Raw genomic sequence first — 1,153,433 nt, 5'->3', positions numbered from 1 at the left:
ATGATGTACTATTTAAAGCAAATAAACTATTTACATTTTTGATTTGATTTTGATAATAGTCACTGTGGTCCAGTTGTCCGACCAAGTAGTTACTGCCATCTGCGGTAAATCTACAATAAGTCACGTCAAAAAAAACAGGTCATGTGGTTTTCTCATACGGGGAGTGCTGGGTCGAACATCGGTACCGGACTTGCACCGACAGTTCTCACTAACACAGTTTACTCGACGATGATAGACAGCGATACGGGTCACCACCTATCACGTTGGTCTAACAGAAAGTGTGGTGCCTGTGACTACCCCAATCGGGATATAGTCGTGAGCTTATGTTATGTATTGGTGAATAAAAACCGGGTGAGAGCCTTCAGCGCTCCCCATTTGTCCGGCCAAGTAGTTAATCCTACATTTGTTTGATTTGTTTTGAAAATACTTTAAAATAAATGGTAACTCCGAAATTTTACAATCAATCAAGTGGTTAATCAATGTACTAACTTACCCTATTTGATTCCTTTGACTTTTTATATTGTATCCAACTTTAATTGTATGGGAAATTTTTCCCTTTTTTTCTGCAGGTTCTTTTATACCAATATAATATAGTGTGTTCTTCATCAGGCTTTAGGCAGTTGTTCCAAAGAGCATCATTACTTACTGTCAGGTGTTATGATATTTTTTTAATTATTAAAAAAACCAACAAGGCTAGGCGTCCGCCACAGGTCTCGTCAAAACCTTACTAAATACTTATTATCTTATAAGCTACGTAACAAGTGTCGTGCCATTCCAGGGAATGTTGTAAAAACACTTTAATACCTTACATACAGCTTACATTAGGTTCGCTTCTCGGTAGGGACAAATCACAAAAATTACTTTGTGGTCCTTAGTTTGGTTACGACATTATAGGCTGATCACCTGATTGTCCGAAAGTAAGATGATCCGTGCTTCGGAAGGCACGTTAAGCCATTGGCCCCGGTTAATATTTATGTAAGTAAGTAGTCGTTATATGAGCCATGTCAGGGGCCTTTGGTGGCTCAATAGTAACCCTGACACCAGGGTTGATGAGGTTGGTACTTACCTCACAACTAACACGGTAGAAGAAGACCTTACCTTTAGACAGGCTGTTTTTCTTATTCAAATTATTTTTTCTTGTACTGGGATATTTTTTGCTACAGGGTGATAAAGCTCTTTTTAGATTAGTTTTGCGCCTTCTTACTGCCGGAACATTCCGAGAAACGGCACACCTCTATACACAACTCTAGGGAGGCACGTGTGTACGAGTAACACATTTCTCTCCATAGTAACTTGATATCCAATCAATATCGAGACGTATACAAACCGACAGCTTTACGGTTCGGAATTAATCGTCTGTTGTGTCCGCGACAACCGCAATCTAGACTAATTGTAGTTCGTAAACTTCCACAAGATTTATTGACTGTCTCGTATCAAACTTTCGACGGGAACGTGGTTATAGAATGAACCAAAATTTCAACCACTTCAATTCTTTAAGTTCATTTCCCTCGAACCCATTTAAGTTATACAAATCAATCACAATAGACATCGAAACAAAGCGAGGAAAATGAAAAGTACAATTAAGATTTCATTGTTAGACGAAATTATTTTAACTTCAAATTGATTGAATTGTTCAAGGCATTGTACCTTTCGTTTTACTTCCTATTTCAGTAAAAGTTTTGTAAATCTTTTTATTTATTTATTATGATAATACTTGTTTGTTTAATATGGTTGATTGAGGGGAGGTATTTACCCAGCAGTGATATTTATATAGGTTATTTGTCTTATGATAATAGTTTAATTTGCAATATTTAGGCAATAGATAAGTATTTATGGGAAGGAATAAATAGAGATTATAGGCTATCAGAAAACCGAATTGCATACAAGTTATAAATGCGGTTGTGTATTAAAGCGAGCGTATAAGAAGTTAACACAAAGATTTAATAAATTTTCTTAATATGCGGAATCGGGAACAAATCACGGTCGGGTGTTTGTTTTTCAGTTCTAAATTCGCGAGATACTTTGAAGATGGTGAGGTGACATATTAAACAACACTTTCGCGGGCACTTGGAATCGGAACATCTTCATATATTCATGTACAAGCAAAGAGCAAAAGTGCAGTCACTGAGCCCAGAGAATTATGTGTAAACAGTGGTGAAATTAAGAACCATTAGTTGTCATAACTATAAAATTTATGTTTTTGTAGGTGTTTTTTGGTCTATTACAGAAACGACATGTAACCAGGAGATCTTATGTGCCACCAGTTAATTTATTACTTTGCAAGAAACTGAACATTTTTTTTCTTATAGTATCTACCATTTTATAACCCTTCCAGATAGATATAAACACTAAACACAACATCATCATATCACATATAACATCTAAATGTTGACGATATATTTATCTGGAAGGGTACTTAGTGCGATACTTAATGTCATTTTATGTTCAATATTGCAGAATAACTCGTTACACTTGATAGCAATATAATTTTTACTATAATGTTCCCATAGGCCTTTGGTTCAGACCTACAAAGCATCAAATGTAAGAAGACACACACGTCTATAAATAAAACCTTACCGGTCTAGATTCGTAAGTAGAAACTTTGTTTTGCGAACAGGCATATTCCAACTGGTCTGGGAATTCCACGGTATGAGCAAAAGTTAGAAACTCGGACAACGTCCCTTTATCAGAGGTAATAAATAAGGCTACGTCGCCAAACAGGAAGCGTAGTCGCGCTACGCGAACTTGCTACGAACCGACGTGTAGCTGTCGTAGTTCGTAGCAATCGTAACATTTGGCAATAAATTGACTACGGATAACAATCTGCCTTCAGGTGACGTGTTTTCTGCTAAGTTTGCTTTATTATTATAAGTGAGTCTGTTTTTCTATTCAAAGAAATAAAGATAATATTAAATTACTGCTATATTCTTAGTTAGAAATATGAGGTTCGGAATACTCACTAAAATACCATCTTCGCATGTTTTATTTTTTAAGTAACTGTCGTTAGGAACAGGAAATGTTTTTCTTGCCTCGAATTTCCTTTTCCCGCGTGATGTAAAAGTGTGGTGGTGTACACGCCTTATCAAATATAATGATCGCAGTTTAGACATTATTTGTTTTTTTGTTCATGCGGAATTCAAATAAATATTATTTATAATTGTTGAATATGGGAATCAATCTTCAATCGTATGACTTCACATACACAGATGTGCGTGTATGATTACGTCAATGTGTAGCGCCTGTGAGGTTTTTTGTACGAAGTGTTTTTGTATGGGTGTGCCAATGAGAACTGGCTCCACATCCCGTTGACAAATGTATCTCGTCATCAATTTTCATAATGCCTAAACAAGCTGACATTTAATTAAGTAAATTAGTAAGGGAAGTTGGACGGATCCCTCTTCAAGTGAACTTTCCTTAACTAATTAAATTCAAGATATGTGCCGCGGGTAATGCCATCAATTCTGGTTTGGGTGCTAATTTGAGGGCGTTTATATTATCTGTCTGCGTTTAGTAGCTGTAGTATAACATCCGTTATATCGCGTGCGAGGAAATTCAGGAGCCAATAGAATTGGTCTATATATCGCCAAACGGGCGAGCACGCTTGAAGACTTTGATGAGAGTGGAAGAAGAGAAAGTGGTGTGTCAAGTCAGTACTTAGTAAGTGTGATTTCGTGGTCTCTACGTCAGCAAGAAATAGGCGTGATCATATTATGTATCATTTACTGATTATGTGGGTGATTATTTTATCACTTTAAAAAAGAACACAAATATCATTTACTGATTCCATTTCTGTAAAAAAAAACATCAAATATTTTCTATTTTATGGTCGTTAGCTTTTAACAAAGGACAAAGAAGCCGCGCGCGCGCGGTCACTGACCGCGTCACAGCGTCAGACGCTAGCGCATCTCTGTGGTGAGCGCACGCGCACATAGAGCTGAACCACGTGGCCGCCTGTGTTGATGCGCGTATTCCCATCGGAAATACTATGAAATGGTTAACAAAGTGATTTTTATGATTAAAACACATAATAACGGGTTCTTACCGCATTTAAACGCGGTTTAAACTTAAAACAATGATTTTTATGATGTCTCCACCACCGGGATTCGAACCCGGGACCTCCGGATCGTGAGCCCAACGCTGACCACTGAGTGTGAAGTAAAAATGCAAGTGTCTTTCTTTGCAAAAGTAAGTTTAGGAATAATAATAACGTGTGTATCTTTACAAAGACTAACAAGCATCTAGACCAAATTGTCTATACGAAGTTAGGCTTATACGGGATGAATATTTACATGTATCAAAACAAAACTTTCACCCAGGGTTGACTTAACTAAGTCGGTCTTAGATAGGTTTAAAGGGAGGTACACGCTTGAGGTCCAGATTATATGAGTCGTTTGAGATCCCGAGTCAATATCCGTCTAATGGGACGAACGTACGTCGAAGTTCCAAGCTGAAAATTAATTTAGGAGCGAGTATTGTGGCGAGAGATACCAACGAATAATGAGGGACTTTCCAGGCTACGATTCCGAAAAAAATATAGATGGCGCTGTACAGATTTGCCTTTGTTTTACCTGTTAATGGATAACACACATACTTAAACAAGTTTTATCTTTGTTTTTGAGTATAAATGATGACCCAGGCTTAACACAATTTTCACCCATTATTATTCAGATCAAAATAAAATGAATCAATATAGTTAGCAACGTAATTGTATGCGTATGCGATCCAAATATCAAGCAACAATTATTTTTATATAATTATGTCTCTGTCTTTACAATATATTCATATATTTATTTATTTTTATAATTTTTGTCTGGTTGCCTGGAATAAATTGCTGCTTAACAATAAGGCTACCAGATTGTACTGTATCTATCATCCATTTTTGTAAATTTGTTTTGTATGTTGTGTGCAATAAAGTATATTTGATTTGATATATTTTTGAATAATTATATACCCCGAGTAATGAGAAAATAGATAATTATCACGTTCAATCTGAACAGCGCCATCTACATTTTTTTAGGGAACGTAGCCTGGAAAGTCCCTCATTAAGGGGAGTTGGTGACAAGTTTAACTCCAACGAAGTAGTTCGTTTTGACGCCCTCCAAACGTCTACAAATAATAATAATAATAATAACACGAACCGGGGATTGTCTTTGGGTGCACTCCCATAGTGCATACAGGGATAATCGCCGGTTGGTGTCACACCACATTTAGATTAAACTGTCTTAAGGGGCCTCTACGTGTTGGCTTCGGCCCCACGCACGCCTTCCAAAAGTCCACGCCTTCAAAAAAAAGGAGATATGAAAAAGACATACAATAATAATAATAATAATAATAAAGTTTATTTAGGTAAAATCTACGACACACATATACATTTACAACATTGAGATATGAAAAAGACATACAATAATAATAATAATAATAATAAAGTTTATTTAGGTAAAATCTACGACACACATATACATTTACAACATTAAAATATACACACATTAACATTAATATTTAAGTAGTTGGAAAACATAAAGGTATATGGGTGCCGCAGTTCACCAAAAAAGGCCAGGGTTCAGTGAAAATTTACCCAGAGGGCAACACTGATTTTCAACCCACGCCGATCGGTGAAACGCGAGTACCCGCACAATAAATTTTAAAAAATAAATAAAGAGTACAAAAAAAAAACGACAGTGTTACACATAGAAAGCAGAAACAAAACAATAAAAGAAAGAAATATTACACTAAAAGAAGGACAAATGGTAGTTTCTCCAGAATTTAATTTCCCAATTTAACTGTTAGGTACTTATGGAAGTCATTAGCTTATTGGATGGACTTTATGTTGTCGCCGAACGAAGTAATACTCCTTTGGCCAAAACTCTATGGTCCAGTCCTTTAAAAAGAAACATAATGGCGGACATTTTTAGAAAACAAGAAAAGATGTCAATTGACGATGGGGCGCGAAAAAGATGGTTGGAAAAAGTAACCGTCAGGATGGCCTGTCACTACCCTAATTTTACATCGAAGTAATTATTAAAAGTTAGTGCTCAATTGCTACCAGTTGGTACCGATCGTCAGACAGTTGGTACCCTTGATTTAAAGAAAATAATCTACTTTTTTAGGTGACGCGCCATTCTAGGATCAGGATGGCTGGTCACCTATGCAGTGAGAACAAACTGCACACATTTATAGAGTTTATTTGTAACTAATAGTTGGTACTAACTGGTACCTTCATATACGTAGTTTTGGACAGTCAGGCAGTCGTTTCGGAAAAAAACCGGACCTGTCAAATCTTCAAGTTAGGTAAGCGGACCCTGTGAAAAACGGGATAATGCTAGGGAGATGATGATGATGATGTACTTTATTCCTCATTCTTAATTAAAAGTAATTGAAACGGTACAAATGGTCTCCAGTCAGAGCCATTTATATCCCGCGGTTATTCCGAGGTCTGTCCTAATTGGCTCACTACACTTCAGGAGCACATTCTGTTCGCAAATTGGTTAACCACTTATCGCAGTACTCAAGAACCGGAATGTCCTAGGTAAAGAACGTAACATAAGCTCACGACTATATCCCAATAGGGGTAGTACGAGGTACATTCATCGCAAGACGAACTAAGTACGGTCACGAGTACTAACGTGTATACACTTTGAAACCATGTCACATTAACTTTTTTGACAAATTAAACCGTAAGTCTCATTAAATGTCAAATATGATAGTGCGACAGGGTTCTAAAGTGGGTACATGATATTGCTCATGACTGTACACACGCGTCACTGAGCTTCCTGTTAAACCCACGTGATAGGTGGATAAGTAAATATCCTACCTCACATGGAATTGGAGTGAAATGTTTGGTTTTGTAATTATTTTACATACATGCATAAATAAACACATGCCTATTTCCCACTTGGGTAAGCAGAGACTATGAAATTTCATTCCATTTCGTTCCATTTCTGTAACTAATTTACATAGTTTTACTTTTTATTATTATGAATCAGATAGGCGCGTAGGCGTAGACTCACGACTGTAATCCCTATCAGAATGAATTGGGTGGTATGTGACATTCCTATTTACTACTATTACTACCTACGCATGGTATAAGAAAACCAGGTATGCTCAAAAGTGACAGCTAGCATTTCAAGGTTAGCCCAGCTAACGTCATTCCAACATACGTTGCCATTTCGTAAAAAATAAATTACCCACGTCCAATTTTGAACTTTTAGTAAAAGATTTACGTACTTCGAGTTTAAATGACTTTTATATATGTGACAAACAACAGTAATTAAATATATTAATCAGTAATTCACTTAATTTTCAATACTTAAAAAAAAATATGTCCATGGAATGTAGGAGATACCAATTTAATGGTGGTGGATTGAACATACCTGGTCTTCTTATACCATGTACTTACCTGCGTATTGGCTTTCTTGACCTTTCTAGATAAGTACTTTCGTTACACCTAATGTTTGTGTTGCTGCTATGCTGTTCTGGGAGCATATAAAAAAACATAGAACACGTTCAGCTGCTTCTCTTCCCGGGCATGTCGTAAAAACCGACAGAGGGATTGTGTCCTCTAACATGATGGATTAATGTTATGGGCGATAGGCTGATCCCTTATCACCATAAGGTTCATCATATCCATCTTTGGACTTCGTATCAACAGTGGCTGCAAGTTGTATTTGATTACTTGTGGCTCTGCCCACCCCATTAGGGATTACGGGCGTGAGTTTATGTATGTATGTAATGTTTAACTGAGAAAAAAATCTGAAAAGTTTAAAATAATTATTTCTCGTAAAACGAGCGATTGCGGAATAAACAATGACAATGAACCAGATTACAAGAGAATGGTGGAGCATCGGCATTAATTACTCATTTACGGAGATAACTAATTAGTAATTACTCATCAAAAGTAGAACGTTACGGCGGCGCCTACGGAGTGTTTTAAAGTTTTCAACGAGTTGGAAGTTGGAGCTGGTTTATAATCTATGGTCGTTAAATTCGTATTAGCAAACTTTTTCTTAGCCATAGACTAAGGAATAATACTATGGGTAGGACGGCAACTTTCCGCTCCCCACCAGAGTCTCGGCCCCCCCTACTTCAATCCTATGGGCGTCACACACACAGATACGCGTGTACGATAACGTGAATGTGTAGTGTCTGTGTAAAACGAGGGTTTTGTATGAAGTGCCCGGGATGTGCCTTTATGCTGAGGGCACACAGAAGCGCTGCCATTCAGATTCGTGATACGGAAGATGCGTCAAGCAGTCGGCCCCGGCTACTTAAGTAAGTACCACATCAAAGTCATCTATCTTGTATAAATTAAAAATAGATAAACAAATACATTCCATTCAACTACAATTGTAACAACACACATATTTTTAAATACTTACAAATTTATAGTAAGAATAAATAGCCGTCCAGTTCACCACATTGAGTCAAAGTCCCCAGAATACTGGCCACGTTGCCTCTCTGCGCCGCCAAACTGACCCTTTCAGCAAAATAACTGCTAGCCCTAGGGTCGGAAGTTGCCTCGATGAGGCGAGCTGAAATCGTCGTTAAAAGGCACCTGTGCCTTTGGCTATCCGGTCATTGATCTCTCAACCCACAAGAAAGAAGAAGAATACAGTGCCGCCTCTGAATGAAGCGAGCTTTAATGAACAGACAGAAGTATTTAAAGTTGAAATGTTCTCAGATATCGGTCGTGAAAAATTGTCACGGTTGTAATAAATTGTTGCTCGTCAAACAATGGCCGGAATTTGATAATGGATGTTTTTGTGGATCCAGAGTCGAGTTATTGTCTAGTTTTAATAAAAATACACAAATTAATCTTTTAAATAGACCATTTTTTTAAATTAATAAAAAATTTCAAAGAATAGGTATCCTTTTTAAGAAGTAGAAACGTTATCTCAATACTTACTTCGGCTTCGTTTACAAAATGTACCCAATTAGTTAGCTCTCAGTTTAGCTACTTACTTGGTCAAAGAGAATGTCGAGTGACTTAAAGGTTGTTGACAACTTTGGGGTGTTTAGCCTTTGCCATCTTCATATCTATGAAGTATATATATCTATATATACTCACCTTCATAATAATGGGGTGAGCAGAGCCACACGCCAAAAGAAAAATTCACACTACTACTTTAATTTTATTTTAAATTATACCTTTAATTTTCTTATCCGCCATAGATAATAAATGCTCCTTTTTTATTCAAAGATTTTTTAAGTCAATTCCAAACTCAAAATTTATATACTCAGACAAACCCATAGACTAGAAGATTCGTCTAAAATCTTTGCCTTTAATAGACTGTAAATTTTATCGCTTCAAGCGTCGACGCTACAGTTCTCAAGTGTACCATCGGTAATAAAAGTTAGGGTCAGTTCAGATCAATCGGTTGGAAAATAACTCGGTGCCCGCCGGTCAAAGGGCTGAAGTCAAAGCCACAGTGACGGTTGCAGATTTTACGATTATCTCTTAATCTGACCTCGTAAATCACTGGACGCGTATTTGTGGATCTTGTAGAATCCCCGGATTTATTCCCGTCTGGTGTTTGGTCGCAGCCCATTAATAAATAAGTCAAACAGAGATGGATGACTTTTGCTTAAGTACATTTTTTACAACATACTTACTATAGTATATCTCGTTTTTGTTCTTGTGCTGAGCGAGGCCCTTTTATCTCAGGACATCCCCCACCACCTTATGTCATTTGGACGAACATCCGTTTTGCTTTCTTGTAATTGTTTTGTGAAAATTTTAAATGATGTTACTGACTTGTTTTTGTGTGTGGCGTCCTTTTATAATAAACTATTTCTGTTCTATTCTTGTACGCTACAGGAATGATTGGATGTATATATTCTCCTAGTAACCAAAAAGCAAATAGCCTATATCCCACTCAGCCCCTCTCCTCAATTGACTAAAGGGGAGGTAAAGCATACTCCACCACGTTGCCCGCCGCTCTATACTCTTCAATCAAACTATCTATCTACTCAGCCTGTATCCCCCTACTGCTGGCTACACAGGCCTTCTCTCTTTCAAGCCATCCCTTCCGGTCTTGTGCAAGTCTCATCCACTGCTTTCTAACATACCTTACATCGTCATCCGACCAGGCTGATGGTCTACCTCGATATCGTATACCAACCCTTGGCCACCATTCCTCAACCGCTTTAGTCGGTCTGTTGTTTCATCCTCTACGCTCCCAGTATTTACCAAATAAATTAAACGCTTGAAAGTTCAGTTTGTGCCTCAGTTTAGTTTGAACGTAACCACCGTCACGCCAAGCAATTAATCCTAATCTCTGTACTTTATCAGGGCCCGTCAAAAGTAGTCCACTATCTGACCTGACTAGGGTTGCTATCTGGATTACCAAGGATTAGTTCCGAATCTTACCGTCCCCAGGGAAACGGCCCTATATTGGAAAGAGACCAGACTGTAAAGCATAATTGAATGTAATTTATATACTTACACACATACAAACATAAAATCACGCTTGAGATTCAGTTTGAGGTCGGCAGCGCCACGTAGTAAAAAGAACGTACAGATTCTTTTAATTCAATAACGTAATGAAGGACTTTCCAATCGACTTTCCCCAAACACACGATAGATGGCGTTGTTTACTTTTAACGTGATAATTACCTATTTTCTCATTGCTGGGGTACATAATTATTCAAAAATGGAATGTAGTGGCAGAAGCATATATAAAACTAATCGCTGCTTGATATTTGGATCACATTATGTATAGAATGATGTTGCTATATTGCTTTTCTTTATTTTGATGAGAATAATAGTGGTTGGAAGTTGTAATTATACCTTGGTATAATAAAAACGGTCATCATTTATACCCAAAAACGTTTAAAAAAAGTTTAAACGAAGAAAAACTTAACAACGACATCTATCGTGATTTTGGAGAACGCCGATTGGAAAATCTCTCACTAAGAACAACCCTTTACAAATTTAAAATTGTCCACCTAGAGGTATATGTATATGGAGTTAGGTTATGAATTTAACAGGTGACAACCTTAACCCTGATTATGAAAAGTCCTTGATCTCAATCCTGTAATTGTAATTGCCATAGCTTTTACAATCTACCCACTATCTTCAACTTGTTCGTGCCCACAAAATGCTTTACTGTGACCTAAATCATCCTATTTTTAACAGCTTACCCACTTTTAAAGTACGTTGCTGATTCTGTTCTGAATTGAGGTAATTGCTTAATTGGTAGGCAAAATCAGCTGACCTAGTTGTTAACTTTTGGACGATCTGAAGATATCTACCTAATTTACTTTTTTTACTTTTTCATCATTTACGAACATGCCTTTGCGCTTTTCAGTGTCTGCAAACTGACTCTACAGCACAAGTGTCATTCTTACAATACAATACAAATACACTTTATTGCACCAAAATAAAAAGAAATAATTACAAAAAGTCTCTTAACTAAGTACATGGCAAATGACGGCCTTATCGCTTAAAGCGATTTCTTCCAGACAAGCATAAGGTGAGGAAAAAGGTAAAAAAAAATCTTCTTCTTACCGGGTAACTTGTAGAAAGAGACAGACAGACCGCGCGCTTTCCTTACATCCATTTAAGACCCATAGGGGGTGAGGTCGACGCCTGATACGAATGGTGCGGGGTGGAGAGTTAACGTTCTATACGTCTTCTATCGAGGAGCACGGTGGCGCAGCGGTAAACGCGCTCGGTCTGCGATTGTTGAAGTTAAGCAACTTTCGCAAAGGCCGGTCATAGGATGGGTGACCACAAAAAAAAAGTTTTCATCTCGAGCTCCTCCGTGCTTCGGAAGGCACGTTAAGCCGTTGGTCCCGGCTGCATTAGCAGTCGTTAATAACCACCAATCCGCACTGGGCCCGTGTGGTGGTTTAAGGCCCGATCTCCCTATCCATCCATAGGGAAGGTCCGTGCCCCGGAAGTGGGGACGTTAATGGGCTGGTGATGACGTCTTTAATCGTGAGGTTGTGAGGTGGATTACCAACCTCAGCCACCCTGGTGTCAAGGTTATTACTGAGCCGCTAAAGACCCCTGACATGGCTCATGTAACGACCACATACTTACATCAGCAAGTAGTAACCGGAACCAACGGCTTAACGTGCCTTCCGAAGAACGGATCATCTTACTTTCGGACAATCAGGTGATCAGCCTGTAATGTCCAAACCAAACTAGGGATCGCAAAGTGATTTTTGTGATATGTCCCCACCGGGATTCGAACCCGGGACCTCCGGATCGTGAGTCCCACGCCCAACCACTGGACCACGGAGGCCGTTAAAGCAAAACTAAAACTAGGTACACGAAACCCTAGCTTTTTTTTTTATCTGGGTTTCCTAGTTTGCTCAATATTATGCAGTAACAAAATGTTGCCAAATAGGGATATATCATTACGCATCACTGTAGGTAAACAGGAAAATATAGGCCTTATTCGTACCTAGTCATTGGTGCGAAACGATAAAACCCTTTGGATTTTCGAAGCATAAGTAAAATATTGGGTCACGCTATAATTCAGCGTTCGGCAATCTCGTTTCTCAAACCGAGGATATCGGGACGTCTACGCACATGTAAATACACGCCGATCTAGTTTAGGTAAATTGGACCCCATGAATTATGTTGTAATAACTCTATATTTCTAGGAAAGTGTATTGCAATTTGTGATATTTGATAACCCTGAACGTATCTCGTTTATGTTACACAACAAAACTTTTGCTCTACGATAATTTGAAGGAAATTTCTTTATGTACTTTTTTTGACGTGACTCCAGCCTGCTAGATATCCCCCTGACTCGAACCACAGACCAGAAATACTCGACTTGGCGCTTCTAAAGAATATTAACTTATGTCTATGTTCTATAGAAGTACTACACGTGTTACAATCTGACCACCGACCTCTTATGTACGTAACTACGTACCTACTCTAACCAATACATTTATATTTATACACTCTTGTTAAAGTAACATTTTCCATCTGTATCTATCCTTATTTATTTCTTGACTTCATACAGATAGATACATACACAATGTTACTTATACTAATGATTTTAGTCTTAAATTGATATTGATACTGACGGGTACAAAAGAAAAAAGTTACTGCAAAAGTTTTCTAATAACACTTATGCGCATCACTCATAATACACATGAAAGCGTAAATAATTAAATGGATTAGCAATGTATCAATGTCGTACATACAACGCCTGTTGCTAACTGAAGAGCAATGACGTAAGAAGTGCTCAAATTCGAGTGAGAAAATACAAATATTAAGGCACCGTATTTTTGTGACAGGCGAAATAAAGAAAGAATTTTCTAACATAAGGACTCTTCAAGATCCCTCGCACAGGAAATGTTTTTTTTGTATCCTTTGGAATATGGAAGAGTATTTTTTTTTTTAACTAAGTACAAAAAAACATTTCCTGTGCGAGGGCGCACAGGAAATGTTTTTTTCTTTTTTGTATCCTTTGGAATATGGAAGAGTATTTATTTTTTTAACTAAGTACTATCACAATATTTTGGTCGGTATATCATGTTTAGGTTACATGACTACTACATGAAGGAATTCTGACGTTCTGTCTGATCCGGTTTGGTTCATTTTAAGGTCGCCACCCTACTTATAGCCTGTCGATTGAATCGAATACCTTTTTATTTGACGTAACTTATTGTAGATTTACCGCAAATAGCATTAACTACTTGGCCGGATAAATCGAATACCAACAAGAGATAGTTACTACTTATTGTTTTTGTCGATTTCGATTAGCACACGAAGATGTATATATTGAAATGAAACACTTGGAAACAATGGTCGTCGCGAACATTATTGAGAACATCGATAATTGACAGCGAAGATAATAAAATGAATGTGTGAATTAAGCTGTAAGCTCCCCAAACAAAATAAAATAAAATAAATAAAATGAATAAGCGTATTTTGATGTTCAAGACTCGCCAAGCGAATCATTTCAGAACACATTCATTGGCTATTACTTCCAATCCAGAAAACATAAAACCAACAGTGAAATAAGTATTCTCATAAACCAATAAAGGAGATCGAGAAATTGTCTAATCTAATTTACAAATGAAAGCTATTTATTTCAGCATTTTCGGAGGTATGTGACCTAACCTGTATTGGGTTTGTTTTCCCTTCGCGGGTTGGAAGGTCAGACAGAGAAATTAAAACCAATTTGATGTGTATAATTATGCATAGCAACCGTAAAATCTGCAATACGTAAAAAGTTACATATAATATATGTAAGTTACCAACTAATATTAACAGAGAAGGCAATGATTTGAACATTTTCATGGGTCGTAAAAAAGTATGTTTACAAGCATGATTTATATTACATAAAAATAAAAATTCGTTCATTATTTCGTTTACTTTTATTGCGAGGTGCGACGAAGATGAGTTCGTAATTGTATAGAGTACCAATGAGGGATGTTCCAGGGTACCTTCCCAAAAAAAATAATATAGAAGGCGCTGTCCAATGTTATTTCATGGATATCAGACATAATATGTAATATTTTATCTTTGTTTTCGGGAATAAATTCTGATCCAAATGGCCTACGTGGTCCAGTGGTTTAACGTTAGGCTCACGATCCGGAGGTCCCGGGTTCGAATCCCGGTGGGGGCATATTACAAAAATCACTTTGTGATTCCTAGTTTCGTTAGGACATTACAGATTCACTGATTAACCAAAAAGTAAGATGATCCGTGCTTCGGAAGGCACGTTCAGCCGTTGGTCCCGCTTACTACTTACTGATGTAAGTAAGTAGTCGTTACATGAGCCATGTCAAAGGCCTTTGGGTGCTCAATAATAACCCACCAAGGTTGATGAGGTTGGTAATTCACCTCACAACCCACACGATAGAAGAAGAAGATGGCCCTTGTTATTATTATACAGCCAGACACAACACTCTCATCATCTTCCAGTCAATATTATTCTGATCAAAATAAAGAGAAGCAATATAGATAGCATCATATATTTTTATATATCTGCCATTATATTTTTGAATAATTATACAGGGTGTTAGTGACATCGTAACGAAAACTTTGAGGGATGATTCAGACCATGATTTTGAGTTGATATCAAGTGGAATTTTCCGTCGCAAAAGTATGGATAGGAAAATAATTAAACAAAACACAAAAAAAAATCATGAATTTTTGGACAGGAAATTCCACTTGATATCAACTCAGAATTATGGTCTGAATCATCCCCCTCAATATTCGTTACGGTGTCATTAACACCCATATCTACTTGTATGGCTACCGTATGTACTTGTATGGGGTGTAAGTGACATCGTAACGAATACTGAGGGGGATGATTCAGCTGATTATTCTGAGTTAATATCAAGTGGAATTTTCCATCGCAAAAGTATAGAATTGAAAATAATTTTAAAAAAATACATGATTTTTGCGACGGAAAAATCCACTTGATATCGACTCAGAATCATGGTCTGACTCATTCCTCAAAGTTTTTGTTACGATGTCACTAACACCCTTTATACCCGAGCAATGATATGTAATTATCACGTTAAATCTTTACAACGCCATTTATAAAAGTATTTTTATGAGAACATAGCCTGAAGAGTCCGTCATTGTGTTTGCCTAGAGCGTCCCCAACTGAATCAATTTGAGGAAATGAGAACGAAAACGGGAATAATTTTGCGCGTCGTATTTGTGTGAATTGAGAAAAATATTTTCGCTTTTGATTGTCAAAGTGATTTATTTTATTGTAGGTTTATTTTTCAACATGTTTGTCGAATTTAACCTCTTGTGGCCGAGATTTCCCGACACAATATAATGGAAAAATGGGGTTTGGATTTTAAAAGATTTTTTCAGTTTTACGATTTAAAGATTTTTTCTTCTACCTCATCACTCATTTAAGAGCCACGCTCTTGTCGCTGCAGCATTCCTCTTCATGCTACTTTTTAGGGAAAAGTAAGGCAGTGGTTTCCCTCTTGCCTTCCGCCCCGCAGTACTCTGTCTAATGCGAGTGGGATGGCGCCCAGAGTATTTTATTTATTTATTTTATTTGTATTCTATTTCAAAGCCGTAAGACTCCTGTCCTCCGCCTCTGCATAGTACTGACAGTTACTGCTGCCCTCTGCCCTAGCAGAGGCCTATTCTAGGTTATGGTCTCTGTGACTTGCCCCTTCCGTCCTGTAATGCCGTACCGATGGGGCTTATCTCCGCCTCTGCAACCGTTGAGGTGTTCATCCGTATCACAAGGTTCTATGTTATACCCCGTAGTTTTCTTCTACCTATAAATGCTAAAAGTGTAACTTGTTTCAATCGCGTCTACTTGGCACGGTATGCGTATGCGATGCAAAATGTAATATCGTACATTACTTTTAACTTCACCCTTATCATACAGAACACCTCATTTTCCCCGGACACTTCATACAAAACACCTAGTTTTATACAGACACTACACATTGATGCACACGTACACACGTACACACGCATCTGCGTGTGTGACGTGTGACGCTCATACAACTGAAGACTAAAGACTAAAAAAAGAAGACTAAAAGACTGGGGGGATGAAGTAAGCCAAGCTCAGCTGCTGGTGGGGAGCGGAAGGTTGCCGTTCTGTACGTAGTATTATGACTTATTATTCTATTGTAAAATATTCCAGGTTTTATAACCTAAGCGCCGGACCAAATTCTTTGTTAAAATTGTATGCTGTCAGCATTCCTCAGACGGTGAAACAGAATTTAATATCTAGTTTCCCGATAGTAAGTACTTAAAGGTTTTATGCGGAAAAATGATAATATTAGATTTTACTAGGCAACCGATTTTAGGACAAAAGAACGGACACCGTTGAAAAGTTTTACGAGACGCGAACACTAATATTGAAATGAATGAATGAAATGAAATGAAATGTCTTTGAAATGTCTTTATTAATTAAATTGGTTGGTTGGTATTGGTTGGTATTGGTTTTTATAAATCACCAACTTTCTGATTTCCAGGATTTGTGCCAAGTTAATGGCAATAGGCTCGCCCGTCACTGTAATACTATGTTATATAAGTTTTTGGTCATTGGATGGGTTAGTTTTCGTTTCGTTTCTATCAATCATGATTATTGAAACATATAGCATCTCGCTTGTGTCCCCTAAGGGGTAGGCACAGGTGTATAGTATATACACTATACATTTAATTCTGCTGGCCAGTTATTCTGTGCGCCATGTGGCCGAATCTTCAAATCGAAGTTAGGTTTTGCTAGTCATATTAGAGCCTATCATAACATCGACCTGGGATAGACATTTAGGAGTCGCCGCGCGCCGTCGCCGGACACGGCTTGGATGAGGATGATGATGATAGTATATACAGGCACTCCACGCCAACAATGTTTAAATCCCATGTACCCCGTAGGAAGTAAGTCTGTTGCCATTAACCAGGCTTAAATGCTGGAAACCACATGATGTCTTTTATCTATGATCCATAAGTACATGAATTGTATTTCATTTATGAAAGTTTACGGATTCAAAGGGAAAATTAAATAGAATTCTTACGAATCGGTGGTGAAATTAATTATAATTTATAAAGACGAATTCAGTGTCATTAAATGCTTCATTTTACATCGTTTAATGTAAATCATTTATAAGAGCGACCATAATACACCCTAAACTACGAGGCCCTTGCTTCCCTGCATGTACGCCTCTTCCCGGTGCGCGGGCGGCAGGGTTCAGCCTACAGTGTGTTCAGTTCCGCAACGTCGAGCGGCGCTACCGCGTGACCTATTGACATTTTTTGTAAATTCTTAAGTTATTCGAAATAAATTAAGTGAATACAAGTTCTCGGTGTTTCCCTTAAACATTGTACCCATTAGTTACATTCTACTTACATGTCTAATGCGTTGTAACAAGACGCAATGTTTCAGAAATCAGAAATCAGAATCATTTATTCAACGTAATTATCATGGATAAACTTGTTGAAGGTCAATGTAACATTTTTGAATTTACGTCATTTCGCAAGGTGTTATGGCTGAGGAGAAGAAATGACAAGAAACTGCAACAGCAACACATCTTTTAAAAACCAATGAGGATATACATTACAAGTTATTTAATAACTAGAGGAACACATTCAGTTTAGTTTATGAAACACGTCAAAGGATTATTCTCTCCAATTATATAAAAAGCTTTGGCGTCTGAATTGTCGTAGATAATGAAAAATCTTGTTTTCATTTCGCTCAATTAACATTCATTTCCTTTTGGCCCTTTCGTTAGAAATTAGAAGAGAGTTCGAAATTATGAAGTTTAATTAGTTTTAATGAAAAACAAGAAAATATGTCAGTAGCTACTACCTACCAACTTAGGTATTTAATTTCTTATTTACTTGGTCTATTTACTTTTTATCAACAGCCGCCGTGGTGTAGTTGTAAGACCGTTAGACCATGGCTCTCTTGTTTTTATGATCTGGCGGGTTAAAAAGGCCACATTAGACCAATTCACCTAAAACAGCAATATTGCAATTTGACATTTGTTTGCATTGCGCACTTACTTTTATATGCGCAAATGTCAAATTGCAATATTGCTTTTTCAGATGAATCGCTTCGATGTCGCCTTTCAATAAATCGTAACGATTTATGTGCTGTCCCTCCTGTGCTGTTAACAGTTCATTTCACCTCCGATTCGTACCTAAGACTTCTATTTATTTTTCCCTTTGAATCCATAAACTTTCGTAATGCACAATTTAAATTAAGGTTTTATCTCTGAATTTTATCAAGTTCCATATTTGTTCAGCTGCCAAGTTACCGTGTAGCCTGCCCTGGCCTTTATCCAAAACTGTTCTAGTTTACAAGCAACTTTAATGTACGAGTTTGTTTCGAGAAAAATGAGAAACTGTCATGTGCACTTTAAAATGTTGCGAAAGTTAAGTAAGGCAGCAATTTGTTATACCTACTCCTCTTTCGTTGTTTGCGGAAATCAGGACAGGCAGAGATACTCGAAGGGAGATACAAATAATAATAATAGTAATACTATGAAACTGTCTTAAGGGGCCTCTACGTGTTGGCTTCGGCCCCACGCACGCCTTCCAAAAGTCCGGGACTCCGTAGGCCCGAGATATAGAAACGACATACAAATAGTAAAACCTACGACACACATACACATTTATAACACTAAAATATACACACATTAAAATGTGTCCCATGTTTGGGTATTTACAATCATTAATGTAAAGAAAATAATTTCATGTATTACGTGCCCTAAAAGACCAGCGACGATGGTGTCGACGATGTCTTAGGATTACGTTCACATAGGTACAAACGTACATACACGTAATGGCCTCTGTGGTCCAGTGGTTGAGCGTTGGGTTCATGATCCGGAGATTCCAGGTTCGAATCGCGGAACGGACATATTATATCACAACAATCACTTTGCGATTTCCAGTCTTTTCAAAAATTAAATTCAAATTAAACATGTTTATTTCAGTAACTTACACAATAATCTATAGGCTATGGCTAAGACCTATCTAGTAGGTATGCAAGATACCTGTGTCAGGTGGCCTTGCTCTTCTATGTCTATTAACAATATAAAGTGCGGGCGATCTTATTTTAACAAGAAAGGCGCTTAATCTATAAATACTGATGAAATAAAAAAAGGTATAATTTATTACGCGTAAGTTATTAAAAGTCTGGTCAAAATAAGGTGATCACCCGATTGTCTGAAAGTGAGATGATCCGTGCTTGGCAAGGAACGTTTAGCCGTTGGGTTAAACAAATAATAAAATGCCATCCCGTTTTTATTGCGAAATGTTAACATTCTTACTTTGAACAAACAAAAAAATACCCGCTCCCGATAACATCTCTGTGTACAGCATTAATCCCATCAATTTCGGGCACCCATCAAAATAACTACTTACTATATACAGGGTGTTAGTAACATCGTAACCAATACTCAGGGGGATGATTCAGACCATGATTCTGAGTTGATGTCAAGTGGAATTATCCGTCGCAAAATTCATGTCTTTTTTTAGTTTTTTTTTCATTTATTTTCAATTCTATATTACTCCCTCAGTATTCGTTACGTGGGGTGTAAGTGACATTTTCACCCCGCAAAAGTACATACGGTAGCCATACAAGTAGGTATGGGTGTTAGTACCACACCGTAACGAATACTGAGGGGGATGATTCAGACCATGTTTCTGAGTTGATATCAAGTAGAATTTTCAGTCGGAAAATTCATGATTTTTTTTGTGTTTTTAAAATTATTTTCCGATTTATACTTTTGCGACGGATTAATTCCACTTGATATCAACTCAGAATCATGGTCTGAATCATCTCCCTCAGTATTCGTCACAATGTCACTAACACCCTGTTTGTATAGTTGTCGGGCAGTTTGTGGTGTCACCTTGAAGCGAAGTGTTGCACGCCTCTTCATCAGGCCCCCTCCATGGTAATGAGGATGTGACCGTTCACATGGGGAGCTGTCATGTTCATAACTCGGCCGATTGCTGCATCCATGCAGGGAGATATAATAAACAACAAAATACTGTCTAAGTACCTGACTTAGCCGGTGTTTATTCGACGGGATGCTTATTTAGTTTATGCTGAAGTTTTACAAAAAATGTTGCAGATTGGTACTTAGCAATGCCGCCTATTGTAGTCTTCCATTTTTCTTTTGTTAGATATTTTGTATTTCCTATGAGTGCAATATTATATTATATATAGCTACAAACCCATGTACTGACTGACTGACTGACTGACTCACTGACAGGGTTGTTCTCCCAGAAGGAGTGTCGGGGGGTAAAAATGGTGTATGGGGGATGTGATCAAAATTTTCCGGTGAGTATGGGAAAACTTCCAGATCTTGGAAAACTGCTCCGCATCAGGGAGACACCCTACGGCCTGGCGAAACTATCGCACCTGGAACGATTCTTTTTTCACAAAACCTACTTAAATCTTGGTCAAATTTTATCGCCGGTGAAAAAAAATCAAAATGGCGGAAAAACAAGATGGCCGCCATACAAAATTTTATTTTTCCACAAAATGTCTCGTGGGTAAAAACTGTGTATGGGGGTGTAATCGGAACGAATTGTTGAGTATGGAAATACTTCTCGATCTTGAAAAACTGCTCCGCATCAGGGAGACACCCCACGGCCTGGCAAAACTGTCGCACCTGGAACGATTCTTTTTTCACAAAACCTATTTATTTCTTGGTCAAATTCTATCGTAGTTGAAAAAATATCAAAATGGCGGAAAAACAAGATGGCCGCCATACAAAATATTCGTTTTTCTCGAAAATGCCTCGGGGGTGAATATGATGTAAAAGGGATGTGATCAAAATGTCATGTTGAGTATGGAAATACTTCCCGACCTTCAAAAACTGCTCCGCATCAGGAAGACACCCTACGGCCTGGCAAAACTATCGCACCTGGAACTTTTTTATCTTCACGAAACCTATTTAAATCTTGGTCAAATTTTATCGCCGGTGAAAAAAAAACAAAATGGCCGAAAAACAAGATGGCCGCCATATACATTTTTGTTTTTCCAGAAAATGTCTCAGAGGTAAAAATGATGTATTGAGGTGTGATCGGAACGTCATCTTGGAAAACTGCTCCGCATCAGGGAGACACCCTACGGCCTGGCAAACTATAGCACCTAGAACTTTTTTGATTTCACGAGACCTATTCAAGTCTTGGTCAAATTCTATCGCGGTAAAAAAATGGCGGGAAAACAAGACACGCGAGCAGCTTGCTGCGAGCGAACCACGCGACATCTAGTTATAATATATATAGCTACAAACCCACTGACTGACTGACTGACTGACTGACTGACAGGGTTGTTCTCCCAGAAGGAGTGTCGGGGGGTCAAAATGATGTATGGGGAGTGTGATCGGGACCTCCCGATGAGTATGGGAAAACTTCCAGATCTTGGAAAACTGCTCCGCATCAGGGAGACACCCTACAGTCTGGCGCAACTATTATACCTAGATCAATTATTTTTTCGCAAAACCTATTTAAATCTTGGTCAAATTCTATCGTGGGTGAAAAAAAATCAAAATGGCGGAAAAACAAGATGGCCGCCATACAAAATTTTATTTTTCCAGAAAATGTCTCAGGGGTAAAAACTGTGAATGGGGGCGTAATCGGAACGTATTGTTGAGTATGGAAATACTTCTCGATCTTGAAAACCTGCTCCGCATCAGGGAGACACCCTACGGCCTGGCAAAACTATCACATCTGGATCAATTTTTTTTTCGCACAATGTATTTAAATCTTGGTCAAATCTTATCGCCGTTGAAAAAAATCAAAATGGCGGAAAAACAAGATGGCCGCCATACAAATTTTTAGTTTTTCCTGAAAATGCCTCGGGGATAAAAATGATGTATAGAAATGTGATCGGAACGTCATGTCGAATATGAAAATACGTCTGGGTTTCCGATAGCTGCTCCGCATCAGGGAGACACCCTACGGCCTGGCGAAACTATCGCATCCTGACCTATTTTGTTTTCACGAAACCTATTTAATTCTTGGTTAAATTTTATCGCCGGTGAAAAAAAAAACAAAATAGCGGAAAAACAAGATGGCCGCCATACAAAATTTTCGTTTTTCCTGAAAATGCCTCGAGGGTAAAAACTGTGTATGGGGTTGTAATCGCAACGTCCTTGTGAGTTTGGAAATACTTCTCTATCTTCAAAAACTGCTCCGCATCAGGGAGACACCCTACGGCCTGGCAAAACTATCGCTCTCGGAACATACTTTTTTCCACATAACTTCCTTAAATCTTGGTCAAATGCAATCGCCGGTGAAAAAAAATCAAAATGGCGGAAAAACAAGATGGCCGCCATACAAAAATTTGTTTTCCCAGAAAATGTCTCGGAGGTAAAAATGATGTATGGGAGATGTGATCAAAACGTCAAGCTGAGTATAGAAATACTGCTTGATCTTGAAAAACTGCTCCGCATCAGGGAGACACCCTGTGGCCTGGCTAAACTATCAAACATAGAACATTTTTTTTTCCACTAAACCTACTTAATTCTTGGTCAAATTCAATCGCTGGTGATAAAAAATCAAAATGGCGGAAAAACAAGATGGCCGCCATACAAAATTTTCGTTTTTCTCGAAAATGCCTCGGGGTGAATATGATGTAAGAGGGATGAGATCAAATTGTCATATTGAGTATGGAAATACTTCCCGACCTTCAAAAACTGCTCCGCATCAGGGCGGCACCCTACGGCCTGGGAAAACTATCGCTCCTGGTACGATTCTTTTTTCACCAAACCTTATAAAATCTTGGTCAAATTTTATCGCCGGTGAAAAAAAAAAAACAAAATGGCCGAAAAACAAGATGGCCGCCATACAAATTTTTGTTTGTCCAGAAAATGTCTCGGGTGTAAAAACGATGTATAGGGGTGTTATCGGAACGTAATCTTGGAAAACTGCTCCGCATCAGGGAGACACCCTACGGCCTGCCAAAACTATAGCACCTAGAACTTTTTTGATTTCACGAGACCTATTTAAGTCTTGGTCAAATACTATCGCGGTAAAAAAATGGCGGGAAAACAAGACACGCGAGCAGCTTGCTGCGAGCGAACCACGCGACATCTAGTTATTATATTATATATAGCTACAAACCCACTGACTGACTCACTCACTGACATAATTGTTCTCCCAGAAGGAGCGTCGGGGGGTCAAAATGATGTATGGGGGGTGTGATCGGGACCTCCCGGTGAGTATGGGAAAAATCCCAAATCTTGGAAAACTGCTCCGCATCAGGGAGACACCCTACAGTCTGGCGCAACTATTATACCTGGATCAAATTTTTTTTCGCAAAACCTATTCAAATCTTGGTCAAATTCTATTGTGGGTGAAAAAAAACCAAAATGGCGGAAAAACAAGATGGCCGCCATACAAAATTTTGTTTTTTCAGAAAATGCATCGGGAGTAAAAACTGTGTATGGAGATGTAATCGGAACGTCTTGTGGAGTATGAAAACACTTCTCTATCTTCAAAATCTGCTCCGCATCAGGGAGACACCCTACGGCCTGGCAAAACTATAAAACCTGGAGCAATTTTTCTTTCGCGAAACATATTTAAATCTTGGTCAAATTCAATCCCCGGTGAAAAAAAACCAAAATGGCGGAAAAACAAGATGGCCGCCATACGAAATTTTGTTTTTCCAGAAAATGTCTCGGGGGTAAAAATTGTTTATGGGGGTGTGATCTGGACCTCCCGGAGAGTATGGGAAAACTTCTAGATTTTGGAAAACTGCTCCGCATCAGGGAGACACCCTACGGCCTGGCCAAACTATCGCACCTGGAACTTTTTTGTTTTCACGAAGCCTATTAAAGTCTTGGTCAAATTTTATCGCCAATGAAAAAAAACAAAATGGCCGAAAAACAAGATGGCCGCCATACAAATTTTTGTTTTTCCAGAAAATGTCTCACGAGGTAAAAATGATGTATTGGGGTGTGATCGGAACGTCATCTTGGAAAACTGCTCCGCATCAGGGGTCACTCTACGGCCTGGCAAAACTATAGCACCTAGAACTTTTTTGATTTCACGAGACCTATTTTAAGTCTTGGTCAAATTCTATCGCGGTAAAAAAATGGTGGGAAAACAAGACACGCGAGCAGCTTGCTGCGAGCGAACCACGCGACATCTAGTTATTATTATTATATTATATATAGCTACAAACCCATGTACTGACTGACTCACTGACATAATTGTTCTCCCAGAAGGAGCGTCGGGGGGTAAAAATAATGTATGAGAAAAGTGATCGGGACCTCCCGGTGAGTATGGGAAAACTTCCAGATCTTGGAAAACTGCTCCGCATCAGGGAGACACCCTACGGCCTGGCAAAACTATAATACCTGGATCAAGTTTTTTTTCGCAAAACCTATTTAATTCTTGGTCAAATTCAATCGCCGTTGAAAAAAAATCAAAATGGCGGAAAAACAAGATGGCCGCCATACAAAATTTTGTTTTTCCAGAAAATGTCTCGGAGGTAAAAATGATGTATGGGAGGTGTGATCGAAACGTCAAGCTGAGTATGGAAATACTGCTTGATCTTCAAAAACTGCTCCGCATCAGGGAGACACCCTACGGCCTGGCAAAACTATAAAACCTGGAGCAATTTTTCTTTCGCGAAACCTATTTAAATCTTAGTCAAATCCAATCGCCGGTAAAAAAAAAACAAAATGGCGGAAAAACAAGATGGCCGCCATACAAAAATTTGTTTTCCCAGAAAATGTCTCGGAGGTAAAAATGATGTATGGGAGATGTGATTAAAACGTCAAGCTGAGTATGCAAATACTGCTTGATCTTGAAAAACTGCTCCGCATCAGGAAGACACCCTATGGCCTGGTAAAACTATCGCATGTGGAACTTTTTAGTTTTCACGATACCTATTTAAATCTTAGTCAAATTTTATAGTGGTTGAAAAAAAAACAAAATGGCGGAAAAACAAGATGGCCGCCATACAAAATTTCGTTTTTCCAGAAAATGTCTAGGAGGTAAAAATGATGTATGAGAGGTGTGATCGAAACGTCAAGCTAAGTATGGAAAAACTGTTCGATCTTGAAAAACTGCTCCGCATCAGGGAGACACCCTACGGCCTGGCAAAACTATAAAACCTGGAGCAATTTTTCTTTCGCGAAACATATTTAAATCTTAGTCAAATCCAATCCCCGCTGAAAAAAAACCAAAATGGTGGAAAAACAAGATGGCCGCCATACAAATTTTTCGTTTTTCCTGAAAATGCCTCGGGGGTAAAAATGATGTATAGGAATGTGATCGGAACGTCATGTCAAGTGTGAAAATACATCTGGGTTTTCGATAGCTGCTCCGCATCAGGAAGACACCCTACGGCTTGGCAAACCTATAGCACCTGGAACTTTTTTATTTTCACGAAACCTATTTAAATCTTGGTCAAATTTTATCGCGGGTGAAAAAAAAACAAAATGGCCGAAAAACAAGATGGCCGCCATACAAATTATTGTTTTTCCAGAAAATGTCTCAGAGCTAAAATTAATGTATAGGGGTGTGATCGGAACGTCATCTTGGAAAACTGCTCCGCATCAGGGAGACACCCTACAGTCTGGCGCAACTATTATACCTGGATCAATTTTTTTTTCGCAAAACCTATTTAAATCTTGGTCAAATTCTATTGTGGGTGAAAAAAAAAAAACAAAATGGCGGAAAAACAAGATGGCCGCCATACAAAAAATTGTTTTTCCAGAAAATGTCTCGGGGGTAAAAACTGTGAATGGGGGTGTAATCGAAACGTATTGTTGAGTATGGAAATACTTCTCGATCTTGAAAACCTGCTCCGCATCAGGGAGACACCCTACGGCCTGGCGAAACTATCACATCTGGAACAATTTTTTTTTCGCACAATGTATTTAAATCTTGGTCAAATTTTATCGCCGTTGAAAAAAAATCAAAATGGCGGAAAAACAAGATGGCCGCCATATAAATTTTTGTTTTTCCAGAAAATGTCTCAGAGGTAAAATTGATGATCGGAACGTCATCTTGGAAAACTGCTCCGCATCGGGGAGACACCCTACGGCCTGGCAAAACTATAGCACCTAGAACTTTTTTGATTTCACGAGACCTATTCAAGTATTGGTCAAATTCTATCGCCTAAAAAAAAAACAAGACGGCCGCCATACAAAGCTTCGAACTAACACAGGACACGCGAGCAGCTTGCTGCGAGCGAACCACGCAACATCTAGTTATATTATATATAGCTGGAGACCCACTGACTGACTGACTGACTCACTGACATAATTGTTCTCCCAGAAGGAGTGTCGGGGGGTCAAAATGATGTATGGGGGGTGTGATCGGGACCTCCCGGTGAGTATGGGAAAAATCCCAAATCTTGGAAAACTGCTCCGCATCAGGGAGACGCCCTACGGCCTGGCGAAACTATTGCACCTGGAATGATTCTTTTTTCACAAAACCTACTTAAATCTTGGTCAAATTTTATCGCCGGTGAAAAAAAATCAAAATGGCGGAAAAACAAGATGGCCGCCATACAAAATTTTGTTTTTCCGGAAAATGTCTCAGGGGTAAAAATTGTGTATGGGAGTGTAATCGGAGTGTCTTGTTGAGTATGGAGACATTTCTCTATCTTCAAATCTGCTCCGCATCAGGGAGACACCCTACGACCTGGCAAAACTATAAAACCTGGAGCAATTTTTCTTTCGCGAAACATATTTAAATCTTGGTCAAATCCAATCCCCGGTGAAAAAAAAACAAAATGGCGGAAAAACAAGATGGCCGCCATACAAAATTTTCGTTTTTCCCGAAAATGCCTCGAGGGTAAAAATTATGTATAGGGATGTGATCGGATCGTCATGTTGAGTATTTCAAAACTGCTTGATCTTGAAAAACTGCTCCGCATCAGGGAGACACCCTACGGCCTGCCGAAACTATCGCACCTGGAACGATTCTTTTTTCACGAGACCTATTTTAATCTTAGTCAAATTCTATCGCTAGAGAAAAAAAAACAAAATGGCCGAAAAACAAGATGGCCGCCATATAAATTTTTGTTTTTCCAGAAAATGTCTCGGGTGTAAAAATGATGTATAGGGGTGTGATCGGAACGTCATCTTGGAAAACTGCTCCGCATCAGGGAGACACCCTACGGCCTGGCAAAACTATAGCACCTAGAACTTTTTTGATTTCACGAGACCTATTTTAGTCTTGGTCAAATTCTATCGCGGTAATAAAATGGCGGGAAAACAAGACACGCGAGCAGCTTGCTGCGAGCGAACCACGCGACATCTAGTTATTATATTATATAAAGCTACAAACCCATGTACTGACTCACTGACTCACTGACAGGGTTGTTCTCCCAGAAGGAGCGTCGGGGGGTAAAAATGATGTATGGGGGATGTGATTCAAATCTTCCGGTGAGTATGGGAAAATTTCCAGATCATGGAAAACTGCTCCGCGTCAGGGAGACACCCTACAGTCTGGCGCAACTATTATACCTGGATCAATTTTTTTTTCGCAAAACCTATTTAAATCTTGGTCAAATTCTATTGTCGGTGAAAATAAAACAAAATGGCGGAAAAACAAGATGGCCGCCATACAAAAGCTTGTTTTTCCAGAAAATGTTTCGCTGGTAAAAACTGTGTATGGGAGCGTAATTAAAAGGTCATGTTGAGTATGAAAATACTGCTCGATCTTGAAAATCTGCTCCGCATCAGGGAGACACCCTACGGCCTGGCTAACCTATCGCACCTGGAACTTTTTTGTTTTCACGAAGTCTATTTAAATCTTGGTCAAATTCAACCAATGGTGAAAAAAAATCAAAATGGCGGAAAAACAAGATGGCCGCCATACAAAATTTTGTTTTTTCAGAAAAATGTCTTAGAGGTAAAAACAATGTATGGGGGTGTAATCGAAATGTCATGTTGAGTATGGAAGTACTTCTCGATCTTTGAAATCTGCTCCGCATCAGGGAGACACCCTACGGTCTGGCGAAACTATCGCACCTGGAACGATTCTTTTTTCACGAGGCCTTTTTAAATCGTGGTCAAATTTTATCGCCGGAGAAAAAAAAACAAAATGGCCGAAAAACAAGATGGCCGCCATACAAAGTTTCGTTTTTCCCGAAAATGCCTCGGGGGTAAAAATGATGTATGAGGAATGTGATCGAAACATCATGTTGAGTATGGAAATACTTTTCGATCTTCAAAAGCTGCTCCGCATCAGAGAGACACCCTACAGCCTGGCGAAACTATCGCACCTAGAACTTTTTTGTTTTCACGAAGCCTATAAAAGTCTTGGTCGAATTTTATCGCCAGTGAAAAAAAAAAAACAAAATGGCCGAAAAACAAGATGGCCGCCATACAAATTTTTGTTTTTCCAGAAAATGTCTCAGAGGTAAAAATGTTGTATTGGGGTGTGATCGGAACGTCATCTTGGAAAACTGCTCCGCATCAGGGGTCACCCTACGGCCTGGCAAAACTATAGCACCTAGAACTTTTTTGATTTCACGAGACCTATTCAAGTCTTGGTCAAATTCTATGGCGGTAAAAAAATGGCGGGAAAACAAGATGGCCGCCATACAAAGCTTCGAACTAAAACAGGACACGCGAGCAGCTTGCTGCGAGCGAACCACGCGACATCTAGTTTTATAATATATTTAATATATAATAATATATATTTTATTTAATATATTTTACTAGGGTATTTATTCATGTTATTTATTTATACACAGTAAAACAGACACAAGGAACATACAATAAAAACAGACAGTACAGGTAAACTTATCTAAACAAAACAAAGAGATTTCTTCCAGCTGACCTACCCGACGGAGACATTTTAAACGTATAATATTATATAGACAGACATAATGTTAGTGATATCGTAACAAATACTGAGGGGGATTATTCAGATCGCGATTCTGAGTTGATATCAAGTGGATTTTCTGCAAAATGAAAATTCATGAAAATTTTAGTGCTTTTTAAATTATTTTCAATTGCATTATTTTGCGACGGAAAATTGATATCAACTCAGAATCATCCATTAAAGTTTCGTTACGATGTTACTAATATCACGCGTTACGTACGCTATGTGTTATGTTAAATAGGTACTTAAACTTTACAGTACAAATCACTAGTAGGTACCTAAGCTTAGAAATGAATGGTAGAACTAAAAGTCCTTTTAACAATAACCATGTTATTTTTATTTATTTTTTTATTATTAAATACAACGAAAAATTAACAAAACAATTAAAATAACACCGCTAAACCCCTCACAGGTTTGTCTCGGCGCTATAATCCGCTTACAATTACTTAGTGCAATAACATATAAAAAAAAAAAAAATAATTATTAAAACCATCATCAATTTATAAAAGTGACCATATCTACTTGGCGGCTCAGATCGTGTGCTGTATACCATAGAATTAGGTAGATTTTTTCACAGCTTTATCTTCATTGAATTGTTCTATTTAATACAAACACGATGTTGTTACGAATAAATCATCGAAATTCAAACTTTATTTGACTGAATTTTATTTACAAAATTGTTATTTTTTTCTGAGTAAACATTTTCGTTATTTTGTTTGAATATTGAAATGTAACGTAGTTTTTGATTGATTCAGTTTACATAATAATATGTATTCACCGGCACGTTTCGAATAACAAAAAACATTGAAAATAATCCGTTAGCTTCAGTCGTGCTTTTCGAAAAGTTTCTATCCAACTGTTGGCGAATAGAATAGCAAAACCAATGATAAATAGCGAACGTCTCTAGCTAAAGGTATAGACGCTGAAATACTTTGGATATGACTTAAATATTTAGTTGCTAAGTTGGAAATGAAAAAATCTTTTAACTAATACAGTGAAGGAATCACTTTAAAACACACGAAAGTATGAGGTATAATTTTAAACTAAAGCCTATACAGGACAATTCAAAAAATATACTTAAATTGCGTGGAAAAGGCTTCTACCTTATTTATTGTAGATCTACCTCAGATGGTATTAACTACTTGGCTGATCAAATAGGAAGCGCTGAAAGCTTTCTCTCGCCCGGTGAAAAAGGACAGACATGTGTGAAAGGGGGGGGGGCTTGTTTGACCTATTTTATATATTTTTTTTAGTCATAGTCGTCTTTTGGCATAATAATGGTTACTTGTCATAGCATAATGCTTGTTAAGCCTAATGATGTTTAACTTGGATACCATTGTGTAATAGTAGGTTAGGGTGCGGCGGGGTGGCGGGGTGAATTTTATGCAACAAAATAGGGAACCGTGTGAAAGGTACTGAAATTATCTTTCAAGACATCTCTCTTCTTCTCGTCGTTTCGATGGCATTCAGATTTTTTTATCCCAGTATTTTGCCACCCGGACAGCATTTTCGGCCGCTCCAGCATACAGGTGTCAGGACTCGCGGGGCAGTGCGTCATGTGAGCCATTGTCTGAGGCGTAACACCACACCCTACCTGGACAGGTTATCTTTACTTCGGCCAAACTGTGTTCAATTGAGGAGATGAGTGGAAAATATGCCAACTAAATAGGAATAAAGTCTGTTACCATACTAATAACGGCCTCGGTGGTCCAGTGGTAGAGCGTTAGGCTCATGATCTGGAAGTCCCGGGTGCGAATCCCGGTGGGGAAATATCACATAAATCACTTTGTGATCCCTAGTTTGGTTAAGACATTGCAGGCTGCAGGTGATCAGATGATCCGTGCTTCGGAAGGCACGTTAAGCCGTTGGTCCCGGTTACGGTCATGTCAGGGGCCTTTGGCCGCTCAATAGTAACCCTGACACCAGGGTTGATGAGGTTGGTACTCCACACATCCACGAAACGAAAGAAAGAAAAGAAGCATACTAATTATCTATCATCTTAATGATGATACTTAAAAACTAATTCTTACATTATAAGTAAGTAAATCGCTGTAACGCCAGCAGTAGTAATGACACATCACACTGCAGTCACACTAGGAATAATAATAGACATGTGTTGTGCATAAAAATGCAGTTTATGACAGACGCCTGGGACGCGAGGAAGATAATAAACTTGGCAATAGTGCAAGTGGGTTACTGGATATTTTATTATAAAGGCGGATACATACATAATATGCCGCACGGGTGACTATGTGTTTAACGTGCGTAGCAAATGTCTCTGCACGCATTGCGAAGCGTAAGACTCATGCCGTGTAGGGCATATGTCTCGCAACGTTTTCACTTCATCATCAACAGCCATACGACGCTCACTGTTGGGCATAGGCCTCCCCCAAGAATCTCCACGAAGATCGGTCCTGCGCTGCCCGCATCCAGCGGGTTCCCGCTCCCGTTTTCACTTACTTAATTAAAATGTTTGCCTCTGCCTTTATGCGTATAAACTGCCTCGCCCTAGAAAATAAACAAGTTTTAGAGCAAGACAATCGACTATAGCGTTTCTAGTCGTTCATCTAGTTAGAACTCCGAGCTATTATTGGATTTCAAAATTGGAACAATTAAAGTTCAATAATTTGAGATGAAATTGGAGATGTCCTTAGAAAAGGTTTAGTACGATCTCCTCTGAACCGGCGTGCCTGTATAAAACGATTGATGAATGTGCAAGAAGCATGAGAAGTGTGTCAGGATTGAAGCAAATTAATGTAATTCTATAGTTTCTGTTAACCCTGGCGGGAAATAGGCGTGAGTTTGTTTATGTAAATTAAAAACAACTGAAAACGGTATTTGTCGTACCTACTTACCTGTAGTAAGTTTGTAATGTAATATACTAATTAATCCTATTATCTATGGAGCATGTTTTGCCAAGCATCTCCTTGAAAACTACGGAATTCCGTTGGTACAAATGTACAAGATGGCAGTAATAAACACAAATTAACAATCATAATATCACAGTGTACAGTGGGATTTGTCTCATATTCTAAATTAAGTTTCATAATCCTAGACTTAGACAGACACACTGAGTATAAGAGCATTAGGGTACCTTTTCTATTGCTAATTGAATTAAGTTGCCTTTGTACAGCTTTTAGAAACATACACTTCTGCTGCACTTATTATGCCTTTGCTGTTGCGTCTTAAGACTCAAACTCAAATTTAAAAATATCTTTATTCAGTAGGTAACATAGTTACACTTTGAATGATCATTTTTTAATTCACTTCATCAATTAATTCTTTGAATTCATGTTTGAATCATTAGATAATTGATGTCATGTGGTTTCCGGGATTTGTGCTCGGTTAATGGCTATTGGCTCGCCCCCTGTAACAATATTGCCCAAAAAACCATCATAAATTCTTAATCTTATTTTTTCCGGATTTTTCAAATTTTGTCGATCAATCAATAATACTTTATTGCACAACAACAAAACAAAGGACATAAACATACGAATAAAACATAAGCACAATAGGCGGCCTTATTGTCGATTTTATTATTAATTTTGGATTTTTCGTGTATTCTAAATATTCGAGTTTGTTCATTTTATTATAAGTAAATTAATATCACGTGAATTCACGAGTATGAAGGAAGTTGGTGCACAAACATATTATGAGGTATCCTCGGATACGGGTCATCTAGCCTGTAACTCTGCTGGTATTTCCTTCCAGTTGGAAGGCCAGATAACAGTTGCTGCTGTAAATAACTGGTACCAACAAGAACTTAATGTTAAGTAAGCGGACCCAGCAAACAAACGGGGTAAATGGGTACAGTGATGTTACACGTGCTATATTCAATACCTAAGCGATCTTCCTCACGGTGCGACGCGATTCGTGCGATATCGCATGATTTGATTTTGCGGGTAGGTGACAACCTAGGTAGGTAAGTATATTATACATTTCGTGAAACGACAAATTCTATCACTATAGAATTCTATCACTATAGAATTTGTAAGAATGAATGAAATGACGAATTATGACGTCATCAAAAAATGGTCGTCGAACTCTTTGTTACATGACGTGTGATCCAACACCTACTGTCAACGTCAAAATAACATCGCACATCAATGCGATATCGAATCTTGCTCTGTCTGAGGGAGGTTCCTTATGAGCTTCTCCGACGACTCACTATTTCATAACATAGACATGTTTTGACAATTTGTAAAAAAGTAGGTACGGTCACGAGTACTAATGTGTATACACTTTGAAACCATGTCACATTAACTTTTTTGACAAATTGAACTGTAAGTCTCATTAAATGTCAAATATGATAGTGCGACAGTGTTCTAAAGTGGGTACATGATATTGCTCATGACTGTACACCTAATACTCAACTCGAAATTTTGTTCGGATATCGAGATGCATCGCGTCATGTGGATGGTCTCTAATTCTACACTGTACACATAATAGATACGTGTTTAAATTTTACCAGTAATAAATGGTGTCCCGTCTAATGACACTCTCACTAACGACGTCGGTCCAATCTCATGGCTACCCTGACATTTTATACATCTGCCACATGAGGTAGCCAAAAGACTACACCACATTTTTCTATGAAAAAAAGGGAAAAATTTATAATGAGGATAAGTTTTGAGAAAGTATTTTAAAATGTATCTTTATGTTATATTTAAAATACTAAATACCCTATTTATTTATACATTAAAGTAATTTAGTTGAGATTATTAACACTTGAAGACAGTTAAAATTTTATATATTAAATTCTTGAAGAAATATTGTTCACTAGACTAGAAATAATGTTTCTATTTCCTAAAACAGACTACCCGTTGACCCGTTCTATTCTCAAGATATATTTGATGCTTTTAGAACCGATTGATACAATTATTCATGAAGGTATTCCACTGCTAATACCGTCTATCTCTTTGGGCTTAAAAGGAAATCGAGTTCTTTTAGAATCTCCAATTTATTTTTACCATTGCGGATTTAGATTAAATCAATAGGTTTTCATACGGTTCTACGGCGAATCTTTGATCCTGTATTAATAGAAACGATTGATCCAATTATTCATGAAGATATTCCATCCTAATCATCCGTCTCGTTGAGCCACGTACTTTCTGAAATTTATTTCACAGGATCATTGTATTTTTACCATTAAGTTCAAACACGACCCTCTTCTTTGTTTCCACGTAGGGTCGTCCACGGGTTGTGATTAAGTGGGACGCGATAACACGTTCCAAAAAAATATTATTCTCATTTCCTTCAGAAGGGAGAAAATGACATTTTAACGACTTGAATTATAGCGGTGAGCAGCATCCGTAGCCTGTTGGGTCAACCAAGTTGCCGGATTAGATTCTGAATGACGGCTGCTCTTCTTGCTCCTTGCTAATATTACGATACAGCGATACGGCCCACGTTACCTATCACGTTGATATAACAAAAAGTTCGGTGAGGTAGTCAGAAGTGCATCCATCATAGTTGTCGACTTATGTTACATATGAAAGTAACTCTTGTCTTCTGCCCGTATTACCTTTACACTAATACACCCCTGGCCAATCAAGTTCTTAAAGTTAGTTAAAGTGTTCAATGCTACATGTGCGTTTTATCATAGGGGATAAAACTAATAGAAATAGACTAATTCAACATTTTGTCTCTCTAATATTTAATCAGAAATCAAATCAGAATCAGAAATCAGAATCATTTATTCAACGTAATTATCATGGATAAACTTGTTGAAGGTCAATGTAACATTTTTGAATCTACGTCATTTCGCAAGGTGTTATGGCTGAGGTGAAGAAATGACAAGAAACTGCAACAGCAACACATCTTTTAAAAAACAATGAGGGTATACATTACAAGTTATTTAATAACTAGAGGAACACATTCAATACCAGACATTTTTATCATTTAGGTAGTCATTAATCTTAATAAGCTTTTTTATATAAAGTAAGCTTCAGATGAGCTTTAAATTTATTTTTTGACAAATCATTAATTATCATAATCTAAGTTGTGTGTATGTTTTATGTATTATATAATAACGATTTATATTTAAACCATTTTACTACTTGGCCATATAAATGGCCAATAAATGCTTGTTCAAGGTGTTTATCGCCATGTGCGTTTATCACGTCTGCCGTAACTTCGTTGCGTGTTTGAAACTTTAGGACTTACGAACATATTCTTAGCTAAGTTAGTACCAATTAGATCATTACATAACTTCATAGTCGTACGTTGTTGTCAGTGTATGCTAATCTGTGATTAATCCCTGGACAGGACAGTTATAATTACGCAGATAATCCGTTTCATCACTATGTAAATTGTCTAATCTAACTGGTTACGAAACCATGCATTTTTAACATGTAATTTTTGCTCCTGTAATAATTTTAAAACGATGTTGTAAAAATCCTAAATTACTTTTCGAGTGAGACAACATTTTCTATTATATTTTATACTTTTACATTAAATAATACACGAGTGTATTCATTGGTTATGACCATAATTGGATGAAAACAACCACAAACCATAATTATTTAGATAAACACATTGAATATGATAAAATTATGACGTGACGTGACTCTTTACTTAAATCGTGATATTAGGCTAGTTTAATTACTTTTTACTAAACGTCAAAACACGAAATTACTATACAATTCTAAAACGCACACTGTGACGTCTCAGAAAAACGTGATAAAATGTCGGATTATAAGTTTTATAAGCATAATAGTATAGCAGTATGTAGTGTATAGTATTATAAGTTTTCTTGGTAAAAATACTGAAATTAGTTACATAGAAAAAAGTAAATGTTTTTCGACCATAGAATAAGGTATTGGTTGTGCTAGGACACTACCGATTTACATCGACGACGTCGCGTCAAACGCCGGATAAAATCGCGTAAAAAACATGTTTTCTTTTGTATCGGACAAATGACTTAACTTTGTAAGGAATATAAATCTGTACCTCTTCTACCCGCGTCGGTGCTCTGTCCTGGATTTATAGTAATGTTAGGATGCGATAAGGCGACAGGGTGTGTTCTCTGAAACCGACAGATGTGTGTCAAGATACTATCCTACATTTCACCGCTCCCGCATTAGGGATAGAACCGCACTTGACGTTTACTAACATTCCCGCGAACCACGTTTCAGGTAAGATAACATAAGCTTACGACTAAGTATAATCCCAATTGGTAGTCAGAGGTCTGGAATTAAACGCCCAACTTGAGATGAATCGATTTATTGGCAATGCGTATGATGCTTGTTACACAGGTCGAGAAAGTGTGGGTTGTGAGGTGGATTACCAACCCTATTCCCATGTAATCGCCTAACAATTACCCTTAATACGCTTTTAAAATTTTCCAACTTTAAAAAATCCTTCCGTTATTCGTGTCTCCGCTACTGCAATTATTTCTAATATGGCATCTGCCTGTTAGTGTCAGAGTTGCACTTTATATCATGTGTGCAAATCATTGACCACGCTCTTGCAAAATAACCGCTTTCCGGTCCCACACATAGGTATCTTCTTGTAAGTGTTAGTGACATAGTAACGAATACTGAGGGGTATAATTCAGACCATAATTCTGACTTGATATCAAGTAGAATTTTCTGTCGGAAAATTCATGAAAACTTTAGTGTTTTTAAAATTATTTTCAATTCCATACTTTTGCGACAGAAAATTGTACTTGATGTCAATTCAGAATCATGGCCTGAATCATCCCGCAAAGTTTTCCTTACGATGTCACTAACACCTCTGTATGTAATCAGTACTTTATTTAGATTAGAAACAAATGTACTTGAGTTTCCGATAAATTTGATTCGTGCTCGATTTGAAACGTCAGTCTCTGGAAAATAAGTATTAACTCATCGGGTGGGTGGTGAAAACCGTATCTACTGATGTGTTTCGATTTGATTTATTTTGCTCTGATTGTGACGTGGAGGCGGTGACTGATTGCAATCGATATATTTTACACTTCCTATTTTAGGTTAGAAAGGACGTACATTATTTCATAACAAAAAAACCGAATAAAAGGTATTTTTGATTAGGTTTTGTACATCGATACCTAGTACCTAGTAAGTATAATTTCATATTATTATCTACATAATGGCAAAGTCCTCGTTTGTCGGATGGAACGTAAATGTTTGTGACATTAATATTTTATTGTCCTTATTTCTTTCGAACATTAATTTGGGAACCGTGGTAGCCATGTTGGTAGAACGCTTGCCTCTCAATTTGAGGTCGCAGGTTCGAATCCAGCACAGGCCTAAAATCAAATTCATGTTTAGATCATAAATGATTACCACGTGCTCAGCGGTGAAGGAAATTGCATTTAATGTAGGTAATATATGTTATTTTTCAACTGAAAGTGCCAGTTATAACGTAACATGTTTAACTAGTTAGCATGATAACTTAATTGTTAGAAAAAAATAATTAATAGCATAAAAAAAGTAGTAAAAGAAAATGTAAATGATCAGTTTAAACACACCGGTAGTTACCTATCTATAAATTAGTAAGAGTTAATCGGTTCATGCGAACTTATTTTCCGTATTAGCTTCATTACTTGTTACCTTATTAGTGTTTTAACTGTATCGTCACATGTCGGCATTATAGACATGCAAGATAGATGGTTTTCTTTTCTTTTTATATAATCAACTATTTTCAACTCCAAGATCATGATAAACTCATTTAGACGAATCTGTTCCTTAATAAAACTCTAAGCAAATGTGGAGACCTTTACTAAGACAAAAACAGTATGTTAGTAATATCGCAGAAGTATAGAATTGAAAAAAAAAAAACACAAAAATGACATTATTTTGCGACGGAACATTCCATTTGATATTAACTCAGAAACGTGGTCTGAATCATCCCCCTCAATATTCGTTACGATGTCACTAACATTCTGTATAATAGATTTTTCATTCAAACATCACCGTTTATTCGTAATTTTTTTAGATAAACGACATATTTTTAAGCGACTTTAAAACGTAATGTAATTACTTAATTACCTACGTGACGTACCTATTAAAGATGCTAATTTGCAACATTTGTTGTTGGTAAAATGTTTTATAATTCGTAAATGAATGTTAGTGTGTCATCATCATCATCAATTTAAGAGCCACGCTCTTGTCGGTGTAGCATTTTCCATTCCAGTCTATCAAAGGCCAATTCCTTGACTTCCCTATAAGACACGACGTTAACCTTTTCTTTAATCTGTTCCATGTAAGCTCTTCTTGGTCTTCCCCTTCCTCTCTTTCCTTCTAGCTTTCCTTCTATGATGTTTTTAATGAATTCGTCGTGTCTTATTAGGTGTCCAATCATCTTGCCTCTTCTGTCCTCAATAATTCTCAGTATTTGTCAGTGTTTCAGTGTTTGTGTTAGTGTGTAGGAAAGCGAAATTTCATGTTTTATATATGTCAGAATTAAAGCGGCACAGATACACGTATGCCATAAAATATACGCTCAACTAGGTACCTATGTACTAATTGATTTCCTATACACATATTAGCCCCGATTCCTGCAGACACCTCCTGATTTTATTTTAAGTTATACCCGTCATTTTCTTATCCGCCGAAAAGGAAAGGGACGGATAATTGACAACTGTTAATTTTAAAATGAATGAATGACCCGGGCGAATAAAATAGACATCTCACTGGTATGCAACCCGTTTAACGTGCGCTGTCCACTTAATTCTATCGGGTTATTGGCTAATATATACATTTAGGAGGGTTTTCAAAATTCCTGCCTAAAATTGACGTGTGTTCCATACATTTTATGTCTGTCGATTACCCGTCCCTTTCCTTTTCGGCGAATAAGAAAATGACAGGTATAACTTAAAATAAAATAAGATGGTGTCTACAGGAATCTGCACCATTGAAAACCCTAATACCCAATGCAACAGCACCAAAACCATTAACCTTCTTCTTCCTTCTTAAGAAAGTACCTAAGTGCCTGCACTAAATATTAGACGAAATATATTCGATATACGTAGGTATATTTATGTTAGATTTGGCAAAATAGCCGGACCTCGCAAATCTCCACGTTAAATAATCGGACTCTGTGTGAAACGGGAAAACGTTAGGGAGACGATAATTTATGTCAGATAATTATGATAATTTATGATTCAATAAAGTAAATAATAGCCTATGTAAAGCTAACCAAATTATATAATTATTTTATTATTTTAAAAGGTAGATACCTTTAATTTAATTAGAAACCTGCTGTGGTAATAATTACCATTTTGAATAAGCATGTTAAATGTGATGTACGTGACAATGGAATGACGTTCACGTGACGAACGTAAAAATATGTATCTAGGTAGGACTTAATTAAATACTTACGAGTACTTACCGTTTGATTTAAAGCCTTCATCGCAAACATAATAAAACTTTTTATCAACAAGTAAATAGGTAAAGCGCGTGTTTCGAAAGAGTTTAATCCAGGTACGTATATACTTATTACGTCTGCAGGTACAACGGGTTCAAACACTGTGAAATTATTAAAACCAATGATGTTAATAATTGTTCCGATCAAGACTCCAATTATGCAAAACGGGATGTATATGCAAATGTGCACGTTAGAGTTTGTGTAATAGAAACTGGTTTACAATGCCGAGCATGAATGACGCGACCAGCTGTGCGTATTGTGTGGCGAGTGAGTCACGCCTGCCGTCTCGTTCGGCGGTGACAATGCGTGCGCCTGCGCAGCGCACACCGCGGTGCGCTACCGGCCGCTCGTGTCAGTTTGACAAACACCCGCGAACCAATCGCACACGCAGACAGCATTGGCGCGAATTCATTTACAATTATTTTATAAACAGTTTTGTGATGACAGAAAGATTGAAGTTCATAATAAGGATTGTAGTTACAACAGTATTATATTACACCCTGATATGTGTGATTAAAGAAATAAGAAGATTCTGGACTGGGATCACATCCGAAGAAACTACCGGCTGATTTTTGGATTTTTTAATTTGCAGCATTAAATTGGTAAGTAAGAAAAATATCGATAACATTTTTGATTACTATGACTCGTAGTTTTAAGCGAAACCGATTACTAGTTAAACAACATACACGAATGTAACATTCACTATGGCAAACTAATATATACCTACCTACCTATCAAACAAGGAAAGAAGCCGGATGAGTATATTTAATTAAAATGAGCACGATTTTCCGAAGCTGTTCTACCTCTGCACTTTATTATGAATGTGCTCTGTGCACGCCCGTGTGAATCATAAGTTTTGTTTACTTAGTTATAGTTTGTACTTATTCGTTTCACTTACTTTAACATCGATTACGACAGCTGATTGTTTCTATATCCTTAGAAAAATACGAAGAGAGGGTTGACCTGTTGCTAATGGGAGAAATTGTATGCTTTATAATGAGAAACCTTAATAGGGTTCATAACAATCAAGAACTTACCTTAGTAGGTACTTAAGTATATTCAACAAAACAACTAATTGAATGTCTACAAAAATTTCACCATTTTAAGAATCACTTATTACTAAAGTTCATCATATCCATCTTAGGACTTCGTATTAACATTGGTTGCAAGTTGTCTATCTTCGTCTTATCGTGTGGGTTGTGAGGTGGAAAACCAACCTCATCAACCCTGGTGTCAGGGCTGTTATTGAGCCGCAAAGGCCCCTGACATGACTCATGTAACGACTACATACTTACATCAGTAAATAGTGACCGGATCTTACTTTCGGACAATCAGGTGATCAGCCTATAATGTCCTAATCAAACTTGGGAGTGATTTTCGTGACATATCCCCACCGGGATTCGAACCCGGGGCCTCCGGATCGTGAGCACAACGCTCAACCACCGGACCACGGTGGCCGTAGTTGTCTATGATTACTTGTGGCTCTTCCCATCCCATTAGGGTGTCGGGCGTATGTGTACCTATGTAAACAATGGGATTGTAACTGCTCCAGAGCAAAACGCCATTATAAAAAAAGATAATAAAATAATGATGAAGATGATAGAAAGAAGAGCATAATACTTAGTTAATAAGGATTTTCTCATTAGAATACTCGTGACGTTTACGAAAGCAGTATATAAAGCAAAGGTTGGTGGTAGGGATGGCAGAGGAAGATCTAGAAGAACGTACATTGACCAAATTGGAGATGTCATTAGAAAAGGTTCAGTAAGACCTACTCTGAACATTCACTCCGGGCGTGTATGAAACGATTGATGAATGTGGCGGACGTAAGAGTAGTATGTCAGGATCGATGCAAATGGAATTCCGTACTCTCAGCTTACCCCGATGGGAAATAGGCGTGAGTTTATGTATGTATGTAATACTCGTAGGTACCCGTATTTAAAGTATGATATGAACAAACCACAGGGGATAGACACAAGTCATAAACTATGCATCAAGTAGGAATATTAAATTGATATAAAAGACTCACTCGAATATGTGAAATAAGTCATGCTACCTTTTCTGAAGATTTGGCGAGATGTAAAAAGTTTTTCCAATATGAAAAAATATCTTTATTGAATCAAATATTTGATTGACTTTTGATTTTATCAGAACCTAACTAACTTTATTCAAATAAAATAGGTACCTAAGTACACATATTGCAAAAAGAACTTATGAATAGCCAATTCAAAATCAAACCACTATGGATTGATAGATTGACAAAAAACGTTATCATGTTCGTAATATTAACTAAGTCTCCACAAAATTTCGAATGAACATGTCGCAATCTGCTGTAACTAAAATGTCAAATAGGTAGCTGTCTCATTGGGTAATACCCTCCATTGTTTTGCAATTACAATTTTACATTAGCATACTCCTCAAGTGAATTGGCATTTTAATTAGAAATGTAAAATCATTCTGGTTGCAATTGCAAATTACTGAGTTTGTACAAAAACAGTTGACTGTTTATTCGCTTCGTTGAAATTGATACTGAAGTAGGTATTGCATTCTAAGGGAAACTGGTTAAAAAACAAACAAAATTAAAACAACAACAAAATAAAAACCCATCACAAAATAACTAACAGTTTTTCAGTTTAAAGAAAACAATTTTAAAAATAAATCATTTTTATTTTGGCTGACGAATTTACAACGTCTAGTCGTCGTTTATCTCCTTTAAGAAAAATGATACTGTAATATAATTAATCTGCGAAAATGTAGTTTGGTTTACATACTAATAGGCAAGTAATAAAATATAAAAAATTGTTCAATAAAAGTCGTGTTTCTTACGAACCATTTCCAACATACCTAGCGCTACAACTGTTTCGTTTGTTTCCTATCCCTTCGCGTCCTCTCTAATTAATTCTTGGTGTCTTCAAATTCGACACAAACAATCCAAGTTTCTCAGAATCTTTTCTTCCAAATTCGAATAAGAACTGTGACGTCACAAAATTCAAATCGTTTATTTTCAATGTAGGATTATAAGAGAATTAAGGTACTTATTTATTAAAAGTCAAGGTCTATTTTAGTTCTATCTCACAATCCTCCTATTTTTTGAAAATTATGTCTTTAGTCTTGTACAATAATAATCCTCCACCACGTCGAAAAGTGAAGAAACGCAAGAAGCTCCTCTACACACACACACACAACACATATAAAAGCACGCTAACACCACCAGCCAACCAATAAAGAAACTGAAACAAAAGTAAGACGATCAAATAAGTAATTTCTTTCCGAACGGAAACCCAATGGGCGCAATCTAATTTAGATCATTCCGAGTAAAAAACATTAATATTCACAACCGAACGTCCTGAGTCGAAACGGTTCCTTGAATCGAAAATAATATTTCATCCTTGTGTAAACGGCCATAAATGTCGCGACACAGACCGAATGAAAAATCGAAAATGTTTAGAAATCTCATTTGGTTTGTTTTCTGTCGTTTATTACATTTTTTCTGTATCACCTGGAGTCTCCGATTTTGCGGTCATTATGGATATAATAGTTTTGTTTAACTGTGATGTACAATGCTGGGTGATATCATGTTCCATTTTTTTAAATTTATGATAAATTATGAACACTGGCGTCATTATCATTAAAATACAAATATTAAACTCTATAAATTATAATATTGTGAATTTTTAACTATAAAATGTTATGTTCATGGTGAGTTCTCCCGATAAATTGCATAATTTAATATACGTTGTCCCTTGTTTTCTCATCTGTAAAACTAATATACCTATTACACATAATAATACAAAACACGCTTTATCATTTGGTAGACATCAATATAGTTCTCATAGAGTAGCAGTAATGTACGTGAAAATATAATCAACTTCCCTTCACAAGAGGAAGCATTCAATAGAATAGAGCGCGAGTGGGCGATCAGTTAACACGATGATTGATGAAGTTCCCCCGATTTAAAAACATCAAAGCAGGTACATTATAAATTTACTTTCTGACGGAGAAAACCACAATAAATAAAATTTATAATAAGATTAATAAGTAGGTAGATATGTCTTAATTTAATTTAAAAAACTTCAAATGACAGAATAATTTTGGAACCTTTTCAAATAAGTATTATTATTTTCGTAATGGAAAGCTTAGGGACATTATGAGAAATATATTTTATGCCAATAGAAAATAAAATTTATACAGCGTATATATATACATACCTACATTGAACATAATAATAATTTACTCAAAGTTTTATTTAAAGAGTTCATCATCATCAGCCCATTAACGTCCCCACTGCTGGGGCACGGGCCTTCCCTATGGATGGGTAGCGAGATCGGGCCTTAAACCATCACGCGGGCATTCAAAGAGTTACATCGATTAAAATGTATGTCAAACAGTGACCGAATGTTTATTCAGTTGTACTTAACTAGGTAACTTAATTTTGTAATTTTAATTACATTTTCCCCCATGTTTCCACGATTTTCCGGTACAAAAACCTTTACGTCCAATAAGCAAATAACATTTAACCAACACGAATACCTTCACGGATATGCTATATTTAATGTGACATAAATGGGTATGAATTGGTACAAATTTGATGAAAAATCTAGTAAGTATATATTTTTATTTTTTGTTTCAATATATATTATAAATTAATATCGTGATGATGCACTCTTATAAAAGCGAGGGAATACAAGGTTGGCTACGTACTATCACAAAGACCAAAATACTTTTCCCCGCAGTATTGTTTGTTCGAAACATCAATTCCTCGAAAAACACCATCTAATTCCATTAATAGTCTTCTACATAACAAAATACAATAATGACTTTCTTAATTTAAAAAGAAATGCTTAAGTAATTCATTTATTCCGAGTCGTTACCCCAAAATCTCTGTTGAAATCTTTTTTGAAATGAATCATGGTTTACCTAAGCAGGTGATTACCTACACATTAGGTAATAAGGTGACTTATTAAGGTAATTCCATTCAGTTTGATTTTGTTTGCTTAATAATGAGTGATTGGTTTAAAAGAAAACCATTTAAAAAATACGTACGTTATCGCCAAGTATCTTGTTTACGCTAGGCATGTTTATTTCGGAACTGTTGCTATGTATACAATTTTTAAATAACTTTCAAATACTTACTTCATGTTATTGTACCTGTTTCTCTCTCTCTTTATTTAAGAGCTGCGCTATTGTCGGTGGAGTAATCGCCTTCAATACTCCATACATAAGAACGTAGGAACGTAGAACGGTGGTTGCCCCAATCGCCTTCCGTTCCGCAGTACACCGACCAAATTCTCAATCGGTGATGTTCTAGCTAGAGCCCAACCAGGATCCATTTCCTCGGCCTCCAACCAGTACTGATACCGCTGCTGCCCGGCATCAGGGGTGCGGGATACGAGACTCCCGATATTCATTAGTCGTCCCGTCCCGTGATCGGCACCTTTAATTATGCAGCGTTTTAATTATGATAATAACCGCGTAAAAGTCAAACAATTAGAAATTGTATTTTTTTTTGCGCGATAGTAAATATACATTTTTAATATTAACTAGCTTTTGCCCGCGACTTCGTCCGCGTGGCGTGTTATATAAGAGAGATCTTTGTGTGTGTGGGAGTGCATATCAAATTTCAAGCATCTAACTTATGCAGTTTAGATTTTTTCATACAATTTTTTTCCCAATAACTCCCATTTTTCAAAATACAGCCAAAAATAAACTTTATATTTACTAAGGTATGCATGCATGCTAGATTAAATCAATTGATTGAGTTGATTTTTTTTTAATTGATTGTTCATTGAGTTTTAATTTTAATACACACTTTCTCTCTTCCCTTCAACGTTGCTGTGCCCTACAGGGTCCATGTTTTAGTTCCTATGCCTATGTAACACCCCATTGTACTACATGGAATGCAATAAATAATTTAATTGAATTGAATTGAAAACATCTATCTTACGCGGTTTCGATTTTTTCATACAAATGTTTTTTTCCCGCTAACTCCCGTTTCCGTGAGAATTTTGCAATATCCTGTTACAACTAAGCTTTAAGTTAACTAAGGTATCTGCATGCCAAATTTCAAGCGTCTAACTTAAGCGGTTTAGATTTTTCATACAAAAGGATTTTCCCGCTAATTTCCGTTCCCGTGGGAATTCCGGGAATTCCTTTCTTAGTGCACCTCTACGGTACCTAAGCTATGTCCCTTCCAAATTTCAAATGCCTACATTTAGCCGTTCAGGCTATGCGTTGATATGTCAGTCACTGAGTCAGTCAGTTTCTTCTTTTATTTAGATTTGATTTATTATTATTATTATTTATTAAAAATAAGCACAGTACTTAATAAATTTTTTTACAATTGACGGTGCAACAAAAACCAACCAATTTTTTCATACAAATGTTTTTTCCCGCTAACTACCGTTCCCGTGGGAATTTTGTAATATCCTGTTGCAACTAAGCTTTAAGTTTACTAAAGTACCTGCATGCCGAATTTCAAACGTCTAACTTGAGTGGTTTAGATTTTTCATACAAAAGGATTTTCCCGCTAATTCCCGTTTCCGTGAGAATTTCGGAAATTCCTTTCTTAGTACACCTCTACGGTATCTAAGGTACCTGCGTGCCAAATTTCAAACATCTAACTTGAATGGTTTAGATTTTTCATACAAAAGGATTTTCCCGTTAATTCCCGTTCCCGTGGGAATTTAGGAAATTCCTTTCTTAGTGCACCTCCACGGTACCTAAGGTACCTGCATGACAAATTTCAAATGTCTAACTTGAGTGGTTTAGATTGTTCATACAAAAGGATTTTCCCGCTAATTCCCGTTCTCGTGGGACTTTCGGAAATTCCTTTCTTAGTGCACCTCTACGGTACCTATGGTACCTGCATGCCAAATTTCAAACGTCTAACTTGAGTGGTTTAGATTTTTCATACAAAAGGATTTTCCCGCTAATTCCCGTTCCCGTGGGAATTTCGGGAATTCCTTTCTTAGTACACCTCTACAGTACCTAAGGTATCTGCATGCCAAATTTCAAACGTCTAACTTGAGTGGTTTAGATTTTTCATACAAAAGGATTTTTCCGCTAATTCCCGTTCCCGTGGGAATTTCGGGAATTCCTTTCTTAGTGCACCTCTACGGTACCTATGGTACCTGCATGCCAAATTTCAAACGTCTAACTTGAGTGGTTTAGATTTTTCATACAAAAGGATTTTCCCGCTAATTCCCGTTCCCGTGGGAATTTCGGGAATTCCTTTCTTAGTACACCTCTACGGTATCTAAGGTACCTGCATGACAAATTTCAAACATCTAACTTGAATGGTTTAGATTTTTCATACAAAAGGATTTTCCCGCTAATTCCCGTTCCCGTGGGAATTTCGGGAATTCCTTTCTTAGTGCACCTCTACGGTATCTAAGGTACCTGCATGCCAAATTTCAAACGTCTAACTTGAGTGGTTTAGATTTTTCATACAAAAGGATTTCCCTTCACTACTCTGCTCCTATTGATTGTAGCGTGATGAAAAGTATACTATAACCTGTCCAGGTGTGTGAAGAATAATTGTACCAAGTTTCATTAAAATCCGTCCAGTAGTTTTTGTTTCTATAAGGAACATACAGACAGACAGACAGACAGACAGACAGACAAAAATTTTACTGATTGCATTTTTGGCATCAGTATCGATCACTTATCACCCCCTGATAGTTATTTTGAAAAAATATTTAATGTACAGAATTGACCTCTCTACAGATTTATTATAAGTATAGATAATATATTATCGAATATTAGGTATACACAAAAATTATAAATTCCATTGACGTGGTTAGCTTTGAAAACTGATATACTTAAACTGATATACATACGACGAGACGTTCTAAAATGTATTCCAATAAGCATTAAATGAAAATAAAACAATTTAAAATAGACGTTAAATTACATCAATATAATTAAGAAATGTACTTAAGCACTTAAGGAAGCGGTACTATACTAACCATATCAATTTGCCATTTTCATACGGTTTTCCTAAAAAGGGAATGTACCTATCTCATCCTCTTACATAATAAAGACCTTAATAGATATAATAGGCCACGTGGAGAATGTAAAGCAGGGACGCATGCCGATTAGTACCTACTTCTCTAGAGACAGAAACGTATCCACATGTTCTTAAGACAAACTTTTATAAGAATTAAGGTTTTATTTATGGAAACTTTATTTTATGTCATTTTAATTTTGGAACATTTCGGTTCTTTAGTTATTTCAAATTTAGAATAATAAGAGTCTATTTTGTCCACTATTTATTTTACCGATGTAGCATATGATGTGAATATTCTTCAAAGATGAGGTAAGGTATTTATGTAAAACTTTGTCATAGGTAATCTGTGTATCTTACATGTCATGTCTTTATTATACCTACTTGTTACTTAAGCGTTAAGTAGTATTATTTACATCGTAGTAACAAAACTACACTACAGTTACTGTCATACCTACATCAATCACACACACCTTACCACTCCAGTGTACGTTTTACTCATACGCAGACTAGACATAAACATTTAAACAACCTATTAACCATATTCACCAAAAGAGGCAAGGCTTCCGATATCTTGTGACTTTTTATGTCTTTTTTTGTATATTTGTCCTCTGAACTTGCCATCATTACCACCATAGCGTTATCCCGTTATTCACAAGGTCCGTTCAGAAGTTTGACTTGCCTGTCAAACCTTCCGACCCGCGAAAGGAAAACCAGCTCAATATAGGTTAGATAAAATTTGTGTTTCCTCACGAGGTTTTTCTTGTACGCTGAACACGTGATACCTAATCATTTATGATTCGAACATGAATTCGAAAACTAATTCTAAAATCATTGGTTTAAACCCGTGGTGGTCCCCTATAGGTACTTGTAATTTATTACAATAAACTGCTACATAAATATCCTACAATTTGAAGTGTTATCAGCTTATTTGTTTTAAAGTTAAAAGGACGTACATTGACCAAATTGGAGATGTCCTTAGATGTCCTGTTCTGAACCGGTGTACGTGAATGAAACGATTGATGAATGTGGAAGCAAGAGAAGTGCTTCCCGGTACCGGACTACCGGACCAATGCAATGTAGCGAACGATGTGTATCTGAAGACTCGAAGACTCGCATCCAGCTGCGGTGATCAGCTTCCTCTGATGAATTTAGCGGGAATCGTAGGAGTTATCTAATTAAACCACGCAAATTTTAGATACGTCATTATAATAAATAATAATTAAATAGAATTACAGTTTTTAGGTGGTTTTAACAAATTTCGCGAATAAATTGTGAAGACAAAGGATTGTACAACCGTCGATTCGATATATATCGTATCCCCGGTGGGAAATAGGCGTGAGTTTACGTATTATGCATGTTTTTTAAACCCGATACATTATGTACAAACCGTCGGCTCCACAACGTCGGATCACATTAATTGACGTTACAACATTAAATATACGACGTGCAAACAATTCAATTTATTGTTACAATCCACAATAAATGATAATCAATTTGCCAACAGAAGGGCAACAAAGAACATTTTTCATCCAAGGTTGGGACCTTAGAGAGATAAAATGTGACTAATTGCTACAAATAAGGAATTATATACGACGCAAACTGCGATAGTACGCAGCCAATGTCGGGGGTTATCGTATTGTGCTTCCTAGGGGATCCGTTATATTTGAAATTGGCCCTGTTTATTGAGACTTAGAAGGTCATACATACACATACATAAACTCACGCCCGTAATCCCAAATGGGGTGGGCAGAGCCACAAGTAATCAAAGACAACTTGCAGCCACTGTTGATACGAAATCCTAAGATGGATATGATGAACCTTATGGTGATAAGGGATCAGCCTATCGCCCATAACATTACTCCATCATGTTAGAGGACGCAATCTCTCTGTCGGTTTTTACGACATTCCCGGGAAGACAAGCAGCTGAACGTGTTCTATGTTTTTTATTTGCTCCCAGAACAGCATAGAAGGTCATTAATACACAAAAATAACTTGCGTGTGGTCTGGGCCACTTTGTCAAAACGCTTTGATGGAGTTAGATGAACATTCCACGAGAATTGTGAAAGTTACAATCTGAGTTTGTGCAGTTGAAATAAGCGAGCTATGGACTGGTATTTCCAATTGTCTGGTATTTTGACTTGCAACTACTAACGTTGCATAATATTAAAATTGTAGTAACATACCTTACATACAGTAATTTTTCAATTACAAAAACTTGAAAAGTTGTAATCCATATTAATATTATTAATCGTTCTAACAACAACAAAATATTTATGAATCCACCTTGCATTGCAATAACGGGTTTAAACGCTTAGTAGTACCTCGTTTTAATATTCAAAGTATCATCATCGCCGGAAATGGGTATGATGAATCACTGGTCATTGCCCAATGATTTCCCATAATTGGACTACCTACCGCCGACAATAAAAACTATAGCTCAGAATATACGATGTTTACAACAACAGCGATTCAAAATATTTGACTCACTGTTGTAATAACATAAAAGTTTGTATTGTTAAGTATTATTGGTCATTACATCATCAATATCATAAACTATTAGCACACGTCACTTACTCCATACAAAAATCTCATTATTACCGTGAACCGCCTAAGGCTGCGTTTAATCACGGACAATCTTACTTTCCGACAATCAGGTGATCAGCCTGTAATGTCCTAACCAAAGTAGGGACCACAGAGTAATTTTTGTGACATGTCCCCACCGGGAATTGAACCCAGGACCTCCGGATCGTGAGCCCAACGCTCAACCACTGGACCACGGAGGTCGTCTTACTGATATAACAACACTGATTGTTATGATAACAGTGCGGTCATTTAGTTTAACTTTTAGCTGTGTCCACTCCTTGTGGGACACAGCACGCTATGTTCTTGTCCGATAACAACGTGGGAGGTTCTGAGATACGGTCACGAGCATTAATATGTATACACTTTGGTACCATGTCACATTAACTTTTTTGACAAATTGAACTGTAAGTCGCTCACTAAATGTCAAATATGTTAGTGCGACAGAGTCCTAAAGTGGGTACATAATATTGCTCATGACTGTACATAATTGCAAAAAGATAGTCAAGTTGTAGTTAGACGGGAACCATACTGCTTTTGTACAAACACGAACAGCAATTCTAACGCTACTTACACTATTTTTTTAAGTTCAATTCTATTCCGCTTCAAATGTTCTGGAATGAGGTCGTCAGTGTTTCCTGAAACTTGTAACCTGGGGTCCTTTAAGTCTTGGGTGAATAGGCATCTTCTGGGTAGGCTTGCTCCACCGTCGACCGCTTCTTTACCTCCTGGAAGAATGGGGTCAAGAGCAAATCCAACGTAATTAAAAAAAAAAAATACCGATTCTCCAAAATGTATGAAAAAGTTGTGCCTTTTGTATCTTTTTTTGCTATCTAATTGTGTTTTGTATTCCATTAAGTAGACTAAACTTTTAAAATGGTAAATAAAAATTCACAAACTTCTAAACTATTTTTAAAAAGGCAGACTCATTCACCGCATTTAAAACCAAACTTGCCCAATATATATCTACAAACAAATTTTAATCTTCACTTCAAAACTATTGGTGTTTAAAATACCTAGGTAGATGCGGTGAATGTGTCCTTGTTTTCTTAATATTCTACTGTCTCTGTGAGGTGTCATAATATTTGACTTACCTACATTTTATTGTTATAACTTTTTTCTCATATAAGTGACATTGTATGTCTTGTGTTGAGATATAAATATTCTTTAAACCTAAAACTATTTCAAAGAGAGGCCAGGTCAAGAGCACTCTCCGGCGAGCGTGCATGAAGACTTTGATGAGAGTGGAAGAAGCAAAAGTGTCAGGATCGCAGTAAGTGAATTCCATGGTCTCTGCCTAACCCAACAGGAAATAGGCGTGATCTTATGTATTGGAAAGGACCCTACCAAAAAGTAAATTTCCAATCCACAGCTGTACATTTCCATCCCATAGGAACTAACTGGGACATCCTTTTAGGCAGGTGAACGTAATATTCATTAATTGAAAGATAGTTCCCCTTTAATTTCCCATGGGTACAGTGTATTAGGGTTTTTGTTCAAAATAGGACTCAGCTCTCGTATCATCTAGCACAAAATATAAGCACAGAGCTCTGCAAACATTTCTACATAGATGGTAACAATTTCATTAAGCAAGGTAAAGTAACCCTATTAATTTAAGCTAAAATTGAATATTAATATGACGCTCATTTGAATAACGGGTATCATCTATGCAAATAGCTAATACATTAATGAATTAAGAAGCTAGGTAATCGCAAGATATAGATAGATATTACAACTTTAATTACAAAATTCGGAAGGTGCTAAAAATATTCTTGAAAGTCAACAGCAACAAGCATAAGACTGATGCAGTTGTTAGGTGTCACGGTAAATTCAATTACATATTTTTTTATATTTCTAACGATACCCTAATCTATCGTTAAAAATAATTTGACAATAAAATTTTCAAGAGCAATGTATGATTTGTAGCTACCTACTATGACGGTAGATATACATGTAAGCAATTAAACCTGAGTGACATACACGCACGGTTAGCAGGATGGTCAGATGACTGACACCCGTATTGTACACTCGACCCCACGATTGGGACAATTACATCTAATTGTCGGTTACGGAGTACCCTCTCTGGCTTCATACAAGATTATATAGATAGATTACCACTTTATTGGTCAAATAACTTCATAAGACCGTGTTATGTAGTTTTTTTGCAATTGTTCGAGTAACAAAACTACAATTCGCTGAGGCGTAGAAATGTCTGAAATCGTTTTTGTAGTATTTTATGATAGCTCAATGACTCCATTTCAAATGCCATCGTTCGATTAAAGTTGTTAAGTTTCCTTTGTTTGGTTAGGATATTGTAGGTTGAATCGCTTGATTGCTCGAAATAGTAAGGTAATTCTTCGCTTGGGAAGGCACATTGAGCTGTTGGTCATTAATATAAGTAATACTTATATAAAATTCAAAGATTAAACACACACTACATGAAGAATCAATGCGTGAAGAAATGCAGTTGAAATGTTGAAATCATTTTTCGTTTCAAACTGACAGTACGCTATGGAAAGGGATAATGTTTCGTATGGTTTTCAGTTTGACGGATCGTTTTCCGATAACATTCCCGAATCATCATTTTGGAAATAACGTTTGCGTTGTAAAACCAAATAGTTTTGGCGCACTATTCTTGTTTACCTTTTAAATGGCGGAGTCCACCGGCCACAATGCTGAATGAATGACTATTCAAGACCGGTACGGTATTAGGTAATTGGTACAGGAACAGGACCACTTGAAGCGTAACACCGGTTTACTTTGTGATAGGGATGCGCGATCCACATTGTCGATCCGATTTTAAGGATCGGATCGGATCGTAATGCGTCGATCCGATATCAAGAAAATCGATCCGGATCGGATGCAAATAAGCAAGACACATTACTTTCAAATATTTATTTTCCGCCTTCGGGTAATCTCGGGTAAACTGACTCCACACACTAGATATTATAGGGGGCACCATTTTTTGACCAAACAATTTTACAAAACAAAACGTCCGTACATCTGAGATACTCAGAGACAATAGCAATTAGAATCAAATCAAACCACACATTTTACTCGTATGTTTACTTACTCACAAAGTTAAATTATAATAAAATGTAATAAGATGCTCATATATCTATACCTACCCGCACGCAAAAGACGCCGCTAAGTTTGGAACGTAACGTAAACAGAAGATCGAGTTCTATTCTAACAAAATCGTAAGCAATTAATGTAGGTAATACGCTTTTCAATTCATACGATCCAAGCGATCCGATCTTTAAAGTTTTGTATCGATCCGTCTAAATATCGCATGGTCTCGATCCGATCCAAAAATCGGCAGATCGATTGGCTTTCGATCCGATTTTCTAAAAGATCGGATGGGATCGGCGCATCCCTACTTTGTGAGGCAAAATGGCTGACGAATTGTGTAATTGTCGTTGAATATGAAGTATGTCATGCTACTCTTGTGCTTTAGTTGAAGATTCAAGGACCTACTGGTTAGTGTTTTGGTACAAACGCGTGGACACACGACCCTAAGTAATTGTAATAAGAGATAATAAAGGATGACGAAGGTTTAGTACATACATACATACATAAACTCACGCCTATTTCCCACCGTGGTAAGCAGAGACTATAGAATTCCATTTGCTTCGATCCTGACACACTTCTCTTGCTTCCTCCACATTCATCAATCGCTTCATACACGCACGCCGGTTCAGAGTAGATAGTATTAAACCTTGTCTAAGGACATCTCTAATTTGGTCAATGTAAGTCCTTCTCGGTCTTCCTCTGCCAGCCCTAACATCAACTTTCGCTTTATATACCGCTTTTGCATTTCTACAAAGGTTTAGTGTCGCTCGATATTGCATGTTTAATGCATATTTTGACAAACTAGCGCCATCCTTCACTTAAAATAACAGCAAGAAAGAGATGAGAGAAATTACGTTGGTAGTTGCCCGAAACGGCACCATAGATTCTATCAAAATTGGCAGATTTTCAAGACACGCTATCTTCAACTTTATTTGTTTACCTGTCTGTCAATGCTCGAAGGTAAACGAATCAGGTGGATTTCCTAAGAGTACGTGCAACTTTACACGATTCACACACGGAATAAGGAAACGTGGTCTTCACATATTAATTACGTGCCGTGACTACATTGTCTGTTTTGCTTTTGCTTTTCTATGAAGCTGGCCTGAATGCACATTTCAGTTACCATGGATACCAACAGAGATTTTTTATTCCGCAGAACGCACAAGTAACTAAGTCGTTCTAGGAAATAAGAAAACTACTCTACGTGAGTTGGTAGAGTAGGTTATCTTCAATGATTCGGTTGGCTGGGAAATTTGATGGGATCTTTTTAATAGAGAAATGCTACCTGCTACGGTCTGACCTGGTAGAACAGTTTTGTTTTTAACTATTTTATACAAAACAATGTAACAACGTATTTTATACAATATTGGTTATTTTGTTTCCGTTTTAGAGGACAATCATGTCAAGCTAATAACAACAGGGGGGTTAAAAAGGCCACATCAAAGCAATAGGTGCGCAATGCAATTATATGTCAAAAAGCAATATTGCTTTCTTAGATGAATTGCTTCGATGTGGGCTTTTAACCCCCCAGGTCATTAACAAGTTGTACTTTATTTGTCTCTCCTGAACAATTACGAGTTTAATTAGTTTTATACTTTCGTGTTTTAGCAAACTAGTCGCATTTGTATCCCCATCGGAGTGATAAGATTTTAGTTTAGTTTGATAAACATACATAATTTGATAAACATACAAAATTGTATCTACCTAAATCCATTTTTCAAAAAAGAAAACTTGATTTTAAGAAAAGTTTGAGTTATAAAATTAAGAATTAATCAAAAGAAAATGTAGAAAATAAAAATAATTTGAAAGTAAAATTAATAGAGTTTAGTTCCGTTCATTTGTCTTAGTCAGTCGGATTCTAGAGTTCAACTCTAAATTTATGAAGTTCTTAAGATAACTTTTAGAATAATCATTTCTTCTTTTGTCTGTACAATGACATTGCTTCGTACATATAAAATATTGTAATACATAACGTTTTTAAATGAAAATACTGCCTTATAACATTAGAACAACATGCAGTAACTGAAAAGCAAAACATATTTTTAATAATTAGAAATAACAAATCGGATTTCAAAGGTTTGTGTAGGAACCCAAACCACATTGATCTAACAGTAAGCTTGGTGAGGTGTGGTTCTGACTACCCCATTGAGATATAGTCGTGAGTTTAGGTTATGTTCGTATTAGTAGGTAGGTTCACCTGTAATGAACCATCGACACTTTAGGACAAAACAAAAACTGAAATATCTGTTTGGACGTTGAAGATAAAACTGCTAACAATAATTAATACATATCTAACATTAAGGAGACAGCTGTACTCATTCATTAAAGTTAAGTGACCTTTACCCATACACTGATAAAGAATTCGTCAAAGACGATTGTAGGTAACACTAGCTTTTGCCCGCGACTTCGTCCGCGTGGCGTGTTATATAAGAGAGAGATATTTGTGTGTGTGGGAGTGCATATCAAATTTCAAGCATCTAACTTATGCAGTTTAGATTTTTTCATACAATTTTTTTCCCAATAACTCCCATTTTTCAAAATACAGCCAAAAATAAACTTTATATTTACTAAGGTATGCATGCATGCTAGATTGAATCAATTGATTGAATTGATTTTTTTTTAATTGATTGTTCATTGAGTTTTAATTTTAATACACACTTCCTCTCTTCCCTTCAACGTTGCTGTGCCCTACAGTGTCCATGTTTTAGTTCCTATGCCTATGTAACACCCCATTGTACTACATGGAATGCAATAAATAATTTAATTGAATTGAATTGAAAACATCTATCTTACGCGGTTTCGATTTTTTCATACAAATGTTTTTTTCCCGCTAACTCCCGTTTCCGTGGGAATTTTGCAATATCCTGTTGCAACTAAGGTTTAAGTTAACTAAGGTACCTGCATGCCAAATTTCAAGCGTCTAACTTAAGCGGTTTAGATTTTTCATACAAAAGGATTTTCCCGCCAATTTCCGTTCCCGTGGGAATTCCGGGAATTCCTTTCTTAGTGCACCTCTACGGTACCTAAGCTATGTCCCTTCCAAATTTCAAATGCCTACATTTAGCCGTTCAGGCTATGCGTTGATATGTCAGTCACTGAGTCAGTCAGTTTCTCCTTTCATTTAGATTTGATTTTTTCATACAAATGTTTTTTCCCGCTAACTACCGTTCCCGTGGGAATTTTGTAATATCCTGTTGCAACTAAGCTTTAAGTTTATTAAAGTACCTGCATGCCAAATTTCAAACGTCTAACTTGAGTGGTTTAGATTTTTCATACAAAAGGATTTTCCCGCTAATTCCCGTTCCCGTGGGAATTTCGGGAATTCCTTTCTTAGTACACCTCTACGGTATGTAAGGTACCTGCATGACAAATTTCAAACATCTAACTTGAATGGTTTAGATTTTTCATACAAAAATATTTTTCCGCTAATTCCCGTTCCCGTGGGAATTTCGGGAATTCCTTTCTTAGTGCACCTCTACGTTATTTAAGGTACCTGCATGCCAAATTTCAAAAGTCTAACTTGAGTGGTTTAGATTTTTCATACAAAAGGATTTTCCCGCTAATTCCCGTTCCCGTAGGAATTTCGGGAATTCCTTTCTTAGTGCACCTCTACGGTATCTAAGGTACCTGCATGCCAAATTTCAAACGTCTAACTTGAGTGGTTTAGATTTTTCATACAAAAGGATTTCCCTTCACTACTCTGCTCCTATTGATTGTAGCGTGATGAAAAGTATACTATGACCTGTCCAGGAGTGTGAAGAATAATTGTACCAAGTTTCATTAAAATCCGTCCAGTAGTTTTTGTTTCTATAAGGAACATACAGACAGACAGACAGACAGACAGACAGACAGACAGACAGACAGACAAAAATTTTACTGATTGCATTTTTGGCATCAGTATCGATCACTTATCACCCCCTGATAGTTATTTTGAAAAAATATTTAATGTACAGAATTGACCTCTCTACAGATTTATTATAAGTATAGATAATGTGGTTATTCTTAAAAAAATTAGCGATGTTTGGCAAAGATAATTTGAAGTGCTTTACACTGGCCACCTTAAGAAAATACTATACCGCCTTATCTATTATAAAAAAAAATAAAGATATCAGGTTTAAAATACGTATAGTCCGCGCCACAAAAGAAGTTTGACAAATAAAAATATAAAATACACATTTTATAATATAGTCTGCGCCACCTTAGAAGTGTCGGGGCGGTTCTAGTGTCGCAGATTCTACATAGAATTATTTTGACATTTTATTACATTAAAATGCGTGGACTCGTGGCGGGTACTACAACCTGGTCTTATCATTAGTAGGGCTCGAATAACAGATTTCCACCCCTCGTGATCGTACACATCCTAACAGGGGATAAACAGATACGAATAAGGTTATATTTAGTCTTCATTTTTAATAGATAACAGATAAGGCAGCACGTATTTTATTAATAAAAAGAAAATATTTGATACTTCACGGCGCGTGTTCAATAGAGTCCATAAATTGTAAAAGTTACGTACAAATTATTTTCCTTCTTATATAACTTTTACACATTAGGTACCTACATAAATCAATGCTTCGACCCGTCTGTCAAAAAACAAATCTGAAAGTTTGGCAAACCCACACAACTAATTCAAAAGAAGTATGAAGTCTTGACATTCAGAAAATATTTGCTTCAGAATCTATCTAGCTAGAGACTAGACCGTATGTCCTTTGTTAAATAGTTTGAAACTATGGAAGACAGTTGAATCCTTCAAAATACTTTCGGTAACTTCTTCATAGTAAATTACGAAGTTAAAATATAATTAACACATTTATAAAGCAACTTATTTTTTTGTTTTTGTTTTTTTTTTTTTTAGTAAAGCATTTACAAATCATAAAAAGTCTACCTATAGGTAGGGTCTTACTGCTGGTCACAGACCTAGCTCCCCTCAATCAACCGAAGGGGGTATGGGACATGCTCCGTCACGCTGCTACAGAGCCGAGTGAGTTGGTGGTGTTTCGGCTAATAATCCGGGCTCAACGGCTTAACGTGCCTTCCGAAGCACGCAATCATCTTACTTTTTCGATCAATCAGGTGATACGGCCTGCAATGTCCTCACAAAACTAAGGTGACACGTGTCACAAAGTGATTTCGACAATGTCCCCATCGGGAATCAAACCCGACCTCCCGACTCACTCTTTAACCGCTAGACCACGGAGGTTGAGTGAAGCATTTGTCTCAAACCTAAAGTCTAGAAAGGTTGAGAAAGATGTACTTACAATGCATTTAAATACCATGAAGTGTTATTTTAAATTATAATAACGTATTTACAACTTCTGTTATGAAACATTCATACATAACGGATGCGGTGTATAAAATCTGTCTGTCCATTAAAATAGCCGCGTTGTGAATTTTAATGGCCGCACAACCACCTCACCTAGACCTCATTCCTCTAGGTTAAAAGGACAATTGTGTCTAGCTTATTCTTTGACTTTGAAATATAACTATTTGGTCTCACGCACGACGTAATTTAAAATGCAAATTACAGCGTTTGGTCTAAGAATAAACAAAGTAAGTACCTGATTTTTATAAACACTACTTCCTTTCTTGGGATGGGGACGATAGGAAAATCTTACATTACTTACCTAAGAAAGTGTTCATCTTAATAACTTTCTCTGTCATAACATGTATGCAGAGGTGTATAATACCTACATACACCCACTCCTCGCCAATTATAAAAAAATAATAATTATTATCATTATTAAATTATGTACAAGTCCCATGTAATACGGGGCGAGGCTATTGCCATTAAACCGGCACAGAACCTGGAAACGTCGCAACATACGAACGAATGTACTCATGAACGTCATGTACATATACAAACATAAATATTCAATATTCTCAAATATTTATGTATGACGATGGAGGGACGAGCTAGACACCTTCCAGAATACTTGAGAGAACGTTGGCCGAGAACCTTCAAGATGGAGAAAAACCTTTCCTGAGGTTTGGAAAGAAAAGGGGGAGGCCTTTGCCCAGCAGTGGGACGTTAACATAACATATCATAACAAATACTTTATTGCACAAACAGGAAAATAAAAAATACAAAACAAAAGAGAAATAAAATTAATAGCAATCTCTTCCGGGCAATCTTTAAGTATAGTGCAGCATGGGAATACTTGTACGTATAAAAATAAATACAAAGATAGATTGTTACGTGTTCATAAACTACATAATAATAATAATACACATATAATTGACGTTACACATACATATTAATTAGGCTACAGAAAAAGAAACTTATGTAACAACCCATAAACATATTTAATTTATTCAGAAATAATAATAATAAAAAACAGAATGTAAATCCACCACAGGCTTCGTCAGTACCAACATTTATATTATAAAAAATAAATAATAAAATAAAGGAAAGCATATTCAAATCATACATAATAAAATCCGCAAAAGCTTCGTCAAAAACCCATAAACTGCTTTTATCATTCCTGCCCCCAAATCTAGAAATTCCGTGCAGTGACAGATAAGGTAATCGAAGTTAATGCCAAGTAAATATAAGTTTAGTAAGCATTATCAGTATTTTATGTTTGCTCATCGAATTCACGGGATTGCATGTGACGATATGTGAATCACACGGCTCAGGTTCTGTGACGTAAGTACTCGTGTCCTTTGAATGGCTGCCTCTATGGCTAGTAATCGGGTCATTGGGACCGTATATTACATCCTTCGGACGCCGATACTTTTCAATACCGTCAACTACCAGGGGATTAGGGTGGTGCGGAGCAGAATCGAAAAAACGTTTTAAAAAAGCATCCGAACCGTGTATCGTATATGAATTCTAGCACAAATTCGAAAACCATTGATTTAGATCTGTGCTAAGTCCTAAGTCATTTTTCATAAGCAAAAATCGGACGTGAAAGCATATTGGTATAAACTCACTTCCGCATTTACTATGTTAGTTATTATCTTAAGTTTTAATGATTTGACCACGCTTGAAGTTCTAGTTATGATACCTCCTGTTGCATTTCCTACACGTGCGTGAAGAACAACTGCTTTTGCTTTGACATCTATTTTAGTTTCAGTTCAACATTATTATTGTTTCAATTTCATTCCTAACAAATAATGATGCGGTTGAAATACGGAATCAAAATGCACTATACATAATATCTACTGTGTTAGTGACATCGTAACGAAAACTAGGAGGGATGATTTAAACCATGATCCTAAGTCGACGTCAAGTGGAATTTACCGCCGCAAAAGTATGGAACTGAAAATAATTTAAAAGACATAAAAATTTTCATGAGACTGGAAATTTCACTTGATATCAACTCAGAATTATGGTCTGTTTGATCCCCCTCAGTATTCGTTACGGTGTCACTAACATAACACCCATGCCTACTTGTATGACTACCAGTATGTACTTGCAAAGGGTTTAAGTGACATGGTAACGAATACTGAGAGGGATGATTCAGCTAATAATGAGGGATAATTTATTCTGAACTCATCTAAGCGACGGAAAAATCCACTTGATATTAACTTAGAATCGTGGTCTGAATCATCCCCCATAGTATTCGTTTCGATGTCACTAACACCCTGTATATATGACATGTAGGTATATTCATATTTGTTTGAAACATATGTATGTACTTAATCCACAAGACTCAATCATGCTTCTCCTCGGTATATAAATTTCCCAGAAAATAAATTGAACGTTCAGTTATAAATTGGTTGAATCAGGAATTGAAACCTTAGTTTTACCTTTCTTATAATGATTACGTACCCATTATAACTTAAAAATTAAAGCTCATTAAAATAAAAACTTTGCTATCTGTTAAATAGGAGTTAAATATATTTTAACTGAATGAAACCCATTATGATAGAGTTTATAAACTATCAATCGCGGTATGGCCAAGATAATTATGATGTCCGCGGAACGTCCAGCGTTGACGAGAATTGATTAGCATTTGATTTGTCGGACTTAACAAGCGCTTGCTGCTCCACTAATCCGTGATGTTTCCACACCGCTAATCCGCACATTGCCGATGCCAACAGCATTTCTCGACCACGATCATCACACAACTCTATTTGCCGTCATCCAAGTCATTATCTCCCCTTATCCACCAACTAACCGTGCTTTATCGCGCGCAAAAATAACTTTGTCCAACCACTACGGCCCCAAAACCACCTGAGCGTTCCGTACGTGAGATTATAAGCATTAAGGGGAACGGAATAGGGTGGAACATGTGTGTATAAGATAGGTTGGTTGTTTTAATGCGTTGTTCCGGTGACGGCGTAGATTTGGATAATAGTGGCGGAAGATGTATGTTAGGTTAAAAAGCGTGGAAATAGGTCTCGTCGTTGCCTACTGGTGGACGATCAGGGATTTTCACTTATGCACTACAATAGGGTAGACTATATAGGCTGGAATTCGTTTGAGGTTGAAAGTTCACATTACCTAAAGGGCTTATCCTAAACGAAGTAAACCGACGAAAATCCGAACGTTTCAACATGATAAAGTGTTTCTTATTTCATAAATGTAATGTAAATAGTAGTTACGTATCTGTTCAAAACGTGTTCAAAAGATTTTCGGTGGAACGTAAGCAAATATTATGTCTTGCGATGTATGTATTGGCTTACCTTCATTTTTAAACTCCGTCTGAAACAAATAAATCGGAAGTTAACACTCTTCGCCTTACTAATAAACTTTTAATTTAGTATTAAGGCGGTTTTTTCTTATAGGATCTCACCCGAAAATGCCTAAATCACTCGTTCTAAAATTCTTCTCTGTCTATAAAATTTCATTTACACTTACCGAGACAGTGGCGCCCCTAAGGCGGTGCGAGGTGTGCCACCGCACCGGACGCCGAATTGGGGGGGGGGAATATGGGGGTTGGGGCGAAATAGGGGGGGTGGGCCGAAATTGGGGAGGGGGTGCCGAAATAGGGGGGGGGGGGGCGAAATAGGGGGGCGCCAAAATCAACCAAGACAGTTCCACCCTGGCCGCAAACTTCATCGAGTTAGATTGCGGCCACATAAAACTCATACTGGGTGGCCGTAAACTAATGGAAAAGATTTGTTTTTGTATTTTAAAGAGCTTAGAGGCGCCACTATGAGGTCTCGCACCACCTAAATACTAGGGCTGCCACTGTACCGAGAACACACTGACAAGTGTCATACCATCTCCTTCTTCTCTTCTTCTATCGTGTGGGTTGTGAGGTGGAGTACCAACCTCATCACCCCTGGTGTCAAGGTTAGGTACTATTGAGCCGCCAAAGGCCCCTGATATGGCTCATGGTAACGATTACTTATTTACATCAGTAAGTAGTAACCGGGACCAACGGCTTAACGTGCCTTCCGAAGCACGGATATCTATTTTCGGACAATCTGGTGATCAGCCAGTAATGTCCTAAACAAACTAGGGGGTTTTTTATACCATCTTGGTACTATGAAACACTTTTGTAAGTCTATGGACAAAACTTGCGGGCACTCTAAATAACCCGGCAATAAACATTCAGATACACCACTTATTACAAGCATGAAAGCAATCAACAAAGATAATGTTCAGGTTTCCCTTTTTAGAGCATATTCCTTTTCAATAAACATTCAATCTAACTAGGCGAAACAACTATGTAGGTTAATCGCTTGTGCTTTGTCATAAAACGATAAGGGGTAGTAGCGTAGCTAGGAATAAACATTAATGCTTACCACATTTACGTGGGAAGTCAAAGTTAGTTCATATACGATTGGTCTCGGGAGAACAGGAAGAAATAGGGTAAGCCACCCGTATATAGGCACGCCAAGCGTTTGGAGACTTGAAAAGTTCTCAAAATGAAAATTGAATAAATTATTAAACAAAATAAAACGATACGTTCTTCTACTTCTTATCGTGTGGATTGTGAGGTGGAATACCAGCCTTATCAACCCTGGTGTCAGGGTTATTATTAAGCCACCAAACTCATGTAACGACCACATAATTACATCGGTAAGTAGTAACCGGGACCAACGGCTTAACGTGCCTTCCGAAGCACGGATCATCTTACTTTCGGACAATCAGGTGATCAGCCTGTAATGCCCTAACCGAACTAGGGATCACAAAGTAATTTTTGTGATATGTCCCCACCGGGATTCGAACCCGGGGCCTCCGGATCTTGAGCCCAACGCTCAACCACTGGACCACGGAGGCCGTTACGACACGATACGTTCAAACGCCTCCTATTGCATGGGACGAAGGGTGGTATTAATAAACAAATCTCAGCTGAGACTGCCCTCAAGATCATGCTCAAGTCCCTATTTTTATATAAGAACTGTCATTGAGATTAGTTTATTAATACCACCTTTAGACATAGGTGGCGAGGAGTGGGTGTTTAAATTATACACATCTGCCTACCCCTTCGAGGATACAAGCATGATACTATGCTTATGCATTTGAATTATTTATTTGCGAATACTTATTTATATTTCCGCGTGATTTCAGATCGGGTTTTTGCTTTTAACTGAGGGAAATACTCGTACAAAAATTCCTGGTTGTTATAAGGAATCTCTTCTCATCGTGTCGATGGCAAACTAAATTGTATCGGCCCAAAACTTGGCAACAAGTATGGCGCTATGGTATGGCGAATTATTTAGGTGGACATATCCTACTAATGACAGTGATTCGTTATTTGACTGCTTATAAGTAATCTGAAGCAGATAAATAACTAACCTAAACATTAATTTGTACGATAAGTTGTACCGTTTCTTGTATCAAACATTTAACACAACAGGCATTTTTGATTTCCAGCTAAAATTCTTCGTAAAATAAGTATATTAGGTATTTTCTGAAAATATATTCAAATGCCTTTTATGGTCACTGAATGTTCTTTTATTTGAAATGTGTGCAGAGAAACCTAAATAAACTGCGGCAGACAGATCGAGTTTGGGGCTAAGATAGATCGCTTTATAAACTACTTCGAAAGTCGCTGAAAAGACTACTCCTTTGGGATACCAACCGACGCCACTTTAATACCTTTTAAAATATCACATATTAAAGTGGAAGGACGTCGCAACGCGGGAACAAATCTTGAGAATCATAGGTAGCTGAAAACTTTTTATGTAGGCACTTATTTTTTTGGATCTTAACATAACAAATACTTTATTGCACAAAAAGAAAAAAAAATTCAAAACAAAAGAGAAATAGAATGACTACAATAGGCGGCCTTATTGCTAAGTAACAATCTCCTCCAGGCAACCTTTGTATCTTCTAAAATTATCACGTGCCCAGCTTTGAAGGAAAACCCCATGAGAAAACTCACATTCCCGAGAAACGTTTCGGACGTATGTGACCTGTATTGGGCTGGTTTTTCCTTCGCGGGTTGAGAGATCAGCCAGATGCAGTCGTTTCTATAAAAAGCCGGACCTGTCGAACCTTCAGGTTAGGTAAGCGGGCCCTATGAAAACGGGATACTGTGAACTTAGTGTTTCTAGCTTTGTAAGTAAGTATACGTATACCTACATACAATTTTCTAAGCAAAAAGGTAACATAATAATTTAATCTAACGTACTTACCTAATACATTTTAGATAACTAAACTATGTTATTTCGAATATCGGTTTTGATAAGAATTCCTGCGATGGACCTATGCTAATTTTACTTATTAACTTTTAACCTATTATATTCCACCTGGTGAACTTTTAATTAAAAATTCGAACAATGTCATCGCCATATTAGAAAATTAAAAGCAAAATTCATATTAAACGAAGCTTAGCTAAATTGACTAGATACTACTATAATCCAGTATAGTATGCGACCAATATTTGAACAAGTTTTCCGTTTTTATCTGACATACATAATGAATATTCTACCACGCATTTCTGACAGTAAAATATCATTAAGTATAATAAACTTATCTACTTACAAATTAATCAATACATACAAATAAATAAACTTAAAGTATAAAAGAATTGCAACGGGTGATACACAAAACATCGCCTTGCCTGTACCATACAATGAATTAAAATCAACAATCACGCCCCAATTTTTTTTTGTTTTTTTATTCTTTCAAAAATTATGTGGTTTTCACTAAGTATAAGGCTATGTTAACTATGTCCCAGAAAATATACGGGTATGTACATACTTTTACAACAATATCCAACAATCAAGATCAAATTGAGATTTTTGAACATTATTCTCCAATCGGCAGCGCGTGATTCATCGACGGCGCGTTAGTCAGCAGACTCACTCAAATCTCAGGTAGCTCACCTATGAAATGACTCATTGAATGATGACAACAACTTATTCCGTATTGGACCTCCTCTTATAAGAAACGCGAAACCTTGGATATTTTTTCTATGACTTTTTAAAATATGTACCTGCTTATTCTAAAGTGCGATAGCATTTGTTTTTTGTAGATAGGTACTACGTAATTATTTTTTATTAATCTTAAATGTTTGTTATTCGATTTATAAAATCATGTCACAGTGTTATACAGGGTGGCCCAGAAGTTCAGGTTCAAAATGAAAAATTAGAAAGAGGGGCTCATTAGCTACCAGAAACACCCCCATGTATGTTCAGCAATTATTTACGGTTTAAGAGATATGACCCATTTTGTACCTTTTTCTAGATTTTCTACCTTACTTCAGAAATAATCATTTTGTCGCTATCCCTTTCTTAATAATTATTTTATTTTACTTCACAACTATGCCTAAGTCTGTGTACCGCTCAATCAAAGATAAATCAAAGTGAAATCAAAGATAAAAAAAAAGTTATCGGAAGTCCAAGTGAGAATTCGACCAAAATTGTTACAGTTGTTAAAACTTCGCCGAAGAATAATAAACACATGAGATTGTCATGGACACTGAAAGTATTGCTAAAAACTGCTCCATTTAATAGGCTTTTAAAAACATTAATAAAAAGTACCCTTAATATGGGCAAAAAACTAAGTAATTAGCCCTCAAAGATTGCAAGACAGACAGATTTGAAGGAAAATTTGACATTCTCATACAATATAGCTGCTTCTTTCTAACGTTGTTAAAGGTGCTAAAAGACAGATTTTATTTTAGTATCCAATAGTATGAATCACCAACAGTGTTTGGGGATAACTTTTGTCCCTTGAAATCTATGTACCTTCATTAAAATACGAATACCAAAAGTGACTGCAAGTTTTGTCTTCGGATTGTTGCTATGTCTACCCTGTCAGCGATTATAAGCGTGATTTTTATTTACTTTTAATTGAAAATGTGTCTTTGAGCACCTTTAACAACGTTAGAAAGTAGCAGCTACATTGTATGAGAATGTCAAATTTTCCTTCAAATCTGTCTGTCTTGCAATCTTTGAGGGCTAATTACTTAGTTTTTTGCCCATATTAAGGGTACTTTTTATTAATGTTTCTAAAAGCCTATTAAATGGAGCAGTTTTTAGAAATACTTTTAGTGTCCATGACAATCTCATGTGTTTATTATTCTTCGGCGAAGTTTTAACAACTGTAACAATTTTGGTCGAATTCTCACTTTGACTTCCGATAACTTTTTTTTTATCTTTGATTTCACTTTGATTTATCTTTGATTGAGCGGTACACAGACTTAGGCATAGTTGTGAAGTAAAATAAAATAATTATTAAGAAAGGGATAGCGACAAAATGATTATTTCTGAAGTAAGGTAGAAAATCTAGAAAAAGGTACAAAATGGGTCATATCTCCTAAACCGTAAATAATTGCTGAACATACATGGGGGTGTTTCTGGTAGCTAATGAGCCCCTCTTTCTGATTTTTCATTTTGAACCTGAACTTCTGGGCCACCCTGTATATATTTTTAAAACAAATGCATACCTAAGTCAGAAAAAAAATCAAAAGAGTATTTATTGCAATTGTACAGTACAAAAAAATATGTCATACATAATTAAAAAGAATAAATACAGTTCTTAGGTACTATTAAAAGTGATAACTTTTGTCATTTCAGTCATTTGTACCAATACTAGTTGTCACAAACGTCATATCTTATAAAGGAGCCCTAGATACGGTCTATGTCGCTCTACTTCGATTTGACAGAGAGGTATTTCTTAACATAAATAAAATGTTTATAAAATCAGTTTAATAATAACTTTTCCGCTAAAGGCTGCGTTACCTTCAGCATTTTGATGATATATTACAAAACTATGCAAGACTATGGTTTCTAAGTTATGACTAAGCGATAGTGGTTTTGCTTCATTTTCATGCAAAATCACCTTTCGAATGTCTCAGTGATTCATGCGACTCGTTCAAAGAAGTATGTCAAGCCAGACAGTCGCTTATACTTATAAGCTACTTATAAGACGGAACTGTCATGCAAAACTCAATGGCGACAAATGAGGCGCTATGTAGGCCACATTATGACGGAAACTTGTACGAAAAGTAGGGTTATTTGGTGGTCCATATTTTAAGTAGCATATACCGACCGGTCCCTTAATATTTGTCCTCGAATAAACATTGTACCATTCTACATGATGCCCATTAGTAGGAAAACAGACAATATTAATTGGTTTTCAAGGTGTTTCCTTGCCTTCTGGAATAAAACCTGTAGATTGGTACCCTCTGGTTTTAAAAAAGAAATTATTTAAAATAAATAATAAATTAGGGGACGAATGGGAACCTCATACATTTGAGGGGACGAATAGGCACATCGTGCTAATTTCAAGGGACAAATGGGTTCTGACCCGAAACTGCACGACCTAAGTTAATTTATTTATGAACTAATAAGCAGGAATGGAGTTAGCTATTAAGTGATTTTATCACTATAGTAAATATTATAAACATAGTCTACACTACTGGCATATCTATCAGGGTTGATGCAGCAAGGTTGAGGACTTGTGAGTAATACGAGGGTGTTTCTAAAGCTAAATATAAAAATATATACCTATAAATATAAAACATATATATTGGACGCTTGCTGGAGGGACTGGCCGGAGTACGCACAGGACCGCGATAAATGGAAAGAGGAAGGGGAGGCCTTTGCCCAGCAATGGGTTCTTGCAGGCTAGATTAAATTACATATAAAAATATCGTAGAAAATTTGATAGAAAATAGAAAATAAATAGATAGTATTTTTTATTTATTTATTTCATTATGTATCCTTAATCTAAATACATGGTTAGTCACTATACCTACTTTTAAATTCTATATTGAAGCTTATTTTAAAACAGCCACTTGACTCAAAAAAAACACTGCAGTAATGAGTTTTAGCGAACTGTAATAGACAACGCTCGGGCTCATAGCCATGATGTGACTTTCACTGCTAACCAGCCTAAAAACCTCTAAGTGACCAAAAGTAATCCGCCAGTGGCTAGAAAAACATAAAATAAAAATGTAATGATAATTCAGAAACCGCAGACGGTCTCGAATGAAATATAAAAGGTTATTCGTTAACACAGATGACCCTTTCAATAGATACCACGCGAAGGGAATCCTCAATTAACTGCGATTCAATTTTGAATATTGTTTACCCAACTTAGAAGAAAACCAAATGTTGTAGATATGGTAAAAAACCGATCTAAGTAACTATTTGAAAGTGGCACTTAAGCACCTAAAGTGCATCATTGATGTAGAGATGCATTTTTATTAGTGCTAAAACGCTTTGCGATATCATATTATGACGTAGAATAAAAAATCGTTATATTAAATTATTATATTAAGAATACAATTCAGATTCAGAATTCAGAATTATTTATTCAACGTAATTATCATGGATATACTTGTTGAAGGTTTATTGATTTTTGAATTTACGTCATTTCGCAAGGTGTTATGGCTGAGGAGAAGAAATGACAAGAAACTGCAACAGCAACGTCTTTTCAAAAAAAATTTACCATCGACAAGTTTGTCGTTGTGTCGAATATTTTTTTTTAATTTGCGGTGTCTATTGGACGTGATCTGTGTTAGTCGACTATGTCGTTGAACGATCCTTCTACTGGGATCATCATTTGTCTGGGCCCTGTGCTACTGGCTATGTATCAATCTTATACTCCTGCAAGTCACGTGAAGGTAATGTTGGATTGGGATCTCGGGACTTCACTAAGCATAGATTTTGGTATAGTTGCCTATAGGAAAGTTGCTTTTGAAGATTTAATTTAAGCTAAAAAAAATATTAGAAGCAAAATTATATAGATCTGGTACTATTTAGTACCTTTATAAAAAAAAAATAATAGTAGGTATGTATCTTTCTAATTATCTAGTTCCGGTTTGCCGTTTTGTGAGTTCCCGCCATTTTGACGTCAAGATGGCCGGACCACAGTTTAACGTGTATATCTTTTGAATGAGAAAGGTAAAAGTTTTTTTTAGTTATGGTACCACATAGTACTGGATCAATAGTACTTATACCTAACAATATGGAATATCAACATTAAGCGTCTGATCCTTCCATTTTGATGCTAATAAACAATATGTATTTGCATACTTTTTAATAAAAGAAAATATCTTTGTGGCGCGTAACATACACGTATTGTATTGCACAGTAGCAGGTGAGTACCTACTGTGCGCCATCTATATTGTTTTTGAGGAACTGGAAAGTTCCTCATTGAATTAATAATTTGAAAATGGAACGCGTTCACCTAGAAAAATATATTTGCTCTACATTAATTAGATCCAAAATTCTCTATTATCTAATCACCAGAATTATCAAGAGATTCTTAAACGTTATAAATATTCTAAATTTAATTCCATATTTGAAAATTTATAGGTAAGGTCACGTCTATATTTCCAACTGGGGTAAGTACGTAAGTACCACGTTTCATCGAGCTTTGTTAAACCAATGCGAAGGTTTATAAGTCATATCTCCGTCTGTAATGATCGATTGCCAAATGTGTTCGTAATTAGAAATAAGGAATACACGTAATTTAAATTGTCTAGGTATTATACGAGTACGAAATAGGCCGTCATTTCTCATGTAACTTGATACACCACGATTATCAGGAATGATCTAAAGGTCGTGGGCGCATCCTCTATTGGAGATGATGTGGTGTCCCGTGGGCGAGTGTTAAATTGGTTAATTGTCAGTGCAAGTCACTGACATTGCTATAGCTATTGTTCTGGTTTAAACTAGATTGGATCCCGCTGTGGCTTCGTTTAGTTCCTACCAGATGCTGCTTGCATATTATATTACGTCCTTTTTGAAAACTTACATTAGGATGTGATGTTTGTTAACAAAATCTTGCAATAGAGATGCTAGTTTCGATCCAGGTAATGTGGTCTTAATTTTTACTCGGAATGAAATTAATGCAATGAAATCGAGGTTTTGTTGAAGGCAATCACATTGGAATATGTTTTTCATTAAGTTTAAAAAGATATATCTAATACGATGTAAGTAGGTAAATAAGTTTGGTAGGTACAGATAAATGACAACAGATGATCATTGGTATTCAACACTATACTCGTATTCAACACTTAGTGCATCAATTGATTGCCTGAATACATCCGCTGCGTTGGTTCTGTTGATTCAATCCCCGAATCAAATATTCCAAAATGTCCAAATACCTACTCTTGATTTTTTCCATGCGGAATATTACACATATTTTTTCCCGAAGCTTCCAAACATTATAAAACAAAATGTATATAGTAGTGTGTTATAGATTGAAATTGCATTGGGAAACCGTACCAAGTAATAGAATTTAGTTCGTTCGTTATGGCATGTAGGTCACAGCAAACTTAGTTTTCTAAACTAATTAGCCACTTTTCATTACTGAGTGAACCATTAAACAGTAACAACTCAATAATAATTTACAATAAATATTGTTATTTTTAGTATGATTTATAAGAGTTATGGGTAAAATAATTATACTGAATCGTTATACATAAGTAAATATATTTTTGGTCGAACATCTCATCGGCTTAAGCCTACCAGCCGGTATAGCCTTTGACTTTCTCCGTTGATTTGGAATAAAAAAAAAGCACCTTCAGCCAGCTACTTGACATCTCAAGCATGCTGTACAACTCGACTTTCGACGATTTCAATGTTATTTTTCACACAAAATCTTTTTTTGAAGTGACTTTGTTCCTTTTTCTATAATACCTTTGGGGAAGCCTTACATTTTTAGAACGTTGTCCTAAAGAAATTCTACCCTGCCTGTGGTCGGTAGACTTCCTTGCCTATTGTATTTGAAACAATAAAAACTTTTGTTATGAAACAAAAGATTTTTAGAACGAAACAAAAGAGTGTTTAATTTTATACCTCCTATTTTAGTATCTTCACAAGGTACTTTGACATCATTATTTACAAATGTTTACAAATACGTATTCAAGTATACACTTTGCATTTCTATACCAACACAAACATATTTTTCAAAAAATCTTAGTTTTATAAAGAGCTAATTTACGCTAATTAATGTATAAATGACAAGCTTATTAAACTGTTTCTTCTATATGAGGGCTGAAAAAAGAAGTAGATACTTAGCTACCGTAATAACAGTAGACTCGGACAGTAGATAACAGTAGAGTTTTACTTATCACTTTAGGGGGGTTAAAAAGGACACATCGAAGCAATTCATCTAAAAAATCAATATTGCTATTTGACATTTGCACATATAAAAGTAAGTGCGAAATGCAAACAAATGTCAAAATAGCATTATTGCTTCTTTAGATGAAGGAATTGATTCTATCTGGCCTTTTTAAACTCCCAGATCAGGTCATTATAGTCACTAGGTCCATTTCTCGGCCAATGTTAACTTATTACAAGATTTTATTCATCAATAAATCATCTAGTATACAACATAGTTTGTACAAGCAATAAATTGCAAACATAATAGCAATAAACATTGAATAGATACCTCTAGGATCTAGGAATCGAATAGAAATGTTCGACGATATAGTCTGGGGCGCGGTAGGACAATATTTACCTAGCCGATATGGAACATCAAAGTATACTGAAAACAGTTTCAATCTCCCTAGATATTGCACGTTAGAAACTGACAGGAAATGTAAATATTATCACTGTAGGTACTCGTTCATAAAATATTTTTAGTTTATAAAAACATGGAAAATCGAAACCCATACTATCCTTTTGCGATCCTGTTAAAAATCTCCACCCTCCTTTTCTCTTCTTCTATCGTGTGGGTAGTGAGGTGGATTACCAACCTCATCAACGCTGGTGTCAGGGTTATTCAGCCGCCAAAGGCCCCTGACATGACTCATGTAAAGACTACTTACATATATCAGTAAGTAGTAACCGGGACCAACGGCTTAACGTGCCTTCCGAAGCACGGATCGTCTTACGATCGGACAATCAGGTGATCAGCCTTTAATGACCTAACCAAACTATAGTTATAGGGATCACAAAGTGATTTTTGTGATATGTCCCCACCGGGATTCGAACCCAGGAACTCCGGATCGTGAGCCCAACGCTCAACCACTGGACCACGGAGGCCGTTACCCGTTATTTCCACCCTTGTTCTTATTTTAAATATCGTTTTTACCACCAGTAAATTCAGTACTTGTCATCCAGTAGTAACTATCGACTGTGAAATGATTTCACCTTTGGATTCTGCTGATGAGTTGATGACCGGAGTCGTTTTCAACACCTCGAATAAAACAGTCATTATGGTTAGTTTACACTTGCAGGTTCGCAGCTATTCTATGCCTTATAGCGTAGCGTAAACCATGTACGCGCATTTATTTATTCTGGCGTGATTTTCTACAACAAAACCTCTATTAATAAATAAATCGAAATTCCGGGTAAAAACCACCACATTTTTTTACCCGAATTGAAACTAGCTTGTCCATATGAATGTCATTTTTCGAAAAGACGCTTAAATCTACGGTTTTCACTACAAGGTGACAATGGTCCCGATTCCTGCAGACACCTCCCAATTTTACTTTAAGTTATACCTGTCATTTTCTCATCCGTCGAAAAGGAAAGGGACGGATGATTAACAGCTCTTAATTTTAGGAAGAATGAGTAAATGAATGAATAACCCGAGCGAATCAAAAAGGTATCTCGCTGGTATACAAACCGTTTGACGTGTGCTGTCAACATAATTCTGGCGGGTTATTGTTGTTGTTTTAGATTTGTGCTTAAATTTGACGTGTGTTGCATAAATTTTATGCTTGTCGATTACCCGTCCCTTTCCTTTTCAGCGGATAAAAAAATGACAGATATAACTTAAAATAAAATTAGATAAGTGTTTACAGGAATTAGCACCAATAAGCAGTTTTAAAAATCTTAAACTATGTCAAAGCACTCTGTTTCGAAATGAGAGAGCTCGAACTGTGTTATATCCGTGTTATTATTTCACAGATAAAGTCGATTGCCCCTCGGTAGGTGTGCGCGGATCCTAACACTGAAACACTAAATTTTTACTGTAGCCAACGAATATTTTAAATGGCTATTAAATATTTTATTGCGCGTCTAGTATGTCCAATGACAGTCTGACTAACGAAATGTTTCCATGCTGTGGTGTAAATAACTTTTTAAGGGGTTAAAGCTCTCATTTGAGATAAAGTCTATTCTTATTTTTACGTAAATTCACGCTGCTCGTACGGATTTTTTGTCTATGTCGTCAGTAGCCTAGGGCGCGGGCAAAAGCCACTTTTTATATTTGTGTAAGATAATTTTGATAAACTGTACGTATTTACGACATCTTGTGATTATGATAAGGAAACCTGTTCTTTTCGCTTTTTAAAAATACACTTGGTTGTCAAATATCATTTTATTTTGAATTATAAAAATATATAGGTACGTATTAGTATTATATGATCTGTGGTACGTATATACAGGGTGTTAGTGACATCTTAATGAAAACTTTGAGGGATGATTCAGACTATGATTCTGAGTTGATATCAAGTGGAATTTTCCGTCTAATATTCGTTACGGTGTCACTAACACCCATACCTACTTGTATGCCTACCTGTATGTACTTGTATGGGGTGTAAGTGACATCATAACGAATACTGAGAGGGATGATTCAACTCATTATTCTGAGTTAAAAACAAGTGGAACTTTCCCATCACAAAAGTATAAAATTGAAAATAATTAAAAATAACTAAAGAAAAATCATTAATTTTGTGACGGAAAATTCCACTAGATATTAACTCAGAATCATGGTCTGAATCATCCCCCTCTGTATTCGTTACGATGTCACTGACACCCTTTATATCTAATACATTCTGAATGAACTTTTATACTCGTACATCTGCTAACACTAGTACCTACTAGAATTATATTCTGTGCTTACAAGAGTGTAACTTGTTAGAGAACACGCACTTACCTACAATGTTTTGATCACTCCAGAACACCTGTGTTTCAGTACAGGACTGGCACTATTGTTTATGCATGTGATATAAAACAAGTACTTACATCGTAAAAATCTTTTGAAGGCACATGTAGAGTTTTATAGATGTTCCGATACAGATGCATGAAAACTAAAGGCTTCAATACTTTGAGAGGAACTTTATGTCTCATAATAAACTTCATTGGTTATCATAATAAAATATACTCTATGGTCATTATTACGAGCATTTGCTACTTGGAGAATAAATTTTATCTTGCAATCACATCAATTTCCATATGACCGTTGTATTATTACTTAGTCACGAGTATCTATGTACATTTTTTCATAGAAAAGAAATGTTTTATTAGAATTTATAGCACCACAATATTATATTACAGTTAGAGGCAGTTGTTACTTAACGCCAAATCTTAATTTTCAGAATGAAAGATATTAATCGAGTATATATGGGTAAATAAATAAATAAATAGACAAAAAACATTATTTAAATTTTAAACTAGCCACCATTTTGCATACAATTCAACATTGATTCTTCAAATGCAGCAAATCTGCCAGATAGGCAAAATATGTAGTAACATCAAAGTTACATTTTGTCTGTTAAATTGAATGAATCTTAGATTCCATTCATTGGTTTAGCGAAGGCGAGGCAACCGCGTTAAGTGGTCTAAATTGGCTTTTTAAACAATGTGGTGCAAACGGCCCACGGGTAATTAGACCGACCGACACTCTTTCTCTCTCAATGTTACTAAAGAGGAAATTAAATCAACGAAAGTTTTTCTTTTTTTAAAACAAAGATACCAATGTAAGTAGGTAATATCGTTGTATTTCCTTTAGTTCAGTTCAGTCAGTTCATAATTGTCATCGTTATTTTGCGTCTATGAGCCGTGGTAGCCTAGTTGGAAGAACATTCAGCTTTCATTGTGACGTCGCAGGATTGACTCCAGTACGGGCCTAATCTTTTTAATTTGTTTTCGTATTCATGTTTAGATCATAAAAGTGTTCAGCGGTGAAGGAAAACATCTTGCGGAAACCCTCATATGCGAAAAATGCTTTTCAAAGGTATGTGATCTAACCTGTATTGGGCTGGTTTTCTCTGCGGGGGTTGGAAGGTCAGGAAGGCAGCTTCTTTTGTAAAAACCGGACTTGTCTTCTGGTTAAGTAAGCGGACCCCGTGAAAATGGGATAACGCTAGGGAGACGATGATGCTGGACTTGAAGAAAATATAGAATGCATTCTTTCAGGATATAAGTCGTAAATACCAGCAGAAGGGTTGAGTACTTTCTATAGAGGACCATTAAGTACGTATGTGATGGTCTGATCACCGTTCACCGTATCTACCGTTCATCATATCCATTAGGACTTCGACACAAAAGCTTTTGATCCTCAAAAACAGTCCTATTCTTATGAATTAAAGGCATGAGTTTTTATATAATATTTTGTAATTTAGCAGCAATATATTATCTTAGCATGAATTGTAAAAACAGGCTGCCCAAATAAATTAATTTGTATTACAAAGTAATTAAAACATTCCAACGTCTGCCACGTGCGGCCGCACTAATTGTTTTAGTTACAGTATCTTTGTTTTAAATGCTTTACAATTACTTAATCGCTGCTCTCTACAGAAAAGATAAGAGCAAAAATTAAATAGTTTAGTAGGTACTTATTTATGTTTGATGGTGTATACTGGAATTTCCAAGCACACAAATAGAATGACAGATATAATTCGCTCTTCTCTCGTGTCGGCCATGAGATTAATGGCCAACCTCATCAACCCTGATGTCAGGGTTACTGTCGAACCGCCATAGGCCTCTGACATGGTTCATGTATCGACTATTGCCATTGGTATTCGCTGGCCGTTTTCCGCAACGCGATGTCTGAGCGCCTGATACCTGAAACGGCTGGATCACTCCAACCAGCCTAATTCCCCAAGAAAATCTAACAGGCCAGTATGGTAGTGGCAACGTATTTGGAACTGACTCATTGCATTGCTTTTCAATTGCTACTGCAATTAGGGGTTCCCTATGTTTACCATCAGGTATAGTTGAGCCAACATACTTGGCCAATAAAAAAACAGTCCTTTGACGTTGCTGACCACCTCACGGAGGCACCCCGTCAGGCCAAGGTGCCTGGCCCGGTAGTTGGCGACTCCTACACACTCCAGTAGAACATGTGCCGCTGTCTCCTCCACTTCCATGCAGGTATGAACATGTATCGACTATATCCTTGGGTAAATAGTAACCGGTAGCGATTGCTGTCCGAAGTACGGATCATCATACTTTCGGACAATCCGGTGATCAACCTACAATGTTCTAACCAAACTAGGGATCACAAAGTGATTTTTGACATAATATATCTACCCATAGACAAATTGACAGAGCCAAGAAGACAACTGTAGCCATATTTGGTTTTTGCATATTATGAGAATAACTTATTTATGTTTTGGATGAATGGTGTAACTATTGCGTTGTCGCGGAGCAACACGTTGTTGTTCCGGACAAGTATAGTTAATGTCAATATTATGCGGCAAAACTAAAAAGTCACGTACAAAAAAATACCTACGCAATGTTGAGTTTATGCCCTACGCTTCCAAAGCATCCATTAAAAATAGGTACATTTATTTTGCATTTTTGCCACCGACACCTTTGGCATTTAAGTACAGCTTTCCATTCATATCAATTAATCCCAGCCTTTTTCCCCATTCATTCCGGCAACGAAACGTGAGGCTGAGTGAACCTCATGCATGACTGGTCAGACACGGGCTTGACTGATGAATGCCCTTACATTGTTACGAAGGAGTGGCCTTCTCGGAGTTGGCTTGTCGTGGACACCCTTTATATTTTGTGATGTCATTTGTTTACCATTGTCTACTAATGAACCGAGGTCATTAACCTTTGTTCATTACGATACTGTAATTTTCGATAAAGGTGTGTTCTAAGTAGGTATATTAGGTTCAAATGAACTTACAAAACAAACCGCTTATTTTGGGTAGGGTTAGAGATACTCGGGTATACCTCGGAATCAATCAGGATAATACAACATTTTTAACAAAATAATAGCTGATTATGGAAGTTTTCCCGATTTTTTTTTTACAAAAAAATCATTAACGGAGAGCAAGATGCTGTACAATTTGGTCAAGCCGGGCTTGAAATTGAGATTTAAGTGATCACCTGTCTGTTTCAAGCTTTGTTTCATTATTATTATGTTTCTCTTAAGGCTGTATTAAGCGGCATTGTCACTTTTGAGACAAAGCTCATTAAATAAAGATTAAAAAAAGACATATATCACAAGTCACAACTATCAAAACACTAGTCATCGACAAGACTACCTCGTAGCTCGTCCTCGTGACTCGGTATTCTTCTCGTAACCTGTTACGAGTTAACTATACTTATTAAACTTAATGAGTAGATCAACAGGAAAAAAAATATATAACATTCTAACCTTTAATGGGCACGCCATTCAGAAAAACTTAAAAAAAAATACATTTCTGATTTGAAATTGGTCATAGAGAAAAACATTTAAGTATTACCAAACTAAGTACTCGTAACTAATGCATTACGTAAAGTGCTTATGAAGGAATTCCTGACGAACATAAAATGCGAGAGACGAACGCTCCTCGTCCACAAGACGACAATGACTCGTCGGTATCCAAATTGTCATTAGCAGAGGTCATGAGGAATTGGACCAGTAACCTCCCGTCGAGACGTGATGTAACAGCTCCTAATGGACGAAGGGTGATGGAATACACATACAAGCACTAACGACTCAAGAAGACTTGGCTACAATTTTACCCTATCTGAAAACGATGATCATAACCATAGATAAACACAATAATACCTCGTCATAAAAGTAAACACCGGTTTCCAAAATTTCATTGATTCTCGAAAAAAACTTAGGGCCATATCTCACGAGGACACCATGATGGAGCTACCACGGCGCGACTGTTGTGGTGGCGCCATCATGGTGTCCTAGTGAGATAGAGCTAAAGTTGTTAGCTTCATTAAAATCATATTTATTACAATATATTATTTTAAGAGCCGTGGTAGCCCAGTTGGTAGAACGCTTGACTCTCAATTTGAGGTCGCAGGTTCAAATCCCACCATAGGCCTAAACCAATGATTTCGAATTTGTTTTCGAATTCATATTTGGACCATAAATGATTATCACATCCTCTGCGGTGAAGGAAAACATCGTGAGGAAACCCACATACCCGAGAAATGCATTTCGGAGGTATGTAACCTAACCTATATTGGGCTGGTTTTCCCTCCGCGGGTTGGGAGGTCGCTTCTGTAAAAAACTGGATCTGTCAAATCTTCAGGTTAGGTAAACGGACCCTGTGAGAAATGACATAATGCTAAAGAGATGATGATTACAATATATTATTTTAAATAACGACAGAGATTTACTTAATAATTCGATTTCTGTAACAAATAAATAATAATTCAGTAGTTTTCCTTCCTTTTCGAAGTTTGACGTCAGGGTCGACTCCCAACCCACGCCAGTATGTATACATTTCTATAAACTAGTTAATAAAGTTTATAATTATCGTTTCAGATTGTACAAAATGGACGACATTATGGAAATAGCAGACGAAATTAACGCAACTTTGACCAACGAGAGTGAACTTTCAAAGTAAGTGACCCAGTTCTACCAAAGTTGTACCTAAGTTTGCCGTCGAAATTTTCAAATTGAAATTGTGCTTTAATTTACTCTTGACTGCTTTTGTTTCTTAATGCTTGAAATTAAGTAGGCAATGGAACTTCCAAGCTTTTAATTATACAGTAGAACGCAGTTTTTGTGTACTTTAAATGAAATCTTTATAAGTAGTAACCTACCGTTTCTGTCACGGAATAGAAGAAACAGATTGGAAAGGTCATGTGAGCGTGAAACCATACAAGTATGAGCAAATAGTCCATACTTCCACCTTGCACTCCGCTCGTCCGCAAACTTTACGACACACGGAGCTCCGCGATAGTATATTCCCTTCTATCGTGTGGGTTGTGAGGTGGATCACCAACCCCATTAACCCTGGTGTCAGGTTTACTACTGAGCCGCTAAAGGCCCCTGACGTGGCTCATATAACAACTACTAACTTACATCAGCAAGTAGTAACCGGGGCCAACGGCTTAACGTGCGTATATAGTTCATTAAAAGATCATCTTGTCCTTCAGAGCAAAAAATCAAATATCGACTATCATGCAAGGAGATCTCTCATTATTAAAGGAAAGCTAAAAACCTTAGTATGGACGACTATTTATCGAAAAATTACTTTTATCTGCAGTATCTTACGAAAAGTAATGATAAAATTGCAGCCTATCACATAATAATATGGAATTTGAAAAGCATAGAGCTATCGTAGTTATCTGTTCGCTGGAGTAGTAGTAAAACAGAGTGGGTTTGAGCAGGCGACAGCAGTTCTCATACAAAATGCGCGTTAGAGCCTTTCCGTCCTTTTTCTTCTAAGGTACTAAAGTTCTTCTAAAGCTTTAGTAATTTAAGTTAAGTTTAGTAATAGTTTCCTTCTTGATCACAATCTCACGTTGGTGACATAGCAATCTTCAGGTAGGTGTAACATTTCTAGCACAAAATACTCTGATTGCATGTAGGCTTAAAAGACATATACATAATCTCACGATTATGTCCCAATTGAGGTAGTGAAATGTAAATCAGTAAGATGAACTAAGTACCCACACCTCACCGAGCTTTCTCTTAGACCAACGTGATAGATGGTGAGCCGTATCGCCGTCTATAACGGTCGAGCCAACTATTTTTATTATCAACTCATCGGTGTAAGTCCGTACCGGGGTTAGAATCGGCGGCGCTCTCCGATTGAGAAGCAAGCCGGTGTATCACAGGGCCACAATGACTATTATATGGCTCTAAAGGACACCTGCGGCTGTGTGTTAATTCCCTGATAGCAAACATTACAATGGCCCCGATTCATGCAGAAACCTCCTAATTTTATTTTAAGTTATACCCGTCATTTTCTTATCTGTCGAAAAGGAAAGGGACGGATGATTGTCAACAAGTTAATTTTAAAACGAATGAATAACTCGGGCGAATAAAATAGGGATCTCGCTGGTATGCAATTCGTTTGACCTGCCGTCTACTTAACTCTGTCGGGTTATTGGCCGATGTAAATTTTTTAAGACATTTTTTTTCGATTTCTGTTTAAAATTGACGTGTGTTCCATAAATTTTATGGCTGTCGATTACCCGTCCCTTTCTTTTTCATCGGGTAAGAAAATGACAGGTATAACTTAAATTAAAACTAGATGGCGTCTGCAGAAATTAGCACCATTAGGTGCATATTACCTAATTTTCTAGTATAGAAAAAAATATTTTCGTGCTTAAATTGATTGTCAATGTTGTTTCTCCGAAGAACATACTATAGAGGTATGAATAACAACACAATTGTTGGCATACTATTTCTTCGAACTATATACGAGTTATTGAGCAAACATACTGATCAATGATTCATGTATGTGGACGTCATTGGATACGGTATACTTCCCGAGTTTAGGTGTGATCATGACACGGTCGTGTCATGCGCCTATTTGTAATATGACATACTTCATTATAAAATAGGTAGAAGGCTAGATTAATGGGAACAGTTGCCTTGTTGTCTCTGTACTTATACCTAATTAATCGGTAGGATCTCTGCGCACACTCAATAAAGTTGCAACCAGAATCGACCTTTGTTTGTAGTCTGAGCGAATTTGAAAAAGCTACCTTGTATGTATTGTATTATTTGTCATAAGTAGATATAAGTGCTGACTATCGGATTAGGATGGTCCTGTAATGATAGTTTTAAGTTTTGATAAATAAATAAATCTTCTTCTTCTATCGTATGGATTGTGAGGATTACCAAAAGATTCTGCAATGTACGTATGAAACATGTAGGCAGATAATGTAGGACCCGGATACATTGAATTAACTACCACATACGTATAAAATTATGAATATCTATTTATACTTATACCTAATAACGGCCTCTGTGGTCCAGTGGTTGAGCGTTGGACTCACGATCCGGAGGCCCCGGGTTCGAATCCCGGTGGGGACATATCACAAAATTCAATTTGTGATCCCTAGTTTGGTTAGGACATTACAGGCTGATCACCTGATTGTCCGAAAGTAAGATGATCCGTGCTTCGGAAGGCACGTTAAGCCGTTGGTCCCGGTTACTACTTACTGATGTAAGTAAGTAGTCGTTACATGAGCCATGTCAGGGGCCTTTGGCGGCTCAATAGTAACCCTGACACCAGGGTTGATGAGGCTAGTATTCCACCTCACAACCCACACGATAAGAAGAAGAAGAAGATCTATTTATAAACATAAAATAAGTCTCTGTGGTCCTGTAATTCACCAGCTTGCTTCTCAAACGGGGAGCGCCGGGTCAAACCCCGGTACTGGACTTGCACCTTCTTATCGTGTGGGTTGTGAGGTGGAATACCAACCCCTCAAACCCTGGTGTCAGGGTTACTATTGAGCCAAAAGCCTTTAACATGACTCATGTAACGACTACTAACTTACATCAATAAGTAGTAACCGCGTCCAACGGCTTAACGTGCCTTCCGAAACACGCATCATCTTACTTTTGGACAATCAGGTGATCAGTCTGTGATGTCCTAACCAAACTAGGGATCACAAAGTGATTTTTGTGACATGTCTCCACCGGGATTCGATATCTGTAGGTATAATTAATTACATAATATAAGTAGGTTAATCTCTTTCCTTAACAGAACAGTAGGTAAGTACGTACCTAAGACAGATTGTGTTTCCTTGTATATTAATACCTATATTATTTTTAAGTAAGTACATTATTTATTGTTTTGCTTGTCGGAAGTAAATCGTACCTAGGTAGTACTATATAAAGTGGTTCTTTACTTGGAAAACAATATTCGAACTATTGAATGCGTCTGTCTACATTCAAGCTATTTCCGCCTACTTATTCAAACAAATCGAATTTGCCCGCTCACTTTTATTTCACCATTTTATTCATAAAACCGGTGTTATTTGAATAGCCTAAATGAATAGGCCGGATCCCGGTAAATCGTGGTGTAGGTATTACGTTCTATAGAGTGAGATAGAATAATGAGTATCCGCCGGTAGAGGGCACCTGAGAGGATTCCCTCCCGCCATCCGTTGCCCTTTGTCGCCGCAATTTAAAAAAATAGTCGTATGCCTTTTCGAAAATGTCTCTTTGTACCTACAACAAAGAAGTAAAAGTGAATAAAGGCGTTGTTCATAATGATTTATGTATCTAGGAAGGGAAAGAGCAGGGAATTTGAAAGAGGTAATTTTAATTTAGTTAGCCTTAAGTTCGTTTTAATTTTGAATAATTTTAGAAAGAAAAATCATTCCCTACAAGTCATAGTCGCCTAGACTTAGAAGGTGCCGACATTTACTTAGTAAGGATAAGTAAACGTACGTACCCATCCAACCCTTGGGATTTATTTAATGTTGAAAAAATCCATCTTACCTTGAGCGGGAAGTCATCTGAGAATTTTCTCAATTTACGTATCTGTCTCCATTTCTTGAGACGAAAAATCGTCTGCAAGATGTAAAATCCGTTGAACCTATCAAATAAACTATAAAGCTAAAGATTACCAACGTCATCGAATTTTGGCTTTCGCTGCATGGAGTGTTGAAAATTCAATCCTATTTTGTTAAGTCGAACCATTATTAAAATAATTGTGCTTGGGTGTAATAAAAATGGTCATCATTTATACCCAAAAACAAAGATGAAAGATGCATATATCTGCTGTCCATGAAATTAGAAGGTCAAACGAAGAAAAATCTGTACAGTGCCATCTATATTGCTCTTGAAGAACGTTGCCTGGAAAGTCCTTCATTGAAGTCCTATCATGAATATGAACGATTTTCAAGTAACATAATTCCAATCAAGCCGTTTTATTTAATTATACTACACGTGCCTGTAGGCCATATTAAGGACTTAAGTACCTTCATAAGCGAGCGTATCTACATAGTATACGTATGTTAATATTTTCAGTGTAAATGTGTCCATCAAAATAAAATATTCATTACTATAAGCCATGCGGAAAGTGTGAACCTTTAAACATCTATTAGCATCTATTCAACAATTTCAACATCTAACGATGTTATGGTAGTACCAATATACTTTTGAACCAACATGTACAAGTGATTGTTTTTATTTTTTTAATAAATAGTACCTAATACTTCATAATATAACTTTAAAACTTATTTCTTAACAAGTAGAGCAATAAAATAAAATATGAAGAAAATAATAATATGTAGTGTTACCCACATAAAATAAATGTTAATCATTCTACTGATTGCATTCAAGCTATAGGGAATTTATTTTCTTTTTAATTACGTTCGTGTTGTGTGCTTGACTGTACGATATTGCAAGTTGCAACTAGAAGCATATTCATTGCAATTCACGAACCTAGAGTGCGAAAAAAAAACATAAACACCCCTATATACACTCCACTGCTGGGCACAGGTTACCCTTCAATGAACCGGAGTGGGTATGGACTACTTCACCTCGCTGCTCCAAGAAAATACCTACCAAACAACCAAAAAAGCTAATACTTAAACACACGCTTTTTCGTTCGAAGTGGAACCCGCCCCTTACATGACGTGGATATGGAAACTCATAAAATAAAGTGATGGCTACCGATAGGTACATTTTTTTAATTAAAAGTTTTCACGCTACCGTACCGGTGTTAGTTTTGTGCTTTTAAAGCGTGTTCCGCACGCGAATATATCAACCACTGAAAATATCGCGTGTGCGATGCGTGCTTTCTATCTAACTGAATTTGATCCTTAATAAACAAATAAAAATAAAACTCTTTTTAGGTTGCTTTTTCGTCGAACCAGGTTTATTTTTAATGATTCACATTCGTTATTGCTCGCTTGTTTCCACTTTTAAAACTTTTTACTAGACGAAGGAACAACAATAGACACTGCGGCGATTTTGAATTAATATTGAGTACCTATTAGGTTATCATGGACTATAGTTAATTTACTTGTAGCAAATAAGATGTAATCCTTCAGCCAAAGGAAGTCTAAGTACTTGGACTTACTGATGATAAGCTCACACTCGCCAGCATATGATCATCAGCTCATCGCCCATCATGATAAAGAGAACACCATCTCTCTTTTACGACATACAGAAGACAATCAGATGGACATATTCGAAATGTTCTAGTCGCTTCCAGTGTAGCATAGAAGCTTATTTATTTATTTGTTATTTTATTTACTTATATCAGGTAACAAATACATAGGTACAATAGTTACAGTTAGGGATAGTACCTATAGTATGTGTACAATAGTTATAGTTAGGTTATAGTTCCATTGGGATAAAGTCGTGACACGTGAACTTATGTATGTGTAAGTATGTATTATAGTTTATAACTATATATTGCAGCTGTCATATTTTATAGCTATTGTTTTTGGTTGCAGGTTCTCGCCTGGGCTGCTGACGTTCGCGGCAGTGACCACCGGGTTCATCATGGTCATCGGGTTGTTCGGCAACCTGCTCACAGTGGTCGCGCTACTCAAGTGCCCTAAAGTCAGAAATGTCGCCGCTGCGTTTATTATCAGGTACTTTCATAGACACACCTACCAGATGCGAAGTCCTTGATGATGAGAGAAGATGGAAAATTGCCCAGCGCCACGTTAAAAAGGACACAATTGGCCCCGGTTCCTGCAAACAACTCCTAATTTTATATTAAGTTATACCCGTCATTTTCTTATCCGTCGAAAAGGAAAGGGACGGATGATTGACAACTGTTAATTTTCAAACTAATAAAACAGGCATGTCGCTGATGTGAAATCTGTATGTCGTGTGTCCTCAACCTAATTCTGTCGGGTTATTAAATTTTTGCTTAAAATTGACAAAATAAATATCAAGCAACAATTATTTTTATATATGCATCTGCCATTATATTGTACTTTGGAATATGTACCCGAGTAATGATTCCTCATAGGTAATTATCACTTTAAAGCTGTACAACGCCATCTATATTGTTTTTGGTGAACGTAGCCTGGAAAGTCCCTCATTGAAAACAATTTAAGATATAACTATTTTTTTTAAACACATAATCATCTCCTTGTTCTGGAACTACGCACAGTATTAAATGTCTATGCTTTTTGGCGGGAAACGGGAACGGGACAGTTGCTTTCTTCATTGAATAATCTAAATAATTAATACGAAGTGGTGTTTTGTGGTTAATGATCGCATTAAGTTAGTCGGAAGACATTCGCGAGTGTTATTATATAGGAGTATTCAATAAACAAAGTGTATCTGCCTATTTTCGCTTCGTGTCAGGAAGCCGCTTCATAACTCGAAAGTTTATGCGGACTTTTGAGTTAATTAGTTTGGGGTTCGGAGTAGGAGTCTACTCCGAGGGTGGGGGCTTAGGTTTCATCATCATCATCTTTCATCATTTCATCAATCATCAAGAAAAAAAATACGTAAGACATGGCTGTATGGGCATAGTTCCCTTTGCCTTACCCTTCGGGGAAAACCAAAACAAAAAAAAAATGTCTATGGTTCTACCATGGAACTACTGGGACAAGAAAGTTTTGACGGCTCTATGATGTTACAGTTCCATTATTTTATAGAAGTTACCGTTTAACTTTAAAAAAAGAAGGTGTCATTTCCATGAAACTCACAAGACTTCTCAGAAGAAAGGATTATTAACTTACCTACATAAGAACTTGCAAATTACTATAATGCGTATAGTAAACATACAATGTAACATGTTATCGCTTATTCATCCTACTCATCCTTTTGATACAAGTAATTTACATGTCCTGTTTAAGTAAACACCACGTCAAGGTATTTATATGTGTTTACTGAGGCCATTTCCGAGTACGTACGTAGTACGTTTACCTACGTAGTATGTAGGTACTTAATAACCGGTTGGAACCACAAAGTTTTTATTAAGTATAGAGAGAATACCGCGGGAAAATAGCCTGTGGGTGCGATATATGCACAAAACGATAATGTTGTGTAAGGCAACGATCGTATTATAAAACTTTCCACATCATTCTTTGCTTTTTTGGTATCGCGTAACCACAACCAGCGCTTGTTCACATTCACATTAATTTTGCATTACACACTTAGCCTGGATTAAGTTTTATTGCAAATTATTAGCACGTTTTGATGAACAATCACCATGAAAAAAAAAATTACTGTAAGATTAAATATTGGGATCAGACGAAAGAACGTCGGTGTCCAATTTCAAAATTCGAACATATAACTAAACTGATAAAAAATAAAAACTACAGTCCGCGCGCTGCCTTCACGATTCAAGTCTAAACTATGTTCGATGTCGAGGGGGTGAGGTAAACCTAGCTCAGACGCTGTTGGGGTGCGTAGAGTTGCTGTTTTATACGTAGTAGGTATATATTAATCACTATTCTATGGTAGCGGTCTACGCAAAAATTACGGCCGCTTCACACGCCAACGTCAGTTAACTTCAACAGACGAGGTGCGGATTCGTGTCTTCTGAAACATAGATCATCTTACTTTCGGACACTCGCGATCACCCGTTGTTGTTTGTTGTCTGATCACAGTCTGCATTGTCCTAACCAAACATCGCTAAGTGATTTTCATGTGTGTACTCATAAATATAGCCATAGAAGCAGCCAATCAGCTCGCGACACTAAACACTTCAGGACCCCGATACTGACCCCGCCGGCGTGGTCGACGATTTCCCTCAATCAGCACTTATCGCTATCAACCCACTAGGGTCGATTAATTCTTTCAAATATTTTTCCTCTCAGACGACGCCCTGACCCGAGGTTCGCGCCCGACTGGGCACCCTCAGGCCTGTTGTCTTAAACGTTGTACCGGGTAAGAGCCTTCAGCGCTCCCCATTTGTCCGCCCAAATAGTTAATGCCATCTGCGGCAAATCAAAGTCTAAGAAAAAACTCATAAATGCGATTACTTATTGCCATTCACTAACTGATAAACTGTGTACATTACCATAGAATAAAGAATACTGCACATTACATAATAAAGATAGGTAAGTACTGACTGACTAATGTAACACCTGCGACGGTAGATACCTACTTCACATTGTCTACATACAAATCGCCTGACTTATCTATCAGGTAGATTCTTCATATGGGAATATTACTCAGACGGTCTTAGTTCCTGTTGTTTGTTGTGACAACTTAGGAATCTGCGATGCTTGTGTAGACGCAATGTTGTGTCTTATTATGGAAATACAGATACGTGCTCTTTCATAGCTCGGAACATTTATTGTCTTTGAAGCCGTGAGATACTATTGTACACGCGTCTTGCATTCCAAGAAGCAGCAGATTTGAATCCTGCAAATGGGTAGTTTCCTAGGTCAAATATAAATTATGAAATTCTGAATAATACTAAATAAAGACAGATCTAAAACAGACGAAAAACGTTTTCTTTTTTCTTTTAAACTTATTTATGAATTTTAAAATAATAAGTGCAACATTTTATCACGTTTTTCTATGACGTCACAGGTTGCTTTTTCATACAAGGTCCATAGTAATTTAGTGTTTTGACGTTTAGTAAAAAGTAACTGATTTGACTAGGATACTAACCTATTAGCCCTTTCAGTCTATACATTCAAATTCAAATATACTTTATTGCACTAAAAAAGAAATAGTACAAAAAGAGACTTAAATACACTTCTCATCAAAAAAATCGAAACACTTCCGTTTTCATTGTTTCTGTCCGAATTTAACACAAAAAAGAATTCATACGATGAAAAAAAATACATAAATGTATAGCTGGCAGTTTGGCCATTACAGTAATAAGCGAAAATTCTAAATTCAAAATTAGAATTTCATTTGTTTATCTTATAAACGAAATGAATCACTGTTTTGAGACAAATGTGTGTTTAGGGTTGGAGTACATTTAGCGTTTAAAAACTAAAAATTGGCGCCTATCCTTAAACTTTTTGTTTTTTATTTCAATACTGTGACTTTGGGACGTCTGAAAAAAGGTTTTTTTTCTAAAACGTATGGATACTTCGCCCACAGAAGCCGCCCAAGTTGTGGCATTGCTGGATTCTGGCCTTAGTCAGCGTGGTGTGGCTGCAAGACTGCATCTAAGCCTGTCATCTGTTCATAGAGTCTATAAACGTTATCGGGAGACTGGTTTGTTCACGCACCGTTCAGGATCTGGCAGGAATCGGGTCACTTCTGAGCGAGATGATCGATTTATTGTAACAACTTCTTTAAGAAATCGACGCCTTAATGCTTTTCAACTGCAGCAGCGGCTTCGTGTTGTACGAAGGGTGGCTGTAAGTGACTCTACAATTAGAAGAAGGTTGAAGGATCGTGGACTGGTACCGCATAAGCCAGCAAATGGGCCGAAATTAACTGCAGACCATCGAAGAGCGCGCCTTAACTTTGCACGTGAGCACCTAAATTGGTCATACCTACAGTGGAGCAAAGTTCTCTTTTCTGATGAGTGTAAAATTATGCTGTATGGTAACGACGGAAGGAACAAGGTCTACAGAAGAGACGGAGAACGCTATGCACAATGCTGCATTGAAGAAAAGGTCAGCTATGGTGGCGGTTCGTGGACGGTTTGGGGAGGAATCAGCGCCGACGGTAAGACAGAGCTTGCTTTCGTGTCTGGGCCACGTCTGCCTGCACTAAACTGTCATCGGTACGTCGAAGAGTGTCTCGAGCCTCATGTGATGCCCTATGCACATTTTATTGGCAACGGTTTCATATTCATGCACGACAATGCTAGGGCTCACACCGCGGGCGTCGTACGAGATTATCTTAACGAAGTCGATATCTCTATTATGGAATGGCCAGCAAGAAGCCCGGACATGAATCCCATTGAACATCTGTGGGATGAATTAAAGAGACGAATTCGAGCAAGAGATCCTGCCTCAGAAACACTTAGCCAGCTGCAAGATGCAATCCAAGAGGAATGGGACAATATACCACAGCATGTGATCGTGACTCTCATCCGATCGATGAAGAACCGTATGGAAGCAGTAATTAGAGCTCGGGGAGGGAATACAAGTTATTAAATAAACGTTTTTTAGCTTTTTTTTTCATTTACGTGTGTTGTTTTATCCATTTCCTTTATACTCCATACGGAATAAAAATGACTCATTTAACAAAATACGAAACCTATGAAAAATTCATTTAAATTTAGAACATTAACATTAAGATTTGATAAGCTCATATTACTCACTATTAAACGACATTTAACATTTATTCCTAAATGTACACATTTTTCTGATAATCCTGACAAAACGTAAACTTGCAAGGTGTTTCGATTTTTTTGATGAGAAGTGTAGGTAAGTGCATGGCTATTGGCACACCACACAGCTGAAGTTGTTTACAATATTAATCTATGTAGATATCTAATAGTAGACAGCAATGGTAATGAGAAACTTTCCAGTCTACGTTCACCAAATCCAATATATGTAGATGGCGTTGTGCAACTTTAACGTGATAATTACCTATTTTCTCATTACTCGGGTACATAATTATTCCAAAACACAATGTAAGGGCAGAAGCATAATACTTATAAAATAATTGATGCATGCTATTTGGATCAAATTATGTATGGAATTATATTGCTATCTTTATAGCTTCTCTTTATTTTGATCAGAATAATTATCGGTGGAAGATGTACCTAATTTGTGTCTGGGTGTAATAAAAAGGGTCATCATTTATACCCAAAAACAAAGAGGCATATATCTGTTATCCATAAAATTAGAAGGTCAATCGAAGGAAAATCTGTACAGTGCGATCTAAATTGTTTTTGAGGAAAGTCCCTCATTGGGGATGAAACCGATAACAAATTCAGAATTACTGACCAATAAAAAAATCAAAGTACCACCTATCAAGCTGGTGTAGCAGAAGCTCAAGTGTAACGTAGTATACTCAGTTGATCTTGCGATGGATGTACTTCTGACTAGGCCAATGGATATATAGTAGTGAACGTATGTTGTTGACGCAAAGACCACTTTTATTTTTTTACCTGGCGACAACACATTTCCGTGCTACTTATCAAGTCTCTAACATAACTGTAACTAAACTTACTAACAAAAGCATATTGTCTCTATTCATTCCAGTTTGTGCATCGCCGACTTCCTGTTCTGCGCCATGGTGCTCCCGTTCGCCATATCTGGCTTCTGGACAAGGACTTGGGCTCATGGGGATGCCCTGTGCAAGTTGATACCATTCCTACGGTACGGGAACGTCGGCGTGTCCCTGCTTAGCATCGCTCTTATTACTTTGAATCGGTAAGTACCTGCATAATAGGCAGCATAATATTAACAGCTATACGTACCACTGCACAGGCCTAGAGAATTTAAAAATGAAACATACATACATAAACTCACGCCCGTAATCCCTAATGGGGTGGGCAGAGCCACAAGTAATCAAAGACAACTTGCAGCCACTGTTGATACGATGTCATAAGCTGAATTATGATGAACCTTATGGTGATAAGGGATCAGCCTATCGCCCATAACATTAGTTCATCATGTTAGAGGACACAATCCCTCTGTCGGTTTTTACAACATGCCCGGGAAGACAAGCAGCTGAACGTGTTCTATGTTTTTGATTTGCTCCCAGAACAGCATAGAAGCATTAAAAAAGAAACCTGAGTAAGTAACCCAGTTTCTTATTCAATGATTATCAATTATATCAAATCAAATCAAATATAGGTACCTTATTGCGCATAAACAAAACATACAAACATTTAGCAACAGTACAAATGGGCGGACTTAATGGCCTATCCTTATTCCTATTAGTAAATAGTTTTTCAAAATCTAGTATATTCTGATAGGATCATAGACCTGGATCACAGTCATACGTAGTTCATAAACGTAAATTAAGTATTTACTCGGAACTCTACGTCGTCACCTTCTGGTGAAAAGCAAGCGTGTTATTCGAAAATCAAATTTCGATATGTTTTTTGCAACAAAACCTCGCATTGAACACACTATTTTCAATCCAGATAATAAATTGTAGTCTTCATTTTTCCCGGAATGAAACTACCATGTGTTTTGTGCTTTAATTTAAATAAACCACAATGGAATGTGATTTTTTGAAAATGCGCTAACGAGGTTTTTGTCGCTATGAATTCCGAAGTAAATGTAAGGTACTTAAATGTAATTATTATTCAAAATTGTATTAAATCTGAAACATAATCTGCAAGCGCTCCAAAGCATTAGTGAGTAGTATACCGTAAGGATCCATTGGGATTGATATTAGGTACCGTTTCTACGACACAGCGACTTTGTCGTCTTTCCCCTGAGTGTACGATAACATTCAACAGGTGATCCGTCTTCCTTTTCTGAAAAACTTGAGCTGGTCTCTTGGGTACTCAATTTTACCCATAGAGACACATTGTGCCAATTGGTCCCGTAATATGTAACGGGATCCATTGAATGGGTAAACCTGGGTAGGTAGTTGGTATACATCCCACCCCTGGTTAATAAACTATGCAATATTATGATTGGATAAAAAAAGAACAAAGCAAATTCTTTTCTACCTATACCTCCTCCTTCGGTTGATTGAGGAGAGGCCTGTGCACAGCAGTGAGACTATACCTATACATTGTTTATGTAGGTATGTAAGTATCTAATAATTAACATAACCTTAAAGCAATAATTATCTCTAAAAATATTTACTCTATATTTATGAAGTTTTCTGTAGTTGTAGGCTACTACTACATACGACGTTGTTTTTCTTGTTTGGTACTTCTCTTATTTTTTACATCCGCATTTTTTAATTCTTTGATTCCCGGAATTTCATTTTTTTTACAAAGTCGTAGATACGGCCTAAATCAACCTAAACCTAAATACATATTACAAGAACCAATTCATAAAAATTACATAAAAAGAGGTTCATTTTCTTTTTCGAAATAATTATTTAAATCACGCCCAATTATGGTAGGTACAAAATAATTTGGAACAAAAAAATATTCAGTTTAATATTCAACTGATTCTGTAGGTATTAAATCAACATTGCCGACGTGATGAGGAAATCAAATGTAAAAATTATATGGATTAATAAGAAGACCTTTAACCTACATTTTTACGCAAACGTTAAGACGAAGAATGGGCAGCCTTAAAACAAATAATTCCAGACATTTTTTTTTACTTTTAATGGGTTTGCTTTTGGCCCCAGACTTACCCGAAGGCATTTACGAGGCCTAAGATGGAGCGAGCTCGCCCAGAAGGTGCCTGTTCAAACACACATACATAAAACACAAACATGCAACTACAACAAAAACAACAACATCATACTTAAAACTTTATTAAGTCTTTGTAATTCTACTAATACTTGGGGCAACCATAAGGAACTAATTTTAAAAACATAACATATTTTTTATTGTATCACATAAATGTATTATGACGTAATGTGAACCAAGCAGTAGCCATCGCACAGATCCTGCATATCACAGGACGCGATAATAAGCAAATGGTATTGGCCATTCGATAAAGCCAATTCTATTATTCGATAAAATAATGAACCAGTTTGGACATATTTATCACATCGCGCGTTTTGAGGGCCCCATGTTACGGCTATTATTTATTCCGGCTATTTTATCTCCTCTCCTTCTCATAAGTACTACATACGATAGATGTTTAAAACATTTCTATTCCAACATCGTCACTAAAGTAGTGTGCAAACTGACGCAGCTAACGAACGTGTCAATCAAAGTCCACGACCTAATATCCGGAGTTGAGCCTAAAACCGGAACATAGCGACTGTACTATACCTACCTACCTACTAAGCACGTTCGAATATCCCTCATAGCTCATACGTGATACGAACCCTGTTACCGAACTTACACGAATGAGTTATTAAATTATTTTGTGCAGTTTTCACTAACACATTTGGATCGACCATTATTATAAACAAGGGCTCTTTTTCGACGTGACTTATTATAGATTGGCATTGACTACTTGACCGGACAAATAGGGAGCGCTGCGGGCTCTCACACGGTACAAAATTTAGGCGATACGGCTCATCACCTGACACGTTGGGCTAACAGAAAGCTCGGTGAGATGTGGGTACTTAGTTCATCTTACTTAGTCCAGCTACTCGATTGGGATATAGACATGAGCTTACGTTATGGTATGTGTAAAATAAACGGTTTGAATAAATAAATAACCGCATTAATACGTTACGTTCCAGGTACATCCTGATCGCGCACTACGACTGGTACCCGCGGGTGTACCGTAAGCACAACATCGCGCTCATGATTGTATTCTCCTGGATGTTCTCCTACGGCATGCAGGTGCCCACCCTGCTTGGGATCTGGGGTGAGTTTCTATGGAATCTGTATGAAAAAGCACCCTGTGACGTCATGGAAAACATGATAAAATGTCGGACTTATTATTACGTTTTTCTTGATTAAATTCATAAGTTAAATAGAAAAAAGAAAGCAAGTAAAATGAAAAAAAAAAACTAACTGTAACAACGCACAACTGAGACTTCTACAGAACAGTCAGCGCTAAAGTTTTTTAGCAACATATCTTCTAAGGGTTAATTAAAAAAGGGGATGAAAGATTGTATGTTAAACTTAATAGGTACCTAATGACCTACTTTACAATACTTGATGACCTAATAAATAAATAAATGATGTGCCCGAACGAAGTCGCGTTCAGAAAAGTTGTATTTAATACATAGATACTTGTATACTGTACGGTACTAGGTGCACCGAACTTGTATTAATTTGATTGTCGCACTGTTGTGGGTCCACTAATGCACTACTTCAATAACACGCACTGGTTATTACTGTTAATTATTATTTATTGTTAATTAATTGAGGAGCACAATGTCGTTGTTGTAATGGTTCGTAGCAGAGAGAGAGAGAATTATTGCCATATTAAAATAATATAAAAAAGTAAATTTGTTGGGTTGCCAACATGCTGCGCCCCACGGAATGCGAATCTACGTACTAATATTTACCTAGTTATATGTATATTACATTATCAATATAGGCACTTAACTGTACTTAGATCGCGTTCACAATTCAAATGTAACTTAGACCATTTTCACAAATCAATTGTTATTAGAATAAGTATGCAGTTTTAAATAACATAAAAGTATACACATGAAATGCACACATCAAAGACAAGTAAAGGTACACAAGTAAATTAAATGTGTGAAAATAGAGAGCTCTAACATAATCTGTTACAACACAGAGCTACTTATGTATCTTTATTAAGTACAACACATACTTATTTCTAAAAAAGATAAGTCAATATTTCTTAAAATAAGAGTAAACAATAAGTAAATACCAAATTTAGGAATGTTTTCTTTTCGTACTTATTGTAACTTAACTTATAGAAGTATAAAATATTTTTAACTTAAAATTATAGTATAACATAGATGGCAAAAGCAGATAAATTCGAGTTATCGTCGAAGAAAGAATTAGTCGAAGGGTAATAAACATATACCTGAAAGTGAGCGACTATATACTTTACCATTGGAGGTGGTTACCTCAAGTGCTCGCACTTTGCCATCGTTGCCAGGAAAAACCTTAGAAATACGCGCCAATGGCCAATACAGAGGTGGAGAGTTCGCCTCTTTCAATAATACCATTTTTTCTACACAAATGTTAGGTAAATCGTCACGCCATTTTGGTCTAGATTGTAAAACGTTTAGATATTGCCTGTGCCATACCTTCCAGAAGGATTGTTTCATATTTTCTACTACTTTCCAAAATTTAAGCCTATTACTAGGGACTTCTGAAATGTCTGGCTCAGGATACGAGGTGAGTGGACAACCCACAATAAAATGACCCGGCGTGAGGTAACTGAAATCAGAGGAATCCGATGAACACACGGGCATTAACGGACGTGAGTTTAATATCGACTCTATTTGGCATATAACCGTATGAAGCTGCTCGTAAGTAAGTATACTCTTTTGCAGTGTTCTTTTTAAATGATACTTCATGCTTTTCACTGCAGCTTCAGCGAGGCCAGCAAACACGGGCGAGTAGCTAGGTGTGAAGTTAAATTTGATACCAATTTGTGATGAATAATTTTGCACCTGTGTTTGATGGCTCGTTGAGCTGTTAAGCTTGTACAAGTCAGCTAGATGGTTAGCCGCGCCTTTAAAGGCACCTCCGTTGTCGCAAAAAACTTCAGTGGGCATAGCACGTCGTGAGATAAATCTCTTAAAACACGCTAAGAATGTGTCTGTAGATAGGTCAGAAGCCACTTCTAAATGTATAGCTTTTGTAATAAAGCAAACAAATACGCAAATGTAACCTTTTGTGACTAATGCTCGTCTGACTCTAGAATTTTTAATTTGTACCGGCCCAGCAAAGTCTATCCCGACAACTTGAAAAGCTCGGGAGGCGGTTACGCGCTGCTTAGGCAGCGAACCCATCAGCTGCTTTGCACAAGCTGCTTTCATCCTGAAACAAGGTAAGCATGAATATGTTATTTTCTTGATTTGGCGCAAACCATTAACGAGGTAATATTTTTGATTTAATTGTGATAACAATAGCTTAGGGCCAGCGTGAAGCATTCTAAGATGCTCATGGTATATTATAAGGTTGGTTATTTTAGAACCTTTGGGCAATATAATAGGATGTTTTTGGTTGTAAGGTACTGCAGAGTTATGAAGCCTTCCTCCTACACGTAACAAGCCTGTATCGTCAATAAAAGGGTGTAGAGGTTTCAGAGAGCCTTTGACGTTTTCACCTTTATGCAGTGCACGTATCTCGTCCTTACAATAATATTCTTGTTCGTGCCTAATCAATATACCTAGCGCTTGCCTTAATTCGTCGCTCGATATGTGTTTCGATCGAGATTTAATATTACCTGGCTTGCAATTGTTACAGAAGCGTATGACGTATGCTAAAACTCGCGTCATTTTATTCAAATCTGAATATTTTTCTACTAACTGAAAAATTTGTTTTTCTTTCAGGGTGCAGAGGACCACGTCGGCGGAGGGGGCGGTAAGAGCATCGTCGTTGCCGCGCGGAGGAGCTTCGCGGTCGACGTCACACAACTCAGGTAATTTCTCCGTATTTTTAGGTATATTAGCATTAAATATGTACTCCCTTTGTTTCAGAAAATCTGGCCCGTCCCACCACATACTGCAGGAAGGAAGTTCTCGCGGGTCCAGACCTCGGCTGATGTAATCTGCGGGATTCTCGTGTGTGTCGACGTAGCCCCAGCGCCATCTCTTGGTCAACTGTTGAATGACTCTTACCCTGTTCGATATATAAGCTTGTAATTTTATTACATTTGTATAAATCCACGACAAAGCTATCTGTGAGTCAGAAAATAAATAAACGTCATCAATTTTGAGTTTTATTTGCAGTGTATCATACACTTTACGTGCAAGTCGTGCTAATAACAAGTTAGCATTAAGCTCAAGACGTGGGATTGTTAGTGACTTCGTGCGTGGGTTTATTCTGGACTTCGAACAGAGTAAGGACATGGTAACATTACCTGATTTGTCTTCTACTCGTAAGTATAAGCAGGCACCGTAGCCTATGCTGCTTGAAGCGTCGGCAAAGCCAACGAGTTGCACGGCTTTTGCGTCGCTCGGCACCTGTATGTTCCTGTCTAAAAGAATTGGTTTCATAGCGGCTAAGCTGCTTGCAAAGTCAGCCCACTCACCCTTTAGCTGTTGCGGTGGGTCGGAATCCCAACCTATTTTCTCGCACCACAACTTTTGCATAATCGCCTTCCCCCTAACAATGATAGGTGAAATGAAACCTAGTGGGTCATAAAAGCTAGCAATGTGACTTAGAATTTGTCGCTTTGTTACCGCTCGAGACAGGCTTTCGGGAGATTTTATGATGAAACAATCTTTTTTAGAGTCAATTGTCAAACCTAAAGCTTTTATACTATAATTTTCTTTTTGCAGTTCGATCATATCTACCTGTCTTTTTTCCATGGGTATGTCAGCCAAAATAGTTTCGCAATTAGACGACCATTTATGCATTTCGAAGCCACCCAAACTAAGCAAACCTGCAAGCTGTGCCTTCGCTTCCAATAAAATGGATAAATTTGAACTTGAATACAAAATGTCATCAACATACACACAGTTTTTAATGATAAATGAAGCTAAAGGAAAGCTGGTTTCGTGCAAGTTCGCTAGTTCAAGCAGACATCGTGTGGCGAGGTAACTCGAGGTTTTTAGGCCGTATGTAACGGTATCTAGCCGAATAATGTTAATAGGCTGATTAGGTTGATCACGCCATAAGATGTTCTGCAATGATGCATGCTCAGGGTTGACTAGAATGTTTCTAAACATCTTTTTGATATCCGTGTTGAACGTAAAATCTCCAATTCTGTATAATAAAATTATTTCAAAAAGATCCCTCTGTACCACCCCACCATTGAGTAAGATATCATTGAGAGAAACCTTCTTTTTCGTTTTCATAGATCCATCGAATACAACGCGAGTTCGTGTTGTTTTACTACTTTCATTGATTACCGCGTGGTGGGGAAGGAAGTAGAGTGGATCTGTGTTAAAATTTAATGATTTAAAATCCACAAAATGTGCATGGCCCAATTCCACATATTGGTGGATGAAGTTTTGGTACTCTGTCAACAAATTAATATTTTTATGAAGCTTCTTTTCAAGATTTAAAAATCGGTATAGCGCCAAATCAAAGGAGTCCCCTAGAGTCGCATTAATGTCATGTATCGGCACTTTCAAAGGTAAATCTACTGTAAACCTATCATTCTCCAATTTTACAGTTTTTTGAAAATGCTTTTCTACCATATCATGCTCAGATTGTGTTTCAGTAAAGATCTCTGGCACTTTTTCGCTATCCCAAAACCTTGCGATAGATGTCTCTACATCAGAAGAACATTTTGTGCATAAAAGTGAAACAACATTCGTTACCTCATATTGGTGAGGCAAACAGCCTCCAATAATATGACCAAATTGTGTATTAAGTATACAAGGTACGCCCTCCTCCCTCTGGCTTGGCTGCGACGCGCTGGTCTGCTCAGACGACGGCGGCAGGAGACGCGCTGACTGCGTGCGCGGCGGCGGGGCCGCGCAGTGAGCGCAGGCAGCAAAGCTCGGCGTCTCGCTGCTCACCTCCGCCGGAAGCAGCACCTGGAAAAACACGTCCGCCCCTATTAACATATGTATGTCAGATGGTTTATAATATTCATCATCGGCCAGCTGGAGGTATGGGGGAATATCAATAGTTGATGGTTCAATCCTGGTCTGTGGTAATTGGCATGTTATGGTGTCGACTACATGACAGTTAATGGAAGTCGTGTATGGCGTTTTTAATGAATGAATGTCAAGGGAGACAGAGTACTTTATCTTATTTTTATTATTCGTGACACCTATAATATTAGTGGAGTCTTCGGTAGGTGTCAGACCCAGGACTTCAATAGCCTTGGTTGTAATTAATGAGGCCTGAGAAGCAGAATCCAAAATGGCCTTTATATGGACTTCTCGGCCATCTCGTGCATATAATTTTACTCGAGCTGTGGGAATCAAAACATTTGAATTAGTGCCTGACATCATAATTACTGGCTCCTTTTTGTCCTCGTCTCGATGCAGCAGTGTGTGATGGGCCTTTTTACATACACTGCATCGGAAATGAAATTTACATTTACCAGTATGCAAGTTCAGGCAAGTGTTGCACAGCTTGGCTTTCTGAGCAAAAGTTATTCTGTCTGCTGAAGGCAGTAATTTATATATTTTGCAAGTATAAAGTTTATGTTCTTCAGACTTACAGTAAATGCATCCTCGCTTCTCCCTCGTCACCGCGTTGATCGCCTTTGTTGTAGTTGATGGGGAGCCTGCATTCTCCATAGCTAATGCACGCTTTTCCAAGAAGCCCAGAAATTGAGTCACCGTTGGGTCCTCCTTCGCGTCCCGTTCCAGTTGATAGGCATGAGACGACTGGGTATCTATTTTGCGTGTGAAAATGCACATTAAAATCGGGTTCCACTCATCTACTTTCGCACCTAGATTTTTTAGAGCAGCTAACGTTTGTTTTATTGACGATACAAACTGCCTAATGTTCGCAGGTGATGGCTTCGTGATGATTGATAAATCAAGTAAATGGGAGATGTGTTCATTTACAATCTTATACTTGTTATTATATCGCTCGTCGAGCAATTTGACAGCTTCTATGAAGCTAGCGCCTATCAAGGGTAGATTTTTAACAATATCGAATGATTCACCTTTTAGAAATGAGCGTAAATAATGTAGTTTTTCTACATCACCTAACGTGGGATCATTTTCAATCAGAGACCTAAACATTTCGCGAAATGTCGTGTACTCGGAATATTTACCGTGAAAGGGCATAATTTCAATAACTGGCAGCTTCGCATGCCTCTGAGTTGGTGTAGGAGGGTGTGACACGTGATTCGTGGTAGACCGTCTACTTAGCTCGCTTTCTAAACAAGAAATAATAGTGAAATACTTTGTCTCACACTCCCCTACATTCTCCTCGTCGGTACCTTTTTCACACAAAATTCTGGTATTATATTCTTCGTACTTTTCGAAGGCCTTTATACAACGCTCCCTTTTTAAATGTAACATTGCAGTTGTCCACTCACCTAAGTTTCCATCCTGCACGTCTTTATATAAACGTGTAATCGTGGCTTTTAGATAACCACGTTGCAATACGTAATTTCCACTTTTGTCGCTTTCACACATCTTATCAGCTTCTGCCATGGTTTGTTACACTTATTGAACTTAATACTAATGGTAACTACGTATTTTAAATTAGAAATTACAAAATAATATTGGTAAATTAAAATTTCAATCAAAATGTACGTAATTATTGTAAACAATACGATACAAAATGGCGTCAGTGAAAATTTTCGACAAGAACTCGGACGCAAGATGCGATGCGACGTGGCGGGAATCCAGTAGTACCAACTGCAGTGTGATGTAACGCTCCGTGATTGGTCGTAGAGCTCGTTCGTGGGCGTGGCACTTCTCGCGGCGAAATTTGAATGGGCCAATGGCTTCTTTTTTCATCTAACCTGAACTCTTGATAGCTTTGTATAATTATTTTCGGGAGAGGAATGATAATTTTTGAATGTTTCGCACTCCAAACCTCCAATCTTCTTTCTTCGCTCCTGCTAATATATTGTGTGCTTGAAAAATCGCCTCACTCGCAGTAATACACCAAAAAGTGCGTGCGTGTTCGCTTCGCGCAGATCGCTGTTTCACCACTCACAGGCCGCTGTTTCTTCGAAGGACCATATGTACGGTACTAGGTGCACCGAACTTGTATTAATTTGATTGTCGCACTGTTGTGGGTCCACTAATGCACTACTTCAATAACACGCACTGGTTATTACTGTTAATTATTATTTATTGTTAATTAATTGAGGAGCACAATGTCGTTGTTGTAATGGTTCGTAGCAGAGAGAGAGAGAATTATTGCCATATTAAAATAATATAAAAAAGTAAATTTGTTGGGTTGCCAACAGTATACCACCACGCTTGTACTTAATATTCTGATTTTATTTGTTCGGAATTTCAGGCAAATTCGACTACGACCCGCAACTAGGCACATGTTCCATAGTGCCGGACGAGTTTGGCCGCTCTGCCAAGACAGCTTTATTCGTCATTGCGTTCATCGTGCCTGCCCTACTTATCTTCATATGCTATGCTAGGATATTCTGGCTTGCTCACAGGTAATGCACGTAGCTATTTGAGTTAATTATACATACAAGATGCAGATCTGAGTATAGCAGAATTTGACACGATGGATGGATTCATGCTTTACACATCGCATAATAAATGATATAAAGATCTAGTAAGTAGGTACTCTCCAAACTGCGTATTTATTACTTAACACTCTCGCCAGCGTTCCCTGATACGGTAGAATAATAATCAGAAGATAATTGGCAGCTACTTTTGATAGCAAGCCCTTGGATGGATACCTATGACGAACGCAGTCCATTGCACATTATGATGGTCCGCCATGTTCAAAATGACACAATGCTTCTGTCGGTTTTTACGACATGTTCGGGAAAAGAAGCAGTTGAATGCGTTTTATGTTTATTATCTGGTCCCAGTCCAGCATTCTTAGCTGAGCTTAAGTTAAAATAAGTAAGTAAGTAATCAATAAGTAAGATTAACTTAATAATTTCTGATCGATAACGTTCATCCGTCTTACAAGTTCAAAGTAGGAAGATATTACAGCTCCCTGGCTATCGATCTATTATGACTTGAGAACTTTCATCACGCAAACGTCTTTATTGAATCTATGGATTTTATTTCCTCTCAATATTGCCAGTGAAGCATGAAGGAATGTGCCATAAACCTATCGGCCCTGGAATGTTTCCTTATCTTTATATGCGAGGACGAATCGGCAGCTGAACTTTGCATTTTTATTAAGCTTTATTATGCCATAAAATGAGTATTATTTGGTTCCGTATCGCTCGTTTCTGAAGTTGGATGTGATACAATCTCTTTCATAACATAAACAACCGCAATATTCTGTTAAATTTCTTCACAACGTGTTGAAATTGATTTCAGAGCCATCCCAATACTGTTTTACATTTTCCAATATTGTTAGATAATAATATACGCAACTATCAAGACCCATTAGTTACCATCATCATCTCCCTAGCAATAACCCGTTTCTCACGGGGTTCGCTTACTTAACCTGAAGATTTGACAGGTCCAGTTTTACCATTAGTTAACATTTTTTCCAAATTCATTAGCACCTATCTCTATTTGTAGTGGTACCTACATAACTTATGTAAGTAGATATATGTACCTACCTAACCAGATGCCCTATCATCTTAAACATCATAACATTAAACAACTTTATATCTCAATGTGGGCAAGGACCAGTGGAAGTGAATGTGGGTGAGGGTCAATCTACCGAAGGGAGTAAAAAACACACTCCAACACGCTGTGGGGCTAGCCAGCCCGTTTACTCGTTCTCAAAACATCTAAAAGCTACTACTACTACTTAGTATTCTACTTTATCTACATATGTAGTAGGTAGGTATACTTTTTTGAATTATTGCAGTGTTTTTAAATATATTATACCTTCAAATTCCAGTTCAGAAAAGCGCATGCGACAGCACCAGCGGTCTCAGAACAGCGGGCCAGGGGCTCTGAACACGAGTACAGACAAACGGTCTACTATAAAAGACAACCGGGAGTCGAAGGCACGGCGCAACGAATGGCGGATCACCAAGATGGTTCTCGCCATCTTCCTGTCTTTCCTTGTCTGTTACCTGCCTATCACCATCGCTAAAGTTGCCGATAGCCATGTGCATTATCCTGGTAAGATGTTTTGGTAATAGTAGTTATCCTGGATTAAGGGCTATGGGTATCTCACTAGAAAATCATGGTTGCGCGACTATGGTCGGATTCCATAAACGCTACCCCAGTGTCTTACACGTTGCGCAACTCAACAACAACAATTGCATACATTTTGTTGGTGGCGCCACCATGGCGTTCTAGATATGGCCCTGAGAAACTGAGACTGGTTCGGTGGTTAATAAGAGGTTCGGAGCACTAATAGAATCCACAGCCGTACGAAACAAGGAGGTTGGCGTGAAGTCCCGATATGAGTCGGCACCGAAGGAAGGTGTCTTTTTAGTGCCCTTTATCATAAATTAATCTAAAGAATGGTCAAGTATTTTTTCTAAAGAATAGTTTACAAAGCGTGTGCGAACTTACTTTCACATCCCATAGAGTCCACGAGCGGGAAGCTTCAAAGCTCTATCGACCTAATAGGAGTTTAGTATATATTAATAATGTTGCCTTTTAGTCAGAAACAATAAAATACGTATCTAAAATAGGTACCTCCTTATCTAGATTCGTATATTACATATAAATAATATGTTAAAATTGTGAGTGCTCTTCGTTTAGACTGCACGAAGCAGCGAAAAGCCATCTGCGGCTCACTTCAGTAAATTATGTCATGAAAATATATGAACACATTACTTACTTCCTTCAGTTATCATAAACACTCGTGTGAAATTCACAACGAGTCACGACCATGTGTTCCTGACAAATATTTATTGTTAAAGTTCAAAGGGAAAATCCATTAAAATGCTACATCTTCCCTTTAATTATTTTTTTACTTGGTTACTTTTTACGCAGACAAGTAGGTAAGTAATAATAACACCTAAGTACATAAAGAGGGCCTTGGCAAGATCGTGTACTGTGCGCTTTATATTTAAGTATACAAACTTACGAGCACGAAGTTCGTATAGGTAAGGTACCAACTTGACACGAAAACAATGGCCGCTTGGCGCCAAAAAAACTTGTGGCAGCCATTAGGTTTTTCTTTTTTCGTTTTACTTTTTCCTCTCTAAATGGCAACCGCCACATTTTCTTATAATTGCTTGCCAGCGTTAAAAAAGAACCTTTAGAGAGAAAGAGTTTTTACAAAAAACAACTTTATTATTATTTCGCTATTAATGGATTACCATTACGAAAGGTTAACGATTCTTCATCGCGACAACTCATCGTTCCTCCCTCTCTTAATTATAAGGAGAAATAGCAATTATACAAACAAATGAGAAAATTAGACCGTTTTAGCATTAAATTGGTTTCTTACTAGGTACAACGAAAGAAACATTAATGACGTAATTTATTAGCAGTCTGCAAATAACGTAGCTAAATGAAAGTACCTACACACTGTCGGTTAATTAACCGATAACTCCGCCCTAAAATTACTCTTATTGCTCGATGCCGAATCTCGACAACTAAGAAATGGGAGAAGTTAATGAAAATAAAATCCCTTCTCTTAGTAAAACCGTATCGCCTGCGTCAGCATCTAAGCAATAGGTTTCTTTATTAGAAGGCATTATTTTCATCACTAATTTAAGAGCCACGCTCTTGTCGGTGTAGCATTCTCCATGACGCATTATTTTAATTCTTTTCGTAGCTAATAATCACTATTTTTATTAGTGTCTTAGAATCACGAAAGACCGCTCTGGTCAATCTGATGACCAGTTCTCACTAAGTATCTTGTATACTCTTAAAATATTCCTGTCTAAGACAATTTGGAACCTCCTCTTTTCCTTATGATTTGGACATTCTGTTTATACCTACATATTCTTAGTACTTCTGCTAAGCATTTCTATGTTACGTCTAATTCCACAACTTTGAAACTCTTTCTTTTTTCTCTGTCTACCTCTCGCCACACTGCCGGTGTGACAGGGCGCTAGCGCAACTCCAGCGCGGCGCTAGTAGTTGTAGAGTAGGTATCTAATCTAATCTAGACGCTTGGCATTGCGCCTAGCGTGACGCCAGCAATGTGACGAGAGCTAATTAATATACTTGTACTCTTAAAATATTCTCTCCTGTTCCTTTGCCAATGTTGTACTAATTTATTTCCCTCGCACAGTATTCCACATCGCCGGCTACCTACTCCTGTACGCGAGCGCATGCGTGAACCCGATCATCTACGTGATAATGAACGCGCAGTACCGCGCTGCGTACGCGGCGGCGCTCTGTTGCCCGCTCGCGCGCCTCTCGGGCCTCACCAGCGGTGCGTATCCCTCCTCGCCCGTCGCATGCCCCGCCAAGACCCCCGAGCGAACCTCCGCGCTCGCCACCTACATACGACCCTGAAGGTATAGACTTTAGTAATACCCCGTGTTTGTGGTGGGCTCACATTTGTGTCACATGTAAATAAGACACCGTTCGGCTAAGGGTTAAGGTGGGTTCGCATGTAGTAACAGTTAATGTGTAGCTTATGTGTTGTCTTGTTCTGTATGTTTGTATTGTATCTATCTACTTATCGATAAAGTCGTCAGTTAACTTATAGCACTACAGAAGTAGATGTTTACTAAAATGCATTATCGCTACACTACAAATTAATACTTAGAACTCTTCATTTATTTACTTATTTTACTATAAACAAGTCCTATGATATACCATCGACACTATGAAGGTCGCACAATATCCAGATGCACGCATATAAAAATTGCACCTTGCATCACCTTAGTCACCAAGTCATTTGCAATTAAATAAATAGCATGAAAGTATAATTTTCTTATTTATCGTCTAGCGTTGTCATATTATGTTACTTCTAATAAAGACAAATAACTAGTCAACCCATTCTTTTTAGAGAAATGGAACGAGCGTCACGGGTACAGTTACAGCAACACGCGAACGGTGCTCAGCCAAGTGTCACTGGGGGAGTCGAGGGCAGACACGCGGGCATCCATGGCCCCCGCGGGCCGGTAGACCCCTCTAGGGCCCCCAGCGTACTGACGAAGACCACATCACTACGCACTTCAGGCCCATTAGGCCCCCACATCGGCCCCGAAGCGCGCTCCGCAACAAAGTCACCGCGCACCGACGGGCCGAAAATAAGATTCAAAATCGGCAGCTGCGAGGAAGGTGGTAGACGTAACGTATAGCGCTTGTCGCTCGTTATCTGACGAACCAAAGATTTGCAATACAAGACTTTTTAAAGCCAAATATTTTGCACGACGCTTTAGTTATGACCGGATGTTTGTAATACGAATGCGTGTGGGATGTATGAAAGAACATACGTCCGTGACTGCATAATACATTTTTATAAAGTATTTTTACCGTATTATTGATCTAGTATTATAAAGAGTACCTAATCTCGCACTTGTGATAATTTCAGCAATGACCAAAATGTATTTTAAAAGACAATTACGTACGTATAGTATAATCTTATTGTGGTAACCGTCTATGGTACTTGCATGTCTTCTTATATCCACGCTATATCCCTAACAGGGTAGTCAGACAATGGAGTGGCGTTCTAGGAACGAATCCATTTGATGACACTACAGTGATTAATATTAAATAATGGTACTTTACCTATCTACTTAAAGACATGTCCGTCCAATAACGAGCGACAAGAGCTTATAAGCTGTAAATAAAGTAATGTATATAAAATGTTATACTTTGTTACGTAATAAGCCAAAATATATGCCAAAACTACCTGACTTTTGTTCAGTTGTTAGTGTATTTGGTAGAATTCTCTTATTTATAATCGTTACCCACTCGAATATTTTCTTCGTATGAAGACGAAAAGCGATTACTTTCTATGAAATGACAAAAAGAAACATTCCATTATTTAATATAATTTGACCAAAGAACGTATTTCAATATCATAATGCTCAATAAATTGTAAATTAACAGTATTTTTTAAATTCGGAATTGTCAATTGTTCAATAAAATTCAATTGCCATATTAAATGTAAGTTTTGTAATAAAATTCGAATATATTTGTTATTTATTTTACGTCGAGAAAGAAATCATAATATAATATATAAAAATAAATAAAAAAATGTTTTATTTCATTTCCCTTGGATTTGTAGGTAATCGTTATGGAGAAATTAAAACTAGTATGTATTATTATTAAAATAAGACACATTTATTAAGATTCAAAGTATCCTTATCAGATACACTGGGTAGGCACAAACTTCGTATCGCAAAGATAATGTAATATCAATCGATATATTGTCAACATTAACTGTGGAAATATCTTACCAAAATAAGGCACAATATTTTAAAATAGACTTATGATTAGGTAACTTGACCAATTTATAACAGATGGAGAACATTAGCCAATTTTTAATATAAGGATATTTTCTGAAAATATGGTAGAGCGGTTGCTAATATATTAGACAGAAGCGAATCAGAATTACGAAAGGGCAACTGTACCGCTGCAAGTCTTAAAACTAAATACGCAAAAACCGTTATTACATCGTAAACCCCACGGAGAAAAACTTAAAAGCTAATCATCTATCAACTAAAATTCTAAATGACAAAAACAATTTTGACATCCTCACAGCATTGTTGAAAAGAATCAAATCATACTTATTAAAATAAATGACACAAAAAATACTTCCAAATTCACATGGAAGACAATTTATAATATTCAGTCTATAAGCAGTACATTAAACATTTATCTATTTGATTCTCTTCAGTGTAATGAAAAGATATTAAACAAAAGAAATTATATACTATCATAAAATGCAAATTGGCATGTATGTACTTAATAAAAATGCAACTTGAATATTCAATAAAATTCATGATGAGTTAATATAGGTACTAAAAAAACAATTTCCATGATTTTCCAAACTTATCAAATCTTTTAGAAATTAAAAAGCATTTTTTTTATAAAACAAGGTAATAAAAAGGAAGTTTAGCCATAGTAGAATCGAAAAGGAATTTCACAGCAAGTCTTTCAAATTCCCTTGAGTGTATTTGAGACAGGACTGTATGTCTTCACTGTCAGCCACCATACTCTGCAGTTTATCCTGAACATCTAGCAGTAAGCTTCTATTCAAAACTCCCTTCTTTAGAGCCATCATACAGAAATTTGTAAGTGCTCTGAAGCATTGTTTCCTCTGAGTGTTGTGTGGTTGGTTGTCCCACACTGGAGTAGCCTTGACATAGCTCCAAGCAAGAAACACATATTGGATAACAGCTTCCCAATGTTGGGATTCCACCAAAACTTTCCCTTGCTCGATAACTGTCTTCTTGAACGCGGAGATATGCGTCGATGCTCGCGAATACGCCGGCGAATCGGTCTTCGAAGTCAACCGTGATGTAGGCAAACTCTTGAAGATATTGGACTTCAAGTAACTGAGTTTCTCCTCTAGAGGGGCTAAATCCGGACTCGGCATCTCTTTTCTTATCTCCTGCTCCAACTCAGGATGCTTGTGGGTGATGTTCCTTATCATACTGATCAGCTGAGTTGGGCTTAACCCTTTAAGAGCAGTATCCAGAGGTCCTTTAAAATCAGCATCTAATGTTTTTTCTAGTCTAGCGCGTTTTATGGGAGGAGTTCCTTTGACCGGGCTTGACAATTTGAATTTTTGTGGAGTGCTGATGTCTGTGAAGTCGATTTTCTCAGGTGTTAGAGGGATTCGTTCAGCGTCGCCGAGGATAAGGCGTTTTCTGGGTGTCGAACGTAGAGTGACGCCAAGTTTCGGTGGAGAGTGGCGGCCTGGTGAGTTCTTGGGCGGAGTACGCACGACCGAGTGGAAAGATGAACGTTTGAATTCTATGTCAGGCGACCAGGTCACCGGCAGACGCTTTCGACCTAAAATGAATAGAGTATCTACTTAATAAAATAAATAAATAATAAAAATAGCCTTTATTCACTGACTTACATTGCTTTCTATTAATATTAACTTGAATCTAATAATTAGCCGACATCAACGACACCGACACACCTGACAAGGAGTCAGGCTGACCTAGGACATAGGCCTCCTCTAGGCTTCTCCAAATGTGGCGATCTTTCGCTACTCTTCTCCAGCTTTTTGGGAGATTGTCTTCCCATCTTTTGTTTTGCCTTCCCCTAAGAATCTACTTACAAAAGTGCAATGACAAAGTTCATGACAACAACAAGTATCTGAATTTTAAGTTGAGATGTCATAATATCGTCGCACCAATGACACTCTCTCGAAAGGTAATGCTATGGTGTTGACGTGTTAATAATGTCTGATTCATTGCTTCCCTCTGCATGTACCACTCACTTACGCAGCTGAAATCGTGAATATAATCTTTCACACATACCTCGCTGCTGTATCAGCATCTCATCAGGAGAAGGCGCAGGACTGAGGTATCCAGGGGGCAGCCCAGGAGACAGGTCCCGCGTGTTGGTGAGTGCCTGCAGAGGGGTCACCCGCAGTCGGTCCAGTCTCGCAGGGATCTCGGCCAGTGCCGCACGCGTGCGCCGCCCACCTTCCGGAGTCTGAGCGCCCTCCATTGGCGCTCGAATAGACCTGTAATGTCACATTGTATGCATACTTGTTGTAGATTAAGCTAGTTTTAATAAACAATAGAAAGAAGAATGTGATGCTGATGACCTATTGAAATAAGAAAAGGACAGAAGTGAAGAAAGAAGATTTAAATGGAGAAATGAAGGGTTCAATTACTATAATCAAGAGTAATGGTCAGCTATGAAATGTTGTACATAAATTAGTTTGTATCTAGGTATTAGATACCATAAAGCTTTGGGATAAGGTTTGAGATGAAATAGAGAGGACTTGCTTGATAAAGACAGGAATAGAAGGCAGAATTACGAAATATCAGGATTGAAAAAATAGAAAAATAGAATTTTTTTTTGGTTTAGATTGGTAAATTTTCACCAATTTGTACCTTTGTTATTACATAACAGACCTTACTTTGAGATTGCCTGGATATTATGACATTTTATTAAAAGATAAGAAAGTGTGGTGCAAATGTTGTGAAAATTAATTGTAAGTAAAACGAAAAGGAAAGAATGTACTATCTATACTGCCAAAGCCATATAAAGAAAATGCAAATCACTTATAATCATTTACAACTTAAAACAAATCTTCTTTTCTCTTGTGTGAGGTATAAGGTCAATGATGGACCCCATCACCTTCAGTCAGGGTTAATATTGAGTCACCAGAGATTCCTGATGTGGCTCATGTAATGACTACATACTTAATTCAGTAAAGATAAGCTAGAGCATAGAGAGAAGCACAGATCATCTTGCTTTTGGATAATTATTCTAATATAAGCAAAGTAGGGACCGCAAAATGGTTTTTGTTATCTCCCCACAGGCATCGAATCCAGGAGCTCCAGATGAAAACTTAAAATGAAAACATACATGAAGATATACATAAGGCGGAACAGTAATGGGGATCTCCTAATAGGAAAAGTAATTTATTTACCTGTGTAAGAAGTGTCCACCTCTTATGTATGTACCACTTACAGATATTAGCGGTTACAACACAGCAAAATGATAACACCAGACCATTACGAGAGACGTCTCTTACCACTAGACCACGGAGGCCAATGAAACGAATTATATTTGTCTTTTGAATATATCTTGATCATAACTTCATGATCGTTACCCCCACGTAATTTATAACTTAAATGAGTACCCTAATTAGTGTATCTATGTATTGTTCTACGGTATAGTGAGTTGATAAGCATTATTTTGTAATTATTATTAGTTAACAATGGTAAATAACAACAAATAGTATGAAAAAAACAGCGAACAAATTCAAAAAATCACAAGGATATAAATCTGACAAAAAACCGAAGGACCGTTATAGATATTTGTTACAAATAATATTTATACTTTCACCTTGGTTGCCCACTATTGTCACGTCGATCAAACACAAAAGAAACCACCAAATTAGTTAAAAATCACTAATAACAGAAAAACAGAAATTGGCGCAAAAATTGACACAACGCAAGTAAGTAAGGATGGGATGAGATGATCGTCATTAAAAAGAGTCAATCATTATTGTAAAATGCTTTTAATCAAACAACATTTTTTTTACACTGTCATGTACTACATTTTTTTAAATTATTGTTTGGAAAAGAAAGAAGTTTTATATAAAAGTATTAGTTGCTGGAGTACAAATATTATTTGTTTTTTAGCGTCTGTTTTAACTCATTTGAGCTACATAAACCTGTTATTTTTGAAGCACTAGTACTAAAGTGAAGTTAGCCGCAAGTTATTATTTATCAGTAATGCCAACTTTGAAGTGTGCCTTATTTTGACAAGTTCTAAACATGGCAACACCGCAATCGGCGGTGGTGCCTGGCAGTAGAGGTGAGCGGTTATGATTTATTTATTCGAAATACTAATTTAATTACTATAATCGATAATGTAATAAGGGACTTTCCAGGCTACAAAACAATACAGATTTAACGTGATCATTCCCTATTTTCGCATTGCTTGGGTACATTATTATGCAGGGGCATACACAGGGTGGCCCAGAAGTTCACGTTCAAAATGAAAAACTAGACAGAGGGGCTCATTAGCTACCAGAAACGCCCCATGTATGGACTGCTAGTATTTACGGTTTAGGAGATATGGCCCATTGGTGCTAATTCCTGTAAATACCATCTAATTTTATTTTAAGTTATATCTGTCATTTTCTTATCCGCCGAAAAGGAAAGGGACGGGTAATCGACAAGCATAAAATTTATGGAACACACGTCAATTTTAAGCACAAATCTAAACCAACCGTCTAAAAATTTTACGTCCGTCAATAACCCGACACAGTTAAGTGGACAGCACGTCAAACGGATTGCATACCAGCGACGTACCTTTTGATTCGCCCGGGTTATTCATTCATTCACTCATTCTTCCTAAAATTAAGAGCTGTGAAGCATCCGTCCCTTTCCTTTTCGACGGATATGAAAATGACGGATATAACTTAAAATAAAATTAGGCGGTGTCTGCAGGAATCGGGGCCATTATGACCCTTTTTAAAAAATCTACCTTACTTCAGAAATAATTACCTTGTCGGTATTTTTTCTTAATAATTCTTTAATTTTACTTCATACGTATCCCTAAAGAAGTGGCTCATTAGCTGAAAAAATTAAAACATCCAAATCAAAGATAAAAAAAGGTTATTGGAAGTTGCCCAAAATTGTTTCAGATGTTAAAATTTCGCCGAAACATAATAAACACATTAGGTTGTCACCCTAAAAGTATGTAATGAATGAATATTGTTACTAATTGCCTATATCTAATTTACATTTATGTCCACTGCCAGAAAAGTCATTCCAAAAATCTATTTCTACGATTGTAAATAATTAATTATACACCACACACAGCTCACAATGCAATCTAATATTAAACTCGAGATGTCTCGAGACGTATTCATAATCGAATGATTCCATTAGTATATCTCGTAATCTTACCCCCACCTCTAGTTTTCAATGAAGGCAATCGCCGAGAGTACCTATTTGTTGTGTGTGTGTGCGTATTTTATTTCACGTCTCCCGTTCACCTTGTTGTCTATAGCGAAAAAAACTGCAGCGTTTTATTTACAAATTGATGATATCTGTGGTATTTTACTTAGGAGCGAGTGGCATGGCATTTTCGTGAAGATATTGTTGTTTGGAGTTCAGCTGTGAGCTAAGGGAAATTAAGTGAATTAAAACAGTAGTGACCGGTCATAACACAACGTATGTTCTAGAAGGTGGACCTTCGCCGTGTGGTGACGATGGGTACAATTGTGGCAGCGGGTAGGGTAGTGTAGTGACCATGGAGAGATTATCTCATGACTTGAACCTGGCTCTCGAGGAAAGCAATTGTGGCCGTCAGGAAAGGCGAAAACTGGGGTTGAGACGACGCACGCGATCTGCGGGCAACTTGCGTTAGTACCGTGTTATTTTTCCATACATGAAAATGAAATCTTTGGCTCAGTCGCGATTTTCTTGGACTAATAGTACAGTCATCAATAATGAAATTAATAGAAAACTGCAATAGAATAGAACAAAGAACATAATAGAAATGGTCATAGCAAAAATCCACGACCTTTTGTTTTACAGTATAGAATTCTTAAATAGTTACAGCATTAAAGACTATATTTAATGTAAATATTGCTTTAATTACAGCAGCAGCAGTGGCCGTGAGTCTGGTGGAGGATGGCAGCTCAAGTAGCCCACCGCAGGCACCGCTTATCACACAACCACTCTCCGATTCTGATGACCCGCACCTCAGTGTACACAAGTCTAGCAGTCTTAAATCCCGGCATTACTGTCAAATCGGCAACTTTGAATCAGACTCTTTTAATGAAAACTTCTCTCCTACAAGGCCAGCAAATGTCCGGAGAAAACGTAAATTTAAGAAGATACCAGCGGAGTACATGGATGGAAAGCATTCTCCACCAGTAGAGATACTCACAGTTACAACTGAGGTAAAATAAAAATATTCGGTACCAAGTTGAGGAACTTTGAGCAAGTGAAATACTGACATTTGCAATTCTTAAGTTACTAAATATGGAACAATTTGATCAACTAGTTTCTCAAATATGTATATGCAAAATTTTGGTAAATTTTCACTAGAAAAAGAGTCTTGTGACTTTAAAGTATATAATCTATTAAGTCCCTTGTCTCCTTTTCATTCACTTTTATTTGGTGCTTACAGGCAAATGCAGCCCCGGCAACTATTACTCTACAGTCTCAAGGATTTTCTCCTCTTACTGTTAATACAAACAAACATAAAGCAACAGTATTGAAACCAGAAAGGTAAATATTCATTTAGAAGACCTGTACATTGCTTTTTCTATTTCACATATAGGTATATTATGCTTACATTTTTCTTATATTTTTAGGAATGCCTTTTGTGGCAAAAGAAAATGGTCACACAGAGATAAGGATGTGTGTGAAATGAGAGAGAGGTCCTTCAGTGGTGGCTGTTCATCCAAGTCTACATTCTTCTCTAAAAATGAATTCAAACCCAAAAGGTATGATTTAGAGAAAAAGAAAAAGGAGCTGGTAATACAGCCTGGGAAGATTGTTCTCAAGTCACAAAATGCAGAAGTCTCAAAGCCAGCTGTTATGAACACTCCATCATTACCAGGTAGCTCAAGCTTCAATTTCGTATACAAGAGTTCCTCAAAGAATGGTTCACCAACTCTGTCCAAAATGATAGGTTATAGAGTTGCAACTGACCTGCCGCCATTTTTCACACCTACCACTAGTTCAGGGAAAAACAGCGATGGGAAATATCACAGGAAGCTAAAGTTGCTCAACAAGACTCATCCGCCGAAATCTTTAAGGAACCCTTTACAATTTGATGATTCAAACAGTGGCATGGAATGTGCAGGCAATGAATCAAGTTCTTTAAGTAGCAGTGACTCTGATGGTGTAATAACTAATGACAGTGACAGAGAGGGTGATGATGAGTTGACCGATTGGCCAGGCATTGAAGAACTCAAAGTATTCAACAAAAGTCTATCCTTTAAAACTTCCAAAACAATCAATAACAATTCCCCACAATCAGTGAGTAACATGCCACCCCCAAAGCGATTGAAAAAAGAAAAATTTCTTGTAAAAAGTGGCTGGGCCAGTTGCAAAAACAAATTCAAGAAGAAAAGAGCTAAAGTGGAATCAGGGAATGAGGATGACGCAATGATGTCTGATTCTAAAACGATTGTAGACTTAGAGGAAGATATATACACAAAAGTGAAAAAAGAAGTTCTGCAGCCTCATTCTTCATTTTCAAGTTTCAGTGATATAAAGAACGCAGGGGTGTCGGGTCAGAACGCTAACGAGTCGTTTTTTCAGTCCTTTCAAGCATTCCAGGAGAAATCTCTTCAGTCGGAGGAGCCGTTTAATCAGACGCCGCGTACAAATTTCTCTTTACAGAAAACATCATCAAGTGACTTGAACTTGAGTGAGAAGTCACCACTGAGCGATTATTGTAGCGAGCACTCGCTGGGGATGGCATTGCCGGAGGTGCGAGAGATCCGGGCGGGATGTCGTCGTATCCGCGAGGAGCGGCCCGGCTTCCTCATACTTAGTGCTGCCAACGAACAGCTATCAAAGTTCCTGCAGGACTCATACCAGACAGAGCTGAGACTGCCTTGTCTACGTGACGCTGAAGAGAAGGAGAAACTCGAGTCTTTGGCGAAGTTATATTCTCTGGAGTTACAGTTAGTAACAGGTCAGCCTATACTTAGGAAGACCAGGTAAATGGCATTATAATAAATATTACAGTTTCAATTACTGATCTTCCAAGTGCGATATTGAATCTCAATTTTCATTTTCAGAAACACTATGCAAGCAATAGAAGTTGAGCATTCTAGTTCCAACCTGCCGACGGATCACAAGCGGCGGTGCTATGGGGACGACGCGGACACTAGTCTCAGCCTGAGCGACCCTAACTCTGGAAACTCTATCAATGATGAAACCTCAGTAACTGACGGCAGCAATGTTGTAGACCCCATCTATAAAAAGAGTAGAAATGATCTCATCGTAGACATCCAACGGGTAGGTATAACAGGCCAACAATATGACACATTTTCCGAGAGTCTGGTCGACAAGTCATTGTTGGATCCAGGTAAATTAGATTAAGATTTTAGATATGTATAATACTTGTAATTATCAGTATGTTTTGCAAGAATTCACTCCGTTCAGTCAGAACTAATTAATGATTACCTTTGTGGTATTGAAAGGCAACTGTGGAGTAGGTCAAACCTACAGCCTAAAGCGATTCCACTCCTTTTTGGAGATGTAAAATATACCATATTCATATTTTTACGTAAGATACAAGTTATTGGCAAGGCCATCATTAAATAATATCGTAACTAATGTAAAGGCATGCTAGTACCGTTAAGACTGTCTTTTATTGTGTCGGAACGAAACATTTCAGATCTTAAAATGACGGACAATGCAATTCGTACGAATATATTTTATACTGCCGTTTTTAATAAATGTACCCAAAATCTTTTATAATAAAGGAGTGCAATCTTTATTAGAATATTCTCGTATCTACAGTGCCGTATCGTTGACGAGTGATTGTAATTTTTAGTTGTCTGTATTATTTGGATGTTGTTTTCACATATCAAACATCTTAATTTGCTCATTCCTTTTAACTATAGGCAATTACTAGCTTTAATTGTTTCTTTCTCTTGGTTTTAATTTAGTAAGTAAAGCGACTTAAACATTCGAGTCAACGTAATTAAGTTCTGCAGTTTTGCATCAATTATTCACTGTTTACGCCTACGATTATAACAGTTGTAATCATTATCAATTATGGATTACGGAAGAACGTAAATGAGCTGTAGCCATATATTGCCAATACATAGCTTTAGTTTTCTTTGAGGCCTGTGATTGTTTGACGAGCATGATTGAGTAATAAACGTCCGAGCAAACCGAGAGTAACGGTCACTTCGTTTTTGATAACACTAACCCGTGGAAAATTATGGATCTCCCTACTCCATTTCAATCTCATCAGTCATCCCGTGATCATGGCACTTGAAACAGTGTCGAAATATCGGGAGTCTCATATCCCTGATTTAAACGCGGTAAGAACCCGTTATTATGTGTTTTAATTTAAAAAATAATTATAATTATCGTTCTCATAAAGTGCAATCTGGTTAAGGGAGATTTAAACTGTTGAATGCTCTATAAGAGAGAGAGAGACTTTCGTGCAAGAATACATGAAACAAATGCTCTGGTTCTATGTTTGTTTGGTCTAAACCCACTTTTACACAACTTACGCGTGGGCTCTCTCGAGGCGCCGCGCCGCAAGCTCTTTTTTGGTAGAGAGAAGATAGCACTCACTTTATGGGTATGGTAATAAAGGACAATGAGTCAAAACGTCTCCCTCCGCCCCGAAATATCTCATTCGAAGCGTCTTAACAAGTTGATATTTTTGTTCTATGGCGACTTTCTCGAAATACGCAGGGTTAAGCCGGAATTCGGGATTTTAAGTATGATTTTGGGTACCTCCTAAACATCATTGTTTCAAACAACAGATTTCAGTAATATGTCATTTTGAAGTTCAAACTAATGGGTAATCTTTTTACAGATACTAATTTTAAAACCTCTTTCACATATACGAGTAAAGTATCTGTTGGAAGGGGGACGGGTCATTTACAGTCATGGTCCATTAATTTTTGAATGTTATCAAAAAATGCTCGGCTCGCCTCGCCACTGCTCTTGGTCTGTGTACGAGCAACGCTGTTCAAAGGGTTGATTGTGCTCCCTTGACTCACTTTCTGGCCTTACCAAGTCTTCCATATCTTTCGCATTATCTTCAGTTCCTTTTGCACGTATATTTTACATAGGCACAACTTTATTTACTTAAAATACTATGAACTAAATGGTGACCATAACGTAATGTTTAATAAGAAGTCAAAGTGAGTTGATAATGATAATCATCTTAGTCTAAAAATATATTTTGATGTATATGAGGGCTATTAGTGTTGAGGCGATTATTTAATTTTAAGTGTTGATGAAAATATTTTTAATAAGTTGCGAGTTGGAAGTTTTGAACAAGTTGAATTTGGTGCTTGATTATGGATTGTATGAAGTTTGTTTATAGTGGTAGTAAACTGATATCATACTAGAAAGCATTCCAGAAAATGGCGGAGAAATTGTGACTATAGAGGAACAAACTAATCTCACTCGGTGCACAAATCATGTCTGCTTTTAACTTGATCAAAATTTCCTGCTTGTAAAAGTCTCGACAAATTATTTCCCTTGTTGTCAATCGATCAACAAGAAAATTGTTCTTATCTATTGTATCTAAATGAATCAATGTTACAATTGTGATGTACTATAAATTATTATAATAATACACGAAAAAATATAAATTAATTTTGTTGTTTCTCTACAGCTGCACACCAATTGATGAAAAATCAAAAATCGTTAGTTTTAGTAACGTTAAATTTAATTCATAAAAATACAAACATTAAAAAAATACATAACAATATAGTTTAAATGAAAATAACAAATGAGCACCAGAAAACAGGATTTCGATACATGTTACAAATAAGTAAAAAAAGAAAATAATCAGCAGTTGTCTTTTTAAATATTTATACATTCACACAAAGTCATACATGGAATGACTAACTATCTACATGGTTTTTTAAGGTATTTTCCTATAAAAATATCTGTATTACGTTTCTAAGTACAATTCCATTTTTTTGTACTGTGATGCATTTTCCCTGAGACGCAATGGACCACTTGACTAGCCTTTAATTTTGTACATAATTTTATAGTAGTTTAGGTAAGTACTTTATTATTTGAATCTAATCTTTCGAAACTGTACTGCGAGTTTAAAAAGGCCACAATGAATTTTATTCATCTATAAAAGCAATATTGCTATTGGACATTTGCACTGCACACTTAACCTCCCTGTCCGCAACAAATGGGCGTCAACGAATTCGTGCTTTTCTATAACATTTAGGTACCTATTTTCTTTTACATGTACAATATATTCCAACCATATACTCAAACAAACCGCACCACTTGTCACGAACAAACACAAATAAGTACATTATGTTTGTTACCACATTAGTTCCATAAGTTGTCCAGTTGCTATTTTTAACCGACTTCAAAAAAGGAGGTTGTTATATTATTGACACTATTGTATAGTGATTATCACAGTTATACCAAATTACATAGTTGTGTTTTCTCCTTCTAACAGACTTATAATAAATATGTCCTTTCTCTTAACATAAACATTAATTTCAAGATAATATACTTATTCCAAAAAATGTTTACGATCATACACAATTATCAATAACCTTTCGTAAAATAGCATCTGAGGAGTAAAAAAGGAGACATTGAAGCCAAAATCACCTAAAAAAGCAACATTGCTATTTGACATTAGTTGACATTGCACACAAATTGCAATATTGCTTTGGCCTTTGTCTATATGCACTAATGTCAAATTGCAATATGGCTTTTTATTATGAATTGCTTTGATTGCCTTTTTAGAAGTTTTCTGTTGATAAATAGAGTATTCGAAAGAATTGGGTAGTTTCCTAGGTCAAAGCGAAATTATGAAATTCTGATTACTAAATAAAGACAGATCCAAAGGAGACAAAAAACGTTTTCTTTTACTATTTAACATAACAATAATAAGCGCGACATTTTATCTCATTTTTCTATGACGTCCCAGGATGCTTTTTCATAAAAATTTCGTATGACGTTTAGTAAAAAATAACTGATTTGATTTGTTGGAAACTACCCTATTGCACCGGTTTTAAATGCTACAAGAAATTCCACTATTAAGGAAAGGGACTAAATGCTACTGAAGTTCCCATTAGTTCCATTATTTAATTGCTAGAACCCTGAAATAATCTAGTGCGACTTTATTTGTGCCAGAAATACCATTACACAAAACGCAACGCAATATCGAAAGGGTACTTATTCAAAGCCACCGTTTATATACGTGTAATAAATTACATTTATACACATCTCATGACAATTTTACATCGAAGTTAATGTCATAAACTTCACACTACAATATGTAACTTTCACAATCAATCATAAAGTAAAAAATAATTATTTTAAGAGAATAACCAACTTTGGATTATACTTAACGTGTGGCGTAAGATATACTTACCGTGTACCTTACGTCCTACGTGATACAGACTGGCTATTATCGCGCTTACATTTATTCTTGCCGCTCGGCATTTCACTAGTCAATATTTAGGGCTATTTGTAGCAACCCTAGGGTGTAAACTCCCTGAATTTAGCATCGAGTTATGTGCAAAGTTTACAGAGTTCGGTATTCCCGAACACTAGTTTTTTTTAAGTTACGATAGAAGTGTAGGTACAGAACACAATAGGACTATATCTGGCAAGCAAGGTTGGCTTCACGATTTTTTTTATTTATTTAGGATTGCCTACCCTAAATATCGTGCAGTGTAATACACTCTTTTTTTCATACTATTTAACATGGCTTACTTTACTCGATGGTGCAGATGAGATCGTCTCCCTCCAGTTTTTGTCCGTTGGTGATTTCCACGGATTGAATGGTGCCAGCCTTCGGGGCTTGGACTATCATCTCCATCTTCATGGCTGACAGTACCGCGATAGGCTGGCCTTTGTCTACCTTGTCGCCTACTTTCACCTTGATTGCTGTTGAAAAAAAGGTGATATAAGGGTTACATTAAAGCAATTCATCTAAAGACGCAATATTGCTTTGTTAGATGAATACTTTGATGTGGCTTTTTTAACGCCCAAGGAGTGGTATAATGGAATTATCCATCGCAAAAGTATAGAATTGAAAATAATTTTAAAAAATCATGAATGTTGCGACTGAAAATTCCACTTGATATCAACTCGGAATCATGATCTGAATCACCCCTCAAAGTTTTCGTTACAATGTCACTAACACCCTATATAGACATGGAATAAGGAATAATATTTAACCCTCTGGGTCTTACTTTAGACTTGTATGGCCATAAGCCGCTTGGAGTAAGGGGGACAGCGTGTGGATTGTGTCTTGCTCGCACTTACGTGTCAGGAGGTACATGATAAGAATGGGATTTTTGTACGGACTGTCCGGGGTGTAATAAAGAACAGAAATTATATACTTACTCAGAACAGTTCCAGGCATGGGCGCTCCGACCTGGTTCTTGTCTCCCTTCACAGCCTTCGGGTGGATCTTCATGTCCTGAATTTATAATATTTAATAATTATTTTCCCTCTCATTTATTATCGATTGACGAATAAAGAATGTGATTGATCGTTTGTAAACCCTGTCTTGAAAACTCGTAAATCCAAATATTATTTAAAATCAAACTAGTTTTTAATTTGTTATCATAACATAATATATCTTTTATTGAAAGTCAAAGATTATATTTTAGGTTAAGCTATGCTCAGTCACACCTCCTAAAATGCATTTCTCGTTAATGTGGGTTTACTCACGATGTTTCCTTCACCGCTGAGCACGTGATAATCATTTATGATCCAAACATGAATTCGAAAACAAATTCAACAATCATTGGTTTAGGCCTGCTGGACTCGGAACGCATTATTTGGACCCGAAATTATATTTTGATTATTAAAAAGTATCGATTTTCTAGTGGATACCTTGCTAGCCTTCTCATCGCGTATATAGACGGAGCGCAGTTGTCCGTTGAGCTCGAAGAACACTTCCACCTCTCCGGCGGCCGTCATCTCGTCCGACACTGCGACTGTCTTGATCAGCAGCGTCTTTCCGCGGCCGATCTCTACTTCTAACGTCTCACCCAACTGGAGAAAAGAGCAAAGACACATTAGTAGGTACCTAGCACTGACATCCTATAAACATATATACTCCTATTCGCTAAGGATTTTTTTTTAAGTTTCCGAACCGTGTTGTAAATACGTATACATACAAGTTATGTAGATAGTATAAATTCGTTCCCTCAAGAGTTATGGCTGTTCAAATAAAGCGCAATATCGGTTGTACAGTGTCGATAAACGTCGTTAATCTTGTGACAAGATGCGCCGCAGACACTTTTACAGACTGTCTTGTCTATTTGTTATACGAGGTCTATGGTACCTCGGCAAATATTAGGCAAGAGGACAACCTCGTGTGCGTGCGTGCGTGCGTGCGTGTGTGTGTGTGTGTGTGTGTTTGTTTGTTGTTGAGCGATATCTCTGAACGAATTTCATTCGTCAATAAGCAGTGGGTGAGGGTTGTTTCAGTATGCATTGATTTCTTAGTCTGAAAAGTGCTCACCGTGGGTCCAACGAGGAAAGTCTTGGTGTCCAGAAGATTGACGGGCCCATACTTGTCTCTGATGCGGAAGAAGTCCTTAGCCACTTGCGGGTACATGGCTGCGGACATCACGTCCTGATCTGTTACCTGAAGGATTAACAAAAGGTCAGTAATGTAATTGAAAATGTTTGTACGTCACAATAAAACGTGCCCGATAAAACACCTGCTTCTTTCTAATCAAGTAAGTATACCCAAACCCAACCCGACATCCATCATTATGTAAGTAAAGTGCTCTCTCTCCTCTCGTCTTAAGGTGACCTGCGTGGCCTGCGTTCGTCCTATTGCAACTACATAACATAGCATCACATGTTTCCTCGATACCCCCAATAGTCTGTCTGTTTAAGTCCCTTGTAATACGGAGCGAACTTATTGCCATTAACCGGTGATATCAATTATCTATATGATCCAAACATTAATTCAAACTCATAAGTCGAAGGCAATGGTTTACAGCCCGAGCCGGGATTAGAACTAATGACGCTACGATATAAGTCACGCGTTCTCCGAACTGGGCTATCACTTGGATTTACATGTGCATATATTTATGTACTATTTCATTATGTAGTCGCTTACATTAGGGTAGGTCTCCTGTATTTCTTTCTTGAGCTTGTCGAAGTCCAGCGGCGGCATGTTGGCGCCAGGTCTGCCTTCAATCCTCTTCATATCCTTCAGTACCTTGGACCTGAACATATCATGTGTTTATTGTACATACAGGTACATAATCATTTACATCTTATAACATAACATAAGCTCGCGACTATATTCCAGAGTATAGTCAGAGATATATCCATTGCAATATGAACTAAGTAACACCTCACCGAGCTGTCTGTTAGAACAATGTGATATGTGGACCACCGCCGGCTATAACGGTCGAGCCAACAGTGTTAGTGAAAAAATGCACTTGAGTTAATAACTCCTTGGTGCAAGTCCAGCACTGGGGTTCGAGCCGGCTCCTCATTTGAGAAGCAAGCCGGTGTACTACATAGGACCCACAATTACTTAAAGAGAAACGGCTGATTAATATCAGCTTACTGACCAAACCTTTGGCACCAGAAAGCAGATTATTTATTTATATCAGGTAACAATTACCCATAGAAATATATAATATATTAGCCTAAAATACAAATTTAACTTCTTTTTGTATCGGTGGTGCACGGTGGCGGCCTACCACGGAAAGTGTGACACACCACGCCCTTGGGCCAGAAAATATACTTCACTGACTGTATGACTACCAACATCATTTACCCTATAATCTCCTCACCTAAGAGGTTCCGGGAACCCTCCGTGTGGGATGCCAATAGCCCCCTGCAGGTACTCCACAACGGACTTGGGGAAGGACAGGTCTTCAGCGCGCTCCTCAATCTCCTTGGCTGTCAGTTTGTTCTGCACCATGAACTGCGCGAGGTCTCCCACCACCTTCGATGATGGCGTCACCTTGATGATGTCGCCTAAAAGCAGGTTCGCTTCCCTGTAAAAGAGGTTTTTTGGTGTTAATTTGTGGTCAGTGAATGAGCTTTTCCATGATGTGAGATGATAACCCACCTTTAAAGTTTAGAAACGTTTTTAAGGACACCGATCATGTAACTCTCCCTAAGTCTTCCAATCTAAATATGGAGACTTTTGGGGATAATCATCATGTCGTCCAAACCGTATCCGGCAACGGCGACTCCTAAATATCGATTGGTCGATTGTCATTTCTTTACCAGAAAATCTAAATCCGTTAAATGCTCTTTATGGCCAAGATAATGCAGACGACTGGATAGTCAAAACGACTAAAGCTTTTCAAAGTCTTTGGGCAAAATGTATCTAGTTACAAATTTCACAGAAGTCAACTGACTTATTACTTAAATTGATCGTCATGTTGATCTTAAAACAAGATACTGACGACAGAAGTTGCGAGTCTTCCCAAAATCTTTCCTATTGGCCATAAACTTTAAATCTAAAGACAATACAATCAATTATATCACCTGTAAGCCTTCTTGACCTCTTCAAACTGACTTCCCAAACCGAGACTGAAGGCTTGGAATTGCAAGTTGGTGTACTGTCCTCCTGGTATCTCGTTAATGTATACATCAGCGTTGCCAGTCTTCATAGTAGCCGTACATTCGAAGGGACCGTATAGTGTGCGCGCTTGTTCCCAGTATGCTGAGTACTCTGATACCGTCGTTAGAGGGATTTCTGTGGAGAAAAAGGAGAGTCAACGACAGGAACATGTAGGAGCAGAACAACGAAGTTAATGACGACATAGCTTTGAAACAATAATAATCTCCTTTATTACTATTACACTTATTTGAAATTTTTTTTTGTATTTTTTCTATAACTATGGCTTTATTGGCTGAAATAAATGAGTATTATTATTATTATATTACTATTACACTTATTTGAAATTGAGAGTTGGTTTGGTAAGTACAACATTGTTTACCAGTGACAGACCGGTGCTGCCTACATTATAGAAAATCTTACAGAACAAATGTTTTTTTTAATGTCAATAGATAATTTATATGAACTAAAATAGTATTTTATGCAACAGTTGTATAAGAAGGGTCAAAAAATGCGAGTGGCGTGAGTTGCGATGTGAGCCTTGGCGAACATCGCAATAAGAGACGCCACGAGCATTTTTTGACCTAGTTATACAACGTTGCATACAATACTTTTTCTACGACGACGTAATTTTAAACGAAACACAAAAATTTTCCAATTTATTTTCCAACGCGCGGGAAAATGGCGGCAAATGTATACTTTTTTTTATAGTATATCTATGGCACCAAACAAAGTAAAGGTGCCAGTTTCCAGGTCAAAAAAAAAAAACAACAATGCTTTTTTGGCGACATTATAGTACAGTTACACTTTGTAAACAATGCTTTTATAGGCCATAGAGCGTACACTTTTTCAAAGAGTTTAATTATGTATGTACTTATATTAGACTTTTTGGTTATTTAAATGCCAGATTAAAGTAGAGGAGTAGAAAAAATATTTTACAGTATACTAACTGGTGTCAAACGGAGTGCCTTGCAGCGAAGCGACCATCGCGCCCATGCTGGGCTGCGAGGTGAGGCCGGACATGGAGTCGACGGCGACGTCGACCACGTCGGCACCCGCCTCCGCGCACGCTAGCATGGCGGCCACGCCCGCACCCGACGTGTCGTGTGTGTGCACGTGGATCGGCACGTCCGGGTGCTTGTCGCGGATTGCTGAGATCAGCAGCCTGGGAGGAAGATTTATTTATAAGCTAGCTGTATGCATATCCAGGATTTTAGATGGCACTGTGTGGATTATTTTAACGTCTAGTAAGATTCAGAGGCTTTCAAACAGCTTAAACTGCTTCGCAGGCACCTTTACTAAGCCTTGATGTATGTGTAACTAATGATGCCTGTTTCGTAAATTCGCCGCGCAAAACATCGCCTTTCAAAACTATTTATTTTGCTGGAACTCACAACACAGACATAGCGGCCGCTATTCTCGCTGACGCTTAAAAAACACTTAATTATTAACATACAGGTCGAAGACTCGAAACCTGAATTGTGTGCATCATACAGAAATATCAACTTACTTAGCAGCTTGCGGCTTCAGCAACCCAGCCATATCCTTGATAGCCAAAACGTGGGTCCCAGCTTTGACCAGCTCATCAGCCAAGTTAGTATAGTATTTGAGATCATATTTCTTCCTACTAGGGTCTGAAACGTCGCCGGTGTAAGATATGGCGGCTTCGACCACGCCGCCAGCCTTGCCCGCCGCCTCCATACCCAGTATCAGGTTGGGCAGATAGTTGAGGGAGTCGAACACTCGGAAGATGTCCATACCGGCTTTTACCTGGGAAATAAGTTGGTTTATTAAAGCCTGAATGTAATATAAAAATCGTCTAAAAATTTCAATTATTTTGTTTCAGTTATAGAGCCAACTCTTCCTAACACAAGTGTTGCCATTATACCAAGGAATACACTCTAAACGAGTCAATGCCATCCTGATGACAGATACGTGTTTATCGTGACACTGATCTTTTTGACTGTCATCGCTAATGTAAGAGTCACGCTCTTGTCGAAGAAGCATTGTCCATGCTACTTTTTAAGGAAAAATAGGGCAGTGGTTTCCCTCGTGCCTTCCGCCCTGGTTTGCTTGTCGCTTCTTTTTGTAGTCTTTTTATAGTGTAAAATCAAAGTGTTCGATCGCAACAGAAGACAGTTTTGATGGTGGCCGAAGGTGCAACGACTATTTGTAAAGTTCAAGATCGGCCTTTGCCATACTGGTGTCTAGAGATTTTATTCCATGTTAAACTCACAGCCATACCGCAGTTGGTGTAGCCAACGGTGTTAGAAACTTAATAGTCTTGATGATCGACGATCGACCTCACAATCCTTGGTGCCAGAGTCATAACCCTAAATAAAGACAACTCACAGCCATATCGCAGAACTTGAAGACCGCGTTGTCAGGGTAGTTGGTGTACCCGACGGCGTTGGCGCCACGCAGCAGCATTTGGAAGGGGATGTTCGGGATCAGGCGACGCATGTCTTCGAGACGCTCCCACGGGCACTCGTGGAGGAACCTGATGAATACAGAGCGCTTTATTGATAAATGTTATATTAGAAACACGGTAACAATATCAAGCAGCTAAGAGCAGGACACGTTATTATTCTGATTGTCACATTGCTTGATATATTGCTTCTCTTAATTTTGTCCAAATAATAATGGGTGGAAGATGTAATTATACCTGGGTGTAATAAAAATGTCATCATTTATACCCAAAAACAAAGATAAAAGATGCATAATTGAAATTAGAAGGTACGATGGAAGGGAAACTATGGAAAATGTGTACAGCGCCATCTACATTGTTTTTGAGGAACGTAGCCTGGAAAGACCCATAAAAGATTCGCTAATCTGAAAATATTTATCCACTTTTTGTGGATGTACCTCGGATGGTATTTACAACAAAAAGCTGCATATATTACCTGAGAGCCACATCGAACGTAGCGCCACCCCAGTTCTCAAGCGCGTACAGATTGCTGAAGTTATGGGCCACATAGGGCGACACAGCTAGCAGGTCATGTGACCTCACTCGGGTAGCCAGGAGGGACTGATGCGCGTCTCTGTACGTGGTGTCCATGAATAACAGTCCTTTGTGTTGCTTCACGGCCTTGGCAAACGCTGCCGGACCCCCCTCTTGCAGGATCTGCTTGTAACCTCTTGGGGGTTGCACGGCTATGGACGGAATTGGTTAAACATGGTTTAAAATAAAAACATACTTTTATAGTACGTGAACTGCGTCTTAGATAACTTCGCAGCACTAAATTATATTAATATGTAAACAGGGGGGTTAAAAAGGCCATATCAAAGCAAATCATCTAAAAAAGTAATATTGAAAATTTACATTTGCGCATATAAAAGTGCACAATGCAAACAAATTTCAAATAGCAATATTGCATTTTTAGGTGAATTGCTTTGTTGTGGCCTTTTTAACCCCCCAGTGCATCTACTATGATTTGGCGATAAATGGGTTATAGTTATAATAGCACACCCCGTGCTTAGGCAAATTAAATCCAGAATGTTTCCACCATTCTCTTCTTGTCCATCTTACATTATCAAAGCCGCAAACTCAACATAATTATCTTATAATATGGTAGAGGTTTGAGTAAGGGAGTTCGTTTTAAATCATCTTCAACGTATTTAAATATTAAGAAGAAAACAAAAACTTAAGTCTGGATTAGTAGACTACGACAATTAGTAGGCACAAACCAAGCACAAATTATCGATCAACCCTATTTTCTATATAATTATCTTTCCGTGGTTCTTCTAATTCGCTAAACGGACCGCGTCGAACCAAATCATTGACAGATGTCGACGGTGCTTGCTTAGGGCTCTTTCTGACCTGGGTGATAGACAAACTTACGGGTGCGAGACCCGTAATTATTAGGATAGGTGGAGCCATAAATCCCAGACAGCCTTGCAGTCCCAGGCAACTCTTGGTATCGACACATAAAATGGATATAACAAACCTTAATAAATGGTGACATATTAGCAGCCCATTTCCAATTGAATGGAATAGACTTGTCAAAACAAGAGCTGCGGGTTCGAATCCCGTCCACCATTCCATCCATCCACCATTTGCGATTGAATTTTCTCTTTGCGAGTTTCCCTAAGCACGATTGAGTGAAATTGCTATGAAATCAAAATACCTTAGTCGACAAAAGTCGTCCGTTAATTTTACTTGCCCTAGACGAAGGGCTGAACAATCAACACGATTTATATTCGTAAATCAGTCATGTGAAGTAGTGATATTTGATTCCTTACCTGTGTTCTCGCCGGTCAGTTCCGCTCGTTTGATGGCCTCAGGGGAGAGGTCTGAAAAATATGTTTAGTGATAACACTATGCTGTGCACAACTAGGGAATGCAAACAGTATCCTTGAAGTATGCCAGGATATACTTTATTATAGTATTAGTGACAATTGAGTTAAATGGTAGTATTGTAACGTTTGGCAAATAAAGAGTATAAGCGTAAGCTGTTTAATTGCCTTTAAATGGTAACACTATGCCACAGTACGGCAGTTATGAACTGAGTCACTGTGTCATAAGCTCACGTTACGCTGCTGGCGTGACGAGGCGCTAGCTCAGTAGTTTGTTGTACTGAAATGCTACAATTTAGGCGCTTGCCGTTACGCCGGTACTTTCGTCCGAACGACTCAGATCATAACTGGTTCATAATAACCATACTATGTTGTTGTAGGTTAATTAACATTGGATGTGAATTTAGAATTTTATTTCTGACATAAATATGAAAGCAGATTTGGCAGCCATAATAAAAAAAAACGTAGAATATAATATATTTGCCAGACCGAACGGCTCTAAACGCGTGTCTTTAAAAGTAATTAAAAATAATTTTGACTAGTCGGTTTAAGCAGTGACAATGAGCTAAATATTCATTATGAATATTATTTTGTTATTACACTCCTGAATGAGTTAAACAAAACACTAATTCTAAATTATTTACAGAATTGCATTATATCGTATTTTTATTTAAAATATTATTTTATTATAGTATTCATTGTGAGATATAGCCATCTAGGGTATGAATAACAGTTCCGATTGTTGATGATAAAAATAAGTGTTACTGGTTTATTTTAATTCTTTCTAAAGATATAGATAATATGTATCATTAGTAAGTATCAACAAATTAAATTAATAGACAATTCCCGTGCTCCGACACCGGCGTGTACTATCCCAAAAGTAACAAAAAAATAAAATAACAAAGCGACATTATACCACTGCGAATAAATAACTAAAGCAGTTTGTCTTCCATACCCTTAGCGGGTTGAAATACTTGAACCTACCATCATACCCAGATAGGGCTGAAAACAAAATTGAAAATCGTCAGTACACCTCTAACTTTTAGGTAAATAGGTATGAAATTGCAACCACTAAATATGTTTCTTTTTTAATTTGTGCTATATTTGTCTCAGCTGCCATTCATGGCAAGACCGTACAAATGAGATACGCTAAAAACTTTATTTTTCACGCTCTATTCTAACTTTAAACTAAGTGTAAATATTGATCCACCAAATAAGTTTTTAATCTATGTTACTTATATTTGTCTCGGGTTTGCATTCGTGTATGGCCGGACAAATGGAAGGCGCCAAAAACTTCTTTTTTCAAGCTCTATGGGAATAGCTAACCGTTCTTGTATTTAGCCCTATGTCAACAAACGATAACAACGCTTAGTCTATGGTGAGAGAGAAATAATTAGAATGAAAATGTTTTCTAAATTGATTCTGGTCCTATAATGGAGCAGCGCGATGGAGTACGATTCAATCCCTTAGGCGGGGAAGTTTATAAGCTGCCTATTATAATAAAGTCCCAACTACTATCATGCACACACATTAGAACTCTGTCGCATTGTCGTATATAACCATTTAGTGAAACTTTGGGTAGTTTTTATTTGACTTGAAAACAAGAAATTACAATGGAATTTGTATAAAAACGAACACCGTGACATCACAGAAAAACGTGATAAAATATCGAACTAATTGTTGCGTTTTGAGTAATTAAAATGACTAAATAAATAAATTGAAAACAAAAATGTTTTTTATTGGTTTTAGACCTGTAGTAATTTTGTATTAAATATTTCATAATTTATATTTACGAAAGTACCGAAATGTGACAGGGTCCTAAAGTCTTTATCGAGGTATATTCTACCGATTTAAAAGGTCCATTCACTCTAACCATAGACTGTATCACTCCATTCGACTCGACACGTATTTCGGTACAACTTACCAAGTGGAACGGGCGGTATATAAGGCTTGATGTCAGCAGGTTTGATGTCCGTGCCAAGTGGGGTAGCCGGCCCGTTGATGAGCACGTTGCCGAGGTAGTTCAGGATCTTCTGGGCTCGGTTGAGTGACGGCTTGAACATGAACAGCTGGGGGTTCTCGTCGATAAAGTAGGTGTCGAGAGCGCCTATGGATAGAAGGATATAATGTTGTTACGCTTCTATGCTAGAACGGAGAAAAGCAAGGAATACGTCAGCTGCTTATCATAGAGGTCATGTCGTAAACCAACAGAGGAATTGTGGCCTTTCTACTTAAATAAGTAACGGGACCTGAAATGTACGGTATGCATATAAATATCTGGTGATGGTTAAAATCAGTCTTCGATTATACGCAGCTTAGAACGGTCGTCTGCTGTTTCATTCACTGCTTCCGTAGGATCTCGCCAGCCGATCATGTACATATAATGATGAATAATACTACGTGTAGAACGGACACTTTACCTCACCCCCTAGCTATTACATTATATAAAGTGAGGTCACTTAAGATAATTCATTCTGACAACTTCTGAGTTCTCAAGATCCTGAACACGGTCACAGAAGCGGTCGCGATCGGTTGAACGATATCGGGCGGCAGCGGCATCTTATACCTGGTAGATGAAGTAGAATGAAGCCTCACCAGTAAGGAACTTCTGGTTCTCAAGCACGTTGAGCAGGAAGGGAATGTTGGTTTTCACTCCGCGGATACGGAACTCTCGCAGCGCGCGGTTCATCTTCGACGCCGACGCTGGTAAGTCCTTAGCGTGGGATATTACCTGCAAAAAAGTATGATGTTATTGATAAAAACTGTATGGAAAATCGAAAAGGAGGATTTTTGTTTGAGGAATACCCGGACATTCAGATCGTAAGCAGAACGATAGGGTAGAATAACTCATGCCATTCAATCCATCTACCCAGATACCTTTGGCCATAGAATAAATACCACCAGCGGCTGAGCTAGGTTTAGCTCAACCCGGTATTACTTTAGTCTTCAATCGTAGAAGCGTCAGACGTCACACACACACACACACAAATGCACGTGTACGATAACGTCAACGTGTAGTGTCTGTGTATAACGGGTTTTTTGTATGAAGTGTCCGGGGTGTGCTTTGATACTTATTTTGATACAAACACGTCGTTATTCTCTAGTAGAATGTAGGTAAGTAAAAACCATGAATAAATTAGTGAAAATGACCGTTAGAATAAGGCCACAGACGCCTTTGTGACTATTTCTGTCAGCTATTACGTCGTGAAATGAGCGAAAAATGTGATGGGTTTATTTATGAATACAAATTGGAGCGCTTAGAAACAGACCTACTTCTTAATTTAATAACATTTACCTTGACTAGAAGCGAGTCGTAGTAAGGAGAGATGATAGCACCAGGGTATGAGGCGGCCGAGTCGAGACGGATGCCCATACCTTCTCCAGATCTGCAAGAAAATCTCGAATTCATCATCATCTCCTTAGCTGGTTTGAAAGTTATTGGCGGAGTCCTCAGTGATCACGCGGCACTGTATGGCATACCCCTGCGCCTGTATCTAGGTATATCTTAGGATATAGCTTAATACAGTAATATCCTATGTAATTAAGTAATCTTTTGTCAGTCCGCAAACTATACATACTTTACCTCACTCTAAACTGTCACAAGTTACTTCCATATGACCATACATTGCTTAGCAAAAGAAGGAATGACAAAGTGGCTCCTATGAGAACAGTCCGCACTGCTTTTGCTCAACGACAATACGCTTGCCAGTCTCCCTTTGTATATAATAAAATAAATAGAATAATACAAATATATCCTCTACAATTTCATACTTGTAAAAAACTTGTTTCGGACTGGCTTCACACGTTAACCTACGATGAAGTAGAAAATCTCCTACTTAGGACTACATAATAGATCATTTATTTATTAATCATTTTGTTGGGAAACACACATACACACACACACACACTCACACACACACACACACTCACACACACACACACACACACACATATACACACGCACTCACACACGCACACTCACCCACGCAGATCATTTGCTTTCACACACTTTTTCTTTTAATTCAGTCTTTTTTCTTTTTAATGTGTTTATATACATATATATTTGCCATGTTTTAAAATCTTATGTACACCAAAGGGGAGTTGCGAGTCATTCCCAACACAAGTACTCTAGTTACTTACTGGGAAGTCTCGACAACAAACTTCGTTACAATTATGAGAAATAAAACTATTTTTTTTTTTTTTATTTTTTTTATTATCCTACTGACCTGAACACCTCAATCCTGCCAGTGCTGGGCTGGAAGTTGTTGGCGGGGTCCTCAGTGGTCACTCGGCACTGTATGGCGTATCCCTGTGCCTGTATCTTGTCCTGCTCAAGACCCATCTCTGGGAGCGTCATGCCTTCAGCGACTCTGATCTGGGACTGCACTAAGTCGATGCCTGTCACTTCTTCTGATATGGTGTGCTCTACTTGTAACCTGGAGGGTAACATGAATGAAGTTAATTTATTTTATTGTATTTGGAGTTCTTACAGATAAATTGTATAGTCAATTGGGTAGGTTCCATTTTAGTCAAAACAATAAATTACTCTGGCGTCCTTTTATAATAAACAATTTATATTCTATTCTTAAAAACGTGATAAAATATCGACCTTATTATTGTGATTTTCTTAATTTAAATTAGTAAATAAACTCAAAAGAAAGGCAAGAAAATGTTTTTTTTTATTAGTATTTTACTTGTTAGGTTAGGTTAGGAACTACTCATGCGACAAATAGAAACATAAATATGGCAAGCCTTTATTCCACCCTTTAAATAATTTGTTTAAAAAAAGCTATAAATCACATTTAGATTTATATTTAAAGACGTGTAATAATATAAAGTAAAAACAATTTTATCTTACCTGGCATTAACTTCGATGAAGTAGAAGTTACCCTTGGGATCAAGGAGGAACTCCACAGTACCGGCGTTCTCGTACCCGACGTGCCGGGCCAAGTGTACGGCGCAGTCCAACATCTTTTCACGGACCTTGAATGAACAAATACGCCGGTTTGAATAAGGAATTATACTACGTACAGAACGGCAACTCCCCGCTCCCACCAACGGCTGAGCTAGACTTACTTCACCCCCCTCGGACTTACTTTAGTCTTCAATCGTATGGCGTCAGACATCACACACACAGATGCGCGTGTACAATAACGTCAGCGTGTAGTGTCTGTGTAAAACGAGGCTTTTTTATGAAGTGTCCGGGATGTGAAAGTATTTCAAAAAAGATGTGAACTTTCCATGTTTTCGAAAATAGGAAATAGAGAAGTTTATCAGAATCGAAGCAAATAGTATTTCCCATTTTCTTACCTAACCCAGAGGGAAATAGACGTGAGTTTGTGTAAAAAATAGATTTTCCTTTTTTGTCAAAAATAATGCAAATGAAATGCGAAATGTAGCAATTATGTAAGAAACTTTCAAAAATTAACCCAAGAATATACTGAGCAAAAATATATATACCTCGATTAGAACCTGATAGGTTCTTCTATTGTGTGGGTTATGAGGTGGATTACCAATCTCATAAACCCTGGTATTAGGGTTATTATTGAGCCACTGATGGCCATGACTCATGTGACGACTACGTACTTACATGAGTAAGTACTTAACATTCACGTTCTGATTCTGATCAGGCAATTTTAATGGACTATAAAGAGTTGTAGTCTTACTGCAGGATCAAGTTGCGGCGCAGGCGCAATCTCGACCACCTTCTGGTGTCGTCGCTGCACGGAGCAGTCGCGCTCGAACAAATGTACCACGTTGCCCGCCTTGTCACCTGCAATGTGATACTTATTATTTATTTATTTAACAGTTTATTGTACACAGTACAGATATAAAAAACAATTAGACTTACACAAGAGAGACAAACGGTTCAGCTTATTTATAGCTTATTCCTTATAATACAATCCTACACACACACGCACGCACGCTCGCACGCACACGACGCACGCACGCACACACCACAACACAACTGGGCACCCTCAGGTCTGTTGACTTAAATTTTGGGTGAGAACCCTCAGCGCTCCCTATTTGTCGGGCCATGTAGTTAATGCCATCTGCGGCAAATCTACAATAAGTCACTTAAAAAAATCGTTTGGAACATTATAATCTCATCCTAAAGAATAGCATTCCATTTTTTATACATACAGGGTCGAGTTACTTAACCCGACTTTATTGACACAACATAACATCACGCCTACTGCTAAATTCTTATACTCATTTTTCCTTAGACATATTGAAGGCAGCGAGGTCTGCATGGTTATGCTACCGCGTGAGGTGCGAAGTACATTGTGGGCTACGACCAATAGCATATGCCGCGCCTATTGGTCATTCTAATATCGCGGCATATGCGTATCCGTGCAGACCCCTCCTGTGTTTAACAAGAATAATGACTTACCCAGCAACTGCACCTCAATATGTCTTGGCCGCTCGATGAATCGCTCAATGAACATAGAACCGTTGCCAAAAGCCCCAAGAGCTTCAGAAGACGCTCGTTCGAACGCCGACTCCACTTCGTCCATCTCTCGTACGACGCGCATACCACGACCGCCGCCGCCGTAAGCCGCCTGGAAAAAAATAAAAATATTCTAAAATTATAAATGAAAAAGATTCTATCTATCTGTCATAGTCCAGTTCATTGGTATGACAAAATAAGTCGTTGGATGTTCACAAACTTTGTTTGACAGACAGCTCTTAAACTAGTTCCGTCCTTCATATATAATAATTTCAAGAGAGAGAGAGAGTGTAGTGTGCTTTAGTCCTGTCAAAAGTTAAAATTAAGTTAGTGGTTGTGCGAATCGGCACCATTGGTTACGTTACCTTGAATATGACTGGAAGACCATGTTGCTTGCAGAACTTAAGAGCCTCCTCCTTGGTGGTCACGGGGCCGTCGGTACCCGGAACAATTGGCACTTCTGTTGACAAAGTTAAACATTTAAAGACTGGAGGGTCGATCAGTTATCCTTACACGAAACGAAGTTTAGATCATGGACACTCGTTGATGGTGATTCTAGTACACAACATCTACTTTTATTTTAAGGTGTCCCGTCATTTTCTTATCCGCCGAAAAGGAAAGGGACGGAAGATTGACAACTGTTAATTTTAAAATTAATGAATAACCCGGACGTATAAAATGGCGCGGGGACGCGGGGCGGGCGCCGCGCGCGCTCCCACCAGTAAACCAGCCGGTCTTAGCCTCGCTGCGCATTTATACATATTAATATACCTCGTACTTAATGTACTTCGTTCAATAGACTTTTCTGAACACTTTAAACCAGCGTTTTATTCACCCGTGGAGACAAGAATCAGCAAGCCCAGAGCTATCACCACCCCATTAGGGATTACGGGCGTGATCTAAAAAGAGCGCAGAACTTACTGGCGTCAATGGCAGCTTTCCTGGCAGCGACCTTGTCCCCCATCTGCTGCACAACTTTGGGTGATGGCCCGATGAACCGAAGTCCTGCATCGAGGATCGCTTGCGCGAAGTCAGATCTGCAAAATGTATTTATTAATTAAAGGTTTATTGTACAGAGAGTTAGAAACGTAGAGGAACTGTAAAGGAACTGTTTCCTGATTATCTAGTAGATTTTGTTAAACGAAGCCGTTTTCTGTCATTTAATTTCATTCCAGGTAAAAATTGAGACGACAGTATTTTATCTGGATTGAAACTGGCTTGTCTATTGCGAAGTCCTGTTATAATCCACCTAGTAGAAGAAGAGACCCCTCGATACAAGAAGAGAGTTAACAAAACTCACATCTGAAAGTGATTTTTCAAAAAGACGCTCACATGGTTTTCTCTATAAGGTATCGTTATACAACATATTAAAAGCAACTCAACTCATCGAAGGTATATGAGTATAATCCGTACTACAACATGACGTCACAATGTGATATATTACCATAATAGTATTATGTCTATAATTACTGCATAATTGTTGTAGTTTGTCAACTAAAATGTTCTGAGTAGGTAAGTATTTGCGTAACTTGTTATAACTTATTATCATACTTGTGACCGCTATTTCACCTTCAGAAACAGCTGAGTGTGGTTATTATTTCATAGTTCCCATGTGATATGATAATGCTATGTTTAATCTCTCTGGAAAAAATATTTCTGATTTTCATTAATATATTTTGTAATAATTCCAATGAGAACTCTCATTATGTTTATCTTTAAACAAAAGTACAAAGGTTACTATCCCCGGAGGCGTCACATCATAGACGCGTTTTATCATTTTTGTGCTTATACGGTTATTTGCCATTGTACGCTTGGTTTATGTCTGACGTGACACTGTGCGGAGGTTTTTCATGCAGGTACTTTTGCTCTATATTTTAATCTATTTTAATATATTTATACGAGTATAAAAATTTACGATTCAAAGTGTAACTATGTTACGAACTGAATAAAGTTGAGTTTGAGTTTCAGTTTGAAGACTTGATATCTCTGTCAGTGAACTGAACGCGTTCTAAGTTTTTTTACGCACTTAGTTCAGCATAGAAGCCATAAGATATGAACTACCTCTTACCTCTCAGACAACAAGCCGTATCCAGGATGGACAGCGTCGACGTTGTTTTCTTTCGCCACTCGAATGATCTCGTTAATGCTCAGGTACGCCTCTACTGGCGGCAGACCCTTGCCCACTAAGTACGATTCATCAGCTTTCAGTCTGTAAATAAGATATTCTTTTGTCAATAGGCTGATTGGGTGACTCTGAATTGTCATCGTGGTGAAAGGATTAGCCAATCTACGCGAGAATTGTTCGCGGATTACCCAGAGTGCGCCGAACGTAGCAAGGGATTAGTACGTCACTTGGGGAGGCTCCTTTCGTGCATACCCTTTTGTCAATATATTATGTACATAGTTACAATCTATTAATATACCCAGTCACTAAATAGCTTATATTTTACTCTGTAGATAGCCATCTACTCTGTAGAGCGGATGCCGAGTTCGTTCTGTGCACGCTCGATATACTCTGATGACGATCTCACCTCGTAGCTTAACGTTGGGAAGACCCTAAGGTAACCACCTTAGGTCCAGGAAAGTGGACTATACCTGTGCATCTGCAGAAGATCATGTTCGCTGTAGGTGACCACAAAGCTGACGCCTAGCTCCGTACGCGCTCTGTACACTCGAATGGCAATGTCTCCTCAATTACAAGTTTATAGAACTTTCCAGGATAAGTTGTTCGGACCCGCGCTGATCCGCTTACCGTTATAAAATAAGGTGGACAATACCTGTGCATCTGCAGACGATCACGTTCGATGTAGATTCCGAGCTCCATGTACGCCCGGAACACTCGGATGGCGATCTCTCCTCGGTTGCGTGAACATGTTTCTAGACCTTACCGTTGGGGAGATCTTAAGTAAGATGTTTATTCTGGAAAGTGGACTATACCTGTGCATCTGCAGACGATCCTGCTCACTGTAGATGGCCACGGAGCGGATGCCGAGCTCCGTACACGCCCGGAATACTCGGATTGCGATCTCTCCACGGTTCGCCACCAGCACGCTCCGGATCGGCTTGTATTCCACATTCTGGCCTTTATTCTGGAATATAATAAAATAAATAATTATTGTTGAAGATCAACCGTTGGCTGACCGTTGCTTATTCTCATCGATACAAGATATACTCCAACACGCTACTCCGCGGTGGGTTGGTTTTTAAAACAAATAAGAAACAAGTTTACTCACAGTAGTCGCATTACGACTTTGACTCCACGCTTGCAATCTCGCGGCCGAGGCCCGTAGAGCGACCCGTACATTAAGTATCTGCATATTGACTTATGTACCAAACTAAACTTATCAAAATATATGTATAAATAAATAAGTGGTCTTAAACTTAAATTAAAGTAGATAGCACCTAAACTTATTTCATTTTTATGTAAATATAAAATTGACTAGATTTATTAGCTTTGTTATGATTCGGGTTTCGGGCGTGTCGTTATTTGTTATCTGAAACAAGAAAATGCAATATTACAATCAGAAATATCACTTAATTACTTTGGATGTAAGAGTCCCAAAGTCCTTTTATATACAATCCAAACCCCATTGTTATTGTCTTTGGAAAATTGGTCTGCTGGTGGTTATTACCAATAACCCCTACCTATTAGTTTCGAAAGTATAATTTTACACGAATAAAATTGTGAGCACCTATATTGAGTGATGACTGCCGTCGATTTGCCTGAATAACCTAAGATAAAAACAACGTACTGGATTTCCCGACAAATTGTGCAGCTTTGCGTAGTTGTTGTTAAATTCAGAATACTAGAGCTGAAAACTAATATCATTCATCATAAGTTACAACCTTAAGAACTATTTAGTACTTAAATCGAAGAAATTTCTGTTCGGAATCGGAGTTAGACGAGGCGAGATTGCTAGTGATAAGTAGGTTTACAACGTGTAGCAATTATTCCACCGATCGATAAGTTTTTATTAGTCTACTGTTTTCAAAGCAGTTTGGTACTTAAATACATAAGCGCCTTAATATATCCTGCGTACCTGACCGCATCATCATCATCACATAAGCATACCGTATATAATGCTTGTAATATTCCCAAATCGAAACGTAATTGTGACAGAAGCGAATCTGGTTAGGTACTTATTTCAGAGATTGAAAAAGTTGATCATTCATAAGCTAATTACAAAGTAAAAAAGTTAACTTATGTTTGGGGCCTTTACAGGCTCAATAAAAACTTTGACACCAGGGTTGATGAGGTTGGTAATCCACACTACTTATAAGAAGACGATTCATAAGGTAATGGCTATGAACTATGTTAGTGAAAAGGTATTCGATATTTAGATGTTTAAAGTGATTTTTTATCTTTATTCAGTGTTTTTTTAGTGTGTCAGGATCGAAGCAAATAGAATTCTATAGTCTCTGCTTACCCCGATGGGAAATAGGCGTGAGTTTATGTTATCTATAGCAGGTAGTCAAACCTACAATAACTCACGTCAAAAAAGGTTATTTTAATTAAATGTAGGTACCTAACCTATCTTCATCAAAAACCATTTAAATGATAAATATGTCACGTATGTCCGTCCTAACCTATGTCAGTGTGAACAACCGAAATGACCCAAATGACATTGCCGACGTAGGTACCTATATTAGGTACTTATAAGTAGATAGATTTGCCTGAATATGTTAATAACAATCTACTATAAACTAAGTTACTATCAGTTTATCTAACTAGTCTAGATAATATTGAAAAGGTTACCGACGGAGATTTATGGAGTTTTTATTTGTTCTTTTACGAGATCAAAATTATGGAGAAGATTATAGGTACCTACGTAAACATTTGTTTGCCTGCTCATCAAGTCTCGTATTTACCGAAAACGTTAAAGGAGCACATAGGTGTACTTTATTGTGTTTATCAAGTTTCATGTCAGAGTTAGTACTTAAGAGAGAGGTAAGAGTTAGTAGTCGTGACATGAGCCATGTCAGGGGCCTTTGGCGGCTCAATAGTAACCCTGACACCAGGGTTGATGAGGTTGGTAATCCACCTCACAACCCACAACCCACACGATAGAAGAAGAATTATTCTGATTCTGATTTATGATGCGGGTGTGTGGTAGAGGTGGAAGAGGAAGGCCTAGGCGTATACCGTGATCAGATCAGTTAATCCACCTTACAACCCACATGATAGAAGATCAAGTTCCGTATTTATTCAAAACTGTATTGACGATGGCCAAACGGCCATCGTAGTGTGCCGCTTAGGTACCTACTATCTACTAATAACTCGCAACCTGCAGGTCGTTTTTACTTACATGGTCCCTTGTCTTCTTCATAAATGGCAAAATGAAACTCAAACCACGACAACAAAGATTATACCTAAGCACATAGACATAAGCTCACTACTGTACTCTCAATTGGGCTAATACATCCATCGCAAGATGAACTGATCACCCCACAATAACTTCACCGAACAGAAAATAAATTATACTTATTTAAAATGAATCACAAACTATTGTTTTGCTACAATTATTTACCTAATTACTACTATTTTTATTAGCTGTAACTGTCAAATAAACAAGTCATTCAGGCGGCTATGCCCACTGAACATATAGGTACCTATTCAATACATCAACTTATAATAACTTTCGAATGACAATCAGTATCACGTAAGAATCACGCATATACTAGTACATATTTGTACTTCACACATACATAATATCATGGTGTGACATGCGCGTATCAGTGTTACTAGTTATATTTATATCAAGTCATATGACTATTTGACCCTTTCATTAGGTCTAGGGCTTGCTGTCATACCAGACGTGTTACCATGAGAAGTGTCTATCTATGTTCTACTGCACACACAAATAACGTTAGATACAGAACTCAATGTAGGTACCTATGTTGTAAATTACATTCAATTTATCTTAGGTAGAGTTACATTATGGCGTTGTGTTGTAAAATTATGAGAGATCCGAACCAAAACGACTCCGAAGTTACTGAACGGAAACGTCGGTTTTTTTACATGTGGTGGAGAATTAGGCAACGATTACAGGGAAACTATAGCGATGCCTCGATTTTTTTTATTGTGACCTGTTGTAAGAAGTCGGACGGCATTTTGTATATTCCGCTTTGTTTGACAACATATCTGGTCACCTGTCTAGAGATAAATACTATAGTATCGACTTCGAAATTAGTGTGAAATTTACGTGAGCAATTTCCTATAATTGAAATAAAGTTACAGCGGCTATTTCTGAATTTATTGTTATTGTACCAACTATCGTTGCATTCCTCGTAAAAGTAGGTAATAGGTAAGTGTGATGAAAACTGAAAATCGTGTGATATAATTATTGGATAAACCAAGTACTTATTACGCTATCAAACAAGCCATTGCTCCTTTGTCCTTTACTTTTAAGGCCTTGATTTTTGCTTTCTTTTCTAAGAAAATAGGCAACATTTTTGGTTAAGGTCGGAACTAAATCGCAAAAATGTGGAAAAAATAAAAACGCAATACTGCGCACAATGATTTTTAATCTAGAAACCAAAAAAAGGCTGAAGTGTTTCAAAATGGCCGCTGAAATAAGATAAAAAAATAACCTTGTAATGTCATGATGCGGGCATTAGACTCGGTCTGTATTGCAACGCGCCTAATTTGAACAAAATACCAGGCTACTTAGTGTTTTTAAAAAATATCTAAGTATTAATTATTATTATCCACCAGCAACTATTGAGCGAGGCAACGAGGTAGAGTTTGCAACCCTCGTACCCGACTTTGTGTTTCGAATGTAAAGTTTATTGCAGTACGTACAATGTACGTACTTATTACTTATACACTTGTTTGTACGCTCTCCTCATAGGTAGTCTTCAAATACACGCACATACGCGTAATAAATACCAATGTGTAATTAAGTTACATTACGTACGAAATAAAGTAGGTTATTAGCATTAAATACACAGGGAGTTAGCAATACAAGATGATAGTAAGTAATCAAATATGTTGTAAATGTTAATCGGATTCTTTGCAACGCGCATTATACTTAACCCACCTGAAATAAAGAGTATCTTTATCCGGTAGATAAGATAAAAAATCCGAAAATTCAGTTTGTTTATACTTTTTATCGCGGTAAACAAAGTACGAAAAACGTGCGATTCAAAGTCCGTAGTTCGTTGTTAATATAAACAAAAGACTTTGTGGTCTATTGGTTGATAAGTAGGTATGATTGTGTGTTGTATGTATAGTGCTCATTACATACATCACAACATACATCCTCTGATTGTTTCAACTACGAGTACGTTGCTGTGTAAGGTTTCAATCAAACGGTTGAAAAGCAGTAGTATGTGTTCGTTAGATGGAAAAACAAATTGTGATGTTTTATCCGCACTGGGGCATGTGTATCTGAACTTTATATTTGTTGACTACGGGCATAGAATAAGAAATAATACTACGTATAGAAAGAATGGCAACTCTCCGCTCCCCACCAGTGGCTGAGCTAGGTTTACTTCACCCCACCTCGGTCTTACTTTAGTCATAGAATAAGGAATAATACTACGTATAGAACGGCAGCTCTCTGCTCCCCACTAGCGGCTGAGCTAGGTTTACCTCACCCCCCTCGGTCTTACTTTAGTCTTCAATCGCATGGGCGTCAGACGCCACACACACAGATGCGCGTGTACGATAACGTCAATAATAATAAATAATAATAATAATAAAAAATGGTCGGTGAACTAAAAACTAATGATAACTACGTCGTCAACAGACTAAATGTTTCTTTAACTCAATAGCAAAAATCTTTAATAAGCATCGAGTCAAAATCGCAAAATGACTAGGTTTCCGTCATTTTTGCACTTTATACGGCCGTTGTCTGTGTCAAACTTTCGTCATAGGTAATCATATTAGACAAAACGTGACGATGACTTAGTCAACTTTTATGGATGCCCAGTGTCAAAAGGGTAACATGACTTTTATGTTTTTGTCCAAAACACACACAAACATCATGTCGTCACTGGAAAGGCAAAATTACGTAAGCGCCAAAATAGGTATTTTGGGTTTTTTATATATTCGGAATCAGCGTTTCATTCTGCGTCGATCTGTCTGGGTAGCATTGCGATACGAGCACTTTTTTGGCGCTTACGTAAATTTAAAATTAGTTGACTTTTTTCAATTCCAGTTTCTTAAACGACAAGATTTTGGTGTTTTTTTCGTGACTGGTGTATAAGTAATATTGTGTTCCTATATAATAACTACATATTAACTTTAAGTAAATTTGGCATTCTATAGTTTGAAAAGTATCATTTTATTAGTAATTTTGGACTACTGAAAATAAAAATAGACTATTTATAAGTCATTTTTATTTACAGCTTTTAAAATAAGTAAGGCGTATAAGAAAAAATGTCTTAGCATGTTTATGCAGTGAATGGCGAATAAGTAATTTTGACTTACAGTATTTAGAATAAGTAAGGCGTATACGTAAATTTGCCTTCGCATTTTTATGCTGTTATTAAGCAAGTTTGTGGGCTAGCAGTAAGTTTCCCAGGAAGTTATTTTTTTAACAATAGATCTAAAAGTAAAACTATTTTAGAATTGATTTTATAATTTATTAGCGACCCGCCCGGCTTTGCTCGAGTGCAATGCTGAGGAAAAATGAAATTATTTACGACATCACATTAAAATCCTCAAAAATAACAGTATTTCTACACTATTTATTGGATGCTATTATACATACCTATAAACTTTCCTCTTGAATCACTCTATCTATTAAAGAAAATTGCATCAAAATCCGTTGCGCAATTTTAAAGATTTAAGCGTACATAGGGATATAGGGACAGAAAAAGCGACTTTGTTATACTTTTTAAGTTCTGTCATTTGCATATTTAGCGCCAATTTTGAATTGAGAACTCAAAATTCAAATTTGTTGGAATTTCGAATATCAAAACAATTGAAAGCATTAGGATTAATGCAATTGTTTAGTCAAAGCGTTGGTTTGAATCTATTATTTTATTTATTTATTTATTTATTATTATTAAGCCTTAAGTATAACATTAGTTTAAATGCAATGTCCTGCAAAATTGCATAAGCAATTTGTCTGCAGGATCACAGTCTCGCTCACTTGGTTAAATTACAATAATTAAGAATTAAAAAAATAGGTAAGTACGTGCTAAATTAAATCTAATAAATATTTTTTTAACTTATTTTCAAACATTTTTGGCTCATTTTTAATGTTCTCAGGCAAACTGTTGATGAGATAAGGTATGCGCTTACTTAGGGTCCTATCCCCATAATAATTGTATACTCTCGGAACAACCAGTTTGCCTGAGGCCATTGATCTAGTATTATACTTATTAACTATTTTATTTACTGTTACAGATACATTTGGTTTATTGTGATTAAGTACTAATAATAAATATTTATGTTTCAAACTGACAGGTAGAATTTTGCAAATTTTGAATAGCATTCTATAGTTATCTTTACATTTATTTTTAGTTTTTTTATTAACAAGGAGTTTTAAAAATCTAATTTGCATATTTTCTAGCTTTTCTATATTCGTTTTGGTTGTAAGACCACAACAGTTAAGAGCATAACCTAAGATAGAATCGACTAATGATTTGTATAAACACTTTAAGGTACTAGTAGGAACTTTATAGCTTAAATGGTAGAACTTACCCAATAATATTTTTAATTTACTATAAATATAGTTGACGTGATCAGACCAAGAAAAATGTTCATCAACTTTCATTCCCAAATAAGTGACACAATTAACACGTTCTATTGGTTTACAAGTACAATTGGTTCTACTATTATGAAAACATGTAAAAGTTGGAGTATACATAAGATGAGGTGTTTGTTTGAGTGGCAAGTATGGCGAGTGTATTATTAGAAGCTTAGTTTTATCGGAATTGAGGACTATTCCATTGTCATGGGACCATTTGACAACCGCGTCTACATCCATCTGAACAAGACGGCAGGTCTCCTCGATGTCAGTGCCGGCACGCAGAGCACACAGGTCGTCTGTCAGGTCACGTCCGAAAATGAATCTCTATTCTCGGTATGTCACATGACGACTTTTGAGGATTAGTTGTCTTTATTAGGCATGTCAGGGACAACCATTTAAACGATATTGCATGACGCACTTGGTGTGAGAAAACTAGTTTGCCGTTACATCCCGCATTTTCTGACGATCATAAGGTAGCCCGCGTCAGATGGTGTACGAAAACTCTTCAGAGGTTCAACCGAGGAGAGTCAAACCACGTGTACCACATCATCAGTGGTGACGAATCTTGGATTTATGCTATTATCCTGATTCCAAACAACAATCCACAGTTTGGGTCTTCCAAAACGAGTCAAAGCCGACTAAAGTTGTTCGCTCTCGAAGCACTTCAAAGAAGATGGTGGCTACCTTCGTGGAGAAAATCGGTCATGTTGCGACAATTGCACTTGAAGATCGTTGGACGGTTAATGCGGATTGGTATACCACAATTTGTTTACCACAAGTCATCGCCGAACTTCGAAAATCTAACCCAAAGCGACGCATGATGATGCGCAGGAGTGCAGGATGCTGCACCATGACAACGCAAGCTCACACACCGCTCGTCAAACGATTATTTGAAGCAGTAAAACGTAGAAATTCTTGACCATCCTCCATACAGTCCTGACCTAAGCTCCAATGATTTCTTTACATTTCATAAAATTAAAAAAGAAACTCTTCGCGGTCAAAGGTTCCAGTGCGGTGAAGAAGCGGCCAACGCTTTCAAGTCAGCCATTTTGAACACCTCTACTTTGGAGTGGAATAAATGTTAAATTATACCTGGTTCGAGCGAATGGAAAAGTGTATTAAACTTCGTGGTAAATACTTTGAAAAACAATAAGGGGAATTATTGAGGAATTAAAAAAATATTGAGGAATTAAAAAGACTTGACCCTTCCAGAGACTTGACTTGACTTAGAGGCACGTATGCTTGTCCTAATTCAAACAATTTTGAGCCCAAATATACTACTGCATGGTCGACTGTGCTGCCCTGCATATGTTATGTTATGTTAGTGGGCTCTGTTTTCCGCATTTAGACTCTAAGGTGGCCCATTATGCGTGTAATTGTTGACTACGTAAGCCAACCTATCTCCTTCCAGAAGCTCAGAAGCCTCCTGGGGATTTCACAGGTTTCGCGGAGCGACCCCATTCCTTTGAGGATTTTTACCCGTTGTGCTGACACTCCCGTGCATTCCAGGATTACATGGGGGGGCAGTTTCTTCTGCGTCCAGACAGCCTCTGCAAAGTGGGCTGTCCGTTATCCCTAAGTTAAATAGGTGCTTGTTGAGTGGGCAGTGACCCGTTATACTGCCCACTACTATTCGGAGGTCATTGCGGTTTAAGCGAAGCAGTCGGCGAGTGAATTGGATATCATAGGCATGATATCCTTCGACTGTCTGCATGTGGGCAGCTGTGCCCATCTGTCGTTGTGTAGTTGCTGGGTATGGTCCCGTAGCCACGAGCGTAACTGACTGAAAGGTATCGGCAGGATTGGTTCGGGTCCATATACCCTGGTGTCTGATCCTCTCCTTGCCAGATCGTCGGCGGCATCATTACCCAGCGATCCACTGTGCTGCCCTGCATATTTTGAACGGTGGATGCCAATGACAAAATTAAGGGCAACATCCTTCTTTCAGTCATTTTGTAATATCGTCCATCTTGGATTTGAAATTTTGACATAATGACAGTATTCTACTAGTGTAGTCCTATCATTTGATACCCATATTGAGGGGGTTGTGGAAAAATATGTACCTAGTCCGCTATTTTGGAACGGCGGCCATCTTGGATTTTAAATTTTGACATAATCACAGTATTCTACTTGTGTAGCTATTTCATTTGATACCCATATTGAGGGGGTTTGGAAAAATATGTAATCCCCCATTATGTACCGGCTGCCATCTTAGATTTATTATGTTATTGATTTTATTATATTGTACTGACATCGGAATTAAAGGTGTGTACCAAATTTCAGATCAATCTGACAACAGGAAGGTACTTAATTGCAATTTCTAATTTTGATACAAATAAATACCGTACGGGTTTAGCTAAATAAAACCGTTTAACCCTTTTACAGACAGAGACCATGGGTCATTGGTGGTTCATAATAAGTAGTATGACACCTTGGAATCAGAACGTCGGTATACGTTCTGTCTTTGAAAGTGTTAAAAAGAAACTTTTACAAACAGATAACGGGTTGTACGCTATTATTTATATTTTATGAAACTTTATTTCTGGCACTTCAGTATTTTAATAGCTATTTTAATAAATCAATTGAAGTAATAAGTAATTTAAGGAGGTATTAAGAATAATTATTTGTCTCTTACGTCTTTTTACCCATGTAAGATATTACAAAAACTTACTTTAAAGAATCTTTGGTGAACTGACATAATCAATCGATCACTTTTTAGGCAATTTTCACATAATGAAAGCAGATGTGTAAAAGTCGTTACAGTAACTTTTACTCCGCTAACGTTACAGTATTATTATATTTAAAGAAATATAGTCGTTCTCGTATGCATTGTCGTAAGAGCTGTAAGTAATTTTGCTTCCAAATAATATTTTAACCAGATGGCGGTTAAGTAAATTTGCTTTACTGTAAACTGAAGTCATTTTTACGTAAGCGCCACTATATCCTAAAATAGCAATCCAACTGTTATGATATGTATTGCTGGACATAGAAAATTAAAAAACAATGTAACCTTACATTGACATCATCTAAATTGGATAATTGGGTAAAAAGTTATGATAAAAAAACGAAAAAATGAAACTTTAAACGGCTTTTTCTCGAAATGGCCTTTTGGCGCTTACGTAATTTTGCCTTTCCAGTGACGATGTGTTTTTAATTTTCCATAAAATATGAAATTTAGGTTCAATTGACACGCTTCGATTAGAATACTTTGGTGGATTTTTTCTCACTTTACGTTTATTTACACCAATATGTGTTGTGTACACAATTTTTCTTGTTAGAAATGAAAACTGTTAGCTAGTATGTATTATATTATAATGTTACAAATATAAACCTATTGTGATCGCCAAATGCCTATCAATGCCAAGGGTAACTACTAATAAAGGTAGTCAATTATTTTTAAATATTTGATAACAGCCATTCAAAACGGAAGCATAGTTCTGTCATACGTGCGTAGTTTAATGTACGGTTTATTTTGACGATGTGAGGGCTGATAACCTATTTCTTCTGGTTGAAAGGTCAGACAGGCGCTTCTGTAAAAAACCGGACCTATCAAATCCCGAAACTTTCGGGATCTCGTCTAGTTCTTAAAAAAATGACGATGAAAACTGTTTGTTTATTATAGTGAGGTTAATTAAAAACAAACATTTTTTAAAAGAAAACCAACATTTTTATTCTTCATTATTACTTACTATTGCCCGCATTGGAGCAGCGTGGTGGAGTATGCTCCATAACCCTCTCCGGTTGATTGAGAGGAGGCCTGTGCCCAGCAGTGGGACGTATATAGGCTATTTATGTATTACTAACTAAATAATTAAGTTTTTTTTCGGAATCAGCATAATCAAAACAAAAGTATAACTTAAGGAGATTCGCCCAATCCCGTCAATCTCGAATGGGATCTCGTCAAATTAGGCTTCGGGATTTTTCCCGCAAAATTAAACGAGATCTCGCGAAATCTCGATGTGACCTTGACGCATCGGTCTGGGTGGATTGGGTAGTGTAATGACCGCTTAACTGGTAACCGAGACCAGCGGCTTCACGTGCTGAAGCACGGATCATCATAATACTGTTTTTGGTTTTCTTTAACTATCCTTGGTCGCAAAAATATCGGATAATAGCTGAATAAAGAGACCAGGATATAATTTACATAGAACGTACGTTAGTAAACACAAAATTATAGCAATCACAATACAAACGTGACGCGATAAACGTCGCAGACAAAATGTTTAACAAAATGAGTAAAGAATTGTTTTTCTTGCAATTTATTTTCACGATAGGTTACTTTTCCCTTTTCATCAAAATTGACATAAGTATGGATTTGAACACATTAGATAGATTTCTTGTCATATTGTTAGAAAACACTTTATCAATGACTTTACGACTGTACAGACGATTCAAGAATCATGTACGGTCACGACTACTAATATGATACACTTTGAAACCATGTCACATTAACTTTTTTGACAAATTAAACCGTAAGTCTCATTAAATGTCAATGTGCGACAGGGTTCTAAAGTGGGTACATGATATTGCTCATGACTGTACGTGGTCAATCAACTCGGGCAATTATAGCAATAGTTACCTACTAGATATTTATAAACCAAACGTACCCAACAATGTAGCTAAGATTAAATTCGAAATTGGCAAAGATTCGTAATAAATTGTAAGCTGTAGACATGTCTGACGAGACGTGAAATCGTGATAGCCCTGTTCGGAGGACGCGTGACTTACCAAGTAATGTTACGGGTGCGAATCCCGGATCGAACTTTAAACCACTGGATTCGACTTTTGAATTTTGGATTATAGACAATTGATATCACGTGGGCGTGGTTTCTAGGATTTGTGCTCGGTTAATGGCAATAGACAGACAGACAGACAGACACACACACACAGACACCTGCCACTCCACAGGCAGAAGACAGAGTACGGCAGGGCGGAAGGCAAGAGGGAAACCACTTCCCTATTTTTCCCTAAAAAAGTAGCATGGAAAGTATTTTAGATGCTACACCGACAAGAGCGTGGCTTTTAAATTGACGATGATGAATGGCAATAGACTCTATTAGGACTTAAACATACGTAGCGAGGAATGCGTGAAATACTTATACACCTCTGCCTACCCCTTCGGGGATACAAGCGCAATGTTATGTTACATAGACGTGTAATAATGTACGCTAACACCACGTGGATAACGTCGTCGTACGAATTGAAGGACGCAAAGAACACAGAACAACTGCATATATTTGAATGCACTTTGTTAGCGGTTTATTTACATTAAAATTTCTGTTGTAAGTATGTATATTTTTTCATTATATTTTCCTCGATCGTGTTATTTGCTTCTGTTCGACAAAGACGTGGGACTCAGTTGAAAGTAAGGAAAATGTTGAAGTTGTCTTCCATTATTTAGTCCAATCTTTGTAACTGTGAAAGACATTATATGAATTCAAATTCAAATTAGCTTATACCTTTGTAAGTAAGTATGTATTTTGACAGGGCGAAGACCGCTATAAGCCTAGAGTATTGCGTAGAGCGAATATTACGCGGCGTGTTACACGATTCGTTGCGCGATGAATTCATACATACGGCGATGTATAAGAGCATTCACGCAGAAACGTGCCGCTCAACACCTCTCTAAAATTGTCGCGTTAAAAGTGCGAATATAAATACAAGCCCTAAAGATAGATGGACGCAGCATTTCATGTGCTGTGCTGTACTAGTAAAATCGTTATGCGTTAGTATTTGTACACATATATATCTCGTTTAGTACCTTATTACGGCCTCTATGTGAAACATTGTACCCCTTAAATTGAAACTAAGTACTTACACTTATGATACCTCTTGATTTGTAAACACGACGTACTTAGTTTTACTTAATTACTCTAGCCTATAGTTAAAAAAAAATGTAAATCTAGTTATAGAAGAGCGGAGTTTCCTATCACAAGCAAATCGTTGCTTAAATGGAGCCTCTGTGCACCTGATAATGTAAAAATAACAAAGATAAAGAAATAAACATTTTTATTTTTATTTATTTTATTTATATAAGATCATAAGTTCACGACTATGTCCCAATTGGGGTAGTCAGAGGTACATCCATCGCAAGATGAACTAAGTACCCACATCTTACTGAGCTTTCTGTTAGGCGCCGTCTATAGGGGTCGAGCCAACTGTGTCAATGAAAACTGCACTTAAGGTAAATTAATAACTCATTAGTGCCAGTCTGGTACCAGGGTTCGGACCAGACCTCTCCGAAACCAGTGTACCACAGTGACTAATTCAGACATAAAACCGCAGTGCCGCCGCCAAGAGCGTGCGCAAGCACTACACCAACAAGAGCATGGTTCTTAAATTAATGATGATGATACTGCAAAGTAAACCGCGTTTGTTATGTAAATTCCATAACAAGGTCAAGTGGTCACAATGTGGTATATTCGGCAGCGTATCTGGTCGTCGACCCCTACCTGTTTGTTGACATTCTAATGCACAGATTATCAGCCACAGATAACATTCGCTAGTCGATTATAAATACGCTTACATTCATGGCTCTAAATGAGGTAAATGTGATTATAGATAATAAACGTAATGATATGATGCACGAAACTGTTGATATTTTTATAACAACTTGTGATTTGGAAACACAAGGACGCGATGCAACATTCTGAATTCCATTTTCTATAAAAAACAAACGATATGTATTTGTTCTTTTTTAAATATTTTTTTCCTTATTTAATAGATGCGTTTTTGTCTTAGGTTATGTTAAATAGCGTGGAAGATCTCACTGTTGGGCAAAGGTCGTTCCTTGAACTGCCTATGCTATCCGATAGGCTATAACGTCTTCACCGTATCAGTAATTGGCATGCCATATCTACCAACCACGACGTATATCCATCTTTATGATCCGTCATTATCTTCTTATCAAAAAAGTGTCTTTATTAAAATCCTGATATAGCTTCACATGCTATCAGAGTATTTAACAGATACTTAATTTCAATGACATGGCTGTATTTAGAGTTTAGACGTAACACAATAATATACCATGTATTATAGCTTTAATAAATAGTACGCCATTTGCAAAGGATAATAATCTTGTATGTAAATAATGATATTCTATAAATGAGTAAGTAATTTTAAATTAATTATAAATGAGGAGTAGGCGCGACATGGGGACTACCTCTGCCGAGAATAATAGTCGCGAATGTAAGAAGACAGTGAAGTGTCTATATCATTGGTCTGTGTAGTTGGTGGATCAATGGTTAACATTCTTTAAATTACACGGGTTAGATACTTAGCATTCTATAATTGAAGTTGAGATATGCTACATAGGTATTGATAAGACAGGATATTTATTGCAATCCTGATGGTTTTACAGAGGTTTTATAAGTAGAGGAAAGTACAAACAGGAACCCTGTAAGGGCACTCCAACAACTTAAAAATATACACAATGAAATAGAAAAGTAAGAATAGTGGAAAGTAGTTAGACCGTTGTACATTTGGTGCAAAGCCTTATGTAGTGCACTTTTTCATGCGGTTGTGGTTTAGTAGCTTAGAGGATCTACCTAAACTCTAGTTAGATGAATTCCAACGAATACAGTAAATCGACCAACCAACGAAAAGTGCTGATGTAAGTACATAGTCGTTACATGAGTCATGCAAGGGGCCTATGGCGGCTCAATAATAACTCTGACACCAGAGTTGATGGGGTTGCTAATCCACCTCACAACCCACACGATAGAAGAACGAAACGTGCGGAACACCAATGCAATCGTATCAAAAATGATGTCCTCATTATGACCGAAGTTTTACTTCGAAAGTAAAACCAGTTCCAACTCAGGTAAACAAACTCAAATTGACACAAACAGCTATGTATACATATACCGTTGAAAAACCTGTATTTCGACTGGCGGGCGAGGCCCTTTATTATACTTACTGTAATAATTATTATACTCTAGTATCATTGAATGAGACGGCAGTACATACACAAATAGGCTAACAGATAACATCATGGAATAGTAATGATAAATGGTATAATTAATCGCGTTAAGGTCAACTTGAAGCATCGCATGCCGGGTGGAAAACCACGGAAAATGACATTTTTCTCGGCAGTTTTCGTGAACATTAGTTTTTGTTTAAATAAGGATGTGGTTTAGAGATAAAAGCACTCACCTTAAGAAGTAGGTAGTTAAGTAAACAAAGATAACAAAGACACGAGTACGCGAGGCGGCAGTCAGCACGCTACTGAAGGCGGTGTGCTTAGGACGCAAAACAGGTCAGCGCGACCTCTACAGGCTTATCAGCTGGGTTCAATGGCAAGAGGGCTACATCTGTTTCGTAATCCAGGACTTTGATAGCTGGAGAATTATTCAATACATTAAATAAAGTGTATTTACTTTATAACAAGTAGGTACTTCATATTTTGGTGTAGGTATATCCTGAAGTTTATTACGTATATCGTAGAATTCTTAGACCGCAGTATGGAAGTTTTATCTTGTGGTTTAAAAGTCAGATGGAATCTGTACTAATTATCAATACTAATAGGTACTTATTATGACCTATGAGCGTTAACTCTGTCACATTTTCACTCTTAAACCACTTAACCCATTCAGATGAAATTTGGTATGAAACATTTAAGACCCAGAAAAGAATATAGGATTTTTCCCTGAGATTTTACCTTAGAAATCACCCCTTATGGGGATGAAAAGGCAGCTGGAAAAAAAAATACGTGGCGCACGCAATAACCATCTTTCACGCGGTTAGCTAGTTGAATTATAACAAGAGAGACAGAGAGGGAGTCTCATTGATTAACGCGATAAGAACCCGGTATTATGTGTTTTAATTATAAAAGACAATACTTCTACAATTAATGTACCATATTTAGCAGCCGATATTTAGCAGTTCTGATTACCTTGTATTTATAGAACTGGCGTAGCATTCAACGACACGAAGTGGCGCTTCGCCTAGCACTTGACCACATTTTTTAATTAACTAAATTCGTTTTTATTCGACTCCTGTAACACAAACCTTTCTCGACACCGCACATATTAATGGTGTGAACTTCTGAAACATTCTTTCGGTTGTTCGCGTGTTTGTTTAAATAATGTCTTAAATATTTCGAGGATCGTCTTGTGAGGAACTATGTAAAAATTGGACGACCTAGAAAACCAAGTAAGCGTCTTTTGAAAAATTACGTTCTAATACGATTTACGTCATCAAATCCTCGATTTCTTTCAATTAATTTAATAACGGGTACAAATTTAGTCCACAATCTTTTACTTGGATAAAAACTAGCTTGCTATTGCGAGATTTTGTTAACAAAAAATTTAATCACATTCGAATATGTTCTTTTAAAAGGCGCTTTCGTGGTTTTCACTATAAGGCTATATGTATATCTACCTATTTAGTCTTTATAAACGCACGGCCGTGTTTTATGCTTAATGCGTTACGCAGAGGTACCTACAAATAATCAGACCATAACTCGATGCGAAGTCTAGATAATATGTTGATCCGCAAAATAAGAGTTCTTTTTATTATTTTGTATGGAACCCTAAAAATGATAAACTTTATCTGAATGAACTTTCTACACCCATTTATTTGTGTGGTTTTGAACAATGAACGTACCTACGTAAGGCATGGTGAAATGAATATCATAATAACTTTTAGAGCAGAGTAGGCGCTGAGACAAAGTAATACAATTACTGTTTAAACATTATTTTTTATAATCAACGTTTGTAGGCATGTGGTATAAACTAATGATAAGACAGAATACAATGTGTGTACAAACACTTGAGTGTATTGGATATCCATTAAAATGATGATTATTTTTTTATTTTTAGATTAGATTTTTTATAGGTAAGTACCTAGATAATTATAATTATTCCAAATTCAAAAAAATGTTTTTTGTTTGATAATGTTTTAGATATTGATGTGGGTACAACTTTTCGAGTTCCCTTTCTGGAGTTAGTGAATGGATAGAACATTTTATGAGCAAATCAAATAAAACATGCTATAATTAAGATGAGCATGTATGCATGAATCGTATGCTGTGACTCCATTCACGCCGCGTGAGCTACACGTGCCAAAGGAATGTACTCGCTAAAATAGGTTTCAGTGTTTTATAGGAGTGTGTATGTGTATATTTTTATCTTGACTCGAAAGACAAGTGTATGTTTTGGCAAAAACAAAACAACTTTCACATATACAGACTGGACAGTTTATAGTGTAGTAAAATAAATAGTACTTTTACAATAGACTTTTGAATGATTTTGGGGATGGTTATAATTGCAAGATAATATTGCACCTGCCTGACCCAGCAGTGAGATATGTGTAGGTTATTTATGTTATGTAATATTAAAATATAGAGGTTAAATATGTGAGAACAAAATTTGTAAGGATACTAACTGCTTCAGCCTTTGAAAATTATACCTAGGTATAAGTTTTATATGAAAGTCATAAAAAAGAATATATTTTTAAATAATAATATAATTATATGAAAGACATAAAATTAATTATGTATACAGTGTGGCCAATTTAATCACATTTTCTTTTTTCTATTATTGGTTTATGCTCTGGCTCCTGTTTATTATGAGTCTGACACTGTCAAAAATGTGAGTTACTGTAATTATTATTTTATATGTATAACTGGTGTTCTAAAAATATATAGTTAATTTGGTATGTAAATATTATATTGTGTTACTTTAAAAACAAAACAAATGCTTTTTTTCTCAATAAGTTAACAAGCCAAATATAAAATAAAATAACATAAAAAATAATGTTGGCTCTAAATTATATAAATTCTGGCAACCTTAAATGTACTTATATGGATATGGCTTCAATATATTTAATATGAGCTGTTGAGTTTTATTGTTATTTCTGCAGTTGATCTGTCAAGGACAAAGTACCTAAGGAGATTGTGAAAGAAACTGGGAAACCTTGATCCACATGTGTATAGTATGTGATGTAAGTAAGTACCTACTAAATCATTGCACTCAATAGAAACTGGTTTTGAGAAAAACACAAAGAAGTCAGTATTCACATATATTCATTTATATTGTATTAATCAATATTAACAATATTATGTTTATTTATTTTAGATATCTTTTTGAAAATAGGTAGCTATCTATATTAATTTAGGTTGACGGTGAATGTCGTGTCTTATAAGGTAGTGAGAGAATTGGCCTTTGATAGACAGGAATGGAGAATTATATTGTACACTGACAAGAGTGTGGCTCATTTAAGTAGGCCTATGGAAATTAATTGAATTAATTGTATTATATTACCTCAAGCTATTCCAATACAATTATATTTTCTTTTTCGTTCAGAATAGCTAATGTAAAGCAATGGTACCAGATTTGTATTTGACCTATACAATGAATGACCTTGTTAAAGTAAGTTTTTAATTGAAAGGGAAAATACACAGCATACCTCTGCGCCTTGGAATAATAATCATAAAAAATAGTTTTAAATTAAATCAATAAAAACGCCGCCGAGTACTTTTTTAACTACTGGGCAAAGTAAAGGGGTTTCCATCATTATTTACCAATGAGTACGAATTTTAATTAATTATTCCATAAAAACGTAGATATCGGTACAAAAATATTTTCGGAATCCGACCGAAGTAGTTTGTAATAAAAGTTTGTCATACTAACCACAAAATTGAAAGAAAAATATAAATACTAGTAATAGTAATTTACTTACCGTTTAAGACAGCTTGTAACAGGAAGCAACTCAACGTTATCGAAATATTGTATTGTTTTGAAAATACGTATTTAATTTTTTGATTACACAAGTATTTTTGCGCTATCGGATTCTGTTTTTTTTTCTTTTGGAAGGGTTTAACGGCTCTGGCCTAATAGCCTTTTGAGCCTGTCATTTACTTAATATATTAATTATAATTTTTACCGTTGTATCATTTAATATTATTTTATTACTGTGAAAAATAAATTTCAAATATTTTATTGTAAGATTTATTTGGTATCTGACAGATACGATTGTTATAGTTTGTTCTACTCTAAATTAGTGTCGTACTTTTCATGCCTTAAGTGGAAGAAAAGGACAGGGCTAGATTTAAAATTGACAAACTCAATAAAAAAATCATATAAATACTCGATAAATACTAGAATTTTACTTAAAAGTAAAAATCTAGATACAAAAAAGTACTGCAAACTATAAATTTATTTCTATAACACTTGCTCAAGTATGGCTCAAGTACTTGCTTTCGGTATTTTTCTAAGATGGCAACATTTTCTGCTCTAATGTCAAATAGCACTAGAGATGTAAATGTTTAAAAGATCGATTTGTAATCGATTAAAATAAAAATATTTTTTTTATAATATGCAAGTATATTAGAAATATTTTATTTAAAAATGCCTAGATTGCTATAAAATACATAGCTAATCTTGCAATTTTTAGCAAATATTTGCCAAAATATTTCACTATCGCACAATAATGTAGATAAATGCCTAAGTAAGTAATTCCGCGGTAAAAAAATGTATTTATACGAATTTACCACAATCATTATTAATAAAGATGCTAATAGCGTAATAGGCAGTGGGTCTACCGCATGCGTGTGGTATAAGCTGTTAGCGCATATTGTACGCTCACTTGCTTCCTAACATCATTAATTTCAAACGATGAAAGTTATTTCGTTATTTATAACAACAATTCCATTTACTCGGTCGATTTACTTCCTTCGTTTTTTAAACAATGCAAAGTTTTTTTTATTCTTATGCTCATGCTTTGGGTAATTGGGTATTACAAATAGTTAGGTATAGTGTAATGAACTTACTGTCTATTTATTTACATCTGATATCATAAATGACTTAACAAATATCTTAAACTTTCTATAAACACTTATAGTAGGTTCATAAAATCGTATCAAACGTGAGAGGCATTAATTTATTAACACGCCTCTAGTAAATAACTAATAACATCACAAAGAGAAAATTTAAAAATATCTGTCTCGTACGGGACTTTTTGTTTTTCTTTGGAGTTTCCCATAAGCACGGGTAAGTGCTATAAAAAGTCAACTAATAAAAATATCAGGCTACAATAAACTTAATTTTAGTTCAAGTACAAAACGTAACGCAACATAGTAATTTTATATGTGCACACAAACTAACTACTTACTCTTAGTCAGACAGAACCACATAACAGTTAGGGACTATTAGTAACTATGACGAAACTTTTGCTATGGCGTTTTATACACGGATTAAAAAAGTTTTTCTAGTTCAAATTTTTAGTACTTTCAATATTGTTACGAACATTATACCTCATTATGTGTATATAAACTATTAAAAGATGCTAATATTATAAAAAAATACTTAATTATTATTAATATTATCATAAAATACGTCGTAGGTGAGTAGTAGGTACTAGATAGTTTTTATTCTGGAAACCAAAAGTATTAGTTCTGCGTTTTTGCTATGCATATTTCCTAAGGTACCGTATACACTGTAAATGTCCTTAAAGTCTAAGTCATTCGTGATATAATGATAACAATAATTTCATACACAGTCTAACACAGCAGTTGAGCTCACTCTACCGGTCTCTGTAGATTCTGTGCTTATGTACTCGGATTATGATGGGCTCGTCTTTAACTTCTTTTTTGACAGGCACGCGTTTTTTTGTCGGTCGCTTGCTGTAGTAGAATCCTCCTCTGGGATTGGGGCGAGCGTAGAGGATTTCAGGAGCCGTCTCCACTCCGTCGAGTACATCGGCGCAGGGGGCGGGGAGTACCAAGCGTGGGGCATAGAGGCTGCGTATACCCTTGGTTGCTCGGGTATCCTATGCACCGCCCGGTTGGGCCGGTACAGCGGCGTTGGTGACAGCACATGTAGGACCGGTAATGGAGCATGCAAGGGGATGGCTACATAGCTGACTCTGTCGTATCCCTGAGCGTACTCCCTCGCGTACACTCCATTCCTGGAGCTGCGACGTTGTATAGCTGCACCCAGCGGCTCGCTGGATGCACTGCACACCCACAGCAGTAGTAACGTTATCTGAAATTGGAATTACATACTCACTATACCTATTAACGAGACTAAATATACTACATAATAAGAAAGTATTTTTGGGCACATGTGACTCATTGAAATAAACCTAAGCGAGGTGAAAAACAGCGCAGTGTGCTTTCTTTCCTGAATTACTTGACACTATTGACACGGGTTCAAAACAAATCAAATCAAACTCTACTGTATATCTCGCTTTTCAGGAAACATACTCTAATCACAGAAAACTTGGGAACCGATACATTTTTTCCAAAAAACACCATCTAAAAACACGCGCGGCATATCTTCCGGATAGCATTCCGGAAAAGAACTACCGAATGATAATCGATTCGGAAATAAAGAGCCACTGAATTAATATTAAATTCTTATTCAATATTCACAAAAGAAAAAAGAAAAGGTTTATTAAAAGAGAAGATGCAGGTCGTGTCGCATCAGGAGGTGAAGGATTTGGCGGACAGAAGAGGGCAATGGCGATTACTCCAGCGATAAGAGCGCGGTTCTTAAATAATGAGAGAGAGTCAATATTCACTCGATTCTGTAGTAACTGTAATATGAAACTGAAATGGGACTCACTATAGATTTCATGACGCTGTCCGTGCCGCGAGCCGGTGGCCACACAACTGCGGCGCGGACGCCGCGGCGTAACACCTGAACGGTTGAAGACCGTTTCGACCAACTGTGACCGATTTCCAACGCTGAAATTTTCCGGCTTTGATGTTCACCGGCTTCCCTTTTCATTGGCTAGCATGCTAGTGGTGTAAGCTCTTCAGACGTGCGTGTCATGGGAAGATACTAGAGTAAGATGTTATGTAGGCATGCCACAGTTAAGTAGATAAGTAGGTGCTTGTGCTTTACACAAAGCTACGTACCAACCTATATTGTAAAAAACTTAAGAGCTAAAGCGATTCAGACAATTTTCGGAGAACTGCGACTGTTAGGTAAGATTATAGTATGTATTTATAAAACGCGGGAGCCACAAAATTTGTCGTGATTTCTTCAAGCACTTTCAAACAGTGATTATAGATTTCAAATATGAAAATTTTCAAAAATCAACGCATCGATGATATGTCGTCGTATATCGGCTAACGAGGTCAATGGGAAGATAGGTAGTTATCATGGTGTGGAAGAAATCATGGTAGGTACTTATAAGAAATCTTATACCATGAAAGAAATGAGCATCGGGGATTTGATTTTCGGTTAATTGTGACAGTATATAAGGCTTCGTAGAAATAAAGCATCGTACAAACTTATGTTCGATCAGGTGTTCGGTTCAAGTCTCGGTGAAAAAAAAAAAATATCTGAAGACTTTCGGACTCATGGGAAACGATAGATAGATGGATGAAAGGAGTCCAAATGAAGAATTTTGTTTTCTTACTTTTTACTATCTTTTCTTTCCAGTTTAGTTTCTGGTTGTGAACATTCAAACGTGCATATCATGGGAAGATTCTAGATTAATTATGTGGTTTGCGTTGCGTAGGTTATATATTAGCTTACGTGAAAATGTTGTAACTAGTAGTGTGGTTATGTGGATGGAAATCGTTTAATTGAATAATTATTATGGCTTAGTACCTGCTAGTTACATTAGTGAAGAAGTCCTTTTTTTGACTTAACTTATTGTAGATTTGTCGCATATGGCATTAACTACTTGGCCGGACAAATGGGGAGCGCTGAAGGCTCTCACCCGGTGCAACGTTTAAGAGAACAGGCCTGAGGGTGCCCAGTCGGGCGCGAACCTCGGCTCAGGGCGTCGTCTGAGAGGAAAAATATTTGAAAGAATTAATCGACCCTAGTGGGTCGATAGCGATAAGCGCTGAATGAGGGAAATCGTCGACCACGCCAGCGGGGTCGGTATCGGGGTCCTGAAGTGTTTGGTGTCGCGAGCGGATTGGCTGCCTCTATGGCTAGAGTAATCGGGTCGTCGGGATCGTATATTACGTCCTTCGGACGCCGATACTTTTCAGTATAGTGAAGAAATCCCGTTTCGCAGTCGAAGCACGTGTCATTAACACCCTGTACAGTCCGTGTCACGAAAGAAGTCCCGCAGCCGCGGCTCTACTGTCACAGATTCTGAATTGTGTCATAACAGATCTAGATAAGTAAGTACAGTCATGAGCAATATAATGTACCTTATGTAATATATGTACTTTAGGACTCTGTCGCACTAATATATTTGTCATTTAGTGAGACTTACAGTTCAATTTGTCAAAAAAGTTAATGTGACATGGTACCAAAGTGTATACATAATGCTCGTGACCGTACTTACTCTATAAGAAAACGCTCACCCCGCTCCTGCTTATCCCGGTGGGAAATAGGCGTGAGTTTATGTATGTACCACCTGTCACGTTGGTATAACAAAAAGCTCGGTGGGTATGTACTTAAGTACATAGTTCATCTTGCGATGGATATACCTCTCACTACTCCAATTGGGATATAGTCGTAAGCCTATGCTTTTTTAATTTATGTTATGTACTCTAACAAAATAGTTTCCCGGAAAATAGGAATGAACCTATTTATTCATTTATTCTATTATTTCTATCTCTTTTTATTCAATTCATATGAATGAATTAACAAAATATTTCGCAACATTACATACACATACATAAACAGCCTATATACGTCCTACTGCTGGGCACAGGCCTCCCCTCAATCAACCGGAGGGGGTATGGAGCATACTCCACCACGCTGCTCCAATGCCGGTAGGTGTTTTTTACGGCTAATAGCCGGGGCCAACGGCAACGGCTTTCGTAACATTAGCTTAGAATTATTAAAAAAATAAATCTGGTATAGATCCAAACTAGGTTTATTATCATTATATGAATAAAACATTGTCACACCCCATATTAGAAAGGCAATTTCCCAACAAACGACGTCGGACCAAAGATGCACGGCTCGCAAGAACATTTTAAAATCCTGGCACATCATAACTGCTTCACTTCATCTCATAGGGTCCGCTTACCTAACCTGAAGGTTTGACAGGTTCGGTTTTTAACAAAAGCAACTGCCTGTCTTATCTTCCAACCTGCGAAGGGAAAACCAGACCAATAGGTTAGGTTAGGTCAGAGACCTCTGAAACACATTTCTTGCGAACATTTGCAACTTGCGAATGTGGGTTTCCTCACGATGTTTTCCTTAACCGCTGATAACGTCAAACATTTATGATCCAAATATAAATTCGAGCACAAATTTGAAAATCATTGGTTTAGGTCCATGCTGGGTTTCGAACTTGCGACCTCACGACCAGAGTCAAGCGTTCTTCCAACTGTTCTGAGCTACCACGGCTCTTGCTTCACTTCAGTTTACTTAAACATCGCAGTTGTACCGGGTCGGGAGGGAATGAATTTGATTAAACTCTACCGGCATACTAAACTATTGGCCAACGATTGCTAAAATGTAAACTTGCAAGTGTCAAGTTCTTCGTTAGCCTATTTAGTATTTATTACTGCGACTGTAGGTTGGTCACGTCTGAAAAGTTCTCTTAAGTATTTTAGAATCGTGTCGCATTCACTTTTTAACAAATTGAAAGAAATTTAAATATGTTAATGCGACAGGGTTCCATTTATTTTGAGAGATATTATTATGATCGAAGGGTGACCGTATCTACATCGACATAGTATCTTACGTATTATTGTTTATTCTTTAACGGACGACATTATGACAATACAGTCAGATCAGAGAAGGCTTTTTATGACGTGACTTATTGTACAGATGTGCCGCAGATGGCAATAACTCCTTGGCCGGACAAAACAGATAACGTAAGTATAAACTATCTTCATAATTTACCCCAGAAGATCGTAGACCGAAATTCGACGACGATCTCAGTCAACAAAATGTTTCAGGAATGTCATGTCACTGCGTAAATGACCCAATTACCTTAGTAAGTAGGTTTAATTTTGCCATTTGCTGATTGCTTGTGTCTATAATACATATAGGACGTTCGTCCTAGGTATGTGCTACGTATACACATAGGACATTGTCGGTACTTTTATGAAGATTACTTACGTTACTGGCTTGATTGTACTACTGCGATAAATTGGTCATTAAAGAACATTCTTGCGCAATTTCGTCTCATTCGCGATCGCCATGCGTGCGTGTGAACTTGGGCTCAATACATGTAATGCACCGCGTCCATCGGCGATACAACCTCTAGACTCCTAATAACAGACGGACGGGTTCTGTCGACACATCTGACTTATAGATTAGATATAAAGACGCCGCGCGCCGCCGCGCGCCAACGTTCGACCAATCGCAGCCACTTCCGTGACTTTTTGACGTGTTTAAGATCTTGGGTGAGCCTCGCTCGATAGATTGGGTAGTTTCCTAGGTCAAAAGATATATTATTCAATTCTGATTACTAAATAAAGACAGATCTAAAGGTGACAAGAAAGTTTTCTTTTTTTCTATTTAACTTAAGTATTTATGAATTTTAGTGAAAAAAATTTAGTAATAAGTGCGACATTATCTCACGTTTTTCTATGACGTCACAGGTTGCTTTTTTATGCAAATTCCATAGGAATTTCGTGTTTTGACATTTAGTAAAAAGTAACTGTTTTGACTAGTTGGACGCTACCCTATTCTAATGCGATCAAATATTAACGACCTTATTACAAAACGAAGACTGATGATAAACTAGGTTTTAAGTAATAATCTATGCTACGAAAGAAGTCCATGGATTTTAGTAGAACTATTTGACAAGTCATAATAAGTAATTCTATGCAGAATCCGCGACAATGGCGCGGCGGCCGCGGAACTACTTTCTTGACACTATATTATTACTTTTTTAAAGCAAGATTATCTTTTAATGTTAAGGCAATAGGTGTCTATTAGATTGTGTCATCGAGGCTCCGCGTCACTTCTCGTAACGTCTCAGCCTTGGATCAGCTGATCGCATATTTACTACCGTATCGATTTCCAAACCAGATTTAGCAAATGATACATCTTTTATTATTACGAAAGTCGAGACGGTATTATTACGGTAATCTGAACACGGTCTAGATTTTATTTCACTTAATCCGATATCGTCTTTATGATTTATTAAATGCCATTCATAATACTAATTTATAAGCCCATAAAAAATGACGATCGTGTGAATTCGGTCAGGCTTCAGAATCCCGAGGCCTCATGATCGAAATTCAATATCTAAAAAGTTTGCGCTTAGTTACCAACCTAATTATAATAACTTATTATACTAATTGGCATATGGCATATTATTGATACTAATTGGCATGTAAACAAATTAATATAGGATTTTTTTCTGACGTCGTGTTGCCTCGGACACTATTGCATTGGACACACTATGAGGGCTTTCATGTGATGGTTATTAGAAGCATCACAGATTATTTTTTGACGCGGCTTATCGTACCTATATTTGCCGCACATGGTATTAACTACTTGGCCGGACTAATGGGAAGTGATTAAAGTAAGAGTCACAAGTACCTAAATGGATACCTTTACTTAGCGATGGTTCTTTCTTTTTGAAGTACTATCTAAGTCGAGTCATCAACGGACGATAATATTGGTGAAGAGGTAATAAAAAGATTTAATAGGAGTTATCTTAGTGTATAATTAGCTAGAACATTTGGTACTAAGTGGGAGTGGGGGTAATCACCACCAGCCACCGTGGGAGAGGGACCCATGGGAGAGAGAGCCGGACGAGTAGGAGCTGTGAGAGATGACAGGAGCAAAGGAGATGTGTGGGTGCTCCTCGACGAGTTTGTGCACTTTCACGATCTTCGGGACAGAGACGACCTTGGGGACAGACACGATTTTCTTGACCTCCACGATCTGAAAGCAAAAGCACAAGATTAATTTCTGCATTCATGACATTTTGATGATGGGAAACGGTAGGTAAATGAAGGGGATCCATTGCTTCATGGCCGTTTTATGATGCTGCAACAACTTAATGATCAGGTATATGATAGATGTGGATTCGAAATGTTTTGACTCTGTAATGAATCTAAGATATTGTTTAAGTAACCTTAGAAATCACGGGATCTTGTCATTAAGATCTATAAGTTTCTTAAAACACTACATTTGCATTAATATAAGATTTGTAGTTAATATTTTGAGAGCAGAATCCTTGCCAATGTTATTAGCCAACGTATCATTAATTTGATCTACGAAATTATACTTCATAGTTATAGGTTGTATTACAAAGTGCACATAAATTAGAGAGGTTGGAATATTGAAACTCTTTAATGCTTACCCTGGGCACCTCAACGACTTTGTTGATAGAGACGAGGCGGTGGGATGGGGCGTGGTGGATGATGGGAGCGTGCTCGATGATGGGGGCATGGTCCAGCTCGATGTGCCCGTGGCCAAAGCCGGAGTCAAATCCACCGCTCAGGAATCCACGCTTTTCACGCTTGCCTTCGGGAGCCCCGAGAGCGGCGACGGCTAGGAGAACGACGCAAGCCTAGGAGTGAAAGAGTAAATTATTAAATTGCACTCCCTGTCTCTCTCTTTGGTATTTATTTATGAAGGTGAAGTATGCTTTCTTTGTATCTCAAATTGATTAATTAAATTGCACTGTTAAACTTAAATATGAAAGTGATACCGTGATAATTGTTCGTTTACGTGAAGAACTACGGAGATAAGTAATTAAAAATAAAATTCGGAGGTGTAATCGTTACCACTCTCTCTACTTTGATGTAATTCACTGGTTAGTTATGACAAGTTTTGGTAACAGCACACTTTTGGATAGACAGGTTAGGTTAGGTCAGAAAGCTATAAATAGTATCTTTATCACTATAAGAATGGGTTTTAGGTTTCAGTAACACCAGCATTTCTAGATTGAGAATGATACAACACAACTTTATCGTCAAGATAATCAAACGGCACAGTCTGTTAACGCACTTTTATGGAGTTAGTCTGCACGAAATTTATTCCATCTAGTTTTTTGATTCGTACTTATTTTGTAAACACTTTAAGTTAGTTTTTTTTAGTTTTATACTCACGAAGGATTTCATTGCGATGTCGGTTGTTTAAGAGACGATGTAGATGAATGTTTGGATAGTACATTTTATGCGTTTTATATCCAACATGTGCGAGGTCGAAAAATTTCGAAATTTTATGTTTTGTGTTGCAACATTTGTTGTAGTGACGAGTAGGATTAGAATTCGGAAAATGCTATTTTTACCACGTGAAGCTACACTTACAAATTGCGAATGAATCTTTGTTTTGTGACAGGTTTTTACAATCTTTTCCCATTTCTTCGCGGAAATGATAGTAAAATGTATCTTCGAAGCTTTTCTTTCCAAAATAGTCAAATAATGTATACTCACGAATGCTTTCATTGTGATTTAGTTGGTTGGTGGGTTGTAGATGAGAGAATGTGAGGGACTGATGCTTGTAGTCTCGTGTCTCGGACGTTATATAGCGAAACGTGCGAGGTCGCAAAATTTTGCAAAACCCCGTGCGGGTCCGTCGTGGGGTGCGTTACGCAAATACGATCTTATTATAATTAATTGAGCTCACTATCACGCGACATTTGAGCCTCATACCTTCATGAGGAACGAAGACAACTCGTACACGAATCGAAACGTTTTTTGAACACGAAAAGAAAAGAAAAAATATGTATTCGGCATACTTAACATTAATTAACATAACATACTACGAAATAGAACTATCTAAATCAGATATACTTGCCTATGGCAGAAGTGCGTGCAAGTTTTTGGGTTGACAACAAAAACGCAATTTTTACTTTATCAAAGTCAGTAACGCTACTTTTTAGGAGGTTTTAGAGAGTCCTAAGAAACTCTATTATCTAGGGAGGTACGAGTAAATACAATCTACTTATCTTCTACTTGTAACTATGAAATTTCCAGTCAATGACAATTTCTTTCAACACTTAAAAGTCGCGTAAAGACGAATTATCACGATTATTAGGTAGGTATCTACTTACTTATATGAAGCTTTTAGACATTTTAATCATGAGCCATGTCAGGGGCCTTTGGCGGCTCAATCATAATCCTGACACTAATGTTGATGAGGCTGGTCCACCTCACAACCCACACGACAAGAAGAAGAGACATCATTTTACAAGTTAACTTCGAATACTTAGATCAAACACTAGAAACATCTTTCTATGATAGATTTTAGAATAACACTGAAGACTACATCCTTTTCCCTTTAATTAAGTACTAGATATCTCACTTAGTACCTAGGTACCTACTAAGTACTTGTTTCATGAAGATACGACTACTTACTAATGTTAAATTGCATAGGAAATTGCTGTGTTGTAAATCTAAAGATAATTTATGCCGAAACAGCAATAGATTAACAGTAAAGTAGCAGACTCGCAAAAGGTCGTGGGTTCGAATCCTAGTGTTGTACTTCCTTAACCAGTTTCTGTTGCGATTGTTGTTTATATTGTGAAATATAGGATTGCTATCCTATCTCCAGTTAATGAAATATGACCTTTTCATGAAATGATCGAGCACATCATGAAATGACCAATTCTAAGATCTGGCCACAACATATATAATAATATATTATGATTGGATAGTGTAATGGGGCCTTAAGTGGACCATGTGAAAACGGAACGCTATGGGTATGATGAGTAAGTACCCATACACTCACCAAATAAATGTAAGTACCTACCTACTTATACTTAAGGCTGCAGTCTCCGCAAAATGGAGTCGTTGCGAGTTTTTTGTAACAATTATTTTTCCATTTTTAAGCAAAGCAATATTTCTTTCTACTTCTTCTTCTATCGTGTGGATTACCAACCTCAGCAACCCTGGTGTCAGGGTTATTATTGAGCCGCCAAAGGCCCCTGACGTGGCTCGTGTAACGATTACTCACTTACACTACTTAATAGTAACCGGGACCAACGGCTTAACGTGCCTTCCGAAGCACGGATCATCTTAATTTCGGACAATCAGGTGATCAGCCTGTAATGTCGTAACCAAACTAGTGATCACAAAGTGAGACTTGTGATATGTCCCCACTGAACCCGGGACCTCCGGATCGTGAGCCCAACGCTCAACCACTGGACCACAGAGGCCGTTACGATGTTTCTTTGACTACCGTTTATTGTACATAAGTATACATGATATAAGTAACAGACCCGTATTTTTTTATGTCGGATTTCTAGACGCTAACTTTTTTTTATATTTTCTCGCCAATGTTCTTTAGCTGGTTTAACTCATAAATCATGTCAATTGGTTTGCCTGACAATACCCCATAGGGTAACGGTAGATTAGATGTGTACACACTTCAGCAGTAATCGCCAATGATGATAAATAGTGTAACTCGGAAGTTCACTTTCGTTGGCTACTCATTATCATTCGTTATCACGGTTGCAATGTGCACGCGCATCGACGTGGTTGAGCGCGTTTTGGCAGCTGACCAGTGACGAGCGTGTAGCGGAAACGGGTTTGAACTCTTGCGCACCTATAGTAATACCTACTTACTAATAGCAGCGTCATCAAAAGGACAAAATTTAGGACGGCTTTCGTAATAATCTGGGCATTTGAATGACGAATGAATGCTTTTTTTATAGATTTAAGTACTATTAAACCTTCTTAACATAGAGTCCGCTTGTAGATTAATCGAATCACTGACTACTGTTATAGAAAACAGAATAAATCAGCCTAATTTCGACTGATACATCACTATCCCAATGAACGTCACAACACTGGCTACTGTCTGTAATATGACGGATCTTAGTCGTACTACGTATTAAGCTATTGTAAAATAATGATGTATGGGTATTGATATACAGGATGTTAGTGACATCGTAACGAAAACTTTGAGGGACTTGATATCGACTCAGAATCATGGTCTGAATCATCCCCTTCCAGTGGCGGATTTACAAATTTGCCGCCAGTAGGCTATTCAATTTTTGCCGCCCCTACTGACCTCTAAAATTCAATACGCTTATTTAGTTCACAATCATATTAATTACATTTATTCTGTTAATGCAACTTGCAACTTGTTTGTGCAACTTTCGGATTTGTATTCTATCGTCCTCATTACATCGGCTTTTTCCCGTTATTAAGTTTTTTTTAACGTGACTTATTGTAGATTTGCCGCAGATGGCATTAAGTACTTGGCCGGACAAATGGGAAGCGCTGAAGGCTCTCACCCGGTACAACGTTTAAGAGGCCCAAATTTGCCGGTTATATGGCCCAAATTTGCCGCCCCCTAAAATCTGCCACCCTAGGCTTCAGCCTACTCAGCCTACTGGTAAATCAGCCACTGTCCCCTTCAATATTCGTTACGGTGTCATTAACACCCATACCTACGTACTTGTATAGGGTGTAAGTGACATCGTAACAAATACTGAGAGGGGTAATTCAGCGTGTGATGCTCTGTCGCGGGGCCACCACCTCCAATTCAGTTGAAAACGATATAGATTACTGTACGTACCATGTACATAGTGTACGTGAAAAGATTTTATGTGTACGTGCTATAATTAGAAAGAAAACAACAAATTAAAGTGGCTTCGCTGGAGAGCATACTCCCCAGCGGAGCCACTCAGTTTGCATACTTCGAGATGTTTTCTTCTTGTAAATTGAAGTATAGTTTGATGTACGTACTACGTACATAGTGTACGTGAAAAGATTTTATGTGTACGTGCTATAATTAGAAAGAAAACAACAAATTAAAGTGGCTTCGCTGGAGAGCATACTCCCCAGCGGAGCCACTCAGTTTGCATACTTCGAGATGTTTTCTTCCTGTAAATTGTAGTATAGTTTGATGTACGTACTACGTACATAGTGTACGTGAAAAGATTTTATGTGTACGTGCTATAATTAGAAAGAAAACAACAAATTAAAGTGTATATGACGGCATGAACAAAACGTGAAGCGCTGAAGATTTTAAGATACAATCTCCTTGCGAGAACTTTTTATCTATGCACAAACTACTAAGAGAACCTATTTCAGACGAACGTCTCTCATACAAAACAAAGAGCCTCAGAATTTAGAGTATGACACTTGATTTGACATATAAAATTATATTGCCACACGCAAAAATAATTGTGGGGTTGCCATAGTAATGATATAGCACGGCGTGGCAGTAGTGATAGCTTTAAATTATTTAGATTACTTTAAATTTTGATGACAAGGTTTATAAAAAAAGACTGCAGTTTACTTGTATAACATTTTATTTTTTAATTTTGTTTTATACTTTATGGATTTTTTTTCTGAAATAGAGCTTTATTATTATTATTTTAAATATGCCTTTTTGCATTAATGGCAAACTTTCCTCTAAACTCTCTAATCTAGAGACATCTGTACCCTTTAATATTTTGTTTATAATAACACTGCTAATCTTGAGAGACCCGGATAGTTTTTAATAAAAATGTCTTTGTGCAATCCGCATGGCAAACACAATTGTTCCCAGTAGTCCTAAGCCTTCGCAAATTGTCATCACACAAACACTGTAACTTCTGCACTTCTAGAGTTCTTCCTAGCTCACTTTTAGGAAACTGGTGAAATATAGCGTCTTTTCGTCTTTTCGCTTACTTATCTTACACTCATACTGTATGGATATCACAGTTTTCTAGTTGAGAGGCTAACTACGGAATTTATTCAACGCAAATTTCACTCGATCACTTACATTTATAAAACTACAATGAAACAATGATTGATTTTGGAATTTGTTTGGTTAGGACGCCGGGCGGGCAGCGCTTGCCCTTGTGTCTATGTTTATATCCTAACCTAAGATTGTCCCAAGATGGCGGAAGATCGCAGAGGGGTGAAATGAAGTAGGAGAGGGGTGAAGTAGCTGTCATTTTCCAAACTCGGTACATTTGCGCTATGGTACAATTTTTTTGTATGAACATTTCCGGCCGTGTATCTATGACAGATTTGACATAAATTGTCAGTGCCGTACCGATCCGTCACCAAACCTTGTCATCAAAATTTAAAGAAATCTAAATAATTTAAAGCTATCACTACTGCCACGCCGTGCCATATCATTACTATGGCAACCCCACAATTATTTTTGCGTGTGGCAATATAATTTTATATGTCAAATCAAGTGTCATACTCTAAATTCTGAGGCTCTTTGTTTTGTATGAGAGACGTTCGTCTGAAATAGGTTCTCTTAGTAGTTTGTGCATAGATAAAAAGTTCTCGCAAGGAGATTGTTTCTTAAAATCTTCAGCGCTTCACGTTTTATTCATGCCGTCATATACACTTTAATTTGTTGTTTTCTTTCTAATTATAGCACGTACACATAAAATCTTTTCACGTACACTATGTACGTAGTACGTACATCAAACTATACTACAATTTACAGAAAGAAAACATCTCGAAGTATGCAAACTGAGTGGCTCCGCTGGGGAGTATGCTCTCCAGCGAAGCCACTTTAATTTGTTGTTTTCTTTCTAATTATAGCACGTACACATAAAATCTTTTCACGTACACTATGTACGTAGTACATACATCAAACTATACTTCAATTTACAGGAAGAAAACATCTCGAAGTATGCAAACTGAGTGGCTCCGCTGGGGAGTATGCTCTCCAGCGAAGCCACTTTAATTTGTTGTTTTCTTTCTAATTATAGCACGTACACATAAAATCTTTTCACGTACACTATGTACATGGTACGTACAGTAATCTATATCGTTTTCAACTGAATTGGAGGTGGTGGCCCCGCGACAGAGCATCACACAATTCAGCTGATTATTTTGAGTTAATATCAAGTGGGTTTTTCCATCGCAAAAGTGTAGAAATTAAAATAATTAAAAAAATATTTAAAAGAATCGTTAATTTTGCGACGGCAAAATCCACTTGATTAACTCAGAATGATGGTCTGAATCATCCCCTTAGAACTGTCACTAACAACCTGCATATTCGCTAATTGAACTGAACTAAACATTCTGCTTAATACTAACTACCTATTCATATTAACGCATTATCGCTCACAGTGGGATGTTATTCACCTGACCACACAGTAACCATTCCGTACCTGTAATTATAATTTCATTACAACCGTTAAACATTTATCATTCTTATTAATTAGGCATCTAAGTAAATGAATTGTGTCACAAGATTTTACGCCGGCCTTTTTGGTTTCTGATGTCACTTGGGCGCTTAGGAAGGAGTACAGACAGGTACAGATCAATGTATGTCGCCTTGCTGACGAAATTGGAGCGACAACGTTGTCGTGGAACGTGCGACGTCTTCACAACTAGGCGACGACGTTGTCGCTTTACCATAGAATAAATAATAATACTAGCCCTACATTCTAAAATAAAAATAAATATAATAGACCTGTGGCTCACAGAATAGAGGCCTTTGCCCGTCATTCAATAAAATTCCGAATGCTCTACTAACGGAGCAATGCAGCGAATATAGAACTAAAACATTAGAATGTGCTTAAATTACTTGTTGCCTTGGAATTTATCTGGGAACACCAAATAGGTACCGAACCGAACTGCGTACATTCTGTGAGTAGGTACTTAATACCTAATAATCATCTTTGATTCGTACCGGTCTGGTAGGCCTAGTTTTATCTAGACGCATTAGCGCCAGATACTCAGTTGGAGAACGCTTTACTCCCACTGTGAGGTCCCAGGTTGAATTCCAGCACCGGCCTAAACCACTGATTTTCGAATTCATGTTTGGATCATAAATAATTATCACGTGCTATGCTAAGTGGTGAAGGAAAACATCGTAAAGACCCTTATATTCCCGTTAAATGCGTTTCGGAGGTACGTGACATAACCTGTATTGCTGTATTGGGCTGGCGTGTTCGACTTGGAAGGTCAGCAGGTAGTCGCTTCTGTAAAAACCGGACCTGTCAAATCTTCAATTTAGGTAACAGGACCTTGTGAAAGCGGAATAAGACTGTGGAGATGATGATGACGCCTTTGCTTCAACAAGAATGGAGTCACTATAGTATAATTAGTGTAAGTAGATATTTTTCATGCGTGTTTAATGTCATGAAATCTGAATACTGAGCATGTTATTGAACGGAACTGCGAATATAAAACGGAACAAAAGGAAATAACAAGCAATTTGTAAATCACGCATATTGTTAACTTTTACTTAGGTACATAATTACCTGCACTACTTATTAACGGCCTAATATGTTACAATAACATCATACCATAGCATCACGCCTGTATACTCTAAGGGGTAGGCAGAGGTGTACATCGTATACACTTATAGGTCATCAGTGGTCGTCATAGTAATAGGTAGACATCAGCAAAGTTAACTCACGCCTATGTACCACCGGGGTAAGCAGGAGACTATGGAATTCCATTTGCTTCGATCCTGACATACTTCTCTTCTTTACTATCTTGGTCTGCGTCATTAAAATTTATTCTAATAGAGTTACAAAAGTCTTAGGTAAACGTTTATATATATTAATCAGGGGAAACTGTGTTTAGTGATGTATCTAGTCGATTATTTCAAATCGAGAAAAAATAAAGATTGTTCATTATTCAAAGATACGACATCAAACAGGGACCTCTTACCTAACCTGAAGATTTCACAGGTCCGATTTTTTACAGAAGCTACTGCCTGTCTGACATTCCAACCCGCGAAGGGAAACCAGCCCAATACAGGTTAAGTCACATAACTCCGAAAATGTATTTCTCGGGAATGTGGGTTTCCTCACGATGTTTTCCTTCACCGCTGATCAAGACATGGATTCGAAAACAAATTCGACAATCATTGGTTTATGCCTTTGCTGGATTCAAACCTGCGATTTCAAAGTGACAGGCAAGCGTTCTACCAACTGGACGGCTCTCGCAGTTTTCCATGGCATATTCATATAAATAATATCGATTCACTTTATTACATTTTCTCTGATTACCCAGGATTCGACCATAGTGACAAATATTTAATTACTGTTAGGTTAGGTTAGGTTACTACCCGCCCTGTAGTTCCGGGCGCAAGAATAGGGCTACGGTACCCCCTGCCTGTCGTAAAAGGCGACTGAAAGGGGACACTGGAGACCGTGAGTGGTAAGGGCGGGGGCCCGAACCACTCAACACACGATCTCCGGGATGGACGGCAATGCGATATGGCCTCGCATCGCCGTAAAACTGGGATGGCGTAGGGGTGGGGATCTACCCCGGGACGCGCTTTTTATAGCAGGCGCGAGGGAAGCACCGGTGCGTTCGTTAGAGATCCCGGAGCTTCCCGACATGCGCAGCAGAGGGCCATCGGAGGGGTTTTAGTCGGTAAGAGTCCGACATAACCTCGTCGCTCCCCCGGGTGGCGAGGTATCCATGAGGATTTCCCCTTCGTTACCAAAAAAAAAAAAAAGGTTAGGTTACTACAGGTACTACAATTGCTCCCATGGGAGCTGGGCCCTAAAGGGCATCCGCTGGCGGGCGGGGACGCGGTTGTGTGCTATTGTGTTCCCGTATCCCCACCACACGGCGGCAAGGAGGAACACCGTTGGGTTTTAGTGGGTATACCGGGTGGCGACATCCGGGGAGTCCCACATAACCACACGTCGTCGTCTCGGGCGGCGTGGTAAGCGTAACGCATTTCCCTACGAAAAAAACAGGTACTACATTTGCGCGTATTAAGTCTGGTTGGACTCCAGTAACCTTTTTACTCGAATAAATACTTACTTACATTAAATAAAAAATCAGTTCATTACATCACTAGTAAACCATTTAGGTAATTTTATAGGTACTTAATTGGTCAGCTTCATAAAACTCATTATGAGCTTGTTATCAACACGTTTATTAATATCTCACCATCTCACGGCGATTCGTTTCAAATGTATAGTAAGCGAGGTACAGAAAATGGTATTTGACCTTCTTAAATAAGTTTTATGGATTAAAGCGGTTTGTACTTTCGTAATAAGGACGATATATTTCGAAACGGTTTACGGGTACTTATGTTTGTTATTTATCTACATAAGTATATTATAACCAATGTAGACGCTTTTAATCAATATTAGACATGGAGAAGACAATTTAGTGCTCTTGAGTAGGTAGCTGCTATCTAAAACGTAGCTAGCCTGTTACTTATATCAAAAACTTGCAACTGCTATTACATTACTATTATTATTTGCTAGGTAAGTGTGATCCACCCTAGTTTATCAAATTCAAATTCAAATTCAAAAATATCTTTATTCAGTACTTAGGTAACATAGTTACACTTTGAATCGTCAATTTTTACACAACGAACGTCTCATCCGCCTAAAACTACTGCAGCTTCTCACAATCTATATAGCCGTGGAAAAGAAGCTGCAAGAAAAACCTCGGTACAGGGCCCTAGACGTTCTTTAAAAAAAAACTAAAATATTTTTATACAATTGAGTAATTTAGCTGCCGAATATCAGTTCTCAGACAGTTAATCCCATGCATTCATATCTTCTAAATAATCACTAACTTGTCACGCCACGCCATGCTTTACATGCATAACGTAAAAATCTAGTTCTCGATGAAAATTCAAGGGCGCATGCGAAGTGGTTTAGCTTGACCTTGGTTTAGTGACCCAGATGAGTTCCAATGACGATGCGGCCCAGCAGATTGCTTACTTAATGCTACTAAATTAAGTCAATGGGCAGAGAGAAACTCCCACGCAAATATGTAGCTACCTATCTTACTAAGGGCTGCAGTGGGCTGCACTTTGGAAAAAGGACGTTAACTACTCTAACGCGACCGGATATTCTAGCTATTCGAGCCGTGGTAGCCTAGTTGGTAGAACGCTTGCCTCTCATTTTAAAGTCTCAGGTTCAAATCCAGCCTAAACCAATGATTCTCGAATTTGTTTTCAAATTTATGTTTGGATCATAAACGAATTATCACGTGCTCAGCGGTGAAGGAAAACAGCATCGTGAGGAAACCCACATTCCCGAGAAATGCATTTCGGAGGTATGTGACCTAACCTGTATTGGGCTGGTTTTCCCTTCGCGGGTTTAAAGGTCAGACAGGCAATCGCTTCTGTAAAAAACCGGAATTTTCAAATCTTCAGGTTAGGTAAGCGGACCCTGTGAAAATCGGGATAATGCTAGGAGGATAAAGATAGATGCGGCCAATCAACTGGTGACACCAAATACTTCAGAACCCTGATACTGTGCCGCCGACGCGTCGATGTGGTCGATATTTTGCTTCATTCAGCGCTCATATCTATCCGCTCATTTGGTCCATTTGTCCGGCCAAGTAAGGAGGCGAATGTACGATAAGTCGTAAAAAATGGATCTAAGGGTGGTATTCATAAACGAATCTCAGCTGAGACTGCCCTCAAGATCATGCTCAAGTCTTTGTTTTTATATGAGAACTGTCACATTGACATGATCTTGAGGGCAGTCTCGAAGCTGAGATTAGTTTATTAATACCGCCCTAAGACTTTTCTCTTAAAGTTACTTTTCCAGGCCACGAGTTGCTTCACTCTCACACAATTATTTTAGTTTGTTCTCACATAGTCTCGGCAAGTATTTATAAATTCTTGACAGATTAGTATGAATTTACAATGTGCAGTATAGCAATTTTCTGTCAATTATGTTGTAATACTATCATTACTCTGTGAATGATCTACACTTCGCGGTATCGATTTAATTTAACTATACCATTTTGGTTTAAACATGTTTTACTATGCGGCTACTGATTATGATTTATGGTATAAATATTAATAACTATAGTTTGATTTTACGGGTACAACAATATTTACTAAGTATTTTCCTACAGATTATATTTTATACCATCCTGTAGGTACCTTGCATAGCTAAGCAGGCACCTATTACAAAGTAGTAGTAGAGTTATTTAAAGTAAATTAAAATTTATTTAGTCAAGGAAAGTAGGTAGTAAATTAAGTGACCTTATTAGTTTTATTACTAAATTACTTACTTAAGTAGGTATTCTTTGCCTTATTAATTAAGTGGGTAAAATTAATGCAATAGATACACTTATTTCAAGGTTCAACAAAATTATTTATTCTGTTTAACATATCTCAATTTTGGTACTTATAAAAAATAAAATAAGAACAAAGTAAAAATAAATCGATTTCTATATTAACAGGGCTTATTATTATTTGACTAGAAGATCACTGGATTCACCACCAACCGCTGGCGTACCCGGAGCCGTAGCTGGGAGACGAGACGACTTTGTTGACGGTCACCACTTTGGGGACGTGGATGACTTTCTTGTAAGAAACGACGCGGGCTGCGGGGGCGGCGACGACCGCGGGAGCACGGACCACGGTGCGGATGGGAGCGCGGACCACAGGGGCCGCGTAGCTGACCGCAGGGGCAGCATAACTGCTGAGCGCGGGAGCGTGGTAACTGCTGAGCGCGGGAGCGTGGTAACTGCTGAGCGCGGGGGCGTGGTAACTACTAAGAGCTGGGGCGTGATAGCTGCTAAGAGCTGGGGCATGGTAGCTGCTAAGAGCCGGGGAGGAGTAACTGCTGATCGCAGGAGCAGAATAATGGCTAACGGCAGGCGCTGCTGAATAACTGCTAATAGCGGGAGCGGATACATGACTGACTGCAGGGGCGTGGTAACTGCTGACTGCGGGGGCGTGGTAACTGCTGACGGCAGGAGCCGAGTAACTGCTAAGTGCGGGGGCGTGGTAACTGCTCAGTGTGGGGGCGTGATAACTGCTGACGGCAGGAGCCGAGTAACTGCTAAGTGCGGGGGCGTGGTAACTGCTGACGGCAGGAGCCGAGTAACTGCTGACTGCGGGGGCGTGGTAACTGCTGACGGCAGGAGCCGAGTAACTGCTAAGTGCGGGCGCAGAGTAATGGCTCAAAGATGCGGCTGGGAGAGCGTGGCTGAGACTGGAGTGGGATAGAGCCGGGGCAGAGTAGCTCACACTGCTAGCCAGTGGAGCGGCATAGCTGACGGGTGCAGCTGACGCGTACCGAGCTACGGATGGAGCGTAGCTGACGGAGCTGACGGCTGGTGCGGCGTAGCTGACGGCTGGAGCGGCGTAGCTGACGGCTGGTGCGGAGTAGCTTATTGAAGAACTCAGCGGAGCCGAGTAACTCGCCGGCAAATGGTGGTGGTTACCGTGAAGGTAACCTGCGGAAGCCACCGCCAACACGGCGCAGAATACCGCCTGTGGAATAAAAGGTAAGATATAAGATGCAATGATGGTGAGAAAAATGGAAAGATGGGAAAATGGAGTGGGATGCTTTTGCCCAGCAGTGGCGTTCTATTAGTCTACATTAGATTAGATTTCTAAAATGTTAACTCGGTGAATGACAAACACTTATTCCCGCCACTAAGTAGGCGATTGCACAAACAATACCACAGGGCGCACTAGGATTATCACTATCTTCAGCTTGAGTCCATAAAATCGAAACACACACTATTTGAAATGATAAATTATGATTTTGATTTATGATGCCTATTAATAAATTATTTTATTATTATTTTAAAATTGATCCAAACACGGGATACTCACAAAGAATTTCATTTTTGGTGATGTTCGTAAGGGAAACAGTTGATGAGTGATATCGATAAAGGTTAAACGTATCGTTTTATAGGTGGAAGATCATCTGTGACATGCCTATATGTCGCAATAATGTCCTCGTGTTCTACCGGATGATATAATGTGACCATTACTTAATTATTCATCAATATACTTTGGAGCGGCGCGAGATGAGACAAATGGTAATTAATTAGTTAACCGACATTTGGAATTGACAAAGAAAAATAGGAGGGCTGAAGAGACGTTCAGAGGATATTGTAACTAAGGTCAAACTAGGTACCCCCGCGAATTTACCCCTGCCTGTGAATCCGGGCCTTTTTATCATCGTTTAAATTCTCCCCGAATGACTGTAGATTATGAGCGATTCAATAGTAACCCTGACACCAGGGTTGATAAGGTTGGTACTCCACCTCACAACCCACACGATAGAAGAAGATGAGAGATTGGGACAGCTTACCAGAGTACAAAAACACATGTTTTCATACAAGTGCTCATATAGATAAATAGGTAGGTACCTAATTATTTACCACTCACGCATGCTGTGCGCTACAGATGCCATAGGACTTACTTATTATGTACGTCATTACCGGGCCTAAGTACCTAGTAGCAAGCAGCTAATCTGAGCGATTCTTTATAGTGGTATAATGGCCAAATAGATTTTCCAGAATACTTCGATCCGAAGTTATTTATGTACCTATGTAGTGCAAACTTCAATGTACGAAATAGCTTCCAGAAGGTAGGTATCTAAACTACCATTGCTGCCGTTTCGATGTTACCATTATGTTGCGCATACGATCCCATGGTAGAGCAGACAGACGTATACTTATCATAACATTCATAGATTAATTTTTATTTCTTTGACGTGACTTATTGTAGATTTGCCGCAGATGGCATTAACTACTTGGCTGGACAAATGGGGAGCGCTGAAAGCTCTCATCCGGTACAACGTTTAAGACAACAGGCCTGAGGGTGCCTAGTTGGGCGTGAACCTCGGCTCAGGGCGTCTTCTGAGAGGGAAAATATTTGAAAGAATCAATCGACCCTAGTGGGTCGATAGCTATAAGCGCTGATTGAGGGAAATCGTCGACCATGCCGGCGGGGAACTAACATTCATAGATAAATAGGTATCTAAGTATAGATATCAAAAATTTGCAGAACGGTTTCCGCCTTATTGCAAAATGAAGACTAAATATAAAAATATGTACTTAATTAGGTACTTACTAGTTTTAAAACATAGTCCGCGCCGCAACAGAAGGCCCGCTGCGGCACAATTGTGGGAGATTCTGCATAGAAATTATGACTTGTCCCATTAGAATTCTAGGACGTTTTTCGTGGTGCAGACAATATTTTTAACCTGGAATTATTCAGTCTTAGTTTTGTAGTAAGATGGATTGAGTCTCTCGTTAAGATTGGAGAGTGGGGTAGCCCTAGAAATTACTCGTAAGTATTATTTATTTATTCAACCGTAGGGGGTATGGAGCAAACTCCACCACGCTGCTCCAATGCGGGTTGGTGGAGGTGTTTTTACGGCTAATAGCCGGGACTAACGGCTTAACGTGAATCTTACTTTTTCGGACAATCAGGTGATTCAAGCCTGAAAAGTCCCCCTACGGTTGATTGAGGGCAGGCCTGTGCTTAGCAGTGGGACGTATATAGGCTGTTTATATATATATATTTATTACCCTACCCATTTAGCTAGGTTTCCACGAATGGATTTCGGATATCCTTTCTTAAGTCATAATGGGATCTTCCGCATGACATCATCTCAAGAGTAACAATCATTTTATAAATATAGATTAGTATGGAATGGGGTCAAAATCAATGATTTTGTTAAGAATAACTCAGGGGTCATCCCAAGGCTGCTGCATATTTACATTTTTATTATACACAGACCACAATTTGAGTGATTTTAATAATATAATAATCATATTAACCATATTTTATGCAGTTATATTTAAGTGATATTGTTTCTGTAGGTAGGTACCTATTATTAAAAAAAATATATATTAGATAACTGCTTACGCTTACTTACTCCTAACATTTTCAAAATACTTACCTACCTAAAGTATAAGATAACAACATAGCATTTTATATCGTGACTTATTTAACTACTTGGCCGGCCAAAATATGCGGATTGCTGAGTGCTACTCGTTCTAAATTACCTAAGTAACTAATACCTGTCTTGATTATGTTAATTATGAAGGCAAGTCTATCGGATTTTAGAATTTCTAACGATTCATTTTGCTTTTTATTTTTTTAATAATTAATAAATCATAATTATTTACCATTATTTATAAAGTGTTGTAACTATAAATCACATTTCAAGGTTTTGTTTACTAAAGCTATTTTCACCGTATTTTTCCCTTTTCTTTATTGGGCATCAGTAAAATCAAATCTTATAAAGTAATATTTTATTTAAAAAACAAATAACTGTGATTGTATGTACATTTTCTACTTGAAAAATACGTGCGTTATCCTTGACTACACTGCAGTGACGTAATGAAACGTCATAACTGAGTGTTTGCCGTCGGCATGTCGTCGACGTCATCGACTGTCGCCGTCCCGTATCGTCGACGTCATCGGCCGTCGCCGTCCCGTGTCGACGTCATCGGCCGTCGCCGCCCCGACGCTGGTCTGTAAGCACACTAAAAGTCAGTGACTAAATATTATGTTTTTTTATCAGTTTCAGACAGTCTTGATCGATGGGGCTGGTATAACAAACTTTGTTAAAAGCCCCTAAATAAAATAAAATAAATTAAGTAATTATAGCATAACAAACACTTTATTAAGTACACACAGAAAATTCAAAATTACAGAACAAAAGAGAAAGAGTACTATTGTCGCGGCCTTATTGCTTGTTAGCTCTTAATGAGAAATAATAATTTCTAAAAAAAAAAACTATAAAATACTATTTATTTACTTAGCTAAAATACTTACATTATTTTATTATTAATCTTTAGTTTAGGCTCCGCCAGCCACGTATTTTTGTAGACAATACGAGTATTTACCATGTATTTTTGTGAAGGAAATAAAGATTTTTACATACTTACTTCTTATAGAAAGCGTTAACAACTCGGAGCGAAGCACAAGCTCTACAGACGTTCATTGATCATCAAGTGAAATCAATTACCAATTTCATCAACCCTGGTATCAGGGTTACCATTGAACCGCCGTAGGTCCCTCAAATGGTTCATGTAACGACTATATACATATTTACTTAGGCTGTTTTAGGTGGGTAAGTTCTCTCTATCCATCCATAGGGAAGGCCCGTGCCCCAGCAGTGGGGACGTTAATGGGCTAATGATGATGATGATGATGATGAAGTTCTTATTTTATTTATTATCAAACCATTTCCTTGTTCCACCTGAGTTACTATGTTGTGTTATTTATATATAAATTTACTATTTAATTATATGTTTGTGTACATATATATGTGTGTATTATAAAGAATAAAAAGGAATTTATGTTATTTATAGGTGTACTTACTAATAATATACGTAGGTAGTACCAAAGTAATTAATTAGTCTACCGGAAGTTCGTTTTACGAAATCTTTTTCATATGATCCCTGATGAGGTGGGTAAAAATACATGAGAATGCCCGCCCTACTACAATATTCTCATTTTTTTTTTGACATGACTTATTGTAGATTTGCCGCAGATGGCATTAACTACTTGGCCGGACAAATGGGGAGCGCTGGAGGCTCCCACCCGGTACAACGTTTAAGGCAACAGGCCTGAGGGTGCCCAGTTGGGCGCGAACCTCGGCTCAGGGCGTCGTCTGAGAGGAAAAATATTTGAAAGAATTAATCGACCCTAGTGGATCGATAGCGATAAGTGCTGAATGAGGGAAATCGTCGACCACGCCGGCGGGGTCGGTATCGGGATCCTGAAGTGTTTGCTGTCGCAAGCTGATTGGCTGCCTCTATGGCTAGAGTAATCGGGTCGTCGGGATCGTATACAATATTCTCAAGTAGTTATGCCCTACTACTAAATTCTAACTCAGGTGGAACACGGAAATGGCTTGATTATAAATTTGTTCAGTCATGAGCAATATAATGTACCCATTTTAGGACTCTGTCGCACTTAAGCTTAAGTTCCGTTTAAGTTCACACTTCACTTTTGATACGAAGTCCTAACTCTTAAGGTGGTATATTTGGATATTTAGTTACCTAATATTCTTAAATAAAAACACATAGTAAGTAAAGTAAAAATAAAATGTATTTTACACACTATTGCACATCATAATTGTACAAAAAACTTTCATTCAACATTAGGAATCGCAATCAGTATTCAAGCCGGTCCGTTGTTTGTTAGATCAGTTTACCACCATCCTCCGCTGTTACCAGCCCATCCGCCGTTGCTGCCGGTCCAGCCAGAGTAGCTGCGGGACCTGGGCCAACCTGAAGACCAGCCAGTATACCTTGGCCTGGCCCAACCACTGGAGTAGGAGCTATATACCACCGGGCGGACGTACGCTCGCGGTGCCCATCCCGACGACCACCCACTGGAGATTACTGGAGATGACCAACCATGGCTGTAGCCGGCGCGTGCGACGCCAGCCAGACAGCACAGAGCTAGAGCAATCTGGAAAGAAGAAAATGGACAGCTTTTTAAAGTGTATTCAAATTACTTGTGTTTTCCATGTATTGCATTCTATATAGGTATTAGCCGCAGGTACTTATAGTACAGTATTCTATTTAGAAACAAAGCAGTCATAGTCATAACAAATCCGTAAAGAGACTCGCCGTAGCGCGGGTCGCCGTTCGGAAAGTCGCTGTCAACGCTAAAATTCTCGTTAAGGACGTCGGCGGTCTATTTGAATAGGTATAATTTTACAGAATCAGCTACTGTATTTTCTGGTATAAGTAGATAGAAGACAGATAAGAACTATATTGAATAATTTAGTAGCTGCAGTTATAGAATATCCTGCATAATACACAGTTTAAGACTCGACGTCTCAAACACTCACTGGCGCAATCCTTTAAAAACTCGTTCTAGAACGAATAAAAACATATCATAATTAACACTGTTTCTTTAATCCCCAAAGCAGAATTTGAATGCAAAATTCAATAAAACAGCAACCGAAACTTACTAGAAGCCTCATATTGGACGATCAACACTTGTCAACCACACGCAACTGAATATGTCCTGTCCGGTGCATCTCCACCTTATATACACAAAACAATATAGTTGGCATTGAATACGCCCCCGGTGGTCAAACTGCAGATATTGAAGCCTCAATAACAATGAATATTTAATGCATTAATCCGCACTGAGTCATGCGACATGATTTACAACTAAACAACCCGCGGCGCGCAACGAACTTTGAACTAAACTTTCCGATCGATTTACGATACGTCTCGAGGTAATAGACGATATAAATCTGTGTAGTTGAATCCTTAATTAATAGTTGTACCGTGTTGTGTATCTATAAATAGATACCTCTCACATGACATAACGTGTGAAATATGAGCATCTCAATAACGCAAAAGTTATTAACTTCATTTGCTGTTGGCCTTATACGCAGATTTGCAAACGTTTAGTGAGTTGTGATCGGAATTTGACAACGTGATAAGATTCGCAATGAGCACCAACAGATAAGCGCACTGAATTTGCAATGGGCAGGTCATAAAACCAGCAACCATTGGGATATAAAGGTCCTCATTTGGCATCATTGTGTCGAAAGCACATGTGATGTGACGTTGAATTGATGACCTAAAAGATTGCAGAAAACGCAGTGGTGGGTTCTTGTATGTGGTTCTCGCATTCCTTGCAGTATCCCAGTCAACTTTAGTGAAGAATGGGGAATTACTTACCATAAGTATTTAGAAAAAAGTATAGTTTTGTATTTAAAAAAGGTCCACTGATCGAGCTTTGGGCTCAGGATACGAAAGTCCCGGGTTCGAATCCTAGTGGAATATATCACAAACAACACTTTGGTTAAGAAATTGTAGTCTGCCTTCGATATAATTCGTGCCACGCGCAATACGTTTACCGTCTAGAGCCTGCTGATCACCAAAAAAGTAAAATAATTTCGGACAATCGAGTGATCAGCCTGCAATTTCTGGATCATCTGATCTTAACTTCGGAGGGCCGTTAGTCACTCGGTCTCGGCTACTGCGGTCGTTACATGAGCCATGTCTTTGCCATGCCTTTGGCATCTCAATAGTAATCCTGAGACCAGGGTTGATGAGGTCGGTAGTAAGTAAGTACATAAAAGTTAAGCTAATTTATCCTCTAATGACCTCCGGGGCATGTTTAATAAAACTTACAATTGTAAATTACAACGACAATTTGGTGTACATTACGTAGCTAATATGAAACTGCAAAATATTCGTGATCACACACTCCGCAATGTACATCAAATTGTCATTGTAATTTACAATTGTAAGTTTTATTAAACAGGCCCCTGGCTATACTCACCGTGTTATGGACCATACACAGGTATTTAAAAGCTTACATTAAGTTACCTTACCTATTTACAACACGAAATCCCGTGTAAGTATGTGGAGAAAATGTCGATTGGTTGAAACTACGAGGTTTCTCACGATGCGTTTCCTACATGCGTATAACGTAATTTGGTTACCGTCGAAGGAAATGGAAAGTGAACACTGCGCGTGTTTTATTGTTAGGTGTTACAATGTTATTAATTTCTCATTACCTTCAGGGGGCACGATGAAAGAAACTAAAACTGCAACTCAAGTTTAGCCGCAAAAATGTCCTTTCCAAAATGGCCGCCTATCTATTGGGGCGATATGCAGATCTTCTTCTATCGTGTGGGCTGTGAAGTTGTGAGATCGTCGACCAACCACTGTAACCGTGGTGCTGACATCCTTAGGTCCTTATTATTGAGCTACCATAGGCCCTGACATGGCTCCTGTAACGACAACAAACTGCTGAGCCTTTTGGCGACTTTTCAAATGTAAGAAACCTTCGTAAAATGCTGAAATTCAAATAAGTAAACGAATAATAAGTAGGTAAGTAAATGATTTTTGTTTTTGTAAAACTTAGGTACACGTGCTTAGGGAAACGCACAAAGAGAAAATTTATAAATCGAAAAAAAATCTGACTGATAATAGGGAAACGGACTCTTTTACTATGAAAACGGGATAATGTTAGGAAAATGATGAAGTAAGTACTTAAACAAATAAAACGCCCCCCTGGCTTCATGGCCCACGGAAAAGACGATCGATAAAATACGCAGACCCACAAAGTAGGATGGGCGATTGAGATTGGTATAGGTACATTATGTCCACTGGGACATAATTTAAGTATTTTTATGTACCAACATACCGATAAATTGATTAAATCCAGTACAGTGTAAAGGTCAACTTGTCATATTAATTAATGACTTGTAGGCATACCTAAGTATACTTAGGGTATATTGACCCTTGTATTACCATGCAAATGTTCTTCATTGAAAGGGCATGTGGAATGGGTTAATTGGGTTTATTATTGTTGATCGTAGAGTTAGCAAATAGGCAATAATAATGACGTCCCAACGTCACGTCTTTTCCATGGCATCATATCCTTCTATTGTAGGTAACACACAGACACACACACACACACACACACACAAACATCTATGTTTTTAAACTCCCAGTGAACCCCGAAGAAGCCCCAAGCGGCTTATTTCCATAGTCACTAAATAGGTACTTAAACATGCGGCACGATGGGTGGTGAGGATGGTATCCCGACGTGCCGGCAGAGTAGAAGAATGATTGGTGATAAACGATGACAAAATAACTTATAAACTTCAGCAGGAACATATATAATTTATTAATGACACTTCACAATGAACATTGTCTCGTCACTTTGACGGTCATTTAACCCATTGCATTGGGATTACGGGCGTTTTATGTAAGTATAGTAAATACTGTGTTAAAACGTTTTAGGTCATTTTAGACTTCCGCCTATCGACGTTATGTTCCAACAAAATTCTTACCTTGTTAAGAGAATGGATTATAAAACTGCATAAAATTAAATCAGTGTCATGTGATTATAAATAAACAATTTATTATTCGATCCTTATAAACAAGTATAATTAAATCAAGAGTCCTTCATGTCTCCGGCGCATACGATCTCGAAGCCTCCGGAGGTGTGTCGTGCACTAAACATGTCCATCTGTTGCGCAAGCGCAACGGCCGCGCCGCGCGCCATCCAGCGCATTCCGAAAACAGCTTTATTTATAAGGAGCTTGCTTAACATTATAATGTTCATCTTATTAAAATCAGTCTACCAAGGTTTACTTACCTTCTCAGTTAATGTGAATGACACCCGTATTAAGGCTTTAGTTGCGCTTCTTTGGTTAAAGACTTGACTTTACTTACACGATTTCCTAAATTACCTATAAGTAATATAACTACTACTTACTGCTACTTTTGTCCGGCCAAGTAGTTAATGCCATCTGCGGCAAATCTACTTACTGTTACTATTGTACGTAACTGTTTCCTTTGTATGAGATCTACATTTAGATAGTGTTGGAAAGGAAGCTAGTGGACCCCAACATTAATTCACCAGGCGACGAAACTTTGCAGTTTAATAAAGTAATGTGTAATAAACGTACTTTATAAATATTAAAAAATATACCGGAAATTAGGTATTTTTACCTTAATTAATAAATCGTTATAACTTATAGAAGGATTGTTCGGCTGGAACTAGTCAAGATAACATGCTAAGATACCTACCCAGGTTGGGCGCAAACCTACGAAAAACGGAACGAGAAACGACAGGCCCACCCAGCAATTTTATAGGCTAGCTTATAATGTAATTATAATGTAATGAAACAACAGCTCATTCTTTAGGAACTTGTACATATAAATCTTTATTTGGTTTAGCATAATTTTGCAGTTTCTACCCACCAGAGGTGTATCTTGCAGAGGAGATGTGTTTGACCCGCAGGCCGGGATCTAAATGCGAATAATGATGTGACCTTAGCGCTACAACCCCTGGCGAAGGTAGATCGGGGGCTGATTGCGAAAGACGCCGCATATTGGGATAGCGGTGGAGAGAGTCCGCGCTAAGTATGGTGACGATGTAAATGGAAGGTGAACTAAGAGCAGGATGGATGGAATGCGGACTGTTAATGGAATGAGTGGAGTGTGAACATAAGGGAGGGGCCGGGAGACAAATACCAATGGGAGAATGGAGTGAGAGTATAGAAGAAGAATTGACAATTGATTGGCTCCCTACGACAGGAGTCTGTATATAACTTAAAGGAGGAGTAGGCTTAGAGCATAAACATGGGGAAGAGGCAGGACTAACGGAGCGTAAGCACGCGGCAGGTGGCATTAGGTTTGAGGCTGAAATGGAAGAATGGTGTGAATAGGTGTTTAAAACGGGATTAGGATCAATGGAATGTGAAGTCTGGGCTATTGAGTCAACGGAATGCGCGAAGGGTGGAGAATCAGTTGACGATGAGTTTAAAACGGGAACATCAATGCAATTTGAACTTACGACGGGAGAAGGATTTGAGACAGGTAAGCCAGGATTAACAGAATGTGAACAACAAGCAAGAGAATGAACAGAGTGTGGACCTGATTGGGGATCAAAATCGATACCATGAGAGCTCACAATAGGAGAACGGACCAGGGACGAATCTGTAAGAGGTGTTGGGTGAGGAGGCGAACTGGTTGTTACTAGTTCAGGTGACCGGATTGAGAGGGAGCTTAATACAGAATCATTTTTAGTACAATGTAAATCTCTGACAGGGCAATGTGAACATAAAAGTAGATCGGAATGATTGGAATTTGAGCTCTGGGTTACGACTTGAATAGGTGCGCTTTGAGCAGGTGTAATAGGGGGACAGAACAAATGCGAATGATGCGACTGCTGTCTTGTAACGGGAGCTGAATGGAGTGTTGGCGAATTGGCGTTGGGAGAATTAATTCTGTATGTCTTTAAAACAGGAGTGGAATGTAGGTGTCGCGAATGGTCGTGGACAGAATGGATCGGAGAAGATCTTAAAACTGGAGCTGAATGAAGAAAAGATGAATTAATCAAAGAGTGGACTGATGAACACTTTAGAATACGAGTAGCGTGTAGGGGATGTGACTCGCCAATAGCAGAATGGATAGAGTGAGTGGCCAACACAGGGGCTGAATGAAGGACGGTCGAATTCGCCCCAGAAGCTAATTTATGTACGCTTAAAATTGGAGCAGAGTGGAGGGTTAGCGAACTAAACACAGGAGAAGAGAGTGAATTAGGAAAGGACGCTGGATGGACGGAATGCCTGCTACGGGCATGAAGGACGGGTGAAGTAATATATGCATGATGGGAAGAATTAGAACTCAAAATTGTTGCGCAATGAAAAGAATGTACGGGAACAAGGAATGGAGAGTGCAGACTAAGTGACATCACAAGAGGAGCGGCATGGAAGGAAGACAAGGTTAACACAGGAACAGTGGTGTATGGCAGATGGGAGTAAGAAGACAGAAGTGGTGCGTGGTGGAGACTATGTGAGCTGGGGGGCGCGTGGACTGACGAGATGAGGTTGGCGTGGTGCAGCGAATGCACGCCATCGTCTATCTCTCGTCCGCGCTTCTCACGTGATGCTATTATCCCCGTTATTACCAGATACGTGATAACCTGGAAAAAGAAAGTAGCTACTATCAACAGTAAGAACCTACATTCTGAAAGATAACTTCTAAGTAATATAGCGGTGGTCAAATTGTAAAGGCAAAAATGTGTTTGTGTTAAATTAAGATAACGATGCCGTTTGACCACAAAAATTTCCCATTTTGTTAATTTATTCCTATAAGCCTATTATGCTTTGCTAATGATCGGAAATTTAAAGCGACTGAAACCTACGTGCTAATTAGCTAAATAGGAGAGAAGTACCTATTATTACTTTGTGGTTGTGAATGGAGTGTGGAATAAGTCTTTTTTGATTGAATAAAGTTTGTTACTTACTATTCTATTAAAAATTGGTACTGTTTTAAGTTCGAGTTCATTGTTCCTGTTAATATTATTCCATTATCCTGATTTGTTGACATCACTTATTTTATGCTACATGGTAAAAGTTTATTTATAAAAATACGTTTATTAGTCATAACCATCATCAGCATATCATCGTCATGTAGGTAAATAAAAATGTGAAAGATAAAGTTTTGATTGACATAAAACCATAAAGCAAAAACCCAAAAAGGGAATATCGATACCTACACTCATGCCATTTGAACAGAATCGATTCGAAACCGATCTTTTAAAGTGTGTTTTTTTTAAAGCTCGCTGCCCTACTCTAATGTCAAAAAGCACAGATTAAAAAATATTAAAAATACCACACACAACATTTCTCAAAATATTTTCATGTTTTCTGGAAAATGCACGAAAATGACGACGATCTCACAACATTTTGTGACTCGGCGGTAATTTTAGATTATTAAATTGGTGTGTTTGATATTTTTCGTGTGAAACAGTGATTCATAATAACCATGTTTGCAGGCTGCTTTGGTGGAGGGATGTCGCTTGCCCGTGCGGATGCAAGGCGGAGACGACTGGCCTCTGGCTGAGATTATAAGCATCAAAGAAAACCGTGGACAGAGAGGATACTATGTCCACTATGTGGATTGTAAGTTATTTGACATGTAAATTTTACCCCCAAGGAGCTTGGTAAAGCTTTTGTTGAAATTACATGATATCTTGGAAGTACTAGACCAAAACTGTGTGTTAAGCATAAAATGTGGTATTTCGTAGGATTATGCGGTTTGTATTGGTAATATATTGTGAGAAATATCAAGGATAATATTATATTGTGTTCAGATGTAACGGGTAACACTACTTGTTTGATTGTTTGTTGTTACTGTGAAAGACTGTAAGGTGATATTACTTGGGTAACATATACTAAATTGTGTAGTAGTGCCTATTGCCTACTCCTTTTAGGAAGAGTTAGTGTAAATTAATGTATCTTTTACAAAATTTAGGCCTTAATGTGACAAGGTATAGCAATAGTCAGTTTATGTTGAAGAATTATCATCTCGATGGAGACCTACATTGCGCCAATTATTCAGAAAATCTTTAATCAATGAGGTTATATCTGTTCATAGCATCATGCTTGTATCTCCAAAGTGCTAGGCAGAGGTGTATAGTACACCCACTCGGCACCAATTTTGTTCTATCATGTGGGTTGTAAGGTGGATCACCAACCCTATCAACCTTGGTGTCAGGGTTATTACAGAGCAACCATAGACCCCTGACATGGGTCATGTAACGACTACGTACTTACATCGGCAAATAATAACCAGGACCAACAGCTTAATGTGCCTTCCGAAGCATGGATCATCTTACTTTTGGACAATCAAGTGATCAGCCTCTAGTCTCCCTACCAAACTAGGGCCACAAAGTAATTTTTGTGATCTGTCCCCACCGGGATTCATCACCAATTATGTTATGTTATTTAATAGCGAGCCCCTTTTTATGTATGAATCTTTCTTTGATATGAGTTATTATGGTTATGCTGCATATTACTGTATAAATTATTTCAGTCAACAAACGTCTGGACGAGTGGGTTGGCGAGTCATGGCTGGACACTCGCAAAGTGCAGTTCCCGCGGCGGGATGGAGCCCCCTCCGCTGGCACCACCACACCAAAGAAGACCCATATCGGATCAGGAGGTGGCGTCATGCCTAATTTTCTTAGTATGTGTGTTTTTGCTATTTTAGTTGAAGTAAGCAAGTTTTTTAGTCTTTGTCACATTTGTATTGCAATAAAAAAGCTAATTTATGAGTAATATTTTCTCTTATTAATTTATAGAGACTGATAATGAGAAGTCTGATGGAAATATTTTTAAATACCTAAGTACTTAACTTATGTATTAAACATGTTGGTTGAAACTACAGATAGAGTGACATACATTAGTGCAATAAAGTGTATCTACTGCACAATTCATAAATCTTAGGAGCCTATCAGACAGAAAGCGGTCACGGGTTTGACCATTCCATTTTCAAATTCTAATTTTATAAAATTTTATGAAAATTAAGAAGTACCAACTACTTCATGACCTTCTAATAACTATAATCATTAAAATCATTTTACAAATTAGTAGTTCATAATCATGATTCATGTCATTATTGTTTAATGATATTGACATGGATCACTAGTTGTTAAGCCACATTGAATTGGGAGCTTTGATAACTAGGAAAATAAAAGAAATGGAAAATTCTAGACTCTGACAGAAATTGAAGTAATGCTTACTATCAAGCCTTTTCCACACAGAAGCCATTCATCAAGAATTGAATTGAATCAAGCCTTTTGAATCTCCTGTTCTAAGGCAGTTTGATTCTAATCTAGGGACCTACACAGTAGGTCATTCTTTGATAGATAAGCTTGTTTTTATGAAGTTATTAATGGTTTTTATTGCAATACAATTTGTGATGGTGACAAATTATTTTATTTTGCATGGCAGAAATTCAAAATTTATTTATAGAGTGAATAGTTCTTACTTTTATTTTCGTTATTTTCAAGTTTTGTGGTGTTAAAGTGGTGTTAAAAAAGTATATATTATATATAATAATGCTGCGCTTCATTAGCTTAAATGATTAATTATGATGTGGTTATTTTTTAAATTTCTGAAAAAAAAAGGAACTATTACAATACCTATGTCAAATGTTTTGGACATCTAAATTGTTTATTACAGCATTTTTATTTGCTGAATTGTTCACTGAATTGGCAAAATATGAAGAATTGACTTTTAAACTAGACTTTTGTTGGCAGATGATAGTGTCTGCAACGATATTCCGAAGTCTAGTGGCAATAGCCAACCAACAGTCAAATCACAGGAAAAAGTCAATTTTAATGCACTCAATGGCTCAGCACATAAAAATACACCTGGTATGTCTACTTTCTATCATATTATAATACCTTATATACTGTCTGTTTGGACCATAAATTGGAAAGGTAAATATGGTGCATCATACCATGCTTTTTTTATTCTACTGATGGGTGTTAGGGCGTTTTCAGTCCGAGAATGACAAATCTGAAATGCTCGTAGAACTATTTGTATGGTAACTTACGCACTAAATCCTATATCCGTCATCCTCTAAATAAGTTTCTAGAGTACGCGCCACGAAAGAAGTCCCGCGGATATAGACACAGATACAGGATATAGACGCGGATAGAGATACAGACAGAATAGATAAACGATGGGGTTTGGTATATAGAAGGGCATTCGATCTTATGACTTACAGCTCGCCTTCTATTACATGGAACTAATTCATAATCGTAATCATTTTAAGCAGATACTGCCAAACTCGCGCCCTGGCCGCGGGACTTCGTTCGCGGTGTGGACCCTGGTGCGAAAACGCCCTTAGCTTTATTAAGCTCAAATTGCAGAACAGAAAGACGGTACTGGAAATGTTTTTTTAAACGCCGAGAGCCAGTTTGAACCCCAATACTGGACTTGCACTAATGAGTTATTATATTAATTTATCTCAAGTGCAGATTTCACTAAGTTGACTCGACATTATAGACGGCGATACCTATCACGTTGGTCTAAGAGAAAGCTCGGTGAGGTGTAGTTTATTTGCGACCCGTTCACACAGACATCCGGGCATGGAGCCCTTTCTACAAACTTCCGCTCCCGGCTCTCAACGCATCCGGTACCGCTTTTGTGTTGGATTAATCTTTAGATATACTCAAGCTATTTTTATTTTTATATTAGTGAGTAGATTAGATGAGTTCTGCAGTGTGTTTTCTTTACTTAATGATTTTATTTTGTTTTTTTTTTATAATGTACTGTCAAAGAGTACCTACAACAATTTATCACAAATTATATACTTTATATGAAGAATTTATCAGAAAATGGGATAATATGTTTGTGTGTGTTTATTCGTTACCTTCACTAAGTTTCTTAAACATTTTAGACCATATGCTTAGTCGCTCATACAAAATCTTACTGATACATATGCATCTTATTGCGGATTTGCGCAAATCACATCATCACCATCATTTAACTTAGTCATCATCATAAAAACATGTTCTGTGAAGGATTTTTTCTTTTCATACTACTCATACGTCATAGAGATCGTACAGTGGTACCCCGTACTAACACTCTGGTGCACTATAGCAGCTGGCCTCGTGGAGCCCCGTCAGCTGGTGTCCCGACCAGCGAGCCCTACGCTGGGGCACGACTCCTCGTCGCTGGTCAACGGAGGCGCCGTGCTGGCCGCCGCGCTGCAGAAGAAGATGAGCAGGAAACGGAAAGCTAATTCTTTGGATATTGAGGTACTTCATCATTGTTCAGATTCTCCCATTTTAAATTTTTGATATCATGTATTTTCCACGGATTTGTACCCAGTTAACCTCCGAAAGATGAGATTTCCAGACACAATACATAAACAATGTGGTTTGGTATATAGAAGAGCATTCGATCTTACGACTTACAGCTCGCCTTCTATTACATGGAACTTGAACATATGTGGAAAGGAGTGGGTCCATATTACTATACACCTTTGCCTACCCCTTCGGGGATACTAGCGTGATGATATATTAAGTAGTTTTGTTTTTTATTTTATGATAATTGTAAGGAACAAGAGTAGTTTGAATTTTATAGAATTAAATGAAAATTCCCGCATTGCAGCAGGGTGGTGGAGTATGCACAGTATGCTCGCTACCCCCTCCGGTCGATTGAGGGGAGGCCTGTGCCCAGCAGTGGGACGTATATAGGCTATTTATATATGTTATGTAAATGAAAATTAATATTTCGATTAAAAAACTAGCTTTGTATATAAATATTCACGCGTAATCATTAGCTATACCTATACTTAGAAACATTGACACGCACGAAACTTGCAATATTGCACTTATCTATATGTATAATAATTATGTATTCAGCATATATGGTAAAATATCCATTTATATATTGTTTGAGCTTTAAAAGTGGTTATTACTATCACTAAAACACAAAATATCAGGTTCATACTGCCTTAACTTAGTTTTCAATATCCATAAAATTTTCAACAGTCCTTCGTAGTTGTTCGTGCTTTATAATGAAAGCTTCAGTAAAAATGTGTCCTTTGTTATGTTTGTAACAAATAACCCTACTAAAAGTGTTAACGAGATTTACACTCCTCCACTATCCATAACCTAACCACCCACTTACCCCAAATATAATATAATAACACCCTGTATAAAATCAGAAAATGTTCACCCAAACATTCACAAACCACTTCCCAGCACTGCACTATAAATTGTACTTAAAAATGTCAAAATTTCACCCAAAAATCCAGAAAGAGAAACCAATTCCCGTTCAGGTGGAAAGTGTGGGCGAAGATGAGGCTCCGAGCGGTGCTGCCACGCCCACCACACGGCCGAGGCAGTCAGGGAGCCTAGTGGCTCACGGTCACGATGATCTAGTCACACGAATGAAGAATATTGAAATGATAGAGCTGGGCAAGCATCGGATACGACCGTGGTACTTCGCTCCTTATCCACAGGTGAGATGTGTTTGTTGTTATAGTCGATTTTTAAAAAAAGTATGCTAAAAGATATGGTAAAATTAATCACAGAATAGCAGCCACTTTTTGGTATACTCTGTCTTTACATAAATATTTTGTTATTTCATTGATAATATAATTTTTAGGCGGTTTTTTGTAAAAAATAAGTTTTATTTTCTTTGCAGGAAATGGTCAACTTACCTTGTATCTACATTTGTGAATTTTGTTTAAAATACAGGAAGAGTAAAAAGTGTTTGGAACGACATTTGGTAAGTGTCCTGTAATGGTTTTTTAGTCCCTGTATGATTTTGTATTATAAAATTGCCTCAACTGATTTTATATAAGAATGTCTATTCATTCACGCAATAAAATCCGAAAGTCTCTACAAACTAGTCAACTTATTTATTGCTTTCTAACCGGCTTCAAAAAAGGCGGAGATGTTCAACTCGGCTTCATTTTTTTATCTCCGTTTTAAAACACTGTTGGCCTCGACCATTACAGACGATACGGTTCACCACTTAACACGTTGGTCTAATAATATTCGGCGATTCATTATGCGATAGTTTTAGCTTTCTAAGAGAAACGGCGGGAATTTTTGGTAGCTGAATACACTGCTCAAGTAGAGTTGATATTAGATGCTACGAATGATTATACACCTATTTAGTATCAAATCCACTTAGGCAGTGTATACTTATGTTTTCAGCTACAGATTTTACTGAATTGCCGCCGTGTCGCTTGGACAGTTTTCGCTAGCCAGACTCTCACTCTATCCCAATTGGTAATACATTGCCGGGACCTTATATTACTTTATTATTATAATTTCCAGATAAAATGCAAGCTAAAACACCCTCCAGGCAACGAGATATACCGTAAGGGCAGTATATCGTTTTTTGAGATAGATGGTAGGAAGAACAAATGCTACGCACAGAACCTCTGTCTACTCGCCAAACTGTTCTTAGACCACAAGACGTTGTACTACGACACTGATCCGTTCCTCTTCTATGTTATGACAGAATTTGACACAAGAGGTAAGTGTATTATTATTTTATTTTATATTTTTTAAAGTAACAGTATTAGTAGTAGGTATTTTAACGTTTATCAATAGTTGTCGCTTAAACGCGCGCTAATGGAGCGCCGGTGGCGACCATGTGTACTAACTGCAAAGTGTTCATAATGATACGACACACCGTCACTAGATGGCGTTATTTTCGTAATATGTAAATTTAGACGGCTAGCGACATCTATATACTCCGTGGCGAAATAGAGTTATATTATTAATTTACCTACCCAAAAAAAATTTGGGGGAGCAGACATGATATAACTGTTATTATGTTGTTTCAGGATTTCACATAGTAGGCTATTTTTCAAAGGAGAAAGAGAGTACGGAAGACTACAATGTAGCGTGTATATTGACTCTACCGCCGTATCAGAGGAAGGGATACGGGAAGCTTTTAATTGAATTTAGTAAGTAGCTTTGAACTGTGCTCCGATGCTGGCCTGCGAATAAAAACATACAACGCGATCACCTGCTTATTTTCCCGGGCATATCTTAAAATTTACAAAGACAAATCGTTTTTTTTTTGCCGAAAATCTGATCCGCCTAAAACTACTGCAGCTTCTCATAATCTGTATAGCCGAGGAAAAGTAGCTGCAAAAAATAGCAAAAATATATTGAATACAATTTCAGTAATTTGGCTGCCGAATATTAGTTTCTAAGTGGTTATATCCATGCATTTTTATCTTCTGTATGACTCGTTAGAAGATAAAAATGCATGGATATAACCACCTGTGTCGTTTTTAATATGTTGGCCTGTCATCGTATATCTTTGTAAGTACATTTAATTTGCAGGTTATGAATTGTCCAAGTTCGAGGGCAAGACGGGATCTCCCGAGAAGCCCCTGTCGGACCTCGGGCTGCTGTCGTACCGCAGCTACTGGGCCCAGACCATACTGGACATCCTCATGCACATGAAGCCAGTGGGCGACAACGAAAAACCTATTATTACTATTAAGTAAGTTTTTCTTTAAAAAGTTTTCATCTCGAGCTCCTCCGTGCTTCGGAAGGCACATTAACCCGTTGGCCCCGGCTGCATAGCAATCGTTAATAACCATCAATCCGCACTGGGCCCGCGTGGTGGTTTAAGGCTCGGTCTCCCTATCCATCCTTAGGGAAGGCCCGTGCCCCAGCAGTGGGGACGTTAATGGACTGATGATGATGATGATGATGAATAACCATCAATCCGCACCGGGCCCGCGTGATGGTATAAGGCCCGATCTCCCTATCCATCCATAGGGAAGGCCCGTGCCCCAGCAGTGGGGAAGTTAATGGGCTGATGATGATGATGAAGTTTTTCTTTATACAACTCCTGGATAAAGGCCATATTAAAGCAATTCATCTAAAAAAAAAAAAACAATATTCTCAGACCAATGACATTTTCTATGCGCAAATGTCAAATTGTAATATTGCTTTTTGCATTGCTTCAGATGAATATGGTTTATGGTATGGTATGGTTTGCTTAGTGTTTTGATATTTTTTTTTATTATATTATTATTATGTAAGCGCATACGGTTAGCGACATCTAGTAGCGAAGTACCGCGCCGAAATAGAGTAATAATATAACTGCGGTGTCTACCCATACTACAAAAAGGAGTGTTGGTGGCGAGTATTGTCACTAAATCTATAATGTATGGAATGTTATGCTAATAAAAACTATTCGCTTTTTCAGTGAAATCTGCGAGATGACTAGTATAAAGAAAGAAGACGTTATAAGCACGCTGCAGAATTTGAACCTCATCAACTATTACAAAGGCCAATACATCATCTCAGTCAATCAGGTGACAATATTGTTATATTTTAATAGAATAACCTTATTCTAGAACAAACCAAAAGTATAATTTTTATGTCTTATCTGTTTTAACGCTTTGAATGTGATAGTTTAGAATTTGCTGGAAGAATTTAAAAAAATATGCCATAGATTAAACAATATTACTGTGTATAGAAGGGACAATCTCTGCTACGTACCGATACGAGCTTGGAGTGGCTTGGTGTACAGTCATGAGCAATATAATGTACCCCCTTTAGGACTCTGTCGCACTAACATATTTGACATTTAGTGAGACTTACAGTTCAATTTGTCAAAAAAGTTAATGTGACATGGTACCAAAGTGTATACATATTAATGCTCGTGACCGTATCTCACCCCCGCAACCTTTACTCTATTACAACCGTAAAGTTGTCTAACATTTGTCTCGGGTGACATCGGTTGATATCTGACGTCCTTTCTTGACTTTGCCCGACATCAAATTGTCATAATGTTGGAGCGTCGCGTGTGTGAACACTTGCCGCTCGGCAAATGTCATCTAGTGAAAACGAGGCTCTTAAATCGTTAAACTCCCGGTAAAATCGGTAAAACCCGTCCACTGTCCCGCGAGCACCCGGTGGCTCAAAAGGTGCAAAGGCCCCGCGCGTCCGCCGTGCACACGGGTGCTCGAAAGAAGAAGGCGCCATTTCCCTTTTATTTTTTGTCTCTGGAAAAGTTCGGATTTAACTTTTATGTGTTAAAATGAGTGAGTAATTCATTAGGAACTATTTTTTAGTTCAATCAATGTGTGTATCCAAACAAAAAATGAAAAAAATAACGGCCCGGTCAATCGTCGAAAAATGGCGACCGTTTTTACTCGCGTGTAAATAATTGAAATGTGAAGAAATCACAGAGATATTGTAAGAAAAAAATATTAGTGTTTGTAACACATTATATCGTCACTGGAAAGGCAAAATTACGTAAGCGCCAAAAGGCCATTTCGAGAAAAAGCCGTTTAAAGTTTCATTTTTTAGTTTTTTTATCATAACTTTTTACCCAATTATCCAATTTAGATGACGTCAAAGTAAGGTTACATTGTTTTTTAATTGTCTATGTCCAGCAATACATATCATAACAGTTGGATTGCTATTTTAGGATATAGTGGCGCTTACGTAAAAATGACTTCAGTTTACAGTAAAGCAAATTTACTTAACCGCCATCTGGTTAAAATATTATTTGGAAGCAAAATTACTTACAGCTCTTACGACAATGCATACGAGAACGACAATATTTCTTTAAATATAATAATACTGTAATGTTAGCGGAGTAAAAGTTACTGTAACGACTTTTACACATCTGCTTTCATTATGTGAAAATTGCCTAAAAAGTGATCGATTGATTATGTCAGTACACCAAAGATTCTTTAAAGTAAGTTTTTGTAATATCTTACAAGGGTAAAAAGACGTAAGAGACTAATAATTATTCTTAATACCTCCTTAAATTACTTATTACTTCAATTGATTTATAAAAATAGCTATTAAAATACTGAAGTGCCAGAAATAAAGTTTCATAAAATATAAATAATAGCGTACAACCCGTTATCTGTTTGTAAAAGTTTCTTTTTAACACTTTCAAAGACAGAACGTATACGGACGTTCCGATTCCAAGGTATCATACTACCTATTATGAACCACCAATGACCCATGGTCTCTGTCCGTGAAAGGGTTAAACGGTTTTATTTAGCTAAACCCGTACGGTATATATTTGTATCAAAATTAGAAATTGCAGTTTAAGTACCTTCCTGTTGTTGTCAGATTGATCTGAAATTTGGTACGCACCTTTAATTCCGATGTCAATACAATATAATAAAATCAATAACATTATAAATCTAAGATGGCAGCCGGTACATAATGGGGGATTACATATTTTTCCAAACCCCTTCAATATGGGTATCAAATGAAATAGCTACACAAGTAGAATACTGTGATTATGTCAAAATTTAAAATCCAAGATGGCCGCCGTTCCAAAATAGCGGACTAGGTACATATTTTTCCACAACCCCCTCAATAGGGGTATCAAATGATAGGACTACACTAGTAGAATACTGTCATTATGTCAAAATTTCAAATCCAAGATGGACGATATTACAAAATGACTGAAAGAAGGATGTTGCCCTTAATTTTGTCATTGGCATCCACCGTCCATAATATGCAGGGCAGCACAGTGGATCGCTGGGTAATGATGCCGCCGACGAACTGGCAAGAAGAGGATCAGACACCAGGGTATATGGACCCGAACTAATCCTGCCGATACCTTTCAGTCAGTTACGCTCGTGGGTACGGGACCATACCCAGCAACTACACAACGACAGATGGGCACAGCTGCCCACATGCAGACAGTCGAAGGATATCATGCCTATAATATCCAATTCACTCGCCGACTGCTTCGCTTAAACCGCAATGACCTCCGAATAGTAGTGGGCAGTATAACGGGTCACTGCCCACTCAACAAGCACCTATTTAACTTAGGGATAACGGACAGCCCACTTTGCAGAGGCTGTCTGGACGCAGAAGAAACTGCCCCCCATGTAATCCTGGAATGCACGGGAGTGTCAGCACAACGGGTAAAATCCTCAAAGGAATGGGGTCGCTCCGCGAAGCCTGTAAAATCCCCAGGAGGCTTCTGAGCTTCTGGAAGGAGATAGGTTGGCTTACGTAGTCAACAATTACACGCATAATGGGCCACCTTAGAGTCTAAATGCGGAAAACAGAGCCACTAACATAACATAACATATGCAGGGCAGCACAGTCGACCATGCAGTAGTATATTTGGGCTCAAAATTGTTTGAATTAGGACAAGATAACGTGCCTCTAAGTCGAGTCAAGTCTCTGGAAGGGTCAAGTCTTTTTAATTCCTCAATAATTCCCCTTATTATTTTTCAAAGTATTTACCACGAAGTTTAATACACTTTTCCATTCGCTCGAACCAGGTATTATTTAACATTTATTCCACTCCAAAGTAGAGGTGTTCAAAATGGCTGACTTGAAAGCGTTGGCCGCTTCTTCACCGCACTGGAACCTTTGACCGCGAAGAGTTTCTTTTTAATTTTAGGAAATGTATAGAAATCATTGGAGCTTAGGTCAGGACTGTATGGAGGATGGTCAAGAATTTCTACGTTTTCCTGCTTCAAATAATCGTTTGACGAGCGGCGTGTGAGCTTGCGTTGTCATGGTGCAGCATCCTGCACCCCTGCGCATCATCATGCGTCGCTTTGGGTTAGATTTTCGAAGTTCGGTGATGACTTGTGGTAAAAAAATTGTGGTATACCAATCCGCATTAACCGTCCTACGATCTTCAAGTGCAATTGTCGCAACATGACCGATTTTCTCCACGAAGGTAGCCACCATCTTCTTTGAAGTGCTTCGAGAGCGAACAACTTTAGTCGGCTTTGACTCGTTTTGGAAGACCCAAACTGTGGATTGTTGTTTGGAATCAGGATAATAGCATAAATCCAAGATTCGTCACCACTGATGATGTCTTACACGTGATTTGAGTCTCCTCGGTTGAACCTCTGAAGAGTTTTCTTACACCATCTGACGCGGGCTACCTTATGATCGTCAGAAAATGCGGGATGCAACGGCAAACTAGTTTTCTCACACCAAGTGCCTCATGCAATATCGTTTAAATGGTTGTCCCTGAAATGTCTAATAACGCCTCTATTCTCGGTATGTCACATGACGATTTTTGAGGATTAGTTGTCTCACAGCAACGATATTATCTTCAGTGAAGGCGGATGTCCACGCTCGAATTCTAAATACCAGCGTTCGATGGTCCGCAGACATGGCACTTCATCGTGGAATAGAGATTTTAACTCTTTGAAACACTGAAGTCGAGGTAGGCCTCTTCAAAAGTTATAGAAAATTTTTCTTTGTAAGATTCATTTTCGGATGTGACCTGACAGATTCAAACGAACGCTGTGACTAAACAATTACATTAATCCTAATGCTTTCAATTGTTTTGATATTCGAAATTCCAACAAATTTGAATTTTGAGTTCTCAATTCAAAATTGGCGCTAAATATGCAAACGACAGAACTTAAAAAGCATAACAAAGTCGCTTTTTCTGTCCCTATATCCCTATGTACGCTTAAATCTTTAAAATTGCGCAACGGATTTTGATGCAATTTTCTTTAATAGATAGAGTGATTCAAGAGGAAAGTTTATAGGTATGTATAATAACACCCAATAAATAGTGTAGAAATACTGTTATTTTTGAGGATTTTAATGTGATGTCGTAAATAATTTAAGTTTTCCTCAGCATTGCACCCGAGCAAAGCCGGGCGGGTCGCTAATAAATTATAAAATCAATACTAAAATAGTTTTACTTTTAGATCTATTGTTAAAAAATAACTTCCTGGGAAACTTACTGCTAGCCCGCAAACTTTCTTAATAACAGCATAAAAATGCGAAGGCAAATTTACGTACACGCCTTACTTATTCTAAATACTGTAAGTCAAAATTACTTATTCGCCATTCACTGCATAAACATGCTAAGACATTTTTTTCTTATACGCCTTACTTATTTTAAAAGCTGTAAATAAAAATGACTTATACATAGTCTATTTTTTATTTTCAGTAGTCCAAAATTACTAATAAAATTATACTTTTCTAACTATAGAATGCCAAATTTACTTAAAGTTAATATGTAGTTATTATATAGGAACACAATTTTACTTATACACCAGTCACGAAAAAAACACCAAAATCTTGTCGTTTAAGAAACTGGAATTGAAAAAAGTCAACTATTTTTAAATTTACGTAAGCGCCAAAAAAGTGCTCGTATCGCAATGCTACCCAGACAGATCGACGCAGAATGAAACGCTGATTCCGAATATATAAAAAACCCAAAATACCTATTTTGGCGCTTACGTAATTTTGCCTTTCCAGTGACGATATGTAGTTTGTGTACATGATAAAATTATTGTGAATAATAAAGAATAAATTAGTGAGAAGTGTCAAAGAAGTTAGTGGTGTGTCAAAAAAAAAAACTAAGTTACAAGAAAAACACAGTAAATTTTGTGTATTTATTTTTCACTAAATTCCTTTAGTGAAATTCTATCTGATAGGAAATTTTATATAGATTACAACGGTATATAATTTATGTGGTAAATTATAGGTTAAAATGGGTTTTTTTTTTAAATTCTCTATAACTCTATAACCTCTCATAAATTTCTTGCGGTATCCTAAAACTCCTGGACATTTGGGTTCTGAGCCGCGGCCGGGCTGTACATTGGACGGGAGTGAACTGTCTGTTGCGCGCGCACGCGTTATGGAGGCACACATTGCATTTGTTTTGTGTCTGTGAAAGAACGGGATTTTTGGCTGTATTATTTTCGCGTCGGTTGTGGGGGGTTAAAAAGGTCACATCGAAGCAATTCATGTAAACGCATGCAAAAAGCAAAAAGCAACGCATGTAAAAAGCAATATTGCAATTTGACATTTGCGCATATAAAAATAAGTGCGCAATGTCAACAAATGTCAAATAGCAAAATTGCTTTTTTAGACGAGCAAGGTCATATAAACATGAAACCACGTTAAATCTATATATTTTTTTGTTTGTTCTAAGAATATGGTTTATAAATTGTGGGATAAACGTGGAATGTTGAATGTCCAATAATCCTTAGTCATAAGTGTTGCTCCTATTTCATTCATAAACGATTTACTAATCCAATGAAACCCATGATATTGTGTTAACCATAAGTATTGGATGTTTGCATCGGGTATATAATGATTCATATCATGCTTTCTTCTATCGTGTGGGCTGTGAGGTGAATAACCAACCCTATCAACTCTGGTGTCAGGATTATTATTGAGCCGCTAAAGGCCCCTTACATGGCTCATGTAACGACTACTAGTGAGTAGTGAAGGGACCAACCAACGGCTTAACGTGCCTTCCGAAGCACAGAACTCTCACTTAGATGTATATATATTTTTTTGTTAATTAGGTACACAATTTAAAACCGTTCAATTTAATTCCTATCACTTCGGTCTAACAGAAAGCTCGGTGAAGTTCACACTTAACTTTATGCACCACATAGTTAGTTCATCTTGCGATAGATGTATCTTTAACCTAATTGGCAATAAAATTGTGGGCTTATGTCATAAGAATAATGAATAATAATGAATAACGTCAATGTGTACTGTCTGTGTAAAGCGAGGTTTTGTATGAAGTCTCTGGGGTGTGGTTATGTTACAATTTACTTCGTAAATAAATAGGGACCTATCAGAATCATTGCCTGAGTCACCCTGCCTATTTACAGTGCAAGTTTAATTCCTTTGAACTGATTTGTGCTCATGGTTGTCAGGAAACTATACAGCAACACGAAAAGGCGATGGAGAAACGAATGCTGCGCATCGACCCCAAATGTCTGCATTGGACGCCCAAAGATTGGTCCAAACGCGCGAAATGGTAACGTATTACTTTCTACTATTTCTTGGCTCGTGTGGGTTGATGTCCAACCACAACAACCCTGGTTAATCCGCGGCGTATACAGCGTGTTAGTGACACCGTAACGAAAACATTGGGGATAATTCAGACCATGATTCTAAGTTGATATCAAATTGAATTTCCTATCGGAAAATTCATGACGATTTAGTATTATTTTTTAATTATTTTCAGTCCCATATTGTCGTTTCTGCATGGAAACCAAAATTAAATTAAAAGTAATGACATATTATCAACCATCCATGTAACAATATTGTATTTTTCCGCAATTAGCTGTGCGTACAGATCAATGGCGGTGCAGCAAAAACTCATTAAATGGTTTTGCAAACGGTTTAATGTTTCTACTATTCAAAACGTAAAATGAGCGAAATTTAGGAATATCCAATGAAGTGGCACGCTCCGCGGTGGTAATTTTTAGTAATAGTTGGACGAAGAGCATAGCCCCGTATATATTTAATTTATAATGTAAGAAAAAAAAAGCTATGACAATTAAATATTAAAAAATAAAAATAATGAAGTTGCTAGTAAATTTTCTTCGTAAGCAATCAGTTTCATTTTATGTCCGAAAGACTTATAAGGAAGCATGTATGTATGTATTATACCTTTCTAACTTAACGTGATTAGAGTGACATTATCTCTCGTCTCTTTCACGCTAGGCGACGTACTAATATCTCACAATCAAACTTTATTGGTTTTAGGCGGGTGAGACATTCATTCGTTATGTAAAAATTTACGATTCAAAGTGTCTATGTTAGCTATTGAATAAAGATATTTTTGAATTTAAATTTGTCGTGCTGTCATTCTAATCATGGTTTGTTATAAGGGGCATAGAAATATGCGTCCTTTAAAATCGTTTTATTATTTGGAAACCATTGACTTTTTAGATATTTCAAACATTATTCATTAGAGCCCCTTACGCTTTTACGTTAGCCACCCTGATATTTTCTTATTGATGTGTCATCGCTATTAGTTGTATGGTATAACTTATAGCATATACCAATTATGGTTTTGGAGCGCAACAGTGAAAGTATATTTTTCTTTTTTTGTCACCAGTGTTTGAAGTGGTAGTGTAAAGGAGATGCGAGATATCTAACGGCTTCTGAAACGTACGCAACTTGTTCATTTTGTACCTAACTTTATTTTCTGTGTCGTCTCATTATTTTTTATTTACATAATATCTTTCACCTAGGCTTTGGGCTTTGTAGGTTTTCCTAATAATGTTACGTAGTTGAAACAAATCTGTCAGCACCTCATAGAATTTTCCTATGCTTCTATCATTTTCTGTTACTCAGAACTATCGCCTCGTCGATTGAGCCGCGTGCGGTTGCTCTGTCTCGCTCTAGCAAATAACCCTTCTGTGTAACAAAAAAGGATAGAAGCATAGGAAAATGCTATGAAGTTCCGACAGATCTGGTTCAACTCTAACACTTTATTTAATCATAGTAACAGTCTTAGTTATAATGTGACTAACTTACTTATACTCATCTGATGACTCACTAAGTACACATCAATAATTATTTTTATGCATTTAATTATTCATATTTAATCATCCTAAGCCAAATGCCTATCCTTTTTAAATTCAGTGTATAGTTTATTATAATAGGCTAGTTTTCAACTAGTCAAATCACGAAATTACTATGCAACTTATATGAAAAAGCACACTGTTACGTCATAGAGAAACGTCATAAAATATCGGACTTATTATTACGTTTCTTGATTAAAATTCATGAATAAGTTAAATAGAAAAAGAACATGTTTTTCGTCAGTTTTAGAACTGTCTTTATTTATTTATTAGAATTTCATATTTTATTTTTGACCTAGGATACTCCCCAATGAAATATATTAAACCAATCCCAAACCAAATACATTAAACGTGTGCTGGTGGTAACAATGACATTCATAGATACGAGGCTTCTGTCCGTAACCCTTTAGACACTTAATGCAGATTCTGACGAGCAAACCTTAAATTTAATTTAGTTTGACCGTTTTAAATATAGTGCTGTCCTTTTCTTACGACAAGTACAAACAAGACACAAATCTAGCTTTGGCATTGGCGAACTAAATTAAAATTAAGTTTGTGTCGGCACAGAATCGGCACCAATGCCTTATTAGGTTCTTTTCAATATATAAAATCTCCTTTTTTTTAAGGCATCTTAAAGTTTAATTTCACAATGTTTAACCAAAAAAATACCATACTTTTACGTTCAGCATACACCAACGCTAGCTCAACACGCATATACTCATCACTCATCTACTCATCAATCATGTTTTCATCACTCATCTATTCATCACTAATATCGGCTTGTTCTCATCACTAATAAGTGCGATCTGTATCTGTAGCATCTTAATTTCCACTGCTGAGGTGCCTTGCAACTTAACAGGGACTCTTGGTATAGCCATGTAGCTCTTATATCTCACGAAGAGTATGGCACAAAGGTAATGTTGTATTCACTAAGGAAATGGATTTAGATCTAGATAATGGTGGAAGCGTGTGCTGACAACTTCATTCTGTTGGGTTATACGCCTACATTCCTAAACGTAAAATTTTGAAAAGGGTATTTAAAATTTCTGCTTAAAATTTACGCGAGTTCCTTAAATTCTGTCTATTTCCTTTTCGACAGATAATCTTTTACGTAGTATATTAGTTACTCCATGGTTCAATCCTTAGCCAACAGTACAAATCTAGGCTGTCTTTACTTCTTTTCCTTTATTTGTATTGTTATTGTGTGGAGATTCGTAACCCTGTATTTTATATGTCAAAATTAGTGTGTGGGTTTTTGATAATTTATATATTATATTAAAATAAATTCCATGCTTTGTGAGATGTAAGAACTACTATATAGGTATTTTCATGTTGGATAATGACTAAGCGAACAGAAACTTTTTGTTTATTATCTTTTGTGACGAAAAATTTCCGGTCTTCTTTTTAAGTAGTTTATTGTAGTTTTCTTATTTAAAACAATAAATGCTATTTTGTTAAAAGTTTTCGTTTGCTTAATCATTACACAGATAAGGGGCTTTTTAGCTACAGCCACCCTATTTATAATATTTACTCAACATCATAATTCTAATACATTCTGAATGATATTTCAGGTGAATCAATCTCCGTAGCTTTCCGGCTGATCGAGAGATGGCGCTACTGGAACTACAAGTTATGGGAGATTCTCATTCCAGGGTACTTGTTACTTTTATGTTTTTCTTTGTTTATTTTTGCAATAAGACGATACTGTATACTTATTTACTAGAGACGTCCATTTTATTATACTGCGTAATTTACTGTTACGATTCTGACGCTTTGTTTATTTTGACATATTCTGTCATTATCATTATGTTTATATCGTTACTGGGGCTTCATACAAGGTTCTGTGCCGTAATGACTTTGCCTATTCGTGTAGAACAAATATAAAAATTGTGTAAAAAGTCTGTTAATTAATTAGGTAGAAGTTGTCGGCGAAGTCGACAGATCACAGTTAATAAAAGTTGAAGTTGAAGTAGAAATTAAAGTTGGCCCTGTTTTGCCTACTTAGCTATACTGTTACATTTTTACCTTGGGAATCCTTTTGGAACCTTTTCTTACATGTTACAGCGTAGAAACAAGTAATTGAGGTATCTAAATGTATTTTACATTATCATTGGATTTTCAACCTCTTACCAAACTGTATTACAATCAAAATAATATTGGTGCGTGATTCAATGTTCTCTAGTAATTATGTAAATACTTTTGAAAGTATTATATTGTCGTCTTACAAATTTGCTCGGACCTCGTGTGTTTATGAACTGAACCTCCGATTAGATTCCTAGTTGTATTGTATAATAAGGTGTCATTTGACACGGACACGTGCCCGTGACGTGACATGTGACTCGACACACCCGTATTGTGACATGTCACAAACGGACGAGTGTAGAATTGTAAGATATTAGTACATTTTGTATCATAAGCCTTTAATGTGATATTAAATATATCGTCCTTTTAAATTAATCATATTTTATTTTATCCATTTCAGTTAGTTTTTCTGATTTAATTTTATAGTATTTCAAACAGTATGAAGGAATATTCTCTACGCGTTAGACTAGAATAGGCAAGAGAACTACTTATCCAAATGAAATACTTTTACGATACATTTCTTTAGAATTTGAATTTATAGAAATACTGACATTATGACGTTATCAAGAAACGTGATTAAACGACGCATTCTTTGTTAAATATTTTTTATTAATACTCAAAAATAAAAATAGGATTTCTAATCATCTTAGACTGGCTTCTATTTCTAGATTAGCGTTTTATAATTCTATCTTTGACCCAGTCATCTAGCCTATTGGGTTATGCTACTACTAATAAGAAGGAGGAAGGATTTGAAAATAGGGGAAAATAAAATTAAAATAGGCTGATTGGGAACAGGGTAAATAAGGAGTATTAATGAAAACGTAGTTATTATGCAATATATGATTTATTTTTCAATATATAAGCACAATAATTTTGCTTTGACTGTCAAAATATTTATATTCAAGCAGGTACGAGTGATGTTTACAACACTTAGAAATAATTTCATACGATTTATGATTATAAAAGTACTTGCCCAAAATGTATAATATGTCAACAATGTCTCAAGCGGTACATAAAAATAAGTTACATTACACATTATTAAATATATAAATAAACTTTGTGACATATCAAATATTATTTTAAAATATCAATTTTACTTTAAACAAAGCATTAGTTGTAATTAATCAACAGTTTTTAATCAATTTTAAGATCAATATGAAATATAAATTATAAAGATACGGCTTAGAATATAACAACAATATTGTTAAACAAATGATAAATCTAGTGATTTACTTACAAACGAAACTTATGCAATAGTAATATACTATCACAAATCCACAAGCACATAAAGAGAGATACGGAAATATAGAAAATACGAACATACACGTTTTACTCTGGTCCTTTAATTTGACGCACAAATTTTGAAAATCTTTCTAAGTACCTATATAAAATAAAAACATAACAAAATATTTCATTTTGGCACTGTTTTTCAGATAAATTAGAAACTTACATGACTACGGTCACGAGCATTAATATGTACCATGACTTTGGTACCATGTCACATTAACTTTTTGACAAATTGAACTGTAAGTCTCACTAAATGTCAAATATGTTAGTGCGACAGAGTCCTAAAGTAGGTACATTATATTGCTCATGACTGTACGACAGACTCTAAACAAATATTTTATGATGACAATGAATTACAAGTATTTTTTTATACGCGTGACGTCAAATTAAACGAGCGAGCTAATAAGAATTCTTGCTCCGAAACAAACTATACCCTCTATAGATAATCTTATGAGTAAGATTACTGCGACGGCACGACACTACAAGCGACATAAAATACAATGAACTTCTATCACCAGGCGTTTGAAAATTTAAGTAGCTGTGTTACAAACAATACAAATAAATATATTCAAATATAAAATTATCTTAGAATCCATTGTTATAGGTAAAGAAGAAATATTTAGATTTTGAATCGCTATTACATACATTAAGAAGTCCATTGTACTTTTAATTTATACGAAAATGACCAATCTACATTCTAATCTCGGGAGACTGGAATTCTTGTTAGACAAGAAATAAATAAAAAGTACATTATAACCTCGAGTTGTGCTCTGCTTAATAAATAACGATTTTGTTTTATCACAATGTTACCAACAATATAAAAATAAATGCTCGCGTGACTTGACCGCTGTCGCTGCGCTCACGGCCAAAGACTAGGTTCACTGGTACGCAGAAGGCACTATCTTCCTACACTGTACTTCATTCATCTGGGACTACTCATACTCAAGTACTCACTATTATTTCTTTGGAAGTTGAAACTTATGTAAGTTTAGGCCGGAATTGAACAGCACTAATAAAGTAAAAGATAGTATACGCATCACACAACAGTACAACTCCGGTTATTGTGCGAAATTATATCTTGTTACTTTATCAGCCTTGTGCTATACGACCTAAATAGGTTCCTTTATAGGTCTTGCGTTATACGTTCCCTATGGCAGCTTGCTTCGTATCCCAGATAAACTATCTTACAACAACGCTGTACAAAAAATATTATAATTACAAATTTATTTCCCTGCCAGAGTAAATGAATCAGAGGCACTTCGCATTGTGTATCACGTGTGACGCTGACTTACAGCTACTGAATAGCTACGTTCATACAACTACCTACATACAGTAAAATACAATCATTATACAACATGGACAATGACAACTTCATAAATTTAATAATATTCAAATTATATCACGACTTACTCTGAGTTAAAGCACCTTAAATCTATATTACCTTAATAATATATGTTTAACACATCTATTAACGTGGAATATCCAATATTTATCTGTGAATATCTATATATTTTTGTAACATAAAAATATACTCTCGGAATTTCAACAAGAGGTATCTTATGCATTAAGTTATTGTTGTACTGGAATATAATATTTATTATGTGATGCTTAAGTTACATATTTATATTTGGGTCGGAATTTGGAGTCACAAACTTGGAGACTAGATAGTGATGGTAAAGGAAGAAAATAAAGATTTAGAACGCCGAAAACAATAAATTGCACCATCCAAAAATAAAATCAGATCTCATTCTCAACCCTAAGAATATTTTGTACAGATCAAAGCAAAATCATAGAACCTAAAACAATGTCGTAAATTATGTTAAAAGTTAAACATCTAGATAAAAATAAAATATAATGTGAAATACCTACCTAGCTATCAAACTCGCAGTTTGTTGGATGTTATGCGACAAAACGATGACTCGATTTTATTATTTACTTTCACAACACTGTTGAAATTAAAGGAAATTAATTGATTAACGACTCGACAACGACTTTGTAATGGGACGCCCAAGGGATACGTTTTTTGCTCATTTTTTTTTTGATTATCCAGTTCAGCGATTCTGATTTAACGGCGGTGGTGCCAAACAATCTATCGGAAGATACTGAATTGGTTAACATTTCACTGGTTTTACGGATTGCTGCTTTGCTACAAGTTTTCAGTTGGCTACATGATATTTCGACGTGTGCACATTTCACGAACACAATACTCTTGATGTAGTTGTTCTACACAGTAGACAAACGGCTACGTTTCGAAATAAATTCCCCGCCTCAAGACTTTGCTGTACAACTACAGATATTTGGAGAGAATATTGACGTTATTGACAACTTGGTTTATTACATTTATCACAACAATATTTAAAAGAAAATGGGACCAATTTGAAATTGTGAAAAAACGGTGACATATTTCGAATTAATATTTTAGCTCCAATGCTTATAATTACACGTATACGTTTCGAAAATGGAGTTGGACTCGATAGTTGCTAGACGAGGCATCCGTCGTTGAGGCCGTTGTGTTTGTTCTGCGCATCGGGGACGGTGCCGGGGTACGTGTGACATTGTTGTGTGGGTAGGGCGTAGCTGGCGTCCGGGTCGTAATACTCCTGTTCCTGCTCAATGGGCACCAGCAGGTTAGTAGCTTTAGGGAGATATCCGTCAGTGGTCACATAGTTGGCTTCCGAATTCGGCGGCAGGCTTAACACGCTGTCTGGCCTGTTGTAGTCATCTACCATTTGTTGCGTTATGTACGGGTTGTCGAGGGATGAAATAGTGTCGATTGAGGAGTCTCCATTGAGCGCGCCGCCGCAGTTGTAACTCGAAGCTAACACGTTGGCGGACTCCGGCCGAATGTACGGCGAGTGCGCTTCGTAAGCGTTGGGGAATGTAGATGACGACTCGTACGGCCGTAGCATATTGTATTGCGTCGATGGCGACGCTCTCGTCGCCGGGTTGTTGTTCTTGATGCAAGATGCCGCGTGCATTGATAACATGTCGATCAGCTGCCGCTTTTGCACTTCCAGTTCCTGGAAAATTACAGACGTTTTCAATTACTATTTAATTTTATTCTTGTGGTATAGGTCTGCTAAGTTATATTTATTAGCGGATGTCTTTCTGTTTACGTCATTCAGAGTTTTGTGAGTAGGGCTAGAAAGTTTCATACTTGTAATTGGAAAACTGTCAACAACAAAAATGGGCTAAGAGAAAGGAGAATGTGCTTTTCTTCCTGCTTGTAGTCAAATTAAAAACTTATGACTGCCATCTTTAGAAACTTGACCCCGAATCTCGAATTTTGAATCTCTGGAACCCGATTGTCAAAAAGTAAGATGATGATATCCGGTTACTACTTATTGATGTATGTAGTCGTTACATGAGCCATGTCAGGGGCCTTTGGCGGCTCAATAGTAACCCTGACACCACGGTTGATGAGATTGGCAATACATCGCACAACCCACATTATAGTTGTGTAGAAGAAAGGTAGAAAATTACCTTGAGCTGCGTCTTAAGGTCTATGTTCTGCGTCTCGAGCACCTCGCTCTCCGTGACCAGGTTCACAGTTCTCTCCCGCTTCTTCATCCGGCACTTGGTCGCTGCGATCTTATTCCGTTCTCTTCTGCGGCGTCTGCGCTCCTCGTCTTCTGGGGTCAACTGGGAAAGAAAAAAGAAGATTAATTTTATTTTAACTATCTCTTACCTCTGCTTACCCTTTCGGGGATAAAGTAAATTATGGTAACTCGCTCTTCTCCTCGACTCTTTCCGCACGGATTAAGGTTGTAAGTAATATTGCGCGCGACACGACTCTTCTTCATCCCCTTAAGAAGTAGTTTTCGGGATAATAAATGACTCCATTCAAGTTTAATCTAAATTGGACTAACGTAGCCAACCAGTGGGTATTTCGACTTATAAAGTTATAATAATAAATATTCGTAAATATATCCTTGGTCTAGGTTACGTTAAGCTGCTGGCCTTCGAATGTGGAGATTGTAGGATTGAATTCCGCGAGGACAATGTCACTGTTTAACTTTTTACCTATTCAGTCAGGAATTCAATCAGGAGAGACGAACGGATTTTTTAATTTTTTTGTTTAGTAAAATCTTTTTGGTCTAATTGACATTTCAGTTCTAGTTTGATTCTTTGCAGCTGGCATGTGGTGTAATCTGAATCATCCAAATCCAAGATAAAACAACCGACCAGTCTATTTTTATCCTTTAAATTTAATATATCCGCACAGTCATAACTTTAAATTCAATTTTGTTAGCTCGATCAATATCGCTAGCTAATAAACGAGGAGGAAGCGATATGCGCTGCATCTGTAATTTTGCAATGTCGTATTATTACTTTCAATCAGGAAGTTGGGTCACGATCGCACTCATTCGCAATTCAAACCTTCGAGAGCCGTAAAACTTCAATGGTGCCGTCGGATCACTATGCAACGTCGCCCATAAAAGCCAGTTAAGACTGCAATCTCTACGATATCTATGCAACTCCTAGTACTTCGATTGAATCTAGTAGGTGCTTTAGATGTAAAGTTTTATTCGTATTTTCTGTTTATGTTTTTAATATGTCTATGGTAGTTGGGTAACGCAGTAACGTGCTAGCGAATATACTTTTGATTTATATTTAGATTTTTCCTTTATAAGCTGCAATAATTCGATTTCTCTTTCGGAGCGTTGATGGAAATATTTAGTTACGTAGGTACCTACTAGCAATGTAACACAAAATATCGGGTTTTGATACATATATCTTACGCAAGCGAGGGTTTATAAAAGTAAACTATCATTGAATCTCTTGCAATCAAGACGAAATGCGTTTTTGCGTGTTTTTCCAGGCTAATCAGTCTTCTTCCCCTTTGTCTAAGCGTTCGTTGTTGTGCGTTTTATATTAAAATACTGCTTTATTTTGTATAATTTAAAGAACTTGATAAGAAGCTTTATGCAGAAGCGCCACCTGGTCCGACTCCGTAGGATCAGCTACAGTGGACCAATCATAAACATAAATAGCCTATATACGTCCCACTGGACCAATCATTAAGCTCTTATTAACTCAAGTAGACACAGTTGCTATCAGTACAACGCAACGTTTAGATTGAGATGTTCAAAGGTAAACATTATTTGCGTTGGGACCCGGATATGTCAGTTATCACGAACGCGTCTAAAATCAAATGTTATTTTGGACAAATTATAGTTCAGCGCACGCCGGTTGTTATGAAGGTTTGGATACAGGAAGCTTTATTTGATTAGTGTATTGATCTCGGTAAATCTGGTTTAGGGCCATTTTAAATGTTCTACTAAAGCTGATAATAATATACAGGGTGTTAGTGACATCGTAACGAAAACTTTTAGGGATGATTCAGAGTGGAATTTTCCGTCGCAAAAGAATGGAACGGAAAATAATTAAAAAAAAAAACATTAAAATTTACATGAATTTTCCGACAGGAAATTCCCCTTGATATCAACTCAAAATCATGGTCTGATTCATCCCCCTCAGTACTCGTTACGGAGCCGTAATAGACAGACACATTTACAGAGTTACTTACGCATTATAAATAATAATATAACATACATTAGTTCACGACTACAACCAAATTGGGGTAGTCAGAGGTACATCCATTGCAAGATGAACTTAGTATCCACACTTCACCGAACTTTCTGTTAGACCAACTTGATAGATTAGACCAAGGTGAGCCGTACCGTCTATAATGGTCGAGCCGACTGTGTTAATGAAAACTGCGCTTAAGTTGTTCAGTACACTTACCCCTTCACTCTTATTGGTGATGGTGTGACTGCTATCGTACTCATCGTCACTGTCTTCCCGCTTCATCCTCTTCATGGTTCCGTCGGTGTCGCTACCAGACATCTTGCGCTTTGACTCGATCGACAGCTTCAGACCCGCCTTTATTAGTTCCGAACACGTCTGCAAAGAAAAAAAGTCTTTATTATTACCAACATTAGGCCTCGGCTAGACAGGTGTGAGAAGCTCTGCAGTAGTTTTAAGCGAATGAGACGTTCAACAAATAGTTCGGTAAAAATTGACAATTCAAATACTCAAAACTCACAAGATATCTTTATTGATGTTACCTAATGTTTACCTTTGAGTTTTGAGTATTTGATGAAAAGGTGTCGTATATATTTTTAGTTCCGAACATGCCCGCAAAACCAAAAACGTGTTTGTTATTACATATTATTCTTTCCTTTTGTTTTGGACATACAATTCGCACGAAACGCTTCACCTCTTTATACGAGTATCACAACGAAGGACTAGTACAGCTTATGGTAGGCTGTCTTCAAACAATTAGAATCTTGTAGGGTTCAGGGCTGGAGATTAACATGCGGTCTTCTGAAAATGCTGGTCGTTTAAAAAGTTCAGTAACGCGATAAGACCACCAAGGTAAGGTACTTTTTTATTTGTACATGTAAAATATTTGTCTGCACAAAATAAATGTATTTGTAAGTGGTCCTCTTTGTGGTGTTGGCTCACGAAATCTTGGAATTGTTAACTTGTATAGGTGAAAGGATTCGTCAATTTGCGTGGGATGATTACGCAGATTGCAATGTGATTGTTATTCGATAGTATGGCGGAATTCAAAATGAATCTCATATCAGCTTTTAGCTTTATAAAAAATATTGTTTCTTTTGTACTTATTCTTTATATTCTGTCAAGGTGGTCCGAAACCATGCAAGGGCCATTTACAAGGCAATTTACATTTGTGGAAAACCACATGTGGTCGCCTTATAGGAATGATAAAAAAGGAAGAAATGTTCTGGGTTTTTTTCTTCCTTACTTTCGTATAATAAATCTTCAATTTATTTTTATAGTATTTATTAGGCCTTGTTTATGGCAAGATGGTTGTCTTATTTTGATTTCAGAGAATCACAGTTATAGAATACTAGGTATAGAACTGCAAGTCTTCGCCCGCACCGATTGGTATATTGGCGCCAACCTCACCCCTCTAGGTTTTGCGGGCTTAAATTGTCGTAAGATGCTAAGACCCAAGGGGAATACTCTAAATGATATTTTGTATGGAGTCACCCGTGAGAGCTGTGGTAACCCAGTTGGTGGAACGCTTGCCTCTCACTTTTAGGTCGCAGGTTCGAATCCAGCCTAAACAAATGATTCTCGAATTTGTTTTCGAATTTAGGTTTGGATCGTAAATGATTATCACGTGGTCAGCGGTGAGGAAACCCACATTCCCGAGAAATGCACTTTCGGAGGTATGTGACCTAAAGTATTGGGCTGGTTATCCCTTCGCGAGTTGGAAGGTCAGACAGGCATACACTTCTGTAAAAAACCGGACCTGTCTAATCTTCAGGTTAGGTAAGCGGACCCTATGAAAAACGGGATAATGCAAGGGAGATGATGACCCGTTTGTGCTACAGTCTAAGAATTTCTTTTATCATCTGACACATCTCTGACTACACATTGGAACAGGTGCAGACATGTGTACCACTGACAACACTTCTTTTCTTACGTAAACAAACTCGAGATGTTTATTCAAAAGTAACGCATCATTTGTGTGCCTCAGAAAAACGTGCTTATGAATTTTTTACTTGTAATGACCGCTCCACGGACACTTTACCTTGATCGAATGATTTCATCGAGGCTATAGTTCACGAGTGTACCAGCAAACACATCCTAGATAATATTTGTTGAGAATAGCGTACGCGATTATCCGCTCAAGTGCAATTTTATACAATTGCGATTGTAATAATGAAAGAAGTGTTTGGTTTTCTCACGATTTAAACGTCCGCCCATTGTCTAGGCTAGCCTTTGCTATGCAAACTAGCTAGAAGAAAACACCGCCACCTATTCACTCATAATAAACTTATTTGAATATGAGGTCGAATAATAAATATTATTGAAATAAATGTTTTTGTCTGCCATTGTAATCAGTTGATTCTAGAACGAGAGGCTGATTGCTGTATCTACAAATTCACGTCTATTGCGGACACAAGTTGGCCGCTGCAAGGATAATCTCTGCAGGTGGGGATACCTGGTTGATGGCTGCGATGAGTGCGAGTGAGGAGTATCACCACAAACTATGGCTCACCTTTTGTGCTGTCCTAAGTGCCCCAGCGCCTGCACTATTAAAGACCTTCACGAAGCTACTGACAATGCCGAAAGCGTGGATAATTATTGGTCAGCAAAAATTTAGTATCGATCGCCATCGACTCGCAAAAAAGAAGTCGTCTATTGCTCTATGCTTCAGAGTCAGAATTGATTAATTTCTTAAGAGGCACTTTAACATTGTTATGGGTACACAAATACAAATTGCTTCCTCATTTTTTACTTAACTATGTAAGTAATTCGCATTAGGGGACTAAATTGAGCTGCTTTGTTTTGATTCTAGTTTTGATAAGTTATAATTATGGTTATGGCATACAATAAAGAATAATGGTACAGACAAGAGCGTGGCTATTAAATTAATGATGATGATAGAAAGAGAACACTCCGCCCCTTATTCGTATAGGGCATCGAGCTAGATTTACCTCACCCCCTCTGTGGCTTACTTTAGTCTTACACGGCCGTAAGCGCAGAGTAAACGGGAGCGCGCGATCTGTCTGTCTCGCTCACACTAATGCTAAAATAGTAATTACCTTTTGTATACTGGGTGGAGTGTTAGAGGCAGGTGAAGTAGCTGAGGATCCATTCGACATTGAAGAGTTGGAGTCGTTCCCGCTGGCCGGCTGAAAACAAGTTAATATCATGTTAGACATAGTTGTACAACATGGATAATGTATAGGATAGTAAGGACCACATTGTACATAGTTTAGAACTCTATCTCATTAACTTATTTGGCATATTTTAAGTTATATAACCTAGGATCACGCTTGTTTCCCCAAAGGGTTAAGCAGAGGAGTAAGTAGGTAATATACGCTAAGTTTAAGTCTCATTCAATAGAGGGCGAACCTATTGCCATTTCGGGGACAAATCCTGGAAACCACGTGATATCAATGATTTTATAATTCAAACATGAATTCAAACTCACTAAGTAGAACTTGGTGCATTAGATCCCGAGCTGGGATTTGAACCCGTGACACTGCGATGTAACATGGCCATCACGGATCCAAACTACTTAAATCACTAAGTTAAAACCAGAACTCACTTAATGCCTAATAAGACACACATAACAACACAACAACATAACATACAAACATAACAACGCAACAACAACACACAACATAACAACAACACATACACAACATACATTAACATAGTTCTATAACATGATTTTCTGTCGATTTCTCTACCTAAGCCGCCATTGCTAATGGTTTTGTTTTCATCTGGTTAGTCACATCCTGTTGAGGAGTTTAAACTATGTTCTTGTTTCGGAAGTAGGGTCTCATGCTTTTGTTGATTTTAAGTGCTACACCAAAGATTTGTATTGTTTAGGTTTTTGGGACTGATGATGTCCACAAAAAGTAAAAAAAGTCCACTTGGGTTCTTAGTTAGTTGTTCCAGTTAATATTCCTTGCTATTTTAATTAACATAACATAAGCTAACGACTATAACCCAATTGGTAGTCAGAGGTACATCCATCGCGAGATGAACTAAGTACCACACCTTACCGAGCTTTTTGTTAGACCAACGTGATAGGCTTATCAGCCGTATCGCCGTTTATAATGGTTCAAAACTCGCTCGACGTAGAGGGAAAATAAGGCCACTCGCCGTAAAGAGACTCGCCGTAGAGCGGGTCGCCGTTCGGAAAGTCGCTGTCAACGCTACAATTCGGTCTAGCAAACTGTGTTAGTGAAAACACTCGTTGGTGCAAATCCTGTACCGGGATTCGAACTGGTGCTCCCCGTTTGAGAAGCAAGCCGGTGTACCACTGGACCACTGTGACTCTCTCGCATTTTTATTTTTTACCTATGGTGGGTTTGCTCTTGGAAGATGGAGCGAGCTCGCACAGAAGGTGCCTGTTCAGTCCGGCCTTGAAAACACCCGGGTTATATGCATTCGGAAATACAGAAGACAGCAAAGAATTCCACTCCCTAGCAGTGCGCATAATGCGCGCACTTTCAGTGAGTGTGTATTTACATTATCTAATGATATTTTAATCGTATGTTTTGTCTTTGTAGAAAATCAGGACGAAAGCGGTTTTTCCAAGAAAAAGTGCATGCGTGCTATAAATAATGCTTGGTCCCTGGATAGTTGCAAACCTCTGTTTCAAAAATGTAACGTGTTGCCCTTACCTTGCATGTACATAAAAGATGCCTGCATTTTTGTAAAATCACAAAAACATTATTTCAAAAAATGTAGTGAAGTAAGTACAAGACAACTTAGAAGACAATACGCGAACGTACTATACCAGCCTCCTTGTCGTGCGTATATTTATAAAAAAAATGTTTATAACATGTGTGTCACAATTTTTAACAATTTACCTGAAAATTTAAAGGAATTAAATGTGATAGAATTTAAGCATGATTTAACGAAATGGTTATTACATATGTGTTTTTATAGTGTCAACGAATTCTTTAACTATAGGAATAAGTCTTAATAATAATATAATTAGATATGTATAAATATTTGCACACCTGCTTGCAGGTTGAATACATGCACTGTTTTACTTAGAATAAGATCTTTAACTTTGTGTTCTTGCAAATAAATGATTGATTGATTGATTGATTGATTGATTGATTCCGTGAGATTATATCCAGGAAAGAGCATTAGCCTTAAATAGCCTTTAAGGCTAATGCTTTTTAGAACCACAATCTCAGGTCTACAAGGCAAAATGTCCACCTATGTATTTATTTATCCACAAACAATATCGTACCGATTGCGAAAAGTGAAACCGTAAACTATGCAATGTATTTCCGTTGCTGATTGTATCTTACAGGCGTGTACGGACTATAATAATATTGTGGGTAGTTAGTCAATGAGTTGATTTATTAGGACAGCGCAAACGCATCAGATAATTGTCCTTTCATTGTCATTTCACGCTCTGAATTCTCCATTCATATCACGACAGTCATTCAAGCTTTGGAAGATTTACACTGCACATACGGAAATCCACGCCCATTATCCTTAGCGATATGAGCAGAGCAGAGCTACTTGTAGACTCTTGACTTTTGTCTTTTGCCTATGGTGCCGTCTATACTATTTATGTGTACAGCCACATAGTGATCGAGATTGTAAGCAACAACAGACATTGTAGTTATGGATTTCTTTACGCCCTAAGACGTTAGCACAGAAACAGAACAATACTTAGCAATTACCTACTTAGACGTTCTGTAGTTACTTAGTCTGTAACCAATTATAAGAAAATAATATTTCAAAGTAACCTAGTGACCACTTGTGTGAATATCATTAGTACTGTCATAGAGTAAATAATATAGTACGTAAAACAGAGGGTCCCTTGCTAATTATTATCGTTGAAAAGTTGCAGCTAAAACGCGGGCTAATGGAGCGCTGGTAGCAAGCATTGGTATTAAATCTAAAATGCCCGGAAGGGACCTGACATTGTAGGTAGGTACCACCTATAGATAGCTATATTTACATTACTAACTCCATGGTACCATCAATAATCAAATAATTTGTAAGTAAATTACTACCTTTTAATAATAACAAACCTGAATCAGATTACGGCCCTCATTCATCAAAGTATCCGAAGATTTACTCAGTAAATATAACTATTTATAACTGAATTAGATAACCTAACTGAAGACGGCGCCGCGTAGTCTAATATACTGTAAATACAAATATAACCCATCAGATAACACTCGAGAAAACCTGCCAAGTTCTTTTCTTGGCAGAATCAGATTTACACTACTTGGCAACATTTTTAATAAACCAGTAAGTTTTTGTAAAGCGGTAATCGTGCCAAGTTTGTTAGCCTACCAGTTTTGATGAGCTATCTGTCATTGCTCGTTGAATGTGTGCAAACTGACAATTTCCTGAAGAGTACGTAAATAAATGAATAAGAAATAATCCTACAGCAAAACGGACCTCTTGGAAATAATTCGACAAAGACCACAATAATATGAGATGAGGATATCTCATTCTGTTTTATTCACATTACACCTTTAAAATTACTGTTTTGCGTAAGATTACTGCTTAGATAGTAGATAATAGTTATAGACATACTACTTATTTTAATATAGATAGATATCTGTTTATTTGATGATTGTTTGTGATGTATATTTGATTTTGATTTGATTTGATATAAGAGCATGTTGGTTGAAGATGCTCCGTGGATTATGAAGGGAACATGTTTCCTAAAACGAAACTGATCTACCTATCTATGGATAAGTATTGCTCATTCAGTTGTATTTTCAAATTAGAGATTATATTTATAGAGATAAGTAGGTAGAGAATATAGAAATTTGCAAGATATTCAAAGAACTTGGCCTGCATTACTCTATCACGATGAGCGCAGGTACGATTCAGGTGCATGACCTCAGCGTTGGCGCCGGCATGTATTATCCAATGTTTATATGAGGGAATGATGGTCACGTGGTTACCATGGTTACGTGGCACCTGGCATTCGCTCAACTCGCTCATTTCGCATGCTCACAGGCACCACATATGACCCGGAGAGAGCCTCCTTGCATTCTTATCAGCGAAAACGCAATGCAATTCCAAGTAGCCACATCGTTGACGTATAATATGTTAGTGGCTACATTATGCGTTGTTTTATATTACATTTTATCGATGTTTCTGACTATGAACTATATTATAATGTTTATAGCAATATTTTCAAGAATTTCGAAATTATTAACGTAGCTAATTGCCTTAATCGCTTTAACTTATCGGCAATTTATGGTCACGACAAAGTAGCCGCGTTGCGTCACGTTCAATCCATCTCCGTAAGTAGGTAGGTACATGAAGTGTCGTAAAACTCCAATGTAACGAAGGAGCTATGTATGAGTCGGTCACTAGTACTAACACTGGCGGCTCTGTTCAAATAATGAACGAACCTACGCTCTCGGTGCGGATGCACTTGAAAATGTCATCTCTGTTAGCTACGGTTTTATAGGTGTAATAAACCGTATAATAGCTGAGTATGTAGCTGGAGTCTTCATATATAATCCTACCTTGAAACCGGAGTTTTTCTCGTAGTTGTAGTGGTCGAGGGGATTGGTCATGGTGATAACGTCGTTGACGATCTCCGGGGTGCGCAGGGTTGTGTTGGGCGTGTCGGCCGCCAGCAGGTTGATCATGGCGGCGCTCAGGTTCACGTTGACGCTCAGGTTGTACGCCTCACCCTCGCCCTCCGCCCCCACCGGCGCCGCTGGCGACGGCGACGGCTCCTCGCACTTTATCGTCGGCACCGCGGAGCTCATGCTCGACGAATTCATTATATCCTTGTACGGAGCCAGCTTGCCCACTTTTTGGTAACGTCTATCACTAAATTAGCACCTAAAGTCTAAGTTATCACTGTTAGCACTACCACTAAACTAAGGCTAGTTATCACTGTGTGGTAAACTGGTTTCGAATGGCACTTGAGTCTTCTCAACAAGAAGTTTTCACGGGAAACGTCCGTTTTGTTTGTTTACACCTGCAACAAAGGAAATTAAAGCTTATTAATCTTGATAAGGTTTAGGTAGAGCGTCCGGTGTGACGGTTTTAAAATAGGACGGTAAATATGCGGAATGTGGGTCAGTTATGCGCCGAGTGGACAATAGGGCGTAATAAAACTTCAACAGTTTTAATTCTACTATAAAAGTGTGGCTCGTAAAACAGATGGGCAGGCGTAAATGAGGCGCTCAGCGCTTTCGCAAGTGCACGCGTTTAACTAGAGCTATCTGAGTATCGCGGCCTCGCGGCCAGGATGCGACTCCGATAAACACGCTTTTTTACAGGCCCCAATTGAATGCGCGCCGTAAAATTTTACGACGTGTTAAAACTCTTCCGCGTGGCGCGACAGCGGTGTCTCGACCATTGTTCTGGGAGCGCTCGTGAGGATTGCCTCCACACAAGGACAGCTCAGCGATTATCATGCAGCCGGTGGCGATGCCGGCGCTAGACAACATTATGTGGAAATTAGGCACTAATCCGCATAATTGTAACACAAATCGTGACCAAAAAACCATTACAAAACGGGAGCTAGATCCTGTTAGCGCCGTATATGTCGCCGCTCGAAAGCTGCTCGCGCCTTGACCCAGCCTGTATATCTGTATATCTCATATCTGTGACACGTAAACACAATAAAGCAGTCGGAGTAACCTAGTTGCGGGATTTGCTTATTCCGAACGAGTGTCGCGGAGAGAGGAAAATGTTCACTCAGAAATATAGTCCGACATGACATGAACAACCAATATCAAGGTCACACTTCTAGGAAAATTATGAACCATTAAAGGAGGATGTTTGGTAACCGCAGCGCGAGACGTTAATTTTACTGTAGTATAGGCTGTTAATGAACTAAACGTTTACAGTCTTTGAGGAATGCAAATTAATGAAAGCAGGAAAACATGACACGTGCCATTAGCAATAATGAAAGAGGAAAAATTTGGGTGGTCGTTTACTGAAAGGGTGTTTGAGCAATAAAACGAATCAGGTTTTATTCGGTATCATGAAGTAACTACATGCGCACGTGAGATGTAGGAGTAGATAGCCAATTACTGTATGACATGGTTCTATTGCAAAAAAGCCGTGATAGAAGGAGCGCCTTACTTATACACCCAAGGTTTCTGATTCGAATGTACAGATCAAATAATTATATAACCTTGTTTTAGGATTCACGTATGTAATTAATCGTATTGATGTGTTTAATGGTATTAAAGGAAAACGTTGCTTGTCATGCAACTTACGTGCCTCTTGATTGCCATGGTTGTTAATAGCCAAATGTAAATAGTTAAATGTTCGGATAGAATTTTAAATAGTTTACTGTAGTATCCTTTGCAATTATTTTTAATCTTTTCATTTACTAGTAACTTTAGAAATCTGATTTTGTATTGCTTCTAATTTGTCAATATAGGTTTTAAATGTAAGCCGTAGCAATAAAGTTGTAATGATAATGAGGTTAGGGGTTTAAAAAGTCTTTAAACCATTCGATTTGCGAAGACTGACGTGTGCTCAGAAATGGGACGTATAAAGTTTGTTTGTAATGAATCTATCGCAGACGAAATCATTGCAAAAACGTTTACGTAACGAAATCTCCACCAGAATATTTGGAGAGCAAATATACCGCATCTGTGCAAATACTGCACGCTAGTTGCCAAACATTTTATGCTCCTACACTACAACAATCAAATTGAGAAAGCGAAAGCTACTGTAACAATCAATGTAGGTTTTTAAGTAGATAGTTACGCATACCGTTCAATAGTTAGAATAGTAATATTTATTGTTTTAATCACACAATTATGATTAACATACTTCGTTCTAAACCATCAACAAGTGAGCTTATAATGTGAATAAAAATGTTGGTAAGTACCTATCACAATTGATTATCATGGTGAAGGAAAACGTCGTGAGGAAACCCTAATTCCCGATAAATGCATTTTCGCGGGTATATGACTTAGCCTGTATTGGGCTGGATTTTCTTTCGCGGGGTAAAAATCCGGACCTGTCAAATCTTCAGGTTTGGTAAGCGGCCTCTATGAAAAAACGGGATAATGCTAGAGAGGATGACGGTAAGTACCTATTTATTACTTTAACTTTTCTAATATGTTGACAAATAGAGTTACTATAGTAACATAATTTACGTATACATCGACGCGTAGAGCCTTCAAATTATGATCGAAGAGTAGAGCCCTCAAAAGATTTGTCTAAGAGTAAGTAGGTACCTTACCTATTGTTTCAATAGCAGGCACGGTCACCCTTTGTAACAAAAGAAAAAAGTTTCGCCCCCTTTTTGGCAATGTTTTGGCAATCGAGTCGTAACGTTTACTAACATTCTTATTGTGTAGGCATTCATAGATGAAAACATCTTTATATTAAGTTTACAGAACGTCCATTGACAAACAACAATAAGGCGATCCAAGTTTGTCTTTGTATCAAATGTGCACTTAATTTACTTCGGAAAGCACTGCTTTAAAGGAAAGGTAGGTATTAGTAACGTGCATATGTGTAGGTAGATATCCATATTGAATATGTAAATTCGCCGTCAGTAGGACGTCCGAATACGAAAAAGGGAAAAGAAATATAAATGTATCCGGTCGAATTGCGTAGGTTTCAGATTAGTTGCTAACGCACTGTGCCAATTGCGTTTATTTGTTTGCCAGTTTATATCGTTTACATAGAAGGACTTCTGTGACTGTAGGTACACTAAAGTTTCTATGTAGAATATTATGTTTCAGTTTAGTTTAAAGCAACTAGGCATATTAAGCATGTGCAGTAAAAGTGTCCTATAATACCGAGTACGTTCGAAGTTTCATTGAATTTCGCCCACTTGATTGCATTAAGTAATTGATTAAACAAATGATGAACAGATAGTATTTAACTACCTAATCGCATTTCAACTTTGATATCGATGCGAATGCTCAAACTGAATAAAGATAAAATAATAAATTTCTTCGGGAAAAGATAAGATTGAATTATTAGTACCTATTAGGTATATTTAATAAGAAGCAATTTTAATAAGAAAGGTGCAAGGTACGGGTCTCGGTGGTCCAGTGGTTTGAGCGTTGAGCTCACGATCCCGGGTTCAAATCCCGGCGGGGCCATATCACAAAAATCACTATGCACGCTGTTGTCCCGGTTACTACTTAATTTACTGAAGTAAGTAGTAGTCGTGACATGAGCTATGTCAGGCGGCTCAATAGTAACCCTGACACCAGGGTTGATGGGGTTGGTATTCCACCTCACAACCCACACGATAGAAGAAGAGGAAGGTACGAGTAGGTAGGTAGATAAACTTCATAAAAACGACTACGCATTTCTTGTAAGTAGTTGTAGTACCCTAACGTTAGAAAAACTATCTAACGACGCAAATTTCGTACCCCTTATGGAAATTTCCAGAAAACTTGCAAACGCAGTCTTATTACAATATAAACAAGAGTAAAAAGGAAATAAACGCTAGTTTCCATCACGTTAGGGGAGTAGTTTCTTACTTTTAAAAGGTCGTATATGTCCGCAGAATGTGGGTGGTTATGGCTTTTTTATTCTATTGCAGTAGTGTAGGGCTGAGATAAGTGTAATGATGACGATCGGGACATTTATTTCATTTACGTATTTATTAGGTTTGTTTGCCATCAGAGACAGCCAGTTTGCGTGCAACTTAATATTTATTTGCTTATATTTGTTTTCGAAACTCGAAATTTAAATTAATGCTAAGAGGGGTTATGTATTTCTCGAGGTAAGCTAAAGTTTAGAGTAGATTTGCTAAGTATCACTCCACCGTGGCAGTATTTTACTTTTCCTGGAAATACACTAACCGGGAACCCGGTATGTTCTACCCATATAGGTAGATAATATAAAAGAATTCAATCCCGACTCGAGATTGCAAATTCGAGATCGCGCGGGATTGGAAATATCAATCCCGCGAGAACCCGAAATTTTCGGGATCTCGTCTAGTTCGTAAAAAAAATAAAGTTAGGATGGCTGAAAACGATGAAAACTGCTTGTTTGTGATAAGAAAACAAAAACCTTTATTCTTCAATATTACTAAATAAACAATTAAGTTTTCTTTGGAAATCAGCATAATTAAAACAAAAAGTATAACTCAAGGAGATTCGCCCAATTCCGTCAATCTCGAATGGGATTTCGTCATATTATGCTTCGGGATTGATCCCGAAAAATTAGACGACATCCCGCGAGATCGGGATTGCATTCCCTAGCCGATATACACCGGGACTCATGGTGTACCGGGACATTTTATGACAGCCCTAGGCTACTGGGGTTCGAGAAATGGGTAACCTAGTTTCGACCGCGCCTGTGCTTCGCCGATTTATTACGCGTCGACTTAATTGCATTTGTTTAAGTACTTCATTAAATGTTCGTCATTTTATAACCCAGCTATGGCGCCTTTGAGGAGTTATTTTATTACTCGTGTAGCCTGGTTATGTGTTATAAGTATACGTATTAGGCTGCCCCCACATTGGGCGTTGGCCGAGCGTACGCGTTTCCTGAGCGTGCTGCCGGCGTCGGCGCGGCGCGGACGTCGCGTCAGTGCACCGTCTGCGGGGCGCGGGCTTCGCGTTGTCCAGCGCCGCACAAGCGCTGCGTGAACGCCGCGCAGACGCCGCGCTTACGTCGCGTTCGAGAAAGTCGCCATAAAACAAAAATATCAACTTGTTAAGACGTTTCGAATGCGATATGTCTGAAATCTGTTGGGCGGAGAGAGATGTTTTGACTCATCGTCCTTTACATGGATTGATACTAGCTCTATTGCGAAGTCTTGTTAACAAAAAGGTATTTACGTGGTTTTCACTAAGTATATGACGACGATATAGGTACGCACTACAGCTGGGCACAAGCCTCCACTCACCTCACTTTAAGTAACATAGTCTTTGGAATTGATTAATATTAGTATCCAAGTTAGCAGTAGTTCCTAACCTTTTTAATGTCACTACCCCTGTGAATAAGTATGGAAATTAAGTTTACCCCTAATTTAAAATAATTAAAACCACACAAATTCGAACGAATATAATAATATGTTTATTATGTAAGTAAGAAAATGCACGTTTAGGTAACTAGTAAAGTAATTTAAAAATCTCGGAGTTAACCAGTGTGAAGGTTGAAATTGCTTTGCATTCGCAAGTTTGACAATATTAGGTTCGGTTTCACTCAATGTCATGCTTAACAGTCAGACGGTTTCTGGCTTTTGTTTTTAATGTAACAAGAGTTATAATACTATTTTGTGCCATCCCGTGTTACCCCCCTAGAATCTCTATTTTACCCCTGAGGGGGTAATTACCCGCAGGGGCCTGTTTCCTAAAACTTACAATTGTAAATTACAACGACAATTTGGTGTTCATTACGTGGCTAATATGAAACTGCAAAATATTTGTGATCACTAACTCCGCAGTGTACATCAAATTGTCATTGTAATTTACAATTGTAAGTTTTATTGAGCTAGGGGCATGTTGTCTGGCAAGTAATTCATTATAAACAAGAATCCGTATTAGACTAAAGTCCTTTATAGGCGTATAAAATCAAATCACAAGTCAACCCATTTTCTGCTACGTTGTTTAAAATTACGTTATCAGTTATGTTATCTTTAATGTTCTTAATGTTTCTTTAATGGGTGTACTGGCTTATCAACTTCTAATGTACATGTAAGGTTATAATAACTATTAAATAAACGTTTTTAATGTGTCAGGTATGGTAAATATGTAATGTTAACCTTAATATATAGCTTTAAGAAATAAAATAGTGAAAACTGCAGCGCATTGGATTTTGTCGAGATGCTTTCCGACTAAAATACTGAAGAAGTATTTTGAGATTACCTTCAGAAATATTAACAATTTTTATAATAGATACGTGAATACCCATTCAAATTTCGTAATTTAGCAAATACTTACCTAAAAGGAATAAAATAGGCACCATTATTTTATTAGTTTATCTCTTGCGTTACGATGGATGTACTTCTAATATCCTAAATGGGAACAAGGTTATGTTATGCTCCTTATGGTATAGGTACCTATTTTTTGGGTGATGCGCGTTCCCTTGGCCACAGACTAGCCGAAAGCCAAAGATGCCTATGCTGTACTAAGCTTGTCCGTCTTCTGGTAGTCTGCCTATACACATGATGTAACTTTACTCTCTGTTTATATATCCATTTAGGTACCGACTACAACAAATTAGGCAATAAGATGGCCTGTTTACGACTATATATGAACTTTGTTATCACTTACACGTGTGGATATATTTAAATGTTTGCCTGTTTTAACTTTTCTTTCTTTTTAATATATCTAAAACTAATGACTATGACTCATACAGGGTGTTAGTGACATCGTAACGAAAACTTTGAGATATGATTCAGACCATGATTCTAAGTTGATACTCAGAATAATGAACTGGACCATCCCCCTCAGCATTTGTTACGATGTCACTTACATCGCGTACAAGTACATACAGGTAGCCACACAAGTACGTAAGGGTGTTAATGACACTGTAACGAATACTGAAAGGGTGATTCAGACCATGATTCTGAGTCGATATCAAGTGGAATTTCCTATCGGAAAAGTTATGAAAATTTTATTAAATTTCCACTTGATATCAATTCAGAATCATGGGCAATCATCCCTCACTGTTTTTGTTACGATGTCACTAACACCCTGTATATTTTGTTGTTTTTCTGGCATTGTCGTCTTCAATAAATTCAGCTATAAAATTCAGCACGGATTGGTTTTTCTAGCGATATTTGATGTATGATAGGAATAAGGACGGGAGTGTCTGTATGTTCTATTTGTATTTGATCCCACTGCTGGGGAAAGACTTCCCCTTAATCTTTCTACCCCGGTGGGAAATAGGCGTGAGTTTATAATGTACCTACTTATATGTTTATATATTTACTGCAGTGGTTTTCTGTTTATTTTTACGACTATACTTTACTGGAACATCTTATTTATCTTTTATTTTAATTGCAGTATTTTATGACGTTTTGAAAACATTAAAAAGTTATGATACGAATACTTATGTATATAATATTTATTAGCAAAATATTTTTATTTATTTGCTTATTAAGCGTTTATTCAATGTGCGTTGCGAAGGTTTGGATGAAAAAGTCAGAATTTATAGAATAGCTAGGTAGACAGACACTTGTCAAAGTTAATTTAGTCAATGAATAAAGGAACCATTAGATAGGCTAAGATAGGTACCGCATATTACATAATAATTAACATGTGGACATTTACGTGTGGGTTCCGTTGCAACATAATTTATTATTTATGTAATATTAGGTAACAAGTTAACAACTAAGGCTATATTTAAATAATATGTGTGTTGATTCAACTGTAGTTGGATGGAATGTACTTGTTTATTGATTTTTATTTAATAAATAAATTGATATCACAACTAAGGCTGGTAGTCAAGATAGATAGATAGATAGATATAGCCTTTATTATGGACTTATTGTATCAATTTTTTTTTCTTCTTCTGGTAGTCAATGCAAAACTAAAAGCTGTATTATCCCGTTAGTAATGTAGAGTTAGGGTTTGAATAAGAACTCTTTGAACTCTTTGGTCTTTAATGAGAATAAAGTAAAGAGTCTTTCGACTTAGAAATACATTTTAATAAGTTACGAGTTACGCAGTAAGTGCACTTACGACATTTTTTTATATATTAAATCGGGCGCATACGTACGCACCTTCCCATAAAATATAATTATTGAATAGAAAGAAGCAAAAGAAGTGTGTCAGTATCGAAGCAAATGGAATTCCATAGACTTTGCTTACCTCGGTGGGAAATATGGATGTGTTCATGTATGTGTGTATGTATTGAATAAGAAAAAAACATCAGTTTAGGTTGGTTGTGTTTAAAAGGAAAATTACGTCCAAGATTGTTCTTAATTTCTTAGTATTTACTTATTTACCTGTATGCAGGTGCTGAGAAGAATCCTTATTAGGTATAGCATTGAACAAACAATGTATGCATCATCAGGGTAATTACCAAGATAGATAGATTAATATTTCATTGCAGGTACATACAAAGGTCTTGGCCATTTGAAACACAATCAGTTGACTATTTTATGAGTACTTATTATTATACCTTATCTAACGTAACATGATTAAAACGTATCCCATCTCTTTCGTACTAATAGTACATCGTCTAGTGGGAAAGAGATGAGAGATAAGTGTCTCTTTCACATTAAGCGATGTATTACAATTATTTCTGTCCTGCTGTAATTTATGATCCATTAAGTGGGGTGTAGGTGTTCTATCATACATGCATCTGGTCCAAATATTAAAAATAATATTTAAGGAAATAATAATTATATTATATTAGGTATAACTAAAAGTCGCTAGTTATCTTCTGTGGTCAACACGACAAGAAATGAGCCGTATGGAATAATACAAATTATTATGCATATCTAATATAATTAATTTAATAATTATTGTCCCAAAACATCGGTAGCCTAGACGCCGCGCCATTGTCCTCCATCGGAATCGAAGCGATGCCGGCAATGCCATACCTACATTATTGTACCCAGTGATATTACTGTCATCGAGGGATTCGCAGTTTCAGCTTCTAGTAGGTGACTAATAAAAGTGAAGCTTGTCTGTCTTAGAAATCTAAGTACTTTAATATTATTCTTCTTTCGTGTGGTATGTTTGGATCACAAATGATCATCACGGTGGATGAAAATATCGTGAGGAAACCCACATTCCCGAGAAATGCGTTTCGGAGGTATATCCCGTTGGGCTGGTTTTCGTCAGTCGCTCCTCTGTAAAAAGTCGGACCTGTCAGGTAAGCGGGGCTTGTGAAAACGGGTTAATGCTAGGGAGATGATGTGTCAGATTAAAATGATTTAATTTACATATATATATATATATATATATATAATGTTTTTACGGCTAATAGCCGGCTAACCGTGCCCTTCGAAGTACGGTCCTTCCACTAACCCGCAGTGGAGCAGCGTGGTAGAATATGCTCCATACCTCCTTCAGTTAATTGAGGTGAAGCCTGTGCTCGACAGTGAGACGTATATAGGCTGTTTAAGTTTTGGGAAATAAACTGTAGCTTTTTTTTTATTTGTATAGTGTCTCTTTGTTATAATTGATTGCAAGTAAATTCAATACCTAGTATATATTATGCCTCTATTTTACATTGTTTTATTACTATGTTTAATGCTGCGTTTATTAGTTAAAGACCATGCGTATCTGGTCCTCGCACTCTCTGGTTCAAACAATACTATGCTACCACTAACCGTCGAATAAAGCTTGCCCATTAATTATTGTCAGCGGTGACACTGAGAGAATGCCACTACGCATGCGCCCTACTATCGGCGCTAGAGTCGCTACTCGATCGAAAATCACCTTTACGATTTATTATTAGCGACGAGTAACCCTAAAAATAGTAAGTATTTGTTTTCGTAGCAAGTACGTGGAACTATGGAAGAAGATAAACATAACATCACGCCTGTATCCCGAAAGGGTAGACAGGGTGTTTAGTATGTGGGTACCCTTACTGCTTGCCAGCTACAGTCCCTTTCAGGTAATATGAGGCGAGTTTATCGACACGTGATATCAATTATCTATGATCGAAAAATTAATTTAAACTTATAAAGTCGTATGCAGTAGTTTAGATAAGAGCCTGCGCCGGAATTAGTTTATTTATTTATAAAAAAGGTACACCAACAGCTTATATAATAAAACATTAAATAAAATAAAAATTACATCAGAAATAGACTGTTACATAAACCGATTTGTTTCCGTGACAACTATCACGAATTCGGATTAAACAAAATACTTAAGTATACTTAGTTCATAATAGACAACACGAGATTACATTATAGCTCTACACAACCCAATAGAGATTATAAGTCCGAATTTTCCTTGTTTACCAAGTGCATTGTAAAGTATTAAATCCTAGCCTATCAAAATTTATGATAGTGAATGTTTCGGGTCTTTATCTTATCTAAAAATGTTAAATATTTCATGATAAAGTGAATGCGAACACGTGTAAGTCGCGTTATGTTTTTTGCAGCTAAATCTCCTTGCAATTTATTTCACTTGCTGCACCTAAAAACACACCGGCAGACTTACATACCCTGTAAAACGTAACATAATTAGAAAATCATGTTATGTAGGTTATATTTGTATTTCCTTTCGGACAGATATACGTAATATAGTAAGTACTTACATCGCATTACTTATGTCTCTTTTTCGCACTAACGGTATACAGCTTAGTATGAATGAGACAAATTTTGTAGGTAAATATCTAAAGCAATTTCAGTACTTTGGTTGCCTAATACTGGTACCGAAACGATTACGAATACCAAGTAAAATTTTCCATTTTCCATTCCGAAGCTAGTAAACAAGACTAATAGCATAATAGTCTACTTATAAAGCCCTCAGTGAATGCTAATGCATTTTCTAGTCAAGCTACAGAGCCTGATGGCTGATGGTGGAGCCAAATAGACACCTACGCTGTTATTACAAACTGAAGACTTCCCACCTTACAAATAAAAATAAACCAGGGATGAATGTGAGTTTAAGTATTTGACAGCCAAGCAGAATTGAATCCAATTATCATACAATTCGACTGAACTTTGCTTGGCTGTCAAATACTTAAACCCACGTTCATATATTCATAAACAAAAACAGCCTATATACGTCCCACTGCTGGGCACAGGCCTCCCCTCAATCAATCGGAAGGGGTATGGAGCATATTCCACCACGCTGCTCCACTGCAGTACTGCTGCTGCTTTGCTTGGCTGTCAAATACTTAAAACCGCGTTCATCCCTGGTTTATTTTTTTATTTGTAAGGTGGTAAAAGATAAACTAGGTTTAAAATAAAGCCCATGTCACGAAAGAAGTCCCGCGATCGCGGCGCTAGTGTCGTAGATTTTGCATAGAATTATTATGACTTGTCAATTAAGTTCATGAAATTCTCACGTGGCGCGGATTATTATTTTAAACCTAGTTTAAATTTAGTTATCGTTTTGTAATAAGTAAGGCTAATGTTTTAGTTAATTCTGCTAGTTTACAGCTAGCTAGTTTACACTAGCCGAGGTAAAGGTAGAGTTGAGGGAAGTGTTCTGATTGGCTTACGTAAGATCCTAAACGTCGTCCACGTCACCACGTCAAAAATTCCAATTGGTCGAACGTTGTCGTGGTGCATTTTATATCTGATCTGTTAATCAGAAATGTTGACAGAACCCGTCTGTCTGTTATAAGGAGTCTAGAAGTTATATGGTCGATGGCTAATGCGTTTTCTAGTCGGGCCTGATCGCTGATAAATGCAACGTCATTGATCATGATCGCACTAACGAGAAGCATAATTTATGCATTTTACATTATTCCTATGGTAATGACCCATTTTCATTCAATAGAATAAGCAAGTAAGTAATTGTCTAAGTATACATTATTATTATATTACTAATAGTTTAGTTACTAATGGTAAGATGATCCATGCTGTTGGTCCCCGTTACTACTTACTGATGTAAGTAAGTAGTCGTTACATGTAACGGCTCAGGAGCCATGTCGGCGGCTCAATAGTAACCCTGACAACAGGGTTGATGGGGTTGGTACTCCACCTCACAACCAACACAATAGAAGAAGGAGACTAAATTTTAGTTAGATTCTAGTAGCGATAAATGATAAGTCGATGCTGCTATGAAGAGAGGAAGAATACCATACTAAAGTGTAATAGTTTAGGTTCTATTTTGCATAAAAATATGACCGCAATTCTACTGTGCAGAACTTTTTATTTTAGTTTCATAGACAACATAATTTACTTACGTCGGTACTTAAGCAAAATGTATGTAGTAATTTTAAAAATGCCAAATATTTTAAACATTTTTTTAATTACCTTGCAATACAGTTGTTTATGGAATACATAATTTCTCGAAAGTAGGTAGGTATACCGTGCACTTACAGATTTGTCTCGGTCAATAAAGTCGGAATGCGAATTATCTTGATTTCTTATGAGAACCATTTAATTATTGTCTTTGATTACCATGCCTCGTTATGGATTTGCTTGATTATTATTTATTTGATTAACAGTTAAGAAAATTGCTTGTCCTTTTTTAAAAGGATACGCAGATTAAAATAATGGTGATTTTTTGTTTTCCTTAAATAGGTAGAGCATTTTAAATCCTGCCAATTTAGCAGAATCTGTTTTAGTCAATAAAATCTTGATGAACCTCTTTATGGTGGTGGTTTTTATTAACTGAATATATACCTAGCTAACCCGTCGCAGTATTAGTAATATCTAATATTAAACCGTGTTTTTTTTATTATATTAAAATTTATTTCGTATAAAAGAAAACTGGATAACAAATGTCAGTTATGTCTATAATAGGTAGGTATAAGTAGCTATATATATTATAATAACTAGTCAAAAGAATTTCAGTAGTGCTATATCTATAATACCAGCTACACACAGAGAGCGTATACGTACTACCTATGCATACTCACACAAACACACACACACACACGCCAATATTTCGACCACTTAGCCGTCTAATATATTTTTTATTGGTAGGTAGGTATCCTAATCGAATCAAGCATCTGCGTCGCATCAACGCTCCCTGGCCTCTCTGAACACCAATATACACCATAATCCCACCACAGTTATAAAGATTATTGCAAAAGTCGTAGTCTAAATGCTACAAACTATAATTACGTTTACGAACATAGCAACAGTGCACAGTGGTACGAAAGAAGCGCGTGTGTCCTTGACACTTGGTGCGGACAAAAAACTAGAGGCCGAAATTTTGCCCAGTGGGTGTGTTCCACTCACACACAGGCAGAATCGACGTTATAGAGTAAGTATAGCTGTTGTAGAACGTAGTGTGTCGATGTTTTTTGTCCTTTTTGCCTCTGTGTTTGTGTCGCTGTGAGGCTCTTGCCTGAGCCGATTTATTGATAGAAGAGAAATGATAATGCTGGATTTTTTAGTTTAGTTTTCTGTATCTGGTTAATGTTTTAGTCAATGTATGGGCACATTGTTTTAGGTGCCTTTTTATTTATCTTTAATCAAAGTAGATTATCTTAATCGGTTTCAATTCTACGAAAGCTATTTTAATGCACTTATAGCTTGCGATTTTATTTATTTCAACAAGGAAAGGGTCTCAAGTGAGTTTAGTTTCTTACGACCTCGATCCTTTACAGTCAACACCCTCTCTAACGACTTTTCGCGTTGAGATAATATTTAATGTATTTACGTGCTTAGCTTTAGCATAATATTCAATGTTATCTGCTTCCATTGCAGGCGCCAGGGAGATGTCATTACAAAGTTACCTTTATCACATCTGGCGCCAGTACTACCTCCTTTATAGTCTTTGCGATCATACATCGGTTCCTATGTATGTATATGTTCATATAAGGAACAAAGGAAGTTTGGCAAGGCATTGTTAACTCAGTTTTCACGTCTGGTGAGCTGTAGACAAAAATTTGCAATTCAAGTACACGCCGATTTGACGCCTACATTATCATAATATAATATAGTCGCACTAATGGGTGTAGGTAAAAAAACAAGTTCAGATTAGGCAGTGTATACTGATATGATTCGTAAATATTGTCGTAATTTAATGGTTTAGTCTATGGTTGGAATACACGTGTCGATTTATTTTATCTTTTTATTGGCTAATTCGAAGTTAAATAATAATAATAATAATAATAACATTAATAATAATATTAATAATTAATTGATTAATTTATTGGTAATATTTCAATATAACAACCTGTGTTAAAGGTGTAACACAGGTTGTTATATTTTAATAAAAGTAACTAGTAGGTATAGTCTACTGATTAACATAAGCTTATTTCAAAGCACTAATTAAGTACATCGTTTGTTCGCCTCTTTTCATCCAGTTCTTACTAGCCACTTGAGTAAGTAAACTTAGCTAGGTTGTAAAGCCTGACCAAAAATATTTAAAAAAATATGGCCAAAATAAGAATTGCATTTATAATGATTACAGCTGTTGCATATTCGATTAGAAGACTATCACAGCGCCCAATATTACTGGTAAGGCCTTATTGAAAGAAAGGAGTAGGCCTTATTGTCAGACAGCAATGCTTTAAGTAATAATAACTTAGAAGCCAAGAAAAAAAAGAAAAAATGGAATGTGGCTTTTTTGGTCTTTGTAGTTTGTGGATTTCTTCTTAGAACAAATCAGTCGCCCACATTACTATAATTGCTTAATATATAATAAGCCATATATCCTAGGCGTTAGACCTTCGCCGATTTGATATAAACTTACTATTCATTTATAATAATGATAGTTAATGCGTTTGAACTTGATGCTTGTACTGTGAGCAGTCACGATTGATTTAGGTATACAGTCTGGAGGTTAGCGGGTCCGGTATGCGATCCAGCGATTGTGGGTTCGAGTCTCGATTTCTTGCCACGCCTAGGTTATAAAATTCTATACCAGGGTTGTAGGAAAAAATGGAATGTGGCTTTTTTGGTCTTTGTAGTTTGTGGATTTCTTCTCTAGTACCGCAAGTTGCTATGCTACTAATAATGTGTGGCTCTATATGGACAATACTCCTAGTTATCCGATGTAAAAAGTTTATTTTTATACATGTATATTGTAACTTTGTGTAGTATACCTGGTTATTGTTGGTGACAAATATTTCTAAAAATAATAATAAGTTAAGTATACCTAGTATTAAAACGCTGACTAGACACCTATTATTATTTCTATGAATGAAGTAGGTACCTATTGCGTACATTATTTGTTAAAATTATTGTTGCAATATAAAGTTATTTCAGGACACGTTTTCGACGCGGAAAACTGCAGGAATTGATCACTTTGTACGCGACCTTGTATATTTACGACAGGAAACCAATAAAATGATAATACCAGACTCACAAAGCTAACACTAATTACAGTGGCTTGCAGTGTAGATCTATTGTATAGTTTTGTTGTCCGACGCTGTATGTTCAGATAGGTAAAGTTAATCATTGGATTTGCAATGCAGTGTAATCTGTAATCTTCATTGTGTATTATTATAATAGATGAATGCAATTATTTTGGCCTAAGGTGTATTTATATGTGAAATCACTAAATTATAATGCTCATATACATGATTTTTCAAAAGCATTTGGTTCTGCATTATAATAATTATTTAAGACATTGCGATAATTTTTGATAATGAATTCATTTTTAAAATAAAGGGGAAAATAGGTAGGTACTTGTTTAGAAGTTAGGTGCGAATTATAATTAAAATGACCTTTAATAAGCATTAATTTGCATACATTATGCAATGACTAGGTAGGTAAAATGAGTGCCTACAATTATTTCAACGTAGATTATTTTTTAACAACAATGGTAAGAACTAAGCATGAGTAAAGTTGTCAGATGTATGCTATGCCAAGTTTCATTAACACAGTTGGCTCGACCATTAGGTATAGACGGTGGAACGGCTACCACCTATCACGTTGGTCTAACAGAAACCTCTGCACAGAATCATATTTTAAAATTTACCTCGCAATAACAATTTGAAGGAAATATAAAAATTATGAAAATATACGTTTATTAAACAAATTTGCTAACGACTGCGAGGTTGATCAAAAGTTCAACTGTTATTTACTTATGTTTCGGCTCATTGATGCTCCTATTTCATATTATATTTGTCAAATAAAGCATGCCGGCCCTTTTTGAAATTCGACAATATTTACTTAGATCGTACAAATTTACTACTATACCACTTGGCTTATTTTGTTAAGAACTAAAAGAAATAAACTTTAATTAAAACATAACTCATATTATGTAGCGGAATTGGGTCTCAGGCTCAGGGAGAAAACAGGTGACTCCCGCTCCGGCTCGTTCCTGGGGCAAAGGCTGGCCATTGCCATTCAGCGCGGTAATCCGGCTAGTGTTGTGGGCTATTTAATGACTAGTTTTTATGTTTGTATTTGTGACGTGTTTTTATTTTTCAAGAATTAATAAATAATATATAGAATAATGTGTGTAACTTATGAGTTAATGGAAATGGATATGTCCATTTCTATACTAGAATTATTTCGTGGCTTTATTAGGATAACAAGTAAGTAGTCGAAGAGCTATAGGTACGTGCATTCTTCTATCGTGTGGGTTGTGAGGTGGATTACCAACCCCATCATCCCGGGTGTCAGGGTTACTATTGAGCTGCCAAAGGCCCCTGGCATGGTTCATGTAACGACTACTAACTTACATCAGTTAGTAGTAACCGGGACCAACGGCTTAACGTGCCTTCTGAAGCATGGATCATCTTTTTTTCGGACAATCAGGTGATCAGCCTGTAATGTCCTATAACCAAAGTAGGGATCCCCACCGGGTTTAGACTCCGGGACCTCCGGATCGTTAGGCCAACGCTTAAAGTACTGGATCACGGAGGCCGTTGGTACGTGCATTTAAAATAATACATACCTATAAATACAATGTATTTGGAATATTCTGTGATACTAAATTGTCTTCTCTACATTGTCGTGGTCAAGCAATATAATTGTGCAGGTATAGCAACAACATACTAAATAAAACAATTATATGCATAGAATCCAAGAGGTATCTATACGAAATAAATCTGTCGTAATAAACCTTAAATCAAATCCATAAATAATATTGGAAATGCGCGTGTCCTGTAACGGAACTGGCCGGTAAGGTCCTAGAATGTAGGCCGCGCTCGCTGCGCAGGAGTCGTTATTTGTTCACTTTACTGTACGTGGGCGGCTGACACTTTTTCATACTACCATTTGGGACTTTGACGATAATATTAAAGGTAAAACATTTTGTAATATTGTACTGTTCATTTATCATTGCCCTAGTAACCTGTTTCAGTAATAAAGCCCTTTACATTTTCCTTAAAATAGACTAAATATAAATAATTTTAATATAATATGTAAGTACCGTAATAGAACAGGAGTTGATCAAATCAAATCAAATATACATTATTGCACACAACATACAAAACAAATTAACACAGATGATGATAGATACAGTACAATCTGGCGGCCTTATTGCTAAGCAGCAATTTCTTCCAGGCAACCAGTGAATAGGAAACATTATTACAATTTGGTGCGGGACAGTGCAACATAAATAAATAAATACTATAAATAAATTAAAAAAAAATACAGATAAAAGTAAAATAAATAAATAAAAATAAAATAGAAATATATAAATATAAATACATACAGATCAGGTACAGTAGGTGATTTAGTTTTCCCTTTTCCATTTCTGACGGATTAAATTTTAATAACGAAGGTATTTTACAGTGGTTGGCTATGATATAGGGCGAAATCGTTAGATTGTCATAACACCAGTTCACGACAATATCACAATTGGGGTAGTCAGAGGTACATCCGTTTTAAGATGAACTAAGTATCCACACCTCACTGATAGTCGTATCGCCGTCTATAATGATCGAGTCGATCGAGCATTGTTAGTTAATAACTTATTGGTACAAGTCCGATACCGGGGTTGACCCGTCGCTCCCCGTTTGAGAAGCAAGCTGGTGAACTACAGGACCACAGTGACTTATTTTATGTTTATAAATATTCATAATTTTATACGTACGTGGTAGCTAATTCAATTTATCCGGGTCCTACATTATCTGCCTACATGTTTCATACGTACATTGCAGAAAATGTCGACGTCACTACTGAAGTCACGTATACAATGTGATAATCCAACCACAAAACCAGTTCCAATAAAATAAATTAAATAAACATCATCTCAACTGAGATCATCGCACAAAAATAAATAATGTTTTACTATATTAGACGAATATTTCTAAAGCTTAGAATATGTTTTGTAAACGTATGTATAGTGCATAGTGCTTTTAGTGTCTTTTTACTTATATTCGGGCTTTATTAGCGTGATTGTTCGTGGACTAATTTTTTAAGAGATACCTACCTTTTTTATATGAAATGTTTAAATGACAGAATAAGCTTTTTACAATAGGTACATAAATTACAATACAAAACACAATATGAGATCATAAAATAACAGCATAAATACATTTGTCGACCATTGCTAAACAGTAATTTCTTCCAAGCAACCTTAGGACGAAAGGGTTTTGAAGGGTCCTTGCATTCCTATGAAAATAAAAATACCGTTTTTTATCAAAATCATAACTGCATAATGAGTAAGAGAGGAAGTAATATTTTTTATATGTACCTATCAGTTTTTATTTCTTGAATGCCTGGAGGTGGGCGTGGAACCGGTTCCAATGTCCTTACTCTTAACAAAAAGGCGACGTCGAAATTCGAAATGAGACAAATCGTTGGACAGAGAAAACTTTTGGCACGTTTAGGATGGAGCATTGGTTCTTCGAGGTCGTACTTAATTTATGAAACGCAAAGATAAAAAACACCAAGGTCGAAAATGTCACACTCACGTTGCTTTTCATCCATCATCATCATCATCAGCCGTACGACGCCCACTGTTGGGCATAGGCCTCCCCCAAGGATCTCCACGACGATCGGTCCTGCGCTGCCCGCGTCCAGCGGCTTCCCGCGACCTTCACCAGATCGTCGGTCCACCTTGTAGCGGGCCTACCCACTGAGCGTCGTCCGACACGTGGTCACCATTCTAGAACCTTTCCGCCCCATCGGCCATCGGTTCTCCTCGCTATGTGTCCTGCCCACTGCCACTTCAGCTTTTCATCCGCTTGGGTTCAAACGTTATGGCGCCACTAGCAATGAAATGTTTAAATCATTTATGTGATATGTATTCACCGACGCGTTTTTTTTGTTGTCATTGATTCTGTTTTCATTTTTGGCACACGTCTATCTAATGGTAATGAGTCATACAGATGAGGATAAAATATGCAAGAATAATTTAAATTATGACTTCAACAGTCGCAGATGCCTGCTTGCAGGTTTAAAATGGCAGGTTTTAAGGAAATAAAATTATTGATAATTAATAATATTATTATGTTAATGTAACTATTTTAATATTCGAGCTTTATGCGGACTCTTTTAGGCATCTTAGTATCTGTCTACAAGAGCAGCATCCAAAATCAGCGGTATTCATATAAAAAAGGCACGACAGAGACTGTGTCGCGGTATTTTTGGATTGGCTAATGTAAATATTGCTTTAAGCATATGATTTATGGATTATTTAACTTACTGTGTTTACTCCGCCCACCGTTGGTTTCGACATGAAATGAATATGTCGATAATAAAACTCGTATTTATTTGTGCTGTGACCTATTTATAATGGTCTTCAACATTATTATGTACTTCTTCTTGGCTCTTTGGTCTATCTACTGTTTGTAGTAACTTGTTCCATGCGTGGGTTAGGTAAGGTATCTAACTACTAAATAGGTACAATGTCTGAAAATAATTAATGTACGTATATTATAAATACTACAAGACTAATAAAAAGTATAAGCATAGCTTGACTAAAATAGAGCGAGTATTTTTAGGACGAATTAAAACGTTGAAGAATTCTAATAACACATTGACCTATATTTTGCACTGCGACTTTATGTCGTAAACAATGTCTCATTGAGGAAAACAGTGGGTATACCAACCTCAGACATTATTACTTTGAAGTACGTACCAATAGCGTACTGAAGACTCTCATTTGTTATATATAGACGCAAATGAATCTCATATATACTTATCAATCTATGTATATACGTATACCTACGTGTCACAATTGGAAACATGCCTTAATTGCCGATACAACTATGCTACTACATAGCGATTTGGTGTAGCAGGGTGCTCTACTAACTGTATTGAATAATATGCATAATCTTCTTTCACCCTCAGGTTGCCTGGCAGAAATTGCTGTTTAGCAATAATGCCGCCTATTGTGCTTATGTTTTTATTTGTATGTTGCAATAAAGTATTATTGATTGATTGATTGAATAACATTCATTTTCTTCTATAATCGTATTCTACATACAGATACGTACATATAGAAGCCAAAACACTTGCAGCCACTCTTGTAATTTGTATATTAAAATCTGATATATTATGATGCCACGTTTAGTGACAGGTTACTTGTTTTAAGTCCATATCCTTTAGAAATCCTATTCAACTTCACAATATGGGATGGTAAGCACCACAGAAGGGTCCAAGTTTCCTCTTATCGCTCTCATTTCGTGCTGATGTTAACCACAATCCGTGTAATGTAATTTTCCGGGACAAAATGGCGGGGGCAATGCTAAGCGCTCACTCGACTCTGGTCATTATCAATGTGCCTTTGAATAGGCGCCAGTATTCGACCTTGGCCTATGACCCGTATCTAGTAAATAGGTATAGTTTAGGGAAAAATTAATAGGTAGGTACCTACTTATATATATATTTGGGCTTGTTTATTGACTGGATAAGCCCTGTTATAAAAATAATAATAAAAAATTAAAAACTGTTTATTGTCATAGAAAAAAGATCGACACAACATTGGATACTATAGCTAGGACACACAAATGCTACAGAAGTATAACCCTGCTACCTGAACTAGAAGACCTGTATCTCAGGGGGCAGTTTTCAGCAATTACATCTTTTATAACGTCAGTTGCGGCAGACCATTGTTAAACTGAATTTATTTGACAATAACCTGTGGTTAAATAAGGACAAATAAACATGCAAATGTTGGTTATACCCTATTATCATAAGGTATGTCGATAACGGGCATGTTTGTGTTAACTGGGATGAAATATTGTATGGGTTGTACCAATTTTGTATAGCTATGTAAGACCAACGTGATAAGTGGTATAGCTCACCAGTGATTGACAACGTGACGCGAATTTCATCAATAAGTGGTAAAATAAGGTTTCCTACAACAAAGTGTTTCCCCTCTACTGCCATGGTGTCTATACAATATAAAGATATAATTTATATTAGTCTCGGCCTCGATGGAACATTAATTGCAATCCTGTGATTGGTTGGCTTTACGACAACCGCACGCCGCACACACCATAACTATTTATAGAGCCCAATACAAGAAGTCTAGATACTAGAGACGCAAACCTATCTTGTATGCTCTAGAATTACGTACAACTTCATATCAGGTGACTGACCCAAATAAGGCCTAGTTTCCAATAAGGCCCAATTTTCATCCTTTTCTCGTAAATTGTGGAATGTTTACGTTTACATCGTTCATAGAAAATGGCTGAAAATACATTTTATAATAAGACACGTTTCATACGTTTATTGCTTTTACGGGTACGTCTTGAAGGCTCGGGGATTAGAAGTAAATAATATCTTAAACAAAACTACCTAATTACTTAATTGAATAATCATTCGCTACAGCACAAGAAGGTTACAGACATGTAATTCAAAAAAACACTAAAATTAAAATTATCATACACCATAAATTGCTAATCCAGTTGCATGTAATATTAAATATCACTGAGGCTTTCAATATTAGTTTTCAAGTTACAGTGGAATTCAGTTAATCTAAAAGCTGTACCTACACTAAAGTCCCATAAAACTTTATTTTATTTATTTAACACTGTTTTAGATTTATTATTATTTTAAGAATTAACTTGGTACTAAACAAGGTTAGGTTAGGTTAGGCTTGTTTAGCAAGGTAACCTATAATAACCTATAACAAAATAACTTGATGAAACCGAATTATACTTAAATACAATGTTTATATAACATTTAACAGTAGATGGTTACATAATTATTATATCAATAATAGATAAGTTTACCTTGATCTTCTGTTATAAGTAAGTATTACAACTTAATGAGATTTTAATCTTAAAGTTTCAAGAATTTGTATTTTTTATTTACGACTTACCACTTTCAATGTCGTACTTGGTGAAAAGTTATTTTTGAATTTCAACGTACCTGTAATAAACAAAAATACTCATTAGTTCGTTTCGTTTACTTTTTCTAAACATATTGCTCTCTCGAAGTAAGTACTTATTAGACTTAGACTTGGTTGTATAATGATCCAGAAAATGTAATATAAAATCAATTTGCATAAAACTTGAATTTACAAAGTTGTGATAATTGATCGGTATTATGTTACAAGCAATATTAAGTCTAATTTATAATCATACTAGACACTTACAGCATTTTACGACTAGGTACCACTCGTATATCATACTTTGAAGCATTTAAATTGTAGGTATAGTTTAAAACGTAATTTAGTTTCATATCGTCATTGCCAAATGTGTCGCCCTCACCAAATTTCTTTTTTGTCAGGATCGAATAGTATTTTTCTCCTAAAACATTCAGTACAAACTCTTATATTCGTATATATCAATTATATTTTAATATTTTTAACACACAGTCATACAAAAAAAAAAACAAGCGGATGTTTTTTTTTATTTCTGTAAAATTTACCCGATTGCACACAAGAGATTTTAAATTGGCAACGACGGTATACTAAAGATGGAATAATACTAACGTATAAAAATAGAAACAATATGCAAAAATATAACTGCTGTGAACGAATCCTATATTAGAGTGGGGGCGAAAGTGTAAAATGGCATGTCGGAAAAACAGACAGGGGTAGGTATTGGACCACTATGGGCTATGGGTTGGTCACTTGTTCATCATTTGTACCAATAGTGGCTGCAAATTGTACTCTGATTACTTACTTGTGGCTCTGCATACCTCATTAGGGTTTGCAAGCGCAAGTTACTGTGTGTAATTGATTAGAACATGGCGTGAAAACAGACTTTTTGTATAGAACTTATAAAATAGTTATAAGTATTAGAATAGTATGAATAGTTAGTCTGAAACAATGTAGTGTTTGCACAGTAAATGCGAGGGTAGCGTGTTAGACTACTTTGTACGAAGCCTAATTTATTTCAACATCGCTTCACGTAATACTTTGAAAATTAGAAAACATTTTATAGCTACGTTGACATGGTCATAATTCTTGTACAATGTAGCCAACACTAAGTTTGTGATTAACAAAGTTTTATTTAAATTATCCTTAATATTTAATGTCATAAAGTAGGAAATACTGTATCGTCAAGAATGTTCCATACAGTACAGTCATGAGCAATATAATGTACCCACTTTAGGACTCTGTCGCACTAACATATTTGACATTTAGTGAGACTTATAGTTCAATTTGTCAAAAAAGTTAACGTGACATGGTACCAAAGTGTATACATATTAATGCTCGTGACGTAAGTAGACGGACTATGACAGAATGTAATAGTTAAATGATTTAAAATTGGATACCTACTATCTAAACCCCACAAACCCAATTGCTCGTTATCATATAGGTAGCTATCTAATAGGTAAATGTCACAATTATATTTATCTTTCTTTTAAGATGGTCATTATATAATTTTATACCACTGACTTACCAACAACTTATTTGTGACTTATTACTTATTTATTATTTATTTGTTTACAATAGAACAAACAAATGAAACAAAACCTACATTACAAGGCCTACATTATAAGGCCTTCGGTAATCGACCGTGAGATATTAAATTCCTTATAATATTTTTTGACTTTTAAAAACAATAAAATTGCTAATAAAGAATTAATTAAAATTAAATTCTCGCCCACGCTAAAATAATAATAATTAATAAAAATCTTGCTGTATTCACAAAAGTCACAGGCGCAGTCAGGAAACCGTCGTATAAATAGAATAATAACTATAATTAATTATATTGTCTGTTCGTAATCAAATATTTCAAGGGCGAACCGTCACCTCGCCGTATATTGATTAATGACGAATAATAACACTTCTCACGATTGAAAAATCTCCTAAAAAACGCTATTTAGTCTTGACACTAATTAATGGCTTTTATAGATTGTGAACTATGATTAAAATGTATAATCCGGATTTTTAAAAACCGTATTTAATTTGTTTTACATCGTCAATCTAATCTCTACTAAGTTATATAAAGTAAGTACTTATACTTATAAGAAAACAAATCTGTTTTTTGTTCCAACGCCAACCGCAATAAGAAACAATACAGGGTCTTAGTGAAAACTAAGGATAACAATTCAGCTTATGTTTCCGAGTTAATATCAAGCGGAATTTCCCATCGCAAAGTATAAAATTAAAAATTATTAAAAAAACACAATTTCCATCGCAAAGTATAGAATTAAAAATTATTAAAAAAAAAAACACAAAATCATTAATTTTGCGATGGAAAATTCCACTTGATATTAACTCAGAATCATGGTCTGATGTCTGAATCATCCCCTCAGTATTCGTAACGATGTCACTAACACCCTGTATATTCTTAAGCTTATGTTCTTGAGTTTGTTTCTTTTTTGTACAATTATAACTTAACTTTTACTAAACAGGTTTTTATACGTCTGTTTTATTAGGTCAGTTCCAGTAAGTTGAGAAGAAAGAGAAAGAAAATACACATGACAAAGCGACATACATTTGAGAAAATAAGTACTTAAGTAAGTTATTAAAATTACCTCCCTGATAACAGCTGGAAACGAAGGAACAATAAAGTCCCCACAGACTGGTAACCCGCGACGCTACAGAGAGGTGTTATAAGTTTCATCCCTTTATCTGTGGGTCTGTCTGTCTGTCCGTGGCATCGTAGCTCCCAAACGGATGGTTCGATTTGGTTACGGTTTTTTCGCAAGTCGAGTCGCATGCATAAGTTAGCTTATTTTTGGAAAAAATATATTTATTCATGTAAATAATATTAAATTGTAGTTAAATATTACAAAAAAGTAACCCTAACTTAAAATTACTTAACCTAGGACCCACTCCGTGTCAAACTTGGCCCAAAAGTGCCCATGACACTAGCAGCGTTACCGCGCTGGATTGCCACGGACAACCTCTGGACCAAGTAAGACCCGGAGCGGGGGTCAAGTTAGCTAATTTAATTTAAAATAAAGTAAATATTTATGTGTTTATTGGACAGATGCGTGCGAATATAAAGTCGTGACCACTACGGCCTTTTACCTATTTAGCTCATTGGATCGTGATAAAAGCACTGCTGGCAAATTTATCATTTCGTCGCGGTCTTCTTGTAAACATTTATTAATTATCTATACTTATAATAAATCTGTAGAGAGGTCAATTCTGTACATTAAATATTTTTTCAAAATAACTATCAGGGGGTGATAAGTGGTCGATACTGATGCCAAAAATGCAATCAGTAAAATTTTTGTCTGTCTGTCTGTCTTTCTGTCTGTCTGTCTGTCTGTCTGTCTGTCTGTCTGTCTGTATGTTCCTTATAGAAACAAAAACTACTGGACGGATTTTAATGAAACTTGGTACAATTATTCTTCACACTCCTGGACAGGTTATAGTATACTTTTCATCACGCTACAATCAATAGGAGCAGAGTAGTGAAGGGAAATTCTTTTGTATGAAAAATCTAAACCACTCAAGTTAGACGTTTGAAATTTGGCATGCAGGTACCTTAGTTACCGTAGAGGTGCACTAAGAAAGGAATTTCCGAAATTCCTACGGGAACGGGAATTAGCGGGAAAATCCTTTTGTATGAAAAATCTAAACCACTCAAGTTAGACGTTTGAAATTTGTCATGCAGGTACCTTAGGTACCGTAGAGGTGTATTAAGAAAGGAATTCCCGAAATTCCCACGAGAACGGGAATTAGCGGGAAAATCCTTTTGTATGAAAAATCTAAACCACTCAAGTTAGACGTTTGAAATTTGTTATGCAGGTACCTTAGGTACCGTAGAGGTGTACTAAGAAAGGAATTTCCGAAATTCCCACGGGAACGGGAATTAGCGGGAAAATCCTTTGGTATGAAAAATCTAAACCACTCAAGTTACACGTTTGAAATTTGGCATGCAGGTACCATAGGAACCGTAGAGGTGCACTAAGAAAGGAATTCCCAAAATTCTCACGGGAACGGGAATTAGCGGGAAAATCCTTTTGTATGAAAAATCTAAACCACTCAAGTTAGTCGTTTGAAATTTGTCATGCAGGTACCATAGGAACCGTAGAGGTGCACTAAGAAAGGAATTCCCAAAATTCTCACGGGAACGGGAATTAGCGGGAAAATCCTTTTGTATGAAAAATCTAAACCACTCAAGTTAGTCGTTTGAAATTTGTCATGCAGGTACCTTAGGTACCGTAGAGGTGTATTAAGAAAGGAATTCCCGAAATTCTCACGGGAACGGGAATTAACGGGAAAATCCTTTTGTATGAAAAATCTAAACCACTCAAGTTAGACGTTTGAAAGGGTATAGCGAGGTAAGGAAGACGAAATGGCCCCCACGGCCCATGACGGAATTATCATTTGTACTGGTATTGGCATTCTAAAAGAATACGAAATGTAAGGTCGTTGACCCCTGACCTTGACCTGTCTTTGAGATATTCGAGAAAATTCGTACGCGCGCCGAGTTTTTTCAAATTTTTTTTTCCGAAAAACTATAAAAGCTAGAAGGATGGGACCAATTGCGTATAATTAGGGATACTTTGAAAAATATTCTGTATTTTTTTCAGAGTTCTGGTGAAATGACAACTGCGCAAAATAATTAAACAAAATATAAATATATTTTTTTAGTACTGTTCTATTATGTTTACCGCGCCAAAAAAAATATATAATTATCTTTGATTTATATACTTACACCACACAAAAACTGATCAAAATCAAAGAGGCGCTTCTTGAGTAATTATGAATTTACTTAGTGTGCGTACGGTTGGTAGGAACTAATTAAAGAGGTCGTTTTTAGATTAATTATTATAATTACATGTTAAACATAATTTTAATCATCATCATCACTATTTTCATTTATTACAACATTGATTGCATCATTTGAAAATATTTTCGACAGAATTTCAGCAGGACGTAAAATGTGAGATAGATATCTCGCATGAGCTAAATAATATAATTATTACACTTGCGACATATGAAAATCGACTTTCGAAAATCGTATTCTGGGCAAAAGATGGCCTAAATGGGGCCAATTTATGGTACGGAAAATGATGCCACTATTATGAAGAAAGTGTTACAGGATGCTAAACTTAAAACTCTATTACGTCGAAATCGTGGCCCAGCAAAATCAACTATAAACCCGTTCGTAGTACAGATTGTAAACGGTTTGCATAAATGGGTTTTATTTTGCCCAGAATACGATTTTCGGAAGTCGATTTTCATATTATGTCGCAAGTGTAATAATTTTATTACTTAGCTCATGAGAGATATCTATCTCGCATTTTACGTCCTGCTGAAATTCTGTCGAAAATATTTTCAAATGATGCAATCAATGTTGTAATAAATGAAAATAGTGATGATGATGATTAAAATTATGTTTAACATGTAATTATAATAATTAATCTAAAAACGACCTCTTTAATTAGTTCCTACCAACCGTACGCACACTAAGTAAATTCATAATTACTCAAGAAGCGCCTCTTTGATTTTGATCAGTTTTTGTGTGGTGTAAGTATATAAATCAAAGATAATTATATATTTTTTTTGGCGCGGTAAACATAATAGAACAGTACTAAAAAAATATATTTATATTTTGTTTAATTATTTTGCGCAGTTGTCATTTCACCAGAACTCTGAAAAAAATACAGAATATTTTTCAAAGTATCCCTAATTATACGCAATTGGTCCCATCCTTCTAGCTTTTATAGTTTTTCGGAAAAAAAAATTTGAAAAAACTCGGCGCGCGTACGAACTTTCTCGAATATCTCAAAGACAGGTCAAGGTCAGGGGTCAACGACCTTACATTTCGTATTCTTTTAGAGTGCCAATACCATTACAAATGATAATTCCGTCATGGGCCGTGGGGGCCATTTCGTCTTCCTTACCTCGCTATACCCTTTGGCATGCAGATACCTTAGATACCGTAGAGGTGCACTAACAAAGGAATTCCCGAAATTCCTACGGGAACGGGAATTAGCGGGAAAATCCTTTTGTATGAAAAATCTAAACCGCTTAAGTTAGACGCTTGAAATTTGGCATGCAGGTACCTTAGTTAACTTAAAGCTTAGTTGCAACAGGATATTGCAAAATTCCCACGGAAACGGGAGTTAGTGGGAAAAAAACATTTGTATGAAAAAATCGAAACTGCGTAAGATAGATGTTTTCAATTAAATTAAATTATTTATTGCATTCCATGTAGTACAATGGGGTGTTACATAGTTAACTTAAAGCTTAGTTGCAACTGGATATTGCAAAATTCCCACAGGAACGGGAGTTAGCGGGAAAAAACATTTGTATGATAAAATCTAAACAGCGTAAGATAGATGTTTTCAATCTAGCATGCATGCTACGAATAAAAGCATGCATGCATACCTTAGTAAATATAAATTTTAGTTATGGCTGTATTTTGAAAAATGGGAATTGGCGGGTAAAAAAAATTGTATGAAAAAATCTAAACTGCATAAGTTAGATGCTTGAAATTTGACATGCATATATTATATACCTTAGTGAATGCAAAGTTAAAAATTTCCCTGGGAACGGGAAGCGAGTTAGAGGCTTGAAATTTATAGCTCGCGGTAGTGGCAACCAAGAAACGTCGCGGCCGCGGCGGCGTTTGTGGGGCGGCGACAGCGGTGGCGAGGCGCGGAGGGGGGGCAGATACCCGAGTGAGCAACCGGAACGCGGCAGACGCGTGAGGGCAGACGTCGTTGATGGTCGTGTCAAATATTGAATTTTGCGGGCGAACTTTTCACTATTCTTGGATGGTTCAAATCTTTCGTAGGTAGTTTTCTGTTGAATTTTCCAGGCGGACGTTTCACGGCGTATTTCTGTTGTAATTTTTAAATTTTGTTTAAATTTTCGAAACTGATCGTATTTTCCTAAAATATCAAACCAAATCATAAACTAATAATCTAGAAATTAATAACAATTCATTATTTAACTGAGCTACTTATACTGTAACCTCATTTAAAAATAATAAAATTAAGCATTTTTAACCTTTCTCCTTTTATAACACGCCACGCGGACGGAGTCGCGGGCAAAAGCTAGTAGGTAATAAACCTATAATCGATCGAAACAAAATTATATTGTACAAAATAGATGAAATACCTAGGTACCTAAGTTTTTGAAAAAAAAAGTATAAATGGTGCATGAAAAACATGTATGTACATGTGTGTGTGTGTATGTCGTTGTGCAATAAAGTATTATTGATTGATTGATTGAAAAACAAAATAATAAGTACTTACCCTCATATTTAGAAAGGTTTCGTACATGCATGTTTTCTATTTATTATTATTTTACTTAACACAAAATAATAATTCTGTCTAGATCCTATCATAATCGAATCTTACGTAACCTTTTCTATAATGAAATAAAAGAAAAATCGAAGATGATTCATATATTATTCAGCTAGGAAAAACTTCCTATTTTTATTATAATAAATAATATTTTACTTTTATATAAAAATATCTATTCGGTGCGTTGTTTATCAATAGAGGCTGCGTTCAGTATAGGATTACGTAATAAATGAAGGAGGCATAGTCAGGTGGCATGGATCACCTTGATTGAGGGTCATCGCGATGGGCGTGGTTTAGCACGCGCCTCCCATTGGCCGATATTTCTACTTGCAATTTCACATTGCACTTACTGTGAATGCTAATGCATAGTTATTATAAAGAACAGTACAATTTGAATATAAAAAAGGTGGGGTGGAATTGCTGGGAGGAAAACTGTGAATGAACTTGTGGAGGTATCCTCCTTTTTGTGATTCATGAGTACAAACAGATATAATTTAGCCTCATACTCAATATTGTCTAGTTTTTAGCAGAAGTAACTGTGATCTAAGGGGTTAAAAAGGGCGCATCGACACAATTCATCTAAAAATCAATATTGTAATTTGACATTTGCGCATATAAGTTTATAGTAAGTGCGCAATGCAAACAAATGGCAAATAGCAATATTGCGTTTTTACGTGAATTGCTTCGATGTAACTTTTTTAACCCCTGAGACCTTAAATCATAATGCGGTGTACTACTAATGATGGTTAAATATATCTTTTCTACCAAAAGTTGTTCGATAATTGATAATGGTAATAATTAATAAGCTTCTTTTAATTTTCCCGAATGTCCCGAAGGGCAAACTACCTCAATTATCGATTAAGTGACTTACCTCTGAAACTAGTAAGAAAGTATATTACTTTTTTCAGGCATTAAGATTTTCGGTTCTCACGACTTGTAGATACTAAGTACAGGTTTCAAATAGAAATTGAATCCAGTAACCGTCTACTATACTTAAATTGAACAATGTATTTACGTATTAATTATTTTATGAGGAAACTCGGGTATCAATGCTTCTATTGGTGGACGTGCGAGATTTCTTCTTAGAATCCTATCTATTGTGATAGATTTGCTAGTCATTGAGATGTTGTAGGTAAATTATGTTGTAAATTGATAAGGAAAATCGTGCATCGTTTTAAACTATGAAGTTTAGAATGTAAACTGGAAAAAATGATTGTAAAGGTGGGCAAAGTATTTCACAACGAACACGTCAAACCTCTAAATCAACCGGAGGGATGTATGAAGCATAAATAGGCTCTAATGCGCCGCAATACTGTGATGGTGGATTAGAAGCACTGTTCGAACATCATTTAAATTAAAATAATTATTATCTAACATCCTTTTATTATCATCATAAATCAAGACCCAATTTAACAGAAAATCGAATTTCTCTTTCATCAAACTACGTAACGACATCAAACATATCGTGCACGCAACGACGATAAACCATCAACAAAATGTTCTCGAATATCGCAGCACAGAGGCAAAAGCAATAATAATATACGTAAAGCCACTGCTTTTGATCACATCTGCTTTTTCAAATAAACCTTATGTAACATTTGTGTTCTATTTTTTTTGCTATTTGTCATTCGGTTCGGTTATGAAATTAGTGTTCCAATTTTGATATTTGTTTTTTAATGTAGTTTCGTTAGAATTGTTTTACGGGATGAAACGTTTATGTTTGATCCACTACTTTATGATACCAATTTGGCCTATGTAGGCCTGACAGTTACATAGAAATCTACATAAAAGTACCGTGTGCAAGATGTTCGTACATGACGTGTAGTAGGTACTGGACTGAAACCTGTCTTTAAATTGACGATATTGCGTCTCGAAACAAAATTTTCTGAATTAATATAAAATTACAATTCGAGATTCTGGACATTCCTAGCTAACTGATTTCAAGTGTGAGTGAATATTTAATACAACTTTAAACATCTCGAGCGCACACCAATAACGTCTCAAAAACGGCGTAGCATAACAGTTATAATAAATAGTCTAACAACAAATAACAACAAAGAGGCGATCCCTTTGAAAAGCTGAGCGGAAAACAAGAGAGATGTTTTCCTAGTACAATGAGACAAGCAAGAACAAAGGGAACTCAGATAATAGAGCATCTCTACCAAAACAAACACGCGGCGAATATTTTTCAATAGTCGCTAAACAATCTTATAACGAGGCTAGGTAAGGCGGGTTGGAATAATAAGAAGATATATTAAGAGAAGCGTAATGAAGAAAAGATCTACGTCGGCGACTGAAGGAGTTATTGCGAGTTAGGCTTGGTACACACAGATCCGGGAAAATAAGACAAACGCTACGCCGAGCATAGGAGTTTGTGTGAAATTTTGTACGAAACCCGGGCGAGGCTTTCTCGGTCTTGCGTGTAGCACTAAAGCGATGATGAAGATTCAACTTACAATGTATACAGTTATTTAATTTCCCTATATATTTATTAAAATCGTCAGAGACAAGTACCTAAGCATTGCTTATTAGGTATAGCGCATTGAATATACAATTATCGTGTGAAACAGAACGTTGACATTTTATTAACGATGCATTTAACTTACTTACGTACAAATGAAGAATAAACTGTTTTCCTTAGATCGTCGCCAGAATGTCTACCGTAGTTTAGTATTACTGAATCAGGTAGAATCTTGTAAGTACGCTGATGCCGTATTCATGTTACTTAGGTAGGTATATTAGCTAGTTATTTATAACAAAAACAAACGTGTTCGAACCGGTATACACTGGTTGATACCGTCAGCACATGCCAGTGGTGCTGACTGAAGATAAATAATATTATAATAATCATCCAGTGATAATTGATGAGTCGACACTTGACAGCAGTGTATAGGGCATTCCCCTGCGTGTAGGGAGTCATGTTACCGTCTATGTATGGTGCGGTCTGTGATATTGCTAAACAAAACACAAGCGGGCTTTTAGAACTATTTGACAATACATACATACATAAACAACCTATATACGATGCTCCAATGCGGGTTGGTGGCGGGAAATGTAATGAGAGGAATTTTGCAATTATTCTGGCCATTTCGTAGACGCTAGATGGTCCTGTAGATATAAATTCCCCAGCCGATAAATACTTTAATATACTGGGTTGCCTCTACCTACTTGTAGCCGAATAAAGTTTTTTAAAAGTTAGGTACTTATAATATGCATTAAATACATTGATATCTTATGTAGTAAGTATTTCTTGTAAAACTGGAAAGATCTACCTAATCAAATTACGATTTTTCAACACACCACATCAATTATTGTGGTTTAAAGCCGCGACTTTAGGGTCTTAAAACGATTCATCATCACAAAAAACAACACGTATTATAGAGATTGTTATTTTTTCTTGAAATCCAGAAATAAACAATAACAGTGTTGTGTAGTGAACAAATTAGTGTAGTGCTGGCACGGCGCCACTCACGAAGGGAAGTGAGTCCCTAATGGATCGCAAGCGCATAAATCAAACTGATAAACTAAGCGCGGCTCTCACGCAAACTATTTCCATTTGCCATTTTCTATTATAAGGTACCAAAAGTTCAATTTTGTTTATAACTGGCAAATAGCTACTTAAGACCGCCTATTGTGCTCATGTATTCCTTTTTTGTTTGTTTTTTTTTTAATTTTCTTATGCACAAGAAAGTATTTATAAATGCAACATACTTAGATTTTACATGTACCGCATTTGTTACGTTGTCCAAGATACAGGGTCAGCCTAGTTTGGGAACCTCTGTTCATTTCGTCATAATTATAATGTAACCACCCTATTTCATGTGCCTTCATTATTTTACCATTTTTAATAAACACTTTCTTTTTCAATTAAATTATTTATATCGTTCACACTTTTGAATACCTTCTGCATATGACATTGACACAGAAAAGCTTAAACTAAAATAGAAAAAAACTTAATACCAGTTACTACCATTATCAATTATCACACAACTTTTGGTAGAAAATATATAACAAACATTAATAGTACACTGCATTGCGATTTAAAGGTTTCGGGAGTTAAAAAGGCCACATCTAAGCCATTCATCTAAAAAGCAATATTGCAATTTGGCCTTTGCGCATATAAAAGTAGCGCAACGCAAACAACTGTCAAATAGCAATACTCATTGCTATTTTAGATGAATTGCTTTGATGTGGCTTTTTTAACCTCCCTTATCTCAATAGAACATCATAACGCCACAAACGGGAAGTAATTTGAGTTTATGTTGCCGGTAACTTCACTTTAAAAAGCTTTCTCATAAAAACTATACATAGTCACTTACCATAAGGACTAATATTTTAACAAAGATAAGTTAATTTGTCCTGTTGAACAGGCGGAGAGGGTATAATATATATAAAATTTAATAATATAATAAAAAAACCATCATATAACTTTCAAAAAAATATTCAAAAAAAAATTCAATTTTTTTTGTCGCGGAACCAGTTGAGTTAGCTTAAATACAACTGCATACGTTGCATACGACCACCGTGGTGTCGTAGTAAGATATGGTAAGTACTAAGTACCTACAGACTTTGTACTAGACAGTCACATAGCTTAGCTGCTTAATAAACTGTTGATGTAGCGGATAATAATAGTTTTTAACTTAGCGAGCGTTAAATTATCTTTGATTTCGCATTATAGCTTTTAAGTGGTGTTGATTTAAATAATATTATATTTATGAGTATTATGAAGCGTGTTAAATTAATATTAAGTAGGCATATATTGTGTAATATCAATATCAAACGTTATACTTGAAAAATTGGAATATAACTAAACTAAAATAATATTCTGTTACATTAATATAAAGAAAGAATGGGTACTTTACCTATTTTTTCTAATAACAACAAACCCATAAACACAAAACACATAATGTAATGTAACAAAATATTAGCCTAGTTCAGTTATAATACAAATACAGGTAATGTAATTAAACATAATATTATTATGTATACAGGGCGTTACTGACATCATAACGAAAACTTTAAGAGATGATTCAGATCATGATTCTGAGTTGATCAAGTAGAATTTTCCGTAAAAAAAAATACTTAACATTTTCATGATATCAACTCAGAATCATGGTCTGAATCATCCCACTCAGTATTCGTTACGATGTCACTAACTAAACTAAACAGGGGGGTTAAAATGGCCACATCGAAGCAATTCATCTAAGAAAGCAATATTGCAATTTGACATTTGCGCATATAAAAGTAAGTGCGCAATGCAAATAAATGTCAAATAGCCTAAATAAATGTAAAAAAACCCTGGACCCCTTAATAAGGGTAGGCCGAACTAATAATTGTCTTATAAAGTTATGTAGAAACATTTAAAATAAACGTTTTAAAATTGGATAATATGATAATACTACATAGTAATAGGTTACCAGTGTATCGCCTAATAAGTTCATGTGCGTTCATATATACGTACTTACTCAATTGGTCTCATTTTCTCCGCGGTCAACTATTAAAGTAAACAAACTACGTGCTTTTTAAGAAGCTACTTACATTAAATATTTCGAAAGAGCTTTCAAATAATAGTAGCAAATAAGATAAACCTACTTAGAAAGTAAAAGTGTATCTATTCCCGTCTTCACAAGAAACAATTAAACGGTAATACTTACAGTGTTGCCAAATAAAAACCTATAGAACGGGACATTACCGACCCACATCGAGCTGGCATACAGCCCACCATTTGTTTTCATACGACACCGACCGATAATATGTCATTTGTCCCATCTAATATATTTTACAAGCGCATAGAAGAAGTAAATAAAGAATTTGCAATATCAATGAAAAATACTTACACAAAAACAAAATGCTTTTTTTCTTGCACGTGTATAACCCTGGCCGCTTTTAAGATAAAAATTAAAAACAAAGTCACGTTTTTTAAAATTAGAATAATTTTTCATATTCTGTCATTTACAAATGTATTTTAGCGCTACGTAAACGTGTCTCTAAGCTTTTTGTACAAGATTTTATTTTTGGATTTCTTTTATTTTTTTCACCTTGTCAAGAAAAATAGAATAATTTCGAAATACAAATGTAAGTAAGTATATTTGTTTCTTTTAATTTTATGGCGTACATTATTCGTTGACATAGGTAAGTAGGTTTTATCTAAGAAAAAAGTAAAATCTCTATCCTTGATCCGGGTGAGAGCCTTCACCGGGCTAGAGCCTTCACCGGGCTAGAGCCTTCAGCGCTCCCCATTTGTCCGGCCAAGTAGTTAATGCCATCTGCGGCAAATCTACAATAAGTCACGACAAAAAAAAAACTATCCTTGATAGTTGTCTAGTTTTATTAAAAAGCATGATAAAGATGATGATTTATTATCTTACGGCTAAAAGCCAAGATTAATGTCATCTGTAAAATTCCTAAGCCAGCAACATCATCCATTCGTAGTCCAGGTGAGAAAGATAAATATTCTGTCTGTCGCATCGTCTGTCGACATGTCTGTTCGCACCATAATTGAATGGCTGTATGCCAAGAATCAGACCACACTGACTACCTGACCGGTGTATTGATCAATTGGATATCGAATCCATTTTATTATATATACTAATAGGTAAGCATAGTCTTCTTCTATCGTGTGGGTGGGAGGTGGATTACCAACCCCATCAACCCAGGCAGGGTTACTATTGAGCCACCAAAGGCCCCTGACATAGCTCATGTAATGACTACTAACTTACATCAGAGTAGTAACCATAAATAAGCATGAAAACAATAATTATTTTTCACTTTTTAAAAAGCGCTTTTTTAATATAATATTTTTCCTGTTGTTTCGTAAAGGTTTCTTTGTTGGATGTTTGAAAGAAATTGATACAATTTCAAAAAAAATCTGTGTACTGTTAACGCTTATATTTACGGTTAACGTAGGTTTAAAAAATATACTTAGAGATCGATATAAGTAACGTCCTTCTAACTCTTGAACTTTATAGTATTTATTTTATGTGGTGTGTTTAAGTGCAGCTAAGCTTAAGGATATAAAACCCACAGGATAATAACTCAACACATTACATCTGGAAGTGGCGCAACAATTAGGTAACTACGTACTCATGTAAAACACCAAATATAACATCTAGTCATTGTATATGACAACAAAACAACAAATGAAACACATTTCCCTAGCGTCATTCCGTTTCCACAGGGTCCGCTTACCTAACCTGAAAATTTGACAGGTCTGGTTTTTACAGAAGCGACTGCCTCTCTGACCTTTCAACCCGAAGGGTATACATATCCTCCGAAACTTATTTCTCGGGTAGGTAGGTTTCCTCACCGGTGAACAAGTGACAATCATTTATGATCCAAACGTGAATATGAACCAAAATTCGAATATCATATTTATATTTATCATTATATTGACATTTGTTGGGTTTAGCCCCGCGCTGGGATTCGAACTTGCGACCTCATAGTGAGAGTGTAGCGTTCTTCCAACTGGGCTACCACGGCTCCCAAATACAAAACAACAAATCAAACAATTACACCGCAATTAAAGACTCGTAAACATATAACAACTTTTCAACGCTATAATAGTTGTTTACACTTATAATTTTATTTCGAGAAATACCTTAACTAATTATATTAGAGTTACTGAAGTCAAACTAATTCAGTAAAGTCGTTCAATAAAGTGGGCTTACACAAATTAGTTCAGAGTTACTGAGACAGTTATGAGTTCTGGCAAGCGTAAATATTGTTAAGGAATTCGTTAGTCAAAACAAAGGATCTAAATCTATATCTAATCTTATAAGGTCGACAGCTGTGAGCTTGCTGATGGTAAAGTGTGGTGAAATAACTGAGCATCCTTAAAAATTAAAAAAAAAAAACATTGAGTACGTCTGAGCCTCCTTTATCGAGTTCACTCAGAATGCATGGCTCTTTAATAAAACATAGAAACTGTTCAAAGTTTGGAAGTGAAGCTAGCAATACTCAAGGTAGCAGATACAAAATTCTAGTCCTCAAACGTCAGTTACATGAAAGCTGGACTGTCGACTTCGAAATATTAGACGTTAGCAGCTCTTATGAGCTATCGTGAATCGAAATAGAAAATCAATAGGTAAGTACATAATGATACCAACAGAGGGATTGTGTTCCTTCTAACATGATGAATAATAGGATAGTTTCCAACTAGTCAAATCAGTTACTTTTGACTAAACGTCTAAACACGAAATTACTATGGAATTTCTAAGAAAAAGCAACTTGTGACGTCATAGAAAAATGTAACAAAATATCGCACCTATTATTACATTTTCTTTATTAAAATTCATAAATAAGTTAAATAGAAAAAAGAAAACGTTATTTGTCACCTTTGTATTTTTATTTAGTAATCAGAATTTCATAATTTATCTTTGATCTAGGAAACTACCCAATTGTTATGGCCATTAGGCTGATCCTTTTTGACCATAAGGTGCTTTATAACCACCTAACGACTTCGCATCAACAATGATTGCAAGTTGTCATAGATTATTTGAGGCTCTGCCTAGGCCATTAGGAATTACGAAGTTTTCTCTGGTGTGTATAGTCTAATATTATATTATTATAGTTTCTTTAGATTTTGGTTAGCTATATTTGGTGAATATATATTTTGTTATATTGAATATTTATTATATAAACTGTAGTTTATTTTTATTTATTTCTTGTTGTAATTGTTTGTTTCATGGTAGTTGTTGTTTGGAAGATATTGCTCTGGAGCAATAAGGCCGCCCATATTGTGGTGTATCAATGTGTTATGTCTATTTGTTAAAATGAAGTTCGGTGCAATAAAGTATAATTTGATTTTATTAATTATGGTCGTGAGTACATACAACCTACAGTATCACTGACATACATATTTTGTATAAAATACTGTTATTGGTCATATTGTTGGGTTATCGTATTTTATTTTATTACTAGTATGATGTATCGTATTGGTAGGTGTAGAATTTAGCGGTTTATAGTCAGCCATCTTGCGAAAACAATGCGACGATAAAATGACGTAAAATATAGGTACTTACGTAAAACAAAAATGCTATCCGTTACAAAGTACTGTAGTGGTATAGACTCATAGAGTATTCAGCTAGTATCTAGAATACCCACACGACTGTAAAACAAAGACTTCAGTATGTCAGCTGCTCGATCTAATGTTATATTAAGATTTTAAGTCCCGTCATGTTTACTTGCTACTCAATAAAATTGAAACGATTGAATGAAATATGGAAACATGTTTGACCTGTTTTCCAGTTGATATATGTTATGCCAGCAATGAAAACGTTTATAAATATTTTAACACGTTGTATTGTATAGAAATGCTTAATATTTAATACTGTCTTGTTATAAGTATTATCATTGAATAGCAAATCTATTTTCCAAATATAAATGTTTCCGGTTGATTTTTAATAAGTGACTACTTTTTTAAGTTTTGTATTTTTGTTAGGTAATACTGAAAATAAATTTAAAGTTCATGTGAAGCTTACTTCATGTAAAAAAGATTATTATAAGATTAGTGATTACGTAAATCTTCTTCTTCTTCTATCGTATAATTGTGAGGTGGATTACCAACTCCATCAACCCTGGTGTCAGGGTTATTACTGAGCCGCCATAGGCCCCTAAATAATAAAAATGTTTGTTCTAGTTATAAAATAACCTGTAATGTATATCTACATTGATTTAAAAGATGTGTTGCTGTTGCAGTTTCTTGTAATTTCTTCTCCTCACCATAACACCTTGCGAAGTGACGTAGATTCAAAAATGTCAAATTGACCTTCATCAAGTTTATCCATGATAATTACGTTGAATAAATGATTATGATTTGAAAAAGTAGATAATTACTTGAGAGTTTAATACTAAATCGAAATAAAGTAAAATACGTTGGTACTCAATGTCTATTTCTCGTAGGTACTTACTATTTAGTTACACTTTGTGTTTTAAACAGTTCTTCACACACATACTATACCCAGGTACACATTCATATAATGTTATTCTTATCGAACCTGCATTTTTTCTCACGATGTCAACCTTGACCGGAAAGCTGACATTAAATAAATAAATTGCAGCATCGTGTAAGGCCTACGCTAGGTTTCTCAGTAACGTGGTTGCAAAGACATATTTACAAATATAAACAAAACACTCACTAACACTTTCCTTTATTTGAGGACATATTAACCGCATAAGTATAATAATTTATTTATAGCTCAACGTATTTAGATTTACAATACGTACACAATTTTGCTGTATATAAAAGGCGTAGGACGTATTTTTTAATCACAAGTAACAATATTGGCGATACGTCTGGAGAGATGCCAAACAGAATTTCCAGATTATTTTCGTATAATACTAAAGTTCTTTAAGAACGTAAAAACAATTAAGTTTTTGATCGAACACCCACCTATATACTGCGTTTGACCTGTTAAGTAAAAAAAGTTAAAGATTTAATAAATACTCTAATATTATTATTATTACTAGCCCACTTGGTCCCACTGCTGGGCAATAGCCTCCCATATGTCTTTCCACAAGTCGCGGTTCCGAGCTCTGTCAATAAATACTCGTGTTAGAGAATTTAGTCTTTTTAACGAATTTGTTTTGGCACCAAGGTTGATGAGGTTGGTAATCCACCTCATAACCCACAGGATAAGAAGAATTTGGTTTAGGAACATATCAGTAATAAATAGCAAATGAAAAAATCAGTCAAATATTGACGAATATTGGTGTAAATGACCTAAAACTCGACCCTAAGCATGCGTAAAACTATGAAAACGGGATAACGCTAAGGATATTAACGATGGACTGTAAATGATTCAAAGCCTACTATTTATAGATACACGAGTTAAAATGAAATCTATCACGTTTTTCTAATAATTTTGAGCTGAAATAAGTTTTATAAACACATGTGCGTGCCATACCGAAATGTTCACACCCGATACACATTAAAATTAAATAATGGCTCAAGGCCTTTACACTATTTTCGTTTTATTATGACATTAGGTTTCCGTTGCGGACTCTTTTCATCGGATAATGGAAACACGACGGGCTAGTCGACCATTAGGAAACATCGATTTTCTTTAAAACAATAAAGGTCTGAGTAAATCGTCGGACACAGAACAGTGGCGACTGTTGGGAGTAATAACATCCATGTAAAAGAGTATTTGGTTTCGATAAATTGACGTTTAAGTATCTTTCAGATTTTTTTGGACCAGATATTTTTGCTTCGGGTACTGTTCACCACTTGGTCAGACAAATGGGGCAGCGTTGACGGCTTATCCGATACAAACGTTCTTGAAACCGGTCTGGTACCCAGGCAGGAAATTCGGAAAGTTTTTTTTTATGAAGTCATGAGTTAATTATTTTTTTTTAGTATATGATTGCAATAGTGTAGCTAAATTGATATGCCTATTTTTTCTCCTTCTTATGTAAACTGTTTTCTACATTGTGACCGACATTTTTCTGCCGTGTAGTAATTAATTGTCTTAAGAAAAGCGTAGGAATACTGTGATATATTTTGACGTTCCAGACAGATAATATTTTATAGAATATTCTTTTTTATTTGTAACTATCTAAATCGCATTTATGAAACGGTTTCTTGGTACAATCGTTTCAGGCGAAAATATTTGTTGTTAGGTACATGCAACTATATTAATTAAAGAGCCACGCTCTTGTCGGTGTAGCATTCTCCATGTTACTTTTTAGAGGAAAATAGGGCAGTGCTTTCCTCCTGCCTATCACCCCGTAGAACTTTGGCTTACCCCAGTGGGATGGCGTCCAGAATAGTCTATTTCAAAGCCGTACTAGGACTCCTGTCCTCCGCCTCTGAATAGTATTATGTAATAAGTACATGCGATCGTATAGAAAGTATATTTTCGTAGGTAGAAAGGACCTTAGACAAGTTGGAAACGATTAAAAGTTTTACTACAAAGTTCGATGTAATTATTATACGATGCGGTTCGGACGAGTTTTGGGCTACGTACGTGTGTAGATATATGTTTAGTAGATTCAATGAAGGGTTTCACTTCTAATTTGCCTGAGACAAGTCCGGTGTTGATGGTTTTTTTTATTTTGTAAGGGTAGGTAAGTAATATAAAAAAATTAATTAAGTATTTACTCACGATGTTTTTGACTTTAAATAATATACGGCATAAGAAAAAATAACATCAAAATCGGACTTATGGTAAATAAGAGTTTAGTTAGGACTCTGAGGAAGATTCTGCATTATTGACTCTACTAATATAAATCCCGGCGCGCGTTGTGGTTTCACAATAACTTCCACTTTTGCCCATAACTCCCCCGGTACAGTATCTGTATACATCGAACTTATATAGTTAAGAGTTCATTTATTTGAACACGCAAAGAGCAATGTGCTCTATTATTATGTGGTATTAGCTAGTTTAACGTTTTGGAACATATAATTTGGAGCAATAAAACCGAAATAGCCGTTGGTTCAGGTTTCGGGGAACAATGACATTCAATATAACGTAGGTATTGTGTTGTGTGCTATTGACCGTTCAGATATTTTTGGTAAGTTATTAAATTATTACTGTAACAGCTTAACATAGAAAGGGTAGGCAGAGGTGTATAGTATACACACCAACTTCTCGCCAGCTATATTTAAGTCCCATGTAATAGAGGGCGAGTGTATTTCCTTTTTTTACCGACTTCAAAAAAGGAGGAGGTTCTCAATTCGACCGTATATTTTTTTTTTTTTTTTTTTATGTTTGTTCGGGCATATCTTCGTCGTGTATGAACCGATTTTGATAATTCTTTTTTTGTTTGAAAGGAGATATACCCAAGGGGGTCCCATGTCAAGGAAGTCAGGATCTGATGATGGAAGACCAGAGAAATCGAGGGGAATTTTCAAAAATCGTAGGAGCGACTAGTGCGTTTGTAAAGTCATATTGATCGGATCGATCTTTAGGCTTCGGGAAAACTTCCCGACCTTCGAAAACTGGTCAGCATCAGGGAGATACCCTATGGCCTGGCAAAACTATACAACCTGGAGCAATTTTTCTTTCACGAAACGTATTTAAATCTTGATCAAATTCAATCGCCGGTGCAAAAAAACAGAATGGCGGAAAAAAAAGATGGCCGCCATACAAAATTTTGTCGATTTTGGAAGAAGCCCGTTTGGGTAAAAATAATGTATGGGGCGCTTACTCAAAACGTCATGTAGAGTACGGAAATACTTTCTGGTCACCAAAAACTGCTCCGCATCAGAGAGATACTCTACGGCCTGGCAAAACTATCGCACGTGAACCAATATTTCTTTCAGAGCACTTATTTAAATCTTGGTCAAATTCCATAGCGCGTAAAAAAAAACAAAATGGCGGAAAAACAAGATGGCCGCCATACACAATTTTGTTTTTTCAGAAAATGTCTCGGGATATAAAATATATATCGGGGTTGTGATCGGATCGTCATGTTAAGTATGGAAATACTTCCCGATTTTCGAAAACTGCTCCGCATCAGGGTGACACCCTACGGCCTGGCGAAACTATCACACCTGAACCAATTTTTCTTTCACGAAACCTATTTAAATCTTGGTCGAATTTAATGGCCGGTGAAAAAAATACAAAATGGCGAAAAAACAAGATGGCCGCCATACAAAATTTTGTTTTTCCAGAAAATGTCTTGGGGGTAAAAATGATGTATAGGGGTGTGATCGGAACGTCATCTTTGAAAACTGCTCCCAATCAGGGAGACATTCTACGGTCTGGCAAACCTATTGCACCTGGATTTTGTTTGTTTCCACGACACCCATTTAAATCTTGGTCAAATTCTGTCGCCGGTGAAAAAAAACAAAATGGCGGAAAAACAAGATGGCCGCCATACGAAGAGGGACAGTTTCGAATAAACAGGACACGCGAGCTGCTTTAGCAGCGAGCGAACCACGCGAAATCTACTGTATCTATATGTATGCGTGAGTGTGTATGATAGCAGCTTCCACTGACAACCACATGTGTGTATGTACACATACACATGTGTGTGTGTGTGTGTGCGTGTGTGTGTGCGCGCGCGCGCGCGTGTGTGTGTGTGTGTGTGTGTGTGTGTGTGTGTGTGTGTGTGTGTGCGTGTGTCTGTGTGTGTGCGTGTATCTGTGTGTGTGCGTGTGTACGTGCGCGTGTGCTCGTGTGCGTTAGCGCGTGTGTGAGTGTGTGTGTGTAAACATGTTCATCAATAATAATTGTGATCACTACTAATAATATATTATATTATTATATATGAATATAAATCAGAAAATCTGTCTGTCTGCATCCTTGCTCGGTCTAACCATCACTTAAAATCGTAAAATAAAATAAAATTTTTAACAAAAAAAAAACCGACTTCAAACGCAAAACTAAAAAGCAATAAATAAATTTACTTCGCACAAAGTAATTAGTACGTATTTTCAATTAGTTAATTAATTTATAATTCTGAAGTCGGTGCCAAGTAAATGCTACAACAACCCTACTACAATATCAAATTACTATGTACACACAATATTGTTTAATACCTATATCAAAGCAATTACAAAACAATGTCAAACAAAAAATTACAAAACAATCAGTATTGAAAAATATATAAATCGGTACTTCGTTGTAGCATTTCCTTGGCACCGGGTTCAGATTTATAAAATAATTAACTAATTGAAAATACGTACTAATTACTTTGTGCGAAGTAAATTTATTTATTGCTTTTTAGTTTTGCGTTTGAAGTCGGTTTTTTTGACGTGACTTATTGTAGATTTGCCGCAGGTGGTATTAACTACTTTTACCGGACAAATATGGGGAGCGCTGAAGGCTCTCACCCGGTACAACGTTTAAGACAACAGGCCTGAGGATGCCCAGTAGGGCACGAACCTCGGCTCTGGGCGTCGTCTTAGAGGAAGAATATTTGAAAGAATTAATCGACCCTAGTGGGTTGATAGCGATGAGCGCTGAATGAGGGGAATCGTTGACCACGCCGGCGGAGTCGGTATCGGGGTTCTGAAGTGTTTGGTGTCGCGAGCTGATTAGCTGCCTCTATGGCTAGAGAAATCGGGTCGGGAGCGTATTGCCATAAACCGGGCACAAATACTGGGAACCACGTGATATCAACACGTGATATGTTATATAATAATAATATATACACATAATTATATTATTTTTCTTATACTTTGTTTGGTTTCACTAACACAGTTGGCCAATCATTATAGACGGCGATACGGCTCACCACCTATCATGTTGGTTTAACAGAAAGCTCGGTGAGGTGTGAGTACTTAGTTTATCTTGTGATGGGTGTACCTTTGACTAGGTACCCTAATTGGAATATAGTACTTATTGGTAATCTTCTTTATTATTTCAAGTAAAGTATAACAACGGTAGAACGATAGCAATAGCGTCAGATGCATCACTACTTATATAATTAATAGTATTTGTAACTTAGTAATTACTATTAATTATTAACATTTTTACGTTTCAAAAAACAGGAATAAAATATTTTGATATTACATATACTATGTGTGATTTGATAAATTAATACATCTATGTGTAATTTATGAAGTGTTATAAACAAAAAAAAATCCGCCTAATAAGTTACGCCATCATTAATGAGACGACATAAAAAAGAATTCGGTCTCTTTGTAGTACCAATCTCTTAATATAAATTCATCTAATACTCGTAGAGTTATAAATATCATTAATTAAGACACGCCTGACCTATATAGGTATACACCATTATAATATATTTCTATGTTTATTCATTCCCTCCAGCACAGGCCTAAACCAATGATTGTCGAATTTGTTTTCGAATTCTTGTTTGGATCATAAATGATTATCACGTGCTCAGCGGTGAACGAAAACATCGTGAGGAAACCCACATTCCCGGGAAACGCATTTTCGGAGGAATATGACCTAACCTGTATTAGGCTGGTATTTCCTTCGCAGGTTGGAAGGTCAGACAGGCAGTCATCCGTCCCTTTCTTTTCCGCGGACAAGAAAATGACAGGTATAACTTAAAATAAAATTAGGAGGTGTCTGCAGGAATAGGGGCCAATATAACTTGATGATAGTAAGCGACTATGCGCCGTAGGGTGAGATAAGCTTACCTAGCAAAAACATTTCTATGCATACATATAACTTTAGCCTTCTTCTTCTTACCGTGTGGATTGTGAGGTAGAATACCAGCCTCATCAACCCAGGTGTCAAGGTTATTATTGAGCCGTCAAAGGCCCCAGATATGACTCATGTAAGGACTACATACATCAGTAAGTAGTAACCGGGACCAACGGCTTAACGTGCCTTCCGAAACACGGATCATCTTACTTTCGGACAATCAGGTGATCAGCTTGTAATGTTCTAAACAAACTAGGGATCACAAAGTGACTCAGCCTGTCACTTTAGCCTTGAAATCTTTAAGATTAACTTCGAATTAGGTTTATCAAAATTAAATGCCTATAGAGAATTTCTACCTAAAAACTAATTAAATAGCAAACACCAGCGGTTCGTGGTGGTCGACGGACTTACCCACCCCTTAGTGATAGCTATAATTAATTAGTCTGGTTTCCCTAATAAATACTGTGTCAAAAACGACACGACATTCATTACAGCTACACCTTTTTGGTACTTACTCTAACTATTTTGTTTCAACAAAACAATTAAAAAAAAACAATAACACACAAGAACATTAGAACAATTTCCTTTATTTTGAAACTTAAGTGACTACTTTAATTACCTACTTCTATTCTCTTCTTTTATTCGACAGATTTCAATTTTAACCTACGCTTGTTTGGATAATTCAAATTCAAATTCAAAAATATCTTTATTCAGTAGGTAACATAGTTACACTTTGAATCGTCAATTTTACATAACGAACGTCTCATCCGCCTAAAACTACTGCAGCTTCTCACAACCTGTATAGCCGGGGAAAAGAAGCTGCAAGAAAAACCTCGGCACAGGGCCCTAGACGTTCTTTAAAAAAATAAAAATAAACATAAAACATAAAATATTGGTATACAATTGAGTAATTTAGCTGCCTAATATCAGTTCTCAGACAGTTAATCCCATGCATTCATATCTTCTAAATAATCACTAACTTTATAATAACCTTTTTTGTAAAGTTTTTGTTTAACTACTGTCTTAAAACAGTTGAAAGGCAAATTCTGAATGTCAATGGGAATCTTATTGTAAAAACGTATACCCTTAAAAGATTTAGTAATCTTATGTAATCGACTGACTTGTAAAGCAAGTTTATTTTTATTCCTGGTATTAACAATGTGCCGATCGCTATTTTTTGCAAATAATCCTATATGTTTTTTTACATATATTAAGTTTTCAAAGATATATTGTGATGCCAAAGTTAAAATATTAATTTCTTTAAATTTATTTCTAAGTGACATCTTGGGTCCCAATTTGTAAATCGCCCGAATGGCTCGCTTTTGCAGAACAAAAATGCTGTTCATATCTGCAGCATGACCCCACAGCAAGATGCCGTACGACATTAGACTGTGGAAGTAGGCAAAATAAACTAATCGCGCGGTTTCTACATCGGTTATTAAACGAATTTTTTTGACCGCGAATGCTGCTGAGCTGAGCCTTTTGGACAACTTATCAATATGAGGACTCCATTGCAACTTAGCGTCCAAAGTAATTCCCAAAAATACAGCAGTACCCGTGAGGTCCAATTCCTTATTTTTTACAATAATAGAATCGAGGGGCCTACTAACATTCGATAACGTAAAATAAACATATTTTGTTTTATTTTCATTAAGTAGCAGGTTGTTTACAGTAAACCAATCCACTACCTCTGAAATGGCGTTGTTTACATCGTCAAAGGAATCTTGTCGTCTCTTTACTTTAAAAAGTAAGGAGGTATCATCTGCAAACAGCACCACCTCATGTTTTACAAGACTAGGTAGGTCGTTTATGTAAACTAGGAATAGAAATGGACCTAGAATTGAGCCCTGCGGGACGCCTATAGTGACGTTAGATCCACACGATCTGCAGCCATGCACATCAACCCTCTGAACGCGGCCACTAAGGTATGACTCCAAAAGAGCGATGGCATTATCAGTTATTCCATAGTGACGAAGTTTCGCGATCAAGATATCATGACAAACGCAATCGAAGGCTTTGGAAAGGTCGCAAAAGACACCAATAGCATCTTTGGACTCCTCCCAAGCCTGAAAAACATGATTTATTAACTCAACACCAGCATCGGTTGTTGAGCGACCCTTTGTGAAACCAAATTGTTTATTAGACATTAAATTGTTTAAATTGAAATGTTGAAGTAATTGCAGTAATAAAATTTTTTCAAATATTTTACTAAGCGTGGGTAGTATAGATATTGGTCTAAAATTAGTAGGGTCAGAAGTACTACCAGCTTTAAACAATGGAATGACTTTACTGTGCTTCATTAAATCTGGAAACACACCATTGTCTACACATTTATTAAATATACATGATAGATAGGGAGCTATGCAATCAATCACGGAGTTAATGACTTTAACAGAGAGACCATGAAGATCTGCAGTCTTTTTGATTTCTAAAGATTTAAAAGCTCTTAAGACGTCCCTAGGACTCACGTGTGTAAATGTTAGTTTATCTACTTTGGACGTATCTATGTGCTCCCTTACAAGTGATTGAGCGAGTGCAGGAGATGACTTCAAGTCCTTGGTAGTCGAAAATGGAATGTCAGTAAAGAATTTTTCAAAAGCTTCAGCAACTTGCTTATCATTTGTGAGTAGTTTACCGTCAATTTGTAATTGATACTCGAGATCGCGTGCTTTGACTTTCCCAGTTTCGCTATTAATAACTTTCCAAGTCATTTTAATAATATCTGAGCTACCTTTAATTTTACTGCTAACAAACATTGCCTTCGCGGTAACGCAAACACGTTTGAAAACTTTTGAATACTGTTTTAAATAGTCGTGAAAAGCTACGCTATGATTGTATGTTCTTTCTTCGTAAAGTTCATACAACCTGTTTCTACTCTTATAAATTCCTACCGTCGCCCAGTCACTAAAAATTGGTGTGTCTGCTTTCTTAATTGTTTTTGCCTTAAATACTTTATTAAATTCCGATTTTGTTAGATTAAATAGGGAGTTATATAACAAATTTGGGTCATCACAGTAAGGAAGTTCTGGTAATTTGTTTGACATATTATCTTTGAATTGTTCTAAACGACTACTTGATATGGGATTGCATGTAACATCCTTTTTCAGTGAGCGGTCAACAAATAAGTTGAAAGATATTTGTTGACCACAGTGATCTGACTTTAATTTATTAATTATTAATTTATCACAAGGTTCTAAGTTACTAAAAATATTATCGATACATTTCGCGGACTGTGACGTGATTCGGGTTGGTTCTGAAAAAAGATTTACAAGATTATAACACAGAAATAAAGATTTGAATGTAGTACTTAATGAGCAATTTTCCAGAATATCAATATTAAAATCACCGCAGACGATAACATGTTTGCTTTTATTACATAATTTGCATAAAGCTTCATCAATAACTTTCTCAAATAGATCATAAGATGAAGCGGGGGGTCTGTATACGCTCAATACAATAAGCCGGCTGAGTTCAATACAGGCTAGCTCAACAGTTCGCTCAACTGAGAGACTTACAATATCCGTTCGTTCCTTATATTTTAAACAATTACGTACTAATATTAATGAACCGCCACGGATAGCCGTCTCCCTGCTGTACGAGCTGGCAACCTGGTGATTATTGAAGCAAACGAACTCATGTTTTTTTAGCCAATGTTCAGTTACGCACATAATATCAACACAATTACTGTTTAAAAAAAGTTCAATTTCAAGTTCCTTGCCCAATATTCCTTGTATGTTTTGGTGTACCAGGTTGATTACATTTGTATTTTTCTTATACATAAATAAAGATAATATTATCAAGGAGGTATATTATGGAATAATTTAAATAAAATTTACGTCTGTAATCCTCGCATACACGGTTCTTATTATTAATTCCGTTAACTGCACATTACACATGATTATATCATTTAAATGAAGAGGCGAGAGTCAAATTTATTCTTATGGCCACCATGGATATAAATATGTAAATTTTACTAGATAACGTACAAGGGCGTTCTTCCGAGTGGAAAACATAATAAAATAAAATAAAAATTACTAATTTATCTTTTAAACTGCTCATATATTTAATTTGTATTATATAATTTCATTAGTTACTTTGCTTGATGTTTTTGACATAGAAAAGGTTGGGGCCGATCAGTATGTAACGACATTTGAAAATGTACTCTGATCGAATTGATTGATTATTTAATTAAATTGTTATCGAATGTTTTTATACTCTGTATCCGGTATTTCTTAATAACTAGGTGGTGTATCAAGCTACCTGTTAGGTTAGAAATGTACTTACGTGCTACCATACTCATTTGGCTACTAGAAGCATAATCATTGTAATTTTTTATTTTTAAATATTATCTGTAAGTAGGTAGGTACAGTCATGAGCAATATCATGTACCCACTTTAGAACTCTGTCGCACTATCATAATTAGCCATCTAATGAGGCTTACGGTTTAAATTATCAAAAAAGTTAATGTGACATGGTTGCAAAGTGTATACATATTAGTACTCGTGACTGTACATTAGTTATTTCATGCGTAACTTATCTACTCAGCAGCAGCTACACACAGCAAACATTTTCCAGTAAATAAAACGATTTAATACTAAATCTAATTCTAAGAGCAATTAGCAATAAAATCAAATGTCAACCTTGATAAATTAACAGGTCTAAAGAGTAAGCAAATACTATCTGTCTGTCCATTATCTGATACGTGACCAGACCAGCCTTCGTGTAAACGTGTGATTACTGATTACTACTCAATTACAACTTGTAAGAGCTGTAATTTCTTAATTATTTAATAAAATAACACTATCACCTCACTAGCCAATATACGTAAATATATATATTCATATTGGCCCCGATTCCTGCAGACACCTCCTAATTTTATTTTAAGTTTTACCTGTCATTTTTTTATCCGACTAAAAGGAAAAAAAGGTGTGTATAGGAATTAGAACCATTGTTTCTTTTTTTAATTTTTAATCTCGTCAAAGTATATTACATTCCATTTTAGAGAATTTAGGAACTAATCGTTTCACATGAGCAGAGATTTTCTTAAAATCTTTTTATCTTTTGATAGTCAGTTCTTTGTAATAAATTACTACGTTTTTTTTACTGAATCTTGCTATTGGACAGATGTGGTCAACCAAAATTAATTTAGTAAATAATAATCAAGCTTGTGTCTAACTGTGCACCACTGTCATGTCTACTTGAAGTTGGTTTGGACTGACTCCAATAAGCCGTATGTGGGAACGTACTACGTTAGGCTTGTCAAAACCAACGAGATGTCAAGACATTCTCAATTCGTGAGCTAAAACTGAAATCGTGAGGCAAACCTGTGCGCGAGGTTACGGCGACTACCACACATTTAATATCATACCTACATATAACCGCCCGCGAAAAGCTACCTTCAGAGCACCTTACAACACATTTTACACCTTACAAGACAAAGCCGCAGCTCGTCCCACGGCAGCTTTTTTTTGACGTGACTTATTGTAGATTTGCCGCAGATGGCATTACTACTTGGCCGGACAAATGGGGAGCGCTGAAGGCTCTCACCCGGTACAACGTTGCCCACCTATAAACCTGAGGGTGCCCAGTTCTCAGGGCGCCGTCTGAGAGGAAAAATATTCGAAAGAATTAATCGACCCTAGTGGGGCGATAGCGATAAGCGCTGATTGAGGGAAATCGTCGACCACGCCGCGCCGGTGGGGTCGGTATCGGGGTGTCGCACGGCAGCCGCGCGGCACACTTTGTATAAATTCATGAAAACGCGCGACAGCCGGGCTGCAGCCAAGCGACTGATTTGAAGGCACCCTTAAGATGTAGCATAAAGGGTATTGAAATTAGTCTAGAAGTTTCCGAGAAATATGTGCAGATATAAAGTACCTAATTTTTGTTATGCAACTTTTATAGTCCCTTGAAGCTCGTTCGTAAGTACTAACGTTTCGTTAGGTGTATGTACCTCAAGTCTTAAGTTATATTGTGTACATGTGGAAATATAATAAATATTCCTAATTTACGAGCGGGCGGTTCATAGAATACTAAATAATCATTCGATGGACACTTGGCCTTGTTGATGATTGCGATGTGGTACTTTAAGGGTACTTGAAATATTAGTTTCTGAACGTTTGCTTTGTTGATTTTTATGGATTTATTGATTGCTAGCAACTCTAGAACTTATGAAACCTTGGGAAATACTTTTAGTAGAGTTTTTATGTTCGTACTCGTTAGCGAAAAGGTTTTGATTTAATGCTTGTGACGCCATTTCCGAACTACATTATTATGTCATTCTGCAATTAAGTTTATGGTTTTTCTTAGAATGTATATTACAGGCATGGCACTAAGGTTAAGTAAAGTAAAGAAATATTTAAACAGAAGAGCAGAAGACCGTTTACCCAAGTTGAAGGCAGAAAATGACCACCTAGACACCATTTTCTACCCTCTTTATAAGAGCAACAGCATGTTAAGTTGTTTTCTCATTATGTAAACGCATCCTAGATGTTCATGTATAACGAAATAACTATTTTACATTCCTTAATAAAGTTTTATTTTGTTCTAAAAATACGTTGTAATCTTATTTAGCGGATTTTCGCTTTACCACCATTAACCCATATTTCATTAATCTTTACACATTACTAGGTAACTAGGAATGAAATGAAAAATAATTGTTATTGTTGAACAAAGTAATTTCTTAGTAAAATACGTTAAATCTTAAGGGCCTTTATTTACTGTAATTTGATAGTTATATGGAATAGTTTAGGTTATTTGATACTGAGTTAAGGTCAAGACAATCGTGTTCGTTTTGGGGTCAAAACGAAACATAAATCAACCAATATAGTCATGGGAAGTGATTAAAATATATTAGTACGACCCACGGACATCGACAGCAATTATAAATGATATTACTACATAAACAAATATACTCACAAAATTGAAATGGAAATTAATATAAAGTAGTAATGTTTTTTTATTCGTTTCTCTTACGATTGACTTCAAAAATAAGTAAAGACTTGAAATGGTAACACAAACTAGCCACTGTAAAATCACATTTTTTTCTTAATAAGTCGAATCGTAGAAAATTCGTTTACATTGTATTATTAAGTAAGAAATTTAGATTGGGATGGATTTTTATATTAAATTGGGTCGTGTGCTAGGTTCAAGATAAATTATGAAATTCTGATTAAAATTACCACAGATCTAAAACGAATGAAAAACATTTTATTTTCTCTATTTAACTTATTTACAAATTTTAATCAAGAAAAACGTCCGACATTTTATCACGTTTTTCTATGGCGTCACAGTGTGCTTTTTCATACAAATTCCATAGTAATTTGAGTTTTGACGTATAGTAAAAAGTAATTGATTTGACTAGTTGGAAACTAGCCTGTAAATTATAACCAATTGTATGACGTGACCGATGCACCGATCTGTATCAATCGGCTATTATCAAATTCTCAAGCCAAGGGTTATATTTTTATTACAAGACAATTAAGCGTACCTCACTGATCAAAAGCCCCGCATTATCAGTCGTTGTGGACTAATTACCATTCGTTATACTGATGCCCTTGCGGTCACAACACTCACAATAGGTATATATACGTATATAGTGCGCGAACGCTACCTTATCGACGACCAATAAGTCAACACATTGTTCTTACTTGTAACTTGTATTTTAACAGATAGATGATATTATATTGTATGTACAAATAATATTTATAGGTGTATTATTGGAATTTCCTTGAACGTTGTACATAGACTTGATAGTCAAATACGATTTTCAGATTTATTTGCTTCTTATCCATGAATGATTTACTTATGTAAGTATTAAACAAGTTTTATTTTTATAGCAGCATAATATCTATTGTATTTTAATCTCTAAGTATGTAGATTTGAAAAACAAAACTATCGCGTAAATGGTTCCGAATTTAAATTATATAATGTTAAAATATGCAAACCAACACAACACAACTTATGAGCGCAACATTTACTGTAAATTGTGAATGTGCTTACTTACTCGGAAAATATATTTAATTTTTTACCCGACCACCACAGAAAGAGGAACGTTTAAGTAGATTTTTCTATATAACGTAAGCTCACATATTCCCAATTCAGAGGTACATTAATTGAATGTTGAACTCAGCACCTGCGCCTTACCGATGTTTCTTTTAACTAAGTAATATTAAAATGCTTTTATTCCAATTTAAAATACTTGTTTATACATTTCCACCAACGGAAAGTACTATTGCGATGACATGAAACAAAATATCGTAGAAACGATTCATAAACAGGGCTACCAAAAATTATGTACATAAAAAATTATGTACTCTTGTCAAACATTATAATCTGTAAGTAAATATTTCAAGAACCTTCCACACGTGTACAATACTAGCAGCATTAGTAGTTAGTAGCTAACCGGTTATCCATCTCCAATGCACATAAAGACGGTCTAACAAACAGTGTACAGGACCCTCCTCGCGGTGCGAACGGTTTATTTATTTATTTATAAAAAGGTACACCAACAGCTTACATAATATATCATTAAATAAAATAAAAGTTACATTAGGAATTAGACAACGGTCAACGGTTGGAACGGTTTCGCATGTATATGCAATGTAACAAAAAAAATACGTTTGACCAATTTCATCCGACTGCAAAACAAGGAGGAGGTTCTCAATTACCTAGTTTAATTCTTTCTACCTAAAAAGAACATAAATACGTTTCTATAATTAAAAAAAAAAGTATACTTGAACACTCAAGTATACTTAAGAATAGTGTGCAGGTTGCACTTGAACATTGCGGTCTCTTTTGTATGTTATTTTGTATTTGTCTATTATTTTTTACTTCTTTGTATTTTGTTTTATTTTTAGTTGTCATTATACTTTTACTTATGTCAGCCGCTCGTTTCGTTCTCCCAAATTTTTCCCTATTTTTATTACTAGCTGTCGAAGGCTTAATCACACCGCTCTCATTTTTTGGTCCTTCGAGCGGTCTTTCATTTTTTGGTCTTCTCACCGGGAATATGAACACGCGATCGCGTAATAAGCGGCTGGCATCGCCGGCTAAAAGTCTAGTGGGACGCACGGAGACATGTGCGCCTGCTGTGGGTGGGCTCGGTTGGTCCGCAAGTCAGGACCCCTTTAAGACCGATGCCACCGAAACACCCATAGCACCAGGTGTGTCGCGCACGTGTCCCGTCTCCACGACCGGCGCTGCGGTGAAGTATGATGATACCACTAGTTACAGGTCTCACAAAGCGAGCTCGTCGCGTTCGTCGGCGACCATAAGAGCTCGGAGGCTGTCTGCGGAGGCCGAATTAGCCCGCAGAAATTTGGAGCGCGACCAGGAAATGCTCGAAAAGGTAAAGCAGTTAGATAAGTTAGATATGGAGGCGGCCTTGGCAGCTCAGGAAGCCGAAGAACGGTCAGCGCGATCAGTAAGTGATGCATTTTCTAGGACTGCGTCCTGGGTAAGGAAATCAAACCAACGCGACCGTCCCGCATGCGAAGTCTTCAACCAGGACGACCGTCCATTGCCTGTCAACTTACAGAATAACGACATTATGCTGAAGGCCATTGCGGATACTGCGGCTGCAGCAAAGGCTCTAGCTACAGGTGGTAGAGCAAAAATAGACCTCCCCGCTTATTATGGAAACGGTTCTCAGTGGCTACAGTTTAAGCGTTTATTTTCTAGTACTGAGTCGTCTTTTTCTCCCGCAGAGAATGTAGCGCGTTTGCAGAATGCGCTCCGCGGCCCGGCGCGCGAGGCCGTAGCGTCGCTGCTTCATACAGCAGCAGCCCCCGAAGAGATCATGCACGCCCTCGGGAGGTCATTTGCGTGCCCCGAAATGATTGTTTTCGGTGAGGTGCAGGTTTTGAAGACGCTACCGCGGCTCGGCGCCGACTTAAAAGAAATTGGTATTTTTGCCAACAAGGTACGCAATAGTTTGTCTACAATGAAATTGCTAGGCTTACGTGAATATTTACAATCGCCGGAGCTATTCCATAGCATTTTAGGCAAATTCAACCCGATGATGAAAATGAGATGGTCTGACTATGCGTCAGAAATGTCAAATCCTGACATGTCAAAGCTTGAGCTTTTATCAGATTTTCTAATACGTGAACACGAGCGATACATTAAATTCGCTTTATCGCCCGATATAGGGCTGTCTATCGCTTCTGTTGCCCCGCAACCGTTCGGCAAACCATTTAAAAGAGAAAACGTTAATATTATAACGCAGGAAAACAATAAAACTGTATGTGTCTATTGTAAAAACAGTCACAATATTAAAAACTGTCGCGATTTTGTAAAGTTGTCTGTCGACGATAGGTGGAGTTGGTTGCGTGAGCATAAGATTTGTTACAAATGTTTAAAGCGTAGTTCACATCAATGGAAATCGTGTAAGGTTAATCCTTGCGGCGTCGACGGCTGTACTTTTCGTCATCATCCACTGTTGCACGGCAGGCAGGTAATGTTTACGTCACCGCAATCACCCAATGCGCAGGTGTTCAATAATACTGTTGATACTACTGCCACCGGCGATGTTGGGTGCGAAATTGCGTCTGAAAGTGATGTCCAGCTAGCATCGTGCCCCCCTGCTGCCGCTCAGAAGATTTCTAAAGAAAATGTGACAGTCTCCAATACAGGTATTTTGAGTGCCCATGCATCAACATCAACCAACGCTCAGACTAATAATACGTTGTTGAAAGTAGTTCCAGTTACTGTTAGTGGTCCAGCTGGTAGTTATGAGACCTTTGCCCTTCTTGATGACGGCTCGACGGCCACGCTAATTGCCGCTGACGTGGCTGCTCGTATCGGGCTGTCAGGTCCTGAAGAGCGTATTACTCTCAACGCTGTAGGTGGCTTGCATAAAACAACTACAATTTCTTACGTTGATTTCTATATTCAAGGTAAATACGAACATGAAAAGTTTTTAGTCAACCGTGCTAGGGCTATGCCTTCACTCAAATTGAGCACGCAAACATTGTCCAAACAAACCATACAATCGTACGAGCACTTAAGCGACTTGACTGATTATTTGTCATATGCTGATGCTACACCAACCGTGCTTATTGGTGCTGAGCACTGGCATCTCTCAATTCCTCGTGTTGTCCGCGCGGGCAAGCGTAATGATCCTGTAGCTTGCCACACTTGGCTTGGTTGGACATTGTATGGAGTGGCTTCCAGTAAGACTAAACCAGTTGAGTTTATAAATCATTGTAACCTGCAAACCATTGATCTTAGTAAAAATGAACGTTTAGAAATGCTTATTAAGGAAAATTATAAACTGGATTCGCTCGGAATTTCTAAACGCGAAAATCTGCTCAGTAAGCAGGACGCTCGAGCAGTTGAAATCTTGGACTGGTTCTCTGGTCCCTCATTTCTTCTCAGTCCTCCGGAAGGTTGGCCTGTGGAGCCGGCTGGCCAGCCGTGGGATCAGGAAGAGCGCAAGCAAACTCCTGGCCTGGTGGTTGGTCATCTGGTACTTAAGGCAGATTTCAGTCGTTTTAGTGACTGGTTATGTTTATTGCGTGCTACTGCTCGCGTTTTGCAGGCTGCGGCCAAATTTCGCTTGGTTTTGGATCGCGTTAGACACATAGGCCCTAGCACCGCTGTTCGGGCTCGTCCTCGTACAAACGCGTCTACATCCACCACTCTGTTACCCCTGTCAGCGGAATTACTGCAAGCCGCAGAAAGGCACGTCCTGCGGAGAGTGCAGGCAGAATCATTCGCAGAAGAAATCCAAAGAATTGAACGTGGAGAGTTGCTGCCTAAGAGTAGTCGGCTGGCGAAGCTGTCACCCAAGTTAGGAACAGATAGGCTGCTACGCATGGTCGGTCGGATAGAGGCTGTGGAGGACGTCGGTTCAGAAGTCAGATCGCCCATTCTTTTAGATGGTCATCACCCAGTTGTGCGCCTATTGGTACAGTTTTATCATCGCAAGGCTGGGCACGCGAATAATGAGATGGTCGTCAATGAGTTAAGACAAAAATTCTGGCTTCTTCCCCTACGCAGCACCGTTCGAAGCGTCACTAGCAAATGCTTGTTTTGTCGGATCAGAAAAGCAAAGTCGATGGATCCAATGACTGGAAACCTACCTCCACAGCGGCTTGCGCATCATCGTCGCCCATTTACTTTCACTGGTTTGGACTATTTTGGACCAGTAAACACCACGATTGGTCGCAGGAAGGAGAAAAGATACGTAGCCCTGTATACTTGCATGACGTCCAGAGCGGTTCATTTGGAGATGGTCCACTCACTCTCTGCGGATTCAGCGATAATGAGTTTGCGCCGTTTTATCGCAAGAAGAGGAATTCCAGAAACTATATTCTCCGACAACGGCACCTGTTTCATCGGTGCTAATCGCATTTTACGGGAGTTTTACCAAAATGAGGTCAATGACTTCGCTGCTAACAGAGGAATAAGGTGGAGTTTCATCCCTCCTGATGCTCCATTCTTTGGCAGTTGCTGGGAGCGGCTGGTCCAAACGATCAAGGTCGCGTTGAACGCCACATTGCGTGAAAGAGCGCCGAAACCAGAGGTGCTGGAGACCCTACTTCTAGAAGCCGAGGCAATTGTGAACTCAAGACCTTTAGGCCATGTCCCAGTTGGGCAAGATGACGAAGAAGCCTTAACACCCTTTCATTTTTTGATTGGCTCCTCATCCAACCAATCACTTCCTGCAGTTTTGAATGACCGGGACCTTCTGGGAAGAGCGGACTGGAGGAAGGCTTTAAGGTTAGCCGATCACTTCTGGAGCCGATGGGTTAAAGAGATCCTGCCCACAATGCAGCCACGTCGGACACCTGAATACGGGCAACATAGTTTGAAGACCGGAGACCTTGTCCTCATAGTAGACGAAAACCTGCCGCGAGGAACATGGCCACGTGGCCGCGTCACGAAGACATTCCCTGGCAAAGATGGTGTGGTCAGGGTGGTGGATGTAGCCACACTCGGTGGCATTCTTCGTCGGCCCTCCAAAAAACTGGTCAGGCTAGACGCTTAATTGCGCCAGATCCTAGCCTGGTTAGTTTTGTGTGCTTTCGCACACAAGGGGGTGGGATGTGCAGGTTGCACTTGAACATTGCGGTCTCTTTTGTATGTTATTTTGTATTTGTCTATTATTTTTTACTTCTTTGTATTTTGTTTTATTTTTAGTTGTCATTATACTTTTACTTATGTCAGCCGCTCGTTTCGTTCTCCCAAATTTTTCCCTATTTTTATTACTAGCTGTCGAAGGCTTAATCACACCGCTCTCAAATAGAATAGAAATTGTTTATTATAAAAGGACGCCACACACAAAGACAAGACAATAACATGACATTTTTTTTTTACAAAACAATTACCAAAAGCATAGAAGGATGTTAATTACAATACACTACTAATATACTTCTTCTAGGTTGGTTTCTTGTACTGAAACCGTCATTGATTTTGCATTAACTACTTTGCCGGACAAAATAATGGGGAGCGTCGTTTCGTTATCGTTTCGATATTGTACGAATCGTATCGCGTCGTGAGGATGCTCTCTGATACTCACAAAGACGGTCTAACAAACAGAGCACCATAGATCCGTCGTCGCGGCGACTTTGATCGCATACGCAGCGATAAGAGTGACAACCTGTCCATCTTCATGTTTGTTTTATGGCATGCTCTTACACGTTGTTTGTAAAATTGCACTGTTGTATCTTTTTTACTAGAGACATACATACATGAACTCACGCCTATTTCCCACCTGGGTAAGCAGATACTCTGGAAACTTCTCTTGCTTCCTCCACGTTCATCAATTGAATCATACACGCACGCCGGTTCAGAGTAGATCGTTCTGAACATTTTCTAAGGACATCTCCAATTTGGTCAATATACGTCCTTCTGGGTCTTCTTGGTTATTAGAGACATTTAAAATGCAAGACAAATGAAGGGAAGACGTTACGCACCAGTGGAAGAAAACCAACGTGATAGTCCGATGGTGAGGAGGATGGGTGGAACATACAACGAGCGGGCCATGTGTTCTGGGTAATAGGCTGATCAGGAGACCTTGTCATAGAATAAAGATTAATACTATTTTTACAACGGTATCTTTCCGCCCCGCACCAATTCGTATCGGGCGCCGAACTCTGATTACTTGTGGATCTGTTCACCCCTAAAGAGATTTCGGCGTGAGTTTATGTACGTATATGTTAGTGCGCGAACAAAGCAGTTTGCGTCAGTGCCGCACGCCCCGTCCCCTGCCTGTGAGTTCCGTCGGCGGCGTGTTTCATCTCGAACACGCACGATAATTGTACAATTAATGGACCATGGAGCTGTTACGTGAGGAGGCAGCATAATTTTAATTCAATAAACTTATTTATAGACGTGTTCGGGTTGTAGCGTCAGACAGGCAGTCGCTTTTGTAATCATAACGGACCTGTCAAACCTTCAGATTAGGTAAGCCAACCCCGTAAAAAACGGGAAAACGCTGGGGAGATGATGATGACGTATTTAACATTTAATCCAATGTTGTCCTCTTAGAATTTGATTTGTAATGATTGGTTCTTCACAAAAGATGTGACCAATGACGATAACTTTGCAATGCTGTGATTGGTTAAAGAACCGTGGACCGTGATAAACCCGAAGCTTAAATCTCAACTTTGGAGTTAAACAACTTTGAGTGAACTAGATCTACCGCTATTATGGAGATAATCCAAAAACCTGTTCATTTTATGGCCACAATTCCATCAGATTAGGCTTTGAAATCCAGTCATAAAAGTCCTGATTGAATTACACAAACACTTAGAATTTACGAGCAACCATGTGAAACTAAAGCTGACGGATAAACTTCTTATTTTGTTATATTATAATAAAGATGAGCTAATTTTTTATACATCTTAAAAAAAATATTAGGCTAATGTTTACCCATCTTAATTAAGTAGTTCCGTCAATTCCAACACTTGAGCTCAGTTAGGTAGACTTTTTGTTTGAGAACAATAACTCTCTACATTACAATGATATCACGTGGTTTCCAGGATTTGTGCCGGATTGAAGGCAATAGGCTCACCCCCTATTATAATGGGACAAACATAGCTGGCGAGGAGTGGGTGTTTATACTATACACCTCTACCTACCCCGTCGGGGATGGTAGATTCTACTGCTTGGTTCCACTCGAGAATAAGTAACTGAGTAAATGTTTATGTTTCATAAAGAAACAAAATTTGTTAGTGCCATTTAGATAGTGTGGCCTTCACTCTTAATTTTAACATCATATTTTTAATATCCTTATCTTAGCCTTGCTCCTGTTGCGCGTCTCGTCGCCTACGTCGCCTGCGCCGGTTATCACGTCTAGCGCTATCGATCGACCCACTTCGCTGCAATTCACATCTCCCGGCATTGAGTCCGCTTGCACTTGCTTTTAGCGAGCTCAAATTGCCACCAGGGTCAATTCTTTGCAATTAAAACCAAATTTTTGTACGGACATCGTAGGCACTTTGTAGAGTTGGGAATTATGGATTTTGTTATTTTGGAAAAATAGGTTTATCTGTTTCTTTATCTATATACCTATAAGCTTTAATTGAAATTTGTTTCGCATGTTTTATGCGTAGAGTATTTTAAAAAAGACGGTAAATAGTTACTTACTGGAAAATCCAGACGTTGTTACTTAAGATAATTTAACGTAAGTGTTATTGGCTCCAAGCAGAGAGTATTGGATTTCTCTACAGACTAGAGGATAAGTAAGTCTATTAATAAAATGATTTGTCTCGTAACTTAGTATCTTTAGCAGTTCGAGCTTAGCTATTAGTTCTGAAGGAATATAGAACGGTCAGACGAGATGTCTGTAGATATAACGTTTAATTACATTAATTAAGTCAGCTATAAACATTGCTCATGTTGATGTATCAGTATAATGTCGTATTTTGGTCACATTACGATAACTAACTAATTGTTTCAAGGTTTATGTTTTGCTAGTAATCTTAACGATTTTACCATCAGTAACATTTACAAGTGCATTAAATTTTATGCTTTATGCGTCGGTTTCCTTTATGTACGTATCTTGTTTATCAAGTGTTGCTTTTGACTTGTGCTCGTAAAGTTACTGGGTCGCAATCATGTACGTGTCCTACTTTAGAATGGAATAAATGAATTTAAAGCTTTGTAGTTCTTTTTTCATTGACGTCTTGAATCATTAATTCTTCTACTACATTGGTTTATTAAGTTTTGTTTCTAGAAATATCTACGTTGATTGTTAAGTCCTTTGAAACGTTTCTTGCTACGAAGTAAGGTTATACCAAGTAAGGTAACAGTTCATAAAAAATCGGTAACGAAACGAATTTCATGGACGACATGATTTATAACAGCAACAATTTTGCTTCTTTTTTATCATCCTTTTAACAGACTCCTCTCTGACACAGACAAAAAAATCTCGGTCCATTATTTTGGGAGCTAACCCGTGGGTAGCAACGCAGATTGTCTCGTTTTGAGGCTGTGACCCTCAGGTCGGTCCAGGAATGTAGACTTCTTATTGACGCTCCTAATGTACCTACTGCAATCCATTAGCCTTGCCTGCTATTTAGGTGGCCTTCCACGTTGTTTGCTATCTTCAGAAGGAGTATTTGACTTGGTGTGGGTAGAGTTGAATATTGAGGTTAATTACGCAGTTTTTTACTCTAATTTTAATTTGAATTTCATACGATGATGGTGATTTTGATAACGATTTGCTATAAAAAAGAAGTAAGTTACACAAGAACTCCATTATTAACAACATCAACAGAAATAGCCACGATAAAATGTAATTCAGTCCAACAACTCAAGGAGTGAGATATTTTTTTGCATCCAAGTGGATGAACAATAAATTATTATTACCGAATCTCGCGTAATGGCAGCGGGCGGGAGGCGAATCATTATGAGAATTACGTGTAGGTGCCGGAATCGCATTGTTTTTGTATCTCCAGAAATTTGCTGAACGCCTCGGATACTATTACGCGCGTCTACGTCACAACACGTTTCTGGCAAACGTTCTACGGTTCTACGGTTTTACTTTCTTCATTAATTGATTTTTTTATATTGTTGTTTTTGTTAACGCGTCTCTGGCTATAGTGATTTGCTAAAATGCTTCATTTTTAGCGTTCATAATGGATTTTTTGTTGATCGTAAATAGGTAATAAAACATATATTCTTTATATTTATTTTGTGCGCTTATCAAGAGGATGAGTATTTACTAAAACGTGCACTGGATGTGTTGGTCCTAACGTTCTACATCGCGTCTAGTGCCGGCCAACGCCTCGTGTCAATTTTTATTTTTTCGTAAATTGTTTTTTTCCGCGTTGATTTTTTTTTGCGTGCTTCTAGCTGGCCAGTAATTTGCTCCTACACGTGCTGGGTATAAATGCGCCCATTTGCTTATATAATGAATCTTGCGGAACTATGTTTTATTTTCTCTTTTGTTTTTATGAGTAGTTTGTGTTATTCCCTTTGGTTGAGGAGATTTATAGAAAAAAGCTCCGTGTTTGCTTTATTACGGTCATTTCTTTGCGTTTTGTTTGTTAAAAGCTTCGGTCAGTCTAAATGATGATGCTCCATTTAGTAACCAAATTGGTTGGCTTAAATAAGCCTTTCACAAGTCGACTGTACAAGGAAGAAATATTTACGTGATATCCAATTGAACGTAATGGACTGCAAATGCAATTACTACATTTGTTTACATTGGCCATCATCCGTCTCGAAGCGGCTTTGAAATTCAAAGTTGTGCCTTGAGAAGATTGCTTAGCTAATAAATAGGCAAACTATAGGCAGATAACTTCCACGATTTGCTGGAACTAAGAATCATTTGTCATCTCGTTCAAACTTTGCAGAGACACGTTAATAAGACAGTGACAAATAGTGTTCTAAATGTTTATGAAAACTAATACACGCTTCAGTTTTTATCGGTTATAAGTGTTTGCATCCTTCTGAATGGGCAGTCGAGTTCATAAATTGGTGGAGTGTAAAGAGGTCACGCGTGTCAAGGGATTCTCATAAATGTGCTAAACTAATATGTATGCCACGAATCTTGTAATATCCGACATATTTACACCCACAGCTCGTATTATGTAGAGTTATATATGTATATAACATAGGGCAAGAGACAGTGTCGAACTGGGGTTGACTGCTTAGTGTCTTGTCTGACCCATTGTTTTACATTGTTTTGATATATTAACAAATAAAATCGATATCAAGTTGTTTCTGTTTAATATACCTATCTTATAAAGATATAAGATAGTGAAGAACAATAAACAAAATTTAAGAAACACATCTTGATTTGATACAGATGATATTAGCCAAAAATTAAAGATCGTTAAGAAAGGCATTTCTTAGCTACCATAACAGTTAAGGTGGGACATCCTGGAGTTCTTAAAGTTTCCAAAATTATTTTAAGCATGGATTAGTAAAATGTATGCTGGCGTAGTGTATGTTTTGAAGCTACTTTACTGCGTCAAAGTCTTAAACCCGTCCCTGTGGCGGAGTAAACGGACTCGGATAACGTTGTTTGCAGTCGTCGAGCCAATATTTGAGATCTCGCAAGTTAAACGGGTCACGCCAAGACGCTCGGCCATTCGCAAGTGCAAATTTTGCCGAGATAAAAATAATCTCGCTTTAATTGAGATTAAGTGGGAAGATACCACCATTGATAAATTACAATTTACAGCCTTTGAGATAAAATACTAAAAGAGTTCTCTTGAAGAGATCCTTGCGAAGTGGTGACAAGTTGAGCACTGAGACGAACTCAAGCGTAAATTCTGAAGACAGATTGCACAGTTTATATGATAATTCATTACAGAAATATTTAGGTTACTTATCATATCGTACAAATAATGAATCATGCGTGCTGTACGTTAATTTCATTATCTTCTTTCATAGAATATAAAAGGTAATTCATTAAGACTTATAGACTCATTCTTGTAAGTAGAGTACGAATAGAACAGAAGGTTTAAAGATTTTTGTAACATTGTATAGTGTTGTGCAATGGAAACAAAATGTAATAAAATAGTAAATTATGTAGGTACTGTAAACTAATATTTTTCCTTATAATCGTAAAGGTAAATAGTAATGAGAGGATTTACAGTTCAATTAAAGTCTGAATGCATAATAAAATGTATAATAGGTTATGTGAATCATGCGAATATCTAGGTATTATTTCCTAGTAATTATCATGAACATCCATTCTCATAGTTATTTCTTTAGAAAAAACGCTTTGTCTATAAATGTGAATGGATGAGTATTTAGCTTAATTGTAGTATTTTTTTCATTCATCCCTATAAGGTGATAATGTCTTTGATTTATGCGTGAGACTCCTTTTGAATCCGATTGTAAACATTGTTTTTTGCTTCTTGGTAATTTTGTTTAATTCAATCATGAGATTGCTACCATTGAGTATTGCTAATAAGCTTAGTAATTATTCTAAAACAATTAAGCATATTTCGAAAAAATCCACGCTAATAATAATGAAGGCAGGGCAAATGTGGTCAATTAGATAGCGTGGGTGTCTGTCCTTCAAAGTTTGTACAAACGTTCGACAACTACTTGAAAATTAACGAATACACACAATAAAAAACAAACAGTTTAGGATTACACATGTCGCAACGATCCTCCCAAATTGTACCCGACTAAATTGACCTTCTGTCAAGGGCACTCCGCACTAAACCAACACTGTATTGAAACACCAAAAGCGTTAATTTATTATTTCTGTAAACGCATGACTTCCGCCCTTTGAGCTGTAGGAAGTGATTAACTGCTGGAGATTCGATAAAAAATAACAAAAGTTTGAACATATTATTCTCACGACCGCACTAACACCTACCGAAATTGTACGTGTGAAGGTAAATTCGTCTCTACATAACCAGAATAATGTTTAAATTCGTCTACAATTATGTCTAATATATGTGAAATAACGTAGGCGCTCGTGCGTGCACGCATGTGATCTTATGCATTGTTAAATAAAATATATTTTCGTGTGTCCACTAGCTGGAATTTGTTTATGTTTAGCTTCTAATGCGGCGGCTCGTTTGCATGGTGCAAGTACTGGTGTGCCGGCTTCTAGTGTGGAAGTGTTAAAAACAAACGTATGCTAATTAGCATTCATTCAGTGAAGAAGGCCTTGCAATTGGTGTTTTGTCAGTCGCGGATGTGTGCGTTGTACAATCTTTAACGATACCTATAACTTCGCCGGATACAACGCAGCGGGATATTGCCAAATTGTCGAGATAAATCCTGACTAAGTAAAAATAAAATCTTTTTTCCGCATATTTATTTACTGCAAAACGACATACCTACTTTACATTTTCGTAGTACAACTTGCATTGCGTTTTCATTTGTTTAAAAACCAAACTGGTTTCATCAATGTCAATTCAACATTGTTTTTGACAATATTTAAAAAACTACATTTGTGTCGACAAGTGTTATATCATTTGTCATTAATTAAGTCGGGTTTGGCGTCGTTTATATACATTGGCTTTCTTCGCGAAGCCAGCTGAATGTATGCACGACCTCTATTCGGTCCAAGGACATTTGGTGCACTGTTAAAACAATTATTATTTTCGGGCTTGTACTGTGTTCGCGGCTATAAAAACCAACGAGTGGGCGAGAGGACCCATTCATGAGACCAACATAATATTTTATACTCCTACTATAATGTATTTATGTAAGTATGTATAGATTGTGTAGGCTTGCGTAATGTCCACTTCTTGAATGAAAATGTAAATATCGGTAATGTTTATATGAAAACGCGTTTATATTTTATCTTTATGCCTTTTGAAATTATTAGGCCTACATTTGTTGATTAGGCATTAGTTGCGTTTGAGATTGATATGGCCTGACTTCCGTGAAATTTTGAGATTTCGATTCGATTAGTGTAGTAAAATAATATAATTTTCTCCTTTCAAAAAACAGTTATGCGGTTAATAAAATGAATATGAATTTTGCATTTGTCAGCATAATGTGGAGTTTTGTCTTGTTTATTGCATATAATATTACAATCAACCGCGCCTCTCTCTTAAATTCCATCTTGGGATATGACTTGTAAATATGCAGGATTTTTATATTGCAATTTTAAATCGTATATTCTCTTGATCTCTTCTACAAAGTAACCCAAGGATATTATACATGCGTACTTTATTATGCAAGCGTGTTTTATCTCATTTTTACTAATACTTCTACCACTATTTGTTGTTTCATTACACGTTATGTCTCACGTGTGGACAAGTGGACAAGTAATATACAAATATATTTATTTTATGTTTTAAGTTTGTACGTCATCGTCATAGTAACACCAGGACATGTGAAAACGTGTGCCAAAGTCGTAAATGTATGCTGTTTGTATATGTACTGCAGATATTATGTAGGGGACGTAATTACTTCCCTGCCTGTCAGTGAGTAGAGAAAAATATAATGCATTCCGGGAGTCTAAAAGGCCATATATCAAAGCAATATTGCTATTTAACATATTGAGATCGCAAGCTTACTTTAATTAATTGCTTCAATGTGGCCTTTATAAACCCCCAGCTACTTATCATCCGGACATTCTGTAAAAGATTACCTCTCCAACGTGGTGAATTGTTAACAATGTAGACCCACTGATACTATGTGGATCCTATATAATATGAGCGATAGGATGGAAACTCATCACCTTATGGTTGCTTATGTTTTCTGAAGCCTTGTGGTATCTGGTTCTACCTGCCTTTATGAATTTCGAGCGTAAGTTACATCTGTTTGTCTATATCGTAAGGGGTTGGCTGGTAACTGTCGCTATTCAACACATCATTTTAATCCTAAGAAACCAATAAGTGAAGTATAATTTATTTATAATGATTCTACCTAGATTCCCTATGAGGACATGCATTTCTTAACAGTTTTTTTACATGACTTCTTTTAGATTTTCCTTCACTACGTGGTCGGGCAAATAGGGAGAGCTGAGGGAAACAATCATCAACGCCATCATAGATCTTTGCGTAGGTACGGGACAGATGGTTTGAACAGTATTTGGGTGGCATCTCCTCTGTAACTATAACCGTGCATCGTAAATTATTGTATTTTACATACAAAAACGGATACGGTTTTGTTATTTGTATATTACGTTAAGAATGGAAACAAAAGGCAAGTAAAATATGTTTTATTCTTTACGATACATTGTTCTACAGTGGCTTGCGGTGGCTAACGAAATGACAGTTATTATGAGTATGAAGAGTCAAAATTTAAAGCTAGGTAAGTACCAGATTGCAAAAAAAACTTATGGATACCACAAACAATATTGATTTGATTTAATCTCTTTAATTGAAGAGTTCCGGCATTTTTAATTTTGAGTACCTATTGTTTTCTATAAGTACCTACATGACAATTACCTACGTAATTAGTTTAAATGTACCCAATCGTTTATCATTTGTGAATCTGATACTGTGGCTGCTGCTGATACGTGGCAGAGTTAAGGTTATATTTACATACAGAATTTAAAAACAGAAAATATTTTGAAAACAACGTCTGGTATTGACGCATAGTCAATAGGTCAAGTTCTAATAATTAAAAACCTATGTAAAACAAAACATTACTGAGTACTTCTGATAAGAAACGTTCAGTGCAGTTTTCTTCGATAAATTGCATTAGGTACCTATAGATTTTTACAGTACATTGGACTTGCGATAACATATTCTAGAATTCTACATTTCCAGGTTAGTAAGTAAAAGAAAAGATCTGAAGCATGCAATAAGATAAGAAAAATCATTTTCACTTTCTTATTAGGATCCGATAAGATTCGACACACTATGCTATGAGCATAGGTAGTTATAATACTGAAAACGAAGATGAATGTTAAGCGGAAATTAAATTTAAGCGTGTGTAATAAATAAACAATAAGCAAACGAAAATGAATTAGCAGCGACGTGTGAAAAGAAGCAAATGTTTGACCAATATTTGAGGGTTTGGTCCAAGGACGTTGGTTAGTGGTTGGCTGCTTACCTAGCAGGCGAGCAGCTCTGGGGTATGCTGGAGAGCACGGTGCGCTCCAGGCGAGGTCGCGTCCAGCCCGGCCCGCAGCCGCGCTAAGGTCACCAATAACAACCGGATCGCATCCGCACCCGGCACAACCACCACACGCCGACCGATCAAAACATCGCTCTCACGAATCTTTTCGACACACAGACTCGATTTGCAAAATTTATTCATCGCATCCGCCGAAAGCTCCTTAATTTTTATGAGCCGCACCGAAAACGTCGCAAACTAACGCGGCGGCCGAATGTTTTCTTAATGCCCGGCACGAATTAGCACCATTAAACTGAAAGGAAAACACCATAGAACGGTTGCAAATCGGCGGCCGCCGGGAAACTGCGCGGAGCACGTGAACGCGGGCGCTCGCCGGCAGCAGCGCTGTAAACAGAGCGCGCGCCCATAGACGCCGCACACACTCGCGCGTCACACACGCACACGCGCAACCGCGCCGCGCGCATACTCGCGCCGGACCAAAATAGATATCACGTCATCGGCCACCAATCACAATGCCGCAATATCACGCCATAAACGCACCGCATTGGTCAAGAACTAGTGGACGGATTACCTACCACAAAGCGTCTAGTTCGCGATTAACTGAAACTTTTGATAAATCTTAACTGATACGAAATTGTAACCGATACACTTTATCGTTGCAATCCGTTTAATTGGAAGATTAACGACATTATTACGTATTTTAGCTGTGGTGCAGCCGATAACGCTATTGAGAGTTCCTTCCAAAATACATCGCGCAAAAGAGTTGGCGCGAACTCTATAAATTTATCAATCGAGAAACATGCGCGGTCAATAATATGCGGCTACCACCGCATAACTTTTAATTAAACAGTAGGTAAATATTCATACGGACTGTTAGTTATGAATATCAATGTGAAAACAGAATGTGTACCAATTAGAAATAGTTTTTCATGTTGTAGGTATTTTGTATTGAATCCGTGCCTTACGTGCATTATGACTTATCGCTAAACTAATTAGCCAACTTAAAAACACTGTGTGGGAGTTGTAGGCTATTAGGTATTTATTATCGAAATTGACGTGTCCAATCTTAGTGTTATTATTATTATATTGACGAAAAACTCGAGTTTCATATTGAATGTAGTCCAACGCCGAAACGCGTTTTGCCTGTATATTAAAGTCAGGGGCCCTGCAGCTGTTTTTAACGATTCCCGTCTCTATTTCGGTGGACATAAAGCTTTTATTATAAACTGATTTTGTGATTGAAGAAAAAAATCGCATCTGTATGTAGATGTTTATGTAGATAGGTAGTGTGTGTGTGTGTCCGACGAATGTAAAATTATAATGTGGAGGATTAATTGAATGGTTCTAGCTCGCAGGCATATCCGTGATGTGATACAATAGATGAGTGGAGCCTCAAAATTTTTATTAGTCGTAAGTTTTTTTTGCTACTTTGTAGTTTTTGTTGCTGTAAAGAGTTACTCATATTATACAATTGGCCTTAGTGGATAGCGAAAGTTTTAAACTTGTTGATAATATCTTCATGGTACAGGTAATCGTGTAGAGTAGGAGGAATATTTTAATTCGGTTTTTCATGTTTAATATACATAATTAATATTGTGTGCACAGAATATAATAAAAAATATAATAGGACGCCACACACACGCACAGCATGTTATATGGTGATATTTGCAGCAAGTATCTATTAGGGTAGCTACAAGGAGCGAGCGTCCTGAACGCTCTCCATTTGTCCAGCCAAGTAGTTAAACTACTTTCCATCTGAGGCAAATCTAACATAGATAGGAAGTCACTTTAAAAAAAGCAGAATATAACATTCAGGCAAATTATTTTTGTTAATTATTATATACCTACTGAAATACAATATCTAGTTATATTATAATAACATATTCCGTACAAAGTGCTTTGGAAAAACCTAATACTTGCGGTTTTCCGGCGACTATCGAATGCTATTGTGTTTTCGAAACTATTATCTTTTCAAGAATTTCTATTGTAAATTTATATTCTGGCCTCGAGTTCCTTTTCATGCAGAATAAAATTTATATTACGTACTTATATAGCACCCTTGGCCAGGTATACCGGTGAAGACGTCAACGGTTGCAGAGGTGAAGACGGAAGGGCCAAGGCACAGGGACTGTAACCTGGAACCTGACAGAGGGCAGCAGAAACTGTCAGTACTATTCAGAGGCGGAGGACAGGAGTCCTAGTATGGCTTTGTAATAGACTACTCTGGGCGCTATCCCACTTGCGTCAGACAGAGTACTGCGGGGCGGAAGGCAAGAGGGAAACCACTTGCATGAAAAATGCTGCACCGACAAGAGCGTGGCTCTTAAATTGATGATGATGATATAGGACATGACTGTCTGGTGAAGGCGAGTCGAACCTGGACCTTGTTTCTGTTAGGGGTAAGGTAAGTAGATGATAAAATGGTAGGTAACACGTAACACATTATCTCGTCGATCGTCGGATAACATAACATCGTTGCAACAGCGGGAAAGTTGTGGATGAGGGTAGCGCAGGACCGGAAAGGATGGTGCAAAATAGTTTTTTTTTTGACGTGACTTATTGTAGATTTGCCGCAGATGGCATTAACTACTTGGCCGGACAAATGGGGAGCGCTGAAGGCTCTCACCCGGTACAACGTTTAAGACACCAGGCCTGAGGGTGCCCAGTTGGGCGCGAACCTCGGCTCAGAGCGTCGTCTGAGAGAAAAAATATTTGAAAGAATTAATCGACACTAGTGGGTCGATAGCGATAAGCGCTGATTGCGGGAAATCGTCGACCGCGCCGGCGGGGTCGGTATCGGGGTTCTGAAGTGTTTGGTGTCGCAGGCTGATTGGCTGCCTCTATGGCCAGATTAGCTGCCTCTATGGTTAGGTGCAAAATGGAGGAGGCATAGGCCCCCTCATCCCACTGCTGGGTCTATATCTATTGATGATGATGATGATGAACATTATCTACCGTAGTACGCCAAGAGCACCAATTAGGTCGTGTACTAGGTTCAAGATAAATTATGAAATTCTGATTACTAAATAGAGACAGATCTAAAACTAACGAAAAACGTAATAATACGTCAGAAATTTTATCACGTTTTTCTATGACGTCACAATGTGCTTTTTCGTACACATTCCATAGTAATTTCGTGTTTTGACGTTTAGTAAAAAGTAAGTGATTTGACTATTTTATAAACTAGCCTATTCTGGCGGGAACACACACAATCAAAATTTAGTTTGACAGCTCTTAGACTAGTGGCGTCTTTGACTTGCAGTAAGTGCAAGAAAGAGATAGAGCTATAGTTTTAGTCCTGTCATTGATGAACATGTCAGTTAATTATCATAAATTGATGATTGCCGGAATCGGCGCCAATAGCCAATAGGCAGATATGTTGTCTAACTGAAACTCAAACCTGTTTAGAAATAGCATTGGAAAGCGGCTTTTAATAATAATTATGTGTACTTATTGAAAATACACACAAACTATAGGTACGAACCAAATACATCAGTAGGTAGGTATTCTGGGGTGTCACAAAAGGCCCTAAAAAGCTACATTCATTTTATTATAAAATCACTTTTTCATTTTTTTTTATTGTGTTGTTACAATTTTAGTTGAATGGAATATATTCGTTTTATAATACCTATGCCAAATGTAAAATTACAATATTGCTTTTTAAGTGAATTGCTTGAATGTGGCAGTTTTAGACCCTCTGCTGTTAACGTAACAACATAACATAAACAGCCTATATACGTCCCACTGTTGGGCACAGGCCTCCCCGGAACCGGAGGGGATATGGAGCATACTCCACCACGCTGCTCCACTGCGGATTAGTGGAGGTGTTTTTACGGCTAATAGCCGGGGCCAACGGCTTAACGTGCCCTCCGAAGCACGGAATCATCTTACTTTTTCGGACAATCAGGTGATTTGGGTTGTGGTCTGTAGTTAAAAGTACGTAAATACCATACTAACATACTTTGATTAATACATATTAAAAAGAAAGAAAAGAAAGAAAGAAATATTTATTATTTAGGACACCATAGACACGGATACAAGTGACGATGGCGCGCCTTATACTACCTACTACACGCACCAAAATATCATTAAGGCAACAAAACAAGGATTATTTAAATGAGTAAATTAAGTATTTTTTCGAATGCGCATTATAAGTATGATTCATACTGGGCTAGGCAGATCATGTCGTGATTCGTATGCCTCTAGGGGTGAAGCATCTTGTTTATCTGGAAATATACATACGGATAAATATATAATAACAAAACACACGCATAAAATAGAATAACGCTTATAATCCAGAGGTAGGCAGAGGTGGACATGTCGTGGCCAGATCGTAAAATTGATCATTTCATGATGTATTCGACCATTTCATGAAATGGTCATATTTCATGAAATAGCCAACTTAAGTTGACCATATCGTTGAAACGTCAACGTTTAATGATATTTCAATCAACGTTTGGCCATATCGTTAATGTAGGCGGTGTCTATGCTATTTGCTAGAAATGCGAATAGTCGATTAATTTCTTAGGTTCAAAATTATGTACCTATTAATTATGGAAAATTGTACAATTACATTTATTCATCGATATCAATCAAGTTTTAAATATAATCGACACCAGAGCCTACCGGTGGATAATGTTGCTAATTTTACGATATGATTGCCAACGTTTGGCCATGTCATGAAGTAATCATGCATTTAGTTGCTCATATCGTTAAGAGACCCCCCACACTAGCGTCTTTCGAGCGTCGTCGTCGTGCCAGCGTCCGCGGAACGTCCACGCGACGTCGACGCCGCGGCGACGCGACGCCAGCGCTGGCCGGCTGCCGAACGCCGAGCGTGCGCGGCGCTGGCGTCGCGTAGCCGCGGCGTCAGTTCAACGTTTTTTGCGAACAAGTACAATGCACAACGCAATTGATTTGATTTGTAATTCTATTTGATTTGATTTGTATTTTGATTTGTAATTCTATTAATCAATCTGTGATTTAGTTTCTTGTAAGTTTTCTAAATAAAAACAATTTTTTTTTCGTGATTTAAAGATTGCGTTTTTACTTACCTCAATGTAATAATAAGCCTCTCTTCAGGTGACGCAGAAATCCTCAAATGGGTATCTTGATATTTTATATAGTTCTGTATCAATTGTAATAGTTCGTCAAATATTCGTTTTGGCATCCGTAAATAATCATAAAAGTGTTTTTTATTATTTTTTATATGTTGACAATACAATACGAAATAATCGCTTCCCTGAACTCTAGCACTACACAGAGGATGTTCCCAATGTTGACGACGATGTTTCCTTTTTCGTTTGCGTAATTTTTGGATCAGTAATATCAACAGCAGTGTTTCTTCGTCGGAATCCATTTTCACACTGATTGTACGCGACAGGAGCCGCGGTTACGCGACGCTAGCCCAGCGCACGCGGCAACCAGTGGATAGGAAACATTATTACAATTTAATTTGATTTTTTAATTTAATTTGTAATCACTCTGTTTTGTAAACAATAACCAAATCTTTGCATTTTTTTTTTCAATGTATGCCGATTACTACACGGTTTATCAATACATCCATCTTAGGATCTCGTATCAAAAGGCTGCAGGCTAATTTAGGTTAGTTTAGGTCTAATTTGGTACTTGTGTCCCTTAGAATACGGATGCATCGCGTTACGATTGACCGTAAGTTTTTGTATGTCGACAAACTCACGCCCGTTTTCTCTACCAAAGTTAGAAGCCCAGTCTAGACTCCATAGTTTAGGGGGTCAGAAGTCGCCAAAAACTGCCCACTGTTACTTACCATATGTTCTTTAATAAAACAGAGAAAGTAACGAAAAAATGTACGTATTGTAAGTATTATGAAACGAAAATGAATCAAAAATGCGTTTATTTCGTTCGAAAAAATATTGTATGTAGCGTGATTAAGGTGATAGTTCCTGTAGTCACCATCTAATTTCATTATAAGTAATAAGTACCTGTAATTTTAGGCAGATATCTAAAAAATCCTCTAAAAATTTTACATTGGCCAATAACCCTATATAATAAGGTTGACAACACACGTCAAACAGGTTTACAGCGAGATACGTTTTTGATATGCCAGGGTTATTCATTTATTCGCTCATTAATTTTAAAATTAACAGCTGTCAATCATAAGTCCATTTCCTTTTCAGCGGATAAGAAAATGTCAGGTACTTATAATTAACAATAAAATTAGATGGTCTCTACTGGAATTAGCACTTATATTTATGATTTGGACTGTAAAAAACTAATGACAGACGCGACGGTAGAGCCATTCGCTATAAAGAGACTAGTTGTAGCGAGAATAGCCATTCGTATACTTGTAAAGCCATAATTCATATACAAATCCATGGGATTAACTGTCTGGGAACTAATATTAGGCAACCAAATTACTAAATTGTATATTTTTTTTAAAAGAACGTCTAGGGCCCTGTGCCGGGGATTTTCTTGCAACTTCTTTTCCCTGGCTATACAGGTTGTGAGAAGCTGCAATTAGTGCCGACGAGGCGTTCGTTATGTAAAAAATGACGATTCAAACTATGTTTCCTACTGAATAAAGATATTTTTAAATTTGAATTTGTATTATAATGCAACCTTAGTTACAGCCTTATGAGTGTTTTGGGATTTGGATGACTTAGAACAGACATATGTCCATTATCTGAACGTCGGAAACGTCAAGCGCCGTTGACGTCTTGATAGCAAGATAACGCTCCTGTTGCCTTTATAATCCTTACTGTGATTAATACACACGAGGTAGTATTAAAATTAACATGCTATTATGTACATTTCAGCCTCCGTGGTCTAGTAGTTAGAGCGTTAGGCTCAGGATCTGGAGGTCCGGGTTCGATTCCTGATGGGGACATTGTCGAAATCACTTTGTGAGACTGTCCTTTGTTTGGCAAGGACTTTTCAGGCTTGAATCACCTGTTTTTGTTAGAAAAAGTAAGATGGCACGTTAAGCCGTTGGTCCCGGCTATTAGCCGTAAAAACACCTCCACCAACCCGCACTGGAGCAGGGTGGTGGAGTATGCTCCATACCCCCTCCGGTTGATTGAGGAGAGGCCTGTGCCCAGCAGTGGGACGTATATAGGCTGTTTATGTATGTATGTACATTTCATAAAATGAAACACACTTAGTAGTGTGTTGGCGAATTTGACTTTATGACTTTAAATTTATATTTGGATATTGATAGCACGTGGTTTCTAGTATTTGTGCCCAGTTAAAGGCAAAAGGCTCACCGCCTACTACATAAAAAAAAATTGACGAGGAGTATGTGTATATTATACGTACTAAACACCTCTGCCGACCCTTTCGACGATACATAGTATGTAATGTTATGTTATGTGTGTGTGTGTGTGACGCAAAATAAAACTCCCGTCGTTGAAAACACAATAATTTTATGGAATACACAATTTGTTTGCGAGTTATAAAGTAAGAGAGGTTGCGTTGATGTCTTTTGTATGCGTAATTTAGCACATTTTTCGACTGATATTTTATTTCGTTCTTAAGACATTTTTATGCAAGTATCAATAATATTTTATTTTGTAATTATTGCAAGAAAAACTAAATAAAACAGCATTAAATCCACCACAGGCTTCGTCAAAAAGGAACTAAAACAAAAATAAACCATAAATCCACAAAAGTTTCGTCAAAACTTCGCGTGACTTCGCTGTCAGGAATAGAATTTGTTCATTTGTACTGGTACGAGCTTATCTTTTTTTAGTTTTTATTAATCATTTGTAATAAGTACTTTTTGTTTAGAAAAAAGACTATAGATATGACAAATAAATGTCGGGCGAAGTTTGGTTACGTCGACGTCCGATGTATCCAGGGACGCATGTCACCTAGTGGAAACGAAGCTTAATAATATAAAGGAATATGTAAGTATTGCATGAGAACGGGGCATAAGTCAAGAGAAGATAACTTTCAGCCACACTTGTAGTTATGCTTCATCATCATCAGCCCATTAACGTCCCCACTTCTGGGGCACGGGTCTTCCCTATGGATGGATAGGGAGATCGGGCCTTAAACCCCCACGCGGGCTCAGTTCGGATTGGTGGTTATTAATAACGACTGCTAATGCAGCCGGGACCAACGGCTTAACGTGCCTTCCGAAGCACGGAGAAGCTCGAGATGAACTTTTTTTTGTGGTCACCCATCCTATGACCGGCCCTTGCGAAAGTTGCTTAACTTCAACAATCGCAGACCGAGCGCGTTTACCGCTGCGCCATCGACCTCCTCGTAGTTATGCTTAGTCCAATGATACTCTTGTATTTGCGTAGATACAAGAGTATACTAGATAGGCACAAATCTCACAAATTATAAAAAAGTTGTTCTCTTCTTACTACACTGTTTATAATATACGTATATATATATATATATACGATCTTTTTGTAAATGTCTGTGAATAAAGATGTTACTTTTACTTTAAGTACTTAAGTGCTTTTACATTTGTCTGTATTTGTCTATTTCTCAAGACAAATCGTCCGTACCTAAACGCAACAGTTGACTTGTAGCAATTATTTGGATGTCAAAGTATACAATTATAGTGAACTAAACAGTGAGAGTATTATGTCACCGCGTGGCGTGCGCTTGACATATTGACGGGACAAAGAGACGCACGCGCATACAACTAGTGGGGGGAGAGCTTTGACATTGTGGCTTATTATATTCATGTTATTTTGCCTTTTGTCTATTTTTTTATGTAGGCTGCTAATCAAACGTGATCTTTGCATCTTTTGTAATACTGTTGATGTTTGATTTTATCGGGTGTGAGCCCTCAGTGCTCCCCATTTGCCCGGCCAAGTAGTTAATTTTTCGCAAAGATTTTCCGCAAAGTAATGCCATTTGCGGAAAATCTATAATAAGTCACGTCAACAAATGTTGATGTTTGAAAAACAATAACAGGTTAAAAAAACCGTAGGTATTCGTTGAAAATAACGAATGGCTGAAAAAACGTTTGATTACTGTGATCTGTCAAGCGAACAGAAGCGTATACGCAGATAAGCATCAGTTGTATTTTTACATTGTACCTCTATTTTCACGTTGCTCTAACAGAAAGCTCGGTAAGGTGTGTGTACTTTCTTAGTTCATCTTGCGATGGATGTAACTCTGACTACCCCAATTTGAATATAGTCGTGATCTTATGTTATGTTATTTTTATTATTCTAAGTAAAAAAAGTGCGTCAAGGCTCTGAAATCAAAATGCTGTGTCAACCTACCATTTAGCTTGAAGTGAAATTATTTCTAATTGTTTCGGTATTTTGTACGCACTTTCATCGATCAAATAAGTAAACAAGTATATATGCAATTGAGTACCTATACGTGTACATGAGTCGTGACTATTTTTACCAGAAAACCTAAAAGACAATTAAGTAAGTAGGTATATGTCGTTAAATATAGTGATTTACAGGAAACTTATTAGAACTAGAAATTAATTATGTCACAGCTCATTGTAAAGTGGTCAAGAAATAGAAGGTGTACACGATTTATATGCCGCGACATGATAGAAGACAGGGTGTGGGACATTAGAATAGTTTGGCTTCCGCATGCATACTCTTATACTACGTAATTTAAGTAACAATTCACTATGAAACTCAAGTAAATAGGTAATAAGCCCGGATATTTTAGGTAACGAACTCTTTTTTCATGAACTTTTTATTATAAAAATAGTAATAATGCTATTTTTATACTTATTATAAAAATATAATATTTACCATAGCATCACGCCTGTAGCGCTGAAGGGGTAGGCAGGTGTACTTACATACACCCACTCATAGATAGTTGATATCCGGTCACATTCCAGATATAAATATACACTTTAGTGTTATAATTTTATATCAAAATTATGTCAATGTCTACGAATTTTTATGCCAAAGAAAAATTTGCCGTCTATTAAGAATCTTTAATAACATAAACGATTGATGAATGTGGAGGAAGCAACACAAGTGTGTCAGGATCGAAGCAAATAAAATTCCATAGTATCTGCTTACCCCGATGGGAAATAGGCGTGTATGTATGTTAATAACATAAACTGTCTATAACTTTACATGCTATGGGACTGACCTATACCCCCACCAGCTCTGGTATTCTTTGGTGGTATGTCTTTTACATTATGACATTTGCTAAGTCAAAACTGTTTCGGTGTTAATTATAATAATTATTAAGTAATTTAATTACTCTTTAGAAATGTTATTTATTTTTTACCGAAATATTTATATTTATTTCTTTCTTTCTCTTCAAACACTTCAGGACCCCGATACCGACCCCGCCGACGTGGTCGACGACTTCCCTCAATCAGCGCTTATCGCTATCGCCCCACTAGGTCGATTAATTCATTCAAATATTTTTCCTCTCAGACGACACCCTGAGCCGAGGCTCGCGCCCAACTGGGCACCCTCAGGCCTGTTGTCTTAAACGTTGTACCGGGTGAGAGCCTTCAGAGCTCCCCATTTGCTTAATGCCATTTGCGGCAAACCTTACAATAAGTCACGTCATAAAAAAACTTTCTTACTCTATAATAAATCCAGTCCAACGGATTATCCATAACATGGTCATAAAAAATGTGACAGAAGTTCATTTATCTTAAGTTTGCTCATTACTAAATGTGTCACAAAGAAAAATCAAACGATACTTCATTCCTGAAATGTTCACACTAGTGTTTAACCTCTTTGTTGCCACAAAGAAATCTGTCCCAGAGTTCACATGTCATTGTAGAATTTATGTCCTTTGTTCTCGTAGTAAATCTAGCGGTGAGGGTGCGCCTGCGCCTTCTATCATGGTGACAGCTATACGATTGTAAGCGAGAAGCGAGTTGTGACTATTAGCCAAAGAAAAAAGCGTCAACATAACCTAGAAATGAGAAGACAATATAATAAGTACGATAAGGTGCAAAAGTCCAATCAGTTTCTTGCAAAGTAAGAAATTAACTGGTTGCTCTTAAGTCCTCCTGGTTACATGTCGTTTCTGTAATAGACAATATTTTATTAGTTGTTTGATAATTCTTATGCTTTGTCCCGGCTGCATTAGCAGTCGTTAATAACCACCAATCCGCAATGGGCCCGCGTGGTGGTTTAAGGCCCGATCTCGCTATCCATCCATAGGGAAGGCCCGTGCTCCAGCAGTGGGGACGTTAATGGGCTGGTGATGATGATGTGTGTATAATACCACTCGAGTATTTATACTTAATATATAGAGTTACTATAAATTCGTATATTGTCATGTTAGCAACTCTAGCCGCTGAATTGCCAGCACTGCGCCCAGTGCCTATAACCAAATGTAGGAATTTCTTACTAGACGATACACGTGCTGCCTGATAATGGGAAGACATTAAGATTATATGAGCTCAGGAAATATAAATGAGAAGCTGCCATCTCTGATTTACGATGGCAGAAAAATAAATAGATTTAGTATAACGACGTTTTGAGGAAATGCACATTTTTGAGATAAATATCGTGACTTCTAAAGGACGGACCTGAAATTATTTCCTTATTAAAATGTGGTATTGGTTTTAGGAAATTGTAGGATAATAATATGTTTATGTATTACATTATAAGTGGCAAATCATTATTATTTTTTTATTTCTCACTAAGTAAAAATTAAAAAGTAAAAATTCCCAATTAAAAATAATAATCGGATAAAGTTCAATGTTCTCATTTTATACCTATGAGATGGGCAAGAGTGATAAAAATGGGTATAGGCTGGTATAGGTGGCCCATTACTATGGGTATTGGTATAGGTACCCAAAATACCGGGTAGATTGATTTATAATCACTAGAAAATTTTCATTTAAGTAACCTAATGTCATTTATTTATTAAGTCTTATGATGAATATTATTATTGAATTGTAGCTCTACAATTTCATCATTATTGTAATCCTTTAGCCAATGCCTACAACATGTACTATTAAATATTCTAAGATATCCATCCCGGATATGAATGTCGTAAAATGTGACATCATCTCATGTATTCAGCATATAATTACCAATAATTATGCTTTTAATCGATGCAATACTTTATGCCTATACAACTATTATCAATTAACTTGTCAATAGCTCTTCCTAAAACTAAAATTTAAATCATTTATAAATCGTTTCTGTCTCAAAAAGGCCAAAGGGATTTTAACAGAACGTAGATAATTAATGTTATTTACATTTATTTCAAAATCAAAGCGATTAATTTGACTAAATATGATGGGATGAGTGATTTGATAGCAATTAATACCAACAAGATAAATACCTACACATATCGGAGCGAGAAAACAAATTGGTTTGTCTAAAACCTTCACAGATCGAGGTGTTAATTCTTTATCCACTTTGCCAAGGTCCGTAGTCATTTGATTAATGTGATTTGCCTTCTTGTTTCGTAAGATTTTTTCTAGTTCTTCAATTAACACCTTTTTGTTTGAGGTTACCGGACGTGGCATAGATTCTTCATCAGTTTAATGCGAATACATAAACGCACGCCCTGAAGACGTCCTAAAATAGAACTAGGAAAGATAGTGATGCTAAATATAGATGGTCATTATAAGTGATGCTGGGATGTGATTCTCTATCAATGTCAGTTGGCAAATGGTGTTATTATGTCACAGTCCAATATGTAGGGAATCTCTATGTCACATTTACTTTCAGAGAACTGAGCATGGAGTGATAAATGATTCAGATGTTCTTTTTGTATTATTATGACATATGAGTAGGTAGGTACGTCTCTACTTTACGGGGTAAGTATTTGAATTTGTGTTAAAGGTAGGAACCAAATAGTGAGCACAGTAGTGCATTTCGCATTATGGTTATAACTTATAATCATGAGTTATGATAACGGACATCAACACAATTTACGCCTTTAATTCCTGTTACCCTTGTGTTGAATTCGTAAGACGGATTAACGAACCACGTTGACAGATTATCGCCCATTATAGGTATTATATTAGGTACATAGAAAGGTAATATTTTTGAAAAAGACATCACTTCTTGGATGTTTTTTTTTTTCAATATTCCCGCGGGATTATAAGTAGCTGAACGAATCACTTACCACTTATCACTTTTTTGTATTTATTTATTTACTTTTAGGAAGATTAACAGATGAAGGGATTTTCGACAGTGACAGACAGTACTAAATTACGTATATTTAAAATTTAGTATAATAATAAGTCTGTGTTCCACTGTCGAAACTCCCTTTGTGTGATTGTCCTTTGTTTACCTGGGTCACTGCTGGCTGAATCACGGGAATGCTAAAAAAGTAAAACGATTTCGGGCTTCGGATAGCACGTGAAGCCGTTGGTCCAGGACTACTAGCCCGTAACTCCTCCACCAACCTGCCCTGGAGCAGTGTGAAGTTTGATCCATACCCGCTCCAGTTGTTTTAAGAGTTGTGCCCAGTAGTGGGACGAGTACAGGCTGTTAATGTCATATAAAGCAACTATACTTTAAGATGATGATGATATAATGTTACACAAAAAGTTCTTTTGTTTGCCAATATAAATAAGATAATAAATTACGCAAAACCATAATTTTAAACAACAGCCTTTGTTGCTTCTTTTGTTGTATTTACGGTGACAATAAAATTTAAATTAAGTATAATTATGAGATTAAACGAACTTACCTGTAAGTGAAGTTCTATCTCAATTATACGAAGCTCCTTGTTCGAGAGGTTTTTAACAGTGTAGTCTACGTCTTATGCTCCAGCATCGTCACAATTTTCAAAGCTCATATCCAAAGCTAAAAAAAAAAAGTTAGTTTCCCGCTTCCTGAACGCAGCTGTCAACTAATGTCATTATGTTTAAAGCATGTTTCATGGACAACTCCATCACCTGTGGAAGCTTTAGGGCGGGATATTAAAATTGAAGGGAGGGAGTCCTCTCGAACAAGGAGCTTCGTATAATTGAGATAGAACTTCACTTACAGGTAAGTTCGTTTAATCTCATAATTATACTCGCTCCTTGTTCGAGAGGTTTTTAACAGTGTAGATGTTCAAAGTTTAGTTGGGAATGAAACATTTAAATTGAAACGAGTACCAATAATATGATTATTCATTAATGAATAAAGTACATTGTTATCACAAAAGCTAATTAAGCTGCCCATGACTTTAATCCCAATAAAGGCAGTCAGAGGCACAGCCGTCGCCTGATAAACTCAGCGCGGCGTTCCACCAAACGTTTTGATATTATCATGTAAAAAACAATAAGAATAATAACTGTTCGCTAAACAAAGTTTCACCAATTCTCAAGAATGGAATCGATATTAGTATGTTATATATGGTTATACTATACTGTACTAGAATAGATACATAGTTCTAAATAATAAAGTTGAAGTTGAGCAAGTACATTAAATACCTATTTCACATTACTATCAATTTCACAACAAAAGAACTACACAAGAACAAATTTCTGATGGAGCTCAACATCAAGATTGGCTATAAGAGCCTCACAGGGACCTCACCATAGAGCACATTTCCGAAGCTCTTGAACAACAACGATAGTTATAGTCGAAAGGACTGTGAGACTTCATCATATAGTTTAACACTCATTTTTCATTGGCACACCAAGGGCTACAATAATTATCAAAGTTACACATTATTTGTTTACATACATAAAATAAGAAGAAATACATAAAGAAGAAAGGGTAATGACGAGGGCACCCAGACACAAGATTGATTGTAACATCCTGTGCTAAGTTGGCAATTGTTGTCGACATTGAGTAGTTAAATGAATCCTAAGACAACATGTCAAATTGATTAGAGAAAATACAAATATAAGTGCAAGTAAGAATTTCGATACATTTATTCAAATGACCTTTTTCATTAAAATATTCAGAACCACTGAACTAAACTTTCCTCTTTATTATAAGATATTGTTAAATGAGGCTGAAAGTATAAAGAGGGGAAGTGCATTTACATTATGTACTTGTGTGATAATTATCTTCGTAATAATTAAGATTTTGTTTTTATTAAAATAGATTACCTGAGCCCACGTTATTGTGTATTACCTAATATCGATCATATGGGCTTGGTAATAATATTTAGTATATTTTTTTATGTGGTAATAATAAATATAACTTGTTGTGGATTTTTTCCTATTCCTCTATGCAACCTTTCACCCACCAATCAGATGATAGAACAACGTACACACAACACATTAACACACGTAACATTGTTTACGCAGCTATCTCTTTAGTGTAATAATTATTGAATTTGTTTTTAGGACAGTAATAGTAACGTCCTATTATTTACTGGAAAAAATAAATAAATGAATAAAACATATTTTACCCTTAGGTATGCAGTTACATATAAGGATAACATTAATTTATTAATTATCGGTCGTGTAGGTATATTATCATCGTTCGTAAAAATCATCCTTTCCTTTAACCTAACTTAACATGATCCTGTTGTTTGCACAGGGATTCACTTCTCGTACCCATCCTGAAGATTTAATATGTCAGGTTATTTAGTGAAGGGACCTGCCTGATTTACGTTACAACACTAACCGAAAAATAGGATAAACATATATTTATCATGAAAATATTATTGTTACTTCTCCACTGCAGTTTGGTTCCGATTGATTAAGTGGAGGGACATTATTGTTGTAATTTTTATATTAATTGTAAACTGTGTTTTGGGCTGATCAGCAACAACTTAATAAATCTACAACAACATAATTTAGAGAAAACGCTAATGGTGATGTAAGTTATATGTTACTAATGAACTATTTTTCCTTCCTTTTCACCTATGAGTTAATAATAAAAAGGGCAACTATTCTATCTAACCGAACTAGGTATCAAAATTTTACAATTTCGAATGTAATACTTGAAGGAGATTTTCATTGAAGTTATAATATTATCAGGTAGGTACCTCAATTTATACTGAGATTAGTATTGTTATTCCTGATTAACAAAGACAGGATTTGAATCCCATGTCTTAATGATAATGCTAAAACTTTTAGTGATAGACATTCGGAATTAATTTTACCAGAATTTTGAAAAAGTAAATATCATAAAGGTAGGTATATTTGCTTGTGCAAATTTTCCCATTATAACTTTATAGGGAATTCTTCCTCCTCATCAGGTACTATTCTTAAACGGCCTTGCTGCCTGGGCCACTGTTGATACTAATGGCTGTGAGACTGCTAATACATCTGGTTGTAGCTCTGCTACTACTGCTGGCTGTAGGGCTGCTGGTACTGCTGGTTATGGCACTGCTGATCATGACTGGTTGCATCACTGCTTTTATTGCTGGCTGTGGGGCGGCCTGCTGATACTGTTCCTTGTGGGCTTTCTGTTCATGCTGTTGGCTGTGGGGCTGCCTGCTGATACTGTTGTCTCTGTTCCACAGATCCTGTTGCTATCTTTACTCACTCTTCGGGCAATGTTATTCATTATTATTTATGTGCTATTTGAATTTTATGATGTTGGTTGAAAGAATTTAATAGCAGTATTCTCTAACCATGTCTTGTGTACAGTTATCTCTTTTGAAAGTAATCTCTGACATTACATACTATTAATACTTTGATTTCTAGCACAGTTGAGGTTGATTAATAGAACAGAGGCTTTTAGGTTTTGAATTGTCGGTTATTTCTTCAGAATTTGTACTCTCATTATTTTATAATAATCAATTTGACATAATAGTCTATTGTTTCTCAGCATTAGTCTAATCTTGAGTTTCAACATGGGTAGGTAAGCCCCGACAATTCAATGGTTTATCTTCGATTCCTCAAGTGACAAACGAAACATGGAAATAAAAGTATAAAAAATAGTTGGTCTATGTTCTAGCTATCTACTAGCGTTTAGCAAAAGGCGATACTTGTAGTGGTAGCTTTATGTTGTTTGAGTTGATACCATCAAGTCCATTGTCTATCCTCTAAGTGATAGCTCTAGGTATGGAAATGAGAAATAGGTATATAGCGCTTGCCAATGCCGACCATAATCGTGGTAGCTCTTATATTAATAGGGTTCATACCATATAGTCCATTGTCTATCCTCTAAGTGATAGCTCTAAGTATGGAAATGAGAAATAGGTATATAGCGCTTGCCAATGCCGACCATAATCGTGGTAGCTCTTATGTTAATAGGGTTCATACCATCAAGTCCATTGTCTATCCTCTACGTGATAGCTCTAAGTATGGAAATGACAAATAGGTATGTTAGCGCTTGTCAATGGCGACTTTCTTAGTGGTAGCTCTTACATTCATTGTGTTGATACCTTCAAGTCCATTGTCTATCCTCTAAGTGATAGCTCTAGGCATGGAAATGATAAATAGGTATATTAGCGCTTGGCAATGGCGACCTTCCTGGTGGTAGATCTTTTGTTAATTAGGTTGATACCATCAAGTCCATTGTCTATCCTCTAAGTGATAGCTCTAAGTATGGAAATGAGAAATAGGTATGTTAGCGCTTGTCAGTGGCGACCTTCCTAGTGGTAGCTCTTATGTTCATTGCATTGATACCTTCAAGTATATTGTCTATCCTCTAAGTGATAGCTCTAGGTATGGAAATGACAAATAGGTATATTAGCGCTTATCAATGGCGACCTTCCTAATGGTAGCTCTTATGTGCATTGTGCCTTTAAGTCCATTGTCTATCCTCTAAGTGATAGCTCTAGGTATGGAAATATAAAATAGGTATATTAGCGCTTAGCAATGGCAAACTTCCTAGTGATAGCTCTTATGTACATTAAGTTGGTACCATCAAATCCACTGTCCATCCGCTAAATGATAGCTGTAGGTATTAAAATAAGGCATAGGTATATTTGCGCTTTGCAACAGTCTTAGTGGTTGATTTTCATGTTAATAGGGTTGATACATCAAGTCCATTGTCTATCCTCTATTGTGATAGCTCTAAAAGGAAACAAATAGTCTGTCTATTCTCTAGTCAGACAGTTCACTACTAGTGCTTAACTAGGTGACTCTCCAAGTGGTGTTCTCTTGTTGGTTAGGTTGGTACCAATAATCATCACCCATACGTTGGAAGCTTGAATTATAATAAGATTAGAGTAATTTGGAAGAAATTGCTTACTATAATAAGGCTATCTTTTGCCTGTACTCTCTTAACACTCTTTCTGTTTTTATTGTTAGGGTATATTATCATCATCTTATATTGTAAGTATCATTCGGAGAAGATAACATTATTAACACCACTTAACAGAGACTGTGAGAAGGGATTATGTACTGTTATAATATATATAATATCATTTTTAAGTATGGTTATCTTGTAGTAAACCAATTATAATCCTCTAAATGTTTTAAGTGTTATCTTGAATAAGTTATGTATCTTGTCTACCAATGGTGTAGATGACCTCTGTGATATCGAGTACTACTGTGTCATAGGTACTTCTTGATGAACAGGGTAAACATGAAGTGCTTCTGTCATCTAATTATCTGAACTTGTCAAATTATTTCCGAGTTAATTATTTACTTTTCTATGCCATTCTGCGGTTATATTTCACTGGTTCTCTTTGTTTTATAATAAAACTGCTCATTTCATTCGCTGATAGTAAGTTATCAACCGCAACATAAGCCAAGAACACGAATTACAAAAAGAAACAAAATTGTTTTTTTTTTTTTTTGACAGATGAAAATAAAAACGCGGCAATCAGGGACTGAAGTGATTTTCGAATATTAAATTACTAAAGTCAAGACTGTATAGTCCTCAGATCTTTGCCTGCCTTATATAAGGCGAATTTAAACAACATCAACATCGGAATAAAGTATAACTTTTAAATCACTGTTATAACACGAACACGATACAATTTTAATATTATTATTATTTCTGTTAATAAAACTAGTTACTTTTATTAGTAATAAGTACCAACTTAAGTTACTTCTTTGAATGTTAGGATTATAAAATTATAACCTCAAAAAAGTAATTTGTTTTCGACAATAAAAGGAATTAAATTGAATTGATCATAATTATATCTTCTTTTGTTTTAGTAGATGGATAATGTTAAGACTTACCAGTTTAATCCACATTTTGTTTTATCAAAAAGAACTTACGCTCGTCGTCATCCACATTTTTTCTTTGGTACTGTTTCTAGCTTTTTTAGAGAAAAAAGCACTTGATTATGTAAGTAACAGATTTTTCGCACTATATCAATCATATTTTTGTATTAAATATTAGTTTTCAATAAGTTTATTTACGGAGGCGAAGTGACGCGCCGGTGCACAAAAACCGTAATGACATTAGTTGACAGCTGCGTTCAGGAAGCGGGAAACTAACTTTTTTTTTTTAGCTTTGGATATGAGCTTTGAAAATTGTGACGATGCTGGAGCATAAGACGTAGACTACACTGTTAAAAACCTCTCGAACAAGGAGCGAGTATAATATAAATCAGAAATAGTCATATAAACAATGCAGCTTTGGATAGTGTAGGTAGATACCTACACGTTTATGGGCTTATTATCAAATTATTTTTTCAGACAATCAGGTGATTCAAGCCTGTAATGTCCTTACCAAACAAAGGACAGTTTCACAAAGTAATTTCGACAATGTCCTTATTGAGAATCGAACCCGGACCTCCAGATCGTGAGCCTAACGCTCTAACCACTAGACCACAGAGGCTGTTCATCTTGCCATTAACCGGGCACAAATCATGGAAACCACGTGATATCAATTATTATGATTCTGTCTTTTATAGCTTAAGCCGGGATTCGAACCCGTCACACGATGATGTAAGCCAAGCGTTCTCCGAATACGGCTATCATGGATTCGGTTTATTATGATTGGTTGATAAATTAGTTAAAAATTATGTTTATTCTCGACCGGTCGTTAAGAGTTTACAAGATTACTGATATTGAAATGAAGGCCTTGTTTTAATCAATATTTATATTCAATAATTATTTGTTGATATGCATAGGTTACATAAATATGCGTTAAGGTACTTACTTGCAAGCTAAACATTTCTTTCGCCACTTAGTGTGGTTATAACAAAGTACTAGTTTTTTTTTTGATGTGACTTATTGTGGATTTGCCGCAGATGGCATTAACTACTTGGCCGGACAAATGGGGAGCGGTGAAGGCTCTCACCCGGTACAATGTTTAAGACAACAGGCTTGAGGGAACCTCGGTCGACTGCGAGGAAGAATAATTGAAAGGATTAATCGACCCTAGTACTAGATTAGGCATCTTTTCGAAACATGAAGCAGTTCTGAAATCTCCCGTCACATTGAATGACCATGCTAAAGGTCATAAGATTTAAGGCTTTGTTAGTGACAAATACACCCCAAGTGGTTTGATTACCTGTACCTATAATGAACATAATGTCTACTGAATACGATTTAGAGTCACAATACCAAATCATCTCTTTCACTTTGTGATCCCTAGTTTGGTTAGGACGTTACAGCTGATCACCTGATTGTCTGAAAGTAAGATTATTACTGATGTTAGTTAGTAGTCGTTACATGAGCCATGTCAGGGGCCTTTGGCAGATCAATAGTAGGAACCCTGACACCAGGGTTGGTAGTTGTATATCAATGGGGTTGGTAAACTACCTCACAACCCAAACGATGGAAAAAGAATATTTACCATAGTAAGTTTGTAGTCAGTTAATAAGTAACAGTAACGCTGAGAGATCAGCCATTGATGTCAAACACTTACGAGAGAAGAGAAGACCAGAATCTATTTATTGCAAGGTTTTCGTATTCATTTCTTAGGAGTTATTAGAGGTATGAGACCTAACCTATATTGGGCTGGTTTTCCCTGCGTGGGTTGGAAGGTCAGACAGGCAGTCGCTTCTGTTAAAAACCGGACCTGTCATTAATCGTCAGGTTAGGTAAAGCGGACCCCGTGAAAAACGGGATAATGCTAGGGGGGTGATTATTTTTTTTTATTTCTCATAAAATGAAAAAAAGTTTAAGACATGCCTGAGAATGATAGGGGTAGACTGGTCGTTATTGCTGTGTAAAACATGTCCCCAACAATAAAATATTATTTTAATGTAATGTTTAATTTAAATCATTTACTAATATTAGGATAAGCATTTTTACTAACAGAAATAAGGCTTGTAACTCGAATAAATAAAAAAAATATTTATTTGTTCTCTCACTTTTTGGCCTTCAAAATATTTGAAGTAGGTGCCTTCCACACACGTTCGATTGTGAAGTTTTTGACAGTACAGCTGACCTTGGCATTTAAATGAATGAAACGACAACTGAGGTGTGCGCAAATAACATTACAGCTCATTGAAAACTTATTAAAGATAATCCCTTAAGCCGTTTACCAATAAAAGAATTTACATTTTAATGCGAGATTACTGTTGGACATAAACATTAATATTAAAATGTCATAAAACTTTATGCTGCGTTATGGAGTACTTACAAGGCTAATTTACCTGCTGGTTGGTGTAACAGTATGAAATACTGAATAAGCTTAAGTTTTAAAGCTCTTTTTGGTCTGAAGGGTTCTGAATTTTGTTTACTTGGGGGAATCCTCATTGAGTCCTCGCTGCCAAGAGGAGCGACGCGGTAATTACCGGGCTTTTTTACCGGGTAAAACACTAAGGTGTTCCATCCCGTCCACGGTATTTCCGGGACTCGCGTATCGACGAAGCATGCTTCCGCGACCCTTTTTATCAAAACCTACAAGCCCTGTATTACAAGAAATTTTCTTGTAAAAAAATTCATTGTTACAAGAATGTGTTTATCAAAACTACACATGTAAATTACACGTTACAAGTGTCAATATTTATTTTACAAGTATATTTTACAATCCCTACACTTTTTTTGATAAACGCAATTTACACGTACTTGTGAGTAACTTGTAGCTTATGAACGTGTAGACTTGTAAGTTTTGATAAACACGGCACTGGCTGTGGCTATCCTGTTAGGTCTCCTCTTTTTTATTAAGTATCATAAAATAAATTTGCGATTGACTTCAATCTCACCTTATGGTAAGTGAAGATATGGTAAGGTGGTACGTGCGTGCCTAGTCACTCTAGTTTTAAAGGTACTACTCAACTTTATACCACACAGAGAACACACATATAATGAAATTATAACTACTCTACATGCTAATCAAGCACAAAGAGACACAAAAAGCATTACATCGTCTTACACACCACATTAATATTAAATAACTTTTAGATCCGCTTTAATGTGTAGGCAGGCAAGTAAACATATTAGTAGGTACTTATCTACTTACCATATTGGGCAAACCTTAATATCTTATTACATAAGTGAAAAAAAAAACTATTCAAAAGTTTCGTGATTGAGTCAGACATAAGAAAATTAACAGTTTTGTCGCACTTGATTTTTTACATGACATATTTATTTACGGAACACGACGTTCGGGCCTCACCCAGCAAGGTCCACATAATACCAGCGACGCACATACGGGTATTTTGCTAATCTACGCGGCCAAAAGTCGAATTTACAAACTGTAGATAATGTTGAATAGGACGACTACTTGAGCTAGGGCACAGTCCCGGGAACAATAACCCGTCCTTACCGGTCCGCTACCCGCACCAGTCGCGTCATACATTTAGTCGGAATTCGATCGTTCAACTTGTTGTTTGTGTCTGTTCTCGGCGCTCGTGCAAAAACATTAACTTTGAAGTTAAATATTAAATATATTGCGTAAACTTAAGAAGTGTTTGTGATGGATCCTGATGTAGCAGGTAATTATGCTGTATTTTAATAAGTTTTTTGTTTTTTTCAACATTACAAAGCTATGATATAACAATTTGAAAGTATCCACTTATTTGGGCGATTTTTCATTGTAAATATTTTATTTCGTCGTCTATTTGTTATACTATCAAGTTAGATCCTGCCATAATTCCTTATAAAAATGAAAGTTTGAAGATATGAGTAGTAAAAAATAAAAAATACTGCCGCGGATAAGCGCGGATACGTTTTGTTTTGATAATTTGAACTTATTTTGAGTAACGTATAAAAAAGTACTGTAATTCTTATAATTCTAAAAAAAAATGTCTCTTTGTTTTAGGTTCACGAGGTACCTCTGGAGTAAGAGTAAATACATATTTGATCGTGTGCAGAGCTATGATTTGCCTAATTTGGAAGAAAAACTCGATTCCCTCAGAAGCCATCTGTGTAGTGAAGATTACACAGAAGAACAAATTAAGACCCTGAAACGTAACTTTTCACACTTCAAATCACAAATTAAGCAAAGATGGCTAAACGCACATAAGAAGGAGGACGTATTTCTCAAAATTAACCACTCGTGGCTTGAAGGAACGTTTGAGATACCCGCCATTTCACAAAATCGACCAGGACAGCCATCTAAGTTATTTAACGAATCGAGTGAAAGAACCAAGAGGAGGAAAACTGAAGAGATTCGGTCTGTTGTAGCACAAGATATTATCATTCATGCAGCTCAGGTTGAATTGAGGAAATCCGGAAAAAGAGATGCTTCCGAAATACTTAAAGAGATCACCAGTACTCCAACTCGGCGTCAAAATATAAAAAGGCTTTTTCTAAGTCAACAAGAGAAAAATCAAGCTCACTTACTCCAATACAAGCATTGTCGACGTTTGTAGAAGCCGAAATAACTCGTCGACAATACGAAATAGTAAGACATACTAACAAGAAGTTCTTTCCTTGTTATACTCTGTTACAGAAAGCAAAACAAGAATGTTATCCGCCACCAGAATCATGCAGAGTAACGAGTACCTATGCTGAAACCGATTTACAACCTTTGGTTGACCATAGAGTTAGGCGTTTATCTATTTTCCTAGAAGATTCTAACAACATTAAAAGAACAAGAACGAGAGAGCTTAAAATTAATTTCAAAATGGGGATGTGACGGTTCACAGCAATCACAGTTCAAACAAAAGTTTGCAAATGATGTAGACTCTGATGCCAACATATATTTTATTGTATGAGAAGCTTTAAAAGAAGAAAAATGCAGTGTTTTTTGCAAGAAACTATCACGCTTCTCATGCCTGGGTCAATGTCGATTCTTCAGAGAGCGAGGAAGAAAACTAGTAATAAACTCAACAGATAAATCTTTTTTTACATAAAATTTACTTCTGTAAAATGTTATATAGTGAATATTTTATAATAAAACCTCCTTATAAATCCCAAAAAATATTTTTTCTACTAAGTTATATCCTTTAGAAAAAAATAAGAACATAAAATAATTTTGGCCGCGTAGATTGTCAAAATACCCCTGTGTGCGACGTGGATCACGCCGCGAATTGTGTTGAGTGAGGCCCTTTACCTCAGGACGTCCACCACTACATTATTTTTTTATTATGATCCGTTCTGCTTTTTAGTAATTGTTTTATGAAATTTTTTCATGTTATTGTCTTGTCTTTGTGTGTAGCGTCCATTTATAATAAAAAGAAATCTATTCTACATAAGATTGTCAAATGTGCTAAGAAGGGTTTTCTGAAAGAGGCACCTACCTACGTCCTAGACGAGCAATGGACTAACGTCGCTGAAACAAAAAACCAACGTCGATTCTGCCGGTTCGAGGTTAGTCATCTCTCTAGTCTCTCTGGAATAAACCACATACCTACTTACAACTTGATAGATTTCCGTCAGCTACATGTTTTGAGGCTCCATTGACCACTATCTCGCCTGATGGTAAATTACGATGTGGCCAGAGATGGGAGAAACTTACTTAGACGACCTAGGTGTTAAATATAAGTATGTAGTCTTTCATTTTGTCTGTATTTAATCTATAAATTGGATAAGATTTGACATAATTCTTGGAAACTGAACTGTAAATGATACACGTTAGGTATCTACTTATATTTCGCAGGAAATAAACGCTTCAGATAACGTAGTTTAAATCTACAAGCCATTGTAAACCTAGAACGTGGTGACATTACTCAGGAAACGTAGGACGACAAAATTGCGACACTGTGCATCTTAGAATTGAATATTATTTGTCTCTATTAACGTCAAAGTGTTACTAAATGATTGTTTACAATATTGCGGTTAGTAGTGACTCTACACAGTTTAGGAATGACGTTACATCACGTGTAGGATGACTAAAGGACCTCTGCCCACGGACAGAAGGACGAACATCATGCTGTGACCATGAGTAATCCTTCGATGATGCAATCCTTCGTAATTGATCCGATGATTCGCGCAGATTTGCGTGTCAGTGGAATATAGTGCTGCCAAAAGATCGGTTACCACTGTCGATGACTTCATCTACTTCAAATGTCACTGCAATGTGATGAAGAATTTTGAGACTACGGTGGCCAATGGTCGATGACGCTAGTTAGTAATGATTACAATTAGTTAACAATCAATCGTCTTCTTTTATGAGTTTTTATTATACTTTAGCAACTGCATAAAAATATTTTTGAGTTTGAAGACTTGTGACTTTACTAATCATAGTAAAGCCTTTGGCGGCTCAATAATAACCCTGACCAGGGTTGATGAGGTTGATAATTCACCTCACAACGAAGAAGACTAAACATAGTACGAAATATGGACATGCAGGTAAGGTACTTACTCCTAAAATTGAACGCTGCGTTTTAAAACTATGATTGCTGCTTAATTATTTATTCTCATCTGAAACGCATGCGATGGTACTGGCGGTGCCATAGAGACTATCGACAACATATGTGTTCTATCGACAACCTCTATGTCTGATCGATATCGATAAATATCTCAAACCACCTAGTCACAGCCCTGCATTTTGCAGACATCCCGTCACCATGCAATCGTCACTTCTACGTCATAACGGTTACCGAAGCGAAGTGACATCGAAAGTAAACTGCCTACCTATATTATGATATGAATCATATAATTATGTTATGATTGTTTTGATGATATACGTATGGGGTCCTTTGCTCTATTATTAGAAAAGATGAGAACATTTGTTTTTACAAAAAGGCACCTACAGATTGTATTAGATAGAACCTATGATAAATTACCTCATATTATAACACATAAGTTACATATAGGTAGTATATTTTCTCTATTTTTTTAGATTTATTTATTGTAGATTTGTGAACTACTAGGCAGAAGTGATAACGGATAGCGGAACTTATATCGTAATTAAGTAGTAGCACACAGTTCTTTTTCAAAAGTTACTGTATAGATTCGATAAGGTTTAAGATTTTTTAATAAAAAAGATAATAGGACTACTAAAACTGTCTTGTAAATATTTCAATTGCTTTCACACTTATGTGTAGTCAAATGTAAATTGTTAACAACAGCTATATCTATGGTTCGCCCATTCGCCAGCGATTGCAAATTTTAATTGGGGTAAGTTGTCGTGCGTTGCATTCTGACTACGCCTTTTATTATACAGGGTGTTAGTGACATCGTAACGAATACTAAGGGGGGTGATTACCATGATTCTGAGTTGATATCAAGTGGAATTTCCTGTCGGAAAACTTATGAAAAGTTTTGTTTTTTAACTTAGTTCCCGTTCCATACTTTTGCGACGGAAAATTGCACTTGATATCAACTAAGAATCATGTCCTGAATCATCTCTCAAAGTTTTCGTTACGACGTCACTAACACCCAGTATACCCTGTTGTCATGTAAGATTATAAAAGGAAAGGAAAATTTGCATTCAATTTGATGCAAATACTTTTGATATTTAATTATTCATTACATACATTCTTCCTTATTACATGCATTCTGCATAAACCGAATGATATCACCTACTCGAATGGTTTCCAAGTCGACGGTTCAGCTTTATTTAATCTAGGCGTATCGCGACAGAGGCCTTAATTGAATATTATTGTAAACTAGCCAATCCTGCGACTTCACGCACCTCCATCATTTTATACAATTTATTATTCTTAGTCTAAAGTCAGTGAGTACTCGAGGATTTACCGAGTGACCGGTGTCCGTCAGAACCACCGGTCACCTTTAAATGTTATTCTATTTCTAAAACACGGAAGCAAAGGTTTGGTGATAGGCTCCAGGTGACACTAATGTGGCAGCGATTATTGAGCACCATCAAAATACGAGTGACCGGCGATTCTGACGCTCACTGATATACTATTTAAGTATACATATATCAACAAACCAACCCCTCTATAACAATTTATTACAATGTAAATTGAATTCTCGGGCAGTAACCAAGTTTCGATATTAAGTTAAAGTTCAGGCGTCGCTAATGTATGCCACGAGCGGTGAGCTCATGGTCTATAATAGAACAGCCTAGAATTAAGGTGCTTACACAAACATTCATACAATCATATGATACATACATATTATCTACGGAAATAAATATACCTAAGCTAATGATCCTTTACATAACATTGTTATGTTCAAAAAGATCACGTCTGTATCCCAATTGGGATAGTCAGAGGTACATATATCGCAAGATGAACTAAATACCCACACCTCGTCGAGCTTTCTGTTAGACCAACGTGGTAGGTAGGTGTAATCCTTAAAGGTAAAGGTTTGAGTATATCATAACGAAGGACTTAATATACTATCCCGACGACCCGATTATTCTAGCCATAGAGGCAGCCAATCAGTTCGCGACACCAAACACTTTAGGACCTCGATACCGACTCCGCCGGCGTGGTCGACGATTTCCCTCGATCAGCGCTTATCGCTATCGACCCACTAGGGTCGATTAATTCTTTCAAATATTTTTTTCTCTCAGGCGCCCAACTGGGCACCCTCAGGCCTGTTGTCTTAAACGTTGTACCGGGTGAGAGCCTTCAGCGCTCGCCATTTGTCCGACCAAGTAGTTAATGCCATCTGCGGCAAATCTACAATAAGTAAAAAAAAAACATATTTTGAGTGTCCTTTAATTACGACCAATTGTATATAAAATAATAACTTCACTTTTTTGTATATTTGTTTTGTATAAATATGTTTGCGTACCTTGTATTGTCAAGTACTACACTGATTGCTACTTGTCAACACAATCTTACGTACACAATATTAATAATATAACCTATAAACCCACACCCACCCGTAAACAGCTACTTTTAATACCAACATTACAATTAAATACATCTAGGTATTTATTCAAAAATTCTTATATATCCTTTACTCGAGTCAACAATAAATTGAATATTTGAGTATGATTGGCAGGATGTAACTTAGAATATATTTTCCTACTTAGTTACAGTACCTACAGCTCGCGGAAATATTGTAAAAATGCATTTGAAAAAAAAGTAAATGTTTATAAAAGCTGGTGTGGCAGCACCTTAACGTGCGCGTACGCACGCCATTGGAAAACTTTCAAACCTGTGCGTTGCAGGACTATTATTTAACCGTGCGCCTGCAGGTCTAGCGGTGACTTCATAATGAAAGGTGTGTCGCTTTGGTATTCGTGAGACAATCCGTTTAAGTATGTACATGGGGCTTAGGTGAATAATAATAAGATATAGGTTAGGTATAGGTATACTCACATAGATAAAAATATAAATCCCACTGCTGGGCACAGGCGTCTCCTCAATCAACCGGAGGGGGTAAAAAGCATATGGTTGTTAGACGTGTTTTGGACTAGTAGCCCGGGACCAACCGCCTAACGTGCCTACCAAAGCAATCTCTTCCAGGCAACCTTTAGGTATAGGAAATGTGTTTAATAAAAGCGTAGCGGGATACCCAGTGCTCTTCAATTGCAGAGGTAATTTTGTAAGAATTTGACAATAAGTTGCTCTTTGCGGACGGGAATCGCTCGAAAAAACATCATCCCGTTTTTCACAGGGTCCGCTTACCTAACCTGAAGATTTAACAGGTCCGGTTTTTTACACAAGCGACTGCCGTCTGACCTTCTTGCTCGCGAAGGGAAAACCAGCCCAATACAGGTTAGGTCACGTACCTTCGAAAATGCATTTCCAGGGAATGTGGGTTTCCTCGCGATGTTTTCCTTCACCGTTAAGCACGTGATAATCATTTATGATCCAAACATGAGTTCGAAAACAAATTCGACAATCATTCGTGTGCTGGATTCGAACCTGCGACCTCAAAGTGAGAGGCAAGCGTTCTACCAACTGGGCTACCACGGGCCGGAAAAATACATCATACTTACAATAAATAAAGTCTGGACTGACAATAGTAGATAGGAAGATAATAGGCCAATTTGTCACATTGGGTGTCGTTGTCACAATAGGCCCTAGGAGCATCGATCAAAATTATACTGAATTACTGCTATTATATTACTTCTTCTTCTATCGTGTGGGTTGTGAGGTGGATTACTAACCTCATCGACCCTGGTGTCAGGGTTACTATTGAGCCGCCAAAGACCCCTGACATGACTCATGTAACGACTACGTACTCATCAGTAAGTAGTAACAGGGACCAACGGCTTAACATGCCTTCCGAAGCACGGATCGTCTTACTTTCGGACAATCAGGTGATCGCCTGTAATGTCCTAACCAAACTAGGGATCACAAAGTAATTTTTTGTGATATGTCCCCACCGGGATTCGAACCCAGAACCTCGGGATCGTGAGCCCAACGCTCAACCACTGGACTACGGAGGCCGTTGTTGACTACGGATGTATTATTAAGTAAGTGGAATGTAAGTAATTTCCCAATTACTGATGTGCTGTTCCCGGGAATGTTTCCACTTCCTGAAAGTTTCCGGCAGTAAAAAGGCGCAAATTTTATGTAGAAAGAATTTTATAAACTAACCTTTAGGCAGGTAAAACTAGAGTACAAGAAAGAACAATAATAATAATATTTAATAAATATAATAAAAAATATAAAATAAAAAAAATATATAATATATTTATTTAATATATTTTTTTTTATATATAATATTTTACGTTGAAAGTCTCTCTTGTCACGTAGGTCAGCTGGAAGAAATATCTTTGTTTAGAGATAAGCTTGCCTGTACTAAATATCTGTTTTCTTTGTATGTTTCTTGTGTCTGTTTTATTGTGTACAAACAAATAAATAAATAAATAATAAATAAACAATTTGAAAAAGAAATGCAGGCAATGTTCTTACTATTAAAGAGTTATTACAACGGGAACATTCTCACTTTGGGAACATTCCTGGGAACAGCACATAACTCTTCCTAATATTATTATTATTTTTTATCTTTCTCAATATTTTTTAAAACCTATTGGGATACAAATGTAATACGTAGTAACAAGTATTTCAGTTTGAGGTTATTATTATTGTTTTTTAATGATTAATTATTACAAAGAGTTTCATTATGGACAGATAATGCCAACCACGATAAAAGACTCAACCCAACCCAAATGTGTATAAAAATCATTGCAATGAAATCTCAAAAACTTAAGCTACGTTCCTAAGTATCAAATATGGGTAGATACCTAATACTTATATGGACTTATTTTTAGGGTTCTGAACCTCAAAAGAAAAACGGACTCCTTATAGCTTCACTTTGTGTACGTATGTCTGTCCGTCTTTCTTGTCAAGACCTTTTTCTCGGAAACGCGTGGATGTATCAAGTTGAAATTAATATATACTAGGTACTTATATCTGCGGTCTTATAAAGCTGTATAAAAATGAAGCATCATAGCCAACGCAATCCAAAGATACGACCATTTTTACCCTATTTTAATAAATTTCTACTATTTCTCTACTGAACTGAAAAAGCAACTTAAGCAACAGAAACCTACCTGGGGGCACTTTTTTTTACAAAGTTCTCAGATGTATATGTGTAAGGTACTATGTAAGTATGTTTGGACTAACAGTCATGAACTCCATTACATTCAGAATTGTTATCAATAATAATAAATAAGGAAACAAACAGATAACAAAACAATAGAGTTCCGCGATTTATTTCAGATATCTACAATAATGGATTAGCTTGTAGTTGCTTATGAATTTAAATGTTAGGCCTAGGCAATCCACAACCAGATAACGTTATGAATTGTAACCTTTAGGTACTCCCTAGAGACCTATTAATCATCTAGACACTCAGATAACTAGAATATTGATGATTGACCAAACGCTAGGTACCTAAATAAAACGATTTATCTTCAATTGTGACGTCATGGAGAATAATAAGTAAACCATCGTTATGATCATTGGCAATCGAATGCACGTTACAAATAAATAGATCCTGTACTTACCTGATAGTTACAAAAAATTGCTCGTCTTTTTTGATGGCCGGATCTCACGAAAAAATTGTTGATAGGTTGTTTTTAGTTACGAATGTTTAGGTACTCATACAAAAAGTTGAGAAAAACAAGTGAGCAGGTACTTAGTTTAAAGCTTAGGGATGAAATTATTTAGATATACTTCTTTAATTTGCATTCATTTTTAGATAAGAGGATGGCATGGATGTAAAAAAATCTCGACTTAAAGGCCACGTCTGAGAATTTCAATCACAATCTAGATAATTATTTCAGAATGTTCTATGTAAGTGCTTTTCGCGACCGCATTGTATAGCTAGTTATATCCTACTTACTGTGTGTCGTGGTACTTAAATACCACAATTAATTTAGGTATTCGAAATCAGAGCAACATCCATGATTTGAATTTTTGATTCTGATTAGGCGTCTTACAAACGAGCACCGCCAACTAAAGTTGTCTATGTGTGTGTTGAATTTGCTACCTACCAATGTCGTACAGTTGCTTGACTCTGTCGATAGCTGCATTTGCTTCTGTACACAGCTACAGTTGCTTACCTCCGTTGACAGCTGCAGTTGCTTGCCTCTGTCACAGCTACAGTTGGTTGCCACTGTCACAGCTGCAGTTGCTTGCCTTTATCACAGCTGCAATTGTTTGCCTCTGTGACAGCTGCAGTTGCTTCTGTCCACAGCTACAATCTGCCTCTGTATACAGCTGCAGCTGCTTACCTCTGTCACAACTATAGCTGCTTCTATCGATAACAATGTTCTGCTCGTGAGTAAAGAGACCTTACTCATCTTTTATTGTCCAAAACATAAACTTAGGTAGTCAGGGGTTTAATCAATAAATGGTTTGTTTTACGATAGCCATTTACAATTAGACAATAATGTATGTTAGCTATAGCCTAAGGGCATATTGTCTGATTGGCAATATGGGTGGGCCTATCTCAAACTGACATTTATTTGACGTTCAATGAAATCAGCTTTAATTTATGTGATTGATACCGCAAAGCATCAATGTGGTTATTTGATGATAATGTCAAAATCAATTCATCTCGGTCGGTTATCATTAGGACAATAGGTACATCAGTGCCAACTAGTAACTGATGCGATGGTTCTAAATTGATAGTAAGTACCTGCCACGGATACGAACACCTCATGGTCATTTTAAACATTGTTTTGAACACTTCTATCACATACGGCAGAGATGTGAATGTTAAGAAGAATGCCTATACAGGATAGAAGAATTCCTTTGACGGGCTGGTCACACCACACATCCATCTTAACATTCACTCTGTTCATTCATTCTGTTAGTGACATAGCAGCGAAAAGTTTGAGGGATTATTCGGACCATGATTCTGAGTTCATACCAAGTGGAATTTATTGTTGGTACTCGTAATCAAATATTGGCTTTGTCCATAATGTTTTGCTATATTTTACCTATAAAATTATATATTTCTTGCTAATAATACTTCAGTAAGTAATAATTATTCTTTATGTTTTATGTTCTGTTAGCCTGTATTATAATGTAAAGTACTTAGACTTGTTAGCCAATGATCATCAAGACGCCTACGTTCGTGATTCTAATTCTTGGGAAAAACACTAAAACTTAAAACCTATTATCGTACCTACTATACTGTACCTAAATAGGTCGGTAAATGTAGTATTCTAGGAATAAACAACTGAATATAGGTATGTTTGGTAGGTAGGTAGGTACCTAACAAAAGGCACGAATTACTTTCAAATGTAGGTAGTTTCAAAACCGGTGGGATTTTTCGTGAAAGTTTATTTTCTGTGCACAGATCATGAAAGATATTTTATGACTACTTGAATGATTTGAATTATTAGTAGGTGGGTACTTTACTTTCATCGAGGACACATAGAAGAGGTTCCTTGGTAAGTTCAAGTAAATTCCTAACTTGTTGTACCTACTGATGATCCCATAATTTCAGCTAGCAAGGACGTGGTTTAACATTCCACATAAAATAATTACTTAAAATATGGTTCAATATAAGTAGGTATACTTAATCGTTTACTGAACGTAGATACTAACTAATATTAGATTATACTTAATTCAAATTTTAGCTAATGGTCCTCCTCACCTTTTAGGAACTTTACATAAAAAATAAAAACCTATTAGTAAAATCAACCCCTTTTTCATAACGCAAATTCAATCTATCGTTTCCTCGAAATAATTATGCATACAGACAGATCTAGAGTCGTAAAACTATAATATGCATTGTTCTTGTGCCTGCCCCGTGCGATTTGGAGGGCGAGTTGAAAGTGGGCCGGTTTCAAATAACTTTTCTTGGAACCGCGCGCATGGCTGCCAAGAGACATTGCCATTGCCAGACAACGCAGAGCGCCGCTTGATCAACTGTGACATTGCTTTTAAGGTCTAATTTATAGAGCAGGCTTAGTTGCTTTGCTAAATATTTTCTGGCAAAAAATAAATCTCTTATAAATTATTAGATGCCTGCGTACATTTGTTACGAAAGGCGTTATAATATCTATAAGGAGAATAGTTATATTCTTTGATACACAGATTCCACGAACCCGTATAAGTAGGAGGAGCATTGCGGAGTATGCTCCATGACCATGAGTGAACACTGGGTTTCAGTGTTATCACCAAGTTATCATCGAGTGTGATATGGGTAGGTATGTAGATGTACATGATTCCTCAGCTAGGCTGGGTGGGAGCAGGAAGTTAAAGAAAGTGACGAAGAAGAAGACTTGGTCAGTGAACTAATCACCCCGAGCATGTCGTCCTTCCAATATGTTGGACTATACAAATATAATGGGTACCTACCTACTATCTTGTATAGCTGCATTGTATTATTGTTCTATTACGATATGGGCAAAATCCTAATATTTTTTTTTGTTAATTTACTTTCATAACACTCAGTTAATTTGAATTTAAAATGTAAAGTCTGAATTTTTGAGATTGCATTATAATACCTACAGGTATTTTATATCTTTGTTTTAGATTTATTTTAAGATTTTATGGGATATTGTTATCGATCTTTATAAATGTAGTTCTGAATGTCAAAAGCGTCTGACACCGTTTTTTGTAGCTGTTCTCAAAGACCAAGTCTAAATCAATTTTAAATTACACCACCACTTAAAATTGAAACATAATACTATTATTAGTTAGTTGTTGCGGTCGTGTCTAATGTCACATTGGTATTTAATTTGAAGTGGAACACATCTGCTGTCAGTGTCATCTTTCACTGTAGGAAGGAAAAATACTATAAAATGTGGCTTTTTGGCGGGAGACGGGAACGGGACAGTTGCTTTCTTCATTGAATAATCTAAATAATTAATACGAAGTGGTGTTTTGTGGTTAATGATCGCATTAAGTTAGTCGGAAGACATTCGCGAGTGTTATTATATTGGAGTATTCAATAAACAAAGTGTATCTGCCTATTTTCGCTTCGTGTCAGGAAGCCGCTTCATAACTCAAAAGTTTATGCGGACTTTTGAGTTAATTCGTTTGGGGTTCGGAGTAGGAGTCTACTCCGTGGGTGGGGGCTTAGGTTTCATCATCATCACCTTTCATCATTTCATTAATCATCAAGAAAAAAATACGTCAGACATGGCTGTATGGGCATAGTTCCCTTTGCCTTACCCTTCGGGGAAAACCAAAACAAAAAAAAAAAAGGCTTTTTGGCGGGGGGCGGGAACGGGACGGTTGCTTTCTTCATTGAATAATCTAAATAATTAATACGAAGTGGTGTTTTGTGGTTAATGATCGCATTAAGTTAGTCGGAAGACATTCGCGAGTGTTATTATATTGGAGTATTCAATAAACAAAGTGTATCTGCCTATTTTCGCTTCGTGTCAGGAAGCCGCTTCATAACTCAAAAGTTTATGCGGACTTTTGAGTTAATTCGTTTGGGGTTCGGAGTAAGAGTCTACTCCGAGGGTGGGGGCTTAGGTTTCATCATCATCACCTTTCATCATTTCATTAATCATCAAGAAAAAAAATACGTCAGACATGGCTGTATGGGCATAGTTCCCTTTGCCTTACCCTTCGGGGAAAACCAAACCAAAAAAAAAAAAAAAAAAAAACAAAAAAAAAAAAAAAAAACATTTTAAAATGTATTTTTTAGACCTATTTTTAGTTTTATAATATTTCCCACGTTCTAGATTTCCCGTCACTGTATTATTTCGTGTCATAGCTTAGTTTTACTGTTAGTTAAATAAGTGCTTCAGTGGCCATGGGTCGGAAATCATCGACAAAACAAGTTTCGAAGAAAACTGGTGGGAGGGAAAATAATAAGTTTGTTCAGCAAAAGCGAAAAGAACTGGCTGTTCTTGTGGATAAACTACTTAAGTTGACGAGTATTTTCCAAGCAACAAATAACGCGGCTAAGAATTGGGAGCATCACTTAGAAATCGAAGGGATCCTGAAAGAGGTTAGGAATATTGAGGCTCCGGTACACGCGATCAGGCAGGGCTCTCGTCAAGCGAATATTGACAAGTACCTCCATTGGTTAAAGGAAAATGGAGCGCAATTTGAAGGTATTTCTTTAAATTTTCTTATATCTTCATAAATCTATCATGTAGAGCACTTTATCAGTTTATATTTTAATGGTTCTTTCTGTATGGGTAACTTATTTTTATAAAATACATTCTACACAATTTCAGGGGTGGATATCTCTGAGTTTGAAGGCTATGATCTGGGTCTTAAAGCTACAAAGGAATTCAAAGAAGGCTCTCTTATCCTGACTGTACCGAGTAAGGTGATGATGACAGAGAAGGATGCAAAAGAATCCCCTCTTTCTGCCTTCATCTCTGTAGATCCATTGCTGCAGAACATGCCTAACATCACTTTGGCATTGTATCTTTTATTGGAAAAAAATAATCCAGGTTGGTAACTAATCATATAACATAATTTTTCCCAATTTAACAGTTGTTTCGTCACTTGCTGATAAACTCTGAATGAAAGTAATCTCTCTCTCAGATAAATTGTCATTTATACTATCAGCAGTTCTAAACATGTGGTGAAATAGGTTCTTAGATTCTTTAATGGTTCTGTCACAGCCATAATTGTTGACAATTTAAACCAACATAGGTAGCTCCTTTATGAAGATCATCAAAAGTGGCTTGTATATACAAGGGTTGTCAGACTTAAAAATCAACATTTTAGTTATTAACTGACACAAGACATCTTTTTAATCTACTCATTATTTTAAAACCTATAATTCATAGTGAGATTAACAGATTTTTAAATTATTATTACAATCACCCAGACTTATTACCATAGTAATTATAATAATTCTAATCTGCATTACATTAGCATAGTTCGATTATTAAATCTGTCAAGACAAGATGGAGGGCCTTGGTTTATTGTGTCAGTTGTAACTCTCGTAACAATGTGAAAGTTCAGTTCATGGTTGTGAGTTGGTGACGAAGTTGGCATTCTTTTTATAAAATACCTGTAGAGTTTTATAGTATACATCATTGAGTTCTCTGTAAGGGTATTGCTGTACGTTATAATAGGTACTTAAACACACACTCCTAGTTCATCATTCTATTTTAATTATTAACATATTCACAATCAAGTGACCAGCCCATATATCCATCATTCTTTTAATTAATATTAAGCTGACAGACCTTCACTCGTAAACTGACTGTAAAATAGGGTGAGAACCCACCAAATTGACAATGCTCAAAACAACTGTACTGTTAAGAAATTGCCTTTATACAACTTTAACAGTAACATTGCATTTACATTACATTTCAGATTCATTTTGGAGATCATACATTGATGTTTTACCTGAAAAGTATTCTACAATCCTGTACTTTACATCAGAAGAGTTGGCAGAGATAAGGGTATGTATTAAAATTTAAATTAAAAAGATTTGAAGTCGTCAGACCGAATGTCCTTTCAAAATCCATACCTCATTGTTTAACTATTTTACCTTACGAGGCCTTACAAGGTTAATTATGCTTATTCCAACTGTCTTTATTAGTATAGATATAATATCTTTGTTAGATAGAAACTTGTCAGTACCAATATGATCTGGGACAAGATGAATTTTATTTATATACATACGTTTTCCCTAATGGCGTGGGTAGAGCCACAAGTAATCAAAGACAACTTGCAGCCACTGTTGATATGGATTATACAAAATCCTAAGATGGATATGGCAAATCTTATGGGGACAAGGGATCAAGCCTATCGTCCATATCCCTCTGTAGTATGTTACAACATGCCCAGGAAGACAAGAAACGGAACATGAAAACTATAAATTTTATTTACATACATTATATTCTACATTCCAGCCGTCGCCGGTCTTCGAGTCATCTCTAAAGCTGTACAGGAGCATCGCGAGGCAATATGCGTACTTCTACAATAAGATACACACCTTAGACTTGCCGGTGCTGAAAGACCTTCAGGATATCTTCACATATGACAACTACAGGTATTGTTTTATGTATCTGTTCAGTTAGAGTAGCGATACACTAGATAAAGAATTTAAAAGTAAGGTCAGAAAATACGTTGTCCCTTCCTCTCGAAGTATACGGAACAGCATTTGTTCTGTATATAATTAGAGAAATGGGTGTGGGTAATAAATAAAATAAAAAGCTCTTAACTTTATTTATTTAAAGAAGAAGCTATAAAAGTATGAACCTCTATATAAATTCTTTGATAATGTCACATTGCAGCTGCAATAAAATTATAATACTGAACATCAATATTATATTTAAAAGAAATTAATAAGTAAATAGAAAGTCATATAAAGCAATACAAAATATTGAGAATTGACTTCAAATTTCGCTTTAGGACTAGAGGCACAGATTACCCAAAGCATACTAAAAAGCTGCATTGACTACCAAGACATGATAAGAGATATATCAGAGAATAAATAAATAAATATGTAATACAACTCCCTTAATTCAAAATCAGGTCACTAGTTTAAATAATGTAAAATAAAACTAAATAAATCTTCAATAAGCTTAGGCTTAAGACTAATACTTACAAATTCAGTCTAATATCTTGACAAAATTCTGCCTACTGGAACGGTTTTCTGAGACTGTCCCACATGTAATCTGGGGACTCTTTGCCGGTTGCATTGGAATCTAACGTGTTCATGGTGTAGATGTTTGAAGACGCGAGCATCGGACTAATGCTTCTTGTGCTACAATTGTTCTTATGGCCTTTCCTGTTCTCGAACACCGGCGTAGGAATTCTTTCGTCGCTGAAACTCTGTTTCTTGTTTAGCAAATTCCTTTGCTGCTTCCATTTGAACGCAGCATAGGTCAACAGAAACAGAACCATGGCTAGACCTACGATACTCGCCGTCGCAACAGTGACTGACCTAGTGTTACTAGGCGCTCTGTCAAGAATACCAGGCTGAATAGGCGCTTCAGCTCTTTCGTAAGTGTTCATCTCTAATTTCTCGTCTGACGTCGATGCAGCGTTGCTGTCGAAATCCTTAAGGCGTTGCAAATCTTCTAGAACTATTACACCGTCCCCGTCCGAATCTTCGAACAGAAGCTTATTTGAAATTGACCCCGATGGATCTGAAAAAAGAACACAAAACAATTATATTTCGTCACTAAATACACTTCTCATCAAAAAAATCGAAACACCTTGCAAGTTTACGTTTTGTCAGGATTATCAGAAAAATGTGTACATTTAGGAATAAATGTTAAATGTCGTTTAATAGTGAGTAATATGAGCTTATCAAATCTTAATGTTAATGTTCTAAATTTAAATGAATTTTTCATAGGTTTCGTATTTTGTTAAATGAGTCATTTTTATTCCGTATGGAGTATAAAGGAAATGGATAAAACAACACACGTAAATGAAAAACAAAGCTAAAAACCGTTTATTTAATAACTTGTATTCCCTCCCCGAGCTCTAATTACTGCTTCCATACGGTTCTTCATCGATCGGATGAGAGTCACGATCACATGCTGTGGTATATTGTCCCATTCCTCTTGGATTGCATCTTGCAGCTGGCTAAGTGTTTCTGGCGCAGGATCTCTTGCTCGAATTCGTCTCTTTAATTCATCCCACAGATGTTCAATGGGATTCATGTCCGGGCTTCTTGCTGGCCATTCCATAATAGAGATATCGACTTCGTTAAGATAATCTCGTACGACGCCCGCGGTGTGAGCCCTAGCATTGTCGTGCATGAATATGAAGCCGTTGCCAATAAAATGTGCATAGGGCATCACATGAGGCTCGAGACACTCTTCGACGTACCGATGACAGTTTAGTGCAGGCAGACGTGGCCCAGACACGAAAGCAAGCTCTGTCTTACCGTCGGCGCTGATTCCTCCCCAAACCGTCCACGAACCGCCACCATAGCTGACCTTTTCTTCAATGCAGCATTGTGCATAGCGTTCTCCGTCTCTTCTGTAGACCTTGTTCCTTCCGTCGTTACCATACAGCATAATTTTACACTCATCAGAAAAGAGAACTTTGCTCCACTGTAGGTATGACCAATTTAGGTGCTCACGTGCAAAGTTAAGGCGCGCTCTTCGATGGTCTGCAGTTAATTTCGGCCCATTTGCTGGCTTATGCGGTACCAGTCCACGATCCTTCAACCTTCTTCTAATTGTAGAGTCACTTACAGCCACCCTTCGTACAACACGAAGCCGCTGCTGCAGTTGAAAAGCGTTAAGGCGTCGATTTCTTAAAGAAGTTGTTACAATAAATCGATCATCTCGCTCAGAAGTGACCCGATTCCTGCCAGATCCTGAACGGCGCGTGAACAAACCAGTCTCCCGATAACGTTTATAGACTCTATGAACAGATGACAGGCTTAGATGCAGTCTTGCAGCCACAACACGCTGACTAAGGCCAGAATCCAGCAATGCCACAACTTGGGCGGCTTCTGTGGGCGAAGTATCCATACGTTTTAGAAAAAAAAACCTTTTTTCAGACGTCCCAAAGTCACAGTATTGAAATAAAAAACAAAAAGGTTAAGGATAGGCGCCAATTTTTAGTTTTTAAACGCTAAATGTACTCCAACCCTAAACACACATTTGTCTCAAAACAGTGATTCATTTCGTTTATAAGATAAACAAATGAAATTCTAATTTTGAATTTAGAATTTTCGCTTATTACTGTAATGGCCAAACTGCCAGCTATACATTTATGTATTTTTTTTCATCGTATGAATTCTTTTTTGTGTTAAATTCGGACAGAAACAATGAAAACGGAAGTGTTTCGATTTTTTTGATGAGAAGTGTATATACATCTGCCAAAGAAACATTGTCACATAAATAGACGCCTCTAACGTTGAATTGATGGTATACAGAATAAAGTAAAAAGCTAATAATAAAAATTCAAGTAAAGTAAGTAGCTATTTGCATTAAATATATTTTAAAGAATGAAGGTTTATGCTGAAATGTTCAAAACTGAATTTCAATTTCATAAAAATACTATGATATTACCTTCTTCGGGAGTTAGAAAGTCATCTGTTTCATTCTGATTTCTTCTCATCAGTTCAAATAGTTCACTCCATCCGACTACATCATGCTTTAGATTGTTTTCCTCATCTTTTAATACTCTACTTTCTCTCACTGTTTCTGTTGAATCAGTATGGTTTACAGCAATAACTTGCGTTACGTAAGGTGTGCCTTCGGAGTCTTTTCCAATAGCACTCTTTTCTACATCACTGATATCTCCAGTAAATTTGTTAAACAATGACATTATGCCCATGTTTTCTCCATTTTCATTGACGTTATTGCCAAAATCCATAACTACTGGAATGTTCACAAATGAGCCTTGAGCCGAGTTTGGATCTATTGTTGTCGCTTTTGCTGCCGCATCGTGGAGGTTGGCTTCTAGTATGGCTCTTAAGGGATACGTTTCCTTGGATATAGGTTCGATGGAAGATTTAGAAAGGAAGGGTTCGGGAGGATTTGGCTCTTTTGAGGCGTTGTGGAATATGTCAGCCAGGTGAACGTGACTCGAGCCTCTTTCTCTATGTTCAACCAATTCATTCAGTGTCATGTTTCTTTCCATCAATATCCTTGACAACCTTGCACTTGCTGAAATTGAATAAGTATTTGGTTAAAACAATTGTAAGTACGTCCATGAATATTCGGACGATGTTATTATTATATTACCGAATGAGATTTATATAATACACAAAACGAGATAATATCAATGTTGTACATACTGCGAGTGTCGTTTAAAATCTCTTCTATCTCGAACTTCGCCGTTTCTTCAGTAGTGCTCGAATATCTTGGTATGGTAGGCATGCCTCTTGTTGTGGAAGTTGTGTAAGATGTTGTTGAATTTCTCGTATACCGTGGTCCGCTTTCTGTATGTTTTGATTTCTCTGTCGTCATAAAATCGTCTAAAGTTGTAAAATCTTCTTCTGGATTACGCGCAATCGTTGTAGCCTTTGGTGTTTGTGTTTTCGCTATAAACTCTGATGACGAGACTAAATTAGGCATACCAAAGAGATCCATTACAATGTCTTCGTTTTCGACTGGAGGCGCAGTTGTAGAATTCTTCTGTTTAAGACGTTTTCTTTTTAGTCTGTTATTGAACGCTTGTCGTCTTAATCCCATGCGGCTTGCTGCGGGCCTCAAACGAGAGACTTTTGGTTTATCTGTAGTACTAGTGATTTCCAGAGTTGTGGTTTCTTGCGTAGTGGTTATAGGGATTTGCGTAGTTTCTTTGACGATCTCGTCGTTTTCATTTTTATTATTTATATCAGATTCGGTATCAAGTGGTATCAATATTGTAGATGGGTTGTAATACTCTGCGTTAGTAAGAATTGTCGTTTCATCTGGCAAAGATGTAGTTGTCGAAGGATCCTCAGTTATTTCTTTTTCATACAATTCGTCTTTTGTCTCATTTGTGTTCATCAATGATAATACATTTTTCCATTCTTTTGATTTCGTAGCATTTCTACTAAAGTGGTATCTTCTTGCTGTTTGTGCCATTAAGTCCCTGTTTAGTTGACCTTTGTAAGTGCCGTTTACTGCTGGTCTCATTCTTAGTTTCCTTCTAGCTCCTTGAAACCGTCGTTTAGGTACAATTTTCGGTACGTTTTCTTTTACTTCTTCTTTTGTTGGATTGGTCTCTTTCCCTGAACTTTGTGATTCTATATCGTCACGTTTTTCTACGCTTGATTCAGTATTTTGAGCAGGTTCACTATTTGCGTTTATTGTAAGTGAATTAATTACTGCCGGAACGTCCTTTTGTTCTTGGTTTACTTCAATGTTTTCGTAATTTTCTTTATTATCTACCAAAGGTTCTTGTTCCGGTGACTCATCTAACTTGAGAATCGATATAGCGTCTTCTTTTCCGCGGAGCAAGTCGGAGAGAGACAAGTTATGTTGCTGTAATTTTTCGATCAAGTTAGAACCGTTTGACCGTTTTAATATTTCTTTTAGTGACACGGCGTCTGTTGGTCGATCGTCCTGGAAATTTTATAAAATTGATTAATGTCTTTATAGTAATATAAGAAGCCTGATTATTGTTTGTCTTTGTGTTATACGTAATAGTTACAAAAAGTTTGTTACAAAAACTAGCTACGAAAGTTCAATAGTTCGAAAATTGGACTTTTCTATTTATATCCCACATAAAAAAGTTGTGTAGATGGTTACAGGTAGAAACATTAAACACGTAGGGTGCGGCACTAACCAAAACATGTATTAGGAAGTTGGGCACAGGTAGTTCAAGTATTAACACATTTAGGCAGTATGGATCTAAGTGAAATTAGTCGTCATTAGCTACTACAATAATGTACCATATCAGATTCTTCATTCACGTCCACAATATCACCAACTGGTCGAAAATCTAGTAATGGGATATATATAAGCTTGCTCAAAGGCTTCCGTGTATAGCTTGAATGCAAATAATAGTCATGTATTGAAAATCTTCCTCGGTTTTTCTTTCTATTTTCACGTTTTTCCAGACTGCCATTTTTTTCTTGTAATTTCTTTCTCGACATATTATCAGCGTATAAAGCATCCAAATCTTCTTTCGTAACAGTTTTATTAGTTAATATTTTAAGAATCCGGGATAAAGGATATTTTTCCTATAATGAAATTAAATGATTGGTAACACATAATGGGAAGGGGAGGTCTTTGCCCAGCAGTGGGATCTTGTAGGCTAGATTAGATTAGAACACATAATGGAACGTCAGTTTCTTTTTATGGAAATCGGCTCTCAATCTGTGTTCATAGATACTAAAGCTCGTATTTAAATACCTACTTGAGTTAAAAGCCGAGTGTATATCTAAGTGCTTCTTTTGCAGGCATTATCTAGTTGTGTCTTTTTACATTTTTGAATATTAAATTACTTGTTATGTTGAACGATTATGTCTTAAGATAAGAACTGCTTATAAAAAAAAATGACTTACCCATATTTTATTCTTTTGCTTTAAACCAGGAATTTTCTCTTCAATCTTAGTTGTACGTGTTATTTCGTCAGTGGCCTTAGTAGGTTTCACTTGTACTGGTGGTATCATTTCCAGAGAAAATTCCGATAAAGGTTTGTCTTCTTTGACTTGATAGTTGTCTCGTGGTAATGATACATAATCTGCTTCAGCTTTAGGAACCTCTGGGTTTACATAGTCGACTTGTCTTGTATCATCATACAATTTGCGGTCTTGATTTGTGTCATCTGAATATTCTTTAACAGCTTTTGTATCACCCTGAAAATTGAATGGTGGCCGTCTTACAAATTTATTTTGTCCCGTTTCTTCATAGCTATCCTCTTGTACCATCTTGTCAGTTTCTCTATTTTCTGTTTTTGGATGTGCATAGGCTCGATTGTTAAAGTGCTCGCGTCCCGCTTCATTAATAGTACCGGTGTCAAAATCGACTGTAAAATGTGATTTTCGTCCGTCTTCAATTGGTTCTAGGTCTACTTCTTTTGGTTCATTATCTTGCCTAGAGCCATCGAATTCACTTAATTTCGGCCAATGACTTTCGTCATTTTCGACTGATGGTCGCTTCCTTCTTTGGCCGCGCCTCCGCAGAGGCCTATCTATGTCTAAATATTCCTCTGCCCATCGGTTGCGCCGGTGTTTGGGTTTCTTTCTTCTTCTTCTTGGCATTTCTGTTGTTTGTTCAGGTTCGTAATCTGTTTCTCTGTATCGAAGGGGTTCTTGTGTTTCACGGAAACGTATTGGGTCCTCTATGCCTTTGACTTCCGTAGCGACTGGGTACAAGTGGTCCCTTTCAAGTGCGTCTGGATTGAACGCCTTCTCGTCAGATGATACTTCATCGGCTGCGACCGGGCGACGTTTCCGTTTCCGCACTGGTCTGCGACGTTTGATGGGCTCCTCTGGAGAGTCCTGCCAGAAACTGTCAACTTGCGTGGATTGTTGCATCATCGGCTCCGCTTCTATCGCTCTCCAGGGCTGGAAAAAGACAAATACAAAATTTAAAATATCGTAAATAAATATACTTATCTAAATGTTTAGTCTAAAGCAACAGTTTGTAATAAAAGTTACTTGAGAATTACTTTGGATGCTAACAATGGACTCCTCAACTTGATAAATTATCTAAGCGGTCAAAAAATTCGTCCAATCTTCTATCTTTCTAATCGTTGACGAAGAAACCGCGCGATTTGATTATTTTACCTACCTGCACAGTTGAGTTTCATACGGCATTTTGCTGTGCTATTCATGCTACAGATGTACCTAATCAGTATTTTTGTTTTGCCATAAGGGAGCCATTCGCATAATTTACAAATTGGTGTCACAATATATCTAAGGTCAACGGCTACTGAATAACTTAGCTTGTTTGCCTAATAAATACAAGTCGGTGCTACCAGTTTTTATGAAATGAAGGATCTTCGATGTACTTCATACTATTTGCGTAGAGAATGACATAAAATTGCAGTGGCCACCCATGACCCCCTCTGGATCCGCTCATGGTGCTACGTAGGTAGACTGACATCTTCGGTACTTTTGTATGAATACTAAGAGCATTAGCTTTTTAAGTTATTTTAAATAACGGCCTCCGTGGTCCAGTGGTTGAGCGTTGTGCTCACGATCCGGAGGTCCCGGGTTCGAATTCCGGTGGGGACAAATCACAAAATTCACTTTGTGATCCCTAGTTTGGTTAGGACATTACAGGCTGATCACCTGATTGTCCAAAAAGTAAGATGATTCGTGCTTCGGAAGGCACGTTAAGCCGTTGGTCTCGGTTATAACTTACTGATGTAAGTAAGTAGTCGTTACATGAGTCATGTCAGAATAGCAACCCTGACAACAGGGTTGATGGGGTTGGTAATCCACCTCACAATCCACACGATAGAAGAAGATTTTAAATTACGCTGTAAGTAGTGGATGCGGTTCAGTGCACCGCATTCTAATTCGAGCAAAACAAAAACACGTCGCGTGTCTTTGAAAAAATCTCAACGGTTTTTGCTTCATTAAGCTGTGAATAGTTGCTTTTTTACCTTTTAATCATTTTCAAAGTTGAGTAAACATACAGAAGTAGTAATTGTGGATCCATTACGGGTTTTCTGGCGCTGTCGACTGTGAAAACGTTTAGTGAAAGGTCAATGAATAACGAGGTAGTTGAACCCGTCGCTGTGTTCAATTAGTACGCTACTTTCTTAATTTCTTTTATTTTCGTTTATTGTTGTAAGCTAATGGTTCATTAAGAGATTGTGATGTAACTTTTTCTGGGAGAGTGCGCTAAAATTGTAGCATTCAAAATTAAGAAAATATTATGGCGATGGTAAGCCGACCGAATAAAATGACAATTCTACTGCATTTAAATGCAGTAGAATGGTCATTTTATTGCATTAAACATAAGTGGTGGACAATATTTTTGTATTAAACTACTGTTTTTTATTTCATACAAACAAGTAATGTCTTCACCGTATATTGAGTGTATTAGGGTGTTACTAGACCAATTGATCAATCGTATATCGACAGCATCGATCGTTGGTAGAATGGAGTAATTGACGTCGATCGATAGTTCCTACCAATCATCAATTCAAATCAATTGAAGCTACCAGAGCTATTCATCAACCTCGATCGATGGAATCGATCAATTGCTTAGTGGAACGGTATCCGTCGATCAATTAAAGCTATTGGTATGGAAACACTCGTAAGTTTTTTCCACAATTGAAGCTACCACACCTATTGATCAACCTCGATCGATGGAATCGATCAATTGGTTAGTCGAACGGTATCCGTCGATCAATTGAAGCTATTGGTATGGAAACACTCGTAATTTTCTTTCCAGTTCAAACCATACAATGACATACACTAAATACAACTTTTACTTTTTATTTAGCTTTTTTAATTAAGTGCAAAAAGTGAATGCGTGCGAGAGTTCACTAAGCAGGTTTTATATTATTTGTCTCATTATAATTACTTTAATATTTAACTAAGGCAGATGTGAAACTGTTCTCAGCCGACTGCCATGTTGCAAGTGAAGTGGCGGTGATGATTTCACGCATTTTCTTGTGCCTTTCGTAAGGAGTGAAGAACTGCAGTGTTACGTAAAATGTGTTTAGAATTAGGGCTGGCTCTACGCGATCTTGCAAATATGTTAAACGACATAACGTAACAAATAATTTATAGCACACACAGGAAATACAAAATACAAAACAAAAGAGAAATAGAAAGAGTACAATAGGCGGCCTTATTGCTAAGTAGCAATCTCATCCGGGTAACATTGAAGTATAGAAGGTATTTTGTTCTTAATTTTTAGGGTGGTATTAATAAACTAATCTCAGCTTCGAGACTGCCCTCAAGATCATGTCAATGTGACAGTTCTCATATAAAAACAGGGACTTGAGCATCATCTTTAGGGCAGTCTCAGTTGAGATTAGTTTATTAATACCACGCTGAGTATCGTAAACCCTATATTTACACGCCACTCTACTCCATATACTGTTCATTGTGTGTTAATCGTCGAAAAACTGCCGTCTCGTGCGAAGTTATACAACAATACGAAGTATAGGGAATATTCGACAAAAAATATCCATTATGGATAGGATAATTATGTATAAGTATGTATCGGTAATAAGCTGGAATGAAGTGTATGCACGCATCTTTTGTAAAAAGTGAGATAGTACACGCGTCATTGTCGGGCCTTTAACTTTTTTGACAAATTGAACTGTAAGTCTCACTAAATGTCAAATATGTTAGTGCGACAGAGTCCTAAAGTGGGTACATTATATTGCTCATGACTGTACTGTTAGATAGAAAGAATCGATCAGCTTAATCTCGACTGATACATCACTAAGCTAATGAACCTATGCCAATGAACGTCACAACACTAGCTGACATACTTTGACAGATCTAATTCTTACCACGGATTGAGGCTATTGTTAAATGTTATCTTTATTGAAATGTAATCACTAATAATGATTGTACTGTACTGTAACTTTGTGTGCATTGCGCACTTGCTTTTATATGTGTAAATGTCAAATTGCAATATTGCTTTTTACCTCTAGATGAATTGTTTTGATGTGGCCTTTTAAACCCCCTGGTCGATCTGATTAATAACGGCCTCCGTGGTCCAGTGGTTAAGCGTTGGGCTCACGGAGGTCACGGGTTCGAGTCCCGGTGGGGACATATCAAAAAAATCACTTTGTGATCCCTAGTTTGATTAGAAAATTACAGGCTGATCACCTGATTGTTCAAAAAGTAAGAAGATCCGTGCTTCGGAAGGCACGTCAAGCCTTTGGTCCCAGTTACTAAGTACTGATGTAAGTAAGTAGTCGTTACATGGGCCATGTCAGGGGCCTTTGGCGGCTCAATAATAAACCTGACACCAGGGTGAGTTTGGTGAGGTTGATGGGGTTGGTAATTCACCTCACAACCCACACGACAGAAGAAGTTCTGTTTAATAGTGCTAGTATTACATGACAGTAAAGCTATAATATTGCCGGACATTATGACTGTAATATGTACGGATCTATATTGTAATGTCAATGTTAGACAATGTCTATTACATCAATGTTATGATGGCATCATCGTTGATTTCATCGTGCCTACATTAACTAAACACTGAAATAAAAATAAACATAACATTATCTGATGTTTCAAGTAGTCTATCCTATCAGAATATAATTTCTTGCAAGTGTTGTTTTCTTAGACTCATCTTTGTGAGAAAGCAAGAAGTCAATACCTAAGTACCTAACATAACATAACATCTCGTCTGTATCCTCGAAGGGGTAGGCAGAGATGTACAGTATGTCTATATACACCCACTCCTTGCCAGATATGTTCAAGTCTTATGTAATAACCGGGCCCAAATCCTGAAGCTACGTGGTATTAACATGTGATCTTATGTTCCTGACATGATGATGATACTATGATCCTGACATGAATTCAAACATATAAAGTCGATTAGTGGTGTAGAGAACGGTGTAAGTTCTTCATTCTCTGTATAGAGAAAAGACGGATTTTGTCTGTTCTAGGGGGTTAAAATGGCCACATCGAAGCAATTCATCCAAGAAAGCAATATTGCTATTTGAAATTTGTTTACATTGCGCACTTACTTTTATATGCGCAAGTGTCAAATTGCAATATTGCTTTCTTACGTGAATTGCGTTGATGTGGCCATTTTAACCACCCTGTTATCAAAATAATAAAGCTACATATATAAATAGAAAGGTGGTGTTTGTCAGCGAGATACTTGGCGCCGCATGATTGGGAAAGCCGACGACCCCGCATGACGGGAAGTGGCGAGGACGAAGAAGGAGAAGAAGACATAATATGTCTATAATATATTATATTAATAGGAGTAAGGAGTAAATGTGAAAAATCGGTTCTGTCAAAAAGGGATAACGCTATTCAGATGATGATGATGATTTGTGCCTTTGACCATAAGCACACCCCGGATACTTCATACAAAACACCTCGTTTAACACAGACACTACACATTGACGTTATCTTACATGCGCATCTGACGTCTGACGCCCATACGATTGAAGACTAAAGTAAGACCAAGGGGGTGAGGTAAACCTATCTCAGCCGCAGGTGGGGAGCGCAGAGTTGCCGTTCTATACGTAGTATTATTCCTTTTCTATGACATAAGTACCAATAATTAATTATGACCAATGACAATACAATATATGTATATCAGTACGGTCACGAGCATTAAATATGTATACACTTTGGTACCATGTCACATTAACTTTTTTGACAAATTGAACTGTAAGTCTCACTAAATGTCAAATATGTTAGAGCGACAGAATCTTAAAGTGGGTACATTATATTGCTCATGACTGTACGTGTGTATAATAGTTGAAAAATTAATGTCTCTGTAAACTAAAATGTTATAACTGTCAATTAATTTATCTCAAAAGCGTTGATGAGGTTTTCTCTAATAGGCGACGTTATACCGTTCTTGTTCGTCGAATTCAAGTTACGCAACTGTCATTATAAACATTAAAGTCACAAAAAGGTGTGACAGACGGCGGAGTAGACGTCAAATAGTTGCTTTAACTGTTCCGCTTTTCGTAACCGTATTGAGCGTTAGAAATGGAACAAAAAACGATTAAATGCGTGTCAAATTTGTGGGTTCCGTTCATACAAAATAATCCGTGCAAGAATCTGTGGATGTAAAATGTAACATAGGGATTTTGTCCTTTCTAACATGATGAGCAATTGTTATGTGTGATAAGAGGATCCCTTGTCACCATAAGGTTCATTTTAGGACTTGGTATCAACAGTGGCTGCCAATTGTCTTTGATTACTTCAGGCTCTATCCACTCCTTTAGGGATTACGGGCGTGAGTTTATGATGTATGTATGTTTCGTTAGGTCAATCCTCTGTTGGGTATGTCTTGTGTAAACCTTTTCGTGCCCATGACATTAATTTATTTGTAACTCTTAGCCAGTATTGCTTCGCGAATAAAAACCGCTCAGTATTCGTTCAGTAGTGCCCTAGATTAGCCCGAACATAGGACAGATTTCTTTTTATACTTCATTATGTATATTGTAGTTCTATTTTGTAAATTTTTCATACGGAACTCTAAACAAAAACAAATAGTCATGCCTACAGACAATGCTGCCCTCTATCATTATGTGTAGATAGTGAATTTGAAGCTAGTTCGATTGCGTGCACGCAGATGTGTAGTTAGGTAGAAAGTGTCTTATGCTATTAAAGTGACCAGCCGGCGATTGTCTGCCACTCAATCAGTCATGGTCATGAATCAAAGACGCTTCAAAGATTTAAATTATTCTCCATTTAGAGAAAAACTCAGCAATCAATGATTCTTCATTTAAAAAAAAACGTAGCAATCAGACATTCTACATTTAAAACAAAGAACACAATTACAGGTTCTTAATTTGAAGAAAAAATGTTGAGATTTAGACAAGGATGACGTGTTGACAGTCGTTGAAAGTATAAGCAGGGATTAATTGGTCCACTGTGATGAGATTAGCCGAGTTATCATTCATATGAATTGTGCATGAGTTTCTACTTTTGTCGTTTATAGCACGTATATGTTTGTTATTTATGCAGGGTAGCTCTCTCGAACATTGAGAGATAGATAGGGTTTCGACCAATAGGCATTCGACTTTTATCCACGTAGATAGTGCGCCTATTGGTCAAAGCCTTCGATATAATTCGCACGGCGCGCGGAACCCATGCCGCCTGTTTGAATGTTTACTATATTTTGCGTCCTAGCTTGATAGCAACTGTGTATTTAGAAAAATTCATATGTAAACTGTCAGTCCCAGCTCAAGAGGCGTACTGCGATATGTCAAAACTACAAATCATCAAAAGATAACTTGTCACTAGTTATCATTCTTCGTTAGCACCTGAATCCCAATAATTAGTATAAAAGTATAAGATACAGGTCCCGGGTTCGAATCCCGGTAGGGACAAATCACAAAAATCACTTAGTGATCCCTAGTTTGGTTAGGACATTACAGGCTGATCACCTGATTGTCCAAAAAGTAAAAAGATCCGTTCTTCGGAAGGCACGTTAAGCCGTTGGTCCCGGTTATTACTTACTGATGTAAATACGTAGTCGTTACATGAGTCATGTCAGGGGCCTATGGCGGCTCAGTAATAACCCTGACACCAGGTTTGATGGGGTTGGTACGATAGAAGAAGAGATACAGGTAAGATTCATTTAACTACTTTACGCATTACAAACTACTCTTAAGCAGTTATTTGTTATATATTTTATACATACATACATAATCTAAGCAGAGACTATGGAATTCCATTTGCTTCGATCCTGACACACTTCTCTTGCTTCCTCCACATTCATCAATCGTTTCATACACGCACGCCGGTTTAAAGTAGATCGTACTGAACATTTTCTAAGGCCATCTCCAATTTGGTCAATATTTGTCCTTATAATATATTTTGTATCTTTTGTAAAGAAAAAATATGTAAATAAAAGAGTACAATTTAAATTCCACTTGCCCTGTCCATAAGGCATAGTAGCCACCTGCAAGCGCGAACAAGGAAAGTTTATTATCTGTGCATCAGCACTATAATCATTTGAAATAGCGAAGTAATAACTTTATAGCCACGGGTACAATGCAAATGGTTCCGGCATGAAGCAATAAAACCTCTCGGGTATGGCGAGTAAATCACAGCTCGAAACAAATTAAGTTTTTATTTTGAACTTATTTTTAACGATTTCCGTGGTCCAGTGGTTGAGCGTTGGGCTCACGATCTGGAGGTCCCGGGTTCGAATGTCCCCACCGGGATTCGGGATACCACAAAAATCACTTTGTGAACCCTAGTTTGGTTAAGACATTACTGGCTGATCACCTGATTGTCCAAAAAGTAAGATGGTCCGTGCTTCGGAAGGCACGTTAAGCCGTTGGTCCCGGTTACTACTTACTGATGTAAGTAAGTAGTCGCTACATGAGCCATATCAGGGGCCTTTGGCGGCTCAATAATAACCCTGACACCAGGGTTGATAGGGTTGGTAATTCACCTCACAACCCACACGATAGAAGAAGACTTATTTTTGTACGTTACGTCTGATGCTTTTTGTAGAGAGAATAGGGGGAGTAACATGACATAACATCATAACATGATTATATCCCAATTGAGGTAATCAGAACATCTATCACAAGATGAACTAGGTACCCATGCCTCAACGAGCTTTCTGTTAGAACAACGTGTGAGCCGTAGTGAGCCGGATCGTCGTCTATAATGGTCGAGCCAACTGTGTTAGTGAAAACTGCACTTAAGATAAATTAATAATTAATTGGTGTAAGTCCGGTACCGTAGTTCGAACAGGCGCTCCCCGTTTGAGAAGCAAGCAGGCGGGTGGCGGTAGGAGGAGTAAGTTCAGTAAGAGAAAAAGTAAAACCACTGTAAGCACTTAGGCAGGTACGGCAACTGTGTTCGACTACTTTTGCCGTAACAGAGAATAAAACTATAAACACACAGTCCCCAGGCCAAAATAAGGTACCAGTGTTCTGTTGAAGATATATCGTTTAGCTCGGGATTGAACCCCGGGTCTTCTGCACAACAGGATTTATCAACAAATGGCCAATTAACAGAAAATTGTCATAAAATTCGAGACACACGCACCAATAGTACTTACATATAATAAAAATGCTTCCAAAATGGTTATATTTAAAAGTCTTTGACAAACAAAATACCTATAATATTTAATGTGTAACACCTTCTGTATACCTGTATTTACAAATAAAGATTTTGATTTGATTTGATTTGAATAATAAAGTCATGTATGGAACATACACATGAATAACAATCGCACAATCGAGTAAAACGTACACTACCTAAACATTGCGTTTACTAGGCATAAACAATAAAAGATTACGATCTCTCGATCGACTTGTCGTGCGATTTGTAATTAGGTTAGTTGAATAAAAAAATCTCTACATTCATACATGTGCAAGATCGCATATGATTTTCAAACGACTGTATCTCGAATTGTTCGATACATTATCATACTATGAATATTTTAACGTCATTGCAGTGAAGTGGATTCTATTAATAAATAGGTATATTAAGCAATTACAAAATTTAAAAACCCCGACCAAAAAAAAGTACTCAATTATTATGACAAAAGGTTAAAAATGCTAAACTCAATAAAAAGCAAAAATAACTTATCCCACATATGCTTGTAAGCAAACTGAGCGTGTAACATTCCTATCACACTTAACAAACGACCTGATGACCTTGAAGACCTGAACCGATTTCCACCAAACATAGCTAAGAACACTCGACTGATATACCTTTCAAACAAAAAAAAAACCGCATTAAAATCGGATCATCCGTTTGGTAGCTACGATGCCACAGACAGACACATACACTTTTACACAGACACGTCAAACTTATAACACCCCGTCGTTTTTGCGTCGGGGATTAAAAAAGGGCGACATAGGAAACCAAATACTACCTGAATAGAGTAAAAGATTCACAAACTGGTAAATCGATGTAAATGCGACGTCGCTGTAGGTTGAATAACCCGGAAAAATGACCACTTTGCAATCGTAAACGATTACCACATTCGCGATTACCTATCCACAGGTTACGGATTACCAATTTTCCACTCACGGGTTATAGATTACTGATGTCGCTGTTATCTCATCGTCGACAAAGAAAGTGGTTACAATCCATGGTGCATTATGTGTGTGTGAAACTTCTCATGTGTCTAATATCGACTTTCATTATCACCACCTCATCTTATACAACTTGTAGAGCGTATGCGCTCTCAGAACATTGAGGTTGGACTGTTTTTGCTGGTAAGTGTAGTTTATAGAGTGCGAAAGTAGCTGAGTTACTTGTACTAGATGCCTGGTTTCTTATCGTAACATTGAATGTTAGAAGAAGTTTTTGTTGTAGCTTTTATCATTCATTAATAATGCTCGGCAAACGCTATAATTAACATGAAACGTTATAATAAACATAAATCATTTTTTGTAAGTACCTGCATCTTCATAAGTTTTCCTTTTGTTTTTGCAAGGTCGAACGATTTTGCCCGTGTCTATTACATAACATAACATAAACTGCCTATATACGTCCCACTGCTGGGCACAGGTCTCCCCTCAATCAACCGGAGGGGGTATGGAGCATACTCCACCACGCTGCACGCTGTCTATTATTACATTTTAGTGAAAATGTTCGGGACGAAAACAGAACCTATCCTATTAGAATATACCTAGGTTCTTGCATTCCTATGTTGTTTTAGGACACAATCATTCAGTCAGTAAGACATTCTTAAGTACCTATCATAACATCACGCCTGTATCCCCGAAAGGATAGACAGAGGAGTACAGTATATCTATATAAATCCACTGCTCGCCAGCTATGTTTAAATCCCATGTAATAGGGAGTAAAACCGGATTTTTTCAACTGTTTTAAGACAGTTTTAAACAGAAACTTTGCAAAAAAGGTTATTATAAGGTTAGTGATTATTTTTCTTTTTTGTTTTTTTATATTTTATGTTTCTTTTTTTTAAAGAACGTCTAGGGCCCTGTGCCGAGGTTTTTCTTGCAGCTTCTTTTTCCCGGGTATACAGGTTGTGAGAAGCTGCAGTAGTTTTAGACGGATGAGACGTTCGTTATGTACAAATTGACGATTCAAAGTGTAACTATGTACCCTACTGAATAAAGATATATTTGAATTTGAATACGTGTCCTTTGAATACATACCCCCTCCGGTTGATTGAGGGGAGGCCTGTGCCCAGCAGTGGGACGTATATAGGACGTTTATGTATGTTACATGTCCTGGAAACCACGTGATAACAATGAACGAATGATGTGTGTCTCTGACATGCCGTAAAACTCACCGGATGTTATGTAGGTATTAGACGATTGCTTAAAAGACTTTTGAGCTTCAGACAAATATCAAAAGTAGTTACTAATAGGTTATGAATAGAATTTGCAAGTTTGCTAACGCTTAACGCTTTGCTTTGCTTCGAATCTATAGATAGGTATAATTTGATGTGTTGAAGTCATTATCAAAAACAGGTTAGAAAATGACACAAGTGCAAATATAAATACAATACTTAATTGATTGACAAAACTTGAACCATATTATCCGTCCTAGATACGAACTGAAGAACCACAAAATCGCAACTTATTAAAAATCGATTGACCGATCGCCAAACACGCTGACTATGAAGATTTAATTATAATATAGTTATCTCATCGTTGGCAAAGAAAGTTGTTACCAAACTGTGGCATAATCTTGCACCGAGGAAAGTTGAAAGCGGTCGAACCGGTTTCGCGAACTTACGGCCAAGGCATAAGATATTGTGCTATGTAAACAGAGGTCGAGAGTTTACGCAATATAGGCGTTTATGACGTTTTTGAGACTAATTTATGATGTAGGAAGCGTTTAGTGAAACTTCACGTAGCAAGAGTTTTATGGAGAATCCTTTTTGTTTTGCTTAATTTATTCTTATGTCTAATATCAAGTATAGTCCGGAATTCGGATAGATTCCATCAATTATTCCGAAAAAAGAAGCCTAAATCAAAATTTATTTACTTATTTTTTTATACTTTGAACCTGCGTGCGTGTATGAAACAACTGATGGATGTGGCAAGTGGAAGTGGAAGCAAGAGAATTATGTCAGGATCGAAGCAAATGTGGAATTCCATTCGTTTCTTCTTACCTATGTGGGAAATACGCATGGGTCTATGTATGATCTACGTACGTTGATGTTTTCATAAGTAAATAATCTCTTATTATTTCACGCAATATCAGCACTTCCGAGACTAAATTCAATTCGATAAAGTTGTAACGAATGACATTATGTCACAGAGAAAGTCGCCAAACTCAATACTGTGCTATACCGATTAAAATTGTAATATATTGACTTTGCAAAAACACGTTAAAGTTGCTTTTTCGGTTGTCAGTGATTAAGTTACATACATAAGCTTACGACTTTTGCCCTTATCAGTATAGGTAGAGCCGTAGTTTGTTAGATTCTGTATTGCTGATAGCGAACTTAATCCCTATGGAATTTGAATGAAAAAGCAACCCGTGACGTCATAGAAAACGTGACAAAATGTCGCACTCATTACATTTTTAATTAATAAAATTCATAAATTAGTTAAATAGAAAAAAGAAAACGTTTTTGTCCCCTTTAGATCTGTCTTTATTTAGTAACCAGAATTTCATAATTTATCTTTGATTAAGGAAGCTACCCAATTCATGTTTGGGTTTATAGATAACTGATAGCACTTGGTTTCGGGATTTGTGCCCGGTTAATGATATAGGCTGTACTGTGTGTAGGCTGTGATGTGGCTGTACTTTATAAATAAATAAATAGGCTCACTCCCTATTACATAGGACTTAATCTATACACCTCTGCCTACCCCTTACGAGATATAGTCGTGATGCAATGTAATGTTGTGGGTTTTTTCGCTCTCAGTCCAGCATTGAACTTCGTTCTAAGTTTTTCTTTCCACCACGGTCAGGGCCGAGAGCCATATCTAGAACGGAACAGTGTTACATAAGAGCTTGCATTTGGATATTTTGACTCCACATTTGTATTGAGTAAAATAGATAGATAGATAAAATCTTTTTAAGACAAGATTGTAATCGCTGAAATTGTAATGAGCAAAGTAATGTAAGGCTAAAACTAAGCCAGAGTGAACAGGCACCTTCTGGGCGAGCTCGCTCCATATTAGGCCTCGTCAATGCCTTCGGACAAGTCTGGGGTCAAGAGCAAACCCATCAAAGGTAAAAAAGGGTACTATCTCGGCTGATATCTATCGACCCACATGGGCGGCAATACGTCGATTGACTCTAAATATGTGATAACTGGTTTAAAAGTTACATAATGGTACTGAATAGTTTTTATAATACGTTATTTGTGAATAATAAATAAAAGTTCTCAAATGTGTGAGAAGTGTGATATTTATTGCGGTAATTCACACTTTATGTATGTTTTTATCATTTTTATTTTTGATCGTGATGTAAGGAAATATCGTTATATAACTAACTATAAATATAATAAAGTTTTACCGTTGTACACACGAGTAAGCTTGATTTGTGTTAATAAGTGTTAAATTTTAAAATTGTATTTTTCTTATACGTAACTAAGAATAACATAATCGTATTGAGAACCTCCATTTTTTGTAGTCTCTTAATAACCTAACGATTACCTATATTCGTAATTGGGCTACTGATAGCTACATCCATCGCAAGATGAACTGAGCATACAGTTCACATGAACTTTCTGTTAGACCAACGTGTTAGGTGGTGAGCCGTATCGCCGTCTATATAACTTGAAATAGTCACTGCCTTTAGTTCACCTATCTCTAGATAAAACAAAAACAGCTTTATTATGTATAATTACCTCATTAATTAAGTGATTAAAATGTATTTATTCGCGATAAGTCACGGCGTAGCGCTTCCATCTATTTTGGGTAAAGACGTAAAAATTTAGAACGAAAAGACGAAGCAAGCACGTAATATTATTCTGTTATATTTAGTGTTCCGTACCTTATTGTGGTGATTCTTACTATAGACATAATTTATATTTACTCAGTTTATTTAGATAGGAATAATATGTCGATTTTCTGGCAATTTCCACTTTAAGGCGGCTTGAAGATTAGATACATAAACTTACCCCTGTAATCATCTAATAGGGTTGCAGACCACAAGCAATCAAAGATAACAAAAAGTTAATGCCATATGCGAGAAATTTACCATAGGTCCCGTAAAAAATAAAAAATAACGTGGTGGCTTAGGCCCCTTCGGTTGATAAGATTCATCATTTCGAGTTGATGATAGAGTTATACAGGGTGTTAGTGATACCGTAACAAAAACTAACAGATGATTTAGACCATGTTCTGAGTTGACACCAAATGGAATTTTCCGTCGCAAAAATATGGAACTGAAAATAATAATAAAAACTAAAATTTTAATTTATTTTCCGCTTGATGGTAACTGAAAATCATGCGGAAATACGGCGTCACTAACACCCTATATGTGCCTATGAATATTAATGTTTAACTTGTGGATCTCTAAAAAAGTAGTGCGATGAACTCAAGTTTCTTTTAGTTTTTTGCGCAATAAAGTGAGCCTGCTAAAAATCCCAATTAACATTGTAAAACGATGCTAAAATGGTTGTATAGCATCTAGTTACGGTTGTTATTCAAAAGATTCAATCGCTTATACAGTTTTTTGTAAACTTATGCGATTGAATATATCAAGTAGCTTTATAGGTGGTCCAGTGGTTGAGCGTTGTGCTCACGATCCGGAAGTCCCGGGTTCGAATCTCGGCGGTGGGGACAAATTACAAAAATCACTTTGTGAACCCTAGTTTGGTTAGAACATTACAGGCTGATCACCTGATTGTCCAAACGTTAGATGATCCGTGCTTGGGAAGGCACGTTAAGCCGTTGGTCCCGGTTATTAGTTACTGATGTAAGTACGTAGTCGTTACATGAGTCATGGGAGGGGCCTATGGCGGCTCAGTAATAGGTTAATAACCATGGCACCACGGTTGATGGGGTTGGCAATCCACCTCACAACCTACACGATAGAAGAAGATAGGTGCATAATCTATATATTGTTTTAGTAATGGCCCCGATTCCTGCAGACTCATCCCAATTTTATTTTACGTTATACCTGTCATTTTGTTATCGACCGATGGACCGATGATTGACAACTGTTAATTTTAAAATGAATGAATGGTTATTCGGGCGAATAAAATAGGCATCTCGCTTATATGCAACCTGTTTGACGTGTGCTGTTAACTTTATTCTGTCGGGTTATGGGCCAATATAACATTTTGGAAGGGATTTTTCTGCCAGTTAATTTTGCGATGAATATACCTCTGACGAACCTACATAAGAATATAACCGTGAATATACGTTATTTTGTGTTGTTATGTTATGTTAAGAAAAAAACATAGCCCTTGTTTCTGTGATCTGTCAGTTCAGCATATTACCCCAGGCGGCACGACACTTCACGACACTCAAATAACCCATCTACAGCGCAATTTGTTCAGCCTACTCATCCATTACTGGTCCTCTAATCGCTAATTACTTACAACATATACTTAACGCGCTCCATTTAATTCAGGTTCAGCCCAGATTTCTAGACCAGTTTCTAAACACTAAAATAGTTCTAGGTTCCGCTTCCTACCTTTTCTAACCGGTTATAACTGGTTTTCAAGTAGACATTCCTGTTCATATCAGAAATGATGATTATGTCCTTGGCATTAACATTAGATAGTTTCTTGTACGCAAGAGTAATTATATTATAAATCATCATCTCCCTAGAATTATCCCGCTTTTCACAGGGTTCGCTTACCTAACCCGAAGATTTGACAGGTCCGGTTTTTTACAAAATCGACTGTCTGTCTGACTTTCCAACCCGCGAAGGGAAAATACAATACAGGTTAGGTCACATACAGAAAATGCATTTCTCCGGAATGTGGGTTTCCTCGCGATGATTTCCTTCACCGCTGAGCACGTGATAATCATTTATCATCCAAACATGAATTCGAAAACTGACAATCATTGGTTTAGGCCTGTGCTGCATTCGAACCTGCAACCTCAAAGTGAGCAAGCGTTCTACCAACTGGATTACCACGGCTCCATATTATATTACGAATGTTGAGCTTTTTCGACAATAGGCTGATAGTCTGTCCTGCGACCTCAATGTTAAAAGGCAAGCGTTCTACCAACTGGGCTACCATGGCTTCATATTAGGGAGGTCAAAAAGTTCGCGGAATGAGGGGGAAGGGGGTCGAAATTAAACACGAAACTATTTTTCCTTTTCAATATATTCTCCCTTAACCTTAACACATTTTCCGGATCTATCAAATAATTTGTTTATTCCATCATAAAAAAAAGATTTCTCTTTGCTGTCAAAATAGGCCGAAATTGCAGACTTGACTTCTTCATCATCGCCAAATTTTCGTCCACGCAGTTCCTTTTTCATTTTTGGGAACAAATAATAATCGCTGGGGGCCAAGTCTGGACTGTAAGGCGGGTGGTTTAATTTTTCGAACCCGCATCGGTGAATGGCAGCCGTCGCAACATGGCACGTGTGGACGGGTGCGTTGTCGTGCAAAAGGAGCACACCTCTTGACAGCTTTCCTCTTCTTTTTTCCTTGACAGCCTCTTTCAATCTATCCAGTAAAGAAGCGTAGTAATGTCCCGTTATAGTCACACCACGATCTTTATAATCAATCAGCAAAATACCTTCTGTATCCCAAAAAATAGTGGCCATGATCTTTCCGGCCGATTGTGACACCTTAAACTTCTTTGGAGGAGGTGTGCCTTTTTTATGCCACTGCATCGACTCTTGCTTCGACTCAGGTTCATAGTGGTGAACCCAGGTTTCATCTCCAGTAACAATCCGGGCCATAACTTCTTCCTTATTCTCTCCACAGAGCTCTAAAAACTGGCGAGAACACTCGACACGCTCGCTTTTTTGAAGTGGCGTGAGCATTCTTGGAACCCATCTTGCGCTGACCTTAGTCATCCCAAGATGTTGATGTAGGATATTTAAAATACTTGTTTCGGATACACCGACCATTGCTGCAAGCTGCTTCTTCTTCAAGCGGGTATCTTCTAATACAAGTTTCTCTACTTTTTCGATGATTTCCGGTGTGGTGGCCTCAATGGGCCGTCCGGAGCGGGGGTCATCTTCAATCGACTCTCTTCCTTGCTTGAAAAGACTATGCCACTTGTAAACCATGGTTTTACCAGGGGCAGAGTCCGCGTAAACTGCTAACAGCTCTTGAAAAATCGTCTGAGCGGATTTTCCTTGCTTGGTGAGGAACTTAATGACGGCGCGGTGTTCAATTTTCTCCATATTCGCTGAGTTCTTCCCGATTCACTTGTTTGCTGGTCGATAGTTCAAACGTTAATGACCCGATTTGCTTCAAACTTGGTACATATACTGTTAATGAGGTGTGCAACTAGCGGCTACCTGTACGAGCAAACCAACCCCCTCCAACCCCTCCATTCCGCGAACTTTTTGACCTCCCCTCGTATTATAAATGTTGAACTTTTTCGGCAATGGGCTGATAGAACGGCAGGGTGACAACCCTACAGTTCATCATGTCCATCGAGCTAATATCAGGAGTATACCGTCGCTTTATTATGAAAACCACGTAAGCGATTTTTTTCAAATCACATTTAGATGTGATTTTTGTTACGAAAACCTCGCAATAGACAAGCTAGTTTCAAACCAGGCTTAAATTTGTGGTTTCAATAATTATTACCTGGATTAAAATTAATTAAAAAAAAAACAAGGTTTTGCCAAGGAAAATTACGTGTTTTTCTCTATAAGGTGATGATATAGGATACCTATTTGAGCTACTACAGTAGATTAGTCTCCAAGAGAAGAGAGTAGATTAGTTTCGTTTTTCCTTCAAATAAGTTTTCTTCTTAACTTGTTTCGCGTGTGGTACTAATCAATCATTGTCATCTTGTTGGAAACTAAGAATGTGGTTGAAAATGGAACACTCTCAGTTAAACTTTATGATATATTGTTTATGATTATGGTATTTGTAACAAGGTGTGAGGAAAAGTTGGTAATTGTTATCGTTTTGTGAAAACAAGCAGCATTTAAGAATAATGCTCATGACTAACTACGCGTACTAAGTGACCATCCATCCATTGAATATTAACTCCGTAAAATCTAAATAATAAGTAACCAACATCATCGTTAATTTAAGAGCCACAGAGTGTAGTATTTTCCACGCTACTTTTTTAGGGAAAAATTGGGCAGTGTTTTCCCTCTTGCCTTCCGCCCCGCAGTACTCTGTCTGACGCGAGTGGGATGGCGCCCGGAGTAGTCTATTTCAAAGCCGTACTAGGTCTCCTGTCCTCCGCCTCTGAATGTTTCTGACAGTTACTGCTGCCCTCTGTCAGTAACCAATAAATGCGCCCTAAATACTAAGTATATAAATTGGGTCGTGCGCTAGGTTCAAGATAAATTATGAAAATTCTAAATAAAGACAGATCTATAACTAACGAAAAACATTTTCTTTTTTCTGTATAACTTATTTATGCATTTTAATCAAAGAAAACTGAATACTAAGACCTACATTTTATTACGTTTTTCTATGACGTCACAGTGTGCTTTTTCATACAATTTCTTTTTTTGATGTTTAGTAAAAAGTAACTGATTTGACTAGTTGGAAATTAGCCTATTATTTATCGGCCACAGTTTTGGGTGGCACCCAAACTCTTATTGCATCTCATAAACGTCACGTTTTCTACCAAACAGCCGCAAAGTGCATAAAAGTGAAACTGTAATCATAAAAAATAAGCGACGCCAACCGAAAGAAAACTCCATTGTTATCGTATTAGCCGCAAATACATCGAACGGTACGTAGTACAGTATAAACTTTCTTTGCAGGCTTACGAACTTCCTAATGCGAAAACGTGCGCAATTATCAACCGTTTAATGATGATTTTGTGAGTTGAATTTCCTTGATTATTCAAATGTATAATTCTATAAAAACTGGTTGAAGGAAACACAAGGGAGAGTCGCGGAAGGAATAAAGCAAGGCCATTGTACTGGTTTATTGGAAAGGGATCTTTTCTCGTGTAGGTTGTGAGGTCAATAACCGACCTCATCAACCCTGGTGTCAGGGTTACTATTTCCAAACCAAAAGCCCCTTAAATGGTTTATGTAACGACGATGTACTTAGTAAATAGCAGGGCGGACTGCTTAACTTGCCTTCCAAAACACGGAGCATCTTACTTTAGGATAATCCGGTGATCAGCCTGCAATGTTCTAACGAAACTAGGCGTCATAAAGTGATTTTTGTGATATGTCTCCATCGGAATTTGAGCTCAGGACCTCCAGATCTATACCGACGCTCTAACTATACACCACGGCGCCCGTTCAATAAAGGGATTTCAGGTTATAAAGGCAAAATTGACAAAGTTATCTCCTGGAATTTGATTATCAAGACTTCAAAGTCGTATCACATTATTCCTGCGATTAAAAACAAAAAGATCGCAGTATCATTGAACAATAGAGATAATTGTAAACTTTTATGTATCAACTTCTTTTCTATTTACGATTCATAAAATATTCTATCAACAAGTGAATCGTTTGAATAGCAGAAAATACTTCTAATCGTATTGTTTTACAAATGAAAAACATAATTTGTTACTATTTATAAAGTTTTGGTAAACGTTTGTTAATATTTTGTCTGTCTGAAGGAACTTGGGTTTTGACCAGAAACAATAGGTATTAATTGTTAATGTGTGTCTTACCTCATCGTTATTAGGTCTTCCAGGGTCCAGCACCCTCGGTCGAAGGTCGTATCTGTACTCTCTATCGAGGTCTCTATCCATGCCCTCCTCGGCGGAGTGCACTATGATCACCAGCGCGGCCAGCGTGCTCAACAAAGGCATGGCTCTCCAAGTAATACCCATAGTACTCCCAACTAAGTGGCTGCAAATCAGAACGCACTCCCAGCACGTCCACAATCGATCAACTCACTACACCAACACTGTCTCTAATAACTTAAAAGTTTACAATACTATCTTCGATTTTCAAAACTCACGTTCGAATGTTCAAATCAGGAACGAAGAGACGAAGATAAGAAGGGTGAAGAGAAATAAGAAGGATGTAATAGACTCGACGGCTTTTTAAAATTCGAATTTCTTGTCGGGACTTTTATTTCGACATTATTGTTGTTTGGTAAACAGTTGTATATCGCGGCTATGATTGGCGGCGGCGGTCGTGTTAGTGGTGGAAAACTGGAGATTTCTCGTGCAGTTTTCCCGCGTTTTTTGTTAGCGAGCGTGAAAGTGATGCCGGCACACGTTAGCGCGCGGTGGCGGGACGCGATCGAATGTTGCCGGTTGCGCCCGCGCTTGTGCTTGCGACGACAGCTTCGACTGCCTCGCCATGACCACATTTCCATAGTTTTGATACATCGTCATACAATTATTGTCTCTATTTCCAAACAAATGTTTTTCAATGGAAAATCGTACCTTTTGTTTACATAATTGTAATTGCGACTATTGCTGTTGTCTTCCTTATTAATATTATGTAAACACGCGTTTGTCGGGTGTATTCGAGTGCTGTGATGATTTCACATGGAGGCTGTTGGTATGTTTTTGCATCGATAAATAACACCAGGCTGCGTGCAGTGGAGCGCACCGTCGATGCAGCGCTGGAATATGCATATTGCATAAGATTGATATCCACTCGTCTTCTCTCTGCTGTGTAGAGCTAGGCAAGGCGAGAAATGATGCATCAAGAAATTCATGTTTTAAAAAAAAAAGAATCATCAAGTAAATTTTTCCTTTTTGATTTTCGTACACTGTATTCTAAACAAATTGTAACCTAATTTACTTATTATAGATAATGTTGTATCATAGACATGTTTACTTGTTAGTTAGCCTCAAGTGAACTTCTTTTATAACATAAATAGATCTGGGGGTTAAAAATGCCACATCGAAGCAATTCATCTAAAAAAGCAAAAGTGCTATTTAACATTTGTGTGCATTGTGCACTTACTTTTATATGCGGCAATATCAAATTGCAATATTGCTTTTTTTGATGACTTGCTTCAATGTGGCCTTTTTAACCCCCCTGTTCTTTACAATGAACTCTTATTGAAATCCATTTTAAGACGTCAGTGCCAATGTAGTATCACAGGCAAAGGTGCATAGTATAGACACTCCCTCCCCGCCAGTTATGTTTAAGTCCCATAATGGGGGCGAGCCTATTGCCATTATCCTGAAAGCCTTGCTTCCGAAACATTGTCCGGTTATTTACAGTTCACTTTATATTAAATCTCTTATTTCGGAGTGCCTCATGGCAAAGGCCTCCTCCAATCCTTTACAATGATGGCGATCACGCGCCGCTCTTGTCCAGAAAGGACCCGCAGTCATCTTGATCTCATCGTCCCATCTCCTTTTCGGTCTACCCCTTTTTCTGGCACCGTCTCTTGGATACCACTGGGTAATTGTCTGGGTCCACTTCTCCACTTTGGATCTTAGCATATGTCCGGTCCATCTCCATTTCTGCTGGTCTATTCTAGTTAGAACGTCAGTCAGTTTAGTTTTTGTCCTAATTTTTTCACTTTGTATCTTGTATTTGAGTTTTAGCTTGCTTCTTTCCATCCGTCTTTGACACTTTGCTAGTTTTTCCCTATGCTGTTTGTTTAGGGCCCAAGTTTCGCATCCATATGTCAGACATATACAAGAGTTGGTAGTATACAAGAGTTGAAGACCTTTCTTTTTTTTTTATTGCCATTGACCGGGCATAAATCCTGGAAACCACGTGAATTCAGTGGTTTAGAGCTAGATTCGTACCCATGATAGTGTGATATAAGTCACACAGGGCTAACACGGATTCTCTTTCGAGCAGAGTTATGCGCTTGAGTAGCTTTTGTTTTTATGAGTAAAAGGCTCTCATGCTGTTTTTGACATATCTGTGTCTGGTTTAATAGAATTATATATGAAGCCTCCTCTGTCCAAGTCTTAAGTGGAGAATTTCCATACGTAGCGACGGCAGATCACATTATGTGAAACGGAATGTGCGCGCGCGCCGCGCCGCCTCCCGCGCGGAATGCATCGCATCGCACGCCCATTATCATTGCTACTTCATTCATTATTATACAAGATACTACTTGCATTCTATTGTTGTCGTTTACAGATAAAACATTAATTTTTCAAAAATAGAACAATTTTAGTTTTTTTTTTTTGTAGACACGACACGAGCTAATTGATCCAATATTACTTTTTATTTTATAGTAAGTTTTGTTTTCCATCCATAGGGAAGGTCCGTGCCCCAGCAGTGGGGACGTTAATGGGCTGATGATGATGATGAGTAAGTTTTGCGTATTGAGGGCCAAAATCAACATCATTTCATTTTAATGCCAGTTCAAAAACTAGACCCATCTCTTTCCTGCACATATCGTATGAGAAAGATAGCACTGTGTTTAGACCTGTCAAATTAAAAAAAAAAGTTTTCGTTGCTCAGTGTCAGCACCACTATGCGTGTAGAGTTCGTTCGATTGAAACATTTCAAGTGTAGAGCTTATAATAGAGTATTCTCATCCATGTCTTGTCTACGGATGATAGAGTATGCTCCATACAGTGGGTGGTAGTATGTAACATACAACATACATCATCTGTTAATGAGCCATGTAGTTGTAGTAGTGTATGGTTAAGATATCGGAACTATCAGATCTTCGTACTGGTAAATAGTAACACCCATATTCTAAGATGTTAACTCGAACCTTTAAGGAAGACCTCGAACTTAGCTCAAAATCAATTTCTTAGACGTCGCCTCAACCTTACCTCGAGTTTGCTCCAGTGAGGTTGAGTGGAGGCATGGTGTCATTATTTTCGTAACGGCCTCTATAGTCCAGTGGTTGAGCGTTAGACTCACGATCCGGAGGCCCCGGGTTCGAATCCCGGTGGGGAGATATCACAAAAATCACTATGTGATCCCTGGTTTGGTTAGGACATTACAGGCTGATCACCTGATTCTCCGAAAGTAAGATGATCTGTGCTTCGAAAGGCACGTTAAGCCGTTGGTCCCGGTTACTATTTACTGATGTGAGTAATCGTTATAAGAGCCATGTCAGGGGCCTTTGGTGGCTCAATCATAACCCTGACACCACCTCACAACCCACACGGTAAGAAGAAGATTATTTTCGGATTATTATGTTGGCAATATGATATACTCGACTCCAGTGAGTAGTCCTCCAGTCGAGGACGTAAATGTCAACTTTAAATAAAAAAAACGCTCAGTTGATGTCGAATCGAATGGAGGATGTTTCCAGTTAACTTCTTAGAATACGGATATAATCTATGTAAGTAAAAAATACTCAGTCATAAACCAATCTCTTGCATTACAGTTCGTTCGACTTGAGTAGCTAGCTACATGTATCAATGCTAATACGCTTTCCTTCATAAAACACAGTATCGACTGTCGACTTCCTAGTGTTGGCAAATGATTTCTATTAAAGAGTGATTAGACGCAAATCTTCGTCTGCTTGAGTTCCGCGTCATCGTGACTAGTTTGGGATCTTTGTTGCGGAGTGGCTATAGAGAACGAGTCACTGAAGTGTTTTTAAGTTTAGATTTCTTAATCTTATTCCCTTTGCGCTGTAGTATATCTATTATATTATGAAATCCACACCTAGCTACATTATTTCCCGTACATACATAAATATGGGCATTTGAACTGTTTGATTATTGTATAGACTTCATCATGAAATCCATGCTTCGGAAAGCACGTTAAGTTGTTGGTCCCGGTTATTTCTTACTTATGTAAGTAAGTTGTCACGAGCCATGTCAGGAGCCTTTGGCGGCTCAATAATAACACTGTTGGTAATCCACATCACAATCCACACGATAGAGGATCAAGAAATAATACCTGATTCTGGGTTTACGATAGCTATAGCTCATTGGATTGCGTTGTAACGTAAATAATATTAATGCTTATTATGTACTAATCTACGAAGTACTTATTATAATAAGTAACTTTTTAAACGCCTAAAGTATTACTTTTTAAAACCCAGATTATGACCGGAACTAGCGTAATAAAGTGTTTATAAGTTACCTACTCATTATGCAAAACATTTATGATTTTTCTGAATGTTTTAAAACTTTTTTAGGTAAAAGGGAACCAGTTACGTCATATCTGATTTTAAAAAAAGTAATATAATTATACTACCGTTTTATTGACGGGCCATTTGCGGACGCTGACAGGCGCTACCTTCGTTTGTAAAATTGTATTTTTATTTATTTCATCTTAAAATCAAAATTTTATTTTTATTTATTTCATGTATATGAGTATTTCTGAGTTTATAATTATGGATTTGTGAATTGTCCGAAATAAATAATTGAATTGAATTATATTGAGCTTTAGCCACTGATTCAAAATATAAGTTCTACATTATCGCCCGCTGACTTAGAAGCCACAATTTCACGCGAACGTGCCGGCATTTAATTCCACCAGTTTTCTAACAATATTCCGCTAAATTGTACATTATATAATCTGCTATACTTTAAATAATATACTCTTCTAGGCTCTCTGAAGCGCGACCGAGTTTATAGAATATTTGCAACTACTTACTTAGATGGAAAATAGATAAAAAGTAACGTATTGAATTCGAGAACACGATCTGTATGAAATTTACGCAATATCCGTATCCATTTGAAGATATAAAAACTTCTCTACTTAGGCAAAATATGGTTATAATTAAAGATTCTGCAAAATATTTGTAAAAGTGACTTGTCTTACAAGTAATATATTTTCCAAAGTAAACTCGCTTAGCAATATCTAAACCGTAAGAGAAACGTGAGGTTACAAAAGGTAAAGAAAGTAGGTAAATACCCAACATGAAAACAATAAGGCACCAAAGATATTTAGATTCAGACCAAAATGACAAAGAAGGTTGAAATATATTTCGTGGAAACTGCATTTTCCACTTTCTTACTGTTTCTGAGTCAATTCATTTGTAGAAAAACGTTTATACCACCTTAATAAGTACCTACAAAAAATACTTACACAAACCGCAGTTGATATATTGCTCGACTAGTTAAGAAAGTTAAAATCGGACTCGTTATTTTTATCAAGTGCTGTATGTTACGTTACGTGGGCTATAAAATAACATAAATTTTAACAAGCGTCGCATAATAAAATATATCATTTGACCGCATCAACAGCCATTGCCTTCTCTATTATATTATATTTATATATTTGTATTAGAAGGTTGTGTTCAGAACGGTTTTATAACGTGTATGAATAACTCTTTTGGTTCTATGCCGTTCTGGGAGCGCGTAATAGACATAGAACATGACAGAGAAATTGTGTCCTTTCTAACGTCATTTCCCTAGCGTTATCCCGTTTTTACAGGGTCCGTTAACGTAACCTGAATATTTGACATATCCGATTTTTTTGAGAAACCACTGCCTGTCTGACCTGCCAACCCTACCAACCCGGTTAGGCTACATACCTTCGAAACGTATTTCTCGGGTTTTCCTTTACCGCTGAGCAGGTAATAATCATTTATAATCCAAACATGAATTCAAACAAACAAACATGAATTGAAATTGTGTCTTTTCTAAAAAGACGGACAATATGACCGATAGCCTGATCCCTTGTCACCATAAGGTTCCTTATATCCTTCTTAGGACTTCGTATCGACAGTGACTGCTAGTTTTCTCTGATTACTTGTGGCTCTGCCCCCCATGAGAATTGTATGTATACATAACTTTTTTACCTATCTTTTATGCCTATTACTTTAAGTGGCACTATCTGCAGTCATGGCTAACATATTAACTTGATATAATTAGCTTATAACCGTGCTTCTTTACCGTGCTATATGTTGTTAGACTTTAGGTATCTCAATTCTTTTCGATGTTTCTTGTATAAAAAAACTTAATTAAAAGACTTCGCGTCACGGTAAAGACTTGCGTATTATATAGATTGATAGGTAACGTAGATTATCATACATTAAGGTGCGGTTTTGGCAATAAATAATCACACAAGAGAAAGGAAACGGTTGAGCACAGCATGTGGTCATTAAGGAATCTATCTGGATGACAAATTGTTCATCGTTTTATGTAACAATCTTATATCAGACATGTAATAGCCGATTTACGCTCGTCCACAGGTCATTTTGAGCGAGATGTGAATGATTACCATCACATTATTTTGATTATCTTTTCACGCTGTAGGCTAGGCAGTAAGTACAGAGGTAGGAGGAGTAAGTGTTGAGGGCATTAATAGCATAAAAAATGTGTTTTTCAAATGTGTATCATGTCATGACATAGCACACATGCATGCTCTCACGCACGCACGCTCACACGCACGTACGCACTCACAAACGCACACACACACACACACACACACACATACAATATACACACCTCATACACACATTCCGCGCCAGCTACGTTAATCGACGGCAAAAATAATTTAAAAAAGGAACTAACCACTTTTGTACCATTTTTTTTTGCTTATCGTCTTTGTGTTTATTTATTTTTATTTTCTGTCTACTTCTGTTCTTTCTATGGAAAGAGTGTTTTATTATTAACTTCATCGGTTGAAGTTATTCATCTCACAACTCTTAAATAAGGCTTTTAGACGACGCACTAAGCCGAGGTTCGCTCCCACCTGGGCACCTTCAGGCTTGTGTTAAAGGGTATAGCGAGGTAAGGAAGACGAAATGGCCCCCATGGCCCATGACGGAATTATCATTTGTACTGGTATTGGCACTCTAAAAGAATACGAAATGTAAGGTCGTTGACCCCTGACCTTGACCTGTCTTTGAGATATTCGAGAAACTTCGTACGCGCGCCGAGTTTTTTCAATTTTTTTTTTCCGAAAAACTATAAAAGCTAGAAGGATGGAACCAATTGCGTATAATTAGGGATACTTTGAAAAATATTCTGTATTTTTTTCAGAGTTCTGGTGAAATGACAACTGTGCAAAATAATTAAACAAAATAAAAATATATTGTTTTAGTACTGTTCTGTTATGTTTACCGCGCCAAAAAAAATATATAATACTCTTTGATTTATATACTTACACCACACAAAAACTGATCAAAATCAAAGAGGCGCTTCTTGAGTAATTATGAATTTACTTAGTGTGCGTACGGCTGGTAGGAACTAATTAAAGAGGTCGTTTTTAGATTAATTATTATAATTACATGTTAAACATAATTTCAATCATCATCATCACTATTTTCATTTATTACAACATTGATTGCATCATTTGAAAATATTTTCGACAGAATTTCAGCAGGACGTAAAATGCGAGATAGATATCTCTCATGAGCTAAATAATATAATTATTACACTTGCGACATATGAAAATCGACTTGCGAAAATCATATTCTGGGCAAAAGAAAACCCATTTATGCAAACCGTTTACAATCTGTACTACGAACGGGTTTATAGTTGATTTTGGTGGGCCACGATTTCGACGTAATAGAGTTTTAAGTTTAGCATCCTGTAACACTTTCTTCATAATAGTGGCATCATTTTCCGTACCATAAATTGGCCCCATTTAGGCCATCTTTTGTCCAGAATACGATTTTCGCAAGTCGATTTTCACATGTCGCAAGTGTAATAATTATATTATTTAGCTCATGCGAGATATCTATCTCGCATTTTACGTCCTGCTGAAATTCTGTCGAAAATATTTTCAAATGATGCAATCAATGTTGTAATAAATGAAAATAGTGATGATGATGATTGAAATTATGTTTAACATGTAATTATAATAATTAATCTAAAAACGACCTCTTTAATTAGTTCCTACCAGCCGTACGCACACTAAGTAAATTCATAATTACTCAAGAAGCGCCTCTTTGATTTTGATCAGTTTTTGTGTGGTGTAAGTATATAAATCAAAGAGTATTATATTTTTTTTTTGGCGCGGTAAACATAACAGAACAGTACTAAAAAAATATATTTTTATTTTGTTTAATTATTTTGCACAGTTGTCATTTCACCAGAACTCTGAAAAAAATACAGAATATTTTTCAAAGTATCCCTAATTATACGCAATTGGTTCCATCCTTCTAGCTTTTATAGTTTTTCGGAAAAAAAAAATTGAAAAAACTCGGCGCGCGTACGAAGTTTCTCGAATATCTCAAAGACAGGTCAAGGTCAGGGGTCAACGACCTTACATTTCGTATTCTTTTAGAGTGCCAATACCAGTACAAATGATAATTCCGTCATGGGCCGTGGGGGCCATTTCGTCTTCCTTACCTCGCTATACCCTTTGTACCAGGTAAGAGCTCTTAGCGATTCCCATTTGACGACCAAGTAGTTTATAAACCATGTGAGGGAAATGTTAAGTCAAAAAAAAACAGTTAAAAAAGCTAAATTACAAGCCAAAACGAAACTTTAAATTCCAACTCATTTAATTCACGACAGATGAAAACACCCTAATGCCATATGCGATCGCATCCCGTCTTTGTATAGGTTATTGTTTCGGACAGTTTCACACGAACTTTTACTTTCCTCGTCTAGAGATCTACGCAAAAAGCTCTTTATTCAAACTACATGCACGATCTGTACACAACGCATCTATGAGAAACATGATCACTTCATTATAGCGCTCATTATATGATATATACTATAGGTAGGTTAAGACCTGTGAATTCGTAAAATTTCCAGGAATTAAAGATTTTTCTGTGTCAGGAAAACAATGATGGGCAAGAAAAGAAAATTAACAATAATACCTAATATGGAAATGACATACAAATAACAATATATATTTTACCTATCAAAAGCATCGTCAAAATTTATAAAGGATTACTTATCATTTGTAGTCGACGATCTTATCTGATTTCAGACACTTTAGTAAAGGTTTCTTAAAAAAATAAAGTTTTCAATAAGCAATTATCATTTTATCACATGCTCTTTATCTAATAACTTGCGCAAATTCGCTTTACTTAGTTACTCTAAAATGATATATATTTTTCATTATGTAACACTTTTGTTAACACAAAGACAGAGAGAGACTCGAGGCCTTTGAAATGTGGTGTTGGAGGAGGATGGAAAGAATAAGTTGGATAGTAAAGAGTAAGGGAAAAGAGGCAAATATTGAGAGTTATTGAGAACAGAAGAAGCAAGATGACTGGACATTTAATAAGACACGACGAATTTATTGAAAACATCATAGAAAGGAAAGAGGAAGGGGAAGACCAAGAAGAGCTTACATGGAACAGATTAAAGAGAAGGCGAACGTCGTGTCTTATAAGGAAGTGAAGGAATTGGTCTTTGATAGACAAGAATGGAGAATGATTCACCGACAAGAGCGTGGCTCTTAAATTAGTGATGAACACTTTTGTGCAAGTACTTAGCATTAAGCATTCCTAACTTTCAAACAAACTGTTTTATTCCAATTTCTTCTAACGAAGCCGCAAAATGTTCATCACAGCTGACCTGACACGTAAAGGGTCTACATAATGTGATGCATCATTAAGATTACTTGCAACATCATCGTTTGAAATAAATCAGATATGTCATCTTGGTTTCTCTTACATGACATATCATATAATTTAGCCATGGATTGCGTGGTTCGTACAAATTCAGAGTGGCCCAAAGGTTCACGTTCAAAATGAAAAATGAAATAGAAGGGCTCATTGGCTAGCAAAAACACCCCCATGTATGTTAAGCAATTTTTACGGTTTAGGAGATATGACCCATTTTGTACTTTTTTCAAGATTTTCTTCTACCTTACTTCAGAAATCATAATTTTGTCGGTCTCTCTTTCTTAGTAATTCTTTTATTTTACTTCGTACCTATTCCTAAGGAAATGGACCACTAGCTGAAAAATAAACAGCCAAATTAAAGATAAAAAGAAAGTTATTGGAAGTCAAAGTGATAATTTGACCAAAATTGTTACGGTTGTTAAAACTAAGCCGAAGACACATGAGGTAGTAATGGACCCTGAAAGTATAGGAATAATAGTAATAGGAAGCAGTTTACATCCCGCTCGCGTCAGACAGTGTACAGCGGGGTGGAAGGAAAGAGGGAACGACTGCCCCATTTTTCCCTTAAAAAAGTAGCATGGAGAATACTACATCGACAAGAGCGTGGCTCTTAAATTAGAGATGTGAAATGATTTAGATAGTAGGATGGTAGGGTATAGCTCTGATATGATTCTCAAAACTGAATTTTGATATGAAGATGCTGATTGTAGTAACACGAGTAGCTACATAGTTCATATTAAAATTGTGCAAACTTGTTTTTTTATGGAATATGGTTTGCGATGGACGCCATCTCGATGGAAAGTGACAATGCGGTCAAGCGTAGAATATGCTAGTCTAGAAATTGTTCATTCATTCTAGGCTGATTTAATTAACTTATATTGTTATTGTTGGTTATAAAAAGATTTCTCTTGCATATTTTAAGCTTGTTAAAATGAAAATTCATTTGGCTCTTTGTATCTTGAGTCAGGTTAGTAATTGTTCTAAAGAGAATTCAAATGAAATATATGCAGCTTTACCTATAGTAACATACTTTATGAAGCCTTTTTATCTCGCCACCTTATAGTGAAAACCACGTAAGCGTCTTTTTGAAAAGTCACATTCTCATGTAATTTTCTTCGACAAAACCTCTATTTCTTTCCAATTAATGTCATTCCAGGTAAAATTTGAGACCAAACATTTGTAGCTTGTTTACGATTGCGACGTTTTGTTAACAAATATCACATCAGAATGTTTTTTTTTTTTCGATTGTAATTTGTCGAAGATGTAGGTATACGAATCGCTAGGCTTAAGTGGAGATTGGCAAGGCACTTGGCAAGACGGAAAGACAACAGATGGAGTAAGGCTGTCACTGAATGGTGGCCAAGGGATGGTATGCGATATCGAGGTAGACCACCAGCCCGGTGGTCGGATGACATTGTGAGGTATGCCGGAAAGCAATGGATGAGACTTGCACAGGACCGGAAAGGATGACGGGAAAGAGAGGAGGCCTATACCCAGCAATGGGTGGACACAGGCTGAGTCGATAGATAGATGTAATTTTTCAAAAAGCGCTCACACAATGTTTACTAAGAAGGTGTAAACAATTTGCGCCTGGGATTTCTTTTTGTAGTTTTCATAATCAAGACAAAAAGTTAATATTATAGTTGGGAGAATCTCCGTATATTTTGACAATAGAGCACAAGTTTATAAATGTCTCGGCCGGATTATTGTCAACTATGTAATGTTTAGCAAATATTGGTGTCCGGTGAATGGTTGAAAATTTTAGTTTATATGTTTAGTTCCTTTCAAGTAATGCATCCAAGTAATGTGCCGGTAGCATGACGACAATATATGGCATATGCGCGCGCGAGGAAGCGAGGAATGTCGTCGTATTTTTTCTACATTTCAGTACCGAAATTGTACGATAATTGGCAACACTGACATGTGCAGCAACGATATTTTTAAGTAGCATTACTATTGAAAGTAGCCGTTTATAAACCACTCGGAAACGTTTCTCTGCTTCTGTATTTGAAATCACGTAAAATGCAAATTACCCAGTGTATTTCAATGAGTAGCATATTTATAAAGGCAACTGCTAATATGAATTTATGTATGTCTGTAAACTTCTTACTCCCTTTTGGTTAACTTACAACTCAAAACCTCCTACTTATTTAAGTGCTTTGAAAATGATGTGACATTCTCCTTGTCCTCTCTACCAGTTGTAGTGCCCTCCCCGGGTCCATGTTGATACTATAATACTTACTACTGTATATTTATAACAACACATTTTTTACGAACACATGGTCGCAATAAAACATTCCTATTTCTATATCAGTCGTGTAAAAATTCGTCAAAAGTCACTGGCACATGCCCTTTAGATTTTTCATCTCTCCTATACAGGGTGTTAGTAACATCGCAACGAAAACTGAGGGATGATTCGACCATGATTATGAGTTGATATCAAGTGGAATTTTCCGTCGCAAAATTCATGTATTTCTTGTTTTGTTTTTTTTTTGTTTAAATTGAGTAATCCCACTCTGTATTTTGTTACGATGTCACTAATACCCTGTAGTTGTATCGTATGTAACTCCATACGTCACAATCATAATAAATATAAATAATATTCAGTTTTAAAGTAACTTCCAAGAATAGGGCAAAATAATTTCCAACAGGAAGTAAATAGTCTTGCGTAACCGTGACTGATATCGTAAACAACGATTGACTCGAGAGAGCATTTACCGATTCTTCTCGGCAATTGTCGACCCTGCAAGGTGCGACGCAATTTCGCCACAAATGTCATAATATACAACAATAGTATGAAAACAAAAGTGAATAAATTCTAATTGGATAAAAGTAAAAGTACATAAGTGTCCGCCATTGTTTTTCGTTTAGTTGCACGCTGGTGAGAATCTCTTTTATGTTTCAACATCTTCCGTGTGTGTTTCATGTTCTCAAGCTAATAGCTGTTGAATATTATTGCAAGCAATACGTACTCACATACTAAGATCACGCCTATTTCCCAATGAAATATTATAGAGGTACAATAACATAAGTAAAAACCTGTGCATTTTTGTTACCCATAATGAGAGACTTTCCTAGGTACTTTCCCAAAAAAAAAATAGACTGCAATGTCCAAACCTTCGTTTAAAAAACCTTCTAACACATGGATGACGACATATTACGCATCTTTTATCTTAGTTTTTGGGTATAAATGATGACTCTTGTTATTACCAGGCACAACACATCTTTCACCCATTATTATTATGATCAAAATAAAAAGAAGCAATATAGGTAGTAATATAGTTGTATACATATCTGATCCAAATATCTAGCAACGCTTATAATTATATATGTCTCTGTCATAACATTATATTTTTGAATAATTATTTATTCATTCACAATTTACATAACAGGCAATCCCAATTCGACTATGTAATCGACTATGTATGTAATACTTAAATATTATAAACTCAAGAGTTTTATAACTAAGTCTGTGAATTTCGTTAACGAACACGTAAATAGATCGATGTCAGTATGGAGTTCGGAGATAGTATTAATAGTCTTTAGTGCGTGTGCTAATGGAGCGTAGCTGCCGAGGTTGGTGCGCGCATTGGGCACAGCAAACATAAAATATTATGTACCCGAGCAATGAGAAAATAGGTCATTATCACGTTAAATCTGGACAACGCCATCTACATTTTTTTGAGGATCGTTGTCTGGAGAGTCCCTCATTGAATGGAGTAGTCACAGCCGTCAGAGTAAGACTTTAAGAAAACAAATTGTAAGAAAATGTCTTTAAATATTTGCTATAGTAAAGTGATAGTTCACGTCAATACAGTCGTAAGGCCGAATGTCCTTTTAAAATGAAAACCCTATTGTGTCTGGAAATCTCGGCCTTAGGAGGTTAGCGTCTTTTTTGATTTCTGTCAAACCTAGTACGACAAATAGCAATGCAACATCATTACCTATTTGCTTTGCTTTTTGCGGCAAACTCCACGGAAAACATAAAATATTAAGGTATTAAAATAGGTTTTTTGGAAGCTGCGGTCTTAACATAATATAAAAACAAATTGCGTTCGAATTCGAACTTAGAAAGTTATTGGATAACAATTTGCCTGAATGACTGAATGTTTGTAAATTGATCAAAATTGACATTATAATGTTAATTGTTTAGTTTCGATAGAAAATTAAACAACAGTGAGAAGCGGCGAAGTTTTGGTTTAGAAATGTTGAGCCAGAAGTTTATTAAAGGCTTTCAAGATCCAGCATTTTTGAATAGGAATGGAGTAGGTATGAGGAGTCTGTTTATGGATATTTGATAATTATAATTTTTAATTAGCGTTTCGAAGCGAATAATAGGTACGTAATATTATATATATGCGTTTACAGAAACTGTTCGAATATTCAAACAAATATGACTATAGAAATCTCTGAAAACCGCAATTTTAGATAAAACTCAAGCTGACAACAATTGGCAATAGGCTTTTACAGCTTATACTTTCTCACTAATGCTCAAAGTACAGAACATAATAATAAATAGTGACCATTTAGTGTATTTAGAAAATAAATGATTTCTAAGTGAAAATTTTGTATCTCGGCAGATGGGCGGTGTCAACGGTGATGACAAGGCAAAACAATATCCAGCTGGCCGATTGTGACGTCACAGCTTTTATCCCACTGTGGGATATGTGCAACCATGAGCATGGCAAGGTAAGAAATCATCATTATTAATTTAAGAGCCACGCTCTTCGCGGTGCAGCATTCTCCATTCTTGCCTATCAAAGGCCATTTCTTTGACTCTTTTTCTTCGAGGATATGATATCTTTTGTATGGTTTGTTTTTGGACTGTGACTTTATCTGTGTTGGTCTAGTTTTCCCTTCGCGGATCAGAAGGCCAGACAGGCGGTCGCTTCTATAAAAACCGACCTGTAAAATCTCCAGGTTAGGTAAGCGGACCATGCGAAAACGGGATAACGCTAGGGAGATAATGATGATTTTTATTGTTTTAGTAACTTTTCGAAGTTTTACTATCTTTACCAATTTTTAGCTTCCTACATTTAAAACCGCGTAAACTTCACCCCGCATTTTAGGGAAATGGGGGGTTAGAAAGAGACAAAAATAGCTTATCACTCTCCATCCCTTCAACTATCTCCACTTAAAAAATCACGTCAATTCGTCGCTCCGTTTTGCTGTGAAACAAGGACAGACAAACAGATAGACACACACATACACTTTGTCATTTATAATATTAGTATGGATTTATAACAGTTACGCGTGTGCGTAACGAAAAAATCTGACTCAGGCGGGATTGGAACCCGCAGATATCGTAGAGCTGGGAAATTACATAACCAATCCTCTTCTTATCTATGGATTTTTTTTTCTGAATATTTCGATATATTTTATTTAATTTTTTGAATATATTGTAGTCAAGCTTAATGTTGTAATATATTAATAATAAAATACCCAAAAAAGAAAATGATGACATACTTACACACTTTCGGGTTTGGGTCAAGTAAAAGGTTTCCACAGTGTTATTAAAAGGCAGTCATTCAACACTAAGAGTAATTAAATATTAGATAACTTTAGTTAATATGACAATAATTACGAGCAATTTCCTGCAATTTGTTATGTAATGTCTACTGCGTGATATTAAATAAATGTCTACTATGTGGTAATACATATTATGCGGAAAGTGAAGAACTTAAAGTGGTACCTAACCTTTCATAATATTTTATAACCCTATTACTTGTCGTACCTACTAATGAAAGAAACAAACTCGTGTTTGTAATACAAAAGTAGTAGTAGATAATGTTTACGACCAAGTCAACCATAATTAGGTATTTTAAACTATAGCTGATGAATGCCATCTATTTAGTGACTATGATTTGACTAATACGGTATTACTAGAGCGGTTTATCAGCCCATCACCCATCTTGCACTTTGTTCCAAAGAATCCAGTCCCTCTGGCGGTTTTCATGACATGACCGGGAAGCAGCTGAACGCGGTCTACGTTTATTATTCGCTTGCTCAGTCTTTAAATAAAAAAAAATGTGAAATGTAATTTCAGATTACGACAGACTTCAACAAGGAGTTGAGCCGGGGCGAGTGCTACGCGCTACGAGACTTCAAGCAGGGCGAGCAGGTCTTCATATTTTACGGTGCTCGCTCCAACGCCGATCTATTCCTTCATAACGGGTAAGCACAATGTTACACACCGGTCGCTTCATACAAATATTTTGATCTTACACAGACACTGCACAGTGTGTGCCGCCTTTAGCCGTGCGCGCCTCCGTGGTCCAGTGGTTGAGCGTCGGGCTCACGATCCGGAGGTCCCGGGTTCGAATCCCAGTGGGGACATATCACAAAAATCACTTTGTGATCCCTAGTTTGGTTAGGACATTACAGGCTGATCACCTGATTGTCCAAAAAGTAAGATGATCCGTGCTTCGGAAGGCACGTTAAGCCGTTTGTCCCGGTTACTACTTACTAATGTAAGTAAGTAGTCGTTACATGAGCCATGTCAGGGGCCTTTGGCGGCTCAGTAATAACCTTGACACCAGGGTTGATGAGGTTGGTAATTCACCTCGCAACCCACACGATAGAAGAAGAAGCCCTGCGCGCGGGAGAGACAGACAGTTCTTGCGCGCTCTTTACTCCTTACCGTCTTGCGGAGTGAAAAGGATACCCGATTCGCGGTTGAGGTAGACAAGTTGGTATCGGTGCGGGGCGAAGAATTTTGAAAGAAATGAGTGGTACACGCTTACGACCTGCAATGGTTTCCCACCAATGATATTAAGTACATAATATATATTTCTCACCAAGACCATAATATTCGGTATAGTTGGACGACGTCCTCTGCTTCTACTGATGTAAGAGAAAGCAAACACTATTTACTTTTGCGTGAAAGATTGAACAAAACAAAAAAGATGTTGATTTCACGTTTGTCGAAATTTATCTCGCCTCGTCCTAAAGCAGGCGTGAAGAGACTCGCCATTTTATATTACTAGTGTCACACTTCCGACACTCTATATACAAAATCTTTCTAACCGTGTGCTGCCTCACCGCGTAAGTGTGAGCGAGACAGACAGTATGCGCGCGCCTTGCCGGCGGTATATGCGCGCGCTATATGGCCGACTAAGGGTGGTATTAATAAACTAATCTCAGCATCGAGACTGCCCTCAAGATCGTGTCAATATGACAGCTCTTATATAAAACGGGGACTTGAACATGATCTTGAGGGCAGTCTCAGCTGAGATTCGTTTATTCTTCTATCGTGTGGATTGTGAGGTGAATTATCAATCCCATCAACTCAGGGTTATTATTCGTTTATTAATACCAGCCTAAGACCCAGAGGGGGTGAGGTAATTCTAGCTTGGCGTCCAATACGAATTGGTGCGGGCGGACAGTTACCGTTATATACGTAGTATTATTCTTTATTATATCACGTTGGTCTAACAGAAAGCGCGGTGAGGTGTGGGTACTTAGTTCATCTTGCGATGGATGTACCTCTGACTACCCCAATTGGGATATAGTCGGGCGCTTATGTTATGTGCTGGCGTAACCAAGTACTTTTTGCCTATTGAAGTGAATCATCGTAATACGAAACAAAATATTTAAGCAACAAGACTCATTAGAGTTAAGAAATATTTTTTTTTAAGTAACTCCATGGTCTATCGAATCTATGGTATTTATGTTAGGTACATATGTTAAATCAATTTGACAGCTTAACGAATTTCCGATTTCAAAGGGCTCCGTGACATGAGTCAACGTAAGTTTCGTGTTGTTTGATAACAATCATTTGTAAATTTACCTATTTAAAATTACCTTTGACACACAAAATTTATAGAATGTTGTAAATTTTGTGTGCCAACTTTGTGTTTGTGAGAACCAGGTAGTTGTGTTATTGAATAAAGCTAGGAATTTGTTAGGCAACATAATTCAACTCGTACATTTTAAACAGTGTGCAATATGAAATCGTACACATCATGATATGCGTAGCTTTTTGATAGAAAAAATACGAATTTACGCCTACATCCCCAATAAGAGCGTCCCTAAAAACAGTGTAATACAACTTTCGGCCGCCGATAGAGGTAGAACTCAAAACTTGCCGTACAAACTTTACAAATAGGATTCACCTACACTTACATTAGATTTAGGAGGCACGTTAAGCCGTTGGTCCCGGTTACTACTTACTGATGTAAGTATGTAGTCGTTACATCAGCCTTGTCAGGGGCTTTTGGCGGCTCAATAGTAACCCTGACACCAGGGTTGATGAGGTTACTCCACCTCACAACCCACACGATAGAAGAAGAAGATTAGATTTATACATTGTTTTAAGTTTACGCGGTTATTATCATAATTAAAGCACATAATAACGGGTTCTTACCGCGTTTAAATGGGGATATGAGACTCCCGATATTTCGACACTGTTGCAAGTGCCATGATCACGGGATGACTGATGAGATTGGAGTGGAGTAGGTAGATCCATAATTTTCTACGGGCAGACATATCTGTCTACCCTCTTTCTTTGCCGCTTGTTTATGTTTTTGATATCGGAATGTTCGGAACCATCTGAACTCGCACCAAGCGGTAAGAACCCGTTATTATGTGCTTTAATTAAGATTAGATTTAGGCGTAATCCTAAGCTTTTTTGACCTGATTTATTTATTTTGAGAAAGACTTACACGACCATAAACAAATCCTAAAAATAATTAGTAGACATTAACTAAAGGCTAATTACAAGTCTCCACCTAATAGGTAGTGGCCAAGCTACCTACCCTTTTACAGCCATAAAATTTAGTAAAGTACAAACATTTCACATTCACAAACTAGGGCTAATAAGTCACCTGTGTCACAAAGAAAGTTAAAGCAAATTTTGGTCGCATCATGGAAACTTTAGAACAAAACAGGTCAAAATCGTATTCAGGTGATAAACTGTTAAAACTGTCAATAGATCGTATCAAGTATGTATTATGCGTATAGTTAGTCCTGTCGAACATGATGGATCATCTGTAAGAGCGATAGGCTGATCCCCTATCATCATATGGTTTATCATTATCCACCTTAGGACTTTGTATCAAAAGTGGCTGCAAATAGTTTCTTGATTATTTGTAGTTCTGCCCACCCCTTCGGGGAATACGGGCGTGAGTTTATGTATGTATGTATGTTAGTTCTCGCAAAAGGTGCTCAACGGGACGTTGCCTCGAACCGTGGATGTAAATCAAATCTACTAAGATTTGCCGCATATGGTATTAACTACTTGGCCGGAGTAATCTTAAGTATGTATGTAAGTATATAGATTACTCTACTAGTTAAGGAAGCGATTGAAGTCTGATGTAACAAGTGAAGTTTGCGGTCGTAATCGTGATGACTTGACGCGTTGCGGTCAAATTATCGCAAGTTACCAGAGAATAGCAAACATTGGCGTTACGAAACTGGGTGTTTGCCTATTAGGAGTGCGGTTTTATTTTCCTGTTCCTGCAAAAAATATATTATGTACAGAAAAAGCTTTCAGTTCAGCTTGTTGCACACAGATCTGCGTTTATGAACGAAAAGCAAACGGTAATCTGGTCATCACTGATTTAAGAGCCACGCTCTTGTCGGTGTAGCATTCTCCATGATACTTAATCTGGTACATGCTTTACAATACATTACAATACAAAAACGCTTAAAACACATAATAACGGGTTCTTACCGCGTTTAAAATGGGGATATGAGACTCCCGATATTTCGAAACTGTTGCAAGTGCCATGATCACGGGATGACGGTAATAACCCGTTATTATGTGTTTTAATTATGATAATAACCGCGTAAATTTAAAACAGTGCAAAAACGCTTTATTGCACAGTTAAAACTAGCCTCGACGCTCATAACTGTCATAGCACAAACAGTCACTATGTTCAAACACAGTTTCCATACGTACACATATTACTTCATAGGATGATGACAATATTTATAAATAAACCGTAAAGTATAATTCTAGGCTCCAGGCTAGCCTAGGGTCTATTGTATATGAAACATAACAAGGTATAATGTCTGTAAGACCAAGATTTAACGTTATGTGCTCATAACATTGCATCATATCATAGAATGTGCGAATCATAACAGTTCTTATGTCACGAAGTGTATGACTGTTCTACAAAACCTCTTAACGATTGTGAAGTAGCTTTCATATACTCTATGTGTTTGTTTCATTGAAACATATAAGTGCTGAAGAGACTGCCGTAAATAGAGAACTATGAAAATTTCATAAATAAAAAACAAGAATCGAAACCGAAACAGAATGTTTTTTTCGTTTCATAATAGTTCCAAACAACTAGAAAACTGGTAAAATTTTTAATACCTAAAATCATATTTTGTCATTTAAATCAAATCCAGTTTATTACACAAATACATAGATTAACTTAACACAAAGGAAATACAAATCAATCTAGTATTTCCAGTCCTGTTTTCGTATGATTTACAATTTACAGGAAACCTTTATGCACATAATCCCTATTAAGGCACCAGGAGGGTTACAAAGGCCACATTGAGCATTTCATTTAAAAACAATATTGCTATTTGATATTTAATAGCAAGATAAGAGAAGAGCATTTTTAGACCCACAGAATATTTATTTTATAAAAATAATCTCTCGTTTCAGCTTTGTTTACCCAAACAACCAGTACGACAGTTTGTCATTGGCTCTCGGCATAAGTGCGAGTGACCCACAACGCGAGACTAAACTAGCGCTGCTGAGCAAGCTGGGACTTGCCGGAGTGACGCACTACAGCCTGTATAAGGGAGACTCGCCGATCAGCGCAGAACTACTCGCGTTTATTAGGATATTCAACATGAATCCAGGTGAGTCGAAATATACTTATACTGAGACTAATCTAGCGGTCAGCTACACCTGGGACCAGTGATGTGCCATTGTAAAACAGCCTAAAGTTATGTAAAAATAGATTTTTTTTGTTACAATACAATACAAATATACTTTATTGCACCAAAATAAAAGGAAATATTCTTGGAAATATTATAAATTGATAGGATCAGGGTAGGTAAAAGAAAGAACAGACAAAAAAGCAACCAGTGCCTTACTATTAAAGATTTTTTACAACTAAAACATTCCCACTTTGAGAACACTGAATTTATAAAAAATGTACAATGATGTCGTGTTTCGGAAGGCACGTTAAGCTTTTGATTCCAGTTACTTAAGTATATGGTTTGCTCGCTAGCACGTAGTCATTACATAAGCCTAGCTTGTAAAAAAACGAACTTGTCAAATCTTCCGGTTAGGTAAGCGTCCCCTGTGAAAAATATGATAACGCTAGGGGATGATGATGCTAGACGTCTTTGGCGGCTCTAAAACATTGACACCAAGATTGCTGACATCGATGTTTTTAATTACTAACGGGTGGTGCATGGACAGGATGAAGATCTGGTTGTTGTAATGGTCACCACCCTCCTCCTGGATTGATGATAGTTGCAGATTCAAACCCCATGTGACTCAGACTTATTCGATTAGATTTTGTCTTTTTAATAATGAGTGTTAACACAAACACTGGAGTGACCCCGTATAGAAAACTGAGGGAGATGTTTCAGCTCATGATTCTGAGTTAATATCAAGTGGAAACCTCAAATTTTATACTATTTTGAATTCCAATTGATATTAACTCAGATACTTACAATCACGAAGTGGATCGTCCTCTCAGGATTCGTTACGATGTCGCTAACATCCTGTATAACAAAAATACATGCATTTTCAGATCAGATCACGAAGTGGATGGGCGTGGGCGTGCCCGGGGACTTGGTGTCAGAGCCCGGGACCTCTTCCATGGTGGAGACAGACATCGACCGCCGCGCCTACTCCTTCCTCCTCACGCGGTGCAAGCTCATCAAGTCTGCCTACAAGCTCGGCGATGCGCCTGATACTATCCCTAAGTAAGATATTCTTGTCTTAAATAAATAGCGGTAAATCTTAATATTTGACAGTCTAGTGGTCAAAGGAGGTCCGGGTTCGATGCCCGATGGGCACATTGTCCAAATCTATGTTCAGATGTGCACGGCGTACGTTAGGATCTACTATTGAACCATGGTAAGTGGTAAAAAGAGATATTTAGATTTGCTTGGCGTACGATGACCTCCGTGGTCCAGTAGTTAAGTCAGACTTACGGTCGAGAGGTGCTGGTTGATTCTCGTATTACTCTTTATCTCGTCCTATATACTCCTTTAAAAGTCACGATTGCACAACACCAGGGAATAAGTACTACCTCATAAACGGACTTTGGCAGTCGCTTCTACAAAATCGGACCTATCAAATCCTGCCAACTTGATTATCAAGACAACTTGCAGCCACTGTTGATACGAAGTCCTAGGAATCCTAAGATGTTAATTAACCTTAGGGTGACAAGGGTTCAGCCTATTGGCCATAAAATTGTCCATTATGTTAGAAGATCACTGTCCCTCTGTCGGGTTTTACGACATGCCCGACATACAAGCATACATGCATACAAGCAGCTTAAGTAGTCCTGCCCTAGTGTAGTTTGCAGGAAATCCCGCAGTCGTTTATAGCGATGTGTTTGACGACGATGATTATGAGAAATAATATTATTTTTTTATTATTCCAGGCAAAAAGTGAGGCTGCTAAAAGTATGCGAAAACGAAGTATTAGATAGTGCCATAAAGTACTTAGAGTCTGCCTTAGAGAAACCATCGGCAGGCGAAATGAAACCGTAATTTAAATTTAAACTTTTAAATACTATTATAACATGTACGTGGAGGGTTCCTATAAAATAAACCAAAAAAATATATACGTAAATATTTCAGGTACCTAATTGTCTGTTTATTAAAAAAATAATAAAATAAACAAGCAAATTGTAGATTTACTGTAGCATTACACTTTGTATACATTATTTTTTTATAACGTCTAATCCTCAATTACTTATGAACCTTTTATGAACGAATTATGAACAAATCATGTCAGTATTGATATTTTTACATCAATAGTTTAAGCCATTTCTTATGTTTTTTTTTATGTTAAGTGTTTTGGTGTTACAACGAAAATCATAGAATTTATACCCGCGTGATTATTTATAAATTTGTTTTTATATAATATAATTTGTGCACTTATGTTGTCGAGTGTAATATATTTTGTTTTTGAAGATTTCGCTTTTATTTATACTATTTATGGTTTCTCATAAACAATAGTTTATTAAAAAGCAAACAAATTACGGCTGTTAGATTAAAATCAAATCAAATCTTTACCGCCTTATTACAAAACGAATATGTCGGGTTTAAAACATTCTCCGCGGCACGAAAAGAGTCCCGCGGCAGTGTAATATGCTAGTTTTCAACTAGTCGTCAAATCAGGTCATCATCAGCCGTACGACGCCCACTGCTGGGCATAGGCCTCCCCCAAGGATCTCCACGACGATCGGTCCTGCGCTGCCCGCATCCAGCGGCTTCCCGCGACCTTCACCAGATCGTCGGTCCATCTTGTAGCGGGCCTACCCACTGAGCGTCGTCCGAACCGTGGTCGCCATTCTAGAACGTCAAATCAGGTACTTTTTACTAAACGTCAAAACGCGAAATTACTATGGAATTTGTATGAAAAAGTTACCATCAACAATCATCAAAAAACGTGACAAAATGTCGCACTTATTATTAAATTTAACTTTAATCTAAATTCATAAATAAGTAAAACAAAAAGAAAACGTTTTTAGTTATCAGAATTTTATAATTTATCTTTGAAACTACATTGGAAACTACCCAATTGACAAGTCATATAATTTTTATGTCTTGTCAATTAATTCCATTAAAAAACTGTGGACCGCTTTCGTGGTTTGGACTATATGTATTATAAACGTAGCTCTTCGTTTTAAAACTAGATGATTATTGTTCAATTATTGAGTCTAGAAAAAAGAACTTCTTAGGGCCACGCCACGACTTAATTTCGGAAACTGTATTTTGTTCATTTTAGTCCCAATAGGTATAAAACTTTATGTCCACCATGTCACTGTCAAAATGTTGCCATTTCTGCGCGCTTGGCGAATTTTATACTTACAATAATGTTCTGTGCATCAGCCTTAACCGATTCACCACTAAAAGACCTTAGTTTTTAGTTCAATTTATTTGATTTTCAAATTGACAATAAAGAACAAATTTAATTGCTCAGCGATCCTGAGAAAACACGGAAAAAGTACAAAAAATCTATATTAACTTACAAACTATAAGCACGATCTTAAAGTAATATTTACACTTATTAAAATCTTAAATAAATAATTCTATTTTAATGTTACTTTGTATTTTTATCACACTGAGAAATTATGAGAAGATATAGAAAGACAAAAAGAAGGAGACTTATTTTATAGTAGAAAAATAATGAATCCTCACAGTTTGTCCCTTTAAAAGCGTATAAAAAGAATATAATCGAGGTTAACGTGTAGCTAAAATTATGTTTACAAAACTTTTTTCTTAAAATATATAAAAAAAAATAACAGATGACGTAGAAAGGATGGTCGAACTGCATATTCCACCTATTATCATACATCAAATAACGGCAGAGCACTTGTAGGGTTTACAGGTAGTGAAAGTATTGTAGGGTTTCTCACACATTTCATTCAACAGACTATTCTTTGTACTTTTTATTTGGACAGATTTTGAAGTTGGTTTATTTTTTTAAAGTTTTCTTTAGTATATTTTTCAACGGATGGTTTATGATATGTACAAGAAATATATTTAGCATTTCATTTTTGATCTTAATTTACTTAAGTACTTATAAATATATTTGAGTATTGATATCTAAGGAGGTACGAGTCTTAAATGTAATTAATAAATATTGGACGAAGGTAAAAAAAAACCTTAAAAACAATCTTATTCAAGATCACAGTATGTGTTACTGTAGCAAGGTATGGAACGACAAGAATCTTTGACACGTGGCCTTGATTAATTAACGTGGCGTATGAAACCGCCGGAAGGAAATAAACATGAAAGCAGTGGTGGCCCTGGGGTGGAGCGAGGTGTGCGGGCGCATGCGGGAAAAAGAGGGGGGGGGGGGAAGACAGGTTCACCCTGGCCGCAAACTAAAACTTCATCGGGTTAGATTGCGGACACATAAAACTCATACCGGGTGCTCGTTAACATTTTTAAAAGATTTAAATAGGTACATTTCGGTGGCCGTCATCATCATCAGCCCATTAACGTCCCCACTGCTGGGACACGGGCCTTCCCTATGGATGGATAGGGAGATCGGGCCTTAAACCATTACGCGGGCCCACGTTTATTTAACTTAACTAGCGATTTAATTAACGACTGCTAATGCAGCCGGCACCAACGGCTTAACGTGCCTTCCGAAGCACGTAAGAGCTAGAGATGAAAACTTTTTTGTGGTCACCTATCCTATGACCGACCTATGCGAAAGTTAATCGCTGCGCCACCGAGTTCCTCCGTAAATTGATCTGTAAATTAATCGAAAAATTTTGTATTTTAAGGGACTGAGGGGTGCCACTGAGGTCTCGCTCCACCTAAATATTTTGCTAGGGCATGCACTGCATGGAAGCATTCTTATGGCTTAAATTACGCAACGAAAATCGTATCGCGAGAGGCGGGGCTTCAAAATCATACCGCCAGATTTCATTTACTTATTACACGGAAATTTCAGAAGCTACAAAGAAATGGAAACATGGTTTGGAAAGGGAAATTTGTATAGAATGTACTTAAATATATTAGAAATACGTCTTTTTGTAATAATAAACCAAAGTGGCGGAATGTCAAAAAGTTGTACTTGTTGTTTGTACGGTCACGAGCATTAATATGTATACACTTTGGTACCGTGTCACATTAACTTTTTTGACAAATTGAACTGTAAGTTTCACTAAATGTCAAATATGTTAGTGCGACAGAGTCCTAAAGTGGGTACATTATATTGCTCATGACTGTATGGAGAATGTATGCATATGGTGCACCCTAGCACCCTCTTCTCATGTCATCCAAATGCCATAAGATCCTTGGCGACCTGTATTAGGAGTCTCAGAAAGGTTCCGTTCGTAACGTTTCCCGAACGAAACGTTTCACAGACCCCTAACGCCGTAAAACACAATAAGCGTCAGTTGGTTTTGCCATTTTGGTAAATTATGAAGAAAAAATAATTAATTTTATTTGCTAGTACAGTAAGCTAAATCATAAACACATTTTTTGCCCAGGTAGTACAGAATGTCGTAACTTTACGCTTTACCACACCCCGGAAACTCCTTACTAAAATCTCATTCCTACCGTGTGCCGGCTTACCGCGCGTGCGTGCCAGACAGACAATCCGCGCTGTCCCCTTTACTCCTTAACAGCTTACGGCTATTTATACTAAAGCAAAACCCAGAGGGAGTGAGGTAAATCTAGCTTGGCACTGGATACGAATTAGTGCGGGGCGAACAGTTCCCATTCTATATGCAGTATTATTCTTTATTTCAAGTTATGTAGTTATTTTAAGACAAATTAACAGATTTGGTATTAATATTAATTTAGCATTAACGACAAACCAACATTTAGTTTTATCTGCATGTTCTAGCTAATCTCTTAGTATTATTTTACTTAATCTATGAGTTGTCTTGAAGATTAACTAAACATGTGATTGGCTAACATTTTACATTATGATGTATGGAAACTAAGTTCTGCGGCTACAAAAAAAGGCTCGGCATTGGCGGTGAAGATTGGACTTTTTGCATACAATGAATCTATTTTTAGGGCTGAACTAAACCTGGCTACAAGGCATCGCACTTTCCTATGCTTCTTTCCTTTTCTGTCACTCAGAACATCATTAGTCATTGGCTAGAGCGAGAGTGCGAGAAGCTCTCGGTAATAAGGAAAAAAATCATAGCAAATGCGAGGCCGCCGCTCGCTTGACGCTATACTGTAAGAAACCAAATGCCCAAAGAATGCAACAGCGCTCGGCTGCATGCCGCAGAACAAACGTGACAAATGCGGTTCCGTGCTGCCAAATGTGTCAGTATGAATCAGAACAACTACCTATAATACCGCGTGTATGTATACTGTGTCTCACAGCACGCGTCAGCGTGCAATAGCATGCTATAGCGTGCTTAAGCATACGCTATTCCTTCAGCAATCTGCCACGCACAGTCACTCGTCGCTTTAGCAACCGGTTCTGAGTAACGATTGGAGCATAGGAAAGTGCGTTGAGGTGCTGACAAATGTGATCCTGAATCATCACGCTAAAGTGTCACCAATCACACGCAAAGAAAACCTAGTCAAGATCAAATATTAAGCCTATGTAGATTCATTTAATCCGCCCCTTATGCGGGACATAGGCGTGGTGTGGCGTGCTGTCGTCGCGACGCCTCCAGTTCCTCGCGGCCACTAATAGAGCGGCACACAACGCCGCGATGAGCACCCCGCAAGAAGCTATCATCGCCGACAAGGCTGACGTCTTCATACAAGTCTGGCCTTCTGGTGACCCTGGAAGGTGAAGTGTTTTTTAAGTATTGATTAGGTGTTTGTGTCAATCTACAGATCAGGTTACTTTTGGTAAACTGACCTACTTATTTGTATTTTGTAATATTATTTGGATTTGGAATCAAGATTCAACCATGATTGACCATGATGATGAAATACGCTGAATCATGATTCTGTGTTAACTAGTCAGTCATGGTTGAATCAACCATGATTCTGTGTTAACTGGTCAATCATGGTTGAATTAAACATGATTCTGTGGTAATCGGTCTGTAATGCAAAGCTTCCTTTTCCAAATTATTATACAATAAGGCAATACTACGTATATAACGGCAACTCTCCGCTCCCCATCAGCGGCTGAGCTAGGTTTACCTAACAGCCCCTCGGTTTTACTCGGTTCTCGGTTTTCGGATAACGTCAACTACAGTGTCTCCGTAAAAAGACGTGTTGTGTATGAAGTATCTGAGATAAGCCGAAGGTATATAACATGATACCACTTTTATCGAATAAGTTTGAGTTTCAGGCTTTGTTCAAGTACCGAAGCTTGCTCCATTTTAACCGGCGCTTCTATTGGGTGAGATTGTAGTCAAACGCGAGCCCATTTTATAGTCACTTACATAAGTTCACGCGTATTTTCACTTACTACGATTCTGATACACCACATTCTCTTCGTCTACTTGTAACTATTTTACATAAGCATAAGCTCAGGATATACCGTCGTAAGACCGAATGTTCTTTTGAAATCGAAACCCAATTGTTTGACTATTGTGTCTGAAAATCTCGGCGTTAAAAGGATATCCCAATTGGGGTAGTCGGAAGGTACATCCATTATGAGATGAATTAAGTACCTACACCTCACCGAGCTTTATATTAGATCAACGTGGTGATATCGCCACCTATTTTTAATCAGTAATAATAAAGAAGACGATCGAACCTAAGCGCTGCAGCTCGGTATCCTCCTCACCCTCCTGCAGAACCCGCAAGGACTGGAACAGCGAGATGTTTTCTGACAGGCGCGGCGCGACACTCGCCGCTTGCGCGTGCGCACCCGTCTCTATGGATCGACGCTTCACGCTCTTCATGTTGCGCCAGTGGCATGGCTGAGACTGGAAGAATTAAATTGATGAGAAAAGGCAAGTGACAAGGGATCAGCCTATTAACATATAACAATTGTCCATTTTATTAGAAATGACACAATCCCTCTGTCTGATTTTACGACATTCCTGGGAAGACAAGCAGCTGAGCGCGTTCTATGTTTTCTAAGTGCCATTATTATTAGCATTACTAGTGACATCGTAACGAAAACTTTGAGGGATGTTCAGGCTATTCTGAGTTGATATCAAGTGGAATTTTCCGTCGCAAAAGTATAGAACGGAAAATAATTTAAAAAATACATGAATTTTGCGACGGAAAATTCCACTTGATATCAACTCAGAATTATGGTCTGAATGATCCCGCTCAGCTAGCCAGGAGTGGGTGTATGTACTATGTATTTCTACCCACTCCTTCGGGGATGCAGGCACGATACTGTTTTTTTTTATTATTATTATAAGTGACAACCACTCACAGGACACCGTCCGTGACACATGCGCACGTCGCACTCGATGTAGAGTGCAGGCGAGCCCGTAAACCGGAACGTCTTCATGTACGCGTACACTTGAGTCTCGAACACACCCGACTCCGACCACGACCCTCGGAACCGGGAGATCAGCTTGTCATCTACCGGGCACCTGGAAACAAAATTCAATCCAAATTCAAAATTTCATTACGGAATGGTGGCGAAAGGATGGTATGCGATGTCGAAGCAGACCACCCCGAAGGCCGGATGATATTGTGATGCTGGAAAACAGTGGATGAGCCTTGCACAGGACCGGAAAAGAAGGCCACGATATCTTTTGCCAGTGGATACAGGAAGACTGGATAGAATAGAAGTCCTGTATGTTAGATTGATATGGATGTTCACTCTGTGTGAGCGAGACAGTCAGATTCAAAATCCAAGTGGGGGTCGCGTTGGCGCTCGATACAAGTAAGAGTAATTTGAGAAACACAGACGGGGGGCGGGTCCCCCCCCGACTCCCTTCCTTGATAGAGGTCCCGGACGCAACATTTCATGAAGGTTCCGAGCTTTTTCTAGCAGCTACTTTCTCTCTCTCTCTCTCTCTCTTTTTTTGACATGACTTATTGTAGTTTTGCCGCAGATGGCATTAACTACTTGGCCGGACAAATGGGGAGCGCTGAAGGCTCTCACCCGGTACAACGTTAAGACAACAGGCCTGAGGGTGCCCAGTTGGGCGCGAACCTCGGCTCAGGGCGTCGTCTGAGAGGAAAAATATTTGAAAGAATTAATCGACCCTAGTGGGTCGATAGCGATAAGCGCTGAATGAGGGAGCTACTTTTTCTCGGTTACCCACAATTTGGTGCAGTAGTTTTAGGCGGATGAGCCGTTTAACAAAAAAATACGTACCGAGTTATATTACTGAATAAAAACATTTTCCACTTTGCAAAAACGGTATTGCTTTTGAGCGTACAAAAGGGTATGCTTTCATTGAAGCGCGGCCGTAATAACGCGGACGTGCAAAAATGTTGAACGATTATTAAGGTTAGGTACAAAACAAAAATTACAATGACCTTGTTTGGTTGAAGGTGATTCTTACACGCGCATTCTCTGTTTCGGTCTATCTGCCTTTAAAATGTCGGTGAATTGTTTCAGGGAAATGTAAAATTACTAAAGTTTGATGTACTTGGACAAAGTCGGCAGGGCTATCGGATTTTGTATACGGTTTCATGCAAGGCCCACCTGTCCCGCTTTTGCGATTATGTACAGAAGCATATATTTTTTTTTTAATTTAATAAAATCGCATATCTGTATTAAATAGTTAATGCAAATCTATTTCGGAATTACAGCAAACAAAATCTCCTTTGAAATAAGCTCATATTGAAAGGCGAAACTGAATTTGATATTTTTTTCCGATTAGTCGTTGATTTCTTCTTAAAATATCGTGATCTAAATGTAGCCATCACTAGGGCATACTAGGATTCACTGAGGGGAAACTAGGGAGAAACCATGGGATAACAATTTTCACTATGATCGAAACATGACACATAAAATACTATTTTTAAATAAAGATCTTCTAAGGCCGAGGCTTTCCTTGCAGCTACTTTTCCTCGGATATACCGGTTGTGAGAAGCTGCAAGTTTTAGGCGGATGATACGTTCGTTATGTAAAAAATGACGATCCAAATGTTACCTACTGAATAAATATATATTTGAATTAATTTCTAGTCATAGGTAACTTGGCATAAAAAAACTTTACATACCCGTACTCATCTATAAGTTGTATCCGCTTCGCTGCGCCGTTGTGAGCGAAGCAATCGTTTACCACAATATCGAAGCCATCTGAAAGTAAACATAGCCTTAATCCAACTTTCTTCTGCAAGCGTAATAATCAGCTGTTATTATTGTGCCTCTTTTTTGGTTTTGCGCACTTCGCTGATATTATCAGCGATACAGCCTTTAGACTCCTAATGACAGTCGAACGGGTTTACCAACACATCTGACTAACTAATCAGATATTAATATGTAAGATGCCGCCGCGACCGCTTCCGGAACGTGTTTAGGATCATGACCGAATCAACCAACGGGTGAGAGCCCTCAGCGGTCCTCATTTGTCCGGCCAAGTAGTTAATGCCATTTGCGGCAAATCTACGATAAGCCACGTTAAAATAAGAGCGCATCAACCGGCGCGTTTCCCTCGCATTTAACGCTGCTAGTTGACAGAATGAATTCTTTCCGAAAAATCAAACATTAGATGTCTATTTGGTTGTATCGTCGATGGCTGACACACTAACTGAGTCAACTGAGCTGATGTTGGAACTAATGGGGCGATTCGCTAAGGTCAGTGCCCTCGGCATGGTCGGTCTACGGATACTGCGATGATATTGCTATATCGCACGCGACTATAACGCCGTCTGCACCGGTCCTGCCCTTACTGTTACGGTATCAAGCCGTTCACTGTTACCGGATCATATTTGGACAAGTATTTCGAGCGATTTTAGCCACTTACATTTTTATCGGGAAAGGAATTCAGTTTAGGGATAATAAATGTTTGCTTCATACATTGATCGGCAGGCGTAATATCGCCATAAAGCTTAAGCTGAAAAAAGTGGCTTCAAGTTGTAGGTTTTGAGAATTCGCTTTTTCCACTTCAACTACCAGAGGCGTTTCAGATTGCATAATGTTCCATACATATTCCTCTATGTGTATATCGCCTCTGCATGCATTGAGATATAAGCTCACGACTCTATTCCAGATTGGGATAATCAGAAATACCCATGTTTCTGAGCTTAATTAGATCCACGTGATACGCGAACCTAATCGCCGTCTTTAGTGGATTTACGAATTAGTCGATTGTATGTAAGTAATTAGTAATTACCATAAGCACTCCTCATATAAATAAGCAGAGTAAGCGGGTCCCCCACTCGGACGGGGCCGGCGACGCGTGCGCCGGTCGCGCCGTATCCTGATCGAATCTCCATGTAGCACTCCGGCGGTTGTAACGTGAATACTACCGGGTTGCCTGTCGCCACTCTGAAACATTTGAAATATATTTTTTTAAAGAACGTCTAGGGTCGTGTGCCGAGGTTTTTCTCGCAGCTTCTTTTCCCCGGCTATACAGGTTGTTAAAAGCTGCAATAGTTTTAGGCGGATGAGACGTTCGTTATGTCAAAATTAACGATTCAAAGTGTAACAATGTTACCTACTGAATAAAGATATTTTTGAATTTGAATATGTGAAGGTGGGAGTTCCAGGAATACCTATGTAGATATACTTAAAAATACAATACATAGTAGACAATCGAATTTGATTTCGAATTCATGTTTGGATCATAAATGATTATCAGGTGCTCAGCGGTGAAGGAAAACATCGTGAGGACATCTAAAAACAACATTCCCGAGAAATGCATTTTCGGAGGTATGTGACCTAACCAATATTCAGGTCAGACAGGCAGTCGCTTCTGTAAAAAACCGGACCTGTCAAATGTTCAGATTAGGTAAGCAGACCCTGTGAAAAACGGGGTAATGCTAGGGAGATGATGATGATGACACTACATAGTAGACAAGCAAGGATGACTTAAAACGTTTTATTGAGTCCCTTTTTTGTTTAATAGTAAATCAATGTCCTTAACTTTTATTGAACTATTCACATTTACCCTATATATCATATTTTGCTTACGATGTTTAAAACCACCACGTTTCTCGTGTTACCAATGATTATGGCATTATGAATAACACGAGTATCATAGCATCTTATGTAGATGCTATAGGTATCCTCAATACCAGCGGAATCGGCTAACATCGTCCTGCCTGATCGCAGTGGCACCAATCAATAGGCTAATGTCAAACTTATTAAATCAGGGGGGGTTAAAATGGCCACATCGAAGCAATTCATCTAAGAAGGCAATATTGCAATTTGACATTTGCGCATATAAAAGTAAGTGCGCAATGCAAACAAATGTCAAAGAGCAATATTCCTTTCTTAGATGAATTGCTTCGATGTGGCCATTTTAACCCCCAGTTACTTTTTAGTAAACTTCAAAACACGAAATTACTATGGAATCTGTATGAAAAAGCAACATGTGACGTCATAGAAAAACGTGATAAAATGTCGCACTTATTACATTTTTCTTTATTAAAATTCATAAATAAGCTAAATGGGAAAAGAAAACTTTTTGTCACCTTTAGATCTGCCTTTATTTATTTATCATAATTTACCTTTAACCTAGGAAACTACCCAAGTCGAAAGCCGAATCGATCGAGTAATATTTGAGATTTTACAAGATTTAAAATCGAGAATTCAACATTAAGAAATAACATAGACGTAAGAAAGCCAAGAGATAATATACTCACTCAACATCAAGAAACGGGAATGTGACGGTCTTCCAGAAGTCGTATCCATACTCGCAGGTGACCTTGAAGTGTTCGTCCAGCTCTTCTTCGATCAGAGGGTTGTACTGCACCGTTATCGTGTTCCACATCAAGTTCTTCTGTCACAAAAACCGTTACAATATTAAATAAAATAATAAATAAAAAAAAGCATTTATTTCGGGTAGGTACCTACCCATATTGTAAGTTACAATTATGTCACTTTAAAATTAAAAGTTATTACAGTCAAAATATAAAAATGAAATAAAGTTAATAATTATTAAAATCAAAACTAAATGTACCTAAAATTAAAATCATATTTATTAAAATGAAACTTATTAAAATCAAAAATTAATAAATATTGAATTAAAAACTGTAAAACGCGACAATATTACTATTAAAGAAAAAAAATGCTTATTTCCTCGACTGAATTAAAAACATTATAATTTTCAGCTGCTTATCTCTCGAAATAATATTATGTACTATAGGACTAAGGGTCATGTAAACTGCAACATGCTGAACTCTCTTTGGGCCACGGGCAGACGTGACTTCGCCATACATAAGTAGTGAAAACCTCGGTAGCGCCTTTTCGAATTTGAAAAAAATGTGGTCTTAAGATTTACTCGGATTAAAACTAAATGAAAGAAATCGAGGTTTTCTTGACGAAAATCTTGTCAAAATGTTTTTTTTTTAAATAACTTTACGGCTCACTATCAGGTTACGATATGTAGTGACCTATGTAGGTACGTGTTAATTATGTCAGTTGTAATGCGGAATTTGATTGAAGTATCCCTCCATTTCTAACATGATGGATTAATTAGGTGGTTTCTTAAACCTTGGATTAATTAGACGTACTTAATTTAAGAATATAAAGTAGGTACAGTATTGAGCAATATTATGTACCCACTTTAGAAACTTGTTGCACTATCATATTTGACATTTAATGAGACTTACGGTTTAATTTGTCAAAAATGTTAATGTGACATGGTTTAAAAGTGTGTACATATTAGCACTCGTGACCGTACTCAGTTCTTGTTTAGAATGGGTAGATTCATGGGTTGTGTGTTTAAGTCCTCTCTTCATTGAGAAATCCGTTGTTATTTCGGGGTTTGCTCACACGACCTGAAGTTATTGTGAAAATAATATGAAATTCACATAGAAACTTTCACGACCCAAACACAAGAAACACGCAAAAGGGTTTGATAAAGAGAAAGCTACGTTTAGGTAGGTCAGTACATCGTCTGGAGTAAAATCTGTATGTATCACGTGAGTCCATCTCCACTGCAGAATGTCACTATCATACCACTATCATAGCCGCGTTCAAATGTCAACAATTTTGCTTGAAGCGGGTCGTATACATAACTCTTACTACGATTAAATCTAGAGAACCATAGGCATGGAACGCAGTAGCTTTGATAAGGGCCTCGATTGTCCTGTAGAGGGCAAGGCTAAGGTAACGTAACCATAACAGTATTAGATATGTCAGATAGACAATGCTTAGGTAAGCAGAACAGGTCGGTACGCAAAATAATTGTTCATTATAGGACGTAAGATATTTGGCTCCGATTCCTGCATACACCTCCTAATTTTATTTTAAGTTATACCCGTCATTTTCTTATTCGCCGAAAAGGAAAGGGATGGTTGATTGACATCTGTTAATTTAAAAATGGATAAGTGATTGAACAGCCTCCATGGTCTAGTAGTTAGAGCGTAAAGCTCACGATCTGGAGGTCCGGGTTTGATTCCCGATGGGGACATTGTCGAAATTACTTTGTGAGACTGTCCTTTGTTTGGTAAGGACTTGAATCACCTGATTGTCCGAAAGAGTAAGATGATTCCGTGCTTCGGAGGGCACGTTAAGCCGTTGGTCCCGGCTATTAGCCGTAAAAACACCTCCACCAACCCGCCGTAGAGCAGCGTGGTGGAGCATGCTCCATACCCCCTCCGGTTGATTGAGGGGAGGTATGTGCCCAGCAGTGGGACGTATATAGTGGGCTGTTTATATTATTTATTATAAGTGATTGAATGAATAACAAAGGCGAAGCACATAGGTATATCGTTAGCATATAAACCGTTTGACGTATTGTCAACAAGTGGGTCGGGTTATTCGCCAATGTAAAATTTTGAGAGGTTGAGGATCTCCCCCTGTTACAGGTTTAAACATAGCGGCAAGGAGAGGGTGTATTGTATATACTACACACATCTGCCGACCCCTTTGGTGATACAAGTTAATTAGAGTACGTACTCCATCAGAGTCCGTAATACTCGTACTTAGAATTTTCGACGCGATTCTTTGTTATTGCGGCCGACTGTACACATTCAAGTATACTTACAGTGGGATGTTTCCTACTATCATCGTGCTGGCTGTTCCGGCCAAGTGTACCGCATCTGTTGAGCTGGATGTAGAACTCGTAGTAGTCCCGACCAGACCCGTTGATGTACATACAGTCAGGGTCGTATGAGTAACCTGCAGTTTAAGAAAAAGAAACATTTAGTAAGATAATTGAAAAATTGAAGGGAAGAGAGGAAGGGGTAGACCTAGGAGAACATTTATGAAACAAATAAAAGAGAAGGTGCAGGTCGTGTCGTATCAGGAGGTAAACGTTTTGGCGGGAAGAAGAGAGGAATGGCGATTACTCCACCCACAAGAGCACAGCTCTTAAATAAAAAGAGAGTAAGATAATGGTGCTGAGTCTCGACGGGTTAAAATAGCCACATCGCAGCAATTCATCTAAGAAAGCAATATTGCTATTTGACATTTGTTTGCATTGCGCACTTACTTTTATATGCGCAAATGTCAAATTGGAATATTGCTTTCTTCGATGTGGCCATTTTAACCCCCCAGTACACACCATTTAATTTTATTTTAAGTTATACCTGTCATTTTCTTATCCGCCGAAAAGAAAAGGGAAAGGGACGGGTAATATTTAAGTTTTTTGATAAATACACATTATATTCTATTCTAATAGACAGGCATAAAATTCATGGAACACACGTTAATTTTAGGCAGAAATTAAAAAAAAACCCAATATGTCAAAAAATGTTTTTCATTATGGCTACAAAATACAAAATATAATTCGTAAAAATGAAATAGTTACAGCCGCCCTAAATTAAAAAGAGAGAAAGTACCATACAAATATATGCTACGAGTAGTACCATACAAACTACAATCAGAAAGATACAAAATTCAAACGGAATGAATTTTCATACGGTTGTTATTCACTCATTCATTTTTTTAACTTAACAGTTGACAATCATCCGTCCCTCTCCTTTTCGGCGGATAAGAAAATGACAGGTATAACTTAAAATTAGGAAGTGTCTGCAAGAATTAGGGCTAATACCAATATTAATAAAACTGGTCCAGTCTCTTCTTTATGTTCATAGTATTAATAATCCTTTCCTGACCGTATTCGGCCACAGCGACTCGACAACTAATGAGAGCGTCGTTCGTGTGCTCTCATGTGACTGACATATCCGATCTTAGCACTAAATGTACGACCGCATTCAATGCACGTCAGCACTCCTCCTAAATAATTATAATTTATGGCAGCAGGTGGTCGCGCCTTGAGCTCGTCTCGTTTTGCATCGAGCTTCTGAAGTCTCTCCTTCTCGAAGTCAAAGACCTTGGTGTTCACTGTACGCCTCCATAACGACCGTTCAGCTGCCTTCGCCTCCCATTGCAACGGGTCTACGTCACATTGTTGTCACATTGTCATAGTATTAAAAGACAAAAGACACTTGGCAACTAAACGAACGTGACGAAAATTGAATTTCGCACCTGACCTTTTGACTCTTTCTTAATAGGTAACTAGGTAATTAAATGTAAAATTTCTTTGAAACGATATTCATGAATCAATTATAACTTTGCCTATTTTTCGGAACGTGTTCTACCACGGTTACAATCATGTTAAGTTTTTAAACGCATAGGTGCAATTGAGAACTGGGGGGTTAAATGGCCACATCGAAGCAATTCATCTAAAAAAGCAATATTGCAATTTGACATTTGCGCATATCGACGGGGAAGAAGCAAATACTCCTATCTTACACAGGTGTAAGATAGGAGTATTTGCTTCTTGATATAAAAGTAAGTGCGCAATACAAACAAATGTCCAACTACTTATTGCTTTCTTAGATGAATTGCATCGAAGTGGCCATTTTAACCCCCCTGAATCCGTGATAGCCTATTCGCAGTTCGCGTGACTTGCATCGTAATGTCACAAGTTCGAATCCCAGCTTGGGCTCTAAATCACTGTCTAGAAACCAGAGTTTGGATCATACATAATTGATATCACGTGGTAACCAGTATTCGTTACGATGTCACGAACACCCTGTATGAGATTTTTTTTTAATTATTGTAAAATTGCCGCAAATGGCATTAACTACTTGGCCGGAACAATGGTACCTACATATACATTAATATATGAAGCAGTAGATATCGAAGGATTACTTTCTATCAAACATGATAATAGGAGCATCGCCTACTTTAGTAGCCACGTCTGCGTATCCCTTCCGGTATACAGGCACGATGCTGTTTTGTTACTTATGTCAAAATAAACCCGTTTCTAGAAAATTATCTCCGAGACCCTTCGCAGTAATCTCACGAGACTGCGCACAGTAGCTGAGTGGACTTTTAACTAATCTCAGATCACATTGCCCCATCTCCTGCGTGCGACATAGTAATCACACCTATCTAGTTAGCGGTCGTCGGTAATTACACATATTACTTAGGCTTACAATAGTACGTAGCTAAATAGAGCGAGACTTGTCTTGTTGATCCAGAGATAAACAGAGATCTTACTGTTTCCTAAGCCCTGTTGTTTTCTTTGTATGAGACACGCTATGGGGAAAATAAACGTCTAACGCGTTTTAATCTCCCTCATTGCAACTATTTCCATTTCTTCTTCTATCGTGTGGGTTGTGAGGCGGAGTACTAACCTCATCAACCCCGTTGTCAGGGTTACTATTGAGCCGCCAAATGCCCCTGACATGACTCATATATCGACTACTTACTTACATCAGTAAGTAGTAACCGGGACCAACAGCTTAACGCGCCGAAGGACGGATCATCTTACTTTCGGACAATCAACTGATCAGCCTGTATGTAATGTCCTAACCAAACTAGGGACCACAAAGTAATTTTTGTGATATGTCCCCGCCGAGAATCTAACCCAGGACCTCCGGATTGTGAGCCCAATGCACAACCACTGGACCGCGGAGGTCGTTATACTATTTCCAATGAATATTTTATTTGCAAATATTTTGTTAGAGGTTGTGATAAGCATTGATAAGCTTTAGATATACTTACCGAATTATTGGATTCTTCGTAATGAATTTAAAAGATAGTGGTAGGCCCAAAAATGGTCAATTCCTGACTAAAACATGACTTAATGTTTTGTTGATTAATGTACATTGAAAAGCATGCATCTACAAAGAGTAAGTTTGAGATCTTTGGAACTACGTGGGGGGTTCAAATAGCCGTATTGTTGCAATTCATCTAAGAAAGCAATATTGCTATTTGACATTTGTTTGCATTGCGCACTTACTTTTATATACGCAATTGTCAAATTGCAATATTTATTTCTTAGATGAATTGCTTCGATGTGGCCATTTTAACCCCCCAGTTCTCATTTCGAAAAAAAAATTAATATTATTCCCGCTGCATTAGCTACATTATTCCCGAGTATAACCTAGTCACTATTATACTTAGATACTTGTTCTTACCTGCAGAATACACTAGTCCAGAGAAAGATCCGTTGAAACCAACTCTGATCTTCATGAAGTCATCCTGGCACTCCGCTTCTATGTCTGTGGATAAGAAGAGCTTTTTAAACAATAATTAATTATGTTACTCTTCTATGCTGTTCTGGGTGCGAAAAAGACACATAAAACGGGCATGTCGTAAAAACCAACAGTGTGATTGTGTCCTTTCTAACATGATGAACAACAACTTTGTGCATTACCTATCGATACGGAGTTGATCTGTCACCACACAATTCAGTATAACCATAATTAAAACACATAATAACGGGTTTTTACCGCGTTTGAATCAGGGATATGAGACTCCCGATATTTCGCCACTGTTGCAAGTTCCATGATCACGGGATGACTTACCATCAACCAAAACCACCAACCATCATCATTGTATAACCATCTTAGCAAGCTTTGTAGCACTTGTGGTACTCTGATCACCCCAGGAGTTACGGGCATGAGTTTTGTTGGTCTGTATAAAGTTACCAATTTCTTTACTTAAAGCATTGTATAAGAAGACCAGGTATGCTCAATCCTATAAAAAGCCGCCATTGCTAGTCCTTGATGACGTAAGTGTTACCATTAAATTGATATCTCCAACATACGAAAGACGTAAATTTTTTACAAAAAGTACAAAATTTCCTTGCAAAGTAAATTAAAAACATTGGCAGAAATGGCAACGTAGGGTAGGATGACGTCAGCTGGGCTAACCTTGAAATGCTAGCTGTCAGTTTTGAGCATAACTAAGTACCTGGTTTCCTTATACCCTGACTTAAAGAACATTACGACTATTACGACTTAGTACCATCTAGTCTGAACCGGCGCGCGTGCACGAAACGATTCATCCACAATCATCTGTGGAGAAACCAAGAGAAGTATATCAGGATCGAAGCAAATGAAATTCCATAGTCTCTGCTTACCCCTGTAGGAAACATGCGTGAGCTTACGTATGTATGTGAATGTACAAACAACATTATAATTACAGACATGGAATCTCCATTTGTTTGCCACATCTTTCGCAATTTTATACGAATGTTCATTCTACTAACTAGTAAGAATAACTAGTACTTACTACATATACAGTAGTGTTGTAACCAGACAAATTGAGATGTTATCGATAGTGTGGCTTGCACAACCCTTTGTGTGCTATAATATAGTTTTTATAGGACCATTCATAATGGAGTATGGGTGTTATAGATTCTAGAGGAAGTCAAATATTTTTTTTTAAGTCCTTGGACTATTATTTTTTTCAACTGGAGGTGCGTTTACTAAAACAAATGAGGTTTTTTAATTTACATGTTTTTTTAGACACTTTTCTTTGAATATTTATTACAAAGTTTTAGTAAATGTCCATACTAGGTAATAATATTAATACGAAAGTAACTCTGTGTGTACTTACTTTTCTTGCATAGACCACTGTGCTGATTTGGATATAAATTGGCACATAGATAGTTGGAAAGTTAAGATCTTACATTATTACTTTTCAGGGATAGATTTAGTGTGATAACCGAAGTCCACGCGTATAGTTTTTATATCTATCGAGTCCCACTGCTGAGCAGACAGGCAGTCGCTTCTGTAAAAAACCGGACCTGCCAAATCGTCAGGTTAGGTAAGCGGACCCTGTGAAAAACGAGATAATGCTAGAGAGATGATGCGTCCCACTGCTGAGTAAAGGCCTCCCCTTTCCTTTTCCACAGTTTCCTTCAAAGTCATCCAAATACTCATTCCATCTTCTTTTGGCTCTGCCTTTGCTATGATGTTCATCTGTAGGCACCCATTGCATGAGCGCGTTGGCCTTAATAGATGGGCGCCCTACATCCGTCTATCAGATCTGGTAGAGTCGGTGACGGAAAACTAGTATTAGGTTATAAAGAACTCACACTGCACGCGACTGCCGTTGGTGCGGTGTCGGCGGTACTCGCGCTCCCAGGCCGGCGGCTCGCGCCACGCTGCCTCCGCCGTCGGGGACCTGGGTTTGATGCTCACTGGGATGTAGCTGTTCTTGTCTGATAAAAATACCACCTGAGAAACAATGAGATTAACTATTACATATATATATATATATTTATGTTCTCCAAAAAGATAAAAAAATATAAAAAATCCCCTCTCATATGGTCATATGGATTCCGTGATCAATGACCCACCTAATCAACCCTGGTGTCAGAGTTACTAATTTTAATTTAAGTACCTAACATGGTAACATAGATTATAGTTGCAAATAAAAGTAATCAATACATAGGTTTAAATAAGAAAAATAAAAATAAAATACAACAAATAGATAGTACACTTAACAACACAAATACTAACTATATTTTACATTAATATTATATACCTGGCACAACCTTCGGTATTTTTGGGTTGAAACAGGAATACCGTAAATATATTTAAAAAAAAAATTGTTTAACGCATACTTAAGTCCTTTATGGTATTTGTGAATTATTTTTGTCTTTAATATATAAATATCTCTAGAATCACGACACTATGAGCTTCTTAGTGGGTTAATCTAAGAGTGAATAGGCATTTGCTAGGTAAGCGTGATCCAACCTAGACCAAATCGTCACATACCATCAGGTGATATTGTTATAAAATGCGAGCCTATATTACCTAAAAAAATACCCTTACTTATCGCTGTGACACTATCTTTACACCCAAACAGGAAAACCAACCCAATTTTAGGTCATTGCTAATTTGTAAATGTAGTAAACATAATGAGCGGAGGTAAGTTGTAACTGAAGGTAGCTTCATAAGCCGGAAAGCCGTAGTTTGTGTTATCTCATGGTTATCAGAGTTGCGCCATCTTCGGACGTGTGGTATGCAGACATTAATACGTGGTGCAGTCATATTGACAACATTTTATGGTTACACAGTTGGCTCAACCAGTGTAGACGATTCCCGAGAAAAAGGGTCTTGACTTGACAGACTGACGGTTAAGTAATCTTATAAGGTTTCCGAATTTCCTTTTCAGGTTCGGAACCTTATAAACATCACACATAACCTCACGATTATATCCCAATGTGGTAGTCAAAGTTACATCCATCGCAAGATGAACTAATTACCTATACCTCACCGAGCTTTCTGTTAGACCAACGTGATAGGTGGTGAGCCGTATCGCCCCGCGTAGAAGTAACTAGTTGAAATTGACATCGAACACTTGCTTACCTGTTATGGTCCCTAGACGCTGTAGAAAATCAAGCTATTACCTAAATTATAGTATTTTGTTATTTATTTAAATTTAAAAAAAAAAAAGGATAAAGCTCAAATTAAATAAGTGCCATACAAAAGACTTCAACGAGCGTTTTGGAGCGAACAATAATTTATATTTATATTTCTTTTTATTTATTTTGTATATATAATTATTTTCTGTCGTATCTATCTTTTTCTCAAGTCAGTAAGAAATAGTGAATACACTAATATGTAACGTAAATCGCTAAGGCCAAGTCGAGTGGAGGAAGAATCGAGTGAATGTGTGTGAAAAGTTTGTGAAAAGTTTGTATCTGAGATACAGGCTCGGCCTAGTTCAGATACTAGTGAACACTAGACTAAGTTTATAATGCGTTACTTATACTAAGAAATTATGTCTGAACCCTGTTTTAAGTAAATAAAGTTATTATTATAGTGAATACCTTAGATTATGGTTGTTATACTTTAAAAAAATAGTTTATTTCTCATAATTGTAGCGAAGTTTGTTGTCGAGACTTCCCAATAAGTAACATACTTATTTACTGTACTTGTGTTGGGAATGACTCGCAACTCCCCTTTGGTATACATGATTTTAAAACATGGCAAATACATACACATAGGTATATAAGAACATTAAAAAGAAAAAAAAAGTAATTAAAAGAAAATGTGAGTAAGAGCAAATTAGCAAGTGTGAAAATATTTAAATACTTTCTTTCACCATTATCCCGTTTTTCACAAGGTCCGCTTACCTAACTTGATGATTTGACAGGACCAGTTTTTTACAGAAGCGACTGCCTGTCTGACCTTCCAACCAGCGAAAGGAAAACCATTAAAGATTAGGTCACATACCTCCGAAAATGCATTTATCGGGAATGTGTTGTTAGACTTTCATTGTGAACAAATATTACTGCGATTGTCCATTATCTCGTCGACGAAACATTGAAAATGAATTGTAGGATCGCCATTGGTCGGTAATGCACCATTTCACAGTCACGAACTACAATTGTCGCAAAAAACTGAGTCACTCAGTCACTCATAATTTTTATTGGTGTCATTGTGGTTCGCACGGTGTTTGTACCGCATAACCAAACCGGGACAGTACGCGCGCAACCAAATTGTAACCTTCACACCACTTTACTTTTTCTATAAAGTGCAGCCGTACATAAATTAATTTTACTCCGTTGCATTCTTTGTACGTTGACACGTGACTTAAGATATCATTTCGAAGCTGCAAACGATTACGAAAAATGCATTTTCGGAGGTGTGAGCTGTATTGGGCTGGTTTTCCCTTCGCGGGTTGGAAGGTCAGACAGGCAGTCGCTTCCGTAAAAAACCGGTCCTGTCAAATCTTCAAGTTAGGTAAGCAGGAGATGATGATGAAAATATTACGAAAATATCACGCCCATAAACCCTAGTGGGGTGGGCAGAGCAACATTAAGACGACTTGCAGCCACTGTTGATATGAAGTCCTAAAATGGATATGATGAACCCCCCCCCCCCCCACACACACACACACCCACACACCCCGAACACTTCATACAAACAACCAACCTCGTTTTACACAGACACCACACATTGACGTTATCGTACACGCGCATCTGTGTGTGTGACGTTTGTCGCCATACGATTCAAGTTTAAACTGTGTTCGAGGGGGGGTGAGGTAAACCTAGCTCAGGCGCTAGTGGGGAGCGGAGAGTTACCGTTCTATACGTAGTATTATTCCTTATTTTATGCTCATGGTGACAAGGGAACAGCTCGTCATAGGGACTGTTCATCATGTGAGAAAGGACACAATTTATCTGTCGGATTTTACGACATGCACGGAAAGATACACAGCTGAGCGTGTTCTATGTTTAAAATCGTTTCATATAGCTAAACAGAGTGCTAGTGACATCGTAATGAATATTGAGGGGAATGATTCAGACCATGATTCTGAGTTGATATCAAGTGGAATTTTCCATTGCAAAATTAATGCTTTTTTTTAGGTTTTTAAATTATTTTCAATTCTATTCTTTTGCGATAGAAAATCCCATTTGATATTAACTGTATAATAATATGAAGCGAATGCCGCTTTCTGAAAAAGTCACCCATCCACCTTTCTGATTGAATGCACAGAACACTACTTAACTGAATAAAATAGTTTCCCATCAGCAAGCGGAAGTAGGCTACGTGTACATTTAGAAAAACAAACAAAATCAACCGCTCTGTCGGCGGCCGATTATTAAATAAAATGGCCCGAAACGGAGATCTACTGACTTGACACACTTTAGACGAGCGTTTGTTCAAGAAATTATATAATTCGAACCTTTATCCATACCGTTATGCTTTTATCTAGTTATCAACATATCGTCGAAATAATAAAAAAATAAAATTATTCACTTAAAAAGCATTCGTAATTTGATTTTTAAATTAGGTCTAGTTAACGATTGTTAAAATGTTGTTTTGTTGTACTCTACTGGCCTTATAAGCCTACTTTCTGGTGCGTTATAATTTAGCAATTTTTTAATAAAAGTCTTCTTCTATTGTTTGCGTTGTGAGGTGGATTACCAACCCCATTAACCCTGGTGTCAGGGTTGCCATAGAGCCGCCAAAGGTCCCTGACATGGCTCATGTAACGACACTTACTTACATCAGTAAGTTATAACCGGAACCAACAGCCTAACGTGCCTTCCGAAGCACGGGATCATTTTACTTTCGGACAATCAGGTAAGGCCTGTAATGTCCTAACTAAACTAGGGATCACAAAGTGATTTTTGTGATATGTCCCCACCGGGATTTGAACCCGGGACCTCCAGATCGTGAGCCCAACGCTCAAACCACTGGACCGCGGAGGCCGGTAATAAAAGTACTGATGTACTCGCCAGGAGTATAAGATAAGCGTAATACCTTCAACGTGTATCCGGAGCGCACTAAGTTCCTGTTTTAGTGCAATACAAACATGTAATTATGGTATTAATTTAAATAATTGTAACGGATTTCAATTTTATATGGTTATATTAACAGAACAAATATAACTTAACAACGTAAGACGGGATCAGAGGCCTCTTGGAAATCTTATCAAAAGTAACGTCTAAAGAAAACCCCGTGACATACTTACATCGTGACGTCACGGGTTCGAATCTCGACTCGGGCTCAAAACCACTGAATTCGACTTTACGAGTTTGTATTAATATTTGGATCATAGATATTAATTAATATCGATATTAATTAATAACGGCCTCTGTGGTCCAGTGGCTTGAGCGTTGGGCTCACGATCCGGAGGTTCCGGGTTCAAAACCCGGTGGGGACACACCACGTGGTCCCTAGTTTGGTTGTAGGACATTACAGACTGATCACTTGATTGGCGAAAGAAAGACGGATCATCCGTGCTTCGGAAGGCACGAATCAAGCTGATGGTCCCGGTCACTACTTACTGATGTAAGTTAGCAGTCGCTACATGAACCATGTCAGGGGCCTTTGGCGGCTCAATAGTAACCCTGGCACCAGGGTAGATGGGGTTGATAATCCACCTCACAGCCCACACGATAGAAGAATTAGTATCACGCGGTTTCCAAGATTTGCGCTGGGTTAATGTGCAATAGCCTTACCCTCTGTTACATGGGACTGAAATATAAGTGTCGAGCATTGGGTGCTACTTCAATACATACGCATACATAAACTCACGCTTATTTCCCTCCGGGGTAAGCAGAAGCTAACGAATTCCATTTACTTCGATCCTGACACACTTCTCTTGCTTCCTCCATATTCAACCGTTTCATACACGCATGCCGGTTCAGAGCAGATCGTGCTGAACCTTTTCTAACAATATCTTCGATTTGGTTAATATACGTTTTTCTAGGTCTTCTAGATCGTTTCTTCTCTCTGTATGATATGTTGTAAGAAAACCTTTAATGCGTTAACATGCTGTCTAGGGTTTCCATTCATTCCCACGTGTTTACAAAGGAAAAGTATCATGACTTATGACCGCTTACTCAGTAGTCTATTAAAAGGGAAACAGTGTTTTCAGAGCACACGGCAGTTCATGCTTGAAGGCAATGTGAGTCGAGTAACTGACTTGTGACACCAAGCAGGTCAGATTGATATCTCACTACACACTAACCCGACATAATAACTTCGAGTTTAAGCCTATAGTGTTTTTTTTCTCATGCGGCACTAAACAGTAGTGCAGGTTAAGACCATTTGATTCCTAAAAAGGTTGATTTACCTAGACCAAAAAAAAACGAATGTTTATTCTATGAAATTCTATAAAATTTAGATATAATAATTTATGTTTACACTCTCTTCTCTCTCGTGTGAGATCAATAATCGACCTCATGAATGTTTACACTAAAATATCAAAAACGCAAGAAAAGAATGCTGTGGTTATTTAGTCTAAACCTACCTTTAATACTACAACAGGAATCACCTTACACTAATTTGCTTCTGTCATAATACATGGTAACCTAAAATACTTCAGACGGATATAATATTTTCTGTTCGCTCAAATATCGAATTAAAGACCTTTTTTACAGCTACCAGACACTCCAGTAACTACGCTAATCGGTCGACACTTTTCGTAAACTTTTATCAGGCTGTGATCAAAAGTCGCCGTGAGAATTGAGTTATTTGACATTGAACCGAGTCACACACAGTTCACAGCACGATATTACTTACGACAACACAATTTCACACAATATTACATTTTATGATTTTATAATAACGTACTTACCAGATAACGTAAGACTTACTTAATACTAAGAACCGTTTTGGATTCGTAAAAAGTTATAGGTCCTTGCTGCGCTAATTTCTCGTATTTTTACTTTCCAAGTCTTCTTCTATCGTGTGGGTTGTGAGGTGATTTACCAACCTCATCAACCCTTGTGTCAGGGTTATTATTGCGCTGTTTATGTTGTGTTATGTTTAATTAAGTAAATAGTACCAGGACCGACTGCCCAATTGACTAGGGGAAGGCGTAGGCGTAAAATAATATGTTTTACCTGATATAAAATAGTCTAAAGAAGATCGTTGAACATCCCTGGTGAACATTCGCGCAATGTTTGCCTACAGTGTTAAAACTAAAAAAACTAAAACTAAACTTAGTTTTTCTATAAATTTTAGTCGTGTCGACACACTTGTTTATTTTTAATTTACAAATTGAAAAAAATAACACATATGTACGATAAAATATCAATTACCTAAACAAGCGTTTCCAAGATATTTTATTACAGTCGTAGGCAGGTATTACGTCAAAAATATGTTCATTGTTTCCGAACCTCCTAAAATGGCAATACAAAGGCTCCGTTATCAGATGTGTGGCCCTTCCAACGTGCTTCTGATACCGAGATGTTGCCTAACCATAGCCTGCCGCATGGAGTACAGTTGATGAAAAAAAATATAACATAACATATATAATAAACAACCGTATATATAACAGCCGCATATATATAAATGTTCGAACAAGCTGGGGACAGGGAGGAGTGGAAGAAGGGAAGAGAGGCCTTTGCCCTGCAGTGGGACATTGAGGGCTATTAATAATAAAAATAATAATATAAACAGCAAGCTATATACCGCCCACTGCTAGGCACAGGCCTCCACTCGATCAACCGGAATGGACATAATACATTACGCTGCTCCACTGCGGTTTGGTGGAGGTGTTTTTTACGGCTGTTAGCCGGAACCAACAGCTTAACTTGCCCTGCGAAGCACGGAATCATTTTACTTTTTCGGACAATAACGTGATTCAAGCCTGCAATGTCCTTACCAAACAAAGGACAGTCTCACAAAGTGAACACAAATATATAGGCATAGAATAAGGAATAATACTACGTATAGAACAGCAACTCTCCGCTCCCCACCAGCGTTTGAGCTAGGTTTACCTCACCCCCCCTCGAACACAGTTTAGACTTGAATCGTATGGCGTCTGACGTCACACACACAGATGCGTGTGTACGATAACGTCAATGTGTGACGTCTGTGTAAAACGAGGTTGTTTGTATGAAGTTTCCGGGGTGTGATGTAGGTAAGAATGAGAATGATTACTAATGATATTCTCATTCTGTTTATCATTTAAGAATTCAACTAAATAAAGTCCAATATATTGCGTAAATTTTACAGGCTATAGTATAGTAAGCTATCACTATACTTGCATCAAATCGTACATCAATATTATAATTATAAAAAAAATAAAATTTTATCGTTATAAAAAAGTTAATACCAACTTCAGGCTCTGCCCAGTCCATTTGCATTTCTAATGTGAGCAAGTCACTATAAAATGTAAAAAACGTGTCTAGTATAATGTTTTCGTAGTCGACTATACCTTTGCATTGTCGAGTGCATTGAGTAATCAAGCGGCGTCTAGCTTAGTGCGGCGTTCATCCGTGAAAGAAAACATTCATTTCCTACATTACTTACCTTATCTTAAAGCACTACAATGTTTTTTATATAAAAATATATAATAACCCAAGAGTGATAAACGTTTACTAGTAACTGATATAACAAATGAGGTCTTCGACAAACTTCATTGTTATTATTGAGCCATTAAAGACTACGAAAGCTTATCCGCTTAGTATTAGATCAAAGTTGCTATATACAGTGTTTATCAACTATAAAAACCCCCATACGAACAACTATTCGATTCCCAGTGAGGAAATGTCTAACAAAAAAACATTTTGTGCCTGTCCCTGGTTTCTTAAGGACTTTGCAGGCTTAAATCACCTGAGTAACCGAAAAAAATATGAGTCCGTGTTTCGGAACGCGCGTTCAACTTTTTTTGACGTGACTTATTGTAGATTTGCCGCAGATGGCATTATCTACTTGGCCGGACAAATGGGGAGCGCTGAGGCCTCTTACCCGGTACAAAATTTAAGACAACAGGCCTGATAGTGTCCAGTTGGCGCGTTCAGCCGTTGGTCCCGGCAACTACCTACTCCAGATTAAGTGTGTAGATGTTACATGACCCATGTCAATAACCCTGTCACGAGATCTCACAACCCACACGATAGAAGAAGAAGATCAACTTTACACCTTAACTGGCGTCTTACATCGAGAGATTTTAAATGAGTTCGGAAAAATGATTTCACTTACAGTTTAAATTTATCCGATTTTCTGTGAATAAAAGCTAAACACCAGCCATAGAGGTCAGTATCACGCACTGTTACTCAATAGAACTCGACAGTCCTTTCTGTATTTGTGTAAAAGTACGCACAGGTTGACAAAAACTTTCTGTACTTAATGCAGTTACAGTTTCTTTGAACACCTGATCGCTTCGACCAACTATATAAATAACACGCACTAGAATTCTTTATAAATGTTCAATCAATTTGTTTTGCTACCGATACCAATTTATGTAGACATCAATACTCACTTTATCTATGATGAAAAAAATCTATGTTTGTATGCCTTTAAAGTTTCACTTTTCACAAAAAAGTGGGTCTTTAACTAAGTAGGTATAACAAATAAAACCTGTTCTATTTATACCTATAATCCGATAAAGAGTGACCGTAAAACTTCAAAATGACTAAACATTCTCTGACTGTGTCTAATCTTACATACTTAGATAAAGTATTTGACGGTGTTCGCCTGTTTTTTTTTTTACTTTTTATCAATCAAAACAGTCAATGGTTGAGAAATAGCAGAAAATTGGGCTCCATTACTCTTAGCCTTTCACCCAATTCTCAGTAATTGTAGTGACGGCAAACCTCGTTTTAGGTCAATCTATCTAAAGTCAGACATCTTTATGTTAAAAGTTAAAATGCACGATTTGTTAGTAGACTTTTATTAGCCGAAAGCTATTTAAATAAGTATGACTGTCGAGTAGCGGCATCGGATCGCCATGTAGAGTGGAATAAATTAAACTTATTATACATTGATTGAAATGATTTTGACAAGAGATGCTATTTTGCGAGTAACGGATACTTAACCGTACAAACTACACAGTTCAAGTGAAGACTACTTAGTTCTATTTTCATAAAAGTTACGTTATTGACGCATTGGTGCTAATTTCTGTAAACACCATCTAATTTTATTTTAAGTTACTGTCAATTTCATATCCGCCGAAAAGGAAAGGTGTCGCGGTGAAGATTACCCGTCAATCGACAAGCATAAAATTTATGGAACACACGTCAATTTTAAGCACAAACCTATTAAAAATTTTACACTGCCCAATAACCCAACAGAATTATGTTGACAGCACACCTCAAACGGTTTGCATACCAGCGAGATAACTTTATGATTCGCCCGGGTTATCCACTCATTTACTCATTCTTCCTAAAATTAAGAGCTGTCAATCATCCGTCCCTTTCCTTCTCGATGGATAAGAAAATGACAGGTATAAATTAAAGTAAAATTAGGAGGTGTCTGCAGAAATCGGGGCCATTGTCAACATAGAGCAACACGGACCTCCGCGGACCGATTATCAATGCGAGTAAATGTGAACCGGATTGTCGGAAAATTACTCCGAAGAAAGGTTGAAGGAAATAAAGAACTTTATATTATGTCCTCAAATTCATCAATGCTTTTGGTGCAAATCGCGGTTTGCTCTCATTTCCCCCATTCAGTGAGAGTGGTGCCGTTACATCGGGAACAACAGTATAATTTTACCATTAGTGGGCAAATCTATGTACCTACTAAACTGCATGGCACTTACACTGGTCACGAATAGGAATTGATTGAAACTATACAAGGTCTGCGATTGTTGAAGTTAAGCAACTTTCGCAAAGGTCGGTCACAGGATGGGTGACCACAAAAAAAGTTTTCATCTCGAGCTCCTCCGTGCTTCGGAAGGCACGTTAAGCCGTTGGTCCCGGCTGCATTAGCAGTCGTTAATAACCATCAATCCGCACTGGTTTAAGGCCCGTTCTCCCTACTCGTATCCATCCATAGGGAAGGCCCGTGCCCCTGCAGTGGGGACGTTAATGGGCTGATGATGATACAAGGTGTAAATAAGTGTAAAGTGCGCTTTTTGACCGGACAGACTCACTTTTACCGTAAGCGTTCCTTTTTACCATTTTAATTCGGAACCGTAAAACATAGTGCTGGTGCTAGACTGTTGAAATTCCCTTTTTAAAACCTTTTCTAGAGTCAAGTTTTCACAGTCCAACGGCCTTGGTGGTCCTGTGGTTGAGCATTCGGCTCACGATACCGAAGGCCCCGAGTTTTAATTCCCGTAGAAACATATCATAAAAACACTATGTGATCCCTTGTTTCTTTAGGACATTACAAGCTGATCACCAAATTGTCCGAAATTAAGACGATCCATGCTTCGAAAGGCATTTGAAACTTACTTACTGATGTAAGTGCGTAATCATTTCATGAGTCATGGACCTTTGGTGACTCAATAGTAACCATGGCATCATGGTTGCTAGTCATCCACATCACAACCCATCGGAAGAAGAAGAAGACTGTCCAGCACATCATAATTAATGTTGTTTAATTATGGCTCTATGTCTATTCTAGTTACGGCAATTGAGTCTGCCCTGTAATTTTTACAGTATATTATTATGTTTAAGTACGTATTTACAGTAACAGTAAGTACAAGAATATAATATTGAACTTAATCATGAATATAGTTCTAATATTAATCTCCATAGAAACCCACAACTGGCTAAAACATATAAAACTGTAACAGCAAGTCCGATTGAGGTAAACGCCCCAATGGTTGCCAGAGCCATTAAACACACAAAATGAACCATTAATGGGCCAAGATGGCGCATTGTTGGACCCCTACGTATTCCAAGGTTGACTCTATGAAAGTGAAACTAAAACGGTCAGTAAGTAAAGTCCATATACGCTCCGCATCGATGCATATGTAGGCTCTAATGTAATAAAGCACGGTTATGACTTTGAGGTGTTATTTAACAATGTACTTACGTATGTCTTTATCTTGTGTGTGACGTAAATAGTGCCCTTATTTATGCAGTTTATTAATTAAGTTGCGAAGATATAATTAAGTAGGTAGGTAGGAGCTCGGTGGCGCAGCGGTAAACGCGCTCAGTCTGCGATTGTTGAAGTTAAGCAACTTTCGCAAAGGCCGGTCATAGGATGGGTGACCACAAAAAAAACGTTTTCATCTCGAGCTCCTCCGTACTTCGGAAGGCACGTTAAGCCGTTGGTCCCGGCTGCATTGGCAGTCGTTAACAACCACCAATCCGCACTGGGCCCGTCCTATCCATCCATAGGAAAGGCCCGTGCTCCAGCAGTGGGGACGTTAATGAACGGGCTGGTGATGAATTAAGTAGGTAACTATGTAAGTTAAGTTGCTTCTTGTCTAACGCGGTATTCACTATTCGACCAGTAGGGATAACATGGGCAATGTTATAAAATGTTGTCACGGTCATTTTATCGATTCCGACGATATAATTATGTCGTTTTGTCGATTGGTGGTAATATGTGAATCCAAATAAGTCATGTCGTTCTGTTAAAATACGAAAAAAATCACGTGGCACGCATGTTTGGGAAAAAAGCAAACATCAATTTCGAAAAAAAAATATTGAATGGATAGATACTTTTATCACGTTGCGCGTTTTAACCCTATTGAATAAAATTAATGATTGAGAATAGTAACTTAGTAAAAATAATACAGGTACAAAAATAATTATATCAACTCACCGGGTCCTGTTCACTGCCATCTGTTTTGAGTGCTTCTCTGGTTTCGTTCTGATTCTAAAAAAAAATATATAATTTATATAAATAAAAGAGTTATTGTTCGACATATCCGAAATGTAATAAATAAAATAATAGTTATTAATAAAAGAAAAAATTTACTGACTCAGCCGGGTCTAAAAGCACACAAACCTAACACAAACAGTACATTTTTATTGACTTTTGGATCTCTTATCTCCTAAACAGTTCAGTATCGAACCTATCAAATCTTCAGCCGTGACAATGCTAGGGAGATGATGATGACCAGCTAAAGAGTTAAACAAGGGGAGGAAAGTTGGTATGTAGTTTACGAGAATAATGCCGTGGGTCGAAAGCTAAATACTTACCTAAATATTTAAAATTATTTCTTTCAAGTACTCCGGTACATTAAAGTCGTACGGCCGTATGTTCTTTTAAAATCCAAACCTCATTGTTTAGATATTATGTTTGGAAATCTCGGCCTTACGAGGGTAAGGCGATAGAGGTTAGGGGGTGTATGTACGGTCACGAGCATCAATATGTATACACTTTGGTACCATGTCGCATGATGCTTTTCGACAAATTGCACTGTAAGTCTCACTAAATGTCAAATATGTTAGTGCGACAGAGTTCTTACGTGGGTACATTATATTGCTCATGACTGTACGTGTTGCATATCTATTAATTATAATACTATGTGTTGAATAGACGTATAATGTACGGATGGATGTGTTTATATATGTATACTAGTACAAAGTACTTCACTTAACTTGTGTTTTTATTTTTCTATTGTAAATTTTGATAATTGTTCAAAGTATCGTTGTCTGAACTGTATGCATATTAAGTGTAAATGCTGTGCACATCTGTTATAGTTATAAGCATTAGATCAAGTCATTATATATCTTAATATTTATATGTAATATGCTTGTATTGTTGATGTGCCTATAAATAAAATATAATAAAGACTATTTAGGTTATGAAGAAAGAAAAAAAAATCAGTTTGTAAATAAAGTAAAATCACATTACCTTGTTGGGGGGTTGTGAGGGGTCGGGCGGGTCGTCTCCAGAGCCTTCATGCAGCTCAGCTGATGATGACGTAGCCACAGACACCACCGACACCTCAGTTGATGACTCTAACGACTCCGCTGATACGTCCTCATGACGGACTGCTGATTCCGATTGCTGAAATCGTAAATTAACTTAAATCTCATCGGGGGTTCCAGGAATACAAGGGCTGGTAGTTATTTTTGTCAAAGAGTAAGGTCAGGCGGGTTAAGAGGGCCACATCGAAACAATTCATCTAAAAAAGCAATAATGCAATTTGACATTTGCGCATATAAAAGTAAGTGCGCAATGCAAAAATATTGCTTTCTTAGATGAATTGCTTCGATGTGGACATTTTAACTACCCAGTTATATAAATCTATAATGTATAATTTTAGGCGCATACCTGTACTACTAATAGAAAACTGCACAAGACGACCAATCTGTAAAAAAAAAAAAATAGACAATGTTATATTGAATTATAAACATAACTGTACGTAATTCTTCAAATAATTTGAATAAAAATTTACCTTAGCTACGTAATATGGTAATTTCGAAATAATACATCATCGTAATATGGGTATAGCAAATAAAATTGAATCGTGATAAGTTCTAATGGTAGTTATATTAAAATTTCCAGTACAAAATGCAGTAAACAGAGATAAACTTGTTTGGTCGTAATATACTGATATTATCTCAGCTTTGTCTTGACCATTGACCACGGTTGGCATTAGGGTATTGTACACGCTTACCTCTTTAACGTAAACTTTTTTACGAAATATTACTCTTGCGTTGTTTTCTCGTGTGGGTTGTGGGGTCAATGACCGAACTCATCGCCCTGGTGTTAGAGTAAAAAAATATTAAGCCTAAAAGAACTTCATTCGTTATTTTTTTATTCATTTTTAATTATTTATTTGTTGTAGGTATTGTATTTGTTTACTTTTTGCTTAAATTTTAATTATGAGTTCTTGTCACGAAAACCGGTAAACAAAAACTAATTATGACATCAAATAAAGTGTAATAGAATTTCAAAAATATAAAATAAATTAGCCCATCTGACAGAGTTAAATTATAAAAACAGATTTTGTCCACGTGGTACCTAAGTTTTGTTTTTAAGAACTTCATTCCTTTAAATGCTACTAGCGAAACAAAAATACTTAGGAACTCTTCAATCAATACGTACTCTAGCATCAAAAAGTTAGTCGACAAAAGTGTACCCGACCCCAAAGTCAATGCTCCACAGTCGTGGTGGGGTCAAAAGACACGGCGGGGTAATGACAGGCTAGCAATCCGCATCAGAGCCAATATCCGACAGATTACCCACTGAACAACGAACAAATTGTTTGCGGTAGCACCACGAAACCTATTAACCGACCGGTAAGATTTCATTTATAGCCAATGCTTATTTATAGGCAAAGGCAATGCTTATGCGTATTATTATATGGAAAGGCCACGCGAAATTGCTCGGGTTTGGTCGATGGCATTGCTGCTTTTTAGGGTTCGTTGCCTTAAGTATTCAAAATTCAAAACATTTATTTTTCAAAATTGGCTTACAAACTTAGCACTTTTTGAACGTCAAAAAATTAAATTACATATTATGTAACTAGCTGTAAAACTCCTACCACATCGGAATCTGTAACGCTGAGAGAAAGACGTGGCCAGAAAACCTCCCAGCACAGGGCCCTAGTCCTACCGTTTCATGTTTTCCTTTAATTTTTTTTTAAAATCCATTTTTATTTACACGTTATTACTTACACGTTCCTGTAAGAATAGTTTTAGTATTTTTTCTTTGTGAGCGAGATCCCTCTGCACTTCCGTTTAGAATCCTAGAATAAGGGTCAATTTAAAAGATTATAATATAAACTAAACCTTATAACTAGAACTGTTAACGACGGCCTCCTTGGTCGTCCTTAGTTTTATTTCTTTTATATTAATACTTATATTGTCATACTTGTACGTTCTGTTGTTTTTTAAAATGTCAATGTCAGTGTTCTTTTGGTTGCAATAAATCAATTCAAAAATGTTTTTGCTTTCGTGATATTTTTTACCGTACGCGCTCAACAAGTGGTCCTTCGAGACGTTGACAATCGTAAGTGAACCCCAACGCGTACACAACTGAAATGTATCGCACGCCTACTAAAGTGAAAACACGCAGCGCGACTCGCGCTGAACGCGAGACGCAGCAGCGAAACATATCGACGCCTATCAAGTCATCACCGGCATCATTGACACGTCATGCCGCAGCTGACACGACGTTCGTGGCGGGCAGCAGCCATATGAAAACAGTGGCACCACCATCGTCGAGGGACGACGCCGTGCCGCACCCGCTGCCACCACACAGTAACGTACCGTCAGCCGCACCTACGCGCACGTCTATGTCGTCGGTAAGGAGGAGGAAACTTGAACTAGAGGCGAAGAAACAGAAAATGCTGATCGACTTGCAGCTAGAAGCTGACCTATTAGATCTCGAAGGTACAAAATACAGTCCACATAGTAGTACCACGTGTCACGACATCGTCGACAATTGGATGGAACGCAACGAGCACGAGTTTGCTAAAGTGCCCGCCCCCGAGAGTGATATAAAAAAGGGCGAGGCGCACCAGTCAGCGGCTCCCGTCACCTCCATCCACAATTGTGATGCTCATTTGTTGAATCGTATGTGTATGCCGAAGGATCTACCTGAATACTCGGGCGATCCACTAGAGTGGCTTCAATTCAAGCAGGCGTACGAAGAATCAACCGACGTGTGCAAATTTAGTCCTAAAGAAAATCTATGGCGATTACGCAAGTGCCTGCGCGGACAGGCTAAAGAAACCGTCTCTGCCTTACTTATAAGTGCTGCTTCACCCGACCGCATCATGTCTACATTGGAACTACGTCACGGTGACCCTGAGTTCATAATAAGCAGACTTATCCAGGACGTGAGGAGACTTCCTCCGATGTCGAATGATTATCAGAAAGATATTGTCAACTTTTCTATTAAAGTCCAGAATTTTGTGGAATCTGTAGCAGCTGTGGGTCGCGAGGAGTATACACAGGGCTTAAGTATTGTGCCTGTACTTATAGCGAAGCTGCCAACCGTTCTCTTATCCAAATGGTCGGATTACAGCTACCCTCGTATCAAAGCTGGGGAAAAGTCTAGACTACGAATAATGTCCGACTTTCTGAATGATGAAGCCATAAAGATTGCTACCACCGCGAATATTCATTTGCAAAGTTTTCGCACTGACTTAAACAAAAATAGTAAGCAACATTATAGCTTCACACGCGCGCAACCTGTATTATTGCAGTCTGAGGAACGCGGCGACAACGATAAAAAGGAAAAGTGTCTCTTCTGCCATACACATCCATATCATGGCCTGCCAGATTGCAAAAAGTTTAAACGAGCCTTGCGCAAGAATAGATGGCGCTACGTTAAACAGCACGGTCTTTGCTTCAAATGTTTGTTACACCGTCACGACCGTGAGTCTTGTTCTGCGCCTGCGTGTGACAAAGAAGGTTGTGGTGGAGCACACCATAAGCTCCTGCACTATGAGGTTGACGGCAGTGCTCGCCGGCCGGACGATAGCATGAACGCCAGCGCCCTGCTGCTGCCAGAGCCTGTCACGGAGCCTTCAACGTCGACACAAACAGCGAGTACGTCGGCACAAACAGCGAGTGCTACTGGAACAACGTGTTTCTTACATGATGATAAACGCGTTCTGCTGAAAGTGGTTCCAGTCAACATTCACGGTCCTAATGGCGTGTTTAGTACGACCGCTCTCCTGGACGACGGGTCGTCGGTTTCTCTCCTGAGCGACGGACTAGCGGCGCGCATCGGACTACAAGGCCGTCGTGAAACCATGCGCGTAAGCGGCGCGTGGAACAATAATGTGATTGTTTGTGATTCGACTGTAATGACTATTAACATTTCTGGTTCTATGGACAGTAACGTACATACCTTGTCTGTACATAGTGTAAAAAAATTAGATTTACCAGTTCAGAATGTAAAATTGGTAGACTGCGATAAATATGATCATTTGAAAGCGCTTAAATCAGTGCTCCATAGTAACTCTTATTGTAAACCTGAGTTGCTCATAGGTCAGGATAACTATAACTTGTTGGTACCTTTAGAAATATGTATAGGTCGATCCAATGAGCCGTCGGCAACACGAACCCCTCTAGGTTGGTGTGTACACGGGGCGGTCCAGTTGGCGCGTACGTCCCAGGCAGCCCGCTCTGCGCATTCAACGCTCCACCTTTATGAGGTGCCCGAGGAAGACAATGTCGCGCAGGCGCTGCACAAGCTGCACGAGGAGGTGCGCCGCTCTTTTGAAATCGACGCTTTAGGTATTTCAGGTAAGCCTAGACAGAATGCTAACGACGTACAGGCGCTAAAGATGTTGGAATCGTCTGCTGTACGATTTCGCTAGAGAAATGGCCGATACGACACCCACGTCGAATACGTGGTACCTACCACATTTCGGAGTTGACAATCCCAACAAAAAGAAGCTACGTTTGGTCTATGACGCAGCTGCTAAGAGTGAAGGAAAGTCATTAAACGATTTTCTTCTCCCAGGTCCGGATTTGCTCGCTTCTTTGTTCGGCATTATGGTTCGTTTTCGAGAGGACAGGGTAGCAGTAACCGGCGACATCAAAGATATGTTTTTGAGAATTAAAATTAATTCTGAAGATCAGAATGCCCTCAGATTCCTGTGGAGAGGAAAAAACCCGTCAGGCCCGGTGAAGACGTACGCGATGACATCATTGATTTTTGGTGCTAACTGCTCGCCATTTATAGCACAATACATTAAAAATAAGAACGCAACCAGGTTTATTTCGACGTTCTCAGCTGCTGTCACCGCTATTCACAACCAACACTACATGGATGATTATATTGATAGTCTGCCGGATGAGCCTACTGCCATCAATATGGTAAAGAATATTCGAGATATTCATTTAGCGGGAGGTTTTGAAATCCGCAACTGGACTTGTAATAGCGCTACTGTGCTCGACACAATACCTAAGGATATATTAGGTACTACGGCTGTGACGTTTGGACTGGATGATCGCGACGAAGGCGAGCGCACGCTCGGTCTAATCTGGTACCCCGCCAAAGATGAATTAGGGTTCGACGTGTCATTTAAGCGGATCCCTGAGAATGTGATTAAAGGCGAACAGAGACCAACGAAAAGAATAATGTTGCGTGTCGTAATGTCTATTTTTGACGTATTCGGGTTCTTGACACCTTTCACCACGCAAGGCAAAATGTTGCTTCAGGACACATGGCGTCTACCTATCAATTGGGATGATATTATTCCAGACGATTTGTATAAAAAATGGTGTAGCTGGTTAGAACTATTAAAAGTCGTTGGAGAAGTTCGTTTACCGAGATGGTACCAATCATGTAATGAGTCTGTGAATGAGCTATTCGCTAACGCAAGTAGCTCTTCCGCCAGCAATGTAACCAAGCAAAGCTATACGGATTTGGAATTGCATTTGTTCAGCGACGCATCGCTCAAGGCAATGTGCGCGGTCGCATACTGGCGCTGGAAGGATAATAACAATAAAACATGTGTCGCATTTGTTGCCAGCAAGTCTCGTGTATCGACAGTGAAACCTCAAACTGTACCACGGTTAGAACTCCAGGCTGCACTGCTTGCAGCACGGCTCGCCGATACTTTAGTAAAGGCTCATCGGTTACACGTCACTCGGCGATACTTTTGGTGTGATTCAAGCACGGTGCTTCACTGGATTTACAACAATACGCGACAGTACAAGACTTTCGAGGCTAACAGGTTGGGTGAGATAGATGATCTCACGAAAGCTTCTGAGTGGAGATATGTGCCAACAGGATTGAACGTTGCAGATATTGCTACAAGAGATTCGTTCAATTATGATTCTTTTCTCACTGAATGGTTAACAGGTCCTGCATTTTTATACGCCCACGAGAGTAGCTGGCCAGTGAACGTCATAGAACCCGAGAATAGGGAGAGTGTTGAAGCTTGTGTAACCGTCATTCAAAACTCACCTTCTTGCTTACCCGTTCCTGATCCTAAGCGCTTCTCGTCATGGCTACGGTTTGTACGATCAGCTGCTTCAGTTCTCAAGTTTGTAAATAAGTGTAGAGGTGTTTCTGCGATCGACGACTTTTCTCTGATGGAGCAAGCAAAGACACTCGTTCTACGGCAAGCTCAAGAGGATTCGTTTGCCAGCTCTTTGCAAGCTATAAAAATGGAAAAAAACTTGCCACGTGACAGCAGATTGCTAAGTCTCTCTCCTTTTTTGGACGAGGTTGGTGTTCTTCGCTCGAGTGGCCGCATAGACGCTGTTTGCGATGTACCTCTGGAAGCGAAGAGACCCATAATCCTCGACGGACGACATCCAACTACCCGTCTTTTGGTCAAACACTATCATGTCAAGTCTGCGCATGGACAACAGGAAGCAATAGTGAACGAGTTGAAACAAAAGTATTGGATAATTCAGTTGCGTCCTACTGTCAAAAATGTTGCGTCTCAATGTATGTTCTGTAGGATAAGAAAGGCTACCCCGCGGGTGCCTCGAATGGGTGACTTGCCGCAGGCACGCATGGCGCATCATCAGCGCGCCTTTGCTTTCTGTGGTATCGACCTTTTTGGACCCATGGAAGTCACTGTAGGCAGACACCGAGAAAAACGTTACGGCGTTTTGTTTACCTGCCTTACTGTTCGTGCGGTTCATATCGAAATCGTGCACTCACTCACCACCGACTCCTTGATCATGGCACTGCGCAGAATGGCGTCCCGACGTGGATGGCCTGCGCATATTTACTCTGATAACGGCACCAACCTTCGAGGAGCGGACGTAGAACTGCGAAGATCTATAGCACAGCTCGACGAAGGTCTACGAGCTGAGGCCCTTAACAATGAAGTTCAATGGACGTTTATTCCCCCTTTCAGTCCCCATTGGGGTGGGGCATGGGAAAGGCTTATACGAAGTGTCAAAACTTCACTGAAGGTAGTTTTGAAGGAGCGCGCCCCTAAGGATGAAGTTCTTTTAACGTTATTGGCAGAAGTGGAAAACATTGTCAATAGTCGTCCTTTAACGCACGTCTCTGTCGAAGTCGGCAGCTCAGAATCCTTGACGCCGAACCATTTCCTCTTAGGCAGTTCTTCCAATTTACCTGTCCACGGAGCATTTGACGACTCCGATTTATTTCTGCGGAAGCAATGGCGAAAGGGGCAAAGGTTAGCGGACATGTTTTGGCATCGATGGGTTCGCGAAGTTTTACCCGATATGTTGCCACGTCGGAAATGGGGTCAAGAGCGGCTTTCGCTGGAGGTAGGTGATTTCGTTGTAGTTGTTGACCCTGATGCACCCCGCAACTTGTGGCTAAAAGGCGTCATTGAACAAATATTTCCAGGCAAGGACGGCCGGGTAAGGATGGTGACAGTGCGGACAAGGTCTGGGTTGCTAAAGCGTTCTGTGGCACGTATCGCCAAAATCCCTACTTATGAGTGCTAGCGCACTAGGGTGGGGAGTGTTAACGACGGCCTCCTTGGTCGTCCTTAGTTTTATTTCTTTTATATTAATACTTATATTGTCATACTTGTACGTTCTGTTGTTTTTTAAAATGTCAATGTCAGTGTTCTTTTGGTTGCAATAAATCAATTCAAAAATGTTTTTGCTTTCGTGATATTTTTTACCGTACGCGCTCAACAAGAACGTTAAAGAAACGTCAAACGTTAAATGATTTTTGTTTTTTATAGCACACTTGTGCTTAGGGAAACTCAAAAAGTAAAATAAAATCGAAAAAAGATAGATGACGCCAGCGTCTTCTTAATGACGATAAGTAGATCGAAAGAATTTCGCATGTCAATCTTCAAAAAGTCCCTAAAAAAGTTTGTGTCAAGCAACTTACATTAAATCCTTAAAAAAAAAGCACGTAAGTACACCATTTATAATAAGTCTAAAATTAAATAGCTACTACTGACCCAATATATTATATACATATATATATGTATAACGTAATAATATATAATGCCATATCTAACAAATCGCAGTTTAAGACATCCATGATACTACTCTCTGTACCAACCGGGCAACCAGTTTATATTGGAATGTGTCCGCGTGATTTAATATGCTGCGAACGCAATGTCTCAACTCAGAATACACTGGTGAAGCAAGCTATGCCATATTCGAATAAAAAAAAAAAATGTTATTGTAGCTCTTATTTATCATATACCCTCAAAATGCTTTTGTACGTACTTATACTTAGTTTTTAAGTTCTCAAGTAAGTGAATTTGTATTCTTATTGAGAATAAAGATTTCTTTAAACCTATGTATTGGGGATTCGGTGGTGTAAGGTTAACACGCTCGTCTCGGCTTGACAAGAGCTGGGGGTTCAAGTCCCGTCCGATTCAGAACCGTCAACATTATCTATGAAATTTGGCCCTACTTAGGTATAGTATGTAATAGCCTAGAGCATTTAGCGACTTGTGCCCTATGTCCGCCCCGATGGGTAACATGCCGTTATCACCCATAAGTTGAGTGTGTAATACGAGTTCAAATCGTCGTTGCCAATTTAAAATCTATTATTATGCAATCGGGTCAATTTTACAGATATTAAAAAAAAACTTCCGCCTGATTTTTTTTTTGTATGACTGTGTGTTAAAAATATTAAAAGATAATCGATATTTTACGCACATAAGAGTTTGTACTGAATGTTTTAGGAGCAAAATACTATTCGATCCTGACAAAAAAGAAATTTGGCGACAGAGCTTTTAAATTGAAACGACGAAATGCAATTTCCTTTCGACGGAACCCAAAAACTAATTATGTAATTTTTCACCTCGTCTGTTATGTCGAAGTTAACATTATAATTACAGGGCAGAGCTTTTAGAGCGCTTTAATTGAATTCTGAGTATTTTTGTAACGCTACAGAGTGTTTTATTTCCATTTAGGTATTAATTGATTTATTTCAATGAACAAATATTATAAATATAAGTTGCAAACGATTATGATAAGTGACAGGGATAAAAATGTAAGGCATTCACATAAGGTCTTCTTCTTCTATCGTGTGGGTTGTGAGGTGGAGTACCTACCTCATCAACCCTGGTCTCAGGGTTCCTATTGAGCCGCCTAAGGCCCCTGACATGCTTACATCAGTAAGTAGTAACCGGGTCTTCTTCAAGTGCCTTCCGAATCACGGTTCTTCTTACTTTTAGATGATCACCCTGTAATATCCTAACCAAACGAGGGATCACAAAGTGATTTTTTTGATAAGTCCTCACTGGGATTCGATCCCGGGGCCTCCGGCTCGTGAACCCAACGCTCAACCACTGGACTAAAGAGACTGTGGAGTTGAATAATATAATCACACTCTGTATTCCCAGATTTGCACCATTTTTTTTTACTAAGCTCCCGTGTTGGCTGTCAGTGACCTGCTAAACGAGTGCTCGCCGAGGCATGGCCCCCAGCCTTCAATGCGAGAAATTGACTAATTCACTGCCAAAACGCAAATCATCGCCTTGACAATTCAATTTGAGGAAACTATTACGTACTGTTTGAGGATTGGAATTCTTGGTGTTAGGTAACATTGACAGTTACGGAAAAAAATACTAAGAGCCTTTTCTTTGCTTTGACATTAGAAGTTGAATAGGGGTTGAATTTAGGGATGTAAGTATATACCATTATGAAGAAAAAGAAGAAGAACATCCATAAAGAGCTTACATAGAACAGACTAAAAAGAAGGTGAACGTCGTGTCTTATAAGGAAGTAAAAGAATTAGCCTTTGATAGACAAGAGTGGAGATTAGCATTACATCGACAAGAGCGTTACTCTTAAATTAATGATGATGATACAATTATAGATCGTCAATCAGTCTTAGTTTTTCGTTATTTGGTTAGTTCGTCAAATATTGTTTAATGCAGTACATACAAGAAATATTTTAAAACATACATAAGAAAGGTTACATAACTCATAAAATAATGTATATTTTTTACAAAATTTTTCTCACATAGTGGAAAAAATCAAAGACAAAAGTCATGTTACGTATATACTGTAATTTGAATGAAATATAACTGACTTTCAAAACTTAACTTTTGACGTCTACACAAAAGTTGAAGCCGCGAAAACATTTCAATCACTTTTAGTGCTACACTTCTCTCAAATCCTTACACTACCTTGCACATCTTACGTACTATTACTCAAGAATGTTCTTACAACGGAAGAGCAGATTTGCATGCAACTGTTCTAAATATCGGTTGCATCGGTCGTGATTCTGGGCGTAATTAATCGACTATCCAGCGTAGTTAGCTTCACTAATCGAAATCGTTCGTGATCGATTTCAATCGACCCGTTATCTGGTGTCCCCCGTTCTTTAAGGCGAATAACACACATTTTTTTTTTACTTATTGATGTCCCTTATTGTCAAAAATATTGTCCGATTAACCCTTTCACGGACAGAGACCATGGGTCATTGATGGTTCATAATAGGTAGTATGACACCTTGGTATCGGAACGTCCGTAGACGTTCTGTCCTTGAAAGTGTTAAGTAAGTGTATGTGCTATAACTCACTAGAACACTATGATATCGCTACCACAGACGCACCACTAACAAAATGTATGCAGTTGGTTACGCAATCAACAAGACACTAGTAGGGGTAACATGCGCAACGTGCTAAAATTTTGTCGATTGTGAACCAAAATAAGTCATGTCGTTCTGTCAAAATACAAACAAAATCATGTGGCACGCATGTTAGGGAAAAAAACAAACTTATCGGTTTCGACAAAATTGATTGAATCGATCGATAATTTTATCACGTTCCGAATGTTAGCCTTGCAGGTGGTTTTTCAGCTGACAGCGTTTTACAACTGTATATTTTGTTGATGGTACGACTGTGGTTCAGCCATCATGTTGTCCTAGTGAGATAAAGTCCTATGAGTCTAAATCTCAGTTCCGAGCATAGGATTATGTGAAAGAGAAGCGGACGAAATTAACACCCAATTTAGTTGCTATTTATGTCTTTGGCACCAACTAGGCAGTGTTTTACTTTAGCTTAAGTGCGATTAGGTTAGGTTATTCACGAAGTATAGTCAAACATTAAAAGAATACTTTTACTTGGTAAGTACTAAGTATTCAGTAAGTATATTAATATTATAATACTTACTTAAGTAATTTAGATGCTCATAAGTCATAAGCTCACGGCTATGTCCCAATTGGGGTAGTCAGAAGTAAATCAATCGGAACGAAGTACCCACGCCTCACTGAGCTTTCTGTTTGAAATTTTGATTATTTACGAAAAACACCTGAAGCTTTGTTTACGGATTGGAAGCGGTAAGCAGAGACCGTAAAAAATACCGCTAAGAGGGGAAACTATAGCCCAGCAGTGGGATAATGTTGATTAGTAAGATAAAGTACGACTTTTGGTAAGAAGCAGGGTGCGGTCTATCGACCCACTAGGGTCGATTAATTCTTTTAAATATTCTTCCTCTCAGACGACGCACTGAGCCGAGGTTCGCGCCCAACTGGGCACCCTCAGACCTGTTGTCTTAAATTTTGTACCGGGTGAGAGTCCTCAGCGTGACTTATTGTAGATTTCCCATCTGCGGGAAATCTACAATAAGTCACTTAAAAAAAAACACTGTGAGGTCAGCCTTAGAGCCATTCCGTTGTGGCTTTAGGCTATCATTTGTTTGAGCCCTATAGCGCCGGCGCGCGCACGACAGAATCACAATTGCTTCGTATCAATCACGTCATCTTTGTACCATCATTTTTTACATCGGTTTTTAATTTACACAGTACTATTTGTAAACAAACTTTTATTTATTAATGTGTTTGATACTGTGATTGATATTTTGTTACTTAAATTATGGAGTACTTCTTCTTCTATCGTAGTATCTTAGGCATGGGTAGCTAGTTCATCTTGTGATGGATGTACCTCTGACCACCTCAATTTGGGATATAATTATGTTATCATGTTATGTTATGTTACTACCCCAATTCTCTCTACAAAACGCATCAGACGTAACGTACAAAAATAAGTCTTCTTCTATCGTGTGGGTTGTGAGGTGAATTACCAACCTCATCAACGCTGGTGTCAGGGTTATTATTGAGCCGCCAAAGGCCCCTAACATGGCTCATGTAACGAACACTTACTTACATCAGTAAGTAGTAACCGGGACCAACGGCTTAACGTGCCTTCCGAAGCTTTTTGGACAATCAGGTAATCAGCCTGTAATGTCCTAAGCAACTAAGGATCACAAAGTGATTTTTGTGATATGTCCCCACTGGGATTCGATTCCGGGACCTCCGGATCGAGAGCTCAACGCTCAACTACTGGACCACGGAGGTCGTTATGGAGTACTTTACCGTGATACCCTGGAAGTCAGTGATCGTTTTAGCTTGATGTTTTTCTTTTTTTAGTTACTTAATAGATATTTTTTTTATATTTCTCGGAAATAAAACTAGAAGTAGTAACCTTTTTACAATGTACTTTTGTAGAGGAAATAAAAATTTTGTACTTACATACTTCACAGTAAGTAATTATTATAAGCCTTTTGATTTATATTACAAAACTCACACGCATAAACCAACACGTACCGGATCGGTGAACTTATTTTTAAGTAAAAAAAAGTACTAAGTATAAAAAGCATACCGGAAACCCATTTAATCATAAGAACTCAAACTCCCCAAAATGGTTCGCACTCTCAATTTCATAGAGAACCCGTATTAATGAATATTAAATCGTCTAACGGGGACATTGTTGAACGCATGCGTACGCGCCGCTTGTCTTTTGTTCTCCACCTATTACAATTTACAATACTTAATCACCGTTTTTCCTTCGAACTTCTAGGTAAATACAAAAAAAAATTCAAGCTTATAATCCCTATTGCCGTAAGAGTTTATTTATTTCTGCTTTTGTCTGTTAAGGAGAGTGTCCCTTTGTGGGCCCGTGGTAGCACAGTTGGAAGAACGTTTGACACTCACTGTGAACTCGCAGGTTCGAATCCAGCATGGACCGAAACCAATGACTTCTGAATTTGTTTTCTAATTCATGTTTGGATTATAAATGTTTATCACGTGCGCGGTATTTATTTATTTATTTATTAAAAATAAGCACAGTACTTAATACATTTTTTACATTTGACGGTGCAACAAAAACCAACTAAAAAGGAAAACATATTGAGTAAACTCATCTTTTCGAGAAATACGTTTAACCTGTATTGGCCTAAATGTCACCTCGCAAGTTGGAAGGTCAGACGGGCAGTCGCTTCTGTAAAAAACTGGACCTGTCAAATCTTCAGGTGAGGTTAGTGGACCCCGTGAAAACGGGACAAGGCTAAGGATGAAGTAGGTAAGTAAGTAAAGTTTCTTTTCTAACTTACCTACTTCATCATCATATTTAGCCCACCGCCTTGCAAAATCGCCAAGAGGGTTGGACGAAGAAAAGCAAAATTTGGAAAGGTTTTCTAAATTGACCCGGTCGGGAACAGAACCCGTGGCGAGCCTTTAACTTGGCTGCCAAGTAGTTACGCCAATTGTAGTTCTGTCGGGCGGCAAATACCGGTGCAAACTGGTTGTTCCCAGAGGACCCGCGTGGTACTAAGTGGTTGCGATGTGAATATTCATAATTGTGTTTTCCCGACAGTCGCTCTATACCTATAGACGGTATTACAAATGATAATTAACTTTTATGAACTTTGACGTAGCTAGTGCTAAGAAATAACGGGGATAATTTGCATAGCAGGTGGTAAAGTGACAACTTTACTCCTAAATAGGCTAGTTTCCAACTATTTCACTACTTTTTCTAAACGTCAAAACACGCAATTACTATGGTATTTGTATGAAAAGCAACCTGTAAAGTCATAGAAAAACGTGACAAAATATCTCACTTATTATTAAGTACATTATTTTTAATTAAAATTCATAAATTAAATGATAAAAATTTGGCACCTTTACTTAGTCTTTATTTAGTAATCAGAATTTCATAATTTATCTAAGACCTAGGAAACTACCACCCAATTCTCAATCTGATATATTTTTGTCACTGTCACTGTCAATTGGATTTGAACTGGGCACCTTCAGGCCTGTTGTTTTAAATTTGTACCGGGTGAGAACCCTCAGCGCTCCCCACTTGTCCAGCCAAGTAGTGAATGCTATTTGGTTAGGATATTACAGGCTGATCACCTGATTGTCCAAAAGTAAGATGATCCGTGCTGAAGGCACGTTAAACTGTTGGTCCCGGTTATTACTGATGTAAGTATGTAGTCGTTACATGAGTCATGTCAGGGGCCTATGGCAGCTAGATAATAACCAGGGTTGATGGGGTTGGTAATCCACCTCACAACCCACACGACAGAAGATTAAAATTCATAAATAAGTTAAATGGTAAAGAATTGTCACCTTTACATCCGTATTTAGTAATCAGAATTTCATAATTTATCTTTGAATTAGGAAACTACCCAATTTTCAATCTGATATATTTTTTTATCACTGTCACAGTCAATTGGATTTGAACTCAGACCTGTTGTCTTAAATTTTGTACCGGGTGAGAGGTCTCAGCGCCCATTTGTTCGGCCAAGTAATTAAAGCTATTTTCGGCAAATCTACAATAAGTCACATCAAAAAGCACTGAAAATTGTGACCCGTTGAGAGCCCTAAGCTCCCTATTTGTCCGGCTAAGTATTAATACCATCTTAGGTAAACCTATGAGACACGTCACAAAAATACTGTCGATTGTCAGTTGGTTGCAACTTGGCTAAGGCCGTGTTTCTACGTTCCGCACTACGCAAAACTACATACGAGTAATAGTTTAATTAAACAAAACAAAACATTGCATAATCTAATTAATGCCCTTGCATGGTGACCTAGCGGGTTAGTAAGGGAAGTGGTAATGAGCCTGCCCCGATGTAGGAAGCGGCGAGGTCAGTCGAATATGACTTACCGACGCCGAAGAACAATGTACGCGTATATACAATACGCTCGTAATCGGGATAGATCGCCAGTTTTGACGTGGACTTATGTTTCGGTGGTAAGTGTAGTGTTCTTTGTGAAGCCTTGCACACTTTGAAGTAGTACAAGTATTGCTTAGTTGTTGAATCAAAATCAGAATCATTTATTCAACGTAATTATCGTGGATTAACTTGTTGAAATTCAATGTAACATCAATGGCTGAGGAGAAGAAATGACAAGAAACTGCAACAGCAACAAATCTTTTAAATCAATTAGGGTATACATTACAAGTTATTTAATAACTAGAGGAACACATTTAACACATGGTTCACTAGTGTGACCCGTGGGTTCCGTTTATTGCTTACCGAAGTAGATAAGTACGTAGTCATTACATGAACGAGCCATGTCAGAGGCCTTTGGCGGCTCAATAATAACCCTGACCTTGCAACTCACACGAAAGAAGTATTTTACCACTTGCTATCTTATAACTCAGAACTTGGGGGTTAAAAAGGGCACATTAAAACAATTGATATTAAAAGCAATATTGCTATTTAACATTTGTCATTGCGATTTTACTTTTACATGCGCAAATGTCAAGTTGCAATATTGATTTTTATGTTTCAATGTGGCCTTTTTAACCCCCAAGTTCTATTTATTAGTTAATAATTAGTAAATATTATAAATAAATTCTAGTTCTAGTTGAACGATATCTTATCTCGTGGATTACATACATACATAAACTCACGCTAGTTAACCCTCAAAGTGTGAGCCGCAAGTGAACGAAGATATACGAACAAGAATTGTAGTCTTGCTTAATGTTTATTTTTATTTATCATCTTCACAGAAACTATGCGTAATCCGTATCAGACTAATCATAACAGTTTCTAACAAGAACGTGATTAGTAGTCATGGCAGATTCGTAAATGCACCACGAGAACTTCTCAGAACATAATAGAGGGTTGGTCTAGCAATTAGCCGATCTATTTAGTCGTGCTCTGCTCTGGGTCACAGAGTAAAAAACATCGATGCGTGCTTGATCTTTTTATCGGATTACCCGCAATAAGTGATCCCCATTCGTTACCACAGATAATAAATTAATCATACACGTGTCTAATAACACTTAGTTGTAGCGGATCGATGAGAATTCTCCTCTGGCAGCGCATGAGTGAGAGTTTCGCGTTCTTTCAATAGGAAATGAGGAATTATAAATCAGTGATTGTTATGAAACTGAGTGTCCCGTTCATTGAAAGTTCTCGCAATCAATAGTGTAATACGCGTTGAGTGAGGCACGCTAAGATAGCGTTACATGTCACGCGAAAAAACGTTTATGCATAAAGACACCGTACTCTCTGTATAAGGGTGTCTTTTTTGCCATGTGGTTGGGATAGCTAATTAACGAGCAACGGTTCAAACTATTACTTAACCAATTTCCACTATGTCGTCGATACTTCTCGATTTTCCACATTTTCCTTTCATCTGGGCGATATGTGCGCAAGAGCATGTTTGGTGTTAACCGTCACGCAGTGTCCGTGACGTACCGTTACCACGACACGCCACGGCTGGAGTGACATCGCGGCGTTTTGCACCTCGTGATAACATGCGCGGGCGCCGTGGGTCACATTCGCACATCTGTAACTTACTTCCAAAATTTTTGTCATATATTCAGGGCCGTTTTTAAGGTCGCAGGTTCGAATCCAGCATAGGCCTAAACCAATGATTGTCGAATTTGTTTAAGAATTCATGTTGTTAGATCATAAATGATTATCACGTGCTCAGAGATGAAGGAAAACATCGCGAGGAAACCACATTCCCGAGAAATTCATTTTCGGAGGTATGTGTCGTAACTTGTATCGGGCTGGTTTTCTCTTCGCGGGTTGTAATGTCAGACAGGCAGTCAAATCTTTAGGTTAAGTAAGCGGACCCTGTGAAAAACGGGATAATACTAGGGAGATGATGATGATGATGGCATGGTCAAAAAAATAACAATGAAATATTTTTTATTGTTATCTTACTAGGGAGTAAGGGAATGAGAGTGGATCGACGCGAGCGAAGTAGCGAGCAACAGCTAGTTAACTATAAATAACATGTCAATAACACACGAGATCACAATAGTCATGTTGTACAGTCATGAGCAATATCATGTACCCACCTTAGAACCATGTCGCACTATCATATTTGACATTTAACTAGACTTACGGTTTAATTTGTCAAAAAAGTTAATGTGACTTGGTTTCAAAGTGTATACATATTAGTACTCGTGATCGTACCTCTGTACATCCATCACAAGAAGAACTAAGACCCCACACCTCACCGAGCTTTCTGTTAGACCAACAACATGATAGGTGGTATATCGTATCGCCATCTATAATGGTCGTGCTAACTGTGCTATTGAAAAACTGCATTGACTACACTATGGTGTGAATGACAGCCGAACCGAAAGATATTTGTTTTTATGTAAGTATACCTACTGAGAACCCTATGGATGGTTAAGACGATTTCTAGTAATTTCTGTCAAAACGATCAAGAAGACACATTGGACCTTGTTAATAAATTTATGAGGTACATGGAACAAAAAAATAACAATGAAATATTTTTTATTTTTATCTTACTAGGGAGTAAGGGAATGAGAGTGGATCGACGCGAGCGAAGTAGCGAGCAACAGCTAGTTAACTATAAATAACATGTCAATAACACACGAGATCACAATAGTCATGTTGTACAGTCATGAGTAATATCATGTACCCACCTTAGAACCCTGTCGCACTATCATATTTGACATTTAATAAGACTTATGGTTTAATTTGTCAAAAAAGTTAATGTGACATGGTTTCAAAGTGTATAGGTATTAGTACTCGTGACCGTACGGTATTCAACGTACTCGCTGCTTTTAGACTTCCAGAACACAAACTCAGGCCTATACTTAACTCGTATTTAGTGGTGGAGGAGACTCCGAGCGTGGGAAAGTAACACTTGTCATATATTCTGGTACAGACTGTTTTTCTATGAAGTTATTAAGTTAGTTTTTAACTTGACATATTCTAAGATTGCTAAGACGCTTCCGGTCAAGTAGTTAATGCCATCTGCGGCAAAAGTACAATAAGTCACGTCAAAAAAAGCTAGGACGTCATTGTCTACTTAGGGTTGGTTTTTCAGTAAACTGATAAATTATTTATCAATGAGACAGCGAAATTATTTACTGAAGTATATAAAAATGGTAATAAGTGCTTTAAACTCGCTTTTTAAATTATTGTTTAATTTTAATTGATAAAAAAACGAATTTGTAATCGATTCCTGGCCGGATTAATTTAGGAAACCTTGTCCAAAATGAATCCCTCCGGTCCAACAGCGGAACTCTGTGGAATAGCGAGTCCCAGATGTCCCCAGCGTCGGGACGTTTAAGACCACTTAGGGCAGTGTAAAACAAGTTAGAAAAGAAAACATTGATGTCAGTACATTTTAGACCACAAGTCAAGCTAAGCTAACCTCGCTCGCTAAGACGTGATAATTTGTCCTAGGCACTTTAAAATCGAAAACAGATCCGCAAAGAATTGTTGAAAGGCATAAAATCACGGCGATGAAAGAATTTAGGCCTCGAAAGACAGCTGCAAGCAAATTATTTTACTTCTGCGCCGGCGCCGGTCATTCCGACCGTAGCGGGGTCACAATACATTTCGACGCTATGCACTAATCTGTCAATGTTTGATCGTTCTTTTCTTGTTATTTTTGTCTTTTTTTATAAAAGTCCTACCTATTTTTTTATTTTATTTGGGTAACAAACAGCTACGTAACTAAATATACGATTTAATAAATCTTAAGCTATGTCGTTGAGCCAAAAATAGGTTAACAGCAGATAGTTTTATATACTGTTTGAGGTTTACACAGTTATTATCATAATTGAAACACATAATACCGGTTATAGATATATATTACAGAAAAATACAATTATTGTTTTTCTAAAACAATAATTAATTTTATTATTATATTTACCTAAAATATAAAAAGTAAAGGTATAATATATAGGTGCACAAAACGAGAGACATGCTGAAAATGAGTATATGTATATGTGCGTTTAGACCCTGTTTTCACGCAAAATAAAAGGGATTTCGGAGACTTAATATTTATTCACAACTTTCTTCATACAAGTGATTCTAATTGGAAAAAAAAGGAAAACAAAGGGTAGGGCGCGGATGGCGCCTCATATTTATAGCAATAGAGAAACTACGACACTCGGTAGCGCTGACGGTCGCCTTGGTGAAGTAACAATATGGGAAAATTGAAATTTCATGTCCCATCCGAACACATCCTATCTCATATCCTATCCCATTTTTGTAAATATCATGGTCTCTTTTCGAAATCGTTTACAACTTCGCTAATCTATCTGATCTGAGACATTAGGTACAAGCTGTGAATTTGATTATTAGTAGCCACCAGCCACCAGGTCCGCCAGGTCTTGATTTGCCTTGGCTTACCTGGAAGTCTCTAAATAGACTTCGAACTCATGTGTATGTGCATGAATGCATGGGATTAACTGTCTGAGAACTGATATTAGGCAGCTAAATTACTCAATTGTATAACAATATTTTATGTTTATTTTTTTTAAAAAAAGAAAACGTCTAGGGCCCTGTGCCGAGGTTTTTCTTGCAGCTTCTTTTCCCCGGCTATACAGGTTGTGAGAAGCTGCAGTAGTTTTAGGCGGATGAGACGTTCGTTACGTAAAAATTGACGATTCAAAGTGTAGCTATATATTTTTGAATTTGAATTTATGGGCCGAAGTAAGGACAATTTGTTCAGGTGGGGTTTCTCGGATGGATCGGATCATGTCACTAGAAACAGTATCGAAATATCGGCAGTCTTATATCCCTGATTTAAACACGGTAAGAACCCGTTATTATGTGTTTGAATTATATCCTGTTTTTTTATTTTTTTTACTTTCACATAAATTCGTTTACAAACATTGCTAAACCTAAGCAGGTTTGTCTCGATGCATTCTTCTTCGGCATACGCTATGCTTTCTCATTATTACATTTAAAGAACTTACTTACACAAAATAATCTTTACCATTCACCTAGGTGCTTACTTAGTTATAATAGAAACAGGTAGGTAGCAAACAGAAATCACACATCATCAACAAACCGATCCTACTTAGATATATGTATCCTGGGATAGACAAAACCAGATAAGTACCCAGAGCAGCTTTAACAAGGTCATCACTTAAACTTAGTTCTTCAAGTTGAAAGTTGAATTTTCATCTCTGACCAATAACTGAGCTTACAGCTTTATTTGAGTATGACAAGTACTGAAAAAGGAAAAACGTCGACCACGTCGGCGGGGTCGTGAGCTGATTGGCTCTCCTTATAGCTAATTGGGTTGTCGGGTCAGAACTGTAGATTACTTATTACGTATTTCGGCGCCGATATTTATCGGTACCATCCCTAAAAGAATTGTATGTGAAAACCACAAACACCAAGGTATTGAGCTGCAGAAAACGGTGCTATAACTATCTAATATTAAGTAATTGGTAAACTTATCCACACCACTAATAATTTTATGTAATTTTATAATTTTATTTACTTAACCACCTATCTCTAAGTTTTATTCCGATAGTTTTAGTTTTCGTTTGATTTTTTCATACCATTTAAACGTTGTTGTGTTGTATTAGACGATTTATGTTTTTTCTTATTTATTTATTTTTTTAAATAAGGATTGTTCTTTTTAAGCTAACTTTAGTTTATACTTTTTATTATCAGTGTTGTGTGCGTCTATAATTGGCAGGCATACCGGAACTTTTCCTATGTGTATTTTATATTGTGTGTTTGTGTATGTACTGCTGTTGATGTACCATAATAAATAAATAAATAAATAAATAATTGTGATTTATTGTGGTGTTATTTCGAAAAATATTTCAGTTCATTTATGTTTTAAAAATTATTAGATGCACGGATTTGAATCTATGATCATTCCGTCAATTATGCAACTCAACATTCAACTATAAGTCGTATTTTTAAGAAACTAATCATAATTACTTACACCGAACCTTCCCAATATTCTTTACATGTTCTTCAGTTAGTCACGATCTGTAATTACTTTATCTCACAAAATCTACTCTGAATAGAGTCATTTAAGCTTCGGTGATATCAGTCGCCGTTTGTAGGGCGGCTCAGATTACGAGACCGGAAAAGTGTTTTATATCACGTTACTATTACCCAAATCACGATGACGAGTATCATAAACACATTGACACACTGTGAAAACGAATCTACAATAATTGTCTCTACTCCACTTACCTGCTGAGGTTTAACACCATTTTGCACTGTCGCACTTAGCGGTTCACTGTTCTATCATTTATTCAATCACACAACACCGTGAAAATTTTTTTGTTATTTGAATGTTCACTAAAAATAAAATTTAAAAATAATAAATTTTGGCAGTGGTTTCGCGGGTAGTCGGCGTACGCCGCGCGGTGTAGCGAGCGAGCGGCGCGCGTCTTTCTCCGTTGTCCGTGATGGAGTGTTTGCCTTTGCCACAGCCTCCACCGTGTGTCTTCAGCCGCGAAATGCTTCCCGCAGCAGTGAGTTCGGACAAAAGCACGAGGGGGGCCGTAATCACTACCAAACCATTTGGGAAAACAATCTCCAGGTGCGCACTCGCCGCCGTTACGGTTAATCCGTTTTATGTGACGGCTAACGACGTCGGAAAGCAATTAGGGGATTCAAGACATTTTTATCGCAATCTGATTTTTTAAATAAAGAATAGACGCGCAAGCGAGTACATCCGTTATGCCTATTTAGTAACGTCAAACTTAAAAAATAAACATTTTTTCTTCCTAGACAGGCTGATGATGTTATACATATTAATGACGAGGGCTCGTAAATGAAATTACCAAATTCTCCTGCACATTACACTTTATTGGTTCTGTATGAACTTACACATGTCATTGCAAAGACAATATTTTTAGGTAACCAGAACCCGCTGGGAACGAATAAATTACCGTCGCTTTTTACTTTGACTTGCCATTTTTGTACTATACGTCGCATTCTGGATTTGAATGTCTTCAATTTCGGGGTTCAGAAATTCTAGAATGGCTTTTTTGATTTCAGCCACGATTGTTCATGAATTTCCAAAGAGGTTTTATTCCTTTCGCACGCAAGTTTTTGCAAGTGTGTCCCGCGGGTCTAGCTCAGGCCGAGGATTTTCTCCATCCGTAGCAAAATATGGAACCCGATTATAAGCGATGTTACGGTCACTATGGCGATTGTCAGTTTCATGGGGCTGAAAAAGAAAACAACATACCTGTTTTATTGATCCTTTTAGGATCTGTTCTAATCCTATTTCTGGGTTTCTTAAGTAAAATAATTAAAAACAATTTTATAAAAAAATAATTTTCAAATATTTTACTTTAGTTCTCAGTGTTAATTTATTATATTATTAACTTTTAATAATGGTCTATCAAATTATTGAAGAGTATTCACAAATTCAGTTTTGTTTATAATTTTTTATGTTATGTTAGATAAATTATTTTTGTACACAAAAATAATATTACCTCTTTTAAAAAAATTAAAAGGTACTCCTGAAGAGAACCAAAGGGAATGCAATCTAGAAATGTTTTTTTTACCTACATCCTAGCGATAAAAAAGAAAGTGATAAATCGACCATTGCCAGTATACCACCTAGCGTGAAGTACTGAGGAATTATTGAGGAAGCGTGCCTCACGGCTTATCCGCGACGGATGGGAGTGGCATTCCACACATTGCGTTCTGTTGGATAATAATTGTATCAGGTTTAACTTTGCTTTGTCCTTTCCGGGTTGGGTAAAAAAATAATCCTTACAGCATTGTTTTAGTATCTTCATGCACTCCTTAATGGGGTGGGCAAATCCACCAGTACTTGGAAAATAGCGGCGGCTACGATATAATTTTTTTTGATTAATTGCTGACCTACCTCAGATGCTAGCGGGGAGCGGACAGTTGCCGTTCTATAATGTAGTATTATTCCTTATTCTATGCTCTGGTCTTATCTGCCTAAAGGTTAGGTATTACAGCTGTTTTTACATAAGTTTTGTGCCTTTTACTGTCGGGAATATTCCCACTTTGGGAACGATTCCACTTTGGTATCGTTTCCACTTTGGGAACGTTTCCACTTTGGGATCGTTTCCACTTTGGGAACGACACACGTAACGTTCCCAAAGTTGGCAACGGCACATCACTGGATATGACGTCATGTAGACTCACCCGTCAGCGTGGTGGAAGTAGACGGCGGACCTTAGCGCGTAGTAGATGAGTTGCATGTAGCAGTAGATGAGGTAGTAGACCGCAAGTGCCGTCGCTGTCACAGATAGCTGTAGTAAAGAGATCAGCTCCGTCGCCAGCTCCCACGTCTTGCTGTATTGCTGTAACGAAAGCAATACGTAAGCCCACGACTACATCCCAATGGGGTGATCAGATGTACATCCCTCGTATATAAACATACATACATAAACTCACGCCTATTGCCCACCGGGGTAAGCAGAGACTATGGAATTTCATTTTCTTCGATCGAAAAGCAATTTACCGGATGAGAGCCTTCAACGCTCCCCATTTGTCCGGCCAAGTTTATTAGGCAAGCTTTCTTGATGACGCTGGTTTATTTTTATTTGTAAGGTGGTTAAAGTTTAAGCACAATGGCTTTGATGTTATCCTTCGTAGAGAGCCATACGGTACTAAGGTCAAGGAAAAAGGTCAAAGTTTCTCTTTACGTGATACCCTTCTTCTAATGATGATCCTTAAAAAAATGACCTAATCTACTAAAGTAAAAATAAATGTAACTACCAGTGTTAACCTAGAAAGATTTATATCTTACCGCGTTAATTCGACATTTAATACAACATTATTATGTGCGACCTTATTTAAGTTCATTAAACAAGGTTAAGTTGTATTGTACAGTCGGTCAAAGAATTAACATATTTATAATTATCTACTTACTTACACCTACTAATATTATAAATGAGAAAGTGTATATTTGTTGTTTTGTTTTTAACGCCAAAACGGAGCGACGAATTGACGTGATATTTTAAGTGATATTTTTAGTTGCGCAGTGATGGTAAGTAACATATACGCTATATTTGTCTCTTTCTAACCCCCCCCCCCACCTCCCTAAAATGGGGGGTGGATGTTTATATGGAGCATCCCGCAATTTTCAAGCTAAAAATTGGTATGTGGACTATTTGTGACTAACAAAAAAATCGTGCAGATTTTTTTTGTTGAAATCTGCCCCCAACTGTTTCAGAGAGGGGGGTGAAATTTTATATGGGACTTTTCGCAATTTTCAAAATAGGAAGCTAAAAAGAAATGTTACCCCGAATTTTTGTTTTTTAATATATTAATATCTACTTACAATTACTATGTACTGTACTGTATTTTTAAATTTGTTTTGGTGTTACCTAGTTTTGTTAACAATTTCTTGGCCTGAGTCTACAAAATAAACAAAATAAACAGGTTTTGATATCAACATAATGAGGATAAACCTTCACGGTGCGATAGTCCGTCCGGCAAATAGCTATCGAAATGTTAACTTATTGTTGGCTACAAACAATCACGATACATTCAAATTATATTATTTCAAGCGTAAACTTTTATATTGTTATCTCCCTATTATTTTTATTCTTTATACCTACTGCATCATAAATTAATTATTATCAGTCCTCAGCGGTAAAGGAAAACATCGTGAGGAAACCCACATTCCCGAGAAATGCATTTTCGGAGGTATGTGACCTAACGTGTATTGGGCTGGTTTATCATTCGCGGGTTGGAAGGTCAGACAGGGAGTCGCTTCTGTAAAAAAACCGGACCTGTCAAATCTTCAGGTTAGGTAAGCGGACCCTGTGAGAAACGGTATAATGCTAGGGAGATGATGATGATGATATCTACCGCACCTACTCACAGTGTCTTCTTACTTTTTTGAAAAAGGGCCAGGAAATGTGGCATTACTGTCATATAAATAAGCGGAAACCAATGTTTTTTTTAATTTCTTCTTTTTTTTCACATACATACATACATACATAAACTCACGCCCGTAATCCCAAATGGGGTGGGCAGAGCCACAAGTAATCAAAGACAACTTGCAGCCACTGTTGATACGAAGTCCTAAGATGGATATGATGAACCTTATGGTGATAAGGGATCAGCCTATCGCCCATAACATTAGTCCATCATGTTAGAGGACCACATCATATTTTTTTTCACCGCTAATTTATATTTTACATAATAATCTTCTTTATTGTGTCCTCTTTACTGAACTGAGGATCGCGACGATGAATAGTTTATTTCCACTCCAAGCGTTTTTCAGTTGCGTAGACAGTTCTATGTATGTTTCCCCTAACTGTCATCCTCACTGCATATTATTATTAAGTATAGTCATCCCCCAACGGTCGCCAAAAAGCAAAGGGATAGCTCTTTGGTACTTTGGCAGTGGACGGTTTCTGACTGATGATGTTCTTTTTTAGGACTAAGTATCAAAAGTGGCTGCAAATAGTTTCTTGATTATTTGTAGTTCTGCCCATCCCATCGGGGAATACGGGCGTGAGTTTATGTATGTATGTATCTATGTTCTTTTTTTAAATAGTTTTGTAGATCAATAAGGTCAATTGCACTGTAACCTTTCTCGTATATACTCTTATGTCGTAGTAAATAATATTTATTTATTTTAAAACTTGTTAGATGCCTAAACCCATCAATCAGACGGGACATTTTGACAGCACCATCAGAGCCCTTTTGCGTACTCTCGGTGCTCTGGGAACTGTCGTAGGGCGTCGGTCACGATGGACGATGGTATCGGCGCACGAGCATCCATTACTGAGCGTCCGTACCATCCTTGTTTATACCGCCTTTATCTGCTCCTTGTAAATCTGCGCATTTTTTGCGGTGACCTTCCGTGACCTGCTAGACACGTGATAGATAATCTTTACTTATTATGAATGATCCCTTGTTTTTGAGCTATTTGAGGCGCAAATGACATGAACGGGTTTGTGACATAAACTATTATTAACAATTCTGAGGCGAAGAATATCAAGTAGGTACTTTACTTACCTTTTGACGCACAATGACCAATACGCACAATGACCAACAGGTAATACGAATATTGACATTGGTCATTGTGCGTCAAAAGGTTATTAATGGATATTTTTGAACTACAAAAGTAAACTTAAAAGTGACTCTGGTAATATTCTTACATTAAAATAATAATCATGCAATACGTTTCAGCCGCGAAAACACTATCTTCCTAAGATATTGCATGGTGTTAATTTTTTTTGCATGCAGTTCACGCAACAAAATAGACAGTTTCATATCAAAATCGATATCACATTTTCTTCGATTTACTTTTGGCTCGCGAAATAACGATCTTGAAATTTCATGGTCATAAAATTTTGTTTCCTTTTTAAGTTTAAAAATAAAACGGTAAAGGCTTGGATGTATGGACATTCTCACGTTCAAACGGTGGTGCCACCCTTCTAAACAGTTGGTAGTGGTACTTTTTTTACAGACAAGCTTAAAAAATGTAAACTTGTTGCGCGTTAGTCAAAATGCTAATAGGTCAATATGCGAGTGTGTCGAATTGCGAGTTGGTCATTATGCGAGTTTAATTGGTATTGGTCATTATGCATATTGGTCGTTTTGCTTAGGCGTCATTATACGTGTTGGTCGTTATGCTTGTGTGTCAATATTCGTATTACCTGTTGGTCATTGTGCGTATTGGTCATTGTGCGTCAAAAGGATTAATAAACCGTTCATTATTGTGTGTGATTTTATTTTCTTTGCCCCATTCATAGACTATTATTTATTATATTGTATTGTTTCTTATTATGTATTGGCTAACCTAACAGCGTATTTGTTGTTTCGTGTTTAATGACAATAAATGATTTGGTATTGGTCATTATGCGTATTGTTAGTTTTGCTAATGCGTCATTATGCGTTTTGGACGTTTTGCGTGTATGTCTAAATTCGAATTTTCCGTTAGTCATTATACGTATACGTCTTTTCACGTACGCGTCATTTTGCGTTTTAGTAGAAATGCTAATAGGTCAATATGCGAATGTGTCATATTGCGAAAAAAAACATTGTATTATTGGTCATTGTGCGTCAAAAGGCTTACTTACGTGCAAGCAATTACAACATCCAATATAAAATTACTCCTGTGATTAGGTAAGTAAGTACACTGTCTTGTTTGTCTTGTTTGAGTTGCATTAGCCGTATTTGTATGCATTTACTTATTTATTTAGGAGAGATATAACCCATTTTGTACCTTTTTCTAGATTTTCTACCTTACTTCAGAAATAATAATTTTGTCGCTATCCCTTTCTTAATAATTATTTTATTTTACTGCACAACTATGACTAAGTCTATGTACCGCTCATTCAAATATAATTCAAAGTGAAATCAAAGATAAAAAAAAAGTTATCGGAAGTCAAAGTGAGAATTCGACCAAAATTGTTACAGTTGTTCATATCTCCTAAACCGTAAATAATTGCTGAACATACATGGGGGTGTTTTTGGTAGCTAATGAGCCCCTCTTTCTAATTTTACATTTTGAACCTAACCTTCTGGGCCACCCTGTATTTATTTCTGCCATTACATTGTATTTTCGATTAATTATGTACCCGCGTAATGAGAAAATAGGTAATTATCACGTTAAATCTTGACAGCGCCATCTATATTATTTTTGGAAAACTTAGCTGGAAAGTTCCTCATTACTGAGACCTCACGTCGCACTAGCGCCACCTTCATTACCCTAGTTTAGCGGCTGTCATTCAACCGGTAACGACTAGTAACGAGCTCATATTCAAGACATTCCGACAGCGATGCTCCATCGCAACCCTGGCCGATGTCCGATAGCCAGGGCTCACGACCGCCGCGCCCTGTGTCACGACGGGCCACGGAACTGGAGTCCTGATCCTATCGAGACAACCAATTAGACAATAGCTCAACGCCGAGCGTCTTCAGAACCTTGGGATGTTGTGGTATTACAGTTCTGTTTTATGACGGTTTTGACTTCTTTTGTAGATAAATAATTTCAAGGAGGTAACCCTGTGGGCAAGATGGGCACATTCGGTCCAGAGATGATAAAGAACATTCGAATTATGCAGTTTTAAGTATAACATGTTAGGTATTTACTGTAATAATAACTTAATATAAATACTTAAATACATTCTATCACAATTTAATGGATTAAATTATGGATGTGTGGCCACAAACCGTTCGTCTGGACAGGTCTGGACTACTAGTCGAAACACCTCCACCAGTCTGACTAAGGGGCTAGTGTTCAGTAACGGAACATACGGAACATGTTAGATTCAGTATCCCGTACTCATTTTCTGTCGTCAGAAAGGGAGGCCCGATATGCTAATATCTTGCTGTTTATCTATCTATACTTACATATTATACTAGTACTCTGTACTCACTTCTCCGGCCAAGTAATTAATGCCACTTGCGGCAAATCTACAATAAGTCACGTCAAAAAAAATCTGTAAGTACTCACTTTTCTAAATTGTTCCTCCTTAACTTCCTTAGCGCCGACGGCGCTAAGTTGTTGGGTTAGAATATTGTTTGCCTTGTACTGCGAGAGATCGCTGACGATCACTGTTGGCACCTGGCTGAAGCACGGCACCAGTTCCCGGTCGGTTTTCTGTTGAAAAACATTGTCATTATCACAACAAGGGTAATGCTTTGCTTGTTCCATGTAATAATAATAATAATAATAAAAACACTTTATTGCACACAAATTCACAAAACATTAAGTAACATTTGTAAGTACCTCATAAATTTATTAACAAGGTCCAATGTGTCTTGATCGTTTTGACAGAAATTACTATAAATCGTCTTAACCATCCAATGGGGCTCTCAGTATACTTACATAAAAACAAATATCTTTCGGTTCGGCTGTCATTCACACCATAGTGCAGTCAATGCAGTTTTTCACTAGCACAGTTAGCTCGACCATTATAGATGGCGATACGATATACCACCTATCATGCTGTTGGTCTAACAGAAAGCTCGGTGAGGTGTTGGGTCTTAGTTCTTCTTGTGATGGATGTACAGAGGTACGATCACGAGTACTAATATGTATACACTTTGAAACCAAGTCACATTAACTTTTTTGACAAATTAAACCGTAAGTCTAGTTAAACGTCAAATATGATAGTGTGACAGGGTTCTCAAGTGGGTACATGATATTGCTCATGACTGTACAATTCCCCATAAGGATATAGTAGTGAGCTTATAACTTTATCTTATGTTGTTGTCACACAATGCTAGAGCGTAAGAACTATCTTAGTTACATGAGACAATTGTTCCTCAGTGTGTGGTATGGACCCTCGTTGCGGAATAGGTGCGCAGGCGGTGAGCACGGGTATCGGCGTCGGCGGTGGTGGATCGGGAAACACCTTCAGCATCTGCTTCAACTTCTCACTCGTGCGCACGCAGCCGCACGCGCGCCTCCACGTGTCGTGGTGCTCTGAACTCCTGCGCAGATCGCAATAGAGTCATAAATGCTCTGTCGTTGATGAAACTTACTGTGGCAGAGTCTCTGGTCTAGTGGTTAGAGCGTAACGCTCATAATTTAGAGGGCCGGGTTCGATTAGTGATGGGAACATTGTCCAAATTGTTTTACGAGACTGTTCTTTGTTTGGTTATATTGCAGGATGAACTACCTGATAGTAAAGTATTTTTAACGGGTCGATACATGATTAAGTGCTCTTGTGTCAATGTCTGTGTGTATGTGTGAATGAATGAATGTAAACTGCTATATGTCTGTGAAGTTAATTAACAATCGTGTTGTCTTTATTTTTAGGGAACTTCTGGACTACATCATTGGACTTCCCAACGAACAGTCTTCAATATAATTTAAATGTACCTACCGACTATTATTTTTTTACTGTTTTCTTCTTCGGTACCTTGACGTTGGCAGAATCATCGTTTCTAAACGATGCAGCCTTAAACTTTAAAAAGTGAAGTGAATGTGAACTGTAAGTATTGTGGCTTTTTGGCGGGAAACGGGAACGGGACAGTTGCTTTCTTCATTGAATAATCTAAATAATTAATACGAAGTGGTGTTTTGTGGTTAATGATCGCATTAAGTTAGTCGGAAGACATTCGCGAGTGTTATTATATCGGAGTATTCAATAAACAAAGTGTATCTGCCTATTTTCGCTTCGTGCCAAGAAGCCGCTTCATAACTCGAAAGTTTATGCGGACTCTTGAGTTAATTCGTTTGGGGTTCGGAGTAGGAGTCTACTCCGATGGTGGGGGCTTAGGTTTCATCATCATCACCTTTCATCATTTCATTAATCATCAAGAAAAAAAATACGTAAGACATGGCTGTATGGGCATAGTTCCCTTTGCCTTACCCTTCGCGGAAAACAAAAAAAAAACTGTAAGTGTTGTAAGTCAGATTCCGATAAAAAATATTAGAGAACTGAGGGTAGTTATACCTACAACACCTTCTGAATGACAACCACTGCTTCGCCAGTCATTCCGTGACGACGATTACTGCAACGCGGCCGAAACATCGAAAATTTAAGAAGGTAATTTATTTTTAAAGTACTGCGGGGCGGAAGGCAAGAGGGAAACCACTGCCCTATTTTTCCCTAAAAAAGTAGTATGGTGAAATGCTACACCGACAAGAGCGTGGCTCTTAAATTGATGATGATGAATTTATTTTTTATCTTATTTAATATCTAGTCACGTATAGACCCGTTGCAAATAGTTTACTATGTACAAAGTGCGTGAATCTTCAAACGTGAACTATTACCTATGTTTCACCGAAAAACGAAATAAGATACCGTGCTTCGGAAGGCATGTTAAGTCGTTGGTCGTACTCCGGTTGGTTGAGAGGAGGCCTATGGTCAGCAGTGAAACGTACTTATTTATTTATTTTATTTATGTTTAAGTATGTAACTTATTGAGATTCCTTGGTTGAGAGGTATGGGCATACGCGTATGACCAGCGCCGGGAATTCTCGATATCAGGCCTGGGACTCTGGTTGGTGCGAACCTCAGCTCAGAGCGTCGATGAGAGGAAAGGGTGTAGGTAAAGTCGTAAGACCAAAGGTCCTTTTCAAATCCAAACCCCATTGTGTACGTATTGTCGTAGAATAAGGAATAATACTACGTATAGAACAGCAACTCTCCACTGAGCTGAGCTAGGTTTACTTCACCCCCCCTCCCCGGTCTTTAGTGTTGAATCGTCAATGTGTAGTGTCTGTGTAAAACGAGGTTTTTTTGTATGAAGTGTCCGGGGTGTGCTATTGTGTCTGAAAATCTCGGCCTTTTGAAGGTTAAGAGAAGCAGTCCCAAATTGGCCGATAGCGGTAAGCCCTGAAAAAGGGAAAAGTCGACCACGCCGACGTGGTGTGCACCTGGCATTTCTATGACGTTTCCCTATATTACAACGATCTTGCAATGACATCTTATTTTACTCACATCTTGAGAGACTTGGGCTTATATTAATGCTTACACAAACATTAACCTATTGCTTGATAGCTTGTGTGCTTATTTCATTGTACAAGGGATTTTTTAACGAAAAATATAAACGACAAAATTGAACACAAAACAACATATAAAAAATTGACGGTTGCTGCGCTAATCCATGTGACACTGACTTACTCTTTTAATAGAAAATGGTTTTAAATTTATAAACATTTAAGGAGGTTGTATATATATTTTGTTTTATTTAAGTCTTCTTTATTTAAGTACTTATTACTAAATCTTAATACTAAATATACAGTTAATCACTGCCTCGCAAAATTGTTTCTACAGTTTGTCTGCAAGAAAGTATCTCTAGTAATAACATGTAATTAATCTAATAGCTACATTAATGGCTACATTAGCAGTCGTTAATAACCACCAATCCGCACTGGGCCCGCGTGGTGGTTTAAGGCCCGATCTCCCTATCCATCCATAGGGAAGGCCCGTGCCCCAGTAGTGGGGACGTTAATGGGCTGGTGATGATGATATCTAATAGTAATTTGTACGTATGTCACAATAAGTTTATCACAATAATTATCAAAATTAACTATTGATAATAAATAGGTAGTTATTCAAAATAATCAATAATTCTCCAACGCTTTGCTGCTCTGCTCAATAGGTACCATAGAATAAGTACTACGTATAGGACGGTAACTCTCTACCCCGCACCCATTCGTATCGCCAACTTCACCCCCTCTGGGTCTCACTAAGGAGTGAGAGGGAAGAGCTCGCTGTCAATCTCTCGCTTCCACTTACGCGTCCGCGAGTGTCCAAGACATTTATAATATCATTATGTTAATATAGTTTGGTCCGGGGTGCGTCAATAAGTTTCTAATCAGTCTACTAATAAAAATAGTAAAATAAATAAAATAATCATCATCATCAGCCGTACAACGACCACTGCTGGGCATAGGCCTCCCCTAAGGATCTCCACGACGATCGGTCCTGCGCTGCTCGCATCCAGCGGCTTCCCGCGACCTTCACCAGATCGTCACCTTGTAGCGGGCCCAGCCACTGAGCGTCGTCCGACACGTGGTCGCCATTCTAGAACCTTTCCGCCCCAGCGGCCATCGGTTCTCCTCGCTAAGTGTCCTGCCCACTGCCACTTCAGCTTTGCAATTCTCCGATCTATGTCGGTGACTTTAGTTCTCCTGCGGAAAAATAAAAAAATAATAAATAGTAATAATATAATAGTAGTATAGTATAAGTTTATATCTGTTATATCTTTAATAAAACGCCTGTATTAATTAATGCGCTTTTATGATTAAGGTAAACATAAAACACAGTTGGCATTTCGAGAGAACACCAGGGTTGATGAGGTTGGTAATTCACGTCACAACCCACACGATAGAAGAAGAGAAGACTTAGAGAGGGGTAAACGGAGAGAGCGAGTTAGAGAAAGACGGAGTGACCGAAAGCACACCCCACACACTTCATACAAAACAACTCGTTTTACACAGACGCTACACATTGACGTTATCGTACACGCGCAACTGTGTGTGTGACGTCTGTTGCCATACGATTGAGGACTAAACTATGTCTGTAGAGGGGTGAGGTAAACCTACCTCAGATGCTGGTGGGGAGCGGAGAGTTGCCGTTCTATACGTAGTATTATTTCTTATTCTATGCCGAAAGGCAACATATTTATAATTCAGATACATAACACTATCAAAATTACATTTAGCAATGTTAGGTGCTGAAGAAGTTTTGAAATACTTAATTTAGTGAATGTAGGTCTAGGTGTGGTAAGCTACTTTCATTAGTACCATCTACCACAATCATTAGCAACCATCGACAATCCATCTACATAGTCTTCGGTTACCAAGTTTTCGCATTAGCAATAAAGGCTTTGTTGTGATTCATAATAAAAATAAATATTAACGGTCACGTACGTAATATGAATTCGCACAAACGAGTAACTGTCTTCAAGCGTTAAAAGAAAATTCAGAAGTAAGGAAGGTTAACGGAACTTTTTGGATACTTAGTCATAACACCCGGGCCGCCAAGAAGCCATGGTAGCCCAGTTGGAAGAACGCTTAATTGACTCTCACTGAAAGGTCGCAGGTTCGAATCTCATCTCGGGCATCAACCAATAAATTTCAAATTTGTTTTCGAATTCATGTTTGGATCTTGACTATCACGTATTCATCGATGAAGGAAAACATCATGAGGAAATCCACATTTGCGAGAAATGAATTTCAGAGGTATGTGACCTGTAATCTGTATTAGGCTGCTTTTCCCTTCGCGTGTTGGAAGGTCAGACAGGTAGTCATTTCTATAAAAAACCGGACCTGTTAAATCCCCCTAGAGTTATCCCGTTTTTCCCGAGGTCCGCTTACCTAACCGCAGAAAATTTGAGAGGGCCGGTCTTTTACAGAAGCGAGTGCCCGTCTGACCTTCCAACCCGCGAAGGGAATACCAGCCCAATATAGGTTAGGTCACATACCGCCGAAATACCAAGCTGCATTATTGTACTTTTAATCGCATACTTCGGGGTTAAACCCACGACCTTACGAGTTGCAATCACTTCTGCCTGTCTCAGGTATTTTTCGCACCCTTGTGAGATAAGTCGCGTGACACTAACATTTATTTATTCTTCAAGTAATGAACAGCTTATATAGTATTCATAGTGGCAATATAACATATTAAGTAACAAGAAAGCCAATTATAGATTACCCCGGGGTACATTACGTGTAGGTATCACTTAGTTTACAATTACAACATAGAAAACCTTTAAGTAGAGTTAAAGAAACGCGTCCCGTTCTTATGTTAACATTCTTCTTCTATGTGGGTTGTGAGGTGAATTACCAACCTCATCAACCCTGGTGTCAGGGATACTATTGAACCGCTAAAGGCCGCTGACATGGCTCATGTAACGATTACTCACATAAGTAAGTAGCAACCGGGACCAACGTCTTAACTGCGTTCTGAAGCACGGATTATCTTACTTTCGGACAATCAGGTGATCAGCCTGTAATGTCCTAATCAAACTAGGGATCACAAAGTGATTTTTGTGATATGTGCCCACCGGGGTTTAAACTCGGGACCTTCGGTTCGTGACCCCAACGCTCAACTAAATGCTAACATTAACTACTAAGAGTCCTTAGTTGTACATGAAATGCCAAAAAGCCTTGATACAGTTTAAAATGCTCCAAATGTGCATTTCTCTTGCAGTTTAACTTCAACCACATACCTATTTCCTCATACCTAAAAGTGCCAACTGCCAAACAGTTAAAGTACGGAGTGTAGCGGTAAATCCACGAATCGTACAGTATTATAATATTCGCTCTTTAGCCGTGAGAAGGTCGGCCGTCCTGTGAGAACGACCATAATGTCACATCTATTCTTATACCCCATTCATTCAAGCTATAGATATAGATAAACACAGCCAGTTTGTTTTGATTGTAAGGTTTTTCACACTATTATTAGGAAGTCATTAGGAGCGCATGTTAGTTAGGTACCTATTATTATCTCCCTAGCGTTATCCCGTTTTCAGAGGGTCCGCTTACCTAAACTGAAGATTTGACAGGTCCGGAAGCGACTGCCTGTCTAACCTTCCAACAGTTCCAACCCACGAAGGGAAAAAATTGAATTATAGATACATATGTGCGAAAAAACATCGTGAGAATAACCACATACATTTACCCGAGAAATGCGTTTCGGAGATATGTGACTTAACCTGTATTGGGCTGGTTTTCCCTTCGCGGGTTGAAAGGTCAGACAGGCAGTCGCTTCTATGAAAACCCGGACCTGTCAAATCTTCAGGTTAGGTAAGCGGATCCTGTGAAAACCGGATAAAGCTAGGGAGATGATGATGAGTTTACGTCAGATAGGACGTTAAGTAATTACATATATTATCGGATTAAGGTATCGTAATATCCTTTCCGTTTTGATGAACTGTTTATGGGCGATGGGTTAAAAGTCTGTCACCGTAATGTTGTATCCGTCTTAGTTTTTCGTGTCATGCGCATGCGTGATGCCCAGATGCGTGAATTTTCTTGTAATAGCCGTCTCACGTAGGTATGTCACGCTATACGATTAATACACATAAATGAAGAAGTATTTTGCAGGTGCTACGCATGCGGGCCAATCCCGCGTGCGTGAACAAATCCGCATTACATTATTATCTTCGAGAGGGGTTGTGGGTTTTCTTATTTATTTATTCTTCTTTCCGAGTCGATGACAGACTTATATGGTGCATTCCCTGAAGTGCGATTGTTTTTATTGATAACTTATATATGGAGGATAACTCGTTACTTTGTGGTTTATGTGTTTTGACATGAGTCGCCATGGAGGGTTCTAAGTACATTTCTCGTTGTTGCTTGGCGTTGCGTTGAACGTAGACAATGCAGGGTTCAAAGAAAGTTGAGCCGTTTCGAGCGGAATTCCGTAACGTTTCCCGCATATACATAAGTCACGCAATCAAAATGTAACGTTTTTACTGCTGTAACATAACAGTTGTAACAGTGCCCGGTCATTGATAACGCGTGTGAACCAAATAAACATGAGCATTTGTTGTGTGCTGGTCAGTTTCTTATGGCACCGCACCGTTAAAAAAACTGTCATCACCCAACCGTTACAAAACCTATCCCTAGCGTTATCCCGTGTTTTTACAAGGTCCACAGTAACCTGAAGATTTGACGGGTCAGGTTTTTTACATAAACGACTGCCTGTCTATCCTTCTAATGCGGAGGTCTAACCTAACCGTTACAAAACCTATCTCTAGCGTTATCCCGTGTTTTTACAAGGTCCACTTAAGTAACCTGAAGATTTGACGAGTCCGGTTTTTTTACAGAAACTACTGCCTGTCTATCCTTCTAATGCGGAGGTCTAACCTAACCTAACCGTTACAAAACCTATCCCTAGCGTTATCCCTTGTTTTTACAAGGTCCACTTATGTAACCTGAAGATTTGACGGGTCCGGTTTTTTACAGAAACGACTGCCTGTCTATCCTTCTAATGCGGAGGTCCATGTTGCTCTTTGCTTCTAGTCCGCGAAGGGAAATCTAACCCAATACAGGTAATGTCACATACTCTACCTCCGAACCGCATTTCTCGCGGATGAAGAAAGAAAGAAAGAAACGTTTATTATAAAGGGTCACCACAGTAACAAATATAAAACAATGCACGGAATAACACAGTCATGTTAACTTTCAATCAAAACACGCAAGATTTCTAGATTAAGTAAATTAAATTCATCTTTTTTGGGGTTATGTATACGTTTTTACAATAAAATACCAGATAATATTTTAAAATTGTCAGAGAATAAATTTAAAGCTCACGTGAAGCTTACTTTATGTAAAAAAGCTTATTATAAGATTAATGATTACCTAAATGATAAACATGTCTGGTATTAAATGTGTTCCTCTAGTTATTAAATAACTTGTAATGTACCCTCATTGATTTAAAAGATGTGTTGCTGTTGCAGTTTCTTGTCATTTCTTCTCCTCAGCCATAACACCTTGCGAAATGACGTAAATTCAAAATGTTACATTGACCTTCAACAAGTTTATCCATGATAATTACGTTGAATAAATGATTCTGATTCTGATTCAAGAAAAAACAACTTACACAACAGAGTACAAATAAATAGATAGTAAAAACATTAAGACAAATTGTAATAGGGTGTATGGACTTGTCATTGTTGTTGTTGGTCCTTTATAAAAGGGCCTCTGGTATTCTGTGGACCCCGCTAAGTGAGGCACGGAAATCGTGTCTCCCACTAATAAGACATCGACTAAGTATATTAAATACATCCTATAATAAGAATGTCGGTGTCCTCATGATATTTTCCTTCACCTTCATTAAAAATTAGAAGGTGTGTGCTGAATTCAGTACCAGTAGTTTTCCCCGCTTTAGATAATAAGTCGATAGTATTTATAACTATCGACCGGTCAATCCTTATTTGATCGCGGTATCTTACTTATTCACCTTACGACAATGGTTTCAAATAGAGTGAGTTACTTACATTCCTCTGCCGTGGACTGAGTGAATGACCTGCACAATTCGCGCCAAGTGGCAGGTGGTCGGTAGGCAGTACTTACAACCCTTGGGTACAATATATATAGAGACAGTTTAACAACTTCGTACTTAACTAATAGCTGGCATAAAAGTATCTATCAGAGTTGTTTTTTTACCATGACCTTGTTCTTCTATCGTGTGGCTTGTGAGGTGAATTACCGACCTCATCAACCTTGGTGTCAGGGTTATTATTGAGCCGCGCAAAGCTCCTGACATGGCTCATGTAACGACTAGGTACTTACTTACACCCGTAAGTAGTAACCGGGACCAACGGTTTAATGTGCAATCGGGTGATCAGCCTGTAATGTCCTAACAAAACTGGGGGTCACAAAGTGATTTGTGTGATATGTCTCCACCGGGATTCGAACCCGGGAGCTCCAGATCGTGAGCCTAATGCTTAGCCACTGGATCACGGAAGCCGTTAAGACCATGACCTCTTGTGTCACGAGTAACGCTTATCCCATGTAGACTGGTGAATCCGTTCTCCGTGTCTCGCTTTTTTTTACTTACTGTAGATGGCATTAACTACATGGTCGGACGAAACGGGAGCGCTAACGATTCTTAAAGGATGTGATAGATTCAACTAGGTACACTTATTTGGGCGATGGGCTAATTGATAATCTGTCATGTGGTTCATCGTATCTGTCTTACGGAGTTCGTTGGGGGTTTGTAGGTCTGTCTATCCATTCCGATAGAGAAGCGGATAGACTTTATGTATGTATATGACGGATTCATTTAACATGGCAAAAAGTGTAGGCACCTACAGCCAAACTCTGTGCACCTACCACACCATTTATATATTAATATAAAATTACAACGGCTCCATGATTTACAGGCAAGACCATTCCAGATTAATAATGTTTTTACCTTTTTTCTAACACGCTCGTAATCCCTAACGAAGGCAGAACCACGAGCAATCAGAATACAAGTGGTTGAAACACTTTCCATAGGTACTTACTCGTAAGGTCCGATAATAATTGTGGACTTGGTAGCAAAGTTAGTCTATTTTTGGGATCGGTGAGAATAAACCTAAAATACTTTGGTTTACAGATCAACCAGAGCGAGACAACGAATTCAGGTTTTGGTCAAATTCGCAATTTTATCACTTTCAACTAAACCACAGGAGAGCTTCGTGACGAAACGCGATAACACAAAATTTCATTACAAGTATTTAAGTACCTAACTAAACGTGAACGATTCAAGATAATAAAAATACTAAAAATAATAATAATCTCGTGTGGGTTGTGAGGTGGATTACCAACCTCATCAACCCTGGTGTCAGGGTTACTATTAAGCCGCCAAAGGCCCCTGACATGGCTCATGTAACTACTACTTACTTACATCAGTAAGTAGGATCATCGGATCATCTTACTTTCGGACAATCAGGTGATCAGCCTGTAATGTCCTAATAAAAACTAGGGATCACAAAGTAAAAGTGATATTTCCCCATCAGGATTCGAACCCGGGACCTCCGGATCGTGAGCCTAACGCTCAACCACTGGACCACGGAGGCCGTCACATACACCGACCACAAGTAATAAAAAGACAACTTGCAGCTGCTTTTGATATTCTCGTGTGAGTTGGAAGTCAATGACTGACCTAATCAACCGGAAGGGTTACTAATTGAGCAGCCAAAGGTCTATGACACAACTCATGTAACAACTTTATACTTACTTAAGTAAATACTTAGCAGTCGCGAGCGACTACTTAACGTACCCTCCTAAATACGGAACAACTTTCGGATAATCGGATGATCAGCGTACCATGTCCTAATTCAACAAAGAGAATTTCTTGATGTATCCCCATCGGAACTGAACATAGACAGATGATGTTCACCATAATATTCTGATAATATGCGAAAAGATTAAAGATGAGAGGAAGATTGTTCAGAATAAGCTAAAAATAAATTTCCTCAGACTCCATTAGAAAGCTCTGTGATCTAGTTTTTAGTCTAAATAAGTTAAATTGTTCTGTTTAAATATGTTATAATAGATATTCGATCGATAATTCTTAAGGATCGACGGAGCTGGCATGTTTTAAAAACAAAAGTTCCTAAATATAAAGAAAGGAAAAAAGAATTTGGGACTTCGGAAATATCGAAGATATTTAGGCTGAAAGGTTAGCCTTCAATGTTAAAGAAAATACTTGGGCGGTTATTTGTATTTTAGGTCACTACGGTCACGAGATGCTGAAGAAAATAAAATAGAATACCTACTTAAGTAGTTAACTAAGTGGCTATTGTTCGGAGACTACACATTTTATAAGATGTTATTACTGTCATTATAGCAACTGGTCACTTCCGAGTAATGCGTTGCGTCTTTACCTTTTACGGGAGCACGGTACATCACAGAAACGAGGTTTTTTTTAGTAGATGAATACGTGTACCTAGCTGTAAAATGAAAGGCTTTCGCTAGATATCTTTCTTACAGGCTATGTACATATAGGTAGGTGTCTAATTAAATTATTTTTTTGGTTTGTCTAAGTAGTGCCTGCAAAAGGTCTCATAACAATATCCATAAGACGGACGGACGGATCCATAGAATTATATGATCTGTGCCATAGGTAAGTAGGTATAACTTATTTATTTTGTTCATATAAAGTATAGTACAGTGCAATACATTGTTTCATAGGCTAATAACATATTTATAACAGGTAAGGTATAGGCCTCTGCAGCCGAACTAGGTGAAATCTGTATCTCAGCATGCAGCGCCTGTTCCCAACGGATAATATTATAACAACTTAGCCAAATAAATTGTCCTTATGTAGTACATACTTGTTTAGGTATATAACAATAAACTTTAATAAACATTTGAAAAGGAAGATGAAAGGTGTGCGTGTGTGTGAGTGTGTGTGTGTGTTTGACATGTATGATACGTGTAGATGAATTATAACTTTTTAACTTTTTCTAAAAATTATAACTTTTTCTAAAATATGTCATTTCACTGCCGCAGTAGATACTGCCTTAGGATAGTCTTAGAGCTAGAGAGTCTAGTGGTTAGAGTTTTAAGCTTACGATCTGAAGGTCCGGGTTCGATTCCTGATGGGGATATCGTCGAAATAACCTTGTGAGACTGTCCTTTGTTTGGTAAGGACATTGCAAGCTTGAATTATCTAATTGTATGAAAAGGTAAGGTGATTCCGTGCTTAAGAGGGCACGTTAAGCAGTTGGTCCCCGCTATTAACCGTAAAAGCAACTCCACCAACCCACTGCGGAGCAGCGTGGTGGAATATGCTCCATACCTCCGGTTGAATGAGGGGAGGCATGTGCCCAGCACGAATATAGCCTGTTTATGTTATAATTCCATCACAATATCAGAAAGTAAATTGTTTGCGATTGTAAAAGACATTCACCATTAAACCTACAGAGGAATTGTGTCCTTTCTAACATGATGGGTAATAAGGATTATCATATCCATCTTAGGACTTCGTAACACTGGCTGCAAGTTAGATGACGTGTGGCTCTGTCCACCCCATTACATATTACGTGCGTGAGTTTGTGTATATGCTGGGATAAAAAAATGTAGAGGTATACTTATTTGATTTGCTTATCATAGTATCTAAGTATTTTACTTAGTCTTTTAGAAACTCCTGTGGTAATTTGAAGAGCAATTATTATTGCGCATGGCAAACAAAAATATCCTGCGTGGATCATTATATCCAGCTTAAGCTCCCTTAACCATGTCTCTACCGCATCCGCCACACAATGCAGTTCGGCTATGCCACCTGGGAACCGGTGTAGAGGGCACTCGGTCACTATGTGAGATAGGGTTTGATCCGGGTGACCACATTCACAGTATGGCGACTCCTTTAAGCCCCATTTATGTAAGTGACCGTTCGACTTTCCGTGGTTCTCAATTTACCGTATACCTACTGCACAGACTGGAGACGAGCACAGTACACAACCACCTACTTTCAGTAAACCTTATAAAAAATAAACAATTACGAATGCAAATTCTGTTGTAAATCATCCGAGCCAAGGTGAAAATTTATGTAAACGCTAAAATTGAAGATACACAATGGCTTCGTCCAAGGTCTGATGCACAATGGACATGCCCCCAACAGTTTTGGAAATGCGAAGGTCAGGTCCGATGCTGATAAGCTCTTCCTCCTTGTTAGCCAAGATAAGCTATTACACGCATCGCTGGTCGTGATACTTTTAGTCGCAATAACAACTACTTACTTAGACAAATTAGTTATTGTATTTCAGGTTGAGTCATCTTATTGTCCATAGTAGATTTTTATTTTTATTTAAATAAAGCATTACAAAAACATATGCTTCATAATATTACAATTTGGTCTACAAGCTAATAAGCAATTTATCTTTAACCTAATCTACTTTAAATAAAATATTATTTTCTAAGGCCGGGTTTCCACTGACGCGGAGATGTGCGGATTTGACCAATCACAGCGATCGAGAGCGAAAAACGAAGACGTTCTGTCACTCTCACGGTGATTGGTCGATTCCTGCACAGCTCCGCATCAATGGAAACGCAGCTCAAGTTTTTCTCCACTGACTCATCTTAGATTAATTTAAGGGTAAGACACTTTGTTCACGTGTTCTTATCTTATACACATTATTGTCACTGTTTTTTTGTGTTCCATCTATTTCACTACGCTAATTCAAACGGTTTTGTTCTTTTTAATGTTCTCACTAAACTTGCGTGGTCGAGGAGCTGGATAGCCTCGGCATGCACATGATGGTGAAGTCTCTGTTCGTGGGCTTCTGCGTACTGCGTAGTCCGAAGTAGATAAGGCGATTTTGTGCGTCAGAAGGCACGTTAAGCCGTTGGTCTAAACACCTCTACCAACTTCGGACACTCAATACAAAAGTGACATTCTTATGGTGTCATTTTACTGCTTAAGTGCGAGCGAGAACTGTGGACCTGTAACGTCATTCTGTAAAAGCCAAGATTACAAGGATAGCAATAAAAAAACTTATTACTTCACCATAAGATTTAATTAAATAAATAAACATGGAACGTTACAGATATTCGCATAAGCATATCGTGGACCAGCCATAGCTTACTGAGTTGATACACATTCGGTTATGTCAACGTTATGTTAGTTATAAAGTTCATAGCAGCTGCACGTTTGTTAGTGTTCCTTCAGATCAATATTTGTATGGCGTTGTAACATAAGCGTTTGTTCAAAAAAAAATTTAAATGTAGGTACACTAATGTTTCAATACTGCTGTTCTTCTATCGTGTGGGTTGTGAGGTGGAATACCAACCTCATGGTGTCAGGGTAACTATTGAGCCGCCAAAGGTCCCTGACATGGAATACTGTTGTTTACTTTCAACAAGTTAGAAAGGATACTATTCACAAAAAATTGAAATCTTAAAGATTCTGGTTCGGACGGGACTTGAACCCGCAGCTCTTGTCAAGCCGGGACGAGCGTGTTAACCTTACACCACCGGGTCCTCCTCCTGTCCTGTCTGTACGAGCAAGTGCTATAAAAACAAAAATCATTTAGGATACTATTTCTCTGTTGTTTTTTAGGACATGAGCATGCGCATATAAAGGTAAGTGCGCAATGCAAACAAATGTCAAATAGCAATATTGCTTTCTTAGATGAATTGCTTCGATGTGGCCATTTTAACCCCCCCAGCTCCATTACATACATACATATATAAGATCACGCGTATTTCCCGTTGGGGTAGGCAGAGCTCACAGATCCACTTACTACGATCCTGACACACCACTTTCGCTTCTTCCACTTTCATCAAAGACTTTATACATGATCACCGGTTTAGAGTACTCTTAACTTGACCCTTTAAAACATCCTGTATCTGATCGCGGTATGTACGGTCACGAGTACTAATATGTATACACTTTGAAACCATGTCACATTAACTTTTTTGACAAATTAGACCGTAAGTCTCATTAAATGTCAAATATGATAGTGCGACAGGATTCTAAAGTGGGTACATGATTTATTGCTCATGACTGTACGCCTGGGCCTTCCTCTTTTAACCCTACACCGGTATCATAAATCTTTTTAAATTACATTTCCTTTTCCATAATTAATACATCACCATTAAAATATAGATCTGAAGAATCAATTCTAAGTACCTATGCAGAGTACCTACATAATATAATTAGGCATATAACAAAAGTAAATCTCATAAAATATACACAATTACAAAACATTGCGACGGCAGTACGTTCAGATAACTTATGCCGTTGTTATATATAAGTAACCAAATTTATAAAAAAAAAAATTGAGGTCTCATAAAAATAATTTAATATACCCGGCATACAATTTTCTAACTAAAACCGTACAAATATCACAAATAAAATATAGTTTGACTTCGACATGTCTTAAAAAATGGTTTAAATAAAATAATATTACAATTCTTTTCATTCCATTAATGAGTCAATTTTGATGACCTAATTTACCCAAATGGAATGGGTAGGGTTTACGATGTACGACCCAAAAGAACAAGTAAAAATATGAAAAAAAAAAAGCAATGTAGAGAGGTATAAAAATTTTGCCTGCTGTCCAATATTTTAACTAAGCTTATATTTATAAACGAAATAAGTCTTGAATAGGAATATAGGAGTAAATACAACTAGATGAAATTAATGTAAGGTAACATTTTAAATATACTATCACTAACACCAAACACTAAATTGTGCTCTTTAAGCTAATATGACAAAACTTTGATGGTGGTTTTGCATCCTACTAGTACTCGAGTCAAGCATTCTAGAGAATTGGGTAGTTTTCCAGGTCAAATATAAATTATCAAATTCTGATTACTAAATAAAGACAGATCTAAAGGTGACAAAAAACGTTTTCTTTTTCTATTGAACTTATTTATGAATTTTCATTATAGAAAAATTTACTTAATAAAATAAGTGCGACATTTTGTCACGTTTTTCTATGACGTCACAGGTTGTTTTTTGCAGGACATTTAGTAAAAAGTTGGAAATTACCCTATTATAATGCCTATGTTAATTGTAAGACATGCCACCGCAGCACGGCACCCGCACCGCGCGTGGCACGAGCTTTAACCAATAGCCATACGACGTCTATCCACGTAGATAGCATTCGCTACGTCTATTGGTCCAAATCCCATCGGCGCGGAAACGCCAATACAAAAAGTGACATAAGCTGTCTTCTAAAACTAACAATAATAAAGGCCGAAATAATGAAAAAACTCCACACAAATGAAAGGAATATTTCAAATTGAGATGTAACTTTATAAAATAACAAGATGCCATAGTCGGAATAAAAGCATTTTGAATATGTATGGTGTGCAAACAGACGATTGGCATCAAGAGCTATGCATATATTATAAGCACGGTGACCAACACACACACACACTTTTAATATTCAGTCACTCACAATACAATATTTTGAGCGTTCTTTCTTCTTCTTCTACCGTGTGGGTTGTGAAGTGGAGTACCAACCTCATCAACCCTGGTGTCAGGGTTACTATTGAGCCGCCAAAGACCCTTGACATGGCTCATGTAACGACTACTTACTTACATCAGTAATTAGTAACCGGGACCAACGGCTTAACGTGCCTTCCGAAGCACGGATCATCTTACTTTCGGACAATCTGGTGATCAGCCAGTAATGTCCTAACCAAACTAGGGACCACAAAATATTTTTTTGTGATAAGTCCCCACCGGGAATCGCACCCGGGACCTCCGGATCGTGAGCCCAAAGTTCACTGGACAACGGAGGTCGTCTCGTCGGAGCGTTCTTTATTTAGTAACAATTCTATCGAACACTTGACTCGAGTCTAACAATTTATATTGCCTACCTACAGTCCATATATTCCTCTGTGCTACAGTATAACCTATGTTTCTATGATTTCAAAAATATATTTTGTATAATTAGGAAAAACACACACTTGACAAAATATGACATTTCCATAGAATTGTACGTGAAGCAGAGGCGTGAATATTGTGTATGGAATAACTACATCTTTATCGACGGCATAATTTGGCCCATGGTTATACATAGGTGTATGTTTACATATAGATATTTTAAATTAGATAGAACACTAACAAAGCTGCTGGAAAATGCAAGAATAGGTTTGTCGAGTACGTTGAGTAAAGATATTGAAGAGATTCTGAAGGATTTTGAAACTATTTATACTATTTAAATGTCAAAAAATGTCTGAGTAGGTAGCTAATGCATTTTCCAGAAGCTTTTCTAACACGATTTAATATTTATATTTTCTTGAGATAAATTGGCAAGCAATACAATAGGTATTGAGTCCGTGCTACAATTTTGTACATGAAGGAATGGCTTACGACTGTATCACAAATATTTAGAAGCATCTATGTAAAAATCTCGTTTAATACTGTGATCCTATTCTACATTTTTTCAACGGCAGCCTTCTTTTGACGATCTACGACATCTAACACCGATCTACGCTACGAAATAAAATTGACACAACTTTGAAGCTCCTAACCTTACTTTTGTGCCTTATCCCCTTTAATATTTCGATGAACCTATTGTACCTTATTCACAAAGGCGAGCTCGTTTCTACATAGCGCTAATATTTTTGTAATGCCAAGCTATCCCATGTACTTTTATATATATATTCATCTTCAAATATACGGCGCGACAATGGCTTTCTCAATGAACATGGTACCGCTCATCATCATACCAAATTAATACAAAACCATTGCATAGTGTGGACGCATCACAATTTTTTAACTTACATTAAATTTCCAAATTGGAAAGACTAGGATAATTCGGCAATTAATATTTAATTCAAACAAAACCTTTTAATTCAGCAAATAACAGTTGTACATAAACTGAAGCCTAAAGATTTTGGCCTAAAATTGCTGCGAAAGCATCTAGACTGGCGATATATGATATTGGAATGTCTCACCTATCTGACTACCTACAATGGAATCATACATCAGTCTCAGTTTTGCTGCTCGTGCGGCGGCTCCTACGCGTGGTGTCCGAGTTCACCCAGTGAGGACCGCTCAACAAGAACTTCTTTACATTGTACTCCATCCTTGCCAAGTCCTCAGGAGTTATCTCTTTATCGCCATTCGATAAATTTCCAAACTCTTTGACAATATCGAAATGATTAATGTCATTTTTCATTGCACTGTCCCCGCTCACTTCCGTGACCGTCGACTGATCACATTCGACAGGAAACATAGTCTCCTTGGTTACATTATTGACTGCCTTTGTGGTGGTTTTCGGTTTGTCTGATTTAGAACACTGCATTGCGTTGCTATGAATCCAATTGTTATGGCCTTCTCTTGTGTATGGCTTTGCGTATTTGCTAACGGGATGAGGCATGTTCAAAGCGAGTTCATTTAAGGTTTCGGTGAGTCTGTTCAGTTTACTGTCTCTTCTAGCCATCATGCTCCCAAAGCTGACTTCATCCTCTAGTGGATCGTTGTAATTATTCTGCTGTTCCAAGTTCTGTTCCACCCACTCGGCAACTCTAAGCAACTGTTGCTTCTGAAGCATCGCAGCGCTATCATCGCTTGACAGTGAGCTTGTACTCTGCTCGTTAGTAAATACCTTTTTGTTTTCATTCACCTTTAAATGAGTCTGAGTCAGATTCGGGTAAACATTGACCATTGCTGGTAGTCTTGTAAGATCAGTTTTTTTATGTAGTAAAGCACACGGAGGTATCAAATCTTTGGAAATTTTGGTGTTTTCCATAGAATGAAGTTGAGCCATATCTATCTTCCTTAGAGGCCTAGAAAACTGATTAGCTAATTTATTTTGTTCGTAGCGATCGAAATTGAAAATTTTTACGTCATGATTATCTGTGGGTGTGATACTACTATTTTTAGTTATAGGTACCTCGTCAGGAGTGTGTGGATTATTATTATTTTGCGTGTTGCTGACTTCAACGGTAAAGTCGGTCAATAAGTTGTCGATTTCAGTTGTGTTCTGCTGACTTCCAATACTGTGAGATTTGTTGTTATTATTTTCTGAGCTGTTCGAGAAATTGTGAGTCTTCAGTGGCTGTAAAGGCGAAGAAGAAACATTCATAAGTATGGGATTTATGGGAGTATTTTTAACAGACGTAGCTGAATCTTTGTTGTTGTTGTCTTCGTGTACGTCAATCAGCGTGCTCTCGACTACAACATTATTGCTTTTAATGTCTTCCTTAACCTCATCATTGACTTTCTCTAAGTCAATAAAATTATCCATACCATCATTGAGATCTTTGAAAATAGGATTTTCATTGCATTTGCTTTGGCGTCGGTATAACACAGGCGGTACGTCTGGCTCAGCATTATCGAGCAATATGTTCTTAGAACCAGCTTGCATACGCAAATGACAAAACCTAGGCCCGGGACCTACATGGTTACCTGATTTATGAGTACTAACTGTAGATTTAGCTACAGATGAAGTTCTGCTTACTGCTCCCATTGAACTTAAGGAATTTTTCCTCAAACTAACATTGTCTCTCGGTTGGCTATCAGTTTTAGTAACAGATTCCTTAGTGCTAGGTATGGTTTCTTTAACAGCAATTTCTTCATTACCAATGCTATGGCTGCTACTCCTCTTGCTAGATATCGAAGTTTTTGTGCGGTCACATAGCTTGTGATGAACCGCCGGTTCCATTGTCATACTATTAGTCTTCCTAAGCTGTCTTAAATCTTCTTCTTTCATAGGAACTATGTCTTTTTGTGCTTCAACTTTATCATCATCAACAATTTGTATTGCTTCAGAATTGATAATTTTAACCTTCTCGGGAGGAATTTCTACGACAGGTTCTTTAGGAAGTTCAGCAGGTTGAGGTATAATGTACATGGGTCCAGTGAGCCCCAAATTTTTGTCATTGATAAGTTTAATGCCGTGAGGAGACGTGCTGCTTGCACTCAGGTTTGACTTTATCGATTTGATTTCTGCGTTGCAGTTTAAACATAGAGAATTTTTCATTTCGCCTGACAAAACAGTTTGAGTGCCGACAGAGAAGTAGCTTTCGTTGTAGCAGAATGGTTTAGCTTGCGTTTTGGTGCAAGTGCACGAGTCACAATGCTTCGTCATGCTGTCCTGGATGCTGTCTTCTAGAATCTTCGTCATCAGCGACGCGGAAATATTGAATTCATACTCACTTGTGTCGAAAGTGTCAAGTTCATTACCGTTTCCATTCTTGGACGGGACAGAGCTGTTGGACTTTGACGTTTTCGACATGACGTACTGCGAAACACGCGCTTGAGTATCAACAGGAAGCTGGAAAGTACACAAATTGTTTATGTGTTTGATTAACAGTATTGCAAGAATGTAAGATCAGAATATCTGTTTTAGAGTCGATGCATTTTACTTACATTATCAAGCTTCTGTGATACAAAATTATCTGGTTTACACTGTAGCAGCTGGATTGCTAGATTCATATCATTCTTGTATCTTTCCTGTAAATAAATTAAATCAATCAATACAAGTATATTTATTATAATAAGAGATTATTTTAAATATTATTTATAGTTGAATAAATTCAAATTTCGTACATTTTCTTTCTGAAGCATACTGTAGTTGTGTTTGGATTCGGCTAGTCTCACGGAGAGAGTAGCAATGTCTTTAGTTAGCTGACTCTTCTCTCCTTTCATCTTATCCACCATTTGAAGTAACTTGTCCTCAAGGACTTGGTTTAACTTCTGCACCCGTTTATGAGAATCATACAATCTGAAAAAAAAAAAAATAGGTGTTGGTTCCTTTTATGACATAGACAACAGAAATCGGGAATTTTTCAACATGAGACAGGGATAATGGTTGTTATTAGTAGGTAGCTATAGTTAAGTCATTGTTATTGCCCATGGTTAACCATAGAGTGCGGCAATCATATTTTTTGATAGCAACTTGTGGCTTTTGTATTGTTACTGTGCAACCTCTAATAATAAATCCTTTTTTTTAATAAATAGGTAAATCGTACCTACACAAACAATGCGTTCCCAAAAGTGAGCCTTAATATACTGGTGTCAATGTACTTTATAGTTTCGTATTATTTAATCTTATTACAATATAACTCAATTATAACTAACAGCCTCCGTGGTCTAGTGGTTAGAGCGTTAGACTCTCGATCTGGAGGTCCGGGTTCGATTCCCGATGGGGACATTGTCGAAATCACTTTGTGAGACTGTCCTTTGTTTGGTAAGGACTTTTCAGGCTTGAATCACCTGATTGTCCGAAAAAGTAAGATGATTCCGTGCTTCGGAGGGCACTTTAAGCCGTTGGTCCCGGCTATTAGCCGTAAAAACACCTCCACCAACCCGCATTGGAGCAGCGTAGTGGAGTATGCTCCATACCCCCTCCGGTTGATTGAGGGGAGGTTGTGCCCAGCAGTGGGACGTATATAGGCTGTTCATGTCATGTATGTACAATATAACTATAGAAATCTTCAATGAATTTCACAATATAAGAGATAAAATGCTGGGTAATACCTATTTGCCAGACTAGATTTTATTCTATCTCCCTATCCATCCATAGGGCCCGTGCCCCAGCAGTGGGGACGTTAATGGGCTGATGATGATGAAATTTTAGATCTTCTACAATAATGCTACAATTCATGTTTATGAAGAGCTTTATAGATATAGTCTTAATTCTGTCTGAGCTACTTTTTGAGATGGGCACGAAGATAGTTATTGTATTAAAAACTGGTTATTATTAATTGATTAAACATATTCCGTTTCTTTCTCAAAACAATGGAAATAATCAGAGAAAAGTGTTGCAGTTAGAATCCCAGAAACATTTCCCCATAAGAAAAGAATATTGAGATTCACTATTACTCAAATCATTGGTAAAAAAGCAATGGGGAATTATTTTTCTCTGTTAAACAAAAACGAAAATGTAGAAAAGATCTTTTCTATGTTCAAGATTATCTTGTAGCTTTTACATATTTTTCTATACTGTAAGAAAATTTACTGTTATTATTTGTTGTTTCTGCTAGATCAAGTGTGATGTGTTCAAACACATTTGCTGCTGTTGGGTACCATCATTTACTCTTCTTTATCACACAAATGGCTTACCACAATCTTAGGAATTTAACTTGAATTAATATTTCAAACCAATCTTACCTTTCGTACTTCTCCCGCCAGGTGTCAACCTGCTCTTCCAAGTCGTTGATCCTGGATGTACACTTAATAAACTCAGCCTCCAATGCTACTAGGTGTCCATCTCTCTCGGCGAGGTGCTGCCGAAGGTGGTCCACCTCCGCTCGCAGTTGAGCCTCGTCCTGCCCCACGCAATCCTAACAAGATTTGTGCAACATCAAAATAAAAACAAGCCCGTGTTTACAAAACATACAATAAACATCTAGAGTTAATGTGGAAATACTATGGGTGACACAAATAAATGCAGTGATGGAGGTAAAGAAAGTATAACTCTGCAAATTAGATAAGAAAAGCAGTGCATTTTCTAATACTAGCTTTATTTGAAACACATTGATAAGTAGGTTGTTCTACTCAATACTTCATATTTAATTGTGGAGTGTCTTTTTTAATTAGAAAAGAGCTGCTCTCCCCTTGATGATTTTTTATTAATATATGTACATTTTCCAATTATCAGGCTTGACAAATAATAAGTCCACATGGTACAGAATAAATTAGTAACTGCTCTGAATCCAATCCGATAAACAACACATGAAGTAAGTACCAACAATAAATAAATTTATGACAAACAAATTGTAAGAATCTTGAGCTACATCAGCTAAAGAAACGCTACGATGTTTCAATGAATTCTATATAATAAGATAGTCGATCAGACTTCTACCATCAGAAGAGAAATAGAATAGCAAATTATTGCTAAATTTTTACCTTACAAGGGGAGCTCTTAGTACTCTCATCCATCACTCTTCAAGCTTATTTCTACTTCACATTTCACACGTATAGCGTGTCCAATTTGTCGAGGTAAACGAGCAACGTCACAATAATTGTGTTTTTTATAGCTATTGATACCAATAAGCCACTGTTATAACAAAATAAAATAAAAATCAATCTTCACATACAACGTGAAATATTTACTTATTTAATAAAGTTTACTCGACTGCTAATGCAGAATTGTGGGAGGTGCCTATGAGAAAACAACTATTTATTTTATATGAAAGAGAAAAATACGACAAACTCGGGTTTTTCCAAAAAGAAAAATCCTATTAAATGACTGACATCTTGCAATAATGAAATGACAGCTTTGACGTAAATTTGTTTTTAGAGGTTTTGGCCTGGTTTCAAATACCTCTACCCATACAAATACCCCTCTTCAACCATATTGCAGAGTGACCATAACCTACACATTTTCTATTCGATTATTTGCATACTGCACGCAGAGATCATCACTTGTTTACGCATTTTCCTAATTTTTAATGAGGTCTTGGACTTTGGTTGTAGGTCAAAAGTCAAATCATAAAATAATCCATCTATTAAGAATTTCCACCAAAAACTGAATAGAAAGAGAAACAAGCTCAGAACAATAACTAAAGCATAGAAGGAAGGCTAAAATAAGAATTCAGAAACTATAAACCGGCTCTCTTCTAGCTTACGACACAAACTATGAGTGAGAAAAGGACAAATGATTCGCTCTTTGCTTCATTTTTTCCGAGGTTGTCACAACATGAAATGTCATTTGGACCTATTGGACTCATTTTAACTCGGCCAAATACATAGTAACATACATAAGAAGATTTTACTTATATTTACCGAACTATTTGACACGGTCGCGTCAACTGTGTTTACGAGTGTCTTGTGTTCAGATTGTTTTAAGTGATAATTTAACAATATTTTTCCAAATAAATGGAAAGAAACTTTTATTTATATCAAATAATTGAGTGTCTCGACTGTGTGACATTATGTCTTGTGTGGTATGGGGCTGCAGCTCACATTCAGGAAGAAAAGAAAATAGCCAACAACTTCTGTCGTTTCATCGGTAAGTTTTTTGTAATTTTCTAGTGAAATGTGAACTGCTGAACAATTTTAGGAAAGTAATATGTTTTGCTGAATAGATTTGTAGCATAAAATATTTGAGATATCCATTATATTATACGTTTCATCGATGAATACGGAATTGATTTGAGGTTATGTTGATTGTCCATAGTGATGTACTAAAATTATCGATACTTTTAATTTTTAGATTTCCTGTAGACGATAACAAAGAGAAAGAATGGATAATTCGCATTAATAGACGAAATTGGATTCCAAATAAGTACAGCCGTATTTGCTCGAAACATTTTACTGCGGATTCATTTATGTGTGTTCCTAATTCAAAGTGGAGGCGTCTTCGAGACGATGCTATTCCTACATTGAACATTATAGATCAGACAGATGAAATGGTGTTTAAATTTAAATTTCAGCCTAGCCTGCATCATCTCACTGCTGGATAGATAGATAAGATATTTGTATCATGTTATCACAACACGTTTATACTATCATTCAACTACATATTATTATGTACTTAATAAACTTAGTATATACTAAGTCTGTAGTTGTTTTATGTCTAAACAATTATGAGTTGTACACGTTTTATATAAGTAAATTATTATTATCTTTGATTTCAGATATTAAATCCAAAAGTGTCGACTGGATTTACATGAAAAGGTATATCAAATAATTTTCTTTTTTTATATTTTTAACATGATATACATATATAGAGTGTATAATTCAACCAGCTGCACAATGCACTTAAATCAGATATATTTTACTTTTATTTTTATAGATTATTTTGTACATATACTATTTTAACATTATTATTAAACTTTATTTCAGTCAGTTCAAGAAGACGAGATGAAAAATTTAAAAGAAAAGCTGAACAAGTCCCGCCTCAAGATCAAAAGACTTAATGAAAAAAAAAAAAAAATGTGACAGGGTGTCACAAAGACAGTTTCTAAGCAAATTGACACTGTTTAGAAATTAATAAATTTGTATTTATTGTAAATATAATGTACATAATTAATAACGTGTGAAATAAATACTTGCTAATGAAAATGAACAGATTTACGATCTAATTTATATTTCATTTTACCTCCTGTTCTTATTTACTCCTACTCCAACACTCCAGGTTGATACGAACTGCGCCCAATAAAGAATGTAATGAATGTTATAGATTTGTGTAAGCGACTTAGATAAATCTTGACTAAACCTTCCTTTACAAATACAAATATACTTTATTGCACACAACATACAATACTTACAAGTTTTACACGAAAGATACAGTACACCACCTACCTACCTTTTACTTTCCCTTTCTGTTCTCTTATGAATACTTGTATGCCGTATTTTTTTAAGTATAATGCTATATCTAGTAGGTACGAGTATGGTAATCCTAGTATTGAAACAGCTTGTAGCCCTAGTAAAGACCGCCATTTTATGTTTACAGAGTGGCACGTTTTTTCTGTAGGTATTTCCAGTCCATACTCTTTTCTATGTCTATGGCGTGACCCCATCGGGCCTCTTACCGTCTGTGCGGCTTAGACCCGGCGGCGGCGGTTCCAATTTGCACGGCACGTCGATCGACACTAGTGCACGGCGGATGACATCATAAATAAATTCGAATATTACAAAATACTTACCGATGAAACGATAACAGTTGGCTATTTTCTTTCCTTCCTGAATGTGAGCTGCAGCTCCAAACTAATATAAACCAGACAATATAATCCAAAAATGGTTAGATACTTACCTATCAGAGACAGAGTCTCCTTTCATCAAGAAGAAGATAATTGCATCCTACAAAAAGAAATCTTGTAAAAAAATTTTTTCGACATTAATTGTAAGTAAATTTAATTTTATCGACATATTACTAAAGTGAAACCCAACACTATGCAATGAAAAACTTGTGACAACCTACGAAATTACGAAACAATTTTTGTATATGCGTCTTTGTCTAACATTACGCCGGTTCCGTAAGATAAAGTAGAGCAGAATTATAGAGTTCTGTTGCTATTTTAGCCTTCCTTCTATGCTTTAGTTATTGTTCTGAGGAAACAAGATAATAATTTTTTTTTTTTTGGTTATTTTGTCCGTAGGACAGGCAAAGGGATCATAGCCCATACAGCCAAGTCATGTGTTATATTTATTTATATATTTTTAGTTATAAAATTCATAGGTTTAAACCAAGTCTGGCGTATTTTTACAAAATTAAGGCCGAAGCCAATTCTTAGTTTGATTTCAGAATTAAGGCCGAAGCCATGTCTTAGTTTGTTTTAAAAATTAAGGCCGAAGCCAAGTCTTATATTATTTTCAAATTAAGGCCGAAGCCAAGTCTTAGTTTGTTTTCAAAATTAAGGCCGGAGCCAAGTCTTATATTGTTTTCAAATTAAGGCCGAAGCCAAGTCTTTTATTGATTTCAAAATTAAGGCCGAAGCCAAGTCTTATATTGTTTTCAAATTAAGGCCGAAGCCAAGTCTTATATTGTTTTCAAAATTAAGGCCGAAGCCAAGTCTTAGTTTGTCTTAAAAATTAAGGCCGAAGCCAAGTCTTAGTTTGTTTTCAAAATTAAGGCCGAAACCATGTCTTATATTGTTTTCCAAATTAAGGCCGAAGCCAAGTCTTAGTTTGTTTTCAAAATTAAGGCCGAAGCCAAGTCACAAAATCATAAGTCAATAACAACTACAATACAAGTAATCAAGAAAGGCGAAGGGTAAAATCCAAGACTAAAACACTAAAACAAAACAAAACGTATGTCGGTTGACATCTGTCAACACAACATTGAAACAAAAACAAAAGATACACAAAAGAAAAGAAAGTCAAAACGTAAAAAAGAACACAAATATATTCAAATTCAAGGTATTTCAAAGCAATAATCAAAAAGAAAGAAAGAATGTTTAGACAATCAAATATCTCCAAAAGTTGCTAAAACAAATTCATAGAGGGGCTTATAACAGTCCCTGTTTTTGAGAAGTTGCTGAAGGGAGAGCGGGATTTCTTCAGCTGTACGATATATGTTCAGGAGGCGGTCTATGAGAAGCAATCTGGGAAGAGTGAAACTACTGCAATCAAAGAAAAGATGTTGCAAAGTCTGATCAGCAGAGTTACAGAAATCACAAGTAGGTGATGTGAGAATTTTGATTCTATTTAAGTGGGCATTAAAACGGCAATGTCCTAGTCTAAGACGACATATAATTGAATAAAATTTTCTACCGGGGTACAGAGTACCTTTTGTAAACCATGGTGTTGATAAACTATTATTAATTTCGGCATACCATTTGCCTTTAGTTTGAATAATTTCCTGCCATGTTTCATTAAATTCATTTTTCAACTTTGTCCTGACAATAGCTACGATGTCAGAATCAGGAACTAAAACATTTTTAATGGGGTGAGACTGGGAACTATTTGTTATGGATCTGGCAAGAAAGTCTGCTTGCTCATTACCAACCACACCAATGTGTGACGGTGTCCAAGTCAATATTATATTTTTATTGTTTATTGACAGATTTTTATATTTTTCCCTTATGTCATAGATTATGTAGTTGGTATTACTAGTAAGGTTGGGATTATTAAGAGCTTGAAGAACACTCATACAATCTGAAACTATTAGCCACTTGTTGCCATCCTGAGACTCAATATAATCTAAAACTATTAGAATAGCCAAACATTCAGCTGTATAGCTACTGACAAATGAAGGCAGTTTATACCCATGTCCCCCCTTAGCATGGGCATCATAAATTGCAGCAGAAACAGATTTGCTATTTTTGGCACCATCAGTATAAACCTGATGATGATCAGACCAACCATTCAAAAAAGAATATACCTCTTCCTTACATTTCAAAGATGAATTTATATCAATTTTCATTGGAAAGAATTTAGAATCAAAAGAGTTCTCATAGCAAGGCCATAAAGAACTTGAATACAAATTAAAATCTTTTTGTAAATTTATAATTTCAGGCAGAAGCTGCCCAAGGGAACCAAAATATGAGCTACTAATTCTTGAGGAAGAAGACTGCAACTTCAGAAGCAAAGGATGATTTTTAATAGAAGAAATTTTCAATAGAAACTTAAAGATGAGATATTTGAACCTGCTTAACAAAGGAGGTACATTACATTCCACCTGCATCGATATGATGGGGGTGGAGCACATTGCACCAAGAATAATTCGTAAACAACGATTCTGAATCTTTTCTAATTTTTCAACAAATTTATTTACACTAGAAAAGCAAAAAAAAGCATATTCAAAATGACTCCTTACAATAGATTTATAAAGAATCAATAAAATTTTGGGATCTGCACCCCAATAGGTACCAGTTAAAGATTTTAATATATTACAGGATTTGGATGCACGAGTTGTTAAGCAATCGACATATTTTTCAAACTTAAAATTATGCTGAAATAAAACACCCAAAAACTTAACTGTATTATCAACAGGCAGCAATCTATTATTATAATAAAGTTTAACACTTGACGTTTTAACCATTTTTTTAGAAAAGATAACTACTTTACTTTTGTCAGTGCTGATCTCTAAACCAAGACTTTCAAAATAAGTCTGCAAGTTTAAGAGAGCAGCATTAAGTTTCCCTAGAATATCAGGCAACTCAGTACCAGAACAATACACAGCCAAGTCATCAGCAAATTGTAAATTTTGAGTTTCACTGCCTAAAACTAAATTTAATTTATGAATATACAGTATGAACAACAATGGGCTTAAAATCCCACCTTGAGATACTCCTTTGAAGGAATTTCTAGGACCAATTAACTGATTATCATGTTTAATAAAGATTTTTCGACCATGCAAGAAATTAAATATCCAATTAATTATTTTTCCAGGCAGCTGCAATGAAGACAGAACAGTTGTTAAAATATCCAAATTAACATTATTAAAAGCGCCAACAACATCGAAGAAAATACAACCCAAAATCTGATCACGAGACAGAGCATCACGGACATCCAGACAAAAGTGACTCAGGCTTTCCCGCGCCGACCGCCCTCGACGAAAGCCAAATTGATTAGCTGGTAAGATACTATTGCTTTCAATGAAGAATTCCAAACGCTGTTTAATCAGTTGTTCAGCTATTTTACCAACACAAGAACTTAGTGTTATAGGACGATATGAATCAGCATGGCTACTATCCTTTCCTGGTTTTAAAATAGGCACTATACAATCTGTCTTCCATTGTTCAGGGATTAAGCCGTTTTGCCACAGATAATTTAGTAAATTCAAGAATAATAACATACTGGATGGATTTAGTAATTTAAGCATTTTGTATGACACCCAATCCAGGCCACATGCTGTATCCTTACGAGATCTTAAGGCTGATTTTAATTCTTCAATAGAAAAGACTGTTGCCAGAAAAGAATTCGTGGAACTTAATAATATATTAAAGTGATTGTTGTCAGACAATTTTTCAGCTGTGTCAGGAGTATACTTGCGCAAAAACTGAAATACCCAGGCTTGACTAGAAAACTCACTGTGTGTTGAAAAGGTTTTATTAAATTTCCTAGTTTTAGACCAAATTAGTTTCATTGGTGTTAGTCTGGAAATAGATATACAAAAATTTTCCCATGACGATTTACGTTCCTGCTTTAATGTGCGTTTTTTAAGGGCTTGCGCTCGCTTGAAGTTAATAAAAGTATCGACACAAGGATTTAATTTAAATTCTAAATATGCTTGTTTACAATTATTTACAGTTTTAGTACATTTTTCGTTCCACCAGATTAGAGGGATTCGATTTTTAGTTCTATGTTTATTATTATGAGAAGTTGAGGGTGAAATAACTTTGGTAGTACTGCCAGACCTTGAACATACTACACATTCATTTATAGTAGAAATGATGATATTGCAGAAATTGTTATAGCTCTCAATTAAATTACAAACATCAATTTGAAATTCGGATAACAACTCATTTACACGTTTCTCATATAGCTCCCAATCTACCATTTTCAGGTTGGCGTGAGGCGGGATGTTCGCCGAAGAGTCTGTAGCAACTGAAGGAGAAGATGTAAAACAATACTTCGTCAAAGTGGGTAGATGATAGCTACCACCTAAGGGATCTGACATGACCTGCCATTCACATGACAAGGCCAGTGATGAGGAAACCAATGTTAAATCAAGGCCATTTGGCCGCCAACTAAGGGTACCTGTTGTCGTTGCACGTCCGTCATTCAAGAGAACCAAGTCATTCTCATCCATGGAGTCCAAGACGCTTCTGCCTCGTGTATCAATACTACCACACCCCCAAATGGTGTGATGTGCATTGAAATCGCCTGCTATAATCAACGGTTTTGGAATACTACGAATCAAATTGTCAAATCTACCTTTATTAAAGGTAGGGTTACAATTACCTGGACTGTAAAAACTAGCGATAGATATGTATTTTTGATCAATTTGAACCTGAACTACAACGTTTTGTAGTGAGTCATCAAAGAAAGTGTCTAATTTACGAAATACTAGACTTTTATGAATTAGAATGGCTACTCCATTGTGGTCATTGCCGCAATCATTACGGACAGTGGAGTACCCTTTAATATTAAAAATTGTACAAGATTTAAACCAAGTTTCACTAATAATAGATATATGTATTTTATTATCAAAGAGAAATTTTTCAAATTCATGTCTATTACTTAACAAACTCTGTGCGTTCCACTGCATTATATTTATTGTTTGGGCTGAGAATTTGAAGAATTTTTATTTTTATGCTGAATAGTTTCTTTTATTGTGTCTGTTATCATTTGAGAGCTAATACTTGTGTTGTTTACTTTGTTTAATGTAATAACTTTTATTATAGATTCTGTGAGCAAAGTTAATGCGTTTTTATTAGATAGAATTAAATTTATTAATTCCTGACTATTTTCTGTTTTGCTGAGTGATGGAAAGTGTTTATTTTTATTGCTGAATAAATCTGAAAAAGGTGTCGGCATAACTTTATTTTTATTTTCAATTATTTTTTGTTTCTTTATAGGACATTGCCCCGAAATAGACAAGTGATTTCCCTGACAGTGGACACAGATAGCTTTGTCTGATGAAGAGGTGCACGATTTAAAATTGTGCTGGTCACCACAAATTGAACATCTTTCAGAGTTTTTACAGAATTTTCCCAAATGACCATACCTTAAACATCTGAAACACTGTTTTACCGGGGGGATGTAGGGTAAAACAGGGAACCTCCACATTTTAATAAAAACATAGTCTGGCAAAGAAGTCGACGCTGAAAATGTAATTGCGACCGATTGGGTGGGTTGTAGTTGGAACGACTCACCAACTTTCTCCCTTCTCATAATTCGTCGTACACAGATTACTTTTTTACAATTTGTACCTAGACCCAGTTCGTTAAATATTTTTTTGTTTGTCATACTGGTAGGCACTGAGTTGATAACGCCAGTCATTTCAGTGGTACCAGCAGGTATCGTCGCTTTTAAATTTTGGTCTCTCAAGAATGTAGAGTTATCCAAAAAAGCATTTGCTAAATTTGGGCGATCAAAGACTACGCCAATTTTAAATTTATTTATTTTTTTGAGATATTTAATGCCTTTGACTACTCTGGTGAAACAAGTGCTTAAATTCATCATATCTCGTGTCCCAATCGGTTGTTCAGTGCTACTTTCGATAAATACAACAAATTCATAACCTGCTGCGCTATCTTCTGGATACCGGCGACTGTAATCAGTCACTCGGTATGGAGCATATTTGTCTTCTTCAATCTCCGTGTCCATGATCCTTGGCGGGTCGGTAACGTCCGAGTCAGAAGACTCGGGCTCAACAACCTCACCTGGTTCATCCCGAGACTGGGGCTGCTGCTTGCCTCCTTTTGTTGCCGAATACTTCCGCTTTGCCGGCTGGCCAGGCATCTTGCCCGCCGCGCGGGTCCTTAGCGGACCGCCTCTGCTACGATTTTTTATAAAAACTTACCAAACGATAAATATTTACATTCGGATATGAAACAACTATTTATACAATAACTTAAACTAAATAATTATGTACAAATTATGCAAATATCTACAAAATTTGGAAATAAAATTGAAATTAAAATCGAGAGCTTAAAAAATCCCGCCTAACTTGTTCGAAGGTTCCCGCCCTTTCCCACAAGATAATAAAAAGAGAAAGGTTTAATTACTTTTTAATTTCAGGTTTTGGAATTTGAACTGACATTACTTAATATAAAACAAATATTTATTTACTGCGAGATTTAATGATTTACAAAATAAATATAATCATTTCCAAATATCTAACTGTATGCTTATTTTTATGAAATGACTAATAAATCGAAAACCAATGAACTGAAATCAAACTGAAATACCTAGTTATGAAGTTGCCAAACCAAAAAAAAAAGAAATAAAATATAACCTCAAAAGTTGTCAACCGAAGTTTGAATTAAAAATTGTATTTTACAAATTTGAAGAGGTTTTGTGTCACATTACTACTGTAAATGCAAGTTTGGGTCGTTATTTCGTTGTATTTCCAGAAATTGTAAAAGTTACACAATGGCTTTGCCTACAGAGATGAGCGAAGCAGATCAAATGAAAACTGTAAGTATTATAACCACATTTTGTTATTCATTAATACAATTTACTTAGATTTGGGAAAAATAATATTCTTTTACTTATTTATTTTTCTTTGAGATAAAGTAATGAATGTTTGTGATAATAAAATGTTTCTTTCTGCGTCATCATGTATGAGGCAAAGAGGTGTAGTTATCGAAAATCTAACCGAAATTAATTACGTTATTCATGATATCTAAAAGAAAATCATTTGATCATCAATTAACTTGGTCGTTAATTTTCATATTAATGTTGCGTAATGCTTCCTTTCAGTTCAAAGAGTTCCTGATGCAGTACAATAAGCTGTCAGAGTTATGTTTCAATGACTGCATACATGATTTTACTGCCAGATCTCTTAAGCCTTCAGAGGTGAGTTACTATAGTAATATTAATATTAAAATAATGTAACTCCTCTTGGGGTGGAGAGAGTCAAATTTTCTAAGAATACGCCTTAGTGCCACTCTTGTTTGTTTGTTTGCATATTCTTTATTGCTTTAAAATACAAATACACACACACACACTCTTCGTATTTGCATAGAATAAAGAATAATTCTATGTATAGAATGGTAACTCTCTACCTTGCTCCAATTCGTATCAGGCAACATGCTACAATTGGCAATCAGAGAAATGGCTCCAATGTTTCAGTCACTGGCCTGCTGCCCAACATTGAGTGATAATTGATCATTTGTTTATTTATTTCAAAAAGTTTATTTCTTTTTATTTCAGGATAAATGTACCCTGAATTGCATGGAAAAGTACTTGCGGACAAACCAGCGAGTGTCACAACGGTTCCACGAGTTCCAAATGATTGCCAATGAAAATATGATCGCATTGGCTCAAAAGTCTGGTAACCCAAGCTAGTTTACCTCCATGTAGTACAAATTGTATTTATTTATTTTGTTAGATGTTTTGTCAAGTCTATTGGCAAATAAAATATTGTTAAACAAATATTGTTTTTGAAAATTTCCAATCTTAATCTCCTAATAGCCAACTTATGGAGCAATTACTCAACCTTAGGGTAAGTATAGACTTGACCATTTCAATGTAATGTGACATTTATACAAATGGTACAATACAGGCAGATGCTCAATTTTCCTCAAACATTTATATTGCACCCCCCATTGTTATTAGGCTGATCCCTTATCACCATAAGGTTCATCATATCCAGCTTACGACATCGTATCAACAGTGGTTGCAAGTTGTCTTTGATTACTTGTGGCTCTGCCCACCCCATTAGGGATTACGGGCGTGAGTTTATGTATGTATGTATTTATATAACATGAAAATGTTCTTGCCCTACATCCCAGTAGGGGATAATAGAGTTAAAAAAAGAAGAGTAACATTCTTGCCAATGCTTGAAGCTGTTCTCAACGTAATGCTCACAACAAGTGAGCTGGATGTGTTGTTACAAGGAATCGCTGAAGTCTATACCCATCTTTGTATACCGGCCAACTTTTGAGGGACTTTCCAGACTACATTCCTCAAATACAATATATGTATGTAGATGGTGCTGTATAGATTTTTCTTCGTTTAACCTTCTAATTTTATGGATAACAGACATGTATCTTTTCTTTGTTTTTGGGTATAAATGATGACCCTTTTTATTACACCCAGGTACAATTGCATCTTCCACCCTTTATTATTCTTATCAAATAAGAGAAGCAATATAGGTAGCAACATAATTCTATACATAACGTGATCCAAATATCAAGCAACAAATATTTTTATATACATAAATGCTTCTGCCATTACATTGTAGTTAGGAATAATTATGTACCAAAGCAATGAGAAAATAGGTAATTATATCAAGTTAGCTGTACAACGCCATCTATATCAGTTTTGGCGAACATAGCCTGTAAAGTCCCACGTTGAGTGCTACTATCTCTAATAATGAAAGTCATTCATAGAAAAAGTATTAGTTTATTGAAAGTAAATATTCAATCTTTGTAATGTTTCTGAATAATGTTCTGTATGTACTTCTGCTTCAGTCTATATTTCTCGTACTTGAAGTAAACTGTGTAAAATAAGTGATCCATATTCACTGCAGGTCTCAACAGTCTTTGTAAGCGTGTCAACAATTCAATTTATTTGCTATTTTTACGGGAAGCAGGGGGGGATGCAGAGGACGCAGGGGCAGGAGCGGCTGGAGCCTGTTGACAAGTAAGGCATACACTGCTTCTCTTCGGACACGGTTTATAGCACTTCGGCTCGGGCGGCGAGAAGTCTAACACAAACGAGGATTGGGAGCTCGTATAATCAAAGTGGTAGTCGTTGAACTTAGCTTCAACGCTGAACTTGGCTTTGTCATCGGATTTGATGTCGTCAAAATCAGTATTGAGGACGTATTTTAAGGGGTAAGGTCCGGAGGGGTGGTTGGTTATTTCTGAGGGTTTCGTCACGATACTGTATTGCCCGTTATGTCTTATGACTCTGATAAGCGGCTGGCAACAGGGAGGGCCTTTGCAGCAGGTGGTCGAAGGGCAAACGGTAACACATTTTGGAGGCATACAGCAGGATTTGAAGCAAGGTGGCTTGGAGCAGACGGACGCACACGGGTTGCACTCGCCGCATTTCATGCAGTTGTGTTGTTCAATCCGGCGGAGGACAGAGCATGATATGTGGCCGGGCCGCCAGCCGCAGCGCAACTGGAAACAAAGTATTTGATGTTGTAACTACGCGTTTTACGGCTTTTAAATCTGATTGGCCGAATCTGCCATGAACTTCCAACTAATGGCGGTAAGCGTGGTGATCAGAAGTGATTCATAGATAGGGCAGGGGTAATTTATGAATTTGGCGTTTTGAGACTACTGGACCTTTTGCAAATTGACTAAAACCCAATGTATCGAAATGGGCTCTCGCAACCAACATAGGTGACGCCGTTATTCTTAGGTGTATAATCTTTGTTTATGTCTTTGTTTTGCTTATGCCATCGGTTTGTTAGAGCAGGCTCACTTATGCCTCTAACTCAAATCCTAACTATAAGCGGACATCACATTTTTTTAGGGTATTTTACTAAACTGTCCAAATCACTTCCTCGCCCTCGGTCTATCTACCCATCCTATATCTACCCACTATAAGGTATAAGCCTTCTTTTCGATCCTGTGCTAATCTCATCCACTGCTTTCAAGCAGTGTTTCGCTATGTTTTCTTGCTTTATCGGGCCAACTACCGAAATAATTAAAAAAAATATGTAAACCTGATGTTCAGGCGCATCCCTAGCCGTGTAGAGCCATCCCATGTTCTTCGGGACTGGCCCCGGCCTTATGTCCTCCCTGTCCAGACATCTGTGCTTGGGTAAGTCGCACCGCCCCAAGCAGCTCACGGCGATCTTGTTAGCTATAACATAAAAAATAATTCAGATTCCGATGTGTAGATGCAGATATACAAGCTGTTGTGACACATACATACATACATAAACTCACGCCCGTAATCCCTAATGGGGTGGGCAGAGCCACAAGTAATCAAAGACAACTTGCAGCCACTGTTGATACGAAGTCCAAAGATGGATATGATGAACCGCTGCTGTTGTGCTGCTGTTGTGACACGGTAACCAAAATTTTGGGGAATGATTCAGATTTATTACTCTGAGCTGAACTTTGTCATTACGGTGTCACTAACACCCTGTTAGAGAATGGATCGGACCTAGGGCCTTGGGAAAGCTGGGCTTAAGTGTGGCGTAACACCACAAACCCACTTGACACCTGCACGCAGGAGCTGGTATTGGGTTCACAAAATATGTCATGCCAACGAAACGATAAGAGGACTCAGCTGACGTAGAGCAGTTATACTTACTCCATGTGTGGTCTTTGTTGTAAATGGCTCATTGTTAATTTTAGGTGGATTCAGAGAGTATATGATGCAATGACGCTAGCTTTTAGCCTGAATATGCTAAAATGCATTATGAGAGTAAGTTTTATAAGTACTTCCGGCACACCTGGCGGAACGATGCCCGGGACAGGGAGGGTTGGAAAGAGAAGGGGGAGGCCTTTGCCCAGCAGTGGGACATTGATTAGGCTACAGAAAAAAAAATATACTCTTGATCCTATATCTAGAATCGAGTCTTCGTTCATACCTACACATTTTATCTGGTTGATATTAGAGCCTCGATGGCTGATGACGTATAGACAGTAAACTTGCGAGTTGAAAGTGAGCAATGCTGCAAAAAGTGACTATGATTGCTCTGATACTTTGATTAGGGATTTAACAGTAAATACAAATACGGCCAAAGATTTGAAGCCCCGTTGAAACGTGTGTGAAGGTGGAATATTACTTGGTAGACTTTACTTACTTTTTTCGGATTTACAACAACACGCCATATCTTGGTAAATTAGGGTATCCTAAAAAGATAAAATTCTTATTAATAACTGAACTGTGATAATAAGATGTTACGCAAATGTTAAAATATGGTGTATGTATCTTGGTTTTATATATTATATAAAAAAGTAATCACCTATAGGCTCAATTGGGTAGTTACCTATGTCAAAGATAAATTATGCAATTCTGGTTACTGATTAAATACAGATGTAAATATATCTTATCTTATATCTTAAAGGTGATTGAAAACGTTTTTCTATTTAACTTATTTATGAATTTTAATAAAGAAAAATGTAATAATAAGTGCGACATTTTGTCACGATTTTCTGACGTCACAGGTTGCTTTTTCATACAAATTCCGTGGTAATTTCGTATTTTGACGTTTAGTAAAAAGTACCTGATTCGACTAGTTGGAAACTACCCTATAGTATCCATGACATCAGGATAATTGCACCCACACGAAAGAAGATAACTAGCCATTGTTTAACACATAACATGGCATATCACCTGTATTCCCGAAGTGATAGGCAGAGAGAGGTCTATGGCATATAAGTACACCCACTCCTCGCCAGATGTACAAGTCCCATGCTATTAGTTAGGTGAAATTTTATCCAAGTTGCCCATAGCTTTACCCAAATGGCTAAATATAATCAAAGGAGGAAACCTGGTTGGAGTTTTGGGGTGTTGGGGGGCACTATGAGTTGAGATTTAGAAAAATTTTGATCGATTTAGTATGAGCCGTGGACATAGCCGAATTTTTGAGTCAAATTAGTATGGGGCAGGGGCTTAGTCGAATTTTTAGTAAAATTAGTATGGAGCCAGGACTTGCGAAAGTTTTTAAAAAATTTGGGGGCGCTATACAAAACGTTCTTTTGATATATCTCAAAAACGTAGCGCAAAAATAACAAAATTTTGACCCCTTTTAGATGTCTATAACCCACACCTTCCACATATATTAAATTTAAAAAAATATATCAAAAAAAGTTTACAAGCCCAGCTTCTATATTAATTTTACTCGAAAATTCGCCTATTTCCTTCAGGTACTTACTCATTTAAAGCCACAGGGCGATGGTGGACGCTCGCCATCATCTTGTCAGTCAAATGATTGTTTTTTTGGTTATTGCCGTCGATACTACATGATATAGAAATTGTATGCAAGTCGATTGGGTGTCCGAATATTTCGGATCGTTTTCTTCTTTTTCAATGGTTTAACTTTACTGCAGTAAATCACATGTTCTGGGACTTATGGGCGGCGATGGGTTGTCTACAGAGTGATTTGAAAGGTGACAGATAGAATGTATACTGTTTATTGAAATGAAACAGCTTTTCTTAGTGGCCAGGATCTTTTTATCAATTCAGAAGCAAACAGTTCTAGGAAAAATAGTTTTAATATGCCTACGATCGACCTATAGACGCTCTGTATGCGCCAGTCAACTATCAAATTAGCGTACTTATTCAGTGAATTTCCACAACACACACACACACATCATACACACATATATTCACGCGTACTTCCCATTGGGGTAAGCAGAGACTGTGGAATTCCATTTTCATTTTGAAAGCACTCAGGTAAAGCATAATGTTTTAGTACTCTAATAGGTATTCATTGAATATTTTGTCTGTTCTTATGACTAACGACAAACAAACTAAGATCGCAGGCAGGTAGGTAAGTTGTGGGGCATAACGTAGTAAAGTTACTTTTTAGATAGCGAGAATTCATATTTTATACGCTCTGTAATCTGGCGCTTACGCATAAGTCTCAAGCGCTAGCAGTGCGAATGACCGCACAAGCCACACATTCTAATGCCATCGACCTTTCCAAGGATTTGGGCGTTTACAATCACTCTATTTTCGTTTAGATAAGTAAGTATGACAATGATATCCACCTTCCTTAAAATTGGATTAGAAAACCGTAGGTTTACCTATTAAGGAACATCAGTTGAATATGTTGTCTTATCGAATATCTACAGTCTTTATGAATGATTACATCGAGTAAGATCTTGATACAGTTGTCGTTTCCAGGTTTTGGCGTCGTCACATCAATGTACTGGGTAGGTAAGTACCACCTACAAATTTTAATACAGTTTAGGTACCTAGGTACCATTGTAAAACAAAAACATGTTTTTTTTTTTGTACAGACAAGTGTTCTTTTCCATAAATAATATCACCAGAAGCTGCTTCTTACTCTTGATTTGATTTACGTAAGTAGGATGTTACTGTTTCACATTTATTGATGTTTAGTCTTCTTTTGACTCCATTTCTCTTGCGGTTTCCCGATTTTCCTCGACATTCGGCAGCAGATTATGATAGGCCCAAATATGCATATGAGTACGAGGAATACTGATATGACGTCAAGGGAGACGTATTGGTAGAGAGGGACAACGGCTGCAGCAGTACGCATGTGACGTATTGGTAGAGAGGGACATCGGCTGCAGCAGTACGCACATGTGAGCATAATTCTTTAAAGAATAGAATTCCTCCTTGATGCTTACCCAAAATATCTACTTGTGGCAACCAACTGTCAACATAAACCTTATTTTTATCAGCCAATAAAGTCTTGTTGTCCCCAAATAAACCTCTGAGGGAATTCTTTTATAGCTTCTAAGATGGCTTCCACTTTTTCTGGGGCCATCGCCGAACTCTTCACTATTGAGCCAAGGCTAATGTATATTACGCCATCTCTAGCTTCATCGACAAATTTCTTGAGATCCTGTAAATTTTATATAATATGTAGAAAATTGGGTGTTATAAAGTACCTATGTATCTATTTAATTCAAAAACTAAGAATTTCAAAGAAAATGACTTCAATGTTGTTACGTTGCTCTACGGGTTGAAAAAGCAAAAGTAGTTAGTAGCAAAGTAGTTCATCTAAAAAATCAATACTTATTGCAATTTGACATTTGCGCTTATAAAAGTAAAGCGCAGTGCAAACAAATGTCAAATAGCAATATTGCTGTTTTAGATTTTGTTTTAGATGCATTGCTTTGATGTGGCCTTTTTAAACCCCCTGGTGTTAATTCTGATAATTTTAGTTTTAGTTTGACAGTCCTACCCCTTCGGGAATATAGGTGCGATGCTATGTTATAGCTGACAGGTCTAAGTTATTTTTTTCTAATTTTACAATCGTGAAACTTAAATAAAGCCAAAGGTGTCTGAAAACCAACGTATTTAACCAATATGTGCTGCCCATACTCACTTATGGCGCCAAAACATGGCCGCTCACGAAAGAGCACATTTATAAAATTAGAGTGGCACAAAGGGCTATGGAGCGCGCCATGTTAGGCATCCACCTGGTAGATCGTATACCAAACGTCGGAATTCGGCAACGCACTAAAGTCGAAGATGTAGGTATACGAATCTCTAGGCTTAAGTGGAGATGGGCAGGACACTTGGTAAGACGGGAAGACTACAGATGGACTAAGGCTGAATGGTGGCGATGGGATGGTATGCGATATCGAGGCAGACCACCAGCCCGGTGGTCGGATGACATTGTGAGGTATGCCGGAAAGCAATGGATGTGACTTGCACAAGACCGGAAAGGATGGCGTGAAAGAGAGGAGGCCTATACCCAGCAGTGGGTGGATACAGGCTGAGTAGATGGATTTATAGAAACTTAAATAAAATTATGTTTTAAAATTTGAAGTACCTACTCAAAGTAAGAATAACACTCACTCCATATAATGGCTTGGCTTTGGACACGTGGTATCCCCCGACCTCTATAACATTGACTGGAAGTATCTTTGAACCCGTCATCACAAAATTTTGATATAACAGAAGAAATTTCATTTCTCTCGCCAGTTCTTCCAAAGGAGGAATGTCATCGAAGTATTTAGCAAGCGTATTTTGATTATTTCTTTGAGACATCCAATAGTAATCTTGTTTGAAATAGAAGTCTAGTATGAATCGTTCTAGTCTGAAAAAATGTTGGTCTAGTGCCTCCTAGGAAATGGAAAGACACGTAGGAAGGATTGTACGGAATCCTTAATCTGTTGTGGTGGTAAGGCATGAGGATATGCGACGTGGTTCCTACAACTGGGGCTCCCAATTTGTAAGCAATCCCAAATCCACAGTCACTGTTGAACTGTTCCAGTACCACCACATCAAACTTTGCTTTCTCCTTGATCAACGCTTGCACTTGTTTGTTCATTAATATCACTTCACAGTTTTCTGATCCAGTTTTTCCTAGGTATAGTCCAGACAGCAACACTGATAAATAAGTCCTCTCTATTGGTGGATCAACATTCTCAACCGACTCAATCGTTCCAGCCAAACTTATATCGTGGTAGTTTTTAGGTGGATTTTTTTGTGGAAAATGTGATATCACTGTTACATTGTGACCTCGCTCGGCTAATTCTTGCAAAAAATCTTTGAACACTATAAAATGACTTTTGCCATTGTAAGGATATATTTCTAGAATGTTTAGACTGAAAGCTGTGTTTATAAATATTAGTAATATTGCGGAGAACAGATTTGTATTCATTTTTAGAAAGGAATTTAGAATTAGATAAACAAGTCACATTCACGGGAGTGACGCACACACACTAATATCACAGATTAATAACAGATAATACGACTGTTATCGATACATCACAAATTGGAACCGGCGCGGCGTAGGAAAACAATGATAACTATATTCTCCTACTGGTTTATAAAACACACCAACCACCCATACAGTTATTTAAGTACACTTCTGATTTCATATCAGAGGACATAAAACAAGCCACTAATATCCAAGCAATGCACGTTAGACTGTTCGAACCTGATCTGCTTGTAAAAGCGATGTTTACGAACCGTCAAGGTCAATACGCTTTGATGTGGTAACGGCAGTTCACACTTGTAATAAGTTTAGATTAGTCATTCGTAAATCATGATTCTACAGACAGCTGTTCAGATTCTTATCCATGCCATGCTTCTTATACTATGTCTGTTATCCATGCCATAAGAATGAGCCCAGCAAATTATTTGTAATCAGTGGTGAAATTATGAACCATTAGTTCTCATAATTATAAAAAATATGTTTGTGTAAGTGTTTTTGGTCTATTACAGAAACGACATGTACCCGAGGTCTTAAGTGTAACCAGTTAATTTATTACTTTGCAAGAAACTGATTGGACAGCTTATCGTACGTAATGTGTAATAAAAATACAGAAATTATATCAAGGGAGAGGCATTGGTACTCAATTTGATTTAGATAAGTAGGATGCAACTGCTTCACAATTTATTGACGTTTAGACTTCTTCTGTTGACTCCTTTTCTCTTGCCGTGTCCCAACTTTCTTCGAGTTTCGGCAGCAGAGGATGATAGGGCTAAATATGCACATAACGAGTACTAGGAATACAGATATGACATCAAGGCAGAGATATTGGTAGAGGGGGGAATCGGCTGCAGCAGTACGGAAGTTAAGAGTGGGATGACGCGCGGCAAATTCGGTCCAGAACACAGCTGTGTCCAGAGCTGATGTCGGACGATCATGCCATGCTTTTGATATTTCTTTCACTCTTTCTTGGAACCTGAAAAAATGTTGCTCGAATTTAGAGTAAAATTTTCATTGACTAATTTTGTGACAACTAGATAGGGTTATCCTAATCTGCGCTTTATTGATTCGATAATGGTCCCATTATCTAATTGTCACTTCCAAGTCTATCCGGACTTAGAAGTTAATCAGTATATTTATGTTGAAGCGACTTTCGCTATCTCAATAGAAATTAAATAACGTTTCAGGAATTCACGCTGTCAACGTTTTCGGAAATTTTAGATAAGTACCAAAATTTATTGCTGTGGATACCAAGAACGGACATTGTCTGTAGGTACACAGGCAGTCAATGACTTTTACTGGTCTTCTTCTATTGTGTGGGCTGTGAGCTGGATGACCAACCTCATTAACCCTGGTATCAGGGTTAATTATTGAGCAGCCAAAAGTCCCTGATGTGACTCATGTAACGACTACCACTACCATACTGGTTTTAAAAGGTTCACTTACCCAGGATTCAATACTTTCTTAAGAGCAGCTACTAAGGTTTCTTTAGTAAGGTCCTGATATTGCAGTTCTACACCTAGCCCACTTTCGGCCATGGCTGCTGCATTGGATGGCTGGTCTCCCATGATTGGCATAGCTATCATTGGCACTCCATAGTGCAGACCCTCAGTGGTACCTCCCATGCCAGCGTGGGTAAAAAATGCCTTAGTTTTTGGATGACCTGTGAACAAGTTTTGTTTTTTATAAATGGCGATATCAATTAGACGGGCTATCGCACTATCCCCTACAAGTTTAAATTCGCAAAATAATCACGTACACACGGTACACATAATATCATTCTTAATGTGAGTGTTGTGTGAGCATCCGATAAATAATAGTGAAATGAGGGTAGTTACAACCACATTTTCGTTGTTACAATCATTAGTCTTGCTAGTAATTCCGGGACAACGGTCGTACAAAGTCGGGTGAAACGCCGAGAAAAATAATTTATTAAGGTTTAAAAAGGTTAGTAATGTTTTTTATACCTTATTAGATTTCCTACCCCGCATCGACTATTTTGTAATATTATACTTATGTGTAGTATGAAATTATTCCCTTACACACATGTACTGCAACACTTATAATACTTAAATCGCAGTCTTTCAAGTTTTCTACAGTAATATATTTTGTTTCATCTTCAGCCTAACTTCTGCGTCGCTTAGGATGTGAGCTGAATTCCCCGGGGAGACGTCACTGAGGGCTTCATCTGAAGGTACGTACATGCACATCAACTACATCTGTCTTTGTTCTAGCATAAAACAATAGTTTACCTTAAAAATATATCGAAGGAAAGTTTATGAGGAGCTGTCGCGACCAGAAAGAAAAGTGACAGACGATGTTTTAAGTACTTGTTTTGTTTAAAAAATGTGTGGTAACAACCTATCTAGTTATACATATTATAATCTATGTACATAATATGCTCGTTTGTCGTAGGTAAGTGGAGGGAGCTACCATGGATTTTCACGGATTTCCACTTACTGCGATGCTTGCTTCAGGATTATTTTGCCTCATCCGAACTCTTCAAATTCTTCGAAGGCAGGTACATACATGGTATTATTCATATATAAATATGTCTGTTCTGCTTACCTAGTATATCAACTTGAGGTAACCAGCTATCGATAAACAGTTTGTTGTTATCCACTTGAAGAGAATCGTCCTCCCATTTCCATATGAACCTCTGAGGAAATTCCTTCATAGCCTCCAACACAGCTTCTCGTTTCTCAGCAGGCATTGTGGAGCTTTTCACTACCGATCCAAAACTTATGTATACTACTCCATGCTCGGCATCGTCTACGAATTTCTTTAATTCCTGTTAGAAAATATATTTTGTCAATAAAGAAGGCAGGGATTTATAAACTAATTTGATTGTACTAACTGTTCGTATATGAGCATAATTCATAAGATAAACCTTGCACACGCATTTTATTCATCGTGATCTCCTTATTGAAGTGATCTGTTATGAATTATTTACGACATGGCCGAGGTTATTAGTAAAAATCGTAGACAGTAGGCGAGACAGTTCGAAATATTAGGTAAGTGCATTGATTGATACGACAATCGGAAAACAATAAGTATGGAAATATACTTTTTTAAACTTAGAAATTACACAATGTTTGTAATAAGACGGTGGTAATCAACCATATTCGAAAATGATGAATATTATATAATTTATGAATAATAATTAATAGTAGAAGTTGTTTTGTGATTACATACAATAATTTAAAGTTCACATCGTATTTTTACGTGTAGAAAGCACACTCGTGGACAAAGATCGTGATAGAGGCTATTTACATAAAACACGATACCGTTATAATGATAGGCACTTAATTATTATTTTCATTCTTACCCTAGTCAACGGCTCGGCTTTCGACACGTGATAACCACCAACCTCGATCACGTTAGCTGGAAATAGTCTGGATCCAGTCAGAACAAAGTTTTGGTATAAAAGCAAAAATTTAATATCACGAGCCAGATCCTCCAAAGGCGGAATGTCATCATAATATTTCGCCAAAGCATTCTGATCGTTCCTCTGAGTTATGTAGAAGTACCAAGCCTTGAATAATATATTAAAGACAGCCCTTTCCACTCTTTGGAAAAGTGACGGCTTAGTACCTCCTTCGAGAAAGTGAAAGGGTACGTATGATGGATTATATGGAGTGCCTAATCTTGGATAATGCCATGGCATCAAGACCGAAGATTGTGTAGCTACCACGGGAGCACCCAATTTATAGGCAATACCCAACGCACAATCAGTGTTGAACTGTTCTAGCAATACCACATCAAACTTAGGTTTTTCATTCACCAACTTTCTCACTTGTTCATTCTCTAACATAACTTCACAGTTCTTATTCCCACTGTTCATTAGGTAACTGACTGTGTCTAATAAAGTCCAATAAGATCGCTCCATAGGCACATCATCAGCAAATACTTTCATAGATCCCGCCAGACTAATATCATAGTAATTATTTGTCGCATTTTTCTCCGGGAAATGAGATATCACTGTCACTTTATGTCCCCTTTTGGCCAATTCCAATAAATGCACACGATAAACTAGGAAATGGCTTTTTCCGTGATAAGGGAATATTGCTAGTATGTTAAATGAACAGACACTTTGTATTGAAGCTAATAAAAATGCGAATGTAGAGACCTTCATTTTGGTTTAGTTTTTGTAGCGCGCGAGTAATTGACGCACTGAAACGCGTCTGTTCCGCCAGCCATCAAGGTTAAGACTGGCGTTTGCGGAAAATATTTACCTAAACTAGTTGCATCGATAGTCAATCGATAGGGTTTATTATTGTGTAAAAATACCTATGCAGAATTATAGAAGAATAGAATAGAATTATGCTGCTATATACATTGCTTCTTTTCATTTTGATCAGAATAATAATGGGTGGAAGCATGGTATGGCAAAACCAGGTATGCTCAATCCTATGAAAAGCCGCGATTGTTAGCCGTTTGATGACGTAAGTGTTACCACTGTGTTACCATTAACTTGGTATCTCCAACATTCCCAGGACGTAAATTTTATTATAGAAAATTAAGTGAATTAGTGACTAATGTACATAATTAATTGCTATTACTTGTCACATAACATTTAAATGCACGGTAAACTATATTTTTGTAACATCTGTCACACTGCATTTATGGCAAATAAAGAATCTTATCTTATCTTATCATAAGTACCTATATGAAAATCATTAAAACTGTAAGTATTATTTTTACTAAATATTTGAAATTGCCTTGCAAATTATATTTGAAAACATTGGTCGTGCGTGGGTAATTTATTTTTTACGAAATGGCAACGCAGGGTGGGATGACGTCAGCTGGGTTAACCTTGAAATGTTAGCTGTCACTTTTGGAGCATACCTAGTATTCATATACCATAGGTGGAAGATTGGTGGAAGATGTGTTGTGCCTGGGTGTAAAAACAAGGTTCATCATTTATACCTACTCAAAAACAAAGATAAAAGATGCAAAGCGCAGCATATTTCTCTCGCCATCCAACGGGGCAACGCTGCGAGCGTGATGGGCACATTCGGTCGAGAGGTGATAAAAGGGAGCATTTTTAATTGAGCTTTTTAATTTAGTTTTAGTAGTAGGTATAGTTTTAATCCTTATTTTTGCGTTTTTTCCAGTAGCTATGTCCGATATCCATGAAATTAGAAGTTTAAACGAAGGCAAATTAGTACAGCGCCATCTATATTTTTTTTGGGGAACGTAGCCTGGAAAGTTCCCCATTTCTAGTGATCATTCATCGCTATCAGAACGTTGCTACTGTAGGTATTGTAATTATACCTACCTACATATTTGTTTAATATTTTCTTACGCATATCTCATTTAGACAATGAAGTGTAATGTTGATAGCCTTGGTGTTAGGTACTTATGACTGCAATCAGGTGTACGATCTTATTATTTTTGTGGAAGAAAGAAAAAAAATAACTTGAAAATAAGTACAAATGATTTTATTGCAAATGTTTTGAACAAAATTAATTAGTTAGAAGCGTTTCAATTGATTTCAATACTTTCAGTACAAGTTGACGAAAAGTGCAATAATTTGCATGCAACCAAGCAGGTAGGTAGGTAGGTACCTACCCATTTGATGGATGCCTATAAAGGCAGTACAATAAGTTAAAAAAGTAAGATTTATAAAACAAATAAAATTACGAGATCCAACAAGAAGCCAACGTGTGCCGAAAATATTAGATTAACACTAAAATGTCTAAAATTTAATATCGATAGCACTAGCACTCCATAAAAGGACTTCATTTCCTGAGACTCAAGTGTAGAGCTTCAAGTTTATACCACTACTTGTTCATTACGACCACTAGATGTCGCTGTGCGAAAGAGTTCCTTCACTCAAATTTCACTCTTTTATTTCTCCTCTCTTCAATATAAACAGTAGAAGTTTCTTCTGTTTGATAAGAACAACAACAGCATACAGATAATAATTTAGAAAACACTCGTATAAGGATGTAAAATACTAGTGCTACAAAGGCCAAGACATCTAGTTGTAGTTGTTGGTACAATGGTTTCTGTACAGATGTCGCTAGTAGGTGAGGCGCGCCGCGGTATCGAGCTACGTACTCCGTCCAATAGATGGCGGTTTCCAACGGAGACATAGGCCGGTCGTGCCATATTCTGGACACCACTTTTGCACGCTGTTGCATTCTGAAATGTAATATTTCTTTTGTTAATTCTTAAATTTGACATAGTGTAGGCTATTTTTTACCCTAAACTATCAAAAGCTGTGAAACTTGTTAATTAAAAGGCGATCATTTATACCAGTATACCACTGCTCTGCGTTTCTACTTCTCATTTCTTTGACGAAGTATACTTTGGTTCTACTCTTGTAGTTTGTCACAAAAACAATCTGCTTTGCTGATTGGGATGATTGTTAGCAGATCTCGTTTCATAAATAATTCCAGTAATAGGTTTACGTACGTAGGATCCAGCGCTTCATTGATAGCATCCAAGAGGTATTCCTTGTTCAAGTCTTGGTAGGAGACTATCGTGGCTACTCCAGCGTCTTGCAGAGCTGCAGCGTTACCGTATTGGTCTCCAAACAGTGGTATAGCAACCACGGGTACACCAACATCAACAGCTTCTATTGTGCTCAGGATCCCAGCATGCGATATGAAGAGTTTCACGTTGTCGTGTTCTGGAATGACAGAAAAAAGTGTTTCAGCACATAAAGTAGGTATATTGTCTCACATTTGATAGAGTTTACAGTTAGGTTATGTGTAGGGCTCTGGAATCATGGTCCTTATGCATTTTATGTTTCCTTATTTCTATTCTAAAGGAACCCCTCGCCAATCGGAGTGTGATTTTGTACTCTTTTTACTACCATGGAGTCATTAATATATTACTACATTTTATGCTGAGACTGCTAAGGTGAAAATTTAAAAATAGCTTTTGTTTGAACTGAGTCCCGTGCTGCTACATATTTCTACGATTATTCATATTGCAGCGTAGAATTATTCTTTTTCAAGTATATTTTTGTCACATACATACATACATACATACATAAACTCACGCCCGTAATCCCTAATTGGGTGGGCAGAGCCACAAGTAATCAAAGACAACTTGCAGCCACTGTTGATACGAAGTCCAAAGATGGATATGATGAACCTTATGGTGATAAGGGATCAGCCTATCGCCCATAACATTAGTCCATCATGTTAGAGGACACAATCCCTCTGTCGGTTTTTACGACATGCCCGGGAAGAGAAGCAGCTGAACGTGTTCTATGTTTTTTATATGCTCCCAGAACAGCATAGAAGCATTTTTGTCACAGTGTCTATCATCTGAATCAGAGTTGATGCTATAACATTTTGCTTAGCTGGATCTTTTTGTTAATAAGTTTTCTTTTTTATCGCAAACAAAACAGCTATTATCCAAGCTGTGACCCAGGGCAATGCATTGAAAATCAAGTTATTAACATTTACCTCAGAATACACCATTAATACCTAGGTCAGTACTTTGTGATTTCATTACCACAAACAACTCTCATATTCGGTACTTATTCCAATTTTAAATGAAGATTCAAAGAAAAAATAGTAGTTTCCAAACCATCGGGCCAAACTTTACGTACAGAGAGAGAGAGAGAGAGAGAGAGAGAGAGAGAGAGAGAGAGAGAGAGACGAGGTGTCTGAATATTAAGCACTAATTCTGATTTGTTGTATAAATAGGATGATAATTATTAGCTAGAGAAGCCTGCTCTATGCAGAAGATCCATTTTACACATTGCTATGTAAAACTTACCATAGACAAGTTAACTTATGATAAAATTACTAAGGTAAGTAGATACTTCAACGGACAGACCAGATAGGTGTATGTGAATTGTTTTAAGTAGATCTCAGTTCTCCACAGAACCTAAGAACGTTAAAAAAATAAGCCTACCTACAGGTGAGATTTTGGCCAAAATATGTTCACTTACTCAAAACATCGTATTGCGGGAACCATCTCATGGTCATAACGTTTCTGGGCAGCTTCTCGATGACACCTTCCCATTTCCACAGGACTCTATGAGGTAGTTTGCTGAATGTTGCTATAAGATCATTTAACTTCTCCTTAGGCAGTGTCGAGTCTTTCACTGTTGAGCCCAAATTGACATAAACTACCCCGTATTCCGCTTCGTTTATGAATCTCTCTATTTCCTAGAAAGTAAAAGAGAGAATTGTTAAAAATTCAACTATCTTGCGTATAATTAAAATCTCATCAAAAACTAATTACCTACTGTAAAAACTGTAGTAAAGTTTCGTGAGTCTTTATTCTAAATGTCTGTTGTGTTCCTTTTACGAATTCCAAAAGCATTGAAATAACTTGATAATTAAGTCAGTATTGATTCGGATTTAAAAAAAAATCATTTCATAGAATAAACCAAAAGTTCAGTAGGGTAACCATTATTTTTTCTGTGTCAATGGCCGGTAGGTACCTATAATAAGTTCTATCTACGAGTAGATAAGGTAAATACTCGCCTGAAGGTCATATATGTCCCTTCCAAACGTATGGAGGAGCTACAAATTGTTAAGTTAATGAGTCCATTCAATGACAACACCTTTATTAGCTTATCTATGATCTCTTCCACTCTATGAGCTATACATATAAGATCGTATAAAATGTATATTGTGGTCATACCAAAATAAAATGGAGCAATTAAGTAGATACTTGTTTACGTCGCTCATTTGGTTGATAGAGTTCCTATAATTATATTACTTGATATTTTTAGGATATACGTACACTAATTTCTGTAACTTTACTAGAAATCATCTTACGGAACATGTTAAATACCTACTTAACACAATAACTACATAGATGCAAAGTAGTAAAAATTATAAGTATGTTTACAATTTTATTTTTTGTGACCGTAGAGTAAATATGTACAGTGCCTTGTAGGCAAATGAATCACATGTTAATTATGCTAACTCGAATCACATTTTTACATTACATCATCGCTGTGAATTTAGTGACGTCAGGATTTATTTTGATTCTCATGATGTCGTAATTTATTTTTGAAAAATGTTGTGCAAACTTATTTTTATATATTTTACAAACATAGGCACACATCTTAACACTAGGTACAAACATACGTTCAGTTGCTGGGCACAGACCAAAAAGTGAGACTTAAAATCAACAAAAAAATAATTATTATATTAAATTACTGCAGAATGTCCCTCTGGATCGACTCATAAATTATAAGTTTCGAACTGTCAAACAATTTGAAAGCATTACTTACTGTTGGTATTATTTTAGGTGGCCGTATGTGTATGCCTCCAATATCTACAACGCTGTCAGGCCTGATTACACCTCCGAACACTGATTGATGTGTGTTTACTAACACCAAACTGGCGTTCGACGCTATGTTTTCCAATGAAGGTAGGTCGTCTCCTAGATACTTGTACAGGTAAACGTGATCCGTTACTTGGGAGCCAACATAGTAAACCCAATTGGTTACATGGTAGAGTATGTACCCTCTCAATCGGTCAAAGAACCAAGGTTCTTTTCCATAGGGCAGACCTGAAAGTGGGACAGAGGCGGAATTGAAATTAATCCCTAGCCTATTGTACTGCCATGATTGGATCGGCTGCGGATTGAAGGCTATGTACGGCGCACTCAAATTCGCGGCTAGAGCCAAACCGCAGTCACTGTTATACGATTCCACTAGCACCACATCAAATTTAGGTCGAGTCCTAAGCAAATGTAGGACTTGATGGTTGTTCATTAGTGTCTTGCAATCATCGTTCCCGGATTTCGTCGATATTAACGTTTCGAACGGCACTCGCGAAATTTCGTTCACTATCACTGATTCAAACGAGAGGCCTTTGTACACTTGTTTATCACTGAGCAATATATCCTTGTAGGTTGCTGGAGCGTTAGGTAGCTGGAAGTGGCTGATGAGAGTCACCTCATGGTTACGGTTGGCTAGCTCCGTGAAGAGGCCCCTGTAAGTGAGGTAGTTGCTCCGGTCCAAGGATGGGAAAATGCCGAGGATTTTGTAACTGTCGGTGGCGAAAACCGTCACGAGGAAGTAGAAAACGAAAACAGTGTGTTTTGCCATATCCGTGATGAACGCGTTCGAATGGTCTCGGTGCTGGATGGTTACTAGGGCGTAAATGGTTGCCGGTGTGCGTAGTTATCTAATAATAGTTGGTTATGAGGTAATCGTCGACGCTACGTTTCGTAAGAATCGGAAATATTCGGTGACGACGCACTGTGTCATTGATCGTGACCTCGATTTGCATCGAAAGCGAGTTTTTTGTTTTGACGGGTACGGCTCTACTGTGTCGACTGAGCCGTATCATATGAGTAGGCTGATTTGGTAGCGATGATGGCTTGCGTTTGTGGGTGTGATGACTTCAGACGCACACATCGATAATATCCCAAGCTACTAGGGCTCCAGCTAATGTAGTGTTGTTTTGTTTTGTTGTTTCGATACACTTTATTTATTGTGCTAGGAGTCGGCGTCTTGTTGATAGCGTTTGTTTACATTTACTAGTATTATCAAAATGTCTAGTTACATTCTTATCAGTTGTTGTCATTTACGAACACAGTTCTGTGGGTATGTTGATTGATAGATAATATTTGTACCTACTTTGGTCAGGGTAAATTATTTTTTGGATAGTTGCATGATAACTCGAAGGTCAAGTAAGAGCCGGATTTTTCAAAAAAAGTTCACGTGTTTAGCTGGTGCTCTGTTTGTACTTGCATAGGTATAGGTACCAAGTTTGCTAATTAGTATTCCATACTGTTTGTGTGAACAGTTAACTGTGTTTGCTTACGTGTGTGAGATATTTGTGTATTGTTTTAGCTGTGCATAGCATACAATAACATGTATGTATGTATGCGGGTATCAAAGTCCACCGGTCATCTATAATGAATAATATGTTGTAGATATCTTAGATGTATTTGCAGACAATAATGTATATATGTATTATATGTACAATATTTTGAAAGTGTCTAATTATATCTATGGTTTGATATGAGTAGATGAACGAAAGTAATGTGTTAGGAGTCTCTGCTTACCCAATGGGAAATAGGCCCGGTCTTTTTACGTTATATATGTGTATCATACATAACATAAGCTCTACTACGACTATATCCTAATTAGGGTAGTCAGAGATACATCCATCGCAAGACGAACTAAGTACCCACACCTCACCGAGCTTTCTGTTAGACCAACTTGACAGATGGAAAGCAGTATCTCCGTCTGTTGAGCGAACTGTGTTAGTGAAAACTACATAATAACTCATTGATGCAAATCCAGTACCGGGGTTTGTATCTATACAGTTTATCCACAACCGTTTAGTAGCACAAAGCAAGCTCAAGTCGACACCTACCTACAGATAGGTGTATATTATTGTATTAACTAAATGTAGCATTGTTCGTTGTTGTCTGACGCGGCGTTTCGGTTGGCTGCTCCGAAACAGTGCCACTAGCTTCCACTCTGATGAACTATAATTCGAGACACACGCTAGAATATGTAATAAATATTCTGTTAGTAGATGTAATTATACACGTAAGACCTCAACGGTTGCAGAGGCGAAGATGGGAGCGGTACGGCAATGCAGGACGGAAGGGGCAAGTCACGGGGACTGTAACCTGGAACCTGACAGGGGGTAGCAGTAACTGTCAGTACAGAGGTGGAGGACAGGAGTCCTAGTATGGCTTGGTAATAGACTACTCTGGGCGCCATCTCACTTGCGTCAGACAGAGTACTGCGGGGCGGAAGGCAAGAGGGAAACCAAAAAAGTAGCATAGAAAATGCTGCACCGACAAGAGCGTGACTCTTAAATTGATGATGATGAGATGTAATTATATAGTGTTTGATAGAAAAGAGTCGATCGATGTAATCTCTTACACATCACTATGCTAATGAACGACACACTGGCTTCCGTACTTTGACAGATTTAACTATTACCGCGCATTGAAGCTATTGTAAAATGTTATTTTTATTGAAATATATAATCACTAATGAGGGATTTTCCAGTCCACGTTCACCAAAGGCAGTATAAGTAGATGGCGTTGTACAACTTTAACGTGATAATTACCTATTTTCTCATTCATCATCACCATCATTCAACATCATCAGCCCATTAAAGTCCCCACTGCTGGGGCACGGGCCTTCCCTATGGATGGATAGGGAGATCGGGCCTTATACCACCACGCGGGCCCAGTGCGGATTGGTGGTTATTAACGACTGCTAATGCAGCCGGGACCAACGGCTTAACGTGCCTTCCGAAGCACGGAGGAGCTTGAGCTGAAAACTTTTTTTTGTGGTCACCCATCCTATGACCGGACTTTGCGAATGTTGCTTAACTTCAACAATCGCAGACCAAGCGCGTTTACCGCTGCGCCACCGAGCTCCTCCAACCATATCATTAAACATATTTTCTCATTACTCGGGTACATTATTTTGCCAAAATACAATGTAATTGCAGAAGCATATATAAACATAATTGTTGCTTGATATTTGGCTCTTATTATGTATAGAATTATGTTGCTACCTATATTGCTTCTCTTTATTTTGATCAGAATAATAATGGCTGTAAGATGTTAATTTTGCCTGGGTGTAATAATAAATAATAAATAAATAAATAATAAATAATTAAGGTTATCATTTATACCCAAAAAGAAGGTACCTCCGAAAATGCATTTCTCGGGAATGTGGGTTTCCTCACGATATTTTCCGTCACCGCTGAGCACGTGATAATAATTTATGATCCAAACATGAATTCGAAAACAAATTCGATAATCATTGGGTTGCTACCTCAAAGTGAGAGACAAGCGTTCTACCAACTGGCTACCACGGCTCTCCTTTATTTTAATTTTCATCATCATTTATTTTATTTCATCAGGGGCTTCATTTACAAATAAATACTTATAAAGATAGTTAAAAAAAGGCCAATTACAAGCTTCCACATAAAAATATTATTTATTACCTTATAGTGAAACTACGGTAGCGCATCACATTCGGATGTGAATTTTGTTAGGTTAAGTTCCTCACAATAGACGAATGGTCACCGCCTAGCCTACATTAACGATATGGCCTAAAGTTGATTGAAATATCATTAAACATTGACCCCTCTCGTTTAAAGATATGGTCAACTTAAGTTGGCTATTTCATGGGTGAATTTCAACAAGTCTCATTTTTTATCATTTCGGTGAGATTTTTTATTTCAATACTTTTCTTCACATATTTGACGACAAATAAAACTTTAACCTATTTTAAATTATTGAATGAAATATGACCATTTCATGAAATGGTCGAACTTATCATAAAATGACCAATTCTAAGATCTGACCACGACGTATACACTGTGATACTATGTCACATTAACTTTTTTGTCAAATTAAATCGTAAGTCTTATTCATTATCAAATATGATAGTGCGACAGGGTTCTAAAGTGGGTACATGATATTACTCATGACTGTACATCGTTAGTGTCACGGGTTCGATGAGTTTGAATTAATTTGAACTACTTATGAGTTTGAATTCAGTGTTATCCCAATTTCGCCCGCTTACTTAACCTGAAGTTTTGACAGGTCTGCTCTCTAACATAAACTTGAACCCTATGCCTCTTATTACTGAGTCAGAATTTGTTTTCGTTTCATGAATAAATAATCTTCGCACGTAGGTAGGTAAACTTTATCCTTCATAGGTACTTCAAAGGTCTGAACGTCGGAAAGTAAACAGGCATCTCTACTTTCGAATTCAAGGCCTGGGAATTGAACCTAGGAGCACCGACAAGCTGTAAACTGAGCCAAATGAGCAGCAAACGGAATAAAAGGTGAATAATATAAAAGTGTGTAGTTACACCATGTCTGGTACCGCGACCAGACACTATCGTGGGGTTTCCTAATAGGGTCGCCACCATTTAGTTTCTTACGAAAAGTTGATACTTGATAATATTCCCTCTATGCTGGTTTGGAACCTAGAAGCCAACTGAAAGAGAAATAGCAAATCTTTTCTTATTGTCAATAAAACAGAACTTTCTATAAGACTAAGGGCGCTTACGGACCAACGAAGACGTCGTCTACACCGTCGACCTTGGTAAGGATGATGACTACTTTTCATTTTCAAATTGTTCTTTATTATATTCTAGTCTTACCTGCCTAAAGGTTAGGTAACAAATGCTCTTTTTACGTAAGTTGCCTTTTTCCTGCCGGGAATTGGTGAGAGCCTTCAGCGCTCTCCATTTGTCCGGCCTAGTAGTTAATGCCATCTGCGGCAAATCTACAATAAGTCACGTCAAAAAAAAAATACTGCCGGGATCGTTCCCTATCACGTCTACATTCACGATTGGGAATAATCAAAGATTCATTCATCGCATGCTATGAACTAAATACCGACCTACCCACGCCTCACAGAGCCTGTTACACCAACGTGATAGGCGGAGAGCCATCTCGCCGCTTATAATGGCCGAGCCTACTGCGAAAAAAAATGGCACATAATAAATTAATAAGTACCTAAATCACTTACTTAATGTTATGAGAAATTTTACATGCCTACTTTCCATTTTATAAGCTAAAAAACTAATGTTTAAATTCCAAACATAATTGACGAGGGATAACGAAGCGGCGGCCCTACGGATTAGTGTGGGGTATAGGAGTGGGATTAGCACAGTATTATGGTATATTTGCCGTCCTTACGTGTGAAGCGTCACCCTTCTGACATGCTCGACGTGTTTACTTGTTACCTTAATTGGGGGAAATGTGGATTTAATACTACAATGCGTATACCTACGTAGTAAGGGCTATAGACGGCCTGCATTTGAACTGCAAGCAATTGTAATCCAACTATTTAAAAAGGAACAGTATTCTAACTGAATTCTTTTGAAGTTACAACTAGTTTGAATATCTGAATTTGAATTCGGGTTTGAAATCATGTTTGGATCATAGATAAAAAGGCTAGTTGCCAACTAGCCAAATCAGTTACTTTTTACTAAACGTCAAAATACGGAATTAGGTACTATGGTATTCGTCGTATGGTAGACGTCGTAGAAAACCGTTAAAAATGTCGGACTTATTACGTTTTTATTGATTAGAATTCTTAAATAACTTAAAAAAAAGAAAATGTTTTTCGTTAGTTTTAGATGTGTCTTTATTTAGTAATCAGAATTTCATAATTTATATTTGACATTTGTGTGCATTCCGCACTTAGTTTTTTATGCGCAAATGTCAAATTGCAATATTGCTTGTTCACATTAATAGCTGCGATGTGGCATTTTAATCCCTCCTGCTCTTCGTATAAAAGTCACTAACCAGTCAATAAAAAGTCACAGACAGATATGAGCAAATACAAACACACTGTATAGTTTTGCCTACGATACCTCGTTGAAAGAGATCGCGCGACGAATCGAAACACCCCTGTCTATTATATTCACATTTGTTCGACGCATTAGTGCGAACCCGGGCCCTCAACATAAAAATGTAATTAGGGGCCCTCCTTGCATAGCTGCGGTTCAAACCCATGATAGGGAAGAAATCAACTCGGATAGGAGCCCGAACCTACTTTACTTCTGAAGGGTACAGAAGAACAGATTTTAAAAAGATGACTCGAGGCTATATTTTCAACGGTAGTAGTAAATTGATGGCCAAAGTAGCGTTCGGTTAGCACCCTACCTCACACTAGGATACCATGGTCGCGCAACCAATAAGAAAATGTATGCAGTTGTATAAATGGCATTTCACCTAGTTGTCCAAACAATAATTTGTTGCTGGTACAGAATCCTGAATAATTTCCCGCACGGCCAGTCCTAGTGAGATATATTGGTTTATTGTCGCCGATAGGAAACCTCTTCGATATGTATTTGCTTTTCACTTGTTTTTCTATTCTTCTATATTTGAATTTGGATATAATATGATTGTTTTTTTTTACGTTTTTAGCATTATAGTTTTTATTGAAACTAAAGTTGAATGGTTTCAACAGTCTATCATGGTAGGAAGGACAATGAACCCATCTATGGGCTTTTATTTTAAACGATAAAAGTTATAATACTTCCTACCCCTTCGAGGCTACAGGCGTGGTGCGATGTTACGCTATGCTATCTAAAACCATGTCCGAATGAGCACGTTCTGTTTTTTATTCGCTCTGTTCTCTCTCTAGCATAGAAGCTGTATTTCTGTCCGTATTTGAGTTGGTAAAATAAATAAATGAATACCCCGTCGCCCGGTTTATGGACCATCCTCCTGAAGTGCGAACTGTATGGCACTTAAATATAGATTTACCCTTTGGAGAGCCATTCAGCGGGGAAGTGTGAGATCCATCATATCCCGATTGTGGCTCTCAATTACTCGCTTCTCACGTCTGATAACTCGATTCATTTTTCAAGCTTCCACACGTATTTGATACAGATTTGTGGTCTTAGGAAACGCGATATAAATACATTTATTCGTGTCAATGTTTTCGTATCGTCTGTCTGTTGAGCCAAGAAAAATATAGTGCATATAATCCTCCGCTCGTCTGTAGCTGTAACTAAAACTCACATTCTTAATACTCGTAATCTCTAATGGGGTAGGCAGAGCTGTGTTATGTGAAGATAATATTCAGTGCAAATAGCGGGTCCCTATTTATAGAGTAGAGTAGGTAATCCTGGTACATGATGGTTTCTTAGTGATTTTGTTCCGGGATCTTTGGAATCAGGTTTTGCCAGGACCATTAATTCCCATTGAGGTGGGCAGAGTCGCAAGCTCGCATATGGATAATAAGTATAACGGCCTCTGTGGGTCAGTGGTTGAGCGTTGTGTTCACGATCCGGAGGTCCCAGGTTCGAATCCCAGTGGGGAAATATCACAAAATTTACTTTGTGATTCCTAGTTTGGTTAGGACATTACAGGCTGATAACCTGATTGTCCAAAAGTAAGATGATCCGTGCTTCGGAATGCACGTTAAGCCGTTGGTCCCGGTTACTACTTACTGATGTAAGTAAGTAGTCGTTACATGAGTCATGTCAGGGGCCTTTGGCGGCTCAATAGTAACCCTGACACCAGGGTTGATGAGGTTGGTATTCCACCTCTCAACCTACACGAAAGAAGAAGAATAAGTATAATGTGAGCAACCGTAATGTTAGAAGTGATCACCCTTTTCTACCCCTTTTTTTGTGAAGTACGATCTACTCTGAACCGGCGTGCGTGTATGAAAAGATTGCTGCATGTGGAGGAAGCAAGAGAAGTGTGTCAGTGAAGCAAATGGTATTGCATAGTCTCTGCTTACCCCGGTGGGAAATAGGCGTGATTTTATGTATCACCTCTTTTTATCCATGTCTGAGAAGACAAGCATTTGAACGCGTTCCAGTTTGTTTTATATTCGCTGCCAGTAAAGCAATAATATGACTTTATCGAAAATCTACTTACCTGCAAAGCATATTGCAGAATGGGTATATTAACTAATTGAGCATATACGAGGCACCTGTATCCCGCCATATTTAATGTAAGTGCGGTGCTTTCGGCTTTTAGTGTCATCTAAAATTTACGGCGGCCTTGCCCGAGCTATGTACACACGTTGCTCATACGAAGATCATTGCTATTTTAAAAAGTAAGGCGTTATGTGTGGTATTATAATACTCGAAAACGTTGTTTTTTAAAGAGAAATTTCAACAAAAATGTTAAACATTAACAAATACATAAACTCACGCCTATTTTCCACCGGGGTAAGCAGAGACTAGAATTCCATTTGCTTCGATCCTGACACACTTCTCTTGCTTCCTCCACATTCACCAATCGCCTCATACACGCATGCCGGTTCAGAGTAGATCGTAAAAATGTTATAAAACTGTACAAAAATGTTATATAATATACTTAAAGATATTATATAATGTTAGTATCGACTTAAGGGTCGATGCTCCGATTAAACAACTTCGGTCAAAACCCTAGGTGAGGATATGTGTGTGAAAAGTGTGATTACCGAGATGACGACTGACAGAAATCAATGGAAGAGTGTAGCAGAGTGCAAACTCTGCACATACTAGCCTCTCCTTTTTACCGTCAATCATTTTAAATTTCGAAATTCTCATTCCATTTCACAATAGGCTAGTTCCTAGTCAAATCAATTACTTTTTTCTAAACGTCAAAACACAAATTATTAAAAATTACTATAGAATTTGTATGCGAAAGCTCACTGTGACGTCATAGAAAAACGTGATAAAATGTCGTACTTATTATTACGTTTTTCTTGATTAAAATTCATAAATAAGTTAAATAGAAAAAAGAAAATGTTTTTTGTTAGTTTTAGATCTGTCTTTATTTAGTAATCAGAATTTCATAATTTATTTTGAACCTAGTACACGACCCAATTCCTTTTATTCTGCACTGACTCATTACATCCTCGTCCTTGATAAGAGTAACATCTATATTGCCTAATTTCTGTTCTATTAATTTTGGCCGTGTCCATTCTTATCTGCATCTTATTTTCTTTATATTGTATTCTATTATTATCGTTCAACTGTGACTTTAACACTTTCAAGAACAAAACGTCTAATGACGTTCCGATTTCAAGTTGTCATACTCTCATACTACCTATTATGAACCATCAATGACCCATGGTCTCTGTCCGTGTCCGTGTCCGTGTCTGAAAGGGTTAAACCTTTCACGGACATAGATGATGGGTCATTGATGGTTCATAATAGGTAATATGACACATTGGGATCGGAACGTCATTAGACGTTCTGTCCTTGAAAGTGTTAAGTTCCTGTTTGTGAAGTGCCAATTAATAAACTGTTTACTGTTCGACTCCTGTGTTACTACTACTACTTCCTTCTCCTGTCGTACTACTCTGCCAGGACTCCGGGCCTGCATCTCCACCCGTCGTGCCGCAAGAGGAATACGTACATGTTGTATCGACTTTACTTAGAGTGGGATAAGGACAGGAGGATGATGATGTTCAAAACCGTAGGTCGACCAATTAAAAGTACTATAATTTATGTCATAATTAAAACACATAATAACGGGTTCTTACCGCGTTTAAAGTAGAAATATGAGACTCCCGATATTTCGACACTGTTGCTAGTGCTATGATCACGGGATGATCCCTACTTTAAACGCGGTAAGAACCCGTTATTATGTGTTTTAATTATGATAACCGCGTAAACTTAAAACAATGTATAATGTATGTCGTTTAAAATATAAACAGTCACAATTTTTTTGCTGTTCAGCAGCCATCCTTAGTTTCAACCTACGCAAGAAATAGTTTAGAATGTTTCACAAAATATCATTGCAATAAATTCCTAAAAAACGACTAATCTTCCTTTAAACTCTTGAACATAGAGAACATACATAAATCACGCCTGTTTAGGAATAAGGTCGCCAGATTGTGCTGTATCTTTCGTCCTTTTTTTTTTGACGTGACTTGTTGTAGATTTGCCGCAGATGGCATTAACTACTTGGCCGGACAAATGGGGAGCGCTGAAGGCTCTCACACGGTACAACGTTTAAGACAACAGGCCTGAGGGTGCCCAGTTGGGCGCGAACCTCGGGTCAGGGCGTCGTCTGAGAGGAAGAATATTGAAAGGATTAATCGACCCTAGTGGGTCGATAGCGATAAGCGCTGAATGAGGGAAATCGTCGACCACGCCGGCGGGGTCGATATCGGGGTTCTGAAGTGTTTGGTGTCGCGAGCTGATTGGCTGCCTCTATGGCTAGTGTATCTTTTGTCCATTTGTGTAAATTTGTTTTATATGTTGTGTGTAATAAAGTATATTTGATCTGATTTGGTTTAGGTAGCCAGAGACCACGGAATTCCACTTATTCCGATCAAGACTTCATGCATGATGGCCAGTTTAGAGTAATCTTGACCTGGCCTTTCTTTAAGACATTCTGGATCTGATCGCGATACGTACTTGTCCTAGACCTTCCTTTTCCAACTCTATCATTCACACCCACACTCGCATCATAAATCTTAAAATCTTTGAAACACATCACACAAATAATTCTAAATCCTAGCTTGAGTCATAAGTGTGGAGAATAACACAACCCACAATGAACTAGCGATGGCTTCCTGACCCAGATCTAGTTTCATTTCCTTTCTGAACATTAACTAGGTACTAAGTAACCCCCTCGTTACATTCATAAGTTCAACTACTATCAAACACCAAAGCACGACATCTCTCTTTCTTTTTGTTTAAAGACTTCCCTTCTTAAAGTACCTACTAGCCTAAGAGTTATAATTCCAAATAAAGTAGTTGCTCTGAAGTAGGACTGGGCTGGCCATGTGTGCATGCATCCTGAACGATCGGCCAGAGTCATCGCGCATTGGGAACCGTGGGATGGGTACCAATATTGTGGTAGACCCCGGAAAATATGGCGTGATGATCTTGACTGATATCGAGAAAACTGAGGGCTCATCGAAGCAATTCATCTACAAAAGCATTGATAGATGAATTATTTTGATGTGGCCTTTTTAACCCCTCTGGACTGAGCTCGCAAGGGACCGCTGTAGGGAGCGCTGGTAATTATAATAAAACTCCACACAAATAATTGAATGAACTGTATTACTTAGGATATTATATTAATTACAAGATCCAAACATTGAGACACGTTGGTTTGCTCGCGCTACAGATGTGACTTTGCATAAGATGTTTAAATAAAGATTTCCAGAATTTACTTCTATTGCACTCTTCTCGTAGGTATATCGACTGGCAGCATGTTGTACAGATACGGTACTCGTTAGCGGAGTGTTCTCTCACGGAAGTAGTTGGTGACTCGTGGTACAATATACCTGCCCGTCGACATCATCCGCGTACACTGGCCATACTCGACAAGTTCTGGATTGCCATAGTTACTTATTTAATATTAGTAAGTCTAATATTCATTCAGAAAAAATCAAAATTATCTTTTCTTCAAAATTGGCTTGTATAGGTAGTTAGCGTTTTTTGAACGTCAAAAATTTAATAACATATTATGTTACTAGCTGTAAAACTACTACCTACTTCATCGGGAGCTGTATCGCTGAGGGAAAGACGTGGCCAGAAAACCTCCCAGAACAGGGCCCTACTCTCCTATTGTTTCACGTTTTCCTTTCGTTTTTTTCGTCTTTTCGTTTCTTGTTTAATTAAGGAACAGGACCCTATAATAATTATTCCTTTTATTCCCTACATCCCAGAATTCCCTAATAAGTAACCCAAATTCCCATAACAATCGATTTGAAACGAAAGGATTAGAAATTAAAGTCGTAACGCCGACAGTCCTTTTAAAATCCAAACTCCATTGTTTTACTATTGTGTCTGGATACCTCGGATTTACGAGGTTAAGGGACTTATTGAGTTAAAAACATGGAAATACGTACTACATAATATCATAGAAACCTGAATAATTTCCGCAGGTATTTACCACAACCCGTAGATTCTGAACTGCTATAACTTTTGTTCTGTTACAACACGATTATCCTGGTAAAGGTGAACAAAATCGCTGGATTTTTCGCAGCTCTTTTTGCAAAATAATGTAATTATGTCGGATAATCCGGTGTGCGACCGCCTCGTCCCGAGTTAAAATTTTAAGCCTTCTTTATTCACAGCCCGCTGGGCTAACCACAACTCGCTTAATGAGTCCTCATTGATTTGAAGCTCTTCATATTTTTTGCTTACATTTAATAATGAGTACAAAAACGCGGCAGTGATTTCGCCTTGCATAGAGCAGGCTAACTTGCATACATGTAGTACGGACCATAATCCCTTTATTTAGAGCACTTTTTTATGTATGTTTTGTTTGTTACTTTTTCTTTTTAATTATGTTTGGTAGTTTATTATAAATTTATTTCGATATAATTACAATACATATTTGTAAAATTCACAAAGCAAAATTTTCGTTTTTCATTGAAGGAATAAGTATACATAAAACAAACGTTATTTTTTACGCCAGTGTAATAACATAGCTGTGAAACTAAGTTCTCAGTAACATTACTTGATTAAAGGCTAACAACAGCTCCTTATGTTTATATTGTCTTTTTTGTTTTCCAACTATGTGTAGGTACAGTAAAATCTAATAACAAGGGAAGTGCGAATAATTCTTTTGAGAATTCTTTGAGGGTAACATTAGCCGTAGGGGAGTGAGAATCGGAAAAAAGATTCGCCCGTTGTTTTTGTAAGAGATAATACAAAGCGTAGTGGTGCACGAATGTAAGCCGGAGCTGAGAGCGCTTGCGGTTCGGAGCACAGGGGTGCTTGTGGAGTCGCCTTTATTAATTGTTTAGTTAAAATATTATTGTTCATAAAGAAACAAAATTCTTTAATACAATAAAAAAAACCCACAAAACCAATTCCTCGGTTTGTCTGTGGGAGTGGAGTTCGCTTAATAATAGTTATCTTGTATTAAAACACAGTTAATTTATAGCTAAGATATCTTTTGAATAAGATGTTTAAATAAAGATTTACAAAATTTACTTCTATTGCCCTCCTGTCGCATGTCGACAGGCAGTATGTTGTACAGATACGGTGCACGTTTACGGAGTTTAAATTCTTAAGTTTGTCTTTCCGCACACGTAAAATAGGTTGGTGGCAGTTCGCTTAGAACTTTATACTAGCGCGACAATATTGGCTGGTTAGATAAGATAAAAAAAAACATACATACATACTTAACAATACACTCTCGCTCGTAATTTCTAATGAGCAGGACAACTTGTAGCTACATTTGATACGATTTCGTAAGATGGAGACCTATAATGAACGGTATGATAATAGATGGTTCGCTGTCACCCTATAATGATCCACCATGTTAGAAAATACATAATCCATCTGACGACTATTGTCATGCATAGGAAGATAAGCAGTTGAACGCGTTGGACTGTTTATTCGCTCGTAGTTCAGTATAGAAACGATAGATATTTACTAAAGGTTACAAAAAATGCAACACACGACTCCATTCCATTTCCAGTTTCCCGTAGCGGGTCAAGTTTAAAAGAGGTTGCACTAAATTTTCGACTCCGGCGACAAATCTACGGCAAAATACTGGGGCACTATTGTTATAAAAGCAGAAACGAAGCTTTACTAGAGAAGTTTTGGAGTGGAAAACATTTTTTGAACTGAACACGAGAAAAGCCAATAACGAAAAATAGAAGTTTTAAAACGTAACTGTGGGGACCAGAAAAAGGAATCGATCTGATTTGTGGTGACTTTTTCAAAGAAAGAAAATATTATAGATGTATTTTTATCGACAGTGCCTTTACACAAACTTTGTCTTAAAGTAATGGTAAAAGCGTTTATCATCGATGTGGTATATTTTATCAGATTTTCCAGTGTAGGCCCGACTAATACCTACCTAAGGTTTGTCACGAAGAGAGCCTTTTTTGCACTTAAACTGGACTTGATTAAACAATCATTTTAAAGATGTTAGTGCGCTTGCTGTGTATTTGGAAACAAAAATAACATATACGTATACACGACTAGCATACTCATTATATAGAAAAAAATATATTTTTCACACGACTCGAAAAAATATTTACAGAAAATATATATATATGTAGAAATTAACTCGATCGAGAATTGAATCGAGGCCCATCGATGTGGTGGTCACAGTAAGTATACTAAACAGTGAAATTGGCATAGACAAAAACAGAATACTGTCTTATGTAGGTAGTAATCAGTTACGTACCTATGTAGTGTAAACTATTTACTATGATTATGAGTTTATCAGTTATGACCGTAGAGAAATCGGTTTACAATAATCTCTATGTAGTAACCAGTTATGTAGTGAAAACTTTTTACAATAGTATCTATCTAGTAACTGGTTATATAGTGAAAATTGACTACAGTAATCCCTATGTAGTAACCGGTTATATAGTGAAAACTGTTTACTTACAATAATCTCTATGTAGTAATCAGTTATGCGGGGAAGTCTTTACAATAATCTCTATAGTAACCGGTTATGTAGTGAAAACTATTTACAATAATTTTTATGTAGTTAGTAACCAGTTAAGTAGTGAAAACTGTTTATAATGATTTATATGTAGTAATCAGTTATGTAGTGAAACATAACAACGACCTTTATAAATCCATCAAGTTAGGATGACGTCATGGTTCACTTTTCCTAACAATTATCTGTAAATGTGTGATGGGGACAGTGTGATTGCATCATTCAAGTGTGTATGCTCACGAGCATTAATATGTATACACTTTGGTACCATGTCACATTAACTTTTTTGACAAATTGAACTGTAAGCCTCACTAAATGTCAAATATGTTAGTGCGACAGAGTCCTAAAGTGGGTACATTATATTAGTGAGCAATAGCTCACGACTGTACCACATGTCTAACGACAGAATGATGTAAATGGCAAAGTAACAGTAGCCTACAATACTATACGTGTCGGGTCACAGTGTTAAAATGTTCAGCCGGAGTTGTCTTGCGTATTGTACACGCATTATAATGTCTTTATGTGCCATAAAACGAGATAAGTATCTCATTCCTGCGATATGTTTATCATTCTTTTAAAACTAAGGTGTTATTTTTATTTGTTACGTAAGTAAGTATATAAAAAACATAATAATATTATGCACTAACTATGGTAATAAGCTAGTTTCCAACTAGTCAAATCAGTTATTTTGTACTAAACGTCAAAACACAAAATTACTTACTATAGAATTTGTATGAAAAAGCACACTGACGAAATAAAAAAACGTGATAAATGTCGGACTTATTGTTACGTTTCTCTTGATTAAAAATCATAAATAAACAAGTTAAATAGAAAAAAGAAATTGCTTTTCGCCAGTTTTAAATCTGTCTTTGTTTAGTAATCAGAATTTCATAATTTATCTTTGACATATGAAACTATCCCATTTCATAGAAGTTCTTCTATCGTGTGGGTTGTGAAGTGGTGTACCAACCCCATCAACCCTAGTGTCAGGGTTACTATTGAGCCGCCAAAGGCCCCTGACATGGCTCAAGTAACGACTACTTACTTACATCAGTAAGTAGTAACTGGGACCAACGGCTTAACGTGCCTTCCGAAGCACGGATCATCTTAATTTTGGAAAATCAGGTGATCAGCCTGTTATGTCCTAACCAAACTAGGGACCTCAAAGTAATTTTTGTGATATGTCCCCACCCAGTAATTTTTGTGTATTGGCCTTTGATAGACTGGAATGGAAAATGATACACCGACAAGAGCGTGGCTCTTAAATTGATGATGATGTCCTCACCGAGAATCTAACCGAGGTCCCCTGATCAACGCTCAACCACTGGACCACGGAGGTCATAGAAGTGTACGTTTCGTAAAAAGTACTACATTTGACTAGAGGTTGACGTCTTGCCTATTGCAGTTTTAACGCTATCTACTGACACATTTCATTCATATAGTGAAGGTACGAGGGAAGGAGTAGGTGATATAAGTGCATCAGTGAGAATGCATGTAGGTGTGCGTTGTAGCACGATGGTTGCATTTTATGAAGATGTGGTCGGGGATGCGGGGGCACGTCTCACAGCTACAGGAGGGATGGAAATAGACGTAAATATTTCCTTTAAAAATGTTTACCTTCGTTTTGTTGTTAATTTACGCGGTTATTATCATTATTAAAACACATAATAACCGGTTCATCCCGTGATCATGGCACTTGCAACAGTGTCGAAATATCGGGAGTCTCATATACCTGATTTAAACGCGGTAAGAACCCGTTATTATGTGTTTTAATAATGTTTACCTTCTCTGAAAAGAATGGATGTTCTTGGCCACTAAACAAAAGTAGAAAGATATTGGTGACACGTCTATTTCCCACCGGGGTAAGCAGAGACTATGAAATTCCATTTGCTTCGATTCAGACATACTTCTCTTGCTTCCTCCACATTCATCAATCGTTTTGTACACGGACGCAGGTTCAGAGTACATCTTACAGAACCTTTTCTAACATCTCCAATTTGGTCAACGTACGTCCTTCTAGATCTTTCTCCCGGGTTTCAGCCAACCCGCGAAGGGAAAACCAGACCAATACAGGTTAGGTCACATACCACCGAAAATGCATATCTCGGGGTTGTGTGTTTCCTTACGATGTTTTCCTTCACCGCAGAGTACGTGATAATCATTTATAATCCAAACATGAATTCTAAAACAAATTCGACAATCATTGGTTTATGCCTGTCCTGGATTCGAAACTGCGACCTCAAAGTGGGCTACCACGGCCTTTTTTGTATTTAACAATACTGTGGGTGCTAATATTTTTATCAGCCTGTGTAAAAGTAGGTATAACACGTTCTGTGCTCACCAAGTAAATTTGTCCACTGAGAGCGCCTTACTTAAAAGCGTCCGTGTTCGGTCCTGGCTGTTAACGAGGTTGCCAGCTCAATTGGTCCACTACAGGAAAGGGAAGAAAGTTTTTTTTATTGCACTATCCCGCTCTCCAATGCGAATAAACTTTTCTTTTAACCTAAGGTTACCTAGAAGAAATTGCTGTTTAGCAATAAGGCCGTCTATTGTTCTTACTTTACTCGTCTGTAGGTGCATGTGTACTTAGTTCATCTTGCGATGGATGTAACTCGGGCTATTTCAATGAGGGACTTTCCAGGCTACGTTCTTCAAAAACAATATAGATGGCGGTGTAGTTTTTCCTTCGTATAATTAAGCTTCTAATTTCACTCACAATTCAAATTCCAATTCAAATTCAAAAATATCTTTATTCAGTCGGTAACATAGTTACACTTTGAATCGTCAATTTTACATAACGAACGTCTCATCCGCCTAAAACTACTGCAGCTTCTCACAACCTGTATAGCCGGGGAAAAGAAGCTGCAAGAAAAACCTCGGCACAGGGCCCTAGACGTTCTTTAAAAAAATAAAAATAAACATAAAATATTGGTATACAATTGAGCAATTTAGCTGCCTAATATCAGTTCTCAGACAGTTAATCCCATGCATTCATATCTTCTAAATAATCACTAACTTTATAATAACCTTTTTTGTAAAGTTTTTGTTTAACTACTGTCTTAAAACAGTTGAAAGGCAAATTCTGAATGTCAATGGGAATCTTATTGTAAAAACGTATACATTGCCCCTTAAAAGATTTAGTAATCTTATGTAATCGACTGACTTGCAATTACACCATCCACCGATTATTATTCTGATCAATATACATAAACTGCCTATATACGTCCCACTGCTGGGCACAGGCCTCCCCTCAATCAACCGGAGGGGGATCAATATCAATATAAAGAGAGGCAATATAGGTAGCAACATAATTATATAGGATGTTAGTGACACCGTAACGAAAACTTTGAGGGATGATTGAGACCATGATTCTGAGTTAATATCATGTGGAATTTTGCATCTCTCTCAGTATTCGTTACGGTGTCACTAATATAGTAATATCGTGTTTTGACGTTTGGAAAAAGTAACTGGGGGGTTAAAATGGCCATATCGAAGCAATTCATCTAAGAAAGCAATATTGCTATTTGACAGTTAGTTGTTTGTGTTGCGCGCGCACTTACTTTTATATGCGCAAGTGACAAATTGATATATTGCTTTCTTAGATGAATTGCTTCGGTGTGGCTATTTTAACCCCCCACATTTGACTAGTTGGAAACTAGCCTACTACAAGGATTTTCGATCGAATGCCAATTTAACAACATAAAGTTTTTTCCAATCACGTTAGTTAGTACTATTTATTGTAATCCCAATGTAATCCTGTAATCGGAATCGGGTGAGGTCACGTATATAATCGGTACTTAGCGAAGTCCCATGGGTCCATATAGCGCCACGTGCAGTCTCCCACGGACCTTAGGGTCCTAATCCGGGCGTAATCAAAACGAATCTCTGCGGTTTCAGCCCTTCGGATTTGGCCTCGCTAATACCTTATCGTAGACGCGACAGTCTATCGGTTTGATAGATCCAATATCGCATGAGTGATTGGATTGATAAAGGATAAACTAGATTTAATATTATCAAATAATGTATTATGAACTAAATTGAGCAAAGAATTCCTTTACTAATAGTAGGTATGAGCCTACAATGGATATGAATGATTTTTAATGCTTATACCTACATGTTGATATTCTATTCTATTCTATTTTCTTTGTTTTTGGCTGCATCGTTCAGAAACGATGATTCTGCCAACGTCAAGGTTCAAGAGAAAATACTTAACATTAAAATATAATTTTGATCGGTTAGGTTAAAATAATCGGTGGATAGTCCAATGGTGAAGATTGAACCTAGAAAATAACAACACAATTTGTTAGTATGACATTACAAAACACAGGGTTTAAGTTTCTACATGTTGATAGTTCAAATGTAAAACGAATGTGTCAGTTTTGAGATGGTTCGACTGGAAGAGGGTCTCAGTTGCATATATATGTATAGTTTTAGCCATGGTATAACAAAACCAGGTATGCTATGAAAAGCCACCATTGCTAGCCGTTTGATAACGTAGTAAGTGATAGTTAATGAGTTACGTTAACTTGGTATCTCCAACATTCCAAAGACTTAAATATTATTGAAAATTAAGTTACTGACTAGCGTACTTAATTACTATCACTTGTCACATATATAATCTATTACTATAATCTTTTACTAAAAGTTCAAAATTGCCTTACAAAGTAAATTAAAAACATAAGTCGTGGATAATTTATTTTTTTACAAAATGGCAACGGAGGGTGAGTTGATGTCAGCGCGGCTAACTTTGAAATGTTAGCTGTCACTTTTGAGCATACTTAGTTTTGTTATATATATATATACCATGGTTGTGGCGAATTAGTAAACACCTTTTGACGCACTTAAAAATATCTTTACGTATTAGGTTATATTGTAACTATCCTATTTGTCTCTAGAGATCTTGTTCTCCATGCCTACAAGTAAAAAACAAAACAAATATCATAGTTGCTTAAAAAGGAAACGTAAAGTGCGAATAAAAAGCAACGCAACGCCCGTCGCGGCCTCTCCGCGAAAGACGCTTGCACTCAAACCCGCATTAAGCACCTTTATTTCGGTACCATACCGACATTTAGCGCGAAGTACCGTATTTCCTAGACTTTTCACCGACTTTAGTGCGTTTTAGTACCAGCTTTTTTCACATGCACAAGTTAACAACCGTGTAATGACTCTCCGCGTATTTATAAAGTCTTTTTATCCTTTGAAATTATGTCCCTTTACACTCACCTCGAGCAGAAAAGTACCTTTCAGCTTTTTAATTTACATTTAGTTATTCTGTTTTATTTTAATTATGGTGATTGATGACCGGGTTGTTGGAAACAGGACATAATGCTTTATTAACTATCTTTTTTAAGTTACTTTTTTCTTGAGGTGTAATTAGGTGTAATCATTTATATTTTAATTGTCACAGAAGTTTATACTAAGACGCTTGTAATTTTAATAGAGAAAGAACCCTGTATAATTTTGACAGAAATCATGTAGGTAAAAAGGTCATCTTTTGTTAGAATTTTAGTTTCATTTCCCAATTTATTTTCAGACAAATTTTAGACATCAGTAAAAGTTGCATTTTAAGCATAATTTTATTCTTCGCAACATAAACACATTCATTATAAAGAAGTAATGTTAGGAGACGTCGTAAATAGCACAAGTCCTGCTTAATTTTTCAAGAACTCTGGTAATGTAGGCAAATGTACAAAAAGGGGCAAAATTCCTAGTCTGAGGCCGGGGCAGCGTAATCCGACAGTTTCCCGATGTGCCCCACTCTATACTGAATAGAGGGCACAGATAAATCCGTGGAGAAGCTATCTACTTAAAATATTTTATATTTAGGTTATGTAAATGACTTCTTATTGTATGTAGTCGTAACAAACATAACTGTCAGTAACCACGTTCGTGCAACCGTTATTTATTTTATTTTACTTGTTTTCTCAGCTTATTTTTGCCTGGTAGAATAGGTTTTAAGCAATAAATCCGCCATGCTGTAGTCCCTAATGGGAAAGAACCACAAGTAGATAATCAGATGACAGCTTACGACTACTTTTGATACAAAGTCCTATGATGATAAGTTCCCCATATTAACATCCAACATGTTTGAATAGACATGACAATAATGAAGGATATGTGTGTGAAAGGTGCGAGTGCCGAGATGACGACAGATAGAAATAAATGGAAGAGGTATACATGTTGTACCGACTTTGAATTTTGAATAGACATGACAAGTAAGTTGCTGAATGTAGAACATTCCACTATAGAAGGAATTGAAGATAATATTAATAAGAGTATATGTATTTGTGAGGTAAAAATATGCTATTATTATTATTTTATAAATTATTGCGACGCCACTCCCAACTATGTTCCGAGCAAGGACTTAAGGCGGGTGAACACTGAATTTTCTACTCTTGTAACAAATCCACGTCAGGCCACTGGCGATAATCCAAGAGTTTGTGTCCTATCAGGAGCGGCACCTGAATACATTCCACGTTCTGCTGCATTCCTTTTTTAAATCAGCTTACCTATCTAGTTTCCGACCAATCACGAACGCTGCCAATGATGGCATTGGAACGTGTTACTATTGAATGAGCTAACGTCACTTGTCATTTCTTGGTGTAAAATGTTCTTAGACATGAGATTTTCGTAGAAATAAATCCGACGATTTATCATAAAATGAATATTTTCAGGGACATTAAGTTCATTTTATAGCTTTAAGTTCATTTTAAACTTCGCTGGAGCAACTTTATTACAATATAACTTGCACATAAATAAACAGTAGTAATAAAAGGTAGGTATGATTGTGTAGTTTGGTGATACGCTAAGGTACCTACTGAAAACCAGAGAATATTGGAGGGTTAAAAAGGCCACATCAAAGCAATTCTTCTTAAAATCACTTCTCACACATTCAGGATATTAAATACTTTTTGGCTATTAACAACCATGGCAATCAAGAGCATGACCTTTAGCTGGTCAGCTTGCGCACACCGCGCAATTTCGAAGTAAGTAAGTAAAAAGTTATTATGAGGATAGAATTTAAAAAAGAGACATCCTACATATTGTATAGTTTGCCTGAGAACATCTGTCTCGAACCAATTAAAAGTAAATTTAAAAAATTTCAACGATATCTTTTACTTTCGTGTCCTGGCTAATTCTTGATACTAATTGTTAATTTAGTTTTTTTATTGCGCTACATCATATTATAGAGATTCTTTTTTTTTTTTTTTGGAAAACCAATATCTAACGATATAAAATAATAGACATAGGTACTTACATATTAGGTATTATTAGATATATGTACATGTTGTTACTATATATACTCCTTCCTGCAGACAAACTGTTTAAAACAGTTTTGCAGGGCGACGATAAATTGTGTATTTTGCCTACACACGTCACACTGCTGGGCAAAGCACAATCAACCGGAGGGTATATGAAACATATTCCACCAAGATGCTCCACTGCGGGTCGCGGGTTGGGCGAGGTGTATTTAGTATTAAGATTAAAAAATAAAATAAATAAATAACTTCATCATCAATTTAAAGGCCACGCTCTTGTCGGTGCAGCATTTTCCATGCTACTTTTTTAGTGAAAAATAGTGCAGTGGTTTCCCTCTTGCCTTCCGTCCCGCAGAAGCTGCTGCACCGGAATCTGCTGCTTTTAAATAAATAAATGGCCCCAAAATTGTGGTTGGGATAATGTGGGCTAAATCACGTGGTTTTTGTCCACCGCAGCCTCGTAACAAAAGGATGGCACGAAATGTGATTACTCAGCCTCGCGTTTGCATGCATTGTCATGACAACAGTGAATTACGGGCCGCGGACGCCGAACCGCGCTTTTTTCAGGTGCGCACCAGACAAGGATTTAGGGAACTGTATGGCTTTTATAGAGTAAAATCTTATATATTTTATAGTTACTCAAAGTTTTATTTCTTTTTTCGAGAGAAAATTAAATCTTAAAAATAGAAGAGAGACTTAACTAGGTTCATGGCAAATGACCGCCTTACTTAAAGCGATTTTTTTCAGACAACCATAACTATGAAATGGAAATAAATGAATATGATAAGGTGAGGAAATATGTAAAAGTATGTATGTACAGTCATAAGCAATATAATGTACCCACTTAAGGACTCTGTCGCACTAACATATTTGACATTTAGTGAGACTTACAGTTCAATTTGTCAAAAAAGTTAATGTGACATGGTACCAAAGTGTATACATATTAATGCTCGGGACCGTATGAGAAAATCTAATCGAAAAAGATCTGACTCGGACGGGAATTGAACCCGCAGCTTTTGTCCGGGACAAGCGTGTTAACCATGTAAACCACCGAGTCCTCCTGATATTTTATATCTAAATATATTATTTAATAGTCATTACTTAGGTAGTACTCCTTACGAAAGGAGCTTCTATAATCATCAGTTAATAGGTATTTATTTATTTAACACAAAATCACAAATAAGAATAATTTAACAAAGAAGGTTTACAATACTTATACATAGCGTTAGTGACATCGTAACGAATACAAAGAGGGATGATTCAGACCATGATTCTGAGTCGATATCAAGTGGAATTTCCTGTTGGAATAGTCATGAAAATTTTAGTATTCTTTCAAATTACTTTCAGTTTTATACTTTCGCGACGGAAAATTCCACTTGATATCAACTCAGATTCATGGTCTAAATCATCCCTCAAAGTTTTCGTTGCGGTGTCACTAACACCTGTATTTAACTGCTAAATCAGGACATTTAGCTTATCAATTATTATTTATTAATATATTTTTTATTAATTATTATTTAGCTAAACACAAATCCTAATTATGAAGTATTATTAGAGGCGATTTTTATTAGGGTTTTTTGGACATCGTATCTATGCGTGTCTGTAGAGAGCGGCTCTGGTAGATCCAACAAAATGCATAAAAACTTCCGCGGAACACGATGTAGGGACGAGCTGTTAACCGCCCGCACTCCGCATGTGTAAACACAGCCTGACATGTTTGGAATAGGGCAAGCGATGAAATCCGCACGTGTGTGAAAAAAGATTTGCTTGTAGATATTCTATGTGGATAGCATAGAGCGACTCGAGCCTCCGCGATAGTGACGAACTTCAATATTGGAGGGCACGAACGGCGTCTACAGAAGAGATAATAACTAAAAAATAAAATAAATTAAGTAATGATTGTAAAGAGGTCACTTACCTACTAATATACAGGGTGTTAGTGACATCGTAACGAATACTCAGAGGGATGATTCAGGCCATGATTCTGAGTTGATATCAAGTGGAATTTTCCGTCGCAAAAGTATGGAACGGAAAATAATTTAAATAAGCTCTAAAATTTTCATGACTTCTCCGACAGGAAATTCCACTTGATATCGACTCAGAATCATGGTCTGAATCATCCCCTTCAGTATTCGTTACAGTGTCACTAACACCCATACCTACTTGTATGGCTACTGTATGTACTTGTATGGGGTGTAAGTGACATCGTAACGAATATTGAGAGGGATGATTCAGCTGATTATTCTGAGTTAATATCAAGTGGAATTTTCCATCGCAAAAGTATAGAATAGATAATAATTTAAAAAAACTAAAAAAATAACATGAATTTTGCGACGGAAAATTCCACTTGATATTAACTCAGAATCATGGTCTGAATCATCCCTCTGAGTATTCGTTACGATGTCACTAACACCCTGTAATTTGTAGGTGTACGTGTTTGGAATAGGTTTAGCGGTGAAATTTGCATGTCATTTGTGCGAAAAATAAGACTCAGTATTTCTATAGGCATACAGGCTGTTGGTGCCACTAAGGGGGATGATTTAGACCATGATTTTGAGTTACTTAAATATCAAGTGGAGTTTTCTGTCGTAAAATTGGTGATTTTTTGTTTTATTTTTAATGTTTTTTCAATTCAATACTCTTGCGATGGAAATTTCCACTTGATATTTAAGTAACTCAAAATCATGGTCTAAATCATCCCCCTCAGTATTCTTTACAATGTCACTGATGTGTACACCCCGTACAAGTACGAACAGGTAGACATACAAGTGCGTATAGTTGTTTATGACATCGTAACAAATACTGACGGGAATGATTCAGATCATCATTCTGAGTTGATATTACGCGGAATTTCGTGTCAGAATATTCAAGAAAATGTTAGTGTTTTTTTAATATTTTCAGTTCTATACTTTAACGACGGAAAATTCCACTTGATATCAACATCAGAACAGCCTCCGTGGTCTAGTGGTTAGAGCGTTAGGCTCACGATCTGGAGGTCCGGGTTCGATTCCCGATGGGGACATTGTCGAAATCACTTTGTGAGACTGTCCTTTGTTTGGTAAGGACTTTTCAGGCTTGAATCACCTGATTGTCCGAAAAAGTAAGATGATTCCGTGCTTCGGAGGGCACGTTAAGCCGTTGGTCCCGGCTATTAGCCGTAAAAACACCTCCACCAACCCGCATTGGAGCAGCGTGGTGGAGTATGCTCCGTACCCCCTCCGGTTGATTGAGGGGAGGCCTGTGCCCAGCAGTGGGACATATATAGGTGGTTTATGTATCAACATCAGAATCATGGTCTAAATTATCCCTCAAAGTATTCGTTACGATGTCACTAACACCCTGGATACTATGTTGTAGCTAATATGAATGGGTCAAAGAAAATTATAAAATGCTAATCTAGAAATAGAAGCCAGTAAAAGTAAACTCATTTAAATTTTTCGTTTTCCATACAAAAGTTGATGCAGTGCTACAGGAAAACGGATAGAGGAATATTGTTATAAAACCGATAAATAGTAATATTTTGGTGTATTATTTTCGCAAACTAACAAAAATTTAGGGTCCGAATACGAGAAGTACCATATTTCAGACCCTCAATTTTGATCAATTCTACATTTGTAGTGGTGCAGATTATAGTGTATTTGCTGAGCGTGTAGTGGTGTCAATGTTAGTGTGTGTGCGTGATAGTTTTTTTTTTCTCTAAAGGCTTTGACTACTAACTTGACAAGTGTAATAGAATGTCAGTGACAATTTATAAAGAGATTTTGTATGAATAAATAAAAAACTGAAATATTACAATCTGAGAAAAGGAATATTGGAAAAATATTTTTGTTTTAACGCATATTTTTTAAACATTTTTAAATAATGGGTAAGTACCGTGTTTTAAAAGAGGACATATATTATAATAAAAAATCAATACATAAAATGACATGGCTGTATGGGCATAGTTCCCTTTGCCTTACCCTTCGGGGAAAACCAAATCAAAAAAAAAGTTGTTGCATTTGCCGGCCTAAATAGTAGTCATTTATAATTAATTGTTTTTCCATCCAACATACAGATTTATTTATATTCTCTTTGCCGCGGACTTTTTGATGGGACCGGGAACGGGAAGGTTGCTGTCTTCATTGAATAATCTAAATAAACAATACGAAGTGGTGTTTTGTGGTTAATGATCACATTAAGTTAGTCGGAAAACATTCCCGATAGTATTATTAAATCGGAATATTCAATAAACAAAGTGTACCTATCTATTTTCGCTTTGCGCCAACAAGCCGCTTACTTCGTTTGGGGTTTGGAGTAAGAGTCTGTGTGGGGGCTTAGGTTTCATCATTTCATTAATCATCATCAAGAAAAAAAACACAAGACATGGCTGTATGGGCATAGTTCCCTTTGCCTTGTTCTTTGGGAAAAAAAAATAAGATACATTTTGAAATTCTTATGTATAATAAACAAACATCACAGGGGGCTTTTCGGCGGGAAACGGGAACGGGACAGTTGCTTTCTTCATTGAGTAATCTAAATAATTAATACGAAGTGGTGTTTTGTGGTTAATGATCGCATTAAGTTAGTCGGAAGACATTCGCGAGTGTTATTATATTGGAGTATTCAATGAACAAAGTGTATCTGCCTATTTTCGCTTCGTGCTGGGAAGCCGCTTCATAACTCAAAAGTTTATGCGGACTTTTGAGTTAATTCGTTTGGGGTTCGGAGTAGGAGTCTACTCCGAGGGTGGGGGCTTAGGTTTCATCATCATCACCTTTCATCATTTCATTAATCATCAAGAAAAAAAAATACGTCAGACATGGCTGTATGGGCATAGTTCCCTTTGCCTTACCCTTCGGGGAAAACCAAAACAAAAAAAAAAAAAAAAAAAAACAAACATCACAGACATCATGACAGGCTTTTTGGCGGGAGGCGGGAACGGGACAGTTGCTTTCTTCATTGAATAATCTAAATACACTTCTCATCAAAAAAATCGAAACACTTCCGTTTTCATTGTTTCTGTCCGAATTTAACACAAAAAAGAATTCATACGATGAAAAAAAATACATAAATGTATAGCTGGCAGTTTGGCCATTACAGTAATAAGCGAAAATTCTAAATTCAAAATTAGAATTTCATTTGTTTATCTTATAAACGAAATGAATCACTGTTTTGAGACAAATGTGTGTTTAGGGTTGGAGTACATTTAGCGTTTAAAAACTAAAAATTGGCGCCTATCCTTAAACTTTTTGTTTTTTATTTCAATACTGTGACTTTGGGACGTCTGAAAAAAGGTTTTTTTTCTAAAACGTATGGATACTTCGCCCACAGAAGCCGCCCAAGTTGTGGCATTGCTGGATTCTGGCCTTAGTCAGCGTGTTGTGGCTGCAAGACTGCATCTAAGCCTGTCATCTGTTCATAGAGTCTATAAACGTTATCGGGAGACTGGTTTGTTCACGCGCCGTTCAGGATCTGGCAGGAATCGGGTCACTTCTGAGCGAGATGATCGATTTATTGTAACAACTTCTTTAAGAAATCGACGCCTTAACGCTTTTCAACTGCAGCAGCGGCTTCGTGTTGTACGAAGGGTGGCTGTAAGTGACTCTACAATTAGAAGAAGGTTGAAGGATCGTGGACTGGTACCGCATAAGCCAGCAAATGGGCCGAAATTAACTGCAGACCATCGAAGAGCGCGCCTTAACTTTGCACGTGAGCACCTAAATTGGTCATACCTACAGTGGAGCAAAGTTCTCTTTTCTGATGAGTGTAAAATTATGCTGTATGGTAACGACGGAAGGAACAAGGTCTACAGAAGAGACGGAGAACGCTATGCACAATGCTGCATTGAAGAAAAGGTCAGCTATGGTGGCGGTTCGTGGACGGTTTGGGGAGGAATCAGCGCCGACGGTAAGACAGAGCTTGCTTTCGTGTCTGGGCCACGTCTGCCTGCACTAAACTGTCATCGGTACGTCGAAGAGTGTCTCGAGCCTCATGTGATGCCCTATGCACATTTTATTGGCAACGGCTTCATATTCATGCACGACAATGCTAGGGCTCACACCGCGGGCGTCGTACGAGATTATCTTAACGAAGTCGATATCTCTATTATGGAATGGCCAGCAAGAAGCCCGGACATGAATCCCATTGAACATCTGTGGGATGAATTAAAGAGACGAATTCGAGCAAGAGATCCTGCCCCAGAAACACTTAGCCAGCTGCAAGATGCAATCCAAGAGGAATGGGACAATATACCACAGCATGTGATCGTGACTCTCATCCGATCGATGAAGAACCGTATGGAAGCAGTAATTAGAGCTCGGGGAGGGAATACAAGTTATTAAATAAACGTTTTTTAGCTTTTTTTTTCATTTACGTGTGTTGTTTTATCCATTTCCTTTATACTCCATACGGAATAAAAATGACTCATTTAACAAAATACGAAACCTATGAAAAATTCATTTAAATTTAGAACATTAACATTAAGATTTGATAAGCTCATATTACTCACTATTAAACGACATTTAACATTTATTCCTAAATGTACACATTTTTCTGATAATCCTGACAAAACGTAAACTTGCAAGGTGTTTCGATTTTTTTGATGAGAAGTGTAATTAATACGAAGTGGTGTTTTGTGGTTAATGATCGCATTAAGTTAGTCGGAAGACATTCGCGAGTGTTATTATATTGGAGTATTCAATAAACAAAGTGTATCTGCCTATTTTCGCTTCGTGTCAGGAAGCCGCTTCATAACTCAAAAGTTTATGCGGACTTTTGAGTTAATTCGTTTGGGGTTCGGAGTAGGAGTCTACTCTGAGGGTGGGGGCTTAGGTTTCATCATCATCACCTTTCATCATTTCATTAATCATCAAGAAAAAAAATACGTCAGACATGGCTGTATGGGCATAGTTCCCTTTGCCTTACCCTTCGGGGAAAACCAAACCAAAAAAAAAAAAAAGACATCATGACAGATCTAAAACTAACGAAAATCTTTTTTCTTTTTTCTATTTGACTTATTTATGAATTTTAATCAAGAAAACGTGATAATAAGTTCGACAGCAACCAGTTCAGGTCCCCGAAACAGCCCATTTCAGGCCGCGTATATATGGAAATACTACTTCAACACGTCCCAGCCTCGTCATTTTTTAACGTCCTCGTTAAAAAAAACGTCCTAACCTGAACTAATTAACCTAACAATAAACACCACGCGTAAATATAAGTCCAGAAATGCGCTGCAAGTCGTCTGGACTGGGCGCGAAAACAATATAAAATTCGATTAGCTACTAAGTGTCCCGCATGCTATCACCAGCTGTCACTGACATACGTATGAAGTCCTGCGGATTTTATTGGAACTAAATGACAAGTCATATTAATTATATGCGGATACTGCGACATCAGCGCCGTGCTTGCGGGACGTCCTGAAGCGCTATTACATCTTTCAAACGCGATGCGTCAAAGTTTGAACCGACGCAATTTAGGAAAAATGTACCTTATTATTACTGTACTGTGATCGTTATTTGTAAAATCATACAATACATATACACAATTCTTTATACACAATATAATTATTATGACATATTGTGGACTTTCCGGTAGACCTACAAAAATGGAACAATTCAACCATACGTTGTTTTGTTATATCTCAATGGGCTCAGGCAGCGTTTTCGCCGAAAGCTCCAAGTCGGCTATATTTGTAACGATAATTATGTTTGATATTCATCATCATTTTTGAACCATTTTATAAAAAAAAAATACTTGTATAAATTATATACCCTAAAGCACGCCCATGAATCACTCTACTCATTGGTGAAAACCGTATGAAAATCCGTTCAGTAGTTTTTTAGTTAGCCGCATGTTCACTGATGCGATTAATGCCTGTTAGAATTTTACAAAATAAAAAATACGGAAATTACGGAAGGTACTTTAGTGCAAAGTACATTATTGTATAATTATAATATTACTGGTAAAAGTGATACTTTTTGAAAATTCCGTAACAAATAAACGGGTTCGCCAAATTCAATTGTAAAAAAAAATACAAAAAGTAAAAACAATTAAAACATGCACTTGGGTTTGAACCGTGAAACTTAAGAATGGCGGCGACTGCTTTACCAAATGCGCCATTTAGAAGTTAGAAGTAGACTTCAAATTATGCATCTCTTTTAATAGCTAACCTAGTTCGCATGTGTGTGTGACAGCTTCGTGTTTGTACACAAATTGAAATGACACCAAGTTTTGATGCAATGTTTTAATATGATATCTGCAGTAAATACTTCAAAATTGTAGCTTAACTTAAAGATAATGTATGTAAGATTTCGCCACCTAACGTTTCACTGGGTCAGAACTCAACACTAAACGAATAAATGGAAAAAAATACGAAAAATGCAGAAGTAACGCCATCTGCTGACGCAGCGTTACCTAGCTGACTGACACGCATCACCTTAAGTAACAATGAGTACGACGTTTGACCGCTTTTATTGATGACGTCACAGGACAGCTTAGTATTTCCATACGAATTCCAAAGAGAACTTTCGTTTTGACCTGTCGTAAAAAGTATCTCATGTGGACAGTGATTAATGACAATATACTTACCTATATACACAATTGGGTTTTTGAAAAAAAAAAACGAACCTGGTAACTCAAAAGAATATTCATTTTTCAGGGCTTCTTTAGATACTAGACAGCAGGTTGGGATCATTGAACTTATTGTAAAAGTATTTTTTTTTGTAAACGTGTTTAGGTGTCCTCTGATAATAACAAACGTTGTATGATTATCCAAATTATAAATTACGTACTTATGTAGTTTTCGTTTTTATACCATTTGCCGGCCAAGTAGTTAATGCCATTTGCGGCAAATCTACAATAAGTCACGACAAAAAAAGAAAACGTTTTTATGCCAAGTGTCGCATGTTTTCAATAAGACCTGTACCTTGAATTGCATGGGATTGTTCTTACGGATGTGGGATTGGAGACAGAAGTAGGTCACCTTGTGTTTTCAATGTTCACTTTTTACGTTAGTATTTTTTTTACTTTTTTCTTCTATCTTTTGAGGCTCTCTGGATTTATGTACTATCTACTCAGCCTGTATCCCCACTGCTGGGCATAGGCCTCCTGTCTTTCATGCCATCCTCCCCAGTCCTGTGCAAGTCTCATTCATTGCTTTCCGGCAATACTTCACAATGTCATCGGACCGCCGGGCTGGTGGTCACTGGATCTAGGTACTTTTTTATAAGCCCGAGAATGTGTGGGAATAGAAATATTGTACGCAATAAAGCAGAGTTATTACAAAAGTTTAGGTAAAACAGAGATGGAAACTAGACATTTGTACAATTAAGATTACTAACGTCTAGGTTTCTTAGAGTTGGAATGAAGAGTTATTTGGGACGTTAAATTTGAATTATGTAGGCACGTTTGCTAACTTCTAAAGACGAAATAATAATAAAGTTACGTTCACACAATGCTGGTTTAGTGGATGTTTTTTATAGCAGTCTGTTATTTTATTCCAAAGCCTAAGGCCGTGTCTCCTTCCAGAATTAAGTCGGACAGTAAAAAAATAATAATTGTTCAGTTTCAACTTCCTAATGCCGAGATTTCCAGACACAATAGTTAAACAATGAAATTTGGATTTAAAAACCACATTCGGTCGTACGATTTTAAAAGAGTTTCATTATAAACATTTCACTTTAAAGTTCTGACAATAAATCTGTTATATTCGATCGTACAGTCAAGTGTGGAATTATATTTTATGTTGGTATCTCTGTAAAAAAAGAAGAAGAAGACGACACTGTACAACCGATATTGCACTTTATTTGAACAGTCATAAAATCTTAATTTGATTGAACGAACTTTTACTATGTAAGTACTTTATTTTAATTTTATTTTATTTTATTGTCTTAGGGATACTTACAGCATTATTTACAATGTATGTGACTTAATAATAACTATAGGCCGATTACAAGCTACCACAAACTGTACTGTAGTGCATAACTTAATGTATACGTATTTACAACACGGTTCGGCAACTTTTGTAGAAAAACTCCTTAGCGATTGTGAGTCTATTTAATTAGAGTGCGTTAGTAATGTAGGTACATAATATATGTGCACATTCCAATGAGGGATTTTCCAGAATACGTTACTCAAAATCAATACAGATGGCGCTGTACAGTTTTTTTTTTCGTTTAACCTTCTAATTACATGGATAAGCATATTCATCTTTGTTTTTGGATATAAATGATCACCTTTTTCGTTACACCCAGGCACAATTACAAATCTTCCACCCATTATTATTCTGATCAAAATAAAGTGAAGCAATATAGGTAGCAACATAATTCTATACAAAATGTGATCGAAATATCAAGCAACAATTATTTTTATATATGCATCCGCCATTACATTGCATTTTGAAATTTTGTACCCGACTAATGAGAAAATAGGTAATTATCACGTTTAAACTGAACAACGCCATCTATATTGTTTTTGGTGAACGTAGCTTGGAAAGTCCTTCATTCAAATAAGGAACAGTCATCAATGACCGCGCTGTAATCCGCTTTCCATTAATACGTGCATCCATGCCACCAGCTGTTCCAAAACAAAAGAAATAAACGAACCCCAGCCATTTGCATTAACAATAAACGTTTCTGCTATCTTGGCCATCTCAAACCGCGTCTTTACCATGATTTAAATAAACAGAGGCCATAAATTCCGATCCATTTATGTCTCCCACAAAGCAGCTCTCTGGTGCGATGCTTAATCAATACTTAGCCGCCTTCATACTACGTAAGCCACTTCAATTATTTCCTAATCTAAAGGCTCATTTACATCGAGCTAGCAATTAAGCTAGTAGCAGCGTTAGCCGTATGCAAAATATTCCAGCGTGCGTTGTGAAATTGTAGTTTTTATTATAGTGTTCGTTATGTGACCGCGACTTAAGCGTATTTTTTAGGATTGGAGAGAAAAAAATGTAGTACTTAATAACATTACCAGATTGTTTCCTAATGAACTAAATTGCTAAACTTACGTAATTATTATTTTTATCATAGATGTAGAACATATTTTTTAAGGAAATTGAGCACTCATGTATTGAGACGTGCCCTCATTTGTCTTAGATACATGTTCATGTTATTTTAGACACTTACATACATACATAAACTCACGCCCGTAATCCCTAATGGGGTGGGCAGAGCCACAAGTAATCAAAGACAACTTGCAGCCACTGTTGAAACGATGTCGTAAGCTGGATATGATGAACCTTATGGTGATAAGGGATCAGCCTATCGCCCATAACATTAGTCCATCATGTTAGATGACACAATCCCTCTGTCGGTTTTTACGACATGCCCGGGAAGACAAGCAGCTGAACGTTTTCTATGTTTTTTATTTGCTCCCAGAACAGCATAGAAGCAAATTTTTAAATCCTCTTTTCTACTCTAACTTATTTTGTTAAACAAAGAAAATAAAATCTTTAACATCAAATAAATATTTTTGTTACTAAAATTAAATAACATTACATGTATGATAAATAAACAAAATAAAAATGATACTTCCTGACCGGACCTCTTTTTAACATTAATTTTCTTTTAATGCTTTAGACACTTATAATTCATAATAGTAAATGAAAATATTTACATTTAATTTTCCTCTTTGTCAGATGATTTATACAGCGTTCTCGTGCTTTTGTGATGGCTGTAATAGAGGTAACGTTGTCCGATTTCATATTAACACTTTATAGTGTTAAACAACTCTATTAGTACAGTCCATAAAGTAGAAGCTTCCTAACTAACTTTAACTTATTTGCCAGGGACAAGTCTGATTTTGATGAAGTTTTTCTTTTGTCCCACCCAAGATGTATCTGATTTTAAATAATACCTGGGTATAAAAAATATACTCCTACTAAAAAAAAAAAAAAAAAAAAAATTAGACTTGTCAATCCCTGGACAGAAAAAAGTTATATAAGAAGATTCAGCTTTATTGACTCTACTACTTAATAGAATTGTTTTACACTAATATATTTATATATTGACCCTGCAAATTAAAAGTGAATCCCTTCACTATATTCCTTAACAATTATTTTGCTAGTAAGCCCAAAAGACCATGTTTCGAAACTAAAACTTCCCGCATGCAAAACAATTTCGCATTTAACTGAATTACAGACCAATGTAAACGTACCCGTTGCCCGCAGCGGCAGATATGGCGAAGTTTTAACTTAAACTTTAAGATTTAAATTGGGATGCGGCGACCGGGGCCCTCTTCGCGAAACTTGTTATAAAGGGTTGTAAATCAAAGCAATACGTTTCAAGTCAATTAAGGAGGCTTCTGGCGTAAATTTTAATCCTTATCGTTAGTTGCTTTAAATTTGCCTTATAAATGTAACGTTTTCAAAGGCTTGTGTTCGCGGTTTGTTATTGCAAAGTATTTCGATTTTCCGTACGAAATTATTTGAGTTGCATCGTCGGTTACTGAGAAGGTTGATAGAGGATCGTAATTTTATTTTCGAGATAATTATTATCTGTGTTTTAAATTTCAAGGTAATTATTGATTAATTACCAACAATGAAAAAAGTAATATTCTTATTCGAAAGGTTGTGTAATACTCTTTTGTCCACGACTTGTAACTACTTACCAGAAAAGGCAATGTTTTTGTTTATACATAAAATAACATAAAGCTCACGACTAAATATATTCCCAGTTGGGTTAAAGGTACATTCAGCGCAAGATGAACTAAGTAAGTAAGTGGGGACAAATCACAAAAATCACTTTGTGATCCCTAGTTTGGTTAGGACATTACAGGCTGATCACCTGATTGACCAAAAAGTAAAAAGATCCGTGCTTCGGAAGGCACGTTAAGCCGTTGGTCCCGGTTATTACTTACTGATGTAAGTACGTAGTCGTTACATGAGTCATGTCAGGGGCCTATGGCGGCTCAGTAATAATAATAACCGTGACACCAGGTTGATGGGGTTGGTAATTCACTTCACAATTCACACGATAGAAGAAGGTTTGTTCAGCTAAAACAGCATTAGGTACCTCGAAATGCTCTCAAGCGCCATCTAGTAGAAGAATAGAGCAATGGCTGCCATAACGGTCTTTGTCGCAAATTACTAAGTGCGGAAAAAGTTGGGCGGTTTTCAGAAAGAAAATAAACAATACGAATGCAATGTGACCCAGAAAATTCGCGCATATCCTTTGGGGCGTTGTCGCTTTGTCTTTCTCTTCCTCTTGTTGTTTTAATTTAATACGGAACGTGATGTAACTAAACAATGGTAAAACTCAAGTATTATTATGGGTATTTGGTGTCACGTGTCTTTAGGGGTTTCGAAAGGTGTGTGCATGTTTTGTTTGTTGTTTATTTTGCGAGTAAAGAAAATGTTACATGGTAACAGCCTCCGTGGTCTAGTGGTTAGAGCGTTAGGCTCACGATCTGGAGGTCCGGGTTCGATTCCCGATGGGGACATTGTCGAAATCACTTTGTGGGACTGTCCTTTGTTTGGTAAGGACTTTTCAGGCTTGAATCACCTGATTGTCCGAAAAAGTAAGATGATTCCGTGCTTCGGAGGGCACGTTAAGCCGTTGTTCCCGGCTATTAGCCGTAAAATCAACTCCACCAGCCCACAGTGGAGCAGCGTGGTGGGGTATGCTCCATACCCCCTCCGGTTGATTGAGGGGAGGCATGTGCCCAGCAGTGGGACGTATATAGGGAGTTTATATATATATATATAACAAGGGATGTTCTGGTGCATGAATATACCTAGTTAGAAATGTTAATTATAATTATCCTTCGTTCATACCGTGACGGGTTCTGTCGTTCAGTGGTTGAGCGTTGGGTCACGACCGGTCGCGGGTTCGTAACCCGGTCGGGCCATATAGCACTGTTTGCGATCCCTACTTTGAATACGATATTGTACATGCTACAATGGCGTCACACTGGATAGTCCGAAAGTAAAATGATCCTGGTTACTACTTAATAATGTACGTAATCGAAATATATGTGCCGTGACAGGGACCTTTGGCTTTTGTTTAATAATAATCCTGACACCAAGGTTGCTGAGGTTGGGCATCCACCTCACAACCTATACGATAGAAGAAAAGTAACTAGAAAGGTGGAAAGGTGGAGGAGCTCGGTGGCGCAGCGGTAAACGCGCTCGGGCTGCGATTGTTGAAGTTAAGCAACTTTCGCAAAGGCCGGTCATAGGATGGGTGACCACAAACAAAAAAGTTTTCATCTCGAGCTCCTCCGTGCTTCGGAAGGCACGTTAAGCCGTTGGTCCCGGCTGCATTAGCAGTCGTTAATAACCATCAATCCGCACTGGGCCTGCGTGATGGTTTAAGGCCCGATCTCCCTATCCATCCATAGGGAAGGCCCGTGCCCCAGCAGTGGGGACGTTAATGGGCTGATGATGATGATGAACTAGAAAGGTGCTCCAATCTGTGGAAACTTGTTAATGGCTTTTAGATATTAAGTATATAACTGATAATCCACCTCACAACCCACACGATAGAAGAAAAAGTATGTAACATTATTAATTTAGCTGTAAGCTCCCCAAAGAAAATAAAATAAAACGCAACTTTTCTAGCATATTAATAAAGAGTCTAATCCCGTTTTGTTTAAAAGAGGAAGTCAAGTTGTAAGTTTCTATTTTTACACTCGCTAACGAAAAACCCGTGCGAATTAAAACGCTTCGCAGGAACCCTGTCGCACTATCTATTTGACATTTAATGAGGCTTACGGTTTAAATTGTCAAAAAAGTTAAACTGACATGGTTGTAAAGTATATACATATTAGTATTCGTGACCGTACCTACGCATAGCCCTTGCCGCCAGATATTATTTGACAATTTGCTACTTGGCTAAGCTCGAAGTTAATTCTCTGTAGTAAATGTAATCTTCATCCAAACAAGTACATGTCAAGGACGTTACGTTAATATTCTAGTAACAAAAATAAACGAGTCTAGACATAATTATCTGTCTAGCCACAACATTACGAGTTACCTGGAAAATTCGATCATTTTGTTTGGTGAAACATTATTTCCTATTTTGTTTCTTGAAATGTACGTACTATTGAACAGGACGTCTATGTCAGTACAATTGGTGATTATATTTCAATAAGATGAAGTTTTACAATAGCTTCAATGCGCGGTACGAGCTAGATCTGTCAAAGTACCAGTGTTGTGACGTTCATTAGCGTAGTGATGTATCAGTCGAGATAATGCCGGTCGATTCTGTTCTATTTAACAGTACCTAACTTTCCTTTGCCAACGTCTTATTTGTTAACAGCTTTCTGCCCGCTGCGACTGCGTCGATTTCGGTTATCGCGCACAGCATTGTTATATCACCCTTATAAATAATATAAAAACTATTTATGTTCTTGTCAAGGTCTAATCTATTTCTGTGCCAAACTTCATCGAAAACGGTTTAGTATTTTTGTCGTGAATGCGTGACAGATGGACAGACAGAGTTACCTTGCGAGATTTCTGTTAGATCAACGTCATAGTTGGTGGTTGTGATAGCAAGGATACTTAGTTCATTCATCTGAGAAATCAATATTGCAATTTGACATTTGCGCATATAAAAGTAAGTACGCAATGCAAACAACTGTCAAATTGCTTTCTTAGATGAATTACTTCGGTGTGGCCATTTTAACCTCCCAGAAAGTTCAACATTTCACAATTGGAGATATCAGACGAGGTGGCCGCATGTATTCGCACTAAAAAAAATTGAATAAAAGACAAACACACTTTTTTTTTATAAAAAAACACCTACGCGACTCAAGCACATTGTAATTTGATTTCGTATAGGTATGAATTTGTGTAACTACGGAAGCTTCCGTACGCGCGGGCGCGGCCGACTGCCAATTGCCAATTTTTTTTTATTATATTTTTGGTTTTTGCCCATCTCAATTGGGCTTACAGGTAAATTGGTATCTAACATAAAGAAAAACTCAAAGCGAGTTGATATGAAAAGCTTTTTACGTAACTATCTGAGAATTCATAATAAAGTAAGGCGTAGCAGATTGCCCGGCTCTTGCTAGGGATGTTCAACTGATTAGTTTCTGTAGACCTCACAGCCCACCTTATTAGGGGTCTCACATTTTAACGAAGACTCCTTGATCTAATACTATAGTAACTATACTTAGATATATCACGCCTATTTTCCATTGGGTTAGGCAGAGACTACGGAATTGAATCATTACGATCCTGACTATTGCTGACACACTACATTCGCTTCACTTTCTTAATCAAATCTTCATTTAAGCTTTTGATAAGTAAAAAGATGGAAACATGATGATGATACTGGAATAAACTGTTATGATATTACAAAACACGAGCGGAATTACTCACGTTGGTCTGACACCAGGGTTGATGAGGTTGGTAATTCACCTCACGATAGTAGAAGTAGAACGGGTGACTTTCCCGTTTTAAAGTACTTTATTTTCAGATCGTGTGTCCTTATATGATAAACGTGCAATATGTTAGAGTATAGGGTATTTGACTGCACATACATTTTCGGAGGTATGTGACCTATCCTGTAAAGGGCTGGTTTTCCATTCGCGGGTTGGAAGGTCAGATGCCTGTCTATCGGTTCTGTAAAAAATCGAACCTCTCAAATCTTCAGGTTTGTTAAACGGAGCCTGTGACAAACGGGATAATGTTAGGGAGACGATATATTGCTACTTCGTGCGGACTTCAGGCCAGAGCGAGTGTTGTTCCGTATTACAATATTATAAATTAACATATCACGTTGGTCTAACAGAAAGCTCGGTGAGGTGTGGGTACTTCGTTCATTTTGCGATGGCTGTACCTCTGGCTATTCCATTCCGATATAGTCGTGAGCTTATGTTATGTAAGTTCCGTACTTGAGTACTTAAATAAGACCCCTGTCCCATCCCTAGCACAACTCGGCCGCGCGTCGACAGCAGCACTCTGCACTCATCCCGCAATCGCTGTTGCATTTTATTACTTTTCCATTTCCACTGAGGTTTCAATTTCCTTTCTCATAATTAATAGCCTTTAGAGTCGCGAGATTCCAATCCCGTGCCGCAAACTTTAACGTTCAATTTGCGTGCTATTTACGACCTTATTCCTGTGGATTTTTTCTTAGTTTTTTTAAAACGCCGTCTGAAAAGTTCGTTCAATGAAGGTTTTAATGCATGTTTTAAGGAATGCGGAGAAATGTTATGTGGTTTTTGAATGAATGTTAAACAAGAAATGGAATGAAGTTTGTGGAATTTAAATACCTAAGTAGGTAATCATGTAAAATAATTACATTATTCAATTTGAGTACTTATTCAATAAGCATTCATTTCAAAGCTCGCTTTTGTGTTTAGAGTACTTAAAAGTGATGATTGTATAGAAAACGGGATTTACTATTAACTAAGTATTAAAGAAAACCTTCCATCGAAGTTTTATCAACAATTATTTAAATACCTATCTACATAATTTTGAAACTAAAATGGTAATGTTTTTATTTTACTAAGGCTCTCTTATAGTTTTGTGTAATAAATTATATACATTACAGTATAGTATGCAGTGTACAAAACTGTATATTGGAATAGGCTTCTCTAAGAAGTATAAAAAGGTATTTGAACAGCATCACCAGGTACTACCTACTAACTCTTCATACAGCCTGGGAACCTTTTCTTTCATGATAAAACAAGGCTTTCTCAAGATAATGAAATTTAACGTCTTATTTGAAGATTTATGGGCCATAAACACACTGTCGTTACCTTTACGGCTTTCATGGAAAATATGAAAATATGTTTTTTATGGTCGCACACGCGTATACCGACCATAGGAAGCGTTGTATAAAATTGTAATGAGATAAGAACCTTAATATCAAAACGTACATAATCTTCACGGTGTTTTATGGAGGTCTCTAGAGAAATATAAGTTTTATAGACTTTATTTACACCATAAACAAAACAGTTACATAACAAAAATATTAGAAAAAAATGAAACAAAATAAAATTAAAATAAAACTAAAACAAATAAACAGAACTCAAAATAAAATAATAAAAAATAATGTTTTTACTTAAAAAATCTAACAACGAAAGGAAAGCACTATTAGCGAACTTCACTGACAATGCCGTAAGCGTGGCCAATTTAATATCGATCGCCATCGACTCGCAAAGAAGAAGACTATGAAACGGTGGTTGAAAGTCAAGTTGAAATAAATTTCCTGAAACTTTCGAGCACGTTTTACAATGCCTTGATGTACTAAGAGTTTATTGATTTGAAAAGTATCGGCGCCCGAGCGACGTAATTATACGAATCGGATGACCCGATTACTCTAGCCAATATACTCGCGACAACAAACACTTCAAGACCTCGATACCGACGCCGTCCACGCGGTCGACGTTTTCCCTCATCCAGCGCTTATCGCTATTGTCCCCAATCAATTCTTTCAAATAAAATCCTCTCAGACGACTCCTCAAGATTCGCGCCCAACTGGGCACTCTCAGGCCTGTTGTCTTAATTTTTTGTATCAGGTGATAGACCTCAGCGCTCCCAATTTGTTCAGCCAACTAAAAAAAAAGGTTAGTGATTAAAATCGAGGTGAGAGTACCAAGTACATGGTGTCCAAGTAGATAAGTTTAGCTGCGCATAAATGACCATCTTAGTTTAGCTGTCCATAAATGACCATCTTAGTTTAGCTGCCCATAAATGACCATCTTAGTTTAGCTGCCCATAAATGACCATGCGGAAAACAGAGCCCACTACCTAACATAAATTAAGTAAAAAAGTTCCAGCCACATGTGGTTTTCTAGAGGGGCCCTCGATCGCGGGGCCCTGGGTGTTAGCTCAAAGTACTCAGTGTGAGGAGCTCGGTGGCGCAGCGGTAAACGCGCTCGGTCTGCGATTGTTGAAGTTAAGCAACTTTCGCAAAGGCCGGTCATAGGATGGGTGACCACAAAAAAAGTTTTCATCTCGAGCTCCTCCGTGCTTCGGAAGGCACGTTGGTCTCGGCTGCATTAGCAGTCGTTAATATCCATCAATCCGCACTGGGCCCGCGTGATGGTTTAAGGCCCGATCTCCCTATCCATCCATAGGGAAGGCCCGTGCCCCAGCAGTGGGGACGTTATGGGCTGATGATGATGATGACTCAGTGGGAAAGAGGGGTCTAGGCCGGCCTTTCTTCAGTCAACCGGAGGGGGTATGAAACGTAATTCAACTCGCTGTTCTAGAAACCAAAACAGTGTGCAATGCGCACAGAACATTCCATCGTTCCAAGAAAACAAAATGTAATCGTTATTTGATAAATATACCGACATGCCGTCTCCAATGGAGACATTGTTATCCTGTAACAGGGATACCGTTCGCAATTTTTAACGAATCAAAAACATAAGTCGTATTATTGTCGTATTATGGAAATAATGACGTAAACTCTCAGCGATGCTCATTTTGTGAGTTTTGAAACGAGATGGGAAAGTAATTTGACTTGATGTTGATTTTTATTATTTTTTTTTGTATTTTTCATTGATACTTATACAAAAAGTTAGCCTTACTATAGACATCCCACACAAAAGGTTTTCCTTTCGTTATTTAGTTTGCATTTATACAAAAAAGAATACTAATAAATCTTTTTAAGGTTGAACCTTCTAGAAACAACGTACTTATTGGTTGTAAGTATGCTAATCTGTCATAAGCGTTTGCTTACCACGGCATGCGAATACGGCTATCTTCTAAATACTATTTGGAAGAATTTCAGAGAAATATACCAATTTTCTTGTTTAATACTTTTTAGAGCGTGATTTTTCCGTAGTCGAATTTTAGTTTTTAAACTTATATTTTTTTCAAGTTTTCTGATCAGACCATGATAATAATTCTGAATCTATTGACATCTTATCAGTGTTTTTTTAATTGTAAATCTTCTATTATAAGTACAACTCCGCTGCTGACTCTTACATGTTGAATCTAAAAAAAATATTTATCATTATTTTCTTAAACTTTCAATTGTATTATATAAATGATTCGTTAAGCCATTGGTCCCGGTTACTACTTACTGATGTGAGTACGTAGTCGTTTCATGAGTCATGTCAGGGGCCTATGGCGGCTCAGTAATAACCCTGACACCAGGGTTGATGGGGTTGGTAATCCACCCCACAACCCACACGATATAAGTAGAAGAATAATTCTGAATTAAAAAGTATTGAATTTAACTATCACAGCTGGCTCGATATATTATGTACGGTGATACAGGTCCTCACGTTGGTCTAGCAGAAAGCTCGGTGAAGCGTCGGTAATCGGTTCATCTTGCGATTGTTGCGATGGAGGTACCTCTGACTAGACCAATCAGGAAAATAGTCGTTATATTATATTTATTTATTTTTGAATACGTATTTGAACAATTACGTTGAACGTAGTCCAGCGAGGCAGACGTAAACAGTTATAACGAAGAAAATATGTTTTAATGATTGTGTTCGATGATTCTCAATCGTTTTGTGTGTCAGAAGGCGCCAATGGAGGCAATCGACAATACATTGTCAACCCTAGCTCGAAATTGAACAGCAACTTCTTAATGAGGCCAAGAAAATTCGTGCACGGGTGGAACTTAAGAAGCGTGTAAACTTCCATTCGCGTCATTAAAAGTTTCAAAACGGAAGATTTGTGCCAGCACTAATTAGCTGAGACTTGTGAAAAATTTAACGTCTCCAACTGCAAAATAGTTAAGTGTAGTCTTTCGCAAATATTGTAGTTTCTTGGGATGTTGTAAGAGAAGTTGCTGGAGCGAAGTTGGTATTTTTATAATTACGACCTGTTATTTCTGCTTTGTGTTGATATCTTTAGAATTTCAATAAACATCTACTTAAGTTCTTAGCTACAAAAATACTTACTAGCTTTTATTTTCTGTTTTAGAACCATAATAGTGATGCGATTTTTCTGTTGAACTGGATATTTCTACAGGTAGGCGTATTGTGTTACTGAAACACTATCTGACTCTACTATATGCTATAGGCATAGTACATAATACATAAACAGCCTATATAGGCTGTATAGCGACAATGGGACGTATATATACGTGCCACTGCTGCGCACAGGCCTCCCCTCAATCAACCGGAGGGGGTATGAAGCATACTCAACCACGCTGCTCCATTGCGGGTATATAATAATCAAGAATAATACTGTGTATGGAATGGTAACTCTCCGCTCCGCACCAATTCGTACCGAGCGCCGAGCTAGGTTTACCTCACCGCTTTTGGTCTTACTTTTTTAAAAGCAGTAAGCCGGTAAGGCCAGGTTTCCACTGACACGGAGATGGGCCGAGAAGAGCGGAGATGTGCGGATTTGACCAATCACAGCGTTCGAGTGAGCGAAAAACCAAGTCAATCTCTCCCTCACGGTGATTGGTCGATTCGTGCACATCTCCGCTCCCCTCCGCTCAGCTCCGCGTCAATGGAAACACAGCCTTTGGAGTAAGGGGGAACGCACGCGGATTTTCCGTCGCGCTCGCACTTTCGCGGTAACGCTTCGCATGGTAAGAATAAGATTTTTGTATAGCGTCTAGGGTGCGGTATAGGTAAATGCAAATAGTTGTTCTTTTCACGTTTTCTTTCAACGGTTGGTAATTGATGATTCTCCAGAAACACTTTTATTGAAACAGACGGGTCTTCGCGCCATTAGTGTCTTTAAAACAAGCTTAATTGTTTAAAGTTACGAGACAGCTAACACTATCTGTACTTATACGTGTTGAGAGGTGTTTTATTGGTCGTTAGCGCTCACAAATGGAGGACTGCCGAAAGGCCACAAGAAAACAATTTAGCAGAGAGAGGGGAGGGTAAAGAGAGGGTGCGGTATGTTGAGGTGCAAAAACAGCATGAGAAGACGACAGCTGACCCTGCACTGACCAGAGATGGATTTAGGAGGTTTAGACAGTCATAGAACTGAAATTTGAGAATAATTTAACTTAACCTATGGAATGGTAAATAAGCAGAAAGTTGATGATTCGTAAAAATTTACTGACTTTATTCAACTAATTTGTCAACGATAAACTAGTTAAGTACCAAATATTAAAGGGTTATGAAGTAGTTCATTGACCTTACCTACCACCCACATAGAAGAAGAACTACAAAAAGCATATTTGAACACTACTACTTTTGTAAACTCACAACTACCTATATCCGAATTGGGGTAGTCACAGGTACATCCATCGCAAGATGAACTAAGTCCCTCAATGAGCTTTCTGTTAGACCAACGTGATAGGCGGTGAGCCGTATCACCGTCTCTTAAATGTCGTGCCAACTGTTTTAGTGTAAACTGCACTAAGAGAAATTAATAACTCGATAGTGTAGGTCCTATACCGGGATTCGAATCTGTGCAGTTATACCACAGAACCACAGTAAATAAGCTCCGCAGAATCTCATTTAAAAACCTAATAGTAATAGAAATATGTAAATATCTTCGAGAAGGAAATTAAAAAGCTTCATAAGGATGGTAATATGCGTAAGAAAATATTCTCTAGATGTCTGGTAAGGGACATCCGTGTAAGAGGAGATTACTTCAACAGGATATTACCGCAAGTCGTCGCAATTCTAGCAGAGTTCTTTCGCCTCAATTATTACATATTTACCTATCTCTACATCGTTACGGTGTATGTACAGTCATTTGCCCACTTTAAAACCCTGTCTCATTAATTAATTTGACGTTTATTAAGATTTAAATTTCAGTTCGTAAAAAAAAATGATGTGACATGATATTAAAGTTTACCGTGCCTGCCTATGGATTTTTATTTCCACGGGATAATAATATGACACAATATATTAAAATGAAACATTATAATAATATAATATATTTTATGGTTAGTCATAAATAGATTAATTATTTTTAGCAATTAATGAAATCAAAATTTAGTTATACTTATATTATTTTTAAATTAATCCTTTATTTTTTATATAATAACTACTATATATATATATTAACTAATTTTATATTTGGATTTTGTTACGTCAAAAATACATTGTATAATTATTTAATCCTTATTATTATTGTTCGAAAATATTACGTCAGTTTATAATTTTAAAATATTATATAATAATATTATGGCCATTCACAAATTAAATAATTACTTACGTCTGGTTATGCAATTTGTAGTTGAAATTAAATAATTTAGCAATGCACTGCTATGCGGCTTAATAGAGTACCTACTCTGTAATGGAGGCCTTAAGGCACATTACCAGTTATTGAATAAATTATGCAGTAGGTACAAAATCTATAGCGAATCAAAGTAATGTTAGAAATATTATCACCTCTAAGTAAGTACAAACAAGCTCCATTAACCCGTCGTGGAACAGACTTACCTACATATGAGGATAAGCTACTTAACAAATAATTAAATCAAATATACTTTATTGCATATTAATTAACAGACATACCTGACACACGGATACAGTACAATTGAGCTAGATTAAAGCAATGTCGCCAAAGCAACCACTAGCAGGATTTAACCATAAGTAAACTTGAAGAATATGGAAGGTAACTCTTCATAAGGCAAATCCCATTCTCACGACAGTAACGTGCAATATTTCAACGAAATTCTTGAGCAACAGTTTGCACAGCTAAAACCAATAAGCAATAACGTCGGCATTCGGTCCGAGTGGGGCCCAAACCGACAGGGATTAATGGCTGAAGCAATTAAAGTAGTAAACAGCAGGTGCAGTGAGAACGCCCTCTGCCGGGAGGAATACTGTGGGAAGACTCCGCGAGTACTGCGATTGACATACGGACGCGGTGAGTAGCGAACTCGACGTACCTAACGTCATAGAATAAGGTATAATACTACGTATAGAACGGTAGTTCTCCGCTCCCCACCAGCGGCTGAGCCGGATTTACCTTACCATCCCCCCCCCGGTCATACTTTAGTTTTCAATCGTATGGCGTCAGACGCCACACGCACAGCGCGTACGATAACGCCAATGTGTAGTGTCTGTGTAAAACGAGGTTTATTGTATGAAGTCTCCGAGGAGAATTTGTATGAAGTCTCACCCGTATTTTAAGACGTTAATTCGAACATTTCAAACCTTTCTCGACTTCGTCCTCGGTTGAGGACTGGAGGCGACAACTAAGTCCTCGAACTCAGCTCAAAATCTGTATTCTTAGACGTCGCCTCAACCTTACCTCGAGTTTCCTCTAGTGAGGTTGAAAGAAAGAAAGAAACATTTATTAGGTTGAGTGGAAACATTATTATTTTCGTATTATTTTGTTGGCAGTATGATATGCTCGACTCCTGTGAGTAAAGGCCTCAACGTAAATGCCAACTTGAAATACCAAAATGCTCATCTGAGGGCGAGTGGAGTGAAGGAAGTTTTGAGTGCTGACACAAGACTTCAATGTCAACACATTGTGCACTCACTTTTTAAGTATAACGTGCAAATGTCCAATATTGCTTTTTAACCCCCTGAACCAACTATTTGTGTTACGTTTTTGTGAATTCACTTTTCTTCGCGGCAGTAATCACCGCGCGTAAGAAAACCACCTCATACGGAACTAAATAGGAAATTCCCTTCGCCTCGACTCGTGCGGTAATGTTATACCTACTGTTTGTGCAAGGAAATAATCTCTTTTAGGTAAACAGCTACTGCAGTTATTCCAGCCAGTTTGCTTTGCCGCGTTTGCAGTGGAAAACGAGAAAAGGAAAAATTTGAACGACAAATGTAAATAAACTGAGATAAGTAGTGTTTGGTGTCGTTGGATGTCTGCGTACGTTTGCAGGCAGAGTCAATCAATAAATGACTTCCCATCTCACGCGCAGCAGTTTCTTGAAGATTTATTAAATTACTTTACCTTAAAATTAGAATACCTATCCGCCGAAGTAAATACTCCTTTGGCCAAAACTCTATGGTCCAGTCCTTTAAAAAAGAAACATAATGGCGGACATTTTTAAGAAGAAAACAAGAAAAGAGGAAAATCGACGATCGGGCACGAAATTGGTCATGATTGGTCGTGGTTGAACTATAGATATTTAATTAAATTAGTCGTAGTAAATAAATACTGGTAATTGGTAGATAATCGAAACAAATGTAAGTGTATAATGAATGTTGGATGTCAATATAAATGTGTATGAAAGAGAATGGGTTTTCGTTAATACCTACTTACATATTGGTTAGGCGCCTAGCTTGTTTCGTTTAATAATAAAATAAAAATATACTTTATTGCACCAAAATAAAAAGAAATAATTACAAAAGACTCATAACTAGGTACATGGCAAATGGCGGCCTTATACTTTAAAGCGATTCCTACAACTATAAGGCGAGGCAAAAATTAAAATATTGAAACTGAAAGATTGCGAGTACAAATTATAAGCACAACTTACCAATAAATACATGCACAATAATAAATAAATACATAACATACATACAAAAATAAATAATATACCTCTATAAATAGTACACACAAAATACCTAATAATAAGCAACTACAAAAAAGTTGAGCTCGGTGGCGCAGCGGTAAACGCGCTCGGTCTGCGATTATTGAAGTTAAGCAACTTTCGCAAAAGCCGGTCATAGGATGGGTGACCACAAAAAAAAAAACAAAGTTTTCATCTCGAGCTCCTCCGTGCTTCGGAAGGCACGTTAAGCCGTTGGTCCCGGCTGCATTAGCAGTCGTTAATAACCACCAATCCGCACTGGGCCCGCGTGGTGGTTAAAGGCCCGATCTTCCTATCCATCCATAGGGAAAGCCGTTAGGGACGTTAATGGGCTGGTGATGATGACAAAAAAAGTAATAAAACTAGATACCGAAGTTATTATAAACATGTGCTACTGTCGAAATTGCAAATAAAGATATCCTAGAAACCAATAAATAAAGCGTTTGCACTATATGTATATACGTGGTGTTACATTATATTAAACATAGATACCTATAAGTAAGAACAATAAAAAATATTGCCCGGGAAAGGGCGAATATCCGGACGGGTGCTAATTTCCCTGTAATCCGGATATACCCGGGGGCCGGACGCCGCGTTCGGGTATTTTAGGATCGTGACCACAACCTCTCTTACGATATTACCTGCAGGGCACATTCTTTATGATACGATAAAAATAATAAATGTCATACTCGAGTTGTTCTTGGAATAATTTGTTGAATAAGTGGATTTGGATATGGTAACATCTAGGTAGTACAGGCTTTAGGTTATGAAGCATACTTACTTACTACTGAGTTGCCACGTTGGTCAATTGTTTTTTGACGTGACTTCTTGCTTTGCTGCAGAAGGTATTAACTACTTGGACGGACAAAATAAGAAGCGCTGAGGGCTCTTATTCGGTACAAAATTTAAGACAACAGGCCTGAGCGTGCCTGTTTGGATGCGAAGCCCGTTTCTGGTCGTGGTCTGAGAGGATTATATTTGAAAGAATTAATCGATACTGGTGGGTTGATAGCGATAAGCGCTGAATGAGGTAAAATGTCGATCACGCCGGCGGGGTCGGTATCAGGTTCTGAAGCGTTTATTATCGCGACTATTGGACTGTTGCTGGTCCGCCGGACAATTGTTTCTCTTTAGTCATGTAAGTAATAGAGACAAAAATCTTGTCCTAAATGGAATCGCCAAAATTTTATCTTACCTTATGCAGTGGATTTTTTTGATTCGTTATAAATAATCACAAAATTAATGCGGAATAATGTTAACAATCTTGAGACCGCGATCAATTCCTATGTGTTCTATAAAGGCACATTTTTACGTTGTATCTAGCTTGTAGCCTTGTATTTGTTACAAACATAGTCAATAATTTATATTTTTATCATTTAAAATTTTATTTGTATATTTTATACATACAAATAAATAAACTATTCTTAAACTTAACATTACAAATAATTAAAAATAAACTACTAAAAATAAAAAAAATAAACATAAGTACATAACTACAGGCTCCATTAAAAACGCTCCCTTTTACCACCTCTCAACCGAATGTGCCTTTAAATCATTTACATTATATGTTTCACACACATATATTTTTATCAGGCACATTTTCTTTGATGATCATAACAACAAATGGTTTGAACTCTGAAACAGCAATATCACTCGCTATAAAAATGGGACATACCCGGGAGTTAATCCTTCCTGCGGGCGGGACAAATCGGATTTATGCGCAGGTCATGCCAGCGTGACGGTCACACCGTAATAAACCGAACCTATACACTGCTCTGCTCCATATCGTTACACGAGGGTGAACAAGGCATTTTTCTGTAAAATTTTGCAGACGATCGATTAGCTGAGTCGGTAGTTTTTCCACTCGTTATACTAAACGTCACTTTTTCGGGTCGTATTTGTAAGCAGTATTGCGTGGTAATAAATCATTTCTACATATTTGTTTTAATTTTGCAGGGCATTGTGAACTTTAAAACTAGTCATTATATTTCTTAGATAAATAAATAAAAAGTAGATATCAAAATTATGTGCGGAACCTGCAGTTTTAGATAGCGACAGCCGGCTAGGGTCTAAATGATAAACGCTTGTTTTTATTTAGTTAGATACAGCGATTAATATTTCAACGGTCCTTACAATATACCAAGAGTTTACCTAACTAAAAAGACAATAATATACATTGTTATGAAACTTGGAACAGCAATATCGTTCACTATAAAAACGGGACATAGCCGGGTTAATTCTTCCTGCGAACGGGACAAGTGGGATTTATGCCCGGGTCGTGCCGGCGTGACGGTCACGCGGTAATAAACTGGACCTACTGACCGCTCTTATATCGCAAACGCGAGTTTGTGAATCTATTTCCTATAAGTACTAAAGGTTAAGCACCACTGCTTATTTTATATTTGTTTTTATTTATTTATGTATAAAGGTACATACAACATTACAGTGTAAACTATGCGCTGTATGACGAGAAAAACAATATAAAAACTAATACAACAAAAATAAACAATGAATGAAAAAAGAAACAAAAAGAAAAATAAGACTATGAATAAATAGAAACATTTATTATTTTGAAAGTTTATAGAAAACTTATGTTTATAATAGGCTAGTTTCCAACTAGTCAAATCAGTTACTTTTTACTGAACATAAAAACACGAAATTACTATGGAATTCGTATGAAAAAGCACACTGTGACGTCATAGAAAACGTGATAAAATGTCGGACTTATTATTTCATTTTTCTTGATTAAAATTCATGAATAAGTTAAATAGAAAAAAGAAAATGATTTTCGTTAGTTTTAAATCTGGCTTTATTTAGTAATCAGAATTTCATATTAATTTATCTTGAAACTAGTACACAACCCAAATGTCTCTCTACACAATTCTATGATTGGACAGGTAAGTACCAAATTTCTTATTTTTATTTCTAAATAATAAAAATATTTTTGTAAGTGGTTTCCTTACATTATCCTTTGATAAACTTTACGATAAGTTCAGGATGATAAACAGTATGAAATATTTAAAAAAATGTCTTCCTTGTCCCAGAAAATATTTTTACAATACAAATGTTATCAAGCGCTGTATCAGCTTTGGAGGATACATAATGACTCCAGAGACGCTCAAATATTTCATCACCCTAAACAAATACTACACTACATAGATAGGGATGAGCTAGCAGGGAACTGTAGCATAAGGCGACGATCACAATAAATCTTACAGGACGCAGTACTTAATACAGAGCATGAAATGACCCCAGCTAACAAAATACAGTGTTGTTAAAAGCTACTTAAATAATACGTTTCTAGTAAGTAAACGTTAACTCAAAAGCTAAGTAGCAAAAACCGACTGAACACTATCCAAGACGTGCAAACGGAGAATATCGTAATGCATCATCGTTACTCGTGACAAATTCAACAGAGTTCGCCGGACTACACGGAAGCGTTTAGCCTCTGTCGAGTGGAGTCGGTTTACTGAAGGTTTACTGCCCATAAACACGTAGCCCGTAAACGTAAACGCAGACGTTACGGCCAACTTCATTACAGACTCCGTAAACTGGCTTCGGTTTCAAATTGGAATTTATGAAAATTATTTAGGTGCCGAGTCTGTTCTTAACACGGATTGCATTTAGTGATCTTGTGAAATACATACAAATCGACGGATTATTTCTTTTGAAGACTGAAGAGAACAATTATTCAATTATCATCTTGGAACATTTTTAGGTTTTCTTTTCATTTTCATTTCATCATTTCACCTATGACAATTCCAAAAGACCCATAGGACTATATGGGGTGCATTTTCTTTTTAACCAACTGCGGCGAAGCAAAAAGGAAGGTTATGTGTTTGACCGCTATGTACTTATGTATGCACGTCTGTTCCAATCTAACTTCTAAACCACCTGTCCGAATTAAATAAAAGAGGTGTCACTAGAAGTATCTTGATTGTCTGGTGGCTATAGACTACTGCGAAGTCATGCTAAATTAAATGTGGCGCTCTCTAGAAGACATAAACTGAGGAAAAAAAAACTTTTCGGAAGGTATTGTGTTGGGTATTATATTGACATGGCTTAAATATGCACGTTTCAAATATCGTGGTTGTAGCCAATTTGTCATAAGATGTTGCTTACCACAGCATACGACCACCACGGCTGCCTTCTAAATATTTCACTATTCGAAGGAATTTAGACTAATGTGTACCTATTTTCTTGTTTCATACTTTTAGAGCGTGATTTTTCCATAGTCGAGTTATTAAACTTATATTTTTTCATTATTAAAAAACTAATGGAAGTAACTCAACTTCCATTAGAATAAAATTCTGAAAACTATACTTTTACGACAAGAACTCGACATTTTACACTCGATCTAAATTGTAGCTGGGAGCGTCTCTATTATTATTCCATGAGAAAACCGCATCTTCCCGGGTGCATTCCCTTGGGACTAGCGAGACAAGCCGGGACTTCGAATGGCATACGATGGACTGGACACGCGATACCGGGAAACGCAATATTATCTCCCTTTGGAGGGGCGAACTGTGAGTCAAATCGATTTTGAACTTGTTAAGAAATGTCAGTGCCGTTTGAGAATCTAAGCGGTTATGACAGACGGATATCGATTCATGCATAGCTACAGTCGGGTCGTGTACTAGGTGCAAGATTATGAAATTCTGATTACTAAATAAAGACTGATCTAAAACTAACGAAAAGCATTTTCTTTTATGGAGCATACTCAGCCATGCTGCTCCACTGCGGGTTTATTGGATGTGTTTGGCCAAGTAGATGGGAATGAACGCCTGTGTGAACGTGTCTTCCAAAACATGGAATTACCTTACTTTTTCACAAGAAAAAGACAATCGGGTGATCAAAAGTTACATTTAGAAAAAATATTACAATCATCTTCAGACTATTCGTGCATATTTTAACTGTTACTCGACATTCTTACAAGATTAGCTGTAACTCCTGCAATAGGCTAGCCCGTATCGCAGAAGTCACGTTCAAACATTATCAATATAGTTATAACATACTATCTTAGACTTCGCTAAAATAATTTAGAGAAAAACTATAATAATATACAATTTGTCATTATCCATCGTGGGCCCCAGCCCCAGGCTTAGGTATTACCATTATGAAGCTTTAAAACCTCTTTATGTTACCGGCAAACCCTACTTTGATGTAATAATGACGATCAGTATATGGTGATAATTGATATGTGCAACACCATAATCGTCTTCTCCAATCAAAAATCAAATGCCAATGTGGAATCTGGGTTTCCTCACGATATTTTCCTTCACCACTGAGCACGTGATAATCATTTATGATCTAAACATTTATTCTAAAACAAATTCGGTAATCATTGGTTAGTCGGTAATCATTAGGCCTATGCTGGATTCCAACCTACAACGACACCTATAAGTAATAATAATAAATAGTCCATTAAAAGGTAAAATTTTTAATGTCTGTTTTAAGAATTAGTTGAATGCGTCATATAAATATTTGCTATTCATACGGCATAAAATCCAATAGAATCACTTCACTACACTACAACTAATCTCATTACAAACACTCCCAAAAGAACTCGACTTAATAACTTCCTCTTTCAATCGCAGAACTGCGCGCTGGAACAAAATCAAGCGAAGATCTGCCAATTGCAATGTTTGTCGTATTGGTGCAGAATCCTTGCCTCCGTGATCTGCACTCGAATGCATCGAAAGTGCACAATGCATACAAAATGCAGAAGCCAGTCAACTGTGATTTTTCTCTCTCCGCCTACGGACGTCACTGGGCGACAAAGGTCTGGATTCTTGCATACTTTATACTATTTTGAACGTGACTGTATCTAAACTTCGATTAGATTGTATTTACAGCATACTTCCCCATATTTATATAGGTCACTAAATATAATTTACCTACATCAGAGTTCCATAAAATATATTTTTAATTATGAGTAGAGTAGCTGTCCTCGCTGGAAGACACGCTCTACCTGACACTTATAACAAATCTGCTCGTAGTAAACTGAAAAAAAAAGATACTGATTGCAGATACAGCCTGGAAAAAAAATGTATAGTTGTCCCACGACAACTATATACAATCAGACCAAATCTTAGAATTGATCGTTTCATGATGTGTTCGACCATTTCATGAAATGGTCATACCTATATCATGAATAATCATGATGTTTGGCCAGATTAATGAACACAAAACGTTTAACGACATGACTGTATACTTTAGAAACTTGAACTTGAAAAGTTGATTTTTTTGAGGGGTAGCAAAATTAAAAGTAGCGTTTTAATACAGCGAGGTAGGTTATTTTTTTTCATTTGTCATTTTTCCACTGCTCTATAAAATCGGATTTTTCCCGTCTGTAGCATTCTGAGGTAGCATTTATATTTCCATTTCCCGCTAATAATTACCAATAGAGATAAGTTTATTGGAACGCTCCAGAGCCTTATGGATTCGCTCCGTTGCATTTCCATTTATTAGAGAAGAAATGTTTTTCCGACGTAACTAGTAATTTCATCTTGTTCAAGAAAATAAAAAAAACGTTTTTTATTAAAAGACTATGTTCAATATTAAATTACATATCTGTGCATTGTTTTACATTATATCTATAAATATTATGGCGTAGGCGGTCGCGGTTAGGCGATTGCATGACGATCACCGCGCGACGTGGCGGGGCGACCGCGCAGTCACCCGGTTGGCAAGATTTAAATATGTCATGCGAAAAAAAAGTTGCTCCAGGTATTATAGTTTTGCCAGGCCGCAGGGTGTCTCCCTGACGCGGAGCAGTTTCTGAAGATCTAAAAGTATTTCTATACTCAACAAGACGTTCCAATTACAACCCCATACACAGTTTTTACCTTCGAGACATTTTCTGGAAAAACAAAATTTGTATGGCGGCCATCTTGTTTTTTCCGCTATTTTGATTTTTTTTCACCTACAATAGAATTTGACCAAGATTTAAATAGATTTTGCGAAAAAAAATTTGATCCAGGTATAATAGTTGCGCCAGACTGTAGGGTGTCTCCCTGATGCGGAGCAGTTTTCCAAGATCTGGAAGATTTCCCATACTCACCGGGAGGTCCCGATCACACCCCCATACATCATTTTCACCCCCCGACGCTCCTTCTGGGAGACACCCCAGACACTTCATACAAACAACCTCGTTTTACACAGGCACTATACATTGACATTATCAACACGAACACGTGCAACTGTGTGTGATGGCTGAGGGCTGCCATTACAATACCTAATTTAACCGTCATTACTTACTTAGGTGGGTAGTACTACTTACGAAAGATGCTTTTATAATAATCAGTTTTTATTTATTTATTTATTTGCCAAACAAATCACAAATAATAAATTTTGAACAATAAAGGTTTACTATATAAATAAATAGGGTTTACATAATATAACTTAAAAAATCACTGACCTAATTAATTGCATTCATATTATCTTTACTTTAAGCACTTAAATTAGGTTCAACTTTATTGCAAATTATTAACATGAACCTTTACGTGAACGAATTATGAACCTTTTCTAAGGTCATCTCTAATTTGCTCAATGTACGTCCTTCTAGGTCTTCCTCTGCCAGCCCTATCATGTATTGTATGTAGTAAGTTATAAAAAACTAAAACTAGTACATATTTAAGTTTCAAATAATGGACTTTGTAAGAAGTTGGTCTCTACATTTATTTTATTGTAATCTCGTAAAAGTTTTGCAAGTGTTTTTCATATGTTTTCATTTAGACTCAAAAAAGTTTTGTTTTCGATAAAGCTAAAAAGGTTTTTAATCAGAATAGCGACGGTGTTGTTTTTGACGTTGACTGTCATAATATTGGCAATATTTTGAAAGCCTTTTAGCCCTAGTTTTAACCAAACTGAAAAAATATGGGAAATTACAAATGTGTCAGTATAATACTAGTTATTTAAAAAAATCATCGTAAAAATCGTAGTTTATATTTTCTTAATGTTTTCTTTATTAGTTGTATTTTGTATTGCATTTTTTACGGACTTTATTAAGGATTACAATTGGATATTATACATTTATATGATATTTGACAATTGATCTTTAGAGGTGAATATTTATTCAAATGAATTACGAGCTGTGAACCAAGGAACTACTTCTAACCGAGAGCTGTGAACACTTCAAATGTGAACACTAATGAATAGCCAAATTGTCGGTTTTATACGGCTCATCTCTTTTATTCATTTACAAAAAATGTTAGACAGAAGGTTAATAAGAAAATTTTCAAGCAGCGAAAAAAAAACCATGAGGTTCGTTCAGTACGCAACTAAGGATAGCCCTGATGATGTTCGAGTTGGTTATCTGAAGAAAGATTTTATTATAGACATTGGCACGAGGGGACATGGCATGCCACATACAATGCTAGAATTCTTACAAAACAAATTCCATTATGAAAGATTAAAGGAGTAAGTTTATTTATTTTTTTAAAAACAAACAACAGAAAAATTGTGATAAGAGAGAGATGTGGTAGAAAAAGATTCAGTGACTAAGATTTAAAAAGACACCATAATTGCCACCCGTGAGAAATTATTCGTGATTCGCTTGCCGGCAACAAAAGTTGCGCAACCAGTTGGGGTATCTGTAAGATAGTAAGATAGAGTAGTAGGGTAGTTAGAGTGAGATATGCCTGTAACACTTGACTAGACTTTCTGTAGTTAAGTTGGTTTGGACACGTAGAGAGGACTAAGGATAATAGGATTACGAAAGCAGTATATGAAGCTAAGGTTGTTGGTAGGTCTGGCAGAGGAAGATCTAGAAGGACGTACGTTGTTATAATAAATTGGGGATGCCATTAGAAAAGGTTTATTATCTACTCTGAACCGACGTGCGTATATGAAACATTTGATGAATGTGAAAACAAGAGAAGTATGTCAGGATCTATAAAGCTTTAAAGTTCTATCAGCCATACATACATAAACAGCCTATATACGTCCCACTACTGGGCACAGGCTTCCCCTCAATGAACCGGTTGATCAGTCTATTCCAAATATTAAAAAAAAAATAAGTTTCATTACCCATGGAATTTTATTTCCAGGTTGGCATGGCAAAAACCATGTTGCATGAGGCGATTAGATAATGTTTTACTAAAGGCTCCTATTACCGGCATGGACAAAGTTATATGCGTCGCACTGAATTATAAGGACCATTGTGAAGAGCATAAACTTCCACCACCACCAGTGCCTATGGTCTTCAGCAAATTTGCCAGCACAATCATCGGTCCAAGCGAACCTTTGCTGATAAGGACTGATGTTACATGCGTAAGAGAATAATGACAATACACACCCCGATACCGACCTCGCCGGCGTGGTCGGCGAATTCCCTCATTCAGCGCTTATTGCTATCAGTCCACCAGAGTGATCCCCGCAGAAGACGCTCTGATCATCGCAACAGAACCCTGAACTTCCGTTCGCGCCCAACTTGGCACCCTCAGGCCTGTTGTCTTAAATTTTATACCAGGTGGGAGCTCCCGGCACTCTCTATTTCTCCGGCTAAGTAGTTAATGCCATCGGCAGCAAAACGATAAGTCACGTCAAAAAAAATTGACATCTACTTACATGAATTACAAGAGTTGAATCCAGTACTTTCTTACAGAAAGTGGATTGGGAAGTAGAATTATGCATAGTGATGGGCAAGAAAGCGTCATGTGTGAATAAATGTCGAGCTTATGAGTATATATTCGGCTGTACCATAGCCAATGACGTCACCGCCAGGGACTGGCAGAAAGAAAAAAATGGAGGACAGTTCTTGCTTGGCAAGGTTGGTTCTATTTTATAAGGAGGCGTTGTTTTGGTGGCGACGAGTTCGACTTACTCATTGACTCATATACGACGAGGTAATTCAAACACACGGTAATATGCGTATTAAGACGTTTATGCACTCTACATTAATTTACATCTAGTTAACATGGAGTCTTTTCAATGGGGTTGGCTAACTCAGTAACACTGGTGTCAGGGTTATTATTGACCCACCAAAGGTACCTGACGTGGCTCATGTAACGACTACGTACTTATATTAGTAAGTAGAAACCGGTAACGTTGAGTGACACTTAAAGTTATTCCAGAGGTTGTAGCTAAAATACATTCGGTTTTACGCTAACACACTGACGCTCACCCACGTATAATCCGTCCAAATTAATTGAACAACTTGCGTCAAAGACTTACGTAGGTACCTAGGCGTCTAGATTCGCGCGGGTTATAGAGGTACGTTAGCGAACGCCAGCGAGCGTTAGCGTTAAAGCGAATGCATCTTGATTAGAACTTCAGGATGTTAAACAAAGTTTCATTTGTGATATGCCTCAGCCGCAAGTGGTTATCACCATGTCAGACAAAATCCTACTCTAAAGGCGTCACCTTTTTAAACACAGAGGATGTGAAGCATAAGATATGTTTACCAACTTATCTACCAACCCCGAGTATTAAAAGCTTACTTTTTCAGTCGATGGATACATTCTGCCCTTTAGGGCCTTGGATAGTAACTTTGGACGAATTCGCTAATATCGACAATTTAGACGTAAAGTTCAGTTTAAACGGTGTGACCAAACAGAACAGTAACACTAGTCAGTTAATACATAAAATCCCCGCAATAATCGAGAGAATAACACAGTAAGTAGTAACAGAGTAGTCATATTATAATCTTGGAGTCTTGTTAAAGTAAATAGGCACTTGCTAGACAAGCGTGTTTCATCTTAAGCAACATCGTCAATGATATTTAAAAAAATGCATAATTACCTATTTACATCCATTATTTCATTCAAAACCGGTATAGTAGTTTTCATGTTATGGTAAAAAAACCGTTAAAAATGAAGAAAATGCTGAAAGGAAGGAATCTAGCAGTTTGACTATATTTATGCATTAATTATTTAATTTCGTTATTGAATAAAGAATAATAATAGAACGGCAACTCTCCGTCCCCCACCAGCGTGAGTGAGTTGAGCTAGGTATCCCCCCCCGTCGTACTTAAAACTGTGAAGGCTGCGCGTGGACCGTTGTTTATATTTTGTATAGTTTAGTTTCTAGCTTCTTTCGTAAGTAGTACTACTTACCTAAGCGAAATGACGGTTTAATTAGGAATTGTATTTAGTAGCCCTCAAACGTCACACACACAGTTACGCGTGTACGATAACGTCAATCGTCGTGTGTCTGTGTAAAACGAGGTTGTTTGTATGAAGTGTCCGGGGTGTGCTAAGGGGTCGAAACAAAATATCAAAAATGCAGCTATACATCGCCCTTTGCGTTATTATGTACTTTTTGTGTAAGATTTGACTGGGGTACCTATAATTGTTTCATATTACAGAGTAATGACTCTCTTACCTGGAGATTTAATTTTAACCGGTTCTCCAAGTGGAGTAGGCATATATGCCGATCCCCCAGAGTTTATGAAGCCGGGTGACATTCTACGAGGTGAGATTGAGAATATTGGAGTCCTTGTAACTAGAGTTGAACGGTACATAAAACCCGTCGATTATCCCCAATGAAGTACATTGCCAAGGATCTGACGAAGTGTTTGTATCCATATATACATATTTTTACAATAAAGATCAATAAAAAGAATATTAGTTTAAACTTTTTCATCATCTCCATAGCATTATCCCGTTTTCACAGGGTCCGCTTATCTAACCTGAAGATTTAATAGGTCCTGTCCGGTACGGTCACAAATACTAATATGTAGACACTTTGAAACCATTGCACATTAACTTTTTTGATAAATTAAACCGTAAATATGATAGTTTGATAGGGTTCTAAAGTGCGTACATGATATTGCTCATGACTGTACAGAGAAGCGACTACGTGTCTGATCTTCCAACCAGCCAGTCACATACCGCCGAAACATTTCTCGTGAATGTGGGTTTCCTCACCATGTTTTCCTTCACCACTGGGCACATTATCATGATTTACAAATTTTATGGTCCAAACATGAATTCCGAAACAAATTCGAAAATAAATGCCATTATTACGACAGTTCTTGTCACCGCTTGAAGTATATGTGTCAGGTAAGGGCGCGCGATTGATGGTTGCGTGGACTGAACATCAACTCCATATTTACATAGTGTATTTATTAGTTATATACTTCATGAGATATTTTTGGTACGACATGACCTACTGTCATAACGCTGGCATACAAACAAACAGGAAGATACAGAAAAGATAAAAGCTTTTTGATCATTTTTAGTCTGGCTAGCATATATATTTTTAGCACTCTATAATTTATCTTCTTGCTAGTCGTTGACAGTCGTGTACCCAATTGTCAAATTGTGAGTGATTGGCGACAAATCCGGTGCATCCAAGGTTCGACTCTTTGATTCTTTTGCAAAAATTGTTATCGTATTATCGAACAATTTTTGCAACGAAGAATCAACCAGGATCAAAATTTTACGTAAGAAAATCCTTAAGTATTAAAACAAGAAGTATGAAGTTCATCCAGTATACAACTAAGGAACACCCTGAAGATATTCGACTTGGTTATCTCGAGGACGAGTGTGTTATAGACATTGGATTGAGGGAACAAGGCATGCCACATACAATGCTACAATTCTTACAGAACGATTACTATTTAGAAAGATTAAAGGAGTGAGTTAAGTTCTATTTTTTATTAGGTTTTATACGCCGCTTTAAAGAGGCATAGGAAACGTGCATTATAGCTAAATAATTGTGTTAGATATACAATTATTTCGTATTGTTTGACTTGTTTTGAGAACGGATATGACAATTTGCGTGGGATTTATTCACAGACAAGAGAATGCCAAAATTGTTTTTCTGCCTTATAGAGTCCTTCTTTATTTCTATCCTTCTCTGTCTCAAGCGAGCTCTCTCTACTCTCTATCAAAAGCAGGTAGGACTGCCCTCGATGACCATTATTATTAAGAGTACGCTATTGTTTACACCTAAGTTTCATATGTTTAATTATATTATTGTTTATATTTAAAGTTTCACGGCGCATTGGCGCCTCTGCACTGTAAAGTCGTGAAATGTAAATAAATAAAATAAATAATAAATAAATAAATTATGATGTTCGTTATGTAAAAATTGACGATTCAAAGTGAAACTATGTTACCTACTGAATAAAGCTATATTTGAATTTGATGGGACTTCTTTCCTGCAAAATACATATTGGTTCCAAGCTGCACATCCACTAGAGCTACGTCGTTCATAACGTCGAAATTAATGAAATGTAATTAGGGGTTTTCCAGGCCACAATCCTCAAAAAATATATAGATGGCGTTGTAAAACTCTAGCGTGATAATTACATATTTTCTCATTGCTCTGTTACATAATTATTTAAAAATATAATGTAATTGAGACTTACATAAAAATAATGGTTGCTAGATATTTGGATCAGATTTGTATTGTTGTTACCTCTATTGATTCTCTTTATTTTGGTCGGAATAATAATAGCTAGAATATGGTGTTTTGTGCCTTGGTGTTATAACAAGGGTCATCGTTTATACCCAAAGATTCTGTCTGTTAACCATGAAATTAGAAGGTTAAGCGAAGGCAATATTGCACAGCGCCATCAAAATTTTTTTGGGGAAATGGACCTGGAAAGTCGCTCATTCTGGAATTACATTTCCAGGTTGAAATGGAAAAGACCGTGTTGTATGAAGAATCTGAAAGATGTGCTATTGAAGGCTCCGATTACCGGCATGGACAAAGTCATATGCGTCTGCCTGAACTATAAGGATCATTGCGAACTGCATAAAATTCCAATACCACCAGTGCCTGTGATTTTCAGCAAGTTTGCCAGTGTCGTCATCGGTCCAAGCGATCCGTTGCTAATTAGGACTGATATCACATGCGTAAGAGAATATTGACACTAATATAATATGTAACTTATGAAACTCACACCTTCCTCGTGGGCAACCCCCTTGACGGGAGATATCTAGTAAAACACAATTCGCTACAACTGCCAATATTTGCTTTTACACGAGTAATCATCCCTCTAGCATTATCCCGGTTTTCACAGGGTCCGCTTACTTAACCTGAAGATTTGACAGATCCGGTTTTTTACAAAAGCGACTGCCTGTCTGACTTTCCAACCCGCGAAGGGAAAACCAGCCCAATACAGTTTAAGTCACATACCTCCGAAAATGCATTTCTCGGGAATGGAGCTCCTCCGTGCTTCGGAAGGCACTTTAAGCCGTTGGTCCCGGCTGCATTAGTAGTCGTTAATAACCATCAATCCGCACTGGGCCCGCGTGGTGGTTTAAGGCCCATTCTCCCTATCCATCCATAGGGAAGGCCGTGCCCCAGCAATGGGGACGTTAATGGGCTGATGATGATGATGCCTTAGGTATATATTCGAATTTAATTTCATGAATATTACATATATGAAGTAAGTACTTTTTGTTATACTTCACCCAAGAAAAAATAACACAAAGAATGCAATTTTCGTCAAAATACATAAATGATATTAACATAGTATGGCTTCGTCCAAAATCATTCCAGAAACCCATATTCAGCCATGCATTGTCTAGCTAGGCTTAACTATCGTTGAAATATTAAAGTAAAGTGAAATAATAACAATTAGAGAGGAGTCTAAATTGTCTCTCGCTCATAATAAATGCATTGTAAGCCGTCTAGACCCTGGCGAATGAAAAGAAACCGGGAACCGTTTAAAGAGGTCCTAAGCTAACTGCTGAATACAAAGGAATACTGCGGTTTATCTAAATTTTTTGTGCATGCTATATTTAATAGCCTCCGTGGTCTAGTGACTAGAGCGTTGGGCTCACGATCTGGAGGTCCGGGTTCGATTCCCGATGGGGACATTTTCGAAATCACTTTGTGAGACTGTACTTTGTTTGGTAAGGACATTGCAGGCTTGAATCACCTGATTGTCCGAAAAAATAAGATGATTCCGTGCTTCGGAAGGCACGCTAAGCCGTTGGTCCCAGACTACTAGCCCAAACACCTCCACCAACCCGTAGTGGAGCAGCGTGGTGGAGTATGCTCCATACTGTTTATGTGTGTACGTGTGTGCTATATTTATTTTGATCTTATGATGTAAGTGCTTTTTGTTACATGAAATTCTGATGAAGTATTTATAGGTACTTATTAGGCTAAATGGCATTTTCATCTCAGCGACTTGAATGGTCTGGACTTGGCGCTGCGTTACTGCCCACGTTTCACTACCAAACGTCAAGACTGGCCTGATCATGCTCTTGTACACTAAGCCTTTGAGCTTAACGGGCATACGTTTGTCACAGGTTACACCAGTCACTTCCCGCCATTTAAGCCAGGCTGCCGCTATCCGATGCGATTTTATTATTATTTTTTTTCCAACATTTTCTTGCAGAAAGTGGATTGGGAAGTAGAATTATGCATAGTGATGGGCAAAAAGGCGTCGTGTGTGAAACAATGTAGAGCTTATGAGTATATATTCGGATTTACTGTAGCGAATGACGTCACCGCCAGGGACTGGCAAAGAGAAAGAAATGGCGGACAGTTCTTACTGGGCAAGGTTGGTTCTACGGTACTTATAAGAATTTGTAGTGAATATTATTACTCTAATGCCTATCTAATATATTATGTTCTTTTACAACGGCCTCTGTGGTCCAGTGGTTGAGCATTCTGCTCACGATCCGGAGGTCCTGGGTTCGAATCCCGGTGGAGACAAATCACTTTGTGATCCCTAGTTTGGTTAGGACATTGCAAGCTGATCACCTGATTGTCCAGAAGTAAGATGATCCGTGCTTCGGCACGTTAAACCATTGGTCCCGGTTACTACTTACTGACGTGAGTACGTAGTCGTTACTTGAATCACGTCAGGGGCCTTTGGCGGCTCAGTAATAACCCTGACACCAAGGTTGATGAGGCTCACAACCCACACGATAGACAAAGAAGATGCTCTTTTACGGAATCGCGGCGGCGGCGGCGCGATGAATTCAAACACTTGACGATATAATATTAGAGCGTTTACGCAAAGTGTGAACTCACGTGTTTGCTTAGTATGGCCACTGCTGTAGTATTTTTGGGATACACAAGATCGTATTTATTTAGGGAAATGTCTTATAGATACGAAGTTCTAAGATGGATACGATGAACCTTATTGTGATAAGGGTTCAGCTTAACGCCCATATCGATCCGATACCGATCATTTCTGAACTAACATGTCATCACGTATGATATGCCCGGTAAGACCAGCGGCTCAATGTGATCATTGTCCAGAAAGTCTCACTTTAAAGCACTTTCAACAATCCCAAACGGGGGCTATGAAACCTACATATTATTCTAGAACAGGGTTTCAAAATACTTTTTTTAGTACCCCATATCAATTTGTTCTTATTTCAAATTGCAAAGAAACTGTAATTTTGAAATAAGAACAAAACATTTACCTATAAGTAATATTTGAAAAGTGAATCACCTTTTTTCTTTATTTTCACTTTTTATCTAACTAAATTTGTGAAGAAGAAAATTGTAAGGAAGGAATCATTGAAATAGAAAATGAGAGATTAACATTGTAAAGGTTTTTTTTTCAGTCTATGGACACATTTTGCCCTGTGGGCCCTTGGATAGTAACCTTAGATGAGTTGGGAAGTGTTGATAATTTAGAGATAAAGTGCAGTTTAAATGGTGTCAACAAACAGAGGAGCAACACTAATCAGCTGATATATAAAGTCCCTGCAATAATCGAAAGATTAACACAGTAAGTTGTAGTTTCTTTAGATTATGGTTAGGTATATTTTTAGCAAGTATGTCTTATATTATACTGAGTATGTATTAAGTACGTTCAGAGTATTTATAAATAAATAAAAGATAAAGCCGCCGAAATTGTGCTGTATTGATGTGTTATGTCTGATTGTTAAAATTTAGTTCGGTGCAATAAAGTATATTTGAGTTGATTTAAGTACTTAATAACTTATGAGAGTTTTTTTTGCCCTGACTTATTGTAGATTTGCCGCATATGGCAACTACTTGCCTGGATATTTTATCATGACTTACCTACCATAAGTTGAGATTGTAGACATTTTTCTCTTAAAAGCACATTATCGCAACTTTTAACCAGCAAGAATTATTTTAAAAATGACTGGGTACCTTTTTGCTATATTGTTACTAAAGAGGTTTGAGATCGGCATGTGGTTTTAAAAAATACTTCCAGACCAAAACGTAAGGTACACGTTGTTTATATAGGTGGAAACCTATTATTTGCTTAGTTTGTTACGTAGTATATCTTTTGTGCTATTTGGTCTCGCAAATATTAAATAAAATAAAATAAAATGTTTGTTGCGATTGCCGGTTGAATCGATTTGGTTGCTCGCGAGTGTCGTCATACTCTTCATATTTCTTTTTATATTACAGATTAATTACTCTTCTACCAGGGGATATAATCTTAACCGGTTCTCCGAGTGGGCTAGGCGTGTATTCTAACCCTCCAGAATTTATGAAGCCAGGCGACATTCTTCGGAGTGAGATAGAGAAAATTGGAGTCCTGGAAACTAGAGTGGAACGGTACATAAAACCCGACGACTTCCCCTGGCAAAACTACAAGATTGACAAGAACTGTTTGTATTGATATATTTTTATACACCAACTTAAGTAGGCCTATTTAAGTTTCACAGCTCCTAAGCGAGTTGCACACCCACTAAACTTAGCTAAGCTCTTGGTCTGCAATCTACTTAAAACTACTAATTAGTGCAGTTCCTCACTTAAATAAAGCTAGTTTAAGAACTGTGAAATGATGTACAACCGGTAAACTTATAATAATTATTTAAAATTATAATGTATGTACATTATATTTAAAAACAAAATATAAAAAATATACAATGATTTAAAACACAATATAATTGTTTTCTTTATCATTAAAACCCTAGAGCCTTCGTAGAAGATAACTTCTACTAGAGAGCTGTCTCTTGGTTTTGGTGTCAAAACTCACGCCTATTTTCCACCGAGGTAAGCAGAGACTATGGAATTCCATTTGCTTTGATCCTGGCATATTTCTCTTGCTTCCTCCACATTCATCAATTGTTTCATGCACGCACGCCGGTTTAGAGTAGATCTTACTGAATCTTTTCTAAGGACATCAATGCATGTCCTTCAGATTCTTTTAATAAGGTGACCTATTTTAGGTAGGTATTCCCTCCACCATGATATTAACTACTTTGGCGGCCAAATTGAATGGAAATGGCAGACAGAAGGCTCTCACCTCGCACAAAATTAAGGACAACAGGCCTGAGGGTGCCCAATTGGACGTTCTAAAGTTATACTTCATTGTGTAAGTTATGCAATTAAATTAATTTCATTTATAATTTTATTAGTCCATCGTCTTGCAATTAGGTTAATATAACGTTTGTGATCCCTTGGTAGACTTTGTCTAAGTTCACCAAAAACAATATAGATGGTGCTGTTAACCCTTAAACGGGCCCCATGCATCTGCATGTGCTACGTAAAATTTAAATACAGTTTCATGTTCGCGAAGCATTGTAGAATACATTACCAGCAAAAAAACATCAAATAATTAAAAAAAAAACATGTGGTTAAAATTTTCACTCTGCCCGTTTCGTTGATTTGTGTTATCTAACAGTTTGTTTCCATTCCACTACTTCATTTATAGTTTTTCATTTCTACGACTAGAACAAAACCACTGACCAACCTACTTATCTTTCAAACCGAAACACAACAATGAAAACATTATAGGTATTACTTGGCGGCGGATTTAGAAGGCAGTGGAGGCTTACAACTAACGACTTAACTGGGATGATGCTAAGATAATGCTGCAACTTTGATGTTATTGTAATTTTACTGGAGCTGAGCACTGTCTGCAATAATAAATTTTGTACCAGAATCGGTACCCAGCCCAGTAGGTACATACCTATATTAAAGTAGACAGAAATACTTTTTTTATATGTGAGAAGGCTGGCATTTGGCTGCTATCTCACCTGTACTCGTACTACAACGATAGTAATGATAGCTCTTCTAAAAATCAGCGTATAACAGACCTGTGCTGCGTAGCAAAATATCCTAGATAAGTAAGTAGGTATAATGGAAACGGTTACTATATCTTGCTACTCTTGACGGGCAGAGTGCATATATTTACCACATATGTTGAGACTTTATTTACCACAAAATCATAAACAGAAAAATAAAATGAAGATACGAAATGAAAGATAGATATTCTAGTAATAAAATAATATTTATTTCAGCTTAAAAATGAGAAGGGGTTTCCAGTAAATTAATTTTAATTATGTGGTTTTTAAATAGCCTCTGCCTTAATAAGGGTTAAGATTTAACGTAATTATTCAAAAATATAACAAAACAATGTAATGGCAGAAGCATACAACAAGAAAAATGTGGTGAATTTTTCTTTTTTCTTAAATGAACTTTGACTTGAAACTTAGTGAAGGCACAATGGCTGAAATAAGAAACAGGCTAATTGGCTGAACTTTACAAAGGTTAGACAGAAGAAAGAAAAGAAAAATGAACGCAATGAAATGTTAAGTTGGCTGCAAGTTGTAAAATTGTTTCAGTTCACGTGATCTAGCTTGAGGAATACTTAGGAACGGTCAAATGAACGCGCTTTCAGTGTTTACTGGAGAAGTGCTTTGTTATAAGAATTATCTCGTTACCTATTTGAAGTTCAAGTTTTCACCTTATATTTTCATTTCAAGGTTAGTCTTTTAAATCGCCTTGTACATAACCACCTCCTTTTTTGATGTTGGTTAACACGTTGACAGTCCCCATACAAAATGTTTTGACTTCCTTGTAAGTCCCGTATATAACTTCAACCTTTGCTAAGTTACCCGAGAGCCAAGTGAAGCACCCGCCCTTAGTGCGTATGTGGTCATTTCTTAGTGACCCATGTATGGGTCATGGACGTATGGAGCTAGTCCGTCATGACCCGTATATGGATCACTGGACTAACTAATAACAAAAAAAAAGCATAACTCTTACTCTATTGTTTACTCAGTCACGGCCGGTTCACATATTGCATTTAACGACTTGTTAAAATTTTAATTAACACACCTATTATGTGCTATCATATCGCAATGAAAAGATTGCACTGTACGTCCATGAATAATCTCGTATTTGCATAAGAAATAGTTTTATACTATTTTATATTTTATGGAATGTAATTTTATTGTGCAAGTAATCCTACTTGTGTTTATTTTTGTGACGTGACGTACTGGTAGCTTCGCCTCAGATGGTATTCACTACTTGGTCGGACAAATGGGGAGCGCTGGAGAGTCTCACCCGGTACAAAAATTTTAGACTATAGGCCTACTGAAGGTGCCCAGTTAGGCGCGAACCTCGCATCTGGGCGTTGTCTGAAAGAATTTGAATTTGATTTGAAAGAATTATCCGATCCTTGTCGGTCGTTAGGGATAAGTGGTGAATGAGAGAAAGGTCGACCAAGCCGGCGAGGTCGGTATCGTTGCTAGAGTAATTGGGACGCCAGGATCGTAGTACTAATAATATGGTGATCCGTCCTTCACCCCGTTCATCAAATATTTAAAACAAAATCTGCATAATCATAATCCCACATTAGCGGTCGCAAATAGTTATTTTCAAAAGCGTATTTGCATCAGCAATTGCACGAAAACAAAGTAACCAATTTGTTTATGCAATACACATAGTCAATAAACGGAACACACAATTTTGGTAACCGTTTATCATGGCGATCGTGATTGCAAACAATCAGAAAAGCAAAATGTATTTTATGTGGTTGTGTCACGAATTCGGCGACTGTTCATTACGGTGCGTTTACACTTACGGAACTCATATGTAGTCATACATACTTACATACAATAGCTGCCCGCCTGCGCATGATTCGAATTTTAGAAGTGATAAAGTTTCATAAGTCCCAGGAGGAGGGGAGGAGGTTTCAGGAGTCCTAGTATGGCTTTGTAATAGACTACTCTGGGCGCCATCTCACTTGCGTCAGACAGAGTACTGCGGGGTGGAAGGCAAGATGGAAACCACTGCCCTATTTTTCCCTAAAAAAGTAGCATGGAGAGTATTTACACTGGAATGGAAAATGCTACACCGACAAGAGCGTGACTCTTAAATTGATGATGATGAAAGTTTCATACAGGATTTGAATCCCTTTTTTATTCCCTTGGGAGTTGAATTTCGCAAAATTCCACACCTACGTCTTACTCCTAGCATTTGTATTAATTATAATTATAAATAGGTTTAAACAGGTTCCAGGTTGGAATTTGATCATAATCTCACCTGATGGTAAGTAAAGTGAAGATTGGCCTAATATGGTACACGCTTAACTAGTAAATGCCAATTCACTCTAGTTTTGAGGAAGAGTAAATTCATAGGCAGGGAGGAAGCAGTTGGGAGGTATTATGAAGTCGGCCCAGTTGTGGGTAGTACACAAATGCACTGTGATCGACACTTGCATAGTACAACTTTCCTGCAAAATGTAGTAATAGGTATTTACCTCATCATCACCAGCCCATTAACGTCCCCACTGCTGGGGCACAGGCCTTCCCTATGGATGGATAGGGAGATCGGCCTTAAACCATCACGCGGGCCCAGTGCGGATTGGTAGTTATTAACGACTACTAATGCAGCCGGGACCAACGGCTTAACGTACCTTCCGAAGCACGGAGGAGCTCGAGATGAAAACTTTTTTTTGTGGTCACCCATCCTATGACCGGCCTTTGCGAAAGTTGCTTAACTTCAACAATCGCAGACCGAGACCGAGGTATTTACCTAAAAAGTTATTATACTATGGCACACTTAATAAACACGCACTTTAAAAAGATTGAGTGTTTTATCAATCTTTGCTGTTATTTCCTTATCCGCCGCAAACAAAAGCGACGGGTAATCGACGGGTATAAAATTTATGGAACCACGTCAATTTTAGGCAGAAATTTAAAAAGCCCTCTCAAAATTTAATATTGGCCAATAACCCGACAGAATTAAGTTGCACGTCAAACGCGTTACATATCAACGAGATGCCTATTTAATTCGCCGGAGTTATTCATTCTATTTAAAAGTAACAGTTGTAAATCCATGATAAGAAAATGACGGGTACGACTTAAAATAAAATTCGAAGTGTCTGCAGGTATATTGTTTTAAAACGTTTCCTTATCTATGTACATTCGTGTGTTTGTGAACTCGCCGTAAATATTTTCGCCGAAATGTAACTACCGTGGAATGGCTCAATTGGTTGCATCAAGCCAATACTGCCCGTTATACCTCAAAAACAATGCGATTGAAACAAAACTATTACAACAACGACCTTTTATGTAGCCACAGATTTAATATAGATAAAATATTATTTGGTAACGCCTCTCGGGTAATGTTCTATCTTAGTATTATATTGCGAAATTTTAAAATAGATTAAGGTATCTACTTTATTATTTAAACAAAATAGAAACTATGTCGTGTTTAATATTGTAATTCTTCTTCTATCGTGTGGGTTGTGAGGTGGAGTACCAACCTCATCAACCCTGGTGTCAGGGTTACTATTGAGCCGCCAAAGGCCCCTGACATGGCCCATGTAACGATTGCTTACTTACATAAGTAAGTAGTAACCGGGACCAACGGTTTAGCGAGCCTTCCGAAGCACGGATCATCTTACTGTCGGACAATCAGGTGATCGGGTGATCTAATGTCCTAACCCAACTAGGGACCACAAAGTAATTTTTAAGATATGTCCCCACCGGGAATCGAAACCGGGACCTCCGGATCGTGAGCCCAACGCTCAACCACTGGACCACCGAGGCCGTTATTAACACATTACATTGTAATTAGTTTGATTTACATACATACATTCATAAACTTACGCCTATTTCCGACAGTAGAGACTGGAACTTCTCTTGCTTCCTCCACATTCATCAATCGCCACACGAAAAAGATAATTTAAGCTCTTATGTATGCAATATGAAATGACGCCTATGATTAATTGATTATTTACTACTTTGTCTCAGCAAGTAGGTATATATGAAAAATGTCAAAAAAGGTTGTGTACAGCTTTTCTACCATTTTAGTGGAAGTAACAGTATGTCTGATGTAATAATAATGGCAGGCACTTTCCTACTTCTGGCGATATAATTCCTGATTTCACGCGATTTACCTTGTGCCATTGGCTTATAAATATGCACATTTTTTGACATGTTTTAATGTAGGTTTGCTTCAGATGGCATTAATTACTTGGCCGAACAAATTGGGGTGCGCTGAAAGTTCTAACTTGGTATACAAATTTAAGATAAAAGGTCTAAGGATACTCATGTAATCTGATTCCTCTATCTTTAATGATCACTAGGTATAAAAAAGCGACATAGCTCTCTCGATAAAAGGTTCTCAAACTCCCCCACACAATCGACTTCTTGCAATCATGCTTTTGCGACATAACGCCTTATGTTTAGTGACGATTACGACTTTGTCTCAGCAAGTAGGTATGAAGGTATGTACTTAGAATTCTGACCTGATAACGCTGTCGGTAATTGGAAAGCAAGGCGTGGTAGCTTTGGACCGGTTTGTAGGCAATATCCTTGTGGTACGTAAGGTGATCTGGCTTGTGCAAGTGAATTACGACTCAGAATGCGGACGCGGCCCACACCCCACAGCCTTGCGAACTAGGAAGTGGTTGCGGTGAATTCGATTCGATCGAGTTAATTTTAGTGCCGCTAAAAATATGCGTGCGAACATAGTCTCGCCTCGGAATTTCAATTGACCTCTTTCCGTTTAAATATTTTTAGCGACTAATTCTACCTTAGTCACAATCAGAATTTCCTCGACAAAATTGGACAGGAAGGAAAGGATAAGGATATTGGAAAGGGAAACGATGAGTAACTTCAAAATTTAATTGGTTTTGGTAATTCTACATTTATTTACAAGTTCAGTTTTTAAACTGACGCACATCCTCCAACCCTCTTTTATTAACAAATACGAACAACGTAATACGTAGTATACCTGTCCATTAACACACAATATCACAGCAAACAACAATTAAGAAATGCTTTGAAGCGTCCGAGTTGCTCGGTCACCTCGCGGTGACTCGGCGAATTGCTAATAGATGCGTGCTTTTTACATTCAACCTTCACAAGTCGCCCGAGTACCTAGACATTTACACTTTGTGGAAGGAATAGGTGTAGCCATCAGGGGCTCTGTTGAGGCTGAACTTGCCGGGGGGGAAGAAGCGGGTTGGGGGAGGCGTCGTTGGGTCATAATACTGTTGCTGTTGGCGGGCGGGCTGTTGAGGGGGGTTGTAGGCTTGCGTGTGCAGGCCACTGTACTGAGCCTGCTGTGTTCCGGGGTAGATGTTGTTCACGTAGTTGCTCTGAGGCTGCTGGTACTGTTGCGGCTGGGGCTGGTACTGAGGCTGCGGCTGCTGGTACTGCGGCTGAGCCTGGTACTGCTGCTGCTGTTGAGGCGCGACGTAGTTCTCCTGCTCGTACAGCTCAGGGTAGTACTGACCGTCGTCTTCATTGGGCTTGCCTCCATAGTTGCGGGCGGGAGCGGGAGCGGTGTATTGTTGAGGGGCAGTGTACTGCTGCGCCTTGTAGTCAGGTGGGTTGTAACGAGGGTCGGGCGTGTAACCGGGAGTGGGCGCGACCGGCTGCGGTGCAGTCGGAATGTGGTCGCCGACAGCTTGGAATCCGTTCTTGCCAGCGATATAGTTCACAGTCTTCCTCTGACCACTGGGGTCGATGTACGAGTAGCTGCCTCTCCTGTTGCCGTCAGCATCTGTTTCTTCTTTAAAATCAATGCCGTCCTCCTGCTGGTACGCAGCTCCGAAAGCTCCATTTCCATTAAGGTATCTCGCTTCCTGGACGATGGCAGCCGTCTTCGGGTCTCCGGCGTACTTGGGCACGCGTCGAGCCCCCTCCTGTTGTTGGCACGTCACAGCCGCGATCACAAAGGCGTACACTGCGAGCCTGTACATTTTGGAATCAAAATGTTCACTGCCCGCGTGAAAGTAACAAAGTGTGTCGTTGCGGGCGGTTGAACTCGTTTTATACGGACAGTAAAGGCCTTGAAGTGTATTGGAAGGGCTCACGGGTGCGACCGCGAAAATCTGGTGTGCATTGCAGGCATCGGATGTGTGGAGTTCGCGTCAGGGAAGTGACATTAAGATGAGGTTTGCAGGTGTCGTCCTTTGAAACGAGAGCGTCGCCCGCAGCTAAATGTCAACGAGTGGGTGCTTTATTTAAAGCGAGCGTACTACTATCATATTTTATGCGAACATTTTTACGACCGCGTTATATTTTACCTTTTCCATTTACACAAAAGCCGGCTAGGTCCTATTTAGTGTTCTATCTCTTGCACAATGGTTTGGTATAACTTATTTTTTCACAATGGTTTGGTATAACTTATTTTTTCACAATGGTTTGGTGAACCTTAGACCTAAATAAATGGATTTTGACCTTATCGAAGATTTTATACTTATTTTTAATAAATGTCAAATCTTCAGGTTAGTTAAGCGGACCCTAAGAAAAATGGGATAAAGTTAGGGAGATGATGACTTTTTTTGAATAATTAGGTAAGTGTTATTTTTTTTTAATAGGTACTTAGTTCAACATATAACAACCGAAACGAAAAAATACGAATAAAGAATACAATACACGTGTTATTTGCATTTATTATACAACTAATGTTATTAACAAAACGAAATTAAAGTTTTTTTGCAATGTTTAGATGTTGCAGAAACTCTTACAAAGTTAACACGTTCATGACTGTGAATTCTTTTGTTACTTAAGTTTATGAAGAATTTTATCGTGTAAATCCATACTTCCATAGTTAACTACTTACTAAAAAAAGAGTTACTATGTCTGTCTGTTAATTATTTTTATTTTTACGTTAATATTAATTAATTTTTGATTTTAATAAGATTAATTTTAATAATCATGATTTTAATTTTAAGTACTTACATTTAGTTTTGATTTTAACTTTTAATTTTAAATTGACATAATTGTTATTTTTTATAATATATCTTACAGAATGGGTACCTACCCGAAACAAAAATGCATTTTATTTTATATATTTTATTATACAATGTTATCTTTTTCGCGCTTCCACCGCTGGCTGAACCGATTTAGATGATTCAAATTTTATAAGAAGATAGTTTGAAATCCAGAAAGAGATCATAAATGTAGAATAGTTTTTTATACCGGAAGTTGCCCCTAAAGGGGATGAAAAGGGGAGTAAATTAATACATTTGTGACCTGCGTGATAGATAACAGAAGAGAGTAGAGTCGCGAGCGGGAAGTTAGTTTACATAATTATTTGTAGTTATCTAGATGTGTAGGGTTCACACGCTAGGTGCGTTTGCGCAAGTCTTCTTTGTCAATCGGTTTCATCTAGACGTGTGTTGTTTTATACAGTCTTTTGTTCTCTGCGTAATTAGTTTACTTAATAGAGCAAACTTGTCGATTGCATTTGCATCGGTTTTTTGTAACTTTTACTTTGTAATTTCGAGTTGCAAATTATTCTTAACGTGTTAAGTAGATAAAGAGAATAATTAATTTTGATGTTCTTTTTCCGTTTGATTACTATTTGATTCACGCCCATAATACCTAACGGGGTGGGCAGAGTCAAATAATCAGAAGTCAACTTGCAGTCTCTTCTGTTACGAAGTTTTAATAGTGATACATACATATTATACATAAACTCACCCAATAATTCCATTTGTTTCACAGGGTCCGCTTACCTAACCTGAAGATTAGCCAGGTCCGGTTTTTTTACAGAAGCTACTGCCTGTCTGACCTTCTAACCCACGAAGGGAAAACCAGCCCAATACAGGTTAGGTCACATACCTCTGATAATACAATTTTCGGGATTGTGGGTTTCTTCACGATGTTTTCTTTCAACGCTGGGCACGTGATAATCATTTATGATCCAAACATGAATTCGAAAACAAATTCTAGAATCGTTGGTTTAGGTATCTACTGGATTCGAACCTGCGACCTTAAAATGAGAGGCAAGCGTTCTACCAACTGGGCTACCACGGCTCTAGAAACCACGTGATAACAAACTCATAAAGTGAACCTAAAGAAAGTCACAAAGTAAGCCTGTTATCGGCTTAGTTTTTAGGTATGATTTATTTTCTATAGTCTTTAAGAGCGGTTGGTCTCGCAAATATTAAATAAATAAAGTCGAGTTCAATGGTTTAGAGCCCAAGCCAGGATTGAAACCCTTTACGATGGAGGTATGTAAGTATGTAAGTGACACGTTCACTGAATAGGAATAATTCTACTACCGCGGACATTCAAATCCATTGTTTCAAGTTTTACATACGGAACACATAAATATCTACCTATGTCAATCTAATTTAGAGACTTTAGAATGTAACTTGACTGGTCGTACTAAGTTAAGTATTAATTATAATTATTATTCCGAGTATTTCTCGAGTCAAATCTCTGCACGTGCATTCTGACCTTGTGGTACTGTCATGAACAAATCATGTACCTACTTTAGAACCCTATCGCACCAACATATTTGACGTCTAGTGAGACTTACAGTTGAATTTGTCAAGAAAGTTAATGTGACATGGTAATAAAGTGCATACATAATATTAATGCTCGTGACCGCACATTCAACTTTAAGTTATGTAACTTTCTGAATGTATTTTTTTATTGCGAGGCGTGAATGTATGTAATATACACCTCTGCCTATCCTTTCAGGGTTAAAAGCGTGATGTTGTGTTGGTTTTGTGTTTTCTAGACTTAGCTCTAGTGTCAGGGTTACTATGGAGCCAAAGGACAGGGGCCTTAGGCGGCTCAGTGTAATCCTGGGTTGCTGAGGTTGCTCATCCACTTCACAACCCATGCACGATTATAATAACAATTTTTAGACTAAAGCGTGTATCACACGACCCCGCGGTAACCAGCGTCGTGTGATAACCGCTTTAGTATCAAAAGTGAATGAAAGAAAAAGTGTCCCTTATATTACGTTATAGTAGTTTTACAGCTAGTTACATAATATGTAATTTAATTATTGATGTTCAAAAAGCGCTAACTTTGTAAGCCAATTTTGAAAAATAAATATTTTTGAATTTGAATACGAATACGAATTGTGGCTCTGTTCCCCCCATTTCAGAACACGAGCACGAGTTATGCAAAATTCTAACATCTGAGCATGTGGCCAATGACCATAGCACTATAATATTAATTCAAAGTGTATTTTTTCTTTCGGTCGCACCAAATACGCACTTAAACTGATTAAAGTGTGGTTAGGCCGCATACCTACCTGCGCAAGCGACGGGGCCTTGATCAAGACCGTCCAGTGACCTTTATTGCCCATTACAAGTATTTATAACGTGCCTACTTGGACAAGTAAGATACTTAGAACTTGTAACAAGACAATTTGGGTTACGCATTCGTTTGCATGACTGATAAAGGGCACGGTTTTCTGTGGAGTTACAATTTAGTTCTAGTAAAAGACTTGGAAGGTACGTAGGTTATGTAACTAACTGTGGACAGAAATCAAAATAAAGAACAAACTATGTACAACACTTTTCTTAAATAAGATATTTACAAAGAAAACAATAGTTAAAAAGAGAATAATAATTGCGAAACACAAAAGCGTCCAATATTCGGGCAAAAATTAAAAGTTTGGTATTCACAACTAAGAAGATTGTATATAAAATCTAAAAAGTATATAAAACTCATGTTAAAACGTAGGTACGGGTGTCGTTTACAGGTAAAGTCGATTTCTAGAATTACCTATTATATTTTTTTTTTATTTATTAACACAAAAGACACATAGAGCATTTATAGGGTTGCCTAGTGCACTGTATGGCGAGAAAACAATAATATATTATACAAAACAAGTATAGGTATACTAAGTATACACAACAAACAATAAAAAACGACTATAAACAATACATTTTTTTCTCTATGGTTCGGGCTTTTTGGCGGGAACGTGAATGACATGATTGCTTTCTTCATTGAATAATCTAAATAGTTAATACGAAGTGGTGGTTTGTGGTTAATGATCGTATTAAGTCGGAAAACATTCACGAGTTCGGGGTAGGAATCTGCTCGGAGGGTGGGGTTATTAGGTTTCATTATTCATCGGCATCACCTTACATCATTTCATTAATCATCATCACGAAAAACATACATAAGATTTGGCTGTATGGGCAAGTTCCCTTTGCCTTGCACTTCAGTGAAAACCAAAACAAAAAAAAATCTCTATGTTTCGCCACTTTCGCCGCATTATGATATACCCTGTGCGTATAGTACAGGTAGGTTTATAAGGACACACACACATACATAATCACGCTCGAATCCCTCAACAATATTAGATAATATCTCTATTTAGACATCGTGTAATTTTATCGAAAGAAAAAGAAGAAAGTCTTTTCCTCCAAAAACAAAGGCGTCAAACAAAACAAACACAAACATACAACTCACGAAAATCCCTCACAAAGTCCAGACCTTAACAATGCCTAACCTAGAAGTTTCCTACAAGTCCTATGTCGTTAAACTCGTGAACAACTCGCGCGATACCAGCTTTCTTAATGTTATTGCCTCGAGTTTCCTAAGTAGTACAGAGGAGCACTTTGATCATCTAGATAATGAGAATCCTCCAAACTTAGCTTAGAACTTCGGCTTGAAATTAAACATCAGCAGTGCGCACAATTCTTTTACATAAGCGGCCTATTATTTTATCATCACGTGATATCAATTATCGTGAATATCAAACTCAGTGGTCTAAAGTCTGAAGGACGTAATATACGATCCCGACAACCCGCTTACTCTAGCCATAGAGGCAGCTGATCAACTCGCAACACCAAACACTTCAGGACCCCGATACCGACCCCGCCGGCGCAGCGTGGTCAACGATTTCCCTCAACCAGCGCTTATTGCTATCGACCCGCTAGGGTCGATTAATTCTTTCAAATATTTTTCCTCTTAGACGACGCCCTGAGCCGAGGTTCGCGCCCAACTGGGCACCCTCAGGCCTGTTGTCACGTTGTACCGGGTGAGATCCTTCAGCGCTCTCTATTTGTCCGGTCAAGTAGTTAATGCCATCTGCGGCAAATCTACACACAATAAGTCACGTCAAAAAAAAAAGTTTAAAGGCGACGTGACTCACGCGTTATCTATACAGGGCTATCACGATGAGCTTGAATTACGTTTGTTACGTAATATGTCGACGAGAGCGCAGCTCTTACATAAAGAGAGATGTAATGGCATGCATATATGCCACTGTTTTCTTACACGGACTGGCTTGTTTGTCAACCTAGGAGTGTCGGATCGAACCTAGGTACCGGACTTGAGTTATAATGAGTTATTAATTGAATGCAGGGGGGTTAAAATGGCCACATCGAAGCAATTCACCTAAGAAAGCAATATTGCTATTTGACATTTGTTTGCATTGCGCTTTTACTTTTATATGCGCAATATTGCTTTCTTAGATGAATTTATTTATTTATTTATTTCACTCACAACAACTATCATTACAGGCTAACCTAATGCGACAGAGTTGGGGCCTTATTTATACATATTTAATATTAATCATTAATTGCTTCGATGTGGTCATTTTAACACCCCTGGTTGTTCTGTTTAATAGTAGCTAGCATTATTAGGTACCTATGTGTCTCCAATTTAAGATTACACAAGCATGAAGACAATGTTGCCACACACGTACTTCTATTTCAGTACACCTAATTCCGACTCCATTCAACAAACTTATCGAGTCGGTAATAAAGCCTTCAGAATACAAAAGGTCGTCCAAATTGATACGAAGCCAGTGATCGATATAGGAAAATAACTTGTTTCAGCTCACGAAGTATTTCGGGCTCGGATTGGCTCCTCGATAAAAAAGCGAATGACCGGAAACAGCTGTTCGTTGGTCGGGTAACTATGTGTCAGTTTTTCAGGGATCTGCTTTTTTACCCGACCACGGGAAAGACAAAAGGAAGGGTTATAATTATTTTTGATGATTTATTTTTAGTTCGGTTGGTTCGATGGCCTTCACTATTTGGCCGGACATGATGAAGTTTTTGTTTTGCGGTGTAATTTATCTGACAAACAAAAAATTTAGACGATTTTGTCCTCAATGAAAATGCGGATTTATATTTGTCTGACTGTGTCGTGATGGCTTAGTTTTCACTATATGTTATGTTCTGACGCCTCATGAAGATATTTTGAATCAATACAGCTCTTACTCAACCGCGATCGTTTCTGATGAGATACAACACAAGCCATCACAACACAATACGCATTACTAGTATGAACTTTTTTTTTTGACCTGTCTTATTGTACGTAGATTTGCCGCAGATGACATTAACTACTTGGCCGGATAAATGGGGAGCGCTGAAGGCCTCACCTGGTACAACGTTTAAGACAACATGTCTGAGGGTGCCCAGTTGGGCGCGAACCTCGGCTCAGGGCGTCGTCTGAGAGGAAAAATATTTGAAAGAATTAATCAACCCTAGTGGGTCGATAGCGATAAACGCTGATTGAGGGAAATCGTCGATCACGCCGGCGGGGTCGGTATCGGGGTCCTGAAGTGTTTGGTGTCGCTAGCTGATTGGCTGCCTCTATGGCTAGAGTAATCGCGTCGTCGGGAACTAGTATGAACGTTACTATACTAAATGTATAAAACCGATACTGTACTGACGCGTCACGTCACAACACATCAGACAAATATAAATCCGCCTTAAGGCCTGTATATCGCTACTCAAGACAATTTTAATATATAAAAAAAAAACATAAAACAAAATGAGCTTTTGTTCTAGTAATAAACACAGAAGTGAAACCTAAATTTAAGTAGCTTCATAATTACCACTGGACCTTTTAATAAAAAAATAAATAACTCAATTACGACCACAAAAGCTCGACACGGCGTGAAGTGAAATGATTTAAGTTGGGAAATAAAACAGATTATACAGTGGACTTCTCAGCCACACATTTACTTTCATTCCTCTTATATTGCTATTGTTTTGTTTTCTTTCCTGTGGGAGAAGAATGGGGATTAATTTATTACGTCGCTGAGAAAACATGGAAAGCGGAAAGCTCTCTATTAAGACGGACAGCCAGGGAATGGAACGATTAATTATGATTTCTTTTAACGCTGGACTTGGTTTGCCATCTTCCGTGTACCTAAATAAATATACCTAGAAGCTATAGTACAAAAATCCGTAAGAATAAGAATAACCTTTTTCAGAACTGGACTTTCACCAATGAGGTATTAATTTATCTCAAGTGCAGTTTTCACTAACATAGTTGGCTCGACCACTGTAGACGGCGATACGGCTACACCACATGGCTAACCTATCACATTGGCCTAACAGAAAGCTCAGTGAAGTATGCGTACTTAGTTCATGATGGATGTACATATTTATGACTACCCCAGTTGGGATGTAGTCGTGAGCTTATGTTTTTTTTTAAACTTTATTTGACAAAGAATATTTTATAATTTTCTTAAGTGCGTATTGTTTGTCTTTTCACAAATTTTACTAATGGAAATGTACTGTTTTTGTTGGAGAATTTTCAGAAGCGTACAATGAGAAAATTAATGCCGTATTCTGTTTAAGACGTTTGTGACGTATTCAATCGGAAGTTTTCCTGAAGAGAGTTCTAATTAGCAATAAGGGAGGGGAAATAAAACGATCAATTATGATTTCTTTGTGCATCCACAGACATGGTCGTCCTTATAGACGATTAGTTAACGAAAGAAAAAACCTTCATGATACTGGGACACCATAGTAATAAATATAACACAAAACACGGAATAACACATAACTTATAATCAAAACACGCAAGAAAAACAACTTACAAAAGAGAGTACAAATAGATAGACAGTATACATTAAGACCAATTATTGTTATAACTCAATTATGTGTAATTAAGGTTATTTAGTTTGATCGATTTTTTAGACAGTAATAACCCCCAAAGGCCGATATTTCCAGACACAATAGATAAGCAATGGTGTTTTAAAAGGACAATCGGTCTTACGATTGTATACGTTTAGTTAACGAGTTTGAATTCATTTTTGGCTAATAGACAATAATTTATATCATGTGGTTTCCAAGATTTTTGCCTAGTTAATGGGAATAGGCTCGCCGCGCATAGAAAAGGTGGTAAAATTTCAGAGTAGTCATTGTGTACACTTATGATTCGTATTAGGTAAACTAGGCTGTTTTTTTTCTGTGTAGTGTGTGTTTGGTGAAACTGTAATATAATAAAGTAGGCTATTATAGTTAATACGATTATACACACGGAATAGAAGAAAGTGGTTGGAAAGGCTTCAACGTGCTTTTTTATGAGAACCGCTGTCGCCGGTTCAACCTTACTCCTGCAAACAGACAATTATGATAGCTCTCTCTCTTCTTATTTAAGAGCTGCGCTTTTGTCGGTGGAGTAATCGCCATTCCTCTCTTCTTCCCGCCAAATCCTTCACCTCCTGATACGACACGACCTGCACCTTCTCTTTTATTTGTTTCATAAATGTTGATAGCTCTACTGCTTCTCAAATACAAAAGTTTTTTTTTAAATAGCCGATCATACAAAGATTTTTAGCTTTCCTGTGATAAGGAAAGATCTCTTTGCACCATAGTCGATATGTGATTCTTTGCTGTGCAGGTTATAATTATACACTACATGATGATCTTATATTATACAATCGCGGAACTCCGTGCGTCGTAAAGTTTGAAGACGTGGAGTGCTCAACTATTTGCTCATACTTGTATGGCGCGCGTTACGAGCTCACTTGGCCCATTCAACCTCTTTCTTCTATTCCATGCTTAAATATCATCCAACGGCTTCGTGTCAAAAGTGGCTGCAAGGTTGTCTTTTAATTGAATATGACCTTGCGCGCCCCATTGGGGAAGACAAGCATAAGGTTAGTATATAAGAAGATGACTTTAATAAGTATTAATCATGACCCATACAATTTTTCAATTTACCTCAAGAACTTGCAATAAGCTTAAGTAGCAATTTTCCATTTACTAAGTAAACTGGAATTCCCATTTCCCATTAACAAATGGATGGGCCTTGACCTATTTGCGTTTCTCGTTTTCTTGTTAAACTTTGCAATTATTGGATATTATTATAAGTTTTTTATTTATTTGTTATCTATTTGTATAAAATAGAATAGAGTAAAAAGAAGATACAAAGAAAACAGCCAGGAGGTATGTACGACTGCCATAGAATAAAGAATAATAACTACGTATAGAACGGTCAAATGAAAAAGTGCTGGAAAGAGTTGAAGAAAAGAGAACCATATTGAAGACTATAGAGAACCGGAGAGGAAATATGATTGGCCACCTGATACGACACGATTCATTTATAACAAACATTATAGAAGGAAAAATTTAAGGGAAGAGAGGAAGGGGTAGACCTAGGATAACATTTATGAAACAAATAAAAGAGAAGGTGCAGGTCGTGTCGTATCGGGAGGTGAATGTTTTGGCGGGAAGAAGAGAGGAATGGCGGTTACTCCACCGACAAGAGCGCAGCTCTTAAATAGAGAGAGATAGAACGGTAAATCTCCGCCCCGCACATATTCGTATCGGGCACCGACCTCACCCCCTCTGGGTACGAGTTTTTTTTCATATAAAGTTTGACCACAATCACACAGAGGGAGAAGAAATTTCTCCCTTCCCTGTTTGACTATGTACGTAGGTAGTCGCAATTGATTCGAAATTATATATTGTTTGAGGTTTACGCGGTTATTAACGCAATTAAAACAATTCAAAATTGATTCCGTTGCTTATCAGTTTCTACTGCAAATATGCTTACCAAAAGGCATGGTCGATCCTACATACTTTTTTTTACCTTTGATGCGTTTGCTCTTGGCCCCAGACTTGCTCGAAGGCTTTGACGAGGCTTAAGATGGAGCGAGCTCGCCCAGAAGGTGCCTGTTTACTCTGGCCTTGAAAGCATCCGGATTATATGCATTCGGAAATACAGAAGACGGCAGAGAGTTCCACTCCTTACATTTAGCCATTATAAAAACGGATCGAACGCTTGCTTACCAACATAGACAAGGTCGTAAAATAGGATAATAGCATAAGTTTGTTTTTTGTGTTTAATGACAGCTAAATATCCGGTTTACTAAATAACATTAGGTACTTTTTCATTCAAGTCAATAAATGGGATATCTTCCTTACATCACCACCAGAACAAACCTTCACAAACCGTCTTCTATCCCTAGTAAGAGTCTTCAAATAAATCACACAATTCATCTAATTACTGAGGCGTAACATTCCAATTATTCGACAAGACGGTTCAAAGATAAAGGTGGTGCTACACCGATGTTATTTTACGACATGTAACATTTTAAAATGTTATTTTTACCAAATCAATTTTATAAATAAATTTTACGATTTGTAGATTTTAGTTTATATACATATTCGCAGTCGCATTTACTTAGTTTATACTTAGGCACAATAATATTCCAAATCAATGTTGAAAGCCACAGAACATAACAACTATTCTTTCTCAACGGAATTTTGACCTTTATTTTGACGCATATCAGCATATGGGATTGACTACTTAACCGGACCAATCGGAAGCATTGAGAGCTTTCACCAAGTATAAAATTTAAAACAACAGGCCTAAGGGTGCCCAGCTGGGCGCAAACCTGGGCACAAGGTTTCGTCTGAGAGGATTATACTTATTTGAAGGTATTAATCGACCTATAAGCGATGAATGAGAGAAATCGTCAGCCACGCCAGCGGGGTCGGTATCGGGTCCTGGGTTTGTTGTTGCGAGCTGATTGGCTGCTTTTATTGCTAGAATAATCAGGTCGTCAGGATCACATATAACGTCTTAGTACCATACTTAAGCTTGCCGATATTCATGCAATTACAAACGATTAATTACTATGAGCAACATGATTGCAATCCCAATGTAATTGACTCCTCACCAGTCTGTGATATTAATTAACACTATAACAAGGTCAAGTAGGTATAATCTTCAAACGCTTAAACCACTCGTCTCGTTGAATACGTAACGCTTATACTTCCTTACTTTTTGCTAGCATGGTGCGTAGGACAGTTTAAGAGCCGTGGTAGCCCAGTTGGTAGAACGCTTCCCTCTCACTTTGAGGTCGCAGGTTCGAATCCAGCACGCCTATGCTGACCTAAACCAATGATTGTTGAATTTGTTTTCGAATCCACGTTTGGACCATAAATGATTATCACGTGCTCAACGGTGAAGGAAAACATCGCGAGGAAACCCGCATTCCCGAGAAATGAACGAGAAAATTTTCCATTCGCGGGTCGGAAGATCATACAAGAAGTCGCTTTTGTAAAAAAGCGGACCTGTCAAATCTTCAGGTTAGGTAAGCGGACCCTATGAAAATCGGGATAATGCTAGGGAGATGATGGTGCGTAGGACAGTTGTCAAAATAATACATTTTCTTGTTAAGAATATTTTCTTTGCACTGTAGTGTATTAGCGCAGACAATAAAGCTGGCATTACATCAGTGTGGAGACACCTTAAGAAGCGCTCAGTGAAAGAGATGGCACCAAATATTGATTCACCAATACAGGAGCGGAATAAATTCGAATATTAATTTCTCGTGACAATGCCGGCAAACAAATTAAAGTGCCAGATGTCTCTCTCAGATTCCCATTTATTTGTTGATTTATTATAAATAAATTCTTGCAATTGTGTTTTATAGCCATTCGCCTTGGTCACAGCTCGCGGTAGAATGCTGATAACATTCTAAAACAAAACTATGGCGACTTTATTTCAGTCATTTATATAACATAATATCAGCAGTAAATACTACAAAATTGTGGTTTAACTTAAAGATAATGTATGTGAAACTAAAATTAAAATTAAATTAAAATTAACACTAAACCAACACATGGAAAAAGTACGAAAACTTCAATAGTAACGCCATCTGTTGACGCAACGTTACCTAGCTGACTGGAACACATCACCAAATTTTATAATTTTAGATAAGAAAGTTGATGACCTTATGTTTATAAGGGCAAAATACAATGACTAGATGATACGCTTCATTACCAACTCGAGATTTTGAAAGCAATGCAAATTAAGATTGTTCGATTTAGTTCTAGATAAAAAACACTTAAGTATTTCAAACACAGAAATTGTTGCAGTTAAAAACCATCAACACACGAAAAATACATTGAACTTTATCGCTTACTTACTTACTAAAATAAATTCCACATCAAAATTCAACCCTTTAATAGAATTTTCATGATAAGCCGCAAATGAAACCAAAAATGTTAATGGTTTTTGTAAAAAGCTGTGTGATATGATAACGTACATTGCGGGCTGACATGGGAAATAATTACATTATCTCATACTAGACGTGTTGTGCCAGAAATGTGTTTACACATGCGAACGGATGGCACAGCCTAGACACAGCCCAGTATATCAACTGCTATGGTTATTCTGGATAAGCAACTTCTACGTTGCGCTCCTTGATATTTGCCCTCCGGATTCGTGGTCACACCAAATTGTCACACCAGTATGACAAACAGGAATTTTATTCTTGTTTGTCACACCGCTAACAATACACCTTTTATCACACCATTGTTAGTGCGGAGAATATCCCTATGATAAAAAATAGATCGATATTTGCCATAAGGCATTATATTTGTGCAAAGAGATTAATTATGTTTAATAGCGCATTCTTTTTGTTTATTCCTATCTTCTATCACTGGCGACCTAATGGATGATTGTCATAACATAACATAAGCTCACGAATATGTGCCAACCTAACAGAAGTACATCCATCGCAAAATGAACTAAGTACTCACACCTAACCGAGCTTTCTGTTAGACCAACGTGGTGGTCGTATCGCTGCCTATAATGGTAGAGTCCGCCTAGTGTGGTTAGTGAAAACTACACTTAATAACTCATTACCCTTTTCCACTGCGATCAACTAAACGGATCAACAACTATTTTTCTTCCAAACGGCTCAACTATTTAGTTAGTCGGTTAGGAAACTATCAACTTTTCTCTATTTTGTTTAAGTGTTTCTGGATTAATTACACATAATTAATAATCTGATCTGTTTTCTCTGGAACTGTTCAACTTTGGAACAGTTCGGAATTCTATAGAAATGTAAAGTGGTTTAATATGTTTTACTTTTGAGTAGTTGGATCGTTGGGAAGAATTGCACATACTGAGTTCCGATCGGAACAACTAGTTGATCCGTTTAGTTGGTCGGAGTGGAAAAAGGAACTCATTGGTGCAAGTTTGAGAAGCAAGCCGGTGAACCACAGGACAACAGTGACTAACACACATTTGTCAGTTGACATATTTTTTTCAGCGCTGTGCATAAACACTGTCAAACTACTCACTCAACTTAGTTTCAACTCGCCAAGCGCACAGGGCCGCCTTCAGCGCAGCGGTTACCGTTGTTATCTTAGCCTTGGAGACTTATAAGAGAATATCACTATAATTTTCTCTTTCCATGTCGGGCACTTAGAAGTGTGATGTTTTAGTAGTTTTTAACTAAGGAGAGTACGTAAGCTAGTTGTGAAGAAACATTTAGACCCGACTCGATGTAGAAGTTCATTTTCTTTTATCCTAACGATCTGATCAAATCTGGAATATCTCTGGTTTTGATAAAGCTACCCATATATACCCATATAATATATAGTATTAAACTAGAGATGTGTCAATAATAATAATAAATTTATATTTTGTCCTACTGTTTCGCTTACTCTATGTTTTCGTGTCAGGTAAAGCTTACACACGGCTTACTAAATATTATTATGAGCTAGTCTTGGAAAGACAAGCCTGCCCTTCGGCCCAAGGGAGGGAATTCTATTCCCTGGTCTGCCCTTTCCCTGTCTAGTAGAAGCCTTAGAAGTATACTTTATCGGATGTTAAGATTTTAGAATTTGTATAATTTAATATACTCGTGCACAAATATGTAATTGTAAAATGATCACTCAATATTTTTAGGATATATTTTGTTTTAATCAATAATCGTGTTATTATTATACGACACAGGTAAGGTAAGTAAGTTGACTTATTATCATAACGCAAGTATAATTGGGTAGATTCCTCCCCCGATACCGACCCCGCCGGCGTGGTCGACGATTTTCCTCATTCAGCGCTTATCGCTATCGACCCACTAGGGTCGATTAATTCTTTCAAATATTTTTCCTCTCAGACGACGCCCTGAGCCGAGGTTCGCGCCCAACTGGGCACCCTCAGGCCTGTTGTCTTAAACGTTGTACCGGGTGAGAGCCTTCAGCGCTCCCCATTTGTCCGGCCAAGTAGTTAATGCCATCTGCGGCAAATATACAATAAGTCACGTCAAAAAACAAAAAAAAGGTAGATTCCTAGGTCAAAGATAAATTAAGAAATTTTGATGAATATGTACTTAATAAAGACAGATCTAAAAGTGTCAAAAAAATTTTTTAGTTTTTTCTATTTAACCAATTTGTGAATTTTAACGGTTGTTTTTGTCACGTTTTTCTATAACGTCACAGGTTGCTCTTTCATACAAATTCCGTAGTAATTTCGTGTTTTGACGTTAAGTAAATGTGCTTTAATTATGTTAAGTAAAAAGTAGCTGATTTGACTAGTCGGGAACTACCCTATTAGCAAGGTACCTTATTTATTCATATGTCGGAAATAGGCATGGTCATGAGTAAGGCCGCTAAGTTATGGCTCAACGTACAAGTGGCTGAATATCTGTTTTCGTTAACGTCACTATGTGGTATATAATAGTTCTATTTTGTCTATCTATCTATCTACTCAACCTGTGTCCACCCACTGCTGGGTATAGGCCTCCTCTCTTTCACGCCATCCTTTCCGGTCCTGTACAAGTCGCATCCATTGCTTTCCGGCATACCTCACAATGTCATCCGACCACCCCGGACTGCTGGTCTGCCTCAATATCGCATACCATCCCTTGGCCACCATTCAGTAACAGCCTTGGTCGATCTGTTGTCTTCCCGTCTTGCCAAGTGACCTGCCCATCTTCACTTAAGCCTAGCGATTCGTATACCTACATTTTCGACTTTAGTACGTTGCCGAATTTCGCTGTCTATTTTATCTGCATCTATTTTTTTTATAGAACCCAACAGGCTAACTAAGCGCCAGCAAAAAATTGAATTCTTTTTGTCCTATCACTTTTCGTAGGATGTTCAAATGAAAAATCGTTTTGACTGTGGGTTTTGATGAAAACCGTTAGGGAAATTTTCAACATAAAAAACTGTATTGAATGTTAATAAAAACTATTGGTGTACAGTAGTGGTCGACGGGAAAATTTTACTTGCAAATTGCTCACATTCGTTTGTACTTTTTGGTACTACGCATGTTCGTTTCTGTTATATGTTATCAAAAAAAAAAAACATTTTTAACATTTTCAAGGACATATACAGGGTGTTAGTGACATCGTAACGAAAACTTTGAGGGATGAGTCAGACCATGATTCTGAGTCGATATCAAGTGGATTTTTCCGTCGCAAAAATCATGTATTTTTTTTAGTTTTTTAAAATTATTTCCAATTCTATACTTTTGCGACGGAAAATTCCACTTGATATTAACTCAGAATAATCAGATGAATCATCCCTCTAAGTATTCGTTACGATGTCACTTACACCCCGTACAAGTACATACGGTAGCCATACAAGTAGGTATGGGTGTTAGTGACACCGTAACGAATATTGAGGGGGATGATTCAGACCATGATTCTGAGTTGATATCAAGTGGAATTTCCTGTCAAAAAATTCATGTTTTTTTTGTGTTTTTTTTTCAATTATTTTCCTATCCATACTTTTGCGACGGAAAATTCCACTTGATATCAACTCAGAATCATGGTCTGAATCATCCCTCAAAGTTTTCGTTACGATGTCACTAACACCCTGTATGTCAGGTATGTCTAGACGCCATGTCCCGATTCCAAGTGCCATACTTTTGAGGGATAGCTCAAGGTCAGAGCGCGTGAGTCTTAAATAAACAACGAGTATTATTTATTTGTTTACAGTACAGCCACATAATATACATTACAACTCGAGAACGGCTGGGACGATTTGCCTAATTTTCTCTCTCTCTATTTAAGAGCTGCGCTCTTGTCGGTGGAGTAACCGCCATTCCTCTCTTCTTCTTTCTTTTCTTCTTCTGCCTAATTTTAGTCTTGAAATATTCGTGGAAGTCCAGGAAAAGTTTAAACGGTGATAAATTCCATGTTTGAAATTTATTTTTTAAACGTTTATGTTCATTTAATTAGCCTACTTTATAGAGTAACTATGTTGAAACCTATAGGTAGAGATTTTAAATTAGCATATAGATACTAGTGATTTTATTTACTGTACCTGTTCAGCTGTTAATCTTCCTAATGTTAAGTAAGTAAATAAATAAAATATAGAAAGGGTAAAACAAAGTTCACCAGGTCATTTAGTTTCGAATGAATGACAGGTAGACTACAAAATACATTATAAGGAAATGATGATTACAAGGATCTCATTCAGCGTTTGTTTATTCCATGAACAAGAGAATACAAAATTTTATGTTGTAGAATCTTTCTCTCAGTAGATAAAACTTTTAACAACTGTGCAATGTTTGAACAAACATTTTATCTCAGCTGCAAGTTCTCAGCTGGAAGCTCTCAGGAACACTTAGTTAAATAAACCAATTAAGAGTAAGGTCTGAACCTGATCCAATTGCGTGTTAGGTACTTATCAATCACGACCTCTCACAGCTTCCGACGCCATTACACTCCAATTTCACTTTTCCAATCTCGCTCACACCTAACATTCCAAGTTTATTTATTCCAATAGAAAAGGTTTAAGTTTGAATTTCCCCCTGTCAAGCGAGAGCACGGGCGTCTTGTACAATCGAAAATTTCTTATTCAGTTATTTCCCGAAGTGTTTGGGATTTCAGAGGGAAGTTTTAAGCTGGCAGTAAATTATTCCATCGACAGGTGAGGCCGTAAAGGCAAGATTTACGCCTTCGGGCTCAGCGGGTGAGTTTCCATGATAAGATGTATATTACCTGGCGAAGCTCCCCGTAACTACCCATCAGGGAGTGACCTCAACTTCTTTGTACCCAGAATCTGGGTCCCAGATGTATAAGAAAACTTTAAACATATCTTTAATCGAGCCGTGTAAGCCGCAGCAAACGATCGAAAAACTAATCGATTACTTCCGTATATTCGCACTCGTCATAAATTGGAATTCGAAATGCGAAAATTTAAATAAGTACGAATAAAATACGACCAGCATTATCGGGTGACGTCAACATATACTCACGTGACAGCAGTAAGCTTTTATTATTTTGCGCAATGAAATTCGTTTAAAACTTGGAAAGAGTTCAAGCTATTCGAAGGCAGAACCAGAGCAGTCTTAATCATTGTTAGCATTTATTTCCGTTGAAAAACACTGGCTCACAACGACTAACTGAATTACAGTAGTCGCTTTCAAGTTTATTAAGAATTCGATAAAATTCACGTGGAAGAGAATTTCGGTATAGTTTCTTGAAAACTTGTCAAAGTTTTCAACGGTACTCATGTTTTGTTGTCACTTTAAGACGTCAAAGTTTAGTGGAACTAGAAATAAGTTTGACAGGTTAAAGTGAAGTTCGTTAGTAAGTTAGCATTTCGTACGAAATATAGGGGAGCTGTCGAATTTTGTCGCCGGCCGCCCCAAAGTAAACCGGGGCGTGGTGTACGTGAGCCCCTCTGGTAAAATCAAAGCAGCGACTTACGTTCCGACACGATCACAACACTTTTAAATCCGCACTCAAGTACTTAGTATATTCGATAACGTGGTGTCAAACCGGTAAATAAGACTAAATTACTAATAAAATATAACACTAGAAAATTATCTATTCTGACTTCGACATTTCGGCCGTATTACAGCCGGCCATAATCGCAAGGAGAGCATAATATCTCACAAAAAAGAAACACCACGCCTATTCCCCACCGGGGTAAGCAGACACTATAGAATTCCATTTGCTTCGATCCTGACACACTTCTCTTGCTTCCTCCACATTCATCAATCGCTTCATACACGCACGCCGGTTCAGAGTAGATCGTATTAAACCTTTTCTAAGGACATCTCCAATTTGGTCATCGTAAGTCCTTCTCGGTCTTCCTCTGCCAGCCCTATCATCAACTTTCGCTTTATATACCGCTTTTGCAATTCTATTATCCTTCAAAAAAGAAACAAAAGACACCAAAACAAAACTCTGCACAACAAACCAAAAATCTGTTATTCGAGCCCTACATCCCAACAGGGGATAAAGGGATTAGAAGAAGAAGAAGAGAGGTACGCAAATGAAGTTTGTTCTAATTGAAAAATATAAGTTGCCTAAGCGGAGCTCGGTGGCGCAGCGGTTAACGCGCTCGGTCTGCGATTGTTGAAGTAAAGCAACTTTCGCAAAGGCCGGTCATAGGATGGGTGACCACAAAAAAAAAAGTTTTCATCTCGAGCTCCTCCGTGCTTCGGAAGGCACGTTAAGCCGTTGGTCCCGGCTGCATTAGCAGTCGTTAATAACCATCAATCCGCACTGGGCCCGCGTGATGGTTTAAGGCCCGATCTCCCTATCCATCCATAGGGAAGGCCCGTGCCCCAGCACGGACGTTAATGGGCTGATGATGATGATGAAGCGGAGCCCGGAAGAGATAAAAATACAGTAATAAAGTGCACTGTGTTCATTTTACTGTTATGACTGCACACAGTCGTGATATTCTTTAAAATAAAATTAACTAAAATAACAGTATAGTGAGTATACTAATAACAGTATAATATGTCCATATATATCCAAGCAAATGTCTAAATGAAACAGTTCGTAAACCACCCGTCAATAACAGTCACAAACCCATTTCGCTCAAAACTTGATGAGGAATTACTATTGAACAGATTCATCAAAATCAGTTCTGACACGACGTTTACATCCTAACGTAAACTCTGACAAACGACCCGACCGTGTCAGACCTCATCAGACTATGTCAGACCGAGTAAGACTGACATGTCAGGTCGTGAGTACACACTTCAGCTTTGCAACTTGTCAACTCGATTACCATAAACAAACGAGAAAGACGCTTCTATGTTTTAATGACCTCGTTTTAAACCGTGTCGAGGCACTGCAAAGGGCGGGACGAAGATTTAAATTGGGAGATCGGCCCTTCTATGGGGCCGTTAGTTTTAGTAAAACAATGCCTGATTGCTTATGTATAAGTGAATTTAGGTAACCGAATTTAGGTCCCTAAGGGAATAGTTTCGAGATAAAGAGGTTTACGCTTGGAGTGGCGGCGTAAAAGCATATTTATGGAACGCGACGTTCGTGCTTTAGCCACCGGGGTCCACATAAGACCAGGGTCGTGGTTCACACCGCGGCTACTACTTAGTGAGGCCGTTTTTACTTCAAGACGTCCACCTTATGATTATTCCGAGCATACTTTGTTTTTTGTTATTGTTTTGTGAAAATTTTGAGTGATGTTATTTGCTTGTTTTTGTGTGTAGCGTCCTTTTATAATAAAAAAAAAACTATTCTATTCTTTTCTGAATCATTGGAGGAAATAACGTACGAGTAATTGCTACCCAAATCGGTACCAAACTTGGACTATTAAAAAGTAATTACAGTTTCTACTCTCTACTGATCTGGTGTCTTAGTAACGCTTAGTAAACTTTGTAAGGACTCATGTAACACTAATAAACGAAAATTGATACTAGAACTTCGGAGAAAGAGGTAATGAATGAATCTTCAAAGGTTTTACCAGAAAGTCGTGGCCCAGTTTCCTTTATCGATATTCTTGACATAATTACGTACTTGTAGATATTTATGTGAAAAAAGCGGAAAGAATATTTAAGCAGTTTTGTTTCCGTCACATTACATATCATAGAAACGAGAGAGATATGCCTTCAGCAAGAAATTATACGAGTCCGCATGTCGCCTGTTAACTCACGTCGGCCTCCGTGGTCCAGTGGTTGAGCGTTGTGCTCACGATCCGGAGGTCCCGAGTTCGAATCCCGGTGGGGACAAATCACAAAAATCACTTTGTGATCCCTAGTTTGGTTAAAATATTACAGGCTGATCACCTGATTGTCCAAAAAGTAAGATGAACCGTGCTTCGGAAGGCACGTTAAGCCATTGGTCCCGGTTATTACTTACTGATGTAAGTACGTAGTCGTTACATGAGTCATGTCAGGGGCCTATCGTGGCTCAGTAATAACCCTGACACCAGGGTTGATGGGGTTGGTAATCCACCTCACAATCCACACGATAGAAGAAGAAGACTCACGTCGTCGTCGTCGTCGTCGTCGTTTGTTTTTTCCTGTTTGTGCAATAAAGTATTTGTTATGTTATGTTATGTTATGTTAAGACTCACGTCGGTGTGTGAAGCGGCCGCAGCAAGGCATTTCTGACTGGACCGCTACATCGATTTATCCGCCGTTTATTGCGTAGTAACATAAGCTTTAGTTATGGTTGATGTGGAACGTTTTGATCATCATCATCTCCTAAGTATTATCCCGTTTTTTGAGGGATCGGAAACGGGTTCGGGGTCTTACCTAACCTGAAGATTTGACAGGCCCGGTTTTTTACAGAAGCGACTGCTGTTCGAATCTGTTCCGTGTAAGCTCTTCTTGGTCTTCCCCTTCCTCTCTTTCCTTGTAGCATCCCTTCTACGATGTTTTTAAAAAAATCATCGTGTCTTATTAAGTGTTCCATAACCTATTAAAAATATTATTGTTATTGTGTCTGTGTATACCTATTAAAAAGATCTAAATCCCTCCCCTAGCCGTCGCTTGATACCGACGTAACGCCTAGAAATTTACCCTATTTTCTACGGAAAAAACACAATATGCGCCAAACAGAATGTTCAAACTGCGACCCTATCGGTCAGCCTCAGTCCAATGTGACGCCTCCAATAATGCGGTCGACGCGGACGATTAAATTCCCACATTTCCTCATGTGGCCAGATCCAGAAATATTTAGAACGTACGATATATTTCACAGTACTTATAGTAACCTTTCATAATAAGAATAATAATAATAGGCCCGAGATATAAAAACGACATAATAATAAAAAAAAATCTTTATTAATTAAACAAGGTCCGATCTAAACTGTTAATAGCGAGCCCTGAACAAGCGATCACCGTATCGCAGTGGCTCAATGAGATACAATTTCCGCTTAAAGTTAATAAAATTTAACATCAAGTCCTGTGGAAACTTAACTAACTAGTAAAATAATACAATTCAACATTTTATTAAGAAAATTAGGATATAACAAATCTTAGAATCCAAAACATTTAGAACAATCTTAAAAGATATTGAGATCAAAAATGAGAAGACAACAAAATTTGAAGTGATAAAAAGGACATGACTGTAACATCCTACGTTATTCCTTTTACAGCTATGCTAGCCGGACAAAAACTGCAGATGACAAAAGATGCAGGCATATACGCCCCAAACCCTATACGATATTTCCCACCAGGGTTGGCTGGAAGAGATCTCTTTTAGAGATAAGCCCACTTTTTACGTTTTCACTGTTTTGATTTTCCTTATCAAAAACTTCATGTTTGGATAATTTTACGAGGAAACCCAGATTCCTGAGAAATACGTTTCGGAGGCATGTGACCGTGTGTAATTAAGTGGTTCAGACCCAGAGCTGGAATTCGAACTCTACACTATGATGCAAATCATGAGTTCTCCGAACTAGGATATTATGGATTTTCACAGTTTTTTTTGACGTGACTTATTGTCGATTTTCCGCAGATGGCATTAACTAATTGGCCGGGCAAATGGGGAGCGCTGAGGGCGCAAACCCGGTACAAAATTTAAGACAACAGGCCTGAGGGTGCCCAGTTGAAGCCTGAGGGGTGCCGTGGCGCGAACCTCGGCTCAGAGCGTCATCTGAGAGGAAGAATATTTGAATCAATTAATCGCCCCTAGGGGGTCGATAGCGATAAGCGCTGAATGAAGGAAATCGTCGACCACGCCGGCGGAATCGGGGTAGGCTTTTCACAGCGCATATCTCTAAGTTGTAACTGTAGGGTTATTAACATAACTAGTGGGTCGGTAAATGAATAGCCGCGCAATGGAAACAATAATACCCGGTTAGATGCCAAATGTCTCACATTATATTGTGTTAAATTATAAACAAGGCATAAGCCATTATAACAATGCTGTAACAGCATTGCTGTTTCTTATAAAATAGCGGTAAACGATGCCTATTTAGACAGAGTTCCTTATTCATTTTCTATGCTGCATAGTAATCGACATAATATCGTCTTTAGCATGATTTTTGTACTTATTAAAGGGATCTGTTCCCTAGGGATCTGTCAAGTGAGGAAGCTGCGACTGAAAATCAAATCAAATCAAAATCAAATCATTTATTGTTTACTGAAAATCAGCGTTTGCTTTCTTGTAAGTAAACTTCATGCTGAGTTGTTTACTTTTTCAAATAATGCGCACTACCTCTTACTATGTTATTATAATTACGTTTGTGTTTACTTTTCCATCAAATATTCTTCTGTAATTTTCTCTTGTTTATTTGTTATTACCTATGTGTGCCTTGTTGGAGCCGTGGTAGCTCAGTTGGAAGAACGCTTGCCTCTCACTGCAGGTTCGAATCCAGCACGGGCCTAAACCTATGAAATTCGAAATTTTTCGAATCTATGTTTTTATCATAAATTATTATCCCGTGTTTAGAAACATCGTGAGGAAACCCACATACCCGATAAATGCGTTTCAGAGGTACTGTAACCTAGCCTGTATTGTGCTGGTTTTACCTTCGCGGGTTGGAAGGTCAGACAGGCAGTCGCTTATGTAAACCGGACCTGTCAGATTTTCAGGTTAGGTAAGCGGAACATCAAAACGGCATAACGCTAGGGATGATGATGTACGATAAGATGCAAAAGTCCAATCAGTTTCTTGCAAAATAATAAATTTACTGGTTGCACTTAAGACCTCCTGGTTACATGTCTTTTCTGTAATAGACCAAAAACACCTGCAAATATATAAATTTTATAATTATGACTAGTAATTGTTCGTAATTTCACCATTGTTTACAATTAAATCGCTGGGCTCAGTGGCTGAACTTTTGCTCTTTGATTGTAAGTGTGTCTTATTTGAATAACGTTTTTTTTTCTTTCTCTCTCTCCTTCTCTACTGTCACTTTTCTCGTGATTTTGATCGAGAGATCAATGCTCTAACAACTAGAGCTGTAGAGGCTGTTTAGTCATACAACATTTATACATACAACATGTATAACAACCCGTCAACATCAGTTGTATCGTGGGGACATTACCATAAAGAGCGACCGCGCTGCGGCTCACTAATGAATAGCCTTGCAATTGAAACAATAGTGGATTAACGCCAAATGCCTTATCTGCTTATGTAAATCAGAGCTTCGGTTTCCAACTCCCGAGCGAAGACGTCGGAAATTACGGTCGTTCAAATGTCCTAGAACAAGAATCAAGTCGCTCTTTGAATGAGGTAAGACAGTAGGTTTTAGACAGGGGATATTTTAGAAATTATAATAATATAACAAGATGGAAAGACGTTAATGTTTTCAGCTGGTTATCTTTTTGGATATGTTGTCTTTTCGATATGTAAAAACCGACAGAAGGTTTGTAAACGTTTGTAAGTTATGGACCTTTATACAGGCGATGGGCTGGTCAGCTTTCACGGCTTAATCAAAGATTGATTTCTGTGCTTCAGAGGGCACCTTAAGCCGTTGGTCCCGGTTGCTACTTACTGATGTACGTACGTAGTCATTACGTGAGCCAAGTCAGGGGTCTTAGGCGGCTCAATATTAACCCTGACACCAAGGTTGATGAGGTTAGCAATCTACCTCAGAACCTACACGATAAAAGAAAAAAAAATGATTTCGTATCAAAGCGGCTGCAAGTAATCTTCTGATTACAAATGGCTCTGCCCACTCTATTGGCGATTACTAGCGTGAGCTTATATATAAATATATAAAGTTTATATATGCACGCAAAGTTCAGTTTCCACTAGCAGTTAACATCATGAACATAAATAAATAGCCTATATACGTTCCCCTGCTAGGCACAGGCCTCCCCCAATCTACCGGAAGCGGTACGGAATATACTCCACCACACTGCTCTACTGCGGATTAATGGAGGTGTATTTTACGGCTAATAGCCGGGATCAACAGCTAATCGTACTTTACGAAACATGGAATCATCTACACATCACACATTTCAATATTATGTAAAAAAATAAAAACACAGCTCTATGGTAAAAGTGTAAGAGAGAAATGATTCAATCAATTATACCAGGCCGCATTCCCATTTTTTCACCCCCATAAAACCGTTCACATTCGCAAAAAGAAAATTGAAAACCTGAAATTGTAAAGGCATAAACAATAACCGTTCTGGAAAGTGCGCCCGCTTTCGGCAAGGCCATAACGGATTTTAATTTTGACTAATTACACAACTTGACACAAACACGACACAGCTCGACAATCCATAAAAACGACACTTACCGTTTTCTGCCTAAAGCGTAAGTGCGAGGGAGATGGACAGTTTGTGTGCGCCCCCTTTCTCCTTAACGTCCTAGCCCGAGGTGATGTAAACGTAACTCAGCACCATACAAGTACATACAACTTGCTGCAAAACGTTTTCTTTTCCCATATACATTTTTATAAAGAAAAATATAATAATAAGTGCGGAATTTTGTCCCATTTTTCTATGACGTCACAGGTTGCTTTTTCATACCATAGCAATTTCGTGTTTTCATGTTTAGTAAAAATTAACTGATTTGACTAGTTGAAAACTACCCTATTGTTCATGGTGACCATGCCAAGACAAACCACGTTACAGAAGTATCGTACTTACAGAAACGGGCGAGCTATTTGCTCAATGGGCATTTATACCAATTCCAACTGATTTGCCAACGAATACTTGGCTACCCTTTCTGCTTATTAATTTCACTATATTGTTTTACTTATGATGGTAGTTTTGAACGGGGGTTTTTGAGCCGGGTATTTTTAAATATCACGTTTATGTAGATACCGTAGGCGAATAGGTAAAAATTAGGTGGTACCTTATGTCACTCTATTTGTAAAGATACTTCTAAGCTAATATCCAAATAATATCTAAAAGGATTGTCACATTTACGCCCTAAGACCGAAACTTGAGCGTTTTATTTTTTAAATTATGCATTCTGATGACACGAATAGGTCTGGATTCTACATTTATTTTAATCCAATTTATTTACCTGTTCTATTTATAAACAGAAGAAAATATTGGACAAATAAGTCTTTTTATTCATCCTACCTTTATCCATATTAAGTACAGCAATAAAACAGGGACGTATTTTAAGAAAAATAAAATATCCTTTTAGTCCATCCTAGAATAAACGTATTATATCACCTTTGTAGGTCCTGTAACACGTGTATGGTCGGCCGTTCCTTTCTCATGTTCATACAATTTGCTCCAGACCCAAGGACAGAAAGGGACAAAGGGCCGTAACAGCGTACATTGGTCGAGGTATTAAATTGTGCTTTGAATATTTTTATTTATTTGTTTATTTAATGGATCACTTTCAGCTATGCATATTATAACATTTAGTGAGTGAGTGAGTGATCTCTCCGACGATTTCGGCCATTTACCATCAACATTTAGTAAAGACATAATTAAACAAAGTAAAACAGTACTAATGTGTAAGCTACTTACAAGTGAACACAACATTCATCATAAAAAACAAGATCTAGTCTGTTGAGATTAACTTCTCAGCAGCTAAAATCTCACTATTAATGACAATAATTCGCACTAGTTGGTACAAAAAACAAATAAACTATACTAATATAACTAATTTTTAAAGGAGAAGGAGTTTTTGTCAGCTTGCTCTTACTAAATTTGACACCCATAAAGCGGTTTCGGATCGTTTTCGAAAACGTGAATCCCAATCACACATCGGACACTTCATACAAAACCTCATTCTTACCGCGTGACGTCTAACACGTGAGTGCAAGCGAGAAAAAATTTTAGGCGCTCCCTGTAATTTTTAATGTAAATTTCAGGCGCTAAGGAGTAAAAACTCCTTTGTTTGGGGAGCTTACAGCTTAATTCACACAATATTACACTTAGTAGTAAGTAAAGGCCAATTACAAGCTACCACAAATAATACTATCTAATTATGGGTTTTTATCTGGTAATGATTCCTGAAATAAAACACTTCAATAAGTACCAAGTGTGGTTGCAAAGTTGTCTTCTGATAAATAGTATTCCACAGGATCACTGGCGTACAGGAGTCTCAGAACTTTTAGTTACTTATGTATGACAATATAAGATTTTAGCATATTATACTTAGAAACGCTCTCAACATCCAAGTTTGATAAATATCTGTAAGGAAAATATTTGAAGGGGAAATTGGGCCAGGTATCTACATCATTTTATCAAAGTCGATATCAGAAGCAGGTTTTTGTTGACGTTTAAGGTCAAACGCAGGTACCTCGAAACTCATGACGTACGAAAACATCGACACATCCTACTTTTAATCGAACTTCTAAGTAACTTGCAGCAGTAAATTGCGGCTGTATCGTCGAGAGTACTTATGCTATTTGACAGTCGTTTCCCGATCTGTGTTAATTAGCGAACCCTTTATCGCTAACAAGGTCGATTTAACTTTTCCGATTTGGGGGTCGACAAATCGAAATCGCTTTTAGCAAAACAAGTATTAAATTTGTATCGTCAGCTACGGTTTGGTGCCGGGCCGGGCGGCGCGGCGCAGGCCTGCCACCCCCGCGTTCAGTTCCCGCGGCGCTCTCCGGCCGGCACCACGCCACGTCGCACTCTCTCCCCAACAAACCTGATCACACAAACCACGACTGAAAAATACCACCTACATAATTAAACTATCAATTCTCACCTCAACTGTAACGTTCGGAACGCACCCCTTTCGTTTCCATCGGAACGTGTAGTGACACCCTAATATTTACTTTTTTCGAAGAATGTAAATAACAGTAAATGGTATTTCGGAACACGATGTGATTGTGCTATTTACTTTGATGTATAGTTAAGTGGATTGTTTAAGGGATTTCTTGTCTTGTCCCTTTCTTCTTTCTTTTGTAGTTAGTTAAGTATATTGCTGTTGTAAGGTCTTGACTAGCAGAATTTCTTTTCTTAATGCTAAATTTGAATTCTCCTGGCTCTTCCATGCCCTGTTTACGTTCATTAAAGATACGTTTTTCCTTATTTTTATTTACAGTTGCTGCAGAATTCATTAAAATTTTGTCAAGAAAATATTTTTGTGTCACACTTTTTAGTATCTTTGTGCTTCATAATTAAAAGGGCAGTAATATTTGGTTTGATTTGTGCTTCAGTAATTTATAAATTAGTATTTATATTGAAGAAATATGAAAACTAATATTTCTTGAATATTCAATGTTAATCACAAAGTAAACAAGAAAAGAAAAAAGGTAACTCTGTTGAATTCGAATTCGTTCATCGACGAATTTCACAATAAGCCGGTTACCCGAAAATCTTTTTAAATCACAAAAGTCAGTCAAGATCGTATGTTGGAAAGAAAACACCCTGTAGGGAAACACACAACTGGTCGGATTTGGCGCGAACTTCGGCAAATCCGAAATGAAAACAGCCCCTAGATATGGGCTACTGTGTCTTGGGAGATGTCTTAAAAGGATTTTAACTCGTTTTTGGCGATGTCTAACTCAATAAGGATTACGAGTTTGAATTTATGTACGAATGTAGATTGTGGAAAGTTTTAAGATTTACGAAGAGCTGGTAACAACCGAGCTGTGGTAGCGTAGTTCGAAAAACGCTTGACTCTGATTGCGAGGTCGCAGGTTCAAATTGCAATCTAATTCATGTTTGTGTCTAAAAAAATATTATCACGTGTTTGGCGGTGAAGGAAACATCAGTGGAAAATTATTGAAGGTAGTTGTTAGCTAACTTCTAATTGAGCTGGTTTTCCCTTCAGGTTGGTAAGTCAGATTCAATAAAAAACCGTCTTCAGTTTTGGTAAGTGGACCTAGTAAAGAAAACACACCCGGTTTACCCACTAAAACCTTAACGTACCGTAACGTAACGTAACGTAACGTAACATAACATAACATCGCCATTGGCTATCTATGCACCAGGATCCCAACAGAAAGTAAAACGGTAATTTAAACATTTAATGTCCTGCGTATTATTTTATTTCTTTTGTGTCTTAGTATTAACAGCCATCGTGGTCTAGTAGTTAGAGCGTTAGGCTCACGATTTAGAGGTCCGGGTTCGATTCCCGATGGGGACATTGTCGAAATCACTTAGTGAGTCTGTCATTTGTTTGAACATGAACTTTCCTACAGGCAATTCCACTTGATATCAACTCAATCACGGTCTGAATCATTTCTCACTATTCGTTACGACTACTACTCGTTAAGACTAATACACTATATACACCCATTATCAGCCAACTAATCAAGTTGACTAACTTATCTAGACGTAAATACTGGGTGTGGTTCGAATTTATCTTCTAGTTCTTATTGCTCTGCCCACCCCTATAAAGAATGGACGTGAGCAGTGTCTTTGTATATATGTAAAATTGATTACTAAAACACGACTGGCAAGACTACGTGCGTAATTTTAAGTCTATTGGGAACAAAACAAAGTTGCCAGACGCAAATAAAATAGGTTTTAATTTTTTAATTTATTTTGCACTAGCTTTTGCCCGCGACTTCGTCCGCGTGGTGTGTTATATAAGAGAGAGATCTTTGTGTGTGTGGTGCATATCAAATTTCAAGCATCTAACTTATGCAGTTTAGATTTTTTCATACAATTTTTTTCCCAATAACTCCCATTTTTCAAAATACAGCCAAAAATAAACTTTATATTTACTAAGGTATGCATGCATGCTAAATTGAATCAATTGATTGAATAGATTTTTTTTTATTGATTGTTCATTGAGTTTTAATTTTAATACACACTTCCTCTCTTCCCTTCAATGTTGCTGTGCCCTACAGGGTCCATGTTTTAGTTCCTATGCCTATGTAACACCCCATTGTACTACATGGAATGCAATAAATAATTTAATTGAATTGAATTGAAAACATCTATCTTACGCGGTTTCGATTTTTTCATACAAATGTTTTTTTCCCGCTAACTCCCGTTTCCGTGGGAATTTTGCAATATCCTGTTGCAACTAAGCTTTAAGTTAACTAAGGTACCTGCATGCCAAATTTCAAGCATCTAACTTAAGCGGTTTAGATTTTTCATACAAAAGGATTTTCCCGCTAATTTCCGTTCCCGTGGGAATTTCGGGAATTCCTTTCTTAGTGCACCTCTACGGTACTTAAGCTATGTCCCTTCCAAATTTCAAATGCCTACGTTTAGCCGTTCAGGCTATGCGTTGATATGTCAGTCACTGAGTCAATCAGTTTCTCCTTTTATTTAGATTTGATTTTTTCATACAAATGTTTTTTCCCGCTAACTACCGATCCCGTGGGAATTTTGTAATATCCTGTTGCAACTAAGCTTTAAGTTTACTAAAGTACCTGCATGCTAAATTTCAAACGTCTAACTTGAATGGTTTAGATTTTTCATACAAAAGGATTTTCCCGTTAATTCCCATTCCCGTGGAAATTTCGGGAATTCCTTTCTTAGTGCACCTCCACGGTACCTAAGGTACCTGCATGACAAATTTCAAACGTCTAACTTGAGTGGTTTAGATTTTTCATACAAAAGGATTTTTCCGCTAATTCCCATTCCCGTGGGAATTTCGGGAATTCCTTTCTTAGTGCACCTCCACGGTACCTAAGGTACCTGCATGACAAATTTCAAACGTCTAACTTGAGTGGTTTAGATTTTTCATACAAAAGGATTTTCCCGCTAATTCCCGTTCTCGTGGGAATTTCGGGAATTCCTTTCTTAGTGCACCTCCACGGTACCTAAGGTATCTGCATGCCAAATTTCAAACGTCTAACTTGAGTGGTTTAGATTTTTCATACAAAAGGATTTTCCCGCTTATACCCGTTCCCGTGAGAATTTTGGGAATTCCTTTCTTAGTGCACCTCTACGTTACCTATGGTACCTGCATGCCAAATTTCAAACGTCTAACTTGAGTGGTTTAGATTTTTCATACAACAGGATTTTCCCGCTAATTCCCGTTCCCGTGGGAATTTCGGGAATTCCATTCTTAGTACACCTCTACGGTATTTAAGGTACCTGTATGACAAATTTCAAACATCTAACTTGAATGGTTTAGATTTTTCATACAAAAGGATTTTACCGCTAATTCCCGTTCTCGTGGGAATTTCGGGAATTCCTTTCTTAATGCACCTCTACGGTACCTAAGGTACCTGCATGAAAAATTTCAAACGTCTAACTTGAGTGGTTTAGATTTTTCATACAAAAGGATTTTCCCGCTAATTCCCGTTCTCGTGGAAATTTCGGGAATTCCTTTCTTAGTGCACCTCTACGGTACCTAAGGTATCTGCATGCCAAATTTCAAACGTCTAACTTGAGTGGTTTAGATTTTTCATACAAAAGGATTTCCCTTCACTACTCTGCTCCTATTGATTGCAGCGTGATGAAAAGTATACTATAGCCTGTCCAGGAGTGTGAAGAATAATTGTACCAAGTTTCATTAAAATCCGTCCAGTAGTTTTTGTTTCTATAAGGAACATACAGACAGACAGACAGACAGACAGACAGACAGACAGACAGACAGACAGACAAAAATTTTACTGATTGCATTTTTGGCATCAGTATCGATCACTTATCACCCCCTGATAGTTATTTTGAAAAAATATTTAATGTACAGAATTGACCTCTCTACAGATTTATTATAAGTATAGATAGTGCAACAGTGATATGTCAAAATGTTACGACAGTTCAGAATAGAAGGTTAGAATTCGATTTTTCTAGAATATTATTGTTATATCCAGTTGTATGCAATGATAAAATATAGGTTTTTTATTATTTTTTTATACCTAATCTCGTTAGTCTGCAGGCTTAGCAGCTAGCTGCAAACATTTTATCTAAGCCCAAAGGTGGATCACGATTACCTAGTGCTAAAAATTCTATACGAAATACTATTTTTAAACATCGTACCTTTCCTTATATTGTAAAGATGTATCTTTGTACCTTAACTCAAAGGAAGATATTAACGCCGCAAGCAATAATTATAATCTTCTAAATGAAATCAGGCATTCATAACAAGTTATTTTGGCCTTTGACGGCTCAATAGTAACCCTGACACCAGGTTTGATGAGGTTGGTAATCCACCTCTCAACCCACACGAGAGAAGATTTTCGTAGAAATTATTTTAGAAGAAAATTAAACGTAAATTCTTGCGGAACCCTTCAAATGTCATGTACACTCATGAGCAATATAATGTACCCACTTTAGGACTCTGTCGCACTAACATATTTGACATTTAATGAGACTTACGGTTTTATTTGTCAAAAAAGTTAATATGACATGGTACCAAAGTGTATACATAATATTAATGCTCGTGACCGTACATAACCCGATAAGGATAAAAACTTTATACAGAGGCAAAAAGCTTTACCTTCCCGGTAAACAAGGGTTAGGTACCCTTTTTCATTACAAATATTAACGGGTGACTTTCCCGTTTTAAAATACTTTATTTTCGGATCGTGTTTCCTTATATGATATAAGTACGTGAAATATATTAGAGTATAGGGTATTTGTTTGGATCAAAGTAATTAATTATAAAGTTACTTAAAAATTATATACGTATTGTTGCTTCGTCCCACATTTCCGAGAAATACATTTTCGGAGGTATGTGACCTATTCTGTATTGAGCTGGTTTTCCATTCGCGGTTTGTAAGGTCAGACAGGCAGTCGCTTCTGTAAAAAACCGGACCTGTCAAATCTTCAGGTGAGGTAAGCGGACCCTGTGAAAAAGGGATATGCTAGGGAGATGATATATTGTTGCTTCGTGCGGATTTCTGGCCAGAGCCAGTGTTGTTCCGACGCTTCAGGAAGGCGAAGAAGAATAATTGCCCTCCGAAGCACGGAATCATCTTACTTTTTCGGACAACCAGGTGATTCAAGCCTGAAAAGTCCTTACCAAACAAAGGATAGTCTCACAAAGTGATTTCGACAATGTCCCCGTCGGGAATCGAACCCGGACCTCCAGATCGTGAGCCTAACGCTCTAACCACTAGACCACGGAGGCTGTTAGAGAAAACATACATTAATAAAATTCAATACGTTTTTCATCATGCTTGTTGTATTTGGGGAACACTACTTCAAACACTTACGAATACACGTTTCTGTAAAGAAAGATTACGCATTTCACTGAAATATTTAGACCATCCTCGCAAATTCAAATGGACTCAGTTATATCTGTTTCCTTTCTTAATAAATTCATGATTCATAATACTTCTTTTACAATTGTCGGCCTTTGCGACTTTTCTATTTAAAGTGTCTATCATATTTCTCCCGAGTTGTAATTGTAATAAAGTTCTTGAAAATCACAGGGGAAAACTTTCGTTTTCCATTTTGCTTACTTGTTATACAGACAGTAAGTCAATACATTAATATACTACATTTCCATAGAGTATATTACAATATACATTATTCCTTTTTTTGACGTTACTTAGTGCAGATTTGCCGCAAATGGCATTGACTACTTGGCCGGACAAACGAAGAGTGCTGAGGGCTCTCACCCGGTACAAAATTTGAGACAACAGGCCTGAGGGTGCCCAGTTGGGCGCGAACCTCTATTATTATATATATAATATTTGAAAGAATTAATCGACCCTAGTGGGTTGATAGTGATAAGCGCTGAATGAGGGAAGGATGATATATGATTGATATCACTCAGTTTCCAGGATTTGTGTTCAGTTAATAGCAATAGGCTTGTCATCTATTACATGGGACTTAGAACACAGAGCTGGCGAGAATTAAATGAATATAATGTACACCTCTTATCCCTTCTTTCTCATTCTTTAAGAGCTGAGCTCTTGTCGGTGCAGTAATCGCCATTTCCCTCTCCTTTCCGCAAATCTTACACCCGCTGATACTACACGACCTTCTCTTTTATTTTTTTCATCAATGTTTTCCTAGGTCTACCCCTTTCTTCCTTCTATGATGTTCTTTAAAAACGAAAGTGTCGTATCAGGTGGCCAATCATATTTCCTATATCTTATCTATCCCTTACCTATGTTTTTTTATAAAAGTGAAACAATTTGGTCTAATTGGGGCAAGATATATTCGCAATACAAAAGTGCGGTACATTTTCAATGGGAGTGGGCGGACAGTCGGTTCGGCAATTACATACACGCAAACTGAACTGTGTGAAGTTAGCAAAACAATCAGGTGGGTTCGTTTATTATATCGTCACTGGAAAGACAACATAAGTTCGCGACTGCATCCTAAATAAGGTAGTCAGAGGTACATCTATTGCAAGGTGAACTAAGTACCCATACCTCACTGTCCCAAAATTAAATACGTGGAAAAACAAAATTACTTATGTAAGTGCCCAAATATCCCAAAATAGCTGCCCATGTTATGATATAGAAAATTAAAAAGCAATGTAATTTTACGTTGACTTACTAATTTAAAAGTGATTGTGGAGATAAAAACTATCCTATGTTCTTTTCTGTATCTCAAACTATCGGCATTAGATCGGCTTGAGGCGGTTTAAGCATAGAACGGTAATAAACAGACAAAGTTTTTAAGAATTCATAATATCCTCGCAAGGCCCTGATTTCCAGACACAATAGTTAAACAATTAAATTTGGATTTGAAAACACATCCTTACAGCTTTATTACAGTATGGATTTCGTATGGACGGGTCATGGATGCATGAAAATAATTTACTATGTGTGTTAAGTGTACATACGGGGTGTAAGTGACTGTTGGCTATGGTTTGACAAGAAAGTGATACGCTATTATTTTGCTTGTGTTGTGTTATCATTTGTGTGTGTGTCTTTTTATTATACTATTTTTACTAAAGGCGAACTTCGTTTTTATCTCTAACCTGCCTAGCACTCCTTAATATTTGGTGGTTCAGATCCATCTCGAAGGACTAAATATTAAGGAGCGCTGGTCAGGATAGAAGGTGAAAACGAAGTTCGCCTTTTGTAAAATTATTATAATAAAAAGACAAACAAATGACAACACAAGACAAAAGAATAGCATATCACTTTTTTACAAATCCCTAGCCAACAGTGACGTTGTAACGAACGCTGAGGAGGACGATTCAGCTCATTATTCTGAGTTAATATCAAGTGGAATTTCCATCGCAAAAGTTGCAGAGATGAAGATGTTACGTTGGATGTGCGGCGTGACGAGGCTCGACAAGATTCGCAACGAGTATGTGCGCGGTAGCCTCGGTGTACGTGACGTGGCTGACAAACTGCAGGAAAACCGGCTGCGTTGGTATGGGCATGTTAAAAGAAGACCGCCTGAGTACATTGGCAACGTGGCACTCGACTTCAATATTACTGGTCAGCGACGTAGAGGAAGACCTAAGCTGAGATGGTTGAGTGTCGTGGAGAAAGACATGGAGAGTTGCGGGTTATCCGAAGACGATGTCCAGGATAGGGCAAAGTGGAGGAAGAACAGTAGGAAAGCGGACCCCGGCGCAAGACGGCGGGATTCACGCTAGGAAGAAGAAGAAGAAGAAGAAAAGTATAGAATTGAAAATAATTAAAAAAGGACACATAAGATTATGAATTTTGCAACGGAAATTTCTACTCAGGATCATGATCTGAATCATCCCCCTCAGTATTCGTTACGATGTCACTAACACCTGTGTAACCTACCTACGTTTTCTTTCCTGACCATACCCAGTACATGAATTATTGTTTATTTGTACAACACGTAAGGTACAAGGAAAACAACGTAGCTTGTCAGAGGTTATCATACCTAAAGTGCGACTGGTGTAAAGGATCCTAAATCAACAGTGTCCTATCCAAGTAAAAGACTTATGCATATAATATAAATTGAGGTCTTATGTAAGCTTGAATCTAAATCTTGAAACTAGAATCTGTTGTTTGAGGGTTCTGAGTGTTTTCGTATAATATTAGACTTGGCATACGTTAGTGTGATTCTTATCTATATGTATAACTGAAATATTCATGGGTCCAGCAGCCTTCACGGCAGAGTAGATAGCGAAGTATGCAGAGTGTTAGTGACATCGTAATGAAAACTTTGAGGTATAATTCAGACTATGATTCTGGGTTGATATCAAGTGGAATTTTCTATCGCAAAAGTATAGATTTGAAAATAATTAAAAAAAAACTATAAAAATTATGAATTTTGCGACGGAAAATTTCACGTGATATTAACCCAGAATCATAGTCTGAATCATTCCCCTCAGTATTCGTTACGATGTCACTAACACTCTGTATACCTATAATAATTATAAGTATGTTATGAAGAAGGTGATATCTTCTCCACTTCTCTCCTATCTTTTAAAAACCAAATCATTAAATTGTTAAAATCAGAATATTGTCTAAAAACAAGTCTAAAAATAAATATGATAATTATTTGGCATTGTTTTTTTACAATACGGATTAACTTTAAAAAAAAACTTTGGACTTCGTTTGGAACCATACTACGGTGGTAATTCTTTATGTGATACTAAACAATCTATTTAAAAGTGAAATCCAAATAAGATCATTCTTAAACACTCAACGAGGATCACACTATAAAACTGAGGTGGTTAAGTTCATGTTTAAGAATTTTGCCGACGTATAAATATTTTCAGCGTGATTGTACATAAGCTTATTCCCATAATATGATAGCATTCCAGGATATCGTACACCTGTGTCTTGTACGGGTCGAAATTTGCATAAGGGTTGTGGTATGAGTACAGAATTCTCTACAAGTTTTTCTTTATTTCACTACGACCCTCCATAGCGTGAACCCAACGATCTACTCTAATCATTAATCACAGAGGCTGTTTTATATCCAAGGAGTATGCCGATGAATAGATTGTGTCTTGACCTATAGACTATACTCCATTGAGTAGGAACATACTTCACGTGTAAAGAGTATAATGTTCAATAATATTAATAAGGAGGCATGAATAATATTAATCACTTTGCCTTTTTGGGTTCACCTGTATAAAATTAAGAAAGTAGCCAAAATAAAACTTATTTTTTTAAAAGATAGCCCTAACATGTTGTAGACATATTTGTGCTGACTCCAGTACCTATATAACATCTCAATTTATTTTAAGTTATACCTGTCATTTTCTTATCCGCCGAAAAGGAAAAAGACGGGCAATCAACAGGCATAAAATTTATGGAACGCACATCAATTTTAGGCACTTTAGAACAACCTTTTAAAAATGTTATATTGGCTAACAACCCGACAAAATTAAACTGACAGCACGCGTCAGACGAGCGAGATACCTATTTGATTCACCCGGGCTATTCATTCATTTTGAAATTAACCGTTGTCAAACATATGTCACTTTCCTTTTCGGTGGATAATAAAATGACGGGTAAAACTTAAAATAAAATTAGGAGGTGTCTGCAGGAATCGAGGCCATTGTAGGTTTGCCTCAAAGAGCATTAGTAACTACTCGGCTGGCCAAATACATTAGGATGAACCGTATCTCTTGAGTAGGATAGGACACAATCTATTATACGTATGTGTTAGGCTGGAAACCTACCACGGTACGGTTCATCCTAATATAATATCTTAGGACTTCTTTTCAAAATAAGCTTTACTTTGGCTACCTTCTTAACAAATTTTCACAGGTCACCCCAAAAAGGTCATCCCTTAAACATCAAAGGGAAATTCTACTCTGCCTTTATTATTGAACATTACACATGTGAAGTATGTTATCCAGTTTATATCGCAAAATGTTATCCAAAATTTATGTTCCGCCTAAGTACTATAACCCCATTTAAAAAGGGTTTTAGTGGTCCCTTTATCATCAAAATTCTAAGTGAAAAATTACTCTGCGGGTGGTTCTGCAGTTATATTGTGACGGGATTTCTTTTTACAAGGTTTTTGTAACTAGGTAACTACTGGTTGAAATTATTATTATTTATTAAAAAAAATATAAATCCTTAACTTTCTTTTGTTTATGTTTCTATAGGACAGACCAAAGGGACGTAGCCCATACAGCCAAAGTTACATGCTAGAAGAGGTCTTAAGGATATTTGTAAATAATTACTTGGCCGAATGAACGCTATTCGATAAAAAAACGTCTAAAAACATTCAAGAAACAGCGAAAATAACATAAAAAATAAAATTAAATTGCTTTAGAAACAATTATAAGCTATTGTTCTCTGTTATGTTAGTTCGTGTGTTCCGTATTTGTGCAACGAAGTACCTACCTTTATTTGAATTTGAAGATACTAAATTTTCAGAAATAGCCAGCATTATTAAATTCGCTTGTAATAGAGCATACGCAACCTAATGGATGAGCGCAATACGTTCTGTACAAAACCCGGCAGGTACCGCGGGTATACCCGGATACCCTAGTACAAACGGAAGGTAATTACTGCCTAGCCCGCCTGAACCAGACTTATTCAGATTACCTTTATACCCGGCTAGATTAGAATTCAGTTCGATATTACTTTCATGACAAAAGGTAAGTTATCTACGGGTTTTTGGGTTCATCATTGTACTGTACAGTCGATTAAGGCAATAATATGTTATCCTAAGGAGTTCTCCTGTACCATAGTATGTGATCTCAGTAGACTGAATGTTTAGTTCCGAGGCTTGAATAACAAAAAAAAAATCTCGGTTAAAACAGTTAGCGATATGACGTCATACCTTACCACTATTTTCGTTACCGAAAAATTTATCAAGATTTTAGAACTGGCAACATCATGCGTTACGTTAGATAACTAGCAACATCGCATCGCATCGTTTATCGGTTTCCATACCGTTACCGTTTTTCAACGAAAAAAAAGGGAGTGAGATATTTTATACCGGTTTTTACCTTTAAATGAAATCGGTACCGTAATTTTATACCGCTAACTTAACCAGCTCTGTTCATTTCAGATACTTATCATACCGGACATGTCATGAAAACAGACGAAGCTATCACATCGTCTCTAATAATGATGATCCATCAATATTAGTGATGGATAAAGATAGATTGATGCAATAAAACCCAGTCAAATCACCCTATTACGCGAGTTAGGTCTTTTGTACACCATTAGTGTCCGTACTATGCTACCCGCATAAAACGCGCTGCGATATATGAAGCAGAAGAATAAACAAAGGTTTATTTATTGCGTAGCCGAACAGCCTCCGTGGTTTAGTGGTTAGATCATTAGGCTCACGATTTGGAAGTCCGGGTTCGATTCCCGATGGGCACATTGTTAAAATCACATTGTGAGACTGTCCTTTGTTTGGTAAGTACTTTGCAAACTTGAATCACCTGATTTTCCGAAAAAGTTGGATGATTTCGTGCTTCGGAGGGCATGTTAAAATACAGCGCACACAACGTGTTTTACGGCTAAAAGCCGGGACCAAGTCCCGAGGTTCCAACCAGTGCTCCTCGTTCGAGAAGCAAGCCGGTAAGGACCGCAAAGGCGTTTTTATTTGGTAACTGATCCGTTTTTCATATAGTTACTGGTCCAAATAAAAGCTATTATGTTAGGATTTGTAACAAGTCAAGTTACAAGTTAATTTCGATGAAACAGTCGGTGTCAACCTCGTCATTATGTCAAGTAGCCTGTGGGTGGCTTTAGCTCGTGTGGTTTTGGTAGGCGCTGTGAAAGCCGTCCCTTCATTCATTCCGTAAATTAGTCGACAACAGATTTTTTTTACTTTCGATGGGTTTGCTCTTGGCCCCAGACTTGTCCGAAGGCATTGACGAGGCCTAAGATCCATCTTAGCACCAGCGAGCTTGCCCAGAAGGTGTTTGTTCACTCTGGCCTTGAAAGCACCGGGGTTATATACATTCGGTGCAGTCAATTATGCGTATCACCTATTGATGTACATTATGACAATTTGTAATATTAATATTTAGACGAATATAAAGTGTTGTCTTGTTGATAACTTGTTCCTCTGTTTACCCTGATAGGAACACAGGCGTGATTTCATGAATATATGTAAGTAATTCCTTATCTTATCTGCCGGGAACAAATGATTAGGAAAGGATGGCATATCTTATTTTATTTGTAATTAATTCTAAATCACTGCTGATTGGTACTTTTCGTTCAAACTTGCAATACGTTATTCTGCACTCTAGTCAAATGAGACACTCACGAAGCATAAAAACTTTGTTTTTAATAAAATTGTTAAAAAATACAGTCGTAGTGACGTCACTACTAAAAGCAATCAACCTACTCATGTGATTTTTAATTCGTAATTAAAATTCCCCAAAATAAGTTAAAAAGAATATTAAGTAGATTGATTTCTGATCTCCTTAGACTGGCTTCTGTTTCTAAATTAGCATTTTATTATTTATCTATGACCCAGTGAAATACTCTATTGTAACTGGGTCCACTTGAAAGTTGTGAGTCGTGGTCTAGCTATGGTATTAGTTGACCAGGTGGTTAAAAAATCCATATAGAAGCAATTCATCTAGCAATATAGCTTTTTTGGCTTTTTTAGAACCGCTGGAATGATTTTGGCATTCCTATTCTTCTGTCGTGTAGATTGTGAGATTTGACTGTAAGGGTCAAAGGCCCCTGACGTGGCTTATGTTACGACTTTATAAAATACATAATTATATAGTAGACTGCTTAACGTGCCTTCCGAAACACGTATCATTTTACTTTCAGGCAATCCGGTATTTCGACATGAATTATTTAACAAAGTACTCCTTTTGTTAACATTTTATATCGAATAAACTTTATCTTTCAGTACACTTTTTTTATTACCAATGTCTTTTCATCTCAGACAATCTACTTAGTACAGAACTGAAGTTATCTTCTCTTGTGCCAAGTTTCTACATCCGTGCCAATCTTTTAACTAAGTTATTTCAACTGTGTTGACCCACCTGCCTGCAAGACTACAGACCTATATATACTTAAAAGCTTAAGTAAGTGGACATTTTCTTTATTTTAAAGACGATATTTCAAGTAGATGAAGGTGTTCGTGTAACAGTTTCTGTCTTAACAAATATAATCCTTTCCTGTGATTGGCTAAAATTTTAACGAATTTACAGAAGTTGACAGCTTCAACCAATTACAGGATAGCATTTACCTATGTCGTATAAACTGTGTTACATAATTGGGTAGTTTCCTAGGTCATTACTTACTAAATAAAAACAGACCTAAAGTTGACAAAACACGCCTTTGTTTTTCTATTTAAGTTACTTATGAATTTTAATAAAGAAAATTTTTATAAAAAGTTTTACATTTTGTCACGTTTCTCTATGAAAAATCAACCTGTGATGATTTTTCATAGTAATTTCGGGTTTTGAATAAAAAGTAACTGATTTGGCAAGTTTGAAACTACCCTATTATACCTCAGTCTTATGAGAAATGGTTTTTTTACAAAAAGTAAAGTTAGTGTCCTCTCCCTGCTCAAATCGAAAAATATAAACTTTGTCAATAAAACCTTGAATATTTTTGTTAATCCACTTTTTTATTGTCTATTTCACCCTCTTTAGAGACTGCACTATATCGTGATAGACCCTGTCTAATCTTCTTTGCTTCTATTCTTGACTGGGAGTTAATAAAATACATAGAACGAGTTCAGCCGCTTATCTTCCCGGGCATGTCGTAAAACCAACGTATGGGTTGTGCCCTTTTCGTGTAGTAAGTTACTGCTTAGCGTTTCTTTTCAGCATGATTATTAAAATTAAAACACAAAATAATAAACAAATATCTATTTTTGTTTTATAAATCAATTAATAAATAAATAATTCTTGCCTACGTGTCAAATTGATATGTGAATTTTATTTTAAAATGGCGGCATTTTACATAATAGTTTATCACAAAACCACAAATAGTAGAACGCGTTCATTTTTAAATTTAAAAAAAGGTTCCATCATTATAACACTGGCATAAAACCACCAAAAATTCGTTATAAATACGAAATATTACATCAAAATGGTCTGTATTTTTAATAAAAAGCCTTTCAATTAAAATGGCAAAGCGAATTGTTTGAATGAAAAAAACGTTGGGCAATGTGGATGGCCCTCGAAACAAACGGCGTTATCAAATCACTGCACCCGAGTTAAAGTGCCGGTGTAATAGAAGGGGGCACTTATTGCCTCGGCACCTCCTCCACCCACCCCTTAGGGCTGCGATTCTCCAGTGGAATATACAACGACTTGGAACATGCTTTAAGGAAGTGATAAAATCTTTGCGTTACCACTTTAACAGAAAATATTTTGAAATTCGTGTTTGGTTCACGGTAATATATTATACACCTCGCCAAATTGTATATAACGGGACGTATTAATTTAACTCGTAATTTTTGTTTGTTAACATTATTTAGATCACGGAGGTTAAAATGGCCACATCGAAGCAATTTATCTAAGAAAGCAATACTTATTTGACATTTGTTTGCATTGGGCACTTAATTTTATATGCGCAAATGTCAAACAGCAATATTGCTTTTATAAATGAATTGCTTCGATGTGGCCTTTTTAGCCCCACAGGTTTACTTTTTTCATACAGGGTGTTAGTGACATCGTAACGAAAACTTTGAGAGATTAGTCAGACCATGATTCTGAGTCGATATCAAGTGGATTTTTCTATCGCAAAAATCATGTATTTTTTTTAGTTTTTTAAAATTATTTTTAATTCTATACTTTTGCGATGAAAAATTCCACTTGATATTAACTCAGAATAATCAGCTAAATCATCTCTCTCAGTATTCGTTACGATGTCACTTACACCCCTTACAAGTACATACGGTAGCCATACAAGTAGGTATGGGTGTTAGTGACACCGTAACGAATATTGAGGGGGATGATTCAGACCATGCATGATTCTGAGTTGATATCAAGTGGAATTTCCTGTCAAAAAATTCATGATTTTTTTTGTGTTTTTTTTAAATTATTTTCCTATCCATACTTTTGCCACGGAAAATTCCACTTGATATCAACTCAGAATCATGGTCTGAATCATCCCTCAAAGTTTTCGTTACGATGTCACTAACACCCTGTATATTGAGTTTTGAATGCTCAAATGATTTACGCCGGCCAGTCCGAATAGAGTTACTTGTAGGTGGCGCTAGTGTCAGTCAGAATTTTTGACAGTGCATGGTGGCGCGCGCGTGTAAAACCATTTGCTATAAACTTGATTACGATAATCTTTAGGAGAACAATTCCGTGTTAGTGTTTGTATAATGTAGGTGATTGTCATACGACGACGCACACCAACGCGTTTGGCGTGTGGCGTGTGCGCGTTTGGCGTGTGTGCGTAATCCGCTGATGCCTAACAAACGAACATCGCCTAGCCGTGTGGTTCTCAGCTTCAAAACCCTCGCCCACCATGGAATACCAGCCTCTTGAGATAACGGCCAGCCCGCTAACCGATTAGTACAGGTAAAACATATCTGATCATTTTTTTTTAAATATGTAAAAGTGACAAATGCTTTTTTATTGTATCAGTGTAAATTTTAGAGTTGTAGGTACTTTAAAAAAAATATTTTTTTAATTCGTATCAAGCTACATAGTGCAGTAGGTATAATGCACGTTGGCTCGACCACTATATATAGACGGCAATAAGGCTCACCACGAGATGTGGGTGTTCAGTTCATCTTAGGATGTATGTACGATAAGGTGCAAAAGTCCAAAGTCCAAAAGTCCAATCAGTTTCTTAATTTCACCACTGTTTACGAATAATTTTGCAGTGACTGCACTTTTGCTCTTTGATTGTACCTATGACTACTAATTACGGCTATATCCCAGTCGTGCGCTTATATTATGTGTACGGTCACGAGCATTAATATGTATAAACTTTGGTACCATGTCACATTAACTGTTTTCACAAATGGAACTGTAAGTCTCACTAAATGTCAAATATGTTAGTGCGACAGAGTCGTAAAGTGGGTACATTATATTGCTCATGATTGTATATCTACCCACATAACTTTTTTCATGGGACTTTAAAACAAAATTGTCCAAGCAATAGACAACCCTGTTTACTCCTCCCCCTCACAGGCAATACCCCGCTTCACCCTACTGCCCCGAAAACAGTGGGGACAAACTTAAAATGTGTGTTAATATTGGAAGGAGTTGGAAATTATGCCTTTTACTCGTCATTGTATTGATTTCAAAGTTTGACTTGCCTTTTTTTAACAAGTGATAATGTTAGAGGATTTTTGATTCTTATACATTTAGATAGAAGATATTCTATACATAAAATGTAACATAACTGCTAGTCTTATTTTCATGCAACAATATAACATAGGATCATGCCTATGTCGTCGCATATACGTCCTAAAAGGAACCCCCATGCAAAATTTGAGACTCCTAGCATTTGTAGTTTCTGAGATTTCATGATCAATCGGTGAGTAGATTAAAAACGCACCGGTTTTTATGCACTTCATTGTCATAGACATGTCATACATGTCCTTTTATATGTTATAGAGTTAATTTTTATTTAAGTAGGTTTATTCTTTTCATAGCAATAGCTATTTCTGCTATATTGAAAGGAAACCTTTGAAGGTGGGGGATGATGTTTAAGCCGCTTGCTCTATCTTTTATATTTCGGTTAATAAGCCTAACTACCCAAGGGAATGTTCCCTTGTATGTATGTACATACACATACATAAACTCACGCCTATTTCCCACCGGGGTAAGCAGAGACTATAGAATTCCATTTGCTTCGATCCTGACACACTTCTCTTGCTTCCTCCACATTTATCAATCGCTTCATACACGCACGCCGGTTCAGAGTAGATCGTATTAAACCTTACCCTAGGGAAACACACAAAAAAGTCTTTATTATTTTTATTTCATGGTATTTGGTGGTAGTTGCAGCAAGGATCTGCTAGTGACTGACGCGAGTTCAGAAAATAAGCGAAATTAGGTCGCCAGATCCACATTACTACGAAGGTCGTGCTCTATCAACTCTCGAAGGCTCCCATTGTTATTGAGATTGAAAATTAGAATCCAATTTATTTGCTCTGTGGGTGATCGATCTGTCTGTCCGTCATTTACGCTACAGCGGCACTTCCCTTGAAATATCTTACCCTGTTATTTACATATTTTAGTTTGAGTAGGTAAATTGTGTTTTGGTGTAAATAGGTGAGTGGGTCAAATTCAATGGCTTTCCTTTGTAAACTATCGTATCAAGGATTGTACGTAAAGGTAATTTATTTACGTATGATGTTTTATTTAATAGATAAGTAGGTTAGTTCGTGTGTTTGTTTATATAAATGACATAGGTCATGTTCATAGTAACGCGTTACTTTGGTTACATATTACAATGTCAGAAAACATAATTTCAGGTACTTATGTATAATACCAATGATTTAAAATACCTTATATTCGAATCACCACAGCCTAAAAATTAAACGTAAGTACTTATTAAAGACTAATCCTTAAAAAACCAGGGCCAAAATAAAAAAAGTACATACTTAGTAAAAAAGTCAGTGAGAATCAATCATTTTACATTTAATTTTATTGCTTAGTGCTTACGATTATTTAAGTATACCGTCACTTCACGTTATGTTTATGTTATGACGCATAGTAACATAATTATTATACATCAATGTTATGTCACATCTAAAAGTATCAAAAAACTGTCATGTAAAGGCGATTGAAAGCGTTCTATTCTTTTTCTTATCTCGTGGGTTGTAAGGTGGAATACCAGCCTCATCAACCCTGGTGTCAGGGTTATGATTGAGCCACCAAAGGCCCCTAACATGGGTCACGTAACGATTACTCACTTACAGTAAATAGTAACCGGGACCAACGGCTTAACGTGCCTTCCGAAGCACGAATCATCTTACTTTCGGACAATCAGGTGATGAGCCTGTAATGTCCTAACCAAACTAGGGATCACAAAGTGTTTTTTATGATATGTCCCCACCGGGATTCGAACCCATTCGATGTAGTTATCGAAAACAAGTGGCTTAAGGCAAAAAGTTAAATTCTATCAGCGTTAGATCTGCTAAAAAACGCAGTTTAATCGAAGAAGATTCATAGTAATTGAAGTACTTATTTCCATTAATATTATTTTCAACTCATAAGCTTTGTTGCAAACAGCCACTGCCGCACAAATGAGCCGAAGCCTGTCTGTACGGTCGGTTGGTTTTAATCTCAAAATAGTTAATTAACGTTTTATGAGTTACCGAGGTGCCAATAATTGAGAGAATAAACCCTATCAAAAAGTACTGAACTGGAAATTGGATGGATTTTTTTTTCCATTAGTACCTTCGACATTTCCCCATTTTTTCAGTTTTTTACACCCGGCCGTATGTCGAGGCGTTCTGAATATTTCATGGTCGATAATTTATTGCATGATTTAGCGCGAGGCCCCTTTATGATTGAGTCTGAGAACCTTTCGATGGCTTCTGACTACGCTGAGCTTTATAAACGACGCCCTTTTTATGTAATTTACATAGTGTGAATAGTGTAGATACTTACTTACTTTATGACAAAGATTGTACATAATGTATTCTACTTTTTTACTCGCTCTGTGTGCCGATCGATCGCGTGGATAATGTGTATTAGGGTAAAGTAATATTTGCTGACAAGATTGAACATTGCGCACATTTTCCAGTAGATTGTTTTCAATATTTATTGATATAGTATGGGGGTGTGTATGATGCTTTTACACCTCTTGCATGTGAGTATTACACGAATCATGCTGGAGATAGATAGATAAAAATACTTTATTGAGCACAATGCACACAAGATACAGAAAGGCACAACAGGCGACCTGTATCATTTGACAGGCTTTATTATATTTGCATCCGAAGATTATATATTGATATATGCACATTATTGACATTGGAAGTTCTAAAATAGATGTTAGCCTATGTCTATATGATTCTTTTTGAGTCACATGTACGTAGACCCCAATAAAACCATAATAACAGGGCGTATGATTTGAGAGAGAAATGAAATATCACATCATTAATTATAACAATAAAGTGCAAAATTCTACTTATTATCATCTTCTCCGCTTTATCCCGTTTCCACAGGGTTCAAGCGAACTTGTCAGGTTAGGTAAGCATCTAACCTGAAGATTTGACAAGTACGATTTTTTACAGGAGTCACTGCTTGTCTGATCTTTCAACGCGTAAGGTAAAGCAGCCAGTTAGGTCACATATTTCCGAAATGCTTATTTCGGGTATGTACATTTTATTCACACGTTACAATATCGTTGTATGAAAGTGCCACGTAAGCGCCTTATTGAAAAATCAAATTCTGTTGAGATTTTCTTTAACAATTAATTTTGATTATTAGTTCATTTCATGCCATCTAAAAATACAGACCACTTTTTACTCAAACCAGCTTGCCTATTGCGTGGTTTTGTTAACAATAATCACATCCCAATGTGATTTTCTGAATTTTCATTTCGTTCATTTGGCGTTTACGTGGTTTTCAATATAAGGCCACGACATGTTCCTTCAGCACCAACCACACAAATCTAGTGTGTGTTGCTGGCAACACAAGTATAAAAGAAAAAATTTTTTTGGTATGGCAATATTGTACGAATCGAATGGCTGACGCCTCCCGCGAAAGTGTATTTTAATAATAATTTAATTAAATAGTGACAAGGAACAATTTGGTGTTTTGCTGCAATTTGAACTAGAACCTTCAACCTCTCATCGTCCACACGCAACAAGAGCCGAACAGTGTGGTACTATCATAAATCGTGGCTGATTTTACAAACTGACGTATCTGCAATATTTTGCTAAAATAATTTCTCTTATTGACAATAGCAAAAGGTGCAAATAAGATTTGTCAAAAAATCAGATACGTCAGTTAGCGACATCAGCGACGAGATTAGGTTACCATTTTACACATAGCTTGGATCGCGTAGGTTGCCTATTGTATTCTTGTTCTACCAACCTTCATAATTAACTACATCTCTCGCTCTGGCAAATTCATTTTCGCTGCAAGTTGTGTTTTTCCGCTGCCTATGGACATAGAATAAGGAGTATAGAACGGCAACTCTCCGCTCCCCACGGGCCCACCAGCGTCTGAGCTAGGTTTACCGTAGGGTTTACCTCACTCCTCTCGAACATTGCTTAGACTTCAATCGTATGGCGTCAGACGTCACACACACAGATGCGCCCGTACGATAACGTCAATGTGTGGTGTCTATGTAAAACGAGGTTGTTTGTATGAAGTGACCGGGGTGTGCTATCGGCATGTTTTATCTTCTTATGATAGCGCCAATGTGAGAGATCCTATTTAATAGCAGCGTTTTACTTCCAAATCGCCTGACGACTAAAGTCGATCTCCACGAACGTAAATCTTTGAAGGGGCCGTAACTTAAGTTTATGGTTGCGGTTTTTTAGCGGGTGTTAGGTTCGTTCTATGTTGTTATTTAATTTGATTGCCGCCGTAAAGTTGGTGGGATGTGTGTGGCTGGTTAAAAACACAGTAAATAAATGTAGACCCCAGAGCGAGGGGAGCTGCTGGTCACAGAATTTAAATTCTGTGTTGTGTGTGTGTTTAGGAACCCTGGCTGTTCGAAATATGCTTACCATGTGATCTGTTTATTTGTCATGTAATATGTATGTTCATTTAGTCTTGGTATTTGTGCACCCACCTACTGGTGGGTGGGGTCTACTTTATAATTATGGCTGGGAGTTAGACCACAACTGTGGTTCCGGTTTGAATTTCACTAAAACAATTTATTATTATTATCGTTGTAATTAAAGGCATATTTCATTGACATTATTATTTTGTCAACATTATTGCGCTAGCTAGATAATTATGATTCGTCGTCATATCAGTATACTGGGTAGTGCGCTTACAGACTGGCGACGATGGTGTCGACGACGTCGTCGTCAAGGTAGCTGGCGTGGTCGCCACATGTCGATGATGCAGTCGCCCTGTGTCGACGACTTCGTCGGCCCATGTCGGCGACACGGTCACTGGCGTGTCGATGTCGATGACGCAGTCGCCCTGTGTCGGCGACCGTGTTGACGATGCAGTCGCCCCATGTCGACGACGTCGTCGACACCATCTTCGTTGATCTATCAGCGCCCTTAGATCCTGGCCTGTTTTATTATTATCTTCAATATTAATACAAAAAACATAACCTATACACGTCCCCACTGCTGGGTACAGGCCTCCTTTCTATCTATCGGAGGTGGTTTAGAGCATGCTCTACTACGCAACTCCACTGCGGGTTAATGGACGTGATAAGGCTAGTACTCGTAACCCAGGACCAACAGATTTTTTTGGATGGAAAGGTTTATATTTTCCCATCTTGACTTGAAACTGTATCGAACAAGGTAAATTGAAATTATCAATATTAAGCTCATATTCAATGAGGGACTTTCAAGGCTACATTTCCCAAAATAATATATGGCTCTGTCGAGAATTATCGTGATAATTACCTATTTCCTCATTACTCGGATACATAATTATTATTCATCATCATCATCATCACTAGCCCAGTAACGTCCCCACTACTGGGGCACGGGCCTTCCCTATGGATGGATAGGGAGATCGGGCCTTAAACCACCACGCGGGCCCAGTGCGGATTGGTGATTATTAACGACTGCTAATGCAGCCGGGACCAACGGCTTAACGTGCGGAGGAGCTCGAGAAGAAAATTTTTTTTTGTGGTCACCCATCCTATGACCGGCCTTTGCGAAAGTTGCTTAACTTCAACAATCGCAGACCGAGCGCGTTTACCGTTGCGCCACCGAGCTCCTCTTAATATTTATTCAAAAACACAATATAATGGCTGAAGCATTTATGAAAATTATTTGTGTATTGGAACGTACCCTGGAAAGTTCCTCATTACTTAATTAAAATGCTTAATTATTTTAAAAATAAAAATTCATATTTCTTCGTCTTCGACCTAAGTATGTTTTAATATTTTATATTACGGAATGTAGCAATTCAGTTCTGATTTTCATTGCTTTTATATTTGATAGCGGTTCAATATATCCTTAGCGGCGATACCCATCGTAATTTGTGTGTCATCAACACATAACTAGGTCACGATGTCAAACAATTTCTTCCATTAGCGGTGACATGTCAAATACACCTACAAGGGCTATTAGCAAGTGTTGTATTACATCGTATGGATAAAGCAGAGTGTAAACTTTGTCAACGGAGCCCTTTGTTATGCCCCGTTTAGGGAGTCAAGTTAACTTGATCAAAGTACATGCTGCATGAGCAGTAATACCGCCTGTTGTGCGTTTCTGTGTATTTTATCCGTTGAGCTACATAAAGTATTTATATATCTATCATATATAAATCAACTCAAGTTTGGAATCTCAGAAAGTCAGAAGACAACTTGCAGTCACTATTGATTCGAAGTCCTACGATGGATTTATGATAAATTATTAATGATCAGAGGGTTTAAAAAGGTCACATCGTAGCAATTCAAACAAATGTCAAATAGCATGTATTGCTTTTTTAGATGAATTTATTGCTTCGTTGTAGCCTTTTTAACCCCCCCAGCACATCATAAAACTAAAAATACAACCTCTTAGATGTCAAGGTGTCACTAAGCTAGAATATTTTCAATACCAAGTTTCTGGAACTTGATTGTACTACTAAGTAATGTCAAAATTATAATGGGAAACTAATTATTGATGGTTGAAAACGAAAATAGACACCGATAAACTTTCCAATCAAAACTGATTCAGCGCAGTGTACCTAGTTATAAGTTTTGGGATAAACCTAAACTAGTTTATTAATCCGTTTTAGCCTTTAGTGGTGAACGTTAAAATTACATGGGTAATTTGATAGAGAATATAAGTGTGTCACTGCAGCTTTGGAATTATTAGATTCCTGAATTTCTTATATTATAATAGCTTAACACCATTTATGTTTCTTGATTATCATCACCATCGTCTTCTTATTATGTATCCCATTTATTTCCAGGGTACTTAACTTGCAGTTAAGTAAGTCCGATGGTTTTATAGGAGCCCTTTTTATATCACATTCAAATTTATTACCTTTTGACTTCGCTTCTTCCTTACAACATTGTCTTGTACCAGTTGCCTCTGACCAAATTACTTAACCGTATTACTTGCTTGGTTTCTATACACGCGTTTGAACGGTCCATAAGCTACATTTGGATCGTTCGTTCATTTCCTTCCAAGTACGAGGTCGCCATTAGTTATACAAACAGCACATGAATTTCGGTGACACCTGCGTCTTACATAAACATCCCATTTTTCCTTTGCGTGTGCTATAAAAACGTCCAATTTTCTACCGTCTTTACGTCCTTTGTAATGAGGGTTAAGTTAGAAGGAATTTGGTTTTCGTAGCTGATTTATTATTTTAGCCAGTGCTGCGTTTTAAAGACTGTGAAGAACGGTTGCGTTTGGTTTCGATTGTGGCACTTGGGCAGACCGCAATCAGTGGCGGAATATCATTGCCAAGGGTTGTGAAACCCATGATAAGGCATGGTTTCTCAATTCAGCATAAAACCAGGCTAAGAGGCATAATCAGGATGACCACCTTATTATGATATTGTATTGAATATTTACTAATTAAACGCAGATATTTGCCGAAATAAGACACCTTTATTTATTTTTCAATTACACCAGACATTACACGACATCGAGCGAGACAAGAGAGAGGGAGGGTATATATTTTTCAGTTAACATTTACACAGCAGGCAAAGGATTTAAATTATTCTGCCTTGTCCATAGTTAACACACCTAAGTGTAGCTGACGATTTGCGTGTCGAAAGTATGGCCGAGTGTATCCTTTCAAGATCGGTCTGTTTAGCCATCATCTGACAAGATGGACAAGGTTGTAGGACAATGACGCTTTCTTACATAGACATAATACATTACGAAAATAACAACCTAAATAGAAATTACCAACCCCGTTTCGTTTAAAAGGAGATAAAGCGTGGGCGTGTGTTATCTACATAGAATTAATACCTACATAAACAGAGTATAATTTTAAATTAAATACCTGTACATTTTGTATGTTTATTTTCCTTTGCCTCATTTCTGGAATTATCTCATTCACAAGTTACCCGTGTAGTAATAAATAAAGGAATGCTATTTCTCAAAGAGCTTCGAGTTTTATCTCGGGTTCTGATGTGACCTATTTTCGTCCATCTTTAGTGTTCTTCTCTTTAGCTTTTCTTTATCTTTGATGCTGAGTTTTCCTTTATATGTTACTGTCACTGGGTCATTCTTCTTTTTTATCGACAATAAGAAGTCATTTTCTCGTTATATCGGATTTAACATCTTTCATTATAACGGCAATAAATATTTAAAAAACATCATATAGAGATGTGTCTGTAGAGGAGTATTAGTGTTTCTCTTTATCTTGGTAATATACTGTTCCTTGCAGGCGCATTGCAAAATATATTGTGACAGAGTGGCCCTTTTCATCGGAGACAGCATTTCGATTTACCACTCTGTCACAGAATTTTGTGAAAAACAACCAAGCTACGTTAATCACTAATCGAGGAACCGATTAGTATTTCGCTAGTATTTTAAGTATAATAAGATAACTATATTTTTGGACAATGGAAAGATTAAATAAAATTCTAAAACATGCTATGTTATAGCAGAGCGAAGGACAGATCATTGTCGATAAAAAAGAAGAACGACCCCACTTAATTTAATACTCAGCCAATTCACTTTTGTGCCATTTTTATTTCCTGTATCTACTGTATGTAGATAGATATGTTTTGTTGAGGAAACACGTGTGAATTCCACTGGGGTGACTCGATATTTTTTTATTTTCACGAGAAGAATTGTAATGACATATACTAATAATATTCATCACATCAATCGCGTCATTCTTTTTGTGAAATCAGTTTTGTTTTAATTATTGAAATCAAAACATTACTAATTTAAGAGCCACGCTCTTGTCGGTGTAGTATTCTCCATGCTATTTTTTAGGGAAAAAAAGGAATAACAGCAGATGTGTTATGTGTACAGCTATGTTTTAGTCATAGACATTTCTATTTCTAGACAGATTGAATTTAGTCTATCCTTTAATTCTATGATGTGTGGGTTGTTTTTATATCGTCTATAACTATGTATAAAGCTCATAAGGTACGGATGAGCATCATTATGTATACATTGAAGTACCATTTCACATTAAATGTTTTATGAAATTGAACCCTTAGTCTCAATAAAGTCTCAAATATGTTAGTGTGACAGGGTTCAGGGGACAAAGTAGTTACATGTTAGTTAGTGACTGTACTTGGGCAGATTATCATATCCACCTTCGAATATTTAAAAAGAACGTTTAGGGCCTTGTGCCGAGGATTCTCTTGCAGCTTTTATTCCCCGGCTATACAGGTTGTGACAAGCTGCAAAAGAAAGAAAGAGACATTTATTACTACCGGACACCACAGACACAGACAGACAGGTACATTACATTTAACACAGGACAGAAACCACACGAAAAAAATACACAAAAAAAAACAATACAAAAAGAAAACCAAGATCAAAAATCATAAAAAAAAAATTACGTATCAAAGTGTTAATATATTTTACCTACTGAATAAATATATTTCTGAATTTGAATTTGATTATTTAAAAATTTCCCAGCACTCGCTTGATCATCCCCCAAAAAACCGTCGGCACTCGAAGTTCAATTAGGTAAATATTCATAATAATATAATAATCAGTATTAATAAATCTAATTCGCTTGTTCTCAAGGAGCTCATCTCTATCCCGACGACTCTAATACATCTCCCTCCAGAAGCAATTTGCCCACGATTGTTATTCAAATCGCAAATTAATTATTCATTCACGTCATTTTCAGACTTTTGAATTATATCCTGCCTAAAATGAGTTTGCAATTAAACGTGAAATATTAATATTGGTATTTTATTTTTAAATGTTTATGTTATCGCACGCCTACTGCTTTGTCTGGGAGCAATGTGTATTTTATTAGCCTTTATTGGGTAATATTTTATCTTCAGGGAAGTCTCATATCCCTGATTTACGCGGTAAGAACCCGGTTCTTACCAGAATCAGGGTATTATGTGTTTTAATTTTATCTTCAGGTTAGGAAACGGATTTTTGGAAACTGGACAGAGATGATAGTGGGTGTTGCTGTAGGCTCTCTTCTTACAAATCTTAATAATTTTGAACCTTTTTAATTTATGTTAATTATAGCAACATAGCGCCTATATCCCCGAAGGCATAGGCAGAGGTGAACAGTATGCACACGCACTTCCCGCCAGCTATATTTGAGTTTAATGTTTCCGAACCTATTGCATAATTATATCTTTTTTCGGTATCCATATGGGTACCAATGCCAGATACGGCCTCTGTACTCCAGTGGTTAAGCGTTGCGCTCACGATCCGGAAGTCCCGGTTTCGAATCCCGGTGGGGACATATTACAAAAACCACTTTTACACATTACACATTACAGGCTGATCATCTGATTGTCCGAAAGTAAGATGATCCGTGCTTTGGTCTCGGTTACTATTTACTGATGTAACTGAGTAATCGTTACATGAGTTATGTCAGAGGAATTTGGTGGCTCAATAATACCAGTAACACCAGATGCTGAGGTTGGTAATCCACCTCACAACCCACACGGTAGAAGAAGGCCAATGCCAGACGCTTGAATTTTGCAGAAGCCTTAGCTTATAACTTTCCAACTCGACGGGAAAACCAGGTCAATTACGGTTAGGCAATTTGCGTCCAAAAATATTTTTGACAGCAAATGGTTGTCACGATGCAGCGATGTTTTCCGTGATACATGAATCGGAAAGAAACTGCATAGTTATAGGTTCACAGCGGGAATTGAACCTGCTCTCTTAGATTGTAATGAGGTACCCACTCAATGTTGTAAAATTTCCATATTAAGTTGCTTTTTGTTATTCTGGAAATCTTGATAGGTGTAATAGGCAATCCATAATGAGAGGTTTACTCGTAAACAACGGTAGAGATTGCTCGATATTGTTATTTATATATTTTCATAAAACTTACTGTATTCAAGGGTTGCCTGGAAGAAATTGCTGTCTGAGCAATAAGGTCGCTTGTCCTGCTATTAATACGCAATAGCAACACAGCATTATTTCGATCTTTACTGATCTTTTGTAACTGCCTTTAGCAAATTAGACAGTGGTGTTTTAGACTGAAACTTAAAACAATAACACGTCAAACAGCTTGCATACCTATTTGATTTACCCGGGTTATAAATTCATTCACTCATTCTTTTTAAAATTAACAACAGTTAATCATCTGTCCTTTTCCTTTTCGGCGAATAAGAAAATGACAGGTAGAACTGAAAATAAATTTAGAGTTGTGTACTGGAATTAGCACCAGTATTGATTTTACCAAGAAAAGCCGTAAAATCTGTTCAAAAATGCTGTTCGATTTCAAATACCAAAAAAAGAAACATTCAGTTCGGTCACAAAACAAGTTGGTCATAAATATTTGAAACCTTCAACCAAAATCACGTCTTAAAAAGGTACACTTATCTAACAAGATCGCGTCTGGCATCTTAATTATTTAGACACTCAAAATTCTCGAAAAACTTGGGACAAAAACCCTACGTCCCTACAACCTTAGCACACACCCGACGGCCCCGGTAGTAAATCATTTTAATAATTGATCCGGGTTGAAATATTCATGAAGTTCCACTGAAGGTCTATTCCGGAAGAAAAATGGATGAGAAACGTACTTGCCTGCCCGTTTGACCCCGTTTCGGTACAGTGCGGTTTTTGATTATTTTCGCCGATGAGTTACGGGTTTGGTTCATAGCTAGGTACATAGATTGCCTATACCAAAGCATACCCCGGACATTTCATACAAACAACCTCGTTTTACACAGACACTACACATTGTCATTATCGTACACGCGATCTGTGTGTGTGACATCTGGCACAAATTATGTTGGGGGGGGGGGGGGGGGGGTAAACCTAGCTCAGACGTGGGGAGCGGAGAGTTGCCATTCTATAAGTAGTATTATTCCTTATTCTATGACCAATGTCAAAGAAATAATAACGACACCGGCCTCGCTTTTATCATACCTACGCCACACCCCGGACACTTCATACAAACAACCTCGTTTTACCAAGATACTACACATTGTCATTATCGTACACGCGCATCTGTACGTGTGACGTCTGACACCATACGATTCAAGTCTAAACTATGTTCGAAGGGGTTGAGGTAAACCCAGCTCAGTGGGGAGCGGAGAGTTGCCGTTCTATACGTAGTTTTATTCCTTACTCTATGCCTATGCTTTATGTCTATCGGTAAGTCTTTAGTAATAGGCATGCGCTTTTTCTTATTTTTAACTTAACATGATAATATATTTCCAATTGGGGTAGTCAGAGGTACATCCATCACCATACTCACGCTCCGCCGAGTTTTTTGTAAGACCAACGTGATACGAGCAGGTAGTAGCCGATTCGCCGTCTATAATATTATCGTCTATAGCGTAATTCGTTTGTCAGTGAATATTGTGGAAATATAACTATGAAAGAGCATAAGCTCACATCATCTCCCTATACTTATTAGGAGAGCGGACCGTAGCAAACCCTACGTCAATAATAACCCTGACACCAGGGTTGATTAGGTTGGTAATCCACCTCACAACCCACACGATATAAAGAAGATGACACGGCCGCAAAACAATTTATATACCTGTAAATAGACTCTGTACTCCATACAATTCTTTATCCCAACCTGTAGTTACTTACCCCGTTGCAAAACATCTTTGTCAAGTCCCTCTATCAATCACTATGAAACTAAATCTCATGCAAAATCCACCGTGTCCCCGTTCCAGCGGTTAGCTGTTGCTTTCCGCACACTTGCCGTCTGTGTATGAATAGACTGTCCGGTCACGCTTTGCCTTTCATCGTTCACCGTACACGGGACGACACAATCGCTGCATAGATTATGTTTTTGCTGTAGCTAAATGTCTGAATAGGAAAGGAAAGACTCCGTTCCCGTGAAGTTTCGGTACTTACTGATGTTACCTAAACTGTATTGAACTGGTTTTCCCTTCGAGTTGGAAGGTCAGACAGGCAGCTGTTTCTGTAAAAAATCGACCCTGTCAAACACACTTAGGTTAGGTTAGATAGAGAGACGATAGTTTTATTTATCTTAGAGATTATTTGGTCGATACACTTTAAGAAACGAACTAGTCTAAATTGACTCTTCTCTGGGTGTTTCCACAGTGCGATTTGCAAGTAAAACAGCGTGGTGAAGTTACCAATCCCAGTTCCATATCCAAACTTTAAAAGAAATATTTGTTTCCGCTTCATTCTTTGGAAAACATACATAACATAAACAGCTTATATACGTCCCACAGCTGGGCACAGGCCTCCCCTCAATCAACCGGAGGGGGTATGGAGCATACTCCACCACGCTGCTCCAATGCGGGTTGGTGGAGGTGTTTTTTTTACGGCTAATAGTCGGGACAAACGGCTTAACGTGCCCGTGCACGGAATCATCTTACTTTTACGGACAATCAGGTGATTCAAGCCTGAAAAGTCCTTACCAAACAAAGGACAGTCTCACAAAGTGATTTCTACAATGTCCCTATCGGGAATCGAACCACGGACCTCTAGATCGTGAGCCTAACGCTCTAACCACTAAACCACGGAGGCTTTGGAAAAAATAACACAAAATCCGTCACTTTTCATTGCAAATAGAAATAAACACATAATCGCAAGTGGTTACATTTTTGTGTATTTTCAAGTTAACCCAATTGTCGGTGTGTTCTCAGGCGTGTTGCGATAAAACTCTGAAAAGATGAAATATAGGCTCACGGACAGCGGTCGGACAGGGAAGTGACTACATACCAAAGGAAAACCTCTACGTACTCGTATATACGTATAATATACAGATTTGTGATGTTTATATTTGCTCTGCCACGCGTGAAAGTAGGGCTGCCTGCGCCAGGATTTTTTGATAGGGATTTATTTTGCTTATCGAAACATAAAGTCACACCTGTTATGCCTATCGGGGTGAGCAGAACCCCAAGTAATCAGAAGACAATTATGATATTCGCATTAAGATAATTATATCTTATAGATAATTATCACAGCTCCACCAACCCGGCTTGGAAGCAACTTGACGGAGTATGTTCCATACCCCCTTTCGGTTAATCGAGGGGAGGCCTGTGCCCAGCAGTGGAAGGTATATAGGCTGTTTATATTATGTAGTGCTCGAGAAACACGTAAGGCCTGCGTAGGCAAACCTTAATTATTTACAGACACGGTCAAACAAAAACAGGAGGGCGTTAAAATAAAAGTGCTACTAAAAGTAAACACGGAAAAGAAAAAAAGGGTAGTACGCTTTTTTCTTTTCCGTGTCGTGTAGAGTTTCAAAGGCACATGTAAGACTGCTACCGTACGACGTGAAAGAGTTTGATTAAATTAATTAGTATCCCTACTAACGAGTTAGAATGTCATGTTCTTGTTTCCTTGACACATTTCCTGATTTATTAACAAAATTACTAGCTATAAAAATACTAGAAAATAACTTTATAATTAGACTTTAAACAGAACGTCAGTATAGTGATTATATTTCAATATAGGTAGCGTGGTGGAGTATGCTCCATACCCCCTCCGGTTGATTGAGAGGAGGCCTGTGCCCAGCAGTGGGACGTATATAGGCAGTTTATGTATAGATAAAGAAACGTACATAATCAATAAGGTAGATAAGCAGCATACTCCGCCACTTTGCTTCACTGCGGGTTGGTGGAGGAATTTGGTCTAGTAGGAGCAAAGGTCTTCCGAAGCACGGAATCACTTTTTCCGAACAGCCAAGTGATTCAGCCTGGAATGTGTTGTCCCAAGGACAGTCTCACAAATTATTTTTCGAATGTGTCTCTATCGGGAATCGAACTCGGACCTCCAGATCGTGAGCCCAGTGCTCTAACTACTAGACCACCGAGGCTTTTGTTTGTTACGTGATCCTGATTTCCTATTACAAAACGGACAACTTTTATGTAAAACCTTTGTGTAATATAACCGTTTAAATTTTGTATTTACACCACCCTGTTACAATTTACTTGATATCAAATAACATTCACTACTTGGTCGAACAAACTGTCCCTTAGGAATAAGGTGAAAATCTACACGACTTGCATCCGTCCGATCATGACCTATGCAGGGGTAGTTTTCGCTCACGCGAGCCCCTCTCAAATTCACCGTCTACAGGTAATACAAAATCGTTTCATGCGGAAAGCCACGGGAGCTCCGTGGTTCCTTCGCAATGAAAATCTGCACATTGACCTAGGTCTGCCAACCATTGCCCAATGGCTCAAATTAGCTTCCAAACGTTTTTTCGATTCTGCTCCGCACCACCCAAATTCCCTGGTAGTTGCGGCTTCCGAATACATCCCGCTTAGGGACGGTACTGAAAAGTATCGGCGTCCGAAGGACGTAATATACGATCCCGACGACCCGATTACCCTAGCCATAGAGGCAGCCAATCAGCTCGCGACACCAAACACTTCAGGACCCCGATACCGACCCCGCCGGCGTGGTCGACGATTTCCCTCATTCAGCGCTTATCGCTATCGACCCATTAGGGTCGATTAATTCTTTCAAATATTTTTCCTCTCAGACGACGCCCTGAACTTTTTTATTTTTATTTTATTCTGTTTGGGGAGCTTACAGCTTAATTCACACAATGTTTCACTTAGTAGTAAATAAAGGGCAATTACAAGCTACCACAAATAACAACGTTACTGTCACCGTGTCCTTGTATGTTGTGCCTTGTGCTTTGAAGTAACATTACATATAACAAGGCCGAGAGAATGGAAATTTTTAAGTATAAACTATGAGAATTTAAACAGCTGTAGGTATAGTAGGCGCAGTAGTTATCATAAACAAATACTAAATAATATATTTTCAATAATATGCTTTTGTAAATTCGTCGTGTCTTATTAGGTGTCCAATCATCTTGCTTCTTCTGTCCTTAATAATTCTCAGTAACAAACAAAAACACAGTAGGCTCAGTAGTAAACATCATAGAAGGAAAGCTAGAAGGAAAGAGAGGAAGGGGAAGACCAAGAAGAGCTTACATGGAACAGATTTAAGAAAAGGTTAACGTCGTGTCTTAAAGGGAAGTCAAGGAATTGGCCTTTGATAGACTGGAATGGAAAATGCTACAACGACAAGAGCGTGGCTCTTAAATTGATGATGATGATGATGAATATGCTTTCAATTAATACTTAATCTCTATTGTTTGGAAGGCTAGACTATGATCTATTCTAACCATATTTAAATAAAACAGAAGGAGGTATCTCGATTTTCACAGGCTCCGCTTACCTAACCTAAAGATTTCACAGGTCCGGGTTTTTACAGAAGTGACTGCCTGTCTGACCTTCCCGCGAAGGGAAAGGGAAACCCAGAATAGGTCACATACCTCCGAAACGCAATTTTCCGGAATGTGGGTTTCCTCACGATGTATCCTTCACCGCTGAGCACGAGATAAACATTTAAGATTGAAACATGAATTTCAAATAAATTCGAAAATCATTTAAGGCCCGTGCGTCGAACCTGTGACCTCACAGTCAGACCTCAGAGTCAATTTTTCTTTCAATTGAACAACAAAAAAAAGAAAAAAGAAAATAAAAGTAAAAAAAAGAAAAAAGAAGAAGTGAAAGTATATTTGATTTAACAACCATCGCTCTCAAGTAAGTACTTCGTTGTTGTTGTCAAGTGGATATTAACCGTTTATTGTTGATTGGCTTTCATTATTACCAAAAAGATAATTAATAATTATTGTAATTAAGTTTCATATTAAGGAATATTCTAAAACGCGTGATTTGGATGAAAATCCTTAGCTTAGCAGGAATTGAGAAATTCCCTCTCATGCGGTTTTCCGTTACGTCGCCTTATTAATATGTCAAAATACTTTTAAGTAATATACATTTGATTTGGAGCAGCGTGGTGGAGTATGCTCCATACCCACTCCGGTTGATTGAGGGGAGGCCTGTGCCCAGCAGTGGGACGTATATAGGCTGTTTATGTATGTTATGTACATTTGATTTAAAAAACATACTTACTTTCTAACATTATATGGAGAAAATAAACTTAACCATAAGCTTTTTTTTTGACGTGACTTATTGTAGATTTGCTGCAGATGGCATTAACTTCTTGGCCGGGCAAATGGGGAGCGCTGAAGGCTCTCACCCGGGTAACCATAAGCATACGACTGTAACCCAATTGGGGTAGTCAGAGGTACCCACATCCATCGCAAGATGAACTAAGTCTTAGTATCCATACCTCACTGAGCTTTCTGTTAGACTAAGGATAGGTGGGAGCGGTATCGCCGTCTGTAATAATTTTATTGAGCCAACTGTGTTAATGAAAATTGCACTTATTGAATCAACATCATCTCCAATACAATACCAATACACTTAATTGCACCAAAATAAAAATAAATAATTATCACCACAAACTATGGCTCACCTTTTGTGCTGTCCTAAGTGCCCTAACACCTGCACTATTAAAGTCCTGTACGAAGCCACTGACAATGCCGTAAGCGTGGCCAATTATTGGTCAGCAAAAATTTAGTTTCGATCGCCATCGACTCGCAAAGAAGATTACAAAAAGACTCTTAACTAAGTACTTGGCAAATGGCGGCCTTATCGCTTAAATCGGTTTCTTTCAGACGACCATAAGGCACCCTAGCATTATATCGTTTTTCACATGGTCCGCTTACCTGAAGATTTGACAGGTCCGGCAATTAATTTTAATAATAATTGCACTTATGGAATATTACACGTTAAATAATCCAAAATGTAATCGTGAGCGCAACTGTGATCGCGTTGCGTGTACGGTCTAATTTGTGGAGACGCTTATCGCCCTACTAATGTTCAGTGTAATACTGCTTCCGACATGAATGCTGGGGTTAAAGAAGGCCATATTGAAGCAATTCATATAAAAAAGTAATATGGCTATTTGACATTTGTTGACATTCAAATTCAAATTCAAAATCTTTATTTTCAGACTATTGTCCATAGATGTTAGTAACATAGTACTTAATCCTAATGTTAGTAGACTAATATCATCATCATCATCAGCCCATTAACGTGCCCACTGCTGGGGCACGGGCCTTCCCTGTGTATGGATAGGGAGATCGGGTCTTAAACCATCACGCGGGCCCAGTGCGGATTGATGGTTATTAACGACTGCTAATGCAGCCGGGACCAACGGCTTAACGTGCCTTCCGAAGCACGGAGGAGCTCGAGATGAAAACTTTTTTTTTGTGGTCACCCATCCTATGACCGGCCTTTGCGAAAGTTGCTTTACTTCAACAATCGCAGACCGAGCGCGTTAACCGCTGCGCCACCGAGCTCCTCTAGACTAATATATATTTATAAAATCAAATTATGTAAATTAGAGTCGTCTAGCGGGAGGAGGTATGTGTGCGTGATGTCGCAACCATCGCGCCATCAATGGCGACTCCAAGCGGTCCGCCCACACACCCAGGATGCCGTTGGAGCTGGCTTCCAAGCGAAGCATCATTGAAGCGGAACTTTTCCTTACTATTGCAAAGAAATAATCCGTCTGCGTCTCAGCAAACATTAAAGATGCGTTGCAAAAACGCGGCAGCCCCAACAGCACCCTGAGCGCGTAATTATATTGGACACGCAGTCCTCCGTATTCCCGCATTGCGCAGTTACTTTTATTTGACATAAGTACCTTTTATAGAACAGCCTCTATGATCTAGCGGTTAGAGCGTCATGCTCACGATCTGGAGGCCCGAGTCCACTTCCCGATGGGAACATTGTCGAAATCACTTTGTAAGACTGTCCTTTGTTTGGTAAGGACTATTCAGGCAAGAATCACCTGATTGTCTGAAAATGTTAGATGATTCCGTGCTTCGGACGTGCACGTTAAGCCGTTGTTTCCGGCGCTGAAATCACCTACACCAACACGCAGTGGAACAGCGTGGTGAAGTATACTCCATACCCCCTCCGGTTGATTGAGGGGAAGCCTGTGCCCAGCAGTGGGACGTATATAGGCTGTTTATGTTTATGTTACATTATTATAGTTGTTATACGGACTACGCGTCAATAAAAAATCGCCCAATTAACACAGGACTGTGGTTGAAATTACTTGTGGTGTGAAACCTTAGACAAAATAAACATTAAGCTGTCTATAAGTCCCATGTAAAAGGAGATGAGCCTATTGCCATTTACCAGGCACTAATCTTTGGAAACCGTGTGTTTTATTGTGTTAGGGTTCGTAATGTTTATTTTATTATTTAATTATTATTAGATTATATAACTTAATAACAGACGGAATAAAGTCGTGAATCTGTGTCACGACTTTATTATTTTTAATTTGGAACTGGCATATTATTTCATTTGTTTTTATTTTGATTTCTTCATTTTCGAACGGTATCGTTTTCCCGCCTTTTTAAAAGGCAGTGACGTGTAATTTTGTTCGGTTGCGGTAATCTGTTATGAAGAGTTGGTGAGTTAACATTGTTTATGAAAATATAACATTATTCAAGAGAATTGCTGAATAGTTTGATTATGACGAGCACCTCCCCACCTGAGAGCAGTAGTATTATCACAATTGCGACTAGGAAAGCCTACCTTTCGTTTTTGTCTTTTTTTTTCTTGCCTTGTTTTCCGTTTTTTTTTCTTTTTACGTCCTTTTCTTGTCCTTGTGTGGAAAGCCAATATCCAATACTTTAGGTGTGCGCTCTGGTAGCACAGCGTATGAAACTATGTGCATGTATTTATTCATGAAGCACCGAATTCGAAGCAACAAAAATGCAGAAACAGGAAGGATAGAGAAGGCGTGTTCTAAAAATCGTCGTTGCGCCTTTATGTAAATTCAACGTCCATTGTATAGGAACGTTATTCAACGCCCTCGTGTCGACCATAAATTAGAGAGGGGATAAATTCTTCGATCTGCGATCGCAGTGCACCACTGCAAGTGAATGTGCTTATCCTATTGCCTATAAATTATTGCCTATTCTTCTGGATTTTGTTAAAGATCCTCCTGATTTATTCCTGTCTTAGTGATTTTGGAATCACCCTGCGTATTGAGTGGGGCTTTGTAGCTTGTTCAAGTTCTTGGGGTGCAAAAATTGGATGCGGATTTGAATATTCTAAGTTCGATTTTTTTTCCGAAAAAATGTTAATATTATATTTAAAGTTGCGAATTCATGTCAGCCACATCGAAGCAATTCATCTAAGAAAATAATATTACTATTTGACATTTTGTTTACATTGCGCACTTACTTTTATACGCGCAAATGTTTAATATCAATATTGCTTCGATGTGGCCATTTTAACCCCCCTATTCGAAAAAAGCGTGACTTCTTACATCTAAACCAGTGAATTCGACTAACCTGGAATTCATGTTTGGATCATTAATAAGACAAATTATGAGGATTTCCAGGATTTGTGCCTGGCTCACTGTATATTACATAGGACTTGAAGTGGAGCAGTGTTGACATAGGCCTGATGCTATGATTCTTTTGCATCCGTAGTTTGCGTGTGTTTACCATAAAAACATTCAAAATAGTCTTCTTCTTCTATCGTGTGGTTTGTGAGGTGGATTACCGCAGCAACCCTGGTGTTAGGGTTATTATTGAGCCGCCATAGGCCCCTGACATGGCTCTTGTAACAATTACATCAGTAAGTTGTAACCGGGACCAACGGCTCAACGTGCCTTCTGAACATTCGGACAGTCAGGTGATCAGCCTGTTATGTCCTAAGCAAACTAGGGATAACAAAGTGATTTTTGTGATATCTTCCCACCGGGACCTCCGGATCGTAAGCCCAACGCTCAACTACTGAACCACAGAGGCCGTTAAATAGAGTAAAGTACTTTTTATACCAAAAGATGGCTAAGTAATCCAAAATTTTACACATATTTTGCACGTTACCTTCTCCCAAAGCGCCTTCAAATTCCTTACACCTTGCTATTACATTATACGTATTTGCGAAAGCCTCAATGGTTACCTATGCAAACAATTTCCCCTACACGTGTCAAATTATAAAGAGCTTAATAACTTAGTAGGATAACTTCATTATCTCACGATTCCTTGATATAATCAAGAATGAAATACATCAAACAAGCCGTAGGCGCTTTTAGCCGATTTCTCGAGGGGGGGTTGTTTAAACGGGAAATGCTGCGTACCGGCTCAGAGTCAACTGGGTCCACATTATAACATATTATATTTACAACTCAATTACCGTATTTGTATTATGAGTGCTAGTTTTTACAATAAAATACCAGATAATATTTTTAATTTGTCAGAAAATAAATTTAAAGCTCATGTCAAGCTTACTTTATGTAAAAAAGCTTATTATAAGATTAATGATTACCTAAATGGTAAATATGTCTGGTATTGAATGTGTTCCTCTAGTTACTAAACAGCTTGTAATGTACCCTCATTGATTTAAATGATGTGTAGCTGTTGCAATTTCTTGTCATTTCTTATCCTCAGCCAGCAAAATGACGTAAATTCAAAAATGTTACATTGCCTTCAACAAGTTTATCCATGAACGTAATTACATTGAATAAATGATTCTGATTTCTGTGTGGAGGAGGTTGGAATACGCACTACGCTGATATCACACTTCGGGCTCTCCACGCAAAAATGTCTTTCACCATGTTGCTCGAAAGTGCGACAGACAGACAGTCCATATTCCTATATGGACATAACTATGGACTAAAGTAAGACCCAGAGGGGGGTTAGGTCGGAGCGCGATACGAAGTGGCGCGGAGCGGAGTTTTTTTTTTTTTTTTTGACTTATTGTAGATTTGCCGCAGATGGCATTAACTACTTGGCCGGAAAAATGTTACCGTTCTATACGTAGTATTATCGTTTATTCTGTGACTATACGATAGCACGAAACGCGTGTCGCGGGTACAATACGTTGAAGAAAATACATAATAAATAATGTAGTAACTTATTTTTATCTTTACTAATTTGGGGATCTACACTCGCTCTATTATATCAAATCAACCATAGATGTAGCCGTTGGTCCCGGTTACTACTTACTGATGTAAGTACGTAGTCGTTATATGAGTCATGTCAGGGGCCTATGGCGGCTCAATAGTAACCCTGACACCAGGGTCGATGAGGTTGGTAATTCACCTCACAAGCCACACGATAGAAGAAGAACCATAGATGTAGTATCAACTAATAAACTCAGTTACGAAACTGCTAGAATATTTGTAGATCTGGATCTCGGTCACAAGGACCTAGCCCAAATCCGATCCTGTGTGACTCTTGAATCTAAGAATTATGTGCGGTGTCTCTGAGTTACGACTGTTTGTACGAGAGAAGTTTGGAGGAAACCCGTCCCATTTGTTCTAAATCCTTCTGTGTGAAATACAAATATACATTGGTATTAAGTGCTGATGTAGGTATACATTAGAGGACAAACATGGTCGAATTTCTTTATGCTTAGTTGTCTGGATTCTTCCGAATCGTAATATCCTGACAGCGCGCACGATTCGAATTGTAGCGTTGACAGCGAGTTTCCGAACGGCGACACGCGCTACGGCGACTCTCTTTACGGCGAGTGAAATAAGGCCACTCGCACTACAATTCGAATCCTGCGCGCTGTCAGGATATTACGATTCAGAAGAATCCAGACAACTACCTAAGCATAAAGAAATAGTAAAATAAATGACAAAAAGGTTTAAAATGTTATTTATTTTTAATTCTACTAGAGTTTCCACGAACTTTTGAAAAAATATAATTGGTACTTGATATCGTGGTAGATCACATGTTTAATAGTCGGAAGACGTTGTGAGGTATACCGGAAAAAAGTGCATGAGATTTGCAAAGGACCGGAAAGAATGGCGTAAAAGAGGGAAGGTCCATACCCAGCAGTGGGTGGATACAGGTTGAGTAGATAGATAGACTTTGTACATACGACATATACGTACATACATAAACTCACGCCTATTTTCCACCGGGGTAAACAGAGATTATGGAATTCCATTTGCTTCGATCCTGACATACTTCTCTTGCTTCCTCCACAATCATCAATAATTTCATACACGCACGCCGGTGCATAGTAGATCTTACTGAACCTTTTTTTAAAGATATCTCCACTTTGGCTAATGTACGTCCTTCTAGGTTTTTCTATGCCAGACCTACCACCAACCTTCGCTTTATATACTGCTTTCATAATTATATTAACCTTCATCGTAATTATAGTACTATATTTCAATTATATTTGCACATACTCGTTTTATTTTTTTATTGTAAAATAAAGCAAGCATCATAACTTCATATAAGACTCCAAACTGTTCTACTCAAACAACAGCATGCACTACATTTGAAAGCACGCACAAAACCTCAGAAACGACGATTCAAAAAAAAAATCTCGCGAAAATATGCACTGAAGAATTCGCCATAGCTTCGTGACGCGAGGAAGAACGGAGAAGGCATCTGCTATAAGGTCACGAATGGAATGGCGGGCGAATGGCCAAATATTTTTGTTATTGAACGTTCCGGAAGATATTGGTTCCAAGTAATGAGAATAGTCCGCACTAAATATTATTTGGTAACTCGTCGTGTCCCGATTGCTAATAATATCTTAAACGGTAATAACAATATTGGAAGATACGATGATGAGTAGGGCGATTTATTTATGATTTATTTTTTCTTGCATCTTTCCTGGACTGCGGCCAATATAATTATAGAACGTTTTCTGTTTAACTTAGTGGGACCCCGATACCGACCCCGCCGGCGTGGTCGACGATTTCCCTCATTCAGCGCTTATCGCTATCGACCCACTAGGGTCGATTAATTCTTTCAAATATTTTTCCTCTCGGTCGACGCCCTGAGCCGAGATTCGCTCCCAACTGGCCACCCTCAGGCCTGTTGTCTTAAACGTTGTACCGGCTGAGAGACTTTAGCGCTCCTCATTTGTCCGGCCAAGTAGTTAATGTTATCTGCGGCAAATCTACAATAAGTCACGTCAAAAAAAAAGTGGGCATGTCGTAAAAACTGATACAGGGCTTGTATCCTTCCTAACACGACCATCATATGGGTGATAGATGAGTAAAATTGTCACCATAATAATATTAATATAAAGACAAAAAATAAAGTGGGAATTTAGGCTTGGTTTGGTTGGTTTAGGTTCTAGGTAATTCAGGTTATTGGCTAGATTGGCAGTGGCTGCAAGTTGCCTTTGATTACTTGTGCCTCTGCCCACCCTATAAGGGATAACGGGCATGAGTTTAAGTCTGTAATGTATGTACAATTTCAATTGATCACAAGCTAATGGCTAATTCTATCAATAATTTTCTGTTCCAGGTAATATGGCGTTTCACAAAACAGAACCGAAAGTTTGTATGATTTAGTAATATAAACCGATAACTAATTATCTCTTTGTATAGGCTGTTAGTGATATCGTGATGTAAATTTTGAAGTATGATTCAGACCGTAATTCTGACTTGAAATCAAGTGATATTTTCCGTTGCAAAAGTAAAGAACAGAAAATAATTGAAAAAGACACTAAAATTTTCATGAATTTTCCAACTGGAATTTACACTTGATAACAACTCAGAATCATCGTCTGAATCATCCCACTCAGTATTTGTTACGTTGACACTAACAGATGTTAACACGTACGTATTCGTATGGCTACCACGTACTTGTACTGAGGTAATACCAATTGGAATTTTCCATCGCAGAAATTAATATACCTCTAGAATTGAAAATAATAAAAAAAACATAAAAAAATATAATTGAATTTTGCGACGGAAAATTCTACTTGATATTAATTCAGAATCATGAGCTGGACCATTCCCTCAGTATTCGTTACGATGTCACTAACTCCCTTCGTCATTAACAAGCGTCAATAATACATATTTATACTATGACAACAGTGTCATAGTATAAGCCACAGGGCTTGATAGTGTCTTCTACTATTGATACTGGTTTAAAAGAACGATTCAAAATAAAAATAAAACCGTACTTTTTTAATAAATTCAAAGAGTGTTGCAACTAATAGCAGTGAGTAATGGCTAATATTATAGACTGATAATTAACATGTAGCCTGACTAGGGAACATTATTTAAATATACCACGAAAAAACTTTAAAGCAATAAATATGCAGATTGAGTTCCATTACCACGAGTTTTGAGGCGAAACTTTCGCGAAGTTAGCGAGTCTTGTTTAATGGAAATCGAATCCTGTAAGAATATTTAAAAGAACAGAGAAATTTTGGATGTAAATGGATCTTATTTTGTTGTAAGGAGACTGAATAGTGTAATGGAAAACACTTCGGTTACTTACATAAAGATTCCGGTTTGATAACAAGTCGGGTATTAACCTACGAAGTACTAAGATATATTCTTACGCCTTTTGAATTACATCACGGTACATAAGACAACTGTCAGAATAATTTATTTCTTAGTTTGTCTTTTTCGCACTAGGCTGTGCTGTCTCTTTCTGTCCTGCTAGGATACGCACCTAGAACGCAAGGGTTATAATTTACTCGAGATTAGTTCTAAACATAATAGTAAATAATGATATAAGTAGTCCTGTTTATCGTATCCGATAACAAAGACCTAGGTCTTTCCTGTTATGTGTTCTTATGTAGCTGGCGAAACCGAAATATAACCTACACAGCGGATATGAAAACTAGATATTTTAAATAAAAATGCATATACACTTCTCATCAAAAAAATCGAAACACTTCCGTTTTCATTGTTTCTGTCCGAATTTAACACAAAAAAGAATTCATACGATGAAAAAAAATACATAAATGTATAGCTGGCAGTTTGGCCATTACAGTAATAAGCGAAAATTCTAAATTCAAAATTAGAATTTCATTTGTTTATCTTATAAACGAAATGAATCACTGTTTTGAGACAAATGTGTGTTTAGGATTGGAGTACATTTAGCGTTAAAAAACTAAAAATTGGCGCCTATCCTTAAACTTTTTGTTTTTTATTTCAATACTGTGACTTTGGGACGTCTGAAAAAAGGTTTTTTTTTTGTAAAACGTATGGATACTTCGCCCACAGAAGCCGCCCAAGTTGTGGCATTGCTGGATTCTGGCCTTAGTCAGCGTGTTGTGGCTGCAAGACTGCATCTAAGCCTGTCATCTGTTCATAGAGTCTATAAACGTTATCGGGAGACTGGTTTGTTCACGCGCCGTTCAGGATCTGGCAGGAATCGGGTCACTTCTGAGCGAGATGATCGATTTATTGTAACAACTTCTTTAAGAAATCGACGCCTTAACGCTTTTCAACTGCAGCAGCGGCTTCGTGTTGTACGAAGGGTGGCTGTAAGTGACTCTACAATTAGAAGAAGGTTGAAGGATCGTGGACTGGTACCGCATAAGCCAGCAAATGGGCCGAAATTAACTGTAGACCATCGAAGAGCGCGCCTTAACTTTGCACGTGAGCACCTAAATTGGTCATACCTACAGTGGAGCAAAGTTCTCTTTTCTGATGAGTGTAAAATTATGCTGTATGGTAACGACGGAAGGAACAAGGTCTACAGAAGAGACGGAGAACGCTATGCACAATGCTGCATTGAAGAAAAGGTCAGCTATGGTGGCGGTTCGTGGACGGTTTGGGGAGGAATCAGCGCCGACGGTAAGACAGAGCTTGCTTTCGTGTCTGGGCCACGTCTGTCTGCACTAAACTGTCATCGGTACGTCGAAGAGTGTCTCGAGCCTCATGTGATGCCCTATGCACATTTTATTGGCAACGGCTTCATATTCATGCACGACAATGCTAGGGCTCACACCGCGGGCGTCGTACGAGATTATCTTAACGAAGTCGATATCTCTATTATGGAATGGCCAGCAAGAAGCCCGGACATGAATCCCATTGAACATCTGTGGGATGAATTAAAGAGACGAATTCGAGCAAGAGATCTTGCCCCAGAAACACTTAGCCAGCTGCAAGATGCAATCCAAGAGGAATGGGACAATATACCACAGCATGTGATCGTGACTCTCATCCGATCGATGAAGAACCGTATGGAAGCAGTAATTAGAGCTCGGGGAGGGAATACAAGTTATTAAATAAACATTTTTTAGCTTTTTTTTCATTTACGTGTGTTGTTTTATCCATTTCCTTTATACTCCATACGGAATAAAAATGACTCATTTAACAAAATACGAAACCTATGAAAAATTCATTTAAATTTAGAACATTAACATTAAGATTTGATAAGCTCATATTACTCACTATTAAACGACATTTAACATTTATTCCTAAATGTACACATTTTTCTGATAATCCTGACAAAACGTAAACTTGCAAGGTGTTTCGATTTTTTTGATGAGAAGTGTATATTATTAATCGTAAGCTATATTCAGGGTGTTAGTGACATTGTAACTCATGATTCTGATTATATATCAAGTGGAATTTCCTGTCGCAAAAATATGGATGTGAAAATAATTAAAAACACACTAAAAGTTTCATGAATTTTCCGACAAGAAGTTTCGCTTGATATCAACTCAGAATCATGGTCTGAATCATCCCCCTTAGTATTTGTTACAGTGTCGCTAACACCCATACGTACTTGTATGGCTACCTTTACGTACTTGTACGAGGTGTAAGTGACGTTGAAATGAATACTGAGAGACATGATTCAGCTCATTATTCCATGATTCTGAGTTAATATCAAGTGGAATTTTCTATCGCAAAAGTATAGAATTGAAAATAATTTAAACACTAAAATAAATCATGAATTTTGCGACGGAAAATTCCACTTGATACTAACTCAGAATCATGGCCTGAATCATTCCCCTTAGTATTCGTTACGATATCACTAACACCATTTATTTATATTATAATAATATCTCTGTAGAGAATAGAGATATATAATATATAAAACAAAACAATATTCCCTTATATAAAACAAAAACAGGTCATTTGTCATCCATCGAAGACACAACACGTTATTCTGAAACAAAACAGAAAGTAAATTCGTGACAGAACGCAATATTTTCCGTGTCAACGCAACCAGGTGCGGATCAGCAATGTCCCGTCAGCAAATATGCCCATTATTACACTTGCTAAACTTTTGCTTACCTCCGTTTGAATGTGTTGGGTACGAATAAATAAGAATGGAAACGCTACGATCGGAAGCTTTGGATTTCTTTTGTTGTTATTCTTTTCCTTTTAAATTGCCTTTTTGGCGAAACTTATTGTAGTACTACTTGGTCGGACAAATGAGAAGCCCTGAGGGCTCTCATCCGGTAATAAAATTTAAGACAACAGGCCTGCGGGTGACAAGGCTAGTTTCCAACTAGTCAAATCAGTTACTTTTTACTAAACGTTTAAACACGAAATTATTACGGAATTTGGATGAAAAAGCACACTATGACGTCATATAAAAACGTTATAAAACTTTTTGTTGATTAATATTGAGAAATAAGATAAATAGAAAAAAATAAAATGCTTTTCGTTAGTTTTAGATTTGTCTTTATTTAGTAATCTAAATTTCATAACTTATCTTGAATCTAGCACACGGCCCAGTTGGGCGCGAACCTTTTCTCAGAGCGTCGGCTCAGAGGATTATTCTTTGCAATAATGAATCGACCCTAGTGGGCCGATTACGGTAAGCGTTGAATGAGAAAAATCATTAACCACGCCAGCAACATTTTACTTTGCCTTGTTTTTACATTACTGGTAACGGTATGCGTATTTTTAGATGTCTCGTAAGTTATTATCTCGCGTAATCAGCGACATGACTCGACGCGGCTAGGCTAGGGCGTTCTACCCTTTTTTTTTTTTTTTTTTGACGTTGGGAAATGCGTTACGCATACCACGCCGCCCGGGGGGACGACGTGGTTATGTGGGACTCCCCGGGTGTCGCCACCCGGTATACCCACTAAAACCCAACGGTGTTCCTCTTTGCCGCCGTGTGGCGGGGATACGGGAACGCAATTGCACACAACCGCGTCCCCGCCGGCGGACACAACCGCGTCCCCGCCGGCGGAAGGGCGTTCTACCCTACCTTATTTTTCTGAAGAATGCAGCATGCGAATCTATTTTCTGTTGTGAGTTCTGGAGCCCACAGTTTTAATTTCTCAAAATATATTGATGATATTTACGCAATTTACTCGACGTTACGGCTCATCAGCACGTTGGTCTAACAGAAAGCTCGGAGAGATATGGATACTTACTCTACTCGTATCTTGCAATGGTACATCTTGACTACCCCAATTGGTGTGCAATCGAGAGCTTATGTTATGTGCTGTGTTTTTAAGCGAGTTTCTTGACTAAATATCAACACAGACTACAAAATCGGTCCGTTGTCTGTCGCCATTGAAAAGTGGACACAGCACGCCCCCTAGACATACTCGTTATGTCGCACGGAGAAAAACACTTTTTCATTGATTCCGTGTCACATCTGGCGAAGAAACGCCCCGGGCTTCCATCCTGATGACCTGACTTGACATTTTTATTGCACTCCATATATTCCGACGGCCTCTAAGGCATTCCGCTTATGGAAACCGACATGAAATATTGTGAAACTTGAAAGAGGATACGACAGATATTATGATATTACAAGCGATATATTGAAGAACTTTCGATCTGGAAACGCTGAGCTTGTAAGTCTAGAACAGTGTTTCTTAAAGTGGGTTCCGAAAAATGTCTTGCTGCTTCTTTTCGGCTATACAGGTTGTGAGAAGCTGCAATCGTTTTAGGCGGATGAGACGTTCGTTATGTAAAAATTGACGATTCAAAGTGTAACTATGTTACCTATTGAATAAAGCTATTTTTGAATTTGAAAAACGTCAGGATTATACTGCGAAATTATTGTCTGTAGGTACGACATCATACGAAACTATTAAATTATTGTATTTTTTTTTTTTTTTATTGTATTTTTTTAGCGATCAGAAGTGGAATTTATTTAAAAAAAAGAAGTTACAAAATCCTAAAACTATTTTTATTACGAACTTATGTGTTTAACAACAATTTTCAAATAAGTGAGAGTTATGTACACGAAACAATGTGAAAAAGACAACGTGACTCTAGACTACGTATGTCCGCACAGCACGACGTTCCGAATCCAAGTGAGCGCGTGGCGCCATTGCTGCTCCTTTTATAGGCTTGACGTTTGGTTATCACGAGAGACTCCTTACACGGCCTCTCCTGACACCCTGACGTCCTCGTCAGGTTGTTGTGCGGGGTATACTAGTCAAGTTCTGGCATAGATCTTGACGATGGTCCAGGCTGCTCTTCATCTTGGTCATCATTAACTTGTTCTAATGACGGCCCAGGCTGTTCATCATTTGTGCTGAGATTAACATCCTCAGTCGAGTCTGCAATTATACACATAAAAGAAAACTCATTACAACATAAAACAAAATTTGGAACATGTTATTTACCATTAGTCATGTTAGTTGAAATATAGTTAAATAGCAGATTCATTACAGCGACCAGTACATAATAATTTATGATTCTTATGAATCACAAACAAAAGTACCAGACAACATTTGTAAATATCGGGTCGACCCAGACAACAACTAAACAACAACACTGGTGGCCATCCAGTGACTCGCTGGCAGAGGCTTAAAAGTCTGCGTGCCTTGCAAGATTTCACACCATAAATGTAGGCTTACCTACTTAGGTGACTCGTATTAATATACAAGATTTCACACCATAGATACCACAAACTCACAGTGTGCGTACCCAGGTGACTCGTATCGGCATTGCAGAAATTTGCATACCGTACAAGATTTCAGACAGACTCACCATCAAAAAAGGCGGCACATGTCTCAGGGGTCCACTCACCCCTCCAAGGGACCATAAACTGAGCAGCCGCGTATGTAGTTTTCCCATACGCCCCGGTGACAAGTTTCAGCTCGTAACGGTTGTTACGCAAGGCCCTAACAACTCTGTAAGGGCCACGCATACCAGGGTCTAGTTTCCCCTGGGACTGAGAGTATTTGATAACAAATACCAGGTCATCTTTCTGAAACATATAAGGGGGACGTCTGTCCTCATTAACAACAGCATCCTGGCGTGCTAGATTCCTAGCCAGGCGTTCGGCCGTCCTTTGCCTAAGAACTTCTCTTGTAGACTCCCGGTTGGATAGAGCAGGGTCTAGTGCAACGTCCCTTACCAATGATCGTATAGCAGGCGTGGCATTTTCGTGGCTAACCAGGAGATTCAGGACAGAGGTCTGTGTGGTCTTCTGTTTCGTCAAGTTAAGAATGAGCTGCAATTGCCAGAGCTCATCAACCCACTCGGCTCGTTGGTGATTGATTACAATCCTCAGCATGTTAAGGAGTGTGCGGACGTAGCGCTCCACTTGACCATTCGAGTGGTGCATTTCTGGTTCGCTGGATGGAGTTATATGATGGAATTGTACTCCCAGAACTTGCATCCACGAGGTGAAATCCGCTGATTCGAACATACGTCCTCTGTCAGATACAACTAGCTTAGGCGTCCCGAATAAAGATATTACAAGTTTAAACACGCGTTTCAGTTCATCAAGGTCTTGACGATGTATAGGTGTCAACAGACAGTATTTTATAAATGCATCGACCACAAGTATTATGAATTTACAGCCTTTTGACGTGGGGAGCGGACCTAACACGTCAACATGAAGAGTATCAAAAGGAACGTCTGACTTGTCCCAAGAGGTAATAGGTTGCAGTGTTGCGCGAGGTACTTTTTTTTGGGCAATGCATGTCAAACAATGTCGTATGTATTTAATTACAAAGGTTCTAAGACCTGGAAACCAAAAATGACGTAATATCAGGTCAATTACTTTTTCAGCATTTATACAACTGTGCTCGCGTAACTCCTCTCCTTCCAAGGACGTATTAATGGATTGACTCTCATTCGAGTTAACAGCTGACACCATTAAAGGCTCAGGGTTATACATAATACGTTGAGATTCGCGAGTACGAACGTATGTCACCCCATCGCGATTAAGTACATCTGTACCAATTATAATACGGGCGTTCATAGCTTCACTAGGTACCACCAACAGGTCCACTTCTAGCGATATACCATCAAGTTCAATAATTAACGTCACATAAGACTTTACGCGAGTAATCGAGTTACTACCAACCCCCTTCAATTGTCGATCAATAGGTTTTTCCTGACAGGAGAAATGTTTGACTACCGATGAAGATATCAGCGATACATCCATGGCACCACTGTCTATTAACACATCAACGGGTATGCCTTGTATCACACCTACCACGATATCGTTATGTTTATAGAGAGCGGTTGAACAAAAATTGATTTTGTTTTGGCCAAGTTTGTCGGAACGCTGTCTAGCAAAACATTTAGTAATGTCATGTCCCGACTTCTTACAATAGGCGCATACAGTGCTAGAATTTCGCTGAGCTACCTCTTTTGTTTGCTCAGAGGCAGTGGGACCACTGGGTTTTGACTTTTTAGGACAGTCAACGTGCTTATGTCCTGCTTCACCACATGCAAAACATTTAATTGGATTAAGTGGTTGAAATGGGCGTTTAATACCTCGATTATTGTTGTCATTGCGGGACAAAGGGCGACGCGCTGTGTGAGCATCACCGACTAACTCCCTTTCGGGTTTTACAAATGTTGAGAGATAATTCACTAAATCATTAGGTGCGAGGTTAGCATTAATCGCTGTTGCCTTTACCTGCGGGTCTTTGATTCCGCGTACAACTATAGCCGTGATAAGGTCATCGCTAAGTCCTTTGACTATACGTAAACGTAACAATGACCTGCGTGCATAGTCAGCATAGGTACGAAACTTATCTGATCCAGTGGACATTACTTCATACAGGATGTTGGCCACATCTATCCTCCTAGCGCATAATGGTTTAAAATCCTTTTTAAAATTACTCCATGATCGATCACCTGTGACCCACTCATCCAGCCATAACCTGGCTTCTCCTTTAAGGCAACTTCCTACACGAGACAAACATTCGCGATCATCCCAGCGATTATTTAACTTGGCTCTGTCAACCTCATCGAACCAAGCGTCCACGTCATGGATATTGGGATCAAAGTTTGATACATAGTAATTATCACAACTTACCGTCTTTAGCGACTGGATCGCCTCCACTATCTGTTCTGTACCTTGACCAAGTGTTGGTTCCGCTGATCCCGACGGCGCCGGTCGCGTTTCCAAAGCGTCCAAACGTGACATAATCGTGTGCCAAGACTCACGATCTTCACGGCTGTACCCGCGACTGCGGTGTGGTCTGCGGTGGTTGTGACGATCAGAGTCACGGCTGTCGTTGCGGTGCTCACGGCCGCTATCATGGTGACTGCCGCTGCTAGTACTGCGGCTTCGGGTGACGCGCCCGTACCGTTGCACACGTTCAGAACGCGAACGACTGCGCGAGGGGCGTCCGCGCGAGCGCCTGCTGCGCGATCGCAGCCCGCGCCCGCTCCGCGTACGTAGGCTTCGCACACGAGACCGGGAACGTGATGATCTTCCCATCTTTAACAGCACTTATAAGAAAAACACAATAAAGGTGCGCGTACGCAACACGTCAGTGCAAAAATAACACGTAAAAATAATAATTTCTAAACACGTGCTTTACGGATTACGTTTTGTAAAAGAACTTAACTGTACGGCCAAAAATTATAAAGCTTGAACAATTTTGGTGTGGGAATGAGAACTTTATCCCACTTCTGATTTTAGCGATCAGAAGTGGAATTTATTTAAAAAAAAGAAGTTACAAAATCCTAAAACTATTTTTATTACGAACTTATGTGTTTAACAACAATTTTCAAATAAGTGAGAGTTATGTACACGAAACAATGTGAAAAAGACAACGTGACTCTAGACTACGTATGTCCGCACAGCACGACGTTCCGAATCCAAGTGAGCGCGTGGCGCCATTGCTGCTCCTTTTATAGGCTTGACGTTTGGTTATCACGAGAGACTCCTTACAGTATATTATTATATTTCACGAGTACTTAGTATTTTTTTTTAATTAAGATGGGTTTGCTCTTGACTTCATTCTTCCACAAGAAGAAGAGATCGACGTTGGAATGAGCTTACCCAGAAAATGCCTATTCACCCGTGATTTAAAGGACCCCAGGTTATAAGAGTCAGGAAACACCGAAAAAGAATGACCGTAAAGTAAAATGTATTTACTGGGTGTTCCGTTATTTTAAAAGGTTGAGAATCTCTGGCTTAATAGATTTTTTGGCTGGCTCTTTCGCTGATAAATTGCAGTATTTAACGATAGTTTACTTACTTGATAGTAATAGACTCGCCCCCTATTACACGAAACTTAAAAATAGCTGACTAGGAGTGGGTGCATACTTTAAACTATACACTTCTGCCTACTTCTATAGGGATGAAGGCGTGATGCTCTGTTATGTTGTTATATTAAGTTACGAGCACGCCTGAATTCAGTGTTGGTATCACAATATAAAACTGTGTATTTTCTGATCAACAACTGTATTTTTAGTTAATTTATATACACTGTCCGAAAACGAACGCTTGGTCCAATTAAAATGTATTTATGGTACTGATTTCCATGATCCAGTAGTTACGAAATTGCCAAGCGCTACACTTAACATGAACTCACGCCTATTTCCCACCGGGGCAAGCAGAGTCTATGGAATTCCATTTGCTTCGATCCCGACACACTTCTCTTGCTTCCTTCACATTCGTCGATCGTTTCATACACGCACGCCAGTTCAGAGTAGATCGTACTAAATCTTTTCTAAGGACATTTATTCCAATTTGGTGAATAATTATTTCTTGCTTCTATAAGTATTATATGGTACAAAATAAAAAGTATAAAACGCATTCAGCTGCTTATTTTTAAAACCTATAGATGAATTATCTCATTTTTTTATAACATAATACGGTGGGCTGATCATCTGTCACCGTCTTAAAACTTTGTATTAAGTAAAATGATTTTGAAAGAAAGAAAGAAAAGAAAAAAAATATTTTTTGTTTTTACAGCACACACACACACACCTTAACACCCTCGTTCGTTTTTGGTTAACACGCTCGTCCCAGCTTGACAAGAACTTCTGGTCCAAATCTCGCCCGAGTTGACTTTTTTGATTTAATTTACTCTGCATATGAAAAGTTGCTGCAATTTGCTTTGTGTCTCGCTTTGCTGACCCCATTAACGCATTTAATACGTTGTCTTTGAGAAGTGAATGGCGCCACAGAAGCAATAAAATTATCTCTCAACATAAAATCGCAAATCATCAATTACGCCTAAAAGACATTAAATTGAGCCCTTTTTGCGCATGCAAAGTTACTGTCTTACCTAAGGTATCTATTAAAGACTAACTATACAAACCGTCTATCAAATCGTGTCAAGTAACAAACAATTCGCTCACAATACTTTGTTCAGCCCCAAAAAATGATGGATTTGACATCGCGAAGTAATTTAAACTTCCCCGTTGGTAGAATAACTTTGGGTGAACAAGTCAGATGACGTCACAGGGTTCTTGAAACAAAATATAATTTGTCATGATTGATCAAAGAAGTTGAGGGACTTTTGTAAAACAATTTTTCATAAATATAAGCGTTTTGTTACGTGGCACTTTCAGATGTTTTGTTTGTAAAACAATGTAGGTATTCCTTGTTTGTGAAGTTATCATAACATAATTAATGTGTCCTTTGAAGATATTTTATGTGAATCAAAGAATATTTTATTTTTTCCATTTCTTTAGTTGTCTGAGCTCAGAGTTCCTTATAAGTAAGTAAGTATTTTAGTATTCGTAGTCTATCCTTGTAGCTCACAACCCACACGATAGAAGAAGACTACTTATACATTAGTAACTACTTTGTGACAAAAAATACTTTGTGATCCCTAGTTTGGTTAGGACATTACAGGATGATCAGCTGATTTTCCGAAAGCAAAATGATCCGTGGTTTGGAAGGCACGTTAAGCTATTGGTCTCGGTTACTACTTACTGATGTAAGTAAGTAGTCGTTACATGAATGATGTCAGGGGCCTTTGGCGGCTCAACAGTAACCCTGACACCAGGGTTGCTGAGGTTGGTGATCCACCTCTCAACCCACACGAGAGAAGAAGTAGGACGTTAGTTTGATTTTATTATATACAAGTATTAATCTATATTTCTAAAATAAAACACTAAAAGGGAGTGCTTACAAAGTTGGCGGGGGTACCGCAAAAATCAATCACAGGCACATTGGCGGCGGCTCAAAACGGATGCGGAAGTTAACCGCTTAACTCCCATTATTCCACTGCACAGAACAGCTGGATATATGTGCCAAAAACTGATACATGCTGTGTTTCCAAGTAATCAGCCTCCGTTTAGTGGTTAGAGCCACGGGTCACGATCTGAGGTTCCATGTTTGATTCTCGAGAGAGATAGGAAAATTTCGAAATCACTTTGTGAGATAATATAGACACGTGGTAACCTAGTTGGACTTGAAATTACGCTTGACTCTTACTGTTAGATCGCAGGTTCAATTTCCACAAAGGACCAAACCTATGATTTATGAATTTGTTTTAAAATGTATGTTTGGATCATTAATCACTAGGCGGTGAAAGAAAAACAAAGTGAAGAAACCCACATTTCTGAGAAATGCGTTCCGGGGGTATGTGACCTAACCTGTGTTGGGCTGGTTTTATCGCGAATCAGAATGGAAGGTTAGACAGGCAGTCGTTGCTGTAAAAAAAACTGCACCTGTCAAATATTCAAATCAAATCAAAGTACTTAATTTTAACGATCAGATATAACAGATTACTACAGTACAACTTGGGCAGCTTTATTGCTCTAGAACAATTTCTTGCATGGAACCACACCAGGAAACAAACCTTTAGTGGACTTGAATGTGGGATGGTGCAGCAAGAAATAAATAAAAGTAAACTAAAGTTAATATAATAAATCAAAAAGTCTTCAAGTTAGGTAAACAGGCCTTGGGGAAAATTGAGATAATCTCGCTATTCCTATGATTTATTATTATTTATTTAATAATAATAATATTAGGATGGGTGACCACAAAAAAAAAGTTTTCATCTCGAGCTCCTCCGTGCTTCGGAAGGCACGTTAAGCCGTTGGCCCCGGCTGCATTAGTAGTCATTAATAACCAATCCGCAGTGGGCCCGCGTGATGGTTTAAGGCCCGATCTCCCTATCCATCCATAGAAAAGGCCCATCCCCCAGCAGAGAGGACGTTAATGATGATGATGATATCAACTGACATGACTCATTTGTTAGTATAACTTAATCTATGGGTTAGTAAAAGAAAACATACAATAACTAAACTAATACGTTCATTATTGGGACATGTAGTAACAATGGCGCATATACGAGCAGTCAAGCCTGTCCCCTTAATAATTTATTTTTAATCATAATTCTATACTTTAATACAAATTAGATCCTTTACTTGCAACACACGGGAAAAAGCGGCTTATATTATATCTCCTGCAGCAAATCTCGACCCATTGCCACGCGTTGAAATTGAACACTGGTTTTCCCGACCCAGAATCCCGAATCACAGGTTGAATGCACTATCAATCTTGCTACCAAAATACCAGGGAATATCCAGCTCCGTATTTCCCCCGGGCGAATGCCTAGGCATTTCCGAATACGGATACCCGGTTACCCGGGAAATATAGGAAAATGGGGGAATTTCCGGATATCTTGTCGGAAATCTTCGCGGGGCGATAACATTGCGACTTTCTTTTTATCTACTTTGTCGAACATTGTCGTGGATAATCGATAAAAGGTTTATAGGTGTTTATGGCTTCTGTTTTCGGGAAGGGGAGAGATAATAGAAATACTATGTTTATTATGATTATAAAGTGAATTTGAAAAAGAGTTGTTACGGCTTCGCAGACGGGGAAGGATTTTTTATTGAATGTTATGCATTGAGTGTTTGGAATATCCTTTTTTGAAGTTTCTTAGCGCCATATCTCACTAGGAAACCACGACGCCATCACGGTCGGCACACTTAACACGTAAAGTGTGATACATATGTTGTAACCAAGAGATAAATGGTATTATATGTACATAGTATAATCAAACATTGCTAGAGCGTACTCGCCAACAAACTGGTGTCAGTTTAGCGAGAGAATGTTATGTGCAAAAATGTATAATTTATGGTTCAAATAAAAAAAAAGCTAACAAAATATAACATGAAGTTGACACCTGATTCCTTAGCGAACTTGCAAACGATTATGATAATCGACAGTGACGGTGATAAAAATATATGGGACTAGCTTTTGCCCATGGTTTCGCTCGCGCTAAATTCGGGGTGACACATCCCCCCCTTCCTAATGTACCAACTTTTAGCTTCCTTGAAAACTGCGAAAAGTCCTATATAAAGTTTTGCTCCCTTTTGAATGGGTTGAGGGCAGATATCAAAAAAAAATGCACGATTTTCTCGTCAGTCACAAATAGTCCCAAATGTTAGCTTTCAACCTTCAAAATTGCGGGTTGCTCCATACAAACTTCCACTCCCATTTTAGAGACGTGGAGGGTTAGAAAGACCCAAACATTGGCCTATGCCACTCTCCATCCCTCTATAGTTAAGTTAGAGGTAGTCCTCTACACACACAATTACGTCAATTCGTCGCTCCATTTTGCCGTGAAAGACGGACAAACAAACAAACACACACATTTTTTGTTTCTTTTTTTTTTTTGACGTGACTTATTGTAGATTTGCCGCAGATGGCATTAACTACTTGGCCGGACAAATGGGGAGCGCTGAAGGCTCTCACTCGGTACAACGTTTAAGAGAACAGGCCTGAGGGTGCCCAGTTGGGCGCGAACCTCGACTCAGGGCGTCGTCTGAGAGGAAAAATATTTGAAAGAATTAATCGACCCTAGTGGGTCGATAGCGATAAGCGCTGAATGAGGGAAATCGTCGACCACGCCGGCGGCGATTTCCGACGATTTCCCTCATTCAGCGCTTATCGCTATCGACCCATTAGCACACACACTTTCACATTTATAATATAAGTATTGATTTACATGACACCTTATTTAACCTTAAGGTGCCGAGAGCATTCACTTGTAACAGAACATCGAGCATTCGCCGTTTTTACATTTGTCGAACTGAACAACGAGCCGAGCCAAGCATAGAGTCAAACATTCCTATGAACGTTTTCATGAGCAAGAACCCTCGATAGAATGCTCGCTAAAATGTTTTACTATTTTTCTCGTCTTAAGTTTACGCGGTTATTATCATAATTAAAGCACATAATAACGGGTCATCCCGTGATCATGGCACTTGCAACAGTGTCGAAATATCGGGAGACTCATATCCCCATTTAAACGCGGTAAGAACCCGTTATTATGTGCTTTAATTTTTTTTCTCCTATTGTAACATTCGCACAAATGCTCATTACAAGTGAATGCTCAAGTTTATCAGCACCTTTATGCAAACCCCATACATTTTAACACTGTCAATTGTCATAATCCAAAGATTGACAAGACAAGACAATAAGACATCGGAACTTTAGTTTTCTTTAGTGGTTACGCAACCAACAAGACACCAGCAGGGTTAACATGCGTAACGTAATAAAATTTTGTCACAGTCATTTTATCGATTCTGACGACGATATAATTGTCGTTTTGTCGATTGGTGCTAATAATGTGAACCTATGTAATTCTTTTAAAATACGAACTAAATCACGTGACACGCAAGTTAGTGAACAAAACAAACTTATCGATAATATTGAATCGATGGATATTTTTTATCGCGTTGCCCATGTTAACCTCGCAGGTGCAGTTATAACAATGTTTAGAGCGATAAGACCGTTAGCCTTCCTGCCTACAAATAAACTGTCTACTTACTTAATTTTCGAAACTACATGTGATCTACAGCAGAAAGAAAACATAATTAGATTCATGAACTCCATTATCTACGTATATTATCACTTTATCTAAATAAAAAGTAGGATTGAATATTTTAGACCCAACCATCGCAAAATAACAAACATCTTTATTCAATAATAACAACTTCATTCTCAACGAATAAAAAACTAACATAAAATAAAAAGAAAAATGTTAACTAATGATTTAATGAAAAGAAAATATAGTAAGTAAGCAAGTGAGTAAAATGTTTATTTTTCATAAAAATACAGAAAATATTGGTACAATAAAAACCCTATAAAACCAATTCCTCGGTCTGTCTGTGGGAGTGGAATTCGCTTAAAATTGTTATGTTTTAAAATACAGTTAACTTATATCTAAGAGATCTTTTGCATAAGAAGAAAGACCTAAGGCTTCATGTGCCCTCCGAAATACGGAATCACCTTACTTTTTTAGACAATTAGGTGATTCAAGCCTGCAATGTCCTTACCAAACAAAGGACAGTCTCACAATGTGATTTCGACATTGATCCCAATGGGAATTGAACCCGGACCTCCAGATCGTGTGCCTAACGCCCTAACTACTAGACCACGGAGGCTGCCGTTCTGTACGTATTATTCCTTATTCTATGAAAGAAGGCAAGGGGCCAAGCCCGATTCATCTGTCAGGCTCCGCAGGTCTATGACAAGAAGGCTTACTATTGCCATGAATATTTATTACTCTGTTGTCTTGAAGCCTCCTCGCCTAAAAGAGTTGTTTATTGCTGCATGACTCTTTCAGAGAATAATAACTCGATGGTTAGGTAGGTAGGTAAGTACAAAGTAAGTACCTAATAACGATGTTGTAAAACTTTTAACAAGTTACTGATAGGTACCTAATATGTTTATGTCGTATGACGGTCTCATCTTGAAATCTTTTTAAGTAAATATTTGCTATAGAAAAAAAGTTTTAATGCTACAAAAGAAATGAATGTGTGTAATAGGCAACAACTTTTGCTTCCTCGTCAATATTGACATGATAAATAGAATGCATATTTTGTCTGGTCATCATAATTGCACTGTAAGTTTGAATACTTTCTTGTATAAAATATGTTAACGGGGTCAAATATAAAAAAGTAATAAAATGTATATATTATTTAATAATACATTTACCTATGTCTAAGCAATCCAACCAAACCGAATTTAAAATACCTTCCAACTTAATTCTCTCGGTTTACCACAGATTCTCGCTTTGATGATTATGAAATATATTATGCACATCTCTCAAGCGGTTGGCTCGGTCTCCTCAAACCTATTCGCGGTCAAAGGCGGCGAAGTTTCCTTTATTTTTCCGGAGCTATATTGCGGGTATCATGGCAGTGGCCGTAACACCCAAACAGCCCTTCTGCTTGAATCTACAAAGTAATCTTCTTGAGAAACATTTCCTTCTACAATTTTGGTTGAAGTTTGTTTTTGGACGTACAAAATGGAATAAGTAATGCTGTCAGTAATCTGCTAAGATACATGATATATTTTTTAAATAGGTACTATCCTTTGTACTTATATTGTGGTTAGTGCGAATATGGTACTTACCCATACCTTATCCATATTATATTCATAGACCCACCCAAGAGGAAGCTGTTTTAAATGTCTTGATATATTAGATTAGATTCATTTGTTTATTTCACATTTAGTTATACAACACATTTTAGACACAATATAAAACGGTAACAACATAAATATGATCGTCGAAAATTATAATAAAAGAATGTCAACAAAGAAGATAATAAATTAAATCAAAATGTCAAAAGATAATAAATCAATTACAATGTCATGGCTAATAATAATTATAAATTAATTATGTATAAAATAAAATTACATTCAAGTAATTACAATAAAATACAATGTAAATTTTATATAGCTCCATATCCAACAAAAGGTCAGATAAAATAAAATTATGATTTAAAAATACGAATCAAAATTAATTTCTACGAACTGTTAAATTAAAGTCACAATTTATTATTAATTATGTATTATGATCGATCGCTTTTATTGATGGTGTCGTTATACACGACGGTATATCCATACAAATTTGATAGAAAATTTCATTTTGAAGTTTCGTAAGAAGTATCTTATTTCGTAACCTATTGTGTTATCCACGTTTATTTACACAATTTAAATTCAAAAAATATTTTTATTCAGTAGGTAACATAGTTACACTTTGAATCGTCAATTTTTACATAACGAACGTCTCATCCGCCTAAAACTACTGCAGCTTCTCACAACCTGTATAGCCGGGGAAAAGAAGCTGCAAGAAAAACTTCTATAAAATAATAAAATAAACATAAAATATTTTTATACAATTGAGTAATTTAGCATATCTTCTAAACAATCACTAATTTTATAAAAACCTTTTTGTAAAGTTTTTTGTTTAACTACTGTCTTAAAACAGTTGAAAGGTAAATTCTGAATCGGTGTTTACTTTTTTCTTATTAATTCGTACCTACGTTTTAGATACCTAGCGGGTGAGCGCCCATAGCGCTCCCCATTTATTCGGCCAAGTAGTTTATGTCATTTGCGGCAAATGTAAAATTTTAATAAGGCACGTCAAATAAGAAAAATAAACATTATTTTTAGGTTTATTTCTCTGTCGGTTACTACTTTTACACCAGTCTTCTTTAAGCATAAAAATGCACAGTCACACAACTGCAGTGTTCACAAAAAACGTACAAGTTTCATACCAAAGGGGTGTGCCATAAGCCTCCAATAATAAAGTATAAATGATGAGGGCCCAGAAGGGAGGCCTGATCCGTGAGTCCCGTGATTTATGGTGAGGGTGCTACTTAGGGATGTCGACACTGCCCACCCGCTGGGCAAAACCATCTCCTTGACGGGTACGTCATCAAGCCCATATCTTCAGCCATTACCTTTACGGCGGACGGTTTGAAAATTGAAACAGATTCGGCAAGTCAGTTTGCCATTGTGTTATAAAATCGACAAAGTAATAACGTTCATAATCCGTTTTTACGAGTATGTGCTGTATCTTCTATCGTGTGGGTTGTGAGGTGAATTACCAACCTCATCAACCCTGGTGTGAGGGTTATTATTGAGCCGCCAAATGCCCCTGACATGGTAAGTGATGTAGTAAGTAGTAACCAACGGCTTAACATGCTTGCCGAAGCACGGATCATCTTGCTTTCGGACGATCAGGTGACAGCCTGTAATGGCCTAACCAAACTAGGGACACAGTGATATTTGTGATATGTCCCCACTGGGATTGGAACCCGAGACTTCCGGATCGTGAGCCCCATGCTAACCACTGGCCACAGCCGTTATGTGCTCTATGAAATAAAATGAAATGAGACAATATTGTATTTAACGTTAGTAATTTTTTTGTTTGATTGGTTAGTTGGTTGTGATGTGTGCTGACAATATCAAATAAGCTAGAAATGATACAACAAGACAATAATAGGAAGTAGTAACTTTGTAGATTGCGTGTCTATCACATTACATGTGAATCCCAGCACGGCCCTATAACAATGATAAGAATACGAATTCACATTGAAAACCCACTTTCCGAGAAATCCGTTTTGAAGCTAAGCGACCTAACTTGAACTGGGCCAGTGTTCCCTTCGCGGGTTGGAAGGTCAGACAGGCAGGCGCTTTTGTGAAAAAGCGGACAGGTTAGGTAAGCAGACCCTGAGAAACAGGATAACGCTAGGGAGACCTCATGGTCTCCCAAACTATAAACTGGCCACATTTGATACGAAGTCCTAATAAGGTTATATTGAACTGGGGTCGCATTTTATTTGGCCAGGTGATCGACGCTGGAAAGGCGTAAGACATAATTCCTCTGTTGGTTACGACATGCCCTGGAAGACAGCAACTAAACGCGTTCTATGTTTTTTTATTCGCTTCCAGTCCAGCAAAATATCTATATATAGGTAAATAAGTAAACATAGTAAAATCTTTATAATTATCATCTACAAAAATACGTGGTAATATTTGAAGAGATTGGAGCTTAAAGTGTGTGTGTGTGTGTGTGTGTGTGAATGTATGCACCAGAGATAAGTAAGTATTTCTTATCTGGAGATACTATGCTAAACAAAGTACCAACGTGCGTAAACAAGCGATTACTTCATTACATTATACCATATTACTCATATGTGTTAAAATTATGGAATTAATTTAAGCACATAATTAAGTCTTTCACATTTGCTATTCGGTCGAGATTAAACAAGAGGCTAAACAAGCCTGATTAAGAGTCGGAAATAACTCAACGCGGCGTAATAATTATCATACATTTATCACGCGTGCGCACATACTTAACATTTCATACATAATAGGCTAGTTTTCAACTACTCAAATTAGTTACTTTTTACGAGTACTAAACGTCAAAATACGAAATTACCATGGATTTTGTAGATAGAAAGACGAAACAAAATGTCGCACTTATTACTTTTTTTATTAAAATTCATAAATAATTTAAATAGAAAAAAGAAAATGTTTTTTTATCACCTTTATATCTGTTTTTATTTAGTAATCACAATTTTATAATTTTTCTTGACCTACGAAACTACCCAATTGTAATTATTACTTACTAGCTCTCCAGTTTCCCCCGCGACACCATCCACATATCCACGTGAAAAAAAAAAACAAGAATTTAAATAAACTATGAATTTGAATTTGGAACATTAACATTAAGAATTAAAAACTTAACAGGTAAGTAATACGTATGTATACGTATTTTTTTTTATTCGACATTATGGTATATACCTATTTAATATTTTTCTTCTAATTCTTTCAAAACATAAGTCCGAGTTGTTTAGATTTTTTAGCTGGGCTGTTAGAAATGTAGCCTGTAAGTTGTTGTCTGGTAGCTTTTGTGTTTACCCTCTCCGATGCTGTGTCCGTTTGTTGAGAAAGATCACTAGGAGTATTTATATAAAATACTATATAATTTATGTTATGAAGTTCTAAAAGCGTACTGTCTATCGCATATTTGCGCTCCGTCCGAGCAGAAGATGCAGACATGTTAACACGGGCTAACAGGCGGGCCTAACAATGCTCAGGCTTCAGCCCTGATGCACCCGACTTACGGCCTTATCGCTACACCTGAAAGGCTAAAATTCAAGGACGGATAGTTAGGAAACTACGCCTGAATAATCATTCATGTAGATGGCATGCCTCGGACTCTGCATTACGTGTTGATGCACAGAAAATACAGGTGTAGGCGCCATTTTTTTTTATCTACATTTTTTATATACATAAATAAAAATTATAGTTTGACAAAAAAATACAAGCAATATACACTGGCCTGCAAAACTAAGTACTACTTACTTAAGTTTTAAAAATATTTTTTTTCTACACAATTGATGTTAGAGATTTAAACTAAAAATCTTTTTTTTAGATAATTTTATCAGCTTTTAATGTCTTTTTTATACAAAATTAAACTCTTTTTTAAGTCCTTTTTATTTTGAAAGTTCATCTTGTGTACTTAATAGAAGAGAGAAGAATATTTTTTTGCCAAAACAAATAGCAACAACATTATAATAATGTGATTAACGGAGTGATTTTCTTCGTCAGTAGTACGGGCACGAGTATTAATCTTTGATACTATGTCACATTAACTTATTTGACAAATTAAACCGTAAGTCTCATTAAATTTCAAATATGATAGTACGACAGGGTTCTAAAGTGTATAGTACTCGGTAACTGTACATATATATTTACAAATGTTCTGCTACGTTAAATACTAGCTCTTATTGTCAATAATATTTATAAAATCAATAGATATTGTAGGCATGATCCTGATTATCATAGAACATGACTATCAGTGAAAAACTTAATGTAGACGACTATATCTGAATTAATTTATGGTTACCCTCAACGCGAAGTCAGAATGGATTAACCAAACCCTGCATTGTTAATGTATTTTAAAATCCATATTTTGGAGGGTCAGTAACTTACCCCAAGGGTCCACTGGATTGGGCATTCTGTTTGGTAACAAACGTGGCTTATCAGATGTGAGAGTAATGTGGGATTTTGGGTTTGCTCAATTAAACAGTCAAGTACGGTTCAAACACTTATTTTTATTTTAACCTCCGCGTAATTACACCACCATCGTTTTCGTCCGCCATCCGCTATCTCCCCTCTCCTTCCCTTCTCACTCCTTCTATCACTCTCACTCATTCACACTCCTTCACTCAATCTATCATTTCTCTATGCATCCCTTCTATACTCTATACCTTCTGTACTACTCATGTTACTCGTCTACTTCTCACACAATCATCTCAACTCACCTGTCACTCACTCAGCCACACGCCCACACTCGGCTGTCCTGACATAAAGCTTGCCCTCAAGCTTTACAAATGGCTCTGTACCAAAACCTCTCTTACAATGACTCTATTACAATGACTCTACTACATTGACTCTATGACAATGACTATTACATAAACAAAACACTCTCGTATAACAACTCATTCATACACTATCACACCTCCTAAAATTCTCGTTACAATTATAAATCTTAAAAAAATACAAAAACTCTATAAGCAAGTCAATAGGTATTAAACACTGTTATACAATACTAAGTCTTATCCACCCTAGATATTCTCAAAATATTTTAATGCAAAAAAAAAAAAAGTTACATTCCACACCAAAACTCGTCTAAGAAACAAGACATACCTACTACAACTTATGTTTAAACTGAAACACCTTCAAATATATTTTTTATAAAAGAACATCTAAAACAAAACTATTTCCTTCAATTTTATTTAAACAATACAGCTTGTGTACTTCGACAACAATCTAAATATCAAACAAAACTAGATAAAGTCCTCATATGTTGTAATAACAAACTAACTATAAAATTCAGTACAAGTAAGTCTTATCAGGGAAACTGTAAACACAATAAATGAATTTCTTAACCAACAGTCTTAATTATTTCAATAAACAGTCTTAATATTCATTATCTTACTTATGACATGTAAAAATTTACACCCTAACTTTTACATAACAACTCAAGCAAAAACAGTATAATTTTAAAGAAAATACTAATTAAAAGTGATGTGAAATAATGAAATAGTAAAAAAAAAGTAAACCTCTTCAAGCCTCTCTAGCCAATGCCATAAGGGTACACCTGCATGAAGTCTGCACTAGCATCGGATTTCTTCATCTTCTCAACGTCACCACAATCTCTCCATCTGACTTTAATAGACTTACAGGGTTCTAATAATTTTGGCATTAATTTCATACTGCTCCTAAACTGAGTCCTTTTAGCTGCTCTCTCTCTTTCCTGTGTACTTTCCTTTCTAATCCTATCATAATTCTTCTTATTTTCTTCTTTTCTTTTCAACTTCTTGACTGTTCGTTTCAATTCTTCTCTATTGTACGTGTAATTTTGGTTTTCTTCTCTTAATAACCATAAATTGGTGCTGCTTTTCCTCCTGAGTAGCACTAACGGGTTAGCATCATTGGAGGTACTGACTTTAACACCTTCTTCTCCAAGCCACTCCAGTCTTTCTAACTCAACCTCTTCTTGCTCCATGACTGTCAAACGTCTAAGTCGCCGGGGAACAGGCATTTCTGTAGGAGATACTCTCGTCTTCGTCGGGGTATAGGAAGTGTCCAAGGACTCAACTTTGTATTGTATGGAATTGCTCTTCACTTCACAACCTAAAAAGTCAACCTCAGCAGGAAAATGTTTGATTTTTGTTGACCACGAATCGTCAAAAGAAGGCAAAAAGGTGACTTTGTTGTGATCCAGTAACATGACAGTTTTCTGCAATAATTGTTGACCAATAATCATATCGTACGGCATTACATGAATTGGCACAATATTAAACTTTACGTCCGTAAAATATTTACCGTCTATTGTCACAACAGTAACAAAACAATCACACGATCGCACGTCGCTTGCGCCGAATCCCGATAATATCACGTCACACTTCTCTGGTTTATCGATGTTTAACTTCTCATAACACGTCGCAGACATTAAGTTCGCTTCACTTCCCGTATCAATAAGCGCGCAGACCGTTTTTCCATTAACCTGTACAGATTTTAACGGCCGATTTCTTCCATTAACTTCTTCGTTTATCATCATAACTTGCGAATATGCACCGGTATGTGATCTGTCAAACTCAACTCCATTCTTCACGTCATTCTCGTTCATCTCAGTGTTGCCAGTATTCGTATCTAAATTCCTACCATTTTCTGACACTTTAATGCACCATTGTTTCGCCGACTGGACCGGTCTTCGTTCACTCACTTGCTTTGCCGACATGTCGCATTGCGACAGGGGTTTCGCCGAACCGCCAGATGTCGCTGTCGCTGCTATCACCATTGGATTTTTCGGGCAATGCAATGCAATATGGCCGAACAATCCGCACTGGAAACATCTTAATCCTTTTCCACGATGTGGGCACTGTGATGAAACATGATTTTCTTCGCCGCAATTATAACACTTCACACGTCTATCTTCCTGTCTTCGTCTTGCTGTATTATTATCCTGTTCTCTCGTCGCATTATGTCGTTGCTTCACACTTTTACAGACATGTTCATAGATTTTAAGCTTCTCTTTCAGGTCTCCAAACGTCGATACGCCATACAACATAATCTTGTTGTTTTCATAATCTTGTATACCGTCTACAATATACTGTATAGTAATGTAATCGGGTAATTTTCCTCTTCTGCCGAGCTCCTTCATAGCTAACATATACTCGTAGCATGTTTCGCTATTCGTCTTCTTCTTCGTACTTAGGATTTCGTGTAATTCTTTTTGGTTAATTGTATCAGAAAATTCCTTCATAATCGCGGTTTTCAAATCCTCAAACGTCTTGAAAACACGCTCCGACTTCAGCCACAGCTCCGCCGTCGAACACAATGATCGCCTCGCTATAATAAGCTTTTGTATAGGCGTCCAGTTGAAGATCTCGCCATTATCTTCAATTTCTTCCACCCATCGTGACACAGTATACATCTTGTCATTTCCCGAGAATTTAGGTATGATGCCGTCGTACATCATCGAGTAATTTGGTACAACCGGTACCGATTCTGGATCTGGTTGTCCACGTCGTCCGCCCTTCATATTTTCCGTCGTCATGATAATCGAAATTAATCGAGCCGTCTGATCGATAATTTCGCGTCTTCGTCGTCGTCTAGCCACTCGGTGCCGTCTGCGCCTCGTGTCCGTCGTGAAAATTTTCGCCGTCTGCGAACGTCGTTGTCCCACCGTATCCTGTCCAATTAATGAGCACCCATCCCGGACGAGCCCCCAAAATGTGGGATTTTGGGTTTGCTCAATTAAACAGTCAAGTACGGTTCAAACACTTATTTTTATTTTAACCTCCGCGTAATTACACCACCATCGTTTTCGTCCGCCATCCGCTATCTCCCCTCTCCTTCCCTTCTCACTCCTTCTATCACTCTCACTCATTCACACTCCTTCACTCAATCTATCATTTCTCTATGCATCCCTTCTATACTCTATACCTTCTGTACTACTCATGTTACTCGTCTACTTCTCACACAATCATCTCAACTCACCTGTCACTCACTCAGCCACACGCCCACAGTAATTTTTTAAATGGCTATTCTAATTCACTTTTTTTTCTCTATGTGTGTTTCAAGGGGGATATTCTTGGCCAGACTTATTGTAAATGGACGAATGCTTTTACTATTTAAATTAAAGGCCCTGTGCCTCAGAGTAACCAGTTTGACGTGCACTTTAGTTAATAGCATAGAATAAATAATAATACTACGTATAGAACAGCAACTCTACGTACCAATTCTTATCGGGTGCCGACGTTACCCCCTCTGGGTCTTACTTTAGTCTTAAAAAGCCAGGCTTAGGAGTAAGAGGAGGAGGACTATCTATCTCACTCGCAATTCCGCGTTACGTGATACAAGGTATGAATGAGATTTTTGTATGGGGTGTCTTTGGTGTGGTTCAGAGGGTCGTCTGAGAGAGTTGTCATCATCATCATCAATTTAAGAGCTACGCTCTTGTCGGTGCAGCATTTTCCATGCTACTTTTTTAGGGAAAAATAGGGCAGTGGTTTCCCTCTTGCCTTCCGCCCCGCAGTACTCTGTCTGACGCAAGTGGGATGGCGTCCAGAGTAGTCTACAACAAAGCCATAATAGGACTCCTGTCCTCCGCCTCTGAATATTGCCGTACCGATGGCTCCCGTGGCGATGGTGAGAGAATTGTATCGGAGAAAATTTGCCTTTAGTATTTAAAAAACATAATGATGCAGTCGGATTAAAGAGACAAACAAAATACATTCTACAACTCATTTCCGTGTCAACTCCAAAAGAGAAAACGAAGTTCTTTGGTATAAACCCTAGATCATGTTCCGTTGCTGGGAATATTCCCAAAGTGACAGTGTTCGCTTCGTAAAAACTCGTTCAACAGTAAGGACACTCGCAGCTTTTCTCTTTCAAATAGTTCTTTCTTGTACCCTGGTCTTATCTGCCTAAAGGTTAGGTAATAAAGCTTTTTAAGGGTTTCGAACCTCAATAGGTAAAACGGAACCCTTATACGATCACTTTGTAGTCCGTCCGTCTATCCTCTGTTTATATAAGTGATAAGTGGCATGGCCAAGCTAAAAAGTAGTCGTGTATGATGATCAAATTGCGCACAAAAATAAAATAATACCTTAGATGACTATGGCATCAACAACTACAATTACAACACAACACAACACACACACACACACACACACAACACATTGTAGTATATCTACAATATCCTATAACTGAGAAGCTTCCAGCGCAATACAAAAGTAAGTGCGCAATGTCAACAAATGACAAAAAGCAATATTGCTTTTTCGGTAAATTGCTTCAATATGGCCACTTTAGACCCCAGAACAATTTAGGATATTACAATATATTATACCCAACAAAACTAAATTACGCTACAAAAGTAGAGTTGTTAAGCATTTTTCATTTTTGGTCTAGACTACAATAATTAGTCTTACTTAGAAATACACTCGCTAGGCAGACATGTTATTTTGTTTGAAACCCTCAAAACTACTAAGATTATATTTTAACATGTGATTAAATGAAAATTGTTTCACTTCAGTTTATAAGGGTAATTGAAAAATCTAGGCCAAGCGGATATTTCAAAATAATTTATGAATTGCGTTATTTCATTTTCTAAGTGGACTTACTTGTATCTTACCTAGACATTCTAATAATATAAGACGATATAGTAGTATTTAAAAAAAAAAAAACAAAACAATTGCAATGATGAGAGTTAACAGCTAATAATTATAATGGTATTTTTCCATGTTTTGCTCTTAATGCACTAGTGTGACTTGCCAGTATTAATTCTTAAACACTGACTTTTTAAATATAGAATTTAATTATCTAATCTAATAGGTACATAAAAAAAGTAATCATTTATCGTTTCGCTTCACTAACGACTAATTTACTGTGGACAGTCTCTTCAACGAGGTCATTGTTGTTTATCTACAAAATTCAATTATTTGACCTCGATAGCTCAGTTCGTGTGTTGCCGTTGACGAAGATGGACTTCAGTAACAAAGTTGTTGTGATCACCGGCGCCAGTTCCGGTATAGGAGCTACTGCAGCTGTGATGTTCGCCAAACAATCCGCCAAGCTTGTCCTTGTAGGAAGAAATGAAGCGAATCTAAACAAAGTCGCCACACAATGTGAAGCCGAGAAGAAAATCAAGCCCCTGATCGTCAAAGCCGAACTAAACAACGATCAAGACGTCAAGAAAATTGTGACTGAAACTATTAAAGTGTTCGGAAAGATTGACGTTTTAGTGAATAACGCAGCTGTTGGTGTTAGAGGAAGCATAAAAGACGGCATTGAACCGTACGACCAGGTCATGGCCAACAATATGAGATCGGTTTACCTCCTCACAAGTCTCGCGACACCGCACCTTATCAAAGCTAGAGGAAACATCGTCAACGTATCCAGTGTAGCAGCATTTAAGCCCATTAAAGACGCGGATTATCTTCCCTATTGCATTTCCAAAGCGGCTTTGGACCAATTCACTAAATGTGTTGCGTTAGATTTAGGACCGGATGGCGTAAGGGTCAATTCCGTTAATCCTGGAGGTACAAAGACACCGTTTGCTGAGAACGCTGGCTTTAGTAAGGAACAAGTGAATGAACTGTATGAGGGTCGTAATAAAAACTATCCTCTAAGAAAGATGGCGGAGAGTGAAGATGTGGCCGACCTGATTCTTTATCTCGCAAGTGATCGCGCTCGTAGTATCACCGGATCTATTTACGTTATCGACAACGGAGAAACGTTGATGTGATATCATCGATACTCGTTTAGTGTAATGTTTACTACACAGTAAATTGGCTTGACTTTTTCCTTGTTGAAAACCGGTTGAGCGCGCCTTATACATATATTTGTTTATTTATAGTGTTGTTAATATATCTAGCGCCTTAATTAAAACGTTTTCTATAATTTTCTTGCATTGTTTACCACCAATATTTTGTCTCCGTAAGAAAATAGAAGTTAGTGAGTAAAAATAAACGTGATCCAGCAAAGATATGTGAATTCATTACTCGTGTTTCATGCAACATAAAGTAACATAATAAGGAAACTTCCTTCACTAGAACAAGAACGTATAAGACGCCGGCATACATAAGAAACGATGTAAAGGCTAACATAAATAGGTCAGCTAGTTGCTCCTTTTGTAAACCAGAAGATACGGTACGCAGACCAAATATTATGCTAAGCACCAAACATAGTATTACAAAATAAATGATAAGAATAAAAGGCCATATAAGTATTAAATACAACATTACCAAAGACGCCGCGCAGGAAAGTTATATATCGACAATATCATAGATTTTTAATATTCACCATAAGAAAATACCACAGATAAAACATCGCAATAATAATATACAGATTTTCAAATATTACTTAATAAAAATATAATAAACACAAAACAACATACAGTTATCTACAGATTGAAAAACTCCAAAAATCGAAATCAAAAAACAAACAATCATCTTCAAATATTTGGATGTATACATCCAAACTTTTTTGGAATTAGTCTTTGATAGACAAGAATGGAGAATGCTACTCCGACAAGAGCGTGGTTCTTAGATTAGTGATGACATCCAAACTTGGTCTGAATGTCGCGTAATCTGCGGTTAATGACCGAGATAAGTATAAGTACAATGCGTTATGGACTTATCATCAAACTTCATTTCTCATTATCTCATAGAACCATCGTACCAAATCGTATCACCCGTCGCTTCAGCGACTGTAATCTTCTCTGATATAGTTGGCGCACTGTCGGCCGTTAGTTTTCATTTTGCATGCTGTAAACTTGTTAGTATTTCAGGCAAAACAATATATACGACGGGGCAAATAACGACTGACACACATTGCACTAGCCTCTGAATAAAAGTTATCACATACAAAGCCTGATATTTGAATACTAGGGCATTTGTTTTTATTCCACGCGTGGTCACTAACTCTAATATACTGGACTATGGGAAAAAACTACATTGAGCAATTTTTATAATAACATAGCATCACGCCTGTATCCCCAAAGGGGTAGGCAGAGGAGTTAAGTACCCAAAAGTTGTGGGATGGGGCATGAATGAAACGATTATATTTATTTAAGACGTTTTATTAATTTAATTCATTTTCTATTTTAAAAACTACTGACCGCCATTTCCCTGTCATTCCGCAATCCTCTCTTCTCTCTTGCTCTCTCTTCGCTCTCTCTTTCACACACCTTTACGTTACTTTACATTTGGCCTACACCAACCACCTTCGCCAGCTCTGTTTAAATCTCATGTAATGTGGGGCGAGCTTATGGTCATTAACCGAGATCCACACATGAATTCAAATTCATAAAGTCGAATTCAGTGGTTTAAAGCCCGAGCCGGTATTCGAACCCGTGACACTGTGATGTAAGGCACGCGTTCTCGGAACAGGACGGACTCACGGGTTCCACGGAAGTCACGGTTCGAGTTTTATCAGGTCGTAGTGTAAAAGACAGCAGTGGGCAGGACAGATAGCGAGGAGAACCGATGGCCGCTGGGGCGGAAAGGTTCTCGAATGGCGACTACGTGTCGGACGACGCTCAGTGGGTAGGCCAAGATTGACCGACGATCTGGTGAAGGTCGCGGGAAGCCGTTGGATGCGGGCAGCGCGGGACCGATCGCCGTGGAGATCCTTGGGGGAGGCCTATGCCAGCAGTGGGCGTCGTATGGCTGATAATGATGATGATGATGAGTGTAAAAGACAAATAAAAAATACATACGCTAAGGGCTGATGTCATCTTCAACATGACTGCCTGTCTATTTTGGGCGAGACGGGCTGGTTACCTGTTACCCATTTTGGCATGGGTAAAGGGAAGAGATTGCCGGCCTTAGAAAACCAAGTTCAATATTATGTGTGGCTGATATTTGCCTTTAACTAACTGCCAGTCAAAAAACCAACAAAAACCAGACCACAACACAATAAAAAAAACTTGTGATTTGTAGTTTCTGAGAAATGCGTGGACAAACAAAGATACGTATACGTACACCTATGAAATTTGTCACACGTGTTTAGAAAACTACATAGACTAACATAAGTACACGAATAATATGCAATTCTTTTATACAAACAAGAATATTAATATCAGCGTCGTGGCGACTTGTGCTGAGTGAGGCCCTTTTATCTCAGGACGTCCATCACCACCTTATGATCATTTCGACAAACATACGTCTTACTTTTTTTTTCATTTGTAGTGGAAATTTGATACGATGTTATTGTCTTTTTTTGTGTGTGGCGCCCTTTTATAATAAACTATTTCTATTCTATTCACTTCCAACAATATTGCATGCATTCGGTTAAAATTGATAACGTTCTTTTTTAAGAAGTCGGCTAAAAAGTACTGTGATGCAGGCACCTAACCTAACTTAACCAGAAATGCATTACTCGCGTTTTTGCGTCGGATGACAAAGTAATTTTTATATAAACATCGTTATGGTCCTTTATATGAGGGAGGTAGTACGTGAGAGTTCGTCGCCGCCAGGGATTTGGAGCTCAGATTTTTCAATTTTTATTTGCGCCTGTAAGTGCCGACGTCGACAGAAGCGAAAATAGTGAATGCCACCATTATTATCATTCTGTATGGGATTTGCTCGAATATCACGTTTGCTGTGTTAACTCCACTCTTTTTAGAGGGAATACACTTTGCAATATTTTCTTTTTACAATATTGTCAGGACCTTTTTTTACGAAAAACATGGTAGACAGGTCCATACACGTAAATAATTGTTCGTCCGAGGCATGAGTGAAAAATGTCCACTGCGGTATATGTTCCTTCATTCAACGATTTTGTTGCAAACTTTTTTACTAGGTATTTTCTAGTCAGGATTAAATTTGTTACTTGTAAAGTGTTATTTTTTCAATATATCTCAGCATTCATCGAATTTCTGGATACAAACAGCTAATTTCCATGTTCATCAAGATTTATCAGAATTTAAATTCAGAACGAAGCTGGTACCTATTTTATTGTACACGATAATTAATTATAATAATTAATGAACATGGTAGGTAATTAAATTGTCATTCGTTTGTATTTGGAAACGCGTTGATTGCCGAGGGTCATTCGGTAAATACAAGCACTGCAAGTTATAAATATTTTCGCATTTCACTCACAGCATGAGATAGAGAACGCATAGGTACAACGCAAATTGGATAAGTTCTCTACTCTGCAATACTAGATTGAATAGATAGGAACATGGCAGGTTAAAGAAACAAACTACGCAGCAATCCCTTCTTTGATTGTCTCCTTCAGGTACCATGCTTTGATCAGATCATAATGTTTGCAAAAATAATGTTCTAGCGCTTAGTCTTTTCCGTCTATTCAGACAAATACCGCTGTGAAGTTACTTTAAATACATTCATACATAAAATCAAGCCTATTTCCCGTTGAGGTAGGCAGATACCATGGAATTCCACTTACTACGATCATCATCCTGGCACACCTGATGCAAGATAGTAGTCGTTACATGAGCCATGTCAGAGGCCTTTTGCGGCTCAATAGTAACCCTGAAACCAGGTGAGATGGGGTTGGTAATCCACCTCACAACCCACATGATACAAGAAGAATCCTGGCACACGACTTTCGCTTCTTCCACTCTCATCAAAGACTTTATGCATGCTCGCCGGTTCAGAAAACTCCAGACCCGGCTTTTCTTTAAAACATCCTAAATTTGGTCGCGTATACTCGCCTTGGTCTTCCTCTTCTAACTCTACCACTCGCTATTTTATTTAACATATTAGTTACCTACTTATTTTCTCCAAACACTTCAAGAAACAATGTCACATGTCGTAGAAAACCAGTGACATCGTGCGAAATTTCATGCAACATTTTACTCAGTCAGGGTAACGGGCATATGATGTAAATGTAATAAAGCAAATGGGTCTTCTTTCCGCCACTCCCATATAAATATGCCTTATATGCCTCCTCTGCTCACTGAAATATTTTTATGCTTAATTTTATTAACGCCGTCTGCAAGTGTGTGTACTTAGCATAATGTAATGTGCGCTTACCTTTTTCTCGTATTATCTTTTTGTTCTTTTTTCATTTTATGCTGTTACTCCTTTCTTTTAATCTGGAAGTTAGAAACGAGATTATTGCTTGGACTTATTATTTTTTACTGCAACTTTATTTTTATAAGCTATGCAGTATCCTAATTAAATCGAACCGAATGTATATTTGCAAACATGTCACGTAAAAAACATAATGAAATTATTTTAAGTACTTACGTACAAAATATAAAAATTGTTGCCTTAAATAAAAAACAGATCATGTAGTAACCGAATTTTCAACAGATAATGGACAGGAAAAAGCTGCTATCAAAAAATATGTCTAAATCATTATGGCATACTGGCGTATGGTAGGACTTCGTCTAACATAAAAACTTCGAAGGTGTTACGTAAAAAGAACACAAAATTGACAAGCAAGAAACCTACACAAAAAGACCCATAATGACAACGGACACAAATCTCAATTCCTCTTTCGAGCCCATCCAAACATAAGATCTAAAAACCCGTTTGCGTTTCGCAAACTGTCAGCTCTATCGACAATAATTAGTTGAAGTGTTGAGTGCGGGGGAACCGCAAGATTGATGGCAAGCGCACAAAGGTCTGTCGGTGATAAATTACCTAATATTAGGTCATGATTTGGGTATTTGCCTATCGCCGTTTCCCGCCACTATCGCTCCGCTTTTTGATCCAGAGTACGGGAACTGAATTCTAAATTTCGAACACAATCCGAATTTATAAACTTCCTCCAATTTACGTTCGTATTTTAAAAACTGGTATGCAAGCTATGTAATCCGTATCCATCACTTGAATTCCATTCCGAAGACCAAGCCAAAATGTTTTATTGTTCGTAAACGCTAGTAGAATAGAAACAAATATTAACAAATCCCCAATTGTACCTATTGTTCTTTCTATTCGAGTACGCACTTTGGCTAGGCAATCTTTTTTAATAATATTACGTTTTACAATCTGATTTAGGTATATATTATATATTTTAGTGGGTGTTAGTGATATCGTAACGAACACTTTGATGTGTGATTCAGACAATGATTCTGAGTTGATATCAAGCGGAATTTTGCGTGGCGTATGGAACTGAAAATAATTTAAAAAAAAAAACTCAAATAAATTCATGAATTTTCCAAGATGAAATTCTACTTGTCATCAACTCAGAATCTTGGTCTGAACCATCCCACTCACTTTTCGTTACGGTGTCACGAACCTATATATACTTATATGACTACCTGTAAGTACTTGCACAGAGTGTAAGTGACATCGTAACGAATACTGAGAAAGATGATTCAGCTTCAATTTCGGAGGAATTCTTGTAACACGTTGATTATATAAATCAAATTACACTGAACTCTATTTTCATTAAGTACTTAGACCACTTCCAATATCGAATCAGCCATGAAATCAAATTTGGAACACGCCAGTAGAAAGCAAATACAGCAGGCAGTTACCAAATTCATAATGGAGAACATTATTAAAGGTATATCTACTAAATATGGACATAACATGACTTATATATGGATATCACGAGACAGAAAACAACAGCCTTCGTGGTCAGCTTGCTATCGAGTGTCAGCTTGCAATACCTGAAACTCAACTAAACTGGAACGGTCTCACGAAGCAATTTCTGGTACTTAGTATCCGTTTTGGATATCACACCTAATGAAGTCTTTCAGATCGTTAACCACTCTGACTGTTAGGGTCTTATTTCACTAGAACTTTATCATCACCAACCGTATTGGCACTACACCGTCATCATCGGCCCATTAGCGTCCCCACTGCTGGGGCACGGGCCTTCCCTATGGATGGATAGGGAGATCGGGCCTTAAACCATCACGCGGGCCCAGTGCGGATTGATGGTTATTAACGACTGCTAATGCAGCCGGGACCAACGGCTTAACGTGCCTTCCGAAGCACGGAGGAGCTCGAGATGAAAACTTTTTTTTTGTGGTCACCCATCCTATGACCGGCCTTTGCGAAAGTTGCTTAACTTCAACAATCGCAGACCAAGCGCGTTAACCGCTGCACCACCAAGCTCCTCACTACACCGTATTCCGTTGTAAAGAGTTCATCTGGTTGCGCAACCAATGTGTTGCCATTAATTTCCCGCTAGTGGCGTCCTAGTGAGATATGGTCCTTAACCCACAGACACAGTTATAACGTACAAGAGAATAACGTACTGTTTTGATAGCACTATGCTAATATGATTTGAACTCCTGATCTGCATACGAGAAATCGAACTTGAGAGAATTGCCCCACATTACATTACGGTTCACGGGAAGTGTACCTTATGTGGTTAGATTTACAGTTGTCTTCAGAAGTTAGTAGTAGTAGCTTGCTAGTTGGTTGGTTATTAGGGTTGTGACAGCTTTTGCATTTTGAAGAAGCACAACTTTTTAGAAGTTAGATAATGTCATGATTGCAACATATGGTGATGAAGAGAATGCTAAAGATGTATGCCATGTAAAAAACATACATTGTATAATTATGAGATTAAACGAACTTACCTGTAAGTGAAGTTCTATCTCAATTATACGAAGCTCCTTGTTCGAGAGGTTTTAAACAGTGTAGTCTACGTCTTATGCTCCAGCATCGTCACAATTTTCAAAGCTCATATCCAAAGCTAAAAAAAAAGTTAGTTTCCCGCTTCCTGAACGCAGCTGTCAACTAATGTCATTATGTTTAAAGCATGTTTCATGGACAACTCCATCACCTGTGGAGGCTTTAGGGCGGGATATTAAAATTGAAGGGAGGGAGTCCTCTCGAACAAGGAGCTTCGTATAATTGAGATAGAACTTCACTTACAGGTAAGTTCGTTTAATCTCATAATTATACTCGCTCCTTGTTCGAGAGGTTTTAAACAGTGTAGATGTTCAAAGTTTAGTTGGGAATGAAACATTTAAATTGAAACGAGTACCAATAATATGATTATTCATTAATGAATAAAGTACATTGTTATCACGAAAGCTAATTAAGCTGCCCATGACTTTAATCCCAATAAAGGCAGTGAGAGGCACAGCCGTCGCCTGATAAACTCAGCGCGGCGTTCCACCAAACGTTTTGATATTATCATGTAAAAAACAATAAGAATAATAACTGTTCGCTAAACAAGTTTCACCAGTTCTCAAGAATGGAATCGATATTATGTATGTTATATAATATATGGTTATACTATACTGTACTAGAATAGATACATAGTTCTAAATAATTAAGTTGAAGTTGAGCAAGTACATTAAATACCTATTTCACATTACTATCAATTTCACAACAAAAGAACTACACAAGAACAAATTTCTGAATGAGCTCAACATCAAGATTGGCTATAAGAGCCTCACAGGGACCTCACCATAGAGCACATTTCCGAAGCTCTTGAACAACAACGATAGTTATAGTCGAAAGGACTGTGAGACTTCATCATATAGTATAACACTCATTTTTCATTGGCATACCAAGGGCTACAATAATTATCAAAGTTACACATTATTTGTTTACATACATAAAAGAAGAAGAAATACATAAAGAAGAACGGGTAATGACGAGGGCACCCAGACACAAGATTGATTGTAACATCCTGTGCTAAGTTGGCAATTGTTGTCGACATTGAGTAGTTAAATGAATCCTAAGACAACATGTCAAATTGATTAGATAAAATACAAATATAAGTGCAAGTAAGAATTTCGATACATTTATTCAAATGACCTTTTTCATTAAAATATTCAGAACCACTGAACTAAACTTTCCTCTTTATTATAAGATATTGTTAAATGAGGCTGAAAGTATAAAGAGGGGAAGTGCATTTACATTATGTACTTGTGTGATAATTATCTTCGTAATAATTAAGATTTTGTTTTTATTAAAATAGATTACCTGAGCCCAAGTTATTGTGTATTACCTAATATCGACCATATGGGCTTGGTAATAATATTTAGTATATTTTCTTATGTGGTAATAATAAATATAACTTGTTGTGGATTTTTTTCCTATTCCTCTATGCAACCTTTCACCCACCAATCAGATGATAGAACAACGTGCAACACAACACATTAACACACGTAACATTGTTTACGCAGCTATCTCTTTAGTGTAATAATTATTGAATTTGTTTTTAGGACAGTAATAGTGACGTCCTATTATTTACTGGAAAAAATAAATAAATGAATAAAACATATTTTACCCTTAGGTGTGCAGTTACATATAAGGATAACATTAATTTATTAATTATCGGTCGTGTAGGTATATTATCATCGTTCGTAAAAATCATCCTTTCCTTTAACCTAACTTAACATGATCCTGTTGTTTGCACAGGGATTCACTTCTCGTACCCATCCTAAAGATTTAATATGTCAGGTTATTTAGTGAAGGGACCTGCCTGATTTACGTTACAACACTAACCGAAAAATAAGATAAACATATATTTATCATGAAAATATTATTGTTACTTCTCCACTGCAGTTTGGTTCCGATTGATTAAGTGGAGGGACATTATTGTTGTAATTTTTATATTAATTGTAAACTGTGTTTTGGGCTGATCAGCAACAACATAATAAATCTACAACAACATAATTTAGAGAAAACGCTAATGGTGATGTAAGTTATATGTTACTAATGAACTATTTTTCCTTCCTTTTCACCTATGAGTTAATAATAAAAAGGGCAACTATTCTATCTAACCGAACTAGGTATCAATATTTTACAATTTCGAATGTAATACTTGAAGGAAATTTTCATTAAAGTTATAATATTATCAGGTAGGTACCCCAATTTATACTGAGATTAGTATTGTTATTCCTGATTAACAAAGACAGGATTTGAATCCCATGTCTTAATGATAATGCTAAAACTTTTAGTGATAGACATTCGGAATTAATTTTACCAGAATTTTGAAAACTATATTTGCTTGTGCAAATTTTCCCATTATAACTTTATAGGGAATTCTTCCTCCTCATGAGGTACTATTCTTAAACGGCCTTGCTGCCTGGGCCACTGTTGATACTAATGGCTGTGAGACTGCTAATACATCTGGTTGTAGCTCTGCTACTACTGCTGGCTGTAGGGCTGCTGGTACTGCTGGTTATAGCACTGCTGATCATGACTGGTTGCATCACTGCTTTTATTGCTGGCTGTGGGGCGGCCTGCTGATACTGTTCCTTGTGGGCTTTCTGTTCATGCTGTTGGCTGTGGGGCTGCCTGCTGATACTGTTGTCTTTGTTCCACAGATCCTGTTGCTATCTCGTTTACTCACTCTTCGGGCAATGTTATTCATTATTATTTATGTGCTATTTGAATTTTATGATGTTGGTTGAAAGAATTTAATAGCAGTATTCTCTAACCATGTCTTGTGTACAGTTATCTCTTTTGAAAGTAATCTCTGACATTACATACTTTGATTTCTAGCACAGTTGAGGTTGATTAATAGAACAGAGGCTTTTAGGTTTTGAATTGTCGGTTATTTCTTCAGAATTTGTACTCTCATTATTTTATAATAATCAATTTGACATAATAGTCTATTGTTTCTCAGCATTAGTCTAATCTTGAGTTTCAACATGGGTAGGTAAGCCCCGACAATTCAATGGTTTATCTTCGATTCCTCAAGTGACAAACCAAACATGGAAATAAAAGTATAAAAAATAGTTGGTCCATGTTCTAGCTATCTACTAGCGTTTAGCAAAAGGCGATACTTGTAGTGGTAGCTTTATGTTATTTGAGTTGATACCATCAAGTCCATTGTCTATCCTCTAAGTGATAGCTCTAGGTATGGAAATGAGAAATAGGTATATAGCGCTTGCTAATGCCGACCATAATCGTGGTAGCTCTTATATTAATAGGGTTCATACCATAAAGTCCATTGTCTATCCTCTAAGTGATAGCTCTAAGTATGGAAATGAGAAATAGGTATATAGCGCTTGCCAATGCCGACCATAATCGTGGTAGCTCTTATGTTAATATGGTTCATACCATCAAGTCCATTGTCTATCCTCTAAGTGATAGCTCTAAGTATGGAAATGAGAAATAGGTATGTTAGCGCTTGTCAATGGCGACTTTCTTAGTGGTAGCTCTTACATTCATTGTGTTGATACCTTCAAGTCCATTGTCTATCCTCTAAGTGATAGCTCTAGGCATGGAAATGATAAATAGGTATATTAGCGCTTGGCAATGGCGACCTTCCTGGTGGTAGATCTTTTGTTAATTAGGTTGATACCATCAAGTCCATTGTCTATCCTCTAAGTGATAGCTCTAAGTATGGAAATGAGAAATAGGTATGTTAGCGCTTGTCAGTGGCGACCTTCCTAGTGGTAGCTCTTATGTTCATTGCATTGATACCTTCAAGTCTATTGTCTATCCTCTAAGTGATAGCTCTAGGTATGGAAATGAGAAATAGATATGTTAGCGCTTGTCAATGGCGACTTTCTTAGTGGTAGCTCTTACATTCATTGCATTGATACCTTCAAGTCTATTGTCTATCCTCTAAGTGATAGCTCTAGGTATGGAAATGACAAATAGGTATATTATCGCTTATCAATGGCGACCTTCCTAATGGTAGCTCTTATGTGCATTGTGCCTTTAAGTCCATTGTCTATCCTCTAAGTGATAGCTCTAGGTATGGAAATGTAAAATAGGTATATTAGCGCTTAGCAATGGTCTTAGTGGTTGATTTTTATGTTAATAGGGTTGATACATCAAGTCCATTGTCTATCCTCTATTGTGATAGCTCTAAAGGGAAACAAATAGTCTGTCTATTCTCTAGTCAGACAGTTCACTACTAGTGCTTAACTAGGTGACTCTCCAAGTGGTGTTCTCTTGTTGGTTAGGTTGGTACCAATAATCATCACCCATACGTTGGAAGCTTGAATTATAATAAGATTAGAGTAATTTGGAAGAAATTGCTTACTATAATAAGGCTATCTTTTGCCTGTACTCTCTTAACACTCTTTCTGTTTTTATTGTTAGGGTATATTATCATCATCTTATATTGTAAGTATCATTCGGAGAAGATAACATTATTAACACCACTTAACAGAGACTGTGAGAAGGGATTATGTACTGTTATAATATATATAATATCATTTTTAAGTATGGTTATCTTGTAGTAAACCAATTATAATCCTCTAAATGTTTTAAGTGTTATCTTGAATAAGTTATGTATCTTGTCTACCAATGGTGTAGATGACCTCTGTGATATTGAGTACTACTGTGTCATAGGTACTTCTTGATGAACAGGGTAAACATGAAGTGCTTCTGTCATCTAATTATCTGAACTTGTCAAATTATTTCCGAGTTAATTATTTACTTTTCTATGCCATTCTGCGGTTATATTTCACTGGTTCTCTTTGTTTTATAATAAAACTGCTCATTTCATTCGCTGATAGTAAGTTATCAACCGCAACATAAGCCAAGAACACAATTACAAAAAGAAACAAAAATTTTTTTTTTTTGACAGATGAAAATAAAAACGCGGCAATCAGGGACTGAAGACAAGGCTTAGGCCTATTTTGATCGTGATTTTCGAATATTAAATTACTAAAGTCAAGACTGTATAGTCCTGAGATCTTTGCCTGCCTTATATAAGGCGAATTTAAACAACATCAACATCGGAATAAAGTATAACTTTTAAATCACTGTTATAACACGAACACGATACAATTTTAATATTATTATTATTTCTGTTAATAAAACTAGTTACTTTTATTAGTAATAAGTACCAACTTAAGTTACTTCTTCGAATGTTAGGATTATAAAATTATAACCTCAAAAAAAGTAATTTGTTTTCGACAATAAAAGGAATTAAATTGAATTGATCATAATTATATCTTCTCTTGTTTTAGTAGATGGATAATGTTAAGACTTACCAGTATAATCCACGTTTTGTTTTATCAAAAAGAACTTACGCTCGTCGTCATCCACATTTTTTCTTTGGTACTGTTTCTAGCTTTTTTAGAGAAAAAAGCACTTGATTATGTAAGTAACAGATTTTTCGCACTATATCAATCATGTTTTTGTATTAAATATTAGTTTTCAATTAGTTTATTTACGGAGGCGAAGTGACGCGCCGGTGCACAAAAACCGTAATGACATTAGTTGACAGCTGCGTTCAGGAAGCGGGAAACTAACTTTTTTTTTAGCTTTGGATATGAGCTTTGAAAATTGTGACGATGCTGGAGCATAAGACGTAGACTACACTGTTTAAAACCTCTCGAACAAGGAGCGAGTATAATCAACTCATATCCATAATTTCCATAACCATGAGCGGAACCTTGTGGATTGCTCCACGTGTCGCTAAAAGATAATGTGTAATCAAACTAGGTATTGAAGCCCAGTATGTAAAAGATGGATAATAATTATGGAAACTTCGACATTCAAAGCTTGTTGTATACAGAGCTGAAAAAACAGAACAACAAGCAGGGCAAGGCGTAGGATTCAGTTTGTGCTTACATACAAAAGTACCGTACCCCAGTTTGTTTGTAATGCTGTTTAATATAAATTAGCTACTTGACAGTTGTAATAATAACATGTGAAATATGTCGGATATGGTAGTTTATCATTTAACGATAATTATATATTATATAAAAAATGATATTTTATTTAATTTTTTATTATATATTAAAATTGCTTTTTTTAAAATATATTTTTAAATATTTTGTTTTTACAAAATAAGAATGCGATTTTTTATCTGTGTACTACAAGACTCGAAACAAGTTACAACACTAGTTATTATGCAAATGTGTAGCTCGGAAATGGGTGACGTCACAACCTCCCTTTTCAGAGGGAAATTATGATAAATGTACCGGATTCGAAGTTCAAATTAACTGTTATCTATGGATGAATTTGTCACGTATTCTGTAACTACCTAATGTTGAATTACAAGGTTGAATGAGATTTTGATGTTCGAATAAATTGGTCTGGTTGATTCCGAGTGCTCTTGTGTGCTATTACTGCTGAACTGCATTTGAACAGTTGAAAATAAATATTTCAATATAATTCAATAGCAATAGAAAGTTGTAAAGCGGTTCTATTGCAGTTAGATTGTAACTGGCTTGCAGTTCAAACATCCTGGATCTGTTGTGCCTCTTAAATGTTTATAAATGAAGTCAAATTAAAAAATATCCTTAGTCGAAGTACACCCCGGACACTTTATACAAACAACCTCGTTTTACACAGACACTAAACATTGACATTATCAACATCTGTGTGTGTGACGTCTGACACCATATGATTCAAGTTTAAACTACTTATGTTTGAGGATGTGAGTTAAATCTAGCTCAGACGCTGGTGGGGAGCGGAGAGTTGCCGTTCTATACGTAGTATTATTCTTTATTCTATGTCAATAGGTAACATAGTTAGACTTTCAATCATCAACTTTTTCGAGTACGCCTAAAACTAATCTCGGCACAGAGCTTTAGATGTTCTTTAAAAATCTGCCATGTATTTTGGTTTAGGTGGATGTTCCGTTACATAATGTGGTCTTTCGTTGAAGGTGCGTATGGTATCGGCATAGCTGCGTGAATGCTCTTATACATAGCTGTATGTTTCAATTTACCGCGTAATGAACTTTCAACGCCCGATATTCACCAGAACGAACATCCAGAAAGTTACCAACTTTATTGCAACCAACTATGTTCTAATCAGTCGACTCGAAGCGATTCTGTAACGAGTTCGGCTTAGAGCACCGGTCCACACAAAAGCCGCCGAAATTTCCACACTGACACAGTTTGTGTTTCATCAAGCTGTGAAAGGGGACAACCTTTATATTGTCAGGTTTCCGACTGAGGACGGGTACAGGGTAGAGGCATATACCTAAACACCCAAAACTGGAGGTGGGACCTAGGAGCTTAAAAAGGCTACATCAAAGCAATTCATCTAAAAACAATATTGCTAGTTGACATTTGTCAAATATGTCAAATAGCGATATTGCTTCTTTAACCACTAGCACATCGCCAAAGTAAAAATACAATCTATCACGTGTAAGGTGTCACTGGACTAGAATATGTTCAACACCAAGTTTCTGGAACTGGATTACTAATGTTAAAATGATATTGGGAAACTAAATATTGATTGTTGAAAATGAAAATAGACACTGATAAACTTTCCAATCAAAATTGATTCAGCGCAGTGTAGTTATAAGTTTTGGGATGAACCTAAACTAGTATATTAGTAATCCGTTTTGGCCTTAAGCGGTGAACTGTGTGTATACCACGGTGTGTACCAAAACACGATCCTTAAAAAAAATGTTCTTAATATGTGTCATGTACCCAGAGCGTGTGAGCGAGCCAGACACTTCATGTATACTCTTTTACTCGTTAACGGCTTGGGAATGGGGAGGGGGTAAATAAATTTCGCTCCAAACTCCTATTGGTGGGGGGCAGACTGTCCCTTCTATACGAATTATGTGTTTTTTTCTTTGACAAGGTAGTAGTCGTGAGGATAAATTGCCATTCTTAGTATCGGTAGCGTTAAATCTTTAAATCCGTAGCGATGTCCTGAAGGGATTTCCAGTCGCTGAAAATATTCGTATAGAAATTATATTGCTGATAATCCTCTGTTGACCACGAGGTTATGCAAATGTGACGTCACATGGTAAATTCCAATATTATGGCAGTGTATTAGAGCGTTCACGTCATAAGCGTCGTCAAACGCGTTTGATTTATAAGCAATGAATGGTGACGAATAGAATCAATGCTATTTGATAAGCTACCTCCTATAATATGCTTCAACGCCTCGTATATTCGCTGGCACTAGGACCGATTCCCAATTGGACTCAAACAAACAAACTAGACAGTATAGAATGTGGTATAGAGTCGATTAATTCCGCTCAATCAATAAAGAACTTCGCAATGTTAACAGAGTGAAAAAGTTGTAACTCGGTAAATTGGTTTAGGTATTTGGATATATCAAGTAATTTTCCAGATTATAATGAAGCTTTAAACAACAAAAGCATAAGTCGTTATTATTCAGAATCGGATGCACAACGCAATATATAAACCATGAAGTGATTATACATTGTTTTAAGTTTACGCGGTTATTATCATAATTACAACACATAATAACCATCAACCACCATTGAGTCATCCCGTCGTGGGTTCAAATCCCGGTGGGGACATATCACAAAAATTCAGTTCCCTAGTTTGGTTAGGACTAGGACATTACAGGCTGGTCACCTGATTGTCCGAAAGTATAATGATCCGTGCTTCGGAAGGCACGTCAAGCCGTTGGTCCCGGTTACTACTTACTGATGTAAGTATGTAGTCATTACATGTGTCATGTCAGGGGCCTTTGGCGGCTCAATAAAAACCCAGAGGCAAGGTTGATGAGGTTGATATTCCACCCCACAACCCACACGATAAGAAGAAGAGTGGCTAATATACTCACTCACTCACAGTCACTGATTATTATGAAACGTAAGGAAAAACGATTACTAATATTAATTCCATTGAGTCTTTAGCTAATCACATTCTGATTCACTGCTGAATGCTGAACAAACTAAAAATCCCGGATTAGCAAAGTCCATCTGTTACAAACGGGAAAACTTTCTTTATAGTAGACAAAGGTTTGGGTGGCCACTCATTCATTATCTCCTTGTGACAGATTCCGGTATACTCCATCAATCCAATTAGAGGGAATCAAGAAAAAATGCGGTTTTCCACGCCGATGTCCGCGAATGATTAATCGATGGACTCCGCCCGTTTGGAGTCCATTTTCTGTCGACATATGTGTTTTAAATGTAATGTTTTTGATACGATAGTTAACTGTTGCGTTTGTGTCTCCGTGTAGATAAGCTAATTATATGGCTGATTACTCCAAACGTTACGCATTCAGCAATTTGATTTATTTTTAGAGAATTATATTGTGATACTGAGAAATGCATTTTCAAAGGTATGTGACCTAACCTGTATTGGGCTGGTTTTCCCTTCGCGGGTTGGAAGGCCAGACAGGCAGTCGCTTCTGTAAAATACGACCTGTCAAATCTTCAAGTTAGTGAGCGGACCCTGTGAGTAACGGGATAATTCTAGGGAAATGATGAATTATATTTTGATGAACGGAAACGCCTGATTCACCTTTTCATTTCGTAATTGAGAAAGTGATGAGTATTCTCTTGTGGCAAAAAATACATACTTACCTAGAAACAAACTCACGCATATTTTCCACCAGGGTCCTTACCCCAGAGATACTATGCAGAGACTATGAAATTCCATTTGTATCACCAAAAAACTTACACAAATTTTAGTTAATATTTATGCTCACGTTCAATAATATTATCAGTTTATATGTGTATACTACGTAAACCTTCATTTCCATCTATGGATCTCTTTAAAAAACTTCATTAGAACAGCATACAGACAGGAAGCCTCGATTCAATTCCGCGACTGTAAACGAAGTTCACTCAATTTTACCTCGAACTAGATGAAACATGGAGCTAGGAGTAAAAAGTCTGTATTAGAAGCATATGGGTCGTTCATCAGCTCTCAGCACTGTAGCAACCGATGTTTCTTTTATTTCACCACTAAGTGAACAATACATTCGTTACCGATGGAACGAACGTTCCGTTCGAATAGGGTTGTCGATTGTCGGCAAACGTACCTATAAATTGGAATGAACGAATGTTTTTTTTTTTAATTCCTTTTTTGAATATTTTTGTATTTAGAACAGGACTGTAGTTTGCGTAGGTATGTTTTTTTGGTAGCGTATTTTTCTAAAACACGATGTTCACACAATAGGCTGCAAAATTTAAAAGTTTATTGCACAGAGGATATTTAATAAGCTGTACCGTTTGTCTGTTTTGTGTTAGTCTAATTGTGTTTATATTCTGTTTTGTGTACAATAAATTATTAAATAAATAAAAATACGTACACAACAATTTTGTATCAAGAAGAGCGATAAAAGGCACTTTATTTAACATTTATGATACTTTTCATAATATTTTCCACTGGTATCCCTGAAAAGGGGTTCAACCCATATGATTGAGTAGCGGAGATCGCGGATTCAGTTGCGACTGTTTGCTTATTGAAACGATTCCACTGATACATTGTTGTACTCGTACTGTGTACATACCTACTGCTGTTTCGAATTAAACAGACAACTTGATTTGTATACAATAATACTGTCGTGAGCGATGCAATATCAGATGGAGAAGTTTAATTTTAAAACACACAGGAAATAAAAAAAATAGAAACAAATAGTAATTAGATTGATATTTGAAAGAAAACTTTTTTATACTCTTCAAGTTATACCTAAGCACACACCGGACACTTTATAATAAACAAGCTCGTTTTATACAAACACTACACATTGACTTTATCGTACACGCGCATCTATGTGTGTGACGTCTGACACCATACGATTCAAGTCTTAACTATGTTCGAGGGAGGTGAGGTAAACCTAGCTTAGACGCTGGTGCGGAGCGGAGCGTTGCCGTTCTATACATATATACATATATACGTTCTATGACCTCAGAAAGCACGCGTTCACATAGATACCTGCCACTTCAGCGCAACAACAGTCACAGTACTTACAGTATCTGTGTGCTTCTTGTTTTAGTCGTTTGACTTACGTTTGAAAATACATCTAGAGCGCCTTCAAATTAGTCGCGTTGCAGTTGCGCGAGTTAGTCGCGCTCGCAACATATCCGCGTCGTCGTGTTGCAGCCGTGCTACAAGACTGCTTCAGCATCTCAACTAATTTGAAGGCGCAGTTGGTGCAAAGTCTTCATTTTCAAAATTTTCATTTCCAAGTCTATAGATTTGCCTCCTTATTCGGACGTATCGACACAGCCTTCATTATGTAACCGGTACAATAACAGTTCTCGGCACTGAGCAAATACAACTATTTGCAAGCTGTTCAAATACCTCCGAATTATTCCGTGTATACGGCATTAATAGCTATATGTAACTGGTAATGTTGTTGATTCAGGGCACAAAGCATCTAAAAGTGATTTCGAAAATACTTGAGAGATTGTAAGCGTCGGCAAATTAAATGTTTAATTAATAAATAACTGAGCAGGTTGCGCATCTTATATATTTTCGCCTTAGTGTGTGTGTGTGTGTGTGTGTGTGTGTGTGTATGCTGCGACTCTGTTGATTGACTGACTGTATAGAATCTTTTTACTTTTTTGTATGCATGTGTTTCTATAGACACAATATATTATGTTTTTTTTATTTATCAAATCAAATATACTTTATTGCACACAATTCACACAAACAAAACATTCATAAAACATTTAACAACAGTACAAATGGGCGGCTTTATTGTTCTGAAGCAAACAATTCATCTATGAATCAATCTATCTATTTATTTATCTATATCTATTATGAAAACCACGTAACTGTGACTACGAAAAATCACATTCTGATATGATTTGCTTTAACAAAATCTCAATTTCTTGAAATTCGTTTCATTCCGGGTAAAAAAAAAAAAAACAAAACAAACCTGCAAGATTTAGCAATGTGATTCGATAGTATCACTATGTATAAAATGTTTTCAACAATAAATAAATAAAAAAAATTAAAACAGCAAATTATTACCTGGTTGGAAACAAGCTTATCTATTGCGATGTTATATGAGCAAAAATCACACACGAATGTGATTTTTCAAAATTGCATTTTTGTGGTGGTTGCTATGGAACTGCGAAGAGCATTGTCGGAAAAAAGAACATTATCGTCATACTTAGAACCGGTCCTTATAGATACATACACTTCAATATACTGCTTTCTAACTCATAGCCCGGATATAACGTCCAAGACCACTTTTCGAGTTGCAGTTCTAAAAATGAATTGAATGTGAAAAAGATTTAATATAAAGAATCTAAGAAAACTAGCTAACGCGTCAAAAATAAAGGGGATCGTCCTTACAGCCAGAGAGTCAAAGGCCTTACAAAGATAAACTATTTCTCTTAAATAAAAAGCCGTACCTTGCACTCTAGCCTGCCTACTTAAGACACCAAGCCTCGGTTATAGAGAAAATGAAAATTAATGGTCGTGCCGAGTATTTTTTCGTGTCGGTTTGAGTACACACCATTTCTTCCGTTTTTGGCGCAAAACCCTCATTTATTATGTAAGTTGGTTGGTAAATGCAGATGGTGAATGAGGTTATTTCAAGTGAAAATAAGTCCCTAGTTACGTTGTTTATTATGTTGATACAAGGAAGCTTCTAGCATGAAAAGAAACCAATTATTCGTGGTTAAGGAAACGAGAGAATAAAATGTATTGATACTATAATAATGTTACATGTAATTACTATTGTTATACTAATAGTTGTTGGTATTGAGATATATTCTCCTACTTATGTTTAATTTTCTTTTATATTGGCTCCGATTCCTGCAGGCACCTAATTTTATTTCAAGTTATACCCGTAAAGGGACAGATGATTGACAACTGTCAATTTTAAAATGAACGAGTTAATGAATGAATAACCCGGGTGAATAAAATAGGCATCTCGCTGATATGCAACTCGCATGACGTGTGCTGCCAACTTAATTCTGTCGGGATTATTGGCCAATATAAAATTTTGGAAGGGTTTTCTATTTAATTTCTGCCTTAAGTTAACATTTGAATTCCATAAATGTCATATAGGCGAATAGGACGGTATAAAATTTATGAAAATAAACGTCAATTTTAAACAACCTTTTCTATTTTTTGTTTACATTGGCCCATAATTCGACGGTTTTAAGTTGACAACAAACGTCAAACAGATAGCATATCAGCGAGATCCCTATTTGATTCGCCTGGGTTATTCATTCATTCGCTCATTCATTTTTATTAGCTATCAATCATTCGTCGCTTTCCTTTTCGTCGGATAATAAAATGACGGATATAACTTTAAATAAATTCATCATTCATGAGGGCGATTATTAACGTAGATAAATATGTGATTAAAGTAATTTAGGTAAATAATACATGAAGGATATTTGATAGAACTATAAAAGTAAATATATAAGTACCGAGTATAATTACAAAATGACTCAAATTCTACGAAATTGTAAGTAATTGGTCAACAATTACTACGCACACGACAACGGTACAATAGTTAATGCCAAGGAAATTCTTGTAGATAAGTACTTATATGCGTTGTGTCTTTTCAAATATTATCTGAAATAATCTTTATATAAAAAACCTTAATTAATAAATAAACACAATGAAAACAGCATAATAGAACACAAAAGTGAATGGTTTAATATTGACCATAATCTACAACCATGGAAATGTTAGGTTCTAGTCACGGCATCTAAAATTCAAAATAAGATCCCAAAGGCTCTACAAGAAGATCTTAAAAAAGTTACTAATTGAGAAAAGTTTATTCACACTGCAAGAGTTCTTCTCATATGATAAATAGATTGTCTAGCTGTAGGTGTTGTAAATTTCTATTAAAGTAACAAATATAGTTTTTAAAATTTTGATTCCTTTCTTGTTTAATTTTATTTGATGTAGCGATTTATTATTATTTTTTATTTCTGGCTTAGTTAAGATTTTAATCTTATTTTTGTTTGTTTCTTGCTATCCCTCCTGGGTCCATTTTATACCAACAGCTTTCGACTTTGACGACTACTGCTTCTATTTCTAATTTTACAAAAATATTGATTACGATTAGTGTAATTAGTACAAAATAAACTCTATAGCCTAAACTAGTATGTATGTATATATTCAAATAATCATACATACATACATACATACATAAACTCACGCCTATTTCCCACCGGGGTAAGCAGAGACTATAGAATTCCATTTGCTTCGATCCTGACACACTTCTCTTGCTTCCTCCACATTCATCAATCGCTTCATACACAATCATCATCAATTTAAGAGCCACGCTCTTGTCGGTGTAGCATTTTCCATTCCAGTCTATCAAAGGCCAATTTCTTGACTTCCCTATAAGACACGACGTTAACATTTTCTTTAATCTGTTCCATGTAAGCTCTTTTTGGTCTTCCCCTTCCTCTCTTTCCTTCTAGCTTTCCTTCTATGGTGTTTTTAATAAATTCGTCGTGTCTTATTAGGTGTCCAATCATCTTACCTCTTCTGTCCTCAATAACAAATAATAGGTAGATATAGGTATTCAAATAATAGGTCACATACAAAGACCCTTCTAAAACGATCTGCTGAAAATACCTAGCCGATAGTTCGGTACTCAATACACTTCAATTAAGTAATTAGTGCTGTCCCTTTAAATATTAAATGCGGTCGGCTGTCAAGCTATCATTTATCATTATAATGTTAATTACTCCCGGCTTTCAAGTCCATTCAACTAATTAGTCGTCCAAAAAATCGTGGAGAATCACCAAGAGTGATTACCAGGATTTCGGTCCTTGAGTGGTACTTCAGATAAATTAATGTCCGTGATTTGCTTCCTCCTATTCCTTTGCCGTAGATTCGAATTGGAGAACAGACACATGCATCATCATCAGTATTTTTTTTATGTTATTTATGTACGAACTTACGTAATAAATTAATAAATAAGTATGAAACACGATGTCCATGCCTCACTCGTGTGGGCCCGCAGAATACCAGCGTCGTAGCTCACGCCGCGGCTTATGCTGAGCGAGGTCCATTTATTGAGGACGTCCACCACCGCCACATGACTGTTCACGATCCGGAAGCCCCGGGTTTATATCCCAGTGGGGACACATCACGAAAATCACTTTGTGATCAATAGTTTGGCTATAGGACGTTACAGTATGATCACCTGAAAGAAAGATATGGATAGAAGAGATATACATCAATTTCATCCAGTTACTGCCATCTTGCCCATATAATTATTACCTCTCTCACATGAAGCGCTGATCTACATCTCAGTACCGGACTTGCACCAATAAGTTATTAATATACGTGTATTTAGTGAAATTATTCTTTTACAGCGATGCCAATTTCACATTATAGCCAATTAACAATCCGGAAAATCGAGGAAACACACTTAGAATGATTGCCAAGATTTCCTTGCTCGAGAGCCACTTCAAATAAATTAGAACCTCCACAATTTTGGCTGTGTCTTCGCTTTGTACATTTGCAGCCGGTCGTGAAGCGAAAAATAAATGGTTGAAGCTGTGACCTTTTCTTTGTTTCCTTTCCTTTTTGTAAAACATTTAATTAATCGAAACAAAAATAGCGTTGTCATGGAAAAGCAACAACAACTTCATGTAAGTAACGCAAAGAAAACAAATTACTCTGCAGATCTGGGTTTGTAAATAGAACACACCACCTACGGAATAAAAAAATAACTGCGTCAAAATAATAGTATCTATTGTACTTAATTTTTTCTCTTTTGGTTTTATTTTGTTTTTTTTTCCTGATTGTGCAATAAAGTATTTGTTATGTTATGTTAAACATAACATCGTAAGGGCCCCATCTCACTAGAAACCCACTTTGAACACTTTGAACGTCATGACGGACACCATGTGTCTGATGATGTACTTCCCCTGGGGCCACAACAAAAATGTATCGTAGAGCCTTTTTTGCGAATATTGTCTGAAAATAACTAAACAATAATAGACCGCTTAAGTCTATGTATGTGTACTGTGTGTAGTATTTGCATGTTATAATTTAAATAACTAAAAAAGTACACCAAATGTTAAATGCTGACCAAATGCAAACTGCAATACCATTTTTATTGCGAATAAATAAATGATTATGAATATTAAATATTAATTTTATTATTTATTATCAGTAATTTGAATTCATAAAATGAAAACATATAATATTTATTAGTCAAATCTTAATACTAAATATACAATTTATGAATAAAATTATTAAATAAATTATTAATTATGAATAATTCTGTTTGCGCTTGAACACCATCTCTCGTGATGGTAAGTGAAGATGTGGCCTAAGCTACACACTTACCTAGTGACACTATGATATTCACTTTAATTTCATTTCAAACTCAAATATGTTCTATTATATAATATTATCTTTATTCAACTGTGTTACCCCAGTTACACTTTGAATCGTCAATTTTAACATAAATATATTATTCTCTGGAAACGTTCTCTATTAGAACCTATTTATTATTTAATAAAATACAAACCTAGAGATAGACGATGACCTAAAATTAACCTCATTTGTGATTATGACTTATTTACGAATTTTAATGATGAGTACGACAATTATCTACGTTTATTGATGACGTCACCGTTTTGTTGGCCTGAACCGTTTTGACGTTTCGAAAATAGTATCTTGACAAGGTTGTCATTAAGCCTATTACAGATGTGTAGTCTGAAATTTTGTAACCTTATGGCTCAAGCGGCAAAAAAAGAGGGTAGACAGATATGTCTGCCCGTAGAAAATTATGGATCTACCTACTCCACTCCAATCTCATCAGTCATCCCGTGATCATGGCACTTGCAACAGTGTCGAAATATCGGGAGTCTCATATCCCCATTTAAACGCGGTAGGAACCCGTTATTATGTGTTTAACCTTATGGCTCGTCATTTTATGGCCAAGTAGTGAATGCCAGCCGAAGCAAACTAAAAACTAAACCCAATTGGGGTAGTCAAAGGTACATCCATCAGAAAGATGAACAAAGTACCCACACCTCACCGAGCTTTCGAGCCGCACCTTATTTTCTTTCCAATTTGTACTTGAGAGAGGAAATTATCGGGTTCAGAAGCAAAACGACAAACGCGGATTTAGCTTCGAATTTCACTTTATAAAGTAGAAAGCCGATACAAGATTGATGTGGCTATCGGAAACGAGATCTACTCCAGAGCACTGCTCCACGCGACTCTATGCCAGCTTTGAAAATCTAGCTTCAGCTATTTTCCAACTAAGTTGAGATAGTTTTCCTTATTCTTTCCGGATAAGTTAGGAGTTGCTTTTGCACCGCAACCTTTACAAAGTAGGAAAGGAAAGGATTTTGAGAGGTACTTTGTTAAGTTTACTGTAGTAGTCACTGTGGTTTTGTGGTTCACCGGTTTGCTTCTCAAACGGGGAGCGCCGGTTTGAACCCCGATACAGGACGTGCAGTTTTTTTTTTTTACTGACATAGTTGGCTGGACCATTGTAAACGGCGATGCCGCTCGCCACCTATCAAGCTTGGTCTTCGATACAAAATTTTTGCTGTCCAATAATTGGCCACGCTTACGGCATTGTCAGTGGCTTCGTAAAGGTCTTTAATAGTGCAGGTGTTAGGGCACTTAGGACAGCACAAAAGGTGAGCCATAGTTTGTCGTGATACTCCACACTCGCAATCATCGCAACCCTCAACCAGATATCCCCACCTGCAGAGATTATCCTTGCAGCGGCCAACCTGTGTCCGGAGCCTACTTAAAGACTTCCATGTGGGCCACGCTAGATTGCTTCCAGGCGGGAGACTTTCCGATGGTGCGATAAAAGGGATGGGAGAACACTTCCGCCGCCAAAGATTTAAGCGGCCTTGGCTAGGTTCGGAATCCAAGCTTGGTGAGGCGTGGGCACTCTTAGTTCATCGTGCGATGGATGTGCCTCTGACTATCCTTATTGGGATACGGTCGTGAGTTTATGTTTTTTTAAATTAATTAGGTACCTTTTTTTCTATGTTATGTCATAAAGTGCTTTGCATCGTACCTAAATGCCGTAAAAAGAACTCAATATCTCAACAATAAGTCACGTAATAAAGGTTTTTAAAAAGCGCTGTTCAGTGTTAGGTCGCTTTTAATTTTCTGTTTTATTGACGTGACTTATTGTAGATTTGCCACATACTTATGAATCGACTACTTAAACGTGATGGGGAGCTCTGAGGGCTCTCACTCGGTTAATCTTCTCAAGAAATTATCTCAAGATAATATTAAAACTAGAAAAAAATACAAATAAAGAAATTCGGGTGAACGATTGCAGAGGCGAAGATGGGAGCCATCGATACGGCAATGCAGTACGGAAGGGGCAAGTCACAGGAACTGTAACCTGGAACCTGACAGAGGGCAGCAGTAACTGTCAGTACTATTCAGAGGCGGAGGACAGGAAAAAAAGCAATGATGCTGGACAGAATATCCATACCTTTATCCATAACATAGTCTACGAAAAAAAACGTAGCGTTAATTATAAAATTATAACTTCCTAAATTCTGCTAAAAATTATAATCAACTTAGCAAAAATGATATAGGCTCGCTAACACAATCTCACCTGATGGTAAATGACAATGTGGTCTAGGGTTGATCACGGTTACCCAGCAAATGCCTATTCACTCTAGCCTTGAAGACTCCCAGATTATAACGAGTTGGAAAAACAAACTACGGCAGACAGTTCCAATCGTTAGCTATTCGCATTAAAAAGGACGAGGCAAAACGTTTGTTATAATATTCGTGGAGTAATAAAATAATTTCGTTTAAAAAGGAGCTTATTACGAACTAAAATTTTCATAGGAGATGCCACATGTAGAGAATTCCCAGTCAAATTATGTTTGAACTACGCGAACTCCGAAATAATTAAATTCTAGATAGAAGCGTTAGGATTTCTAAGTTGATTTCAGTTTACTCAACTAAAATTGGTAACTCCTGTTACAGTTGATGTATAATAATATGTTACTCAATAATCATTTGCGGTGTGAGTGAAACGGATGAAACGTTTTTGTTTCTTTTTACCGACTTCAAAAAAGGAGGAGGTTCTCAATTCGACCGTATATATATATATATATTTGAGATATTTATTATGTAAAGCATGCAAAGCCTTCTGCTGTGAGAAGACAAAACGTTTAATGTTATTTTTTTTAAGACAAAAGCGCTGAGGTCTCGCTATTTGTCCTGCCAAATAGTTATTGCCATTTACGCCAAATCTACAATAACTCAAGTATTTTTTTTTTATAATTATGGTACTTATGATATAGTCGCACTACAGATCCGCTCCAACTGATAATAGTAACAAGTCCATGAATTAATGAGGAAGACAAATTGCTTTGTTGAATTTTAGATGATACCGAAATGACAATGCTATAAACCACAGAACAATGACAAAAGCAAATTTGTTGGAAGAGTGTATATATTTCAATAAACTCTCCTATATAAAAAAAGTTGACATAGAAAGGCATTTAATAGAAAACCTTGCTCTGAAGGGGTTTGAGTTCCTCTATTCCTTTTTACAACATCAATTTCCGTTTTAAAAATTGAAAATTGAAATGCCAGAGAAATAGCACACATTGAAAATACGGAATGGATTTTCATGTATGTTGTGCTTGAAGTTTCAGTACTCTTTTTGAAAATAAATTTATTGTATAGCAAAGTAACTGGATTGAAAAACTTTCTACTGCGTGCGCGGGGAATGGAATTGCTATAGACGACGAAAGGGGAACATAATTTACGAAATAACAAAATAATATTAGGCTTACAAATCTACGATTTTTTGCGGTTTAATGGCTCGCTTGTTACGTGGGATTTAAACATATCTGGCGAAAAGTGGTGGTAATGTGTGTAGTATACTCATCTGCCTACCCCTTCGGGGTTATAGGCGTGATGCTTTGTTATGTAATGGTATCTTCTATGTTTAAAGATATTATTAATATTTAATAATTAAAATCAATACAATACACGACTTATAAATAAAACACCAATGCGTTTCATCGAGGCAAGGAGCCCAATATGTTGGCAGCATTGTTGGTACTAGGTTGTATTTGCGGGTTTTCTTATATCTACCCGATAATAATGTTAAAATTATAACATGACTGCTCAGACATGTTTCGGATAAATTTTATATCCAAATATTGCATAGAACACGTATCGGAAGCATGTTATCTTAATAAATGAGACCCCAAAAATATAATAAAAATATAAGTTTGAAAACTTAACATTTTCAACTCCCCACTCCGTAGAGCTCATATTTAGACTATTCCTGACGCATTTACAATAGTTATCACATCTAATAAGCTGCAGTTCCGCACTCGTGTAACAAATTGTAACTGCGTCAAGGTACGCGAGGCGAAGTTTGGAGTGAACACAAATTTGATTACGACACGGGTACGGTACAATATACCGGAGTTGTCGAACAGAAGTTGCCTTGTTTCCCGGTCCACAATTTTAGCTCCAAACTGCAAAATTACAAGGTAATAAATTGTATCCTCGTAATTTTGGTCCACCTGAGCTGGCGTGGTGACAAAACTAAATAAAAGTATAGTTGGAAATGGCAACGTAGCGTTTGTAATTTTCGAAATGTTCTCTTTAACATGCATTAACGACTATATCCCAATAGGGATCAGAGGTACATCCATCACAAGATGAACTAACTACTCACTCCTCAACGAGTTTCTGTCGGGTGGATTAGAAGTTAGGTTGGAACCGACGTCCATACAAACATACAGTCATGAACAATATCATGTACCCACTTTAGAACCTTGTTGCACTATCATAATATTTGACATTTAATGAGTCATACGGTTTAATTTTTCAAAAAAGTTAATGTGACATGGTTTCAAAGTGTATACATATTAATACTCGTGACCGTACATACATATATACATAGCGGTCAAACACATAACACTTCATTTTGCTTTGCCGCAGTCGGGTCAAAATAGACATCAGTATTCATCATTACCAATAAAGGAATGTGACAACGCTAATTTTCAGGGCATAGGTGCCTGCTCATCTTGCTATGTTATGTTTTTGTGTTGGTATTAACTACTATTTATTTATTTACAAATGGTGAACCAACAGCTTATAAATTATATTAAAAATTCAGTTTCGTTCCCAACTCAAAAGCTGGTTAAAGGGAAAACAGTTTTATAACTCAAATGAGTTTATAAGTACTGAATGTTTTATTTAGTTAATTAAAATATTTGTAATTATTTTTAAGTATCTAATCTAATTATTGTTATATGACACAATATGATTAAATGTGCTGAACCCAAAAAGTAATACTTCAATCTGTATATCACATTTATTATAATAAATGTTCATGATCTCCCTAGCATTATCCCGTTTTTCACAGGGTCCGCTTACCTATCCTAAAGATTTGACAGGTCCGGTTTTTTATGGAAGCGACTGCCTGTCTAACCTTCCAACGCGCGAAGGGATACCAGTCCAATACAGGTTAGGTCACATACCACAGTAAATTTCATTTCAAAGTTACATAAGGAATTGGACTGTTACAAAAGCCAATTAATTATAGGTGCACAAGACATTTGCAGACTAAGACAACGTAGTCGTTTGGGTAAATACCTAAAATACATACATACATAAACTCACGCCTATTTCCCACCGGGGTAAGCAGAGACTACAGAATTCCATTTGCTTCGATCCTGACACACTTCTCTTGCTTCCTCCACATTTATCAATCGCTTCATACACGCACGCCGCCGGTTCAGAGTAGATCGCATTAAACCTTTTCTAAAGACATCTCCAATTTGGTCATCGTAAGTCCTTCTCGGTCTATAAATAACTAAAATATACTTGTAAAATTATACAAATAAATGCTACTAGCTTTGATCGAGGGAAAGCATGTGAATACCAAAGACAAATACGTTCTATTTTTGTGATTGGCTACGAAGCCAAGCCGTAAGCCACTCTTTAAGCCGAAAGAAGTGAAGCATACTCTACTCTGTCGTTCCGCTGCAGATCGATGACGGCTTCTAAATTCTTTTCGAAAAGTCTGTCGTTCGCTAATGTCTGCTGAAAGTTCCATTAGGGAAATTCTTCATAGATTTTCCGTGTGTTAAAAGAATACGGTAAAATAAAAAGTCCTCAGTTTATGTTTTTGTGCATTGAATTATTGATTTATGGTAATAAAATGAATTTTACTGTTTCAGGTAATTACAAAAATCTTCGTCTATGAGCAAAACAACATGTTTTAATAGCGGGTAAGTTAATGTTTAACATAAAATTTGCAATTACTAATTTTTAATGTAAGCCATATGTTTGAAGTCTCTGTCTACGATAATCGTCATTTGACATCAAAGTTTTGTGTTCATTCAGTTCATTAAAACACGTTAAGTTTCTGGCGAAGTGAAGAAATCCACATTTCCGAACAATACATTTCGAACGTATGCGATCTTGTTGGCTGGTTTTCTCTTTGCCGGTCAGAAGGTGAGACAGGTAGTCGCTTTTGTTAAAAACTGGACCTGTCAAATCTAAAGGTTAGGTAAGTGGACTCTGTGAAAACGAGTTACTCGTAACGCTAGCGAGATGATGATGAAAGTTCTGGTATTGATTACCTCAGTATACATAGAATTATTTGTTGCTATTATATAATTATGTGCCATTTATCATTATTATCGAATTCATATACACTTACATAACTGGCGAGAAGTGGGGTGTATACGGGAGTTAGTGACACCGTAACGAAAACTTTGAGGGATGATTCAGACCATGATTCTGAGTTGATGTCCAGTGGAATTTTCCGTTGCAAAAGTATGTAACTGAAAACAATTGAAAAAAACACAAACATTTTCACTAATTTTGCGACGGAAAGTTCCACCTGATATTAAAGTATTCGTTGCGAGTCACCCTGCATAGTATACTCCTTCGAAGATACAGAAAAAAATAAAAAAGTTACCTCCAGGACGCTCCATAAACAGTGCAATTCAAACAAACAAATGGGATACAGACACGACTCGTATCCCAAGCATACAAATTCAAGGTTTTAACCCTAATCACGACATATACCTATAGCTGATTACGTTTCTATGCTAGTCGTCCAGGGAGGTAATTAAAAGATTCCCTCCGTTGTTCCCTCACCGTCTGAGCCTCGTCTAGTGGCCAGTACAATGACTGAGCCCTCTACTCAAGGGCTGTCTGTCGCTTTTTTTAACCTTGCCCGTTTTTGGATATCACGGGTTTTGTGACGGCGAAAATAAATGCTGTCGCCATGTCTGGGGTAATACAGTTTACTGAAGCTTTGAAGAGGTGTAGATTACATTAGAAATCATAATTAGTCTGCAATTTTTTGGTAGGTAATCAGTTTTGTTCTATTTGATATTTGCATCACAAATCTTTTTCCGGCCAAGTAGTTAATGCTATCTGCGGCAAATCTACAATAAGTCACATCAAAAAAAATCACCACATATATTGTAATATAGAATTTATCGACATTGGCTTTCCGTACTTAAAAAATATACGAAGATTTCAACAATTACATCTATCTTCTAGTATAAAAGGAAATAAGCCTTCCGTATGTTTAGACTAACCTAGAAAACCAACCGAACAAATTTGCCATCAATTTACACTACCTCTAGGGCTATAACTCATCGAGACGTCGCCATGGCCACGTCGCCGGCGACAGTCGCCACACAATTTACAAAACATTATAATGTTCCAGTGTAAATTGTTTGGCGACGTTGCCAGCGACATGGCCTAGCGCCTCGGCCTAGTTATGGCCCATAGGTACATATTATACCCACACAAAACCGCATCGAGTAGCTAACAAATTATAAATCAAAACTGAAACAATTCAGCACAGGTATTATACTTACGATACCTACGGGTTCATTCTAGTCAAATCATAAATTTCAATTTTATCTACATTCTAAATAAGCTCCCAAATTCACAATCATTCCAATGTGTCGCTAAATTAGACCCATTTGGCAAATGTTAGGTATAATCCAAGCGAAACCGGATCGAATCGTTTATAACTTACAAACCTGAAAGCCAAAATTACATTCCACAAAGTGACACAATGCTTAAAGCTACAAATATCAAAATTTAATTACTTATGTATCTAATATTTACAACATGGGCCCACTTTAGTCAAATCATTCGTCAATTTTACATTCTAAATAAGCTCACAAATAAATCACACATAATAATTCCATTTGTGTCACTAATTGGATAGATTATATTTAGTTTGGTGGCCATACATTTCAACTGACATAAATCCAAATAATGTTGGCATTACTGAAATACTCGTAGCAGTGTGCATATTTTACCTCGAAATGTTACAAAGCAAAGAATGCGAGTAAACATTTGAGTGCGGCTGAGTTTTATTTTGTAAGATTTCTACACTCGGTTCTATATTTCTATTTTGTATGCAGTGATTTTGTTTATTTATAATTTACATTTCACGACTTTACAGTGCAGAAGCGCCAATGCGATGGAATGTTCCCAGCACTAAAAATTCGCAAAACTTACCTTTAGAACTTTGTTACCTAACTTTTAGGCAGATAAGACTAGAGTACAAGAAAGAACAATTTGAAAAAGGAAAGCAGCCAGTATCCTCGCTGTTAAAGAGTTTTTATAACGGAAACAATACTCTGGAAATATTCTCGGGAACGGCCAATCACTGTTTGTATGTAAACTATAGCGCCGCCGTAATATCGTCCCAACCCATACACCCATGCGTTTGAGGGAGGGAGACAGTCTGTACGCGCTTTCTTACTCCTAAAGTGACGGAGAGTATATATGGAAAGCAGCTAACGTAATTATAATGTATGTGTAGTTATTTCCTTCTAAGGAAGGCAATATATTTTTTACCAAAGTTATAGAATTTCATTGTTTTTGCGATTACTAATTAATTTTTACTGATAACCTCATATATGTATTTTGATATGATAATATTTTGTAGGAAGGTGTATTTTATATACGCCTGATTTAATGGTACTATAAAAAAAGTTGTAAGTGCACTTAGCTACTGCCTTATTCAACGGTGGGTGCGCTACAATGTCGTATTAAAACAAATCTAATACTTAGTTATATTTCACACACTCATTTGGTTGCCCGTTTAAATTGTTCAGAAAATAACTTTGCAGTCATGCATTTTTGGAACATTTGTAATATTGACATCTTCTTCTCCTATCGTGCGGGTTGTGAGATGGATTACCAACCCCATCAACCCTGGTGTCAGGGTTACTATTGAGCCACCAAAGACCCCTGACATGACTCATGTAAAAACTACTTACCGTGCCATCCAAAGCACGGATCACCTTATTTACAGACAATCAGGTGATCAGCCTGTAAAGTAGGAATCGCAAAGTGATTTTTGTTATATGTCCCAATCGGGATTTGAACCCGGAACCTCCGGAATATTGACATGGTAGAGATAATACGTAAACTGTATAGACACAGTACTACACAATCATTGCCTTTTAGTAAAAAAAAAAACATGTTAGCGGCTTCTAATAACATTTTGATGTGATTGACTTCAACAAAACCTCAATTTCTTTCACTTTATTTGATTCCGGGTATAAGAAACTAAGTAGCTGCGATATTGTGAGGTTTTGTTAACAAAAAGCCACATCCAAATGTGATTTTACAAAGTTTACATGATCCACTGTAAGGCGGCGATATACGAACGCACTATTCATATGTAGCCGTCCGCTTGCCTCCGTCTGGGTCTTACCATGCGTGTCCTCATTGCCTTCACTTTACATACACTGCAACCTGCCCCATGCACTTCTGCTGCGAAAAGACGGTTCCCTATAATGAGTCCTGTTGATTTTGTCTTCTTGTACCTCTTTCAAAATATTTGAACCGTATTTTTGTGTACGAGCAAGGTTTTAGTACCTAGTCTACAAACGGAATTTAGTGTGGTTCTGAGCTCGAAACGACTTTAGTAAAGAGGTGTACAAGACATTGTTTATTTTTTTTACCCGACTGCGGCGAAGAAAAAAAGGGTTATGTGTATTCATACATAGCGGTTAACGCTATATATGAATACCTCTTTCAAAATATTTGAACCGTATTTTTGTGTACGAGCAAGGTTTTAGTACCTAGTCTACAAACGGAATTTAGTGTGGTTCTGAGCTCGAAACGACTTTAGTAAAGAGGTGTACACGACATTGTTTATTTTTTTACCCGACTGCGGCGAAGAAAAAAAGGGTTATGTGTATTCATACATAGCGGTTAACGCTATATATGAATATATGTGTGTATGCACGTCTGTTCCAGCCTAACTTTTAAACCACCTGTCAGAATTTATCAAATGAGGTGTCACTAGAAGCGTCTTTATTGACCGGTGGTTATAGGCTATGTGAGGTCATGCTAAATTCAATGTGACGCCCTCTAGTGGACATAAACTGAGGACGACAAACAATGTTTTTTTCGAGTAGTTGTGTGTTGGGTGTCAAATGAAAGGGATTCATTTGCACATTACATATACTCGATAATTTGAATTGATAACATGACTGCTCAGACATGTTCTGAATAGATTGTATCTCTAAATCTTGCATAAAACACGTATCACAAGCATGTTATCTTAATAAATAAGACGCCAACATAATATATATAACATAAATAGCCTATATACGTCCCACTGCTGGGCACAGGCCTCCTCTCAATCAACCGGAGAGGGTATGGAGCATACTCCACCACGCTGCTCCACTGCGGGTTGGTGGAGGTGTTTTACGGCTAATAGCCGGGACCAACGGCTTAACGTGCCCTCCGAAGCACGGAATCAACTTACTTTTTCGGACAATCAGGTGATTCAAGCCTGAAAAGTCCTTACCAAACAAAGGACAGTTTCACAAAGTGATTTCGACAATGTCCCCATTGGGAATCGAACCCGGACCTCCAGATCGTGAGCCTAACGCTCTTACCACTAGACCACGGAGGCTGTTATGAAAATAAGAAAGTAGGTATATTAAATTTCTGTGAAATTCTTCGGAATAGTGGCATTTAGATGATGGCCATCTGGTCGTATGCTAATCTGTCCTAAGAGTTTGTTTACCACGGCATACGACAAGATGATTCAAGCCTGCAAAGTCCTTACCAAACAAAAAACAGTCTCACAAAGTGATTTCTACAATGTCCCCATCCGGAATTGACCTGGATCTCCAGATAGTGAGCCTAACACTCTAACTACTAGACCACGGAGGCATACATCCAGCACCTTTAAAAACATAAATCATATTATAATAGAAAATGACCTCACAAGCAGGACAGCGAGACATGCAAACCCTGCAGCTAGAAAGAGAAAGATATTTTATAGCCTTAAAGAGTTGTATAGTTAACCGAGACCCATAGTGAATGGCGCTCCTTTAAATGGAACATTAATGAGGTAGTAAGGGGGCGGACTGACCGTTTGAGCATAAGGGCTTGTATGAATGCAGTGTCCATACACTGGGTTTGAATTTTTCACAACTTTATGCATATTTAAATTGCCCTCCTTTGGTGTAAGCGTGCCAGTATCGTGGTATTTAGGGCTCATTTTCTTTCGTTTTTTATTTATCACGTCTGGTATACAAGTATAGCGCGATGGATGATACAAAAACCTTACTATATAACAACTCCTTATTGCATATAAAACCAACATATTTAGAACAATCATAAACGGACAAACGGAGAGGCTCAGTGGCGCAGCGGTAAATGCGCTCGGTCTGTGATTGTTAAAGTTAAGCAACTTTCGCAAAGGCTGGTCGTAGGATGGGTGACCACAAAAAAAAAGTTTTCATCTCGAGCTCCTCCGTGCTTCGGAAGGCACGTTAAGCCGTTGGTCCCGGCTGCATTAGCAGTCGTTAATAACCATCAATCCTTTAAGGCCCGATCTCCATATCCATCCATAGGGAAGGCCCGTGCCCCAGCAGTGGGGACGTTAATGGGCTGATGATGATGAAACGGACAAATGTAGTAGGCGTATGGTAATGAAATTAAAATATTTAAATAACTAAATTTAATCATACGATCCAAACATGAATTCAAAATTGTAATGCTAACTATGAACTTACATTCAAAATATTGAAGATGTTACAAGCCGTTAAAAGTTGATTCGGTGAGGAAGGTATTTTTGAAGGCATTTTTTATATTTTTTAAAACAAAGTTTATAGCTAAGAAAATAATATTATAATCATTCAGCATTTAGTATCTATGTTGCAGTCAAAGGTTACTTCTATGTCTGCAGTCAGTTATAGTCTGTAGTAACAGTTTTCACCTATCAATAGAACAAAACTTCTTCATATCTCATTTTGACTTCGGAAACCTGTGTAACTCAGAAAAGTCCTTGTTAGCGAGTTAGGTTACTAGAACATTCTAGAACAATGTTTTCTATAGTGCCCCCGTTCGCTCAAAGTTAAATTGTATTAGCATTGCGAACACGCCGAGTGGTTCCATCGCAGAACAAGTGTTGATTGAATTTGTTGTTTGTATGTGCAACGGCAATGCATTCGTGATTTTCCATTGCTTCCATAAAACCGGGGTTTTGTTTTTCTTTAATTCTCTCCGTCGCAATTGAGCCAGGAATATAGTACGAATTTTAAAATTCGAAATCAACTCGCCATTTTCAAAGGTGTTAATTTTAAGCGGTTTATCTAGTTTCCATTTTTGAATTTCCTAAATGTAAAACGTTCTTTATTTTAAATTCCGTTTTCATCGTTCCATTAAAGATGCAGAGTCGGCGATGCTTTTCGGATTTTACGGTATCCGCTATAGAATAAAGCGTGTGCCAATTTTCATTAAGTGATCAATGGACCGAACACTTGTCTGTCGTTTTCTCCGGAATACTAATAATGGACATGAATAAAATTGTTTTAATAAAATTATTCAACTGTATTTTTAATTATTGTACTCCTTTTTGTACTTTTTTGATATTTCTTAATTAGCTTCTACCATATAATATATAATAGCGGTGACCGAAGAACGTAATACTTATACGATCTTCGTCACATCACTAATTTAAGAGCCACACTCTTGTATTCTCAATTCTTCTTTTTAGAAAAAAATAGGGCAGTGGTTTCCCTCTTGCTTTCCGCCCCACAGTACTTTGACGCGAGTGTGATGGCGCCCAGAGTAGTCTGTTTCAAAGCCGTACTACGACTGCTGTCCTCCGCCTCTGAATAGTACTGACAGTTACTGCTGCCCTCTGTCAGGTTCTTGTTTACAGTCCAAGTGACTCACCTCTTCCGTCCTGCATTGCCATACCGATAGCTCACATTTCCGCCGCCAACCGTTGAGGTTTTCTATACGATCCTAAAGACCCAATAATTACTGCCAAAATAAGGGGCTCCTTATCGGCATTACTTATACGTTTAAGATTAATGTTATTATCGTATTATCTTCTACATTTTTTATTCCAAGTAAGTAGTGACTAGGTAAATGCGTGGTCCCGAAGCAAATCTCAATAAGCCACAAAATAACACTTTAAGAAAAATAAACACATAACATGTCTGTATTCTTGAGAGAGATTGACATGCAATTGGGGACGAGCCTATCGCCATTAACCAGGCACAAATCCTGGAAACCTCGTGATGTTCAATTCAAACTCATGAAGTTTTATTCAGTGATGGTAGTGGAAAAATAAATGCAATTTCAAGGATGAAAGTATTATTCCTACACAGTAAAAGTGGTACCTATTCAGGGTACTGAATGGAATGATTTTCCCTTACTGGTCTTATAATCCACTGCATTGTGCTTCAGTTTTGTGAATTATGCAAACAGATTCAATAAAGCGTACTGTATTGAATTCAGTTCGCCAATGGACGTTTACCATTCACCCGCATCGTATGCAGGATCGTATAAAAACGTCATAATTTACAATACAACGATATTCCTCCTGAATAAAATAACATTTAGATGTTAAAATGCGGTAGAGATGTAAATAGATTTTTCATGAAAATATAGGAATATACGTAAACTTTTCTCATGAGGGTTGTAAGATCTAAAATGGACCTCATCAACCCTGGTGGTTCTAGACCTTTGTCTAAAATACAAAGTACATAGGCACAAGGTCCAGTTATCCTTTCTAACAATGCATGCCGCCGTAAACTTTCGTTTCATTACTATTTTTACGTATTCATCTCATTACCGCGAAGCTGTATTACTGCTCGTTGTTTCAGATTAATTTATGTCTTGCAACTCACTCGCTTATTACTCTAATGCTGTAGTTAAAATAATTATAATTTAAATGTATTATTCTTAACTTTCTTAAACCATTGTATGTAACTCGTTTGTACACTAGCGTATTGTTCATTTAAGTTTTGTTATTGTTTTCTGTTAATTTCGGTTCAATAGTTAACGCAATCTATGATATCCTGTTATTGGGGCTAAGACACACTATGTAATTTAGATACTTTAACTTTACCTGTAAAACTGCTGTTGGATATCTTATGAATAAAATAAAACTTCTAAAATAGTCTTTACACTAACGATCTTACATTGTAAAGTTCTACATTGTGACGGCCTCCGTGGTCCAGTGGTTAAGCGTTATGCTCACGATCCGGAGCAACCGGGTTCGAATCCTCGTGGGGCATATCACAAAAATCTCTTTGTGATCCCTAGCTTGGTTAGGACATTGCAGGCTGATCACCTGATTGTACAGATGTAAGATGATCCATGCTTTAGAAGGCACGTTAAGCCTGTGGTCCCGGTTACTACTTACTGATGTAAGTATGTAGTCGTTACGTGAATCACGTCAGGGGCCTTTGGCGGCTCAATAATAATCCTGACACCAGGGTTGATGAGGTTGGCCATCCACCTCTCAACCCACACGATAAGAAGAAATTGTAAAATAAAAGATATTTTGTTTTTTTAAAAGGTTTCGTAAATTATTTGACGCTCGTTTACTTACCACATTGTATGTGGGAGTCTCATAAAGACGCTATTATTTACCATGCAACAGATACTCTACCGTCTAGCGCCTTTACGACTTGCAGCATTTTGCGTTTCCTAGTGAATAATAAAATAGCATTTTAGATGCTAAACTACGTAGTAATGTAAATAACTGTTTAAAATATAGAGAATAACATGTTTGCGATATTTCTACGCGTTGACTCGCTTTTTAGAAATTTTCTGTTTAAGCCTGCAACGTTCTATTTTTAAAAAGCAGGTCTCTGTTGAACTGGACGTAAAGTTTTTTTTTTACTTGACTTATTGGAGATTTGCCGCAGATGGCATTAACTACTTGGCCGGACAAATGGGGAGCGCTGACGGCTCTCACCCTGTACAACATTTAAGACAACAGGCCTGGGAGCCCAGTTGGGCGCGAACCTCGGCTCAGGGCGTGGTGTGAGAGGAAAAATATTTGAAAGAATTAATCGACCCTAGAGGATCAATAGCGATAAGCGGACGTAAAGAAAAATAACACAATACTACAAGCAATTGAGTCCTCTCTAACAACATGGACTATTTAATTAACTGGAAAACATATAATTCGTCTTATTCCGTGGAAAAGTACTCCAAAATAAACGGGAAAAACGAAAAAAAAAACTTGAAGTTACAGAAGCCGTACATCAGACCATATACCTAACAAATCATAAACTGTACCTAATTCAAACTTCGCTCGCATGTAAATCATAGCCAGTTCAGAATTTGCAAATATATTATCAGGGGCAGTTATTACTGAACTTGCACGACTCGCCCTGTCCATATTGCGAAAGTTTTCATTTTTCTCTAACCCAGTTAGGCGGGCGTGCCTTGTCAACTCCGGCACAGGAGAATTTTATCATTACCCTCAAAACTTGAGGGTTTATGGACGAAAAATTGCTTTAACTTCCCAATTGGTTAAGTGAGAAGGGATCTTCGATATTTGATGAGATTCCTGGGGTTCTAAGTAGGCCGAATTATTTAATATTATCTAAAAAACAATATTACGTTTTGCGCTTATAAAAGTACGTATGCAATGTCTAAAAATTTCAAATAGCAATATTGCTTTTTACATGAATTGCTTCAAAGTGGCCTTTATATCCCCCGTACTTCAGTAATTTTTTAAGGCTTTTTATTGGAGTCCGGTTTTTTGTACTCACTGAATAGTGCTATAATTTTGAATAGAATATTGTACCTATAAGTTTAAAATAAATAAACAAAACACAAATATAAAAAAAATCCTTCAGCCGTAACTGCTAATGAGCTAAGCATATCCATAAGTAATCAGACAACTTGCAACTGTTTTTGATGCAAAGTTCAACGAAATACAAAATGACGGGGTTAGCATAGGTATTTAAATAAATAAAAACCACACCTTCACCACCTTACCACCTTAGACCACATCAGTGCTTTAGACCAGGCTGGATCGAGGTGAAACGCACTCAAATCTTTTAATAAAAAAAATACCTCAAATATCAATAAATAATGTTTATACTTTTAAGATTCTGTATGTAACCTTAAAATGTACTCAATTTTTATTTTGAAATAAACAGTTTTACACACTTATGTATATAATGTTGATGAGGATCACTCGTCATAAAACGGTTTATCTTAAACATCGTGTTATTTTTTATATAAAAAAATGAAAACTGTTTAATTCATTTTAATTTACTTACATTAACATTTTAAACTCACGTTTTTTTCCCACCGGGGTAAGCAGAGATAGTCTCTACTGACATACTTAAACGACTTATCGTGCTTCTCTTGCTGGACCCGTATTTCAATTTCTAATATATTTTTTTCTGTCGATGTCAATTAATGCCTTTATGTTGATAATACATAATGCCTGAATAGGAGACAAAAATTATAATGCTTGCATTCAAACTCTCTCTGTATAATGCTCAAAGTTTTTAAGTACATATTTCCTTTGTCTTAGTACATGTAAGTACATAATCCGGACTAATTTTCTGTATATATTTCATTACGATATGCGATAAGTAGTACATAGGCGGCCCTGACGTTCACGATAATTCGTATAAAGCGCTTGATGTCGTGGAAGTATGTCGCTGTAACATCCGTGATTATTAAGTTTGCCAAAGCGGGAAAGTTTGAGGTCTTTTTTCATGGAGACATTGTGCAATATGGCTCACGCTCACAAAGTTCGGAAGGTGACCGGGTCAAAGAAGCGCAAAGAATGTGAGAGTTCCCTCGTACCCCTCCACACTTTCATGAATTACGACTGAGGAAAAACGATTTATTGTTTTCACTTCGGACACTTTTAGTTGGTAAATGAATGGTGCCTTCTAAGTTTTTTTTTAGTTATTTAGGTCATCCTAAAAAATAATCATAGAAGGGAAAATATATGGAAAGAGAAAAAGGGGAAAACCATTAGGGCTAACATGTGCAACGTGATAATTGTCACGGTAAATTTATCGATTCTGACGATATAATTATGTGGTTTTGTCGATTGGTGCTAATTTGTGAATATTTGATAGACAAGAATGGATAATGAATAATGATACACCGACAAGAGCCTGATTCTGAAATGAATGATGATGAGGTCATAAAAAAATTCAGAAATTAATTGCGATCACATACATATTCTTTCGTGGAATATTTTTTTAAATTTATTTTTAACGTTACTGTTGTAGTAAAATTCGTCGAATAGCATTCATGTTGAAAAAAATTCAAAAATAGAATCAGTAGGTAATTTATTTTCGTTTTAATATATTTAAAACGTCAAATTCGAAAATGGTAATGGTACAATGGTCATGGAAATCACATAATAATATTTTATTAAAATTCGTTCTTAAATTTAAATTAAATTCAAAAGTGGCCAGTATTACAGTTGACGATGTAAAAAGGTGAAAGGTAAAAGGTAAAAGTTTTACCCCTCGTCGCCAATATGAGTTACGGTCACGAGGGCAGACGATTTATTGTTTTTACATCGGGGTGTTGAAATTGGTGGAATTCTCTTCCGTTCCATCGACCAAGAATTTAGAATGCGGTGAAACACCTGAGTTTTATTTTTGTTTTCTTTATTGGCTTTACGTGCGGAAACGAGCTTAGCATGGTGGGATTTAAACTTAGTCGGTCGAAATAGAAATAGTTCAGCTTGCCTTTCTTCCTTAGTACAAACATTATTATGAAAATGATCATAATGGTCAATGAATATCATACGTTATGCCATAGAATAAGGAATACGTATAGGACGGCAATTCTCCGCCCCCCACCAGAGTCTGAGCTAGGTTTACCTCACCCTTCTCGAACACAGTTTAGACCTGAATCGTACGGCGTCAGACGTCATACACACGCAGATACGCGTGTACGATAACGTCAATGTGTGGTGTCTGTGTAAAACAATGTTGTTTGTATGAAATGTCCGGGGTGTGCTTATGTGCTGTTCGAGTGGCAAAACTACTGAGCTAAAAGTCTGAATGCCATCGAAACGACGAGAATGAATACGTTATACTCACATTTGTAATCTGATTTGTCTACTGGACTTTGGATACTGGGTCCTAGGATAGATAAATTTGATGAACTGTTGGGTGACTATATACTTCTTCTTCTCTTCTTCTAAACCCTTTTTCCCCTATTATTAGGGCTCTAATTACAGATTTCCACTCCTCGCGATCTTTTGCAGCCTCTGTAGCTTGCTCCTTTTGCGTTTTCCACGCGGACACCAAGTCAGAGCTCGTTGGGAGGTGTTTTCCACAGGTCTTCTAAGGACATGATCAATCCACCGCAGTTTCCGTATGCAATATCAGCAGTATTTTGCCCAGTCAATCTCTCTCAGTTCTGTGTTTTTAATAGTTTTACGCCAAAAGATCTTTATTATTTGCTTATTATGTACTTACTCCACTAAAACTGACTTATCACATTATTAATAATGCAAACTAACTCGTGAAATGTTGCTAGCATCTCCGTTCCAGTTAGCTTACACTTAGTGATATTACCAAAATTACATCCCGCACTGCAGCAATGCAGCTAATCTGGAGACGTTGGTACTAAATTAGTATATTACGTTTACTAGGGAATATTTCGCTGATACTAGTTAAAGTTCCGTATTAGGTTGTTCATTTATTTCATAGTTTATAGTACGCAGAAACAAATTAAAGACAAGTTGATTACACATATAATAAAGTTGCAGTTTATTTCAATATTTAACTTATTTAAGTAAGTACAGAGAACATTTTACTATATTAATAACAGTCTTTATGGTACAGTGGTTAGAGAGTTTGGCTCATAATTTGATCAGCGTGCGTGTATGAAACGATTGGTGAATGTGGAGGAAGCAAGAGTATTATGTCAGGATCGAAGCAAATGGATTTTCAGTCTCTGCTTACCACTGTAGGACATTTTCGATTTAGTTTTCTTTTTGTGCGTCCTACAAGACGTTTTCCTAGCATATGCTTAAAAGGAGGTTCCAAATCTTACTTAATGCTATGTACCAAATGTTACTGCAATAAACTTGCATAACATAATAACATAAACAGCCTATATACGTCCCACTGCTGCGCACAGGCCTCCCTTCAATCAACCGGAGGGGGTATGGAGGGGGTATTAGCCGTAAAAACACCTCCACCAACCCGTAATAAACTTTATTTTTATTTTATTTTTTCAGTCGAAATATCACCCAAGCCTAATAGGGATAACAGAAGCATTATACGGATAACAATAGGCCGTCTATTATACAATATTCTAATCAATTAGAGACAATTACTCAATCCGTATGCAATAGTCATACTATGAGTTGGATTGGACTACAAAGTGGTTTAATTTGTAGGAATTACGTCTAGTGTGGATTGATTTGCCTAACCTAATGAAAGGGAATCCATCTAGCCTCAGTCTACCATGTAGGTTTAACTAGGCCTAATAATTACAGAGGATCTTAAATCATTTGCTAGGTAGAGAAGGATTCCCAAAGCGAATGTTTGAATCTATGTAATTCTGTCTTAACTGCCGTAGAGGAATGGGCTGCCGGCGTCGGTGTTTCCTGACTCTTATAACCTTCCTTTAAATCACGGGTGAATAGGCATTTTCTGGGTAAGCTCGTCCCAACATCGATCTCTTCTTCTTGTGGAAGAACGAAGTCAAGAGCAAACCCATCTTAATTAAAAAAAAAAAGGAAATGATACTGGATGTCTGTGAAGTTAAAATAAGGTAATATTCTGGCCGAAGAAGAGTGGCAAATTATCCAATAAATAAATAAAAAATATGTTTATTGCTTTTTCATCAACACGATAATTGGTAATTAACAATAAAAAATATTAAGATACAGTTGTTGGTAAGAGAACTGGGGTCTGTGAGAAGCGTCCCCCCTCGGATGATCAAAAACTCTCGTCAAATAAAAATATTTATTTACATTTCTGTATATTATCGTTTGTCTGATACAAACTCCTAAGGTGGATATCGTCGTAAAAACCACGTAAGCTTTGTGAAAAAACACATTCTGATAGGATTTTCTTCAACGACCTCCTTGGTCTAGTGATTGAGCGTTGGGCTCACGATCCGGAGGTCCCGGGATCGAATCCCGGTGGGGACATACCACAATAATTACTTTGTGATCCTTAGTTTGGTCAGGAATTGATTGTCCGTAAGTAAGATGATCCGTGCTTCGGAAGGCACGTTAAGCCGTTGGCCCCGGTTACTACTTACTGCTGTAACTATGTAGTAGTTACATGACCCATGTCATGGGCCTTTGGCGGCTCAATAGTAACCCTGACACCAGGGTTGTTGAAGTTGGTAATCCACATCATAACCCACACGATAAGAAGAGAAAGAAAAATGCTACTGTCGGTTTTTACGACATGTCTGGGAAGATATGCAGCTAAACGCGTCCTCTGTTCTTGTTTGCTGCGGAACCAGCACCAAAATTCACTAATAACAGTTCATCATAATATAACCCACTAAAACTCAACGTGAAACGTGAAGTTTAAACTTTATTACTTCATAAATTTTCTCGTAAACTTTCCTTTCATAGCAACTCAAGTGTAATGAGCACTTCTGTGTCCCTTGCCCCACCTAATAGTGTTTTAATAGCACTAAATTCGTGTAATGAGCGATGCAATTTACCTACATCCTACGACCAGTCATTAAGGATATTATTTCGACTGTTTCAGACGAGATAAAAATCACAACCTAAATATCTAAGGCGGTATAAGGAACCTTTCCTTTAAGCAATATTTAAGTAGCTCAAAGTATTTTTCTACTTACATGGTTTTCAAATCATCAACATCATCAATTTAAGAGCCACGCTCTTGTCGGTGTAGCATTTTCCATTCCAGACTATCAAAGGCCAATTTCTTGACTTCCCTATAAGACACGACGTTAACCTTTTCTTTAATCTGTTCCATGTAAGATCTTCTTGGTCTTCCCCATCCTCTCTTTCCTTCTATGATGTTTTAATAAATATGGTTTCAAATATGTAAATGAAATTGAAAACAGTTCCATGCTGCTTATCTTCCCGGCTTGCCCTAGAAGTTAACTAAAGGCTTTTGTAGACAGACTTCAGTATTGGGCAGGAGTGGTCTGAATTATGGAAATCTACGATGTTTGCAAACCTAGCTCGGAATTCCGTTCCGGTACTAAGATAAAATCTGTCAAGGCGGGGCTGGTGCAATATCAGCCGAGTCCGCACCGGCCATAGGCGCTGCGCTCAATACAAACACCGGCGTGGCTAGCTTGCCCTGTCGCGTGTGTTACCGCTGACATGCAGGCCATACATCAAATTCTACAGGAATGCCCCGCAACAAAATGCGCCGTCCTCCTGTAGACCAGGGGGGTTAAAAACCTAAAGAAGTTTTTCCCACTGGTCAGATTGATGGTCAGACTAATCTTGTTTGTTCTTGTTTTGTTTCCTCATGTAATTTTTGTATACAAAATTACCCAGAGCAGATCTATCGAACAGGAACAAAACTTCCCGTTGGTCAGATTAGTCTGACCAGTGGGAAAAACCGGTTAAAAAGGCCACATCAAAGTAATTCATCTAAAAAAAAAAAACAATATTGCTGTTTGACATTTGTGTGCATTGCGCACTTACTTTTATATGCGCTCACTTACTTTTATTGCTTTTTAGATGGATTGCTTCGATGTGGCCATTTTAACCCCCTCGATCACCCTTGACGAAACCTTGAAGTGGCTGTTATCCCTTAAAATTAATTTATAGTTTATAGATTCACCTGTTTTTCTGCAAAATATGTAATATTTAGTCTATCACTGTTATAGTTGTTTTCTAATCGCTCTTAAAAAGCCGAAAGAAAAGTGGCTACAACACTTTTTGACCATAATATTTATAGTATCGTATCGGCTCTAGCCTCTAGATGCCTAAACCCATTCTCCTTCTCTCGTGTGGGTTGTGAGATCAATGACCGACATCAACAACCCTGGTATGTTATTAAAGACGGAAATTAATTTGTTTAGGTAAGTATGGAAGTACATGATATTATCATGTTCGTCTAACAGAAAGCAGTGAGGTGTGGGTACTTAGTTCATCTTGCGATTGATGTAAGTACCTATGACTACCCCAATTAGGATATAGCCGTGAGCTTATGTAATGTATGGAAGTAAGACAAAGCTATAAATCTTTTTTATATTTCGAGTTTTTTTTATGTGCATAATTTTCACTGGGAGAATATGTCTGAAAATGTAACAAAAAGTAAGCTGACACGTGATGTGTCGAGCTTCCGATGCGGTTGAATACGAAATATGCGGGTCCGAACCGTATATTACCAGTCGACTGGAATATCTACAGTATTTTGTTTTGTCTATATAGGTAGTTTCTCTTTTGGACAAAGTTTGGAAATGAAGTTGCTACAATGTGTAATCTGATTGAATAGATTGTACAACTCAGAAATAGAAACAGAATTATGTTTTAATGCGACCATCATGTGTTCGTATAAAATGTGGTGTTATAAAATTACAACAGTAAGTTTTATATTATCAACACGGACCCGGTAAGAGCACAGCAACTGGTTAAGAGGACAACACAATTAATTATCAGTTTCTATCTTGACAGATAAAATTCCTATCTTAAGTGATTGAGAAAGAAAACTCCTGTCAACTTACTGAAATGTAGAATCACAGTTTAGGAAATTTAGGTTAGCCAAGCAAAGATAGAAACTGAGTTACACGTACGTACATTGAACTAAATCAAAATCACCATGCCACGGGCGTATCATTATGAATATGTATAAAAAATGTATAAAATTAAGTATAATTAATGTGTTTAAAATTAACTCAAAATAAGAAGTAAATAATTGGAACGAAATGCCAGAAATGTTAAATACAGGACTTGAATAATCTAAAGAAATAAACGTTTTATCTTAGCAGTAGCAAATCTTATTGTAGTATTTATTAATTATTTACGATGCCGGGAAGTCTGATTTAAAAAACCTTTAACGAAGTAAAAAATAAAAATTAAAAGTGACTTTTCAAAAATATTCGAAATATACTTACTAGACCAAACAGTTTGCCCAGGTATACTGGTATTACATAACGTATTTTTCATATTTCTATCTATCTATATCAGCCTAAATTTATATCCAATTTTGGACGTAGGCCTCTTCCATGTTTTTCCATTTCCGACGATCCTGGGCTATCGACATCCAGCCATATCCTGCGTGCCGGACAATGTCGTCCTTCCATCTCATTGGTGGTCTTCCTCTCGGTCTTGTGAATGCTCGTGGGCGCCACTCTAACAATCTCCGGGTCCATCTTTCCTTGCTCATTCGAGCAATGTGTCCCGCCCATCTCCACTTGCGTTCGGCAATTACTTTTACCACATCCCTAACCTTGGTTTTAGATCGAACCCAAGTATTTCTCTTCCGGTCCCGTAAGGAAATCCCGAGCATAGCTCTTTCCATTGCTCTTTGAGCAACACGGAGATTCTCTGCGGATTTCTCAGTTAGGGTCATGGTCTCGGCTCCGTATACGAATACTGGCAGAACACATTGCTCAAAGACTCTTCGTTTTAAGTGCATTGACATCTTGCTACGTAATATACTTGCGTTGGCGCCGAAGGATGCCCAAGCCCGAGCGACTCGTTTCTCCACTTCTGCGGTTTGGTTTTCGCTGCCTAGCGTGATCTTATGCCCCAGGTAGATATACTCCGACGTGACCTCAACCGGTAGACAATACTGGTGGGTAAGGATATTGGTCATGATTTTAGTTTTGCTCTCATTGATTTTTAGCCCAACTTTAGCTGATTCCTTTTGCAAAGAATTGAGCATGACCAACATATCTGGTATATTACTTGAGAATATCACCAAATCATCTGCGAAGCGTAAATTGGTAAGGTTTTCTCCATCCACGTTTATGCCCATATTGTCCCAGGCTAGATTTTTGAAGACGTTTTCAAGTGCGGCATTAAACAGTTTTGGGGAGATAGTGTCCCCTTGGCGTACTCCTCTACCCAGCCTGAACTGTTGGGTCTTCTTGTGCAGACTCACACATGCTGTAGCGTTGCTCTGTAGATGTTTCATTAGGGAAATGTATTGTTCATCGATTCTACAATCCGCAAGGGCTTTTTCGACCGCCCAAGGTTCGACAGAGTCGAATGCCTTTTCGTAGTCGATGAATGCAATGATGATCGGGATCTGGTACTCATTACACTTTTCAATCATTGTTTTAAGAGCTTGGAGATGATCGCATGTACTGTAGCCACTTCGAAAACCAGCCTGTTCTCTCGGTTGATAGCCATCTAGTTTGTTTTTTAACCTGTTCACTACTATCCGCGTGAAGAGCTTGTAGACGTGCGATAGCAGGCTGATCGGTCTGTAGTTCTCAAGCCGTCGTATATCACCTTTCTTATGTAGTAGGGTAATGACAGCATTATTCCAGGACTGTGGTACTGTTGCTTCCATTAAACACTTTGTGAATAGTGAGGCAAGAGCAGATTTGAAAGTGTCCGTTGTGCTCTTTATCATCTCTGGAATAACTCCGTCCTCACCAGGGGCTTTGCGGTTTTTCATCTGGCTTAGCGCCAGGTGTACCTCGTCTAGTGTGATGTCGGGGATATCCTCAGAACCAACATTTGATATTGATGGTCTTTCCTGGTGTTCTGGTCTAGTTGACGGACTCTGAGCTTTGCTTTTATAGAGGTTTTCATAGAAATTTTGAACTACCTCTAAGAGCTCGTTACGGTTGTTGACAATATCTCCGTTCTCATTAAAGAGTTTGAAGATTTGCTTCCGCCCAATACTCAGTGTTGCTTTCATCACTCCTCTGCTTTTGTTCTTCTCGATAGTATCTTCGATAACACTTTCTTCGTAATTCCTTAAGTCCCGTTTTACAAGTTTCTTTACGCGACGCTGTACCTGGTGGTATTCAGGTGTATCGATTTTACCTTCAGTTCTGTGTTGCCTTCCCTGTTCTATAAGCAATAATGTCTCTGCAGTGAGTTTCTGATTTTTCGCGCAAGGAGTATTCGGAGTAATCCTTCCAGCAGCTAGGGTCATTATTCCGATTAGATGATCGTTGAGTTCATCTATGGTCATGTGTTCAGTAGAATTTGTTTGCAGCTGTGTGTCGATATAGTCCTTGTAGTGAACGGTGTTTTGCCTTAGTATCTCTATCTTATCTTCGTTTGGTGTTTTCTTCTTAAATATGAGATTTCGCCTTTCCTTTTTGATGTTAAAGGTGCAGAAGGCCCGAACCAATCGATGATCACTGCCCGTTGAAAATTGGTTTAGCACAGTTACATCCCTAATAATTCCCATTTTATCGGTAATGATGTAATCATATTCGTTCTTGTTTACACCATTTGGGTGTCGCCATGTCCACTTCCGTTGTGGTTTCTTAGCATAGAAAGTGTTCATAGCAAACAGGTTGTTGTTCTGCAGAAAATTTAGTAGAGTTTCTCCGCGAGGGTTTCTTATGCCTAGACCATAGTTTCCAATACTCGTTTCCTGATCACATGTCTTTTCCCCTAGTCTAGCATTGAAGTCTCCGATCAACATTGTGTAATGTGTCTTCACTTTATTAAGTACACTGGATATATCCTCATAGAAGGTCTCGACTTCCTCATAATTATCTTTTTTCATGGTAGGTGCATAGGCCTGGATAACCTTCAGTTCGTGTTTAGATGACAAACGTAATCTCAGATATGCAACACGATTCGACACGCTATTCATTTCTATGACCTGGTCTGTAAGTCTTTCATTAACAAGGAACCCTATACCTCCCACGCCAGTTTTATGGCCTTCCTTATAATAAAATAGGTTTCCGGACTTCAGTTTGAGGGTTTCTTCACCTTGTCTTCTAATTTCACAGATTCCTAGGATGTCCCATTTGATTTTTGCCAATTCGTACTCTAAATAGGTCAATTTTTCATATTTATTATTTAGTATATTACAAAAACAAAAGATTTACAAACTTCTTAAAATATCCAGGATTACAACATCACCAATTTACTCTTCCATTTTACCCTTCACATACATATGTATGAAATTATCAGTAAATTTTGGGGGTAAAATAAATAAACACGCATACACACCTTGCCAATTTGATTGTTGAATTATTCATGATGTCTCATACACCTGAATGAGGGGGAGCTATTTCTATAGAGGAGGGAAACGGGATGGGCAAACGAAATAAATGCATTTATACGGGGTAAAAGTATCGGAAATTATTACTCATAAAGTATCATTATTCTGCGCGGTTAGCTATTTTTAGAGAAATTAAAGAATTTAAGTATCTTTGTTTATCTGCTTACATATGTTTAACAGGCTTATACGAACAGGAGTATGGAGCATACTCCACCACGCTGCTCCAGTGCAAGTTGGAGTCCTCTTCCACCAACAGCTAGCTTAGCCTGCCACTTATATAAGAACAAATACATAAAAAATAATAAAAAAGATCACGGCGAATTGAGAACCTTCTCCTTTGTCGCAAAAGTATAGAAATGAAAATAATTTTAAAAAATACTTAAAGTTTCATGACTTTTCCGACAGGAAATTCCACTTGATATCAACTCAGAATCATGGTCGCAATCATCCCCCAAAGTTTTCATTACGATGTCACTAACACGCAGCATATTATAAGTTTATTTAATATTTATTGATGATATGCAGGTGTATATTATGCATCAAAATATAATTTAATTTCATAAGATATAGACAATTATGCATAGGTATTTATAACGGACTTATTGCTCGGCAATAATAAAAAAAAATATTAATAAGAGAAAAACCAAAATGTAATGTAAAATATGTACAACAGCAAAGGAGCACCGCAGAAAGTCAACAAAAGAACAAAAAGCTTTTTTTTTTCTTTTGCCCATTTGTGGGTCAGGCTAAGATCATAAGACCATGCTGCCTAAAAAACAAAACACGTATCAAAAAAATAAAACGAAAATGACATTTCATGACAGGCCGAAGACCAGCCAGTCGCTGCCCAACTAAAGAGTTCGCGACAGTATTTATTTTATTTATATATTTTAATCTCTCCGAAGCGGTAGAGGTGGCACGGGCCGTAGCCAAGTGCTGTTATTGGTTCAGTGATAAGAATTTCCTAACAATGCGACACGTATTCAGAATGACTTATTTTTATATATATTTTTTTTTATTCTCTTAGTCTATATTGGCACTCTTTAGTATGAGGTAATACCCCATAATATTTCCCAACAAGCAAGAGATCTCTTTTAGAGATAAGCCCACCTTTTGTTATTTATAATATGCTGTTTAGTGTTTACCATACTTTTCCTTGAGAAACAGCATTTAAAATAAATACGCGATTTGAAGAATTTAGAGTATAAGCCCAGCATATCATGGAAGAAGCTTAGCGTAAAGAAAATATTTAGCGAATTCTGAACGACAGGGTTTTTCTTCTAGCTCATAAAAGGAATGTAAAGTAATGGGTAAACAAAATAACGCGTCATTTAGACGCGGCACAAATATCGGAAGTTATTACCCGTATAAAAACCGTATACTTACTACGAAAATATTACTCGTGAGGGTCGGTATTACAAAATATTATTATTATACGCGAAAGTACTTGTGTGAACAATCTATTTACAATACATAATTATAACATTTAGTTCACAAATCTTCTTGTTCACAAGTTTTATGTACGTTCAGGGTATCTCTAGAACCACTGCATTGATTTGCATGCGGTTTTAACAGCACATGCCATAACCAATGATTGTCGAATTTGTTTTCGAATTCATGTTTGGATCATAAATGATTTTCACGTGCTCAGCGGTGAAGGAAAACATCGCGAGGAAACCCTCATTCCCGAGAATTGCATTTTCAGAGGTACGTGACCTAACCTGTATTGGGCTGGTTTTCCCTTCGCTGGTTGGAAGGTCAGACAGGCAGTCGCTTCTGTAAAAAACCCAACCTGTCCAATCTTCAGGTTATGTAAGCGGACCCTGTGAAAAACGGGATAATGCTTCAGATACTCCATGAGAGGCAAACCAAGTCACGAAAAAATGGTGACTTGTATATATATTCTACCTATAAAAGTTTGTCTGATGTTTTCATATTTATTCTATACTCCTCGTGACTAGTGTACATATAGGAGTATAGAATATATACTAGTAACCAGGAGTATAGAATAAATATCAAAACAGAGACTAAACTATTTTGTACAAACAACGTCCGCCGTAGGTACCTGAGAGGGAAAGACGTCAAAGTAAATATGTAGGTTCAAAGTAAAATTATGAACGTATATCAAACTGAATTACCTCTATGTATTTTAATTAATGTGGCAGTAAAGTTTCTAAATCCTTTAATATGATAGGATTACCACAACCTTGCCTTAACTAAAGTCTATTTTAAACTTCACATACTCACTAGTACCTACTTACGCAACAAGTATAATACTATATTTCATATTACATCACCCATTACCTACATATCTTAATATAAAATATATATTCGTCTGTATCTAATTCTACAATTAATTAGAGATTTTGTACGTGATTTGCATAAAATAATACTCAAGAAAGGTTTTATTTCGTATCATAATAATGATGTCTATTAATATAAAGAATACGATGAGAAAACTTTAATTTTTAAGTCCAAGTAACATCTGGTTTCTCTAACGTTGCTTCTACATATATTATTTATTATACCATAGATATAATCCATAAAATATCGTGAGAAACACGCATAAATATTACATACTTATTTTGAAATTATATTAGAGGCCGGTGGAAATTAAAAACTAATTGGAATGTCATTTCGCGGCGTCGGAAACTTCACGCCGCACTTCATGCTATGTAAAATGTCAGAGTAAGTAAATATACAATGGCGACAGTATACAATTATTTGCAAACAGCTGATGAGTTCTTTGCGGAATTACAAGATCGCGCCGATCTTGCTGAGAGCAGAAGACATAGGAGATTCCATGCCGTACTTCTTCTTCAGCGTATGACCAGAGGTTACTTGATTAGGAAGCATGTGGCCTGGTTGTCGAAAAATGCTACCACCATACAATGTGCTTTTAGAATGCACAGAGCAAGAAAGGCCTACAGAGCTGCTTTGAGACGAGCTGTGAGGAACAAACACGCGAGATATTACGCTAGAGCCGCTACGATGATACAAGTAAGTTTATGGTTACATCGGTTATAAGTAGTCTCCTAATATTGTGGCTTTGCTTACAACATTAGGTAGTAAGAGCATAAATTATACTCGCGTTTATCTAGATTTACTGAGTAAAGGCCATTTCTTGTTAGTTGTTTACTACCAGACAATGCTTCAAGAAACAAAGTTATTTGTTCTAAATTGATTTGCAGCTCTTTTTATGATCTTTTTGGTTAGATATGAGTACTTATGAGTAGAAGGATTTAGCCATTTTTTATCACAATATGCTTTCATCGCAGGCACTATGGCGCGGATACTATTCGAGGAAAACCAAGTTCTGCTACTATACTTATCGTCGTTGGCTGCGCACGGTCACTGAGCGGGGTGAAAGAAGAGCCGCGGAAGCTGCCGAATTCGGCATCAGAAGTCGAGCAGACGATCTGAAGATTCTAGAAGAGGAAGCGCGTCAGTGGCTTGCCTATGTCGTCTTCAAACTCCACCACCTACTAAGAACCTACAACGTCGCCGGTGTATACTCAGACCGAGCCACACACGAACTCTCAGAATTCGAGAAACTTCTAAAAGCCATCAAATACACCGATTACATGAAGCGCCTGAGAAGGAAATACGACGAGTTTGTGAGAAAACACAAACCGAATTTCTCGAACAAAAAACTTTTCCCGATCATTGGCGAAGGCGCCGATTATTGGTACTTGTCACTGCCAGAGATGTACGATTTGACTGTGCCTGTGTCACCGGGTTATGCGCCTGAGAAGAATCGCCACTCAGATACATATCACGGGAAGCAACATAAGGAACCGTTCTTGTGGAGGAAAGTTAGGCACCCGGTTGCGATAGAGGGCAGAGGTCCGTACACACCGCCGAGGTCTCCAAAGCCTCTATCTCCACCAGCGCCCGCTCCGACACCGACCCCTGGAGGCGGTGACGCCACCGAGCCCCGCAAGGATCCTCGCTTCTATCTCTACGTGAAGTACTACAGACCTCGACCAGACCTTATGGACTACGTCGACTTCCATGTAAACGCACTCCTCAAAAGAAAATGTTCAATTGAAGACATAAATCTCGACACCCCGAAATCACAAAAAACCATACATAATTAATTTCGACGTTAATAATGTAACGATGGTTTGTTTGAAAATACTTGGATTTTTAACATTTTTGTATTATTTCTCCCTTTATTTTTCTTGCTCGGAAATCCGTAATCAGGCTGCTAAGTTTGGAAGGGTCGCCGTCCGGATGTTGCGAGCCGCGAGCCTTTTGTTGTTCCGCTTTTGTTGTTGTGAATTTTACACTTGTAATTTATTTCAGGAAACGCCATGGTGAGAAAGAAATTACGTTAAACTCTCCAAGGAAAATGTGTTTTGTAAATTAACGTTGCGCTTCTGTGGGTTTTTAGGTTCGTGATTTTTTTTCCTCTCTCTGAATACGTTGCGAGTCGGGATTAGGATGCCGTACGTACGTGACAAGTAGAATTAGATGATTACTTTCTGCGTAATTTTCCTAATGTGGATCCTTTTGTGTGTGTTTTTGGTCATGTTTGAAAGGCGACTGGTAGCTTCTAATTTGCAAACTAAGTTAAATTTACACATGTAACCGCGCGCCTCCGAACTCATTTGTCTAACAATACCGGTTTGACTCGCACAATTTATTAGGGTCAGACAGAATAATACAGGTTGTGGGTTTCAGAACCGAGTCCTTATTGCACAGGCCGTCTTAGGTACCCATTTGTTAGACGTATAATGGTTGACCCACTTTACTTTGCCACGAAGCTGTTAGAGTGGGGTGTGATTTGCGAAGCCACAGACAATTCACTATCTTGACAATAGACTCAGCTAAATTCAATATGGATTGTCTCAGTGTGTATTCAAGGTCGGTGAACTAAAATGTGGTTTATATTTCCTTGAGTTTTGTGAAGTTGCGTATCAGCTGTACGTTGTCGGGGGTGTTTGAGGCATGAATAATGTATGGGGTTATTTGCAAGTGTATCAATTTACAGCGGCGGCGCGGTGATACGGGGTGGAGAGGCAGGTGAAGTGCGAAAAAGGAAAACAACGAGTGCACTCGGGGCGACGAGTAGTTCGCGTTTGAATTAGTAGTCATTTGCGTAGAGGTTGCGTCGACACGCCGCGCGCTGCGGGATTTCTTCTGGCTATCTTATGCTTTATGCCGGTTGCAGACCGCGAGCTAAGTCAGCATAGCTTAGCTCGATTAGCCGATGCCGTTTTTCGTATTATTTCTGCCATTTGCAGTCTGCATACAAATTATGGAATGTGAATAAGCTAAGCCAAAACTAACTTAGCTTATTTCGCGGTGTAACCTGCGTTGAGTGTTCACTTTTTACCGCTGCGCTAACAAACCTTTAACAAACACTTCCAACTTGTAATGATACACAGTATGAAACCAGTATCTCCAAAGGGCTAGGCAAAGGTGTATAGTAGGTATATACACCTACTCCTTGCGATTAACTTGTAATGTTGACAATTGAAGTATGTTCCTTTAGGCAATTTAGGTTATTTTGGTATAGCCACTATCATAAATATAAAAAAAGTGTTATTTATTTATTTATTTCATCTTACACAGACTAAAATATTAGTTTAACTATGGGTAATTTACTTCTCCGTAGTACAACCAGTTGGACATCGCAGTTGTACCACGGGTCGGGAGGGTAATTTAATGGTAAAATAAAGATATATATTTTTTACCATTGCTGTAAAAACATATGTATAAATAGTAACATCAAAGAACCATAATATAAAATTATCAAAGAATATACTGACTACACGAATATAAAAACAATTTTCTAAGTTACCTACCTATTTTGTTGCAACAATTTGAAATACATAAACATGTATTAATTGACTAAATATAAAGTTAACAAATAATATACCGACTACACGAATATAAAAACAATTTTCTAAGTTACCTACCTATTTTGTTGCAACAATTTGAAATACATGTTAAACTCAGTCAGTCAAGGGTATTTTAACAGTAATAGCGGTTGAACTAATTTAACTTGTGCAGTGAGGTCTGTACCTCTTGACAGTAATGAGGAATGTGAGACGTTTCAATGTGAGTTGAGGATTCATTTCATATCATAATGCTTGTTCAACTTTGGGATCCTTCAGGCGGTGAATGGAAACAAACATGGGAGCATTCTTGTGGCTCAAAAATGACGGAAAGAAACTCGTACCGCAGCGGGCGGGGCTTCAAAATCATACCGTTATACCGGCCATACTTGTTAAGTTATGCATGGCCTTTATTGCTATGGAATAAAGCATCATCATCATCATCATTAGCCGTACGACGTCCACTGCTGGGCATAGACCTCCCCCAAGGATCTCCACGACCATCGGTCCTGCGCTGCCCGCATCCAGCGGCTTCCCGCGACCTTCACCAGATCGTCGGTCCACCTTGTAGCGGGCCTACCCACTGAGCGTCGTCCGACACATAGACGCCATTCTAGAACCTTTACTTCGTGGATTCATTTCTTTCTTTCTTTCTTTCGTGGAATAAAGCATACAGCAACACAGACCTCGGTATAAATGTATAAATCGGCGTGGCCCTTTTGTCAACTTAGGTATTTACATACATACTTTGGTATATCAACTTAGCTATTTACGAAACATATTTAGGAAGGAGCCGTGGTTTAGATTATGGAATTCTGATATGAGATAATAATTTTCTTGCTATAAAAGTCGTATTAAAAAGTAAGAAACAAGAAAATATAATTTCCTACCTTCATCTAATATGTGGAAATCTTATTTATTTTATATTATAATTATCTATTTAATTCAATAGGTACTTAAGTAGACATAAAATTACAGATGTTCAGAAAATAGTTGTGGGTGATTGGCACACACGAATCAACATGAACAGAATTACGGCGTGCTTTTATATGAAATCCTATGAGAACATTCTTATAATTCAGTACTTCTAAAAGGTTCTTTCTCAAACAAATGTTCGATGGTTTTCTAGACAGATTTGTGTGAAAACCAATTGCTATTGAGCACCTTTGCCCGCTTTCAGCGAGGTTTTCGTTCGGACCACTTCTTTTCAGAACTTCACTTGTCGACTTTTGCTTTTCTTCTAGTTCTCTCTTCCTTACGTGATTTTCAAGGTACTCAATTTTTTTAAGGATACCTTGAAATTTTAAATCTTTCGACACGAAGTCAATTTTAAAGATACACGTACACACACGCACGCACGCACGTTACACGTGGCACTTTATATAACTTTGATGGAAGATTCAGACCATGATTCTGAGTTGATATCAAGTGGAGCTTTCGTTTCGTTTTGCTTTTATTGAAAATAATAAAAGAAACACTAAAATTTTCATGATTTTTTTTTCAGAAAATTCCACTTGATATCAACTCAGAATCATGGTCTGAATTGTCCCCCTCAGTATTCGTTACTTTGTCACTAAAACCCATACGTACTTGTATAGCTACCTGTACGAACTTGTACGGAGTGTAAGTGACAATCGTAACGAATACTGAGAGAAATGATTCAACTAATTATTCTGAGTTAATATCAAGTGGAATTTTGTACCGCCTAAGTATAGAATTGAAAATAATTTAAATAAACTAAAACAAACATTTGCAACGAATCATCCGCCTTAGCATCCGTTATGATGTCACTAACACTCTGTATAAAAATTGTTAACGATTACATAAAAAAATAAAAAAAAATAAAGTATATAAACTAGTTTTAACGGGTCGATACGTGATTAAGTGTTAAATAAGGTAAGACAGTTACCTACCTATAAACTTAGCTACTCTAATACGGCGAGCATGCATGAAATCTTGTAGTGATAAAAAAAATCACTCCACTTTTCCAACAATAAAGCTTTTAAAAGGCTAAAAGAAAATTCCGTGTCCTAAAAACTGGAAAATTATTTTCCTCATTCTGTAAGCCAAGAAAAAAGATAAAGAAGATTAAGTAACACCATTAGGGCTTAGTATACTTACAATGAATAGTTATATACATTTGTCAGTGAGTCGTAATGCCTGAAGTACTTACTTATCTACATTTATTATCCAAACCGCATTGTTTGAATATTGTATCTGTAAATCTGGATCTGAGGAGCTCGGTGGCGCAGCGGTAAACGCGCTCGGTCTGCGATTGTTGAAGTTAAGCAACTTTCGCAAAGGCCGGTCATAGGATGGGTGACCACAAAAAAAAGTTTTCATTTCGAGCTCCTCCGTGCTTCGGAAGGCACGTTAAGCCGTTGGTCCCGGCTGCATTAGCAGTCGTTAATAACCATCAATCCACACTGGGCCCGCGTGATGGTTTAAGGCCCGATCTCCCTATCCACCCATAGGGAAGGCCCGTGCCCCAGCAGTGGGTACGTTAATGGGCTGATGATGATGATGATGAAATCTGGGTCTAAGCAGGATAGTACTTGCGTATTCCACCACGCTGCTCCATTGGAGAACAGTGGAGAAGCATCCAGACACAAGTAACATAACGTAAGCTCACGGCTATGTTCCCAATGGGCTAGTCAGAGGCTCAGAGGTACATGTATCGTAAGATGAACCTCCCCAACACAAGTTAATTTAGAAGAATTATTTAGCTAATCTAACTCGAACGGGAATTGAACCTTTGCCTTCTGATCTGGTAATAACACCACAGAGATCAGTTTTACAAAAACGCCTTTACTAAACGTTCACCCTCGTGATCACACTTAAACAGCTATAACTACTTTCGCAATAGAAAACTTTAAACTTTTAAAGTAACCAACATAATAAAAGTACGTGCTGGCCGGACAAAGGAACGAGCGTCTTGCATTCCAGCAATTTCTCTTAGTAATTCCCAGTAGAAGTTGGGAATCGATCGGCTGGAGTATGTCCGTGATCGGTATAAAAATGCGGGACCCGCGGTGGTCCCGACTCCCGAGTAATTAGTGACAGAGTATGCGAGGCTATGCGGGGAGTGTGCGGGAGAATGCGACGCGAAGGGCCGTGCCTGGAGTGCTAGCTGAGAGGGTTACGGTTTTTTTTGGGTCGGATGTCGAAGCTAATACTGCCGTGATAAAAGCCATGGTGGCCCAGTTAGAACGCTTGCCTCTCACTTTGAGGTCGCAGGTTCGAATCCAGCCTAAAATAATGATTGTCGAATTTGTTTTTGAATTCATGATTGGATTAAAAATGATTATCACGTGCTCAGCGGTGAAAGAAACCTAACCTAACCTGTATTGGCATGGTTTTCCCTTCGCGGGTTGGAAGGTCAGACAGGAAGTCGCTTCTGTAAAACAGACCTATCAAAACTTCAGGTTAGGTAAGCGGACCCCGTGAAAAACGGGATAATGCTAGGAATATGATGATGATGAAGAAGCTAATAGTACATAAAGTAACCAATATCCGACCTTTATTTGTGACAGTTATTTATTTACCCGTACCTCACCGGGGTGTACATTCATACGTCAACTCAAACTCGTCTTGAAATAAACGGAACCACAAGAATTCGGTCAAACGTATAGATAGTTTGGATACGTTCTAAGGAGGTACCATGAATGGCGTACAATGAGGTACCACGACGTCGCGTCGCCGCGGCATCGACGTCGCGCAGACGCTAACACGACGGCGACCCTTGAAAGTCGAAAGTCTCTAAGATCTAAGATCTAGGTGAAGTGATATCTAGTCGTTTTACGATATAGTTTTTAATAAAAGTTAGTCGTACTTATTGCTATCTAGACTACATAAGACTCCCGTAAACAATGCGATGTTAGCACTTACGTAGAGAATATGTATTTTTCGGTTATTCCCGACAACGTTTTGTGAAAGAGTAGGAAAGTTACTTACCAGTTGTATCCGCGAAAGCGACGTATGGGAAAACGCGAAAATGCTAAGAGATAAGCTTTATGTTACAATAATGCGTATTTATATACGTATTCTTAAGCTCGGTGATTTGTGTTGTTTTCCGTTCTGGATGAGTTTTAGCGTTGTTTTTATTATTATTAAAGCCTTAAATAACACTGGTATAAATACGATGTCCTGCGAAATCGCAAAAGCAATTTCAGTGCAGGATCAGTCTCACTAAGACATGGTTATTTAACAAAAATTAAGAATTATTATTTTACAACACCTCCGTCGGAACACAGATCATAATCGTTTTAAAGATATTAATTTTAAAGGTGACATAGCGTAGTATATCATCTTTCCTTTATCCCCAAAGAGGTAGGCAGATGTGTATAATATATAGGATGTTAGTAACACCGTAACGAAAACTTCGAGGGATGATTTATGCCATGATTCTGAGTTGATATCAAGCGGAATTTTCTATTGCAAAAGTATAGAATTGAAAAAAAAAATAAATTTCACGCTATATCAGCAGACAGGCAGTAGGCAGAGGTGTTTAGTATAACACCCACTCCTCGCCAGCTGTTTAGTACCACAAGTTTTCCAAAAAAATAAACATGTCCCCAATTTCTCATAAAACTAATAAAAACCGGCCGAACTCTAATAAGTCGTGAAACAGTTTCACAGCGCGGCGTCACAATACGCTGGCGCACGATTGTCGAAAGTATCAAAGGATCCTCGAAAAGTGATCTCCACTGGAAAGTGTGAACTAACTACCGCGACTGTACTCGGTAGCTGGTGTACGTGTGAATCGTACAAACAAACATGTACGGCAGTGAATCAGGGTCACTCTCGTATCAGCTTTTGACTTTTGAATATATATTTTTTAATATAACAGCATACGTGGTCTAGTGGTTAGAGCGTTAGGCGCACGATCTGGAGGTCCAGGTTCGATTCCCGATGGGGACGTTGTCGAAATCACTTTGTGAGACTGTCCTTTGTTTGGTAAGGACTTTTCAGGCTTGAATTACCTAATTGTCCGAAAAAGTAAGACGATTCCGTGCTTCGGAGGGCACGTTAAGCCGTTGGTCCCGGCTATTAGCCGTAAAAACACCTCCACCAACCCGCAGTGGAGCAGCGTGATCCACTGCGGTTGATTGAGGGGAGGCCTGTGCCCAGCAGTGGGACGTATATAGGCTGTTTATATAATATCAATATACTACATATATATAAACTCACGCCTATTTCCCACCGGGGTAAGCAGGGACTAAGGAATTCCATTTCCTTCGATCCTGACAAACTTCTCTTGCTTCCTTCACGTACATCAATCGTTTCATACACGCTCGCCGGTTCAAAGTAGATCGTACTGAACCTATTCTAATGACAACTCCAATTTGGTCAATGTACGTCCTTCTAGGTCTTCCTCTGCCAGCCCTACCACCCACCTTCGCTGTACATACTGCTTTCGTAATCCTAGTATTAAATAATAAATTTATTTTATTAAATGATAAATTTATCATCCGCTCTATGCGTCTAACTCAACAATCCCTTCTCAATCTTAATCACTATAATATAGTGATTAACGATAATATCGTTAATATAAAACTTAAAAAAAAATACAGACTTAAACGGCTTTGTTTGTTATAGTAATTGTATTTACTTTCCTCGCAATAATAATTGCCTAGGAGAGATTGCTTCAAACGATAAGGCCGCCTCTACCTAGATAAGTCTCTTCTTTTTGTGCTTGTGTTATTCAAATTCAAATTCAAAAATATCTTTATTCAGTAGGTAACATAGTTACACTTTTTTCAATTTTACATAACGAACGTCTCATCCGCCTAAAACTACTGCAGCTTCTCACAACCTGTATAGCCGGGGAAAAGAAGCTGCAAGAAAAACCTCGGCACAGGGCCCTAGACGTTCTTTAAAAAAATAAAAATAAACATAAAATATTCTATACAATTGAGTAATTTAGCTGCCTAATATCAGTTCTCAGACAGTTAATCCCAAGCATTCATATCTTCTAAATAATCACTAACTTTATAATAACCTTTTTTGGAAAGTTTTTGTTTAACTACTGTCTTAAAGCAGTTGAAAGGCAAATTCTGAATGTCAATGGGAATCTTATTGTAAAAACGTATACATTGCCCCTTAAAAGATTTAGTAATCTTATGTAATCGACTGACTTGTAAAGCAAGTTTATTTTTATTCCTGGTATTAACAATGTGCCGATCGCTATTTTTCGCAAATAATCCTATATGTTTTTTTACATATATTAAGTTTTCAAAGATATATTGTGATGCCAAAGTTAAAATATTAATTTCTTTAAATTTATTTCTAAGTGACATCTTGGGTCCCAATTTGTAAATCGCCCGAATGGCCCGCTTTTGCAGAACAAAAATGCTGTTCACATCTGCAGCATGACCCCACAGCAAGATGCCGTACGACATTAGACTGTGGAAATAGGCAAAATAAACTAATCGCGCGGTCTATTTATATAAATAACATAAATAGACACGCTACTTTTCACCTACTTTTAAGCAATATGTAAATTGGTATTATATTCAATTTTTATTTGAATTTCTACTTATAACCTGCCCAATATAATTTGTTATCTGATTCAATGTTCTATTTTTATTATCTTAAAAATAAAAAGCTTTGGAACTTTATTATTCTATAATCAATTTGTTACAGCAAGCAACGATAAATGTTACTTTAAAACCGAGTTTACCAGCTTCCCACATAAATCAATTACTTTTTATTAAACGTACAAAACACAAAATTACCTACTATGGAATTTGTATGAAAAAGAACATTGTGACGTCATAGAAAAACGTGATAAACGTGAAACGTGGGTAATCTCTTTGTTTAGAGATAAGCTTGCCTGTACTATCTGTTTTCTTTGTATGTTTCTTGTGTCTGTTTTATTGTGTACAAATAAATAAATAAATAAAATGTCTGACTTATTATTACGATTTTCTTGATTCAAATTCGTAAATAAGTTAAATAGAAAAAAGAAAATGTTTTTCGTTAGTTTTAGATCTGTCTTTATTTAGTAATTAGATTTCATAATTTATCTTGGAGCTAGGTACGCGACCTAATTTTGACTCATTAAATTACCTAAATGGACCGTATGAGAATGTCCCGCCGCAGTGAGGTGTGAGAGTGGCAGTGTGCTTTCAAAGGAGGTTTTCAGTGAAGGCGTCTCCGAGTGACATTCCAACTAGATGCGAATGAACCAAATGCATTGTGACTGTACATTTATACTTGTTTTAATGTACAGCTCTCTGTTCTAACGTTTATTTTCTACTTAAGTAATGTTGAGGGTGTAAGAGGGTTAATGGGAAGTGTTTTGCGAGGATCCGAAGTAAATACTGAACAGTTGCTTGTTTCATTTTTAATGCGTTTGAGTTTGTGGAAACGGGTACCTTGTTTTGACATGACTTATTGTTAATTTGCTGTATATGGCATTAAGTTTAAGTAAGTCATTAGGTAGTATGGTATTAGGTTTAGTCTTAAGTTTTTCCTCTTAAGTTTGCATTGTTACTAACATCTATTACTACTTAATATTCCATATCTCCTATACTTAAAGGTTGCCTGGAAGAGATTGCTACTTAGCAATAAGGCCGCCTATTGTACTAATTATATTTCTCTTTTGTTTTGTATTTTGTTTTTTCCTGTTTATGCAATAAAGTATTTGTTATGTTATGTTATGTTATCTATGGACCTGTGTCTGAAAACAAATAATTTGAATTGAATTAAATACTTGTCCGGACAAATGGGGTGAGTGCACTCACCCGATACCGCGGTATTACAAGCATTAGCACACATCAGACACTCCATATATAAAAAAAAAAATACCGTGTACCGCCTAACCCGTAAGTGCGAGCGAGATAGAGTTCCTTACTCCTTAGAGCCATACAATACTAAATTGAGACCCAGAGGGGGTGAGGACAAAATAATAATAATAATAATAATAGTATTTTTATTTCCAAAAATAACACAAACGAAAAGTTACAATAGCAGTTGATCGTACAGAGTTTTGATACAAATAGTGATTCTCTGTCCCTTAAACTAGGAAAACCTGTATTTTGGGGGGTCAGCGAGTCCGGAAAGTTTTAGTGCTAAGGTACAGACCAAGGCTTACTATAATAATTATAAAATATAGCAGCATACGGAGTAAGAAACGGTAATATGTTTAGTCTGTGTTATTACTGCATAGTGTGTGTGTGTGTGTGTGTGTGTGTGTGCGCGTGTGTGCGTGTGTGCGTGTGTGCGTGTGTGCGTGTGTGCGTGTGTTCGTGTGTGCGTATGTGCGTCTGTGCGTCTGTGCGTCTCTGTGTGTGTGTGTGTGTGTGTGTGTGTGTGTGTGTGTGTGTGTGTGTGTGTGTGTGTGTGTGTGTGTGTGTGTCTGTCTCTGTGCGCGTGCGTGCGTGCGTGTGTGTGTGTGTGTAAAAACGTGATATTTAGTCACCAAAATCTCTGTTCCAAACCGCCATAGGTAATAAAAACCCCGTCCAACTTTATATCGAGTCATTTTCCTCCAATAACCTGCTTGAGCGCGTAAAAAAATATGATCCTACGCCATTTGGCGGCCAAAACAGATCACTCTCGCTGTCGGAGCATCGATCAGATTAACACATTCACAAGAGTACCTATTGTAAGAGACTGTTTTATTTCGGATTATGTTTTTTTTTAGTATTAATGCAATAAGGCCTTTAATAGATAGATAGATTTTATTGAGCACAATGGACGCAAGATACAGAGATAACGACAACATATACAGAAAGGCACAACAAGTGGCCTTATTGCTCATGATGCAATTTCTCCCAGGCAACCTTTGGATACCGAAGATTTTTGTACAAATATAATAGTAGGTAGGATTAGTGCCTTCTTCTTATCTTATCTAGCCTAAAGTGTCCACTGCTGGGCAAAGGCCTCCCTCCATTTCTTCCAGGACTCTCTCTTCAGTGCTTCCTCCGATCAGCCTTTCAGGAAAGCATCCAAGTCATCGCGCCATCTTCGCCTCGGTCTGCCACGCCTGCGTCTGTCTCTATTCGGGGATCATTCCGTGGTGATCTTAGCTCACAGGTTGTGAGGCAACCTTCACCGCTAAGCACGTGATAATCATTTATGATCCAAACATGAATTCGAAAACCATTGGTTTAGGCCTATGCTGGATTCGAACCTGCAACCTCAAAGCGAGAGGCAAGTGTTCTACCAACTGGGCTACCACGGCTTATACAGGATGTTAGTGACATCGTAACCAAAACTTTGAAGGATGATTCAGACCATGATTCTGAGTTGATATCAAGTGGAATTTTTGATCGCAAAAGTATAGAATGGGTATTAGCAAAAACTGAAAAAAACATGAATTTTGCGACGGAAAATTCCACTTGATATCAACTCAGAATCATGGTCTGAATCATCCCCCTTAGTATCCGTTACGATGTCACTAACACCCTGTATATTTAGTTGTCAAATATGTCTTCAAAAACTTGAATATAGCAGTAAGCATCATTATATAACTATACTCTACAAAACATATGATCAAAAATAAGAAACTAAAAAATATACCTAGTAGGTAATCGTGTACTATCAACAATTTCAGAGAGAAACAGGCCTAGACTTTAATCAAACATAATGTTAATCAACATTGAACAAATAAGCTTTTTTTGCCCTTTTGGTTCATTACCCATTGGTATTGGTTTGGTAAATTACCTATTTTTCCAAAGATATTTGTACGCTACTTATTTTTTTGACGTGACTTATTATAGATTTGACGCAGGTGGCATTAACTACTTGGCCGGAATACGCTGCATTAAGTTGTTTTTTGTTTGTTTTTATAACACTTACCTGTGCTTAGGGAAACGCACAAAGAGAAAATTTTCTCTTTGTAGGTTAAGGTGTCTTTCTATTTGCCTGCCTGTCCACCTGTGTGTTTGTCTGTACTCTTCTATCTCTTATTTTGTTTTTGGCAATACATAAATTTCCTAGTTTCAAGGACGCGAAGAATTCCGTACGAAGTTTTATCTTGATCGATGGACTTTGAACAAGTTAAATTATGCCTACTTTGTAAGCTGAAATAACTCTTGTTTTTCTTTTTTCTTGGAGAAACGTCCCAGTTTAGTACTAGGTTTGTTCTTGCAATAACTCAAAAGCTTTGTTTGATGAATATTGTATTTGACATTTGTTGACATTGAGCACTTTACAATACAATACAATACAAAGACTCTTTATTGCACTTGAATCACATTAAAAATACATTAGTATTATAATTAAATTGGTAGTACAACAGGCGGCCTTATTGCTAAGGTAGCAATCTCTTCCAGGCAACCTTTAGGTATAGGATATGAATTTAATGAAAAATGTAGCGGGATAGACAGTGCAAAAAAAAATAAACTAATAATAATAAAATGTTGAAAAATATAAGTACTTATAACTAGATAAACTATAATAATATTAAAAACAATACATAGAAGACAATAAATAATGATTATAATAATATATAAATACGTAAATATATACATACATTACTATGGAAGAAAGGAAACCATGACAGTACTACAATACCTAGATTATAAAGAAGAAGATGTAAGAAGAATGGACTTTACTTACCTACTAGTCATCATCATCTCCCTAACATTATCCCGTTTCTCACAGGGTCCGCTTATCTAACCTGGCAATTTGATAGGTCCGGTTTTTTACAGAAGCGATTGCCTGTCTGACCTTCCAACCCGCGAAGGGAAAACCAGGTTAGGTTACATACCTCCGGCACGTGCCGGTCCTTGCCTGACACGATCCTAGCACAGTCCTAGTATGATACGGTGTAGTGGGCACAGGCCTTTATTGTTATGTAGTAAAGAAATAGACATCTAACACAAAACCTTTTACATGTGTGCGCAAGTTATAACGATGATGAATCACATGTTTAAATACTTAATTGGCGTGCGATCCTTGGCGAGAGGTCTGGGGTAATTACTGGTCCCATTAATTATGCTTCTGAGACGCGTATTAATATAATGTCATCTGTCTTGATACTAATGACATTAGCCGATAAATTAAGGATTACTATGAACTCGTGTACTTATATAACGTGTTGATATACTTACTACGTTTGAACGGCCTCCGTGGTCCAGTCGTTGAGCGTTCCGATCACGATTCGGAGGTCCCGGGTTCGAATCCCGGTGGGGAAAAATCACTTTGTGATAGTTTGGTTTGATTTGGACATTACAGACTGGTCACCTGATTGTCTGAAAGTAAGATGATCCGTGCTTCGGAAGGCACGTTAAGCCGTTGGTCCCGGTTACTACTTACTGATGTAAGTACGTAGTCGTTACTTGAGTCACGTCAGGGGCCTTTGGCGGCTCAATATTTATCCTGACACCAAGATTGCTGAGGTTGGTCATCCACCTCACAACCCACACGATATAAGAAAAGTAAAGTATGATTGTTTTTTTATTATATTGCGTATGAAAAGTTACGTCCTCAAAAGTCGGTCCTATCTACTATTTACTCTTCGGCGGCTCAATACTAACTCTGACACCAGGGTTGATAAGGTTGGTCATCATAAAGAAGAGTATGTATACCTATGTAGTCGTTACATGAGCCATGTCAGGGGCCCTTGGCGGCTCAATACTAACCCTGACACCAGGGTTGATGTGGTCGGTTTTTCTGTCGGTGGATCTCACAACCCACGAGAGTCAGAATTCACACGCTTCACCGAGCTTTCTGTTAGACCAACGTGAAGACGAATTCAGTGGTTTTACAGTCCGAGCTGGGATTCGAACCCGGGATACTATGATGTAAATGAGTCATGCGTACGCACAAGGCTATCATGGATTTTAGTCTCGGATTTCAAATTCAAAAATATCTTTATTCAGTAGGTAACATAGTTACACTTTGAATCATCATTTTTTACATAACGAACGTCTCATCCGCCTAAAACTACTGCGTGAACTGATGAAGTTATTACTGTTATTAAATTGCCTTTTAACATAAATAACTAATACACATATGACATAATTTAAACGCAGTAATTAACTTCACATCAAAACCGTGGATTAGTTTAATTTGACATCTTGTATAGAAACTGTTATTAGTTTCAAAGATATTAATAATACAAATTTGACATTTAATTAAAATCTAATTAATCTAATTAAAATCTTTTATAATACGATTACCCAATAATATTTACTTAACAGGAATGTATAAAAATCAAAATCCCGAACCGTTATAGTTAACAGCGTTTTTAAAACAAAGTATAATTTACACTTTTTTTAATAACAAACCATACTTTCCGTCGGATGACTGTTTTATGCCAACTCTCCGTCGCTTACAGGTGACACAAAATCGTTCCATGCGAGCCACGGGTGCCCCGTGGTTCCTTCACTACGAAAATGTGCATATTGACCTAAACAAACATTTTTCGAATACATCCCGCTTAGGGACGGTACCGAAAAGTAGATGCGCTTGGAGGACGTAATATACGATCCAGACGACCCGATTACTCTAGCCATGTAGTGAAGTTTTTTGTTGTCGCGAGCTGATAGAGCCAATCAGCTCACGACAACAAAAAACTTCAGAACCCTGATATCGACCCCGCCGGCGTGGTCGACGATTTTCTTCCTTCAGCGCTTACCGCTATTGGCCATAGTGGGTCGGGCACATACAAGTAGCCATACAAGTACATATGGGTGTTAGTGACAGCGTAACAAATACTGCGGGGGATGATTCAGATCATGATTCAGAGTCAATATCAAATATCAGTATTCGTTAAGTTGTCACTAACACCCTGTATAGCTCTTCCTAGCACGGACTTTATTTTTTTATGATGTAATTGTAAAACTTTAGCGTGTGTAGCTAATATGCTACGAACTGCACGTAGTCTGCCTACGCGACTCGTAGATGAGGCGTAGTACGTAGCAAAATTCGTATATTACCTACTGACGTGCTTACATAATAATCATTATGCTTCCAAGCATTACAATAACTAAGACTGTAAAGACTCTAGCCAAATTCAGAATTATTAAATGATTTATATAGATTTTTCATAAAAAACTAAACTTTTTTCTTGCGATGGATGTTCTTCTGACTACCCCAATTGAGATATAGTCGTAAGCTTATGTTATGTTATTTTTCATCAAGATAAATTTGCCAATTTATTATACGCTTATAATATTGGAGGGGTTAATGTAACATTATAATAATAATTCAGGTGGAAAGTTTGCCGATCCATCTTTTCTGTCACCCCGAAAAGTAGGTTAACAAAAAGTTTGTATATTTAGGTATATTTACGTGTAGAGCAAACAAAAAACTATTCCATCCAAAAATCACTTAACAAAGCCACCGTTATCTCCGTCACAATTTCTCAAAAGCCGTGACATATTGAATCTGAGACTCTCGCATAAAGGCGTGACTGAACCATAAAATAGTTTGCGTTACACATTCTTCTTTCCTCCCCATAAATCCGTCTTGCACGACGCCCAGCAGTGTACGCCGCTACGCTGCCATAATTCAAACATACGGGCTGGTCATAAACAAGTCAGAACGTGTTCAAACGTGCTATGATACCGTGTGACGTCACAGTATGCAAGCACCATATTTCGCCTTCGAGCAGACAGTGCAGACACCGTCGGGAGATAGCGTATGTGTTCGCAAGGTTATTAAGAAGTTCATTTTGTTTAAGAGTTTTGAGACGCTCGTAACTCAAAAGTGAGGTTATAAACAAGTGAGAACGTGGATCGACGTGTCTTGATACGTCGACTCGCATCGCAGAACTTGTTCACTGGCGTCGTGTTTGGAATTTCAGCTACTTATATAAAATACCCTAGCATTCCGTGGAAATTACACGGGTTACTGAACTAAAATCAGCATACTTATGCATACAGGATACTAAGCATAATGGCTCTCGTTTTTGATCAACGACATTTCTATACTCGGAGGAGTGGGTCTATAATATTCTATGTATCTAAATATATAAAAGGAGAAACTGACTGACTGACATATCAACGCACAGCCTAAACGGCTACACGTAGGCACTTGAAATTTAGAAGGGACGTAGCTTAGGTACCGTAGAGGTGCACTAAGAAAGGAATTCCCGGAATTCCCACGGGAACGGGAATTAGCGGGAAAATCCTTTTGTATGAAAAATCTAAATCGCTTAAGTTACACGGTTGAAATTTGGCATGCGGGTACCTTAGTTAACTTAAAGCTTAGTTGCAACAGGATATTGCAAAATTCCCACGGAAACGGGAGTTAGCGGGAAAAAAACATTTGTATGAAAAAACGAAACCGCGTAAGATAGATGTTTTCAAACTAGCATGCATGCATACTTTCTTTTTCTTCTTGTCGTTTCGATGGCATTCGATTTCTTCAGCCCAGTATTCCGCCACTCGAACAGCATCCTCGGTGGCACTCATCAGCCCCTCTCGGGTGCAGGTATCAGGGCACGCGGGGCAAGTTATCAGATGAGCCATGCATATCTTAGTAAATAATATAAAGTTTAGTTATGGCTGTATTTTGAAAAATGGAAGTTAGCGGGAAAAAAATTGTACGAAAAAATCTAAACTGCATAAGTTAGATGCTTGAAATTTGATATGCACACATAAAGATCTCTCTTTTATAACACGCCACGCGGACGAAGTCGCGGGCAAAAGCTAGTAGTATATACTTCGGATTGTTATCGCCGAACGAAGTAAATACTACTTTGGCCAAAACTATGGTCCAGTCTTTAAAAAAAGTAACATAATGGCGGACATTTTTAAAAAGAAAACAAGAAAACAGGACAATTGACGATCGGGCCCGAAAAGGATTGGTCATGGTTGACCTACAGATATTTAATTATATTAGTCGTATTGAATAAGTACCCCCTCCGGTTGATTGAGGGGAGGCCTGTGCCCAGCAGTGGGACGTATATAGGCAGTTTATGAATAAGTACTGGTAATTGGTAGATAATCGAAACAAATTTAATGTAGGTGTATAATGAATGTTGGATGTCCATATAAATGTGTATGAACTAATATGGGTTTTCCTTAATAGGATTACCATGTATAGTATATACGTTCACCTCTCCACCGAGTATAGAAAGAAGTGTACCCCTGCCCACCCTTTCAGGGATATAGGCGTGATGCAATGTTATGTTATGAGATTGGGCATGTCATGTTCCAATCAAACCATTGTCACGAAGCAGAACAAGCCAATAAATTCTAATCAATAAAACAGCTTCTTGTTCTGTCTGACTAAAGGACTGTGTTTTAACCATCGACGCAAAAAAGACGGGGTGTTATAAGTTTGACGTGTCTGTGTGTGTGTGTGTGTATAAATGTGTATGTGTCTGGCTGTGGCATCGTAGCTCCCAAACGGATGATCCAATTTTAATGCGGTTTTTTTTGTTTGAAAGGTATATCAGTCCAGAGTGTTCTTAGCTATGCTTGGTGGAAATCGGTTCAGGTCTCATAAGGTCTTTTATTAGGTGTGATAGGAATGTTACACGCTCAGTTTGCTTGCAAGCATATATGGGGTCTGACATTTGAAACGCTAATGTCTTCTGGAACCACTGAGCTGGTCTGCTGTTAGCGTACCTTTTTCTGGTCGGGGTTTTTTTAATTAATTTTTTTTAATATGTTGGGCCCGGCGTTCGTCCGATCACCATACGGTTCATCACACGAATCCGTGGACTTGGTACAGAACAGGTCTTCGGATTACTTGTGGATCTGCTGACTGCAATAGAATGTATATAGGTCGATGTATGTTTTTTGTTCTTCGACTTATTTATTGCATTCACAATACTCGAGTATAGAAAACCCACCCAACAGTACATAAATAGAATTCCCATTCAGTGAGCCAACCATAAAGTGACCGCAACATGCTGTGACGTCACAGGCCGTCAGAGCAAGCGATGCAAAACACACGGCGTATGACGTCATTTGTCACTGCCACTCACCCGAAATGGCGCGTTTAAATCAATGGCTATGTACTCGGCAGGTCCATTTAACTAAGTTGTTTGTGTAGTTCTTCCTTTCTCTTCTCTTCTGTGAGGTCAGTGGCCGATTTCATCGACCCTGGTGTCAGGGTTATTGAGCCGGCAAAGGTCCCTGACATGGCTCATGTTACGACTAGTTACTTAACAAACACATAGGTAGTAGCCGAGACCAACTGCTTAACGTGTCCTCGTAATCACAGATCATCTTACATTCGAACAATTATGTAATCACGAAACATCTTCACATCATCATTAATTTAAGAGCCACACTCTTGTCGGTGTAGCATTCTCCATTCTTATTTATCAAAGGCCTTATAAGACACGACGTTCGCCTACTCTTTAATCTGTTCCATGTAAGCTCTTCTTGGTCTTCCCCTTCCTCTCTTTCCTTGTAGCTTCCTTTCTATGATGTTTTTAGTCGTTGTGTCTTATTAAAAGTCCGTTCATTTTGCCTTTTTTCTCTTACTCTTACTAGAACCTCCATTATTGGTAACCTTTTCTTTCTGTCTAACTTATTCTTCCCATCCCCCGCTGACATCACATATCAAAGGCCACGGATCATCTTACACTTCACAAATCAGACAATTAGGTGATCAGCCTGCATTCTCCTAACTCCTAACTAAACTAAGGATTACAAAGTTTTATTAATTTAAGAGCCACGTTCTTGTCGGTGTAGCATTCTCCATGCTGTTCATTATCCATGATCCAAAGCACTGCACTATTTTTTTTTAAATAGTGCAGTGCTTTCCCTCTTGCCTTCCGCCCGGTAGTACTCTGTCTGGCGCGAGTGGGATGGCGTCCAGAGTAGTTTATTTCAAAGCCGTACTAGGACTCCTGTCCTCCGCCTTTGAATAGTACTGACAGTTACTGCTGCCCTCTGTCCTGCATTGCCGTACCGATGGATCCCATCTCCACCTCTGCAACCGTTGAAGGTTATAATATACTCGTAGTCGACATTTATTTAATAGTTTGATTACGGACTAAGAACCAGCCAATTCTCTTTGGGCAACGTCCCTTTGTTATACACATACAGCTTAGTAAAGTAAACTTAGTACTTAACCCTGTCACGGACAGAGATCATGGGTCATTGATGGTTCATAATGGGTAATATGACACCTTGGGATCGGAACGTTATTAGACGTTCTGTCCTTGAAAGTGTTAAGAAAACCCAGACACCAAGGTTGGTGATGTCAGTTATCAACAATGAATGAAAAAAAGAAAGATAAGAAATGAAAAAGACAAACTTAAATTATCCCGTTACATTTGTAAAGGAAATTAATTTGATAGACCCTCTATATTTACTTATATTACAAACCAAACGGTTTGATACACGTGTAAGTCTTATGTAGTGAAAGCTGTATGTAATATTTTTCAAGTGTCGACATCTTTTTAATTTCCTCTCTCAAATCGATGTTTTAGGGATCCGTAGGTAAATAATTCAACGTCGTGTCTTATAGGGAAGTCAAGGAATTGGCCTTTGATAGACTGGAATGGAAAATGCTACACCGACAAGAGCGTGGCTCTTAAATTGATGATGATGATGATGAGGTAAATAATTAACATCACTGTTGACATTTGCAACATAAAAATACCTTTAAAAAAAAGGTTATAATTTTTTTTAATTCTTTACTTTTTTAAATTAATTTTGTATTCATCGATCTTCTCTTATTGTCGGGCCTTTGTAATTATCTACTAAAACTGAATTATATGCGAAGTGGCAAAACAATCAGCGTTTCTTTAATACAGTCTACGAGTGGTGAAATAATCAGAATCAGAATCAGAATCATTTATTCAACGTAATTATCATGGATAAACTTGTTGAAGGTCAATGTAACATTTTTGAATTTACGTCATTTCGCAAGGTGTTATGGCTGAGGAGAAGAAATGACAAGAAACTGCAACAGCAACACATCTTTTAAAAACCAATGAGGATATACATTACAAGTTATTTAATAACTAGAGGAACACATTCAATACCAGACATTTTTATCATTTAGGTAGTCATTAATCTTATAATAAGCTTTTTTACATAAAGTAAGCTTCACGTGAGCTTTAAATTTATTTTCTGACAAATTTAAAATATTATCTGGTATTTTATTGTAAAAACGTATACATAACCTCAAAAAAGATGAATTTAATTTACTTAATCTAGAATTTTGAATAGCAATTTTATGTTTATTTCTTGTATTGTAAGTATGCCTTTCACAGTTTCTCGGAAGGAGAGATAAGTTTTTACGTACATACATAATGTTTTCATATATATATTGACTTGCGACCGTCAGTATATTTATTTCTTTAAACAGCTCCCTCAAAGAGTCCCGACAACGCAGCTTATAAATAGCGCGAACTGCTCTTTTTTGAATGATGAAAATAGTTTCTACATCAGCGGCTCGACCCCACAGCAAAATACCGTAAGACATTATGCTGTGGAAGTAGCTGAAGTAGACAAGTCTAGCAGTGGGTACATCTGTGAGTTGTCGGATCCTTCTGACGGCATATGCTGCTGAACTTAGCTTGCCCGCTAGTGATACAATATGTGGGCCCCATTGAAGTTTTGAATCTACAGTAATTCCTAAGAAAACTGTGTGTTCAACAAAATCTAGCTTCTCGTCGTTAATTTTAATGTTATTATTTACTTTCTTTACGTTTGGTAGAACAAATTTAATACACTTCGTTTTCTTAGCATTTAGAACTAGGTTATTTACTGTAAACCAACTTAGAACCTGCGACACAGCGCTGTTTGCTTCGTCAAATTCCTCTAACTTTCTGTCGATTTTAAATATAAGAGAAGTGTCATCCGCGAACAGCACAATGTCAGCTTGGTTCTGTACTACATAAGGTAAATCATTTATGTACACTAAAAAAAGAAACGGACCCAAAATGGATCCTTGAGGAACTCCCATTTGAACATGAGAGCCCGAAGAAGTTGTACTATTGATTTGTACCTTTTGTATCCTACCACCTAGATATGAATTTAACAAACTGAGAGCTCCATTATTTAGTCCATAGTGCCTCAATTTCAAAAGCAAGGTCTCGTGATCCACGCAGTCGAACGCCTTAGACAAGTCACAGAATACTCCTACGGCATTCTGCGACTTCTCCCAAGCATCGAAAATGTGTCGAACAAATGTCACACTCGCGTCTGTTGTAGACCGACCCTTAGTAAAACCAAACTGCTGGCTGTGGAGTAAGTTATTTAATATAAATCAATCCACACACATTTTAACAATCACTTGTGTCGGATTGTTCTCCTAGGTCCCTAAATCTAAAGGATTTTAATTCTTCTCTCCAACTCACTAAGTAAGTATTATCGAGTTACAAAAATCTGTGACATGGCTGTAGATTTCTACATTTTAGTAGGATTAGTACTTACCTAGAAATTGTGTCATATTCATTATGCAGTCGCCGTTGCCAAACACGGCAAGGACTTACAAGTATATTTTAATACTACTAGTCTTATCAGTTTAATAATTACTGAATAAAGTGATTGTAAATGTCTTAAGTAAAGAAATTATAAAAAAAATATCTATAAAATATGTGTTTAGTAAAATATCGTTTAAAATGGCAACACTGACTGTAAGTAGATATATTTTACTATTTAGTGATTTATAAGTAAAAATATATAACATAAATAACATAACAAATACTTTATTGCACAAACAGGAAAAAACAAAATACAAACAAAAGAGAAATAGAAATGGATATATATATTTACGAAGAATATTTGTCATACTTATTATAAATCCTATTTAAAAAGTATATGTACGGAACCCTAATAATGCGACTCGACTCGCCCTTAACCATTTTCTTTTTTTTTGTAACATCAATCTTACTAACTTTGTTGCACGACTGGGGCAAACTCATAGCTCTTTATTAAATTTTCTGATGTGAACGCCGCTTGAGCGAGGCTTGTTTTTTTTATAAAACTGTTTTTATAGTTTGAAACGTAATGAATTTTACTTTGAAAATATATTCGTGTAGTCTTGCGTAATTAGAATATAGGTATATAAACGGCCTCTGTGGTCTAGTGGTTGAGCGTTGGACTCACGATCCGGAGGCCCCGGGTTCGAAACCCGGTGGGGTCATACCTATCACAAAAATCACTTTGTGATCCCTAGTTTGGTTAGGACATTACAAGCTGATCACCTGATTGTCCGACAGTAAGATGATCCGTGCTTAAGTATGACATGAGTCATATCCACTTCACAACCTACACGATAAGAAGAAGATTGGAATATAGGTAACGCGAAGCTTTTTAAATAATTTCTGTATCTTACATTGATAAATTATATGTTAAAAGACAGTTACAATATCCACTGTTTGATTATTTGAAATATGAATTAACGTTTTTTTTTTCTTTTTTTTTATGATTAAGTTATTGTACATTTTGCTATAAACGTAATCAACCTACACACAGATAATAATAATTTAATAATTACCCTTTTATTCTTCGGTCATTATCTCTTCCGTTACCGGGTGAGAGCCTTCAGCGCTCCCCATTTGTCCGGTCAAGTAGTTAATGCCATCTGCGGCAAATCTACAATAAGTCACGTCAAAAAAAAAAAGCTCTTCAGTCTTTTGCGAGCAAAGAATATACCATATCCCTGATTTAGACGCGGTAAGAACACGTTATTATGTGTTTTAATTAAAGAATATATAATATATTATACCATCTGAAGAAAATCTTAAATCGTTTTTTTTTTCTTTTTTCATTATCTCAAAACTCGAGTGGACTTACCGCAGGCGTGCAGCTGTTTATACTGAAGAGACGACAGATTAATTTCTACTGGCGTTAAATCTATATGGGCTTTTAATATCCTAAGACGGGAGTTGTAGGTACATACCCATGTCTAAAGTTTGAGGCAGGTGTAGGGTTAAATTTAATAACTCGTATCTATAATATATTCTAAATTATAATTAAAACACATAATAACGGGTTCTTACCGCGTTTAAATGGGGATATGAGACTCCCGATTAAAACAATGTATAAACAACCGGTACGGGCCGGAATGTTACAATCAGGAGTCTCATATCCCCATTTAAACGCGGTAAGAACCCGTTATTATGTGTTTTAATTATGATAATAACCGCGTAAACTTAAAACAATGTACATTCTAAATTGGAAAATAATAATGCCTTATTTTAGTTTTTTTTTATAACGTGGTTCCCATATAGAAGCCATGATAGCCCAGTTGTTAGAACGCTTGCCTCTCAATTTGAGGTCACAGGTTCAAAACCCAGCACAAGACTAAACCATATCTCGAAATCGTTTTCGAATTCATGTTTGGATCATACTTGATTATCACGAATCCAGCGGTAAAGGAAAACGTCGTGAGGAAACCCACATTCCCAAGAAATGCATTTTTGGAGGTATGTGACCTAACCTGTATTGAGCTGGATTTCCCTTCGCGGGTTGGAAGGTCAGACAGGCAGCCGTCTCTGTAAAAAAAACTGATCCTGTCAAATCTTCAGCTTAGGTAAGCGAAACCACTTATTTGTGAGTTTTTGTGTGTGTAAATAAAGCCACGAAAACATTTTGAACGTGCGTAGTGAATGTGGTATCATATTAATTATATAGTCTTATCTTTAGGCCTATAAAACAGGGTGTTAGTGACATCGTAACGAATACTGAGGGGACTGATTCAGCTCACAATTCTGAGTTAATATCAAGTGGAAATTTCCGTCGCAAAATTCATGTGTTTTTTGTGCTTATTAAATTATTTTTAATTCTATGCTTTTGCGATAGAAAATTCAACTTGATATTAACTCGGAATAATGTGCTGAATCATGCATCTTAGTATTCGTTACGATGTCACTTACATTCCGTACAAGTATGTACAGGTAGCCATACGAGTACATATAGGTGTTAGTATCACAGTTACGAATACTTAGGGCATGATTCTGAGTTGATGTCAAGTAGAATTTCCTTGATATGAAAATTGTAGTGTTTTTTATATTGAATTTTTTTTCAGTTCCATATTTTTGCGATGGACAACTTCACTTGATGTCAACTCAGAATTAGGGTCTGAATCATCTCTCACAGTTTTCGTTGCGATGTCACTAGCAGCCTGTATATCCAAGACGTATATAAGGAATAATAATTACTTACCTCAAGTCTCACGTTTTAGTCACACGAGTATCTTCACGCTGTTGGTATAATCTGAACGAGTTAATTTTCTTAATTAGCTCCCGAATATTGTAGAACTCACATATTTCGCTCTAGACGTAGATAAACAAGATGATGTGTGTGTGAAGGCTTATTAATGTTGTTTTGATATTGATAATAACACCTCAGAATTTCTATGAATTTGTGAGTCTTATTTTTGGGGAATAGGGCTCTCCAGTGCCAGTGGGTACCCGTCCCATCTCTATATTTTATAAAACTATGAGGTGAGCGAGTCCTAATAGTGTAAGGTCTTGAGGGAGGCACTTGCTAGGGTTTTTAATAATAAAACGCCGGGACAGTTATGAAACGATGCAAACTATAATGTTGTTGCACAGGAAGAGAGAAATATTACAATACTTGTTACCACCTTAAAGAATGTAAAAAACAATATTTAAGTTGGTATTGCCAAGACCATTTCTGATAAGGAATCGATGATGATGATGATGATGAACGGCCTCCTTGGTCCAGTGGTTGAGCATTGTGCTCACGATCAGGAGGTCCCGGGTTTGAAACCCGGTGGGGACAAACAAAAAAAAATACTTTGTCATCCCTAGTTTGGTTAAGTTAGGTTAGGTTAGACATTACAAGCTGATCACCTAATTGTCCAAAAAGTAAAAAGATCCGTGCTTCGGAAGGCACGTTAAGCCGTTGGTCCCGGTTATTACTTACTGAAGTAGGTACGAAGTCGTTATATGAGTCATGTCAGGGGCCTATGGCGGCTTAGTAATAACCCTAACACCAAGGTTGATGAGGTTGGTAATTCACCTCACAATCCACACGATAGAAGAAGAATAAGGAATAACCTCGCTTAGAAATTTCTTGGTGAAAAGGAATATTTATTAATAATTGAATCATAACGCCACGTGACATCTTCAAATAATTCTTTTTACATCCAAAAAATCTGTTTTAACATCCCCAAAAGTATTCCCCTACTGAATATATTAAGTCAAATGCACGTCTAAATATTTTTCCTGCCTCCCCTGTAAGTATGCAGATTGCAACGGCGTGATCTGAAAGTCAATAGAATCTGTTGGTGACAGCCGATTAGTGGTTTGTACCTTCGTCAAGAGACGGCTTGTCGAGTTTTAGTTTTGAAATTATGTATCACGGTTATGTGCGCGGTTTCGCTTTTCCTTGTCAAGAGACGAATGGGCAATATCACATATTAGGGTGAAACTTAATAAATAATTTTATATAACATAAATAGCCTATATACTTACGTACGTTCCACAGCTGGGAATACACCTCCCCTCAATCAACGGGAGTGTGTGTATGAAGTATGAAGTATACTCCACTACTTAATATTTAAATTTAAGAACGAAACAAATGACAATCAATTCCATCAAAGGAGATAAAAGTTTTTCCTTAAACTAAGGAGATTGAATATAATGCAGTACACAAATTAACCATATATTGTATAAAAATATGAGCGCGTCGTTTAAACTCATATTAAGTACTTACATATTTTTTTTCAAATATCTCTAAAACCTTGTAAACGTGTAGGAATAATGTGTACGCATACTACTGTTTCAATCAATATTATGCATGTTTTATTCATTTATCGAACTATATTAACAGGTATTTGGATCTGATTGTTGGATAACATAATAGCAGTACACAAAAACGTACAAAACTAAATATGTTGTTAATACCCTACGATTTTGGCAGAGTAGAAACGAATACCAACTACCAACTGAGCCGATTTGCAACGGTCTCATTCAACCGTGTATTCTTTTTGTCTACCTAATCGAAACATACAGCCTGCATATAAAAAACGACACTAAGAGTATTCTACTACTGTAGAAAACTAATCTACATTTTTTTAAGCCCTATTTAAGTAAAGAGTGGCCCCGATTCCTGCAGGCACCTCATTATTTTATTTTAAGATATACTCGTCATTTTCTTATCCGCCGAAAACGAAAGCCACTAGATTGAGTTGTGATTGTTGACAACTATTAAATTTGAAATGAATTAGAGAATGAATCAATAACCCGGGCGAATAAAATAGGCATCTCGCTGATAGGCAACCCGTTTGACGTGTGCTGTCAGGTTAATTCTGTCGGGTTATTGGCCACTATTCAATTTTGGGAAAGTAAAATTGACGTGTGTTCAATTTTTATGCCTGTCGATTACCCGTCCCTTCCTTTTCGGCGGATAAGAAAATGGCAGGTACTTACTTATAACTTAAAATAAAATTATATGGTGTGTACTGGAGTCAGCATTCACAACAAATAAATATGAGAACACTGTTGCTTGTAACACCGTACATTTTTAGACAGGTGGAAAAAAAAAAACATTTTGTCCTAAACGTTACCCCGTTTTCACAGGGTCCGTTTAACTAACCTAAAGATTTGACAGGTCCAGTTTTTACAAAAACCACTGCCTGTTTGATTTTCCAACTCGGAGGGAAAACCAGCCCAATACACGTTAGATGACAAACCTCCAAAACGCATTTCTCTGGTATGTAGATTTCCTCACTATGTTTTTTTTCACCGCTGAGCACGTGATAATCATTTATCATCCAAATATCAATTTGAAAAACCAATTTCGAAAATCATAGGTTTAGGCCCGTGCTGGACTCAAACCTGCGACCTTCCGAGAGTCAAGCAAGATGTAGGACAATAATATAGTGTGTAAACCTTATTACTTACCTACACGTGATTTTCATATCCCCGATACCGACCCCGCCAGCGTCGTCGACGATTTCCCTCATTCAGCGCTTATCGCTTAATTCTTTCAAATATTTTTCCTCTCAGACGACGCCCTGAGCCGAGGTTCGCGCCCAACTGGGTACCCTCAGGCCTGTTGTCTTAAACGTTGTACCGGGTGAGAGCCTTCAGCGCTCCCATAGTTAATGCCATTTGCGGCAAATCTACAACACGTCAAAAAATAAAAATCATATCGTGTAAACCTTTCGTGTGACGACAATTTATTAATAGTATAATGCAGCAGCCAATTTTACGTTTGACAGCTATAATAATTGAAATCCATGAGACTAGGGTTTCCATCATAACAGAGTATAAAAAATGCTAATCTAGGAATTATCATTTTTCTTTTTGACTTATTTTTAAATTCGATTCGTTCGTTCGAATGCGTTTGATTGCGTTTATTGATGACGTCACTTCGCCAGTGACCATACATTTTCCATAGAAAATTTACGTTTTGACGTCTCCTACAAAATATCTTATTGGAGTAAGAAGTTAAATAAATAATATGAAGTAAGTATTATGATCCAGTGATTTTTCGACGGATAAGAAAATAATAGGTATAACTCAAAATAAGGAGTCTGGCTGATATCAGCATCAATAAATAAAATATATCTCGCTTTCCACAATTGATAGGGTTCATCAAAATTCGAACTGATGGTCACCCTTCCTACCACTGGCGCCATCTGTTCGAAGCTTTAATTAAGGAGCTAAATGTACTGACAACGAAAGATTTGATTGATGACGTCATGTAGGTAGGTAGGTACATTATGTTCACAGGATTTCACATCGCGACAAATGATCATTTCATTTTGTTTCCGTCATATTAATTGATTACTTAATCTCTTGGCGGGACAAAACTTGATGGGTTGAAAGCTATTTTAATTTCAGTACAAATAGAAAGTTGTTTTTTTTTTTACTTTTTTATAGTTGGAGTTGTTTTTACGAGATTTTTTATTGAATTAGTTGAGACTAATGTAACTTTATTGTTATTTAAGTACTGTCTTCGTTTTTTGTATGGACGCTCATTATGTTTTATATGGTTCATGCATAAAAATAAATAGCCATTTCCCACTGCTGGGGTCTCCCCTCAATCCAAGGGAAGGGATATGGAGAATACTCCACTCTGCTCCAGTTTGGGTTTTATATTTTATCAGACTAAAAAATACAGTGGAAATTACTTTGTGATTCCTAGTTTGGTTAGGACTTTGTATATTGTTAGAAAGCAAAATGATATCATGCTTCGGAGGTTAAATGCTTAACTTGCATTTAGTCCCGGCTCCTGCTTACTTAAGTAAGTATGTAGACATTAAAATGTCTTTAAAATGTCTACATACTTACTTAAGTAAATCTTTAGATCTTCCGGCCTAAAACTATTACAAACTCAGAACTGTGGAGATTGACTGGTAAAAATACTGTGGAGGCTGATGTCCGCACACGGAAAGTGTGGTGGATTAGTCATGTCCTCAGAAGACCTGTGGAACACCTGCTGAAGCTCTCACCTGCAGAGCGATCGATTTAATAAATTTAGTCGAAATCGAATAAGTATTTTTTTTTCCCTAACATGCGTGCCACGTGATGTTGTTCGAATTTTAACAGAACGACATGACATATATTATTTGAGTTCACATATTAGCATCAATTGACAAAACGATATAACTATATCTTCAGAATCGATAAAATGACCGTGACAATATTTTATCACTTTGCGCATGTTAGCCCTACTGGTGTGCGAGTGCAAATCGGAAAAGGGGGCGGCCGAAGGTGACCTGGCGACCCTCGGTTGATCGGGAATTAAAAACTCTCGTCATGTCATGGAAGCAAGCTATAAAGGCTGCAAAAGATTGCGAGGAGTGGAAATCTGTTATTGGAGCCCTATATCCCAACAGGGAATAAAAGGATTAGAAGAAGAAGTATGTAGTCGTTCCGTGAGCCATGCCAGGGGTGACGGCTGCTTAATACTTAAGTACTAACTCTGACGCCAGGGTTGGTGTGGTCATTCATCTCACAAGCCACACAAGAGAAAAAGTAGGTATTGAAATGGTGAAATCAAGATTTTAATTCGATTTCGCATATCACTGTTACCATGCGTTTGCTAACCCATAACTCATGCCTACGGCGAGGCGGAAGTGGCGTGAGTTATGACGTCATCAAGCACCGCAGGATGTGACGTCACGTTCAGTACCGTGCTATTGAAAGCGATGGATTTCAGTGCTGTGCAATCGGTTACATTGTATTGTTGGTCGATAAATCGTCTTGAGGTATGCTTAGCCCGGGATTAATGCACGTTGGGGTGGTTCAACGACAGTGTGATCTAATATGTAAGCTTCTATCATAATAATTAAATTTTTATAAAGTCAATTTTAAATTAATATAAATAATAAATATTGATATATTTTCTGTGTTTAAAACGTTTCTTGTGTAACGTCCAATAAAGTATTATCTGTAACTGTTAGTTGTAACTATTATTGGTATCGTTAAATTGTTTCGATGTTTTATTCTGGAAATACTGAATGCAAAATAAAGCAACGGCATAAGTGACAAGCTAACGACTCCAATATTTTTAGGTAGTCTGAAGTTGACTGTCGAGTTGTAAAGAAGTGTCTCAATAAGAAAATAAAATTATGGTTGTGTAAACTAGTGGTTTTTTTCCTACACCCTGACTTTGGTTTGTCACATGTTATTATCATCATCATCAGCCCATTAACGTCCCCACTGCTGGGGCACGGGCCTTCCCTATGGATGGAGATCGGGCCTTAAACCATCACGCGGGCCCAGTGCAGATTGATGGTTACTAACGACTGCTAATGCAGCCGGGACCAACGGCTTAACGTGCCTTCCGAAGCACGGAGGAACTCGAGATGAAAACTTTTTTTGTGGTCACCCATCCAGCCTTTGCGAAAGCTGCTTAACTTCAACAATCGCAGACCGAGCGCGTTTGCCGCTGCGCCAACGAGCTCCTCTGTTATGTTATTATAGACATCCGTAATAGCCATGTTGAGGAAACGCGCGACTTTCATCGTAGGTGCAGGTCTCTCTCAAGTCTGGACTCGGAGTCTAAACCACTGAATTTGGTAGGCGAAAGTGAGAAACGGAATAACGCTAGGGAGGTGATGATGATTACATCAGCTGATGATTGATATTTTTATGGAGCTGACATGTTTCTGAGAACAAAAGTTCCTAAAAAATAAAGAGATAAAAACAAAACAGCAAGATTTACGGGCAAATAATTATCATACTATTTGTACCCACCTGATTGCTTAGAAAAAAATTCACAGCTAGTATGCCATAAGTTGTAAGTATTCCTTTTATGAATTTTAATTCGTTTTTGGATCATAGATAATTGATGTCACGTGCTTTTGAGGATTTATTTGTGCACGATTAATTGCATTCGCATGTTATGTTTATTCATTGGGTGATATAAAGCTGTAATGCTGTTGCGACGGAAAATTCCACTTGATATCAACTCAGAATCATTGAATCATTCCTCAAAGTTTTCGTTACGATGTAATTAACATTTTGAGGAGCTCGGTGGCGCAGCGGTAAAAGCGCTCGGTCTTCGATTGTTGAAGTTAAGCAACATTCGCAAAGGCCGGTCATAGGATGGGTGACCACAAAAAAAAAGTTTTCATCTCGAGCTCCTCCGTGCTTCGGAAGGCACGTTAAGCCGTTGGTCCCGGCTGCATTAGCAGTCGTTAATAACCATCAATCCGCACTGGGCCTGCGTTATGGTTTAAGGCCCGATCTCCATCCATAGGGAAGGCCTGTGCTCCAGCAGTGGGGACGTTAATGGGCTGATGATGATGATAGATACTCAACCTGCTCTACTGCTGGGTATTGGCCTACTTCACGCTATTCTTTCAGGATCGTGAACAAAATCCTGACGAAAATTGTATTCCAAGTAACTAAATTATTTCCAAGTAACTATTAGCGTAGTTATTATTCGGGGCACTCTATGAAACGCGCCTTTCCACAACCGTGATGAACCGAGGTAATCCACTAGGAGTGGGACGTTTTGCCTCCGTCACGACTAACGAAGACAAATTAGTTGAGCTACCTGCAGAACGATATAGTAAGGGACACGGGGAAACCGTATTTATTTCTTTCCTACGCTAGTTGAGTAATTAAGTGTTGCCGAAATTGGGGTGGTATTTTTAAGTAAGAAAGAAAGAAATGTTTATTATAAAGGGACACCACGGAACAGATAAAAAAACATTTAATAATTAGGGGGCAAGCCTATTGCCATTGGCCGGGCACAAATCCTGGAAACGACCACGTGACGTCGGCTATGATCCAAACATAAATTCAAATTCAATCTCATTTTTATTTTTTTAACGATGTCCATGGCTTTAACGATGGTAAATAAATTATCAAACCAAAAATGCACAAAAAACCACACGTATAAAAAGACCTTTTCCTATTTATTCTCTGTTTCACACAGAAGAAATACGTATTTTTATTTCATATTTCGAATTTACAATAAAATTCATACTTTTACCTCTACATTTTACGATTTCATTTCGCCTGACATTCATGTAAACAAATTACTGGAAACAAAAAAAATCTCATAAATTAATACACGTCTAAATAAAAATTCATTCCACAAGAGGGAAAACAAGATGTTTGGAGCGACCCTTACGATACAACGCGGTCGAGTGCTAAATTCTTAGTCGCTGTGAAAAATGGTGTAACTTGTGAAGTATTTTTTGTATAAATAAGTACTTTTTTTGACGTGACTTATTATAGGTTTGTCTTTACAAAAAAAAAAACAACAAGGAACTGCAGATTAAGAAATGAGTGGATATGACTTAGTACTTATTGTGTAACGATTCACAGTATGAGGTCTTTTTTTGTTTAAAATGTATCCTATAAGATGTCACTGCTGCCAAAGCTGTGCCTTTCTTTTATGTCACGTTTATATCATGATTAAAAAACTTCTTCAACTTAAAGGTTTAATAATTATAATGTTTTCTTTTTGACAGTTTAGTGATGTGTCCACTAAAATAGGAATTACGGGCGCAAACATAAATTGTATATGCAGTGTGTGTGGTGAGTTCGAAAACATTGATTACTCAGTTCTCGTGTTAGTACTTACCCAGTTACTGGACAAACTTCACCCACAAACTCTCTTATCACAAATCACTCAGCCTCAAAACTACCAAAACTTGAGTTACACCGGTTTCAAAGTTTGGCGCAAAATTAAATGTACTGGACTTCCCGGTGCTTACTGCTGAGCCTTCTTATTGCGTATTTCCTGTACGAGGGACCGTTCGTTGTTTTTAGAACAATAACACGGACAACACTGGAAAACATCAAGGGAGGGAACCACGGCCAAATGTTTTACTCATCCGTAGTTTTAAATTGTCCATATTAAAGCGGTCAATCGAGCGTGTTTTGTTTTAGAATTACCTATTTTTTCATAATATTCAAAAATAGATAACGAACTATTCTATATTTGAATTGCGTGGCACTCGCTAAATAAAATATTTGATAAGTAGGTAGCCTGTCTCACAGAAATGAATAGGTGTATTTTCTCTTTGCCTCGACCTTATCTGGGTTAGATACCTACGTAGATAAATGCTATAGCAACAAGATAGTAGAGCTCTTACGTTAAAAAACATTAAAATGGTGCTAATTCCAGTATACACCATAAAATAAAATTAGGAGGTGTCTGCAGGAATCGGGGCCAATGTGTAGGTACTTACATAGATAATAATCCCACTTATATTATAAATGCAAAAGTAACTCATTTGTCTGCCTGTCTGTTATCTTTTAACGCTTAAACCATTGAACTGACAAAATGACATTTGGTATGGAGATAGTTTGAGATCCACGTAAGAAGACTGGATAAAAATGTATCCCGGAAATCACTCCCTAAGGGGATGAAATGGGAATGGAAAAATCATGCCGCGAGCGATAACCGAAATCCACGCATACAAATGCACGGGCGAAAAACTAGTAGGTACCTATATCAGATACTTGTCTTATCTAGTAGATAGGCAGCTAGACCTATCTGTCAGACAGCGGCGAAAAAAGCCCCAATTCTCTTTAACCTCGAAAACAGCCAAAGACGGTAAATCTTTATCAAAACGGGCACAAGGAGGGAATTCCACCTGCTGCGTATAATTAATGAAGTGTACAATCACAAACTTGGCTTTTAAAACAGTATTTGGTATATTTCCCTTGGCACCACTGCCGAAACAAAGTCAATAAGAGTCGTTTAAAATAATAAATCAAGTTCAAATAAATGTTGACATTAGATAAACAGCCCATATACGACTCACGGCACAGAGCTCCCCTTAATCAACTGGGGTACTCTACCACGCTGCTCCACTGGAGGTTATCAGAGGTGTTTTACATCTAATAGCACGGAATCATCTTACTTTTCGTACAATCAGGTGTATCAAGTTTGCAATGTCCTTACCAAACAAAGGACAGTCTCACAAAGCGATTTTGACAATGTCCTTATCAGGAATAGAACCCAAAATATTGCTAAAGTAATTGTTACTTTTCAAATATTATTAGGTAGATATTATAACAACTCGAACCATGTCAAACTTAGCTTTTAATGATTAAAGTATTCGGTTCTTAAAAGTCTATTAGGTAGTATTTCGTTTTGTTAAATCTTTCATATAATTTGTATACAATTTTTTGTTCATTAGTCTCACTAAAACTTGAGAACGGCTGAACCGATTCGCCTAAGTTTAGTCTCGAAATATTCGTGGAAGTCCAAGAAAAGTTTAAACGGTGAGAAAATATGGAAAAGAGTGATCAATACGAAGTTCACCTGATCATCTTGTTTTTAATATTTTTTGGAAACAAATAAATAATGTAGGTACGAATTACGTGGACCGGTAGGTACTTACATTCATTGTTATAGTATTTTTTTACAATCTTCTTATATGTATAGTAGGTGTAGGTAAGGTACCTACTTAGGTACAGTTTCCGTATCTAATAATATTTTTATTAGACAATAATATTCCCCGCTTGCATCTTCTTAGCTTGCAGGGGAAATGCGAAAAGTAGGTACCTACTTACCCTTGCAATCAATACGTTGCCAAAATTCATTTTCAGAAAAGTTTCTACAACGCCATCTATTTTCACTTATTTTGGATTTGTAAAAGTTCCGCCGTTCTGTGGTAGATGGCGCCAGTAGTCCGCTTTGTTCAGTAGGGGACGCTAGCTAATTCAGTCGTTCTAGCCACCGTTCGCTAGATGGCGCTAAGTCAAAAATGGAATAATCGAGGGGTTTCAAAAGGGAGTTTATGAATGAAGTCAAATGTATGTAAAAGCGACGAAATAGTAAAATCTCAAGATATTATTTCTTTACCTCCCGAGTCCCGAAACATGGTAAAACTTTCATGACCGGCAGACAAAGACTCAAACTCATGCCCGTCATACACATAGGGTAGGCAGAACAACAAGTCACTTTGCAGTCATAGGCATTTGATAACACCAATGGGTTTACGTAAAATTTTATCTAACCTACGTGAAACCTTTACTCTCATAGGTTGGCTTGACTATTGGTATACGGCTCACCATCTATCACGTTGGTCTGACAGAAACAGAAAACTCAAATGAAGCGTGGGTATTCAGTTCACCTTGCGATGGATGTACCTCTGACTATCCTAATTGGGAAAAAGGTCGTGAGCGTGACATGTGACGGGAAATACATATGCGTGTTTTTTTTTTTATTATGGACAATAGAAAGTTATAATTAAACTTTTGTATGTTACAAAGTGATAAGTAACGACAATGAATACCCATAATTTCATCTCATGTATGTTTTGTTAGGTGACGCAAGCCCTCTCGCTGTCCCCGCGGCGGGAGGGTAATTCACAATGCAAAATTCAAAAATATCTTTATTCAGGAGGAGCTCGGTGGCGCAGGGGTAAACGCGCTCGGTCTGCGATTGTTAAAGTTAAGCAACTTTCGCAAAGGCCGGTCATAGGATGGGTGACCACAAAAAAAAGTTTTCATCTCGAGCTCCTCCGTGCTTCGGAAAGCACGTTAAGCCGTTGGTCCCGGCTGCATTAGCAGTCGTTAATAACCATCCATCCGCACTGGGCCCGCGTGATGCTTTAAGGCCCGATCTCCCTATCCATCCATAGGGAAGGCCCGTGCCCCAGTAGTGGGGACGTTAATGGGCTGATGATGATGATGATATCTTTATTCAGTATGGTAACACAGTTACACTTTGAATCGTCATTTTATACATAACTAACGTCTCAACCGACCAAAACTACTGCAGCTCCGCAAGAAAAACCTCGGCACAAGGCCCTAGACATTCTTTAAAAACAAACAAAATATTTGTAATCTGCGCTGGTAGGTATGCGATAGGCATTTCCCGTCGAAAGAACAACGTTTTGTTACGTTACGTCGACTTTTACCGACATGCCTGGTACGATAAGCTGCGCATTCCAAAACTTTTATTTGATTTCAACCATAAATGAAAATTATGATTACAAATTGGCGCAATAGTTAGCCGTGTGAAATTAATGTAGTAGAAAACATGATAATGAAAAGTAAAACTTAAAAACCTCGACCTCCAGGTTACGTGCCTACCTACTTACTGATGGCTATGTCTCCTTAAAAATGTATGATTAGATTATTTTTTTCTCCTTATTTTAATTCTAGTGTATGTATTTTGTCACAACGATAATTATTCCATGTTTTGATGTTACAAACCTAATAATAAAACAACAGAGTGCCCTTAATGATGTATGTACTTACTGTATTGGTACTACAAAATGGCACTTTTCCAAATTTAATGAAAATCAGTAAAGTTATACCTCTTTTTAAATCGGGCACAAAATCAGACCCCACCAATTATAGACCGGTTTCTATTCTACCAGTACTTAGTAAAATTTTCGAGAAAATTATTCTCGACCAACTGCTATGTCATTTTAATTTAAATAACTTACTTCACAGCCAGCAGTTTGGTTTTACTAAGGGTCGGTCTACAACAGACGCGAGTGTCACATTTGTTCGACACATTTTCGATGCTTGGGAGGAGTCGCAGAATGCCGTAGGAGTATTCTGTGACTTGTCTAAGGCGTTCGACTGCGTGGATCACGAGACCTTGCTTTTGAAATTGAGGCACTATGGACTAAATAATGGAGCTCTCAGTTTGTTAAATTCATATCTAGGTGATAGGATACAAAAGGTACAAATCAATAGTACAACTTCTTCGGGCTCTCATGTTCAAATGGGAGTTCCTCAAGGATCCATTTTGGGGCCGTTTCTTTTTTTAGTGTACATAAATGATTTACCTTATGTAGTACAGAACCAAGCTGACATTGTACTGTTCGCGGATGATACTTCTCTTATATTTAAAATCGATAGAAAGTTAGAGGAACTTGACGAAGCAAACAGCGCTGTGTCGCAGGTTCTGAGCTGGTTTACAGTAAATAACCTAGTTCTAAATGCTAAGAAAACGAAGTGTATTAAATTTGCTCTACCAAACGTAAAGAAAGTAAATAATAACATTAAAATTAACGACGAGAATTTAGATTTTGTTGAACACACCGTTTTCTTAGGAATTACTGTAGATTCAAAACTTCAATGGGGCCCACATATTGTATCACTAGCGGGCAAGCTAAGTTCAGCAGCATATGCCGTCAGAAGAATCCGACAACTCACAGATGTACCCACTGCTAGACTTGTCTACTTCAGCTACTTCCACAGCGTAATGTCTTACGGTATTTTATTGTGGGGTCGAGCCGCTGATGTAGAAACTATTTTCATCATTCAAAAAAGGGCAGTTCGCGCTATTTATAATCTGCGTTGTCGGGACTCTTTAAGGGAGCTGTTTAAAGAAATAAATATACTGACGGTCGCAAGTCAATATATTTATGAAAACATTATGTATGTGCGTAAGAATGTATCTCTCCTTCCGAGAAACTGTGAAAGGCATACTTACAATACAAGGAATAAAAATAAAATTGTTGTTCAAAATTCTAGATTAAGTAAATTAAATTCATCTTTTTTGGGGTTATGTATACGTTTTTACAATAAAATACCAGATAATATTTTAAATTTGTCAGAGAATAAATTTAAAGCTCACGTGAAGCTTACTTTATGTAAAAAAGCTTATTATAAGATTAATGATTACCTAAATGATAAACATGTCTGGTATTAAATGTGTTCCTCTAGTTATTAAATAACTTGTAATGTACCCTCATTGATTTAAAAGATGTGTTGCTGTTGCAGTTTCTTGTCATTTCTTCTCCTCAGCCATAACACCTTGCGAAATGACGTAAATTCAAAATGTTACATTGACCTTCAACAAGTTTATCCATGATAATTACGTTGAATAAATGATTCTGATTCTGATTCTGGTATTATTATGGTGTTTTGGTTGCTTTTTATTATTTAGTCGTCGTTTATTGTACTTTATCAGTATCCTATAGATTATCGGCCTTCACCAACACAGGTGCAGGCTGAAAACCAACGTCGAGATATTTCATCTCGGCATATGCTGAGCTTGTTACCTTTTGTGATGGAAAACTTTATTTTATAATTGTGTTATGTAAACCTGTGTATCACAATAAACATTTTTTTTAAATGAATATAAATAATTTTGAATACTTTTTTCACCTAATGGTTAACGGAAGAAATCGCTTAAAGCGATAATACCGCCATTTGCCGTGTACCTAGTTGAGTCACTTTTGTAACGGTTTGACTTTCATCACAATCACTAATTTAAGACTACGTTCTTGTCGATGTAGCATCCTCCATGCTACTTTTTAGGGAAAAATAGAGCAGTGGTTTCCCTCTTGCCTTCTGTCCTGTTTGATTTTATACTGGTGCAATTACATATTATTTGCATTTGAATGTGAAAGGACTCTCTGTACAGAAAGAGAGATATTATACAGAGTTCATTTCCACATAAGTAACATCAACATATAGCTTCACGTCTGTATTCCCGAAGGGGTAGGCTAGGCGTGTATGCTACGTTAGGTGACGATGTTAACGTGAGTCAAAAGCACGTCGAAGTTATAATTAGTGCATTATTACATTATGGTCCATAATGCACATAGAGTTAGGAAATTCCTGCACTTCATTAAACAAATAACATGGTTTGTTGTATTTTTGTTCCATAAAATTACAATTATGCAGATAGGGGTAATACTGGTGGCCTGTCGCCAGTTTGCTTCCGAGAACACGACTAAGGCTTGCGTGCGAATACAAATACAGGAGGTGGACGTTATTTTATTTTTTTCGAATAACGTAACTGGTACGTGGTGGTTGTAGTAAGCTGAGCTGTAGGCCATCTTCGGGGTACACAGGTCGCGAATAGTGGAACGGTCATCAGATGTAATGGTTAGCTGCGAATATAAAAATAAGCAGTCCCCGACCAAACAGCGACAGGATTAGCATAACGTAGTGGGTAGCTCACTCGGACGGGCTAACCTATAAAATGCTACTTGGGTTCTATTACGATCTTGTACCGTAGCGAGTAGGCGCCGCTACTTCAAAAGCGCACCCCTGATGCCGGGCAGTAGCGATAGGGCTCTAGCTAGAACATCATGCGGAACGGAAGGCGATTGACAACCACCGTTCTACACGCCCTATCTATGGAGTAATGGCGATTACTCCACCGACAACAGCGCAGCTCTTATATAAAGAGAGAGAGAATTGGTACGTCAGTGAAAGTCCAAGGCTAGCGACAGACTGCTTTATTAACCAGTAAAATCTATATATAAATGTATACATATAATACATATAATAGTATATGTATATAAAATAAAATCACGACTATATCACAATTGGGGTAGTAATAGGTACAGTCATGAGCAATATAATGTACCCACTTTAGGACTCTGTCGCACTAACATATTTGACATTTAGTGAGACTTACAGTTCAATTTGTCAAAAAAGTTAATGTGACATAGTACCAACGTGTATACATATTAATGCTCGTGACCGTACATACGAAAAGGTGCAATAGTCCAATCAGATTTAAGCAAAGTAATAAATTAACTGGTTGCACTTAAGCCCTCCTGGTTACATGCCATTTCTGTAATAGACCAAAAACACCTACAAAAATATATTTTTTTAAAATTATTACAGCTAATGGTTCATAATTTCACCACTGTTACAAACAATTCACTGGGCTCAGTAACTGCACTTTTTGCTCTTTGATTGTACATCTTGTGATGAATTGTTGGATGATGGAACATTTCATTGAGACAAACCCACAAGACTTAGCAAAATTGTCAAAAAAGCCAAGTACCCCATACCTCACCGACCTTTATGAGATAAATGGTGACGTGTGTCTAAAAATTTCGAATAGTTTTTAAATACCTACTAAATATTACGTACACAACATTTTTTTTTACATAAGTACCTACGTATTTTGATTTTTTTTGCTTAATATAAAACATAAAATGCGTTGTCATGCTTATTTTTCTAAGATAACCGTAAAAAATCAACAGAGGAATTGCGTCCTACCTAACATGATGGTAATCAGCTGGGCTGAGAGTTTAAGAAGGTCACATTAATACAATAGGCTAGTTTCTAAGTAGTCAAATCAGTTACTTTCTTACTAAACGCCCAAACACGAAATTACTATAGAATTTGTATTAAAGACTACCCTGTGACGTCAGAGAAAAACGTATTGAAATCTTCTTGATTAAAATTCATAAATGTCGACATAGGTTAGCAATTATTCTTTTTTAAGTGCTTAAATATATGTGACCGTTTTAGACCGTCGTCAGGGGGCGTTCATTATATTGATCTTTGCACTTTGTGTAGTAAGACGTGGTTACAAGTTGTTTTCTTCTTACTTTTGGCGTTGCTCACCATAACAAGGGCTTTAAAAAATCTTTATTTTAAATATTTTCAAAAATTTACTGAACTGAATCATTCCCATAGCAATACGCAACGCGTTGTTTTTAAACAAAAAGCCAGTATACGTTTTGCGGTCTTTCACAATTTGAGCTAGAAAACTAGACTCCAACTCCCGGTCTAGATATTGCTGGTTTGCGGACCGTGGTGGAACTTTATCGTGCCGCAGTGGAATTAAGCAATTACATGCGATTTCTGAAAACTTAATAGGAAAACAGAAATACGTAAAGTCTAATTTCCGGAGCTTCGGTTCAAGAGATAGCTCGCGGATCGAGTTTGGGCATTGTTTTCTATAAATAATACCTAACAATAATTTTCAAAGCTAAGGTACGTAAATAAATAGTAAGGTAGCTGGAAATTACTTGGCTAATATATAAACAATTGTTAATTATTTATTATAGACTAGCGAATTGACATCACTTGGCTTGGTTTCGGTTCCCTACATAAAAGTCATCTTTGAAACCTCATGTAAATTAGCCCGAACATACAGAGAACACACTTCCTTTTGCACTAGTTATATAGAGTGGAAGATGTAATTGTGCCTGGGTGCATTATCATCGTCATTTATATCCAAAAACAAAGATTAAAGATACATATGTCTGTTATCCATGAAATTAGAAGGTTATATACGAAGGAAAATCCGGAAAATCCTTGACAACATAACATAAACAGCTTATACACGTCCTACTGCTGTGCACAGGCTTCCCCTCAGTCACCCGGAGGAGGTATGGAGCATACTCCATACCACATTGCTCCACTGCGGGTTTGTGGAGGTGTTTTTACGGCTGATAGCCGGAACCAACTGCTTAAAGTGCCTTCCGAAGCACGGAATATGAGGTACTTAAGCATAGGTTGTTAATGTTAATTTCTCTGTGGCTTGGATGAAGCGATCCGCTCAAAGCCTAGCCATATTGAATTTGGTACACAACAGCCGGTTAACCATAACCGTTGCGCTAACTTCTTAGCAGAAGCAACAATAGGCGCAATGTAAATGGGACGTCAGATAGGAATGCAAACGGAATCGGACGGCAAACCCACAACGTCCGGGACCATGACACGAATGCAATAACTGACTGGGCCTCATGAACATACGTACCTTGATGTTGAACCCTTTGTTCACAAAGACCTAGTGAACTAACGAGTATGTTTGTTTGTACGACCCTAGTCAGGTGCAAACTAATGAGAATCGACTGTGACAGTGATAACAATATACTTCTTCATTTTATCACCGGGATTCGAACCCGGAAGCCCAACGCTCAACCACTGGACCACAGAGGCCGTTAATAAATGATTTGATTTGATGTTATCGTAATTTTCTTAAGTTCTCCTGACGTTCCTGAAGTGTACAACTAACTCCCTCATTCTGTACTCCGCATTACACTGTGGTGTTCGTTTGATTCCGTTTGCATTCCAAAGCCGGACTCGACAATTAGATCCAGCCATAGTTTCTCCAGGCACTTCCAGTTATTAGCTATTCCAGTTTCAATTCGCCGCAGAGCATTGTGTTTGGTCTCTTGTGCTTGTACGTTGTTTCGATGCAATCTGTACGTAAGGTGTTTTTGAAGTTTAGATTGCTTGCCTATATATAGTACGCAAGAACGCTGGTACATACACCTAGTAGTACTATTATAAAATAATGTGAAGTGTGTGTGGCAATAGTAACCCTGGCACCAGGGTTGATGAGGTTGGTACTCCACCTCACAACCCACACGATAGAAGAAGAGTGTGTGTGTGATATAACTGTTTGTGTGTGTATTGTGAAGTTCATCTTTTAACAGATATACCTCTTTTCGTTTTACCATTAAATTGGTATCTCCAACATTCCAAGGATGTAAATTTTATTATTGAAAATTAAGTGAACTACTGGGTAATGTATTCAATTACTGTCACATATAAACTAAAACTGTAACTCTTACTAAATGTTCAAAATTTCCTTGCAAAGTAAATATAAAAAACAATGGTCGTGGGTAATTTATTTTTTACGAAATGGCAACGCAGATTGGGATAGTCGTTAGCTTATGTTTATGTTGTGAAGGGTAATGACTTTGACAACGTAGTGTCAGAGGCCTCAAACAATATATAGGGTGCTAGTGACACCGTAACGAATACTGAAGGTGTTGAATCAGACTATGATTCTGAGTTGATATAAAAAATGGAATTTCCCGTCGGAATATTTATGAATGAAGTGTGTGTTTCTAAATTATTTTCAGTTGCATACTCAGAAACATGGTCTGAATCACCCTTCAAAGTTTTCGTTACGATGTCACTAACCAGGGTGTTACTGTTATATAAACAAAGCAACCATGCACGTACCAAGATTATTTTATAAATACGAATCGACCAAACACCATCATGTATTATTTGATTTATTGAATGCAAGCATAATAAGTGTACAGCCGGGCAATATCGGTTGATGAATCGTATCGCACACCGGGGCATACACTGTTTGACAAATGGAAATATAAATGGCGTGTCAAACGTAACCATTCTCGTGTCAGATGGCTATCAGAAAATTGCTCACTTTTTGTGGCGACGAGTCTACGACGTGCCCTCTGTCGCGGCTGATATGAAACTTGCCACAAACAATACGGCTGAATTATTTCGTCTTTCATTTTTAGTACCTATCTGTTTGTGAAGGTAATTCAAATTCAAATTCAAGTTCAAAATATTTATTTCGGAAACTAGTCCATATTTAATTAGTAACAAAAAGCTTAACCTAGTATTAGTAACAGATTTGAAAGACGACAACATAAAAACAATCTACATATATGAGGCCGGCCCGAATCACCGATAATTATTTTGAGTCGGGTTTTTTGGTTGTTTTGACGGCTGTAACGGGTTGTGGTGGATGTAAATAAGCTGTTGTGGAAGTTGCTGTACGTAAATTTTTTTATTACTTATATGTTTTTTAGTTGGGTATAATTTGACTCGTTTGACGATTCATTAAAAAGGTTTTAAAAGTACTTACCTAAAAGTAAAGAAGTGAAGCTTTTTATAGTAATTACAATACCTACCTTAGCAAAGAAATATTGATTAAGTAGACAAATTAAATTAAATTCCAACGAAGAACATTATATTGTAAAATGCGTTGCAGACTAACGCAACGTAAAATATTTTGCCGTTAAGACACAATTTTGTTAGTATTACCAATTTAAGTTACACTTAACAAGATTCGTTTCAAAATTAGCATAAAATTGCCGTTGGAACGAAACAAAACCTAAATCGTATATTATGCTAAGTGTTTCTGCAATTAATTGCTTGAAATAACGTTATAACAGTTACTACTACGTTATCAGCAAAACGGCATATTACGGGTGAAACGTTTGTAAGCATGTAGCCCGATAAATAACGGACACTAAGCTGATTAGCATAAAACCGAGTCGACATTTGCAGAATTGCCCTAAAATCTGTTAACAAATGGAAGCTTTGCATAATTGAATGAGCAAATGCAAACTCCAGCATATGGAGTGCGAGGTGCGTTCCAAAATGTTACAAAAATTTTAAATGTAACTTTTTTAGCGTTTAGTGGCAATGGCCAGTAGCATAAATGGTAGTATGTTAATCGGATAGTTTCCTAGGTCAGAAATAAATCATGAAATTCTGATCACTAAATAAAAACAGATCTAAACGTGACAAAATACGTTTTCTATTTTTCCATGTATCCTATTTATAAATTTTAATAAATAAAAATGTAATAATAAATGCGACTTTTGTCACGTTTTTCTACGACACAAGTTGCGACAAATTCCAAAGTAATTTCGCGTTTTGACGTTTAGTAAAAAATAACTGGTTTGACTATTTGAAAACTACCATATTGAATGTGTCTAGTCCATTTTTGTGTAATTTTATGTGTACAGATTTTTTAATAGTTCTAATGAATGCGGTAATATTATTATTAGTACCTACGCAACGAGCGAAGAGTTTTACTACATCTAGGTACTGGAAAATACTCTTTACCCGTGTCATACATAAGTATCAAAATAAAGGTTGTTATAAAGTTAGTGATTATTTAGAAGATATGAATGCATGGGATTAACTGTCTGAGAACTGATATTAGGCAGCTAAATTACTCAATCTAGTCTAGGGCCCTGTGCCGTTTTACTTGCAGCTTCTTTTCCCCGGCTATACAGGTTGTGAGAAGCTGCAGTAGTTTTAGGCGGATGAGACGTACGTTATGTAAAATTGACGATTCAAAGTGTAACTATGTTACCTACTGAATAAAGATATTTTTGAATTTTGAATTTGAAGGATACTTTAATAAATCTGTTATTCCCACATTCCGTCCAGTCAGGAGTCAAACCAATCACTAAACCAAGAGACTGCCGTTTCAACATTAGCTAGGAACAATACACTAGATCTAACTACGAAGTCTGGTAGGAATGCAAACGGAATCAGCCGCTGTTGTGGCAGCGAAGTACAATCTATACTGGAATCAATACTGGAATGCAATATCTGAACCAGTAAGTCCATTGAAGGAAAAATTGAAGGGAAGAGAGGAAGGGGTAGACCTAGGATAACATTTATGAAACAAATAAAAGAGAAGGTGCAGGTCGTGTCGTATCGGGAGGTGAAGGTTTTGGCGGGAAGAAGAGAGGAATGGCGGTTACTCCACCGACAAGAGCGCAGCTCTTAAATAGAGAGGGAGAAGTCCATTACTACATACGAGTGTTGAACAAGTGGATCGGACCACAAAATTTCAATTCATTTACCAACGAAATTTATTTCCAGCCCAAACAATTCTTCTATCATGTGAGTTGTGAGGTGGATTATATTATTATAGGTTTTTAGCAAGTTCTTTCACTCTAAGGTTGCCTGGAAGAATTAGCTATTTAGCAACAGGGCCGCCGATTGTGCTTCTCTTGTCACATTTTTAATCTTCTTCTTATCGTGTGGATTGTGAGGTGGAAAACCAGCCTCATCAAACCTGCTGTCAGGATTATGATTGAGCCGCCAAAGGCCCCTTACATGACTCATGTAACGACTACATACTTACATACTTACTGATGTAAGTATTTAGTAGTTACATGAGTCATGTCAGGAAGACCATTTTGTAATTATTTTTAATGTTGCGTTTATATTATGTGCAATTAAGCGTTTTTGTTTTGTATTGTGGATTACCAACTTCATAAACCGCGGTATCAAGTTTATTATTGGCCAAAAGCCTACATGGCTCATATAACGATTACTCACTTATATATCAGTAAATAGTACCCGGAACCAAAGGCCTAACGTGCCTTCCGAAGCACGGATCTTCTTACTAACTAAACCATGTTAACATAAACTGTGTTTATGTATCTTTGTTAGTGGAAATTGCTTTTATATAAACAAATTAATAACTCATTGGTGCAAGTCGAAGTCCGAAGTAGCATGTTAGTAACATTTAGAACACAGAAACAATAATTCATTCAAAAATAATAAAAATATGAATAAAAAATAAATTAATAAATAGTATTTCATAAGTAATTCTTTTTTTTTTGTTTTTCTTTTTTATGTAGTTCTGTGCAATAAAGTATATTTGATTTGATTTGATTTAATTCTAAAAGGAATTACTATTAGTGTATAAATACGTAGAGCGAAGAGAGGATCAAGACTAATAGGATAACGAAAGCAGTATATACGTAGAGTTCACTCTTTTATTGTTGGTGATAGGGCTGGCACAGGAAGACATAGAAGAACGTACATTGACAAAATTGGAGATGTTCTTAGAAAAGTTTCAGTACGATCTACTCTGAACCGGCGTGCGTGTATGAACCGATTGATAAATATTATGGAGGAATCAAGAGAAATGGACCTAGATCAAAGCAAATAAAATTCCATAGTGTATGTGTGTAGATATAAAGGGATACAATTTATTAAGGTACAGTTAATAAGAGAAGTATTCAGTGTGTATTCTGTAACACAAAAATATAATATTGAACTTAGGTTAGGTTACCTATATTCTGTAGAAAAGGTACAAGGAGGGATTCTTGGAAATTTTCTTGGGTTAGGAAATAAGATAGAGCGAGTTGTGCCGCGGGGGATCAGTATTGAGTAATATTAATAAATTTCTGTTTTGTTACAGATGTCGACTGAATTTCTGGGACAACGGTATGTAATGATCTTTAGTATATATATGTATATATATTTTTTAAGTTTTAAATAGAGAAATGTAGTAGGGTTGCTGTGAAGGCTACAAAAATTCTACAGAAATAAAGTGCTAAATAATAATTTTATGTTGTCCTCGAAAACAGTAAAACAATTACATTTTGTTCAAATTGGATATAAAAATGTGTTAATATCCTTAATTTATATAGTTTATTATGTATATAGTTTAGTATTTATATAATTTGATTGTTTTCATTTACCGTAAATATTTGTGTTCGCATGTAATTCGCAAGCATATACAGGATGTTAGGACGTGGTAACGAAAAATTTGAAGTATGATTCCGACCATGATTCTGATTTGATATCAGGTGGAATTTTCCGTCGCAAAAGCATGGGACTGAAAATGGACATGGGAAAAAAAATACTAAAATTGTCACTAACTTTCCGAAAGGAAATACCACTTGATATCAACCCAGAACCATGGTCTGAATCATCCGCCTCAGTATTCGTTACGATTTCACTAACATATTGTAATGTACCAAATTATTCTTTTTATAATGCTGTTTGTAGAAGTACCTAAATAAATAAAATAAAAGACAATAACGATTAATAGATAATTGATACCATGTAGTTTCCAGGTTAATAATGGCTATGGGCTCGACCCCTATTACTAGGACTTAAACATAGCATGTGAAGAGTGTATTTTACACCTCTGCCTACCCCTTCGGGGATACAGGCGTGATGCTATGTTATGTTGTAAAATCATCATCTCCCTAGCATTTTCCCTTTTCACAGGGTTCGCTTACCCACCCTGAAGATTTGACAGGTCCGGTTGTTCACAGAAGCGACTGCCTGTCTGACCTTCCAACCCGCTAAGGGAAAACCCGCCCAATATAGGATAGGTCACATACCTCCCAAAAATGCATTTCTCGGGAATGTGGGTTTCCTCACAATGTTTTCTTTTACCGCTGAGCACGTGATAAAATGTTATAAAATAAATAGGTAAGTTATAGTTATTTCAATTAAAAATAATAACCTCACATTCAAGGAACCGTCTTATTGTCTATACAATTTGCTTTGTGCATACATGCCACGTATTTAACGTGCACCAGCTTTAATTATAAGGAATACTATATGTAGCGAAATTAGACTAATTTTCTATCACTTGTTCTTGAAAGCCTTTGAGTCCTTAGTTATTAAGGCGCAGTTTAAGCTCAAAGGAAAGCGTCGGCACCTTGTGTGGTTTACTACAGCTTGTCGCTTCTGTAATTTACTATTGTAAACACGTCACAATGTTTTGAGTACTATAAATAAATAAACACCCTATTTTTGTTTTTTCTTTCGAATATTTTTCTTCTCAGACGACGCCCTGAGCCGAGGTTCGCGCTCAACTGGGCAACTGGGCCTGTTGTTTTAAACGTTGTACCGGGTGAGAGCCTTCAGCGCTCCCCATTTGTCCGGCCAAGTAGTTAATGCCAACTGCGCCCCCCCCGAAAGCCTCCCAATACCGACCACGCCGGAGTGGTTGACGATTTCCCTCATTCAGCGCTTATCGCTATCGACCCACTAGAGGCGATTAATTCTTTCACATATTCTCACAGACGACGATCTGAGCCAAGATTCGCGCGCAACTGCAACAACTTTTGACAATAAGTCACGTCAAAAAAAAAGTAACTGCCTCAGGTTTTTTTAACGTGATTTATACACGAACGAACGTGAACGTGATTTTTTTTGTACATTTGCGCAAATGGAATTGACTATTTGGCCGGTCAGCCGGCTCTCACACAGTACAAAATTTAAGAGAACAGGCCTGAGGGTGCCCTGTTGGCCGTGAACCTCGACCTATGGCGTCGTCTGAGAAGATTATATTTGACAGAATTAATGGATTATACTTAGTAGGGCGACAGCGATAAGGCTGAATGGGCGAAATCTTCGCCCACGCCGGCGGGCCGGTTCAGGGTTCCTGAAGAATTTGTTGTTGCGAGCTGTTTGGTCTCCTCTGCTCAGCTGCTGCTCTCTAAAGTTAGGCAAAATACACTCTTGTCTCATCTATTTTAAGGGCATCCCCAATTTCATCAATGTACGACCTATGAGGTCTTCTTCTGCCAGCTCTACCAACAGCCTTCGCCTTATATACCGCTTTCGTAATTCCATTATTCTTGATGCGCCCCACGCATTTTAACTTAACATTTCCTTCTAAATCTTAGTCAGTACATCACAATTTACACCACAAGTTTTTTCTTGTTACACATTCTATTGCAATTTAATGTTTCGAACATTTCGTTCAGTATCTCCAACGAAACATTCTATTCCCAACTTTCATCTTAACCCTAAAATATTATTATGAGCGAACCGAAGCAACTTCTATACGAACGACATGCGAATCAATGGTGTGGAAAGCGTTATCGATTTTAAACTACCCTCGTGTTGCAGTTTGTTAAACTTAGATTGTTATTGGCCTTTGAAGATCACGCTCCGTTTGAAACGAGTTTATATGCAGTTTTATCAATAAGGCTACTGATGTGGCGAGATTGGTACTTATATCTTTCCGAGTGGATGAATTGGAAGGTTCCCCTGTTTTAATTTGGATGAGATTCGTAGATTTATTTGAATTTACTATTAGGGTGTTTATTAAGGGAGTTGCAGCACAACGAATACCAATACTCAAGGAAACGAGGTCGCTCCGCGTAGTCTTTGCTTTTGGAAGGAGTTAGGTTGGCTAGTGGCATATTGGTCTATGAGTCTAAATGCGGAAAAAGAGCACGTTGCTATGCCTTAGGTTGTTTATAAAACCAGCAATGAGTCTGGCAAATTAGTCAAAAATATGTTTCGCCTTCGTTAATATTGTACACTATTGTTTTCAATAGTCCTCTTCTTCAATCTTCTTCTTGTTCTTCTATCGCTTAGCTCATAAGGTGGATGAATAACCTCAGCAACCCTGGTGTCAGGGTTATTATTGAGTTGCCGAATCAAAAGTTCATTATCCCGTTTTGCACAGGGTCCGCTTACCTAACCTGAAGATTTGACAGGTCCGGTTTTTTACAGAAACGACTGCCTGTCTGACCTTCCAACCCGCGAAGGAAAAACCAGCCCAATACAGGTTAGGTAATACACCTCCAAAAATACATTTCTCGGGAATGTGGGTTTCCCGATGTTTTCCTTCACCGCTGAGCACGTCATAATCATTTGTGATCCAAACATGAATTCGAAAACAAATTCGACAATCATTGGTTTAGGCCTGTGCTGGATTCGAACCTGCGACCTCAAAGTGAGAGGCAAGCGTTCTACCAACTGGGCTACTGCCAAATCAATAGTTATTACACAGATATGAATAGAAGAGTATTTATAACAAATCTTATGAGTTGTAGCTTATCGATATTCCATGGCCGTCTAAAGCACTAAACGTCAATAACTCTCAAAGTTCGTGGCATGTATCAACAATGCGTGCGCGACGGCAGAACATTTAATTACCATTCTGATGGTGATTGCAGCCTGCAACTGACGTTCCAGTTTATTATTTTGCCAATTGCAAACTGTATTAAATTCTTTGAAGTGCGCGACGCGTAGCTGTATTTTCGGTAGACGTGGAATTGAGTCGATGTAGTTTATGAGTTTGTTAATGTTGATTGTATTTTAATGAAGGCACATCCAGACAAGTAGTTAATGCCTTTTGCGGCAAGTCTACAAGTCACGTCAAAAAGAAATATGGGGTGTTATAAACACACTGCACCTCTGGTACACTTGCTTCTCAAACGGGAAGCCCCGGTTCTAACCCCGATACAGGACTTGCACCAATGAGTTATTAATTTATGTTAAGAGCAGTTTCTACTAAAACAGTTGGCTTGACCGTTATAGACGACGATACGGCTCACCACTTCACCGACACGTTTGTCCAACAGAAAGCTCGGTGAGGGTACTTTTATCTTCAGTTTTTTTTTTTTTGACGTGACTTATTGTAGATTTGCCGCAGATGGCATTAACTACTTGGCCGGACAAATGGGGAGCGCTGAAGGCTCTCACCCGGTACAACGTTTAAGACAACAGGCCTGAGGGTGCCCAGTTGGGCGCGAACCTCGGCTCAGGGCGTCGTCTGAGAGGAAAAATATTTGAAAGAATTAATCGACCCTAGTGGGTTGATAGCGATAAGCGCTGAATGAGGGAAATCGTCGACCACGCCGGCGGGGTCGGTATCGGGGTTTATCTTCAGTGGATGTACCTCTAACTACCCTAATTGGAATATAATCATGAGTTTATAATATTATGTTATGTTAATTCTGGCCCAGTCTACTAATAAAACGTCAATTAAACCTCAAACAAAGTGAAAAGTTAAATAATTACCCGCTGTTTCTCAAGACCTTTCGCAAATTTCGAATCATCAAGTTATTTCTTCGTGAGCTAAAATAGTTTCTATGCAAAAACGACTTTGTTAAACAAACAGGGCACGAAATAGTAAAATTTCGTGGAGCGCTCTGGAATCTTCTCGAACTTACGTCAGCGAGCTTCCAACCGTTTCCACTTAGTGAAAATATTTAGATCAAGTCATCTTGAAAGTTGGTAAGACTCGACGTCTACCGTTGCACCTTATGGTTCGTCCACACCCGAGTTAGTTTTTGTTTATTTGTATTCTGTAAATTTTATTATAAAATGTTGCTGTCTGTTAAACATAACTTTAATACATACATAAACTCACGCCTATTTCCCACCGGGGCAAACAGAAACTATGGAATTCCATGCATCGATCCTGACACACTTCTCTTGTTTCTTCCACATTCATCCATCGCTTCATACACGCACGTCGGTTCAGAGTAGATCGTACTAACCCTTTTTAAGGACATCTCCAATTTGGTCAATGTAAGTCCTTCTAGGTCTTCCTCTGCCAGCACTACTATCAACTTTCGTTTAATATACCGCTTTGCAATTCTATTATCCTGCATCCGCTCTACGAGCGCAACTAACATTCCTTTCTCAGTCACAACACAACTTTATTACCTAATATTTGGCAGAATTTGATCGCCAACATTTGGAAATCGGAATTTACCTACGCAACATCAGAACTTAACAGTACTTTTATAGGAAATCGATCATTAGGTCAGAATGTCATGACAACGAGGAGTTTCTAACAGTAAATAAATATTTCTTACATAATCTATTACATAGTCGATAATTTAAAAAAAAAACTCGCAAAGTATGAGTTCTTGAATCGAAAAGACCCGTAACCCGTTGCCTTTCGATAGCAGGACCAGTCTCCCTGGTCACGGTAAAACCAGAAAAGTATTTGCTTTAATACCCGTAAACCGACGTATTGTCTGCGATCATGTATAATAATAGCGAGGTGTCATAAAAATGCGGGCAGCGCAGGACTGATTGTCGTGGAGATCCTTGGGGGAGGGCTATGCCCAGCAGTGGGCGTCGTACGGCTGATGATGATCTGTTCATACAAATTGTGGTGTTATAAGAATACAGAATTAAGTATTAAAGAATCAACATGGACCCGGTAAGGGCACTGCTACTGGTTATGGATTAAATATGGACCAAACTCCTTGACATCATGACGATACCCTACATCGCCACAAAGCAACAATACCCATAGAAGAATAATAGACACGAATAATGATTAAGACGCCATGTCGAGGCAGTTGAACACAGTTGTAGCGGCACCAGATGGCCTATAAAAGTCGAAATGTTAGAACTTCAGCTATAGAAGAGCAACGAAAGTCCTCTGCACCCTAATGTCCCCATCCAAGTGTCGCGAGAATAAAAGAAATGACAGCTAAGGTTTTGGTCTCACTTCAGACTCAAAGCGATCATTGAGTTGTCATACAACCTGTGCGAATTAACTAAGTATCTCCCGCAGTTAACGTCATAGACATTTAAATGTGTGGGTGTACACACACCCACAAAAAAATAAGTTTTTCTAAGTTTTCTTCTTTCCGATCCTTGTGGAATAAATATAACACTATGATTTTGCAGTTAAGCGCTGCGTAAAGGGTTAAATTGTAAAAAATAACCAAAAACAGTAATGTTTGCTTACTTGAACAGTATGAGGAACTGTCAAGAACATTTAACAGTAGCGACACCTCATCATCATCCCGTTTTTACGGGGTCCGCCTACCTAACCTGAAGATTTGACAGGTCCGGTTTTTTACAGAAGCGACTGCCTGTCTGTTCTTCCAACTCGCGAAGGGAAAACCAGCCCAATATAGGTTAGGGTCACATTCCTCGGACATGCATTTCTCGGGTATGTGGGTTACCTGACGGGAGAAATATATCTAGTATCTACCTACTCAGCCTGTATCCCCACTGCTGGGTATAAGCCTTCTCTCTTTCACGCCATCCTTTCCGGTCCTGTGCAAGTCTCATCCATTGCTGTCCGGCATACCTTACAATGTCATCCAACTACCGGGGCTGGTGGTCTGCCTCGATATCGCATACCATCCCTTGGCCACCATACACTAACAGCCTTAGTCCATCTGTTGTCTTCCCGTCTTGCTAAGTGTCGTACAAGTTTCGGTCGGTAAGTCGGTCTGTCTCTACTCTAAAATGTCTAGTAGATGTAGCTCAGGTTAACGCGCCATGTAAAAGATAAACAGCATGAAACTTTTTTTCTACTTGCGATTTGGCGATCGCCACATTTGATAGTCAATCGCTTAATCGCCGGCGGTCGGATGACCTCACCCTAAGAATCGGACAGCTGACGCCAACTTCGCTACTTTTGTAATTGAACCATAATTATTTTAAACACTTCATTGCGTGTCAACTCACAAAATTACACTTTCAACTTTTTTTTCCGTGTTTTTTTCGACAGCCGTAATAATGCCCGCGGAAAGTTTGTGAACGTGTCAAGTTGAACGTAAACGTACGCGTAATTATAACGTTTTGAGCACGAACGCAAAATGTTATCTGGTTCCATGGAACTCTTGATAACTGATCAAATTTTATTTTATCACGCTATCATTTTATTTGTTAACATATTTGTACGAAGTCGTACTATACTGATGATTCATTGTCACGATAATATCAGTCGATAATTCTGACCTTACGCATATTGTTATTGTTTTATACAACCCGGAACTCATATACAGGGTGTTAGTAACGAACACTGAGGAGACAATTCAGGCTATGATTCTGAGTTCATATCAAGTGTAAATTTTTGTCGCAAAATTCACGATTGCTTTTTTTTATTTATGTTCTATTCTATCTATAATTTTGCCATGGAAAATTCCACTTGCTGCATCATACCTCTCAATATTCTTTACGATGTCACATACATACCATACAAGTACGTATATGTAGCCATACAAATAGACATGGGTGTTAGTGATATCGTAACGATATATCGTAACTGAGGGGGATGATTCAGATATATACGGTTTGTAACAAAAAATACCGACTTACTGATCATGCCTATACACGTCGCACTGCTGGGCACAGGCTTCCCCTTAATCAACGGGAAGGGGTATGGAGCATACTCCACCACGCTGCTCCACTGTAGTGCTTGCTTGTTTTTTTTACTCACAAAATAAAAAAACAAGCAAGCGTTTACAAGTTAAATTTGCAAAAAAATACTTTTCATTTCTTATTCCGTCTTCAAAGCCAGGAACTCTAAATTAAACCGTCAATAATCTTAATTCGCAACATTGAGGCGTTGTAAATGGATATTCTATCTTTGAGTTTGACGAGACGGCTGTATTAATTAATACCGTCCATTAGCATCGCTCGCTTCTCCCGAGAGCTCTATCGCTCGCTGTAATGCAATTAGTTGTGTTAAGGTTTATTCATGTTACAAGTGAAGGGAACGGAACGAACACTATACGATCACGACACGAAATATCCTCTGTATAAACTTTAAAGGCCTACGCCTACAGGGGGGTTAAAATGGCCACATCGAAGCAATTCATCTAAGAAAGCAATATTGCTATTAGACATTTGTTTTTAATGCGCACTTGCTATTAAATGCGCGAATATCAAATTTCAATATTGCTTTCTTAGATGAATTGCTCAATGTAGACATTTCACTATCAGAAATCTGTGAGAATATTCCACGCACATTAATCGTTCACCAAATTCGAATACTACGGCGTGCCTACGCCGTAGCAGCGTAGCTTCTTACTCCTCCGTAGAATACAAAAAATATGTGCAGATATTTTAAAATGTACTATTCATATAACTATATTAAGTATAGATACTAAATTTATTACAAAAATAAGGTTATTGGCTGGGCATATTCGATTTTACAATATTAACTTCTAAATACAAAAAAACTAAATCAGTAGTACCTATTACAAAAAACTTACCTATTACAAATATTTTTTGAGGTTTTTTGTACTTTTACATAATTTTATTAACCTTTCGAACGCTATTTAAAAGTAAAGCCTAGTCAAATTGCAAATGTTTCTATTTCTACACTCGCTAACTTATTATTTGAAACGGAGAGTCGCCTTGTACCTCTTTCCCGTGACTTCGATTTCATATTGGCAGTTTTGCAGAAAAACCTTCGTCATTTCGGTTTGTCGAGGTAGTAACCGTAATCTTCTCTTAGTAAATAGCCTACAGGGTCGCCGATTCTGTACACCGCTTCTTGACAAATAATGCCCCTGGGTATAAAGAAAGGTGATAAAAATTAGAAGCTCAAATGTAGGCAGCAGCACTGTCGAGTGTTCCTAATATAACGCTGCTATGCATCGTTCTTTATACAAGGTATTTAATATTTACTCATAATTTGGTCGGGTTGCCTGTAAGAGAGTGTCCTCTCAGACGACGCCCTGAGCCAAGGTTTGCGACTAACTGGGCACCCTCAGGCCGGTTGTCTTAAGCATTTTACCGGTTGAGAGCCTTCAGCGCTTGCCATTTGTCCAGCCAAGTAGTTAATGCCATCTGCGGCAAATCTACAATAAGTTACGTCAAAAAAAAGGCGTTTACTAAACAGTAACTGATTTGACTACTTGGAAACTAGCCTACTGTATTAATGTGACCTTCGCCCAGCTGATTACCATCATGTTAGATAGGACAATTCCTCTGTCGGATTTCTACAGCTACCTCAGGAAAATAAGCAAGACAACGCATTTTATGTTTTATAACTATTCGCTACTAAGTTAGCGTGGAAGCAAAAAATCAAAATAGGTTGGTATTTATGTACAATAAGTCACGTCAAAAAAAAGTAAGAGAGTGTAGAAATAGGAACATTTGCCCTTTGGCTAGGCTGTTTCGGAAGAAACGGCATAAGGCGTCAAAGAATCTTATACAACCATCGACTCTGCGCCGTCTCGTGGCATAAAACTAGACACCCACTATACCGCCTCGTTCCTCGACACCGCTCTCAACCTAAATAATATAATTCGCCCCTAATCAGATTACTTCTCGGGTATTCATAAGAAAATGCATTGTGACAAAATATCTTTAAAGAAAATCACAGAATGAACGGCGCAGGTTTTCGAAGCTGGAATTCCTGAGAGCGCTTTCCAAGTAAAAGATTCCAGGCATAGCATTTAGGTAATGTTACGTACTTAGCTAATTTATTACGTTTAATCTTGTACCTAATAGGGCTAGGCAGACCCATGCAGATGATGATGAGGCAGATTCAGTGAAAACCACGTAAGCACCTTTTTGAAAAATTCCATTCTAATGTGTTTTTTCTTTCAACGAAACCTCCTTTTTTTAATTTAATTCATTCCGGGTAAAAATTGATACCACAATTTTTTATCCGAATTAGAATTATCTTGTTAATTTTAACAAAAAAACACATCCGAATGTTATTTTTAAGGTTCCGATATTAAAACAAAAAAAAAAGGATTCCTTATATAGGTTCAGTTTGTTGTCCGACCGTCAGCCTGTTTTCACTATATGCCAAAACAAACACTTCAATTGTTTAAAGATAAACAATTATAAATTGTGCATCTATTTTTAAAAGAATAACATTTCCGCTAGTTTAAAAAAAGAATGGGCTCCAGATGTTTCATTGAATTCTCGTATTATTCTTTTCTTTATTCCATGTCGCTCAATTCTAAGATAAAAACTTTTAAAATCCACCTTTCCTTTAACCATTACCCATTTTAATCCCTCAGTTTCTCCCTCCTTACTGCAATTAACCCTGGACAGTGCTTTCAGAATGTTCCAGAAATATAAACTTTTACACCGCTATTCCCAAAGAGGGCCTGTAAAATCCGTCATACAATTCTGGGTAAATGACATTAGGGTACACGGCTCAATGATCCGAGGCGGCCCTGTAACACGAACGGGGTCTGCATGGGTTCTGTTAAAGCGCGCAGCGCGATAAATACCACTGGCTTCCACCAATAAACGCAGAGAATGCTGCTTACGTAGGTAAACGTCTTACGAGAAATGATCGCGCGCGGTAACTTAAACGTGTAGATCCCGCTGCTCCTGTAGCATAGGTTAAGTATCGCGCATGACACGACTAATATCGCGGGTTTCGACCGACTGACGTAATAGGACGTCTGCACAGACAGAAATTGGGTTGTATCCTAGGTCAGTAAATTATAGAAATCTGATTACTAAATAAAGACAGATCTTAAACTAATAAAAAAATATTTTCTATTTAACTTCTATATGAATTTTAATCAAGAAAAAAGTTATAATGAATCTAACATTTTATCACTTTTTTCTATGAAGTCACAGTGTGCTTTTTCATACAAATTCTATAGTTATTTTGTGTTTTGACGTTTAGTGAAAAGTAACTGATTTGACTAGTTGGAAACCAGCCTATAACTTCGTCTATTGGCCTGCAGCATTTGTCGCGTTCGATAGCGTAACCCGTACAGCGAAGACAGAGTTTGTGTTCAGGCAAATTATTAGAATCCCCCCTTTTCTTTCGTCCATCTCGCTCCACGGACTCTCAATAGATTCATTAAGAGTCTAACGAGATCTCCTAGAGGGAATCACGATGCTTTGTTTCTCTAAATGCGATTTATTTTGTTTGTTACAATTATTGCCGCGCGCAGCGAACCTAACAGTGTAAAGCTCTGCGATGAAATTGTCTAGCTTAAAAGGAAATTTCATTTAGTATTTTAGAAATAATGTTATACAATATATATAAAAAAAATGCTTTCTTTTGTTCGGTTTAAGGGAAGATCTGTGCCCAACAGTGAGACGTATATCTTTATTTGGTACAAAAATTTCAGGCTTAAATCGCCTAATTTTCTGAAAATGTATGTTGATCCCATGCTGCTGAGGACACGTTAACCGTTGGTCCCAGCCATTACCTAGACGTAAAGCAGCAGGAGCAGTATTCTTCATATCCTATCTGGTTGAATGGTGGAGGCTAGTGGTCTCACATGTGGTATACGAGTGCTGCTGGGGGCACAGGCCTCCCCTTGGAAGAGACGTGGAGCCTACTCCACCAGGCAGCTTCAATGCGGGTTGGTGAAGAAAGATGTTATACTAACCATAAAAGAACCTTCTCATCTCCCTAGTTATCTTGTTATCCCGTTTTCACAGGGTCAGGTTACCCAACCTGAATATTTGACAGGTCCGGTCTTTTATAGAAGTCACTGCCTGTCTGACTGTTATTGAAATTGCAATGCATAATTTTCATCACACCAAATTTCGTTCCGGGCGGGCGGGCGATTTAGAATTCACCCTTCGTAATTTACTTTACCGACAGCTCTTTGAAGATAATTAGTCAGTTAAAATAATTTTAATTTGCGACCCGCCATAGGTTACCTGCAAAATGATTGGTATATTATCCAAGAGGGGTACTTATATTGAATCCGAAGAGTGTGGTAATAAAATTATTGTTACTTAAATTTGTTACGCAGTTATGATGTAGTGAGTATTTGTTTTGCTAAAATGTGTTTTGATGTAGTGAGTACTTGTTTTGCTAAAAAGTAAAATTTATTTAATAACTTCACGGTTATATTCCTTGGGGTAGTCAGAGGTATAGCCATCGCATGATCAACTAAGTAAGTAGGTTAACCTACCCAAGTTGTACGGAGCTTTAGGTATTAGACAACATAATACATCCATACATATTATTGAGGACATAAAAGGTACACGACTTCTAATAGAAACGTAGAATATCAGCAAATATAAGAACTATTATGAAATGAAATATATTAATTCGTTCTAGAGTGGTAAATAGAGATCTAATTAAATTAATATATTGCATTGCACAATAAAAGTCCTTCACTCAACCATAGTGTACGAATATTAAATAACTAATAAATTGTTACTTAAAATCTACAATATATTATGTCTACTTGTGTGGGAATGTTAATAATTCTGATCTCGCGGCCAATTTCTACAATATACGCTCAAGAAGCTAACGCTTATAGTGTTAACTATTATTGTCGCCCAATCTCGTCAATCTCGAACGAGATCTCGTCATTATTATGAATTGTAAATGTATGTTTGACCTCGAAAAATGGCATGAGATCTTGTGAGATAGTACTTAATTTTTAATCTCGCGAGATTTTGAATTTGCGACCTCGATTCGAGATTGCATTCCCTACGCGTGACGTTCGCGTGCGAGATTTGGACAGCGCCCTTACCAAACCATTGATTCATAAGGTACATAACTTCAATTCAAAAAATCTTTCTTTGTAATGCGTAGAATGCTGTCTATTCTCTCGTCGCATCACAATGACAAAACATTTCATGCTAAAATAACGGACCGCTTGCACCACGGTGATGTTTGCCACCATAAAATTTATGTCGCGTTAAACGTTAGCAAATTCAGTATGCAAATGTCGACATTAAACACCTTTATTGCTGTACTAAAATTTGCCTAGACGCAAATCGATCGAAAGCCGTGTTCAAAATCTCACTCACGATTAAGTGTGACACGCGAGGCTGAGGATGCGCGACTGATTATCAGCGGCTAAAAACTAAATTTACTTACTTACCGAAAATCTCATTATGTGTAATAAATAGGTAATATCCACAATTTATGAGGTAGAAAGAGCAGCATATAAATTGTTAAACATCTTACGGAAATTTTGAGGTTTTCAATTTATATAGGTACCTATTATAAACATTTCGTTACCGTTGAAGCAGAAAAAAAAAACAAAAAATAATAATTGAGCAGCAAAATGAATAAATCTAACAACCAACTTCGAGACTTGTTCTTTGGTATAGTTTAAATATTTCACAAACTTCAACACTTAATTTCAACCAGTTACCGATCTTCAGCCTACTTCATACTTTTAAAAGGAAGCTTAAAAGCCGTGAAAATATATCCATGACCTCCAAATCTTATTCCCAAGTCAACTGCAACAGCAAGATAAGCGCTGCCGAAAATGTGACCAAATTTCAATCAAATTTATGAGTTATAATAATGATTATAGGCACTTTATCAGCGAACAGCATAAAATTTGCAATTTCACTGAAAAGGTGAATTCTGGTGTAACAAATTCGTCGGCAATCGTAAAGCGCTGATAACAATTCGAGAATTAATCTTTGAGAAAAAAGTCGAGGGGAAATGTAGGGAGGCGGGAAATGAGCGAGAAACATCGACAGATTACTACACATTTTTCCATGTTATTATTTAATTTGTTATGTGGAAGTTTCGATTCACTTCCCTCCTTCGTTTTCGTTACAAGATCATGTAGGTAGGTATATGATTAACGACATAAATCTCTTTATAACCAATCGTATAAAAGTAAATAAAAAGCAATAAAAGTGTAAAACACCATTACAATGTACATTGCGGACTATGTGAGAAGTTTGTTTGGAGCTTCATTGTAAACACCGAAATGTATTGGTATTTTGCAACTATAACGTTTATTTAATAGGGTCCTTTCTGGTCATAAAAAATGAAAAGTAATAATTTAATTTGTGTTAATACTTAAAATAGGGTGAGGACATTAGTCATAAAAAATGAAAGTAATAGTTCAATTTGTGTTATACATAATTATGACTGTTTGTTTTAAGAACGACAAACAAGTAACTTGAACGTAACCTGAAACTACAGAAATCTTACAAAGGTGTGGTAAACCATATGAACCAATAATGCATAATGTAATAGTTACTTATGTTTTGTTTTCCAACCCTTAGAACTGACACAAGTTGAACTTATTGCTCGTTTATATAAGTACTTATGTAAAAGTAAGTACGTAATATAATTATGCAGTAAAACCCTGTGAACAGTCGCTACGTAAACAACGTCCAAAGCTGCTTTAAATTCAACTTTGTTTACGAACAATATTGAAAATCCGTCACGAGCAAGGACTTTGACACCGCGGAATAAATCACTGTATCCCGAAAAATAACTTATTACAACACTTAGCAAAAGTCGCTGGATAAAGGCTGAGCGCCCCACGCGGTGGACCGCTCGCAGCGATTGAAATTTAAAATATTGTACCCTTTGCTATTCTCCCAGCTTATTCACCCTTGAAATATCCCGGGGGGCGCCAGGTACTGCGATTGGGGAAAATATTTTACACTTGTTACTAAGTATCCCGCTTCTACGTAAGTCCGCCATTACTCTCCGATAACACCGAACCACTGTGCGATCTCTAGACACCAATGTAAGGTTCAGTTTACAACAGCCAAAGGACGTAATTTCGTAGGAATATTTATGAAAAGCACTTAATTAGTGTGTCGAGATTGAAAAATTGTTATTGAAACCGAGTTGATTGCAGCGACGATTCATAACTATGTCATTTTTGATGGGGCTAATGAAATGAAAGTGTAATTAATCACCACGCATCCCTTGCTTTCAGTCAGTTTGACACATGATTGTGCAATTTGTGTGCAGGGGCTGAGCTTTATTGTGTGTTTAAATGTCATTATAAAAAGTACATATGCGAATTTATGATCGACTTTTAGTAAAAACCACGTAAGCGCCAAATACACATGTGATGTGATTTTAAACTAAAAAACCTGTTTCTTTTTGATTTATTTCAATCTGGCTAAAAATAGAGTCCACCAAATTTTACCTGGTCAAGCTTTTTGCGAGGTTTTTGTTCACAGTAATCACACCCGACTGTGATTTTTTAAAAGAAAGAAAGAAAGTATTTATTATTAGAGGACGCCATAGTAACAGTTTGTTGTTTGATGTTTTTTTGTGTAAAAAAGGCCGCTACTTACAGTCATAAGCAATAACATGTACTTTAGAACCCTGTCGCACGCACTATCATATTTCACATTTAATGATACTTACGGTTTAATTTGTCAAAAAAGTTAATGTGATATGGTTTCAAAGTGTATACATATTAATACTCGTGACCGTACATAGATAGTGAACGCTTTAAGGTAATAAAGGTAATGCAATTTGAATGGGGTATTCGATATCAAAGATGCAAAACTTATCGGTTATTCAACAAAATTATTGAATAACTATTTTAAGTTGTTTTAGTACATAAATTAACTTATTAATGTACGCGAGCTTAATAAACAACTTCCTTGTTTACTGCGAGACAAGAATATCAAACAAAATGGTTTAAAATATGAATTGAATAGCGTAAAAACAGTACTTTGGCGGTTAAGTACAGCCCAGTGGTTCGCTCCCCACGTTTACTTGATAAAATAAATTTGAGCGAAACAAACGCATGATATGAATCCTCTGTGAAGTTGTGCTGTGGCATGGAAGCGGAAAAATACAGCGAGCTAATATGTGAATACTTGGAATTCCGGCAGATGTGCTTCTATGGCCGATAGGTGGACGAAGTTGTCCACTGGGCAGATGCAATAGGGATTTATTCGATTATGAGAAGGTATCCAATATAACCTCTGAGTGCCTGTCTATTGATGAAACATTGTTGTTTGATGTTTTTTTTTCAGTACTCACACATACATAAACTCACGACCATCGTCCCTAATTGGATGGTCAGAGCCACAAGTAATCTAAGATAACTCGGAGTAACCAAAGATAAGATGAAGTTCAACGATGGATATGATGAACCTTATGGTCACAAGCAAAGAAAGGACTCAAAGAACTACCCATACCTCACCAAGCTTTCTGTTAGACCAACGTGCGTGGTTAATTATTTTCATATCAAGCTTACCCGGCGTTTCAAAAATAACAAGTTTTTACTATGAATGGGTGTCAATTAAGAGTACCACGAATCCGACAGATATACAAACCGGTGAATTTAAATTCCTAACTAAATTTTAAGCCGAATTGAAGTGTCAGGCGTAACGAGAGCCAGTAGGGCGACATTCGTTAGTTTAAATCATAGGTTGGGGAAAATGAATCGGTTTCTATTGGAACTAGTATTGGTGGGGTCTAAATTTGTCCCATCCTTTACTCAAAAAAATTAAACCAATGTATTGACATTGGCGTAAAATAAATTCGTACTGTATTGAAAGAATATTATGAAGAATTTTACGGTATAATTTTTATTTAATTAAGTTTAGAGGAGTTTTATGATAAGTATCCAAAAAATTATAATTTTTTCAAATCGATTTATTAAGTCAATAATGTCTATGAAAAAAATATGAACTATTATCATTTGTAATTTTGTTTTCTTCTATATTATTCCTAATTGCATTGCTTAATAGTATTTCTTCTGTACTTACATAACAAATATTCGTCGCGTCATTGTCATGCCGAGAAAGTCAACAAAAACCTAAACCTAAAAATACATCTATTTTAAAAATGTTTTCTTTTTTATTTTTGTGATCTACAACATTTTATTAGTAATAACATTTTTATAACCTACCTACTCACATTTCTTCGCAATATTAGTAGGGATAATAAATTGTATTATTATTATTTATTTTTTTGACTCTCCCAAGAGCTATCTTAGCTCTTTGCCCTAACTCTTTGGTAAAACGACCCCCGGATAAGCCGATCCAATGTTAACATTCTTTTCCATAATGACGGGAGGACCCCTTCTTGTTTATTGGATTTTTTGTTACAATCTCCATATGAATGAAGACTTACAATCTGTTAGGCATTGGAAGTATTGAGATGTGCACGAGACTAATCTTCTTTGTATAAAGCAAATATTTGGTTTAGTAATAAAATTTACAGTTTCTACACGCGAGTGAGTTTATCATTAAGGTAAATATTGTTATAATGTTAGTTTAATTAATACTTTATTAAGTTAACAGATTAGCGAAAATATGTCGGAAATCAGTTCTATGTTCTAGGTACGTTACAGTGTTATCTAACTTCTTTTTTGTTTCTCAAACTATTAAGAACGGAATTTACAGGTCCTGTGTTTATACAAACTGTCTCCCAGTTTGTTGAATGTCTTGAACATTTTAAACGGTACTTATATTTTTACATAAATAAATAAAAAAAAATGATTACAAATCAAAATCAAAGTCAAGAAATATTTTAAATGTCAAACAGTTTATTTTTTATTTTAACTATTCGATTAGTGCAAACACTAGGTAGGTACGATAAAAAAAATGTAAAATAAAAAATATAAAATGAAAAAAATGTCGACTCTAAGCATTTCTGTTCAAAATCGTTTGTGAAGTACATCATGTGAGTTGGTCTCTTTAATAAGTTCTGCACAGGATAAATAGATCTTTGGGGCAGCTTTCTCTTTCTTTCCGTTATAATCTGTTCCTCTTTCGCTCATGCATGCATAAGGGTTATGGATTTAAAGTGTAAATAGGAATGTATGTAACTACAGCTAGTTCGTGTCAAATTATCAAACTTAATATTTTACAAGGATTTTTCTATATTTTAAATTATTAAAATATAAAAAATATATTATTATAGTAATGCTTTCTTTAATAATTTCAACATTTACACGAGACTTCTGATCTGCATCCTCATTTGATAAGTACGTGTCTTGGGCTATATTTCTTTTTAAATCAAACAAAATAAAGCTGTTTTTTTCTACATATTTTAGTTATATCCCAATCGAATAAGTATGCGTCATCAAAATTACTCAACATAAAATCATCAGGCCTTGCCACAATGACGCACACCTAAGCCGAAACTTAATGAAAGTGTGGTGGCTCTGCTGGAGCATCATTATCGGCGGCTTTGGGTGTTGATAAAGAGCTTTCGAGTTTAAAACGTACACCGCTTGGGGTTACACCTAGCCGGAATGATCCGAATGCGTCAAAAAGTACTATTTTTAAACCGGGATTGAACGCAAATTCGAATTTTTATGCTAGGTTAAATAAATACAAAATACATTCTTTATTTAAATTAATTGATTTGTACATGTGAGGGGCAGTAACGTGCAGTAAAATGACGGAAAACTTATGTAAAAAGAGCTTTGTTACCTCAACTTTAGGCAGATTAGACCAGAGTACAAGAAAGAACAACTTGAAAAAAAAATAGCAGTCAGTTTCCTTACTATTTAAGACTTTTCACAACGGGATATTTCCACTTTAGGAATATTCCCAGGAACGAAATATCATCGGTTAGAGATGATACATTGTTGGTACTTAAGTAAGTAAAGTTGTACAAATTATTTGTTGAACTATGATCATCCAAACTGAACACAAAGGCTTATGTCTTGGCGATCAGTGTTTGACCACTCGATTTGACGTTAAATAATTTCAAGCAAGATTTCAAGATACATTTAAAAGAAATCATAACTGAGAAACATTTTAATAACATTACTTTTTGTCAGAAAAAATCAGTCAGAAAGCCATCAGTTCAGAATCATCTTTTCAACAATAATATGTTTATTAATATGTTATGTAAATAATATGTACGTATATTATGTAGTAGATTACTTTGAAGAGACAACTCACTTGTAAGTATGTATTTTTCTGTTTTACAACGTAGGGACGGATTCATATTTTGTTAGTAAATATTAGGGTCATGCATGATACGTGGCGACAACGCTTTGAACTAAGCGACATTTGGCAACGAAACCATTTTAATATAAATTGTTCGGCGAAATTGCTGGCGACGTGACCTTGATGTTTCGATGAGTTATAGCCGTAAGACAGGCCTGCAAACTGACTACCGCTAAGCCATAACTAGGGTTATGTTTAAATATTACCAGCTTATACCCGATCCTAAATGCTTTTTATTCTGTCCACTGCCATCACGCAGTTATAAAAATACTTAGATAAAAAAACAAAAGTATAATGTATAAGCTCAATCTTTTCATTACAGCAAGTTCGTCTCCACCCCAATTTAAACTAAACACAGATGTTTTTTTACCATAACAGCGGTTTGTCAAAGCGTGACGCACGTGGCACTAGGGACATAAAATGGGGCCACAACACGGATTCATACGTCCCGGGTCCACGGGTCCCGGTTTATATGGTGCTGCGTTAGTTACGGACACATGCACCTTTTAATAGGGACCGTTGGTATAGTAACGGCCCATCCATGATGAATGAGCGAGCGCGGAAAAATCAAACGCTTCAGTTAGTATTGAATCGCATGAACATGTTTAAAATGAACACGCGGTGCGGTTGATAAAAGTGTTCCAAAATCAAAAATATTTAATAAAATATTAAAAATAAAATCTTAATTTCATCACGAAACAAATTCAAATCGAATCGTGTTTTAGTGACTTAAAATTGACATTGATTACTTGTGGCTCTTTTAACCCCGTTAGGGATTACATGTGAATGTTTCATGAAGATTCATTACAAAATTCTCATTGAAATATAAGGTACCATACATTTTACATTTGGTTTTCCTATCACAATACGTTTCGTCATATCCATCATGTATCCATCCATTTTAAAACTTCTCAATAAAACTCGTATTATCTTCTTACATAGAGTGAGGAATAATACCACGTATAGAACGGGATCTCTCCGCTCCCCACCAGCGGCTGCGCTAGGCTACCTCACCCCCTTCGGTCTTACTTTAGTCTTCAATCGTATGCCGTCGGACGCATGAACGACAACGTCAATGTGTAGTATATGTGTTGTGTGTGTTCCTGATTAGGTAATTGTGTCTCTATGGACTACAGATGTGAATGTATGAATGTATGTAGGTATTTCACTACATTTCTATTACCGAATAAGTACTAAAATCGCGCTCGCTTCCGCGTCGGGCCAGACCATAACGCGTTGCTTATTTGAATTCACTGAACTATATTTCAAGTTGGGACATAGAATTTAGCAAGTGTTTGTCTTAAAGGGGAAGCTCCGTCTTATTGCATTGTGCAATGTGAAGTGATTAAGGGTCTAGATGTTTCAGTTTGAGATGGGGAAAATTAACTTAAAGCACACTTGCTTTTATCTGTTATTATCTTAGGACAGCTTGCAGATATCATGACTGGAAAATTTAATTTAAGACTGGAATTTATATCTAAAGTCGTGAGAAGACTACTTGAAATTCAGAAGACGAGGAAGTAAAAGTCATCAAGTGGAAGGTTTTCTCCAAAGAGACCCTTCTTCACTTTCAAAATCTGTCAAGTAAGTAGATAAGTGTAATGTTAATATCCAAGTGAAGGTTTCCTGTTTTCTGTCATAATCATATTGTTTTATGTAAGTAGTAGTATTTCGCACTCTTTTTCACATTTTGGGATGTGGATGGGTTAACTTAAGAAGCCAAGATACCACGCATGCAAAACCGCGTGGGGCTAGTTTCTAACTATTCAAATCAGTTGCTCTTTTCATTAAACGTCAAAACACGAAATTACTATGGAATTTGTATGAAAAAGCACATAGTGACGTCATAAATAAAAGTGATAAAAATTTTGGGCTTATTACAACGTTTTTCTTTATGAAAATTTATAGATAAGTTAAAAAAAAATGTTATTCGTCAGTTTTAGATCTATCTTTATTTAGTAGGTAAGTAATCTGAATTTCGTAATTTATCTTTGACCTAGGATACTACCCAACTCCAAATTTCAAAACGGTTTGTCCTGCCGTATTGAGAGTCTTATTCCAAATCCATTCCTAACTCGAACAGGCGTCGATATTAGGAGTGGCAGTTCGTCAATTTATATCCTTACCGCGAAATTACTCGAATCTCGTATTAGGCATACCCCGCCAGGCCTGCCATTGGCAACGTGTTCAACACACAAATGAAATGGCCGACAGACTGAGACAAAGCGAAGTCATTAATATAACTGCGTTTGGTTGAAAGCGGACTGAGTGTTGCCAGGTTAACGAACACAATATTAGCAGCAGATTAATATGAGTTTAGGGATTGCAATTGCAAATCGATTTCGGTTGGCGACGATTTCAAGTGTTTGATTACAAGATTACAAACGTAATTACTTCGATTCTTGTTTCTCCTTCATAACTCTGAATTTTCTATAATCAATACAGAATCATAACGAAATCTCTAATTCTTTCACTTCTATTAAATTTTTTTGTTTCTCACAAATACATTATTAGCCATCGATAATCAAATAATTACGAAAAATAAAGTATATTCCATTATTGACACACTATCATAGTTGGCTCGACCATTATAGACGGCGATACGGCTCACCATCTATCACGTTGGTCTAACAGAAAGCCCGGTGAGGTGTGGGTACTTAGTTCATCTTGCGCTGGATGTGCCTCTGACTCGGTCGTGAGCTATGTTATGTTATATTGGCCCGCATTCCTGCAGACACCTCCTAATTTAACTTTAAGTTGTACCTGTCATCTTCTTATTCGCGGAAAAGGAAAGAGACGGACGTAAATTTTAGGAAGAATGAGTAAATGAATGAATAAACCCGGGCGAATCAAAAAGTATCTCGCTGGTATGCAAACCGTTTGACGTGTGCTGTCAACTTAATTCTGTCGGGTTATTGGCCTATGTAAAATATTTAGACTGGTGTTTTAGATTTCTGCTTAAAATTGACGTATGTTCCATAAATTTTATGCCTGTCGATTACCCGTCCCTTTCCTTTTCGGCGGATAAGAAAATATAACTTAAAATAAAATTAGATGGCGTCTGCAGAAATTAGCGCCATTATATAAGTAACTAAATTAAATTTCAAATATCGATTCGACAATCGATTTATATTACAGCACGGCAATCCCTTTGCTTATCGGAAGTCTTTCGACAAACTATATTACGATTTGACTTGCACGCTCGATAGATTCCAGATTGGGAAACCTTTGGTTTTGATGTGCTCTAACATCAAAGACTGTTCATTCAAAAGAGAATGGTTACGCTAATAATTGAGTTTATTGGCCTGTAATCTTCGAATTATAATTTGGGATTACAAGACAGACAGATAGTCAAAAGTTATGCCTCAACCCTGATAGGGCAAACATCAACAACTTGCAACCACACTTTTTCATTTTATACAGGATATTAGTGACATTATAACGAATACTAAGGGGGATGATTCAGACCATGATACTAAGTAAATATCACGTGGAATTTTCCATCGCAAAATTCATGATTTTTTCGTTTTTTAAAATTATTTGCAGTTCCATGCTTTTGGGACGGAAAATTATACCTGATATCAACTGAGAATCATGGTCTGAATCAACCCTCAAAGTTTTCGTTACGATGTCACTAACACCCTGTATACGATTTCATATACGACTCGTACACTGCACACGCCGAAAAAGGATGATAATGAAAAATAATAAATATACATACATACATAAACTCACGCCCGTAATCCCTAGTGGGGTGGGCAGAGCCACAAGTAATCAAAGACAACTTGCAGCCACTGTTGATACGATGTCGTAAGCTGGATATGATGAACCTTATGGTGATAAGGGATCAGCCTATCGCCCATAACATTAGTCCATCATGTTAGAGGACACAATCCCTCTGTCGGTTAATAATAAATATATTCATAAATATTTAAATAAAGATTAAAAAAAATCTAGATCCATTGCATTCGACAAAAAAGACCTATACAAAAACAAAACAAAATTACGAAATAAATAAAGTTTATTTAGATTTCCATTGCATTCACTTGGATAGCATTTTTGATTAATAAAACATTTGTTGGGATAACTATCTGAACTCCAATACCAAGTTGTCGTCCTATCGAGTTGTCTTGGTTGTGGATTTGATTTAAGGTATGAACTAGATTCTGTGACAATGTGCTAGATATTTAGTTTTATAAACTCGAGAGCGACTTTGTCCCTATCACAAGTAAATGCTACAGACTGCTTCCACCAGAATGTGCTACTGACTCTGCAGTACGACGTAAAGTTAAAATAAAATAGAATTATATTCAAATGAGATTTAAGCAAAGAATATTTACAGCACGCATATTGGTGTTAAAATGTAATGCGTATTATTTCAAAATAACAATCAGCATTGCTCTAATTACTCAGGTTGAATTCATAATTGTTCGAATTGAACATTTTGAATTAAATTGCAAAGGTTTAACCGAGCTTCCGATTCTCTAATGAACCGTATCGTTCTGAATGTGTACACAAATTTACTTTGAACCTATTCAAATGGATTATCTGCCTGTGCGTGACACTATTGGGCGAAACTCGTTTGAAATTTATGTTTTAAACGCGTTGTTTTGCTTGCTTATTTATCCGGATATAATATTAATGTTCTCAGTAAGGGTTATAGTTTAATTTAATCATATTATTATTTAAGTACATAAGGAAACTTTTTTCACTTCCGGTTGTCATACAGTAGACACGTACGATTATCGCTGAACAAAAAATAATTACGAAACATCAGTTAACACCTCTATTTGGCCACAATTGTTACTCTTTACGAGAAACTAAGTGCTGTTGAACGTTAGTGTGAAAAGACACTTGTGAAATAATAAAGTGAATATCAAAAATAACGATCAAAACAGTGGAAACATTTTGAGGTTATATCAGCATGCAGCTAAGTTCACTCTTATCAATAGCAATCCATTGACAACTACTAACGTCAAATTGACATAGCAGTGTTGCCATTCAAGAAAAACATATCAATTACGTTCCGTTTCACGGAAAATTAAATAATGATGGATGAACAATTTCAAATGTTATTTGATAAAATGAAACTAGAGATGGAAAAACAAACAACTTCAATTACAAATACGATCTTTGAAAAAATGGATGAAAAATTGAAACCCCTCATTGAAGATAATAAAATACTGAAAGATAAAATTGATCTACTAGAAAAAAAGGTGGAAAATTTGGAGAAAGAGAAGAAGAAAAACAATATTTTGATATTTGAACTAGAAGAAAAGGAGATATCTACGTTAGATTTGTTCCAAGTCGTGAAGAATATTATGAAAGAGGATTTGAATATTTCCATACAAAACAATGACATACAGAAAATTCACAGAATTGGAAACAAAAATAGCGGCAAAGTACGACCTGTGGTAATAACTTTTGCAAGTTACTGGAAAAAAAGTGAAATACTGAAAAATAAAAAGAAGCTAAAAAATATATTCGTCACAGAAGATTTTCCAAAGGAGATTCTAGAAAAGAGGAAGTTACTTTTGCCAAAACTTAAAGAAGAACGAGAAAAGGGAAACCTTGCTTACATAAATTATGACAAACTTGTTGTCAAGGAGAACATTAAGAATAAGGAAAAGAGAAAGAGAGAACAATCAACCTCCCCCCTTACCTATACCCAACCAAAGAAGCAACCTAATAATACCATTACCACGAAAATATCTAACAGAACAAATGCTTTTGATTTGATGAGGTCTAGGTCAAATTCATGTTCTTCTACTCCTTTGGAAATAAATCTCACACCAAATAAAAATAACTAGCAATTAGAAATCAGCAACCGGAAGCAGAACGACCCCAAGCCGGCTGGTCCCCGTGGGGTTGACAGACCAACACCCTCTAGTAATATCCCCTCTAATATCCCTTGTAAAAGAAAAAGAAAAATACACTTAGCAACTTTGAATGTTAGAACACTAATGAGAGAAAATAATCAAATTGAACTGGAACAAGCACTAAGAAATATCAAATGGGACATCATAGGTCTGAGCGAGACAAGAAGGATAGGAGAAGAAATAAGAGAACATCAAGAATATATAATGTACTACAAAGGTGAAAAACAAGGAATGTATGGGGTTGGATTCATGGTTAAAAAGCATTTAAAACCTCATATCATAAGTTTTACTGGGATATCTGACAGAATCGCAATCCTAGACATACAATTACCGGGATTTAAACACCCTTGGTCTATAATGCAAGTTTACGCCCCAACAGAGCTAGCTACAGAAATTGAGAAAGATAAATTTTACCAAAAAATAACAGAAGCTATGCAAAATTTAAATAAAACTATTATAGTGATGGGCGACTTCAACGGACAAGTAGGGACAAAAAATAACACCGAAGAGTTTGTCCTAGGACGTTACAGTTACGGAAAAAGAAACGACAATGGAAAAAGACTCATCAATCTCGCTTTAGAACATAACCTAAAAATCATAAATTCATTCTTTAAGAAGAAAGAATCCAAGAAATGGACATGGATCTCACCAAACGGTAAAGTAAAGAATGAAATTGATTTTATTACTACTAATTGCCCCAAGATATTTTGTGACGTGCAGGTTATAAATAAACTGAACTTTCATACAGATCACAGAATGTTACGAGGAGCTTTATACTGCGAAGAACAAAAAACATCCAGGAAAAATATTAACCCGAGTAACAGTAATATAACATTACCTGTACCTGATAGTATCCTCGAGAAATTGAAACAATCACTAGCAGAAATAGAGAAGTACCAAAATTTACAAGAAGAGTATACCTTTTTTGAGAAAGAAATATTAAAAATAAATAAAGTATATACGACAAAGATAGAAAAAGATAAAGTAGGACCAGAAGCCAGAAATTTAATTGAACAGAGAAACAAAATGCTAGAATACAGAAAAGAAAGACGCAAAGAGATAGCAAACATTAGCAAAGATATCTTACGCTCTATTAGACAACACAAACAGAAATCAAAATTAAACACAATAAGAGAACAAATACAGAAGACAGGTGGTATCAAAAAAGCTCTAAAACAATTAAGAGAATACACTGAATGGATTCCTAACCTAAAAACAACAAAGAATCAGAAAGAACGCCTATTGAACAAAAGACCAGAAATAAACAAAATAGCTACGGATTTTTACAAAACATTATATAGGGATACAGAAGAAACATTAATTGAAGAGAATGATAAAAAAGAAATGAGCCCAGACGAATACATAACCCCACATATACTACAGAGTGAAGTGAGAAAGGCCATACAAACCCAAAAAGAAGGGAAATCCCCTGGAGATGACAATATATCTAACGAATTGCTAAAAGGTACATTAGACATTATACTTAAACCGCTTACAGATATATTTAACAAAATTTTAAAGACTGAACAAATACCATCCCAGTGGACAAAATCGACTATCGTACTATTGCACAAAAAGGGCGATAGAAATGAAATAAACAACTACAGACCCATTAGTCTAATGTCTAATTTGTATAAAGTGTTCTCTAAAGTACTATTAGGAAGACTAACTAAAAAACTTGATGAAAACCAACCGAAAGAACAAGCAGGATTTCGTACAGACTTTTCCACAATTGATCACATACATGTAGTGACACAGGTAATAGAAAGATGTAATGAATTTAAACAGCCATACTACTTATCGTTTGTTGATTACAATAAAGCTTTTGACTCCCTAAGCCATAAATACATCTGGAAAACTTTAGAAGAACAGGGTGTAGAAAATAAATACATAAGAATAATTAGGCAGATATACAAACATAGTACCGCTAAAGTGCAACTCGAAACAATCGGAGAGGAATTCGAAATACAGAAGGGCGTACGACAGGGAGACCCGCTTTCGCCAAAGCTATTTACAGCAGTATTGGAAAACATATTTAGGAAAATGGTTTGGGATGGCTTTGGCATAAGCATAAATGGGAAGAACTTGAACCACCTTAGATTCGCCGACGATCTTGTTTTGTTTGCATCAGATTCAACATCACTCCAAATTATGTTGCAGCAACTAGCATACGAAAGCAGGAAAGCCGGACTATCAATGAATGCCAGTAAAACCAAAGTAATGACGAATATTACCAAGGAAAGAATATTAGTGGAAGAAAATGAAATAGAATACGTAGATGAATATATATATTTGGGTCACTTAATAACAGTTAAAGATCAACACTCGAGAGAAATAGAGAGAAGAATTACGAATACTTGGAAACGTTACTGGTCGCTTAAAGAAGTTATGAAAAACAAGTCAATACCAATAATAGAAAAGAGCAAATTGTATAATACATGTATCCTGCCCTGCCTCACATATGGATGTCAAACGTGGCCATCCACAACGAAAAATATAAAAAAGTTAAGAGTGTGCCAGCGCAGTATGGAACGGAGTATGTTGAATATAAGACTAAGTGACAAATGTCGAGCTGAAAAAATCAGGAAAACTACCAAAGTTGAAGATGTAATTGTAAAAACTAGAGAGTTGAAATGGAGATGGACAGGACATATGATGAGAACAAGGAGGGACAAATGGAATAGGGATATAACGGAATGGTATCCCAGGAACGGAAAGAGACAACGGGGAAGACCAACTAAAAGATGGGAGGACGACCTTCCCAGGATCTGGAGGAGACTGGCAAAAGATCGAAACATATGGAGGGAGCTAGAGGAGGCCTATGTCATGAGGCAACCTGACTGTTAGGGATGCTGATTTAAGTATACAAATATTAATATAAAACTTACTAACAATTTTTTAAACGTAATAAAATCTACTACTAACTACTTTGTAACTTTTGAAGTCAGCGAATAAAGGCTATTTTCATTTTCATTTTTCATTCATTTTCATTTCATTTTCATTCACATAAGGAAACAATTTAAATTTTTTTTTCAATAAATTACATGTTTGCGTTTGACCACAAACGAAAATATGTGACCTAACCTTGTTCGTGCTTTTTCTCATCGTGTGGGTTTTAAGGTGGAATACCAACCCTGGTGTCAGGGTTATTACTGAGCCGCCAAAGGCCTTGACATGGCTCTTGTAACGATTACTTACTTACATCAGTGCTTACTTAGTAAATGACTATTCACTCTAGTTTTGAGGAGGTGTGAATGAGTGTCATTACGTTACGTGTATAAGTAAATGTCATGAACGTGTTAAAAATAAAAAAGTTCGTTTTTGGCTTTGAAAACATAATAGACTTAACAAGATGAGCGATAATCTAGTAACTTGTCACAGTACGAATCACTCACTGAATGATTTTTTTTTTATTGTAAGTATACTTTTTTATACAATAGACTCTCGCCCTTATAAAAGGACTGAAACATAGCTGGCGAGGAGCGGGTGTATCGAGGTATAATTATTATATACACCTCTGCTTACTGCTTAGGAAATACAAATACAAATCTTTATTGGTAACGTAAGTTACATGTCATTGGTACGTACATTAATTAAGTGTACACATTATTATAGGAAAGAAATTTATTAAAGTCATAAAATATGTTCTTAAATAACCACTCTTTTATGAGCTTTTTAAAAGATTGGGTGGACGCTGCATCCAGTATTTCCGGTGGTGTTGACGGCTCTGATATGCTTCTGTTTTTCCTAATCTCGATGCAACTCACATTTATCTATATCTATCTTTCTTTGTAATAGCAATAGGTAAGAACAAGTACAAAGCATCTAAAACCAATATCTCACAGTCTCTTTAAAGCTACTTTTTTCTCTACGTTAAACGAATGCAATTAAAGAGATCGTAACGGATGGAAATAGAAAGTTAGTAGTTTCCTTACAAATGTCCCGGGTTGCTTACAAATATACTATTACTTGTAGGTTAGAACTTGGTAATTTACTACTACCCTCGCTTAGTTCATTCACGCGTAAAGTAATCTACGAAATTGGTTTTCTGCGCAGATTCTCTGAGTCAAATATATCTACTGTTTCTGGGCTAAAATGTCTATCTAAGAAAGTATCTTGTAATATAGGTAGGTCTTCTCTCGTGTGGGTCATCAACCCTGGTGTCAGGGTTACTATTGAGCCGCCATAGGCCCCAGACATGGCTCATATACTACATACTTAAGTATAGTATATACCGTGGAAACCGGGGCCGAGTGCTGAACATGCCCTCCGAAACACGGATCATCTTCTTTTGGACAATCGGACGATCAGCCTGCAATGTTCTAACTAAAATAATAATTCAGGGATCACAAAGTGATTACAAAAAGTGGAAACAAAGGGATGGTTACAAAGTGGTTACTATTTACTGATGTAAGTGAGTAATCGTTACATGAGCCATGTCAGGAGCCTTCGGCGACTCAATCATAACCCTGACACCAGAGTTGATGAGGTTGGTATTCCACCTCACAACCCACACGATAAGAAGAAGACAAAGTGATTTTTCTTATATATCCCCACCGGGGCTCGAACACAGGTATATAGATAGGTGCATAATATGCATAGATGTGATAGATATTGAAGCCATAACTGTTATACTGGTTACCAGGGGCCTGTTTAATAAAACTTACAATTGTAAATTACAATGACAATTTGATGTACATTGCGGAGTGTGTGATCACGAATATTTTGCAGTTTCATATTAGCTACGCAATGAACATCAAATTGTCGTTGTAATTTACAATTGTAAGTTTTATTAAACAGGCCCCAGACCATCACCACTCATTTTGAATCGAAGGCATTCTATTATTAATGCACCCAAACACGTGTCATTATAATACATTGTGTTTTAATGAAGAATACAAAGGATCTAAATGATCACTAATAATTTCTACTTCACATCATCATATTAATTTGACAGGTCCGGTTTTTTACGGACCGGCTGCCTGTCTGACTTTCCAATCTACGAAATGAAAACCATCCATTACAGGTTAGGTTACTCCGAAACGCATTTCTCTGGAATGTGGGTTTGTTATATTAAATATAGCAATGACTTAGGTTCTCGGTGGAGCTCGGTGGCGCAGCGGTAAACGCGCTCGGTCTGCGATTGTTGAAGTTAAGCGACTTTCGCAAAGGCCGGTCATAGGATGGGTGATAACAGAAAAAAAAAGTTTTCATCTCGAGCTCCTCCGTGCTTCGGAAGGCACGTTAAGTCGTTGGTCCCGGCTGCATTAGCAGTCGTTTATAACCATCAATCCGTACTGGGCCCGCATGGTGGTTTAAGGCCCGATCTCCCTATCCATCCATAGGGAAGGCCCGTGCCCCAGCAGTGGGGACGATAATGGGCTGGTGATGATGAATGACTTAGGTTCGTTTTGATCTCCAAAGAAAAAGCTAGCCCTTACACAAATAGACTTTCAGAGAAATGCTAAATATAGAAGCATCTAATACTCATTTTCATTTAATTTGACTCTGGGAACAGATTTGAAGTCAAACTGGTCATAGATTGTGACCCCACCTTGGCTCCCCTCTTAACTTTAATACGAAGTCCTTGAAATTAAATTCTACGAGGACTTCAGTGGACTAATTCAAACATAAAGTAAAATGATTATGATCGGAGTCAGAGTTTTTACTCCGAGTAGGAAAGGGTGCTCTGTTTCCTTTAGGGTTACTAGCTGAATGTTATTTTCTTTAGTATTTACAATAATAATAATACCATTTCATCGAATCACCTCGACCCCACTGCACTTGGTTAAGGCCCGTGTAGTGGGTGTAAACTACCCCTTAAAAAGGGAGAATAGATAATAAAATATAAATAATAATAATAATATTAATAATCTCGCGATTATAATTATTATTAATTAATAAAATTTCCCATGCATGCATGGCTTATTATGGGAGGAAAGTACAGAGGTTACAAAAGATCGCGAGGAGTGGAAATCTGTTGTCCGAGCCCTACATCCCAACAGGGGATAATATGATTTGAAGAAGACATGACTATATTTCCAATTGGGGTAGACAGAGATTGGGGTAGACAGAGGTACAATCATCGCAAGATGAACTGAGTACCCACACTTCACCAAGCTTTCTATTAGACCAGTGGGTATAGATGGTGCGCCGTAAGTAGGTGTAGGTGGTGGGTAGGTGAAGGACTGCAGGTGGTAGGTACTTGTAGGTGCTAAATATATTATTATTTTACATAAAGAAATTTACAAGCCGTCTTATGGTCTTCACCTGGTTAGAGAGTGCGACTTCAACTCTGAACGCTACAGTAGGTTGGGTATTCTATCTTGTGTCGCGCTTTTTAAGGGCTACATTTCACTAGGACACCACGCTAGTGTCGTGCCACCAACAAAAAGTATGCAGTTGTTGATTTGTACTTTTTTGTTCCACGACTTGTAAATGATCCTTGCTAGTAAACTATGAAACCCATAATGCTCGAGAATATTGTGTAATCAGGTTGCTAGTAGCATCTATAAAAACCAGTCCTGTCACTAACTTTATCTTAAATAAGCATGTCACAACACTTACACGCTTTATGTATGGAACATAAAATTGATATTATTTAATATTTTCATAATTCATTTTCTGGCAACCCTACCAGCTAGTATCTTAGTACCATCACTAACCTAATTAGAGAGGAGCGCGCAAGAAAATATTTAAAGAAATTAGTCGGCTAATTCCTGCAATGATACTGGGTAATCTAATTAATAACTTCACCCATTCAGAGTTGTCCTGCTGTGAAATTGGACAAAGTTTGACGCTATTTTTTACATCGAAAGTAAGTACCAATTTTCGTGGACTGGCGGAGGGTGTTTTTTATATACGTATTTATTTTCTTTTTTTGTGACAAATATAATGCGGTATTATGAAGCATATTATGAAGTACCTAATATTAGCGAATTCCATATTACTTACTTTAATATCTAACTTAAATAGGCTTAATTATAACAAAATTAATGAAATGATAGAACTTAAGTACAGCATCTTATTGTTATTCCCAGCTCTAATCAGACCTGAACCTGACCTAAAAAAACCTTTAAAAATAGCAAAAATTCCGCTCAATGATTTCTCAAGACCGACCGTAATCAGCAGTTTATAATAATTAATCAATCCGAGAACCTAATTAAGCCCCTTTCATTAACGGTTGTATCTATCTCCAAATGTAAGTAGGTAACGTGCCCTTACGTTCGGTAATAGAATACATTAGGAGTACAGAAGCGAAACTCATAATTAGTGTGAAAGCGTCGTAGAGATCTGTACACTGAATAGGCACCTCGGAACACTTACAATAGGTAATGTACTTAATGCGCGTAGTGCCTGTATGCGTCATTGCTTTGAGCCGTACAGAACAGGGGTGGCGTGGAGGCTGCCATTTTTGAACACGGATTTTGGAATTGGAACGTTTTGCTTGAAATGCATTACTGAAAAGTCATTAAGATTAACTATATTATTATTAAGATTTTTTTATTTATTATTTAGAATGTGATTTTCTTTTTTTATTATTATTATTTGAGATATATTTATATTCAGTTTCAAAATCGTGCGACAGTTTTGAGTACGTACACCCCTAAGTATGTTTGGCAGAGTTTTTGTGGATTACAGTACTTTTGCGGATGCAAGTAAGTTTTAGAATTGTCACCAGGTTTTATCATAAACGATACGGACGATAGAATACGATGACAAATTTAATGTGACATGTACCATACCATGCATTGCCTCTTCGTACCGACGTTTTATTATCACAACGCAACGCATATCCACCTCGATAAAGACTCAATTTTTCTCAGTTTCTTTGCTAAACTAAAAGTACCCAAATCAGTGTTCCACTAACACGAAGTATACATAAGTAAAGGCGGCTCCACACGTCCCATCGCGTTGCGCCCTCGGCAAGATAAAGTACATTTAGATAAATGGAGGCGAGGCGCAACCTTCAGCCGTGCGCTCTCGGGATAGGGACTTGGCAGTGCCAGCGAATAGCGGAGAGAGATTTTTAAGCGACATACAGTAATAGGACATTTTCAAAAGGTTCTATTTTGTAAAAAATATATTTCACTAAAATACAATTACTTAGATATCTCTATAGAGTACAGAGTCGTTCCATGAGCCAAGTCAAGGGCTTTTGGCAGCTCATCACAACTGCACACCTCATCAACCTTCTAACCTACACGGCTGGAAGAAGTAAAATGATTAAGTACCTATATATACTTATTGTTAATCAGTAGAATAATTTTAGACTAACAACACAACATTTTGAGACTATTTCTTTTGCATTTTTCTCTTCCACTTATCTATTTAAGTGACAAAGTAAACAACATACCATCTACGCTATTGGACAGAACGACTGGTTCAGAATTTATTGGCGTTTATATTTCAATATAGAATAACATTTTACTTTATTTTATTTTATTTTTTATTTTTCTATGACGTCATAGTGTGCTTATTCATACAAATTCTATAGTAATTTCGTGTTTTGACGTTTAGTAAAAAGTAACTGATTTGACTAGTTGGAAACTGGCTTATTAGATAAGTATGTCAAATAACGGAAGCCAGTGTTGTAACGTTAGCATAGTGATGTGTCAGTCGAGATTAGGCCGATTCTGTTATATCTAACTATATGAAGAAGAAGAATAATCGCTCTCCGTTCACAGTGGCGCGTTTGTCTCCGACCACTCGCCCACTCGCCTCACTCGGGTAAACGACAGTCTTAATTTTCCCAAAGTAATAATTAAAAGTGAAGGCTGGGGCCGAGGGCCCAACAAACTCTACCGGGGGAAAACTGCGCTAAATTTTTAAACAAGCTTTAAGTACCAAGTCTGATACGTTCAGAGTTAATTATATTAATAAATAAAAAGTGTAAGAGTTGGATGTCGCTAAGCCTTTTAGCAGATTTTTACGGTTCAATTATTTATATTTTTTTGGTATGGGTTAAGGTTATATACTTTTACATTAGGATTCTTATTTAACACTTTAAAGGACAGAACGTCTACGGACGTTCCGATTCCAAGGTGTCATACTACCTATTATGAACCATCAATGGTCTCTGTCCGTGAAAGGGTTAAAGGATATTTAAAGACTTTTCATAAAAAATGTACAGTCCTTAGAAAATATTTATAGAATATTTAGTACTTATAATTATAAATAGGTATGTATTTCTTCTCAAATAATTCCCTACTCTAAAATCAGTGTTCGCAAGCTGGCTAAAAAACAACACATTTATTTCAGTAGGTAAGTACTTCAGTAGATAAAATTATGGAATAGAAGAAAGAAGGCCCTAACGCGCATTTTGTATGAGAACCGCTGTCGCCGGTTCAACCCCTTTCTCTTTCACTATTAAGGCCGCCTATTGTACTAATTCTATTTCTCTTTTGTTTTGTATTTTGTTTTTTCCTGTTTGTGCAATAAAGTATTTGTTATGTAATGTTATGTTATTACTCCTGTAAACTGATAACTACGATAGCTCTAATACTTCTCAAATTCCATAGCCACTTTACCGGCATTGTATATTTTATGTGATAGGCTGCAATTTTATCATTACCTTTCGTAAGACACTGCATACTAAAGTATTTTTTGATAAATAACCGATCCAACTAAAGTTTTTAGCTTTCCTGTGATTACAATAAGTCATGATTTTTTGCCATTATAACCTTATAGTTATAATGCACATTTTTTTTTTTTGACTTATTGTAGGTTTGCCGCAGATGGCATTAACTACTTGGCCGGACAAATGGGGAGCGCTGAAGGCTCTCACCCGGTACAACGTTTAAGACAACAGGCCTGAGGGTGCCCAGTTGGGCGCGAACCTCGGCTCAGGGCGTCGTCTGAGAGGAAAAATATTTGAAAGAATTAATCGACCCTAGTGGGTCGATAGCGATAAGCGCTGAATGAGGGAAATCGTCGACCACGCCGGCGAGGTCGGTATCGGGGACCTGAAGTGTTTGGTGTCGCGAGCTGATTGGCTGCCTCTATGGCAGTTATAATGCACAAGGCGACCTTTTAATATACTATCGCGGAGCTATGTGCGTCGTAAAGTTTGCGGGAGACTGAAGTACTCGTAAACTATTTGCTCATACTTACAGGCGCGCGTTTCGCGGTCACTGAGCCCTTATTTTCTTTTATTCCGTGGATAAAATCATCACAATGGCGGTAATGCCCCAGTCAAGTCACACTGTAAAAACATGCAATACAATTCGTTTGATATTATTTGAGGTTCTTATTTTCGTACCGATAATTTTTGTAACGTTTTTATTTAAATAGAAATTCCTAATGTAAACGTCAAACATCCATATTAGTAATAGTACCTGTGTTAGCTACATAAACAAACATTTAAATAAACATCAGTGTTAATTTTAATTGAAGTCCTGGTTTACCGTTTCTGACCGAAATTTCATTTGCAACGCGCAAATTGTGGTCGGGGATTATTTTCCATAATATTGTCTGTAATTCCACAATAATTTAAATCTGACAGTTGGAAAGATTAATGGTAATTATGGCTGAGATATATGAACTTTAAATATAATTAAGTCAAATATTTTCATTAATTCGTAATCGGATGCAGTAGAATGGAAACAGGAATGTATATAAAATATCTAAGTAATTACATGGCTCATGTTTTAAATGAAATAAATGCTTCGAAAACTAAATCTATTTTTAACATGAATTTTTTCATTAAGTCAAGTAAGTACCAAACTAAATTAATTTCTGATATAACTGAATGGTGTTTACTAGGTGCTCACAGAATAAAAACGAATCTGAGAAATCGTCACGATGATGCGATGGCGAGGCAAGATTCAAGAAACATTTTCTTTGGAATTTTATCTAATTATGTTAAAGAACATTTTGTATGAAAACCGTTGTCACCACCACTTCAAATTTGGCAAAAACTATGGAATTTAGACGGATTTTTACTAGCTTTTCTGACGTTTGGATGGGAAACTTATCGGCGACGTCTATTATCTCAATAACCGTTCTATTCAAAGAAAAATCGGCCTTTTCTGTTCTGTTAATACGTGCTACTAATTACCCATCGACACGATGTTAATTTTTTATGTGTAAGTATGTGCTTATTTTTTTTTTGCGTTATCTTAAACTAATTCCTCATCACGTGCATTCCTGCGGGTTTAAAAAGGCCATAATGGAGCAATTTGTCTAAAAAGCAATATTTCTTTTTGACATTTATTGATATTGTGCACTTATTTTTGTGTGCCCTAGTGTCAAATTGCAATATTTCTTTTTTAGGTAAACTGCTTCAATTGCCTTTTTAACCCGCAAGAATGCATGTGATGGGGAATTAGTTATGATAACGCCCTAAAAAAATATAGCAATTAGGTACTTAGACTTAGACACATAAAAAATAAAAAAAAATCCGGTCCAAAGCTTAGGGAAACAACACAAATCCCTTAAAACAGTTAATGCCATTCTGTTTAAAACTTCACATGAGCATTTTGTTTGTGTCCCTTTTATTTAATGTAGCTGTCTCCGTTAGTCTGAATGGAAGATAATTTCAGCGGCTGTCGCATTTTGGCAAAGCATTTAAAACTAGGGGTGTTAAGAATATTCGGTAAATATTGCGTTCTTTGTGTGAAAGTTGAACTTTCAGATTAATATGGCTCGTTGAAGTCTTATTGTACGTTTTATTGACCTTTGCGAAAGTTTTAAAAACGCCTAAATTCTGCTGAGTACAGGAAAATTATCCAAGTTGCAAATGATCATGACAATCCACAGTGACAGAGATGAAAATGTGACATGTCAATCCCATATTCTTCTTCTTATCGTGTGGGTTGTGAGGTGGAATACCAGCCTCATCAACCCTGGTGTCAGGGTTATGATTGAGCCGCCAAAGGCCCCTGACATGGGTCACGTAACGATTACTCACTTACATCAGTAAATAGTAACCGTGACCAACGGCTTAACGTGCCTTCCGAAGCACGGATCATCTTACTTTCGGACAATCAGGTGATCAGCCTGTAATGTCCTAACCAAACTAGGGATCACAAAGTGATTTTTATGATATGTACCCACCGGGAATCGAACCCTGGGCCTCCAGATCGTGAGTCCAACGCTCAACCACTGGACCACAGAGACCATTAATCCCATATTAATTGTACTTTATACTAATCTTTGCGAAAGTTATAAAAAAAACACCCAAATTCTGCTGATTATAGGAGGATTAGTCAAGTTGCAAATGATTATGAATTATGGCAATCCACAGTCTACACTATCAATTATCATAAAAAAGGCAGCGTATAAAGCAAAGGTTGGTGGCAGGGCTGGCAGAAGAAGACCTAGAAGGACGTACATTGACCAAATTGGAGACATTCTTAGAAATGGTTCAGTAATAATAATAATAATAAATAATAAAAAAGTTTATTTAGGTAAAATCTACGACACACATATACAGTACAATCTACTCTGAACCGGCGTGCGTGTATGAAACAATTGATGAATGTGGAGGTAGCCAGAGATGTGTGTCAGGATCGAAGCAAATGGAATTCCATAGTCTTTACTTACCCCGTTGGGAAATAGGCGTAAGTTTATGTACCTATGTATGTATTATCGTTAGCGTTTGCAACATGGCTGACATCCTAGACCTCTCCTCATCCATCGGAGAGGAAGCGGAGTGACTATACCCAATGACGAATAAGGGAGATAGAGCAAAAGCAATTCTTAAAATCCTGTGGGTCGTAGTCGATGTCTAGTCATTGCACCACAGACAAAGGATGTCAATCGTAGAAGTACATACAATATAAATAACTTATTTCCAGCATTATACATTGTTTTAAGTTTACGCGGTTATTATCATAATTAAAGCACATAGTAACGGGTTCGGGTTAGCAGCTTGAAACGGCCTAATGTGGTGAAAAAACGTAAGGACACAGTGAGTGCGGTTTGTCGTAGTGAGTTTGGTGCGAGTTCAGATGGTTCCGAACATTCCGATATCAAAAACATAAACAAGCGGCAAAGAAAGAGGGTAGACAGATATGTCTGCCCGTTGAAAATTATAGATCTACCTACTCCACTCCAATCTCATCAGTCATCCCGTGATCATGGCACTTGCAACAGTGTCGAAATATCGGGAGTCTCATATCTCCATTTAAACGCGGTAAGAACCCGTTACTATGTGCTTTAATTATTTCCAGCATTGTTTACAGAGTTCATTCATTATACATATATAGTACATGTTACAAATGAAGCTAATAAAAGGGTATTTTGTTTTACATGATAGGAAAAGCAATACAAGTTTTTATTTCATTAGTACATAACCACAGTAAACCGAATGCATTTTGAACAGTAAATAAAATAGATAATAAGTATAATACTAGATCAATGGCCTCAGGTAAACTGGTTGTTCCGAGAGTGTACAATTATTATGGGCATAGGACCCTAAGTAAGCGCATACCTTATGTCATCAATAGTTTGCCTGAGAACATTAAAAATGAGCCAAAAATGTTTAAAAATAAGTTAAAAAATATTTATTAGATTTAATTTAGCACGTACCTATTTCTTAATTTTTGTAATTTAACCATGTGAGTGAGACTGTGATCCTGCAGTCAAATTGCTTATGCAATTTTGCAGGACATTGCATTTATACTAGTGTTACTTAAGGCTTAATAATAATAAATGAATAAAAAATAATAAACATAATTATAAGTCCATTAGGCACAGCCCTATTGAAACGTATGCAAAGTCCGTCTGAATTAATACGGACTCGTCGCTTAAGTCCATTTTTCTCTTTTACCTTGCAACATATGCTGCGTTTTGCAATTGCGTTGCATCTCATGATTATTCAATCTATCGATTGAAGCGTTGAAATTGCAAAATCTAATAATAACTCAGTAAAATGGTGACGTGGTATTCATATTCATTTGGATTGTGATTGCCGAAATAGATCCTTCTATATTTTGAGTTTGACGTGATAGTGAAGGTTATATTTTTCCTTCTAGTAAAATTATTAATTACTTTCATTCAGGTAGTTTAACTAGGTTTAAGTGTAGCATCGACTGTGAATAATAATAAAGCGACAAAAAAAATGTTTGTTATTATTTGAAAAGCAAATATACCAAGCCAGAGTGAACAGGCAACTTCTGGGCAAGCTCGCTCCATCTTAGGCCTCGTCAATGCCTTCGGGCAAGTCTGGGGCCAAGAGCAAACCCATACATACATAAACTCACGCCCGTAATCCCTAATGGGGTGGGCAAAGCCACAAGTAATCAAACACAACTTGCAGCCACTGTTGATACGATGTCGTAAGTTGGATATGATAAACCGTATGGTGATAAGGGATCAGCCTATCGCCCATAACATTAGTCCATCATGTTAGAGGACACAATCCCTCTGTCGGTCAAGAGCAAACGCATCAAAGGTAAAAAAAAATATATCAAGAAATTAAAAAAATATTAGTAATGAATATTGTCCAAGAAATCCAAATTGAAGTAAGTAAAGTGTAAATACTTCAAAATTTCTGGATCGATTTATATTTCATTTTCGACCTGTGGAAGTACATTTGTAAGTAGGTAGGTAAAACAAAATTAAGCAAACTTTTGATTAAAAAATATACTCCAACCACCCCAACGAATGCGCAATTCAATCAGTGTTTTATTTTGGAGTACTTATCCGGTTTACGACGTCCAATTTCAAATTTGTGATTTCTCCCGTGTGTCGATCGTAGTCGGACTTTCAGATTAATATGGCTCGTTCAAGTCTTATTGTACTTTTTACCGACCTCTGCGTATAAAAGCAGTCCCTCTGACGTCGAATGATTAACAGTTGGAAGGCTGCAAAGGCTATGTTCGCAATAAAGAACAAACTAGTCATAAAACTCATCTAAATTGCTTTCTGTTACACAAGTTTGGGAATGAAAGTCGGACTTTTATTATTTTTAAGTTTCTTTTTAAAAACAAGTGCTCACGCACGACAATACTCGTGATTGTGTTTACTAGAAGTAACATCCATTGCAGGATGAACGGAGCACCCACGCTTTACCATAGCCTTGTGTTAGACCAATGTGATAATGGTGGAGCTTTGAGACTAAGGGTGGTATTAATAAACTTATCTCAGCTTTGAGACTGCCCTCAAGACCATGTCAATATGACAGTTCTCATATAAAAACAGGGATTTGAGCATCATCTTGAGGGCAGTCTCAGCTGAGATTGATTTATTAATACCACCCTAAGTTCCTTATTACACTAAGTAGTAGCCGGGACCAACGGGTTAACGTGAACCATCTTCTTGTTCTTGACGATCAGGAGATTACTCCCTGTAATGTCCTGACTAAACCAGGAAAAGTCTCACAAAGTATTTTTTTCTTAGACATGTCCCGACCGGGACTCGAACCAAGGGCCCCCGGATCGTGATCCCAGTTTGTTTCATCATATTACGCACTCGACCCTCGGTCAATGCCTGGAACAAGCTGTTAAACGCAAACAAATGTTTATTAAACAGATAAAACTATTTAAATAATGGAATATACACTATACAGTAATTAACATACGAGCAAGAACCTTTTATACAAGTACCAGTCCCTTTCAAACACATTTATCGCACATTTTATCGCACAATACAGTGGACACTTTATTTATTCTTTCTCAAGAGACATCTATAGGGATATCAAATAGCCTTTGTCTCCCTCTTTACTTATTCAAACAAAATTACATATGCCTGCTTCCGAATCGCCATTGCCCGAAATTTTACGCGCTAGAGATAGTGTCATGAATATAAATCTATCGTAAACGTCCGTGCGATGGAGGTGGGTCCTCTAGAAAGGATAAAGTTATATACGGATGATTTTAAAATATTTTAATTTTGCTAACCTAATATTTTCTCTCTCTGTGTGAGTGTACATTTTGAATGGAATTGTAATTAAATAATTCCTAATTTTAACAACGTCATAGCATATTGCTTCGCCTATGAGCCTATCCGACTTCGACTCGGCGTTCTAATTGATTTTCATTCTAATGATTAAAGGTACTTATTTAAACACAATAACATTTTGTTTTATAATTTTATATTATTATAATTTCGACCTAAACTTTTGATAAGATTTGTCTTTTTTACTAACCTACCGACCATCATAAAGTGTCGCTAATTGAAATATAAAGTGCTACAAACTTGTAATAACTAAGTAATTTATATTGTGTTCATCATCATCATCAATTTAAGAGCCACGCTCTTGTCGGTGTAGCATTTTCTATTCCAGTCTATCAAAGGCCATTTCCTTGACTTCCCTATAAGACACGACGTTAATCTTTTCTTTAATCTGTTCCATGTAAGCTGTTCTTGGTCTTCCCCTCTCTTTCCTTCTATGATATTATGTTATAAGTACTTAAAAAAATCATCGCACACGTTTTCAACCCACACTTTGAATCCTCGCTCTCATAAGCCGGTCCCGCCACTGAGCTCGTAAAGGACACCACTAGAGGCTAGTGGAGTTTACGGCACGGCTCACTTTGCATTCTTTGTGCTCCGTCCCTTTATGGCCGCTTTATAGACTTAGGTCTTTTTGCATAAGACTCCACGCTTCGGGTCAGTATGACTCTATGAGTGGTTTAAAGTTTATCCACTTTTAGTACGGGAAATTGGTTTTTATTTTCAGGATTTAAGATGCATTACGTTAGGTTAGGTTAGGTCTTCTTGCATAAGATTTAGGTCTTTTTATAGACTTAGGTTTTTTGCATAAGACGCCACGCTTCGGGTCAGTATGACTCTATAAGTGATTTCAAGTTTATCTACTTTTAGGAAGGGAAATTGGTTTTTATTTTTGGCATTTAAGAAAGGTTAGGTTAAGTTAGAAAGCGGACTCCGTGAAAACAGGATATTGCTAGGGAGTCGATGATGTGTTTGAAAGGTAATTTCTCAATGTTGAAATTGTACAAATACACAAGGTTTTATATTAAATCATACAGGGTGTTAGTGACATCGTAACGAATACTATGGGGGATGGTTCAGACCATGATTCTGCGTTGATGTCAAGTGGAATTTTCCGTCGCAAAATTCATGATTATTTGCTTAGTTTTTTTTTTAATTATTTTCAATTCTTTACTTTTGCGATGGAAAATTCCATTTGATATTAACTCAGAATAATGAGCTGAATCATTCCTCTCAGTATTCGTTACGACGTCACTTACAGCCCGTACAAGTACATCAGGTACTCATACAAGTAGGTGTGGGTGTTAGTGACACCGTAACGAGTACAGGGGGATGATTCAGACCATGATACTGAGTTGATATCAAGTGGAATTTCCTGTCGGTGTTTTTTTTTAATTATTTTTAGATCCATAGTATTGCGACGGAAAATTCCACTTGATATCAACTCAAAATCATGGTCTGAATCATCCCTCAAAGTTTTCGTTACGATGTCGAACGGCATCGGGATGCCGAGGTTTTTCTTGCAGCTTTTTTCCCTGGCTATACAGGTTGTGAGAAGCTGCAGTAGTTTTAGGCGGTTGAAGCGTTCGTTATGTAAATATATGTTATGTATCTACAGAACAAAGATAATATTTAGTCACCCCTTATCAAAGACGGCAGAGCCTTAATTCATCAGTGAAACCTTCAGCTACTCTTGATATATGTCCAAATAAGACTCGCTTGATGGCTTATCAACTTATTTCTTTTACAGCTATATACATAAAATCTCCTTGATTTAACTAAGAAAACAAGTAGTTTAAACAAGGTTTAAACAATCTAGAAGATGCTTAGCGCCTAGAGGGAGCTGTTAACTATTAATCCCATCTCCTTTGCAGGAGATAACGAAACTCATTTAAGATATCTTGCGAACGCCTTTCAGGCTTTTGGGGTGCAGTGCTCGGTGGGCACAGAGAAATGAATAGAGGCGTCGGCGCTTTTCATACTTAACCATTTTAATTTCGTAGAAATGTAATTTATGAATAACTCTACACAATGTGTTTGTGTGAATATTTATTGCCTGTGGGCGACGTTACAACGATATTAAATTAAATATTATGCTATACTTATTTAGTTACTATGCTGTCGAATTTATTACATCACTAAAGATGTCATCATAACCTGTCTTAGTTCAACAATATCAAGAAAGACCCAATCGAACATTAATATGAGTTTTTCTGAAAATCAAACCTTTTAACATTCATTACCATGTACCATCTATTTTCTTTGATTTTCGTTTTCTTTGTTCTATTGTGTGCAATCATTAACGCATAGTCTATATTATACCCCACTGCTGGGCAAAGGCTACCCTCATACCCTTAATCAATCAGAGGGGGTCTGAAGCGTACTTTATAACTGTTCTCCAGTGCGGGTTTTTATTCAGCGGGGTCATTTATTCAACGTAATTATCATGGATAAACTTGTTAAAGGCCAATGTAACATTTTTGAATTTACGTCATTTCGCAAGGTGTTATGGCTGAGGAGAAGAAATGACAAGAATCTGCAACAGCAACACATCTTTTAAATCAATGAGGGCATTATAAGTTATATAATAACTAGAGGAACACTTTAAATACCAGACATTTTTATCGTTTGGGTAATCATTAATCTTATAATAAGCTTTTTTATAATAATATAAAGTAAGCTTCACGTAAGGTTTAAATTTATTTTCTGACAATTAATGAGGTGATTAAGACTAATCAAGCCTTCAGAAATCAGAAATCATTTATTCAACGTAATTATCATGGATAAACTTGTTGAAGGTCAATGTAACATTTTTGAATTTACGGATCGTGACTTCAGATCATGACTTATAACGCTCAACCACTAGACCAAGGCTGTGAACATACCTTGTCCTAAATGTATAACGCATAATTAGCGCAGCTCCATACCACCCCTGTTCTTAAATACGTATTTCGTCTTAAAGACCAAAGGTTTCTCTTCATGTCTAATAAAATTTTCTTCAAAGTATCCTTAATTGAAAATTCAAATTTATGCATAAGGCTCTGATTGTACGAAGACACAACCAGTTAAATAGATTCAATCTTACCGGAATAAAGACGGCAAATTGTGCTATGAAAATTACGCCGTAGATTAAAAGGATCGCGCTTAATTAATTTCATAGTGAATTCTTGTTTTAGAAATAATATTGAGCTATACTTTTTACTAAGAATAGGCGCCTTAACTAATTAAAACTAGCATTTTCGATAAGTATATGGTTAGTAGGCGGACGGACAGTCATGGCCTTCTTTCATAAGCTTGTGGCATGGACCTTGAGTCATCTTCTTCTTATCGTACGGGTTGTGAAGTGGAATACCAGCCTCATCAACTCTGGTGCCAGGGTTATTATTGAGCTGCCAAAGGCCCCTGACATGGTTCTTGTAACGATTACTCACTTACATCAGTAAGTAGTAACCGGGACCAACGGCTTAACGTGCCTTCCGAAGGACGTGCCATGGGTCATTTTAGGGGCCTTTAACAATAACCCTGGTACCAGGATTGTTGAGGTCGGTCATTGATCTCATAACCCATGGTATAAGAAAACAGGTATGCCCAAAAGCGACAGCTAACATATCAAGGTTATCCCAGCTGTCGTCATCCCACCCTGCGTTGCCTTTTCGTAAATAATAAATTACCCACGACCAATGTTTTTAATTTACTTTGCAAGGAAATTTTAGACTTTTATTGAAAGATTTACTAATATTAATTTAATACTATTACTAAAATTAGTCAGTAATTCACTTAATTATCAATAATACATTTTACGTCCTTGGAATGTTGGAGATATCAATTTAATGGTAACACTTACGTCATTAAATGGCTAGCAATGACGGCTATAGAACTGAGCATATCTGCGGGCTTAGCACCGTAAGCACGCGACTCTTTCTCGACGCGACAGAGATCATCTGTCTCTTTCTGTGCAGTACTATGAGAGAGTGACGGGTGACGTATGTCGAGGCGAGAAAGAGTCGCGCCCTTACGGTGCTAAGCCACCGTTTTCTTATACCATGTCACAACTCACACGATAGAAGAAGACTTGCAATCGCAGCAATTACTCTTCTCCTAAGATTTATAATTATTATGATGGACCGCATATGTAGCACTGTTACCGGCCTCTCGCCAATATAAGTAGAGCGTCATTTTAGAGTGAACAAATTCCTTCATCAACTTTTGTTTTTCACGAAATTAATCCTCAGATTAATTCAAGGTCAAGGGTAGATCTGGTTTACGCGCACTACGACTGAAGAGAAAACCAGCCTAATTACTGGTTGAGTCACCAATGGAAATTGGTCGTTTATGTGGGTTTGTTCAAAACTTCACCGCTGAGCACAATTATTTAAGATCCAAACGTGAGTTCGAAAAAATATCAAATAATTATTTGGATTTGAAGTGACAACCTTGCAATGAGAGTCAAGCATTCTTCCAACTACTCTCTCACGGCTCTTAGTCGACTTTTACTACACCTATGTATATTCTCCTAAGCAGCTGAACGCTTTCAATAATATTTCTCTTCTGTAAACTATAAATCGTTTATATAGATTAGTTAAGCTCTTTTGTTAATTATTAGCAAGAAAGCGTTTAAGCAAGCATTTTACAAAGACGTTAGCCCAGACAAGTTTCCAAGAAGTTTCCCCTTAACAGGCAGACAGAGTTGTTTAAGTCCAGTCAAGATGAGTTAGGTACTGAAAAGCTTTGTTCAAAAATCTACGCTTTCTTAAAATTAAAGACTTTTGGTTGACATTTTGAGGGACTGGTTCTTTATCAGTAAATCTCACCTGATTAAGAACTTGACTTTAAAAATGACGAGGTGCTTTCCCTTAATGAACCAATCAGAAAAAGTAATAATGTAGATACCTGCCTATCGCCTATTATATGGAATACGTTTCTGCTGCAACCATTTTCACAGGGTCTGCTCACCTAACCTTAAGATTTCCAGCTCCAGTTCTTTGTAGACGCGACTGCCTGTCTGATCTTCCACCCCGCTAAAAAAAACCAGCCCAATCAAGTTACGTCACATTCCTCCGAATAGCATTTCTTGGGAATGTGGGATTCCTCACACTCATTAAAGTGTTCAATAATAAATAACGTGATCTAAGTTATTAATGTTATAATATTATCTAACCCATTATATCACAACCCCAATCCCTTCTTCTCCAACAATTCCAACAAAACATTTCCAATCACGAGACGAAATCCGAAGTACACGCAATGGTCTGTGAATGAAACAAATCGCAACTGAAATGATAATTTACAGGAGTTTGCGAAATATCTGTTTCAATTGGGGCCCGCAATCGCTGCTTAGATCTCGACGCGCCCTCCTCGAGACATAAATAATCGCGAGACATTTATTTCATAACGGAAGTGTGATGCGACGGGACTAGATAGGTAAGTAGGGTGATGCACGAATGGTACGGGTGATATTCGCTGTGGGAACGTGAAACTGTCAAATAGAAGACGTAATCTACCCTGCATTTAGTTTGTTTGGGTCTTTGTGAGCTGAATTTCAAGTATTGTAGCACTCACTGACTTCTTATTACTTGTTTAGTGTCACTAATACATGACTAACCACAGTCAAAGAATAAAGAATAATACTACGTACAGAACGGTACCACCGTGGTAGCTGAGTTGGTAGAACGCTTGCCTGTAACTTTAGAGTCATAGGATAGAAATGTTCGAATCCAACACAGGCCTAAATCAATGATTGTTGAATTTGTTTTCGAATTCATGTTTGAATCACGTGCTCAGCATTCCCGAGAAATGCATTTTCGGAGGTATGTGACCTAACCTGTATTGGGCTGGTTTTCCCTTCGCGGGTTAGTAGGCACGACAGGCAGTTGCTTCTGTAAAAAACCGGACCTGTCAAACTTTCAGGTTAGGTAACCGGACTCTGTGATGACTACGTATAGAATGGTAACTCTCCGCCCCGCACCAATCCGTGTCAAGCGCGCAGCTAGAATTACCTCACCCCCTCTGGGTCTTTGCTTTAGTCTTAACGGCCGTAAGCTGCTAAAGAGTAACTTAAAAAGACGCCTGCGGATTTTGTCTCGCTCGAGGTACACGATAAGAATAAGATGGAATGGTTTAATGTACGGCCCATGCCGCACTATAAGTGGAGGTGTCTCCTGTCGTGGCGTGGTGCTGGCGGTGATGAAAACTTAAACTCCTTGATTTATTTCACTATTTATTGGGGTTTTCTTAGTTTTATATAATTGTTACAAAAATATGCGTAGAAAGCTAGTTTCTCACTGTGAAGTCGCAAGTTCGAATCTCAGCACGGGCCTAAAGCAATGGTTTTTATGGAATTTCCGTCACAAAATTTGATTTTGTGACTTCATACATGATATTATAAAAATCCTATGTCGAATACAATGATGTAAGCTTCCCTAAGACAATAAAATAAAATAAAACAATGAACCATAAAACGGTCGTCGGTCGAAAAAAAACTTCGATGAAGAGTAGTTAGTTCCTCCAACTACCCCAATTGGGAAAATAATCTTTTAAGTTTTTGTTTATAAGCAAGTTGCTATTTACGACTATTTACCTGGATTATAAGCCGAACTCTTCCTGTGTTTACTCCCTCAAACATAAAAGTAACTTTTCAGACTAAAGGTAAACGTAAAAAGGACTTACTTGCTACTTTCCAAGTGGAATTCCATTTTAAGATAATGAGATGTTTTCTTACCTCTTTCATAAGCGAGGTAAAAGGGTAAAATACTTCCATACATAATTTATAAATTGAAATGGAATGAGTTTAAGTTAAGGGACCAAGGGGATTACGTTTCCTGGTTATAAGTTTCTTTTCGTGAACAAATACATGCATATAATTACTCCCAAAAATTTGAGGCAGGACCAATCATTGTAAGGCCTCTCGTGTTTGTTTGTTTTTTTATATTATGTTTATTAACGTGGTTGCCCAACTGGTAGAAAGCTAGTTTCTCACTGTGAAGTCGCAAGTTCGAATCTCAGCACGGGCCTAAAGCAATGTTTTAAAAAAATATTTTCTAATCCAATAGAGTTGATATCAAGTGGAATTTCCTGACAGAAAATTCATGAAAATTTTTCTTTTTTTTAAGTGTGTTCAATTCCTTGCCACGGAAAATTCCACTTGATGTCAACTCAGAATCATGGTCTGAATCATCCTTCAAAGTTTTTATTACGATGTCTCTAACATCTTGTATATTTTATTTCCTTCCTTTACTATTAAGCACACACAAAGCGAAAATGGAAAGTTCCAGCCTAAAATCTTCTCAGCCATTAATTTTTTCAGTCATGTCGCCGACAGTTTGTTGTAAAAGCTGAAATAATTTAATAAAAGCGTTATATCTTTGTCGGGTCACGTAAGAGCCGCTTCGGGGGAAAATTACATTTTGTTTAGACACGTCCCCGACGCGGCACAACTCAGTTAACGAGTGTTCGGAATTCTTCGTAATTCTTTCATATCTGGCCAATCTCTTTGGAGAGCCTGCGAAATCTTTGACACGTTTAGGGGCTGCAGTTTTGTTTATCTCGCAGCCGAATCGCTTTATCCGCTATTTAATAACCAGCGTAATTACTAAACAGCGCCGTTCGACTGACAACCTAAATGATATTCAAATTCAAATATATTTATTCAGTAGGTATTTTTTTTACATAACAAACGTCTCATCCGCCTAAAACTACTGCAGCTTCTCACACCCTGTATAGCCGGGGAAAAAAAGCCGCAAGAAAAACTTCGGTACAGGGTCCTAGACGTTCTTTAAAAAAAAATTTTTCAGTGTCAGAAAAGGAGTGCCTAGCCGAACATTCGTTTATTCAAAATTTAAGAGCTCTTGTTGGTGAAGCTCTTTACAGATTTGTCGATCCTTTGCAAGTTCTTTGACATCCCTGTATGACGAGACATCAGTTTTTGGCCTTTAATTGTATGTATTTACCCATAATCATCATCATCAGCCCATTAATGTCCCCACTGCTGGGGCACAGGCCTTCCCTATGGATGGATAGGGAGATCGGGCCTTAAACCATCACGCGGGCCCAGTGCGGAATGATGGTTATTAACGACTGGTAATGCAGCCGGGACCAACCGCTTATCGTGCCTTCCGAAGCACGGAGGAACTCGAGTTGCTTAACTTCAACAATCGCAAACCGAGCGCGTTTACCGCTGCGCCATCGAGCTCCTCCTCCGATTTACCCATAATAATACATTGCAATATAACAAAACAAATAAGACAAATTACAGGTAAAGTCATATGTCAAGATTGTAAGTTTAATTCCGTGGTGTCTGCCTACCCCAACTGGAAATAGCCTTGATCTTACGTTTGTATTACCTGTCTTGATTTGTCTATTGTATGACTTACTACTAATATGCCTGCTCGTGTAATTATGAAAATTGTAATCCACTTATTTATTTATTTATTCTAATTTTTTACATAAACGACTTAAAAAACGAAGGAGGTACCTAATACATTTTATTATTTATGATTTCGATTTTTTATTTAAGCTTAGTCTAAAGTGTCATGAGACTGACTAAATGTCCAACACATGTTTTTGTACTTACGTTTTTTCGGTTGATTCTTCTAAAACATCCGCTGTCTTGTAAAATACTGCGAATATTAAAATATTTCAAGACCGTGTCAGAAAAAAATACTTTGTAATTTCATACGTGATACAATCTCGCCTTGAGCTATTAAATATCGAAGAAATTGGAATTCCAAAAATTTCCAACCATTTTCTAGACACACACGAGTTTCACAATATACTTAAAAAGCAATAAAAGACATGCGTACTTTTTCGGGATTAAAGAAAAATTTTATGGAGGAGCAAAGTTTGTTACATAGCGGCAAGGGTTCCAACATTATTTCAACATTAGCAAAGTTTCACCGGGGTTGGAGAATAAAATAGCGAATAAAATACCACAACAAAACGCGCAAATGTGAAATTAACCCTCTATATCCGAGAATGTAGATGTAGTAGTAATATGTAGGGTTGTCTAACGACAGATGTAAATTAGCCTTCAGGGGTAACGCGCAAATGTGGTACTTTTTGTAAAGTAATGGGTTACACGGAATGTGCATCAATGGGTTAAGTTTATGCTATTTTGCACTTACGCTACCTATGTCGTTAATGATTTTATGCATTTTTTCTGTCATAGTGTTTTTTATGACCTAATTTTCAGGTTAGGTAAGCGGACGCTGTGAAAAACGGTATAATGCTAGGGAGATGTGTGTATTTTATGACCTTTTATTTACAATGATTTTGTCAGGGTTAGAAAATCAAAACTGAAAGGGGCTTATGGCTCAATACCCGACCCGGACATTAGAGTTGATAAGGTTTGTCATGTAATTGATTTCACAACCTACACGAGAGAAGAAGTGACAGAAAATGAATTATTCCAATATCAGTTACTTTTCAAGGATATTTTACAATTGTAAACCATAAAAGCTCCTATTAAATTACGTGTCAGGATCAGGTAGTGTGCCTAATTTTACATCGGGAAGACGCAGCCGCGATTTCGCCATATATTATATATTTACACCCAATGATTCTCGTAATATAATAAGGCCTAAAGCTGAAGCAAAAGCAAGGTCAATAAATAAATAGACGTACCCATTATATTACAAAACATACCTAGTTGGTCGTAGCGGACACAGGTGCATATTTCATTACTAAAACTTCGGCTTTCCTGTACTGTAGTAAATTACAAGACAAACACTGTAGTTACGTACTTAACAGGACTAACGCGAGTTTCAAAGAGGGGGAAAGTAATCTCCTATAATGCCCCGTTTTAATTTCGAACCGTAAATAATAATTTGGTCAATTTTCCCTATACAATTTCGGTTGCGTGTTCAAAGTTTTTATTAGAATTTTATTGTTATTTAGGCGTGTTTGTTCCTTGTTTCAGATTACATCGGAGGTTTTAAAGGAGTCGGGCGCTAATGTGAGTTTCCGAATTTCCTTTTATTTATGATGCGAAATGTAATTGAATTTCTCCGTTTGCTCTTATGGACAAAATTTACGCCACGATTGGGCACGTAGAGTTGCGAGCACAAAAAACTTTTGTCCACTGTATTACTCGTAAAATCCCAAAGCAGATAGGCTCTCGTAATGTGAAACAAACTGGGTCCGAGGAAAGTTTTTAGAGAGGGAAATTTTAGTCAACGGAAAGGTAGCCCCGAACTATGAGCGTTAAGAAACTTTTATGAGCGGGCGAGCCATTTAACCGCGAGTCAAGAGCTAATCCCACTAGCCGGCGGACGCGCAACAACGCACCTGAGACCCAGCTTTTTATTTCTCCTCGCATTTCCACCTAATTTTAGCCCACCACAACCTGCAGAGGTGGGCTGAACTTTGTCTGGCGTCATAAATTTATTTAACGGCCCGAAGGCAATAAGAGGCGGAGAGTAAAAAGAAAAATACGATACCAACGTGCCTAGCCGTTATTGCAATTAAACAGAGGAAGTAAATCTTTCAATACGAGCAGCGAGCGTTGCCGTTCCGCTCCTTAATTTATAGCTTTGTTTTAGTCAGCGCCGTCGCATTGACGGATCGCGATCTGTTTGATTAAAAAACACCAATTAGTTCCCACCCCTTTTGACCGGAGTGCAGAATACTAATCTACTAACGCTAGATAACAAAACGACGACTGCTGGTGACATCTTTCACTGTCTACCGAAACTACTGTCGCTGATTTATCGCTCTTCGCGTAATACTTGTATGAAAGTGCTTTGTAGTAAGAAGTCTTAGAGCTAGTTTATAAACTGCAGTAAAGTCTGCATTACTCTTCATTCTATATATTTGAGCACAACGGATGAAATCAGATTGAAAGTTTTAGTACTTACTTACGTAGTACATTTTTAGCTTATACTGTAAAGTTTTAATCTACTCTTTCAAAATCATTCATATAAGTAGGTAAGATACATTATTTTAAGTTTACGCGGTTATTATCATAATTAAAACACATAATAACGGGTTCTTACAATGGCACTTGCAACAGTGTCGAAATATCGGGAGTCTCATATCCCTATTTCAAACGCGGTAAGAACCCGTTATTATGGGTTATAATTAGGTAAGATACGTTAAAATAAAAATATATACACATAAGCTCACGAGTAAGTGGCAATTGGTGTAGTTAGAGGTACATGCATCGCAAGATGAACTATAGGTGAGTGTCCACACCTCACCGAGCTCTCTGTGGGACAAACGTGATAGGTTGTGAAATGTATCGCTGTTTACAACAGTCGAGCCTACTGTGTTAGTGAAAACTGCACTTAAGGTAAAGGTAAACTCATTGGTGCACAGCAAGTCCGGTACTCGGGTTCGAACCAGAACTCAGTAATAAATGTTTGTTTCTTTCTTTCCTTCTTTCTTTCTTTCACTCCACCACACACCACACCACAGGACCACAAACAGTAACTCTCTTTTTATTTAAGAGCTGCGCTCTTGTCGGTGGAGTAATCGTCATTCCTCTCTTCTTCCCGCCAAAAGCTCCTTCTCTTTTATTTGTTTCATAAATGTTCTCCTAGGTCTACCCCTTCCTCTCTTCCCTTAAATTTTTCCTTCTATGATGTTTGTTATAAATGAATCGTATCGTATCAGATGGTCAATCATATTTCCTCTCCGGTTCTCTATAGTCTTTTATTTATTTATTTATTTATTTAAGATACACCATCGGTATATACATAAAAATTACATGAATAAAATTCACCGGACAATGACCGTATGTTATACCATTACAGGCGTATACAACATTCAAGTTAGTTTTAAACAAATAATAAAACAACACGCACACGTGTTTGAGTTAACTTAAAGCTAGAAGATAGAGAAAAAAAACAATATGGTACTCTTTTCTTCAACTCTTGTAAGCCAGTAAGTGTATGGGGTGAGTTGCCCCTATAGATGTTGTCTTATAATGAGATATTAGTTTCCCAGGGCGTGGAAATAGGCACCTAACTCAGAGAATAGGGGGAGAATAAGATTAAAATGTTGGGCGCCGTATAGAAGATCCCCTCCTATTACAAACAAAGCCAAGGTATTGGAAATAATAAAGATTTCACTTTTAACAATGGTATAATTGGTTCAACAATTTCACAATAAAATAATATGAAGTCAGTCGGTTACAAAACATCCTAATGTAAATTAAGAAATAAATCTATTACTATAACATGGTATCTTAACTTAGTATCATTCCTAAACAACTAGGTTCTATCCCTATGAGGATAAGTAAAGTGTCAGGACGGCAGGTCCTGACATAAGGCATGGAGTATGTATTGAGGATAAATACTCCATGTATTAGTTGAATAACACATTGAGAGAATGACACTATCCATAATAAGTTAAATTAATCATGAAGAAGAGATATCTAGATGGTATCCAGAGATTTTAACACCAAACTGGAATTATGTACATTAATGACCGCAGCAGGAACTGACCCTGACGGCAAAAGCAGATAATGAACACAAATGGTAGTCATGGCTGGGGAGCTAGACCCTGAAGGAAGACCTTGAAGTTGATTTTTGAAGTTAGTCTTTACAGTCGATCATTCTAGTAGAACTTTAACACTGGACTCTGCCGGTGGACTTTGACCCCTGTAACAAAATGACATGTTACAGCTCTGTCAACCCCGTTACGACGCGGAATTATAGGTAAAAACACTCACCACATCACGTGGGACGATATTATAACAGCATTCCCCCTAGTCGATGGACTAAACCATTGTTTTTATACTGAAAGAAAGAACGTGAGGTTAGGTCATTGTCATGAACATATGAAGCTCATAATTGCCAACGTTCCACGATAATAACCATCTAAACACTCACCAGAAGACTTCACCATCCTTTCATCATGATATATGTGGCTTATACACCACTTTAAAGAAATAATCGCGACGGGACTAAATTGCCATCGTCATCGCGTAAACGAAATGTCAAACGAACATAACTTTTTCCCGGCGCGTAGGCACACACCTGTATGCCATACAGCCAAGTGGGAAGTGTAAAAAAAACGTGTTACAGTTCCGTTTTAGTTGAGGAAGAAAAATTTTATTTAAAAATTTAAAATTTTTAAATAAAACTTTTCGCTACACTCCAGTAACGAAAGAGAAATAACAAGCGACTCCTGATGAGTTAACTTGTTATGAACGTACATTTACCTTACAAAGGTAAAAGAATGGAAAGAAACAAACATGATCACCATGTATCAAACTTGAAAACACATCTCATGTAGCCCAAGGGGAAAAGGATGAGTACATTCCGCACTAGCCTCGTGCTTACCTGAGTTAAAATTTGGGATTCTCCCAAGAAAACACATTGCACATAGGCAACATATGTTTGAATCAAATCAAAGAAACACCCTGGTGGTGTCAGACGACAACTCAAAGAATTAAATCTAACACTGCTTAACCTTAAATAAACATATAAATATCTTGAACATAGTCAAGTTAAAGGAAAACCTACCTAACATTTAAATTTAAAGTAACAGACTAAACCTTATGCATACGTTTTACTTAGTCATGGCCATGACACTAGACTTATACCAAGTAAAAACTACTTAAGTACTTAAAAAAAAAAACCTTAATCTATTTTCTTTTTTATATATATAAGAGTGAATATCCTTGGCGTCATTTGGGTGGCAATCAAACACACACCAAATGCATAAACAAGGCCTACGGATATTACTCGAACGAGGGAAACCTCATCAAATGGATCACTTTCCTATAGAGACGACCACTTAACAGGTAATGTCCTTAGAACACACCCTTGAAAGTGAGAGAAGACCTAAACTTCCTCACTAGGACCTCGAACAACAAGATCTTTAATGTGGAAGGAACCCAAAGGTTTACCTTCTAAGGTTTTCAATGAATAAACTACATTCCCTAGCTTTTTATGCACTACACATTTTTCAAACTTAGGGGCTAGTTTAGCAGAAAAGTGCTTGGGAGCGCTGGACAAAGGAAAACATCTTTTATAAATAATTTGACCTTCCCGCAATTCCAAAGGACGCTTCCTAAGATTATAATATTTTACATTGTGTTGATATGCCTTCTTAAGGTGACATTCAACTTTCTTGAAGACTTCAGCCATACGAGGCAACCGAGAAGCAAAAGTTTGGGTATCTACTACTATGGTAGACCCATCACAAGGTGAAGAATCATTTGTATAAGTAGCACCATCGATGACCATCTCTCTACCATGATTTAGATAAAAGGCAGTATATTTTGTACTTTCGTGGACCGAAGTATTGAGCGCACACTGGATTTCCTGAATGTTCTGATCCCATTTACGATGATCAGAACGCACGAGGGAAGCAATGGCACGAACAACATCACGATTCACGCGTTCAGTTTGATTACACTGAGGATGGTATCGAGGATTATAGAATATATGAGGTACTCCGAAAGAAGTTAAAGAATCTCTAAATTCTTTAGAAGTGAATTGAGGACCGTTGTCGGTATACAGGATACGACATACGCCATGGACTAGAAAAACATGTTTCTCAAGACATTTCACAATGGCCTTAGAAGTTGCACTACGCAAAGGGAATAAAAGAACATACTTACTGAAATAATCAGAGACCACGAATAAGTATTGATTGCGAGAATAAGAAGAAGGGAAAGGACCTAATATATCGCATGATATAGCCTCCCAAGGTTTAGTAACTTGACGGGGGTTACCCATCAGACCAGGCCTAGCAGTATTGACCGGCTTGTATGAACGACATACCTCACAATTGTCAACATATGATTTTACATCTTTAAATAAAGAAGGCCAGAAATATATGGAAGAAATTTTCTTGTGGGTCTTAGCCACACCGACATGACCGGAAGAAGGCTCATCATGATATTTTCGAAGAACTTCTACATATTTTTCACGGGGAACAACGATTTTCCAATCGTGTTGGGAAATAAGATTATATTTATTTTTAGATAAACGACATAGTTTACCATTTACTACCGAGAAATTAGGATAACGCCGAGGATTTTTAGTACAACCGTTAAAGACTTTAATATACCAAGGATCAGAAATAGTGTAGGGATCAATTTCAATTGAGTCAATCTTGATTCTAGACAAAGCATCAGGTATCACATGTTCTTTACCTTTCCTGTGAATTATATCAAAATCGAACTGACTCAAACGACACGCCCATCTATTTAGACGACCACTCGGATTACTAAGATTCTGAAACCATTGCAACGAGGCATGATCGGTTATAATATAACATTTGCTACCCTCAACATAAGGACGGTATAACTCCAGAGAATAAATCACAGCTAACAGTTCTCTTTCTGTCGCTGAGTAATTGATTTCTTGGGCGTTTAATGTTCTGCTACAATAAGCGATAGGGTGATCAATACCATCGACCCTTTGAGTTAAAACAGCACCAATAGCAAACGAGGAAGCATCCGTATGGATGTAAAATGGCTGAGAGAAATCAGGACATTGTAGAATAGGTGACGAGATAAGAGCAGATTTAAGTTGGGTGAAAGCTTCTTCAGCTTCCGGAGACCATGTGAAAGGTACCTTCTTACTAGTAAGTCGAGACAAAGGTCTAGCAACATGAGAGAAATTTTGGATAAAACGACGGTACCAACCCGCCATTCCCAAGAAACGTTTAACTGACTTCGCGTCAGTTGGCGTTGGAAAATTTGCAATAACATCTACTTTAGAAGGATCGGTCCTAAGACCATATCGATCAACTACGAAACCGAGATATTTAAGTTCAGATCGGCAGAAAAATGACTTTTTCATGTTAACAGTGAGATTAGCGAATCTTAGTTTTTCATAGACCGCTTTTAGAATTTTCACGTGTTCTTCAAAAGAACTGGTACAGATAATGATGTCGTCAATGAAACAAAACACTTTGTTATCAAATTGAGAGGAGAAAAGATTATCCATTAGCCTTTGCATGGTAGCGGAGGCTCCTACAAGACCAAAACACATGACCTTGTAATGAAATAGCCCACGGCCAGGAACCGTGAAAGCAGTTTTCTCTTTCGAAGAAGTAGAGAGAGGAATCTGATGATACGCAGCACTCAAGTCAAGAGAAGTTAAGTATTTAGCATCGCGAAGATTGTCCATGATATAATTAATATATGGTAGTGGATAGGCATCAGGTTTTGACACTGAATTTAACCTTCTACTATCTAAACACAGACGAATATCACCATTGGCTTTAGGTACCATGGTTACTGGAGAATTCCAAGGAGAGAAAGATGGTTCAACAATATCATGTTGGAGCATTCGGTTTAACTCGCCGTCTAGAAGTTTAAGTTTTTCAGGACTAATACGATAATATTTTTGTTTTATGGGTTTCGCATCACCTGTTTCAATAACATGTTCTATTAAATGAGTACGACCAAGGCCGACTAACTCTGAATCAATATTAGAGAAAAGTTGTTTAACGTCATCAATCTCTTGTTTTTGAAAATCCGAAAGAGAATCTAAATTGCGCAAGCCATTTTCTTTGACACTTGCTACATTGTATAAATCGACAGGCTCTATTGCAGGTAGACACGCCAGAACTTCTGGGGCTAAATTAAATGATTTCCAGAAATTAATTCCGAAATGTAATGGAAGTTTAATTTCGGGTTGAATGTAAAATTGAATGAGCTTAACCTCATTGTTATATTCAATAGGAATATCCATGTAAAATTGGCAAATGTATTCGTGACCACTCGCCACTTTCAAAAATACAGGGGACTTTAAATTACGCAATGGGATACCAAGATTTTTAAAGAATTTATGAGCATTGTTTCCTAAAATAGAACAAGCGGCTCCACAATCGAGTAAACCAGAAATTTTAATACCATAGACCTTAACAGTTAAATAAGGGCGAAAGTCTTTAGAATTAGGATTAAATATCGCCTCCCTGCAGGATTCAGATCCCAGAGAGACTAAGCAATCTAGTTTTTTGAATTAGAATGAGGATTACAATTTGGGCAAAGAGGAGTCTTTACCCCCTTCTTACCACATTTAAAACAAACTACTTCCTTAGATGCATTACACCGATTTGTGGAATGATTCGTTCCACCACAGCGAAAGCAAGTCGAAGAACGATTAACAGAAGCGACAGGAAAGTTTTTAGAAAAATCCCTAGAGGATTTAGGTTGGCATTTAAAGTTGAAATCCGGAGCTACGGAATTTTTAGAGAAATTTGGTTCTATAAAGTTGTCAATCCTATGTTTTGACAATTCCAAACGTTTACCTATCTGTTGTAATTGTTGGATGGTAGTGACATCAATCATCCGAATTTCCCTACTATATTCAGGACGAATATTCCGCAAGATGATGTCGAGTTTATCGCTCTCAGAAAGCTCTTTACTCAAACGAGACATCATACCTAGTATGATGGACAAATATATGACAATGGATTCATCTTTCGCTTGTGTTCGCGAACGAATCTCTTCAAGAAGACGAAAGTCGTAGTCAGGTAAATCAAAATCTGATTTCAAAGCAGAAACCAGTTTACTATAGTTAGAAAAACGACATTTATTGGCGCGGTACCAGCATAAAGCGGGACCATCCACCAAGTCAGTAAAACCTGTGTAAATATCATCAACAAGAATGTTCCGTGCCGAACACAGCTCCTCCAAACGAGCCAGGAAAACGCGAACACAGGAATCACCCTTAAATTTCAAATTCAACGAGTTGAGGTTATATTTCTTTTCATGAGAAATAATAGTTTTATATTTGTTAATACACGACGGACGGTTTAATTCATGCTCGGAATCTGAAGATGAATCGGAAGTGATATCATTATTGGCCAATGATAACAATAAAGAAGTTTTTAATTTTTCAAGGTCATCGGCCGGACGTTCTATGCGAGACAACCGCAAAAGCAAATACTGAGCACGGCCTAGAATACGCTGATGGGCCGAAGGAGATTTGTCAGGACTCGATAAATAAGAGATAATTTCATTTATTTTTGATGTTAAAGTTTTATGTTCATCATCAAGATCACACTCAAAACCCTGAGATGGTACAACTATACTGCCGCGACGGGCTTGTTTACAAGTTTGTCTAAATAATTTTCGTAATTGCTCAACAGTATTATCCCGGTCAACCTTTACCTTCCGAATAGAAAGTTCATGAATAAGTTCATCTTTCAACAAGAAGTTAATATTAGCATTGAATTCCGCCATTCTGAGTAAACAAAGTAAGAACAGTATACCAGATAAGTGAAAAAAAAATATGGTTATATCACTAATGTGTGTGAATACAGTTATAGTACTCTAAGTACTAACAAAATGTAATGAAGAAAAAAAAAAAATATAAGTAACACCCCTATAAGGTACTTATCTACATGCTACTATGGTCCTATGTATCAAATTTATGAATACTATGTTCCTATGTAAACACTAACAAATAAAATAAGTTAAAAACCCACAGTCTATTACTATGTCTATGTAAGAACTTCAATGTGCTCTGAGTCACTATGTTTATAATCGTATAAATTACTAGAAAATGGAATTGTGTCACTATAGTCCTATGTGATTTTAAAAGTATATGACTATGGCCCTATGTAAACTAACTCAGCTTAAAATAAGAAAAAGAAATCTGAGAGATACTATGGTCCTGTCAATAAAATTATCACTATGTCCCTATGCAACAACAACTGGAGATATGCTAAATTTCAAGTTTACATACCTACTTATAAATAGAAAAGAAAAGTCATAAATGTGTACCTATTAAAAGAAAACATACCCTATTTGCTATAAAGTTACACCATGTGCTTATAACTAGGTTATGTTACAAAGAACAAAGAAAGTGAAATACCTACTAATTTCCAACCTTGCTTTTCTGAGCCCCACGTTGGGCGCCACTGTAAGCCAGTAAGTGTATGGGGTGAGTTGCCCCTATAGATGTTGTCTTATAATGAGATATTAGTTTCCCAGGGCGTGGAAATAGGCACCTAACTCAGAGAATAGGGGGAGAATAAGATTAAAATGTTGGGCGCCGTATAGAAGATCCCCTCCTATTACAAACAAAGCCAAGGTATTGGAAATAATAAAGATTTCACTTTTAACAATGGTATAATTGGTTCAACAATTTCACAATAAAATAATATGAAGTCAGTCGGTTACAAAACATCCTAATGTAAATTAAGAAATAAATCTATTACTATAACATGGTATCTTAACTTAGTATCATTCCTAAACAACTAGGTTCTATCCCTATGAGGATAAGTAAAGTGTCAGGACGGCAGGTCCTGACATAAGGCATGGAGTATGTATTGAGGATAAATACTCCATGTATTAGTTGAATAACACATTGAGAGAATGACACTATCCATAATAAGTTAAATTAATCATGAAGAAGAGATATCTAGATGGTATCCAGAGATTTTAACACCAAACTGGAATTATGTACATTAATGACCGCAGCAGGAACTGACCCTGACGGCAAAAGCAGATAATGAACACAAATGGTAGTCATGGCTGGGGAGCTAGACCCTGAAGGAAGACCTTGAAGTTGATTTTTGAAGTTAGTCTTTACAGTCGATCATTCTAGTAGAACTTTAACACTGGACTCTGCCGGTGGACTTTGACCCCTGTAACAAAATGACATGTTACAGCTCTGTCAACCCCGTTACGACGCGGAATTATAGGTAAAAACACTCACCACATCACGTGGGACGATATTATAACAGCATTCCCCCTAGTCGATGGACTAAACCATTGTTTTTATACTGAAAGAAAGAACGTGAGGTTAGGTCATTGTCATGAACATATGAAGCTCATAATTGCCAACGTTCCACGATAATAACCATCTAAACACTCACCAGAAGACTTCACCATCCTTTCATCATGATATATGTGGCTTATACACCACTTTAAAGAAATAATCGCGACGGGACTAAATTGCCATCGTCATCGCGTAAACGAAATGTCAAACGAACATAACTTTTTCCCGGCGCGTAGGCACACACCTGTATGCCATACAGCCAAGTGGGAAGTGTAAAAAAAACGTGTTACACTCTTTCCAGCACTTTTTCATTTGACATCATTCCAGTCCAGCTTATACCCTCCATCCTTCGCCAACACCACATCTAAAACGCTTCCAACCTCTCTGTCTCTCTGCGTCATAGACCACGTTTCACTTCCATAGAGTGCAATGCTCCAGACAGTAACTATAACGATAATAATTGGACATAAATCAACAAATAGGAACTTACAAACAATCTAAAACCGCAAGGTAGCGGAGCGTCAATGATTTTGCATAAGCATTCGATTCTCTGAATCACGCCGTTTCCTCCGAATGCAAACGTCAGATTGGCTCACATTGCCATCCCAGTCGCTCCACACGTATTTAATTTTCTTACTGTTGATTTATTCCGCTCCGATCGTTTCATTTCTCTTTGATGTTGAATTGTAGATGGTTTCCAAAGCGTTTTTTCGTCGCGATGAAATCGGGCGAAATGAGTGCGAGATTTGAAGACGAATTATTCCTTCGAAACAGCTTTGAGGTGAAAAGAAAAATGTTTACGGTGTTTAACTTTGTGTTAGGTAAATGCTTACCAATTTTATAATTTGCCTGTTATGGTAGAAAAAAAATAAATATATTTTTTTAGTCCTATAAGTGGGTATTTATTTTTCAAATGGTTTTTAGATAGTAAAATAAATAGTGTTAGAATTATATCTACAAATTAACATTAAAACCCGACTACGGAAAAATCACGCTCTAAAAAGTAAGAAAAAAGAAAATATTTCTCTGAAATACTTCCGAATAGTAATATTGCGGGGTTACATACACACTACATAGCGGTCAAATACATAAAACACTCTTTTTGCTTCGCCGCAGTCCGGTAAAAACAAAATATTTCCTCAACTAATGCCCCTTAAAATCTTACCAAATATATTTGTATATTTTATAAATTAGAAATATATTTATTTATAGTTTAATATAATGTTAAAAATACTTACCTTACTTATTATTATTATATACTTACCAGACTTTAACCAAGATTTTTTTAAATTAAGTTCCATTGTTACCAACACTTTTAATATTTAAGTAATATTTAATTTGATTGTTAACTAACCTTGCGAGTAAGTACATTGTCATTAACAAATCATGGATGTATAGTTGTACTGTCCGAAATAATTGATTTTGAATAGAATTTTATTTATTTTCAACACGATTTTTGCAGCACAAGGATCATTCGGATCGTCGGGCGACGCATAAATTCCGCAATTTCTGTGGTAATAGGAAAATGAAGGGACGAGTGTTAAATTCAAATTGCTTAATGGTTCGGAAGCAGGCATTTCATTTTCCATTTGAATTGTTGCGTAATTTACTGATGTAAGTAAACGGCGCGAACCCGTCTTTGTTTGCTAAAGCTGAAAAATGCTCTGAATTTTCGAGAATACGGAGGTTCACGTAAATAGGAGGGGAATTATGTTGTTTATAATTTATTTTCGCCGCTGAAAGGAATGATTTTGTTCAGTTTTCGATGTCATCATCATCTTCCTAGCGTTATCCCGATTTTCAAGAGGCCGCTTACCTAAACTGAAGATTTGACAGGTCAGTTTTTTAAAGGTTAAGTCACATACCTCTGAAATACATTTCTCGGGAATACATTCCCTTGGTTACTTCACGATGTTTTTTTTTCACCGCTGAGCACGTGATAATCATTTATAATCCAAACATGAAATCGAAAATTATTGGTTTAGGTCTATGCTGGGATTCGAACCTATTACCTACCTCAAATTAAGAGTCAAGCCATGACAGATGAGCCATGTCAAGGGCCTTTGGCGGCTCAATAGTAACCCTGACACCAGGGTTGATGAGATTTGTAAACTATCTCATAACCCACACAATAGAAGAAGAAGTTTGATTCTGGATGGTCGAAATCACTTTGTGGGACTTGTCTTTTGTTTGGTAAGAAAATTATAGGCTTGAATCACCTGATTGTCCGAAAAAGTAAGATAATTCCGTGATTTGGAGGGCACATTAATCCGTCGGTCCCGCAGTGGAGTAGCGTGGTGGAGTATGCTCCATACCCCCTCCGGTTGATTGAGGCGAGCCCTGTGCCCAGCATTTGAGCTGTTTATGTTATATAATGAATACATTAAATTCTCATATTACGATAATAGTGCTATAAGTATAAGTAAGATTTCAATAGCACCGAAACGTGGCTCACGACATTATGTATTGTTACGTTATACAGAGTGTTTAAAAAGACGCGGCGAAAGTGTAAGGGTGTTTTTTTAACTTACGATTCTTATCCGATCGGAAACCAAGAATGACTACATGACAACATAACAAAATCACGCCCGTATCCCCTTAGATTTAGGCAGAGGTATATAGTATATACATCCACTCATAGTATATTATAAGCCGACAACTATATCCCAATTCGGGTAGTCAGAGGTACATACATCGCAAGTTTTTTTCCTTTCTATTGTTAGATAGAAAATAATCGTTCGACTTAATAAGGACTGATACGTCACTATGCTAATGAACGGATCAGTCATTTGACGGACTCGGATCGGATAAAAATCGGAGTAGATACCTACTGTAAAAACGCCCAATTTTTGGATAAAAACTTGATTAAGTACCTACCATAATTTGGATACGTAAGGTATTTTTTTATATTTTAAATGAAACGCTATGCTATTATAAAATAAATCTACTTTTCATGTAGTTGTTATTTATTTAATTTAAAAATAAATATCTCCTAAAGTTGGCTAAATGACATTTTATACCTTGGCCTTTGCTTAGTTTGTATTAACATTTTAATATTGACATTTTGTTAGGGTAATGTGCCGAACCTGTAGGCGGTCTCTAAGAGTACTCAGACCCAAGATAGATACAAAAAATAACATTTTGTTTATTTTTCATTTCTTTAATTAAGTTTGTATAGTTTATGCTTCCAACAATGTCATTTGAAGCCCGTCTACAAAAGTCACGTTAAAAAACAATTACCTAAACAAGTAACTTTGTAAGAGTAATCTGTCGTCGTAAGGTTCACAACATGAATCAATGTGTTGTATAGGTTTTCAGTCTACCGATTTGACGTTGTTTTTTGATCACCATGTAGCCACAATGGCCATAATGATTGGGTTATTATCCACGGAGGTGGCTGATAAACAAAACTATTTCAATTACACGATTGTCCGGCAAAGTAAGGTCAGAACAAAAGTGTTAAATATTCATAGACATATCGATTCCGTACGATGTAGAACGCAAGTTCTATCTTGTTTACTTGTTTGCTGCTTGCCAGTTTCTCGGAATCGCCCGCTCATACGTAGGTATGATGCGCCTCACTTGTGGCGAATTACCTATCCTACCGGTTCTTTCGTCCATGTATGCGTTTGGCGTTTGACATGTGTACTTTATTTGTTGAATAGTGTTATTAATTAATGGTATACTTCTGAAGTACAAACTGTAACAATAGCGGAATATTGCATTGAGACAAACCTGCAAGGTTTAGCAATGCGATTCAATTGTATCTTTATGTAAAATGTTTTCAACAATAAATAAAAAAAAAAAAAAAAGTTACGACTTTTTCACTACTACACTGTACCCTGTATACCCATCATAGTCTGTTAAATATGACATATCTAAACATAAACAGCCTATATACTTGTCACTGCTGAGCCACTTTAAACTTACCATGATTAATTTGACAGCTGTCAAAACAGTTACAAATTAATCAAGACATAAGACAATGAAGAACATCTACTTAATATTTAATAATATGAAATGAACACATCTACGCAGGAAAAACTACTTAAGTCGTTTGATTTTTCATTCTTAATGCATGCTTGGTATTGACCAAGGAATTGAAGGAAGAATAGAAAGGCCTTATAAATATCTTTCAATGGATGTGCTTCTGTCTAGCCCATTTAGGAATATAGTCGTGAGCTCTTGTTATGTTATGTCTTGTAAATAAAATATAGAGTTTCTTCTCATCATCATCATTAATTTAAGAGCCACGCTCTTGTCGGTGTAGCATTTTCCATCCTTATCTATCAAAGGCCAATTCTTGGACTTTCTTATAAGACACGACGTTCGCCTTGTCTTTAATCTGTTCCATGTAAGCTCTTCTTCGTCTTCTCCTTCCTCTCTTTCATTCTATCAGAAACAGAATCAGAATCGTTTATTCAACGTAATTATCATGGATAAACTTGTTGAAGGTCAATGTAACATTTTTGAATTTACGTCTTTTCGCAAGGTGTTATGGCTGATGAGAAGAAATGACAAGAAACTGCAACAGCAACACATCTTTTAAATCAATGAGGGTACATTACAAGTTATTTAATAACTAGAGGAACACATTCAATACCAGACATTTTTATCATTTAGGTATTCATTAATCTTATAATAAGCTTTTTTACATAAAGTAAGCTTCACGTGAGCTTTAAATTTATTCTCTGACAAATTTAAAATATTATCTGGTATCTTCCTTTCTATGATGTTTTTAATAAATTCGTCGTGTCTTATTATGTGAAGGTTTGTTCTAATTGATCTTTTATTTTACGTCTTCGCGTATCTCCTGAAATCGATTGTAAACATTTCGACATTGTCAACGTTTGTTCGGTCTTGATGGATAAATCAATTTGACATAAGTACCTAAATATGTTATCAATGTTCTTCACGATCGTTTTGAATAACTTTTTAAATTTTAGTCACCTATGTGACACACAAATATAGAATGAGAGCTGTCTATCATTCCGTGCATGTTTTTAAATTCGACTACGAAAATGTGTCCTGCAACATGATAATAATAATTCATTGGAAATGTTTTTTGTTACTAGTAATACATAGTTACCTATGTACTAGGAACATATTATTATACCATGTAAGAGACTTTTTTGTTACTTGTTATTTTCTTTACTAAACTTTTTTTTGTATACGACAAACAATCATTTTTTATCATTATAAGATTCTTCCTACTCTGAAAACTGCGAAAAGTCCCATAATTATACAAGTTACCCCTCCTTGAAGCGGTTAGGGGCAGAATAAAAATAAAATGATGCACAATTTTTTTCGTTAGACACAAATGCGCATACCAATTTTTAGCTTTCTACCTTAAAAATTGCGGAATGCTCTATATAAACTTCCACCCCCCCATTTTAGGGGGGGTTAGAAAGAGTAGACAAAACTTAGCACCACCGGTACCAGGCCATACCGGTGACCAGGCGGTGGGAACCTGCTTATTAGTAATGTGTTGTGTTAATGTGTACGTTTTCTTGTTGTTTATAATTGTCGAGCCGTGTCGTGTGTAAATGTTATTTTATTTTTATCGTTCTATTACTAACACTAGATTAAGTTGTTTATTGCTTGTTACTAACCACTATGGAACATATCCGAAATAAACTCTTTTTTTTTTTTTTTTTTTAGCCTATGACACTGTACAACAAACTCCACTTAAAAAATCCCGTCAATTCGTCGCTCCGTTTTGCCGTGAAAGGCGGACAAACAAACAGACAGAAAGACAGACACACACATATACATTCCCATTTATAGTATTAGTATGGATGAGTATTGGGCCTCACCGATTAATATGCCTGGGTGCTGTAAGTACGGTCACGAATACTAATATGTATACACTTTGAAACCATCTCAAATTAACTTTTTTAAGAAATTCGACCGTAAGTCTCATTAAAATGTCAAATATGATAGTGCGACAGGGTTCTAAAGTGGGTATATGATATTGCTCATGACTGTACCTACATGCTGTATCTTTCGTCTTTTCCGTTTTCCTTGTGTCTTAGGGCTTCGTACCATAAGCACACCCAGGCCACGCGCGTCTGCGTGTGTGACGTCTGACGCCATATGACTGAGGACCTAGGAGAAGCGAGGTAAACCTAGTTCAGCCGCTGATAGGGAGAGTTGCCGATCTACACGTAGGGTTATTCCTTATTCTATGCCAAAAGTGGCGCAAGCCTTCTGATTACTTGTAGCTGAAAGCATTAAGGATCTATGTATTGAAACGTCTATAGGCATAAAACTTTATAGATACAATAATAACAAATTACTATCCGACTATCTTCGTTCGCGGCCGTACGAGGTTTGTCGTGAATACACCCTAACAAAGATAGTATCGCCGCACCGCGCCCGTATTATTACCAACTATGATGGAAACGCAATACACGGCTACCTTAGATTAAATAGCATTGTGGATAGGTAGAAAATTAAATTTCCTTTTTATGTTGGATACATTCAAGCATGTCACGTGCTCAGCGGTGAAGGAAAACGTCGTGAGGAAATCCACAAGAAATGCGTTTCAGAAGTACTATGTGACCTCACTTGTATTGGGCTGGATGGTCAGACAGGCAGTCGCTTTTGTAAAACACCGAACCTTTCAAACTTTCAGATTTGGTAAGTGGAAAACAGGATAACGCTAGGGAGATTATGATATTTAGGAATAAATTCACGCCTATTTCCAATTAGTGTAAATAGAGAACATGGCATTCTATTCACTATACGATTCTCAAATCACATTTGCTTATTTCACGACCATCAAAATTTTCATTAATTATCCCGAGTTTATGGAACGAGTAGACTTGAACTGTTCATAAAATAATTATTTTTTCTTCTAAGCGATTGATGAACGTAGAGGAAGCAAGGAAAGTGTGTCAGGATCGAAGCAAATGGAATTCCATAGTCTCTTACCTCGGTGGGAAATAGGCGCGAGTTTATATATGTATGTAGATTGAAATCTGTTATAGTATTTGAAAATGAATGAAACACTTACTTACCTAATAAAGTCAGAAGGGTTCTTAATTGAACTGAGTAATATGGAAACGCCTACGTTATAATTTATCAAAGTAGTAAACACCATAAAGCTATAGCTAATCATATTGTTCATTGGAATTCATATTTCGCAGAAGTCTTATATAACGCGTATTATTCACAATTTTATATTCTGAGTTATTATCCAATGATAGGTATTCGTATTGCATTGTGTTAACAGATAGGTAAGTACTTTAGTATTGTCACATATCCTGCCTGCATTTGTACCTATTTATCCCGCAACAGACTATGGCAACATGTACATTTATAGCGAAAGTATATAGTGTATAGGTTATATATATTATATATATATATATATATATATATATATATATATATATATATATATATATATATATATATATATATATATATATATATATATATATTAAATTAAATTTTATGTTAAATGAGGTGAAAATTAAAAATAAATATTAAATAAAATGTTAAATAGGTAAAAATTAAATGAGGTGTCCCCTACTCTTACTCATCGTGCTATCATTATCAATACGTGCATTGCATTTCAATGGTCCAGTGCTCTTTGAATTGAAATTCATTAACATAACTATACCATTAAAGTTGAAAGCGTAAGTTGTACCAACTATTTCGTTCAGTACCGAAGTGCTTAGTGAGTAAATTCGGCCTAAGAGGTTTTAGTTGATTTTACATAAAATGATTCATATTTAGAATGTTGTTGAAATCACTAAAACGAATAAAAATAAATATTCAGCTGTTCATCTTCTAATTTAAAAAAATAAAACTCAGAAATCGAATGTTTTCATAATTCACGGGGAGCACCCCCGCTCTCATCCTGACTGACGTCAAAACTTGAAGTTGCTCCACTTTAATAAAAATAAATATACTTTATTAACCTCTCATCTGCCGGAACGCGGATCTCGACCAGACACAATGTAAAATCTATTGTGTCTGGTATCTCGGTAGATGAGAGGTTAAGCCCACTCACACATTATTAATGGGTACAGAATTTTGTGGGGACTGCCGTTTTAAAACTTACAGAAAGATTGTGTTATTTTTGTCATGATTAATAACACCACATCATATTAAACCATATAATCTATCTTAGAACTTCGTATCAAAAGTGACTGCAAGTTCTGCGTACTCGTGGCTCTACCCACCCAGTTACAGTTAATGGGCGAAACTTTAATTTTGGTTATACGTATTTACAAATATACTGCACACAATATACAAAACAAGTTTTACACACACGGACGAATGAAACAGTACAAACTGGCTGCCTTATTGCTAAGCAGCAATTTCTTCCAGGCAAGCAGTGGCAAGAAAACATTTATCACAATATGGTGGGCAATATTTATTTGTATGTACCAACCTGCACTGGAGCAGCAGCGTGGTGGAATATAGAAAAGAAGAAAAGAATTTCCATATTTTATTTTTTATATACTCCATTATGCCTCCGGTTAGTAGAGCACAGTCCGACCTGCGCCCAGAAGTGTGACGTATAGAAGCTGTATGTATTTATTTTGTACAGAACAGGACATGTGAAATGAACTAACATAGAAAACAGACAGTACACTAATTAATACTATTGTATGATTTAATAATACCACATATTCTTTTTTTACAACAACGACTACGTCCTATTGTCCACATAAAATTTATGACATTGGAAAACTTTCTTCATTTAACATTGTGACATTGTATGACTTCTATAGAAGTAATAGTTTAAATAAATAACGACGTACCTACAGTCTGAACTATTCCAATGTCGTCAAAGTATAGTTTAAATCTAAATAGTAGATTGTACTTAAGATTAAGATTTGTCTGGAGACTAGAAAATATTCCGAGATAATCTTCACCTGAGCTCCTTGTAATATTAATATTACAATTTAAAGATATTTTTCATAGAATTTAGTTGCTTATGAGTGAAAGCTATTCCTTTTAAGATAATGATAATATAACCTTCATTTATATTTGCACATAATCTCATACAAAGTCACTCATCGGTTTAGAGTACTCTTATACTCTTTGAAATACAGACAGGTATCATCATATTATATCAGCTTTTCTCCTCCGACTTACTACTATAACTTCATAAATTTGTACCACGATGCGATTCACCACCTATCACGTTGGTCTAACACAAGGCTCGGTGAGGTGTGAGTACTTAGTTCATTATGCGAAGGATGTACGGTCACGAGCATTAATATGTATACACTTTGGTACCATGTCATATTAACTTTTTTGACAAATTGAACTGTAAGTCTCACTAAATGTCAAATATGTTAGTGCGACAGAGTCCTAAAGTGGGTACATTATATTGCTCATGACTGTACCTCTGACTACACCAATAGGCTAGTTTCCAACTAGTCAAATCAGTTACTTTTTACTAAACGTCAAAACTTACTATAGAAAAACGAAATTACTATAGAATTTGTATGAAAAAGCACACTACGGAGTCATAGAAAAACGTGATAAAATGTCAGACTTATTACGTTTTTCTTGATTAAAATTCATTTAAAAATAAAATCATCACCAGCCCATTAACGTCCCCACTGCTGGGGCACGGGCCTTCCCTATAGATGGATAGGGAAATCGGGCCTTAAACCACCACGCGGGCCCAGTGCGGATTGGTGGTTATTAACGACTGCTAATGCAGCCGGAACCAACGGCTTAACGTGCCTTCCGAAGCACGGAGGAGCTCGAGATGAAAACTTTTTTTTGTGGTCACCCATCCTATGACCGGCCTTTGCGAAAGTTGCTTAACTTCAACAATCGCAGACCGAGCGCGTTTACCGCTGCGCCACCGAGCTCTTCATTAAAAAAAATATAATTAGAAAAATAAATGTTTTTCGTAAGTTTTAGATTTGTCTTTATTTTAGTGATCAGAGTTTCGTAATTTATCTTGAACCTAGTTCATGCCTCAATTGTTATGTTATTCGTGTTATAAGCTTTAGATTTTTAGGCCTATCTAACTCACGCTGAACACCAAAACAAATGTGTTTTTCGACTAAACTATCCACGGTCCAACAAATGAGCATTAACGAGTAATACAGTTGACCTGATGAGCTCTGGATCGCATTCGCAATCAGTACGTACAATCTATATAATTACGGAGGCGTAAATCAGATATTGTAATGGCACTCGATTGGTAAGCTATATTGCGTCTATTGAGCTATTATTGTGATATATGACTGCTTAAGCAGAGCCTGTAGCGATATTGCACAGCTATACAATATGCGTGGATATTTATTGCACAGGAAATCTTATATTTATGATCATATCTGGGTTCATGATATGATATCATGACATGGTATGGTTTCATGATATGATACCATCTCGGTTCATTTTGAATGTTAGTATAAAATATATCAGGCATTGGCCCCGATTCCTGCAGACATCTCTTAATTTTACTTTAAGTTATACCTGTCATTTTCTTATCCGCCGAAAAGGAAAGGGACGGATGATTGACAGCTCTTAATTTTAGGAAGAATGAGTAAATAAATGAATAACCCGGGCGAATTTTTAGACGGTTGTTTTAGATTTGTGCTTAAAATTGACGTGTGTTCCATAAATTTTATGCTTGTCGATTACCCGTCCCTTTCCTTTTCGGCGGATAAGAAAATGACAGATATAACCTAAAATAAAATTAGATGGTATTTACAGGAATTAGCACCATTGTATACTTAACACGTTGTGAAGTTTAATCACAGCGGTTCAAAGCTGGCAGACTAAGCCGTATATACGAATTAGTATACAACACATTACTCACATATACCATGCATTAGTGCATAATGGGGATTCCTCAAAGCTCAATACAGGTTGGTGAGCGTGAACTGGTAATCCTGTGTGTAAACAGATGTTAGGCACTTTGATACGTGTTCGGTCATTAGTAGGTCGAAAATTCGGTCGCATATTTACCTAAACTTGATGATAGTACATAATAAAGAGTTGATATTACCATTCACAGCCTTACTTAACTTATTTTACTTAACTTTTTGCCCTTTCCTAACTTACTATCTTAAAGCACTACATTAATATATTAGTGTGCAAAATTAAAAAAAAAACTTTATCGAAATTATATCGCTGCAATAAAAATCATATTCTGCAAAACATTCGAAATAGCTATATTTTATTGTTCTAATAAGGAGAACTGACTCACAGTAACTTACATACTCGAAAAATAAATAAAAATGGTAATATTAACTCTATATTTTATACTATCATCAACTTTAGGTAAATATGCCAGAGCATTTCCGACCTTATAGTCATTTAATATTAGAATCTTAAATTACAGATGAAAACTAAAAGCATCTAGATGGTATGCTAAACTTACATAATGCTTTATGAAAATCAACCTTACGTTACCCAAGCACTAATATCAAGAATATTATTATTTACCATATAACCAGTACATAACTCCTCAATAATCCTAAACGTATCTCGCAGTATGTACATATGCAAATTCATCTGGTGCAGGTGTGTCTGTTTATCCTAGTGATTTAATAACTGGCTGATCACGGCCGATCGTGTTGCATCCCGAATATTGATGCTCTGTTACAACGCATTAGAGCAGTGGTTCCCAAAAATTCATGATCAATCAGTGGTCTGCAAAAGATGTCATAACAGAACTACAGAATAAATAATAATACACATAATAAACAATAATACAGAATAATATATATATAATACAAATATAGAACGGTAACTCTCTACATTAACTCTCTACAGACCCATTCGTAGCTAGATTTACCTCACCCCCTCTGGGTATTACTTTAGTCTTTAATGACTGTTATCCGCTAAAGAGTAATAGAGAGTGCACTCTCGCGCACACATACGTATTAGGCAGCACACAGATTGTCCGAGTGTCCGAAGTGAGACAGAAAATAAACTGGTAGGTTCCTGGAGGTGTTGGGACTAGTACTCAACACTTTTACCAGAGTTTTCGAGCCGTCGAAAGACTTCCAATTTGGTTTATTCAAACTTTAATTGATTACTCAGAAGCGGAATTTCTAAAATATATATAATATGTTTTCTATTAGAAATCAGAATCATTTATTCACCGTAATTATCACAGATAAATATGTTGAAGGTCAATTTACACTGTTAATTTTACTTTAATTATTAATATTACTTTTGGATTCTACGATTATTTAGTACCGGTAAAAGTTTAATTAAAGTTTTAGTTTAATTTAAGAACGATACAATCTATTTTGTACAGTTGAGTTCCTGATAATAAATAATGAAACCAAAGTGGTATCTGATTAAAAAAGATTGGGAATCACTGCATTAGAGGATGGGTATGGCAAATAGAACATGCTGCATTTGGAATGGTACGCACTACTCGTGGTGTCTAATAGTGGTTTGTCTGTGGGAGAAGGGGAGTAAATTCAATTTGATAAGGAGTCGATATAGGTTTTTTGAAGACATTTGTGAGAAGAATTGCGTAACTTAGTTTGGGAGTAGAAGGTCGAATCGGTATGTCTCATGTCACTTATAAATTGACTATGTTTGACTTCGATAGGTATGTATTTTCACTCAGAACTTTTGTGACAAAAGTAAAATAAGATGTGAAGGAAAATAAAAACTTTGGTACGTAATATATTGTTTATATATACGTATCAACTTAGCTGGTGACGAGAGTGTATTAATGTACAGTCATGAGTAATATCATGTACCCACTATAGAACCCTGTCGCACAATCATACTTGACATTTACTGAGACTTACGGTTTAATTTGTCAAAAAAGTTAATGTGACATGGTGTCAGAGTGTATGTATACATATTAGTACTCGTTACTGTACAACTCAGCCTACCCTCCTTTGTTGATACAGGCGTGACGCTATGGTGTTGTTATTACAATACAAAAACTCTTTATTGCACTTGAATCACATTAAAAAAACATTAGTATTATAAATACATTACATTACACTACATTACATTAGTGTTATTGTAAATAGGTATTGTTTCGTTTAACATTTTTGATGATAAAAACTATGGAACGGTCAATCTTTCAATCCAATTTTGATGCATTCATAATAAATTACAATTTTCAAGTTTGGTTAGGACATTTCAGGCTAATCACCAAATGATCCGAGCTTCAGAAGGCACTAGTTACTGATGTAAGTGAGTAATCGTTAAATGAGCCATGTCAGGGGCCTTTGACGGCTCAATAATAACCTTGACACCAGGGTTGATGAGGTTGGTATTCCACCTCACAATCCACAAGACAAGAAGATTATTTATGACTATGGATGAAAAAATCTAGATGCAAAGATTTCTAAATTATTCTACTTTTATTTCATAATCTGAGATAGTCCTGTTCGGTGAATGCGTAGATTCTTATATTGTTTGTGTTTTATGTAAGTATTATAATTCATTAAATTCATTTTAAAAAATTCAGCCATTCTAATCGTGGTAACATTTTAATTTGCACAACAAAATACAAATAAAGGTGACACCCCATCGCACACGTACGAAACACATTACCGCATAATCTCGACAACGTAATGAAATGTAGCGAAAATAAAAATTTGTAAAAACTGCGTGTCATTTCCCTTGTAGCTCCAGTACCTCCCTGGCTCGTGAGGCACATCAAAACTGATAAGGGAAGGGTGAATGCACGAATGCGTCCAGGTACTTGGGGTTGGGGTAGTGAAGTACCACAATTTACGGGACACATCCCGATTTCATTTATTTTTCAATTTAGTATAGTCCGATCTGTTGTTGTATTTGTATAGTAAGGGATATTTTAAAGTAGTATAAGTTAAAATATAACAGTCATGATTTCAAAAGAATATTCTCTAGACTAACTCCTCGGTAATGACTCTAATACAAATATTTATCGTAATAAATGTCTTTTATTTATACTCTTTTATTTTATGTTTTATTGCGCTATGATATTGTTGACAATACTCGCCATCAATTAACTGCAACTTCGTTCTATCTCGCAAATTTCTCGATCCCGAAATACATATCTGTGTCCCGCAATTTCAAGCCAACTCTATCAGTGAGGGTGTCGAGAGGGGTATGGGGAGTACAGTTCAGGAATAGCAACGTGATTAATGGATTCAAAGCGGTATGATAATGATAATGACCTGTCTGTGACTGCATCATCGGAATCAGTGCGATCGGCTCGATTATGAATAGGTAGTACGATACTGGTATATCGGGCTTGAAGTGATGCTTTGTGCATTTGATGAAGTTGGGATCTTGTTTAGGCGCTATGTGAATGCTAGTTGCTTTTATGTAGCTTTTATGCCACATTATATCTCGGTTTTTCATGTGTCGGCTTTTCAAGCGGTGATCCGCTTGAAAAGTAACGGATACGTACAATATAAAAAACAATAGAAATGTATGGTTGTTAGTGACACCGTAACGAATACTAAGGAGGATGATTCTTACCATGATTCTGAGTTAATTTCAAGTGGAATTTCCATCGGAAAAATCATGAATTTTTTGTTGCCATAACAATAATACATAAATGAAAAGTAATTATGATCTATATTTGTATACATTTTTAACGAACCGGAACATCACTAGTGCTTACCTATTCTGGGTATTATTGTGTTACTTTGATGGGTCTCTATAAATAATATCACGGTTTAATTTGGAAGTTGAAATATAAACTTCTACGGGACTTATTTTAGAATTGTTTGTACTCCTAAGGTTTTCTACTTAAAAGTTAATTTTAAAAGTGTTCTATGGAAAAAATAATAATACAATATCAATATTCAATTTTATCTAGATGCAAAAAGTCATTGTTTTCATTAATTGATAGATTTCCCTATTGACATCAGATTTTTGGTTTAATTTTTTATTATGTACTAGCTTTTGCCCGCGACTTCGTCCGCGTGGCGTGTTATATAAGAGAGAGATCTTTGTGTGTGTGGGAGTGCATATCTTAACTTATGCAGTTTAGATTTTTTCATACATTTATTTTCCCAATAACTCCCATTTTTCAAAATACAGCCAAAAATAAACTTTATATTTACTAAGGTATGCATGCATGCTAGATTGAATCAATTGATTGAATTGATTTCTTTTTTAATTGATTGTTCATTGAGTTTTAATTTTAATACACACTTCCTCTCTTCCCTTCAACGTTGCTGTGCCCTACAGGGTCCATGTTTTAGTTCCTATGCCTATGTAACACCCCTATTGTACTACATGGAATGCAATAAATAATTTAATTGAATTGAATTGAAAACATCTATCTTACGCGAGTTCGATTTTTTCATACAAATGTTTTTTTCCCGCTAACTCCCGTTTCCGTGGGAATTTTCCAATATCCTGTTGCAACTAAGCTTTAAGTTAACTAAGGTACCTGCATGCCAAATTTCAAGCGTAACTTAAGCGGTTTAGATTTTTCATACAAAAGGATTTACCCGCTAATTTCCGTTCCCGTGGGAATTCCGGGAATTCCTTTCTTAGTGCACCTCTACGGTACCTAAGCTACGTCCCTTCCAAATTTCAAATGCCTACGTTTAGCCGTTCAGGCTATGCGTTGATATGTCAGTCACTGAGTCAGTTAGTTTCTTCTTTTATTTAGATTTGATTTTTTCATACAAATGTTTTTTCCCGCTAACTACCGTTCCAGTGGGAATTTTGTAATATCCTGTTGCAACTAAGCTTTACGTTTACTAAAGTACCTGCATGCCAAATTTCAAACGTCTAACTTGAGTGGTTTAGATATTTCATACAAAAGGATTTTCCCGCTAATTCCCGTTCCCGTGGGAATTTCGGGAATTCCTTTCTTAGTACACCTCTACGGTATCTAAGGTACCTGCATGCCAAATTTCAAACATCTAACTTGAATGGTTTAGATTTTTCATACAAAAGGATTTTCCCGTTAATTCCCGTTCCCGTGGGAATTTCGGGAATTCCTTTCTTAGTACACCTCTACGGTATCTAAGGTACCTGCGTGCCAAATTTCAAACATCTAACTTGAATGGTTTAGATTTTTCATACAAAAGGATTTTCCCGTTAATTCCCGTTCCCGTGGGAATTTCGGGAATTCCTTTCTTAGTGCACCTCCACGGTACCTAAGGTATCTGCATGACAAATTTCAAACGTCTAACTTGAGTGGTTTGGATTTTTCATACAAAAGGATTTTCCCGCTAATTCCCGTTCCCGTGAGAATTTCGGGAATTCCTTTCTTAGTACACCTGTACGGTACCTAAGGTATCTGCATAACAAATTTCAAACGTCTAACTTGAGTGGTTTAGATTTTTCATACAAAAGGATTTTCCCGCTAATTCCCGTTCTCGTGGGAGTTTCGGGAATTCCTTTCTTAGCATACCTCTACGGTACCTAAGGTATCTGCATGCCAAATTTCAAACGTCTAACTTGAGTGGTTTAGATTTTTCATACAAAAGGATTTTCCCGCTAATTCCCGTTCCCGTGGGAATTTCGGGAATTACTTTCTTAGTGCACCTCTACGGTATCTATGGTACCTGCATGCCAAATTTCAAACGTCTAACTTGAGTGGTTTAGATTTTTCATACAAAAGGATTTTCCCGCTAATTCCCGTTCCCGTAGGAATTTCGGGAATTCCTTTCTTAGTGCACCTCTACGGTATCTAAGGTACCTGCATGCCAAATTTCAAACGTCTAACTTGAGTGGTTTAGATTTTTCATACAAAAGGATTTCCCTTCACTACTCTGCTCCTATTGATTGTAGCGTGATGAAAAGTATACTATAACCTGTCCAGGAGTGTGAAGAATAATTGTACCAAGTTTTATTAAAATCCGTCCAGTAGTTTTTGTTTCTATAAGGAACATACAGACAGACAGACAGACAGACAGACAGACAGACAGACAGACAAAAATTTTACTGATTGCATTTTTGGCATCAGTATCGATCACTTCCCAGGTAGCACAAAATTGCTGCATAAGCGCTGAACAAGTGCTGGTTAAGAATATCAATGCTGTATGACGGTATTTAAATTGGCTGTATTAAAGCTGAAAAAGCGCTTTTTCAGCCAAAAAGGGCCCCAAATTAACCAGCCTTTGGTATTATAATGGCTGAAAATAGGCTGTGGTTTACGTTAATAAAGGCTTAATTAAAGCTGCAATAAACACTTTCGAAACGTTTCATTCTGTTTAAGATCACCATATCCAGCGCTTGCGCAGCTTTTGACGTACTCGGTATCCAATTGAAACGTTTTTTTCAGTTTTCCATATAAAAATATTTAATATTTTTTAATTTTTAACGACAGAAGAATAAGTTTCTATTCAACAGCGACGGCACCCATTTTTAATTAAAATATTACTGCTTCGAGTTACGGTAACTTGAACCAGTGATTATTATAATAAGTTCAGATTGCGAGTGCAACTTTATCGTGTAGTATATACTAATTTATAACTAATAATTGATGCGCCCTTAGAATTATTTGATTATATTGAAAGAAATGTGTAGATAAGTTTCGAGTGAAAAAGCTTTTGGTAAAATTTTACTTGTAATCATATATAATACCCTTTTATGAACGTACTTTAAGTTGAAACATAGTTATTATGTGAAATAAATGTGTAGTTTTGAAGAATTTAGGATTTAAAATTTGATACAAACTGTATTTTTGAGGTTAGTTATGGCGTCCATAAGGTTTCAGCTTAAGTCGTTGAAAAAATATCTTGTGATTCTATTTGCTGAAAAGAATACCAATAATCAGCCACAGGCTGCTTATGTTCTGCATAAGATACTTTCAATTACACTTTTAGTTTTTACAAGGTTTTGGGGTACGCAGTTCTAATGACTAATGAGGTATATCGTATTTCAGCAACTACTTTATGCAGCATATTAGGGCTCCTTTGGCAAATAATAAAAACCGTTAAACCGGTATATATATATATATATATATATAAATTCCTTTGTCCTGAATGGCGGATCACAGCCCAAACCTGAGTCATCAAGAGCAACAAGTTCCATAAGGGTTTGCCGGAATGTGATAATCTTTATAAAAGTACGCATAAATGACACTACGTTTCTACAAGAATTATAAGCCACTTGTAAAATTATACAAAACAGCTTTGCAATCCAAGCTTTTAAAATATACGACTCGATACACTTTTACAGCTTCAGGAGTAATTAAATTATACTTTAACGTATTTTAAGCAGCTGCAGGCTGTTTAAAGTATTTATTTTACAGCTTTAACCAGAAGTCTGTTTATTGGTTTCAAAATAGACCACAAGTAGTGTAAAAGCTTGATAAAAGATGCCTTCACCAGCTTTAAGCGTTAGAACACCACTGGGCCGTACCGTTAACCAGCTGCCGTTATAAAAGAATATTTTTCAGCCATTCAACAGCAAAAAACGTTATAAAACACTAACTATGAACTCGTATGCAGTCCACAGCTTAATTACGTATTTTAGATGTACCTTTTACCAACCATTGATTAACTAACTTATTTCAAAGTTTCATAGCAGCCTATGGAAGCTAAAAAAACCATTAAACATCTTATATAACACTTTTACACTTAAATAAGAGGCAGGTTCGACATTTAATCAGCCAGTGTGCTACCTGGGTTATCACCCCCTGATAGTTATTTTGAAAAAATATTTAATGTACAGAATTGACCTCTCTACAGATTTATTATAAGTATAGATAGGCAAGCACTCAGCTAAAAGACATAAAAATATTGATGAAATGCGCCAGTATAAAAAAAAACAAAGTGATAATTTTTTATTCAATTTGGTTACAAATAATTAATCTATTATTACCGTAATGCTCACTATAATTTACTATTTGCGCACTATATTATGGTTTATTTATTGATATTATACTTTTTGTATTTGGCCAAAGTCGAATAGTAAAGTGTTGAAACAAATAAAATATCAAGGTTCTGTTACTTTGCATTCATTCAGAATGGCGCATTTTATCGGTATTTTCCTCAATTTTCGCTGAGTGCTCCCCTGTCTTAAAAATAAAACAAATAACGTCAAATAAAATCTAGTTTAATGCAGTGATTTGGATGGTTCGATGCACATACACGCTTCGGCACTCATGTGCTTTATAGATAAGCTACAAGAATTATGGTGGATTATATATTGAATTTCATTTTTACTTAGTTTTGTGTGAATTTGCTAACAAGATTATATTTTTATTAGGTTGAAAAATAGCGTCTACTCAGGAAATACATACCTATAGTGTCGCTTATCCTTTAAGAGGTTTTCAATAGAGCAAAGTATTACTTTGTGTTAGATTGTGAAATGCCACGGTAGCCCAGTTGGTAGAACGCTTGCCTCTCACTTTGAGGTCGCAGGTTCGCATCTTGCGCAGGCCTAAACCAATGAGTGTCGAATTGGTTTCGGAATTTATGTTTAGATCAGCGGTGAAGGAAAACATCGTGAAGGAACCCACATTTCCGAAAAATGCATTTTCGGATGTATGTGATCTAACCTGTATTGTGCTGGTTTTCCCTTCGCGTGTAGGAAGGTCAGACAGGGAGTCGCTTCTGTAAAACACCGGACCTGTCAAATCTTCAGGTCAGGTAAGCGGGTCCTGTGGAAAAGGGGATAATGCAAGGGAGATGATTACTGTGTGTTAAATTGCAACCTAACTTGTATTGCGTATTTTTTTTATTGCCTTTCACTTGTACGAGTATGCATTGAAAAAAAATGTTTGTTGAGAAAAATTCACAGTCACATTCAAACTATACGAATACTTATTTTCGCCCTAAAAAACCAGCTCCATTTTTTCCCGTACCAGATAAACTTAGCAACATTTTTGCGGCTAAGGCAAGTGGCACACATAAATCGCCGAATTCGCACGACGTCACAACTCGCGTTAAGTACACACAATATGAGCGGGTCGCCATATTTAATCGTTATCGCGCCGGCGCGGGCCCGGTATTCATCGCTCGATGATTTACTTACGGCTTATCCCACCTACTGCTGACTTATGGAGCGCGGACCTAGCGAATTCTGGTGCCGCGCGCGCTAACGTTTTTATTATTTTATGCGTAAATTTATTTATCCCTTTAACACGTTACGGGTTATGTTATGTATTCTTATTCATATTCATTTATTTCGTAATAGTTATATTATTATACGTCATATGATAATGATACAATAATAGTACTGTGTTCGAGTAGCCAGCATTTAAGCCTAATTTTGAAACATTTCAGCGATGACGCGGCAACGACTGATTTATATTAAATATAATATAAGAACTACTTCTTACTTGATACTTCATAGAACACGAGATACAGAAATAAGGAAAAACAAACACAATAAAGCATAGCAGACGACCTTATGGCTCATGCAGCTATTTAAAGCCAAAAGACTGTTAGTTAGGTTGAATTTGGATGCTTATATCACTACAAAGAACAAGGCTGCAAAGTGGGACTAGATCAAATTAAAATGCATTCCATCTGTGAACTAGAAATCTCTTAGAATTGTGCATAAGAGTGATGACTTAGTAGCTTTTTACCCGACTGCAAAGCAAAAAGGAGGGTTATGTGTTTGACCGCTATGTATGTATGTGTGTATGCACGTTTGTAACCGCCTAACTTCTAAACCATTTGACAGATTTTGACAAATGGGGTGTCACTAGAAGCATCTTAATTGTCCGGTGGTTACAGGCTATGTGACGTCTCTCTAAATTCAATGTGGCGCCCTCTAGAGGACATAAACTGAGGACGAAAAATGTTTTTCCTTCCAATAGTATTGAGTTGGGTTTCAATCAAATAAAAGGGCTTCTTTTGCACATTACAAATATGTATCTATTAATAGCTTTTATTTGTCGGTTTCATTGTACTTACTTGATAATTACGTTGAATTGATAACATAGCTGCTCAGACATGTTCCGGGTAGGTTTTATCTCCAAATTTTGCATAAACATATAATGGAACCTCGTTATCTTAATAAATAAGACCCCAAAATAATAGAAATAAAAATACATTTTTAACAATAAAATCCGACTACTGAAAAATCACGCTCTAAAAAATCTCTCGGAAATCCTTCCGAATAGTGATGCTTAGTTAAATAAAATATAAACTAATTTGAATAGTTTATTTCTCTTCATTGTTGTTAGATAGGTATTGTAAGTACTTACCTAAGTGTACTATTTTCCGATAAGTACTATATTTTCCATTGAACTTTATATTATTTTTGTAGAATCTCCATCGAGTGATGATTTAGTAACGGCTTATCCTTACAGCTGAAATATGGAGCATGCTGGAACGGAGATATATAGTGCGCCGGTGTGGCACTACCTTTTTAATACGATAATTTATTTTTCATCCATTATTCCGCATCCATTTTTAAAATATTGCGATTATCGTGTACATTAATAATTACAAATCATCATCAATTTAAGAGCCACGCTTTTATCGGTGCAGCATTTTTCATGCTACTTTTTTAGGGAAAAATAGGGCACCGCAGTGGTGCCTCTTACCTTCCGCCCCGCAGTACTCTGCCTGACGCAAGTGGGATGGCGCCCAGAGTAGTATATTACAAAGCCATATTAGAACTCCTGTCCTCCGCCTCCGAATAGTACTGACAATTACTGCTGCCCTCTGTCAGGTCCCATTACACATTCCCGAGAAATGCATTTCCGTAGGTATATGAACCTAACCTGTATTGGGCTGGTTTTCCCTTAGCGGAAGGTCAGAAATTTGGAAGGTCAGACAGGCAGGAAGGTTGAAAGTTCCGACAGGCAGTCGCTTCTGTAAAAAACCGGACCTGTCAAATCTTCAGGTTAGGTAAGCGGGCCCTGTGAAAAAACTGGGATAATGCTAGGGAGTTGATGTATTAATAATTAAATCAATAATATATTTATTAAAAATACTAAATAAAGAATAAGCAAAATATTATTTAATTTATTTAATCGTAGTGAAAAAATATTTTTGCCGATAAAGTATCTACAATTGAATTTACTATTGTTGTACAAGGGATTACTTACATGGAGTTTAGGTTATTCAAATTCAAAAATAAATTTATTCGATTGGCAACATAGTTACACTTTGAAACGTCAATTTTTACGTAACGAATTACTGCAGCTTCTCACAACCTGTATAGTCGGGGAAAAGCTGGAGGAGGCAAACCTCGGCTCTTCTTCTTCTTCTAGTGCCTGTCCATTACTGGACGTTGGCCGTCAGCTTTGAGAACTCTTCTCTGTCAGAAGCAAGACGAAACAGCTGTTCTACGGTTGTAACACCGGTCCATTCGCGGATGTTCCGCAGCCATGACTTCTTCCTCCTCCCTCGACGTCTTTTCCCTTCAATTTTGCCCATCATAATTAATTGAAGCAGCTGGTATCTTTCATTCCTAAGAATATGCCCCAAATACGCTACTTTCCGTTTTTTGACAGTTTGCATCAATTTCCGGGACAAACCTCGGCACAAGGCTCTAAACGTTCTTGATAATAAAAACGCAAAATATTGTAATAACATTCAGTAATTTGGCTGCCTATTATATGTTCGCAGACAGTTAATCCCATGCATTAATGTCTTCTAAATACTCACAAACCTTTTTCACAAAGTTTATGTTTAATCACTGTCTTAAAACTGTTCAAAGGTAAAATCTGTATATCAAGTAAGTGCAAAGGCCAGAGTGAACAGGCACCTTCTGGGCGAGCTCGCTCCATCTTAGGCCTCGTCAATGCCTTCGGGCAAGTCTGGAGCCAAGAGCAAACCCATCAAAGGTAAAAAAAAAACATAAAGTGACTACTTGACTAGTCTTTTATTTATTACCACACCGAGCAGTGAGAAGTCAACTATGTCTTTATTTATTACCTAAGTCATGTCTACAACATTATTATCCTTCGTAATCACAAACCATGGGCAATCATCATCAATAACTGACCGCTTGTTTCCCTTTCGACAATTATTAACGGCAATATAACCTATCATCGCACATCCCTTATTGGTCGCATGCACCCTATCAGTCTGGATACAAACACGATTAACTGAATATGAATGTGAATCGATAACGAACGATGCACACGTAATCATATGAATGGTAGCTATGTTGCCGCTGTGAGCAGCTTGTTTTCCAAAGTCTCAAGTTCAATTTTTGCTGGTGTCAATGATGATGTGCATCTGTTTGCTGATGATGTGCACCAGCGACACATGCTTCGGAAATAAATTAAAACATTATTTGGTTCATAAAGCCTATTATGACTTAACAGAGTTTCTCAATAACATAAAATTAGGATGACGACAATATAGCGATGTAATTTATATATTATGATTTTATTGCTGTTGGATGCGGGCAGCGCAGGACCGATCGTCATGGAGATCCTTGGGGGATGCCTATGCCCAGCAGTGGGCGTCGTACGGCTGATTATGATGATTTTATTGTGATGCAATATGGTAACGTAATCGATAGAATATGTACCTACTCATGGAAATATTTGTTGACGTGTAATATGTATTATGAATAAAGAATTGAATTGAATGGTTTGTCTTTTAAAGTTTACATACAACAGAACTCCACTTACTACGATCCTGACACACCACATTCGGTTCTTCCACTTTCATCAAAGTCTTCATGCACGCTTGTCGATTTAGAAGTATTCTTACCAAAGCTTTTCTTTAAAGTATCCTGGATTTTATCGCGATATGTACGATTAGGACTAGCTCTTCCAATTACCATTTACACCCGCATCATAAATCTATTTCGTTAATCTCTTCATGTACTTTAAACAACCGGGTGCTTTCAAGGCCACAGTGAATAGGCACCTTCTGGGCGAGCTACATCTTAGGCCTCGTCAATAGCACCTGAACAGCGAACACTGCAGACTTATAATTTTATCCCTTAGCCTATTCAAGTCCTAACATTGAAAATTGCACATATTACTCTATCATTTTAGTATCCAAACACGATTAACAGAATATGAATGAGTGGCGATAGGGAACGACGACCCGTCTGTAATGATTTTAAAGCCGGCGATTTCCCGATAGCATCGGTATTAACACGCTTTGCATATCTAGAGGTACCGTCGATCTAATTGTTTTGTACCGCCGCATCGAATGGGAAAAATAGCCCCATAAATTATAGGTTGGCTGTTGCCTTGTTTATCTTTATGTGCAATGCAGCATTCTTTAACAAGAATTCACTATTTACCTCTTTTATCGATTAACTAAAGATCGGTTTATTATATAATCAGTCAAGGTCTGTTCTCTCGATTTCTCTTAAAAAATATAAGTACATCATAATTAAAGTCAATCCGGCAAATACAGGTCAAAAACAAATCAAATCAAATATACTTTATTGCACAGAACTAAATTTCAACAATCAGACATAACACATGAATACAGTACAATTCAAGTTAAGTCAAGTTAGTATTTCAGTCAGATTGGAAGAACAGCCCAATTTGTTTAAATCCAGGGCCACAAAAAAATATATTAAATCAAGTAAAATTTATGATTTTGATACACAAACACATCTTTGACTTTGACCTTTGAACGAAACAGAAGCAAACTAACTGAAAACGAAGAAGCAGATATACAACACAGAAACACTAACAGAAATCTTGGTGAGATATGGGTACTTCGTTCATTTGGTGACGGATGTACCTCTGACTAACCCAATTGGGATATAGTCGTGAACTTGTGTATAATATCCAAAAGAGACACCCAACTCTTGCCCCACGGGGGTACAAACACGTCCATAACTGGTCGCACCACCTGAGCTAATCGATCGCCAAACAGAATATAAATGTCGTATTGATAAATCGGTACCGCGGCTAACTGCTCAATAGCGTGTGAATAACGAGGGTTACCAGCCATATCCATAGCAGTTCTTTCACATACTAATGGGTACATCCACCTGTTCAATTTAGACTTTTGTAATGAAGTCGTAACTTTATCAAAATGAACATTACCGTTGTCGACAATCACGTTTGTGGAACTTATGCAAAATACTGTTTTCTTAATTAAAACACATAACAACGGGTTCTTACCGCGGATGTCTTCCCGTGATCATGTCACTTGAAACAGTGTCGAAATATGGGGAGTCTCATATCCCTGATTTAAACGCGGTAAGAACCCGTTATTATGTGTTTTAATTATGATAATTTACCGCGTAAACCTAAAACAAATCCTTTCCATTTCGGCGTATAAGAAAATGACAGCTATTACTTAAAATATACTTAGATGGTGTGTACGGGAATCAGCACTATTGCCTACATACGCGGTATATAATAGACACGAAACGATAATTTAGTCAACTGACGTGTCAAGCATGGACATAACATAACATAGCATCACGTCTATGTCTCCAAAGAGATAGGCAGAGGTCTATAGTATACACACCCGCTCCTCAATCAATTATCTATGGTAAGCGTCACGGAACATTATTTTTGTCTGGTCAGATGACCAGAAAAACCCTATAGGTACTATATAGAAGGTTAGGAGATCTAAACCTTGGAACTTGACTACGTACAACCTCTGTTAACAAGTCGACAAACACAATTATACAAAACTCATTTCAGAAATTCCTATCAGTATGGACAGAACCACAAATCTTCCATAACTGTATCAATCCTGATGAACAGCAGAGGTTAATTAATCCTTTACAATTAAACTCATAGGTAATAGGCTGAAATTTCGGACCCATTTTTCTTGAAACAGCCGTTAATTATGACATGAGAGATGGTTGTTACAAATAAAGCGTTAATTTAATTTGCAAGAAAATAATGAATTGATAAATGCGCAATGCTCTTGTCGATACAGCAATTATTATTGAAAAAATCTTAAAAGCTGCATTGAAATTTTACTAAACTACTTCAACAATGTGACGTCGCAAGGTCCGCTTAAAACTTAAAGATTTGACAGAAAAATAATTGTTACTTACTTACTTGGCAAGAGGGAAACCACTGCCTATTTTTCCCTAAAAAGTAGCATGGAGAATGCTACACCAATTCTGGTCCGCACCACCCAAATCCCCTGGTAGTTGCGGCTTCCGAGTACATTCCGCTTAGGGACGGTACTGAAAAGTATCGGCGTCCGAAGGACATAATATACGATCCCGACGACCCGATTACTCTAGCCATAGAGGTAGCCAATCAGCTCGCGACACCAAACACTTCAGGGCCCCGATACCGACCCCGCCGGCGTGGTCGACGATTTCCCTCATTCAGCGCTTATCGCTATCGACCCACTAGGGTCGATTAATTCTTTCAAATATTTTTCCTCTCAGACGACGCCCTGAGCCGAAGTTCGCGCCCAACTGGGCACCCTCAGTCCTGTTGTCTTAAACGTTGTACCGGGTGAGAGCCTTCAGCGCTCCCCATTTGTCCGGCCAAGTAGTTAATGCCATCTGCGGCAAATCTACAATAAGTCAAAAAAAAAAAATGCTACGCCGACAAGAGCGTGGCTCTTAAATTAGTGATGATGATGACTTACTTACTTACCATATAAAAAATGTTAATAACTACGTATCGAAAACAGTACCTTTATTAAATATTCAACTGCAATATGGCATATTTTCCTTCTTCTTACGTCTGTTATACTTTAAACGAAATTCCCATCTCAAGTCTTGTTATTGTAATCAATAATTTTACAAAATAATCCCAATAACATGTTTGTCTTATAAAAAACATAAACTTATATAACCGTATCACATCTTCCTCAATTATGTCCCTACTTTGTTGTTGCTTGCTATAAAGGGCGAATATTTCATATAACAGTGTCTGGTGTTATGGCTTCTTAGCATGCGACCATAGACACGCTTAGCTATTCAAGCAATTTCACTTCTTTTGGGGACTTGAGTCGTTTAGCCTGATTGGTATTTGTTTTTGCATGCCGTTTTCAAATTCCATTTCCTTATTTTTCTGTCTGCGTTTTCTGTTAGTTGAATGTTTTCAGAATTATTTCTTTTTGGTATTTGTTCCAATTATAGTTTTGCCGCCTTACCAATAAACAAGCAATGAATGCGTGTTTAAGTTTCAAGCAAAATTGAACCTAATTATCAAATAATTCGATTGACCTTTGCGTGTAGAAATTCACCATTTATTTATTTTATATTTGTAAGGAGGCTAGTGTTTACTTTCTATATTAAAGCATTTTGTTTAAGCTAAAATAATTATTTCTTTCCTTTTTTAAATTTGAATTTTGGAACATGTCACGCTTTGTACAACGTGGCTTAGTTATATTGATAATATGCTGGATTTTTTTTTTCAATGAAGCCTATTCCTCGCATTTGATACCGTCACCCTAAACGCTTTTAATTTTAATAAAACGTATAGAGTATGAACAATCTCCCACAGCGAAATATACTACTGTTGTAACCAGCTCGTCTTCAACCAACAATTCATGTTTATTTACGATATCAACTGCAACGTTTGTAGTTTTGTATTATGCAAGGTCTGCATTAGGTATCACAGGCGATAATCATAGGGTTGTTGGTGGTTCACGTGAATGCTTCCTTCTAACCCGCTTCATATAACAAAAGCCATTTTCGAAATAATATAAGTTCTGTAAAGAAAAGTAGATAGTTAATATTGGTTGAAAACTTCTTCGTTTTTTTCGAGGAATGCTGCCAGAAGAACTGACTGAGGGATTGTGTCCTTTCTAAGATGATTGTTGTCATCATATCCATCTTATGACTTCGTAACAACCGTGGCTGCAAATTGTGTTCTGATTACTCGTGGCTCTGCTCACACCTTTAGGGATTGCTGGCGTGAGTTTATGTCTGTATAAGGCCGCCTGTTTCATCAAACCGAGGAGTAGGTACACGGGAACTTTGCTCAAGTGCTTTATTGGTATATGTCCAATTTCAATGCGTTGTGTTGTGACTGACTTGACCTTGAACTCTAGTCAATGTCAGTCACTGGAGTTAGTAAGGTCATTGACATAAAGTCCTTCACGAGAAAATTTACAATAATCCTTTGTATAGCGCTATCAAAATAACATAAATGTAAAATCTCGAATAATTTGGACTTCAATGTTAAAAACTTGTAACCATTAAGACTCCACCTGGGAATTGGCAGGTTATAGAGACACAATTAAAGTTTCCTACTAAGTATACCTTTGTAAATGCATCAGCTATCACAGTAGGTAATTATAGGGTGGCTTGCGTGAATATTTCCTTGGCAGCGGCTTATTACAGCAAATGGCATTCAGTTTCATTATGTTGATGCATTTTGAGTAACCCCTACCTATGTTCCGATGTTGCGGTCTCATTTATGTGGAAACAGTTAATTATAGAAGCTAAGAAATGATCCATTTGCTGGAAAATAATTTATATTTCAATTTAAATTAGAATTCACTTTGTATTATTTTTGTCTTACATACATGAACTTTGATAAAAGTTTTTGTAAGTATTGTTATCGATACATTCTTTAAAATTAAATAAATAAAAAATATGTTGTTAAATTGAGTGATGAGAGCAATAAGTGTAAAATACGATAAAGTGACTAATATAGAGAAGGGAATTTTAAGTAGGTTTGGACACGTAGATCGGATGAAGGATAATAGGATTCCGAAAGCGGTATAAAAAGCGAAGGTTGGTGGTAGGGCTGGCAGAGGAAGACCTAGAAGGACGTACATTGATCAAATTTGGAGATGTCCTTAGAAAAGGTTTAATATGATCTACTCTGAACCGGCGTGCGTCTATAAAAAGATTGATGAATGTGGAGGAAGCAGAAGTGTATCAGGATGTCTTAAAGCGTCTTCACTCACATCAAAAAAAGAAGAAACTGAAACACAAGCAGAGTGTTCACATAATACTAATGGTATGATATTACTGGGATCATCTGTGTATAGTTCAGCGCTAATTAGCTCAGTGTCACTAAGAAGCTAAGTCAGTGCACTTTACATTTAACTTCATAAATTGAGTCTGGATTTAATGGGGCCGACTGTACCGGAGATAATTCTATCGTTGCGCTAGGTACCGCTTCGAACATTATCGGGTTAAGTATACTATGTTTTAACATTATTCAAGATGCTGATAATTGTAACTAAATGATCCAAAGTGGTGAACAATACAGTTGGAGGAAGATGCAGCGGTTCATGCAACCAAGAAAGTTTTTGAATGGGAAGAATCATTCGCGATCCTGAGTTAGAAAGGACAGATAGAGAAGAATTACAAGTAGAAGATTGTAATCTAAACGTTGTCAAAGATCGTAAATAGTGAACAAGGAAGAAATATGTATTTATCCTGGATGTAATCAATTAAAACCACGTTAAATTAAGATCGTAACAAAAAATTACACGAATTTTGCGACGGACAATTCCTCTTGATATTACCTCAGAATTATGAGCTGAACCATGATGTCACTAACACCCATACGTACACGTACGGTCACCTGTACGTACTTGTACGGGTGTTAGTAATATCGTAACGTCATATACGATGAAAAATTCCACTTCATATTAACTTAGAATTATGAGCTGATTAATCCCCCACAGTATTCGGTACGTTGTGACATTCTGTTTCGTATACTGGTATCATGCCATTTAGTCGTCGTGTTTAGGCCACTGTCACCACGCGCATACTAGCGATCCCGATACTTATCGGTAATACCAATACAGCAATCGTTTCGAGAAAATGATATTAATATTATATATTATTATCAAACTAGTTTTAAAAAATATTAACTCTGTAGCAAGTACTTTCTTTTATACGAAATAGGTGTAAAATTTAAAGAAATGTAAAGAAAAAATTGCTTGAAAACCTTATTTAAGTACTTTGGAGCATTAAACTAAACTATTTTATTCCGTTAAACTAATCCAGTTATTGCAAGTCGCTGATTAGTCTAGTTTGAGATTCGACTGTCAGATGAAGCTTGTTGTAGTAACAACAACCATCATAGCTTCGTTTTAAGACTCCAGCTTTGAGAATTGATTAAACCTGCCACTCTTAGCTCCACAAAATGGAGTCAAGTTAATCGAAATAGCTAAATATCAATGTCGTTGCTGAATTCAATTAATTGAATCTCAAACTAGACTAATCAGCGACTTACGATAACTGGATTAGTTTTGCGGAATAAAATAGTTTTCACATCACTATTATAAAGCTTTAGAATGGTTAAATACAAAAGACGTATTAGCGAAAGTGATTTGTCAGTTTCGTAATAAGTGTCTGGTAGAGACCAGACTTACCCCAATGATGTCCTGAAACAAGAAAGAAAATTAAATTGGGAACAATATTTCGATAATAATGAGCATAAAAACTAGAAGCTCATAGGCGGAAGCACTGTTGAGTGTTCCTAAATTTTGACAGTTCTCCATACAATCCAGCTAAAATTCCGTCGAAGGATGAGTTACTTACGAAAGAAAAAACTAGCCAGTTGGAAAAAGGCAGTTTTGAGTGAAAATAAGTTTTGACTCAAAAGTAGCGAGACCTGGGGGGTTAAAAAGGCCACATCGAAGCAATTCATCTAAAAAAGCAATATTACTTTAAAACATTTGTTTGCATTGCGCACTTACTTTTATATGCGCAAATGTCAAATTGCAATATTGCTTTTTTAGATGAACCCCCCTGATGGGAGAAATAGGCAGTTTTTATCCACATTAGTAGTTGCACTTAGTCCATGATGTTCACCATGCCATTCTCAGACCTGCAAACAGCAACCTGTGCATACGAGTACCATGCTTATGCGCACAGTTGGCTCCGCTATGGTATAACTCTTTGGGGCAATAGTACGGATGCAAATGACTTATTTATACTACAAAAAAAATGTATAAGAATTCTAGCTAATATAGGACAAAGGACCAGCTGTAAACCATTTTTTATTAAATATGGAAACGAAACCTTAACGTCACTCTACATACTCGAAATGTGTATTTTCGTTAGGAATAACATGAACATGTTCCCCCAATATACTCGACCAAATCATTTAAGACCTCGCAACGCACTGGCCAAACTCCCTTCCCATCTAAAATTTGTAGACTCCGGCCCTCACTCAATGTCCGTTAGAATATATAATAAATTACCTAAATTCATAACTGAAATAGACAAAATACATCTCTTTAAATTGTCGTTAAAAAAATACTTAACTGAAAAAGCATTCTATACGCTGCATGAGTTTTTTAACGAATCTATGAAATACTGATAATTGTAAATGTAGCTATCTTTTATTCTTATTTTATTTTTTTAACGTGATTTTTACTATTTTTTCTTTAAATTTTAAGCTGTTGTAGTGCCCTTACAGGGTTCCTGTTTGTACTTTCTTTTATTTTTAAGACCTTTGTAAAACATCAGGAATGCAATAAATATCTTATCTTATCTTATCTCATACGAAAAGCCGATATAAACTAGACTCATCCAGTTTTTACCGGAATAAACCTCTATTGACGAGTTTGTTGCAGCCTGCTGTGTACACAATATGCGGTTTGATATAAATTAAATTGCATTCCACGATTCTTAACTATAATAACATATGTGATACAAACAGGGTGTCATGAAAATGAGCAAATCAAACATTTTGAGTCTATAATCCCTTAACCATAGCGTAGCCTGTTTACCCCACTTCTGGGCCTCCCCTCAATCAGTCTCCATCAGAGAGATCGTGAGCCCTACGCTCTAACCACTGGACCTGGTTTTCTTTTACAGCTGGAAGGTTAGATATCAGCCGCTATTGCATCAACACATAACCCTCCTGCTTTGTAGTCGGGCCAAAAGAACTAGAATTGTCACACGCTTTAAGTTAAGAAAGTAACGGCTTCCGTGGTCCAGTGGTTGAGCGTTCTGCTCACGATCCGGAGGTCCCGGGTTCGAATCCCAGTGGGGATAAATCACTTTGTAACCCCTAGTTTGGTTAGGACATTGCAGGCTGATCGCCTGATTGTCCAGAAGTAAGATGATCCGTGCTTCGGAAGGCACGTTAAGCCGTTGGTCCCGGTTACTTATTGATGTAAGTACATAGTCGTTACTTGAGTCATGTCAGGGGCCTTTGGCGGCTCAATAATAACCCTGACACTGGTGTCAACCCTGGGGTTGATGAGGTTGGTCATCCACCTCACAACCCACATGATAGAAGAAGAAGTTTGGAAAGAGGAACCTGGCATTAATACCATTTGGGATTTATGTGGGATAAACGCTAGGGAGATGTTATCAAATCATCTTTAATCTCGTGTAGCGAGTAGACCACTACAAGACCACCAAAGCATCATAGCCCCCTGTATATTAGCAGGAATAAATCAATCACCGCTTGCTAGACCTAGGGGGACCTAACAGATCTAATTTTGAAGGGACACGTTAGATCCGATCCGATATGACGAGCCCCGTTAATTGAATCATACGCTATGGGCTATCATAATCCGTCATAATTATTATCTACACGTTCAAATATTATTGTAATTTCTAGTAATTTTGACACTTAAACGGCCTTTATATATACCCACATTCCCGAGAAATTCATTTTCGGAGGTATGTGATCTAACCTGTATTGGGCTGGTTTTCCCTTCGAGGGTTGGAAGGTCAGACAGGCAGTCGCTTCTGTAAAAAACCGGACCTGTCAAAACTTAAAGTTAGGTAAGCAGACCCTGTGAAAAACGAGATAATGTTAGGTAGTGATGGATGATATAAATAAATTTAAAAAATGTAGTGGAAAAAGATCGCCCCATATTCATTTAACCGGTTTCATTATCGCTTAAACAACAAGAATAAAATTCACCCAAAAAAAAAACACTTCAAGATGTATAAACAAATCATTGAAACCCTTTGGAATAATCACAAGTACCTGCTTATGTTCACAAAGAAAAGAGCAGAATCGAATCCCTTTAAGTAAATCAAATAGATGCGCAGGGGCATCGCAACCCCTTATCTCTGTACTGTACACGTGCGAACTCGTTCAATTTTAATTTCATGCTCAAACAATGGACGCTATCGAGCTGGCTATTATTTTGTATCGCTAGGGTTAAAATTACAGTATACAAGGAGTTTGGTAACTTCGTACCAACGCGGCGATCAAATCATACAGACCTAGGGTTTTTACACAGTTCATAGAAATTAGGAAGATTATGCTCTCAGCACTGAATTACACGATTCCAAATGTCGTCTGTTAATTCACGTCGCCGGTGAAGCGACTACACCAACACTTCTGACTGGACCGCATCGATTTACCCGATGTTCATTGCATAGTATTACAAGCATTAGGTTGTAGTCGCACGATACTAAAGAAGGAATGAAATAGGTATAAAATTACGAGCCATTGAATGGTTTTCAAATTAAATCAATAAATACATGATGCCATTCAATAGAACAATACGATTGAATAAAAAACCTCTTTTAATTTAAACATTTCCATTACTTCTATGAAGCTACACCACTGTCAATCATGTATCCGTCGTACTAGGGTTGAGTTCATCTAAATCCAAAAGATAAGCCCCTTTGTCGTCTGATCATGATGGCAAATTCGGAGCTACAGGACTTCGGGTACAGATTAACTTAAGTACTCAGATAGTATCGCGTAGGAACCCTATTTTTGATACGTCTGGCACATGTGTAATTATGATGTTCTTTAGGTTTATAATTGTTGTTAGGTACATCTGTATGGTCATGACGTGACACATAATGTGATTATAGATCAATGTATTGGCGCCTTATACTGTCAGTACTATTATATTGTCAGTATACAGAGGCGGAGGACAGGAGTCCTAGTACGGCTTTGAAATAGACTACTCTGGGCGCCATCCCACTCGCGCGTTATAGAGTACTGCAGGGCAGAAGGCAAAAGGGAAACCACTGCTCTATTTTTCCCTAAAAAGTAGCATGGAGAATGCTACACCGACAAGAGCGTGACTCTTAAATTAGTGATGATGATAGTGAAAACCACGTAAGTGCATTTTTTGAACAATCACATTCTGATCTGATTTTCATTGTTGTAACTTAGATTTTTTACATTTAATTTTATTCTGGGTAACAAATTGGGACCAAAAATTTTGACCTGGATTGAAACCAGCGAGAGGTTTTCTTAAGAAAAATCGCATCCGAATGTGATTTTTCAAAATGGCGATCACGTGGTTTTCACCTTATGGCGACAGTTACGATTATACTTCTCATAAAAAATCAAACCAAACTCTGAAACTTTTGTTCAACAAAACAAGAGTTTAATTTTGAATTTCGAACGTTAACATTAAGAATTAAAAACCTCACAATATCCAGTTTCAAATGTTATTTATTTTTTATTTCTAATATACACATACATACATACATAAACTCACGCCCGTTATCCCTAATGGGGTGGGCAGAGCCACAAGTAATCAAAGACAACTTGCAGCCACTGTTGATACGATGTCTTAAACTGGATATGATGAACCTTATGGTGATAAGGGATCAGCCTATCGCCCATAACATTAGTCCATCATGTTAGAGGACACAATCCCTCTGTCGGTTTTTACGACATGCCCGGGAAGATAAGCAGCTGAACGTTTTCTATGTTTTTTATTTGCTCCCAGAACAGCATAGAAGCATAGAGCATTTCTAATATAGTCTTATTTATTTTGGGAAAAGGCAACACTGAATAATAATATTTTACGTCTATTTTATTTATACTTCAATCCCCTCTTTATCTAGGCCGCTTCATAATTTAAACAGCGCAGCGGCGCGGGTTTGTGACAAAAACTTTAACAATTTTGTAGTCGAACGAGATTCGATTTCAATTTGCATTCAAAAAAAAAAAAAAAAACGCATATAATCGCGAACTCGATCGAAGCTGCGAAAATTGCTATAGATATTTTGTGGATAGAAGACTTTTTTTTGACTATTATTGAGTTAAAGTGTTGTGAATTTTGTACGTGTGCGTTGTTTTCAAATTTTAAAGTTGTTTTTTTTTTAGAACACAAACTTTGCTTTTGAAGTGTCAATAATTCTATTCCAAATGTTTCATATTAGAATTGTACTTTTTTTGAGGACTTAAAAGTAATTTAAAGAAAATGCATATAGTATAGAGTTAGGTAAATATTTTAGTTTGTCAAAAATAAAATCTGGGCGAGTAGCAAAAATTTTTTTACTCTATGTAGTAATTCTAAATTGAAATAATCTCACCACGTCAGTTCATGAAGCCGTTCCGTTCTAATTCAGCTTATCAGCTACCTACCAAGAGTAACCCAAAAACACATTCATTTACAAACAAACTATTTCAATAACTTTTAAAGATAAAACACATCAATTAAAGATAAACATCGGCAACTAAAACTATACAGACGCCTCTATATACTTACACGATTATGTATACCTCTTAATACATACGCATATAAACACTAGTATTGCAGTTGGTACGTGCGTCCCCGAGCGCAATGATAGCCAACTCCCAAATGCAACCTCATCATGCTAAACCCTTGTCACAATAAACACATGAGCAGTATGGCAGCATAATTTAATTAATTATATATTAGATCGACGACGTAATGTTTTTATTGATCTAACTATAATTTTCACATTTTTGCAATTTATACATAAAAATGTAGATGTAGCAACACTATGACTACAACACTAAGACCCGGTGGTGTTGGTAGTGGTGGTGGTGGCAGTGTTGCTATTCTATCTAAGATAGGTTCTTATTATTTTGATTTCGTAATTTTTGACGAGATCCTTAAAATGACAACAGACCCTAACATAATTTAAGTATGTTGCCTGTATTATCTCCACTTTACGTGTTCTATTTTTTCTTTGTAAATTTTATTTCAAAGCCTCTTTGGTTTATTACCAGGCTGGACTAATGTTCACATTAATTTGGACTTCGCTAGAATACTCTTGAAATAGAAAAAATAGCTGAAGTCGTCTAGACCACCGCCCGCGCTCGCCGGTCGGGTAGCCGTGGTAGCCCAGTTGGTAGAACGCTTGTCTCTCACTTTCAGGTCGCAAATTCAAATCCAGCCGAATTTTTTTTCGAATTCATGTTTGGATCGTAAATGATTATCACGTGCTCACCGATGAGGAAAACATCGTGAAGAAATCCACATTCGATTCCCGAAAAATTAATTTTCGAAGGTATGTGACTTAACCTGTATTAGGCTAGTTTTCCCTTCGCGGGTTGGAAGGTCAGACAGGCAGTCGCTTTCGTAAAAAAACCAGACCAGCCTATCCTTCAGGTTAAGTAAGCGTGAAAAAACAGGATAATGCTAGGGAGATGTGTGTGTAGCTGAAGTCGTCTAGAGCTAACACACACACACACACTACAGTCACAGTTAACCTACACTACTCCTTCTCTAATATATACAGTACCCCTGTCTGTGTTTATCAAAACACTTAACGATTTAATATGATCGCTGAACTCCCCTTAATGCGCCGTACGTGTCAGCCCTTGTACCGATTTTGCAATTTTGATTTGTACTGGAAACTTCTGTGAGTGACTAATTTATCTACGTATTCGACTTATAAAGTACTTATGTAATGTAATCAATGAATATAATTATGTTGAAATATAGTATACACTTTGGCCAATTAACTATTTAAGTTTTAGAATTAAAGTTTTATAATAAAATTTAAGTATTCGAATACAATAAATACATAATACTTTATTGCAATTTAATACTTTATTTATCCTTATCCCTAGGTGTTATTTTTTATTACTTTCTTTTTTAAATTATTTATTTATTTAATTATTATTATACCACCCCACCGCGCCTTTTGACGCGTTAATCCATTATGTGATAAGTGACTACAATGCATAAACTTCTTTCACTTTACCGCCTGGCAGAAATTGCTGTTAAGCAATAAGGCCGCCTATTGTGCTTATTTTATTCATATATACGTATGCATGTCCTGTGTTTATGTTTTTATGCAGTAGTAAAGAATTATTACTTGATTAAACATATTATAAAACAAGAATACAAATAAAACAAACGGCCGCCACCATAATGAAATGAAAAAAGAAAATTGACATTGAAAACGTGAAAACACAAAACCATGCATGCCATGAAATAATAACCATGAAATAATAAATGTTTCTTTCTTCTTTCTTTCTTTCTTTCATGCCTCGTTGTTAAAGGAATCTCTAAAATTATCAATTTTTAAATTAGTGTAAGTTCATGACTAAAAAAAATAACTTTCAATACTTTACTTCTGACATATTATTTTATGTTAATATTTCTATCATAAAGACGGTTCATTCATACAAAGCTGCATAATATTCTGTATCAATTCCAATGTTTGATTTTAATTACGGCTGACTAAAGGGGAAGCTCCGCTAGGATTGAATATCCCTCTCGTACTATTATCATGCAAAAATGTATAATAACTGTGCTGCTAAACCTAAAGAGAGATTTTCTTTTAATTAGACTAGGCTGATTGCGAAGAGATCCCATTCTATCTTAATGATAATATTTAGAGAAATCTTTGCACTAATAACTGGTACTGGTGACATAGAATAAACAATAGCCTTGAATCCTGCAGACACCTAAATTTATTTTAAGTTATACCCTTCATTTTCTTGTCCGCTGGAAAGAAAAGTGACGGGTGAAAATTGATCGGTGGCTGTTAATTTTAAAATGTGCCAATTAATGAATTTAGAGGTAATAAATAACCCGGCCGAATCAAATAGACATCAAGCTGGAGTGCAATCGGTGTGATTTGTGCTGTCAACTTAATTCTATTGGATTATTGACCAATAAAAAAACAACCTTCTCAAAATTTTACTTGAGTGGGTTGTTTAAAATTGACGTGTTTTCCATAAATTTTATGCCTGTCGATTACCTGTTTCGCCGGACAAGAAAATGACAGGTGTAACTTAAAACAAAATTAAGTGGTCTTACCTAGAATCAGCACCAATATAACACTACATAATATAGAAGGAGCACACTCATATATAAACATAAACAGCCTATTTTATGTCCCAATGCTGGGTACAGGCCCGCCTTCGATCAACAAAATTATTTATCTTATCATGTGTAAGTTTATTTCGTATAAGTATCTGTTATATCTGTAAATAAATTGTTCTAACTATATACTTCAAGAACTAGTTCTTTCGTAGTTTTGTTACTAAAATAAGATTTGGGAACGGCTTAATTAAAATATTTTTGTGAAACTTATAGCACCTGATGGCGGAGAGTTACCATTCTATACACAACATTATTCTTTATTCTATTGTACAAGTCAAAGCGACCTTTACAATTCGCTTCACCACAGTCTTGTGTGAGAATCACCCCAATGTTGCCACCACCTTTCCCTCTGGTTTCTTCAGATCGATGGGATGTGCAACAGCACTAAACTCGACCGTAATAGGGCAAGTTCTAATAAGAAAACTTGTAATGGCCGTTTGAAAGCCCAATCTGATCTGATACAGGCTAATGAAGTAAAGATTTCGTGTGGTAACACTGCACTTTGGCTTCATTACGCTGGTTGATATTTTGGTTGAAAGCTTTTTTTTACTAATGCCAATAATTATGACTTTAAAAAACATTTCCGCTTACTGATGTAATTAGTCGTTACATGAGTCATGTCCGGGGCCTTTGGCGGCTCAATAGTAACCCTGACACCAGGGTTGATGAGGTTGGTAATCCACCTCACGACCCACACGAGAGAAGAAAAAATATAAAAAATATGATCTTTATGTCTGTATAGAATATGGCGACGTAAATTGTAGTAAAATTACGACAGGGATTATCTCTCATACTTAATTATTTTTTTGCATTCGGTCTAAACTTGATGAACGTTACTAACGTACACATACATACATTTTTATTACAAGAGAGTTCGAGTTCAGAAAGATCCTTGAGAAACTTGTAAATTACTGCCGTAACAAAAACATGATCAGAGTTATTTACGGAAAGCCAATATGCCAACCTACTTGGCAGTCATGGTTTCCAAAACAAAAGTGAAACGTGTATCATAGAATATTATTCTTGTTCTTCCTCTTTCATAAAACATACAATCATACATAAACTCACGCCTATTTCCCAACAGGGTAAGCAGAGACTATGGAATTCCAATTGCTTCGATCCGTCACGATCGATCCTGACACACTTCCCTTGCTTCCTCCACATTCATCAATTTTTTCATACACGCACACGGGTTCAGAGTAGATCATACTGAACCTTTTCTAAAGACATCTCCAATTTCGTCAATGTACGTCCTTCCTCTGTGATGTTGATACGTGTTACTAACGTCAAAACAGCCATCATCAATCGTGTGGGTTGTGAAGTTGATTACCAATCCCATCAACCCTGATGTCAGGGTTACTATTGAGCCACCAAAGGCCCCTGACATGGCTCATGTAACGACTACTAACTTACATCAGTAAATAGTAACCGGGACCAACGGCTTCACATGCCTTCCGAAGCACGGATCAGCCTGTAATGTCCTATAACCAAACTGGGGATCACAAAGTGATTTTCATGATGTGTCTCCGGATCGTGAGTCCAAAGCTCGAACAACTAGACCACGGAGGCCGTTAATAGTCTTGAGTTAAGGTAAGTAAGTATGTATATTGACTTCATTTCGTGCACATAACTACGAATAAGCAAGTACAACCGTTTGTTAATAAATGTTTCTCGTACAACAGATAAGAGTGTAAACACGGGCAATGCAGCATACTATTACGAGTTTGTTCCGCTCACTGATGGGAATTCTTTGTTTACATTATTTCAATTAAGTCTACGTATTGTTTGCAATCCCTCTCCGAACAAAGCGGCACTTTGAGAAATTTTGTTTGCGCCTTTTGACGCGTTAATCCATATGCAAATCTATCTGCTTTATTTCTCGTTTTGTGTAATAAGTGACTTTTGATCATACTTTACGGTATATTTTTGTATCTTACTGGGTGACGAAGCCCTGTTATATATATGTTTATTTTGATCCATTTATTATTATTTATTTATTTATTTTAGAGAAATTTACAGCAAAATTATTTATATTATTATTATTTTTATTTTTTATTTTTTTCCTTGACTTTTTTCAACAAAATATTTTCAATAAAGATAATTATATACAGGAATTAAAACATATTACTTATTATAAAAATATACATTATTTTTATGAAATTAATAAGGTTGCAAATAAATTAATAATAATTAATGAACAAGCTGTCGTCCCGAATGATCACTAAAAAACCTACCTAAGCGGTTTATTTATTAATTTATTTATACACAAAATAACACTTAATTCATATAATTTACGTAAATGAAATCGTTTTTTTATTTTTGTTAATTATAATTAATATTCGCATAAAAATGGCTAGCAGTTTATAAATAGAAACGGAGATACTTTAAACACTAAAATATCATACCTCTATTTAAAAAAATGCAAATTGCAAAAACCATTTTAGATTTTATTGCAAAACAAACATTATTTATGCACACTACAAAATCAGAAATATTTTTACCAAAAAATTGCTTTAAAAACTCGTCCTGTACAAAGCTTTGGTCACTTTGGTTGGTTTAAATCAAATTTATCGGTTCAATCGTTGCATTTCCATAGGCCATAGTAAAAGAGGAACAGTGGGTTAACTCAAGTTTACCATAATCTAGCTCATCCAAACGTTCAAATAAAAGATTGTCTTTTGTTTTCACACACACTTCTTGACGCGCTGTAGTTAAATCGAGGTATTATTGTTCACCGCAGATCAGGGTATACTTAAACTACAAGTAAGTAGTTACAATTGTCCATAGATAGTCAATCGAATTGGAGGGAAAACATCTTAACGATTTTTATGACCTACTCTAGATGATAATCAGGTTCATCAATATATTGATGCAACGTATCTTTATAAGCAATATTTTTGAATGAGACTTGTTCACATTGCGCACATACTTTTATATGCTCTAATGTCTAAAACTCCAGTTTTGAGTTCATTCTGTTTTTTATTCAGCTCCAACCCAGCAAAGAAAGTCTCTACTCTATGAGAAGAACAAAGAATCTATGTGATCGAAAGTACTGTTAGCGAACGCTCGACCTCTCAAATGAACATTACTCACACATTTGTAATGATTTAACCTACTGTTTTCTTTTTACTATGTCTGAGGACAGAAATAAAAGTGCACCTTTGGATATTGTAGCGCCCGTTGGGAACGATAATTAAAATCAAACAGAGATTTGCTGGCGATTGCTCGGCTCTACCTTTTGTTAACAGAGTGAGGGTATGCTGGGTTCGGCCTGAGTCTCGTTAAACCCTTCGTATCGAAGGATGTAGGGCTCGTTTATAGACAGGTAGCTTGTGAAGCGTGATTTTTTAAAATAGTGTTGAGTAACCTGGCCTGGTTCGGTCTCTTGGCAGAAAAAAGGGGCAGACGACATGAAAGTGGCACGGGACCTGCTGACTACGTCTGCAGAGCCTCTAGTAGACCTTGTCGCTCTTGCATTAGCTTATAATATATTCATGAAACAAGTGCGTCCTAGACACTTTATTAATCATCTGAAAAAGATTTATAGGGTCTGATGATGATGTAGATTAGATTTGCTTCGAAGCTTGGGTACTTGGCTGGAAAAATTAGGAAGGGTGAGTGCTCTCGACCGGCGCATCATGCGGTTCGTAACACTAGTTTTATCATCCCGAAACGGTGTGTTTTATTTTCACGGTTAAACGGCTGAACGAATTTGAATTTTTTTTTGACGTGACTTGACCGAACAAATGAGGAGCGCTGCGGGTTCTCACCAAACACAAAATTTAAAACAGCAGACTTAAGGGTCCCAGTTTATAGGATTGGAATATTTGGAATAAAAAGTACGCAAATTCGTCAATAACTCATCTAATGCTTCAGGAATATTCTCCTGGGTGTTCTTCCAGGTTATTGTCAATATCTTGGTTGTAAAGGTTTATACCTGGCGACGCTTGGTTGACCGAGTGATGAAAACTCTCGGCATGTCATGGGAGCAAGCTACAAAGGCTGCAAAGGATTGCGAGGAGTGGAAAGCTGTTAATCGAGCCCTATATGCCAACAGGGGATAAAAGGATTAGAAGAAGAAGAAGGAAAGGTTTATAATGCTCTTTCAGGTTTTCAATCATCTCGAACAAAATTAGTTTCGCCACCACTGCACCGTCCGTCCAATACGGAACTTGAGCTACGCGGAATCTAATATTATAATGCAGTTCAAAGGAAATACTGAGAAGGAATAGTAATACTTTGAAGTACTTTATGGATTTAAGCGTGGCATTTTTAAGGCGACGAAACGTGACCAGCATTAGAAAGAAACCATTGTTGAAACCAGGAGTAGGAGTTTTTCCTAACATAAAAGAATTCACTTATTCAAGTTAAGGTTGAGCAATAAATTTGGAGGGGAGTTAATAAAAAGAGATAACGATGAGTAAAACCTTCCGTTGCTTGATTAAGTGAGTTGCCAGCACTCGTTTTGTCTAATGGCGAACCCTAATTTTCGGTTTTTTTTTTTAAGTACGAGTACTTTGACTAGTCAAATTGGGAATAAATTCGTAAATTATGGAAGTATTTTTAATATTCACTCGTTATTTTCAATATCTGAACATTATGTGTTAGCCAAACCTAACTAGATCAGAAATAGTATTGACAATGCTTTATATGACAAAGATATAGGCAGAAGAATAAACTTGGGTAATTTAGTGAATAGAGCAATGCATGCAGTTGTTAGTAGTCAATGTATCTCGCAAGATGCGAGGATGGCTGGTCACAATGCAATACTTGTCCCTACGCTGAAGTACGGTAGTGTATGGTGGGTATGGTAGAAGAAGCATGAAAGTAAGATTAATGCCGTAAAAATAAGGTCGTTGCATAACATCTGCGGTGGTAAATTGAGTGATAGAGTAAGAAACAGTGCGATAAGAGAGGGATGTGGTGTAAAAGACAATATAGTGAGTAAGATTCAGAAGAGAAAACATTGCCTTCTCAATTCAAACCAACTTAACAAAGTTGATTTGGACACCTAGAGCGGATGAAGGATAATAGGATTACGAAAACAGTAAAGGGAAGGTAGATGTTACGGTTGGCAGAGGAAGACCTAGAAGGAAGTACATTGACCAAATTGGAGATGTCCTTAGAAAAGGTTCAGTGCGATCTACTCTTAACCGGGGAGCGTGTATGAAACGATTGATGAATGTGGAGGAAGCGAGAGAAGCAGGTCAGGGTCGAAGCAAATGGAATTCCATAATCTCTGCTTAGCCCAGTGGGAAATATACGTGAGTTTATTTATGTATGTATGTACGCTTTATGATAGAGAAAAAACAAGAATTATATTTTATGAAACACGTTTCACATTTGTTTTGGAAACCATGACTGCCAAGTAGGTAGGCATGTTGGCCTTCTATAAATAAACTGGACCATGTTTTTGTTACGGCAGTAATTTACAAGTTTCTCAAGGATCTTTCTGAGCTAGAGCTATCTTGTAATAAATTAATTTGCAAGACAAGTGTAAAATAACTCCGAAGTTGTTTACCAGCTATTGATTATAACTAGGTTAAGTCATACTGACATCAAAGGCTTTAAGTGTTAGAGCAGAATTGTAATCGATATTGTTAATTAACAGATCTTACACGCGTATTCTTAGATGTTAACTCCAACCTAACGGCCTCCGCGTTGGGCTCACGATCAGGAGGTCCCGGGTTCGAATCCCGGTGCGGACAAATCACAAAAATCACTTTGTGATGCCTAGTTTGGTTAGGACATTACAGGCTGATTACTTGATTATCCAAAAAGTAAGATGATCCGTGCTTCGGAAGACACGTTAAACCGTTGGTCCCGGTTACTACTTACTGATGTAAGTATATAGTCGTTACATGAGTCATGTCAGGGGTCTGTAGCTGGTCAATAATAACCCTGACACCAGGGTTGATGAGGTTGGTATTCCACCTCACAACCCACAGGATAAGAAGAAGAAGACCTTAAATCGAATTCACACCAGTGTGGTTGCGTGGATGCATGACGTCATTACTTTCGAGTTGTTTCGTTGCTTGTTTTATATGCTCGACTCGAGTAAGAAAAAGAAGTAAGAAGAAGAAGAAGAAAAGTCCTCAAGTCGTGGATGTAAATGTCAACTTAAAATACTAAGATGTTTAGCTGAGGCCGAGTGGAGTGGAGGAAGAGTCGAGTTAATCCTAAGGTGGGTACTGACCGGTGTTACGAGGCGTATTGTACCCTTCGCAGCGAGCATATGTTACGTCATGTGCTTAAAATCAGTGTTGATGCTCGCTACGAGCGCCTTATTTCCCTGTACTGACAGCACGAACGCTCGCTGTATAACACATTAAATTACGCCTCGTAACACCAGTCAATACCTACCTTTGTAATACGGGTGTTAGTTTTGCCTTCAAACTAAAATTATAACTTATTGGTTATCAACACAGAGGCAGCGCCGGGAGCGTTCCAAAGCGGGTAGTTTTTTTTAATTTTCGAGCTTCTATGCTCGCGTTCACACAGAAAACCCCTGCGAAGCGGCGCGGTATTATAAAATCTGCCGCTCCCCGAGGGCTTGAAGTACAGCCTCTATGTGCCTTAAACTTATAATAAAAAAGAAAACTTTTTTTTAATTGGTATCACTTATAAACGATACTAATTATACATCCCATTCGTGGGCGCAGATGTCTCCTCATCGGCATATTAAATTTCATTGCAGATTTTTTTTTTAATTCTCGGATTATGGCGTTTACTTCACCAGTACAGATCATGATATCAATCTAACCGCCGTGCTCAAACCTACGAATGAAGTATTATATACGAATGCAACTCGCTTGTTTCACCACTAAACCGCAACTTCACATCTTTTCCAAAGACTCATCATCATCTAGCTTTATGCCGATTTGACAGGGCCCTCTTACCTTATCTCAAAATTTGATAAGGCCTGTGTTTTACAGAAACAAACTTACAATCCGAAGAGAAATGCAGTCGATTTGGTTTCCTCACTATGTTTTCCTTCACCGCTTAAGCTTTTCCAAAGACTTTATAATTTAAAAATCAATATCGTTCTAGCAATAGATTGTCTGAATAAATTACCAATCAGACGCTTCCAAACACGAGCCGATCTTGCGAAGCGAAGGCATCTATCTACATAACTATATTGACTGTTTGTTGTTGAGTACGCATACCGATTGCCCGTCTGCATATCAGAATACCTAAGTGGGGGGGCCGGGGGGAAATTCGAACTATCCAGTTATCTATAGAAACAGAAACATAATAAAAGCGTCGGAATCCAAGTTACAGCGGCCTTCTAACTCGGCTATGTGTCAATGTATTGAATTTCAAAGATGATTAATGGCATAGTTGGAATTCTTCGAGCGAATCGTTGGATATTCGGTTTGGCTATCGGGCTGTGCTCGTTAGGACAATAGAATTGTCAGCCAATACCACCGATTGGTTGTATTGCCACGGTTTCTAGTCTGTATTTAAACTTGGATTCGTTTCTGGAATTGATTCGCTAACTGACCACTTTAAGTTATGAAACTATTTATAACGTCGAGGTTGAGTGCTTGTGAACATTTTGAAACTACACAATATTGAGCTCAATCGCTCTACGCAAAAATACGAAGTCGTTACATGAGGTTATGTTATGGGGCCCTGGTCGCTCAATAATAACCCACACCACACGCACGACAGAAGAAGTTACAACTAAAAAAAATGTTTACAAGGTCCTTTTACCTAGTAAATATAAAAAACTGCATATTACATTGCCTTAAATTCTAATGTTGCTTTCAAATATTCATAGCAACAAGTAAGTAGAAGATTGCGTCAATAAATTGCGTTTATCACAAAAATATACGACAAGTAATGTTTATTATAATACGTGCATTTGTCACCAAAATCTCACGTCTATCTCTATGACAAATCACAGCTGAGAAAATATATTTTTTAACCTAAGCTATCCAAAACATTTTTTTAATCAAAAATCTTATTTCACAGTTTATGCGCATGGTATCCCGCGACATTCTTTTATTTCTCAAGAGCATAGACAAAATAATAGGTACTTATAATACAAAACATTCGCTACAAAGCGATGTGGAATGAATTCGTTAAAACGTGTCGATATTTTTAAGATTTTGAATAGGTCGAAATAAATATTACTGTTTAAATAGATTTATTTTAAATACTTTACTATCTTTCCACCCGTGACTCCGTTTGCGTGGAATTTGGTTATCAAATATAACCTAACTTTCTGAATTGGTTCAGTAGTTCCAGAGATTACTTCCTACAAACAAATTTAAAAACTATAAATTATATTTTATTGCGAGTAGATACCTACCCACATGGTACAAATGCATATACAGGTCTCAAAAGGATCATTATTATCATCATCTCCCTAACATTATTCCAAACAAATGTCAAAAACAAATTCTTGAACAAAAAGTTCAGGATAGGTAAGCGGACCCTGTAAAAGACGCCTGTATTTTTTGCCAAATGACAGGGCCGGTTTTTTACAGAAGCGACTGCTTGTATGACCTTCCAACCCGCGAAGGGAAACCAGCCCAATACAGGTTAGGTCACATATTTTCTCACGATGATTTCCTTCACCGGTGAGCACGTGATAATCATTTATGAATTCGAAAACAAATTCGACAATCATTGGTTTAGGCCTGTGCTGGATTTGAACCTGCGACCTCAAACTGAGAGGCAAGCGTTCTACCAACTGTGCTACCACGGCCAGAAGGATCAAAAGAATCATTATACTTACTCGAAATTCAAGAGTTATAAATGTGAGAAAACAGTTTGGTTCTATAATCATTTACTCGTACCTGTATCTACCCTTATAGGAGTCCATAGGTATGTTATTCAGAACAATCTTTACAACCAAAGACGCGTTGACAACCAAAACATACCTTACTGTTCCCCAATCTTAACCCTACAAAGCAACTTCCAGAAAAATAACACTTCATAGGAATACGGTAGCCGAAAATTTCCAAACTTTTCTCATCATTGGGTAACTTCGGCCGTTTTGCGGGAAGCTGAGTGTGAAAGCATGTAGTGAAAGTACTCGGATCGTAGGGTATATTTCCCATATGACAATTCCTCAGGCCATACTGGTTTTTACCGGTTACCCTTAACCCTTGCTTGGGGAATTAGGCTGACAACGGCGACGGTCCCGGGATCGATATCTACTGTGATGTGTCTATTGTACCTAAGTCGGGTGCCTTGTAAAGGAAAATAGTTGTTAAGCGGTAGAGAGTAAAGTATTGAACACTATAATTAACCTTATGAGTATTATTTTACGGTGATATGCATAATGTTTATTGTTTACATAACCGTAAAAACACAACAAGTATTTAAAAAGACAACACAATTACTTAAGTATAACAATAAAATAATTGCAAAACTTTTAGTTTAAGACAATTTATTTTAATCTATGGAGCTCTCTAAATCAAAACAAAAAAGATTTAAAAATAACACATTGAAGCTATTCATCTAAACAGAAATATTGCGATTTGACATTTACGCATATGCACAGTACCTAAGTGCGCAATATCAACTAATGCCAAATAGCAATTTTGCTTTTCGGATGTATTGCGGCCTGTTAAACCCCGCTCACAATATATGTATGTAATTAATAAAATAAGTAAGAAGAGAGTTCTATCAGTATAGTAACCCGCCTTTCCCCCAAAAACTTCTGTCGAATCAAAATCAAATCAAAATACACTATATTGCACAGAACTGAATTTTAACAATCATTTCTGAATTCTAAGAACTAATCACATAATTTTAATTTTCGTCAAGAAAAACGTAATAATAAGTCTGAATTTTATTACGTTATTCTATGACGTCACAGTGTGCTTTTTCATACAAATTCCATAGTAATTTCGTGTTTTGATGTTTAGCAAAAAGTAACAGGTTTTACTAGTTGAAAACTAACCTAATGTTAGTTATATGAGAATATCTATACCTATGGTTACTACTCGTATCAGTAGTATAATGATAATATACAGTCTCACAATCTACCCTGCGTTCTTCACGCAGTTCCACAGTTCAGAATTTCATAAATGTCCATCCGCTGCGCGTCGATGAAGTTAGTCAGCAAGAGAATGTATGGCGTTCCATCCACCGAGGGATATTGCCCACTGCTAGGATAGTTTGGGAGAATGAGGGGAAGTTTAAAAAGTTATTCCTGCATTGTCCGAATATGAGAAGAGGTTATTGGCAACATTAAAGTTATATATATTTTATTGTTATATATTTTGCTTTGTGAGACTGTCCTTTGTTTGGTAAGGACTTTCCAGGCTTGAATCAACTGATTGTCCGAAAAAGTAAGATGATTCCGTACTTCGGAGGGCACGTTAAGCCGTTGGTCCCGGCTATTAGCCGTAAAAACACCTCCACCAACCCGCATTGGAGCAGCGTGGTGGAGTATGCTCCATACCCTCTCCGGTTGATTGAGGGAAGGCCTGTGCCCAGCAGTGGGACGTATATAGACTGTTTATGTATGTTATGTATGTATATTTCGTTACGGCAATATTACAAGACTTACGCCACGGACTTTGCCGACGAAGCATGTTTTCTTATCTTGTTAACTTATGTAAATAATTTCCTAGTTTTAATTCAGTACAATCCACTTTAATAACCTCTCGAAGAGGTTTATTTACCGGAGCCACAATCGCCTCCAACAAAGGTACTTATTGTTATTTTAAGTAGAGTCTAAATGAATATTAAATTTTTTCATACAAATGTTTCTTCCCGCTTACTCCCGTTTCCGTGGGAATTTTGCAATATCCTGTTGCAACTAAGCTTTTAGTTAACTAAGGTACCTGCATGCCAAATTTCAAGCGTCTAACTTAAGCGGTTTAGATTTTTCATACAAAAGGATGTTCCCGCTAATACCCGTTCCCGTGGGAATTCCGGGAATTCCTTTCTTAGTGCACCTCTACGGTATCTAAGCTACGTCCCTTCCAAATTTCAAGTGCCTACGTTTAGCCGTTTAGGCTGTGCGTTGATATGTCAGTCAGTCAGTTTCTCCTTTTATATATTTAGAAGATTGGGCGTTCATTCGAATACAACTATGAATGCGCATGTATATAGAGGTAGGGGACGACCCAAGAAAGTGTGAATGGATTGTGTAAAGAAGGATATGTGTGTGAAAGGTGTGAGTACTGAGATGACGACTGACAGAAATGAATGGAAGAGGAATACAATGTTGTGCCAGCAGGAGGATGAACAAGAGAAACATTAATTCAAGCTCACAAAGTCCAGTTCAGTGGTTTAGAGCCTGAACTGGGATTTGAACCTTTGATACTATGTTGTAATTCACGTGTTCTCCGAATCCGGCCAAGTAGTTAATGCCATCTGCGGCAAATCTACAATAAGTCACGTCAAAAAAAAAAAAAAAAAGTGTTCTCCGAATTGAGCTATTATGGATACAGTCACAAAACAAATACTCAGTAAGATTACCCACTTTAAAATCTTATGGCATGTTGAAATGCAACATTCTCGACCTACTTACAATCGATTACATAACAGCTATAAATTCCGACAGAGAAATAATTCCACGGAAACACGATAAAAAGGTACAGCATTGAATAGAAAAAAAAAACAATATTCACATGCGGCAGCCTATTGAGATCTCTTCATAAAAAGTGCGAAAAAAGTGAGGCCCGTTGTTCAGAGGCGCGAACCAAGTCTCATATTACCAATAGACAGAACGATCTCGTGTGAAAACTACAAAACAACGCATCATACAACTCCAAATACGACCAGAAACCGTTATCAACTCTATTGTTTAACCGTTCGGAATGCATTTCAAGTAAATAATTTCGTGAGTTACGTCGTTTTGCCTCGTAGCGAAATTATACTTCATCCTCGAAGATTCAGAATAGACAAAAGTCACCGTACTCACGCGACCCCATTCGACTTTCGACTTTATGCTCGAGCAGGACGTCGGCAGTTTAAAACTCTTTTTATTCCTCTTCCATTGGGAAATGTCATCGCGACAGGTCTAGTAAGTGAACGCGTCAAAGTGTAAAATGAGGGGTTTTACGGCGGCGCGCCAGCGAAAGTCATTAGAAGAGGAATGGATGAAAATTGCGTGCATATTTATCTCTGTAGGTTAATATGAATAGCTTTGTGAAATGAAGATGTTCCGGGACGTTTTAATATTTGCCGTATTGGTTCGGTCCTTTATTGGAGATTGGGGTGGGTTTATTTGAGATTGTGCGCAACTAAACGCAGATGAAGAGTCTATAACCAGAACTTTATCTTCTTCTTCTAGAGTATAGGTTGTTGGAATTCTAACCTAATCACCCTGGTGTCATTACCATTGAGCCGCCAAAAGCCGCTGACACGGCTCACGTAAGCACTACTTACATACATTAGTAAGTTAGAACTAGGAACAACGGACTTATGTGCCTATCCAAGCACGGATCATCTTATTTTGGAAGTCAGGTGATCAGATTGTATCCTAATCAAACTAGAAATCACAAAGTGAAATTAAATTAATGAAACTTTTCATCTAATCTTTTAAAGTTTAAGTACATCGAATAATAGAGATATGTTAGGATTTTATAATGTACCTATTTTATTATCCTTCGTCCATCAAGGAATAAAATCAGTCTTATCTTTCCTGAGCCTATACTTACTCAAAATCAAAGACAAAAATACCAAGGACCCTCACTTCCTTGCGCTGACTGTGACATTCGCTTTTACGAATGTCACACAGAGTATACGATCAAAAAAACAGAGCTTTGAATAAAGAATTATCGTCACATTTTTTATTTATCTTACCTATTTACAATAATTTTCCGCAAAAGTAACCACCCTAGTTGAAAGCAATAGAAATTTTTGAAAATAAAAATTAGGGTCGCAAAATTAAAAGGCGAGTCGGGGGAGAAATACTTTTGTTCACATCTATACAAACTTAACTTGCTAATAGAAAAACGGTCCCTAATGATATAAATAGCGTCTGCTTGCGAAACAAATGAACAATTCATCATTATTTCTGGAATAATCTCGAATATTCCATTCTGCTACTATTCCGGGCATGACGAAAATGACTTTGAAATAACAAAGTGCCAAACATGAAATAAATGTACTTGGTTAGGGCATTAGACTTACCACCTAGGGGTCCGAGTTCGATTCCCGACGAGAACATTGTCGAAATCACCTGTGAGACTGTCCTTTGTTTGACTAGAACATTGCAGGCTGAATCACCAGATTTTCCGAAAGATGATTTTGTTCTTCGAAGGGCACGTTAATGATGATGGAACATACTCCATACCTCCGATTGATTGAGGGAAGACCTGCGCCCAGCATGTGTATATAAGAATTAATTGGTTTCTCCCGCAAATACCAAAATTGGCTGCAGGTACGTTGACCAACGACTTGTGGATAAGGCAGTATATATAGACACTATTTAATTTCAGTAATATACATAACATAAACATAAACTGCCTATATATGTCCCACTGCTGGGCACAGGCCTCCCCTCAATCAACCGGAGGAGGTATAGAGCATACTCCACCACGCTGCTCCACTGCGGGTTGGTGGAGGTGTTTTTTACGGCTAATAGCCGAGACCAACGGCTTAACGTGCCTTCCGAAGCACGGAATCATCTTACTTTTTCGGACAATCAGGTGATTCAAGCCTGAAAAGCCCTTACCAAACAAAGGACAGTCTCACAAAGTGATTTCGACAATGTCCCCATCGGGAATCGAACCCGGACCTCCAGATCTTGAGCCTAACGCTCTAACCACTAGACCACGGAGGCTGTTCAGTAATATACATATAACGCCGAATTTCCATAATGAGGGACTTGTCAGGCTACGTTCCCCGAAAAAATATAGAATGCGCTATATAACTTTAACGGAATAAGTACAGTCATGACGGCTTCTGTGGTCCAGTGGTTGAGCGTCGGGCTCACGATCCGGAGGTCCTGGGTTCGAATCCTGGTGTTCGAATCACTTTGTGATCCCTAGTTTGGTTAGGACATTACAGGCTGATCACCTGGTTGTCTGAAAGTAAGACGATCCGTGCTTCGGAAGGCACGTTAGGCCGTTGGTCCCGGTTACTACTTACTGATGTCAGTACGTAGTCGTTACATGAGTCATGTCAGGGGCCTTTGGCGGCTCAATAGTAACCCTGACACCAGGGTCGATGAGGTTGGTAATCCACCTCACAACCCACACGATATAAGAAGAAGAATTACAGTCATGAGCAATATAATGTACCCACTTTAGGACTCTGTCGCACTAACATATTTGACATTTAGTGAGACTTACAGTTCAATTTGTCATAAAAGTTAATGTGACATGGTACCAAAGTGTATACAAATTAATGCTCGTGACGTCTAGTTACGTATTCAAAAAGATAATAATATTATAGATGTTTAAAAGTGTGATACAAAAATAAATGTTGCTTGATATTTGGATCAGATTTGCATAGAATGATATTGTTGATGTGTTGTACCTGAACGTAATACCAAGGGTAATAATTTATACATAACATAACATAAACAGCCTATACATGTCCCACTGCTGGGCAGAGGCCTCCCCTCAATCAACCGGAGTAGAATGAAAGTGGAATTTTCGGTCGCAAAAGTATAAAACTGAAAATAATAAAAAAAACACAAAAGTATTCATAAATTTTCCGACAGGAATTTCCACTTGATATCAACTCAGAATCATGGTCTGAATCATCTCCCTCAGTATTGCTTGCATGGGGTATTAGTGACATCGTAACGAATATTGAGAGGGATGATTCAGCTCATTATTCTGAGTTAATATCAAGTGGGATTTTCCACCACAAAAGTGTAGAATTAAAAATAATTTAAAAAAAACTAAAGAAAAATCAAACATCAATTCATGAATTTTGCGGCGGAAAGTTCCACTTGATATTAACTCGGAGTCATGATCTGAATCACCCCTTTCAGTATTCGTTACGATGTCACTAACACCCTGTATTTTCATTAGGGAACGTGGCCAGAAACTACCCTCATTGCAAGTTGCAGTGGAGTTACGTAGATATTCTAAAACACAAAATCTCAGCCCTAGTACTCAACATAAGCCACAATTGCTTACCCTCGTAGTTCAAACACGATTCTATTTCCTGACTTCAATTATCCTTAGTGAAATCAATACTTCTAGTTGTAAACTCTAGGGTACAGCTCATTCGCGCCTGCAATACTGAGTGGGTTAGTTACACTGAGCTAGGTATTGTACTCGAGGATTGATTGGATGTCTATAGAGATAGGTATTGAATTGTTATTCTAACTCAGGAATCGGGTCAGGATTTGAAACAATTCCGAGAGTTTATGCAGTCACTGATTAGAACAGAATGGAAACTTGTTATTAATAACAAAACACTTTATTGCACGCTTTACAAAAAACATTAACAGGATAAACTTATTCTAAGGTAGAACAAAGGCGACCTTATCGCTAACAGCGATCACTTCCAGACAAACTTCAGCCGAAGATATTGTACACTTGTACAACTGCAGTGTACTCCGCAATAAAGTGAAATAAAAAATAAGTACTTAATAATTATAGGTAAAAAAATAATGAATGTATAATTTTAGTTACATACATCTCTCTCTTTATTTCAGAGCTGCGCTCTTGTTGGTGGAGTAATTACCATTCCTCTCTTCTTCCCGCCAAAACCTTCACCACCTGATACTACACGACCTGCACCTTCTCTTTTATTTGTTTTATAAATGTGTTTCACACATACATATATTATAGTTACATACATACATACATATACTACTATTTACACAAAAAAAAACAATTTGTTTTGTTTTTTTTTTATAAAAAAAGTATGATTTTTGACATCTGTGATACAAATCTCGGGGTTTACATAATCGTATCGCATAGATTCAGTCTAAGATTATGCAAACCCCTATTTTACGGCAGACATTGAAAATACTTTTTGCATATAAACTTTAAAAGGATCCAGATTGGTTCAGTCAATAATATCACAACACTGTTAAATGTAAATTATTTTACCAACTGTTTGTATTTTTATGTGTTCTTGCAAATAAATTGATTTGACTTGATGTATTTTTTTTTCAAATATTCGTTTTATATTTGTTACTTTTTGACCGAAATACAGCATACCTTAGACATATTGGTACTTTCAGCCTTTTTGGTAATGCACATAATTTCTCTATGCCACTTCTAAACAACTTTTTTTTATTTTTGACAAGACAAGTCGATCGTGATTAAACTAATTTTATCGATGTCTCTATCTATTTCAATGCATATAACACGCACGTTAAGCCGTTGGTCCCGGTTATTACTTACTGATGTAAGTACGTAGTCGTTACATGAGTCATGTCAGGGGCCTATGGCGGCTCAGTAATAACCCTGAAACCAGGGTTGATGGGGTTGGTAATCCACCTCACAATCCACACAATAGTAGTAGTAATGCATCTCAGTCAAGAAACTACTATTAAGTTACTATTTACTGGTAATACTTATTGAAACAACTTAAGTCTATGCCTCAACAAACACTCAATTTCCGTTACTTAAAAATGTTAAAAGGGGGTTACAGTGAACGACCCACATAGGAGTAGAAAGAGCTTACCAAAGCCTTTGAGCTTATATCGGCCCGCCGTATTTCTTTGTGCAAAGTTCCTGCCACTTGCAAAGTCGCATTGCACCTTTGTAGAGGACTGCCCGCTACAGTTGCTTCGTACCAACAAAACGATTATATTCATTTCAGTAGATTATATCGAAAGTATTTTGATGTATCGTTAGTATACGCGCAGCTCGAACACTTTACACAAAAGTTTCTTTTTTACAGTGTGGCATGAAACGCGTATGTGCGAAGGAGACAGTCCGCGCTTCCCTTTACTTGTTAATTTATTTATTTATAAAGTATAGCCACATCACATACACCAAAACAAAGTCACAATAGTGACTAATATACCGGGTGTTAGTGACATCGTAACGAATACTGAAAGGGATGATTCAGACCATGATTCTGAGTTAATATCTAGTGGAATTTTCCGTCGCAAAATTCATGAAATTTTGAGTTTTGTTTTTAATTATTTTCAATTCCATATTGTGCTTTTAGCTGCATAGAACCCAAATTTCAATAAAAAAAACAATAATGACAAATTATCGAAAATTTTCGATGTAATGGAGACAACAGCTGCTCGAACGGGTCAACGGCCACACGCACCGCGCCGCGCGCCCCGCTCCGCACGCCCCGCTCCGCGCGCCCCGCGCCGCACGCCGGCGGCGCGGCGGCGGCGCGGCCTACAAAGTAGGCACTACGAACCGATCCTATTTCTTTCTCTGTCTATCGTAAATTATAAATTTATTTTATTCTTATTCTTAAATGGACGGATAATCAACAGGCATAAAATTTATGGAATACACGTCAATTTTAAGCAGAAATCTAAAACAACCGACAGAATTAAGTTACCAGCGAGATACCTTTTTGATTCGACCGGGATATTCATTCATTTACTCATAGGAATCAGGGCCATTATCTACCTAAAACAGTTGAAACAGTAAATAATTGTATTCTTTGTTGTCATTAGAATAACTAACAACCAACTAACACAACCACCACAGATTAGGTAATTAGTTACCTACTATGTCAACCATCCACCAACTTAGTATGTAAGTACCTACGCAAAACCTCGCTACACAAAAATCGAAAATAAATAAATAAATAAATCTTTTAGATCAATACCCATTATTGTTACAAAGCAAGACCTATCGGTACTATCGCTAGTATCGATCTAAATGTACTATCACTACTTTCGATAGTTTAGACAATTTTCAAGTTCAACAATTGATAATCTACCTATCGATAGTTCGGCAACTCCGCCGCGTAGGCAATGTCGGCATGTTCAAAGAAAAAAATTGTCCGAGTGGAGTGATCTTATTTTTCTTGTTACATGTTGGTACCGTACCGAGGTACTAAGTACTAAGTTATTCGTAGTTTTAAATCTCATTGTTAAATCATCAGTAAAGAACTAATTAAACCTATCCTGTTCTGTGTACAATATTCATGTAACGGCTACGTGCTTACATAAGTACCTAGTAGACGGGAGCAACGACTTAACGTACCTTCCGAAGCACGGATCATTTTACTTTCGAACAATCAGGTGATCAGCCTGTAACGTCCCAACCAAAGGCCTTATAAACAGATTTTTGTGATATGTCCCCACCGGAATACGAACCCGGACCCTCCGCATCCCATCGCTCAACCACTGGACCACATAGGCCAAGAAGGTTCTAAGACATAATTAAAGGATCCTGGGACGCAAGACCTCCGAGTTAGGGCTTGTTTGATCTGTCTTGATGGATACTCGGACGTGAATAGCCTCACGGATCAAGGGCAACGCGCGCCAATAAAGTAGGCATTACGAACAGATACTAGGTATTTCTTTGAGTTGATAGGTATCAAGTGAAGTTTCCTGTCGCCAAATTCATAAAAATAATAGATTTTTTTCAGCCCCATATTGTGTTTTAAGCTGCATAGAACGCACATTTAAAATAAACAAATAAAAATTACTAATTATTAAATTTTATCAATGTCATCAATAATAATAATAACGTATCTACAACTTCAGCTATGCGCAGGTGAATAGCCGGCGCACGGGTCAAGGGCAACGCTCGCCAATAAAGTAGGCATACGAACAGATACTATTTCTTTCTCTGTCACTTGCACCATAAACATACTTCTCTCTCTCTCTCTAGTCGTCGGCTCGACGCGGCCGCGGCCGGTGCGTCGTCGGCGCCCTTAGTCGGCGTCGGCGCCTTTGATGCTTTGCGCTAACGCCGCCGCGCGCTTCCGCTCAGTCGAATACTAAGCTTGACCCGAATCGCGTGATGTTTTTCGAGGATATTTTTTTCGTGTTTGTGAGTGTTTGTTTCATTCTGTAAATGAGTAGTGTCGACTATGATGATAGATCATAGACCATTTACTGCGCAAAAGTATGGAAGATTGTTGATGTTTATTAAAGAGCAAGGTGTTGTGTTTGTGAGTGCGTGTGATACCTACCTACCGCGGAGGAAACGCGATGTTGCATACCTACGTGACGTGACATGTTCTAGGGTACCTACCTAGGTACTTCATCCGAAGGAATAACAATTAAGGTAAGGCAAGAGTAGGGTTTTTATTGTTAATAAGTTAGGAACGTTTTAATAACTGGTAGGTAGGTACCGTGCGTGAAAAATCGTGGCAGTAGGTGTTCTACTTCAACAAACAACATTTTTAAACGTTGAACCACTACTAAGCATCTAAATACAAGAGAATGAAAACTCCTACCTAGATATCAACATCGTATCTCACACGCGTAACGTAGCCGCGCGTAAGTTTAGCGTCTGTGTGGCGCGTTGTTCGACTTACATTGCGGCACAGTAAAAATTGAAAATCTTAATTAAACATTTGCGACAAGAAAAACACCCACCATCGTTTTTAGTACAATAAAATAGGCGTTCCATTTTTTTTTTCGTTACGATGTCACTAACACCCTGTATTATGACAATTACGGCGTACATAACTTATACAATTAAGGGTAAGGTTACTCGTTAGCGTCTTAAGGCCATTAAGGACTAAAGTAAGACCCAGAGGGGGCGAAGTAGGCGCATATTGATATTTATAAAGATTTTTTTTTTGGCACGTCAGTATTTCGTAACCACAGAAATAAGAGATAGCCTAGGAAAATAGAAACCGTAATATAATTTTCCCTAAAACCCAGAGTTAGATATTTGATCAAGATTATGATTTTCAGAATACAATTCATAGAATAATTCATACTCAAAACGTAATAAGTAAGCTCCAGCTTTTTAACGTAAATGAACATTTTTACCTACACAATTTCTTTTTAATAGAATACTTACCACAATTTTGTAGAATGGCGTTTTGCATAGCCGACATGACAGCTGCAGGCAGCAAGAAGGCACAGCCAGTCGCCACGAAAATAAAAAAAATAAAGAACGAACTTTAGATAAAACGTGCTGCGTCTGAATATTTTCGCCTTTTTAATTTACTTTCAACTTTGGAACGGTCTTTCGATGGTATTTTGTTTTACTTTTAAAAACAGAGTCTAGTGGCCAATGTTCTAAAAGTTGAATTACTAATTTAAATCAGTCCTTACATTTTCTTTTGAATTACTTAATTATTCAGTCGATTACTAAACTTGATCAACTTCATAAAAAAATATCGAACCCCTCAATTCCTTTATTTAGGTATCTCAGTCCATAGTCAAAACAATTAGCTATACAAAAGTAGGCACAAAAACGTACGTCTGCAACTATGTGGATGCAGAATTCGTATACATATGTGGTGCTACTGGAAAATAAGCAGCGAATTTTCACACCCTCCCTTTTAATGGTCTGGTTACCGGCGTACGAAATGCAAAAAAGTTCCAAAAGAATAGATGAATTTTAAATAGGGCCGAACTGTTCTTTTGGGAGGTAGTTTTCTAGTAATAAAATTGCAAAGGTAGCAGACCTGAAGAAGAAAAGGTTATTAACTGAAGGTATATGGAAAGTGAACTACCAAGCAGCTTAGAGATCAAAAGTGACTTTTGAGATAATGGTGTATCGGTGTATAATACCAGACAAATCCCTGAGCATCTTCACAAACACACTACGAGAGAGCATCGATACTTGTTATCGACAATTTTAGATGCCTTTTAAACTACAATGAACCACTGAATTCCACAAAGCCATGATCTATTTCACCGGCTTTGTGCACCGAAAATTACTAATGAGGTTAATTATTCTAGATTCATAGACCATAAATTCAATAAGTTTTTGGTAATCAAACCCATCGCTGCGTACTGTACAAGTAATTTCGCAATCCGCTGCCTCCAGGGTGTCTCCGCAATCCACAAAGTAGGGAAAGTGGCGCGAAGTGCTCACCGGCACAATCCGAACCATTGTTGTTCCTGATTTAGACGCCGCACTGCGTTCTGGCTAGCTAGTTCTAGCCAACTCATTAGACCTAGCTAAATATCTGCTATCTATAGTTCTATTCTGTCTTCCTAGAAACCGATGGCTTGACTTTTATGAGTAAAATAATGTTCCATATTGGGAACTCACTTTCAATGACGTGTTCTATGTAGGATAATAATTTTAAGCAAATTTAAAATAAACTTATAATCTCCGTCATTGCTATCAGACTTAGAATAACTCATCATTAATTTAAGAGCCACGTTCTTGTCAAAGACCAATTCCTTCACTTCCTTATAAGACACGACGTTCACCTTCTCTTTAATCTGTTCCATGTAAGCTCTTCTTGGTCTTCCTCTTAAAAATAATTTAATAAAACTAACATGTAACAACTTTCAACCTACTTTTGCATTAGTCTCTTATGCCCTCGTACTAAAACAAAAAGAGAACCTCCATTATTCTCAAGTCCATTCCAAGCAAATACACAATCCACGTTGAAATAAACGAGACAAGACACCTAAGATCTTTCTCAATGCCTCGTTTACTTGTCTCAAACGACGTCCCGTTTAGTAACAAGAACGCAATGCCTACGACGACAATATTGTCCATAAAATGCAATACACCTCTTGGGAGATTATTAAAATAGCGAAGTAAAGATTTCTATTGTTCCTCGACTACGGGAGACTGACTATAATTTTGATAATAGGCTAGAAAATATTCCTTTGTCTCACGCTGGAGCTGTCGTTCGATTTATTTCTTAAGGTAAAGGCAGGTGTTGAACAAGGAGCTATTTTTTGTTGAAAATCTTTAGGAGAGTCAGGACTCCGCTATTGTTTGGTAATATCGCGGAGGACTTTTGGAATTAAAAATCTCTTGAAAAGGATCTGAGCTTAACGACGAGTTTTCTAAAACAAGGACGACAGTATTATGTTTTTATTATATAGTTGCTAGTAATTCCTTGTCCATCTGTTTCAGAGCATCTCTTTTCACGTATACTTCACAGTTTGTTTGATTGCCTTTTTAGCTTTCTTTTCTGATTTTCTGTCAAATTCAGTTCTAGTTTTCTTTTCTTTTAAGAATTTAAGTTGATCTATCCAGCAGTCCTTTTATTTAGATTGTCAATTTTATAAGCAACTTCATCTCGTCAGTAAGACGATAAAGCTGGATATCTTAGCTCAATGGTAAACCATGGCGCTGATTATCTTCCGTTTAACTGTCTTTGTTGAGAATAATGTTAGCATTACGACGGAATTAACTCCAGATATCGCTTACTCGCTTTGTTTGTTTATCAACTCGCTCGCTGTATTATAGATCCTATTCATTGTTAACTTACTACACCTGTATTTTGGTGTTTCAAACATCTTCATTTTGGATGGCACCGTTGGGATTTTGCTGTACTTTAGTTTAGTGGGTAGAGATGCGGTTGTTAATAAGTGAGGTTTCAATATTTTATGAACAAGAACTCTCACAATAATTAAATGTAAACAATCAATTATATACAGGATGTTAGTGACACTGTAACGAATACTGAGGGGGATGCGTCAGACCATGATTCTGAGCTGATATCAAGTGGAATTTCCGGTCAGAAAATTCATGAAAAGTGTTTTTTTTTTTTTAATTATTTTCCATTCCATACTTTTGCCTCAATTCCACTTGATATCAACTCAGGATCATGGTCTGAATCATCCTCCCTAAAGTTTTTGTTGTATAAAGTTCCTACAGATACTTAATTTTATTTATTATTTTTTATTTCCGTTTAATGTATAATCCTTACAAATGCAATCAAAACTTTACCTTTTTTTTAAATCAATATCAAGTGCAATGCTAAAAACTCTGTAGCTAATTAAATTCTAGTACAGGGAATTCCTACATTTATGAAACAAAACAACTACTGTACAAATAAAAAAAAAACATTGACCCGTTTTTTCCTGCGAGCTTAATTAAAAAAGAGAATTCACCCTATTACACTAAATCCATAAACTCTACCTTGCAATTAAAAATAACCCTTGCTACTCCACATAAAATTATTATCTCGCATTTACACAATAAAAACTTCCCCTAGAGTTAGTAACTTACGAAATTAGTGGAATTGCTGTTGGTGAGGTGCGAAAAAAGTGTAATTATACTCTAGTCGGGTCATTAACAATAGTTAGAGAGCTCTGCAGCTCAGCAGCCCTACCGCAATGCACTCTCCTTAGGTGCTACACGTAAATATCGCTACATTTAAATTTGTGGGGAAAAAATATTAGCAAGGAAAAATTTCAGCCTTTTCCAAAACTAACGTAACGTACAAAAATACAAATAGGTAATAAGTGGGAAAATAATATTCCCATTATAGACACTAAGTTGCCAGAGCAAGACTTTTGTCCAGCCAAGTAGTTAACGCCATCTGCGACAAATCTACAATAAGTCATGTTAAAAAAAACCAGAGCAAGAGTGCTTAATCTCTACTAAAGCAAATATGACGTCTTATTAGTGACGATTTTTTTTTGAAGAATAGACCCACGGAATAGAAGAAAGAGGTAGGAAGAGCCAAGTAAGCGTGAAACGCGCGCCAAACAATAATGAGGAAATAGTTCATACATTAACTTTGCGACACACGGAGCTCCGCGATTGTATATTAAAAGATCCTCTTGCGCATTATAACCTGCAGAGCAGAAAATCAAATATCGACTATCATGTAAGGAGATCCCTCCTTATTACAGGAAAGCTAAAAACCTTAGTATGATCGTCAGGCTATTTATCAAAAAAATACCTTTGTATGCAGTATCTTACGAAAAGTAATGATAAAATTGCAGTCTATGACATAAAATATACATTGTCGGTAAAGTGGCTATGGAATTTGAGAAGCAGTAGAGCTATTGTAGTTATCGTTTTGCAGGAGTAGTAGTAAAAGAGAGTAGGGTTGCACCGGCGACAGCGGTTCTCATACAAAATGCACGTTACGGCCTTTCATCCTCTTTCTCCTATTCCGTGTATAGATCGGACACACTCCGCCCCGCGCCAATTCATATCGGTTCCGACCTAGATTCACCTCACCCCCGATGGGTATTACGTTTGTCTAAATAGCTTTAAGCGCAGCCGTTAAGGATTAAGGGGGCGGGCTGTTTGTTTCGCTCGCACTCACGAGGTAAGGTGACACACGGTAAGAACAAAATTTTTGTTTGGAACACAAATCCACAGAAACGACTGTAATTTTATAAAAAAGTGTCTGGAGCATTTGTAAAATTCTTGTTAATTAAATGTGCACCTTAAGGTTCGATATTAGGTCCTTAATTTTAAATTGATGAAGCATCAGGATTTTGTGTTTATTTTTTTTCCTTTTTAAGAAAATCTTAATTATCATCTCCATAACAAAATTACTACTGTCAAATTAAGATTACCAAAATACTTGGCTTGTCAAGCGTAAAGCGGCTTTTAAAGGTCTTAATAACGTAGTACACAATTTTAATAACTCAATTAGTACGGCCTTTGAAGTGAATATTCTGGAGGCATCGAATCTTACAAGATCTTACGGTTCAAATGTACTTACTTGATAATATATATTTTTGCCATCTAGTTAACGTTTAAAGTTATAAATGTTGCCGGAGTTTCGGTGAAATACGAAGTGCTACTTACGTGTCCTCTTTTTAATGTTTTTGTTTTTCTTATTGTTTACTCACTATCATGAAATCAGAAATCAGAATCATTTATTCAACATAATTATCATGGATAAACTTGTTGAAGGTCAATCTAACATTTTTGAATTTACGTCATTTCGCAAGGTGTCATGGCTGAGGAGAAGAAATGACAAGAAACTGCAACAGCAACACATCTTTTAAATCAATGAGGGTACATTACAAGTATTTAATAACTAGAGGAACACATTCAATACCAGACATTTTTATAATTTAGGTAATCATTAATCTTATAATAAGCTTTTTTACATAAAGTAAGCTTCACGTGAGCTTTAAATTTATTCTCTGACAAATTTAAAATATTATCTAGTATTTTATTGTAAAAACGTATACATAACCCCAAAAAAGATGAATTTAATTTACTTAATCTAGAATTTTGAACAACAATTTTATTTTTATTCTTTGTATTGTAAGTATGCCTTTCACAGTTTCTCGGAAGGAGAGATACATTTTTACGTACATACATAATGTTTTCATAAATATATTGACTTGCGACCGTCAGTATATTTATTTATTTAAACAGCTCCCTTAAAGAGTCCCGACAACGCAGATTGGGTAATACAATTCAAATACTTTCACAGGTTTTAAGTGCTACATTACGATTTATATCATGTATTTTCCTCTCTTCTACATCTATAATATTTCTATAAAGAATTTAAATAAGCTTACTCTTACAAAATTATTGTCTTAGTACATACGTACATAAATTCACGTCTTTTTTCCACCGGGGTAAGCAGAGATTAGAGATTTCATTTGCTTCGATCCTGACATGCTTCTCTTGCTTCCTCCACATTCATCAATCGATTGATACACACACACGCCGTTTCAGAGTTGGTAATACTAAAGCTTTTATAAGGACTTCTCCAATTTGGTCAATGTATTGTCAAACTGTCTGTATTTGTAAAGTATTGTATGAGTACAACTGTTTATAACTTCGTTTTTCTTGCAGCAACTTTTCCTCAGCTATACAGGTTTTGAGAAGCTGCAGTAGTTCTAGGCGGTGAGACATTTGTTATTTAAAAATTGACAATTCAGAGTGTGACTATGTTAACAATTTAGTAAAAATACTTCTGAATTTGAATTTGAGTAACAGGTTACATCGAAAAACTATTCAAGAAACATTCATAATTGCATATTATAGTACAAAACAGCTGCCGCGAGTAGAGCGTATAAACAAGCGGCTTCTGAGGCTCTATTACGCTCTGGAGCGTCGCTTTTGTAACCATTCCACGGCGTTTCATTAAAAATTTCCTTCAAAGAGCCTGGCTTGTCTCATTATTAAATGTATAGGTTAGCAAAGATACGACGAGCTGAGAAACTCGAATTATGTAAACAATTTAAAAGATTGAGTACCTAAGGAAAATAATTAGATATTATATTTATATAACTATCAAAATCCTGAAGTAAAAAGTATTTATTCCTTCATTCATTCGTTTCGCCAATCCCGTCGTAAGCAGACGTTGGTAAAGATGGAAAAAAATATATTCATTAAACACTAACACGAATTATCGGAAATGAAACTACATAATAGTTATAAAATATTGAGTAAGAAAAAGAAATGTTTACTTATCAAAATCATTTGGCTAGTTCTATTGTCTTCTTCTTCTTATCGTGTGGGTTGTAAGGTAGAATACCAACCTCATCAATCCTGGTGTCAGGGTTATAATTGAGCCGCCAACGGCCCCTGACATGGCTCATGTAACGATTACTCACTTACATCAGTAAATAGTAATCGGGACCAACGGCTTAGTTCTATTGTAAACAACGTAGATAAAAATGGAAAATCTTTGTATGACACACAATCACAAAATATTGCAAAAGTCGTGCATGCTATTCCATTAGTCTACATGGATATATATAAAATCACTCCAGAAAATTAGGCTGAAGTTACAAGACCGAACTTCTCCAAACGAATTACTGCAGATCTTAGTTGCCATCCATACATTGAATAATTAATAGCACCCTTATCCCATTCCTTAATATACAGTGAACGTAGAAAATCTAGATGGTGTCCTAATTACTTGGATGGGCGTACTTTCTTTGACACCTGATTAAAACCAGCCAGTGCCCACAAGATGCTGGCGTTAAAAAGATGATGAAAGGTGGCCGTAATTATGGTTCTGCTTTAGTCCACCTTTCGTCCGTTTGAAAAGATGAAATAGGTTGTTAAATGGATCTACGAGACGCCCCAAGTACTCTACCTATTTTACTTGGAATTGCTAAAGAACTTTTTGTCATCATACAAGAAGGTTACAATTACAATTTTTTAACAGCCACAAAATAAATATGACGGAATAAAAAAGCAAAAGTACAAATTGAATTAAAAATATCTGAGAACTTTACACAGAAAAGTAAATACAAGCTTGTAAAATAAAAAATTGTATTAATGTATTATGTATTAATTATACCATTTGAAGAATAGACAGGCTAACATCATGCATATCACGAATCCTCCATCACTGCATAATGGTTTGAGTAATTAAACGCAAATTAAGAACAATAAATTCTGCAAATTAATCTGTCATTCCTATTCAGTATGTGCACAAATTAAACGCAATGTCTGAAACTCTTAAGGCATTAACTACAGTGCCAGTATACTTGGACATTTATGTCGATTGCAGTTGATAGATTGACAACTTATTATTGATGTCAATGATATTTTGCTAACTGGAATGCTGCAATTCTGTACGGATTTAGGAGCTAATTTCTGTCTTGTCGCTATTCAGGATTTAAATGGTAAAATCTGGTAGTGTTATTTAGGTAATAATAACGAGAGATGAAGATTTAATACGGAGAAATTCATATACATTGGAGTACTTACATACAGCAGCATATTGCAGGATACTGTTGTACTCAATAAGAGTTTTCTAATGAGCTTACATAGAAAAATAACCTTTTCAAATTCTGCGAACCGACCATTATTATTTATTTTTGCTTTTTTGTTAGAGAGGGAGCGAATTTATAGAAAACATAGATTCAATTTGTAATATATTCAATTAATCGGCGGTGAAATCTTGCATTTTTATTGGGAACAGAAAACAATATTCGAATGACATCTGTGAAATGACACAAAACCAAAGACAAACATCATAGATATACCATATGTCTACCAGGACATGTTGTTAAAACCGACTGATATATACATATGAAAAATGGCTATAAGTTGTTGTAGATTACATGCGTATCTGCCCACTTGGATTAGGGGCGTGAGTTTATTATATATATGAAATTGCTACGTTAGCTATAAGGCCGCGTTTTGTGCGTTTGTTCAATTTGTATTCCTGTGTTACGTATTATGTTCCTTTTGTGCAATCAATAGTTGAGTATTGAATTTATAACAAATTTAACAACTGTTTTCCTATGAAACGAAAGAATAATATAAAAAAATATAGTAATAATAATAATTGGATTTCAGACGACATATTAAATACTAAAGAATTTTTATTTGAATTGATAGAATTAAAGAATAAATTTCCTTACTGTGACATTATTAAAAATTTAATTGAAAATACCGATTCTAAATATAATTTATTATTAAAAAATAAAAAGACAGACCATTATTCTAAGTTAATAAGCAATAGCCAAAATCGTTGTAAAGCCGTATGGGAGGTTGTGAATAAAGAAAGAGGGAAAGACAATACGCCTAAAGTTGACTTCACAGACATAGCCGTAGACTCTAGCGGTGTGAAGTTCAAGTGTAGGAAGGAGGTCGTGGATGCCATGAACTCACGGTTTGTGAGTGCTGCGGCTGCTTGCGCAGCGCCTGCGGCGAACCTGCCGCGCGTGCTTACCATGCTGCTCGCCGCGCGCCCACCATCTGATCGGTCTCTTCGTTTGCGGTATTTTACTCCAAATGAAGTACGCAAAATTATTAAAATACGCATACCGCATAAGCCCACTAAAGATATTTATGAGGTTTCTATGGCTCTGTTGAACTCGGTTGCCGATCAGATCTCTCCAGTGCTAGCTTGCGTGTTCAATCGGTGCATTCGGGACGGTATTTTTCCTTTGTCTTTGAAGAGGAGCAAAATATCGCCGCTCTTTAAAGGTAAGGGAAGGAGAGAAAATATTGATGGATACAGACCCGTTTCAGTTATACCGGCTGTCGCCAAAATATTAGAAAATGGACTGAGTGAGAGACTCACAAATTTCTTACAAGCAACTGAAGCCATCTCTGACCGTCAGTATGCATACCGCGCAGGTCGTTCGACAACCGGAGTAGCGAGGGAGGTGGTGCGACGCGTCATGGACGCGCGGGAGCGTGGTTTGCAGGTGGCGGTGCTGTGTTGCGACCTCTCAAAGGCCTTCGACGTTGCTGATCACTCCGTGCTCGGTAACAAGCTGGTTCATTACGGCATACGAGGCCCGGTACAAGCACTGTTTGCAGACATTCTGAAAGGAAGGTCACAAGTGTTGGTGGCCTGTGGCGGTCGTGTGAGGTCTAACCCGCTTTGCACTGCTATGGGTGTGGCTCAGGGCTCCTCGGTGTCAAATATCTTATTTTCGTTGCTTCTAAACGACCTATCCGAGGCTGTTGACGCTGGAGAGGTGTCGATGTACGCCGATGATGTCGCTTGCGTCGTTACAGCTCCTAGTCTACAACAACTGGAAGAAAGGTTGAACCAGAGCGCAGCTCAGTTATCGCAGTGGTTCGGTATCAACGGCCTAGCTTTAAATCTAAGCAAGACACACTTCCTACACTTCCACCTGGGCGGTAAGTCACCGATGCCTATAGCAACCTACGTGGGTAGCATGAAACTGGAGCAGATGACATCTACCACATTTCTGGGCTATGAATTGGATCGCAGCTTAACCTGGGAAGCTCATATAGGGAAGCTATGTGGCAAATTAGGGAGTGCGTGTTTTGCGCTGTGGCGGGTAGCTCGTGTCGTTCCTCGACATGTGGCGCGATCTTGCTACTTTGCTACGGTGCATTTTTCAAATTGCTGTGTACGTATACACACATATTGACGGGTATCGACTGCGCGGGGACCAGGCCGTAAAAACGCTACGGCACGCGAATAGACTCCAACCTGTCAGACACAGACTAGCCAAGTCCAGCAAACTGACTCATGTGACAGGACCAACCGTGTATAACAGATTGCCTAAATCAATCTTTGACGCGCCATCATTGAAATGTTTTAAAAGTAGGCTTAAATGCTGGCTACTCGAACACACTTTCTATAGCTTTGAAGAATTTTTAACTTTAAAATTAACCGCTTAGTACTTAAGTACCATTATTGTATTATTATATTTTCCATATGACATGTAATATAACTATTACGAAATAAATGAATATGAATTGTATGAATGTAGATATATCTTTTTAAAATTTTAGCGAGTCCAGAATGCAAGCTCATTGACGAGTACTGTCACTCATTGGCATGGCAAAGGTGGCAGCTTCACAAGGAGGCGTTCTAATTACTCTCGGGGGCGTGTCTTCCTCGACACCTGATTAAAGCATCAAAGCAGGATTCTACGTTGGGTGTAATTATTTTTACAGCCACCTCTATACGACTGAGCACTTCCATTCAGCCGTACTGCATTTCCAATTCAATTCAATCCAATTCCTGTGGACCGTCTGAATCGTTAGGCATATTTTGTTATGGCTAGAAAATGATTTGTAACCAACATTTTGCAAAAAAATTACTTACTTGAATAAAAGTGCAATCATATATTTCTAAAGTATACAGGGTGTTAGTGACATCTTAACGAATACTGTGGGGGATGATTCAGCTCATGATTCTGAATTAATATCAAATGGAATTTTCCATCGCAAAAATATAGAATTTAAAAAAGTTTAGATGGCTTTTTAAGTACTTAAAGTATTTTAAATCACGTCTTGTTAATTTGTGTTTTTAGTTAAATGGTGAGGCATTATACTAAATAGTTTTAAATAATAAAGCCTATTAGGTATTAGTTTTATTGTACTAACTTATGTCATTAGATATTGGAAATGACACATTTCAAGAAGGCCAGACAAAATTCTTACGAAATTCTCATTTAATATCAAAATAATCTCTGTTACAAGAAAACAGATTGAATTGTATTACCAAATAGATTGTGTCAAAAACACTAAAAGCTTTTGAAATTTATTAGCTCAATCAAATACAAACGTCTGAGAACTCATCAAAAAGAAATTACTTCAGTAATCCACCAGACTCAGAAAGTTTGTCTACATAACCATCTTAATCCTCTAAACTTCGTTGGAGATGTATAAACACAGAGTTCGAGTAAAAAAAGGACTTCTTATTTTTCTTTAGCGCGTTATCCTTCGAATCCTACAATATTCAGATCGACGTGGATTTTCGAGTTTAACTTTTCTTGGAGCTGGAAAAGGGATATAGGAGAGCCCTTTTAGATCAATGTCATTTAAAAAAAAAACATCATAATGTGATAGGTAGGATGGTAGTACACAATATAGAGTTGATATTACAGCCTATTGTCTCCAATTTCCATTACTTACGTAGAACTTTAACTCATTTTCGACGATATACAATTTTTAATTTTCCAAAATAAGCCGCATTGAAAATTTAGCATCTCTGAAAATGTGCGGAAACTTTTTTCTTATTATTCCAAGAGAGTATGAAAAACTCAAAAAGTTGCCTACCACTCTTAACGACATTATTTCATCTACGACTTTATCTGAGTTATTATTCATAAATGCAAAGGCGTAGGATATTAGGAGAACTCACTTCTGGAACTCAGGATTATACGAGACTTGGATTGGATCATATCAGTGAACAGTGAGTGCCTTCCGTCGACACTGAACTCAATTGTAACTCACCTGTATTGATGGATATCAGACAATTTGAGGAACTTGTTCTTTTATTCTTCTTTTTGCAACGTGGCTTTTATGGTTAGCCTCGGAAGGGATTAGCTACTTGGTCGAGCAAATCATCTTAAAAGACAATTCATTCTTCTTCTATCGTGTGGATTGTGAGGTGAATTACCACCCTCACCAACCCTGGTGTCAGGGTTATTTTTGAGCCGCCAAAGGCTCCTGACATGGCTCATGTAACGGTTACTTACTTACATCAGTAACCGAGACCAACGGCTTAACGTGCCTTCATTTAAATTAAAAGGAAATTCATTTAAAAATCCATAATACAATTTGACATTGACACGTATAACAATACCACCACAAAACAGGCGCCCTCTGAGCGAGCTCGTTTCATCTTAGGCCTCGTTTGGCCTTTGAGCCAGTCTGGGGCCAAAAGCAAAACCATCCAAGGAAAAAAAATAAAACAAAATAAAAAGTACGCCCGCAAAGTCAACAAATGTCAAATAGCAATATTGCTTTTGTAAGTGAATTGCATCAATATACATTCTATTTTACATAAATGATTCACTATCTACTGCTAATTCTATCTGACTTGAAAATCACGTAAAGAGATGAATCAAGGGGTTGTGAAATTGAAGGCGGGTTTGTTGCTATTAAAATAACATAATTGGACTTCAGATATAAATAAATTCATTCGTAAACAGTGACAATTAGTTTGTGAGCAGTCTTTTCGCACGAGTGACTTTTAAGGTTGTCAAATATAACTCTCGACCGTAATTGAGAAATATCTATACTTATAATAAATCTGTAGAGAGGTCAATTCTGTACATTAAATATATTTTCAAAATAACTATCAGGGGGTGATTAGTGATCGATACTGATGCCAAAAATGCAATCAGTAAAATTTTTGTCTGTCTGTCTGTCTGTCTGTCTGTCTGTCTGTATGTTCCTTATAGAAACAAAAACTACTGGACGGATTTTAATGAAACTTGGTACAATTATTCTTCATACTCCTGGGCAGGTTATAGTATACTTTTCATCACGCTACAATCAATAGGAGCAGAGTAGTGAAGGGAAATTTTGGGAAAACGGGAGAAAATACTGCATTTTTTAAGCTTCCGTCGCGTGAGCAGCCTTAATGGTTAAAGTTACATATAAATCATGTATGACGGAAATATCTAAATATATAAAAGGAGAAACTGACTGACTGAATGACTGACATATCAACGCACAACCTAAACGGCTAAACGTAGGCACTTGAAATTAGGAAGGGACGTAGCTTAGGTACCGTAGAGGTGCACTAAGAAAGGAATTCCCGAAATTCCCACGGGAACAGGAATTAGCGGGAAAACCCTTTTGTATAAAAATTATAAACCGCTTAAGTTAGACGCTTGAAATTTGGCATGCAGGTACCATAGTTAACTTAAAGCTTAGTTGCAACTGTATATTGCAAAATTCCCACAGGAACGGGAGTTAGCGGGAAAAAACATTTGTATGATAAAATCTAAACCGCATAAGATAGATGTTTTCAATCTAGCATGCATGCTACGAATAAAAGCATGCATGCATACCTTAGTAAATATAAATTTTAGTTATGGCTGTATTTTGAAAAATGGGAATTGGCGGGTAAAAAAAATTGTATGAAAAAATCTAAACTGCATAAGTTAGATGCTTGAAATTTGACATATACCTTAGTGAATGCAAAGTTAAAAATTTCCCTGGGAACGGGAAGCGAGTTAGAGGCTTGCTCGCGGTAGTGGCAACCAAGAAACGTCGCGGCCGCAGCGGCGTTTGTGGGGCGGCGACAGCGGTGGCGAGGCGCGGAGGGGGGGCAGATACCCGAGTGAGCAACCGGAACGCGGCAGATGCGTGAGGGCAGACGTCGTTGATGGTCGTGTCAAATATTGAATTTTGCGGGCGAACTTTTCACTATTCTTGGATGGTTCAAATCTTTCGTAGGTAGTTTTCTGTTGAATTTTCCAGGCGGACGTTTTGCGGCGTATTTCTGTTGTAATTTTTAAATTTTGTTTAAATTTTCGAAACTGATCGTATTTTCCTAAAATATCAAACCAAATCATAAACTAATAATCTAGAAATTAATAACAATTCATTATTTAACTGAGCTACTTATACTGTAACCTCATTTAAAAATAATAAAATTAAGCATTTTTTAACCTTTCTCCCACACACACAAAGATCTTTCTTTTATAACACGCCACGCGGACGGAGTCGCGGGCAAAAGCTAGTGTATTAATAAAATTTGATTTTATGAGTTTGGTCTTTTTCGTTTTAACTGACTTCAAAAAAGGAGATTCTCAATTCGTTGGGAGCTTTTTTGCCCCTTCCCACTTTAGGTGGGGACGGCTTTCCTTATATTATTGCATTAAGTCTTGGGTTGTCAGATCGGGTAAATTTTCTGTTTGCCGAAGTTTAATTATGCTGACACGTCACAGCGCGCCTTCTGCGCCTTTTAATTTGCGGGATATATTAGGAACTGTATATGATGTAACAACGCAATTATGTTTGTTCCAGGAAAATGACGCGAAGGTAAAGAAAACCTTCAAGATGGATGAAGTGGTTCGACAGAAGCAAACGATGACAGTGCTGTGGCTCTTCACGGCGTTGGCTGCTGTCAGCGGCATCAAAGTGGTTATAGAACCGTTGCCTAAAGGTAAGTGGCATTTTATTTTAGAAACTTCTTTTTCAAATTATAACATTTTTATTACAGATTAAAATAAATAATTTAATTATGGGTAAAGACATCGTTGACATGTGAAAGTAAGACCTGTTACATTCTGAAAAAGTACAAATGCTGCAAACGTTTACAATGAACATTTTTGCGGAACGGATACTAAAATATTGAAATCGCATCATAGACTTAGAAGTTTTACGCGATGAATCGAACGCTTTAGGTTACCGTACGTGCAGGAATAATTGAATTTGAATGATTCTCCAGAATAACGAAAGTGTTACGTACAACTATTTTCAGAAAACGCATCTCAATCAAAAAGCATGTCGCTAATCAGAAACGGTACGAGAACTTTGTCCTTTTGCCACCATCGTCCGTGATCAACTAACTGCGACGCAAAATAAAAGTGCACGTCACAAACAAAAGAGATACTTTTTGAACCCGTCTCTCAGAGTACACAAAATCGAGCGCGCACTTAATGTAGTTTTTTTAAAGGGCCCCTCTCTAAAGTCTGAACTTATCTGGGAGTTCGCTTTAGCTTTAGTTTCGTTTAATTTCCCATCGTCGTTGTCTTGGCGTTCATTGCTGTCACACACCCCGACACTTTTGTCCCCAACCACTAATAACCGTTTGGAATTAATTTTTATTCCACTCTCGACGCCTTCTATTTTCGGACGGTCCTCTTTATTGTTTTCGCATTAATTTATACTCCACAGCTGTGGGTAACGTGGATTTCTAAGGAGTTTTTATCTGCCTTCCAGTATTCTTTCTTTTGACAGTGAGAGCTCCTATTAATATTAATTAAAAGTTTGAATAATTGAATGGATTCGGAATTGTTCTCGGTTGTAGAGATTCACTGCCACTGAGTTAGGGCAATAATTAAAACTTGAGATGGAAAGGTCCATTATTTGTCTGAAAGTGACAGCATTTTAACAGCCACATTTCACTTACTTCGTCTCCTAAATTACATTAGCATGTCTCAGTTACACACCGTTCAAGTTTCTAGAATTTCTCAACCATCTATCTCTACAATTATTAAAGAAAATTTTTTGTCACTTATTTGCTCAAACTAATTAAAATGTACTTATCCAAAACTGCTTAAAAGTAAGTACATAACTTACTTTATTAATCACGTTATTATAATTCTATTTGTAGGAATGATAAAAATACCTAAATAATGTTCTTTATTTAAATATACATTAAGAAGGTTAACATTTGTAACATCTACACATAATCGAATTGACATTATCACAAGAATAAAAATAGTAAGTATTCAATCGCCCCTTTCTTGGAAATCTATAACCTGTACAAACACATCTATACTCCTAAACTAATACTATTTCTCCCAGTCTAATACAACCGTACACATGATCACCACGTCTACGATAATATCCTACCTTTGTTTGCGCCAATAAAATAAGTGAAATAAATAATAATGCACGCTATTAAAACAACTTACAACACAAGTCACGAAGGAAAGGTACAATTAAGAGTTTGCCGTCGGCATACGAAACACGCAGTCGCATTCTTTCACTGCTTAAGGTAATTACTGGGGAAAAATCACATAAAAATGTGAAATAAATGTTAAAACAAGCAAAAAGTTCATTGAAATGGTGTTATTGGCTAACCGGACATGATGTTTTGGTTTTTGGTATTGCGAGTGTCAAAAAAAAATGAAAATAAACTATATATTGGAATGTTGTAGAATCTGTTACCGGTATAAACGCTTTTCCTAATGGGAAGTGTTCTAGTGTTAACCTTATATGTGAAAAAAAAAACAAAGAGCAGAAGATCCTTCCGTTCATTTAAAGTGCTAGCCACCGCTCCGTGGTGTAATTCAAACCTAAGACATCACAGTAAGAGTCAAACACTCTTCCAACAAGGCTACCACGGCCACACATAAGGTGTAAGCAGTTCAGGGGCCTGTTTCATAAAACTTACAATTGTAAATTACAACGACAATTTGGTGTTCATTACGTAGCTAATATGAATCTGCAAAATATTCGTGATCACACACTTCGCAATGTACATCAAATTGTCATAGTAATATACAATTGTAATTTTTATTAAACAGGCCCCTGGTTATATTGTAAGTATGCAGCTGGCGTTTTTCATCGTGCCGATGACATACCCTCATAAAATCTTTGGAATCTGACTGACACGATACGACACGACTACTAACTACTTTTTATTACGTTGGATAGAATATTTTAATTGATAAACATATATAAAATCACGTCATTCTTACCATCAACGGTCGATGATAACACATATAGGATGAAAGGTAAGTAAACAAAGAAAATTAAAGAAGGTGGACCAACCTTATAGAGAGACCGGAGAATGCAGTATGATCCGTACTCAATAGGTAACATGTTCGTAACATGGACGGCGTTTCCTGAGCAAAACGAATCAATGCGCCCAATTTCAAACAGGGAACCGCATTGCGGTGGTCCAAGGCAAATATTACGGCGAATATTTCACATGCATAATTAATTTGTGTACCTATAAAAATATTTCATAATAAGAATATTTTATCTCTTTGTCAGTAACACATTTACTATTATAAGACCGCGATGCGGTTCAGCACCTACACGTTAGTCTATAGGAACCCTCGGTGAAGAGTGGTTCCTAGTATCGATCGAGTGGTGACATCTTACGAAGGCTATCCATCGTTGGTATCCATCGTTGGATGGCTATCCAAGAGAGAGAGGTAACGTACCAGAGGTACATATAGATGTGTCTTTATTTAAGAGCTTATCGGTGGAGTAATCGCTTTCAATACTCCATAGATAGGGCGTACGTTACCTATACGAGCCCAATTGAAAAATAGAGGTATAGTCGAATAAAACTATTGATCTCGTTTTCTTAAAATTTAAATGGAAGGATATTATATCATTAGGTCACTCTTACGCTGAGTTTAAATTTGGTGAGAGGTTAAAAAGAAAGATGTCAATTCAGCAGCTTTTTTAATTTTTAAACTCAGCGAAATTTTAAGGTTCTGTTAAAGTACAATGACACCCAGTCAAACGCAAGTAACAACACTTCTGTGTCACTCATAGATCAGGGTAAGTAGTCGGTTTTCCTCGTGAGGGTAGTTCCTCGAACACCGTAAGTCGATCAAATTTTAGGATATTTTGTGTTCAAAATATCCTAAAATATTTTTATCTTTTTGCAAATATTCAGTTAGAACTTACATAAGTCTCCAACTTACGTAAATTCTAACTGGATATTTGCAAAACGACAAGAAAAAGAAGAAGAGAAGTTTGGAGTTTTATTTTTGCGTATATTATGCGCCGGATTTCGAAGCTACCCGAGAACGTTCTTATGTTTGAATTCACCCGCCACATCTGTATAAACGGCTCAACGTGCCTTCCGAAGCACGGAGGAGCTCGAGATGAAAACTTTTTTTTTTGTCACCCATCCTATGACCGGCCTTTGCGAAAGTTGCTTAACTTCAACAATCGCAGACCGAGCGCGTTTACCGCTGCGCCACCGAGCTCAATCTCTCTCTCAATATCCCTATCCATCCATAGGGAAGGCCCGTGCCCCAGCAGTGGGGACGTTAATGGGCTGGTGATGATGATGATGATCTGTATAAGCGTCAAAATCTCATAGCACGATGTCGTCGACAACTTACACCACACACCCCCGCGTCTGCCGCTGCAAGGCAGTAGATCTAGTGCCAATTAAAAGTATAGATGGTAACATGTCGACGACGAATGGCCGCGCTCATACCCGGACATTGTCGACCGTTTTATGTGCTCCGCATCCGTCCTACGGAGTGTTCGAATTTTAAATGGATGTTGGAACTGTCTTTTTTATTTAGTTTTTAAAAAAGTTTGTCATATTTTTCTTCAAATAAGTCAGCGTTAATCTTTTGATGTCTAAATTCTCTCGCATGATCTCTTTTTAAATCTTTAAAAAGTTTATTTTTTTATTTCTGCATTAAAGGCTGGTAACCTGTCTCCGTATGGTCCAGATCATCATGTTCGTCGAAGTGGACCCTGCACATTGTCTCTTGGTCCCGAATTTGATTCCCGGATTCCCAATTTTACGATACAAACTTTTCTATATTTCTCTTTTTCTTCACCAATCGTTGCTATGAACCTAGATGACTACAAAGTCAATAATAAAAGTAGCTTTAAAAAGAAAATTATTCATCATTCTTTACACAGTTCGCATAAAACGTGAATCCGACGTAGATCTTAAGATGCTTTTACTTAACTTTTACGATGAACTGCAGTTTAACGGTGCAGTTTAATTACATTTGTACTGTTCAGTAATTTGGAGGCTTCACATTTTGGTTACATTGTTCTCAGTTGATGTCTTGGAAGACATAGCTGACCTTAAAACTAATTTTGGTGACAACTAAGTTGTAAGGTTTTGGTGGAAGAAATTGGCAATATAGTCCCATTGCCTCTGTTAGTGTTTTATTTTATTATTGTTCTTACGTATTACAGAACACAATTTCTTTTTTTCTTTTTTTTCAATCACGCGTATTCTCTACCTGATGGAATAAAAAAATAAAACACATTTAAATCGAACAAGTTGTTAATAACCTCAAGTACGACCTCTTAGGTCTATACCACGGAGAACGAATATAATGTATGTGAACTATAAGCTGGAAATCACATACATACCTACTTACACGATATTTCAGTACCAAGTATCGAACCTTATAATTTTGCCACCAACCAACTGCTTATGATCACACGCTTGGATAATTAAAGGTTGTGTAATATGAACGGTTTAATATTTCAGCAACCCATAAACCAATTAAAAGTAGTTTTAAAGAAAAAGTCTTTTCAATATTTTCAAGATCAAACAAAGCCAAGAGGTCAATGAAGGACTTTCCAGGCCTCGTTCCTCAAATACAATATAGATGGCGCTGTACACATTTTTCTTCGTCTATCCTTCTAATTTCATAGATAACAGACATATGCATTTTTTATCTTTGTTTTTGGCGAAAGTGATGACCCTTTTTATTACACCCAGGCACAATTACATCTTCCACCCGTTATTATTCTGATCAAAATAAAGAGAAACAATATAGTTAGCAACATAATTCTATACACATGTGAGTATCAAGCAATTTTTTTTATATTATGCTTCTGTCATTACATTGTATTTTGGAATAATTATGTACCCGAGTAATGAGAAAATAGGTAATTATCACAACGCCATCTACATTGTTGTTGGTGAACGTAGCCAAGAAAGTCATTGGAAACCTACGTGCTTTAGTCAATAACAACAAAAGTCAAAATTGAGTTGCCTTAGCGTCATACCCGCAATATTACACTGTACAGAAATGTCCACTAAATGATAATGTGTAAAAATACAATAACAATTAAATAATTTCACAGTCAGTGCCCTTAAATAAACAATCACTTGCCCTAAAAGTGTTGGAGGCGATGGTCGCTCCGGTAAATAAAACCCCTTCGAGATGTTAAAGTGGACTGTATTAGAATTAAGAACTAGGAAATATTTACATAAAGTTAGGAGATATAAGAAAACGTGCCTCGTCGGCAAAGTCCGTGGCGTAAAGTCCTGTAATATTGCCATAGGACAAAATATTGCAGTAAAAATAATATAGACCTTGATGTTGCCAACATGCTGCGGCCTCACAGAATATGACTTATTTTTAAATTGAAGTAATTAACCTTTTAAAGCACAACTTATAGAGTAGAATATCAAACTATTAAAGACATACTACTGAAGTGAAGCTAATCAATTCAATGTAAAACATTCATTTTAATGTATTCTATGAAGCACATGAATAACATTTCTTTTAAGTTAAGTGAAAAACAATCTAGTGAAAACTTTAGACACATAAGTACAAATAGTAACCTTTTACATCTGATACAATGCCTTTATATAAGTTAAAGAAAAACTATCGACCAGAGTATAGATGTACAACAGTTTTAAGAAATTGTTATTATTAAAAGAGAAAACATTACATCTCATAACAATATTTGTAAGAAAACTGTTTGCAAAATGAAAACATTAAAATAATAATTTTATGTAACTTATTCTATATAAAAATATCCTATAATAGGTATGTAAGTAAAACATAACAATGTATCTTAAGGTGAGTAAAAAACATAAGCATCAATCTTATAAAACAAAATAACTTTGTAATCTTATTCTAAAATTTACCTACCAATGCATGTAATGCTCATTCCGAATAATGAGTTGTGTAACGTGAATTTTTAAATAATATCAAGGGGTATTCCTTAACATAGGTAACATTAGCATGGTTAAGCCTGCCCCCTACTCTTAAAAGGCCCTGTTCATCTACAAATGGAAACAAAGGCTTTAAGATACCTACCTTTCAAAACAATAACCATTTCCTATAGAGTGGAATTCCTCTTTAAGTGAAGCAAAGTAATCATGTTTCAAAACCAGTCTCAATGCATTATTTAAACTCAGCACTAGACAAATAGTTATTACGTTTTTTATCGTTTTTAGATTTAATATTGCGACAGAATCTCAGTACATAAGTAAACTCGTGTTATTTTTGTATGGACGAATACTTGTAAATATAATAGATTACCTCTGCTTGCGATTGCGCGACCATGGAGATCACGGCGCTGGAGGACGGGCTTCAGGTAGGTTTGCAGGTGACCCGGGTGTAGCAGACTTCAGCTCAGGTAAATTAACAGGTAAGTCCATATGTTCATTGAATGAATACTCACTGTTTCGCAGAAAGTCTGGGCCGTGCCACCATAACTTGGAGTGTGGAAGATCACTGGGGTTAATACCTCTGCTTACTAGATCGGCAGGGTTATCAATAGTATTAACATAAAGCCAGTGAAAGTTGGATGTTAAGTCGCAAACAACTTTTATTCTATTTGCCACATATGCTCCCAGCTTTGCCACCTCTGTCTTCATCCAAGCAAGTACTATCTTGCTATCAGAGAACAAGTATACGTTATGGATGGGAATTTTTAACTGAATAGTTTCATACACTTTTTTAACTAACTTTGCAAGTAACAGACATGCATTCAACTCAAGCCTGGGAACAGTTAGGCTTTTACTAAGGGGATTAATCCTGGATTTAGAGCAAAGTAAACTTAGCAGGACCTCACCTGTCGACGATGTGACCCGCAGGTATGTACAGCAACCATAAGCCACCTTGCTGGAGGCATCGGCAAACCCAATGAGCTCCACCTTGACTGCTTGTTTCACAGGAATATTCCTACTTAAATAAATTGGCTCTAACTTATTCAAGCTTTCTATAAATTGTAACCATTCATTTTTTATGTTTTCAGGGAGAGGAGAGTCCCAACCTACGTTTGCAGACCATATCTTCTGTAGTATGACCTTTGCCCTAACTATAATGGGGCTTGCGTAACCCATGGGATCGAAAAATTTGCAAACGTAACTTAAAATATTACGCTTAGTTACTCGTTTAAAATCGTATGGTCCAGGGGATGAAATTATGAAAGAATCGTCACTTAAATCGACATTCAAACCTAGTGCTTTAAAACTCTGATTCTCTGGGCTAGGCAGCTCATTTAAGTGCCGCTGTTCCGGCAGTATGTCAGACAAGACGTCAGGGTTGTTGGATGTCCATTTATGTGTCTGAAATCCACCTCTAGCAAGCATTTCCCGCAACTCATTCTTTGCTGTAACTAACGTAGATAAGTCGTCATTAGAATATAAAATGTCATCAACGTAACAACAATTATCTAGAATAAATGAAGCTAATGGGAGCTCATTATTAAATCGCGTTGATAACTCTTTTAAACAGCGTGTGGCCAGGTAACTAGAACTTTTTAGCCCGTACGTAACGGTATCCAATTGAATACATTTAATGTCCTCATTTGGACTGTCCCGCCACAACACATTTTGTAAGGAAGTGTACTGAGGATTGATTCGTATGTTTCTAAACATATGGCGAATGTCAGCCGTAATCGTGTACGCGCCGAAACGGTACAATAAAATGATATCAAAGAGGTCTCGTTGAACAACAGGTCCATTCAATAGCAAGTCATTCAAAGACACTCCCTTGCTACCCTTCAATGATCCATCAAAAACAGTTCTTAAGCGAGTTGACCTACTGTGTTCATTCATGACAGCAAAATGAGCAAAAAAGTATAGGGGATCCCTAGCAAAATCGTATTGCTCAATGTCAACATAATGCGCATGGTTCAATTTTATAAAATCTTTAATAAAGCTCTGATATTCAGAGAAAGACTTCTCATCTTTATGTAATCGTTTTTCTAAACTCAAAAATCGCTGAAGTGCACTATGGAATGAATCACCTAATGTATTGCTTACCTCATCTAAAGGCAATTTCAAAGGCAAATCTAATGAAAATTGATTGTCCTGCAACTTCACAGAGTTTTGAAATATATTTTCGCAGAGCTCTTGCTCTGTAGTTTTTTCATTATATACATGTGGTACACTTTCAGCTTCCCAAAATGAACTTACAGCATTATTAAGACCGTTATCACAGCTTTGACAAAACAAAGATACAACCTTATCAGCCGCATGCTGGTCTGCAACACTACCTCCCACTACATAGCCGAACTCGGTGTTTATGAAGCGCGGTGTGGGCAGCTCATTCTGCAATGAGAGGCGCTCTGGCTCCGTGGATGGCAGTATCACCTGAAAAAATATGTCCGCACCCATAAGCATATTAATTTCCCCAGGCACATTAAAGTTATCATCTGCAAGTGGTAAGGCAGGTGGGATGAACATACACGACAAGTCAATCTTGTTTTGTGGGAGTTTGCATGTGATTGTGTCAATGACATGGCAGTTGACCGTAGTTGAATAGTCAGACTTCAATGAATAGACATGCAACGGAAGGGAATAGGATATTTTGGTCTTTGCATTGGAAATACCAACTATATCAGCCGCATTCCGCTTAGGAGTCATGCCTAGCATATTGACAAGCTTGCTGGTAACAAACGAAGCCTGTGAGCCACTGTCTAATAAGGCCTTTATGGTGTGCTCCGTGCCATCCTTAGCAACAACCTTGACACGGCAAGTGGGAAGGATCACATGTGCATTGTCACAAGAAAAATTGCATGACTGTATTTTATTGACCACTTCCTCAGCGTGCAGTAATGTATTATGTGCTTGCCTGCATGTAGCGCATCGGAAATGGTATCTGCATTTTTTAGTGTGTGAATTTAAGCATATCTCACACAACTTGTTAGCCCTAACAAACTTTATTCTGTCAGCGACAGCCATACATTTAAAATGCGGGCAGTTAAATAATTTGTGGGTTGTGGACTTACATTTCAGACATCCGGAGGCTCCTGAGTCGGTTGCGATGTTGACAGCCAGTTTCTTCCTTACCATACCCTGGTCTGCAGTTTCCAGAGCCATGGCTCGTCGTTCTAGGTACTCAAGGAACTCCTTGAGGGACGGGTCAGCCTTCAGGTCTCGTTCCATCTGATATGCTCGTGCCGTGTAGGTATCTAGTTTGCGAAACAAAAGACACAATAATATGGCATCCCACGATTTAACTGAGTCGTCTAAGTTCTTTAAAGCCGCAATTTCCTGCCTAACTGTCGATATAAACTCGCGCAGTTGCACTGAGGTTGATTTTGATACAGAGGGCATATCCAAGATTGTGTTAATATGATCACAAATAATCAAGTGACGATTGTCATATCTACTGTTAATTAATTGCAATGCCTCTTCATAGCTCTCATCTAACAAAGGTAAGTTCTTAATTAAGTCATAAGGCTCATCTTTTAACAAAGTCCTTAAATAGTACATGCGTTGGATATTGTCTAACGAACTGTTGTTATGAATCATACTGTTATACAGTTGAATAAACGGTTTAAAGTCACCGTACTTACCAGTGAAAGGTTTAATTTGAATTTGAGGCAGATTGAGTTTGGCAGCCGTGGCAGACGACGTTGACGGCGTGTTAGGCTTCTCGGTACGCATAGCCGTACCAGAGAGCAAAGACAGTTGGCTGCTCAGGGAACTAAGGGCCGAGTAATACTTGTCCTCCATGGACTCTACATCCTCCTTGTCGTCATCACTAAGCTGTATTATTTCCACATTAAACTGCTCGTACTCCTTGAACGAAGTCTCGAGCCGCGACTTGCGAATGTTTAAGGTGTCCATAGTCGCCTTGTTGAATTGTTCACTAGCCACAAAATTAAAAATCCGTGTCAACGTGCCCTTTACGTATCCTCTTGCTGCAATTAAATGATGAAAACGCTCGTCGTCTGCCATTGCCGTTAATAACAATTACAATAGTATATAACAAACGAATAAAACTTGTATAAATATAAAATGTAAAAAATGAAATTATGATTTAACGAAAAAATTAAAATGGCTGAATGAGTAAAAAATTCAAAAAATTGTTCGGAGATTCGTTCCTCGTCGCGCCGGTAGAGCTTCACTGCGTCACCTTGCTGTGATTGGTTGCCGCTCTGCGTCAAATTTCCCGCTCGTCCGTGATTGGCTGAAATGCTGTGCCGCCGTTGTATTATAGGCCGCACGCACACGGCACACGGAGTGAGTGAGTGGAATAGATGTTGCCCTCTTGCGGTAAATATGTGCGACGAAGACACCGATCAATGATACCCAGTCAATATTGAAGTAGATTGAAGTGAAAAAATTGAAGTCACTTTTATAAAAAAAAATAAAAAATTGCCGCTCACGATAAATTTTGCGTGTAGCTTGAAAATATGAAACAGAATTGATGCTCACGATTATGTAGCGTGAAAACATGTAGGTTTGTTCCTTCTTCTATAATCTTCTTATCGCTGTTTCTGCAGCCTATTATGTAGCGATGGAATGACTAGGAAAAATTTTGCCGCCAAACCTCGTAGGCGCGAAGCGTTTGAAGTTGAAGTTGAAGTGAAGAATGTATAGAATCGCCGCAAATTCCTATTTTGTTGCGATAGATGGCTCGTCCATTAATAATTCGACGTAAATCGCTGCCACCCGTCGTAGGAAAAATGCTATCGTTGACTTTATGTTGACGACACTTTCCCGCCGCCGCGCTGCTTTCTTTGTCTTCAAAGTCACTGATTTTTCCCGGTCTCGTATGGACCAATGTTGGAGGCGATGGTCGCTCCGGTAAATAAAACCCCTTCGAGATGTTAAAGTGGACTGTATTAGAATAAGGAACTATGAAATATTTACATAAAGTTAGGAGATATAAGAAAACGTGCCTCGTCGGCAAAGTCCGTGGCGTAAAGTCCTGTAATATTGCCATAGGACAAAATATTGCAGTAAAAATAATATAGACCTTGATGTTGCCAACAAAAAGTGCCCTTATACTAGTTTACTTATGTTAGCGTCCTGACTGCACTACGTCCGTACGATTGAAAAAATCAAATCAAATCAAATAAAGATAAGATAAGATTAAAGTAAGACCGAGGAGTAAGGTAAACATAGCTCAGCAGCTGGTGGGGATCTGAGAGTTACCTTTCTATAAATAGTATTATTCGTTATTCTATGTTACAGCTTTCAAAGGCAAAATCGTTCTTATTTAGAAACATACTGTTTCAAAGCGAAGCCCCGGGGTCGATTTGTGACACTAAAACAAATGACGCGCGCCCCACGGTCGATTGACGGTGGGACAGTCAAAATTGCGTCGCGAAACGTCGTACCCACATAGAACTGCAGTGGACAGTTGGCAAATACTTTTATGGATTGTGTCGTGTGGGTAAAAGGTCGAAAAGAACTGCTAATGAAGCGGATTGAACTGGTTTGTAACTGGTTCGATAAGCAATTAGTTTTGTAACGTGCTTGTAAATTGCAAGTTGAGCATACATATATATATAAGGTTGTGTTTTTAAATCAATAACTATTTTTTAAACTTAAACAAAAGTTTTGTCACTTAAGGAAATTAAAAGTAATACTCAAAAAAATATTTCTCGTGTAATACTATGAAATATACACTTCTCATCAAAAAAATCGAAACACCTTGCAAGTTTACGTTTTGTCAGGATTATCAGAAAAATGTGTACATTTAGGAATAAATGTTAAATGTCGTTTAATAGTGAGTAATATGAGCTTATCAAATCTTAATGTTAATGTTCTAAATTTAAATGAATTTTTCATAGGTTTCGTATTTTGTTAAATGAGTCATTTTTATTCCGTATGGAGTATAAAGGAAATGGATAAAACAACACACGTAAATGAAAAAAAAAGCTAAAAAACGTTTATTTGATAACTTGTATTCCCTCCCCGAGCTCTAATTACTGCTTCCATACGGTTCTTCATCGATCGGATGAGAGTCACGATCACATGCTGTGGTATATTGTCCCATTCCTCTTGGATTGCATCTTGCAGCTGGCTAAGTGTTTCTGGGGCAGGATCTCTTGCTCGAATTCGTCTCTTTAATTCATCCCACAGATGTTCAATGGGATTCATGTCCGGGCTTCTTGCTGGCCATTCCATAATAGAGATATCGACTTCGTTAAGATAATCTCGTACGAGGCCCGCGGTGTGAGCCCTAGCATTGTCGTGCATGAATATGAAGCCGTTGCCAATAAAATGTGCATAGGGCATCACATGAGGCTCGAGACACTCTTCGACGTACCGATGACAGTTTAGTGCAGGCAGACGTGGCCCAGACACGAAAGCAAGCTCTGTCTTACCGTCGGCGCTGATTCCTCCCCAAACCGTCCACGAACCGCCACCATAGCTGACCTTTTCTTCAATGCAGCATTGTGCATAGCGTTCTCCGTCTCTTCTGTAGACCTTGTTCCTTCCGTCGTTACCATACAGCATAATTTTACACTCATCAGAAAAGAGAACTTTGCTCCACTGTAGGTATGACCAATTTAGGTGCTCACGTGCAAAGTTAAGGCGCGCTCTTCGATGGTCTGCAGTTAATTTCGGCCCATTTGCTGGCTTATGCGGTACCAGTCCACGATCCTTCAACCTTCTTCTAATTGTAGAGTCACTTACAGCCACCCTTCGTACAACACGAAGCCGCTGCTGCAGTTGAAAAGCGTTAAGGCGTCGATTTCTTAAAGAAGTTGTTACAATAAATCGATCATCTCGCTCAGAAGTGACCCGATTCCTGCCAGATCCTGAACGGCGCGTGAACAAACCAGTCTCCCGATAACGTTTATAGACTCTATGAACAGATGACAGGCTTAGATGCAGTCTTGCAGCTACAACACGCTGACTAAGGCCAGAATCCAGCAATGCCACAACTTGGGCGGCTTCTGTGGGCGAAGTATCCATACGTTTTAGAAAAAAAACCTTTTTTCAGACGTCCCAAAGTCACAGTATTGAAATAAAAAACAAAAAGTTTAAGGATAGGCGCCAATTTTTAGTTTTTAAACGCTAAATGTACTCCAACCCTAAACACACATTTGTCTCAAAACAGTGATTCATTTCGTTTATAAGATAAACAAATGAAATTCTAATTTTGAATTTAGAATTTTCGCTTATTACTGTAATGGCCAAACTGCCAGCTATACATTTATGTATTTTTTTTCATCGTATGAATTCTTTTTTGTGTTAAATTCGGACAGAAACAATGAAAACGGAAGTGTTTCGATTTTTTTGATGAGAAGTGTAGTTAGTGTTTTATATAGTTTATATACCTAGATATAAAATAAAATATATAAAATATTTTAGACAAAAAAGTAAGCAGACCTTAAATAATTTAATTAAAATAAAATTCCAAAGGTTCTAAGGGTTTTTACTTTCATGTTGGAGAGTACATAATTACTCTAAATGACTATTTAGACTGGAATTATAAGTTAATTTTATTTCTTGTGTGGGCTGTGAAATCTGATCGACCGGGACCTCATCAATAGCGATGTCAGGGTTACTATTGAGTCACTAAATGTCCCTGATATGGCTCATGTAACGATTACATTACTCACTTAAGTAAATAGTCGGGACCGACTTCAATGTGCCCGAAGAAAGGATCATCTTACTTTCGGACTATCGGGTAATCAGCCTGCAACGTCCTCCTAACCAAGCTAGAGTTCACACATTGACTATTCTTTATTTTTGTGATTGTTCAAAACGGAATTCAACCCCAGGGCCTCCGGATCGTGGCTCCAGCACTCAACTGGATCACAAAGGCCGTTAAACAGCTGAAAGATTTCAATGTATTTTTTTTTACCCGCAGTTCATCAGAAACACACAATGACACATCACCTCCTTAATCCTTATTTCAACACACATCTACAGACACACAAGGGAAACAGAAAAAGTAGAATAAGCGCCGAGTTTCTTAATATCACGGGCTGACATGAAATCAGCAGATAACATTCACAGGAGGAAATACAAATGTCCTGGAGGAAATGAAGGAACCGACGAGGATCTCTCCTGAGAGTAGGCTATGATTAACACTTCTGTATAAACAAGATCTTCTTTGTTTTGTCTTGTTTTCGGCGTTAAAGTGTTAGGAATGTTTAGAGCTTACAAAAGTACTGTTTCTTAATTAAATCTTTTGTGTATTTCTAACTTATTTGTTGTGTTTTCCTTGGGTATTATCCCGTGTAAAATGATAAAATGCAACCCCGAAAATATTATCGTAGAAGTCGTGTTTAAAAATCCTTTTTTTTTCGATCTACGATTAGCCTTCTACAAAATGCCTAGACTGGTTAGCAGATAAAGGTTGGTACGGATGGGTCACTTGTTTATCTATATATCTATCAAATTATATTTATGTTATAACGACGACCACTCTAGTTCGTGTATTTATTGATTAACTTTCTGTTTAGATTCAATTTCATTCCGAATGTAATTAAATTGCTCTTCGATACTCTTTAGTGCTACGTAACGCACTATAGTATTTACATTCCTATAACTCTAGATGAAAATCGTAATTCTTGACAAATTATATGTTTGCCTATTTTTTAAAAGAAGAATCATTATTATGATTCGTTTGAAGAAGATTATGTTACTTTCACCAAAGAGATACTGAATTAATTATTCAAGAGTATTACATTATTTATTCTTAGCTTTATAAAATAAGATAGAGTCTAGCCTAAAATACTGTTTGTTAGAATAAACTAAGTTTGGAAGGCGAACTGAAGTCAAAAGTTTTATAACAAGTTGGGTTCTTAATCTGCTTTAGTTCTAAACCCATTAAATAAATTAGACAAAACATAATGACGGTTATCTAATAGGTAAGTATAACTTCGAAAATATAGGTACCTGAAGAATTTTTAAGTTTCTTTTTTAGGTATTATTTCAGTAAAAATACTAATAGGTACGTTGATCACCTTCGATACTAAGTTTAACTTATTTTGTAAGTAGAGATAAGTCTTATTAATTATAAATTTCAATTTTTATGATTATAAAGTATATTTTTTAATATATTTTCTGATTTTACCTATTAAGTTTTCAGCTCAGCAGTAAGGAAAACATCGTGAGGAAACCCACAATACCGAGAAATGCATTTTCGGAGGTATGTGACCTAACCTGTATTGGGCTGGTTTGTCTCTTCGCAGGTTGGAAAGTCAGACAGGCAGTCGCTTCTGTAAAACTGGACCGGTCAAATCTTCAGGTTAGGTAGACGGACGTTGTGAAAAACGGAATAATGCTAAGGGCTAAGGGCTAACCTATTAAGTTTTTGAAGTTTCAGAATATCGTCGCTTAGTTAAAGTATTTTCTTATTTACTCACTTTGTATTATATTTTTCTATTATCATTCACATTATTAAGAGACATCACATAAGAAGGATACGAATCTTTAAAATCATTCCACAAACCCCTTATCAAACCCACGTTTCAATCCCCAACATCAATACGTCTATTATTTTAAAATTCAAAGAGAGAATCCATAATCGTCATGAATAGGTAATCCTTCTTAAAGCTCAAAAGAAAATAAGGAAATTGTACAGCAAACTTCAAAACCGCGGGATCAAGAGGCCTCTAAAACAATGCTGAAAAGATCTCATTTCTACCCTCGATACGTTTCCGATATTCAATAAACCACCTCAAACGGGATCGCGATTCGTTATATTATACGTATATATGATATGCGTATATTTGATATGCGTCAGTTTGTAGGCAGGAGTTCCGAATATCGACTTTCTGTCGTATGTAAGGTAAACTAAAAGTAATAATGTAGAACAGATAAGGTCGACTTTTGTAATAAACATATTACAAGTTGTGAAGATAGATGACATCATAATTGGTTGTCATTTGTCATTCATATTACGTACGTCAGTTTATATAAAATGTATAATATAATAATATGTAAGGTACTGTGGAAAATATACACTATTTACTTTTGTAGTAAGTACATAACATACACTGTGGTCTAGACTTAATGGTTGGAGCGGTGAGCTCACGATCTAAAGGTCCGGATTCGATTCACGATGGGGACATCAAAATCACTTTGTAAGACTGACCTTTGTTTGGAAAGGACATTGCAGGCTTGAATCACCTGATTGTCCGATAAAATAAGATAATTCCGTGCTTCGGGCGGCACGTTAAGCCTTTGGTCCCGGCTATACACCTCCTTCTCCACCTCCATAAGACAACCCGCAGTGGAGCAGCGTGGTGGAGTATGCTCTCGGTTGATTGAGGGGAAGCCTGTGCCCAGCAGTGGGACGTATATGTTTTTATCTACATAAACTAAAGCCGAAATCCCTAATAGACAACATGCATGAATGCAAATCTATATCATTGATGTAATTTCTTAAGATGAACATGATGAAACTAAATAGTACTAGGTAATCACCCCATTAACGCATAACTCATTATTTTATTTCCCCTTACATATTTTATTTAGAAATAAATATCATATCTAAAGATCACAGGTTGCTTTTTTGTCTCCATTTTCCAAAACACGTGAATAATTTATCTCCTTCTATTTGTTAAATTACGCAGGCCGTGAAAAGTCGTACCAATTTGTTTCAAACGTGACAACCTAGGTCTAAGGCGACCTTTACCAGTTCTCCGTACCCAAATATTTTTGGAACTGAACATGAAATATATTCTCGTTATAAAAAAAATATATATACTTTCTGTTCTGCTGGAAGTAACCTTTTTTTGTCCTGTCATGATATTTCGTAAATTTGCCTCGGATGGAATTCACTACCCATCTCCATTTTCCTAGCGTTGTCCCGTTTTCACAGGGTCCGCTTACCTAACCTGAAGATTTGACAGGTCCGGTTTTTTACATAAGCGGGCTACCTGTCTAACCTTTCAACCCGCTAAGGGAACACCAAATGAATGAACAAATGTGTAATTTAATGATTGAATTTGTATGTATTATATTTACTTTTTTGTGCATTTAAATACCATAACAAGGTTATATTTCTGTTAATAAAAACCCCAATATAACTTTTTTTAACGCAAAAAGGTAGGATAGAGCTTTAAATACACTGTTTAATAATAGTTTCATTTTTGATGTAACTTATTGAAGATTTAAGTCATACGGCATTCACCACTTAGCCAAGCAAATGGGGCGAACTGACGACTGTCAACCAACATTGTCGACGCAGAGGTACGCTAAGTACTTACGCCTCTTATGAATATTACATTGCTTTTGCAAAACACAATATTTACAAATAAATCTGATATTTTATCTCATCTTCGTAATATTACCACCACGTCTTGAAGACTTATCAACTATAAGTACTTACGTACTTTAAAAAGAATTCTCCATTCCTGAAATTGGATATTATATTAGTCAGGGTGATCATCTTTTTTATTCCAATTGAAGACGGACGGCCTTCTAACTTCAAAACTCGTCGTTTTCGAGTTCAAATACGACGATTCTTTCTTTTTTATATTTTTTTAATTTCTGTGATGTTCTTTATTTGAATTAGCGCAAACATCTTGATATTTCTTCAAGTGTTTATTTCATTAAAAAAAAAACTTTTTTCTGCTAAATAGTAAACAGACGATGTTTTAAAAGAAAACGTACTTAATCATAATGAAGACCTCAATCGCAAAATATTGTTCGTAATGTTAGACAATGCATTTTTAAAACAACAAACGAATTAAACGCGGTAACTTTATAGCATGACACTCCGTCAATAAAGGCGACATTTACATTTGCAATATCACGTTTCCCCGACGTAGAACAAGTCTTTAGCCCTTCAACAAAACGACAGAAGACGGTGACAGTATTAATATTTACGGTCACGTAAGCCAGAGGGTTGCGGGGTTCACTGGGGTTGGGGATAGTATGGACAGTGGCCACAAGAACAGACTCATTTGATTTGCGAGGACAAAACATAACGTATTCTGGGCATACCTACCCATCCAATATCGTGGAACCGAGCCCGTGGAAAAAGAAGCCGATTATCCTTGTTTACGCACAAAATCAAGTTTTGTCTTCTTATTGGTAGATAAAGCAGGCAAAGATTAAATTCGGTTTTGTTTGTAGTGTCCGCGCCTCTCGAGACCTTACAAAGGGAGTCGAATACTGAACTATAAACTAGTTAAATCAAATAAGGTTTTTATAGTAATCTCAAAAGAACATCAAATATTTTTAGTATATGTTTAAACAGTAACGTTCGTAATGAATCAATAAAGTCAGTAAAAACACTGAATAATTTTCATGAATTTTATTGGTACATAATTCAATTTACATTTATATTTTTTTCACATAATGAATGCAATATATCCAAGGCTACGTCCCGTACGTAACTATAAAAGAACACCACGAATTTTTCACAAATTCCATTATTTATGTCTCGAACTGTAATCGGTTCTCGAATTTAAATAATCAAATTATTAATAATATTAAAATGCATCATATCGATTTTATTTTTACTCGAGTGAGTAATCGATTTGTAGGTTATTTATGTCATAACAACACTGGCCAGAAAAAAGTTGATGCTTTTAGCGGGCTGTCATTACGAAGAAACTAAATAATTTTCAGACAACAAATGAAAGTGCATTAAGAGCAGAGAACGGAAAACAAAAAATATTCAGATTATTCAGAAACAGATCAGAGTAGAAATAACAGTGTGTTTTCAGATATAATAATCAACAACAGTTTTATCAGAGTTCCTATCGATGCGCAGAAAGAATTATCAGTTAAGTCTTATAATACTTATACATTTTTCTAATTACTTAGGTATCAGTTATGCTATATTTCTATAATCCGATACAGACATTTATATTATTACCAAAGAGAATAACAGACAGTAAACAGTAAAACGGATAGTAAAACAAACAGTAAAACATACCAGTGGGTAATATCGCTATGTTGATGTATCAGGTAATCACATGAATTTATCAATGCAATCAGGTGGACAGGGGTAGCTGTAAGGGGCGGTTGGAGGCCATTCGCGGGGTTTCACGCCATATTCTACCATCGTGGGTTTTTTACCCTATATTCAAACAGCTATGGGCACGTTGCCCATTTGTGGGTATTTTGCCCCATTGTATTCATATATCTATGACACATTTCAGTTTTGGAATGTGATTCAGAATTCAGATAATTCGTGGCCATACATAATCATGTACGGTCCGCGACAATTTATTTGTGGAGTAATTGATTAAATATTAACAATTGTTACGATGGGAAAACTTAAAACTTACAATTAAAAATAGTCGCATTATATACTTGACAAATACATATCATATAGTGGAATTCATGAAAATTTTACAATGTTTTTACTGACTTTGATTAAAATGCAATTCAAGTGCTTAACCGCAAAAAGTGTACAATTTTTCATAATTAATGTTGATTACAAATCAAAACGCAAATTTTATTTATTTGTGGTTTTGTAAATATTTTTTAATTCAATTGAAACGGTGCCAAATGAAAGGAATTTAACTTTATTTTAAAAATAGCTCTTTAAAAACGAATAGGTACGGTGAATTTGTAACAATCCTATACGTATATGTATTTGACGACACACGTACCATATAAGTTTATTTATTCGGTCGCAAGTCAATATATTTATGAAAACATTATGTATGTGCGTAAAAATGTATCTCTCCTTCCGAGAAACTGTGAAAGGCATACTTACAATACAAGGAATAAAAATAAAATTGTTGTTCCAAATTCTAGATTAAGTAAATTAAATTCATCTTTTTTGGGGTTATGTATACGTTTTTACAATAAAATACCAGATAATATTTTAAATTTGTCAGAGAACAAATTTAAAGCTCACGTGAAGCTTACTTTATGTAAAAAAGCCTATTATAAGATTAATGATTACCTAAATGATAAAAATGTCTGGTATTGAATGTGTTCCTCTAGTTATTAAATAACTTGTAATGTACCCTCATTGATTTAAAAGATGTGTTGCTGTTGCAGTTTCTTGTCATTTCTTCTCCTCAGCCATAACACCTTGCGAAATGACGTAAATTCAAAAATGTTACATTGACCTTCAACAAGTTTATCCATGATAATTACGTTGAATAAATGATTCTGATTCTGATTCTGATTCTGATTTACTTTATACTTTACAAAGACACAACTCACGCCTACGACTGGCGTATCCCTGTTGATGTGGGTACAAAAAGAATAGTTACACGTGCTATTTAGGTTCTAAAGAAGTTGAACTATAAAGACTTTTTGTTTTCATAGAACTCATCCGAGCTTAGATAAATTACTTTCAAAGAGAAAATCAAATCGATAAATTCTGACTCGGACGGGACCCTAACCTGCAGCTTTCGTCAAGCAAGCCTACCACACCAGGCTTTCATCGCGACCTTGTGAGTTTATCGACCTTTATCATAATTATCCTACACCAACGCAGTGGAGCAGCGTGGTGGTGTATGCTCCATATCCTCTCCGGTTGATTGAGGAGCAGCCTGTGCCCACCAGCGGGGCTAAATAGGCTATTTATGTTTATGATGTCATCATTATGTCGACGCTGGCGCCATCTATCTGTCACGTTAAGTATGATTATTGGCGTTTTACCATACCTATTCGCTCATATGTAAAAATTGTTTCCGAAGGACGTAATATACAATCCCGACGACCCGATTACTCTAGCCATAGAGGCAGCCAATCAGCTCGCGACACCAAACACTTCAGGACCCCGATACCGACCCCGCCGGCATGGTCGACGATTTCCCTCAACCAGCGCTTATCGCTATCGACTCACTAGGGTCGACTAATTCTATCAAATATTTTTCCTCTTAGACGACGTCCTGACCCGAGGTTCGTCCCCAGCTAGGCACCCTCAAGCCTGTTGTCTTAAACGTTGTACCGGGTGAGAGCCTTCAGCGCTCCCCATTTGTCCGGTCAAGTAGTTAATGCCATCTGCGGCAAATCTACAATAAGTCACGTCAAAAAAAATTATGTCTAATAAAGAATAAACAGTATTTCACCTTTTAAAAGTTGTCTGTGTGGACTCTTAACTTTCTTAGGTAGGGAGACATTTATATCATTTGGCATAACGAAATGGATTCTGAAGTAAAGCTACGCGACTTCTTATTTGAAATCTCATAATGAGTTTTGTAACGAGATGGGTCGTTTTAAACTTTCTTTGAAGTCATACGATTAATACACTTACTAAAGATGCTAATTCATATTTTGAAACCATAAAACAAACTAATAACTATAATATATATTTTTAATATAAAAATAAATATAAAAAATAAAATAATAATAATATTTAAAAAATATAATAATAATATATTAAATATAATTATATGTTATATAATATGTATATATTTTTATATTTAAATTTTATATTTAAAAATATATTTATTTTTTAAATAATATAGGTTCGCGATTGACCACAATGATAGTAAGTGACGCTGTGGTCTAGGGTGGATCACGCTTACATAGCAAATGCCTATTTACTCTAGCCTTGAAGGCACCCAAATTGGAACGAATCGGGAAATATTATTGTTATTTTTTTTACGAGACTCATTGTAGAATTGCTTAAACAAATTGGCCGGATGTTGTTAATGCAAAAGTTATTTTTAAGCAAAAATAATATTATTACAATCACTTTTGTCATTATTTCACATGATATTAAATATTCTCATCAATGTTTATTTATATTTCCCTGTTGTTTATTTATATTATATTATTATTATTTTTTATTCAAAGGCGGAGGACAGGAGTCCTAGTATGGCATTGTAATAGACTACTCTGAGCGCCATTCCACTTGCGTCAGACAGAGTACTGCGGGGCGGAAGGCAAGAGGGAAACCACTGCCCTATTTTTCCCTAAAAAAGTAGCATTAATGCTACACCGACAAGAGCGTGGCTCTGAAATTGATGGTGATGATATAATATATATTATATTTTTTACAAAACTAAAAAGAAATTTCTCGTACTCGCTAGTAACAAATGTTTAAATAATCCAGTCACTTTGAATTCACCCCTGAATCCTTGTTCCATGATATTACGACGACCATAATTTCCGAAGTTTAAAAGACAGTGTAGAGACCTCTATATTTTGCTGACCTTACATTGTCTCTTTTATTTTTTCACTTAATAAAGGAAAAAGTGGATTTAACATTGTATCGGCTCAGTGTTCTTGTTCAAAATATGTTTTATTTTCAATATCTAGTTTCTGGATTGTAATATTAGATAGTTGTTTTATTTCAATACACAAATTAATAAGGGTTGACCATTACCGAGTCGCGTATAAAGTATTTGTTATGTTATGCTATGTTACCCCGGTACTGGACTTGCACCAATGAGTTATTAATTTATCTTAAGTGCAGTTGTTACTAATACAGTTGGCTCGACCATTCGGCTCACCCGCCTATCACGTTAGTCTAACAGAAAGCTCGGTGAACTGTAGGTACTTAGTTCATCTTACGATCGTGTAGTCATGAGCTTATGTTATTTTATGCTAAAAATGGTGATAATTTAATATCTTATGGCCTGTATTGCTCCCCACTCGCCCAACATGTTGGAAGGACATGATAAAATTGATATAAACAAACATTCCTACAGGAAGAAACAAAATGATCCAACGTCCCAAGGGAGTGGTCCCTAATTGGGCGACCCCCTATCAACCAACGATTATATATTTAATCTCCTTTAGATCTTAGCCTGCATTATATTTAATAAATATTTATTATTTCTACAATTTAGCAACAGAGACTAAAATAAAAAATAAATCCTATAGTCTAGGCACTGAAGACGTATTTAAAATATATCATAAACTGCCTATATACGTCCCACTGCTGGGCACAGGCCTCCCCTCAATCTACCGGTTGGAGTATTGAGCATACTCCACCACGCTGCTCCACTGCGGGTTGGTGGAGTTGTTTTTTACGGCTAATAGCCGGGACCAACGGCTTAACGTGCCCTCCAAAGCACGGAATCATCTTACTTTTTCGAACAATCAGGTGATTCAAGCCTGAAAAGTCCTTACCAAACAAAGGACAGTCTCACAAAGTGATTTCGACAATGTCCCCATCGGGAATCGAACCCGGACCTCCAGACCACGGAGAGGCTCTAACCACTAGACCACGGAGGCTGTTTAAAAAAAAATTAAAATATACAATATATTAATATATTTAATTATTATTGCACATAATTATTATTATTATACGTACGTATATTAATACATAAACTGACTGTATCACAGTATACAGATTTACAATAAAGTTAATAATTACATTATCTTCAAATTAAATTAAACTCATTGAAATAAGAGAATCAACAGAATTGTATATTGTGCAAACATGAAATTGCGTATTTCAATCTTTATAATATACGTATAATATTTTTGTTTTAATTACGGGAGCTTACGGCCATATTTACAAAGTAATAAATAATAATATATTGTTTTGGTAAATGTAGCCTGAAAGTCCCCCATTCACTTTTAAGGCTAAGGCTAGAAATGCTAGAATCATCTCAAATTATTAGAGGACCGAAATCCATGCATAAGCAATGCAACTAAGCGATTGTCTCTTTGTCTCGAACAAGTTTAAGTGAATTTTGCCATTGGATTAACTACTCACCGACCAACTTTAGTTGGATGATTCCCCTCTAATATTCAATTTAACTTTGACACTTCCAGTGAAAAGCTGTGTCAACTAGAAAATTACTCGTCTCTTAAAATTTTTGAGGAAGCGTTTGGGGCGCTGACAAAATGTAGAATGACGTATCTGGGACAATTAATTTTGACGTCAGTAGGTCGTGATAATTTCGCAGATTTTATCGAGATATTTTTGATTGACATCTTTTTCATCTATTGAGTTGTTACTAAATTGTTCAAAACGAGTTTGAATTTCCGGGTTTCATTTGCGGTATCGGATAAAATGAGAACTTTTCTATCTTTACTACTTATTGATGTCATCATCATCATGTCGTCCAAACCATTTCCGGCGAAGACTACTCCTAAATATCTATCTATCTACTAATGTATGTACTAGTTACATGAGTCCTGTCAGGCGCCTTTGGCGGCTCAATAGGAACCCTGACCCCGGGGTTGATGAGGTTGGTAATCCACCTCAATAGAAGAAATAAAGTATTTGTTATGTTATGCTATGTTACCCCGGTACTGGACTTGCACCAATGAGTTATTAATTTATCTTAAGTGCAGTTGTTACTAATACAGTTGGCTCGACCATTCGGCTCACCCGCCTACCACGTTGGTCTAACAGAAAGCTCGGTGAGGCGTGGATACTTAGTTCATCTTGCGATGCGTGTACTTCTGACCATCCCAATTGGGATATATAGTTGTGAGCTTATGTTATGTTATGAAATCCTTATTACGGAACATAATAGAACATAATTAAAAAAAAAAATAAAGATGCGAATAAAAATCTTGTTCATTCTTAGTAGTTTTTTCTGAAAGCTTAAAGTTTCATTAAGCCTTTGACCAGCCGTAGGTCAGAGTGTGCCTGACAGGCAATTTAGTATGAAATTATAATGTGTTTCTTTGGGTATTGTTTATTTAAAACTCAACAGGCCACAACACACTCTTTGCCTATCTAAATACCTCTACGTTAAAAGCAGTCTGTTTTTTAACTTCTTTGTGGAGCTCTAATCCTAGGCGCTTGAAGAAAATTGTACTTTTAAAAAAGCAAAATGGAAAGAAAGAAAATGCTTCAGTCTTATAAATAGTTTAAAATTCCGTCAATATGTATTATATTTTTGCTCCTTTTTCTCCAATCGATTAATTAAAGCATAGCCATTCAAATTGTATATTTTGAAATTGAATAGAATGTTTTGTATTTATTTCTTCGATTCGCTAAAAATACGATGTTGTCATCGATAAAAATATGATTACATGAATGACTTCCTAACGTTTATACAATTCGGTATTTACATACCGGTTCAGTATTATTTGAAGATATTTTTCTATATTCTTAAATAAAAGATTAAGCTATTAAAAAAACTAATTTACATAGTATTGCTTTTCATGCAGTATTTATTTTATTAAGTTTGTTAACCGCACCCTCTTAGAACACTTTACTCTAGTGATGAACACAGATTATATTAAATTTTATTTATTATATACGGCATTTACCAAAAACAATTTGGGTAAACAGACTACACAGATCCCGTGAAGATCAAATATATACACGATTTTAGCTGAAATAAACACCATCCGACTAATTTAAGATCTAAAACAAGAGAAATAAGGCTAGACGAAAACTCAAAATGGTTTTAGAAATAGCTATCTTTTTTTCCCCTACATACCGAATTACATGTCATTAGAAAAGGATTAGTACGATCTACTCTAAACCGGCGTGTGTATATGAAGCGATTGATGAATGTGGTGGAAGCAAGAGAAGTGTGTCAGGATCGAAGCAAATGGAATGATATAGTCTCTGCTTACCCCGGTGGGAAATAGACGTGAGTTTATGTATGTATGTGTACTGAATTACGTTTAATAACACAAACTGACATTACCTTGTATACTAGTTAACAAATCACGAACATTATGGACGGTCACGAGCATTAATATGTATACACTTTGGTACCATGTCACATTATCTTTTTTGACAAATTGAACTGTAAGTCTCACTAAATGTCAAATATGTTAGTGCGACGGAGTCCTAAAATGGGTATATTATATTGCTCATGACTTTACTATGTACAGTTATGAAGTAAAACTTTCAACCATTGTGTCTATGGAATGTTCCCCGGAGTAGGTACGTCCTAGCTATTTGCAAGTTGGGGTCGGCGCGGTGAATGTAAGTAGCCCTCCGGAAAACCTTTCAGACGTGACCGATGCCCAGTTATTCTGTTCGTTTGTCCACTGTGCTAGCTCCATAAAAACGTACAAGATCCTACTGCCCATACAATGGTTAAGTACTCGGTATTCACACAGGAGAGTTTTGTAAAAGAATTTACTTGAACTGGGAGTAAATGGGAATTTGTATTCGAATATTAAAATTGACTTACAAAGTTAGCGCATTTTGAATGTCAAAAAAATAAATTACATTATTATGTAACTAGCTGTAAAACTACTACCACATCGGAATCTGTAACGCTGAGGGAAAGACGTGGCTAGAAAACCTCCCAGCACAGGGCCTTAGTCCTACTGTTTCATTTTTTTTTTAAACTCTTTGTTGTAATGTACAATAAGAACACCAATGTTTTTTTATATTGACTTATGTATGTACTTTTGTTTTAGCAAAAACTGTCACTACAAAATATATATATTTACCACTATGACCTATATTATTTTCTCTGCTATAACTAGTATTTAGTACAGTTTAGATATGTTTGCGTATAAGTTGACTTTATAAGTGACGAAATATGGTTTGTAATACATCATTCCCCAAACTAATCCTTTTCCGTGTCCTTTCCGTTAATTTTATATCCATGTTTCCCTAACTTTGGTGATTGGCTAAATGCGAAGGCGAAGCCATTCAAGAAAAAAAAATACATCATTTAAGAGCCCACTGCAAAATTCAGAATTCGAATATTTTTACTGCTCGCCATGCACTATGCGAAGTTGTTCTACTTTACTATTCCAACATTCAACAAAGAAAAAAAAAATTGTTAAAAGAAAAAAATGTTAACTTACTGCTCGCGTAATAAGGTCTCGAATTGAATGCATGTAAAATTCATTGTAATAAAAAATAAAGATAACTTGAACCCTTTTGCGGTAGTTTTCTTTGAGAACTTTTGTTGATTATCTTGTTGTTAGTACTGTCAAAAGACTTATATTTCTTACTTATAAGTAAGAAAGAGAGTTTGTACACTTTATATAGAAGACGAACTTGGGAAGGAAATATACAATGGAGGGCTGATAAATAAACCAACCTAAACAATCAGGAACACATAATTACTTCTTAAATGAGGACAAATGTAACTTAAGACGGATTAATTAATTACAGTTAGCCGGTATCACCTTGAAACACGTGGAACTTTGAAAAAAAAAAACTCTTCTTGTTCTTTAAATTGTTATCCTATTTACCCTGTGTCCTTTTTGAATCTCTCCGAGTCTCCGAGCTTTATGTTACAGCAACGTAGATGGTGAGCGGTATCGCAGTCTATAATGAACCAGTTACGAAACACATAGGCTACTTGACAACCTAGTCAAATGATACTTTTTACAAAACGTCAAATCGAAAGTTTTCTTTGGAGTTTGTATGGAAATACTGTCCTGTGACGTCATCATTAAAACCGGTCAATCGTCGTACTCATTGTTACTAATTTCATAAATAAAATTCGAAAATAAGTCGAAAAGTAAAATAAGACTGATTTTTGTTCATCTTAAACTGGCTTCTATTTCTAGATAAGCATTTTATAATTTATTTCCTAATAGCTAATTTATTTATTTTTATTTCTTTAATAGTTTATTGTACACAAAACAGGATATAAAACAATTAGAAAATATAAAACAGACAAACTGGTTTTTTTTTCAGCTTATTTTTGTAGAAATGTCTTCCAGCAGACTGGGAAAGAGATAAACTTAAATACAAAGAGAGCCAAACTAAAAAAAAACTGAGAAAGAGGTTGTTGGTGTTTATAAATAAAAGTTGAACTTGACCAATACCGGCGTTGTCTAAAGATACCAAAGGCGATATCTCATACGACATTCTGAACCCACGGCATATCGAGCGTATCCGCCACGGGAGACAGTTTTGGTTTCGTGATTTCATTGCTATTAGGGCGGCTCGGCCGTTCCACGTTTATTGAGCAAGATACGAGTGGATTTGTGGAACCAATTTCCTTTATACATTTTGTTTTGTTCTTTTTCCTGCAGTTTGATAGCCCACCCGTAAGTTGCCCGACTTCGATTTAGCGGGCCCTCCATCGATCCGATACGCATCTCTACTCTCAACCCAAAACTGTAAGAGAATTTAATTATCAAGTCCAAGCACGTACCTAGGATTGAACAGAAACTAATTTAGCGCCAAAGTTCTTTTCAAAAATTAAACACTGCTGTCCCAAAGTTCAAGCGATAGACAGAATACCTTATTAGGTTTAGGTCCACATTGAGATTCGTACAACGAAAAAATATTTGATTCTTGATGTTGATATGCGTACGAAAAAGCGTATTTGAACGGGAAAATGTTTTCTACATCGTCCTTTTATGTTATTTCGATATGTTCTTTTCAAGCAGTATGAGCCCATTTTACTTTTATCTAGTTTCGAGACGGTCTTATGAATAATAAAATGTTCCTAGACAAAATCAGTTTTTACCGTGTCTCCTTGAAGATAGCTTCACAATTCCCATCTTGTATTACACACACATTTATTTTGTTCAGCAAAATTTAAATCGTTTGCTCTATACTCCAAACGGTACGTTTTTCCAAACACCCTTTTAGAGGTCTGAAGACGTAAGAAAGTGTCTCCCTTTTTAACGCAAATAAACATGACATCGTCATTCAACTGAGGGGCCTCTGGTCCGTCACGACCTCGCCTTTATTCTGCAAGTTTTTGCCGACTATTCCACGTTACCCCATTCCACCCTCACATCGCATACATTTTGTTGGCAACGATGTTCCGTCTTCACATTTACCTTGAATTGACATTGAAACGGTTTTCGGTAAGGGTAAACACAAAGGTTTTTGTCTCCATTGCTTTTCTTTGAAAGGCTAACGGGGAACCGTGACCACTCTTTAGCGTAAATCTTTTATTGTCAAACATCTCTTGCATAGAAATGCGAAGTACGACCGTTCCTATCACATATGTCGTATTACATATCGGTTTTTTTTTAAATGTTTTATAATATTTGAAAAAAGAACGGCCTCTATACCGTTGAACAATAGATACATAGCCATGTACAGTAATCATGCGCGTATCTCTATCGGGATGGGCAAAACCACAACTCATCAATAAGACAGCTCACAGCAGCTTCTAGTGAGAACAATAACTATCATTAGGTGTAAAGAAAATAGTAGTATTATTAGGTGGAAAATTAATTGAATTATTCATCATCATCATTAATTAAGAAGCCACGCTCTTGTCGGTGTACCATTCTCCATAAATTAAATAATTTGGTGAAAAAATAAAATTGTGTAAAAGCTGTCTCTTATGAACCATGATTTTTTTTTAATTATTAGCTATCAGAATAGGCTTCGGATTAAACGAGTATTTACGAAGACTTTTGAGATAAATTACGCACTCGATGCTTTTCAAACATCTTGAAATGCAAACCTATTTTCTAGACCACGAAACCGTTTCATTTCAGAAGTACATTGGTCTAGACAGATTCTAAAATGATCCTTTAAAAGCGATTTCTTAAAAGCATTGGTTAACTGCTTGGATTAGTCAATAAAAAATAAATTACATTACATGTACTTATGTTTTAAGATAAAAACAAACATTATAAATAAACATCCTTACTGCTAGTAGAATAAAACCTAGAGGGAAAGTTCAAAAATAATGATTAAAAACCAAAAAAAACTCACAAATTTTAATTTAAAGGACGCAAGTAAAAAAAAGAAAACACATAACATAACCTCATGACTATCCCAACTGGGGTAGTCAGAGGATACAGTCATCGTATCGTAACCACAACTCACCTTGCGCTTTCTGTTGAGCTTTCTGTTAGACCAACGTGTTTAGGTGATGAGCCGTATCGCCGTCAAAAGTAACTAGTAGTAAACTAATAGTAGTAGCAGTTAATAAATAGTCATCACTAATTTAAGAACCACGCTCTTTTTTAGGGAAAAATAGCCCTCTTGCCTTCTGCCCTGCAGTACTCTGTCTGACGCGATTGGGATGGCGCCCAGAATAGCCTATTTCAAAGCCGTACTAGGACTCCTGTCCTCGACCTCTGAATAGTACTGACAGTTACTGCTGCCCTCTGCCAGGTTCCGAGTTACAGTCCCTGTGACTTGCCCCTTCCGTCCTGCATTGCCGTACCGATCGCTCCCATCAATAAAAAAACAAGAAAGTGAAAAAAAAGAGGAAATAGTAAATAGTGACATACGGAAATACTGACCGAACTTTACTGCCCAACTAGTGATAATATATAGGGATAAAGTGAGCCAGGAACGGTGCCATTCGAGGAATCAATCAAAGCTAACGGCTCGCACAATCAGAACGTGGGTCGTACGAGCTAATCAAACTAATGGCGGCTGGAGGCCTGCGATTGGACCGGTCGAGGGTCACCATATCAACAATTGACAAATGAGGACTCGATAATACTAAGTGAGAGGAAACTGACGGTTTCAACCTGCTTTGGAAGTTGGGTTTAAAGGTTAGTGAATGCTCTTTTTGGGTAGATGCTTTTTTCAACATAAGCTTTCACACACTGAAAGCTAAGATACTGAGGCATGTTACAAACTCTCCAATCTCATCAGTCATCCCGTGATCATGGCACTTGCAACAGTGTCGAAATATCGGGAGTCTCATATCCCCATTTAAACGCGGTAAGAACCCGTTATTATGTGCTTTAATTATGTTACAAACTCTGTATCATCATAAATTCATAACGTACATTTTCCCATTTGTATTTTTAATTTTAATTCATTTGTTTCCATCAATACTTAATTTTGTTGTATACCTATGTATATGTTATAGTTTTAACTCTTATGTTTTCTAAGAAGATTTATGGCTGTTTTAATTTAGAAGTTAATTTCTGTTTAAGTTTTATACTATTTAATTATATATAAATATATATACACTTAGATATATAAGTTTGTTGTTGTAATTACGAATGTTGTGTGTACCTGTAATTGGAGCACATATACAAAAACTAATTTAAGACTTGTATTTTATAACTTTACAATATGTGTACTGTTGGTATACCTATCTAAATAAATAAAAAATAAAAAAAGCTTACGACTATAGCCCAATTGGGGTAGTCGCAAGATGAACTAAGTACCCATACCTCACCAAGCTCTCTGTTAGACCAACGTGGTAGGTGGTGAGCCGTATCGCCGTCTATAATGGTCGAGTCAACTGTGTTAGTGATAGCTGAACTTAACATAAATGAATGGCTCATTGCGGCAAGTTCGGCACTGGGCTTCGAACCGGGGCTCTCTGATTGAGAAGCAAGCCTGTGTACCACAACACCACAGTGGCTGACTTTAACATTTTCATCATAAAGACATAAATCAAACTCAAAACCTGTTAAATAATAATTATCTATAATCTTACCCATACGGAATGAATTATTATTACCTTAACGATTCAAATTGAAATGCACTTACACTTATATATTTATCTATAAAGAGAATTATGTACAAATGAACAATGAGTTTTCTACCAGGAAACCTTAGAAATAGTTATAGGAAAAAATCTTCGCAACGAATAGGAGTGTCCATGAAACTATCCTGTTTTGCCAAGAAAGTTGGTTACCCTACTAGAGTCTGATGCCGCAACAATTCACAACAATAACACTGACATCTGATTGATCGTCGGTTACACTGTTATTTTGAAAATAACGCCGACGACTGACTATGCAGACATCAATTCCAGCTAACTGCCTAGCTTCTGTAAATGTGAAGTAACTGGTTCAGTTTCAAATAGATCGTTTGTTAAGGATATCCTATTTTTAATTAAAGCTATCACATAAAATATATACATTGCCAGCAAAGTGTCCATGGAAATTGAGAAGCAGTAGAGCTGTCGCAGACTTATTAGGAGTAGTAAAGTAAAAGAGAGCGGGGTTGAACCGGCGACAGCGGTTCTCATACAAAATGCTCGTTAGGGCCTTTCCCTTCTCTCTTTCTTCTATTCCGTGGTTAATACATACAGCCGTGTAACAGCCTCCATGGTCTAGTGGTTAGAGCGTTAGGCTCACGATCTGGAGGTCCGAGTTCGATTCCCGATGGGGACATTGTCGAAATCACTTTGTGAGACTGTCCTTTGTTTGGTAAGGACTTTTCAGGCTTGAATCACCTGATTGTCCGAAAAAGTAAGATGATTCCGTGCTTCGGAGGGCACGTTAAGCCGTTGGTCCCGGCTATTAGCCGTAAAACACCTTCACCAACCCGCAGTGGAGCAGCGCGGTGGAGTATGCTCCATACCCCCTCCGGTTGATTGAGGGGAGGCCTGTGCCCAGCAGTGGGACGTATATAGGCTGTCACCAACCAACATACAGCCGCGATGTTTCGGAGGACAACACTAACAAAAACATTCAAAGTATAAACAGTGTTTGCATGTTGTATTTAAATACATTTTTCACATCTTTCTCTCTTACTACGTTCTCATCTCTAAGTCACAAGAGTCATAACCGTCTACTTCGAAATAGCTCATAAAACAATCCCAACTTAGTTACTGCTTCATTAATAATAGAAGAGAAAATATTTTCTGGTATAATTTATATGCTAGCAGCTTGCTCTTGCATTTGACATACTTACATAAAAATGTTGATCACAATGAAAGAAAGAAAAAAAGAAAGAAACGTTTAACAATGAAGTTTTTTGTAATCGAAAAAAATATTGCCTTGATATTTTTGAAGAATATCTGCCAGTCAGCTAATCACCTCTCACTATATTTAATTTAACGTTCTAGATATCCTAATTTATAAGTAGTTGTAATTTAATTCTAATTGATTTTTAGTACTAGTTTTTCACGTACGCGGCACGTTAAGCCGTTGGTCCCGGCTGCATTAGCAGTCGTTAATAGCCATCAATCCACACTGGGCCAGCGTGGTGGTTTAAGGCCCGATCTCCCTATCCATCCATAGGGAAGGCCCGTGCCCCAGCAGTGGGGACGTTAATGGGCTGATGATGATGATGACTAGTTCTTCAGCCCTCAGTTCGGTAAGATCGCTCAGCGCTGCTTGTCCAAGAAATATTAGTATTCAATATTTCGGATAGATGGCGACGCGTAGTCGAAATGACGATATAGATCGGAAACGTATGGATGTAATGGTTAACACGCTCGTCCTGGAATAACAAAAGCTGCGGGTTCAAATCCCGTCCGAATCAGATTTTTTTCTCTTCGAGAGTTTCCCTAACCAGGTGAGTGCTATAAAAACAAAAATACTCTTACTTTTGTCCGGTCAATTAGTGAGGCCCCCGAGGCAAATCTGCAATAGGTGAGTCATACATTACAAATTGACGGCCTTGAGCTCATGTTGCATATTCTCCGTCATATATCTGTAGTTCAAACCTCAGCAGATTCAAAGAGCCGTTTATAGATAGAATCCTCATTACTTTTCCGTCGGGGAGCCAACGCGGACGTCAGGAGTTGCGCAGAGGCAATTCTATCATTTTTAGCCGCAGTCGTGTCAGGTGAATGTCAAGTTAGTGTCAGACGTGGTCTGCCCCGGCATTCCTTGGACGTTTATTAAGTAGGAAATACGAACGGCCAACTGCAAAGTTGTTTAACAGCAACGTTTAGTTGAACACTCTGAGAATAAAGATGGAAGTTGCTATTTTGCTCTGTTAGACGCTATCTGTGTTGAGTAATGACTGTACTGAGTCGTGTTTTGAGAAATATTTGTTGCGAACTTTGCTTTGCTCCAAATATGGAGCGTTTTGAAAGTTGTCGGAATAGTAGTTTAACATATCTGTTTGAAAATAGGAATGGATAAAGGAGACATAATATTGTCCTTATAGTATAGGAAAATGTTCTTGTTTACTATGTGAAGAAACAATTACAATGTAATTGAAAATAAAATTGATTGAAGATGAAGTGTCTTTATTCGTGAGCAATAAAGCTAAGTGGATACTTAAATGTTTGAAAAGGTATTAGTTTCTAATGAATGTATTTATTACATCAATAATAGTAGCACGGTATTTATCAACACGTATCCTTTCATCGCAATGGTAAATCTTATTTCTAATTTCAATGCCAACTGTAACATTTTCTTGCACAAAGAAACAAGTGCAAATCGCCTCCCGCATATTGACGGACGGATGACTATAGTGAAGATTTTTAGTATTCAACTGTCGGCCTGAAATAATACCATCGAGTATTCGGAACGTGCCTTTGGAGCTCACATTCCGAGCGGAATCCAATGGGCAGACTTTGCGGATTCAACACAAAGGTACTCGTTTTTTTAACCACCTGACGTAGAATCCAAATCAATGGTTAGCCCACCTCACTTTTGTTATTGCTGCTATTATATTCTGGACATCCGTCGACCGTGCTTTTGACCGTTGGTACGGTCGGCTATTGCTTGTCGCGGTTTTCATGTAAAAAACCCATAGGACTAGCGAATGTGCAGCCGAAACGAATTTTTGCTCTCGATTTTTAGTTATCGTTCACATACAATTTTAATCGATTTCCAACTGTTACTTTTTGATAGATAGTATCATACTTATTTACTAGTTTCTCAGATAGTAAATGATGTTTATTTAAACTTCTTATCTGGGGCAGAATTAAGAATTTTAAATAGAGTTACAAATTTTAGATATAGAACAAAATTCATAACTTCTAAAAGACATATATACGTAATTTATTTTTAATAAAAATACAATAATTATAAAAACATGTTTTAAGAACCCAAGCCGTTTCCCAAACAAAGCAGGTTACCACAAAGAAGAAAGATAATACCTAAGAAAGGACGTCGACGTCGATGTCTTAGCTTTAAAGACCGGTAACATTGCGTCGCCGTGCGTCCTCCACTGCTGAGCAAAATAAAGCAAACGCTGCTTATTGTATTGCTGACAGCAAAGCCCTGGTACGCTATTGTGAGGCTCCTTAGAAGAAATATAATAGCGACTTACTTGATCCTAAGGAGCCACAATGCATCGTCATTATTTCGCGCTTAAGGAGCCACGGGCATCTTTTCAATCTGTTCTGCTGTCCGCGCGATAGGTTATGAAGAGACTTTTACAGGTTTCAATTTCAGTTACATTAGCTATCTAGGATATAGATAAGTTGTTTTGGTTGACTATTTTCAATTACCTTATCAGAGTCGAAAAATGATTTCAAAGTTTAATTATGATTCAAGTTACAATTTACTAGCTAGAAGCAACTTACTCCTCGATTACTTTCTAATAAATACTTATAGATACGACTATCTCGTATTTACTAAAATAAAATAAATTTTCGTTGAAAAATACACGTGCTAATTAATAAGCAAAAAATAAATAAAAAAAAAAGTTTCAAAATTTTGCGTGTTTTTTGACAGTTTAGTTGGGCGGATCCGAAAAATGAAACAAATGTGTTGCAAAATAAGACTTGAATTTTCACAAAACAACAACAAACGTTTATCTATCTGACAGAAAACAGGATTCAACCTGTACTGTCGAAATCATTGTCAGTATATCAGATGGGAGCTGAAAAGTTAATGAAGTATACCCCAAACACTTTACCCGTGTCAAACTGTCAGAAGCTTGTCATATTTTTACGTATTTTTAAGCCGGGACGTTGGTTCCGATTAGGATAACGTAATATGATAACTGGGAATCGAAATGGCGAGATATTTTTATTCAGATTAGGACCTTTCACGCGATGGGATTTGGTCTTCAGACAACTTTGTACGAAAAGACAAAACCGAAATTGAAAAATACGACGTGTTACGAATTATCGCTAACATACCGGTCATCTGCAAATACAAATATTTATAATAATTTAAAGAACTACAGACAGTAGTAAAACTGATTAGAACACAACTTTTTTTTTGACGTGACTTATTGTAGATTTGCCGCAGGTAGCATTAACTACTTAACCGGACAAATAGGGAACGCTGTCGGCTCTCACCCGGTAACAAAGGTAATGATGTTCCTAACAAGTAACCAACAATATCCAGATAAACTATAAGTATCAGAATTCGCAATATATACTCCAACTCAAGTCAATACAAAACACGGATAATATCGCAAATAAAGATGAGACAATGCGAAACTTCAACGTTATAAGGGATGGATGAATGTCCAAACAGCGAGTCCTCGACACATAAACCCACCGTCTGCAGCGTCCCATCCGGCTGTCACTTCAGTTCTTCGCCATCACTATGAAGGAGGTATAAAAAAATAAAAGGCGTAAACATAATACTAATTCGTGTTAGCATGGAGTGGGTTGTATATTGTGATGTCATGTCGGTCCGCGTTAGGATCCCGCTGGTGGATCAGGTTTCGCAGAAGCGTTCGGCGCCCACCTCGCAGCTTCTGGGGGTATCTTATGAACAGTATACGTGTTTTATTCTTAAACTTATTCCAAAATTTCGTTTTGTGTCTGTTCGGTTATGTGGATCAGGATCTTGGAACTTTGAAGACTTGTGGTATGTCTTATCTAACATCGACGCTGAAATTTTGTCATAAATTCTGATCAAGGAAAATCTATAATAGTGATAGAAGAAGATAGCGATGGAGCGAATATACATCAAAAGCTGACTATGTTTAATATGTACAAAGATTCACTGAATCATTTAAAAATAGAACCTACTTTGTCGTTGTCGTAATAAAATAATCCGTTGGATGTTGTTTCCTGTTAGAATTTGTCAGTTGACAAGACGCTCTTACGCTAACAGAATGTTGACGTCAGAACACGCGTATCCGTGGGCGTCTATTCCTTAAAACCCACACATTTAAACCGAATGTATACGCTCACAACTACTAATAATACCCTTTGAAACCATCTCACTTAACTATTTTGACAAATTAATCCGTAAGTCTCATTAAATGTCAAATATGATAGTGCGACAGGATTCTAAAGTAGGTACATGAAATTGCTCATGACTGTACTTACTATTTCACTATTGACGACAGTTAGATTGACTAAAAATGCAGCATGTAATTTACAAAAGAGATTTAATATCTGCGTTAAAAATCAGCAAGTGAAGGCGATCTTTTTCGAAACAAATTCATATTGATAATAAGCCTACCAATTGTAATTTAGGTACCTAGCGTAGATCTAACATGACATTCGATAATGTATTTACCCATGTAGCAACCGATTGTCTTAAAAGAGAATTGTAGATATCTTGAAGGCAAGTAGACTAAATCAAGCCCTTGTCTTGGATAAGTCTTATATGTCTCCAAGATATCCCTCAAGATGTCTTGAAGATACAGTTTAGTAAAAGTGGGCACATACTTTAACTCTTATACAAGACAGACTTAAGACAACGTTAAGTCAGACTTAAACCCTACTTTAGACAATGTTCTTGCGTATTCTAAACTTAGAATTCTTGTAGTATCACTTAATACCAAAAATGTATACTTGAAGATATCTACAATACTTAGTTAAGACTATAGGATTGAATTGCACTGAGTCAATTGTAACTTAAGGAATAAAACTTCAGGTCATACTAAAACGATTTTTACTTCACGCGTCTTTATTTTAGAATATAATGGCGAACATTTACATTAACACAAGAAATGAAGTCTGTAAGAAAATGGCGTCTAAAATATTTGTTAAGTTGTTTTAACAAAAGGTTATTCTGCCGTTTCACATACAGGAAATTATAAACGCATGATTGTTTCTCGTGTAAAATCGATAGAAAGTGTTAAAAAACAGAAGGGCCTTTAATATACCAGAAAAATAATAATAAAATTTGGATTGATTATTCAGCAAATAAAAAAAATGGTGACATATAGTATAGAGAAATTCATTTTGTATTAATATGTGACAGCTGAACGCAGTAATTGTTACTACAACAGAGATATATATTAATTTACTTCAGTTTTTGACGATAATATTGTCAAAAAAATATTACATGTTTTCTTCCTGTAAGTGCAAAATGGCGTTAAGTAATATTTTTCTAAATGAAGTAAGACTTTAGAAACAATTGATTTCGTAAGAATCAGTTTAGAAAAGTAAAGTCAAGTTGCACTTCATCAAGTACTAGTTAAGATAAATTTTACTTCAATTGTCTAGGAGTATACCAACTTAAGTATTTAGTGAATTCCTACTTAAAACTCTTATGTCTAAAGTGATCCTCTATTTTGATTTAGTAAAGTAATGTCGTAAAATCATGTTTGTTTATTTTGTGCCAGAATCATCTATGTAACAAGTAACAATTAAAATCGAACAAGCTTTTAAAACCTATGGAAAGTATGTTTGTTTGAGAGGTAAGTTTTTCGACTCGTGGAAGATAAAAAATATTGTTATGCTGAGTTCTTACTTGGATAGGAATGTGATTTACTTAATTATTTAATATTTATCGCAATTGGAACTAACAAACATAAACTCAATTTGCTAATGAGTCTCCGCGCATACATTCTCATAGGTACATGGTTCGCTGACGCAAAGTAGGTACGATCACCGCGCTTCTAATTGCCAACGGAAACAATGTGATTATTGTAAAAATTTACGAGTATCCGTTGAATATTGTATATACGAAGAACCCTTGCAATTTGATTAACGTCGTGTGTGTGCGCGGTAGTTTCTAAGCCCACCAAAAACATTATTGTTAATAAAAAAGGCCAGAATCATCTATGTAACTCCCGATGACTTTATCAAGCTAAAAAAATAAAGGAATCGAATCTAATGCCCACTTTAAATGCATTTAACCATACACAAAACTTAAAATAGATATGTTTTGTTTATGATTGTGAATAAAGCTTAGTTAAAAATAGGTACATTTTTAAAATTATTAAAAGAAAGAATGAAAGAAGAAAGAAAAGTATCTAGACACGCGGTAGCGTATCAAGCCAAGTTCAAGAAATAGAACTGGCGAGCCGCACCGTGTGTAATATTACACGAACCATTTGCAGCCACTTTTGACCCCCTCATAAATCAAAAACTATTTTACATAAACGTATCAAATCGTATCGTATCGTATCGTAAATTTGGCTCATATATTGAGACTTGTGAGATACATATAAGTGTTCTAAATTTCATAAGCTTATCTCAAACGGTTATTTAGATATTAATGTACAAAAATCCTCATTTTTATCATTGACTGACTGACTGACTGACTGACCTATAAATCAAAAGTCTAACCCAGTTCCAGATGATCCTAGAGAGTTAAAATTTGGTATTTGGTAAGATAGGTAATTAGATGAATATAAAGGAAAAAATAATAAACTGGCAAATTTTTAATTATTAGATTCTATTATGAACGCTTAACATAATTACCTAATTAGTGCCTGTACCTAACTATAGATGTAAGAATCAGTAAGTAATCAAAACTCATGACAGCCGGTCTTTTTGTGGTAGGTATGTGGATTAACTTAACATAACATACAATCACGCCTATATCGGGGTAGGCAGAGCACTAAGTGATCATAAAACCACTTGATGCCATATTCGACAAGTACTTTAAGGGTAGGTAAGCAAGTTGGAACATGTGTTTAGCGGTGATAGGTTGTCAGCTTTTCGCCCACGATACAACACAACTCACATCCATTTTACTGGCTTTTTATTTTTTTTAACTTAACGTGAATCTTAAACGAGTTTAATAGGTATTCAAATGTATTATATCTATAAAGTCGACTTTTAGTTTTGAATTTGTCCTTTTAAAAGGACCCACGCGTTACGAGGATATGTACTTACCTACAATAAGACAGACCTTAGGCTACAATATATTTATGTTATAAGAAGATATGATATGTTATACTGTTACTTATAAATAAATTTCAGGACTGACCATTGAACTTGGCACCCATTTAGATCTCACTTCTTTTGTCGTTGAAGTCAACAACCAAAGCATTGCATAATATTGAACTTGGCTCTCATTTCACATTTATGTTTTTGATTGGATTTATTTATTATTAGACTAATAGGTACCTAATTTTATATTTGAACTTAGCAGGTTTTACTATAAAACTCGATTTTTCATGGTGTAGTGTTGCCGTGCGCTTAGATTAGGTTAGACTAGCTTAGTCATTTTTGAGAAGATTTGTGCGAGACGTAGGTACCTGGGCCGCCACACGCTGGATCGGATTTGAAAAACAGGAACTTACGATTTTTTTGCCAAAATTAAATGATTGTGTTATACCAATCGATATAAAAAAATGATGGCAATGAAGAAGATATCGCATCGCTAACAAAAACAGTGGGATGTGCATTATCACAGGTTAATTTTCTGTAAGTATTTAATATTCTGCCTTCGAAAATCACCAGATCATTTTATTATTTGGACTTCATCCATCTTTCTGCTTGCTTCTATTTCGATTTTATCGTCCATTGAATAGACTTTTCTTATGTTTTACTTATTGTAGTCAAAAACGAATAAAACAGTCTTGTATAGGAGCAACAAATAATAAAAATTGCCTTAAGTATATCTAGGCAATCAATTTTTACTTTACAAGACTAAACTGATACTTCACTAAATCAATTTAGTGTTAAGTGAGCCTTCAAATAATCTGAGTAAAGTAAAAGAATACTTGTAGACTTAACAGTAGGCTGAGATAAGACTAAATAGTTTTGTGAATACTTAACTTGGTTTTGTGTATTCTAAATTATCTAAAGTAGGATTTGTTGAAAACTATATAGAATTAAAGAAGGAAATGAATTTATGAAGTCCTAATAAGTCCTATTTGATTTGGATAAATCTCACTTTAGCTAAAGTTTAGACATATATGACTTAATCACAATTCTTGATTGCTACTTGGGTAGGAATATATGAAAAACTGTACGCTACTATTTTTACAGGTCCGTTCTAGCGAATACATTTTTGTTATAAAGAGTAATATTTTACTGGATCCGGAATACTTGTATGTGAACATAGGCGTAGGTATCACCCGTTAAGATCTTTGTGGAATCTCGAAGCTCTAATTTGTCGTTTTATAGCAATTAAGATACGAGGCATGCCTTTTAAGTTTTGTCGTTTGAAGAAAAAAAAATATACGGTCGAATTGAGAACCTCCTCCTTTTTTGAAGTCGGTAAAAAAGCAACTATAACCTTGACTTATTATTTATTCGTAGCTTATAGTACCTTTTATTGTTTTTCAAAGTATTCACGGACATGTTCCTTTGTAAGATTCATTTTCGGACGTGACTTGACAATTCAAGCCAACGCTGTGACTAAACAATTAGGACTTATTAATAATCAATTAATATTATATAATTAATTAAACTAATAATTAACAATTAATTAATTAATTTAATTATTTTATTAATCCTAATCCTTTCAATTGTTTTGATGTTCGAAATTCCAACAAATTTAAATTTTGAACTGTTCTAAATTCAAAATTGGCGCCAAATATGCAAACGACAGAACTTAAAAGGCATGCCTAGTACAATACATAATCCTACTACTAATGTCCACTGTGTACTATGTAGAGCAATACTTAGTTGTGAACACTTAAGTATTATTAGATGTAAAAATGTCTAGCTACTTGTGTTGCCGACTGTATCCCGGAGGACGATTGTGTTCCCGCAGCGCTTAGTAGTAACAAATTAGCTTAGTCTAAGCTGAACTGTAAGCTGACTCAAATGATTTGTCGCTTACGGACACTTTTTTGTATTAAAATATATGCTTTGGTTGTGATTCGCCTTCAGGTATGTGGTCTAAAATGTTCAAATGTGTTTACTATTAAACTTTTAATTTACTAAATTGAGAAATAGAAAGCTTTACACTAGTTGACTGAATTTTAGAATGCAATATTTAAATTATTTCCTTGGTTTTTCTGACCATTCTAGTTCTAGAAAAAGGTTTACAAAGGCTTTGCTTTTCAGTTTTCTTATCATAATTTTATTTGCTTTAACTATGGTGTCAAATATTCCATAAAGTATGAGAAACACCCAGCCAGATAAGCCACAAAAAGTCATTTACAAATAATACAAACTAAATTCAGAAGAAACTTATTTCGCCTTTCTCTGCGATTGAGTTATTACCTCATAGTGCAAAAAAAATACAAAGACGACGACATATTCAATGCAAGATTCTGGAGCAGCGCAAAGTAGCCGAGACATGCAAAAAACACGCGTCCAAATTTCGCGGCTTGCATGCATTTCTACCTGCTACTTTGTGACGTCTTGACGCAGGGATGCTACGTTACACAATCAAAGATAACAAAGAAATAAAAAATATACGTATGACTTTTTTGCAATATGCAGTTTAAGTGAAAGAAGAAGAAAAGTTTGCCCAAAAGTGTACCCTGATGTAGATTAATGATTTTAGTTGACCTAGTTTCGTTGTATATATCTGGAATAGGTAGTTTTAAAATTATTAAAATAGTATTCATATTTCATTCTGATAATTTTGATAGTAGATATACGCAGAAAAATATTAACAAAACCAGTTTTTTTTTAATATATACCTATCAGATATTTATGAATCAAAGAAACGAGAAGGTCGTGTCGTATCAAGAGGCGAAGGATTTGGTGGAAAGAAGATAGGAATGGCGATCACTCCACCGACAAGAGCGCAGCTCTTAAATAATGAGAGGCAGAACAGATATTTGAGTAAATGTGGGTGTACCACATTTTAAAGAATAAGGTTTTATACAAGAAAAATAAAACCGAGATCCCCAAACGACGGCAGAAGTTACGCTTCGGTAAAAACGAGACACCTGACATCACTACTGCCGGTTGCAGCTTTTTCCTTGAATCTTTTATAAGCTCGCAACTCTTCCACCTCAGACTCAGCCGTTATGTTTTACGTTTTCACTGAAACTTCCCCAGCACTTTCCGAGATTATACATAATTTAGTCGGGATTATATTCATCCAAGCAACTGGTCTTCATCCTTTTTTATTGTTGACAGGGATACGATCTTTATGATATTTTAATTAGCAGATCTTGCTTACCGATCAAATGACAAGTGTCAACCCTAAAAGCTTCATCTGCCACTTGAACGATCGAAAGGTACGGCCGTGCTCCGGTATCAGGAAGGAATGTACAGTGGGTGACTTGAACAGTTCCTGTCCCCTTCCCACACAGCCGGCGTCACGTTAGCTAAATTTGTTCACCGTCTCATTCGTACACGCCAACATTTTCAATACTTACCTGCGTGAAATGATATACATCTGTTGCCGTATTGCTCTCTCGCTCTAACGCAGCGCTGGTAATGTATTGTTGATATTTGCATCTCTGTCTGGCGTCTGAACGGGGGGTAGACGGTGCGACGCGTGTTGGTGTTGGTGTTCGTTTATTTAGTGAACTTGGAAGCTCTCGTGTTTGTGCATAGGGCGTCGGGCGTTGTGTGCGTGAGTAGTACAGGCGCAACATAGCTTTGCCGTCTCCATGACTTAAAAGTTTTGTTCGGAGTGGAGCCAGGAGAGCTAGTTCTGCGCCGGCCGGCAAGCCGGATGGACGTGTGTTTCACGTTGCCGCTCAACTTCTCGTAAAGCTCCGCGTGTAAAACTTGTTTTCTTCATTCTTTCACAGAAACTGGTTACATTTGTTTTTGATAGTGACTTTATACTACTTTGTAGACAAATAAAGTGTGCGCTCTTTTCTTTGACATTGTGTGTTTGTTTTTTGTGTATCTACGTGTTTGGTTCAACGGACTACAGAAGAGGTTGGTCGACGTACCGCTCTCGTGAACAAACCATTGTGCATCAACCAAATAACTCTGGCATTATTTTGTATCTATTTATTTTTCTTACCGCATTTGGGTATAAATTCAAAACAATCTTATCTTGTTAGCTCAGCTTTACGATCACACTTTATAGGTTCTTATTATTCTGAAAACTGCAATAGCCATAAAATCATAAGGATACTTTGATGAACATAATACCTACGTCAATCTATAAGTAGAATTAGATTTAAATCTAAATTTTAAACGCATTTAATTGTATCTATAACACCAGTTTATATATATTATTTATAAAAAATAAAGAATAAGAAAGTATCAACATACAATTTGGCTGTATTCATTCTGGCAATTTAAACACGAAAGCACGAATTCAACCATAAGCAAGTAAACATGGCCTTTTAGATGAATACCTTACAGATGACAGACGGAGATAAATAGATAATCATTCCATTAGTATGTAATAAGCGACGTCTCAACATCATTAAGCGTCAAAATACAAAATTTCCTTGCTCAGTCCCCTCTAGAGTTGAACAACCTTAGTATATAAATAGAGTCAGAAAGCCGAGACGACACAAACGCCGGCAAACATAGGCTCCCTTTTACAAATCATTAGCTGCATACCTTCAAAATAATGCTCAAAAAAGGCACACAAAATGAAGAAAAAAATCATTGGGAAAAGAAAGACACTTAACGACAGACGAAACGAATTGAAAGAGTCAAAAGCCTTGTGTCGACCTTGAAAGTAAACGAAAAAGAGGCGATTTAAAGATGGTACAAAGACTACTAAACGAAAAAAATATTATTAGAGAAGTTCTCTGGCAACATAAATTACCATTTTAATTCATAAAAGAATTGTGAATCCTTTGAACCAAGTAGTCGTACTTTAGGCCTACAATTAACTGGTGAAGGAAAAATTCAGAAGTAAATTAGGGTTTTCTTTGTTTGAAAATCAATATAATAATGAATTACACTCTCTTTAATCTTTTTTTCTCTGTCCTAAATAAATATAATAACGCTTTGTTTTGCAAAGATCTTATAAAACGATTTTATATTGACCGAGATGAAAATTCTGTTTGAATATTAATATAATTCGGTTATTAAATTACTTTTTATATATAAAATGAATGTAACGAACCAAAGGCACCAATTCTTATTGCTATTACCAAAATATTGGTGCTGATTCCAATACACACCATCTAAGATTATTTTAAGTTATACCAGTCATTTTCCTATCCGCCGAAAAGGCAAGAGACGAGTAATCGACAGGCATAAAATTAATTTAACACAAGTCAATTTTATGCAGAAATTTAAAAAACCCTCCCAAAAATTGACATTGGCCAATAACCCGACAGAATTAACTTGACAGTACACGTCAAACGGGTCGCATATCCGCGAGATGCATTTTATTTGCCCGGGTTATTCATTCATTAATTCTAAAATTAACAGTTGTCAATCATCCATCGGATAAAAAATTACAGATATAACTTAAAATTAAATTAAGTTTCTGTAGTTACTTGCAGGAATTGGAGCCATTAGCTCTTAAATGAAGTAGAAAATTCTGACGACTATCTAAACATTATTCGATGAACTTTTATTTCAAACGAAGGTTTTTGGTTAATAGAGCAATGAATATAAAGACAAAAGTTTGATAGAAAAGTATTAAATTGTGAAACTAAACTGATATAAGTAATGTAGAAAACGCTGATAAAAATATCAGTAAAGCAAACGACATAAACCGGAGCGACGTTAATTATTTTGATTGTACCATAAAATAGGAGCTATAAAGCACAGAATCCCTCATGACACGAACCGGACACCATCAGCGGTCAATCACATTACAGTTGGGCAAAGTTCGTAAAATGGCCATTGCTCGCACTGAAGTTTACCCGTATTCTCCCTCCCTTGCTCTGGTGTAACCCCGGCATTACCCCTACCCGACATCAAAGCTATAACGGTCCCCACAAGAAACTGTTTCGTAGTATCTGCTTGTCCTAAACAATTGATATCTCTATTTGTATCAATAATACAACAGGCAGACGTTTACGTGTATGTCTGTACGTGGGCTGAATCCATTGGCACGCCACGTCCAACGAAGCTGTAGCGGACACCGCGTTTATTGAAACTATTCATATTTATTTTATGGTACGGCACTTTCTTTTTTCTTTGTGGCCAGTTTCTGTAATATCATATTCATTACATTTTTATATTCAGTATTTGAATACGGAATACTAAGTGTCTTCGTTTCTATTGCACAAATATTAGGTACTATAATAGTAATTTCCTGAAACATGTGCTGCGAATATCCAAAATAAAAAGTACCACACCAATTTTTTTTTTAATTCTTAAGGAAAAATAATATTTCCAAGAACATAATATATAAAACACACGCAATAAACCTTGTACGTTTATTTAACAGATCTATACTAAAGGTATAATGTTTTTATTTATCAGTAAATACTTAGCCATGCTTAGCTTATTTTCCAAGAAACCTTCATGTCATAACCTCCGAAGTCTGCGGCGTAGCGGCCAATCGCACCCTAGCACAATTAAATTGATTTTGTGCTACAGAAACTAATTAGTCTTGAGGTTTATGTAACCGCGCAGCATTAATAACTTAGTGAGTATTAGTTCCAATATGAAATAGAATGTATGATATAATAATATGTAAGTTATTAGGTATATTGTCGAGTACATATTTATTCGTTCGTAAAAGGTACAACTTCATTAAGTAAAAAAGATCACAATTAATTATAATTAATTAATTCAGCAAAAGTACGACCAACTCACAGAACTTAAAACGAGAAAGTTGTTTACAATAAAATTACGTATTATGAGCATGATTTAAATGGGATATTTTATTCTAAAAGTAAAATAAAATCTACCTCAAATAGGTAAAAATAATCTTAGAAACCAAAGATAAATAATACAAAGCCTTTCACGTTTAAAAGGTACATAAGGTAAGTATATTTACTTATCTTTGCATATACGTTATCGCAGGTATTCCAGATAAAACGAAAAAGCGCTCCGCAAAATGGAATTACCAAAAACTCAGACGGTTTTATTTTTACATCTATGCAAAAATACTTAGTACGGTTCATTAAATTAAACTTTTTAAATCTTGGTCGCAACAATGTTGTGTACCGCAGTTACTCCTTTTATATCCAACTGTGGTTATTCTGCAACTAAACTAGCTAAAACAAAGTTCTCTACTCCGCTCATAATTTCGTTAATGGTTCTCCCGGACTTGCAAAACTATCTCAAAGAGTGATAACGCGAAATACGGCAAAGAACTTTAATAATAATCATCCACCATCAGGTCTTCGTAATACTCTTTCTCATTATCCTTGTTAATTTACTTTAATATATCGTCTTATTTTACTACATTAATTAGGACAAATTTATATATTTTACATTAATAATATTGCTATTTAAAAAGATCAACATAAACACACCGACAGACTTCAAAAGGTTATCATTATGTACAAGAAAAGAACTACATATTTTTTCACAGTATTATTAAAAAGATTTTTCTCATATATTTCTTTCGTATTCCTCTTAATAAGGTTCAAGTAGAGACTGGCTGAACTATTACTGTAAATACTAGTCTTCTCGACGCATGTTTATTTGGACAAGAAGCAACTGCTTTTGTCGAAGTATTGTTGTATCAAACATTTTCATTTACTTACTTTCTTTTTAATACTTTTTAATGCTACTCGTATTTTGTTGCAAACTAATGTCATACTAAAATAGGCTACTCTTTTAAAACAGCATGAAAACGTTATTAAAACGTTTCTCTGACATCTAATTTTGCCTCTATATTAATCTCCTCTGCACGTACTACTCTCATTTTCATTTTGGCTTAATATATTTTTTTGTGGTTATTTTTGCCTACATTATTTTGTATTTGGGTCATCCCACTATCGACTTTGTCGATATTTATTCAGTTGCCTTGCTAAGGAGCTTACAATTCGCTACCGTTACAGTATTGTATTAATAATTCAGAGCGAATTTCGAAGGGCCCGGTATCTCGTCTGCCCAGACAATTTGTTTCCGTGGATTACTGCCTTCTAATTTACGCGAACATTATGTAATTTAGCCCAATTAGAATCGATACAATGTTTTATGTTCAATTTGCCAATTCGTGGGTTACATAATTAATGAAGTTTAATAAGTAGACAATCATGGAGAAATAACTGATAATTACCTATTCCCTTCACCATAATGAAATTAAGTACATATAACCTCATATAACTTGAAAATATGAAAGCGCTTTACAAAACGTACGTGTCATAAAAATGTAATAAGGGACTCGTATTTCAAAATAAAATGTAAAAGAAAATCTAGGTAAGTAATTTAAATAATCTCTGTCATCTCAAGTCGAAAGTCCAAACAAATTATGTCAACTCAATAATTAACACACGAACACCTACCTGTCTTATCCAGCGATGGAGATAATCTAACCATAATCATCAAGAAAAAGAAAAAAGTCCATTTAGGAATGTTACTAGAAAAATATCTGGTAATATTCCTTGTTAAGAGAAAATAGTTATCTAACGTCTGTAGGTACAATATAAGATATATTTAACGATAATAGACAAAAGGTGGAATTGTTTTGAGGACGACCATATCATTGATGAATGATAAAGTTTTTATTTAATTCATATCATTTCAGTATTTTCTATAAAAGCGTGAAAGACTAACTTCCAAACGCGACGTTGCCAGATCACTCATCTCATACGTGTTAATAAAGATGCGGGCAAGTATTAATTCACTTACACAGATATATCTGCTGATATTCTTACCCGGTTTAATGGCGTGACATGGATACGGGCTTCGGAGGAAACATCGCATATTGTATTACTGGCTCACTGGCCTTTATACAGGCGAAATTCCATTATATTCGTACCCCATTCAATTGGTACACCTTCGCACAATTGGGAGGGCTGAATGGAAAGGATGAAATTTCTTAACGTTCCGCGCCTATAACGAGTTGTCGTGTAATACACCAGTAACGGTATAATTGCTAGGAACGAGATCCGCAGATGGTCGAGATTAAAATCGGCTTAATGAGCCCTTTATTATATTACACTTTTAACCTTTTCGTTAACAATGTTTAGACCGCGTCTTACAAGGAAAACGATTTTTGTAAATTATTCGGTGATTCAAATAAAATAAAATCTTTTACTTAATCTCAAAACATTTAATATAAAGCAATTTACAAAGTACCGTACCATACAACAATTTCATCTTTTAACCTGAGATATGTTTTTTACTAATTAACAGAATGTATAAATTCGGTAGATAAAAAACAAAATTCCTTACATCCTCCTCTTCATAAATCGAAAATAATAACCGTTAACGAATGCATCATAATTTACAAGATAAAAATGTACTATCAGCGAGTTAAAGTGGTTCCACGGTGAATCACGGGTAATGAAGACATTATAAGAAACCGGTCTGAGAAGTGAACCTTGAGAGACGGCTTTCTGAGAAGCATTCGGTCAATGGACAACGGAACTTGATTATAGGTATTGCTAGGTTTGATATTTTGCAAATTTCCTCCCGTTCTTATACAGATACATACTTTGTTAATCTTTGAATAGGTTTTAATATTTAAAGTTCATAATGACACACAATATTAAATAATTGTTAATTAAATCGAAATTTTTGATATATTTTTTTAATTTCAACATAACTTTATAATGTAAAATCAAATTTTACTTTATAATTTCCAAAAGTAAAAAAGAAACAACTGACAGACAAGAAGAGCATTAAAATATAAAATGGATTGATATTAGACTTGACAAGGAAAGATAGATCAAGTCACCAGTTAATATAACTTCCCGAATAAAAAAAAGTTGCAGCATGACGAATGATTCCAAACTCATTTTTCATTTCTTTGAGTGAATATCAACCGCCCTTATCCCTGCGGATACAAACAAAATTTCAACCGAATTTAATGTTATACCCTTTAAGCATTATTTGAAAACGGGGGTGGTTTAAAATATTTATAAACTAAGGATCAATGTCGAAGGAAATCACTCTCATACTACATCATTAATCATTTATTATAAAGTCTATGAATTCAACAGACTATATTTTACCATTAAAATTACGTACCTATTACGTTTGTATGATTTCGTAAATTACATTCGGAATTGTAGCATGAAGTCTAATATTATTCTAATTATTGAACTATTTAATTGCTAAAATGTCCGTAAGAGCGTCGTTTTCACGTTCATAGGTATCACTAACTTACATAACTAACAATTATCATTTCTTCGCGCGTCAAATTTAATAATACACTTTTTGATTCATTACTTGAAATAATGAATAAGCTGTATTTTTTTGTTAATTCCACCTCTTACCAGCTAAATAATAATACAGCTAAATTATATTACAACATGAGTATAGGCCATGGAATAGAAGAAACAGCTAATAGGCCTCTATTTTCTGTCAGTCTTCGCGGTCCTATGCAAGCCTCATTTGGTGTCATTATCGTTTAAATTAGATTTAAATTAGATTTAAATTAATAAATGTGGGGTGTTAAAAAGGCCATAAGCAATTCATCTATAAAAGCAATATTGCTATTTGACATTTGCTTCGATTGCGCAAAATTGCAATATTGCTTTTGTAAATGAATTGCTTCGATGTAGCCTTTTTAACCCCCCTGTTCACCGTCTAATATTTGTAAATCCATTTACGTTGTCAAAACACTGATTTTACAAAACGATTTTTATGCACATTTAGTTCTTGAACGCCATGTCTATATATTATAAGTAATCATCTATTTTACATAATTTTGATGCCCATTTCTACATCACTAACCTAGTTCCACCCAAATAGGTTGGAGATATCTTGAAGGCATCAGCTCAGGTTCCCCTTTTTTGTACAGTTATCTATTTAATTCATCTGGCCTTTTCATAGGGAGACCCAAACGTATTCAACGATATACCAAACGCGGTCGACAGCCCAAACTCGAGTTAAATTTAGCAGAAAACATTTTATTCAGTGACACCGCGATAAGTATCTGGGTTCTAAAGGATTATATACTTTGATAAACATGTGATGGATTACGCTTCACATTAAATGAAGATCGAATATTATAGTTGCATAAATTACTCCGTCGAATTTTGGGACTTTCGGGTTTAAATACTAAGTTAACGTAGTTATTAAATGGTGGTTTAGCGCTTTTAAGAACTTTGCAATTTAACTAAAATGCTTGTTACATTAAAATTAAATGTGTACTTACTTTGAATATTGTGGTAAGTACCTTCATCGAAAGCCTGACAATGAAAAATATATTTTTTTATTTTACATTGCGTATTTAAATTACTTATTCCAATTTTATATTTTTTTCTATGCAAAGAATAAGAATAATTCATAAGTAATAATTTTCTGAGGCCCAAAGTGTAATATACGTCGTTTTTATATTTTTTATTACTTAGCATCTGTCGTGAATAATAAACAGGAAAAAATAAAACTTTATTTTAACTTTTTCAACGGCAAGGCGTGAACTGATTCGAACAAAATTATAAAGAAATTAAAACTTTATACATCAATGATTATGATTCTGAAGATGTTTGTTTTTTTTTCTTTACTTCATAGAACGGGTACAAATATACATTTTTAGGAGGCTTTTGGTCTAAAAACTCTGATTACAATTACCTCGGTCGATCACCTTCGTTGATAGTGTACCTGCCTGTAGTTAATTTCCGGATGATAAAAACATTTTCTCTATAAACAGAATGGGTTTGTTTTTTTCAATTTACTTTCTGTAATACATTTTAGTAAGTACAAAATGTAAACTGCTTTAGCTTTATTTAGTAATCTTCGTCATTATGGATAAAGACTTCTGAAGATCTTTTATTTCGCTTAGCTACAACGAAGTATGTATTGTCTGTTCTATGCTACTAGTTTAATGCAGGTCATCATCCCATCACTCATAATAATGGTCCATCATGACATGACAATCATTCTGGAATAGAAACTACTCCTAGCCGTCATTTTTTAAGACATTCCCGTGAAGAAAACTAGCTGAACACGTTCTAAGTTTTTTATTTACTCCAAGCCGAACTTAGAGAAAATATTATAAATAACATAAAAAGTTACATAGATTGAGGTAGTTAAAAATAGCTCGAAAGAGAGATGTGGTGTAAAAGACGATTAGTGACTAAGATTGAGAAGAGAAGGTTAACTTGGTTTGGACACGTACGAAAAATATAACGATATAACGAAAGCAATAAAATAAAGCGAAGATTGGTAGTAGGACTGGCAGAGGAAGACCTACAAGGACGTACATTGACCAAATTGGAGATGTCCTTAGAAAAGGTTCAGTACGATCTTTTCTGAACCGGTGTGCGTGTATGAAACGACTGATGAATGTGGAGGAAGAAAGAGAACTGATGATTGAAGCTAATGGAATTCCATAGTCTCTGCTTACCCCGATGGGAAATAGGCGTGAGTTTATGTATGTATGTACGTATGTCGAAAGGAAAGGGTGATACATACCACGTGGTTCCATTTACAAACATAACATTACGCTGGTTTCCATCCCACTAGGTGTGCTTAATGCCATATCGCCGTAATGGTCTTTGTAGCCATTAAAACACCCTATAGCTTTTTTTTTAATGTAAACTCAACAAGCAAAATTGTCCTTTTTATTGTCCAATAGGCGTATGCGGTTGTTTATTCCATAATTGTATTTTTTTATTCGTTTTATTATATTTGCGTTAGGACAACTGGCGTGTGACGTTTGCCGAATAGTGTTTTTTTTTTTAGGAATCTTGTCATATGGCAATGGAATTGGTTGCAATATTTTTTATTTATTGTATTGCAGTTTAGATTTCTGTGTTAATGTTATTATTTTTATTTTTGAGCTTAAGGGTCATATCTGACTGTGGTGCAACCTTAGTAGCGCCGCCGCTTCATGACACTGTCTAGATTTAGGCCTAAATTGAGTTTTCGATCGATCGATAAACGACGGAAGTTGTTTATTTTTTAGTAGAAAAATGAAATATACGTTACAACAAACAATCATACATAACATAAGCACGTCATAAAATTATGTTTTTTCTTTTTATGTATGTATATCTAAGCTACTATATTATTATCAAAACAATATATTCAGTGACATTACATATTATATTCAAATACAAAAAACCTTTGACAGATTTAATAAATAATGGGTCTATTAAAATGTAATTATGAGCTATTTTTATAAATATCAGTATGAAAAGTTCTCTAGTTACATTAAATGCATTAAAGTATACTTAATTGGGTAAGCAATAAAGTCTGATCTCTTTTTATAAAGAACACCAATTAATTATAATCTAAGTTACATTTTCATTTTTCAACTAAAATCTTTTTCGTTTACTACCTACAAAAATATACAAAATAATGCCAGATATACTAAAAATTATACTCAAAATTCTGATATTCTATTATTTTCCTTACAGGTTATTGACAAAAAAATGAGACTTTTCTGAAAATCCTTTTGAAATTTCTTTGAACTGTTGTGTGTAGTGATATCGTTGACAATGTTCAAATCTCACGTGCGAACTATGGGTGTGATGGCCGTTGTGGTTCGGTGGTTTATTTTCCTGGTAGTCGGCGTGGGATGGCAGGTTCGATCCCAGGCTGTGCAACAGACTACGGAAGTGGACAATTCCTACAACTTTTATTATGAACAACCATGTTGTGCTGGGACTGCTACTAAGAACAAATATCACATGAGACATAGGAGAGGTAAGTGATATTATTAATTGTATTTTAATTTAAAATAGTGAATTTCTTAAATATATGCTATCAATTATGAAGGTATCCACGCGGTTACAATTAAACGATATTTGGTTTCATGAGCAAACTCTCATTACATCTGTAAATTTGCCAAATTAAATGAAAACTAAATAAATATAAGTGGGCACTGCAAAACAAAGATCATTTAATTATAGTGCAAAAGAACATAGGTTATTTTTTATGAAAGCATCATTACTTTGCGCAAATATGTTCATTGCATACCAATCTGTAATCTAAATTCTAAAGCGACTAAAATAATATCCAACCTTATTTGATCCATCTGTTCATTGTATAAATTCTACTCGATAGATGATAATGTATAAAGTCTTACAAACAGCACTTTAAAAAATGTTTTCGCTATTCCAAGAAATTTTGTAAATGTATTTGCGCAACGAAATGACTCAAGCGACAAAGCAAAAACTAATCAATACAAAAAAAACCGAACACACCTTCAAACTTCCACGAAAGACACCTTTAAAATCCTCTGTAAATTGTAAATCTCCGCGGCTCACGCACACATACGTACACTCTATGTAAATACTGTCACAATCACACTCATAACTGAGACGTCAAGGGTACGCAGAGTAAAGGAGATGGAAGTATCAAAGACAAACGAGAGCAAACGAGACAAAACATTTCTTTTGTTTCATTGCCCTCCGACAATGATGCAGTGAGAGATTTTAATACTGTTGCAGTCAATTTTTCGCCTGATATACGAATAATAATAGGTATCAAAAGGAGCCTGTAGAAGCACATACTCAATGTGTAATCGATATTGACTACAGCCATGAAAGAATAAAGTTTAAAGTACTAAACGTATTTCGTTTCTCATTTCGGTTTACTAAAAGTTATATTTACTACGATTGTTTTTTGGAATATATTATATGCAAAGTATAAAAAAACTTAATAATTGTAATGAACACTGACTTATTACTTATAAAACGTGATACGCAAGGCTTGTTCCGTTACTAGGTACCTACTTATTGATAAATATAAGTAGGCGTGACATTAGGCGACTCCAAAATAAGCCTGATACCAGGGTTGATGAAAATGGTAATCCACCTCACAAAAGCCCTTAGATAAAAGAATAATAAAAAAAATCCGCTCGATAGAAAAGACTTATAAATTATGTAATTTAACACTTCTAACGAAGATTGCAAATCAAACTGCAAAGAATATGTAAAGGCATGAGTAGGGAATAGAGTTTATGATCATTTAATGATGAAACAAAATAAAAACACATTTCGTTAAACCTAAAACCAATACTCATCAATCACCGCAAACAGAAGAATCAACTGCAAATATCAACCTTCACCGGCATTGAATTAATACCAGCAAATTATAGGCAATTCGGAATCGTTATTACAATTCGGACTTAAACACGGATAGTGTGGCGGTCATTCTAGAACGCAATATTAATGTTCAATTTACCATTCCCATTAAACACTGCGGGCTTTAACAATTTGCCAGGGGCTTAATGAATGTGGAAACTTGTATCATTAAGCATCGTCGCACTTAATGAAAATCCGCTAATGCACTGCTTGCCACCAATTTGATCCGAATGTGCGACCGCCGAACTATAATTGCCTGTTATTAGGGCCTAGTGATATAATATGTGGGAACGCATTAAGATAGTATCCAGAGGACAAACAAACTGTTAGGTATTTCCTATAGCTGTCTGCTTTATGTGAAACGAAGTGCATTTCTTCGAGGCAATGACGTCATAAATCATCTGAAACAGACATAACAGGCATATAATGATGATGATATGTCAAAATATCAATATTGCACGCTCGTGTAAAATATACTTCAGTATCATTTATCAAATGAAGAGACATGTTCACACGCCTCAAATCAAAATATTCTATAAGCTACCTTTAAAACTAATTAAAATACATTAATAAACTCAACTAGGAACCAGATCAAATTCAGCAGGAATGAAGCTTAGACCTAACCACTAACAAGTGCAAAGAACCATTTTAGTGTGTTAAATAGCTAGATAGATTAATAATACAAAGTAAAATTTTATCTTCTAGTCTTTTGAAATGTTATCGTAACCTGCGAAAAAATGTTTTTGCTTTGAGTCACTCGATGAGTCTTTGCTTGTTCAGACTTAAGTCTGTAAGATAAATATGAAATAGTCGGAGATACGACAAAACCTTCTTTACCTTTGAACTCTACATAAGTATTTGCAAAGCATTAGCAAATCCATTTCCAAATGTAAAACACATTTTCACCCTCTGCGTTAGGGTTTGATAGAAAAGATGGGTCCACGATTCCAGGGCTCGGTTCAACAGAGACGTAATCAAAAGTGTCAATCACTGACGTTTTCGAATAGTAAAACCGATTATCGGCCGTATTAAGTCGGTTATTGTTATCGACATCCCGGGTAGCCAACCGTGAAGTAGATTAGGGACATCATAATATGCCATATTTTGGGCGTCAGCTGCACGCAACGCATGCATTCTCCGAGAATTCAATTTTTTGCGGCGATCCTTATTAAAATTCTAGCGAATTTTTTTCGGGGAGATCATTTTTCAAAATATTTTGCTCGTGATGCGGGGTATATGAAGTTTGATAAAGTTTTAGGCATAAGATGACTTAATCTGTTTTATGGTTGACAGAATATTGTTAGGTTATTATGATCACTCCTCCATCAACCTGCACTGAAGTAGCGTGTTGGAATATGCATCATGCTCTCCGGTTAATTGAGTCCGGTCTTTGTCTAGCATTAGGATGTATAAAGCTTATTTATGTTTATGTTATGTATTGTGAATGTATATCTTTTAGTTCCATTTTTAAGGTTCATGTCTTCTTCAAATATTTATACTATGTGTTTATTATTATCAGTGTCCTATTTTATATTTTTTGATATTATATTATGGAATAGTGGTGTCAACATAAACTATTTCGTCAGTATCCATTTTGACACGTTGCTCAATATTCTCAAATCGCTCTGTACATATGGCCTTCATTAAACTGTCATACAATATATTCGTGCCAGCGCTAATTACAAGGGCATTGACAAAATATCCAGGGTCAGAGGACGGGTAAGTTCGGGATGATTCTTTGCTAAACGAACACTGTACCCTGTCATTAGTGGGGGCAATGTTTTGCAAAAGTTGTTCGTTTCTCACCCCACCACCCTGCTAGTTGCTCTACTTGAATAGCGTTTAATGAAAGGGTTTCTGTGCTACTCATGTCAACAACGAACGTAAAGTTTGTTGATAAATATATCTCGAAAATATTACTGTGTGGCGTATAACGTGCCACACAGTATTTTTTATGCCTTACAAGAACACTTGATATTTTTATCTACTCTTATGTAGTCGATTAATACAAGCACATAATATCAAATTCACAAAATGTATTACAACATGATAGAATAGAATACATAGTAACTCCAAAGACGGCTCAAGAAACATGAACTCAAATAAAGCTGGTAAGGGCAAATATTCACGCTAGTGGCATACAAACGAAAAAAACTAAACAGGCCGAATGGAAAGAAAGAGGGTACTCAGTCGGACAAAAGTGAAAAAGAAAAGGAAAGAATGGTGAAAAAAGAAAAAGGCACAATAAGTTGAGGAGGCGGAACGAGGAACTCGGGGCTTGGACGCTTTGACCGCTGACCACGACTCATTTGAAATGCTCGACTGCGAGTCTACTTCGTGAATGAAAGGTCTTGCTTACAGACATTTAAATCGTGTTTGGGAAATGGCGTTGTAGGTACTGTAAATAAAGAAAGATGTGTTAGGTTGTAAGTATGAATGAATGAATAAATAGTTTTAATTGATTCTTTGTTTAACGTTTATAATGAATATAAAAAAAGTACTTACATTGTATGACTGGTTGTGACTATACCTACCTACTAGATACGTACGCTTAAACTAATAATCGAATTTGTGCTCTTCAATCATATCCACAATCGTACTGGCTGCAAATTCAATCCAATAGTAACCTACTGACTTATTTCTTTACAAAACGAAATTGACGTATCACAGGAACGGGCGACTTTTCCAGACCCGCAGCCGGCCAGCGATTACTTTGGAAAGAAAAATTGGAAAACAGTTGCTGTATAAAAAACAAACCCTTTCCAAGTTGTCGACGCTAGAGCAATTCCCTGTGGGGGATGACATTACTTATTTCAGACGGAGGTGTCCAACAAAACATTCGTCTCAAAATTTGGTCACGTAGAATTGAGGAGGGCTATCCTATATCGCATCTTGAAACCATGCGATGTCCATTGTATTCTCCGGAGACAAAGGATCGGTACCTTCGTCAACCGCTTTTTGGTGAACGGCCAGGTATTTCAGAAGGATCGCTTTATTTTATATTGCAGGTACAAATGTACCGTCTATGAGGTACCAGCTAAATATAGCTGGTACAATGGCTGAATACAGCCTATCTTTATTTAGAATATCAATTTAATCATAGATGACACTAGGGCTTTAAAATCAAGACATGTGAGGCAATCGAATTGTAAAAAGGAATTTGGCGAACTCTGACTGAATTTTTCACGCTTTAGAAGCAATGAATCAGACTTCACTAGAGAAAATGCATCAAGGATTTTTGATGTAAAATACCGTTTTAATTTTAGAACTTTTACACCGACATCCCAAAATATCTTTTAAAGAACTTTTATCGATAAACACGTCTCGTTTTATAAACTTAATTATTACCTACGTTAATTTAATTAACCCATATTACATGTTCCTACAGTGACACTAAAACCACATAACCAGAAATCAATATTGTAACCCAGATTGATACGATATTGTGGTTGTATCAAAATCTGAAATAAACAAATCTAATTAATTGGTTCTGGTCAAAACAATAATATTATTATACAGTTGTTCTAAGATGTGATATACCTAATGATGTAACAATTCCATCACATACGCAAATAGTTCATCATGTTAAAGAGTGTGATCCATCAGGCAATAATTATCTTTTTTTAATATCGAATATATTAAATCATTATCGGCTATATTTTTAAAGCCTTTAAAAACAGATATGAGAAAAATAAATGCATATAATATGATAATGCCTCGTGATAATAACTTTGTAACTTTATAAAATAATAACTTTTATATATGTGCGAATATTTTTGGGTTTACCGGGTGCATAAGGCCCATTCGGGGTTATGTGGTGATGGTAATGTTCCGATAACTACTCGGCTCATTGGAAATATTACCATGAAAATTTTGAAATGAATATTCGTATATTAATTCAGAGTAAGAATCAGAAAGGTATTAATATTCATCTATTTTTTGCTCCATGACCAGAGATGAAAAGAGTGCCTTAGAGGATTATTACTTACTAGTAAATAAAAAAAATATTAAGGTCGGCGGTGTGACATCTTTGCTTTATAAAACGTATATAAGTTCATAAACTCACGTTTATTTCCCAACGGGGTAATCTGAGGCTATGAAGAACTATGTCAGGATTGAAGAAAATGGATTTCCATAGTCTCTGCTTTTTAAAAGCTTTAAAATATATATATTTTGCAATGGTCTTAATTCGTAGATACGAAACAATGCCATATAAACTCTTTAATAGCATCATTGAATACACAGACAGAACACAGTAATCATTATCCGCAATTTGCAATATGATGAGAGCGACAATCAAATTAGTCTCTTCAGCCACGATAAATACAATTTACATTAATTTATTGCAAAATAATAATCACATTATTTAAATACATCATTATGCCGGATCGATGGATACCAAAACACATTAAGGCGTGACATGGTTCCGTAATAATTAACTCGGAATGTTATTATATTAATATGATTTTGATTGGAATTAATATAATTAACAGTTTTTTCATTTAGGACACTTGTATGTTTTATGACGATTTGTGATAACTCTTCTTCTATCGTGTGGGTTGTGAGGTGGATTACCAGCCCCATCAACCCTGGTATCAGCGTTACTATTGAGCTGCCGAAGACCCATGACATGGCTCATGTAACGACTACTACCTTGCATCAATAAGTAGTAACCGGGACCACCGGCTTAACGTGCCTTTCAAAGCACGGATCATCTTTCTTTGTGATAATTTAGTGGTCATGTTTGTATTTTTTTCTGGATTTGTTAATAATACCTAGTATGGAATCTTAAAACTAAATAAAAATAAATATTGATGTGTGTAAAAGTTTTAAGATTGCGAAGAAGAAGGGGATGCAATGCAAAAGCGCACTATCGCATAAAATATTCCAAAATGCGATTAAATTCAATTATCGACTTTTATCTTCAACCCGAAACGATATCTTAAAGAGAAAATCATATGTATGCTTAGTACCAACTTTCCACAGCGCACATACTTAATTAAGTACCAAAACATTTCCAAACATTGAATCCTGTACTTGAAAAAGTATGAGAAGTACGAATCTTTTGCATTTCGCATTCGGCTCCAAAATAATTGCGGGTAGATTCACATTCCTAAACGATTGTACGTTGGTGAGCTTCAAAATTCTTGCCTTGGGGGGAAATTCTCTTTTGTAAAGAAGCCTTAATACTTAATCCCGCCCCTTAGTCAATACTTTCCGAAATTATATGCTATTTTACGCTACTGTGTTGAATGGTTTAATTACTGTTCATTTGTCCACCAGCTTCTGTACTTATATGACAACTGAAGAGTTGGTTTATTATAAGAATATTGTATAAGAATAATTTACTTGTTTAAAAAAATGCGACTTACAAAATACTTTATTTGTGAAAATTCATAAAAGAGAAATAATTTGCCGCCATTTTTGATTAGTGACACAATTAATAGGTAAGTACTAGAATCCAATTGAGTAACTTGAGAAACCATGGAAACGTTATTAAAAAATAAAGCGAAAATTGTGAGTAAACGGTAAAAAATTGTAGTCGACATGTTATCAAAAAATAAATGCCAAAAAAGTCCTTATTTCCGACGGCCAACAAGTGTATAAGAATTGATAAACTTGTAAAAGAAAATGTTTGCGGCTGATTGCTAAAATCAGTTAACAAGAAACATGACAGGCTTACTTAAGGAGTGCCCCGGGCAAAATACCTGATAAAGCCAAGTTGGTAATTAATTTTCAAACAACCTCGAATATTGTTTTGATGCATGGGACTACCTATTAAGGGCTTACCACACTCGCAAGGAACAGGTGATTTTTCGCCACAAAATATACATTTTTCGGAAATTAGGTAGAAAGTTTAATTACATTTTCTATTATTCTTTTTATATTATTCATTTTTATATTTAATTCTTCTCTTAAAATGATTTTAGTTTGATATACTTATTAAAAAAAGAAACAGTTTTTTGTTTCCTTATTGATACTACAAAAAAAGGTTAAGTACCAAAGTTTTTTATTAATTTGTTATATGTTTCTAAGTTTTATTACATACATACGCATTTTTAATCAATTGCGCGTAGTCGATCAATTATAAAGTTTATTAATATCCACAAAACATACATGTAAATATTGAAATTGTATCCAAAATGAAATAATCATTGTCAGTGTGTTCAGTTCTTAAGTAATTTCGATTGTATACAAAGTCGATACGCTGTCAATATCGAATATAACCAAAAAAGTTAATCGTAAACTTTCCTTTTACAATGTCATTAGGGAAATTGGCATCGTTAATTTATAAAGGCTCCCTTAACTGCTTTCCTATCGACGAATTTAAATCTGTAATCCATGGTTTGTTTTATGGCAGCGATATCACGGGATTTATATTGATAGTCGTAAAATGCATTTCGACGTTTAATTCTCGAATGTAACGAATTTCGGTAACTGATTTTTGTGGTTACGGCGAACAATAAAATGTGAGTGAACCTTTAGGGCACGCAGTACGGGTTTGTTCACAAAGTATTTGTATCAGACATGTTTTATTTTAAGTCTTGTTATTTTTAGCTTCATAATTTACTAGATATACATGTTATTAAGTAATACAATTATAATTAATTAATACACTCTATCGTATCAGGTTATCGTGAGAACTTAGACGCATCTGCGAAATTTGTACCTAGAAATATTGTATTTTTAACAAGTATTTTTTTTTAAATACAATTCCCTATTAATTACTTTTATACCTCCTAATTAAAATCATAGCGTAGTCAGAGGTAAATTAATTACAAGATGAACTAAGTACCCATCAAGCCTTCTAAAGCAATTTAAGTTTTTTTTTGAGTCCACTGCATAGTATATTCCTACCAATACCGCGTAACTTTTCAATCGATCAAACAAAAAACAACGGTAGCACAAGTTCTTTTTTCTTCAAAAGCGTCTCTTGTGTTTTGATAGGAAGTGTCAATAGTCACACTCACGTATAAGGTTTCAGGGCAAAACAAACTAAAGGCGTGCTTAGTGCGAAGAGAAAACGTACACTCAATGCAGATCGAATTACCTTTGACGAGAACTGCAGTCGAATAAAAGCTGCACTTACCGAGGCGAGGCGCAATCGTTTTTTATTCGGGCGTATTCGGGTGTTTCCGCCTGTGTTCGTAATGTTTCGTTTGGATGCCGAAACAACTCTTCTTCTTTATTGGTACAGTCGGCAACGAATTACTGTTGTCGAATTATCGATAATTTTACTATCGATAGTATTGTATGGGACAATTGCAAGGACTATCGATACTATTGTAGCAAGCTGAGCTGTAGGCCATTTACGGCGTCCACAGGTGGCGAATAGTGAAACGGCCATCAGATATGATGGTTAGCAGCGTATATAAAAAATAAGCAGTGCCCGACCACACAGCGGCAGAATTAGCAGATCGTAGTGGATAGCATTGGGACGGGCTAACCTGTTAAAAGCTACATAGGTTCTATGACGATCTTGTGACGTAGCGAGTAGGGGCCGCTACTTTAAAAGCGCACCCCTGATGCCGGGCAGCAGCGGTATCAGTACTCGTTGGATACTATTGGTGGATTATTGGGATGGCTCAATTAAAAAATTGGTAGATGAGCTGCCGAACGGAAGCCGAGTGGAGCAATCACCGTTCTACACGCCCTATTTATGGAGTAATAAAGATAGTTGGCGATTACTCCACCGACAAGAGGGCAGCTCTTAAATAATGACAGATGAGTACTATTGCTTCCGACAATTGCAAGGACAATCGATACTATATGGATACTATCTGGTTAGTATATCGAAGCAATAGTATCGATAGCTTTAAACTATCGATAGTGATTAACTGTCTATAGCTTTGATTTTCTTTCAATTATCGATAGTCCTATCGATAAGCAAGGCAACAGTACAACGAAAGCCCTTTCATTAGTTTTAAATTTATAAAGTAATTCATTTTTAACATCAGAGGCAATGTTTTTTATAAAACTTTTCATTAAGAACTACTTGACTAAGTACATAACTTGATAGGTTACCTGGCCTTCGCCTATTCAGGGCAAAACAATATTTTTATTAATTTGGACACCTGCTTGATCTGTTGGTTTACATTTTCTTAACATAACATAAGCACACGGCTATATCCCAATTGGAGTAGTCAGAGGTACATCTATCGAAAGATGAACTAGTACCCACACCTCACCGAGCTTTTCTGTTAGACCAATGTGATAGGTGGTGAGGCGTATTGCCGTCAATAATGGTCAAGCCTACTGTGTTAGTGATAAATAAATAACACAAAACATACATAACATTATTTATTTATTTTTCTTAACATTACGTATAAGAACAATATTTTCTTTATGTATCTTTTTAATTAAATTAAAAAAATTTCGCACAAAAATGGCTCTTTCACCCGAGCATATCGACGGAGCATAATTGGAATGAATGCGCAGAAATAGGATCCGAGTTTTTCTGGGTTCAAGAACAAACAGCGCCCTCTAGTTTGTGAAACCAAAGCTTAATTAAGACTAGGCACCTCCAAGAAACTAATTAAACTTATTCCATTATTTGCGCTAACGAAATTTAAGAGAATTTCCCTGGGACGGGTCTGCTTGAAGATTTGTTCTTATTGCATTTGAAATGACTTTGTTGCTATTGTTTGTCGTGTGTGGTAAAGAAGTGAATGCTAATTAAACGTGTACCAAGGCGTCTTACTTAAACTCGCTTGATAACAAATTATGCTTCGTGCGCCAAATACATTTTGCATCTGCCAGGGGTGATAGTCTAGGTGTAACACTAATAAAATATTCTTTCAATTCTCTGGGCATTCTTCACAAAAAGTTGTTCAAGACTTTGGATAGAATTTGATTAGGATTCAACAACCATTTTTCATACAAATTATACATTATTGTTACCAAATTCTTAGTACAGAAGCCACTGTGGTCCTGTGGTTGACCGTCTTGCTTTTCAAACGGGAAGCGCCGATTCAAACCGCAGTACCGGACTTGCACCAATGAGTTGTTAATTTATCTTAAGTGCAGTTTTTAACACACTCACCACCTATCACGTTGGTGTAAAAAAGGACACAATCCCCCTATCGGATTTTACGACAAACATTTTTTTTTTTATTAAAGCCTATTGTAATATTTTTTATATAACTAACTCCGTTACCAGACTTGCACCAATGAGTTATTAATTTATCTGAAGTGTAGTTTTCACTAACACGGTTGGGATGACCATTATATACGGCGATACGGCTCACCACCTATCAAGTTAGTCTAACAGAAAGCTAGATATGGGTACCTAGTTCATCTTGCGATGAATGTACCTCTAATTCCCTCAATTGGGATATAGTCGTGAGCTTATGTTATGCTTAGTACACCTTCTTGTAGTAGGCAACTACTTAGTTAAAACCCTGTATGATCTTTATCGTGGAGGAGCTCGGTGGCTCAGCGGAGGAGCTCGGTGGCGCAGCGGTTAACGCGCTCGGTCTGCGATTGTTGGACGTTAAGCAACTTTCGCAAAGGCCGATCATAGGATGGGTGACCACAAAAAAAAAGTTTTCATCTCGAACTCCTCCGTGCTTCGGAAGGCACGTTAAGCCGTTGGTCCCGGCTGCATTAGCAGTCGTTAATAACCACCAATAAGCACTGGGCCCGCGTGGTGGTTTAAGGCCCGATCTCCCTATCCTTCCATAGGGAAGGCTCGTGCCCCAGCAGTGGGGACGTTAATGGGCTGGTGATGATGATGATGATGATGATGATCTTTATCTTATTTCTCGGCCTAGGTCGTTTTCTATCAATCTTAATTTAAAGCATAGCCTGTTTCTTATCGATATTTTTCGAAGATTTAGGTTATGTTCATCATTAATAATAGATTTCAAGTACCTAAACTGTTAAATTTTAATACTTCTATAATAGACTATATTCAGAATCGTAGGACAGGAGTCCTAGTACGGCTTTGAAATAGACTACTCTGCGCGCCATCTTACTCGCGTCAGACAGAGTGCGGGCGGAAGGCAAGAGGGAAACCACTGTTCTATTTTCTCTAAAAAAGTATGGAGATTGCTACAATGACCAGAGAGCTCTTAAATTAGTGATGATGATAGACTGAGACTGAAAAAAAAAACAGAGAACACATGTAGCTACTTGTATTCCCGGGCATGTCGATAAATCCGACATAGGTATTGTGTCCAGTCTAACATGATTGATTTTTATGGGCGATAGACCCTTATCACCATAAGTTTCATTATATCCAATTTAAAAATTTAAAACTACCTGTGGATCTGCCCACCGCACGATTATAGTAGTGAGTTTATGTATTATCATCTCCTTAGCGTTTCTCACAGGTTCCGCGTACCTAACCTGAAGATTTGACAGGTCCGGTTTTTAAAGAAGCGACTGCCTGTTTGACTCTCCAACCCGCGAAGGGAAAACCAGCCCAATACAGATTAGGTCACATCCCTCCGAAAATGCATTTTTCGGGAATGTGGGCGTCCTCACGATGTTTTCCCTCACCGCTGAGCACGTGATAATCGTTTATGATCCAAATATGAATTCAGAAACAAATTCGACTATCACAGGTTTAGGCCTGTGCTGGATTCGTAACTGCGACCTCAAAGTGAGAAGCAAGCGTTCCACCAACTGGGCTACCACGGCTCACGGCTAGTGAGTTCATGTATGTTCTAAATAATGGTATCTACATTAAAGGCAGCTTGAAATAAGCTATCCATAATTATAATGATATCGCCATTAGCTTCATATGTTGTTATTACATTAACTTTCCAAAAGTCGTATCTCTATCGGGCATTCCGTATGAATCCTCCTTCATTGAATTAGTAGCGTCCCCCACAAATAGGTAACGACGTTGCCTTCCAAATTATATTAGTTTATTGTTATTCTTTTTTTTACTTTGTTCCCCCAAACTAACGTAAATTGGCTTGGGATCACGCTACAAACGATAAACTGCAGGAAAATACTATAGGATTGCCTCGGGGCTTAATATAGTTACTTTGGCTTCTAAATATAGTCGGGTTTTACCAAGATTACTTATTTTGTGTGATCAATATTTGTATTTTGTTGATTCATGTTGTACTAATCGTTTTAGTTGTAATAGTAGATACACCTAAATAATAATTGTGTTTCGAAATGGAGTCAAATATTATTAAATGGTTAATAAAATATTTAAAACAGATTCTTCTTCTATCGTATGGGTTGTGAGGTGGATTACCAACTTTATCAACTCTGGTGTCAGGGTTACTATTGAGCCACCAAAAGCCCCTGACATAACTCATGTAACATCAGTAATAAGTAACCGGGACCAAGGCCTTAACGTGCCTTCTCGGATCGTCTTACTTTCGGACAATCAGGTGATCAGCCTGTATTGTACTAGCCAAACTAGGGATAACAAATTGATTTTTTGTGATATGTCCCCACCGGGATTCGAACCCAGAGCCAGGTGGATGTCAAATTGCAATATGGTTTTTTAGATAAATTGCTTTGATATGGCCTTTTTAGCCCAATACAATACTCAGTTACGTGAAGCAAATGTGTAGTTTTCAAATACCTCCAGATATAGGTGCAAAGTCAGAAGTGCCGACTAGGCAAGGTATATAATTCAATCGGCCTCCGAGCACGCATGATGAAGAGCCATTGTTTTGATCGGACCGCAATCGACGCCGAATCCGCTTCGCATCGAGATTGTCAAGGGCTCTCCTGTTTACGCGTGATCACAGTTCCGTGTTCTAAATACGATAGGCTATATACCTCAGCTATTATGGATTAGATATTGATGAATGATTGGTATATAAACGCATAATTATGGGTTGAAACATGTTTGAAAGTGGATAGACTTCTTTTTTTTTAGCCCGGTCTCAAATGGCATCGAAAAAATAAGTTTAGGTTTTTTTCAAAGTACCATTAATACATGAAATTAATTTAATTTTATTGTATTAATGGTACTTTTATAATCGATACCGAAGAAATCACTTTCTCTGAAAACAACATTATTTGTTTATTTATTTTCCGTTATAACAGATTAATCTACTCCTCTTGTAACTTCGAGGAAACTTTCAGTAGGTAGGTATATAATTATAAAATTTAAACTTTTTAGAAATATGACACAAAATACGTACAACTTGTACACAGAAGCGCCAAAGCGAATATTTTCACACGTCGGTATCAACCCAGCAATCGAATAATCTGGCATAATCCGCGATGAAGGGTCTATTGTTTCGAACAGGTCGCAATCGATATCTGGAGCCAAATCGCATCGGCCGAGTCGAGAGCCCTCTCTCGCGCGTACTCGGCATTCGCTGAAACGCTATGTCCAAAACAGAACGCTCAATGCATAGGTTAATTGAAATCCTTTGCCGACAAACTAAGTTGTTTACGTGTGAATTTTGGAATGGATGGCCCCTTTCTAGCTGATATCGAGCTAAAGTTTAATGGCCTGTTGGAACTATGATACACATGAATATTCCTGAATAGAAGGCTATATGGCACAGGTTACTTTGTCGGACGATAAAATAGGAATTAGCAGTTACCTGTCAGGATTTCAATGCTAGGTTGGCCATTGATCTCATAACCCACGTAAGAGAAGAAGAAGAATGCTGAAAGGTGAATGATGATTTTTTTATTCTTAAGTACTCAAATTTGTCAAGGAATTTCCTTTGCATGAGTAACACTTTCTTTGTCTCTATTAGTATTAAAAAACCTTCTAATTTTAAAATTAATAGTCCCCACATGAACTCTACCTTTTTAATCATCGAACTAAAGAATTCCAATATCCGTGTTAAGGAACACGCAAACTCATCAACGGTATTAACATTTTGATGCCTCGTCATTGAATTGTCGTCACGCGCAAACGAACCTTACTTAACCAGGGGGACAATTGTGACAAATTGCTTCTGGAGATGTATCCAGTCAAGATCCAACTGAATTATTTGTATCTTTACCAGAAAAGACGTTGGTCAATGTTATATAAAAACTTCATAGAGTGAATGCTTACAATACGTAACCGCATTCGAGCTTAGAAATGAAGGCGATTTTTGTTCGGAATAGTAAATATCTGGTAACTCCAAGTTAATAATGAACATACTTTCTATCTGCTCTCTCATAATAAAAACATATTTGGTTAACCCAAAAGAAGCCAAAAAGGTTATTTTTAAATAATATTTCAATTGCGAAAGCGAAAGAAAGAACAACGAAAATTTAGCAGCAAGCAAGTCAATTACGAAGCTTAAAAATATCGCTAGCATTTCCGTGGTTTTAAAAGGGGATCTCAATCCTTTAAACCGGCTGAAACAACTTAAGACTCGTCCGAATTAAACCTGCGAAATCACTGTCGACAAATCCGTATTTTTAACCGAGCTCTGCCACTCCACTAACCCTGAATATTTTAGATATTTTGTTAATATCCTAATCCTCCTTTTTTCCCGGACTTGGAGGGAAGTCCGCATTCAACGTTAACAGTTTCATGATTAATGACTGAAAACTCTTTGATGGCTTTTTAATTAGAGCTAAAATAGGGGTGTAATACTGGTAGAAGAGCGCTGCGAGGCTGTTGCGGCCGCCGCTATATTTCATAGAGGGTGCGGGCTACGAATTTGCAAGGCTAATAAATTGCGGAATACCTAGGCCTTATTGGCTCAACGTTTAATCGTTCGGGCGGCACTGGATTATTTTCGCAAAGTTTCCTCGCTTCGTTGTGTAACTGTCGCATTGGAAAGTAAAATTCTCAGAGTATTCTTACCTTTGTGCGCTTTACGTAAGAGCGTTTACTTATCGGTAACACAGGAATGGAATTTCTAACTTTGCATTACAAATTTATTTCCTCCAGCCTCTGGGCTCGCCTTTCAGATTATTCCCATTCTTCAGTGAAAACGGCGATTAATATTCAATATCAACAGCCTATTTGAGTGATTGTTTCTGTAGGCGCTGTAGGTACTTATATAGGGAACATTATAGCTGTGCGAGAGGCTTTCAATGAAATATTGTTAATTGGAAGAAATTGTTTGCTCTCGCGTTTCGATTCAATTCATATAAATGAATGATTTGATTTCTTAATATTAATATTGAGTAAAAATTAATTTGTTTCGTTTGAATAAATCAATTTCCGACCAATTTAAAAAAAATGCTGAAGTTTTGTGTTTCTAATTCTTTATGTTTTTCTTTCGCGTTGCTTCGTGGCAAACACTCATATTGCTTGATGGCGCCTGTTGCCCGTATTTTTTGAAAGTCACCAATTTCACGAAGGGTGCTACCGAAATATTCCTATTACGGCTTGGCACGTTGAAAACAGTGACTCGTCAGAAAGTCGGACTAAACAGCCACTTGGAGCAATTAGGACAAACAAAACATTTTTATGCGGCCCTTGAAAGGAAGACACGATACTAAAGCCATGTCATTGGCCCTCGTTTGCATAAGAAGATTCACTGAACACTCCCACCAGTTCACTAAGCGCTCGTTTTAAACAATTTACTTGGACTTAAATTCTTGTTTTGTTGATTACTTTTCTCTTTTTATCTTATTTTAAAAATCTTTACCGATTCGCCTGCTTTGCTCTGCTGCTTGAAAACATCAATTAGGTTGATATTAGATCCAGAGCCAAAAAAAATATAAAAAAAATTAAAAGGTTAAAACGAAGTACTCAGCCATAAAACTTAGCTTTAAATCAAATATGTAAATGCAGAGATTTAAATTTTCAACCAACAACGTTACACCATATTTAACGAGAACACTTAAAAAACAAGTTTCCATAAGCCAAGAAACGATAACCGAAACTTTAGGGAACTCAGGTAAAAAACTGAGGGCCAAAAATCCCCAAAGGGCCACAGATGCTCAAACGGGGGCAACTGTTTGATATATAGTAGTTAGTACGAAACAAACTTTTAATTGCCTGCTAATCCAGGCAGGATATTGAAATTTGTTTTGTTTTAAGCTTAAACGTCGACCTTAATGTAAATTATGGCATCAGCAAAACAACGTTGACAGGGTGTTTGGTGTTGATAAGAAGACTTTAAATGATTTGTTTGCAAAGTTATCAACTTGAATATATTATGCTTTAAATTTTGTTAACTTTGTGAAAATTATTAAAGGTTATCTTATTTTTAAACAACCCCAACGTAGTCTTGAGACTAAGACTATTCCATGACATTATTTATATAATAACATTACTAGTTACTCATAGAAAATGCTCTATACTTTGCCCATGCTACGTACAAGTGAACACTTTACCTTACCCGAGAGTGAAGATGTGGAGAGTGCGGAGGTTTCCGAGCCAGTAAGTGCCCCAGTTGGCACAGACTCAAGTCACCCAAGACGTTTGACTTAGCTGTCGGCTGCGTTCAGAACTATAACTGTCAAGGCAGCTGAAAGAGAAAATTTTAAGATTTATGACATTATGAGTTACTTTTCGACAGTTTTCAAGTTCATACAACCTTACATAATCAATATACACACATCCATATTTATAAATAAGGACCAAATTATAAATGGAATAATAAAGAATGATAAATAAATAAAGACTGGCAACTCAATAATAATGCTGACACCAGGGTCGATGAGGTTAGTAATCGACATCATAACTCAAAAAAGAGAAGAAGTGAGAATAGTTTAACATAAATATAACAAATGGATAAGAATAATGTTTCTGTTGTTTTATATAATAAATCCGTCCCATTTGCAGCAAATACCCGTAGAAACACAACCGTCTTTGTTGAATATGTTGTTGTACTTACCAAAGTTAAACTACGAGATAATTGATAGTTGCTAAGACTGTTTACTGTACGTATAACGGCTTATTAGTGCTTACACCAAACTTCGCAACAGCAATTAAACTCGAATCAACAAAATATGAAGTGGACACAAGTTGTATGCCGTTAAGCAATTTGCGTAAGCTTCTGGCAAAATGTTTTCCTTTAGGAAACTCACACAAAACAATTCCTAGTCTGCTCTGTCCATTCGGGAAGTTGGAGTCCAAACAATAGTTGGAGCAACAAAGAAAGTTGAGCGGACTGTTCGCGGGACTTACCGCGTTCAACCATTTGTTGGTGTACTCTGTAATCGCTAAGCACACACTACTAAAGGTGTTACAATAAATTTGTTATGGCTTCTTATTAGGTGTGTACTTGTAAGCGTACGAAATGTTTGGTTTGAATGCTTGCTCCACAATACATACAGACTATTTCAGTGTACCTAATACTGAATAGAATCAAAATCTATGTATACTTTTTTTTATAAAGCCATTGTATTTCATGTCGCATTTTATTTCTCCGGAATTTTATGCACATTATTAAAACGTTGTACCTACCTTGTATCTGTCTCTTATATTTTATTTTATGTTTACCAAAGCGATTTACTTTCATTCATGTACGATCATATCATCTATCATTCATTTTTTATTTTGTATAAGTTTATAATATATATATATATATTGTTTTCTACATTACGTTACACTGTAATGCTGCATGTATTTAACAAATAAATAAAAATTAGTAATAGTGATTTTTTAATGAATTATTTCTTATATCAAACAAACTTAATATATAAAATACTTTTCATAATTCATAACTTATACAAATTATACATACGAGTATTTTACCTCAAAACTTCCTCACCGCAACCTACAAATTCGCAATGATTTTCATAACACCCGCAGAGCATACTAATTTAACATTCACACGTAGCAAAATAGCAGTGGGTCTTCGACTGCTTTGACTTTTGCAAAAATGTTGGAATTTTCTCTCCCGTACTGTGGGGTTGGTGATTTATTTGCGGGTATGAAGCGTGAACCAAATGAACTGCCTTGCTGGAAGATATACGAGAACCTCGGAACAAGTACAGTACAGGTCGTACATACGGACACAATCACGATCTTAGATAGATTACTTTCACAGGCGGACGTTGAGACAACGGTTAGTTCTGTTTCTTTAGCAATCCTTTGAACTTGGTGATGCTTTTTAAAACAAATCACTTAAGTTGAGAACATAGTCCTTTTTGTTTCGAGGCGAAAATTAAAAAGAAGACGAATTGAAACTATAATTCAAACTTTCGTCAATAATAAATAATGCTCTACTTAGTCTCGCAAAACCTCTGAAATGAGTCTACCAATTGTGATAAAATTTTACCATTATGTGGATTGTTTAGATTAGACAAGTTAGGTAGCGATGCGATCGGGTACCAATAATTATATTTTTTAGTTCCGCTAGTTGAATCCTAAATACAAAACCTCCTAAATTCCTTTCTATTTCTATTGATGTCTTCAGTATTCTCAAATCATAAATATAAATAACAATGAGTTGTGAGTTGGGCTGGTTTTCTCTTCGCGGGTTGAAAGGTCATACAGGCAGTCGCTTCTGTAAAAAAATGGACCTGTCAAATCTTCAGGGTAGGTAAGCGGACACTGTGAAAACGAGATAACGCTAGAAAGATGATGATGATAAATAACAATGAGTGAAACTGAAAATCTATTCTTGCCACCACTTAGTTTAACCATAAATTTTGCAGCGTAGAAGCAGAGCTAGCCGAAAGCAAACCGCAAGTGTTCACTTAAGCCGGGGCTACAAATTTCAAATTACGCACAAGCAGCAACTATTCAATTTGAGCACAAAAGGCGAGATAAAGACAAATTGTCTCAAAACACTAGTACTGAGGCAGTTTGTCACCGGGTACAGAAGCAGAACGCATTAGCGCTTGCGGTGTCTTGGGTTGCGGTGACCTATGAGCTGATTTATTCTAAGCGACACTAGAGGATACAACTTGTGTATCTTAGTGTCTACCTTCGTATTTTATATATATGAAACTAAGTTAGTACTTAGTTGTAAATGGATGGTTGTAAATTAAGTGAAAATGGACGGATTAATCTCAAATGATAGAGCTGCTCTATCTTATATGCTGAAACTTTCACAGAACTAACCACATAGGTCAGAAGAGCCTCCAAAGAAACGTGACGTATGTGTGTGTTGCTTGAAAGCCCAAGAAAAAAATTATAAACGACAGTAGACGGCTTTCAGAAACCTTACATAATAGCTAAGAATATAATAACTTCATGTGCGCATACGCTAGCAATCAGATGCAAATACATTGGAAAAGAGTCTATGTCTTAATGTTGCATAAGCAGTGTTTTCTGATATACATAATCAATGGAGTAAATATACCATAGATTCACTACGAGGAAAAAAAATGTCGCGACAGCCTTATGCTGCACGTATATAATTTACCCGTTTAATGTAAATTCGATTCCACAGACCGGAACTGTCGCTACCGCGCCGCGATTAGTCAAGCTGCTAAGTGCTACTTTCCGATTGTTTTTCTCTTTGCAACCGTCCAAAACTGTAATTTATGCGACTTTACAGTTCCTCGAAATTTGCAATCGACGAGGATCCGGGCAAAACCGAAGGTTTATTTATGGGCACTAACTTTTGAAGTGGAAGTTTGCGGGTGCAGCACTCACCACTGTTTTTTACTAAGTAACAGCCCCCAGGAGTGTGTTTCTGAATGTTTGTCGTAGTCTAACGTTGTTTAGTGTTTGAAGACGGTCGCTTTCGACACGGATGTTGATGTTTAAGCCCTTCTTGTTTTGGTGACGTTGTTTTTCTACTCTGCCCTCCTGTGGCCTGGTGTCATATTTATATTATATCACTTAGAAATACAAAATTCTGACATCAACAGCATTTGAAATTCTCACGGCCAGAATCTTGTGATAATTCATAACATAACATAAACAGCCTATATACGTCCCACTGCTGGGCACAGGCCTCCCCTCAATCAACCGGAGGGGGTATGGAGCATACTCCACCACGCTGCTCCACTGTGGGTTGGTGGAGGTGTTTTTACGGCTAATAGCCGGGACCAACGGCTTAACGTGCCTTCCGAAGCACGGAATCATCTTACTTTTTCGGACAATCAGGTGATTCAAGCCTGAAAAGTCCTTACCAAACAAAGGACAGTCTCACAAAGTGATTTCGACAATGTCCCCATCGGGAATCGAAGCCGGACCTCCAGATCTTGAGCCTAACGCTCTAACCACTAGACCACGGAGGCTGTTGATAATTCATATGATATTTTTTTTATAAATATATTAACATCTTTAAAAGGATTTTGTATTTTATTTTGTTTATTTTGATATGCATTTACTAAATAAGTATCAATAATTGTAAACATTTGCAATAAAGTTAAGGTCTCCAGCATTTGTAATACTTATCACAAATAATGAATATGAATGTCATATTCTATGACACGAAATATAATTTGTGTAGGGAACTGATGTCTTACATAAATTACATTATGAAAAACTATATTTTCCGGTTCAGTTTATTTTTATATTATATAGTCATTTGATTGCTTATTTAATCCATTAGGCCAGATTTTGTATAAATTCTTGACTAAACATTTTTTTTGGGTCTAGGAAAGCTATCTTACGTTATTGATAGTATTTCCTTTCGCCAGAAAGTACATAATAATTATACAAATCAGTGCTTCTGAATATTTCTTTTTTCCTTCCATTCATCGTCTGTTCATTCGAAACATCTTTTGTATAGTCTACAAGGTCACTTTTTGATAAGGCGGTCAAAGGCAAATCTATTTTTATAAAACAAAGTTTTATTTTAAGCCTAAAATTGTATTTTGTAAAGGTCATACTTATTACAATAAGCTGTTGGGATCTTGAAGTCAAATATAATGAAATAGCACTGTAGATAATGAAGATAAGTATACTGATGTATTTTCAAATGTCAACAGATAACACACTAAGACGTTTTATAATAGATTTTTAATTTAAGAAAGTGTTGGAGACCTAGAAGGACTTACATTGACCAAATTAGAGATGTCCTTAGAAAAGGTTTAGTACGGTCTACTCTGAACCGGCGTGCGTGTATGAAGCGATTGATGAATGTGGAGGAAGCAAAAGAAGTGTGTCAGGTTCGAAGCAAATGGAATTCTATAGTCTCTGCTTACCCCGGTGGGAAATTGGCGTGAGTTTATGTATGTATGTTTTCTAGCTTTAACATACCTTTGAATACTAAGCGATTAAATAAATATGTATTATGTGTCCAATCCTTTTACTTTCATCACATTCTTAACTTAACGCTTTTATCCTGATAACAGCAGATCTCATTAAATTTTCTTAATTTAATTTAACATGGATTTTGTATTTTCTCATTAGTAGGTAGGTAGTAGTTTGGGCCATAACATATTTTTACAAAGCGGATTTTTTATTTCATATGGATAGAACTTCTATCGTGTGGGTTGTGAGGTGGATTACCAACCTCATTAACTCTGGTGTCAGGGTTACTATTGAGCTGCCAAAGGCTCCTGACATGGCTCATGTAACGACTACTTACTTACATCAGTAAATAGTAACCGGGACCAACGGCTTAACACTTTAACGTGCCTTATGGATTGAACTAAAGAATAAATAAACTTACTTTGTCACCAAATTTTCAACAACTGGGACAAACTACAGTCAACATTCTTCAGACGACACAAAGGGCCAAAATAGTTGTCGGCAAAAATTGACATCTTTGTTGCTTTGTTTCGGTGTTTATTCGGTTTATTGACAAGCAATCCGGTGAAAGAGGACTAAGCAAACAGTGCTGATTGCGAGGAAGCTTGTTCAGGATGTTTGTGTAATGCTCAGCTCTCGCCTTTGATTAGCTTTGACCTCCATAAAAAGTTACGTTAGCGTGATCACTTGCTTTATGCAAATAAAGGTGACACTGCGCACGTAAATACGTAGATACGTATTTACGTATAGTATTTATATAGATATATAAGTGCTTGGTTTTTTAAATGTGCTGTTTCTGAAATATGAACGTTCTACATCATTTACACAATTTATTGTACATAATTTATTTTATTTTGAGTTTTGTTTATTTTTTTTACTTTTATTTAATTTTAGTTTTGTTTTTGTTTCATATTTTTGTTTTGTAACTGTTTTGTTTATTTTGAACGTTCTTAAGCTATGGACTGATAAATTTGAACATAGACATTATTCGCTTCTTATTTTAGCAGACCTTGAATTCTAAAAATAAAGATACTAATGTTAAATGTAAAAGGAAAACAAAATACGTAATTATAACTAATGTTCTTTTCGAAGGGTACCAATATGATATGTTCTGACGCTTTTGAGTTAATTTTCAAATCGTGCATAAAAATGCACGAAGTTATTAATTACCTCTACAGTACCAGAACGGTATTACTTTCAAAGAACTCAAACCTCTAGCGAAGATTTCCAAAAATAGGAGTACTTGTATATTCAGGGCGCGTCAGTTGCAAGGAGATGCCTCACAGAGGATCACACGGCTCGTCGCCTCTGACTCCCCTTTGATTGATGCCTGACGCCCCATCTGGTGGTAAAACCTCAAACCACTTATCCTGTGTTTTGGAAAACTTAAAAAGGGAACTATACGTCCTATTTATAGGGTTTTATTGGAGATGTCATTAGAAAAGGTTCAGTACGATCTGCTCTAAACCGGTGTACGTGTATGAAAATGATATTGATAAATGTGGAGGAAGCAAAAGAAGTGTGTTAGAGTCAAAGCAAATGGAATTTCATAGTCTCTGTTTACCCCGGTGGGAAACAGGCGTGAGTTTATGTATATATGTGGATGCGTGGATGTTTCTGTAACATTCTCCAACGATTTTTAAAGTGGGCGAGATTATTTATTTTTGGCTTTACATAATTAATTACACTTTGATTTTGTAAACATTTCATGTAGAGTTCCGTGAAATAAATGTTTGTTGTGTCGTTTACATAAAAGTTTGGGAACCTTTGCTTTAGTGTATGCCGCAAGTGGTAAATTGTCCGTTTCATAAGGGATGTCGCTGAATTCGACCAAGGGATAACGTTTTATCTAGTCTGATTATTGATATGCTAGGTTAATGAGTTTGATGACAATGGTATAAGAACACGAGGTATGCTCAATCATGACAAGCCGCCCTTGCTAGCTCTTAATGACGCAGCTGTTACACCATTCCAAGGAAGTAAATTTTATTATTGAAAATTAAGTGAATTTCTGACTTATGTATTTTATTACTATTTTTCACAAATTATGTAAAAATCATTAAAACTGTACGTAAATCTTTTACTAAAAGTACAAAATTTCCTTGCAAAGTAAATTAAAAACATTGGACGTGGGTAATTTATTTTTTACAAAATGGCAACGCAGGGTGGGATGAAGTCAGCTGGGCTAACCTTGAAATGCTAGCTGTCAGTTTTGAGCATACCTGGTTTTTTATACCATGTTTCCTGACAATGGACTGGTAACCTGTCAATATACAATTTTTTTCTCAGATTTATTTAACTTTAATAATTACAAAGAATATTAGATTTCCTGGCCGTCCTACGAGACTGCCAATTTCAATTTATAAGTCAATATTTATTGTGATTTAGCTGAGTGCTTTGACATTCTAGATGTTTCTTAAACATAAAATATTTTGCTTAATTTGCCGTTGGAAAGTGTCAAAGAACTCAATTCTTCGATACGTTTTCGAAAGACTTGTTGCGACAAGGCAGAGTAGACACAAGTACGTAATTTGATCGTGTCGTACAAAGACAAGGGAGTAAATAAAGCACAGTGGGATGTTTTCTTCAAAAACAAATCCGCGTTACAGTTCCCCTGCAGTTGACCGCCATGTTGGTATAGTGGCGCCCTCTTGTTTTCTTACCGCGCTCACATCGAATGTCCGCGGCCCCTTGAACTATTATTTGGTTAATATTTAGTTTCTTTTTTTTTTTAAAGAAAAGTTGTACCTTTTTGTTTATTCCACACCGATAGCGGCTAATGTGTTATCAGTATATTCTAGTGATATATTTATTTAAAGCTTATTTAATAAGATACTCACTTTAGAAAAGCTGTATTCATTTCTTACTTCTGTAAAAACCGGACCTGTCAAATCTTCAGGTTATTGCTACTTAGCAATAAGGCCGCCTATTGTACTAATTCTATTTCTCTTTTGTTTTGTATTTTGTTTTTTTCCTGTTTGTGCAATAAAGTATTTTGTTATGTTGTTGTTATGTTATGTTATGTTAGGTAAGCGAACACTGTGAAAAACGGGATAATGCTAAGGAGATGATGATGATGTATTCATTTTATTGAGAGTGCATGAAATGAAAAGATCGAGAAAGCAAAACATTATAAGCTGATTTTAATATTGAACGAAAACTGACAGTTTATAAAAAAAAACAACAGAACAAGCATATTTAAAAAACAAACTTAGGACGACCAAGGAGGCGTAGGTCGTTAACACATTTCTTACTTAAATAGTAAATGGTCAATTCATTCATAATATTTTAGCTATAATATTAAGTGTCAAATACCTAACTCGACTGTAAAAATATCCGATCACTACCATTTTAGCCAAATCATTTCCACTTGCACTTATCGTGTCCTTTAGTTCCACGTCATAACGATACGATGCGTCAATTACGTCATAACACGAATTAAATCTGTCAACACACGTCCCTACATCTTGACCGTTTGTATGGCTACAGCGCCACCCCATGTTTTTCTACGAGCTATTTCGGTACGGTACCGGCCTCGGGCGAAATAACTGGAACCAATCGGTTAAACAATTGATTTACAGGACCGTGTTTATATGGCCAATCACAGCGTCGTAATTAACTGTGTTTTTTGGGTACAGAAGGTTTGATAGAACCCAGAATTTTTGAGCTCGGTTTTTTTACGACGTTCTGTTAAAAATAATATTAAGCGAATTGTATTTAAATTGAACGGTGCCATTTGCGAATATTAAATATTGTCCCGTGTTTGCTGTGTTTTGTTACATTACATTACAAATGCTTTTAAGGTAAAATCGATCTTTACACACGGCGACAGTCGTATGGCCGTCCTATCATGTCGGTCTAACAAAAAGTTCGGTGAGGTGTGGGGACTTAGTTCCTCTTGCGATGGATGTACTTCTGACTACCCCGATTGAAATATAGTTTTATTTTAAATAGAAAATTATGACTGACAAAACAAAGACGAAACTCGTGGATATAATCACCCCATTATTAACTGCCATACCATCGTTAGCGAGAGGACTCGAGACACGTAACACATAAAAACCTCCACCATTTTACATAATGTGTTCATTTCATACATAATAATAGGCATCACATGCATTTACGCTTGAGATATAAAAGCGCTGAGAGCTTAGATCCACCCACCTCTCAGAGGCAACAATTAAAACAATAAGGGAGGAGGGCGCGGAGTGACTACTGAGTGGAAACGATGATGAGGCCCTTCCGAGGGAGAACAGAAAAATACTTAGGTAAATTATGTGTTGGCACTTACACTCACGTGGGGTCGCTACCGTTGCATACGCATTAACATGTCTGGCTGGGTTTTAATTTGATGCAGACAGTAGAGGTGTCCCTTTCTAGTGAAGTTTTCTGATTTATATTTAATCCCTTTCATATTTCATTATGTAAATAAAATCATTATCAAAGACTTTACAGGAATAAGGTAAATTATGTTTCTAGTAAAGGTATTATTTGTTTATTTTTAAGTCTTATTACAAAACACTAAACATTGACTACAAAAAGAGGTTGCAGAATTTAATAAAATCCTGCACGAGTTTAATACAGAATCCTACGAAATAAGTTTTCATAAATTCATAGTAAAACAGATAGCTCTTATACGGCCCGTATTTCATACAATAGATATATTCTCAAACCATTATTTTGCAGCTTCGCACACCTTCATAGGTAGAACGCAATTCGGACGTGCGATACGTTTGACGCGCTTTGACTTTGCATAGGGGCTTCAAACAAAAGTTGCTCGTATGTACTCTCCTAAAACAATGAATACGATGTATGTAAAAAGGGGGTGTCGCCACGATAGTTCTCACCGCTCACCGACGCGGAAGGAAGCCGTGCACTCAAGCTTTTTTTCAAAATGGCGGCCTGTCACTGACGCGCGAAACAAGAAAAACAAGATGGCCGCCGATTAAAGGGTTAGTTTGGCAGGGCGTAATTAGAAACCGATATTGTCAGTGTTGTTGAAAGGCACGCGCTTAGAGTTGACATGGTTAATGTTACTTTGATTGACGGACCGAAACCGAATTAGAGTCTCAAATGAGGGTAGAATGTGAATGTTGGTAAAACTTTTAAACCAAAACTCTCCCTTTTACACCGTAAAACCACACCGTATAAATTGCTTCAAGATAATGAAAAATATCGCACTTACATTAGTCTTAAGATTTTATCACTTTAAAAAGACGAGCAAAATGACCAAATCAAAGAAATAGCAATTACCAAAAGTAGGTCAAAACCTGACCGCCAGACTGAACATAACTTATATTATTCCAGCCTTTCATTTCGACCCATTGACGTTTGACATTCTAGATTCTTTTTATGTTAAAGGGTTTCGTCGAGTGTCGCGTCAAAACGGCTTTTTCTCTTAAATCAAAGTGAAGCTGCTCTCCGGAGTCGGGCAATACGAAACAGGTCGAGACGCTCTCGAAAGGGACTTCTCAGATGTCGCAAAGAGCCCATTCGCGGGCCCCGGCCACACCCTCCACTCAGCTCGCACATAAGCTTGCCCGTTTACCCGCTTTATTCATTATGTACAGCCATTAACTCTGAACCATCATGGCGGCCAGTTTTCCAATTTTTAATTTCCCGCGCGACACTTGGCGCTCGAATTGACACTTGAAGCAAGTTCGTAATTTGTGTCGCAACTGTAGTAAGTTTACATTGTTAATAAGAATCTGATGTTGGCCGTTTGATAATTTTGCAACATTTTTTTTTAACTTTAAATATACATAAACTCACGCCTATATCCCGAGTCAAGCAAAGACTATGGAGTGCTTGTACCTGCTTCCTTCACATTTAATATTAAAAGTTTTATAAATATGACTTGACTATTAGTATCGTCTTTATGCCGTAAGCGTGGCCAATTATTGGTCAGCAAAAATTTTGCTTCGATCGCCATCGACTCGCAAAGAAGAAGATCGTCTTAAACTTGAATTATTACATTTTAATAAATATAACATCAAAAACTCTTTTTCGTCCATAATTCCAAACATTTCCTTAAACGAAACTATAACAAGGTCTGGCATAAAAAATCAAAAGAATTTCTTTACAAAAGTATGAAGACTAAACACAAAGACGAATTAGCTGCCCGGAATATAGGGTGGAGTCAATACAGGGTATTTGTCCCTCAAATCTGACCTATAAGGCTTCCTGCTGTCTCGTGCTAAATAGCCCCAAAAGTATTCGTAAGGCTTCTAAGTGTGGCTGACAAAATGGCGCCGGATTTAAAGAATACTTTTTTAATTTGGAGAACACAATAGCAAAATCCTTCGCTTTGAAATCTCTTGAAAGTTAGGAGAACAATTCCGGTAAAGACTAAGTACAAGCATTTATTTGTAGTTTCCTTACGCTGATGATTATTATTAAAATTAAATGTTGAAGTACTGGGAGTGTTAACGATGGCCTCCTTGGTCGTCCTAAGCTTTTTTTTTTAATATACTGTCATAGTCAGTACGTCTATTGTTTTTTTTAAATGTCAGTTTCGTTAAATATTAAAATCAGCACCATGTTTTTTGCTTTCTCGATCATTTCATACGTATGCCCCCTCAAAAAGTTCATATTACTTTACGATCGTATAACACATTTGTGTTCCATCCATAACAAACCTTACGTGATCGCTGGACTTCAGTCAGACGCGTTCCGAATTTATTTCATTAACCGAAATTCTAAACTCTTAAGGCCCAATGGGAATTCGGTCAGAACAGAGTTAGTTGAGTACACCAAATTAATCTTAAGGGACTTCCGATGTTATCCTATACTACCAGGAGCCGTGGACGTTATAAATTAACAAACCCCGCCGGTAATTAAGCAAGGTGTGCACATCGAGTTTAACGAACAAAAATTCAATTAACCCAAATTGCGTTAGAGCAATTTTTGGAATGGTCTATTTGAATATTTTAAATTTCGAATCTGACGCCACGTCAAACATTCCTTGAGAAAAAAGTTTTATTTTTTAATTATTCTTTGAACACGTAATGTTATTTGTGGAAAAGAACAAAAACATTTTCTGATGCTTTTATCTAATTATGCTTTTCTACTTATTTTCAGGTAAGCCAAAGGATCCCATCACAGCTTTCTACGTATAAGGTTTGACAAAAGAAATAATACTTATTATATTATCTGAACAGTCTAAGATGACAACTATCAAATAATTTACCGTTTTATTTTAGAGATCAAATGCATATAAACTTAAGCTCACGACTGTATGCCAATTGGGGTAGTCAGAGGTACATCCATCGCAAGATGAACAAAATCCCACCTCACCGAGCTTTCTGTTAGACTAGCATGGTATGTGGAGAGCCATATCGCCGTCTACAATAGTCATGCGAACCGTGTTAGTGAAAACTGCACTTCAGATTAAATTAACAACTCATTGGTGCAAGTCTGATACCGGGGTTAGTAATATAAAAAAAAATACAATACGTTTTAATTAAAAAAAAATGTTTGTCGTAAAATCCTACAGGGGGATTGTATCCTTTCTTACATGATGGACATATGTTTTGGGCGATAGGGTGATCCTTTTCACCATAAAGTTCATCATATCCAGCTTAGAACATCGTATCAACGGTGGTTGTAAGTTGTTTTTGATTACTTGTAGCTCTGCCCACCCCATTAGGGATTACCGGCGTGAGTTTATGTATGTACGTTTTAATTTTCGAATGTCAACCGAGCATGGTTGCCATGTTTAAAAATGCACGGTCCGCTCATATACTCAGCAACATTTCAACAAAATGTACTCAAGTTGTAACTTCATAATTAACACAGTTAAATAGCCATTAAAATTCGTCAAATGAGTCGTCTCCTCATTTGCATATTTTGGTACGTTGGTCGAGTTTCGGGCAACTAATACCGCTGGCTAATTTCCTTGAAGTCCCAGGACGGTCGTACGTGGACCGCCTTAGTGTTGCCAGGTAGGATTTTGATACAATACGGGATTAAAGTTTAAGAACGGTCTCGGGGTAACCTAACTTAGAGAATTTCTGAAAAAAAAAATACTCGTTATCGATAGGAATAAAGAAGGCATGATGATTGCCGAATTAAATCGATAAAAATTATGAATGTTTCCCTAGATACTTGCCTATGTCATCGAGATGCTTCATCGACGTTTGAAATTGTATCTATACTTATTTAAAACTACGTCTGGCTACCAAAAAAACGTTCATTTGGCTTAAATATTGCTCATTTATCAAATAGTCACATTCAGAATTTACCTTCGTAAAAAAACCCAAAACGTCAAATTCTCAAATGGGACGTCCCGTAAACTTGTACAACACTAGTATCTAGTTGGGATATAGAATTAAATGGTGATTAATTTCACGAGTTTTAGAGCCCCACGGCGTCTAGCCACGGAGCCATTCAGGTGTTCAATTTAGAGCCACTTTGCAAGTACAAACTAGTTAGCAGTTACTCTCCACAGCTGAGCCTCATACTACGATACGACAGTGTATGGCTCTTAATTAATTGCACCCATATATTGTATTGTAATACCCCTTATTATGGCTATGGGTATTAGATAGGTATCGATTGTTGAAAAGTGTACGGTAGGCCGAGTGTTGTGACGATTTCCCGTGAAGTTGAGAGAAATTTAATTGATTTCAGATTCATTTTTTCCTCTTCCCTTTTTCGAATTAAATTCTTTGTTCCATTTTCTTTCCAATAAAACTAAATATCATCTAGGGTGTATTCAAACCTAAATTCGATCGACTGAAATGCAGTAATTTCATTTTGAATTTAAGTAGACAAAATTAAAATCTTAGATCCCATTCTTCAACAAATATGACACTCGTCCTCACCCTACAAAGCCCAACAAAACGCCATAATGCAATTGCATCACATTTGACATTTCCAAATGTAGAATTTCTGTCCAAATGGCACGAACACTCATTTTCCACACGAGGGAGCCACTGTCAATCACTCACCCGCCGCAATAGGCCGAATAAAATATTTACAAACCTAATCCTGAGTGGCCGCGAATCCATTATGATGCCCTTTTATAAACGCCCGTAGTATCATATTGCTTGGAGCTGAGGACAGTTGGAGGACTAAGTATTTCATGTATTTTTTTGTTTATGGGCTGTTATAGAGATGATGCTGAAGAGCTCTCAAATAGAACTGTGTAACCAAACACAAATTGAGAATAATACATTTTACAATCTCAAAACACTTTTGAAATGCATTTACACCATAGCTCTGTCATAAAACTGAGCTGATCGAGATCTGGGCGTATCATGATGTGCCGGCATTTTGTGATATGCCCGTCTAATACCCGCCATAACGTTTAAGTAAGTGATTCTGAAGCAAAATCAAATATATTTTTGATTCGAAGTTCGAAGAACACAATTAAAGATAGCGGGCGAAATAAACAATCAAACGCTGAAAACATTCTAATATTACCAACCTGTAACAAAAACAAAGTGTAACAAACAGTGAGTAACAAAAGACAATTTTGTCCGCTTCAGCCGCGACCGTTCCCATTACTGTCAAGCATTGCTTTGCCAATACGATGCCTCAGGGTGGCGTTTAATAAGGGCTCTTACCTCGTAATCGTTACTTATTGATGGTGCTGTCTAGACGAGTTTTCTTGCCCATTTTCCTTTATTTGCTGTCACGAAGTCGTCTACTGAATAATTAGTTTCTGTATCATTTTCACAATTGTAGAACTTTGCTTTCTGTTGTTTGAGGTTTAGGTTATATATAGGTGCATTTCTAAAGCTGTATAGTTTGAGAGTGTTACTAAAACGACTTATTATTAGATTGTTTTAAGTTTACGCGGTTATTGGTGCTAATTCCTGTAAATACCATCTAATTTTATTTTAAGTTATATCTGTCCTTTTCTTATCCGCCGAAAAGGAAAGGGACGGGTAATCGACAAGCATAAAATTTATGGAACACACGTCAATTTTAAGCACAAATCTAAACCAACCGTCTAAAAATTTTACGTCAGTCAATAACCCGACACATTAATTTACTCATTCTTCCTAAAATTAAGAGCTGTGAATCATCCGTCCCTTTCCTTTTCGACGGATACGAAAATGACGGATATAACCTAAAATAAAATTAGGCGGTGTCTGCAGGAATCGGGGCCAATATCATAATTAAAACACATAATAACGGGTTCTTACCGCGTTTAAAGCAGTGACTGACGCGCGCGGACACTTTGTTTTAGTCCCTGCTTTAAAGGCGGTACAAACCCGTTATTATGTGTTTTAACTTATTATTAGACTTTATACAAGTGAAATTAATAATTATTAAAAAGTATTTTTGGTTCATAGAATGAATTCCTTTTGACGCCGCCTTACCCGACGTAGTGACTATCATTATGCTAACCAAGTACAAATTAACTCTACTCGCTCTTTTACGATATTCAAGTTTTTAACTCTCCTATAATTATCTTACTTTTGAGTTTCTGAATTATATTTAGAATACCTACCTATTTAATTAATATTGACATCACATAAAACGAACAATGTAAACGGATTTTGACACCCATTAACCAGGGCTGACATTTTAAAACGTTACAATAGATTTTTCCCTAAGTGCACTTACGTTTCAAACTATAACCTCTAACTAAATTAATTTCAACCATTTTCTCAAAGATTTTAGCACCCTACGGGTCAAGAATATTGTGACCCCTGCTAAACTGAAGGGCGGAGTTTGTCTCATCGTTGATCATTGTCAAAACGTAATTGATGTTTGACAAAGTGACGTCAGTATGGCATTACCTCTCAACTAAATGGGGAAGCTTTTAAGAATAATTAGTGAGCCTTAAACCTTCCTTAAACTTTGAAGGTAACGACAATTTTCATTTTTTTTTTCTTTTATTCTGTTAACATGCGATCGGTGCCTCGCTATAAGCAGTTCTGTTATATTGCCAGTGGGATGTTGCCAGTGGGATGTTAGGCATGTCTTTCCAGTGTCAGGTTGCCTTCGTGTTTTTTAATTTTAGAAGCTTTCGTATTTACGCCTATGATTGGTTTGTTATCTATAACGGAAACCATTAGTTAGTGATCGAATGTAAATGATGAAGTCATATATTATAAGCATTTGGTAATTTATTAATTAATTAGTTTTTAACTCTCCTATAATTATCTTACTTTTGAGTTTCTGAATTATATTTAGAATACGTACCTATTTAATTAAAATTGACATCACAGATTTTATTTTTATATGTAATTACTTTCCTGTTATGTAATATGGGCCCGGCTTTCCATTTTATATTTTTCCGTTATTATTAGGTACCTAAAATTTGATTCTAAGAATAAATCACAAATAAAATAACTGTTATTTTTCTGAAGGCGTACTGTTTCTACATGATGTCTAAATACTACTGTTTTCCTTCATAATCATCATCATCAGCTGGAAATCGTTCTCAGAAGGATATAATCCTCCCCAAAAGCTCGCTGTCTTTCTTATTTTATTGTATTCTTAAACTGAATTAATCACGTTTACAAATACCTTCGAATTTGACCTTTACATAGCGATTCTAACTTGTACCTTATTCTTAAAGTAACTAAAAGCTCCTTTTTGATCGATATGGAAATATAAACAAAATTTTTCGTCAACATCTGTGAGGTATCATAAAAGTCGCGCTTAATAAAACTTTGCAATAAACTTTTCTCGTTTCTCGTTATCATGTCGCGATGACGCCGGTTACGAACATCTGACATTTTGATAAGCACGGAGCAGTCTCATTTCGTCGTAAATATTTTTGTTTATGATATATCGTTTTCTTTTCTTTTTCTTTATATTAAAATGTGGTCTGATTCAGTAGAAATAATTTATTTCGCTTGAGTTTGAGTTTTTAATAGTAGCTTGGTGACTATAACGGATCATATAAATCGATACACCCTTGCAAGTTTATGTTTCGCAAGGATTACTAGAAAATATTAAATAAGTAGGTAGGTCCGAGTTTCCAAAAAGAAAAAAGTGATGTAGTAGGTATTATAATGGTTTTATTGCCTAATATTAATATTCCAAATTCAAACGTAAAATTGTTGAACATACATTCGCAAGTGTTTCGATTTTTTGATGAGAAGTACAATACTTCTTCTTCTTGTAATTTCTTTACCCCACCGTGACGCGAATCACTCTCCATTTACGCAAAAATCCCTTAATAAAAATAATCACTTGCAAAAACCTTCATACAAACTTTCCTGTTTACGTAATTACAGCTAAGCTCGGTTTTAGGAAAAGGGAATTCTTGTCAACAACGAATAGGTATGGCGTCGAGTTTAAAGGGCTATTTTCAATTTTCTCCTTATCCCTTAGTAAAGCCTTGAAAATCCTTCACCCTAATCTTAAAGTCGGCCTTTAGGAGCAAATGTCGCGATATCAGCTCTCCTCAGAGTAAATAACGAGTTGAAAAATGAGAGTAATAACTATTGGGGTAATGAGGGGGGAGGAATGCCCTCGGGGACACGTGGGGTGCACGGCCAAATGTTGCACGAAATGCAACGCGGGGTAGCACCAAAACAAACTATCGACTGTGTAGTGTTTTTGAATTTGGAATAGAATGCTGTGATTCAAATAAAATGTTCTATTCTTATTCTGAATTTAATTTCTATTTATCTAATTCCCGGTCTGCTGAAATAGATTTGAACTAGGAATTACCTGTTAAATAAATAAATAATGTTCTAACAATATAAATGTTATGATAATGATGACCTTAATTTGCAAGTATTACAGTAACAATTTCATAAGGCATACACAATAATGTAAGTACCTAAGGGAAACCTTAAAATAATACCTAACGCCACCTAATGTTAAAGTCTATTTTACGGCTCACACTTTTTTTGCTAAAAAGAAAACTTTATTATAAATTACACAAATGTAAAAAGTTAAACAGCAAAAGAATAACAAAGTACCTAAATACAGAAACGTTCGTTTATTTTTATTTTTAGAATAATAAATAACAGCTTGTTTGGTTTAGGACAGATTTAACGTTGTGTTTCATATTTTGCTAAAAGTACACTGAAAAAGAAATATTCGTTTTTAGAAGATTTTTTCAAATATTAATAGGAATCTTTTCGCAAAGACTAATCTTTTATTAAAAATAGATTTCAGATACGCAATCAGTGAAATAATTACTAGGTGTTTACAGTCTCATACGAAAAGCTAGTGTATATATAGTATGTAATAGGTTAGGCTTACTTCTTTTACGTATTTATGACTTTGGCAAGTGAATTATTTGGGAAATTAATTTATACCAAATATTTTTCTGCGAACTGAGAACGTCATTCGAGAAACAAAAGAAAATTATCTCTTTTAACAAATCGGGGACACTCGCGTCATTCACATAACAAAGCATGCTTATCACACCGGCTCATTTCCACTCGATCTCGCTCACGTGAAATCCCGTGATATCAAGGTTGCTAGCTTTAAAAATCCGCCTTATCACAATGATGGGGTTGTCAGCTTCAAAATTTCGTGGCGGGTGGGAAAATGGCTCGAATTTATCAAACCCGCATGTTCTTCCATTAGCGGCATCTCAGATTGTCAGAGTTTGGAATGGAACTGGGGGGACCTTTGGGACAGAGCATTGTTTGTGACCAAGTTGATGAAAAATCGCCTTATTTTACAATGTTATCGTCGCTCCATCCACCGTCTATTGTTTTATACGTTATACTTACATACATTACATAATGTAATCTTTAAGCTATCACCTCGATGTCAAATCAAATTCCAAAGAATACGCCATACGAAGAAGTAGTAGATTATATTTCAATATAGGTAGTGTTTTATAATAGTTTGTAGGTGCGATATGAGTTGAGAGAGTACTGTCAAAGTACAATAGCCAGTGTTATGACGGTTATTAGCATAGTCGAGATGATTCTGTGCTATCTAACATGAGGAATCAATTAAAGCACTTTTCGAACGTCACTGCAAAACACGTTTGTCACATAAAGTTGTTTTTATGAATACGTCTGTCTACTTAATAAATGTATCTTTAATTTAATTTCCATGTTTAATATATCGCGAAGCGACAAGAGAAATTCAAGAAGACCTCCAATTAATTTTCGCGCCAACAACTTCTGTCACTCTTTATTCAAGATCTGTGAAGTCTGTGAATAAATTCATTCTTTCGTCTACGCCTGGAAACGTGTTACGTTATAACGATGTAATAATATATGAGTCGTCGTAATGTCGTTTTTTGATGGGTCCTCAGTTGTCAAAACGCCGCAGACTCGGTGTTTGCGAAACCAAATACTGTGGTGACGCCAAAATGACACTTCTTAACGACATTTAATATCTTCATCTGAATTTTTGCCGCCTGAAAAGATGACAGGTGCTATAAAGTTGTGCTTTTACGACACTCATTACTCAGGATTGAATTTCTTGAACCATTTTAGCTAAGTGACCTTCTAAGTTACGAAACTGAACGTTATTAGGTCTGTGAAACGTGAAACTTGGTTTAATTCTGTGCGCGAAATGTCTGCTTTCTCCGGTTTCTTTTTATAAATTGTTTACTTATTTAGTGATTTTCAAAGTTTACTCAAAGGAGACACAGATTTGAAGACTGTTTCAAGGCTGTCTTCGGTCAATCTTTATCGGGGTAGACAATACCACATCCAATAGACAACTTGCAGTTACATTGATATTGAAGTTCTAAGATGTATATGGTGAACCACTATGATAACTTTATAACATACCTGAACATGCTTATCCCAATAAGCAGAGACTATGGAATACTTCTCGTACTTCCTCCACATTCATCAATCGTTTCATACACGACGCCAGTTCAGAGTAGATCGTACTGAACCTTTTCTAATGTTAATGTCAATTCTAATGTCAATGTACGCCCTAGGTCTTCCTCTGCCAGGCCTACCATCGACCTTCGCTTTATATACTGCTTTCGTAATCCTATAATCCTTCATCCGCTCTCCGTGTCAAAAACTAACTTAACATTCCCTTCTCAATCTTAGTCACTATATCGTCATTTACACCACATCTCTCTCTTATCACACTAATTCTGACTCTATCACTCAATTCAACACCGCAGATGTGAATTGAAGCCATCTCAATATTAGTTTAAGAATACGGTAAATGTAAATATACTAAATTAAATATATTCTAAACAAAAAGCTCGAAATAGTGGGTTACAATAAAAATAATTTCCGACTATAAACAATGTTGTCTACGAATTTAAATTTCATAGGAATTTATTTCATTCCGGACAGTACGAACGGTACAAGTTTGCGGAGGCACGAAAAACCCAATTAAAAATTGTTTGCGAATCGTTGAGTAAATCCTGGTAAAAATTGCTACAAGCAAACAACTGCCTCCTTCTCAATTTAGGGCTTTAATAAGATATTCATAAAGATGTTTAATTTAGACGACAAAAAAGTTGTTGTCGGAGGTTTTAAATAAGGAATGCGACGAAGCTATTTATCTTAATTATAAAAAAGAAAATAAATGTACTTATTCTTATTGTTTGTGGTAAGTACACTTAGTTCATCCCCGAAAATCCTGTACACTATGTCAGAGGTCCGCAACGAGTGGTCCGAACTCTCCTTAAAAAACGGAATGAAATTGGTCCCTAGTCATAAAACGGTTCGAAGCCACTGCAATATGTCCATTTTGCATCCCTGACAAATATGCAAAATTTAACGATGATCGGTTGAGTAATTAAGCGTGAAAGCGATACAAATAAATTGACTATATAATAATATAATTTAAGAATGGAAAGGTATGTTCACAAGTCCACATCGAATTGTGGAGAGGCCCTTAGTTCTATTATTATCCGCGGGATTTCTTTAATGGGGAGTACTTTACGCGCGCTCAGGTACTTTCAGTCTTTCTATCAACGATACGCTATTACGAGTAATATCTCCTTGTAAACATTTACTTCCTTTGTTTGCTTTTAGCTTTACCCCAGACCTTTTAAGCATCGTTTTACTATTCTCATCCTTATTTATATGTACATAAGAATACTGTTCTATTTCTGAAGCAGATTTATTTTTAATAATCTTCGAAATTAAATACGATATAAACATAAATATAGTAAGAGCATTGTATAGCGTCGTGTAGTCAAAACCACGTAAGCACTTTTTTGTTTAATTATATTCTGAAGTAATTTTCTTCAACAAAACTTCGATTTCTTTTGATTAATTTCTATCCGAGTAAAAATTGGGACCGCAATTTTTTACCTGGTTGAAACTATTAAAAAATGACTTCCGAATATGTTTTTTCAAAAGTCGCTTTCCCGGTTTTGCATATAGTACTTTTGTATATAAATGCATAACTAATTGGTTACCTACTTAAATTGCATAATGATAATAAATGAGATAGTTCATTAACGTGCGCCCTCTATATCAAAAAAAATGTTTAAAACCGTTTTGTTCTTTGATAACGAGTCCCCACCGTCTGTAATCGGATGCTTTCGTATTTTCGCGCATTTCATGTTACATTTTTCGTTTTCCTTCTCTCTTGCTTTGTTGCCAACTCCTTATTACGAAATACTTCCACTTTTATTATATAATCGTCCGCTCGACAGCGCCTTTGAATTCGTGAAACAACGACCAGCTCGCTCTGTATTTCTTTCTCGTGCCTACGACGTGCCTTAAGCACTTTTAGAGTCAAAGACTTGAGTAGAGCAGGTACTTAGGAAACTGTTTCAATTACTTCCTTCTAGCTACCTCTATTTCGCGTCGAACTGTTAACTAGGTACTTAGATAATTTATTAACTAATTAAAATGTTGATCGCAGTGCTAGACACTTGTCTGGCTTGTGTTTATTTGAACTTACAAATACAAATTAAAATGATAATAATACGCTGATTATTTTTCTTAATCTTTTACATAATATAAGCAGTATAACGTAAATAAAAATGGGTATACGCTTGCTTTACTAAATAAATATATTTTCAGAAGTTTCTGCAGTTTTTCAAAGTTATATTTTAAAATAGAAATACTTTATTGCTCAATGAAAAATATACATTATATTGCATTTTACAATACCATACATAAACTTATGCATATTTTTCAAGAATTTTAATTGCAACTCTTCTTCTTATCGTGTGGGTTGTGAGGTGGATTACCAGCCTCATCAACCCTAGTGTCAGGGTTATTATTGAGCCGCCAAAGTTCCTGGCGTGGCTCATGTAACGACTACTTACTTACAAATTTCAATTACAAGTGAAATTCAAATTTCGCATTGCACGCCGTATCATCTGATATAAGGAAAAAATATGGTGACGTTATGATTATGCGTAACTGTCGAGCTGACTCAAGCTAAGGCTTTCGAAATTCACATTCATTTATTTTTGTCTTAGGGATGTTTCCTTTCCTTTCTTCCGGGTTTTGAGCTTTAAAATTATGTATTTATCTGCCTCGGCTAAGGAAGATTAGCTCTGTTTAACAATTTTACGAAATTCTTTTTGATCAAAATATTCAAGCAATATTTGTCCAAGTTTTGGTGGTTGAAATAAAGCGCCAGCGCTTTTGCGAACTCCGACTTACACTCCACTAATTATTATTAATAATAATAACATAACATAGTATCACGGCGTTAACCACCGTTAATAATAAAAAAATATACTTTATTCAGCTCACAGAAACAAGCAAAATGGGGTCATGCAAAACATTCAGCTTTATTATTCTTAATATTTTTATTGAAACACAGTGTAACACCAGATGTGGAGGAAGCAGGAGATGTGTGTTAGGAGCAAAAGCGACTGCCTGTCTGACCTTCCAACCCGCGAAGAGAATACCAGCCCAATACTGATCCAAACATGAATTCGGAAACAAATTCGACAATCACTGGTTTAGGCATGTGCTGGATTCGAACCTGCGACCTCAAAGTGAGAAGATGAAACTTACAACAATAATTTAAGCGATAAGGCCGTCATTTGCCGTGTACTTAGTTAAGAGACTTTTTGTAATTATTTCTTTTTATTTTGGTGCAATAAAATGTATTTGTATTGTATAATTTACCAAATTTCCCTACTACCGAAATACTATAATAACAGCTACGTAACGGTGTCTGTTAAATGTTACAAGCTTAACATTAATGGAGTATAAATCCGATACTTTACTTGTAATACCGAAGACGTTAATCGTGACCTCCCAACATAAGATCTGGCCATTTGTCAGGTTTCCTCCTCGGAGGAACATATCAAATATCATTTGAAATTAATCAGAGCTGATCCCACTGACATTGAGAAGAGGGTAGATGACAATGGAAATAGGGACCAGGAAATTAAGATGTTTACGTTGTTATATAAAAGTTATAAAACAAAGCAAACACACAAACATTTTTATAAGGAAATAGCATTTAATTGTAATATTTTTGATGTTCTACATAATTCGCCTGGAAAGAAAAAACTAACGAAAAGACGCGAAAGGTCTTGGATTATTAATTTTAAGTACATAATAATGTTTATGTTATTTTATATAGAATTGTTAATAAGTGATCATGTTTACCAATATCTAATTTAATATAACCAGCCTATATACATTCCATTACCTGGCACAGGCCTGTCCTCAATCAACTGGAGGAGGCATACTCCACCACGCTGCTCCACTGCGGGTTGGTAGACATGTTTTTACGGCTAATAGCCGGAACCAACGGCTTAACGTGCCCTACGAAGTACGGAATCATCTTACTTTTTCGGACAAACAGGTGATTCAAGCCTGCAAAGGAGAGTGTCACAAAGTGATTTCAACAATATCTCCACCGGGAATCGAACCCGGACCTCCAGATCGTGGGCCTAATGCTCTAACCACTAGACCACGGAGGCTGTTAATGTTATGTTGTTGATACTTTTTTTAAATATTACATGATTACACAGAACTCTACTCTCTCTCTCTCTGTCTTTAAACTCTACTTTAGGGTTGATGAGGTACTCCGCCTCACAACCCACACAATAGAAGAAGAACTCTACTTTATCAGTTTTCATATACTGACAATATTATGAAGTCGTCTCAAGTTTACCTCTGTCATTTAGTCGGCTTAGAGCACCCCCTATACACCCTTGATACCTCCTGCCTCGTATTAATATAATCGCAAGAAAGCTTTATTTTATAACCCCCTCAGACAGATGTATGACAGTTATAAGTCACTGTGAATTAATCCCTATCACTTGACAAAAGGGAACTCCTCAGAAGTTAATAGAAACTTTTGTCTCAGGGGACTATGTGGGATTTGTAATGAATTTTTTATAGCTACTTACTCAAATAGGTTATATTGCGGATTGCGTTTTGTGACATTACTTATGTAGAATTTTAGTATTCATCAATAATATAACCACATAAGTGACGTCGTAACGAAAATTTTGAGGAAGGATTCAGACCATGATTCTGAGTTGATATCAAGTGGAATTTTCCGTAGTAGGACTGACCAGTTCTACTTTTAATTCAAAATATAATGTAAAGCCGTATTTTTGGGTATGTTGTTTGGACCCCGTAGAGTAGTGCAAAACTAAATTACCAGTCAAAAAAGTTGGGCTACCTGAGTAGTACGTGAAACAAATATTGTCATTCTTCCGAATAGTGATATTTAGGCGACATTGGTCGAATGCCAATCCGTCCTAAGACTTTATTTACCACGGCATATGACCACGGCTATCACCTAAATACAGGTACTATTCAGAAGAATGTCAAATAATTTTTTTCGTGTTTCATATTTTCCGGACGCAATTTTTCCGTAGTTGTTTTTATTTCATACACTTCAAGATCTTAAATAATTATTATCAAATCGAACGACGCCGCTATACGCTGCCTAACAAGCTGTGTTATTGTCTAGATTGTAGACATTGAAATCATCATCATCATCAGCCCATTAACGTCCCCACTGCTGGGGCACGGGCCTTCCCTATGGATGGGAGATCGGGCCTTAAACCACCACGCGGGCCCAGTGCGGATTGGTGGTTATTAACGACTGCTAATGCAGCCGGGACCAACGGCTTAACGTGCCTTCCGAAGCACGGAGGAGCTCGAGATGAAAAAAAAGAAATTGTGGTCATCCATCCTATGACCGGCCTTTGCGAAAGTTGTTTAACTTCAACAATCGCAGACCGAGCACGTTTACCGCTGCGCTACCGAGCTCCTCATAGAAATATTGAATCAGAATTAGCTAGGTTCCTTATAATCACTCATTCTATCTTCACTTCATTCTGATACAGCATAACTGAGCATAAACATACATTAGGTATACGCAAATAAGAAGAAAACGTGATTCCGTAAAAGCAAGATGCGGCGAACCGGAAAAGTAGTTATACTGGTATATGTAAATTGCAGAGTAGTTTTTAAAATTTTAAAGTTCTCTTTTTGAAAGTCTGTCGTGCACACAACGACAACTTATGTTTACTTTTGCATGTCGCAGACGCAACTGTCTGTTTCCTGTTTTTAAATCTATTACAGAAGAGTTTTACTTAGTAGTATTCTATTAAATAATAAGTGTACCTAATAAAATATATTTTATTAATAAATAATAAAAATAATTCTTTATTCAGAAAAATAAATATTACCTACTTGTAACTGTTCACGTAAAATCATCTTTATATAGTATTGGTACAGGTTTTAACTTGTATTTACATGATTGCTTACTTAAGATACATTGTTATATTGCTAAACATCGTGTGTTAAGTTCTAAGTATTGCTTGTCTCCTGACTCGCATGCTAGGGAAACCTGTGTTTTGAGAGTCAGTGGTTTGGTAGCAGTTAATAAGAAAATGTTTCACAAAGTATGACCGGTGCTTCGACCTTATGAAAAAAAAAGTTTTTGTTTTCTTATGCGGAGATGAGTGCGTGTTATTGTCAATCGTGCCATTTATCGTAATACAATTAATATCAGATACGAGATGACGACTGGTGTGCAGTCGCTGCTAATTTCATAGCTTTTGGGCAGAACTTGTACTAAGTAGTAATAAATACATTTTAACTGACCCCCCCCCCCCCCGTCCTCAGCCAATGCGTCAAATTGACTTTATTTTATAATGCAATTAACCCAGTGTTTAGTATTGATGAGCTAATAGACAAATCCAATTTAAACGAGGCATTTATACTTATACCTAAAATAAATGATTCTATTCTATTCTATTCTATTCTATTTATACTGACGTCACAAGTACACAGTTCATGGGTCTGTCTTAATAATTCAGGGAGTCGGTTCTCATCAGGGGCAAGTTCAGTCGAATAATTTTCCGCTATTCCGCCTCCTTATTGCCCGATGCACCGAAGACCACATTTCAAACAAATTGAAAATCAATTTAACGAAGGGTCTTATGATTCGGGCGGGTGAGGTCTTAAGGCGCACGCGGACGAACGGATTTGGTTGCCCAAAAAAACAAAGCAGCGTACAACAGCCCGAACTAAACATAAGCTTACAACTATATCCCAATTTGGGTAGTCAGAGGTACATCCATCGCAAGATTAACTAAGTACCCACACAACAAACAGTACTTAGCTCATCTTGTACCGAGTTTTCAAAGAAGCAAAGCTTACATTATAAAATATGTTTATTGCCTAGCTAGGTACCTACTAAAATTAAGTCATATTTTATCTATATTAAAACAATATTTTGGTGACTAAAATTATAACTACTGAATAAAATATAAGTTGTTAATGTGCCTTAAAACAAGGTTTTGCTTTAAAACATTAATTTAGTTCATAATAAATTATCATAACACAGAAGCAAAAAGTAATGTTTATGTTTGGATTATAGTTTTTAGGAAGTAAAAAAATATTCAACAATGATTTTTTTTTATTCAAATGGAAGAAATAAAATAATATAAACACATAGTATCAACTTTGACTGAACTTTTTCTTTCATTACAACTCGCCGCCGTCAATAAATAAATAAATAACAAAATCGTCTCGTGTACGCCATCCAAGACACAGGCCGGTTAGTCACCGAGGGAGAAATAGGAAAATACATCACCTTAAAGCGAGAGGGAAGATTCATATCAAACGGGAAATTCGCCCACGTCCCTGCCAAGTAGATTTTTTTAAGAAAAAGTACCTTTTTGGCCCGCATATGGACTTTTGATTCATGAGTTTTATCTGCTGTGAAATGGGAGCGCGTATTGAATGTTGCTTGTCTACACAAAGAATTAATGGCTATGAGTAAATTGATATATATACTTTTTAGAAATTTGGAGTTTATGGCACTTTCCATTCGACTTTTAAGACTTAGAAATTTACAGGCACGTTCTTTTAGATACGTAACGATTTTCTTAACTCATACCAGCCGGGTCTGTATGAAAACCGCGCCGCGCGAATTATATTGAGCGCTTCGACCAATAAATGATACGAATGTTATCTACGTAGATGGACGTCAAACGGCTATTGGTCGAAGACCTCGATATAATTCGCGCTGCGCTCGGCGCGGTTGCCGGGCAGGGCCTACTGTATTATCAAGTAATAGCGGCTAACGATCAGATCACGAAGGTATATGTGGCCTCTTAGAAATACAAATGTACACACTGCACTTCAACAGCCTCCGTAGTCTAGTAGCTAAAGCTTTAGGATCACGATCTGGAGGTCTGGGTTCGATTCCCGATGTTGAAATTGTCGAAATCATTTTGTGAGACATGTATTTTGTTTGTTAAAGACATTGCAGACTTGAATCGCCTGATTGTCCGAAAAGTGAGATGATTTTGTGCTTCGGAGGTCACGGTAAGTCGTTAGTAGGTTATTAGCCGTAATAAACATCTCCATCTTGCTTGAGGTCTCCACGGTTGATTGAAGGGAGGCCTGTGCCCAGCAATAGGACGTATAGTATATGCTGTTTATGTTATATTATATTATGTAATACATATGCATTTCAATAAGGTAACAGTTATAATAATCAAATCTAGAGCTACAAATATTGTAAAATATTGTTAAAATATAGTAAGTATGATAAATATAAATTGTATCACTGACTAATAATTAAGTATGTTGTCCTCTCTACCAGTTGCAGTGCCCTTACCGGGTCCATGTTGACACTATAATACTTCGGTATTTTTGTAACACCACAATTTGTACGAACACATGGTCCCAATAAAACATTTCTATTTATATTACATCGGTAAGAATAATTATTTTCCGGTTCTCAAAATAGATATCACGCACATACATTATATACAGTCTGAACCCATATCGTATCGCATAAGAAAATACATTTCTAAGCACCAATTTTAAACTAAGAGTCTTTCAATAAAAATTCAAATTTCAAAACTTCCCGTAACTGGTGTCAAATTTTCATCTTGATAGGTGAGGCAGATGTGAATAATGAAGACGGAACTCAATTTTGTGCAAAAATTGGCATTCTTTTGTCCTGCATTTCACCCTAGAGACAGTATAGATTATTATTACGTTCGAAAACCCATCACAAGTTACAATTGAAAAGTTAAAGCATGCCGAGTGCACCCTCCCTTACAAATAAGATTGGTGTATTCGAGTACTCTTTTGTAGGTATTAGTATTGGTATCGCTCAAAAACGGTCCAGTGGCTGAGCGTTGGGCTCACGATCCGGAGGCCCCGGGTTCGAATGAAATAAAAATGTTTTTATTACCAGAAAACAATACAAATGAGGCACATAAAATAGGATGAGTACTTATATTAAAATATATATCCAAATAAACAGAGGTTCCCAAACTAGGCGGAGCCTGTATCTTGGAAAACCGTAAAAAAAATGGGTACATGTGATGTTGGCGCATAGTCTGCCAAAAATAACTTAAAATTAAACTTTAATCATTAGAGCGAAGGGTGTGTGTTAAGTAGCAATATGAATGTGTGAGTATACGAGTTTAGTGTATGCGAGTCTAATAGTAGAAGTAATCAGAAGAATTCGGGGACATATCACAAAAATCACTTTGTGATCCCTAGTTTAGTTAGGACATTACAGGCTGATCACCTGATTGTCCGAAAGTATTTCATTTAATTATTTATTTTCACGGGATAATAAACAATTATACATGAAGACGATCCGTGCTTCGGAAGGCACGTCAAACTGTTGGTCCCGGTTACTACTTACTGATGTAAGTTAGTAGTCGTTACATGTGTCATGTCAGGGGCCTTTGGCGGCTAGTAACTCTGACACCAGGGTTGATGAGGTTGATGATTCACCTCACAACCCACACGATAGAAGAAGGGTATTGGTAGGTATTGCTATACAATATTGAGTATCATTTTTGTTTTTACAACAACGAAGTCTTAACTGTAAACGAAAAACCCTTTTTGTAAATTCAAGGAGCCATATTCGAGTTGCCGCACTCGATACAACTTCGTCCACGAACTTCAAACTAAACCTATTTCTATTCTATTTCCTTCGTGAACTAAATGCGACTTAGTTAGTACTAAGTCGATAAAAACTTACGCGATCGATAAGGTTTCCAAGCTCACCTCCACGGTGCATTCCAAAACAATTTTATTAAACTTTCCGCCGTCAGAGTGATGCAACTCCCTAAATTCTTTCCCCGAGTTTTTTAAAAACAAATTACGTAGCCCCTCGAACGCACCTTAAAAATAAAAAAACTGCCGGTGCCCGCCCTGAATAATTAATACAATGGAAGGTTAAATCCAAGTGTCAACTTTCCCCCAACTTTTAAAAATACGACGCCATCAAAAGTGCGGTCTAGACCTTTTATCTCAAGAGGGTTGTTTATCTAATTTCGCCTATTTTATTGAGATTGACAACGCCTTGGAAACTTGTTTGGAAGATTCTTAGTACACGCGATGCTTTTGAAGTTACGTTTAGGTAAAGCCTGATTGACGTATTTATCCGGAAGGAAAATAATATGTGAAAGATCTTATGTTTGGGTAACAAATTTTGACGCTGGGTGAATCGAATTATTGATAAGTTGTGAGTGCACGTGCTTTCACTCAAGGGGTGCCCGTTGTTTTTTTTTTTTTGTTAGCACAAATCTCCACCCTCTCGAATCAATATAGCAGAACTACATTACAACATCGTCGCTTCTTATCTTCATGCTTCGTCTCTTTCGGGGTGAACAAGATAGAGGACCAATTTATAGTATATTAAAATTAAAAATATATATTAAAATGAAATTGTCGACATTTTCGTATTTAGTAAGTATAGTAACCTAAAAAAATAATTCACGTAAGATTAAGAAATTCAAAAGGAAACAAATTCAATTATTCAATGTCAAATTACATTGAGAAAAATATTTAAATCATTATCCCAATTTTTTTCAGTAGTATTTATCTAATAATGAGCTCAATGAAATGGGGGTCTTAATATATATTTTTGTCGTCATATTGGCCCCGATTCCTGCAAACACCGCCTAATTTTATTTTAAGTTATATCTGTCATTTTCATATCCGTCGAAAAGGAAAGGGACGGATGATTCACAGCTCTTAATTTTAGAAAGAATGAGTAAATGAATGTGTCGGATTATTGACTGATGTAAAATTTTTAGACGGTTGGTTTAGATTTGTGCTTAAAATTGACGTGTGTTCCATAAATTTTATGCTTGTCAATTACCCGTCCCTTTCCTTTTCGGCGGATAAGAAAATGACAGATATAACTTAAAATAAAATTAGATGGCATTTACAGGAATTAGCACCAATGTGAAAATAAATTGGCACGTAGAGCTGTATTTAAGGGAGCCACTACCATATAAGAACGAATAATACTACATATAGTACGCCTACATTAGAATTTTTATAGACTCTCCGCCCCGCCAGCGTCTCAGCTAAATTTACCTCACTCCAGGTCTTACTTAATTCCACTCCTTCTTCTAGATTATATTGAACAGAACTAATAATTGAAGGGCCAAGTCATTCATAAAAGCAACTATTATTTACATTATAATGATCCGTTCCTAAAATAAATTTTAATTTCCCTAATGGTTACAATATCAGATAACGAACACAACCAAAATAGCTATGAATATTTTAGTCACAATCTATTCGATAGGGTTATTATGGACTTGCGTATGGCATTAGCTACTTGGCCGGATAAATTAAAAAAAAAGTTTATGTCGGACAAAGTCCATAGAATGTTAGTATACAAACGACTTATAAACTAGTGTTAGTAAGACATAAAAATAAACAAAAGACAAATGAGAACTTCGTGTCAAAACTGGCATATACCTTTATGTTTTCCAACTAAATATTAATGTGTGTATATTTTAATGTTGTAAATGCATATGTGTGTCGTGGGTTTTACCTAAATTAACTTTTTTTTCTTCCGATTACTCGTGATTATGAGATAGACAGATAAAATACTTTATTGAGCACAATGGACACAAAATACAGAAATAAGGACAACATATACAGAAAAGCACAACAGGCGGCCTTATTGCTCATGCAGCATTTTCTTCCAGGCAACCTTCGGGTACAGGAATATTTTGTACAAGTATAACAATAGCGGGTAAGTGCATTCTAACAAAATAAATAAGTAATTAAAAGAACTACATTTAACTACATATTTAAGAGTGAGTTTATGTGGAGAAACCCACCAATTTTACAATACGGTGCGCTGGGTATTATAATAAATAGTTAGATGCCAGCCCGACTACGTAGTTTAAGCGTACCCAAACGCATTTCGACAGAGGATTACGAACAATCCCCGATCAAAGATTACATCAATTCACACTCTACTTATTAGCACGAGCTTTAACAAAGCCTGTCGATCAAACGTATAGTCACGTGTACAATACCAGATACCGTCTATCAGAAATATCGATTATAAGTGTACTGTTTTTTTTATATTTTCAATGCAGTGCCCTTTAAATCCTGACAATAATTTCCCTTGAGACTTTCCTGGCCTTTGGCTGGGGTGGTCAGACTAGGCTAAGAATTCACCCCTTACCCCTTATGTAGGGAGCGTAGGGTCCTGACCGTCGGTCGTTTATGGGCAAAAAGCTACGAAAGGTTAAAATCGGCCGGACTTCGCAAAGGCAATTTTAACAATTAATGTCGTATTCAAAGGACTTAAGTCCTTTGTTTATGTAAAATTATTACTTCGGTTACGGTACTATTTTGCACGTGGAATTTGTCGGAAGTTCGTAAGTATATGTATACATTCGTAGTATATTAATCACAACGGTCCCCGAGTCGCGTCAATAAATAAGTATTCTGTCATTATGTTTAGCTTTTAGGCACGGTCCTTGTGTCGGGGTTTTATTAATTATTTTGTAATAGTTGTCACCAAGCCTATTGCGTGATTTATCCATAAATGTTAGACAAACGTTTTTGAATACATCAATCTGCTTTAAAAGCTTCACTTCACAAGAGTAATTAACGTATTTGAATTCTGATTACTTTAAATATAAACAGCCTATCTACGTCCCACTGCTGGGCACTAGTTTCCCCTCAATAAACCAGTGCAGACGGGGCACACTCCCCCTAGCTGCTCCACTGCGGGTTGGTGGAGGTGTTTTTACGTCTAATTGCCGAGACCAACGGCTTAACTGCCCTCCGAAGCACGGAATCATCTTACTTTTTCAGACAATCAGGTGATTCAAGCCTAAAAAGTCCTTACCAAACAAAGGACAGTTTCACAAAATGATTTCGACAATGTCCTCATCGGGAATCGAACCCGGGCTACATACTGGGTTATTATATTGTTTTGGTGAACGTAACCTGGAAAGTCCCTCATAGTAAAAATAAAACAAACAAAAGTAGAGAATATCAGTGTAATAGTACTAGGAGGCCATAAAAAAGATGAAACAACCCCAACGGAGAAGGACTATTCTTTGTGACTAGCAAGAGCCAATATTTCCCGCCTATATGGAATGCAAATATAATTTAAAAGTTTACATATTTTCTCTGAGACCCGACTTGCGCCTACGGCGACGCCGCGTCGGCTCGCTCTGGCATTCCTATAAAGAAACTAGCATTTTAAATAACTTCAAACGCCTCGGATAAAATGATAAAACTCCGCTCTGTTTTGTTTGGACTTAAAGATTATTATAAAAAGGAATTTACATCTACAAAGATGTATAATGCTAGGTGATGGCTACTTATTTTGTCTCAACGAAATCATACTTATTATTTAATCACTCTATATCGTCGAGATACGTGGATATACGTGTAGATAATAGACAAAAACACAACGTGTTAAGTAATAATTTGTTGTTTTAATCGTCTTAACAAAAAAATATAGATATAAAATATAAAATATCACTTTTGCACAATTCCAGCGGAACCGAGTAAAATGTTCAGCCGAGCACTGTCTTTGGAGTGACTCGCTCAAATCGAATTAGTGAGGGTAACACAGAAAATTTATTCAAGAAACCCTGGACAAAGTTGGAAGTCGAAGAGGACCGGCAATAATCTCTGGGCGACTGTCTACTGCAAGTTTTTACTTTAGCTCGTAGGCGCGGACAATTCATTTAATACTTATTTATACAGGGCTATAATTGAAATTTCCTTGATATGATATAGCATTTATTCTTTTCCTTCAAATTGAGATGGGTTTGCAAAAATATCGCCACGGATATAGGACTGCAATAAGGTGTAACAGCGGTTTACCTTGAGCTTACTTGTGACTCTGTCTACCTCAACAGATGTTTCGGGAGTGAATAGTCTTGTCTGTGTCTGTCTGAACATTAAATGCACAATATTTCATGTACTTCAACTTCTGAACATTCAGTATGTCAAGCCAATCTGCGTCTTATGTTTCTCGCGCAATCCTTTCGATGTCGTCAATCCATCTTCCATCTATTTTCCGCACTTACTTTATGGCTTAACAACTTATTTGTTTAGTAAAGACGCAACGCAATAAATATAATAAACGATCGATGATGATTTACAGTACCCATTGGTATTCAAAACGGACGCACTATTATTGATACTTAGTAATAGTGTATTAGGTGTATACAATAATCTAAATTCTCTCCCAAAACTAAAGCTCTTTTTTCACTCTTTTAAATATTTTAACTTAAAACAACTTTCTTTGGTTTCAACCGTTCAATTTTCATTTATCATCAAAAGACTCTCCAAAACTTCGATCAATACAACATTACACTTTTCGAACACACGACCGCGTATAATTTAACTTCAAAACTCGTAAATGCCGTACAATATTAATAATACAATTGAAAGTTTCCACATACTTACCTATCGCACAAAATGATCTATTCAATGTATAATATTAATATTCGTGTGACGTCAAAGAATGAGCCGGGGCAATGTAAAACAAACTTCCTAGCATAAAATAAGGATTCATAATTCAAATCGAAAAAAGTTTCTCAGGGTTGGTAATTTTTCCCATCTTACATTACAGCGAGTTGGCCGGAGGGTCGGCGCTCTCAGCTCCAAGAAATCTAAGAGAGGGTTTACATTTTTAGCCTCCGTGTCCTCCTCTTCACTTTATATCGTCTTTTGATTACTCTCTCAACAAGTTATGCATATTGTAAGAGTCTTCCTGCGCCGGTTTGTGGAATTTTCGGCATCTCTTCACGTTGCCTTTTCGGCGTTGATGTCTCATTTTTCATACCTTTTATCTTTACGTTCCCTTTATTATGAATGAGTTCTGGTTTTTGTTTAACCTTTCTGTGTGTAATTTTTGCGCTTAAATGTAAATTCCAACCGCGTAATCGACTGAAACAACAAAAGAGGCGGATCTCGGGAATTCTTTAAAGCAGTGTTAACTGGCTATGCCCTGTTAATTCCTTTTAAGGCACCACCCTAATTGTTATCGGCCTGCGCGACCCTTAATGGCGTTTCTAATGCGCCTAATGTATTTTCGGGACATTTTGCAGCTTGCTTGGGGCCATTTTTCTGTTTGTATGGCCGAATGCAGTTCCCCTGTCCCCTTAGTTCTGGTAACAGTATTATCTGCAAATATGTTCTCAATTTCTATTGTCGGCGGTAATGCAAGTGAGAGGACAGAGAGTGGCGAATATAATGATCATAAATAAGAGATGTAACTTCAGGACGGCGAGTGGCCTCACGATACATCTTACTTTATTCAGTGCGGAGGGGATCCTTATCTATTACCAGCTGTCTGTATTCATATAAAAACGCAGCTTTTTCCATAAATAATAGGTACGTGTTTACGTAAAAGTAATGTCGTGAAAATAGGAGTGAACAACCTAGTAATTCCAGAGAATTGTTATCCGAAACAAATAAATACGCGCGCAGGCAAACAGAACAAAAGGCCCTCGTAAACTCTTGATATAAACGTAGCAAGGCGGTAAATTAGATTTTATTTTATTTCTTAAACAATTTGTGGGCACAGACAAAGGGCAGGATCGATCCAGTGGTCAGCAATTCAAAGGTTTATGCGGGTCCGTTTATTACTTACCTACGCGATTAGTGCTGCCCAAAACTCCGATATTATCGATAAAATGTCAGTTATTGAGCTGAAATCGTAAAAGGATACGATTTCGTCCTAATAGCAGACATTTACGAGTATAGTGTAATTCCGATATTACTAATATTGCTTTTGGGAATTTAGTTTATTTCTTGATTTAGATTTAGCTCTGGAATATGAGTGTAACTATTACTACTTTCTCAATAAGTTACAAAATTGGGTACTTTTTAGAATATGTTTACTTAAGTTTATAATTTAAAAAGTATTTTTTGTAGTTTAAAGCCAAGTTATATTGCAAACTGAAACTTGTTTACTTTGTAATTTAAAGTCTGCTCAATATATCAAACTTTCAACAAATAACCGTGTTTCAGTTGACTGTATGTATACATACATTACTTAAGACGACTATAATCACAATTGGGGTAGTCAGAGGCACATCCATCACAACATGAACTAAGTACTCACACCTCACCGAGCTCTCTGTTAGACCTAAGTGATAGGTGGTGAGCCGTATTACCGTGTATAATGGTCGAGCCAAATGTGATAGTGAAAGTTGCATTTAAGATAAATTAAAACTCATTGGTCCGTCATCAAACATATAAAAAAATCACATTTAGTCATCCATGTTATTGTTATAATTGTTAATCTGTTACCTATGATAATCGAAGAATCTGCAGTGCACGGTAAAACTTTTTAAGTTTATGATGTACTGTACTAAATATGATAATGTACTTTGCAATAACAATGACGAATTTCAATGATGTTGATATTAACAATGACGATTTCATACGCAATGCACAAATGGAACTGATATCTGGCGATATTTTTGTTGGACATTTCCTGGAGAAAATTCGATTTTTCTTTGCAATTGTTTATAATAAATAAAAAATAATCCCGCAACTGAAGTCGCAACGCGTCGTCGATACCGCTCCACAGATTTTTCCCATCACTATAGCAACGCAACGGTAAGCTGCAGTGACCAGTTTCCCCCAAACGTTGACCATTGTCCATGTTCTTGTTCACATTAAAACGCGCTTAACCGCCCTTATTGTTTCATCAGCCAATAAATGTCCAGTATCCTGGGAATCATAAGACCCCAACATCGATTTCTATAATTAAACAGCCTTTTATTAAAGCTGGAAATTTGCTGCACTCACTGTCTGGGGCAAAATTCTAATCTATAATGTAAAGGTTGGCAGTAAATTTTGTTTTATAATAACATGTATTGTTATCCTTTACGGTTATGAGGTGCATGGGTGTTTGGGACGGCTTAATGTTATTTGGATGCCTTAGATATGGATAAGTGGCTTTGTTTAGGAGGTTGAATGCGTGTAGGCATTCAAGTCACACCCACAGTTTGAAATAGCACCTTTGAAATAGTAAATACTTACTCACAGTTGACCTTTACTCCAAACTTTGCTTTTAGACTTTCAGTATTGGAAATGGCTTTCTAGGTAGTTTATTTTCACAAAACAACATCAGCTTAAACAAACAATTTCACTTAGAGTACTTTATTTTAAACTAAGCTTTCAAGAATTTTAATAATTTTCTTTTATTCGTGATAATATTTACTTTTATAATAAAGCAACCGACTTCACACAGTAAGAAGAACTGATCTTAAATCCCGACTCTGATACGCTCTGCCACTTTACAGACGGATCTCGTATTTTTACCTACACTTTTCTATATTCATGCATTATTTTAGTATATTCCTATTTTTAGCCATATTATTCTACACTTTATTTTTAGTTTCTTCCATCGTGTTGGCTGTGACGTAGATTACCAAACTCTGCAACCCTGGTGTCAGGGATATTATTAAGACATCAAAGACTATGGTTCTACTATTTTTAACTATAGCTTCTTCTTCTGTCCTGTAGGTTGTAAGATGGATTACCAACCTTGGTGTCAGCGTTCTTATTGAGCCGCCAAAGATCCCTGACATGGCTCATGTAACTATTACTCACTTACATCAGTTAACGTGCCTTCCGAAGCACGGATCACCTTACTTTCGGACAATCAGGTGATCAGTCTGTAATGTCCTAACCAAACTAGGGATCACAAAGTGATTTTTGTGATATGTCCCCCCGGATCGTGAGCCCAACGCTCAACCACTGGACCACAGAAGCCGTTAACTGTAGCTAATATTGCTCGTACTAATAATATCTAATCCATTAATTTTCTGCCTATTCCATCTTCATGCTTAAGTACCATCGTCTAATGGATCAATTTGGAAAATACGATGACTCAACAATGTTCACCACTAACAAGCGTGTAGAAAATTGTCAAGCCTCCTCCCCTCAAATCTAAAGTTCAGGTTACAAAGCATTTATTGTACATGCTCATTCTATATTAAAGGCTTTATAAAATAGATACGGATTAGATGGTTAGATCGTCTGCAATTTATATGAGACTATAAAATATTTACTTTGGAATATTTAAGTATTAATGATTCTTGTTTCAATTCGTATTAGGTTTTGAAAGTCTAATAGAAAATCCCTTTTAGAAACACATAAGTCTATGTAAAGTCTTTTTTCAATAATGGTACATACATACATAAATTCACGTCTATTTCCCACCGGGGTAAGCAGAGACTATGGAATTTCATTTCCTTCGATCCTGACACACTTCTCTTGCTTCCTCCACATTCATCAATCGTTTCATACACGCACGCCGGTTCGTACTAAACCTTTTCTATAGGACATCTCCGATTTGGTCAAATCCTTCCTCTGCCAGCCCTACCATCAACCTTTACTTTATATACCGCTTTCTAAATCACGGTGATGTAATATTGAGTATTAATTATTTGTCCCTTCTTAGCCCTTTTTCCCTTTTTATGTTGGCCTGATTGCGAAAAAAAAACATAGGACACCTCCAGCTGCTTTAATTTGAGGGCATAGTAAATTCTAAGGAATTATATCCTTTTCAACATGATGGACGATTGTTATGGATGTTAGGCGTTGTGACCATAAAGTTCATTGGGACTTTTTATCAACAGTGTCAGCAAGTTGTGTTTGATTACTTGTGGCCATGCCATGTATGTAAGAATTTGCCATGTCTTATCTAAGAATTTTCTTTACTAAGTATAGAAATCTAGGTAGTTTCTGATAATTAAAATCTGCGCCCTATTTACAGATAAATCAGCACACTTCTTCCTCTATCGTGTGGGTTGTGAGGTGGATTACCAACCCCATCAACCCTGGTGTCAGGGTTATTATTGAGCAGCCAAAGGCCCCTGATGTGACTCAAGTAACGACTACGTACTTACATCAGTAATTAGTAACCGGGACCAACGGCTTAACGTGCCTTCCGAAGCACGGGTTATTTTACTTCTGGACGATCAGGTGATCAGCCTGCAATGTCCTAACTAAACTAGGGATCACAAAGTGATTTGTCCCCACCGGGATTCGAACCCGGGACCTCCGGATCGTGAGCAGAACGCTCAGCCACTCGACCACGGAGGCTGTTAAACTAACTAAAACTAGGTAGTGCCTGATAATTAAAATCTGCGCCCTATTTACACATAAATCAGCACACCAAAAATCTGTATAAGTACTTGTATTCAAGCGAAGACTTTTACCCACGAGACTCGAAATAGGCTTTCCAACCCCTCAATGCCGCACATACGTCTCATGTTAGCTTTAAGATCTGTACAAACAAAGGCAGATAATAAGACGACCACAGACCATTAGACTCTCCCGATTCGAGGCGAGATCTAATAAAACATTCAACAGTCAAAACGGGGAAAACACAAAATCAGATTGTCCCAAAATCACACAGTACGGGCTTGGCATCTATAATTCAGAGAATGGGGGATCAGTGAGCCTGGCGTACTCCAAACGTTAACTTATGCCAATCTATTTTTATTTCGCTCTTAGTTTCGACGTGCTGTCAGTTCTTCTGTTTTGAACTTCGAGTTTTATTTTAGACCTAGCCTCGGATATGCCACTTTGAATAATTCTTTTTCTTCGTACCTTATTCGACGGCGCCGCCGCGCCGTCACATTTTGCACGTACCAGCACGTTCATATAAGTTGACTGATTATTACGAATATAAAAAGTAACTTTTTCGTTTTATAAAGGATTTATTTCAATTTATCTTATTTTAATGCATGTGCATGTGCATGCCTATTGTACTCATTCTATTTCTCGTTTGTTTCGTATTTTGTTTTTTCCTGTTTGTGCAATTTATTGCACAAATACAAAATACTTTAGTATTTATTATGTTATGTTATGTCCGAGTCCAACTCACTTTTATGGCATATTGCAATGCCCTAGTACCAGAGTTGTACTGTTCCACCTATGTAAAACATAGTATTCAATATCTGTATAAGTATTGTACATGATGGCAATAAATAAAAAATATATTTATAGAATGTTATCAGTGCTATCTTTATTGATCCCATTACGAAAACTAAGTTGGTGGTTGAGATCTTAACTGTGAACTGCCATTATCGACGTTGTTATATCTATATCTAAACCATCAACTGTGAGTAATTTTTAAAGCTAATTAAATTAATTAACAAATGTGTGCAAATGTGTTTCTGCCCACCCACCGAAAAGTTAGCAACTAAAAATTTTACCTACAAATTCGTAAGGTGGGTGTAATTACGTCGTTTTGAGAATTTCTTCCCAAACACCAATCGCTGCGGACACAGACGTGGCTGATAATTGCTAAATCGAGCCTCCCTATCGAACCACAGCCTACACAGCAAACGCAGCTTACCACATGCTATATGTACTGTTTAATTTTTTTCTATAGACACTTTTACGACTGGAAGTGGTACAGAACTAGTAATCCATAATGGGCAATGAACAATAAATTATCACCATGCATTTCACCATCAAGTTTCACTGCAAATTCTCTTAGTAACTTAACTATAATGTATTTATGATTCTCTCGATGAAAATTACAGACGTGAATTGAGAGATGATTTATTAAATTATATAAAGTATTTTTCTATGAGTATATTTCTATGAACGAACCTATTCTAAAATACATTGGAAGCATATATGGGGAGAGACACTATGCGGTACTACTAGGGAAGCAACGCTTGAGCACCATTTGGAATCAAAATACGCCGGGAGGAAACTTGTGGCAATTTTGACGCTCACTATTGACACGCTGATAATTTTACTCTATGACCGATAGTCCGCGATCTCTTTCACACTCCAGTAATTATCGTCGACGAAGTTTTCCACCTTCCAACCTGCCCATTACCGCACTACGTTCTGCAGTAAACGTCTGCATGTCCGAACATCGATTCAACCGCATACGGGCTACGTTCTAATACTTCTAACTTTCACGGAAACTGTTAGATCAGTTCAATCGGCCATTTTGGTTTGTGATTAAACTTGGTAATGATTAGAGGGCATTGTCTGGAAAGGTGGCATTTGCAAGTTGAAAACTGCAGGTGGATAAGATTAATAGTTTAATTACAGTCGTAAGATCGAATGTCCTTTTAAAATCCAAACCTTTTACCTATTGTTTCTGGAAATCTCGGCCTTAGGAGGTTAATTCGTCCTGGTACGGGTTAGGTTAACCTAACATTTGGCCTGCGGGCGAGTTTCTCCTTTCTCACATAAAAAAATATAGGACTAAGTCACTACATAAAGTGGCCCAGTCGAATTAAACCATTTAGGCGAGTAGACTAGAAAAAAAATATAAAATTGTAAAATCACCCGCAGGCCAGATATTAAGTGGGCGACTTGCTACCTAACCACAGTGGACACAGTCCTGCTACAGACGACAGGCCTCCTAACATCAAAGCTTTAATGGAGAGAAAAATTAAATAAAATTCGCAAAGAGTGCTCTATTATAATTGTATCAGTCGCCTGAATAAGACTAAGGCAGTTTTGATCGTGCGCAACAACTAAAAGTAATCTATTACATAAATATATAAATTCACGCCTTTTTACCACCGCAGTAAGCAGAGATTATGGGAAAACACTATTAGGAACTATTTGAGATAGTCATTGCATTTACGCATTTCTTAAATCATGGTATCTTGACTGTATAGTCGTAAGGCTCAATGTCCTTTTAAAATACATAGCTTAACTATGTGTCTGGAAAATTGGACCTTACGAGGATAATCAACAGTAACCCTGACACCACAGTTGATAAGGTCAGTCATTGATCCCACAAACTTCACGAGAGAAGAAAACGAGAATATTACCCAAGCGTTCAAGGTTTTACCCTTGAGTAGCAGTTGAAGTTCACATAAATTTAAAGATGTGAGACTAAACAGTACTTTCATTATGACTCCCCTGAGTTACTTATTAACCAGGGCTAAAATGTTCTTCAACTAGTTGTAGCAATAAACAAAAACCTTCACAGACGCAACTGTAATTAAAATGATAATTTTAATTAAGTATGCGAATTCGCCCATTAAGATATTCCAACTGTTTACACTACAAGGGATGGGCATAAGTTTATTAGACTTCCAAGGGAAATAATGGCCCTAAGGCACTACCTAAACCAACCCAGGAGATTTATCATTCACAATCCTCGAGTGCACACGACAGCTTGCATAATTTAATAATTTCACACCCCTGATTAAAATTTTGCAATAACGCATTGCTAAGACCAAGGAGGGGGTAGGAAATTAAACGACCCATAATAATTGCGTTGCAGTAGGTCCTGTGATTAAAATCTTGTAATTAATTAGGAAAAGTTTGGCTTCTTATAGAGGAAGCCAGATCGTTCCGGCTTTGATCGGTCTACATTCCGTTACGGTTGAGAGTTACATGAAAATCGATACAAAACTCAACTAAAAGTAAATTTAATACCTAACGTAACGTAATGTAATTTTAATGTTTGACTTTTAATCTCTGAAAGTCTATTATAATTATTATAGCCTGGAGGTCAAAAGGCCACATTGAAACTATTCACCCAGAAAACGTATCTATTTGACATTTGTTGACATTGGCCCCGATTTGATTTGACACCTCTTAAATTTATTTATACCCGTCATTTCCTAATCCTCCGCAAAGACGGATGATTGACAACTGTTAATACAATACAAATATACTTTATTGCAGCAAAATAAAAAGAAATAATTACAAAAAGACTCTTAACTAAGTATATGGCAAATGGTATGGCATGGTTAATTTTAAAATGAAAGTATTTACCCGGGCGAATAAAATAGGTATTCCGCTGCTATGCAACTTATTTGACGTGTGTTGTAAACGTAGTTCTGTCGGGTTATTATCCAATTTAAAAAAAAATTGGAAGGGTTTTTAAATTTCTGCCTAAAATTGCCGTAAATAAATTTTATGCCTGTCAATTACCCGTCCCTTTCTTTTTCGGCGGATAAGAAAATAACAGATATAACTTAAAATAAACTTAGATGGTGTATACTGGAATCAACACCATTGTGTACTTAATCCGAAATACGCAAATGTCAAATTGCAATATTGCTTTTTGGATTAATTGCTTGATGCGGCCTTTTTAGTCCCCCTGATGGTGTGAGCTCAATAAACGCTATATCTCTCTATAGCTCAATCTTCTTCTTCTATCGTGTGGATTGTGAGGTGAATTACCAACGCCAACAACTCTGGTGTCACAGTAATTACTGAGCCGCCATAGGCCCCTGACATGACTCATGTAACGACTACGTACTTACATCAGTAAGTAATAACCGGGAACAACGGCTTAAAGTGCTTAATAGTTCAACAGCAGTATCAGATACGACTGTTGATAGTTTTAGTAAGTACGATTCATTTCGCGCTTCGGAGAATAATGCCGCCTATTCATTATCATCTCTTTAGCTTTATCCCGTTTAGACTGGGTCAGCTTACTTTAAATTTGACAGATCTGGTCTCGCCTATTCTGACTTTCCAACCCGCAAAGAGAAATCCTCATAATTTTATCTACAATACGGCCTAGCTTAGTAATTGCCCATTCACTATTAGTATGTTAAACACATAATTGCATCCCGCCTCAATTCGCGTAGTAATACGAATCTACTGGACACGGCAATTCATTTCAGAGACCGCACTTAAGTCAATTTACTAAGCCATCGTTCAAGTCAAAAGTGAGGAAGTCCGGACAGGGGCTATAAACTTCACTCGCGTGTTTATGTACCTTCCCGTGAATAAACTTTGCCAACTGACTGTAGGGCTGGATGTGCCCGGATAAATCCTGAAATAACCGGTTATATACTGGTATTTTTGGTAGATTTAACCGGTGTTGTAAAGGCTTTTAGATAATATCTTGACATAGAAAATCTTAACAAGTAACAAAGCTAGTTTTAATATCAAATCAAAAGCCATTTTGAGTCACATTCTAAATTAAACTATTGATTTTGTTATCATTTCTATTATATAACCGAACAAAAATTAAGACAGGTATGTAACATTAAATAACTTGAAAAAAGTAAGGAAGTGAGCGGAGTTCTGTGGTAATTGCCTAACGGAAAATAGACATGAACTTATGTACGTAGGTAAGGAATTTTCCAAAGATTAAGTTTTTTGTGGAAAAATCCCGACTGTTACAGTAAATCTCCAAGTTTATCGTCTCAACCCGGCAACCCTACCCATTCCCGACCTGAATTTTAACTTGTACAAAAATAAAATCAAATTAAATCTGTGATCTCAGGGAGGAATTGCCTCGGATCGGGCTCGTGTCGGAACCAAGATCAAATAATTCCACCAAAATGAACCCGGCCATATTTAATTAACCCAACCTCCCCTTGTTAAAGTGCACAAGAATTCCCCAGTTAAATATTAGCGTTCTTCAGGAATTTAATTCGCGCGGAACGAAAAAAAAAATTTATTTACACTTTTTAAATTCTATTCGTCTCACACGCGGCTCCCGAAAGAGTAATTAATTTTTATTGGATTTTCTTTTCGAAATTTTAATTACTGCGTGCGAACGTGCGTCGGTGAGGCGATCTCGGACGCAAATTGTTTGTTGCGGTCGTAATATCGCCGGTTCGCACCCCGCTTGTAAATTTGCAGATTCCGCTCAAATAATTTATAAGCGCACATTAATTGCTTTTGTTCCAATGCACCTATTTATCCGTATCGGAACTAATCGGCGAATACAGCTGAATCTAGCGGTCGCTTTAATTCGCTTACGTGGCGCACAAACACACGCGGCACGTGACTACCTACTAGGTAGGCTTGGGCTGGAACAGATTGCTCCTATAGAAATTAAGGCTGAATCTGAGCTCATCAAACATTAAGCCATCCGTACCTCGGCCGCACTAAATAAATAGCTCGGCCAAATGAAAAACATCCACGTCCGGGATCGAACGGTGGGAATTCGGAGGCTATAATAAATATGCATAGCGCGTCGATGCCACATCCTCTGTGATTAGTCGAGGGGGTCGCCCCCTGATACGGATAGGTGAGTGAGTGATAGCGAGGGGGCAGAGCCACTAAGAAACCCCCCAGCTAATAATACGTGTCTGTCTCGACTGTATCGGCGAATTTCTTGGATATTGCCAATATAGCTTGTTCACGTGCGTTCACTTTTGTCTCTGTCATTGAGCCTGTCAGTGATAACGCCACGGTTGACGGAGCGCCGGAGAGGCAAATACTCGAGACGCTCAGTTATTTATGGATTTAGTGATTGTCGCGATTCTATGGAACATCTCGTGAATAGAGATTTGATGTGCTAACCTATTTGACAATTACTTACTAGAAATGAGAATAATTTCATTAAATGAAATTCATGTTAATTTGTGGGATTAATGCTGCTAACGAAAGGTCTATATTTTCGGAGGTCGATGCTGATTTTGGCGTACAAAACCTTATTTTAATTTAGTTCGACCGTTTTTAAAAACAATGCTGTTCTTTATTTACAATAAGTGCAAGAAAGAAATATTAACAGCTAGTTTAAATAAACTAACTACGATGATCGACCTAACGACTCTTTCTTTTACGTACTTACATTTAATTTTCCACTACAAAAACTTAGGTGCACACAATTTCTCGAAACCGCAATGAAATTTGTCTCGAACGTCCATTCTCGCAATACACTGCACTTTAAATCTCGAACCAATTTCTCAAGCCAGCTTCTAACCGCTGGATATATCCTCGAATGATAACTGTGCGTTCAATTTTGATAAATCGTTGGTGCTGCGCTCGTTCGTCTAAGGATTTACTGCTGCGCCAGGTATAGAGTTTATTGCCTCTACGTTTCTGATGGGTAAATTCTCGAGTTATATGTTCCTATGGGATGCCTCCCGCCGGCGAAATGAGTCCCAGGGTAAAGGGGAGATACCCTCTAAAAGTGCACCTGCATTAGGCGAACCGTGTATCTGAGATGGCACTGCAAGTAGGAATACAAAGGATGTGCCTTTCTGATTTAGTTGTTTATGGTGTAGTGTAGTAAGTATAGCTATTAAGTGTGACTAATAATCTATACGTATGTAATGATCTTTCAATATAATCAGTATTAATCATGCATTCGCTGGTTTTACTTGCCTCCTCGACGTCCGTCCCTATATGGCGACCGCTTGCCAGTTTAGGGGTTCGCGCGTGCGGAGTTCTTATTTTTATTAAGTTGGTGTACTAATTATATACGTTTATACAATATTGTATTTAACTCAATAAGTCTTTACGCATCATCATTATTTATTTAAAAGCCACGCTCTTGTCGGTGTAGCATTCTCCATACTACTTTTTTAGGGAAAATTAGAGCAATGATTTCCCTCTTGCTTTCCGCCCCGCAGTACTCCAAAATAAGTCTTTCCAACAGTTTTTAGTATTTGATATACATAACATAAACAGCCTATACACGTCCCACTGCTGGGCACAGGCCTCACCTCAATCAAGCGGAGGGGGTATGTAGCATATTCCACCACGCGGCTCTACTGAAGGTTGGTAGAGGTATTTTTTACGGCTAATAGCCGGGACCGACAGCTTAACGTGCCCTTCGACGCGCGGACTATATTATGATAGTAATTGTTTGATAAATTGCCTTCGTTTGTAACGAGTCGGAGAGACACGCATGAGTACGTGCAAATTATATTCGATATGCAATCACTTGAATAAGTATCGATACAATCAGAAAGATAAGATAAGATAAACGTTTATTGTCTGTGTACAATGCGTGTTACATAATAGATGTTCGATAAGGGATAGCAGTACAAAAATATACCGCTATCTACTTTTACCCAGCTAATACATTCCGACATAAACGCCAACACCTGGCCCACCCTACTCCCAAGATCAACTTGACGTTAGTATAAAACAATTTTACAATCTTTTCGTCCATAATTCAGAAATGGCAGCAACTAAGCGTTTTACGGCCTTTGAATTATAAATAAAAGAAGATGACTTGTGGGGTGCGGTTACCTAGCTACGGCGACGTTTCCCATACATTGATGCCATAAAATCCCTTTTACAATTATTATACGACAATGTACCCGCCATGGATATTGCCTAGCGGATACAACGTAGGTGGGGGCTTATATGGTATTAATTTTAGTTTATTGATACAATTTTATTTTTATAGTTACGTCTGAGTAAAATGTAGTGTCTCGGAATAAGGCTGGTTTTTACGACGGGTCAATCTGTATCTAAATACATTCTAATAGGTTTATTTTCGATAATATGATTATAATTATATGTCCTCAAAAGCTAACAAACATACATAAACTCACGCCTATTTCCCACCGGGGTAAGCAGAGACTATGGAATTCCATTTGCTTAGATCCTGACATACTTCTCTTGTTTCCTCCACACTTCTTTTCGATAATATGATTATAATTATATGTCCTCAAAAGCTAACAACAAGTATACATAAACTCACGTCTATTTCTCACCGGGGTAAGCAGAGACTATGGAATTCCATTTGCTTAGATCCTGACATACTTCTCTTGCTTCCTCCACACTTCTTTTTGATAATATGATTATAATTATATGTCCTCAAAAGCTAACAACAAGTATACATAAACTCACGTCTATTTCTCACCGGGGTAAGCAGAGACTATGGAATTCCATTTGCTTCGATCCTGACATACTTCTCTTGTTTCCTCCACACTTCTTTTCGATAATATGATTATAATTATATGTCCTCAAAAGCTAACAACAAGTATACATAAACTCACGTCTATTTCTCACCGGGGTAAGCAGAGACTATGGAATTCCATTTGCTTCGATCCTGACTTACTTCTCTTGCTTCCTAGTGGGAAGTGTTTCCTACAAGAAGAAAAAGTAATATACATAACTGTCAAAAGACGTCGTGGCCGACCGAGAAAAAGATGGCGTGACGAGTTGGATGCTTACTTGACATCTTGGAAAGAGAGAGAGCCTAAGATTGGAAGGAGTGGAAGAAAGAGAGAGAGGTCTTTGCCCTGCAGTGGAATGGTGTGGGCTAGTAATATTAATAAACATAGCTAAGTGGAGTCTGACTTTGTCTTAAGGGGTAATTTTGTAGATGCTATGTACACTATAATTGTCATATATATGTCTTAATTTTAGTAATTATCTTAGTTGATAATTTTTATATATATGATGTTGTAGTACTAATTAAGGGGACTCTACGTGTTGGCTTCGGCCCCACGCACCCGTCAAAAAGTCTGGGACTCCATAGGCCCGAAATATGGAAACGACATACATAGCTAAGTGGTTTCAAGTGTCCGCCTATTTCTTTACGTGTATTTAACTTTACATTCTATAGATAAACTTCCATTATAGACGTTAATCATTTTATTTACCTTTACAAAACTCACCGTTTATCTCATTTTGGTGCGAAATACGTGCCAATACCACGGATGAACTTCGTTATCTGGCAGTTAGGGGGATAACTTAATTTATCCAGTAAGCCCACCTATCCTAACCACTGATTACACGATCCCACTGATTGCCCACCTCTAGTGGGTGTATTTATTATTATGGCTTGCCGATTGCGCGCGAGGCGTCGCCGAAATCAAATTAGGACCTGACGCGCTCCTAAACAAATTTCAATTTTCAATTATGACCCCTGGACGACCTCCCAAAGGGCCAAGTGACTTATTGCACACCAGCCCGTAATGTATTCAGAATAATTGTTGCTGGACCGATTGAATTCGCCCTCTAGAGGCTGAATAAGGGCTGATTTATTACGAGCTTGTCGATATCGAATCGAACGTGAGATTTTAGTGAGGCGCTTTAAGAAGGGTTGAGAGGTCGCACGTTTATAGTTTGGGTATTTCATTTTGTAAAAGCGAAAATTGTGGGTGGTGCGGTGTATTTTTTTTGGAGCTTCTTTAAGCTGCATCTAATTTTGGACACGGGATGATTTTAGAAGCAGCCGCATGCTGTAACAGTCGTCGTTATTGATTTCTTGTGGCAATAAAAGGATCTGCGACCTTAGTCCCCCATATACTTTTTCCGAATCAATGAGCATAAATTGCTACAGGATTCCGTGCGGTAGATCGGCCCGGATATTTCTTTCACTACACCCCCGTCACCGCCCAGAAAAGGTGCCAAGATTTACCTGAGCCCCGGGCAATCCGCTAGCATTAAAACATTTGATTTTTCAATAAAAGTAGAAGGGTGCAGCATGGCCGAATGGTTTCTCACAGCTGAATGGATACTTATCCCAATAACTCACTTCAACCAACCAAATAAAGCCGTTTGAATCTCACCGTTAAGATTGATTCTTCTACTTTGTAACACACAATCATATTATGGAGAACTTAAACATCAAGTGTTTTCTTTAATAATTAGGTAACATTCATATCTTTCATTGATAACGGAATCCGCGGTCTGGTGGTTAGAGCGTTGGTCTCTCGGTCTGGAGGTTCAAATCCCGGTGGGGACACATCACAAAAATGACTTTGTGATCCCTAGTCTGGTTAAGACATTACAGGCTGATCACCTGATTGTCCGAAAGTAAGACGATCAATGCTTCGAAAGGCACGTTAAGCCGTTGGTTACTATTAACTGATGTAAGTACGTAGTTGTTACATAAGTCATGTCAGGGGCCTTTGGCGGCTCAATAGTAACCCTGATCCCTGACCCACCAGGGTTGATGAGGTTGGTAATCCACCTCACAACCCACACGATAGAAGATTGTGCTCAATAAAGTATTTTATTTATTTATCTATATTTTGTTGGCATGCTCAAGTTACCCATGTGATGATGGTGATGTGATCCAGCTGGTTTCGGCTACGGAGACTGCTTCAACTCCGACGTTCATTATCCGTGTATTTATCCAAGTATCGATACGAAATTCGCTTCATTTTGCTTAGAATTTTCTATAAATTATTTTCGAGACAAAATTTTAGTAACATTTTTTCCTGTATGTACGAGTATATAGATTGAGTACTTAATAAATTATAAGCAAATCACTTTCATTGTAGGCTAAATATAAATCAAATCAAATCAATTTATTTGCTAGAACACATTGAATCCAAAAAAGTGTTAAAATAATTTTAGATACAGAGCTGTTATGCATTCAGTCTGCTTGCAGGTGTACAAATATTTAAAAGAAATAATAATTGTTACATTTTAATGAGAGTTTTTAAAATAAATATAATCAATCAATAAATAATTCTTTATTGCACAAAAATATAAAAACAGGCCATGAACAGTCGAATAAAATAAGCACAAAATAATATAAAAACTTACACATATTTATTATAAAATTTACTTAATTTATATTTAAATTATTCATTCATATTATAGTAACATTTATTCATAAGCCATTTGATTACATTAATTTTAAAATTATCTGTTTAAAGAGAAAACGTCTTCAAGTTGTCGAAAGGAAATTGTTTTTCCTTATAAAACACAAAAAGGTACCTGTTTGGTTCAATTACTGCTAATATGTATCGCCTTTTACGAAAAGCCCCTTGTTGATATTGAAAAGCCCTTTGGTTGCGACGATTATGAAGGAAATAGGCTCGATTCACACTATACCTTTAGTATCTATTTACAAATTGGGACCCAAGATGTCACTTAGAAATAAATTTATAGAAATTAGTATTTTAACTTTGGTTGGCATCACAATGTATCTTTGAAAACTTAATATATGTAAAAAATCATATAGGATTGTTTGCAAAAAATAACGATCGGCACATTGTTATTTATTTATTTGTACACAATGAAACAGACACAAGAAACATACAAAGAAAACAGATAGTACAGGCAAGCTTAACATAATGATAATGGTTGATTGTTAATACCCGAAAGGTGATAAAAACGTTTTCTTTTTTACATTTAAGCTATTTATTAAAATGTAGTAATAAATGCAACATTTTGTCACGTTTTTCTATAACGTCACAGGTAATTTCGTGTTTTAACGTTTAGGAGAAAGTAACTGATTTGACTAGTTGGAGACTACGCTATTATTTATCTGTCCACTCCGAACCCGAAATAGCATTACCTACTTGGACGAGCGTGAGATGAATCTATCTGTCTTATTGAATTATTCTTCCTAAGCAAATACAAGATCTGACTTTTCGCTCCGTACTCCGAATATGCGTATACGTCTGTAACGATGGATCGTGCCCCCACACCGCCGCCAACGCGATAACGCCGCGCGTGCCAAGCCGCTATCTGCGCCGATTACACCGCCACCGATGCCTATCACGTATGGGCACATTGTGTGCACTTCTTTATGCAGTGTTAATGCTGAGATAATTGACGGATTCGCTATCGAGGACGACATTTTTTTTATTGACAGTTTTGTTTTGAAAAAGAAAAGAAGAAGAGATAGTTGGAAAAGTTGAGCTGTTGTCATCGAATAAGAAATATTTTTACGTATAGAACGGTAAGTCTCCGCTCCCCACCAGCGCCTGAGCTAGGTTTACCTCACCCCCGGTCTTACTTTAGTCTTCAATCGTATGGGCGTCAGACGTCACACACACACATGTGCGTGTACGTTAACGTCACTGTGTAGTGTTTTTGTAAAACGAGGTTTTTTGTATGAAGTGTCCGGGGTGTGCTGTTGTGTTGGAGTTTTCACTAACACAGTTGACTCGGCCATTATAGACAACGATACGGCTCACAACTATCACAGTAGTCTAATAGAAAGCTCGGTGAGTTGTGATTGCTTAGTTCATCTTGTGATGGATGTACCTCTGTCTACCCCAATTGGGATATAGTCGTGAGCTTATGTTATGTTAGAAGTTGATAAGTATTTTTCTTGGATATGTATATTTTTGTTCTTTTGCCAGTTAAATATATACCTACGTATATATAGCACACAATACCCTTAATTGAAAAAGTAAGACTCTAAAGTGAAAGTCAAAAAGGTTACTAGTAAAAATAAACCTACATCTAATTCAATGAAAGTCTAAAACGACATTAAAATAGCTCTATTTACCCTTTAATCCCCCTTAATTGTTTATGCAAAAGAAAGACAAACAAACTTTCAGCTTTTAAACAACGTCCATCGCAGATTAACAAAGTTAAATAACATTTAAATCGTCATCAGCAAAATCAGATGCAATTCAAATATATGCATTGTGAGTCCATCGGATTTTGCGCTCACGCTCAAATATAAACATCTCATTTGACTTCATAATGCGAAATCACTTTTGCAGTTTACCGTTCAAAGTGGTTCTATATTAAAAAAGAATGAATTCAATCCGGTTGAAACGTCGATAATCAATAACCTGTTTAAATAATACGCAATAAAGTCGGGTGTAGTGTTTCAAAAAAATCCATTTAGCCGACCATTAGCGAAGGAAATCTGCGATCTCTCGAGATTGGAAATCAAACAACGCGACAACGTAACATAATACAATTCGTTATTAAGAAACAAATGTGGCATTACAGGGAAATGAGATAAAGGCGAAAGTTGTTCGACTCGAGGAAAACCCGACAAAAATGTTTATAGAGAACAGGGTAAGGGGTAATGTCTCTAATAAAATTTTATATGCACCTCAATATTTCGCCGAACGATGAGTAGACGCGTGTGTGAAATTATGTTGCTGTACTCGTATAGCTCCACAGCTATCGACCTGGTAACATTATTATTTGTAACTCTTCTAAAAAATAAAGTATAGTGCGTAGTATTGTAGTCATCATCATCACCAGCCCATTAACGTCCCCACTGCTGGGGCACGGGCCTTCCCTGTGGATGGATAGGGAGATCTGGCCTTAAACCACCACGCGGCGGGCCCAGTGCGGATTGGTGGTTATTAACGACTGCTAATGCAGATGGGACCAACGGCTTAACGTGCCTTCCGAAGCACGGAGGAGCTCGAGATGAAAACTTTTTTTTTGTGGTCACCCATCCTATGGCCGGCCTTTGCGAAAGTTGCTTAACTTCAACAATCGCAGACCGAGCGCGTTTACCGCTGCGCCACCGAGCTCCTCAAAGTCAAGTATTGTAGTATGTAGTGTTTATTATTTTGTTAGGCCAGGCACGCATTACGAGTTTTTCGCCGCGCGGCAGAAAAAAGCAGCGGCATAATGTCCCAGTGTAATACTGTACCAAACAGTTTTAAATTGTGTTGCGCGCACTTGACGGCAGAGCTATCGCAGCGGCGCAGTATTACAGTGCGACATTATGCCGCTGCTCTTTTCTCCCGCGCAGCGAAAAACTCGTAGTGCGCGCCTGGCCTTAGTATCTTGTGTTTTTACAGAAGACACAATATAAGGTAAACAAGTGATTAACAAAGCGAAAATATTTTCCCAATGGGCTCGTGTCGATCTGCATTCTAAACATTAATGTTTTGATTATGTACTGGTACAGTATAATATTATTATTTAAGTAAGGTTTAAATGTACTTTATTTTCATCATGGTCAAAACATAATGTCACTTACACGAGAAGCAGTCTAAGTAATTACAAGTGTGCACTCGCACATCACTGAACTAAAATTAAATAGTGGTCCCGATTCCTGTACACACCTCATAATTTTAAGTTATACACGTCATATTCTTATCCGCCGAAAAGGAAAGGGACGGATGATTGACTACTGTTAATTTTAAAATGAATGGATAAACCAAGCGAATCAAATAGTATCTCGCTGGTATGCAACCCGTTTGACCTGTGCTGTCAACTTAATTCAGTCGAATTATTGGCCGATGTAAAATTTTTAGAGGGTCGTTTTAGATTTCTGCCTAAAATTAGCGTGTGTTCCATATATTTTATGCCTGTCGATTACCCGTCCCTTTTGTTTTCAGCGGATAAGAAAATGACAGGTATAACTTAAAATAAAATTAGATGTTGTGTACAGGATTTATCACCAATATGTTACGAACGTTTAACCTATTTGTTTTAAGAAAATCTAAATTTATTATGATTAAATAGCGCCATATTTTCCGAAATTGTCTTTTTATTTAGTACAACACCACGCCGCATTATAATTCAGTTGTTATCACCTCAAAGAGCGAACGCATCTTGAACTAAACGGGCTTGCTTTAAAACGCTCGCGAAGCCGTACAGCCTGAAGTTACCTAGCCATTTACACCTCCCCTGTGTATTTAATTCTTAAAAGCACCTCGTAAATGAGTCCCATTAGACGATAGCTGGGTGTCGGGTAAACACTCAAGATAGACACCATTCCCTCGTGATAATTTATGTAAATGAAATTCACATTTCCCGTATCCTATCTGACTTCGTACACACCCCGACATGTTTTCGTTTTCTGTTTATTGCTGTTTTGTCTTTATTATCCCGCCTTTACTTCACGCGTTGTATATCACAATTTTTGCCATTCGTAGTTGAGTGCACCATTTTTTTTGTCTCACGGTAAAAGCTATCTGATTTAAGCACTGGCTGTTATTAAAATAAATGGCGGGTGTGTGCGCTGGTAGATATGGCGTCATTTACTTTTCTGTTAATATCACTCTTTTAAATTAAGTCGCTTTTCGCGATTTCTTCTATGTTTTTTTAGTCTGGTTCATATTTGACAATCGCCACCATATTCGTTACAAAAATTATAACTTTCTAACTCCTTCCAGATATTAGCACTCGGGTTAGAATCCCGATGGGAACATATCACACAATTCACTTTGTGATCCTTAATTTGGGTAGGACATTACAGGCTGATCAGATGAAAGTAAGATGATCCATGCTTCGGAAGGCGAATTTACTGATTTAAGTAAGTAGTCGATACATGAGCCATGTCAGGCGACTCAATAGTAACTCTGACACCAGGGTTGATGAGGTTGGTCCACAATACACAAACAACCCACATGATAAATGAAGAAAAATATTTCCTTAATCAAAGTCAAAACCAACAAAATTTTACTATAGAATAACAATTATAAAATGAAATTAATGATGTACGTAAAATTATAAACGGACCCCTAATTGAATCACTTTTATTAACCTGAACTGTCACTTGCATAAAAGTTTTGAACAGAGAGAAAAATGTTCCACTTTTTCATTTTTGAAGCGCAATAGTATTAAGACGTTCTCCTAATAGCTATACATACTTACCTACTCGCAAACACTAAACGCCTCTAAACCAATGCTATAGAGTACATTTCAACGAGAATCGCAAGAGTTTTCTTTATTAGTCCCCCTTTAATCCGACGGGGCGTGTTTCAATGTCTTTATGGCAAATTTTCAATCTGAGACGGAGCCAACTCAAAATCAACTATTTGTTCCTTTACTTCGTAGTCCAGGAGCCTATGGCGAAAAATGATAGTTCTCGAGGAGAATACACAGTAGTAAAATTACAGCATCTTCAGTGAAACAATAGAGTAAGATAGACCAGAGGGCCTAGCCAAATTCTGTAGCATTCGTTAACGCTAGTACTTACGAAATGACGTACAAGGTGTAAGTGACATCGTAACGAATACTGAAGAGGACGATTCAGACCATGATTCTGAGTTGATAACAAGTAGAAAATTTCCGTCGCAAAAGTATGGAACTGAAAATAATTAAAAAAAATAATAAAATTTTCATGAATTTTCCGACACAGAATCATGGTCTGAATCTTAGTATTTGTTACCCTGTCGCTAACAGCCATATATTATGTACTTGTATGGCTACTAGTTTGTACTTGTATGGGGTGTAAGTGACATCGTAACGAATACTGAGGGGGGTAATTTTATTCAGCTCATTATTCTGAGTTAATATCAAGTAGAATTTTCCGTCGCGAAAGTATATAAAAAACACAAAAAAACCATTAACTTTGCGCGGAAACTTCCACTTGATGTCAACTCATAATCATGGCCTGAATCATCCCACTCAATATTTGTTACGATGTCACTAACACCTTGTATAATTAGGACGGTTATGTTCTTGGCTGATTACTCAAATAATTGATTACCTAGATCTGAATGTAAATCATGTACGTTCATAATTTAGATGACTCTGTGATTAGATCTTCTTATATCAAGTGGGTTGTTAGGTAGACTGTCAACCATAGCAACCATGGTGTCAGGGTTGCTGAGATTAAGCTGCCAAAAGTCCCTAACATGGCTCATGGAACTACTATCTACTTAAGTCAGTAATTAGTAATTCCGACCAACGGCTTAACATTATATTAGATTTACACCCCGTTGTGTGTGATACACAGTAGTATAATCCAATCTTTATCTAGAAAGAAAGAAAGAAAAAAGAAAGAAAGAAACGTTTATTATAAAGGGACACCACAGTAACAAATATAAAACAAATAACAAATATATAATATAAAACACGGAGTAACACATAGCTAACGGAGTATCTGTCAGACGTCTGTCTGGGTCTCTGAATTGATTCAAAGATAATAAATATATCGTCGCGTTTAAATTACACTTAATTGACTTATAAATATACATGCACATATATAACACTACTACGAACTCACTAGAATACGACACGTCTAGATAATTCGTGTGTTCGCATGTAAATTACTAAGTAGAAGCATTAACTGTCACACTCGGCTTATACATCTTCTATCTTATTTGTTTACTACTATAATTTATTATACCTATTTTGCTTTAGGTACTTTCTAATTACATCACAGAGTTCTCACATCCAAAAAAGTATGGAGAATACTCTACCGCGCTGGTCCGGTGCGAATTTGTGCAAACGTTCTTTCTTTTCTTTCTTTCCGAAACACGGAACCACCTTACTTTTTGTTGGACAATCAGGTGATTCAGCCTGCAACCTAACCTAACCTAACCAAACAAAGGACAGAGTCACAAACTGATTTGATTTTTAGTAAATACGTAACAAAAATGTTGCGGTGGTACACAGCCCTTTGCACGCAAGTCCGACTTGCATTTAACCGATTTTTATTATAACTGCTAATAACACTCAAAAGAAGTGCCTGCTAATAATAGACCCTATAAAAACTCCGACCAATTTCTTTACTGACTCCTGGCCTACTGATTTCTGTGCATCGAGGGGGCGACTTTACGACTTTCTTTTACGATTGGAGGTGCATTCGGAATTAGTCTACGCTCCAGGAAAGCCTTTCCGTGTCTCACAAGATGAATGGCGAAAGGATTACAATGACTAACTGAGCTTTTTTATCGCGGCCGTAAATTTTTTTATAGGTAAAGTAAAGGTGGATCGATAGATCGCTGATTGCGTTTCAGAAGGAACTCGCTTAAGGATTTTATGATTTTATGAAAGTGTTACAGTTATTAGTCTTTAAAAAAAAGGGTAACCCTATATTATGTGGTATAAATTCAGCTCATACAAATTCGTCTTTTTTTTGTTTTAGTTTTTTTTTGCCTTCTTATCAAATTTTCAGAATTTTATTAAGAGCCTATAATATTTTTTTCTATTTTTCAGTGTTGTGAAGTCGAATTTTATTATTCCTCATTTTTTTTTATTTGATGAAAAAACTACCATATTTACAGAAACTGGCACATCATAAAGCTCAACTTAATTTAGACCAAAATCCGTTGAAAAAAGTTAGACATTTGTTTTGTCAATTTGAAAAATTCTGATTCGGCGCATACTTACACTGGACGACATCGAAATTTTGCATTTTAGCTAAACAAAACTCGGCTTTCTCTGTTCTGTGATAATGATTACAATTCCATCTAAAACTTAAAATTCTGACAGCGCGTACAATGTGGATGACTTTTGATCTGCTTTCCACTAAACACTTCAAGACCCCGATATCGACCCCGCCGGCGTGGTCGACGATTTCCCTCAATCAGCGCTTATCGCTATCGACCCATTAGGGTCGATTAATTCTTTCAAATATTTTTCCTCTCAGATGACGCCCTGAGCCGAGGTTAGCGCCCAACTGGGCACCCTCAGGCCTGTTGTCTTAAACGTTGTGGGTGAGAGCCTTCAGCGCTCCCCATTGGTCCGGCCAAGTAGTTAATGCCATCTGCGGCAAATCAACAATAAGTCACGTCAAAAAAAAATCTGCTGTCAGCATTAATCTCATAATATCAGCGCACCCTATTTCAACCAGCCTAGAAATTAGTGCCTGGAATTGGTGTTCATTACGTCTTCACAGTGAGAGGTGTAATAAAACGAACTTGATAAGCGAAGAGAGGTATTCTCGTAATCCGCTAGGTATGGCTTTGTAAAGCGGCTTGAATACGACAAACGCTTTCACAGGTTTCGGCACAACGGCTTGGCGGTTTGAGTTCTTATTCATTGTGTCTTCTGCATCACGCCTGTATCTCCAAAGGGGTAGGTAGAGATTTATAGTATATACAGCACACCTACGCTCCGCCTTATTAAAACACATGTAATGGAGAGCGAGGATGTGCCATTAACCGGGCACAAGTCCTGGAAACCACGTGATATCAATTATCTATGATCCAAACGTGAATTGGAACTCAAAAAGTCGGATTCAGTGGTTTACTACAGTACCCTAGCTGGGATTCGAACCAGTAACACTTCGATATAAGTCACGCATTCTCCCAACAGGGCTAACACGGATTTTTTTCTGCATCGGTTTTTTTTTCTGGTACTACGAATACACAAACTGTTTCTCAAGTAAAATAGTGATGAGTATGTATGTGGATGGATATCATCGTCTTGTACTGATTGTCTTCTTCTATCGTGTGGGTTGTAAGATGGATTACCAACCTCATCAACCCTGGTGCCAGAGTTACTATTGAACCGCCAAAGGCCCTGACATGACTCATGTAACGACTACTTACTTACATCAGTAAGTAGTAACCGGGACTAACTGCATAACGTGCCTTCCGAAGACGGAATACTCGTAGTAAAAGCCACATAAGCATATTTTAGAAGTTTCACATTCTGATGTGAATTTCTTTGATAAAACCTTGATTCGTTTCAATTATTTTCGTTACGGGTAAAAATTGAGACCATATTCATATTTACTTGAAGAAATAATTAAGTCTAACTTGCCCGTTGCGAGGCCTTGTTAACAAAAATGAAACCCGAAATTGTTTTTTTAATAAGGCAATAAAGAGGTTTTCACTATAAGGGGACGATATAGGGGTAGGTGATCACTTAAGAAAGAATTGTGTGAAAAATGATATATGGTAGCGATAGTGCGGCTAATTTGAAGGTGGCTTGTAGTGTAACTTATAAACTAAAACAGTAGACCTTAAAGTACAAATTCACGACATAATAGCCGCCAATGTAAACCACTACAGAACAAACGTTCGTTTCCTCAAACTAAGTAAAACTAGTATTCTATCTATCTATCTATCTAAATTCAACTACCGATACGTGAACCAACTTTAAATTCTCCTAAATATCATAACTTCACCAAAATTTGATCCGCAACATCGAATTATCGATTTTCTATTACGGCACGTAGAAAGTTGTATGAGTTGAAATAAACTTAGCTATGACTTGCTCTTCAGCGTCGATCAAGAGCTTATATCAAGTGAAGGAAGGCAACGTAGCGCTTTAAAATATAAATCTCTTTTAAAAGTAAAGAGATGAACGGAAAACGTTGATCTTCTAATATCGTGTAGGTTGTAAGGTGGATTACCAACCCCATCAACTCTGGTGTCAAGGTTATTATAGAGCCGCCAAAGGCCTCTGATATGATGATGGCTCATGTAACGACTACTTACTTACATCGGTAAATAGTAACCGGGACCAACTAACGTGTCTTCCGAAGCACGGGTCATCTTACTTTTGATCATTCAGGTGATCAGCCTGTAATGTCCTAACCAAACAAGGGATAGTAAAGTCTGCACCCCGCAATTGTGTTTTGTTTAAACCGCTGACATTATTGAACCCCCTTGTGCCACAAACACACCTATTGTACACACAACAACTCAAAAATACACCATAACACTACAAACATTCGGAATGCGGCACCTTGGTAAGCGATTTTGGAATACAATACAATACAGTACAACACAATACAATACAAATACACTTTATTGCACCAACATAAAAAGAAATAATTACAAAAAGACTTTTAACTAAGTACATGGTAAATGGCGGCCTTATCGTTTTTACCTTTAGAAACACTTTTCCCATGATTGTATTCCCGCCTAGCCTACACCCAACGGACACCAGGGGAAGCTGGTGCCCGAAATAGCTTACCTGTACGAACAAATAAGCCACACAGGAAGTTTGTGCGCAGTAACTAAACATTCTCCCATTTTCTACACCCACTAAATCTTCATATAAATCACGGATGCATGTAGTATGTTCTAACACGTGTTGTGATTAACTAGCTAACTCTCAGAGTTACTTAGCTAAGTGATGGAGTATTCATCGCGAGTCGTGACTCAAATCTCATATCGTAAGCCTGATTAACTCTTGCCAAAGATTTACATAAGATTGTGTTCTATTTTCGTACGCGAATTGTATTTTGATGGAAATGTGGATGAAAATTATAGTACTTTTCGACACTTATAATTTCATTTTGTAAGTCCAAAAACAGGAGAAGACCTAGAAGGATGTACATTGACGAAAATAGAGATTTCAAAAAAAAAATAGTAAAATCTACTCGGATCGAAGCAAATGGATATCCATAGTCTCTGCGCGCCCCGTTGGGAATTAGGCGTGAGTTTATGTATGTATGTAAGTGTAAAAGCATTTCACAAATGATCAGAATTTTGAAATTCTGTATCGCAAGTAATACTTCTAGGCGTTTAATAGCTACGCTGCTACGGCACGTAGTCAATTGCTACGACGCTACGCTCCAACTGAATCTTCCAAGTTTACGAGTTGTGAACTCATTTAGTTGCACTAATATAGAACACAATTTCACTTTATTTACAGCTCAAATAGAACCTTGATACTATGTTTACTGGATACAAAAGTAGTTAGTATAATTACATTTTAATAATAGGAACAGCCAGTTAAATATAAAGCGTAGACGAATAAACCCGTGTGTAGCCTAACAACTGGCAATTATAGCAGAAACAACACAGGAAATAGCCCCGTGTCATTTACACGGAAACGGCTAAAGGATTTCCACAGCCAAATCTCACGACACGTAAAATATTTAATTTGGACTTTGCCGTGTTATTGTTAGAGACAGAGCGATAACGCCACGGAATGGGGCCCTGAGGCAAATTCCAAATTAATCCAATCCGCGCAGTAGGTATTACAGAAGGCTAATGGGGCAAAGTTTTCATGTAAGCCAATTGTGTGCCGTTAATCTAATCGGTGCCGTGTACAGCGATATTTCGGTATCGGCGCTGGTGAAACGAAAATAAGCATGTTTTCTTTATTTACAGACGAGGTCGAACCTGTTATTTATTTTACTTGGATATTCAACCAGCTGTGGAATTTGATAGAATGGACTTGTTTAGGTAAAGATAAGAAAAGAAGGATAAAGAAGATAAAGAAAAAATATTGATTACTAGCTTTTGCCCGCGACTTTGTCCGCGTCGCGTGTTATAAAAGAGAGATCTTTGTGTGTGTGGGAGTGCATATCAAATTTCAAGCATCTAACTTATGCAGTTTAGATTTTTTCATACAAATTTTTCTTCCCGCTAACTCCCGTTTCCGTGGGAATTTTGCAATATCCTGTTGCAACTAAGCTTTAAGTTAACTAAGGTACCTGCATGCCAAATTTCAATCGTCTAACTTAAGCGGTTTAGATTTTTCATTCAAAAGGATTTTCCCTCTAATTCCCGTTCCCGTGGGAATTCCCGGAATTCTTTTCTTAGTGCACCTCTACAGTACCTAAGCTACGTCCCTTCCAAATTTCAAGTGCCTACGTTTAGCCGTTTAGACTGTGCGTTGATATGTCAGTCAGTCAGTTTCTCCTTTTATATAGGTATTTAGATGTAAAGAAGGATATTGTTGTAATGGCGTGAAGAGGAATATGTTGTGCTAACCCCACTTAGAGTGGAATAAGGGCAGGAGGATGTTGGACCTATTTACGTCAGCTTTGATGACCCTAAAATGCCTGTTTTTCCGATAGATGCCAAACATTCATTTATCCTTAACATTATAGAATAGATTAGATTAGATGAAGCGTAAAGACTAAGACGGATACTATATACAACCTCTTAATTCTTACGAATATAGCAGATATTTTGTAAATCCTATTTCAATCTTGAAAGCTTATTCAGTGGTTTCAAAACAATGGTATCTATCTACGCATCTTTCTATCCACCCGTTCGTTGTGTTCGACATCAACTTTGTTGTCATTATCAGATTATATTCGATCGGCTTCAGGGCACAGCTTTCTCCCCTCATCGTATTGAACTGAACAGGTACCAACCAAACACAAAGCTAATGGGCCAAACTTTTCATGTAAGCCAATTGTGTGCCGCTAATCTAATCGGCAGCGTGTACAACGATATTTTGATATCGTACCGTTACAATTGCCAAATGAAAAATACGAGGATTTCCTGTTGCCTGTAATCGCCATGTAATCCATCAAATGAAACGATGGCGCTTTGCCTACCGTCGCGGGCCTATTACGTATTGTCACGATTTCCATGCGTTTGATGTATGAGCTATTGTCGATTGAATCGTCAGACTGATTGATTGCAATCATTTGAGAAATCTGAACGAGAAAAGTACAATGAACTACAAGGTGATAATTTTTTCAAAGATTTATTTTATGCGGAATCTTTGTAACAGTGTGGTTCTGAATAGGGACTTTTCAATTATTACTTCAGTGACCCAATAAAGAACAAGAATGGGGGTTCGTTACAAATTATATTCATAACAGTAAAGCATTGTTTGCTTAAACTATCCTTGACCAAAATAATTTAGTGTGATAGGATCTCGGAACGTGCGCTGCTTTATTATAACTTTCTTCCATGGAACTCCAGCTGTGAGCGTCCACGTCACGCGCCTCCCTCCACCCCCGCGACCCCGCGCCCGCGCCGCCCCGCACCTGACCAGCGTGGCCGTGCTCATGCGATAAAACAATTACCTCAATGAAGTTGAGTTTGCCACACATAATTCAGAATCCAAAAAAATGGCGAAACTTTCATGGAATTCGTTACAAAATTACCTTGGCCAATTTACCAAAATAAAGTGAGAAAAAGATATATTTTTACTCAATTATTCATGTGAATAAAATACTAGTAAAAAAAACAAAGTTTAACTGGCATTGGTTTTAGAATAGATTGTACAAAGATTTGATTTGGAGGAAGCTAATAAAAAATAGTCAAATTAAAACAATAGGCCGTTATTATCAGATCCCGCGCCGCGTTGGCATGCAGCCGCTAAGCAGGTCGCGTGTCGTGCTTGCGGGATCTTGATACGGCGAACCCCACTAATTATACTTCTGCTTATTACCCTCACTGCCAGTACAACTTCTTTTGTAATTACCATTCTTATTTGCGCATTCTTCATACCATCTAAATTAAATATGTAGACTTCAGTGGTCACAGCGTGCTTTTACATTTTTAACACATTTTATTCTGCAATCATATTTTTCGTTAATTAACATGCGCATCAACTACCAATTTAAATTTACAACACAGTTTCGCTTTAGTATTCATCACGATCATTCTCACATGCGTTACTAAATTTCGCTCTTGAAAACCTTTTAAAACAGTGAACCAAATATAGCTCCCTGCGGTACACCCAACGTATTCACAAAGTTTATTGTGATCCACACAGGAGATTGAATAATGAAAAATGCAGTGCCACTGAATATACGATTCTGACAAGAGTCGCACTGAAAGATGGCGCGACAACCGCGCCGCGCCACTGAAATATGTATTTCATAGTGTCGAATGCCTCAGCCAGGGAAATATTCGTGTCGATGCTAACACGTCGAATAACGAAATAGTGACGTATCCGGTATTGTTATAATTCAACTGGATATTTTTGAGGTAAAATATTATATTTTACTTACGAGAATGTTTTTATATAATTATAATCACTTTAGAGTTAAAAATGTTACACAAAATATCTACAACCTAGTTTTAATTTACATACTTCAGTCTAATTCAGTCCTAATTTCTAAATCAAATTACTGTTTACTCTTCTTTTCAAAGCTTTAAACAGCATAGTGTTTCTAAGTTTAGGGTGATTTGAATAAAGTTAACAGATTAAGTTGAAAATCGTTAAGCTCCCTAAACTCTGAACTCAAACGATTCATACGTGTGCATTAAGCATTTATTGACTTTTAGTCTAATGGAAACTGTCAGACAAGAAAGTGTTCGTATAAAATTATGGAGCTATAAAAGCGAGTGCATTTGTATGATATTCGGCCTGTCTAGAATTGTAAAATATTTAAATAAAACGATGTGAAATGTATTCAGAGTTCATTGTTGTTTTCGTCGAACATATTTGCCAGTTTTCTTTTACATTAAATGTATTCTTATTCGATGTTACTTCTGCTATAGAATTTCATTCGTTTAGAGTTGAATCCAAACAAGTTTTGTTGTGACAACAAATGTTTACCAAATCATAGCGTTAGTTCCGAATTTTGGTGGTTTATAGAAATATCGATTCTCAAGATTTTTTTCTTCTTCGCATGCCTCCCCACACCTTACAGATAGTTTTCGATCAGTTCATGGATGTGTGTCCTAATGATTGACATTCTAATTTTCTAATCGTTTTCCGATATTCCTCAAAACAAAGAACGTCAATAATTTAATCATATCAGCATCAGAATGTGTAAGAATTTACTCGTTTCTTTTACAACTACCTTCATCATTTTACATATCATTAGCTCTAAGGACAAAGCTCCATTTGTCACAGTACCTACACGCGCAGATACAAAGCATATATCGTACAGGTTCGTACATCAGTTGTACAACATATGCAAAGTCGATACAACAAGGTTGCAAGATTGTCCCAGAGGCGTCTGTGAGTAATGCTGATTCGGAATCGCGCACCTGCCCAGCTCCCGACGGTCGGTCACATTCTCTATTCAAACTTCATTTGAGCAACATTGTGACTTTAGTTTTAGTATCGTTACCGCCAATAAACTTCACTACGACAAAATATCACAAATTGCTATTTAGTATTTCATTTGTTAGGATCATCTCCTTGCTAACGTAATAGACTATTTATATGAAATGAGTTGTAAATCTTTTAATACAGTTCATTACACCTATCTCCGAACTCCAAAAGTGACTGCAAATCGTCACCTGGTGGTGACGATTGCCACCTTTTATTAAATAAGGATTATGAGGTTTACTTATGTACCTTTGTTTTTTTAGATCACGTTCCTTTTAATTTGCAATAATCTTCAAAAAACGTCGACGTATCACAAAACTCTTTCACTTCCCGATATTCCAAAGACATTTTTTCAAAGTCAGTTTCTTATAAAGTGGTAATCCTATTTCCTACTTCATCGTATGCATAATGCATATTCAATGAAGACTGATAATGTTCGTACGCTAGAGCTCAAGTATGCCCGATGACATGTAAAGTGAAATTCAAGAACATATCGTTTCCCTTAGGGGAAGTCTGCATCAGAACTTGCGTTGGAAACAAGGTACTTGTCTTGTTGTATAAAAATGACAGCGCTGCTGTTGTTATCGATGTTTCTTATAGACTTGGTAGTGCTGTTCCAGTCGTACTTAATAAATAAAGAAATAATGAAGTCCGGTTCAGTAAAGTCTCGATTGTATTTCAATTCCGAGAGCTGTCAAACGTCAAAATTAGTGCTGTGATATTATTGGTCGATTGTTTTCGCTCCATCTAACAGTATTAATTAATAAGTTATTGCATTTTTTAACGACTATATAGTTTTTAGACTGTTTTTTCCTTTTTTTTTAAAGTTGCCCTTTTTTTTAGTTTTACTTTATTTTTTAGTATATTAATATGGCAACATTCATTCATGAGCTCTTTCCGTATGTGTATTCATTTGTTCATATTTTTAGGTTCAAAAATATTTATTTAAATCTATTTTATTAATATAATGTAGTGGTCTATAATTGTATTCAAAGTCTTTTCTTAACTGCCTCTACATTCCAACAAAGGTTTACAGTCGGCCCACAACGTAAGGAAAACCATGTTATACAATACCACTTCCTTCAGTCGAGACGATCGCCCATACTCTTCACGCCCTGTCGAACATTTGCAAAATACCATTTTAATTTTCAAGTCCTTCTCCCCTTCTGAACCTGCACACAGAACATTGACAACGGCTTTGTCAGAAATGTATTAAAACTCGGAAAAATAACATTCCAATGAACAAAAGAAAGTCAAAAGACTTCATATGTAAGTACTTATATACGTATAGGAATGTATTGGTATATACGTTGTTTATGCTAACGTCTATAACCCGTCTCAATAACAGTACGTGTATAGAGTATTCTCTGTTTGCTTATTATTTTTGTAGAACGAACGGAGAATTTGCGGGTTAAGTCCTTAGAAACAGAATTAAATATTCCTTTTAAGATTCTTGGGAAAAATGTAACGTTAACATGGTTAGCTAGCTCCTTGACATCCACAGTTTCTTACTTTGAAGTACGCAACTAATCTTTAGTACTTAATTAAGGTTCCGGTTAAGACCCTGTAACTAAGCCCAAATCCTCTGTCTATCTGTCTGTCCTTTGAACTGTATTTTTAGAACAATAAATGAGTTAAGTAGGTACTTCCCGCCAACAAAGCAACCAAATATCACAAACTCTGTTCACAATACCTTATTTGACAATACAGCTAAATTGAACCCCAGCAAAACGTCTCAAGCGTTCTACAAAGTTTTAAAACAGGCACAATTTGTACAATACATACAATGTAACGAGAAATCACGTATGCGTTCAGAAATCGCCAGCCCAACGATCCAATGTCAGATGCTATAAAAGTAAACATCGCATTCAGTGCGTGACCGAATCCCACGTGACTAGGGTAGCTGTTTTACTACCAGCGGTATAAGGAAAACACAAAATTTACCAATATCGAAACTTTTCCAGCATTGCATAGCTAGGGCCTCTTTAATAATACTTTCCAGTGCCTTTGCATTCCAAAGCAAATCTGAAATAAGTTACGTCAATAGTACTTACCATCATTTTTAGTTTTTCTGTTGCTGTTTTTGCTCAATATCGCTATCCGCTTCTCGCTAGTAAACGGACAAAACCTTACACACAAGAACAGTAAAAGCGAGACACGCAAACCGAACGTGCCCTGTCCTAAAATTTTAATAATAAAATAATGTGAAGCATAAATTGCGTGAAGCAGTTTTATGGGAGAATGTACCAAGATGGTTTTAAAGTCGGTTTTTTTATTTCATAAAGTAATTTAAAAGAAAAATATAAGATTGGTAAAAATATAAGGCTTTACTACAAACATTGATACCAAAATAACATTAATTTATTAAAGTTAATTATACAATTAAAAAATGAGCTTCCTGTTTATAATCGTTATTCAATTTCCCGTTTATTAACCTACTTAATTAAAAATTACTTGTTTCTCTAAAAATAATTTCCTTTTTAATAAAATCGTTTTTATTTGTACTTTTCGTGATCAGTAAACTATGAATTAGCTACTATTTATAACAAATTTTCGCGCATCCCAAACATAACTCTACTGAAGTCGGCTTCATTTTGGGTCTCACGCAAATGCATGGAAATTTATTTGGGCACATTGGGTCCCGATATCTTCACTAGTTCCTTTCCAACGCTTTGAAGTCTTCAAATCTCGCTCGAATGGTGGATACGTATCTGAGCGACCTCATCCTCCTTTGATCTTAGTTCGTATTTAAGAAAATATCTTCAGCAATGGAGCAACTCTTATTATGTCATGTTTGATCTATGACACGGTATATACACGTGTAGGTACCAATCGCGCATGTGTCGTTATTCGTCATTTCATTAGTGATATGCCATTTATGAGTTTCATATCGCGCACAGCAGGGTATACGTGACCTGTTAAGTAATGAATCTGTTTATTAAAAGTATTTTCTATTTGTGTGAAGATGGAAATGTATGAAGAATAATTACAATCAAAAAATATTTGAATATAAGGAAGCACACATAAGTAATATTAAGTAACCTGCCTGTCTGAAAATCAGCCCAATACAGGTTAGGTTAGGTTAGGTTAGGTTCGAAACGTTTTTCTGGGGATTGTGGGTATCTTCACGATATTTTCATTCACCGCACGTGATAAACACAGATCCAAATATTAATTCGAAAACAAATTCGAAAATCATTGGTTTAAGTAAGATTCAAGCGTTCTTCCAACAGGGCTGCGGCGGCTTATGTTGACAATTGAATAAAGATATTATTGAGTTTGATTACATTTTCACTATAATAATCAATGTTTTCTTTCGTTTCAGATCATGTCCGCGAGTTCTCCTGCGGTCCGCTCTACTACAGAACGTTCTTCGTCGACTCCAAGAGAGATGCCCTCTACGTTGGGGCTATGTAAGTTTATATTTCAATTCATATTTAACATCAACAGAACAAAAAACCGGCCAAGTGCGAGTCGGACTCACGAACGATGGGTTCCGTACCATTATGCGTGGAAGCACCCCTTAAATATTAGTTTAATTTTATTTATTTTTTCAAGTAAATACTTAACAACAAAAAAATGCAAAATGTTAAAATGCTGCACCGACAAGAGCGTGGCTCTTAAATTGATGATGATGACTTAACTAAATATTCTGTGAATATGTCAAGCATCTACCTGTTGCCGTTATTAGTATCGCGCCAAAACGAGCCAAAAACACGTTTTTTGTATGGAAGCATACATACACATACATAAGCTCACGCCCATATCCCACCGGGGTAAGTAAAGACTATAGAATTCCATTTGCTTCGATCCTGACACACTTCTCTTCTTGTATGGAAGCCCTCTTAAATATTTACTTTATTCTATTTTTTAGTATTTGTTGTAAAAGTAGCAACAAAAATACATCATCTGTGAAAATTGTAACTATCTGACTGTCACTGTTCATGAAATACAGCCTAGTGACAGATGGACGAACGGACGGACAGCAGAGTTTTAGTAATAGGAACCCGTTTTCTACCCTTTGGGTACGGAACCCTAAAAAATACTCATAATACCGAGTTCTTGCCGAGTTAAAATCAAGCATGTGAGACATCCTATATTTATAATGTAAGCTCCCCGAATAAAATAAAATAAAATAAATAAATAATAAAACATTATTATAGCGCTTCCAAAAGTATTGAAATATCAGCTGTCTCATATTTCTTTATTTTATTTTAATGCGGTAATAACCCGGTATTATGCGTTTTAATTATGATAAATACTGCGTAAACCTCAAACAATGTAAAAAAATCTTTAAAAGTGACTAGAATAAAAATATATTTTAATATTGACGTTAAAACTTAAATGATGCGGGCCGGAGAGTATCCGTTATATTATACCTACGTCTATAGTAACATATTATACATCAATGATTTGCGTAGTATCATTCATATTCTATACCAGACACAAAATTATTTTATATTTATACAACAGAACAACAACATATATTATATCAACAGAATATATTCTGTTGACGATTTTATGAAAAAAATACATTGTATTTTATTGTAATTACTTGAATGTAATTTTATTTTATACATAATTATTTTATTACTCATATTTAGCCATGACATTGTATTGATTTAATATTTTATTACATTTTATTTTAATTTATTCTTATCATTGACACTCATTTATTGTCATAATGTTCGATTTATGTTGTTACCGTTTTATATGGTAGTTAATGTAAAATGTGTTGTACAACTAAATGTGAAATGCACTTTCCGAATTAACAAGTCTTTACAATTATACAAATAGCATTTATTACACCGAAGTCTATTTCGCAGAAACGCGTCAAATTGCGGGAATCAAACTATGTTTCGCCGTTACTATGAACATTGTACTTTATACGGGCAGTATAAAGCTCATTTTTAGCAATAAAACAATATTCTGTAATACCTCTAATACACTGCGAAACATTGTTGCCGCATTAGCTTTAGGAATAACGAATGAATTTCACCGAACAATTTTACTATTTGCATTATACACCTCTATGGTCCCCGTGGTTCCGTGGTTCACCAGTTTGCTTCTCAAACGAGGAGCCCCGGGTTGAACCCGGTGGCGGACTTGTACCTATGAGTTATTTATGTATCTTAAGGGCAACTTTCACTAACACAGTTGGCTCGACCATTATGGACGGCAATACGGCTCACCACGTATCACGTTGGTCTACACAGACAGATAGCTCGGTGAAGCGTTGGTACTTAGTTCATCTTGTGATGGATGTACGTACAGTCACGAGTACTAATATATACACTTTGCAACCATGTCATATTAACTTTTCTGACAAATTAAACCATAAGCCTTATTAAATTTCAAATATGATAGTGCGACAGGGTTCTAAAGTGGGTACATGATATTGCTCATGACTGTACCTCTGACTGTATGCTATGTTTACATATAGATAGTATTTGTAGTTTTAGTATTCTAGGATTTATGTTAAAGTTTCCTCGCTGTCGGTTGATGACCATTTTGGTTGGAGTAATTAGTGAATATATTTGTATAAGTAGAAGTTTGATGATTAACATATGTTTTTTTTTTTATTTTCAGGGATCGATTGTATCGGCTGAATATGAACAATATTAGTTCTTCACATTGCGAGGTAAGTTCTATAAAACTCTTTATTGTTAGTTATGGTGTTTCATATACACATCTATTTACATTGAAGCCTTGATTTTTGTATTTTTTTTTTATAGAATTTAAATGAAACCTCTTTTGTTTTGTCCACAGAGAGACGCTATAAACTTGGAGCCGAGTAACGTAGCACAATGCGTATCTAAAGGCAAATCAGAGGTACGTTTACAAAAACATATATGTTATAACTTAAGTCTATTGTCCATTCATTCCATATTTAACTTTCCTTGGGACATGACTCTCCCGTCCGTCTAATGAGATGACTTTCCTCACGGCGCGATCATTAAACGCATGGATTTTCAATTGAAGAATAAATTCACAGTACCTATTAAACCACACGTAACAAAAGACAATTGACAGTTTTTTGATGACGTCATAACTCATTATTTCATGCAAATTACATAGCCGCTTTTTATTAATTAGGTATTTGACGAGGTCAAAAATAAATTATAAATTGCCAGTCTAGAAATAGAAGCAAGTCTATGATGTTCAAAAATCAATCTCATTTTACTTTTTGACTTATTTTCGAATTTTAATTACGAATTAAGTAACAATAAGTACGACGTTTGAGCGCTTTTATTGATGACGTCACAGGATGGTATTTCCATACAAACTCCAAAGAAAACTTCCGTTTTCACGTTTCGTAAAAAGTATCTCATTTGAATAGGTTGTCAAGTAGCCTATTTATGAAGTTTTATCTAGGTTGTCATCTGCTCTGTAGGTCGTCACTTGTTTCGATATCGAATCCTAAGTACCATTGTACCTAGAAGTGTAATTATATCATAATGACGTTAGGATTTTTCCTTTTCATTTCAACCAGTAGATACATACTTTAAAAATACATTTTAGTACAACTCTTATCATTATCACATTACAAATATGTAATAAATTACAAATATGCTCATACCAGAAGCAAGACTTTAACACCTTTCATCGGAGTTAACAATTTCAAACTTCTGCCCAGAAACTTGTACAATATTAACTTTTTAATATAAATATCATAATGAAACGTTGCTTATGACTCGCGGAATTACCCTCAACTAGCACTATTTCCTTCAAGGGTTAATCCTATTTTTAACAGTGAGCGGCGGGCGGTAGCATATTTCATAGCGGGGGGCTTAGAGCACCGTCGTACCGCTATATTAAGGCCGTTAATTTTGATTTACAATCGCAGAGCAAAAGCAATATTTGTTTTATTCTCAGTTACACTTACACCCCTACAGACGATTATACCGAGCGATCGACTAATTCTATAATACCCACCGCGAGCCGCTCGCACGCCCGAGTGCTTCCCTCTTCGCCTCCTAACTATTTTATCATTGATTTTTCTGCTTTATTGGTCGTTTCATCGCATTGTCTTTTATCTTCCAACTATATAGAAGCAGGAGAAATATAGTTCTGCAAGCTTTATACCGATGAAATCATAAAAAGAACAGTATCCAAATGGGAGTGAACATGCAGACTTTGTATTTCATGTATCGTGGTGCTATCAAACCTTCATGTATCATATGCGCGCTCGTATATCTCTTTGTTAACTTCCCGAGTCTTAGGGACCTAATAAGAAAGTCATAAAGCGCACAGCCAGAAATGGGACGTCTTATGCGAAATGTGTACCAAGTCGCAAACCGAGCCGTAAAACCTCATGCGCCTCAGAAAGGTACGAAATCGTCTCGCAATTCACAAGTTCCCTACAACTGAATACTGCGGTAACATATAAGCGAAAATAAAAGGTCAAACTTCCGCAATAGCTTCAAAAGAAAAGCAATAGACCACATGCTACCCACTCCAACTCTTCCAATAGCGAAAAAAGTAAATTTGTTTTATTAGTATCAAAGAGGGCCATAAAAAAGAAATATCCCCGAGTCTATCACCTCGATCGCGGAAAGAACGGCCACTCGTGAAGGCTATAATCAAAGTTTCTCGCTGTCGGCGAGTTTTCCTTTCTCTAAACACGATGTCGTAACACGAAAAAGGCTGGAAAATGCCGTCGGCGAAATTCCGTGAGCCTCCGCGACCGTCCGCTCTTGTTGTTTTAAGTTCCAGCTCTTTGTGACGCTATTACGGAAAATTTCACTAGCTAGGTAAATCAGAGAACGCGAGATTTTCAGATAAATTATGCATGCCCCACAATCTCGGCTTACACGTCTTTTTATGACGTAAGTTGCCACATTTTTCCTCTCTACATTGTTCGCTGTCGGAAAAGTGAGAATTTTCCTCGGTGCTATGCGCCGCAGCTTAATCCTAGCTAAACACTAACCTAACATTATTTTCACAAAATTTATGACATAGTAAATCGCGCGTATTGTTTCGTTTATGAAATCGCGGCTCATTCCTGCAGCGACCAATATCGCGTATTGTTAAAGCGCAAATAGGGAGTGAAATAAAATCTACATTGGCATTGCAAATCAATGCGCTTAAAATTCTAATAAGAGCCATTATAGTCGTAGGAAAAATAAGCACTTTGGAAAAACCTTTCTCCAGAAAAAAATAGGAGGAAAGCCGGCCGTAAATCTACTTACGTACAAAGTGGCGAATAATTAACGAAATGGACCAATCGAAAGCATTAGTTCGCAGTAAAGTTATGCGAGCGCCGTCGGGTAAGTGCCGTTAAAAGAAACTTAGACGTGAGCCTGATTGTTCTCTGCTTAATTCTGATTGTTTCTGAGCAAAACACTTCCTCGTCACTAGGTACAAAGTACTGGCTCAGCAGCGTGCCGCTATATTAATCCGATAATTACTTTAGAACAATCTCCTGCGAAGTTACTCGGAACAGAAGAAGTAGCGGCAAGTTTTTATGAAGGAACAAAGACTCCGTTTAATTGTTTGTTTCATTACGACCATTATAGTAGCCATTAACAGTCCATTCACTTACGTATAATCATTTGAATTTATTGTATTTCTTTACGATCGGTTGGCGGCTCTTAATTACCTATTTAAAACGTAGATCACTCTTTAATAATTATATTTTCTCTCCTACTAATCTACATCAACTACAGCCTAATGTCTTTCTTTCTATTCTAAGTATCCCCGCTCAAATTCTACCGTCAATTCTTACGTCATTATCAATCCAACTATTAGCTTTTAGTGGCGGCTCTTAATTACCTATTTAAAACGTAGATCACTCTTTAATAATTATATTTTCTCTCCTACTAATCTACATCAACTACAGCCTAATGTCTTTCTTTCTATTCTAAGTATCCCCGCTCAAATTCTACCGTCAATTCTTACGTCATTATCAATCCAACTATTAGCTTTTAGATCTGCGTACTCAGGTAGATATTTAGGCCATTTATTGACTCAGTACATACAGAAATATCAAACTATCAAATCAATACTAACCGACCAATTTTCGCATTCAAAGTATTAGCAGGGATCTATTGAGAAGTTTCTCAAATAGAGTCCCCAAGGACGGAGCATTATTAAATCTGACCAGAGGATAAGTTGGAAATATCCACAAGTAGTTTGTCCTAACTTCGCCGATACCAATAGGTAATGGAATAAAACATCCCCTAGAGCCAAAGATTCAACTATTGGAAATAACATTACATTGCCAGTTGACAGACAGTTTCTTAGTATAGTTATGATATATACTATGTCTCGGCCCGAATTTGCTTGGAGAATTCAAATTCGTGGAACGCCGACGTAGATTTAAGACCATTTATTTATTCGTTGAGCGTTGTGCTCACGATCGGGAGGTCCCGGCTTCGAATCCCAGCGGGGACAAATCACAAAAATCACTTGACTACAGGCTGATCACCTGATTATCCGAAAAGTAAGATGGTCCTTGCTTCGGAAGGCACGTTAAGCCGTTGGAGCCGGTTATTACTTACGTACGGTAAGTACGTAGTCGTTACATGAGTCATATCTGAGGCCTATGGCAGCTCAATAATAACCCTGAACCCAGGGTTGATGGGGTTGGTAGTCCACCTCACAACCCACACGATAGAAGAAGAAGATTGACTCTAATAACCTTTTCAATTAAAAATTTCGTAACAGCAATAAAATGAGCAAAACCGAAAATTTCTATTCTTTTTAGTTCTCACTGGCTTCAAATGGCATCAAAAATTGAACGTTAATTGACTGGAATGAACTGGCTCCGTTCAATGGACAGGTTTACCCATTAAAACGGCAATGCATATTTCTGGCCTTCAGAATATTAATGCGCTCTTTAATAATTTATGTCGGACGCATATTTGCATAATCACAACCTGGCAACGTACGCGTACAGATCGCGAATAACTATTATTTCAATAAATTACGCCGCCGGCGTCGAAATGCACAATGGCTTTTTAATTTTAATATTGAACGCTATTTTATTTACTCAGTCAATTGGGGTAGGTAAGGTCACCTTACGCTGTATCGTCAATGTATGTACTGTCAAATGAGAACTCGTGACTCTTAACATATTGAAATAAAGGTTACCCTATTTAGTCGTGTCCCTTATTCTGACACCGCCATCAAAACGGATCGGGATTCTGACTACACAGAAAAAATTTCGAAATGAATGTCAGAAGTAGTCAGAAACCCGATTCCTTATGGTGGCAAGACCAATATAAAAGACAGGGACATGATTTAGTCGGGTAAAAGAGTAATTATCAGCCACAGCAAAAAACAATGTTACATTATTAAAAGAGATGAACTTTGCAGTGGCAACTAACACACGTTAAACCGGTCTGCATTTAAAAAGGTTCTGTGCCAAAATGCAACTATTTACCAACTTATATAACCCAGTATAGATCAGCATTCTATTGCTATCTGTTTAGATTATTTATTAGTTTCGATGTAGTTTTGCATCAGACTTGTAGTAGTTCAAATACAGTTCGTCGAGATTCGAACCCATGACACTAATATGTAAGTGACCCGTTTTCACGTTTCGCGAACAGGGACCGTGAGGTATCACGGCATCACGAATTCCTATTATTTCGTCTCTTGTCCGTCTACTTTTTTAATTAGTTTCTTTACCTATAATATAAGTTGTAGGCTGCAGCTGTACAAATGTACCATATCCTTTGCCGAAGGTTGTCTGGAAGAGATCGCTCTTAGCGATAAGGCCGCCTTTGCCCACCTTAGAATAAGTTTATCCTGTAAATGTTTTGTGAATTTGTGTGCAATAAAGTGTTTTTATTATTATTATTATTATAGGTTGCCCTATTTCTGAGGTAGTCGTGTCCCTTATTCTGACACTGCCACCAAAACGGATCGGGATTCTGACTACACAGAAAAAATACGAAAAGAATGTCAGATATATTGCATAATGTTTATAATATTTATGATAATTTACTAACATGATGTTGTACTTATAAAATGCTCTTGTCACCAGCACTTCGACTGCCGCAACCACGTGCGGGTCATCCAGCCGATGGGCGACGGCTCCCGACTCTACGTCTGTGGCACCAACGCCCACAGCCCTAAAGATTGGGTTTTATATGTGAGTATTTATTAATACATAAATTCTAACATAGAATTATGGCGTTGAGGGCGACACCGCGAACAGCAATTCCCGCTACGGCGAGTCTTTATTTTTTTTTTAATTTCTTCTTTCAATAAAGTTCATCATATCCAGCTTACGACATCGTATCAACAGTGGCTGCAAGTTGTCTTTGATTACTTGTGGCTCTGCCCACCCCATAAGGGATTACGGGCGTAAGTTTATGTATGTTTATGTATGTATGTTCTTCTTTCAATTTCAATTTTTAAATTTTTCCTCACCTTATGGTTGTCTGGAAGAAACCGCCTTAAGCGATAAGGCCGCCATTTGCCATGTACCTATTTAAGAGTCTTTTTGTAATTATTTCTTTTTATTTTGGTGCAATAAAGTATATTTGTATTCTCCTTACGGCGAGCGGCTTAATGTCGCGCGATTTTTTTTTGTATAGTACAATCGTATAGAAAATCATCCTTTTACCTAAGATACCTATCGTCCAGGGTCATGTACCGCCAGTAATTCACAGCATTTTTCCAAGTAAAATACCATCTGTAAGGTGCTCTACTTTATTCAATATGGCAAGTAACAATGCTATCGCTGGGTTGGCTATCCATTATCTAAAGACCCACTTGAACTTATCCGACACGGAGGTTGGACCGTCGCCAGAACGCAACAGATCTCAACAGGTCCACATGTGCCGCTTTAAAATAATAAGGGGTTTAGCTTCATATATTAGCCGGGGTGTTTTGCTTAATTAGCTCGAGTCTTTTGCTCTGTAAGATTATTCTTAGCGAAATAAATTTTATAGGATACATTTCGGCGACCACACTCACCTATGATTTATGAATTAAGTCTACCCTTACTGTTCCATCTATGGACAAGACACACTTTATTCATTTTTTGTGGGTATACCTACCACCAATCCGCGCGAACCGCTTCGCCTCTTCTTTTTTGCACGGCACGGAAGCACGGAGTCATCTTACTTTTTTGGACAATCAGGTGATTCAAACCTGCAATGTCCTTGCCAAACAAAAGACAGTCTCATAAAGTGATCTCGACAATGTCCCCATCGGTAATCGCACCCGGACCTCCAGATCTAGATCGTGAGCTCTACGCTCTAACCGCTAGACCACGGGGGCAGTGAATATATATAAGCAAAGCAATATAAAATATTCTCCCTATCCACCGAGTGGACATCATAACAGCAGTCGTGACTCACCCACTGGAGCCGACGTATAGATCCCTCAAGACTTCCTTGAGCATCGAATGCATTCGTACGTAATGCAGTCTCACCGCCACGACGTATTTCACGGATACTGACTCCAAATGACTCCGTGAGAGGCGCGCAGATATTTCCTCCATGTCACAGCTGAAATTTCTAACCGAACGACCCCCAAAGATTTCTTTCCGATGAGAATTCCACTTGCAAACGTTCTCCCCGAAATATTTTAAAAAGTAAAAATGTTTTATATATTTTTTCCCGACTCAGACGGTTCTGGGTTGTATACTTATGAATTTCCAGCAAATCTCACTGGAGTTTTAAATCGTACGTTCATATATAAAATTGCACCTGTAATCCGTAATGGGCTGAATTCATAGAAAAATAAATTCGGAGTAACTTTTGATATTTTTGTGTTAATAACTATAATGCAATGGGTAATGACAGTTATTCAGTATACCATACTATCTTTGTAAAACATGAATACAGGTTTCAATGACACAATTGATCTTTCTAAAAACATCTAAGTATCAAGTCGTACAATCAGCGTTCCAATTATTTCCTTTATATCGTTAAGCAAACGTACTTAAGTACATATATAAACTCACCCTATTTCCTATTTCCCACCAAACGTAGATACTTGTCGTAGATGTTTGATACACTTGTTCCTCTAAATTTATACACAATATTTTTTTTATCTATCTGACAAAGACGTTAACATATTGGCACTTATCCAGTCCAATGGAATTACACATGCACATTTGGCCGTAAGATACCCCTGAACATTAATCATGTACTGACCACTCGCTGGCCCCTCGCTTTAGTGTAGTTATTTCAATAAAATTATTTTAAAAGTCATAAAAAAGCTATTCACAATAGGTATCCAATGCAGACCTCTATAAATTTCGCCGTGGCCTGTTCACCTCACTTTCCCTGCTCTTGACTTTCATATAATTTTATGATGTATCGGCCCAGTCTGACCCTTCATACGTTTTATCGCATTTCAGAAAACGCTTTCGCAATATCATTGTAAATTTTCGCTTTAAAGTATACATAGGACGAGTTTATAGAATATAAAATGGTGTTATGCGTCCTGTTTGTGTTAGACCCTTTTTTGATATGTATAAAACGAAATGGGCCATAAAATAGATTTAGTGCTGAAAAAACTGATCCGTTTTTAATCATGCAAATGCGTTTGATGATGTAGTAAAATTATGGGTACCTTCAAAGTCCCACGCACGTATCGCTCTTGTCATAATAGGCTCAAAGCTTTAATGTAACGGAAATAATTTAAAAACTAATTAACATGTCGACCGCTTTCAATAAATAATTCAAAATTCGAAAACAAAATAAGTAGTTACTTTTCCCACCGCAATAACCAATCACACGCCGGCAAAATCAAAAATACATGACATAAACCAGAATTTCAATTACCGTCGCGAAATACACAATGTATACCTAAATCCTATTAGCTATAAGTCAAAAAGTTGCGGCAATCGAACACCGTAAATTGAAAATATATCATTTTTGTGGGGAAGGCGCGTTGATACTTCCCTCCCTTTGTACAGAGCACTCTGCCAAAACAGAGATAGTTCGACATTTAAATTCATTTCTTTTTAATCCGTTTTATTTTTCATTAAACGAAATTGGTTCCTGTAGTTCGTTTAATGGATTTGATGTTTATTGTTTTATCTTTTATGAAGCTTTATAATTTTAGTGTATTTTTGAGTAAGTATATAATTTTCTTTTGAAGTTTAATTTTATTATTTTATTTGGGTTACACGGTAAAGTTGTTCATTTATAATTGGTCATTTATGACTGTAGCGGTTTTTGCTACGATAGGTACTATGAAACTTTTAAAATATACAACATACCATTTCGAGGATGAGGGTTTAAACGGTGTTTACTTTACGAAGCTACAACTTATTTCATGACAGTAGTTTTAGTATTATTTTCATAATGTATATTTGATCTTACAAGTACCAACATTACTGCTAAATGACTTTCATTTCGTTTTATGTGAACCCTAATGTAGGTACATTGAAAAGTACTTAACTACTACTTACTACTTATTACTTTTACTTATTTAGTACTTTTTTTTTGTTTGTGTATTCTATGCTTTCATGTAATTAAATGTCGCTGCTTTACAACATCATAAATATCATAATAGTTTTACAAAATCTCTTAAATAAAAACAAAATTTGTTTTTGTTTGTGTGTTTGCATGTTTATTAGTTTGATCAAACTGGAGATGTCCTTAGAAAAGGTTCAGTATGATCTACTCTGAAGTGCGTGTATGAAACGATTGGTGAATGTGAAGATAGCAAGATAAGCGCGTCAGGATCGAAGCAAATGCAATTCCATAGTCTCTGCTAACCCCGGTGGGGAATAGGCGTGAGTTTATGTACGTATGTATGAGTATTCATTCGTATGCGTCACATCCAAAACCATTACCGAATACCCCAAAAATCAATAAAACAAAATCATAAGTTGCAACTTTTACGACCATAATCTGCACCTCTATTTCTACGAACCACCCTAAAGAGGGTAAGGGCGCGTCAGTTTCAAAAATTGAGTGAAATCACATGTACGCAATTGATAGGGCACGTTATAGTCAGCATCCCAAATATTTATGACTAGCTCTCCGCCCGGCTGCGCTCGGCAACAATGACTTCACACTTCAACCCTTTTCCTCCCCTCATAAATTGAAATTCGTGAAATTCTTTCAAAGCAATTCTTTCTCTTTTTTTTGAGAAGAGAAAATATATGATTTTATTATTATTCATTATGTGAAAATGAGTTTTAATAACATTTGACACATTACAAGTAGGCACTTTTATTTTTGCAATTTTAATTTTATTGATATTTTATAACAAAAGTTACATGTTCAATCTTTAGAACTAAAAAAAAATATTTTGTTAAATTATTTCTTTGTAATAAATAAATCAGAAACTCGCCTAAATCGATTTTGAAATCCAACAAAACAACATAATAAGCTTATTTTTGTGGTCGGTAAAATAAGGAAAACACCAATTAATTCATTTTGATACTTAATCACCATGGGGATAGCGGGTGAGAGCCTTCAGCGCTCTCCATTTGTCCGGCCAAGTAGTTAATGCCATCTGCGGCAAATCTGCAATAAGTCACGTCAAAAAAAACATGGGGATAGCTGGCGAGGAATGTGTGCATGATCGGTCACGAGTACTAATATACCTATACGTATAAACACTTTGAAACCATGTTACATTAACTTTTTTGGCAAATTAAACCGTAAGTCTCATTAAATGTCAAATATGATAGTGCGACAGGGTTCTAAAGTAGGTACATGATATTGCTCATGACTGTACTATAAACCTTTGCCTACTCCTTCAGGGGTATCTACAGGCGTAATACTATGTGATACAAACGATATGTAATAACCAACAATATAAAAAAGGACAAAACGCAATATTTATTTCAATTTTGGACGCCTGCACAATCGCAAGCACACACGCACCGCTGCGACGCGGTAGACCAAGTGATTCATATTTGCTGCAACGGCCAATTTATATCTGTTACAAATGGACGTTTGCGATTGGACGGCTATCGGAAACAAATGATGGTGCCAGTGGTGCCACCCTACGCCACTTGACGATTATTGGCCAGTGTTTAAAAGTAATATTTCAAATTCGAAAAACGAATTGAAGAATACCGCGGCTGTTTCTGATTGATTGGCCGTAACTGGCAGTTACAAAAACGTAAATTGCTAGTTATTGTATGTTTTTTTCTATACCAGTTACAATTCAACGTCTTCTTTAGTGACTACTTGAGAAGTATATATATATAAGAATGCCTTAAACTCAGACACTATTATGGAAGATCTAGACTGCCTTAAACTTTGCACCTTTACACCCAGAGACAGACGAATACATATCCATAGAGAAATTCACTAATAGAAACAAGACGAATAGATATCTAAATTACTTTCCGTAACCAGTTAGATACCATTTGCAGACCCCACAATCGACAGAACTGTAATTGTATGGCATGAAATAAGCACATCTACTCAAGCATTCGCTAGGAAAACCACCTCATATATCAAAACCTTTGTAATGCTCGACTCACACAACCAATAACACATTCATCTTATGTTTGCACGTCTTATTTACCTTACATTATCCAAGTGATTGCCCAAACGTACGAACAGGAATCAAAAGAAACTTCATCAAAGTCAATTGCGTATTTATTTTTTCAGTTCATTTGGTTTCTGTGACGAAAAACGGATAAAGGCTTTCAATTTAAATGGGAACAATCAATACGAGCTGAGCTTATCGCGTGTTATATGAACAAGATAAATTCGATGTGTTTTAAATCTGCCGAATAAATTTGTCTATTGTTATTTGCGTGTTACGAACGAGCTGCACTTTATTTGTGCTCCGTCTGATCACTTTTTGATTTTAACGGTTTACATTTGTATGTTATTTCTTTTCGGTATCTTCGCATTTAACACTAGAACTCAGGTAATCTCTTACAACGAATTCATTGCTCCCGTGTTAAATGTATCGAAGTACCTTTTACATTTAATCAAGTTTTTAAAGGTCTGAAATGAAATGAACTAAGGGTACATTGCTAGCACAGGCTCTCTCGGGGTCGAAACGAATTTTGCGAAAAGTAAAACCTATCCTAAAGGTAATTGTTAAAAAGTTGTGGAAAAATGTTAGTAGAAATGTAACCTTAAAATGTAATTCCCAATCTTAAGAAATGATCTCAGAAACGTTTGCAGTAATCGGTTTTCATGAACTTGAAAAAGTATCGAATAGTTTTCTCCTTTGTAATAGGTACAAATTACTTTTATCACTAAAAATCCGATTCGTCACAGTAAATCAAACTTGATCCAATCGACAGCAACTCAAAATAAAAAAAGAACACAGAAACACATAGGTGAGAGTGAGATGAAGTACTGAAATATAATCTGACTCAAAAATAATAATTAGAAAAGACGGTTTCCAATTACAGATGTATTTATAGACCCTTGTTTAAGTAGTATTGTACTACTACTGATGACATTGGATATCCTATTTGTGACTTTACTTACTTTACTTTTAAAGACAAACATATTTACCTACCTGAGTCTATCCTTTATACAAAAAGGTGGACTACCTTCTCGCAAATCGACCTAAGCAAATATCGGAGTGAATCCATTCAACAAACCGTAGTGGTGTGTACGCAAAGTTCTTTCCTTTCCTTCGAAAGCCACTTGGCTTCTGTAAATCTGTAAGAGATCGTGTCCTAAAATAAGTCGTGCAAGTTGCAGAGAAACTTTGCCGTAAACTTGGAGGGTTTTCATAGAGACATTAAAGAAACTTGTGTGCGCACCGCGACGCCCACAGAAGGCTTAAGTTGAAAAAGTTTTGGCGCTGAAATTACGGTGTCCCATTGTTCTGTGTCTAGGTGAATGGGAACTCGAATCTCAGCGGTTGTATGTCCTGTTTCGCCCTTGCTTCTTTCTTATTAATATTAGTCGACAGTCGACTAGCATTGCTAATTTTAGCCACAGTAATGTCATACAAGCAATTTTTACTTCAGCCAGTTCTGTCTGAAATCTAACATCTGAGATATTCGTCATTTAGGTGATATTTCCTGTGGTTGTCATTGTAGTCATTTATTTTTAAGTAATTTCGCGTCTCCTCATTTTGTCGTTTTGAATTGTATACGCAACTCGCTTAGAAATTCTCAATCATTGATTTAGAGCCGCGTATCGATGCTTCATGGCTTATGAAACAAAATGGAGTATTTATATGATCAGAAGAACTGAAACCGTAAATCCCAATCGATCCAAAACCTACAAAATCCGACTGAATACTCGAATAAGTCAGATATTATTTACACTCATCTAAAATTCCATATACGAATAGATTCAAAAAAGAACCGTTTATTACTTCACGCGCTGTGCCGGAAAATGCACTTTGGGGATGTCCATGCATTGGCTATTATCTACCAGATATTAACTTTTTTATAACCGGCACCGTCGAATTTGCCAAAAGACGATGAGTCAAAACGTCCCCCTCCATCAACAGATTCCAGACATAACTCATCCGAAGTGTTTTAGTGAGTTGATATTTTTGTTTTATGACAACTTTCTCGAAATACGCGGGGTTTAGCCGGAATTCGGGTTTTTATCTACGATTTACAACCTGGTACAATATTATTTCAACCAGTTTCGATTTTCGACAATCAAATTTAATTTTATTTCTAAAACCCGTAGAATTACTTCTAAGTAATTGGTAATATTTTTACAGATAGTAATGAAATACAACAAATTATCTGTTGGAAGGGGGGGATGGGTCTGATACAGTTACGGTCATGGTTCTTTAACTCAAACTAGATAACTAACAAACTAGTTCAAATTCTCAAACAAAATGTTGTAGCCCACTAAATTTTGGACTCCTATTTCGCAGCTCTATAAATATTTAAGTAACGACCAAACATGAATTATTAAATTAATTACTTGGTTAATTACTGTTGATCAGAATTTTGGTTTAAACGAATAATTTATTAAAATGTAAAATAGCTCGTTTTGGTAAAAAAATTGATGACATTCATCACCATTGTCAATTTTCCAAGTCCCCTAAGTTCCCAACAAAATTTGAAAACATTGATCACGTAAATACATATGTCTGTTCTAGACACAATAACAGCATAACTTTTATAGTTATCTCAATTCCCGGCTCGTATATCACACGGCAACAATGGCGGAGCAGGTGCAGTATCTATCCCATTCGGAATTAGGAGCCAATATCGCCGGCGCTTTACGATTGCTACCGTCTGTTGTTTTATTTTTATCCTGTGGCGTCTCACCGGTACCAATTTTGTTCTTATAGCCAAATATTCCAACCACATGTTCGCCAAAATGGCTACTATCACCTTATTTACTTTACGTCTGACTCCGTTTGATATTAGGACGAAATTTGGGTTCGGTTTGTTACCGCCAAACAATGAAACTAGACTTTGTGGCTTGATTGTGTTTGTCGATACTGTTTTTGTGTTTGCTCTTTCGATAGGTTATTGAACTATTATTGCTATAGTTGTGTTATGATAAATTCAAGCTCAATAATTGATAGCGAGTTTGAAAAACTTGCAAAGTTGAAAATCTTAAATATGAATTTTATTTCACTAAGCATTTTGAAGTATAAAATGCACATAAAAGAACTTTGAGTCAGTTTATAAATGCAATTATCTACGATGTGAATTTCTGTCTGCGCGTATTATATTTCAATAGAAAGTTCGCTTTCTTTATCATACCTATAATGTTATCTCGAGTGAACTGCTTATTTCAGTTTAAGAAATTTGAAGTCTGTAGACTGACTTCACATCACTGTAGTGATACGGGCGCAAAACTTCGTGTCTGCAACTTTGGAAGCATAATGATTATGCAGCTTTGCTTCCACTTTTCGAAGTGTTCACCTGTGTCATTAATAACTTATGCAGTCATATGGAACGACTCAGTCGAAATAAACTCGAATTTTTTCTCTCTCTCTCCTTGGCATTTATTATTCCCATCTGATGGTGGGGTCTGCCTTCTTCGTACTTCTCTTCCACTTCGCTCTATCGGACGTGTCGTTCTCGGAGACATTGCACATACACAGGTCCTTTTTGACCACATCCGCCCATCTTGTTTTTGGCCGTCCTCTTGGTCTAAGCCCTGGTATGTTTAGATTGGCTGTAACGTTACCCACATAATCTGGAGGTCTTCTTTTTACGTGCCCAAACCAACGGAGCCTGCTCTCTTGTAGCTTTTCGGAGATGTCGCGTACGCCGAGACTGCCGCGCACGTATTCGTTACGGATTTTGTCGAGCATCGTCACTCCGCACATCCACCTAAGCATTTTCATCTCAGCGACTTGAATGGTCTGGACTTGGCGCTGCGTTAATAAACTCGAATTTTTTATAATACTTAAAGTGAAAAATCCTAATTTTGTAGTAGGTAAATAGTTTCGCGATTGATCACTTTATCACCTGGTAAAGGACGATGTTTAAGTGGAAAGACATACATCGTATATAGATACATACTCAAATTGCTTGGAATTGGAAAAAATAAGTTGGAAAGAACGTGTTAGATAGAGTATGTGAAAAGAGACAAATAATGAAAGTTAAAAGACACGACGAATTTACTAAAAACGTGATAGAAGTAAAGATAAAAAGAAAGAGAGGAAGGGGAAGACCAAGAAGAGCTTCTAAACTCTTCTAAACTATGCTTCTCAGTGCCAGGTATGGTACAAATTAAAGAGAAGATGAACGTTGTGTCTTATAAAGAAGTCAAAGAATTAGCCTTTCACAAGAACGTGGCTCTTAAATTAATGATGACTCATAAATAGCCAGGGATAAAACAGTGAGGTGAGGTACTTAACCATGGATATGCATAAAACTAAAGTATAATTCAATGTCTGTGACGTTCTTATCAGTTCTAAATTCACCTACACCTATCCAAGTAGACAGGCAACTCTTGAATATGTAAACATAATCAGTAATTCGATAATTCAACATATTCCGCTATCATCCTGTTAATATTCGCACACGCAACTTCTACTAAAGCAAAGTACAATAACATAGTTATAAATTGAGATTGGATTATATCTGATAGTGACAAGGTTGTCACAAGTTTGCCCTCAACCTCCGCAATTGAACATCCCTTGTGCGTTTGAAAGTTGCTCGATACATGTGGAGAAGGAGGTATGAGTACATACCTATACGTTTAGATACGTCGCACAACGAGCGAACTCGTGCGAACCGAAGAGAACAGGAGGCTAAAAACGCATTGAAACAATTCATGTTAAAAAGCAATATTACTATTTGACATTTGTTGACATAGGTACTTTTCAATGCGCAAATGTCTAATTGCAATGTTGCCTTTTAGATGATTTTTTTTTAACATCCAAACAGCGCACAGTTTGTGCACATACCGTAATTCAGTGAGTACTTATGCCTCTTAACTGCTATTTACATTTAGAACTGCACAAGGTAAACAATACCGACCAGGAGCCTTATTTTTGATTCGCTTGCTTTCAACTCTCGTTCGAAAATATACCCATTTCACGTAACACATTAGAACTTGTCATTTGCAAGATGAGACAGGTATTATATTTTCGGACACAAGTTGAAAGCGAGAAATTCAAAAATAAGTCCTCTGGTTCAATGTAGAGTCGGTGCTCTCCGTTCGGTGTGAAACAACTCTAATGCGACACAATCATCAAACTTTGATACTGTGTTGTACTCTGAAAGTGGTAGTAGATGGTGTGTGAAGTTTATCTTTAGGAGGGTGGTAAGAACATTGTTCCAAGGAGCCAAGGTGTTATGAAAATCAGGAGGACGGGTTCGAATTCCGGCTTGGGCTCTTAACCATAGAATTCGAATTTATGAGTTTGAATTCATGTTTGGATGATAGATAATTCATATCACGTGGTTTCCAGTATTTATGCGCGGTCATTGGCAAATAGGCTGGCCCCCTATTACATGGGACTTATTCATAGCTGGCGACGAATAGGTGTACCTACCCTTTCGGAGATATAGGCATGTCGCTATGTTAAAGTAAAATTATGTTGGTGCTAATTCCTGTAGACAGCATCTAATTTTCTTTTAAGTTATACCCTGTCCTTTTCTTATCCGCCGAAAAGGAAAGAGACGGGTAATCGGCAGGAATAAAATATGCTTTATTGCTATCCGACTATGTCTCCCAGGCAACCTTACATGGGCGATGTTATACTCAGCAATAGACTCTGATAAAAAAAATGTTTCCTTGGTTCAAGTTCATAGTAAGGAAGAAATTATTTCTGGTGTTGACATTAAAAATCCACCAGGGTAAACTCCGATGTATCTTCGTTTTCAATATCAATTTACTTGTCCGAAAATTTAAAACTAACGTATTCAATATGTATAATTGAATTCATACGTTGCCGCCTCTAGGAGCTCGTGTATCGAAAACCCATTCTAATATTTCATAAGTGTGTTCAGGTGCCAACTATCTCCGCGTTTTACTTTGTATGCCTGTTGTAAAGTTTTAAACATACTCGTTTAGGTACGACGTACACGTTAAATTTTATCGCAGCTACTTGCAAAAGTTTTACACTTATTACCTTCTGTCGCTTTATATCTGAGCGAGTCAGCTCGTTATGTTATTTAGAATTTATACAATACATGTAGAGATCCGCCGATGCAGATCCGTTACATTGAAAGAACGCTTGACTCTCACTGTGAGGTCGCAGGTTCGACATACGAGCCCAATCCACTTTCGAATTTGTTTTCCGATTCATGTTTTCTCTCTCTCTCTCTCTCTCTATTTAAGAGCTGCGCTCTTGTCGGTGGAGTAACCGCCATTCCTCTCTTCTTCCCGCCAAAACCTTCACCTCCCGATACGACATGACCTGCACCTTCTCTTTTATTTGTTTCATAAATGTTATCCTAGGTCTTAGGGCCTAGGTCTAGGTCTAGGTATGTTTTAATCTTAGATATTTATCACGTGCTCAGCAGTGAAAGAAAACGTCGTGAGGAAACCCACATTCCCGAGAAATGCCTTTCGGAAATATGTCACCTTACCTGCGCGTGTTGGAAGGTCAGACAGACAGCCGCTTCTGTGTAAAGTTGGACCTGTCATTTCTTTAAGTTAGGCGGACTTTATGCGAAACAGGATAACGCTAAGAAGATGATGAAGACAAACACACATACCTACTTACTCGACATAAAATTACTTCCGTAGAGTCACATAACAGATACGATCCATTAATACGATAATGTACAATCACTCCAGATGTTCATACATACTACATAAACTCACGCCTATTTTCCACCGGGGTAAGCAGAGACTATAGAATTCCATTTGCTTCGATCCTGACACACTTCTCTTGCTTCCTCCACATTCATCAACCGTTTCATACGCGCCAGTTCAGAGTTGATCGTACTAAACCTTTTCTAATGACATCTCTAATTTGGTCAATGTACGTCCTTCCAGGTCTTCCTCTGTCAGCCCTACCATCAACCTTCGCTTTATATACCGCTTTCGTAATCCTATTATCCTTCATCGACTCTACGTGTTTAAACTAACTTAACATTCCCCGTGATACCAGATTTTCGTACCAAGATTAATATTTTCATCAACTGCATGCGACTGGTTATCTGCCCATCGTCTAAATAGATATTCAATTCAATTCTGGAAAGGACAATTGCGCCCACACTTGATATTCAAGGCTATATTAGGAAGAAAAACCAATGAGGCAATGACGTCATAAATCGTCTGAAACAGACGTATAAGGCCAATGATGATGATTAGGAAGATATAAGGATACAATTACAACAATACAATATACAAATAAGAACCAATAAGAAATAATCAAGCGGTGAACGTGTATAAGTATTAACAGACAAGCAAAGAAAGTTCAATCGAATTACTTGTTTATTGGGTTCAATTTTACTTGGCTGTTGTCAAATACTTAAATACACGTTCACCGCTTCTTTATTTATTGGCGTTTACAGGAATTATTAATAAACAGGTAAAATATGAATGATGTAGAAACAAGATAAATAAAATATTGCTAAAAGCTACCTATATACATACTGCACGTGTATAAAATACAGTCATAAAACGTTGAAACCCTCTGAACCCAAACCCTGAGTCCAAACATTATCCCTAGAAGTTTCCAGTTTTGATTGCTCCACCAAAAGTAAGTAACAGAATTACTAATTGTGGTCGGATTATCCCTGAAACTCAGTCTGTAGTTAGCCGTACATAGCAACCACAGACAGTTACACAAATCACAAACAGTGGGGTTCAAACGCGAAACTGCTGTTCTGCATCTTACCCAATAATTGACGACCCGTTTTTACGAAAATAAATCATCCAAAATTCCGCCATTAAAATGCAAAGTCTCCAAAAGATGCAAATCCTCGGGAGCAAAGTTTATCAATGCCACATCATTACGCGTCAACGGGCCGTTCGTTCTATCGCTGAAAGGCTTTCTGGATGCTAATTTCGTAAACAAACAAAACTGAGGGCCTAATGAGGGCCTTGCGGGTCCGTGCGCAAACTTTCTTATTCTGCAAGGAAGGGGAAAGGCCCGAAGCTCTTCCGTCCGATCCATTTGCTTGTTTATTCTGGACTTACGGCCCAGTCTCGATATAGCGAGGGAAATAATGCCAGACAAAAGAAAACAGCGGTTTACAGCTCAGTGTAAAGTTCCAGGGTATTTATTTAAACAGAGTGTGTGCTTACTAAGCGCTTAGACTAAGCGGCCTGTGGCTGGCAACATCTGCATCTACAATGCCGGTAAGACTGGTATCCCATGTTTGCGATATTGTTGTGAGAGCACAACTTTATCTGTGTTTAGTGCTAACATTATTTGTGGAGCTCGTCGGAATCGGAAGAAGTTTGGCTCGAAGTTTCGTGTTCAAAAATTTATTCCACGCTCTATTTATGTGTTATTTCGTCCCTTTTAAACTTACGTAGTCTGTGAAGACTAACAGTTTGATAGAATCCGACAACTTTTAGTTTAACAATGCAAACGTTTAGGTAGACTTCACTTTTTGACGATTTTATATTTGTATGTAAACTCTAACTTTAAATAAATGCTTCTACACGCCGACATAAAATACATTCAAGTATTTGCTGACTGAGGATGATTAAAAACTCTTCTTCTATCGTGTGGGTTGTGGGGTAGATACCAACGTGGTTATCATTGAGCCGTCAAATACTTACGTGCATCAGTAAGTGGCTTTATCCATTGGACAAAAGAGGCGTAATTTAAGCAACTGTTACACATGTAGATAATTAAGTTATTAACTCAATGAATAAATACGAGTAAATTTTTAATACAAAATTGTCTGTCCTCAAGCGGCTTACTTACATCTGTGGTGAACACGTCTTATGTTATTCGTGTAAGAAAACGTGTGAATCCTTTTCACACGTTTTCTTACACGCTTGAGGAAAACCCCAAGACAGGGTTTTGAGACGGAGGAAAACACCCCGCGGCGAGGCGTTCGCATGCCTAATTTAATCCCGGGTTATTGAAATAAAAACGACATAGGTTTTCGACAGGTGGCGGGCCGCAGGTGTTTCCGATGGTCGCAGCGTCGTTAAAATTTACATAAAGTCTCAATCCGCCGGGCCCTGCCCACCCCTCCGTTCATGCTACATTTAGTAATTTTATGATAATTCCGAAAACCGTACCGCCACCCATCGCATTATACTAATAGACGAATTCTCCGGAGGACCGAAAAAATTCGCTTCCAAAATAATAAGTGCCGGTTAATAAATCGTGTCGAACGTGAAACGGACATAAATTTTTGGAAAAATTAATAGCAGATGTGTTGTTGAGTTGTAGGGGAGTGAGAGCCCTGGCAGTGACTTTGAAACGCATAAATCCACTCGTTACGTTGTTTTTTAGAAATTTTTTGATTAATCGCGCGTAAAAACAAACTTCACGCGTAAACATTTTAATTTTTAAATTTTACGGTAGAAGAGGGTAATTTTATATTGCCCAGACAGCGGCTACGGCATACATCTCGGTATGCGTAAAATATTTTGGGTGTTGTGTTCTATTTTAGCGATCACCAACATTAGGATTAGCAATATAATCCTTACCGAGATATTTTAACAACTTTATCAGATGACAATTGTTTTATAGCCGACTGCAGCGATGCAAAAAGTAGGGTTATGTGTTTAACCTCTATGTATGTACGGTCACGAGCATTAATATGTACTTATACAATTTGGTACCATGTCACATTAACTTTTTTGACAAATTAATCCGTAAGTCTCACTGAATGTCAAATATGTTAGAGCGACAGAGTCCTAAAGTGGGTACATTATATTGCTCATGACTGTACGTCTGTTCCTATGTAACTTCTAAACTACATTACTATCAGAATTTAACGAATAAGATGTCACTAGAAGGGTCTTCATTGTCTGCTTGTTAAATGGAATTGAACATGATCTTGAGGGCAGTCTAGGCAGAGATTGGTTTATTAATACCACCCTATGTGTCCAGAAAGTTACCATTCATGTCATAGTAACTTTATTTACATGTAGCAAATAAAATAGCATATTCAATACTCACGCAGGTGTAATAAACCTGTACCAGACATACCCTTTGTACTCGGGTAGGAATACAAAAGGCTTGTTTGATACACTTTTAGGTCCTAAAAGCTGTGTTTGTGAACTGGAATCGCCCACATGATCCCTTTGTATATATTTCATACTTATCTCGCGAACGCGGATGTTCTACAAAAACCTCTATTGTTAGACCTAACTTTTAAGCTATCTGAAGTTTTATTATTGCCTAAGTTCTAATTGGCTGGAAGAGCCATGTAAATTGTAGAGTCAATAAAGGGTTTTACTTCTTATTTGCAAGGGACAAGTCCGATTTTGATAATATTTTTTATATCATTCAAAATATAATATAATATAAATAATCGATCATATAAAAAAAAATATTAATATAAAGAAATTATGGATTTAAAGTACTTTGCTTTTTCTGTACAGAGACGGTTTCCGATTAGTACCCCCTCAGTACCCCTAAACCGTTTTTTCGATCGATTTTCTTTAGACGGTCTCAAAGTTCTACCTTTATAAAGAAAGAAAGAAACATTTATTACTATTTATAAGGCTGTATATTTTTAACCATATTTGATACCTGATTGAAATTTGCACAGAATATGCATTATTATAACGGATATTATGTAATTAAAAAGCGGGATGTATGTAGCATACTTCACAACGCTACGATTGCTCGTTGAAAAAAAAACTACAATGATTTTTCTTTTTGTTACAGTCGAATCTGACTCACCTGCCTCGACACGAGTACGTCCCAGGAATTGGTATGGGAGTCGCAAAATGCCCGTACGACCCCGCTGACAACTCCACCGCCCTCTGGGTGGAGCGAGGCAACCCTGGTGGACTCCCAGCGCTCTACTCCGGCACCAATGCGGAGTTCACCAAGGCTGACACCGTCATCTTCAGAACTGATCTCCACAACCTCACCACTGGACGACGAGAGTTTTCGTTCAAGAGAACTCTGAAATACGACTCTAAATGGCTTGACAGTGAGTATACATTATTTTACTTTCTTTCTGTTTGTATTTATTCTTCTCTTCTTCTATCGCGTGGATTGTGAGGTGAATTACCAACCCCATCAACCCTGGTGTCAGGGTTATTACTGAGCCGCCATAGGCCCTTGACATGACTCATGTAACGACTACGTACCTATTTACATCAGTAAGTAATAACCGGGACCAACGGCTTAACGTGCCTTCCGAGCACGCATCTTTTTAATATTCGGACAATCAGGTGATCAGCCTGTAATGTCCTAACCAAACTAGGGATCACAAAGTGATTTTTGTGATTTGTCCCCACCGGGATTCGAATCCGGGACCTCCGGATCGTGAGCACAACGCTCAACCTTTGGACCACGGAGGCCGTTTGTTTTTATTTAGTCACTGTGGTCCTGTAGTTGACCAGCTTGCTTTCAAACGGGAAGCGAGTTTATATTAATTTAACTTAAGTGCAGTTTTCACTAACACAGTTGCTTATATGGCTCCCCCCCTGTCACGTTGTTTTAACAGAAAGCTCAGTGATGTGTAGGTACCTAGTTCATCTTGCGATGGATGTAAATCTGTCTACATCATTGGTATATAGTCGTGAGCTTATGTTAAGTTTCTATTTAAGTAGCTTATCAATATCAATAGCACCTAAGCAACGGCACCCAACGGCCCAACTAGTCCACAAAACCATCAACTGGAGTAGCAGCATGCTACAGTATGCTTATTGCTTATATCCCCTCCGGTCGATTGAAGGGAGGTCCGTGCCCAGCAGTGGGACGCATATACTGTTTATATTTGTATCGATAACAAACACGACAATGTTTCGAAACTGAATTTACATCACAAAACATAACATAGGTAATCTCCCGTCCCTTTCCTTTTCTGTGGATAAGAAAATGACGGGTATAACTTAAAATTAGGTGTCTGCAGGAATCGGGGCCATTGCAAGATTAATATCAAGACCATTCACTAATATAAAAATAAGGTAATTCATATCTCAAAACTCACGCTTTGAGTAGAAAACCTCTACTTTAATAAAATTAAAACTGTACTAAGTGTAGATAAGAATTAAAAGCTATGTTGTATAATTAAGCTCATGCTTAACGAATGTTTAGAACTTAAACTAATGCATTACTGACATGCAAAGCTAATTATTTTAATAGAATTATACGCGATTGTATTTGCAAGAATGTACCAAATAAGATTATTTATTCATTCTAGCTAGATAGGCAAATTCTAAATGTTTTTTTTTGTTTTTATAGCACTTACCACTGCTTAGGGAAACTCAAAAAGAGAAAATTTAAATCGAAAAAAAAAATATGATTAAAGAAAATCTTTGTAGGCAAATCTTGTTAAACAATACACAAAAAAAATAGCCAATGTAAGTGCCACTATTGGGGGCAGGCCTCCCCCAAATCGAAAGGGGGGTATGTAGCATACTCTACCATACTACTCCAGTGCGGATTGGTGGAGGTGTTTGGGCTAGTAGCCCAGCAGCTTAACGTGTCTTCCGAAGAACAGAATCGTTTTATTTTCCAGACAATGAGGTGTTTTCAACCTGCAATGTCCTAGCCAAACGGAGGACAGTCTCACTAAGTGAAAGGACCTGTAGTGAGACCACTAAATGGGAATGAAAGAACCTCCAGACTGACGTTCTAACCACTAGACCATGGAGGCAAAGCTTTGTGTTATTTATTTATCTATCTACTCAGCCTGTGTCCACCCACTGCTGGGTATAGGCCTCCTCTCCTTCCCGCCATCCCTTCCAGTCCATCCTTTCCGGCATACCTCACAATGTCATCCTCCCTTGGCCACCATTCAGTAACAGCCTTAGTGCATCTGTTGTCTTTCCGTCTTACCAAATATCCTGCCCATCTTCACTTAAGCCTAGCGATTCGTATGCCTACATCTTCGACTTTAGTTTGCCAAATTTCGACGTTTGGTATACGATCTACCAGGTGGATGCTGTTAAAATGTGTGTGGACTGATTATTTCACCACTCGCAAACTGTATTAAAAGAAACGCTGATTGTTTTGCCACTTCGCATATAATTCGGTTTTAGTAGAAAATTACAAACGTTACACACACGTCCGACAATAAGAGAAGTTCGATGAATACAAAATTAATTTAAAAATAGTAAAGAATTAATATTTTTTTATAACCTTTTTTTTAAAAGTTATTTTTATGTTGCAATTGTCAACAGATGCCTAACATGGTATAGCATAATCTTGTTATACCTTTCCCAAAATACGAAAGGTCTAGGAATCTAGTTAATCCCGTAGGCTCTATTTGGAAGGATTTTGATAGCGGTCCTTAATAGATATTGGTATAAGCATATATACGGTAATTGGTATAAGCCTTATAAGGATTACAAAGCCATTATATGCTCAGTCAGGGAAAATAAACCTTAGTGTGCTTGCCACAAATAGGTATCGGCTAAGGGATCACGTGAAGGTTATCTATAAGATTACCTAATTGTAGGCAATGTACCTACCAATAGTCTGCCTCCAGCAATAGCGTCTCCGATTCAGTAGTTGAGCGTTGGGCTCACGATCCGGACGTCCTGGGTTCGCTTCCCGTTAAAGACACATCTAACAAAAATCAAAAATAACACTTTGGAGACTGTCCCCAGTTTCGTCAAGACATTGCAGGCTAAAATCATCTGGTTGTCTGAAAAATAAGATGACTCCGCGCTTCGGAAGGCGCGTTGGTCGCGGCTATTATTTACTTTTCTTTTGCATAATTTTATACCACTTACAGTATAAAAATGCTAACAGCAACTTTACTTTTAACTTCTGTTTGTTCATACAAATCTCTTTACTATTTATTAAATATATCCACAAACAAAAATTCGACATTACCTTTTGTTAATAAATGCATTAAATAAACGTACGTAATTAATTACGCTTTAATTAATATTAAAGCAGAATAAAAACATACCAGTGATATTGGTGATTGATGACATTCAGCTAATGCGAGCGGACAAAATGGCCGGGCGCCAATCAGCCAATCAGCGCGCGTGACGTCATCGCACACAAAACAACTGATTTACAGCGTCATCAGTCAAAATTAATTATATGATAATCTGAGCGTGGGTTAAGTAAAACAAGGACTGAGTGCTATTCGAGCCTATCTCCAAAGTGCTAGTAAAATATATATCACCAATACATTGAAGTGGGTAAATCACTCTGTTTGATCAAATAAAATATTATAAGTAAAGCAAGTACGTAAATTTCATAAGCTCGAACAACTTCTCCATTAACATTTTCTAAGAAACATTAATACACGTGTAACCAAGCATTCGACTTTAAATTCGTATAGGATCAGACATAATTGATACTTATCACTAGGTTTTCAATAAAAAAATAACTAGCGGTGAACGTGTGTGTTATTTATTATCAAATAATTCGATTGAACTTTACTTGGCTGTCAAATATTTAAACACACGCTCATCGCTTTTTTATTTAAAGCGGTATACATACATTTAATTTCCATACAAAAATAAAACAGTCGTTGATTTTGGTAATATCACTTATTTGGTATTAGGGAATGCAATTCCGACTCGAGATCGCAAATTCCAGATCCCGTGGGATTGGAAATATTAATCCCGCGTGATCCCGAAAATTTCAGAATCTCGCATAGTTCATAAAAAAATGTAAAGTTAGGATGGCTGAAAACGATGAAAACTGTTGATGATAGTGAGGTTAAGTACAACAAAATCTTTTTTGAACGAAAACAAAAACCTTTATTCTTCAATATTACTAAACTAAATAATTAAGTTTTCTTTGGAAATCAGCATAATCAAAACGAAAAGTATAACTGAAGGAGATTCGCCTCATTCGCCCAATCTCGTCAATCTCGAACGGAATCTCGTCATATCATGCTTCGGGATTGATCTCACAAAATTTGCCGAGATCTCGCGAGATCGGGATCCCGCGAGGTTAGGATTGTATTTCCTATTCGGTATTAGACCTTAGATGGATAATGATGAGAAGGACATTGTACCAAGTCGACTTTTACCAACACTAGTACCAAGACGACATTATCGTGATGATAAATAGCTGAAGTCTTTGTTTACTTCTGGAGGGTTAAAATGGCCACCTCGAAGCAATTCATCTAAGAAAGCAATATTGCTATTTGACATTTGATTGCATTGCGCACTTACTTTTATATGCGCAAATGTCAAATTGCAATATTGCTTTTTTAGATAAATTGATTCTCTGTGGCCTTTTTAACCCCCCTGAACGTAATAATCATTCTTTATTCTACGCTTCCAATCAAGTAGAACCGGAATTAAAAACAAATTAAATACGAACTACGTTAATTCCGCACTACTATGGTAAATGGCGCTACAATCAGCACTTGCAGTGAGCGAAACAATCAAAATGAAACTGTTTACACGGGCAGTGATAATGGGTCATCTTTGTTGCACAATAACTACCAATAGATATTTCACCGATGAATTTGCTAATTTCCGACTATTATTGCTGTTTCAAATTTCGGCCCCTGCTATGTTACCACGTAGTCATTCATTTGCAAACATGTTTAGATTACTGTGTGTGATTGAATGATGGTATTGTGTGCTGGTTTTTATCGCACTAATTTTGTATATCAGTAATAGTCCCTATCTCATTTTAGTCTGTATATTGTGCTGTGTTTCTGTTATATGTGTTGCAATAGTTCAACATTGAAGTTTGCATCTTAAACATTGCAGACTTTTGGCCTTACGACCTTTATAGATTAAAACCTCTCCTTGTTACTTGTAGTAGATACTTTGTCTGTCTCCCTAGCGATTCATCTGATCGCTTTCAAAGGAATATTAAATTATAATATATCTCATAAACTAGTGTATAACAGGTTGTCTGAATCATACAATCTTTAATATCCTATTTAATATCCTCTTCAATATGTCCCGACAAACACGCTCCCATATTAATTACAATAAAGCCAAATTTATAGCTGCAATAATTTTTAGAGGCTTCCAACCTTATTAAAGTTTAATATCATGATACTCCCAAGCGTGTCACCAAAATAAGTAAATCAGGGAATAAAAATAAGTACAATAGATTGAGATATTGGACGTGTCATGCGCGTATAATCCTAGTCACGTGGCGATTTCATTATATGGCCGACAAATAAGCACATATTAATGCCGACTATGGCCGCCCTGTGTGTGTCATAATTGACAGCCAGGCTTCATCTAATATTTATAACATATCACATGGAATAACAGCAATTTGATATGTGAATTAACATGGGACATTCAGATGGTGGGTTACGAATTTATGTACGTAATTTACTTAATGAACTTTATAATATGACAGATATGTTAATATTTTAATGCTATTTCGCCATATGACTGCTGTAATGTTCCGCGTGGTATGTTTATGAAGTGCGTTGTAGTTATTATAATTAAGTAGTGTGTGTGTAATACATGTGAGTAAGCTAATAAATGTTAAGTTATACATTCAGCGTATCATAGTCAAAAATAAAACATTTTGAAATTGATATAAGTATTTCATTTGCCATAAAATTATCAGTATAGAACAAAGTTTTCTGTTAAATCAATGGGCCTGATTCCTGCAGATACCTCCTAATTTTATTTTAAGTTATACCCGTCATTTTCTTATCCGCCGAAGAGAAAAAGGACGGATGATTAGCAACTGTTATATTTTATATGAATGAGTGAATTAATGACAACCCGGGTGTATAAAATAGGCATCTCGCTGATATGCAACGTGTTTAACGTGTGCTGTCAACTTAATTCTATCGGGTTATTTGCCACTGTAAAATTTTGAGAGGGTTATTTAAATTACTGTCTAAAATTAACGTGTGTTCCATAAATTGTTTACCTGTCGATTACCCGTCTCTTTCCTTTTCGGCGGATAAGAAAACGACAGGTATAACTTAAAATAAACTTAGATGGTGTGTACTGGATGGTTCCAGTGCTGGTGCACCAATACATATCTTTGTACAATATACCCTCTCATTAGCCTAGCCAATTACAGCGAGCAGTTTCAATACTCTCGCTCGTGTATAAACATTTACTCTCTTATGTAACTGAGGAAACTATATTTTTTCTTACATTTTTTTTTTCTCCACAGAACCAAACTTCGTGGGCTCGTTCGACGTCGGAGAGTACGTGTTGTTCTTCTTCCGCGAGACAGCCGTGGAGTACATCAACTGTGGCAAGGCTGTGTACTCGCGAGTGGCACGCGTCTGCAAACGCGACACCGGAGGAAAGAACATATTGAACCAAAACTGGGCCACATACCTCAAAGCGCGGCTTAATTGCAGTATCCCTGGAGAGTTTCCATTCTACTTCAATGAGATCCGTAAGTAAATATTTAGTTATATTTACTATAATGATCGAGGAGCTCGGTGGCTCAGCGATAAACGCGCTCGGTCTGCGATTGTTGAAGTTAAGCAACTTTCTCAAAGGCCGGTCATAGGATGGGTGACCACAAAAAAGAAAGTTTTCATCTCGAGCTCCTCCGTGCTTCGGAAGGCACGTTAAGCCGTTGGTCCCGGCTACATTAGCAGTCGTTAATAACCACCAATCCGCACTGGGCCCGCGTGGTGGTTTAAGGCCCCATCTCCCTATCCATCTATAGGGAAGGCCCGTGACCCAGCAGTGGGGACGTTAATGGGCTGGTGATGATGAGTATATTGATCATGATCTTTATGTGGAGGAAGCAAGATAAGTGTGCCAGGATCGCTGTTTTCTCCGGTGGGAAATAGGCGTCAATATTCTCTCTCGTGGAAATCTTCTAATATTTATATTTATAGTACCGATTTTGGCAGACATTTTTTTATGTTAGTTTCAAAGTTTTAAAACTTGTCCCGCCTCCGAAATTGCGCCCACTCGCATGAATAACAGTCGTTATTTATTTTTTATTTACATCAGCTAGCAGACAATTTAAACATAAGATAAAAATTTTTCCTTGTAAGAAGGTAAACTTCGCGATTCAAGTACGAAAATAAACTTGAACGAAGCAGGAAGCGTGAGGTTAGCTTGTCATGTTCGCAAGGAAGGTAGACAGCTACCGGAAGAATATGCTGAGCCAAAACTAGGCCACTCACCTTACGTGGCATTAATGCTTTGTCATTTTTCCATTTTGCAAAATACAGTAAAATATGGTATGTTGTATTTCGAAAGATAATTCTGATAAAATGAAACATATTCAAATTCTAAATTTAAACAGCAAGGATACAGAAACTTTTATTATTAAAACGTTCATTTGAATATGTATTTTGATGTACATTGACTAACAAGTTGCCTGTCAGAACCGCAAAATGCAAATCTTGATCATATACAATGTAAAATGTGTCTCGTATCTATACAGATGATAACGTAAGTCGTTGATAGTAAAGCTTTTAGCTTAAATTAAGGACAAAAACAGCATTATAACGCATTCAAAAGAAACATTGTATCTACTAACATCCATTCTACGGTATCATAAAAATCCTTGACTTATTTAAAAAACAATCTCGGAGCCAATTTCAAGCATACACAAACGCCATAGCGCAAGTTATAATTTTCAACTTCCATTAAAACTGGAAATGGAAAATACCGGCTGAAACTTCTTAGAAATAGTTTTTAAAAGAGTAAAAGACTAAGTCTACAATGGTGCTTGAACCGTTTAACCGTTTTGCGAACTTCAGACATGTCAAAGGTAAAAAGTCGCTTTACTCTAATCCCAAGAGTTTTCGTGCAAATATTGACTAGCAGACAGCCGCTGATTTAAGGTGCATGCTCCGATTTTGGACGCGAACACATTAAAAAGGCAGACGCGATAGCGAGAGCGGTTAATATACCTATTTTTTATATTGTTTAGTTTTACTATTGCATAAATCGAAAAGTGCTGGAGTTAAATAATTTACTTAATTTAATGTTAGTTGTCACTTTTGTTATACCATGCAATGAATCACGTCAAAAAAAGACCATAATTATTCAAATCGTCAATTGTTTCGATATCGCACCATCGATAGCGCGTCACGCTGAAGGTAGATTAGTTTATCGAAGAGTATGATTGTTTTTGTTTTGTTATAAAATAAAAGTATTTTTGTATAATTTTACTAAAACAAACTTTTTAAACATTTATATTCACAAACTACTTATATAATCGCAGTGACTTTTATTTATACCTGAGGATATACAGCACGGCCGCTCTCGCTAGCGCTTGCGCTATCTCTCAAATCCGTTTAAAGCCTTATGCAACAAAAGTCTAGCCGATTTCGTTCGCTCCAAGTCTTTTCAGACTTCATCTAATATTAACGCCAGTCGTTCGCGTTTCGGTTTTTCTCCCGCCCCTCTCTGCATAACTCATGAAGTAGTAATAGGCACACTCGCCTCTCAGTATTTACTGTTCGTCTAGGTGTTATGTTTGCTCAACTTTGGGACACTATTAGGGATGTTTACCCCATGTTTTTTGCGTGTGCGATGTTGAAGTAACTTCGTAAAAAGGGAAAGACACGTTTTCTTAGTCAATATAATAAGACTTACAATGGTGCTGATTCCAATACTCACCATCTAAGTTTATGTTAAGTTATTTATACCTGTCATTTTCTTATCCGCCGAAAAATAATGAGACGGGTAATCGACAGGCATAAAATTTATTGAACACACGTCTTTGTTTATTTAATTTTATATTTGCCAATAACCAGACAGAATTAAGTTGACAGCACACGTCAAACGGGTTGCATATGAGCGAGATGTATATTTTATTTGCCCGGGTTATTCATTCATTTTAAAATTAACATTTGTCAATCATCCGTCTCTTTTCGGATAAGAAAATGACAGGTATAACTTAACATAAAATTATAATGTTTCTGAAAGAATCAGGGCCAATATTATAGTTAAGTAAGTCTGTAAATATTCCACAAACGTTTAAAATTTAAAATTCAAAACTGATATTACCGTTACTGATCATGAAGATAATTTAATATTAGTGAATACAAATAATTATACTGTTTTCTCACACACTGATGGGAATTTTAAGCTAGAATGATTAATTGTCTTGCTCAATTCGTGAACGTATTTAACGTACCCAATAGATCGATGACTTTATTATGCGTGACATATACAATAATAAATAGCAATTCAGTATCAAATTATGTACCTATCGCCCCCGCGTTCCTCCAAACCATTAAATGACAAACACGATTCATTAAACTAAATTCGGTGACATTTATAATTTTAAACTAGTTAACTGTTACTACGTGACAACTTTTGACATGAAGATATTAAGTTCCAAAGTCGCAATTATAACAATTTGATAGTAAACTATAAAGTAACTAACTTTCAAGACGTTACTTGAAGATAAGACACTTGGTGTAAAGTCTACTTTGTATAGAAACAGTAGTTTAGATTTTAATGAGCTGTCAGGAACATTGTAGAATAATTCAGTCAGTCTGCCAGTCCATCAAAGCTTTGGAAAACTGACAAATATAAATAGATATGTCATGAGAATATCACGCCTAATTCCCGTTCGGGCAGGCCACGGAATTCCACTTGCTACGATCCTGATATACGACTTTTCCTTCTTCCGTCATTAAAGTCTTCATGATTGCTCGCCGGCTTAGATTACTCTAGACCTGACTTTTCTTTAAAACATCCTGGATTTTATCGCTTTATATATTCCTAGGTCTTTCTCTTCTAACTCTACCACTTACTCCCGCATCTTAATTCTTTTTCCCCGACGGCGGCGACGCAAAAAGGAGGGTTATGTGTTTGACGGCTATGTATGTATGTATGCACGTCTGTTACCACCGAACTTCTAAACCACCTGTCAGAATCTAAAAAATGAGGCGTCACAAGAAGCTTCTTGATCGTCCGGTGGTTATAGGCTATATGACTTTGCGTAAAAGTCAATGTGGCACCCTCTAGAGAACATAAACTGAGGACGCGCTTCAGAGCGCGATTTTTCCGTAGTCGAGATTTAGTTTTTAAACTTTTATTTTTTTAAGTCTACTTTCATTCATTCTCTCTACGTGTTCGAACCATCTAAGTATCCCTTTCTCAGTTCTTGTCAGTACAAATATACTTGTAAATTGTTGTGACTAAAATAAATATCGTCCCAAAGGAATCACAAAATTGTAAGATTTTTTGTCGAGTTTTAGGGACTTAGATACTTTCAACGATTCCAAAGAAAGGAAGGAATACTGAGAATGATCTTAAACAATACAAAGTTATAATACAAAACTAAGTACTCATAGTTTAAATGTTTTTTTTGTTTTTAAAGCACTTACCCGTGCTTAGGGAAACTCACAAAGAGAAAATTTGAATCGAAAATAATGACGAAATATGTTTCGATTTATGAATCGTAATGATTTTCACATGGACAGGCGGAGGACCCGGTGGTGTAATGACGGATGACGTAATATACGATTCCGACGCCCCGATTACTCCAGACATAGAGGCGACCAATCAGCTCGCGATACCAAACACTTCAGGACCCCGATACCGACCCCGCCGGCGTGGTCGACGATTGCCCTCAATCAGCGCTTATCGCTATCGACCCACTAGAGTCGATTAATTCTTTCAAATATTCCTCTCAGACGACGCCCTGACCAGAGGTTCGCGCCCAACTGGGCACCCTCAGACCTGTTCTGTTAAACGTTGTACCGGGTGAGAGCCTTCAGCGCTCCCCATTTGTCCGGCCAAGTAGTTAATACCACCTACGGCGAATCTACAATAAGTCACATAAAAAAAAAATGGTGGGTTAATGGTTATCACGGTCGTCCCGGCTTGACAGGAGCTGCGGGTTTCAAATCCCATCCGAGTCATCATTTATTCGATTTAAATTTTGTGCTCGTAATTTGTTAAAGTTTTTAAACAAACCTACATTAAAACTTAAATGAACAACATAAATAAATAGCCCTAAGCCGCGTACAGACGAAAGACATCTGATGCGAATGCCTCGTTTAGTACGCCTCAGTTTGAGGCAAATGTCTTGTAATTAAAGTCATCATTCTTAACACCACATGTTTCGTATGCCTCGTGCTGTATGTATGCCTTATGTTATATGTTTCAACAAACTATTATTAAACTTATATTCGTCCGTTTGTATGTAGGCGCGTGATGTAGTTTAATGGCTACAAATAGATTAAAATGTCTTATAAATTGGGGACATTGTCGAAATCACTTTGTGAGACATGATTCTCCGAAAAAAGTAAGATGATTCCGTGCTTCGGAAGGCACGTTAAGCCGTTGGTCCCAGCTCTTAACTGTAAAAAAACACACCTCCACCAACCCGCAGTGGAGCAGCGTGGTGGATTCCCACGCTCCCTCTGGTTGATCGAGAAGAGGTCAGTGCCCAGCAGTGGGACGTATAAAGGCTGTTTATGCTATGTTATATAAATATTTAAAATCAGATTTATATCAGTAGTTCATCTCCGCGATGTTGGAATCGACACCACAATGTGACGTGTTGGCTGATAGATGGTGGAGTGTATAGAGAGAGCGTTTGGCTTTTTACGAGAAGATTTATTTATGATTTACTGTTTTGATTTTTTTTATTTGTGTGTGATAGTTTACTTTTTAATTTTGAAATTGTATTTTTTTTAGTGTTTTTCATGTTATTTATAGTCTTATGTTTCTTTTTTCATTAATTGTTTATTTTCTTACAGCGCATTGGGTTAAACTGTAATGTTGTATGTACCTTTATAAATAAATAATAAAATAATAAATAATCTTGCGATGGATGTAAGTCTGACTACTCCAATTGGGATATAGACGTGAGCTTAGATCCATTATTATCATACAATACTCTTTACTGAATACTAAAACCAGTGATCAACCCAACAGAGAGCATCTACAAGATCCCAGGAGACGACAGCCGATTCTACGGGGTTTTCACGACCGCGTCCACCGGGCTTATGGGGTCGGCCATCTGCACGTTCACCATCGGGGACATCCAGAAAGCCTTCGACGGGAAGTTCAAGGAGCAAGCCACCTCCAGTTCAGCTTGGCTCCCGGTGATCAGCAGCCGGGTGCCTGAGCCAAGACCTGGAACGTGCGTCAATGACACAGCCTCTCTGCCTGACACCGTACTTAACTTTATCCGGTGAGTGCTAATTGTTTTTAACTTTTTTTTCAAATCCCATTTTTTCATCATCATCAATTTAACAGCCACGGTCTTGTCGGTGCAGCATTTTCCATGCTACTTTTTAGGGAAAATTAGGGCAGTGGTTTCCTTCTTGCCTTTCGCCCCGCAGTACTCTGTCTGACGCAAGTGGGATGGCGCCCAGAGTAGTCTATTACCAAGCCATACTAGAACTCCTGTACTGTCCTGTCATTTTTTTTTTAATCAATCAATAATTCTTTATCGCACAGAGACATAAGTAAAGGCCATGTACAAACGACTAAAATGTGCACAATAGACAGCCTTATTGCAAAACAGCAATTTCTTCCAGGCAACCTTAGGGTGAAAGAACTTAAAAAAAACGACTCAAAAAATACGTCGTAAAATCGACTTTATGAGTCTATGAATTCATATTACGTGGTTTCCAGGATTTATACACGTATAATGCTAAAAGCTTCGCCCTATATTACGTGGGACTTAAACATAGCTTGCGAGGAGTGGATGTATATACTGTACGCCTCTGCCTACCCCTTTGGGTATACGGGCGTGATGCTATGTTATGATAACATAACATAGATAACATAACATAGCATCACGCCCGTATACCCAAAGGGGTAGGCAGAGGCGTACAGTATATACATCCACTACTTAATTAATTATGATAACATAACATAGCATCACGCCCGTATACCCAATGTTGGAATTTTCAAGACGAAAGTGAATATGCATTTGCAGTTATGTTATCATAGGCAGAGGCGTACAGTATATACATCCACTCCACGCCAGATATGTTTTTTAACTAATATGATCATAAGATCATATTAGTTTCTTTTTATAATTATAAATTCGCGTTTGGCCTAAAGTGGAATACGCTCGCCTAGCAAATGCATATTCACTTTCGTCTTGAAAATTCCAACATAAATTACTTTAAATCTTCTTCTATCGTGTGGGTTGTGAGGTAGAGTACCAATCTCATCAACCCTGGTGTCAGAGTTACTATTGAGCCGCCAAAGGCCCCTAACATGGCTCATATAACGACTAAGTACTTACATCAATAAGTAGTAACCGGGACCAACGGCTTAACGTGCCTTCCGAAGCACGGATCATCTTACTTTCGGACAATCTGGTGAGTAATTTTTTGTGATATGTCCCCACCGGGAATCGAACCCGGGACCTCCGGATCGTGAGCCCAGCGCTCACTGGACCGCGGAGGTCGTTATTACTTTAAATAGACAGACGATAGACGATATAGGATATAGCTACGTAGGAATTTCGATGGAAGTTACTTTTAAAGATTCGCGCACCTTGTACGCAGTAAACTATTTTTAATTAAACTCACGGTAACAAAAAAAACCGTTGACAATATCTTCAGAAGCCAACAAACAAAAGAAATTGAAGAACCCTCGAAACCTTTTCTGGGGGTTAAAATAGCCACATCGAAGCAATTCATCTAAGAAAACAATATTGCTTTTTGAATGTTTGCATTGCGCACTTATATTTTACATGCGCAAATGTCAAATTGCAATATTTCTTTCATAGATGAATTGCTTCGATGTGCCCATTTTAACCCCCCTGGTCGTTATTTATCCACACTCATCACACACGAGACGCGCCTAGAAAATAATTAAGCATTTAAGCGACTCCACTATATACGTACTGTTTAATATTTTAGTCAAAATTGCTGCATTCACAAAAAAGTACAAAGCAGCTTATTTGACTTGCACATAATACGAGCCCTCTCTCATCTTCTGAAAAGGCTAAAATTTCAAATTAATTTACTGCCAAAAAGGTCCACAGAAAATGGTGGTAGGAACAAAAAGTATGGAGACTATCGTTATTGCAGGCAAAGCTCGTAAACAAAGTGGAAAATCGCTCTTTAGACAAGAAACATGAGTCAGACAGGATTGAACCAGTCTAATCCGGTCTACGGGGATATCCTCATTGAAAACCAAAATTAGTTTTTCTCGGTATGAGTTTTTATCTACCTTCTTCTTCTTCTTCTTTTTCTATCGTGTGGGTAATCCAATTACCCACATGGATTCTTGACTTCACATGGATTACCAACCTCAGCAACAGTGTTATTATTGAGCCGCCATCAATGGCCCCTGACGTGACTCTTGTAACGACTACGTACTTACATCAGTAAGTAGTAACCGGGACCAGGGTTGATGGGGTTGGTAATCCACCTCACGACCCACACGGTAGAAAAAGAATAGTCCACCTACTTATAGTAAAATAATAATATCCACTTTACAAAATTAAATCCATCACAGATTTTCCTTTTTCACACGCAATTCCATACTATGTAAAACAACGAACCTCACATTCATCACTATAACAAAAAAAAAAACAATTTATGCACCACAATAAAATAAAAAAAACCATCTAAGTATGACAATATGTTTAATGTATTCACGTAACGCGGATTCAGTTTCAACGTCTACAAACAAAATAAATCCAATTTATTCTCAACGAATGTGTGTCCCAGACAATCCTAGTGTAAAGTAGGCACTGTAATCTGGCGACAGTTGTTAATTATCCACCACTCAGCCACCCGAGTGAGTGTTCAATTATATTTTTTTCACCTCATGTGAGAACGTAGAGATTTTAACACTCCACCTGAACGGGTCCCGTGGAATAATAAAAAAGGCTTTAATTAAATGAATGTGGATTTTTCCGTTGAGTTTCATTTTTACCGACTTCAAAAAAGGAGGAGGTTCTCAATTCGACCGTATATTTTTTTTTTTTTTTTTTTTTTTTTTTTTTTTTTTTTTTTTTTTATGTTTGTTCGGGCATATCTTCGTCGTATATGAACCGATTTTGATAATTCTTTTTTTGTTTGAAAGGAGATATACCCAAGGGGGTCCCATGTCAAGGAAGTCAGGATCTGATGATGGAAGACCAGAGAAATCGAGGGGAATTTTCAAAAATCGTAGGAGCGACTAGTGCGTTTGTAAAGTCATATTGATCGAATCGATCTTTAGGCTTCGGAAAAACTTCCCGACCTTCGAAAACTGGTCAGCATCAGGGAGATACCCTATGGCCTGGCAAAACTATACAACCTAGAGCAATTTTTCTTTCACGAAACGTATTTAAATCTTGATCAAATTCAATCGCCGGTGCAAAAAAACAAAATGGCGGAAAAAAAAGATGGCCGCCATACAAAATTTTGTCGATTTTGGAAGAAGCCCGTTTGGGTAAAAATAATGTATGGGGCGCTTACTCAAAACGTCATGTAGAGTACGGACATACTTTCTGGTCACCAAAAACTGCTCCGCATCAGAGAGATACTCTACGGCCTGGCAAAACTATCGCACGTGAACCAATATTTCTTTCAGAGCACTTATTTAAATCTTGGTCAAATTCCATAGCGCGTAAAAAAAAAACAAAATGGCGGAAAAACAAGATGGCCGCCATACACAATTTTGTTTTTTCAGAAAATGTCTCGCGATATAAAATATATATCGGGGTTGTGATCGGATCGTCATGTTAAGTATGGAAATACTTCCCGATTTTCGAAAACTGCTCCGCATCAGGGTGACACCCTACGGCCTGGCGAAACTATCACACCTGAACCAATTTTTCTTTCACGAAACCTATTTAAATCTTGGTCGAATTTAATGGCCGGTGAAAAAAATACAAAATGGCGAAAAAACAAGATGGCCGCCATACAAAATTTTGTTTTTCCAGAAAATGTCTTGGGGGTAAAAATGATGTATAGAGGTGTGATCGGAACGTCATCTTTGAAAACTGCTCCCAATCAGGGAGACATCCTACGGCCTGGCAAACCTATTGCACCTGGATTTTGTTTGTTTCCACGACACCCATTTAAATCTTGGTCAATTTCTGTCGCCGGTTAAAAAAAACAAATTGGCGTAAAAACAAGAGGGCCGCCATACGAAGCGGGACTGTTTCTAATAAACAGGACACGCGCGCTGCTTTAGCAGCGAGCGAACCACGCGAAATCTACTGTATCTATATGTGTGCGTGAGTGTGTATGATAGCAGCTTCCACTGACAACCACATGTGTGTATGTGTGTGTGTGTGTGTGTGTGTGTGTGTGTGTGTGTGTGTGTGTGTGTGCGTGTGTGTGTGTGTGCGTGCGTGTGTGTGTGTGTGTGTGTGTGTGTGTGTGTGTGTGTGTGTGTGCGTGTGTCTGTGTGTGTGCGTGTGTACGTGCGCGTGTGCTCGTGTGCGCGTGTGTGAGTGTGTGTGTGTGTGTGTAAACATGTTCATCAATAATAATTGTGATCACTACTAATCATATATTATTATATATCAATATAAATCAGAAAATCTGTCTGTCTGCATCCTTGCTCAGTCTAACCATCACTTAAAATCGTAAAATAAAATAAAAATTTTAACAAAAAAAAAACCGACTTCAAACGCAAAACTAAAAAGCAATAAATAAATTTACTTCGCACAAAGTAATTAGTACGTATTTTCAATTAGTTAATTAATTTTATAAATCTGAAGTCGGTGCCAAGTAAATGCTACAACAACCCTACTACAATATCAAATTACAATGTATACACAATATTGTTTAATACCTATATCAAAGCAATTACAAAACAATGTCAAACAAAAAATTACAAAACAATCAGTATTGAAAAATATAAGAATCGGTACTTCGTTGTAGCATTTCCTTGGCACTACGTACTTACATCAGTAAGTAGTAACCGGGACCAGGGTTGATGGGGTTGGTAATCCACCTCACGACCCACACGGTAGAAAAAGAATAGTCCACCTACTTATAGTAAAATAATAATATCCACTTTACAAAATTAAATCCATCACAGATTTTCCTTTTTCACACGCAATTCCATACTATGTAAAACAACGAACCTCACATTCATCACTATAACAAAAAAAAAAACAATTTATGCACCACAATAAAATAAAAAAAACCATCTAAGTATGACAATATGTTTAATGTATTCACGTAACGCGGATTCAGTTTCAACGTCTACAAACAAAATAAATCCAATTTATTCTCAACGAATGTGTGTCCCAGACAATCCTAGTGTAAAGTAGGCACTGTAATCTGGCGACAGTTGTTAATTATCCACCACTCAGCCACCCGAGTGAGTGTTCAATTATATTTTTTTCACCTCATGTGAGAACGTAGAGATTTTAACACTCCACCTGAACGGGTCCCGTGGAATAATAAAAAAGGCTTTAATTAAATGAATGTGGATTTTTCCGTTGAGTTTCATTTTATATCTCTGGTGTTTGTCGTTATCATTGTCGTATCGTTGGAGCTCTTTAGTTCCATTTTTAAATTACTTTGACATTTTTAATTATAATGTATTTTAAACCTTATTTTATATTCTTTTTCTACTCCTCTGCTTTAATCTGGCATTTAAATAACCAAAAAGTCTAATATAAGTACATACATAATTAAACTCTTTGAAAAAGTGTACGCTCTATGGCCTATAAAAGCATTGTTTACAAAGTGTAACTGTACTATAATGTCGCCAAAAAAGCATTGTTGTTGTTTTTTTTTTTTGACCTGGAAACTGGCACCTTTACTTTGTTTGGTGCCATAGATATACTATAAAAAAAAAAGTATACATTTGCCGCCATTTTCCCGCGCGTTGGAAAATAAATTGGAAATTTTTTGTGTTTCGTTTAAAATTACGTCGTCGTAGAAAAAGTATTGTATGCAACGTTGTATAACTAGGTCAAAAAATGCTCGTGGCGTCTCTTATTGCGATGTTCGCTAAGGCTCACATCGCAACTCACGCCACTCGCATTTTTTGACCCTTCTTATACAACTGTTGCATAAAATACTATAATTCTATTATTTTCTTCAGTCGAAAGTTTATGCTGTATCAATAAAAGCATCGCCTTCGAAAGCATATACTTATCAAAAAGATAAAGCATAAATAAACACATTAAAATTCACTTTACTGTTAGTGTATAAGTAAAACCATATTTTATTCACATAAATTGTAAACGACCCATGAACATTTTTATATGGATTTTATACACTTGATAATTTATATAAGTACAATCTCCTTAGTTTATACTAATTTCTTTATTCTTCTAAAATGGTTTGATTGTCTTTTGTCTTATTTCCTTCAATTTTTCGCTCGCACTAAGAACGGTCGTTGTTTTTAAGATTATTTTTATTATCGCTTTTATTTTGTGTATTTTCCTTTTCTTTAAACAATTATTTAGTAAAAGTGTCATATGTTTAGTTTTCTTTTTTACTTCCGACCATTTAAAAGTTACCTTCATTTTAAACAAACGTTTTCCATTCAGCCTATTAATTGAATATCTGCTCTACATCTAATTACTTTAACAGACAAACTTTCAAAATCTATTACTCGTTATACGGCAGAGTACATCTTTAATTGCGTTATATCTGTCTACTAACAATATAATTGGTAGTAAATTGAAACATTTGATTTGGCCTCATCTATGGGGACTGTTTGAGACAGTTTCAATTCGTAATGCTTGTTAAGACTTACCAAAACTAAGTTTATGTGAACTAGCATGTGTCAGATATCAGGTGCGAGGCTGAGATGTAGCGGGGAGCGATAAGTGTCGCTTGTAGCGGGTAGCTCCGTGCTTCGGAAGGCACGCTAAGCCGTTGGTCGCGGTCGCTACTTACTGATGTTATATTACTAAGGCTATACAGGTTGTGAGAAGCTGCAATAGTTTTAGGCGGATGAGACGTTCGTTATGTAAAAATTTACTATTCAAAGTGTAACTATGTTACCTACTGAATAAAGATATTTTTGAATTTGATGTAAGTATGTAGTCGTTACATGAGTCATATCAGGGGCCTTTGGCGGGTCAATAATAACCCTGACACCAAGTTTGATGAGGTTGATAACCCACCTCATAACCCACACGATAAGAAGAAGAAGCGGGTAGCTTTTTTCTCTAATAGCCCTCACACGTAGACCACAACATACCTAGTGGCTCAATGTGCGGATAGCTCCGTGCTTCGGAAGGCACGTTAACCCGTTGGTCGCGGTTGCTACTTACTGATAGCGACAAAAAAAAAATCCTCGTATCTTGCAATTCTCTTATGTTTATCGCTTTGTCGCTAATAGTAGGACGTCCCTCTAATAAGTAATATGGCAGTAAAGTAATTATTTGACGAATTTTAAGTTTAAGTTCATGAGGAAGTTCAAGTACTTGTAAATATTCAAATTATACTCACGTGGATCTTAACTACACCATATTGTACAATGGTACATCTATGGTACTACCTATGGTACAATGTTTTTGACAGGTCAAAGGCGGCAAGGGTCTAGACTGGGTCTAAGCATTTTCATCACGGTTATGGTGTTCAAAAAGACAAATTTTCCAAACAAAATAACTAATAGAAGTCCTATTCCGAAATGATTCTATCAATTTACTATTTTTTAATTTTTTCATGACGCTACTTCCGGCATATTCTGTAGTACAAACATTAGATTCTATTCTAAAAATTCGTGAAGTCTCCTTATAGACAATGGCCCCGATTCCTGCAGACACTTCCTAATTTTATTTAAGTTATACTTACCCGTCTTTTATTGCACACATATTTACAAGACGTTTACAGGAGAAACTACGCGTCATATTATGTATGTGGGATACAGAAATAAAACGGGATATTTTAATTATCTTTACTTCTGGTATTTTAATAAAAATGCAGTTTCAAATTACAAAAAGTCAAATAATCCAACTTAAAATTACTTAACCTAGAACCCATTCCGTGCCAAACCTGGCCCAAAAGTGCCCTTGACACTAGCAGTATAGCACTAGGTATTTTAATTAATTTTCCAAAAATAAACACTTCTTTCCTTATCCTTTAACCTTGACATCTCACCATAGTTCCCCCTTCCCCTCGGACCGCGATAGCGTATAGACGTGTCAAGCGTGTGCAATTTTAATTTTTCTTTTGAATTAAAAATAAAATATTTATTAAATTGCAAAGTTTAAATTCACAAAGTACCAGGCATACATATCTGCGAGGACTGCGGACAGTCAGTGTGTAAACAGGATAGCAACACTTGTGACAGCACGTGCATTATCGAGTCCGGCTGCGCTCGCGCCATCCACCCCACTGCAAGTTTTGCCGTGCCGCAATTCATAAGCGACAGCGGAAAACCGGATCAAAAAAGAAATCAGGTGATATTGCCACACAGTGTTAAGCTATTTTTTGAGAAGGTAATTTACTTATGATGCCCTTGCCATTGCGTACTCCACCGAAAACTCCTGCTGGAAATGATGTCAAGACCGTTACGCCTAAAACCAATACTTTACAGCAATCTGAATCGTCTCCGGATCCCTCAATTTGGGGTTCCGAAAGTAACGTAACGTACCGACAAAAGCGCAAAAGTGAAGACTGCTCTTGTTCAGCTCAGTTAAACAAGATACACGAATTATTATCTTCATCCACGACGCAATCCGATTCCAAATTCGCAGCATTACAGTCTTCTGTTGCCGAGATTATCACTCAAAATGCCGAGATAAAAGAGTCTATTATTTTCATCTCGAAAGAATATGAAGACCTGAAAACAAAAGTTGCTGTCCTGGAATCTATTCGTGAACAGGACCGTCGCCATACACTAGCTCTAGAAGATAAAATAGATAACCTTGAACGACAACTACTCACTACGAAAATTGAAATAAGGAATATTCCTCAGAAACCGCAGGAGACAAACGCAGACCTACGCTCCATTGTATCTGAGACGGCGAAAGTTCTGGGGCACCAAATACGCGACGGTGAAATGAAGGATGTATATCGGGTTAAAACCAAAAATAACATAGACATAATAACGGTGGATTTCGCAAGTGTAAGCACCAAGGATAACATTATAAAATCTGTGCGAAAATATAACACCGATAACAAACAGAATAAGCTGAGCACATCACACCTGAAACTCGACGGCCCATGTAGACCTGTCTATGTAGCTGAGAAACTTACACCGAAAACTCAACGCATCTTTTATTTAGCCCGAGCCTTTGCAAGTAATGAAAATTACAAATATTGCTGGACCTATTTCGGTAGGGTCTACTTACGCAAGGCGGATAACGAACGTCCCATAATAATTAAGTCTGAATCAGACCTGGACAATCTTCGCAAAAACAAGTGACTAGTTTCGAAGTCTGTTTATAACTATAAGTTACTTTTTGCCATTTTATTCCATTCTCTTTTTATAATTATGTCTAGTTATATAAGTTCTTGTTATAGTTTTTGTAATTACACACTGCACTCAAAGACAAAAACAAACTCACACTATTTCTTTTACTATACTTACAATCAATACGTCAATTACTCCGAGAAAACACACAACACATTCATTTTACATATTCTACGCAAACACGTGTGCCTTCAACTCCCATCGTACGTGATACAAGATATTTCTGATATAGCCAAATATGATATAGCCAATATGGCCTGCGCGACACTCAGTAGTGACCTACGTTTCTTTAAACATCAAAATTCGATCTAATTGACAATATTCATGAAGATCTGGACCGAGTCACGGTTGCTGACTCCGCTACCTGTATGATTGATGACTGCCATGTAATTGCTAGACCCCATACAAAAGCTCTTAAAATCTTAAGCCAAAACATACGCAGCATTAAGAAAAATTTTGATGGATTGGCATCATTACTGACTAGAAGCAATACAATATGGGACTTCATTGTTTTAAGTGAATGCTGGTTATCTAAGGCGCCGTACATACCACCTATTCCTGGCTATAATTCCGTAGGTACAAAACGAAATAACACACAAAATGAGGGTCTGGTAGTGTATTCTCGCTGTAACATCCCCATATCTGTAACAGAACCAGTACTACAAGATGCAAACTGTCTACAGATAAAATTAAACAAAGACACCATTATAATCGCCATATACCGCCCTCCTGCTGTCCTTAATGTTACTAATTTTCTTAACTCCCTTAATGATCTGCTAAATTCTATCTCTTCATTCAAAAATATAATTATGACCGGTGACATTAATATAGATATTTCTAAAAATAGCCCTGACAAACGCTCAACGGAATATCTTAACCTTATATCCTATCACGGAATGCTACCGGCACATGTATTTCCTACTAGACAAAACCGATCATGCCTTGATCATATGATAGTAAAATCAAAAAAACGCTCACATTGTTTTGTTGCCAATACGTCAGTTACCGATCACGATACAGTCTTGCTTTTTCATCATACTTCCGATCATCTAAATAGTAAATTCCAAATCACAAGAACCTTTCGTGAGATTAATTACGATAAAATAGAGGAAGACCTACATAATATGAACCTAGAGCCAATATACAACAGTGGTGATGTTAATGATGCCACAAATTATTTCATAAATACTTTGAATGCAGTTATAACCTCTAACACAACTTCAAAGACTGTACCAAACCGTAAAAGACTAAAAAATCCATGGATAACCACGGGTCTCCTTAGGTGCTTAAAAAATCGTGACAATCTACACTTAAAACTTAAAAAATCACCACACGATGAAGTTCTAATTGTTACGTTTAAAAGATACAGGAATTACTGCACGAAGTTGATTAGAATTGCCAAGATGAATTATGACAAGGCCCAGATACAAAACGCACATAACAATAATAAGAAACTATGGGAAGCGGTTAAATCAATAACATACACAGCAAAGCCAAAAACACAAGCGATGGACCTTCTCTCACCATCGCAACCAACACACTCAGTCAACAAAACCAACAGTTACTTTGCTAACATCGGGCGTTCCTTAGCTGAAAAACACCAAAATACCTCTTCAAATGCTGGACATAGGACTAGGGATGCCAGTGAGTGTAACCACGACACTTTTGCCCTACTGGATACAGACGACTCGGAAATTGAGCTAATGATAAATAATCTTAGAAGTGACTGTGCGGTTGGAGCTGATAATATATCTGGCTCATTTCTTAAAAGATTTAAGAACATTCTGATACCACCCATTACCTTCATATGTAACTTAGCATTTGCCACTGGTTCATTTCCAAATGCCTTCAAACTAGCTATAGTTCATCCAATACACAGGTCCGGGGACAGAAACTTGCCAAACAATTACAGACCAATATCTATCCTTCCAACGCTATCAAAAATACTGGAGAGATTAATAAACATTAGGCTAGTCGGGTTCCTTAATAGATATGAGATCATCGCCCCTACGCAATATGGCTTTCGTTCGGGTGTATCTACAAGTACTGCAGTGCTTGACCTAACTAATGAGATAATTACTAACATGGATCAAAAGCAAAGGGTTATGGGTATATTCCTGGACTTAGCCAAAGCTTTCGACACAGTTTCTGTCCCCTTACTTGTCGAGAAGCTCGAAGACGTTGGTATTCGGGGGAAACAATTGGCCCTCTTCAAGAGTTATCTTAGTGGCAGAAGACAGTGCGTCAAAATATGTGACTGGACTAGTGATGAACTCCCTATTACTTACGGAGTGCCACAGGGCAGTATATTAGGTCCGACGCTTTTTATCATATACATCAATGACCTTTGCCGTCTTAAATTGCCTCATGGTGCCATATTTACTTATGCGGATGACACCGCACTGATCTTTCACGGTCCTACCTGGGAAACAGTGAGGAATTTTGCCCAAAGTGGATTAAATATAGTCACAAATTGGCTAACCTCAAATTTGCTCACCCTGAATATTGAAAAAACCGCACAAGTAATTTTTTCATTATCAGCTGTTGGAAGATGTCCGCACTCTTCCATCAAGTTAACTGCCCATAGCTGTAATCCAGCATCAAATTTGCCCTGCGGCTGTCCAGATATTAAAACTGAAAAGACCATCAAGTATTTGGGCGTTCAAATTGACGACGTCCTGTCCTTCCGTGCACATATTGACTCCCTTACTTCCAGATTGAGGAAGATGATGTATATTTTTTCCCGCCTGCGGAACATTGCAAGCGAGAAAGTACTAAAACTAGTATTCCTTTCCCTTTGTCAGTCCCTTACTCAATACTGTATAGTTGCATGGGGAGGTTGTGCTAAATCTTACCTCATAAAACTAGAGCGAGCTCAAAGGGCTCTTCTGAAGGTTGGGTGGAAGCTTCCTTTCCGACACCCCACTGCTGATCTTTACAAAACATGCGGGGTTCTCTCGGTCCGGGCACTGTTCATACGTACTGTTATATTAAAAACGCACACCCTAACCCCCTATGATCCAAAAATAAATGTAGTGTCAAGGCGGAAATACTCTATTTACCCATCAAAAGCAGTCAATACAAAATTGGCACAAAGAAGTTTCCACTTCTTAAGTGGCTATCTATATAATGCAGTAAACAAAATTATTTATATATATCCATTACCATACAATAAATGTAAAAAGGCTATAACTGACTGGTTGTCCGAGTTTAATTACGACGAAACTGAAAGCTTATTACAAATAGTTAAATAAAATTAAAGTGAACACATAATACTTATTTATGTATATACTCATCTATAAGTAATTGTTATATTTCTATTTATGTAATTCAATTAAACATACACAATAAAGGCACACACACAAACAATCAATAACTTTGCTGCTCTGAACAAATCCCTACACTTATCACTTAGACCACACGCTATTACACTCACACAGGCACACGCGCCACACGCACTCGCAAAATTGCTGTCTTTTCACATTCGCACTCTTTGCACCTACACACACACACTCATGCAATCACGTCGTATTTCGAACTACTTCTGTACCCACTAACACACTCACAACACGACAACTCCCTACATCACCTTTTGCTTAAATTGTGGTGCACCGCGGATCTTTTTATGTCTACCTACGTTATTAAATGTAAGTACAAAATGTTAGCATACTGTGAGGTATGGGGCCTGGAGATCTGTAATACAGGCCTTGAGCCTAGTACAGACTCCAGCTCTCATAAGGAACTAAAATTGTATTTTACGTTTAACTAAAATTTGTGTACCTACCTACCTTGTGAGAGAAATAAAGAACTATATTATTATTATTATTATATTATTATTATAGTCTCTAGCCTTACTTATTTTTTAAAACTGCCTTACGTCCCATTCATTAACCATTCTCCATTCAAACCATAAACAATCAAATCCCCATTTATTCTACCATAGTATTCTCACTTACCACATCTATTTCCGACGTGTATGTATTACTAAAATTATTAACCTCTAATCTTGTCCACAGTTCACACCCACTGATGGACAGCGCCGTGTCCCACGAGAACGAGAAGCCGATTTACTACAAGCGAGACCTGTTCTTCACGCGGCTGGTGGTGGACCGCGTCAAGGTGGACATGCTGGGACACCAGCTCGACTACACCGTCTACTATGCTGGCACGAGTGAGTACTGAGCCTTAATTTATAATTCATAATTCGTAATAAAAATGGTATTACAGTTTGCAGATGGTCAGTATTTAACATTTGGTCTACATTTTTAGTTATTTAAATTATAACATTCAAACATTAAAATAAAATAAAATTGATAATTTAAATGTCAATCATTAGGTACATTCATTATGAAATAATAATAAAGTGATTTACAATGTCATTATTCAAATTACACATCACAAAAAAACAAACAATACACAAAAAAGAAAAACAATGACATGAAACATCCAACGATTCATTCGATCGTTATAATAATCGATATACTTAGTCACGTATCACATTGGCGATTATAATAATACGACAAAATCAAGAGGTGTAATGAGTGTGTAATGCTACTCGGGCATCCAGCGCGGCCATAGCAGAAAAATAAAGCTAATTATATACACTTAGAGAAAAGCAAATCGACTTAATAAAGATTATCACATATACAATATAATAACACGTCTACAGACCATTCCTCAAGTCTCAATAAAGTTGCGTAATTAAATAAGTAGTGAAACCAAGTAAGCGGTTTTTTAATCACATATAATGTGATTGAAATATTTTGAAGTCAAATATCACACCAAAATGTGATTTTTGTCAACAAACCATGACACGACGACGACGAGTAGACACGATAATTTCAATTCAAGTAAAAAATTGTACTCGGAATTAAATTAATTGAATTTAGAATCGGGGTTCACATCTGAATGTGGTTTTAATTCAATAATTCAAATACTCAGACGATGACTCACAGGTTAAAATTACGAAAACCCGCACAACCATAAACCAAGAGCTGACAAAACGAAACCCTCAGTACGAAAATGACAAAGAAAAACTGTTGGACAATTAGAAAATTTTCCGAAATCCGACTGAAAACAATCACTACGTGTCGTGGAAGGACATAAAATTTCATAAAAGCGAGAGGATTAAAAACGCCTGCGTTCTGCCGTAAGGGCTACCCTCCTTTGGCTGTCTAGCTACATGCGATTTAGAACGATAATAGCTCGCTAACACTGTTTATATATTATCTTATATAATTATATCATATAGTATTTATTCAATATTGTAAGTTAACAGTAGCAAAATTGAACAAGAGGCTGAAATAAATCTCATAAGAATCGTCAATCATAGGAGAGTCGTTATCGGAACTGTGGCATTTTATAATCAGCCCTTCAATACTTCTTTTGTTTAAGATTTAAGATTAATCGGGGAACACACATAAAAAATGTCCCCGATAAATTGAGAACTTCCTTATTTCTTTTTTTGAAGTCAGTTAAAAAGTTGTCATTTCTGATCACCTGAGGTCTAAAAAGGCCACAATGAATCAATTCATCTAAAAAAGCAATATCGCTATTTGACATTCGCCTACATAAAAAAGCAAGTGCGCAATATCAACAAAGGTCAAAGAGATGAATTGCTTCAATGTGGCCTTTTTTAAACCCAACTAATTTTGTTTATTTTGGTGATATGAATAACCTTTTTTATATTTTATCAAAACTTTATTGTTATTCATGTTCTACCGTCGCATATAGCTTTCAAAACTCATTGGAATTAGAACCTTATGTCTAAAAAGTACCAGGAATGCAGGAGTGAAAGTGGCACAAAAGCCATAATTCGTAGTGACGGCTACGTCTGGATGCCATTTGAATGTGCAGTTGTTTGCATGGAGGGGTTCCGTATATGTAAAACTTTAAAAAACACATTAAACAGTTTTACTGCCACTGTTTAGACTGTTATGGATGAAACAGCAAAAAAAAACTACTTATTAATAATTATTAGCTACACTTAGTTTCACTATTAGTTAGAAGTCGTATCAGAGATGTATTGCAAGTAATTAGTTACGAAATCGATCAGTATACAAACACAAAATCATGACTAATGTAGGCAGCTTCTAAATAAAGCTAAAGAAACTGCATTGGATTTCTATGTGAACAGGCACCGAAAGTCGAACATAAAAAAAATCCTGCCTGCATTTTGGATTGAGCTTTTTTTTATTTATTTTTATTTTATATATTTAAGGAACACATACGGCTTTTATAAAACATTAATAAATATAACACATAATCATATATGTAGTACAATAGCCAATCAAGTTTTCACCAAAGAATAATAGCTTTATTTATACTAAGAGCGCAGAAGTGAATGTAGCCTAAATAATAATAATAATAATTCGTTTCCAATTGCCAGCTCGTCTGGATGCCATAAATTGTACAATTCGTTTTGCTTCTCCACTCAAAAAAAGACTGAAAAACATGGCTTCTAGCTGAAAGGTACTTCTTCCATTATGTGAGTTTCGAGCATTAATCGGTACCAGGGTTAGTATTGAGCTACCATAATTGCTTAAGTAAAGAGTAATCGGGACCGACTTCTAAATGTGCCGTCCTAAGCACGGATCATCTTATTTTAGAACCGAATGATCCGTGATTGTGTTATTTTTTTATTTTATAGACCATTAATGGACTGATCAGCTATTATCATTATGGTTTGCCAGATGGATATGTATTTTTTGTGGCTCTGCCCACCCCAATAGGGAGTACGGCCATGATTTTATGTATGTATGTATGTATGTACCAGGAGCACAAGAGTAAAAGTAGCACAACACAATGCCCATAATTCGTCTCCCACTGACAGCCAGTCTGGATGCCATCTGACCACGTTGTTGAGGTTGGCATGCAGGAGGCCGTATTAGCATATAATTTGTGCGCAATTTGCACCAGTTAATGTTGTCTGTTTCTGGTAAATGCTGTTTACTGACAGTTTTGAAATATCTTAAAGACATTTAAGTATGTAACTTTTTTTGTAAACTTGTCAAAGACCGAAATATTATAAAAAAATGCCAACCCAGTAAAAACATATGCATGATATTTGGCTAAAAAATATATATTTCTTCAGACTTCAGAGTTTATTTTGTATCCCCAAAAGGAGTACTGGGCATAACATTGTATATTTTTTGAAAATTTATTTCATAAAAAAACCTGACAATAGGTTTATGAGACGCCATATTTTTCTCGTGAAATGTTATTGTTACTTTGAATAAAATAATAAAAAAATGTATCAATATTCTGAAGCTGACAAATGCAATGCCTTTTTGTCAAAATATTTATGACAGTCACAGCACTATAATACAAACTAGAGATGTGGCAGCTCGTCCGGAAAGTTGACTAGTCGTCCAATATCATAGTCAGCGACTAATCGGCGAGTAGTCGACAAGACCGCCGACTAATCAGCATTGTATACTATTATATTAACTTCTAAATGTACAAACATAAACTCACGCCTATTTCCCACCGGGGTAGGCAGAGTCTATGGAATTGCATTTGCTTCGATCCTGACACACTTCTCTTGCTTCCTCCACATTCATCAATCGTTTCATACACTCACGCCGGTTCAGAGTAGATCGTACTAAACCTTTTCTAAGGATATCTCCAATTGGGTCTTTCTAGGTCTTCCTCTGCCAGCTCTATCATCAACCTTCGCTAAAATGCAGAAAATATTTGAAATAAGAACTCGGTGATCATTTATTTCAAAAAATATTTACAACAACCAGAACAGTCAACACGAAAGATTAAGATATAATATCTTTTTCGCAATAATCATTGCTGTATGTTACGAACATCAGACGAAATTTTTAGATAACAATTTTTGTCAATTACTATATTATAGCCACTTATTTTTTAATAGATTCATGTATATTTCCAACTTCAGAAATACTCATCATCTTCATCATCAGCCTAAATCGTCCGCTACTGGACATAGTTTTCCGCCAAGCCTCGCCGCAATGACCAAATTTCTGAATACTCTCTGTGTCGGTCAGAAATACTATTTTCCTTCAAAGTAATAGCTGATCACTTAGCCAACCAATCGGCCATCCGACTAGTCGATCAAGGAACATCTCTAATAGAAACTAATACGTGAAAAACTCGTACATCAGGTAAAACAAACGGCTTTATAGAAATTCCAAAACAAATGTTTGGATGCTAACACGAAAAGTCGTTTACCGTGTGTTGTTTTAGTAAAATGGCGTGAGAAACAGCCATACATACAAGTTTTAACTTAGGACCTTATAAAAAAATCAACACTTTAAAACTTTACACATATAACTGGCATATTGAACATAAACATTCGCTCGCAGCTAATGTATAATAATTTAGTCGTGTTAAGTACGTCGTAACCCAGCCGTGCCGTGGCAGCGAGCCGTGGTAGCTCAGTTGGAAGAACGCTTGACTCTCACTGTAAGGTCGCGGGTTCAACTCCAGCACGGGCCTAAATCTATGATTTTTGAAATCGTTTTTCGAATTCATGTTTAAATCATAAATGATTATCACGTGTTCAGCAGTGAATGAAAACATCGTGAGGTAACCCACATACCGGAGAAATGCGTTTCGGAGGTACCTACCTAACCTAACCCTCACGGGTTAGAAGGTCAGGCAGGCAGTCGCTTCTGTAAGTTTAGGTTAGCGGATCCTGTTAAAAATGGGATAACGCTAAGGAGATGATGATGATGTACGTCGTAACACCTCTATGCATTATGGATTTTTTCTGCAGCCTAATTAGTGTCCCACTGCTGGGCAAAGGCCTACCCCTTCTCTTCCAACTCTCCCTGTCTTGGGCTTCATTCTGCCAGGTGTTCCGGAAGGCGTCTAACTCGTCCCTCCATCGTCGTGGTGGTCTGCCTCTACTAGATGTAATTTTGGCCCACTTTTATAACGTATACATAACATAACAAATATTTTATTGCACAAACAGGAAAAAACAAAAGAGAAATAGAATGAGTACAAGAGGCGGTGGTATACATAATAATTATGGTATAACATATTTTATATCTTTTTCCGCAGTACGTAATAATTATATGTACTTATGGGCTAAGTTCCAGAGGATGTATTTGGATGCGGTTTTACTGTCACAATTTGCGTTTCTCCAAAAAAACTAGAGGATAAACATTTTACCCAGGCAAAGTCGTGTCGAGTCAAAGAGCAACACGGGAGGTCCGAGTTTCTCTATGTCGACTCTTTAGTTACGAATTAAATACGAACAATAATATAAGTTGTGTCATATTTCTTTTTTGTGTCGTATTTTTGTTTTATTTATTTGTGTATTATTTTTTTTTTTGCTATGAAGACGCAACAAGCGGCCTTTTTACTCTAGCAGAAATTTCTCCCAGGCAACCTTTGGGGACAGGAAAATTTTATACAAATAGTAGTAGCGGGTTAGTGCAGTATAAAATAAAAATAAATGTATTTTATTTTAAATACATCTTCGTATTCGTATAAAGAGCAGTAAAGTCTAGAACTAGGTATTACAGGGGGGTTAAAATGGCCACATCAAAGCGATTCATCTAAGAAAGAAATATTGCAATTTGACATTTGCGCATATAAAAGTAAGTAAGTAAGTAAGTAATATATTTATTTCCTCTACAAATAACATTGTTCTTATACTAGTTTACAATCATTTTATAACATGAACATTAATAATATTTGTAGAGGCTGGAGCCTAAACTAGGGTACCCTGTGTTATAGGTCTCCAGGCCTCCACCTCCAGGAATACGGTCAAGTGCGCAATGCAAACAAATGTCAAATAGCAATATTGCTTTCTTTGATGAATTGCTTCGATGTGGCCATTTTAACCCCCCAGACTAAGTATAAGATAAAGTTAATTTCTGGTAGTGTTTTTTAATACTAGTATAGTTTCAAGTTTTAGAGCAAGAGTCGATGTGTCTGCTGCATTGGCGCAAACCAATTTCAGGCTACTCGGTAATTGAATACATAAAAGTGTGTTCCGGGATTAAAGCTTCATTTGCAGCGTCTAGACGGCACGTAGCTGCACGGAGCGGCACGCGGACCGCAACTCACACGTCACACTAGCACGCCGCATAAATTCGCCAGCCGCTCTAAACAACGCCTCCGAGTGGTAATTTTCGCCTATGTTGTTGCAATTTTCACCAATTTTCCTCGAATCGCCCCGACCCCGCCCCGCCTCGGCTAGAGTGGATTAAACTCACGTAGATATCTAACGAAGGGGGGTTCGTTTACGGAACAACTTTTACGAAAGGCGAGCGTTTGAGTTGCCGTTTGAAATGCATGTGTGTGGAATATTAAATTGTTTAAACGTTACCTTTGACGTTCCCTCCAGTGCCATAACCACGTGCCGTAATAATCACTCTAACTTAATCTACGCAATGTAACTTTGTTTCCCCGTTCGAGTACTACATTGAAGGCCCCCATACAAAGTTTACGGTGCTCAAAAATGTATATTCCGATCGAGCCGCTCATTATTCATCAACTTCAACTAAAACACAATAAAGTGTTTGAACACAGCTATTTTAAACTCGACGACAGCGGTCGGCAATAAAACGGTCTCTGTATTCAAACCGCAGGGAGGAAAAAGAGCAGCCGTCCGAAAATCCGAAGCACTCTTAGTTCACTATTATTTACACCCGAGCGCAAAATAAGTTGCACGAAATTCCGGCGTCACAAAGAGCTCGAGGCGTCCCGTGAAAAAGGACAGTTTACTCTTTCAATAAAGAGTGTGCTCGCGCCGGGCGTAGTGCGGCGATATTACCTCCCGCTTAGCCCATTCGGAGTGCTTACCGCGTTATAATATGCATTAAACTGCGCTGCCGGGAACTTGCAGCGCACCTCGCACTGCTCAGACAATGAGAAACGAGCGCATGATGTTCCCGCAATGCGGGCCGCGCCGCACGCCGCTCCTTCCATTTGTTTTATCGCGCCCGAAACCGAATCACTGTTGCCTCCGCGCTGCCTCGTTACCCCGCGACAGTTCGCTGATAAAACTTTGACAGCGACTGTCATGCACACACCCTCGTGTTTGTCAATGAAAGGGAACGGAGGTATCAAAGACGTGAAGAGTATTTAGAAGTTAACGAACTTAATTAAATTCCCCGAGTTTAGACGTCAACAACGACTCTTACCAAGGGCGCCTTTGTAAACAAACGTACTTACATGTTGACGTTAACGTATCGCGCGAATACAGTCTTTTGTAAATGGAAACGTAATTATAAACGCGTTTGTTAAACACAAAAGAATTGACGTTCATATTTTGTACCTTAGCGATGGAATAGTCGTTTTGAAAGTTGGAGTTTGATATAGAATATCAAATTGCCGGCTCGGGAGGCGAGGCGGGCTTTGGCGTCACGCGGTGTGGCCGGGCTATTAAAAACGATTTAAAATTCACAGTCGGCCCGTCCGAGTCGCAGTGGAAACATCATGGCTATTTGATGACATAATTACATGAGCCCGTAGCAAAACTGGTGCCTTTGATGTTTGGAAATTTAGTTAGCCAGCGCACAGCAGGTGCCGTCTGCGCGACTAATGTATCACAGACAGGGCTTAAATAAATAAAAATCCATATTTCAGTCGGAAAATCTCTAGCAGTTTATTGCCTCGTGTTTACAATATTTCGTAATCAAGTACTTTCCCAAACGTCGACCTCGGCTGTTTGTATTCCAAAGCTTCTTCTCTTATTAACTTATAGATGTTTATTAACTTGGTGTACGTAGGTACCTACTTTTAAGTTATTTTCTATAGTAAATGTATTTAAGTGGAAGATATATTATTAATTCAATCATCCAATGGAAGCAATTAAGTATGATACAAGTTTAATTTTATTCAGAAAGACAAAGAAACCATAACTGCTCCTTGTTATAAGAAACAACAGCAGTTTCCAAGCAACTACATAAAAAAATAGCTGTACGCGGATCTCTTCAAAGTATTATTTATTTTATGCTTTAAGGAATAATGTTGGTAATAATTTACAAAATAACTTTGGTAAGTACGAGAATGTATCGTGCCCCTCTTGGTATCGGAAAGCCATTTTCCTAAGTGCACGGTGTATAAGTTTTGCTATAAACATGATATGCGATGCAGATGATATGTGAAGGTGTGCTAGGTATACAGATTGTACCGATACGGATATAGCACTGAGTCCAGCTTATCTGCAAGCATGCCAAACTATTGAACATAAGCTTGCTTTAAACTTTAAGATAGCTTAAGTAATAATTTAGCTCTAAGAGTGTCCGGTTTGTAGTACCTGTGGGGAGTACCGTAAGATAATTTTTACGCATAATTATTCAATTTATTTACTGACGATTAGCCGAATAAATTAAATTTATTAAAAAGAAAGAAAAAATGTTCTAAGAAGAAACAAACAGAAAGTGAAAATCGTTCTTACAAGCTCTGTGTTTAGCTAGTTTATTAACCGAAGAATAAAGGAAGTAAGTACTTACTTACCTAAGTAACCACTTTCTTATGTATCTACTTATTCAAAATGTTCATAACTAAATTTCCGTGACATGACCCTCAAAAGTAGAATAATTTTGTTCTAAGGTGAACTTCTTCTTCTATGGTATGGGTTGTGAGGTGGAGAACTAACCTCATCAACCCTGGCGTCAGGGTTACTTATCCCCCTTAGTATTCGTTACGATGTCACTAACAGCCTGTATAGGTTACACTGGGAAAATTCCTTTACAAAATTTGTTAACTCTCCAATAGCGAGTTTAACCTATAAAACATCTTTACATCCTTATATCTATACGGAGTGTAGGGTGAAAATGAACAATATTTATTGCAAAGTTGCGAGGCGATACTCTGGGACGGAATTTCTGAAGTAATTTATAGTTTGCAACACCTTAGCTGGCTGTATACGTCGGCCCTCGAGGTGCGCAATGGCAACAACGTCAAGCGAACATTTTATACAGACACGTAACATTTTACTAAACTTGTTTGGAAACGCAATGAAGAACTTTCCAGGCTACGTTCCTGATGGCGCTGAACAGAATTGTCTTCATTTAACCTTCTAAGTTCATGGATAACAGACATTCGCATCTTTTATCATTGTTAACACTAAGTCGTTTTTTTTTTGTACTCATTATTAATTTTTTTAAATTTATTGTGCGGGTACTCGCGTTTCACCGATCGGCGTGGGTTGAAAATCAGTGTTGCCCTCTGGGTAAATTTTCACTGAACCCTGGCCTTTTTTGGTGAGCTGCGGCACCCATATACCTTTATGTTTTCCAACTAAATATTAATGTTATGTGTGTATATTTTAATGATGTAAATGTATATGTGTGTCGTAGATTTTACCTAAATAAACTTTTTTATTATTTATTATTATTATTATTGTTTTTGGGTATAAAATGATGACCCTTGTTTTGCAGTGCGTCAAAAATGTTTGCGGATCACAATACAGATTGTTTCTTTGCAATTATTAGGAAGAGGTGTGCATCGCTATTGAGGCGCTTACGTTCCAGCTCAAACGGCATTCTGAGCGTGTTGACTGATAGGTGGGACTCCCCAATGCCCACACCCCACGTTTCTTTCTTTCTTTCTTTCAATGCTGGGCCACTGGATGCGCTTATATACTGAAGTGGACTTGCAGATACCGGTACCCAGGCGGTGGGAAGCTGCTTATTAGTAATGTGTTGTGTTAATGTGTACGTTTTTTTGTTATTTGTAATTGTCGAGCCGTGTCGTGTGTAAATGTTATTATTCTTATTTTTTTAATCGTTCTATTACTGACACTAGATTCGGTTGTTTATTGCTTGTTACTAACCTCTATGGAACATGTTCGAAGTAAACACTTTTTTTTGTCATTATACCCAGGCACAACACATTTTCCACCTATTATTATTCTTATCAAAATAAAAAGACCCAATATAGATAACAACATAATTGTACACCATAACTGATCCAAATATCAAGCAACAATTTTATTTATATATGCCTCTGCCATTACATTATTTTTTGAATAATTATGTATCCAAGCAATGAGAAAATAGGTAATTATCACGTTAAAACTGTACAACGCCATCTATATTGTTTTTGAGGAACAAAGCCTAGAAAGTCCATTATTATTTGACACCGTGCTTTCTACATAGTAAATGCATTTTTAGTATACTTATAATATTATATCACTGATCATATCGTCACTGGAAAGGCAAAATTACATAAGCGCCAAAATATCCTAAAATAGCAGTCCATTTTATAATATGTATTGCTAGATATAGAAAATGAAAAACCGCGTAATCTTACATTGATGTCACCTAAATTGAATAAATTGGTAAAAAGTTACGATAAAAAAACTTTTCTTGAAATTACATTTTTGGCGCTTACGTATTTCTGCCTTTGCAGTGACGATATTGTCATGCAAGAACTGAGAGTACGGAATACTTTGATGACTACTTGATACTTTTGTATGACTATCTGTGATAGGGATAGAGATTTTGGAATTTGAAGATTTAACACTTTCCCTCAATATGCGCAAGGTCGACAATCAAATGGGGAAGAGGTTTTCATTTCACCAAACGAAAAGTTTTTTTTTAAATAAAGAAGAAACATTTTCTATTTTTGGAGACCACAGACTCAGTCAGACAGGTAAGTACATTATATTTAATACAGGACAGAAACTGCACGGAATAAAAAGCTTTTTAGGATAGACCTCTCTCTTTAAACTAATACATACATAAGTAGGTAAAACTTTTACTACATATCATATCATCAGGTGTTCAAAACAATGTCAAAATCGTTTAAAAAAACCTGACCACTTAGCAAACTTTCCAACAACACCGTACACAATAATATTCTATTTAAATCCGTCGATTTTGTTGTTTAATTAATAAAGACATTCAATTTGCTCACCGCTAATCGATTCAAAACGTTCACAAAGCGCAGAGATAAAATCAAATCCCGATTCGGCGCCGCGTCGACTACAATTTACAAAACGATCGCGCCTTCACACAAATACAGAGCAATTAGTTATGCCTATAATTAGCATTCGAATCGCGTTCAACGGGAATAAACATTGATTTTTTATTCCCCCAAAATTGGGGGGTGGCCGCGCCGGGTGGGCTCGGGAATACTAATGTGTTCACTTTTGAACGCTTATTCGCGCCCGCTAACGGCGCCCCAACGTTTTTTGCATAAAACATCTCATCAAAGGATTGCTTAGGTCCCGCAGTATATTGAATATCAAAAGGTGCACGAACGGGAAAGTTGCGAGCGAGCGACCGCGGCATCCCAATACCCACCACCTCGAGCCTTCTTTAAAAATACACCTTCGAACGTGACCGGAATAAACGGTCGCTTAACACACGCCAGTTATTTCGTTCGCAAATATAATATTTATGGGGTAAATAAACGTGATCCATTTGTTTTGAAATCCACTCGAATAATATGACGAATGCAAACCATTTTTATTCATATCCGTTTTTATTGAAAGCTTTATCTTGTTTGCGGTAGGAAGTAATTGTATCATAATATCAAACGACGGATTCTGTACAATTACTTTTGAATCACAAAAAAATACAAGTTACATACGTACCAACTTATTTATACATTGGGCCGTTCTTATGCATTATTACCCAACACACGGAAATGTTATCAGAAGTTTAACACCCAATATAATGTGTTGGCAAGTACGCGAGCGTAATTATTCATATCGATTAGGAACATAAATAGTGGGAAGCGGGTCAGGGGGCTCGAGCGATCCTTTGATAGTCCCATAAAACTCCCAGCGACGAATCTCGTAAAAGTCGGCCCAGTGCTCGTAGGCAAACGTTAAAAAGCCACGTTCTTCGATTTACGGCGCCTATAAAATACATATTGCGATTCGTGATAAAAGTCCCTGCCGAATTCCTCCATACTGCCAATCGCAGAATTTATCTGCCCGACTCGCAAAATGGAATACATTTCAACGATATTTCCATTCGGGTCCTTCCACGCATAAAAGCCGAGAAATTAGTTTCGTTTTCTTCGTTGTGTCGAAATGTAAGAACAATTAAATAACAATGTTAACATTAATTTATAAAAGGCTACAAGCTGTATCGTTTATCGTGAAACGCTGTAATCTTTAACGTGAATAATTCCGGCTTAATAGGACGTAAATCATCAACAAATACAGCCCGCGGCCACCGGCCCTACATTATAAGGCTGCGTGGCGCTGCATTGCCGCATAAAAATACTCCAATTGTTAAATCAAGCCTGTAAATGCTTCTATGAAACGTTTAAAGACGTAAGGGGAAAATGTCGAAAATGGTGAATTGGAGGAAAACCCATCGGCGAACTGGTACATCTATACGTTTAACGGAGTTTTTTATGAAAAGCAATAAAGATGTTAGAGCTACTTTGTGTTTGGGAATTTATACCACTTGCCGGAATAAACTTATATTGTTCGGGGATCGCAAAAAAGTTTTCACTTAAGCCTGTCGAGTGTGCGTCAAGCTAGCGGCCTCAAAAAAAAAATGGGCACGAAAAAATAATTTGACCATACCAAAAAATAGTACTCTTATTGAAAAAAATAGTACCTGTTGTAAAAAAATTAGTACCATCACGGTTCTGGATTTATAGCCATGTTTTATTGCACTTGCTAGCTTGACGGTGAGCGAAATTTGGCGAGAGTTAACGACAAGGTCTTTCGCTTTGATTTAAACGCCAAAAAATAGTATCGAAATAGTACTCACCCCCTGCAAAATACCGAAAGTAGTACTTCAACGGTTCCAAAGTTATAAAGGCAGTTCTTTGATCCCGCTAGCTTGACGTTTTGAAAATACCTATTATCTGGGGAACGCTTGCATACTTCAGTATGTAACTAATGTCAATAAACTCGTATGAAATAGTACTCCCTACCATCATAATTTTGATCCGATTCTCTTTGTAGAAATGTTAAAAAATCATCATAACCTATGCCATACATTTGTTGTTGATACAGTCACGTAGACAATTACATAACCTCACAATTTATTCGTAAGTATTGCCATTTTGGAGGTCTACCCTACCATTTCTTTGCACTTCAGTGCTGCTATTACAAAAAATTCCTATTGCATACACCCATATACACAAATTTTAATAGAAAATGGCTGCATGGGTCTAGTTCTTATCGAAAACAATCTGTGATTTTAATACATCATAATACATTTTTAATCTGCTGTTTTATTTTATAATTTATACCTTCATGTTGAATTTGTTACGGATCGAAGTGTTTGTTAATAAACAATTTGCAGTATTTGTAGAATAACTCAAAGAGTTTCAACAATGATATTACTTTCATCTAACAACCCTGGCACTTCACCAATTTTTACCCAAAAATGGGGAAAAATACTGAAATCTGACAACATTCTTGACCACGTGTAATAATTTTGTTCGCGACTGTACTCGTCTTGATAAATGTATGACATAGGTTATAATGACTTTTTGACATATTTCTACAAAGAGAATCAGGTCCAAATTATGATGGTAGGGAGTACTATTTCATACGAGTTTATTGACATTAGTTACAAACTGAAGTATGCAAGCATTCCCCAGATAATAGGTATTTTCAAAACGTCAAGCTAGCGGGATCAAAGAACTACCTTTATAACTTTGGAACCGTTGAAGTACTACTTTCGGTATTTTGCAGGGGGTGAGTACTATTTCGATACTATTTTTTGGCGTTTAAATCAAAGCGAAAGACCTTGTCGTTAACTCTCGCCAAATTTCGCTCACCGTCAAGCTAGCAAGTGCAATAAAACATGGCTATAAATCCAGAACCGTGATGGTACTAATTTTTTTACAACAGGTACTATTTTTTTCAATAAGAGTACTATTTTTTGGTATGGTCAAATTATTTTTTCGTGCCCATTTTTTTTTTGAGGCCGCTAGCTTGACGCACACCCTGTCGAAGCGGAATCTTTATTGGATTGCGGGATTATATCTTTTGAAACCGGCGCCGGTAATCACTCACAAGGAAAATATGAAAGGATAATTACTTTTACGCCTTTGAAACCTTGTTTGATTCCAATCTGTAGGTGTTCTATAATTTCTAAAGTAACGTTTATTTCCTTTTCAACTTACTGTGGCTTTTGAAGACTTCTTAGCGGGCCGAGTTGCTAAGTATACTTTGTATTTAGCGTACTTATTTTAATAATTATACTTGCGTATATATTTAAGACATATTTTGAAATACGTCAGCCATTATCGAGGGAAGCGGTGTGAACATAGCTCACTAAGTATTTATTCCATTGCAAATTGTTAGAGATTCCTGAGTTAGTTATCCGACTTTGTTTGAGTTACCATTGTTGCTAAAAGTTTATTTCTAGTCAGCTAAAGACTATTGAGTAAGCTTAGCAACTATTAAAACAAATATGTTGTGAAAGCTATTAGGCAAACAGGAATATAGTAAGTATTTATAACACTACGAACAGTGGCCGAATCACGGACAGCTGCTGCGCACCGTCGGCCGCCGAGAACCTGCTCTGCGAGTCTGTCAACGAGCCACTGGTTACTCGAGACAACTGATCATTATATTACTTAATATCATTGCGCATATCTAATCTAATCTAGCTACAACATCCCACTGCTGAGCAAAGGCCACCCCTTCCTCTTTCCATTTTTCGCGGTCCTGTGCGTACTCCGGCCAGTCCCTCCGGCAAGCGCAATATACATATTATTTTTGTGTCAAATAAATTCAAGTAGGTACTAAATAATAACATAACATAAAGCTCACAACCATATCGCAATTGGCATAGTCAGAAGTAAATCCATCGCAAGACGGACTAAGTACCCACACTTCACCGAATTTGCTGTTAGACCAACGTGATAGGTCGCGTCCGTAAATAATAATTTAATTAAGTTATAATTGTCGATAATATATTTCCATATCAAAGACAGCAACTCGCGGTCGATCACTAGTAATTAGTCGTGTAACCCCACATAAAGTCAAGTAATCCTCCATTAAAATCGTACATCCAAAACACATGTTAGCGCTTTTATATTTTGACAAGAGGTATCGAGTTGATACGATAATAGGTACACGGGAAAGCATTCAGCAAACTTGTCTATCGGCACATGTCGGCAACTGAAATCTGTTTAGGGGTACATGTTTTAAGCTTTAAGACGTGACATGACGTAATGTGTTGTGGAAGAAGCGAGGGTAGGAAACTCGCGAGGCGATAAGCGGAGCGGAGGGGAGGCGGAGCGTGTTTGGACCAACGTTACAACAACAACTTTACTTCTTGACTGGGGGTAAAGAAACAACATAAATATGTTTTAATGGATCTTCTTATTTGGTGTGGTTTTTAAGGTCGATGTCGAACCTCACCAACTCCCAAATCCTCACCAAAGTTATTATTAAGCCGCCATAGGTCCCTGACACGGCTCATTTAACAACTACATAGTATAGTAGCCGTGACCAACTGCTTATCGTGCCTTATTTTAACGTGAATCATCTTATTTTCCGGATAATCAAGTGATTTCAATTCGTATCTAGGACCAATCATACCCTTGGCCTTTTTACGGATGCTTTTAAACATATCCTAAAGGCTGACTTAGGGGTTATGATGCCAAAAAACTATCTACTACTAATATACAAAAGGAGGTTAGAAGCTTGTCTCTGTATTACATTACGCCAAATTTGTCTTAAGATTTAAAGAAAGAAAAAGGAATTAAAGTGTAAATGCGTAGTGTAATAAATAGCAATTCGTAATCTTGTATGTTATGGTGAGACCACAGCTCTAGACACCCCGAAAGTTATCCCAGTAATATTGTGTCCTGCCTTGGTAACCTTAACAATATAGTTCATCATAATTTATGTTAGGACACCGATATCAAAAAATTACATATGCATAAGTTGTCTTATAACGACTTCACGTGACGTCAAATAAGGATTAATTAGGACGAAACTGAAAATCTACATCCTATCCGCTTCCTCCTACCACTCGCTTATGCTTTCCGCAATTTCTCTGGCTATTACCTAATATTGGGACTCGCGGGAGGGAGCTCATAAAGTACGGAAGCGGCTTCCCGGTTGTTATGCGAACAGACATTAGCTGTACAGGTGATATGAATTAGAAATGAGAACATTGCAATAGCGGTGACATAATGTATGGTGCACCCCTGATGAGTCCATTTACTCACTCTTAGGTTACAACTGGAGATTTTGTCATTTAAATAGCGGTGAGAACTCTTAGTATTATGAAGTAAGAGATTGTTGAGTGGTTTTGTTTTTGGTAGCCCATCTCTTTCACGAGAAATCCACGATCACGGAATAGAAGAAAAAGGTTGGAAAATTGTATGAGAACCTCTATCGCCGGTTCAATCCCACTCTCTTTTACACCTACTCCTGCAAACAGATAACTTCTTCGAGGTGGATTACCAACCACATCAACCCTAGTGTCAGGGTTACTATTGAGCCGCCAAGGCCCCTGACATGGCTCATGTAACGACTACTTACTTACATCAGTAAGACCGTAGTAACCGGGACCAACGGCTTAACGTGCCTTCCGAAGCACGGATCATATTACTTTCGGACCATCAGATGATCAGCCTGTAACGTTAGGACGTTAGGACTAAAAAACCCTAGTTTGGTTAGGACCAAACTAGGGATCACAAAGTGAGTTTTGTGATATATCCTCACCGGGATTTGAACCTGGGACCTCCGGCTCGTGAGCCCAACGCTGAAACCATTGGACCACGGAGGCCACAGAACAGATAACTACGATTGCTCTGCTGCTTCTCATATTCCATAGCCATTTTATTGGCAATGTATAAGCCGCATTTTTAACATTACTTACAAAAGCATTTTTTTTATATAAATGGCCGATAATACTAAGGTATTTAGCTTTCCTGTGATCTCCTTGCATGATAGTTGATAATGGAATTTTAACCTGCAAGTTATAATGCACAAGACGACCTTTTATTATATTTTATGGAAGCTCCATGCATCGTAAAGTTTGCGGATGAGTGCAAAGTGAAGCAGTCTGTAATGTCCTAACCAAACTAGGGATCATAAAGTGATTTTTGTGATATGTCCCCACCGGTATTCAAACGCGTTACCTCCGGATCATGAGCCCAACGACCAACCACTGTACCACAGAGGTCGTTAAACAAAAGAAAATATTGAAAAGTTATACATATAATTATGTAGAACTAAGTCGAAAGGCGAAGAGAGAGACAGAGAAAAGAGGTATTATACCAACATAAAATCGATAATTCTACCAGAAAAGTTTACAAAGAAAGCGCAATAAAAATAATTACTTACGAAAGTTACTACAGTACACAGCACTCTGCTACAAATTACTTTATTTCGACTAAAATAACTTTTCAAACACCTACAAATAGTTCTAAGGATTAAGTCGTATTGTATTCCAACGGAAAGCGTCGTGGGTATATAAGCCGGGTGAGCCTACACTTATATCTTCACTTATACAATGAATTCCGATCACGCAGACCGACAAAATAATTAAACAATTCCGCAGAGATATATACAGGGAGTCATCGTAACGAAAGCTTTAAGGATGATTCAGATCATTATTCTGAGTAGTTATCAAGTGGAATTTTCCTTCGCAAAAGTAAATAAGATGAAAATAATTTTAAAAAATACTGAAACATTCATGAATTTTCCGACAGGAAATTTCACTTGATATCTACTCAATGGTCTGAATCATCCCTCAAAGTTTTCGTTACGATGTCACTAACACCCTGTAGATTATGCTGTACTTTCATAAGAAAATACCTCAACTAGAGTAAAAATTACGTCACCCATTGATGTACGTATATTACATGTTACTGTAATGACATCCTACCCGTCGCTTTATAGATATTTTTTTTGTTTTGGTTTTCCCCGAAGGGTAAGGCAAAGGGAACTATGCCCATACAGCCATGTCTTACGTATTTTTTTTCTTGATGATTGATGAAATGATGAAAGATGATGATGATGAAACCTAAGCCCCCACCCTCGGAGTAGACTCCTACTCCGAACCCCAAACGAATTAACTCAAAAGTCCGCATAAACTTTCGAGTTATGAAGCGGCTTCCTGGCACGAAGCGAAAATAGGCAGATACACTTTGTTTATTGAATACTCCGATATAATAACACTTGCAAATGTCTTCCGACTAACTTAATGCGATCATTAACCACAAAACACCACTTATTATTAATTATTTAGATTATTCAATGAAGAAAATGAAGAAAAGAAGCAACTGTCCCGTTCCCGTTTCCCGCCAAAAAGCCGCTTTATAGAGAAAAAAAACTTCTAAAATCACATTTCTATGTGTTTCTTTTTTTTTTCAGAAAAACCTCAATTTCTTTCAGTTAATTAAATTCTGGACAAAACAGATACGATTCGGATGTATCTACAAAAACATTGATTGATTGAACACATCATCATCTCCTTAGCGATACCTACCCGGTTTTACCCCAGGGTTCTCTTACCTGACTAAAAGATTTGACAAATATGACATTTATATATATTTTTAGTAATAAAAACATATAGATTTTTATAGTTATGGCCTTAATACCTACATCAAAGTACTTTAACCAAAACACAGTTGTAAATTGTATATATCCGGTCAACCTATGTCTATTTCCAAAGCTTTCGATTCAATGCCTTCATTCACAAGGGCCATAGGCCGTAGCCTGCACATTTGCCCTCACAATCGGCTTATTCATTACGAACAAGAGACCTAATATAATTACTGATTTATAGCTCAGCAACTATAACTTAACGAACACAATAACATTGCTACGCTTTCCAACCCTCATTGCAGGCACGGACTTATGTATCAGGGTGACGACTGTTATAATGAGGCCTCGTTTTAATGTAGCCCCAATGAGAAGGGGCCACGAAAATGCATAATGCGTTTCGAAATTACGTAATTATTTGTAAAAAGTAAACGGTTTAAAACAAAGATTTTTAGTAGGGTTGGCAGAGGATCTAGAAGGACGTACAGTCATGTGCAATATCATGTACCCACTTTAGAACCCTGTCGCACTATCATATTTGACTTTTAATGAGACTTATGGTTTAATTTGTCAAAAAAATGAATGTGACATGGTTTCAAAGTGTATAATACATATTAGTACTTGTGACCGTACTGACCAAATTGGGATGTCCTTAAAAATTGTTTAGTATGATCTACTCTGAACCGGCGTGAATATTGAAACGATCGACCGAACAACGAACTCTTTTTATGTTATGTTTACTGGATTATTGTTTGTATAATTTATAATGTAGAGGAGTATTTGAATAATAAAAATACATTTTGAAACAAACGAGTTTTAGGGCCTCATCGTATCGGTTGAATGGGTCCCAAAGGGCCATAATCTGCGCCCCAATCCGGCCCGCGTCTTCTGGCGCGACACGTTGCGCCACGTACTCGCTTACTATTGTATGTAACCCGGTTAGGTAATTTCGGTACATGCCTCTAATCCAATTAGCTATTAAGATTCGTGGCCCGAATATTAATTCGACCCTGATTCCGGCGGATTGTACAGAATGACGGCCTTCCGTACTGTGCAAATTCAAGCAATATTGGAAGTAGGTCGTAACGTTATGTGTGTTTTATATAAAATAATAATTTTAAAGGAAAATGTTCTGTTATAGAGGTGCCTAACGTGCGAAATGGATTGAAGATTTTCTACTAAATAAGTAACTCACATTTACAAAAGAAGTTTTTGTTGCTGAAGAAAAATAATTTTAAGATTTTAGGAAGATAAATCGAATATTTCTTTGTTCATTAATACGAAGGATTGGATTCGTTATACCTTAAGGGTGATATTAATAAACTAATCTCAGCTTCGAGACTGCCCTCAAGATCATGTCAAAGTGACAGTTCAAATATAAAAACAGGGACTTGAACATGATCTTGAGGGCAGTCTCAGCTGAGATTAGTTTATTAATACCACCCTTAGTGCAGTATTCTCTAAAACAGTTGGCTCGACCATTATAGACGGCGAAACGGCTCACCACCCATCACGTGGGTCTAACAGAAAGCTCGGTGAAGTGTGATTACTTAGTTCATCTTGCGATGGATGTACCTCCGACTACCCCAGTTGGGAGTAAGTCGTGAGCTTATGTGATGTGTTTGTTACGAAAGATTGCTGAAAGTCGTGTACTAAAAATATGTTTTTGGGGTTTCAGCCGTATGTGAGATTTTACTAAGGTATGAGGTATGTACGTGGAGAAACAATGAATTGTCCTTCAAATTTAGCTGGTTGTAGGTATATCCCAGTTCTGTTGGGTCACGTGCCAAAATCCGATTGTGTCGCAGGTATCAATTGTGTTTACAATTGTAAGGAAAGTCCACTATTCTCTCGTAAAAGGAAACAATTGGTCGGACCGACGGAAAACTTTCTACAGATTCAATAAAAGGCTCGGCGAAACTTGATTATTTATTTGCTTGGAACGTCTGGGAACTTCATTTTTGTTGTGAATGTGCGTGTGACACACACAATACACACACATACGCTATAATTGTGATCCATGATGGTTTCCAAAAGCTATCAAGTATCCAAAGCTATAGTAGTAGGAATATTTGTACGCCAAACTGTGGTAAAACATGAGAGTCAATTTTCGGATAAGTATTGAAAAAATACAAACGCTTATTTTATACCTCTTAAAATATTTTATTTTCTCGAAAAAGCTTTATATAACACAAAAAAAAAAACAAATTTTCCTTCATTAATGTAAAATTTCGCGCGAAAACGCATGTTTACGTGACATTTTGCGAAAACATGCGTTTCGTTTTTGCGTTACGTCACATTTCGATAAACAAAGACACTGTGAAACAGTATAACTTGAAACCTGATAGTTTTTGTTTATTTTGTGAAATGTGACGTCACACGAAGCTCAATCTTGGCCGCCCGTGTTTCGGATCTGTGTAATACACAGATAAAAAATTGCATTTTTATTTCTTAAAAATAAAATATTGGATAATTATTGTTAAATGATAAACTACAAAACCCGTCAAGTAGCCTATTTAAGATCTTTTATTTCATCATATCAATTGGGCTGGTGCAGGATCCTGCCTGCACATTTATTTATCTATTTTTAATTTATGCATTTCTCTATGACTCACAACAATATGACATTATATCATATTCAATAAGTACAAATCACAAATAAGAAGTAAATAACAGGAAGAGTAACATAATCAGTCAAACGCATAATGAATGGCACTTCTGTAGGCAATAAGGCCGCCTGTTGTGCCTTTCTGTATCTGTTGTCCTTATTTCTGTATCTTGTGTCCATTGTGCTCAATAAAGTATTTTATCTATGTATGTACCTAAATATATCTACGTCTCTATGTAGTAATATTTTTAGGTTTTATTTTTCACTTCTTCTATCGTGTGTGTTTTTTCTTCTGGTGTCAGGGTTACTATTGAGCCGCCAAAGGCCCCTGACACGGCTCATGTGTTACTGATGTAACTGCTTACTTACATCAGTAAGAAATAACCGGGACCAACAGCTTAACGTGCCTTCCGAAACACGGGTCATCTTACTTTCGGACAATCAGGTGATCAGCCTGTAATATCCTAACCAAACTAGGGAACCAAACCGGGATTCGATCCCGGGACCTCCGGATCGTGAACCCAACACTCAAACCACTGGGCCACGGAGGCCGTTTTACACTTACGCACAAAGTACTTTATAGCTAATACTTAATCTCATATAAACGAAAATACTCATAGGTACAATAAATAACAAAGCAACTCAAGCATTATATTATAGGTAAGTAATACCTAAAATCTAAATATAAAACAAAAACCATTCTAAAAATAATTCAATGGCATCTCGATCAAAAGCATATTCTGTTTCAAACTTAAACAGAAGCTTGAATGAGTTTATGAAATTAAGACTTGGAACTTGGCAAAGTTGAGGCTCCTCGTGTAAATCCTTACAGCTAACGAATTCCAAATGACCTCAATTAAAGGTACCAATCATAAACTCCCAAGACAAACAGCCGAGGTTTGGTGCCTACCCTCGAATCAAATTAATTGGGCCATCGTTTTGACGTGCCCTTATAATTTATCACGCGGTTAAGCCACTTCGGCTAGGTGCAGACCAAGCCATCGCTGGCGACACATTGGGACAAAGTCTGTACATACATACACAAATTCAAATTCAAAAATATCTTTACTCAGTGGGTAACATAGTTATAATTTGAATCGTCAATTTTTACATAACGAACGTCTCATCCGCCTAAAACTACTGCAGCTTCTCACAACCTGTATAGCCGGGGAAAAGAAGCTGCAAGAAAAACCTCGGCACAGGGCCCTAGACATTCTTTAAAAAAAAAAACATAAAATATTGTTATACAATTAACTTTCCCGCCGATTTTTTTCCCGCCGAGGTAAGCCCTATGGAATTCCATTTGCTTCGATCCTGACATACAAGCACGCCGGTTCAGAGTAGATCGTACTGAACCTCCAATTTGGTCAATGATCCGTGCTTCAGAAGGCATGTTAAGCCGTTGTTCCCGGTTACTATTTACTTATGTAAGTACGTAGTCGTTACATGAGTCATGTCGGGGTCTTTGGGGGGTCAATAATGACCCTGACGCCAGGGTTACTGAAATGCACTTCACAACCTACACGATAGAAGAAGAAGTCGCTCATTACATTGCGCCTTGCCTGGACCCAGCTTTAGAAATCAGGAGGTTCTTCGCCGGTGACTGTGACTTCACGGACCGTCACACTAACGTAAACGGCAGCCTGTCAAACACTAATTGAAGAGCTTTAATCCTCTGGTCTTCATTAATACACGTCGCTTGATGATGATTGATTAGCCAGAGAAGAGGACCGACTCCAAAAATAATTTATTGTTGTAAATAAATATTGAAATTAGTTTTTGGTGTAAAATTTAGTACATAAATAAAAAATCGATCCTGAAAATTGTTGCAGAAAGTCTGATTCGGACGGGATTTGAACCCGCAGCTCCGGTCAAGCCGGGACAGGCGTATCAACGATTACACTACCGGATCTTTATCATGTTCATGTGTTTTTTTACGATCCCAATCGTCATTACGTCGACGATTTTTCATTTCTTTTCTTTTTTTAATTTATCATTTTTTTGTGAGCTTCAATAAGCATTATTTTAGTTTAACAGCACCTAACATCGTGCCATCATTAATTTACGACTAGTTTGAGGAAAGAGACAGAGCTAGTATCTGTCAATCTAAAATTTTGTAAAAATTTGAATATCAAAGAATCAACTTCTAATTTTGTGTAAACTCTCTTGATTAAGCCAATCTTCTCTAAAAGTTACAAGTTTTTATATAATAATGGGATCACCTTCCTTCTTGAAATTTATAAAGACGAAAACTCGGTATAAGACATTTTAATATACAATTATATTATTAAAATTTAATTCATTTATTATTCATGTTCTTGGTACACGTGTTGGGAACTCAAAGGATTGTGAACTGTCAGAACTTCTCTTACAGTTGAAGGTCGCGTAAGTTAATAGTAATTTTGATTATAATTATTGAGAGGAGTTTTATTGTCTGACTACGCCCAAAGTTCGTCTGTACTTTACAAATGTCACCATCATCGTTTGTATACAAGTATTAATTTTGGGGTCAGTATCCACTCGTCCCCTAAAATTCGTCCCATAAATAAAAGTTGTAGGTGCCGTCCCTATTTAGTATCCATTGGTCCCCTGGTAGATGATCAATCAATATTAATTTATTTTTAAAGTACACACTTGTCTCCTGATGTCGTAGATTCGGCACCTGTATTTTTTTACAAAAAAAACGTTGACATAATATACATACATACATACATAAACTCACGCCTATTTCCCACCGGGGTAAGCAGAGACTATAAAATTCCATTTGCTTCTTTCCTGACACACACACACACACACAATAGATAACATTTACATAAACAACACCATTTGTGAAAAAAATATTTTATGAAATTTTATTAAAAAAGATATTTTTAATATCAGGGGAGTGGGAACCTCAAAGATTTCAGGGGATAAGTGGGCCCAGGGGACGAATGTCAGGGGACCAGTGGGTATTAACCTATTTTTGCAAGACAGCGTGGAAATGCGTAAATAAGAAATAGATTTTAATATTTAAGAAGGTCAGTTATCTGCCTGCGTAATGTACAGTCCTAAGCAATATTACGTACCCACTTCAAAACCATGTTGTACTAACACATTTGACATTTAATGAGACTTGCAGTTTAATTTTTCAAAACAGTTAATGTGACATGGTACCAAAGTGTACACAGGATGGTGATAATCGTGACCGTACTGGTTACTTTTGATAGAATTGAAAGAAATTTTATTGCTGGCGAGGAGTTGGTGTCCCAATGCCTACGCCTCTTAAAGCGACTGCCTATCATAAGTCATAACAATTTATTTATAAAAAATATCGCTAAACCCCAAAAATATTCGTATCAAAAGTAGCGGCAAGTTGTCTTCTCATTCCCACCCTATTAATGCTTACAGGTTTTAGTGTATGAAAGATCCTTTTACTGTAGTAAATGTAGCATAAAGACTTGATATAAATGAAATGTTCGTTCTTTGCAGACGAGGGGAAGATCCACAAGATAGTCCAGTGGACTCGCAACGGAGACAGCCAGTCGGCTTTGTTGGACATATTCGACGTCACGCCAGGGGAACCCATACAGGTAAGACGACGTAGAAAACTTTAACACTAATTTTGATACAAATGTGTCAAAAGTTACTTTAGTAAGTAAGCAAAAACCATGGATAGATCATTTTTACGTCTTTTTATTATGCTATGCGCTTTGACAAGTGTGATGAGGGATATATACTCGTACAAATAATAAGTAAGTAATTGAGTTATTTATTCACTGCTACGTGATGATACTAGGTGCGTAGTATGTTGCTACGAGCGTAGCATATAGCTACGATCTTGTATCTCCGTAATACGTAATTTAAAAAATCCGATAGTTAGCAAAGTATGTTCACCAGATGAACTGAATATCCATGATTCACTGAGCTTTTTATTAGACCAACCTTATAGACGTGGTGAGCCGTATCGCCGTTTGTAATGGTCGAGCCAAAGCCAAAAAAAGGAATATAAAAATATGGTGTTAGAAAATAATCAACCGGTCTGAGACAATGTCAACTGAGACATGACTATGCTAATTAAAGTCACACCACAGCACTGGCTCCCGTTCTTTGACAGATCTACTTCATACCCCGCATAGAATCTATTGTAAAACATTATCTTTATTGTAATATAATACCTATGTCTATTTCTTTTCCCAGGCAATGGCTCTCTCTCGCACTCACGGGTCGCTCTACGCAGCGTCAGATCGTAGAGTGCTACAACTACGCTTAGCACTGTGCGCGCGACGCTACGACGCATGCGTGAGATGCGCTCGCGACCCGTATTGCGGGTGGGATCGCGACGCCGGCGTCTGTCGGGAATATATGCCTGGGTAAGTAACATAATATAAGCTCACAACTACTAGTTGGGGTACTACCAATTGGGGTAGTCAGAGGTACATCCATCGCAAGATGAACTAAGTGCCTACGTCTCACCGAGCTATTTGTTAAACCAACGTGATAGGTGGTACATACATAAATACACACTATAGGATGTGCCTTTTCCCCGTTCAGTAAAAAGGCGCAAAACTTATGTAAAAAGTGCTTTATAACCTAACCTTTAGGCAGATGAGACCACAGCACAAGAAAGAACAATTTGAAAAAGATAGAATCAGCCAATTCTTAACTGCTGTGTTATACACAACCGGCCGAGAAGAGCGACCAATTCGTTGTGCACACCTACAGGAATAGTTTTAATAACAGAAACATCTATCTTAGAAACAAACTTTATTAAAAGTTAAAGCTAATAGCAGATGCCATTGGCATATCCTACTGCTCTGTCATCTAAAGCAATTTAAAAATATATTCACATTAAAACGATCCAGTAAATAACTGATAGAAATGGGATTCTTATGAAACCAGTCAGCATTTCACATGACCTACTTATGTCGCCTGTAGTAGGTACTGTATTATAAACCTCACTGGGAAGTAACAAGTGCCATCGACAGCATTATTTCCTACATCCTATTCTTCGTGTCGTGCATAATATTATAGTTATAAGCTTTCTCCTATTCCGTTTTAATAAGTTATGATGAAATTGTAGCGTGAGATACGACGTGTGATGTATTTATATATCGAACTAACATAGGACGCATACAGTTCAATGTTACTTTATTGGACAAAAAATAACGGGATTTTTTATGCTTAGCAATTATAAAAAGGAAGGATTAATGGTGCCGATTCCAATACACAACATCTAATTTTATTTAAGTTACTCTACCTGGTAGATCGCATACCAAACGTCGAAATTGGGCGACGCACTAAAATCAAAGATGTATGTATTTCTACGAATCGCTAGGCTTGAGTGGAGATGGGCAGGACACTTGGCAAGACGGGAAGACAACAGATAGACTAAGGCTGTTACTGAATAGTGGCCAAGGGATGGTGTGCGATATCGAGGCAGGTCAACAGCCCGGTGGTTAGATGACATTGTGAGGTATGCCGGAGAGCAATGGATGAGACTTGCACAGGACCGGAAAGGATGGCGTGAAAGAGAGGAGGCCTATACCCAACAGAAGGTGGACACAGGCTGAGTAGATCGATAGACTATACTTGTCATTTTCTTATCCGCCGAAAAGGAAAGGGGCGGGTAATCTACAGGCATACAGTTTATGAAACACACGTCAATTTTAGACAGAAATTTAAATAACACTCTCAAAATTTTGGAAAACCGTTCAAAACCACTCTTCTTCTTCTATCGTGTAGGTTGTGAGGTGGATTACCAACCCATCAACCCAGTGTCAGGATTACTATTGAGCCGCCGAAGGCCCCTGACATGGCTCATGTAACGACTACTTATCAGTTAGTAGAACAAAACCACTAATCATGTCACTCACTCCACAGACTAATCCAAGACGTAGCGAACGAGACAGCAGATATTTGCGACTCTTCTATCGCGAGGAAGAGCGTCTCCGCGACGTGGGGGCAGAGCCTCCATCTCGGCAGCTTCGTCAAGATGCCAGAGGTGCTGCATCCTCGCGCAGTCACGTGGTTCCATTACTCCAGGGAAAAGGGGAGGCATCCCATCACCTTCAAGTAAGATTTTCAACAAATATTTCACGTAACATAACCTCATGACTATATCCCAATTGGGGCAGCCAGAGGTACATCCATCACAAGATGAACTAAGTACACACACCTCACCGAGCTTTCTATTAAACCGTGATAGGTGGTGAGCCGTATCGCCGTCTATAATGGTCGAGCCAACTGAATAACTCATTGGTACCCATCGAAACGGCCTTCACCGGGTTAGACGTTCAGACAGGCAGGTTTCTGTAAAAATCAACCTCCAATTTTTTTGTTACGGTGTCACTAAGATCTCCATACGTACCCATGCGTAGGCACTTGTATGGGGTGTAAGTGACATTCTAACAAATACTATGGGGGATGATTCAGCTCATGATTCTGAGTTAATATCAAGTGGAATTTTCTGTCGAAAAGTATAGAATTGAAAAAAACATATATAAATGTTGCAACGGAAAATTCCACTTGATATTAACTCAGAATCGTGAGCTGAATCATCCCCCTCAGTACTCGTTACGATGTCACTAACACCCTGTATTTATTGAGAAACATGGCTCTTATAAATCTTTTACGAATGTCAATATTACCTAATATAACTTATCTTTGAAGTAAGACGCTTAATAACTAATATTATTATGAACACGTATTAATTTGTACGAAACGTAAATATATTACTGTAATTACTATTTGTCATTTGACAAGGTTAACTTAAATTGAATTCTAGTGATCTTTAATTACCACCCTGTTAGAGGTTAAAGGGACAGTAGAGGAGTTCTTTCAAAGTCAAGTTTCGGAGTTTGAATAATGAAAATATATAAAAAAATCGAATTCATAATAAATACTTCGTTCTTCCTAGTCTCTCTCTCTCTCGCACACACACACTCTTTCTCTCATTATATATATGATAATCGAATTCATGTTTGGATCATAAATGATTATCACGTGAAGAAAAACATCGTGAGGAAACCCACATTCCCGAGAAATGCATTTTCGCAGGTATGTGACCTAACCTGTATTGGGATAGTTATCCCTTCGCGAGTTGGAAGTTCAGACAGGCAGTCGCTTGTGTAAAATACCGGACCTGTCAATTCTTTAGGTTAGGAAAGCGGACTCTGTGAAAAACGGAATAATGCTAGGGAGATAATATCTATATCTCACACTTATTTACAAGATTGCAGATTATAATGAAATCAAATTACGTAGATTTAGACTCTCCCCCTGTTACATAGAATACTTAAATATAACTGCCAAGAAGTAAGTGTATAATACATAATATATTATACACCTCTGCCTACCCCTTCACGGATATAAGCGTGATATGTAATTATATAAAAGTAGAATCTTATTCGAAATATAATACACATTCATAAATAGCCTACATACGTCCCACTGCTGGGCACAGGCCTCCCCTCAATCAACCGGAGGGGGTATGGAGCATACTCCACCACGCTGCTCCACTGCGGGTTGGTGGGGAAATATAATATTCGAAAATAATTGCATGCAACAATGTTAATTAAACTGTTCCACTTCTATCGTGATCATTCTTCCAATACATAATTAAAATTCATTATCTTTTATAAAGGGGTGTTTATAATTACAGTTTGTTTACACACTTCTATGCGCATTACAAATTGGAATTCCACAATTAAAAAGGGGCTAAACTTGAGCATTGGATACTACAATTATTTTAAAATGGTATCGAACTCAAAAGCGTGGCTCAAGCAATTTTAGTTTATAGCGCGGAAGAAGCGATTTTATCATTTTGATTTAATTTCTTTAAAGACATTTCTTATTTGAAAAACTAGTCACATGTCAATGTGGGAAGAGCTGGAAAAAGTTGGTAAAACATGTTGCTTAATTGATTTAGGTTCAAATCATATGATTTTTAGTGAACTGTACACAAGACGTAAGCTATGAAGGCATACACAACTCCACGTCACGCCGTCGTAGCGTGGAAATTCACGTTGACGATCACACCGTGCCACACGACGCGTCGCTGGCACCGTGAATTGGATAACATCCTAGGTCATAGACAAATTATATAATTCTAATTATGAAACAAAGACAGATCCAAAACTGACGAAAAACATTATCTTTTTCTATTTAAGTAATTTGTGAATAAAACAAAAACGCAAAATAACGTCCGTCATTTTATCACGTTTTTCCATGACGTCACAGTGTGCTTTTTCCTATAAAAATCTTGTTTTGACGTGTAAAAAGTAACTGATTTGACTAGTTGGAAACTGGCTTATTTCCACGTCAACGGCATCGTGACGTAGAGATGTGGACACGCACTTAAATAATAAAAAAATAAGTCATTTCCTAAACATGCGCTATTCAGGGACACAGTCATTTAGAATAGGAATCACACTGCGCCACTACGCTGTTGTTACAAAAAAAAAACCCTCTTTTGCGCGCAATCTATCACTTTTGGATAATAAGCACTTCTTGTGGTGTGCAGGTATCATTTTAGGTAAGCGACCAGTGTCGCTTCCTATTTTCGGCCTACAACGACAACGTAATTAATTGTTTGTCTTGTCCCACAGCAAACCGGAGAAGTACATTGAGACATCAGAACACGGGTTGCTCATCATTTCGGTGAACGAGGCTGACGCGGGCCGGTACGACTGCTGGCTCGGCGGATCGCTGCTCTGCTCATACAACATTACCGTTGACACACACAGGTGAGCTTAGCTTATAAAAAGTATTATTTAAGTGTGTAGGGACTCTAGTGTAGTTCCTATCCGTTACCTAGATGGCGTATACCGGATTCAGTGTAAAACGTAACTAAAGTAGTCTTTTTCTTATTTATTATTTTTATGTCCATCATAGAACCATAAGCTATTTAAGTGCCAATTTTTTTACCAAGTACACAAAGTGAAACAAACAAAGTTATTTTCACATTTATTAAGTATGTATTGGCGTCCGACGGCACCCATTACTCGGCTGGATAACTAGGCAGAGCTTAGGGCTCTCAACCGTTAAGCTAAAGGCTCTCTTAACCGAGAGGCTTAGGGCCCTCACCCAGTAGGAATTTAAATGAGGACAATGTTTGTTGCAGATGCTCACCTCCGGAGAAAAGCAACGAATACCAGAAAATCTATTCGAATTGGTGCCACGAATTCGAAAAATACAAAACGGCCATGAAAACTTGGGAAAGAAAACAAGAGGTAAACATTAATTTGAGACTTGTACATACATAAACTCACGACTATATCTCAACTCAAAGTACATCTATCGCAAGACGAACTAAGTATCTACACCTCACCGAGCTTTTTAGGCCAACGTTACAGGTTGTGAGACGTATCGCCGTCTATAATGGTCGAAACTCTTTTTCTTATCGTGTGGGTTGTAAGGTAGAATACCAGCCTCTCATCCCTGACACCAGGGTTATGATTGAGCCCCTGACATGGATCATGTAACGATTACTACATGACTCATGGTCGAAACTAAACGAGTCGATGATGATGATGATGATTCATTTTGTGTAATAATTACATTTACTGACATAATGTTCCTCTGTTTCAGCAATGCGCGAGACAAAACGACTCGAATCAGAACACACATCCAAACGAAATCGTGTGATAGCTTCTGAACATCGCCTATCTCATGTTTCAGTCAGTTAACTATTACGCAGGATCTATCCCAGTGCCGTACGTCTCCGCTGGCCTGAAGTACTTCAATATATTCTCGTGAAGACGAACAGACCCAGCGAACGGTTCAGTTCAACCCGATCATGACATAATAGTGCTCCCGTATTCCTCAAGTGTCGAGCTCAATATAGTGTACCCTAGTGTGACCTAGCTTTTATAAAGACAGTGTAGTGACTAGATACGTTCCACGCCGGAACATGAGAAGGTGATTTTAGACACTCAAAATTTATATGAACATTTTATTATTAGAGGAGCGACGATACGCGTTGTGAACATTGTTGGAAATGGAATGTAAAAAGGATTTAGGAATCGAAATTTTCAAATTGTAAGTACGCTTTGTTTGTTGGGTAAGAGTATAGTGAATTGTTAGATTTATGGAAAGGAAGTTATTTTGGTAACAACTTGATACGAGTAGGTATTTGCATTTAATCGCTTTTAAGTTTTAATGTTTATATTTAAAATTTAAGATTAACAATAACCTGCGCTTGTTTTTAAAGGTTTGCTTTCTCCTAAAGTATGTGTTCTCATTTACATGTTGTATGTTTTATTTGGTGGAAAGTTTAAATTGAATTCGTTAAAGACAAAAGTATCAAGATACGTTATCCCGGGCTCGTAATGATTGTAAAGCTACGTATTGCTGTACATCGCGGTGTATTTACAAATCTCCAAGGGTTGTGGGAGGGTTCGCCTCATTATTTTTCCCCTATTTGTGTAAATAGTTACCTAATTTCGTTCGACTGTAACTATAATACTAGAATATTATGTGTAACGTATAGTATGCACGTCCCTTATCGTAATAAATATGTTTTAAGCCTGTGATATATTAAGAAAACTCGTGTAGAAATATATTTTTAAGTATATCGACTGGGAAATGAAGAGCCTAAATTTTCATTAAGATCGAAAACAAGTGTTGCCATAGAAAGGTTTTATTTTAAATTAGAAAAGAACATGTCCATGTAAATGCATAGAAATAGATATTGCACTTTCAAGGTTCAGCAGTGGATTCAGACCATAGAATTTACAACATAGAAAAAAATGTGCGTTACAAGATGAATCTCGAGGTGAAAGCTAATAAACTGGAAAGTATATACTTAGATATGTTTTTTTTTTTTTCATTTTCTACATCGTTTGAAAAGTCTCATAGTGAAATGAAAAGTCACTCACGTGTCCGTGGGTCCTAAAATTGAAGGTCAAAAGACCTAAAAATAGGTTTTTCTTTAACTGAAAACAGCCCTTCAAAAGTTGACATACAATCAACTATATATACTTGCCTCACTCAACACGCTATATCTGAAGAACGGCTAAATATAAATATTGTCTATCACCAAATAAATCATTTTATTATCTATACATTTCTCATTTCCTGCAAGTAAGATTAATGAAATCTCTTTTCGAAACAAAGCTTTATACAAATTTTCAGTTTATTAGGTTTTCACAACAAGTTAAATTGAAGACAGTAACGATCAAACTGATTGTGTTCAGATGGTTTCGACTCTTTAGACCACAGTAACATGGAGTCAGAATATAGAACTAGAGCGTTTTTTTCGTGTCGGTCATTTGGTCTAAATCCAGCTTTAGACAAGGGCAAAACATGATCTGTATATACAGGGTGTTAGTGACATCATAACGAAAACATTAAGGGATGATTCAGACCATGATTTGTGTGAAAATTCCACTTGATATTAACTCAGAATAATGGTCCGAATCATCCCCCTGAGTTATCATTACAATGTCACAAACACCCTGTATAACATATTTAGCATTTTGAGCTATGATATTGAGAATATCCTACCAATCTATTTCATTGCTGGTTAGTGAATATTACCTCAAATGTTTACAAAATAGAAAATGTTTCACTTAATTACTGCCGGCTCCAAACACTTAGTAACAAAGCTTTTAACAAATTGTACTACGAAATAGAACAGAAATACAATATGTAATTAAACTTCACAGTAGATCCAGACATCTTTTATGTGCCTACTGTCTGAATACCTAACTTAAAATGAGGAAGAGTATCATATCTCCCGCATACAACAAATTCCTAAAGGATTCTAATATACTTATAACTAATGTAACGCGTAGATGTTTCTAGATTAACCGGCATATTTTTGTACAAAAGTTCGATTTTAACCGTTTATTGAAGTGATTAACGTGTAGGTATAAAAAGAACCTGCAGTTCGTGTAATCGGGATTTTAATACGACTACAAGCTATAAAAATACTGCCAATTCTTATTACGTAATAGTCATATCCTGATTTGATTTTAAAATTTAATGTTATGTAAGGCGATTGATAATGATTGTGTGATAGATAAAATAACTGCCATATTGAAAACCCGAATACACTACCTGAAACTTTTTCGATTCCATATCATTATTATTGTACCTAAGAGCTTGTACATAATCATCAAATCATCATTCGAATACAAATTTACAAACAAGTTGCATTTTATAAGGATAAATAATATTTTTTCTAGACATTTATTGAGAATCGCCATAAATTAATAATCCGCTGCCATTTTGAAAAATATTATCCGTTTTCTATTATCGTAGCCGTTGATATTTATTCTTACTTAATTTATTTAATGGCTCTTTTTATCTCTATGAAATATAGGACAAAGTACTTTTTTGATAAAATATTCTGAAAAATATCAAATACATATTACTCTCAAAAATTAAAAGGTAAAAATTACATAAAATAGCCCGCTACTGGACACAGGCTTCCCCTCAATTAACTGGAGGGGATACGGAGCATACTCCACCACGCTGCTCCACTGCGGGTTTATAGAAATAAATAAAGTAATTAATATTATTTTCAGAATTAAATTCTAAGAGTACTTTGTTACACAAACTATTTATTAGTCGCAATTTTCAACCAGCGTTACGAACGATCGTAGTACTTATAGATTTAATAGGTGCTTAAAATTATGTGAGAACAAAAACGGTTTTTCATAATTGCGTATTACATATTTTATAAATTTATAACTAGGGGATTAAAAAGGCCACATTGAAGCAATTCATCTCACAAAGCAATATTGCTATTCGACATTTCTTGACATTGATCAACTTACTTTTATATGCGCAAATACCAAATTGAAAGAAAGAAAGAAAGAAACATTTATTACTAAACACATTACATTATTATTACATTTATTATTTATTACAAATTGCAATATTGCCATTTAGATGAATTGCTTCAATGTGACCTTTTTAGACCCCCAGTACTCTGCAAATCATAATAATAATACGGAATTTTTTCGTATAAACTCAGTATCCGTGATACTATGTTATAATGATATATAATAAAATAGTAACTACGCAGTTTTGTAAACCCTTTTTGATTCGCGCTGTATAAGCTTTCGTTTCGCAAATAGAGGGTGATTATTACCGCCACAATAGTCAATATTTAGATCTACATCTGTATGTGAAAGTGGCGGTAGTTTGCATAATCATTGTAGGCGTACATAGTTGAAATTATTGAATATTAAGTTGTATACCTAACGAGAATAAGAGGACCGATCATTAGAGTCTAAAAAAGCTTTTGGCGCATTAAATAAGGTGTCCGTACAAAGGCCTAAAAGAGCAACTTTGAAGCAATTCATTTAAAAAGACATATATGACATTGTTATTCATTGTTATTCGCCAATGTTATTCGTCTCACTCCTAGATACAGGCCTCCGGTAATACTTCTGATAAAGACAGGATTATTTACCCTTACATTTTATAAAGGTACCTAAACAAATTATTCGTAAAATATATTTATCTTCATTGACTCACAAAATAATGCTACCCCTTAAATAAATAAAAGATCATAAAAAAAAGAAAAAAAACAATGCTACATGTACTTACCTACTAACAATCATTTATTATGAATGAATGAATAAACACTTTATTACGATGATGATAAAAACAAAACGAACAAATTATTACAAATATACGAGTATTTCGATGGGTACCGTTCTAAATATTACTTATTCAAAGTTCTGCATTGAGTACGCCTGCAGTGATTTCACCCTTATAATTAAATATATATTTTTCAAACTTCTCTCATATCATAATGTACATAAAATCGAGATTAGTATTTAGTTAAAATCGTAAGAGATATCTGAGCTTCGTCGTTTATTATATATAAGATTCGGTATTTAGGTATTTAATGAGTATATTATTATTAAGGATGTCCCAAGAGGGATGATCTGGCGCAATAATTATAGCTAATTACTTGTCTGTACTAATCTAATAGTTCTGTAAATTTCACACTGTTACTAAACTGTAATAAGTTAAAATTCAAAATGTAGAGTTAAGATTTTATATAATAAATCTATTGAAATGTATCTTGCAGTTTTATCTTTCATTTTATATTACCCATCTTTTACTTACATATACCTACCTATTAGAAGTGTTATCAATATAATGTACCCACTTTAGGACTCTGTCGCACTAACATATTTGACATTTAGTGAGACTTACAGTTCAATTTGTCAAAAAAGTAAATGTGACATGGAACCAAAGTGTATAGATATTAATGCTCGTAACCGTACATTACTAGGCAAGGCATTTCTAAGCCAAAAGAAAAAAAAGTCGAATCGAAGGAATTTTTTAAACACTGCAGTTTGTTATAATGTATGTATCAACAATACCATAGAATAAACAATAATACTACGTAGAACGGACACTCTCCGCCCCGCACTAATTCATATCGGTGCCGAGATAAATTTACCTCACCCCCTGCTGGGTCCTACTTTACTGTCATCTCAGGCCTTTACATCTTTATCAGATGATTCAAACAGCGTTTCTGTGGCAGCTTTTAAAATGGCTGTAAAGTCCAATGCGAGAGCGACAGTAGCGGCCGCACGACTGGCATTGTAGTTGAGGGTTACTAGATGGTACAGGTGGTAAATCGGCCCTCTCACTTCTGTGTCGCCTCTCGCGCTTGTCGGCTAGATTCTGGAACCAGGTTTTATCGTGTGCTTTGCACCCATCGGCCAAAGACGTCCTCCACTTATTCCGGTCACTGGCCAGGTCCTCCCATTTATCGGGGCTGATCTTAAAAGCAAGCATGTCACGCTTTGTGCAGTCTTTAAATCGCAACAACGGCCTTCCCACCTTTCTTTTTGCAAAGGCAACTTCGCTCAACAGGGTACGTCGTGGTAAGCGGGTGGCGAAACTAGTCGTAATCCGTAAGGGAGCGCGCGCACACTGTCTATCTTTATCACACTTACGCGTTAGGCAGTTCATGATAAAAACGAGATTTTTTTGTATGGAATGTCCGGGCTACCAAAAAATTCTGTGAATTATAATAACGAACTCGCATTCATCATAACATGATAAAACACATCAACACGACACGATAATAAACAACTGCCATCGGCAACGAAAAACACGCGAAACCAAACGCAACTTTCTTTGGCAATTCATCAACGTACCCCAGCATTAGCAATTCATAGGAAATAACACATAACAATAGTAATCAACCGTTTCGATATAGAGTAGAAAATTTGGAGAAATCGCTGTGGGCGGGGTCTCCTAGTGCCAAGCACAGATTTCGGCGGCAACGTATCGTGAAATTAGTTTAGTGGCACTATGTAATTACGCCCCCACTTTTTATGGCGACCCTCGAAGGGTGCCGGCCGTGTTATGACGAAAATGTCAACCCGGTATGCGACTTGATGAATTGACATTATTTTAACGTTTTCCACACGGGTGTACCTATTTGGATGTTGATAGTTTTGTTGTTTACAAACAATTCGTTTTTGTTGAGCTTTTGAAAACTATTGTGTGGTTGGAATTTGTATGTATCCATTTTTTTATTTTAGACTCAAGAGAATGGATGTTCTGTGGCACTATAAAATTAGGAAGTTTTAAGTTACCCTATTTAAATTCATACCATAAATAACCAAATCCGTGTGTGTGAGGTGAATTACCAAACTCATCAACCCTGGAATCAGGGTTATTATTGAGCCGCCAAAGGCCCCTGACATGGTTCATGTAACTACTACTTACTTACGTCAGTAAGTAGTAACTGGGACCAACGACTTAACATGCCTTCCGAAGCACGGATCATCTTACTTTTTGTGCGGTGATCAGCCTGTAATGTCCTAACCAAACTAGGCATCACAAAGTGATTTTTTGTGATTATGTCGCCACCGGGATTCGAACCTGGGACCTCCGGATCGTGAGCCTAATGCTCAACCACTGGACCACGGAGGCCGTTAGTAAATTACTTACAAAACGCCTTGTACATCAACAGCCTATATGCGTTCCACTGCTGGGCACAGGCCTCCCCTCAAATACAAATCGCCTTGTACTTATAAATATTGCTGCGTTGTATATCTAACCTTCACAGAGCAAGTTAAGGAGTACCTAAGAAGTTGGCCGACTGCAGATTACATCGCATCGTAGGTCGCACCGGCTTCACAAGTGCAACTCGCAGAATAGGATATGACAAATACACTCAGTTTAGTTAGCGTTGTCGTTGTCTTGCAAACTTTAACCCTGCTCTTGTACACTTGCAAATATTTAGTATTCAACAATATGATTACCCTCAATCTGATTTAAGGCTGTTCATTTTTGGCAGATATTAACCAACATATTTAAACGGTCCATCAGGAAAGACTTAACATGATCTTGTAATCTAGCTCCTTGTAATAGTTTTTATATCAACTTTATGTCAACAGCCCCTGACGTCACTACGTACTTACATCACTAAGTAGTACGATAGTATTAATGATCTGTGGTAAGTAGTAACCAGGACCAACAGCTTAACGTGCCTTCCAGAGCACGGATCATCTTACTTTCGGACAATCAGGTGATCAGCAACACGCATGCATGCATGCATATCCTAACCAAACCAGGGCTCTTAAAGTGATTTTTGTGATATGTCCCCACAGGGATTCGAACCCGGGCCTCTGGATTGTGAGTCCATCGCGCAACTACTGGACCACGGAATTTGCATTCTGCATTTTACCGTACTCACACCAAACCTAAAATATGAGAGTGGTTGTGAAGAAAATTGTACCGTATGCCTTTCTAAAATTAAAATACCTACTTTTAAATTGCACGGAGATGGATAATTGGATATGTTTAGGGGCGTCAGTAGTAAGAACATCCAAAATCATTACATTTCCGTTCCTTATTAAGCTCATACAAATAAAAAGGATAAATTCGTGCCTCATCCCTGTCATTAACATAAAACCTAATGAGAGAGTCAAGCGAGTGCAATTTTAGACCGTGTCTAAACATTTTACGACCTTCTCCCTCGGCCTAAGCAAACAGCGGGTTTTTTAATCGATAAATAATTGAGGGGAGCACCACTGCATCGAACTGCACGCGCTGTGAGCCGTGAAATGTTGCGTTTACTGCGCCTACCGCGCGTGCCGTGGCGGATTTCATCTCCATTTAACAGTCATCCTTATTTTGGAAAATAAATTAACCTCGTAAGGCTGAGATTTCCAGACACAATAGTTAAACAATGGGGTTTAAAAGGACATTCGACCTTACAACTTCAAATTAGATATGGCAGAAAAAAAAATGGAAGATTCGTCTCATCTATTTTATTTATTTATTTATTTATTTATTTATTTGTACACAATGAAACAGACACAAGAAACATACAAAGAAAACAGATAGTACAGGCAAGCTTATCTCTAAACAAAGAGATTTCTTCCAGCTGACCTACGTGACAAGAGAGACTTTCAATGTATAATATTATATAGATAGACATACATACGCGTACAAATTATTTAGAAATTACTTATACTAATATAAGACACAATATTAACCTAAACCTACAAACCACATTTAAATAAATTATAATATAATATATATTTCATAAATATATAAGAGAGAGAGAGAGAGAGAGAGAAAACGTTTATTCAAACAAACAGCACACAAAACAAAAACATAACATTGAAATAACACTTATAGGCTATAAACATTTACACAAAAGAAAAGAAATAAAATTAATAACAAAAGTGTTGTGTGAGATAGTGCGCATTTATTTGAAAAGGTAAAACGACTCAGCATATGTTTGCCCCAAAGGGAAGCAAACGCTGATTTTCAGTCGCACCTACATCATTCGACAAATCCCGGGGAAGCAGCTATAGATACAGTTAGATACATAGATATAATAATATGTTGGTTTGAATATGTAAAAAATTTACTTAACGTACAAACTGGATAAACTAAATATATATAGCTAATTATGATACTTTATTTTATAATATTTCATACTTTTATAGATATGTATTATTTATTATATACTTATATAGTTATTCAACGAACAATGCATAACAACAAAATATATGTCTATATTTATTTATTTTTAAACATAGAAGTATGTAGGTAATTTTTTTTTTTTTTTTTTTTATTATTATTATTATTTTTTTTTTAATGCTAAAAACAGACCAGATTCATTGTATAGTATAAATAAATAAAAAACTTCGAAAGAATAATAAGTTCATTAATGATATGTTTTTTTTATCATTGTAATTGTAACCCATTCCTGGAGTCCTAGGCCATCAGAGCAACATTTGCTTTTTGAGCAGAAAGACTTTTAATGTTTGTTTGAAACGAACAGAACCCATGGAAGGTTTACGAAGTGGTGGAGGAAGATCATTCCAGCATTTAGTGGCCTGATGGCGAAAACTCCCCTCGAATGCTCTTGTTTTGTGGAAAGGTGTTACAAGGAGGAAAGTATTTACGTACCTAGAGTTAAACCTGAAAGATTTCCATGTGATTTTATCAAATAGGTATGGAGGCTTTTTACTTTTTATCACAGACAGAACCAACGAGGCCAAGTGAAGATTTCTTCTAGATTCCATATTGAGTAGTCCCTTAGTATTTAGCCACGGCGTAATATGACTACGGGGGGGAACCTTGTAGCAGAATCTAATACATGCATTTTGTACTCGTTGTAGGGCGCGCTTCGAAGTAGACAAAAGACATGGACCGATAACTACGTCGCAATAGTTTAATTTTGATAAAATTAGTGATTCACATAACGTCAAACGTAGTTCTTCATTAAGGAAAGGACGAATTTTATATAATATTTTTAACCGAAACATACAATTCTTTACAACACTTAATACATGGTCTTCAAAACGTAATTTACTGTCCATAAGTACACCCAAATTTCGCGCCCTAGCAACACACTCTATGGGAGTACCGAGAACTTCTACTCTGGGATTCTGTTGAGTTGTTTTATCCACCTGATTTTTGGAACCTAAAATCATAAAATGAGACTTACTTGAATTAAGTAATAAAGCATTGTGAGCAGACCATTGACTTATACTATTAAGGTCTTCATTCAAATTGTTTAAAGCAGGAGATACGTCATGCGGGTCAACATGTATGTATACTTGTACATCATCTGCATAGATGTGATATTTGCAGTATTTGATGTGCTTAGTTATGTCGGCAGTATAAATAATAAAAAGAAGAGGGCCCAGTATAGATCCTTGGGGCACCCCTCTATTCAGAGGTTCTACTTGAGAGCGGACAGTCTTCCCGTTGCCTAAACGTATTTGAACTAATTGAAATCTATTGGTTAAGTAACTGGAGAACCAAGATATTGTTGTAGCTTCAAATCCGTAATAGGACATTTTGCTTATGAGCAGAGGAATACTAATTGAGTCAAAAGCTCGTGAGAAATCTAATAAGGTAAGCAGAGTAGCCTGCCCTATTTCTTGTGCTGCCAAAACATTGTCTATAACATCCAACAGTGCAGTGCTGGTGCCAAAACCCTTACGGAAACCAGATTGGTTACTAGGTAGGATGTTATTATCATCAACAAATTTTGACAGTTGCCAGAAGACAATTTTCTCAAGCACCTTAGAGAGAAAGGGTAAGATGCTAATCGGTCTAAGGTCTTTAAATTCGTTTGCATTACTATTCTTGGGGATCGGTGTAATGAGAGCAGTTTTCCATATGGATGGAAATGTCCCAGAAGTGATTGATTTGTTTATAATGGCAGTGATAAAAGGCAAAGTAAAAGGTAGTGTCATCAACACCATATCCATGTTAATATCATCGTAGCTCTGAGCATTAGACTGTATCGACAAAATAGCCTTAGTGACATCACCTTCATCCACCTCCCTCAAACAAAAGGTGGCTGCACCAAAAGTATGAGAATTAAAAAAAGTAAATTCTGTATCGGGGATATTTTCACAGTTGGGAAGTTGCAAAAAATGCTTATTTATCTCGTTGGGGTCAGAAAATTTCGCAGGAAGACTTTCCTTATTTGAGGAATCGGGCAATATATTCTTTTTAAGATTCTTCCACAGGCTCTTTGGATCTGCAGCATTACAATTGATAGACTGATTAAAAAAAGCACGTTTATCATTAAATAACATAATATCCATTTGTTTTTGCAACTGTTTATAATATAGTTTGTCACAGTCACAATGAGTGGAACGATATTTTTGTAATGCTTTGTTTTTCATATCCATAATTAAATTTGTGTTATCGGTCAGCCACGGGATTGGTTTATTTTTCAAGTAGACCACCTTTTTAGGAGCGTGGCGATCGAATATGTCTAGCACAAAAGTATTAAAAAGTATTAACATGTCGTCAACTGATTGAACATGACTCAGGGAGAACCAGTCATAAGTTTGCAAGTCTTTATCAAACACTTTAACGTCTATGTCCTTAATTGGCCTGTAAGTAACATATCTGGGCACGTATTTATCTTTCTTTATATTCAGAGACGCAAAAACCATAGCGTGACCACGTAAACCAGAAGGGTAGCACAGCTCAACCTGCTTGTGTTCTATATCAGTACATATAACATCCACAAGAGTCGCGCTATGATCTGTAAAATGTGTGGGTTCCGTTACAATTTGGGTTAGATTCACGGCTTGTAAAAAAGTATGGAACTTTTTAAACTTACTATCTGCAATGGTCAACTGATCAATGTTAAAATCACCCAATAAGATAATGTTATCGAAGTTCGCAAGAGTGGAGATTGTACACGATAAAACATCCAGAAGAGCATCGACAGTTAGCCATTCTGGCCGATATGCCGTGCCAATTGCTATTTTTCTACCATTAATATTTGTTCTGAGCCACCATTGCTCAATAGAAGAGTTATCGTGTTTAATAATCCTAGTATTAATACCTTGCCGAATGTAATAGGCTAAACCCCCACCACGGCCGTTACGCATGCTTTGGGGTCGAGGTACCATTTTAAAGATATAGGATGGAATAGCAGGTGCTAGTTTTTCACAGCCCGTTCTCAGCCAAGATTCGTTAATAGCGAGGATATCAGGTGAAAATTGTTGAACTAAAGCAACAAACTCATCACCGCATGTATTCAGAGATTGCGCATTGTACAGACCGATTTTAAAATGTTTATGCTTCTTAGGTAACATCAATTGTCAAAAATAATACGGAGAACTTTAAGGAGAACCATGCAGAGAACCAATGCGCAATCCAATATACTAAACCTGCCTGGTTGAGGTGACACCTTTTGCGGATATAAGAAACAAATAATATTGTTAAATGTGTGTATGCCAATGGGAAATAATTTGATAGGTATAGTATGATATAGTATAGCATGCAATATAATAAATATAATAAAAGTTATACACTGAATAAAAAACAACAGATCCGTTTTGAAGTGTTGAACAGACAGACTAAAATAAAAGTTTGCGATACCTTTCAAACAAATAAATGCTGTATCTTTCACATTGAGTTTATAATAAACGTTGCATATCCAACTAAAAAATAAAATTAAATATGAAAATCTATTGAAAGTTTTGGGGTGGTTGGTTCAGTTGAGCGATATCTTCTTCTGAACCAATTCTATGAACTGGTCCATTATCAACTTTTCTCACGAGAATTTGACCATTTCTTATCCAAACATATTTGTAGCCATGTTCCCTTTTAGTAGCTCTTGCCAGTGCATAAAGCCGTCGATCATTTTTACTTAGATGTTCATTGATGTAGACAGAGCGTACCGGGCCCGCCACGCCTAAAGACTCAGTGGAGAGATGTCGGCGTACGCGCGCGGCTTTCAGTAGTTGGTCACGCGGCGCGCGGCGGGTGAAACGTACAACTATAGAACGAGGTTTGGAACCGGAAATATTTTCTTCATCAGAAGGGCGTCTACCGACGCGAGACACATGTACCAAGTCCTTCTCATCCATATCAACACTAAGCTTCATAGCGATCACACCCACTATGTGCTCGACATTTTCTCCTTTATGCTCAGGGACACCCATAATCTCAACATCATTTACAAATTCTCTTTTGTTACGATAGACCAATTCAGCTCGCAACTCTTTAACCTCCTTGCGCAATTGATGTACCTCATACTCGTATGTCTCGAGGTGTTGTATTTTATCCTTCACAGCAGATAGTTCCGTTTTGAAACTGGCGATCTCATCTTTACAGGATGCTACAGTTTCCGTAAGCGATTTCATGCTAGAATTAAGATCAATAAATGTCTTCTGAAACTGTTGTATAGTTTCAACCAATTGAGCATAATCCGCAACATAGCTTTCTCTTTTTTCCAACATAGATAAGTCGTGATCGTGAATAAAGGTGTCATTAGCCTGTGAATGAGCACGAGGACCCACATTGACGAATTGTGCAGAAGTGTAATTCGGAGACGAGTTGGTAGCATCATTGATTACCTCGTCGCAAGACATCACCGACACATCCAGCCCAGAAGGTAGGGGGGCATTTCGCGCTGGTTGCACTGGGGCAGCGCCGTCATCCCTTCTCCCGGTAGTCCGCGCTACCCGATATTTACAATCAAGGCATTTTGCTGTCTTTTTTAATTCTTGCAGATTATTTAGTAAGTCAGCTGACGCTATATTCATACATTGATAATGAAATGTATTCCTACACTCTGTGCAGGTTATTGACTCATTATCATAGATAATGGTATTACTGCAAGCCAAGCACTTCATTGTTATTGTACAACGCCGTAATTTGATATGTACACTAAGTTTGAGTTTGACGTAACTGCTCGTATAAAAGTGCCAGGCGTTAAGCTCGGTCGTCGCGCGTCGATCGTATGACTCAGCGTGCGCGTGAGAACCGGTCGAGTATTTCAACGCGGTGGCAGCGAGCCGTGTGGCGCAGCGGGCAAGTGTCGGCTTCGCACCGCGACAGCGCAGGTTCGAAACCCACGATTGGTGCAGTCAGAAAAACAGCAGGCACTCACCCGGCGCAAAGGCTGAAGCGAGAGGTCCGACACGGATCAATATGGCCGCGGAGCTAAATGGATCCCGCCGCAAGAAGAAACAGGAGGGGCCGACAAATCACAAAATCGACCAACTATAAAACAGGTTAAATTCAAACCAACAAGCAACACACGTCCACTCAACCCGAGATCTGACGAGCGAAAGGAAAATATAAACATATATAAAGAAAAATATAAACATATTATATACTTTCTATATTGGTTTATAAAAAATACACACTATATACAATATATATAATATATATATACACCTAAATAAATAAGTAAACGCATACAAATACGACTAATGCAACTTAAGCAACACTCAAATAATAATCCTTCAAGTTCCTTTTAAAACTACCCACCGTGTCACATTCCCGAGTGACCCTGGGTAGCGCGTTCCACAGTTTGACGGCCTGCACGGTAAAAGAGTCACCGTACATTTGCGTAGAATAGGGGGGAGTTTTCAGGTGCAAGTTGTAAAGGGGACGCTCTGTCTATCGTGTGGGAAGTGAGGTGAATTACCAACTTCATCAACCCTGGTGTCAGTATTATTATTGAGCCGCCAAAGGCCCCTGATATGAATCATGTAACGATTACTCACATCAGTAAGTAGTAACCGGGACCAATGACCTAACGTTCCTTCCAAAGCACGGATCGTCTTACTTTCGGACAATCAGGTGATCCTGTAATGTTCTAACCAAACTAAGGATCATAAAGTGATTTTTGTGATATGTCCCCACCGGGATTCAATCCCGGAACCTCCGGATCGTGAGTCCGCTCAGTTAACAAAACAAAACGACATAATCGATAAAATGACCTTGACAAAAATTTCTCGTGTTGCGCATATTAGTCCTGCTGGACGTGTTTGAGACGAATTGGAGAGAGAATGCTCGGGACAGGGAGAAGTGGAAGCCCAGAGGAGAGACCTTTGCCCAGCAGTGGAACAATCCAACCTAGTAAAAAAAAATATAAAAATAAATATTTTTTGTTCCTTTCTTTACATAGGTACTCTGGATAATAAGAGCTTACAGTATTCCTTAATTTAAATTACTAAGTACTTCATTATAATTACTTCATTACTTTTAAGGGTTCAGAACTTCAAAAGGAAAAACGGAAATATATAGGTTAACATCGTGTCAATATCATAGCGTAGGTACTTGAGCCTACACGTGTAGTGTAACTATTGTTTATAAATATTTTCAAATAACAAAGTAGTATGTTGCCTTGGTTTCATAATACCTTTGTAAAGGTTACAAACAAATGATCCTTTCCTTATTAACAAGGTTGAAGGTATGTTACACTACGTACTCAAAAGAAATAAGGGGAAATAAGGGTTGTACGAGTATATTTAGGTTTGAAAGACTATACTATGTCCCCACCGGGATTTGAACCCGGTGCCTCCGGATCGTGAGTCCAACGCTCAATCACTGGACCACGAAGGCCGTCGTACTGGTACCTACATTCCACCTATATTCAAATTAAAATTCAAATTCAAAAATATCTTTATTCAGTAGGTAACATAGTTACACTTTGAATCGTCAATTTTTACATAACGATCCGCCTAAAACTACTGCAGCTTCTCACAACCTGTATAGCCGGGGAAAAGAAGCTGCAAGAAAAACCTCGACACAGGGCCCTAGACGTTCTTTAAAAAAAAAAAAAACATAAAATATATGTTAGCCTGTCAGATTTAGTGTAGTATATGTGCTTTCCGATTGTGCTCTTTTGTGTTTTGGTTTTGTTACAGTTGTCCTTTAAGTAAATAAATATCATAATCTCTATAGTCTTTGTAGATACACTCCACCACGCGTAATCCCTGTGAAAAAACATTTCCATTTTATACTACCAAAAGGGCACCATATCAACAACGACCGAAGGTTCTATTTGATGTATTCAAAGTTGATCTGTCATAGCGAAAATAATAAAATTTTCCCTGGCAAATCTCCGTAAGAGACTTACTGACCGCGAAATTATGGAGGGGTCTAATTTTCCACGGTTGCCGATCCAATTAATTTTAAAAATCGCCACAGCGAAGCTTTTGTTATGTAAATGGAACAAAGTTCGCAGATGCGGGTATGACTAATTGTTAATGTGGTAATGCGCTTATGCCGCCATCGCTAATACAGGATTACCCGCGGCCACACGTCTTCCGCGTGCTTGAAAAGGGTTCGGGACTTCGGGACATTGATTATGGTAACGAGATAACTCGGTTACTTCCTTAACTACGTACGAAGTACTTCGATGTAGAACGACATGCCGCCAGAACAGATAAGGTCGTTTTTTTTGCTAATTTGAAAATATCAGATGTCATTCATTGACATTGCGCGCGAATTCTTCTGTTAAAGTTATCAGTTTTTTTTTGTTTTCAAATTAACAAAACTGAACCTCCTCTTACTCATACAATAATTTTGGTCTGCTGTCAGCTGTAATACAGAGCAGCAGAGTGTTATTCACCAACATAGGCCAAAACGAGAACATAGAAGTTGGCAGACTACACAGAAACTTAAACAAAAGCGGTGACTAGAAAAATAAAACAAAGTTCGATTAGAAATCCATAGCTTTGACGACGAGACCACAGAGCAAGGTCAATTGGCCAGACGAAGTCAATAGCGGTCGCTGGGCATAAAAATGTAATGAAAACAATTCAGGGGCACTATCGTACAAAATCCGCAGAGTCAGTGAAGCGTCGCGACCATGCGTCGTGACAAAATGCCGCGATAAAGGCCCTGCTCAATCGCGACCCAAGAACAATACACGGCTTAAATTGTCGCATTGTGCGAACAACGGACGAAGGCACACGTCCAACAAGAATACAATCATTTGCCTTTAACACCATTATCCTGACCCCTCATAACATCAGTTTTTGTTTGTTAATCTACAGAAAAGGGCGTAACTCATTTTGTCAACTCGTAATTTAATTTCACTTGGGCCCCTGCCCGCGGCGGACATGGCCGCGATAATTTATTTAGTTAATTTATTGTCTGTTTATGTACAAGTTTGAACTTTGATCGCTCGTAAATTCGGCTGATTATGCTTAAGTTGTAGTTTGTCCTGCAGGATAGCGAAATAAATAACTTTGCAGATGTTAAAAATAAAAGAAGCTATTTCTTACTAGTGGACCTGAAAGAGTCAATATTAGCACCAACCAAATGACATACACTGCAAAAAAAATGGTTATTGTTTACAACAAAAAAATAGTGGCTAGAACTATCACAAAACAGTTTTGTAACTAGTACACATACGTAGGTACAGTCATGAGCAATATAATGTACCCACTTTAGGACTCTGTCGCACTAACATATTTGACATTTAGTGAGACTTACAGTTCAATTTGTCAAAAAAGTTAATGTGACATGGTACCAAAGTGTATACATATATGCTCGTGACCGTACAGAGTTGGTTAGTTACATGTTTTTTTTTAAACAACAACCAAGCAAAAATCATTATTAAAGTGTATGTTTATGTGAGCGTGCGTGTGTAGTTACTTATTTAATTAAATGTGAAATATTGGAGTCTGAATTAACGAAACAAACAAACGTGTCCGAAATTATTTTTACTTTGACGACGAATTACTTTGAAATTACTTTTAGACTTCTGCCACAAACCGGCCGTCATAAATTTCCAACTTTACAATATCCCGTTAAGCAAAAAAATTAATGTCCTTCCACATAAAAGTACCCTAAGCCGGGCAAAGGTGACGGCGCGTTCGGAAATGCTTAAAATGCAATTTTACAAGCACCGTTTATTTATGGCCCCCAAAAATGTAAAATGCAAACGTTTTATTGCGGGGCTTTATAAAAATACGAAGAACAAACAATGTTCAAACCAAGACAGGGGATGTCGGCATATTTGTCCCTTGCAAGGGCAAGGGATGCACCCAAACGTCTTAGTAACACAGGTACACAATCTCCCCTCACCCGAGTCCTTCCTTATTGAACTAATATTAGAAAAAATATTGAACTTCTTAATCAAACAGAGCATGAACTACGGATGATTTTAATGCGCCCTTTGAAATTCGAGATTCAAATGAGCGATAAATTTGATTACTTTCTACAAAGAGATTTAATTTTGATAAATCAATGCTTATTGTTGTTTGAATTTATTAAGTTTTGTCGTCAATGGGACTCGAATGGAAGCTACAGACTAGAGGTAAAGGAAGGGTCCTCGCTCCTAATATCAATTAAAGAATAAAACAGGCCTTTTAAAATACATTTGTTGTGAGTTGAAATAGAACGCAAAAACACTACATTACATTGTCGAAATAACACGCTTATGATCCCTAATGGGGTGCGCAGAGCCGAAAGTAAACGAATATATCTTATAGACATTGTTGATACGAAGTCCTAAGATGGATATTATGATGAATCTTATGGTGACAAGGGATCGCTTATAAAAACTGGCTATCATGCTAGAAAGGACACAATCCCTCTGACGGATTTTACGACATGCCCGGGAAGACAAGCAGCTGAACACGTCTATTTTTTCCAGTCCAGCTTAGAAGCTAGAATAATAAAAACAATTATATTGGATATAGTCAATACTTAGTACGGTAACGACTCACAACCTATCACGTTGGTCTAACAGAAAGTTCCGTAATGTAGGACATAGTTCATTTTGTGATCGATGTACCTCTGTTTACTCCAATCGGGATATAGTCGTGAGCTCATGTTACGTTAGTACATAAATACTTACATCTGCTACTTTCCCGTTAAAAATGTTGCTGTCTAAATTAAATTTCAGGCAACATAAGCCAGCTGCAACAGGAAAAAATCTGGTTCATTATAACGCCGACAACTTTCATTCTCACGCAGCTATCTCGCAGTACTTTGTCTAACGTAATAGCTGGCATTACCCTCTCCTAGAATGGCTGTTGAAAAATGTGCAATATTTAAGATGCAAAATTTTATAATAAGCCGCGCCGAGATTACACCTTGTCCTCATCTATTTTTTGCACGTCGGCACCAGGACATTTTTATTGCCCCAGGGCACCAGATTAGTTCTTTCTGTGAATTTGATGCATACAAAATGATTCCCTCTATGCCTGCCACCCTCCCTATTGTTGTATGAATTTGAAATCGTGCCATATGACTCGATCTTGTCTTTGCAACATTTATGATTGCGTATGACATGATATATTTGGTCTTGGATGTTATTAACTTGGGAGTTTAAATAGGTAATTTAACTTTGATACTGCTGGTTGTTTATCTGCAGACATCAGGAGGAACACTGAATTATGACATGTTATGTTGAAGCAGCTACGCCATTTGTAATTCCGCTCATAGTGATTATGAATCGTGAATAAATTAGGTAAAAAAAAGAAAGATTAAAAAAGATTTGAAATGTGTTTAAATTTTCTTAAAGAAATGGATACCGATTCCAGAAAATAGAATTACCTAATAATAATAATTCGAGTGCATTACGGCCAATAGCACGGTAGCATATTACTAAAATGCCATTCTTGTGACAGAATTCAATAGAGCTATTACAATTTACTGGGAATGGGACTCGCGAGTTTGAAATTCTGAGAACAAATCGAAATTACGATGGCAAAAGTGACATTCTGTGTCGAATGCCGAACAAAAGGAGAGAATATGAACATGTGCAAAAAATATCTGGGCATGCATTTGGGAATTTTGCGTGACACAAAATTTAATACGAGGGGAGTCTAATATTAAACCTCGGGGACCCATCACTTTTAATATTGGCCGCCGTCCTAGAGGGCTCCTAAATTATTTACCAAATGGAAAGGTAATGGTCGTCGACGAGTGTGAATGAAGGTATGCAAATTTTATAAACTCGTATTGTTTGCCATAAAGAGAGTTAGGAAGCCGCTTACCCAGGGACGATACGCACATGTATTCGGCTTTGTTTTATATAAAATTAATGTGGCAGGGATCACCAACTGAGACATGTGTCTCAGTTTAGCATGTAAGTTTTGCATGTCTTGTATGGTCATGTGACTATGACAATAGGCTGTCATGCGTAGCGTGTGCGTGCGCGTAACGTTTGCTTGCGTTACGTTTGCTTGCGCTGGGCGTAGCGTTTGGCTACGGTGCCATTGCGCGTGTAACGTTTGCCTTCATTGCATTAGCGTGCGTAGCATTTGCGTGTGAAGCGTGCACCATAATGGGTGAGCGTCCTAAATCATATATAATGTTGAAATACACGTCGCTCTCGGCAATACTGTCGTTGAATGCTCAATGTTAGACCAAAGTGAATTTTGATGTTTGGTTAATTGGAAATTATGGTCTTTAATATGTCTGCTTCGTGAACATGTAGAATTCTAATTGCGTTGTCGTGATTTTGCTCGTATTTCCACCGTGTAGTCAGACCAAAACCTCGAATAACGAAAATTTAAACAGTGAGCATTGGTGAATATACTTACTTAATATTATTCCAAAAGTTTTTATAAGTGAAATAAAATATATCTGTTATTAAAAAACTAAAGTAATTTATTAAAATATTTAAATAATTCACAGTTCACTTATTTCATTAATTATAAATCACAATAAAGATCAACGGTAATCGGTTCGACAGTTTTTTTTTTTACATTTCCTTACACAAAGTACAATTACATGAAGTATTTTCGAATTTAGAATTTAATTCTTAAATCGACATTTTAATTAAGGGAGAATGTCAATCACTGACCATTCAACCTGCCCCAAATCACTGTATAAAAATTGCAATTCAACTTGCACAGGGCCGAAGTTGGAATTGAATTGTGTAACAATTGGACCTTTTATCCTTGACGTGGGATTTATAGGAAAAAAACCCGATTAATTCGTACACGTGTCGGGTTTAGGAAGGGGAGGGGGGGTTACGGGCTATAAAGAGTCACGCTTCGCGACCACTGGATAATGACGTAGAGGTCAGGACCGGATCTAGTGAGTTAAATAACTGCATATTATTATGAAATTCTGTAAAAACCGGACCTGTTAAGTGTTCAGATCAGGTAAGCGGACCTTTTTAAAAACAATATCTTGAATAGGGTCGATACAAGCTATCAAAAGACAACTTACATATATATTTTGATACGAGCACTGATGTGCCGTTCCTGGGAATGTCCCCAAAGTGAGAATGTTCCCGATATATATAAACTTTTTAATAGTAAGGACACTGGCTGCTTTTCTTTTTCAAATTGTTCCTTCTTGTATTCTAAATTCAATTCTATTCTATTCAATATTCTTTATTTGCATACTATGATGGTGTACAAGTTGGTAAGTTACATATGAGTTTCACATCACAAACCCTTTCGGGCGTAACAAAATAGAAGTTATAAAGAGAGAAGGGAGCTTTTCAAATAGTAACATCAGTGTCATTAAGGTATTCACTAGTGCTGTGTTAATTAGAAATTCTTTTATTTTTTTAATAAAGATTTTGACACTTTTTCTTCTTTTAATATGTTAGGCAGTTTATAATAAATTTTGATGGACATCATGTGGGCTTCTGGTCTTATCTGCTAAAGTCCTAAGTTTTAATGCTCCGAAAGAATAGCTAAATAGCTTAACACTTACGGTCATTTGTATAAGGAAAGAACAAGAAAGAAAAACCACAAAACCATGAATCTTATGCGAATAAATAATTGCATTTGAAAGAAAAAAAAATTGGACAAGGTAAAGTTTTCTAATATTAAAAAAAAATACAATTATGTATGCCGAAACGATTCCACCTTAGCATAATGCCATAACCTAGACTATGGCGCTAATTTTTAGTTGGAACCGGTAAGGTAATCAGGGAACACATTAAACAAAAAATGGACACGAAGTCTAAGCTCATTATCTAATTAAGGATAATTATATTTTTAATGAACGTACTGAAAAGTTAAATATATATCAATAAAAAACTAAATAAAATAAAAGATATTCTTGTGTGTGTGTATGTGTGTGTGTGTGTGTGTGTGTGTGTGTTTGTATAAAAGAAGTAAAAATTACAAAGTCCTACAAATTATTTGAGGTCACTACTTCTCGTGGGAGAAAAAGGCATTGAACTTATTTAAGTGAAAAATTAATTAACGATATTTAGAAGCAATCATACGATAACATTTCAACTTAGAATTGAGTAGCTTAAATGTTTTTACTTTCATCTTTAAAAGTTAGACCAATTAAATATAATTTTAATAAAATAAGTCTATTCTAAGTTTATTCTTATTTAGTATATTTTAGGATCATAAACCTATGACCTCAACTTCAACCACAGGTTGATTGACTTGACCAGCAAGCAGTGGGACGTAGGTACGAGTATATTATGTTGATAATGTAATTATTTTTATGTTTAGTTAACTTTTCAGCATGGTATATTTTTTTAAGAACCAAAACGATTAGTAACTTAGAACTATACAGCCTACATACGTTCCACAGCTGCGCACACGCCTTCTCTCAATCAACCTGTACGGTTGGACAGTGATGTGACATTCCCGGGAATATTACCTAACGACAGCCTCCGTGGTCTAGTGGTTAGAGCGTTAGGCTCACGATCTGGAGGTCCGGGTTCGATTCCCGATGGGGACATTGTCGAAATCACTTTGTGAGACTGTCCTTTGTTTGGTAAGGACTTTTCAGGCTTGAATCACCTGATTGTCCGAAAAAGTAAGATGATTCCGTGCTTCGGAGGGCACGTTAAGCCGTTGGTCCCGGCTATTAGCCGTAAAAACACCTCCACCAACCTGCAGTGGAGCAGCGTGGTGGAGTATGCTCCATACCCCCTCCGGTTGATTGAGGGGAGGCCTGTGCCCAGCAGTGGGACGTATATAGGCAGTTTATGTTATATGAACATCCCCAGCAATAAAAAGGCACAAAATCATTACGTAAAAAGAGCTTTATTACCTAACCTTTAGGCAAATAAAATCAAAGTACAAGAAGGAACAATTTAAAAAAGAAAAGCAGCCTGTGTCCTTACTATCAAAGAGTTTTTACGGCACATCCTTAGGTCTGGAACCACAATGCTCCACTATGCTAATAACATAACATTATAAATTATGTAATACAAACTGGATTTAAAAAAAAAGAAAAGAAAGGTAAACATGAAACACTAGAACTAGCCCTGTGCTGGGAGGTTTTCTGGCCACGTCTTTCCCTCAGCGTTACAGATTCCGATGTGGTAGTAGTGTTACAGCTAGTTACATAATATGTAATTTATTTTTGTGACATTCAAAAAGCGTGAACATTGTAAGCCAATTTTGAAAAATAAATATTTTTGAATTTTGACATAGCAAAAAGCTTATATACCCAATGGGGTAGGTAGAGGTGAGTGATTGTATATCTTCTTTTTAGATTTATGAAGATCTTTACTGTAAGAGACTTGTTGTTAACTCTATTGGTGACCTTTAATAAATAAATAAATAAATATACACCCAGTCCTCGTCAGCAGTGTTGTATCTATTATTTTTTTTAATTCATGCTTCAATCAATAGCGGTACTGAAATCCTAAAGGAGATCATCGGCTCTCCATACTTTGGCCGGCCCAAATTTGAAAGTGCCGGCCAGAGAAAAAAAATGTGTCGAACCTTTCGAGTAGATTGCTCTGATCATTTTTTACTATGACACCAAACGTGTATGACCATTAGTTTGGCTTTAATTGGATTTTAAAAATCACGATTTTTCATACATTTTGTAAAAAAAAATATTATGTCCGTTTGGAAAAAGGGGATACAGGCGTATTACAAAGGACCGTTAGAACATTTATTAGTATGGCGCCAAACTTCTATGACCATTATTTTGACGTTTATTGGACTTTCCGTTTTGGTTAATATGTTAAAATGCCGGCAATCGAAAAGAATACGTCGAATCTGTCTAATAGTTGCTTCTCAATATTTTTTAATATGACACCAAACATCTATGACCATTATTTTGACTTTTATTGGAATTTACGTTTTAGTTCAAATGTGAAAAGTGCCGACCAGCAAAAATACCATGTAGACAGTATCGAGTAGATGCCTATTAACATTTTTTTCTATAGCACCGAACGTGTACGATCATTAGTTTGGCTTTTATTTTATTTTGAAAATCTTGATTCCTTAGTTATTTTGTTTAAAAATAAAGTGCTTTGGGCAAAAATTGCGATACGGCGGATTACAAAGGACCTTTAATACAACTTTGAACATTTAATAATCTGGCGCAAAACATTTTTGACCATTATTTTGACTTTGGCTTTTATTGGACTTTTTAAAATCTTTATTTTTTTATACATTTTAACAATGGCAACAAGCAGAGCTTTCCCAATGACTAGTTATTAGTCAGATAAATACTTTGTGTTTTTGTTTTGTGTGTTGATAGGTGAACTTCTATATTAATACCATCTGATTTTAGATATGACGTTGGCTGTAGTTTTTGCATTCCACTCAACGTTACGGCCTAAGTTTAGGTTGAATTATTATGACCGTAGATGGTTACCACCCTCCAAAGATAAGCTTGCCATCTAGTGACGAAACTCGTATTTTGGCATGACGTCTGAAGTAGCTGTTAGGGAAGACAGGAGACGGGCAGTTGTACTTTGCATGTATGCCGATCACAATGTCCTGGTGCTACTCGGCCGATAACGTAGTACCTCTATCACCCCACTGTATTTTCCTTGTATACACACTTTTCTTAAAAAAAAGTAGCTTCTAAAGCGTAAACGCCAACCTATTTTTAATTTATAAAAATGTGTCAAAAAGACGACTATATTACGCCTTTAGCAAGATAGTTCCATTATCACCGGATAAAACTTTTTTCGCCAAAGTGTAGGTATCTATGAAAACACCAGATTTTTGAAAAATCGAATCAAGTTCAAAATAGTGGTCATAGACGTTTAATGTCATAATAATAAACATTCTGACGATCCTTTAAATAACGCGCCTGTCATATTTTATTTTATAACAAAATAAATCAAAAATCGAGATTTTAAAAATCCAACAACAGCCAAACTAATGGTCATACACGATTATTGTCATAGTGAATAATGTTAACAGGTATCTTCTCGATAGTTTTGACATGTGTTTTTGCTGACCGGCACTTTTCACATAGAAACTAAAACGCAAAGTCCAATAAAAGCCAAAATAATGGTCATAGACGTTTGGTGCCATTATAATAAATGGTCAAATGGATAAGTTTTAACGGGATATACCAATATTGTTTCTTGGCCGGCACTTCACATTTTCACCAAAATGTATGAAAAATACAAGTTTTTTTTTAATTCGAATAAAACCGAAAATATTGACGCTACAGCTTTGGTGCCATAGTAATAAATGCTCAGACGGATAAGTTCTAAGGATATATACCATTATTGTTACTTGGCCAGCACTTTACATTTTGACCAAAAATGTATGAAAAATACAGTTTTTTGAATTCGAATAAAACCGAAGATATTGATCTTACAGCTTTGGTGCCATAGTAATAAATACTCAGGTGGATAAGGTCTAACGGAATATAGCAAAATTATTTTTTGGCCGGCACTTTGACTTCTGGGCCGAAATCCGATGATCTCCTTTAGACAGTCACCGCAGCGTGGCCCCCTTCTATAGGCCCCTAAGTCCGTATCTGTAGACCACAAAGCCCCCTCACAGTAATACCGACACCTTAGTTTCAGCTTAACAGGTGTATTGGCAAAGTTTTACTCATTAACGATAACTCACTTGCAAAGAAATATTACCAGTCCCGAATAAAGGGACATGTCGGGTTTGATAGCGTAGTGGGGACAGTCCTTATCTAAGTTTATTATCCCGGAAGGAAAATGCGTCGCGGGCCTGACAATTTGGGTATTTTTAAATATCGTATCTCGATAAATACGGTAAACTTACGTCGGTTACAAATATTTGATATTAATTATTATTTTTTATATTTTCCTGTACCCAAAGGCGTAGGTAAGGGATAACATTTTACAACAGCTTCAATGCACGGTACAAGTTATCTATCAATGTGCAGAAGCCAGTGTTGTAACGGTCAGTAGTATAGTGATGCAATCGATAATAGAGGGCGACCGATTATTTTCTAACCACCACCACCTATCTATCACGTTGATCACGTTGGAAAGAATAGAATAGAAATAGTTTATTATAAAAGGGCGCCACACACAAAAAAAAAAAAACAGAACAACATCATATAAAATTTTCAAAATGTTTGTCGATATGATCATAAGGTGGTGGTGGACGTCCTGAGATAAAAGGGCCTCACTCAGCACAAGTCACGGCATAAACCACGACGCTAATATTATGTGGGTGACGCACGAACATCGTTTTCCATAAACATGTGTTAATGGTGTACATACATTATAATATAATACCAAATTACTCAAAGAAAGAAAACAAAAATAAAAAAAAGAAAAAGAGAAAGCTCAGTGAGATGTGAGTACTTAGTTCATCTTACGTTGGATGTACCTTTGACTACCCTAGAATAGAATAGAATAGTTTATTTGCCAGAAAACAGTACAATAAGATGTTGTTACAATTTTATGTCCAGTGTTTTCAGCTTACACGTAAGCATGCAAAAATCACATCGTCGCCAATATACATATATAAAAAAAAACAAAAATTAATAACAATAATAACAATGATAATACAATTAAAATTAAATAAAATTAAAAATGTTAAAGTCCGAATTTGAAATTTAAAAATTCTAATGTGTTATGGTGATTCTTTTTTACCTAACAGTAGGCATGTTCATTCAGTTGAAATAAAAAATAAAATATTTTGCGTTTGCCACCATCGCTTATATCACGAAACAGATGGATATCGCACCGCAGTAAGAACGTCTTCCTTCCTATATCCTCGTACAAACAAACAGTTTTTGTCGTAAAGTTATACTGGTCGTAACACAGTCTAACAGTCGTCGTACCCGTGGTATAAGAAAACTAGGTATGCTCAAAAGTGACAGCTAACATTTCAAGGTTAGCCCAGCTGACGACATCCAATCCTGCGTTGCCATTTCGTAAAAAAAAATTACCCGCAATCAATGTTTTTATATTTACTTTGCAAGGAAATTTGTACTTTTAGTAAAATATTTACTTAAAGTTTTAATTATTTTTATATAATTATGTGACAAGTAACAGTAAGTAATTAATTACATTAGTCAGTAATTCACTTAATTTTCAATAATAAAATTTACGTCCTTGGAATGTTGGAGATACCAATTTAATGGTGGTAACACTTACGTCATCAAAGGTCTAGCAATGGCGGCTTGTCATAGGATTGAGCGTACCTGGTTTTCTTAAACCATGGTCGTACCTACATTTCCCTTTTATGGATTATTCAAATGAAAGTTCCACCTTCCGTCTTGCGCCAACTCATAAAAAGAATCTTCATAAATACACAACATGAAAGTAAGTCCTTTGTTTCCGTATTTACAAGTCAAACAAGTTGTTTGACGCCAAAATTACGTGTACAATTAATGAGTGATGATATATGTATACAGGGTGTTAGTGACATCATGACGAAAACTTTGAGGGATGATTCAGACCATGATTCTGAGTGGAATTTTCCGTCGATCACAGTACAAACAATTTCATTTTTTAAGTAACATCATATAAACAGACTTTATAAGTCCCACTGCTGGGCACAGGCCTCCCCTTAATCAACCGGAAAGAGTATGAAGCATACTCTACCACGCTGATCTACAGCGGCTAGTAGCCGGGACTAACGACTTAACGCGACCTTCGAAGTACGGAATCAACTTACTTTTTCCGACAATCAGGTGATTCAACCTTGCAATGTCTACCAAACAAAGGACAGTTTTACAAATTGATTTCGACAACGTCTCAAACGGGAATCGAACCCGGATATCCAAATTGTGAACCTAACGCTCTAAGCACTACCCCACGGACTCTGTTTGTGCACTAAAGCGAAGCCTTAATGATATTATCAGGGACAGTCTTACACTATACTTAAACTGAAAAAAAGAGATAGACACGGTTATTACAGACCACGCGAAGACTAGCTCACTTACAGGTTAAGTAATAAATTCATATGCCTTTAAAATAATTTTCTCGCAAATGTTTTAATTATTTTATAAATTAATACTGTAAGTAATTCAAAATTTCACCACCTCAACGTGTATTAATAGTGGATTATGTTACAATCTCGTTAACTGATCGTAATTTATAACCAACCAACAATTACTTTAGTAACCGCAAGCATCTTACTACCCCTTCATTTTAGAAAATAATTAAACTGAAAATAATTACGTTTCCAGTTTACAATGCGAGCCGAATTTTGATTTAGCGAGGAAGATGGTTTGCCAAAAAATGGTTAATCAGCAACCCTCGAGGGGTGGTTTGTTTATTTGAATGTAAGGGCAGATTTAGTGAGGAGAGGTGTTCAACGAGCGAAGCCGGAGGGTTCCGTAGTCGGAGACAGATTGCGCCATTTCGTTTTAGGGTTAGCAACCCGTGGTGTGGGATGTTTTGACGTATCTACTCTAGATTCCCGTAGAGTTAGCAATCGGTGTGAATTTTAAGATCAAGTCAAAATGTCGTATTTAACACTTTCAAGGACAGAACGTCTAATTACGTTCCGATTCCAAGGTGTCATATTACCTATTATGAACCATCAATGTCCCATGATCTCTGTCCGTGAAAGGATTAAACTACATAGAGGTATATGATCCACGCAAGATATTTTTATTTGTTTTGCCATACGCAATAACAATACATTAATTTTACATGTTAAAAGGGCATAATACGTGTGTTTTAACATCCCCGTAAAGATAAGCAACTACACGCGTACTCTCTCTCTTTATTTAAGAGTTGCGCTCTTGTCGGTGGAGTAATCGCCTTCACTACTCCATAGATAGGGCGTGTAGAACGGTGGTTGCCCCAATCGCCTTCCGTTCCGCAGTACACCGACCAACTTCTCAATCGGTGATGTTCTAGCTAGAGCCCTACCAGAATCCATTTCCTCGGCCTCCAACCAGTACTGATACCGCTGCTGCCCGGCATCAGGGGTGCACTTTTGAAGTAGCGGCGCCTACTCGCTACGTCACAAGATCGTCATAGAACCTAAGTAGCATTTTATAGGTTAGCCCGTCCCTGTGAGCTACCCACTACGTTCTGCTAATTCTGTCGCTGTTTGGTCGGGGACTGCTTATTTTTATATTCGCAGCTAACCAACATAATCTGATGGCCATTCCACTATCCGCCACCTGTGGACCCCGTAGATGGCCTACAGCTCAGCCTACTACACGCGTACTATTCGAATAGAATAGAATAAAAATTGTTTATTATAAAAGGACGCCACATATAAAAACAATACAATATAATCACTACTTTCACAAAATAACAATAATGCAGAAGGGATCTGAAATGATCATAAGGTGGTGGTAGACGTCCTGAAATAAAAGAGCCTCTCAGCTCGAGTCGCGGCGTGGACCACGACGCTGGTATTATGTGGACCCTGCTGAGTGAGGCACGGACATCGTGTTCCATAATATCGTCGCTGATGTCGCGAATTGACGTATCTGCATTTTTTGGAGAAACCGATTTGCACATTTTACAATTGTCAATAAGACATAAATCACTTTAGCAAAGAATTACAGATACGTTTAGCAAGGTCATCCACGATATGTTGTAGTAGTATTATTACTTATTATTATTATTGTACATAAATTATACGACTTCGCTTGTTTTTTGCAGTCGAGTATAGATTCCTAGAATTATAAATACTACATAACACTCGTTGAACGGTAACTCTGCGCACCATTTCGTATCGGGGGCCAAGCTAGATTTTACCTCACCCCCTCTTGAGTCAACCGCTAAGGAGTAACGGGTAACGGGGAGCACACACTGTCTGTCTCGCTCACACTTATGGCGGCACCTGTTTCGCTAGTACTTAACTGTAAGAATGGGATTTTTGTATGAAGTGTCCGGGGTGTGATACGGAAGTTAGAGGCACTTGGGTAGGTACAGTCATGAGCAATATAATGTACCCACTTTAGGACTCTGTCGCACTAACATATTTGACATTTAGTGAGACTTACAGTTCAATTTGTCAAAACAGTTAATGTGACATGCTACCAGTTTATACATATTAATGCTCGTGACCGTACATAGGCAGATGTCTACACGGCCTTCCTGTGGAATTCCTAACCAGTGCACCGACATACTGGACATACCAAGATGCGTTCCAGACACATGTCGTGGAGATTGCGGAGTGACGTCACAGACCACAACTCGTGTCCACCAATCACATCGCGGACTCAGGTGACGTCATCTAGAATAGAGGGATGTTATAATAGCTGCTATAATTATGCATTGTGCCCTAGGTGAAAAATAAATTATGAAATTCTTATTTGTAAAATAAAGATAGATATAAAACTGACGAAAAACATTTTATTTTTTCTGCTAATAAGTTATCTGCTTAACTTATTTATATTAAAAAAAAACGTAATAATATATCCGACTTTTTATCATGTTCTTCTATGACGTCACAGTGTGTTTTTTCATGCAAATTCCATAGTCATTTTCATTTTGACGTTTAGTAAAAAGTAACTCATTTGACTTGTTGGAAAGTAACCTATTGTAGCCATACTTGTTTGGTGCGTCTACTACGTTGAATACACAGCAGTAAGTGGAAAATTCCACTTGATATTAACTCAAAATCTTGCTCTGAATCATCCCTCAAATTTTTCGTTACGATGTCACTAACACCCTGTATGTATTTATGTAAAGATTGACTGATGTTACCTACAGAACCTAAAAATTTTTTGAGTTTGAGTAAGAACCAAAAAGTAGCGCAAGTTAACAATAACTTGCTGAGAGACCCCCCACACTAGTGTCTTTCGAGCGTCGTGGTCATGCCAGCATCAGCGCGATGTCTACGCGACGTCGACGACGCGGCGACGCGATGCCAGAGCTAGCCGGCTGCCGAACGCCGAGCGTGCACGGCGCTGGCGTCGCGTCGCCGCGTGGCGTCTACGAGCTGACGCTAACACGACAACGACGCTCGAAAGACGCTAGTGTGGGGTATCTCTACACGACAGAAGAATAAACGTCATTGAATCCCCGCATCTTTGAGACGCCACGGCGACGCGACGCCAGAGCCGCGCACGCTCGGCGTTCGGCAGCCGGCCGCTCTGGCGTCGCGTCGCCGCGTCGTCGACGTCGCGAAGACATCGCGCTGACGCTGGCATGACGACGACCCTTGAAAGACGCTAGTGTGCGGTGTCTCTACACGACAGAATAAGAAACATCTTTGAACATTAAAATTTAAAAAATCCCATCACCAGGATTACAAAAAAATATACTTACCTACAGCAAACGAATCTAAAAGCAAACTCATTTAAAATTCAGAATTACCTGCGTAAACCGAACCAGCGATAGCCGATTGCATTTCAAAGCCAAAACAATCAAGGGAATGGACTAATGCGTGTTGTGCTGCTAATGACATAGATTCAGGTGTCCGACGGTCGCTGCGGTCACCACGCTACGGCACACAACCATAGAATAAACAATAACACTGCCACGTACAGAAGGGACACTAACGGCTTCCGTGATCCAGTTGAGCGTTGGGCTCATGATTGCTCCGGGTTCGAATCCCGATTAGGACGTTGTCAAAATCACTTTGTGAGACTGTCCTTTGTTTGGTAGAAACATTGCAGGCTTGAATCTCCAGATTGTCGGAAAAGTACGATGATTTCGTGCTTCGGAGGGCACGTTAAGCCATTGGTCCCGGCTATTAGCCGTAAAACACCCACACCGATCCGCAGTGCAGCAGCGTGGTAGAGTATGCTCCATGCCCCCTTCGATTGATTAAGACAAGGCCGGTACCCAGCAGTGGCTGTTTATGTTTATGTATGTTGATGTACAGAATGTGTTTACCTCAGCTCCCGTTGCGTGGATCACTTTAGGATACTTATGCAGTAAGCTGAAAAAATTGGGATATTAGCAAAAATAGCGGGAAATAAACAATCCGTTCTCCCGGACTTCAAATTAAATTCCAAGGAAAATTATAATTTTTACGCCATCAACACTTCGAAGAAGATAACTCAATTCAGATGATTATAGTTGTACGTACAGTCGGCAATAAAGGTAATTTAATGGTCTCTGCAAACATAGTGGCAATACCAGGCAATAGACTATTCGGCCCGTAAACTGCTGCCGTATCCCATGCAACGGTGGTGCAATTACCCGGAACTATTGCACTAAGATTTCTAATTGCAAGCCATATTACTACATCGTGATTCCTGTGCACTGCGTTCCGTATAGCAAGCGTTATGTGTACTTATATAAGTACCTAAGTATATAGCGATAGCGATGCAGGCGATCTTCAATAAAACTCGCTATAATAATAATAATAATTAAATTCTTTATTCAAGTTACTAGGACTCATAATTTGTTAATAACAAAACTTATATACTAGGTTAGTAGATCAAGGAAAATAAATTGAATACAAATTACAATAGGAGAGTTGAGCCGCGACTCACCGCCTCGCCATACCCCCACCAAATAGCACAGCGATAAATATATGGTCACTGAAAAGGCGAAATTACGTAAGCGCCAAAATGCCACTTCAAGAAAAAGCCGTTTAAGGTATTTTTTTCGTTTTATATGATAACTTTTTACCCATTTATCCAATTTAGATGATGTCAACGTAAGATTACATTGCTTTTTCAATTTCTATGTCTAGCAATAGATATCATAACGTGGACTACTATTTTAGGATATTTTGGCGCATATGTAATTTTACCTTTCCAGTGATATGTAGTTACTTAGTAGTTTAAGTTCTAAATTCTTAAGACTAGTACAAATGTATGAAATGTGAAAAATGAAAGAGAGTATGAAAGACAATATGCAGATCTAAAATTATAAATTACTTATAAATTAAACACTAATTTACAATAATTAATTGTAACTTAAATCTTTAAACTAAACGTGTCCCTTGCTTATCTAAATTAAGTTTAACTAATCTATACTAACCTAACCTAACCTTGACACCAGAGTTCCCCCCCGTGGAAGAAAAAACCGAACCAACCAATGTCCTAACCAACTTATAATTCCACAAGTAAATCTAAATTCGCACGCACAATACGAAGTACTCCCCAACTTAAAGGACCTTGCACAAACAGGGTGGGTCCGCATGAGTGCATAGTATCCGAATCGCCACTTAGCCTGGTATAATTTCCAATGAGTAATGACGGCTGCATCGACCTAGGTCAACGTATCCCCTCCGGGCCTCCAAGGCGCTTCCGACACGCGGGGATTCGATGCGGCATTTACCGGCCAGCTAGTGCATGCCATCCGAGGAAACTCTACAATAAGTTACGTCAAAAGAAAATTATAAGATGCGGCATTTGTGAACCTCCTTTGAATTAGTGTTGCCTATCGATAGGCCAGTATCGAACAATAGTATCGATATGTTCTTGATAGTATCCATAGCTCACTTAGATTAGACCTATACTATCGTTACGCAACAGTACGGTCACTAACATGTATATACACTTTGCAACCATGTCACATTAACTTTTTTGACAATTTAAACCGTAAGCCTCATTAAATGTCAAATATGATAGTGCGACAGGGTTCTAAAGTGGGTACATGATATTGCTCATGACTGTACAGGGTTAGTGACAACGTAACGAAAACTTTGGGGGGTGATTCAGACCATGATTCTGAGTTGATATCAAGTAGAATTTCAGTTTTCGTTACGGTGTCTTTAACACCCATACGCACTTTTATGACTACCCGTACGTACTTATATTGATGATTTTGAGTTGATATCAAGTGGAATATTCCCTCGCATAAGTATAAAATCGAAAATATTGAAACATGATTTGGGACGGAAAATTGAATCATGGTCTGAATCATCCCTCACGGTCAAATTTTCAGGTTAGGTAAACGAACCCTGTGAAAAACGGGATAATGCTAGGAAGATGATGATGGTCTGAATCGTCCCTCTCAGTATTCGTTACGATTTCACTATCACCCTGTATAGCCCTTGCAATAATCAGAAGCAATACTATCGACAGTCATTACAATAGTCTAAATAAATCGATAGTATCGATAGCGTTGCTGTGTAACGATAATTCAAAATTCAAATTCAAAATTCAAAAATATCTGCATTCAGTAGGTAACATAGTTACACTTCGAAATTTGAAATATTGATCTAAAGGAGCCACTACAATACTATAAATTTCAAGGTTAACAATCGATACTCAATGTATCGATTAATTATCGATAGATAATTTAGCAACAATAGTTCGAATCAATTCAATTGTATAAGCAATTCAAGTGTTGTGTCAGTGACATAGTAACGGAAACTGAGAGGGATGATTCAGACCATGATTCTGAGTTAATCAATCAATCAATCAATCAATCAATAATACTTTATTGCACAACGACATATACAAAGGACATAAACATACGAATAAAAACAAGTACAATAGGCGGCCTTATTGCTAAATAGCATTATTGTTAATATCAAATGCTTATTGTTAATATCAAATGGAATTAATTATCCGTCGCGAAATTAATGTCTTTTTTTTTAATTATTATCAATTCTATGTTTGCGATGGAAAAATCCACTTGTTAATAATTCAGAATAATGAACTAAATCCCTCAAAGTTCTCGTTACGATGTCACTAATACCCTGTATAGCACAAACGACCCTGAAATTCTACATGAGTTTTTGTGGAAAATGTTTTAGTAGTTTTTGTAAGTTGCGAAAACTGTTACCAGGCGAAGAACTCCGAATTTGCCTCCAAGTGATTTTCAGAGCAAAGTCTAGGTCTTAAATTAGGTTAAGTACTTTTTCTACGGTAAAGGAACGGTAGGAGTACTCTAAGTTATCAAAGAGAAGTATAATATTCAAATTATAATAAATTACTTACTTAGAAATTAAAATATGCAATAAAGGCTTCCAGAGACACATAAATACGTAAAATCTGATTAACTTAGACTTATAACTTTTAACGAATGTAAACATTTTAAAACATGACTAGCTGTTACCCGCGACTTCGTTTGTGTAAAACCTTACTATTAAAACTATAGAAGTTTTATACAAACTTTACCAACATATTTTCCCCTTTAGAGATTGAACTTCGGAAAATCTCGTGTTATTGAGCACCGCAAGGACTCACCAGTCAGTCAGTTTCGCTGACTCATCTCATAGGAGTCTCAAATTTTGCATGGGGGTTCATCGGGGGTTTAGGACATAGGTGCTCAATAACACGAGATTTTCCGAAGTTCATCCTCTAAAGGGGAAAATGTGTTGGTAAAGCTTGTATAAAACTTCTATAGTTTTAATAGTAAGGTTTCACACAAACGAAGTATAGATTGCGAACTTATAAGACGTTTTGTCATTACCATGTCCAAGATTCCCCACTCCTCGTCATTTCCGTGGGGGCAGAGGTTGGTCACGCTTATCTCGTATTATAAACATCACATCGGACGATGACGCGAGACTATCTGTACATATGACCCACCCTGCAGTGACGGACGGTGAGGGGAATGAGTTTGCTGACCAGTAAAATGAGGAAGGAGATGACCGTCTAAACAAATATCATTGTCATACAAAATGGTACTGAGATAAGGCTCAGTGTTGTAAGTCATGGGAAATAGTAAAGTTGGGGTAAGGGATGGTATAGTTAATGCAGTGTTTGAAATAATAAAAGACTTAAACTAGAAATAAATTGTTTACTTATTATATTTACAACAGCCTCCGTGGATAGTGGTTTCTTTTTTCTTTATTTTTTAACCTTATACCCCTGCCGCACAGGATAGGCAGGGACTTTCTCAGTGACATATATAGTTTTACTATCTATCTACATTTTCTATTCTGCCCGCAATAGGGCCCTACGCTGCGCACACTTTCATTCTCTTCCTCTATTACCATACCAGTTCTCGCATTTATGCCTCTCGCACTTTCATTCATCGTCTTTCATTCTTTTCATACCTACTTCCTACTCTACACTTATTTCTAGGGGGTGGACACAGGGGATTATTTTTATTTAATCGATGTCGTGCGATTTTATTCCATTACAAGGTAATATTAATTTACGTCTTACTTGTTAACAGTGTGGTTAGAGCATTAGGCTCACGATCTGGAGGTCCGGGTTCGATTCCCGATGGGACATTGTCAAAATCACTCTGAGAGACTGTCCTTTGTTTGGTAAGGACTTTTGAGGCTTGTATTACCTGATTGTCCGAAAAAGTAAGATGATTCCGTGCTTCGGAGGGCACGTTAAGCCGTTAGTCCCGGCTATTAGCCGTAAAAAAACACCTCCACCAACCCTTTTTTTTTTTTTTTTTTTTTTGACGTGACTTATTGTATATTTGCCGCAGATGGCATTAACTACTTGGCCGGACAAATGGGGAGCGCTGAAGGCTCTCACCCGGTCCACCAACCCGCATTCGAGTAGCGTGGTGGAATATGCTCCATACCCCCTCCGGTTGATTGAGGGGAGGCCTGTGCCCAGCAGTGGGATGTATATAGGCTGTTTATGTATGTATGTATAAAAGAACGCCACACACAATGAGAGCGATGGACCTACCTGGGAATTTAAACGTAACGTCCATGTTTTAAAGTATCAATTCAATTTATTTTATTACCCACGACGGAACGGAGCAGGTATATGCGTTTAGGGTGAGAGATGTTTGTGTGTGCGTTTGTGCAAAGAAATGTTATTAATTATCTTCTAAACTAATAATCCGATTTTGATGCGGTTTTCAATAACGGGTTTGTGTTTGATGAGTTCATGTTATTAGACAAGTGTCATGTCTGTAACTCACTAGGGGGCGCCACAATATTAGTGTTTAGAATAAATATTATCCGAAACGCCTCTTCAATTTATAATAGCAATTTATTTGCAATAGTTTTTATTAGTTAATTGTTTTTGACAGGCGTTTTTTTTTTCGGTTCCATTGATTACACGTAATTACGTCGAACACGGTGCTGTTTCATTGCTACCTAAATCCCTTAAAAATCAGTAAAAAGGCATTGATATGCCTTTTTGCCTGATGGCATATTCATGGTCCTTCGAGCCAGATTTCAGAGAAGATCCCAGATCACAATCAATAAATTGTAGATAAATTAATACGAAGTGATTGGCGAAGATTAAAGAAAAATCAAGATCGACTATAAGTGGCACGTGGATTGTGTGGTCAAGTGAATCAAATTCATCCAATTAATCCTCATTTAATTCATAAAGTTGAACCCATCACTCAATAATCAGGTAGTATTAAGTAAACAGCCTCCGTGGTCTAGTGGTTAGAGCGTGGTGTTCCGGGTTCGATTCCCGATGGGGACATTGTCGAAATCACTTTGTGAGACTGTCCTTTGTTTGGTAAGGACTTTTCAGGCTTGAATCACCTGATTGTCCGAAAAAGTAAGATGATTCTGTGCTTCGGAGGGCACGTTAAGCCGTTGGTCCCGGCTATTAGCCGTAAAAACACCTCCACCAAGTGGAGCAGCGTGATGGAGTATGCATATATACCCCCTCCGGTTGATTGAGGGGAGGCCTGTGCCCAGCAGTGGGACGTATATAGGCAGTTTATTTATGTTATGTATTAAGTAAAGTAAAGTGTTGTTAATTACGGTTAGTATAATTTTAATTACATTTATCACCCACGACGGAACGGAGCATTTATATGCGTTTAGGGTGAGAGATGTTTGTGTGTGCGTTTGTGCAAAGTAATGTTACCACCTATCTTTTAAACTAATGATCCGATTTTGAGGCGGTTTTCAATAGCGGGTTTGTGTTTGATGAATTCATGTTCTTAGACAGGTGTCATGGCTGTAACTCACTAGGGGCGCCACAATATTAGTGCAAAACAATGTTGCAATATAATCAAAACGAAATGTCCGATTACAATTCTGTTTTCGGCAATGTGTACGTGGTAGCTTATTGCATGTTCCCAAATAATAAAAATTACGTCTTTAACTCACTAGAGGGTGCTACAATATTAGTGAAAAATAGTATTGCAATAATATTAAAACGAATTGTCCGATTTCAATGCGGTTTTTCAGCAATGGGTTCGTAGTTGAATGGTGCATGGTCTAAGATAAGTCTTATGATATTAACTCACTAGGAGGCGCTGCTATATTAGTGTGAAACGTTTATATTGCAATATTATTAAAATTAAAACGTATTGTCTGATTTCAATGCGGATTTCAGGAATGAGTTCGTGGGTGATTGGTGCATGTTCTCAGATGAGTGTTATAGAGGTAACTTTAAACAGAAAGCAACTGTATAATATATAATAAGGGACTTAATATTATGTGGTAGGATGAATCACACTTATTGTTTTGCGAGATCTTACCTACACATTATATAGATTATGATTCGTATATGCTCTCTAAAAAGTCTGAAATAAAATTAAGCAAAATTAAAAATTTTGAAAAAACCCACGACGGTAAAAATCTCATCGAAAAAGAATAAAATAACTCAAAACCCCCGACTTAACCCAATTATTATGTAACGAAATATTATATTAGACTTAAAAATACTTTCTAAAAAGAGTTGATATCTCGAGACATCGGTAATAGATATACTTAAGTACCTAAACAATGAATATGGATGTTTACAGTTTTTTCCTAACGTGTCTGTTTCTCGAAAATATACTTAAATGTAGCGATAATAATTTTACCATAATACATAACCGAGGAATATCCGTCGGGGGCTGCCTTTTCTATATGAAATTTCAACAAAAATTTAATCATACTCATAAGTGTATTTTATGTCATCGTTAAACATCTACAATTCTTCAATAATTGTATTCACGTCACTAGAAAAACTTTAGCTGGGTTAATGGCAGCCCCCGACGGATATTCCTCGGTTATGTATTATGGTAAAATTATTATCGCTACATTTAAGTATATTTTCGAGAAACAGACACGTTAGGAAAAAACTGTAAACATCCATATTCATTGTTTAGGTACTTAAGTATATCTATTACCGATGTCTCGAGATATCAACTCTTTTTAGAAAGTATTTTTAAGTCTAATATAATATTTCGTTACATAATAATTGGGTTAAGTCGGGGGTTTTGAGTTATTTTATTCTTTTTCGATGAGATTTTTACCGTCGTGGGTTTTTTCAAAATTTTTAATTTTGCTTAATTTTCGTTTATTGCAAACCTTATAGCTAACATAATTCTTATAATTGCTTAGCTTAAATTATTTTATAAAGTTTGACAAACCAAATTTTACATTATTCAAGAGGCCATTTCGGGAAAAAGTCATTTAAAGTTTATTTTTCGTGTTTTTTTATAATGAAAGCTAATAATATAAATTATGAATTATTTTTGGGTTTGTTTTTTTCTTATTTATTATTTAAATCAGTTGATAAAATGAGATGAATTAAGATAGACAATGGCTCCGATTCCTGCAGACACCGCCTAATTTTATTTTAAGTTATATCCGTCATTTTCATATCCGTCGAAAAGGAAAGGGACGGATGATTCACAGCTCTTAATTTTAGGAAGAATGAGTAAATGGATGAATAACCCGGGCGAATCATAAAGTCATGTCGCTGGTATGCAATCCGTTTGACGTGCTGTCTACTTAACTGTGTCGGGTTATTGACTGATGTAAAATTTTTAGACGGTTGTTTTAGATTTGTGCTTAAAATTGACGTGTGTTCCATAGATTTTATGCTTGTCGATTACCCGTCCCTTTCCTTTTCGGCGGATAAGAAAATGACAGATATAAGTTAAAATAAAATGAGATGGTATTTACAGGAATTAGCACCAATATAAGAATATACGTGTTGCACAAAGATATCTGTATGTATGGTATAAGAAGACCAGGTATGCTCAATCCTATGACAAGCCGCCATTGCTAGCCCATTGATGACGTAAGAGTTAACATTTAAATGTTATCTCCAACATTCCATGGATGAAAATTGGAATGTTGGAGATAACATTTTAAGATACTTATACATATGTCGGCGTTAGTTATGAATTAAGAAGAGAAATTGATCAAATCGGAAAATAAAATGAAGTTACATCACTTCCGTTATGAAGTTGCAACGCTCCGACGAAAGGTGGCGTACGGCCAGAGCTGCGTGAAGTCGGAGAGTCACTACAGAGTCGTCGTGTCGAGCGGACGTGCACTGCCGTTCTAGTCGGGCAGTCTACCGCTAACCATCGCCGTGAGCGGACGTGTCGAATAATTACGATCGGAACGTGGAGTGCTATAGTCGCTCACCTATAACTTGTAGGGACGTCAAGAAAGTGTGATCGGAAAAGAGCACCTAGCAAGTACGTTCACATGTCCCGATGATTCGGTCTGAATATTGGAACCATGGGTGGTGGAGGGCCCCTTCGCGCTAACGTCCTTATGCGCGCTAGATAACAAGAGACTGTGTAACCTTTACGAATACCGTGACGTTGCCGTGAGTGTGTACCTTATGCTGTGACTTTATTTAATCGTGATACAAAAACTATGTGGAAGTACTTAAATAAAATGATTGTGATACTGATGACGGCCATTATTGTCTTCTAACGCCCACCCTCCATTCTGATGATGATGTTACGACGACACCCCCACTGTTACGACATCAGAAGTGGGATTAGTGAACTTGGATGAAGACAATGTGATGCGACGTTCACAACAAGACAATGTAAGTTTGGATTATCACAATCAGAAGAAGATTATGATGACTATCACATTCGTGTGTCCACGTGATGAAGATGTAGTGTCCATTGAAGATGGACCTGAATTTGAAGTGACCTGGACCTTGTTAATGATCGGCATCACTACATGCCTTAAGATATGATGGCGCGAACATCACAATATTTCCATACTGTGTGCAGTCGTGTTTGGAAATTATGGTACCTCAACTTGGAAACTGTTATTACGGTGAGTCGTTTTCATACTGGAACCTTATTGTTATTGACTTCATTGCTGGGTGAATTTCCGTTTCTAATAATGAGGAAATTGATTTAAAATTAACTTGGAAATTACTATTTCCCTTTGTTTAAAAAGAAAATTGATGAGACATATTGTGTCAATCCGTGTCAATCACACCGCGTTTTCCAATCTGTTTTCATCATCGTAAAATCTTTGTATTTTGGTCTAAAAATATTTCGAATTGGTGTAGATACGCTTAATCTGCGTGGTCAAAGTTGTATTTTCGCACTCCGAGGAAAAAGAAATTAATCATGACATGATAATTGAGTCTCGTTAAATAACGTGTTTTGTAATCTTTTTAAACCGATTGAAAGAAAGTCATGTGAATACGATAATACAGTGAATTCTTTTGTTTCATGTCATAACTTGGTTCGGCAATTGGTGGATTGCAAGCGGGGATGAAAATGGCGCGGGCTGAGCTGTAGCCGTGTAAAGTGACGACATCATGGCAGCGAGTTGTATACCAGCCGGACTTGCTGCGCTGGTGCTGTTGAAGACCTAAACCATGTCACAAGACCAGTGGTTGATCTTTTATTGGAAATTCTTATACGTCCCGGTGAGTCGTATCTGTTTTACCTGATTTGAATAAGTAATGGATTTTTTTATTAGGATTCAAACGAATATAGTGCAGAAAGTTCTCTTTTGTTCACTTTAGTTAAATTGGAAATCGTAATGAAGTGAAGTAAACATTGCGAAGTAAAATGATTTGGATTATGATTAAGTGAAATAGACTTGAAAAAATGCCTCGAAGCGAAATGCCTTCTGAGTTAAATGTTACTACTGATTTTGAGAGTGAATAAGATGTTATACGGCACACATACTTTGGTATCGTTATTTTCTCTTTTGTTTGTTGTTGTGCTGCATTTCCAGCGTAGTCGTAACTGCAGTCCCGTTAGAGGCTGTTCAGGGCGCGGTGTGCGACTGGAGGTGTGGTGATTGTTTAGGTCCATGGGGACCTGGTTTTAGTGGTATATGATTACCTTGTTGAGTTGACCAATGATGGTCTGTTATGAAAGTGGCAAATGGTTGCCAATGTTATCACCGAGTATTAAGGTGCACTGTGGCTCCAGCGTAGTCGTAACTGCAGTCCCGTTAGAGGCTGTTCAGGGCGCGGTGTGCGACTGGAGGTGTGGTGATTGTTTAGGTCCATGGGGACCTGGTTTTAGTGGTATATGATTACCTTGTTGAGTTGACCAATGGTGGTCTGTTATGAAAGTGGCAAATGGTTGCCAATGTTGACTTATCACCGAGTATTTATGTGCCCGTGTATGTTTGTGTAGAATGAACAGTCTAAGATATTTTTTTGTTTTTTTGATCATTGTTGTTGTTGATGTTGATTGAGGCATTCTTTCAAATTGTTTACTCTGTGTGGTGATGCACACGGGAAATCCACTTGATGGATATGTGTACTGAAGTCTCATGTAGAGCTCATGTAGAGTCACAAGTAGAGCTCATGTAGAGTCACAAGTAGAGCTCATGTAGAGTCACAAGTAGAGCTCATGTAGAGTCACAAGTAGAGCTCATGTAGAGTCACAAGTAGAGCTCATGTAGAGTCACAAGTAGAGCTCATGTAGAGTCACAAGTAGAGCTCATGTAGAGTCACAAATAGAGCTCGGACGAGTCCTTTATAGAGTCTCATGTCAGGTCAGGAATGACCGAGCGAACTTGGATACTGTGCTGTGGTATATTGTTTCAGATTAACACACGAGGACGTGTGTCACGCAGGATGGCCGTGTCGGCGTTAGTTATGAATTAAGAAGAGAAATTGATCAAATCGGAAAATAAAATGAAGTTACATCACTTCCGTTATGAAGTTGCAACGCTCCGACGAAAGGTGGCGTACGGCCAGAGCTGCGTGAAGTCGGAGAGTCACTACAGAGTCGTCGTGTCGAGCGGACGTGCACTGCCGTTCTAGTCGGGCAGTCTACCGCTAACCATCGCCGTGAGCGGACGTGTCGAATAATTACGATCGGAACGTGGAGTGCTATAGTCGCTCACCTATAACTTGTAGGGACGTCAAGAAAGTGTGATCGGAAAAGAGCACCTAGCAAGTACGTTCACATGTCCCGATGATTCGGTCTGAATATTGGAACCATGGGTGGTGGAGGGCCCCTTCGCGCTAACGTCCTTATGCGCGCTAGATAACAAGAGACTGTGTAACCTTTACGAATACCGTGACGTTGCCGTGAGTGTGTACCTTATGCTGTGACTTTATTTAATCGTGATACAAAAACTATGTGGAAGTACTTAAATAAAATGATTGTGATACTGATGACGGCCATTATTGTCTTCTAACGCCCACCCTCCATTCTGATGATGATGTTACGACGACACCCCCACTGTTACGACACATACAATATTATATTATATAAATATATACATACAATGGTACATATAAGTGAAAATAAAATATTAGTCGCAAGACGATAATTTGGCCAAGAAATAATAGTGAAGTTTAGTTTTGAAGATAGCCAATGACTTCGAATGCCTGATGCCTAATGTACAAATTAAGACAATTAAATAAGAAATTAAGTATCCGCTTAGAGGACCTAACCTGTTTAGGTTTTGCGATGTTTGTTATAGATATTAATAATTTATGAAGTGTTATACTTTTATACTTAAATTTTAAAAACTGAACTTTCAACTCCACGTCGAATAATATTAAAACAATGCTGTCTTTAACTGTGGAAGTTAATGTACAAAGCCTGGCTACTCGTTGTGGAGTACAATGCGCGGCCTAATCCAGTGGTCCCGGTAGAAGGCTTAAGGTATAAGCGATAGGCACAGCCTCCGTGGTCTAGTGGTTAGAGCGTTAGGCTCACGATCTGGAGGTCCGGGTTGGATCCCCGATGGGGACATAGTCGTAATCATTTTCTGAGACTGTCCTTTGTTTGGTAAGGACTTTTCAGGCTTAAATCACCTGATTGTCCGAAAGTAAAATGATCCGTGCTTCGGAAGGCACGTTAAGCCGTTGGTCCCGGTTACTACTTACTGTCTGTAATCTCCTAACCAAAATCCCTAGTTTGGTTATCACAAAGTAATTTTTGTGATATGTCCCCACCGGTATTCGAACCTGGGGCCTCCGGATTGTGAGCTGAGCACTCAACCAATGGACCACAGAGGCCGTTATTCAATGGAAATGATAACGCAATATTCCGCTTCCTCCAGTAGCATGATATCCTGTCCAGTACGTATGATTCAGCATATTCACACTACCGTTGCACTCACGGATCTCAAAGTTTTTTCGCGTAGAATTAGCAAACATAACGGAATGCTTTTAACAGCGCTCTCAGAACAATACGAAGGTATTTTTCATTTATTATTTTCTGACACCGGCTTATTTGAATTTTCCTCAAAGTTAAAAAGCAATTTTTGTTCATTGTTGTACTTATTTAGCTATTTGAAACATGAACATAAGCTCATGAATATGTCCCAAATGGGGTATTCAGAGGTATCCATCGCAAGAGGAACCTAATACACACAGCTCACCGTGCTTTCTGTTAGACCAACGTGATATGGTGAGCCGTATCGCCGTCTACGAGTATAATGATCAAGCTGTGTTAGTGAAAACTGCACTAAAGACAAATTGAAAAGTCATTGGTGCAAGCCCACTACCAGGGTTCAACCGGCGTTAGAGAAGCAAGCCAGCGCAGCGTACAGAACCACAGTGACTCCTTTGTCCATCCTTTATCAAAATTAGTAGACACATCCCAGCACTGCACCTTGAGTGTTAATTTCCTAAGTGTAACCCCCAGACTCTTCGTGTCCAACCATTTATTCAAGTTTCGAGGTCTGACAGAGCCATTTATCATCATTCATTAGCTCCCCGCAAGTAGGGTCTCTTAGGACCAGATTATTGAAGGGTTACGTTTAAAGGAGTATCCACACTGTCTGTCTTCACAAAAAAACTGGCGGATTTTTTTGGGTGCGGTGGAAAATGTGCATATACCACTTAGTCGTATTTCGATCGACAAACCGAAAGAAATAATCCACGTTGAACATACCGCGCGATTGTATTTTGGCAATGAGGATGCACCTTAATAAATGGGGGTGAAAGCCATATTAGCCTGAATAGTTACAAGCCGGTAATTGACAAAATGAGTGGTGCTGAAGCTATAAAAATGGGGCAAGGCCACAGGGGTTGCTACGATTGCGGCGGCGAGTGTTTCAAAATCAAATCAAATACACTTTGTTGCACAGAAAATGTTTCATTAACAATCATTTCCTGAACTTTCAAAGGCAAAAAGGGGTATTTTCATTTGTCCATTGCAAACTGGGAATAAAATGAAAAAATGGAAAATTGGGATTTGGTGAAGTGTGGATACTTATTTCTTCATTAATGGATGTACCTCTGACTAATCCAATTTAGGATACAGTATTTAAGACGAAAGAAAAACATAGGTTTTGTCTTTCGCACTCATATGAGCCGTCATAAGTTAAAAAGAGATAAATATACTATCGTCGGTACGTCTTTTGTACTCGCGTAGCGGGTTTGTTATAGAAACGTACCTATTGTATATGTTTTTGTATCAAGACCACTAGTGCCGTTCCATGTTTTTATCGACATTATTATCGGCTAAATATTTCATGTTAGTCCAAGATCTAAAAATTTATACTTTACAAATTGAATGATTAATTAAATACAGAAATAACGACCTAGTATTCATGTCTGGGTGGGTAGAACCACAAGTAAATTAGTTAAAACGATTTACTTGTTCAACGCAATTATCATCGACAAACTTGTTAAAGGTCAATTTAACATTTCTGAACAATAAGGTGCGTAGCGTAGTTGTGGAGAAATAAAAACGACGAAGTCCCTTCCTACATACTTATGTATGCTGATCTTATGATCAGAACTATTTCCCGTTTTATATATCCATAGACAGAATGAATTAAAGTAGACTTATGAAAAAGATTTATGATGCGACTGTAAGTGATAGAATTGGAAGAGAAAAGCCTATACGATCAGATCTAGGACGTTTTTAAAAAGCGTTTTTAAAAAGACCTGGTCAAAATTACTCTAAACCGGCGAGCATGCATAAAGGAAATGAATGAACCAGCGCTGGATGGTGCCATAGCATAGGTCCATCACAGCACAAGCTGAACCATTTCCTTTTGCCCGTATTCTTAATATTCATAATTACCTAGTTCTTATAGAAAAATGTAAACTGTTACTGGCAAGAAATTTATTTTCTTCTTATTCTTAAGTCTTTGATGAGACTGGGAGAAGAAAAAGTGTGTCACGATCACAATAAGTGGCATTCACTTAAACATCCTTGTAAAAAAAAAAATTTTATCTCAACACAATGCTTGCGACTTTACATCACAATTACAAATATGAATAACGCACGCCCACGGTCGCCGGTCGTAAACAACCAGCTTCATAAACTGTGAACTACGTACAAGTTTCCACTCAAGATAATGCTTGCAACCACCGAACACACATCATAAATGATTAATAGAAACATCGGTAGAGCTAAGGCGATGATCGCGGAGTTCGGCTCGGCTAATGGCTCGGCTCGACCGAGTCAGTCCTAGAGGCCTCAAGGGACTGCGATCTATTGAAAGATCTGCTGCCGAGGGCTTAAGCGATTTCTTGCGGATTTACGACGAATAATGATTATATCCTCCAAATCGGTATTTCAAATCAAATATACTTTATTGCACACAAACAAAACATACAAACATTTAGCAACAGTACAAATGGGCGGCCTTATTGCTCTGACGAAATTTCTCCCAGACAACCACTACCAAGCAATCGGCCATAAATGAAACTTGTATTTGTTAAATGATAAAACAAACCAAAAACTGTTGTAAACATATAAAAAAGTAAATGAAAATTATTTTGTATTTTTTTAATTAAATTAATATTGTTGGGTATAACAGATTTAAATTGAAAGAAGATTTTCTAGTCTGAATGTCTTCAGTCTTTAGGCAATAGACAGTTAAAAAGTTATTTATTTATTTAATTTATTTAATTTTTCAAAGTTTTCATCCAAAAAAGCAATATTGCTATTTGACATTTACTGACGTAAATGCATAAAATAAGTGCGCAATGTAAAAAAATAACGATTTCGATGTGGCATTTTTAACCCCCAAGCACTCTTGACAATGTTACTTTAAAAACCGTCATTCTAATCCAAAATTACCCAGAAAACACTTTGTTCAATATTTACCATTAACGTGCCCTAGTTATAGCAATATGATTCAATCAAAACCGTGACACAAACGAAATTAACTATAACCACTACCGTTTCTAAACTGGCAACATTCTACCTTGACCATCGGTCGCACAAATTGTTTATGACAACCTAGTTTGCGGGACAACTATTTAATTCAGTTCCCGTCGCCGAGTCCGAGTTCCGGGACGGCGGGGCAAGTGGGACCACTCAGCTGCTAAGGGCCTGTCCGAGTTGACGGGAGACGGAAGTTCTGGCAAATGTTTTGTGTTAAGTGACAGTTTCTTTTTGAGGAGCTCGGTGGCGCAGCGGTAAACGCGCTCGGTCTGCGATTGTTGAAGTTAAGCAACTTTCGCAAAGGCCGGTCATAGGATGGGTGACCAGAAAAAAAAAAGTTTTCATCTCGAGCTCCTCCGTGCTTCGGAAGGCACGTTAAGCCGTTGGTCCCGGCTGCATTAGCAGTCGTTAATAACCATCAATCCGCACTGGGCCCGCGTGATGGTTTAAGGCCCGATCTCCCTATCCATCCATAGGGAAGGCCCGTGCCCCAGCAGTGGGGACATTAATGGGCTGGTGATGATGATGATGACAGTTTCTTTTTACAAACATAACATAGCGTCACGCCTGTGTGACGGGATACCTCCGAAGGGGTAGACAGAGGTGTAAATTAGTATACATGGTGTCAGTGTCATCGTAACGAATACTGAGAGGGATGATTCAGACCACGATTCTGAGTTGATATCAAGGGGAATTTGCCGTCGCAAAATTCATGTTTTCTTACCTTTACGTTGGAAATTTTCACTTGATATTAACTCAGAATACCGAGCTGAATCATCCATCTCATTATTCATTACGATGTCACTTACACCCCGTACAGGTAGCCTTACAAATACGTATGGGTGTTAGTGACACTAGAAAATTCCACTTAATATTAGTGCCTCTCACTTTGAGGTCGCAGGTTCGTATTCAACACAGCCCTAGACCAATTATTGTCGAATTTGTTTTCGTATTCATGTTTGGATATTGGTAAATGATTATGACATTCTCAGCTGTGAAGGTAAACATCGTGAGGAATCCCACATTTCCGAGAAATGCATTTTCGGAGGTATAGAAACTACCTGTATTGGACTGGTTTGCCCTTCGCGGGTTGGAAGGTTAGATAGGCAGTCGCTTCTGTAATAAACTGGACCTGTCAAATCTTCAGGTTAGGTAAGCGGACCCTGAGATGATGATGATAATGAAAACACAAATAACTAAAACTTAGATTTCACCAAGAGCAGGTTTCATTATGCTCACTAGCAGAAACATTTTCTGAAAAATCTTAGTCGAACAGCAATCTACCTTATGCATTATAAATTCCATAATATTTCGCAGGCTTGAACCTCCCGCGGGGCCGTGAAAATTCCAAATTTGTTGAACAATGAAAAACTTGTTTATGGGCACTGAAGTTCCGCTACTTCCCTCCTGGCCTGGCTATAAACTGAAAGAGTTGCAGCCACTTACTGGCGAACACGAACAGGCTTTTTAAATTAGATATTATAATGCCTTGCTTAGATAATGAGTGTAAAACATACTTACATAATAGGCTAGTTTGCAACTAGTCAAATCGGATACTTTTAAGTAAACGTCAAAATTCGAAATTACCATGGAATTTGTATGAAAAAGTACACTGTGACGTCATAGGTAGACAAACGTGATAAAAAGTCGGACTTATAATTACGTTTTTCTTGATTAAAATTTATAAATAAATAAAATAGAAAACAGAAAATGTTTTTCGTCAGTTTTAAATGTGTCTTTATTTAGTACTTAAACAGAATTTCATAATTTATTTTAATAATTCATTCGTTGGCTCGTTTATGCGAGGCATCATCCAATTATCGGCAAAAACACATAAATGGCACTCAGTTGTCGGACACATTGTTGCCTCATTTAACTCCTTTACATATAGTTAATAACAAAAGTAAGTAATTTTATTTTTCATTTATTTATGAGTAGTTTTATTTTATCAGATATACTTCATCAACCCCACAAATACCCTAAAATACGGCCATGTCAAGAATTTACATTTTAAAACCTTAACAAACGCAGCATTCTAGTCACGGTTAACTTATTTTATTCCTACGTGCCTAGGTACGCGTATCTACCATCGATAATTTATAGCAGTATTATTTCAGTCAATCTCCTGCGGTCGTTTAGGTTTCCCGGCTTCGGTTGGGATCACCCGATTGACTTTGTTGCATCAATCACTCAACAGGCGCGACACCCTGCTTTTTGATCGCGTCTGGTTTAAGAGTAATCCCCCGCATGCCTATACCGCCTGAATACACAACTCCGCTAATGTATAATTTGAAATAATTTAGGCGATTCTAATACGACACCACGCACCGTCGCGATTGGCGCTAAAGCGACTTTTTGGTCATAAGAAAATCGATAAGCAATTTAATTATTTTTAATTTATTCATTTCATCAATAAATTACATACATCTAACAAGTCCACCTGCAAATACTTTTTGTTTTTTTTTAAATCCCCTTTTTAGGACTCCATTATAACTCAAATAAAGGTTTTTTGATTAACTTTGTATATAATACAAGTTTCTTTGTTTTTACAAAAAGATAATTGTTTTTCTTTTTACGCATTATTATTCGGCTTTCGGTTAAAATTTGTAAAGGCAACAAATTGTCGTTATTTGCCCCACAAAGCGGCGAAGTGAAATTGAATTTTTCAACGAAAACACTTTAAATTGGCAGCCGATAAACGAGTCAATCAATTTGTATAAATTGCATTCCGCTCAGTCTTTTACAATTGGCCATTGTCCTGACTGTACGCTTAATGGTGATAATAAACTCGCCACATTCATAAATAAAGGTAATTTTTTGGTGTAAAATTTATATTTTTATAATAACCCGCAGTGGAGCAGAGTGGTGCAATGACTTTTCAAGTTACGTTTAAAAAAACAATATAAGTAAATGGCGTTGTACAGTTTTAACGTAATAAGTACCTATTTTCTCATTATTCGAGTACATAATTGTTTCAAAATACAATTTAATGGCAGAAGCATATATGTATAAAAATAATTGTTGCTTCATATTTGAATCACATGTGTAGAATTGAGGAGCTCGGTGGCGCAGCGATAAACGCGCCCGGTCTGCGATTGTTGAAGTTAAGCAACTTTCGCAAAGGCCGGTCATAGGATGGGTGACCACAAAAAAAAAGTTACGAAAAAAGTTAAGGCACGTTAAGCCGTTGGTCCCGGCTGCATTAGCAGTCGTTAATAACCACCAATCCGCACTGGGCCCGCGTGATGGTTTAAGGCCCGATCTCCCTATCCATCCATAGGGAAGGCCCGTGCTCCAGCAGTGGGGACGTTAATGGGCTGGTGATGAGTTGAGTGTAGAATTACGTTGCTACCTATATTGCTTCTCTTTATTTTGATCAGTTGTGCCTGGGTGTAATAACAAGGGTTTGACACCTAAAAACAAAGATAAAAAGATGCATATATGTATCCATGAAATGAGAAGGTTAAACGAAGGGAAAATCTATAAATTGCCATCAGAATTGTTTTTGAGGAACGTAGCTTCTTTCCAGGCTCATCCCCACCCTCATTAGGAATACAGTCGTGAGCGTATACTTATTTATTTATACAATACAATAATAACCATTAAACGAATAGGGTAATTGTAATGTGTACTTCACAAAGGTTACTGTATAAAATGTATACCTACATACTTATACATGTATAATATAGGAATTAATAAAAATATTTTCAATTTTATATTGCACAGCGTTTTAGACCACACAGCATTACATTCACAATATCATTTGCCTGCTAATGTCCTAAGTAACTACATGTATATTCAGTCGGCACGTTTTGCCCAGTGACACCACCATTTGTCACGAGTGTCACGACACTGTATCTACCCCCGTTTGCCTATGCCAACATGTCCGGTGTATTATTTAAGTGTCTGCATTCTTATACTTTACATTTACTTGTGTATATTTACTGTTACAAGCTAGAACGTGTGACGTCCGGTGTATTCAATAATCCGTTTTGTAAATGAGCTTGGAATAGAAACAATACAATGTAATTGTAGCTATTGATGTAAGTAAGTAGTCGTTACATGAGGCATGTCACGGGCCTTTATATAATAACCCTGACACCAGGTTTGATGAGGTTGGTAATTCTCCTCTCAACCTATACGATAGAAGAAGATTGTAGCTATAGCTATATACAGGGCGTAACGAATACTGAGGGGGTGATTCAGACCATGATTCTGAGTTGATATCAAGTGGAATTTTCCGTCGCAAAAGTATGGAACTGAAAATAATTAAAGAAAACACAAACATTTTCATGATTTTACAGACAGCAAATTCCGCTAGATATCAACTCAGAATCATGGTCTGAATCATCCCCCTCAGTGTTCGTTAGGATGTCACTAACACTCTGTATGTATAAATGTAATTACAGCTTCCACAATGGACTAGGAGGTAATAAAATTATTATTATTATTATTATTAGCCTATATGATCCCACTGCTGAGCAAATAACAGAAAAAAAAGAGGTTATCAATTTGACCCGTATCGGTCATCATCATCTCCCTAGCATTATCCCGTTTTACACAGGGTCCGCTTACCTAACCTGAAGATTAGACAGGTCCGGTTTTTTACAGAAGCGACTGCCTGTCTGACCTTCCAACCCGCGAAGGGAAAACCAGCCCAATACAGGTTAGATCACATACCCCCGAAAATGTATTTCTCAGGTGGGTTTCCTCACGATGTTTTCCTTCACCGCTGAGAACGTCATAATCATTTATGATCCAAACGTGAATTTGAAAACAAATTCGACAATCATTCGAACCTGCGACCTCAAAGAGAGAGGCAAGCGTTCTACCAACTGAGCTACCACGGCTCTGTATGTATGTAATAGGTATTGTTGGAATTGCACATTATTTATATATCCATAGACTAACAAACATGTTATATTAGTGCGTTATGTGGTATTAGCGCGTTGTGTTATGTTATGTTGTGTATGCGGACTTCTAAACGTGTGCGCTAAATTTTGCAGGTGTACCTATGTTTGCCCACGCATTTCTTTTTTGTACGATCTATCTGTATATATCTCAAACCATACACTTCAAACATGAAATAGTTCCAAACTTCAAAGTTGGGAACAAGTATTTCGATGACCATTCCTAAATACCAATCTTCTTCTATCGTGTGGGTTGTGAGGTGGATTACCAACCCCATCAACTCTGGTGTCAAGGTTACTATTGAGCCGCCAAAGGCCCCTGACATGGCTCATATAACGACTACTAACTTACATCTGTAAGTAGTTACCGGGACCAACAACGGCTTAACGTGCCTTCCGAAGCACGGATCATCTTTCTTTCGGACAATCAGGTAATCAGCCTGTAATGTCCTATAACCAAACTAGGGATCACAAAGTGATTATCGTGATGTGTCCCCACCGGGATTTGAACCCGGGACCACCGGATCGTGAGTCCGACTCAAACCACTAGACCACGGAGGCAATATCAATCGACCGACACCTATTATATAGTCTGTCCATATCTCTCCCTTATGTTGTCAATCACGCCTGAAATCGATGCGTGTTAATCGCAGTTGAACTATACGTGTCTGCACTTGCTTGTACGTGGCTACGGCTATACGTGGCTACGGCTATACGTGGCTACGGCTATACGTGGCTATGGCTATACGTGTAAACGTGGCTATACGTGTCTGCTCGTATGACGCGGGCTTACAACTCGCTAATCTTTGTACCGACACTGTTGGCACGTCTGTCGAATCGTGCTTAATTAAAGTTACCACTTGCTTGTCTGCTATTGTGTCATTGATGTAGATTTAATTAAATAGGCGTCATGTATAATAAATAATAATTATGTAAAGCTCTCAAACGGCAAGCATGTATGAATAGTATGATAAGAGTGAATGCATAATGCAAAAGTGTTGTGTCAGAATCGTACCACGTGGAATTTCATTGTCTGTTCCTACCCCAATACAAATTATGTATTGATGTTTTGTAAAGTGTGCAATAAAGTGTTTTGTTATTATTATGTATGTCGTATCCATATCTCGGGCCTATGGAGTTCCGGATTTTTGGAAGGCATGCGTGGGGCTGAAGCCAACACATACAGGCCCCTTAAGACAATTTAATCTAAATGTGGTATGATACCAACGTTACCTCGTTTTCTCTAGTTTCGCTTGCCTAACCTGAAGATTTGATAGTTCGGCTTTTTTACAGAAGCGACTGCCGATTTGACCTTCCAACCCGCGAAAGGAAACCTGCCCAAAAGAGGTCACATACCTCCGTAAAGCATTTCTCGGGAATGCGGTTTTCCTCGCGATGTTTTCTGAGGTTTTGTGTTTGTTATACGTTAGCCTATGTACGTATGAAATGTCATCGAAACAAGTTGCTAAAACGACAACCCGAATTTACAGTTGGTGGTGATGGTGGTGGTAGGTGGTGGGGCTAGGTGATGGTGGTGGTGGTGGTAGGTCTTAGGTTTAGTTCTGTGCAATAAAGTATATTTGATTTGATTTTGTTTTTTTTAAGGTACTTATTATCTTTATTGCGTAAGTAAACATTCTAAAGGTACGTCTCACTGCTGGGTATACATCTCTCCTCAAAGAAGAAGAGGAGGTATGGAGCATACTCCACGCTGCTTCACTGTGGTAAAACTCGCAATTTAAAAATAAAAAACACATTACATTAATTTTATTACAAAATACTTTTTAACACCTTCGTCAACATTCATTTGCAGACTGTTGCAACACGACATCCCCTAATGGATACCTACGCAAAGAGTTTAACCCTTAATGGCATCCTTTCAACACATTAATAGGTTTTAAAATTCGCCTAAGTGTCGGTGGTGTTGGTAATGCAAATTATGGAGCGCCGTTACTTCCCTTCTAACAAGGGCGAAGTTTATTCCTACTTTGTTTTATTTAGAAGTACTTTTAAACGGTACGCGAATCGGATTTGACGAGTAGGGGGGCGAGAGAAAATAGAAAAGTTGCAAAAAGGAAAGCGAAAAAAAGTGGGGACTGTGAGTCATTATTTTGCTTAACTAAAGGCATTTTGACCAAATACGATGACCAAATTGGAGATGTCCTTAGAAAAGGTTCAATACGATCTACTC

General features: G+C 37.1%; 28 protein-coding genes, 3 long non-coding RNA genes and 2 other non-coding genes across 56 annotated transcripts; 13 read left to right on the top strand and 20 right to left on the bottom strand.

Moving 5' to 3' along the window:
- Positions 1 to 39,957: 39,957 nt before the first annotated feature.
- On the top strand, positions 39,958 to 106,366 carry LOC126373151 (G-protein coupled receptor moody). 2 transcript variants are annotated; one of them, XM_050019178.1, is made up of 9 exons: positions 39,958 to 40,239; positions 79,063 to 79,140; positions 84,957 to 85,097; positions 90,597 to 90,767; positions 93,676 to 93,803; positions 100,985 to 101,138; positions 102,521 to 102,747; positions 104,825 to 104,968; positions 105,553 to 106,366. In XM_050019178.1, the coding sequence occupies exons 2-9, from the start codon at positions 79,073 to 79,075 to the stop codon at positions 105,843 to 105,845; spliced, it is 1,326 nt and encodes a 441-aa protein (XP_049875135.1). In that variant the 5' UTR covers positions 39,958 to 40,239; positions 79,063 to 79,072; the 3' UTR covers positions 105,846 to 106,366. The 2 variants fall into 2 exon arrangements, with proteins under 2 accessions (XP_049875135.1, XP_049875136.1); XM_050019179.1 differs by having other exon boundaries at positions 104,825 to 105,053; positions 105,551 to 105,690.
- Trnal-caa (transfer RNA leucine (anticodon CAA)) lies at positions 63,403 to 63,474 on the bottom strand. Its single transcript has one exon. It is a non-coding gene; the product is annotated as a tRNA-Leu (tRNA).
- LOC126373073 (uncharacterized) lies at positions 94,189 to 100,812 on the bottom strand. Of its 4 annotated transcripts, none has more exons than XM_050019045.1 (3): positions 100,047 to 100,812; positions 99,216 to 99,392; positions 94,189 to 98,580 (listed from the first exon to the last, which is right to left on the bottom strand). In XM_050019045.1, exon 3 carries the CDS (start codon positions 98,236 to 98,238, stop codon positions 94,918 to 94,920), a length of 3,321 nt encoding a protein of 1,106 aa, XP_049875002.1. In that variant the 5' UTR covers positions 98,239 to 98,580; positions 99,216 to 99,392; positions 100,047 to 100,812; the 3' UTR covers positions 94,189 to 94,917. The 4 variants fall into 4 exon arrangements, with proteins under 4 accessions (XP_049875002.1, XP_049875003.1, XP_049875005.1 ...); XM_050019048.1 differs by having other exon boundaries at positions 94,211 to 98,580; positions 100,047 to 100,799; XM_050019046.1 differs by lacking the exon at positions 100,047 to 100,812 and having other exon boundaries at positions 99,216 to 100,019.
- A 443-nt stretch (positions 106,367 to 106,809) lies between the features above and the next one.
- LOC126373166 (uncharacterized) lies at positions 106,810 to 110,667 on the bottom strand. Its single transcript, XM_050019200.1, has 3 exons — positions 110,533 to 110,667; positions 108,987 to 109,195; positions 106,810 to 108,510 (listed from the first exon to the last, which is right to left on the bottom strand). Exons 2-3 carry the CDS (start codon positions 109,177 to 109,179, stop codon positions 107,636 to 107,638), a joined length of 1,068 nt encoding a protein of 355 aa, XP_049875157.1. The 5' UTR covers positions 109,180 to 109,195; positions 110,533 to 110,667; the 3' UTR covers positions 106,810 to 107,635.
- Positions 110,668 to 112,137: 1,470 nt separating this feature from the next.
- Positions 112,138 to 115,643, top strand: LOC126373096 (uncharacterized). The gene is made up of 5 exons (XM_050019094.1): positions 112,138 to 112,564; positions 112,806 to 113,107; positions 113,338 to 113,438; positions 113,525 to 114,883; positions 114,965 to 115,643. The coding sequence occupies exons 1-5, from the start codon at positions 112,453 to 112,455 to the stop codon at positions 115,266 to 115,268; spliced, it is 2,178 nt and encodes a 725-aa protein (XP_049875051.1). The 5' UTR covers positions 112,138 to 112,452; the 3' UTR covers positions 115,269 to 115,643.
- A 1,930-nt stretch (positions 115,644 to 117,573) lies between these two features.
- LOC126373067 (pyruvate carboxylase, mitochondrial) lies at positions 117,574 to 155,723 on the bottom strand. Of its 5 annotated transcripts, none has more exons than XM_050019030.1 (26): positions 155,593 to 155,723; positions 137,440 to 137,700; positions 137,144 to 137,295; positions 136,275 to 136,415; positions 135,128 to 135,243; positions 134,572 to 134,666; positions 134,150 to 134,318; positions 133,422 to 133,528; positions 132,614 to 132,738; positions 131,982 to 132,191; positions 131,051 to 131,141; positions 130,351 to 130,486; positions 129,680 to 129,862; positions 128,740 to 128,757; positions 127,702 to 127,752; positions 126,363 to 126,612; positions 125,812 to 125,959; positions 124,970 to 125,229; positions 124,410 to 124,624; positions 123,387 to 123,597; positions 122,681 to 122,887; positions 121,993 to 122,101; positions 121,384 to 121,509; positions 120,750 to 120,911; positions 120,255 to 120,330; positions 117,574 to 119,792 (listed from the first exon to the last, which is right to left on the bottom strand). In XM_050019030.1, the coding sequence occupies exons 2-26, from the start codon at positions 137,521 to 137,523 to the stop codon at positions 119,620 to 119,622; spliced, it is 3,615 nt and encodes a 1,204-aa protein (XP_049874987.1). In that variant the 5' UTR covers positions 137,524 to 137,700; positions 155,593 to 155,723; the 3' UTR covers positions 117,574 to 119,619. The 5 variants fall into 5 exon arrangements, with proteins under 5 accessions (XP_049874987.1, XP_049874988.1, XP_049874989.1 ...); XM_050019031.1 differs by lacking the exon at positions 155,593 to 155,723 and adding an exon at positions 152,065 to 152,195; XM_050019032.1 differs by lacking the exon at positions 128,740 to 128,757.
- A 725-nt stretch (positions 155,724 to 156,448) lies between these two features.
- On the bottom strand, positions 156,449 to 158,514 carry LOC126373234 (uncharacterized). Its single transcript, XM_050019296.1, has 2 exons — positions 158,478 to 158,514; positions 156,449 to 157,895 (listed from the first exon to the last, which is right to left on the bottom strand). The coding sequence occupies exons 1-2, from the start codon at positions 158,487 to 158,489 to the stop codon at positions 157,473 to 157,475; spliced, it is 435 nt and encodes a 144-aa protein (XP_049875253.1). The 5' UTR covers positions 158,490 to 158,514; the 3' UTR covers positions 156,449 to 157,472.
- A 4,939-nt stretch (positions 158,515 to 163,453) lies between these two features.
- On the bottom strand, positions 163,454 to 165,262 carry LOC126373235 (uncharacterized). The gene is made up of 3 exons (XM_050019297.1): positions 165,185 to 165,262; positions 164,107 to 164,316; positions 163,454 to 163,685 (listed from the first exon to the last, which is right to left on the bottom strand). Exons 1-3 carry the CDS (start codon positions 165,194 to 165,196, stop codon positions 163,506 to 163,508), a joined length of 402 nt encoding a protein of 133 aa, XP_049875254.1. The 5' UTR covers positions 165,197 to 165,262; the 3' UTR covers positions 163,454 to 163,505.
- A 10,618-nt stretch (positions 165,263 to 175,880) lies between these two features.
- On the bottom strand, positions 175,881 to 177,245 carry LOC126373447 (pupal cuticle protein G1A-like). Its single transcript, XM_050019605.1, has 2 exons — positions 177,234 to 177,245; positions 175,881 to 176,885 (listed from the first exon to the last, which is right to left on the bottom strand). The coding sequence occupies exons 1-2, from the start codon at positions 177,243 to 177,245 to the stop codon at positions 175,881 to 175,883; spliced, it is 1,017 nt and encodes a 338-aa protein (XP_049875562.1).
- Positions 177,246 to 181,460: 4,215 nt separating this feature from the next.
- On the bottom strand, positions 181,461 to 182,481 carry LOC126373259 (uncharacterized). The gene is made up of 2 exons (XR_007567292.1): positions 182,353 to 182,481; positions 181,461 to 181,844 (listed from the first exon to the last, which is right to left on the bottom strand). It is a non-coding gene; the product is annotated as an uncharacterized LOC126373259 (long non-coding RNA).
- A 3,632-nt stretch (positions 182,482 to 186,113) lies between these two features.
- LOC126373445 (mucin-4-like) lies at positions 186,114 to 188,327 on the bottom strand. The gene is made up of 2 exons (XM_050019604.1): positions 188,172 to 188,327; positions 186,114 to 187,847 (listed from the first exon to the last, which is right to left on the bottom strand). Exon 2 carries the CDS (start codon positions 187,614 to 187,616, stop codon positions 186,114 to 186,116), a length of 1,503 nt encoding a protein of 500 aa, XP_049875561.1. The 5' UTR covers positions 187,617 to 187,847; positions 188,172 to 188,327.
- Positions 188,328 to 188,527: 200 nt separating this feature from the next.
- Positions 188,528 to 206,970, top strand: LOC126373123 (histone acetyltransferase Tip60). Of its 10 annotated transcripts, none has more exons than XM_050019140.1 (14): positions 188,528 to 188,626; positions 188,703 to 188,829; positions 189,743 to 189,871; positions 190,971 to 191,087; positions 192,325 to 192,479; positions 193,484 to 193,690; positions 193,876 to 193,959; positions 194,517 to 194,718; positions 195,032 to 195,154; positions 195,540 to 195,702; positions 196,417 to 196,525; positions 202,856 to 202,959; positions 204,049 to 204,101; positions 206,089 to 206,970. In XM_050019140.1, exons 1-13 carry the CDS (start codon positions 188,582 to 188,584, stop codon positions 204,053 to 204,055), a joined length of 1,572 nt encoding a protein of 523 aa, XP_049875097.1. In that variant the 5' UTR covers positions 188,528 to 188,581; the 3' UTR covers positions 204,056 to 204,101; positions 206,089 to 206,970. The 10 variants fall into 10 exon arrangements, with proteins under 10 accessions (XP_049875097.1, XP_049875096.1, XP_049875091.1 ...); XM_050019139.1 differs by having other exon boundaries at positions 192,322 to 192,479; XM_050019134.1 differs by having other exon boundaries at positions 189,743 to 189,895.
- Positions 206,971 to 209,510: 2,540 nt separating this feature from the next.
- On the bottom strand, positions 209,511 to 289,884 carry LOC126373155 (protein c-Fos). The gene is made up of 6 exons (XM_050019184.1): positions 289,466 to 289,884; positions 220,912 to 221,375; positions 216,475 to 216,564; positions 213,635 to 213,793; positions 211,370 to 211,528; positions 209,511 to 210,906 (listed from the first exon to the last, which is right to left on the bottom strand). The coding sequence occupies exons 2-6, from the start codon at positions 221,173 to 221,175 to the stop codon at positions 210,367 to 210,369; spliced, it is 1,212 nt and encodes a 403-aa protein (XP_049875141.1). The 5' UTR covers positions 221,176 to 221,375; positions 289,466 to 289,884; the 3' UTR covers positions 209,511 to 210,366.
- Positions 289,885 to 324,512: 34,628 nt separating this feature from the next.
- LOC126373139 (actin-histidine N-methyltransferase) lies at positions 324,513 to 375,079 on the top strand. Its single transcript, XM_050019164.1, has 9 exons — positions 324,513 to 324,948; positions 325,075 to 325,296; positions 326,174 to 326,262; positions 326,716 to 326,855; positions 366,840 to 366,948; positions 368,306 to 368,433; positions 372,881 to 373,080; positions 373,986 to 374,160; positions 374,847 to 375,079. Exons 1-9 carry the CDS (start codon positions 324,645 to 324,647, stop codon positions 374,953 to 374,955), a joined length of 1,476 nt encoding a protein of 491 aa, XP_049875121.1. The 5' UTR covers positions 324,513 to 324,644; the 3' UTR covers positions 374,956 to 375,079.
- LOC126373068 (uncharacterized) lies at positions 327,018 to 353,114 on the bottom strand. The gene is made up of 5 exons (XM_050019035.1): positions 352,547 to 353,114; positions 332,772 to 333,776; positions 330,573 to 331,827; positions 329,842 to 330,441; positions 327,018 to 327,957 (listed from the first exon to the last, which is right to left on the bottom strand). The coding sequence occupies exons 1-5, from the start codon at positions 352,706 to 352,708 to the stop codon at positions 327,446 to 327,448; spliced, it is 3,534 nt and encodes a 1,177-aa protein (XP_049874992.1). The 5' UTR covers positions 352,709 to 353,114; the 3' UTR covers positions 327,018 to 327,445.
- Positions 375,080 to 378,815: 3,736 nt separating the features above from the next.
- Positions 378,816 to 427,462, bottom strand: LOC126373137 (uncharacterized). 2 transcript variants are annotated; one of them, XM_050019159.1, is made up of 13 exons: positions 427,364 to 427,462; positions 406,572 to 406,608; positions 406,149 to 406,304; positions 405,111 to 405,164; positions 393,227 to 393,368; positions 391,320 to 391,403; positions 387,932 to 388,065; positions 385,584 to 385,720; positions 384,110 to 384,264; positions 382,995 to 383,073; positions 381,245 to 381,407; positions 380,612 to 380,783; positions 378,816 to 379,683 (listed from the first exon to the last, which is right to left on the bottom strand). In XM_050019159.1, exons 1-13 carry the CDS (start codon positions 427,381 to 427,383, stop codon positions 379,505 to 379,507), a joined length of 1,512 nt encoding a protein of 503 aa, XP_049875116.1. In that variant the 5' UTR covers positions 427,384 to 427,462; the 3' UTR covers positions 378,816 to 379,504. The 2 variants fall into 2 exon arrangements, with proteins under 2 accessions (XP_049875116.1, XP_049875117.1); XM_050019160.1 differs by having other exon boundaries at positions 385,584 to 385,717.
- A 650-nt stretch (positions 427,463 to 428,112) lies between these two features.
- On the bottom strand, positions 428,113 to 439,648 carry LOC126373444 (uncharacterized). The gene is made up of 6 exons (XM_050019603.1): positions 439,623 to 439,648; positions 438,567 to 438,662; positions 435,385 to 435,568; positions 434,586 to 434,732; positions 429,308 to 429,465; positions 428,113 to 428,348 (listed from the first exon to the last, which is right to left on the bottom strand). The coding sequence occupies exons 1-6, from the start codon at positions 439,646 to 439,648 to the stop codon at positions 428,252 to 428,254; spliced, it is 708 nt and encodes a 235-aa protein (XP_049875560.1). The 3' UTR covers positions 428,113 to 428,251.
- A 9,092-nt stretch (positions 439,649 to 448,740) lies between these two features.
- On the bottom strand, positions 448,741 to 457,706 carry LOC126373081 (putative uncharacterized protein DDB_G0282499). 3 transcript variants are annotated; one of them, XM_050019064.1, is made up of 5 exons: positions 457,348 to 457,706; positions 456,610 to 456,782; positions 455,047 to 455,221; positions 454,867 to 454,950; positions 448,741 to 454,771 (listed from the first exon to the last, which is right to left on the bottom strand). In XM_050019064.1, the coding sequence occupies exons 1-5, from the start codon at positions 457,378 to 457,380 to the stop codon at positions 452,471 to 452,473; spliced, it is 2,766 nt and encodes a 921-aa protein (XP_049875021.1). In that variant the 5' UTR covers positions 457,381 to 457,706; the 3' UTR covers positions 448,741 to 452,470. The 3 variants fall into 3 exon arrangements, with proteins under 3 accessions (XP_049875021.1, XP_049875022.1, XP_049875023.1); XM_050019065.1 differs by having other exon boundaries at positions 457,539 to 457,706; XM_050019066.1 differs by having other exon boundaries at positions 457,555 to 457,706.
- Trnae-cuc (transfer RNA glutamic acid (anticodon CUC)) lies at positions 455,579 to 455,650 on the top strand. The gene has a single exon. It is a non-coding gene; the product is annotated as a tRNA-Glu (tRNA).
- Positions 457,707 to 458,274: 568 nt separating the features above from the next.
- LOC126373264 (uncharacterized) lies at positions 458,275 to 459,373 on the top strand. Its single transcript, XR_007567299.1, has 3 exons — positions 458,275 to 458,452; positions 459,081 to 459,120; positions 459,289 to 459,373. It is a non-coding gene; the product is annotated as an uncharacterized LOC126373264 (long non-coding RNA).
- Positions 459,374 to 466,702: 7,329 nt separating this feature from the next.
- LOC126373241 (mitochondrial import inner membrane translocase subunit Tim9-like) lies at positions 466,703 to 467,934 on the top strand. Its single transcript, XM_050019304.1, has 3 exons — positions 466,703 to 466,974; positions 467,260 to 467,355; positions 467,713 to 467,934. The coding sequence occupies exons 1-3, from the start codon at positions 466,930 to 466,932 to the stop codon at positions 467,845 to 467,847; spliced, it is 276 nt and encodes a 91-aa protein (XP_049875261.1). The 5' UTR covers positions 466,703 to 466,929; the 3' UTR covers positions 467,848 to 467,934.
- Positions 467,935 to 468,890: 956 nt separating this feature from the next.
- Positions 468,891 to 475,364, bottom strand: LOC126373178 (uncharacterized). The gene is made up of 4 exons (XM_050019220.1): positions 474,973 to 475,364; positions 471,275 to 471,323; positions 470,183 to 470,322; positions 468,891 to 469,631 (listed from the first exon to the last, which is right to left on the bottom strand). The coding sequence occupies exons 1-4, from the start codon at positions 475,162 to 475,164 to the stop codon at positions 469,071 to 469,073; spliced, it is 942 nt and encodes a 313-aa protein (XP_049875177.1). The 5' UTR covers positions 475,165 to 475,364; the 3' UTR covers positions 468,891 to 469,070.
- A 994-nt stretch (positions 475,365 to 476,358) lies between these two features.
- LOC126373134 (UDP-glucosyltransferase 2-like) lies at positions 476,359 to 480,051 on the bottom strand. The gene is made up of 4 exons (XM_050019155.1): positions 479,163 to 480,051; positions 478,403 to 478,625; positions 477,281 to 477,497; positions 476,359 to 476,810 (listed from the first exon to the last, which is right to left on the bottom strand). Exons 1-4 carry the CDS (start codon positions 479,967 to 479,969, stop codon positions 476,519 to 476,521), a joined length of 1,539 nt encoding a protein of 512 aa, XP_049875112.1. The 5' UTR covers positions 479,970 to 480,051; the 3' UTR covers positions 476,359 to 476,518.
- LOC126373095 (semaphorin-2A-like) lies at positions 477,716 to 1,101,751 on the top strand. Of its 2 annotated transcripts, XM_050019093.1 has the most exons (19): positions 477,716 to 477,781; positions 477,958 to 478,028; positions 750,769 to 750,794; positions 801,159 to 801,194; positions 882,578 to 882,716; positions 1,020,083 to 1,020,170; positions 1,022,347 to 1,022,398; positions 1,022,527 to 1,022,589; positions 1,027,751 to 1,027,858; positions 1,043,869 to 1,044,139; positions 1,050,241 to 1,050,471; positions 1,055,946 to 1,056,204; positions 1,069,385 to 1,069,539; positions 1,093,874 to 1,093,974; positions 1,094,582 to 1,094,754; positions 1,096,265 to 1,096,456; positions 1,098,991 to 1,099,128; positions 1,099,506 to 1,099,614; positions 1,099,973 to 1,101,751. In XM_050019093.1, the coding sequence occupies exons 5-19, from the start codon at positions 882,611 to 882,613 to the stop codon at positions 1,100,027 to 1,100,029; spliced, it is 2,103 nt and encodes a 700-aa protein (XP_049875050.1). In that variant the 5' UTR covers positions 477,716 to 477,781; positions 477,958 to 478,028; positions 750,769 to 750,794; positions 801,159 to 801,194; positions 882,578 to 882,610; the 3' UTR covers positions 1,100,030 to 1,101,751. The 2 variants fall into 2 exon arrangements, with proteins under 2 accessions (XP_049875050.1, XP_049875049.1); XM_050019092.1 differs by lacking the exons at positions 477,716 to 477,781; positions 477,958 to 478,028; positions 750,769 to 750,794; positions 801,159 to 801,194; positions 882,578 to 882,716 and adding exons at positions 926,040 to 926,257; positions 935,734 to 936,022.
- Positions 481,257 to 486,124, bottom strand: LOC126373128 (UDP-glycosyltransferase UGT5-like). The gene is made up of 4 exons (XM_050019150.1): positions 485,052 to 486,124; positions 483,753 to 483,972; positions 482,258 to 482,474; positions 481,257 to 481,984 (listed from the first exon to the last, which is right to left on the bottom strand). Exons 1-4 carry the CDS (start codon positions 485,871 to 485,873, stop codon positions 481,669 to 481,671), a joined length of 1,575 nt encoding a protein of 524 aa, XP_049875107.1. The 5' UTR covers positions 485,874 to 486,124; the 3' UTR covers positions 481,257 to 481,668.
- LOC126373443 (fumarylacetoacetate hydrolase domain-containing protein 2-like) lies at positions 540,502 to 543,730 on the top strand. Its single transcript, XM_050019602.1, has 5 exons — positions 540,502 to 540,506; positions 541,292 to 541,514; positions 541,849 to 542,013; positions 542,692 to 542,858; positions 543,550 to 543,730. Exons 1-5 carry the CDS (start codon positions 540,502 to 540,504, stop codon positions 543,728 to 543,730), a joined length of 741 nt encoding a protein of 246 aa, XP_049875559.1.
- Positions 544,663 to 549,935, top strand: LOC126373442 (fumarylacetoacetate hydrolase domain-containing protein 2-like). The gene is made up of 5 exons (XM_050019601.1): positions 544,663 to 544,823; positions 545,827 to 546,049; positions 547,546 to 547,710; positions 548,729 to 548,895; positions 549,549 to 549,935. Exons 1-5 carry the CDS (start codon positions 544,663 to 544,665, stop codon positions 549,760 to 549,762), a joined length of 930 nt encoding a protein of 309 aa, XP_049875558.1. The 3' UTR covers positions 549,763 to 549,935.
- Positions 555,996 to 557,119, bottom strand: LOC126373190 (DNA translocase FtsK). The gene has a single exon (XM_050019235.1). The coding sequence runs from the start codon at positions 557,089 to 557,091 to the stop codon at positions 556,273 to 556,275; it is 819 nt and encodes a 272-aa protein (XP_049875192.1). The 5' UTR covers positions 557,092 to 557,119; the 3' UTR covers positions 555,996 to 556,272.
- LOC126373441 (uncharacterized) lies at positions 591,318 to 592,164 on the top strand. Its single transcript, XM_050019600.1, has 2 exons — positions 591,318 to 591,618; positions 592,148 to 592,164. Exons 1-2 carry the CDS (start codon positions 591,318 to 591,320, stop codon positions 592,162 to 592,164), a joined length of 318 nt encoding a protein of 105 aa, XP_049875557.1.
- On the top strand, positions 651,236 to 652,245 carry LOC126373195 (uncharacterized oxidoreductase TM_0325-like). Its single transcript, XM_050019243.1, has one exon. The coding sequence runs from the start codon at positions 651,253 to 651,255 to the stop codon at positions 652,015 to 652,017; it is 765 nt and encodes a 254-aa protein (XP_049875200.1). The 5' UTR covers positions 651,236 to 651,252; the 3' UTR covers positions 652,018 to 652,245.
- LOC126373440 (spermatogenesis-associated protein 17) lies at positions 703,908 to 705,304 on the top strand. Its single transcript, XM_050019599.1, has 2 exons — positions 703,908 to 704,204; positions 704,483 to 705,304. The coding sequence occupies exons 1-2, from the start codon at positions 703,908 to 703,910 to the stop codon at positions 705,302 to 705,304; spliced, it is 1,119 nt and encodes a 372-aa protein (XP_049875556.1).
- Positions 810,772 to 811,222, bottom strand: LOC126373250 (uncharacterized). The gene is made up of 3 exons (XR_007567284.1): positions 811,034 to 811,222; positions 810,874 to 810,940; positions 810,772 to 810,802 (listed from the first exon to the last, which is right to left on the bottom strand). It is a non-coding gene; the product is annotated as an uncharacterized LOC126373250 (long non-coding RNA).
- On the bottom strand, positions 888,177 to 893,965 carry LOC126373138 (uncharacterized). Of its 3 annotated transcripts, none has more exons than XM_050019161.1 (3): positions 892,556 to 893,965; positions 891,986 to 892,168; positions 888,177 to 891,347 (listed from the first exon to the last, which is right to left on the bottom strand). In XM_050019161.1, exon 3 carries the CDS (start codon positions 890,808 to 890,810, stop codon positions 889,317 to 889,319), a length of 1,494 nt encoding a protein of 497 aa, XP_049875118.1. In that variant the 5' UTR covers positions 890,811 to 891,347; positions 891,986 to 892,168; positions 892,556 to 893,965; the 3' UTR covers positions 888,177 to 889,316. The 3 variants fall into 3 exon arrangements, with proteins under 3 accessions (XP_049875118.1, XP_049875120.1, XP_049875119.1); XM_050019163.1 differs by having other exon boundaries at positions 892,556 to 893,954; XM_050019162.1 differs by lacking the exon at positions 892,556 to 893,965 and having other exon boundaries at positions 891,986 to 892,542.
- Positions 1,101,752 to 1,153,433: the final 51,682 nt, after the last annotated feature.

This window comes from Pectinophora gossypiella, chromosome 15 (genome assembly GCF_024362695.1).
Source record: "Pectinophora gossypiella chromosome 15, ilPecGoss1.1, whole genome shotgun sequence".
NCBI lineage: Eukaryota > Metazoa > Arthropoda > Insecta > Lepidoptera > Gelechiidae > Pectinophora > Pectinophora gossypiella.
Note: the sequence above shows the minus strand (reverse complement) of the source record. Positions and strands in the feature narration are given on the sequence as shown.

Coding starts and splice junctions, on each gene's coding strand:
- LOC126373151 (XM_050019178.1), top strand. CDS start 79,073: ATGGACGACATTATGGAAATAGCAGACGAAATTAACGCAACTTTGACC. Junction 85,098..90,596: donor GCCGCTGCGTTTATTATCAG/GTACTTTCATAG, acceptor TATTCATTCCAG/TTTGTGCATCGCCGACTTCC. Junction 102,748..104,824: donor TAGCCATGTGCATTATCCTG/GTAAGATGTTTT, acceptor TCCCTCGCACAG/TATTCCACATCGCCGGCTAC.
- LOC126373073 (XM_050019045.1), bottom strand. CDS start 98,238: ATGGTAGAAAAGCATTTTCAAAAAACTGTAAAATTGGAGAATGATAGG.
- LOC126373166 (XM_050019200.1), bottom strand. CDS start 109,179: ATGGAGGGCGCTCAGACTCCGGAAGGTGGGCGGCGCACGCGTGCGGCA. Junction 108,511..108,986: donor GATGCTGATACAGCAGCGAG/GTATGTGTGAAA, acceptor TATTCATTTTAG/GTCGAAAGCGTCTGCCGGTG.
- LOC126373096 (XM_050019094.1), top strand. CDS start 112,453: ATGGAGAGATTATCTCATGACTTGAACCTGGCTCTCGAGGAAAGCAAT. Junction 113,439..113,524: donor ACAGTATTGAAACCAGAAAG/GTAAATATTCAT, acceptor TTATATTTTTAG/GAATGCCTTTTGTGGCAAAA. Junction 114,884..114,964: donor CCTATACTTAGGAAGACCAG/GTAAATGGCATT, acceptor TTTCATTTTCAG/AAACACTATGCAAGCAATAG.
- LOC126373067 (XM_050019030.1), bottom strand. CDS start 137,523: ATGCAGATACTTAATGTACGGGTCGCTCTACGGGCCTCGGCCGCGAGA. Junction 135,244..136,274: donor TACGGCTTGTTGTCTGAGAG/GTAAGAGGTAGT, acceptor TACATTTTGCAG/ATCTGACTTCGCGCAAGCGA. Junction 132,739..133,421: donor CGCCGCAACTTGATCCTGCA/GTAAGACTACAA, acceptor TGTTCATTCAAG/GTCCGTGAAAAGATGTTGGA.
- LOC126373235 (XM_050019297.1), bottom strand. Junction 163,686..164,106: donor AAGTCGTTGAGGTGCCCAGG/GTAAGCATTAAA, acceptor TTTTGCTTTCAG/ATCGTGGAGGTCAAGAAAAT.
- LOC126373445 (XM_050019604.1), bottom strand. CDS start 187,616: ATGTCACTTAGTCTGCACTCTCCATTCCTTGTTCCCGTACATTCTTTT.
- LOC126373123 (XM_050019133.1), top strand. CDS start 188,582: ATGCACGAAAATGACGACGATCTCACAACATTTTGTGACTCGGCG. Junction 191,088..192,321: donor AGCACATAAAAATACACCTG/GTATGTCTACTT, acceptor GGTGCACTATAG/CAGCTGGCCTCGTGGAGCCC. Junction 193,691..193,875: donor ACTTCGCTCCTTATCCACAG/GTGAGATGTGTT, acceptor TTTTCTTTGCAG/GAAATGGTCAACTTACCTTG.
- LOC126373155 (XM_050019184.1), bottom strand. CDS start 221,175: ATGAATTCGTCGAGCATGAGCTCCGCGGTGCCGACGATAAAGTGCGAG. Junction 216,565..220,911: donor AGAAAAACTCCGGTTTCAAG/GTAGGATTATAT, acceptor ACTTGTTTTCAG/CCGGCCAGCGGGAACGACTC. Junction 213,794..216,474: donor CTCCACCCAGTATACAAAAG/GTAATTACTATT, acceptor TTTTCTTTGCAG/ACGTGTTCGGAACTAATAAA.
- LOC126373139 (XM_050019164.1), top strand. CDS start 324,645: ATGGGTCGGAAATCATCGACAAAACAAGTTTCGAAGAAAACTGGTGGG. Junction 325,297..326,173: donor ATTGGAAAAAAATAATCCAG/GTTGGTAACTAA, acceptor ATTACATTTCAG/ATTCATTTTGGAGATCATAC. Junction 374,161..374,846: donor GCGCCTGATACTATCCCTAA/GTAAGATATTCT, acceptor TTATTATTCCAG/GCAAAAAGTGAGGCTGCTAA.
- LOC126373068 (XM_050019035.1), bottom strand. CDS start 352,708: ATGGGTATTACTTGGAGAGCCATGCCTTTGTTGAGCACGCTGGCCGCG. Junction 331,828..332,771: donor AGCAAAAGAATAAAATATGG/GTAAGTCATTTT, acceptor TAAAATTTCCAG/GACGATCGACCAACAGACGC. Junction 330,442..330,572: donor GATTTTAAACGACACTCGCA/GTATGTACAACA, acceptor ATTCAATTTCAG/CAAGTGCAAGGTTGTCAAGG.
- LOC126373137 (XM_050019159.1), bottom strand. CDS start 427,383: ATGGTGTTAAACCTCAGCAG. Junction 405,165..406,148: donor CCTCACAACCCCCCAACAAG/GTAATGTGATTT, acceptor ATTTTTTTTTAG/AATCAGAACGAAACCAGAGA. Junction 385,721..387,931: donor ATAGTAGGAAACATCCCACT/GTAAGTATACTT, acceptor TTTTTGTGACAG/AAGAACTTGATGTGGAACAC.
- LOC126373444 (XM_050019603.1), bottom strand. CDS start 439,648: ATGAGATTCGAACCTGCGACCTTTCA. Junction 438,663..439,622: donor TTCGAACCTGCGACCTTTCA/GTGAGAGTCAAT, acceptor GCAGTGGGCAGG/ACACTTAGCGAGGAGAACCG. Junction 428,349..429,307: donor TACTTCCACCACGCTGACGG/GTGAGTCTACAT, acceptor TTTCTTTTTCAG/CCCCATGAAACTGACAATCG.
- LOC126373081 (XM_050019064.1), bottom strand. CDS start 457,380: ATGGATGAGAGTACTAAGAGCTCCCCTTGTAAG. Junction 454,951..455,046: donor GTATGCTTCAGAAAGAAAAT/GTACGAAATTTG, acceptor ATTTATTTACAG/GAAAGATACAAGAATGATAT. Junction 454,772..454,866: donor TATCACAGAAGCTTGATAAT/GTAAGTAAAATG, acceptor TGTACTTTCCAG/CTTCCTGTTGATACTCAAGC.
- LOC126373241 (XM_050019304.1), top strand. CDS start 466,930: ATGGCTTTGCCTACAGAGATGAGCGAAGCAGATCAAATGAAAACT. Junction 466,975..467,259: donor AAGCAGATCAAATGAAAACT/GTAAGTATTATA, acceptor GCTTCCTTTCAG/TTCAAAGAGTTCCTGATGCA. Junction 467,356..467,712: donor GATCTCTTAAGCCTTCAGAG/GTGAGTTACTAT, acceptor TTTTTATTTCAG/GATAAATGTACCCTGAATTG.
- LOC126373178 (XM_050019220.1), bottom strand. CDS start 475,164: ATGTCTCAAAGAAATAATCAAAATACGCTTGCTAAATACTTCGATGAC. Junction 470,323..471,274: donor TTGTTGTAAATCCGAAAAAA/GTAAGTAAAGTC, acceptor TTTATGTTATAG/CTAACAAGATCGCCGTGAGC. Junction 469,632..470,182: donor GGGATGCGCCTGAACATCAG/GTTTACATATTT, acceptor CTTTGTTTCCAG/TTGCGCTGCGGCTGGCGGCC.
- LOC126373134 (XM_050019155.1), bottom strand. CDS start 479,969: ATGAAGGTCTCTACATTCGCATTTTTATTAGCTTCAATACAAAGTGTC. Junction 477,498..478,402: donor ACCTCAAGTTGATATACTAG/GTAAGCAGAACA, acceptor ACTTGTTCACAG/GTCATCCAAAAACTAAGGCA. Junction 476,811..477,280: donor AAGAAAGTATTGAATCCTGG/GTAAGTGAACCT, acceptor ACATTTTTTCAG/GTTCCAAGAAAGAGTGAAAG.
- LOC126373128 (XM_050019150.1), bottom strand. CDS start 485,873: ATGGCAAAACACACTGTTTTCGTTTTCTACTTCCTCGTGACGGTTTTC. Junction 483,973..485,051: donor CACCTAAAATAATACCAACA/GTAAGTAATGCT, acceptor TTTACTTTCTAG/GAAATAGAGAGATTCATAAA. Junction 481,985..482,257: donor AATGAAGCGCTGGATCCTAC/GTACGTAAACCT, acceptor ATTACATTTCAG/AATGCAACAGCGTGCAAAAG.
- LOC126373443 (XM_050019602.1), top strand. Junction 541,515..541,848: donor TAAGGACTGATGTTACATGC/GTAAGAGAATAA, acceptor ACTTTCTTACAG/AAAGTGGATTGGGAAGTAGA. Junction 542,859..543,549: donor ATAATCGAGAGAATAACACA/GTAAGTAGTAAC, acceptor TTCATATTACAG/AGTAATGACTCTCTTACCTG.
- LOC126373442 (XM_050019601.1), top strand. CDS start 544,663: ATGAAGTTCATCCAGTATACAACTAAGGAACACCCTGAAGATATTCGA. Junction 546,050..547,545: donor TTAGGACTGATATCACATGC/GTAAGAGAATAT, acceptor ATTTTCTTGCAG/AAAGTGGATTGGGAAGTAGA. Junction 547,711..548,728: donor GACAGTTCTTACTGGGCAAG/GTTGGTTCTACG, acceptor TTTTTTTTTCAG/TCTATGGACACATTTTGCCC.
- LOC126373190 (XM_050019235.1), bottom strand. CDS start 557,091: ATGTACAGGCTCGCAGTGTACGCCTTTGTGATCGCGGCTGTGACGTGC.
- LOC126373441 (XM_050019600.1), top strand. CDS start 591,318: ATGTTACGTTGGATGTGCGGCGTGACGAGGCTCGACAAGATTCGCAAC.
- LOC126373195 (XM_050019243.1), top strand. CDS start 651,253: ATGGACTTCAGTAACAAAGTTGTTGTGATCACCGGCGCCAGTTCCGGT.
- LOC126373440 (XM_050019599.1), top strand. CDS start 703,908: ATGGCGACAGTATACAATTATTTGCAAACAGCTGATGAGTTCTTTGCG. Junction 704,205..704,482: donor GAGCCGCTACGATGATACAA/GTAAGTTTATGG, acceptor CTTTCATCGCAG/GCACTATGGCGCGGATACTA.
- LOC126373138 (XM_050019161.1), bottom strand. CDS start 890,810: ATGAATGAACACAGTAGGTCAACTCGCTTAAGAACTGTTTTTGATGGA.
- LOC126373095 (XM_050019092.1), top strand. CDS start 935,815: ATGTTCAAATCTCACGTGCGAACTATGGGTGTGATGGCCGTTGTGGTT. Junction 936,023..1,020,082: donor TCACATGAGACATAGGAGAG/GTAAGTGATATT, acceptor CTTTCGTTTCAG/ATCATGTCCGCGAGTTCTCC. Junction 1,027,859..1,043,868: donor CTAAAGATTGGGTTTTATAT/GTGAGTATTTAT, acceptor TTTTTGTTACAG/TCGAATCTGACTCACCTGCC.